Source organism: Lagenorhynchus albirostris, chromosome 13 (assembly GCF_949774975.1).
Source record: "Lagenorhynchus albirostris chromosome 13, mLagAlb1.1, whole genome shotgun sequence".
Lineage (NCBI taxonomy): Eukaryota > Metazoa > Chordata > Mammalia > Artiodactyla > Delphinidae > Lagenorhynchus > Lagenorhynchus albirostris.
The window spans coordinates 27,109,601-28,263,033 of record NC_083107.1 but is presented as its reverse complement, the minus strand read 5'-3'; the positions used below and the strand labels follow the sequence as shown (position 1 = coordinate 28,263,033).

At 40.6% G+C, this 1,153,433-nt stretch overlaps 5 protein-coding genes and 3 pseudogenes across 7 annotated transcripts; 4 read left to right on the top strand and 4 right to left on the bottom strand.

Annotated features, from left to right (window-relative positions):
- Window positions 1–138,420: 138,420 nt before the first annotated feature.
- On the bottom strand, window positions 138,421–158,000 carry LOC132531854 (cytochrome P450 26B1). 2 transcript variants are annotated; one of them, XM_060169980.1, is made up of 6 exons: window positions 157,138–158,000; window positions 153,423–153,647; window positions 144,415–144,690; window positions 144,001–144,156; window positions 142,276–142,560; window positions 138,421–141,892 (listed from the first exon to the last, which is right to left on the bottom strand). In XM_060169980.1, exons 1-6 carry the CDS (start codon window positions 157,339–157,341, stop codon window positions 141,500–141,502), a joined length of 1,539 nt encoding a protein of 512 aa, XP_060025963.1. In that variant the 5' UTR covers window positions 157,342–158,000; the 3' UTR covers window positions 138,421–141,499. The 2 variants fall into 2 exon arrangements, with proteins under 2 accessions (XP_060025963.1, XP_060025964.1); XM_060169981.1 differs by lacking the exon at window positions 157,138–158,000 and adding an exon at window positions 156,612–156,943.
- A 30,501-nt stretch (window positions 158,001–188,501) lies between these two features.
- Window positions 188,502–900,748, bottom strand: EXOC6B (exocyst complex component 6B). The gene is made up of 22 exons (XM_060169979.1): window positions 900,463–900,748; window positions 819,523–819,688; window positions 815,285–815,332; window positions 813,524–813,614; window positions 813,366–813,411; window positions 791,967–792,171; window positions 622,390–622,566; window positions 600,958–601,026; window positions 543,726–543,809; window positions 543,318–543,364; window positions 541,843–541,963; window positions 528,264–528,335; window positions 527,464–527,561; window positions 525,765–525,870; window positions 524,779–524,888; window positions 490,272–490,383; window positions 477,247–477,381; window positions 463,391–463,570; window positions 380,222–380,363; window positions 354,202–354,275; window positions 193,041–193,153; window positions 188,502–188,886 (listed from the first exon to the last, which is right to left on the bottom strand). Exons 1-22 carry the CDS (start codon window positions 900,573–900,575, stop codon window positions 188,760–188,762), a joined length of 2,436 nt encoding a protein of 811 aa, XP_060025962.1. The 5' UTR covers window positions 900,576–900,748; the 3' UTR covers window positions 188,502–188,759.
- On the bottom strand, window positions 212,831–214,729 carry LOC132531867 (NADH-ubiquinone oxidoreductase chain 5-like; annotated as a pseudogene).
- On the top strand, window positions 768,698–777,583 carry LOC132531866 (dnaJ homolog subfamily A member 1-like; annotated as a pseudogene).
- On the top strand, window positions 842,146–843,462 carry LOC132531737 (general transcription factor IIE subunit 1-like; annotated as a pseudogene).
- Window positions 900,749–981,523: 80,775 nt separating the features above from the next.
- On the top strand, window positions 981,524–987,153 carry SPR (sepiapterin reductase). The gene is made up of 3 exons (XM_060168606.1): window positions 981,524–981,955; window positions 982,526–982,816; window positions 986,337–987,153. The coding sequence occupies exons 1-3, from the start codon at window positions 981,634–981,636 to the stop codon at window positions 986,525–986,527; spliced, it is 804 nt and encodes a 267-aa protein (XP_060024589.1). The 5' UTR covers window positions 981,524–981,633; the 3' UTR covers window positions 986,528–987,153.
- A 25,049-nt stretch (window positions 987,154–1,012,202) lies between these two features.
- EMX1 (empty spiracles homeobox 1) lies at window positions 1,012,203–1,028,033 on the top strand. Of its 2 annotated transcripts, none has more exons than XM_060169587.1 (3): window positions 1,012,203–1,013,229; window positions 1,019,109–1,019,293; window positions 1,027,866–1,028,033. In XM_060169587.1, the coding sequence occupies exons 1-3, from the start codon at window positions 1,012,203–1,012,205 to the stop codon at window positions 1,028,031–1,028,033; spliced, it is 1,380 nt and encodes a 459-aa protein (XP_060025570.1). The 2 variants fall into 2 exon arrangements, with proteins under 2 accessions (XP_060025570.1, XP_060025571.1); XM_060169588.1 differs by having other exon boundaries at window positions 1,012,815–1,013,233; window positions 1,019,113–1,019,293.
- A 7,986-nt stretch (window positions 1,028,034–1,036,019) lies between these two features.
- Window positions 1,036,020–1,152,399, bottom strand: SFXN5 (sideroflexin 5). The gene is given in 14 exon segments (XM_060169120.1): window positions 1,036,020–1,039,160; window positions 1,055,037–1,055,154; window positions 1,060,903–1,060,988; window positions 1,062,956–1,063,071; window positions 1,078,963–1,079,053; window positions 1,089,768–1,089,833; window positions 1,091,192–1,091,248; window positions 1,092,270–1,092,323; window positions 1,109,739–1,109,764; window positions 1,111,755–1,111,809; window positions 1,112,301–1,112,327; window positions 1,127,946–1,128,023; window positions 1,139,597–1,139,665; window positions 1,152,289–1,152,399. Coding segments are annotated over 14 exon segments (1,032 nt in total). The 3' UTR covers window positions 1,036,020–1,039,082.
- Window positions 1,152,400–1,153,433: the final 1,034 nt, after the last annotated feature.

Here is a 1,153,433-nt window from a genome sequence, read left to right as displayed (position 1 = left end):
CACAATGGTTTCCTTTCAGGCTGGGTGGGCAAAGAACAGAGCAGCAGGCCACAGTTCTCAGTAAAAGGCTCATGGCCGTAACAGCTCCCCACCTCATCCTCAAGTGGTATATAGCCTGGGGGCTATAGAGTGCCTTGGCCAACAGCTGGGATGAAGAGCTCTGGGCAGCCCTGGAAGACCATTAGGTTTTTGCTGATAGCTTCCTGGTCTCCTACTGAGAGAACTTCAGGGCACATGTGTCTTTAGCAAAGACAATGATGTCAACAGGAAGAAGGAAAGGAGTTGCCACTGTGGGTGCTCCAGGGGATTTCACCATCTTTCAGATTCCTTTCAATTCTCCATATTTGTGGTACTGCTCAGAGTTTGTGGTGCTGTGGCCCTGCCACACCCACTTTATTCTTCAGTCCACACTGAGACATGGTAAGGAATACACATAAAATGAATCCAGGGCTTCCCTGGTGGCGCAGTGGTTGAGAGTCCGCCTGCCAATGCAGGGGACACGGGTTCGTGCCCCTGTCCGGGAAGATCCCACATGCCGCGGAGCGGCTGGGCCCGTGAGCCATGGCCGCTGAGCCTGCGCGTCCGGAGCCTGTGCTCCACAATGGGAGAGGCCACGACAGTGAGAGGCCCGCATACCGCAAAAAAAAAAAAAAAAAAGAAAAAAAAATGAATCCACCACTCTCACCATGGAGAAGTGACCCAGTTTTGCAGTCATGTCCTTTCAATTTGCCAGCAAGACTGTCTTGCCACACACCCCTGTTTGCTGACCCTGTTGCTGCAAGCACTGGGTCCTTCAAAGTTTTGTAGGGAAGGCCACTCCTCTCACTTTCAGGGGCAATTTCTTCACCTATAATGCATGCTCACCTGTGTGCTGATTAGATGTCCCTCCAACCTGACACTATCTGCTTCATTTCTTCCAGAAATTTCTATAAATGTCTTCTCTTTTCATAGCAGCCTCCTCTGTTTATCAGTGCTGCTATGGACTTTTCCTAACTCTTGCTTTTATTGGTCACCATCTCCCAATGTCTCTCATTGGTCATTTCAGTGCCTCTTTGGGAGGTTAGAAGTGCCATCCTGGAGCTGCTTCATGATGGTCCAGAAGGAGTACAGCATTCAGAGGGAGCTAGGGAGTGGGCACTGTGCTGGGAGACCAGGATGTACAAAGGTAAGCCGTATGAAAGTTCATGGCCCGTTAGGGGGAGACAGGAATAGCTGGACCATTGGCATCGTTGGCCGGTTGGACAGGTGTGGCCTGAATCAGGGTTGGGAGACACTGGTTGGCAGAAGCCAGATCCCAAAGAGCTGGCATATGATGCCAAAGAGTTTGAACTTTGCTCTGCAGACTCTGGGAGTTATAGAAAAGGAAATGAGGTAATTCGGTTTTGTGTTTTAGAAACATCACTGTGATGACAAGGTGGAGGAGGTTGGATGGATGCTAAGAAGCAAGAGGTGGGGAGGAAACAACTGCACCAAAGGAAGGGGAGCAGGAGCTTCTGAGCACCTGAACTAGGACAGTGGCCCCAGACACTGACAGCATGAGATGGATTCCAGAGATAATAGGGAACTATAATCACTCGAACCTGGAGACCTATTGGATATGGGGGTAAGGCAGAGGGTAGAGTCAGGGATGACTCAGAGATTTCTGGTTTGGGCAACTCAGAGGATTATGTTTCTATTCATCAAGATAGAGAATACAAGAGGAGAAGCCGGTTTGGGGGGAAGTTAATGAGTTCATCCTTGAAATTACTGCTTTTAAGTTGCCTGTAGAGTGATAATAGGTTGGGCCAACAGTTGGGTCTGGAGCCCAAGAAAGAAGATGTATCTGGGAGTCATTAGAGTGTGTGATAGTTAATGGCAACATGGATGGGATTGTCCTGGGAACATGCAGAGTGAGCAAGGCTGGCTTCATGGGTGTGTGACCACACAGAGCCCTGTGCTCAGAAGGGCCCCATGCTTGGTTTAATGCTCTGCTGTCGCCATCTTGGATTTCTTAATTTTCAAAGTAGGTGCTCCGCATTTTCATTTTGCACTGGGCCCTACAAATTATGTAGCAATTTTTGCAGGTAAGAAGGACAAAGACAAAATGTTCTGAAGCACCAAGCTGAAAGGGGCGGGTGGTACAAGAGAAGCCTGTGCCAGGTGGGAGGAGATACAGGAGAGGTGGGTAGTGGAAGCAAAAGAAGCGAGGACTCCGGAGTGACCGTCACGCGGAGGAGTTCTTAGCGACCTGTGAGGGGCTGGGAGCAGCAGCTGGCTCACACTGTGAGAATGAAAAGGACGAGGACATGTAGACAAAGAAAGTAGACAATACAGATTTCTAGTTTGGTGATAGTGTGGAGAAAGATCCAGAATCAGAACACTTTTTACCTCTTCTCTTGCTGCTATTGTAGTTCAAACGCTCATCAGCTCTTGCCTGGACCGCAGTGTTCTCCTAACTCCTCTCCCTGCTTCATCCTTGCCCTGATTGTCACGGTAGTTGTGCTGAAACTTAAGTCAGAACATGCCACACTTTTGCTCAAAACCATCAAAGTCTCCTCCTCTCAGAAGATCATCAAGTCTTTATTGTGGCCTGGGGTCAAGGACTTGCTGCTCATCTCCTGCCACGCTCCTCACTGGCCAGCTCCGGGCACACCAGCCTTCTTGAGTCTCTTCAACATTCTCAGCGTGCCACCAAGCTTTGCGCTAGCCAGTCCCTCAGCCTGGGATGCTCTTCCACCATGGACACCCCGAGTACCTCCGTCTCTTCCTTGAGCTCGGCTCAAAAATCTCCTCTCACACATATACACTACCAAACGTAAAATAGACAGCTAGTGGGAAGCAGCCGCATAGCACAGGGAGATCAGCTCGGTGTTTTGTGACCACCTAGAGGGGTGGGATAGGGAGGGTGGGAGGGAGGGAGATGCAAGAGGGAAGAGAGGTGGGGACATATGTACATGTATAACTGATTCACTTTGTTATAAAGCAGAGACTGATACACCATTGTAAAGCAATTATACTCTAATAAAGATGTTAAAAAAAAAGTCTCCTCTCAGTGAGATCACCCCTCGCCAGGCTGTCTGTCCCCTAGTCCCCCTGCCCTGCTTTATCTTCATCACAGCCCTTAGCATCACCTGATTTCGTGTTGTTATTTTTTTGCTTTTTTCTCTTCATCCCTTGGGAAGTAGATGCTGAGCTTCTTTCCCAGTTGATCTGTTTGGCCGGCCTTGTGGAAGAATGGCGGCCCTGGGGACAGCTGGAGGTTTATGGACCTGACTTCCCAAATCAGAAATTAAGGTGTGTTGTCTAGTGATGGGGAATATTCATTTGTTTGTTTGTCTGTATACCTCTTTGTTTCACAAAAGGATTTCAGGCAGCTTATAAAGATGCATAAAATTCAGTGAGATGACATAAATTAGAAGCAGGTGAGAAAGAAAAAACTGAAAAAGCAAGGGTAAAGCCATAAAATGGAGCCAAGGATGGGACTAATACAAAATAAACATACCATAAACTTTGATCCATTTGCTAGGGGTGGGCCAAAAATTTGGCTCTAAAACTTCTAACAGCCAGTGCCAAGATGAAACACGATCAGCTGCACAGTTCCCAGGATCCTCAAGATTAAAGCAAACTACTTGCCTAGGAGAAACACCAGCATTCCTGGTGTCCCAGAGAACAGAAAGAAATGTCTCCTTAATCTCTCCCCTCCGCCCCCAGCGCGCGCACGCGCGCGTGCGCGCGCACACACACACACACACACACACACACACAAAGAGGACAGCGGATAAGACAGCAGGCAAAGCACTCAGAGGCATCTTTGCAGCAGGCACGGCTGTCAGCTTTGTTTCTTAAATTCATCAGCGGGGCATAGGAGAGTCTGCCTAATGTGAAATGCAGTCAGTTGAGGGGCTAGGGATGTGAGGTTCGGTACAGCTACACGAGTTCCTGATGATCTGAATTTATCCAGCGGAAGATGTCAGAGCAAATGATGGAGGGTGTTGTCTGCAGATCCCTAAAATGCTTTTGAAGGCAAGTGTCTCTGGGCCAGATTCAGGCAGACAGTGGGGACTTTAAGTTCTCATGACTGGCCTTCCCTGAAGCCCTTCCAGGTGACGAAATTTTGTATAAGACCCAGTGAGCCGCCAGATGTCAAACCGGGGAAGGTTGGACATCTTCTTGCGAAAATCAAACAGGCCCAGAAAATAATGATGGACTCGGTGAAATATGTTGCGAGTGACTTGAGCCTGGGAACATTTTAAACCAGAGCCAGCTAAACACCAACCCGCTTTTTTGTGTGTCAGTGAAGTCTCCTGGATGCAGAGTTCTGAGCAGTCTCCTTCCTGCTAAACCTTCCAAGATAAACCATTCGTGAAGTGCAACGCAAGGAAGCTTGGAGAAGACCTGTGTGGGATGATTCACTGACGTTAAAAGCCCAGGGATAGCACCAAAAATCATGATTTTGCGAATAAAGGATTTGATCTGAGGTCTTTCTTTCTGGCAACAATTAGACAGCAGGGCCAGATGTCTCCTGGGTCCGAATGCTGAAACCAAGCTGCCCCAGAAAATCTAGACTATGGGCTGCCAGGAGTTTGAACAGAGATGGGGTGGCCCCTCCCCAGGCCTGGGCCACACTCCTGATAAGGATCCCAGCCACCTCCCAGCCTCCCCCGGATGTTGAAAGTTTCCAAGATAACAAAGTGCCCCTCCTCTGAGTTCCTGGGAAGGAAGGCGCTAGGCGAATAAAAACCAAGCTCTGGGTGAAGAGCTCCAGGAAGACCTGAATGGCAGGGCAGGCTCCAAGCCTGCCAGACCTCCACACCCCTCAGGGCCCCAGCTCCCAAAACTAAGTTCTCAGCTCTAGGACCAGGTCAAAGAAATGTGTTGGCAGTCCTTCTAGCATCTTCACTAAATCTTTCTTGACACGATTAAAACATTCTGTCAAATCCACAAATATTCAGCACATCCACCAGCCTAAGTCTGATGTATCTGGAGCCCTAGGAAGCCCTGGGCTCGCTCACGGCCACCTTTCAGCTTCCTGGCTCTGCTAGAGCTGCCTTTCAACCTCCAATGCCTTGTGCAGAATTAGCCCCTATGGGGGCTCTGCCCTCCCCCTCTCAGCTATCCCTCCAGCCCCCTCTGTCCTCTGGGCTTGACCTGACTTCACTCTCTCCACCTTCTCACTCTTTCGCTGGCTCTTCGGGGTTAGTCATAATAGCCCCTTACTGACAGGGCAGGAGATCTCCTGATCTGCCCCACAACCACAAGGACGTGGGTGATTGGAAGCTAATTGTTATCTCAATTTTGCAAATAATCAGGCTCAAAAATCATCCCATTGTTTTCTCACAGCTATGCTACGAGTGAATGTTCAGGTGGGCGACAGAGCTCCAAACTCCAGGCTCCCAGCCTGCAACTCAGCACTCCCACCCAAAGCCAGCCATCTTTCAGGACAGGTCAGCCTCCCGCAGGGCCACTGGAGCGCACAGTGGACAGGGGCGTGTGAGGGCGACCAAGGCGAGAGGGCGGGCTAGGGTGGTCTTTGGGACACGATTGCCACCACATCTCCTGTTTCACTTCATGGTGCCAGGGAATGACTCAGCCAGAGGCAACTCAAGAGTTTTCCTATTGCCACCCTTCACTTTATAGCTGGGAACACTGAGGCTCAGAGAGAGGTAGGGGAAACAAGCTGTGTTCCTATGCAGAGCGTCCTTGCCACACTCAGAGCCGGGCAAAGTGCAAGACTCAGTCAGAATCGGGGGAGGATAGGGATTCTCACTCACACACACATACCTCCCCTCCACCTCCCACGTGTCTGCGCCACCCTGTATGAGTCCTGACCACTAGGTCTTCCAGGAAGAGTGTAGGGTTGGGCATCAATTCCTTCCAGCCTGGACAGCTGACCATCTGGATGGCCTTGGCCCTGCCCTTTAACCTTGGAGAGCCTATTCTCAACTACCATAAGGGAGTTGACCTGAATGAGTCGTACGTCCTTCTGGCCTCAGTGCTCGTCATACGATTCCAGAACTTCCTTTAGGAAAGTGGTAACCTCCTCGGAGATACGAGACGTGGCTGAGTGAGGTAGACCCCGTGGGGGTCTGAAGGAACAGGTTAAGCATCGGATTGCAGTGGGAGCTGGGGGCAGGAAGGCTGCCTGGAAGAGGGCGGGAGGAGGAAGGACCCTGAGGGGAAAGAAGAGCAGGAGCCCTGGGCCAGGGAGAAGCCTGCGAGCTGTGGCCGGGCCAGTGTGGGACTCCGCGGCTGCAGCCCAGGTCAAGGCCCCGGAGTCCTCGAATGGCCAGTCCCTTCTGCCTCCAGATGGAGAAGCCGAGGCCCACCTTCAACTTGTATCAACCTGGAATGGCTCTTGCCGGACATTTTTACAGACAGGGTCTGGTCGCTGCTTCACAATCTACCTGTGCAACTGGGGTTGAGAGCCCCAGTTTGCAGGCCAGAAAACGGAGGCCAGAAAAGTGAAGTCAGGGCAGAAGTGGGACAGAAGCTGGGATGGCAGGGCCCGGGCCGGTGCTGTCCCCCCTGTGTGGCCTTGCACACCCTCAGCACGTCGTGAGCAGACCCCCATGTCTCGGACTTGATGAATGTAAACGCTTAGCTCTCAGAGAGAGGCTTGGAATCTAAGACGGCTTCCGGTCAGAAAAGCAGAAGTGTTCTGCCCCAACTGTCCACATTTTGTGTTCAGTACTGAACTCACCCACACGCTCATCTTTTCATTCATTTCACTCATGAAACCCCACGTGTAACGAGTTCTGTTTGCGCACCGGGCTCTGCGCTACATCGTAGTTTTACAGTTTCTCTAGGGCACAGGCATTAAAACTATCTGCATGATATTATTATGTTGCACTCAAGCATCACTGGAATGTCTAAACATTCCCAAAACCCTTGCGTGAACCCCCAAAACCCTCAGGAAAAGCTGTGTCACATCAGGGCGAGGGGCGGAGCCTGTGGGAGCTGGGAGGAGGATGGAGAGCGGGAGCCTGAGGGACCTGGCAAAGCAAGGAGGTAATCGCGGGAGAAGTCCCCTGCCATCATTACAGAGGATCTTAATTAAGATCCCAGGAATAGAGACAGCTGCTGTGGGAACCAGATCCGGCAGGGATGGCGAGGCTGCCCAGAGGTGCTGAGTGTTCGCTCCTTACCTGTCATTAGGGAGTGGGAAATCGCCCCACAACAAAGCCGGCCAGGAAGGAATGTGACAGATGCCATTCACCTTAAAAACAGTGATGAAAATAAATGTCAGAGTCTGCCAAACATTGTGTGTGAAAACTCCTGAGGGGAAGGAGATCCCCAGAGAGAGGTGAGGTGTGTCCGGCCAGGACGCAAAGAGTGATGCCTGGATCTGGGAGCGGAGTCTTGCCTCAGGGTGGCGGTCTCGTCCCGGATGCACCTCTCCTGGTCTTTGACTTTTGGGCCACCCCTTTCTCCCCACTATCCCAGCACCCTGCCCAGTTACCTAACGTGGTTCCTTCGCTCCCTGCGGCTACCGAGTCAGAGCCGTGGCAGGAGAAGCAGAGGTCAGAGCTCGGCCACCCCAGAGGCTGACACTGGGTCATGGTCGTTTCCTGCCTTGGACCCCCTCATTTCCCTCTTCTGGAAGGCAGTTTATTTTCTCTCTTTTGCATTTGTGATGTAGATAATCTCAGACAAAAAAGTAACCTCTGAGCCAAGGGGGCTTCACTCCAGCGTAATCCAGAGTGTGGGGAACCATGACAGGTTGGCATTTCAGACTCAGGACTTTGCCGGTGCCTGCCTGGAAAATGGATACCGGGGGCCAGCTGGCCAGTCTTTGCCTTGGCGGTGTGCTGATGTTAGACGGGAGGCTGGCGGGGGTTGGGCAGGGGGGGTGTTGAGCAGAAGGCTCTTTGTGCCAAGGCTGGGTCTCCACACTCCTCTGCTGACGTGTGAGGATGGTCAGTCCAGGTGCCTGTGTGAGCCTGCCTTAAGAGAAGGCTGAGGAACGGTGGCACAGAGACTGAGAGACAGCAACAGGGGCAAAGGGAGATCCAAAGAGCATCAGGGCTGCAGGACGAGGGCGCACCAGCTGCAAAGCAGTCTTTACTGAGACACTGGTGCTTCCCAGATAGCTACCTCTTGGCACTTGACCTCCAAATCCAACGCTGAGGGAGGCCAGCCCGTCCTCTCCTGCCCCGGCCCTTAACTTTGAATCCTGTATGCCTCTCACGGCAAGTTCAAAGTGAGGTCCGATGACTCTTCCCCTCCTTTCAGAAGCAGATGTGGCCAGGGCTCCATTACAGCCTTGTGCAGGGGAAGATCCACCTCCCCGAGGGCGGGACTGCAGGTCTGTTTCTCGGCTTCTGAAGAAATTTTGTGATGTCCTGTCACTTCATCCTGGCCACAGACTTCAGCCGTCACAGAGGCATAGGGTGGGAGGGTGGTATAGGCCCTGATAAACCTTTGGCCTATCTCATATCAATGCCAAGGGCCAGAGTAGCTCAGAGAGGGAGAGCGTGGTACGGACCAAAGGGGTCAGAGAAGGCTTCCTGGGCAAGGTGACATGTGAGCGAGCTGTGAAGGATGGATAGGAGTCAGCACAGAGTGAAGAGAACACCCTTTGTGGTAGCACCCGTGTGGACGGTGAACTGATGTATGGGAGAACATACCTTCCTTGTGTCGTAGGTGATGGAGGGAAAGTCATGGTGACAGAACATCTGTGTGGCCCTTGCAGTCAGACGCTGCTCTGGGGCAAGGGGTGGATACAGTGAGGATTTGTACACAGAGCCTTTATGGGCACTCCATTTGGGTGTTTGAGTGGTTGCTCTCGCTTCAAGGGCTGGATCCAAGGAACTGGGGCCACAGGCATTGGGCTAGCAGGCTGGCATGCCCAGGAGCTACTCCGGCATCATCCCCACCTTTTGGACTCTGGTTACTGGGATATCTCGTAGCCTGGGAATCTGGGCCTGCCTCCTTCTCTACATGAAGCACGAGGGAGGCACAGAGGTGTGGTTTGGCTGTAGCACGCAGGCTAGAAGTCTGACCTAAGGGGAACCGCCCGACAGGGGAAGCCTAAAGCTCGCTGAGAGTTCAGGATGGTCTCAGAGGCTTTAACAAGATCCTTGTCTGCTGGCGGCCGGTAGCCCGCTCCACACCTGTGAATCATGGAGGCCCCGGTTCTGGGGAGTGGGACTTGGAAAGGTCAGAGTTCAGCTCCTCCACTTTTACAATAATAAAAATAATGATTACTACCGCAGCTGACAGTCCATGGTCCAGGCACTGCTCTAAATGTTCTTCCTGCATTAACTCATTTCATCCTCTCACAATCCTATGACGTACGTGTTTTATCCCCATTATACAGTTGAAGAAACTAAGCAGCAAAGGCAAATAACTTGCTCAAGTGGCAGGATCAGAGTTTGAACCCTTGTTCCTAAGCTCTCTACACACGTGCCCATCTTCAGATAGCCTCCATTCAATCTCAACAGCATTTCCCAGAAGCCTGTTCTGTGCCCAGGTCTGTGTAGTCAAACAAGAGAACAGAACATAATGTGAAAACATCCATGGTGCCACACAGCACCTAAGTGCCGAAGTGATGAAGTTTGGCGTGGAAGATCAAGGGGCCATTTTCCCAAATTCTAAACATGGCCCAGCGCATAACAAAGGGTTGAACATTGAATCAAGATTCACAGGAAAGCCAGGGATGTGTGTTTCCACTAGGCTCCCAGGGAAGGTTGTGGTTACTCAGCAAGGCCAATATCTTGGGACCAAAGACCCCAGAGGGGCCTTTATGAAGGGCCGAGGAGGGGGCCTGGCCAGGCCTGAGGGCTGGGAAGAGGCCACACATAGGGCAGGCAGCTTCGAACCAGAGCAGAGGCAGGAGCAAAGTGGAGGTGGCACCATCATCTTCCAGACCAAGTGACCATGAATGTGGCCACCTCCTCCACATGGGAATTAGTGGGGCGAGGGGGCCCCCACGGTACCATGGTCTCAGGTTGGCACACACTAGACCATGCTCTTGTCATCTCACCATCTCAGACCATCGTAAAAGAGAACAGAGGACCAAGAGCCTTAAATAAATATGCGGTCTGGATAACATCTATACATGAATCATTGGCACTCTGATTGCCAGCCACCCTTTGGCTGCTGACCCTGCGAAGTGGTCACTGGTAGAGCCTTACAGAGATGCTCAGAGCCCAACAAAGATGTAAGTCAGAGTTGTGTTAACCCTTCCATCCTCAGGACACAACTGTCAACTCTTCAAGTGTAAGCACACTTGAGGAGAAGAGGAAAGTAAATCAGCCATGCATCTGTGGTCACTCACGCAGCAAACAAAGAGTCGACTACCAACACACTCCAGGTTTGTGTGCGAGACAACAGGGGCAGCCGGGCCAGTATAATGGACCAGGCTTCCTGGCCGAGGACTCTAGAATCTACTTGACAAATGGAGTTTCCACTCCTATCTGGAGGGAATGGCGCACACAGGCGTGATTAGCTCACCTTGTTTTAACAATCCCAAAGTTTTCCTAGCTCACCTTTTTTTAACAATCCCAAAGTTTTCCTAGCTCAGAAATAACAGCTGGGCAAATCCCCAGCTGGGTGAGTGCAGGCAAGAGGGTGTTTGTGGTGGGTGGAGGTCCTGTCCTTTCCCTGGTAGAGAAAGCCATTTATGACCTCAGAGGATGAAAGGAACCAACACAGGCCCGCTGAGCTATTATTATAACAATTATCAAGACCTATCACCTCCCTTTGGAAAATGTTCCCTTTCAAGTTGCAGTGCCCTCGTGTACCCCGGCTCACCACCACTCACAAGCATCACCAGGTGCCCAGGGCCACTTATTTATTAATAACGCTTTCTTCCTGACGTGGATAGACGTGATCTGTTTAAAGGGTCATAGCTTTGCAAGGAGCTCATTAAAGCCACTGCGAGGTGGTGGGGAGGGAGGTGTGCATGTTCTCGTTGCTACATCCTGAAACAGCCCCCCCACCTCCCGTTCCACCCTCCCCGCTCCCCCAGGCCTGGGGGCTAAATATGTCTGTCTCTTGGGGGTATGTGTGGCTTTGACCCTGCTCAGCCTCCCTGCTCGTGAGCCCAGGATGGGGAAGTGAGGAGGACAAGAGGAATGTTTTCCCTCTTTTTTCCCCTGCTGGGTGACTCACCCCTACCATACCCCAGCTGCAGAAACCTCCAAATATTTGGGTTTGGGGCCCCAGGGCAGGCATGGACCCTATTTCCTTCTAGAAGTTGACTCAAGACCAGATTTCTCCTATCTGGTCTCTTTTTCCTGGATCCAGGCTCTTGGAAGGAGGCCTTCTTCTCACCCACCACCTCCCCTCACCCAGCCCCCATCTGACTGTTTCCACTGCCATGGGCCAGTGACCAAAAAAAAACCCCAAAAGAACAGTGACACTGGATCTTGAGGAAATAATGTCAAACCTGCAGGAACTGAGAAACATCTTTTATAGCCTCCTCATCTTACAGATGGGCACAAGGCAGGGGAGTGGCAGAGACAAAGTAGCATCTAGCTTTTCCATTTGGGCACACCAAAGGATGGCTGGACTCCTGCGTAATTGCTTGGGAGGCTGTTCATGCTTCACTTAAAACTGTTTTTCGAAATGGGACACTTTTTAGAAATGTCCTTTTTTTAAAAATTAATTAATTTATTTATTTTTGGCTGTGTTGGGTCTTCGTTTCTGTGCGAGGGCTTTCTCTAGTTGCAGCAAGTGGGGGCCACTCTTCATCGCGGTGCGCGGGCCTCTCACTATCACGGCCTCTCTTGTTGCGGAGCGCAGGCTCCAGATGCGCAGGCTCAGTAGTTGCGGCTTGCGGGCTCTAGAGCACAGGCTCAGTAGTTGTGGCTCACGGGCCCAGTTGCTCCGCAGCATGTGGGATCCTCCCAGACCAGGGCTCGAACCCGTGTCCCCTGCATTGGCAGGCAGATTCTCAGCCACTGCACCACCAGGGAAGCCCAGAAATGTCCTTTTTTAAAGCAAAAATGTCTTGAGCCCCTTCAGTTGCTAAGCCTCACACAAACACTATGAGATGGGTCTGAACATTATTCCCAGTTTAAAGATGAGAAAACCAAGCCCCAGAGAGTCACGTGTTCAAGGTTACACAGAAAGTGGTGACGCTGGAACACAAACCCAGTGGGCCCCAGGCCTGCTTCCCTGGCACCATGGCTCCCAGTCCTTCACGTCCCAGCGGCAAATGTTTTCAAGAAGAATTCCCACATCTCAATCTGCCTTCTCCCTAGGAACTGCATTGCTCTCTCTCATACCCAGAAGCACTCTCAGCAGCCCTCAGGTAGCCCGTCCGCTGGATGTGAGCTCCAGAGGACAGGTGGAGCTGGCTGTCTCCCAGAGAGCAGACCTGATCTGACACGGCACGCAAAAGCAGTCATTCTGTATTGCCAGGCCCAGGTTCCCACCCAACAGGGTCCTCTCTAACTCACTTCACTCACCATCTGGGTTGCGATAACTTTAAACTTTTTTTTTTTTTTTTTTTTTTTTTTTGCGGTACATGGGCCTCTCACTGTTGTGGCCTCTCCCGTTGCGGAGCACAGGTTCCGGACGCGCAGGCTCAGCGGCCATGGCTCACGGGCCCAGCCGCTCCGCAGCATGTGGGATCTTCCCGGACCAGGGCACGAACCTGTGTCCCCTGCATCGGCAGGCGGACTCTCAACCACTGCGCCACCAGGGAAGCCTAAACTTTTTTTAAAAGGTCAATTCTGTCCTCAAAGAGAGCAGGAGATTTCCCTTAGGTACACATGCCAAAGAACGTACCACAGGCTCTCTTGGGTTTCTGAGCAAAATGTGTCTCCTCTGCTGGGCTCCCCTGGCTCCTCCGAAAGTCCAAGACCCAAGGCCTCCATCCAGGCCCTTGGTCTCCTTTCATTAGAGTCTAGAAGCTTCTGTCTCTCTCAAGTGTAGAAGCGGCTCCCATCTCAGGTCTGGGGGTGTTGTGGGGGGGCAGCGGGAGACAGGACCTTGAGATGGGAGGTGCAGAACAGGGCTGGGAGGTGTTCACACTGAGCGAGACAGCTCACACTAGGAGGTGGGAAGGCAGGAAGGGGGAGGCAGGGGAAAGAGAGGAGACGGCAGAGAGGGGAGGAGAAGGCCGGAGGCGAGGGAAAGGACAGCAGGCGGGAGGGCCCAGGGTCCCAGGGAGGGACCGTGTTGTGCTGTGTGAGGGGAGGGGGTACTGGTCTCCTGCACCTGGGCTGCAGGGGTGTCCTTGGGAATGGCACCCCCAGGTGAGGCCTGGGCCAAGCAAGTCAGAGAGGGGCTGAGGAGAGAGAGGTGGGGAGGAAGCCAGGACACAGGAAAAGGAAGCAGGGCACACAGGGAGGGAAGGGGCCGAGCGGGGGAGGCTGTGTGGGGCTGGGCCCTCATGCCATCCTTGGGAAAGGGCCCTTCCTTCCTCCAGGCTCAGACTCGCCCCAACTCGCGGGGCCAGCAAGGGAGACCCTGGCAGACACAGCCCCCCTGCTTCACAGTCTGAGACAAAGGCAGGCTGTGTCCACAGAGCCCAGAAATCCAAGCTCAGAGCCCTCTGCTCCCACAGGACACACATCCCTGGGCAGGAACAAGGAGATGGGGAGGCCGAGGCTCCAAGAGGCACATCTTCCTGCCTGTCGGTGACAAGGTGCTTAGAACGGGGCCTGGGCACACGGCCGATGCTCAATGGATGTCAGCTCCGGTGGCTGTTATTACGAAGCCGGGCTCCTCTGCTGCATCTGGAGTCCTCCCAGGTTGTGCGGTCTCCACACTTTCCCGACCCAGACCCTGGCCCTCACTCCAGGGGCTGGACATCTAGGAAAACCCGCCAGGGCACCAGCCAAGAGAGGTGGGAGGACAGACGGCGGGCTCCAGCTCCCCCGAGCATAGACTGCCTGTGGGCTGCAGGGGATTTGAAGGGAGGTGAGGCACTCTTTTGCCCAGGACCCAAAATGCACAAGACTCTTTAGGACTCAGATACCTCCTGGGCCAGACCAGGACCTGTGATACAAGGGAAAATCACAGGGCACTGGGGGAAGGCCGGTGTCCTTGAGACCCACCCTCGTGGAGTGCGATGTCACGTCGGCTCCCATTTCTCCCAATGCACCCAGTGAAGCCAGCACTGGAAAACCTTAGGGAGCCAGGAATAAGGAGCACCTGGGGCTGCATTTACCTTTCTCTTGGGAAGGAAGGCAGGATGGGGTGAAAAGGCGCAGGCTTGGAGTGCAGACCCAGAACCGACACTCTTCCTGGCCATGTGAACTTGGGTAAGTTACTTAACTTCCCCAAGTCTCAGTTTCATCCTCTGTAAAACAGATAGTCTGATACATTCCTGGAGGGATTAAAGAAGGAACCTCAGTGCCAGCACCTGGCAGCTGGGGGTGCTCAACAAACACTGGTTGCTTCCTCTTCCCTGAAGGGGGACTGAGGGCCTCCCTTCCCCTAGTTAATGGTGGGCATGTTGCTCAATGGTGACCTTGAGAGGCTGTGTTGAGTGCTGTCCCACTTGCAAGAGACTCAGTTAGGTAACTGGGCACCTGGAGGTTCCTGAAACTGGATGTCAGGCTGACCTTGGCCCTGCCCACAGCCAGAAGGGCATGGACCATCCAGGACACCAGAGGCAGCATGTGATGGATGCAAAGTGTGGGCTGCAGGCAAAGGACAGCCAGGCCTGTCTTGTTCCCCACTGTCCCCCGACACTAGCACAGCCCCCAGGCTGAGGAGGTCAACACAGAATGCCTTGTGGGCTGGGGTGGAAGAGGAATTTGAGCGCAGCACTCCCTTGAAATGCAAGTTGTGAAATGTCAACATAATTATGAAAATGCAAACACAGGAACATTTGCGTATGGGAACTAATGATTTTTTTTTTTTTTTTTTTTGTGGTACGCGGGCCTCTCACTGTTGTGGCCTCTCCCGTTGCGGAGTACAGGCTCTGGACGTGCAGACTGAGCGGCCATGGCTCACGGGCCCAGCCGCTCCGCAGCATGTGGGATCTTCCCGGGCCGGGGCACGAACCCGTGTCCCCTGCATTGGCAGGCGGACTCTCAACCACTGCACCACCAGGGAAGCCCCGAAACTAATGATTTTTAATGAAGATAATCAGCTTAGTTAAATCAAATTATTAGCTTTGACAATTGATGGTAGACAGGAACTTTCAGCTCGGTGCTTTGTGACCACCTAGAGGGATGGGATAGGGAGGGTGGGAGGGAGACGCAAGAGGGAGGAGATATGGGGATACATGTTTATGTATAGCTGATTCAGTTTGTTATACAGCAGAAACTAACACACCATTGTAAAGCAGTTATCCTCCAATAAAGATGTTAAAAAAAAACAAAAACAAGAACTTAATGAATTTGCTCATTGGTCTGGCCTGTTAAAAAGATACCACAGTCATTGGTCTAACCTAGACACATGTATCTGGGCACTTGGACAATGCCCCCAACACACACACACACACACACACACACACACACACACACACACAGCTCCCCTGCCAGAGAGTATATCTCTCCCTTCAGCTCAGAGGATGCTATAGGGTGGGGCTCTTCTCCCTCCATTAGTTCTTGTGTTTTCGTTTCTGCTCTGATACACTCTGTGCATGAGTGCTGCTCAGGAGACAGTCCCTGGGGAATACAGCATTGCAGGGACAGAGTTAGGGAGAGGAAGAACGTTAAGAACTGGAGTCCTACATCCAACACTTTTGCACACATGATCTCTTTTAACCCCAAAGGGACTCTTCATACTGTTATTCCCATTTTACAGCTTGGGAAACTAAGGCACAGTGGGAGAGGTGGGTTGGTGGTGGTGGTTCACACAGCTGGTGGTAGGGGTTGAGCCAGGCTGGGAACCAAGTTCTGTTGATGGCATCGTCCCTTGTCTTCTCTTACTGTGGAAGGGACTTGGGGCCAGGAAGAGGCCCTCTTCAGCTGGGAGGAGCAGAGAAAAATATCTCCGCGTATAAGGAGCTGGGAACCCACTGGTACAGGAAAAGGTATTTAGGGGCCATTCAGGAATGGGGAACCAGACCTCAGGGCTCATTGCTGGGATTCTCTGTGAGCCGGAAGATGGAAACAAGGCCTCCCATCTCCAGAGACACCCTGGCAGCAGTTATGTCTGCAGAGCTTCTACTAAGGGACATGTCAGAGGAGAAATCCTGGGGCTAGTTCAAGAGGATGTGCAGAGAGGACCCCCTACTCTGAAACACACACACACACCAGCATCAACCAGGGAGGGGTCTCACAGCGCTGGGGGCAGGGGTGCTGGGCCTACGGTTCTATGAATAATGCAATGAGCTCAGGCAGAGGCTGGTGTGGGGTCCGGGTTGGGGCTGAGGCAGACAACAGGCAGACACTCCCAAGAGACAGCTCACCCAAACCACCCTCTGTGATGCCATCAGGCAGTTACACCGTAAACACAGCCACTCACGGGGCAGCCGCGGGAGACACGGCCGTCTCTCACCTGGGACTTGCAGATGGAAGCATTAGTCAGACAGATGGAGGGAGGGAGAGTGTGCTGAAACCACCTCAGGCCCCGGCCAGCTTCTTCCCATAAACAGGCCAGTCTGCGAGGCTCCATGGGCTCGCTGCTGCTCTGGAGCTGGGGAGACATGAAGGGCGGGGCCTTTTCCCCTGCCCTAGGCTGGTGGACCAGACACAGCCCCTGCCATCTGACCCACAGGCCAATGGCAAAGACGGCCTGTACCATGCAGCAGCTTTGGGGAACCTGGTCTTATTTGGGGGAATCACATTTCCTGCACTCTGATTCTGGAGCCTTCCATTAGTGAGAGGCAAAATATTCCCTATCAGGATACTCAAGACTGAGAGCCATTAATAACAGACCTAAGCCAGGGCCAGGAGGTGGGCGGGACGGGGTAGCGGGTGGGGGGGCAGCAGAGTAGAAGGGCACAAGAGGGGCTTCTGGCTTGCTGTCCACTGCCCCAAGTAAGGAAGCAGCTCCAAACTGGGGCAACGCTACTGTATCCATGGCCTTGCCAGTCCCGTGGGTAGAGGTAGCCTGGACACTGTGTCCATGTGGCCTGGACATCTCCCCAGGGAGCCTTCACGAGGAAGAGAGCCTATCTTCAGAGACTTTGGCTATGACCCCAGGGTGCCTGGCCAGGCACGGTGGATTGATTTGGCAACTCCAAAATTCCTTCCCAGAAGGAACAGTTCTCTTCTCAAGTTGAACCCAGTGATTTAGAACAAGGAAACTGAAGAATTAGCCTGCCAGTGGACCCAACCCTAGGACAGGAATTGCCACCAGGGCAGAAAAATCAGGTACAAGGTAGAGAAGGAGGACGCCTCCTTTCTAGCCCCTGGCCCCAGCCATAGGTGGTTCCACCCTCTCCAGAAATCTCTTCACATATTGTACATTCCTCCACTAGCACAGCATGTAGTCATTAAATACACGGCGTTCTTCTCTAGACAATGAGCTGCTTGAGTGCCAGGAGGATGTGCCTGACTCAGAGGGGGCGCCTGGTGTTTGTTGTGGTGATGGATGGATGGATGAATAGACGAATAAGCAGGTGGATGGATGGATGGATGAATGGACGGGTGACATATAGATGGATAGATGAGTACTACACCCATATCCACCAATACCTCTAGTGGCCACTGTAGGATCTGTCTTATTCTTGAGTTAGAATTGTAGTAGCCCTTCTCCATTGTAGCTTCATGCAACGGATCCCAATGTCCACACAAGTGTCCTCACCCTGCAACATTTCCTTCTCAGAAGTGAGTCAGAGGCCAAGGCCTATTTCCCCCCACCCTTCTAAAACCTCACTCAGGACTGTGGTGGTATCAAAGAACATCCACTGCCCTGTTGGCACACGAGCAAGGAAGGAGAAGGGTCAGGGTCAGAACTGGTTATGGAATGGGAAGGCTTCCAAGGGAAAGTGAGATGGAGCCCTGCCGGCCACCCGTTCAATCCCAAACTGGTATCCAGACAGGGAGTGAGGGAAGACCATCCAAGCAGGGCTGGTCCTGGTACTCCCCACCCCCAAACCTCTCTGACCATGAGGTGGAACCTCCAGTACTGGGTAGAATCATGAACTAGAAATCACCCTTACCCTGCAACTAAGCCAGCCCCAACCCCCAGTCTAACCCCAAGAACAATAGAATAGCAAATACTTATGTAGCAATCACCATGTTCCAGGCACCAATCCAAGTGCTTTACACATAGTAACTCACTTAAACCCCACAACAACCCTGAGGTAAGGATTCTTGTTATCCTCATTTCACAAATGAGGAAACTAAGACACAGAGAGGTTACATAACTTGTTCAAGGTCAATATCTATTAAGTGGCAAAGCACAATTTGTACCCAGAAATCCTGAGTTCTGAGTCTTTGCTAACCACTGGATCGTCCTGCCAAATGTAGCTCTGCCCTGAATTCAAACTCCACCCCAACCCAACCCTAATGTCACCCTCTTCAGTACAACCCTAACTTCCATTCACCTTTCATACCTTGACCCCACCAGTAATAGAATCCTCTAGAAATAAATTCCATTGCCACAAAATATATGATAAATGATACCAGAAGGAGGCAAACAGACAGAATACAGCATGTGGGACATTTCACAGGACAACTGACCTGGTTTCTTCAACAAGTCAGTGGCATGGAAAAAAAAAATTAAAAAGGGAGGGAGAAATGCTCTAGATTCAAAAACTTAATAACAACCAAATATGAAATGTGGCTCTTGTTTGGATCCCGCCCAGTTTGAATGACTCAACCAGAAAAAGACGTTTTTGAGACAGTTGAAGCAGTTCGATAATGGGCTATTAAATGCTACCAAGGAGCAAGTGTTAATTTTGTTAGGTGTGATAATGACATTGTGGTCCTGTAAGGAAATTTTCATTATACATGAACAGTTGGTTTTCATTATCTTTGGAAGTTATATAAAATCACCAAAACACTGAATTATTGAATACTAAACCATTGTTCTCAGGGGATACACAAGGTTAGGTTCCTGTGAGTTTCTGGTCACAGTTTCAGCAATTGATCAATACATAGCCTTGTTTTATGTGTGTTTCTGTTTAAAGACACCTTATTTAATATATATTGTTTATTCATTAACATTGAATTTGGCCAATAGCACTATAATTCATGAAAGTGAATAATTCATAAGCCTAAATAAAGCTTATCTAACGCACGTTTTCTCCCCAAGGCACACCATAGCTTTCTTGAGCTCAAAAACACTAGACAGCACTTCAGCACTATGCTTGGGGACCATTTTAAACACAAAAATCACCCAAAAAAGGCACAAAAATGCAAAAAATGTGGCGCCAGACAGACTGTGTAAAGGCCGCTTGCTACGGCAGAACAAATTGTTAAGAGAGTAGATCTTAAATGTTCTCCCCACAAAAAAGAAAATGGTAATTATGTGATGTGACGGAGGTATTAGCTAATGCTATGGCTGTAATCATTTTGCAATATACGTTTATCAGGTCAGCACCTTGTACACCTTAAACTTACGCAATGTTATATGTCAATGATATCTCAATAAAGCTGGAACAAACAAAAAACAAAAAGGCAGAACATTGGCTTGTTTGACCTCAGCTGAGGACAGCTGGCAACTCAGGTTTTTGACCACTCTGTGAATGACCACAAAAGCACAGCAGTGTTGATTTTGGCCTTACAAATAAAATTTAGCAGTAGGTGAACTTGCAAATTCAGAATTCGTGAATAATGAGCAATAACTCTTCTAAGAGTGAAATGGCATTTTGTCTGGGATTTGCTGTAACTCACTTCATCGGAGGGAGAAAGGATGAGGAAAGAGGAGATGAAGCAAATGTGGGAAAATGTTGATAACTGTTGACCTTGGAGGACAGATGTATGCAATATCAGGTCTGTCAGTCCATGTCCTCCAAAATGGGATTAAAAGTTTTTATTTTATTAGAGGAAATACCTGTGAGAAAGAGAATAGAGAAGGGGCAGAAAGGCTGGGAGAGTTGTCATTCTATTGATAAATCCAAGTCTGCCCCTGAATGAAGGAGGGAGGAGAAAGACTGGGGAGGTGCATCTGAGACTTCAGGGCTGACTTGAAGGCTGAGGACAGCTGCACAAAGCTGAAGTCGCCAGCACAGGAGCCCACATCTCCCAGGACGGGGTGGCCTTAGTGTACCTGCCATGCTAGCAGGGTCCAGCCCTGGGGAGGTGCAGCCCCTGCCCCACTAGAGCCCAGCAGTTGGACCCCAGGTCAATTAGGGCACCTGCAGTAGAGCACGCTCTCTTGGCCACCACATAAAGAGTTCATTAAACTATTTACTTCTGAGTATGTTTGGAACTTTTCTCAATGAATATTAAAAGGAAAAAGAATGGAAAGAGTAGAAAATTTTAGGGGAAAGGAACGTATAACCAAGCTACCATATGTAGCAGGGTTTGGAAGCACAGAGTACAGACTGATTGATGGCAGGCAGTCTACGCAAGCAATCCTTCTCATTTTAATACTACAAGTTTGTATCATAATCCTCTATGGTTTCCAAATCACTTCCACTTCTCCCCATTGAACATTCACACCTACTTCAAAAGATGGCAAAAGCAGATATTGGGGTGTAGTTATAGCCACTGGACGGATGAGTGCATCTCTCTGAGTACCCAGACCTCACTTTGGTTAAGAGAGTTGCCGAGAGTCATCCAGCTGAGGGGGAGCCGGGGGAGAAGGCCGGGCCCGATTTTCAGTCCGGTGACCTTCCAGACCTGTCCATGGCCCACCCTCCAGGCTTAAGACTCGGGCTGTGGGCTGAGTCTCTCTGGATCCACATGGAGCTGCCACACGGCTGTGCCCAGTCTCCCTTGGAATAAAGAATGCTTGCTTTGTAAGCTGAATAGGGCTCAAGGTCAGCCTGGAGAGGGAGGAGGATTAAAGCTGTGTCTGAGGCCGGGGTCAAGGGTTAGTCAGGCTAGAACAGGGTCACTCTGAGGTCAGGGATAAGGGACAAGCCTGCGCATGGGAGTGACACTCTCTCAGCCCCATGCTGACCACCGTGGGCCCGAACCACCCCCTCCCTGGCCCTCAGCCCTCTAACCCTGCTCTCCGAGGGCCCTCTGGACCTGAGGACAGGAGGGGCGACCGCACCCACAGCTGAGGCACCCTGTGTCTGTCCCCCGGGCTCATCTGCATCTGGCGCAGCTTGGGCTCACCCGCGATGATTTCTCAGGAGCGTTTCGGAAGCCACCTGTCTGCATTTAAGCCCACTGACAACAAGAACTTTGGGATGAGATGTGTCCTAACCCCTGCCCATTACTACAGACTTAATTACAGAGCCCGGCCGCAGTAAGGGGCCACCTTCTGCCCCCGACACGGGGCACAGGAGGGGGCAGGCTTGTGTTCCTCGAGGAGGTATGAGGGAGAGAAGTCCCAGAGCCTTTCCCAAGAGTGGGACCTGCCTCAGTCAAAACTGTGGCCGCGGAGGTGACGGCCTCACATTCCCTTTCTGTGTTCGTCCCCCCATTTCAGCAATAGTCTCTCATCCACCATACAGCCCCTCCCCTCATCCGCCCTGAAAGGGAAGGTCTGGCTGTCCCGCCGGCCTGTAAAAGGAGTCTGAAGGGGCAGCGCTGGAGCCCGAGAGTGGTCGCTCTGAAGTCAGAGCCATGTGGAGCAACATGGAGACTGTTTCTGGCTGCAGAGCCCTCCTGGTGCCCGGTAGCAGCACGTCCCCACCGCACAGCACAGTCCCCCGCCCCCCCGCACAGCACAGCCCGCCACCACCACCACCGCCCCCCCCCCGCCCCGCACAGCACGTCGCCCGCCGCCCCCACGCAGCACGGCCCCACCGCACAGCACGCCCCCCGCCTCCCGCACAGCACAGCCCGCCACCACCCCCCACCCCGCACAGCACGGCCCCACCGCACAGCACGCCCCCCCGCCCACAGCACAGCCCCACCGTCCAGCACGCCCCCCCACCCCCGCCCACAGCACGGCACCCCCCCCACCCCAGCACAGCACGGCTCCACTGCACAGCACTGCCCTGCCGCACTGTGGCAGGAGCAATGTCCTTGTCTTCTTTGGTGTACCGGCCCTGAGCCAAGGCTTCCGGATGGGCTCTTCTGAGCCGTCTGAGAGAAGGCAGGTGCTAGGGTACTGCTGACTCGGTGGGCAGGACTGTGCTTCCCTGGGCCATGTCATGCCCACCACCCCACCTTGTCTGTGGGACCCTCTCCTCACAGCTAGTCACCTGGGAGCCCACCTCAGAAAAGTCTAGCAAATCTGTCCTGCCTCCCCACCTACAGTGCCCTACCCTGAGGTGGACCCCTGGACCCCAGCAGTAGCTGGTGCACAGCTCCACAAGGGCATCCATCATTTCTCAATGCAGCTCAGCCCTACAGGAATAGGTCCACACTGAGGTCAGCCGACAGCGTGCAAGGCCAAGTCTGTGTTCCTAAGGCTCCGCAAGCTGAGAGTGGCTTTTACAGATGGACATTCGCCATCAGTCAGATGACTGGGACCACTAACTTTAAATCCCAATCGAGCAACATGGTATATCTCTCCAAAAATATTCCATTCTTCACATTTGTAGACCTATATTATTTTTTAAAATTGTACTCTATTATTATTATTATATTTAATTTCATCAATAAAAATGTGTGGGAATTTGTTTTCTCTCTAGTTATATAAGTACCTATAATATCCTCCGTTTTCCAGCTTGGCCTGCAAATTCTAAATATTTACTCTTTGGCCCCTTACAGGAAAAGTTTGCCAACTGCTAGCCAACTGCTGGTCTAAATTCTTCCTTTGAACATTCCAGTCCCTTAGTCTTAAGTAGCCCTGCTTCCCTCCAACCCGACCCGACTTCATGAGTTCCAATCCTGACCCTTCCATACACTCTCTTGGGTAAGGCATTTATACTCTTTGGGGCTCAGTTTTCTAATCTATAAAATGGGGATATTAATAGTAAGATAATCATTCTAAATTATTATAAGGATTGAATCAGTTAAAATTTATAAAGCACTAAAACAATGCCTGGCACATGATAATCCTAGGTATGTGTTTGATAAATAAATAATGCCTCTCTCAGCCCAGTGCAAACTTGAGTAAAGTCCCATCTCCTCCATATAGCTTCCTTTTCCTTTCACTGAACCCTTATCTGAACAGATGAAAGCAGTGATAACACAAGCTGGTACTCCCTCTCCTCTGTCCCCTGCAAGCTCCTTGGGGGCAGGGATAATGTCATCTCTTCCTTATTTCCCAAATGATTTTAGAGCTGTATGTAAAATGAAGCCACACATACACAAGAAGAAAACAGAAGTGATAATCAACAGCTAGAATAGGCAAGAGCATTCTTAAAACTGAATGGAGCAGTTCTGAAGAAAAACATTTTAATTTTGATCGCTTAGATTGTATGTCAGAAAAAAATAAGCAAAATATAAAATCAAGTAGGAAACATGGAACAATATTTGAAATAAATATGGCCAGTAAAGGGAGAGTTATATCCTTCATATACAGAGTTCTTACAAATCAATGTGGAAAAAAAAAAAAAAGCTAGGGTCAAAACAGATAAATGGTAAAAGGACCTAAACAGAAAAAAGTGGAAGTATAAATGACTAACAAACATGTAAAAATGTTTGTAATCATTAATAATCCACAAATGCAAACTAAAAGAATGACAAAAAACAATTTTGCACTTGAAATAGTTTTTGAAATAGGAGTGTCTAGGCTTGGCAAGGGAATGAGAAAATGAACACTGCTAATGGGCATATAAATTGACCATTTCAGTAAATTTGACAGTATTTATCAAAGGCCTTTAAAAAAAGTCTTACTCTTTTATACATCAATTATATCTCGATAAAAATGGGGAAAAAAGTCTTACCCTTTGACAGTATTGTGACTTGTGGGAATTCAGCCCAAGGAAGTTGTCTGTTAGGTGGAGAGATATCTATGCACAGTCTTGTGAAAAATCTGAAAACGACTTACTTGTTCAATAGTAGGGAACTGGTTTTAATAAATTATGGTCCGCCCATGTGACAGTAGAGTATGCAATGATTTAAAGCGATGCTTATAAAAAGTGTTTCATGACATGAGCTACAAAATTGTACAAACAGTTCACCTGTAAGTATGGTTTTCAAGTGCATAGAAAAGAGGCTGCAAGGAGATCTGCCTGACTACCCGCCTTCCCAAACAGGACCGGGGCACTGATCCTGCACGTGGAGACTGGTATACGCGTGTACCACTGCACTGAGCCTCTGCACTGGTGCACCGGGGCCTGCTTATGTCTGTGGTCACTCAAGAGCATGTCTTCATTTGTGGATATGTGTGGGAAAGCATATGCTCTGAGTATATGCACACATGTCATGTAAAAGTCTTTGTGTTGAAGCAGATTAACTAGTAAGTGATGTGGACATTCTTCAGCCTGCCCACCCTGAACATAAGAAGGCCAGCAGCCCCAGCCCCCATAAAAAATTATCCCAAGCACTCAGCCCCCAATCTGGCCCTGGCCAAGGGTGCTGTCACACCTCAGGAGACCGTGACTGAAGTTGGTCCAAGCCTACTGATTAGAGGTGATTTTAGAGAACCCTCCCCCAAGGGCCTAGAAGGAGGCTGCAATTGCTTTCCAAGACCCCAGAAGGCCAAGATCTACACAGCCCAGGACTGAGCCAGTCTGACCACTGCCCACCTGTGTGTCCTGCAGAGAGGAGGCCCACCTGCCTCTAGTGTGAAAGGAATCTGAGCATCTTCCACAGACCCCAACACCTGGTGGTGGCCCTCTGCCCACCATGTCTCCCAGGTTCTTTCTGTTCCCATTCCCAGTAAGGGGCTGTGCAATGAGGTGATTTTCCACTGAGGAGCGCCAGCTGATTGCCATCTCCCCAGAGCTGGGCCAGCTCCACCTGCTGGCCTGGTTGGAGATAAGTGGGCCCCACCTGCTGCCCCTGCCCCAGGAACAGGTGGGGGCAGGCCACTGGGAGTGTGCCAGGATCCTACCTGGAGCACCCAGCCCAGATCACAGGGCGTGGAACTCCCCGGGCTCTCCAGCACCTTCCCCTGAGCTGGGCCCCGTCACCTGACCCTAAATCAAACCCTGACCTTGGGCACCTGTCCTGTCTGTCCCCTCCTCTGAGGGGCCACCCTCCTCCAACCGGGCCATCCTGTCCAACCCTCTGCCTCCAAGCTTGGCTGACAGTCAACTCGGCACACGTTTCCTGAGCACCTACCCAGTCTCCGGGGAGCTCCCTCAGAGCCAGGCCCCACCACGCCGGGTCTGAGTCACTGGCAACCCTCTGCGAGACGAGTGAGCCATGACCTAGCCGGTGGGCGGGGAAATACTGAGTAAGCCCAGCTGGGAGTGTGCGCGTTCTGAAGAGGCTAGGGGAGCTGTGAGCGTCCACAGGCTCTTCCTGACCGCCTGCCAGGAACAGAGGTCAGTAGTAACTGTTGAACTCCACTGTGTGCTAGGCACAGGCGAGGGGCCAGCCACGGGCGCCGTCTGGGCCTCCTCAGAACTTACAGTCTGGATGGGGAGATGATCTCCATCAAAGAAAAGGAAAATTGCAACTGCATTCGGGGCTTTAGACCAAAGACCAGGGTGCAAAGAGAGCCCACACAGTGGGAGTCGCCCATGGGGAGGGCAGCCTTTCTCCCCACCACACCGCAGGTTTATGGGCCCGGGGTCCCAGTGCTGCGTTAGCCCCTGAAGTCAGCACAAGCCTCGAGCCAGGGTCCTCCCAGGGCCGCTCAGTCCTCCCAGGTGGTAGGATGCTCCCAGTGCCTCCCCTATCATGTCAAAGGACCTCCAACCATCTCCCAGGTGAGAGGTAAAACCACATTATAATAACTTGGCATTGAGCAGAGCAGCCAGTGTGTAACAGGGGCCTTGCAGAGAGCAGGAAAGGTGCCTGGAGGAGGTCATGTCTGAGCAAGGAGCACCCCAGGCAGAGGGAGCAGCTAGAGCCAAGGTCAGACGGATGGGCACCCAGCCTGAGTCAAGAAGTGAATGGGGTCTTCCCTGGTGGCGCAGTGGTTGAGAGTCCGCCTGCCGATGCAGGGGATGCGGGTTCGTGCCCCGGTCCGGGAGGATCCCACATGCCGCGGAGCGGCTGGGCCCGTGAGCCATGGCCGCTGAGCCTGCGCGTCCGGAGCCTGTGCTCCACAACGGGAGAGGCCACAACAGTGAGAGGCCCGCGTACCGCAAAAAAAAACCAAAAAAAGTGAAAGAAAGTGGGAGATGAGATTGGTGCAGGTGGAGACAGCGGGGCTGGGCCCTGGGAGCCAAGGCCTGCCTCTTTTTCCTCCCCTCAGTGTGCTCGGAAGCCACTGAGGGATTTTAAGCAGAGGGTGACATGATGAACTTTGCATCTTGCCATCCCCCTGGCTGCCATGCAGAGAAGCAACGAGAAGCCAGCAGAGAGGAGCAGCAGGCCAGGCAGGAGGCCCCCAGGCAGAGGGGACGTGCAGGCAGGCGGATGGGGGCACAGCAGGGAGCCACGAGTAGCAGCCACCAGGGGAGAGTGTGGGGAGGGGTAGACAAGACACCAGCACAAAGGAAGAGTCAGAGGGGAGTTCAGGCCTGGAACCTCACTCTCCAGGCTTGTGCCCGGTGGGCTGGGATGGAGGTGCAGCTTCAGAGGCCAGGATCCTTACGCTGGGGTCCCTAGACCCCTTGGGAATCCATGGATTGAATGTAGAGGGTTTGGGAATTGGGTGAGCGGGTGGTGGTGGTGGGGGGGAATTACACCTTCACTAACCCCTAACTGAATTCTCTTTTAATTATTGTTATAGGCCACACACCACAGAAGAAAACAAAAGTACCTGGGACTTGGTCACCAATTGAAATCAGGTATTTTCAGATCGCACCGGTTGGGAAAATATTCTCAATTATCATAAATGCTCATCATTACACTGAAACTGCAATAATTCTTAAACCTGCTGCTAGATCTTATTATTTAAAGCACTAATAAGGAGCACATGTATTATTATATCACAAATTTGTAGCACCAACATTCCCAAATACCCCGTAAGCAGCCTCTATGCCGCCATCCATTCGCATAAGGAAAGAACAAAGCACTCATTCAATGCACGAGAGCTAATAATTTCATGTCCCAATAAACCATTAAACATATTTTTGTTCAGTTTTAGTCAGTGGAACTGAAGATACAGATTTTCAGATAATGTAAATTACATACTTTTTTCTTTATGTTCAAAACAAGGAATCAACTATTTGCGGTAAATGTAATACATTTTAATTTACTTGGAACTGTCTTTATTTCACAATCTTCCTATTATTTATAACTGACCACTATTAAGCACACTCTTAACCTTATACCTATCATTACTAAGCCTTATTCACAATACATTTATTTATTTATTTATTTATTTGGGTACGCAGGCCTTTCACTGTTGTGGCCTCTCCCGTTGCGGAGCACCAGGCTCCAGACGCACAGGCTCAGCGGCCATGGCTCACGGGCCCAGCCGCTCCGCGGCATGTGGGATCTTCCCGGACCGGGGCACGAACCCGTGTCCCCTGCATCGGCAGGCGGACTCTCAACCACTGCGCCACCAGGGAAGCCCACAATACATTTAAACATTATTTTTATTCTGGTTCATGGTCATCCACTGGCTACGTTCCTCAAGTTCTCAGACTTCCTTTTTCTAAACCAGACCTGCTTATGAGGGTCACGTCAAAAGCTTTAACTTTATATAATAAAACAAATCCCTCCTTCCCAAAAAGCAATGCCACGTGCACCACACATTGTTTGGTTGCAAGATGTTGGCTGATTGCAGCTTTGACGCTGGGTTTACGTGAGAGGAGTGGCATATAAATGCATCATGCAACATGGCCACAACCGTGGCCCAGGGAGGAAAAGGGTTAAATTGTGGCATTCACAGTGATGGGAACAAGGACACTCTTCTTCCGCAATACTTATTGCAGAAATACGCAGTCAAGATAGGTTGGCATTAACGTTTTCTTAATTCTGCTCAAGGACACTGTCCATTTCACTGGGAGTGGAGCTAATTTGCGTCGGGCGGCTATGATGGGGTCATAGGTGGAAACCTGAGATGGCATCATTTTACAGCTTGACTCTTTTGTGCCCTCTACAGACTGGCTACCTGACAGGTGCTCAGGTTTGCTTTCCTGAATTAGGCTCTGCCTGCTAAGGGGCACTGGGCTCCAAGAGCCCCCTTCTCAGTCCCCCTAAATCAGCCCCTACACCCACCTATAACAGGGAAGACCAACACCCACCAAGAGTCTTATTGAAAGAGGACAAAAGTTGACCCAGCTGCTGGGGCATCGGTAAAACGTGGGGATGGGTTATTGTGAAGACTCCAAATGGACCCGGTCCTCCCACAGCACAGGTGTGAAGTGGCCCGAGGTGCCTCTGTCACCCGGCCTTCCTGTGGGGCTCTCAGGCCGCCCTCCTCCTCTCTGGGCCCCCCATCCCACCCTCGCCACCCACCCAGGGAGGAAAGTGTTAAATTGTGGCATTCACAGTGATGGGAACAATGACACTCTTTGCCAGGAAATCTGCCTATGATAAGGGGGTGTGCCCTTGTCCAAAATGCTGAATCTTCACTGCTTGACTTCGAGGCACCATAACATTTGGTTGGGGCTCTTTGGAGAGAAGATTTCTGGATACACCTCAACTAAAACACAGTTCACCTGTCCTCCTTTGGAGCTTTGATCCTTCTTGGGAAAGTCTCTGGTTTCTATCAGTAATGTGGGTACCCTGTGAGCTGCCCCATGCCCTGCTTCCTGGGAGAGAGGGCATGACCCAGGAAGTTTTGTGCTTTCCTTCTGCAGTACAGGCTATGCCAGGGAAGGAAGGAGAGCCGGCTGGGGCAGAGGAACCAGAACAGTTTACACAGGAAGACTTCCTGGGAGAAGAGGTGCCTTAGCCCCTCACCAGTACTGCCCAGAGTGTTCCATAGGCATTCAGAAACGTCTGCAATTTGACCTTCCCCCACCCCATGCACACACCCTATGATCCTGGCCCCTGAACACACTTCATTCCCTTCCTCTGGCTATTTCCCTCCCCAGAATGCCTTCTATCAGCTGGCTTCTCCCCTGATGTTCTCATCGCTTCCGCAGAGCTGCTGCTAAGCTCCCACCCACCAGGATTTCTCCCACAGCTGCACAGTCATCCAGGAGGCTGTTCCTCACTGGCCCCTGTCTCCTTCTTCCATCACCCAAAGTACAAGGCCAATTGACAGATTTTCCCAAGGTCCTAGTTCGCCTCCCAGAGTGGAGAATTGGGGCCAAGAGTTGGAAAATGGCAGCCAGGCTTGGCGACAGTAGTGACTGTAAACAGAAAAGCTCATGAAGTCAGACAAGGCGGGGCTGGACCCTGGCTCTCTACGAACTAGCTGGGCACTCTTGAACCAGCCTTTTCCTTTCTCTGAGCCTTGGTCTTATCATCTGCAAAACGGGACCATTTGAAAGTGGCTTGTAACCTGCACAATACGGAGTACCTGAACAGAGATGGTTACTCAAGATTTGCTGGCTGGGTGGAGAGCGAGACAAGTGAGTGAATTCCAGGCTGGGGCAGGGATCTGGGGCAGGTATGAGTGGCTGCCTCCCTCACACAGGACCAGCCTGGGCTCTAGTTCCCACTGCTCCCCCTGGGATCCAGGGATTTGCCAAATAGGCAGCAGCTCTCACCTGGAAAGAAAGTGACTCAGGCCACCAGGAGAGCTGGAATGAATCAGAAGGCAGGGATTGAGCGTGAGGCCCCCACCCAGGGGCCCGGCCCTCTCCCAGCAGGAGGAGCTTGAGCCGGTCCCCAGAGCTCACTGGGTGAGAGGGCAATCCTGCTGAAAGGTACCCCTGGCCAGCCAATGGGGCAAATAATCAGCACCACACTCACTCCCACATTCCAGACCTGTCAGGGCGCTTCCACGAGTGCTATCTTGTCACGCACAAATCTCTGAACCCTGCGTCAGGGAGGCCTAGGGTCCAGCTCTGCCGCCTGTCCTCGCCGGGCCAGGCAAGGCACGTGGGCCTCAGTTCCCTTCTCTGTTCCAGGGCATGGAGGGCTCAGAGAGCCACAGCACTCTCCTGCCCTGGCTGCATCGCTGGGAGGCAGTGGATACAGGGGCTCCTTTCCCCCAGGGTTAGCATGGGGTGCCAGTCCCAGCCCTGCTACTTGCCTACTGCGTGGCCTGACCTCTCCCTGTTCTTGGTCCTCAGCAACCCCTAAGCTCTGATGCTGGGATGCCCAGAGTCATGGCCTCAGCCTGGCCTCTCCCTGCACTCGAAACCCATAGGTCCAGCTGCCTGTTCAACAGCTCTGCCTGGGATGCACGATAAGCAGCCCAAACTCAACACGCCCGAGACTGAAATCTGGATCCTCCCCCAAACCCCAAAAAGAAACTTCTCCACCCTGTATCTGGGTAAATGGTAACTCATCCTACCAGTTGTTCAGGCCACACATTTTGACGCCTCTTGTTGCCTCCCATCCACATCCAATTCAGTGGCAAATCTTTTGTCCACCTTCAAAATAGATCCAGAATCCCACTGTTTCTCACCGCACCTCTCCTCCCTTGCCACGCCAGGCCCTGGGGTCTCCCCTGGACGACTGCTGGAGTCCAGCCCTGGAAACCCTGCCATCAGCTCTCCCCTCTGTAGTCAGAGGGCCCTTTGTAAACATGAAGTCAGACCGGGTCCCTCTGTGCTGAGAACTCTTCAAAGGCTGCCCATTATTTTCAAAGTAGAAACCAAAGCCCTGATGATGCAGCCATCCTCCTATTCTTATAATAAAACCAATGTGGTTTTGGAGAAAAAAAAGGTCTTACAGTGGCCATCAGGGGCCTGCACACGGTGTCCGGGTCCCCCATTCTCTCTCTCCTCATGCCCCTCAGCCTCGCTCCGGCCACACTCGGCCCCCTGCTGCCAGGCTCACTCGCAGGGCCCACACGTGTCTTTCTCCCAGGGAGCCACAGGGCTCCCTCCCTCACCTCCCTCAAGTCTTCCCAGAAATGAGGCCTTCCTTGGCCATTCCACTTCAACTGCAACACGCCCTGTGCCCACTCCCTCCCTCCTTAGTCCCCTTTACTCTCCTTTATTTTCCCCATACCACTGGTTACCCTCTAACGTATTAGATCATTTGCTTGTCTACCGGTGTCTATTGTTTATTGTCTTTCTTCCCCCTCTGGAATGTCACTTCCAGGTGGGCAGGGCTTCCAGTCTGGTTCATTCATTAATGGATCCTTACCACCTGGCACGAGATATTCACTCAGGAAACACTTGTGGAATGAATGACTGAAAGTCTGTAGACTGTAATGGTTAAGAGAACTTTGGTAATTCACGATTTCCTAACTGTGTGACACAACCTCTTTGTGCCTCGGTTTCCCCATTTGTGAAATGAAGCTAATAATGGTATCTGATTCCTAGGATTGTTTTGTGGATTAAAGAAGGCATTCGGCTCAGCAGGTGGCATATGACGTGTGCTCAGTAAATGCTGTCTGTGCCCATGATATCATCTGCACAGAATCATCGGGAGGCAGGTGGCTCAGGGCCCACTCAGCGCGTTTCCAGGTTAGAGATGCCCCTGGAAGCTCACATCAGCTCTCTCAGCAGCCTCCTCCTGTTCAGAGCCTCAGGCGGGCACCCCCAAGCTGAGAAGCCAGCTGCCGCTCCAAGGGAGGTGAGCAGCTATGACATGTGCGCAGGGTCACCACGGGATGCCGGGAATGTGACACACAGGGATCCAGGCCAGTGGAAGAGGCAGTGGCCAGGGGGCACTAGGCCTCAGGTGGGGAGCAGGTCTTTCTGGCAACGGAAGCAGCCATTCTTATAACACATGGATTCCTCCTCTAGGAGCTACAGAGCTACGAGTAGGGAGCCTTTCTAGCTCTGAAGTCTGGGCAAACCCTCCCCGTTCCTTCTCTGAGTAGAAAGGGCAGCATGTAATCCAGTCCTGACCAGAGAAATTGTTCAAGTCACCCACTGGCTCAGGGGAGCCTTGGAGGAGCCCCATGAAAGCCAAAGTCGGGCCCCCCATCATACCCACTTAACACCCAGGTAAACAGAGGCCCACTGGGGCAAAAGGAGCTGCCACTGCCAGAGAAAGGTGGAGCTGGGGCCAAAAGTCAGGGCTTGCAGCCCTAAACCTGGACCACTTTCCCTCCACAGAGAGCCATGGTTTGGGCCAAGGGCCTCCTCACCCCAACCAGAGGCTGTAGCTGAAATTTGTTTCCAGGTCCTCAGGCCCCAGAAAATTCACTTTATCCACACCCTTTAGCTTGAGGTTGCCTCCAACCAAGAAGAAAATATACAGGATGTTCCCACGAGCCCCCCTCAATGGTCTGTGAGCTCCTCTGAGCCCACTATTTGAGTTTCCATTTACGTTCTACTTACTTCCAGAGAGGACACAACGTAGCTTACAATAAAATACATGCATCCTACTATGCTGCTACTACCAAATAATAATAATAAATAAAAATTCAAGAGGAAAAAGACACAAATATGGCACACATAGAGGGTGGCACAGCTCATTGTGATTCAGGATTAAATTAATATCTGAGGTCCCCAGCAGCCAAGGTAAAGAGGGAGTCTCCAGGAGTCATAGAACCATTTTTTAAGATCTTCCCCCCAAACCTGCATCTAGAAGACTACTGAAGAATGCTCATCACTGGTTGAAAAAAATGGATGCCCCAGTCTCTGGGGCAACCTGAGTTCACACCTTGCTTTGGCCAAGTGACCCCATAGGGCATCAATCACATCCTTGTTTTCTTGGTCTTTTCCCTGGAGGTCAGTCATGGGGCATGCCTGGGGGTGCCTGCCTTGCTTTTCTCTCTCCGGAGTAATGGTCTGTGGGCAGGACATCCCAGCCTGCCCACAGGAAGTATGCCCTGAGCTCATGAAGTCATAGCTGACCTTGGCACCTGTCCTGTTGTCTTAATGAATCAGGCTTCACTAAGGAGAAAGCCCCAATTGTCCAACTGAAGCAATTCAAAATGACTTAATTGATTTGCTTAATTGAAAAGAGAGAGAAAAAGACCCCAAACCCTCCCAAGGACAGTTTGGGTACTTGTTTGGGTCACAAGTGCTACAGAGATGTCCCCAGCGCAGTGGCTTATGTTCAGACGACTCACCCCACCTCTACCCCAGCCCTGTCCTAGGGTCCATGGTGGGAAGGGCAGGCTTGGCCCCAGATCCTCACTGTCTCTGGAGAATCAGGCAGCCAAGGATCATGGTAAGGCCATCAGCCGTGGAGGATCAGCCCTGGCTTTTGTGACTTAGCCTTAGAGAGCTGGGCCCTGGAAGACATAAACCCAGGAGGCTTCCTGGAGAGACCGGGCTGGGCCCGCAACCCAAAAAGGATGTGTAGATGTAGAGGGGTGAAGCCAAGGAGGAGAAGCCTTCTTAGGGTGAAGGGCAGAGAGGAGCTTTACGGAGAGGCTGGACCAGGCTCTGCAGTCCCAGAGCCTCTGCGGGTAGCAGGGGAGGCCAGCCCAGACACTGCCATCTGATCCCTCCCCAGTGACAACCTGGTTTGAGTGGTGGAGGGCAGAGATCTCAGCTTTGCTGAGCCTACCTGCCTTTGCAGAACCCCTAACAAGACAGCAATACAATATCCATGACTTCTGACATCTGCAGAGCGCTTACAAGTGCCAGACACTATGCCCAGAGCTTCCTGAAGCTCATCTCATTTAATCCTCACAACTCTATGGGGTAAGTAATGTCACTGGCCCCATTCTGCAGGTGAAGAAACTGAGCTCAGACAGGTTAAGAGACTGGTCCAAGGACACATGCTAATGAACGATGTCAAAATTTGAATCCAAGTATATACAGCTCCAGCACTCAAGCTGCCCTTATCCTCTTCTTGGGGACCCCCCCTCAGGTGACTGAGACACAACTCCAGCTTTGGGGGATGCCCCAGTCTGATGGAAGAGACATAGTTCTTCCTTAGGAAACCTGGTCCAGTTGGGGAGCTCTGTCACTGCTCTTAGGGAACCCCTGGGCTAACAGGGGGTAGGGGGCGTGGGGAAAGGTTGGTCCCTTCCATCTGGGAGCTGTAGTCAGAAGGGGCAGGAGGAAGAATATTCCTTGGTGGGCAGCACTGAGAAGTGGACAAAAGTGACAAAGCCAGCTTCTTCTCCTCCCAGGCCAAGGCCCCTTCTCCAGGTGACCACTCCCAGTAAGGGGGGTCAGGCAGGCACTCCCTGCCTTTAGGGAGTCAGACTGCCAGGCAGATGGAGCACCCCAGCCCAGAAACCAGGATCAGAAGGGAAGGACGAGTGGTGACAAGAGAAGGACTTCATCCCAGAAGCGCCCTGACTACCTTCCATGCCTGGGAGATGGGTCAGTCTGTAGCCAGGCCAGGCCTCGGCCAAAGACCAGAACTGGGATTGTCTGAGCCCAGGAGTCAGTCTGTGTCCAGAGTCAGAGGTCAGTCAAAGGTCAGGGTCACACATCAGTCAGAAGCAGGCTTGAGGTATCAGCTAGAGGTCAAAGTCAGTGGTGCATTTGAGACTGGGGCTGGCTGCAGAAGCGAGGGGCCGAGGGGTCCCACGCACTGGGTCTGGATGGAGAGGCCACACTGAGTCGCTGGGGTGACCCCTGGGGACCTGCTGCCTGTGGGTCAGCTGCTAGGATCAGCACAACGTGGAGGGGGGAGGGCCCCAGGGGGAGGCAGCCCTATAGACTCCTCTTCCTGGATGAGGTCATTCCCTGGGCCCAGCCACCCCGGGCCTGGGAGGGGAAGCAGAGGTTCCGAGGCAGCTCCCCCAGAGTACCTGTGAGTCATGATCCCTAGCAGTACAGCTACTGGCCCAGCAAAGGACAGGGATGCCTCCGCGGCACGCTGCTCTCAGCCTCAGAACTTCACGCATCAGCAGCAAGTCAGCTAATGGCAAAATCATACTGTGCCAGACACGGTTCTAAAGCTTTATAGACATTGTTTCTTTGAATCCCATGATACGTTGCTATACCATGTATAGATGAGGAAACGGAGGCGCAGAGAGGTTACCATGCGACTCCAGCATTTAAATCCAGGCGTTGGTTTTAAACCGGGTGGTTTCAACCAGGTGGTCGGCCTTGCTCTTAACCGCTATATGCCTGTAAGGCTGAGGCTGACCCCACCCCACCCGACTCAGACAAGCTGCAGCTTTGCCAAAGCTCTTCCCGCCCCCCCATCACCCCCATTACCCCTCCTACCCCCGCCTCCCGGAAGAAACTGAGAGCCAGCATCTGAGTCTCCAGGAGTGAATTCCAGGGGAGCACTTGCCCCATCTGCACACTTCCTGATGCTTGGAATTTCACCATCTCCATTTGTTTCTTTTCTATGGAACACAGGGCCCATCTGCAGGCAGTCCTGCCCTGGGAGGGGCAGTCCAATGGAATGTGCTAGCCTCCTGGGGAGATGGGTTAAGAAACACCATATTTTGGTGGACTGGTGGGATGCTTTGGTAACAACCTTTTTTTTTTTTTTTTGTCTTTCACTTATCTATTTTTGTATTTTCTTTTTTTATTAATTAATTATTTTGTTATTGCAGTATACTTGATTTACAATGCTGTGTTTCTGGTGTACAGCAGAGTGATTCAGTTATACATATATATATATATATCCTTTTTCATATCCTTTTCCATTATGGTTTATCACAGGATATTGAATATAGTTCCCTGTGCTAGACAGTAGGACCTTGTTGTTTATCCGTTCTATATATACTGGTTTACATCTGCTAATCCCAGACTCCCACTCTATCCCTCCCCCATACCCCTCCCCCTTGGCCACCACAAGTTTGTTCTCTGTGTCTGGTAACTGCCTTTCTGTTTGTTGTTAATGGTGTTAATGATTCTGGGGCTAAAATATGGGATTGGGAGGACATGGGCTCCTGGGGGCATGAACGGGGATCCATAAAGACACAGCAGGGCTCTCCTAGTCAACCGCACTTTGCCCCCCTCCAGGAAAGTTCACAGTTCCCTGCATTAGAGTCTCACAAGGGAGGAAGTGAGCAGAGCTGAAATTAACAGCCTATTTCACAGATGAGCAAATTGAGGCCCCTCCCACTGTGGGATAAGTGTAACTTCCCACCTGACTTTCTACCCCACCCCACAGAAGATTCTGTTGCTGGGAACCCCCAATTTTGTTCTGAAGTTTATCATCCCAGGTGCCCAAGGAGGATGCCCCCTCTTGGCCCCAGGGACGGACTCTATTAGCCTAAGGCAGTGGCTCACAACCCTCTCAAACCCTACACCCGCTTTTGATAGCAGACTTTTTGAGCCAGCCCCCTTCCTATCCTGAAATGAAATCCATAGATAATGTAGTTTCAAAGAAAAAAATCAACACAATGCCATACCTAACATAAAGGAGGAATACAGGAAAAGCAATTTCTAATAAGATGATTGTGTTTTGATATGTTACATGGTCAAGTAGGACCACCCCAGAGGATGCACTGGGACAGCGGCAAAGGCAGTGACCCAAGGGGCAGTGGTCACTCGTGCCCCATGCAGCCTCACCCAGGCTTTGGGATCTTCCAAAGCGGTGGGTGGCTCTAAACCATGGAGAATTTTCCCCCAATTTAAGTGGTAAGTTTTGGGCAAGAACACTTCTATAACATGGAGTTAGGGCCTATGCTTGTATAATAAAAGTAAGGTTTTTCACCTTCATGAATGGCTTGTATGACAGTCAAAAGTCATGGAGGATGCAAACCATCCCATGCGTGGCAGGCCATCTCCAGCCACACCCTTCCAAATGCCGTAGCACCCCCATCACCAGGACAACCACAACGTGCCATGGCCTGCCTCTGAGAGCCAGCGGTGCAGGCTGATGACAGGGTCTCACTCCCCTGGCCTGAGTGTGTCACCCAATCTTAGTCAATAGGACCTGGGAGGGAGGGGTATAAGGGAAAGTTTTCTCACTGTTGAAAAGCGAGATGCCATTCTACTATTTACCACCCTGAGGGAGACACTGCAACAGCTGCTTTAGGCAGGGGAAGGATGAGAGGTCCCAGATCCCTGAGGGTTGAGGGACAGTTGGCCTGCTAGGTCCGCTGGTCTGGAAACACTCTACACCTGGACTCCCTGCTGTGTGAGAAGATAAACCCACTTGTTTAAGCTGCTTTGAGGCTGGCCTTCAGTTACTTGTCACCTGGGTTTGCAAATACAAGATGTGTTTTAATGACCTCACAGCCATTCTAGAAATCAGAGCCTGGGTCTCCTGACCCTGCACTCTACCTCATCCCGAGGGACAGAAGCAACCATGACCGGGGCACTGCTAAGGGGTGCTTCCTGGAAAGAGGGTCTTCTGGGACCCTCCCCGTGGGTGCAGACCCTGAAGGGGCAGATTTCCTGAAAATGGAAAGGAGACCAGTCCAGAAGCTTCTCGGGACTGTCCCCTTCCCATTTCCTCCTCTGACTCAAGATACACTGAGATTAGAAGCTGCATTCCTCACTGGTGTCATCCTTTATGTTTTCAAGTGCTTTATAGGCACCAGTTAGCAGCCAGGTGCCCCACCACGGAGGATCCAGGGCTCCCTAAGTGTGACACAAGGGCAGGACCAAACCTCATCTGAAGTGGCCAAGGCAGGCCTCCATGTGGAAGCCCCTGGCGGGAAGGAGTGGGCTGAGAGACGGTGCGTGGGGAGACAGTCGAAGCATGTGAGAGGACCCCACCATGGGAAGACACTACAGGACACAAGCTCCGGGCCAGGTGGGGCCTGCGACCCCTGCACAGATTCTAAGCTTTATTCTAGGCACAGGGAAGCCACTGTAGAGCACGAGCACAGGGGACACAGCCATCACAACTTTCCCTGACCTGCCTGGGCATATGCCCAGCGGTCCTCATCCCTGCAGACCTGCCACCGGAGACAGATGCTGTGGTCTTGAGTTTGCTCCTCAGTGGAGACCAGGATCTGCACAGCTGCCTTTGTGGACATGGATAATGTCCCTGGTCCAAGCCCTCTGGTGCCTGTGGGTCGAGGGAGGAAGCAGGATGCATGCAGCAGCCTGGAGTTGCTTCCTGATGGCCACTTGAGGCCCATCAGGCCTGTGCTCAAGAAGCTACCTTGCCTCCCTACTGCCCAATGGGTCAAGTCCGAGTCCACTATCTGGGCTCAAGTGGCCTCTCAATTTTTCCCCATTTGTTCACAAACACCAACGCCAAGGTCTCAGCAGGCTAACCTCCCAGGACCCTGGCCTCAGGTACATTTTTACCTCTGCACCATTGTTTATGTTTCCCACCTTGCTTCACTCCCCACATGCATTCACTTCATCTGTGAATCCCACCCAGCACTCACAAGCTCTGGAAGGATTTGCACAGCTCCCTCAGCCCGTGATGACTGCGTAGTCCTCAGAACAGTAGGGGAGATATGCCTGCACGGTCCACTAGAGCCCCCAGTTATTGCCTTCAACAGTTACTTTCATCTCAGATTGTTGTTCCTTTTTTCAGCATTTGCGTTCTTGCCTCCACCGTCACATCTACTCTGTTGTAAACTCTTGGAGGATGAAGACCTGTTTTACTAACACATTCCAGCCCCCAGCAGAGTGCTGGTACGTGCCTGGTAGGAGATCAGAGAACATTCTGTGGTTTTGAATTCCTTAGCTCCGAGAAGTGAGTGGGTGAGGAAGTTTCCTATATGGGGATCATGGGGTCGGGAGAGGTTAGGGGAAGGGTCCCTCCCTCAAATTAAGATCATCACCAACAGGTATTTGTCATACGTCTCTGTTGCCAAGTAATTAAGGATGAGACTTGCCCCTCCCATCTGTGATGATGGAGTGAAAAGTCTGCAAGCAAGAGACGCAGACAGAAAAAGGGAGGAGCAACAAGATGGGGGCTGGAGCCCAGCCAGGGATGGAGGCAGAGATATGGAGCAGAAGCAAGACAGTGACAGGGACAGACAGACAGGTCCGGGAAAGAGGAGAGGGGCAAGCAGAGACAGGAAGAGGCCAGGGCCTGGGTGGGGCAGGGACAAAAAGAGAGCAAACAGAGACAACAGAGAGGAAGGCCAACAGAAGCTGAGAGAGACAGAAGGGCAGCCAGAGCGTGTGCCCCTCCCTCCCTGGCTGCCTCCGTGCCAGGCTGGGCTGTGCACCCTCAAAGCCACTCCTGAAACTCCTGCACGTTGAAGCACGAAGGCCAGGAAGAAGGCAGTCAAATTGGAAGGCAGCCGAGCACCAGATGCCAGGGACGCATACACCCAGGGGGGTGGCAGTGAGTCAAGGAGATATTGCCCCGTCCCATGGCCCCCACCATCTTACCTCCACTCCACCCACACCTAGCCAAGGGACAGTCCCTCACCCAGAGGGCTGAGCTGGGCTGGATGGGAACTCCTCCTCCAAGGCCTGACTCGGGTGTCTACTGGGGACAAGGAAAGGGAGTGGCCCGACTGAGACCACGGCAGTTGTGGGGAAGATCAGGAATGAAAGGAACGCTGGGATAAAAGTTTCAGTAACCTGCCTCGAAAGCACCCAGGCACTGTGTGGGCCAGGATTCCTGGGCACTGAGTAAGGTAGACAACCCAGCATGATGGGGGGAGAGGACCCACTGGCCGCTGGTTGGGGTGAGGTGGGCAGGGGGACAGGGAGACCAGCCATGTCTTGCAGGAGACCAAAGCAACACCACCACCTCCCACCATGCAGCCCCTTCCTCACAGCACGGGCCAGGCATCCGCTGCCTGAGGGCTCGGACCCCAGCTAATGAGAACAGGGGGAGGTAGTGCGTTGAGACTTAGTGACAGCTGGGCCTGGGGAGGTCTGGGAGAGATGCCTGTATGTGTGGTATGGTAAGAGGGAGACAAAAAGCCAGAAGAAGGGGCAGAGGCTGAAAGGCTTTGAAAAGAATAGCTGGCTAAAATTTGCAATTCACCCATGAAATTAAGCAACATTTATTGACATGGGAAAAAATGGGATCCAGTCAGAAACCAGCATCTGCTGACAAACCCTAACACTGATCACAGACTGAACCCTAGACCTGGCCTCAGACCGAACTTTAACCCTGGCCACAGACTCACCACTAAACCTGTCCTCAGACTTACCCTAGTCCCAACTCCTCCACCTTCACTGAGCCTAATCTTGGCCACTGGCCACTTCAAAACTGCATGTTTGATCTCAGAGATAGAGGAAAAGAGCATGTAGCTGTTTCTGGAGAAACACCACAGAGAACCCCACTGCAGGGCTTGGTGGAAATGACACTTGGCTACACATGGGAAAAGACTGCACCAGCCATTCACAGCCCTTGTTCTCCAGCGTGGTCTTAACGCCCTACACAGCTGAGTCTCTTCTCCTCCTCACCATCCCCTCCCCCACCTGCCAAGCAAGTATGCCCACTCTTCCCTGACCCTGGGCTCCCGCCTTCTTCTGGGCCCTTGATAACCCCCTGCCCCAGTTTCAGAGCTCCCTGAGTCCCATCTTAACAGCCAAACACAGACATCATCTTCCCAAAACCAATCGCAGCCAGAAGGCTCTCTCCCTCTTCTGAAATCCTGCAGCCATGTACCTTAATAATCCATCTGGCCACTAATCACAAACATTCCTTCTATTGTCTTCTTCAACTGTTATTTTCCTTGGCAGAATGATTGCATGTAAGATATACACTCAAATTATCTCCCCAAGTAGATAGTAATTTTTCCACTATCATAAGCAATGCTGAGATGAACATCCTTACAATACACCTTTATGCACTTGTGTACTTGAAAAACATCTCACCAATCAGAGGAATGCCCTGAACATAATTTTAAAAGTCAAAAAATCTCATAATGAAAACCAGCAGTGCCCTGTCTCACTCCTCCCCCTCCGCCAAGACCTTCACAGTTCCTTTAGTGGTTTTTAACTGCATACATATAAATAATTTGTTTATATTCTACTTTCTTAATTAACCAAGTTTAAACATCATCTATTTACTTCCTACTATGGGAGATGAGAAGGGAGTGCTTATACTGCCACACACCAACAATTCCCCTCTCCTTGATCTTCCAATAGAGTTAAATTACAACATTCTTAAAGCTGAGCCATGTAGTATACTATGATTACATTCCCTTTCCTGTAAAATTTTCACTTCTTCCTGGAGTTAATAACTGCCTCCATTTTTAATTTACCTCACTTTATCGATACTTTTTGCTAATTCTTCTCAAACTCTCTGACAGAACTATGAAACCTTTCTAAATAAGGTCAACACCTCAAGTAGTTATTTACCTTGTTGTTCTCATCTGGTCTGGCTCTCAAGCACTTCATACCACTATACGTACTTCTACACCACCTAATACTTCTTTTTTTCTCATATTTCTTTCATCATCATCTTGTGAATTCACTTTGCTTCTCTCTTATGTTGCCTAGCCTAGTTCCTAGTTCCACTGTTTTCATTTTCTTAGCTTAGTCTCTTATTTTGTTGGAATACAACCTCCTGAAGTTTCTTTGGAAAGAATAGGAGGTAAAATTCTTGAGAGATTACGTGTCTGAATTGCCTTTATTCTACTCTCCAGATTGATGAATAGTTTGGCTGGGTATAAAATTCTAAATTTATATTTTAAAGGTTCCTCCTACTAAAATATAGCCAGATACTAGAAAAATTACCTTAAATACAATTTATATTTTATAACCAAACTCAAAAACATAAGGGAAATAAATATAAAGTCAGGAAAACATTCTTCCATCATTGAGATGTATAAGTCAGGTCAGATGTCCTCAATACTGGCTTTACATTAGAATTGCTGGTAGAGATTTAAACTATATACAAAGTGATACCCCAGAATCTGATTTAATTGGTCTTCAATAGGGATGGGCATAGATTTTTTTTTTAGTGAGAAATCTCTCCTGGTCCAATGCAAAATGCTGGGTTTTTTTAGTGGTAAAATATGCATAACACAAAACTCACCATGTAACCATCATTAACTGTACAGTTCAGTGGCTTTAAGTACAGTCACACTGTTATGCAATCATAACCACCATCCAATTCCAGAACTGTTTTCATTTCCCAGAACTGAAACTCTGCACCCATTAAACAACAATTCCTGATTCCTTCCGTCCTCCAGCCCTTGGCCACTACCATTCTACTTTCTGTTTCTATGAATTTCACTCCACTGGGTACCTTATATAAGTGGAACCATATAGTATTTGTTCTTTTGTGATTGGCTTTTTTCACTTAGCATAATGTTTTCAAGATTCATCCATATTGTAGCACATGTCAGAAGTTCCCTCCCTTTTAATATTCCATTCTGTGTATATACCACATTTTGTTTATCCATTCATCTGTTGATGGACACTTGGGTTGTTTTCACCTTTTGGCAACTGTGAATAATGATGCTATGAACATAGAGGTATAAATATCTGTTTGAGTTTCTACTTTCAATTCTTTTGGGTATATACCTCAGAGTGAAATTGCTAAAATATGCTAATTCTATGTACAATTTTTTGAGGCACCACATACTGTTTTCCATAGCAACTGCACCATTTTATATCCCACCAGGAATGGACAAATATCCCAGTGTCTCCACATCATTACCAATGCTTGTAATTTTCTAGATTGTTGTTGTTGTTGCTGTTGTTATTGTTGTTATAGTAGCCATCCTAATGGGTGTGAAGTGATATCTTATTGAGATTTTGTTTTGCATTTCTCTGATGATTAATGATGTTGAGCATCTTCTCATGTGCTTATTGGCCTGTTTTTTAGTAGAATTAATTCTTTGTTTTTTATTCTTTGTTTTCCATAAATTTATTTATTTATTTTTGGCTGCATTGGGTCTTCATTGCTGTGCACAGGTTTTCTCTAGTTGCAGCAAGCGGGGGCTACTCTTCGTTGCAGTACACAGGTTGCTTACTGCGGTGGCTTCTCTTGTTGTGGAGCACAGGCTCTAGGTGTACGGGCTTCAGTAGTTGTGGCATGTGGGCTCAGTAGTTGTGGTTCATGGGTTCAGTATTTGTGGCTCACGGGCTCTAGAGCACAGGCTTAGTAGTTGTGGCTCACAGGCTTAGTTGCTCCGCAGCTTGTGGGATCTTCCCGGGCCAGGGTCGAACCCGTGTCCCCTGCATTGGCAGGTGTATTCTTAACCACTGCGCCACCAGGGAAGTCCCTGTTTTTTATTTTTGAATTATAGAAATTCTTTATATATTTTGAATATTAGTCCCTTATCAGAGATATGATTTGCAAATATTTTCTCCCATTCCACTGGTTGTCTTTTCTCTATGCTGATAGTACCCTTTGATGCATAAAAGTTTTTGATTTTTATTAAGTCCAATTTATCTATTTTTTCTTCTATTACCTGTGCTTTTGGTGTCATATTCAAAAAATCATTATCAAATCAATGTCATGTAGATTTTACCCGATGCTTTCTTCTAAGAGTTTTATAGTTTTAGCTCTTACCTTTAGATCTTTGATCCATTTTGAATTAATTTGTGTATACTGTATAAGGTAAGGGTCCAACTTCATTCTTTTGCATGTGGATATCCAGTTTTCCCAACATCATTTGTTGAAAACACTGACATTTCCCCATTGCATAATCTTGGCATTCTGTTGAAAACCATTTGACCATATATACAACGGTTTATTTCTGGGCTGTATATTCTATTCCATTGGTATACATGTCTGTCTTTATAGCAGTACCACACTATTTGGACTACTGTAGCTTTGTAGTAAGTTTTGCAATCACAAAGTTGTGAGACCTCCAACTTTGCTCTTCTTTTTCAGAATTGTGGACTACTCAGGGTCGCTTGTGATTTCATATACATTTTAGGATGGTATTTTCTATTTCTGCAGAAAACTTCACTGGGATTTTGATAGGGACCCATTGAGTTTATAGAACATTTTGGGTAGTGTTGACATCTTAACAATATTAAGTCTTCCAATCCAGGCAAACAGTTTTGTAACTCACATTAAAAAGACTATGGAAGGGCCTCCCTGGTAGCGCAGTGGTTGAGAGCCCGCCTGCTGATGCAGGGGACACGGGTTCGTGCCCCAGTCCGGGAAGATCCCACATGCCGTGGAGCATCTGTGCCCATGAACCATGGCCGCTGAGCCTGCGCATCCAGAGCCTGTGCTCCTCAACAGGAGAGGCCACACAGACAGTTAGAGGCCTGCATACTGCAAAAAAAAAAAAAAAAAAAAAAAAGACTATGGAAGCAAAGAACCCAAGTTCTTTCATTTGCCTTTGAATTTACTTTGTCTGCCAAGTCATTCAACTAAAAACCTCAAAACATCTTTATTAGTTGCTTCATATGCTATTCAGTGGGAATTATAATTACTTTTCTTTATATTTTTTATCAATAAATAATCCACAGTTCTTCCAGAGCAATGCCTTATGCATCAGCTGAAGGATTTTCTGTGTCATATATTAGTTTTTAAAAACCCTATTAATCCCATCTCTGGGGATTACTGAATCATACTGAATCAATTTCCAGGGATTTGAAAATAAAATGAAATCTACAGCTTGGTTTAAAATAAATCCAAGAGCAAACAAAAAAAATCAAAAATAAATAAATAAATAAAACTTGAAAAAGAAAAGGAAACTAGAAGTGAAACATAAACAAATGTAAAAGAAAAAGTGATCCTGAGGGCAAATGCCAATTTTGGCACTACAATAGAAAAACAAGGAAATCAACCAAAACTCAATATTTTTTTAAAAAAAGTAAAGAGAAATAAAGTAGCATAGACTTACACCAATAGTTAAAGGATGTATATGGTCAGTTTAGACTTAAAAATTTTATCTATGTGTTGTTTAGAATGACACATATAAAACATGAAGACAGAGAGCCTGAAAGTAAAAGGATAAGAAAAGATACTGTCAGCAAGTACTTACAAAGAAAAGATAGATAGCCAGCTATCTATAAAAGACAAATGTTAAGATGAGAAGCATTATCAAGGATAAAAAGAATCACTTCATAATGAGAAAAAATTTAATGTACTGGGAAGATACAATAATCATCAACTTGTCTATACTTATTAGAATAGGTACTAGACCCAGGGACAAATTCACCATTATAATGAATAATTTTAACACAGTTTACTCAAGTACATATGGATAAAGGAAAATAAAAATCAGTAATGATACATGACATTTGAACAATTGACTATAGTTTGGTTTAGTGGATATTCTCACTACAGTCAGAAAATACAGGGTGCATAGTCAAGATGGCAGACTAGGAGGACGTGGAATTCACATCTCCACAAAACTAGGGCACGTACCAGACACTGGTGGGGGACCATGGACAACTAAGGGGATGGGAGGAACCCTCAGTGACCAGGTAGGATGGGGGGGTGAGGGGGGAGGAGAAGTGGAGGTAGGACAGGACCACCCTGAGGGGTGGCTGAGGGAGGGGAAGGGATCCCACGCCCAGAGGGTGAAAGGGAGGACATTTGGGAGGGCAGAGGATCAAAAGAGAGTGTAGCCATCATTTCCCCTGCTCACTTGGTCCCCCAGGAGCCTGCTGAGATCCCGGGCCTGAACCTCTGCCCACCGAGGCCCCCTCTAGCCACGCAGATCCTGAGGGAGTGGGAGGGAGGGAAGGGGGAGCAAAAGTAAAGGATGGACCTATAGGATCAGCACCCTTGAGGGGTGGCTGCAGGAGGGGAGGAGTTCCTACACCCGGCAGAACCCACCCATGGTTAGGGGGTCCAGCGGTGACAGGGGAGGCGGAGGGATGGAAGGTGGAGCCACCAGTACTTTTCCTGCCCACTTGGGCAACGGGGAGGCTGTTGGGCTCCTGAACCTAATCCTCGGCCCTTGGAGCCTTCCTCCTGCCACACAGAGCCCAAGCCCCGCCCCCGCACCACACCCAGGACCCTAACTCTACAGGTGGCACTTAGCACTTGGAGAAACCCTCTGAGACCCCCTTCAACCGCGCTGGGCTTAAACTCCACCCACTCACCCTCACCCGGGGCCTTACCTCCAAACTCCAGAACTACACGCTCTGAAGGCCCCCTGCTGGACATGCTGCCTTTCCCCTTCTGCACAGATCCTTCTGCACAGGTCCTAAGCCTAAGCCCTGCCCCATGCTTGAATGTCGCCCACATAGGCCCACCCCCGAAGTCTTTTCTGGCTGTGTGGGTGCTGAGCATAGGCCCTGCCCCACCCTAAACCCCACCCCTGCCTAAGTTTCACCCCACGCCTAAGATCTGCCCCCCATACCCAAAGGCTTTTCCAGCCATTTTTTTTCTTCTTCTTTTAGGTTGGGGTTCTGGTTTACCTTGTTGTTGTTGATTCATTTATATTTTTATTTTTTCTAATAAATCTTTTATTTTTCTAATTATATTTTATTCTTTATACTTTGTTATTGTTCTTTTCCTTTGAGCTTATTCCTTTTTCTTTCATTCTTCTTCCTGTTGTGGTTTTGTTTTACCTTTTTGCAGTTGTTTCAATTACATTTTTATTTTTTCTAGTATAGTTTTTATCTTTCTAATTTTTTTTTTTTTTTTTTTTGTGGTACGCGGGCCTCTCACCGTTGTGGCCTCTCTAACTGCAGTGCACAGGCTCCGGATGCGCAGGCTCAGCGGCCATGGCTCACGGGCCCAGCCGCTCCACGGCATGTGGGATCTTCCTGGACCGGGGCACAAACTCATGTCCCCTGCAACAGCAGGCGGACTCTCAACCACTGCGCCACCAGGGAAGCCCTATCTTTCTAATTTTATATTATTTTTTATTCTTTGTTATTGTACTGCTCCTTGTTTTCTTTTCTTTTGCCATGCTGCATGGCTTGCGGGATCTTGGTTCCCAGGCTGGGGGTTGGGCCTGAGCTCCTGTGGTGGGAGAGCTGAGTCCAGACTGCTGGACTAACAGAGAACCTCAGACCCCAGGAAATATTTATTGGAGTGAGGCCTCCCAGAGGTCCTGATCTCAGCACCAAACCCAGCTCTACCCAACTGCCTGCAAACTCCAGTGCTAGACACCTCAGGCCAAACAACCAGTAAGACAGGAATACATCCCCACTCATCAAAAAAAAAAAAAAAAAAATTGAAATGACAAAAAAATATGTTACAGAAGAAGGAGCAAGGTAAAAACCTACAAGACCAAATAAATGAATAAGAAATAGGCAACTTACCTGAAAAAGAATTCAGAGTAATGATAGTAAAGATGATCCAAAATCTTGGAAAAAGAATGGAGAAAATACAAGGAATGTTTAACAAGGACCTGGAAGAACTAAAGAGCAAACAAACAGTGATGAACAACACAATAACTGAAATTATAAATGCTCTAGAAGGAAGAAATAGCAGAATAACTGAGGCAGAAGAACAGATAAGTGAGCTGGAAGATTAAATAGTGGAAATAACTGCCACAGAGCAGAAGAAAGAAAAAAGAAACAGAAGAATTGAAGACAGTCTCAGAGACCTCTGGGACAACATTAAAAGCACCAATGTTCAAATTATAGGGGTCCCAGAAGAAGAAGAGAAAGAGAAAGGGTCTGAGAAAATATTTGGAGAGATTATAGTGAAAAACTTCCCTAACATGGGAAAGGAAATAGCCACTCAAATCAAGGAAGTACAGAGAGTCCCATACAGGATAAACCCTAGGAGAAACACACCAAGACACATATTAATCAAACTAACAAAAATTGAATTCAGAGAAACAATGTTAAAAGCAGCAAGGGAAAAGCAAAAAATAACATACAAGGGAATCCCCATAAGGTTATCAGCTGATTCCTCAGAAAAAAACTCTACAGGCCAGAAGGGAGTGGCAGGATATATTTTAAGTGATGAAAGGGAAAAACCTACAACCAAGATTACTCTACCCAGCAAGGCTCTCATTCATATTCAATGGAGAAATCAAAACATTTACAGACAAGCAAAATTACGAGAATTCACCAACACAAAACCAGCTTTTCAAGAAATGCTAAAGGAACTTCTCTAAGTGGGAAACACAAGAAGACACACAAAAACAAACCCATATCAATTAAGAAAATGATAATAGGAACATACATATCAATAATCACCTTGAATGTAAATGGATGAAATGCTCCAACCAAAAGACACAGACTGGCTGAGTGGATACAAAAACAAGATCCTTATATATGCTATCTACAAGAAGCCCACTTCAGACCTAGGAACACATACAGACTAAAGTAAGAAGATGGAAAAAGATATACCGTGCAAATGGAAATCACAAGAAAGCTGGAGTAGCAATACTCATATCAGATAAAATAGCCATTAAAATAAAGACTGTTACAAGAGATAAGGATGGACACTACATAATGATCAAGGGATCAATCCAAGAAAATATAACAATTATAAATATTTATGCACCCAATATAGTAGCACCTCAATACATCAGGCAAATGCTAACAGCCATAAAAGGAGAAAATGACAATAACACAATAATAGTGGTGGACTTTAGCACCTCACTTACACTGATAGACCGATCATCCAGACAGAAAATAAATAAGGAAACACAAGCTTTAAATGACACAATAGACCAGATAGGCTTAATTGATATTTTGAGGACATTCCACCCAAAAATGGAAGAATACACTTTCTTCTCAGGTGCACATGGAACATTCTCCAGAATAGATCACATCTTGGGTAACAAATAGCCTTAGAAAATTTAAGAAAATTGAAATCGTATCAAGTATCTTTTCCAACCACAATGCTATGAGATTAGAAATCAATTAAAGGAAAAAAACTTTAAAAACACAAAAACATGGAGGCTAAATATTGCACTACTAAATAACCAAGAGATCACTGAAGATATCAAATAAGAAATTTAAAAATACCTAGAAACAAATGACAACAAAAACACCATGATCCAAAATCTATGGGATGCAGCAAAAGCAGTTCTAAGAGGGAAGTTTATAGCAATTCAATCTCACCTCAAGAAAAAAGAAACATCTCAAATAAACAATTTAACCTTACACCTAAAGCAACTACAAAAAGAAGAACAAAGAAAACACAAAATTAGTAGAAGGAAGAAATCCTAAAGATCACAGTAAAAATAAATGAAATAGAAACGAAGAAAACAATAGCAAAGATCAGTAAAACTAAAAGTTGGTTCTTTGAGAAGATAAACAAAATTGATAAACCTTTAGCCAGACTCATCAAGGAAAAAAAGGGAGAGAACTCAAAGCAATAAAATTAGAAATGAAAAAGGAGAAATTACAACCGACACCACAGAAATGCAAAGGATCCTAAGAGACTACTACAAGCAACTGTGTGCCAATAAAATGGACAACCTAGATGAAAAGGACAAATTCTTGGAAAGGTACAATGTTCCAAGACTGAACCAGGAAGAATTAGAAAATATAAATAGACCAATCACAGGTAATGAAATTGAAACTGTAATTTAAAATATTCCAGCAAACAAAAGTCCAGGACCAGATGGCTTCACAGGCAAATTCTATCAAACATTTAGAGAAGAGTTAACACTCTTCCAAAAAAATTGCAGAGGGAGGAATACTCCCAAACTCGTTCTACAAGGCCACCATCACCCTGATACCCAAACCAGACAAAGATATCACGAAAAAAGAAAATTATAGACCAATATCACTGATGAACATAGATGCAAAAATCCTCAACAAAATACTAGCAAACAGAATCCAACAACACATTAAAAAAAACCATAAAACATGATCAAGTGGGATTTATGTCAGGGATGCAAGAATTCTTCAGTATACGCAAAACAATCAATGTGATATACCATATTAACAAATTAAAGAATAAAAACCATATGTTCATCTCAATAGATGCAGAAAATGCTTTTGACAAAATTCAACACCTATTTATGATAAAAAAACTCTCCAGAAAATGGGCATAGAGGGAACCTACCTCAACATAATAAAAACCATGTATGACAAACACACAGCAAACATCATTCTCAATGGTAAAACTCTGAAAGCACTTCCTCTAAGATCAGGAATGAGACAAGGGTGCCCACTCTTGCCACTGTTGTTCAACATAGTATTGGAAGTCCTAGCCACAGCAATCAGAGAAGAAAAAGAAATAAAAGGAATACAAATTGGAAACAAAGTAAAACTGTCACTGTTTGCTGATGACATGATCCTATACATAGAAAACCCCAAAGATGCCACCAGAAAACTACTAGAACTAATCAATGAATTTGGTAAGGTTGCAGGATACATAATTAATGCACAGAAATCTCTTGCATTCCTATATGCTAACAACAGAAGATCAGAAAGAGAAATTAAGGAAACAATCCCATTTATCATCGCAACAAAAACAATAAAATACCTAGGAATAAACGTACCTAAGGAAGCAAAAAACCTGTACTCAGGAAATTATAAAACACTGTTGAAAGAAATCAAAGATGACATAAACAGATGGAGAGATATACCATGCTACTGGATTGGAGGAATCAACATTGTGAAAATGACAGTACTACCCAAAGCAATCTACAGGTTCAATGCAAGCCCTATCAAATTACCAATGGTAGGGCTTCCCTGGTGGCACAGATGTTGAGAGTCTGCCTGCTGATGCAGGGGACATGGGTTCATGCCCCAGTCCGGGAAGATCCCACGTGCCGTGGAGCGACTGGGCCCATGAGCCATGGCCACTGAGCCTGCATGTCCTGAGCCTGTGCTCTGAAACGGGAGAGGCCACAACAGTGAGAGGCCCGCGTAACACAAAAAAAAAAAAAAATTACCAATGGCATTCTTCACAGAATTAGAACAAAAAATTTTACAATTTTTATGGAAACACAAAAGACTTTGAATTGCCAAAGCAATCCTGAGAAAGAAAAACGGAGCTGGAGGAATCAGGCTCCCTGACTTCAGACTATACTACAAAGCTACAGTAATCAAGACAGTATGATATTGGCACAAAAACAGAAATATCGATCAATGGGACAGGATAGAAAGCCCAGAGATAAACTCACACACATATGGTCACCTAATCTATGACAAAGGATGCAAGAATATACAATGGAGAAAAGACAGCCTCTTCAATAAGTGGTGCTGGGAAAACTGGACACCTACATGTGAAAGAATGAAATTAGAACACTCTCTCACTCCATACAGAAAAATAAACTCAAAATGGATTAAAGACCTAAATGTAAGGCCAGCCACTATAAAACTCTTAGAGGAAAACATGGACAGAACACTCTATGACATAAAGCACAGCAAGATCTTCTATGACCCACCTCTTAGAGTAATGGAAATAAAAATAAACAAATGGAACCTAATGAAACTTCAAAGCTTTTGCACAGCAAATGAAACTGTAAACAAGATGAAAAGACAACCCTCAGAATGGGAGAAAATACTTACAAATGAAGCAATGGACAAAGGATTAATCTCCAAAATATACAAGCAGCTCATGCAGCTCAATATCACAAAAACAAATAACCCAATCCAAAAATGGGCAGAAGACCTAAATAGACATTTCTCCATAGAAGACATACAGATGACCAAGAAGCACATGAAAAGATGCTCAACATCACTAATCATTAAAGAAATGCAAATCAAAACCACAATGAGGTATCATCTAACACTAGTCAGAATGGCCATCATCAAAAAATCTAGAAAAAAGAAATGCTGGAGAGGGTGTGGAGAAAAGGGAACCCTCCTGCACTGTTGGTGGGAATGTGAATTGATACAAACACTATGGAGAACAGTATGGAGGTTCCTTAAAAAGCTAAAAATAGAACTACCATATGACCCAGGAATCCCACTCCTGGGCATATACCCTGAGAAAACCATAATTCAAAAAATTCATGTACCACCATTTTCATTGCAGCACTATTTACAATAGCCAGGACATGGAAGCAACCTAAATGTCCATCAACAGATGAATGGATAAAGAAGATGTGGCACATATATAGAATGGAATATTACTCAGCCATAAAAGGGAATGAAATTGAATTATTTGTAGTGAGGTGGATGGACCTAGAGTCTGTCATGCAGAATGAAGTAAGTCAGAAAGAGAAAAATACCGTATGCTAACGCATATATATGGAAACTAAAAAAGTGGTACTGATGAACCTAGTGGCAGGGCAGGAATAAAGATGCAGATGTAGAGAACAGACTTGAGGACACGGGATGTGGGGGGAAAGAGGAAGCTGGGATGAAGTGAGAAAGTGGCATTGACATATATACACTATCAAATGTAAAACGGATAGCTAGTGGGAAGCTGCTGCATAGCACAGGGAGATCAACTCGATGCTTTGTGAGGACCTAGAGGGATGAGATAGGGAGGATGGGATGGAACCTCAAGAGAGGGGATATGGGGATATATGTATACATATAGCTGATTCACTTTGAGGTATGGCAGAAATTGACACAACTTTGTGAAGCAATTATACTCCAATAAAGATGTGATAAAAAGAATGAAAAAAAAGAGAAATCTAAGACACAATCTCTTCAAGATCAGAAGTAAATCAAGAATGCCACTTGCCACTACTCTGTTGAACATAATCTTGAAAGTCCCAGGAAATGTGCAAGACAAAAAAATGAAGTCAGAGGTGTGAGGATTGGACAGGAAGAGATAAGACCCTCGTCACTCGTGAATAATGTGACTGTCTTCATAGAAAGTGTAACCAAATAAACACAAGAACCACTGGAACTAATGGGTCACAAGATAAACCTACAGAAATCATAAGACTCCACACCAGCAATAATAAGCAGAAAGTAAGACACTGCTCACAACAGCAGCTGAAGCCAGTAATTAAGTATCAAAGAGCAGACATGCTCATGACCTTCTTGAGACTCCACAGAAGGATGCAGATGAGCAACAGAATGGAGAAAGTGCTGCAGTCAGGACAGCACAGCTGACAAAAGTCTCCAAGTTAGTGTCTAGGTCAATGTTATGCAAATCCAAATTCCAGCAGGCTTTTTTTTAGGAAACTCCTCCTAAATTGGCCCATGGAGGAATAAAGGCCCAGGAATGGGGACGTGAAGTGAAAAAGAGCAAAGAGAAAGCGCTTGCTCCCCCAGAATGGAGATAACTCCAAAGCTGTGGTCACTACGATAACATAAGTGACAGGCCAGCTCTGCCAATGAAGAAGTAAGGTCACCCTGAACGGGCCTGGGGACTCGTGGGCTCCAAAGGGGACCAGTGACCAACGACCAGGGGACACGTGCTGGGGACATGGCTTATCCCTGGGGAGAGAAGGCTGGTCTTTATAAAAAGCTGGCTCCAGATGGATCGCAGGCGTGGATGTGAAGTGAGTGTGAGAGAATCATGTGGACCGGCCCACATGGGGAACGACTGCCCACAGGCAGCCAACAGGGAGCCCCAGTTTGCTCTGGGCATCAGAGCAATGTGTTTGGAAGGGCTGCAGTTCCCACCTACCAGGCTGACGGGGGGGTGGGGTGCATTGCTGGGGGTCATGTGCATCACCATTTCAGAAAGCCAGACCTGCAGAAGGGCAGAGAGGAGGGTCCCCACCCCTGAGGTTTATAAAAGGCAGGGAGTTGCAGGATGCCACCGCTGTGTGGAGTCTGGGGTCTGCTCCTGGAGCCACATGCAGAGAGCCGTTCAGATGGCATTTGTGAGTAAACACACACACACACACACACACACACACACACACACCTGCCCGCCCCAGCCTTTGTACAAGGGTCTCAACTTATTCAAGGATTTTCAGAGTGGGAGTTCTGAGCAGGGGCTGGGCAGGGCTGGGGGGAGGAGGAATGTAGTGTGGACAGGTTTACAGAGCAGAGCACTGAGGACCACCAGTTACCATACCTCCACATCAACACCCAAAACCCTCCAAGGAGGAGACCCTGCCACTGTCCCCTGGAGTCTGCAGGGACAGCTCCAGGGCATAAACAGCCTGGGCCCAAGGGGCAGCCTGCTCGTCCTCTTCTGCCAGACCCTCATGCACCCCCTCTACCAAATAAACCTCAGTGAGGTGCACATGACTGATCTCGCAGGTAAATCACTCAAGACACGGACTTGGCAGCCAACACAGGAGCCCTGACAACAGGGACCCTGCAGGTGTCATGACCAGTCAGCAGCGGCCCCTTTGTGGGACTTGGCGTGGAAAGGGGGTGCTGACCAGGTGATGGCTGTGGCCCAGGCACAGAGGGGAGTCGCTCCACTGCAAGCCCTCACCCCACCCCACCCCTGCTCCTGCCCCTCCCTGGAGACACTACTTCCCTCACTGGTCACCAGCAGCCCCAGCTACAAACAGGTTCTTTGAGGGGGAGGAGAATCAATCTCCTTCATATAAATGTTTAATTGGGAAAGAAAAAAGAAAGAAAGAAAGAAAATACACATACTTCTTAAGCACACAAGAATAATTTACAAACTTAACTACACACCAGGACATAAAGCAAGCTTTAACACATTTCAAAAAATTGCTATAACTTCAAACCACAATCTCTCATCACAATGCAATTCAATGAGAACTCAATAACAAAACTATGATTATTGTAGAAACACATTTCTAAATAATGATTCAAAAAGAAATCATAATAGAAACTTAAAAATGATCATAACAGTAGAGTTCAGCTTCTAGCCAACATTTAGTAACAGTGACAAGATTTACTCTCTCACTTTACACAATCGGAAAACCAGAAAAAAAATATAATAATGGTTTTTAGACATTGGAATAAGTTGCCCAGGACTTTAATAACTGAGAGAAGGGAAACAAACAAAATGGGCTCTATGATTTTACCAGCTTACTGACTTCTTATTAGAAGCTAGGCAAGACAGAAAACAAAGGTGAGATATAATTAAAGTCCTGAACAAAAGAAAAATCTGTCAACCTAGAATTTTTACTCAAAAAAATATTTTTTGGGAATTCCCTGGTGGTCCAGTGATTAGGACTCTGCACTTTCACTGCTGGGGCCCAGGTTCAATCCCTGGCGAAGGAATTAAGATCCTGCAAGGCATGTGACATGGCCAAAAAAAAAAAAAAAGGAAGAAAATAATATTTTCAAAACTGAAAAGAAAATAAAGAAGTTTTCAGGCAAAAGCTGAGAGAATTTATTGCCATCACACCTGCACTATAAGAAAAGTTAAAGGAAGATCATATGGCAGAAGGAAAATGAAACCAGACAGAAAAATGGGCCCACAGAAAGAATAAAGAGCACTAGAAATGTTAAAAGTCACATTTGAATCTCTTTAGAAGATGATAGACTATTTAAAGTAAAAATAATAACAATCTATTATGCAGTTTACAAATATGTATAAGGAAAATTAATATAAAGGATAGAGAGGGAAATGAAAATATACTATTTTAAGTTTCCTAGAACTATATGTGATGTAATATATTATTTTAATTAGACTATAATGTAATTATAATATAAGTTAAAGATGTTTATAGTAAACCATAGAGCAATAACTAAAAAATAAAACAAAGAGGTAGAGTAATAAGCCAAGCGGAGATAAAATTAAAAATTTTAAATTTAATCCAGAGAAGGAAGGAAAGAGGAAAAAAGGAACAAATAGCATTGGAATTAAAAGGAAACAAGGAGGAAGTTGGTAGATTTAAGCTGAAAAATATTTAAATGTACACTAAATATAAATGGTCTGTGCATACAAGTTAAAAGGCAGAGACTGTCAGATTTGATTTTTCTTTCAAAGCAAGACCCAACAATATATTCTCTTCAAGAAACCCACTTTAAACACAAAGACACAGATAGGTTAAAAGTAAAATAATGAAAAAGATGTATCTTGCAAACACTATTCCTAAGAATGCTAGAGTAGCTCTCTTAATATCATATACAGTAGACTTCATAACAGGAATATTACCAGGGCTAAAGACAGAATAAAAGAATAAATTCATCAAAAGAACAAAACAATCTTAAATGTGTATGCATCTAATAATAGAGATTCAAAATAGGTGAAGTAAAAGCATATAACTGAAAGAAGAAATAATTATAATTTTTCAGCAGTCCTCATTCAGTAATTGAACAAGTAGAAAATTAGTAAGAATATGGAAGACAAGTTAAGTCAACTAATCTGATTTAACTGAAATTTATAGATCACACCATCTAACTATAGAAAAATACAAATTCTTTTCAAGGACATGTGGAACCTTTACCAAAATAGACTATATTCTGGACCATAAAGCAGTCTCAATAAATTTAAGAGAATTGAAATCATGCAGATAAAGTTCTCTTACCACACAGAATTAAACTATAAATCAGTAACAGAAAAATACTGAGAAATTTCCAAATATTTGGATATTAAATAACAGTTCTAAATAACCTATGCTTCAAAGAATTCACAAACAAAATAAAAGCATATTCTGAATTAAATAAAAGTGAAAATACAGTCAGTCAAAATAAATAGGTTACAAGTAAAGCAGTGTTTTGAGAGAAATTTGTAGCATTAAATGCTAATATATGAAGGGGGGGGCAAAGTGGGAAATGGTTGCAAACTAATGGTTTAAGTTTAAGAAACTAAAAGAAACAAACAAACAGAAAGCAAATTAAATCCAAGTAAAAAAAGGGAAGGAGATAATAAAGAACAGAAATCAATTTTAAAAAGGGAAGTAGAAAAACAATAAAGAAAAATCAGTGAAACCAAAAACTAGTTATTCAAAATACATGAAGTAAAAACTGACATCACAACCATGATATCTAAACCTAACAGGGAGTACAAAAAGTTTTAGACAAATGTCCTTCATGATATTCATGACATTTGACCTAGAAAACATCTATTAAAATTTTTAGTAAGTTGACTCTAACAATGTATTTTCAGAAAGGGTAATGCAGTATAAACAAAGTAGGGTTTATCCCAGAAATGGAAAGCTGGTTTAACATTTGAAAATCAATAAATTTAATTTAACATATTTGGCAGGCTGAAAAATGGTCCCCTAAAAGATATTCACATCCTAATTTCTGGAACCTATAAATGTTACCTGATTTGGAAAAAGCGTCTTTGCAGGTGAGATTAACTCAAGGATTTTGAGGTGAGGTTATAACCTTGGGTTATTCAAGTGGGTCCCAAATGCCAAGTGTCCTTATGCAGAGAAAGACTGACACAGAAGAGGAGGAGGCAATGTGACCATGTAGGCAGAGACTGGCATGACATGGCCACAGGTCAAGGAATGCAAACAGGGACTGCCCTGGTGGTGCAGTGGTTAAGAATCTGCCTGCCACTGCAGGGGACATGGGTTCAATCCCTGGTCCAGGAAGATCTCACATGCCGTGGAGCAACTAAGCCCATGTGCCACAACTACTGAGCCTGAGCTCTAGAGCCCATGACCCACAACTACTGAGCCTGTGTACCACAACTACTGAAGCCTGCACACCTAGAGACTGTGCTCTGCAATGAGAAGCCCGTGCACTGCAATGAAAAGTAGCTCCCCCCCCGCCACAACTATAGAAAGCCCGTGCACAGCAATGAAGAACCCAACGGAGCCAAAAATAAATAAATAAACAAACGAATTAATTTTTTTTAAAAAAATGCAAACAGCCTTCTCCAGGGAGAATAAACCTCCAGTCACCAGCTAGGGTAGGGGAGAGGCAGGAACTCAGTGACACAGAGTTGAATAGGGGGCATAGGGATCTTAAGTAGCTTTCAAACAATCTTCCCTATGTTAGTCATGCACATCCTTTCCCCCACTTCCTTCCAGAGGAACTGGGGCCTCCAATTCTTCTGTCCTTTGAGATTCTGTGGTATAAACCAGGTGAGTTCTCAGCTTTCTCAGGTTCACCAAGTAAATTATGACTCATCCACCAACTTTCTATCGTACAAAATTGTGTTCCTCCTTTCTCCTCTCCCATTCTCCCCACACCACTGTGGGTTCAAGCCTTTTTAAACAATCCCTTTACTGTAGCTTTAGTGGGATTTTTGGAAGAGAGCAAAATTAAACGCATGTGTTCAATTTGCCATTCTCTGCTCATTCATCCATTTTCATCTTCCAAAGTTATGTTGACAACTCTATCCCACTGTCATCTCCTTGTTACTTTACACTTCTCTTTTAACTTTGTTATCAGTCTAGTGGGGTTTCAGGAGAGGGGCAGGGTTAAATCCAATTTTTTTCAATCCGCCATGTTTAACTTGAAGCTCTCCAATTATCTGCTTAGAATAAATTCCTTCCCAGAAGCGAAATTACTTTGCCAGAGGGCTTGCTTGCATTTTAAGGCTTTTGGTAGATATGGTCAAAATGCCCTCCAGGAAAGTCTAATTTATACTCAAACCAGTGGGGTATGAAAGTGACTATTTCTTTATACTCTGATAAGCATTATGCAGTTTTACTCCTTTTAATCTTTGCCAATCTAATAGGGGGAGAAAATATCTCATTTTGCATTTTTTAAAGAATATCAGCTTTTTTCTTATATGAATTGGCTCGTTTGTAAATTGCTTTTGTAATTTGCCATCTTTTACAATTAGGCTATTCATGTTCTTACTGATTTTTAAGAGTTCTTTACATAGAGAATATTAACTCAATGTACTTTTGCAAAAAATTCCACTTTGATATCTTTATTTTTTCATTGTTTCAGAATAATAATTTTTACAACATGAATTTGTACTTTCTATGTAGTCAAATCTATCGGTATCTTAACTTTATTGCTCTTGCCGCCAAGAGTAGAAAGTCTTCCCCATTCTGAAACAGTAAAAATAATATTCTATATTCTCTTTTTTTTAACATCTTTATTGGCATATAATTGTAAAGCAATGTTGTGCTAGTTTTTGCTGTATAACAAAGTGTATCAGCTATATGTATACATATATTCCCATATCCCCTCCCTCTTGAGTCTCCATCCTACCCTCCCTATCCCACCCGCCTAGGTGCTATGAGGCTGCCTCCCACTAGCTATCTATTTTACATTTGATGATGTATATTTGTCAATGCTACTCTCTCACTTCGTCCCAGCTTACCCTTACCCCTCCCTGTGTCCTCAAGTCCATTCTCTATGCCTACCTCTCTATTCCTGTCCTGCCCCTTGGTTCATCAGAACCAGTTTTTTTTTTTTAGATTCCACATATATGTGTTAGCATATGGTATTTGTTTTTCTCTTTCTGACTTCCTTCACTCTGTGTGACAGACTCTAGGTCCATCCACCTCACTACAAATAACTCAATTTAGTTTCCTTTTATGGTTGAGTAATATTCCATTGTATATATGTGCCACATCTTCTTTATCCATTCATCTGTCGATGGACACTTAGGTTGGTGGGAATGTAAGTTGAAATAGCCACTATGGAGAACACTATGGAGGTTCCTTAAAAAACTAAAAATAGAACTACCATATGATCTATATTCTCTTTTAATTTTTTCATTTAAATGTGTATTCAATATGAAATTTATTTTAAAGTAAGGAAGAGAATCCAACCATAATTTTTTCTTAATAAAAGAAGCCAATTATGCAGGTACCATTTATCAGATAGCCTGTCCTTTCCTTACTGAAGTAAATCTCATTTCTACCTTATACTAAATCCCTATAAACACCTGTCTGGGTTTGGACTTTCTATTTACTTCCACTTTTATGCTTTACTTTCTTTTAACTGAAGTAGAGTTGATGTATAATATTATATAGGTTACAGGGGTACAATGCAGTGATTCACAATTTTTAAAGGTTATACTCCATTTTTAGTTATTATAAAATATTGGCTATATTCCCTGTGTTGTACAATATATCCTTGTAGCTTATTTTATACAGAATAGTTTGTACCTCTTAATCCCCTATCCCTATATTACTCCTCCCCACTTCCATCTCCCCAAGAATATATTTTATACCTTCTAGGAAAAGTATCTTCTTATTACTCCTCTTTTTTATAATGTTCTTAACTGTTCTTTCTTATTGAATCTTTGCATAAACTTTAGAACATTTTTCACGCTGAATCTTTGTAAATTTTAGAACTTTGAGTTTTGATGAGACTCATATCAAATTAATAGGTTATTTTGGGGAGAATAGATCTATTTATGATAGAGTCTTCCCATTGGTTTTTATGTAAAGATGGTTGCCATCAACTCCTCTCTTCTTCATTCTTCCTGCCTCTCCAGAGGTGAAGGGAGATGGAGTCTATTCCTCCCTTTCTCTTGATTTCTGAGGCAACATCACAGGAAGGCTTGCAACTTCCACCTAGTCACTCTAGAGTCCTCAGCCACCATGTAAGAAGTCCAGCTACCTTGGGGCTGCCATGCTGTGAGAAACCCTAGCCCCATGGAGATAAAGAGAGAAATGCCTGGCCAGCCCTTCATTGTTCCAGCCCCCTGCTGTTGGACTCATCCCAACGGACCCAGCCATTGTGGAACAAAGACAAGCCCCTCTGTGCTCTGTCTAAATTCTCGACACAGAGAATCATGGGGTATGATAATAACAAATGTTCTGTTAAGCCATTAACCTTGGAGTGGCTTGTTGTGTAACAATAAATAATTGAAATGGGTAGTAAATTAGTTACTTAGTTGGTTAGTTAGTTTTAATTATTAAATAAGCATCTGTTAACCCAACATCCAAAACAAAAGCTTGGAACTTGAGAATAACCTGTATCTAGCTACATGGTCTCCCTCTATCTTATTCCCCTTCCTGTCCCAACGTTAGTTAATCATCATTCATAATCTTGGATTCATCATTTTTTAAACTTTTTTTTTTGTATAATTTTATTGCATATATATTCATTAAAATTGTACATATTTTTATTTTAGTTAAAAAAAGTGTAATCTTTTAGGGCTTACATTTTCACTTAATATTATAGTACTAAGATTCATCCATATGGTTGTGTACCATGTTAGTTCATTTGTCTTGTCTGCCATGTACTTCTTTTTTTTTTTAATTTTTTTTTTTTTTTTTTTTTTTTTTTTTGCGGTTCGCGGGCCTCTCACTGTTGTGGCCTCTCCCGTTGCGGAGCACAGGCTTCGGATGCGCAGGCTTAGCGACCATGGCTCACGGACCTAGCCACTCCGAGGCATGTGGGATCTTCCCGGACCGGGGCACGAACCCGTGTCCCCTGCATCAGCAGGCGGACTCTCAACCACTGCACCACCAGGGAAGCCCTGCCATGTACTTCTTTATCATGCAAATATCTCAGTTTAATCATTCACTCTTCCATTGATGGGCACTTTAATTGCCAGATTTTTGCTATTTTGAACATTGCTGATATGAACATTCTTGTGGATGCTTCTTGTTGTACATGTGCAAATTTCTCTTGGGTATATACCTAGGAGTAGAATTGCTGACATAAAAGAGATGATAAACTTTAGGTGGTCATCCCAAATTGTGTTCCACCATGTTTATGTCAATTTAAATTCCTACTGGCAATGTATAAGAAAGAGATCATCTGGAATCATATCCACTCCAACTTTTGATATTGTCAGACTTTTTCATTTTTGCCAATTAGATGGGTATTAAATTCTGTCTCATTGTAGTGCTAATTGGCATTTTCTTATCACTAATAATCACTAATTTCATTATCACTAGTGATGTTGAACATCTCTTCATCTATTTGTTGGTAATATGTGTTTCCTCTTCTGTGAAATGCCTCCTCATATCTCTGGACAATTTTCTGTTGGGTTATATGTGCTTTTCTTACTATTTTGTAAGAGTTCTTTATATATTCTTGATACAAATTCATTATCATCTGTAGATATTGCAAAGATCTTCTCTCAATTTCTAGATTGACTTCCTACTTTCTTTTAAAAGTCTTTTTTTTAAGATTTTTTTGATGTGGACCATTTTTAAACTCTTTATTGAATTTGTTACAATATTGCTTTTGTTGTTTATGTTTGGGTTTTTTGGCCATGAGGCATGTGGGATCTTAGCTCCCCAACCAGGGATCGAACCCACACCCCCTGCAGTGAAAGGCAAAGTCTTAACCACTGGACCGCCGGGGAAGTCCCTAAAAGTCCTTTAGATGGCTAAAATTCTTAATTCTTAAAAATTTTGCCATAGTGTTTTAATTTCTCTCTCTCTTTTTCTAAGACTTTTTTTATCAGCAGTTTTTGGTTTACAGCGAAATTGAGGGGAAGGTACAGGGATTTCCCATATACCCCATCCCCCCACAAATGCATAACCTCCCCATTATTAGCATTCCCTACCAGAGTGGTCCATTTGTTACAATCGATGAACCTACATTGGCATATCATAATCATCCAAAATCCACAGTATACACCAGTGTTTACTCTTGCTATTGCACATTCTATGGGCTTTGACAAACATAATAGTGTGTATCTACCATTATGGTATCATACAGACTATTTTCACGGCCCTAAAAATCATCTGTGTTCTGCCTGTTCATCCCTCCTCCCCCACCCCCAGCCTCTAGCAACCACTGATCTTTTTACTGTGTCAATAGTTTTGCCTTTGCCAGAATATCATAGAATTGGAACCATATGTCTATCGTCTTTTCAGATTGGCTTTTTTCACTTAGTAATATGCATTTAAATTTCCTCCATGTCTTTTCATGGCCTGATGGCTCATTTCTTTTTAGTGCTGAATAATATTCCATTGTCTGAATGTATCACAGTTTATCCATTCACCTACTGAAAGACATCTTGGTTGCTTCAAAGTTTTGCATTATTATTAATAAAGCTACCATAAACATTCATGTGCAGATTTTTGTGTAGACATAAGTTTTCAACTCATTTGTACCAAGGAACATGATTGCTGGAATGTTCAATAAGAGTATGTTTAGTTTTGTAAGAAACTACCAAACTGTCTTCCAAAGTGGCTGTACCACTTTGCATTCCCACCAGCAAGGAATGAGAGTTCCTGCTGCTCTACATCCTCACCAATATTTGGTATTGTCAGTGGTACTGGCCATTCTAATAGGTGTGTAGTGGTATCTCATTACTATTTTAATTTGCATCTCCTCAAAGACATATGATGTGGAGCATATTTTCATATGATTATTTGCCATGTGTATATCTTCTTTGGTGAGGTGTCTGTTAAGGTCTTTGGCCCGTTTTTTAATCAGGTTGTTTATTTTCTTATTATTGAGTTTCAAGAGTTTTTTATATATTTTGGATAATAGTTCTTTATCAGATGTGTCTTTTACAAATATTGTCTCTCAGTCTGTGGCCTGTCTTCTCATTCTCTTGACACTGTCTTTCGTAAAGCAAAAGTTTTTAATTTTAATGAAGTCCATCCTATCAATTATTTGTCATTATATCTAAAAGTCATCACCATACCCAACATCATGTAGGTTTTCTCCTGTGTTATCTTCTAGGAGTTTTATGGTTTTGCATTATACATTTAGGTCTGTGATCCATTTTTGTGGTTAATTTTGAGTTAATTTTTGTGAAGGATATCTATTTGTTCCAGCACCAAGTTCTTAATTTTAATATAGACAAATCTATCAATCTTTCCCTTAGAGTTGATATTTTTGTATCTTGTTTAAAAATATTTTTTCTACTAGGAGTCTTAAATTTTGGATATTAAAGTGTAAGTCTTCAATTCACTTAGAGTTGATATCTGTACATGGTGAAAAGCAGGATTACAATTTCATCTTCTTCCACATGGATAACCACTATTTTCCAGCTATGTTCACTTCTTTGCTTATGTGATATGCCACCTCTTTCTTGTACTCAAGTTCCACACATGTTAGAATTTTGATTGGAATTGCCTTACATCTGTAAATTAATTTAGGGAGAATTGACAGCTTCACTCTATTGTTTTCTTACCCTTGAATGTATCTCTCCATATATTTATACCTTTTAAAATTCTCTTAGTAAAGTGTTATAATTTTCCCTGTAGAAGTCTTATACACCGTTTGTTAGATAATTGACATTCTCTGATGATATTTTAAATGATGTCTTTAACTGTGTTTTCTAGTTTGCTGCTACTATGTAAAAATGTAACTGATTTGTGTTTATTCTTGTTATGCTCACTCATCTTGCTAGAATCTATTCTGTTAATTATATATCTGTAGACTTCTCTGGTGTTTTTATGTAACTACATGATCATCTACAAATGATGGTTTTAATTTCTCTTTTCCAATCCTTATACCTCTAATTTCTATTTCTTGCTTTATTGAACTGACTAGGTCATCCAATAAAATGAGGAATGGTGGTGATATTGTTGGCATCTTTTTCCTGATTATAAATGAAATCATTTCCCCATTTTGGGGACTTTTCATAAGTACTCTTTACAACGTTTATAAATTTCCATTCTAATCCTGAGTTAATAAGTGCTTTAATCATGAATGAGTTTTGTCAAATAACTTCTTTTACAACTTTTAGAATGACTATGCAGTTTTTTCTTTTAATCTGTTAATGTTTATGAGTTTTAAAATATTAAACCATCTTTGCTCATTTAGAATAAACTCATCTTAGTCGTGGTGTGTTAATCTTTTTTAAACACTGTTGGATTCTTTTGGACTCTATTTGAAAATATTTTGTTAGGATATTTGCATCTATACCCTTGAGTGAAATGGGCCTATAGTCTTTCCTCCATTTCTCCCTCCCTACCTTTTTTTCTTCCTTCTTTCCTTCCTTCCTTCTTTGTTTCCTTCCCTTTTTCTTCCTTCCTCAATATGTCTTTGCTTGGCTCTGGCATTAGGGTAGTACAGTCCTCATAGAAAAAGTTACATTCCTTCTTTTTCTGCTACATGAAAGTTGTATAAAATGGAATGATGAGTTCTTTGAAAGTGTTGTAGAACTCATCTGTAAAACCATCTGGGACTGATGCTTTGTTTTAATTCTTTTTAAGCAGCACTTTCAGTCGTAATTTTCTAGGAATTTGCCTATTTTGTCTACATATTCAAAATTGTTGGCATATAGTTGCTGATAGTATCCTCTTATCTTTAAATCTCTGTGTGAAGTTATTCCTCCCTTTCCATTCATAGTATGTGTTTATATGTGTCTTTTCTTTTTTTTTTTGGTTAGTCTTAATAGAGATTTGTCTATCTTATGAGTCATTCAAAGATCCAACTTTTGGTTTTGTTGATATTCTTTACTGCATTTTTTTCTTATTTCTTGATTTTTTATTCTTATGTTTATCTGTTTCTCCTTCCTTTTGTTTTATTCTATTTTTTTCCCTACCTTCTTAAGGTAGACACATAGCTCATTAACTTTGAGGCTGTCTTATTTTCTTATATACATATTTAAAGCTATACTTTTTTTTAAGTTCCACAAGGTCTGATATTTAGTGTTTTCACAATCTTTAAGATTTAGGTATTTGTACGTTTCTATTATGATTTTTTTCTTGATCCATGGGCTGATTAGCAGTATATTTTTCAAGTTTTCAGATATGTAAGGTTTCTTATTTATCTTTTGATTACTCACTTCAAAATTAAGTATGCTGTGGTCAGAGATAATGTTCTGAGTTATATCTATTATTTGAAACTGTAAATATTTCTGACGTGCTTGAGAAAAATGTGTACTTTCTAATTTTTGTATTTAGAATTTCATAAATGCCCATTAGGTAAAGCTAATCATTTGTATTATTCATATTTTTTATATCCTTGCTGATACAATTGAGAAAGTTGAGATCTCCTAGTATGGAGGTAGATTTATCACCTCCGTGTTATTTATTGGTTTTTGCTTTATATAGATATTTGAGGTTATTTTGTTAGATGCATACATCTTTAAAATTGCTATGTCTCCTTGGCAAAAATGAACACTTTATCATTACATAATGTAGTGCTCTATCCATCCCTAGTCATGCCCTTTGCCTTAAAGTCAATCTTATTTGATAGTAATATAGCTATTGTGTTTAGGTTAATATTTGCCACTATATCTTTTTCTTTCCTTTTACCATTAACTTGGGCTTGTTCTTAGCTTTTTAAGTATGTCTTGTAAATAACATACATCTGGATTTTTAAACCCCATCTGTCAATATTTGCTTTTTAACTTGTGAGTTAAGTCCATTCACATTTATTATAATTATTTTTATATATTTGGATTAGTTTTTACCATCTTAATTTTTCAGTTGTCTTACTTTTTAATGCTTCTTTTCAATCATTTGCCCTCTAATTTGATAAGAATTTTAGCACATTTTTACATTCCCTTAGTTTTCCCTCCTTCCTAACCCCAATCATATTGATGTATCTAGTACTGTGTTTCTCAAACTCTCAAGGCATCTAGGATTCTCGTTAAAAGGCAGATTCTGATTCTGGATGTTTAGGGTGGGACTTGAGTTTTTCTAACAAGCTCCCTGGTGATGCCGATGCTGGTTCAACACCATACTTTGAATAGCAAGGATCTACACTTGTGCTATTCAATATGGTAGCCAAATCTGGGTTTGCATTTCCTCATTATATAATTCATCCAAAACAGCTGTCAGTGTGGATTTTTGTCAGTGTGGTTTGTCAGTGACAAACCTTCTGAAGCTTTATGGGACTAAGAGTATTTCTGTCATGACCTCATATGTAAATGTCTTGGCTAAATATAAAATTACAGAGTCTAAATTCTTTCCTTCTAATATTTTTTAAATGATACTCATGACTTCCTGTATATAGTGCTTATTTGAAAAATCTCTTATGGTCAATCTAACTCTTGTTCTTTTGTGTGTGAACTATTCTTTCTGTCTGGAAACTTTTAGAATTTTCTCTTAGACTTTGCTATTCTTAAATTACACACTTCCATTCTGTCTTCCCTATCTATTCTCTGCAGTATCTTTCAATCGAAAGCCTTTCTTCTCCTCTGCCTTCTCTTTCTCTTCTTCTCCCCTTCCCCTTCCTCTTTCTCTTCCTCCTTCTTATCCTCCTCTTTTCCCTCTAGATAACTCTGGAAACTTTATCATCATTATTTCTTCTGTCTTCCTCTCTATTTTTTTCTCTTTATGGCACCTCTGTTATCTGGATGTTAGTACTTCAACTTTATTTTCCATATGTCTTGGCTTTTCATTTCATATTTTTTATTTCTTTGTCTTTTCCCTCTTCCTTAAGATGATCTCAGTTTAGTCTTCCACATCACTAATGCATCCCCTCCACACAGATCCTGGCTGCTATTTATCTGAACTGTTTTATTGTTTATTTTAACTACCATATTTTTCATACTAATATTTCTGCTTGGTCTTTGTTTATGTTTTCTTATTCTTATTCTAAGATATTAGATATTGCAAATATCTTCCCCTATCACTTTTAGTTTATTACTCTAATTCTAAATTGTTCATCTCTCTATTCTAATATTTCTCCTTCTGAAGTAACCTGTACTCCAGTTGTGTGTTATTTTTTGTTTGGAATGGCTATGGTTCTAAACTGTATTATTTGGATCTCAGCTCATTTTTTTCTGGGAATGTTGCTGGCTCTGTGAGTCAGTGCAACTAAGAGAAGGCCAGACCTCTGTCTATGTGAGTCCCAAAGAGCTGACAGGGTAAGTGTGGAAGAGACCTGGGGTGAAAAGGGAAGGCACCAGAAATCCATCTCAATCACTACCCACCCCCACAAAACAGCTCTGGGACTGGGCTTCATTCACCCTTTGCACCCCAGAAAGAAACAGCAAGCACTGTGAGGAGCTCCCCCCTCCCTTCCCACCAGATAGAAATCATCTGTCCTAGGGACTTGGAGAGGATGGGGTTGGAAGCAAAAGTTCAAAGTTAATCTCTACCTATTTTTCTTAGTTCCTCAAATTTACCATGTATGTCTTGAATGAACTCTAATTTAGTACTGTTATTCTTCTCACACAGGAATGTACTTGATTTGCTAATGTATTATTAATGTTGTATTCGAGTGCATATTATTTAGTAGCTTTCTGTTTTGTGCTGTTTTATATGGTTTTGTATTAAGGTTAAACAAATTTCATTAAACAAATGGAAATCTTTTCCTTCTTTATTTATTCACTAGAGCAATTTAAGTTGCATAGAAATTCTCCCAGGTTTGAAATAAATCACTGGCAAGCAGGTCTACATTCTGTTCCTATGGTACAGTTTAGAGGACATTCCATCCAAAAGCAGAAGAATACACTTTCTTCTCAAGTGCACATGGAACATTCTCCAGGATGGATCACATCCTGGGTCACAAATCAAGCCTTGGAAAATTTAAGAAAATTGAAATCATATCAAGCATCTTTTCTGACCACAATGCTATGATGTTAGAGACCAATTACAGGAAAAAAACTGTAAAAAACACAAACGCATGGAGGCTAACCAGTGCACTGCTAAATAATGAAGAGATCACAGGAGAAATCAAAGAGGAAATTTAAAAATACCTAGAAACAAAAACACCATGATCCATAACCTATGGGATGCAGTAAAAGCAGTTCTAAGAGGGACGTTTATAGCAATTCAATCTCACCTCAAGAAACAAGAAATATCTCAAATAAACAATCTAACCTTACACCTAAAGCAGCTACAAAAAGAAGAACAAAGAAAACACAAAGTTAGTAGAAGGAAAGAATCATAAAGGTCAGAACAGAAATACAGGAAATAGAAACGAAGAAAACAATAGCAAAGATCAATAAAACTAAAAGCTGGTTCTTTGAGAAAATAAACAAAATTGATAAATTTTGTTTAACCAGACTCATCAAGAAAAAAAGGGAGAGGACTCAAAGCAATAAAATTAGAAATGAAAAAGGAGAAATTACAACTGACACCGCAGAAATACAAAGGATCCTAAAAGACTACTACAAGCAACTGTGTGCCAATAAAATGGACAACCTGGAAGAAAAGGACAAATTCTTGGAAAGGTACAACTTTCCAAGACTGAACCAGGAAGAATTAGAAAATATAAACAAACCAATCACAAGTAATGAAATTGAAACTGTAATTAAAAATCTTCCAACAAACAAAAGTCCAGGACCAGATAGCTTCACAGGTGAGTTATATCAAACATTTAGAGAAGAGTTAACACCTATATATCTCAAGCTCTTCCAAAAAATTGTGGAGGGAGGAACACTCCCAAACTCGTTCAACGAGACCACCATCACCCTGATACCAAAACCAGACAAAGATACCACAAAAAAAAAAGAAAATTACAGACCAATATCACTGATGAACATAGATGAAAAATCCTCAACAAAATACTAGCAAACAGAATCCAGCAACACAAGAGAAAAGGGAACCCTCATAAATTGTTGGTGGAAATGTAAATTGATACAGCCACTATGGAGAACAGTATGGAGGTTCCTTAAAAAACTACAAATAGAACTACCATACGACCCAGCAATCCCACTACTGGGCATATACCCTGAGAAAACCATAATTCAAAAAGAGTCATGAACCACAATGTTCATTGCAGCTCTATTTACAATAGCCAGGACATGGAAGCAACCTAACTGTCCATCAATAGATGAATGGATAAAGAAAATATGGCACATATATACAATGGAATATTACTCAACCATATAAAGAAACGAAATTGAGTTTTTTGTAGTGAGGTGGATGGACCTAGAGTCCGTCATACAGAGTGAAGGAAGTCAGAAAGAGAAAAACAAATACCGCATGCTAACGCATATATATGGAATCTAAGAAAAAAAAAATGGTCATGAAGAACCTAGGGGCAAGACGGGAATAAAGACACAGACCTACTAGAGCATAGACTTGACGACACGGGGAGGGTGAAGGGTAAGCTGGGACAAAGTGAGAGAGTGGTAGTGTATATATGGACATATATACACTACCAAATGTGAAATAGATAGTTAGTGGGAAGCAGTCGCATAGCACAGGGAGATCAGCTCGATGTTTTGTGACCAGCTAGAAAGGTGGGATAGGGAGGGTGGGAGGGAGGGAGATGCAAGAGGGAAGAGATATGGGGATATATGCATATGTATAACTGATTCACTTTGTTATAAAGCAGAAACTAACACACCATTGTAAAACAATTTTACTCCAATAAAAATGTTAAAAAAAAAAGAATCCAACAACACATTAAAAAGATCTTACACTATAATCATATGGGATTTATCCCAGGGAATGCAAGAATTCTTCAATATATGCAAATCAATCAATGTGATACACCATATTAACAAATTAAAAAATAAGAACCATATGATCATCTCAATACATGCAGAAAACACTTTTGACAAAATTCAACACCCATTTATGATTAAAACTCTCCTGAAAGTGGGAGAGTTTACAATACATGCAGAAAACACTTTTGACAAAATTCAACACCCATTTATGATTAAAACTCTCCTGAAAGTGGGCATAGAGGGAAACTACCTCAACATAATAAAGGCCATATATGACAAACCCACAGCAAACATGCTTCTCAATGGTGAAAAACTGAAAGCATTGCCTCTAAGATTAGGGACAAGACAAGGATGTCCACTCTTGCTACTGTTATTCACCATAGTTTTGGAAGCCCTAGCCATGGAAATCAGAGAAGAAAAAGAAATCAAAGGAATCCAAATTGGAAAGAATCCAAATCCAAATCATGTCACTGTTTGCAGATGACATGTTCCTATACATAGAAAACCCCAAAGATGTCACCAGAAAACTACTAGAACTAATCAATGAATTTGGTAAGGTTGCAGGATACAAAATTAATGCACAGAAATCTCTTGCATTCCTACACACTAACAACAAAAGATCAGAAGGAGAAATTAAGGAAAAAATCCCATTTACCATCACAACAAAAAGAATAAAATACGTAGGAATAAATGTATGTAAGGAGGCAAAAGACCTGTACTCAGAAAACTATAAAACACTAATGAAAGAAATCAAAGATAACATAAACAGATGGAGAAATATCTGTTTCTCCATCAATTGGAGACTGGAAGAATCAATTTTGTGAAAACAACTCTACTACCCAAAGCAATCTACAGGTTCAATGCAATCTCTATCAAATTATCAATGGCATTCTTCACAGAATTAGAACAAAAAATTTTATGGTTTGTATGGAAACACAAAAGACCCTGAATAGCCAAAGCAATCTTGAGAAAGAAAAATAGAGCTGGAGGAATCAGGCACCCCAACTTCAAAATATACTACAAAACTACAGTAATCAAGATAATATGGTACTGGAACAAAAACAGAAATATAGGTCAATGGAACAGGATAGAAAGCCCAGAGATAAACCCACACACATATTGTCACCTAATTTATGACAAAGGAGGCAAGAATATACAATGGAGAAAACACAGCCTCTTCAATAAGTGGTGTTGGGAAAACTGGTCAGCTACATGTAAAACAATGAAATTAGACCACCTAACGCCATACACAAAAATAAACTCAAAATGGATTAAAGACCTAAATGTAAAACCAGACACTATAAAACTCTTAGAGAAAAACAGAGGAAAAACACTCTCTGACATAAACCACAGCAAGATCCTTTGTGACCCACCTCCTAGAGTAATGAAAATAAAAACAGAAATAAACAAATGGGATCTAATTAAACTTAAAATCTTTTGCACAGCAAAGGAAACCTTAAACAAGACGAAAAGACAACCCTCAGAATGGGAGAAAATATTTGCAAACAAAGCAATGGACAAAGGATTAATCTCCAAAATATACAAACAGCTCATGTAGCTCAATATCATAAAACAAACAACCCAATCAAAAAATGGGCAGAAGACCTAAATAAACATTTCACCAAAGAAGACATACAGATGGCCAAGAGGCACATGAAAAGATGCTCAACATCACAGAGAAATGCAAATCAAAACTACAATGAGGTGTCACCTCACACCGTCAGAATGGCCATCATCAAAAATCTACAAACAATAAATGCTGGAGAGGGTGTGGAGAAAAGGGAACTTGCACTGTTGGTGGGAATGTAAATTTACACAGCCACTGTGGAGAACAGTATTGAGGTTCCTTAAAAAACTAAAAATAGAACTACCATATGACCCAGCAATCCCACTCCTGGGTTTATACCCTGAGAAAAAAATTCAAAATGTTACATGTACCCCAGTGTTCACTGCAGCACTATTTACAATGGCCAGGATGTGGAAACAGCTTAAATGTCTATCAACAGATGAATGGATAAAGAAGATGTGCTACATAATATGGGCGGGAAAGAGAGGGTGGGATGAATTGGGAGATTAGGTATGACATAAATACACTACCATCTGTAAAATAGATAGCTAGTGGGAACCTGCTATAAGGCACAGGGAGCTCAGCTTGGTGCTCTGTGATGACCTAGATGGGTGGGATGGGGGGCAGGGAGGAGGGAGGTCCAAGAGGGAGGGGATATAGGTATACATATAGCTGATTCACTTCATTATACAGCAGAAACAAACAAAATATTGTAAAGCAGTTATACTCCAATAAAATAAAGACTTCAATAGGTAACAGTCCTCTTAACTTAAAAATTAAACAAGACTTTGATTTTTCTTCCTATCATTAATTCACCAGTCCTAAGTAAGGGGTCTGAGGGGACAAATGTGTGAGACAACATTTAACTGGACTACAGAACACTACCCTGAGTCTTCCGTGAGTACATATCTCTCTCATTGCTACTTGTTGCCTTATAGTTAGATGATGAAATATATAGACATTTGTTGAACAAAATTAACCTCCAGGTTTAGCTCGATACCTATTTTTTTCACTCTCTAAAAGGAAATCTTTTTCAAGCATTGTACTCAGAACAATGTAAACACAAGAAAACAGCTGATAATGCAATAAAATTGACAGTCAAAAAAAAGAAAAAAAAAGAAAAGAAGTTCTCTCACGTTTGAAATAAATCACCAGCAAGCAGGCCTACCTTCTGTTCCTATGGTTCAGTTTAGATGATATGGGGAAAGGGGGCAAAGTTCCTCACAAACTTCTTGATTTATTCCATGTTTATTGCTCTATTCAGACTTTCTTTTTCTTCTTGACTCTATTTTAGTTATAGTTTCCTTAAAACTCAACCAATTCAACTAGATTTTCAAATTTCTCAGCCTTTTAGTCTTTCCTTTTTAATATTAGCTTTATTGAAGTGTGATTAACATTTAAAAACTCACCTATTTTAAGTGTCCAGTTCAGTGGGTTTTAACAAATGAATGCATTCTTGTAACCTCCACCAAAAATACAGAGTATTTCCATCATGCCAAAAAAGTTCCCTCTTGCCCCTTCGCAGTCAATACCCTCTCCAGCCCCTCCCCCATGCAACTACTGGTTTGATTTCTATCACTGTAACTGTGCCTTTCCTAGAATTTTGTAGGAATGGAATCAGATAAAATTTGTGTTTTATATTTGACTTCATTTTCTTAGCATGTTTTTGAGATTCATGCATGCATATATTAGGAGTTTGGCTCTTTTTATTGGTGAATAGTATCCTATTGTATGGATATACCAAAATGTATTTATCCGTTCATCAGTTGATGAAAATTTGGATTATTTCCAGTTTGAGGCCATGGCTGAAAAAATGGCCCTCTAAAAATATTCACATACTAATCCCTAGAACCTGTAAACATTACAAAAGCATCTTTGCAGATGTGATCAAATAAAGGATCTTGGGATGGGAAGATTATCCTGGATCACGAGGGTGGGCCCTAAATGCAATCCCATGTATCTTTGTAAGAGTGAGGCAGATTTGACACACACAGCAGAGAAGGTAATGTGCAGACTGAGCAGGGAGAAATTTGAAGATGTTGGAGTGATACAAGCCAAGGAATGCCAGCAGCCTCTAGAAGCTGAAAGAGGCGAGAACTGTGTTCTCCCCTATAGTCTCCAAAATGTTTATGGCCATGTTTATACTTTGATTATATTCCAGTGAACTGTTTGGACATCTGGCCTCCAGAATGGTGAGAGAATAAATTTATGTTGTCTTAAGGAATCACGTTTGTGGCAATTTGTTAGAGCAGCCTCAGGAAACCAGTTCAGAGGCTATTACAAATAAACCTGCTGTATAAACCTCTGTGTACAAATCTAGGTGTGGGCACATTGTTCATTTCTCTTGGATAAATTCCTGTTGTTTCACATCCTTGCCAACACTTGTTATGATCAGTCTTTTTAATTTTAGTAAGTGCATAGAGACATCTCATTGTGGTTTTAATGTATATTATTCCTGAATACTCATGATGTTGAGCATCTTTTCATGTACTTTTTGCCATTCCATACCTTTAATGGTGAAGTCTTTATTCAAATCTTCTACTCACTTTTTATTCAGTTGTTTGCCTTCTTATTATTAATGTATAAGAATTATTTACATAACAGATATGTTTGCAAATATTTCCTCCCAATCTTCCAATTTCTCAGCAGGGTCTTTCAAATAGCAAGACTGTTTATTTTGATGAAGTTCATTTTTTTAATTTACACTTTGTGCTTTTTATGTCCTAAGAAATCTGCCTAACCCAACAACACAAGGGTTTTCTTGTTTTCCTTTAGAAGCTTTATAGTTTTAGCTCTTACATTTAGGTCTATAGTCTATTTCATGTTCACTTTTTATGATGTGAGGTAAGGATCAAGTTTCACTTTTTTACATATGGATATCCAATTGTTTCAGTTCCATGCGTTGAAGAAAGTATCCCCATTGAATTACCTTAACACCTGTGTAGAAAATGCCTGTCTATGTTCCATTGATCTGTCTTCACACCAGTACCACACTATCTTGATTCCTGTTGCTTTAACGCTCATGAAATCAAATAATTTAAGTCCTATAACTTCGTCTTTTTTTACCAAATTATTTTGGGTATTCTAGACATTTTGCATTTCTATATAAATTTTAGAATCAGCTTGTTAATTTCTACTCCTCCCCTCCAAAAAATAAAAGCTTTCTGGTATTTTTATTTGGATTGTTTTGAATCTATAGAAAGGGGGACAACTGAAATCTTAACAATATTAAGTCTTCCAATTCGTGAACATGGTATATCTTTCTTTTTATTTCAGTTGTATTTAATTTCTCAGCAAGGTTTTGTAATTTTCAGTGTACATGTCTTGCTCATAATTTGTTATATTTACCCTTGATTATTTTAAGGTTTTAATGCTCTTGAAACTGGTGTTTTAAGTTTGAATTTCCAATTGTATATTGCTGTACTTTTTTTTATGTCACTCTTTCCAGAGTTTTATGCTATTTCTCATTCATAACATTTTGTGTGCACTTTTTTGTTTTATTAGCACTGTTAAGATTTTCTTATTTTATTAGCCTTTGCACAAATAAACACTTTGGTTTGTTTAATAAATCTATTGAGTCTTCATTTCCTAATTCATTAAGTTTTGCTTTTGTCTTTATTAATTTTTTCCTTTTACTTTCATTAGGTTTGTTTTATTACTCTTCTCTAAGTTTTTGAGTTAACTGTTGAATGCACTTTGCTTTCATTTGCTTTTATTTAGTTATGGTGATGGCTTTGTACTCTGACCACTTAGCTAGGCTGGAAGAACTGCATTTCACAGAATTCATTTCCTTATATGATTGTGCATTAGAATGGCCTCCAAAGGAAATTTACATGGGGTTTGGAAGGCAGAAGTGATGGAGCAGTCATTTGTTTTACACCAAAGGTCAGTGTAGGGCCAGGTACTATTGCAGTTCACAAATGCTGCATACCTGCTGGCTGATCTTGGTGCGGTCAGCAGCCAGGCCCTCAGCACCACTGGATCTCTTCCTGCTCCTCAGAATTCCGACTCTGTTGCACCTACAGTTGATGCCAGCTTACTAGAGCAGTGAGAGATAGACACACGTTCCTGTCTGTCCTGATGGGTTCAAGTTTGCTCTTATTCTTTCCTACTTCACATCTATCTCCCTTCCTGATTTAACCTAATCTGAGGATTTTCATTGGAATAACCAGAGGCTTTTCGGTGCTGGTTATTACTACAAATTTCTTTTCACTTTGGTTAGCTCTCTAAAGAATTTTTTCTCATTTTATTAAATTTCTAACTATGTTACTAGCAATAATATATACATTAAGTTTTACAGTTGTATTGCTTGCCACCATTTTTTTTATAGTACATCTTCCATATTGGAGTTCTTGTTTTGATTCATTTCTCAGTTATATTTCTTCAAACAACTTTTCAGAAGGGATAATAGATGAATCCAAGCACATCTAAGAATGTCTCTGTGTTGTCTTCCACATGAACAGTAATTAGGTTGGGTAAGTGAACAATTGTTTCTGGTGGCCAATCACCCATCTCTTCCTTTAAGGAACCTCCTCTTCTTCATTCTCCATTCATGTGGGCTGGATGGAGATGACTCTATCCCCAGATCCCAGGGGTGAACGGATATATGACAATAAAAGCATAGCAATTCCTTGGCCATATAATAGGTACAGTAATGGGCATTGACCAATGCCAGGCCAATGAGATTGGTTTTGCTGGAACTATTATAAAAGCAAAGTCTCAGAGCAATTAATGGCCATTTGGACCACCATGTAGACAGCCTACCTGAGAAAGAAGCCAGCCCAAAGTAACTGCAGAGCTGAGGGATGACAGAAGATGGAATCTACACCCAGATCCTGGATCCTGCCAGAAAAGAAAATGTATTGATTAACAACTAAAAATCCCAAAGAGAGGTTCAATTACCACTGGATCCTAATTTCAGACTCCTCCTTCATCTCACTGGAAATATATAGACAATTTCTTTTTAAAATAGGGTTCAAAGGAGTACATTTGTTTCATATTTTCTTACATATTTCCTTATCTTTCTCAGTGAATCACTTGCTTAGAGCTGCTGAATTTATTCATGTGTCTGGTGACTTTTGTTTGCCCATACAGAAGGTACATATATTTGTCCAGGACTAGGACTTACAATATAGTCTATCAGCAATAGTTTAGGTATTGGATCCTATTCAAATTTTTAGTCCTGGATAAAAAGATTTTTTTCTTTGCTTTCATTCTGTTAGTTTTTGGTTAAGGGTGGCTTCCAGTTGCCCAGGAGGATGGGGCAGGTGAGGGCCCTGCTCATTCATTTCTCCATAGTCCTTCAGCTGAGATGACAAGGACTAGAACATCCTTGGAAACCAATGCTCAAGTTGGCAGAGATGCCATCAGCCTGATTCCCTGAAAGACTGGATGGAGCATAGACCCCCACCAACTACCCCAACACAAGAGAAATAAATTGTTTTCAGTCATATAATTTTGGATTCTTTTTTCCCAGAAATTTACCCTTTTACCCTAACTAATACAATGGAATTTTTATTTAGTCAGAATCAATTCTTCCCCATTCCCTATCTTCTTGCTACTTCCATGGCATGGAAAGAATACAGAAGAAGTAGCTAAATTGTTGTGCAGAATATTGTGAGAGAAATTTTGAGTTTTCATGGGTAACTTGAGAAAGGGAGAATGAAGTCACCTGGAATATGGAGAGAAATAGAGAGAGGAAAGAAGACCAGAGTGGGGAGTAGCTTGGGGGCCAAAGGGAAAGGAGTAGTCAGTAATAAATTCCCAGTTGTGGGAAGAACTGAGTATTAAAACATCTAATACTCACTGTTGAGTTATATACCCTGTGATGTAGCCCTCCTCCCATTACCCCCTTGAACCTTCAGCAGATCCTGCTGCACAAAATTGTCTTATGATAAATGATCATTAGAAAAATGACCAAAGGGTGGGTCAAGAAAAAGTACAAGATTTAGAACCTGATCTGGGTTCAAGTCCCTTCACTGTTTTTGTGTCTTTACACAGCTCACGTCCTTTGTGAGCTTGAGTTTTCTCATTATAAAGTGACTAAGTAATGCCCCATGGGACTTCCAGTTAAACATGGCAGACTGAGCCACTGTCTCTGGAAGTCCCACTAAAACAAAAGTGAATAATTTTTAGGTACAAACACACAAAGACAAATAGAATAGAAAACAGTCACAACATATTGGAAGGTGAAAAGTGGATAACCAAATGGTAACTGACAATAGGCTCCGGAAAGCTGAAACTCAAACAAATTGTTGAGAAAGACCAATGATAGGCTAATTGGGCTTCAGTGTCCCTGAAAAATCTAAGAATTGGAAGTACCAGGTACCTTTTAAATTGAGGGGGGTGCAGATGAGGCTGAAAATAGGAGGTTTGATTAAAAGTCTTTATGAGGAGTAATTTAGACCCCCAGTACTCTCTCCCATCCTGGCAGAAGACTAGAGTTTACCTCTCTAGAGAGACTGAAACGGAGAAGCTCTGAATTCAGAAGCACAGGGAGTAGCCAAGGATCAGGGGGAGGATTCCAAGCTGTAAACAGGGGAATTAAGAGAAGAGGGCATGCAGTCCATTCCCCCAACTCAGCTCCCACACTCCTGCAGCAAGATTTAGGCACCACTCCCACCCTTGGGCAAGAGACGGTGGATCCCTTTTTGATTAAACCAACTAGCCCAGGAGAAAAGACCTGCAGATACTGACATTCAGTGGTACCTCCCAACAAATCAGCCCAGAAAGTTTGCCCTAGACTATCACCTATAGTCAAAACCTTCACCCATGCACATAGTTGGCAAGTAAATTTTTAGTGCCCCATTCTTAAATATAAGCAGACAACCAAGGATCACCAACATATGATGAAGACTGTGGACAAGAATAAAATGGAGTTGATTGATTACCAGTGTTAATTACAATATGTCTGAACATACTGAGAGGATATTTCACTTCCTTCGGAAAGTTAAGGGATTAATAAGTGATAGGTATAGAAACCAAACAACCGAAAATGGACAGTTATTGACCCCAGAGCAAACAAAAGTTGCACAAGAAAGGAAATGTAATCATAGTACACTACATGGCTCAACGGTGAAGAATGGATTAAATGGTCAAAATGTCAAGATTAAATATTAGTTCAACCAAAAAGATATAGTTAAATATGATACTTAAAAATAGGAGACTAATGTCACTGAAAAAGTTAAAAATGACTCTCTGGGAAGTGGGACTCAGAGGAGGGAAGAGGTGGAACTACTAAACTTTTTCAACCATGTACATATATAACTTTATCAAACTAAAACACAGGTTTAGGTAAGGTGCTGACATTTGTGAAGGCATATTGTAAATTAACTAGTACTGTAGCCATATAAATTGTCATAAATTATATTCTCTTTATGTGTTTTAATTAATGGTTTTTCTCTCTGCAATTATTAATTTTCCTGAACATTTTCTTTCTCTTCTCCTCCTGGTTGGAACCTAGTGATTGAGGACAATACTGACAGTAATGACAGAGGCTAACCTTCATTATCTTATTAAATCCTTGCGACAGCATGATGAGATGGGTGCTATTAACTGTTCTATCTTAAAGAAAAGGAACCTGAGCTTCTGGGAGATGCAGCAACTTAGTCCAGGTGGTAGATCAGGGTTTTGAATGTAGGCATTGTGGTTCCAGAGCCTGTGCACCGACACTTCACGCCTCACAGCTCCATGCTGCGGAAGCAGGTGGAAATGACAAGCTTCAGTCTGACTTGTGTCAGCCAGCTTCAAATCCGCAGCAGGCAAGAGCCTGTGAGTGAGAACCGCCATCATCGGGACAGCACTAGCCCTGCGCACTTTGACCAGGTGGTTGCTGCCTCATCTGCCTGGAACCCCACATCCCTGCTCCCTGACAAGTCCTCTGAGCTAGGATTTCATGGTCCCATGATTGTACCTGGTATGTGGAGGGCAGCTCATGGATGATACGTGTCATCGACATGATGCTCGACCTATACAACCCATCTTCCAGCTCCTGGGGGCCTCTCCGGCTGTCTTTGTTAAACATCTGCTGGGTGTAGCCTCTGCCTGCAGCATCTGGCCAAGACCTCCCCCTCCTCCCTCCCTAGAAGAGTGCACAGCCCAGCTGGGAAGGCCAAGACCATCAACGACCTAAGAAAGAGTTACAAAGCAACAGCTCGCCTGCAAGGGCAAAGTGAGAGGCCTCAGCGCAAGACTTTGAAAGATGTTCTGGTAAATGAAGGATGGCTTGAAAGTCTTCACTAGTCCCCTCATTGAGAGTGGAGTCTAATCCCTCCTCCTGAATGTGGGCTGGCTCAGCTGAGGCTGTCACCCAGAATGCCTACCCTTGAGACCACCATGCTGGAGAGATCACCTGTAAGCGCTCCAGGTGAGAGCCCCAGCTCAACTTCGCCTGGCAGCTTCCATCCAGGCCTCTCAGAACACTCACTCTGGGAAAAGTCAACTGGGAGTACCAGACGTCTGAGTGAAGCATCCTAGATCTTGCAGACCAGCCCTTTCACCAGCTAAGGACTGTTGAGTGATTTTAACCAACATCACGAGGAGCAGAAGGACTGTCCACCTGAGCCCCATCCAAATTCCTGACCCACAAAATTGTGACATGTAATAAAATGGTGGTTGTCTTTCGCCTCTAAAGTTTGGGGGTTGTTTGTTACATGGCGATAATTTACTGGGGCAGACCACTCAGGGCCAGGAGAAGTGCAAAAAGCTTTCGTGGACTGGAGCTAATGAAGACATGGTTTGTGTTGACGTTAGTGGGCACAGGGAATTTGCAGGGGAAGAGACAGAATAAATATTTCTGATCTTGAGGGAAAGAAAGTGGGGTAAGGAAAAGGGACACTGAATTGAGAGAAAATAAGCCCTAAAGTGGATGAGAAGGGATGAGGGGTCACAGCTGGTGGAGGAGTCATGTGGGCCAAAAGAGCCTCCTTGAGTGAGGGGTGAAGGGGCAGGGGACCCAGGGGGAGAAAGCAGGGAGGATGTGGAAGGAGGTGCCAGCCCCTGAGCCCTCGTGGGGTTGTAGGCTCCCAGCCTGCTGTGTCCCCTGCCTGCGTCAGCAAGGGAGGAGAAGTGCCATCTTCATTTGCCAGTGAAACCCTCGCAGGGCCAAGAGCCACACGCAGTGGGACCCACGGCTCCCTTCAGAGCCCTTCCACCGTCCCAAGTTCTCTGAGGAGGAAAGGAAGGGCAGGCAGGGCTCCAGCTTCTGGGAGAACATATGCCAGGGTGAACAAGAAACTGCCCAGGGCCGCAGAAGCAGTCCAGGGTTGGAGCCGGATGCAAGGGATCCTGGATTCCCACCCCTGTTCCTTCTACCTGCTTGCACCTAAGTAATCACCTCAGAGGAAGTGAAGAGCAGAAAGGTGCGGGGGGGTCAGGCGAGGGGCCTCACATCCCAGCTCAAAGCTGGTTTCCAGGAAGGGAGGGAGTCTACTGCGCTGACATGCACATGTGGGCTCACACACACATGCACACACTCGCACACACATGCACACTCTCTCTCACACACACACACGTATCAGACTTCAGGGAGCTATGAATCACGCACCACATTCTGCTCAGGGGAAATGTGGGCTCTGAAAAGCTTTCCAGAAACACGGGAACACGAGGCAGTCAGACTCCAGACTGGCTCTCTGTCCACCCTTCATAACCAACACGGATGCTGAGAGCCCAGGAAGGGAAGAGTGCCTGGATGTATTCCTGGCAGTGAGGGCCCACACCCAGTGTTCACCTCATGCCTGGACCACCGGTAAGCAGGGCAGTTGCCAGTCCCTCTTTGGATGGGGTGGGGAAAGCCAGGGGCCATGGAGCCGCTCTTCAGCCCGCACTGCAGCCACGGAAGGCACCCCCAGCTCAGACACCAGGGCACGAGCCTGCCGTCTCCCTGAGATTTGTGGGGCTTTTGACTTGCCTGCAAACCCAAGTGACTCAGAGCTATGGGGTTTCCAGGTCTCCCTCCCTTGAGCTCAGATGGCATCTCCGAGTAATCACAGAGAGGTTACAAGGGTCAGAGCCACCAGTGTCCCCACCCTCACGTTGCTCTCCGGAGGGTGGCAGAGACCCTTCGTCCTAAAAGGGTCATCTTTCTTCACAGCCCGCTCTCAGCTCAGCCCCCAGAGCAAGTGCCTCAGTGCCACCTCTGGGTCCTGTACCCCATCGCCTCCTTGGTCTCCATCTTAGCAAGGTGGCCTGTCCCCACCCATTAGAATTCTGGGAAAGTCAAAGAGAGGAATGGAACAATGGCCTAAAATTAGAAGCCACAACAGAAGCGTGGAACTCTGAGTCATGCATTGTTCTGTTTCTGCTGCTCTGAGTGCTGCCTGTGCCCACGGTGGCCCCGATGGACTGCTGACAACAGGATTAGAGCGAGCCAGGCCTCGGGGGAAAGGGGATGTAGGGAGTGGTGGCCCCGTGGAGCTTGGGCTACTGGATGTCAGAAACCGGTTGGAGGACAGAAGGCCAGCGTCGCCCTCGTGTCAGGCCCGAGTGGCATGGAGAACACCTCACACCTGCCTGGCTGCAGCCTCCCTTTAGGGTGCAGGGTGCAATGAGGGTGTACAATTATACCTGTTCACAGACAATGATGGCTGGCTTGGAGGATGAATCGGCCACGATCAGGAGCACCTCAGGAATCACTGGGCAGCTGGTCCCTCCTTCCTGAGACCCCACGCTTGTCACCTTCTCAGAAAAAGTTGATTCATGGGTGCATCCTCCAGTTTGCACCCCAGGATGGGACTGTGTCCTTTACCCATCAGGTTGGGGACATCACAAGGGTGGGAGCTCCCAGTATGGACCCTGGTCTGAAAGCCCTCTTGTCTGTTTTCTCCCCTCCCTTTAATAAAGGAAACTGGTATTTTGAGGCTCCCTCCTGTGTCACTGCTGACATGAGTATCCCCACCTGAAGGCAGGTCAGCCCATGGAGGGTCAGGCCTCCTACGGAACACGATTTTCCTCGAGCTCCTTTTGCGCTGGGCTTTGTGGGAAGGGTGGGGCCGAGAAAGACAGTCCCTCACCAGGCTTCAGTCTCCCTCAGTGTCCACAGGGCTCCTCAAAAGTCAGCAAGAACCAGAACACCACCAGGGCAGCTGGCCTAAGAGGTGACTCCAGGGGCTCTGAGTCTACGGGGTCTGGGGGCCCTGCGGGAACCCTGCGGTCTGCTTGTCTACCGCATCTCCCAGGAGAGTCCCATGTGAGGCGGGAGCCGGGGGAGGGCGGGCAGAGGTGCGAGAAGGCCGCACTTTGAGAATCATGAGCAGAGGCATGGACATAAAACAGCCAGATTTGGAAGCAGTGACTGCACAGGCCCACTACCTGTCACCCCTTGAGGGTGCTAGGGGAGCTTGATGGCTGCAAGAGGGTGTGTGCTGGGCTCCGAAGGTGGGTGGCATAGAGGGACGCAGGAATTCGAAGCGAAAATTAAGAAAGATTGTGAAGAGTCTCGGACGCCTGCTAAGGTCCCTGATTTTCTCCTCTTGGAGATGGGGGCCGCGTGGGCACAGGCATGCAGTCAGAGCTGTTTGGGGAAGGGGCCGGCGGGGAGAAGAGGCCACGACTTTCCCAGGTACTGCTCGGAGGCGGGCCCTTTGCAGCGGCCAGTAAACGCCCGCGGGTGCAGTGACTGTGCCTGAAGAGCCTCCGGCAGCCGTGCGATGTTGGGGGAGCCAGGCTGGAGCTGGGATGGGCCAGTGAAGAAGGGTCGGCAGGGACGCAAGTGGTGGCACAGGTTGTGAAGGTGGGAGACAGGCCTTGGGAGCCTTGGGGTGGGGAGGCCTGGGGCTGGGAGGTGGGCGGAGGCAACCCGTGTGCCCCCGGGAAGGTGAAAGAAAGGTGACGCCAAGACCAGACGAAAACGCTAACGTTGTTCATCCATGATGACCTCTGCTTCCGAGGTGGGTGCTGGGGCCGGGGGGGCGGGGGGGGTGGAGCATGGGAGCCCGCAGCCTCGCGTGTCCTGGGTCGGGGAGAACGCGTCCACTAAACTCAGTCCCTCAAGGGGCAAGGGCCTCATCACCTTCCCTCCCAGCTGGCTGGCACTGTAAGAGAAGCCGCTGGAAGAAGTTCCCACAGCTGGAGAGTTCCCGGCACGTGGCTGGGCTGTGGGAGGAGGTGCACCAGCCACCGGCGTCCAGGCCCGGAGGACAGTCAGGTCTGGGGCTGGTGGGGGCGGTGTTCGATTTAGATAGAAAACCCAGAGGGTCAGTTCCAGTTCAGACCGGCTCATTTGTTTGTTCTCCTTTTAAGACGCGTCTTCGTTTACAGAGAGGCTTTGTATTTGTTTCCATTTGGGATCCGGCAGATGAGTGTAGGGAATGCCAGCCTCCGCTTCACGGATCCGCTCCTCTCGGACACGCGCGCAGCCTGCCTCAGACGGCGCTGTCTCCTGTCTGTCTGCTCCCCCGGGATGGAGGGTGCCTGCAGCAGGCAGGGGGCAGGACTGCCGCTGACAAGGACGCCAAGGAACAAAACACCACAGCGCCAGGCTCGTGGATCATCTCATTTAAATCCTTACGTTAAAGTCATGCAGTGGGTACCATTATTAGCCCCATTTTACAAATGGAAACGGAAGTTCGGAGAAGTTAAAAAACGTGCCCGTCAGTTGTTCTGCTGGCACCTGCGCAGCTAGAATTTGAACCCAAGCAGCCTGGCTCCAGGGCCTCTCCTGGAGCAGGGTTTATTCTGCACGAGGTACCGCTGCCCACAGAGGCAAGTGGCCCCAAGGACTTCCTTCTCCCTTGAAAGAGGATACAGACTGAGAGGCAGGAGAGGCTGGCAGCCCCAGAGCTGGGTGACCTGTTGTGCCCCACCCAGCAGGGCTGCCCCCTCGAAGGCTTCCCCTAGGCAGGTACCTGGGGGTCTGGAGCAGCAAGGGCTCCCCCAAGCCAGGACAGCTGCAGAGGTGTGGAACTCAGCCAGGCCAAAGGCTTTGGAGGCAGAAGGTGGGACTCAGGAACCCCACAGCCCTGGAAGGACATCTCACCTCCCTGAAGTCCCCTCTTTTTTTTTTTTTTTTTGTTTGCGGTACACGGGCCTCTCACTGTTGTGGCCTCTCCCGTTGCGGAGCACAGGCTCTGGACGCGCAGGCTCAGCGGCCATGGCTCACGGGCCCAGCCGCTCCGCGGCATGTGGGATCTTCCCGGACCGGGGCACGAACCCGTGTCCCCTGCATCGGCAGGCGGACTCTCAACCACTGCGCCACCAGGGAAGCCCCCTGAAGTCCCCTCTTGATACCTCCTCATGGGAACTCTGCCCTGGAGCCCCAGTAAAACCCTGGGGGGTTCCCAGCCCGCCATACCCCAAGACCACATGCCTCCCAGAGTGTGCCTCGGGGAGAAAGGAGGGCCCAGTCTCGACAGAGAAAGGCATCTTCACAGACAAACACTCGCCCGCTACACAAAGGCCAAGGTAAGAGTCAGGATCAATGAAAGTGATGACACGAGGCAGTCAAGCCAGTTACTGGGGAGTGAAGCCACTGGGCAAGCTGTAAGCTGTGTGGGAGCCCACCAGCTCCCCGCCAACCTGGGAAGGCTGCCCAGAGGAAGCTGCCCTTTGCCCAGGCTCCATTCCTAGCACCACTGTGGGCCGGCTGGCTCCCTCAAGCCCCTGCAGCCCTCACTGACAGGGGCAGGAGGAGGAGAGGGGAGAAGAGGCACAGCGGGGGAGGAGGTGAGAAGATAGTTCATCCCAAGGAACCACACCACCTCCAAACCTTCGATTCTGCACAACTCCACTCCGCACGGCTTAGCTCCCTGCCTGTGTCAACAGCTCCCAGACCTAGAGCTCCAGTTCTCCTCCCACATGAGAGTTTCTGAGGGCCTGCTGGACCCCCAGTGCTACCTAACAACTCCAAAGTGACACCCCACTTGACAGTTCCCAACCAAATTCCTCTTCCTCCAGAGACCCCTCCTGCCCTGTCACCCCACAACTTCACCATGCACTCAGGAAGTTTCTTCACTCCTTCCTCTCCCTCACTTCCCACACCCAATGGGGCACCACGGCTGACCGTCTACGCCTCAAATGTCTCTCTCATCCATCTTCTCTTCCCATGCCAGAGCCAGTGCCCCGGCTCACCTGACCCTCTCTTCCCTAAACCACAGCAGTGGCTCCTCCAACAGTCAGGATGCCTCTGCCCGTCAGTTACAAGGTGCCCAGCTCACAGAGGCTTAACCAAGTATGATGCTGAATACTGGTTCTTTTATGCAGTAGCTGTTGCATTCTCTGTGCCCAAGTCACTTTGGTCCTCTGTGTATCCACTTCCTCATCTCTAAGGTATGGATAATAACCTACATGTGTTACATGCATAGATAATATATGTATATTATATATATAATATATATAACATGTATAGATTATATACATTATATACATAGCTATATATATAATATATATTATATACATAGCATGTATAGATTATATATAATATATATAACTTTATATAATATATATTATATAATATATATAACATGTATAGATTTATATATATCATATATATATATAGTTTCTTTAATTTCCCTGAGGTTATTATAAGAAATTAAAGAATCAATACATGTAAAGTTCTTGGGAGACCTCTCAAAAAATGTTAGCCTCAACTATTCCACAACAGGTAGCCAAGAGGCAGGCAACCAGGACTGGCTAACTCAGCCACCCAGATGTTAGGGATTGGGGTCAGCCGTGCCTTGATTCCCGTGGCTTTCCCCTGAAGTGTGTAAGACAATAGCCATGGAATCCAACATCACATTCGCACAAGGCAAAGTCTGAAGGCAAAGAAGAAGATATTTTCCACCTCAATTTTCTCTTTTTATCAGGGAAGAATTTTCTTCCTCAGAAACCCATCCCCAGGAGTATTCCCTTGGGTTCGATTGGCCAATCCAGGTCACATGCCCACATCTAGCTGTAAAGGAGGCTGGGAAAGTGAGTGTCTGACGTTTTTAGTCCTTTGCCAGGGCGTGGTTTCTGCCTGCGAGAGAAGGAAGGCTGCCAGTCTGGGTAACTGGATTACCTGCCCTCGATCATTTTCCTCTCTAGACCATCCTCCATCCTGCCACCAGAGAGATCTTCCTAATCTCAGATTTGGTTGTGTTGTCCCTGCTTAAAAACTCTTAATAATCAACCTCGGGATAAAAGCCACAGTCCTTGAGGCAGCATATATAATGTCTTCCACTGTGGGAATCACAACTTCTCTTCCTCCATTCCCCAACCTCCAGGCAGTTTAAACTTCTCACCATTCTCTCAAATTGGGATGATCTTCCTCCACCCCACCACCTGCTCCTAAATCTGCTTGACTAAACGAAACTCCTACTCATTCCTCCAGACACAAGCTTCTCTGTAAAACTTCTTTGGCCTCTTTGTTCTCCTGTGAGGCCAAATACCTACCATGATGCCAGACAAGAGGTGTTCAGTCAGTGTTTGATAAAGGAAGAAGTGGAGGAAGGAAGGGAGGGAGGGAGGGTGGAAGAAAGGGAGGGAAGGAGGAAGGTTTAGAAAGGAAGGGTTAAGAAGGAAGGAAGGATTAAGAAGGAAAGATTAGGGTGATGCCCTGGGCACCATCGGCCTCTTTACCCCTCCCATGGAAAGCTCCGCCCACTACTAGAATAGCCCATGGGACCTCATGACATTTTGTCCCAGCTGGAGGTTGAACAAGAGACCATACTCTCATTATTATAGGATTCAAACATTTTGGTTTCCCTTTGGGGCAACTCCCTCACTCTAGGCTACTTTCCTGCAGCCAATGAGACAGGCCAAGTATTTTTAAAGAACTGTAGCGCTACAAGGTGGGTGAAGGGAGCAGTTCCTATTTATCCTTTGAGTGTCATCACATTGGATTTGGCCCATCTCTCCAGACTGACACTAAGTCTCTTTGATCTTTGACCCTGATACCCATTCGCTACCCCTCTCAATCCTGAGTCACACACTCATTTGATAAGCACATCACCTATGTTTTCATCTCTTTAGCTACTAGAATCAATAACAAGCCCAGACATTCTGCTGAAAACTCCCTCCATCTGACCTCAATCATTTCCTCAATTAACGCTCTCTAGGTGTGGCCATTCACTCCTGGAGAGGCTGGGTAAGACCAAAGCTTGGCTCAGGGCAACCTTAGGAGACGGCGAAGTGAGAAAAACCTGCCCCAGCCGGGGCTCAGCCATGTTGGGCTCCCAGGTCGGGGAACCAGACTGATATCTGGTACCCAGGAATGCTCAACACGGCTGCAGAGTGTGTCTTCCCCAACTCAGAAGCAGGCAGACCTTCTGCCCTTCCTCTGCCTTTGTTTCTCCTTTTCACTGCCTGACTTCTATGAGTTATTTCACTTTCAAAATTCCCAAGAGAGAAGATCTGATGGAACCAGCTGGTCACTGTCCAACATGGAACAGCCCTACGTGCAAAATCTTACCACCCGGCTGAGCTAGTTCATGAGATGTTAGTCTCACCTGCATCTAGCCAAATAATGGCTTCCTTGGGCTCAAGTCCTAATTCCTGGGCCAACTCACTGTGGGCAGAGAGGAGCAAAGTCCCAGACCATAACACCCAGCATTCACTTGCAAGCGGATGCCCAAGGCCACTGTCTTCACAAGGGGACAGTGGGGACTGCAGGCACCTGGAGTTCCACAGACTAGGGCTTCTGGCTCCAACCTGTGAGAACAGGAGCGGGAGGCTTGCAGGCTGTGGGAATGCTGGGATCAGAAACAAAACATGATTGTGGAGCAGCCGATTGCTCGGGACACACAGCTGTCATGGGTGCAGGAAGTGAGCTTGGGCCAGTAGAAAGAGAGTAGACTGGCAGCGGATACTGCCAAGGCAGGGTCATCCTTGGAGAGGCCTGGCAAGAGGGGCCAGAGGGGCCAGAGAGAGGACTAAGCCTCAGACGGTAATGGCAATCCTGGCAGGCCGGATGGCACAGGCTGTGGTTCTCTGGGAAGAGGGGATGCAGCAGACACAGACCCAACACTTGGATAGACCAGAGTTCCTGAAAGGGCTCAGGGACAAGAGGGACCCTCTGTTAGATGGAGTTCAAGGCCACCCCTAATCTCTGGATCTGAGGCTTTAGGTCAGAGCAAGGCTGAAAATAAGAGGTAACTGTAGTGACTTAACCAATTCCACACTGAGCTCCTTACATTTCCCAAAACGCTGGTTGGGATTTATTCCTGAATCAACCTTCTAGGTAGCTGGACATCCACCAGGTCTCAGCTGTAAAGGGAGGAAAGAGGCAGGGTCAGAGAAGGGCTAGGTCATCCTAGCCCCTGGAATCACCATTTGACCCACAGGGGTGACCTGAGAAACTTTGGGTAAAATAGACACACCTGCCCCCTCCTTTTAATTCATAATCCATCATAAATGAACATGAAGGTGTTTCACAGGTTTTTCTAGCAGAGACAGGGCGGTTCCTGGCACGACCACTTTCTTTTTCACCCATCCAGTCAAGGAGCCAACTTGGGCACGATACCTTCTGCCGTAATCCATCTTCTCTTCAGTTTTTAAATTCAGAATGGCATTGGGCCAGGCTTCCTGATCCCTTCCCAGCTTCCATGACGACTTGAAGTTGTGCAACCATGCGGCTGTCTCTGAGCCTGCGGTCCTGACCCCCACTTAGAACAGGATATGGGCACATGGATTGATTACCCTGAGGCTATGGTTGGGTATCATCTGAGTCATTGGTTCACAAGGGCAGTGGTGGAATGGAACATTTGCATTCATTCTGGATCATTCACCTAAGGGGAGGAAAGATTCAGGCAGGGCAGCAGGAGGCCTGCTTACACCAGGGGGTGATTAGCATAGGAGCCTATTTCTCACTCATTTTGTAAGGTCAAGTCCAAACTCCTCCAACTCACACGAGGAAACAACTACTATAGGTTTTCAGTGTATTGTCACTGCACATTTTGAAACATGGATGTAAAGCAGACGTAATAAATTTCCAGAAAATGATCTCACTTGGAAGGTGAGACGGAGGCGTTGGGCATTGGAGAAGGATGGTGACTTCCGCTGGCAAGAGCTTGCTCGTCCCTCGACCTTAGTTATCTCTTCCTCAAATATGTGGGAAATTAAAGGAGTCCCTGAGTCAGAACAGGATACTTCAAGGTCTTGGGGGACTGTGAACTTGGAACAGGGCATCTCATTCTCTCTTCCCCTCCACTTCCCCTCAGCGTGAAAGTTCTGACCATCGTAATAAACAAAAATAACTTCACTAAGAGAAACAGTTACATAAATTATAAAATGATTTAATATATACTAAATGTATATGTATTTCATATATTCATAAATCATATTTAGTGTAAAATGATATAATTAACTTAATTTTGCTATTAAAATTTAAATTAGAGTTTTAAGTAACATGTATTGCTTTTTTTTTTTCCTTTTTTTAATGACAAAGCAAAAGAATTTATTGGAAAGGGGTGCTCGAGCAGAGAGCAGCAGGGTACGGGAACCCAGGAGACTGCTCTCTATATTGCTTTTATAATAAGAAAATATCATATTACTTAACAAAAGCTAAACATATTGGCTTAAAAGCATTGATTTTTTTTTAAAGTTTGTATTAACACTCACTTTTTTTTCCTTCAGTGGAAGTCCTTTATTAATGCAATTTAGCTCACTGTCTGTTAACTTTTTTTAATTATTTGGTTTTTAAATTTAATAGAAGCAGTGGTTTTTCTGAATTTTCTGTCTATCCGATTTTCCCTTCCTCCTGCCACCATCTCCTTTTTCTCCCTTCCTGATCAACCTTCTCCTTAGAGGGGTCTGGATTCACCTCCTCTATCTCCTCACCTCACATCCTCTCCCCAGGGCTTTGCAATCTGACTTCCGCCTCTATCACTGCAGAAAAACTGGTTCCCAAGGTCGCCAGCTGCCTCCTGGTGCTGAATTCAATAGATGCTTTCAGGCCTTATCGTACATGATTCCTGGTAGTGTCTGATACTTGGCAACTCCCTGCTTCTCCCAAGTGTCTCTCCCTCTCTGATTTTCCTCCTGGGCCTCCCTCAGGCTCTCTCTTTCTAGTCCTCCTGAGCTCCAGATCCAAATCCCACAAGGCCCTCAAACCCAACAGATTCAAAACCCAACCTACCATCTCCTCCCCACGCCAGCACCCCAGCCCCTCCTCTGTGCTTCGTCTCTGATGGTGGTTCCATCACCCAACCAGCAGTTTTGGTCAGAAATGTGGGAGATATTCTTGACTACCCCCTTTCCCTTACCTCCTTTATTCATCACATCTCCAGATCCTATAACTGCCTTCTCCTAGGGACTGTCAAACCCATGTCCTCCTCTCCACCTCCTTCTTGGTACCATGCGTCATCTGGCCTCACCCTGGATGCTGCTGTAGTCTCCTAACTGGAGACGATCCTGCCCACCCCATGTCTACCCTCAATCTAACTCTTCCTCCACACAAGGTATAATTTTTATAAAATGCGAGCCCGGTGATCATTCCCCTTTTTAACATCTCTCAAGGGATACTTATCATCTTTGGGAGGAGATGGCCATCTCTGGCTGGGCCTGCAGCCCTCCCGTTCTGAAGCTGCCCACTTCTACAGCTCCTGCTCTGCCCCAGACCTCATCCCTAGACCTTCTCCCCAACTCAAGCAGGTAATGGTACCCAGGCCTCCAGGTCTTATTCCAAAATCCTACAGTTGTGTAACCTGGGCTAGCCAAGCCCTCACTAGCTTCTGGGAACAAATGAAGTGAACCTATTGACAATAACCCTGATTTCTCTGGTCCACATTGTACAAGAATGTGGCATCTTACCATCTGCACTCCAGTATGTCTGGGAGGTCCCAGGAGTGCCTTACCCATGTCAACACACAAGTCCATTTGCCACCTAGAGGTTCATCAGCCCTGGTGGAAGGTATCACACTGCCCTCTCAGCATCCATTTCATCCTTCCTGCGTGTAACTGCCAGGCAGTTTGAAGGTCCTGACCCCATCTCAACTCTAAAGGGGATCCTGATTGGTCCAAGCCAGTGTTTTTCAACCTCAGCACGGTGGACATTTTGGCCCAGATAATTCTTTCTTTGGAGTGGGGAGTGGGGCTGGCCTATGCATTGTAGGATGTTTAACAGTGTATCTGGCCCTTATCCACTAGATGCCAGTCACATACACACACACCACTTGTGATAAAATGCCTTCAGACATTGCCAAATGTCCTCTTGGGGGCAAAATTGCCCTTGGTTGAGAACTGCTGGCCTAAGCCAATTACATAATGTCATTCCCTTTCCATTATTAGTTTGGATAAATGACTTAAACTGGTCCAATTAGAATGAAGATCTAATGGGATTGACTTATATACACTAATATATACAAAATAGATAAGTAATAAGAACCTGCTATATAAAAGAAAGAAAGAAAGAAAGAAAATTAAGAAAAAAAAAGAGAATTAGAGAGACTTCCCTGGTGGTCCAGTGGTTAAGACTCTGTACTTCACTGCAGTGGGCAAAGGTTCGATCCCTGGTCAGGGAACTAATAAGATCCTGCGTGCTACGCAGTGATAAACAACAGCAACAACAACAAAAGAATGAAGATCGAGGGCTGTGTTCAGTGATTTTGTTTCCCCACCTGCTTGTGTGTGTCAACTGAGGAATTGGAGGTATAGCCATCTTGCAAACACAAGGGGACCCATTTGAAGGATGAAGTTGATCTCATGGAAATCAAACAGAGAGATGGAAAGAAATCAAGTCCTCAGTGACATCCTTAGACTTCTGGAAAAAATTACCTTCATCTCACTGCATTGCTGGACATTTCCATATACTCAGCCTATAAATTCCCTTTATTGTTTCCATTGTTAACAATCCTGTTAACTGCAATTGAAACCATCATCGCTACATCCTCTGTACAGGCCAGATCCGCAATCTAACACCATCCAACACACCCTAACAAACAGTGTACTACTGCCATTTCCCACTGGGCTCTGATCTCCACTCCTGAACATGGTTCCTACACACAGTACTTCCCAGTGGGCACAGCCACCACTGGCCTGGAACCGTCAAGATGCAAAGCCACCAGAGGGTCAGGTCATTGAGACAGACTCTCTCTTCCCTCATCATGTTACAGTGTGGGAGAGAATCTCAAAGCTAATTGTTCTGGCCACACTATCTTTTCGATTTTTAGTGAAACAGATATTTTGGTAAGAGATCTTTCTAATCCTAGGACAAATTCTTTCCCCGAAATCCCCTCAGTCTCTCATTCAAATAAACTCTGGTTTGTTAGACCAATATTGTTGTATCAATTAGCTTGTGCTAGTTTAGCCTGTAGTAACAAGCAATCCCAAAATTTCAGTGCCTTACAAGAAGAGTTTTTACATTTTCAATATTATATTTATAATATAAACATAATAGTTCTACACATAAATTTATTATTAAAGATTCATCACCCGCCATTTAATATAATGGTGTCTTCATTCCAGGGTTCTTTATTTAGATTCGTCCTTTGATTAACTAGATTCCATCCCCAGGTAGTTTTCCCAGAAGTACCAGATGCAACGGTCCTGGCATATTTTCAGGTTTGTGAATGACTGTTGCCTGTAGACTTGAGTGACAGTTTGGCTCAGTGAAAACTTGTTGGGTCATATGTCCTTCAGAACTCTAGAGACATTGCTCCACTCTCTTTTGCTACTGAATGTCACTGGGGATAAGGCTCAGGCCAGCTGATATCATTTCCTCCCTTGAGTGACTTGCTTTTTCTTCCTGGATGCCCATGTGATTCTTTCTTTAACTTTAATACCTAATTACTTCACTAGGATATGTTATTTCTAGAACATAAACGTGCCCTTTCAAACTGTACATCCAGGTCTTCCTTTATAGGACAGTTTTCATTTACTTTTGAATTTTTTTCTCCTCCATTTACTCTGTCACTTCTAATGGAACAACAATTGCATACATGCTGGAGTTCTTTGGTATATCTTGAACATTTAACCTATTTTTTCTATTTGTTCTTTCCATTTCATTTTATGAGATTTTTCTCATATTTTTCTACTTACTCTGATTTCAAAAGTATGCTCAAGTTTTGTGATTGCCAATAAGGTTTTTATGTTTCTAACACACTTATTATTATCTTACATTTCTACTTTTTTATCTTTATTGGCTCACTTTTTAATCTCTCTCCATTGTCTTAAAGTTGTTTCTTCAATCTCTTTTATCTCTTCTCTTCCTTCCATTTCCCCCTTAAGAGTTCATGTTCTCATTAATTTCTTTGAGATCAAGGACAGAGTATTTTGCTGACATGCTCTGTTTCCTGAGGTAATTTTTTTTTCCAATATACATTCTTCATCAGCTTTCTACTTTTATGTGTCTTTTCTCCTTTCTCTGTTGTACCAGTTTTCTTGATGATTCCTTTCTGTTTATTATTCACCCTTGAATGGAGAAAATTCTGTCTAGGCCAGCATTTTTCTTGAGAATTACGGTGGTGAGGTATGGCCAAGGCTGACAGCTTTAATTTAAGCATTACTCTTAAGACCTCTTTTCTTACCAAAAACACTGTGTTCTCTGTCTTAGGACACAATATCCCTCAGGTTCCAGTGATCCCCACCCGCTCTGAGAATGAGAAGGAGATCTCTTTGCATTCCCTCTTTTTTGAATGTCCTTCCTATTATTTTTCTACTTTTTTCCCTGTGATTTTTTAAATCAGCCTTATTAGGTTATAATTTACACACATTAATATTCATTTTAAGTGTAAAGTTTGATGAGTTTGGGAAATTATATACAGTCATGTAACTACTGTCACAATCAAAATATAAAGCATTTTCATCACCCTAAAAAGTTTCCTGGTGTCTCTCCGTATTAGTCCCTTCCAATAGCCCCACAGGTTTAGGCAGCCATTGATCTACTTTCTGTCACTATAATCTTGCCCTTTCTAGAACTACACATAAATGGACTCACACAGTAGGTAGTCTTTTATGCTTTACTTCTTTTACTTAGCATAATGCTTTTGAGATTCATTCATTCTGTTGTGTATATATCACTATTTTGTTCTTTTTATTGTTAAGTTCATTATATGGAAATTCCACAATTTTTTTACCCATTTGCTAGTTGATGAACACTTGGGCTCTTTCCAGTTTGGGCCATGTATGAATAAAGTTGTTGTGAACATTCACATACAAGTATGTCAGTGGACAAATATTCTTTCTCTTGGGTAACTATCTAGGAGTGGGATTGTTAGGTGGTATGATAAGGTGGACCATACTGTTTTCCAAAGTGGGTGTACCACCTTACATTCCAAAGTAAGAAATCAGAATGCTAGTTGATTGTCCTCAACAATGCTTGGTATGGTCAATCATTTTAACTTAATTCAAGCAGGCATCACATAATGGTCTCTCACTGTGAGTTTAATTTGCATTTCACTGAAGACTAGTGATGTCAAGCATATTTTCATGTGCTTATTGGTCATTCACGTGTCTCCTTTAGTGAAATGTCTCTGTAAATATTTTGCTCACTTTTAAATTGAGTTATTTGTCTTTTTATTGTGTTGTAAGAGTTCTTTAAATATTCTGTATACAAGTCCTGGGTCAGACATATGTTTAGTAAATATATTCTTCCATTCTGTGGCTTGCCTTTTCATTTTCTTAATGTTGTCTTTAGAAAAGCAAAACTTTGTAATTTTGATAAAATTCATTTTATCAGTTTTCTTTTATGATTCATGTTTGTTGTGTTCTGTTTCAGAAATCTTTACCTAAGCCACTGTCACAAATATTTTCTCCTGTTATTTTCTAGAAACATTATTATTTTACCTCTAACATTTAGGTCCATGACCCATTTAGAGTTAATTTTTATGAGAGGTAAGGATCGAGATTTATTCTTTTCATATAGATATCCTGCTGTCCCAGCAACTCCACTTGTTCTTTAATAACTTTCTAGATCATTACTTAAGTAATATGTGCTCAGTGTAAAACCTTCAAAAATTCATGTAAGATAAAGAGAAAAAAAAAACATCCATAATCTCATTACCCAGAAATTAATACACTAACGAGTTCAAACAGCCTTCCTAAAACCAGGTATTTCCATTGTTTTAGTCTTTGCCAGCCTGATAAATGAAACTTATCCTTTTCTATTTTGGATTTATTTGATTGGTGTTAAAGTTTTCACATGTTTACTGGTCTTTGTATTTCTACTTTGTGAACCTTTGTCTTCTTGTCTTTACCTGATTTTCTCTTAGTATGTTCATGTTTTTCTTAATGATATATGCCGGCTCTTTATATTTTAAGGCTTTTTGTTATGTATAATATTTAATATACTTTTATAAATTATATATTTCTAGTTTATCATTTGGTTTGTATTCATCTATTAAATATTTGTTGAGTACCTACTATGTGCCAAGCACCCTATTAGATACAGAAAAATCATCAGTGAACAAAATAAGATTAAAAACACATGACTTCATGAAGCTTAAGCAAAGTCCATAAACTTTTTCTGTAAAAGGACCAGATAATACTAAATACTTTAGGTCAGTAGGCATATTCGAGGTAGGTACTTATGTAACAAGAGAGAAAACTCCCACTCCTCCCTGCCCCACCTCAGTTGCTGGGGTGATGGGCACAATTTGCACTGGTGGCCGTCCATTGCAGACATTCTTGGGAAGAGGAGTGACCATCCCAAGGCGGGTGGGTGGGGGGGCAGGCAGGAGGGAGGTGCAGCTGCAATGGGCAGTTTCACCCTCTGTCCCAGGGACAACCAAACACCAACGCACTTTGCTTTTCCAGGAAAGCCTGCCATTTCAACCAGAGCAGTTGTTTAGAGAGGAGGCTGCTGGCCGAGTCTCTGTCTCCTGCACTGAGATTCCACCAGTCAGTGCCTGGCAGTTGCCCACAGCACAGAGATGGCAACCAGAGGATCCTGGGAGCCTGGGAGGTGGAACAGGGAGGCAGTCCCTGGAGGCTGAGGGGAAAATGGGTGCAGGAGGGTGCTCTGACTAGGTCTTCATAGCTTACAGTGCTGGCCTGTAAAAACACAGGCTCGGCTGAATTTGACCCACATGCTGTAGTTTGCTAAGCTCCGCTCTAGAGGAGTGAGATATACAATAAATACATAAATACATACATATATGCATACGTAAAATGTCAGATTATTGAGGTGCTAAAGAAAAAAACATAAAGCAGGGAAGAGGACAAAGCATGCTGGCAGGGAGATAGGGATTGTAACTCTAAACAGGGAAGAGATCTCGTGAGAAGGGCATATCTTCAAGTCAGGGCAAGACTTCAAGGAAATGAGGCAGCCAAGCAAGCCATTCAGATGTCTGAGGAAAGAAGTTCCAGGCAGGAGGAAACCACCTGTGCAAAGGTCCTGAGGCAGGAGCATTCCTAGTGTACTCAAGAACAGTGAAAAGGCCAGTTCAGTTGGAATGGAGCGAGTAAAGGGAGAAAGGAGAAGTTGTAGGAGATGAAGACAAAGAGGTAATGGGGCAGATTGTGTAGGGCAGGAGTTCTCCGCTCCACCTGCACATTAGGACCCTGAGGGCTTCCCTACGCTCCCAATGGCCACACACCACTCTCAGAGATTCTCATTTAATTGGCCCTGCTCCAGGCATCTCTACTTCTTTTAAAGTTTCCAGATGATTCTAACGTGCAGCCAGAGTTAAGAACCAATGATGTTGAGCTGTGGAGGCCATGATAAGGACTTGGGCTTCTTTTCCAAGTGTTATGAGAGCTACGGGCAGTGGTGGACGGGCGGGGGCGCGGTTCTGATAGAGGGATGATGTGGTATGAGTAAACTGGGAAGGGGTAGAGACATTTGGGAACCATAGTGGACATCTAAGTGAAGATGCTGAATGTGCAGTTGAGCATGCAAGTCTGGGGTCCAGAAGTGAGGTCCAGGCTGGAGATACAAATTTGCTAAGTATCAGAACATCATAGTCCTTAAAGCCATAACATCAAATGAAATCACCAAGGGAAGGAATGTGAAAAGAGAAGAGAAGAAATTAAAGGAATGAGCCTTGGACCTCTCAATATTTTGCTTATGATGATTTCCTAGAGAAGTTCCTAAATTTGTACACAGTTAAATCTCTGAGTTTTGCCTTTGATACTATATTTAAAAGTTCTTTTTCACCCAAAGATTATACAACTCTTCATCTATGGTTCTTTCATGATTTAACTTTTTACATTTAATTATGCCCAGATCTTTATTTCTCAATACCAGTTCCCAAGAAAAAGAACCAAAGTTCCTTAGAGAAATGGCTGACTCCAAGTTTGGAGCAGAGAAAGTACAAAATGAGCCTGGAACATCTTGTTGTGCCAGAAAGCGAAGGAGAGCTTTACAAATGATGGGAATTGTTCACAAGGCCAAAGGACCCACTGGCCAAATATGGGGCAATTTCAGCATCAAAATTAATAATGACGGTAATGGCTGATGGTCCATCAAGTAACATAAGAATTCATGAGTTCATACTGATGGGAAGAAAGAGAGGAGGGAAGAGAGAAGACAAAAGAGAGGGAGGGAGAAAAGCAGGGAGAGAAAGCTCTTCTGTACAATAGAGGATCGACTAATAAATACAGAAGGAATAACAGAGTTAGAAAACCACCATCTTACAACAATCCTAGCAGCAACTAATTTAGGCAAAATGGGTAATAGATATTCACACAGCCTCAAAGTAGCCTCTCATAGATTTTGTATTAATCGCAGAAGGAAATAGAGTAACTTCACAGTGGAGAAATGCATTAACCACTACTTAACCAAGTGATCAATCCAAGTTGACATCACCAATAATGGAAAAGCCTACATCATGTGTCTCCCAGGGTGTGGCACCGAGAAGGACACAACATGCCTTGTGTAGTGCTCCCGCACAAATGCATAACTTCATTCTAATTATGACGTACTGGATATACAGAAATGGAGGGAGAGTCTTCAAAACTACTGGTCTGTATGTTTCAAAAATATCAGTAACATGAAAGACAAAGAAAGACTGAGGAATTATTCCAGATTAAAGGGAACTAAAGACATGACAGCTAAATATAATGAATGATTCCAGATTCCAGTCCTGGATAGAGGAAGAGGAATGTCTGTCAAGGATATTAACAGGAAACTTAGCAAAATTTGAATATGGACTAACCATTCGATATAGTATTGTCTCAATGTTAAATATTTTGAATTTGATCATTGTGTTGTGGTTGCATAAAAGAATGCCCTTGTTCTTTGGAAAATCTCACTGAAGTATTTAAGGGTAAAGTGTACATATTGTCTGAAACTTACTCTCAGTTGTTACAGAAAAAAAATTGTGTGTGTGTGAGTAAATTCCACAGTCAAAAAGTGGAAAAAAGCCAGGATTTGAATTCATAAGATTTATAAGTTTATTAGCATAAAGTTATAAGAGATTGTAAAATGCTAACAATTGGTGAATCACCTTGAAAGAAAATGGAATTTATTGTACTATTCTTGCACCTTTTCTAAAAATTTGAAATCTTTTCAAAACAAAAAGTCAGAAATAAAAATATACGTAAGTAGAAGCTGAGATTTGTTTATTGACCGGTCTACGAAATACCTCCATAATCAATAATAAATTCTCATGCACACTTGGATCTGTTCCTGCCTTCCTAGTCTGTCCCATGAATCCATCTGTCTGTTTTTATTTACCAGTGAATCTGTTTTAATTGTTGGAATCCTTAATTTTATTCAATATCTGGTAGGGCAAGTCCAGCCACCTGCAACATTTCCCTCTTCACACTTCTAGTCTTCCAGAGAAAGTTACCATAATTTTGTCAAGATTTCCCTAAGAAAAAAACCTCGTTGAGATTTTGATTGGAATTTGTTTATTTATAGCGTCATTGGGACAACTGAAAACTTATATTGTTGATTCTTCTTGGAAAAGAGTGTCTCTCCTCTTGTCTCATTTTGAGTTTCTCTCTAAAATTTTTTTCTTTTCTTTGTATAAATCTTGTTGAGTTAATTCCCATGACTTTTGTTGCTGCTGTAAATGCAATATATTTCCATAATATGCTCTAACGGCTTGCTCATTATCATAAAAAAGGTATCGGTTTTACATCTCTATTTCTGTATTTTGTGACTGCTACCCTACTAAACTCATTACTTAGCTCCATAACTTTTTCCATTGATTTTTTTTGAGAGGTTCAAATTACAAAAAAAAAATCCCCTGAAAATGAGGATGATGTTTCCACCTTGGGAATATTTGTTTTATCCTCTTGTTTAATCCCATTGCTAGAACTTCCAGAACATTAATAATAGTGGAGAGGTACAGGCATCCTTATCTTGTTCCTGAGCTTAACTGGGTGTCATTAATATTTTCACAGTCAATCATGCTGTTGCTTTGGTTTGAGAGAGACTATCTTTGTAATACGAAAGGAGTGTTCTTCCATTCTTATTTTATTTACAAAACAGCACCAGGAATGGATGGCAAAGTCTTGGAATTTTTCTAAAACTCTCATTTACTGAGCCCTGATTATGTGTCCAGCTGTGTGCCGAGAGTTTTATATTCATTATTTAATTTAGTCTGTACATGTCTCTGACTTTAGACATTATTTTCCAAACTTGAAGATAGGGAAAGTGCCCAAGGTCCACAGTTAGGAAGCGAAAAAAGGCAGGATTTGTACTCAGTCTTTCTGATTTCAAAACCTAAGCTCTTAAGACAGCGATAATGTGGTTTTTCTCCTTGATCTACTAACATAATTGATCACATTAAGAGATTTCCTGATATTGAATAACATTTGCTTTGCTAATGTTAGCCCTGCTGGTATAATGGTGTATTGTTATTTTACGCATTTGGTTGCATTCGATTTTCTAATATTTCGTTTCTATATTTGTGACACTGGGCTGCAGTTTCTCTTTTACCTTTCTGACTGGTTGGCTTTTGTGTCGGGGCAACGCTGACTTACTAAAATGACTTGGGAATGATCTGTTCCTTGATTCACCTCTGAAATGGTCTGGGTTTAATACTGTTTTGGACATCTTTTTCAGCTTCTTCCAGGATTATTCATCTATACAGCTTTTCTATCACTTCTTCAGTCAAATGTGATCATTTTTATTTTCCCAGAAAACCATCCACTTCATTGAGATTTTCAAGTTTATTAGCATAAAGTCATAAAACCTGTTCCTCTATATTTTTCGTTTACTGAATACCAATTCTCATTTCTGCACGATCACGTTTTCCTTTTCTTGATTAGCCTTGCCAATGATTTCTCTAAGTCATTGGTCTTTTAAAAGAGCCAGACTCTGAATGCATTTATCAATTTATGTTTCCCATTTTCTAATTCATTGATTTCTGGGGGTTTTGTTATTAGCTTCTCCTTCTTGTTTCTTTGGGTTGTGGTGGTGATGGTGGTGGTAGTTTGCTTTTCTCTCTTTCTGGCATCTGGAAATAAATGTTTGGCTCATTTATTTCTCTGTGTGGTCATCATGATCATTATGTTCTATACTGCCCGTTATGGATGTCTGTATCCCCCTCTTCGACCCAAGAGTGACTTAGAAAGGTGACGTTTAATTTCCCAAGTGGTTCAGTGCTTTTGTTGTTTGTTTATCATATGGTTTTTCATTTCTAGTTTTCTTAATTCTGGTCAGAGAATGAGACCTGTACAATTTGTACATTTTAGAGGTTATTGATAATGTGTTTGCGACCTGGCATAAGAACAATTCTTGAAAATGTTCTCAACAGTGTTTGAAGAGAATGTATATCCTGCTTGTAGGATCCTCTCAGATGACCCCTGAGCAAGCTGGAAGGATGGAGAAAACATGACTTTAAATCCCCCCCGGGCCAATCCAACCAGCTCCTTCAGAAAGAGGAAAAGAGACCAAGGGTGTGGATCTGTGGATGGCAAAGGCACCTCCAGGAGGGGATGGCAGGAGCACCCCAGTCTGTCCTCCTTTCCTGCTCGAGGCAGGACCCAGGGTGGCCTGGAAGCTCTCCCTCCGGACACTTGGGGCAGGTGAGGTGTGGGCCCCCTCTAGGAGCATGGTTTGGCCGCTTGGGGTCCCAATTTTGCCCACTTATTGAACGGGAAAAGGCAGAGGGGCCAAGTGGAGCCACAAGGTGTCATTGGAACCAGCTCTGCTCCTGACTGACCCTTCTCGCCCAAGTGTGACAGGGGAGGGGAGGGGGCGGGTTGAGGGAAGAGACAAGTCATTTAATCCTGACACAAACTCAAAGGAAAGAGAACCTAATTACCCGTGGCTTAACTGCTTTGTCTTGCTTAGGAAAAGACAAAGTGCAGTGATGTGGGTCTAGACATCCAGATATGCACACGTGTGACCCGCACAGACTCTCAGAGCGGCACATTGGGACATGCCAGCACTGCAGGGCCCCTGGTCCACACCTCTCGGGGACAAGCCCGTACCCTTGCCTTTGCTCTCCGAGTCCCTTCTCCCAGTTCTCTCTCTCTCTTTGCCCCTCACCCCAAGACCCTTCCTTCTCTTCTTCATTACCCAATTATGTGGAAGGATCTAGCCCTCTTCTATAGCCTGCACACTGGGCCTGGATCATACAGTGGCATCAGAAAGCTCCTTTACTCCTGTCTCCCATCATCAGCCCTTTAAGCTTTATTCAGTGAGCGGTGTTATTTTATCCCCAACCCTTGGGTTAAAAATTGGAGCATTATTTTTTTTTCTCTATCTCTCTTTCAGACAATAAAAATTGCTTGAAGTCCCAAGTAGTGACTGAATTCGAAGCATCCAGGCCCCTGAGTGAGAATAAAATCCTCAAACCTGATTTTGATTTTCTCCCCTATGGGGGTGAGGGGGGTGTCTATAGGGGGCAACTGGGGGTGGGCATTGGGCATAAGACTTGTTTTCTCTCTCACTGCCTGGCACTCCGCTACCTCCCCTGGCCAGTAGCTATGGCATCTGCCCCTCCAGGGCTGGGGGTCTTGGGAAGGAGGAGAGGAAGAAGGAGTAAGGAGATGGACGACAGAAGAGTTTCCACCTGACAGGTACTGTTACAAAATGGCTTTACACTCTGTGATTTAAAGATGACTTTCTGAGTGCGCACCTCCGTGGGAACCCCCTGCTGCACTTGCTTTGAAGGGGGAGATGCATTTTCTCCCTTGGCCCGTTCCCATTTTCACTGTCACTAGAAGGACCCACAGCCCTCAGGCCAGTTAGTGAGCTCTCAACCACGAGGCTCACTCTGGTCCATGAGAAACAGGAACCCCCAGACCAGCCCTCGGTGGAAGTCACCTCAGTCCCCGTGTGGCCAAGCTCCCTCTGCCCTGCCAGCTCAGCCTCTGCTCAGGAAGCTGTCAGACCCCAGTCCGCTGCATCCCCACATCCAGGACACTCAGACCAAGCTCTCCCAGGCCCTGAGGTTTGGGGGAGGCTGAGGCTCACTCACGCCCACATTCTCCAAGGAGACCCTCCCTCTCAAATCCTCTCCAACCCCAACCACCTGGCCCTTACTCGGTGGTTTTACAAAGGGCCCAAGTCACAAACCCAGTTTCTTACTAAGTCTGTTGTCACTTCTGCATATGGTCTCTGCAGTCGTTCACCACTTGGGTGCACACTGAAATCACCTGAGGTGTTTTTAAAAATACATGGGCTTCCCTGGTGGCGCAGTGGTTGAGAGTCCGCCTGCCGATGTAGGGGACACGGGTTCGTGCCCCGGTCCGGGAAGATCCCACATGCCGTGGAGCGGCTGGGCCCGTGAGCCATGGCGGCTGAGCCTGCGTGTCCGGAGCCTGTGCTCCACAATGGGAGAGGCCACAACAGTGAGAGGCCCGCGTAACGCAAAAACAAACAAACAAAAAACTAATACCTGGGCCCCAGCCCCCAGCTTCTCATTTCATCGGTGCGGGGTGTGGCCTGGCCATTGGGATTTTTAAAAGCTCTCCAGGTGGTCCCAACGAACGGCCAAGAATGGGAATGGGTGTCCTGGCCCATTGCTTCTCAAAGTCAAGTGTGCTTGTGCTGGGCCCAGGTTGCGGTTAAAAGGCAGGTCCTCGTTCCGCAGGCGTGGCCTGGGGTCCAGAGTCTGCATTTCTAACAAGCTGGCATCAGGTACCATCGATGTACCTGATCTGAAGACCACGATTTGAACATCAAAGAGCTGGAATCCCTATGTGCCTTGGTAAAACTCTGCTTTTTTTTATATAGGCTTTATTTTTTAGAGCAGTTTTAGATTCACAGCAATATTGAGCAGAAGATACAGCATTTTCCCATCTACCTCCTGCCCCTGCACATGCACAGCTTCCCCCAGCATCAATATCCCACAGAAAAGGTGAATCTGCACTGACACATTATAATCACCCAAAGTCCATAATTTACATTAGGGTTCACTCTTGGCATTGTACATTTTTGACAGAAGTGTAATGACGTGTATTCACGACTATCACGCAGAGTAGTTTCACCCCTTAAAAGTCCTCTGCGCTCAGCCTATTCATCTCTCTCTACCCCCTAACCTCTTGCAAACACTTAAAACTGATTTTTAACCTTATTACCTATTTACAATTTTTTAAATCCTAAGAAGGTATCTTCCTGAACAAAGAAGGCAATCATGGCTCTAATAGCTGAGTTTCCCAACCTCCACAGTATTATTTGGGGCCAAGGTAATCCTTTGTGGTGGGAGCTTTCCTGTGCATTATAGGATTTTAGCAGCATCCCCAGTTTTTACCCACTAGCTGCTGGCAGGTAGCAATACCCTTACCAAGTTGTGACAACCAAAAATGTCCCCTGGAGTTACCAAATATATCCGGGTGGAGTGGGTGCAAAATCACCTCTAGTCAAGAACCACTGATTTATAGCAACACAATGAACATGCAGAAGTTTAAAAATTTTTATGTTTGGAACTTCATTCACTTATGAATTATGCTACTGAGCCAATACTATTGTGTGCTAGAGTTCTCGTACTGGGGATATAAAAGCGAACGAACCAAATGCTTATTTAATAATGTCAAGTAGTGATAATTTTATGTGCAGAAAATAAACAAAGAAAACAGGGTGAGAACATAGTGATAGCCTAGAGCCAGCAGGGAAAATCCTATCATGAAGAGACAAGGAAGGCCTCTTTGAGGAGGTGACTTTCTAACTTTCAAAAACATGCAGTGAGGATGAGTCAGGTAAGTATGGGTGAGGCAGAGGTCTGGTTATCCCCAACTAAGGGAAAGCTGGTGTAAAGGCACTGAGGCGAGAGTGTGATCTAATCCCAGAATAAAACCTTGGGCTAGGCTGAGGATGAAGTGTTTGTGCTCCTTTCTCTCCCAACAGACTCTGAAGGGAGCAGAGCAGCTTTAGAAGGTGATTCTGCACTATTCAAACAAAACCTTGGGAGTCTCCACTTTTCCCCTTTACTTTACTGTTATATACATGGGATTCAATTTCTCTACAACTCTTTTTAGTTCCCTCAATTTGTCAAATACAGGGATTCATATGTTTTAAACCCCCACTAATACAATGGATTTGTGAATTTCTTCTTTTGTAATAGTTTTTGCTTTCTGTTTTTTAATGAGATGCTATTTGGGTCATAAAAGTTTTGCCATGTATCTTTATGGTGGACTGACACTTTTGATCAATATTAACACTCTCTTATTTGCATTTTCTCTTGAATTTTACCTCATGTACTTTCAATATCGCTACTTCTGCTTTTTTTGTTGTTGTTTGCATTTCCTGAATATAATACTTTCACATTCATTTGTTTTTCACTTTTCCGTAACATTGTATGTTTCTGATAAACAGAATACTTTAATTTTTTTATACAATCTAAAAGTTTTCAACTATTAATAGTAGAATTTCATACATTCATATTTGAATGAAACTTTTATGTTTGGCATTGTTTTTGTTATAATATTTTGTGCTTGCTTTATTTCCTTGCTGTTTCTTTTTTCTGAATTTTGCTTAGTTGATCAATTTCTCTTGGCTTGATTTTCTGTAATAATTTGAAAGTTATGTACATATAGAATAAAACAAAATATTTAAAACAAAATATTCTACCAATTTCAAGAATTAAACAATATCTATAACCACAATGAAATTGGTGGAGAAATTTAGGGCACTTCCTTCTTTGCTTTTCCCTCATCTTAAATTTTTGTCAGAATAATTATATAGTTGGGATTTACATTTCTTTCCCTTCAAGAATTATTTTTGACATTTGTATTTGGTTTCATAACCATGTTCCAAACAATGATTTAGACATTAACTATTCTTTACTGGTTTAATTACTCATGGTTGTTTCTTTTGTACCACCTCTTCCATTCTTGGGTTCTTTATTTTGACTCATTTCTCAGTTGATTGGTGGACCTTTTGGGGCATTATTTTTCAGGCGGATTATGTGAGTCCTTACATGTCTGAGAATGTCTTTCTCTTGACCCATGTATGAATGACATCATAGTTACTTAAAGAATTCTTCACATTTGTTGCTTCTAAAAATTCAGCAAATATTGCTTCATGGTCTTCTAGAATTTAGAGTTACCTTAGTAAAGTCTGGGACAAGCCCATTTTTTCTATGTGGGTAAACTTTTTCTTTCCTAAAAAATGAAAATGTTTTTCCTTTATCCTTGAAACTTGAGATTTTATAAAGATACAAGTATGCATGTGTCACTTCACATTAATTTCAGCCATTAAATCTGATGGCTTACACCTTCCTTCACATCAGAGAAAATTTCTTCTGTTATTCCTTTGATTATAGAAATAGTAGATTACAGAAAATAATTAAACAAAATCTTTAACTAGAAAGTTTTTTGGATTTTTTTCTGTTCAGTTTTATTAAGACACAATTAACATACAGCACTCTATAAGTTTAAAATGTACATTATAATGACCTGATTTACATATATTGTGAAATGATTACCACAGTAAGTTTAGTGAACAGCCATCACTTCACATAATTGCTAAAAAAAGAGAGAAAGAGAAAATGTTTTTTTCTTGTGATGAGATCTTTTAAGATCTACTCTCTTTGCAATTTTCAAATATACCATACAGCAGTGTTAACTATAGTCATCATGTTCTACATTACATCCCCAGTGATTATTTATCTTATAACAGAAAATTTGTACCTTTTGACCACCTCCTTCCAGTTCCCCCACTCACCACCCCCACCTCTGTTAACCACATCATTTTCTATGAATTTGGTTTGCTGTTGTTGTTGTTTATTTCACATACAAGTGAGATTATATAGTATTTGTCTTTCTCTGTCTTAACTAGAAACTTTAAATGAGTATAAAAAAATCTCCACTATAGCTGGCTCCTAATAGACTCAATAAATATATGCTGAATGAATGACAAGTGGATGAAAGAATGAATCTTTTTTCCTCCTTCTTCTTTGTTCTCTTCATCTTCCGATTATACAAACGTTGTATCACCTGTATTCTCTATGTCGCTTATGTTTTCCTTCATCTCTTTAGACTTTTCCTCTGGTATTTAATAGAAATTCTCAAGCTAGTTTTCTAATATTATTTGTTTTTATACTATTCACATCTTATAATTTTATGTTAGTGATTTTTCATATAAAAGAAATTTTTGTAATTGTAATTATTCTTTTCTCACAGGTGCAATGAAAATTATAGAAACTATAAAGAGATATATAGTATTTTATTTCATTTCATTTTGGTGTTTTTTTCTCCTATTTCTTGCAGTAACTCTGCTCCACAGGAGAATATTTGTTCAGTTTCCTTGGTCTAACCACCCTCCAAAAAGTCTCCCAAAGAGCCCCACCTCCTGCTATTCCTGCCCTTCTGTGTTCCCCCTGCACAGTGAACCAGGGTGACCTGTGAGACCAATGGTGTCTCACTACCATGCAGACATTATGGTGTATGACTTTTGAGGCTAGGTTATAAAGGCATTGTGGTTTCCTCCTTGTGCTCTGGGATCTCTCACTCCGGAGGAAGCCCACCATCATGTCATGAGGACACCCCAGCAACCCTGGGGAGAGGTCCTCCTGGAAAAGAAATAAGGAGTCCTGCCAACAGTAGCCAGTGTCAGCTTGTCAGCTGTGTGAGTGAGCTACCTTGGAGGCAGACCATCCCAACCCAACAAGCCTTCAGTTGACAGTAGCCCAATCAACATATTGGAGGACCACCCTCATGACAGTCCCCAGGCCAGAACAACCCCTCCATGTCTCTCCCAAACTCCTGACCCACAGAAATTTTGAGAGATAGTGTTTATTGTTGTTTGACACTACTAAGTTTTAGGATAATTTGTTAAGCAGCCATACATAACTGATATAGTCCCCTTCTTTTGAACTACTTGGTCATTTCCATAAATGTTACTTTCCCTCCACTTACCCAGTATTGGAGTTTGGGATAGGTTGTGCCAGAAAGCATGTGGGTCTCTGTTCAACACTTTCATCCTACAGAAGGGAGAAGAGAAAGGTTGAGCTCTGCTGTAACTTTACTTTTCCTGTCAAGAGGTCTATTTGTTCTTGATGAATACAAAAGTTTCTATGGCTCAGTAAGCCTGGTGCCAGGTGCTTCCTCACTGTGCAGAAGGGCTTTCTGTATGGGCATATTTGAATGCTAGTGTTAGGAAGGGCCTCTCCCACCTCCCAAACATTAGAGCCAGCAAGCTACCCAGCCATCCTTTTTATCATCTCTGCCAACCATGAGGTCACAGTGATGGTCTTCTTTCTTGTTTGTATAGATCTCCCTGGAAACTACATTGAGTCTCCAAGGGACTGCTACAGGCCCCAGCAAGTTCACATTGCAAGGCATTCAAGAGACAAATGCCCTCTTTCCTGTCATGAAACCATTAATCTCTATTAAATTAACTCATCAGACCATAGAGTTTACACTATGTTCTTGATGGAAGCATTAGGGCAGTATCAGGAGTGAACAACCACACAGGAAGAACAAACTTTGGGAAACAGTCTTGACATCATCTTGTAAAGCTGAACACTCCCACTCATGTATCCTACAACCTATTTCTAAAGAACCTCTGGAGTTTGTTCATCAGGTCACATGAACATTCATAGTAGCACTGCCTATGGAGAAAAAAACATGGAAACGATCCACTGTAGAATGGATAGATAAATCAAGGTATGTTTAAATAGATAATAGAATATTATACAGTAGTGAAAAAAATTAACCACAACTCCACATATCAACATAATTTTGTGGAATCTCAAAATTCATAACATGGAGCAAAAGAAATGAGTGAAAGAAGAATGATTCTATTTACAAGATGGTAGGCAACACGAGATATTGTTTTGCTTAAGGCTACATTCCAAGGTAGGAAACAGAATAATAAGCCCAAAATTGAAGAGGATGGAAAGGGAATAGTGTGCAATTGAGGTGAGTTTCACTGGGTTAGTACCAGGTCTGGCAGAGTTCATTTTCTCATCCTGAGTGGTGGTTCCACAGTATTTGCTTTATTGTTATTCTTTAATGCTCTTCAATATGTAAGAAATACTTCACAATGTAACAAATCAAAAAGAAAAGATTCTCACAGCTTCATGACCCAGGACTTTACACTGAGGGCTCCTTCTAGACTCAGCAACTGAGCATTCACTCTCTTCGCCCCCCACCTCCCCCTACAAGTCTCACAGGCTGCAGCCCCTCCCTCTGCCAGGAATCCCCACCCCCTTCCCCAGGAGGCGCTGCATTAGCTGGTCCTCAGTCTCAGGCAGCCTCTCTGTCCATCCAGATTGGCACCAGCCTGACACCTCTTGGTTAGCACCTCCCTGGACTGCCTTGAACAGGAGGCAATAAATTCCTTCTTGTGCGTAAGCTAGTTTGAGTGGGGATTCTGTCACTTGCAACTGAAAGAATCCTGAATAATACATGTTTGCTTATTGAGCATTTCTCAAAATGGCCTGTTCTGACATGCACGAGAAAGTCTGAGGATTTTTATTTGATCCCTTCAAGTGCTTGGTTCCGAGGGGACTCATTCACTGAATCAGTACCCTGGGCGGCACTAGCAGGTGGACAGACACTGGCCTGAGAGCCAAGACAGTCAGGTCTCACAAACAGTTCCAGCCTCAGCTGCTGGCTGGATAAGGGCAAGTTGCTGTTCCTCCCTGGGCCTCAGTTACTTCACCTGTAAAGTGGAAAGTTTGGACCAAATGAAGCTCACATCTATTTTAACCTCATGGTCTCTACTTGTTAAACATTTACAGAGTGCCAGGGTCACTGACAAGTGACAAAGTGACCAGGGTCACTAAAGAGGCCTTGTTCTCCTTGAGAAGACAGGGCCACACACAGCACTCAGACATCAGTACAAGCGGAGGCTGACTGGAGGGCAGATTCCCATATGGGCACTGAAAGAAGTCGCAGGGGAGGGGGCGGAGCAGGGGACGTCCCCTGGAGCTAAGTATCCTGTTAGTTCAGAAAAGGCTGAAGAGGTCAGAACCAAGGGTGGGTTGGGGGAGAGGTGAAAGTCACGAGTTCAGGTCTGTAGACCATGGGGTGAGTGCAGCATCAGGTCAACAGGGAATGGAAATGTGGGGAGCCGTGGTGTGGAGGAGTTTTTGAAGCTTTCTGGAGGGGGTGCCGTGTCCACTCCTCAGGCGTGAGGCCTTCTCCACGGCTGCAGGAGGCAGTATCACCATCAGACACTCCCCAGTGTCAAGTGTTCAGTCTGTAGGAAAGCTTCAGGATGTTCTAACACCAGGCCTCCAGCAGCTGTGCTGGGTTTGACCCCATTTGGTGGCTGACAGAGCCCGTGGCAGGGAACACCTGTGGTTCCACGCCACACCTGCTGCACTCCATCTGCAGCTGGCGGGTGTTCGGAGGATAATTGTGCAGGACCTGGTGGTTTGTGGCCGGGCCAAGGGAGGGAGGTGAGAGGTGAGAGTTATCTTATTGGAAACGAATTCTGTGGCCTGGTCTCCCAAAAAGGGAGCTGGCCTCCTACAGGGCCCCCAAAACTAGCCTCAGCCCAGTGCCAAGAGGTTAGTTCCACAAGAAGGTGGATGGGGCAGAGAGCTGCATTACCCAGTGGGGACGGAATCCTGACCACGCAGCCTAGGAGCCCCACAACTGTAGTCCTTCTCCCAGACACCACATCTGGCCCTGCAGCCCCCAAATGAGGTGAGTGACAAGGACCCAAATACCCTGCTGGCCCCGGGGCTGGAAGTTCCCCACAATCAACTCCCCCAGAAGACCCAGCAAATGTGTGCGCCCTGATCACAGGTCTCTGTTTGCCGGTCACAAGGGAGAAGTTTTCCCTGTGGGAGGTTTTCTGCCTGGAATTGGCTTGAAATTCTCTTTGTCATTGAGACAGCAGTTCTGCTACAGTCTCCCACTAAGTCCCCTCAGGCCTATTATCTCCCCGAACCGTTAGCCTCGCAACAGGTCAGGACTCACTCCGTCACACCGCTAGAAAGGGTCAGAACTGCAAATGCCCATGTGCACCGCAGGCCAAGCATCCCAGAGGGGCTGGAGGAGGCATGCTTCCCACCCTCCTTGCGGTCATCTGGGAAGCTCCTCTCTCCCTCCAGGCACTCACGGCAAGACTGACAGTCACATTCCCACCATCACCCCACAGGGGTAAGCATGTGACCCCAACCACGTACTTGGACCCTGCCCACAGCCAGAGCCTTCCTTGGCATTGTCGTATGAACAGAGAGAGCACTCTCCTTCCACCGGAGTTGCATGGACGGGGCAGTCCATGGCCAACCTGCCCCCTACTCTCTCAGAATGGAGCCAGACACAGACAATCGGATGGGGGATTGCGTCTGAACCCCAGGACCAGTGTGCCTGAGCTGGACTTGGCAGCTCTGGGAGCCAGTGGGTCCTATTCCTTGTTGCTTGTAAATGAAAGGGTCTTGACTGACGCCACCCTAACAAACAGGGTGCTGTGCGCCTGGACCTTCACTCATCAGCTGTCACTGCAGCCCTCACCCACCTCAGTCCACCATGCAGCACCTGTGGCCCTGCAGCCTCAGCTTCAACACGATGAGGACCTCGGTCCTAGACAGTCCCTTTCTGCAGCTCAGAGCATAGGTGCAGAGCCAGGGCACGGTGCCCACGCATCCCAGGGACTGGATGGCGTTTGAGCACAGCTGGCGGGCCCCAGCCGGGAGCCCCAGGTAGAAATGCAGCCTGCTCTGAAGAGCTGCTCCATAGCACGTACACTCAAGGCTCCCTCCCTGCCCAGACCCTTCATTCCATTTGTCTCCTTAGCTTGAAAGTTAGTGAGCTATTTCTCATTTAAATAAAATGTGAAATCAGAACTAATGATGGGACTAAGTAGGATGTTAGGAAAATGTCTTTTTGGACCATGGCACACAAACGAGCGTTTCCCATCTTGTGGAACTGAGGAAGCCGGGGGTCTACACGATCCTGTGTGGGCTGGGGAGGGCTTGAGTGTCACTGTCAGCCAGCAGTGAAGAGGGCATCACTCTTTCAGTCACCAGGGGTGTTCTGAGCACGTGCACGATCCGTGTCAGGCTCAGGAGTGGGCAGAAGCCCCCACGGGAGGGCCTTGCCAGCAGTTTGGGGTCCCGGTGGCAGGGGGTGGCCCTGAGCAGGACAGAAGTCCAGTGCCCTTTGCTGTGGGAGGAGCCGCCCTGGAGAGAGATGCGGTGCGCTCCCCCAGCCCTCACCCCTCGGCGTGTTGGGACCGGGAGGCACAGAGGTGGGGGAATCAGTCAGCCATCCTCAGTGAGTCAGGCCTTTGGCAGGCGGCCCCCACCCCCAAAGCATCTCTGACTCAGCCTGCAGGGGCTGGGGACTGACAGACAGGAGGGAGTGAAAGTGCCGGGAAAGGGCGGCGCCAAGGGCAGGCTCCTGACACAGGGCATCCTCCAGACCCAGCCCCGTGGGACCCTCCGCATCCCTCCTCACTCGCTCCTTCTCCAGCACCCCTCCTCAGTCTGAGAGACTGAGCGTGTGAGTGAAGTCTGAGGGGCAGAGAAGAGCACCCCCTTTCCACGCACAGGCATTAGACTCACCCAGTGGTCCCCCAACTCCAGGCCAGACATCAGCCTGCCCTTCAGAGGACAGGATACCCCAGGGAGGGTGGGGTTGATGCTGAGCGCTGAGGAAAGATCACTTCCTGGCTCTCAACCCTTCCGCACCCTGTCATGGGCCCCACCCCACAACCCCCTCTCTCTAAGAGCTGCTCAGTGCCAGCTTGGGGCCAGCCCTGACCCCCAGGTCGTTTTCTTAAGAATGTGTGCCTCATCAGCTTCTCCCACCCTGTATTCACGCTGTCGGTTTGGCCCCTCAGGACAAACCTTATGCTATTTCTCCTGTTTGAGCCCACACATGCCCCGCCTCTTCTCTGTGTTCACATCACCCTTCCCAACCTCCCAGGTACAGATCCCAGCCTGCCACTCCGAGGAGTCCCTCAGGGTCACCCCCAGCCCCAGAGCCCCTTAAAGGCCAGAGAAGGAGCTGCATGGAGCTGTTCTTCCCCCCGCTATCTCAGAGCCCTCAGAGGGGCCTACTTGCCCCTTTGTTCAGCCCCTTCTCTGCCACCATACGGAGAGCAGGGAGGAGGCCACGCCTGACAGCTCTTGCACCGACGTGGAGCCTCTGCACGAACACCCCAGGCCCATCGGGCAGCCATCCCAACTTCTGCGTTCGCACGCTGAGCAGGAAGAGGCCCCAGGCTTCCTGCGAGCTGCACACTGGGGCCCACCCCGCTCCTCCCCTCGTCAGCAGAAAACCCCAAGAAATAGCCTCTGTCTGAGGACTCCAACTTTGCAGCTCTGGGAACCTGGACAAATTGAGTAGCACTCTAAGCCTCAGTTTCCTCATCTGAGAGAAGAGAGAATGGGGCCTGGGACATAGAAGAAAATGAATAGATAGTCTCTTCTTGTTTTACTCTTACTGACATAAATGTAAAGACTAATTCTTAACCTCTCTCTAGATCTGGAGCACCTCGAGGAGCTCTGGAAGCTATGACCTCTCACCTCTAGGAAGACACATCATACAAACATTGTAACTATAACACCAGGGTTGGAAAGGCCTCTGCAGCCATCCATGAACCCTGGGTTAGAAATCTGTTCCACAAATGCAGTGTGGGCTGGGGCTTGGAGCTCAGGGCTGTCTGAGGCCACTGTTCCTGGTCACTCTGGGCCTGCAACAAAGCGCTTTTTCTGCTCCCGTTTACCCATCCAGGAGCACATTCTCAGGGTCATGCGAGGCAGACAGGAGTTCCATGCGGCTTCGTGCTCCATTCTAATCAGGGCCTGGAGATGGCAGCAGCTATCCTGGCAGAGCAGGGGGGAAGCCTGTGGGACCTGCAGGGTCTCTCTCCCACCAGGCTCCCTGCCACCCGCCAGCATCTTGGCCCAGGTGCCTCCAGGCAGGGTGGCTGTCCTCAGAAGGACGTGGCCCCATGCCCTGTTCATCACTTCCCTGTATCTCTTACCTGGGACAAATCTCATGTTCTTTTGAATTTTAAGTTTTGTGTGTGTGAACTACACCAGACCAACAGAAATAGCACACAGAAATATATAAATGTATAGAGTAGAAAACATTAATAAATCAAATGCCAGTGTAGCTACTGTTCAACCTCCTCCAGCACCCAGCACAGGGAGAGGCTGTGGGAGGGTCCCCTGGAGCAGACCCTGAGTTCTCTCACTGTCGGGGCTCTCCAGTTCAAACCCCTAAGGCATGGCCCCCAATGGTTACATTAGATTTGGCTTTTAGCTCTGGGTCCTTGATGCAGAGAAGATACCTGTGCCTCTGCCCAGATCAGGGACAACGGGGACTGCAGAGAAAGCCAAGGATGCAGCGTCCTGGATGGTAATTCCAGTGCTAACTGTCAAGTGACTTTGGCATTGAATTCCTTACAGGCAAAAGGGAGGGAGGAAACACACTTCACTGGTCTGCGAAGGTCTCTTGGAACCCTTGACATTCTGCCTGTGAGGACATCAGAGAGCCATGCTGCAGCTGCCAAATTTTAGCCAGTCCTCCTGCCTGGGTGACCTCAGCACGTCCCAGCATGGAAGTTCGGAGCAGTGTCAGGAGGTACAGAGGCAGGGAGGTGGAACCAGCAGTAGCTGCTTCCCGAGGAAAACCCGTGAGGCTGTGGAAGAGGGCACCTGGCCTCCTGGTGTCCTGGTGACAGGTGGGCAATATCTGCCTGCTTTTCCAGGAGGTGGGAGGTTGGGTTAGAATGGGTGCAGACTGGGTGTGGATTCCCCAGGAATGTGTCCCAGGTGGGGATGCTCTGACCCCTGCTTTAGAAGGCAGCTGATTGGAAGGGGCACGCTCTTCACGTGCCCATCACGCTCAATACCCTTCCTCCTCCAGAAGTCCTCTAAGTTGCACTCAGCCAACCTGTGCGCGCCAGACAGTGTTCAGGGCTGCCCCCCAAGTGGCTTAGAAATGACTTTCACAGCCACTCACAGAAATCAGGTAAAAAAAAACTGTCCCCATTTGCCCAGGACTGAAGGATATCCTGGGACACAGGACTTTCAGTGCTAAATCCAGGAATGTCCTGGGCACACGGGGGTGGCTTCTCACCTACACAGCAGCCAGGAGCACTGGGGGATCCTGCCAGAAAGCTGGGCCTTCTCGGTGTGCCCAGGGAGCTACACCACCCCTCCTCAGTCCAAGGGTGGCAGGAGCCACCCCTCCTGTGGCACTGATTCGCTCATCCCTTTGCAATGCAGGGGAGGGGGTGTCCTGTGTCAAATGCCTCCGGAAGCCAGGAAGGATCAGGTAGGCTGGTGACCTCCACTGAGCTCCCTGTCGTTAGGGCTCCCTGCCTGTGCATCTCCACTTCTGGGCCTTTCTATACTCGGCAAATATTTGTTCAGCCTCTCTCCACACTACGCCAATCTTCCCAGGACTGCCTGCCTAGAATCAGAGTGCCCAGGTGCCCGTGGACGGGGCCAGGTTTCTGCACATTCTCCATTCTCCACAGGCCACCTGCTCTGGACTTGCCCTGAAGGTTGACGGGGGGACGGGGAGAAGGAAGCAGAAGGGAGAGTTCTGGGCAGTGTTGTCTGGACCCTGCTCTTCTCTGAGCCAGCACTGTTTCTATCTACGGGCCATATTGGCTGGCTGAAGAGCATATATTTGCACTTAGAAATTTGTAATGCTTTTTATAACCAACCCCTGTGCTAACTGGGGTATTGAGTTATTCATGAGTTATGATTTGAATGATGAAATTACTAAAGAGACACCTGGATCATGTCAAGCAAAGATGTGTGGGTTATGTCTCAAGTCCATGGGGCAAGCTTGGCATCTGTTGGTCTGAACACCTTGGGAAGGGTTGCCAGGTGACAGCCCTCACAGAGAGGGTTGATGCATCTTCTAACCCCCAAGCAGGGTGGAAACAGCAGAAGATGCTCAAACTTGAGGATGATTTTTTATTCTTGCAATCAACTCCAAAAGATACCCCAATTTTTTAATGAAATTAAGATCTGGCCTTGTGGGGCTTTACTTGGGATGTAGGTGCCTTTGGGTAGGACAGCGTGGTCTGGAAGTTTAGTTGGGAGTGGTGGTAGAGATGGGACTGGATTGGTTCAAACTCCTCCTCTTTTTTCTCTAATCTCTCATCCCTTCAAGGGGATGGGAAACTGGTTCTAAATCCTGAAGTGGAGAGTGAAAAAGTGAACATGGGAACAAGAAAGCATTTGTGGAGGCAACTTCTGAGGTAAATTCTCTCTATAGGAAGGGTTGACCTTGCCTCTCTGAGAAGAGGTGAGGAGACCAGGGTTTTTTCACAATCCACACTCATCCATGGGCCCTTTCTGTCCCTAATAGAAATCATTCTGCCACATCTGACTTAATTTCACCCTCTTTTTCCCCATTCACTCTTTAAACTGGTAGAGGACTATTGGGGGAATTTCCAATTCTGGTTGTTTTTAGAACAGAATGGGAGCAAACCAAAGATGTCAGCTAGGTTCCTCTGCTCTTAAGAGATAGGGGAAAAAACCTCAGCATCTCCCATCCCCACTGACTGTACAAGTGACAAGCCCTGGGGTTCCCAGGGGCATACATTCCGCCTACCCTCTGACCTTGGACGCTGAACTCCTGTCTCTATGCATCTTAACACCTCTGTATTCAGGGACCCAGATGTGAAAATCACTCCTGCTTTAATTTTTAAAGATACACACACACACACACACACACACACACAGTCACACACACAGTCACACAAAGCCCTTGGCATGTGGTAGACTTAATTTTGAAGGAGGAAGATTTGACATCATAATAACTCAACAACTTCACATGGAGCAACAGCAGCTTCATCTTAGAGCTTCTCTACCCTTAAAATGTCATTTCTTACTCCCAGCCCACTCGCTGTCTTGCTAGCTCCTTTTCCTTCCTCTGGGATAACATTAGTTTCCATCTGTCCCTTCCCCCATTCCTCCCCATCTTAACCTTGGACTGCCAAGATGTCAATTATTCTTACATTGATATACAAATTTAATGAAATTCCTATCAAAATCCCAGCAAGAATTTTTGTAGATATATATAAGATTATTCTAAATTTTGTATCAAAAGGCAAAAGAATTGGAATAGCTAAAACAATGTTGAAAAGGAAGAATAATGTGGAAGAAATCATTCTACCCAAGTTTAAGCTACGATAAGAAGGACAAGCACCCAACCCGGGAAGTACCCTCATCTTGCAAGCCTGATGCTCCCACTCCCTCACAGCTGACACACAGCCTAGGAAATGCTCTCCTTTGCTCAAGGTAGGGACTATCCTGTCACAAGTGCCCAGCCCTGGAAGAGCAATTTATCCCTGCAGGCTGGAGACTCCCTTCTCCCAAATAGAAGCAGCAGGCAACCCAGTCTGTCCTCTCAAGCAGCACCAGAAAGACCAGTGGTAACCTCACTAGCACTAGATAACTAAGTAGACCACAATAACTCTGAAAATTAAGTTTTCATTGAAACTACAGATCATAAAAGTAAGCCAAGACCTTTGAGCTAAACCTAAACAGGGTGACCGAGTACTGAAATTAAAAATTTGTATAAAACCCAGGGTCTCCTAACATAATAGCCAAAACATACAGGATAGAATAAAAAAAAAAATCACCCATCATACCAAGAGTCAGGGAAATCACAATTTGAATGAGGAAAGACAATCAACTGATGCCCACAATAAGATAAATTGTCTTAAAGCGTTAGTTGCTTAATTTTATCTTAAAATTATTTAAAGCGTTAGTTGCTTCAATAAACAATTATAAATTATCTTGAAACAAATGAAAAATAGAAAATTTCAGCCAATAAATAGACACTATAACAAAGAAGCAAACAGAAATTATAGAACTGAAAAATAATAATAACAGAACTTTTTTAAAAAAAACCTTACTGGATAGGCAAAATAGTAGAATGGAGATGAGAGAGGAAAGAATCAGTGAACTTGAGGACAGAATAATAGAATTTACTCAGTCTGAACAACAGATAGAAAAAAGACTAAAGAAAATAAATAAATAAATAAACAGAGCTTCAGGGATCTATGTGAAAATGACAAAAGACCCAACATTCATACAATTGTCATCCAAGAAGCAGAAGAGGAGGGGAAATGCTGAAAAAGTTCTCAAAGAAATAATGGCTGAAATCCCAAATTTGGCAAAAGCCCACAGATCAAAAAAGCTGAATGAAACCAAAGGATAAATTCAAAAGAAATCCATGCCAAGATACATCATAATTAAATTTGTGAAAACTAAAGACGAGGGGAGAATCTTGAAATTGGCAAATAGAATGACACATTAACTGTAAGGGAACACCAACTTGAATAACAAATTTCTCATCTGAAACCATTGAGAGCAGAAGGAAGTGGCATAATATTTTTCAGATGCAAAAATAAGACAACTATCAACTGTGAATTCTACATTGGGTAAAACTATCCTTCAGGAATGAAGGAGAAATACACATTCTCATATGAATAAAAAGAGAATTTAAGGCTAGCCTTAAAGAATGGCAAAAGGAATTTGTCCAAATGGAAAGGAAATAATATAAGGAAGAATCTTGGAGCATCAGGAAGGAAAATAAAACAATAGAAAGAAAATAAATATGTGTATATACAACAAACTATTCTCTCCTTATAAGCTTTATAAACCATATTTTATGACTGAAACAAAAATTATAACACCATCTGAAACCCAAGACAGTAATATTTAAAAGTGAGCTAGGTAAAAGGACTTAAATAGACTTAAATAGAATTAATCCATGCTTCACTCAAAGTATTAAAATGTTGATATCAGCAGACTTTTATAAGTGGCATATATATTATAATACCTAGAGCAACCAAAAGAAATGCAAACCATAAAGAAATACAGTCAAAAACACTATACAGGGCTTCCCTGGTGGCGCAGTGATTGAGAGTCTGCCTGCCGATGCAGGGGACACGGGTTCATACCCTGGTCCAGGAAGATCCCACATGCCACGGAGTGGCTGGGCCCGTGAGCCATGGCCGCTGAGCCTGCGCGTCCGGAGCCTGTGCTCCACAACGGAAGAGGCCAAAACAGTGAGAGGCCCATGTACCGAAAAAAAAAAAAACAACACTATACATAAATCGAGATGGAATTCTTTTAAAATGTCCAAGTCCCTACAGGAAGGCAGCAAAAGAGAAACAAAGAAATGAGAAACAGATTAAACAAACAGAAAACAAATAATAAAATGGCAGACTTACACCTCAACATATCAATAATTACCTTTAATGTAAATGATCTAAATACACCAATTAAAAGACAGAGCTTGGAAGAGTGAATGAAAAGAGAAAACCCAACTAAATATTGTTTACAAGGTGCTGACTTCAAATTCAATGACATAATTAGATTGAATGTAAAATAATTGAAAAAGTAAAATACTACACAAACATTAATTTTTTTGAGATTAATAATTTATTTAGCTTTTGGCTGTGTGTTAAGCACTTTATGTCCATTTTATCGTTATGAAACAAGTATTAGCATCATATCCCACAATATAGATAAGAAAACTGAAACTCTGGGAGGTTTATTAACTTGTTCCAAATCACAGAACTCGGGAGGGATGGGTCTGGGAATTGAACCAAAACCACCATCTGACATCAAAACTACTATTGGATGTTAAGGAGAAAACAGCACATCACAGATTCACGTATATAGAGACAACTGGTGATGCACATTTCAGTATGGGTAAAGGAAATTTTCCACCTTCTCAACTCTTTTTCACATGAACCAAATCTGAAGAATATGGAAAATTTCAGAAAACACTTATTCACTCAGCACATCACTGAGCAGGAGAACATTTCTGAGACAAGAAAGAATAATTGTTAATAATGACCTACTAAAATAAAAAGTATTTTTCTAGAGGCAATTCCCTGAGCTGACACAGGATTGAGTGGCTCTGATTCCACAGCTTGAGTGAAATCATCAAATCAGGTTCTCTGCCTAGACAAGGATGAGGTTTTGTGGCAGTAGTGGCTATCTATCACCATGGAAACCATGCCAGACAATTGCCCTTAATGGTGGCCTCTGCAGAATGCTCCTGAGGTTTTCTTTGCTTCCTCTCCCTACTCGCCACCTCCCACCCCCAATTAATAAATCCCCTGCTGAATCCCTCTATGTTCTGTTTCTTGGGGTCACTCTTCAAAAGGAAGCAAGGTTGTTCCACTGTTGGCAGAAGGCCACTTCTGTTGTCCTTAGACAAGTTACTTAGCCTCTCCAGGTATCAATTTCCTCATTTGTGAAAGAATAACCCACTTCTTTGGATTGTTGTGGGGGATACATTCATTTTATACATAAGTACATTGTGTGTGTGTGTGCGAGCCGAGGACAAAACATTTCTGAATACATTCAGATACCTTTCCTACACCTCACCCTGACATATATACACTACCATGTGTAAAATAGATAGCTAGTGTGAAGCTGCTGTATAGCACAGGGAGCTCAGCTCTGTGCTCTCTGATGATCTAGAGGGGTGGGATGGGGGTTGTGGGAGGGAGGCTGAAGAGGGAGGGGTTATATACCCTACATGCTACACAAACATTAATTTTTTAAGAAGCAGGAGTGGTTATATTAACATCAGATAAAGTACACTTTAAAGTAAAGAAAATTATTAGAAAAAAAGACATTACGTAATAATTAAAGGATCAATATACCAGAAGCAATAATAATCTTAAATGTGTATGCACCAAACAACAAAGCTTCAAATTCCATAATGCAAAAATGTATAGAACTGAAAAGAGAAATAAACAAGTCCACGATGATAGTTGGGGACTTAAAAAAAAAACCCTCTCAGCAACTATTAGAACTACTAGAGAGAAAATCAACAAAGATATAGAAGATCTGAACAACCCAATCACTCAACAAGCTCTGTTTGAGATGTATAAAATCCTCCACTCAAAAAACAGCAAAATACACATACTTTTCACCAAAAAGGCCATACCCTAGGCCATGAAACAAACTTCAACAAATTTAAAAGAATTGAAATCATACAGAATATGTTCTCTAACCATAATGGAATCAAAGCAGAAATCAGTAACAAAAAACAATAGAAAAAAGTCTAAGCACTTGGTAAGTAAACAATACACTTCTAAATAATCCAAGGGTCAAAGGGAAAACCTTAAGGAAATAAAAAATAGATAGGACTGAATGCAAATAAAAATATGATGTATCCAAATATGTAGGATGCAGCTAAAGCAGTGCTGAGAGGGAAAATTATACCACTAAAGAATACACTAGAAAAGAAGACAGGCCTCAAATCAACAATCTAAATTCCTATTCAAGAAACTAGAAAAAGAAGAGCAAAAGATACCCAAAGCAAGAAGAAGGAAAGAAATAATAAAGAGAAAAGTAGAGAAAGAGTGGCCAAGATGGCGGAGTAGGAAGACCCTGAGCTCACCTCCTCCCACAGGTACACCAAAATTACAACTCTTTACAGAGCAACTATTGATGAGGAAACATGGAAAACTAGAAGAAAAGATCTTCTACAACTAAATATATAAAGAAGGAACCAGAATGAGATGGGCAAGAGGGGCAGAGACATGGTATAGTCAAGACCAATAGCCCTGGGTGGGTCACCCAAAAAAGTGAGGATAATTACAGTTGCAGAGGTTCTCTCCCAAGGACTGAGTGGTCAAGCTCAATATCAGGCTCCCCAGCCCAGGGATCCTGCACTGGGGAGAGAAGACCCCACTCTTAAAGAGCACACACACAAATCTCACAACCTCTAGGACCCAGGGTAGAAGGGGTAATTTGAAAGGAGCCAGGGTAAGCCTCACCTGCTGATCTTAGCCTTCCAGAGAGGCAGAAGGCAACTGGGGCTCACCCTGGGGACAGAGACACTGGCAACAATCATTTTGGGGAGCTTGTTCTGTCACATGGACACTGGTGCTGGCAAGTACCACTTTGGAATCCTCCTTCTGGCTTATTAGCACTGGAACCTGGCCCCACCCAACAGCCTTTTGGCACCAGAACTGGGACACCTCAAGCCAAGCAATTAGCTGGGCAGAGACACAGATCCACCCACCAGCAAGCTGGCTGCCTTAGAACCTCCTGAGCCCCCAGCTGCCCCAGTATCTCACCATCTACTATATATAAAATAGATAAACAACAAGGTCCTACTGTATAGCACAGGGAACTATATTCAATATCTTGTAATAAAATATAATGGAAAATATGAAAAAGAATATAAATAGATATGTAGATGTAGATAGACAAAGATATATATCTGAATCACTTTGCTGTATACCAGAAACTAACAACATTGTAAATTAACTATACTTCAATTTAAAAAGAAAAAAAAAGATAAGACCCCAGAAGAAAAGTGCACTGGCACTAGCCCCAGGAGGTGGCCCTGTCCACCACAGGGCCCAGAATTCAGCTCCAAAAATCAGTGCCTCAGCATAAGCCCCAGGATCCAGCCCCATTCACCAGCAGGACAACACCAGCTTTGGGGCACCCTGGATCCCACAGCCAGCTGGGTCAAGAACCAGCCCAACCCACCAGCAGACCAAGACTAGATCCAGGACCTCTGATCCTGTAACCATGTACTCCAGAACCAGTCTCAACCCACCAGTGGGCCATCACTAGCCCCAGGACCTGCTGGGGTTCTGTAGTCAGCTGCCTAGTGACACAGCCCTAATAACCAGAGGCCAGCAGCCTCCACACAAGGCGGGGCCTGCAACCAACCAGACCAGGGGCCAGCTATGCCTACAGATTACGGACAGTAGTCAACCTGCCACAACAGAAGGACCCATGTAGCACACATAGGGTCACCATAGAGCATATAGCTCTAATGACCAGAGAGGAGTCTGCTGCTGGGATGCATATGGTGTCTCCTACAAAAGGTCACTACTCCAATGTCAGAAAACATAACCAACCTAACAAATACATAGAAATAAAAGCATCAAATGAGGCAAAAGAAGGCAACAGAGGAATATGTTCCAAATGAAGGAATAAGATAAAACTCCAGAACAACCCTCCTACACTGTTGGTGGGACAGTAAATTGGTGCACCCACTATAAAGAACAGTATGGAGCTTCCTTAAAAAAACTAAAAATAGAGTTACCATATGATCGAGCAATCCCACTCCTGGGCATGTATCTGGAGAAAAACTCTAATTTGAAAAGATACATCACCCCAATATTCATAGCAGCACTATTTACAATAGCCAAAATATGGAAGCAACCTAAATAAATGGATAAAGAAGATGTGGAATATATATATATATACATATACATACATACAGTGGAATACTACTCAGGCATAAAATAAAAATGAAATAATGCCATTTACAGCAACATGAATGGACCTAGAGATTATCATATTAAGTGAAATAAGTCAGACAAAGACAAATATCATACGATATCACTTATATGTTGAATCTAAAGTATGATACAAATGAACTTATTTACAAAACAGAAACACACTCACAGACATAGAAAACAAACTTATGGTTACCAAAGGGGAAAAATGGGGGTAGGGATAAATTAGGAGTTTGCAATTAGCAGACACAAACTACTATATATAAAATAGATAAACAACAAGGTCCTACTGTATAGCACAGGGAACAATATTCAATATCTTGTAATAAAATATAATGGAAAATATGAAAAAGAATATAAATACATATGTAGATAGACAAAGATATATATCTGAATCACTTTGCTGTATACCAGAAACTAACACAACATTGTAAATTAACTATACTTCAATTAAAAAAAAAAAAGATAAGACCCAGAAGAAAAACTAAGTGAAGTGGAGATAGGCTATCTGCAGGATAAAGAGTTCAAGGTACTGATCATAAAGATATTCAAAGAACTTGAGAGAAGATTGGATTAACAGTGAGAGTTAGAAATTTTAAAAGAGTTACAAAATATAAAGAACCAAACAGAGATGAAGTACTGTATACAATCACTGAAATGAAAAACAGACTAGAAGGAGTCAACAGTAGACTAGATGATACAGAGGAGCAGAACAGCAAGCTGGAAGGCAGAGTAGTGGAAATCACTGAAGCTGCACAGAAAAAAATATTTTTTAATAAAAAGAAATGAGGACAGTTTAAAAGGCCTCTGGGATAACATCAAGCCTATTAACATTAACATTGTGGGAGTCCCAGAAGGAGAAAAGAGAGAGAAGGGGCAGAGAACATTTTGAGGAAATAATAGCTGAAAACATCCCTAAACTGGGAAAGGAAAAAGACATCCATGTCCAGGAAGTATAGAGAGTACCAAACAGGATCAACCCAAAGAGGACCACACCAAGACACATTGTAATTAACATGGAAAAAATTAAAGCTAAATAGAGAATGTTAATAGCAGCAATGAAAAAGCAACAAGTTCCATACAAAGGAAATCCCATAAGGCTTACAGCTGACATCTCAGCAGAAACTCTGTAGGCCAGAGAGAGTGGCACAATAAAGTGATGAAAGGGAAAAACCTACAACAAAGAATACTCTACCCAGCAAGGCTTTCAATCAGATTTGATGGAGAGATCAAAAGTTTTAGAGAGAGGGCTTCCCTGGTGGCGCAGTGGTTGAGAGTCCGCCTGCAGATGCAGGGGACACGGGTTCGTGCCCCGGTCTGGGAGGATCCCACATACAGTGGAGCGGCTGGACCCGTGAGCCATGGCCACTGAACCTGCGTGTCTGGAGCCTGTGCTCCACAACAGGAGAGGCCACAACAGTGAGAGGCCCGCGTACCACAAAAAAAAAAAAAAAAGTTTTAGAGAGAAGCAAAAGCGCAAAGAGCTCAGTACCACCCAATCAGCTTTACAAGAATTGTTAAAGGGGCTTCTCTAAGTGAAAAAGAAAAGAAACATGAAAATTATGACAGGAAAAATCTCATTGGTAAAGGCAAACATATAGTTAAGGTAGGAAATCAACCACATATATGGCTAGTAGGAAGGTTAAAAACAAAAGTAGTAAAATCATCTATATCAGCAATAAGCAGTTAAGGGATGCACAAAACAAAAGGATGCAAAATATAATATCAAAAACAGTAAATGTGGGAGGAGAGAGTAAAAATGCAGGGTTGAATGCATTTGAACTTTAAAGATCAGCAACATAAAATAGTCCTAGATAGATAGATAGATAGATAGATGTAAGCCTCACAGTAACCACAGACCAAAAAATCTATAATTGTTACACACACAGAAAAGAGAAAGGAATACAAACATAACACTAAAAATAGTCAGCAGATTACAAGGGAAGACAACAAAAGATAAAGAAAAGAACAAAAAAGAACTACAAAAACAACCAGAAAACAATGAACAAAATGTCAATAAATACATACCTAACAATAATTACTTTAAATTTAAATAACTAAATGCTCCAATCAAAAGGCATGGAGTGGCTGAATGGATACAAAAACAAGACTATATATATACTGCCTACAAGAGACTCACTTCAGGTCTAAAGACATGCACACACGCACACTGAAAGTGAAGGAATGGAAAAAGGTATTCCATGCAAATAGAAATGAAAAGAAAGCCAGGGTAGCAATACTTATATCAGACAAAATAGACTTTAAAAGAAAGATTGTAACAAAAGACAAAGTAGGACATTACATAATGATTAAGGGATCAATCCCAGAAGGAAATATAAATATATAAACTGTAAATATATATGCCCCCAACATAGGAGCACCTCAATATATAAGGCAAATGTTATCAGGCATAAAGGAAGAAATCAACAGTAACACATAATAGTAGGGGACTTTAACACCCCACTTACATGAATGGACACATCATTCAGACAGAAAATCAGTAGGGAAACAGGGGCCTTAAATGACACATTAGATCAGTTCTAACTAATAGATATGTATAGAACATTCCATCCCAAGTAGCAGAATACACATTCTTTTCAAGTGCATGTGGAACATTCTCCAGGATAGATCACAGTCTAAGCCACAGTAAAACAAGTCTCAGTAAATTTAAGAAAACTGAAAAATCAAATCAAGCATCATTTCTGACCACAATGCTATGAGAATATAAATCATCTGTAAGAATAAAACTGCAAAAAATGCAAACACATGGAGGCTAAACAATATGCTACTAAACGGCCAATGGATCACTGAGGGAATCAAAGAGGAATTTTTTCAAAATACCTGGAGAGAAATGAAAATAAAAAGTCAGTGATCCAAAATCTATGGGATGCAGCAAAAGCAATTCTAAGAGGGAAGTTTACAGTGATACAAGGCTCCCTCAAAAAGTAAGAAAAATCTCAAATAAACAACCTAGTCTTACACCTAAAGGAACCAGAAAAACAAGAACAAACATAACCCAAAGTTATCAGAAGGAAAGAAATCCTAAAGATCAGAGCTGAAATAAATGAAATAGAGACTAAAGAAACAATGAAAATTATCAATGAAACTAAGAGCTGGTCCTCTGAAAAGATAAACAAAATTGATAACCTTTAGCCAGACTCATCAAGAAAAAAAGAGAAAGGTCCCAAATCAAAAAAAAAAAAAAATCAGAAATGAAAAGAAGTTTACAAAGAATCATAATAGATTACTACATACAAATATATGCCAATAAAGTGGACAACCTAGAAGAAGTGGACAAATTCCTAGCCATGTACAATCTTCCAAGTCTGAACCAGGAAGAGAGTATGAACAGACAAATTACAAGGCATGAAGTTGAATCAGTAATAAAACAACTCCCAAAAGACAAAAGTCCAGGACCAGATGACTTCACAGGTGAATTCTACCAAACGTTTAGAGAAGAGTCAACACCTATCCTTCTCAAACTATTCCAAAAAATCACAGAGGAAGGAATGCTTCTGAACTCATTCTGCATACCAGCATCGCTGTGATACCAAAATCAGACAAAGATATCACAAAAAAAGAAAATTACAGGCCAATATCACTGATAACATAGATGCAAAAATCCTCAACAAAATATTAGCAAATCAAATTCAATAACACAGCTAACAGGATCATACACCATGATAAAGTGGCGTAAGGATGGTTCAGTATCCACAAATCAATCAATGTGATAAATCACATTAACAAATTGCAAATAAAAATCATGTGATCATCTCAGTAGATGTAGAAAAACGTTTGCCAAAATTCAGCATTCATTTATGATAAAAACTCTCCACAAAGTAGGTATAGAGGGAACATATATCAACATAATAAAGGCCATATATGATAAGCCCACAGCTAATGTCACCCTCAATGGTGAAAGGCTGCAAACATTTCCTCTAAGATCAGGAACAAGACAAGGATGCCCACTCTGGCCACTTTTATTCAATATATTATTGGACTTTCTAGCCACAGCAATCAGACAATAAAAAGAATAAAAGGAAACCAGATTGGAAAGGAAGAAGTAAAACTGTCACTGGTTGCAGATGACATGATAGTATACATAGAAAATTCTCAGGATGCCACCAAAAAACTATTACAGCTCATCAATGAATTCTGTAAAGTTGGAGGATAAAAAATTAATACACAGAAACCTGTTGCATTTCTATACACTAACAACAAACTATCAGAAAAAGAAATTAAGAAACAGTCCCTTTTACTATCACATCACAAAGAATAAAATACCTAGGAATAAATCTAAGTAAGGAGGTAAAAGACCTGTACTCGGAAAACTATAAGACACTGATGAAGGGAATTGAAGACAACACAAACAGATGGAAAGATGTACTGTGTTCATGAATTGAAAGAAATTATATTGTTAAAATGACCGTACTACCCAAGGCAATCTACAGAGTCCATGCAATTTCTATCAATGTACCAGTGGCATTTTTAACAGAACTAGAACACATAATTCTAAAATTTGTGTGAAAACACAAAAGACCCCCAATAGCCAAAACAATCTTGAGAAAGCAAAAGAAAGATGGAGGTATCATGCTCCTCAATTTCAAACTATACTACAAAGCTACAGTCATCAAAACAATGTGGTACTGGCACAAAAGCAGACACAAAATGCAATGGTACAGAATAGAAAAACAGGAAATGAACCAACACTTATATGGTCAATGAATCTATGACAAAGGATGCAAGAATATACAATGGGGAAAAGACAGCCTTTTCAATAAATGGCATAAGGAAAACTGGACAGGTACACATAAAAGAATCAAACTGGGCTACTTTCTCACACCATGCACAAAAATAAATTCAAAATGGGTTAAAGACTTAAATATAAAACCTGAAACCATAAAACTTCTGGAAGAAAACATAGACAGTATGCTCTTTGACATGACTATTAGTAATAGTCTTTTGGATATGTCTCCTCAGGCAAGGGAAACTAAAGCAAAAATAAACCAATGGGACTAGATCAAACTAAAAACCTTTTGCACAGTGAAGGAAACCATCAACACAATTAAAAGCCCAGGGACTTCCCTGGTGGTAAAGTGGATAAGATTCTGTGCTCCCAATGCAGGGGGCCTAGGTTTGATCCCTGGTCAGACAACTAGATCCCACACGCATGCCGCAACTAAGAGTTTGCATGCCGTAACTAAGGAGCCCACCTGCCACAACTAAGACCCCATGCAACCAAATAAATAAATATTTTTTAAAAAATTAAAAGGCCATCTACTAAATGGGGAATATATTTGCAAATGATATATCTTATAAGGGGTTAATACCCAAAATATACAAAAAACTCAAAGAGCTCAATTCAAAACAAACAAACAAAAACAAAAACAAAATGAATAAAAAATGGGTAGAGGACCTGAATGGGCATTTTTCCAAAGAAGACATACTGATGGCCAACAGGTACATGAAAAGATGCTCAACATCACTAATCATCCAGGAAATGCAAATCAAAACCACAATGATATATTACCTCACACCTCTCAGAATGACTGTTATCAAGAACACAACAAATAAAAAGGGTTAGTGAGGATGTGGAGGAAAGGGAACACCCATACATTGTTTGTGGAAATATAAATTTGTGCAGCCACTATTGAACACAGTATGGAGATTCCTCAAAAAATTAAAAATAGAACTACCATATGATCCAGCATTTCCACTCCTGGGTATTTATGTGAGGAAAACAAAAACACTAAATAGAAAAGATATATGCACCACAATGGTCATTGTAGCATTATTTACAAGAGCCAAGATACAGAAGCAACCCAAGTTCCCATCAATGGAGGAATGAATAAAGAAGATGTGTTTTATATATACATATATATATACACATATATATTATATATACAATATTATGTATGCATATATAATGGAATATTACTCAGCCATAAATAAGAATGAAATCTTGCATTTGCAACAACATGGATGGACCTAGAGGGTATTATGCTAAGTGAAGTAAGTCAGACAAAGACAAATACTGTATATTTTCACTTATGTATAGAATCTAAAAACAAAACAAATGCACAAACAAAACAAAACAGAAACAGAGTTATAGATACAGAGAAGAAAGAGGTGATTGCCAGAGGGGAGGGAGGTAAGGGGAGGAAAGAAGTAGATGAGGGAGATTAAGAGGTACAAACTTCCATTTGCAAAATAAAGATCGTGGGTATAAAATGTAAAGTGTGGGGAATATAGTCAATAACTTTGTAGTATCTTTTTATAATGACATAGTGCAACTAGACTTACTGTGGCGATCATTTTGAAATGTATAAAAACACCAAATCACTATATTGTTTAAACAGGAACTAACATAGTGTTGTAAATCAATTATACTTCAATACCAACCAACCAAACACACTCATATTAAAAGACATCAGATATGTGGTTACCAGAGGCAAGGGATTGGGGGAGGGGGAATTGACAAAGGCAGTCAAAAAGTACAAACTTCCAATTCCAAGATAAATAAGTATTAGGGATGCAACGTACAACATGATTAATATAATTAACACTGTTGTATGTTATATAAGGAAGTTAAGAGAGTAAATCGTAAGACTTCCATTATAAGAAAAAATTGTTTTTCTATTTCTTTAATTTTCTGTCTATATGAGAAGGTGGATGTTCACTAAAATTATTGTAATAGTCACTTCATGTTTTATATGTCAAATTATTATTTTGTACACCTTAAACTTATACAGTGCTGTATGTCAATTATCCCTCAATAAAATTGGAAGAAAGAAGTATTAAAAAAATCTTAAAAATATGAGGAAAGTAGAAATCAATGAAATTGAAACAGGAAAATAATAAAGAAAATCATGAAACCAAAAGCCTCTTCTTTGAAAAAATCAATAAAATAGATAAACTTCTATAAAAACTTACAAAAATAAAAAGAGAGAAGTCACAAATCACCAATACTGGGGATGAAACAGCAGATAGCACTACAAATCCTGAAGCCATTATAAAGATAATAAGGGAATGTTATAAATAACTTTACACCCACAAATTCAACAACTTGGAAAAAATGGACCAATTCCTCAAATCATAAACTACTAAAACTCAACTAAAATGAAGTTGATCATCTAAAATAGTCCTATAACCATTAAAGAAATTGAATTCACTATTTCTCCCAGAACAGAAATGTCCAGGCCCAGATGGTTTCACTTGAAAACTCTACCAAACAGTTAAAGATGGATCAAACAATTAAGAAAAAGGTAATAGGAATATACATATCAATAATAACCTTGAATGTAAATGGATTAAATGCCCCAACCAAAAGACACAGACTGGCTGAATGTATACAAAAACAAGACCCATATATATGCTGTCTACAAGAGACCCACTGCAGACCTAGAGACACATACAAACTGAAAGTGAAGGGATGGAAAAAGATATTCCATGCAAATGGAAATCAAAAGAAAGCTGGAGTAGAAATACTCGTATCAGATAAAATAGACTTTAAAATAAAGACTGTTACAAGAGATAAGGATGGACACTACATAATGATCAAAGGATCAATCGAAGAAGAAGATATAACAATTATAAATGTTTATGCACCCAACATAGGAGCACCTCAATACATAAGGCAAATGCTAACAACCATGAAAGGAGAAATTGACAGTAACACAATAATAGTAGGGGACTTTAACACCCCACTTACACGAATGGACAGATCATCCAAACAGAAAATAAATAAGGAAACACAAGCTTTAAATGACACAACAGACCAGATAGATCTAATTGATATTTATAGAAAATTCCACCCAAAAGTGGCAGAATACATTTTCTTCTCAAAGGTACATGGAACATTCTCCAGTATAGATCACAACTTGGATCACAAATCAAGTCTTGGAAAATTTTAAAAAATTGAAATTGTATCAAGCATCTTTTCTGACCACAATGCTATGAGATTGGAAATCAATTACAGAGAAAAAAACTGCAAAAAACACAAATACATGGAGGCGAAACAGTGTGCTACTAAATAACCAAGAGATCACTGAAGAAATCAAAGAAGAAATTTAAAAATGCATAGAAACAAATGACAACGAAAACGCAATGACACAAAACTTATGGGATGCAGCAAAAGCAGTTCTAAAAGGGAAGTTTATAGCAATTCAATCTCACCTCAAGAAACAAGAAAAATCTCAAATAAGCAATCTGACCCTACACTTAAAACAACTAGAAAAAGAAGACCAAAGGAAACCCAAAGTCAGCTGAAGGAAAGAGATAATAAAGGTCAGAGCAAAAATAAATGAAATAGAAATGAAGAAAACAATAGCAAAGATCAATAAAACTAAAAGCTGGTTCTTTGAGAAGATAAACAAAATTGATAAACCCTTAACCAGACTCATCAATAAAAAAAGGGAGAGGACACAAATCAATAAAATTAGAAATGAAAAAGGAGAAATCACAACTGACATGGCAGAAATACAAAGGATTATAAGAGACTACTGCAAACAACTGTACGCCAATAAAATGGACAACCATGAAGAAAAGGACAAATTCTTGGAAAGGTGCAATTTTCCAAGATTGAACCAGAAGAATTAGAAAATATAAACAGACCTATCACAAGCAATGAAGTTGAAACCGTAATTAAAAATCTTCCAACAAACGAAAGTCCAGGACCAGATGGCTTCACAGGCAAATTCTATCAAACATTTAGAGAAGAGCTAACATCAATGCTTCTCAAACTCTTCCAAGAAATTGCAGAGGGAGAAACACTCCCAAATTCACTCTATGAAGCCACCATCACCCTGATACAAAAACCAGAAAAAGGTATCACCAAAAAAGAAAATTATAGACTAATATCACTGATGAACATAGATGGAAAAATCCTCAACAAAATACTAGCAAACAGAATCCAACAGCACATTAAAGGATCATACACCATGATCAAGTGGGATTTATCCCAGGGATGCAAGAATTCTTCAATATACACAAATCAATCAATGTGATACACCACATTAACAAATTAAGGAATAAAAGCCATATGATCATCTCAATAGATGCAGAAAAAGTTTTTGGTAAAATTCAACACCCATTTATGATTAAAACTACACAGAAAATGGGCATAGAGGGAACCTACCTCAACATAATAAAGGCCATATATGACAAACCCACAGCAAGCATCATACTCAATGGTGGAAAAACCAAAAGCATTTCCACTAGGATCAGGAACAAGACAAGGATGTCCACCCTCACCACTCTTATTCAACATAGTTTTGGAAGACCTAGCCACAGCAATCAGAGAAGAAAAAGAAATAAAAGGAATACAAATTGGAAAAGAAGAAGTAAAACTGTCACTATATGCTGATGACATGATATTATACATAAAAAATCCTAAAGATGCTACCACAAAACTACTAGAACTAATCAGTGAATTTGGTAAGGTTGCAAGATACAAAATTAATGCACAGAAATCTCTGGCATTCCTATACACCAACAACGAAAAATCAGAAAGAGAAATTAAGGAAACAATCCCATTTACCACTGCAACAAAAAGAATAAAATACCTAGGAATAAACCTGACTAAGGAAGCAAAAGACTTGTACTCAGAAAACTATAAAACACTGATGAAAGAAATCAAAGATGACATAAACAGATGGAGAAATATACCACGTTCTTGAATTGGAAAAATCAATATTGTGAAAACGACTATACTACTCAAAGCAATCTACAGATTCAATGCAATCCCTATCAAACTACCAATGGCATTCTTCACAGAATTAGAACAAAAAATCTTACAATTCATATGGAAACACAAAATACCCCAAATAGGCAAAGCAATCTAGAGAAAGAAAAACGGAGTTGGAGGAATCAGGCTCCCTGACTTCAAACTATACCACAAAGCTACAGTAATCAAGACAGTATGGCACTGGCACAAAAACAGAAATATAGATCAATGGTACAGGATAGAAAGCCCAGAGATAAACCCATGCACATATGGGCACCTAATTTACTCCAAAGGAGGCAAGAACATACAATGGAGAAAAGACAGCCTCTTCAATAAGTGGTGCTGGGACAACTGGACAGCTACATGTAAAAGAATGAAATTAGAACACCCCCTAACACCATACACAAAAATAAACTACAAATGGATTAAAGAATTAAATGTAAGATCAGACACTATAAAACTTTTAGAGGAAAAACACTCTTTGACATAAACCACAGTAAGATCTTTTTGACCCACCTCCTAGAGTAACAGAAATAAAAACAAAAATAAGCAAATGGGACTTAATTAAACTTAAAAGCTTTTGCACAGCAAAGGAAACCATAAACAAGACAAAAAGACAACCCACAGAGTGGGAGAAAATATTTGCAAATGAAACAACAGACAAAGGATTAATCTCTAAAATATACAAACAGTTCATGGAGCTCAGTATCAAAAAAACAAACAATCCAGTTAAAAAATGGGCAGAAGACCTAAGCAGACATTTCACAAATGAAGACATACAGTCTTCATTTGGCCAAGAGGCACATGAAAAGATGCTCAACATCACTAATTATTAGAGAAATGCAAATCAAAACTGCAATGAGGTATCACCTCACGCTGGTCAGAATGGCCATTATCAAAAAAGCTAGAAACAATAAATGCTGGAAAGGGTGTGGTGTAAAGCGAATCCTCCTGCACTGTTGGTGGGAATGTGAATTGATACAGCCACTATGGAAAACAGTATGGAGTCTCCTTAAAAAACTAAAACTAGAACTACCAGATGACCCGGCAATCCCACTACTGGGCATATACCCTGAGAAAACCATAATTCAAAAAGAGACATGCACCACAATGTTCATTGCAGCACTATTTACAATAGCCACGACGTGGAACCAACCTAAATGTCCATCGACAGATGAATGGATAAAGCAGATGTGGCACATATATACAATGGAATATTACTCAGCCATAAAAAGAAACGAAATTGAGTTATTTGTAATGAGGTGGATGGACCTAGAGTCTGTATTTTACTACAGAGTGAAGTAAGTCAGAAAGAGAAAAACAAATACTGTATGCTAACACATATATATGGAATCTAAAAAAAAAAAAAATGGTACTGTTGAACCTAGGGGCAGGGCAGGAATAAAGAGGTAGGCATAGAGAATGGACTTGAGGACACAGGGTGGGAGGAGGAAGCTGGGGTGAAGTGGGAGTGGTGTGGACATGTGTACACTACCAGATGTGGGGAGGTTGGCTGGTAGGAGGGAGCAGCAAGGCATGGGGGGATGGGCTCAGTGTTTTGCGATGGCCTGGAGGGGTGGGAGGGGGAGGATGCAGGGAGGCTCGGGACGGAGGGGGGCGTGGGGACAAGTGTGTACATGTGGCTGATTCGCTCTGTTGTGCAATGGGGACCGGCACAGTATTGTGGAGCAATTGTGCTTCAATAAAGATCTATTAAAAGAAAAGAGATGAATCAACCCCAATTTTACACAATCTCTTCCAAAAAATAGGAGAGAATACCTCCTAAAAAATTTATTAGGCCATTATCCTGAAACCAAAATCAGACAGAGACAATACAAAAAAAGAAAACTACTAAATATTATCATAAATATAGATGCAAAAATCCCCCATAAAATATTAGTAAATCACCTCCCAACAAAGAAAAGTCCAGGACTACATGACTTCATTGATAAATTCTACCACATGTTTAGAAAATAACTAACACCAATACTCTTCAAATGTTTCCCCTAAATTAAAGAGATAGGAACATTTCTAAACTCATTCTATGAGGCCAGCATAACCCTGACACTACAGTCAGACAAAGACACTACAAGAAAAGAAAACTAGAGATCAATATCCCTGATGAATATGGAAGTAAAAATCATAACAAGATACTAGCTAACAGAATTCAATAACACATTAAGAGGATTATACACCATGATCAAGTGGGGTTTATTCCTAGAATGCAAGGATGGTTCAACATATAAAATTCAATCAATGTAATACATCTTGTCAACAGAATGACTGTGGGGAAATGACAGTATCATCTCAACTGATGCTGAAAAAGCATTTAACAAAATTCAACAACCTTTCATTGTAAAAGCACTCAACAAACTAGGAATAGAAGGAAGTTACCTCAACATAATATTTGTAATAGCCCCAAACTGGAAACAACCCAAATATCCTTCAACGAGTGAATGGTTAAATCAACTGTGGTACATCTATACAATGGAATACTACTCAGCAACAAAAAGAAACAAACTACTGATGTATGCAATAACTCAGATGGCCCTTCAGGGCATTATGCTGTGTGAAAAAAAAATCCCAAAAGACCACACACTGAATGATTCCACTTATATAACCCTCTTGAAATGACAAAATTATAGACATGGAAAATTAGTGGTTGCCAAGGGTTAGGAAGAGTAGGGAGTGGTGGGGAGGTAGCAAGTGACTCTAAAGCATAAGTGAGATCTTTGTGGTGATGGAATAATTCTGTATCTTCATTTCAGTGATGATTATACAAATCTACAGGTGTGATAAAATGGCATCAAACTATACATAAACATTGTACCAGTGTCAATTTTCTTGTTTTGATATTGTACCATAATTACATAAGAAGCCATGGGGAGAAACGGGAGGAAAGGTACATGGGACCTCTCTTGTACTATCTTTGCAACTTTCTGTGACTCTATAATTATTTCAAAATAAAGCACACACATGCACAGTCACACAAAGCCCTTGGAAGCATGGCAGGTATTACTCTGATGGAGGAAGAGTTGACATCATAGTAATGCAAACATCCTCACCAGAAGTGGCCACGTCTTCCACTTAAGACCTTCTCTTCTCTTGAAATATCATTCGTCATCCATCCTCCTTCTACCCTCCTGGCACGTCACTTCAGCAGCCCCAATCTTCTCCCATACTGCTAGTTCCTTTCCCTCCTTCCTTGGCTGGTTCTAGGGTAAACTTCACTTCCACCTGTCCCCTCCAACAACTCCCTCACATCTCCTCCTTGGGCTGCCAATCGTATGCCACCTCTGTGCCCCCACCCCAGGGCAACCAATCAGAGGTAGCCATCCTCTACCATCCACACACCACATTCCCGCGTGTGACTCAAATTGGACCAATCAGAGTCCTTGCCGGGGGTTGCCATGTGACTGCTGCAGTTATGGGCTCAGAGTGATGCATTCTCGGCCGCATACCTCTGGGGGCACCACTGACAATGTGTTCTACAAAACATTACACTCAGAGGGAATCTAAGCCTGAGTCCCAGAAGAAGCAGCTGTGAGAAAGAAGGACTTACCAAAATGACAAGTCTAAAAAACAAAAGTCAAGTCTACACCAGGCAAGGCAAGAAGGGCTTTTCTGGGCGCCAGCAAGCCAGGAAGGAGGGGACTGTAGCCAAGTAGGTAGGCCCTGCCCAGGCACATCTGCTTCCCAGACCACCTACGTTCACTCCCAGGGAGCCTGATGCCCTCACGTGGGCCAGCAATCCGGCCACATGGCTACCGCCAGCCAAGGAACCCCTACCGTGCCTGCGACAGCCCCCAGGGCAGGCCCAGCTGCTTCCAAGGGCGGTGTCACAGTGCCACACTCCCATGGAAGTCTTTGTGGGCTCACCTGTCACTCGTCTGCTGTACCGAATGGGGTATCAATTGGAGGGAACCTAAGTCCTAGACACCAGGGCTTGGGGGATCGAGGGGAGGCATTCTCCTTACGGGAAGGCCAAGGTTGCTGGGCCTGGAATAAGTGTGTCCTGGGAGGCCACAGTCCCTGGGGGTGGGTGAGGCCAGTGGAGGCCAAACCTTGGGGCAGACCAGTCTGGTGAAAGGGACGTGGGGCGGGAGATGAGGAACTGAAGCCGAGTCCCGGCCTGCTGCTGCTTCGCCATCACCGCCTCCACGCCACGATCAGTGCTCTAGAGCCTCTGTGAGGAACGAGCCCGGCTGGCTCAGCCTGAGGACTCGGCAAGTCAGGTTCGTTTTTCCTTTAGCCCCCAACCCAGACACACGCAGTCCTCCTCCCTCTCTCTCTTTCCCCACCAAGGCCCATCAGAGCTGACGAGGCTGACTCTGGCAGAGGGCTGTCTCTGCTTTCACCTGGTCACCTCACTCTGCTGGCCCTGAGGCCCTGCTTTCCCCTGCCTTGTTCCTGGCTCCCAGCCCCCGACCACCCCAGGCAGCCAGGCCCAACCAAGGCCAGGCTGTTTTGGAAAAGTGTTGGGAGGCGGCAGAATGTGCGGTCTGTGAGTTCCCTCCAAACTGGCGCCCCAGCCCCTGGACAAACAGTGGCCGTGTCGGTCTGTCCACAGCGGCCTGTGTTCTCCTTCCAGGCCAGGAGATCCCGAGGGCAGGCAGCCGTGTGGGGGACGTCACCGACCCGCTGGGCCTACGGGGGAGAGGCAAGGACAGACTGGTGATGACAAGCCAGCCCCCGCCCGGCTGGGCCCTCCCACCCCGTGGCAGGGCGGTCAGACCAAGGGCAGCCCAAGGACCACGCTTCCTTCACCTCTGCTGCCACCAGGACATTCCACTGGGAGAAGTGGAATTTACACTCTGAAAAACTACTACCTTCCATTGGCACATTTCCCAGTGGAAGCTGGGGGTGTCCGTTGCTGCTTCTCGCTGACCCTGCAGACCTCCGTTGGAGGGATCCCCCTTGGTGGAGCATGTGCTGTGCAGGCCAGGTGGCCCCCGTTCTGGCCCAGGACCAGCCTCTGCTTCCGTGTGACTGTGCGAAGGTCCCTGCTATGCTGAGACTCTGTTTCATCTGATGCAAAACAGGAGATCATCTTGCTCTCCCCTCCCCAGGGCGGAGATTAAGGCTCGGGGAGCGGAGACCTGCGCTGGGGAGGGTCAGGTGAGACAGAAAGATGGCACAGGGAAAAGGACAGGTTGAGCAGACCACCCGGTGGCGCTGTTCAGGAGATGGTGGTGATGCCCCTCTGGGTGCCAGGCTCTTTGAGAGAGGCCCTGTGTCCTGGGGTGTGTCTGGGTCGAGGCTGGGTCTGACAGTGTATCACAAAGAAACACTGGAGCCACGAAATGGGCTTTTTCAGGCTGGCTCAGTGGGGGCTTGGGGAGGGGACCGGGTAAGACAGGGGCTGGGGCTGGCCTGGGCATTGTGAGGCCTTCCGCTGGCCAGGGCCGGACCCCCCAGTTCCTGGTGCAGCTCCAGGAGCCACGGCTCTGCCACTCACTGCCCTCCTTCCCCACCCTGGGTTCTGGGGACCGCCCTGGACGTTCCTTGTCTGGCAGTGGACAACGCCCTTCGCTGGGTCACCTATGGGCTTCCGGGACAGTCAGGCGGCAGAGCAGCTTTTCACAGAGTGTGAGAATGGGCAAAGAGGACATGGTTTCCGTCGTCAAGTGGGCTCGGGGAGCCCTGCAAACTCTGAGCTCTACACTGTTCAGTCCCTCAGCACGCCCAACCCCAGGCTCAAGGTCCTGAGCAGTCCCGCAGTGAAGGAATCTGCCCGACGCTGTTTAAGCCCTTCCCCAGACTGATTCGATCCCAGAATCCATTTGCTCCTGCAGCACCCACGAAACAGGCTCTGAGAAGTGCCTCACGGCGCATGAGGCCGGGAGTCGGGAGAACTGGATTCTGCTCTCGTGGCGCACGTGTGCCACGTGGCTGTGGACATCCGTGTCCTCACTCGTGTGAACAAGATGGACTCTGCAGTGCTCTGGTTGCCACGTCCAGGACCGAGACACCTGGCCCAGCCAGGCCCGGCCACATGGCCAGGGACGCGGCCCCCAGCTGCCCCCATGCTGCAACAGGTCTCTGGGGACAGTGGCCCTCCAGGTCCATCCTCCCCTCCCCAGGGAACCTACCGCTCACAGGATACAGTCGCGGGACCTCTGTGTGCTTTCATGCAGGGAATGGGGGCTGGCCCCTCAGGGCAAACACTGCGGGGAAGAACTTCCTGCCTGACAGGTGGGACTGGGTGTTGTTGAAGGGAAGGTGGGTGGACGGGAGGACCCTTTCAGGGAGCTGGGAAGGCAGAGACCAGACAGCCAAACGAGGGTGAGTCCTCAAGGTTTATTATAGAAGCCTATAAAAGAGCCACATTGAGTATTTCCAAAATCACAAAATGCACAACTTTTTTTAATATGCAACATGGAATATTATATACAGATTAAAACCACGACAGCAAAAACACTCACACGGCACCAGTTTCATATCAAAACAAAACACACAAGTGCTTTTTCAATATTAAAACAACTGTGATAAAAACATATTAACATTTTGAACCATGTTTACAATAGAGGAAAAACTTCATATTTTACTAAATAACAAATATTTAACAGCAAAACCTTTATACTAAATATCTATTTTGAATTATAACAAAAATAGTACTTATAATAGTTTATAAAGACAGACACAAAATTATAACATTTATGAAAAAACAAGTTTTGTGTATAAAATTATATTATAGCGATCTGGGCAGGGTCAGGATGGTGACCAGAACACAAATGCCAACGCCCAACATTGAAAGTGCTTCAATCTGCAAGCCCATGGCGGGAAGAGTTTTGTGGGGTTTTGTCTTTTTCATGTCAAGTTACAATAGTAGGAATGGTTAAGTGAGAACACATCACCCATCTGATGCTACCTCTATGAAACCTACACGCTAGCACACAGACACGGATGGATGTAAAGAGGAGACATGGGTGAGTCTCAACATTGGAACCCTCCTGTCAGCCAGTCAAGAGCTTTCTTCAGTTCCCTTCTTATTGCCTTTGAGACCCAGCGGGGCAAATGATCCTTCTTCCCTCCGTCACAGGGATCCCCACGGCCTTGCCTTCTCTGCCCCTCCCAGGCAGGTCACCCAAACCAAAGGCCACTGAGGTCTCCCGCAGCCTTCCAGCTCCCTGCCCCTCGCCGGGGCCAGGCCTGGCAGGCTTCCTGTCTGGAGCTGCACTTACTGCAATCCTCGATATTTAGTCAAAGACATTTGGTTCAGGGCAAGCTGGGTCAGCTGAGAGGAGCGTGAACCTTCCAGACACCTGGCTTTTTTGTAGGTAACAGATTCTGGTGCACCATGCAGCTGTTTTCAAGCTTTGATGAGCCTTTACACATTTTTGCCTGTTTTTCAGAATGGGGCGGTGGGGTGGGGGAGATTGAGAGATATTACTCATTTTATTAATGTCAACTTTTGCCAATAACGTCTGTGCCGCACTTGCCTTTTAACAGTGAAAAGGTAGGAACCAAATGAAAGACTTGAGAAGGGGGGTGACGGAACAGTCCGCAGGCACGAGCCACTCCTGTAAAGCCCGCCACAAGGCAGGTGTGCATGGGGGCGGGAGCCGGGGGCCGCCGCCTGCCCACTGAACACCACTGGGGGTGCCACGGAGCTGCTCACACGGGCCACTGCTACGGAGAGGCAACCGGGGAATCCACGTCCCGCATTCTTCTTCTGTGTGTTTTTGATTTTCTCCTAAAGCGGATTCACCGCTTTTATAACATCAAAAGCCAACAGAGAAACACGAAAAGCAAAGAAAAACTTGAAAACAGACACAATCACTTAGAGACTCACCAAAGGCCCCAAACCATCCCCGGGAGGCATCCCTAATTGCCAACACTCAAGATGCCAGTGGCAGGAGCTGCTCTTCTTTCATCCCCTGACCAGCCGGCTTTCAACCAAATCACTTCTGACGAATCACACGTACCCTCCTCAGCTCTCGCTGCAGCGCCCTCCTCAGCTGCCTCAAGACCAAGCAGAGGGCCTGAGTCGGCTCTGAGGAAGGGCTGCGTCTGCACTCACCTCCCCTTGCTTTCACCTGGTCCCCGCACCCCTGAGCTGGGCTAAGCAGACAGTGGCATAGAGGGGGGAGGGACTTCAAGGACACCTTTCCAAGGGCAAAGGGCAAAGGGTGAGGGTTGAGGGAGGGGCGACGGAGGCCCTGGCTCCCCGTCAGAAGAAAGAACCCGTATCCTTCCCTATACTCACTAGGCAGAGTGGGGGGCAGTGGGGTGAAGAGTGACCGAGTGGGACACGGCAGCGGCCTTCAAATCCCCGGTGATCAAGGTTTCTGACAGAGCGAGGAGGGAGGCGGTGGGCCGTTTCCCCATCCCCACCAGGGGACAAAGGCAGAGGTGCTGGATTTCACCTCGGGAGTGAGGCTCTGAGGTTGAACCCACAGAAGGTCTGGCGCCTGGGGGAGCTGCTCGACCCTAGGCCGGCGGGGGGCGGGGGGGGGTGGCTGGGTCACTTGCAGAAGTCCTGCCGGGGACAGCTGGGATGGAGGCCAGGGGACGGAGGAGATACTTGTTCCAGTCCCAGTGACACCAAAATTCGGTTATATTAGTGAATAAATATGGGGGTGGGGGGAAGGCCATCCATGAGCCGAGGGCCTTGGGTGTATGTGTAACAGGGAGCAGGGCAGGCTCCAGACCGCCTGGCAGAAAGGTGCGGGTGTCAGTGCACGTGCCCAGGGCCACCAGGGAGGATGCTGGGAGGACAGGGCCTGGGGCTCCTTTGCCCTAAGATCAGAAGAGAGAAAAAGTAGCAGCAATAGGTAATTTCAAATGTCCAAAACGGCAAGGGGTGGGCCTCCAGGCTGGTTACAGCCTGGCCCCGCCCTGCCAAGGGGGACTGGTGTTCTATTACCCAGGATGCTGTTCCCCGCGGGCACTGGTGGCCACACCGGGAGGGGCACTCGTCCCATCTGAGCCGAGGCAGGAGGGGAGGGGGTGCTGAAGAGAGGGCCAGAGGGGGCACCTCTTTTCCTCCCTCCCCCCACGTCAACCCCCTGACCTCACACGAAAAGAGTCCGAAAGAAAAGGGAGGGGAGAGACCAGTTCAGAACATCACTAGCAAAGGCTGCAGCACAGCCGACATCTAACACTGTGATGGGCATGCGGGGCGGGGGGCCAGGCCCTTTCCCGGGGGAGCTAAGCTGTTGGGGACTGGAGAGACTAGAGAGAAGCAGGGGCCAGGGGGAGCGCCCGACCCCAGAGAGCCCTTTTGACTTGGGGCAGGTTTGCCAGGGAGGGGAAGAGGGGCGGGCAAGGCCTGGGGGGCCCTTCCTCTTCCCCGGGCTCCAGCCCCCTCCCACACACAGGTTTCTACCCTTCCGTCGCCTCCCGCCCCGAGGCCTGGCGCCCTAGACCGTGGCGCTCAGCATGGCCTCCGTCTCTGGCAGGATCTTGTTCTGGTTGGAGTCCAGGCCAAAGAACTTGACACTGAGGCCATCCACAGGGTGCAGGACGGGGACCAAGGTGATGCGGGGGAAGGTCCGGGTGGCCAGCTCGAAGCGGCTCGTGCTGGCTAGCTCCACCGCCAGCACCTTCAGGAACAGCTTGGCCAGGTGCTTGCCCAGGCAGGTCCGGACACCGCCACCGAAAGGGAGGTAATGGAAGCGGCCATCCTTGTCCTCGCTCCGCGCCTGACCGAAGCGATCAGGGTCGAAGACGTTCACGTCCTTGAACACGGGCGCCGTGTCATGTGTGTCCCGGATGCTGTACATGACACTCCAGCCTTTGGGGATCTGAAAACCCTGGAGGCAAGGCGGGGGCAGGGGTGGGATGCAGTGGTGAGAACCAAAGGAGGTCTGAGAGGACCCAGGACCTTCTGCCTGCCAGCCCCCACCCAGAGGCTCCTGGAGGCACCCCACTGTGGTCCCCGGGGGGCCTGGCCAGCCTCCCCTTTTGGCATGTCAGTCCATCTACTTATAGATGTCCCCATGCAGCTTCACAGCACACCCAGCTGGGCTGCATCTGACCCAGCATCTGGGGCAAGGTCCCTGCTGGGTCCCTCCCGTCAGCCTGAAAGCTCCCCGAAAGCGAGCACCGTCTCCCCATGAGGCTGAGGCACCCCACAGGGAGCTGGTCTTTCCCGTCGGCCAACCCCCCACGCCACAGCCCACGGGCCCAGCCTCACGTCGAGCTCGAAGGTCTGCAGCACAGTGCGGTAGCCCCCGGAGACGGGCGTGAACAGGCGCATGACCTCCTTGATGACGCAGTCCAGGTAGTGCAGCCCACTGAGCGTGCTGAGGCGCAGCGTGCCCTCGCAGGGGCAGCCGCCGCTGTGCAGGATGCCCTGGGCCCGCAGCTCCTCCCGCAGCTTCTCCAGCACGGCCGGATGCTTCAGCAGCTGCATGATGAGCGAGGTGCTGGCGCTGGCGGTGGTGGCGTAGGCGGCGAAGATGAGCTCCAGCGTCCCGTCCTGCAGAAGCAAAGAAGCACCGCTTGCAACCTGGGTTCGGCCTGGTGGCCCCAGCCTGAGGGCAGCCCCTCTCTGCCGGTGTCCCCCCAGGCCCCAGGGTTATCTAGCTGGGCCCTGCTGCTTCCTCTGAGCCTCACGTTGCTGAGCCATTTGGGCCACGATGGACAGAGGTCACGGGTCCAGTCCCCTGGCTGGGCAGAAGCACGAGCCTAAAAGTCCCTTGGGGAAGGGCTGCTTCTCACTCACTGCCGAATTCCAGGGCCGGCCTCAGCAGCCCTAATGAGTGCAGCGAGCTCACAGCAGAAAGAGAGCAAATTCCAAGGAGCGGGCACTGTGCGGGCGAGTGGGGGTGAGGTGCAGGGTCTCAACCTGGGCCTCCAGACTGGCAGCCCCAGCTGCTTCCTCCCTCCGCAGGAGGACATCTGGTAGGTGGTCAAGAGAGCTGAGGGGTTGGGAAAGCAGTCTGGGGTCATACCCACGAGGACCTGGGATGGAACTGCAGTGAGAAGGCTGAGGGAAGGTGGTCCCCAGAAGACTTAGAGCCCCTCCAGGGTCCTCTGGGGAGCAGTGGCCCCACAGAAAGGCCCCACCAAGTTATCTTGTTCCAAGCCCTGCATTTTACAAATGCTGAGCCCAGAGAGGGGAGTGAAAGAACAGGTCCTTTACTTGCCATGCCACCACCTACAAGTTACAAAACTTCTTATGAAATGGGAAAGTCTTTGGGGCTCCTTCCTGGCTCATGAGGAAAAAAAAACTGGAGCTAGAATACAGGGAAGCAGAGACAGTAGGGACAGAGCAGTCGGCAGTGAAGTGTCCACAGGCACCCGGCAAGCACGTGAGTGGCAGAGTCTAGACGAGGACGAACTAATGCTCCCTCCTCAGATGGAACACCCACCCTAAGAAAGGGCAGGCAGGAAGCCCTTCCTGGAGCCCAGTGTGGACAGTCTTGGGGCCAGCAGCCCAACTGGGCATCGCCAGTGCCAGGCAGGCTGGGAGAGTGTCAAGTGCCACCCACTTGAAAAGGCTGCTCTTCCCCAAGGGCTGAGGCTGCCCTCCTGCAAGTGGCTTCTCCTTCTGGGCCCGCATTCCCCTAGGTGACCTCCTAGGGCTACTGTGACCACGAAATGCACTGAAAGTGAACACTGGGGTGGGGGGCTGGCTGAGGAGAGTGAGGGGGTCAACGACGCTGCGGACGCCGTGTCTGTTCAGGGTTACTAAGAACCAGTTTTCGGTATCTTTTCCAACATGGTAGATGGGACTGTGGGTGGGATGGAGACAGTGGGGCCCAGTGAGGACCACTCACCACCAGGACTGGGTGCAGAGCAAGCCATGGGGAGGGCAGGGGCGGCCCCGTCCGTGTGGGCGCTCCCACCCTGAGCAGCCCCAGCATGGAGCGCAGGCGCTTGTGCTGCCTGAGGCGGGCGGGGAGGGGCGCCCCACCTTCAGTTCCTGCATGGTCATCTCCTCCCCGTGCTCCTTGCTGCTCTCGATGAGGATGTCCAGTGCATCTGAGTAGTCCTTGCCCTGCGTGCACTGCAGCTTCTCCCGGATCGCCTTTTCCAGGCCCTTCTGTAGGGTCTGTCGTGCCTGAATGCCCTGAGGCGGGGAGGAGGCCATCTGGTTACCCAAGGGGAAGGGCAGGGTCCCTGAGGGCCTCCTCCCAAGGCCGAGCAGGGCAGGGTGGGGACTCTTCTGAGAGTTCCCATCTAAGCAGCAGTGGCCCTGGGTGAAGGCTCCCGCTGAAACCTCCCCTCTGTCTGTGTGACCGGTGACCATCTTAGCAGTCAGCTGCCCCTCCCTCAGGGTGGCCTCACGGATGCCCGTCTCCTCTCCTCCCAGGCCCTGGGTGCTCACCCGCCGGTAGCCACTAAAGGGCAAGTCGACAGGCAGGGAGAAGACGTTCTCCACGAACTGCTGGTAGACCTCGAAGAGGTGGCCGAGGTCCTCCTCGGGGATGCTGAAGCCCAGCAGCACTCGGATGGCCATGCGGAAGGTGAGCTTCTGCGCCTCCTGGTACACGTTGATGGCCTCGGGGTGGCTGCTCCAGGCGCGCAGTGTGTCCTGGATCACCAGCTGGATCTTGGGCAGGTAGCTCTCCAGGGCCTCGTGGCTGAAGATCTTGGAGAAGACCTGGAAGGCAGAGGGTCAGATGGACTCTGGCCGGCCCGCTCGGCCCAGCTGAAGCACCGTTCCCACGACCGTGATCAGGGAACACTCCAGGTCCTTACCCTGACCAAGCCCAAGCCTTGCCGTCTCCAGACACAGTCCCTCTGCTGGCTCCTCTACTCTGAACCCCCCTCCTACTGCCCACGTCGTGGAGCGGAGGCAGGGGAAGGACGGGATTAAAACACAGTTCACAGAGTCGGGACATTCAACATCACTCACAGGGTGACCTGAGCTGGCATTCCTTTCTGAAACCCCAGAAAACCATGTGCTCCAAATAATGGCAAAGCCCGGGGACTGGGCAGTCCAGCTGCCAACAGGTCTGCAGGCCATGTGGCCATACCAGAGTGGGGGGCAACACAAGAGGGCGCTGGGCAGGGCTGGAGGGGAGGCTGCCCCTCCACTGCAGGGGCCATTCCCGAATGCCCAGGCCACGGGGCAGACGTGCCCAGGAGGAACAGAACACAGGTGAATGGACTGGACAAGGAAGAGGTGGAAAGCAGTAAGTGGCTCCTTTACTCCACTGATGGGAGAGCAAGAGAGTCCAAGGCTAGACTGCAAGCAGGACTTCCTGAGACCCAAGACTGCTCTCACTCCCTGGGAAATACCTACTGGGCAGAGATCGTAGGGGGTTTGTTAACTGTGCCATCCAAATGTCTTCAGTGTGGCCGGGTCTGGAGGCACGGGGATTGGGGCAAGACTTCCCACCTCAAAAGATCAGAAAGCCAAACAGAAGGCCTTTTAATTTCCCACATCTTCCCGGTCCATTTTAAGTAGCCAGTGAGTCCCTGTTTCCACCTCCCTTGCTTGCAGTCCTCCTGATTCCTGAGCAAGTTCCTCAGCCTCCCTGCCCCCTCCTCACCCAAATGCCCCTGCGCATAGTTTCACGCTGCTGCCCGGGGTGTACGGCACAGGGTAAGATGTTAGTTTATTTACTGTTGGCCGGTGGGTCACACGGGCAACCAACAATGTCTAGCCCCGACCCCCAGAGTCCAGAGCAGAAGGGGGTGCCCCCACCGGGGCCAAGGGAAAGTTCACCGGGGAAGGCGAGGGGGGGGGGGCCGGCAGCACAGAGGAAGGAGACAAGTACTCCTCTAGCCGCACCCCATCAACCCCACGCAAACCACACACACGCGCCCACCCTCCCCTCCTGCCCCCAAACACAACCACCGCACAAACTGTAAATGTGAGAATTTCCCCTGCAGTCAGCTCAAGGAGGAAAAGGTAACATTTTCCTGGCCTCAGCCCTGCATGGCTAATGGGAGGGCTGGTTTGCAGAAATAACAGTGCTGGCCCTTCAGTGGCCCAGCCAGGCGTTCACAATAGCACTTTCATTCCGAAATTCCCGGTGGGCAGAGGGAGGGAGAGAAGGAGGCCGGTGAGGGGCAGAAAAGCCAGCACTGTCTGGGGCTGCTCCTGCTGCTAAGGGACAGCTGAAATGTAGAAGGATGAGGGGAGGTGGCCAGGGGCAGCCCAGGCCTGGCCAGGTCACTCACACCTTGCTCAGCTGTGAGGGCCTGGGGAGTTTCCAGGGCCACCTCCCGCCAGGGTGCTCTCTGCCTCAGCCCCGCCCCCCTGGACCCTGGTGTCCTTAGGATGCCAGGTTCCACTCTTGGTCTAGGAGTTTTACGGGCAGGAGTGGGGCCCTGCCCCAGAGCCCATCACTGGCCTGCTAGGGGCCCTTATGAAACAGCAAAGAGCCCACAGAAGGAGCAGTAAGTGCTCCGTGGGAGCCAAGCAGGCTCCTGAGGGATGCAGGATGATAACTGTGGCTGCCAGGTGTCGGTGGGGAGGCTGGAGGTAGGGCAGGCAGGGGCAGAGGGGCCACGTCTGGCCAGAGCCAGCCAACCTAGGGCAGAGCCAAGGGCACTGCCCTGGAGGGAACGTAGCAGGGGCTGGCCAGGGCCCCCAGCACACAGGACACCTGGGCCCAAAGGTGGGCATGTGGAGGGGGAATCAAGCAGAGGCCCATGCTGACCAGGACCAGCCAAAGTCAAAGCCAGCCAGGCTCCCAAGATGCAGTGGGTGGTGGGAAAAGGCAGGCTGGGCACCCAGAAACCTGAGTTTTATTCCCAGATCATCCACCAGCTTACTGTGGGATCATGGCCACGTCACCTTGCGGCCTCATGGTTTCCTCATCTGTAAATTGGTAAGGTTGAACCAGGGGATCTCTGTGGTCCCTTTCAATGCACAGATCACACGAACACCAGTATCCGTGTGTCCCTAAGTAGACGCTATCCCCTCAGAGAAGCCCAGAATCCGGCACGGCATCCGTCACCTGGTGTAAGTGCCTGCCAGGCCCCCACTCACACACCTCGTATGGGCTACGGTGGCTCAGGAAGGGCCATCCCAAGGTTACCAAAGGGGGAGCTCTGAGGGACCCCACTGCACCCCGAGGAGTGGCCAGACAGGACCCAGGGACAAGCCTTGCCCCGTCTGTCCCAAAGGTTACATTCCCTGCGCCCTCTAGCGATGGCCGGCTGAATCGCTCCTTCTCCAGCCTTGGGGGCCACGGAGAGCAGGAAGGACCCAAGGGGACCTGGGACTGGGCAGAGCGACTCCAAGGGCAGGGGGTCCACACCTGACCTCTAGGTGGGAAGGGGCCCTGAGCAAGGTCAGGAGCTGAAATGACCGCAGGAAGCCTGCACCTGCAGGCCCCCCGGGGTGGGGCTTCTGAAAGAATTTCAGCCACGACCAGGGCTCTTATCTTGACCCAGAAAGGAGTCTAACTGGATGCTCTGGGGTCCCTTTCCTCCTGGCTGTCCCATGATTCTCCTCAGAGGCCCCCAGAGGTGGAGAAACTACCCAGATGAGAAGCCGAGCAAAGGCAGATTGCGGGTACTCCAGGCTCAAGGGGCTTTGCTTGGTGGTCACCAAGTCCATGCCCCTGCCTCCCGCCCAGCTGTTCCACAGGCATCAGAGCCTCCCAGGTGCCGGGAAACTCCAGGGCCTCATCCCTGGGACCGTGCCCAGGGTTAACAACGTGGGCACTTCCCAAAGCCAGGGCAGCCCAGAAACCACCGCCCACCACAAAGGCCAGGAGGAGGTGGAGGTGCTGCCCAGGGCACAGGAAGGCCTGGGCGCGTGGGGGCGATCAGGGTCTGGACTTGGGCACAGGGGAAGGCACCGGCGGAGCAGCTCATCGTGAAGAGGGGAAGGGTTCCCAGCGGCCCCAGAGCCCACGGCCTGACCGCAGTTGCAGCAGGAGCCAGGGCTGCTTTGTTTCCCTCTGGGGCTTCCCTTGGAATTCCCACAAGTGAGCCAAGAATGCTGGACAAAGGTCACCGGGAACCAGCCTGGCTCGGGCAGAGCCCTGCACAGGGAGAAGCAGGTATGGACATCCCATCAGGGTTGGCACTGGGAAGAGCAGGGCGGAAGTGCACGGGAGACCTGGGAACTCCAGGCACATACCCCGAGCAGGACGGGCTCTGGCCTTGAAGGATGTGCTTGGAAGCCCTCCCCCAACCTCTATGGGTTTTCCCAACAATGCAGTTGGCCCAAGAGCCCACATCCTGGGTTCTCGCTCTCCCTGTAATAAAAGCTGAATCCATACCCAGGGTCGGGGGAACCACCAGGGGGCTTGTCAAGGCTCAAATTCCGTATAATTGTTCATACAAATGTCTCCCCCACACCCCCAGGCCTCCCTCCCCACTCCTGCCTCTTAGCCAGCGCCCCTGGGAGGGGAGTCGCTCACTGGAGCCCCATGACCCTGCACGCGGACCTGCTCAGCCCGATAACCTCCCCTTCTCAACTGGCGGCTGTGGAGGGATGGAGAGAAGGATGGGCAGCCTCAGAAGCAGGAAGAGCCAGAGAGGGGACCCACTCCCCGGTCCAGTGACTCAGACTGGGAGGAATGGAGGCAGCTGCCCGGGAGGGTGGGGGCCTAGGCAGGCCACCCCGCCAAGCCACCAGGGCCGCGGCCTGCAGAGTGGAAAGAATAACAGAGGGCGGGCAGCCGAGGCAGCTGTCCGAACGGCGCAGGGGTGAGGCCAAGGTGCGTACTTTATGCTCAAGTAGGGGGAGGACAAGAAGGGACGTCATCCCTCAGCCGCCTGGCATTTCCACTGGACCTCCACTCCACCCTGGCTGCCTCCCGAGCCAGTCCCCACTCAGCCCCTCTGACTGGGAGCGGCTGGCCAGATCCCCCAGCCTGGGTATGCCCCTTCTGGGTCCCCAGCATCTGTGGGCAGAGTATCTGTCCCCGACTCGAGTCCAGCTCTGACTGTCCACATTGTGGGTGAGGGGAGAGAGCAGCACTTGGCACATACCTGCTGGGCTCTGAGTTCTGTCCAGACCCTCCTATCCCTCCTCCAACCATAGAAAAAACCCCTGAGAAAGCTGAGGCCCAAAGAAGGAAGGGCTTTCCCAAGGTCACAGTCTGGGGCACAACTGGCCACACTCACCAGGGCCCTTGAACACCCTGCCTCCCACCAATCCAAACCCCGCTGAGCCACCCTCTACCAGTCCTGGGGGCTCTTGATGTATCTAAGAGCTAGAAGGGGCCGCTCCTCTAGGGCCCAAATCTATTCTGAGGGTAAGGCCAGCTGTTTCGGCTACTCTCTCAGCTCCTGGAGGCACACCCGCCCTGCCCTTCAGCCCCAGGAACCTGGAACAGATATAACTGGCTTAGAGGGGTCAGGGCCAGAGCAGACCCCAGCCAAGCCTCCCCACTTCCCGCCAAGGCCACAACTGTCTCCCAAGGCTGGGAGAGCGAGCATCGCAGCATCACAGCCTTGGACCCCACCCTGCCCTGGGAAAAGGACGCGGAGGGGGGTGAAAGGGAGGGCCCACACCACTCACCCCTGCCTGACACAAGGGCACGCAGAGGGAGGAGCCCACTCCCAGGCGCCCTGGTGGCTGGCCGTGGGCACCCTCCCCCGCTGACCTTCAGAGACATCCGCTCCTGCCACCTGCCCCCTCAGCAGCCCCTGGTGCTACAGTAATTTTTGGTGAAGGACCTCCGCTGGCAGCACAAAGTCTCCGTGCCTCTGCCAGGGGGTGGGGACAGAGCTCCCAGTAGCAGGGCTGCCTGGCCACGCCACCGCCTTCCCATCCCACACAGGTGGAAACTTCTGCCCTGAGCTGAGCCTGGCAGACATGACTTTGAAGCCAGAGGCTGTGCAGTGGTTCAAAGGCCACCTGGAGCCAGTCTGAGCCGGCCTCCCCCAGGACCCCACGACCATGGGCCCTCTTGGCTCTGCCCTCCTGCTGAGGTACCTCCTGGCCTCTCCATCCCGACATAAACCCAAGCCTACAGAGGATTTCGGAGGCGAGTGCGGTAACCCTGAGCCTGAGCTCCTCCCCGAGCCAGGACGGGGCCCAAAGGCCAAGTCAGTGAGGCTCGGTGGGTGGGCAGGCCAGGCTTCTTAATTCCTATCCCCAAAACGTCTGGAGCTGTTCCCCCACCTCAGCCACGGGCACAGAAGTCCCTGAAGCCAGGGGTCAGGGGAGGAGGGGCAAGAAGACCACTCCTAGGGTCTCTCCAGTCCAGAGTTCCAAAGCCAAGTTCATCCTTGGGATGCACTCCAAGTTCTCTGACAGAATCTCAAGGCCACTGCCTGAAATGCCCTGCAGATGCTGGCCCTTTGGTGCACAGAGGCCTAGCCCTATCTCCAGAGGAAAAGAGGAAATGTCTGCTCCTGGTGTGTGGGGTTGGGCACTGGACGCTTCCAGAACTACCCATGACAACCACCCCCCTTCTCTGGTAACCCTCCCGCCCCATCTTCCCTATCAGACTCCATCCACCCTTCCAGGGCAATTCCCAGCTTCTTTGCATACAAAGAGAGATGCAGTCCCTCCCCCATGAACCAGAGACCTCCTGGCCCCAGGTAGGGAAGGGGTAACAAAGGACGAGGGACAGAATCTGAGGTCGCAGCTATAGGGACACAGGCCTGGCTTCCAGAGAGGATTCTGTTAGATTGGGCAAGGTATTCTGGACGTTCTCCCTGGCAACCCTACCCCTCCCTCTTGGCCCTAGACCACCAGGGCAGCCTGGACAAACACCTGGAGTGCAGTGATGGCTGTGAGGAACCCCTTTCCCAGCACACCTGGTCAGACCTCCAGAGAAGGGGTGGGGTAGCAGCCCCAGTGGAAATAGTGACGGTCCTAGCTCCCCGCCAGCAGGGCCTCAGTACACCTGGCCCCCACTTCCTGCGAGTACATCCTAACCAGGCTGGGCCTGGCCCAGCAGCCCGCTCTCCAGCCAGGTCCCTGCTTGCAGCGTGGGCTGGCTAAGACAGTGTGAGTGGCACAGGGCAGTCCCCACCCTGGCCAAGTTGGGTGCACTGGGCATTGGGTCCAGCAGACTGGCCATTCTCTCCAGGACCAACCTGTGTGCCTCTGAGTACTCTCTTCTCATCCCTCCAGCTAGATTCTACTTCTTAAGGGCAAGGACCAAGTTTCCAGCTTCTATGCTTGTATCTAATCTAAGGCCTGCTACTTAACTCAGTAAACTGAAGTTTATGGAACATCGATTAGAGATTTGGCGGGGGAAGGATGCTTTCATCTGCCCATTTAACACAGGACCCACACACATGCCACATAGCGAGCACACAACTAGCACACAGAAACCCTGCTTTGGGTTCCCAAGCCTCTGTCAGGATGAGCTGGTTTCTGGCTGCTCCCTTACCCGCAAGGTGCTAGAGGACAAGGGTGCCTGAAAGAGAGAGACTATCTATGCCTCATCTGTGGTCCTCCTTTCTAGCCCCACCCAGGTCCCAGCCCCTCACCCTGTCCCTCACTCCAGCTTCCTCCGCTGTGTATTCCTCCAGCAGCATTCATCTGCGCCCCCCTCCTTCTTCCCAAATGGACAATGTAAGCCAAAACCTTGGAGCTTTCCAGGAGGGCCCTCCCCACCTGGAGGCCCAAAGCCAAGTCAGGCAGAGGGTGCAGGGAACTGCAGGGCAACAGCCTCTCCCCAAAGCCCTCTGCACCCCCAGGTCCTGACCAAGCCTTCTTCCCCCCAGCACTCCCTCCCCGCCTCCACCCTGACCCTCGGCTTCTGGCAGCCCAGGTGGGCAGGGCTGAGGAGGGCTCTACTTGCTGGCTTAGAAACAACTCTTCCCTTGGATGCCCGTGTTGCAGGCCCTGCCCTGCCTTTGCTTCCTCTCCCGACCTGGTTCGAGTCCCTCAATCTCTCCAAGCCTCAGGCTCCTCTTCTGTGAGAAAGGGACAGTAATTGCTTTCTTGTCAAAGTCTTTATAAAGATAAAATGGGGAAGCAGCCACATTCTTTGGAGCTGGGTTTCTGAGGCTCAGGCTCTCTCCTAACTCTTTGAAATACGCTTTTGGTGGAGTCACAAAGACTAAGAAAAAAAGGAGTGTTCGGCATATTTGAAGAGCCCCCATTCTTGAGCCTACGGGCCCCCTCCCAGCCACTCCCAAGAACCCTCCCATCTGCCCCCGGGCTCTGTTAGCTGCTTCCTGCTCTAGTGAAGCAGATGGGAAGACCACTTCAAGAGCCCCTTTCCCAGCCCCTGAAATACGTGCTTTAGCGGGGAGGGCGGGGTGGTGTACGTGCTGACCTGTCCCCTCTGATTTTTCCTCCTTTTATCTGTTACGGAGAACTACTCTTCGCAGGCAGTTCGGAAGACGACAGATTCTACAGGATGAACTCCTCTGTTCACACACAGACGTCCGGAGGAGGGGTCTGCCCCACCATGGCCCTCTCCTGTCTCCCAGGCTCTGCCACTTTTCCCGGAGATCAGAGGCTGTCTCTCCCTTTCCTTTAGGTTTCAAACCGGGTGAGTCCTCTGACCCAATGGAAAAAGTGAAGGGAGGGGAGGTCGTGCAGCGCTGCCCCTCCCCACCCCCGCACCCCAGTCGCGGCCGCTTTAAGCCGGCGGGCCGGCGCCCCGCCCGCCGGCGGCTCAGCTTTCGGGTTACTGCAGTTCAAACAGCACGTGCCGCCCGCGCTCTGAGCCGCAGCGGCGGCGCTGCCCTGGGAGGGGGCGGGGAGGCTTGCCCCTTGCGCGCTGGCTCGCCTCCTCCGCGCCTCTTCCAGGCGCTCGGGAAATCCACAGGATAAACACCCACTTTCTCTTCCTCTTTATGGGAGGGGGTAGGTGCGCTTTGATCCCCCGCCGCGCCTCGGCTCGTCGAAGTTCTCCCACCCCTCGCCCTTCCCCCTCTGTCCAGACGGGTGCGCGCAGTGGCCCAAATTTCACCTCACCCCTCCCAGGCAAGGCCCAGCAACCGCTGCCCACGAGGTGCCCCCAGCCCCCGCGCCTGCCCGCGTCGCCCTTAAGCAACCTGTGGCCGGGAAGCTAGGTGTGATTTTAGAACGATCCGTTAACAGTCCTCGGAATTCCAGGGGACGAAAAGGAGGAGCGCTGGCCACCGTCCGCCCTCTCTTTTTTCCAGGTTTGTGGAACACGACGATGACAGGCGTTGGACGCCCCTGTCGCCGCATGTTCAAGTTGTCCAAACCAACCCCCAGTTAGCCGCCCGTTGGGCCTGGTAGTGCGCACGGCTTGGTGTCTTACCAAGAGGGCAGACCCCAAGAGGCCTGTACAGGCCCTGGATCTGGGATCGCAGCGGTCTAGGCAGGGAGCTTCGGGATCCTCCCACATGGTGTGCAAATGGGGGCGCGGACTCTGGTAGGGACGTCCCCGAGTCTCCGAGAACTCCTTACCCCGAGGGAGGTGCACGAGAGAAGAGGATCAGAGCACGGCTGCGGGGCTCTTGGCCTAGAGTTCTTACCTTGCGCTTGTTGCGGTGGATATCGCCGATGGAGTTGGCCACCGTGTTCGGGCCCAGCAGCATGCGTGTGCTACGTGGCCACTCGGTGCTCACGAGGTGGTGCTCGCCCATGAGGATCTTGCGTACATTCTCCGCGCCCGTCACGCGGATCAGCGGCCGCCCGAGCAAGTGCGTCTTGAACACGTTGCCATACTTCTCCCTCCGCGACGACTGGAAGCCAGAACCCTGCGGGTGCCACGCAAAAACTTTCTCAGGGCCCACATCTCCAGATGGGACACCTGGGAGGCCCAGCCTCGAGGGCCCGCGGGGGAAGGGCGGAGGATCCCACCCGGGGCACCAGTCCCCTACCCCCCCCACACACACACGCATGCACGCACGTAGGTTTTATTTTTCACAGCATGCATAAGAACTGGGGCCTAGAGGATAATCAATAAAGGAAGGGGGCGAGAGGCCCAGGGCAACCCCCCGGGAGGTTGTTTTTTAGTAATGACTTGCGGGAGGGAAAAGATATCCTGGACTGCGGGACCAGAAGCTAGAACCTCCGCCTCCCCCTTCCCCCGCCTCGCGCTCGGGAGACTCTCGGAATAAATATTTCCAGGCTCCCGGCCACGGGCTGGCGATACCCCGCGGGGTGGCCGCAGGCCAAAGATTATTTATAGCGGCGAGCGGTCGGTGCCCGGAGGCAATCACTACAGATGGGGGTTGGGGTTTCCTCCGTTCGCTGATGTGGGCCACGAAGGGACACGGCGGCCCTCTGAGGGCTCCGCAGGGTAGAGTCATGGGCCGGGAGCCGCGATTTTCCTAATGCAATATGCCCTGGAAATAACTGAGGAGGACTTTTCGTCGTCGCCCTGGAGTTTGGGACGCGAGAGCAGAGGAAGGCGCTTCCCGAGGGGCGGGGTAGGGCTGGGCGGGGCCGCCGTCTCAGGTAACCGGATCCCCGGTGGCGGCAGCGCGAGCAGAGCGGAGCCAGGCCCCGGCCCCGGCCCGGCACTCGGAGGAGCTGGCTGTGTCGGCCCCACGCGGGTACAGGAAACAGAGGGGACCTCCGAAGGGCGGGAGCAGGGGCGTCCCGCTCACCTTTGACGAAGTAGCTCGCCACCCCACCCTGCATTAACCCTTCTCCGGCCAGGGCAACAGCCGGTGAGAAGGGGAGGGGCGCCACCTGTCAGGCCGTCCCGCCTGCCCGCCTGCAGACGTGCGGATGCCGGCTCCAGACCTGTGGGGTCATGCACTCCCCGAAGGGACACTCCGCTTCCTCTTTTCCCGGGTTGGTCCCCCTCCTCACTTTCCCTTCTTCCACGGAAAAGCATTCGCCAGTTAGATGTGTACACACCCCAGCCCTGCCGAAAAGTGACTCTGCAGAACCCGGAGCCCTAATCACTTTTCCACGTGTGCCTCCGGCCCGGGCGCGCGACAGGGAACGAGCTCGGAGCGCCCGCGCCTCCAGGAGGGGGCCTGGGTCGCGGGGGACACCGCCCCACTCCCAGGTTGGCGGGTCGGGGAGAACTCCCGCCACCCTGCCGCGGTTCTAGACGGCGTCTACCCCTTTAAGAGAAATCAAGGCGAGGGTGGAGGTGCGACAAAAGGGGGCAGAGAGCGGGGTTCCCTCCCTCGGTCTGCTGTACCGGTCTCTCTCACTACGTCTGACTCTCCTCTCCTGCGTTTCCTGTTTTTCTTTTCTTTCGACACAAAAGTTGGGTTGTGAATTTTCCGAGGTCGCCGCCGCCTTTCTCCCGCGGCACCCCCTCCCCCGCCTCTGATCTGCCTAACTATAATTAAAGTGCGTTTTTTGTGGCATTAATAAAGAGTTATTTGTCCGCCGTTTCCACGGTCTTCACAAAGAGGACTTTCATAGGGGCGGCCGCTCGAGCCGCGAGTCCAATTTATACAAAAATGTTGTATTTTTAGCCCTGGGCTCTGTTTAGATGGCGCACGGTGGAAACGGAGAGCCCTTGGAGGTCCCCCCGTAAAATCTGATAAATGACTCCGAAAAAATAAAGCTGGGATTCAGAGGGCTCCCATTAACCCCTTCAGTGCTTATCTACACGCATCTCCCATTTCCTTCTCACCTCAGAGTCAAGGGCCCCGGGGGCGAACGGATTGGGTGGCGTAGGCCTGCTTCCCCCTCCCCATCTTACGTGCGGGTCGGACGCGGAGCCCCAGAGGCCCTTGTGGGATTCGGAGAAACGGTCAGGGGACGTTGGTGGCGGGGGTGGGGTGGGGGCGGTGAGGAAGGGGGGGCGGTGACAGACCGCGAATTCTGCAAATTGGCTCTAATACGGCGGGGGCCGACGCCCCTGTGAATATATTTTATTTCCTAAATTCTCGGCCAAAAGCCTAGACCACCGCTGCAGTTAACCCTTTAAGTGTGTTGGCACGGGAGAGGCTCTGGGGATTTCTTTACGGCAGCGGGGCGGGGGGAGGTCCCATTGGTTGAAGTGAACCCCACCTTGTTGCACGAACAGGCCCCCAAAGAGATGGGCTGATACCGGGACTTGGGAAAACCGCAGGGCAGAGGAACCTCGCGTGCCCCTCCCGCCCCAGCTCTGCTGTCAATTGGCGCGGGGCGGGGCTCCGCAGGGTGTATGTGTGTGTGCACGCGGATTACACGCGTCTGTTAATTTCAAGCCAAGCTTTCGCACTTCTAAACTCACAGGTCTCTGCGTTCACCTCCCGCCTCCGCTTTCCCGGGCCGAGGCTGTCTGCTTCAGTACAGCCTACCTTCTGCTAACTCCTAACAGCATCTGCCGGACAAACACGCGTACACACGCCCACACAACACACCTTCCGCGGTTAACCCAGAGGACCCCCCCTCCCCAAAGAAAAACCTGCTGTGTATCGAATTGCAAAAGCGATTATCTAGCACTTGAGGATGTTAATTCCAGGTTAATCTCCCCATTACCTACCTGGGTCCGGTCCCCGACGCGCCCACCCCCATTATCACCAGCAGTGCGGGTTGTGTGGCGTCTCACAACAAACACAAACGCACTCTATGGGTCTCACACACACCTCTCCCAAGTTACTCTCCCCTGCTAAACTGTCCCCGCCCAGTAAGTAAATAGACCCTTTTCTCCGAAAGCCGAGAAACCTCGGGTCTCAGGCTTCTCATTTTCCTTGGGTTACCTCCTTCCTCCCCCACCACAAAACACACACACTTTCTCAGACCGTAGAACGGGGCTATAGTACCTGGCGTGGCCGGTGACGCGGCGGGAACACAGCCCGGGTCTTAAAGGGGCAATCCTGGCTGCCACTGGCCCACTCTTTCTTTCCCTGACTCAGTTTTCGAGTCCCAGTGACACCGCCAAAGCCCGGGAAGTCGACGGTGACTGGGGCCTGGAGCGCGAAGGGGAGGCGAAAGCGGCTCACGACTGGATGCCCCCTCCGGCTCGCGCTACGCGGGGAGCCCCCAGGACGCTCGATGCACCCCTGTTGAGTCGCCCGCGACTGGAAAAAGTCGGTCTTGGGAGCCCTCTCGGATTCGGGAACCTCTCTTACCAGCCCCTTGAACCTGCGCGCCCGGCGCCAGCGGGCTCGGAACCACTCCGCAGGCGGGCAGGGGAAGCCCGGGCGGCTCAGGCAGAGAGGAGGGAAGGGGCGGGGCGGGGACCCGTGCCTTCAGGCTCCCGGCGCCCCCTGGCCGGCCCGCGGCTCCATCCGCCTGGTGCTCGCCGCTAGCGGACCCTGGAGAGCAACGGAGCTAGAGCGCCCTTACCTGTAGCAGCCAGTGGCCGGTCTCTCCGATGAGCGGGAAGCCCATGGAGCCCTTAGGGATGGGCAGCTTGCAGCTTTTGTCGCGGGTGGCAGCCCAGCGCAGCTGCCACAGCTGCTGCGACACGGCCAGCAGCAGCGTCACCGACACCAGGCACGCGGCGAGGGTGGCCAGCGCCGACACCAGCTCCAAGCCTTCAAAGAGCATGTTGGCGGCCGCTCGGGGGATTGGCTGTGCTGGCCGCGGCGGGGGAGGGGAGGGCCAGACGAGAAGGGACGGGAGCGGCGGGGGAGGGGAGGCTGCCGCCGGGGGTCCTGGCACCTCCGGCCGAAACAGAAAAGGAGCAAGGAGCCAAGGGAAGGGAAGTGGAGGCTGCGAAGGGAGCGGAGACAGTGGGGGGAAATCGCCTAAAAGAAGAGAGAGAGGAGACACGAGGCGACTCGGAGTGTAACTTTGTTTGTTTGTTTGTTTGTTTGTTCCCTTATAGCGGACTTAGGGGCTGCTGGAGGGGTGATGAGACGAAGCCGTGAATCAAGCTGGTGGATTAGCTCTCCCCGCAACCATCACACTCGGAAAACTTTGGAAAACTTTGTCCAGCGGGAGCCTCTCTCGTAAGCCCCTTCCCCTGCTCGGGGGTGGGGGGGAGAGGTGGGGACAGAACTAGCGGAGAGAAAGTGCGATCGATTTGTCAAAAGTTTTCCCCTCCAATTCCTAGGTTAAAAAAAAAAGGAAAAAATCCTGAATCCCCAAATTCCAACGAACCCAGAAACTTTGGGTGCGAGAGGGAAGGCTCCCCGGCTGAGGCGAATGGAGAGGCCAAGCTCAGCGCCCCTGGGCTGCCCTGGGCGGCGCGCCGGAGCCCCAGAGCCGCCGCTGCACCCCCGAGGCGGGCGCGGCGGGCGAGGCGGCGCGGCGGGCGCGGGTGCGGAGCCGACGGACCGCGGCCCGGACGGGACGCAGCCGGCGACAGAGCCCCGGGCGGGCGCTGGGGCGGCGGCGGCGGCGGCGGCTGGCGGGAGGGGTGAGGCGGGGTGGGGTTGGGGGAGGAGGTGAAAACCCGAGCTGGGCTATTGTATCAATTAAGAAAAGGCAGTCCGTCCCGGGACGCAGTCTCTCGGCTCAGGAGTTGCTGCTGGGAGAAGAAAGGGGGGTGGGGGGGTGGGGGGAGAAAGGAAGGCAAAAGGAATGAAAGAAGGGAAAAAGCAGGAGGCAGGATTTCAGGGCTGATGGTTTTAAAAGCTTCTCTCAATGTGAATTTGTGCCTCTGAGAGCCAGGCGATGCGTGTGTTTATATAGAGCCGGGAGGCTGCGCCGTGGGCGCTCCGCCAGCACCCCCCACTCCCACCCCCACCCCCACCTCCGCCGCGCTCTCGAAGCCGGAGGCGTGGTGAGAGGCCGGCGGCCGGAGCGTGTGAGCGCCCGCCGGCCTCCAGCCCCGCCCAGGCCGCCCGCAGCCCGCAGCCCGCCGCCCGCCCCGGACCCACTTGTAGCCGCCGCAGGATCAAACTCAGTTCACCTCTCGCCTCCTCTTCCTTCTCGCCGGCGTCTCGCTGAGCCCGGCACCTACAGACGGACGAGATGAGACACACACACATACACACACACACACACACACACACACACACACACACACACACACACACACACACACACACACACACACACACACACACACACACACACACAGTGTGCGCTCGCACGGTGCCCGCTTGGCTGCTAGGCTACTTCCCTCCCTCTTTTCCTGCCTGTCGGGCCCCGGCCCCCTTCCCGCATCCCAGGCAGTCCCGCGTGGGCCGCCGCCCCAGCAGCTGAGGTCTCAGGCGGACTGCCCCTCGACTGAGAGGCGCCAAAGGCCCCTAAACCTGTGCTTAGGGTCTCCAGCTCCTATCCCGCGGGACCCCGCTGGCTCCTATCTCCCGGAACCCCTCAATCCTCTCATTTGCCACTCCCAATCTCTCCTAGCCGGGGGGTCCTCCATCCCGGATCTGGACATCCTCAAACCTCGGAGGCCAGGGTCCCTTCCCCCCCCCATACGTCTCTTACCCTACAGGACTCCGAAGTTCCCCCTCTCCCCGTGCGCGTCCCGGGCAGCTGACGCCGCAGCCTTCCTTTCGGACACCTCGAGACCCCCTAATTTGTAGTCCCCGCCACCCCCCCCCGCTGCGTCGGAGGAACCCCGATGCTGGTCCGGTGAATGTCCCGAGAAGAGGACAAATGCTGCAGCCCCGGCACCCGGAGGCAGGAGGTGTCGGGTACAAACGTTCATTGATAAATTAGCAAATAAACACGCCAGGTGAGCGCGGCCACCTTCTCCCAGCCGGCCGCTGAGGGCCCAGCGCGCGTGCCTGTGCGAGGTGTGCGTGTGGCCCGGGGCCGCAACTGTGTGCGCGCGCGAGTGTGTCCCCGGGTCGGCCCGACGTCTGTGGAGCTGTGTGGCGTGTCTGCGGGTTTGTGTGTTCTCTCTGGTGCTGTATGTGTGTCTGTGCGTCGTGCATCCGTCTGTCATCTGGGCTCTCCTCCTGCGTGTCTGTGATACATGGAGCTATGCGTGCCAACCCCGACACGGTCTAGCTGGTGCCTGGCTCGCCCTCTCCCGCGCGTCCTGTTTTCCCCCAGCCCCCTTTTCTCCGTCGTTCACTCTTGCACTCCCAGAACAGAAGACCTAACCTTCAGTTAGGATGGCGTGTGTGTAAACGAAATTAGATTCCCCTTTTAACACCTCCCCTGCATCCAATACGAGTTCTATTTTAGAGTTCACCAGAAGAGAACGTGTATGTGTCTAAGGGGCGAGCATCTGTGCTGTCCCTCCCCGTGTGAGCCCTTCCGAGGTTGATGTGGCGGACGGAGATTTAAAAGCTCTCTTGCTTCTAGCACTGGGTCATCTCGGCTCTCACTCTCTGCCCTGGAACCCCACCTGGTGGACAGTCGTAGCACTACAGATCCAGGGGGAGGCAATTCCTGCTCCCCCCCTTCCCTCTGTCTCCATTCACAGGGAAGATCAGCCCTAAAGGGCCTGCTTGCAGGCTCCTAAGTGGCTCCACTCCTGCTTCAGTGCCCTCAGACTTCCACCTCAGGCGGCTTGGGGCCCAGACCCTCACAAAGTCACTGTCAGGACCACCGTGACCCCAGAAATAGAGAGCTGGGGCACATCCTCACAACAGGGAGGTTTCACAGGACAATCAACTCTGGATTGGGTACCCAGGCGCCACGAGACCAAAACCACACCGTTCCCTTTGCTGGGGTGGGTGGGTGGGTGGGTGAGAGTGGGCAGGAGTGGGGCTGGGGGGGATTGTTGAGGCTCTGCTGTTTTGAAGAGCCCTAAGAATATAGCCTGACCCCCAGACACAGCACTCCTCCGGGATGGCAGAATAGGCAAGGTGGCCCTGGGGAACCCATGTGTGGAGACATCAACCTCTGAATGGATGGACACACAGCCTTATAGAGATGCAAACAGATGCACAGGCAAGTACTGAGAGAGCATGGGCACGCACAAGCACACACACACACACACACACACACACACACGAAGACGCAGGCACGTACACTTAGAGAACCATTGTCAACAAATTCACACAACACCTGCCTCCAACCTCAAGAGACCACAGGAGGTGTCTGCTCTGCAGGGATCAGAGCCCCAGAAGTCTCCACGAACCATTGCCTTCCCCTCCCCCGCTCCTACTTCACTGTTGGCTTTTGGGCACTTTCATCCTCTCTTCCTGTTCAGGTGGGAGTTGTGAGGGGCCCTGGGGGAGTCATTCTGAGTTCTTATGGCCCAGCCACCAAGTGGAGTCCTGGGGAATGTCTATAGGGACAGCATGGCTTCACAGCAGTAGTCGCTGGATTTCCTGATTGGAACCATCTCTCTTCTCAAATCCCAAAGAGTACTTAAGAAAAAAGAAGAAAAGAAGCCGTGGTATTGTAATCCTCTACATTGCCGGAGGTGCTGAGGAGGGTAGGAATCCTAGGGCTGTGGAGCAGCCTTGTTAAGACTGGGGCTAGGACAGAGAAGGGCCAGCAGCCAACTTCACCCGTCAGGTTCCATCCGAGGACATTCCTTCATCCGCTTCACTTGCACTTCCGACTTTGGTCCCAGACCAAGCACTGTTCCAGACCTCAGTCTGACCCCTAACCCTGACCTAAAACAGACCCCTGAGCCGAATCCCAGGTTGACCCTTAATCCTGGTCATAGAGTGACCCTGTCCCTGACCCCAGACTGAACCCCAGTCTTCTCAAGCATCATCCAACCCTACCTTTGGTGAGAGGAGTATGTCTGGCCCCTTGTGGACTCCCCAGAGATGGGGCACAGCTCAACCTGTGAGGCTCTGGGAGCAGAACTGGACTGTAGGACAGAACGTCTCCCTCCCACCCCCTGCTCCAGCTACAACCTTTTTCCATGGGGCTTCAGCTATTGCCTGAAGTGCTCTGAAGCCTTGGTTCACAGCTTGCCTCCCATGTCCCTGTAGCCTTACAGGTACCTTGAAATCAGTCAGAACAGACTGGGGGATCAGTCACGGGAATGCTGGTTCAAGTGGAGCTCTGCCTGGATGAATTTTGCAACGCTTGGCAGAGGGGCTGGGAGAATACAGAGGGCAGGTATCAGACACTCTTGGAATATGTAGCCAGTGGGGCAAGGCACAGTCTCTGTGCCCTCTTCCCGGGCTCAGGAAACACCCATCAACAAGGACAGATCTGCTCCTCATAGAGGCACAGAGCTCCCCAGGAGTATCCCAGCCTTTCTATGCCCAACGGAATAAAGACATTGCACTTGCCAAATCCCTTACATGTGTGCAGCCCTGTAGGGCCAACAAATGTCTTCTACAGCTACTATTTTATTTCATCTCCACACAGCCCTGTGAGAGAACGCTATTTGTAGACATTAGATCCTCTCCCCCATCAAGCACGCAGCCCCATGAGACGCGAGATCCTGTCCCACGTGGCAGCTGCCCCTTTGTTTAACATCCATGCTTCTGACTGTTAAAGCTGACGACGGGGGGAGCTCTTAGTTTTACACTTCATTTTGCATAGTTGGGGCCCTGAATTTTTTAAATTGATGCTTATTTACTTCCTTTCCCCTAAAACTACCTCTGCTTCCTCCAACCATAGCCAAATGGAAAGGAGCAAAAGCCCAGGATAAAAAGTAGGGGTGGCCAGTGGCCAGAGCAGAGACCAGGAGGCTGTGGGCAGGAAACAGGGCTGGTGTTCAGGGCTCTAACAGAGGTTGCAGGGTCTTGCCGGCCTCCCGTTGGGCCCATGGTAGTCTAGCCTGAGGGACGAAGCTGCCCTGTCCTGCCTCGCTGGCACCAGAGGACCCTTGGAAATCAGCTCTCAGCTACTCATCCTCCCCAGGGCCTCAGGCTGGTCCCCGTTTCATTCTGAGGCCTCTTCATACACACCTGCCAGTGGCGGGACCCCTTGCCTGAAAAATTTCAAGTCCAGTGGGGAAGCAACATTCTGTTTCTTTCTGAGGGGCAGTGGAGGAGAGGGCTTACCCTGTGCCACCAGGTCCTGCTCAGACATGCTCCTCCGCTGCTTCTCCAGAACTCGAGAAGAAACAGCTACCCTAGCAGATTAGCAGAGCCCCTTTGGCCCTGGATCCCAGCTGCGGCCCCAAATATTCATCCCGAGGCCTGTTTGCCCTTCTCTCACGCTGTGCCCTCCCTCCAGATCGGGCACCGCAAGGCTGGCAGTGCCCCTCTGGTGACCAATCTTCAAGGACAGTTTAGAGGACAGTCCCTGACTGTGCCTTGGCGATTCTGAGCGGGGCTGGGTCCCCCGCTGTCCATGCCGGTCAGGGGTGAGGACTTAACCCAACTCGGCTTGGAAATCACCACAGTGCCACGGATGCTGCCTTTCTACAGCCCCCAGAGGCTAAGCGCTCCTCCAGCCCCCGCCTTGCAGCGTCGAGGGTTCCATGGCTGTTGTTTGGAACACCTTCTGGCCCCTTCAAAACCACCACCTGCCGCGTCCCAGCCCGCCCGCCCATTTGGAGCCGCCATCCTGCTATCGGTGGTGCTTCGGAAGCAGAGCTCGATTCTGGATGCCAGTTACTTATTACTTAAAGGTTTCCTTCTTCTTCTTCTTCTCTGTCCCCTAGTGTGACTTGCGCGCACCCCACCCCCAGTATCCTCTCATCATGGGCTCTTTAGACTTTTTTTGTTTTCGTTTGGCTCTATCCATGACGACCCCCATCCAAGCGTCCATACCTGGCAGGGCCAGATGCAGACACAGCCTGGCCCCTCACTCCCAGCTGCTCAGAGACCCACAGTCGGGGCCAAGCCCCTCACCCACCCGCCCCCTTGCGGCCCTGGGAAGGGGGAGGCCCTCAGGAAAGAACTCTGTGGCTTTCTCCTTTGCCTGGATATGGAACAAGCCTCACCCCGTACCTCAATCTCAGAAATCGCAGCTTCAGACACTTGCCCCAGAAGGAATTTTTTCAGAGAAATGAAAATACCCGCACCCTCCCCTGTCAGAGCTCCCACACCCAGTCCCCTGCCTCCCGTCCCACACCCAACCCACACGAAAGCAACCCCAAAAGGGACTTGCCGATGGAGAGAACGAGGTAGGGACGAGGAACGCAGCTGGCAGTGTCCAAGTCGGCACTGCCTGGAAAAGAGTAGGCTGCCCGGTGGCGATGGGACACCGGCAGTGCCCCAAGCTGGCTCTGGCTGGCAGGGACACTGCCGCAGCGACTGCGTTCCCTCAGGCCCGGGGAGCCAAGAGCCCTTTATAGCCTGAAACCTGCCCTGGCACCGCCCACTGGGCGGTTGCAACCAGGCCTGCAACTAGGGGAGTCGCTAGGAGCTGGGAGGGCATCCGCCCCAGGACCCCAGGGCCAGGCCCCACGCACAGGAATCTGGGATGCCACCTCCTCCCATCCCAGGCAACTCCATGTCCTGGTATGTGCATGAGACTGTGTGTGTGTGTGTGTGTGTGTGTGTGTGTGTGTGTGTGTGTGTGTGCGCGCGCGTGCGCGTCCGCGCACTCACGCGTGCGCTCGTGCTTAAACTTCCATTCAAAGACCTCAGATCTCTTTCCCTCATCCTCTTTCTCTGGCAGTAACAGTTTTTGAAAGGATGGGGAGAGCAGTGTGTTTCTGCTCAGTTTATCAAATTACACTCAGTGACAAAGGACTGAAGTGCATTTTCTTGAAGGCTTGACAATTAGAGATCCAGGAAGAAAAAAGAAAGGCATGACAGAGAACCCAGGGCTTTTGTGGAAGGTAAAACACCGATGTCAAAGGCGGGGATGTGGTCGGGTAGCTCTGAGTGAATTTGCCTTCATGTTCTTTGGTGTTGCAAACTGTTTCCCCCACCCGTCAACCTCAGCTGCAAAACTCCCAGGGAGCCTAGAAATTGCAAGATTGTTGATTTTTAAAAGGAACACTGTTCATTTTCACATGGGCTGAGTCAGACAAGCTGGAGCACTGCTTCCTCCCTCCAGGGCTGCCCTTCCCAGCCCCCCATGCCAGGGAAGCCTTCTCAGAGAAGTCACTCAAAGAGGCACAGTGCCCTCCGCGCCCCCCCCACCCCCCCGCCATCTCAGCCTGTGCAGCCAGCTTCTCTGCTGGGGTCTGGTTGGGGCAGGGATGGGGCAGACTTTTCCTTGCCAAAGTTCTGCCCTGCACCTGAGCTCTGAAGATGGCTAGATGGAGAAGGATGAACTGTCAAGGCAGTTTGGAGCCTGAAGCAAAGTACATGGGGTCATTGGACTGCTTTCCCAAAGGTTTTCATTCTTTGGGGGTAGAGGGGAGGGCAGCAACCCAAGTTCCCAGCCACAGGTGCAGACGAACGAGTCAGGAAGAATATCCCCTTATCCAGAGTTCTGAGACAGTGCCTGAAACAAGTCCACCCCTACCCAGCCTTCCATTCCCAGCTGGCTTTGGTCCAGAAGCCACCCAGCAGGCAGGCCGGCCGACTGACTGGCAGCCCTGCTCAGAAAGCTCAGAGAGCAGAGCTAACCTGAGAAGCTGGTTGGCAGAGCTCCCCACCCCCGAGTCCAAATCCCTTCCTCTTGCATGAGACCATGGCTCCTGCTGACTCTCTCAGGAGAAGGAGGTGGAGGAGATGCAGAGCGGGGAGGCTGTGGGGCTGCCCACCTGAACGCCCCCCACCTCTCTTCTCACACCTATTTACCACCATCCACCCCAGCTCCAAGCTAACTCAGTTTCAGATGCCCCAGACACTCGTGGGGGTGACCGCAGATCAGAGGAGGAACTCCCAACAAGATGCCCTGTGGTCCAGATTGTTCTGACGGCCAAGGCTATTCTAGCACGTGCCTGTGATCCCTTCAGGATTTCCCCTGGTCCTCACTGCCTGAGCCTGACCACTCCGAGGTACCAGGAGATTCTTGGGAGGACCTGGGCCCCTCCTACACATTCTTTCCATCAGCAAAGCTCTATGCTTCCTCTTCAAAGCAAGTTTCAATACAAGTCCCCTGGTCTCCCACCCCCTGCAACTAGATTGCCACCCTGAAATCCCTTCTGTATGGAAAATCTGTAGCTCCTCTGACGCTCTCTTTAGTTTTTCCTCCATTGGTTTCATTCCTTCCTCGATGTCCTGCTATTCCAAATCCATTCATCCATCATACAGCAAATAGGCAGAGTGGCTTACAGCGAAGACAATGGGTCTGGAATCTATGAGACCTGGGCCCCAAATCTGCGCCGCCACTCATTACCGTGAGCGCCGCGCTTTCCCTATTTGAGCCTCGGATACTTCTTCAGTGTGGTATATGGATTAGAAGGGAATGAGGGTTGAGGCAGAGATTCCTGTTAGGAGACTGGTGATAACTCAGGAGCAATAACAGTAGCAACAATAGTGATAACAACATCACAGTAATAATAGCCCTTCCTATGTGTCTGGCGCTTTTGAAAGCACTTCACATATATTATTTCATTGAATCCTCACATCACCCCGGGAGGTAGATACCGTATTCCCACTCTATAGAGGAAGAATCTGAGGCACCAAGTGATGTGAAAACTTGCCCAAGTGAATCCTGCTGCATTTGGGGTGTTAGATTTAATCTCCTCTAGAATTCAAACCCAGGGAATCTGGATCAGTCTGAGCTCTTAGCCAGTACACTAAGGACAAGACCAAGCTAGCAGCTGTGAGGATGGAGGAAAGTGGACATATTTTAGAAGTGTTTAGAGTTCCAGTAAAAAAGGTGACATATTTGGCAGGGAGGAGGGGTGTTAGGATTTCAGGCTGGGTAGCCGGGAGCATGGCGGGATTATCTACTGAGTAGAAGCTCAGGAGAAGAGGGAGGCTTAGGGGACAAGATGATGAGTTTGGTTTTACCCTGGAAGGTCCTGTATAACTAAGGGATGTTCCAATGGAGCTTCCTGGTGGGCTGTTAGAGGCGATTTAAACATCATCGGCATTCAGGTGCTAAAGGAAGACAGGAGAGTAGAGAAGCCTACACAGAAAGAGAAGTGGGCCTAGGATAGAGCCCCAAGGAACATCCACATTTAAGGCACAAGAGGAGGAAAAGGAGTCTGGGAAATAGGGACCTCTTTTCTTTGGCCAAAACTCATGCCTTCGTTAACCTCACCTGAGACCGGTTATCCTATTTGTTTGTTTCTCCTCAGCACTTAGAATCTCAGAGTTACCAAGGAACTCAGGTTAGTAATTTCACCCCTGTCTAACCCAGGGACACACACGCGCGCACACACACACACACACACACAGCTTCCTGACCTATGAACTCCCATCGGTAGGATTCTTTTTTTTTTTTTTTTTTTTGCGGTACGCGGGCCTCTCACTGTTGTGGCCTCTCCCGTTGCGGAGCACAGGCTCCGGACGCGCAGGCTCAGCGGCCATGGTTCACGGGCTCAGCCGCTCTGCAGTATGTGGGATCTTCCCGGACCGGGGCACGAACCCGTGTCCCCTGCATCGGCAGGTGGACTTTCAACCACTGCGCCACCAGGGAAGCCCGGTAGGATTCTTTATCCAGCTGCTGAGTTAATTTTGGCATCTTATACTTGTATATAAAACCATCTATTTCACAGAGATTTTCACCATGTCATATGGTGACATAACACTTTTAGGGGCACCTCCTAAGTGGGTCTGGGTCTTGCCTGCCCCAGATTGAGATTCCGTCCGGGCTGCATGTCAAAGGAGAACTCCCTCACTGCACTGTGTGCTCCAGCAGACTGTGGGTTCCTGGAGAACACAACCTGACTCTGTAGCCTTCTGCTCTGTGCTCAGGGCTGAGACAGGAAGGGGGCCGCTGTGGGATCAGGGTGTGTGAGGATCCAGTGAGGTCAGAAGGAGGACCAAACCTAATCGATGGACTGATCACACTGAAACCCCATGTGGGAATGGGGAATGCAGAAAACATGGGAAGCAAACCAGGCAATGAAGAGAGAGGGATGGACTCTCTTCCCACGCACTCTCCTGACCCATCCAGGAGAGTCCACATGCTGGAAGAGCAAGCAGGGGTGCAGAGCTGGCCTGGAGGGGCCTGGGCTGGGGGAACCCAGGAGAGAAGGGTGAGAGACTGGTGAGGGAAGGGGAGGAGGATGGAGGTACTTAGGTAAGGTCTCCACACGCTAGTTAAGAAAGCGGCAGCTCAGACAGCCCTAGGCTAGGCCTGCCCTCTGAGGGGAGACAAGGCACGGCGTTGCCCTCAGGGGCAAGTGGCAGCTGTGGGGAAGTTACCCAGCACAATCATCACAGGGAGAGCAAATGAGCAGGGAAACATTTGCAGTGCTTCCTCTCTTGGGTGGACACACACATTCTTTTTTTTCTTCTTTTTTTTCAACTATACTTTTTTTTTAATAATACCTTAGTGTGTGTATATATATATACACATCTTTATTGAAGTATAATTGCTTTACAATGGTGTGTTAGTTTCTGCTTTATACATACGTTCTTATTCTCAAAGATGCTCCTTGTGCATTCATACGTGCTCATGGAGACTCGCCCGTTCCACTCCTCCCCCCCCCCACCCCCCGCCACCGCTACGCATGCCCAGACCCCTCCCCATTCTCCACAAGCTGGTTCAGGGTGGAGCTTCAGGGCCTTGGAGCCTCTGGCCCAGCAGGAGGAGGGCCACCCAGTCTTCTCAGCACCATAGTACCCAGATGAGCAGTGACTGGCTTGGGTAAGGGACAGCTCACCAGAGCCCGGGTGGAGTGAGGAAGGCCTGGGGGATGAGACTGGGGGTGGGGCAGGGCAGGCTTCTCAGAGAAGGGTACACAAACATAAAAAGGACCCTTCGTGGCCCTCTGCCTGGGCCCAAGATCCAGGCCTCCAGTGCTGTTCAGCCCCTGAGCTCCCCCTACCAGGACCCATCTCCGATGGCACCCTGGTCAATTTAGGGGAAGCAGGAATAGTTACTGTAGGGCAGGGGCAGCCCCAAGCTCAGAGCACCCATCACTGATCCCTCAGGGCTTAACGGTACGAGGATTTCTTCCACCCCCCTGTCCCTGTGACTGGTCCCTTGTCAGGATCCCCAGGGCAGCTGCAGCACCAGGGTAGAGAGCAGCCGAGGGCAGCGGGCACACCCCGTCCACAGCTTGGGGATGGCCTGGAGAGAAGGCCCCGCCCCATAGGACCCGCCAACGCTAGCACAGGTCAGGGAGTCAGTCCTGCCATTCATCAGCTGTATAGTCTTGGCCAAGTCACTTCATGTCTCAGGCTCAATTTTCTTATAAGAAGGGGGAGAAGTCGTCTTGCCTTACTGGGCAATTGGCAGTTGTGACATTTGGGGCTCAGAGCTGGGACAGATTCAAGGTAAAGCCAAGGAAGCCAAAACTTTGGGATTTCTCACTTGTACAGTCTCCTTCCAAAGCCCTGGCAATTCATACTTTGCATTATTTCCCTCAAGAGGCTTCGCTGAGTCATACAAGCTTCAGGTTTCACAGATCCTGGGACCTGCAAGGCAGTTGTTCCCCTTCCTGCGCCACTCCATCCTCAGTCCTCTCAGCCACTTCTGTGCCCAGGAGAGGGGCCCGGTGTGGCCGGGCAGAGCTGAAATGAGCCCCGAGCAAGGCCTCATCCCAGATGGAAGGCCTGGGTGCAATCACCTTCCCTGAGATGTTTACCCTGGGCCTGGCCCCATCCCTGAGCTGGGCTTAGTGCCTACTGCTCCCCAGCCTTTGCTCACAGCAGTTAACCCAACCCGGGACCCCCTTGAATGAATTCCCTGGATTCTCAGAAGTTGGGCTGACTCCGGGCACTGTGTCCCAGTCCTGGCGGGGCCTTTGCTCCAAAAATTATGAACTCCTCAAGAAGCCAGTTCTAGGGCGGTGCTAGGCAACCCTGGCGCTCAGGAATGGGCCTTCAGGGAGACAAAAGCAACTTGGCTGGCCTTCTCCATTAGTACCCGTTTCCCTAAGGAGCCTTGGAGGGAGTGGGGACACAGGGCTCCCTCTTCAGTGTCTGGGAGATGGATGGGGCTGATTTTTTCCACGATTCCTCCCCATAAATCTGATTCGGCCCCTCATCTGTCTAGGCCGGTCTCCATGGAGGTGCGTGGTAGTGATGAATGGGCTTCCTGACTAATGTGACTGGGGATGGCAGGGACGTGGGGAGGGGCTCTGCTCTGATGGATGGTCCTCACGAGGGCATATTGCATTAGACACCCATAATGCGATCAGCAGGGCCATTGTAATACCAATTTGTTGGTCCTCCTCACCAGGGCGGGGCAGAGGAGCTGGAAGATTAAGGAGGATGTCAGGACTTTTGAGACACCTGGGGGGCGGAATTTCAAGAGAGGGCAAGATTTCCTTGTTGAGGGCTATTACTAGGGAAATAATATGGAACCAAAGAAAATGCAGACTGGAAAAGGGAGAGGGGAAGTGAGGCCCAGAGAGAAGCTGTGACCTGTCCAAGGTCTCTTCTGGAACCAGAGGGAAGAGCTGGACTTAGCACTTGAGTCTCCTGCTTTCTGTTGTCAGGGTAGGCAGAGATGGAGGAGGGAACGCAACTAGGAGAGGAGATACAATGTTACTCTGGCCTCCCAGCTGCTCTCCTGAAAGGAGGGAAGCCAGTGGCGGCTTCAGTTCAAAAAGCAGGTGGTCTGGCGTGGGTTCCCACGGGGGCCCCTAGGAGGCACTCACTCCAGACCGCCCACGGTCTTGCTACCCCACCTACCCACATTAGTTCTGATCTCTGTGTCTTTCTCCTGTCATTTTAAAGTGGTCTTCTAAACACTGCACCGTCTCCAAGCTTTCCTCTAGGTCACCAGAGGGGACCTTTTAAAGCAAAATGTTCTTTTCTCCTTAAAAGCTGTCAGCAGCTCCCTGTTGCCCTCAGGATGGGCCCCGGGCTGGCACTCTGACTCCAGCCCCTCCCCCAGCCTCAGCTCTGGGGCTCCCTCCAACTCACCCAGCCTCTTCCGTGGCAAAAGCATGACATACACTTTTACACTTCTAGGTCCTTTATTTGGACTTCAGGGGCAGGAAACTGATCATCATACCCGTCAGTTGCTGTATATTTCAGTCAGCGCAGGCTTCACTCGTTTCCCTTTCCCCTTTGATCCCCAGCCCTCACCTCCAGACCCGCAATCCATCGTGGTGGTATGTGCGCAGGTGATGTGTGTGCATCTTTGAAAATAGTGCGATCTTTTGTATGCATGCATTTTTAACTAACATAAAAGATCTTGCAGTATAGATCTTGTGTGTTTTGGGTTTTTAAAAATGTAGCACTGTCTTTGATATCTGTTTATGTCGCTTTATGTACTTCTAGTTTGTCACTCTGACTGCTGTAAAATATTCCAAAATATGTATCTACCACATTTTACCCTGGACACCTAGATTTCCTCCAACTCCCTATTTCTACAAACATTATGCAGTGAATGTCATTTTCTCTGGGCGTTTAACCGGGAATGAGCCTACAGGGTCCTACGGGATGTGCATTTTTAAGTTAAGTTCTGCTGTGTGACTCCAGCCAGGCTGCACTGGTCCACATTCATCAGCTGTGAACAAAGATGGCTGGTTCCCCTCATCATAAACAACACTTGCATTATTCCATTTTCTAATTTTGCCAGTCTGATCAGTATAAGGTAACCTAAGCCTGTACACATACCAGTTACCAGTGTTTTGAATATCCTTCTGCTTTAAATATCCTCCTCTCATTGAATGGTAAACTCCTACTTAACTTTTTTTTTTAAAATAAATTTATTTATTTATGGTTGTGTTGGGTCTTCTTTGCTGCACGTGAACTTTCTCTAGTTGTGGCAAATAGGGTCGTTGCGGTGTGTGGGCTTCTCTTGCAGTGGTTTCTCTTGTTTCAGAGCACAGGCTCTAGGCGTGTGGGCTTCAGTAGTTGTGGCACGTGGGCTCAGTAGTTGTGGCTCGCGGGATCTAGAGCACAGACTCAGTAGTGGTGGCGCACGGGCTTAGTTGCTCTGCTGCATGTGGGATCTCCCCGGACCAGGGCTCGAACCCATGTCCCCTGCATTGGCAGGCAGATTTTTAACCACTGCGCCACCAGGGATGTCCCTCCTACTTATCTTTTAAAACCCAATTCAAGTATCATATTATTTGTGTGGAGCTTTCCAGTTTGTTACCCTTTCCTTGGTGCTCCAGAACATTCTGTACATTGTATCCTAACGTTTATCATCTCACTGTAATCCTTTCTCTCTTCCTCATTCACACACTACCCTCTACCTTGGCCATTAAGGCAGATATGGTTCCTGCCTTTTGGAACCATTGGAAAGAGGGAGGAAGAAGAGTGAAGGAGGGGTGGGCTATATCAGTGGGAACTGGGAAATCAGGCAATTCACGACATGCTCGTTTTTCTTGATAGATTAAAATTATATCAAGTACAGAAACTGTGCACTCTTGCTCTTCATGGTCCTAGTGTCTGTGCTCTCAGAAAGTGTTTTCCTGAATAAGTCCTGTCTTATGTACTCTAGGACCTCACTCACTTCAACCAACTTTATTCTAACCATTTCTAAACATTTCTTTCCTTCTGCCTGTGACCAAGCCAATATCTCTCTTAGCCTGAAAAGACTTTCCCTTGATGCCAACGAACTCTGGGCTGATACCTTATAAAGCACGCATTGGAAAGAACATGATCATCAGAATTAAAAGACCTTGAAGAACTCAATCTTTCCAGGTCTCCAGTTTACTGATCTGTACATCAGAGGTAAATTAGTTGTGAGGATTACATTCACCATTGGACAGCACTCTGTGCTCAATCTGTTTCCTTCATCAAGCTTCTGAAGGATATGTCCCAAACTGAATTCCTCATCTTCCCTAAAACCAACCCTCCTCTGGAACCTCTTGTTGCCAGCAACCTTGTCATTTTTTTTACAATAAATCAAGGAGACATTAACTTGACATCTCCCACCTCCCTGGCTGTTTAGTTAACCAAAGTCAATTGGTTCACCTTCCATGTGGGTTCCTGAATCTACCCCCCATCTCTGTTCCCATTTCCACTGTCCTCGGAGTAGAGGAATCTTCAGGATGGTTAAGAGTTTGTTTAGAGACAATATATACAAACTAAGTATGCTGGTAACCTATTTTCTCAGGTTACTTCCCACCCTAACTGCTTCTCCCCATCCACACTCACCTGAGGGCTCATAGGAATCACAAACCTCAATGACCAGCACTCTAGCTACTTCCGCCTACCCCAGATGAAGTTAATTTTACAAGTTATGTCAAGGAACAGATAACCCTTAATACACCAAAGCAAAAAAAAGAAAGAAAAATAAGATTGCTCTCAAAAATAATTCTTCCTGAGTACCAAAACAAACATTTTGAAGGCAGCACAAACACAGTGTTAGTACAGACGAATCTTACTTATGAATATTCATACAAAAATCCTAAATTAGATGGTACTAAATAAAATTCAGAAGTTCACCAAAATAATAATACATCATGACCAGTTTATGGTTGAACCCATAAATGAACCAAAAAGATGTTCCAACATTAGGACTTTACTATATGAATAGGTGAAGGAAAATGCTGAAAAAAGCATTTAGTGAAGTTCAACACTAATTTCTTGTAAAAGCTTATAGTAAGCTAAGAATAGAAGAAAACTCCCTCAACTTTATAAGCCTATAGCAAACCTCATATTTAATAACTAAACATTAGAAGCATTTTGATTAAAGCAAGAAAAGAGACAGATTCTTACCATTACCACTAATATTCAACACTGTCTGGTTGTCTTAGCTAATTAAATGAAGAAAAAAATCAGACATGCAAGGGTAAATAAAAATTATGAGTATAAATACTCTTATAAATACTCTCGCTTCCTGGGTCAATCTTGGTAATATATATTTTTCTAGAAGCATCATCCATCTTTCTTTAGGTTTATGGACTTATTTCCACAAAATTACATAGATTATTCTCAACGTTACCTATATTTAAACTATTATTTAAACTTCCTTTTCTGTGGTAGTTTCCATTTTCTGATTCCTAATTTTGTTTAGAAATCAAGATAGTATCTGTACTTTTTTACATTGTTTTTCCTTGATTAGGTTTGCTTAGTGATTTGTGTGTTTCATTCCCCCACTAATAAAGTTTTTGATTTACAAAGGAATTGGAAATTGTCAGTATCTACAGATATTAGGACTGCCTACAATAGCATATCCCAGATAATCAACTGAAAACCTATTTGATCTAATATAAGCATGCAGTAACTTGTTCAGACACATGACAAATATATAATCAATAGCTTTCTTGAATGTTAGCATTAATAAAATTGAAAATTTAATTTAAAATATGTAGTGAATAATATGAATATTCATGTGGATTTATATGAGTAATGCAAATAATGTGAATTCATGAATAATGCAATAGTTACGGGAAGAAAACATAAAACTTTATGTAAGACATAAAAGAAGACTTAAACAGAGACTCACCATGTTGGGAGTCAGTTTCTCCAAAATTGAATAAATTCAGTGTAATCTGAATCAAAATCCCCATGGGATTTTAAAAATAAAACTTCACAAAATAATTCTAAAGCTCATCTGTGAGAATAAACATACAAGAAGAGCCAAGAAATTTTTGGAGAAGGTCAGTGATGGAAGATTTCCCTACTAGATATCAGAACATATTTTAAAGTTACAAAAACTAAAATGTTTCCTATCGGCACAGAAATAGACAAATAGACCAGTAGAATATTGAGTCTAGGAATAGACCCATGCATTTCAAATCAGTGAGAAAAGGATTGACCAATAATATGTGTTTAGGACCTTCAGATAGCCATTTGAGGGAAAAAAAAAAAAAAAGGTAAGATCAGCATGTTATATAACCCCAAAATAAAATCCAGAAAGGTTGAATATCTAAATGTAAAACAAAACTATTTTTATAATATGGGGGTGGGTGGTGGGTAGGAAAGCCTTTCTAGGTTAAAGGAAAGGACTGACAAACTAAATCAAATTTCAGAATTCTGTATGAGGAAAGCTAGTATAAACAATTAAAAAGAGATGAAAGTGAGCGTATGGGTTAACAATTCTGAAACTGTGTACTGGGGTTGAATAAATAAGTAAATGGCTGGTAGATGGCGGGAGCCAGGTTCTCACTGAACCTTTGTCCAGTGATATATGTATCATACCATACACACATATACACATAGATGTATAGATACAGAAACAGTTATAGATACGTGTGTATATATGGGTTATCATACATAATAAAGTATCTAGCTCTGAATGCTGAGAGCCAAAAAGATGACATCTCAATAGCAATGAGCACACCAAGCACCCAGATCTTGGTTTCTAAATATCATTCTCTCATAAAATGAACCAGGGCTCCATGAAGAACTGGTTAATTCTAGGGCTGGAACATGGAAAGGACAAGATAATCTTAAAACATCTTGTAGTTTTATAAAGCAAGGAAATGTTTTTAACAAAAGAATGGGGGGTTATCAAAGGTACACTGGAGCCAACGTGAAAGAGCTCCCGTTACCAAACCTGTAATTATCTGAGCAATAAAATAAATAATATAACACTGGATTATAACACAAAAGATAAAATATATAAATTCAAAGGATAGATGTATAATCAATGGAACAGAACTGAGAGTCCAGAAATAAACTTATGCATCTACAGTCAATTGATTTTAACAAGGGTGCCAAGACTATTCCATGGGAAAAGAATAGTCTTTTCAACAAATGTGCTGGGACAACTGGATATTCATATGTAGAAGAATGAACTCGGAGCCCCTAAGTTATACCACATAAAAAAATCCAAATCAAAATGGATCATCAGGGGCTTCCCTGGTGGCGCAGTGGTTGAGAGCCTGCCTGCCGATGCAGGGGACACGGGTTCGTGCACCGGTCCGGGAAGATCCCACACGCCACGGAGTGGCTAGGCCCGTGAGCCATGGCCGCTGAGCCTGCGCATCCGGAGCCTGTGCTCCGCAACGGAAGAGGCCACAACAGTGAGAGGCCCACGTACCGCAAAAAAAAAAAAAAAAAAAAAAAAAAAAGGATTGTCAAAAACCTAAGAGGTAAAATTAAAACATTCTTGGAATAAAGGCATAAATTTTCATGACTTTGGACTAAGCAACAGGTTTTTTTTTCAATATATAAAAATCAATTTTCTTTTCTCTTTTTAAAAACTTTTTATTTTATATTGGAGTATAGTTGATTAACAATGTTGTGCTAGTTTCAGGTATACAGCAAAGTGATTCAGTTATACATATACGTGTATCCATTCTTTTTAAAATTCCTTTCCTATTCAGGTTGTTACATAATATTGAGCAGAGTTCTCTGTGCTATACAGTAGGTCCTTATTTGTTATCCGTTTTAAACATAGCAGTGTGTACATGTCAATCCCAAACCCCCTAACTTCCCCCCTACCCACCCTTCCCCCCAGTAACCATAAGTTCATTTTCTAAGGCTGTGAGTCTGTTTCTGTTTTGTAAACAAGTTCATTTGTATCATTTCTTTTTGGATTCCGCATATGAGTGATATAATACGATATTTCTCTTTCTCAGTCTGAGAAATACTTTCTCTTCACTCAGTCTGACAATCTCTTGGTCCATGCATGTTGCTGCAATGGCATTATTTCATTCTTTTTAATGGCCATTGTATATATGTACCATGTCTTCTTTATCCATTCCTCTGTCAAAGGACATTTAGGTTGCTTCCATTTCTTAGCTATTGTAAACAGTGCTACAGTGAACATTGGTGTGCATGTATCCTTTCACACCATGTTTTTATCCAGATATATGCCCAGGAGTGGGGCTGCAGGATCAGACTTCGAATAACCAAAGCAATCTCAAGACAGAAAAACAGAGCTGGAGGAATCAGGCCCCCTTACTTCAGACTATACCTACAAAGCTATAGTCATCAAAACAGTATGGTATGGCACAAAAATAGAAATATAGATCAATGGAACAGGATAGAAAGCCCAGAAATAAACCCAAGCATCTATGGTCAATTAATCTACAACAAAGGAGGCAAGACTGTACAATCGGGGAAAGACAGTCTCTTCAAAAAATGGTGCTGGGAAAACTGGACAGCTACACGTGAAAAATGAAATTAGAATATTCTTTAACACCGTACACAAAGATAAGCTCAAAATGGATTAAAGACCTAAATGTCAGACTGGACACTATAAAACTCTTAGATGAAAACATAGGCAGAACACTCTCTGACATAAATCACAGCAATATCTTTTTTGATCCGTCTCCCAGAGTAATGGAAAAGAAATCAAAAACAAATGGAACCTAATTAAACTCCAAAGCTTTTGCACAGCAAAGGAAACCATAAACAAAACGAAAAGACAACCCACAGATTGGGAGAAAATATTTGCAAATGATGTGACCAACAAGGGGTTAATCTCCAAAATTTACAAACATCTCATGCGGCTTAATATCATCAAAACAACCAACCCAATAGAAAAATGGACGGAAGATCTAAACAGACATTTCTCCAAAGAAGACATACAGATGGCAAAGAGGCACATGAAAAGATGTTCAACATTGCTAATTATTAGAGAAATGCAGATCAAAACTACGAGATATCACCTCATACCAGTCAAAATGGCTATCATCAAAAAATCCACAAAAGGGGCTTCCCTGGTGGCACAGTGGTTGAGAGTCCGCCTGCCAATGCAGGGGACACGGGTTCGTGCCCCGGTCCGGGAAGATCCCACATGCTGCGGAGCGGCTGGGCCCGTGAGCCATGGCTGCTGAGCCTGCGCTTCCAGAGCCTGTGCTCCACAACGGGAGAGGCCACAACAGTGAGAGGCCCGCGTACCGCAAAAAAAAAAAAAAAAAAAAAAATCCACAAAAAAATCAATGCTGGAGAGGGTGCGGAGAGAAGGGAACCCTTCTGCACTGTTGATGGGAATGTAAATTGGTACAGCCACTATGGAGAACAGTATGGAGGTTCCTTAAAAAGCTAAAAATAAGCAACAGTTTCTTAGAGTCTTAGCTATCACACAAAAAGCACAAGCAACAACAAAAACAAAAGATAAATTTGGACTTCATCAAAATTTAAAACTTTTTTTGTATCAAATGATTTTTTCCATTGAATGATTTGCAATATAATAAGGGTCTAGTACCCAGAATATATGAAAAACTCTTATAACTCAAAATCAAAAGACAAATGACCCAATTTTAAAAGGAACAAAGAAATAGACATTTCTCCAAAGATAATATACACATGACTAATAAGCACATGGAAAGATTCTCAGTGTCGTTAGTCATTAGGGAAATGAACATTAAAACTACAATGAGATAGCACTTCATACCCACCAGGATGGCAATTATTTAAAAAAAAAAAAAAAGTAAACCAGAAAATAGGAAGTGTTGGCAAAGATGTGATGAAATTTGAACCCTCATACATTGCTGGTGGGACTGTAAATAATGCTGCCACTTTGGAAAACAGTTTGGCAGTTCCTCAAAAAGTTAAACATAGAGACCTAGCAGTTCCTCTAGGTGTGGACCTAGAGAATTAAAAACACATGTTCAAAAAAAATTGTACACTAATGATCATAACGGCATTGTGCATAATAACCCCAAAGTGGAAACAAGTTATTTGTTCATATTTTTTGGACTTATCTGTCCATTTGTTGATGCACAAAGGTCCATCAACAGATGAATGGATAAACAAAATGTGGTATATCTATACAATGGAATATTATTTAGTCATAAAGGGAATGAGTACTGACACATGCTACAACATGGATAAACCTTGAAAACATTATGCTAAGTGAACAAAGCCAGACACAAAAGGACACATATTACTCTTCCATTTATATGAAATTGTCCAGAATGGGCAAATTAATAGAGAAAGAAAGTAGATTCACGGGATAGGGAGAGAGGGGAATTGGAAGTGATTGTTAATAAATACAGTTTTTCTTTGGGGGTGATGGAAATATTCTGAAACTAGACAGTGATGGCTGCACAACATTGGGAGAAGACGAACGTACATTGAATTGTACATTTTGAAATGATGAATTTTATGTTGTGTGAGTTACATCACAACAAGAAATTACAAAAAATTTAAAAAGCCTAAAACCGGTGCAAACACATGTACGTGAGTTCACACTGATATAAATAAATGATTTAAATTAATACATGAGGATGAAGAGACAAAACTTCCTTTTAGAATTCCAAAGAATTTATTTAGATACCCTTTCTAGAAGGTAAAGCTTAACACCCCACCTCTCCCTGTCACCATCTTAAGTGTGGGCTGTAATTAGTGACTTGCTTCTAATAAACAGAATATGGAAAGGGATAAATAGCAACTTTACTGTGGGGAAACCTAGCAGACGCTGCCTTACCCAAGTGACCAAGGTTCACATCATTAGTGATGTCACATGGACATCATGTAACCTCTGATATATAATGGCAAGAACACTTCAGTTGTGTGGTATTCGCTCAAAAGACCCATAACCCCAGTCTAATCAAGAGAAAAACATCAGAGGAATGCAAACTGAAGGATGTTCTAACAAAATACTTGACCAGTACTCCTCAAAGCGGTTAAGGACATGAAAGACAAGACTGAGAAACTGTCACGGACCAGAGGAGACTAAGGAGCTAGGAAAACTCTGTTGGTTTTTAACATTTTCACAAATGCACATGGTAATATGTTTATGGAGGAACCTGGGTGAGGGATATAGAACTCTGTACCACTTTGCAACTTTTCTGTAAACTTAAAATTATTCGAAAATTAAGTTTAAAAAATGAGTGAAAGGCTGGGAGAAAATATTTGCTCATATATAACAAACACAGAGCATCAATTGGATCAGTGGATTGAGGATATTAGACCCCCTCTCTTGACAGCATTCATTCCCCGTGACTTCCCTGCTATCAGGACTCAGATTGGCTCAAATAGTGGTCCAGATCCCTTGATCTCCCGCCCCTATCCCAGCTTCATTTATCTTTTCATTCATGCATACAGTTAGTTGATTCAGCAAAATTTATTGAACATATTCTATGTGGCAGAAAGTCTTCTAGGCAGTGAGGATAAAGCTGTGAACAGAACCCCTTGCTCTCATGGAGCTTACAGGGAATGAACCCTCATTGCTCTAAATCAGACATCATAGTCTGGCCGTGATTGGTTTGGCCATGATTGGTTTAGGGGTGGCTATGTGATTCAATTCTGGCCAGTAAGATGTAACTGGAGGTTGGGACTTCCCTGGTGGTCCAGTTGTTAAGATTCTGTGCTCCCAATGCAGGGGGCCTGGGTTCGATCCCTGGTCAGGGAACTAGATCCCGCATGCTGCAACTAAGACCCAGCACAATCAAATTAAAAAAAAAAAAAAGATGTAAGTGGAGGTAATATAAAGGGATAGTGTTAAATAGCAACTTAAATTTAAATAATTCTGAGAATACATAATCTCAGGGTAATAAATATTCAAACTTAAAGAAAGATGAAAATCACAGGCTTCTAAGAAAGGGACAGATTCGACCTGCACAGGCCTTTATCTCTTTGTTTTTCCTTCTTCCTCCTGCCTGGAAAGTGGATGTGATGTCTGCAGGTGATGCAGCTGCCCTGTGCCTGTGAAGTGATAAGCATGCTAAGGATGACAGAACAGGAAGACAGAAGGTGCCTGGGTCTCTGCTCCTCAGATGCTCTAGTCCTGTATTGCTTGTGCTTAAACCTCCAGAATTCTTCTTATGTCAAAACAAAACACCAAACCAAATAAAGAACGACAAAAAAACCCTACCTTATTCTTTACCGTACTCATAGTCCATTTTCAATTACTTGCAGCTGAACATACTTCGAACTGATAAAAGCATCAACAGGCAATTTCTTGAGAATACTATAAATGGCTGATGAGACATGAAAAGATGATTCAGCCTAATAGAAATTAGCAATTGCAAATTAATAAACCATTTCTCCCAACTCCGGTTTGACAGTCTCACTGAGGGTGCTGGGAAATAGGCAATCTCCTATGTTGTTGGTGAGAATATAAATTAGTACAGCCTTTATGAGAGACAGCTGGCATCGTCTAGCAAAATATAAAATGTATACCCTTTACCTAATAATTCCGCTACTAGGAATTACTAGGAATCTTATAGAAATGTTTGTACATATGCAAAAAGATATCAAAGGTGCTTGCTTCAGCAGTTTTGGTTATAATTAGTAAGTGAAAGCAAGTTAAATAAATAATAAGGAAATGGCTAAATTAAGGGGTAGTCCCACCACAGAATACTATGCAGCCACTAAAAAGGTTGAGACCATTATGTAGACTACAAATCTATTTGTAAAAACATTTCAACATTTTGCCGTGTTCATTTCAGATTTTTAAAAAAGAAATTAGACTTTATAAAGTAAAAAAAAAAAAAAACCCTCTGTACCCCAGTGAACCTTATTTTGTTCCCTCTGCAGAGGGAACTTGGTGTTTATCATTCTCCTGTATGTTTTCAAAGTTTAAATTGTATTGCACTATCATTCTTCAACTTGCTTTTTTACTCAACAACTTTTTAAAGATGTTTTCATGTTAACACATGTAGCTATAGTTCATTTTAACTGCTGTATAGTATTCTATTAGATGAATATATCACAATTTATCTATTCTCTCCTTGGTGGACATTTAGGTTATTTCTAACTTTTCGTCATTACAAACAATGATAGAGTGAACAATCTTATACATGTCTCCTTGTGCACATGTGGATAGATTTCAAGAGAGTAAGACAATTTTTATTAATATTTATAATATTTATAGGCTTTAACCAATCAATTCCACTCCTGAAATTTTATGCTATAGAAATACCTAAGCAAGAAGGCAAAGATGTATACAAATGTCTTGAAATATTGTTTGTAATTGTGAAATACTGGAAACATCCTAAATACCCATCGATTCACAATTAAATAAACTCAAGGTATAGCCAATGCAATGGAAATACTTATGGGCTTCACAAAGGATAAGATGTCCTATATGTTGCTACTAAAGATGTTTAAGATACATTAAGTGTGGAAAAAACCCTGTAATTTAATACACTATAATTATAATTCTTTTAAAGAAAAAAGTCAGTATATATGTAGTAAAGTGATCTGAAAGAACATCACCATCCTGTTAGCAGTGATTATATGTGGAAAATGGGATTAGGGCTCAGCGGGGAAATCCTCCAGTAGTTCTGTCAGATACCTGTGTACACACGTACATATACATGTACACACACGTTCAACACCACCACCAGGACCACATTCTGCCCATCAGGAATTAAACTGCTACTCTGATTTCTCACCTTACTCAATCTGTTTTCAACCTGTTCCTTATTCCATGGCATACCAAGAGTGGAGTGGTACATATTTGCAGAGAATTTTACACGATAATAAAACTGGCTTAACGTTGGTTTGCTTTTTATTACCACCATATGCTTTCTAAAGAACGTCAGTGACAAAATATTCCTCCTAGCAAGGAGTGCTGCTTGCACAGTCCCCTCCCTTGGTAGCAAATCACTACCAAGTGTGGTTGATGTGGTCATGAGTGCCCATGTGCCATTGGCTGGGCAAGGTGCTGCAAGAGTTTCAGACAGGCGTGTGATGTCTTTCCTGCCTTTGAAGAGCAGGGGCACCAGACAGGCACTCAGACACTAGAAACCATCAGTCTCTCTGTGGTTCAATTTACTGCCTATATGACCTGCTTCCCCAAAGCAGCTTCTCTGCCAGCTGCCCTGGATGGGCCCTATCCTCACCCTTCCTAACTTGACGCCCTCAAGCTGCCCTGCACTTGAAGCCTTACCGTTTTTCCTCATCCTGGGAAAAAAAGAGACTCTGACCCTTTGGTCTTACTTTCTCCCATGCCCAGCTTTGCCTCCCTTTGTCTCCAGTGTCCAGATCACCACTTAACCCTCCTCTTTGCTCCTGAGTGGTACCTGAAAATGCCTTCCCTAAAACGTTGGAAACATACCTGGGGGAACAAAAGTGAAATGGTTGCTCAGAACTGGCTATCTGAAAAACCTATAGCTGGGCAGTCTGAGGCCCCTTTCCTGTGCCCATGGAAGTGGTGTTTCCCCAGCAGTCTTCTCTGGAAAAGAGGTTCACTGGAGAGGGCAGGGCGTTACTCCATCAGCTTTAAAAATAAGCACTCCGTGGAATAGAAAGAAAGAAAAGCCATCCACCCAGCTTAACCTGAGCCTTGTAACAGAGAGGGGAGTGTGTGAGGAGAACAAGAGGGAGATACAATTAATTACCCTTAGAAGCAAAGGTAAAAGTTGAAGATTACGAGACCCATTTACAGGAGGAAATAGACCCATCATTGAGCCTAGAGAATGGAAGGATTGTTTAGGGCCAGAAAAGCGTCTCAATGTTCAGATTTCATTCCTTTTCTGGAGCTTTGGAGAGAGGAAGTTCACAGCTTGGGCTTGGAAGGTACACTTAGCAGTGGGCTCAGACCGGGAGGGGGGCTGCTGTCTTGGGCTCGGTTCTGGGCCCACAGACTGCCCCCTCCCTGAGGGAACAGGAGCTGGAATCCTCTCCAGGAGCCCATGTGGGCGAAGGGGTAACCCTGTGTGAGGCCCCTGCATTAACATCACAACAGCTGATGTCACAGACCCCGCAGAGCAGCTGGGGCCCCAAATGCAGGGTAACCCTAACCCCAGCAGTGATGGAAACAGATAGAGGGGTGGTGCCCCCCGCACAATGCCTGGCCCCCACCGCACCCCTCCTCCTCCCTGCACTTCCTCAGGAGCCTTTGTCTTCTGGTCTCTTGGGCCTGGAGTCTCTCTCATTCCCAGCAAATATTGTCCATTAAATTCAAAGCTGAGGCCTCCGGGGAAAGGGTCTGGCACTTTTTCTCCTCCCTCCCCTTATCTCCCACTAGCCATTCCCCACCCTCATCTGCCTGGTGATCAGATGAGACGAGGGGCAAGCTGGTGACAGCTTCACATCTGTCCCTGGTTTGGTTCGGTTCCCCGCAGAGCCCTCTCTGGACAAGGCCTTGGGCAAGACATTGTCCCCGTCAGTGCTGACTCAGAAGCTGTGGGAAACATTCGGGGTGGGGGGTGAGTTGGGTTCAGTTTGGCTTTGACAGCCCAAGCCTCTGTACTGGACCCTCTGGTTTGCGATCCCCTCAACCAGGTGGAAGTCTGTATTCTTAGAAGTACAGGGTCCTCGTGCCTCCCTCAGTACCTTGAACTGGTTTGGGGAGATCAAGCTTAGGAACGGTGGTTGTACCGGCCTTTAGGTGTGACCTGGGGATCGTGTGAGGGTTCCTGGAAGAAGGGGGCGGCAGGGCTGCAGGTCTTGAAAAATCTCCTGCCAGAACTCTACGAGGCAGGGAGAGGAGGTAACTGCTCGGAGTCTGGCTTTTCCTCACAGGGAGATCTATACTTCCAGAGGGATTTGGTTATTATTCAGGATTTCAGTCCTGAATCTTCCTTAGACATTGATGAAAGCCATGTACCTTCTAGCCAGAAAAATGAGTGGATGCAAGCCTGCGCGCCTGTATGTGCATTCACACACACACACACACACACACACACACACACACACACACACACACACACACACACACACACACTCCAAGGGTTCATGGACCTCTGGTCAAGAACTCCTGAATTCTAAAAGGAGGAATACATTTTGGCAGAGAAGGTCCCAGGTGGAATTCAGGGGCAGATTCTACCCGAAGGACTGGCTCAACTCTGAGCCAGGCAACTGGCTGGCTGATGTGAAGGGCTTGTTCCTCTGTGTCTACACAGGTGCTCGAGGGGCCTCAGTACCATTAAGCCTGTGATGGGCTTGGGGAGTGGAAGCCAGGAGGCAGAGAAGCTGTGGACACTTCTGTCCAATGCTCAGCTACAGCATGTTGTGGAATCTGAGGGGAGGGAGGGAAAGGCCTGAAAGAGTTCGTGTGCTGTGGCTAGGAACTGGCTAGGCATATCGACCACGCATAGGTCATTTACACTTCACAGCACGCCTGTCAATTAGGCACTAGGTTCTGCTTTCACTGAGGATTACGAGATTTAGGGAGTTAATTGTTCAAAGTCATCCAGCTAGTAAGTGGCACAGCAGGAAGTGAAGCCCAGGTCTCTGAGGCACCAAAGCCCAGTTGCAGTAGTCAGACTTGTTAATAACTGAAGAAACTCTCTCCAGCCTATTCCCATGGCTTCCATGCCAGCCTCGGGGCCAAGAAGGCTGGGTGTTGTTACACAGACATTTCGGGCCTTACTCACCATGGTTTCAGATAGGCCTACCAGGTCCCCCACTCTCCTCCCAGCGTACACCAGACTTGTGCCAACTTTTCACTCTCATGTGGTCGGCACCATATTGAATTTAATTCCTTCAAGGCCCAGCTGATGAACATCCTGATTTCCCTGTGCTGTCTTCCCTGACCAGACCCGTTCCTACACCAGACCGTGATGCCTGTCCCTCTCCGCCACCGAGCTCTAAGGCGGGCTCATTTCGCTCCTTCCTCTAGATAATCCCTCCTGGCTCCATCTTACCCAGGAGCCTTTCCACGGCAGGGCTGGTGTTCAAAACACACTGAGCCCCCAGTTGCCTAGCCCAGCTCCCCACAAACCAGGCATGTCAAGGGTTATTCCTCTTGATGATGATGCCAGTGTTAACTGTAGAGACAGGAAAGCCTGGCCCAGTGATTTGGAATGTTTCCAAGGCCACAATTCGACTCCTTGCCTTGTCTGGCAGGCAGGCTTTCTCCTCCCCACCAGGCTTCTGCCTGCTCTAGTCCTCAGTCCGGTTCAAGGGGCGCAGTGGCCATCATCCCGATCGCCAACCATGGCTGCAGTGTGCAAAAGGGGCGGGAGAACAAAACACCGTGAGACGACACCGTGGCTTTTGAACAGGTACGTAGGCTGTCTTATTTAATAGCAGTTAAAAGAGGAAAACGTACAGGAGGAATAAACATGCTCTTTCCACGTAAGAGGTTTTCTACTAACCTTGAGGCCCATCTGTATCAGTAGCTTTACTGGTTTTAAAGAAAAAAGTTCCCTTTAGAGTTAAAAATGGACTTTCCTAAATATCCCCCATAAATGTGCAAAATAAAAAGGCCATTTCCAACACATTAGTGAAAAGTAACTGCAAACTCAGGCAAAAGAAAGAAAAACAAAAGAGGCGATGGAAGCAGCCAGGTGGAGTCTCGGGAGAAGCGAGGCTATGGTGAGGGGGATTTCTGCAGCAGGCCCCAGGGAGTGTGCTCAGAGGCCTCATGGGGAGAGTCATGGGCAATGCCAATCTTGGGGATAAAGGGCCCTGGGCCTGGGATTTGCTGAGCAAGCACTTGTCAGGTGTGCAGGCTGACTTGGAGGCCTGGGAGACAATGAAAATACTGGGGACTTCTCCCTGTAGGCCTGTATATTCCCTTTACCAGTGGGGACTCTCTGTTGTTTCCAATTTCCAGGTCCTGTTCTTCCCCATCCCCAAGAGATTCATGTACAGTCTACTCAAAGGGATTTTGCTATGAGATACGTTAAAACTGTACCAGCTGCCTAAAGTACTACTGAAACCCACTAGGGTCCCGAACCTGACTGTCCCTTCAGGAATATGGACCTGGTTTTCCCAAGAACTCAGCCAACTAGAAGACGGAAAGACCTCCAGGCACCCATGTTCTCGCCTCTTACTGAGGCCTCCAGGGCACTTCTACACCTCTGGGCATTTGAGCCCAGATGTCAGGAGTCTGAAGGGCATGGACACCCATGCTTTGTACAAGTCCTCGCAAGGGCTGGCGCAGCTAGAGGCCTATAGACAGAACTGAAAACTCCTACTTCACCAATTCAAACAGCTTGGACATTGCTGGTCCCTGTTTTTTTACCTTTCTCTGCTCACCAAGAGTGTGTCCCCACAGACAACTCAGTGGCTGCATGCTGGTTTCATTAGGGAAGGCTGAGGCAGACTGGGAGGGAGGAAGGGATCTAGCAAAGGATCCACCCTGTGAGTCTTGGGCTTGAATAAGCTTTCTCTGTAGAGGGACCTCTGTGTGCAAGGGGCAGAGTAACCCCCGTTCCTCCACCCTGTCCACTTTCTCTTCTATAGCACTGTTTCTCCAGGGTACAGGTTTTTTTTGTTTTTTTTTTTTTTGCGGTACGCGGGCCTCTCACTGTTGTGGCCTCTCCCGTTGCGGAGCACAGGTTCCGGACGCGCAAGCTCAGTGGCCATGGCTCACGGGTGCAGCCGCTCCGCGGCATGTGGGATCTTCCCAGACCCGGGCACGAACCCGTGTCCCCTGCATCGGCAGGCGGACTCTCAACCACTGTGCCACCAGGGAAGCCCCAGGGTACAGGTTGGAGACCAGGCCAGCAACGATAACAGTTGAAAAATATTGTGATATGCTTAAGGTTCTCTCCATTCCACTTCAAAGTCTCAGCACGCAAAGCGGAAGAGATCTCGCCATAAACTGGCATCTAGTGAAGGAGGGTGCTGGGGGCCCTTCTGAAGCAATGGGATTAGTATGGTCATTTCTTGTTCTTTTCTAATAAAGTCCAGAGCCTGAGAGATGGTATTTTGGGTCTCATTCCCATGGACCCCTGTGTTTCCTTGCCTATGGAAGTTCTGGGTAGCAGCACTCATCTCTGAGCCTCATTCTGAGACCTGGGCAAACTGCCGAGCCCCTAGGATGAGCCTCAGAGGGCTTCTGCAGAGCCCACACGCAGCCTGGTCTCCAGCTTTGAGGAAGCCTGCCTGTCGGTGTGCATATTTTCTTCCTCATGGTTTTTAAGTCGTGATACAATATTTGGTGGGGGTGTGTGAAAAAGGAAGCACTGCCTTCCCTAGAAGCAACTCAGCAGCTGACAAAGGGAGTGAAGAATTCTGTCTGATGAGTCTTTCTTTCCACTAACCCAAGCTGGAAATGACTGTGTGGCTTATTTGTCGTTGTTTGGTGATGCACAATTATACTCTTGCCAGTAGCCTTAGTAGCATCTTCCTGAAGTGTCTTAAAGGGCAGATTCCTCTGCCTGACCTCATAGTGAAGCCCTTGCATTAAGTCTCGGGAGCCCATCTGGGACAGAGGACACAGCCTCCAAGCTAGCTGGTCCAGGTTCCTTTGCAAACTCCAGAGCTTGAGGGATAGGATTACAGGCAATCCTTCTCAGATGAAGCCAAAAGATAGCTATGGGGAATCTCAAAAGGGGATGGAAGCTTTGGGCTAGAGCAAGAAGAGCTTATCCAGGATATGACTTAGTGAGGGACAGCTGTGCCATGGGTAACAAACCACTAGCCATGGCTGACCCGCTCTACTTCACGGTGACAGTGGTTCCATCCCTAAAGGCATCCAGTCCAGCTATAGCTGTCCCCACAGTTCAGAGTTGATGACATTTCCTTTAAAGATGGTGGCCAGAAAGTTGGCTTTAAAACACAAAGGAATGATTCCAAGGTTTTACCTAAGGGTAAAGTAAGGGCCATTTTCAGGCTTCTGGCATCTGACTATCCCAATGATACTGCTGGAAGAGGCCAAGTCTGAGACTCTCTGTCTATGGAATAACTGTTGACCTATGCCCTGAGCCAAGTACCCTGACCCTGAAAGAAGGCAATGAGAGGAATGGGGAAGGGCTGGGGCTCTGATTCCATCTGCATTGGCTTTCAAGATCTCCTCCTGGTGTGGGGCAGCCTATAGTTAGTCATGAGGTCCAATTCTTCCCGCTGCATACTCAGCTCTACCGGGCCCCAGAAAACTTAGAAGTAAAAGCATTGGGTCAGATCTAGGCTAAAAAATGCCATCCTTGTGGGGACTGGAGCGAAGCCGTCATCTTGCCACACAGCACGCTTGTTCACCGGTCAGTGAAAGTCAGTGGACTGAAGAGATGAACCTCCAGAACTGTGTGCTGGTCTTTGATAGACTAAGTAGTAATGTTTTCCAGGCCCTTTCCTTGCATCAAGAAGAATCGGCCTCACCTACACGGTGAATGGGGCACCAAGGAGTGAACAGGATGTACTTTATTATCCTTCTGCCTACTCACCTTTCCTCCCAGTGCCAAGTACCCATTTTGTTTGTGTAGTTTCTGAGCCCCAGATCTAAGCTCTAGAGCCACAGATGAAAGGTGGTTTATCATACTGGACCGATGACACCGCCATCTCTAGGAAAATACAGACAGTGTAGTGTGACTTCCCCTGAAGCCTAGCAACAGCTCGTGGACTTGCTTACCCTCGTGCCTCTTTCACTATAGGGAAAGGTTATGCGAATACTGTACATAGGTTATTAAAAAAATACATTTGCTCTCTTTGAAGAAGAATGCACAAATGCAGGGCCAGCCAGTGCTGGGGTCCGGACCCTGGGGCTGCAGCTAGCAGCCTCCGTGGGCCTGAGGCCCGCCTTCATGAGTGGTGGCTGCTGATGAGTCCCCGGAGTTGCTTGGCCACAGTGTCAATCAATTTCTGCTTGTCTCGCTCATTTTTCCGAAATTGTGCAAACATGTTGTTCTTGCGGCTAGTGTCCTTCATCCTACACAGAGAAGGGAAGACAGAGAGCAAAGTGTTTGAGGCGGCAATGGTGGCTAGTGTGTCTTAACCACCACCCGGAGTTGAGAGAGTCCAGAACACTTCCACTGTCAGGCGCATGCTCACCTACTACTACTCACGACGCTGCCCTCCTGGCACCCAAAGGCCTCCCCACTTCAGTCACCTTTGGAGAACAGTCAAGAGCCGGCCATGGCCGATCGCCTCCTCATCCATACCCACCCTACCTACTTCCTTCCCTTCTATGCCCAGGTATGCCTCTGTTGTAGGTATCTGGCACCTGCTGCAGCCCTGACGGTCAACAGGACCTTAGAGAACGTCTAAGGTCTTCTCATCACCTCATAAACCTACTAAATCCTGCTGGGACCTTACAGCTGGTATTTGAAAGGTAAAGCAGAACGCTGCTCTTAACTAGCAATTCCAAAAGAACATGAGTAACTGAAAGCCACTGTGCATTTCCAAACCCTACTCTACCTGGTTAGTCTATCCTACCGCTAACAAAACCAAGGGCTTGACTGATCTCTTTTCCTTTGCCTCAGGGTAGGGGCTCAGGGGCAGTGAGGTGGTCAGAGGGCATGGTGCTGAGGAGAGCAGGCGCCAGAAGACTGAGCCAACCGGGGCTTTAGGCAAGACAAGCCCCTAAGTTCTCAACGGCTGCTATGTCTTCAGATCTTGACCTTTGGAAAACTTTCTAACTGGCTCATGCTAAAACTCCAGGGATGGAATATTCCTAGAGCACAAACCATGGGCAGTTCTGGCCACCAGTTCCACCAGATGGAGAGACCTAACTGGGAAGCATGGATGGAGAAAGTCAAGGCCAGGCTGAGGTCGCCGGAGCAGCCCCCAAGCCCGACTAAGCCATTGTGACAGATCCCAGGCATCTGTTATTCCCCAAAAAGGGCCCACAGCCCCTGACATCTGTTGGTGATTGTGAACTCTGGCCCCAGCCTCTGCACACTGGACCTCCAGCCCACGGATAGTTCTAGTGGTAGAGAATTAAGGACACTGCCCAGACTCATTTCTCCTTGGGGTCAGGCTAGGCGGTTCCTCACCACCGTCCCCCAGGAACTTGGCCAGCTCTGACTTCACAGTCCCCTGGTCTGCACGGTGATAGGCTAGGACAGGGGACGGAAGGAACCTGGCACTGGGGAGTAAACTGCTCTCAGGCAGACTTCCCAGGGCCTTTGGCCAATCCTGGCCCATGTTTTTTTTTTCTGTGGGGTGGCCATGTGCAGAGGGACAGACTAGAGGCCAGTCAAAAGGCCAGAGAGCCCATAAGGACATTTATATCCATATGGTAGGGAGGTTCTAATGAGCACCATTGCTTTATGGCTCTGGCTGACAGTGACAGCCACAAACCAATTGAGACTTCTCTCTCTGACCTAAGCCTGGAATTACTCATCAAGCATGCTTAGACACTGTGAATAAGGTACAACCACCCACACGTGGAGGCCTGTGCTTGGACGGGAGGAAGAAGGAGAGATGACAGAGGTTTAGAGGTTTAGGTTGTAAAGAAAGCACAAAGGTCCCCAAGGCTATGATGATTATTGTATTTGGTCCCTTAAACATTAACTGCACAATTATGTTTGTGGAACTGGCTTGATTTAGTATTATTTATCCCAGAGAACAGCTCCTTTACCTTTTCTGGATATACTATAAATCTAAATAAAACCAACACAAAGCAAAACAGAAAGAAACAATAAGGAAATAAAAACACTTCCTACCTTTATAAGACATTTAAGTTAACATCCTATGTGATCATTAGTTTCATGACTCCTCAAAGCAGCCCAGAGATAGGCAGCCGGAGCTGGCTTTCAGCTCCCATGGGGAAGTTCCAGAAGTAAGGGAGGAGAAAGGGAAAAAGAGGGTGGTCTCCAGGCCCCAGAGGCCAGGATGTTTTAGCCATGAAGACCTGGAGTTGGGATTACTTGAAAGAGAAACTCAGGTGCCCTGAGGGCTGATGGTGGCACGCTGGTCTGTACCCTGGAACGCTCTGAAACCAAAGGAGAGCCCTCCCCACGCCCCACTGCCTTCTGTAAGCCTAGGATCTGGGTCTACTTTGGCTACGGCCACCTCTCAGTGACCAGGGGCCTCTTCTCTTTCCTGAAATGTCCTCGTCAGGTCTTTGGGTCTTTCCATGTCTCACCCTGCTAAGAAGTGTCAGGTTGAAAAGGAGAGCGTGTCAAGGGGAAAGCAGGAATGGGTCAGGTAAAGGGACTGATTCCTATGAGGCTGGGAAATACAGATTTTAGTGACCTGGGTGGTCTTTGGCCCTGTTGTGTTTGGAAGGGTGGTTTTAAACCCTGCTGATCGCTCGGGCTAAGCACGTGGCGTTATTACTGGCTAGGCCTCCAGAATGCTCCCGAGAGGCTGACTATTTTAGCCTATTGTTGATCCATAGGAAGTAGATGAGCCAGTACCTCTTGGATCTAGAGATTCTCAGGAACAGGGGAGTAAAGGACGGTGGAGAGGCAACGGGCCAAAGGGAATCCTAGAGCCCGTTTAGACACATAATGAATATGACATCTAAGCACCAACGCAAAAGCCATTTCAGCTGGGTACTGAGAACTCTGGGATGAGGCCTTGCCTCTAGTAAAGAGTCTTCGACGGGAGATCTTAAAGCCATGGGCCTCACCACTGGGAGGGAGGGGAGACTGCTGAGGAGCTCCCGTGTGTCGGGGCTGAATTGCCAGGGCTAGTCGGGGCTAGGCCCTGGACTAGCAAGGGTATTGCGTGTGCCAGGAAGCTGGCTGGGAACAACCCTTCGCCTGGCACCGATGGGGGAAAATCCCTGTTACCACTCCCAGCCCCAAAGGAACTGGTAAGCCAAGGGTCACTCTAAGGACCAAGGAGAGAGGAGGCGGCCAGCCAGTTGGCACCAGACTGGTTTAGTAGATTAGTATGTCAGGGTGGGGACAACTCACAGGGTAGGGATATTAGTGTAGTCATTAGTGTCAACGAGGAGACTGGAAGGACTTGCCTCAAAGCGATGGAAAGGGCCCAAGTGAATAATATACTTACTCTCTAGATATCCTAGGGAAGAAGGTCATTGGGAGAGAGAACCATGGGAAACAAAGTCAAAATGGAAACATCAGTCTCTGTCTTGATCTGGAGAAAGTCAACTCTGGGCTCTTAGTTTCTTGGCTCCAAACACACACCTCTGCCCCTCCCCTTCTCTCCCCTGTCATATTGCACAGTAGGAAGGTACACCTCAGCCTCTGCTTCTGTCTAAGGCTCCACTCTGGCCTCCTGGACTCTGATCCTTGCCTTGCTAGGATTTGAGACCTGCTTGGCTGGCTATATACGTAGACTTGCTACACTGTCGAGATGCAAGGCACTCTCCTAGGAAGCTGCTAAGAAGCCAGCGGTTATCTAGTTTGATGACAAGAAAAAGCTTCCCTTTTACGTGGGTCTTAGTCTCTGGTCTGCCAGCTCTCAACTAGGTAAGCTAAAGCCAGAGCCAGGGTACAATGAATATCAGATTCCAGCATCTGGGTGACTTATTGGTTAGTGAGATGCTCCGGACCTGGCTAACTCAATCTCAGTGGAAGCATCTCTCCGTCAGAGACGCTACAGCCCTGTAGCAGGACTTCTGCGGGCCAGTGACTGCCTAAGGCAAGAATGAGGCACCTCCAACACAGCTTTCTTGGGACAGTCAGCACAGTAGAGCTCGGTCTGGCAGGGGCGGGGCTTGGAGGGGCAGGTGAAGGTTTCAGTAATTTCAGGAGCTTCTCTGCTAGGAACCAGAAGCCATCTGTTCTGTGGGGCTGTCCTCTATCCATCATCATACTCCAGATGGCTGGGGCCAGGCTCACTGTTCACCAGGCTGAAGGGAGCCCCAAACTAAGGCATCTTCCTTTCTCCTCTTGTCATCTCTAGGTAAGCTCTGAGGTAATGTCAGAGCCCCATTGACCCATACTTGCCCTAGCTTGCCAAGGCTCAGGAATTAAGAGGCCACAAGAGGAAGACTGGCCTGCCAAATCCAATGATGGAGACTGCCGAGAGCACCTATGGAGACTTTAAGAATGGGGCCTCTTTGCAGTCTTTTCAAGGTATTGGCAAAGAGAAAATTATCCTCTATACCAACCCGCCATCCCCATTTCCCCACCCCCCAACACAGACCACTGGATGGGTACTCACTTCTCAAGCAGGGTCAGAGCTGTCACAGGGTTTACCCGGAGGTACTTGCAGGTGGGCTGACCATAGTCAGCTAGGTACGTTGACCAATCCCACTGGAGGAAGAGATCTAAAAGCTGTAAAATATCATCAGACAGATAAGACAAATCAGGATCTCAGAAACCCCTTGCATCCTTCACTACCATCTACAGTAGACTTGAAGAATAAAATTTAAAACATAGTAAGAGAAAGAATGGCTACAGACTGTATTGCAATTAAGAAAATAAATGAGTAATCACTATAGGCAGAGTCATCTCTTCCATAAGCACTGTAATGTTGCTAAGAGTACATGCTGCTAGGAGACAGCTCTCAGAGGCAGGCCTGTAATGAAACTAACACTGGACTGAATCAAAACACAAGACTATCATAATAATCACTCATTTGCTTAATAAGTACTTGTGAAATGCCTTCCATGTGCCAAGCACCATTCTAGGAGCTCAGAATTCAACAATGAACAGATAAAGGTGGATGTGTCCAGTGCCACATATGCAACTATATGAGCTTTCAGGTTGGAAGGTCTGGGTTCAAGTACGAGTTTCGTGACTTGCTGCGTTGACTTTGCCCAAATTACTCCGTTGATATAGACACATGCACATGCCAGAAACAAACCAGACACACAGACAACACAGAAACACTGAACCAAGGCATAAATGGGCCATGCAATATTTACATGAGGCAATATATTACACCTACGTGGACACTGGCTGAACAGATGGAAACCTGTTAACTAAATACATTTTGTCAAAGGCTTTCTTTCCCAGCCAGCTTTAGCCTCAGGTATCACTCTAATAAATATTTTTAAATTGTAACTGAATAAAGCTAAAAAAGAAAAATGAAATCAGTGCCTTTCAAAGGTAAGGGTGATGAAAGGGAAGGTGCTAGCTCCCCTCTATAAACTTCTAGAGGGGTCACCATCCCAGACTCACATCATTACATAGAAGAAGGGCCTTCAAGCTGGCTTTCTAGCAATGAGATACATATAAGTGCTTTTGGACTCAAGACATTTCTTTACTTCTCCCTTTCCAAGAGATAACAGTTGATGAAGATTGTAGATGGCTATCACTCTGTGCAGAACAAAGAGAGGCCTAGAGTCAATCCAATGCCAGAGCCTGGGCTCTTAGGCACACCTTCTTCCCTTGTCTGTCTTCACTGCCCAGCTGGGCAAATGGGCAGTGTGGGCCTTGCCCTACTTGGCCAAGCTTCCTCTTCTATCCACTCTCTTAGAATGGCTGTTATGAACTTCCTCAGACAGGATGGGAATTGGCTGAAGTCCCCAAAATTTTGCTAAAACAGAGAAAAGCCCCTACACCCTCAGCCAGGAAAGGGATGCTAAAGATGAGAGGAGAGGGGGAGAGAGACAGACACGTTGGTTGGCCTGGGTCAGCACGGCCCCAAAAGGCCCTCTCAGGTCTCTTTTAGGTCACGCCTATGTTAGTTGGCAAGTAAAAGGGCTTCTACCACTTCCTTTTGCTGTCCCCAGGCCTTGCAGGGCTCTCCTTTAGAAGAAATATTTCCTTGACTTCCTATTCTAATCTTAGTATTTCTATCCTATAGTGTCCAAAGACCCGTCAAGACAGTTTCTCCTAGGGAGCATGACAGACACTTGGAGTGTCCCTTGTTCTAAAGGTCGTCTACAAATATGATTACGCTTTTCCTCCAAATCCCAAGGAAAAAACTATGAAAAAGATAGCATTTTCTTAATTAAATTTTTTTCTCAGAAAATTTAAAAAACCTTTTACTGTTTGCGTGCTAGGGAGCTAACAAAAGAAAGGTGAAAGAAAACCAAATAAGTTTAATTGGAAAAACATGAAAACATGATTTCTTAAAGCTATTTCAGGTATTACTTTTCAGATGTGGACATATATATGCATTTAATAAAACTACCTTCTCTACTATCGAATTCCTAATTTCAGTGATGGAATTAATGGTATCACTATTTTCTGATTTACTGAAAAGAACACCATGTCTTTTGGGGCTGATGAAGCCTGGGTAAATCACCAGTGGGGTGTGGAGGGCAGTTCATTACTCAGCTCTAAGTTTTCTATTTTTAAACTCTTGCTAAAGTCTCTCAATGCCAGTACTGAGACTAAGAGCTCTGGGATGACAAGCTACCTAATTTATCCCACTCCAGGCAAGGAAGCTACACAAACTCTATTAAGCTCAACCAGTATGAGCCTGTAGCTCACACTCTGCGTCTGTGCTGCTTTCTACAGTCCTTTTCAGTGGCCTGTACCTAGGTCTGATGGCCTCCTCTGAGACAGATGGACACATACTAGAGTCTGGGTGGGACTTAACTAAGTTAACTGCCTTGGGGTGCAGTTCTACTGGATTCCTTAGAAACAGTGTTAGAATAAGAGAACAAGAAAACTGGCAGGCTTGTTTATCAATACAGCACTTTGGTCTCCAGACTATGACTTTCAGAGGTGAACCAGGCCCTCTCAGCCTAGTTCTCTGCATGCAATGGCCTTGTTAAATCTCAATAAAGTCTCTCTCAAGGATGCAGAACATTCAGTCATCACTAACGATCACATTCTTTTTTATTTTAAAAATTTTTCATTTGGAAATAATTTTCAATTTATCAGAAGGTTCTAAGAATAGATGTAGCATAAGGAGCACCATATACCCTCCTCCCAGATCCACCCATTGTCAACATTTTACCCCATACGCTCCATCATTTGTGTTCTCTCTCTCTTTCTTTCTTTGCACACACAGTACCTCTTTTTGGAGTCTCTTGAGAGTAAATTACATATATCATGACCCTTTATCCCCAAATATTTCAGTGTTCCTAAGAATTAGGGCTATTCTCATACATAATCACAGTATGGTTTTTAACTTTAATAAATTTAATATTGATACTGTCCATACCCTAATTTTATAAGTTGACCCAATAAAATCCTGCATAGCCTTTTTGTTTATTTAGGATTAGGTATTACATTTAGTTATCTACTGAGCCTACTTTAATCTGGACTATTTCCACAGTCTGTCTCTTTCTTATATGATATTGACATTTTTGAAGGATGTCAACTCTTCAAAAGTTCCCTGTCTCCTTTTTCCCCCCTTAGTTTTGGTTTTTCTAATGCTTATAATAAGATATAAGACATGCATTTCGGGCCGGAATATCACATGTGATGTTATGTCCTCCTCAGGGCATCACATCTGGAGGTATACAATATACAGTGTTCATTTGTCTCTCATTGGTGATATTAATTTGGATCACCCAGTCAAGACGTTGTCTGATTTCTCTACCGTCTAGGTATTATATTTTCTTTTGCAACTAGGAAGCAATTGAGGAGACAATTTAAGACCATGTGAATATACTGCTCCTGGTTAAAATTTCCCCTTAGATTTAGCATCTATTGAGGATTCTTCTTCGCTTTGGTCTTTACTATGATGGTCTCACACTGATGACATTCCAATTCTATCCTTCCCTCCACGTTTATCAGTTGTCACTCAGCATTCTACCATAAGCAAGTGCTCTCTCCTTCTCCCCCATTAATTTATCTATTTTATTATTGGTATGGATTCATGGGTTTCCATTTTTTCAATGGTTTATATTCATTACTATACCTAATTACTTTGATGCTCAAATTGTCCCAGGTTTGGCAAGTGGGAGATCTGTCAAGCTACAGCCTGTGTCCTTGTGACATGCCCCCATGATTTTTTTTTTTCAGGACTTCCTTACTTTCTGGCATAATAAGGTGTTGCAGGTTCATCTTGTATCTACCATGCCCAGCTCTGAAATCAGCCATTTCTCTGAACAGCCCTGGTTTCTTTTAGTGGGAAGGTTATTAGAGATCAAGATTTGGGTGCTAGGTGTGCTCATTGCTACTTGGGGACAATCTATGGGGAGCTAAGCCCTCTCAGCGGACAGAGCTAGGAAATATATGCATATAATTCACATATACACACGCACACACATACATCCATACATCCATGTGTACTTATATAAGCATGTATGCACACACATTTTAGAGATCATGAGTTTACACCAATACCTCCAATTCTAATCATTCTCACAGAGTTCTTTTTTGCCTTCCTCTATCCCACATATGCTTTCTTCCACAGTGAGAATCCTGGCTCTCAACGACATCATCTCATTCACTAATTTGCTTAATCCTATAATATATCTAAAATCAGTTCAGAATTGTTTGTATATACCACTACAAAAACAAAAAAGCCTGCTAAAAAGACTTTGAGATTTGTTTGCAATTTCCTCTCCCAACTTGAGTGTGTATCATCAAAGCCTATGCTCGTAAGCCACTTGGATTAGTCCTTTTTAAATTTTCCCTTCAGTTTGGTTATGGTATTCATCTAAATACAACTGGGTTCATTTGTCTCCATTTGCTTTTAGTTTTAGGCTCCTCCCTCCCATCCTTCTTAATTTTTTACATATGTAGGACATTAACATGCTTCCAAAAGTCAAAACAATACAAAAACGTTAACTCAGAAAAGTGTCACTCTTTCCTTTGTTGTATCCCTTTCACCCCAATTCCTAATATGCCTTATAGGTACCCAACTCCATTGTTTTTGGATTTGTCCTTCCTATGTTTTTATTTGTAAAGATATGCAGATACACGTATGCTTTCTTATTCCCTCCTCTTTCTTTCACAGAAAGTAGCATACTATATATGCATTTTAAGGCATCTTACTTCTTGATGTTTGTAAGTAGGTGGTGGATGGAGAAGAAGAAAAAAGAGGAGCATCAAAGGTGGGAGACTGAACTTAAGATCACTATTCCTCAAACTTTATTGAGTATCACTTTTGCAGTTTTTACCACATCCTCATGCCACATGTGTTATTATTAACTTAACATTTTTGTTTGTATTGATTCATATTTTGGTCATAAAAATTTTGTAAACAATACTTTACATCATTTTCACAAATGGGAAACCATTCATACTTGTCAGAAATAGAAGATAACTCAAATACTAGCACCACAGTGAGACGTTCCCTTTGGCATCACAAAGACTATAACATGATTTAGTGTTTAATGGTTATTATTTTGAAATAATTTTAGACTTACATACAGGTTGCAAAAATAGTTTAGACAGTTCCTCTATACCCTTCACCCAGCTTCTCTAATGTTCACATATTATATTACAATGATCAGAACCAAGAAATCAACATTGGTACAATACTATTAACTAAACTATGATTTCATTCCATTTTCACCAGATTTTCTACTAATGTCCTTTTTCTGATCCAATCCAGTATCCCACATTTCATTTAATCATCATGCCTCCTGAGACTCTTCCAATGTGTTATAGTTCCTCATTCTTATTTTTCAAGACCTTGATACTTACACTTTACTTTCAATCATTTAATTTTTTTTTTTTTTTTGGCTGTGCCACACAGCATGCAGGATCTTAGTTCTCCGACCAGGGATCAAACCTGTGTTCCCTGCAGTGGAAGTGCGGAGTCTTAACCACTGGACCGCTGCAGAAGTCCCCAGTCATTTATTTTGCAGAATGTCCCTTAATTTGGGTCTGCCCAATATTTGTTTATTGTTAGATTGAGGCAGTAGTTCTCAACTAAGGGAGATCTTGCCTCCCATGGGACATCTGACAATGTCTGAGACATTTGGGGTTGTAACAAGGCTGGGTGATGGTAGTGGTGGTGATGCTCCTGGCATCGAGTCAGTAGAAGCCAGGAATGCTGCTAAACATCCTACAGTGCTCAAGACAGCCCCACAACAAAGAATTACCAGCCCCAAATGTCAATAGTGTTGAGGTTAAGAAACTCTGGATTGAGGTTATGCATTTTTTTTTCTTGCAAAAATACTGTAGAAAAGGAGTGATACTGCCCCCTTCTCAGTGCATCATATCAGGTATATATGATGCCCACATACATATCTCATTATTGATCATTTGGTTAAGGTGGTGAGTTTCTCTACTGCAAAGTTATTACTTTTACCTTTGTAAATAATTAATACATTTCTTATGGGAGACATACTTTAATACTACGCAAATATCCTGTTTCTCCTCAAACTTTTGTCCACTAACTTTAACATCCATTGGTGGATCCTGCCTACAACAATATTTATTATTAATATTGATAATATTAATAATTTTAATATATGTAGTTATTAAATGGAATTCTCCTGTGAGGAAAAGTGCTGTCCCTTTTCCTCCATTTATTTATTTGTCCAATTATTTATATCAGCATGACCTCACAGATATTTATTTTATTTCGTGGGTTATAATCTAATACAATCATTATTCATGTTATTGTTCAACTTATTCTGGCTTTGGCCATTAGGGATGCCTTCAGACTGGCTTTCCTGTGTATTTTTCACCTGTCCCTATCCTTTCTTGAACAATTCCTTACTTGCTGGCACTATAAAGTGTTCCAAGCTCATCTTGCACTTTCCCTGCCCTTGCTTTGGAACCAGTTACTTCTCCAAGGAGCTCCATCTAGTTCCTTGTTTTGGGGAATGGTTTTTAGAAACCAAGATCTGAGCACTTAGCATGCTCAGTTCTACTGAGGTGTTATTGCCTCTAGGCCCTCTCAGTGGACAGAGCTAAGAAATATATGTATGTTTATTAAGACATCTATATCTTTTGTGAATATATTTTAAAGTCATGAGTTCATATTTGATGTCTATGATTCCAGTCAAACACCAGAGGATTCATTCTCTCCTTCCCTCTTTCCTTATTTATCACTTCTTTCTCTGACAATGAGAAACCTGGCTCTCATTATATTTTACTTATTGGTTCAGGCCTAGTGCAGTATAAAGTAGTTTCAGAATTGCTAATCCACACCCATGTGAGAAAAACAAGTTTACTAACTAGAGTATAGTATTTTCATACAGTTCTTTTTTGTCTTTAGCCTTACAATTGCCAGTCAGAATACTGGTTTTAATTTTTTTAATTTTAAAAATTAATTAATTAATATCTTTATTGGAATACACTTGCTTTACAATGGTGTGTTAGTTTCTGCTGTATAACAAAGTGAATCAGCTATACATATACATATATCCCCATATCTCCTCCCTCTGGCGTTTCCCTCCCACCCTCCCTATCCCACCCCTCTAGGTGGACACAAAGCACCGAGCTGATCTCCCTGTGCTATGCGGCTGCTTCCCACTAGCTATCTATTTTACATTTGGTAGTGTATATATGTCCATGCCACTCTCTCACTTCGTCCCAGCTTACCCTTACCCCTCTCTGTGTCCTCAAGTCCATTCTCTATGTCTGGGTCTATATTCCTGTCCTGCCCCCAGGATCTTCAGAACAATTTTTTTCTTTAAGATTCCATATATATGTGTTAGCATACAGTATTTGTTTTTCTCTTTCTGACTTACTTCACTCTGTATGCCGGTCTCTAGGTCCATCCACCTCACGACAAATAATTCAATTTTGTTTCTTTTTATGGCTGAGTAATATTCCATTGTATATATGTGCCACATCTTCTTTATCCATTCATCTGTCGATGGACACTTAGGTTGCTTCCATGTCCTGGCTATTGGAAATAGAGCTGCATTGTGGTACATGACTGTTTTGAATTATGGTTTTCTCAGGGTATATGCCCAGTAGTGGGATTGCTGGGTTGTATGGCAGTTCTATTGTTAGTTTTTTGAGGAACCTCCATACTGTTCTCCATAGTGGCTGTATCAATTTACATTCCCACCAACAGTGCAAGAGGGTTCCCTTTTCTCCACACCCTCTCCAGCATTAGTTGTTTGTAGATTTTCTGATTATGCCCATTCTGACCGGTGTGAGGTGATACCTCACTGTAGTTTTGAGTTGCATTTCTCTAATGATCAGTGATGCTGAGCAGCTTTTCATGTGCTTCTTGACCATCTGTATATCTTCTTTGAAAAAATGTCTATTTAGGTCTTCTGCCCATTTCTTGATTGGGTTGTCTGTTTTTTTGATATTGAGCTGCATGACCTGTTTATATATTTTGGAGATTAATCCTTTGCCCACTGATTCGTTCGCAAATATTTTCTCCCATTCTAAGGTTTGTCTTTTCATCTTGTTTGTGGTTTCCTTTGCTTTGCAAAAGCTTTTAAGTTTCATTAGGTCCCATTTGTTTATTTTTGTTTTTATTTCCATTACTCTAGGAGGTGGATCAAAAAGGATCCTGCTGTGATTTATGTCAAAGAGAGTTCTTCTTATGTTTTCCTCTAAGAGTATTATAGTGCCCGGTCTTCCATTTAGGTGTCTAATCCATTTTGAGTTTCTTTTTGTGTATGGTGTTAGGGAGGGTTCTAGTTTCATTCTTTTACATGTAGCTGTCCAGTTTTCTCATCACCAGATATTGAAGAGACTGTCTTTTCTCCATTGTATACCCTTGCCTACTTTGTCATGTATGAGTTGACCACAGGTGCATGGGTTTATCTCTGGGCTTTCTATCCTGTTTCATTGATCTATATTTCTGTTTTGGGACCAGTACCATACTGTCTTGATTACTGTAGCTTTGTAGTATAGTCTGAAGTCAGGGAGTCTGATTCCTCCAGCTCTGTTTTTTTCCCTCAAGACTGCTTTGGCTATTTGGGATCTTTAGGGTCCCCATACAAATTTTAAGATTTTTTGTTGTAGTTCTGTAAAAAATGCCATTGGTCATTTGATAGGGATTGCATTGAATCTGTAGATTGCTTTGGGTTGTATAGTCATTTTCACAGTATTGATTCTTCCAATCCAAGAACATGGTATATCTCTCCATCTCTTGGTATCATCTTTAATTTCTTTCATCAGCATCTTACAGTTTTCTGCATACAGGTCTTTTGTCTCCTTAGGTAGGTTTATTCCTAGGTATTTTATTCTTTCTGTTGCAGTGGTAAATGGCAGTGTTTCCTTAATTTCTCTTTCAGGTTTTTCATCATTAGTGTATAGGAATGCAAGAGATTTCTGTGCATTAATTTTGTATACTGCTTCTTTACCAAATTCATTGATTAGCTCTAGTAGTTTTCTGGAGGCATCTTTAGGATTCTCTATGTAGAGTATAGAGATGTTATCTGCAAATAGTGACAGTTTTACTTCTTCTTTTCCAATTTGTATTCCTTTATTTCTTTTTCTTCTCTGAATGCTGTGGCTAGGACTTCCAAATCTATGTTGAATAATAGTGGTGACAGTGGACATCCTTGTCTTTTTCCTGATCTTAGAGGAAATGCTTTCAGTTTTTCACCATTGAGAATGATGTTGGCTGTGGGTTTGTCGTATATGGCCTCTATTATGTTGAGGTAGGTTCACTCTATGCCCACTTTCTGGAGAGTGTTTTCATAAATTGGTGTTGAATTTTGTCAAAAGCTTTTTCTTCATCTATTGAGAAGATCATATGGCTTTTATTCTTCAGTTTGTTAATATGGTGCATCACATTGATTGATTTGTGTATATTGAAGAATCCTTGCATACCTGGGATAAATCCCACTTGATCATGGTGTATGATCCTTTTAATGTGTTGTTGGATTCTGTTTTCTAGTATTATGTTGAGGATTTTTCCATCTATACTCATCAGTGATATTGGTCTGTAATTTTCTTTTTTTGTAGTATCTTTGGTTTTGGTATCAGGGTGATGGTAGCCTCATAGAATGAGTTTGGGAGTGTCCCTTCCTCTGCAATTTTTTGGAAGAGTTTGAGAAGGATGGGTGTTAGCTCTTCTCTAAACGTTTGATAGAATTCACCTGTGAAGCCATCTGGTCCTGGACTTTTTTTTGTTGGAAGATTTTTAATCACAGTTTCAATTTCATTACTTGTGACTGGTTTGTTCATATTTTCTATTTCTTCCTGGTCCAGTCTTGGAAGGTTATACCTTTCTAAGAATTTGTCCATTTCTTCCAGGTTGTCCATTTTATTGGCATAGAGTTGCTTGTAGTAGTCTCTTAGGATGCTCTGTATTTCTGCGGTGTCTGTTGTAACTTCTCCTTTTTCATTTCTAATTTTATTGATTTGACTCCTCTCCCTCTTTTTCATGATGAGTCTGGCTAATGGTTTATCAATTTTGTTTATCTTCTCAAAGAACCAGCTTTTAGTTTTACTGATCTTTGCCATTGTTTTCTTTGTTTCTATTTCATTTATTTCCGCTCTGATCTTTATGACTTCTTTTCTTCTACTAACTTTGGGTTTTGTTTGTTCTTCTTTCTCTAGTTCTTTTAGGTGTAAGTTTAGATTGTTTATTTGAGATTTTTCTTGTTTCTTCAAGTAGGCTTGTGTTGCTATAAACTTCCCTCTTAGAACTGCTTTTGCTGCATCCTATAGGTTTTGGATCATTGTGTTTTTGTTGTAATTTGTCTCTAGGTATTTCTTGATTTCCTCTTTGATTTCTTCAGTGATCTCTTGGTTATTCAGTACCATATTGTTTAGCCTCCATGTGTTTGTGTTTTTTACGTTTTTTCCCCCTGTAATTGATTTCTAATCTCATAGCGTTCTGGTCAGAAAAGATGCATGATATGATTTCAATTTTCTTAAATTTAATGATGATTGATTGGTGACACAAGATGTGATCTATCTTGGAGAATGTTCTGTGTGCACTTGAGAAGAAAGTGTAATCTGCTGGTTTTGGATGGAATGTCCTATAAATAGCAATTAAGTCCATCTTGTTTAACGTGTCATTTAAAGCTTGTGTTTCCTTATTTTCATTTTGGATGATCTGCCCATTGGTGTAAGTGAGGTGTTAAAGTCCCCCACTATTACTGTGTTACTGTCAATTTCCTCTTTTAGAGCTGTTAGCAGTTGCCTTATGTATTGAGGTGCTCCTACGTTGCGTGCATATATATTTATAATTGTTATATCTTCTTCTTGGATTGATCCCTTGATCATTTTGTAGTGTCCTTACTTGCCTCTTGTAACATTCTTATTTTAAAGTGTATTTTATCTGATATGAGTATTGCTACTCCAGCTTTCTTTTGATTTCCATTTGCATGGAATATCTTTTTCTATCCCCTCACTTTCAGTCTGTATGTATCCCTAGGTCTGAAGTGGGTCTCTTGTAGACAGCATATATATGGGTCTTGTTTTTGTATCCATTCAGGGAGCCTGTGTCTTTTGGTTGGAGTATTTAATCCATTCACGTTTAAGGTAATTATCCATATGTATGTTCCTATTACCATTTTCTTAATTGTTATGAGTTTGTTTTTGTAGGTCCTTTTCTCCTCTTGTGTTTCCCACTTAGAGTACTTCTTTTAGCATTTGTTGTAGACCTGGTTTGGTGGTGCTGAATTCTCTTAGCTTTTGATTGTCTGTAAAGCTTTTGATTTCTCCATCGAATCTGAATGAGATCCTTGCCGGGTAGAGTAATCTTAGTTGTAGGTTCTTCCCTTTCATCGTTTTAAATATATCATGCCACTCCCTTCTGACTTGTAGTGTTTCTGCTGAGAAATCAGCTGTTAACCTTATAGGAGTTCCCTTGTATGTTGTCATTTTTCCCTTGTTACTTTCAATAATTTTTCTTTGCCTTTAATTTTTGTCAGTTTGATTACTATGTGTCTCAGTGTGTTTCTCCTTGGGTTTACCCTGCCTGGGACTCTCTGCACTTCCTAGACATGGGTGGCTATTTCCCTTCCTATGTTAGGGAAATTTTCGACTATAATCTCTTCAAATAATTTCTCGGGTCTTTTCTCTCTCTCTTCTCCTTCTGGGATCCCTATAATGCGAATGTTGTTGTGTTTAATGTTGTCCCAGAGGTCTCTTAGGCTGTCTTCATTTCTTTTCATTCTTTTTTCTTTATTCTGTTCTGTGGCAGTGAATTCCACCATTCTGTCTTCCAGGTCACTTATCCGTTCTTCTGCCTCAGTTATTCTGTTATTGATTCCTTCTAGTGTATTTTTCATTTCAGTTATTGTATTGTTCATCTCAGTTTGTTTGTTCTTTAATTCTTCTAGGTGTTTGTTCTTTAATTGTTCTAGGTCTTTGTTAAAGATTTCTTGCATCTTCTCGATCTTTGCCTCCATTCTTTTTCTGAGGTCCTGGATCATCTTCACTATCATTATTCTGAATTCTTTTTCTGGAAGGTTGCCTATCTCCACTTCATTTAGTTGTTTTTCTGGGGTTTTATCTTGTTCCTTCATCTGGTACATAGCCCTCTGCCTTTTCATCTTGTCTATATTTCTGTGAATGTGGTTTTTGTTCCACAGGCTGCAGGATTGTAGTTCTTCTTGCTTCTGCTGTCTGCCCTCTGGTGGATGAGGCTATCTAAGAGGCTTGTGCAAGTTTCCTGATGGGAGGGACTGGTGATGGGTAGAGCTGGGTGTTGCTCTGGTGGGCAGAGCTCAGTAATACTTTAATGTGCTTGTCTGCTGATGGGTGGGGATGGGTTCTCTCCCTGTTGGTTGTTTGGCCTGAGGCAACCCAACACTGGAGCCTACCTGGTTCTTTGGTGGGGCTATTGGCAGACTCTGAGAGGGCTCACACCAAGGAGTACTTCCCAGAACTTCTGCTGCCAGTGCGCTTGTCCTCACGGTGAGCCACAGCCATCCCCTGCCTCTGCAGAAGACCCTCCAACAGTAGCAGGTAGGTCAGGTTCAGTCTCCTATGGGGTCACTGTTCCTTCCCCTGGGTCCTGATGTGCACACTACTTTGTGTGTGCCCTCCAAGAGTAGAGTCTCTGTTTCCCCCAGTCCTGTCAAAGTCCTGCAAGCAAATCCCACTAGGCTTCAAAGTCTGATTCTCTAGGAATTCCTCCTCCCATTGCCAGACCCCCAGGTTGGGAAGCCTGACATGGGGCTCAGAACCTTCACTCCAGTGGGTGGATTTCTGTGGTATAAGTGTTCTCCAGTCTGTGAGTCACCCACCCAGCAGTTATGGGATTTGATTTTATTGTGATTGCACCCCTTCTACCATCTCATTGTGGCTTCTCCTTTGTCTTTGGATGTGGGGTATCATTTTTGGTGAGTTCCAGTGTCTTCCTGTCAATGACTGGTCAGCAGTTAGTTGTGATTCTGGTTGCTCTTGCAAGAGGGAGTGAGCACACGTCCTTCTACTCTGCCATCTTGAACCCATCTCATCATCTTTAATTTCTTTCATCAATGTCTCATAGTTTTCTGCATACAGGTCTTTTGTCTCCCTATGAAGGTTTATTTCTAGGTATTTTATTCTTTTTGTTGCAATGGTAAGTGGGAGTGTCTCCTTAATTTCTCTTTCAGATTTTTCATCATTATTGTATAGGAATGCAAGAGATTTCTGTGCATTAATTTTGTATCCTGCTACTTTACCAAATTCATTGATTAGCTCTAGTAGGTTTCTGGTAGCATCTTTAGGATTCTTTATGTCAGTCAGAATACTGGTTTTTAAATTACTTAGTTTAGTTCTTTTCTTCCTCACTCCTTTCAGTGTGATTATGCTATCCTTTCATAATTTAGTTAGATTTATTTTTCACTGCTTGTATTCAATTTGGACCCCCACCCCACCACATACTGGTTGGTTTAAATCATTTATTTTGGGGAATGAGTTAGAGCTACATAAAAAAGTATACTCAGGGGGCTTCCCTGGTGGCGCAGTGGCTAAGGGTCCGCCTGCTGATGCAGTGGATGTGGGTTCATGCCCTGGTCCGGGAAGATCCCACATGCTGCAGAATGGCTAGGCCTGTGAGCCATGGCCACTGAGCCTGTGCGTCCAGAGCCTGTGCTCCGCAACGGGAGAGGCCACAACAATGAGAGGCCCGTGTACTGCAAAAATAAATAAATAAATAAATAAAGTATGCTCAGAAGTATCGTTCCCTCCTCATCCCAGCTAAGCTGTTCTATTCTCCCCATTTCTTTCTACATCTTTCCTATCGACCCTTCACAGGGTTCTGGTTTGTCCTTCTTTTACTTCTTTTGTACAAATGAGAAGATACATGTGAATTTTCTTATATCCTCTTCTTTCTCACCTGAAGGGTAGCATGCAATAGATACTCTTTTGCACTTCTACTTTTTTCACTTAACCGTCATCCTAGAACTCACTCCAAAAGATGCTAATTCCTTATTAATGATCGTATTCTTGATTTATTCATATACATGTGGTTTTTGTAAACTAGATAAGTCATTTTCAAGGGACACATCAGACATTATGTTTGGGGGCATTTTATCATTTAACTGGTGGAAGAGGAGTGTTAGATATTTTCAGAGTAGAACATACTGATAAATGTTATGGCTACTTCAATCAAAAGCAAACTCAACCAATCATTAATGATGCTTTGACCTCAAACACAGGGTTATTTGTTTATGGTATTTATTGGAACAGGAGAATTAAACTCATGTAGTAGTTGACGTGACATCTTATAAACTACATAGGTTAATAAAAATTGTAAATTATGTGATTATTGGTTATTATACAAAAATGTGTACAAGTAGGAAAGGATAGGACAAGGAAAGACATTTGAATCAGGTTATACTAAACAATCTACTATGATGGAATATCTGTTTTCTTTTTTTTTTTTTTTGCCTCCTCTATGACTTTTATGTATATGACTTCTAACTAGGGCTTTGGCAGTTCTAAAGCTGTCTCTAATATATTTCTGTTATTTCAGAACATGCTCATGGCTTAATAGGACTCAAATTACAATTCTGATTTCATGCGGGTGGGGGAGAGGGAAGGACAAAGACCCAGAAAGGACGAGCAAAGTGCTGAAAATCACAAAGTAGACAAGTGGTAGAGATGGCTTGATGGTTTACATTTCCCAAGATACCATAGCTGTTTATTTTTCAAAATCTTCATTGATTCAGCCTTTGGGTAAGGTACTTGCCTAAGCCTAGGTCAAACTTCTGAACAGACTTTCTTTTTTGCAATGGTAGCTAAGAAAGACTAGCAAAATCCAAATGAGTCAAAGTGAAAACTAGTCCAAGACCAGAGAGTGAGTTAACTGGACAGAGTGCAGATAGCATTAGAATAGCAGAACAATTGCAAACTTCTAGGAAATACCTTCGAAATGAGATACTAAGATAAAGTAGGACTCATTGATCCTTGTTCATGCATATCAACATACATACTTCTCCAACAGAAGATGTAGAAGTGATTTCAAATAGATGAGTTGTTCACAGGTAAAGGAGAATTATAGATTAATATGCAAGCAAATGAACCTAAGGGTGCCCCTGTGTTCTCACAGGCAGAAAGGATTACCCACAGAACTCAGAAAGTAAAAATGGAAAGACTGGTGAAGAATGCCCAGCTTGTTCCCACTACTAGACTAGTATTTGTTACCAAAGCAGTTCATATCATGCCTAATTTTGGTGAGGAGAATTGTTTTATATATTCTCGCCTTTACCACTAATTCCTGAGATGTGAGCCTCATCACCCATGTAGACTGGGAGCTTCCCAAGGATGGGGATCATGTTTTCTCCTTCGACTACTCTACAGCATGGGCCAGCATAGGGCTAGATTACTAGCAGGTAGTCAGTAAAAACATGTTACATAGAATTAAAGTAGGTAAACTGACAATGTTATAGGAACAACATTGGATAGATGGTGGGAAGGACTTATAATCTGTGTTTCTCGCAACAAACTTTCCAAATAGACCAAACCTAGGGTCCTTCTGACCAGCACTAGAAGGAAGGTTGTCTGAGGAAGAAGGAAACATCAAACAGGAGTGATAATAGCTATGACAGATGAGTGGGAACCCAGCCCTGGATATTTGGTTCTAAGGTCCCAGGGGAAGATCCTATGACTAGTGAATGGGAATTCAGCAGATGTTTGGCTTCAAGGAGTCATCTGGGCTGGCTCCTAGCGGGCAGCATGGGGCCTACCTCATGTTAGGGAGAGCCACCTCTTAAAGATTCCATGGGAAGCAAAGGACCATAGGAGCGAAGGTACACACAGACAGACACAAAGCCACACTGACAATAGCCATACCTCTTTCCCCCAGGGGTGATTTTCTTTACATGTTTTCTTTTGAACAGGCACACTGAGTCCTGTAGAGAATTGTGTTCCCAAAGTAGGTATGTCCTTGAAGTAAACTTGATTTACGGAAATCTGAACTTGCACTTTATATACATTCCAGAAGAAATCTTCATGTTAAACAGGTTAGACGGCAGAACGATTTCAAATAACATGCTCCTCTGGAATACTTAACATATAATCTAAATGACAAAATTCTAAATATGCTACCTCTTCAGAACACAGCTACCATATAAAGCATAGTCTACTTACTTACTTAACAGAACAGTAAACATACAGAACACTAAGCCAGGAGATTTTTTTTTTTTTTTTTTTTTGGTCCACTCCCAGTCTTTGACAGGATGAAACCAATCGCACCATTTTAAAGTATTTTTCATAAACACTAATGCACAGGTGCCTTTTAAGAGGCAGTTTAGCACAGCAAAAAGACCCTCAGGCTGGGGGTCCCCTAACTGACAGCGTGACCCCAGATAAGTCACCAAATCTGTTTTTCTCATTCGGATATGGAAACATAACAGCTCCTATCAATAGCTGAGGACAGATCAAGAGGACAATTGTGGGAAGTCCACCAAAAGGCATGGACTTGACTAATGACTCATTTGTGTTTATTGCCCAAGTTTCCCCCAACGCCTTGTCCCTGGTGCTGGGTCACTCTCATTCAGAGAAGACCATCTGTCTGCCTCCCACGTATCCTCAGGAGCACTTCCTGACACAGAAATCTAGGCAAACACAGGAAAGAGAAAGCAGCAATTATTTTAACAAACACAAACTGAGTACCAACAATGTATCAGGCATTCTTCTAGGCACATGAAAGGATGAATAAGACATCTCTAGTCTTGAGGAACTCAAACTAGTAAATAACAGAGTGATGTGAGCGCTCTGAGATGTACTCTAACAAGGTGCAAAGGAAGTTCAGAAGAAGGGCATCTAAGCTTGAGTCAGGTAGGTGGGGACTGCCTTAAGAATAAGCAGTACGAATGAAGCAAATGATAAATGGCCTCATATGCTAACAAGCTAAGGAGATTGAATTTTAGCCTGGAGGCTTCTCCACTTGTTTTCATCAAAGCTGCTATGTGCTTTCTTCTAGATCATGGGCAGGAAAACTACAGCCACCACTTGTTTTTGTAAATAAAGTACTGGAACACAGCCACGCTCATTGGTTGACAGATCGTCTATGACTGTTTATGTGCTATAACAGCTGAGTTAAGTAGTTGTGACAGAGACCATTATAGCCTGAAAAACCTAAAATATTCACTATCTAGTCCTTTACAGAAAAAGTTTGCCTCTAGATCCAGGCCAGGGAGGGCAGTGTGGTCTGAAATTCTCTCAGATGTAAAATGTCTAATAGCCACTAAATTAAAGAAAAGAAGGAAAGAAAATGGTTTCAAGGAGACCATTCTGATTATAATGAGATGGCAAAAACTTCATCATCTTAACATCGGGCATTGGAATTCTTTTAGGATAGAGAAACCTGTTTGGGGGAAATATCTTGCTCTGTAAGATCCCCAAGGTGCCAAGATATATGGTAGAGAAGGGGGATGGAATTTGTTACTCTGGTTCTTGAGAGGCAGGGAGCTAATCTAAAGAGAGGAGACTTAACTAACATGTATGAGAAGGGTTAAGAAGGGAATTCCTATTGCTATTATGGCCCCAAACATCTTTGGAGATCTGGGATGTCTGATAAGTGACTTAAAAAAAAAAAAATTATTTATTTATTTATTTTTGGCTGCATTGGGTCTTTGTTGCTGTACGCAGGCTTTCTCTAGTTGCAGTGAGCGGGGGCTACTGTTTGTTGCAGTGCGCAGGCTTTTCATTGTGGTGGCTTCTCTTGTTGCGGAGCACGAGCTCTAGGCATGCGGGCTCCAGGAGTTGTGGCACGTGGGCTCAGCAGTTGTGGCTTGTGGGCTCTAGAGTGCAGGCTCAGTAGTTGTGGTATACGGGCTTTGTTGCTCCGTGGCATGTGGGATCTTCCTGGACCAGGGCTCGAACCCGTGTCCCCTGCATTGGCAGGTGGATTCTTAACCACTGCGCCACCACGAAGTCCTGATAAGTGACTTTTTCAAAGCTGTTTGCTGTGTAGTATGTGATATAAATCCCTAAAAATCCATGCCCTGAATCCCATTCTTTAGGTAAATCTACTGTGTTCTTAATTGCTTGGGTGAATGATTTTTTTTCCCCCTCTGAACTCAGAAAGGCTGATTTTCACACTTAGAAAGCTGAAAAACTACACCGTGTAAAGGGGAGCCCAGGAAACAAGAAGACTGGAGGTCTAGGGATTCACAGAAATTTGAAAGAGGCCTTTGGATATTTCACAGGCTATGAAGCTGGAGTGGGGAGAGGTTCCAAGTTTCTCTGGATCTCTATAGGTTAAAGGGATCTGGCTTATACCTGAGTTTTGCAACAATGGCCACTCCATAAGCTGGCACCGGGGCCTCCCAGAAAGCTCTGCCCTCCTCCTCTTTTTCCCCCTGGCTGAGTACAGGCAGGCAAAGGGTAAGCAGTGGCTGTGCTGATCCCTGATTTCCCTCCAGCCCAGCTGCCAGGTGGGTTCATTCAGCTCTTTATCAGAGACCAATTGCAAATCGGCAGCTCTGCCTGAAAGGAGATGTCGCTCTGAAAAATATTTATTTGCCTCATAAATGTGGGCTTATAGGTTTGCTATCTAAACTTTTCACCTCTGAGACTACTCTGGTAAAGAGAAAAAGAAAAATAGGGAGGCTTAAGGCTCTCCCACTGTCATCAGTTGGTGTCTGAGGGAAGATTTCCAAAATTTAAAAAATCGAACACCAAGCATTCCATTGTGTCAGAGACTGTCCTATAAGGCCATTTCTCATTGATGACAGCATCTATCCTGCTGCAGGGTGATAATAACCATACTGTACATACATGTTCAAGGGGAGGATGGGAGACCTCTGCCCTGGGCTGACTGAGTTGCCCCTTGTTGGGGTGGGGAAGCGGGGAGGCAGGCAGGTGTCAGTTTGGGATGGAGCTGCCGCCATAGATGTGGTAGAAGGAGGTGGGAGCCGTGGGCCAGTTTCCTTCTGGGATATTGTGATTTGTTAAAGGTTGCTAGGTGAGCAGACTAGGGACTATACTACTGAGTTTTAACTAAACTACCCTCCCTCCCTCTCTGGCCAAAATAAATAAGTGGTTTAAAAATACCCCTGCAATTAAAGCACTTATACTCCAATTTTAAAAATAAATAAATAAATAAATAAAATAAAAATACCCCTGCAAAGACACCATGAATTGAAGACAATATTAACAATGTAAGTATGAGCAAACATTAAGAAAATGGCAGAACTTACAAGTCTCCACATCACGTGCAAGCTCTTCGTCATCCACATTACAAAGTAAAAACAATGATGACTCATTAGATTTGATAAAGTAGTCCTCCAAACTTGAAATTATAAAAAGGCGATTTAAAACACTTTTTGCATCCACTGTTGTGAGCAATGAACTTTACTTAGCTTAAGTACATATTGTGCCTTGAAATAGTAATGATAGTAACATGAGTATGTACATGCACATGGGCATACACACAAGCCGACTTCCAAAGGTAATAATAATGTTCTGTTTCTTTTTTTTTGTTCTTTTGCGGTATGCGGGCCTCTCACTGCTGTGGCCTCTACTGTTGCGGAGCACAGGCTCTGGACGTGCAGGCTCAGCAGCCATGGCTCATGGGCCCAGCCGCTCCGCGGCATGTGGGATCTTCCCGGACTGGGGCACGAACCCGTGTCCCCTGCATCGGCAGGCGGACTCTCAACCACTGCGCCACCAGGGAAGCCCAATGTTCTGTTTCTTAAACTGAGGTGGGGAGAAGGGTGCGTGTAGGACTATTCTTTCATAGCTGTTCAGTATCTAATACGGCGTTATATAGTGATGGTACCTGGTTGGTGACTGTTACTGGCTGGTCGCTGTTTATTGGTGTTGTGGTTATTATGATTACTCCTGGTAATTAAATAAAAGCGTGCTAAAGGTGAGAGTAACAAGGAATGACAGGAAGTATAGTCTGATAAGGACTTCTTTGCTTGAGATTAGTTTGGGGAACTTAAGTTGAATAAGGGATGTGGTTTTCGGTAAAATGTCTTCTAGTCGCATTAAGTCCAAAAGGGAGGATGCTGATTTTTGGCTCATTGATAGGTTCAGGTGAGGAGGTAGGCGATGCATGATGGTGGGGAAATATCCTAAGAGACTAGAGAATGTAAGGGTATTTGAGGGGTAGATAAATTTCAAGTTTTGTGTGTTCAGGTTAATGGTGAGGGCCAATATAAAGCCTAGGATGGTTACTGCAAGGGCCGTTAGTTCTAGATGTAAGGGTATGGTTATTAGGGGGACTGTGGTTGGGGGGATGTTGTTGGAGATAATGAATCCGGCAAAGACACTTCCAATTAGTAGGCGTTTGATGGAGTTAGTTAAGAGGGGGTTGTTTTCATCCATAGAGGTTAGGGGAGAGAAGTGAGGTTGTCCTAATAGTGTGAAGAAGACAATTGGGGTACTATAGACAGCTGTGAGGGAGGTGGCAATTAGAGTTATTAACAGGGCTCAGGCGTTAATGATCAAGTCTTTAGAATACAAGCCGGTGAGGAACGGCATTCCTGTCAATGCCAGACACCTGATATTAAGGGCTGTTGTGGTGAAAGGTATAATATAGCCTTGAATAGGCCTCCTATTTTTCGAATATCTTGTTTGTCGTTCAGGCTGTGAATAATGGACCCAGATCATATGAATAGTGTGGTCTTAAAAAAAAGCATGTGTGCAGATGTGTAAGAATGCTAGATAGGGCTGGTTGATGCCGATTGTTACCATTATTAGGCCTAATCGGCTTGAAGTGGAGAAAGCAACCCTTTTTTTAATGTCATTTTGGGTGAGAGCGCATACAGGTGTGAATAGGGTGGTAAGGGCTCCTAAGCACAGCACTATTGCTTGAATAAGTTTGTTGTTTTCTGTTAAAGGGTAAAATCGAATAAGTAGGAAGACTCCTGCCACAACTATTGTGCTTGAGTGGAGCAGGGCTGATACAGGGGTGGGGCCCTCTATTGCTGAGGGGAGTCAAGGGTGAAGTCCAAATTGGGCTGATTTTCTGGCTTCCGCTAGTATGAGTCCTATAAGGGGGAGGGTTTGAGGGATTTAGGTCGAGTATAAAAATCTGTTGCAGGTCTCCTGTGTTTGAGTTAAACAGGAATCATGCTATTGATATAATGAACCTGATACCCCCAATGTGGTTATGTAGGATTGCTTGGAGAGCAGCTGTGTTTGTGTCTGCTCGTCCATATCACCACCCAATAAGCAGGAAGGATATAATTCCAACCCCCTCCCAACCAATAAAAAGTTGGAAGAGGTTATTGGCAGTAACAAGGATTAGCATGGTGGTGAGGCAGAGGAGTAGGTACTTGAAGAACCGATTAATGTAAGGGTCTAAGTGTAGGTATCATATTGAGAACTCCATAATGGGCCATGTAACAGATAATGCTACTGGTATGAATATTATTGAGAAGTAATCTATTTTGAAGCTAAGTGTTAATTTAAGGGTTTGGACAGTGATTGAATGTCAGTTTGAAATAATTATTTCTTGGCCTGTGTGGCAGAATATTACTGTTGGAACTAGGCTGGTAATAAAAGCATATGAGACAGTATTTTTTACATATGTTGGATATTTGTTGCTTTTGTAGAAATCTGTGTTAGTTATTATAATTGCGATGATTAGTATAAGCAGTGTGACCAGAGCAAAAGAGGAAAATAGGTTTATTACTTTTACTTGGAGTTGCACTAATTTTGGGGCTCCTAAGACCAATGGATAACCATTATCCTTTAAAAGCCTGAAAAAGCCATACTGTTAGGCATGGGGGCATGAATTAGCAGTTCTTGCAATACCTTCTCGGTAAATAAGAAGTCTCAGTCTTCTGTTACTAGATTCACAATCTAGTGGGTTTTTTTTAAACTATATTTACAATACAGGGGGCCTAGGATGATTTTGGGATTTAGTGACAAGAGTAGAGGGTGGAGGGTTATAAGGGCATTTTCTCATGTGCAAGAGGGTGTAATATTATTAATATGGTGTGTGTATTTACTGAGTTGCGTCGGAATTAGTATATATATAGAATATAGGGATGAACTATTTACAATAGCCAGGATATGGAAGCAACCTAAGTGTCCATCAACAGATGAATGGATAAAGAAGATGTGGCGCATATATACAATGGAATATTATTCAGCCATAAAAAGAAACGAAATTGAGTTATTTGTAGTGAGGTGGATGGACCTAGAGACTGTCATACAGAGTGAAGTAAGTCAGAAAGAGAAAAACAAATACCGTATGCTAATACATGTATATGGAATCTAAAAAAAATAGAGAAAAGGTCATAAAGAACCTAGGGGCAAGACGGGAATAAAGATGCAGACCTACTAGAGAGTGGACTTGAGGATATGGGGAGGGGGAAGGGTAAGCTGTGAGAAAGTGAGAGAGTGGCATGGACATATATACACTACCAAACGTAAAATAGATAGCTAGTGGGAAGCAGCAGCATAGCACAGGGAGATCAGCTCAGTGCTTTGTGACCACCTAGAGGGGTGGGATAGGGAGGGTGGGAGGGAGACGCAAGAGGGAGGAGATATGGGGATATATGTTTATGTATAGCTGATTCACTTTGTTATACAGCAGAAACTAACACAACATTGTAATGCAATTACACTCCAATAAATATGTTAAAAAAAAGAATATAGGGCTGTAATTACAATGTCAGTTCCTATTAAAGATAATGGTAAAATTTGATCATGAGAAGGTTGATATAACTACGAACAGTTCTCTGATTAGATTAACAGTTGGGGGTAAGGCTAAGTTTGTCAGGTTTGCCAGTAGTCATCGAGTGGCTATTAGTGGGAGGAGAGTTTGTAGGTCTCGGGCTAAGATTATAGTTTGGCTGTGGACTCGCTCGTAGTTCGAGTTTGCTAGGCAGAATAATATAGATGATGTGAGGCCATGGGTGATTATTAAAGCGGTGGCTCCTACGTACTTCAAGGAGTCTGGATGAGAATAGCTGCAATAACAAGTGCTATGTAGCTGACAGAAAAATATGCGATAAGTGATTTTAGGTCTGTCTGGCGTAGACAGATTGAACTGGTTATGATTATTCCTCATAAGGAAAGCATAAGAAAAGGGTATGCTACGAATTCTGTCTGGGGGTTGAGTATTGCTGTAATTCGTAGTATGCTGTAGCCCCCGCGTTTTAGTAATACGGCTGCAAGGACTATAGAGCCTGCAATAGAGGCTTCTATGTGTGCTTTGGGTAGTCAAAGGTGGAGGCCATAGAAGGGTAATTTTACCATAAAGGCTATTATGCAGGCTAGTCATATAAAGACGTTGGATCAGGAGTTGGAATGCTTGGGTTCAATGTTGGAGTACTAGGAAATTCAGAGAGCCCGTGGTGTTTTGGATATATACTAATGCCACTAGCAGTGGAAGTGATCCGACTAGTGTATAGAATAGAAAATACAGCCCTGAATTGAGGCGTTCTGTTTGGTTACCACATCGAGTGATGATGATGAGTGTAGAAACTAGTGTGGCCTCGAATATAATGTAAAATAGAATTACTTCTGTGGTGGTAAATGTTATGATTAAAGATGTTTGTAATATGATTAGTATAGTGATGTATGGTTTTTTTCAGGTCAGCGATTCTTTGAGCAGGTGAGACTGACTGGATGTTAATATCAGAGGTAGGGGTATATTGTCAAGAGCAGTAGTGGTGCACATAGGGAGTCGGAAAAGAATATTAATGAGAAATTAAGGCTATTAAACTAGCTAAGAAGAAGCAGGTTTGTGAGGCTAATCAGCAGGCTATGGGTTGTAGCATTAATTCAAATTATATTATTTTTTGATAATCAAGTCAGGGGTATTAGTATAGTAGGGATAATACATTTTAGCAATGGAGGAGGTAAAGGTTTTGTACATAGTGCCATACGTATTTGATACTATTACTAGCAAGGATAATGTGAGTGTGGCTTCACAGCCTGCGAACACCAATAGGATGATTGCTATTATGCTGGCTAAGGTGAAGTGTACGTTTAGGATTATCAGGGATGCCATGATGAATAGTGATAATATTATGCCTTCTAGACATAATAGTGAGGGCATTAAGTGGGATCGATATATTAGCAGTCCTACAAGGGATATTGTGAAAGCTATAATAATATTTGTGTACACTAAAGACACTTGGTAGTTATGAGTTTAGTCATAATCTAATGAGTCGAAATCATTTGTTTTGTTTGAAACTAAATACCATATTCAGTTCATTCTAGTCCCTTTTGAGTTCGTTCATAGGCCAGGCTAATTGCCAATAATGAGATTAGAAGTAGAGCTACCGTGAGTATTGTTTTTAGACTATTTGTTTGAGTTGCCCAGGGGAGGAGCAGAGGAGAGCAATTTTATTTATTAAGAATTTGTTAATAAATTGTTATATATATACATATATTGGGGGTGAGTCCTCAAGATTTCTTTGTCATCAGTAGTGGCCAATCAAAAAAGTCTGGAGACACTGGTTAGATAATCTGCAGGAAAAACGATCACAAATTCATAATGAAAATGGTTTGGGTTCTTTTTTGTAAATGGATAAATTAGAAACATTAGTTATCTTGTCTTATATGAGTCATTACAAATTACAGTCCAGGAACTTCATGATCGGCATAAGAAAAGATATCTGACATCAAAAGGATAGTTAAGCAGGGAACATCCTTATACCCTGGATAAGTTTAGAAAAAGCTAGACTCTCCATGGCCTGGGAAATGAGCGTGCATCTGGACAAAAGGCTCAACACTGGATGGCTAACTTCTTAAGACCCTTAGCCCAGTCAGATACGCATTTAAAATCTATTTTGTTCTGTGCATGAGGGGTTGGAGACTGAGTACAACTGCAACTCAGATTCCGCTGTCAAATTTTGGAACTAATCAATAGACCAGTTAAAGAGGTATTTGATGATAAATGGTTCTCAACCACCAAGGGTTGCTTTTTGTTTGTTTGTTTCCCCTCTATAAGCTCCAAACTTCAAAAGGTTTCCGCCTCCCAAAGACTGTGTTAAGTAAACACTACTAGCTCCTGGGAAGGCTAGAGACTCAGTCCCATGGGGTTGGTGTAAATATTTGCTGGTTCCCTTTTCATTAAATTTCTTTCCTTCCTTTCAATTCTATTTTCCTAATTATATTTTATGTACCATTTTAATGAGTCACCTCAAGGCCATTTTGGAAATAGGTGGAATTAAACAAATTTGATAAAAAGTGCTTTGAGCATGGCACTTGCGCTTAAGAGCCAAATGAAGGGTCCTGGGGAAGCGAGTGCAGGATGCATTCAGGACAAGGAAAGATGGGAGAGATGGGAGAGGCCCAGAAGATTTCAAGTTCTAGTCTTTCAAAAGGATGGGCACAATTTAGATGAAACAGAGAAGAGGACAGAAGGAAACAAAGAGACTAGTGGAAGCCAAGGTGCAGAAAGAGGAGTAGCTGAGATGTGCCCAAGGGAAGAAGGAATGGGGCATTTCTTGAACACCTACTATGTGACAGATACTCTGCTGGGCCAGGCAACTTACTCATCTATTTCATTTCATTTCCAGGAAAATCAACAGCCTAAGAGGTTAGTATCTCTGTTTTACAGATGAAGAAATGAGGGCCCCGAAAGGTTAAAAGAATGGACCAAAAGGAACATATTCAGTAAGTGATAGAGTCAAGACTTAGACCCAGGATAGTCTGACCCCCAAGATGGGGCCTTTCCCTCTTTTCCCTTTTGGGCTTCTCTCAAAGGCCTGGACGAGCAGAGGTGGCATATAGAGGAACGGGAGTGGGAAGACTGAAGAGGCAGTAGTTGAGTTAGACTACGAAGAGTGCTGATTGCCCTTATAAGGATTTTTAAAAAAATTTATATGCCATGGGGAGTGGTAACATTTCAGTAGCAATTTATTTATTATTTTTTGCGGTACACGGGCTTCTCACTGTTGCCGCCTCTCCTGTTGCAGAGCACAGGCTCCGGACGCGCAGGCTCAGCGGCCATGGCTCACGGGCCCAGCCGCCCCGCGGCATGTGGCATCTTCCCGGACCGGGGCACGAACTCATGTCCCCTGCATCGGCAGGCGGACTCTCAACCGCTGAGCCACCAGGGAAGCCCAGTAGCAATTTATCAGTAAGCTAAATGGACTTGAGGAGAAAATTTTCAGGCAGGAAGATCTGAGGTAATGAGGATCTAGATTAAGATGGCAGTAATAGGACGACAGGATGGCTACGGACTTTATCGGGTCCAACTGAAGGACTGAAGGCTGGCTGAGTGTTGGAGGGGGACAGGGCAGACTAAATGGTGATCACAAAGCAGAGTTTTCAAAATCGGTATCCTCCAGGGACCAGGCAAGTAATACAAATGAATGAATCAAGCAGGTGCTTCCTATAACCATTCTCATTCCAAACAAAAGCAGATGAATCAATATGTCTCTGAGTTCTCACACCTGCCTTTTGCTTAAGCTATGGAGGAGGGAAATACACGCCCTGCATTTCCCTTCGTCCTTGCTCACTGCGAGTTTTACAGGTAAGAGGGTCAGGCTGGCCAGGGGCCTGTGGCAGGTTTCAGTGTGACTAAAGTCAGTTAAGGCGGAGAGAGACAGGGGAATCTTAGAAATTATCTAAACCCTAGAGAGCCTCTTCTCCACCTCCATTTCCACCCCCGTCCCCAACAACCATGAATGGCCTTCCTTTTTCTAATAGAATCTCCTTCTAAAACTGTCCTCATGTCAGAAACTGTCACAAAGTTACTTCTCAGAATTTTCCTCTGAAGGAGGAACAATTTTTGCCTGAATTATGCCTGGCATTTTAAAAACACTCAGGATCCCAAACCTTTTTGGTTTGTTCTATATTATCTGCCTCTTGGTTAGTAAACATACCTTTAGCCACCCTGCTTTCCTTTGCCAGCTTTAGATGTATTCCTTTGGCTTTTCAAGGGTTTTCATACTGCCAAAATAAGAGACAGACGCCTAGCACTGTAGCCCTGGATCTACCACTAGCAGACAGTCCTACTACTAAGTAGGACTCCTCTAAAAATCACACTTACTGATGACCAACGACATTCATGTCCCTTCCAGCTCCAAGATTCTAAATCTAGATAATTCCTTATCAGGAAGTAAATAGCTACAGGACAGAGAGAGTAATTCTCATCACTTAGCAGGAGTGAGCCTGCTAAAATGGCAAACTGTGAGTAATCGCAGAGAATGGGACCGTCCTTTCATCTTACAGAGGAGGAAACTGAGGTCCAGAAAGATTTCATAATAACACGCAAAGCTACTATGAATGGATGTGGGATTAGAACATAAGCCCTTGCCTCCTGGTCTGCTTTTCTTTCTACTATGTGGTGCAATTTAACCAGCTGGTGAAGAACCAAAACCTATGAGAACAGAATGCAAGTCAGATGCCTAGAGAGACGAAGGAGAAGAAAGAGAGGCTTTTTTTTTTTTTAATTAAAAAAATAAAGTAGGGCTTCCCTGGTGGTGCAGTGGTTGGGAGTCCGCCTGCCGATGCAGGGGACACGGGTTCGTGCCCCGGTCCAGGAAGATCCCACATGCTGCGGGGCAGCTGGGCCCGTGAGCCATGGCCGCTGAGCCTGCGCGTCCGGAGCCTGTGCTCCGCGATGGGAGAGGCCACAGCAGTGAGAGGCCCGCGTACCGCAAAAAATAAATAAATAAATAAAGTAAAAAAGAATATAAAGTCCATCTTAGCCCTAGTGAACAAATGTTAAAATTTTGTTAGCATTTAATTTACTTTAGATCCTCCCTTTGTTTTTAAGAAAAAAAACATTATAAATAAAGGTGAAATCCCCCTCCCTTCTGCCTTCTTGGAGGATACAGACCACTGTCATGATTTGGTTATGTGTCTCCTACATGTTTTTATGCTTTTACTAGAGAAATGGTAATGTTTTGTGTTTTATTTTACATATATATTATAATATTGTACACAACATTCTGCAACTTGCTTTTTTCATTCAATATTATGTTTTCAAGATCTATCCACGTTGATCCATGTAAACCTAGTTCATGGATTTTGATGGCTAAACAGTATTCTCCACGGTATAAGTGTACTTAAATATACACACTGTATTTATCAAATTCATTAATGATGAGAATTTGCACAATTGTGTTTCTGGCTGATAGGGAATCCCTGCAGTGGCTTGCCTGTACCCAGGGAATAGGTAGCATTCTAGGTGAGTACAGTGAGAAAGGAGTTATCAGTCCATCCATATGTGAAATGATGTAAAAGTGTCAGGTCACGTAATGGGCCAACTTAAATACCCCCTGAATCTGATACCACAGCAAGTGGCACAGAGGAAACTCAGTCCAGGCCAAGATTCTTTTTTTTTTTTTTTTTTTTTCTTCCGTATGCGGGCCTCTCACTGTTGTGGCCTCTCCCGTTGCGGGGCACAGGCTCCAGACGCGCAGGCTCAGCGGCCATGGCTCACGGGCCTAGCCGCTCCATGGCATGTGGGATCTTCCCAGACCGGGGCACGAACCCGTGTCCCCTGCATCGGCAGGTGGACTCTCAACCACTGCGCCACCAGGGAAGCCCAGGCTAAGACTCTTAAAGAGATAACTAAAAGGATCTCCATCTCTCCTTGAGAAAAAACATGCAGAGGAATAAAGAAAGAAGCACGCCCACTGTGACTAGAATTAAGATAAACACAAAATATTCCTTCTCTGAATAGTAATGTCAGGAATTTACATCCCTTTCTGAGTCTTTGGGAATGGATCAGGAAGTTTCCACAGGATTTTCAAAGATATTTGAGGTTGACCTGGGATGGTAGAGAATGGCAAACTCTGCTTCCATAGCCATTAACCTCTATCGCCTTAAACTTGGAGCATCTGAATGCCGATTAGCTAGTGTTTGAGTTGGGTGGGAAGGAGAAATTAGGAGAAGAAAGAAGCCTCCTTGTGGGAGAGTTTGGTGTCATTCTCAGAGATCCTAGAATGGAAAAATTTCTTCTTTTATTTTTGCAAAGATAAACTCAGTCTTCTGATTCCTTGTATGGCCAGAGTAATAACGTCTTTAGTCCTTGATGGCATGGGAGCCTTTACCCAACACTAGATCTTTGTGTTTATCATCTCTGGGTTATAGTATGGCTTGTTGTGAGGTCTCAAACAAATCATTATGTTTTTTTGACTCAGTGACTCAATCATTGATGTGAATTTGTTAAAAAAAACACCTTCTTCAATTTATTGCATAAAGGTATGAAAAGAGATATAGTATGTGAAAACACTTGAAAATTTCACATTGTTATAGTTAATAACACTCTTATCACAGCGTATCATTACTATTCAAAGACATTTTTAAAAAGCAACTAAACATTACCCTTCATGAACTTTAGAGCAACAACAATTGTCTGACTTCTGCTTCAATGTAACATTGGCTGGAGCCCCTGGCTTTCATTCAAGCTGCAACTCTCTTCTCCTGACCCCAGGGCCATCATGTCCATATTCCCTGTGAGCCAGGGGCAGATGGACATTCTCCAGATTAGCATTTGTCCATGTGGCTTGTTCCCTGGGAGCAGAGTTCCTTCAAGGGCCAGATCATAAGCAATGGTTTTTAGGAGGGGACCACCCACATTTTAAACACCCTGGACAAGCTGTGGGAAAAACAATCTACTCTTTTACCTGAGATCTTTCCCATGTCTATAAGAAAATAACCCCAAAAGAGATACCACAGTGCACTGGCAAATCACCATCATCTTGTCACCCCTTAACTATTCCTCTCCATGGACTAACCCCTTTCCTGACTTGAAAGTGTCCTCTTTAACAGCTAAATTTTCTCAACACCTTCTCCTGTCCCCTTTGTGGATCTCAAAAACAAACACTTTACAACACTGGGCTGGGGGCAGAGGGAAGGGGGTTAGGAAATCTTCAGAGTTATAAAGATGAGTGGTGTTGAGGCAAATCCAAGTCATTCTGCCTAGGAGCTATAGTTCAGAATTTTCACTGTTTCTCACTTCTATGGCCCCGGGGAAGATACCAGCCTCTCATTAAAGTGGAAATAATAATACCTACCTTGGTAAAGTACTCAGCATAGTGCCTGGCACATAGTAAATGCTCAGCAAATATTAGTTATGATGATGACAATGACAAAAGAAGGAGAAGAAGATGATGACAATGAAGCTGACCAACTCATTTCTGCCCTCACAATGCCTTCATGCTGTTCTCTGATTTGGAATACCTCCCCTTTTCTCTTTGTCCTATCCAGATCCTTCCCTTTCTAAAGAGACCCTTAAGAAGGCTTCATCGCAATATTTCATTTGGTAGTATCATAGCCCATCTTAAACTCCTAATTATTATTAGGTGCTCCAGGTATAATATCTCACTTGATAGTACCAAAGCCTATCTTAAACTCCTAATTATTATTATTATTATTATTATTATTATTATTATTTTTGTCTTGCTTCCTCAAGGAGGTTATAAGTTGCTTAAGGACAGGATCTTTCTCTCTGCTTCTACCTGGCACAGGTCTGGGCCCATGTTAGCTATGAAATACTCAGCATCAAGTGTAGTTAAAGAGGTTTCTATTTCCTGGTCACAGAGTGGTCCCAAGCACAGTACAAAGGGAATTTCACAGCTGAAGACTGTATCTTCTTGGCGGCTCAGGACCTCCTTACTGCCTCATACTACTAAAATGGTCCTATGTTGGCTGAAAGCTGGGAAAGTCCACCTTCCCTAAATACTCCTCAAATGAGTAAGGGGTTCTAAAAGCTGGTTTGAGGTTTAACACTTGCCACAGATAATTCACTAATTATTAATTCCTGCTCTGGATACTGGAATACTAATTACACTCCCACATTCCAAGAGGGTACAGCAGAGGTATGTTCCTCAAGCACATCTGCATTGGCCCAGAGGCTCTGGACTCCCAAGGAATTGGGCTTATGGCGAATGAGAGTTGGTCACAAATCATCAAGCAGCCACGGCTCTACCAAAAGCTGTTGATGCTCAGACTATGGGCCCCCATGCTGCCCGCATATACTGCCTCTGTAAGCTTCTGGAATTCTCTGGCCTGGAGACATGTCTGCAAATGGGATGGAAACCAAACACAGTCCTACAATGGAGGGGAACTTCTGACAGGGTTCTATCCAGAAGCTGTAGTCAGCTTTCTCTGGATACCAGCAAAGTCCCCTCCTTCATCCTCCTACCTCTAGGGCCAGATCATAGGTCCTCTCGCCTTTCAGCCTGTAAGCACCTTAGGGCTCATCCGTGTTTGTCTTCTTAGTGTTTAGCACTGTGTAGCGGGGCAGAAAAGAAGCTCAGTGAATGAATGCTGACTGATGGTTGTCAGAAAGCAGCACAAGAGGCCAGAGTGCTGGAGGCCCTGCATGCATGACAGCAAACACCTTGGTCTGCGGTCTTCTCCAGGGCCTCCCCTGGGCCCCTGGTGGTTCTCTGGGGGCACTGGATGCTGCCTCCACTAGGTGCTAGTGTCTGCTTTCTGTTCCTTCATGCTCTCCAAAAGGCGGAGAATGGGTGGAAAGACTCAGCTACAGGATATTGGACTGTTTACAGTTGGCCAGGCCAAGATTAGCGTGAGCACAACATATGCCAAGTTCATTGGAAGTTACATTTTCCCTTTGTTTACACATTAAACGGGAGAAGACCAGAGGAAAAAAAAAGCAGGTGACCTCCTGTTAACCTCACCCGTCTGCAAGAGGCTGCTGCCCTCACCTCTGAATGAACTTTCAGATTATCTCAGACAAGATTCACCTTGCGCTGAACTTGTATGCCTGCTCTGAAGCCCCCAGTCACGTAGCTGTGATTAAACATTACAGAGTGGCCATAAATTTACAGAAGTATTATTGTGGCTTGCTTTCCTCTTTCTTCTTTGGGAGAGGAAGAGAGCTATGGGTTTAGGGTGGAGGGAGTTAAAAAAAGGGAAACTCATAGTCAAACAAACAGTTCCTTTTCACAGCTCTGAACAAAGGAGAAAACATTGCATAGGTGTCCCAGAAAGAAGGGGAAAGAAATTTGGCCATGTGAGAGAAATTAAAGCTCTAGAAGGCTCAAAAGCCCCCAACTCAACAGAAGAGATGAGTTGCTCTTGGTCCCATTTCCAGGCAATCTGCAAGTTTGCAGGTGAACACAAACCTGTTGTACCCTTGCCCTGGCTCATCGTGAAGGGTATCCCTGAAGTCATACTTCTGCCTGTGAGAGAGAGATGCTCTTCCTTGGGTTTGCTATAAAGTATGGGGCAAGCTGACAGGGCAGCAGGCAGGAGAAAGAAGCCTGCAAGAAAACACTGCTTGTTTTGTTCTTTGAGCTGCTATGAGATGAAGATGCCCTAACATCTGGGATGTTTAAACGGCGACTGTACAAAGACTAGATCGTACTCTAACGGAAACACCCTGTAGCTGTACCCGGGAGGCTGACCCAAGAACATTTGTTTCTATGATTCACTGTTTCATGCTTAAAGTAAGAACAAAATGGATATTCCACTGAAGTAAAGTTTGGCATCTAGGATTCCAAAGCCAAGATATGCTTGCAAAAGGCCTGTACTAACCATTAAACAATGAGACCACTATAATCAGAAAAGGCCATGGAGTACTCTATTTGATCCAAAAGAATTGTAAAAAGTGGTCAGGAAGCCCAGACTGAGGCGATAGGCTCTGGCCAGCAAATTCACCTTTGGAAAGGAGTTGTTCTGTCTCTGGTTACCCTACAGCAGAGACAGGGGTGCTAAAGAGGCTCATTGTTTCTACGGTTGGCAAGGCCTTGACCATAAAAGCAGCAAAGAGCAGGGTCCATCACATGAGAAAAGCAGCTGACGGCTTAGCTCAACTTCTACTCTAGGCAAGATCTCTCTCTGCTTGTAAGAAGAATGAGGCCTTCGGAAACGCTTCGGCATTGCCTCTGACACACAGAGCTGAGTGGGGAAGTGAAATGGCCATGGAGCCAGGACAGTATTGGGGATATTTAAGTTTGGCATGGGAGTTCTGAAGTCATCATCTGTTCCCAGGGGGCAACTGGTGTCCAAAGCTTTAGGCTGGACTTGGAGAAGAAAGAAAATAGGTTCCTGCCTCTCAATTCAAGTTCTGTGTTTGGTGGTGAGTCCAGGAGTCTGAACATATGGAGGCTGGGATATGAGAATCACAGGAAAGTGGAGTGAGCAATCAGCGGGCTGAACTGAAGCTGACAGTCTGAAATCAGGCAAACAGTTGCACAACACATAGATACCAGCCAAGGGCAATGAGACAGACTCAACAGGGCAGCTAGGAACTGAAAAGGCAAACCTGAGAGGAAGAAAGGCAAATAAATCTGTGCCAGAGATAGAAAATAGGAAATAAGACCACTGGGTGGAAACTGGGGGATGAAGGGGTGGGAAGCATAATAAAAGTTACGTTTGTTGAAATCTGAAATTGGGCCAGGCACTATATTAAATGCTTTTTGGGCACTGTCTCATTTAATGTTATTCTAAGAGGAAGATACTCTTACCATGCCCATTTTAAAGATAAGGAAATTGAGGCATAGAGCAATTAAGCAACTGCTCGAAAGCTCACTGCTAATAAAGAAGTCAGAATTTGAACCCAGGTTTATTTGATTCAATGCATCTTTAAATATGAGAGTAGAATCTTAGAACCAGGAAGGAAACATACAAAAGTTCATGCCGGTAAGATTGAGTAAAATGTGTTCCTCCTTTTCCTACCATCCTTTAAGATCCTGCTTAAGTCCTTATCTCCTTTAGGAGAGCTTGAATACTGCTATCAGCTTCTTAGATTTATCCTTTCTCTGAACTCCACTTGTACGTATTGTTTATGGTGCACAGGAAGCACTGTATTACATATTTTTCTATTCTTCCAACTGTTTGTCCCTCACAATTGAACAGTTGATTATGTCGGTAAACCAGATGTTGATATAGAGAGAAACCCAAACCTAAGGGAGATAAAGTCTCCCAGAATAAATAGAAAGTCAATTCTTTGCAGTCTGAGATCCACAATGCCTAATACAGCAAGGGACACACAGTGGGGCCTCAATACATTTGTGACTAAGCCCCCAGAAACCAACAAAAAACTCAATGCACAAAATGGGGAAGCATTTTATAAGCAAGAGAGTTGTTCGTCAGTGGAATGTGCTGGAGTGGAGGGTGTAAGGGATATGTATGTGAGAGTAGAATGAGACCTACTTCTGAGTATACTTTTTTCCCCAAATGATGTAGCTTTATTGTGTATTTCTTCATAAAAGCAAAAAATGCTCTCTGTAAAAAAATTGAAGAAAAACTTCTTTAACTCAAAAAAGCATACTGGAAAAACTATCATCCATAATCTCATCTCTGAGGGATAATAATTGTCAATGATTTGGTAACTAGCCTTAAAGACTTTTTTCTCACCAAAATAGAGCAAATTACGCGTACTTTCAAAAGCTGATTTTTTTTTTTTTTACTAATACAGCACAGACATCTTTTACATGTAAGAGAACTTATATAGATGAACGTAATCATTTTAAAGACACCAAAGTATCTGTTTTTAATAGCCATACACCATACTAAGTTGAACAAATGCCTTGCTGGTAGCTATTTTGGGTTCCCCCCAATCCTTTCCCGTATTACTCAATACCTTGATGAAATACTTGAATATACATCTTTGTGCGTTTCTTCAATTGTTTCCTTAGGAAAAAACACAAGTTACAATATAGTACAGTGGTTAAAAGTGTTGACTCTGGATCTAGACAGCCTAACTTAGATTAGATTGCTAGCTCTTCCACTTACCAGTTTTGTGACCTTGGGCAAGTTATATAACTTCTCTATAATCCAGTTTCATTATCTATGTAACAGGGATAATAATAACACATATCATAGCATTGCTGTGAGGACTGAATGAGTTACTTCATGCAAAGCACTTAGAACAGTGCCTTTCACACAGTAAATGCATGACAAACGTTAGCCATAATGATGTTGATGATGATACTGGATGATAATTTCCTGGGAGCAGAATTCTCAGTCACAGCTTTTGATATCCATTGCTAAACTGCCCTCCAGGATGGTGTATCAATTTACTCTCCCATTAACATATATCAGAGTATTTTTTGAATGGAAATACCTGAATAGAGCCTAGATGAATGAAAAGCTTTAGGGACCTCAATGATTCTTATCTACCATAAGATCCCACGCTTCCTTGCCCTAATTCCTAAATCATATAAATGTACTGAAAATCCAAAGAACCCATTGAAAATACCTGGAACATTTTGGAAGGAGACTACTAACTTGCATTTATATAGTGCTTTATAATTTGTAAAATATTTTCGAATATATTCTTATTTTGTAGTAAAAACAATACGTTTCCACAGTAATAAGTTATTGGCTATGAAAACTCATACTTTCCAACTGGGACAACTGAGGGATGATTAAGTTACAAAATAAAATGGATGCCAAGTCTCCTCTTAACTCAGTTTTCTAGATCTTAAGACCCAGCCCTGCACCTCATAATGCTATAGGCTCGGGGCGCCTCTGCCCTTCACCTCACATCAAAAGCTCTCTAGGGTTCTCTTGCCTTTCACTGCCACTAATCAGGCATTCAGAATCATCTTCTCTTTGGATCTTATCTTGCAACCACAGCTATTTCTCTCAATTCCATGGTAACTCATATATCAAAGGGACACACAGGCAAGGAGTTAAAAAAGATACAATCTTGTTTCCTGAAGTAGCTTGAAATATTTTAGTTTACTTGGTTGTCTCTCCCTTCATCAAGGGTGAGCATTTACTAGAATTTAACAAGTGAAAGTTCCTTAGTTGCTTCTCTCCTGCTGCTCCCTGCTCCTCCCAAAGCCCTTCTTTCTTAACTTTTCAGGTTCTAAAGAAGCAAAGCTCAGCCTGGTGTCTTCAGGACCTCTCTAAATATCTCCACCTTAGCACCCTCCCCTGCTAACAGCTATATGTGTTTCAGCCAAAGACCCAATGCAGACTTAAGCTCATAGCAGAAAAGAACAAGTGGCTCATTTAAAAACTGGGCTCTAGGGCTTCCCTGGTGGCACAGTGGTTGAGAGTCCGCCTGCTGATGCAGGGGACACGGGTTCGTGCCCCGGTCCGGGAAGATCCCACATGCCGCTGAGTGGCTGGGCCCGTGAGCCATGGCTGCTGAGCCTGCGCGTCCGGAGCCTGCGCTCCGCAGCGGGAGAGGACACAACAGTGAGAGGCCCACGTACCGCAAAACAAAAACAAAAACAAAAAAAAATACCTGGGCTCTAGTTACATTTCTGATCATTACAGTATTTTCTGAAGTAAAGACTTAGGTCTACATTAGAGCATGAGTGCTATAACGTGTGTCCCGAGTGTTAAAATCAAGACAAGTGCACTGAAAATATAATTGTGAGCATCTGAATACAATGGCCACAATCAAGGCAATCCTTCTTTCTTAAAATACATGGTATTTAATTTTGGTCTTCAGTGATAATGTATTTTATGACTGCTCTTCACATTCAAATACGGTGCACCTCATGATGCTGTTATGCATGGATTATGCAGACTTACATTTTAAAAAACTACTGTAAATAGTAAAGCTTTCTTTTGGTGGGTATCTGGAGGTGCCATCTCTTTTGGGTCCTAAACTTTTGCCTGCTATCAGCCTCCTCCCTAATTCTCTTTGGTTGTCTACAGATATGATTTTATAGGGATCTAGTTCATCACCCTTTGAATATTTTCTCTGCACTTACCATCATGTGAAATGCTATGAGGACTACAAAGGAAAAAGTACTACCTCTGCCCTCAAGGAGGCTACAATTTAATTGGGGATCCAGACCAACATATTTAAGTAATAAAAATACTATTTTTATGGATGGCATATTGTTAATTTTCCATTGATGCTAAATAAAATGAGCACATTGGTGTGCAGGAAGGTATGGATCACCACAGGTTTAGAAGAAAGAGCAGTGGACAATAACACTATTTGGTTCATACCACATACCCATTTCCTAGAACAGTGCCTGACACATAGTAGACAACCAATAAGTGTTTATAGAATGAATTCCCCTCCCTCCTGACCTGCCATCTATTTCAAAGCTAAGGGACCAGATGTTTCCCAGGACATCTACCTTCCCCAAAGGGCCCCTGAGTCATTACAATTTCCATAAGGCTGTGCAGTTTTCTGGCAGCCATCCCAGAGGGGGTATGCCTCACGTAGCAAGTCAGTGTATGCTGCTTCTCTGGGGACAGTGCCCACGGGAGCTTGGTTTGCACTTCTAATGAGACTGGGATTTTTGGTGGGTGGTGATACAGGTTTGCAGTGGTGAGGCTTGTTTCCTCAGCAAAACATGCACACATCCCCATAGAAACCCTGTGGCTTGTACCCGTCAGCCATTTGCTGACCGGGAGAGGGTATTCAGCCATGAAATCTTTGATATTATAGCTGAGTTACAAGACAGTCACACTAGTTTACGAGGGCTTTTTCTCAAAGTGTTTTCACTGAGCACTTATTTGAGGGTGCTGATTAAGAAACAGCAGCAGGCTGAGTCAAATCGTCTCTGTAGAAGGCAAATACACCACCTCTCACCCTCCCGAGGCAGCCACAGTATCCTCTTGCCAGAGCTGATCCAGGAAAGGGTTAGCAGTTTTACTCTCCTCCCTCTCCACCTGAAATGTGTCCTGTCTGCACCAAATGCCCGGGCACCTGTGACCTCTAAGACTCAGTCCTCTGTGGACCAGTTTACATGCCCCTCTTGCAGAGATTCAGTTACAGATGTACTGACAGGCGATGCTGGAAAAAGTCATAATATTTCTGGACTCAATTTCCCCATCTGTAAAATGAAGTTTGGGGGCTAATTGATTTCTAAGGGCCCTTTAAATATGCCGTATTCACCAATGAGAGATTGAGGTGGGAAATTGAGCCTTCCTCTTCTGCTAAAGCTGTACTGCCAGGGAAAGTAAAGCCTTTAGAGAAGTCAGGTACAAGGTCAGGACTAAGGTTGGCAGAGTTATTTCCACACACGCATTCATTTTCTCATCTACTCGTTAATGAAGACCTATAATGAATGCCTACCATATGCCCCAAAGAGTGCAAAGCCATAACAGAAACAAAAACCTGGTCGCTGCTTAAGATGGAACATTACACCACACCCACCATAGGGCAGGTTTTATGGAGATTTGAATGAGGCATCATGCATCGCAAGGTTACTAGAAGGTGATGTGCAGACTTATGGATGATTTTTAATTATCCAACTCCCCACTTCTCACTGTAAATTTATTATGTTGTCAGGTAGCATAATCAGGGATGACTATGAAACCAGTGTGATTTTGGATAAAAGTATTTTTTGTTTTGCTAACCTCAGAGGCTGTGTGAAGGATTTAGGAGGTTGTATATCAGTTTGGTTGACCTGTTCCTTTGGTTTGGCTTTCTCTGCCATCCAGTGTTACCTTAAACTGTTTAAAGTTTTATCCCAGTGATTCTCAATGGTGGACTCTTCCCAAACCACAAAGCCCTTCACTGCCCTAATGAGTCTCTACCACTGACAGGAGTGTGTGGAATCCCTTAGGTGTGTTGAGGTGGAAAAAAACAAAAAGGCTCCATTGCTTTGGAATATGTTTCTCCCTTTGGCCCAAGAATGCTGAGTCAAACGAGTGCTGTTTCAAAGGTAGTTGTCTGCCTAGGTTGGTGCCTCTCTTTGTAGAAAGGTGGCATTTTTGCCCGCAGGGGGACCTGAAGCACGTCTAGATGTAAGGAGCAGAAACTGTTTCAAAGGGTGTAACGGGCTGGATGTATCAGCTACCAACACAGCTTTTTATCTTTGTCTGATTCAGCTCTTAGTGCTCTCCATAGTTCCACTTTCTTGGGGCAGGTCAGGCCGTTTTATGGCTTGTTGTAGAGATTTGCTTTAATTACTAACATGTCATAGAGATAAACCCAATTTCTAACACACACAGGAATAGAATAGCCCTAGAAAATAACAGCCCTATAAAAGAGGACTTGGAGTTGCTGGTCCTGAGAAGGGATAAAAGAATAGGGTAATAAAATAATTAAATGTCAGTATCAAGCATATTAACTGAACTGAAAATCCCTGTGTGGATAATAAAACACCTTTAACTTAATAATAATAAAAATGCATTTGACTTAAATAACGGGGAAAATGAACCAAGAATTTGCATCTAGTTTCCTTCCAAGTTTTTCCTCACAACTCCTAATCTTACTTAAGCAGGGTTCAAGCCTATTGGATAATCAGCCTTTCAGGGACGTATGAAGGGATAATGACTCCTATATTCTCCATTTCCAGTAAAAAGTGAACAGAAAAGCATGAATGCCAATTGCAGTACACAATGCTTTGGTTACATACAAAACAGTTCTTGCCAGAGCAGAACCTGAGGCACTGGAAGGAGTGCATTAGGTGGTGTAGCAGATTGTGTTTCAAAAGATGGTTACAACAATATCTCCCATGCCATGAGCTCTTTTGAATAGTAACCTTTCCACTCCTGCATGAAGAAGTGGAGTCTATTCTTCTCCCTTTGAATACAGGTTAGCCCTAGGACTTGTTTTCATCAAAAGACTACCATGATGCTATATATGTACCTTCTGTAGTTGGGCCTTAAGAGGTCATAGCTTCCTCTTCACCACTTGGAATACTCATTCTTGGAATCCAGTTGCCATGTAAAGGTTAAGCTATCCATGTGAAGAAGTAGAGAGACATCCTAGCCTCCTAGCCAGCTCTCCCAAGGTGCCACACTTGTGAGTGAAGCCATCCCGGTACTCCAACCCCAGCTGCCATCTGACTGCAACCTCATGAAAGACACTAGCTAACACCATGTAAAGCAGAAGAACTGCCCAGCTGAGCCCTGGTCAAATCTTTGACCTACAGAATGGTGAACAAATAAAATGATTGTTTACTGAAGTCACTAAATTTGGGGTAGCTGGTTAACATCAGCAAAAGATAATCAAAACAGGTGGAAATCTCCCTCCTAGATAAATTCTAGCAACAGGTTAGATAGTCACAGTTTTGGGAACTCAGTCAGAGAGAGTCTGAAGTCTCAAATTCACCCTTCTGGTTTTAACAATCCACTGAACATGGGGAAAAAGGAGGAATGAACTCCCTTAGATTCTCTATAGTAAGTCTTGTTAGGATTTCTGAATGGCACTTACTGAAAGGAAGCCTTCAAGGGAAAATTGACTTTTCTCTGTAGGCTGGTAGCTCTTGAAACAGAAACTCTTCATTCTTGCTCAAAAAGGGGCTCCAATAATGCTCTTTTGCCCACCACCCCCTAGAGCCTCTTCCTTCTGCGGAAAACTTAAGTCAAGAATGAGTCATTTCTGTTGATCTTGTCATTTGCTATTATTGAGAATTGTTACTGGTGCCTGGGGCACAGGATGTGCTCACAAGTACCATCCCTGATGACCATTTGTTACCACATACCACTGTGGTAGCCCAAGCCCCTTTTCAGTTCTGTTTCTGACTAAGATTCCCTAGCCAATCAACCCCGCTTCCATGGAATCATCTCTTCTATTTCCTTCCTGCTAGCCATACTTTCCACTCATCACCTGATGTGCAGTTAGACTGCATCAGGCACATGGAGAGGAGGCCACTTGCAGGCTTCCTTCTTTAAGATCATACCAATGCCATAGGTGGAAGAGTCCCACCTACTCTAAAGGGTTGATTTGATTTAATGAACAGAAGCACAGGCTGAGGGCTCAGGAGAAGCTTTCCCAAAGGGTTTGGTTCATGCTATGTTTTTGTATGTGAAAATTTTGCTTTGGGGTTGTGAACTCTTTAAAACAAACAGTTGAGGTCATTGTTAATGGGAGACAGGATGACTCGCATAGCTTCTGTCAAGACTGACTGCTTTTAGGGAGGAAATGCAGCAAACAGGGTTGGGCCTTTTCACAATGATCCATCTTTTAAAAGCATTAGTGAATGCCCTATCACATTAATCACAGGAGTCTGGCTTACATTGGAAATGGGGAGCAACAAGAGCTACTCATGAGGACATCACATGTGTCCTCTTGCTGAATAGTGAGAGGAGGCCAAATAGTCTCATCTCCTTCCTACTTGCCTACTCAAGAACACCTCTCTGGCCTGGCTGGGCACAGAAAGAAGGCACAGATGTTCAAGTTAATAAGTCTTATAGTATCATGTTTCTCCTCTGAGGTAAGATGTTATGGAGGAGAAATCTTGTTTCACTCTGGGATTGCCCTGGGCTGGGCACAGGTTCCATCATGTCTCTTTGATTTACCACCTTACCATCACCCAGCAACCAAGAAGACCAAAGCAGATGTATCTTCTGCCTCACATCACCTATGTAACACGTCTTACTCCCCTACTAAACACAGTGCTTATTAACTAAACTTAACTTCCAAGAAAGAAACCCTTATACTACATAAAAATGACCAAGAAAATCAAAGCAGAGTAAAAACTTCGAAGGAAGGAACAACTCTTGAACCTATCAGACAGCTGAGGTTGCAGAACCAACTCACCTGAAACCTAAAGAAAGACAGGCACCTTCAAGCAGATGGGGGACACGGACATGAGCATTTACTTACCTGGAGCAGATGCTGGGTGCCAGGCAAGCTGGTAAGAAGTCAGCTAAAATTGTTAACACATTCTTAAAGGCTGAGTGTGGAGGAGCAGGAGAGTATGCAACCTCTGGGAGCAACATATGCAGGTGGAATTTAGGAGACTCTTTCTCACAGACCTCACCACTCAAGGGAGATTGGGAGCAGAACAGGAGAGACTAGAAAAGGTTTCTTTCACGGTGGAGGCCTGGGGAAGATGTGTAGTAGCCACTTCAAGAAAGGCACAAAGCCCTGCCCTAGGTGCTTCTACCCTTTCTCCGCTACAAAGCAAAAACCTTAAGCTGTATAGGAAAGAAAGGGCAGCATCCAGGGCACAGGAGATCTAGTACAGCTGGGGGAAGGGAACAGAAAAAAAAAAAGCAACAAACACCCTGTATCCATGGGGGAGAGAGAGAAAAAGGATCTTGTATCCACGATCATTAGAGATCCCTTACTGCTAAGGGAGGGACAGGATTACTGAGAACAGAAAATGTGAACACCTCCACCCCTCATCACCAAGCTAGCAAATAATGAATAACCAATGCCTGCACAATGCCTGCAGTAAACTGCTGGAGGAGAGACACTCTGAGATGAAGCACAAAGAGAAGACCTAGAATAAGGATGGCCACTCCTACAGTTCTCTTTGACACGGTAGTGGGGGTTTCTGGCAAGGCAATAGGGGAAAGGAAGGAAGGAAGGAAAAGAGAAAGAGAGAAAGAGAGAAAGAAAAGAAAGAGAGAGAGGGAAAGAGAGAAGGGGAGAAATAGCACTACTCACATATGATAAGATTATCTACATAGAAAATCTCCCCAAAATCTACAAAAAAGCTACTAGTACTAATAACTAAGTTCAGTAAGATCACAGGATACAGGATCACTATACAAAAAGATCCACCCTACTGCTGTATGCTAGCAATAAACAATTGGAAATTGAAGTAAATTTATTAAAAAACAACACCAAAAACCATGAAATACTTAGGTGCCAGAACTGTATGATGAACACTACAAAACGATGAAAGAAATCAAAGAAGACCCAAACAAATGTAGAGATATACTGTGCTCACGGATTGGAGGACTCAAGGTTGGTAAGATGTCAAATTTTCCCAAACTGTAGGTTAAACACATTTCCAATTAAAGTTCCAGCAGGAACTTTTCAGTAGAAATTGACAAGCTGATTCTAAAATTTATATAGAAAAGCAAAGAAACTAGAAAAGCCAAAACTATTTTGAAAAAGAACAAAATTGGAAGATTCACGCTACCTATTTTCAAAACTTACTATAAAGCTACAGTGATCATGACAAAGTAGTATTAGTAGTATTAGTGAAATTACAGACATACAGGTCAGTAGACCAGAATAGAAAGTCCAGAAATAGACCCAATACATACGTGTGGTGATTGGTTTTTGATAAAAGTGCAAATGCAATTCAATAGAGAAAGGAAAGCTTTCTCAACAAACGCTGCTGGAAGAATTGGAGAGTCATTATATTAGTTTCCTATGACTACTGTAATAAATTACCACAAACTGAGTGGCTTAAAACAACAAAAATTTCTTCCTTCTCAGTTCTGTAGACCAGAAGTCCAAAATCAAGTTGCTGGCAGGGCTGTATTCCCTCTGAAGGTTCTAGAGGAGAATCTGTTCCTTGCCTCTTCCAGCTTCTGGTGGCTCAAGGTATTCATAGGCCTATGGGCACATCACTCCAATCTCTGTTGCTGTGGTCAAAATACCTCCTCCTCTTTGTGTGTTTCAAAAAAATCCCTCTGCCCCTCTCTTATAAGGATACATGTGATTGCATTTAGGGCCCACCTGGATAATACAGGATAAACACTTCCTCTCAAAATTCTTAACCTAAACACATCTTTTGCCTCATAAAGTAACTTTCACAGTTCTGGGGGTTAGGACATGGACATATCTTTTTGGGGACCACCATTCAGCCCACCACAGATGCATACAAAAAAAAAGAGAAAATTCCAATCTATACATAATTACACCATGTACAAGAATTAACTCAAAATGGATAATGCCTAAAAATAAAATCTAAAACAATAAAACTTCTAGAAGAAAATCTTTGTGACCTTGGCTTAGACAAAGATTTCTTAGATATAATACAAAGTGCATAATCCATAAAACTAAAAAATTGATAAATTATACTTCATCAAAATTAAGAACCTCTGCTCTTCAAAGGAGAATGAAAAAACAGCCGCTGACTGGGAGAAATATTTTCAAATCGTATGTATGATAAAGGACTTGTATCCAGAATTAAAAAAAGACCTTTCAAAACTCTATAACAAGAAAAACAACCCGTTTTTTTTTTGTTTTGTTTGTTTTTTTTGCGGTACGCGGGCCTCTCACTGTTGTGGCCTCTCCCATTGCGGAGCACAGGCTCCGGACGCGCAGGCTCAGCGGCCATGGCTCACGGGCCCAGCCGCTCCGCGGCATGTGGGATCTTCCCGGACCGGGGCACGAACCCGTGTCCCCTGCATCGGCAGGCGGACTCTCAACCGCTGCGCCACCAGGGAAGCCCAACAACCCGATTTTTAAAATGATAAAAAGATTTAGATGGACATTTCACCTAAGAAGGTACACAGATGACAATAAGCACATGAAAAGATGCTCAGCATCATTAGTCATTCGGGAAATAGAAATTAAAGCCACAGTAAGATCACTACACACCTATTAGCTCAAATTAAAAACAAAATTGTACATCCATTTTGGAAAACACCTTTGCAATTTCTCATTAAGGCTTAACATACAATTCATACATACAAATCCTACTCTTAGGTATTTATAAAAGCTAAATGAAAACTTATTTTCAGAGCAAAACCTGTACGTGAATGCTTAAAATGGCTTTATTGATAATTGCAAAAAACTGGACACAATCCAGATTTCCTTTAACTGATGAGTGGATAAACAGACAGTGGTACACCCATACAGTGGAATACTGCCCAGCAACAAAAGGCATGAACTACAGATACATGTTACAATATGGATGAATTTCAGATGCATATGCAAGTGAAAGAAGCCAGAATGAAAAAGCTCCATAGTGTATAATTCCTTGTTTTTCTTTTCCATTATGGTTTATTATAGGATATTGAATATAGCTCCCCATGCTATACAGTAGGACCTTGTTGTTTATCCATTCTATATATAATAGTTTGCATCTGCTAACCCCAAACTCCCAATCCATCCCTCCACTACCCCTCCTCCCCCTTGGCAACCACAAGTCTGTTCACTATATCTGTGGGTCTGTTTCTGTTTCGTAAATAAGTTCATTTGTGTCATAATTTAAATTCCACACATAAGTGATATCATATGGTATTTGTCTTTCTCTTCTGACTTACTTTACTTAGTATGGTAATCTCTAGCTCCATCCATGTTCCTGAAAAATGGCATTATTTCATTCTTTTTTTGTGGCTGAGTAGTATTGCATTGTGTATGTAACACACACACACACACATACATATACATGTGTATATATGCTTGTGTGTGTATATATAAACATACCACATTTTCTTTATCCATTCATCTATTGATGGACATTTAGGTTGCTTCCATGCTTTGGCTATTGTAAATAGTGCTGCTATGAACAGAGGAGTGCATGTATCTTTTCGAATTATAATATTGTCCACACATAGGCCCACCAGGAGTGGGACTCCTGGATCATATGGCAACTCTATTTTTAGTTTTTGAGGAATCTCCATACTGTTTTCCATAGTGGCTGCATGTATAATTCCATTTATATAACATTCTGGAAAAGGTACAAATACAGGGACAGAAAACAGAGCAGTGATTTTCAGAAGCTAGGTGTTGGAAGTGGGGGCGGGAAGAGAAAGGGTTTGACTACAAAGCAGATGAAATAATTCTTTAGGGTGATGGAACTGTTCTATATCTTGATTATGGTGGTGGTTACATGACCCTAAGTTCTTGTCAGAACTGTACAGTACGAAGATTAAATTTTGCTGTATGTAAAATATACCTCAATAATACTTTTAAAAAAGGACAACATAAAAGTTGTGCCAATTTACACTCCAAGTAGTAGTGAATGTGAAAGCCAGTCTCTGTACCTTTTCCAGGATTAAATATTGTTTGTCTTTTAAAAAATTTGCTAATTTGATAGAGAGAAATGTTATCATTGTTTTTATTTTTACTTTCTCAATTATAAGGGACCTCATATACTTCTTGGCTTCTTATTTTGCGACTTTCCTGTTCACATCTGTTGCACACTTTTCTGTGGACTTCTTCCTATTGATTAGTGAGAGCTCTTTATATATTCTGGATATTAACCTGTCAATTACAGATATTGAACACATTTTCTTCTAGTCTGTTACTTGTATTTCAACTCTGCTTTATAAGTTCTCATCAAACTTCAATTAGTTTTCAATTTATTCTTATGTTTTATTAGCATACAATTATGTTGTTTATAATTGAGGACAATTTTCTTTTCTTTTCCTTGCCTCTTATTTCTGCTTGTCACATTCATTAACCAGAACATATAGTACCATGGTACTGGTGACAGTGGGCATTCTTGTTTTCTTACCTAGTGAAGAAGTAAGTATCAGTACCATCTACTGATAATGTGAAATATCCTTGTGTTTCTCAGATAAATCCCATTTGGTCAAAATAGATTATTCTTTTAAAATGCTGTTGAATTCACTCAGTGTTGTTTTATTTGAGATTAAAAGAAATCCATGTTCTAATTAAAAATGATAGTTTGCTTTTCTGTGTGTTTGTTTGGAAATGTAACTTTTAGAATTAGGCTAATTTCATAAAGTGAACTGGGAAAATGTTCTATTTTTCTTAAGTTCTGATATAATTTAAATAGTGTTGTACAGGAGTACATTAAATAGAATTATTCACTAAATATGTAGGAAAAAAACCTCATCAGAGCACCGTTCAGCCCTCAAGTCTCTATTACTTATTTTAAATTAGTTTCTTTCTTTTAGTAAAAATCTTTGTTCCTAATAACAATCTATTACGTTGTTTACCTATAATATACATAAAATTGATTCACAGTATAACATCAGTATTACCAACTATAATGAACTTATGAGTAAAATTTAAAAGATTTTTTGCAGTCCTTTTGTGGAAAGAACAGAACTGTTTTCAAAAGTAATTTGAAATTATTATTTGTTCTACATGGTTATGTTATCAATTTAATATACAATTAAGTTATTTTGGTTTTCATATAATTTTTGAATCTGCTTTATTTTTTCCCTTTTTGAATTAAATATTTTACACTTTGAAATAATCACAAACTTACAGAAAAGTTGGAAGTACAGTACAAAAATTTTTTTTTTAATTTCCTGAACGGTTTGAGAGTAAAATGCCAATCTGATGCCCTATCTCTAGCAAATACTTTAACATATATTTCCTATAAACAAGGACATTATTCTACATAAGCACAATACAACCAGCAAATTCAGAAAATTACAATGATAGGTTACTATCATCTAATCCTCAAATCCCACCTAAGTTTCACCAGTTATCTCACTGTCTTTTAGAACGGAAGCATCCAGCTGAGAATTACAAGTTGCATTTAATTGTCATTTATTTAGACTCCTTGAATTTGGAACTGTTAGTCCCTTGACTTTACTTGACTTTCATGACCATGACACTTTTGAAGATTACAGACAAGTTACTTTATAGAATGTCTCTCAATTTGGATTTGTCTGATGTTCTCCTATGATTAGATTCAGAAGATTCATTTTTGGCAATACTATACCAGTGATCTTGCTTTTTTCTTCAGTGCATCCTATCTAGCGGCACCTGATTTCAAACTGCCCTGTTACTGATGATGTTCACTTTGATCACTTGATTAAGGTGACGTCTGCTAGGCTTCTCCAATGTAACGGCATAGTTTCTCCCTCTTAACTAATAAGTATTTTGTGGGGAGATACATACTTTGAAATTACAGAAATATTCCATTCCTCATCAAACTTTCAATGTATTCAGTTTTTTATTTGTATCTGTATTGACTTGTGATTTCTTATCTTTTCAATATAATTTGTTACTCTAATAATTTATTTTGGTGCTCAAATTATCCCCAGTTTAGCCAGTGGTGGTCCCTTCAGGCTGGCTTCTGTATCATTCTGACATATCCCCATCATTCTTTGAGCACTTGATTTCTGGTACAAAAAGATGTTCTAGGCTCATCTTGTACCTTCCCAGGAAATAGTCATTTGTCCAAAATACGCTGGTTCCTTTTAGTAAATTATACTGAGAAGCCAAGATATAGCACTAGACATGCTTGCTCATTGCCATGGGGGTATTACTGTTCCCAGACCAACTTAGGGAACATACGTATTATATATGTTCCTATGTACGTATACATAACACATATACTTATTTACTTCTATATTTATTTCTACATTTATCTATAATAAAAAACCATGAGTTCACACCATAGGGTTCATTTGACTTTTTTCCCTTTCCCTTTCCCTTCTCCGACAGTTAGAAACTGGCTTTCATTATCCTTAATGTATTCACTTATTTAATCAATTTTCCTTTATATAATGAGTTTCTACCTTCTCCGTCATGCGCATACCCTCCTTTTTGTGTTGGGCTCTGACTCCCTTATGCTGCCCCTGTGCTCTGATTGCCCATGCCACGCCACTCCTCCAAGTGTGTGCTTTCCCCTGCTCACGTGGGTTCTGACACCTGGAGCCAGACTGCCCCCATGCACACACTCCTGCCTCACCCTGCATGGGCTCTGACAGCCCACCCCAGGCCAGCTCTCTGTGGGGAGGCCTTCCTCACCCTCCTGCGTCCCGGGTCCTTGCGCCAGGCTACCCTCCAAACGGACAGCCTTCTCAGCCTGCTCAGACTGATATGCCTGCCAGGCCAGTCCTCTGCAGATGCCTCCTCACCTTTAATTTTATTTTTTGAATATACAGATGCTTAAGGACTACTGGAAAATAAGCAGCATGGAGTTGACCAAATGTCTCAACGTTTTTCAAAAAAGGGAAGAAAATGGATGCTGAAAACTAAAACTGACATTTCATATACTGTCACTGATATTCTCTGATGCCGTAATTTTATTCTTGATAGCTTATAGTACTAAATCACCTGACATGCTTTGAAAAAAGCATTATATACCAAAATGATCATTACAGATTTTATTCACTATAACTTAAAATGGGTAACATTCAACAATAAGGGAACATTATTGTAATTTACAGTACAGCCATGACAATTTTAGTTATGTTTGTAAAAATATAGGAGAAAATGTTCTTAAAATAGTCGGTATATGAAAACCAGCATATAAAATTATATATACAGAATGAGCTCAATTATACATATTACATATTAGTGAGGAAAGAAGATACACCAAAATATTTACAGTGATCATCTCTGTGTGGTAAAACAATGGGTAATATTTTTTCTTTCTGAATCACACCTTACATTTTCTAAGTTTATTTAATGAGTATTTATTAGCTTTAAAATTGGAAAAATAAATCTTAAGACATTAATTAGCATCTATTTCCACAGCACTGTAAAGAATACAGAGTTAAGTAAGGACAGATTCTGCTTTTTCAGAGCTGGTACCGTAGCAGGTACTCTTACCCATGACCAAGAATGAGTCTTCTTAACGGGAAGGTTGTCACCTTTGAAGCAAGCACAGAACCTCAGAAGCCCTGAAGAAAAACACTGTCATCTGACTAGTAGTAGTAGTGGAGTAGCAGTAGCAGCAGCTTACATTTATAGACTATTAACTATATGCCAGGTATTGTTCATGTATCTCCTTATTTGATCTTTAGTAGCTCTACGAGAGTCTATTATCATCTTCTTATAAATGAGGAAACGGAGGCACTGAAAAGTTAACTTACTCATGATCAGACAGCTAGCAGGGCCAGGATTTAAATAGAGGCAATTGATTCCATAGACTACTATAGACCACACAGCTCATAAATGAAAGAACCCTGATAATCAAAGGAGGGAAAGATATTGCAGCACAGTGACCTTATAACCTTCTAATCTGGCAAAGACAGGATACTCACACACAGTTCCACGTACAAGGTAGAACGCAATAACTGTCGAAAGAGAGAACTATGGTTATGGGATCTTTGATCAGCAAGAGATGACTTCCACCTGACAGCAACATGGAACATATCATCCAGCGAACAGTAAGGCTGGCAGCAGGGAGATCATGAAGAAAAGTTGTAGCAAATGAGGTAAGGGAAGAAGGTGGCCTGAACTGAGGTGTCTCTCTCTGCTCCTATAGGCCTAGCTTTGGGGATTAAAGGTGTACACTGTGCGCCTCCACAGAATCCCATGATTATAGCCTGTTTTCCCACTGCAGGCATGCCTTGGATAATACCGATATTTGCAGGTCATGAGAAGTTAAGGATTAAAAACATTATGCAATTCTGGTACCTAAATCTCATAATCTCTCCCTCCTGGCTACTTCTTCTTTACTCAGATTAGGATAAGGAACGAGCATACAACAAACACAGAGGAGGATCAAGAAGTTGGTATAGCATGGCTACCCAAGTTGGACTTGCAAACTCAGTGGCGTGGAATGAAGGTATTGATTATCTCTGCTGCATGTAGTCCCCTCAGCTACAAAATGGAGCTGGTGTAAAAGGAGTGGGTGAGCTCCGTTTACATTCAGAGAACTCACTGTGGGCAAGACTCACGATGTACCAAGTGCCTGCAGTGGAGGAAGGAAAAGTTCCCCAACCGGGGAGATTCTGACCTAGTGGCCAAGACACAGTCTTTTACCGTAGGGGTATTCCTTGTTCAAAGTAGGATAGAGGGAACTTGACTTCAAGAGGCCAGACAGAAGAGTGGAAGATGGGGAAAGAGATACAAGACAATCACAGTGTGAGTATGGGTGCCTGAGTGCTCAGGCACATTGGGTCTGCTTCAAGGGACTGATATCAGGCGTTTTTAGTTAGGAATTTCCAGGAATTGAAGAGAGGATGAGCATCTTGAAGGTTCCTTGGTTATGCTTTATTTTCTTTGTGCCTCAACTGCCTTGAAAAGGACCTAGCAGACAGCAGGCATTCAGTAAGTGCTAAGTGTTAATACGGTTACTACGTGCCAGACACTGTGCTAAGCATCTTTATATCTCGTTTTAATTATCCTCAAAACAACCCTATGAGGCAGGGTTTATTAATAAGCCCACTTTACAGTTGAAGAGAATGAGGCCAGAGAGGTTAAGTAACTTGTTCTAAATCACTGAAGGACTCTTTGGAAAAGGAAAATGCATGCTACTAGGAACAATGAAGGTAGAAACTTTTGCCGTTAACAAGTCGGTGTGTACTCAGAGGAAAAATATTGTGTGCCTTATGTCAACCAAGAAAACACCTCATAAATGTGTTTGTTATTTGTGGATGTGCGCAGTAAGGCTTATAGAATGGCTACTTAGTGTTCAGCTCCTCAGCAAGGTGAATTTTTCAGGTAGCTTCCTGCTCTAGTAGCTATAGAGCTTTAATTCTAAGCATAAAGACATTTTACACTTCAGCTTTTATGGATATGAATGAATTCTTCGATCCTATCTTAATTTCTAGGGACTCAACCTAGAATAAGGAGGCCACCTAACAAAGGTCTCATAACATGGCATATGTGTGAGTGTGCATGCACAAATGCATGCGTATGTATGCATTTTCATCTATAACAAATTAACCTGATTAGTAATGATTTATTTGTCCACTGTCCTCCAACACTGCTCATCACCTTGCTGAGTTTTTATTTGTTCCCAGGACCTCTCTTTTGCATCTATCCCTCATCACTTACTCCAGTTTTTATATTTCCTTACAACTTCAATTCTAGTCTTATATGGCCCAACTTTAAAAAAAACAAACAAACAAAAAAACCAGAGGGGATGAAAAGAAGGCTGTTTTAGCAACTTGACTGTACCTGCAATTGCTTGTATCTGGGGGCCTTGTTTTATACAGGCAACAAGAGGCACTGGCATTTGCCAGTGATGATACTGAAAGAAAGGGCTGGTCTGGAATTCTCAAGGCTAGACTAGAGAGGGATGAAGGGAACGCCAGCTGCGATCATCAAGTGGTCGGCCAGTGCGTGGATACTGACAACCAAGTAACGGTCTCATTTTCTAAAGCCTGGCTTAGGCAGCTGCAGGAGGGAGTGGGGTGGGGAGCGGATTGGGAGGGAGAGAGTGCAGGACTACATGATCTTGAAAGATCATTACCAGATCTGGGACACAGACCAATGGTTTGGACAGCAGAATCCAGCTAGCATCCTCTGCTCTGGAATTTGAAGCTTCTCCCTGTATGCTGCAATACTGCTTGAATTCAGATAATGATTCTTAGGTCGAGATTAGCAGTTTACTGCTAATCTTGGGAAGACTCGTAATTTTACCTCTTTCATTTCTCTCCTCCTAGCATTACTCACTCTTTTAATCTTTAGTTTACTACTTTCTGTTTTTCTTCTCTTCCCTACTCTAATCTAAGCTGAGTCAAACAAGCAGAAGGACTCAGTTTTGTTAAAGGGTCAGCGATAGGTTGTCTCTTTTTCCATTTTTTCCACTCTGGCCCCAAACAAGTAGCACTCCCTAAATATTAAATACTGAGGTTGCTGATTCCTTCTGCCTTAATCCATTACCTAATTATAACGAGCATTATAGCACTTTCAGTTTGCCTTGTTTTATTTTCACAATCGTTCTTTGGAATGGGTGGGACGAAGATCATTAGTGTCTCATACATACATGAAAAACTAAGGCTCAGAGAGGTTAAGTGATTTGTGCTGGTGGGACCATGGTTGAATACTAGCTCACATACTGTGGAATTACTGGGGACCTGACTCACGGTACAGCCTCAGGTAAGCCACTTAACCTATTTGTGTCTAATCTCTAAAATGGGGATGAAGGTACCAACTTGCTTCCCAGGGAAGCTGCAGAGCTTCATTAGCCAATACATAGTTGTAAAGGGTTGTGGAGATTCCAAGTGTTACATATATGTTTTAATAAACTCTGGTGAATGTTAAGGCTCTATTAGGTACCCAAGTGTGGAAATGAGATGGATTTATCTGTGAGTGCTCATACTTTCCAAGGTCTACGAAGTATATAAACTGGACTGAGCTTAGGGAATACACCCAGATCTTTCTAAACTGCTGCTAGGTGATGGCCCTGCTACTTGCAAGTCCTCTCTCTGCTGGCCCTCCTCACTTGAACCAAAGCAGATGGCTGCCTGCTAACCGGCCAAGACGGTGAGAAAATACCAGAGGAGGGCTGGCTCTTCATGCCCCCTGGGGCAGCAGAGATGATCACAAGCAGATTCCCTACAGACCTTCCAGATGGGCACTCTGACCTCTAGGAAAACATCCTAATAATTTCCAGGGCATTCAAAGCATGTACAGTGTGGCAAAGCTGCTAAGAAATGACCAGACTTATGTCTAGGGTCTCCATGCTATAGTTTCCCCCTCTTCATTTAAATTCATTTAACTTGCTTTATAACAAGTGTAAGTACATCATATCACGTAGGGAAACTGATGACAATTTAATATATCAGAGAAAATATCTGAAATCAATTTACAAGGGAAGAAATCTATCAGCCCCAAGGAAGACAAACCCTGTGATGACATATTAGTGCAGTGCTAATCTAAAAGATTGTGGCCTGCTCCATGTTGTTCAGTTTCATGACTCTAAGGAATTTAGTTCCCCTTTCCTTTATGTGTTTTACTTTTCCCAATCTGTAAAACCAAGACAACGGCCTCTGTCTAAAATCTACCTCAACGGACGGTTGCTTTAAGCCAAAGCTGATATTCAGCTGGTATATCCAGTTTCTTCATTTGAAAAAGAAGAAGAAAACAATCTACATCAAATTGCTAAATTTAAAAATGCCTGCAAATTTTAAATGATAAATCATGGCTCTCCCGTCACCTGGAACACTGCTCTTCTCTCAGGTACCTGCTTGGCTAATTATATCATCTCCCTCAAGGTGTTGCTCAAATCTCACCCTCAAGGAGGCTTACCCTTTCTTATTTAATACTGTGACCTGTCTCTCCAAATCTCCATAGTTTCACCCCCCTTTCCCTTGTTCTACTTTCTTATTCTTTCCACAATCCTTATTACCCACCTGCAAGTATACAGTTGATTAATTATTCTACTTATTTATTTCCTCACTCCTCTATCCTAAATTGTAAGCTCCATGAGGTCAGAAATCTTGGTCTGTTTTGTTCACTGATACATCGCAAGTGCCTGGCACACAGCAGAGGCTCAGCAAATATTTATTGAATAAATGAACGAATGAACCTCTAAGAATAACTTACTTTTAAAGTACTTAAGGGCAGAGGCTACCTTCTTTTTTTTTTTTTTTTTTTTTTTTTTTTTTTGCGATACGTGGGCCTCTCACTGTTGTGGCCTCTCCCATTGCGGAGCACAGGCTCCGGACGCGCAGGCTCAGCGGCCATGGCTCACGGGCTCAGCCGCTCCGCGGCACGTGGGATCCTCCCAGACCGGGGCACGAATTCGTGTCCCCTGCATCGGCAAGCGGACTCTCAACCACTGCGCCACCAGGGAAGCCCCCGAGGCTACCTTCTTTTGAGTGTCACTGTAATCAACTCAGCGTTTCGGCCCAGAAGATGTCTGAAAACACATCCTATTTGACATATGTATCTGAAACCCATAAATACTCTGTGACTGCCTTCCTTTATCTGTCTTCTCCTTGGTTTTGGGAAACCCTTATGAATTAACCAGCTGGTAAGAGGGTCAAGCTGGGGAGGTGAGGCTGGGCAAAGGCAAGGGATATGAAGCAAAAGGTAAGGGATAACTGAGCAGAGATCCAGAATAACTGAGAAACAGCCGGTATTCTCACAATAATGAGACAAGTCATTAAGAGCTTCTCAGAATCTGGGAGATTCACTAATGAAATAGCCAAAGAAGATGGTATTTCCTTTAAACATTTACAATTTCTGTCCTTTTGTTGTCTGGACCCCACTACCTGGTGTGTTCTGGGCACTTGAATAACAAGTCCTATAAGACACAGAGAATTCTGTGATTGCCACTGGAAAACAGAGTCAGATCTAAAAAAAGAGAGGCAAGTGCTATATCCCAAGCTGACAAACACCTACTCACTGCAGTAGGGAAATGCCATATATGAGAAAAGTTCAAAAGGCCATCTTTGTGTCCAGAATTTATCAGAGAAACCTTTCTACAGGAAAGGTAGGCCTTAAAGTATGGAAGGAAATATTTCTGTGCAGACATGAGAACAACTATGTAATAATTATATTTTTAAGGCATTGGACAATTTATTCAAGAAGCTTCTTAATCATTTTTAATATAAAAACGTTACGATATATTTGAGTAGCACTGTACCTAGTTATAGAATCTCAAAGTCAAACAAACAAACAGCCCTAGGCTAGAAACTGAGCTAATTATCAGCTGGGAGAGCACGCAGAGCACACAGCCTTTCTTCTTGTGATAGAGTATTTTGTAACTGAGTCCTTCCGGGTACACTAGTAGCTTTCTCAGAAGTATCTGATTCTGGCCTATGTCAGAGAGAGGTCATGGGGTTCCCTGGACTACGTGAGTAATTCTCCTGGAAAATGCTATGATTGCACAATGAGTTGTGTATATCATTGAACATATGTACAACACTTCAAATAACTCATCACAAGCTACTCTGAACCCTAACTGGGCATAGGGGACTTTCATGCTAGGGGTCCCTTCATGTATTTACCATTCCTTAATAACTCAACCAATAAGATGAGGCTGGTGGCTAAGACACTAAGAGGAGAAGAGACACTTACTTTCATGTGAGACCTTGCAGTACACTCACTCTCTCTTCAGAGACTAGCTGCTTTCTGTGTGAGTCACCAGCACAGAAAATGTGTGGTGGCAGCAGCATCTGTGTTCAGTATGTCTAAGGTCCATCTCCTCTGCCCTGCATCCCTCCTGGCAAAGAATACCACTGTCTTTTCCTTGGTCACCAGGCTCCACTCTAATTTTGTGAGACGATAGAAAGAGCCCCATAGGCAGATAAAGTTATAAGGGTTAACGGATTGCAATAGCTAATAGCCACTGAGAAACCACTATTCAGAAAATGCAGTGGGGAAAAAAAAACCCAAAACAAAGAGATGCCTTCAACTTGTTTTAAATCATTGGACCAAACATTTAAACTTTGGGAAAGTGAGTAAAGCACCAAGTTATGAGTGCAGTTTATAAAAGATAAAGATCTGAGTCATCCCTTTGTGGTTACAGATTATGAAACCATTTCAGGCTCTCCCTAGACAGTATTCCCCATGAATGTCAGATTGCAAACAGAGCAAGCAGAAGGGATAGCATCTTTGATTACGGCCGCTGTTAAGGTCTTCTCCTAAGCATCCTTGTATAGTTTACAATTTAATTTTTTTCCTTTGTAATCTTTAGCCCTTGTGTATATATCATCTAATGAAAAGGCCTTTTTTGAATTAACATGGTATTTGGAAAAAGAACATGTGTTTCTATTTTATTATTAAATACATTTATAAAGAGAGAAAATGTTCTCAGATCTAGTAGATGCCTGTTTTTTGTTTTTTGGTTTTTTTTAAGAGCCAGAATGCTGTAACACTTCAGGATAACAGAATCCTTAATGTAAACATTTAGATGGTGAGGGCCATGGTAAGTTTTTGGGTAGAGAGTAATTGTGGAGCTTAGGAATTCAGATTTGCCTCATCTGACCACCTTGGGGGTAAACACAGTGCTCTGCCTTTTCCCAGCTAGTTGGTGAGCTTTGCATCTATTAAGCAGGACATTCTGGGATACAGACCATTCCAATTACCACAATGGTCTTGTGTTTCAAGACTGCTTGTTTATAAACACAGCCACTTTCTAGTTTAATTTCTCTCCTTTTTTCAGTTTGTTTAAGCTCCAAATATTTTCAGAGTGCAAAAGCCTAAATAAGGATTTTTTTAGATTAATGTCTGGTGATCTGCATTATCAATCTAAATAGCAATAGTAGGTCTGACAGCACACAGAAAACTAGAAAAAGCAATTCAACAACAATAGTTAATGTTTATTGGGTACTGTGGATCAGGTATTGAGCTAAATTCTTTGCATATATTATTCTTCATTTAATTTTCATATTCCTAGGTGACAGAGTAGTTTTTTACATTGATGTAAAAAGTCATTATCAGAAACAGGGAGTAATGAAAAATTCATTTGGTTGTCCTAGCGTGCAGGGAAGTGCCTGAAGCTTGGGTTTTCAAGCCCACATGGGGACCGGAGACAATGACTTGGACCTGTCTATGCAGCCTGGTTAGAACTGAGATCGCTGTGAAAAGACAAGACTCCTCACAGGCTGAACCTTAGTGAAAGGGCAGGCCAGAAAACAAATCTAGTAGGAATAAGGAAACCTTTTATCAAAGCATATTAAATACACTGTTCTGAATTTTGCTTCCCCGTCCCCACTTAATAATATACTGGGCATCATTTCCTATCAGTATATAAAACTTCTTCATTCGTATCCTATTAAACAATTATAAATAATGATGTAGTAAATAACCTAGTACATGTGCACAAGTATATAAATCTGTAGGACCGAGTCATTGGAGGGGAACTGCTGGATTAGAAGATATACACACTATATTCCCTCCTTATAAGTTGTACCAGTTTATACCACCACAGCAACATATGTGACAGTCTCTCCATATCCCAGGAAACATGGTGTGTTGGTAAGTTCTAAAAGAACAGAAATAGAGTGCAAAACCATCAAACTAAAGGGAAAAAGAGGGAAAGGAGATTTAAAAAAAACAATCAAATAGAAGGCAGAGTCTAAGGAGATAGGATGACTAAATGCAATGCAGTATCCTGGATTGGATCCTGAAATAGAAAAAGGACACTAGTGGAAAAACTGATGAAATTTGAGTAAAGTCTATAGTTAGTTAATAATAATGTGCCAATGTTGATTTCTTAGTTGTGACAAATATACAATGGTAAGAGAAGAGATGTTAACATTAGGGGAAACTGGGTGAAAGGCATACAGGAACTCTCTGTATTATCTTTGCAACTTTTCTGTAAATCTAAAATATTTCCCCCCATACTTTACATAAAAAACAGGGGAAAGGTGAAGGACATTCCAGCAAGGGAAGAGGGTAGTAAAAGCAAAGACATGGAGGGGGAAACAGCACTATCCATGCAAGGAACTAGAGGTAGCCTCGTGTTGCTGGAGAGTAAAGGTGCATCCCTGAATGTGTGAGTTACTGAATTATTCCTTTTTCTATAACATCCCTTTAAAATATCTTGATCTTGGGACTTCCCTGGTGGTGCAGTGGTTAAGAATCCGCCTGCCAATGCAGGGGACACGGGTTTGAGCCCTGGTCCTGGAAGATCCCACATGTCGTGGCGCAACCAAGCCTGTGCGCCACAACTACTGAGCCCATGTGCCACAACTACTGAAGCCTGTGCACCTAGAGCCGTGCTCCACAATAAGAGAAGCCACTGCAATGAGAAGCCCACGCACCGCAACAAAGAGTAGCCCTGCTCGCCGCAACTAGAGAAAGCCCTTGCGCAGCAACGAAGACCCAACGCAGCCAAAAGTAAATAAATAAATAAATAAATTTATAAAAAGTAAATAAATAATATAAAATATCTTTTTTTACATCTTTATTGGAGTATAATTGCTTTACAATGGTGTGTTAGTTTCTGCTTTATAACAAAGTGAATCAACTATACATATACATATATCCCCATATCTCTTCACTCTTGCGTCTCCCTCCCTCCCACCCTCCCTATCCCACCCCTCTAGGTGGTCACAAAGCACCGAGCTGATCTCCCTGTGCTATGTGCTGCTTCCCACTAGCTATCGGCTTTACATTTGGTCGTGTATATATGTCCATGCCACTCTCTCACTTTGTCCCAGCTTACCCTTCCCCCTCCCTGTGTTCTCAAGTCCATTCTCTAGTAGGTCTGCGTCTTTATTCCCGTCTTGCCCCTAGGTTCTTCATGACCATTTTTTTTTTTAGATTCCATATACATGTGTTAGCATATGGTATTTGTTTTTCTTTTTCTGACTTACTTCACTCTGTATGACAGACTCTAGGTCCATCCACCTCACTACAAATAACTCAATTTCGTTTCTTTTTATGGCTGAGTAATATTCCATTGTATATATGTGCCACATCTTCTTTATCCATTCATCTGTCGATGGACACCTAGGTTGCTTCCATGTCCTGGCTATTGTAAATAGAGCTGCAATGAACATTTTGGTGCATGACTCTTTTTGAATTATGGTTTTCTCAGGGTATATGCCCAGTAGTGGGATTGCTGGGTCGTATGGTAGTTCTCTTTTTAGTTTTTTAAGGAACCTCCATACTGTTCTCCATAGTGGCTGTATCAATTTACATTCCCACCAACAGTGCAAGAGGGTTCTCTTTTCTCCACACCCTCTCCAGCATTTATTGTTTGTAGATTTTTTGATGATGGCCATTCTGACCGGTGTGAGATGATACCTCATTGTAGTTTTGATTTGCATTTCTCTAATGATTAATGATGTTGAGCATTCTTTCATGTGTTTGTTGGCAATCTGTATATCTTCTTTGGAGAAATGCCTATTTAGGTCTTCTGCCCATTTTTGGATTGGGTTGTTTGTTTTTCTGATATTGAGCTGCATGAGCTGCTTGTAAATTTTTGAGATTAATCCTTTGTCAGTTGGTTCACACGTTTTAAAGAAAAAATATGAATTTAGGTTTTATGTTCACTTTGATTAGTTCTTAATACCATCACCAAAGCACTGTCATTCTGGTAGTAACTGCAAAGGGACTAACTTCATTCAATAAGTCAGCAGACTAGGTACATCAGTGAATTGGTTTTCACATTATATAAACAGCCTAGTGGTGTTGATTATATTAAATCTGACATCTCTGTCATTCAAATAAATAATGGCAAAAGGAAAAATGAATATCTTGAAATTAGGGATTTTTCTGCCTTCTTAACTAGAAGCAAGTTGTCAGTGTATTTGTCAAGTAAATAGGAAGCAGTAGAATTGACAGCCATTATATAAAAGCAAAAAAAGATATAATCCTTGATATGTGTGTAAAGACTGAAAGTGATTCCAGGTGTAAAATAGTTTAAAAAAATCTGCGTTCTATAAATTCATATTTGTAATGCTAACATTTTAAAACCAAAATATAAAAAATAGAAAGCAGGAAAGGATAAAAACAAAAAGAAACAAGGAAAAGGCACGGTAAATAGCACAAATAAGATGTTAGAAACAAAAATGTGATTGCAGTGATCTAAACTAATCAGTTAAAAGATAGAAGTTTTCATGTATTAATAAGCAAATACAACTGTATGCTGCTTATAAGAGATAAATCTAAAAATAACTATGAGGACACAGAAAGTTCAAAGTCAAGCAATGGAAAAAGACATACTGAGCAGATACTAAAAACAAAAGAGAAAGTAGGTGCAGTATAGACTATAAGACAAAAAAACAATATGCAGGAATAAAGAGGGTCACTATATACTGGTAAAAGAATAATTCACCAAGACATAAAATTTCTAAACTTTTATATACCCAGAGCACAGTCTCAGAATATACAACAAAATATACAAAATAAAAACTGACACTATTATTAAGAATAAAATGATACACCACAATAATAGAGGGAGGTTTTAACACTCTTGGTAATTGGATAAAGCAGGTTTTATACAAATTAGTAAAGATGCAGATGATTTGAATAGCACAGTTGTTAAGTTTGATTCACTGGATATGTAACCCTGCATTTATTTATTAGAAAATACACATTCTTTTCAAGCACGTGTAGGGTGTTTACAAAAATAGATCACAAAGATGCCCTTAAGCAAACCTCGAAAACTACCATATTCTTGGAATCAGTGCAATAAAATCATAAATAACTTGAAGCTGCCTGTATTTATTTTTTAAACAAGACAATCTTTCATCAGGAAGCTAATAATTTTACTCAACTTAGAAAAACAACTTGGTCATTTCAGCATTACATAAGTAATGTTGCTCACTAATAGTATTCATCACACCAACAAAAGGGGTATTGCTGGTGGAGGAACACTTTATAAAGGTAAAAAGATATGAACGAGCAAGACATTCAGGGTGAAAGTCTGATTGAAGCATACATAGGATGAGAGGGAAAAGGTAGAAAAGAGGCTGTGAAAGTAGACTAGAGTCAGCAAGTTTGGATTCTATACAGGAGAAGGAAGTTTGGATTTTATCATTTAGACAAAGGGAAGTGATCAAAGATGTCTAAGTGTGGAGTTGATAACTTTGGTCATTCTACTCCATTGTGGAGGATGGACTACACTGAAGAAATAATGAAAAAAGTGATAAGTTGAAAGAGCTTTAATTGGGGTTAGAAGTAATAGAGATACAGAGTAAACAATTGGTTTGAGATGTGGTAAGGGCATAGCGTTGACATCACTTGAAAATCTACCCTATACCCAGGAGAATGAGTAGTAAGTGGGAGAAAAAGAGGAATCAAGGATAAATTTAAGATTTTTTAGTTTGAGTGATGGATTGGGTAATGATGCCATCAAACGGGAGAAGGAATGGAGAAAAAAGGAAAAATAAAGCATGAAATTTAGGCTATACTGCATTTGAAGTACTACTGGGACATCCTGGAGAAGATTGAACTCTGACAGTGATGGGAGAGTTTACAGGAAGCAGCATCAAGCAGCGGAGGAAGCAAGTGGAGATTACAGGTTAGAAAGATTCAAGTTGGCAGAAACGGAGCAACCAGAATCAGCCTGCCATTTGCAATCTTTATGACAACAGGACAAGTTTAGTCCAACAATTTATGGTCTATAATGATAAGCAAGACAACTCTTTCCAGGCCTGGAAGAAATCAGGTATTTATCAGAGGGGTCAAGGCAGGGAGTTCCCCAATGGAGGCTGCGGAACATCACACAAAGGGAAGAAAGGAGGAGAGAGACAATTCACAAATTCAAATATCTGTTCCATTTTCATTCTTCTATAGTTAATACTGCATGAAAATGTATATTATAGAGTCACTTGCAATAGCAAAAATGATAAATCATCTAAATTCCCAACAAAGATTCAAATTGGTAAATTTTGATATACTAACTCAAAACATTTCTTTTAGAAAAGCTGTCTGTTTCAAAGCAATAGATACCACATGCCACTTAATAACATTCCTTAAAATGGTAAAGCTTTGGCTATTTTTGTGGTAGTACATGTAATTATATCAAGACAAGAGATTCTTTCTGACAAGCATCCCCATCTCAAGGCATCTTATAATGGCAGGATCACCTTACTGCACAATATACCCTAGATAGAAAACCAAAAAAGGAATATAAGAAGCAGGAAAGAAAGGGGTGAGTGCAGAGAGAAAGGAATAGAACAGCACTATTTCCCAAAGTATGTTCACAGATTCTTTGTGGAAAAAAAAAAAAAAAAAGTTCTGTAGGCAGTAAGTTTGACTCACTACCTTAAGTACCATATTAAGGATTCTGAGAATTTCTGCTGTAAAGAAGCCCATTTGAAATTTGTTAAACTCTGCATGTCCCAAATTTATTTACTATGGAACTCTTTCATTGCAAGACACTTATTAGCATGCTATGGAACTATGGTTCTGTTGAACATACTTTGATAAATACAAGCTAAATTTTAAAAATTATTTGGCAACAAAGTAGCTTTGGAAAGGTAGCTAGTAGCTAGTAGAAAGACAAAAGTAGCTAGTAGAAAGACAAAAGGACTGAATTTGGGAGGTCTTACTTATGAGTGATGTCTTTAAGTAACCCATGGTACTTTTTTGCATTACAATTCTTTCTTTCTCGTGTCAAGTGGGGAAAGTAATTCATTTTGCCTTGGTCTTATAGAGACCCTGATACTAGCTGTGTGAGATGCTGGCAGAGAAGGTGGCAAATACATAACAATGGATTCTCTGCATTCTAATGTTTTAGCTGTTGACCTGATCCATATATTTAAATGAGATTAAAAGAAAATCTCAGTGCTAGGTATGAAGGAAGATAAGAAATAGTCTCTGCAAGAAGCTTACAATATCTGGTAAAACAAGATTTACATATGGGATAAAATGAATGAAAGGGTTCAATTGTTACGTATAGATTATCAGTGCTACTGGAGTTAAGAGGACCAAACAAACCTAGCTGGAAGAATTAGGATCTGATCTGGGTATTGAGGTTCTACTGGGAGACGACTAGAAAGAGGGCCTTTCAGGCAAAAAGCACTATGAATGAAAGCAGGAATAAAAATGACATATTCCTAAGAATGAAGAAACAGGCCTTACAGGTATGTGTCAGAGAGTAAAGGTTAAAAAAAAGGAGTCAATACGGAAACAGTTAAAATCTTTTCCCATCAATGAGAACAGCTGGAGATAAAGAATAACACTGATTTGACAAAATCAAACCCACTGAGAATGTTTGATTTAAAAGTTCCCACCGAAAATAGAACCTAGTTCTGGGTTAACATGGTGGAAGATTTTCCCAACTTCCTATCTTCCATGAAAACAGCACACACACACACACACTCTTTAAGTAGGTAGCACTGTAAATTTAAAAGACAGGGTTGCCAAATCTGGGGAAATGGATTAATCAACAATGGTGCTGGGAAAATTAACTGCATGAAACAAAAATAAATTAAATCCTAATTTCAGACCTTTCCCCAAAATAAATTCTAGATGCATTTACAATATAATTTTCAAAAAATGGAACAATAATGAAGAAATGGTGGTATTAGTCTTACTTCTGATCGTGGAAGGACTTTTGAAGAATAAAATAAGAGAAATTTCATATTACTACATACAAATTTACAGCTTTAATATATGTATATAACAAAAATAAAAGGCAAAGAAACCATGGAAAATGTCTTCAGTATATATGACAAAGAAGTAATTACTCTATGAAGAGCTACAACTGATAAGAATGTAATGCTCCTATGAAACATGGGTAAACATATTTTTCAAACTTTCTATAATAAACATGTATTAAAAGGCGAAAGATTTATGCGATCTGAAGAGAGTCATGGGCATATACACACTAACAAACGTAGTAAGGTAGATAGCTAGTGGGAAGCAGCCGCATGGCACAGGGATATTGGCTCGGTGCTTTGTGACAGCCTGGAGGGGTGGGATGGGGAGGGTGGGAGGGAGGGAGACGCAACAGGGAAGACATATGGGAACATATGTTTATGTATGACTGATTCACTTTGTTATAAAGCAGAAACTAACACACCATTGTAAAGCAATTATACTCCAATAAAGATGTTAAAAAAAAAAACATGTATTACTTTTATACTCAGGGAAATAAACCTTACTAAATATGATACACTTAAAATAGGACAATGGAACCAAGAACCTCAAAAGATCAAATGACTGTGGGATCATATTTTGTTTATTAAATGAAAGGGACTAGGAAATTTGGGCAGAATGGATAACTATGGCTTCTAAATGGTGCTATCTAGAAACGGAGTGAAACATAAGGATAATCTCACTTCACAGGTGTATGGGGCTTTCGGTTTATAACTTCCTTTACTCCAGCCCTCTTTCCCAACCATGCTTTTTGGATATGTTGTCCTTTCTACAGCACAGTCCTTCTCCTCCCCACTTGCTGCATGGTTAAGGCCCTTGGTCTCTCCAGGCAGTCTTTCTACACCATTGCAGCCTTTGCTATCACCTCTTCTTCCCAATGCTTGTACCACTTACTTGGCATTTATCATACACCACCTTGTATTGTGGCTTATCTTTTTACAGGTATATTTTGCCTCCTTCATCAAGAGGACTGTAAACACAGCCATACAAAAGTGCTTAACAGGTATCAGTTGATGACACAGCTTAAAACATCTAAGAAATACTGTATTAACCATTTCTGACCATTCCTGAGAAGAAAGGATTCCTACTTACATTTTTTTTTTTTTTTTTTTTTTTGGTACACAGGCCTCTCACTGTTGTGGCCTCTCCCATTGCAGAGCACAGGCTCCGGACGCGCAGGCTCAGCGGCCATGGCTCACGGGCCCAGCCGCTCGGGGCACGAACCTGCGTCCCCTGCATCGGCAGGCGGACTCTCAACCACTGCGCCACCAGGGAAGCCCCCTACTTACATTTTATGGAAGTGAAAATTAACATCTAGAAGAGTTAACTTACTTCCCTTAGATTCTCGAGCTGAACCCAAAAGAACTAAGAATGCTTCTCTCCTGACCAGATCAGGCAGCCTATTGGCAAATCAAAGTATCTGATCCCTTCAGTACCACTGCTTGCTTACCAGCATAGCTGGTATTGACTTATGTTTGCAGGCACATGGCAGTTGGAGAATAGGTCTGTAATATTAGGCTACTCCATACACAAGAGGAGATGAAATGGTTTGAAATATTCAGAATCCTGGTTTTCTCTGAGCTTGGAAAATAACTCTCTGTATACACTATTTTGAAGGCAAGGGGAAGTAAATCACATCCTGGCACTGACTTGTCAGTACTGTCTTGAACTTAGACTTCTAAAATCACTAAATATTTTGGCTTTCAAATACAATGTAACTTTCAACACACTTTCCTGCAAGACAGCTACCAACAAATTCAAGTATTCTTAGGTTCTGCAGAATGCCCTGGAAACTTCATACCAGCATTGTCCCTGTCTTTGAATTGTTTTGACATGTTTGGCCCATGATGACTCAATCAGTTAGTGATGCTATTCCACGGCAAAGTGGCTGGGATTTCTGTGACTCAGCAGAAGAGTCTTGTAAGATGTAGTTAGTTTCCTGGCAACTTTTGACTTAACTATCATTTAGCCAGATCTAGTGCAAACAGATATACAGTGGAATTGCCAGCAAAGAGTGACATCAAAATTCAGGAGACCACAAGGGTCTCCATTTCTCCTATACAATTTCAGGTGATTCCACTGCTCTTTGGCAAAGTCAATGCTGTTTCTGGTCACTATCAACAGCAGATGACTAGTCTCATATTTAGACACAGAAGAGTAGTAATCATGTTTTTCTTTTCTTCCAGAATGATTTTCTACTTGCAGGGTAGACAGATGACATGGCTATAAACTCTAAAGAGAGTCAATATTTCCTGAGACTTCAAGGCAGAAAGGCAGGCTTGGAAATGAAAAAGGCATAGTGGCCCAGAGAAAAGAAGACAGTGGAAGCATCAGTACTAGGTAGAGGCTATCCAGGTAGCTCATTCATTAATTCATAAATATTTATGGAGCACATTAACAGGGGTTAGGCATTTTGTTAAGTAGTGGAAATGGAAACTATTAAGCTCCTAAAGTTAAATATATCACTAAGATGAGTAAATGCCAAGACCAAACTAGGAAAGCATGTGTGCTGTGTGACAGGCAGCTGGTAATTGAGACTCTATCTCCTTTACTTCTGATCGATATTTTTATCATTGGCCAAATACACTTTGCTCTCTGAGAATACAGTCATGAATTTGAAAATATAAGCATGCAAATTTCAATCATACATGTTTCCTAGAAAAAGAGGGCAAATACTACAGGGGCACAAAGAGTCAATAGATATGCATAATAAAAATATGCAAAGAACTCAACTTGTAGATTAGGAACAAAATACACAAAAACTGGAAACTGGAGTATAAATGAAGTAAAGCCTCTAGCAGACAATATAAAGCAAGCTACATGGCAAAGAGAATTTAAACACGTTCCAGAGTCAGCCTGTCCTCCTTCTTACCCTCGCCCCCGGCCTAACCTCTAAGTGTCTGTGCAATTGCCAGTTTGTGTCGGACTTCACATACTATGACTTTTTGATTTCTGATCTGCATGACATATTTCTACAGAGTTTGACATTGTGGCAGCAGGGGCTGTAAACTGAGTGCTCCTTGGAGGCTACTGGCTTGAAGTATGGGTGGAGAAGAAGCAGGAGAAAGCCAAGGCCAAAGAAAGAAGGAAACAAAAATTTCTCTCACTTTTGGACTTGAGGAAACATTTTTTTTTTTTAACAATTTAGCTAAGATACAACTCACACACCATAAAGTTCCCCCACTTAAAGTGTACAACTCAATGGTGTTCAGGATGTTCACATAACCGTGTGCCAAGCACCACAATCACTTTTAGAACATTTTCATCAGTCCAGAAAGAAACCTTGTAGCTATTTTCAGTAGTCATTTTGAAATACTCCTAGAGCATTCTGTTCTTAGCAAGGCTTGCTCTCAAGAAAAACTATTTTGTAAGAACCTAACTGGGGTTTTATCAAAGCCTAACAATCCTGGGGAAAGGAAATGCTCCAGACTGTTCCAAGCTTTTCCTTCCAGCCTGGGGGAAGGAAAATACTGGACTCCAGCCCTCTCTAGCCTTCCTGTTCCATCAAATTTGGTGGGGAGAGCTGAGATGTGCTTGTGAAGGTAATATCCCAAGAGCAAAGGTCACTAAAAGACTAAGACCAAACTCCACGACTGTAGAACACTTACCCTCTCCCCACACTTTGTGACCATATCAATAGAGCTCCTGCATAATAAAAGAGGAATATAACTGAATGAATAACATATCTCAGGTGTTATTTAAAAAAAAAGTTTCTAGGGAAAACCAAAGACAAGGGAGACAAAAACAAGGACACCAGAGAAAATTTTAGCCTCTGACACACCTAAAGCAACTAGTAAACACAACCTAACTCCTATCCAGATATTCATAAAACCTGACACTAAAGGCATATTACCTCAGTTTATTTTGCCCTGTACATAATGTCTGGCTTACAACAAAAAAATTACAAGGCATACTGAAAGGCAAACCACACAGACAGATGAAGAGACAGAACAAGCACTGGAAACAGACTCATATGACAGAAATGTTGAAATTATCAGACAGGGAACAAAACTACTATGATTAGGATGCTAAAGGCTCTAGTGAGGAAAGTAGACAACATGTAAGAGCAGATGGGTAATGTAAGCAGAGAGATAAGAACTCTGAGAAAAAATCAAAAGGAAATGCTAGAAATCAAAAGCCCTTTGGAGCAGAAATGAAGAATGCCTTTGATGTGCTCATCCCTATACTGGATATGCTGAGGAAAGAATCAGTGAGCTTGAAGAAATGTCAACAGAAACTTTCAAAATTGAAATGTAAAGAGAAAAAAAAATGAAAAAGAACAGAATATAGGTCTATTCCACTATCTGAAAGCAGAGCATTCCTATGAAAACTTTTATAAGCCAAAATGGCATAAAGTGAAGACTTATCCCATGCTTGCCAAAAGTTCGCATCATGTCACTTTACTTTATGAAAGACCTATGGTAGTATGGTAACAGTTTTTTAATTTGTAAAACCAAAAATTCCCTTTGGATTTATTTTGGTTAGTGAAAACAGGTTCTAATGTAGGTCTTTTGTAAAAGCAAAATGGTGTAACATGAACTTTCAGAAAGTGGGGTGGGGGTTCCGGTATCTAAGAACTGTGGGACAATTACAAAAAGTGTAACATATGTGTAATGGGACCACCAGAAGGAAAAGGAAGAAGGAAGAGAAGAAATAGTTGAAGTAACAGTGATGAGAATTAAAGACAGACATAAAACCACAGATACAGGAAGCTCAGAGAACACCTGCAGGATAAATATCTAAAAACCACACTTAGGCATATATTGAAACTGCAAACAATCAAAGACAAAGAGAAAATCTTGAAAAAAGTCAGAGGAAAAAACATCTTACCTATAGAGGAACATGGACAAGAAATATTTTGAACTTCTTAAAAAACAAAAAACAAAAAACAAAAAACCATGCAAGCAAAAAAAGAAAGCATTGAAAGAAAAAACCCACCAACCTAGAATCCTGTACCCAGTTCAACTGGCCTTCAAAAAATGAAGGAGAAATAAAGACTTTCTCAGAAAGATAAAAATGGAAGGAATTTGTTGCCAGTAGTCCTGCTTTGCAAGATATTTTAAAAGAAGTTCTTAAAAGAAAGAAAATTATATACATCAGAAAATCAGCTCTAAATAAAGAGCATTAGAGAAGGAATAAATTAAGGTAATATAAAATCTATTTTCTTAACCTTAACTGATCTAACAGTTTGTTCAAAACAGTAATAGCAACATCATATACCTTATGGGTAAGTGACATAAATTGACAGAAATGTTACAAGAAACAGGTGGGGAAAACTGAGAATACTTTGTTATGATGTACTTGTACTACCCATGAAGGGACACTGTTATTTGAAAATGGACTTGGAGTCATAGTAAATTTATATTTCAAACTCTAGGGCAACCACTAAAAAAAGTAGTATAATTGATATGATAAGACAGGAGAGAAAAAGGAATCTTTAAAATGTTCAATTACAACCACAGAAGGCAGAAAGAGAGGAAAAAACCCACAAAAATGAAAATAAAAAACAAATACAGAACAAGGGCAATGAGTAGAAAACACCAACAGATACGGTAGATATTACTCTAACTATATCAATAATCATTTCAAATGTAAATGACCTAAATATCGATTAAAAGGTAGAGATTAACAGAGTGGATGAATTTAAAAGATGCAAATATATGTTATCTATAAGAAACTCACTTTAAATACAGACACAGACAGATTAAAAGTAAAGAGATGGAATAAAGCATATTAATTTCAGACAAAGTAGACTTCAGAGTCAAGGAAAATTATCAAGAATGAAGAGGTCATTCAAAGCAATCTACAGATTTAACACAATCCTTATCAAATTACCCAGGGCATTTTTCACAGAACTAGAAAAATAATTCTAAAATTTATATGGAACCACAAAAGACCCAGTATTGCCAAAGCAAACCTGAGGAAAAAAAACAAAGCTGGAGTCATAACCCTTTCAGACTGCAGACAATACTACAAAGCTACAGTAATCAAAACAGCATGGTATTGGCACAAAAATAGACATATGGATTAATGAAACAGAGTAGAGTGCCCAGAAATAAACCCACACACTTATGGTCAATTATTCTTCAATAAAGGAGGCAAGAATATACAATGGAGAAAAGACAGTCCCTTCAGCAAATGGTGTTGGCAAAGTTAGACAGACACATGTAAATCAACAAAGTTAGACCACTCTCTCACACCATACCCAAAAATAAATTCAAAATGGATTAAAGACTTAAATATAAGACATAACACCATAAAACTCCTAAAAGAGAACATAGGCAAAATATTCTCTGACAGAAATTGTAGAAATGTTTTCTTAGGTCAGTCTCCCAAGGCAAAAGAAATAAAAGCAAAAATAAACAAATGAGACCTAATCAAACTTAAAAGCTTTTGCACAGCAAAGTAAACCATAAACAAAATGAAAAGACAACCTACGGAATGGGGGAAAATATTTGCAAATGACTGACAAGGGCTTAATTTCCAAAATATACAAACAGCTCATACAACTCAATATAAAAAAACAAACAACCCAATCAAAAAATGGGTAGAAGACCTAAATAGACATTTCTCCAGAGAAGACATACAGATGGCCAACACACATGAAAAGATGCTCAACATCGCTAATTATTAGAGAAATGCAAATCAAAACTACAATGAGGTATCACCTCACATTGGTCAGAAGGGCCATCATCAAAACATCTACAAATAATAAATGCTGGAGAGGGTGTGGAGAAAATGAACCCTGCTACACTGCTGGTGGGAATGTAAGTTGGTACAGCCACTATGGAAAACAGTATAGAGGTTCCTCAGAAAACTAAAAATAGAGCTGCCATATGATCCAGCAATCCCATTCCTGGGCATATATCTGAAAAAGATGAAAACTCTAATTCAAAATGATTCATGCACCCCAATGTTCATAGCAGCACTATTTACAATAGTCAAGACATGGAAGAACCTAAGTGTCCCTGGACAGATGAATGGATAGAGAAGATGTCTCACACACACACACACACACACACACACACACACACACACACACACACAATGGAATATTACTCAGCCATAAAAAGAATGAAATAATGTCATTTGCAGCAACATGGCTGGAACTAGAGATTATCATACTAAGTGAAGTAAGTCAGCATGATATCATTTATTTATGGAATCTAAAAAATGATACAAATGAACTTATTTTGTGAAATCAGCTATACTTCATACTTCAATTAAAAAAAAAGAATAAAGAGGGCATTGCATAATGATGAAGAGGTCAATTCTCCAAAAGACATAGCAATCCTTAGTACATACGTGTCAAACAACAGAGCATAAAATATGTTTGCCAAAAACTGATATAACTACAAGAAGAAACAGACAAATCCACTATTATAACTGGAAACTTCAACATACCTCTATTGGTACTGACAGATCCAGCAGCCAGAAAATCAGTAAGAAAATAGTTGAAGACCTAAATAGACATTTCTCCAGAGAAGACATACAGATGGCCAACACACATGAAAAGATGCTCAACATCGTTAATTATTAGAGAAATGCAAATCAAAACTACTATGAGGTATCACCTCACACTGGTCAGAATGGGCACCATCAATCAAGTGGATCTAATTTGTATTTACAGAAAAATTCGTCCAACAAGAGCAGAACAGATTATCTTCTCAAGGTCATATAGAACACTCACTAATATTGACCACAGTCTGGGCCATAAAACATATATCTTAACAAATTTAGAAAAACAGAAATCATACAAAGAGTGCTTCAAGACCATACTAGATATCAAAAACAACATACCAAAAACAGAAAAATGGCTGAAAAATCCCCAAATACTTGGAGATTAAATAACACATTTCTAACATTACCCAAAGAAGAGGTCTCAAGAGAAATTTAATATTTTGAATTAAAGGAAAATACAACTTTTAAAAATCTGTGGGATTCAGTGACAGTAGTTCTCAGAGGGACATTTATAGCACTGAATGAGGATATTAGAAAAGAAGAAACAACTAAAATTAATAATCAAACCTCCCACCAAAGGAAACTGGAAGAACAAGAGCAAATTAAATCTGAAATAAGCAGAAAAAAGAAATAATAAAATTTAGGAAAAGAAACCAATAAAATTGAAAACAATAGATAAAGTAATGAAAACTTGGTTCTTTAAAAAGATCAATAAAATTGATAAACCTCTAGCCAGGCTAAGGAAAAAAGATTGAAGACACAAATTGCTATTATCAGAAATGAAAGACATACAGATGGCCAAGAGGCACATGACAAGCTGCTCAACATCACTAATTATTAGAGAAATGCAATTCAAAACTACAATGAGGTATCACCTCACACCAGTCAGAATGGCCATCATCAGAAAATCTACAAACAACAAATGCTGGAGAGGGTGTGGAGAAAAGGGAACCCTCCTACACTGTTGGTGGGTATGTAAATTGGTACAGCCACTATGGAGAATGGTACAGAAGTTCCTTAAAAAACTAAAAATATAGCTACCATATGATCCAGCAATCCTACTTCTGGGCACATATCCAGAGAAAACCATGGTTCAAAAGGACTCATGCACCCCATTGTTCATTGCAGTGCTGTTTACAATAGCCAAGACATGGAAGCAACCTAAATGTCTATAGACAGATGAACGGATAAAGAAGACATGGTACATATATAGAGTATTACTCAGTCATTAAAAAGAATGAAATAATGCCATTTGCAGCAATATGGATGGACCTGGAGATTATCCTACTAAATGAAGTAAGTCAGACAGAGAAAGACAAATATCATATGATATTGCTTACATGCAGAATCTAAAAAAAGTGATACAAACAAGCTTATTCATAAAACAGAAACAGACTCAGACTTAGAAAACAAACTTATGGTTTTCAAAGGGGAAAGGTGAGGGGGAGGGATAATTTGGGAGTTTGGGATTGATTGATATACACACACTACTATATTCAAATAGATAACTAACAAGGACCTACTGTATAGCACAGAGAACTCTGCTCAATATTCTGTAATAACCTATTAACAATAATGGGAAAAGAATTTGAAAAAGAATAGATATATGTATATGTATAACTGAATCACATTGCTGTACACCTGAAGCTAACTCAACATTGTAAACCAACTATAGTCCAATATAAAATAAAAATTAAAAAAAAAAAAGAAATGAAAGTGAGGTTACCACTACTGATACCATTGACATTAAGAGAATAATAAAAGGTCAGCAAAATGGCAGAACAGGTGGTCTCTGACTTTAGCTCCCTCACGTAAAGACAAGTGGCAAATATGCAAAGACAAGACACCTTTGTGAAAATCCCAGAACTCAAGGTAAGGCTGAAGAACCCCTTGGACACAGAGACAAAGAAGGAATGCAGTAAAAGAGTAAGAGGAGTGGTCTCAGTTTGACTGCATCACCCTCCTGCCACAGGCTGGCACAGTGCCACCCTGAGAGGGCCTGCCTGGACCTTTGGTTTCCCCAGTGGGAAAAAGAGAGCCCAAGATGGACATCCAGTTTCCCCAGCATTGATGGACGATTCCCACGAGACCCCCCTTGGGTGTTACCCCACCTGGGGAATCTGGGGGAATCACATACAGATGAAGAAGAGGGTGCCGCTTAAAGCAGCCAGCATTTTGATCTTGGCAGATCATGTTCATATTGGCAGTGGCAGCACTCAGCAGAGATTCCAGCCAGTGACTCTGCGTATTTGCATAGCTGTGCTGGTGGCTCTGTCTGGCCAGGGAACTCAAGTGGCATTTCTGCCTGGTTTTAGTCCCCAGTTAATGAATCGTACAGGCTGTGGAGCCCTTTAGACAGCACTACCTGGACAGGAAAGCAAGTCAACAGCTCCACCCAAGTTCTGAGTATATAGTCTCAGCCCTGCCCAAACAGGAAGCCTTGCCAGAGACCCCAGGCAGCCAAAGAGCAAATCCTACAGCTCCTCTTGGGGAAAGAAGAAAACCAGCTGTCCTTTTGCCTACCTGACCAGGGACACTGAAGAGTGATCCTGGGGAGCCTTGAAGGCCAGCCTATGGCCCCACCCAATTGCTGAGCAGACTGCAGCCTTACTCAGGCAGGGAGATGAGCCAGTGATTCACCCAATCGTGCACAGCCTGCAGTTCGACCTGATCAGAGAACCTGGACAGCAACACTGCTTGACCATGGAGCACAGCCTCTACCCTCACCCAACTGCAATGTATAGCTGGAGTCCTTGCCTGACCAGCGGGTGCAGCCTTAACCTCATCCCACAGTGGAGCACAGTCAACAGCCCTTCCAATAATGGAACCCAGCCTGCAGCTCTGCCCAATTTTAGTGCACAGACTGCAACCTCACCTGATCACAGACCACAGCCTGAAGCACTGCTCTATTGTGAAGCCCTCCCTGTGGCCCTTCCTGAACTCTTGAGTTCAGCCTGTGACACCACCTGGACAGGCAGCACAGCCTGAGGCCAAGAATGACTGCAGAGCACAGAATGCAGGCCTGCCTAATCACAGTGTCCGGCTAGTGGTGCTGCCCTGCCAGGGAGCACAGCCTGCTTCCCTGTCCAACCACAGTTAACTACAAGGCTAGCTACTGGCTCCATCTGACCACAGAGCACAGCTCCTCCCAACCAGTGAGCACAGATAGTGGCTTTGATTGAATGTGGAGCACAGCCAGAAGACCCTCTCAATCATGGATCCCAGGCAGTGCCCCGCCTCCCTTGAAATCACAGAGCACGGGTAGAGGCTTCAACCAACTGTAGACCTCAAAATCAAGCCTAGCCTGCTCACAAATGCTATCAGATGACCTGTCCAGAACACCAAGCTGAGCTGATTGGTGAAGGCCTTTTCACGGAAAAGTGAACACGTGAAGTATGGAGGAGGAGACCACTTCCTCAAATGTATGTATACCGACACAAGGATACAAGGATCACCAAGAATCAGGTAAACATGACACCACCAAAGAAAAATAATAAGCTCCAATAACTGACCCTAAAGAGATGAGGATCTATGAACTGTCTAACAAAGAATTCAGAATAATCTTCTAAAAAATTCAGTGAACTATAAGAACACACAGATAGACAACTAAAAGATTAGGAAAACAATGTATGAACAAAATGAAAAGTTCAACAAAGAAAAATAAACCATAAAAAAGAAACAAAACAAATCAGTGAAGAATGCAATGACTGAACTGAAGAATTCAGTAGAGCTTCACTAGCACACTGGACCAAGCTAGTGTGGACCAAGAAGAAAGAATCAGTGAACTCAAAGCCAGATCATTTAAAATTAAATAGTCAAAGGAGCAAGAAAAAAACCCGAAAATTGTAAAGAGGGCCTACAGGACTTACAGAACACCATTAAAACAAACAATAGGGACTTCTCTCGTGGTCCAGAGGTTAAAACTCCATGCTTCCACAGCAGGGGGAAAAGGTTCGATCTCTGGTTGGGGAACTAAGATCCCACACGCACAGCCAAAAAAAACCCACCAAACAATATATGCATTATGGGGATCCTGGGAGAGGAGAAAGAGAAAGGGACAGAAAGTCTATTTAAGAAAAATAATGGCTGAAAACATCCAAAACTTGAGGAAGGAAATGGGCATCTAGATTCATAAGGCCCAAAAATCCCCAAATAGGTATCCCCCAAAAAGGATATAATGAGACATATAATTAAATTGCCAGAAGTTAAGACAGAAAAAAAGAAATTTGAAGGCAGCAAGAGAAAAGCAACTTGTCACATATAAGGGAGACTCCAGGGACTTCCCTGGTGGTGCAGTGGTTAAGAATCTGCCTGTCAATGCAGGGGACATGGGTTCGAGCCCTGGTCTGGGAAGATCCCACGTGCCACGGAGGAACTAAGCCTGTGTGCAACTACTGAGCCTGAGCTCTAGAACCTGTGAGCCACAACTACTGAGCCCATGTGCCACAGCTATTGAAGCCCACGTGCCTAGAGCCCGTGCAACAAGAGAAGCTACAGCAGTGAGAAACCTGTGCACCACAATGAAGAGTAGCCCCCACTCACTGCAACTAGAGAAAGCCCGTGTGCAGCAACAAAGACCCAATGCAGCCAAAAAAATAAATGAATAAATAAATAAATTAAAAAAAAAAAGGGAGACTCCAAAAGACTATGAGTGGATTCCTTCAGCAGAAATCTGGCAGCCATGGAGAGAGTATGATGATGTATTCAAAATACGAAAGAAAAAATTGTCAAGCAACAATACTGTCCTTGACAAAACTGTCTTTCAGAAATGAAGAAGAGATAAAGACTTTCCCAAACAACAAAAGCTAAGGGAGTTCATTACCACTAGATCACCTTTATAAGAAATAGGAAATTCTTCAAGCTAAAATGAAAAGACTCTAATCAACAACAACAAAACATAGAAATGTTTAAATTCACTGATAAAAGTAAATATACAGTCAAAGTCGACTCTCTGACATTGTAATTGTGGTGTGTAAACAGCATTTAACGCTAGTTTAAAAAATACTAAAATAACTATTACTCTAATAATTTGTTATTGGATAAATAATATAAAAAAGATGTAAATGCTAACACCAATAACCTAAAATATAAGGGGTGGAGAAGTAAAAGTACAGAGTTTCTGTATGCTATCAAATGTTAAGTTGTTATCAGCTTAAATTGGGACATTATAAGATAATTTGTATAACCACAAAGGAAAAACCTGCATTATATACATAACAACTAAGATAAAAGAATCAAAGTATACTGCCACAAAAAGTCATCAAATCACAAAGGAAAAATGTAGTAAGGAAAAAAGGAGCAAAGGAACTACAAAAACAGTTGGGAAATGACTGACAAAATGGCAATAGTAAGTCCTTATCTATTAATAATTATTTTAAATGTAAATGGATTAAAGTATCCAATCAAAAGACACAGAATGGCCGTATGAATAACAAAACAAGATCCAACAATACACTGCCTACAAGACATTCACTTTATCTTGAAAGACCCACATGGGCTGTAAGTGAAGGGATGAAAAAAGATATCCCAAGTAAAAGGTAACCAAAGGAGACCAGAGGTACTTAGATAAAATAGACAAATAGGCTTATAGCTAAAAATGGTCACAGGTGACAGATAAGGTCATTATATATGATAAAGGAGTCGATTCATCAATAAGATATAACAATTGTAAATTTTATTCACCCAACACTGGAGCAGCTAAATATATAAATATAAAGCAAATACTAACAGACCTAAAAGGAGAAATAAACAGCAATACAATAAGAGTAGGGGATTTTAATACTCTACTCTCAACAATGGATATCATCCAGATAGAAAATCCATAAGGAAAGAGTGGATTTGAAGAACACTACAGACCAAATGAAACTAACAGACATATACAGAACATTTTTCCAATAGGAGCAGAGTACACATTTTTCTCAAGTGCACATGGAACATTCTCCAGATTAGATCATATGTTAGGCCATAAGCCAAGTCTCAGCAAATTTAAGAAGACAGAAATTATACCAAGTATCTTTTCCAATCACAATGGTAAAACTAAAATTCAATAACAGAAGGAAAGTTGGAAAATTCACAAATACATGGAAACTAAACAACACACTCCTCAACAACCAATGGATCAAAGAAAAAAATCAAAAGTGAAATCAGAAAATATCTTGAGACAAATGATCATGGAAACAACATACAAAGATTTATGATACGTAGCAAAAGCACTTCTAAGAGGAAAGTTTATAGCTATAAGTGCTTACATTAAGAAAAGAGAAATGAAATTGAGTTATTTGTAGTGAGGTGGATGGACCTAGAGTCTGTCATACAGAGTGAAGTAAGTCAGAAAGAGAAAAACAAATACGTATGCTAACACATATATATGGAATCTAAGAAAAAAGAAAAAAAAAAGGTCATGAAGAACCTAGGGGTAAGACGGGAATAAAGACACAGACCTACTAGAGAATGGACTTGAGGATATGGGGAGGGGGAAGGGTAAGCTGTGACAAAGTGAGAGAGTGGCATGGACATATATACACTACCAAACGTAAAATAGATAGCTAGTGGGAAGTAGCCGCATAGCACAGGGAGATCAACTCGGTGCTTTGTGACCACCTGGAGGGGTGGGCTAGGGAAGGTGGGAGGGAGGGAGACGTAAGAGGGAAGAGATATGGGAACATATGTATATGTATAACTGATTCACTTTGTTATAAAGCAGAAACTAACACACCATTGTAAAGCAATTATACTCCAATAAAGATGTTAAAAAAATAAAAAAAGAAAAGAGGAAGATTTCAAATAAATAATTTAACACGGCATAATAAGGAACCAGAAAATGAAGAAAAAAACAAGCTCAAAGTTAGCAGAAGAAGAAAATAATAAAGATTAGAGCAGAAATAAGTGAAATAAATAATAGGAAAATACTAGAAAAGATCAATGAAACTAAGAGTTGGTTTTCTGAAAAGATAACCAAAACTGACAAACCTTTAGCTAGACTAATGAAGAAAAAAAGCAAATTCAAATAAATAAAATTATAAATGAAAGAGGAGACATTAAAACTGATACCACACAAATACAAAGGATCATAAGGACTACTATGCACAATTATATGCCATTAAATTGGACAACATAGAAAAATGGATAACTTCCTAGAAACAAACAATATATCAAGACTGAGTCATGAAAAATAGAAAATCTGAACAGACCAGTAACAACTAAGGAGACTGAATCAGTACTCAAGATCTCCTAACAAACCCAGGACCAGATGGTTTCACTGGTAAAATAGAAAATCCTAGAGTCCACTAAAAGACTTAGAACAAGAAAATTAATTCAGTAAAGTTGCAGCATACAAAATCAACATACAAAAGTCGTGTTTCTATAAAGGAACAACAAAGTATCTGAAAAAGACATAAAGAAAACAATCCCATTTACAAGAGCATTAAAACTACAAGACACTGATAAAAGAAACTGAAGAAGACACAAATAAATGGAAAGCCAACCCATGTTCATTAATCAGAAAAATTAATATTGTTAAAATGTCTGTACTACCCAAAGCCATCTATAGATTCAATGAGATCCCTATCAAAATTCCAATGGCATTTTGTCAGAGGAAAAAAAAAATCCCCAAATCTGCATGAATATAAAAGACCTGAATAGCCAAAGTCATCTTGAGAAAGAAGAAAAAAGCTGGAGGTATCACACTTCCTGAATCAAGCTATATTACAGAACTACAATAATCAAAACAGTATGATACTGGCATTAAAACAGATACATAGACTAATGGAACAGAATTGAGAGCCCAGAAATAAACCCAAGCACATATGGTCAACTAATATTTGACAAAGGTGCCAAGAATACTCAATGAGGAAAGGGAAGTCTTTTCATAACCAGTGCTGGGTAAACTGGATATTTACATGCAGAAGAATGAAACTGAACTCCTACTTTACACCACTCACAAAAATTAACTTGAGTTGATTAAAGACTTAAATGTAAGACCTGAAACCATAGAACTAGGAAGGACCTAGGGAAAAAACTCCTTGTGGCAATGCTTTTTTGGATATGACACCAAAACCACAAGCAACAAAAGTGAAAATAAACAAGTGGGACAACAGCAAATTAAAAAGCTTCTGTACAACACAGAAACAATCAATAAAATGAAAAGGCAACCTATGGAATGGGAGAACCTATTTGCATACCATCTATATGATAAGGGGTTAATTTCTGACATACATAAGGAACTCATACAACTCAATAGCAAAAACAAACAAAAACCTCATTAAAAATGGGCAAAAGATCTGAATAGACATTTTTCTAAAGAAGATTTATAAATAGAGAACAGGTACATGAAAAGGTGCTCAACATCACTAATCATCTGGAAATGCAAATCAAAACCACAGTGAGATATCATCTCACACCTGCTAGAATGTCTATTATCCAAAAGATAAGTGATAACAAGTACTGGCAAAGACATGGAGAAAAGGGAACCCTTGTGTACTTTTAGTGGCAATGTAAATTGGTACAGTCACTATGGAAAAGAGTATGGAGGTTCTTCAAAAAAATAAAAATAGAACTACCATACAATCTAGTAACCCCACTCTGGGTATATATCCACAGGAAATGAAACCACTATCTTGAAAAAATATTTGCATCCCAATGTTCATTGCAGCATCATTTCCTATGGTCAAGACATGGAAATAACCTAAGTGTCTGTCAATTGATGACTGGATAAAGAAAATGTGGTGTATACACACACACACACACACAACACACACACAATGGAATATCATTCAGCCATAAACAAGAAGGAAATACTACCACTTGTGACAATATGGATGAACCTTAAGGGCTTTTTGCTAAGTGAAGTGAGTCAGACAGAGAAAGACAAATAATGTATGACCTCACCTATATGTGCAATCTAAAAAAGCCTAACTCATAGAAACAGAGAGTAGATTGGTGGTTACCAGGGGTTGCAGAGTGAGAGAAACGGGAAGATGTTGGTCATGGGTACAAACTTCCAGTTATAGCATGAAAGAATTCTGGATATGTAATGTACAGCGTGGTACTTATAGTAAACAATATTGTATTGTATACTTGAAAGTTGCTTACAGGGTAGATCTTAAGCGTTCCCACCACACTCACAAAAAAATAGTAACTATGTGAGGTGATATGTGTGTTAACTAACCTTATTGTGGTAATCATTTCACAATACATATGCATATCAAATCATCATATCACACATCTTAAACTTATACAATGTTTTACGTCAATTATATCTCAATAAAGCTGGGAATAAAGGAATAATAAATCAGTATTATAGGAACTAATAAGCAATTGTATAGCAATTTTTTTCCCTAATATACCAGAAATGATGAATTAAAATTTCAGACTAAAAATACAATACATTACACTTACAATTACATTAGCACTTCAAAAGTGAAATACGTACATATGAATGTAACAAAACATGTACAAGATTTGAATAAGAAAAACTATAAAACTCTGATGAAAGAAAGCAAAGAAGATATAAATAATGTAGAGATACTCCGTGTTCATGGACAGAAAGACTCAATATTGCCAAGTTGTCAGTTCTTCCCAAGTTGATCTATAGATTCAGTGTAATTCCAGTCAAATTCTTGCAAGTTATTTTGTGGATATCAACCAACTGATTTTAAAGTGTATAGGAGATGGAAAAGCCCCAGAATACCCAACATAATAGTAAAGAAGAACAAAGTCAGAGGATTCACATTATTTGACTTCAAAACTTATTTTAACACTATAATAAACAAGACAGTGTGGTATCAGAAAAGAATACCCAAGTATAATAGATCAATGGAATGAAATAAAGAGCCCAGAAATAAACCCACATAAACATAGTCATCTGATCTTTGAGAAAGAAGCAAAGACAATTTCACAAAGAAACGTTAGTCTTCTTAACAAATGTTGCTAGAATAACTTGATATCCACATGAAAGAGAATTAATCTAGACACAAATTTTACACCCTCTATAAAAATTAATTTGAATAGATTATAGACCGAAGTGTAAAATGCAAAACTCTAAAATTACTAGAAGATATAACATAGTAGAAAATCTAAGTGACTTTGGGTTTGCCAGTGTCTTTAGATACAATGGCAAAAGCATGACTGATAAGTCGCACTTCATTAAAATTAAATGCTTCAGCCCTGCAAAAGACATTTTTAAGAGAATGAAAATATAAACCACATATTGGGGTAAATATTTGCAAAACACGTATCTGTTAAAGACTTATATCTAAAGTATATGAAAAAGAAATAAATAAAAGACAAAGTATATGAAGAGCTCTTAAAACTCAGCAATAAGAACACCATCAACCTAATTTAGAAATGGACAAAAGATATGAACAGACACCTGACCAAAGAAGATAAACAGATGGAAAATTAGCATATAAAATGATGCTATACGTCATCAGAGAATTGCAAATTAAAACAATAATGAGACACCAATACAGGCATACTTCGGAGATATTTGGGGTTGGTTCTAGACTACTGCAATAAAGTAAATATCACAATAAAGTGAGTCACAAAAATTTTTTGGTTTCCCAGTGCATATAAAAATTATGTTTATACTATACTGTAGTCTGTTAAGTGTGCAATAGCATTATGTCTAAAAAACCCAATGTATGTACCTTAATTTAAAAGTACTCTATTGCTAAAAAATGCTAACCATCATCTGAACCTTTAGCAAGTTATAGTAGTAACATCAAAGATCACTGATCACAGATCACCATAAAAAAATAATAATGCGAAAGTTTGAAATATTGTTAGAATTACCAAAATATAACAGAGACATGAAATGAACAAATGCTGTGAAAAATGGCAGTGACAGACCTGCTCATCGTAGGTTGCCACAAACTTTCAAAATACAAAAAGGTCAGTGTTTGTGAAGCACAATAAAACAAGGTATGTTTCTATACATCTATTACAATGGCTAAAATCCAAGACTCTGACAAGATGTGGAGCAATAAGGACTCTCATTTATGGCTGCTCCGAATGCTAAATCATATAGCCACTTTAGAAAACAGTTTGTTTCTCGCAAAACTAAACATAATCTTAGGATACAATACAGCAATTTTGCTCCTTGGTGTTTACTCAAATGAGTTGAAAATTTATGTCTATACAAAAGCCTCTACGTGAATGTTTATAGGAATTTTATTCATAATTGCCAAAACTCGGAAGCAACCTAGGTGTCCTTCAATAGGTGAATGGACAAACATACAGTGGTACATCTATACAGTGGAATATTATTCAATGATACAAATAAATGGGGTATCAAGCAACAAAAAGACATGGAGCAACTTTGAAAGCATATTGCTAAGCGAAGAAATCCAATCTGGAAAGTCCACATGCTGTATGAATCCAACTGTATTACATTCTGGAAAAAGCAAAACTATGGAGACAGTTAACAAATCAGTGGTTGCCAGTGGTTCGGATGGAGGGAGGAAAGGAAAAAACAGGTGGAGCACAGGAGATTTTTAGGGCAGGAAAACTATTCTGTATAACATATAATGACACATAAATGTCATTATACATTTGTCAAAACCCACAGAATGTACAATACAAAGAGAACCCTAACGTAAACTAGGTTAATCATAATGCATTCATATTCGTCCATCAATTTTAACAAACGTACCATACTAACAAAAGATGTAAATAATAGAGGAAGCTATGGCAGGGAGAGGAGAGAAGGAGGTGCGTGGGAACTCAGTACTTTCTAATAAATTTTTCTATAAATATAAAACTCTAAAAAATGGCCTTCATTTTTTTTTTTTTTTTTGTGGTACGCGGGCCTCTCACTGTTGTGGCCTCTCCCGTTGTGGAGCACAGGCTCTGGACGCACAGGCTCAGCGGCCATGGCTCACAGGCCCAGCCGCTCTGCGGCATGTGGGAACTTCCCGGACCGGGGCACAAACCCGTGTCCCCTGCATTGGCAGGCGGACTCTCAACCACTGTGCCACCAGGGAAGCCCTTCATTTTTTAAAAGGTGAAATATGTCTGTTTTATATCTACCATATCTCTTTTTAATAATTAGATATGAATAATCAAGGAATCAAACTCCTTAAATATTTTCCTCCTTTTCTGTTCCTTATCTAAATAAATAGCATCACCCTTAATCCAGTTGCTCAAATTAGAATCCTGGATGTATGATCATGTGTTCATTTATTCATTCAAACATTATTTAAATACCTCATATATGCTACATACTAAGGATACAACAAAAACTAAACACATCTTAACAAAGAAAACAGAGCCTTCTCAGAACTCATGGTTTATACACTATACATCATCCTTGATTCTTTCTTCTTCCCTGCTTCTCAGTCTTTCACCAAATATTGTCAATTCTACTTCTTTCTAATCCACCCACTTTTCTTTACCTCTATTGCTATTATAGCAGTTCAAGTTTTCCTTCCTTCCTCCCTTTCTCCCTCCCTCTTTCTTTCTTTCCTTCCCCCTCCCCTCCCCTCCCTTTCCTTTCTTCCCTCCCTCCCTCCTTCCCTTCCCTTCTCCTTCTTTCCTTCCTTCCTTTTTTTTCTTTCTTGCTTTCTTTCACATTTGACCTACTGCAAAAACCTCCAGATTGGTGTCTTACATTTATTCCTTTTGTCTTTATTTTTTTTTAAATTTTATTTATTTATTTATACAGCAGGTTCTTATTAGTTATCTATTTAATACATATTAGTGTATATATGTCAATCCCAATCTCCCAATTCATCCCACCACCACCCCACATTTATTCTTTATTTCCCCAATTTGTAGTTATAGTGATTTTTTTTTAAATCATATTACATCAGTGCCTTGCTTAAAACTCATCAAGGGCTTATTGCTTTTTGGATAAAATTTTTTAAATTTTAAAAATTTAACATGGTCTACAAAGCCATGACCCATATGCTGTCTATAAACTCATCATCCATCCATCTCACTGGGCTCTAAAGATACTGCATTATTTTAGCTCCTCATACGCACCAGTCTATGTCACCCTTCATTCTGAAGACTCAGTTTAGACGTCTCTTTTTCATAAAGGCCATTTCCAACTCCTCCAGATTAGGCTAGGTAATTATAAATTATACTTCTGTAATTTACACTTCTGCTTTTATAGCGTTTGTCATATTCATCACATATTGCCTGTTTTATTTTCCAGAATGTAAGTTCCATGAAGGCAGGGCCTGTAGCTCTCATTGTTATATCTGTAGTGGCTAGCAGTAGGTACTCAGGACTAGTTGACTGACTGACTGACAATTTGACGTTCTGGAATAGGTTAATTTAGGAAGCAGCTGATACCCTCTTCCTGGGGACAGAGCTAAACAGATCTGAAATACTGGGTAAGAGACTGAACAACATTTCTCTGAGATCATTTTCCATCGTAAATCTATGAAAGCAGGGAGCTGAAAGATATGACCTTCTAAAAACCTGTTTTGTTGAGGCTTTTGAGTTTCCACAACATAGTTCCCCATAGGAACAATTTAACAGTTATTTACCTACAAAGGAAAGTGGCCCACATGGTACCAAACACACATTTCTAGAAGAGGGTAGCAAAAACTGCTACCTAAAAATGCAGAAGGTAAGACTCTGGGCTGTAAGGCAAACACCAATATGTCATCAAGAAGATGAAGAGAATGTGTCTGATAAATATTTTAAAATTAACGAAAGAGATTCTGTTCTGTGGGGTGATTATTTGGTCAATCTTACCCCTGTCTCAGGAATGAAGTGGAAAGGCAAGACATGGGCAGATACCAGGAGTTGTACTACTGATACCACCATGTGTACAAGATAGGGAATTATGACCCCTCCTGTGAGAAGCCAGAAGTCTTTGAAGGATTCCCCTGAAGTAGTAGGGGAAAAAATTCAGCAGAGACTACTGTCTGAGAGAACAAGGACACTTGAGGATGCTATCATTATCATACAAATGCTGTTGTTTGCTTAGTGCGTTTTAAAAGTTTCTAATCTTCCTCTAGCTCTTCTTCCAGGGTTTCCCAAGGATAATATACTGTGCTGACCTGATGGTGTGCCTCTGGCCTTTCCAGCTCCGTCCAGATGTCAAAGTCCTCCCTCTTAGATCTGCTATGAAATTGAGACACTTTTTGGCAGGCTGAAGTTTGTGACTGTAACTACTCATGTAAACTCCCATCTCCTTTTCTACAGCTGCCTTGGAAGGCAAATATGGGAAATTTGCAAATTTATCAGAACATGATGATTGGCTCATAGATGAGATTCTTTTTGGGGGGAGAGAGGGGAAGGATGGCTAGTAGTTTTGTCAAATAGAAAAGAGTTAGATTTAAAAAAATTTAAAAATAGGAGTGAAAGAAAGATGAACTGGGAATCTGGGTAAATTTATCACTGTAATGGAGAATTAAACAGCTTTACTGGCTTCCTAGTTGCCAAACAAAGAGAAACACACTAAATTTCTAGTTTCAGTAGAGTTCATCTGAACAGTCAAACATTTTCATGGTATTGAATTCTAGGAGAGAAATTTTTTTGCGTGGTGGACAAAAAAGTATACAGGGTTTCTGACTTTAATTTTATAAAAGATTTGTAAAATTGTTTCCAAATGGATATTTCTTATATCAGCATCAAAAGTCAAATGTATATGGTTTATTTTCACCATAAAACTTATCACTACCTGATAATTTATTGTTTATTTGTATGGTCATTTGCTTGTCTCTTTCCATCAGCTTGTAAACAGAGTGGGGATTGTTTGTCTTGTTCAGCATTGTATTCCTGCCTCATGAAAGAATGCCTGGCACAGAGAAGGTGCTCAATAAATGCTTGCTGAAAATACAAATAAATTTAAGTGGGTTAACTATTAGCCAATGGCTTTACTTGTTTCTTATAATCATTTCTAGTTTATAGAAATAATGCTATTTAAATAAATAAATAAAGCTTAAATAAGTTTAAATAAACAAAAGTTTAAATAAATAAAGCTATGTTAATGGCACAGAAAAAATGCACACTTTCTTTGGTATGGTAGGTAGGCATTCACCCAATTAATAGCTGGTTAAGCTGCATGAAATTGGTGTTTTCACTGACTATTGGTGGTTTTATACGGTTCAACCTAACATAATAGCTGTAGCAAGTTATTTAGGTTAAACATCAAGAGTGAGTAAGATCAATTTTGATTGATATTATTTCGAATGTAAGCTTCCTGAAAATAATGATTTGGCTTTGCTTGTTTACTGCCAAATCCTTACTGTCTGGCATATAGTAAGTATCCAAAAATGCTTTGTTGAATTAATGAATGTTCTACTCCTTGAGTTATTTCAAGGAAATCTTCCATTCACAAAGTAACATAAAGCTTAAAGGACAGGGTAAAAGGATTGATGATCAAGCTTCAATCAGTTTTTATAATTCTGGGGATAAAAGCAGTCTCTATATAAGCATGGCAATCAAAGTCGGAATGTGTCGCCCCTATACAGTCTCTATTATGTTGAACCAAACAGATTGGTACCTTTCTGATCTTGACAACACTGTCTAGATATGCGCATACTCTGCAAAAGTCAGATTTTTGTAAGTGAATACATTTATTTGGTTTTAAATCTATTATGATTTGGGGGAAATTTTATGGTTCCTTTTCCTCTTATCACTTATTAAAGACTCAATTTCAATTTGTTTTCTGAAGATGAAAGAAGCATGGGTCTTCATTATTTCACATGCTTACTTTCTATTTGATATTGCCAGTGTCTTCATACTTGCCTTTCCCCTCCACCTCACCCATCTACTTAATCCTTAGCATGCTTTTTCCTGATCTTATTCTTTGATGAACTTTTCCTACTTGGATTCCAAGTCTTTCATCATAAACTAACCTCTTAGTATAGGTTTTCTAGGCACAAAGAATGGTTCAAAGTGTACATGGGAATTTATGTTTAGGTAACAAAATTTCTTCTTCACCAGAGTCTAATAATCTAAAAGAAGTAGTTAATTTAAATGCCTTATACAAAAGGAGTAAGTATGATGATGACATATCTGCTGTCAAATGTGAACTGGGTTATTTCTCCATTGGTAAGCATAGATATGAACCAAATCCATTCCCACTGTTATTCATTTGAAACTAAAAGTGTCAAGAGGTTAGTTAATGAGATATATGTGTAAGTTTGAGGACAGCATTTTAATTTTAATTTTTCTAAGTAGGACAAATGACGTGGATGAGGTCTGAAACCACTTCAAAATCACTTGAGATAACTGGGTCTCAGGAAAATATACTTTACCCATATTGTGATACTCCCTACAGAGAAATGTATAAATATACTGGTCATTGGGTGTGACGAACACTTGACTTAGCATTTCCTCAGTTCTACTCTTTTGTAACTTTATTTATTAAGCATAATCATGATTAACACAGCTATAACTGAAATAAAATCTGACTTTTCATTTAACATTTAGCAAATGTAAAGCTTAAATAATTTCACACCTGATCAACATCAACATTAGACAACTATTTTTGTTTATACCATTTTATCACCACCAAATCTATTAGCACTTGCATCCGTATCCATACCTTCTGCTTCTTCCTCTGTTATAATGAATGAACTATCCTTGCTCCTTCACTTGCACACTAATCCCACTCTTTTTTGTCTACTAAAAAGCTTTGTTCCTGCCATTATCCCCTCTTTCGCTCTAGAATCAACTCTTCCCTCTTTATTAATCCCATCACCATGTAAACAGTGTTGTATTATCTCTCAATCTGATAACTCCTGAGTAAAATTAGGGCACAGGAAAGGGGAGAAGGGCATTGGAGCCACAGAAGGGGTTTTAGCTATTTTTGGAAGTTATACAACTTTATTTAATTGTATTTATATAAACAAGGATGAAATGTCTGTCACTGTTGCCTTATGTAGACATTCTTTCTTCTTGCTCAATCCTGTGTGTGTACGTGCGCGCGCGCGTGTGTGTGTGTGTGTGTGTGTGTGTGTGTGTGTGTTTTGGTTACGGGGGACTGGTGGGGAGAGATTATTTTCACAAAAAAACATGCAACTCATCTACTCTTGATTACCACTGGCTCAATCTAGATTTGTATCCACTAGCCAGAGGCGAAATACCATTAAAAAAGAGGGCCCACCATAGATCTTTCCTGGTTAACCCATTTCTATTTCTGCTGGCTTCTGCTGAGATGGTTGAATGGATCAATGAGTCACATACAGAATCTCTTCAGCAAAAGGTTATCCAGGCACACCCTTGTCTTTTTCCCAAGAGCACACTTTCCTAACAGTAAATTTCCTAATTTTGGTATTCTTTTTGGAATGGAAATGCTTATCGTGTGCCTGTCCCACCATAGTATTCTGGAAACAACTTATTTTCTAGGTTCATAGAGCCATAGATAGGAGTTTTGCTCCAGTATGTCTCATACCCAGATTCTCACCCACTTCTGATACAGATGATTTAGATGATGAAATTTGGGACTTTTGAGCTGATAATATTTAAATGAGATTTCAGACCTAGAGTAAATGTTGTAATGGGTTGAACTTTTGGAGATGTTGGAGTAGGGTGAATGTGTTTTACATGTGGGATGGATTTGAAGTTTTTAAAGCCAGAAGGTGAAATTTAGTGGGTTAAATGATGATCCACAAAAAGATATGTCCAGGTCCTAATCTCTAGTGTCTGTGAATGTGACCATATTGGAAAAAGGATCTTTGCAGATGTAACTTAGTTAAAGGTCTTAAGAAAACATCATTCCTGGATTAAACAGATGAGCCTTAAATCCAATGGCAATTATCCTTATGAGAGACAAAAGAGGAGAATACATGGGGAGAAGAGAGGCCATGTTAACACAGAAGCAAAAATTGGAGTAATGCAAGCCACAAGCTAAGGAACCCCTGAACTACCAGAAGCTGGAAGAGGCAAGGAAGGATTATAGGCTATAGGCTGTGGAGACAGCATGAGCCTTCTGACATTTGATTTTGGAATTCTGGCCTCCAGAAATGTTAAACAATAAATTTCTGTTGCTTTAAGCCACCAAGTTTGTGGTAATTTGTTATAGCAGCCACAGGAAACTAATACAGCAAATAAGATAACATTCTGCAGATAAGGTAACTAAAATTTAAAGAACTTAAGTGATTTCAGTTTAAAGAAAAAGCATGAAACAGATGGTCTCTGCAACTGTTGCTTCAAGGTAGAGTGAAAAGGCACTGGAATGAAAATTAGGAGACTGGAGCTCTAGTTCTGGCTTTAGCTGTAGGACTCTGGAAAAGTCATAACTTCTCTGGGCATTAGCTGCCTATTTGAAAAACTGAGAATGAGAATGATGAGTACTGGTGAATACAGTTCAAAACTGGCTGATCAACTGAATCACATGGGAAGCTTACATAAAACTATAGATTCCCAGCCCATATCACACCACCCCTGTCCAACCTGCTAACTCAGAATCACTGAAGCTCTGAAATCTATCTATCTTTTAAAAGTTCCCATAATTAAAGACCACTAAGTTTGGGAATCACAGGGAGAGATGATTATTAAATCCCTTCTAGTGCTAAATTTTATATTGGATTAGAGACCTATTCTCATAGTTTTCAACACTTAAATGTACGGATGGTGTGGACTGTGTGTATCTGTGAACATAAAGAGGCTGAATGTAAAAGCGAGTATCTGGAACCTATTTATTCCAGGTTCCAGGGGCATGGAATTTGGGCCTAAAGTAACCCTTAATATCCTTTGTTCTACATAACTAGTCACTGTCCCTAGGCTGACTCCCTCCTGTCCCATCTCATCATGTTCTGTGAACAAAATGACTATGTATTTTCTCTCCACAAAGGGAAAGTACATACGTGACACAACACGGGCCAAGTGAAACAGGTATTGTTCAAAGTGTCTGTATATAAACTAGTACTGCCAACATGGATTTGTCACATCTGAGAAGAATATTCACAAAATCTTTTCCATCTTTCAGAAGTCACACAGCTTTAAAAAAGAGAATAAAACACATCTTCCTTCTTAGAAAAAAGGTCGAGTTTGACTAAATATGGTTTTGTTTGTTTGTTTTCAAACCCAGGCTTGAGTTATCTTCTTGGCTCTCAAGTTTAACATTTTTTTTTTTCTCCTGAACTTAATGTCTAACTGCAATAGTAGGTATGGAAAAATTATATTTGTATTAGAGCCTAAAATTAATCATTAAAGCTTGTTGATCCTGAGTGAACCCAATCTTAGCAGAATGAAAAATCACTATGAATCCCTGGTCATTAAGTCAACAAGGAAGGAAATGTATTATTCTGATGTTTACCATTTGCTGAATACCATGTGTTAACAAGGCCTGTTAACATAGAGAGCCTGAACTACGTGTCTGTCAGCTACAGAAGATCACAGGATTTGTGAATTCTGCAGAATTAGGAAGACCTAGAAAGATCAATGAAACACGGATGCCTCCTTATCTTGAGGAAGATCAAAGCAGGAGTTACTTCTTCTGTTTGTTCCAACCACCCCATTTTCCAGGGCTGGGCTAGTCACCAAAACCTACACAGTCACAGGACAGTATGAGGCTGATGGGGAGGAATCACATCATCCCAGACAGCATTCTGATTCCTACAACTCCAGTCTCTTTGAAGAGTTAAAGTTAAATGGGCACAGAAATATCTCATTCAGGCAACTGGGACTCTTCCCACGGTTCTGTATTCAGTCCTACAAAATGGACACCCTCTGGGAACTTCTATCCTGAGATTTTCAGAAGGAGGCTGGTTCACTCACTAGATTTCACCTTTAGAGTCTTTAAGTACTTTACAACTAAAATCCTACTTTGATTAGATTCTTATGCATTCTTTTTAAAAAATCTTTATTGGAGTATAATTGCTTCAGAATACTGTGTTAATTTCTGTTGTACAGCAAAGTGAATCAGCCATATGCATACATATATCCTCATATTCCCCCCGCCCCCGCCTTGAGCCTCCCTCCCACCCTCCTTATCCTACCCCTCTGGGTCCTCGAAAAGCACCGAGTTAACCTCCCTGTGCTATGCTGCTGCTTTGCACTAGCTATTTTACATTTGGTAGTGTATATATGTCCATGCCACATATATGTCACTTTGCCCCAGCTTCCCCTTCCCCCCCACCCCCAACTCCGTGTTCTCAAGTCCATTCTCTATGTCTACGTCTTGGAATCTAAAAAAAAAATGGTACTTATGCATTCTTTAAACCTAAATGGCTTAGCATTCTTTCAATTATTTATTATTAAATTCTCAGACTACTAAGACAAAGAAGCAAGAAAACAAAGATGTTTTTCTTTTAGAAAGTTAAGTATGAACAGCATGGAAGCATCTCTTATCTCCCCTATTAGACTGTGCGCTCTTTAAGGGCAGGGTTTGTTTCTTTTATTCTGGTGTTACCAGCAATTAGACCAGGGATTGATGCAGAGTGGGTACTCTACGAATGCTTGTTGAATAAGTGAATGAGTGAATATAATAATAATATTAATAATAATAATAATATTAACAATAATAGTATTAGAAGGCCCTAATATATATAGACTGAGACAGTAATTACTCCACTGAAAATTTTAAGGTTCGCTTTTCTTGTCATTGTGTCTATTAATGTTTCTCAACTATCCGTACCAACATTTTATAAAAATTTTCAAACATATAGAAAAGTTGAAACAATTTAACAATGAACAACTATATACCCATCCCCTAAATTTTACAATTTACATTTTATTATAGTTGTTTTATCATACACATATTCATCAATTATTCTATTTTTGGTGTGTTTCAAAGTATTTGTAGACAATTTCATCATGCATATCATTCATTGGAGTTCGATATTTGTTTACAATTCTACTTTTTTTTATGAGATAAAATTTACAAGTAATGAAATGCACAAATCTTAAGTGTACAATTTAGATGAGTTCTGACAAATACAAACACCTGTGTAACCCCAATCCCTATGAAGGTAGAATATTTCCATCACTCAGTCCCTACCTCTCAGAGGCAACCACTGTTTTGATTATTTTCCCACCTTATTAGTATTGTTTGATTCATGAATATTGTAAAGTAGATAGTCATCTGTTGTGAAATTTCACATAAACAACAGCATGCAATATTCTCTCTTTTACATAGGATTTCTTTCGGTCAGTATCATCTTTTGGAAATGCACCCATGTTGTTGTATGTATCAGCAGTTCCTTTTTACTGAAGAATGATATTCCATCACATGAATATACTACAGTTTATTCATTCTCCTATTGATGGACACTTGGGATGTTCCAGGTTTTTACAATTACAAATACAGTTGCTATGAGCATTCTTTTTAAAGTCTTTTTGTGGATATATGTTTTCCTCTTGGATAAATACCTGGGGGATTGGAATTGCTGGGTTATAAAGTAGGTACATGTTTACTTTCATAAGAAAGTGCCAAACCATTTTCCAAAGTGAATATCATTTTACATTCCCATCAACAATGTAGGAGCATTCTGGTTGCTATAATCAGCCCTTTTTTTTTTTTTGCAGTATGCGGGCCTCTCACTGTTGTGGCCTCTCCCGTTGTGGACCACAGGCTCCGGACGCGCAGGCTCAGTGGCCATGGCTCACGGGCCCAGCCGCTCCGCAGCATGTGGGATCTTCCCGGACCAGGGCACGAACCCGTGTCCCCTGCATCGGCAGGCGGACTCCCAACCACTGCGCCACCAGGGAAGCCCATAATCGGCCCATTTTTTACTGAACAATTTAGCTCCAGCTAGTGTCACCCCAGTATGACATTCTGGACTCCTTTGTCTTAGAAGAGTAGCAGTGGTTGAGATCCCCCTTAAGTTTATAGCTAATAAAGTTTATAGATAATAATAAAGCAGTACCTTTAATTATACCTTAAAGAAATGCAGATATATGAAGGGAAATTTAACTGTGTGTGCATATCCAAGGGGAATGCTGGGGTCCATGGAGACTTTCAGGCTTTCATCGATATCATAGGGTAAGGTAAGCCTGATTGGGGCATTATGAAAGAATGGCAATCTACTTTTGAAAATTTGCTTTGGAGCAAGTCTGTAGGATGACAGAAATCATATCCAGTTTTGATTATGTGAAGCAACAATTGTGAGCAGAGGGTCACTAGCACAACCTCTGTGAAGTTGGAAGAGATTGTTTTAAAATATGTTGCCACAGAGATCAAGTTCAAAGATTCCCTTTCCCTGCCCCATGGCCAATAATCTAGACAGGATTTCAAACACCCGGAAAGTGTAATGGGAAAGAATCTCATATAAAATGTGGGCTCCAGCAGATTTCAGAAAGGGGAGTGGGGGAAGTAAAAAAAAAAAAAAAGAAAAACCCAGCCATCCAGATAATTTGATAAGAGAACAGAGAAGATCTTGGCAATTTCCTTGTAATAGCTGCAATTCTCGGTAACTTAATCCTTGGGGGGATGGTGAGGTGAAGATATTCCCACATGCAAGCGCATATTCCAACAAATTTCCTATTAGAGACACTGTCCACCAAAACAAAAGTCTTACTGTCTATCTGGTGATAATCCATAGATTTTTTTCCCCTAAAACACTGACTTAAGAATATGTTACTAAATTTATCCAGTTTAGAGACTACTACAATTCTGCTTGACTCTGTGTCTGCTGCATGACATCTGTGATATCATGAACCTCCTCTGTCTGTTCTTCAGAGAGATGTGAAGATGAATAAAGAGTTTATGTTGACAAGGACTATAAACTAATACAGCTCCAAACACACTCCCCCAGGCACCCAGAATACAAAGAAAAAAGTAATCACTCCAAATGACCCCCAACTATTTAGAATTTCATACCATCAAGTCAGATGAACCAAAATTGCTACCACCTGTAAAGATTCAAAGAAATACAAAAATCACTAAGAAGAAGAAGAAAAAAAAAACGTGGCAGATGTGCTTGGAGGGAGAGAGAACAAGCAGAGGAAGAACAAGCTTGGAGCACCCCCTCCAGGGAACATGTGATCATATCAGAGACTGAGAAGTTCTGCCAGATTCAAAAGTAATAAAACAACATGTTTTATCTATTCTTCTCATGATTTCAAGAAAAGTTTGTTAAAACATATGGATCTTTTAGGATGATAGAAGTGAAGGGTGGAAGGAGTTTGACTTTGTCTACTCACAAAATCATGACTTTTAGCTTGGGAAGGGACCTTGGCAATCATTTAGTATAATTTGCTACCCAATATAAAACAGCCCTTATAAATGTGAATCTGTTTTCTGCTTGCATGCCTCAAGTTATAGGAAATGTGGTCTGCTACAATTTTTGAGCTCTCTAGCTGTTGACAAGTTTTTCTCTGAGAGGAAATCTGCTTCCCTTTAACTTCCAATCATGGGTCCTAGTTAGCAAAACAGAAGTAAGTCTACTCACAGTTCTCTTCAAGTTAGGTCCTCATATATTTGAAACTGGATATCATAAATTTCCTGAGTCTTCTCTTTTCCAGGTTGAAATACCCACAGTTCTTTAAATAGGTTTTCCAGATTTCTTGATAACCTGATTAATTTTTTCTTCTAAATGTACTTTATCAGTGTCCTGCTTAAAATGTGGTATTCCAAATCAAATGCAATGCCTTAGGTATGGGCTTATTCTCACAGCTAACTGTCTCCAGTGACAATTGACAAGAAAGGTTAGATTACTTGTTCCCATTTACTCAAGAAGGTAGTGGCAGAGACAGAAATAGGAAATGAATCTATTTATTCTTAGGTCAGAATTCTTTCCATATATCATATTGAAAATAACCCGTTGGACAGAAAAAATATGTTTCTTCAACATGGATAACAGAGTTTTTGTGATGACAAAAGGAATGAATGGAAAACAATGAGTCTTAGGATCAAGAACTTCCTTCTTCTAGGCCAGTTTACTTGGGTCTCCACTCCTGTCCACAAAGGAGAAGAAAATAAAGTCTTACTTAACCTCTCTGGATAGAGGTCTTAAAGGATCTAGTAGCAGAGGATCAAAACATCTGAGTGAGCATCCCCTGGTCTTTGTTTCAGAGGTCCAGTACAGCCCAGATGGGTTTCCTGCACCTCCCAACTGAAATCCCAACACTTACTCCCCGACATTAAAGACAGATCATAAAGAAATTCAAGACAATTAAATATTGGCCCAGGTGGTAATAGGTGAAGTCCTGGGATATAAACTATACTCACCTTTTAATCAGAATTTTGAATATAAAATATATATAGCAAAGGTGCAGAATGAAATGATGTATATTACCTCTGGGTTAGTAGTTAAAATGAAGTTTGAGAGCATTGGGCAAAATAGCATTCTGTTGCATACTGGTTGGGTTTTGGCTTATGTGCTTTCTTTTTATCTTTCCTACCTCCCATAAGTTCTGAATTCATCCCTCAAAATACATATGGAATTAATTCAATATATACTTACTGCAAATCAACAAGACAAAAGGCACTGAGAATTGAAACTCACAAAAAAGAGAATGAGGCCTGCCTTAAAGGAACTTAGCAACTGATGTTAGAAAGACAAACATGCAGACAATAAACAAGCTATGCTGATATGAGAAAAAAATGGATGCATAAAATATAAACACACCTATACTGAAGCTTTTCCTCTGAAAGCAAGATCCAAAGTTGGGGGATAATTTAAAATTGGGATTAATTTATATTTGACATCAGATTGAAAATTACATGAAAGCCTCTGAACACAAAATATCCAGAAACTGCTCTTCTTCTATCAGTGGAATAAACTTGCCTTATGAAATTAACTGGTCCCTAGGATGAGCAGGTTTGTAGAATAGGCTGCTAGAGCCGGTTAACAGGAGGACAGCAGCCAGTGTCAGACTTGGCCTGCATATCCCAGTATGGTCAGTTCTGTAGTACTTTGACTCTGATATACCTGAACTTCCTATGACTGAAGATGGGTTGCTGTGAAGAGACTATGCTCCATGGTCAAAAGTGACACTCAATCCTTGTTTGTTTGGGAGTGGGGCACTGCTATGTTTGAAGTAGAATATGAAAAGAACAATAGAGATAGGGCCAGGGCAAGCCATGTTGTGCTTCCCCTCCTGTCACCAGGTAGACTAGTAAGCAAAAAGCTATTATGCTGGACACAAGCCATTCTTATCCCCAAAGTGATGGATTTTACAAGCTGAATAACAAATAGAAACCAAATCTAGGAATGTTCAATTCACTTTGAGAAATCCAAAAGAGAAACATCAATCGTCAATTGTTTCCCAAAGGGGTTGGAAGGAGAGCAGAATAAAGCAATTCTATAAAATGCAAACCAAAAGCCCTCATTGTTTACTGCATGGTAAATCATAATGGCAGGAGTGGTCTTATCATGTTACGCTGGAAAATGAGCTAAAAGAAGATAAAGTCATAGCCACAGCCACTAAATAAAGTAAATAAATACTTTATAAATGCAGCAGAATGCCCAGACAATGCACAATCTTGCCTTTCTCAGCCACTCCTGCAAAGGGGAATTCTCTCTTTCAGGTTCTGCTGCAGACACCACAATAAAGCATTCTGATGGACAGCTGGAATATTATGAAGATCCCGAAAGCAGTTTGCTTAGAACACCACAGAGCTGGCTGATGTTTGAATCTGGGGCATAAAACATTTTATTTCCTTTTCCTGAATTAAGGAATGGGCCTATCCCCACGTGTATAAAAAAGGGATAATGGACCAATAAAGATGACATATATAATCCACTGAACCACGTTGATCTCTCCTGCCTATAGAGCTGAAGACTGACATTACATGTTGAATGGGAACAATGCTATAGACAGCCATAGGAGCCAGTCTCTCGTTTCTACACTCTGCATTGACACTATCCCCACCTTTCTTCTCTTACTGTAAACACACACTGATGGTTTCACTTGGGTTCATCTCAACATATAAAAATCTCATGTGCGTCAAGACAAGATAACTCAATGAGCCAGTCATTTTACTTCTAGGTATGCTTTTAGGTATAAACTCTCAAGAAACACACATATGTATGCACAAGGAAACAAACAAGAATGTTCCATGAAATACTATTTGGAAAAAAAATAATAAAGTGGAAACAATTGAAATGTTCATCAATAGCAGAATGGAAAATAAAATATGGCATAGCAATTAATGGAATACTACATAACAGATACAAGGAACAAATTAGATCTCATTATTAGCATGAAGAAATTCTGAAAATACTACTGAATGAAAAAAATGTTGCAGAATGATACACGGCATGATGTACATACATTAACTTAGAAAACACACAAAGCAACATTACATATAATACCCAGGCACTCATAAATGGCTTAAAAATATAAAAAAAAAACTGAAAGGATAAATGCCAAATTCATGGCAGGAATGGGCTTGCCTCGGTATCAGGTAGGATGTTATCTATGCTACAATGTTTTGCTTTCTTTTATTTATTTTCATGTAACTATTTTTCCTTTCTTTTTCTATTTCTTACCAATTGTATAAATTTTTAAATAAAAATAAAAATGACACAAACAAACAAAAATGATAATTTTCCAGTCTGGATAGTAGGGATATAGTATTTGTTATATTTAAATTTATTTAAAAAATTAGGTCTCAAAGGGGCCAATCACTTGACTGTATTTACTTTGAGGTATGGAAAAATGCATCTGTGGGATGTCAGGAATTCTAAACATAAGTAAAAACTTAACACCGTTTAATGTTTCCTCTGAAACTTAAAGGTGGAGAGTTCATGGCTATCTGAATGAACATTTGCTACTTCAGACATGGGCCAGCCATTCAGCTATACTAGTTCTAGGCAAGGTCATTGGCAAGAGGAGGCAGAATAACATAACAATTAAGTAGCTTTGGCATCAGACAGATCTGGGCTCAACTCCCGGTTCGGCCACAAAGTGTGACTTTAGCTATGCTGCTTAACCTTTTTGAGCTTCAGTTTCCTCATCTATAAAATGGAAATAATAATTCTTATCTCACATAGTTTTTGGAAAATTTTCTGAGCTAATGTATGAATACACTGCTAAGTTTTTGCCTAGCACATAGGAAATATTCAAAGAATGGTCAGTGAAAATGAAAGGGATGAGGGACCATTTATTGCAATATATGGGCTTTTTAAAGTTAACCATTCTTTTATTAATTTTACATACATGATGAATATGAGAGGTTTCCATCATAATAGTGGGAGGTATGAAGGGGTGAATAAGTAAGTATAGGATGTGAGGTGGTGACCAGAGACAGGAAGTCTTCTAGATGTGCCCCAACCCCCAACCCCCACCCATCATCACTGAGAGTCACTATTCTAGTTTAGCAGAATCCAGGCCTGGGAATTTTAGGCTTCTAGAACAACAGAGGTGTAGCTGGTAGCTAGGTACTCTGGATCACTGCTCCCCTCTGGGAACCTGGATTCCAGAGATCACAGAAATGTGATACTTTCTGTTGGCAGCAGCTGAGTCCCCTGGGTGGACAAAATTCTGGGGCACTGGAAGGTGATGGCGGCTGGTACTCTTTCTAAGCAGCCTAGTGGTCTCAGGGGATCCCACCCTGAATTACAGGGGAGGAATCCCAAATGAAGGCCAACAGATTGTCCTAAGATATCTGTCCGCTCCAAGTCTCGCTTTCCTCCTGAAAAGGGACAATACTCTATACCTCTTTCCTCCAAATATCAATAAAGGTTCAGAATAAAAACCTAAAAAAATTTGAGCTCTTCAAACATATTAAATCACAAAATTTGAAGAAGCCTCCAAAGGAGTCCATCTGTCTACCTATCCTTCCTTTTCCACCTTCCCGCCTGTGCTATCCAGAACACATCACAAGCCACTGTCAAAAACATAATAAAACTGCTTTTCTTAGCTGTTTACATTTTTCAACAACATTTTCTGTCAATGAATCCAACTTTGCCCCAAAATTATCAGTAGCAGGTACCTATTTTCCTCTATTTATTAATCTTCAAAAGTCACAGTGATCAGAAAATGAATAAAAGTTACTTTCTTGTGTATTAAGCCTCACCTAAATGGCTCCTTCCCTAGACAAATAGGTGGCAAGGCATTTCTAGGCTAATCTAAGTATTTCTTGCTGAAATTTAAACCTCTGCTCTCTTAATTGTCTTTGTGTGTACAAAATACTTTGGAAGGAAGAAATCAGCAACCCAGCAATGTTTTTTAGTAATTCTCAAGTACAAAATTGCTCGAGCAATACTCTCCAGATTTTCATCTTCATCCAGAGACAGTGCCTATCATTTTAGCAGCCAGGTGCTTTGACATGTTTCCTATTACGTTTAGAAAATGAGGTAACAGATGGTGGGAGGGATTAAGTGACATGATTGAGGCCAAGAGTAAGGGTTTTAGAACTCTCTTCCTTTCATTCGTTGGGATATGTTCTTTCTGCACACTGGCGTGCATACTCTCAAGAGTCTAAATTAAGTAGGCAAAGATCCTGGTGAATGCTGACTGTTTGTGAGTAAGAGTTAAAATCCCAGCCTTCTGAATATCTTGCCTGTCACTGAATCTTTGAGTGAGTCTGCCTACATTAATCAGTATCTCCTGAGGAGGGAACCTTGAGAGTCAAGAGTTGGTTTGTCAAATGAGGTTTTTCACAACAGAGAAGCATAGTCTATCAAAGGAGGGGGTGAAGGAAGGAGGGAGTGAGAGAAGGTGAGAGAGGTAGAGAGACAGATTGAGGGAGGAAGGGAGGGAGGGAGAGGAAAAGGGAGGGAGAGGGGCAGGGGGAGGGAAGGAGAGAATGCCATTTTATCCTTCCATTTTGGGGGGAAAAAACCCACTTATGTTGTTGGTGCTATTACAATGTAAAGTGGTCTGTGTACCTATGAGGAAAAGCTTCATTTTCGTCTTGATAAATACTTCTGGGTTTGCACATATACTGCAACAGATTATAGTTCAAGATCAAAACTGCACCTGCGGTTCACAATGACCTATTTTTTGCCCCAGTCCCCCAAAGTTGCTCTGTAGCAAAGCCAAGTCAAAACAATGCTCAACAAAAGACTGCAAGTTCCTGGCAATTTCCCTTCTACTCCACATGCTGCCAAGGTCACCTAGAGGTGAAGCTGAACTCTCCATTTGCCTTTTGTGCTTTTTCCTCCCGATTTCCCCTCCCTCTACTTACGTACATATTGATATGGTTTATAGCCTGTACCTCAATAGCATTATCACCCTGATTTCTAACAGACCTGGGGTCAGGGGAAGCAGGGAAGGAGACTGGATGTGAGGATGGGTGTGGCAAGGTCCTGCTGCCTTATCAGGGAGGTAAGAACGGGAATCCACCTGGTATGCTTCTGGCTATGAAGTATGGTGAGGTGAGCCAAGGTGCCAGGGGGTCACTAGGAGTTCACTTTGGATAAGTGCCCAATGTTTGCAGGACTTAGCGTATCAACTTTTCTAATTTGCAAAGATATATTTCCTGTTGGGTTTCTTCTTCCCTGTCATCTAGGCAAAACAATCCAGTGTGCAGCTTGTTTGGTGTGTACAGGAAACATCCCCCCCTTAATTAAATCCAATTACGGTAATTCATTCAGAAAATCTGTGGGATCACTGGCACAAGTTAAACTGCCCAGGGTGGAAGTGTTGGGTGTTTAGCCAAGGTATCTGTCAAGGATACCTGGATGCTTTCCTCAGCACTGCACTGACCTGTACCTGAACCTTCCCATCATCATTTCACAAACGACATGACCTTGGCATGCCTTGTTCTACTCTTCTGTAAAACGGCAGTTCTCACTATTTATTCCTAAGCTGCTTCTCTTACCTGCTTAGAGAGCCCTGGCGGGTAGAACTAAGTCTCAGTGACAGAAAAAGAAACACAAGATCAAATTTCAAGTTTGTGCTTTCAGTTCTGGGGGCTGAGGGTTGGCTGATGGAGAAGCCCTGTGGTTGGCCCTGAATAGGATGTTAGTGGCATTCTTCTCTTATGCTAATTTTGGATAGAATTGGCCATTGCTTGGGTCTTACTGGAGAATAATTACAAAGCAGGTGGGAATATTGACTAATTCCCTCCTGTTAAGGTCTTGGCTGAAAATATTTCAAAACACTAAGGAACAGTGTTCATTTTCTGAAGCTCACATTGCATTAAACAGAAGGTAAAAGGTGAGACTAAAGACTCTACCCTTCTTGTTACAGTCAAATTGTGCTTACACCTATCTGACCTACTTTGCAATCTAAGTGTGATCAACAACAATGGTAATAATCACTTCCACTCAAACTAGAAGACTTTCTCCAATCAAAGTATTCATGGTCAAGATACATTTCAAGGGACTGGATTCTCTGCTGAAATACAATAAAGCGGTGTGTACTCAGGCCCCTTAGCAAGTAGTTCATATATTGACATAAAAGAAGGACATTTATAGATATAAAATAACTTTAATTTAAAGCATCTCTCTCATTGGAGATTACTTGGCTTTTAAAAAATTTTCATTTAAAAAAGTTCATTTGTTCATTCATTCATTCATTCATTCATTTGACAAACATTTACTGAACAGCTGCTATGTGCCAGGAACCAAGGTAAGGATATAAAAACGAGGAAGGCAACAGTTTCTATCTTAATTAAACAGTGCACAGCCAGTAGAGGAGACATATAGGAAAATAAATACAGTATAGTAAGATATGCTGTATCAGAGCATTGTGTAAGGTGTTAAGGAGGTGCAAAGAGCAGGCCAGTCCCTGCCTGGGAGAGTCAGGGAAGGCTTCCAAGGGGAGGAGACATCTGAGTCTTAAAAGTTGAGTAAATGTTTGCCAGGGGTATAAGTGCCTAGCTAAAAGGAAGACACTTTGCTATGTCATGTTGGGTGAACGGCAACAAATTTTGTGCGGGTATACCAAGGGAGTGGTAGAAGACACAGCTGGAAAGGCAGGTAGGAGCTGGCCTAAAAAGATAGTTATATGCAAGGGCTTTCTCTGGGCTTTCTCTTTCTTCCCTGCAGATGATGGGCAGATCCAGAAGAATGATCAATCAAATTTGTATTTTAGAAAGGTCACTTTGGCAATAATTGGAAGGGAGGGGCTAACATGCAAAAGCAGAGGAGTCATTGAGACAAATATGTAAAATAACTACGATAAAGTTTATAAGTGCTGATATTAGTGTGGATACTTGCATAAGTTATGTCATGTATCTGCCACCATTATAAGTGCTATAGAAAATCAATATAAGAGTTCAGAGGTTGGAATGGGATGCTAAGGAAAGGCTTCACAGAGAAGGCAGGCAGACAGATACAGTCGAAGCTAGGATAGGGTGAGCATCCCAGACTGCAGAAATAGCACAAATAAAGTGTGATGCTTCTAAATACAGGATAGAAACATGATGTACCTGTGAACTGGAGAACACCTATCAGACTGTTGGGGAAAACAAGAGGAATAAAATTATCTGAGGCCTTATACATTTAGGCAGGTATTTCAAGTTACACCAAAGTCCATCAAAATCTATATGGCACCCCAAAGTGGGACTAGGCAGTCAATCACTGTGGACAGTGAGGCAGTCAACCTCTGTTGACACTGAGCTGACATGATCATACCTAAAACTATGGTAGAGGGTTTAGTCTATTTCTAAGTTTGTGCACTGGATTGAGATTAAACACGCTGGGCAAATACAAAGCATTTTCTTTCAGAAAGATAGATCCCTCTGGTCTGTTAGCAATGTTGAACCTTAATCACCAACCAAGTGAAATGCATTAAGTTGAGATGAGCCTGGATTACTGGTTTTGTACCTTGTGAAGTTTCTTCTTCATTTAAGTATGCTATAAGAAATACAAGTGTATATAACATAGGCTCCTACTAAAAAAAAAAGTTGGGAAGGCCAAGAGTGTTTTTATATGTGTCCTAACTGAAACTTGTTTTGAAATAGGAAAACCTCCATGTTACCTATACTTTATTGCTTAAACTAGGCAGAGGTGTGAACAATTAGATCATTCCATGAATAAGTAATCCCACCCAGTAATAAAACCCCATTTTGGATTATTATTCTTTGTTTAATAAACCAACAAGAGCATTCATTCTAGCCAGTCTGTCAAAAGCACAAAATGAACCAAACACTTTGTTTAGTCTAACAATAGGTACTCTCAGCCAAAACAAGGAGGATCCCCAAATTTTTGCTTTTGTAAAATGTGACTTTACCATGCACTGATATTGTATAATGAGAGGGAAGAGATGTGAAGACAGAGGTAACAGAATAATGCAGTTCGTTTTTACTCAGTGTGACAAGGGATGACATGGATTTCTTGCCAGTTTAAAGGCACGACAAGGTACACCTTATAACCAACTCTGTCAATAAATTAATTGTTTATGGTATTCCCTTAACCTAGGACATACTTGACAACTGCAGTACCATTATTCAATTTCGTTGATTATATAAGGCAGTAAGCTGCATACTTCCTTTAAAATAATATTTCATGGACAAGAGAGAGTTAAAGTTTATCTCTGACTCATTCATTCAACACCATAAATGAACTCACCATCCCTCCTTGTCATTAACAATGCTAAGTTACTGCTGTATAATTTTACCTACCTCATTTTGAATAGTTCCATAAAGTTGTCCAAACCATGTGTCAACAGACCACTTGGACTTCGAGCAACACTTCATAGCTCTCAGCTGGTAATTACAATGTTTTCCTAAACATGTAGATAATATATGATTTCCAAATTGCAATAATCTTCCTAGGCCACTATCTGGCTTAGTAATCTTTCATCACTTCAGGAATCAATTCACCAAGTGGGCAAGTCATTTTCCTCAGCAGTTGTAACAAATTTTATGTTTCACATAGACATGGATGGTCAAAACTCATTTTTATTTTCTGATTAATGCTGCTCAATTAATCCTCAACTCTCTTAAAACAGGCACTAAAAGAGACATAACCTTCTTTCTAAAAGTACAATTGGCCCTGGACATATCCTGATTTCACCTGTTCAGGTCTCTGGGTATTCAATAAAGCAAGTTCAGCCGCTGTGCCAAGAGGCCACACAGAGTTCAAGGTAACACCTCACAGCCATCAGCAGGTTAATTATAATTTCATTTTCAAACACACCGACTGCATGCTTGTTTCAACTCCAAATGACCTTACCTGCTTAATTTTTTTGGGGGGGTGGGGGGTTGTCTACATGGAGTAAATTTCTGTCAGCAAAGCTGAAAGGCCACTTTGAGTTCATGGTAACAATTCATATTTTTAACAGGTTGCTCAAACCTAAATCCTCACCTTCAAACATTCCAGAGGGAGCACTTAGTAGCTATGAAGGTAGAAGGGAGTGGGGGATAAGGAAGGGAGAGGGTAGAAAAGGGAAGCAGAGCTATGGCTCCTGCCTTCTGGAGTTTTGAGACGTTTGCTACCGATGGTCATCTTAGCTGATTCTGGCTCGTTGGGGAAGGCCCTGCACTTTTGGGGTGGAGCCTTACAGGAGTTTCTAGATATTTCCTTAATGATTACATCACTGCCAGAAACAAAACTGGGTCAAAAGCAGCCTTGTATTTTCATTTTTAAGTGATCACAACGGTGGAAGCTTGATTCTGCATTGGAGGCAACTGGGACAGATGCTGATTTCCTTTTGCTTCCTCAGTGAGTAGGAACAGAAAAGGAAGTTTCCAGAGGGATGAATGTTTTCTACAGACAAGCGCTCTTTTTCTTACAAATCAGGTTGAAGGAGCCCAGGTAACATCAATGAGAGGAGTCATTTCAGATGTGATTTTTCTTATCTCTGCTGCCTATATTGTACCACATGTCAGAATGACAAGTTTTGTGGGAATGTTTTATAAGACCAACTGACCCATTTTCCCACTTAAAAATAACCAAACCAAACCAAAAACAAGTGGCCCCAAAGCTTTTGCTCAGGAATGATTTATGCATAACTCATCAGTCATCTGCATGGAAATCTTGTTTTCCATTTCACAGAACTTAGCCATGTTTTGTTTGTTTTGTTTTAATTCTTTTATCTTTTCAAACTATCTAAATGACTGAACTGCTTAGTGTTTATTCTTCATACTATGAACTGTCTTGGAGAGACAAAAAATAAGTAGAGACCCCACTAGCATATTTCATTCTTGGCCATTTACTCCCCTTGAAACAATTATTAGTTGCATGGTACTCTGCCTCAAATCGTTTAAGAGAAGTCTTCCCTGGCATTTAGATCCCACTTGGCTGGGCTGCATCTGCCTTCTTACAGCTTGATCTATCTTGTCAATCCCTTTTGACAAAATGAAAGGACAATTTCTATAATGTTCACTCATTCCCTCTTCAGAGGATCCTTTCTTGGCAAATAAGTGGGCGGTGAAACAACCCTTTTCACTCTCAAAACTTAACCGCAGATTATCTCAATACTGCTTTTCAAATGAGGGAAGTAATTTCTGGTTGCTGCAGGACCACAAAGAATTTAGATGAGTGCCCCACCAGAGAGCCTGAATGTTTTGTTATTGTTGCATAGCAATATGATTTAAACTTTTTAGTTGCAGAGCCTGTTTACTTCTCCCAAATGAATCTTACGAAGAAGCCCAAAATACAAAACATATAATATCAAAGCTGCTTAGGCAAATTTAGGATAAACCACCCAGGAAGCTATCATCTCAGCCTGTCTACCTCCCCCATTTCCCCAACTTCTACCATCACAGCACAGAATCACACTCAAGGGAGCTCAACAGAACCGTTAGCTGCCACGCAATACAGCTTAAAAGCTACTAAGACTTGGTGTTGGTAGGAATTAGAAAGTAGGTATTTGTAAGTGGCAAATCATTTCCTCAAACTTAATTAACTCAGAACTATGTGAATGATCATGTCAGAACTTTTTTTTTCCATTAAATGACTATCTCTTGAAGACCAGAGCTTCGGCTTGTTTATATTATACCCCCCCAATACCTAGCTCATCCTAAATGTTTAATAAATGTTGCACTACAATGCCTCAGATTGGAAAAAATTATTTTCGGTGCAGAACATGTTTTAAGGGGGCAGAAATGATATCTGCCCCCTCTCTCACTCTGTATTCACCCAGAAATCCTAGTCATCATATCAGACTCTCTTCATCACTGAAACACTCCATCTCACCTTCAGACAAGGTGACAACCGCCACACATCTCAGCTTTCCTTACTGAGAAATGTAGAATGACAACTGAAAGTTGAGGCCTTCAATAAAGCTTATTTGGTCTCGACTTTCCCATTTATAAATGGCAATAATCAAACTAATCATTTCCCTTGGCTGGCATTCAAAAGGAGGTAATGAGTGTTAAACTGAAGCAAGGAAGTCATTTGAAGTCTGCCTTTTATTTTAGGAAAATTGTTCCTTCTCAGTCAACAATCAACCAAGTATTTACTGATATCCTTTGTGTTTCTAAAAAGAGCACTGAACTTGACGTTAGAACACTGGAGCCCGAATTTAAGATTGTTACTTCATAGCAGTAAGATACTGCTTGAGAGCACCTTGAGTATTTGTTTTCTCACCTCTGTAAGTAGAATAACATTTGCTACCCCACAAGATTATTTTCAAGATATAAAAGATAATATTTATGACAATATCAAGCACTTTTCCTGGTATATAACTGATTCAGGATCCTGTGCGGGATCCTAAGTACGTCAAGAGTAAAAAGAGAGATTCGAAGGAAATGTATTGTGACTTTGTAAATCAACTGCCATAAGGTGAACATCCAGGCAATTTGTATTTTAATACCCAAGGGGCTCAGGGGTACAAGTTTAGCTTTAGGGGATTAAAGTTATGCGATGGGGGTGGGAGGGACCCAGAGCTCTGGGTTTGTTCCAAAGTAAGCCTCAGGATATATCAAATTGAACTGGATTCAGTTCAATTACTAAGATTAAAGGCAGAAGCAGAGCCACATTTACTTTGTAGGGAAATCATACTAATAGTTGCTCCACGATATGAAAAGTACTTTCATTTCAATCCCCACAGCTTTCCCATCCTGACCAGGGATCGAACCTGTGCCCCCTGCAGTGGAAGCACAGAGTCTTAACCACTGGACTGACAGGGAAATCCCACTCTTTCCTTCTTTTATACCTGAATCAGGACTGACCTGGAAGTAGAACAGAGTCTAGATATTCTCAGAAGTGAAGAACTCATAGGCCTATTACCAGTGTTAAGATCTGTTCCTTTAGTTAATTATTCCTCTGCCAAACTTTCTGGAGTCACAAAGTCACATTTTTAGATTCCGCTCAGGGATAATCTGACCCAGTCCTTTAGATCAGAGTCAAGACGGCTATGGTAAGGGACCTGGTGGCTTAGAAAATCTGACCTTGATCCACACAAAAATTATATTAGGGTTCAAATGCTAAAGAATTGCTTTTTGTATATGATAAAATATAATTCTGAGCTGGAAGCCTTTTTTTTTTTTTTTTTTTTTTCCGGTACGCGGGCCTCTCACTGTTGTGGCCTCTCCCGTTGCGGAGCACAGGCTCAGGACGCGCAGGCTCCGCGGCCATGGCTCACGGGCCCAGCCGCTCCGCGGCATGTGGGATCTTCCCGGACCGCGGCACGAACCCGTGTCCCCTTCATCGTCAGGCGGACTCTCATCCACTGCGCCATCAGGGAAGCCCTGGAAGCCATTTTTTATTCCTCTTAAAGTTCTGATGACAAAGGAACTTTAGCTAAGCTAAACTTACCCTTTCCCTCTGGATCAACATTAGTGAACTAGCGAAATAGATAATTTTCCTAAAGGTACTAAGTCATCGAGAAACAGATGACTGGGGAACAACGTCATTATCAACAACAATGACGACAACAACAACAAAACCCTGCTTTACTGCACCAAGCAATGCTTCCTAAACGTACATTTTTCATTTGTCTCATAGCAAGCATGTACCAAGTACTTAATCTGCATAGGGTCCTAGTCATTACAACCTCTGGTCATCATTAATTTCATCTTGTCATTCTAGTTCAATTTTGCTATTTTCTCCTTTCTGTACTTTAAAAAAATGGCATGAGAACACAGCAATTGTTTATGAGATAGAATCAAAGAACATATCCTGACATTCCTTTTTGTACTTTTATTTCCCTATTACATCCCATAATCTTTTTGGGGAGACTTCATTGCCTATGACTGGTTCACAAATTAATTCAAATATGTTTCAACCATGGAAACTCACTATTTTTTCTTTCTATTCACATGTCTTGTGCTCATAACCCTTTTTCTAATAAAGTACCCCAAGATAAAACAGATGTTAGAATTAAGCAAAAAGAAATGACCATTTCCCATACACCATTAAAGTCCATGACGTTTACATGAAAGAATCATTGGAAGTTAAAATTAAATATACCTCAGAAATCATTTAGTCAGAGGCATGGCTGGGAACTCCTGAGGCTTCAAAGTGTTCAAGGTGGTAATGGCATCACTAAGAATTTCTATTTTAAATCAATAAACAGGTTTTTGAGTATAATGAAGTAACTTGAAGCAGACCAACACTTCTGCCAAAAACAATTAGAAAAGCCAGAAGCTAAATTAAAAAAAAAAAAAGCATCAGCTAACTACTGAGGCATCCAGACGACAAGATTTGGAAGAAAAAGAAGTTTTTTGAGATGAATCCAAAATTCTGTATACCAGGTTCTTAGTGTTGGAAGAAAGGCAGAGAAGCCAGGAGAACTTCCGGCAAACTCACAGGGCTGGAAAGATGAAAACTGAAGTCTGGTGCTACCAAGGGAGAAAGAATTTAAGTAATCAAGATGGCAGAGGGAAGCGAGGGACAGAAAAGTGAACCTACTGGCATGTGCTGATGCTAAGCTGTAGAAGGCAGGGGGCTGAGAAGCCAAACAGATAACGGCTGAGAAGTAGAAAAGAGTTTTCTACAGACTCTTGGTGCTGAGGAAATAAAAATTAGAGTTTAGGTCCCGCCTAGGAGAGGCCTGACTAAAATGTCCTAGGCTCTCAGTTAGGACACAAAGAGCAATACCTATAATGGTAGATATGAACAAAGTGTAGGCTGAACCTCATAAAAACTGCATCCCAGACACAAGTCTGCAAAGTTTGTGAATGGATCATGGTGATGTCCCCCACACTCTAGATACCTGCCAAAAGACAAGATGAATCTCTGGAGTAGAATATCATCATCCAGAACCACTAACATTTTTCACTCACAATGGCTGGGATTCAATAAAAATTTAGATATGCCAAAAACAGGAGTAAGAGAAAACTAGACAATAGAAACAGTCCTACAGGTGAACAAAATCAGAAATGGGCTTTAAAATAACTGTGACTAACATGTACAATAAAATAGAGGAGAAAATGCAGAATTTCACCATACAATTGAAATATTTAAAAAAGAAGAAATTCTAGCATTGAAAAATAACTAAAATTAAGAATATAGTACTGGATTGAAGAACAGATTGTACATAGATGAAGAGAAGATTAATAAATTGGAATAGTAGTGAGTACAAAATATCTAGATTGAAGCAAATTCATAGATTGAAGCTAAAAGATAGAACATATGGGACATAGTGAAAAGAGCCAAAATATGAGTCTCTGGAGTCCTAAAAAGCAGGAGTTAGAGAATGGGAGAAGGAAAATTTGAAGAGATAATAGCTGCAAAATTTATAAACTTATAAAAGGCACCTAGTTACAGATTCAAGAGGCACTTTAAACTCCATAGAGGAAAAACACAAAGGAAACCCCACCATGCACATTAGAGTAAAATTGCCAAAACCAAAGACAAATCTTCAAAGGAGTAGCTACAAGACTTACACTTGACTCCATCAAGAAACATGATGGAAATCAGCAAACAATGGAACTGCACATTGACATGTTAAAAGAAAATAACTGGCAACTTAAAATTCATTACCCAGTAAAAATATTCTTGAGTAATGAAGGCAAACCCCCCCCCACAAAAAAAAACATTTCAAGACAAACGAAAGCTGAGATAATTTATTATCAGCAGACCTACACTAAAAGATATATTAAAAAGAATGTGCAAAGAGACAAAAGGTTAAATATGTAGATACATATAAACAAATGTTATCAGTAATAATACTAATGTTCCTTTGGATTTAAAATATTTGTGAAGTTAAAATGATAGTAAAAATAAAAAAGTAGGAATGGAGTAAATTAAAGTTGTTTTAAGTTCTAGCATTTTTGTGGGGTTTAAGTTATATCAGACTCTTAATAAGTCAAAGGTACCTGTTGTAGTGTTTAGAGGAACCACTTAGAGACTATAACAAACAAGCTAATAGAGAAAAAAAGTAGAATAATAAAATATAATTAAGTTTTAAAAGGCAAGAAAGAAGGAAAACATGAAAAAAAAAAAAACCAAGAGAGGGCAAAAAGAGAAAACAAGAAGTAAAATGCTATGTATAAATCCCAATATATCACTAATTAATTGAAATGCAAATTAACAAAATACTCCAATTAAATAGCAAAATTTATTAGAACAAACATTCTACATGCCACTTATTAAAGCACACCTTAAACATAATCTTGAAAAGTTGAAAGTAAACTGATGAAAAAACATGTACCATGCAAATACTAGCCAAAAAGAAAGCTGATGTGCCTATGTTAATATCAGACAAAGTAGACTTTAAGGTAAAGAGCATTATTAGAGATACAGGGGGACATATGACAATGTTAAAAGTCAATCTAACAAGAAGATGCAACAATCTTAAATTTATATGTCCCCAGTAATATATGCTTCAATATACTTGAAGGAAAAATGGAAAGGACTAAAAGAAATAAATCCACAATAATAATTGGAGAGGTGCACAAAACTCTCAAGGACTGACAGAACAATTAGAATAAAATAAAAAAATCAGTAGAAATATAGAAGATTTACCCATTATGATGAACAAATTTGATCTAATTGATATTTATAGAACACTGCAGCCAGTAACTGTAAACACACACATTTTTAAAGGGCATGTAGAATATTTACCAACATTGATCAAACACTGAACCAAATGTCAGGTCTCAACAAATTTCATAGGACTAGAAGTCATTCTATTATGTTCTCTGACCACAGTAGAATCAAGGTAGAAATCAACAACAAAAAGACAGCTAGGATATCTAAAAATGGAAAATAATGCCCTACTGAATAACTCATGTGTCAAAGAAGCAATAAAAATGGAAATTAGAAAATATTTTGGGCTAAATATTAATGAAAATATTATGTACCAAGATCTCTGGGACAAAGGTGTCTCAAGGGAACTTTATTGCCCTAAATGAATACCTTAAAAAAGAAGAAAAACTGAAAAAGAAAGAAGATAGATCTAAATATGCATCTCAAGAAGTTAAAGAATAGCAAACTGCTGCTGCTTGTACTGCTCATAGCAGAATAAGAGAAGTAGAATACATATGAAAAGTGGAATCAATAAAGTCAAAAATGGCTCTTTGAAAAGACTACTAAAAATGACAAAACTCTGCATCAACAATTATCAAGAAGAATAGAGAGAAGGCACAAATTACCAGTACTCAGAATGAAAAGGGGAATATAACTAGAGATCCTACAGATATTAAAATTATAATGAGAGAATATTATGAACAACCTTATGCCAATACATTAGGAAATTTAGATGAAACAGACAAATTCCTAGAAAAACACAATTTTCCAAAACTGACAGAATAAATAGAAGATCTGACTAGTCACTTGTGTATTAAAGAAGTTGAGTCTATAATATGTTTCTCAGAAAGAAATTTCCTGGTCCATATGATTTCACTGGTGAAAGCTTTATAACACTGAAGGAAAAAAATAAATAATACTAATCTTACACAAATTCTTCTTAGGAAAGAAAATGAGGGAAAACTTCCCAACTGGTTTTAGTAGATTGGCATAACCTTGATATTAAAACCCCAAAAGGCCATTATAAGAAAGGAAATCCAACAGAAAATTGGGCAAAATAGTTGAACTAGCACTCCACAAAAGAAGATATCAAAATGGCTAATTAACATATGAAGAGGTTGCTCGATATCATTAGTATTAGGGAAACAATACAAATTATCATGTTATACAATATATTATAATATTATACAAAATAAACTCACAATGAAATAGCAGTACACACCCACCAGAATGGCTAAAATTAGAAAGAATACAATACCATGTGTTGTTGAAGATGTGGGAGCAAGTTGAACTATCATCACTCTTAGTGTAAACTGATTACAATCACTTTGAAAAACTAGTGGTATCTACTAAAGCTGACATATATATCCTAACATATGACCAGCAATTCCAACCCTAGGTATATTTCTAACAGAAATGGGCACATCAAAATGCATCTACAAGACTATTCAAGGCAGCACTCTTCGTAAAAACCCCAACCAAGAAATATCCCTAATGTCCATCAACAATCAAACAGGAATGAATAAATTGTGGCGTATTTGTATAATGGAATGCTTCACAGCAATGAGAAAATGAACTATTGCTTCATGCAACAGTTTAGATGAATCTCATAAACAGGTCAGACTATTCAATGCTGAAAGAAATAAGCAGAGTGACTACTATCGGATGGGACGTATTAGGGACTGGGAGTAGGTATAATGGGAACTTCAGGGTATGTTAGTAATGTTTTATTTTTTTAATCTGGGTTTCATGGGCTCATTCACTTTACAAAAACACATCAAGTTGCATAATTATGATTTATAGCTTTTTGTGTTCTACAATAACCTTTACTTTAAAATGTCAATAAAAGGAATAAAACTTTCCTCCTTTATTTTTTTCTTCACAGGTAGAATTTATTAAGAAGTAGATGTGAATTGTTTGTTTTTTTAAAAAAATTTTATTGGAGTATAGTTGATTTACAATGCTGCGTTAGTTTCTGCTGTACAGCAAAGTGTATCAGTTATACACATACATATATCCACTCTTTTTTAGATTCTTTTCCTGTATAGGTCATTATAGAGTATTGAGAAGAGTTCCCTGTGCTATACAGCAGGTTCTTATTAGTTATCTATTTTAGATATAGTAGTGTGTATTTGTCAATCCCAGTCTCCCAGTTTATCCCTTCCCCACCATCCCGCTCTCCCCTCTGGTAACCATAAGTTTGTTTCCTACATCTGTAACTCTATTTCTGTTTTGTAAGTAAGTTCGTCTGTAAACTTTCTTCCTTTAAATCTGTATTGCTTGAGATCCTCTAAGTGGGTGTAGAGTAAGTCACGAGTAGCAGCAAAAGGAATTCAGAAGATTGTGTTCATGATCCAGTCACTTGGCTGGTTTTCCCCTCCCCTGAATGCAGCTAGGTTCTGTGATATCTGAGTGTGTGTGTATGTATTTTTACCATCATAAAATTTGAAAATGTCTTCATTTTTACTCATTGTGATGGTTAATTTTATGTGTCAACTTGACTGTATCAGACGTATGGTCAAACATTACTCTGGGTTTGTCTGTGGGAGTATTTCTGGATAAATATCAACATTTAATCGACAGACTTAGTAAGGCAGATTGCTCTCCCTAATGTGAGTGGGCCCTATCCAGTCAGGTGAGGAACTGAATAGAACAAAAAAGGCTGGCCCTCCTGCAAATAAGAGGAAACTCCTGTCTACCTGCCTTGAGCTGGGACATCAGTCTTTTCTGGCCTTTGGACTGAAATGAAAACATCAGCTTTTTGGGTCTCAAGCCTGTTAGCATCTTATGGAACTATACCTGTGTCTCCAGCTTGCTGACTGCAGATCTTGGGACACTTGCCAGCTTCCATAATCACATGAGCTAATTCATTATAATAAGTAAATAAGTATATACACATACATACACATACACCTTACTGGTTCTGTTTCTCTGGAGAAGTCTGACTAATACACTCATATATTGCTTAATTTTTGCCCAAAATAGATTATTTGTTAAATGCAGAAAACATGAGAAATACTGAAAAAATAAAAATATATAGACTATAAAAATGATTATAATTTTGCAAATAAGTCTGAAATATGATCTTGAACTTGTAGTTGCATTCATTGATCAAACTCCTTATAAGGTACCTAAAAATATTCTTAGTCTTTTAAAAACTGATATTTAAAAAGAGGAAATGTGTTTAATTCAATTTGACTCTGTATTTATTAGGATTTAAGATTATCAAGGTGACATTTATTTTTGAAAAATACTTGCACTTACTAGCATGAAATAGCTTTTCTTATTTTATTTAGAAACACAACTTGAAATTCTAAAAAATCGGTTTTTAATATTCAAAATTAAAAATTTCAAACAACACATCATATAAGTAGATTTGGATCTAATGTCTACCCCTAAATTTTACAGATAAGGAAATCAAGACCCAGAGCAGTTAAGCAATCAAATAAGAATACAGTTTTAGTTAGTGGCAGAGTCAAGGTAAACACTCAAGTGTCCTGATTATTGGGCCAGAATTCTTTGCACCACAGCATTAGATATCTGTCCCTTCTAGCACTATGGGTCATATTATAGCTCTTCAAATGATTTTTTTTTTTACATGCACAAAAAGAATCTGGTCAACTCTAGCTATTAAAAGGTTGCCATGTCTGACTGAGAAATTCACAAATATAATGGTTCTTTACATTTTCCTCCACCTTCAGTAAATTTGGCTTTCACCAGCTAATGTCTGAAAACATCTTTGGATAATTTTCAGTGAAGAAACAATAAATCAGGGATGTCAGTGGCTGAGAGGAGAGGGCTCTTCCAATTTTCACAAACAAAAACTTCAGTGACAACCGCTTTCAGGTTTTGGATGTAATTTTCCTAACTGATGTCTTCACTGTGGTGTGCCTTGGCTGTCTTCCACTCACTAGCCAATCTTGGGGGAAACATGATTTATGTTGATGCCACATCAATGTGAAAATCTAATCAAGTAAAGTAGAACTCTGTAGCCTAACTGGGGAAAGCTGGAAGCAAGTCACCATTCACATGTAGATAAGGCAAAGACAGGGACCATCTATAAAAGTACTACTGGGCTTCCCTGGTGGCGCAGTGGTTGAGAGTCCGCCTGCCGATGCAGGGGACACGGGTTCGTGCCCCAGTCCGGGAAGATCCCACATGCCACGGAGTGGCTGGGGCCGTGAGCCATGGCCGCTGAGCCTGTGCGTCCGGAGCCTGTGCTCCTCAGCGGGAGAGGCCACAACAGTGAGAGGCCCGCGTAACGCAAAAAAAAAAAAAAAAAAAAGTACTACTGCCCTGCTTCTGGTTTAAACTGCCAACTGATTAGTAGCTAAAGACACAGCCTCAAGACACTTCCCATTGAAATGGCTATAAAAACTCTGAAAAAGGTAAAAACTCTTAACAATGTTAAAATCTAAAATGAATTAAACTATTGCCAATGAATTAAACTATTGGTTAAACTATTGCCAAAATTCAGAAGGATTTTCAAACTAACAAGACTAAAGCAGAATTGAGAATCACAATACAGGGCTCATACAGAATAAACCTACCCCTGCCTCAGAAACCGGGCTCTATAACACTGTTTTCCAAAACTGGCCAATTTTCTGCAAATACAGATTCCTTGGCTCCATTTCTAGAGATCCTGATTCATAGGTCTGGTGTTGGGGATGGGGGCAGGGGGAGTTGTCCAGAAGTGAATACTTTTTTTATAAAGCACTTTACATGATCTGATGATCTCCCAGGTTTGAAAACTACTGGTCTATACGAATTACAAAAATTGGGTGGACATCGCTCTGTTGCATACTTGTTGCTTTTCTTAAAACCTAATTTAAAAATTTTGAAATAGACTCATGAAAAGTTTCAAAAATAATACAAAGGGTTTCCATAAACCTTTCAACGAGCTTACCCCAATGATAATACCTTATATAACCAGAATACTTTGTCAAACACGGCAAACTGACTCTGGTATAATACCATGAATTCAGGTGTAGACCTTATTTGGATTTCACCAGTTTTTACACACATTCTCATATACATGTGTTTTATACGCACTTGTATGTGTGTATGTTGTATACAGTTGCATAAAAATTTATCACATGGAGATTTATGTAAAGAATGCAAAACTGTTCCATCACCATTAAGGAGCTCCTTTGTTTTACTTCTCACAAGTCAAACCTTACCCTATTCCCAGCCCCAACCTCTGGCAACCACTGATTTGTTCTCCATCACTGTAACTCTGTCACTTAGAGAATGTTATATAAATGAAATTCTACAGTATATAACCTTTTGAGATTGGCTTTTACTTTTTACTTGGCATAATGCCCTCAAGAGCCATCCTAGCTTTTGAATATATATTAATAGATCAGTCCTTTTTACTGTCAAGTAGTATTCCATTGTATAGATGTATCACAGATTGTTTATCCATTCATTCTTTGAAGTACATTTGGACTGTACATTGGAAGTACATTTCCAGTTTTTGGTTATGACAAATAAAGCTGCTATGAACATTCATGTACAGGTTTTTTTGTAAACATGTTTTCACTTCTTTAGGACAAATGCCCAGGAGTGTGATTGCTGGTTTATATGGTAAGCATATATTTAATTTTATAAGAAACTGCTAGGCTGTTTTCCAGAGTGACAGTACCATTTTATATTCCCACCAGTAACGTATACATGAGAGATCCAATTGTGCTGCATGCTTCCCAGCAGTTCGTTTACCAGTTGCGGCCTCCTGAGGTGCGCAAAGCTGGATATCTTTTTTTCTCAGCCCCTACCTAGTACTTGTGCTTTTATAACATGGCAGAAGGCAATAGGACTTGAGTGATGCAAAGCATTATGGAGTCACAATGTGGATACAGATTAAAGATCCCAGTAACAGGACACATTGGGGCAATGCATTTTCCTTCATCTTCTGGTTAATGTCAGAGAAAGAGACAATGTGGGTATAGGCTTATGATAAACCATGTTGCATTTGATGATAAACCATTCATGTTGCATTTGATGATAAACCATTCATGTGGCATTTGATGAATAATTGCTAATGGTGAGTTACTTGGATAGGAATTGTGTATATCAATGTGTTCTCCAGCTATGGACCTGAGATGAGGCTAATCACACTGAAGAACAGGGTAAACAGGTGTCTGATTTTTAAAACTGAAAGTCTGGTATTTGAGCTTTTGGCCTAGAAATGACTTATGGTGATGTGGCCTATGAGACAACATTTTTTTCCCTCTAGACTTATAATACATGCTACTGTGCTGACTCCTAACTTAGATACAAGAGCATGAACGTTCTTTCCTGATATTTCTTGGGATACTATATGGCAAACAAACCCAAGCAAACAGGACCATAGTGAACTATGTATCTTGTCTGTTGATATACAGAATGCATCTAAATATTCCTTCCATGATGGATAATCAGGGGAAAAAAAGAACTACGGAAGAATACTCTAGGATCGTAGAAGGGACTATCATTCTGAAGTAAAGAGAAAAGGCATATTTCTAAAAAAGATTTAATATAGAAACCAGAAAGAAATTTAAAAAGCTAATTTGCATTCTTAATATAATGCAAGGAAGCAGAAGTCCACAATGAAAGTAATCATGATAAGGGAGATAGTGGAAACTGCAAAACAATGCAATAGTAGAATTTCAATAAATATTAAAGGTAGTAATGATCATAACTTCAGCAATTTAAATAATAGATATGAAGGACAAACCTGAATAACTTTCATAAGAGTGCTGAGATGAAAAAAAGAGATAAATAGAAAGAGAAAATGATTTGTATGGGGAGACAAGACCTAAAAATTGAATGAACAATTATTTATTGTTTACTCTCCAAAGTTAACATTAGAGTCATTCTCTTCTCCTGTCCTCAGTTTGACTCTTCACAATAGAAACAGACCATTGAGAATTTGTTAACAATTGCTTAGCTCTAGAATTCTGACCAGTGTGGCTCTCATTTCAAGGCATTCGGAATTAGGAAGGCACATGTTGAAGATAGGCAATAATCACCTGTGTCTGACTTTCTTTCCTCAGAAACTTGGGTATATTCTGCTGCTCTTTACTAGACTTTCTTATTCTTCCACACATTTATGCACTAACCCAAAAGCTAATATACTATAACCTCCAGAGAGTATTTACATGTTTACTACAATGATAGGCCTGAACAATTTTGCTTCATCAATAACTCAGTAACAATGTTCAGTGAAATTAAATGTAGTTGCACTTAAATTTCTTCAAGTAAAAATCAATATACTAACTCCTAACAAGTTAAACAATTTTAAGACTACAACTTACACTTTCCGTTAAATTGTATTTGCTTCAATTTTTGCCTTTCATTTGTCTTTTAACATCTCCAAGTTACTTTTTGATATCTGGATATTTAAAAAAAGCCAGTCTGAGTCTTTCAGTAGGGACATTTAATCTATTTACATTTATTATAATAATGAGTATGTTTAGTCTTGTATTATCTGTTTTTGTGCTCTCTGCTTTGTTTTCTTCTTTGTTGTTTCCTTTGCTACACAGAAATATTCTTTGATTAGTTTTTGCTAATGATTTAGAATGTATACAGTCTCAATTCAATTTTTTAAATGTAAACATAATTATCAGTGTCAAGAATAAAAGAGCATTTATTAACCCTACTCTTCTTCTCCCAATATGATTGATATTATTAGGGATTTCAGACCAGTTTCTTAAAGTATTTTTAAGTATTTACATATAAAAATATCTTAAATACTAAAAATATGTCTCTCAAAATTTATTCAGACATCATGCTTAAAAATACTTTAATGTTCCCTACCAGTCCTTTTACACAATCACATCCTCTTACTTAAAAAAAAAACACACACATATTTCTATTGATCAAAAACATGAACATGAGGACACCGGGAGTGGGAAGGGTAAGCTGGGACGAAGTGAGAGAGTGGCACAGACATATCTACACTACCAAATGTAAAATAGATAGCTAGTGGGAAGCAGCTGCATAGCACAGGGAGATCAGCTCGGTGTTTTGTGACCACCTAGAGGGGTGGGATAGGGAGGGTGGGAGGGAGATGCAAGAGGGAGGAGATATGGGGATATATGTACATGTATAGCTGACTCACTTTGTTATAAAGCAGAAACTAACACACCATTGTAAAGCAATTATAGTCCAATAAAGATGTTAAAAAAACAACAACATGAACTTGATTATTATTATAGAGACTTTTTTCCTTTACCAGTTTGTAAAGATTTTCACTTTCTTGCATTTAATACTGTAAAGGCAGGAGGAGGTGGCAAACCTTTTTTGTAAAGGGCCAGATGGTAAATGTTTTAGATTTTGTGGGCCATATATTTAGTCTCTGTATCAAGTCCTCAATTCTGCCATTGTAGTGTGAAAGCAGCCACAGACAGCAGGCAAATGAGTGAGTTCCTATGTTCCCATAAAACTTTATTTCTAAAAGCAGGCAGTGGGCCACAGATTGCCAACTCTTGCTACAGAGAAAAGGTGTGGGACCAGTCTAGTTGAGTTCAACCTTCCTCTAATGTTAGATGATAGTACGTGAAATGAGAGGCACAGCTCTATCTATGCTCTCTACTCTTCTGTTTCTCTTATAATAGAGACTGGACCATAAGCCTAGTAGATGTTGTCATTATTTACTGTGATTTTTTTAAAAAGTAAAACCATAGCTTCAATGAGTTAAAACCTAAATGACCAAATATGTTCTCTTTAAAGCACAAAATCTCTGAGCGTCTGCTTAATTTCTTTTGACATGCTCATTCTATCAGTAGAAAACTTGGTTTTTCTGTAAAATAAAAGCAGGCCTAAGAGTCTGTCCCATGTCCCATTCTGATGACTACAGAAACAACAGGGCTTTACTTTAGGATGAATCCTAAAGGTTCTGTAATTCTTTATGAGTAAGACAAACCCAGACCGGTATACAGAATGAAGAGTAATAACTTCAATCTTGTCTGCTTCCTGAACTTGACTGGAAAAGGAATATAGAAAGATTTGCACGCATCTTGCAGTATAATGATATGTATGAAGCTTTCAATGATTCTAATGGGTGGGGTTCTCATTGTCACCAAATCGGAACTGTAAGAAAGAAATTGGAATTGAAATTATATCAGGAGATGTATGTCTTCCAGATGGTAGGAGGAGAAAGGGGGAGAGATAAGGAGTCAGTTACCAGGAAAGTAGAGCTTTGGGACTCCTAATAAATCCAGAGAAAGATGCATCACAATCTAGTGGGACCAGTGTACACTGCAACTGGATGCACAGCCAGGACAACGCCTCTGAGTTCAAAATACCATTTAAAAAAAGTACAAGGAAACTCTCTTGATTTTCAAAGCAGATATCCTTGGTTTGCCTCTTTTTTCATCTCTCCTAAATTTATAGCAGATCTGCCAGAATAAAATTCTTATTAGGTGTTTATATCTATGTACATATTTCTCTCTATATATATTTGTACCTACCTATCTATTTATATATTTGAGGGGATGTCTAGGACCTATATTATAAAAATGTAATCCTGTAATCCCTCTGTATTAACCAAAAAAAAAAAAAAAAAAAGAGTGAGAGACTGGATAAAATGGATTGCAAACAAAAAGCAAAACTAACTTTTATATGAAATATCTGTAAAAATACCTGAAATTAAGGCTGTCAGAACCACAGAGGTAGAAAAAAACTACACTAAAAATTCAAAGAATGCCTTAAGCCACAAGGTTTAAGAGATAGAACACAGATTCTAGGAAAGGCTAATGAAGTTGGGGAGAATTGAACCTTGAGAAGAAAGGATGAAAGGAAAATTCCCTAAGTGTATGTACCTGTTTAGGTATATACAGTGGTATGTGTGTCCATTTCCAATAGTGATCCAAAATTAAAGCAATAATAGTTTTGAATGGCTTGTGAGCTCAATCAAGGCCAGAATAACAAGAAACAGGTTTCAAGTGAAGGATTGAAAATACTGGAATAAAGTTACCATGAGACTGCAGAATCTCTTTTCTCAAAGACAGTGAAAACCATTCCCTCCCACCTAATAAACTGCCACCCTAATTTTCTAAGATAGGTAAACTTCAGGATGACCGAGACAGAAAGAGATTCCCTTGCTTTATTCCTCAAGAAGCCCCCTTCCTTACCAAAACTGATCTGATTTGCTTTCTTGTTTCATACGTACATCTTCCAATGGTAACAGTGTTCCAATGGTAACAGTGCTCCAGGACTGCCTGGTTACTGCCTGGTTCATTACAGGTGGTCATTACAGGTGATAACTTTCTGTAGGAGAGAAATAAGCCTAGCTTTCAACGTGTATTGATCTAGTTTGAAAGTGAAGATGTTTCATCATCTACATGAGTTTCTGTATTACTTTTCAGACACGTGTGCCTCGGTTTATCTTTTATCCAACCTTTTAGGTCTAGAGGAAAGAGGAAGACATGAGGAATATTTGGTTTCAAGGTTCTGCCAGGTGATTTGCTGAATCAATCCCTAGTTTGAATCCTGGCCCTAGGTATGAATTCGGCTGACTACAGATTGGTATAGTCCTTAAATCTCTATAGCTAGAGGTGAAATTTTTTGTTTTTGATAAGAAACAACTGGATATTTGCTGTCATGTGTCTGGTCATGTCAGCAGGTAGGTTATTAGTACTTCCTTAAACCCAGACTAGAATAAAAAAGTAGAATATGGGAAAAGTGAGGGGATTCTGTGATTAGGTTCCAAAAGACCGACTTCCGTCTTGCTATCATACTCTCTTACCCATTCACTTGCTTGCTCTAATGAAGCAAGCTGCCATGCTGTGAGATGCTCTAGGGAGAGGATCATGTGATAAGGAACTAAAGAAGGTCTGTGGCCAACAGCTCTTGAGGAACTGAGGTCTCAGTCCAACAACCTACAAGGAAATGGATCCTCCAATAGCCAACTACTAAGTAAGCAAGGAAGTAAATCTTTCCCAACAGAGCTCTGAAATGACTGCAGCTTTGTGGGAGATCCTGAGCCAGAGAACCCAGATAAGCCACACTCATTCCTGACCCCCAGAAACTGTAAGACAAAAGTGTTATTTCATGTCACTAAGTTTGGAGTAATTTGTTATGCAGCAGAAGATAACTAACAGAAATGATTAAGGGGTAAGTTAAAATTGTCCATTAAGTCTAAGGAATGTTCATACGAGTAGATACTGAGCTGTTCTCTATGGTCAAGGAGCACCTGAGTAAGTGTTTATTAAAACAGTAAGAACTGGGACAGAGCTTAAAGAACTACTTCCTCAATCTCAGGGGTCTCATGCTAAATGACTGAAAAAGGAAAGATGTGAAGTTTTCATCTTCCCAGGTTTTTCAAAAAGAGAAAAGATGACTGTCCTGGGTTCTTGAAGCACCTGCTTACCCAATTATTAGAGCAGATGACATTGTGAAGTCACTTCTAGTATATCTATTTTAAAAGATTAGATGCCTGAATATAAAACAAATTAAGAAGAGAAAAGCAGACTTACAGTATGTATTTTTTCTAGAATATAGCGAAATGTATAAAGGAGAAGGTAGAAGTTAAATCTTTATAAGGAGTCTTTGTAGTAAGAATTATGCTTCATAATTTCTCTGTGAAGTAAATACAAAGATATCCTCTTAAAGATGAAGAACTGAAGGATTAGAGCAGTTATGGGTTTGTCCAAGGGTACACAGAAAGAGAATCATAACAGAATCCTGAACATGTATGTCTCAATTTTACATGATATTAAATAAAACTATATTAAATAAAATATATTTCCTTCAGAATAAATGAGTATGTACTACTGAAGTGCTGAATATAAGATTATATTCATTCTGGCAGTTTCTAATATAAAACAGGAAGTTTCTAATGTAATATAGCTTGAGCTAGCTGAAATGATACCTTGATATGCTTGGGGGAGAAGAAACATGTGTCTTTCAGATTTTTCCAGTGGAAAAGCTTTCTGAGTTGCCAAAACCATAAGGTCAAATTTCCTTGACCTTCCTAATAACAATACCACTGTTCTCTTTATAGCACACATGGACAGGGAAGAAGGGGAGTTCAAGAGAGTCCCCTAAATATTTAAAGATGATTCATTCAGTGTTTATTGAGGGCCCCTTTAAATAGTAGATGAGAGTAGAGCAGATAGATGAAGATATCATGATTTATTATGGCTATTTACCTATTTTGTCTGTTCCCAAAAAGTGTTCTAGGTATTTCATGATAAAAGATATGTGTACACTATACTACAAAGCTACAGTAATCAAGACAGTATGGTACTGGCACAAAAACAGAAACATAGATCAGTGGACCAGGATAGAAAGCCCAGAGATCAACCCACGCACCTATGGTCAACTAAACTATGACAGAGGAGGCAAGGATATACAATGGAGAAAAGACAGTCTCTTCAATAAGTGGTGCTGGGAAAACTGGACAGCTACATGTAAAAGAATGAAATCCCTAACACCATACACAAAAATAAACTCAAAATGGGTTAAAGACCTAAATGTAAGACTGGACACTATAAAACTCTTAGGGGAAATCATAGGAAGAACACTCTTTGACATACATCATAGCAAGATCTTTTTTGATCCACCTCCTAGAGTAATGGAAATAAAAACAAAAAAAAACCAAATGGGACCTAATGAAACTTAAAAGCTTTTGCACAGCAAAGGAAACTACAAACAAGACGAAAAGACAACCCTCAGAATGGGAGAAGATATTTTGCAAATGAATCAATGGACAAAGGATTAATCTCCAAAATATATAAACAGCTCATGCAGCTCATAATTAAAAAAACAAACAACCCAATCAAGAAATGGGCAGAAGACCTAAACAGACATTTCTCCAAAGAAGACATACAAATGGTCAAGAGGCATATAAAAATATGCTCAACATCACTAATTATTAGAGAAATGCAAATCAAAACGACAATGAGGTATCACCTCACACCGGTTAGAATGGGCATCATCAGAAAATCTACAAACAACAAATGCTGGAGAGGGTGTAGAGAAAAGGAACCCTCTTGCACTGTTGGTGGGAATATAAATTGATACAGCCACTAAGGATAACAGCATGTAGGTTCCTTAAAAAACCAAAAATAGAATTACCATATGACCCAGCAATCCCACTACTGGGCATATACCCAGAAAAAAACATAATTCAAAAAGACACATGCACCCCAATATTCACTGAAGCACTATTTACAATAGCCAGGTCATGGAAGCAACCTAAATGCCCATCGACAAATGAATGGTTAAAGAAGATGTGGTACATATATACAATGGAATATTACTCAGCCATAAAAAGGAACGAAATTGGGTCATTTGTAGAGACGTGGACGGACCTAGAGACTGTCATACAGAGTGAAGTAAGTCAGAAGGAGAGAAACAAATATCATATATTAATGCATATATGTGGAATCTAGAAAAATGGTACATATGAACTGATTTGCAAGGCAGAAATAGAGACACAGATGTAGAGAACAAACGTATGGACACCAAGGGGGGAAGGTGGCAGGGAGGGTAGGGTGGGACGAATTGGGAGATTGGGATTGACATGTATACACTAATATGTATAAAATAGATAACTAATAAGAACCTGCTGTATAGAAAATAAGTAAGTAAAATTCAAAATTAAAAAAAAAAGATATGTGTACAGTAATGCTTTTAAAATGGAAATAGAAATGACATGATCGTATGATGATTCTCCAGGTATTTAAAACGTGACTGTCAAGGAGGAGAGAAGAGTAAAACATCTCAAGAGACTTTAACTAGGTGTAATGGGATGAAATTAGGCAAAAGAAAAGGCAGGATAAACAGAATGTTTATTTTTCCTAAGTTTTTTCCTAAGTTTCTACTTGTGAACTAAATTCCCTGAGGAACACGGTTTGCAGTCATGTGAAAGACTGCTCTTTTCGTACTATTCTACAGAGAATACACCTGCAGAAAAAAGAAAGAAAAGAGATGAACAAAATTATTCTACAGAAATTTTCCACCTCTAAATTTATCCTCTATACTTAATTGCATTTTGAAAAAGTATGCAAGGAATATGTGAACAAATTCTCCAAAGTTTAAAGAAGGATAACAAGTAAAAGTTGAAATTCTCCCTTTTCTCCCTTCCTCAAGAGGAAAGGATAATTTAACTGTTAACAAATATAAATATGCATAATATAAACAGATTTTTAGGTGTAGATGGGATTTTACTCTAAGTATTGTTTGGTGACTTATGTTTTTAAACTTGATTATGTCTTGGAGATCTTTTCATGCCAGTATATATATGACTGTTTCAACTTTTTCAAGGGATATATAATAACCCAATTAGAAATGGCTCATAATTTAACCATTCTCCTACTAATGGATATTTGTTCTAATTTCTCACTCTTACACAGAATACCTTAATGAATAATTTATACTTATATTCTTGATACATGACAGTTTCTCTTTAGAATAGATTCTTAGAGGTAAAATTACTAGAGACCAAATGGAAGGTGTAATTTAAAATACTGATAGTTGGGACTTGGTGGTCCAGTGGTAAAGAATCCACCTTGCAGTGCAGGGGATGCAGGTTCCATCCCTGGTCAGGGAACTAAGATCCCACATGCTGCGGGGCTACTAAGCCCGTGCACCACAACTTTTGAACTCGCGCACCTCAACCAGAGAGCCTGCGTGCCGCAAACTACAGAGCCCACGTGCTCTGGAGCCTGTCCGCCACAACTAGAGACGCGAAAACCTGCACAACACAGCTAGAGAGAAGCCCGCCTGCCACAACGAAAGGTCCCGCGGGCCTTAATGAAGATCCCGAGGGCTGCAACTAAGACCCGACGCAGCCAAAAAAAATAAGTTAATTAAATAAAATTTTAAAAAAAGGGAGATTGAAAAGTGTTTAAAAAAATAAATAAGATGAAATAAAATACTGATAGTTACTTCCCAAACTGTTCTCAAACATGCTGCACCAATTTATACCCTAATTTACAGCTTCAAATAGTATCAGTTTCTTCACTCCTTTCTGAAATGCTAGATATTATAAATTAAAACTTCTTTTCTAATCTGATAATCAAAAAATGATACTTCATTATTATTTAGTTTCCATTAATAATGAAGATAAGTATCTTCATTTGGGGTGGGGGGACTTTTAGTTCCTATTTTAAGTACTGCCTGTTGATTATCCTTTGATCATTTTTACTAGGTTGTTAGCATTTTTTTCTAATTGAGTCCACAGAGTTTTATCTGGATATTAATCATTGTTTCATTATAGATATTGCCATTATTCTCTCAGATTGTGATTGAACTTTGTTTACACTGTCTTCTGCCATATTAGTCTTAAATCTTGTCAATCTTTTATTTTATGGCTTTAGATTTTGTATTTTAGTTAGAAAGTCTTTTCCCACCTTGAGCATATAAAAATATTCTCCCAATTTTCTTAAATACCTTTTATGTTTAGGTCTTTAATACATTTGGGATTTATTTTGGGGAATGGTATGAAGCAGGGATTTAACTTAAGGTGTTCCCCAAAGAGATAGTGAGTTGTCTTAGTACCACTTACCAACATTTTTCTGATTGATTTTAAATTGCCCCTTTATCATAAATAAGTTAAATTCCCATGGACCTAATTTATTCTATTGTGCTAACTTTATTCTTGCATAAAATCATAATTTTTAGTTTATAGCTTTATATGATGTTTTGATATCAAGTGATGAATCTATTCCCTTAGTATACAAGCAGTAGTGTAGTGGTTGAACAGGGGCTAGAATCAGACAATTGAAATAGCTCTGTCATTTACTAGTTGGGTGACCTTGGGCAAATTACTCAATCTCTCTGTACTTTTCTAGTAGATATGATCTGAAAAATGGTGATACTAATAGTTTCTACATTTTATTACTAGTAGGATTAAAAAAGGAAAGATATGTAAAGTACTTAAATCAGTACCTAACACATAGTAAGAATTCAAATATGATAAGCCATTATTCCAAATTTTTTGGCTATTTTCACACATTTTACCTTCAGGATAAGGTTGAGAATCAGTCTATCAAGTTTCATAAAAAAATTCCACAGGGTATTTGCTTAATATTCCACTAAAACTATCTCCTGATTAGTTTCAAGGAGAAAGTACTGACAAAAATATTGACAAAATTCCTAGATCTTCCAATCCAGGAACATGCTGTGTCTCCCCATTTCTTCTTTTTTTTCCTTCAGCAAAGTTTTATAATATTTTCCCTACAGACGCTGTACATTTCTAATTAGGTTTATTCCTCAGGATTTTTATGGATTCTGTTTTTTAAAAATATATATTTATTGGAGTATAATTGCTTTACAGTGTTGTGTTAGTTTCTGCTGTACAACAAAGTGAATCAGCTATATGTATACATATATCCCCATATTCCCTGGATTCTGTTCTTATTATAAACGGGACTTTTTTCCCCTCTACTGGTATTTTGCATTATATAAGAAAGCTATTTGTCTTAGTATATTAATTTTATGTCTGACCGTCTTGCTCACCATTTTTTATTAGCATATTATTTTTCAATCAATTCACTTGATATGTTTAGGCTGCTGATGATATACTCTGTTAATAAGGACACCTCTGTTTCCTCCTTTCAAATATATATATATATATATATATATATATACACATATATATATATATATATACATATTTATATTTAGTCAAAAATGCTGAGATGGGCTTCCCTGGTGTCGCAGTGGTTGAGAGTCTGCCTGCCAATGCAGGGGACATGGGTTCGTACCCCAGTCCAGGAAGATCCCACATGCCGCGGAGCAGCTGGGCCCCTGAGCCATGGCCGCTGAGCCTGCGCGTCCGGAACCTGTGCTCCGCGACGGGAGAGGCCACAACAGTGAGAGGCCCGCGTATGGCAAAAAAAAAAAAAAAAAAAAAAAAAAAAAAATGCTGAGAAAAAGCCATTATTTCTCCCTGTCTTTTGGTTGAATGACAATAGTCATAGGCTGACAGATACTTCACTAGAACTTCTGCTCCATTTAAATACTGCATGGCTCAAAAAAAACACACAAGCATCAAGAAATGTATATAGTGCTTACTATATGCTAGGTATTCTTCTAAGTGCTTTAAATATATTAATTCATTTAATCCTCACAACAACCCCATGAGGGATAACTGGAATTAGTCTCCCCAGATAGCATTCTCATAGAAAGGAGATTCTGACAGTTTCCTCTTTAAGGAAATCTGTTAGTTATATCTGAACACCCCCACCTAAGGTGTGTTAAGCAAGTTGCCACTTGTCCTCTAACCCCAAGGCTCCTTAATTCCAAGTAAGCAAGCCTAATCAGTTTGGGCTCTAGAATCTCATCACTCTTACTCAATCAGAATAAAAACAAGGCCCATAAGAATCTACTTTGACAGCCACATGGACTAAGAGGAGCTGAGGTAAAATCCTTAAAACTCACCACCATTAAATAAATCTCCCAAGGTCATATATAACCCAATTCTGACTTATTGCCAAGGAAGCCGGGCGTTAGAAAAATCAGGCTGTATATCTGGCTCTGCACTTTTTAACAAATATTTTTAATATATCTCTCCAGATCTTTTAAAGTGACATCATAGATAATTGTGTTATGACCTATTTTCTGTCTTAACAATATATTGTGACCAATTAGAAAATAAATAAAAGTAGATTTAAAAAAATCATTTTTAACAAGTGCATCACATTCTGTGATTTGAATTTAGCATTTTATAAAAGCATAGTGATTACTATGTACTAGACACTGTTCTAAGCGCTTTATAAATATCAACCCACTTAATCATTACATCTGAGGTATGTTCCATGCCATACCATATGGTATATATGTATCATAATTTATTTAATCAGATTAAAGAAATCAAATTTTGATTCAATAATTTAATCCAAACTTGGATTTAATAAATCAAATTTTAATTTAACTAAATTAAAATTTAATCAAATTACTCCAAATGTTTGTCATTATAAACAATACTGTGACAAACTTCTTGGTACATACAGCTTTGTGCAGTTGTGTTATTATTTCCTTAGTCTAAATTAAATGGGTGCCTTTTCAATGGATTGAGATTAGTGGCAAAGAGAGAAGAGAGAGTAGAGACATGAAACCAGAAAGGCACAAAGTGTGCCTGGGAAACCACAACTGCAGAAAAGGGAAAAAATAAACAGTTAATGAACATTTACTATTTACCAGACACTATGCTAGACGCTTTGACATACATTGACATGCTCAATCCTCACAAGAACTATTTGCAGTAAGGTACAATGCCCTTTTTATAAATGAGGAAATTGAAAAATAAAGAGGTTAGTCATTTGAGAAGGTTACACAGCCAGTAGGTAGCTGCGGTTCTGCAATTATCAGCTAAATTATGTTAAACAAATTGCTTAATCTCTTTGGCCACATTTTAGTTTAATTGTAAAATGTGACTCAAAAGAGTAACATGGAGATATACATTAAGGTAATGTGTGTAAATTATAAACTAAATACTAGAAATGATTCAACACTTTAAATGATTAAAAAAGGACTGAGCCCAATCTCTCTAAGAAGGTCAAAATCTTAAAGTAAAACAGTATTTACAGTTAAACACTGTAAGATGTATGCATTTACACCTTTTCACTTGATTCCATGTTAGAGAGAGGTATATAAACTGGACTACATGCAACAAAAGGACCATCAAATGATAATATGTTTGGGTGGGAGGATACCTCCAAGTCACCCATGCAATCTTCCATCAGTGAGGAATTCTTCATACAGCATTCTCAAATATGGCCATCTGGCTCCTGCATTTTTATAGTGAGGATTCCTCAGACAATGATGGGAATGTTAACAATGCCCTATTTGCCCTTCCTCAGCTTCACATTAAAATTCTCATGAAACTACAGTAAGTGATGACAAGTTTCAACCTGATTAGAAACTAAGACACTTATTTGTCAGGAAGAATTCACAATATTCAAAGCATGGATACGGCCTTAAAGCATGGACAAGGGCATTTCAAGACTATGATTCCCAATGAAGCGGATCAGAATACGCCACTCCAAAATATACCACTTTAGTATTATTTAGGATTGTTTTGAGCTGAAGGCAAATGAGAAACAGCTTACACAGGAAGAACACTCTGCCCTCTCACTTTCAGCCTCAGAGCAGGGCGTAAATTTTCCTTTGTAAAGATGACATAAATTTCCATTTGTAAAGGTGTCCCCCCTCTCCCACACCCAGAAGACCAGATACGACACCAGATGAGTCTGCGTAACAAACCTTGCTAAACAACCCTTAACTATCATACATTTTCCAATCACTGTTCCGCAAGTCACCACCCCTAGGATCCCAAATTCCCTTTCCTTTATCTAGTCACTTCTCCACAACTTATCACCCTTTGTTAAAATGGTATATAAGACACTGAATCTAGCTGCTTCTTCCGGTTTTCCATTCTTTTCTGTGAAGCCTCCACGTATGTAAAAATATTAAAAGTTAATGCCTTTTCTCCTGTTAGTCTGTCTTTTGTCAGTTTAATTTGTAGGCCCCCAAACAGAACCTGAGGGTATAAAATAAAAGTATTTCCTCTTCTACACCAGTAATACAACATAGTTTGAGGCTGAAAGAGCAAAGGGGTACAGCTTTACCTCTGAGTGAAAAGTTGTCAACAAGGAGATGAGCCTGGAAAACCCATGAGAGTAGTGTATTCTGTAGGTTATTGATTCCTGCTCCTCCCCCAATTTTTATAGCAAAAGAACTACAGATTGCTTCCCTATATAAAAATAATCAAGCAGTTAATCAAATGGGTCTAGGTGATGCTTCTATCAATCATCCCTGAAACTTGAGATTATATGTATTCTAATAGCATTAATGTAGACTTGTGCTTTTTAAACTTTAATATATATATCAATCACCTGAGTATCTTGTTTAAGTAAGTCCAGAGTAGGGCAAGAGATTCTACATTTCTAACAATTCCTGGATGAGAAGTGTGCAGACCATGCTTTGGTAATTATGTGACAACCTGTTCACAAGCAAATAATAGATCCAAACAGACCTTTCTTTTCAGAGTTAAGTATATAGTTTTAAGGAAAAGGAAGAAAAGAAACATGGAACACATGGAAAAATTTGGTAACAACAGAATATACATGGAGTTTATAATAAAAAGAAAGTAAACTATAGAAATAAACTTTAGCACAGAAGAAAATTTTAATGTTTTCAATAGATTTCAAGGAATGATAGATTCTATGTGGGAAAGAGTTGAAAAATAAAAATACAGAACACAACAGAAAGAGTATTAGTTTCATGGAATTCTAAAATGAGGTAGATGATACAAGAGATGGTAAAGAAATAAAAATGCAAGTAAAACTACAATCTGCCCTACAAAGTGAAGTGTAGAATCAATATTGAAAATAGAAAAACCCAATAGATTTAACCATTTGGTTGGAGATGTTTCCTCTGAAAGCAGAGGAAAGGACAGAAAGAACATAATAGTGAATATAAAGTTTTGATGACATATAGATTATTCAAATCTATGAAGAAGACAAGAGCATGGAAAATAAATTAATAAAATAGAAAAAAAATTGAGCAGTGCAAAGCCCTAAGCATACAAAGATTCACCATATAACTAGCAAACTTAATGAAAAGAGATCAATACCTGGATATATATCCTGGGGAATCTGTTAAACTTCAAGGACAAGGAAATAAGCTTATAAATACGTGGGCAGCAAAAGAGGTAAATTACCAAGTAACAAAAATCAGGCTGGCCACAAAGCAATGTCCAAGAGGAAAAAAGGATATGACCCAAGAAATTTATACTCTTCAAGTTGTTATTTCCATGTGACACTAAAAAAGAGAGATTTTCAAGTAAATAAATACGTACAAAATCTACTTCAATCTACTCCTGAAAATATTACGCAAAGACACCTGCTAGTCTACCAAGAATTCATGAATGGAAAAATCATGTTATCAATGTGGTCTGTGTTCTGATAATGAACACAGAAATCAGTCAAACATATTAAATCTAAAAATTGTTACAAATATAACTATAAAACAGGACACGAATGCCAATACTATTTCCTGAAAGGACTCCCATCCCTAATTCAGGTTAGGTGTGTACTGTATGCCCTGATTTCCTTTTATAGCATTTGTCATACTGTATTGTCATCTCCCGTTTAAACTTTCTAGTTCTCTCACTAAGCAACTGTCACTTACCTACCCTTTCCTCTCTCCAGGTTTCTTACTGACAATATATATATATTATATATCGGTATACTACTATATGTATGCTACTGTAGTATATATACAAGTATCAATAGCAAAACCAAGGTTGAGGGAAACGACTAGGAGAAGAAAAATCATGCTTATTTATTCAGATGGGAGAGGAGCATGAATAAATAGATAATGTCTCATACATGAATGAGAAAATAAAATTAAGTATGGTAAAACTAAAAATTAGTAGAAATAAAAGTATAACACATATCTTCTGTTTACTAGAGAAAATAAAAAACAATGAAAACATAGTAGGCCAAAGAGCAGAAGAGCGGAAACAAGCAAAATAGCAAGAAAATATAAAAATATTAATATAAAACAAGATAACAAAAGCTAGTCATTCATGTACTTTCCTTCCACTAAGGAGAGAACAACAAAGACCTAGTCACTGCCTCCTCACCCAGGAGGTTTTCTTTGTGATTCGGGTCCAAAACTGAGTATTGGGCAAGGGTGGGGGTGGGAAGCAGTTCCAAGCAATAATTTTGGGGAAATATTTATGATCAAATATGTAGTGGAAATATCAGGTTCAGTAACCAAGAAATTGATCCTTTATCTCCAAATTAAAAATATCTAGATTAAAATAAAATACCAAAACAAAGAATAAAATACCTACCATACCTCTAGAACAGTTATGTCTCACTTCATTGTGGGCGAAGAGTGTATCTCATTCCCTAATTTGCCATAGCACACCTTGAGTTCTAGACTGCTGCTTCTGAGAGATGCAGAAGACCTAAGTCCAGCTGATCCAAACTAGGACAAATTAGGTAACTTCTCATTTTTCTAATGCAGTAAAATTAAAACAAACACATACCTTTCAGTGTTATGTGATGATCTGTCTGTTGCCTACCACCCATCTCTTTCTAGCCTGTCAGTAAGTAGGGCTCTCAAAAGTCATGCTAAACTAAATAGAATGGAGTAGATGGAGTGAACTTTACATAGCAGAAAGTCAACTTGAAGATGAACCCTCTAACACAAAATCCTTTTTGTGATATGAAAAGGTTAGTCAGCTCTGCACTCAACAGGACCCTCACTTTTGGTCACATCAGTTCTATTATAATTAACCTCCTTTACCCAAAATGGTAAACTACTGTTTTGGAACCTGACAGCTTTTAAGTTGCAAGGGCTCCTAGACAACAAGGAACAAATTCAGTAAGACTGAAGCTAGGTTATTTGGGTCAATATCAGGCAGCTGAGATTGAGAACAAGGTTTCTTAAGAAAAGTAGGCGGGGCTTCCCTGGTGGCACAGTGGTTGAGAGTCCGCCTGCCGATGCAGGGGACACAGGTTCGTGCCCCAGTCTGGGAAGATCCCACATGTCGTGGAGTGGCTAGGCCCGTGAGCCATGGCCACTGAGCCTGCGCGTCCGGAGCCTGTGCTCCGCAATGGGAGAGGCCACAACAGTGAGAGGCCCGCTTACCGCAAAAAAAAAAAAAAAAAAAAAAAAAAAGAAAGAAAAGTAGGCGTTCAGAGGCACCTGGTAGAGAGGCTGGGAGCAGATGTATCATACATTTCTTTCTTTCAATAAACCCAATGTGTGCATATATCTAAAGGATGAAGGAGTTTCTGAACAGAACAACTACAAATTACAAACATTTTTTCAATGTTTATCATACGACAAGTAGTATGCTAAGCACTCTGCATGGATTAGCTTATTTAATCATGACAACAAGCATGTGAGGCAGCTACTGTTATTATGTATATTTTACAAGTGAAGAAATCGAAGCACAGAAAGGTTATGAACTTGTTCAGAGTTATATTGCTAAGTTTATGTAGGTGAATGCCAGGTTAGCTTTGGCTCTGAGGCTAGTGGGGGAATGATTTCGTGGGAATGCCTAAAACAATTAAGTTGAAAAAATATATGGTGTAAGAGTGAGTGTCTGAGCGTGTGTTTGTAGGTATGTGTATGATGTTTTTTTGTTCCTCTCCAATGTTTGATCAGGTTATATGCTTTATACAGTTGTTCCCTTTGAACCCTGTGGAGAAAGGTTAGGGGATTTGTCTTCATGGAATGTTAACTGTGTTCATGTGAATACTAAAATTATATAGTCAAATTATCCACCGCGTTAACTAAGACTGCAGCGTTAACTAGATTACAGTGCTAAGATAGACAGATTCTGTGTTCAACATGAAGGATCTATTAAGAAGATACTTCCAGCATACAGTTACACAAAGCTTCCCTCTAATGTATTCCACCAAATTACTTGTCTGCTCTAATAAATAGCAAGTTTCAATATATTATTATGGCTCCTAATTTTTAGGAAACTAATTTCTACTGGTTCTTCAAATTAATTTAGGTTTGTTAAAACTCTGAACACTAGCTGATTAGATTCAAACTATCTCAAGAAGCCAGTGAAATAAAAAGATTATATTTCTAGGGCTCAGAAATCTGTTCTAATTTTTATATATAGCACATGACTGGGCCTCCTGTCTTGTTCTTCTATTCCAAAAGGTGGAGCAAGCAGCAGGGTCCCAAAGACCTAAAAATTCTGAATGTTTTTCCTCTTGGGAAGAGCAGGCCCAGCTGAAGGAAAGGAAGAACTTTTCCTACCCCCAATAGGCTGACTCATATTAAGACATATCTCAAGATATATTCATATATATTGCCCACTTAAATATATTTACAAAAAAGGGGGTAAATAATTCATAGATCAGAATATGTATACCTTTATAATCCAATATCCTCATTTCACAGTTAACAGAACTGAGTCTAAGAAACATAAATGACATAAATGTTTCCTATGTTTACTATTAAAAATACATTTTATATAATTGTATCATTATGGATGTGCCATTTTCTGATTTTTAAAAAATTACTTTGTTGTACATTTTACGTGTATTATTCCCCTCACATGCACTAACACAGTCCACAATTTTGTGATTTTAGTTACAATATTCAATTTTGATTAACACACAACAGTTTAACTCCTCAACTGTTAGATATTTATACTGTTTCTCATTTTTCTTTATTAAAAATATTGATGGTGCAGCTACAAATATCTTACGTAAAACAGTACTCCTCTTTTACCCCCTGTGTGTAATTTTATGAAAATAAAGAGTATTTTTAGGTCAAAAATAGTGGTCATTTTATGATCTTCATTGTATACTGCTAAATTCCTCTCCAAAACGACTGGCAATTTACTCAATTACGTCTAAGCCTACATCTCCAAAAATCCTAGTCTTCTCTTGTAACTGGTAGTGAGTTTCCATATGCTCTCAATCTCTATAATTCTGGGAAAATGTGATAATGATTCCTAATTACTAGTTATAAATTTCTAGATAATGCCATTAAAACTGAATTTGATTTTATTTAAGATATTTACATCTATGTTTATAAATGAGATTCCTCTCATGTCGCTTTTTTAGGTGCTCACTTTAGCACACATTTTAGGATCAAATTTATCTCACATAATAACTAAGGAACCTCCTAGTTTGTTTTCCCAAGTCTGTCAAGCCCTCCTTCAATTCCTCCACGTTGCAATCAGAACGACCTTTTAAAAACTCAAGTCTCACAGACGTACTAGAGAATGGATTTGAGGATACGCGGAGGGGGAAGGGTAAGCTGGGACGAAGTGAGAGAGTGGCATGGACATATATACACTACCAAATGTAAAATAGATAGCTAGTGGGAAGCAGCTGCATAGCACAGGGAGATCAGCTTGGTGCTTTGTGACCACCTAGAGGGGTGGGATAGGGAGGGTGGGAGGGAGATGCAAGAGGGAGGAGATATGGGGATGTATGTATACGTATAGCTGATTCACTTTGTTATAAAGCAGAAACTAACACAGCATTGTAAAGCAATTAAACTCCAATAAGGATGTTTAAAACAAAACAAAACTCAAGTCTCATTATATCCCTTTCTTAACATCTTTAATGGTCTCCCATCCCATTACTTTTATGATACAGTCCAAAAATCTTAACTTGGTCTATACAGCTCTGGAACATCTGCCATGTATATCTCATTCTCTCCTACTTTGGGGTCTTCAAATGCTTGCACCTTGGGACTGCCACTCCCTCTCCCAGCTAAATTTTATGGAGCTACTCTTAAATGTCACTGAAGTCCACCACTAATTTAGAGCTCCCTCACTATCCAGCTCACCTTATTCAAAATTACTTATTGAATGTCTGATCCCTCTGGTAAACTGCAGAAAAAACTATAAGAGCAAAGACCCTTTTTTCAGGTGAGCAGTAAGCAGGCATTCTTTACCTCAGGAGTTTGAGAACTTGATACTGTATATACTGTCTCCCTACCAGTGTATATACCAAAGATAAGGACCAGGTCTTATGTATCTCTTCCACCCAAAGTTTAGCACAGCATCTTACGCTCAATTAAGAGTTCAACGGATTTATATCAACATGTAATACAAAGAGCAAACTTAGTAAAGTCTGTGTCTGGCAAATACTCCTTAATATTATAACATAAAACATTATAAATATGTTTATACGATAGAATATAATTAGAAGAGGCAACCACACATCACAAAAACATAGCCATACGGACTTCTAGAGTCCCTTGTTGAAAATTCATCAGAAATGCTGAGTTAAAATAGTTGACTCATTGGAAAGACTTATAAAATTGAATAAGTTAAGTTCTTTAAATACTTTGAAGTGAAGAAATCTCCTCTGCAGAGACTTCAAAGAAGGAAAACCCAGCAAAGATCACAACACCTAAATATTTTCTGCTTTTCCCACTTGCTTTATTATGTCCAAATAATCCTAAAGTCTCCAGGAAATGCCCATGTGTCCACTGGCATATGCCCAACCAGAACTATCAACCCCAAACACTACCTCCTTTCCACGACAGTGGATCATCTCTTTAAACATCTCATCCTTGGATTCTAATGTTTTATGGCATTATTAACTTTCAAAATCAACTCTCATTTATTGTAGATACACTGAAAGCCTAAACAAAGAGATCTAAAAAGGTAAAAGAGGGACAGGTATGGAATAAATAAGTAATGGGATGGCTATGGAACAGGTAAGTAACAGGGAACACATTAAAGTAAAACAATGTTTCTAACTGATCAACTTCTGCTACCAAAAGCACATCTGTACAGTGAGAATAACAGGAGTATCCACCTCACAGAGGTATATAAGAAATAAATGAGTTAACGCACATGAAATGCTTAGTGTCTGGCACTACTATCATGTTATTTTTTTATTTCTCATTAGGCAGCTAGAAGTTATAAAGTAAGTTAAGTAAATAAAAACCTGGGCCAGCATTCTGGGCCAAGAAGAGACCTCCTAGTTTATTCATGGCTGACAACAGCCTCTATATATGTACATTTCTAGGGAAGTTCCTGATATCCCAACATTATTACTTTCCCCATCCTAATAGGCAGGAAGTTCCTCATAACATCTAAAACTATTTTAGTTAAAATTTTTTGTCTACTTCTTTTATTTTTTATTAGTAGGAAAAGAAAGGTGGTTTCTGTCATTTAAATGAAATGATGACTTTAAATGTATAAGGGAAGTACGTAAATCAAATTGCTTTTATTGTCATTAGAAAAAAATAATTTCTACTAACATAAAAAGATGGCAAATCTGATAGAAAGAAAAGTAATTAAAAAACCTTAGGAGATAAGTCACCTCAAGCAGAATCATGGGGAATCAAAGAATAACCTTACATTATAGACTGAATGTTTTGCATCTCCCTGTCAATTCATCCTAACCCCTGATGTGATGGTACTGGGAAATGGGGCCTTTGGAAAATAATTAGGTTACGATGGTGGAGGACTCATTAAATGGGATTAGTGCCCTTATAGACAGCTCCCTCATTCCTTCTGCCATGTGAGGACACACCAAGAAGACGACCATCTATGAACTAGGAAGCAGGCTCTCACCAGACACCAAATCTGCCAATGCCTTGATACTGGACTTCCCAGCCTTCAGAACTGTAAGAAATAAATGTTTGGGAACTCTACCTAAGGCACTGTGGTAACCTAAATGGGAGGGAAGTCCAAAAGGGAGGGGATATCTGTATGTGCATGGCTGATTCATTTTGTTGTGCAGTGGAGGCTAACACAACACTGTAAGGCAACCACCCTACAATAAAAATTAATAATAAAAAAGGACATTATGTTAGCCTTGTTAAGAAACTGAAACTTGATTTTAAGTGTAATGGGAAACCACTGGAGGATTCTGATCAAGAAAGTGACATAAAATGTTTTTAAAAAAGGAGAGAGAAAATTGGTCATAAATTAGATATAAACAAAGGAAAAAACACTTGAAGTTCATTTTTAAAAAATACAAGTAATTTGTGTTTTAAGACTGCAGAACCTATTGTACAATAATCTAATCTACTAAAGTTGTCACTAAAAACAGGTTGAAATAATTTCAATTTGAAGTTAGATGAATTGCACTGATTAAGTTCTTACTAGTACAAATATATTACAACCCAGGAGGGCCCTGAGTGGGAACAAGCAATTGGCATCAACCTAAGGAAAATACCTCTTACTCAAGAAATTTAATACCAATTGAAAGTACTTATAAGATACGTACTGGTAAGAAAACAACTGAGATAAATTTGAAAGCGCTCAGCTAGCCTGTTTTGAGCACTGACTGACTTTGGACAAGTTGCTTAATCTCTGTATGCTGTTTCCTATAAGTTGAGACATACTAACAACCTGTAGAAGAGTCAATGTATATAAAGTACTCAAAAGAGTATTTGGCACAAAGCAAGTGCTCAGTAAGTATTAGCTGCTGCAATTTAAAAAAAAAAAAAAAGAAAGAAATTGTTGTTTAAGTGATCCGTCTGTGATATTTTTGTTATGGCAGCCCTAACAGACTGAGACTCCCTCTGACCAAGAGGTGATGTTGCTTTCTACAGCAACACAAAACTGCCCTGAAGTTTTCCTGCTTTCATTTTTCTCTACTTCTGTGATTGATCCTAAATGGCCACCTAATGATTTTATAGGAGAAAAGAGGTACAAAAAACAGGAAGATTGGAAAGAGAAGTTGGAAGAAGGAGAAGATGATTTGGCTACTATAGGGGATTCATTTGGCTCCATTTGGTGCCAACATGATGATAATCTTCTAATCTCTTCAGAAACGTTGCCTTCAAGTGAACCTCTCGTTATATACCCCTCACTAAAATGTGGAGTTATTGAAAATTAGTCTGAACATGCATCCTTACATTTTTGGTTCCTGCCTAGTTCCTTTTGCTTTCTGTCTCTATGAATTTGGCTACTTTGGATATTTCATATAAACGGAATCATACACTTTGTGACCTATTGCATCTGACTTCTTTCATTTAGCATAATGTTTTCAAAGCCCCTCCATGTTGTACCAGTATCAGTACTTCATCCCTTTTCATAGCCAAATAATATTCCATTGTATATATAATACATTTTGTTTATCCATTCATCAGTTGATGGGCATTTGGGTTGTTTCCCCTTTTGGCTATGGTGATATTGCTGCTATGCATAATCAGTACAAGTTTTTGTTTAAACACCTGTTTTTAATTATTTTGGGTATATACTCAGGAACGGAATTGCTGGGTCATATGGTAATTCTTTTTAACTTTTTGAGGAACCACCAAACTGTTTTCCACAGAGGTAGCACCATTTTACATGCCCACCAGCAATGTACAAGGTTCTAACTTCTCTATGTCCTCACCAACGTTTGTTATTTTCCATTTTATTGATTAAAGTTATCCAGTGGGTACAGAGTAACATTGCACTGTGGTTTTAAATTTACATTTCCCTAATGGTTAATGATGTTGAGCATCTTCTCAGGTGCTTATTGGTCATTTGCATACCTCCTCTAGAGAAATATCTATTTAAATCCTTTGCCCATTCTAAAATTGGGTTTTTTTAGTTAGGTTGTAAATTCTTTGATATATTCTGGATACTAGTCCCTTAGCAGATATATGATTTGCAAATATTATCTTCCATTGTATAGGTTGTCTTTTACTTTCTTGATAGTGCCTTTTGAAACAAAAAAGTTTTAATTCTGATGAAGTCTAATTTATCTATTTTTCTTTTGTTGCTTGTTTCTTTGATATCATATTTAACTATGGTGCTTCTTTTGATAGCTAAAATATGTCAATGTTGGCTTTAATTTTTATTATATTAATCACTATAATTATCAACTTACTACCATATGCCAGGCATTTTATACGTGCTCTTTCAGTTCCTTCTCTCCCCCCGCCCACCACCGCCCCTCTTGCTCTTACTCTCATTCTCCCTCTCTCTGACCTAGTTGGTATTGGGCCATTTTCTAGAGAAAAAAAAAAAGTTCAAAAGGGGAATTTTCTCAAAGTCATTCAGTAGGATATGATAGAGGCAAGATTCAAATCCAGCTTTGTCTAATTGTACAGACCCTACTCTTTTTTCTCTACTGCACTGCATTTCATTATTAAATAGCATAATATAATGTTTTTGATTTTGGCAACAAAAGAGGAAATGCATGTTGTATTAGTTTTCTATTGCCTCCATAATAGACTGCCACAAATTTAGTGGTCTAAGCAACACAAATGTATTATCTTATAGTTCTATAGGTCAGAAATACAACACGGGTTTCCACCAACAAAACTCAAGGTGTTGGCAGGGCTGCATTCCTTTCTGGAGCCTCGAGGGGAGGACTGGTTTCCTTGCCCATTTAGGTTGTTGACAGAATTCAGTTTCTTGTGGTTATAGGACTGAGATCCCCATTTCCTTGCTGACTGTCAGCTATTCCTAGTCATTCCTAGCCTCTGGAGGCCACCTGTACTCTTCTGCTCATGGCCTCATTCTTCTACCTTCTAAACCAACAAGGTTGGTCAAATCCCTCTCACACTTTGAATTTCTCTTTTTTCTTCCATCTTGTCTCTCTCTTCTGCTTTTAAGGACTCACAGGATTAGATGTGACTCACCCAGATAATTCCAGGATAATCTGCTCAAGGTCCTTAACATCACAACATCTGTGAAATCTCTTTTGTCCTAAAGGTAGCATGGACAGGTCACAGGGATTAATACGTGGACATCTTTGGGGGAACAGGGCATTTATTCTGCTGTACACGCACACACACACACACCCTTATATTTTTTCCTCAGCTAGGTAAATATACAGAGTAAGGAGAACAGAGAACTAACAGAACTGATAGAACAGAAGACTGGTAGAGCCCTTGAAGTACAATATTAAGGGATAGGCAGAAGAAAAGAAACCCACCCACTCCCGCCCCTGCAAAAAAGAGCCTGAGAAGAAGCAATTGAAGAGGTAGATCCAGAGGTATCTTAAAGATTCTTGTGTGAAGTTTTGCCTGCTCTTGACTTACTGATTTCCTCTTTAAACTTGGAAACAATTCTTTCAAAGCTCTTTTGCCCAGTCTTTTACCTCCTAATCCAGCCATCGTTAATAGTGCTGATTCTTGGGCAGTGACCAGACAAATTTCAATTCTGCACATAATATCCTGAAATATCTCAGAACACTGAGCCAATGAATTGCTAAATTGGCTGAACATTCAGAGACCTCTTTTCCAGGAACATCTTGCTCCAGGCAATAGAATAATAGATCATGCTAGAACTCCCTAAAGCAAGGTAGCTGTGGAAAGCTGCAATACCTTGATGGCAGATTCCACTGCTGGCAAGTAAGATCCTGACCTCAGGTTTTCAAAAGGAGAAACTAAGCAGGGAATCTCCTGGTGTCAATACTTTTTCCCCCCAACTGAGTCAATAAGTTCTATGAGATACAGACTTGTGGAGTGATAAGTATTAATTTAACTAAAAGATTTCAGTGGATCCTGTGTTATAAGCTGAGGATAATCAGTGACAGTAAAGCCAAAAAGCTTCCTATTAAATACATGCTATCTTCTAAAATTGAAATATAGGCATATAGGAATTCTAAGCAAGTACATATGGGAAGTTAAGGAAGAAACCATCTTGAAGAGGACAAGTTTAAAGCTAGTAAGGATGAACCAAAATCAGAGGACACAAGAGATCAAACAGAACATGAAGATTAACCTAATCTTTTCATTTTACTTTGGGGAAATTAAAATACAAGCAAGCGACTTTCCCAAAATAACCTGGTTGCTGGCAACATCACAGATATCCTGACTTCCCCTTCAATATTCTACATCCTGGGATGGTCCATAGTGGGTGGCTCTACTATCAGTTGCTAAATGGATTCTTTTCTCAGCCACTTTATCCTGGGACCTCAGTGAGGATGACAAAAATGTGGGCGAAGCACTGCCACTCACAATGCTTTAACACTGTGAGCAATTCTAGCCTCGCTCTACTGGAAACTCAGTTCTATGACCTCTGAGGCTAAACAACATCTTTTCAAATGTATTAGGGGATGCCTTAGGAAAACCAATGAACTGTAGGTCGCTCCCAGGGGCTAGCATGCCTAGAAGACCAGGAGACAGTACACAACTCAAAACTCAATAGCTCTGCATAAGAGATTTTGAGGTGTGTGTATGAATGTAAAATTACCACTAAATTCTGGGGAATGAAAGTGGGAAAGAGGAAGTAGGAAAAAAGGTGAATGGTTTCACCTCTGCCACTTCTGATCTGTGCCAAGATTTTTTTGGTTCTATTACCTCATAAAAAGCGGGAGCCACAATAAAGAAATCTCTGAAACTTATGCTCCCCAGCACACTACAGGATACAACTAACATAAAACCACAGCTATTTTCTTCTGTTCCAGACTGGGAAATTAAAAAAAACAAAAAAACCACATTTTAAGGAGTCAGTTGGCCTATCTAGGCCACCCAACCCTAGCATCTATGCAATTAGCCAGTCACAGATTTAACAATTAAATCCTATGATCCCTGTCCAGGCAACTTGCTACTTAAGGATAGTGAGCTGTTGCCAGTTGCCTTTTGTAAAAGAAGTGGGAGATCTCAGCAGGCTAGATCCTCCACAGATCACCCTCCTTTCTCTGGGTTTTTGTGGGCCTAAAGCCCTCCAGACACAAACAACTGTATTGAGAAAGGACATGAAGAAAAAGGACATGAAGAAAGCCACAAAGGGACTAAATAGCCTTGAATATCTTATTTCAGATTTCTCTGCCACTTCTCAGGATGAGCTACTGAATTTATAGATTCTAATTGTAGGTTACACAGTTAAAATATCTCTTGCTGTTGTTGTTATACAAAATACTGTATTTGGACTACCACAGTGCCTCTCTCTCCTTGGTACATTCACACTCATTATCCAGCGTGTCACATTCACCTGGTATCCTTTGATTTCCCAAACTCTCCATATCTCATCATACTCTACTGTACTCTGCTGGAAAAAGAGGTTACTCTGCCCCTTCATAACACTAAAAGTCCTCTGTAAAAGTCACAACACGCTTTTGCAATCAGGAGTCAATTTTCCATTTACCAAAACAGTGCTCCCCAACATGTTCTGTTGACTTACTTTGACCATTTTTAAGTGACTTCTGCATTTCTTGATAAGCTGGGTTGTCTCAAGTCTCACTGCCAACTTGTGATCAGAAACTGTGGCACCCGGCTCACAGTTTACCTCTCCAGACTTAGTATCATCATCATCACCAACATCTGGGTAATATGTGATTAGAGAGAGACACTTATCAGCAGGTATCTATCAATCTATATTATGAAGCAAAGAAATCCATAACCAAGAACACTTTTAGGAAATATCCTTTTTCTACTTCATTGAAAGGTAGAGTCCAACATGTACAACACACTTTTAAACCGCTGATTAAAAACTTTCTGAAATCCCTACTTTTAATGGTGTATATCAGGTTGCTTTGTAGAACAATTCATGTCTAAAGGCTATTAACCTGTAAATACTTAAAACTAAGGCAAACATGTAGAGATTACATTTTTTTCCTTCAACAATACTTCCTGAAGGCCTACCATATGCTAGGAATTGTTCTAGGCACTAAGAATAAAGTTGTTCACAAAATGGGCAAAATCTCTACCCCCATGAAATCATTTTCTAGTGGAGGGAAAACGAATTAAATAAGATCTGTAAGATATATAATATACTAGAAGATAATAAATCGTTCAGAGAAAAATGAAGCAGGGAAAAGGATAGAGTTTTGCTTTGGTTTTGGTTTGGTGGTGGGGTGGCAGGGGTAGTGGGAGAGTGAAATTACAACCTTAAATAGGAAAGGCCTCTATGAAAAGGTGAACTTTAAATGACTTGAATAAAGACCTGAGGAAGATAAAGGAGCAAGAACTACAGGTATCTGGAAAAGGGCCTTCTAGGAAGAGTCGATATCAAGTGCAAAGGCCTTGAGATGGGCCTGTACCTGACATATTTGAAAAACAATAAGGAGGCTATCAGAGCCAGAGCAGAGTGAGGAGAAAAGAAGTAGGAGATGAGGTCAGACAGTTAAGAGGTAGTATGTGTGTGTGCCTGAAAATTCTATAGTATCTTGTAGGTCATTAAAAGGACTTAGGCTTTTACTTAGAGTGAAATGGGAAGTCATTGTGAGGTTGTGGACAGAGGACTGATGTGATCTGACTTCTGTTTTAACTGTTTCATGCTGGTTGCCATATTGAGATCAGTCTATAGAAGGGCAAAGTCACAACCATGGAGACTAGTTAAGAAACCACTGCAAGAATACAATGAGAAATAATTATTACTTGAATCATGAGAAAAGAAATGATAGTTATAAATGGCTGGTTTCTGGATATATTTTGAAGGGAGGGAAAACACGGCTTGCTGATAGACTGGATGTGGGATGTGAGAGAAAGAAAGGAGTCAAGGATGACTTCAAGATTTCTATTCCTAGAAGAAAGACCAGAATTGCCATTAATTGAGGTGAAGAAGACTGCAGAAGGAACAGGCAGGAACTTAGTTTTAGAACATTTTAAATTATAATAGGATATAACACATTAAGATTTTTTTTATTATTTATACAGGATGAAGATAAGTATATTTCTGGCATGGAGAATAAGGCCATGTTACATTTTCAACGCATTAATCACTTTCATTCAAAATTCCTAACTGCCTCAGCAGGAATTATTTGTAAAAAAGAAGTCATTCTAAAAAAGATTTCAACATCTTGAATTGGTTTCAGAGTTCGGACTGACATTCTGGCCTAATTTTGGAGCTCAGTTAGGTGGGATACATGCATCTCAGACAGATACAACAAGGATGAAATGCTGGATGAACTCTAAGGGTGCACATGCATTAAGAAAAATGGCCCCCATCTGGGCACAGACATAGAAAGGGAACACCTGATACTTGAACCCAGGTGCTCACCAGGGTTGGAAGAATATGACCAAGTGTTTCATCTGAGAAGTTATCTCCTGTTGAAGCAGTGAGAATAATTTACCAGGTGAGGAGCTATTTTCCTTTTCAGCATGAACCTTCTAGCTGCATGGTGCTGTTCCTAGGTAGGCTTCCCTCTTGACTTTCACTATAGAACGTCCTCCCTATGCTAGGGTACAGGGACTACCAGCTAAGTTCCCTTTCCCCATATTTGCTCCTTCCTTTCCTCAGGGTTGTGACCTCTGCACTTCATTTAACAAGATTAAAGTGAAAATGAAGAGCATGGTGTGGGAGGAAAATAATGAACACTATTTATTTAAGGGAGTTTGAGTACAAATATTATTCAGAAATTCAATCTAATTCCATTTACTTCTGAAATGACACAAAACAATATTAAGTCAATGCATTCAGAAAGCAGTTATGAAAGCATAATACCTAATAGGAACTATGTTACCCACTGGAGGAGGGGGAATTTGAGGATAAATGAAACAGGGATCCTGCCCTTGGTGAACTCAGAATCTAATGGGGAAGGCAGATGATTAAACAAGTAATTACAAAGGAATTAGTAATGAAGGGACATATAAAATGTCAGGGATCCAAAGGGGGAACAATTAAATCTGTCTGAGGAGGTTGGGAAGAATTTATAAAGGAGATGACATTTGAGCCAAGCAGTTTAGGAAGGGAAGGAGTTTGTCACTTTATTAAGGGAGAGCACTCTGTGACAGGCAGAGGGGGCCTAAAGCTTGTCCAGTTTTTGGATCAGGGAGGTGTAAAGAGTGGTCCTGGTAGAGATTACAGGGGGAAAAATGACAGGAAAAGGAGATGAGAGAGACAAGCTGGGACCAGACTTGCTTTGCTAGGAGTTTGTCCTTTGTTCACTGGGCAACAGAGAGCTCTCAGGCTTTTTAAGCAAGTAAATGACATAATCATAATTGGGTTTTTAAAAATCAGTAGGTAGCAGAATGAAAGAAAAGAAATAAAAGATGCTCAATGGTAGTAGCATAAGACAGATCAAGAGAAGAAGTAAGAATAAAATAGTTTCATACTTAATAGAAAGAACCATGAACATACCCACTATCCACTTCCATTCGCCTTCCCCATTCCCCAAGCCTATCATTACCTCCTCCAATGAAATTAACTGTCTTCTTTCACTATCATTTCATCAAGCAGACAGGGAAAGAAAAGAGGTTCACACAGATAGATAGATGTAGGAAGGCAGCATTCCAGAGAAAACACATGTAAAACCACCTTCTCTCTTTTAATGATTTCAATCAGAGGCTTTAAGGGAAGGAAAAATTAAGAGCATCATATGGAACTCTAATCACACTTGGATTTAGAACAGGGAAGCACACAAACTACAAATGCTATATTGACAGATGATTAGCAGTATACACTCTAAAAGGAACGATACGTCTCCCCTTGCCTCATAACACACATTCACTTTCAGTGATGTTGTTAATTTACTACTGCCTGAGATAGTCCTTTTTAATATAGCCTTGGTGTACCAGTAGCTTCTGAGAACCACTTTCTCCCCACTGTCTCTCCAAGTCTCTTGCGGTGCTAAGTCACAGAATACTACAGACTATACTAGCAGTAGCTTTTAAGGCAGCCAGAACATTGCTGTAGAGAACCTGCTACTTGTCTTCATCAGGCCCAAAGCATCAGAACTCTGGGAAGAATCTGGGAGGCCTCTTTCTGGTTGATGTTTAGCTTAGGTGAACACCCACACCTCAATCTTCAGATTAAGTCTCTAGAGCATGTTTTTTTAGCATACTCTGGAAAATAGAGACCTCACACCTTAGCTCTTCTAGCCAATAGCCGGCTAATTTGCTCTTTCTATAGTAACACTGGAGACAAACAATGGTTTGAACATTTTTTATTACTAGCAGGGAATTAAATTTCACACACAATTTTAGAGACATCATGAAGAGTGAATCTCAAATGTTTTGGTCACAGAATGCTTTTATAAAACTAAATAAACAAAAGAAACAAAATCAGCTCCTACTGACCCATTAACCAGAAAGGCAAGAATCATCACTTCTAATGGCTCAGCAATGTCTCCCTCTTTCAAACTCATGCAATGCTTGCACAATACTTAATTTGTTACTTAAACATATACATTTTACTAGTAGTTAACTTTTATAAATATCAGTCTTGTATTTCTTACTAGATTGTAATAAGCTAACGTTAAATTAGAGGTGCATCAAATCAGATTGCAAAAAACCTATCACAGGACAGGGCAATAAGAATTCAAAACCAGACATTGATAAATTCACGCCCTTACTGATGTTCATGGGCTACTCAATTTTTTTTAATGTGTAGCAAAAAAAAGACATGGAATAAAAAAATAAAGGTACCCTCATACCTATCGTATTAACCAAACACTTAAAATTTATAATTTATAGACTCAGTGTTGGTCAGGCTGCTGTAAAACTAGTGCACGAATACACTGCTAGGTGTACTTTAAGTTGGTATAATAACCCTTTGTTATAGGAACCAACAATACATTTAAAAGCCATAAAAATGTTTTTATAACTCTTACATAAAGAAATTACCTTAAGGAAAAATTCAGGTTAAAAAAAAGGCTATAAGTATGAACACATATATTATAATTTAAATATAAAAAGAAAACATTAGAAATAACTTGTAAGTTCAAAAATAATAGTGGCTAATTAAATGATGGGATATAAAACTGATGTACCATTCATAATAAAAACTCTAAGCAAATTAAGAATTAAGAGAAACTTCCTCAACTGATGAAGAGCATAAAAAACTTACACCTATTATTATATTTAATGGTGTAAGACTGAATACTTTCCCATTAAGATCAGGAATAAGCAAGGATATCTGCTCTCAGCACTTCTATTTAACATTGTACTGGAGGTCCTGGTGCAACAAGGCAAGAAACAGAAGGCATCTACGTTGGAAAGGCAGAAGTAAAACTGTCTTTATTCACAGATGTCATAACTGTCTACCTAGAAAATCCCAAAGAATGTATAAAATACTACTAGATCTAATAAATGAGTTCAGAAAGTTTGAGATTCAAGATCAACATACAAAAACCAATTGTGTTTCTATATACTAGCAATGAACAATTAAAAACTGACATAAAACAATAGCATTTAAAATGTACATGAAATACTCTGATTAATTCTAACAAAATATTTGCAAGATTTGCTGAAAAACTACAAAGCACTGATAAAAGAAATCAAAGACATAAATAAATGGAGAGAGAGACTATGTACATGGATTAGAAGACTCAATATTGTCAGAATGTCAATTCTCTCCAAAGTGATCTATGAATTTGATAAAATCCTAGTCAAAATTCCATCAAGGTTTTTTTGTAGGAATTGACAAGCTGATTCTAAAATATATATGTAAAGGACCTAGAGTAAATAAACAATTTTGAAAAAGAAAAAACAGTTAGAGGACTCATACCATAGTACCTGATTTCAAGATTTAATATAAAAGTAAGATCAAGACATAGCAAAAGGATAGACACACAGATCAACGGAACAAAGTATAGAGTCCAGAAATAGAACAATACATATATAGTCAGTTGACTTTTGATAAAGGTGTCAAAGCAAATCAATAAAAATACATACTCTTTTTAACAAATGGTGCTGGAACAACTATACATTCTATATAAAAATATGAATCTTGACCATATTGTACATTATATTGAAAAATTAACTCAGAATGTGTCAACAGAGATGAAATGTAAAAAAACCTAACACTATATATAACAGTCCTAGAAGAAAAATAGGAGATAATCTTTGTGACTTTGGGTTAGGCAAAAATTTCTTAACATAGGACACATGGAGCAGGAGCCATGAAAGAAAAAAATGATGTCACTGAGAACTGTATTTTGTTAAGATAAAACACTCAAACTTTTAGAGAAATACTATTAAGAAAATTAAAAGCTACAGACTAGGGGGAAAATGTTGTCAAACACATATCTAATAGTGAACTGTTAATCACGATATATAAAAATCTTTTACAACTCAATAATAATTATTTTTAAAACTGGATGAAAGATTTGAACAAACACCTCACAAAAGAAGAGATACAGATGTCAAATAAGCACAAAAAATAATGTTCAGCATCAACAGTCATTACATGAATGCAAATTAAAACCACCACAAGATACTACAACATACCTACTAAAATGGTAAAAATGAAAAGAAAATTGACAACACCAAATATTAGCAAGGGTGCAGAGCAACTGCAACTCTCATATATCGCTGGTGAAAATGTAAAGTGGTAAAGCCACTTTGAAAACAGTTTGATAGTTTCTTATAAAGTTAAAAATATACTTACCATATGACTCAGTAATCCCACTCCTAAGTACTCTAGAGAAATGAAAACATATGTCCACATAAAAACCTTTACACAAATCTTTATTGTGGCTTTTTTTTCATGATATCCCCAAACTGGGAACAATCCAAATATTCATCGACTGGTGAATGAGTCAACAAATTATCCCCATAATGGAATACTATTCTGCAATAAAAATGAAGAAACTACTAATATATGCAACAATACGAATGAATCTTTACTAATATATGCAACAATATGAATGAACCTCAAAAGCATCATGCTAAGTGAAAGAGGCCAAAATGAAGAGTATGGTTCCATTTACATGTATTATTCCATTTAAATGACAAAACTGTAGCATCAGAGATCAGAACAGTCATTGTCAGGAGCTGGGAGTAGAAAGAGGAGACTCATTGCAAAGAGGCATAAAGGAATTTTCTGAGTAATGGAAACATTCTGCATGTTGATTTGGGTGGTAGTTACACAACTGCACAAGTTTGTAAAAATTTACAGAGCTGTATGTCTAAGAAGGATGAATTTTACTGTATGTTAATTATGACTCAACAAACCAACAAACAAATAAAAGACTGTCACACCAAGTGTTGAAGAGAATGTGGAACAACTGGAACTCTCATTCACTGCTGACAGGTACGGAAAATGGTACAACCACTTTGGAAAATAGTTTGACATTTAAAAAAAAAGTTAAATGTATACTTCAACAATTCCACTCCTAGTATTACTCAAGAGAAATAAAAACATATCAATATATCTACACAAGCACTTGTACATGAATGTTCATTAGCCTTATTCATAACAGTGTGAAATTGGAAACAACAAAATGTTCACAAATATAGCAGGTGAATGACCAAATAAAGTATGATATATCCATATAAAGAATATCACTCATCAATAAAAAGGAATGAACTATTGATACATCCAATACCATGGATGATCTTTTTTTTTAACCTGTGTATGTTTATTTATTTATTTTCTTATTAGTCATCCATTTTATACACGTCAGTGTATACATGTCAATCCCAAACTCCCAGTTCATCACACACACACCCCCACCCCTTGCCGCTTTCTCCCCTTGGTGTCCATGTTTTTTCTCTACTTCTAGGTCTCAATTTCTGCTCTGCAAACCGGTTCGTCTGTACCATTTTCTAGGTTCCACATATATGCATTAATATACGATATATGTTTTTCTCTTTCTGACTTACTTCACTCTGTATGACAGTCTCTAGATGCATCCATGTCTCTACAAATGACCTAATTTCGTTCCTTTTTATGGCTGAGTGATATTCCATTGTATATGTGTACCACATCTTCTTTATCCATTCATCTGTCAATGGGCATTTAGGTTGCTTCCATGACCTGGCTATTGTAAATACTGCTGCAATGAGCACTGGGGTGCATGTGTCTTTTTGAATTATGGTTTTCTTAGGGTATATGCCCAGTAGTGGGATTGCTGGGTCATATGGTAATTCTATTTTTAGTTTTTTAAGGAACCTACATGCTGTTCTCCATGGTGGCTGTATTAATTTATATTCCCACCAACAGTACAAGAGGGTTCCCTTTTCTCCACACCCTCTCCAGCATTTGTTGTCTGTAGATTTTCTGATGATGCCCATTCTAACTGGTGTGAGGTGATACATCATTGTAGTTTTGATTTGCATTTCTCTAATAATTAGTGATGTTGAGCAGCTTTTCATGTGCTTCTTGGCCATCTGTATGTCTTCTTTGGAGAAATGTCTATTTAGGTCTTCTGCCCATTTCTTGATTGGGTTGTTTGTTTTTTAAATATTGAGCTGCATGAACTGTTTATATATTTTGGAGATTAATCCTTTGTCTGTTGATTCATTTGCAAATATTTTCTCCCATTCTGAGGGCTGTCTTTTCATCTTGTTAACTCCTCCCCAGTTAAGAGGCTGATATAGCTTTTGCTGTGGAAAAGCTTTTAAGTTTCATTAGGTCCCATTTGTTTATTTTTGTTTTTATTTCCATTACTCTAGGAGGTGGATCAAAAAAGATCTTGCTGTGATTTATGTCAAAGAGTGTTCTTCCTCTGTCTTCCTCTAGGAGTTTTATAGTGTCTGGTCTTACATTTAGGTGTCTAATCCATTTTGAGTTTCTTTTTGTGTATGGTGTTAGGGAGTGTTCTAATTTCATTCTTTTACATGAAAGCTGTCCGGTTTTCCCAGCACCACTTATTGAAGAGACTGTCTTTTCTCCATTGTATATCTTTGCCTCCTTTTTCATAGATTAGTTGACCATAGGTGTGTGGGTTTATCTCTGGGCTTTCTATCCTGTTCCATTGATCTATTTTTCTGTTTTTGTGCCAGTACTATATTGTCTTGATTACTATAGCTTTGTAGTATAGTCTGAAGTCAGGGAGTCTGATTCCTCCAGCTCCGTTTTTTTCCCCCCAAGACTGCTTTGGCTATTTGGGGTCTTTTGTGTCTCCATACAAATTTTAATATTTTTTTTGTTCTAGTTCTGTAAAAAATGCCATTGGTAATTTGATAGGGATTGCATTGAATCTGTCCATGGATGAATCTTAAAACATTATGCTGTATGAAATTCCCTTTCTGGAATTTTACATAAATTCGAGAACTGGAGGTATCAATAGTTTATTCTTTTTATTGATGAGCGATATTTCTTTATATGGGTATAGCATAATTTATTTAGTCATTCACCTGTTATATTTATGAACTAACCTACTGGAAACATTTCTTAGGCTATAAAAATAAAGGTTTTATAGCTTATAAGACTTATAATCCTGGAGTAAGCATTAAATACTTACTGGAATTTACAGGTACAGGCGTCCCATTTTCCTGATGTTTAAGGAGTTGAGACAAAGAAGGGAGACACTAGAAGTTTAATAGGCCAAAAAAGAGTTTTCTTTCTCCATCCTTAAGGGGTTTGGAAAACTGCTTACACAGCAGTTAGAAGAGACTCCAAACAGCTCTCTGCTAACCTACTGGGAACAGATCCTAAATCCTTGGATCGATTGGGATCTTGCCTATATAACTAGTCACCAGAGCCAGTTTTTCTTTTCCACTGGATATTCTTAGCAAATGTTACAGTGTAAAATATCATAAGGCAGTATCACAGGCTATTCTAAGAAAGTGCGCTGTCCTTTGACACCAATGCTATCCAGAAGGGCTTCAAGCCCAAGTTTAATTTCATTTCATGTGTAAGAATCCCTTAGTCACATCTTAAAATGCCATATCATCTCTCTCTCTCTCTCTCCATATTTGCAAAGAGTTATTTTGCTCCTGAAATGAAGAAAGACCAAGAAGGAAATAATCCTGGCTAATCAAGGAGGGACTACTTTAAGAGATAAGCATCCCATTGATATAGCTGTGTGATTGTGTAGGAAACTGGTTCCTTTGCAGCTCTCTGCTTGCTGATAGGTGTCCTACAGAAAGACTCCTTCCTGGGTATGGCTGCCTCAGAATCAGTCTTTCTGGATTGTCCCTTTGCCTCTTCAACTCACTCACTCTGGCTTGCTTCCCACTGTAGTTCTTTCTTTCACTTGGTTCCTGTTCCATCTTTGCTTGCCCCCTTGGGACTTGACACTTTAGTCCTTTTGGTTCCCTGTCTTTACTGATGCTGTCTGGTTCCCCTTTCATAGTTTGTTCTACGTCATTTCTTTACTGGTTTCTGAACTTGCCTAGTAGGAGGGTTTTAACCCTCAGATCAGGGTTCTGGACACTCTTTTTGTTCCTTGTTCCCCAGGCGCCTATGCTTGTAATGGTGGCTCCCAGATAGCTAATTCTCTTACAGCTATGGGGGGCTTCTTTCTTGGCAAACTGAAATATGCCCCAATTCCCTACATCTAGCCCTTTGTTGTCACTCTCTGCTGCCCTCCAGCGGCTATCAGTAGGATACACTTGTCAGAAATTAGTTCCAAGGCCTGGCTCTACTGTCCTTTCTGTGGCCTATGAGCGTCCTCTAATAGGACACTAGACAGTGTAGTTAATGCAGATGAGATCTGTGTTCAGAACCCAATAGGCTTTAACTCAGCCAGCACTACCACAACAGCCTCTGATTCCACTGCTACTCCCGGGGAAATTCATTGGTGATGACTTTCCTGTCCTTTCTCTTGAAGATGTGATTATCTGAGAAATTCACAAATTCCAGGTTTATGGGTATGCATATCCATGCTGTGTTGGAAGTAAGAAAGAGACCTCCTGAGTTTCTGAGGCTTGGCTTCTTGGGAAAGTAGAGAGCAGTGCAGTGGCTCAGGCTAGCCTAGCAGCTGGCCTCACAGACTACCTAGGTCTTTTATTGTTTAGCATGAGGATCACAAATGCTGTCTATGAGCTAAGGTAGAAATAACCAGGTGGCTTACTATGCTACGCTTATTAGCTCTTCACACAAGAGTTGAAATGGAACGCAACTCTAGCCTCTGAACTGAGAGACTTTACTATGAGGCTATCTGGAGTGATGCTGGCACCATGCCCACATTAAAAGTTACAGCTGTTTTACTGGACCAAAGGGGTAGCAGGGTTGTCACAGACTAGACTCACACTTCTGGAAAAGGTCCTTCTAGCCACTACTGGAAAGGCTGTTCTATACTCTGGTGAAATCTCTAGGTGGCAGATCTCTCTGCCTCCAGTTTAAAGTAGGAAGTGGTGGACAACTCTGTTGACCAAGCTTTAGATTAGGTTAGCCATCTAACCCAGGACTGTACCAATATGGGTTGCCAGTAACAATGGATAATCAGCCTGGGAGGCCCATAAGTCAAAGGCCAAATCCAATGCATTATTCATGGGAAAATACATCAAAAGTCTGGTGTTTTGTCTCCTGCCACCCAAAAGATTGTCCACAACCCCTCTAACTGAAGGTTCTTCACCCATTGCTTATTTCCACATATCTGCCATTAATTCAGTTTAAAGACCCTGTCATTAATGATTCAGCATTTCCAGACACACCTCCTCCCCAGTTAAGAGGCTGGTATAGGTGAGACAAAGTCTCAGCAGTTCTAGAATAAATTCTCCTCCAATCAACCAAAAACACTCAGTAAATCCCAGAATGTGTTACATATTACTGGCAATTCCTTCTATAAATTTTCTATGGTGGCTCCAGTTAATAATGTCCCAAGCAAAGTAAGGGGATATATCTGATTTGCAGAAGCTGCAGCCACATCCCATAGCTGAAGACCTTATTCACCTGTGCCCTATCCTTGTGTATGCTGATCTAGTGTTGGCTTATATGAGGTCAAAGGTCTAGCTCAGTGGAATCTATTCTCAGAAATGTTCCCGATTTTCTTCTTCTTCTTCTTATTCTACAAAACCGGACCCAGAGGTGTTAGCTCTTTTCTACTTGGCAATAGGAATTATTTGCTGTCAGAACTTCCTTTAAGGTTAGAGGTATCACTGTGAAGGTTATAAGTGTCTGTCAAAACAACATGGGCAAAACAATTTTGTTAATACAGCCAGAAAAACCTGCTTTCAAAAACCAAAGGACTACCTTTGGAAAGGAAGTATTTCAAGTTGACCATCTTATTTATGCCAGGCTGCCAAACATAGCTAAACGTTTTTCTCTGAAAGCCTGCTTATCAGTATACAGCACATTTGGCCTTGTCCTGGGGATCTTTCCAGAAAATTCTGCAGCTGTCCCTAAAACTGACTAATAGAGCATCAATACAAAAAATAAAAATCTAGACAAAGTAGCATTTCCTCAAAGCACCAGGGCCACCTGAAGAGAGATTTTGGGAAGGGCAGAATGTTAAAAAGGCCTATGTTACAAGCATGGGCAAACTACACCAGAATGTAAGCTCCACAAGGGCAGGGACCATATTTTATTCACTACACTATACCCTCTATGCCACTGTACCCACTATAACAGTGCTAGGCATAGTGTTGAATGAATGAATACTTCCTGATTAAGGAGGTCTATATCTACATTCAAGTGCTTGCTGTGCCTATGTCAAGACATGGCCTATAGTCTGCAGGAGCTTTTAGTGGCTCTGTATCAGCAGAGATTTGTGCAGGAGTTCTAATATATTAATATTACTACATCCTCTTCTAATCAACAAATGCCTTTGGGATATGATAACCTCAGATTTCATTTCGGAAATGACATCTACCCACATATACATGCTATATGTGCTACCATATCAGTTGTGCAGATAATCTTTTCCAAGATAATGTGCTTTATGGCTTAAACCATTCCTTCTAACCCCACCATTAACATCAGTTATAGAAATGACATCTTCTAACTTCATGAGTTATCAAACTGTTTGATTACTAACTCTGGTGCAGATGACTCCCAGTTTTATAGGCCATTATTCAAGATCAACAAAATATTTCAGTTGAGCACCTGGAGAGTATTTCTACTGACAACATTACTGATCCACACACTTCACTACTAGAGGGTTCATATACCACTATATTTTCCTCCACCAAGAATATCCTTTCATAAAAACTTTCCCCTACTACCTACACCCACACCTCCCTTCTTTACCATGACTCACTGACAACTGCTCAGTAAATACCTGGGAAAACTACAGGCCACCACCCTTCCCTACTAAGAAGTACATGTGGGGGATGGCTTTCTTCCAGTTTAATATAGCTTAAGGGTTATGATGAAGACTGATCCCTGAGGCCTTTTATGTGGGCCTGCCCTACCCCCACCCCAGCCTCCTATGTAATTGCCTGGTTAGGGTGAAATATTATAAAAGAAATTCTATTGAGCCTCATTTTGATATGTACCATATCAGACAAAATCAGTTTTTGATATAAATGGATGTTCTACTGAGGCTAAAATATAAGCACAGTTAATATTTTTTCCATAAGCGCCAACAGCAGTCATGCAAAGGGGACATGTTCCTCTTAATGGGAATATTGTTCATTAGACTTGAAGGTAAGGCAAAAAGAAGGGAAGGCAATTTTATTCAAAAACCAAAATTTTATTGAATAGGATCAAGATAGGAGGGGAAATAAAAGGGGAGGTGTCTACACAGTCAGATTCTTGAGTGGTTCTCAGGTTTCCCTACCTGATGCTGACTAACTGAAAATACTGATTTTACCTTTATACCTCTAATAGGCATAACATCAGAATCTGTTCAACGTCTCCAAAGAAATATACAATTATTTTTCTTAGGTTCTATAGTTGTTTTTAAGGCAGTTTAAGTGCCTGCAATGGAAATGCACTGCACTTACTTTAGACTGAAGGTTTAGAAATTGGGGAATAAGTGGCCTAGAGGGAACGTCACCAACTCAATCTAAAAAAAGCCACAGATATCTTGGGATGGCTTTGCTGTATAAGAGTTGTTGCCAACAAGCTCCATTCAGGAGATCTGATGCAATGTCACAACCTAATTCATTCAGCTTTATAAAAACTTACGTATATTGGAAGTAAAAAACGGTGCCAAGGAACAGAAACGTTTCTAAAGAACATATTCAAACCTCTTCCTGTTGGTCAGACATGGAAGGTGAACAGCTAAAATTTAATAAATAATGTAACAATTATCTGGGGAAGTTAAGATTCTCTCACAATGAATGGAAAAACAGAAATGTGAAGTGTTTCAGGGTAGCCTGTAATAAGCAGCATTTGATGAGGAGATACAGAACATAAAAGAGAGGTCCATGAAGAAGCTGGAAAGTAAAAGCAAAGAACAAAGAAGAGAAATTAAGAAAAGGGGATTTAAAGAGATTAGTTTAATACTTAAAGGTGGCAGAACAGTCTAGATCCTGGTTAAATCAATACACACACACGTGCACACACACACACAGACACACACAGACACATGCATACGAATACGCACACACATTTTTACAAACAAAACTTAAATCCAGCTCTTCTCCATGTCTGAAATACCTTTACCCCTCATCAACACCTAACTTCTCAGTTTAACTCTCCACATTTTCCATGAAATATTTTATAACTACTCAGGCCTACAAAGACCTCTGTACTTCATGACCATTTTTTGTACTTAGAGATTCAATCTTGCTCCTGATTTGCATTGTTTATGTCACATGATTATATAAAAGTCCTATATTCCAACTAGAGTGTAAGTTGGAGTCTCTTTTCCCATTCCTTGAATTTGGGCTGGCCTTGTGACTAGCTCTAGCCAACAGAATGTGGAAGAAGTGATATTTCAAGCATGGGCCTCAAGAGGTTTTCACACTTCCTCTTGCTCTCCTGGAACCCTGCCAGGAGGCCACGTGAATAAGCCTGGACTGGGCTGCTGGCTAGTGCGAGATCACAGGGAGCAGAGAAGAGTCGACTGAGCTAAGGCACCCGACCTCAGGCAAGCCAGAGCCCATCCGGCAGCTGATCTCAAAGTATGCGTGAGCTCAGCTGAACCTAGCCAATCTGTAGAAACTTGAGCTAAATAAATGGTTCTTGTTTTAAGCCAATGTTTTTGGGTGATCTGTTATGCAGCAAAAGCTATTGCAATAATTGAAACATACACAGTTGTTTTAGCATTCCAATGAAATACTTAATCATACTGTGCCTTATATTAGAATCAAGTATTTGCTGTTCACCTCTTTGTTACTGGAGGGCAGAGACTGTATTATATTCATTTGTGTATTCCCACAACACCTAAGTTGTGCTTTGTTCACAGTAGGCACTCAGAGTTTGATAAACTGAAATGAAAATCATCTGAAGTTCAAATTCCGGTGTTCATCAGCATAATTTACTTAATGTTTAACAACAGAAGAAAATACAAACCATAGTACTGCTTAAGAATCAAATAACTACTGAGGATCTACTATTGGCCTTGTGTTGTTATTCTCAATTATGAACCATTAAGGGCCAGCAATTATCAGTACTTGGAATATAAATGCTACTTCAAGATAGATAATAAATGAGCCTTTAAGTTGTCCTTCTCAAGATTTAGCATTAACCCAAATTTGGATTTTCATAGAAATATGCACATAGATTTGATACATGAATGTGAAGTCGTACTGCAATCGTACTTTTATGAGCTTGGGAATATAGAAATTATAAAGTGGCAAAGAAGAAGATTTTGATTTGCACTAATTCACATTAACAGCTGGTTTTCTAAACCCAGAAACCTGACAAATGAGCTATGTAGGTAAATATACTTTAACTTTGACGTGCTATAAAAGTGTAAAATATCATGAAAGCCTGTGTATTCAAAATGTCATTTCACTTTTTTCCTTAAGAAGTAGAAAAATTAGAATAGACAGGACGGCTCAGAAAGGATGAATAGTTTTGCTATCCACATCTAATTTGCTTCCTAATAAAATTCTATGGCTTTTAAATGACACTCTGCTATTATAGTCTATACAGAGATGAGTTCATCAAATATTCCATGTTTTGAATATTTTAAAAATTATCATTCAATTGATAGAGCCTGAAACACTGTAAAGCAAAAGAACATGAAAGCATGATCAGAATGAATATATTCATAAACCAATGAAGAAAATACACTCAATGACAGTAAAAGAATATCCTTGCTGCACTGAACTGGGGACAAATCCCCTTTTTGCATGGGTGCGCGTATGTATCCTATAACTTGCCTTAACTTTAACTTCTTCCTTTAAGTTCGGCCATTCCTGATTAATATTGTTATCTTTGACTTATAAAGGGCATAATGGTTAAATCAGGTAGTAAGGTGGATAACTGAGTCAGGACCTTAAAAGGTTTAGACAGGCTAAATAAATAAGAATGATTAAAATCTGGTTTGTTAATAGAATGTCAAAAAGGAAAACGCAGACCAAAGAGAGTAAAGTCTTCAATTGTGGTGTATAAAATCAACCACATAAAGACTAGATATGGAATGAGTAACAATGCTACACGTGAAAAAGACTCAATTACTAGCAGATGGAAGCTCAATAAATCAGGATAGAAAGCCTGTCCCCCAAATTGGAGTGCATTAATAAAAATACAAAGAGTGAAAGGGTCAAAGTTAAGTGAGACATATTTTAGCCAACTTAAGAAATACATTTCTTTCTTTCTTTTTTTTTTTTTAAGAAATATGTTTCTTATAATCAGATTGTCTTGAGGTGGACCCTGCTGCTTTGGGGAAGCAAGTTCTCTTCAAGGAGAATATTCAAGCACAGTCTAGGGTGCTGTACAGGGATTCCAAGTATCAAGCCAAAGGTTATATTACATGATTTTTAAGATTAGCACCCAGCCCCCAAATTCCATAACTCTATTTTAGGATTGCAAAGAGTACAGGCAAAAGGACACATACTCAAGGACACCTAGTCATGTCTCATTTGAGGTCAAGCTATCTCCTTTGAAACCACACTTTCAGACTTTCTATTATAATCGGCACATCTCTTATAGTTCATTAGCTGCTCACTTTAAAAATGATGGTCACTTTAAGTTATGAGAATGACTAAGATGAACTGCAAAGAGATAAATAGCACGGGATGCGGAAAGGTAATTTTTGTCACACTGATTCAACCTACCTGAGGCCTGCTAATAATGAGCTAGGCAAGTTTTTCAAATGATCTAAGAAAAATGTAAGCTGCTTTAATAGAGACAGACATAAATAGAAATTAAGTGATAGACTGAATAGCAAGAGGCATATTCTTTCATGACTCAGTGAAATTTTGGAGTTTTGGTTTCTACTACTAAAACTTCGTAATCGGAACCCTCAGAACAAAACTGTAACAGAAAATAGGAACTTAAGCATAAGCAACAGTGCTCACTGAGAGCTCACAAGTACTTGAGCATTCATCCCCAGCTCAGATCCACCTTATTTTGGCTGTGTTTTCTAACTTACTCCCTTAGTTAACATTTTCTGTGAACACTAGTTGCTTTCCATAGGGACCAAAACCACAAACTCGAGAGAATGACCACACTTCCTTTCCATGAAGAGTGAGAAGGGAAAAATTTTTCCTTGGATGTGTTTTTCCAATGAAATTCAATTTCTGCTTTCCAAGAAACGCCAATTGGCTCAGAAGTCTCTGAGAAGAAACAGTGCTGGGAAAGTCAAGCAGATACCACCGCTCCACAAAACCATAAAGCAAAATCCCAATCTTTCAGGTTTACATCAGCCAAGGGGTTAAAACCTGAACATCTCGGTTGAGTGGCTGAATCCACAGGTGGAAGGTGTTAAGTGTGGAAAGAGATACTCAGCTGCATTTGGGACCATGCTGGGAAAGCCTTTATGTGTAAGAGAACCCCCACCTCAACTCCTAAATATTAAGTTGACACACGTTTCTGGGACGCGGCCTGAATCCTCAAACTTTGGCGGGTCTATAGAGACACAATTTTCTGTTTTCTGCTTAACAGGGCTTTCCAGAATTGTCATCAGATGACAGATTACACCACCCATCCACAAGGATTCAGGGGTAGCTCAGGCCATCCATTATGGGTTAAAAGCTGTTCTAGCATGAATCGAGTCACAGTAGTAAGGAGACTACCAATACAAGGGGTCCTACAGCTTTAAGAAATACCCTGGGCATCTAAAAGTTCTCAGAATGCAAACTTTGTCAGCTCTGAAAACAAGAGGCACTGCATCATTATGGCAGGAGAAACAAAGCCAGCCCCCTTTTAAAAAACAGACAAAAAAAAAAAAGATTGTTTTAATAGGAGAGAAGCATCAGTCATTGATTCTTACTTCATTCACACTTTCTATCCAACCCCATCCATCTTCAGAGTGAAGAGATGACAGAGCCCAGTTAACTCTCTCCCTTTTTCGGCCCCCGCCCATACTGCTCCTCTATACCCAATCCACCAAGGCCTACCAACCCACCCTTTTCAATCTGCAAGCAACAGCTCTATCGCACGACTCTTTCTATCTAATGGGCTTGCAAAGCTCAGGTATACCTAAGTACCAGCTTTCATCACATTACTTCAGTAGGGTCGCCTGTCAGGTTAGCATGACTGGTCAGGGCCTTTGCTAAGTATCTAAAATGACCACTTAGTCACTCATGGCTGACCGCATTCTACAAAGGAGGGGATGGGAAGACTTAAGGCAACAGAAAAAAGTCAACAAACCAAACCAACAATCCAGAATGCAAAATATTTCATCTTTCTTAAATGCTACTGCCCTCATTATCTGCAACAACAAAAGTCCTCTGGGCAGGCAGTCTCTGCATCAGTGCACCTGCTTAGCATTGGTTTGCTGAGCTATCTTTTTGCTGTGTCTGCAGAAGCCAACTATAGCACAATGGGTCACATCACTTGAGGGTCACTTGAGTCCCTCTACATTCTGGGTCCCTCCTCCCACCTCCTGCCTTCCCTTCCACCCACAAAACCTTTAACTCCACCATAGCTAAGGATCCCAGATAGCTAAATAAAAGAGGTGGCCTCAAACACAGGGAAAAACCCTTAGGTCTCCAGTGTGAATCGCCAACGCCAATCCCCCTCCCCTCCCCTTTTCCTTAAGACCTGATGGTCTTCAGTCACACATCTTAAAAGAAAAACAAAAAACAAAAACACAAAGACTTACTTGTCTCAAGTCGATGAAGGCCAACTGCAGCGTGTCCTCCTGGAACCCAGGCACCGGGCCGGATCTGGCAAACTCTGTGGGAAAGAAAAGAGGATAAAAAGCGCCTTTAACTAACCATGGACAGGGAGATTGGCAGACGGATGACAGGGAAGACAAGAGAGGCTGGGGGAGAGGAGGACCAAGCTTCTAAGGAGTCATGTCTCTCTCCCTTCAGCTTCTTTGTTTGCCCTTCAAAATTCGTGTCATCAAAACACCATTAATTCCAGCATCCTGACAGCAAGGAAACTGTACTAATTCGACCTGAAATTTATTCCCATGAGCTGCGCTGGGCTTCAGAGTATTTGTTTTGTGAATGGACAAACAACTTGCAAAGGAGGAGGGAGTGGGGGAGAGAAAAAAGTTTTTCCTCTCAACACAATAAAATCTTCAGCTGTGAAACTCTTTTCAGTTCCGAAAGCTATTTATATTTTAGATTGCTGAAGGAATTTTCTAATTTCACGCCTGTCACCTCATTCCCCAAGCATTTATCAAAAAATATTCCCTGCCACATCATTAATTATTCCCTCACTGACTATTTGTATTATCTCATGAGTGCATTATCTCCAACACACACACAGACACACACTCACACACACACACCAGCAGCAGAGGCTGCCCCAATATAGTGCTTGGCTCTTCAGTAAAAGAGTACTGCAGATATGAAAAGACCCATCTAAATAAATCTCACAGCAAAAACTTAGGAAACATTTGTACATGTCCATCCTTCTAGTGTATTCTTTGTTCTTGACTTCTACTTCTATTCCACTCTCAAAAATTCTTTTTTCTCTTCCTTCTATCCCAATTTAGTCTTAGGTCAAAAGAGACCACATGAATGCTATTTGCAATTTACAGTAGCGCCTTGGGTACATGCTCAGTTTATGACTCTGGCTTCTACATTGTTAATAAGAAGATAACTGCACAGGGCTATAGGGACAAATACTAGTAACAGTTAAGAATGTCAGATTTTATTGTCCCTAAGCCCTGCTTATTATGCAATCAAAAGGTCTTGTTTAAGCCCCTACATACACACAAGACACACACACACACGTACATACAGAGCAAATTCAAAAGTTGGACAGTTACTAACTATGTCTTGAATTCTCTCTGTGAAGCCAAAGCATGATAAACATTTAACATCAATCTACTATTTACCTCAAAAATAACAAGTATCTGCTCAAAGCAAATATGAAAAGGAATGTTTTCCTTTCAATTATATTTTTCTTCAGGAATGAATTTAAGAAATTATAGAAAGTTGGTATCATGTTAGTCTTTTGAAATTAAATCAAATCCATCAAGATATTTGCATATATGTCTGGAAAATTACTTCAAACAACTAGTAACTGCATAGATTCAAATGATGATTTATGAACAATGACAGGAATTTCTGTTCTTTAAAAATCTTTTCCATCTAGGAAATGTCTACTAGGTTTTCATAAAATCCTTGACCTACTTTAAAAAATGTTATCAAGGTAAGTTGCAGGGAACACAAAAACATTATGTGAAATGAAATTTAAAACAAGTTATTAAACGAATTGTATAGAACACAAAGTGTTGTACAACTGTAACACAAAATATTCTTCATCTAGAGATTTTAAATAAAAATGACTCAAATGGAAGGAGATAAACGATATAGAATGATTAGCACATTAAGTTTCTATTTACTTTGGAAAGAAAATTTATATGCCATTTATAAATGAATTCTATATGTATAGCCCAAATGATTAAAGTTTTAAAAAAGTAAAGTTCTAAGACTATACAAATACATGATGAGAGCCATGTTAATAAAAGCTTGACAGAATCCATCCTTCATATCTTACAATAGCCATTATCTGTGATAACCTTGTATATGGCCACTGCTCAATTACAGCTTTCCCATACTATGCTCCTGTAGAAAGCAGTTCTTTGAATTATAGCCACAGCCACTCTTTTTGTCTTGATTGTCAGGTGGTCAGCTTAAATAAGCTTCCCATGCCTGGTAGTTTCATCCAAGGTTGGTAGATTATCACTGTTGCTCCCGTATGACATAACAGCTATGCTGCATCATCTGAAGTCCTCTCTGTCAGTAGGAACCCTACTTGAGTCAAGATGCAGCAACTATCACGGTGTTCTGCTGCCCTACACATGTTCAGTTCAACAGGATTGCCCTATGATACATGGTTTGAATGCTTGAGAGGTGGCTACACATGCTTGAATCTCCTTATTGGGCATGCCCCCTGGGGTTGACATGATGCTGATGAAACCACTCAGGAATCTGGATGTGATACCTATTTAGTCAGAGCTGTACTTTATAGACCTCATTTTATGACACACTGAATCTTCCAGGTTCCCAGAGGACATGGTGGCCTTTTAGATTTGATTTTCCTTTTATAAATCAGGGAATGAAAATTACATCACGTGTGACAAAGTAAAGAGATTAATTTTTGTGTATAGCTTATGGAAATGTTTAATTACTATATATTCAACTTCATATTTACATTTTTTTCTCATTGTTCTTTTTTGGTTTTTTTTTTTTTTTTTTTGCGGTACGCGGGCCTCTCACTGCTGTGGCCTCTCCCGTTGCGGAGCACAGGCTCCGGACGCGCAGGCTCAGTGGCCATGGCTCACGGGCCCAGCCGCTCCGCGGCATGTGGGATCTTCGCGGACCGGGGCACGAACCCGTGTCCCCTGCATCGGCAGGCGGACTCCCAACCACTGCGCCACCAGGGAAGCCCTCTCATTGTTTTATATATGTAATTCTTGTCTTCCCATGTATGCAGTAAAGTCCTTAGGGATAAGGACCATATCACAGAACGTAGCAAGTATTAAAAACAGTAGATGTCCAACAAATACTTATATATTAATTTACAGAAATAACAAGATTAACTAATTACACATATTCTTTACTGCCAAGGAAAATCTTTGGATTGCAATAGTAGGGTGCCTTTAACCTGAGTATCAATAAGTAGGCTTTAGGAATTTATAAGCTCCCTAAAATTAGATGCCCAATGATTGAGGAGATGAGCTTTGGGTCAAAAAAATCAGTTTGAGCTCCAGTTACTAGCTCTAAGGCCATGTGCAAACTACTTAATCTCCTTAAAGCTTCAATGTCTTTATCTCAAAAATAAGGGTAACAGTATATTCCTTATAGTGCTGCTATGAGGATTAAGTGAAACTATGTAAAGCAGTTGGCAGAGTACCTGGCATATCATAATTGATTATCATTACAATTAGTTTTTTGTGGGAATATGTGTTTCTCTGTGAAGAAGGTTCATATCTTTTATTGACTTCTCAGAGGGTTGGTGACCAAACAAAGGTCAAGAGACACTATTCTATATCCAGGACAAAACATTAGAAGAAATTCAGCTACTATTCAGTTATGAGTTAGTGAGTTGGTATTGAAAATTTATAGGCAAATATTTAAGTGCTTCACTTAAAGGAAGCTGATATGACTAATTACTAGTGTATTAGCCACAGCACAGCAATTTTCACTGGTATTATTTTAGAAATCAATAAATGCATGAAATAGGTCTCCCATAATTTTGTGATTCAATTATTTCCTTTAAAACATGACTGTTCTTCTACAGCCAATTTTTTCCATATATGAAAAATGTTAATAGCGTAAGAAAGTGTGAATATTTTTTTAAATTAAAGTTTGTATTTAGTCTGACGTCAACTATGTAAAATACAATATGAATAGAAAACACGACAGTAAGCATTTATTTCATAATGTTAACTGAGGCTGTTAAAGAGAGGAAGATTACAAGGGATTTTATTATTCTTTACATTTTATAAACTTTAAAAATGAGTAGAGACCACTTTTATAATCAGAGAAAAGGAAATAGAAGGACACACACACACACACACACACACATACACACACACACCCCTCAAAATTATTTAGTGCTATTTTCTCTAGTAATAAGAGATAGAACTTGTTCAAGATTTAGAATTATAGGCAACTGGGATTGATTTGCACGCCCATGTCCTCAGAGGCTGCTTGATAGAGAGAAGGAAAACTACACATGGGAGGGGAAAGGAGCCCCAAGTCTGCGGACACATATACAAACTGATTATATGTACACACAGAAGCTTTTCTTTAGAATCATGAATAAAAACTTTCCTTCTTTTGACATCATAAAAAGGAGTACATGTCTGTACTAGTGGCCAAGTGGAACCAATGGATATATGGGGCACAGTGAAAAAGTCTCTTTCTGGACTTGTCTCTGGATTCCAAGGTCTGTGGTATGTTTTCAGTCTCTAAGTGGCTTAAGCCAGTGCCAAAGTTTCCAAAGGCTGGAGTTTGGCAGAGTGGCCCTCCACTTAACACAGAACCAAATCGTACCTTTGACTACCTTATGTTATGTGGGGACTGAATCAAGGTTCCAATGAGTCTGGCAAGAAAGCTTCCTCTCGGAAAACTTGTTCAGGTTAGTGGAGCCCCTGACCAGCACCCAGCCATCCTTCAGAGAGCTCGGCTCTCCCCAGCAGCTCTTCCCTGCCCTTGTCTAATCACAGTGTGGACAAGAGTTGAAGCTGGGATCAGGGCCTGCCTCCAAGATCCAATTTGCAAATGTGAAAAATCTTTTAATGAGATAAATTTTCATTTTAAAAAAATTAAAAGGAGGTGTACAAAGTTATAGGAAAGAAGGCATATTGTTAAGTGAAGGTATAAAGAGGAAAAGAAAATAAGAGGTATAAAGGTATAAAGAGGGAAAGAAAAAACCCCTCACTTAACAAATATCCAACATTCCTTCACATTCTCATACACACTTAAATCGATGAGGTGTGGCAATTGTTTTTAAAGCAATATTAATTTCTCAAAAGTATCCTATAGTTTTACATTTCTAATAATCTTCATATAATAATGAAATAAAATTGCCAAAGTAGAAAAAGGAGGGATTCCACTAATTTCAAAATGCTTTCTACACTGCTTGAAGGCTGGTCTTAAAATTAACTGCCGCTTAGATGGGGGGAGGAAAAAAATGTTTAAATCAACTTAAAAATTATCTGGTACATTCATATTTGGCTGAGGAAAACAAAATATAAATTTTATAAAGAGCAGAGAACCCTAATTAGAATAAAGCGGGAAAGTCAGAGTTAGAAGGGGCTTTGAGGAATCAAAATGACTGCCTTACAGCCAGAGAAAAGTACTCTGGTTTTTCAGAGTTCAAGGCCTTGAGAGAGAAGAGGGAAGTGAATGAAACTCAGAAAGGTTAAAAGGTTATAGGGAGGGGGAAGGGTAAGCTGGGATGAAGTGAGAGAGTGGCATGGACATATATACACTACAAAACGTAAAATCGATAGCTACTGGGAAGCAGCCGCATAGCACAGGGAGATCAGCTCGGTGCTTTGTGACCACCTAGAGGGGTGAGATAGGGAGGGTGGAAGGGAGACGCAAGAGGGAGGGGATATGGGGATATATGTATACGTATAGCTGATTCACTTTGTTATACAGCAGCAACTAACACACCATTGTAAAGCAATTATACTCCAATAAAGATGTTAAAAAAATAAATAAATTTAAAAAATAAAAGGTTATAGGTGACGTTGGCTGGTGAGGACCTGGAAAAGCTTGACTTATGCATTCGTCTCACTCTTTTTTTTTTTTTTTGCCCCTACTTTCATGTAGGGTTCCCAGGATACAGGACTTTCGTTTTTTTTTTTTTTTTTTTGCTTTACGCGGGCCTCTCACTGTTGTGGCCTCTCCCGTTGTGGAGCACAGGCTCCGGAAGCGCAGGCTCAGCGGCCATGGCTCACGGGCCCAGCCGCTCCGCGGCGTGTGGGATCTTCCCGAACCGGGGCACGAACCCGTGTCCCCTGCATCAGCAGGCGGACTCTCAACCACTGCGCCACCAGGGAAGCCCAATACAGGACTTTTAACACTGGTGTGGTAAAAAAACGTTGCCTGCTATTTCAGTAAACAAGAATGTTGCCTGCCATTCTGGTAAACAATGAATGTTACCCACCATCAAGCCACCAACCATTGCATCCACCCTAGACAGTGTGCCCTGAAGAGATTTCAGGATGAAGGAAAACAGGATACTGGCCCTGGATAGTTAAGATGCATATCAAAGGAATAATTTCTATGAGTCCAGACTCTTGCATCTTTCCATACATAGAGAAGCACTAAAATCATTAATTTGAGATGTCTGCTTTTTGTGATTAGCTATAATCTATTGATGTTTGACTCCATGTTTGTTTGTTTGTTTCCAGCAAAAACTCCTATATGCCCTGACTCCTCCCTTTACCTCTTTGGAACAGTTCTATCTGAGAGGTGTCTCCCGGGCTTTAGTTCTCAGTAAGGTCACCAAATAAAACATAACTCTCAAAAAAAAAAATGACTGCCTGAGTCTGTAATCTGTATATCTAGACAGGACATTTGAGAATTTATCAAAAGCAAGCTGTTGGAAACAGAATATAAAAGTAACTCTTCTGAATCTTTGCAAATTGTCCATAGAACAAGAATAATTTTCAAAGGAGATGAGCAAGGTAAAATTTATTTCAGAAAATCAAAACTAGTACAATATCTGGGAAATAGGTAAAATAGCAATTCTTAGAGGAAAAGCTAATTTGCTCAAATAAGAGAAAGTTGAAAAGGTAGTGGGCAAAATTTTAACCAGAGGTTCCTGGTTAGTATCATATACTATTGCTCCCAGTGAAGTTCCAGGTCAGACAGTGGACAAGATAGCATCACCAGCCTTCACTGAATGGATTAAGGGTTTGGTTTTTGGCCAAAATGTCAGGTAAGAAAGAAAAGTCAGTACTCTGGAGCCCAAAGTATGTTGGGTACTTGTTTATATCTTAAGATCATGTCAGGTCACATGTGGTTTTTGTGGGATTAAAAAAGTTAGAGCTGCTGTTGCTGTATTAATATAATGGTTTCCTGGTATCTGGGTCCCTGGAGCAACAGATAAGGAGTATGCTAGACTACAAAGTGTGGCTCCGGGGAAGCTAAAACCTTCTTGCATCACTTCACAGTGGCTCCACTAAGCTAATTAAAGAGAAGAGTTGATGGACTCCACAGGGACTTCACTCGAGGCCCTGCTGGTCAGAGAAAGGTCAGCCAGAACATAAGGAAGTAAGTACTAAGGAGAGAGCTATCAAGGAGACAGAAAAAGGGAGGGAGGACTGGTGGGAGGGAAAAGTTCCTTGGAGATTCAGCTGACTATACTTGTATAAGTTTACTTGTATGAACACGTGATCATAAAAAATAGTTACCTTAAAAAAAAATAGTTACCTTTAATTATCTAGGGTATAATTCTATGATGTAAATTTTTCTTTGTTTTTACATATTTTAAATAGGTAACTCACTAGATCTCCTACCTCAAGAAGGGCAGAGAAAAGTCCAGTCTAACTAACCTATTCTGAGTTTCCGTGTGAGAAATATGATTAAAACTGATAATAACAAAGTCTGATAGCAAATGCCAAACCAGTACTCTAAACAGATTTATAAATTGTTTTCAAAGTTTAATTCTCCTAACTCCTTTTGCTCTAAAAGACAACTGAAAACTAGGACAGATAGACATAGCTTTTTAATTAGTAAGGGATTAATCCCCTATAAGCTAGGAAATGGCCACAAGCATGAAGAACTTTCATGATGATGCTGAGTAAATAAGCCAATCAGTCTCCATCTGGCTGTCCCTTATACTGTACCACTGAGAGGAAATGAGGGTTCAGGTACTGGCAGTGACTGGTGTCAATGATAATATACATTCCCCTGGAGAGAGTAGCTGTCTTATGTGGAATAAACCTAGAAAATTCGAGAAGCTGATTTCTATGCCTTGCCTAGCGTACCTAACATATAAGAAAAATCTCTAAACAGTTTAATGAAATTAATTGGTTGAATCTAGCAAAGCAAATTAGAAAACAATTTTATTCGAGATTTAAAAGAAGGAGATGACATAAATTCCTACCATGTCATGGAGTCCAGGAGGCCACTGGGTACTGTTCTTTGTTTAAGGAAATAATATTTTAAATGGTGGATAAGAATACTTTAGCTGTATTCACCAAATTAAACAGAGTATCTTTTGCACTGCAGAGGAAGAAGGTTAAGGAAAGCCAAGACCATAACAAGTGGCAGAACAATGTCATGCCACATGGCACTGGACTTTCCCTTAATATTCCACAAATAATCACCAAAAACATAGCACAAGATGTCCTAGCACTTGCGTTTACAACCTAGAATCCTAAAGCTGAAAGGAGCATTTGTAATTACTGAGGACGTTTACAGAAGAAAAAATTAAAAAGCAAAAAAGGTAAGTCAGTGAACCAGATAGAACCTAATCCCTCTGTCTTTCTATTATTTCAATATGCATCCCTGATCTAGAATGTCTAAAAGCAAATATTCACTCTACATGTTCCATATATATATATATATACACACACACACACACACACACACACATATATGTATATATGTATGTATCTATATCTTTTTCATTTAGAGAATAAAATCATAAAAATATATAGATCTGTGTAAAGCCACAATATTCCTCTGAAGTTCCCAAATGCTTTGCAATTTTGCAAAATAAGGGCCAATTTCATAATAGATCTTTTAAAAGTATAGTGAAAAGAAGCCTCTCCCAATTAGCAATCAGCAGTGCTTCTGTGCATCTCTAAGAAAACTGAGGATCTGCCATGAAAGGCGTGGGTTTCCTGAGAGATGAGAAAGACTTGTGTTCTGAAGTAGTAACTTTGTATCCTTGATATTTTTACTCTGCTTTCAATGACTTAATCTTATCCGTGTGTTTGTTCAGCACTGATTATTCTGCTGTATGAACATAGACTCAGAGCTAAGCTATCTGAAATTTTACATTGAGAAGGATTCTGTAGGGCATTTAACATAACGGTGAAAATCAATTCTCTAGAAAAGCACTGTCCAAATAGAAGTGTGAGCTGCATGTGTAATTTCAGAATTTTTAGTAGACAGGTTAAGAAAACAAAAATTAATTTTAGAATTAATAATATTATACCTTGTTTTACCCAATATACCTAAAATATATTAATTTCAACATAAAATTAGTATTTTAAAAATTTTTCATGAGGTTTTTTCAAAATCCAGGATGTATTTTACACTTAGAGCACAACTCATTTCTGAGCTGCATGTCAAATGCTCCAATAGCCACTTGTGGCTGGTAACTATAGTACTGGACAGCACAGCTTTAGATGATGTTGACTGTAAAGAATGAAAACTAAAATGAAATGTGCAAAGAATGATTTCAGACTTTGAAATGACAAGGAAAGAGCACTCCCCAAATTCATAACAATATGAATTCCATTTTTACATTGGCTATGAAATTAGTATTGAAGCAAATATTCCTGACACTACACAATGTCTTCTATGCAGCCCATATTTTAAAAATAGGTCAACCTCTGAGAGAGCTATATACTTTGTATGCTCTTCACTGTGCCTGTCAATAAATTTTTATATTACCTCTTTATTAATTCTTATGCTAGTATTCTCACCTTTCTTCTCTTCATCCCATTTTCTTTTCTTATATCTAATTTATTATTTTTTTCAACTTATCCTACTGAAACTGGTCTCAAATCATTTTTGGAATGATTCGGGCATAATTAAAAAAAATAATAATAGTTGAGCAGCATATGTTTCTGGACAAAGCTCTTGGGTTCTCCATTTCCCCAGCAAGTGATACCAGTAGCAATCCTGATCTATAACTGCAAAATGTTTTGTAAGTATACAATACAAAACAAATGCTGACTCATTAAAAGGAAAAGTATCAAGACACTGTCAGCGCTCTTGAACAGGGTGGAGGTATGTCACACAAAGCTATGAAAAATACTTAAAGAGAAATGATTAAGGTAGGTTCCACATAGGATGTTTCCCAAGCTAAAAGAGCTAGATTTTTTAAAAAGTCAATTATGATTCTTTCTAAACTGAAAGCAGATAGTTAATGCTTCTTTGGTATACATATCATGGATAGTCTCACAATTTGCCAGGAAAACTGAGTCTCATAGTCTAAGCTGATGGATGTCCACAGAAAATGGATATACTAGCTAAGGTAACTGGGATTCCAATCCTTTCTAGAATTTACTTATGTGACCTTGTGCCAATCACATAAGTTTTTAGTGCCAGATGTCTCCTCTGTAAAATGAAATTAATAATATTTCACTTGCTTAAAGCTATGCGACTGAATCAAATATACTCTTGAGGTCTATTGTATAACAAGGAATATATCTGGTCTTTGGTCCCAGCTCCTGACACAGAGTTTCAAATACCCTTGAAAGGTCCTGAGCAATAGGAAAGTTCCTGAGCAATTCACAATCAGCTCCTTTTGACCATACCTAAGTTTATGCTGAAATGACTCCTGTGGGCCCCTAGGTAGTTTTAAGGGAGGGGCTGGACAAGCCAGAAAGACCAAGCCTGTGACTAGAGGTTTGAAACTTTCAGCCCCACCCCCAGTCTCCAGGGAGGGGAGGGGAAGGTGATTGATTTCAATCATGTGGCCAATTATTTATTCAGTCATGCCTATGTAATGAAACCCCCATATAAAAACTCTGGACACTGAAGCTCAGTGGATCAGGAATTACTGATGGGTGAACATGCTGATGTGCTGGAAGGTTGACATGCCTGGAATCCTAAGGACAGGTCATGGAAACTCTGTTCTGCCCCCTCCTCCCTAGGATCCTGTCCTATGCATCTCTTCCATTTGGCTGTTGCTGACTTACAGCCTTTATAATAAAATTGTAATCATAAGTACAGCATTTTTGGTGAGTTATGTGAGTTTTTCTAGTGAATTACTGAACTGAAAGGAGATGTGATGAGCCCCAAATCTGTAGTCAGCTAGGAAGAAGTACGGGTGGCTTGAGGTCACCTGTGACTTGTGGCTGATGCCTGAAGAGGGGCAGTCTTGAGGGACTGACCCCTTACCCTGTGGAGTCTGCACTAACTCCAGGTAGTTAGTGTTAGAACTGGATTAAATTGTAGAACACCCAGTTGGTGTTGGAAAACTGTTGTTGGAACACAAGGTCCAATCCAGATCAAGCACATTACAACTTGATATTGAGTCCATTTTAATATCTAGCTTATAGCCAGATGTGTCCCAGCATAAGTAATGTGAAATTTACTGGAATTGGATACAATAAAATAATACTATGCTTTTTTTTTGCCTACATGGTCACTTCTTCAATGAATCAAAAAATTTAAAGATATTACACTAAAGCAAGTCTTCATTATGAGAGATCATTTTTTAAAAATTAATTAATTAATTAATTTATGGCTGTGTTGGGTCTTTGTTTCTGTGTGAGGACTTTCTCTAGTTGTGGCAAGCGGGGGCCGCTCTTCATCGTGCGGTGCGCGGGCCTCTCACTATCATGGCCTCTTGTTGCGGAGCACAGGCTCCAGACGCGCAGGCTCAGTAATTGTGGCTCACGGGCCCAGCTGCTCCGTGGCATGTGGGATCTTCCCAGACCAGGGCTCGAACCCGTGTCCCCTGCATTGGCAGGCAGATTCTCAACCACTGTGCCACCAGGGAAGCCCCAAGAGATCATTTTTGATATGGCAAAATAAAAAGTTCTGCATATCTTGCCCAGAGAAAGATATTTTCTATATTCTCTAGCTTTGCTTCATATAATTATTCTAGTATTAGTTGGGAATTCCACCCCCTCAATGGAATTATAATGTAAAGTATTAAAACAATGGTCAACATCCATGTTAAATGTTTGTGAAAGATCAATATGAACATAAATACTGGTCTGCCATTATGGTTACACAGACTAATGAATTTATTTTCAGAGGTCAAGATCTATCTTACTAGAGAATATAAACTTTGCCACTAAGAGCTCAGTTTGGGGTGTGTTTTCCTTTTCTTTTTTTCCCCTAAAACAAACAAAAACAAAAGAAGGAGAAAAAGAGAATCTCTGTCAGTGAAACCTGAGACCTTAAGTTACAAGATCAGGGAATTGACTGCAGACACAACAGGAACACTAGAGGAAGCATTAGGCATTTTTAACTCCTAGGCACTGGTAAGAGAGGGGGAGATTAGTGTTTTAAGAGAATTTAGGTTAGTTGGAGAAAAAGGAAATGAAAATAGTTGTTTCTTAAGGTACCTAAGCAACTTCTTTCCATGATAAACGGGTGCTTTTAAAGGAATATCTTAACTACTAGGAAGTATAGGAGATAAATGAGCATCTCAAGTATTAAAAGCACTCCTGTCTTTAAAATGTTGTCTTTAAAATGTTTAAAAGCCCTCAAAAATGCTTTTCTACAAAAGAGTACAGAACCTCATCCTTTTCCCTGGTTAATTGCCTGGGCAGGGGCTGATGCTACACCTTGTTTCCATCCATTGACAGGCAGACAGCTGACAAAGAGATTCCTGTGAGTCAGAGGGGAAGGGCAGGCCTTAAGCCATGTGACTGCTGGGATGTGGTGAAAAACTGAGGAGCCTTGAATTTCTTCAGAAAGGCACATCATTCAGGAAGAAAGGGCAGAAAAGACAAAAAGAAGAGAAAGATTACCAGGCAAATTTTACTGATACCCACAAAGAAAATAAAGTGTTATTTTTCTCCTATTCTTGGTTACATTATATAAAATATTTGGTGTTATTTATAATTAAACAGTCCCAATTATTAGGCTTAAGAGAGGCAACTAAATAAACAACCTTTTCTTTCCTCTCTTTCCATGTCAATTTCTGAGTCTTTTACAAGCACTGATTCAGCTTCTTTATCTTCCATTCATCCTTCAACTCTCAGCAGTCTGGTCTATCACCCTACTTCCATTAAAAGTACTCTCTCTCAAATCTGCTTTGGATCCACTAACAATGATTATGTCTCCACATTTCCTTCTGGCTACCCCACTTCATTTCACCCTATTCTCTAGTCATAATGAACTAGTTTTAGTTCCCTAATATGCCATGTTCTTTATTTCCTCCCAGAATTTATACAAATACTTGCTTTTGTCAGAACACCCTTCCCAGCCTACCTCATCGTACTCGAATGGCTAATCCCTAGCCATGCAGTCCAATGGGATACCCTAGTCCAAACCACTCACATATAACAAATGGGTAAAAAGATTTTGAAAGAGATTAAGTGTGTTGTCCAAATTCACAGCTACTTAGTGATCAAAGACAAAGGCCTCAATTCACCCATACAAGTGTACATTATCCTACCAGAGACCCTACCATAAACCACCTTCTCCTCCCAGGAAAGGAGTAGAATATAGAAGTAAAATATAGATCAACCATCATTATAGAACATTATAGGTAAGACTTTAAAAATTCTATAAATTGACTCACTAGTTTCTGAAGACTTCAGCTTTTCTAAATGGAAGTGTTGGCAATGATATTTTCTTCATGTTTTCTAAATTCCAGTCTTAGAAACATGAAATTGGGAATGCTAAGGGGATTTTGTGGTGCCTCTCTCTCTCTCTCTCTCTCTCTCACACACACACACACACACACACACACGCACATAAAAGGGAGGAAGAGAGAAAGGATAAATTTCTAACATTTGTAATAGAAAAAGTAGACTAGATAGATTATTTAATTAAAACAACAGAACTCAAATCAGAATTTGTTAACTGCTGAAATACTAGAGCAGGTAATAGTGGAAAGGACTGAAATTTATTTCTTTTAAAATGTCTCATAAAAATTAGGACTTTAGTCAGTTTTTTAAGATGTATAAGGTACTGTTTCCACCTAAAGGCAGCAGATGGCTAGAATGTTACAGGAATTTCTTGTAGGCTTGAGTAGAAGTCTGTCAACTTTCAACTATTATAATAATTTTTAAATAGACATGGTATTTAATATGATTTCCTGGTTTACACCTTATAAAATGGCCCAGTTAAAATAAATAGTTTACTGGCCTCAGCCCCAAAAACATGAAGTGAGGGCCAAAGAAAATATAAAATGTATAAAATGTCCCAGTGTAAACACCTTGAGACAAGAGCAGTGAATGCATCAGATATTCCTGGGAGAGTCTGGCTTACTACAAACATTAGGATTTTAGCCTATGTGAGTAAAAGGGAGGTGCAAATGGCTTGATGGAATGAGGTAGCGGTGCTAAAGAAATAATTTTCAGCTGAGGTGATGTTTGTAGCTAGCTGATATAGCAGAAAGAGATGGCCATACGTTGCTCTGGTGCTAATGGTGAGGTAAGGTCTCTGGTTTGCAATGATTAAGACAAGCTATTGTTTCAATGGGCTCATTTCTCCATGAAAATGCTTCTGGGTGTTTTCAAGCAAATCATGAGGATTAATGAAAATTTTTAAATAATTGTTTTATAAAGTTTCTAATAAAGGAATAGTAAAAAGGCTTCGGAGATTATGAAATTGTTATAACATACTCCTTTAACTTTAGGAGAAGTCTTTTTACCAAGTCTGGAACCAGGCTTAAGTAATAGGAAAACAGCAATAACCACAATATATTTTTAAACTTTTTCTTCTTTGAAATGGCATTTCTTAATCTTTCTAGTCCCTGAAACTTCCAAAGTGTGTAAGGTCTCAAAGAAAAATCTAAACAGTTTCTAAGAGGAATCAGCCACTGTCCTTATTTAGAGCTGGGATAAGTACCGCATTTACCAAAGAGCCAAACAGAATTTAGGGTATTGGGAGGTTTGCCTCAGATAAAGAAGCTTAACTGGGTATTATGATTCTTCATGTAGCAGGTCCTTTGTACTTCCTCATCACTTAAATGCCTCACAAACAATCCAAGGTAACATTTGCTACCAGAAAAAGTACTTTGTCTCTGTTGGCCAATCTCTGGAAGCCAAGAGCAGGGTTTGACAGTGATATATAACAAGGTTAGAGCAGCATGATCCATCTCCATTCGCTTGACAAGGATGGCATCTTAGGCCATGGTGAGGAAGAGCAGGTTGCCCGCCTTCACTGCTCAGGTTGGCAGCACCTACTATCAAATGACTGGGTGTCTGGCAATGGGTTCAGAGAGACAATGACTGCCTTATCTCCTGGAATTCAAGGAACTTCAGCTCATAGACCAAAATAACTGCTGAGTGGGCACTACTCACTGATCCATGTCTGAGAAAAGTCCTTCCGGAGGGTACAGGGTCCATCATCCACAGTCAAAGAGAAGTGACATGGCCATTTAAATGGCAGGGAAGCCCTCTGTTTGGGTTTTTCATGGCTAAGAAAGGCACATCATAATAACATAGCATAATAGCATAGCACCTAGGATGACAACTACTGCCTGTTTTTGACAGAAGGAAGATATTTGCAGTTTGTGCTCTTCCCACACCATTTTAGAGCTGAGAATCCAAGCTCAATCCTGCTTTTAAAAAGAACGGGTAAGGGCCTGGGAAGTGGGAGAGAGACAAAGCCATACAGTCCATGAGTATCTGGGGAAGCTTTTGCATAGATTGACTGAGAGCTGTGTGTCTGAGAAAGTACCAGACTATGGCCTCTATTTTCATCCTACAAATTCCCACTGCACTTGAGTTTTAAATCTGGTTTCTTGTATAGAATATCTACAGTGTTCCAGGTCTTGCAGAGAAAACAAGGAATGAAGAGAATGAATGAAATGTTGATAACCATAACTATATATAATATATATACATATATAATTGCCAACTTAATGATTCTCCCTTCTAAATTTGTAAGTTTCACTGCAAATACTGAATCAAAATGAGAATTAGAAACAAGAATACAGAACATAACTGAGAAAAGGGGAAAACAAATGATAAAATAAATAAAGAAGGATGTGCTCTAACAAAGACTGGCTACCCAAATCCCTATATCCATTTAGAGAATAGAGAATGAAAGCATTTTTGTAAAGAAGAAACAAAAAATATTTTTTCTGATTCCATTAACCAGTCAATCAACCAAAAGACAAAATTCATTAGCCATAGAGCTTGTCTCATAGAACAAGTTATCGTCTCCATCACATTAAAGCAACAATAACTAATTATCCTTAGATTTTCACATGTGCAGAACACTGCAAATTATAGGAAGCAAGTTTATTTTTCTGCATACAAACTCCAAGTCTATCATCAATCTTTTTACCTTAATGTTTCTCAGATGGAAGAAGGCAGAACAGGAAAGCTTGTTTTAAAATTATAATTCAGAAAGATGAGGCTGAGGATAGAAGCTAAGGGATCTGAAATCAATGATACTGAAACACACAAAATGTCCTTGAGTAGTCTACAACAGGAAATTTGCATCTTCAGGAATTACATATCCTCAAACGAAGGAGGCATCTGTTATTTTGATATAACCTAGGAGATGAGGTTTAAAATTTTACTGGGCTCCAACTTTTTCCATTTGTCTCTCTTCAAACCCTATATTCTTAAAATGGCTCTCTTTTTAAGACTTGCAGAGGTACAATTAAGATAATTAAGATACAATTTGAAAAGTGTTATTCTGATAAAATATAAAATATATACTTTAATTGGAAAGGAAGTATTTAAATTCAAAACTTTTCCCAAGAGTCCCACAGTATGTAATGATACCAGTTGCTACAACAATTTAACATTTCTAAGATTGAAGTATATCTCACAGAAAGCCAACTTGTCTTCTTTAAATCTATCTGTCATATCAGTATTATATTAGTACTCATGTCCTAATAACTAAGTTTCCAAAAGAAATGTATTCATACTCTTTAGACTCTCCTGAAATTCAGGACTGCTTAAGTAACACGTTTCATCATGGCAACCCTGATCTTATCCACAACCACACTGACATTTCTACAGGATACTATAGTGCTTTAGGTCTTCACTAGACAGCTTGCTTTCTTCCTAAACTAATATTATCCAAAAGTAAGTACCATAAAGCAGACTCTGAGAACAATTATAGAGAAAGTTTCTTTGAGAAAAAAAATTACTGACCCTATTCCAATGGTCATTAAATTTATGAGCTCCTGATGGTAATCACTCAAAGCCGGCTTTCTGCTTCCATATATTCTAAGTCTCTGATGAATATGTTATCATAATAACTATAATTAAAACTATAATAAACATATTTAATATTTACTAGTGGTTACAAATATATGTGTATTAGGATCTGTAAAGCATTTCATATGCATTATCTCATTTAATTTTTAAAACAACTTTCCATACACATGAAAATATCCACACAATCTTCCCTCCCATGATAAACTGTAATGTCTTAGAACTAAATGGAAACTCAGAAATCATCTAGCCAAGTGTTCCCATATTATAAATGAGAAGCCCAAAGCCCAAACAGGTTTAATGAATTCCTAAGATCACACAGCAAGTTGGTGGCAAAACTTGGCGGCAAAACAGCTTTCCTTCCAGCTTAGTACTCTTTCTGATGATGATGATGACACTTGACAATGAGGATGGCAGCTAGCAGTTACTGAGCATTTGTTATGTGTTACTTAATCATCTCAACAAGTCTGTGAGACAGTATAATTGTAACTTCATTTTATAAATAAAGATACGGTTAAGAAGAGGAATAAAGTATGCCCAAACTACTAAATATAATATATGATAACAAAAATCAGAGATGATAGAAACAGATTGGTTTCAAAGGTCAATCTGTTTTTATTACCTCTGATTTTAATTATTATATATTATACAGATGATATATTGAGAATTGACTGTTGGTGGCAAGAACGGCTTGATAATCCATAGAAGTTGGTGGTAGGATATGTGTACTCAAGTTGCCAATTGTACATCCTCCTAAGAGAGTATTCCTTAGGATTCCAACTACATCCTTGCTATTCATATCACATGACTTCCATCCCAAGCCACTTCCTACTTCTACTCCCTTCCATCTTCAGAGCTGACCAAAAAGATCCAGAAACTTAGGTAGTTGCTAATTGAGTCATTTTTATTCATTCAACAAATATTTATTAAGCAAGTACCATATGTCAGGCACTGTGCTAGAGGCTAAGGAGACAGGAGTGTGCAGACATGATCTGCTGTTTACCTTTTTCTTGGATCCTATGAAATCCATATATTCAAAATAAGCCCTCCTCTTTTCTTGAACTGTTTTGAATAAATTTTTGTTCCTTGCAAATAAACATAATTTAATTAAGACAGATTATTATGGATTGAGCTGGCAAAACAAAGACTTCAGAGAAAATGTAGAATATTTGGAACTCGTTAACAGGTGATGGCAGGGAAAAGGGCATTAAGACATCATTTCATTTCCCAGGATGAGAAGTCAACAGTCAGTGGAATGCGGCAGCCAAGCTCATAATTAAGGTATTATCTTATGTCACCTGGGAACAAGTTCCCATTGAGGGCGAAGCTTTGGAGGACTAGGTTGTCCTGCCACTGCTCAATTTAAAGAAACTGAAGAATATGGAAAGCTTTCATGTGAAAGCTTTTAATAACACTGGGCAACTTACAATGAAAATGGGGCACTCTGGTCCTTGCTAGAATGCATAGCTCAAAAATCCAAGAAAACACAGAACCATCATGAGGCACTACTATAATAATCCCCTTCTGTCTGCAGCTGGATAGCTGGGTGAGCTGAAAATCAAGAGCACAAACTGATCTATGAACTGATACACCAGCTGTCTTCATACTTTTACCATATTCCCTTGATAAATGCAAGGGTGCTAAGCGAAATTGTGAAAGCTTGATCCCTCAGCCTTCTCCAGAATGCTTTCGATTGTATCTCCCTTGCCAGAGAAGGGTAGCACTCTGCTCTGCTCTATCCCTTATTGAATCTTGTCCTGTGACTAGGACCTAAACACAACATGGGCTCAAGGGTGATAGCAAAATAAGAGTAGGGGAGAAAAGAATTATACTCAGAAGGGAATGTAAGAGTTTTCTAAGGAATTGCAGGAAAAAAAACCAAACAAACCTGTGTGGGTACACATTTTGTACTAGTTATTCAAGGATGACTAAACATAATTTTGAATGACAAATTAATTACTATCGGGCATCTTATCGGAGAGGCTTGATTTAATGTACGAGCTGGTAGTCACTTTAACAGTTTGTTTGGTAGGCTGATGCAGTTTGGGTTTAGTACTGGCTTAGTTATTAAGGACCAAAACTCCTTTTGCAAAAGGTAAACTTCAAAGGCTGCAAGAGAAGAATGATAGTAAGACCTGTCACATTTGCTTCCCTTATGCTTCTGACCAGGGTCCTGAGGACTCACTTCTCTTCTGTCTCCCTCACATCAGGAAGAGATTGGTAAAGGAACGCCTGAAGGCTTAAGACAGACTCTTGTGGGGAATGACCAATGGTGGATAATTAACTATATGGACGTGGAGAGTCAAAGATAGCTGGGATCAAGTAATGGAAAAAATAAAAATAAGTGAATACAGTCACCCCCAAATGGCAGGTGTTTGGGCCTGGTACTTAAGGTTCAGAGAGATCGCTTTACAAAGATTCCTTAGTTCAGAAGCCCCAGTGCAAAATCATAAGCAAGCCTATTAAGGTTTGCCCGATTAAGATTTGCTAAAACATCTCACATCTGAGTCAGAGGAGAGCCTGCTATACCACACAAGGGAACTTGCAGCCATTTTTTTTAGTGAGTATATACTAAGAGTTGGAAAATTCAAACTTCTCAATCCTGGACTATTAGATCCTGACTTTTTTTTTTTTAGCCTTGAGCTAAAACTACTTCTCTAGGGATGCAGAAAGCAATCTGATCTTTCAGTTAGAGTGGGGTCTATGGAATTAAGTGACAAATGGTGTTCTGCTAATATTTTATATCATAGTAGGCTCAGTGAGATCATGAATCTACTCTAAAGTTGTTTCATTAAATCCTGAGTTTAGGCAGATTCTCCACATTGGTTTCCTGACCTGTAAAGTAAGGGCTATTATGGTAAGAAGGGTGAAATGGAAGGCTTTGGAGTCCTTGTTCCCAAGCTCATATTAACTTGACCATCAAAGAACTGAGAATTTGGCAAGATGCATTCTATTACCTTTCTGTACAGGGACTCGGTCTATTCTGTGCAAAAGGCGATGGGCCCTGCGAAAAGATGGATTACACTAAATTTTAAAAGATGCAATTGCTGCTGCATTTCCTCACAACCAAATGTCCCCTGGATCTGGATTAATTATATTATATTTTTAATATGCCAATCTTTTGAATAATATAGGAACCTGAGCAGACAACTAAAAACTGAAATATTTAACATTATAAACCATATAACAATGGAAGTGGGAAAGAAAACAAGACAAAAACACATGAAAGCATGTGCATAAAGAAGTGATAACTGTAATAAATAAAATTTCCATGGCTGTTTACAAATGATTTTATGCGTAGTATCTTATTTGACTTCATAACAATACTGTGAGAAAACTATAGCAGGGATTAATATTTCTAGTTTACTGATGGACTCAGGGAGGATAGATGAGTTGATTTATTCACTCCAATGGCTTGAATTATGATGCATAAATATGCTGAAGCTTCCAATCATCTCCATCATGGATTACTGCAACAGCCTTATAACTGATCTCTGAGGCCCCTGATGAATTGCAGAGTTCCTTCCAAAAGCACAAATCTAATCAAGTCACTCTCCTATTTAACACCAATGGTTTCCCATTTTTTTTCAAGCTTCCAGCATGGTACTTTGCATGTAGTATCATGCAAAGCAGGGGTAGGGGCTCCACATATATTTGCTGAATAAATGAACAGATTACTGAATAAGCGCCGTTAACAAGTAGGTGAGCTGGAATATGAACCTAGACCTCCTTATCTTTAGAATATACAAAGAAAAAGGTTTGGAAATTCCAAATCCAGACACAGACTGAACATCCTAGTACATGAATGCTACAGTAGCCCAGGTTTGATCTAGGAGGTAAGTATTAGGTCATCAAGACCTGCTAGTATTTAAAATCCAGTTTCCGAACATATGGAGATATAAGATGAAATTCATACAGAGCAGAAATACCCAGAGGTCACTGTCAATTTTTAAAGGGAAAGGAATATTTTCTTCACATCTCCTAAATCCTAATAATCTTCACCATAAAGGTACTTGGTTTGATTAGCCTGTCAGTAAGAATCAACAACACTCCTATTAGATAGTGGTATCCAAAGCAGTAGTTACCATCTCTAGTAAACATCTGAGCTAACTAATTGATTTCTTGCAAAAGCATAGGCTGAGAATTAGAAAATCATCAGTTCTGGATGGTAACTTTCAGAACAACTACAGAAGTTCGACAGATAACTACAAAAAGCAAAACTTACATTGAATAAAAGGGCATCTCCAAACCTAACTGATTCACAAACTACAGACAAAGGTCTGCGTGGTCTGCAAAAGACCTTCTGAGAGTTGCTGTGTATTTATTACTGCTGTTGTTACTGCTGCTGATAATGATAACAGGAGAAGCTACTCCTTATTGCATATTTAATGTTTTGCCAGCCATGAAATAAACCCTTTTATGCATTATCTCATTTAATTCTGACCCCATTCCTGTAATATGAGGTTCTATTATTATTCCTATTTCATAAATGGGGCTGTGAGAGGTTAAATAATTTATATATGGTCACACTAAAAAGAAGTGGTGACTTGAACATCTGATTGAGCTGACTCTCAAATCTGTGTTCTTAATGACTACACTATACTAGCTGAATATCTCAGGCTTGCATGCATATAATTCCTGTATGTATTTGGGATCTAACAAAGTGGCAGCCCAGGCCTCAGAGTCAAACACTCAAGATACATTCACATTCTATCTTGTCCAAAGTTTTATTTCTTTCAGGACCTATACACAGTTCTTCCAATGACTCACAGACAATAGCAAAAATACCTCATGTACACACCACTGGGTAGAAAGATGTAAGTGTTAATTATCTTGTCATTTGGGGCTGCTTTTATACGCCTCTGTATAGTTATGCGAATCTTATGTATCATTTCTTTAAGATTTTTTATAGACCACTGAGCATGTAAAGAAGAAAATGAGGGGGATGGTATAGCAAAAGACATAGAATTCTTTCTTTTAAATTAAAATAAATGTCCATGGAAAGTTTTTTGACAGACAAATTAATGCCAATCAGAAATGAAACATTAAATTCTAAATCAATGAACCTTAGTGGCTCTAAATATATGGGGAAAAAATTTCAGTGGTAATATGGTTATTAAAGACACTGCCATGCCTCACAAATGTTAGTGTCAAGCTGATCCTAAGTCTGAAAGGCTATTACAAATATTGAATGGCTTTTCAGGCAAGACACTGGCTCTCTGGAAACCCTCTGCCATAGTTAACAAACTATTTTCATAGTTTCCACCTTTTCATTAAATGATCTCTCTACCTCTTAGTCAACTGAAAGCTGGCTCTCTGCTAAGGATACCAATTCGCCTATAGTTCTCTAAAGTAGAAGCTGTTCATTCTTCTACAAAAAATGTACTTCAGAATCAGTCTATAAGATGGGCATTTTCCTTATTCATTGGTGCTTCTCTCAGACCATTACCCCTCTTCCTCAAGGCTCATATATTTTAGCTTATTACCCTCCATCCCTCTTTACCTTTTAGCTCTATCAAAAATGCAGTCACTTTGATTGAGTTATTCCCAATCATTCATCAGGCTTTGCCGTTCAACCATTGGTAATGGTTGGTCACCTACCCCAAAGCCTTTTTCTCCCTTTTATTTATATCAGAATGAGGTTCTACTATTCCTCAAGACTCGGAAAATGATGACTTTGTATTCAACATTAAGAATCAATCTTGACTGGCTTAGCCAACCATTATGTTTTCATTCTCCTGGGAAGTAACTGGTTAAGACAGAGCCATGTAAAACAATTCTGGTTAACTAGATGCAAAGAATCCAGTGGATGACTTCTAGAAACAATTCTGTGGCTGTTGGATGTTATCATGTCTGGATGTAATCCCTGTAATTGTACTTATTTCTTTTTTTTTAAATCTCAGATACCAGTTCTTTTTTTTTAAATTAATTAATTAATTTAATTAATTTATTTATTTGGCTGTGTTGGATCCTCACTGCTGCGTGATGGCTCTCTCAAGTTGAGGTGAGCGGGGGCTACTCTTCATTGTGGTGCACGGGCCTCTCACTGCGGTGGCCTCTCTTGCTAAGGAGCACAGGCTTCAGGCGCGTGGGCTTCAGCAGTTGTGGCGCACGGGCCCAGCAGCTGTGGCTCGCCGGCTCTAGAGTGCAGGCTCAGCAGCCGTGGCGCACGGGTCCAGCTGCTCCGCGGCATGTGGGATCTTCCTGGACTAGGGCTCGAACCTGTGTCCTCTGCAGTGGCAGGCAGGCTCCCAACCACTGCGCCACCAGAGAAGCCCTGGAATTGTACTTATTTCTGAATGATGAGATAATTTTTTTGTTACTTTTTTCTCCCAAAATTTCCACAAAGAGCAGGTATTACTTCTATAAAAAATAAAATTAAAAAAGAAAAACCGGGCTTCCCGGTTCTAGGAAAAGAGATATTGTGGTAGACATCTTTGAACAATGTAATCTGCACTGTAGAGCTGGGTTGACATCTAGTATAATTTCCTTTCAACATGAAAAACTACCTTTTAAATGTGTTGTGGTATAGATCTTCTGGTGACAAATTTTCTCAACTTCTGTTTATTTGAAAATGTCTATATTTTACCTTTATGTTTGAAGGATATTTTTCACAAGATAGAGTTTTCAGGTTAAGGTTAACAGGCTTTTTTTTTTTCTTTCTTTCAGGATTTTAAAGATGTTCCTCTACTGCCTTCTGGTTTGCACTGTTTCTGACAAGAAATTAGCAGTAACTCTTATCATTGCTCTTTATTATATAATGTGTCTTTTCTTCTGCTATTAAGATTTTCTCTTTTATTGCTGTTATTTTTAGCAATCTGACTATAATGTGCCTGGGTGTGGCTATATGTTATTTTGCTAAAGATTTGTTGAGCTTTTTGAATCAGTGAGTTAATACTTTTTTTAAATCAAACCTGGAAAAAATTTCCTCCAGTCATGCATTATATCCATTTTTTCCTTTAAGTTATTGAATATATTTATATTCAGTTTTTTAAAGGCCCTGTCCACTATTTTTAACATCTGTATAATCAGTGGGTTTATTTCTATTGTTTATTTTTTTCTTCTGTTATGGGTCATATTTTCCTACTTTTTTGAATGTCGAATTTTAGTTTTTTGATGTGAAATTGTAGATGCTATACGGTTGAGAATCTGAAAACTTTTTCATGTTCCTCTTCCTTCAAAGATTGTTGAGTGTTTTGGCAGGCAGTTATTTTACTGGCAGATTACCTTTATCTTGTCAAGTCTTCTTATTAGACTTTATTAGGGTGGCTCAAGATTAGCTCTTACTCTAGAGCTTGAATAGCATTCTTAATGCCTAACCTTCTGGGGTATTACTGAATGCACAATATGTTAAGGTGGTCTCTCCACTCTAGTTGGTCAGAATTCCAGTGTTTCCTAGCACTCTGTGACTACTGGCATTCCTATTCAGCTCATAGATCCTCAGTGGCTATTCTCCGCTAAGCCTCCCAGAGTTTCACACCACACATGGCAACTTGGTTTTTGATCAAAGACTCAAGGGCTCTCCAATGCAGATTTCTGGAGCAACTTCTTTAAACAACTCCTTGCTCTCAGGTACCTTTCTCCACAAACCTAAGCTGCCTCAACAGCCTTATAAGCCAATTCCTGGGTGGGGGGGGTTTCTGTGCAAAACACTGCTTTTTATTCGAGCTGTACTTTCCTGTGCTGTGTTTGGATAGTGCTCCCAGACAGAAAACAAGAGTAAATGTCAAGCTTACCTTGTACATTTCCCCTCTGAAGGATCATAGCCTTGTGCTCTCTGCTGTCTAATGCATGAAAAGAGTTGTTTCATACAGTTTATCCAGTTTTATAGCTGTTTATGGCAGAAGGGTGACCTTGATACCTGTTACTCTGTGATGGCTGGAACTGGAAGTCTTAATTAATTAATTAAAAATAGTATAGCCAATTAAGCCTTAATTTCCAGCCATCAAAAGTCAACCAAGCGGGAGAATTCCCTGGCAGTCCAGTGGTTAGGACTCCGTGCTTCCACTGCAGGGGGCCCAGGTTCAATCCCTGGTCAGAGAACTAAGATCCTGCAAGCTGTGTGGTGTGGCCAGGAAAAAAAAAAAAAAAAAAAAGTCAACCAAGGGAAACCAATAAACAGTAAAAAAAATTAAAAGGTGGGGCAGAAGTATTAGCAGACTCATGTAATTTTCCACTATGTTAATTTTCCTAGAATCAGAAAAAAGTTTCCAGGAATCATATCATTTTTGTTCATTTTCATTTCTCACTGATGGCACAAGCACCACAACACTCTTCATTTGTTCCTTCTTTCTTGCTAACCAGAGCCTGATTTTGTGTTTAATTCCAAGTAGACAATTCATGATAAATCAACTATGTCAATAATGATGCTCCTCTTTCTCTTTGCCAGATACTCAACCTCCCAGTCTCCCTGAGAGCTGGCGGCAACCACACAACTATATTTTGACCAATGAGACACACAGGGAAGTTTGTTAGGGGTTTACTGAAAAGATTTTAATTTTTTTAATAAAAAAACAGGTGATGCTGGCACCTCCCTCCTGCATTGAATGTGAGTCCCTTCTGACTATAATATGTATGAGGAGGAAAATTCTAAGTATGACAGAAGAGAGGGAACAAAAGAGCCTGGGTCCTTGATGACATCACTGAGCAACTAAATTAATACAGCAACTCACTGCCTCTAAGAAAAATAAAACCTATTTAGTTTAACCACTCTGTCTAAGGTTTTCTGTTTCTACCTGTCATAGAAAGCATTTCTGACTGATAAATGCATACTCCATTTGTTCTTTAGACTAAGAAGAGTTTGCAGATAAGATGAAAAAATAGTTTTCAAATACAACATAAAAAGGAAATGGTTGAGAACTGCATTCTTTGAAATCTTTGAACTAATCAGGTTTTCTTTGGTGTGTATTAAATGCATGTCTGCCTTGTATCCCCCTCTAGACTGCAAACTTCCATGCCAGGGATCTTCTTTGTTCTACATATGGGCCTAGGCACTCTTGGGTGTTCAAATTAGCTTGGTGACAGACTCTTATTTCTAGTACTCTTTGACTCCATTAGGACCAAAGCCCCACAGACCTAAAACTTTCTTTTCCACAGAGGTGAATATGCAGGTAAAACAAATAAGCGAAGAGATGGTTTACTGTCTTACGTTCACATTCTCTGACATCCAAGTTGAACTGCTGTAATGCTCCCAGGGTGAGCTGCCTTACTTCAGCTTCCAGCAAAAGTTGCATCAAGGACGTGGCTAAATGCTTGCAAGCTGACATACATGCTGTCTGGGCCACCTTTCCCTGAAATACAAGAATGTAAATCATAAGGCTGATGGATTAAAATCAAATTCCAACGAAAATTAAAATCATTTATTTTTCAATTAGCAATTTCTTTGAAGGTTTTCTCCATCATGATAACCCTTGCATTCAAATAACTTTGAAATTAATAGGACCTCATGGCAAACATCTTAAATATTTAGCTCCATTACCATCAGTCATGTCAGTATAACACTCAGCTAAAATTCATAAAGCCCAGCTATTTATTTACGAAGTGCTTTCTTCCTAAATCAACAATAGATTAACAATATTTAAAATCTTAATTAAACTGAGAAGGAATGTTTCCACAGAGAATAAATTTCAAAGAGTCCCTTCTAAAAATACCATAATTCTTAAAAAGCGAATGTAAACAATTCCTAACTTATCTTGAAAACAAAGTGTTTACTACTTTATGATTTAACACATATAAAATGAAAAGAATGGTTTAAAACAAAATGGTTTTCTGAAAAAAAGTAATTAAAAGGATAAATTTTGTTTTCTTAAAAAATAAACACTGAGGTTTATGAACACGCACTCTAAGCTAATTTTTTAAATACTGATATTAAAATTAGTATTTTACCATCTTCTTTAAAAGATTCACTTTACACTAGTGAATTATATCTTAGTTCCAGGTCTGAGTTATACATCATGAAAGATATATCCATTTCTTCCCCAGATATATACCCATTTTATTTTTGTTATTATCTAGTCTGAAAAACAGGATAAGTTTGAAAAAGTCTGAGTCCTCATATTAGTCAGTGGGTCCTTCTTTTTTGAAATCATGAAATACTTCAGTCATTCAGAAAGATATATAGAATTATATGATGAACACTTATGTACATACTAAACATTACAAATATAGTTAAAGCCCTTATATGACCTCCTTAAATCATTTTATTCCTTCTCCCCAGAGGTGACCGTTTCTTGTGTTGAGTATACCATTTGTATTATAAAAATACTATATGACAAGTATATAATAAGAAACAATATTTTTATTATTTTATGTATTTGAAACTTTCTGTATTACAAAGGATGTCCTTCTACAACTTGCTTTTTTGGTTCAATGTTATGAATGTGAATGTTTATAAATGAAATACATGTGGTTGTAGTTTATTCCTTTAATTATTCCACAGTATTCCATTTTAGGAGTATACCAGAATTTATTTGTCCATTCTTCTGTTGTTGGAGATTTAGGTTGTTTCTTTTCTTTTTTTTCTTTTGCTCTTATAAACAGAGTAGCTCATAGAGTAATGTCAGTCTTCATGAAAATGCCAGATTCTGACTGTAGTTTTTTTTTTTTAATATATATATTTTTCATATGTTTCACTGGGTCAGGACCTTCCACAAAAGTTAGCAGGCTTTAAATGGAAAAACATATAACAAATAATACCAGAATGAATTTTAAAATTTGCATGACTTTTTATATACTTTGGATAATTCCTTTAAGATTATTTCTCAAATCTACTAGAATGAGGGGTATCAATGTACTGTGATTCAGAATGCACATGTGTATACGTGAAGAGGAACACAGGTGGAAGCCAGATTTCCAAATATCTAACTATAAACTGCTTTGCCTACGGTATATTCTGATTTACAATGTCCCTAGATATTTCCTAGAGTATCACTTAATTGCATAATCACCAGCACTGAGTACTATTACAAATTTTTCTACTAATTAAACAAGAGATACTTTATGATTTTTGTCTTTGATTATTTTGTGAGATTGAATATCTTCTAAATTTTCATTTGACTAAAATATTATTTTATAGAATAAATATAACAGTAATAAACAATGGTCTATTATATTACACATTCTAAAAATGTTTCTCCTCTATGGTTCTGTTTGTAGGTTCTGAAGACCCACACTCTGTGGGTGATTTAACACAACAAATGGAAATACTTAAGTAGGGAATGCCGTAGAGACCAAGTCGAAACGAGGCAATGGAAGCGTAAAGAATCCTAAAGAGAAAAGTTACGTAAAAGAAATCCATATTAAATGGCATGCTTTCAACTAAACCCACTGGAGACCTGGAACAGGTATCACCAAGGAGCCATAGAGTTCAACATAATTGTCAGGCTATGCCCCATGAGAAGAATCAGAGGGGGCAGATCAAAGTTGTGAGAAGCCCTATGGCTTTTCAACAGTGAGAGTGGGAGTGCAATGAAGAAATGAGGATAGACTAGAGCAGATGTCCAGAGACAACACTGCAGATCAGAAGGCAGAGAAAAGGGGAAAGAAACTACTGTCTCTTGGACACTACTATATGCCCAAGATGTGCTATACTTAGGCAGCTGACATCTTATGTTATTTCACTTAATTCTCACAATCAACCCAAGCAGTTGGTATTATTCCTTTCCTGTAGATGAATAAACGAAGGTTCTCCATAAGGTTAAGAAATTTAGACAAAGTCATACAGCTATTTGTTACTTCTACCCAATCCTAAATCCGTATCTTTCCAGTAACTCATCACCTAAAAAGCAACACTAAATTTTATACTGTCTTATACTGGAACAGCTGGGGAAAAACAGATCCAGATAATAACAGGGTTAACAGGTTATCCAAGACATAAAAACTAGGTCCAAACAGGTAAGACAGTTGTAGTTCAGGAGCCAACTCTTCAAATACTGAGTATCTGCTGGGGCATGCTTTTTAACTGTGGTCCAGCATAACTATCTAGGCCAAGGCCAACACTTAAAGGTCCTAACAAACTGAACATGGAGATGTTGTAAAAATCAAAGAGCTAAAAGCCCAATTAAGCTGGAGGCTGAGAAGACAGCATTTGAAAGGCTTGTTTCCAGTGGTCAAAACAGATTGCCAAGGAGAAAGGAAACTGGCCTAATAAAATGAAAATAAGATAGCTCATAGTCAGAAAGTCCCAAGTTTGAATTTTTATCTCTACCACTCATTAGAAGTGTAATTTAGTGTAAGTTAGTTGACACTTCAGACTCATTATTCATCTCAAAATATTAAGCAGCTTATTAACTTTAACATGAAACAAATCTATATCAATCAATAGAGCCAAAGGCACTTATACATGATCATATGTTATACTACCCTAACATACTGAGTTACTTAACTGTCCTCCAATCATTTTCCACCCTACTTCCCCTCAAGCTAATTCTTTATTTCCAAACACAGTGATAATTGCAGAAATGTATATTTTCATTGTTAAATATTTTTCTAATTCTAGAAAGCATTTTGGAGCTTTGCTAATTCACAGTCTGCTATCCATTCTCTTTTTCACTTCTGGTTTCCATTACTGCCATGGTATCCATAGATTTTCTAAGAAAGGATAAACAGAGACCCAGGCAATAACTATCAACACACTAAGCAATAAAAATTGGTGGTTTCACCCTCTTCATGGAGCAGATTCTTTCTAGGAACAAACTGCCAATCTCTAGGACAGGGTAAGAATTTGGAACAAAGCCTAAACTGACCCAAACCGCCTTTGCATATACCTCCAGGAACAGTTTCAAATCAGTGATAATCACAGCTAGATTATATCTTATGAAGCTATGATAGTCGCAGTGTACAGAGACTACACAAGAAATAGAAACAGAATGCCAAAGCTGAAAAATGACCTAAGTATTATCATCATATTTTGAACATATGAGGAACCTGGCATGCAGGGAGATCTGAGTCACAGTATCTTACAACTAGCTCTACAGGCAACATCATACTGCCTCTTAATGCAGCTACAATATTTCTGTATTCCAAGACAGCCAATAAATATCAACTGAATGAACTGAAAGTCAACTACCAAAGCACTTAAATAATTCATACTACTTCTCAAGCCTGTTAAAATACCTTTTTAAAAAAAGTTTTGGGAAGGGAAGAAGAGTACATTGGTGACTAAATTCATGTTGTTAATTCAAAGTCAGGCTTATGACCACAGTGAGAACCATCACTGGGCATGAGTCAAGATCTATGAAAATACTTTTTTGATTTTCACCACGTACCTCTTTGGTAATCAACTCATTTACTTCAAAAATATACCCAGATTCATATCCTCTAATTTGAATTATTCCATCTACCTCCTATTCTCTATTTACTGTCTTAACTTGTACCATAAAACTTTGCACTAGATGATTTACTGCACTGTCATTTCATGCATTTATGTTTCCTTGAAAAGTACATGATTTGCAAGGAAAGAAACTATTGCATTTTTATTTTGGTATATCTAAATGAAGCATAGCTCTAGACTGCAAAGTAGGTACACACTGCCGCCCAACTTTACGCCTTGGAGGTATCTCATTCTCTTCTACACAGAGGGAGATATCATCCATTGTTTCTTACACAAAAGCACAATTTAACACAATTAAGACAAATAGGAATCTTATAAATTCCTTCTTCAAAATACAGAAAGCTCAGTATTCATTACTTTCAATTACTACGTACTTCAATTACACAATACTAAGTGTTATGTCATAGTACTAAATACAAGTGAGCAGAGGTGAAGAGCTTAGAGAAAGCATTATCATCCTCAGTATCACCACAAACTCTACCACCATCACCAGAGCAGCTGCTTCCATTTATTGAGCATTGACTATGTGCCAAATGTTTTGAAAGTATTTTCTCGCATAATTCTCACAAGAACCCCATGAGGTATTTAACCCTCTACTTATAGATAAGGACAGAGAGGTTAAGCCATCTGAATATACCTTATAAGCTGTGGACCTAGGATGTGAATCCAGCCTTGTCAAATTCCAAAGGCTCTTAACAATCATTTGATCCTGCCTCCCAGTAAAAGGCCTTGGGGTAGTTGCTACATTGTCCTGTTGCTTTGCGACTTTGGGTAAGGGAATGAAGAGGACGAGAAGAAAACATTTTTTTTTTCTCCCTTCTCCATCTAAGGAAGCATCAGAAGAATGCTGGATTCACAGCAGATATTTAGAATGGACTCCAACCACAGCTCTCTGTCAAGCTACTGGGGTCAGATCTGAGTTCCAGATCATCAAGAATCTTAACTAAAGGACTTAAGGGGCCAAAGCCAAATTTCTCTTTCTCTGGATAATCTTAACAAGTTTCACAGTAAGGAATGTTTAAAGAGAGCCAGGAAAGACAGCTGTCTTTTCACACCAAATTTCTCCTCTGCTTTCTGAGTAACACTCCCTTGCTTACATTTTGGTGTGTCAAATTTTATCTTTCTTTAGTTATTTAATGAGTTATGTCACCATGAAATAGAGAAAAGTTCAGACACAGAAACTGATCTAGCAAGGCAAGTAAGAACTACTCAAAGTAAAGTAAAGCCACCCTATAAATTGCTAGTTCTTTCTGTGTACCTATACCTCTAATTCCTTAACCTTCTACCCTGACCACTACTGTAGACAGTTTCTTTGGCCTGCCCCTTCCTTCACTGAACAAGGAAGCTGTCTTGTTCCTTTTTCCTCAATATCCTATGGCTATGGGTGAGGCCACTTCATTCCCATAGTACTAAGCCTCCTATTTACTTAGGATGGACATTAAATAAGCCACATTCAGAGGATAGAGTTCTGGATCTTCCCATATGTTCCTGTTATCTGGGACCCATGCTTGGAACTTTGGTTCCCATGTGCTGCAGAAACCCTATGACAAAGTCTTACTTTATCTTTATACCTAAACAACCTTAAAAATCACATATCCTCTCCAAGTTGATTTTCCCACAACTGTACCCATGTCTTAGGAAGGATTACAATCCTACTTAAAGAACATTCTTAAATTTAAATTAGAGAATTTATACAAATATCCACTCATTAAAAGATTCACAAATCCCTATTTTAGACAAACAAATGTTCCCTAACAGCTAAAGAAAATGAAGCCCAAGGCTGACAGTTAATATATCTTGGGCAAGATATTTGGTATTATTTGATGACTTTAGTAGAGCCTACAATGAGATGGTGAACCTCTAATAAATCAAAAATAAGAAAAACTAACAAAAAGTAAATAGGGCTTCCCTGGTGGCGCAGTGGTTGAGAGTCCGCCTGCCGATGCAGGGGATGCGGGTTCGTGCCCCGGTCCGGGAGGATCCCACGGGCCGCGGAGCAGCTGGGCCTGTGAGCCATGGCCGCTGAGCCTGCGTGTCCGAAGCCTGTGCTCCGCAACGGGAGAGGCCACAACAGTGAGAGGCCCGCGTACCCGAAAAAAAAAAAAAAAAAGTAAATAGAGGTAAACAATCCTTACTTAATTTGTCATGAAAAAATTAAGAAGCTCGAAGGAAAAAGCATAGTCAAAAGAAAACTGGAAGTATATACTCAGGATGTAGATGGAAGGAGGTGTCAGAGGAGGGATGTAACAGATGGCATAAACCTGGTTCTCAGACTTATCCACTTGTTTCGCTTTCTTATTCAGTCATTTTTCAAGAAACACAGAAATCTTTTTAAAAACACTTTTTGCTATGCATGCTTTTATTGAGGTATAATTACAAACAGTACATATGGAGCTCTTAAGAATATACAGCTTGATGACCTTTACATATGTAAAAACCTATAAAACTGCCATCCAGATCAAGATAGGAAATATTTCCATAAACCTGAAAGTTCCTCATGCCCCTTTCAAATCAGTAGATCCACCCACACCATGAGGTAACTTTTCTGACCTCTAGCCCCATAGATTTGTTTTGCCTCTTTCTTGAACTTCATATAAAAAGAACCCTACAGTGGTGTCCTCTTTTATGCTTAGCTTCTTTTGCTCAGTATGTTTTTGAGATTCATCCATGTTGCTGCATGTATCCATAGTTTCTTCCTTTCTATTGCTGAGAAGTATGAATAAATCACAATTTGTTTATTCATTTTTCCTATTGATATCTATTTGGGTTATTTCTATTGGGTGCTATTATGAATAGTCTTTAAGTGGAACTATTTATTTTCCTTGGAAAAATACCTAGGATTGAAACTGCTGGATCATAGAGTAGTTGTATGCTTAATTTTATTAGAAACTGCCAAAATTTCAGAGTGATAATACTATTTCATATTCCCACCAGCAATGTATGAGAGTTGTTCCATATCTTCTCCTATACTTGGTATTATAAGTCTTTTTTTTTTTTTAATTTATTTTTGGCTGCGTTGGGTCTTCGTTGCTGTGTGCAGGCTTTCTCTAGTTGCGGTGAGTGAGGGCTCCTCTTCGTTGCGTTGTGCGGGCTTCTCATTGTGGTGGCTTCTGTTGCTGTGGAGCATGGACTCTAGGCTTCTCTTGTTGTAGAGCACAGGCTTCAGTAGTTGCACCACGTAGGCTCAGTAGTTGCAGCATGCGGGCCCTAGAGCACGTGGGCTTCAGTAGTTGTGGCACATGGGCTCAAGAGCACAGGCTCAGTAGTTGTGGCACACAGGCCCTAGAGCACGTGGGCTTCAGTAGTTGTGGCACGTGGGCTCAGTAGTTGTGGCTCGTGGGCTCTAGAGTGCAGGCTTAGTAGTTGTGGCACACAGGATTAATTGCTCCACAGCATGTGGGATCTTCCTGGACCAGGGATCAAACCCATGTCCCCTGCAGTGACAGGCGGATTGTTAAACACTGTGCCACCAGGGAAGCCCCTAGAAGTCTTTTTAATTCCTGCTATTTTACCAGAGTATAGTGGCATCTTACTGCAGTTTCAATTTATATTCCCTTATGCGTAATTCTGTTAAAAGCATATTTTCATGTGCCTATTGGTCAAATGGATATCCTCTTTTGTAAAGTACCTGATCAAGTTTATTGTCCATGTTGGGAGTGGGTCAAAGTGCAGACTGTCTCTTTCTTTAGAGATTTGTACAAGATATTTGTCTTTTCTGGATGACTGCTTTGTCACATAGATGTATTGCAAATACTCTCACATGTTCTGTGGCTTGCCTTTTTGCTTCCTTAATGGTGTTTTTTGATGATCAGAAATGTACAATTTTGATAAAGTACAATGTATCAACTTTTCTTTTCATGGCTCATGACCTTTGCGACTTGTCTTGAAGATATTCTCACACATTTTTAAGACAATTTACTGTGTTAGTTTTCACATTTAGCTCTATAATCCATCTTAATTTATAGTGTAGGGTAGATGTCAAGATTAATTTTCTTTTCAATTCAAATACTGGATTGCTTGAACACATCTATTGAGAAGACTCATCCTTCTCCCACTGCATTGCATAGGCACCTTTGTTGAAAATCAAGTGACCACACAGGTGTGGGTCTATTTTGAGACTCCCCATTCTAGTGCACTGATCTTTTTGTCTAATTTTATGCCAACACTTCACTGTCTTAATAGCCAAAGCTTTAGAGTAGATATAGAAATCAGGCAGCATCAAGTTCTCCAACATTATTCTTCTTTTTCATGATAGTCTTAACTATTTTAAGCCCTTTGAATTTTCATATAGATCTTAAAATCAGCTTGTTAACATCTACATTCATTCCCTCAAGATTGGTATAGATAGTATGATTTTACATGAATATAAGAAATGTTAATTTATTATATATAATGGATGCCTTAGAGCATTAAGGCTTAATTCCCACCCAGAAGCCTGGTGAAGAGCTGCCATAGATTAGTTTTGGGAGAACTGACATTTTAACAATATTGAGTCCATAAATATAGTATACTTTTCCATTTAGTTAGATCTTTAATTTTGCTAACAATGTTTTGTAGTTTTGAACGTACAAGTTTTGCACATATTTTGCTTATTACAAAGTACTTCCTGTTTTTTGATGCTATTTAAATTATACTGATTTTTTAAATGTCAGATTCTAATTATTTCATTATTAGTACATAGAAATAGAATTGCTTTTTGCATAGTGACTTTGTATTCTTTGATATTGCTAAACTATTAGTACTAATATCTTTTTTTTGTAGATGTCTTAGGATTTTCTACATAGACAACAGTGGGTTTTTCTTGGTTTGTTTTTTTGTTTTGTTTTGTTTTGTTGGTTGGTTGGCTTTATGTACTGCAAGGCTTCTATGACTTTGTAGCTTGATTTTTTTTTCACTTTGTGTACTGTGTATTTTTTTTTTTTAATAAATTTATTTATTTTATTTTTGGCCACATTGGGTCTTCGTTGCTGTGTGTGGGCTTTCTCTAGTTGTGGCGAGCGGGTGCTACTTTTCTTTGTGGTGCGCGGGCTTCTCATTGCGGTGGCTTCTCTTGTTGTGGAGCAGGGGCTCTAGGCGCACGGGCTCAGTAGTTGTGGCACACGGGCTCAGTAGTTGTGGCTCACGGGCTCTAGAGCGCAGGCTCAGTAGTTGTGGTGCACGGGCTCAGTTGCTCTGCGGCATGTGGGATCTTCCCCGACCAGGGCCCGAACCCGCGTCCCCTGCATTGGCAGGCGGACTCTCAACCACTACGCCACCAGGGAAGCCCCTGTACTGTGTATTTTGTAATGCAGAAATTTTAACTTTTTATGTAGTCCAATTTGTAAGTCTTTTTCTTGTGGTTTACTTATTTTTTCAATAAATATTTTGTAAGAATAAAAAAAAAACAGTGTTATCTTTAAAAAGAATAAAGTTTAATTCTTCCCCCTTTCAAGTATCATGCTTTTTATTCCTTTTACTTGCCATATTGCACTAACCAGCTCCAATAGGATGCTGAACTGAAATGGTAAGAGCAAACATACTTGCCTTTGGGGTAAAAATTTCAGTCTTTTGCCATTAAGTAAAATATCAGCGGTAGGTTTTTCATAGATACCCTTTATCAGATTAGATAAGACTAGATTAGTCTGCTGATAGTTTTTTTCATGACAATTAAATGCTTCCTCTGCATCTATTGAGTTGATCACATGTACACACAGACACACACACAAACATACACATTGAATGAGCTTATTTCTAATAAAGAAATTGAATTTGTATTTTAAAACCTTCCCACAAAGAAACTCCAGTCCCTGATTATTCCCTAGTAAATTCTATTGGATATTTATGGAAGAAATTAAACCAATTCTAAACAAAATCCTTCACAAAAGAGATGGGGGAGAAAACATTTCTAAACTTATTTTATGAAATCAACATTACCCAGATAACAAAATAAAAGGCAAAGACAAAACAAGAACAGAAACCTATAGACCAGTATCTCACATAAACGCACACAAAAATTTAACATAATAATAGCAAATCAAATCCAGCATCATATTAAAAAAAGATGATGCACTATATCTATATAAATGTGTCTATTACTAATTTTCAATTTATTTCTGTTGTGGATGGCAAAATAGTCAATATGATTTTACTCCTTTTAAATTTATTGAGACTTGTTTTATGGTCCAGAATATGCTCTAGCTTAGTGAGTGTTCCGTTTACACTGGAAAAAACAAGGCTGCTGTTGGTGGTCGACTGTCCTATAAATGCCAGTTAAGTCAAATGGTTTGATATTGCTGATCAAGTCTTCAATATCCTTACTGGTATTGTACTTGTTTTATCAGTTACTGAAGGAGTGTTAAAATAGCTAACTGTAATTGTGAATTTGTCTGTCTTTGCAGTCCTCAGCTGTTTTTTGTTCATGCATTTTCAAGATCCATTGCTGAGTGCAGACACAGTTAAGATTGTAATATATTCTTGATGAAGTGGCCATTTTATTGCTATGAAATGTCAATCTTTATCCCTAGAATATTCATTCTTCTGAGATTTACTTTACCTGATATTAATACAGAAACTCAACTTTATTATGACTATTGTTTACTTGGTATATCTTTATTCCTTCCTGTTACTTTTAACCTATCTGCGTCATTATAATTTAAAGTGAGTTTCTTATAGGCAGAATATAGTTGAATAATTTCATTCATCCAGAATAATCAATCTCTGCCATTTATTCAGAGTGTTTATACAATATAATTTATTGTTTTGGCTGGATTTAAGTCTATTACCTTGATCTTAGTTTTGTTTTCATCCAATCTGCTCTCCCATTTTCCTATTTTTCTGCCTTCTTTCGAATTAACTGAATATTTTTATGAATCTAACTCCACTTTTGGCTTATTAACTACAGCTCCTTCTTTTATACATGTAGTGTTACTCTAGGCTTTATAATATGCATCTTTAACCTATTGCAGTCTCTATCTTGCTGAATTTCTTTAAAGAGTGTTGACTTCTGTTGTGGCAAACAATTCCATTTCTTTTGTTTCAGTTTGAAATTTTGAGGTTTGTTGGCATGCACTTTTATGTAGGGATTAGAATCATCTTTTCTCTAGTTACTTCAGGCCCAGTATAAATGATACTTTAGAACCCCCTACTAGCCACTCTTCTGGCAGCTCTACTGAATGCTTCAGGAGTTCAGTGGGGTCTTTCCCATCTTACAAGTTGGAACTTGAACATCTCCCTTCCTTCTGTGAATTCTGGCAATTGTGCTCAGCTTCTGTGCCCTGGAAGTTGTTTTTTGCCTGACCTCATGGATTTTTCACCCTAAACATGAACAGTTAGTATTCAGCCAAAGACTCAGTGGGATCCCAATGCTTGTCGAACTTCCAAAATCTGTGGATTGATGCAATTCTTTAGATATAGAAAATGCTCAAGCATTCTTTCTTTAAGTAGTGCTTCTGTAACATTTTCATTCTCTCCTCTCCTTCTGACACTCCAAAGACACATATGTTACACCTTTCAACTACGTTCCATTTCTCTTTTATGCTCCTTGTCATTTTTAAAATTAAAATTTTTATTTTTTCTCTGTGTTTAAGTTTAGATTTTTTTTTTGTAGATCTTTGAGTTTACTAATCTTGACTTCTGCTTTGTTGAGTCTGTTGCTAAACCCATTTAACGCATTTTTAAAACTTCACCTAATGAGTTCTTCATTACAGATTTTGTATTTTGCTATTCTAGAATACACATTTGCTTCTTAATATCTGTACAAATAATTTTTTTGGTATTTTGTCCATTCTTTCCTCTTTAACATATTAATCATAGTTATTTTGAAATCACTGTTTGCTAGCATAAATATCTGGATTATCTAATTATCTGCTTCTATTGACTGTTTTAACTTTTGATTATAGTTCAGTTTTCTCTGCTTATTATCATGTTAAGAAATTTTGTTTTATATGCCATACATTGTAGATAAGAAGCTATAGAGGCTCTAGATTATCTTATCTTCCTCAATAGCGTTTTGAGTTTTGTTTAGGCAGGCAGTTAAATTATTAGTGGACCATACTGATTTTGTCAGGCTTGTTTTAAAAGTTACACTGATTTTGCCCTTACTCTTAGGACGTTGTCCTTAATCCCTGAAAACGGATTTACTGATATTTAAACCGAAAGGCCACAATGTTCATCAGGTCTCTCTGTGAGTCCAATCTGCAATGTCTCTGCTGTGCAACTTCTAGAATATTTGTTCAGCTATCACTATCTCAGCAACTGATGTCTTCTAAAGCCCCATAGTGTGCCCTATCATATGAAGCTTAGAAATTGACCAAGGACTGAAAGGGAATTTTATAAAGACACTGGTGGGGGTGGGGTGGGGTGGGAGTTGGTCCTTTTTCTGTGTTTCTTTCTTCTTTGATATTCTATTTCTCTACAACCTATTCTTATTGGCATCCCAAGCATTGATTCATTCTTTTGACAATACCTGACTTTATATTTTGTCCAGTTTTTATAAGGGTTTATGACTAGAGTATAAGTCTGATACTAGCTATGGCATCACAACTAGAACCCCCAAACAACCTTCATTTAACAATACATATCAAGGAGAAAAAAACTGTAATAGCCATTTAAAGAATTTCTCTCCAGCCAATAATTTTATATGCCCTAGTCTTGATTTCCTTTATCAGCCTGTCAATCATTTTTGCTTTATAAAGAAAATGCATACATATATGTGTCTTTTGAACTCAAATTTACAACAAGGGATAATGGATATAGCCAATAATCAGTACATGCCCATTACAAAACAACAATACCACCATCAGCAAAAATCTTAACTTGTATGTTCTACTGCCATAGTCCAAAACAGTGTCAGAGCAAAACAAAGAAAAATATGTAAACGTAAATGGAGAAAGTACAGATATGTGGTTTAATGAAAATCAACATACACATTAAATACAATGCCCCATAACAGTAACTTTAACCTTTGTCTCAATTTCATTATCTGTAAAATAGGACTGTTATAATGGTTAAATAAAAATAATTCCTGTGTAGTATTTACCACAGTACCTGTCTTATATTAAGTATTCAGTAAATGTCTTATGATTATTACAATTTTTAATCCTATGAGCCTGAATATGAAAAACAGTAGAAAAAAACATTGGGTATACTTGCTTAAAATGTAAGTATTTCATGAGTGCATAATATTTTCTAACCATTTATGCATTTTATAGAGTCAAATGATTTTCTTCTTTTAAGCCAAAAATTCTGTCATGAAAAAAGTGGAAAGTGTATTCCTATTCTATAGCAAATCAAGGACAACATGCAATTAAGTGCAAAATAGAGCAGAATAAACTCTAAGTACTATATGATTTTAGAAGAAAAGCTTATGAGGCCACAATAATCAGAGAAGTCTTCACAAAAGTGGTAGGATTTGCTGGGTGACCTTCATTGGATCCCAACAACAACAACATGGAATTATTTAAGTGACTCCCAATTTGAAATGAGGTAATATACAGTACTCTACAAATAACAACAATTATTACTATGCAAACTTCCATAGAATAAAAAGTCCTCAGAATGAGAAATAAGAACTTTTCCTTTCCCTTTTCTCAACTGCTATTCGGGTTAAAGGTCAATTTCATCAAGTCATCTCATTAACACAGAAATATCTTTAAGGGCATTCAGTCTTTGCCATGCTTGACATTTCACCGTACTGCAACCAAGATGCCAAAGAATCAGATTCAAATATTAATGAGCAAAAGGTCATGATGAGGTAATCTCCAAAGTTCTATTAGTTCCTGTTTTCTGACCCTATCCAATTCCCTCTCCCTTTCCAGAGTCCTCTCTTACTACATACATTTACAGTCACTGGCTTAGTTTCAAGATATACCCTCTAAACAGTAATTTCACTTGAAGTGCATTTTAAGTGGAGGCCTCCCAGATGCTGAATTCCCAGTCCAAGGGTGATTTGCAGAGGTATAAAGTTAAAATAAAAAGAAGAGCAGGAATCAGCTAAAAATTACATCCAATTTTGATATTTAACTACTAGAACAGAAAAAGAGAGGGAGAGAAAAAGAAAAATAGGAAAAATTAAAAAGAAACCCTCTCTTTCAAACCTTCCGATAAGCTATTTAATAATGTGACAAAGCAGAGCATATTAAAATATTAACCAAAGCTTCCAGGAAAACCTCTATAATCTCAATTGTTTATTCAAGACCTTTACAAACCTCATAAAAAATTAAGTGGGCTTGGAAAAAACACACCACAGCCATAGGAGAAAGTTTACAAAACACAATGCTACAGACGCCTGACTGTCTGCCAGCCAGTCGCTTTAACTTCCACATACAACTTATTACTCAGTTCTCTAACTGGTCAATACCCTAAATAAAAGCATTTCTCCACCCAAACACCTCATTAGCCTGAGTTTCTTTTTTGCTTTTTTGAGCTAACATATCCTGTAGGTACTTTGGTTCTTTATTTTGTGCCAATAACAAATTGTTTCATTTCAATGCTTCATTTCAGAATATTTAAAACCTTAGGTTTCTCTGAGGAAGATAATTTAAGATCTTCTTTACAAGAATTTAATTAGCTCTATAATTAACCTCACTATTGGGAGAAAAGTGCATGAACCATCATATCCATTTTATGGTAAGTGGTAGTGAAAGCAAGATAGGACTAGAGTAGAAGTGAGACATAGATAAAGAACTTTGGTTCATATTAACTTAGGCTCAAATCCTGGCCCTATCACTTAAGTGACCATTAGGAAAGTTGTTTAATCTTGGTTAGACTCAGCTTCCTCATCAGTAAAATGAATATAATGATATCAACTTTGCAGAAAATGTATGCTATAAATAATATAATATAGAACCCTATACAGTGTCTGGCACATAGTAGAGGCTCAATGAATGGTAGGTACTTTATGATAAAATATTCCTGTCATTTTGAGGAGCACTGCCCATAGTTCGAGGAAAATTTATTTGGGTCCCAGGCAGAATTAAGTGTGCCACATTTCTTGGAAAGTGGTTATATAAAAATTCAACATACAAATTCTAATGTGAGCTGGACTAAATCAACTTTTATACAACTAGAAATTCACTCCGAGTTACTCATATTGCAGGAAATTGAGCATAAAGTAAGACTATGTCTCAGTTTGGGAGGATAAATGCTCTTAAACCATTTATATCTCAAGGAAACATGCTGCATATTCTTCCCATCCCTGTCTTTTTCCCTTCTCAATGGCCCTACAGGAGCTATAAAAGAGGAAACTTTTCATCACAGTGTATCTGTGAAAGCACCAAAATATGTTAACAATTAGAGAAGAGGAAACCTGAAAGACTGCCTTGTTAATTAAGGAACTTGCTATCAAAGAACTCATTAAGAGGTAATGAAACCAAATGGCTATTAAAATAAATACCCACTGAATAAAGGTTGCCTGGCTAACAGCCCCTCAATATAGCTTTTTACAAACACTTCCAATAGTAAAGACCCAGAAAAAGATGAAAAGCCACAATAATGCTAAAACCAAGACTGACAAACCCAGAGATGAAGTTATCCTAAGTAGAAGGCAGAAGATGACTTAAAAAAGCCTCTTAGAAATTCAGAATATAAGACATCAAGCATTCTTTTAAAGTCCTCTACCATCTATCCCTTGCTCTCAGAGACTCTGATCATTGCCTAATACAGAGCTAGGCAGCTGTTCCTCTTTATACTTTGCTATGCCTAGCCATTAAGTTAGAATGTGGTTCTCCCTATTCCTACTGAGACCCTCACCTACTACCTGCTGCCTGGTTACTTTCTTATTTAATCAGAAGCTGCAAATCTTGGCAATGGCATAAAGTTTGGTTGAAAAAAAAAAAAACTAGTGGAATGGAATGTGATCTCAGAGTAAAGTTCCTTGAGCAAAGTAAGAACAAGAACTGAAGGGGCTTCCCTGGTGGCACAGTGGTTGAGAGTCCGCCTGCCAATGCAGGGGACACGGGTTCGTGCCCCGGTCCGGGAAGATCCCACATGCCGCGGAGTGGCTGGGCCCGTGAGCCATGGCCGCTGGGCCTGCGCGTCCGGAGCCTGTGCTCCGCAACAGGAGAGGCCACAACAGTGAGAGGCCTGTGTACCATAAAAAAAAAAAAAAAGAACTGAAGGATCTCTATAACAGGACATGCTAGATATTGATCATTCACATCGTATTCCACAAGTTCAGAAAATTTCCAGAGAACCAAACATTGGTGATAGGAAGAAGATGCCGCCACTGAAGAAAACAATATACCTGCAGAATGTTAGTTGCCTACTCATTATCCATGCTCCCTTCTACCTTAACAAAATAATACTTGGCAATATAAACAGGATAATTAATCGCTCAGCCTCTCGTCAGATGTGGAAGGCAAATGAATTAAAAGTAGAAATGTCTTCAAGAAGCCCTCTGGCCTGATCTTTCCTTCTTTCTGCTGTCTAAATGTGGATGTGATAGCTAGAATTCTAGCTACCTTGGAACCTTGAGGAAAAGATCAAGAGAAAGGCAAAGACCTTAGCCCTGATATTCCTGAGCCTTTAAGCCATTATCATTTCTGGAGTTGTTATTATATGAGGAAATACACTCTCAGGTATTCAAACTACTGAAGTTGGTTAGCTGTTATTATTCATAACTTATAACCAAATGAAAGCCAGTAGAATCAGGAAATTGGATGAGAGATGTGTACATCATTATGCACATAAATAGTTTGGAGAAAAGGATAAAAGGATACCTACTTACCTTGTTTTTTGACAAGTATACAGTGTGTAAAGGACTTCTACATCTGAGGTCAAGTAAGGAGGAAAGTAAAAAATTAGCACACAACCCAAGTAAAAACACTGCAAAACAAAGGAAAGGGCACAAAATCTGCAATGGTTAATTTCATGTGTCAACTTGACTGGGTCATGGGCTGTCCAGATATTTGGTCAAACATTATACTGGATGTGTCTGTAAGAGTATTTTTGGGTGAGATTAATATTTAAATCAGCAGACTAAGTAAAACAGATTGCCCTCCCTATTGTGGGTGGGCCTCATCCAATCAGCTGAAGGACTGAATAGAAAAAAAAGGCTATCCACCTGTAAGAGGGAACTCTTTCTGCCTAACTGCCGTAAGCCTGCACATCAGTCTTTCCAGCTTTCAGACTCAAACTGAATCATGGCTCTTATTGGATCTTCAGCATGCCACCTTTCAGTTAGGAACTTATACCGACTTTGAGCCTCGAGCTTGCCATGGCAAATCTTGGGACTCCCCAACCTCCATAACTGCATGAGCATATCCCTCATAATAAATCTCTTAGATATATATACACATATCTTATTGGTTCTATTTCTCTGGAGAACCCTGACTAATACAATATCCAAAAGACTAGGAGAATTATCAAGCCTCAGAAAATTGTATATTAGAGGATTGATAAAAATTTTTTCAAAAAACTCTTTGGCATCATCAGCTAGAGTATAAAATAAAACATTTCCAGTAAAAGAGAAGCATCGACCACTGAGAGGGGTGGGATAGGGAGGGTGGGAGGGAGGGAGACGCAAGAGGGAAGAGGTATGGGGACATATGTGTATGTATAACTCTTTCACTTTGTTATAAAGCAGAAACTAACACACCATTGTAAAGCAATTATACTACAATAAAGATGTTAAAAATAAATAAATAAATAAAAGTGGACAAATTTACATTAAAAAAAGAGAGAAGCATAAAACAATAAGGAGAAAATAATGTGAGGTGAAATGACAGCATGATAAATCAAAAAGTCAGTTAGAAATATAAAGGGAGATGAATAAGATAAGAGTCATTAAGCAAACCAAAAGCATAGTAATTAGTTTAAGATCCAAATGAGAGAGAATAAGTTTAGGATTTATGCTGTGAAAAATTACGCAAGTTATTTGAAAAACAAACATGAAAAAATTTCCCAGAACTTAGAAAACTAGTATGAAGCTAAAAATCATAATAGAGAAGATGATCAGTTTGAAGACAGAAGATTAAGTTAATACCAGGTCAACTGATGTTTGTAAAGGGGAGCCAAGAAAAAAATTAAACACCAAGAATAATCAACATATCAGAGGAAAAAATTTACAAAATAGTACAAATATTCAGGCAGAAAAGTTGGGTTGATAACCAAAGAACAAAATTAGATTGCTCTACTGCAACACTAAAACCTAGATGACAGTGAAACAAAATGTACGGAGTATTGAAAGGAAAAATGTAACATAAAAAATTTTTAATCAAGCTAAAAGGGGAGAAGAAAGCATTATGAAATACATAAGAAAGGCCTCATAAAATATAAACAAATATCTTTACTTGAAGGAATACACTGTAAAAGCCATGGTCTTTAATTGGAAGTTAATTAAAAGTGAGATGAGTTTAATAACTGTCTTAAAACTAAATATAAGTTTCAGTGTTTACTGTTGAAAAAAGACATGTAACAGAGAAAACAATGCTGTAATAATAACACTCTTGATCTAAAACAACTTAATATATTTAAAAATATAGGAGAGGAAGAGTGAGAATAAAAATGTATTATAAACCACTTATTTACTATGTCACAAATAAAACTCTGCATGTTTAATTCCAATGCTTAGAGAATTATAAGTTGAAGAACACTTTGAAAAAAATTAAAGGACTTATGTCCCTCAAAGCTCTGGGGATTTGCAAAACTAAAAAATATGGCATATGAAGCAGAACAAAGGAAACAAAAGAAACATTAAAGAGAGAAAGAGTAAAACAAAATAACACAGTTACAGCCAATAAAGAGCACAATAATTGTATATTCTTTAAATTATCTTATTAAAAGACAAAGAAAGACAAGACAAAAAAAACTGATGAAACTGACAAAATAATGGGTAAAGGCATAAAAGAGAAAAGCAAATACAAAAGAAGAGATAGTAACATATTAATAATAGATAAGCTCAAATTCAAGGCAAAAGTTATTAAACAAAAGAGTCATTTCCTATTAGGATTCTGCAAAGATCTGACTACCACAAGCCCTAAGACAACATATATATTGTATGAAAATACATAAAGAAAAAAATTGTAGGTAAGAGAAAATACCAATAACCATGGGTAGCACAATGATAGTAAAAGGTCTTAACAAAATATACTGAGACTGACAGATCAAGTAGAAAAATTACAATGATAAGTGAGATCTGAATAATAATGCAACAATATGGATTTTAAAAATATACATATATTGAACTTTGTATATCATGGTCAGGAAATATGTCTTCTAACTGATAATTTCCAATGAAATACTAAAGGATTTTTCAGAATTAATGCTTGAGCAAGTAGATAACCACATAGCTAAACATAAACCTCAACTATTTTTTCAATGTTATACAAAAGTAAATATCTAAATGGATCTTATATGTAAAGCCAAAAAGTTAGTTATAAATCTTCTAAAAAAAAATGTAGGAGAAAAATTTCTAGAACTTGGAATAGATTTCTTAGATAGGACACAATAAAAAGGCAAGGACTCACCATATATAAAACTGAAATAGAACTGGTATATATAAAATATTCTTATAACAATAATTAGAAAAATAAATTAATTTAAAATATGGGGAAGGATGGTGGGAGAATAACAGAAGTAGATGAGGGAAATTAAGAGGTACAAACTTCCAGTTATAAAATAAATGACGTACAGGTAAGAAATGTACACTATGGGGAATATAGTCAATGATTATGTAACGTATGGTGACAGATGGTAACTTGACTTATTGTGGTGGTCATTTTGAAATGTACAGAAATATCAAATCATTATGTTACATACCACTAACTAACAGAGTACAGTAGGTCAAATACACATCAAAAACAAATAAATTCATAGAAAAAGAGATCAGATTTGTGGATAAGGGTTATGGGGAGGGAGAACTGGATGAAGGTTGTCAAAAGGTACAGACTCCTAGTTATAAGATAAATAAGTACAAGGAATATAATGTACATAATAAATATATAGTTAACACTGCTATGTTATATATGAATGTTGTTAGAGTAAATCTTAAGAGTTTGTATCAAAAGGAAAAAACATTTTTTCTTTTTCTTTTATTTTGTAACTATATGAGATGATGGATGTTCATTAAACTTATTGTGGTAATCATTTCATGATTTATGTAAGTCAAATCATTACACTGTATACCTTAAACTTATACAGTGTTGTATGTCAATTATATATCAATAAAACTGGAAGGAAATAAAATAAAATAAAATATGGGGTGAAGATTTGAACAGGGACTCGACAAAAGAAGATATATGAATAGCCACTGAGCACATGAAAAATGATCAGCATATTAGGTATTAGAGAAATGATAAAACCACAAGGAAATGCCAGTACATATTCATTAGGGTGACTAAAATTAACAACAAAAAAAATGACAATACCAAATGTTGACAGGAATTTTGAGCAACTGGAACTCTCATACATTGGTTTTGGGAACATAAAATTGTATAGATACTTTCAAAAACCACTGTCAGTATCTTAAAAAGTTAAAAATATACATTTACCAAAAGACACAAATGCAAATTAAAATAAAGTTGAACCCATGGATTAATTTTAACATTACAAAAACAGAGAAAAACGAGACATGAGTCTCCAAATTCAGTGCAATTAGAAATACACACAAATATCTATAAAGAATTTTTGCAAAGTTACATCTAACCATCTGTTTAAAGGAAATACAGAGCACACAAGAATATGTTAAGTAACATCACAGGAATGCATTATTGGAAACCTTATAAAACAAATAACTTAGTTACTTTAACAAATAATTGGCAAAGCATTAAAAAAAAGGTAGACTACCTACAGACAAAAAGAGACTTAAAGAGCCTTCATTGACAATGCAGCTTATATAAAACAAATCTTCCCACCAAGACCCACTGTAAAACTTGATAAAATGACAGAAACAAAAGAAAGAGAGTTGTTTGAAAGCATCAAAGAGCAATCAAAAACATAAGAATTTAGGGAAACAAAAGGCAGAAGTTAAACATGAGGTGACCTGGAATTTCTCCAATGTTTCTTCCCCTCAGGGAATTTTCTTATTTCCAACACAGGCCATGGAAACTGAGAAGAAAATAGGAGCCTTTCAATAATGTGGAATTGAAGAATAATGGAGTTCAGTACTCTCACCCCCAGGTCCTCTCCCCAGCAAAGGCAGTCAAAATTAGGAAATAGGGCTTCCCTGGTGGCGCAGTGGTTGAGGGTCCGCCTGCCGATGCAGGGGACACGGGTTTGTGCCCCGGTCCGGGGGGATCCCACGTGCTGCAGAGCGGCTGGGCCTGTAAGCCATGGCTGCTGGGCCTGCGCGTCCGGAGCCTGTGCTCCGCAGCGAGAGAGGCCACAGCAGTGAGAGGCCCGCGTAGCGCCAAAAAAAAAAAAAAAAAAAAAAGAAATAAAATGATGCTGGAGTACAGTGCATTGTAGAGAAATAAGAATATTCTTTATATTGTTTGCCTTTATTTAATCCTAAATGAAATATGAGGTATGAAACAACAGTAAGGAAGCACCTGCTAAGAGTTGAGAAAGCTAAGCAGAGTTTAAGCAGACTCACAAAGCTGGGCAGAAAATTAGAGATCAGGTTCTACCAAGGAGCAAGGACCATGGTATACAGCCCAGGATTCAAGCTGAGATCCCAGCAGAACTATGCCCTATGACTAAGTGTAAACCAGAAATAGATCAATCTTTACAAAGCCATAAGGATATCTTACTTTGCAGGGAGAGTACATGATCTAGAACTATAAAAAAAAAAAATTTATAGGGGCTTCCCTGGTGGCACAGTGGTTGAGAGTGAGTCCACCTGACGATGCGGGGGACACGGGTTCGTGCCCTGGTCCAGGAAGATCCCACATGCTGTGGAGCAGCTGGGCTGTGAGCCATGGCTGCTGAGCCTGCGCATCCGGAGCCTGTGCTCTGCAACGGGAGAGGCCACAACAGTGAGAGGCCCACATACCACCAAAAATAAAAAAAAAAATGTATAGATGATTTTCTGTATTCAATAGACAAAATTATCAGAGTTGAGAAAAGAACTCTGATAATTTTGTCTATTGAATACAGAAAATCATCTATACATTTTTTTTTGGCGGTATGTGGAAGGTGGTGAGGTGAAACAAGATAAAAAATGTGATTCAGTGGAAATCAACTATAGTTCAATTAAAAAATGTGATTCAGATATTGTAATTATTATACAAAATAATTTAATATGTTTACAAAATTGGTAACAAGATAGAGAATTTCACTAGAGACTTGAGTTCTATAAATATAAAATCAATGAAATTCTACAACTAAAAACCACAATTTCTGAAATTAAGAACTCAAAAGATGTTTTTAATGACATATTAGCCATAGCATAAGAGACGACTGGAACACTGGAAGATAGGTCCAAAGAAAATATTCAGCTTCAAGCACAGATAGAAAATCAGACGTAAAAGACAGAAAATATTGTAAGAACATACAAAACACAGTAAAAGATAAAATATGTGTGTAACTAAAGTCCCTGAAAGAAAGTAAAGAGAGAGAGAAAGGGACAGAAATAGCTGATGGGATATTGGCTGGGAATTTTCCAAAACTAATGAATAACATTAAGCTCCAGATCCAAGAAGCTCTATGAATGTCACACAAAATAAATAAGAAGAATCGCACATCCAAGCATCTTAATACAAATGCAGAAAAGTAAAGACAAAAAGAAATAATAAAAGTAGCTAGAGGAAAAAAATTATAGCTACAATAATATTGACAGCTGACTTTTCAATAGCAATGATTGATGTAAGAAGATAACTGGATTACCACTTTAAATTGCTGGGGGTGGGGGTTTTGGGGAATGAGGTGTGAACAAGTGGCAACCTAAAATTTAAAAAAATCCTTCAATTTAGGTCTTCCACACTTTTTTTTTTTTTTTTTTTGGTACATAGGCCTCTCACTGTTGTGGCCTCTCCCGTTGCAGAGCACAGGCTCCGGACGCGCAGGCTCAGTGGCCATGGCTCACAGGCCTAGCCGCTCCACGGCATGTGGGATCCTCCCGGACCGGGGCATGAACTCGTGTCCCCTGCATCAGCAGGCAGACTCTCAACCACTGCACCACCAGGGAAGCCTTTCCACCCACTTTTTGATTAGGTTGTTTGTTTTCTTGATATTGAGCACATGGGCTGTTTGTATATTTTGGAAATTAGTCCCTTGTCAGTTGCTTCATTTGCAAATATTTTCTCCCATTCTGTAGGCTGGCTTTTTGTCTTGTTTATGGTTCCCTTTGCTGTGAAAAAACTTTTAAGTTTAATTAGGTCCCATTTGTCTATTTTTGTTTTTATTTTCATTACTGTATGTGGTGAATCGATAAAGATCTTGCTATGATTTATGTCAAAGAGTGTTCTGCCTATGTTTTCCTCTAAGGATTTTATAGTACCCGGGCTTACATTTAGGTCTTTAATCCATTTTGAGTTTATTTTCATGTATGGTGTTAGGGACTGTTCTAATTTCATTCTTTTACATGTAGCTGTCCAGTTTTCCCAGCACCACTTATTGAAGAGGCTGTCTTTTTTCCATTTTATATTCTTGCCTCCTTTTTCACAGATTAGGTGGTCATAGGTGTGTGGGTTTATCTCTGGGCTTTCTATCTTGTTCCATTGATCTACATTTGTTTTTTTGTGCCAGTACCATACTGTTTTGATGAATGTAGCTTTGCAGTATAGTCTGAAGTCAGGAAGCCTGATTCTTCCAGCTCGGTTCTTCTTTCTCAAGATTGCTTTTGCTATTCAGGGTCTTTTGTGTTTCCATACAAATTGTAAAAATTTTTGCTCTAATTCTGCAAAAACTGCCTTTGGTAATTTGATAGGGATTGCACTGAATCTGTAGACTGCCTTGGGTAGTACAGTCATTTTCACAATATTGATTCTTCCAATCCAAGAACATGGTATATCTCTCCATCTATTTGTGTCATCTTTGATTTCTTTCATCAGTATCTTATAGTTTTCGGAGTACAGGTGTTTTGCCTCCTTAGGTAGTTTATTCCTAGGTATTTTATTCTTTTTGATGCAGTGATAAATGGGAGTGTTTCCTTAATCTGTCTTTCTGATCTTTCATTGTTATTGTATAGGAATGCAAGAGATTTCTGTGTATTAATTTTGTATCCTGCAACTTTACCAAATTCATTGATGAGCTCTAGTGGTTTTCTGGTAGCATCTTTAGGATTTTCTATGTATAGTATCATGTCATCTGCCAACAGTGACAGTTTTACTTTCTCTTTTCCAATTTGGTTTCTCCAAAGAAGAGATATAGATGGCCAACAAACAAATGAAAAGATGCTCAACATCACTAATTATTAGAGAAATACAAATCAAAACTACAATGAGGTATCACCTCACACCGGTCAGAATGGCCATCATCAAAAAATCTACAAACAATAAATGCTAGAGGGTGTGGAGAAAAGGGAACCCTCCTACACTGTTGGTAGGAATGTAAATTGATACAGCCACTATGGAAAACTGTATGGAGTTTCCTTAAAAAAACCTAAAAATACAGCTACCATATGATCCAGCAAATTCCACTCCTATCCTAGGCATATATCTGGAGAAAACCAGAATTCGAAAGGATGCATGCACCCTGATGTTCACTGCAGTACTATCTGCAATAGCCAGGATATGGACGCAACCTAAATGTCCATTAACAGAGGAATGGATAAAGAAGATGTGGTACATATATACAGTGAAATATTACTCAGCCATAAAAAGGAACAAAATAGTGCCATTTGCAGAGACGTGGATGGACCCAGAGTGAAGTAGGTCAGGAAGAGAAAAACAAATATTGTATACTATTGCCTACATGTGGATCCAGAAAAATGGTACAGATGAACTTATGTGCAAAGCAAAAATGGAGTCACAGATATAGAAAACAAACTTATGGTTACCAAGGGGGTTGGGAGGTGGGATGAACTGGGAGATTGTGACTGACATATATCCACTACTGTGTATGAAATAGATAACTAATGAGAACCTATTGTATAGCACAGGGAACTCTACTCAGTGCTCTGTGATGACCTAAATGGGAAGGAAATCTAAAAAAGAGTGGATATATGTATACGTATAACCGATTCATTTTGCTGCAAAGCAGAAACTAACAAAACACTGTAAACCAACTATATCCAAACAAAAATTAATTAAAAAGAATCAAGAATGAAGAAAAAATAAAAAAAACTTTTGACACACAAAAATAAGAGAATTTGCTACCAGTAAAGCCACACAGACAAAAAATACTAAAGGGAATTCCCTAGGACATAAATAATACCAAGAGGGAAGTAAGATACTACAAAAAGAAATTTAAAATGAGGTTAGTGCATAGACTGTAAAAATAGTAATAATAAGGTTTTAAAAGTTTTGAAATAAATGTAAAATTAACATACATGACAACAGTACCACAAAAGGCAGAAGGAAGGTAATGGAGTAGTAGTATTACAACATTCTTGCACTATTCAGGCACTGGCAAAATTACTTATTTGTAGTACATTTAAAGAATTATTTATTTATTTTTAAGATATATTTTTTTTAAAGTGTGCCATTTTTAAAGTCTTTACTGAATTTGTTACAATATTGCTTCTGTTTTATGTTTTGGTTTTTTGGCTGCCATCCATGTGGGAATCTTAGCTCCCTGACCAGGGATTGAACCTGCACCCCCTGCACTGGAAGGCGAAGTCTTAACCGCTGGACCGCCAGGGATGTTCCCAAACAATTTTTTTTTTTTTTTTTTCAATACGCGGGCCTCTCACTGTTGTGGCCTCTTCCGTTGCGGAGCACAGGCTCCAGACGCGCAGGCTCAGCGGCCATGGCTCACGGGCCCAGCCGCTCCGCGGCACGTGGGATCCTCCCGGACCGGGGCACGAACCCGTGTCCCCTGCATCGGCAGGCGGACTCTCAACCACTGCGCCACCAGGGAAGCCCCCCAAACAATTTTTTAAATGCATGTTGTGATCTCTTGAGAAACAACTAAAAATAATAAACTTATGTGAAAAGCTAATAAAGGAGTACAACAGAATACTAAGAATTGATTAAATCAAAAGAAGACAAAGAAGAAAATGAAGAAACAAAAAACAGGGGACAAATAGAAGCCAAAAAGTAAGGTAGTAAATTTAAACAGAAATGCTACAGTAATCATATTAGAAGTATGCTGAATAAACAGTACAATTTAAAGAAAAACTGTCAAAATAATTTTTTAAAATACATAGCAATACATACATAATATGCCACTTGAAAGAGATGCACCTTTAAGTAATGACACAGAGATGGAAAAAGATACACTATGTAAAAATTAAAAGAAAGTTTGTGTACCTTAGCAAACATCAGAAAAAGATTATAAGGTATGAAAATATCCGCAGAGATAAAAGGGTTAATCCAACGAAAAGATATAATAAATCTAAATTTATATGTACTTACAAGCTTCAAAAATATTAAAGAAAAATAACAGAACTAAAAACAAGATTAATCCAAATAAACCAGAAGAATATAGAATATTCAAATGTCACAATGAAAAAACTTAACCTAATTGTCATATATAAAATAATGCAGCACCTAACAACTGCAGAATATACATGTGTTTCAAGTGCTCATATAAGTAATGGGTCATAGCATAAATCCCTATGAATTTGATAGTATTAAAATTTAATAATGATTTTGGTCACTGGCCGTACTGGAATTAAGCTAGAAATGGATTTTTGAAAAAAGACACCAAAAAAAGAAATCCCCTCCCGACAGCAACAACAACAAAAATTGAAAATCAAGCATATAATCTATTGGCCAAGAAATAAATCACAATGTAAACTAAAAAATACTGTGAGCTAAACTAGGATAAAGATATAATGTATCAAAATTTGAGGAATGCAAGTAAAGATATGTTTATAAGATTTACAGCCATAAACATATATAGGTTTTAAAAGGCTGTACATTGGTCATCTAAGAACCCATCTCAAAAAGCTAAGAAAAAATAGGAAATTGTATTTTAAAATATATCAATAGGAAATAATAAAAATAAGAACAAATATAAATGAAATGGAAAAATATACAACAGAGAAAACTGACAAAACCACAAGTTGGCTTTTGAAAGCATAAATCAAGTTATAAACAACTTGATGGCTGGCATAAATAATATCAAGAGGATTTAAGGCATCAATAGTATCAGTAATGTTGAAAAACAGGACATCACTATAAATACTGACACTAAAAGGAGAATATTATTAACAAATAAACACCAATAAAATTAACAAGGTAGATGAAATGAATAAATAACACAACTTACCAAAATTGACACAAGAAGAAAATCTGAATAGCCTTAACGTGTAAAATACATTGATACTGTAATTAAAAATTTTACACCTAATCAAACTTTCCTTGAAAGCAAAGGCCCAGGTGGCTTCCCTGAATCTTCCAACAGTAAAGAAACAAATAATATCTATCTTACACAAATACTTCCAGATAATAAAACATTTCCTAACTTGTTCTGTGAGGCAGAATAACTCTAATACCAAAGTCTGATAAAGACATTACAGGGAAGAAGCACAGGGCAATCTCTCACATGAATATAGAAACAAAATTCTAAACAAGATATTAGCAAATGAAACCTAGTTTCAGATAAAAATGTATCACAATCAGTTTATTCCAGGATTGCAAGAGTCATTCATTGTAATTCATCTTATAACAGAATAAAGGGAAAAAAATCACATACTTTTTTTCAATAAATGTAAGAAAAGAAAGTGAAGAATTCAATAACAACTGATGATAACAACTATTCATAATCTTCGAGTATCAGGAAATGTATTAATCTGATAAGTGTTCCTACCAAAAATCAAGCAACCAACAGCTGCAGAAATATAGAAAATATCATACTAAGGGTGAAATATTTAAAGACATTGTAAATGGAATGGCTTTCTTGCTTTCCATTTTGGATTGTTCACTGTGAGTGTATAGAAACAAAACCGGTTTTTGTATGTTTATCACGTACCCTAAAACTTTGCTGATTTTGTTGTGAATTCTTTGGTTTTTCTATATAGAGAACCATGTCATCTGCTGATAGAGATACTTTACCTTCTTCCTTTACAATGTGGATGGCTTTTATTTATTTATTTTCCCATCTAGTTGATCTGGCTAAAACTTCCAGTTTAATGTTGAACAGCAAGAGTGAAAGCAGGGATTCTTGTCTTGATCCTGCTCTTAGGAAGAAAGCTTTTAGTCATTCACCATTGAGTATGATGCTAGCTGTGGAATTTTCATAAATGCTCTTTATCATATTGAGGATGTTCCCCTCTATTCCTAGTTTTCTGATTGTTTTTTTTTTCCACAAAAAGGTGTTGTATTTTGTCGAATCACTTTTCTGCAAGAATTGAGATGATCATGTGGTATTTTTGCTTCATTCTATTAGTGTAGTGTATTACACTACAATGATTGACCCTCTTACACTGAACCACTATTGCATTCCTAGGTAAGATCCCAGTTGGTAAAGGTGCATGAAACTTTCAATATTCTGTTGGATTCACTCTGCTAGTATTTTGTTGCCCTGATCTCAGGAGGACATAAGGCCAGAATTACCTAACAGCTACATGTTGGATTTTAGTATCAGCACAGGGATAGGCCTTGGGTTCTGCAGAAGGAACAGGGATATAAACTAGGCTCCTGCTTAGTCACCTCAGATTGCTACCACAAAGTACCATAGACTGGGTGGCTTGTAAACATCAGAAATTGATTTCTCACAGCTCTGGAGACTGGAAGTCCAAGATCAGGATGCCAGTATGATTGGGTTCTGGTGAGAACCCTTTGCCAGGCTGCAGACTGCCAATTTCATTGTATCCTCAAATGGTGAGCAGAGAGCAAGCTAGCTCTCTGGTCTCTTCTTACAAGGGCACTAATCCATTATTCATGAGGGCTCCACCCTCATTCCTAATTACCTCCCAAAGGACCATCTAGAAATACCATCACATTGGAATTTAGATGTCAACATATGTATTTTACAGGGACACAAATATTCAGTCCATAGCATGTGCATATTTTTGAGACCTCAAAAAGGCTATACTTTCAGTGAAATGGAATCAGATTAAAGTGACATGGAAGCTTCGTTTTACCTGTGCACTTGGCATTGGGAAAAAAATAGTCTCCCATGAGAAATCAAAATCCAAGTGTTGATGTGCTGTCAGAATTTACAATACAAATGTAGTACAGGAAGCCCTAGGCTAAAATATGAACAAAAAAACTGGTCCTAGATCAGTGAAACCTCTGAGAAAACCAGGAAAAACAATTGTAAAAGAGCTCAACATGGACACTTTTATAATCTAAGAAACATAAATGAGTTCCCAAGGAAAAACAATTCATGTTAAAGATAAGCTCACAGTCAAAATTAAAAACTGCATAAAGAACTGATTTTTCATGAGGTAGAGTCTAAAGATCCAAAAGAATAAAAAGCAATAGGCAGAGACCTGAGATAAAAGAACTTTTTGGAAGTTAAAATAAAATACCTATGTTTAAGGTGATAAACAAGATAAAAGAAATTCAAATCATTACAAAATAACAGAACGCTATGGAACAGACAGATATGAAAAAGAACAAAATAGGACTACTAGAAAAATACTGTCACTGAAATTTAAAATAGATTATACAAACAATAGACTGGACTATAAGACAAAAGATAAAGATACTTTTAAGATAAAAATCTTAAAAGTAACAAGAAAGAAAAGACAAACTGCCTACAAAGGAACAGTAAATAAGACTGACAGCAGCAAGAGGCTGGAAGACAGTGAAATAATATCTTCAATAGGCAGAAGGAAAATAAGGTTTAATTCATAATTCTAAGTCTAGCTAGAGATGAACAGAGGTGAAATAATAACATTTTCAGATAAGAGAGGTTCATATATCACTTAAATCTGAGAATACTGCTCTAGGTAATAACCAGAAGCTCACTGAGAATATGGTAACGTAGTGCAAGTCATAGATATATACTAAGTATAGAAAAGACCTTAGTTAGCAGCATTCGATTCAAACCACTTCACAAATGACTACTACAGCACTGCCCTTAAGAGGGTGTGCAGAACTTACACAAATGCCTCCAGAGAAGTGAAGGTCACTAAATCACAGAGACATCAAATAAAACTTTTGCCATGTTTTTTCAGCTAAGTCTTACCTTCTGGAGCTAAGACAGCCCTTTAGCTAACTGAAGGTCACAATTATATGCCTCAAGCCCCTAAGTTATCTTTTCTCTAGGCTAAGTAAACAAACATCTTTTTCAAATATCCCTATAGGATTTAGTTTCTAGTCCTTTCTATACCACAGCATTTTCTTTTAGAAGACTCCAGCTGGTCAGCATCTTTTTTAGACTACAAAATAATTGATCCAGAAATGCTCTGATTAGCATCAGAGAGGATTTTGTTCTAGATCAGTAGTTCTCAAACTTTAGCATACATCAGGATTCCCTGGAGGACTTATTAAAATACCCATTGCTAGGGCAAAAGCCAAGTTTCTGATTCCATATGTCTGGGATGGGGCCTGAGATCATTCATTTTTAACAAAATGCTGACACTGCTGTTCCAGGTACCACATTTTGGAAACTGTTAGATAATATTCTTCTATAACAATATCTTAGAACGGTTTAGCTTTTTGGTAGGTCATCTTGCTTACTAAACCTGAATTTGTAGTCAACTTAAATTCTCGAGCCTTTTTTTACAGGCACAATTGATTTGAATAACCAACTAAACATTCCCATTCCTTGTTTTCTATCTCTATTGAGAAAATCAACAAAATGCATGTTACACATGGTAGACCAATAATGACATTCATATATGAAGGAGAGTATATTATTTTCTTATATTTTAGCTTTAGTTCATCAAGCTAAGAGGAGTTCCAGACCTCCATCATCTCTAATTTATAAGCAAGCCAGTTTTTTAAGATCTCTTGGTGTCCTTTCCCCGACATTAAGAGAACTCAAAGGCTCTGGACTGAGCATTCTACAAATTATTTTTAATTCCATAACAGAATTGCTAATGATGTCAAAAGACAATGAATCAACCATATAATGCTTTCCAAAAACCCTTGAAAAATAAATGTTTCCTTTACAACTATATGAATAGTTTAACTAATTATGAGTCGTCCAAAAAACCAGTTTTATAAATGCTTACCCAAAACTGAAAAAAAAATTACTTTCAAATTTGAGCGCTTGACCCCAGTTAGGTAATGTGACATGAAGACAAAGAACCCTACCAATTCCACATAATATTGACAGAGGCCCTCTAGGCAGCGATATTAATATACTCGGAAAACAACCTTTCAAGACCAGATGCACTCAGTGTCAATTTGTTAAACTTTAGAAATTAATGACCTTCACATAGCTTTGCTTAGTTATTTTTTGTGCCAACATCTTGGGCACCAAAGTTCAATTCAAGTCAGTCTGACAGACTTAAGATAAATCCCAAGATAAATCCCAAATCTTCAAGTCTATAAAAATTTACCAGCTCATTGAAATGGCCCGCTCTGCTCATACTTACCTCAATTCAAGATGCTTTGGTTAGCAGAGGATCAATAGTCAGACAATTTATTAGATTACAATCTAAACTTTTTTTAACATCTTTATTGGAGTATAATTGCTTTACAATGGTGTGTTAGTTTCTGCTTTATAACAAAGTGAATCAGTTATACATATACTACAATCTAACTTTTATGACAGTCCTTTTTTCCTGGCCTAATTTAAGACTCCATGTCCACAGCCTTGGCTGAATTAGCCTGATAATAAACACTCCCCTCTCACTCACTTGGTAAAAATGTTTTTGTAAAGGATATGAACATGCTGTGTTTTTATATACCTTTCTTTTATGAAACATAATCAATGGCTGTAGCAACCCTGAAAGATTCTTAAAACTCAGGTATTCATTCATATTTTGAAGTGAGGAAAGATAATGAACCTTAAGGCTCTACAATTCAGCTAAATTAAAGAAACAAATTTCCTGTCTGCAGCTTTTGCCCCAATCTTCCAAACTCAGCTACGGAGTTCTGAAAACTTACAAGTCAAAGAGCAAACAAAAAGGAAAAAGATGCTGAGCCTGGGGTCCTCCAAAGAATACACTGATCAAAAGCCAAATCATTGTAGCTGTGGCAAGAGAAAGCAGTGGGGGAAAGTAGCAAAGTCTTCTCAGGGTACAAAAAACAAAAACTATGTGTGAAAAGGATCCTGAAAACTCTTCAAAATGTACTGACACTGTAGTTTGAAAAGTATGGAGACATTTCCATGTGTTTTTTGACTGTAATCAATCATAGACAGCTTCTACAACTCACTGTCTCTAAGTGTCCAAAGTATGACAAACAAATGTAGATCACAGCTTCTAGAATTAACCATGCCAGTATAAAATCTAATTGAATAAAACTGTTGCAGAACACTGCTTCACTCCACTAATGAGAAGGAATAGGTAGCACAAAGTGAAATTTCTGACCTTATGACAAGTAGCCTTAAAGCAAGGTCAGCCTTCTGACCTTAAAGCAAGTAGGAGATTGGAACCATAAAAAAATAACAATAGTATACACGTATATATGAAACAGTGCCAAATAGCAGTAATAGTTTTTACTCTATATCTTCTGTTAGTAAAGTACAGAGAAAAAGCAATTTCTAGGAGATTTTGGAGTCTTAGCATCTTCAGGATTCTAGCAGTAAACACAAAAACTTCAACCAATACTGATTTGTCAGACAGCTTATACTAGGTTATGCTGCAATAACAAATAACTCCCAAATCTTTGTGGCTGACAACTACAAAGATTTATTTTTTACTCATGTTACATGTCAGCTGGGGATCAGGCTGAAGAAGCAGCCCCTTTCTGCGACATGCTAACTTCATAGCAAAGGGAAGACAGCCATCGCAGAACAAGGTAATGCTTCTAACAGTTCTGCTTGGAGGTGACATCCATCCCTTCTGTTCACATTACATTGGACACAGGCAGTCATATGCAGCTATTCATATGAATTCTGAAGTTGCAAGGGACACTTGCCCTGAAAGTAGCAAACATTCCTTACTTGGGCCCTGGTTTTACGTTCTTGGGGTAGCTTCCTAATTCACTGTTTTCTGAGGCTGCTGGCTCTGCCCTCTAGGAGGTCATTCATTTTCCTTGATCCTCATTAGATCCACAGATAAGGTATTGAAGACTATGCTTCACTACTACTACCTTGGTGGTTGAGCAGTGAGCAGCTTTCTCAAGCTACTTTCCATTCACAGAAGGTAGGAGGCACACAAGTCATGAACAATCACAATCTCTTTTAGTAGAACCTACTAGCTCATTTGGCAGTACAACACTCTCAAAATCTTATTTAATTGCAGTCATCTTGTTAGGCCAATAGCCAGACTCACAAATCTTTTAAGGATATATATACCTCTTACTCTAGACTTAATTACAAGTTCCTTGAGGTCAGCAAGTTTCTACGGGATAACCACACACCCAGTGCTTTTTTTCCCTTCTGAGCCATTTCAATCAAATGGAGCAATTTACTGGGTACCTACTTTAATTGAATCTAAGGTTTTTTTAAAAAATATGCTGCTTCTAGCCCTCATGTGGTCTTTGATAGATGGCTGAAATATAATAGGCTTCTGTCCATTCAAATAATTTTTCAATTATATAATTACCAGTTGAAAATGAGAAAGTTATGTATTTTGACCCTTCAATTCTTGAAATTTCTAGACTCTCCCCATTCCCTTTACACTCTGATTATAAACAGGCCAATTCTTTCCTGAGCTCATCTCTATTTTGTAATCAGATGAAGCCAATAGCAACCAAAGAATATTCGTCAGAATTTTGTTTCCCAAACTCTTGTTGCTCAATATTGAGATAGGCTAGAACCTGGGACCATTTGCTGCAGTGCTGAATGCTTGCACCTGGACAAACCTCTCCTTGAGCAACAAAATACAAAGAAACTATATGGGACTAAAAATAACTGCATGCATGCGCAGTTGGGGCAAATTCTGGACAAAAGATACAAAGAGACCAAAAACCCAACTGCCACTTCTGAAGAGCCAGGAGCAAAAACAGGGTGTTGGGAACAAAAGCAGGGTACTGTACATGTCCCCTGCACACACCACCACCTAAGGGGTGGGCAAAACACCTAAGCCATCCCTCCAGCCTGACCCCTGGGCACACCCCTACCCTCACCCCATATAAGGACCAAGCTGCTTCCCCCTCAGTGAGCAAGCGAGCAAGGGAACCTGTCGCTTGTTCTCACTTCCCGCTGCTGCAGCAGGGGCCCCAATAAAGCCTTGCCTGAATTTCTTGTCTGGCTTCTAGTCAATTTCTATTGATGGGGGAAGGCCAAGAACCCTGGTCAGTATCAATATTACATACTCATCTGGTACATTATCTGATTTCCGGCTATCTCAAGGGACAACTTCACCAGAAGTTTTATCCTGAGAATCACCTTTTGCCTAGTCCCAAAGTCAATGTCATTTATTTTAGGTATTTTTGTATGTGTGTTTATTATAGCAGTATCTCATTCAGTTATCAATTTCTGTATCAGTCACCTTATACTCAGTTATGATACAATAACAAAATAACCACTAAATCTCAGTGTCTTACAACCAAGGTTCAATCCTCCCTCAATATTATTGGCCGAGGATCAACTGCTCTGCTTCATGACATTTTTATTCTAGAACAAAGTTGGAAATGAAGCAGATACTCTTTAGGACATTCTATGCACATAGCAGAGGGAAAAGAGTGATGAAGAACCACAAAATGGCTCTTAAAACTTCTTCTGAAAAGTAACGTAAGGTATTTATTTCACTAGCCAAAGCAAGTCACATGGCCAAGCCTGACACAGGGAAGGGAACTGAATAACTGAAAATAATACAATCTACTAAAACAATGTAACACAACAGACTGAATGTAAAAGGATGTATAAGAATTCAGCTGTCTTCTCTTAAGCCAGAAAGTAAAGGGATTTGCAAAAATGTAAAATAGTGCTACTCAAGAGTAAATTTTTGCTTAGAAAATAGTAATTTTTCATTAAAGTGTTATTTATGTTAACACATTGGATTTATTATTGCTCTTTTAAAATAAAATACCACAAAAGATGTCTAAGACAATTTATAATATGGCATATATCAGTACATACAACAAAAATAAGCAAAAGTTCTTTGGGTTCCCTGATAATTTTTAGGAGTATAAATAGTTCCTGAAACCAGAAAGTTTTGAGAACTGCTGCTCTAAAGGACAAACAATAGTAGTGATCCAAGGATTTGGTAGGATTAAAGTACGTTATATACCTTTTTTATCTAATTTTGAGGTTGTCTGCCTTAAGTTCTATTTTATATAATGCCTTGCAGGACATCTGGTTTTGTCCAAAATGACCATAAGACATTTGGTCCACGCCAAAAGGTCCTTGAAATATGATCCTATCCAAAACACCCATAAGCATGCCAAATGATTTTGAATAGGACAAAATATCAAGGACCTTTTGGCATGGACCTAATGTTGTATGAACATTTGGAAAAGGACAAAATGTCTGCTAACCATATAATGTTAATATGCTTTCTTTGTCTTAGCACCAGCCTCGACTATTTCTCACATTTATTTTATATTGTTCTATTTTATTTTATTGGTAGTATCTCTCGTAAACAACACAAAGCCAAATTTCTGTATAAAGTAAATCTGGCAACCTCTATGTTGAAAGGAAATTTTACTATTTTCATATTTAGTATGATCTTTAATGCATTTTGGACTTATTACTATTACCTTATTTCACACTTTCTCTTTTTTTAAATTTAGTAATGAAGTTTAATTTTTTTAATATTTTAATTTTACTGCAGTATAGTTGATTTACAATGTTGTGTTAGTTTCCTAGGTACAGCAATGTGATTCAGTAATACATATACATGTATTCATTCCTTTTTTTAAAAATCAGTACATCATTCCTTTTTATGGTTGAGTAATATACCATGGTATGGATGGATCACATTTTTTTTTTTAACATGTTATTGGAGTATAATTGCTTTACAATGGTGTGTTAATTTCTGCTTTGTAACAAAGTGTATCAGCTACATATACATATATCTCCATATCTCCTCCCTCTTGCGTCTCCCTCCCATCCTCCCTATCCCACCCCTCTAGGTGGTCACAAAGCACCGAGCTGAACTCCCTGTGCTATGTGGCTGCTTCCCACTAGCTAGCTATTTTACATTTGGTAGTGTATTTATGTCCATGCCACTCTCACTTCGTCCCAGCTTACCCTTCCCCCTCCTCATGTCCTCAAGTCCATTCTCTACGTCTGTGTCTTTATTCCTGTCCTGCCCCTAGGCTCTTCAGAATCTTTTTTTTTTTTTAGATTCCATATATATGTGTTAGCATATGGCATTTGTTTTTCTCTTTCTGACTTACTTCAATCTGTATGACAGACTCTAGGTCCATCTACTTCACTACTATATTCATTCTTTATTAGATTCTTTCTATATTAGATTCTTTCTTATATATATTCTTTCTTATATTTCTGTTATCACAGAATATTGGGTAGAGTTCCCTGTGCTATACAGTAGGTCCTTGTTGGTTATCTTTCTTATATATAGTAGTATGTGTGTATTCAACCCAAGTGCCTGATTTATCCTCCTGCCGATGTTTCTTGTTTGGCAACCATTTGCTTTTTTTTTTTTTGATATCTACAAGTCGGCTTCTGTTTTGTAAATAAGTTCATTTGTATCATTTCTTTTAAATAGATTCCACATATGAGTGAAATCATTATTTGTCTTTGTCTGACTTACTTCACATAGAATGATAATTGCTAGGTCCATCCATGTTGCTGCAAATGGCATTATTTCATTCTTTTTCACAGCTGAGTAATATTCCATTGTATATATGTACCACATCTTTATCCAGTCATGTATTGATGGAAACTTAGGTTGCTTCCATGTCTAGGCTACTGTAAACAGTGTTACAATGAACACTGGGGTGCGTGTATCCTCCTGGATTATGGTTTTCTCCAGATATATGCCCAGGAGTGGGATTGCTGGATCATATGGTAGTTCTATTTTGCTTTTTAAGGAACCTCCATACTGTTCTCCATAGTAATTGTACCAATTTACATTCCCACCAACAGTGTAGGAGGGTTCCCTTTTCTCCACACCCTCTCCAGCGTTTATTGTTTGTAGACTTTTTGATGATGGCCATTCTGACTGGTGTGAGGTGATACCTCATTGTAGTTTTGATTTGCATTTCTCTGATAATTAGTGATGTTGAGCATCTTTTCATGTGCTTTTTGGCCATCTATATGTCATCTTTAGAGAACTGTCTGTAGATCTTCCACCCATTTTTTGATTGGGTTGCTTGCTTTTTTGATATTGAGCTGCATGAGCTGTTTGTGTATTTTGGAGATTAATCCCTTGTCAGTCGCATCACTTGCAAATATTTTCACCCATTCTGTGGGCTGTCTTTTCATTTTGTTGATGGTTTTCCTTTGCTTTGCAGAAGCTTTTATGTTTAATTAGGTCCCATTTGTTTACTTTTGTTTTTATTTTCATTACTCTTGGAAGTGGATCATAAAAGATATTGCCATGATTTATGTCAAAGAGTGTTCTGCCTATGTTTTACTCCAAGAGTTTTATATTGTCCAGCCTTACATTTAGGTTTTTGACCCATTTCTAGTTTATTTTTGGGTATGGTGTTAGGGACTGTTCTCATTTCATTTTTTACATGAAAGCTGTCCAGTTGTCCCGGCACCACATACTGAAGAGACAGTCTTTACTTCATTTTATATTCTTGCCTCCCTTGTCATAGATTAATTGACCAAAGGGGTGTGAGTTTATTTCTGAGCTTTCTTTCCTATCCATTGATCTATATTTCTGTTTTTGTGCCAGTACCATACTGTTTTGATTACTGTATCTTCGTAGTAGAGTCTGAAGTCAGGAAGCCTGATTCCTCCAGCTCCGTTTTTCTTTCTCAAGATTACTTTCACTATTCAGGGTCTTTTGTGATTCCATATAAATGTTAAAATTTTTTTGCTCTAGTTCTGTGAAAAATGCCCTTGGTACTTTGATAGGGATTGCACTGAATCTGTAGATTGCCTTGGCTAGTACATTCATTTTCACAATATTGATTCTTCCAATCCAAGAACATGGTATATCCTTCCATCTGTTTGTGTCATATCTGATTACTTTCATCAGTGTATAATAGTTTTCTGAGTACAGGTCTTTTGCCTCTTTAGGTAGTTTATTCCTAGGTATTTTATTCTTTTTGATGTGATGATATATGGGATTGTTTCCTTACTCTGTCTTTATGATCTTTCATTGTTATTGTATAGGAATGCAAGAGATTTCTGTGTATTAATTTCTTTTTTTTTTTTTTTGCGGTACGCGGGCCTCTCACTGTTGTGGCCTCTCCTGTTGCGGAGCACAGGCTCCGGACACGCAGGCTCAGCGGCCATGGCTCACGGGCCTAGCTGCACTGCGGCATGTGGGATCTTCCCAGAACAGGGCATGAACCCGTGTCCCCTGCATCGGCAGGCGGACTCTCAACCACTGAGCCACCAGGGAAGCCTGGCAGGCGGATTCTTAACCACTACGCCACCACGGAAGCCGATCTTGTACATTTTTATTGGTAATATTTTAATTTAATATGTAAAAGCATCTTATATGCTCTTAATATTACATGCTCTTAATATATAAGAGTATTTTGTTTTTTAGGAAATTAGCCCTGTCTGTCCCTACCGGACTTCTGACTGATTATGGTAATTTTGACAGAGAAGTACTGAGTTTTCATAATCAAATTTAACAGACACTTCTTTATGGCCCCTGAGTTTTGTTCCATGCTGAGAAAATCTCCACTCCATTTTCTTCTAGTACTGTTATGACTTTTAAAAACATATATTTAAATCTATGGTGTAAGGGCAGTGAAAGGAATCAATTTTTCCCCATCTTAACTTGGTTGTTACAACATTTATTCCATAGTCCATCCTTATTCCCAGTGATCTGAGATATCTCGATCATATATTAAATTCCTGAATAGTATTGGATCTATTTCTGGATTATCTACTCTATTTCCAGGAACTATATATTCATATCCTTGCAAGTGCCTAATGTTTGAATGACTCTAACCTTCCAGATTAGGTACGAAAATCGTGTTCTCCCTAATTTTCTTTCTTAGAATTCTACTGATCATTCCTTTTCTCACATTCCTTCTTCCAAATAAATTTTACCTAATTATAAGTTCCAATGCAATTCCCACTAGAATTTTTATTGAACTGTACTGGATTACTGGATAACAGACATTATTACAAACATCTCACCACATATGAAAAGATTATTTTATGATACTCAGTTTTATAAATTCCCTATTATTCACATATTTCATGTTTATTACTAAATGTTCCAATCATTTTGTTGCCATTTACTAATGCAATCCTTTCACTCTTACATTTTGTAGGTTTTGGTTTATTCACAGGAAAACTACAAATTAATGTGTTATTAATTTATGTAATTTCTTGTTTCTAATCAATTATTCCTTAGGTAAGTCTCATGGTAGTCCAGATACTGGACCATATAATCAACAAGTAGTAATAATTTTACCTCTTCTTTTCCCAATATTTAAATTAGTTGCTATTACATAATTGCTTTAGCTAGCACCTCCAGAGGAAAAAAGCATTTAATAATAGTGTTTGTCTTGTATTAAACACACACATTTATTTTAAGGTATTATTTATCCATCCATGGAAATATATAAAATCTAAGGGTTTTATATAGAAATGAATATTCAATTACATCAAGTGTTTTCAGGTATCCAAAAATTTAATCTTTTTTTTCAATATAGCCTGAAAATTATACTGAACTAACCCTGCATCCTAGAATGACTCTTATTCGGCCATGGCCTATGTTGCTTTAATACAGCACTGTATTGCATTTGCAAAATTTTTAAAGATTATCTTCATCAATATTGTGTGAGGTAGACTTGCAGATTCTTTTTGCTTTTCAACATCATGTTTTTGTATCAATATTACGTTGTCTCATAAATGTAATTATTAATTATGCCTTCCATCTCCATTATCAAGGACAGTTTAAACAGCATTAATATTATCTGTTCCTTGATAGTTAAGGACAATTCACCCACAAAGCCATCTAGAAGGCATTTTAATTAAGAGGTATAAGCTATTCTTTAGAACAGCTTTATTCTTACCATTATGGGTTTCTTTTTTCTGTTTAAATATTCTATCTCCTTTTAAATTTGCTTAAAATTTCCCAGAAAATCATCTATTTCCAACTAAAATTTCAAATTTGTAGACAGATTTGTGCAAAGTTGCAGCATTCAATGTTCTCCCAATTCTTACTTTTATAATTTTGTATATTTTGTGCTTTCTTCATTTCCTCAACTTTAGACTAATGACTTTTACATTATCAACGAAAAAGCTATTAAATCTATCAATTCAATTGATATTTAATTAATTAATGGTTTTATCATTATTAATTAGTTCCTGTTGCTTTCCTTTTGTTTCTGATTTTTTAAAAAAATATTCATTGGTGGCGCAGTGGTTGAGAGTCTGCCTGCCAATGCAGGGGACACGGGTTCAAGCCCTGGTCTGGGAAGAGATCCCAAATGCCACGGAGCAGCTGGGCCCGTGAGCCACAATTACTGAGCCTGCGCGTCTGGAGCCTATTCTCCGCAACAAGAGAGGCCGCGATAGTGAGAGGCCCTCGCACCACGATGAGGAATGGCCCCCACTTGCCACAACTAGAGAAAGCCCTTGCACAGAAACGAGGACCCAACACAGCCATAAATAAATTAATTAATTTAAAAAAATATTCATTTTGAACTCCTGTTAGATTAAAACTGGAAACAGTCAGGTTATGAATTTTCCTTGAAGAATGCTTCTAATTGTAGCTCATCGGCTATGAGATATTTTGTTTTTATTATCACTAGTTTTAAAATATTCTGAAGTTATATTTTTGATTTCTTTTACAATCATAGAATTGTTTAATAGAAAATTTTCTAATTGTCCATGTTATTATTACACAGATAATTTGATTGACTTTGCAATTTAAACACAAGTCAGTGTGACTCCATAGAAGGAGCTCTCAACTTATTATTTTCTATTGTCTCCTTTAACAGCATTTCTTTTGTTTTCAATCTTTTGTTTTATGGTCTGTATTTTATTTTGTTTTATTTTTAATACTTTTTTTAAAATTTTTGGCTGCATGGGGTCTTCATTGCTGCACATAGGCTTTCTCAAGTTGTGGCGAGCAGGGGCTACTCTTTGTTGCGGTGCGAGAGCTTCTCATTGCAGAGGTTTCTCTTGTTGTGGAGCACAGGCTCTAGGCACACGGGCTTTAGTAGTTGCAGCACATGGGCTCAGTAGTTGCGGTGCATGGGCTCTAGAGTGCAGGCTCAGTAGTTGTGGCACATGGGCTTAGTTGCTCCGAGGCATGTGGGATCTTCCCAGACCAGGGCTCGAACTCCATGTCCCCTGCATTGGCAGGCAGATTCTTAACCACTGCGCCACCAGGGAAGCCCTGGTCTGTATTTTATTAATTCTCTTATTCCCCTTATTCCCTTTAATCATTAATTTAAATAGTACAAAAAATTGTCAGTTTTAGTTCCATTAGTGATGACTTTAACGTTTAAAATATATATTTAATGCACTCAAAAATGTGAATAACTATAAGATGCATTGTTATTTTAAAATGACCGTGAAAGAAAATATGGTGCCAATTATAACTGTTAACTCACTATTGATTAGGAGATATATTCCAATTCCAGATATGTTAAAATGTAAAAAAAAAAAAAATATTCTTTACAACTGATGACATACACTAGTATGCTGAAGTCACATTTTTCCATTTATATACTTCAAAAATAAACTCCCCTAGGAATGATGAAGTAATTAGCATGTTAATATGACCTTTGTTTTCAACCCCATGCCCTAAAAAAATCTCCATTTTGCTGGCTCTTTCTGAACTTTTAATCCCTGTTAACTAGCATCACATTTTTTCTAAATTATATATCTTCTATTTAAGAATTCAAACATTTCATTCCTGTTTTCCAAGTCTGTTTGATTCTGTGTTTAACATGTTCACCACCAGTCTTTCTATATGATAATTTTACCATTTATGGATTTCTTCTTTTGATTTACCTTCCAAGTAAATTTTTAGAAAGGGTTCATAAAGGCTGTAATTGCTTACTTTTTAAATTGTCTTTTTTTTTTCTTCAACATTCTATAGACATTATTACAGTGTCATTTGGGGTATGAGAAAAAAATATGAGGCCAACTTTAAAAAGGTGGCTTTGTTTTTTTTTTGTGGTACGGGGGCCTCTCATTGCTGTGGCCTCTCCTGTTGCGGAGCACAGGCTCCGGACACACAGGCTCAGCGGCCATGGCTCACGGGCCCAGCCGCTCCGTGGTAATGTGCGATCCTCCCAGACCGGGGCACGAACCCGTGTACCCTGCATCGGCAGGCAGACTCTCAACCACCGCGCCACCAGGGAAGCCCTGTTTTTTTACTATAGTAACATTTAAGGAATTATTTTAATCTTAAACGTTACCCGGAGAAGTCTAAGTCTTTATTACTTTTTCCTGGTATTTAGTAAACTCTTTCAACCTGTAGGTTGAGGTCCTTTATTTCAGGGATGATTTTTTTCCCTTCTGTATCAATAAATTTCTACTAATAGTTTTTAATCTTTCTCACTGTATTTTGTGTGATTTTTCTCAAGCATTTCCTTTAAGTCATTAAGTCCATCTGCTGCATCACTGACTCTACATCTTCCTGTATCTAATGTGGTTTTAATTATTTTTATAGTTTTACCCATCCCCCTCTGCCTGCTCTCTTTTAATCTAACTTTGGTGTCCTTTTATCTGTATCTTAATCTCTTAAATCTCTTCTTTGATCTCTTATCATAGAGTCTATGGTCACTTTTATCCCCTTGAGAATGTTGAAAATTATTTTTTCTTTAAGTGTTCTTTAGTTTCTTGAGGTAGTTCTTTCAAAATATATTCCTCATTTGCCTTTTATGTTCCATGTATTTTATTTATTTTTGGTAGCGCTCATCTACAGGTTCTAAGCTGTGCCTGTCATTTAGCTAAGAAAAGGAGCAATTTGATTCTATCTGCTATTTATTATGATTAGCGTGGTTGGATTCTTCTGCTTCTCAGTCATTTTTTAAGACATCCTTTATACTCTGAGCTGGAAAGCTAGAAATTGATTGGCTATAATGTCTGTGTTCACTCCTTTATATGCCCTGCAAAGGGGCGAGAGGTTCGTAAAAAAGAGTGAATCTAGTAGAGATGACCTAATCTCAAATATTTTATCTCCAAATACTTTATCAAATTAGATAACTCTCTTGTCCTGAATTGATTACATGTGGGTAGTTCAGATTTTAGCCATTATCTATTTCAGAGCTAGCAGCACAAGTGGAAGGATTTTTCTACAAAAGGAAGTTAGGTTGAGAAAAACATAGTACAGCATGACCCTCTAACAGCTTCACCCCCTGTCATCTCATATTCTGAAGTATGAAAATCAGCCCCAATTTGGTATTTGCCACTTGTGTCCGTAATGCTTCTATCTCTAAGTTAATATCTAGAAAACAGTCTTTGCAATAAATAGAATGGAGCTAAGGTTACTCCTATAGTTTCATCTATAGCTGAAGCTTACATCTCTATTTTTGCTTCTTTATGTCCATTTCAGAGTGTTTCAGGTAGGGCAATCAGCTCAATCAGCCATCTTTCCTAGAAATCTCAAATTTCAATTTTCACATAAAAGTTGATGAAGCCAGATTTAAGGATATCAAATAATAGGTCTTTGTAATTAGTGGTAATTATATTTGAATTTTATGCTGATTTAGAGCGTTTTAATACAATTTCACTAATTTCATACCTTTAAGAGCAGAAGCAAACAACAAGAAAAAGTTTTTAGTTTTCGTTTGGTTCCAATGACACTGTCATCATTCTAAGAACTTTTCTAAAAATCATCATGGAGTCACATATCCTGATGTCATTACATTTGATGCTTAGAAATATTCTGGTACTTTCTGTCAAATGAGCACCCAATTGTTTTCAGTGGACTATTCCTGCCCTTACCCCAAATGGAAAAGGCAGATAAAAAAAATGAAGATATTGGAAGATAACTGAAACATTTTTTAAGTTAAAGATTGTTTTAGATGATTAAATAAGTCTGATTAAAAGCAAACAGGCCACATTAGGAGAAATGAGTAAAGCATCGAGGACAAGTAATGATACAATACAAGCATAAAGTGGTCTAGTTCTTTTAATACACGTTTCAGAACTTAGGTAATGACAGGAGGTTATACAATAGTGCTAATCATTCTCCCAGTGTTCCTGAAACTTGTCTTTTAGAACAGTTTTCATGGCCATTGCTTTTATCATCTTCAGTGGTAGCAATTACTCACTGTCTGTGGGTTTTTTTTTTCCTTTTTAGTTTTTAATTCAGACATTAGAGCAGAGATTCCCAACTGGGAATGATTTTGCTCTCCAGGGACATTTGGCAATGTCTGGAAACATTTTTGGATATCACAATATTGGCAGGGGGACTACTGGCATCTAATGGGTAGAGGCCAGGGATACTGTAAAACATCCCACAGTGCACAGCCCCCTTAGCAAAGCATTACCCAGCCCAAAATGTCAATAGTGCCGTGGTTTAGAGCCAAGACTGAAGAATAAGATGGGAGATCGCTTAAGCATGGTTCCTTGCAATCTATAGGCATTTAACAAATATTTCATGGATGAAGAAATAACTAAACTGAATAACACTCTTTGGGATAATAATTACAAAATGACACGATTCACAAAGTGTCTCTAAATATACTGTTTTGGAGAAAACTGTAATAGCTTTCCAAGAAGACTATAATGAAGGACAAAATTTATTTAGAAGTATGTTATGATATGATTGCTTTAAAAACCACACACACACACGCACATACACTCCCCTGAGATCAGGTTAAATTTCTTCATCTTCTTACCTGTAGAGTTTTATAAGAAACCAAAAATAAACTGTTGATGTAGTCAACATCTTCTGCTCATCTATATAGTTGGTCTTTGCTTCCAAGTGTATGGATGGAAGAGATGTTTCTCCCTACAAGTCTTGAATACTCTTTATGATAAAGTCTGAGAAAAAAAGATGTAAATGGAAAATAGAACCTATAGAAACTCCTTAGTCTTGAAAAGTTACACCAGAGGGAAGTTTAACTTTGTAACTCACTTAGATATCATCTCACTAGCAACCAACGTCCACTGAACGAAATGAAAAATATTAATTAAAGGGAAAATTTTAAAAGCAAGAAGAAATCTTGAATTTCTCTTTTGGTAAAACTGTTCAAAGAAACTGAGCTGCCAATAATGCCAATCCTGCCAATGAGCACTATAATACATTGTGCACTTAAGAGAACAAACTTTAGAGCCAGAGATTTGAGACTGATTTGGGGGCCAACCAATTCACGGCTATGGGAACAAGGTACTTTACCATAAGTGTCCTAAGTTCCTCCACTGTAAAAGAGGGATACTAAAATCTGTCTTGTCAGGTGTCGTGTACTATTATAATCATAAATCATAGTAGAGACCAAAAGCAAATAGTTCAGCCTGCCTGATTTAACTTCCTAGAGCATTAAGAAGACCACAATACCATTTTTCAGTTATCGAGTACTCTTACCTAGTACAGAAACTCTCACTTTGTACATACTTTTCCAGAATTATTATCATGGCTTCAAATAAGTTTCACCAACAATTTCATAATAAATTTAAAAAAATTATTTTGAGGACTAGCTTAGTCCTTTAACTTTTACTGCACATTACCTCTACCAATACTGGACATGGAATTAAGGAGTTGCTCTTTTCTGATGTGGCTGTAAGAACAGAAGCAGGATCAGGTTGTGCTCTTACCTAGATCTTTAGTGAGGGCAAAGAATTAAACCCCAAGTAAATCTCTTTATTTACTGATATCAGCTTATCTTAGTGATGAATTACTTTTAAACGGCATCTTTAGGATTACTGGATTACAAATGCATCCTGTGCAGTTAAATCAGCAATACTCAAATCATTACACTATATTCTTCCTTGGAAAAGAGATTTCGTCTTTATTACCAGGCAGCACAGCATATCACTGAGCACGTATCAGTTGTTCAATAAATATTCGTTGAGCTAAATTTCAAATTCTAGGAGCTCATGTTATTCTAAAGTTATGCACATAATAATAAAATAGACTAAACAATGCAAAGGAAAGGTAATTGAATTAGAACTGCATTATTAGTAATTTATCTAAGGCATTAGACTATGAAGATACATTAAAACTTGATTGGAAAAACACCAGAGGGAAGAATATGATAATTCTGAAATTTGGGTCTGTAGTTATCAATATTGAGAAAGATATGTTCTTATAGACCAGTATATATACTTTTTCCTTACTCTTTTAGAAATCACCTTCAACTCACATTTAATGCATTCTCTTCTCATTAACACTTCAAATCCAAGTTGTTTTTTTTTAATTTAAGTATAGTTGATTTACAATACTGTGTCAGTTTCAGGTGTATGGCAAAGTGATCAAGTTATGTATAATTTTTAAGAATATTTTCCATTATAGGTTATTACAAGATATTGAATATAATTCCCTGTGCTATACAGTAAATCCTTGTTGCTTATCTACTTTACATATAGTAGTTTGTATCTGTTAATCCCATATTCTTGATTTATCTCCCCCGCCTCCCTTTCCCGTCTAGGAACCATAAGTTTGTTTTCTATGCCTGTGAGTATGTTTCTGTCTTGTATATAGATTCATTTGTATTATTTTTTGGATTCCACATATAGGTGATATCATATAATATTTGTCTTTCTCTGTCTGACTTACTTCACTTAGTATGATGGCCTCTAGGTCCATCCATGTTGCTGCAAATGGCATCATTTCATTCTTTATGGTTGAGTATTGTTCCACTGTGTGTGTGTGTGTGTGTGTGTGTGTGTGTGTGTGTGTATGCATGTGCAGTTTTTAAGGAACCTACATACTGTTTTCCATAGTGGCTGCACAAATTTACATTCCTACCAACAGTGTAGGATGGTTCCTTTTTCTCCACACTCTCTCCAGCATTTATTATTTGTAGACTTTTTGATGACAGCCATTTTGACTGGTGTGAGGTGATACCTCATTGCAGTCTTGATTTGCATTTTTCTAATGATTAGCAATATTGAGCATCTTTTCATGTGCCTGATGGCCATCTGTATGTCTTCTTTGGAAAAAGATCACAGTTTAGAGTTTTGCTACATGGATATCTGAAGCAAGTATACAAACACAGAGTCAAAGGACCAGAATTTTCATTTAAAATGTTTTCTAAAGCCTAATTTTATTTAACTTCCACAATGTTGTCTAGAGAAGCATTGGTTTTTAAGAAACACTAGGTTAATTCTGTAAAAGGTTGGTGATGCTTTTACTCAGGAACTAGAGGAGCAAAATCCTACCTCTTCCACTTACCAGCTGTGTGACCTTGGGCAATTTAATTAAGTTCTCTACGCTTTAGTTTCCTCATCCATTAAATGAGTAAAATGCTACCAATCTCACAGGGTTCTAAAACAATTAATATTTGTAAAGTAACTTAGAACAGTTGGTGTATACTGTAGGTATACATGTTTTTGTTAAATAAATAAAATCTATTTGGGGAGATACAACCTCAAAAGGCTTATTTCCCAGATAGAGCAATGTAAAGATTATTGTAAAATCTATAAATCAAAACATTTCCACTTAACTCTTTCTGTTTTTGCATTTGGCCTCATTTAAGATATTTCTTTTTCTAAAATAAAAATGAGAGCCTTGAGTGCTGTTCTGATCTGGAATCCTATTCCATCTCTTGTAAGTGAAAAAAGATACCTGGAATCATAATGACAAAGGTTAGTAATTCTTGCTATATAACCTACCACCAACAATATATAAAATATAGATGCTACTCACATCCTACAGAGTGAACACATTTAAGAAATTTCAATATCAAAAATATGCTTTCATTAAGTACAAGGCAATAACCTCTCCACTAGCTTTTCTGTAAAAGGACAAAGTTGAAAGACATAGAATCATATCAGTAAAAGGAACCATTTAGGTCTGTCTATTCCAAATATTTTACAAAATGCCATAAGCATAACACTGCAATCCTAAGAATAAGTACATATTAAACGACCTCACAGTTATGTCCAAATATAAATTCATTACCTAGTCCTAAAATTGCTCTTCTTTATAGGTTATCTATCTTATTGATACTGTCACCATCTCAACTACTGGATCAAAGCTTTCAGTCATCTATAACTCTCCTCTTGCTCAACACATCCACTCATTATCCACTTATATTAATTCTACCTCCATAATATCTCTGTTACTAATTCTCTCTTCATTTCTGTTCTGTCAAGTCAAACATTCTTCAGTCTAAACTAGATGTACTAGGAGGACATTCTGCAACTAACTCTTTTTTTAAAATATTTATTTATTCATTTTTGGCTGTGTTGGGCCTTCATTGCTGTGCAGGCTTTCTCTAGTTGTGGCAAGCGGGGGCTTCTCATTGCAGTGGTTTCTCTTGTTGCGGAGCAAGGGCTCTAGGTGCATAGGCTTCCGTAGTTGTGGGGCATGGGCTGAGTTGCTCCACAGCATGTGGAATCTTCTCAGACCAGGGCTCGAACCCGTGTCACCTGCATTGGCAGGCGGATTCTTAACCACTGCGCCACCAGGGAAGTCCCTGCAACTAACACTTAATTAGTTTTCCTATCCGTAATCTGTTCCACCTCCAATCCAATTTCCTGCTATTAAATTAATTTTCCAGAAACAAAGCTATTATTTTAACACTTCCTTATTAAAAACCTATCAGTGATTCTCCATTTTTCCTTTACTTGCTAGCTGGGGTCTTCCACAGCCTGGACGTTGGCTTTTCTGATTTATTTTTCCCTGCTGTCTTCCTTTACATAACCTAAGTGCAGGAAATATCAAAATGCTCATTATTTCCCACACAGACCCCAAGCTTTCAGTCATTATTACTTTTTTTATGGGGTTACTTCTATCTTAAAAGACCTTTTCTAAGTATTCTTCAAGACCTACTGCAGATGGCATTTTCTTTATAATTCCCAAACTTCCTCTTTCTCAGCTAAAGTCTCCTTGGACTTCCATTGTGCTTTATCTGTATCACTCTTAGGGCACCGATCACATCTTACATTGACCTATCATTATTAAAATACCTGTGTAGTGCCTTTCACATAGTAGGGGTTCAATGAACTCATTTGAATGATTGCTGAAAAATCACATCTATTTTAATCAGAAAATGGAGGTAAAAAGTTTTGAAGTTACCACTCCAAGAATAAATGAAGTGTTTACTTGCAGGGGACTTAACATATCAGTTATTTTCCTTTCACCTAGACCCTATCTATCTATCTATCTACATCTATATACATAAACACACATACGTATACTACATATATGCACATATTATATACATATTCTCTTCACATATACATATATGCACATACATACACACATATATGTGAATACACACACATATCACAGCTGAAAAAAATCTCAGAAGCAGTATAATACCTAAAAAGAGTTCTGGAGTAACAATCAGGAGATCTGGGTTTTAATATTTTTTGTTTGCCAATAAGCAATTATGATAGCTTGAATAAGTCACTTAAGGCCTTTGAGATTCATTTTCTTATCTCTGTGAAATGAAATATGCTAAATATCATGCTAGATACTATAGTAATATGAAAAGACAGAGGCTGCCACATTAAAAAAGACAATATTTTGCTGAATTCTCAACATCTAACACACAAGTAAGGTTGCCTTTTCCTTTATCTTCTACAAGATTATACAGTATATGAAACTGTACCTAATTTTTTGGATCCTCATCTTTTTAAAAAACATAGTTATGTTTGTCTACCTCTAGCTACAGAAGAATACATCCCATTCTCTATTTTTTTTAATTTTTATTGTATTTTTTTTGAATTTTATTTTTTTTAATATAGCAGGTTCTTCTTAGTTATCCATTTTATACATAGTGTATACATGTCAATCCCCATCTCCCAGTTCATCACAGCACCACCACTACCACACCCCGCCGCTTTCCCCCTGTGGTGTCCATACGTTTGTTCTCTACATCTGTGTCTCAATTTCTGCACTGCAACTGGTTCATCGGTACCATTTTTCTAGGTTCCACATATATCCATTAATATATGATATTTGTTTTTGTCTTTCTAATTTACTTCACTTTGTATGACAGTCTCTATTCATCCACGTCTCTACAAATGACCCAAATTTGTTCCTTTTTATGGCTGAGTAATATTCCATTGTATATATGTACCACAACTTCTTTATCCATTCGTCTATCGATGGACAATTAGGTTGCTTCCATGACCTGGCTATTGTAAATAGTGCTGCAATGAACATAGGGGTGCATGTGTCTTTCTGAATTATGGTTTCCTCAGAGTATAGGCCGAGTAGTGGGATTGCTGGGTCATATGGTAATTCTAGTTTTGGTTTTTTAAGGAACCTCCATACTGTTCTCCATAGTGGCTGTATCAATTTACATTCCCACCAACAGTGCAAGAGGGTTCCCTTTTCTCCACACCCTCTCCAGCATTTGTTGTTTGTAGATTTTCTGATGATGCCCATTCTAACTGGTGTGAGGTGACAACTCATTGTAGTTTTGATTTGCATTTCTCTAATAATTAGTGATGTTGAGCAGCTTTTCATGTGCTTCTTGGCCATTGGTATGTATTCTTTGGAGAGATGTCTATTTAGGTCTTCTGCCCATTTTTGGATTGGGTTGTTTGTTTTTTAATATTGAGCTGCATGAGCTGTTTATATATTTTGGAGATTGATCCTTTGTCCATTGATTCGTCTGCAAATATTTTCTCCCATTCTGAAGGTTGTCTTTTCATCTTGTTTGTAGTTTCCTTTGCTTTGCAAAAGCTTTTAAGCTTCACTATGTCCCATTTTTTATTTTTGTTTTTATTTCCATTACTCTAGGAGGTGGATCAAAAAAGATCTTGCTGTGATTTATGTCAAAGAGTGTTCTTCCAATGTTTTCCTCTAAGAATTTTACAGTGTCCGGTCTTGCAGTTAGGCCTCTAACCCATTTTGAGTTTATTTCTGTGTATGGTGTTAGGGAGTGTTCTAATTTCATTCTTTTACATGTAGCTGTCCAGTTTTTCCAGCACCACTTATTGAAGAGACTATCTTTTCTCCATTGTATATCCTTGCCTCCTTTGTCATACATTACTTGACCATAGGTGCATGGGTTGATCTCTGGGCTTTCTATCCTGTTCCATTGATCTAGATCTCTGTTTTTGTGCCAGTACCATATTGTCTTGATTACTGTAGCTTTGTAGTATAGTCTGAAGTCAGGGAGTCAGATTCCTCCAGCTCCATTTTTCTCTGACAAGACTGCTTTGGCTATTCGGGGTCTTTTGTGTCCCATACAAATTTTAAGACTTTTTGTTCTAGTTCTGTAAAAAATGCCATTGGTAATTTAACAGGGATTGCATTGAATCTGTAGATTGCTTTGGGTAGTATAGTCATTTTCACAATATTGATTTTCCCAATCCAAGAACATAGTATATCTCTCCATCTGTTTGTATCATCTTTAATTTCTTTCATCAGTGTCTTACAGTTTTCTGCATACAGGTCTTTTGTCACCCTAGGTAAGTTTATTCATAGGTACTTTATTCTTTTTGCTGCAATGGTAAATGGGAGTGTTTCCTTAATTTCTCTTTCAGATTTTTCATCATTAGTGTATAGGAATGCAAGAGATTTCTGTGCATTAATTTTGTATCCTGCAACTTTACCAAATTCATTGATTAGCTCTAGTAGTTTTCTGCTGGCATCTTTAGGATTCTCTATGTACAGTGTCATGTAATCTGCAAACAGTGACAGTTTTATTTCTTCTTTTCCGATTTGTATTCCTTTTATTTCTTTTTCTTCTCTGATTGCCGTGGCTAGGATTTCCAAAACTATGCTGAATAATAATAGGGGTGAGAGTGGACATCCTTGTCTTGTTCCTGATTGTAGAGGAAATGCTTTCAGTTTTTCACCATTGAGAATGATGTTTGCTGTGGGTTTGTCATATATGGCCTTTATTATGTTGAGGTAGGTTCCCGCTACGGCCACTTTCTGGAGGGTTTTTATCATAAACGGGTGTTGAATTTTGTCAAAAGCTTTTTCTGCATCTATTGAGATGATCATATGGTTTTTATTCTTCAATTTGTTAATATGGTGTGTCACATTGATTAATTTGGGTATACTGAAGAAGCCTTGCATCCCTGGCATAAATCCTACTTGATCATGGTGTATGATCTTTTTAATGTGTTGTTGGATTCTGTTTGATAGTATTTTGTTGAGGATTTTTGCATCTATATTCATCAGTGATATTGGTCTGTAATTTTCTTCTTATGTAGTATCTTTGGTTTTGGTATCAGGGTGATGGTGGCCTCATAGAATGAGTTTCAGAGTGTTCCTTCCTCTGCTATTTTTTGGAAGAGTTTGAGAAGGATAGGTGTTAGCTGTTCTCTAAATGTTTGATAGAATTCGCCTGTGAAGCCACCATCTGGTCCTGGACTTTTGTTTGTTAGAAGATTTTTAAACAGTTTCAATTTCATTACTTGTGATTGGTTTGTTCATATTTTCTATTTATTCCTGGTTCAGTCGTAGAAGGTTATACCTTTCTAAGAATTTCTCCATTTCTTCCAGGTTGTCCATTTTATTGGCATAGAGTTGCTTGTAGTACTCTCTTAGGATGCTTTGTATTTCTGTGGTGTCTGTTGTAACTTTTCCTTTTTCATTTGTAATTTTATTTATTTATTTATATATTTTATTTATTTATTTTTTTTTGCGGTACGCAGGCCTCTCACTGCTGTGGCCTCTCCCGTTGTGGAGCACAGGCTCCGGACGTGCAGGCTCAGTGGCCATGGCTCACGGACCCAGCCGCTCCGTGGCATGTGGGATCTTCCCAGACCGGGGCACAAACCCGTGTCCCCTGCATCAGCAGGCGGACTCTCAACCACTGCGCCACCAAGGGAAGCCCTGTAATTTTATTGATTTGAGTCCTCTCCCTCTTTTTCTTGATGATTCTGGCTACTGGTTAATCAATTATGCTTACCTTCTCAAAGAACGAGCTTTTAGTTTTATTGATCTTTGCTATTATTTTCTTTGTTTCTATTTCATTTATTTCTGCTCTGATCTTTATTTCTTTCCTTCTGCTCACTTTGGGTTTTGTTTGTTCTTCTTTCTCTAGTTCCTTTAGGTGTAAGCTTAGTTTATTTGAGATTTTTCTTGTGTCTTCAGGTAGGCTTGTATTGCTATAAACTTCCCTCTTAGAACTGCTTTTGCTACATCTCATAGGTTTTGGATCATCGTGTTTTCATTGTCATTTGTCTTTAGGTATTTTTTGATTTCCTCTTTGATTTCTTCAGTGATCTCTTGTTTATTTAGTAACATATTGTTTAGCCTCCATTTGTTTCTGTTTTTTATGTTTTTTTCCCTATAATTGATTTCCAATCTCAGAGCGTTGTGGTCAGAAAAGATGCTGGATATGATTTCAATTTTCTTAAATTTACTGAGGCTTGATTTGTGACCCAAGATGTGATCTATCCTGGAGAATGTTCCATGTGCACTTGAGAAGAAAGTGTAATCTGCTGTTACTTGATGGAATGTCCTATAAATATCAATTAAATCTATCGGGTCTATTGTGCATTTAAAGCTTGTGTTTCTTTAGTTATTTTCTGTTTCGATGATCTACCCATTGGTGTAAGTGAGGTGTTAAAATCCCCCACTATTATTGTGTTACTGTCGATTTCCTCTTTTAGAGATGTTAGCAGTTGCCTTATGTATTGAGGTGCTCCTATGCTGGGAGCACATATATTTATAATTGTTATATCTTCTTCATGGATTGATCCCTTGATCATTATGTAGTGTCCTTCCTTGTCTCTTGTAACATTCTTTATTTTACAGTCTATTTTATCTGATATGATTATTGCTACTCCAGCTTTCTTTTGATTTCCATTTGCATGGAATATCTTTTTCCATCCCCTCACTTTCAGTCTGAAGTGGGTCTCTTGTAGACAGCATATATATGGGTCTTGTTTTTGTATCTATTCAGAGAGCCTGTGTCTTTTGGTTGGAGCATTTAATCCATTCACGTTTATGGTAATTATTGATATGTATGTTCCTAGTCCCATTTTCTTAATTGTTTTGGGTTTGTTTTTGTAGGTCCTTTTCTTCTCTTGTGTTTCCCACTTAGAGAAGTTCCTTTAGCATTTTCTGTAGAGCTGGTTTGGTGCTGAATTCTCTTAGCTTTTGCTTGTCTGTAAAGATTTTGATTTCTCCATTGAATCTGAATGAGATCCTTGCCTGGTAATCTTGGTTGTAGGTTCTTCCCTTTCATCACTTTAAATATGTCATGCCACTCCCTTCTGGCTTGTAGATTTTCTGCTGAGAAATCAGCTGTTAACCTTATGGGAGTTCCCTTGTATGTTATTTGTCATTTTTCCCTTGCTGCTTTCAATAATTTTTCTTTGTCTTTAATTTTTGCCAATTTGATTACTATGTGTCTTGGCGTGTTTCTCCTTGGGTTTATCCTGTATGGGATGCTCTGTGCTTCCTGGACTTGGGTGGCTATTTCCTTTCCCATATTAGGAAAGTTTTTGACTATAATCTCTTCAAATATTTTCTCAGGTCCTTTCTCTCTCTCTTCTCCTTCTGGGACCCCTATAATGCGAATGTTGTTGTGTTTAATGTTGTCCCAGAGGTCTCTTAGGCTGTGTTCATTTCTTTTCATTCTTTTTTCTTTATTCTGTTCTGTGGCAGTGAATTCCACCATTCTGTCTTCTGGGTCACTTATCCCTTCTTCTGTCTCAGTTATTCTGCTATTGATTCCTTCTAGTGTAGTTTTCATTTCAGTTATTGTATTGTTCATCTGTATTTTTCTGTTCTTTAATTCTTCTAGGTCTTTTATAAACATTTCTTGCATCTTCTTGACCTTTGCCTCCATTCTTTTTCCAAGGTCCTGGATCATCTTCACTAACATTATTCTGAATTCCCTTTCTGGAAGGTTGCCTATCTCCACTTCATTTAATTGTTTTTCTGGGGTTTTATCTTGTTCCTTCAGCTGGTACATAGCCTTCTGCCTTTTCACCTTGTCTATTTTTCTGTGAATGTGGTTTCTGTTCCACAGGCTGCAGGATTGTAGTTCTTCTTGCTTTTGCTCTCAAAGTGTTTATTTTATAATTCTTTGTCTTTCATTCCATTCTTCTGTGCTTTTGTCTGGCTAATATTCCCATACTCTATGTTTGTTCTGCTTTCTGGTTCTTTTTTGAAATTTTAATCAATTAAAGTATGAACAGGCAGATGTTGGAGACATTACAGGTTCAGTTTAGACTGATGTAGATTCCTGTAGTTTCTCTCTTTTCCTCTTTTTTTTCTTTTCCTTTCAAAAGAGAGCAATGTGTGTGGTGAGCCTGGCCTCCAGCTGCTGGGCCCGACACTGACCCCATTCTCTATTAATTTAACTAACTGGTATTCAAATTGTGATTAGGCAACCATTTCAAAATCAACTCATGATGTAACAACTTTCAAAGAGACAACTAATATATTTTCTACATTTTCAACATATTTTCAATATTTTTTTATTTAATGCATTTTCACTTAAGGTTTATTTATTTATTTATTTTTATTTTTTTGACCTTGTCGCACAACATGTAGCATCTTATTTCTCTGATCAGGGATCAAACCTGCACCCCCTGCAGTGAAAGTGCACAGTCTTAACCACTGGACCGCCAGGGAAGCTCCCGAGGTATATTTAAAACAATAACTTGTGGGAGAAAAGTTTAGACATCTATTATCATTGATTCTCAATTAACAAAAGGATTTTTATTTTGGGATCACAGAATAAAAGAACAAAATGTTACACCTAACATATCATCCTAGACAACTAAAATAATGGCGTAAATATAAAATGAAAGTAGAATATAAAAATTAGCAAAATGACAATATGTTGTGATATAAAAACAATTCCCTTGATTTGAAGCATCTGGCTAAATCAATAATATGTTCACATCTAAACTGCTCAAATCTAAGTTCTTTATAAATATTGAATTCACTGCTGTCTTAGAACTTCTGGACAGGAGACTAACCATGGATCAGTTCACTTCAGGATAAGCTCTGCCCAGTATTGGAAAGGACACTGTGATTGTCACAACTGCATCTGGGAAGATGGCTAAGGACTTTGAGGAGAGAGTAAGTGTCATCAGCATTCTTTTATATATTCACAAATTTGAAAAGGTCATATGACATTCCATAGTGCCAAAAATGAAATAAGAGAAAAGCATACAATTTTAAGTCTATTGTTTCACTTATACTTAAGTCTAAAAGGAAAATAATCCTCAGCTTACATTATATAGATTTTGGAAGTCTTATACCAGAGCAGTAAACTATACATTATGTTCTCAGTCCTTTACCTTTGGTGTTTATGTTCCTCACTTCACTTTCCAATTTGTCTTATAGCATTTTTTCCATTGCAGTTATTGGAGGACAGAATTATAATGAAGCTTTAGAAGAGATCCCTCCCAATATGAAGTTCTATAACTATGTTGGATCAAATATAAGTATTTAATAACTAAATAAGAGTAATACAAGAAATATAAGGTGAAAGCAACTCCAAATTCAGGTCAATCAAAATTTATCTTTGCTATTAGTATAATTTCTAATATGCTTTTCAAGTTATTGGGTTGGATGACCTCTAAACATTATGCAGACACCATGATAAATTATACACCAAGTTATTCGTCATTTGTGGTTCCAGCACATAGAGGTAGAAGCACAGGAATCTCAGGGTTGGAAGACTCAGAGTCCTAGTCTAGCACTCTGTCCTATGCATGCACTGCCTTTACAGCAAGTGTCCCATAAAAATACTATCCTCTATTTTAATGCTGACCATGAATTAACTAGTTCATGCTCTATTTAACTTACTTCTCTCTAACTTCTACTTTTTAGATCCATTCAAAACAGGTCTAATCTATCTTCCATACAACCACTTTTTCCAGCATTTGGATTTCCCATTTCTAGAAGAGGAAACAGAGGTTATCCAAATTTTATTCTAAAATAAAAAGGCAGCAAATTACTGGTAAGAGTCAGGAACAATATTCATAGCAGCAAGCTATAAACTGCTTTATTTCTAAAACAATGTGAAAGTCTATCCTTTGGAAAAATAATAAACTCCAGAAAATTGTGGCAGGCTCCTCAGTATTCACATACTTTGTTACTACAGAGAGGGTAAAACAGACCGCAGAGAAATCTGAAGTAAAGAGGAAAAAGAAGCTAAACTCTGGTGTTTGGACAAGATCACTTTCTCAGAGTGCCCCCAGGCTTTTGGATAGAAGCAACTGAGCCAAATATCTGCTCAGGTTCCATGAAATCAGAGAAAGCACGTTTACCAGAGGGCCTTCAAAGGCAGAGATCATATACTGTAGATGGTATAAACATATTAAAAGTTAATCATCGGACTTTCACATGATATTTCAAAAGCAAATGAATTAAACAGTGACAGAGATTACTTATTAACTCATGGCAAAACAGAGTCAAGGTAAGTCATAAGAAAAGTAAATATTTGTGAGTTATCCATAAAGACATTGTGGTTCGGTAGTTTTCGGTAGTGGCAGTTTTTACTCAAAAGCAGATCAAATGCTATGTAAAATAGAGGAATTCATTGAATCAGACAGAAGATTACTAGATGTTCCTCATGACTCTCCACAGTTAGCATCAGTAATAAAATCATGCCAGGTCTAGCAATCTTCCCTCAATATCGTAGAATAGGTATGATTAGGGCTAATCATTGCCATATCATTTGCAGTAGACTGGGGCCATGAACTAAGATCAGACCTGAACTATTGAAACTCAACATGCTATAAAGCTTATGCTCATCAGACTCAGTCCCTGTCCTACACATGGGAGTCCAGGTTCCATGAGGAAGGTAAAGAGGTAAACAAAAACCACTGGATGCATCCCTATGGACCACTGTTAAAGGAAACCCTAAAGAAAGATCACAATTAAATGTCCCCTCAGTAACTGACCTTTCATATTTCCTTTATGACAAGGTAGCATATCAACACTATTCCTTCAATAATCTCAAATTAATGAATGTTTCTTATATACATACTATAGAAGAATTTTAAAGTTTTAATAATAATATGTTACATCTATTACATAAGATTTAGTATTATTTATTACAAACTTTATAGTTAATACTTATTAAATGTTTACCACATATTAAGCAATATTATTTACTCCATAAAAGTTTTCATGGTTTTAGGATAATCCTGAATAAATCATTACCTGAAATAAAACTTCTGCAGGCCTACAACTGTTAATGAAAAACTATCTGTGATCTAGAGGAACCTAACTTCACATAAATCGTTGAGATATAATTTTATAATCTTTCCCTTTTCCTCTCCAATCTACCAGTTAATATCATGAATGCTTCAGGTTACCTGTGATGTTTGAACCATAAAGTAAAATATAGTAAATACATATAATTAAAGAATGCAGACCTATAAGAAGAGAGATCATACACATCAACAGTACAGAATGGAAAACTCAATATCACCAAGAAAACAGAGAGACTAGGAATCAGAGATGTGGCACAGAGAAGTAGAATAGGGAAATGATAACATGAACAACTTGTCATGACCAATACTTCAATCCCTTAGGGAGAAAAAAGGTTTAATTTTGAAAATTATATTTAATAAGAAATGTATACTTCTTAAAGAGCAATACGTACCACCAAAAGACATCATTAAGAGAGTGAAAAGGCAAGCCAAAAACTGGAAGAAAATATGTGCAGTACAGGTATAAAAGACTAGTAACTAGAATAGTAGTTCTTGAAGTGTAATCTGCAGATGCCTGGGAGTCTTTCAGACTCTCTCAAGGGTCCACAAATTCAAAACAATTTTCACAATAACATTAACATGCTATTTGCTTTTTTCACCATGTTGAAATCTGCACTGATGACATTTCCCTCGTGTTGACATTTGCAAAAGTAATGATGGGCAAAACAACTGGTGCCTTAACATGAATTAATGGCATGGCACCAAACTGTACTGGTAATTCTTGTATTCTTCAATGCCAGGCATGCACAATAAAACAAATGCCAGTTTTGTGTAAGAATGTCCTTGAAGAAGCAGTAAAAGTTATTAATGTTATTAAATCCCAACCCTTGAGTACGTACGTCCCTTTTATATTGTGACAAATTGGTAAGTATGCATAAAATATTTATGCTGCATACTAAAGTATGATAAAGAAAAGCACTTGCATGATAGTTTGAGTTGCAAGGTGAACTAGCTCCCTTTTTCAGGGAACATCCTTTTCACTTGAAAAAATAGCTGACAGAAAATTTATGGTTATTCAGACTTGGGTTTTTGGTAGGGATTTTCTTGAAAATGATCAGAATGAGTCTGCCACTTAAAAGAAAACAACTGACAGTATTAGTTGCCAATGACACAATTCAAGCTTACAAGCAAAATTTTGAATTTTGAAAAACTAGTATCTGCCATCATGATATAGCTCACCAGTACTTAAAGACTTTTTAAATGAGACTGGTAGTAATAATACTGAGTGTGATTTTTTTATATTATATACTAAAATATGTCAACATTTGGAAGATCTGGATAACTCAGTGGACCAATATTTTCTAAATGAACAATGCATGATGCTACAAAATCATGCATGGGTAAAAGATCTATTCAAAGTACAAAATAGACCAATGAACTCTAAGGTTACAGAATATGAAAAATTCATTGATAAGGTTTCAGATTCTACATTGCAACTAACCTATAAGAATCTATTATATGTCAAGTTCTGCTATAGTATCAAAAAGTATAAAAAATTATCTGAAAAAGGCTGTTAAAATACTCCTTTATTCAACATATCTACGAGGCTAGATTTTCTCATATACTTCCACCAGAACAATGTATCACAATCGACTGATGCAGAAGTAGATTTGTGATATCCAATTGTCTTCTATTAAGCCAGACATTAAAGTTATATATTAAAAAAAAAGTAATGTCATTCCTCTGACTAAATTTCTTTGGTTTTGGAAAACAGAATTATTTTCTTGAAAAATATATTATTCACATTAACAATAATAGGTGTATTGTTATTTTAAAATAAATAGATAAATATTTTTAAATTTCTCAGTATTAATTTCAATATGATAAATATTGATAGATATGAAGAGCATACACAAAAGCTCTTTGGATTCCTCAATAAAAAGGAGTCTGAAGACCAAAAGTTTGAGTACAGCTGTATTAGCTTCCTACTGCTCCTGCAGCAAATCAGTACAAATTTAGTGGCTTCTTACAGTTCTGGGGGTCCGAAGTCCAAAATAGGCCTTATAGGGTTAAAATTAAGGCAACTTCCTTCTGGAGGCTCTAGGAAAAAATCTGTTCCTTGCTTTTTTCAGCTTCTAGAAGCTGCCCATGTTTCCCAGCTCCTGGCTATATCACTCTGACCTTTGCTTCCATCATTACATCTCCCTTTCTGACTCTGACACACCTACCTCCCTCTTATAAGGACCCTTGAGATTACACTGGGTCCATCCAGATATTACAAAATAATCTCCCTAACTCAGGAACCTTAGCTTAATCATATCTTCAAAGTTCCTTTTGCCATTAACATACCACAGCTGCTTAACTAAATATATCCTGAACAGAAAATCTTTAATAAAAAGGCAGATAACCCAGTTAAAAAATGGGCAATAGACTTGAACAACACTTCACAAAGAAGTATATACAAGTATATACAAGTGGCCAATAAGCATGTGAAATGTTGTTCAATTTCAAATGAAATATCAATGCAATACCACTATATATCCAATAGAAAGATTAAAATGATAGAGACAAATAAACCTAAATACAGATCATATAATTCTTTGGAAAATTGTTTGGCAGGAAACTGAACATTTTCATACACTATGACACAGCAATTTCATTCCTAAGTATGTACTCAAAAGAAATATGTTCACCAAAATACATAAACAAGAAGTTTCAAAGCAACACTATTTCTAATAACCAAAAACTGGAAACAACTCAAATGCCTAAAAACTTTAGAACAGATAACAAATTATGGCATATTCATATAATGGAATATTATATAGGAATAAGAATGAACAAATGCTAGTTATCACAGATTAATTACAGTGAACCTAAGAAATGACACAAAAGAATACATATGACACAAAAGAATGGAATTTGTATCATTCCACAAATAGGCAAAATCAAGCTATAGTATTAGAAGTACAGATAAAGATTACCCACAGGGAGAAAGGTGAAGATTTGACAGGGGAAAGGCTAGAACGGTCTTCTGGGAAACTGGTAATATTCTGTTTCTTGGTCTTCGTGCTGATGACACAGGTATGTCTACTTTGTGAAAATTCATCAAACTATGTACTTATGATTTGTTTACTTTTCTATATGTTTGTTATTCTTCAATTAAAAATAAGTAAATAAGCTTATTTCCTTTTCTCAAGGATGGAGTATTTTTAAAAAAACACATATCTTCAAGGGCCTCTTACATAAAACAATGAGCTATAGGGGTCACCATGTCTGTTTTACAACAGCAGAAATATAGATATGGTCAACATGGCACCAAAAATACAGTTCTAGAGAACAATCCTTAGATTTTACACAGTTCCAGTTGGATCTATATTCACATATAGGAGAAACAGGCATAGAAGAAAACTACCTTCACAAAGGGTTCATGTTAGACTCCTTGAGCCTACAGAGTTGGGGCCTGTTTGTCTATTGAAAGACAGCTTCCCATTTTCAGGTCCTCGTCAGTTCTTGATCCTAAGACTATCTTCCAAAGGAGTTATCAAGATACGAAACAATGAAACTTAAAATAAAAACAAAAGCCAGCAATTCACCAAAACAAAACACTCATATTCAAAGACACGACATAAAACGTCCTCACTTTGTTAGTTTAATTGTCACTGTAAGTGTTGAAAAAAGTCTCCATCTTGGAACAAAGGTAGTAAATAATTCATTTGCAGGAATATTGTAAGGGCAATCAAATTATCCTAAACGAAATGAAAAGAAAAAGTAGATAATCTTAACATCATCAGAAATGCATTGTTATATTTTTAAAATATATTGTAATACATTCAGGGAAGTACTTCAGGGTAGAAAATTCATTTTTTTGGCTTTGTGTGTGTATATGTTTGTCACAAAAATAATTTTTCAAGATGGTAGTTTTTCCCTAAGAAGAGCCTGGACCTCATCTACAACCAGGGAGCTAAAAAGCAACAAGCCTGCAATTCCTAATTCAAAGTAGGAGGAGTCCCCAGAGGCAAGTATGCACTGTGTCTGATTTCCAATAATGTGTGTTATTTGTTTGGAGAAGTTCAAGCACTTACTAAACCATATTAAAACTGTGGCTGTAAACCACCATGAAAGTACTGCAGAACAGTGGCATGTGCCAGATTCCTGTTAATTTAACTGTGAACTCCTCACCCCATAGTATGTGCACTAGATGTGCTAGAGTATCTTGGCACCAAATGGCAGGCTCAAATTTACCATCTTGTCAAAGAAGTAAAAATGTAGTTTATAATGACCTAACTGCAATATTCCTAAGCAGCGGTAATTTCTTCCTTGGGAACTTCGATAAACACATTTTCACTGCTTTCCCAACCTCATTCTTATGAAATGGAATTGTAAAGCAAAATAAATTTGTAATAAAGAGCTGTAATCAGAAAAGATGTCATGTGATGGCGAACAGTCATTTGAGTTGGAGGTCACTGTTCCATACACGATGTCCCTTTTAGACATATCCAATCTCTTCATGATATTCACTGGATACTTACTCAGTGTTCGATATATTAAAAAGTCTAAGACATTTTCTTTCAAAGAACTTGTAATCTGAGTTGATGATAATGGGAATATATAGAAAAAGTAATAATTAAAGATAATATATCTTAAATTTCAAATAGAGAATGGACATAATAAGATCTATAGATGTTTACAAGTAAGTCAAACCCTTGGGATTTTTCTCCCTCTGGAGAGGAAGGGGACCAGTCCTGAAAGACTTCATGGGGAAAATAGGCTTTGAATTGTATTTCAAAGGAAGGAAACATTTTAAAGTGAGATGAGAAGTCCTTCCAAGGAGAAAGAAACGTATAAACAAAAATCCACAGCCAGGAATAAGCATAGTATGTTTAGGAACAATGAATAGATACACTTGGCTGAAGTCAAATGGTTTATGTAAAGGAATTATGGGAAATATACATAGTATGGACAAGAGTTACACTAGAAGGCATACGAATCACTAAAAATTGATGAAAACAGGGCATGACAGACATCAGTGTTTCTGGAGTACACATCTGGAAATACATTGGCATAAAGAGAAACTCTGCCTTATGCTCTTCCTTTAACAACCACATACCCTCAGTTGTCCTCAGTTATGATTTATTATCCTTGATCTAATCTTGATCATGGTTCTCAGTCCTCTTGCCTAGAACTTTACTAGGATACCTCAACTCTACAGCAACCCTACATATTCCAAACATCTTCTTTAGTCTGAAATTTTAGGAAAAAGCAACGCGTTTACTCTAGTAAAGGATCATGGGCTTCAGCATGAGAGGCCTCTCTGTTCTACCATGTATTACTTGTATGATCTTGGGCAATGATTTACTGTCTATACCTAAATTTAATCTGTAAAAAGGGGTTAATTTGCAGATTGAAATGAGCTAAATGAAGAAGACCAAAATATAAATAAACTTTAAAATGTGGATTTTTCTTTCTTTCACTGTTGTATGAGCAATGGCAAATATGAACTGGAAGAGGAGCTATGAAATCTCAAGATTTTTTAAAAATAATTTTTAAAATACCAATAACAAAAAATTATAATATACACACAATTTGAAAAAGATTAGGAAGCCCTACTACAAACACAAATATTTACATTTAACATAGTTCCTTCTGAACTTTAACATGTTTTTAGAGTTTTACATACCTGTAATCATTTTGCTTACAAAATTTTCATTCTGCTTCTTTCATTTAACATTATACTATAAAAATTTTGCAATGTTATTTGATATTCATAAAATTCATTTTAATAAATGCATAATAGTTCATTGAGCAACAGTATTATAGTTTATATAACCATTTACCTATTATACAATTAAGGTTGTTTTTAATTATTTGCTATTATAAGCTATATAGAAATAATTGTTTTGTCCTCAGAAAATATCCAGTTTCCCATTACCCCAGCACCAATGAGAAAAATCAGAGCAGCCTCCTTTCCATTTTATAAAGGTATCCAAGATATTAAGATGGTCAGATACAGCAGTAGCCAAGATGTTCTCACTGGTATCTCTGACTCTTAAACAGCATATCAGATATGGAGCGTTAAAGTTGTAGGATTTTATAGTCCTTTAAGCTCTAGATTCTCCTTATTTTCTACTTTATCTCATCACCAAATAAAGAATTAGAAGGATTAGTATTTGGACTCAAACTTTCTTACTCTTTTATTTAATAATTATAAGAGCAGGAGATAACCCAGCGACCAATATCATTAAAGGGGCAAAGGACTACTGGCTGAATACTACCGGAAACAACGGCTATGGCTATTGCTAATAGTAGTTTTATGGGGGGAAAGTGCTAAGTAATAGCTCATACAAAGATACCTCTGTAGAAATATGAAACTCCTAAGGAATGTAAGTGATTAACTGAACTCACAACTCCAATACCACACTAATAATGAGCTAATTTTATTTCAAAGTACTCTATGCAGCTCAAATAGCCAAAATCTTAACCGCACAGAAAAAGGGAACAATTTCTCAATAGACAGAGAAATCATCAGTAAATCTGTAAATTTTGCTCCAAGAGAGGAAAAAAATACATGTCTACACATATATATATACACGTACATATATGATATACATACATTCTCATTTATTCCTTGCAACAAATTCATACGCACAAACACACACACACACAGAAAACATGCTTAATATAGTACCTGGTACATGATATGTACTCAAAAGATAGTAGCTATTATCAAATATTGAGAGACAGTTTTATATGGTGGAGAAAGCATGACTCACAGTAAAAAAACCTAAGATTTACCCCTACTAATGATTCATTTTCTGACCTTCCGCAACACCACTTTAGGCCTCAGTTTCCATATCTGTCCACAAGGAAAAATAATAACTATTCATACATCATAGAGGTTGTTTAAAAAACCAAATGAGACAATGAGAATATGCAAAAGAAGTTTGAATATAATAAAGTAATACACAAATTGCAAGGCATTATAAAAATAATTAAAATTCTGTCACTTGAAAAACAATTACCTTCTTTATTTGGGTAAGCAAGAGAGAATATGGAAGGAAAAAGACCAATTTAGAATTTTAACCCAAACAAACCTTTGGTCCTTATCTCAGAATAATAGTTTATGACTTTTATTTTTAATAATTAAATGATTGCTTTTAATAATGTATATGATCCCAAAATGGTTTTTGATCCCCAGGTAGGAATTTACTTATTTTATAATTCAAAACAAGAACTCTACAAAAACTTACTGTGTACCATTTCATGGGAGATGCTGAACTGTACACAGAGATAGAGATGAATAAGACAAAGTCTCCATCTATCCAGAGTTCAGCCCTACATCTGGCAATCAATCTAGTAGGTAAGATGGTAAAATGGAAAAGTTTTAAATTCAAATAAATCAGTTTAAATCCTGACCCTGACACCTATATGCTGTATCTCTTACAAAGTACATTACTTCCCTGAGTTCATGTTCTCATTACTAAAATGTAAAACTTATCTGATCGAGGCATTTTGAGTCTTCATTAACTGGATGACATATAACACATGTAAAGCATCTGGCACACATACATCTTAATTACCACCCTCCCATTTCTTGAAGTAAGCACACAAATGAAGGACACAACCCACCCAAGACCGAATTAGGCTAGTGCCGTAAAAGAAGTGCCACAGAAAAGGAAGATGTCACATCTGGTTAAGTGAACTGGAGAAGACTTCATGGAAGGTGTGGGATTTCAAATGAGTCTTGAAGGATGGGTAAGATTTCAACAGATACAGGTAAGGGGCAGAAGCAGTAAAAGTAGACAAAAGCACGAAAAAACACCAAGGGTAGAAAACAGTAGAGTGTGCTTGACAAACAGCAATACTTCAGTCTTGGGCTAATAGAAAACTGAGACAAAGACAAAAAGGTAGTGTGGGGGTCGTATTATGGAAAGTCTTGATGGTTACAGAGCAGATTTTGTACTTAATGGAAGTCACTGACAGTTTCTAAATAGCAGAATCATTTGGTTAGTCTTGAGATGGCAGCAGTTCACAGAATTAAATGGTGTGCCACCAGAAATGCCTGTTTTTAAAGGGTTTTAGACAGGAAAAATTTCAGGAACTTGTATGTAGAAAATAACTTTCCCTTAAAGATAAGCCATCAAGCCCAGGAAGGATGACCAAGGACAGGTATCACTGTATTTTCAGACAAAGAAACTAAGGCAAAACAAGGTGGGTTAACAGAGATCTTGCCCCAGGTCATATAAATTAACATTAACAGCAGACAAAGAAAACTAACTCAAGATTCCCTCCTCTGGGTCTGTTACTTGAGACAGTATTTCCTCTCTCTCAAGCATTTCTGAAAGATAATTATCAGAATAACAAGGATAAGCTCTCAAAAGTATGTTCTTATGCTGAGCATGCGAAATGAGTAGCTATGCATGCAACTGTAAATTATACAATTGGAGCCTGATAAAATGCTTGTGTGCTTACCTCATCTGTTAATTCAAAGGATACAGCAACATTTTAGAAGTCTAACTGTGGAAACCTTATTATTACAATGATTTGTGGGTGCCTCATGAAAAGAGCTAAGCTACCCTGGTCACCAAAACTTCAAGGGGAAAATAGTTACAAATTTCAATAATTTTCCCCTAATCATTCACGGTCTAATAAAGTGTAATCTAGGATATCATCTCTCTCTCTCTCTCTCTCTCTCTCTCTCTCTCTCTCTCTCTCTCACACACACACACACACACACACACACACACACACACACACACACATTAACATACCCCTTTAGCTTTGTCGCTATTGTGGTGACAAAACATCCCTGAGAAGTAAGAAAAACCGGGGATTTCAAAATGTAAGAGAACGACAGTCTTTGCTGTTTTCTTTACAGTTCTTTCCATATCCCTATTTCCTATCATTCAATCCTCTTTGACAGAGAGTCACTATTGCTAGGGAATTTTTTAAATGAAAAGAAGTATTTATATTTATTAAAAGACAAATGACTCTGGTTCTTTCTCAGAAATAGCTAGCTCCTTCCTCTCTCATCTTTCGCTAATAATGTACAAGAGTGAATTTTAGACACAGCTCTGTTTTGCTAATACATTTTACTAAAATGAGGTTCCATGAAGAATTTATCTAGCATGCTGGGGAACATGAACATATATGCTGAGTCATCTAATTTGCTCCCTGAGGAAAACCAGAATAAGGGACAGTTTTAGAAATCATACTAATTTGATTCTAATGAATACAATAGTTGGTGAATATGACTACTTTTTGAACGTGTGGTTTCAGAAAGACATCTCTATATTAGACAAGACAAAAACATGGCAATTATGAAAGCCATATTGAGGATTCAGGGATGTGAATTACCTCTGACTTCAATTCTGAATGGTAAGTGGTAAGGTGATTATGAATGGTAGGATCAACTCAATCTACACTGAGAGGTTACTGTATAGTATTTAGGTAGCAATGGTAGCTTAGAATAAAAAAAGGAAAAAACCCTCAACTAACTACTTACAATATAACCCTGTACCAAAGATCACATCACTATAGGTGGAAAAAGCATGTATTTGGAGTTAGACAAACATGAGTTTAACTCAGAGTACTACTTCTAAATTGCCTGGATGTTAAAGTAAGTATGGTATTGACATATGATAGCTCCTGTATATATAGGAACCACTGTATTATATGACATGTATGAACAGTAACACTTAGTATGTGGGTTGTTTTCATATTTTAAGAATAGAGAAATAAAAAAACAAGAAATTTGAATATTAAGAATACCTATACAGCATGATTTTGACTTGCAGTATTGCATTTTTACCCTATGATACTCTAAAATCTTACTCACTCAAATAACTGTACAATGCTGGGGGAGACATAATGACCAAAGTACTACTGCCCATTTTCCTTTCAAAATATGAAACACATCTAAAAAAATCTTTCATCAATAAAAGTGGTTTTTTTTAATATAAATTAATTATCAAAGACAAAATAATCTTGAGATAGAGAATAATGATTCTAAACATCACCTTCTCCCAAGCCAGGATTATAAATATTTCATGACAGGAAAAAATACTTTTAACACAGATAAACAAAAGGGAAAAATTACAGACTAAAGATGAGTACAGTAAATCAGGGAGTATTTAATTCTAGATTTTTACTATATATAATATAGATGAATAATGCTCCTATATGTATATTAATAAAAATGAGATCATATTGTTACAGTTCGGGTTTTTTTTTTTTTTTTATTGTGGCCACGCCAAGTGGCTTGCAGGATCTTAGTTCCCTGACCAGGGATTGAAACCGGGCCCTGGCAGTGAAAGTGCTGAGTCCTAACAACTGGACAGCCAGGGAATTCCCTTTTTTATTTTCTTAGGTCCCAGGCTTCTCTATTTAAGAACAAGGTGATGGGAACTTCCCTGGTGGTCCACTGGTTGAGAATCCATCTTGCAGTGCAGGGGACGGTTTGATCCTTGGTCAGGGGACTAAGATCCCACCTGCCGCCGGGCAACTAAGCCCGAGTGCCACAACTACAGAGCCCATGCACTCTGGAGCCCGAGTGCCACAACTAAGACCCAATACAGCCAATAAATAAATAAATAAATATTAAAAAAAAAAAGAACAAGGTGATGAGTGATGTGGGGATTAAAATCAAGAGCATCATTGAACTTCACTTTGCCTCCAACCAGTTTGAAAAGCAATCTGCTTTTCAAATTAAGAGATGAATAATATATTTTTAAATGAATAAATATCATCTAAATTAATTTAGTGAATGACTGACATCACATTATGTGAATATATAATACTTTATTTAGCTAATAAATCTGTTACTGGACTTTTAATTTATTCCCAACTCTTTACTAAACAAAAGATAACACTATGATGAACATATTTATATCTGAATTTTATACTATACCTATGATTACTTCAGTTAGATTGCTATACATGTGATTGCAGGATAAAAGGTAAACAAATTTTAAAAGATGAGAGATATTGAAAAACTAACCACTAAGAAGACTATACCCATTTACACACCTACCAGAAATGTATCAGGAGAGCTATTCCCTGAAATATTAATCATAAATATTGAACGTTATCATTTTCTTATTTACTTTTGGCAAGTTTATAGGCAAAAATACACCACGAATTTATATATATCTTATTACTAGAATTACATGCTTTATTCATGTTATCACTAGTCTTATTTTTCTTGTCTTCTGACTGCCTTAATACAACTTTTGTAAACTTTTTCATCAAGTTGTATCTTCTTATTAAATTTGAAAGAATGTGTGATTTTGTTATATATTATAGATATTAACCTTTGGGAATATTTATTGTAATTGTTTTTACTGATAATCTTACATTCTATTTTCTTAATTAATACCATTTAGGTGCATTAAACCTAACTGGTTAAAAATCATTTTTTATAGTCAAATTATTAACCTTTTCCTTAATGATTTCAGTCTTTGGTGTCATCCTTATGATGGTGAGTCACTTTCAGATTATAGAAATATTTGCTAATATTTTTATTGGTTTCCCCATAATTTCTTTCTTTTAAAAATATGAACACAAATTTGATCTAGAATTCATTTTGATATATGAGACAGAGTTAATATGCTTTTTACCCAAATGAGCAGATAGTATTGGTAACAGCAATTGCTAAATGCCATCTTTATCATATACTAAATTCTTACTTATACTTTGAAATATTTATAGATTTTGTATTTAACTATTCCTTTAATCTACCAGTCTATTCCAGTGTAAGAAGAATATTAAGTTATTTTGGTTCATAATAACCTTTCTATATTTGAAAAGACCACACTCATTAATTTTCTTTTTCATATTTTTTTGGCAAATATTTTCCAATTTTGTCTCTGAATGAACTGTAGAATTATTTTGTTAAGATAACCCACCACCATCAAATCCACTTGATATTCATTGCAGTTAGATTAATTTCAGAGAAACTCTGTACAATATGAAATATTCTCATCCTAGAACACATATATTTGTACATAATATGCATATATTTGTACATAATGAAGTATCTTTTAAATTACTCTGTGACACGTTTTTCACATTTGTGTTATACATTACTTGTTAAGTCTACTCACAGAGATCTTATATCTTATGCCTCAATAGCAAATAGGGCACTTTTAAGGCAATACTTATATGAGGGTTTGCTAACATAAGAGAAGCTGATTTGTTTTTTAAGTGTACCATGTAACCAAAAGTATTATTGGTCCTAATTATTTTTCAGTTGATTTTCTTGAGTTTTCCAACCACACAATAATAACCTATGAATAATGATAAGATACATGGCTCATTGTACTATTGGTAATTTATTCTTTTTTTTACCATAGTTATTTGATAAAACTTCTAAAGCAGTGGTGAGAACAATCTTCACCATTCTTCTGAAGTTGATGCAAATAAATGTTTTTAGTTTCCACTGCTAAGTCTATGGTGGCTGCTGAATTTCACATAGATGCTCTTTAACATGTTATTGAAATATTATATTGCTTATATTTTAGTAACTTTTTTTAAAAATCAGAAATGCAGCCTGGATGTTATACAATATCTTTTTAGAATATATAAAAGTGTTCATATACTTTATCTCCTTCACCTAGTACTGTGATATTATTAGATTGTTAAATATCAAACCATCCTTGCATTTCTAAACTAAATCCTACATCCTAATGCTAAATTACTTTCTTAAAATATTTTGGAATTGACTTGCTAAATTTGTTTTCATCCATAATTGTGAGATTGGTTTGTAAGTTTTGTCTTTTGTGCTACTTTCTCTGGCTTTGGTATCAAGATGAAGCTTGAGGAAATGACCTAGTTTTCTACAGGCCAATACTCCCACCCAAAACTAGAAAAGGTAGTAAAAAAAAAATAGAGAAAACATATATTTAAAGACACCAGAAGGCTGGGAAGCAATGAAAACTAAAGGGAATAAAATTGCAAAGAAGGCAGACCTGTTAAAGGTGAGCTAAGGATCTGAAGCTGTCCCTGGAGGCATTTGGCAAACCTAGGAACAGAAACAGACTAAGAATCTGGGTTAGGTCCAGGCAGAGAGTAGCTACCAGGGTGAAAAAAAAAAAAATCACTGAATTTTTGTTGCTTCCATGGGGCTGAAGTGCCAGAATTAGAGATCTCAGAGCCAGCTTTCTCCTCAAGACATTTTCTGAATTCTAAAGCTACACAGCTGAGGAAAATAAAGGTCTAAGCCAAAATCTTTCAAAAGCAAAGTAAGATTTCCTGCAGTCTCACAGAGTTTGAGAAAAAAAGACTCACTAGTGGGAGGATTCATGAGAATCTCAGGTGGAAGCTTGAAAGCTCTTCAGGGAGTAATGAATTGATATTGACAGTCTCTAACCACATTTTTTCCTGTGGGCAATTGCTGACATGGGTAAGACTTCTATTCAAGATATTTGCCAAATTCTAAAATTGAAAAAAGCAGAAGGCTGAAGAGATAAGTTTATCTGAAAAGGAGAAATTTCTGTAGTCCTCTCAGTACTGAAGAGACAATAATGTGCCAGGCTCATATTAAAAACTCAGAAAACCCACATCCCAGCAACAAAGGTAAACCAGAAGAGACATTCAAGATGGCAGAAGAGTAAGAAGGAGATCACCTTCCTCCCCACAAATACATCAGAAATACATCTATATGTGGAACAACTCCTACGGAACACCTACTGAATGCTTGCAGAAGAACTCAGACAGCCCAAAAGGCAAGAAACTCCCCACGTACCTGGGTAGGGCAAAAGAAAAAAGAAAAAAAAGAGAAAAAAGAATAGGGACGGGACCTGCACCACTGGGAGGGAGCTGTGAAGGAGGAAAAGTTTCCATACACTAGGAAGCCCCTTCACTGGCAGAGACTGGGGTGGCGGAGGGGGGAAGCTTCTGAGCCATGGAAGAGAGCTCAGCAACAGCGGTGCAGAGAGAAAAGTGGAGAGATTCCCACAAGGAGGATCCATGCTGACCAGCACTCACCAGCCCGAGAGGCTTGTCTACTCAGCTACCAGGGTGGGTGGGTGCTGGGAGCTGAGTCTCGGGCTTTGGAGGTCAGATCCCATGGAGAGGACTGGGGTTGGCTGTGTGAACACAGCCTGAAGGGGGATAGTCTGCAATAGCTAGCCGGGAGCGTGTCAGGGAAAAGGTCTGGAACTGCCGAACAGGCTAGAGACTTTTCCTTGCCACGTTATTTCGCGGTGCGTGAGCAGAGGGGATTAAGAGCACTGCCTAAACGAGCTCAAGAGACAGGCGTGAGCCGCACCTATCACCGTGGACACCAGGGACGGGCATGAGATGCTAAGGCTGCTGCTGCAGCCAGCAAGAAGCCTGTGTGCGAGCACAGGTCACTCTCCACACCTCCCCTCCTGGGAGCCTGTGCAGCCCACCACTGCCAGGGTCCCTGGCAGTGATCCAGGGACAAATTTCCTGGTAGAACGCAAGGCGCACCTCAGGTTGGTGCAACGTCTTGCCGGCCTCTGCCGCCACAGTCGTGCCCCACATTCTGTACCCCTCCCTCCCCATGGCCTGAGTGAGACAGAGCCCCCTAATCACCTGCTACTTTAACCCCGTCCTATCTAAGTGAAGAACAGATGCCCGCAGGCGACCTACACACAAAGGCGGGGCCGAATCCAAAGCTGAACCCCAGAGCAGTGCGGACAAAGAACAGAAAGGGAAATTTCTCCATGCAGCCTCAGGAGCAGCAAATTAAATCTCCACAATCAACTTGATGTACCCTGCATCTGTGGAATACCTGAAAACACAACGAATCATCCAAAATTGAGGTGGTGGACATTGGGAGCAACGATATATATATAAATTTTTTTCCTTTTTCTCTTTTTGTGAGTGTGTATGGGTATGCATCTGTGTGTGATTTTGTCTCTATAGCTTTGCTCCTACCATTTGTCATAGGGTTCTGTCTGTCCGTATTTTTTTTTTTCTCAAGTAAAGTTTTTAGCACTTGTTATCATTGGTGGATTTGTTTTTTGGTTTGGTTACTCTCTTCATTCATTCTTTCTTTTTATTATTTGTAATAATTATTTTCCATTTTTTATTTTAATAACTTGATTTTATTTAATATTTTCTTTCTTTCTATTTTTCTCCCTTTTCTTTTGAACAATGTAGCTGACAGGGTCTTGGTGCTCCGACCGGGCATCAGGCCTGTGCCTCTGAGATGGGAGAGCCGAGTTCAGGACATTGGTCCACCAGAGACCTCCCAGCTCCACGTAATATCAAACGGTGAAAATCTCCCAGACATCCCAGTCTCAACGCCAAGACCCAGCTCCACTCAATCACCAGCAAGCTACAGTGCTGCACACCCCATGCCAAGAAACTAGCAAGACATAACACAACCCCACCCATTACCACAGAGGCTGCCTAAAATCATAATAAGGTCACAGACACCCAAAAACCACCACCAGATGTGGACTTGCCCACCAGAAAGACAAGATCCAGCCTCATTCACCAGAACACAGGCACTAGTCCCCTCCACCAGGAAGCCTACACAACCCACTGAACCAACCTTAGCCACTGGGGGCAGAAACCAAAACCAAGAGAACTACGAACCTGCAGCCTGCGAAAAGGAGATCCCAAACACAGTAAGTTAAGCAAAATAGGAAGACAGAGAAACACACAGAGGATGAAGGAGCAAGGTAAAAACCCACCAAACCTAACAAATGAAGAGGAAATAGGCAGTCTACCTGAAAAAGAATTCAGAATAATGATAGTAAAGATGATCCAAAATCTTGGAAATAGAATACAGAAAATACAAGAAACGTTTAACAAGGACCTAGAAGAACTAGAGCACAAACAAACAATGATGAACAACACAATAAATGAAATTAAAAATTCTCTACAAGGAATCAATAGCAGAATAACTGACGCAGAAGAACGGATAAGTGAACTGGAAGATGAAATAGTGGAAATAACTACTGCAGAGCAGAATAAAGAAAAAAGAATGAAAAGAATTGAGGACACTCTCAGAGACATCTGGGACACATTAAACGAAACAACATTTGGATTATAGGGGTCCCAGAAGATGAGGAGAAAAAGAAAGGGACTGAGAAAATATTTGAAGAGATTATATTTGAAAATTTCCCTAATATGGGAAAGGAAATAGTTAATCAAGTCCAGGAAGCACAGAGAGTCCCATACAGGATCAATCCAAGGAGAAACATTCGAAGACACATATTAAATAAACTATCAAAAATTAAATACAAAGAAAAAATATTAAAAGCAGCAAGGGAAAAGCAACAAATAACACACAATGGAATCCCCATAAGGTTAACAGCTAATCTTTCAGCAGAAACTCTGCAAGCCAGATGGGAGTGGCAGGACATATTTAAGGTGATGAAACAGAAAAACCTACAACCAAAATTACTCTACCCAGCAAGGATCTCATTCAGATTTGATGGAGAAATTAAAACCTTTACAGACAAGCAAAAGCTAAGAGAATTCAGCACCACCAAACCAGCTTTACAACAAAAGCTAAAGGAACTTTTGTAGGCAGGAATAAAAGAGAAGGAAAAGACCTACCATAACAAACTCAAAACAATTAAGAAAATGGTAATAGGAACATACATATCGATAATTACCTTAAACTCAAATGGATTAAATGTGCCAACCAAAAGACACAGACTGGCTGAATGGATACAAAAACAAGAAGCGCATATATGCTGTCTACAAGAGAGCCACCTCAGACCTAGGGACACATACAGGCTGAAAGTGAGGGGATGGAAAAAGATATTCTATGCAAATGGAAATCAAAAGAAAGCTGGAGTAGCAATTCTCCTATCAGACAAAATAGACTTTAAAACAATGACTATTACAAGAGACAAAGGAAACTACATAATGATCAAGGGATCAATCGACGAAGAAGATATAACAATTGTAAATATTTATGCACCCAACATAGGAGCACCTCAATACATAAGGGAAATGCTAACAACCATAAAAGGGGAAACTGACAGTAACACAATGATACTAGGGGAATTTAACACCTCACTTTCACCAATGGACAGATCATACAAAATGAAAATAAATAAGGAAACACAAGCTTTAAATGATTCATTAGACAAGATGGACTTCTTTGATATTTATAGGACATTCCAACCAAAAACAACAGAATATACTTCCTTCTAAAGTGCTCATGGAACATTCTCCAGGATAGATCATATCTTGGGTCACAAACCAAGCCTTGGTAAATTTAAGAAAAATGAATTCGTATCAAGTATCTTTTCTGACCACAACACTATGAGACTGGATATCAATTACAGGAAAAAATCTGGAAAAGACACAAACACATGGAGGCTAAACAATACACTATTTAAGAACCAAGAGATCACTGAAGAAATAAAAGAGGAAATCAAAAAATACCTAGAAACAAATGACAATGAAAATACGATGACCCAAAACCTATGGGATGCGGCAAAAGCAGTTCTAAGAGGGAAGTTTATAGCAATACAATCCTACCTTAAGAAACAAGAAACATCTCAAATAAACAACCTAACCTTACTCCTAAAGCAATTAGAGAAAGAACAAAAAACCCCCAACGTTAGCAGAAGGAACAAAATCATAAAGATCAGATCAGAAATAAATGAAAAAGAAATGAAGGAAACAATAGCAAAGATCAATAAAACTAAAAGCTGGTTCTTTGAGAAGATAAACAAAATTGATAAACCATAGCCAGACTCATCAAGAACAAAAGGGAGAAGACTCAAATCAACAGAATTACAAGTGAAAAAGAAGTAACAACTGACACTGAAGAAATACAAAGGATCATGAGAGATTACTATAAGCAGCTATATGCCAAAAAAATGGACAACCTGGAAGAAATGAACAAATTCTTAGAAAAGCACAACCTTTGGAGACTGAACCAGGAAGAAATAGAAAATATAAAAAGACCAATCACAAGCACTGAAATTGAAACTGTGATTAAAAATCTTCTAACAAACAAAAGCCCAGGATCAGATGGCTTCACAGGTGAATTCTATCAAACATTTAGAGAAGAGATAACACCTATCCTTCTCAAATTCTTCCAAAATATAGCAGAGGGAGGAACACTCCCAAACTTATCCTATGAGGACACCATCACCGTGATACCAAAACCAGACAAAGATATCACAAGGAAAGAAAACTACAGGCCAATATCACTGATGAACATAGCTGCAAAAATCTTCAACAAAATACTAGCAAACAAAATCCTACAGCACATGAAAAGGATCATACACCATGGTCAAGTGGGATTTATCCCAGGAATGCAAGGATTCTTCAATATATGCAAATCAATCAACGTGATACACCATATTAACAAACTGAAGAATAAAAACCATATGATCATCTCAATAGACGCAGAAAAAGGTTTCAACAAACTTCAACACCAATTTATGATAAAAACACTCCAGAAAGTAGGCATAGAGGGAACTTACCTCAACATAATAAAGGCCATATATGACAAACCCACAGCCAAATCATCCTCAATGGTGAAAAACTGAAACCATTTCCACTAAGATCAGGAAAAAGACAAGGTTGCCCACTCTCACCCCTATTATTCAACATTGTTTTGGAAGTTTTAGCCACAGCAATCAGAGAAGAAGAAGAAATAAAAGGAATCCAAATCGGAAAAGAAGAAGTAAAGCTGTCACTGTTTGCAGATGATGTGATACTATACACAGAGAATCCTAAAGATCCTACCAGAAAACTACTACAGTTAATCAATGAATTTGGTAAAGTAGTAGGATACAAAATAAATGCACAGAAATCTCTTGCATTCCAAATACTAATTATGAAAAATCTGAAAGTGAAATTAAGGAAACACTCCCGTTTACCACTGCAACAAAAAGAATAAAATACTGAGGAATACACCTACCTGAGGAGACAAAACACCTGTACTCAGCAAACTATAAAACACTGATGAAAGAAACTAAATATGATACAAACAGATGGAGAGATATACCATGTTCTTGGTTTGGAAGAATCAACATTGTGAAAATGACTATACTACCCAAAGCAATCTACAGATTCAGTGCAATTCCTATCAAACTACCACTGGCATTTTTCACAGAACTAGAACAAAAAATTTCACAATTTGTATGGAAACAAAAAGACCCCGAATAGCCAAAGCAATCTTGAGAAAGAAAAACGGAGCTGGAGGAATCAGGCTCCCTGACTTCAGACTATACTACAAAGCTACAGTAATCAAGACAGTATGGTACAAGCAAAAAAACAGAAATATAGATCAATGGAAGAGGATAGAAAGCCCAGAGATAACCCCACACACATATGGTCACCTTATATTTGATACAGGAGGCAAGAAGATACAACAGAGAAAATACAGCCTCTTCAATAAGTAAGTGGTGCTGGGAAAACTGGACAGCTACATGTAAAAAAATGAAGTTAGAAAACTCCCTAACACCATACACAAAAAGAAACTCAAAATGGATTAAAGACCTAAATATAAGGCCAGAAACTATCAAACTCTTAGAGGAAAACATAGGCAGAACACTCTATGACATAAATCACAGCAAGATCCTTTTTGACCCACCTCCTAGAGAAATGGAAATAAAAAGAAACAAACGGGACCTAATGAAACTCAAAAGCTTTTTCACAGAAAAGGAAACCATAAATAAGACGAAAAGATAACCCTCAGAATGGGAGAAAATATTTGCAAATGGAGCAACTGACAAAGGATTAATCTCCAAAATTTACAAGCAGCTCATGCAGCTCAATATCAAAAAAACAACCCAATCCAAAAATGGGCAGAAGACCTAAATAGACATTTCTCCAAAGAAGATATACATATTCCTAACAAACACATGAAAGAATGCTCAACACCATTAATCATAAGAGAAATGCAAATCAAAACTACAATGAGGTATCACCTCACACCAGTCAGAATAGCCATCATCAAAAAGTCTACAAACAATAAATGCTGGAGAGGGTGTGGAGAAAAGGGAACCCTCTTGCACTGTTGGTGGGAATGTAAATTGATACAGCCACTATGGAGAACAGTATGGAGGCTCCTTAAAAAACTAAAAATAAAACTACCATATGACCCAGCAATCCAACTACTGGGCATATCCCTGGGAAAACCATAATTCAAAAAGAGTCATGAACCACAATGTTCATTGCAGCTCTATTTACAATAGCCAGGACATGGAAGCAACCTAAGTGTCCATCGACAGATGAATAGATAAAAAAGATATGGCACATATATACAATGGAATATAATTCAGCCATAAAAGGAAACGAAATTGAGTTATTTGTAGTGAGGTGGATGGACCTAGAGTCTGTCATACAGAGTGAAGTAAGTCAGAAAGAGAAAAACAAATACCATATGGTAACACATATATATAGAATCTAAAAAAAAAAAAAAAAAAAAGGTCATGAAGAACCTAGGGGCAAGACAGGAATAAACACGCAGACCTACTAGACAATGGACTTGAAGACATGAGGAAGGGGAAGGGGAAGCTGGGACAAAGTGAGAGAGTGGCATGGATATATATACACTACCAAATGTAAAGCTGATATCTAGTGGGAAGCAGCTGCATAGCACAGGGAGACCAGCTTGGTGCTTTGTGACCCCCTAGAGGGGTGGCATAGGGAGGGTGGGAGGGAGGGAGATGCAAGAGGGAAGAGATATGGGGATATATGTATATGTATAGCTGATTCACTTTGTTATACAGCAGAAACTAACACACCATTGTAAAGCAATTATACTCCAATAAAGATGTTAAAAAATTAAATTAAATTAAATTTTAAAAAGGTAAACCAAAGGTACATTACAACTGCAACCCAAGCTCAACCCTGATCAATCCATGATTGGATTAAGATGATAAGGCCCAAACCACAACCCACCCACTCATTCTAGCTACTTAGTAAGGGAAAGGATGAATTGATTCTGGTGGCTGTTGATATCATTTGGAACCTCTACATATTTTAAAGACAATGTCTAATATATACCAAAAAATGGTAGGAAGAGATAGGACCATATGACTGAAAACAACAGCAAAAAAACCGAAAAACCAAAACCTCAGAAACAAATCGAACCAATATGTAGGTGAACTACACATAGGCATTAATAAATGTCTTTAAAAGAACTGTAGAGGAGGATCAGGATAGTGGATTAAGAGGACATGGAGCTCACATTTCCCCATGAACTCATCAAAATACATCTACATGTTGAACAATTCTCACTGAAAACTAACTGGAAACTGGCAGAAGGAATCCGGTACAAACAAGGCTGTAAGAAAGATACACAGGTAGTCAGGCAGAATGGGAAGAACGTGACCGGGTTGGGCCCTGTGTTCCTGGGAGGTGACTCAGAGTAACAGGAAGAATACATGGGTGGACACCTGCCCTGGGGAGTGAGTGGTGAGAGCCACAGATTGGATGCCCAAGTCTGGGGTCCTGTGCAGGAGAGACAAGACTCCTTGGCTGGTTGGAGGACCACTGGGACTAACAGGGGGGTAGTGGGAAGCCTGAACACTGCTCATGAAGAGCACATGAGTGCTGGGTTGCCCTCAAGGCAGGGTGGAAAGAGTTCTGCTCTAGTGGCTGCCAGGTTTCCCACAACCGCCTCAGTGCGTGCCTCAGCCTGAGCCGAGCCAATGCACCAGTGCTGCTCACTCCATGTCACAGCAGGGCATTAAATCTGGGGTGGTCATGACCAGGGAGAAAACTCGATCTTGGGATGCAGAGACAACCTGGTCTTTGGGTGGAGCCTGGGTGGGATTGGGGTCATTGTTAATGCTTACTCAAGCAGAACATCACAAGCAGCCCAAATCTCTGATGGCAGCACTCGAACATAGCTCAACTCCTGATACTGAAAGTCCACATAGACAACAACAGCTCTATAGTGTGGTTCCACAACAGGGCAGGGGCAGCAGGGACGGGGGCAGTAACCAGCTGTGAGGGAAACAATTGTGGGAACCTATACAGGCAGTGTATCAGAGACAGCTTGAACCTCTGTCTGCAATCAACACAGGCCAAGAGACCCTATGGACCCAACTTACTTCAGCACTTCCCGCCACTTGGGCAAGGCTCTCAGTGTGGAAAAAGGGGGAAGCACAAAGGGAACAGAGCTGGCCCAGGCCAGACCCTCAGGGCTTCTGCTCCAGGAATTTGGGATCAGACCCCACCCCTCATAGGGTGGTCATGGCCATTGAGCAGAGGGGAAGTCCCACTTCACACCTGGTGCCAGCTCTAGCTCCTCCATCTCTAGCCCCACTCCCTACCAAGCTGATAGCTACCAGCACATCCTGAGGAAAGATGTGACTTGTTTCCACACCAAATCCAGCTCTCCCACCAAAGGCACTGGGCACACATAGGGATGCTGCCACATAAGAACACCCCTTCAAGACCACAATAGGTAACTGTTTCACCTAAACTCATAGAAACAGAGAAAGTTAAGCAAAATGCAATGGCAGAAGAACTGTTCTCAATTGAAAGAGCAAGAAAAAACAGCTGAAAAAAAAAATGAAACATAAATAAACGATTTACCTGAAGAAGAATTCAAACCATTGGTTATAAAAAATGTTAACTGAATTAGGGGAAAGAATCTATCTATACACTAATAACTTTAATAAGAAACTAGAAAGTATTTTAAAAGACCCAATCAGAAATGAAGAATTCAACAGCTGAAATTAAAAGCACACTAGGAGGAATGAATAGCAAACTAAGTGATACAGAAGAATGCATAAGTGATCTGGTAGAATAATGTAAATCACCCAATCAGAACAGCAAAAGAAAAGAGCAAATTGTAAAAAATGAAAACATCTAGGAGTTCTCTGGTATATACTACTAAAGAAAATCAACAAAACCACAAGGGAAGAAACAAAGAGAAGAAAAAATGAACAGAGAAGAACTACATGAACAAGCAGAAAATAAGTGACAAAATGGCAATAAGTACATACCTATTAATAATTACTTTAAATATCAATGGACAAATGCTCCCTCAAAGGACACAGGGTGGCTGATTAAATGAAAAAACAAGACCCTTCTATATGTCGCCTAAGAAACTCACATACACAAAGAAGGTGAGGAAATGAAAAAAGATATTTTACGCAAATGGGAACAATAAGAAAGCCGGGGTAACAATACTCGCTTCAGACAAAATAGACTTTCAAACAAAGCTATCACAAAAGACAAAGAAGGGCATTATATGATGATAAAGGGATCAATACAAGACAAGGATATTACACTCAGTGTAATATTAGGGGCACCTAAATATATAAAGCAAATATTCACAGACATAGAGGGAGAAATTGATGACAATACCATAACAATAGGGAACTTTCATACCTCACTTACATCAATGAACATATGATCCAGACAGAAAATCAATCATATAACAGTGGTCTTAAATGACACACTTGAACAGTTAAACTTAAAAGATATCTACAGGACATTTCATCCAAAAACAGCAGAATACACATTCCTTTCAAGTGCACATGGAACATTCTCCAGGACAGATCACACACTGGGCCACAAAATAAGGCTGAACAAATTTAAGGAGATAGATATTAATATCAAGCATTTTCCCCCACTACAATGGTATAAAATTAGAACTCAATTACAGGAAGAAAAATGGGGAAAAGCATGAACATGTGGAGACTAAACAACATGCTACTAAAAAACCACCTGGTCAATGAAGAAATCAAAGAGGAAATCAGAAAATACGTTGAGACAAAGGAAAAAGGAAACACAACACTCCAAAATCTATGAGGTGCAGCAAAAGCAGTTCTAAGGGGGACGTTTATAGCAATACAGGCCTTCCTCAAGAAATACGTAAAACCTCAAATAAAGTACCTCACCAACCACTTAAAGAAATTAGAAAAAGACAAAGGCCAAAGTCATCAGAAGGAAGGAAATAATAAAGATTAGAGAGGAAATAAATAAAATAAAGATCAAGAAACAACAGAAAAGAGGGAAAGAGGGAGGGGCAAGACAGGAGAAAGGGATTAAGAGATACAAAACTACTATGTATAAAATAGATAAGCAACAAGGATATATCATATAGCACATGGAATTATAGCCATTATCTCATAATAACTTTTACTGGAGAAAAATCTGTAAAAATACTGAATCACTATGCTGTACACCTGAAACTAATATAATATTGTAACTTTTTTTTTTGGCTGCACCGTGAGGCATTCGGGATTTTAGTTCCCTGACGAGGGATCAAACCCATGTCCCTTGAATTGGGAGCACAGAGTCGTAACCACTGGACTGCCAGGGAAGTCCCTAATATAATATTGTAAATCAACTATACTTCAATTTTTAAAAGTCTGTGATAAATATGCTCAAGAAAATAGAGAAAAGATAGACAAATTGGAAAAAGGATGGAGAATTTCACCAGAAATTTGAGGATATAAAAAAATTTAACTGGACATTCTAGAATTAAAAAATACATATCTAAAATTCTAACTCCTAATTTTCTATTCTACTTCTACCAAGGCATTCATTATATGTTTGTACTAATTACCTTGAAGTTAGGAGGGATATAAGTAGCATAATATTAGGAACCATTTCCAGAATAAACAAAATGCAAATGTCAATGAGAAAATGAGAAAGAGGTCTTTAAATCTTGTTAAGGGATGATAATTATAGTGTGAGCTTTTATATCCACAGCTTTCTGGCTAGTTAAAGCAGAAACAAACATATTTTACCAATCTAGATTTTAAGAAACCTTTTTTCTATATGATGGACAAAGTAAAAGCAATGGTCACTTACAGGAAGGTGTGTGAAGACAGCAAAGGTGCTACGGAGAAAGGCAATGAGGTCTACTAGGTAATCACTAGCTTTGTTGCCCAAATCTCCTGTCATCCAGTCATAGTCAGCCAGCTGTAGAAACTGGTCAATCTTCTGGTTTAAGTTGGTATAAATCTCTTCTTCAGCTGCATGTCTGGCATCCTGTGAAATACGGAATTTGAATAGTCATTCAAAATTCCAGTATAAGCAAAGCAGAAATCTCTGCTTGGAGACATCTCAAACTAAGTAACATAATTGAGAATATCAAGTAATATCACAGTCTCCATTAATTTTTCTTGTTTTCAAAAGCTCAGTAGAGTCCTTTCTATTTTGTATCTGCAAGACAAATTATTATATTGATTCACCAAATAGAGAAACTGCCTTCACTGCCCTCAGCTATCTGCATCCTGTACCTTATTACCTATGTTTAAAACTACACTCATTCTCAGGATCCTGTTCTCTTTCTTCTCTTCTGGAATTCCAAGAACCTCCCTTCCTGCAATATCAACCTCTCTTATAGTTGCTAGTCTCTTCACTTTGCTTATTTTAAGTATCCTGAAGTTTCTAATTTAATGCTGTATGTTCCCACTAGTTACTATCCTACCTTTCTAGATTCTTTATAATCAAGTTTCTTCAAAGATTGGCACACATTTCCTAAAATATGCTCTAATTAACAACAGTCCTGAAAAATGCTTAAATGACAGAAAAAAGTTCCTAGATCAATTAAGTCTGAGAACCCCAGTTTAAAAGAGTCTTGATTTACACTGGCATATAAAAGGCTCTAAGAAGTGTTATGGGACTAAAGCTCCAAGAAAAACATTTTTAGGAGAAAACAGTCTACGCTGCAATCTAACAATCCATCAACATGGACTGGTCCAGGGTAATCCATGACCGCCAGGCTACCATATCCAATATCCATTTTTCAGTCTCATCTTACCCTGTTCTCTGTTGGCTTTCAGGACATAGTTTTACTTTTACTTTTCTGGCCTCTAATCCTCTCACTTCCGCTGGATGATTTCATCACCTCCTATGGCTTCCACTATATCTGTCCAAACCCTTTCTTCTTAAAGACCCATATTTCTGATTGTTTCCTGCATTATGGCTCACAGAAACTTTGAATATTGTAAGTCCAGGACAAGAATAATCATAATTCCCACTCTTCATCTGTTCATTTCAGGCCAAGGCAGAGATTTAAGCAACATATTAGATTCCATTCATTCCTTCATAGGCACGGTGTCCTATAAATTCTACCCCCAAAACTTTACTCGAACTCATACCCGCCTCTCCATTTTCACCTTTTTAATGGCTGCATAATTTTACAGGTATTTACATACTATAATATAGGCATTGACTATGTTTACTTATATGAACACAGTTCTAAGAGCATTTCTCTGCTTACGTATTTACTTACTTGTACGATAATTTAATATTGTCCTTGAATTCCCATTTTACTAAGTTTTCTTTTAATTAATAAACATTATTTTCTAGAAATCTGGGCTTAAAGAAAAATTGAGCAGAAAGTACAGAGCATTTCCAGATACTGCCCGCCATTCCCTTCCCACTGTTTCCCCTATTTAAAAAACCTTGCATTAGTGTGGAACATTTGTTACAATAGATGAACTGATATTGATATTTTATTATTAACTAAAGTTCACAGTTTGCATCAGGGTTTACTATTTGTGTTGTACAGTTCCACGGGTACTTACAAATGGATAATGTCATGTATTCACTATTACAGAATCGTACAGAATAGTTTTCTTGTCATAAAAATCCACTCTACTCTATCCATCCCTCCCTTGCTCATCCCCCAAATCCTGGAAACAAACCATCTTTTTACTTTCTCCAGAACTTTGCCTTTCTACAATGTGTTATACTGGGAACCATGTATGTAGCTGATTGGCTTATTTTACTTAGCAATGTGCAGTTAATTTTCCTCCATGTCTTTTTATGGCTTGATATTCATTCCTTTTCATCACTGAATAATATTCCATTGTCAGGATGTATCATAGTTTGTTTATCCATTTACCTATTGAAGGACATCTTGATAGCTTCTAAGTGTAGTCAATTTTGAATAATGCTACTGTAATGATTTATGTGTAAGTTTTTGTGTAGCTTAACATTTCAATTCACTTGGATAGTTACCAAGACGCATGACTGGTGAATTGCATGGGAAGACTATTTCTGTTTAGCCTTGTAAGAAACTGACAAACTGTCTTCCAAAATAACATTACCATTTTGTATTAGCACCAGCAATGAATGAGAGCTGCTATTGCTCCAGCATTTGTTGTCAGTGTTTTCAGTTTTAGTCTTTTTAAGAGTTGTACAATGGTATCACTGTTGTTTTAACTTATAACTCCCTCTCCATCCTTTGGTGTGGTATCTATTCAGATCTTTTGCCCATTTTTAAAGTGAGCCCACATTAAACCCACTTTTTAATTTTCTTATTGTTGACTTTTACCCATTCTTTGTATATTTTGGATATGTCCTTTATTAGATATGCATTTTACAAACATTTTCTCCTTCTTTTCATTCTTTTAACAGTGTCTTTTCTACAGCAGAAGTTTTTCATTTTAATGAAGTCCATCTTATCAGTATTTTCTTTGATGGACTGTGTTCTGGTTGCTGTACCTTAAGTCATAGTGAAACCCAAGGTTACCAACATTTTCCCTTATGTTATCTTCTAAGAGTTTTATAGTGCTGTGTTTCACACGTAAGTCTGTGATCCCCTTTGAGTTAATTTTTAACTCAATTAACTCAATTTTTTTTGAGTTTAACTCAAACTCAAATTTTTAACTCAATTTTAAAGTGTAACATCTGTGTCTAGGTTCATTTTTTTTTCTTTTTTGCAGGTGGATGTCGAGTTGTTTCAACATTTATTGAAAACACTTTCATTTCTCCATTAAACTGAGTTTACTGCATGTCAACAATCAGTTGACTATATTTGCGAGAGTCTATTTCTGGGCTCCTGTGTTGTTCCCTTGACCTAATTATCGTTTTTTGTTTTTTTTTTTTTCCCAATACCACACTGTCTTGATTACTGTAGCTTTATAATAAGTCTTGAAGTCAGGTAGTGTCAGTTCTCCAACATTGTTCTTCTCCGTCAATATTGTGTTGACTATTCTGGGTGTTTTGCCTCTCCACATAAACTTCAGAAACAATATGTCAATATCCACAAAATGAGTTCCTGGAATTTGGACTGGGACTGAATCTTTAGATTAAGTTGAAAAGAACTGATATCTTGATAAAATATTGAATCTTCTTATCCACGAATATGGAACATATCTCCACTTATTTAGATCTTACTTCTTTGATTCCTTTTTATCAGAGTTTTACAGGTTTTCTCACATAGATCTTGTTTATCTTGTTAGGTTTATATCTATTTCTTTTTTCAATGTTAATGTAAATAGCATTATGTTTTTAATTACAAATTCCAGTTATTTGTTACTGGTATAATGATAAAGCAAATAACTTTTGTATACCAATTTTATATGCTGAACCTTGCTACATTCATTTATTACTTCCAGCAGTCTTTTTGTTATTGTTAATTCTTTCATATTTTCTACTTAGACAATCATGTCATCTGTAAACTAAGTCAGTTTTATCTCTGTCTTCCCAGTCTGTAAGTCTTTTATTTCATGGCTTACTGAATGTTGAATAAGAGTGGTATAAAAGGACATTCCGGCCTTTTTCATGATTTTAGCAGGAAAGTTTCTAGTTTCTCACTATCAGGTATGATGTTATTTGTAGGACTTTTGTAGATGTTCTTTACCAAGTTGAGGGCATTCCCCTTCTATTATAGTTAGCTGAGAGGTTTTTATCATGAATAGGTGTTGGATTTTGTCAAATGCATTTTCTATATCTATTAATATGATTCTATAATTGTTCTTCTTTAGCCCATTAATGTGATGAATTACAATACTTGATATTTGATGTTGAGTAAGTCTTGCAGACCCACTTGGTGGTAGTTTATAATTCTGATACATTGTTGGATTCAATTTCATAATATTTTGTTGAGGATTCTGCATCTAAGTTCATGAGAAATATTAGTCTATAGCTTTCCTTTCCTGCGATGTCTGGCTGGTATTATGGTAATGCTAGCCTCATAGAGTGAGTTACGTAGTATTCTCTCTGCTTCTATTTCCTGGAAAATATTATAGAGAAGTGGTGAAATTTCATCCTTAAATATTAGGTAGAATTTCTTTCAGCTTAATTAGCATATAACTGCCAAGTTGTCAGATATTTAAAATGAAAAACATAATGACTAAATATAGGTATACACTGCAAAAGGATTCCCGACATCAAGTTATTTAACACAGCTATCATCTCACATATTTACTTTTTTGTTTGTTTGTTTTGGTGAGAACACTGAAGTTCTACTCTCTTAGCAATTATCATTTATACAATAGTGTAATCAACTATAGTCACATTGTTATATACTAGATGCTCAGACTATTCATCTTACAATTGAAAGTTTGTATCCTTTTATCAACCTCTATTTCTTTACCCCCCAGCCCTGGCAATAATGTTTCTACTCTCTGTTTCTATGAGTTCAACTTTTTTTGTTAGATTCCACATATAAATGATACCATGAAGTATTTGTCTATCTGGTTTATTTCATTTTGCATAATGCCTTCTAGGTTCATCCATGTTTTTGCAACTGATCAGGATTTTCTTCTTTTTTTAATGGCTGAATAATATTCCACTGTGTGTATGTGGTGTGTGTGTGTGTGTGTGTGTGTGTGTGTGTGTGTGTGTGTGTGTGTGTAACTTAGCTATTCATCCATTAAGAGACACTTAGGTTGTTTCCATATCTTGACTACTTTGATTAATGCTGTAATGAATGTGAAAGTATACATAACTCTTCAAGATATTGATTCCTTTGAATATAGACCCAGAAGTAGAATTGCTGGATCATATGGTAGTTCTATTTTTGATTTTTTGAGGAACCTCCATACTGTTTTCCATAGTGGCTGTACCAGCTTACATTCCCACCAACAGTACACAAGGGCTCCCTTTTCTCCACATCCTTGCCAGCATTTGTTATCTCTTGTGTCTCTTTTTCTTAATAGAAGTATAGTCGATTTACAATGTTAAGTTAGTTTCTGGTGTACAGCAAAGTATAGCTATACATATATTTTATACACACACACACACACACACACACACACACACACACACACATATATATTCTTTTCCATTATGGTTTATTACAAGATAGTGAATATAGTCCCCTGTGCTATACAGTAGAACTTTTTTATCTATTTTATATATAGTAGTTTGTATCTGCTAATCCCAAACTCCTAATTTATCCTTCCCCCATCCCCTTTCCCCCTTGGTAACCATAAGTTTGTTTCCTATGTCTGTGGGTCTACTTCTGTTTTGTAAATAAGTTCATTTGTATCATATTTTGGATTCCACATATAAGTGATATATGGCATTTGCCTTTCTCTGTCCGATTTACTTTATTTACTAGTATGATAATCTCTAGATCCATCCATGTCGCTGCAAATGGCATTATTTCGTTCTTTTTTATGGCTGAGTAGTATTCCATTGTATATATATACCACATCTTCTTTAACCATTGATCTGTTGATGGACATTTAGGTTGCTTCCATGACCTGGCTATTGTAAATAGTGCACTATGAACACTGGGGTGCAAGTATATTTTCAAATTAGAATTTTCTCTGGATATATACCCTATCTCTTATCTTTTTGATGATACCACTCTACATGTAAGGTAATATCTCATTGTAGTTTTGATTTGCATTTCCTTAAAGATTTGTGATGTTGAACATCTTTTCATTTACATGTTGCTCATTTGTATGTCTTCTTTGGAAAAATGTCTATTCAGTTCCTCTGCCCATTTTTTAATCAGATTGTTTTTTTGCTATTGAGTTGTATGAGTTCTTTGTGTTTTTTGGATATTAACCCCTTACCAGATATATGATTTGCAAATATTTTCTCCCATTCAATTGGTTGCTTTTTCATTCTGTTGATGGTTTCTTTGCTGTACAGAAAGTTTTTAGTTTGATGAAGTCCCACTTGTTTATTCTTGATTTTATTGCCTTCGCTTTTGGTGTCAACTCCAAAAAATCATCTCCAAGACCAATGTCAAAGAAGTTACCCTCTATGTTTTCTTCTAGGAGTGTTATGGATTCAGTCTTACATTCAAGTCTCTAATCCATTTTGATTTGATTTGTGTCTATGGTATAAGACAGAGATCCAGTTTCATTCTTTTGCATGTGCCTGTCCAGTTTCACCAAACCCACTTATTTAAGAAACTATCCTTTCCTCATTGTATATTCTTGGCCCCTTTGTCATAAATTAATCGACCATATATGTATAGGTTTATTTCTGGGATCTTCAATCTGTTCCATTTATCTATGTGTCTGTTTGTAGGTCAATACCATACTGTCTTCATTACGATAGCTTTATAACATAATTTGAAATCAGGAAGTGTGTTGTTTCCAGCTTTGTTCTTTCTCAAGATTGCTTTGGATTTTCAGAGTCTTTTGTGGTTCCACACAAATTTTAATATTATTTTTTCAATTTCTGTAAAAAAAGTACCATTTTGATAGGGATTGCATTGAATCTGTAGTTCACTTTGGGTAGCTTGGACATTTTAACAATATTAATTCTTCCAATTAATGAACATTGAATATCTTTCCATTTACTTGTGTCTTGTTCAACTTCTTTCAACTGGGCCTGGTGTTTTCTATTTTCGAAAGCCATTAATTATTGATTCAATTTCTTCAACAGATATAAGGTTATTTAGATTATTACTCCTTGTGTGAGTTTTGGTAAATTGTGTCTCTGAAAAAATTATGTAGGTTGTTAATTTGTGGATATAGAGTTGTTCATAATATGCCCTTATTAATATTTTAATGTCCATGGAATCAGTAGTGATGGACCCTTCTTCATTTATGATATTAGTAATTTGTGTCTTCTGTCTTTTATTATTGGTCAGCCTAACTCAAAGTTTATCAATTTTATTGATCTTTCTAAAAACCCATGTTTAGTTTCATTGGTTTTCTCCTTTGCTTTTCTGTTTTCAATTATTTCTGCTCTAATTTTTCTTTTCTTTTGATTATTTTGGATTTAATTTGCTCTTCTTTCCCTAGTTTCCTAAGGTAGAAGCTTAGATTACTGATCATGAAATTTCTTCTTTTGGAATTTATGCAGTTAATGCTATAAATTTCCCTATAAGCAGTGCTTTCACTGATGCCACAAGTTTTAGTAAGTTATACTTTATTTTAATTTAGTACTGTTTAATTTCTCTTGAAACTTTTTCTTTGACCCAAGTGTTTTTCTGAAGTGTGCTGGTTAATCTCCAAATATTTGGGGATTTTCTAGCTATCTTTCTGTTATTTATTTCCAGGGTTTAATTCCATTTGGTCTGAGAGCAAGCTTTATATGATTTTTATTCTTTAAAATTTTTTAAGATGTGCTTTAATACCCCAAACATGGTCTGTCTTGGTGAATGTTCTTATGAGCTTGAGAAGAATATGTATTACGCTGTTGTTAGATGAAGTATTCTATAAATGTCAATTCGATCTAGCTGATTGATAGCACCATTCAGTTCAACAATATCTTTACTAATTTTCTGCCTCCTTGATTTGTCAATTACTGATAGAGGGGTTCACTAAGAGATTTTATCAGGAAGAGATGTGGCCTTACATAAAATACCTTTATAGTATCTTTTTAAATACTCATGCATTTTTTCTCACCTGATCTATTACAGTAGTGAATAATTTTAAACAACTTTCTAATACTAATCATCCTTGCATTCTTAACATTACTTTATCCCTGCTTTCTATGCACTTCTGGATTTTGTTTGATATTTTATTATTTATGATTTTTACATCAATATTTGTCTTTAATTGCTCAGGGATTTTATGGTTTCTCTAGTTTTCTTTTTAAACTTAATTTCAGCTACTATATTTTTTTCCATAGTTTTAACACCTTTATTAAATCTAATAACTTTCATAAAGAGCCTGGCACACCTGAGGGAACCATGAGCTTATTAAATATTAGCTAACCTCATTTTATGACCAAATCTCTCTTTTTCTGTTGCTCTAATATTTATTTTATCAATTGCTATTATCTTTTTTAAAACATCTTTATTGGAGTATAGTTGCTTTACAATAGTGTGTTAGTTTCTGCTTTACAACAAAGTGAATCAGCTGTACATATACATATATCCCCATATCTCCTCCCTCTTGCATCTCCCTCCCACCCTCCCTATACCACCCCTCTAGGTGGACACAAAGCTCTGAGCTGATCTCCCTATGCTATGTGTCTGCTTCCCACTAGCTATCTATTTTACATTTGGTAGTGTACATATGTCCGTGCCACTCTCTCACTTCATCCCAGCTTACCCTTCCCCCTCCCCACGTCCTCAAGTCCATTCTCTACGTCTGCGTCTTTATTCCTGTCCAGCCCCTAGGGTCTTCAGAACTTTTTTTTTTTTTTTAAGTTTTGAATCATTGTTATGTTGACTTCACAAAAATTAACTGAGATATTTTTCATTTTTCTCTACGGTATGGAGTAGTTTAAATTATACAGAAATTATCTGTTTCGTGAAAGCCTGAATGAATTCACTGGTAAAATCATGTGAATCTTCCCCAGTTTTAAGAAGTCTTTAACAACTTTTTCATTTTTTTCATAGTTATGTCAATTTTCTTTATCTTCTTTTATTTTTTTAATATTTATTTATTTAGTTGGTTGCACTGGGTCTTAGTTGCAGCATGTGGGCTCCTTAGTTGTGGCTCATGGCTCCTTAGTTGTGGCTCACCGGCTCCTTAGTTGCAGCACACAGGCTCCTTAGTTGTGGCATGCAAACCCTTAGTTGTGGCATGCACCTGGGATCTAGTTCCCTGACCAGGGATTGAACCCGGGCCCCCTGCATTGGGAGTGCCAAGTTTTATCTACTGCACCACCAGGGAGTCCTCTTTATCTCCTTGAATCGCCTTTTTAATCACATATTTTCCTATAGATCATTAAATTTATTAGCACAGAGTTATACAAAGTATTCTCGGTATTTCATTTCCTCTGATTATGAATTTCAAGTAATTGTGATTTATTTATTCCTTCCTTTCTTTTTTCTTGTCTCATTCCTTTCCTGCATTCCATGCTTTTATCATTCCTTCCTTCCTTCTAATTAGGCAAAGTAAATGATTATTTTTAAAATTGCAACACATCCTTACTTGAAGTCTCTCAAAGACTTTAGTAGGATAAAGTCCAAATTATCTATCATTATAAAACAAAGTGCTTCACAATTGATATTTACCTACTTCTCTATGTCATTGCTACCCTTATTCTACACCAGAGAAGTATGATTTTATTTCATTATTTCATCATTTTACATGAAGTTGCCTCACCTAAAAATGTCCCTTACTCCCTCCTCATCCTTTCTCCACCTGGACACTTCCTGCTGGTCCCAAGATACTCCTGCTGGACACCTCCTACTGGGCCTTTTCCAGTAAGTCTTCCCTGAAGGTCTCAGAACTGAGATAAGTACCACTCACCTCTTCTTCTAGACCTGTCAACGTTGATTTCCCTTGGAGCTCAATCCTCACACCTTTTCTCTATCTATATTAAATTCCCAAAAGACAGCCAGCTCCATGGCATAAAATACCATCTTTACACTTATGAATTCTAAATTTTTATGTCCAGCTAAGACTTTATCCTGTCAATTTAATCTCTATGATAAATGACTAATAAATACCTCAAGCTTTATATGTGAAAAATGGAAATCTTGATTCTACTGCCACTCCCCAAAACTTATTTTCTTGCTATTCCCCATCTTAGTTAATCCAGTTTGCTTAGTTTAAGTATCCTGGAATTATCCTTGACTCCATTCTTTCTCTTATTATCTCATACCTAATCTAGCAATAAAACTTGCCATCTCTATCTTCAAAAATATTTCATACCACTTCAAACCCTACCACTGTAGTCCAAGTGACCATTATCTCTTACCTAGACTACTGCAATGACCTTCAAATTGGATTCTCTTCTTCCACTCTTGCTGACCTATAGTATATTTTCCACAAAGCAACTAGGGTTACCCATCATAAATCAGGTTACCACCACCATTTCTAATCTTCTAATGACCTCATATTTCATTTCAAAATAAAATAGAAAGCATTTACTGGGGCCTACAAGTCCAGAAATCATATGACTCCTGACGATCTTGTCTCTTACCACCCGTACCAATGATAAATACTTCACGGCCAGACTGACCCCCTTGCATACTGATCACCTTGAATACACCAATACCTTCTACCATATTGTTACCTCTGACTGGACTGCTTATCTATCAGAAATCCAAGTGATTCAATTTCTTATTTCATTCAGGTCATTTATTTTTCTTCCTAGCTCTTACCACTACCTCACATTATATTAAATTTTTTGTTTCTGTATCATCTATCACCCTCACGAGAATATATGCTGTGTAAAGTCAGGAGACTGGTTTATTGCCTGGTATGTAGCAGATGCTTTATAAAAACTTGGAGAATCAGTGAGAGATTTAATGTATTTATTACATTATTCCAGCATTTTTTGCACAGTTCTTTATAGAACTTACAGTGTCTGTCTTCCCCGTAGATTATAGACTCTAAATCCAAGGACTAAGTATTTTCTCTTCCATATTTTATAGTAGGTACACAAGCAATACTTGTGATGGGGTAAATTAATAAATACCTTCATTCTATTTTGTAAGTGAGGGAATTCTTATAAACAAGGAAAGCTAAGGATACCAGCTTGATTAGGTCACATATGGTAGAAACAAGAAGGAACTCTGCAAGAAAATACCTTGAAGACCTTCTGATTGTTTTTGCCGCTTTTTCAGCATTAAGGTTTCCATCTGCAAGTGAAAGTTTTCTGGAAACAGTAGCTTAGGAAAATACACAATATGTAGCTGTTATAATTGCCATGTTTATACTGAGTTCTGGGTTAGTTGGTCTGAAACAGTCCTGGTAAAAATAAACTTTCAATGTGTTTTAAGCAATCAGTGTTTCCAATAAGCACTGTCAACATGACCTTTAGTGGTCTCCAGAACTTCTCCTTTACTAAGTATTTAACTAGCTGCTCAACCTCTATGGCTTCCTGTCTGCCTTTAATTTTCCCTCAGCAATTTTAATGCTGGAACAACAAAATACACAAGCCACCCTTTGGGAGGATTTCTGACCATAATTTGAAAAGCCCTTGAAATAAGAAAATTGAGATGGATTAGGGGAAGAATAGCAGTACATATTACATATTCCCCATAGGATAAACAAGTATAAATGAACATCATATTCTAACTCTCTAAATCCTATTTCCTATTGAACACTTAATTATAAGCATCTCCCTCATTTTCTTTCCTAGAGAAATTTTGGCTTCCACATGTAGAAATCATGTAGAAATATTTTTGATAAAATTATTACCCATGCTCCATAATAATGCTAATATTAAGAGTACTTATAATTCCTTTAAACTATCTAAGGAAGGTCATCCTGAAATTCTTAAAGCTCTTGTCATATTTTCATACTAATAATTGGGGCCTCTTTATGAAATAAGTCTTTCCCTCAGTAAAATTGTATCAGTATTACTACAAGGAGACATCATTGAAAAGTTTACAAGTAAAGATACCAACATAATATCATGCATAATTAATTCTGTTGTAAGTAATTTTATAGGGAGTTTTAAACAACCCATGGTCACATCATGAATGTGTAACTCATCTAGCAACTAACCTAATCATAAACAGATAAAGAATATCTTGTTGTTACACATCTCACTTTTTCCATTTTTTCAGCTTCACTGAGGTACAATTGAAAACAAAATTATAAGACATTTAAAATACATATTGTGGTGATTTGATATACAAATATATTGTGAAAGGATTTCTTTTCTATCATCTAGTTATTTAACACATTCATCACCTGACATATTTATCTTTTTTTTTTTTCGTAAGAACATTTAAGTTCTATCCTCTTAGCAAATATTATACAATACGGTATTATCAACTATAGAAACCATGTTTTACATTAGATCCTCAGACCTTATTCCTCTTATAGCTGAAAGTCTGTACCCCTTTTACCAACTTCTCTCTTTTGCCAAACCCACTCTCCCAGTTCCTGGCAACCACTTTTCTACTCTCTGTTTCTATGAGTTTGAATTTTTTTAGGATTCAAATGGCAGGATTTCCTCATTTTACATGACTGAATAATATTCATATATACATCTATATACACACATACACACATATATATGGATACATATATGGAGAATATGTATGTAACATTTTCTTTATCCATTTATCTGTTGATGGATACTTAGGTTGTTTCCATATCTTGGCTATTACGATTAATTCTGTAGTGAACATGGAAGTATACATAACTCTTCAAGATAATGATTTCGATTCCTTTTAATACACACTCAGAAGCAGAATTGCCATATCACACAGTAGTTCTATTTTTAATTTCTTGAAGAAGCTCCATACTGTTTTCCATAGTGGTTGTACCAGCTTACATTCCCACCAACAGTGTACAAGTTTCCCTTTCTCCACATCCTTGCCAGTATATGTTATCTCTTGTATTTTTGATGATAGCCATTCTAACATGTGTTTATCTCAGGTATTATCTCACTGCAGTTTTGACTTGCTTTTATTGAAAAGACTATCCTGTCCTCATTGTATATTCTTGGCCTCTTTGTCATAAATTAATTGACAATATATGCATGGATTTAATACTGGGTTCTCCAATCTGTTCCACTGATCTATGTATCTGTCTATATGCCAATACCATACCGTTTTGATTACTATAGCTTTATAATATAATTTGAAATCAGGAAGTGTGATGCTTCTAGCTTTGTTCTTCTCTCTCAAGATTACATTGGCCAGGATCTTTCATATTTTTTTTCTTGAAACAGAAAAAAGAGCAGATCATACCAACAATTTTTATATGTCTTAAAATATAATAAGCAATATGAATCAAATTGGATTTCTTCTGTTAAATCCATTCTCAAGGGAAGGTACCAATAAATAGGCAAAGAGAACAAAATGATCTAAAAAAGGAGATACCATAAACATAAATCATGATTTCAACTCTACCACTTCATATCTATTAACAACTTCTAGATTTCAAAAGGGTGACATAGATTTGTTTCAGAACTAAAATAATCAAACAATAACAAACTCCCAAAGCATACATGTTGGCCATTATGTCAGAATCTACCATTTTAGTTTAAGATATTGCCCTGTTTAATATTTATTTAAAGTTCACATGGCAATATAAATGAGTTTCTTAAGGCTCTTTACTCTCCAGAAACTCATCTACCATCAAGTCTTCTTTTGCTCTGTAAGAGCGTCATTTTTTCATTTAATCCAACACTGCATCAAAACTAGTCCTGTGGCCTTGTAAGATGATTAAAAAATTGCTAACTACAATAGCAAGGGACAGAAATTCCACAATGAAATGTAAAGTTAAAAGAAAAAAAAACTGGACCCAGGACACAGAAAAGAAAGGATAGCTAAATTAAAATTTTTAAATTGCTGTTGATTTCAGCTGCAACCACTCTTTTCTAGACCATATTTAAAAATACTTGCCTGTCAGGTGGTCAACTGAGGAAACAGTCATTTTCATGAATGAAATATAAGGAAGATTTAGTGGACACAGCTGTAGACCATTTTTAGTTTAAACACCCCAAAACACTGAAATTTGTTTTTCTAAGGAAATCATAATCAAATCCTTTTTCTAAGGAAGACCATATATGACTTATGGGAGAAACAAAGTCATGTTAGGTAGAATGCCCCAGCACACCAGAAGCACTTCTACAGTAATGTAGGGCTTTCTCACCTTAAAAGTCGTGGTGCCATACAGTTTGGTGGTGTGGACTGTCTCTGGAAGCACATTAGTGATATTGGTGATGAATTCTTCCAAGTACTTACAGGATTTCTCCAAGTGTGTTGTATTGATAATAATCTGGACAAGCTGGAAAATAACAAGAACATGTAAGAGTAATTTGACTATTCACCCTACGATGAGTGGCTCAGTATGAATCTGATGGTACAACAAAAACAAAAGACATAATGGCAGAGGCCATCTGTATTCTATAAAAAGTTAATGTTAGAGCACAGGCTTAGGTATCACTTCCTCTGTGAAGACTTCCCTGACTTCCCAAAGCAACTTGTATTTCCCCCTAATATAGGGGGAACAATAGGAGCAAGTGTCACTATTTTAAACTTGTCTTCTTCTGTTCAAAATAAAGACTAAACTAAGATCAAAAACTGAGAGTGTTTAGCATAGTACCTGGCAATAAATAATTGCCAAATGCATGAAATAAATGAACTCCAATTAAAAGAACAAGAATGACTGAAATGTCAAGAAGTTTCAAAATTAGGCATGATGAACAAAGGAATGTTGGAACAGGTTGCAGTATATTAACAAACTACATTAGTTTGTGAAAGAAAAAAACATGAGCACTGAAGTCAGAGAAACCAGGGAGCAAATACGTATAAAATTATTGATATTGAGAAAGTTACTTAACTTCTCTAAGCCTCTTTCTTTAACCGTAAAATGTTAATAATAATTTCTAAATCACAGACTTATTATGAAAATTAAATATTCTTTAGTTAATACTATTTTCCTTTTCTTACAGAGTAGATCCTTAAACAAGGCAGTACTGGTAAGATAAAAACTCATCTATAAATTACTTTGAGAGGAGGATAAGGAAGAATACTACTGTCTGTATAGAATTAAAGTCTATAAAGCACTGCACAATTCATTTTCTTAGATTGCCTCCCAGCAACCAGAAGAAGTAAGTTAAGTGGGCATAATTATTACTTCCATTCTACTATAAGAGAAAAAAGAAAAAATGAACTGATTTACTCTAGATCATGTAACATTAAAACTGGGATTCAAATCCAAGTAATCAACCTTCAAGTTATGGAGCTCTTTCAGATTTGACGGAGAAATTAAACCCTTTACAGACAAGCAAAAGTTAAGAGAATTCAGCACCACCAAACCAGCTTTACAACAAATGCTAAAGGAACTTCTCTAGGCAGGAAACAAAAGAGAAGGAAAAGACCTACAAAAACAAACCCCAAACAACTAAGAAAATGATAATAGGAACACACATATTGATAATTACCTTAAATGTAAATGGATTAAATGCTCCAACCAAAAGACATAGACTGGCTGAATGGATACAAAAACAAAACCTATACATATGCTGTCTGCAAGAGACCCACTTCAGACCTAGGGACATATACAGACTGAAAGGGAAGGGATGGAAAAAGATATTCCATGCAAATGGAAATCAAAAGAAGCTGGAGTAGCAATTCTCATATCAAACAAAAGAGACTTTAAAATAAATACTATTACAAGAGACAAAGAAGGACACTACAAAATGATCAAGGTATCAATACAAGAAGAAGATATAACAATTGTAAATATTAATGAACCCAGCGTAGGAGCACCTCAATACATAAGGCAAATGCTAACAGCCATAAAAGGGAAATCAACAGTAACACAGTAATAGCAGGGGGCATTAACACCTCACTGTCACCAATAGACACATCATCCAAAATGAAAATAAATAAGGAAACACAAGCTTTAAATAACATTAAACAAGTTGGACTTAATTGATGCTTATATGACATTCCATCCAAAAACAACAGAATACACTTTTTTCTCAAGTGCTCATGGAACATTCACCAGGATAGGTCATATCTTGGGTCACAAATCAAGCCTTGGTAAATTTAAGAAAATTGAAATCATATCAGGTATCTTTTGCGACCACAGCACTATGAGACTGGATATCAATTACAGGAAAAAATATGTAAAGAATACAAACACAGGGAGGCTAGACAATACACTATTTAATAACCAAGAGATCACTGAAGAAATAAAAGAGGAAATCAAAATATATCTAGAAACAAATGACAATGAAAATACGATGACCCAAAACCTATGGGATGCAGCAAAAGCAGTTCTAAGAGGGAAGTTTATAGCAATACAATCCTAACACAAAAAACAAGAAACATCAGAAATAAACAAGCTAACCTTACACATAAAGCAACTACAGTAAGAAGAACAAAAAAGCTCCAAAAGTTAGAAGAAGGAAAGAAATCATAAAGGTCAGATCAGAAATGAAGTAAAAAGACATGAAGGAAACAACAGCAAAGATCAATAAAACTAAAACCTGGTTCTTTGAGAAGATAAACAAAATTGATAAACCATTAGCCAGCCTCATCAACAAAAAAAGGGAGAAGACTCAAATCAATAGAATTAGAAATGAAAAAGAAGAAGTAACAACTGACACTGCAGAAATACAAAGGATCATGAGAGATTACTGCAAGCAACTATAAGCTAATAAAATGGACAATCTGGAAGAAATGGACAAATTCTTAGAAAAGCACAACATTCTAAGACTGAACAAGGAAGAAATAGAAAATATAAACAGACCAATCATAAGCACTGAAATTGAAACTGTGATGAAAAATCTTACAACAAACAAAAGCCCAGGACCAAATGGCTTCACAGGTGAATTCTACCAAACATTTAGAGAAGAGCTAACACCTATACTTCTCAAATTCTTCCAAAATAGAGCAGAGGGAGGAACACACCAAAACTCATTCTACAGGGCCACCATCACCCTGATACCAAAACCAGACAAAGATGTCACAAAAAAAGAAAATTGCAGGCCAATATCAATGATGAGCATACATGCAAAAATCCTCAACAAAATACTAGGAAACAGAATCCAACAACACATTAAAAGGATCCTACACCATGATCAAGTGGGGTTTATCCCAGGAATTCAAGGATTCTTCAATATACGCAAATTAATTAATGTGATAAAACATATTAACAAACTGAAGAAGAAAAACCATATGATCATCTCAATAGATGCAGAAAAAGCTTTTGACAAAATTCAACACCCATTTATGATAAAAAACTCTCTAGAGAGTGGCATAGAGGGAACCTACCTCAACATAATAAAGACCATATATGACAAGCCCACAGCCAACATCGTTCTGAATGGTGAAAAACTGAAAGCATTTCCTCTAAGAACAGGAACAAGACAAGGTTGCCCACTCTCACCACTCTTATTCAACATAGTTTTGGAAGTTTTAGCCACAGCAATCAGAGAAGAAAAAGAAATAAAAGGAATCTAATTCAGGAAGGAAGTAAAACGTCACTGTTTGCAGATGACATGGTACTATACACAGAGAATCCTAAAGATGCAACCAGAAAACCACTAGAGCTAATGGATGAATTTGGTAGAGTAGCAGGATACAAAATTAATGCACAGAAACCTCTTGCTTTCCTATACACCAATGATGAAAAATCTGAAACAGAAATTAAGGAAACACTGCCATTAACCACTGCAACAAAAAGAATAAAATACCTAGGAATAAACCTACATAAGGAGACAAAAGACCTGCATGCAGAAAAATGTAAAACACTGATGAAAGAAATTAAAGATGATACAAACAGATGGAGAGATATACCATGTTCTTGGCTTGGAAGAATCAACATTGTGAAAATGACTCTACTACCCAAAGCAATCTACAGATTCAGTGCAATCCCTATCAAACTACCAATGGCATTTTTCACAGAACTAGAACAAAAAATTTCACAATTTGTATGGAAACACAAAAGACCCCGAATAGCCAAAGCAATCTTGAGAAAGAAAAATCGTGCTGGAGAAATCAGGCTCCCTGAGTTCAGACTACACTACAAAGCTACAGTAATCAAGACAGTATGGTACTGGCACAAAAACAGAAATATAGATCAATGGAACAGGATAGAAAGTCCAGAGAGAACCCCACGCACATATGGTCATCTTATATTTGATAAAGGAGGCAAGAAGATATAATAGAGAAAATACAGCCTCTTCAGGAAGTGGTGCTGGGAAAACCTGACAGCTACGTATAAAAAAATGAAATTAGAACACTTCCTAACACCATACACAAAAATAAACTCAAAATGGATTAAAGACCTAAATGTAAGGCCAGACACTATAAAACTCTTAGAGGAAAACACAGGAAGAACACTCTTTGACATAAATCACAGCAAGATCTTTTTAGGTCTACCTCCTAGAGAAATGGATATAAAAACAAATAGGACCTAATAAAACTTAAAACCTTTTGTACAGCAACAGAAACCATAAACAAGACGAAAAGACAACCCTCAGAATGGGAGAAAATATTTGCAAACAAAGCAACTGACAAAGGATTAATCTCCAAAATTTACAAGCAGCTCATGCAGCTCAATATCAAAAAAACAAATAACCCAATCCAAAAACGGGCAGAAGACCTAAATAGACATTTCTCTGAAGAAGATATACAGATGGCCAACAAACAGATGAAAGAATACCCAACATCACTAATCATTAGACAAATGCAAATCAAAACTACAATGAGGTATCACCTCACGCCAGTCAGAATAGCCATCATCAAAAAGTCTACAAACAATAAATGCTGGAGAGGGTGTGGAGAAAAGGGAACCCTCTTGCACTGTTGGTGGGAATGTAAATTGATACAGCCACTATGGAGAACAGTATGGAGGTTCCTTAAACAACTAAAAGTAGAACTACCATATGACCAAGCAATCCCACTCCTGGGCATATCCCTGAGAAAACCATAATTCAAAAAGAGTCATGTACCACAATATTCATTGCAGCATTATTTACAATAGCCAGGACATGGAAGCAATTTAAGTGTCCGTCGACAGATGAATGGATAAAGAAGATGTGGAGATATGTACAATGGACTATTACTCAGCCATAAAAAGAAACGATATTGAGTTATTTGTAGTGAGGTGGATGGACCTAGAGTCTGTCATTCAGAGTCAGTAAGTCAGGAAGAGAAAGACAAATATCATATGCTAACACATATATATGGAATCTAAAATTTTTAAAAATTGGTTCTGATGAACCTAGGTGCAGGACGGGAATAAAGTAGCAGATGTAGAGAACAGACTTGAGGACACAGGGAGGGAGAAGGGTAAGCTGGGACGAAGTGAGAGAGTAGTATTTACATATATACACTACCAAATGTAAAATAGACAGCTCTTGGGAAGCAGCTATATAGCACAGGGAGATCAGCTGGGTGTTTTGTGACCACCTAGCAGGGTGGGATAGGGAGGGTGAGAGGGAGACGCAAGAGGGAGGGGATATGGGGATATATGTATACACATAGCTGATTCACTTTGTTTTACAGCAGAAACTAACACAACATTGTAAAGCAGTTATAATCCAATAAAGCTGTTAAAAAAATAGTTTGAATTTAGAGACTTTGAGTTTTGGACACAAATTCTATCACCTATAAAATTACCCAAAACATCAGCTTTTTAACTTTAGAGATAAAAAAACACCTACCAAAATAAGCAATTCCTCACCTTCTTCCTTTCAACATGTTTCTCCTTCAGAGGAGGACAAAGTTTTTAATATTTAAATTTAAAAATTTAAATTGTCTACATTAAATCACTCTTCTTCATGAGTGGGAAGGTGGCTAGTGGCAAGGTTGTCATGATAGGGAAGCCAGAAAAGTAAGAGAGTTAATTTGGGGAACTGAAAATTTTCTATTTTAAAATGAGCATTACCTATAGGGAACACATTCTATCTATCAAAAGAAATCCTAATAATAAGGAGGAATCGTGTCATGTTATAGAAATAAAAAACAGTGGCAGTCAAAGAGAAAATTGTCGTGTTTTGCAGGATATTGGCAGTTAAAAAAAAGATAAAGAGGCAGCTTCACTGGGTACAGTAGTAATTTCCCATGACTTTTTAAAGATCTGTCAACACAAAAGATCACCATGAATTACATCAATTGGCTGTCAGTCACTTTTGAAATGTTTCATTGCTGAGCATAGAATAGACTATTAAAACACTCTAGGATTACAGTAGATACCATGTCATTTTCAAAGGGAATATTGTCTGTTAATGAGGTCTAAGTGATCTCTACTCCTGAATGACAGCTAACCAAAATCCTTAAAACGGCATTTACAAATGTGAAGCCAGATGCTTTGGGGGTAATTTTGAACTTAAGGGTGAAATGAAGCAATTTCAAGTATCAACTTCCATCAGAGTTTGAGCTCCTTTGATATTTTTAGCCCCTACTTCCCCCTCTCTTACAAAAATATATCACTGTAGCCATCCAAACTGTCCTTATTGTTTCAAGGACATGGAACTAACAATGTATTAAGATATTGGTTATATCTTATCTAAAGTGGAGTTCTGTGAAACCTGTCCAGAAGAAAAGAAAACACTATAAAGCAAACAAACACCTCTCACAGCTAAATGATAGAAGTCACTTAGGCTAAAAACCATTAAGAAGCAGAAATTTTTTGTCTCTCCTTCCTAGTATCAGAGAGAATCTAATAAGGAAGGCACAGACTAGACTGTGGAAGTCACTTCTTTTCCAACCCTGCTCCGATTACCACAGCAGAGTCTGAACCATGATCACAGAAGATATTTGTATTTTTGACCAACTCCAGGGAAAAAAAAGGCTTCATCTTCTTCAATAGTTCAAAACTAAGCCCTAAATTCCACAAATTTAGGTGTCCATTCCCAATTATAAATTACTTCTGGGGTATACACATCTACTTGTAATTAGGATCAGTATTATATTGTTTCCCAAAAATCAGAGAATTTAGTACATTGGAGCTCCAAATAGACTAATCCAAACCAAGAAAATGACTCCTCTCCACACCACCAATGCCTCTCAAATGGTGATTTGCAGGAAGATGAAGAACTAAATAACAGCCTTGGTTCTCATTCACAAAAATAAGCTATCCATAAGACTTCAAGGAATTTTATCTCCATTTCACCCCAGCAAGGGTATAAAAAGCTGTGTCAGCTACTCATTTTATACCCTCTCCAAGGCAAATACATAAACTGCTAAAATACTTGGAACTCCTGGTTGCAAATTCAAAGGTCTAGTACAGAGCTCATATTTGAAAAGACTTACGTATAAAATGTTTTAAAATACTAGCAACATCACTGCTGTTAACAATTGGGGATGAAGACAAATGGTATGTGGGAGATATGGTCATCAATCCAGACTATAATAAAAACAAAGGGTGAATACAAATCATTGGTCATTTATTCAGGTCTTCTGGGGCATTATTATAATCATAAAAATATAAGTATTCAAAATGGTGTCACTACCAGGACCTCTAAATTTCTTTAACTTTGCCCTAAGAACCTACCTACCTACTTCTTTTTTTTTCTTTCTTCTCTCTTTCATTAATTAATAACTCTTATGTGCCATGGAACTGGGATAGAGCTGTCCACAGTTATACACAAGACAAAGTCCCTGGCTTCATGGATATTACAGTAAACACATACACATCTAAACATATAGTATGATGGCAGGTGGTAATAAACACTGGAAATAGAAGGGAGGATAAAGAGTTACATGGGGATGTTAGATGTGAGCTATTTTGAGATAGGGTGGTCAAGGAGGACTCCTTAAGGAAATAACATTTGAGTAGGGACTTAAGTGAAGGTATTCTGCTATCATCTGTAATAAATTAATTCTTTTAAATCTAATTTATATTTTAAGACTTTCTATCAATATATTCTTCACAAAGAACCAGAGTATCCTTTGATTCATTGTAAACCTTCCAAATTTAACTAATTCTCTGATATTCTGAGATTAATAAACTAGTGGTTTATTTCCTTTCTCTCCATGATATCATTTTCAAATTAGTCTGGTGAAAAAGCAAAGGTTTAGAAAAAAAGAAATCTTATTTTAAAACTTACTTCAAATCTTTTTTTTTTAAATTATAGTTGATATACAATGTTGTATTAGTTTCAGGTGTACAGCAAAGTGATTAAGTTATATATACTTATATATATATTTTCAGATTCTTTTCCCATATATTGATAGGTTATTACAGAGTATTGAGTAGAGTTCCCTGTGCTATATAGCAGGTCCTTGTTGATTATCTATTCTTTATATAGTAGTGTGTATACGTTAACCCCAATCTCCTAATTTATCCCTCCCCCTCAACTTTCCCCTCTGGTAACCATAAGTTTCTAAGTCTGTGAGTCTGTTTCTATTTTGTAAGTAAGTTCATTTGATTCATTTTTTAGATTCCACATATAAGTGATATCATATGATATTTGCCTTTGTCTGACTTCCTTCACATAGTAGGATAATCACTAGGTCCATCCTTGTTGCTGCAAATGGCATGATTTCATTCTTTTTATGGCTGAGTAATATCCCATTGTATAAATATACCACATCTTCTTTATCCATTCATCTGTTGATGGACATCTAGTTTGCTTCCATGTCTGGGCTATTGTAAATAGTGCTGCTATAAACACTGGGGTGCACGTATCTTTTCAAAGTATGGTTTTCTCTGGATGTATGTCCAGGAGTAGGATTGCAGGATCATATGGTAGCTCTATTTTTAGTTTTTTAAGGAACCTCCATACTGTTCTCCATAGTGCTGTACCAATTTATATTCCCACCAATGGTGTAGGAGGGTTCCTTTTTCTCCACATTCTCTCCAGCATTGATTAATTGTAGACTTTTTGATCTTATTTTTTTTTGCGGTACGCGGGCCTCTCACTGTTGTGGCCTCTCCCATTGCGGAACACAGGCTCCGGATGCGCAGGCCCAGTGGCCATGGCTCACGAGCCCAGCTGCTCCGCAGCATGTGGGATCCTCCCGGACCGGGGCACGAACCCGTGTCCCTTGCATCGGCAGGCGGACTCTCAACCACTGCGCCACCAGGGAAGCCCATAAATATCATTTTTATGCTCCCAACTTTTTATCTCCCAGCCGAACTGCCTTCTCAAACTCTAAACTCATATATACAACTGTTAACTCAGTATCTCAAACTGTATGTCTAATAAACACTACAAATTGAATATGTCCAAAACCAAATTCCCAATCTTCCTCCACCCCAAATTTAGCTCTAATTGAAGATTTTGCCATCATAGCACATGGTATATGCAGCCTTCTAGTTGATCAGATAAAAAAAATTGGGGGGTTATCTTCAATTCCTCACTTTCTTGCTTCCTTTACTTTTAACCATCAGGAAACTATGCTGGCTCTACAGTCCAAATAGGACCACTTGTCACCACCTCTATCACCCAAGTTTCCATCAAGTCTTGCTGGATTACTGTCATAGCTTCCTAACTGGTCTCCCTGCTTATACCCTACAGTTTATTCTCAATACCTCAGTCAATGTGATCCTTTTTGAATATGTCAGATGATGCCACTAATCAAATGCTGCCATGGCTCCCACTTCATACAAAATAAAAGCCAAACTCTTTATAATGGCCTACCATGAACCCCTGGTACCTCTCTGATCTAATCTACTGTTTCTCTTCCCCTTACTCACTCAATTCCAGCTACCCCAGCTTCCTTATTATTCCCTAAACTTGCCAATAACTTAACTACCTTCAGACCTTTGCTCTAGTTCTAACTTCTGTCAAAAATGCTCTTTTCCCTTCAATAATAACTTACTGTCAAGATGTTGCTCTTTTTAATAAGACCAACCTTGAACCTCCATCAGATTCCTGATTTCCTTAACCCAGGTTCTTTCTCTTTCTCCACAGCATTCACGACCTTTTATCATACTAGATGATTTACTTATTTATTTTCTGTACCATTTATTACTTGTTTTCTGCCACTAGAATATAAGCAAGAATCTCTTTTGTTGACGTTCTTGTTGTTTACTTATTTATTCTTAAGATTTAGATCAGTACCTGTCACATAGTAGGCACTCAATAAATATTGTAAAGTTAATTAACAGGACACCTTGTTCTAATCTTCTGACTTCTCTTATTTGAAAAACTCCATTTCTATACTAGCCCTAACAACCACTGTTTACCTGCCCAGATCTCTTTCTTAGTAATAGGCAATATGCACTGAGTATTTACTGTGAACCAGGCACTATTCTAAGCACTTTACATGTTCATTTAATCTTCACAGCAATCCTATGAAATACATGCTAATATTGTCCCCATTTTACACATAAAGCCAAGCAATCTGCCCAAGAACACATTTATTAAGGGGAGAACCAGAACTGGAACCTGGGCAGTCTGCTTTAGAACATATACTCTTGACTGACCTTCTTCTCACAGACTTGGAAGAAGCAGCCCTAGGAAAACAGCTGTGTCTGTTGACTGAACTAGAGATCATCACTTAGGGTCTGAGAATACAAGGCATTCAAGTTACAGTAAGTGGTAGAACTGAAAGGTAATGTAGAGTTGGCTTAACATGGGGAAGTAAAGAAGCCATGAGAAAAGCATGAAAGCCAGTATATAGAGAGAAAGAGATAAAAGAATAGAGCATATGGACAGAAAAAATAAGAGATAAGATACCATATAACCTCAAATCAAGACAGGCAGAAAGACATTAGCTTATACAAACTTTTAAATACTAAAAGAATTGTTTATCTGGTAACCAGAAATAGGATTCTGTGAGTTTTGAGTGCTTATAATACTTTTATCATTTGAGTGGATATCTGCTCCCTGTTACAAAATCACCTCTAACTAGAACAATTTCGATGTTACTATGGACCTCCTGTAAAAATCTCTATCTTTGTTATGACAGAATAATTAAATCAATATGGAAAGTAGTACACTATAGTAAAAGTGAGTAAGTTTGGGGAAAAAAATAACCTGAACTTAGGTCTCATTTCTATCATTTTGCTAGCTTGGGCGTTCTCCTTGAACTTTAATTACACCTTCTATAAAATGGAAATAATAACACATGCCCAGCCTGCTTCAAATGTTATTGTAATAAATACAGTGATTATCTGTGAATGGACACTGAAGAATATAAATTGTTCCACAAACACTGCCCATTACTGATGATGATTCCAGATGTGAAATCACTTTAGTTACCTATAAAGAAGGATATAATGTCCTCCCTTTCATAAAAGGTGAATAATAGAGTTAGTCAAAGATTTACTGGTTGGTGATGAAAAAAATCACTGGTTTTGTACGTGTCTATACAGGTACACACCACCATCATAGCCAAAATAAATAAACTTGTGTGGATGTTCCTTCATTCATATGTAAAGATTTTGATAACAAAAGTATTTTTGCCGAAACAGATCCAATGACTTAGGAATAACATTTAGCATTCACTGAAATTATGTCAAGAACTATGATACAGTACTTCTTGATAAGCTCCTACTGCTTCTTCCTATTGTTACTTGATCTGTGCAGTGCCTTTGAAATGGACAATGGAGTCAGGGAAACTGAAGAACTGAGGAGTTAGGTCTTCTTTTAAGATGCTACAGTAAATCAATGGCATAGTCACATCTAAATTCCAGAGTCTTCTGTGTCCAAAGCTGTTTCTATCACACCATGTTCCTGCTATGCTACTTGTTTAAAACAGATTTATTTTTGTACACCTGAAACTAACACAATATTGTAAATCAACTATACTTAAATAAAAATAAATTAATTAAATAAAATGGCTTTTAAGAGATTGATAAATCAAATGGCCTAAGAAGAATTATATCAAGAGTTTTAATGTAGAGGTAGTTCACAAAATAAATTTTCTGTCCTACTTGGGATTCAGAAAAGGAGAACAGAATAATCTACAAAAGCATAAGAACCTCCAAATTTTCAATCCAACTTTGCTTTTCTGTAGCATTCCTGATTACAAAAGAAGTTAGCCTATTCTCAGACACATAATGGCAATGCTTAATATTTCTATACCAGGCAAGAGAAACGAAGCTCTGCAAAATGAGGGGATAATAATAATAATAATGTGTCATAATAATACACATAATAATGTCGAATGTGACTTTAAATTATAAAAAAAAAGTTGGTTATAAGTAGAATTCAATCACTGCCAATGTCCCATATTATAATACAGTTTTTAACAGTGTTTTTAAATCTTAACACAGGAAAAGAAACAATCATTCCAAAATCAGAAATAGATGTTCACCTGTCTTCCAGCTGTACTCATCTATGGGTCAGTATCGTTAACCACTTACTGACGTTCATCCTTGATAACGTATATCTGAAAATGTCAATTTTTCCTAGACCAACTGACTTTGAAACTATACCACCTCTAAAAACAGATGACCAACAGCCCTTCCCTTCACCTGTGAAGAAAAGTCCTCCAAGCTCTCTCACACTTGGCACTCTAATTTCCATAAAATGAGAGGTTGAGGCTCCCATACAAACCTGGGTTTCTAAGAGAAGAGAAACGTCGCATCTTTCTAAGTTTTAGGACTTAAGCCAATACGTCAAATCTTCAGTTTGCCAAGATACTGTTCTCAACCTATGTACAATAACTCTCCACCCTTTGTGAGATTGTGTAAGCTTCCACAGAAATGTAATGACTGCCTTTCTCTCACATTTCCTCAATCCCAAATCCCCAGACTTACATGCTAATAAAGAGTAATTTACCACTCATACATGTGATGTATCTCAAAAGCAAAATCTAACGCTAACCAGTGACTATGAATGCCAATATCCCTGGCATCAATGACTTACGTAGGCAAAATGTGATTTCATGCTGTATGTTGTATTTGAACTGCCATTATTTTAAATAGGACACTGATGTTGACTCTATTCTCCAACTAACAATTTTTTTATATAATCAATGGCAAATAATACAAATTTAACCCAACAACCTCAGAAAAGAGAACCAGTTAAACTAGAGAAGACAATGAGAGAGAGAAAAAAAGTGACTTTTCCAAAAAATAATGGATTTCTCCAAGGCACTGAATGAAAAACACAAGGAATTTATTTTGCACTTTCACCGTGAGTCCATCAGAAAGAACATGACAGAGCACATAGAAAATTATAATTAATTCACACACAAGCCCCAGAGCTTAGGACATCTGTTCACAAATTGCCTTGCTGCCTCCAATAAGAGCAGCTTTACCTCAGTAAGTCCAATATTCTTCCTTTTAATGACATTCTGCAGAGAGCTGCTCAGAGTCCTAGTTAGCAACAGGTTTGTAGATTTACGAATCATGTCATCAACTTCAGTTGAACTGAAAAGGAAATGTCAAGAGTCAATCATACCAGGTAGGAAAATTATTTTGCAAACAAACAATGTGCCAGTGGTACTCATGGTAATAATAATAAAGATAATAATAATAATGGCAACAAGAAATAACATTTATTGTACATCAGAAATTAGATTCCAAGTATTTTAATGTATCAAAATTCATTTAACCTTCATAATAACCATATGAATTAGTTTTAGTATTATCTCTACAGATGAGGAAATGAAGGTAAAGAGAAGTTAAGTAACTTGCTGAAGGTCACACAGTGAGTAGATAGCAAAAAAGGATTTTAATACAGGCAGTGTAGCTCTAAAGGCTACAGTATTTAAATATTATGCTATACTGCATCTCAGGACAGAGTTCTCTAACATGATTCTGCATTCTGAAACCATTATTTCTCCCATACATTCAAGTTCCTTCGCAGTTAATATTTATAATTTTTCAACCTGATCTCTTTGTAGACTTTCTGCACAATTAGCTGATAAAGTCCCTAAAAAAAAAAAATCTCTGCTCCTATGTCATCATCTTTCATATGATGTCTATTTACCTCTCATTCCAAAATGGATGTTTCAAGCCAACAGTTACTTTTTTTGGACTTTTAAAAAAGTGATTTACAAGATTTTATAATTTTCAGGTGTACAACATAATGAATCAAAAAATTTAAAGATTATACTCCATTTAAAGTTATAAAATATGGGCGATATTCCCTGTACTATATAATATATCCTTGTAACTTATTTGTTTTATACATAGTAGTTTGTACTTCTTAATCCTCTACCTCTATCTTGCCCCTCCTCTCTCCCCTCTCCTCACTGGTAACCACTGACTTTGAAACTAAACCAGTAGTTTAATTCTGCATAAATGTTTTATAACCCTTACTATTCCAAAAATGATCGATAATGACATTTTCTATTCAGTAAAGGAAACTAAACGTAAAAAAAATGATTCCAAAGCTATCTTTATATGCAAAGTTGAAAAAAGAAAACAACAATCTTGCAACCAACAAATGAAATTCTAGACCTATACATCCTTCATAAGTCCCTGAAAGCATCACCCAAGATGGTTTCTATAAAAGATATCCTTTTGAGACAAATATTTCTTCAATAATAAAGTTAGTATTGTAATGATACTTCTTTATCAAGAAATAAATGTAAAGATTTGTGAGCAGTTCTTTTTCAATAATTTATTGCTTGTGAACAATGGTCACAAATTTTATCTCATTGATTTTTTTCTACAGAATAAAATCAGAGGCTTAGTATAGTTCAATTAAAAATCTTAAAATACTAAATATACAGGCTAGCTACATTGTCATGCTATGTGGAGACAAAAATATTAGAAATAAATAAGACTACAGAATGCAAGGAATTCAGTTAGAAAATTCAGTTAGAAAAAACGATACCTCAAAATATTTTTACAGGGTCCATGTAAAGATATATTTAATTGAACAATAACCTCTGGCCTATTGCTACCCTTTCAAAAACTATTACTGAATTTAAAACTTCATTCCAAAAATATATAAGGTGCTGGGCATTGTGTTGATGGAATATTGAAATTACAGTGGTGAAGAAATAGTCATGGTTCCTACATTCATATGTTAAACTCATAATTATATATCAATTGTAATATGAGTTATGAATAAGTACAGGTTGCTATAAAAGTGATTAACACAGGTGTCCAAAATAATCTGGTGCCCCTGATATTAATCACTCTCCTGGCATCTCTACTTATTACTTATTTCTATTATGCTTTACGAAGATCTAGTAGAAGTTCCATTCTTGGATATGATGTAGAAGATTGAGAAAAACTGTCACTACCTTCAAAAGCACAAGAAAGCTAGATCTAAGCTAAAAGCTGTACATTCCTTTAATGTTAATGAAGTATAATGAACACAAAAAATGTATAACTGAATTAAATTGCATACTGGGATAAAGCCCTTGAAAGATAAGCAAAGAGTAGCAGCTACTTTCATATCTAAGGCCAATTGCCTAATCTGGGTACACATAGATGAAGGAGTGAAATACTCATAGGCTGAGAGACTTTGGTGGGACAAAAAAAAAATCATCCAACCCCTTAACAGTGTGGGCTGCTATTACAGACTGGAATCTTGGAAGAGCCCCCAAACAAAAATAATAGGAGAGAGTTGCACAACAACTCTCGCCTATAAGAATTCTGTTCCATAAGAAATGGTAGGGGTAGTGCTAGAAATCAGAGAGAAGTCTTGCAAATTTTGAAAGGGATTTAGATTCCAAGGGACTTGCAAATTTTGCAATTTTTGAAAGGGATTTAGATTCCAAATTTTGAAAGGGATTTAGATTCTACTCGAATTCAATCCAAAGGAGAGTAAAAACTAACTAAAGCTGAAACCCAGCCCAACTCAAATCCTGTTAAAATAAAAGATAAGCCCCTGGATAAAAGCTTTGGAATTTCAGAGTCTTAAAGACAAAAAGACTTCTACCATAGCATTTGTAGAATTGAAATCAGAAGTAATTTGAAACTAATAAAAACTGAGACTCACATTCAGTTCACTCAAGTAATGATGAAATCTGAATGATACATGAAATAGCTAGGAATTGCAGAAGAGGAAGAAATGAGAAAAGAGACATATATAAGGATAAATTGGCAACATCATCTCCAAACCTAATAAAAGATCTCAATCCACAGATCTCAGAAGTTTAACAAAACCCCAACACAATTAATGCAAATAAAACCTCACACAGGAAAATCACAGTTAAATTGCAAAATGCAAAGACAAAGAGGAAACCTTAAAGGCAACCAGAGAAGAAAGGCAATACAGTTAGAGGAACAATAAGAATAATGGCTTATTTCTCTTCAGAAACAATGAAAGCAAACAGAGGAATAACATCTTTAAAGTGTGGGGAAAGGGAGGACTGCCAGCCTAGAATTCTACATCTTAAAAAATATATTTTTGAAAACAGATGAAAAAATATTTTACACAAACAAAAGCTAAGAAAATCTAAACCAGGAGATATACACTAAAAGAAGAGCTAGAAGAAATTTTTCACACTGAAGGAAAATGATACCAAAGGGTAACACAGATCTGTAAGAAAGAAGGACAAGGCTTGGAAATAGCAAATATGAGGATAAATATAATGAACTACTTTTCTTTCTTGAATTTTAAAATACTATCAAATGTTCAAACACAAACAATAACATATTTTAGTGTTTAAAAACAAGTGTATAAGTAAGTATATGCCAACAATATCAGAAAAGGAAGTGAAAAGATAAATTATACTATACTGCTGTAAGATTCTTAAATTACATGTAACTGTGATAAGTTAAGGATACACACTATAATTCCCAGAGCAAACACACAAACAGATAATAAATAAAACTAAAAGTTATACTCCAGTAAGCCAATACGGAAACTAAGTCATAATACTAATAAAACTTAATCGAGAAGCAGGAAGGAAAAAAGGAAAAAAAGGAGCAAAAAAAAAATGAATGGAACAAATAGAAAAACAACAGCAAGATGAAAGGCTTAAATCCAAACAAATCACTAAATATATTAATGTAATGGAATAAACATTCCAATTAGGCAGAATGAATAAAAAACCAATACCAAACTACTTGTTGATTCAAAATGACACACATTTAAATACAAGGAACATGTCTAGATCTTACTGTCAAGATGCCATTCAGCACTAAAAAGAACTGAGCTCCTTGAAAAAATGAATAATATCATGGTTAAGTTAGGAAATGTCCCCAAAGTGATAAGAACACATCAACAAGGCACAGGAGCCAGCTTGAAGTGGCTCACACTAGCTACATCTGGGACAATTTGAGTATCAAAATGAATAAGGTCATTAAAGGAATAACCCAACTGAATGAAGTAAGAATCCATGACTCTGATATGATAATAGGAAATGATAGGTAGGTAGGTAGCTAGCTAGCTAGCTATATAGATAGATAATGGGGAAGGACTCCTTAATATGGAATGCCAAGTAATACATATAAAAGGAATAAAAAAAAATAAATTAGTTAAAATCATGTATTAATGATTATTAGAGAAAAAAACTGATTTCAGGCAAGAATCACTAATGAATACTATAAGAGGGAAAGAAGTGAAGGACATCTGGTAACTAACAAAATAAATACATGGTCTCAACGTATTTCAAAACAAACAGTACTTATTACAAAAAGAAAAATTATAACTATATGGAGAAAACAGACAACATCTTAAATAGTTAATCAAAATTAACAGAAACCATAAGAGATTAAAATACTACACACACACACACACACACACACACACACATACATACAGAGAGACAGACAAAGAGAGAGAGAGGAAGTAATAAAGCAAACATGGCAAAAAGTCAAAAATTGGAGAATTTCAGTTCATCACAACATTTTCAAAATTCTTCCTTAATGTTGAAATTATTTGAAAATAACATGATAAAAAAAGAAGAAAATGTTATAAGTAATAGAACAGACAAACGTATACCATAAAAGAAAGTAATGGTTATATTAATATTAGGCAAAGAAGACAATGATTATTTTAATTTTTAACACAGATAAAGAGGGACATTTCACAAAATTAAAAGGATGAATACAATAAGAAGATATAACAATCAAACTGTGTATGAACTTAAAAAGATATATTCAAAATAAATGAAGCAAACTTGAGAGATCACACAAAAAAATAGACAAATCTACAATCATAGCTGGATAGTTTAACACTCCTCAGTAATTGACAGAAAAAGTAGACCTAAAAAGCGAAGGATACAGAAAATTTGTACAATACTATTAATAAACTTAGTCTGTCATTTAGAGAATACAACACTCAACAACTACAGAATACACATTCTATTCAAGTGGCCATGGAACACTGTTGTAATTGGATTTAAATTTACCACCTTGATGGTTGATTTCTGTTTGTTCCACCTGTTCTATATCCCATTTAACTCTTGTTGACTGTTTTTAGATTGAGTGTTCTTTTTATGATTCCTTTTTATCCTCATTATTGGCTTATTACTTTCACCTGCTTCATGTTTTTTTGACCCTTTTTTTCAGTGGTTGCTATACGTTATACTATATATAGAGAGAGAATACAAGAGAATATATTTTCAAATAATATACCAGTTCATGTATAATGTAAAAACCTTAAACAGTAAATCAAATTCCTCTCTCATATCATTTGTCCTATTATTACCATACATTTACTTTTACATTTACTTTTCCTTTACTAGACACTGTTACTATTTTTCCTTTACACAAGCAATTTTCTTTAAGAGCAATTAAAAATAAAGGCATGACATTAGAAATGACAGAACAGGAAGTCCTGCACATATATCCCTTCTCAGCAACAATAATTGGGCAGCCAAGCAGAGACAAAAGTACTCTCGTGGAACTCTGGATTCAGGAAAGAGGACTGTAAAATCTGGCAGAGCCCAGGACTAAGGAGGGTTGCTTTCAGAAGGCAAGCCCAAACTCAAGCAGGTGGCATACTTGCTAACCATAGTCCTAGCTACAGACACAGGAACCGACTCTGGCCCCTGACCACCTATGGACACAGCCTGTTTGGCCTTTCCATCATCACCATTTGCCAAAGGATGCGGTAACAGGCATCCAGGGTAACAGGGTAATAGGCCCACCAAACTCAGTTCTACCTGTAAACACTGAATTGTTCCATGACCCAACTCCAGACGCTATTAGCTGCCAACCCTGCCTGCATATGACTGGGTAGAGACATGCCTGCCCATGAACCTAGGCAAGTTCTCCAACCTCAGTCTGATTGCAAATACTAAACAAATCCCTGTAACTTGACCCCATGTTCACATAGCCACAAACCAGGAGTACTCCAGTCCACTCAGGGACCTGTCGGGCCACATACCCTTCCATGCACCTGGAGGTAGGGCCGCCAACCTCAAATCTGACCATAGATGTTGAAGTGCCCCATGACCTCACCCCAGCCCCTTGTAGCCATGGATGGGAGGCAGTCCTGCCTGCCCAGGAATCCAGCAGGAGACACGCTCATATGTGCCCCTAGAGATAGGCCCACTGACCTCAGTCTCACTGTGGATCTTGAAGTGTCTCTGGAATCTGGCACCAGCCACTCCCAACTATGGTCCAAGAGAAACCCTATTTGCCCAAAGACGCACCACAAGGAATCCCCATAAGCACCCCCAGATGAATCCCTCAATGCAATTACACAGCTGCAATCTATCAGTCATTCTAATTGTGAAACCTGAAGTGGTCCTGTGTTTTGACTCCAGACCCTTTCAGACATGGTATAGGAATAGTCCTTCAACCCAGGGACCTGGAGGGAGACACATAACTCCATGCCCCCAAAGACAAGCACAAAGGCGGAGCCATCAACACAAAGCTACATGGATCACAAAGACTTGACAAACCACCTGACACCACCAAACAAACCAAATAATGTTTGTAGTAATAATAATGTTTCTAGTAATGAATAATAATAATAATAATAATGTTTAACAATAATGTTAGTAGTATTCTAACATTAGTAGTACTACTAATAGTAGTACTAACATAGTAGTACTACTAACTAGTAGTAGTTAGTAGTTAGTAGTATTAAAGTTAGTTAGTATAGTAATGTATTCATAATAATGAATAATAATAATGTTTCTAGTAATGAATCCCAAAGAAACAGAGACATACAAACTGTTAGTATTCTAACATTAGTAGAACTACTAATAGTAGTACTAACATAGTAGTACTACTAACTAGTAGTAGTTAGTAGTTAGTAGTATTAAAGTTAGTTAGTATAGTAATGTATTCATAATAATGAATAATAATGTTTCTAGTAATGAATCCCAAAGAAACAGAGACATACAAACTGTCTAACAAAGAATTTGAAATATCATCTTAAGCTCAATAATATGCAAGAAAACACAGAAAGACAAGAAAATTAAATCTGGAACACTATGCACAAACAAAAAGAGAAGGTTAATAAAGATATAGAAACCATAAAAGAGAACCAAACTGAAATCCTGGAGCTGAAGTATACAATGATAGAACTGAAAAATTCAGCAGAGAGCTTCAAGAGAAGACTAAGTCATACAGAAGAAAGAATCAGGGAATTAGAAGACAGGCCATTTGATATCAGAAAGAGGAGCAAAGAGAAAACATAAATAAAGAAAGCATAGGGACCTATTGATTACCATTAAAAAACCAAATATACACATTATGGGAATCCCAGAAAAAGAAGAAAGAAAAAGAGAAAGATTACTTAACGAAATTATAGCTGGGAGAGACCTTCAAGATGGTGGGGGAGTAAGGCGCGGAAATCACCTTCCTCCCCACAAATACATCAGAAATACATCTACATGTGGAATAACTCATACAGAACACCTACTGAATGCTTGCAGAAGACCTCAGACAGCCCAAAAGGCAAGAAACTCCCCACGTACCTGGGTAGGGCAAAAGAAAAAAAGAAAAAACAGAGACAAAAGAAAGGGACGGGACCTGCATCTGTGGAAGGGAGCTGTGAAGGAGGAAAAGTTTCCACACACTAGGAGCCCCTTCACTGGCGGAGACGGGGGCTGGCAGGGGGGAAGCTTCGGAGCCACGGAGAAAAGCACAGCAACAGGGGTGCAGAGGACAAAGCGGAGAGATTCCCACCCAGAGGATCGGTGCCGACCAGCACTCACCAGGCAGAGAGGCTTCTCTGCTCACCTGCCAGGATGGATGGGGGCTGGGAGCTGAGGCTCCGGCTTTGTAGGTCAGATCCCAAGGAGAGGACTAGGATTGGCTGTGTGAACACAGCCTGAAGGGGGCTAGTGCACCACAGCTAGCCGAGAGGGAGTCCGAGAAAAAGTCTGGACCTGCCTAAGAGCCAACAGACCATCGTTTTGAGGTGCACGAGGAGAGGCGAGTCAGAGCACCGCCTAAATGAGCTCCAGAGACGGGTGTGAGCCGTGCAGACACCAGAGATGGGCATAAAACGCTAAGGATGCTGCTGCAGCCACCAAGAAACCTGTGTGCAAGCATAGGTCACTATCCACACCTCCCCTCCCAGGACCCTGTGCAGCCTGCCACTGCCAGGGTCCCGTGATCCAGGTACAACTTCCACAGGAGAACACACGGCATGCCTCAGGTTGTTGCAACATCATGCTGACCTCTGCCGCCGCAGGCTCGCCCCACATTCTGTACCCCTCCCATCCCGGGGCCTGAGTGAGCCAGAGGCACCTAATAAGCTGCTCCTTTAACCCCATCCCGTCTGGGTGAGGAACAGACGCTGTCAGGGGACCTACACGCAGAGGCAGGGCCAAACCCAAAGCTGAACCTCAGGAGCTGTGCGAACAAAGAAGAGAAAGGGAAATTTCTCCCAGCAGCCTCAGGAGCAGCAGATTAAATTGCCACAATCAACCTGATGTAACCTGACTCTGTGGAATACAACATTTCATCCCAAAACTGAGGCAGTGGACTTTGGGAGCACCTGTAGACTTGGAGTTTGCTTTCGGCATTTAATTGGTTTCTAGTTTTATGTTTATCTTAGTTTAGTATTTAGAGTTTATTTTCATTTGTATATTTGCTTATTGATTTGGTTGCTCGCTTCTTTTTTTTAATATATATATAGGTATATAAATTTTTTTCCTTTTTGTCTTTTTGTGAGTGTGTATGTCTATGCCTCTTTGTGTGATTTTCTTGGTACAGCTTTCCTTTTACCGTTTGTCCTAGGGTTCTGTCTGCCTTTTTTCGTATAGTTTTTAGCACTTGTTATCATTGGTGGATTTGTTTTTTGGTTTCGTTGCTCTCTTCTTTCTTTCTTTCTTTTTTAAATTAATTTTTCAGTTTTTTACTTTTAATAATTACTTTCTATTTTAATTACTTCATTATTATTTTTTCTTTCTTTCTTGATTTCTTTTTTTCTCTCTTTTCTTCTGAGCCATGTGGCTGACAGGGTCTTGGTGCTCCGGCCGGGTGTCAGGCCTGAGCCTCTGAGGTGGGAGAGCTCAGTTCAGGACATTGGTCCACCAGAGACCTCCGGCTCCATGTAACATCAAATGGCGAAAGATCTCCCAGAGATATCCATCTCAATGTGAAGACCCAGTTCCACTCAACGACCAGCAAGCTAAAGTGCTGCACACCCTATGCCAAACAACTAGGGAGACAGGAACACAACCCCACCTATTAGCATAGAGGCTGCCTAAAATCATAATAAGGTCACAGACACACTAAAACACACCACTGGACATGGTCCTGCCCACCAGAAAGACAAGATCCACCCCATCCACCGGAACACAAGCACTAGTCCCCTCCAACAGGAAGCCTACACAACCCACTGAACCAACCTTAGGCACTGGGGGAAGACACCAAAAACAAGGGTAAGTACGAACCTGCAGCCTGCGAAAAGGGGACCCCAAACACAGTAAGTAAAGAAAAATGAGAAGACAGAGAAACACACAGCAGATGAAGGAGCAAGGTTAAAAACCACCAGACCAAAAAAATGAACAGGAAATAGGCAGTCTACCTGAAAAAGAACTGAGATTAATGATAGTAAAGATGATCCAAAATCTTGGAAACAGAATGGAGAAAATACAAGAAACGTTTAACAAGGAACTAGATGAACTAAAGAGCAAACAAACGATGAACAACACAATAAATAAAATTAAAAATTCTCTAGAAGGAATCAATAGCAGAATAACTGAGGTAGAAGAATGGATGAGACCTGGAAGATAAAATACTGGAAATAACTACTGCAGAGAAGAATAAAGAAAAAACAATGAAAAGCATTGAGGACAGTCTTAGAGACCTCTGGGACAACATTTAAATGCACGAACATTCGAAGAAGAGCAAAAGAAAGGGACAGAGAAAATATCTGAAGAGATTATAGTTGAAAACTTGCCTAATATGGGAAAGGAAATAGTCAATCAAGTCCAGGAAGCGCAAGAGTCCCATACAGGATAACTCCGAGAAGAAACATGCCAAGACATATATTAATCAAACTATCAAAAATTAAATGCAAAGAAAAAATATTAAAAGCAGCAAAGCAAAAACAACAAATAACATACAAGGGATTCCCCATAAGGTTAACAGCTGAACATTCAGGAGAAACTCAGCAAGCCAGAAGGGAGTGGCAGGACATATTTAAAGTGATGAAAGGGAAAAACCTACAACCAAGATTACTCTACCCAGCATGGATCTCATTCAGATTCAATGGAGAAATTAAACCTTTACAGACAAACAAAAGTTAAGAAATTCAGCACCACCAAACCAGCTTTACAACAAAGGCAACAGGAACTTCTCTAGGCAGGAAACACAAAAGAAGGAAAAGACCTTCAATAACAAACCCAAAACAATTGAGAAAATGGTAATAGGAACATACATATCGATAATTACCTTAAATGTAAATGGGTTAAATGCTCCAACCAAAAGACACAAACTGGCTGATTAGATACAAAGACAAGACCTGTATATATGCTGTATACAAGAGACCCACCTCAGACCTAGGGACACATATAGACTGAAAGTGAGGGGACGGAAAAAGATATTCCATGCAAATGGAAATCAAAAGAAAGCTGGAGTAGCAATTCTCGTATCAGACAAAACAGACCTTAAAATAAAGACTATTACAAGAGACAAAGAAGGAAACTACATAATGATCAAGGTATCAATCAAAGAAGAAGGTATAACAATTGTAAATATTTATTCACCCAACATAGGAGCACCTCAATACATAAGGCAAATACTAACAGCCAAAAAACGGGAAACTGACAGTAACACAATCATAGTAGAGGACTTTAACACCACACTTTCACCAATGGACATACCATCCAAAATGAAAATAAGGAAACACAAGCTTTAAATGACACATTAAACAAGGTGGACATAATTGATATTTATAGGACATTCCACTGAAAAACAACAGAATACACTTTCGTCTCAAGTGCTCATGGAACATTCTCCAGGATAGATCATATCTTGGGTCACAAATCAAGCCTTGGTAAAGTTAAGAAAATTGAAATCGTATCAAATACCTTTTCCAACCACACGCTGAGCCAAGATATCAAAAATCTGTAAAAACTACAAACACATGGAGGCTAAATAATATACTACTTAATAACCAAGAGATAACTGAAGAAATCAAAGAGGAAATCAAAAAATACCTAGAAACAAGTGACAATGAAAACACGACAACCAAAAACCTACGGGATGCAGCAAAAGCACTTCTAAGAGGGAAGTTTATAGTAATACAATCCTACCTCAATAAACAAGAAACATCTCAAATAAACAAGTTAACCTTACGCCTAAAGCAATTAGAGAAAGAAGAACAAAAAACCCCCAAAGTTAGCAGAAGGAAAGAAATCATAAAGTTCAGATCAGAAATAAATGAAAAAGAAATAAAGGAAACAATAGCAAAGCTCAGTAAAACTAAAAGCTGGTTCTTTGAAAAGATAAACAAAATTGATAAACCATTAGCCAGTCTCATCAAGAAAAAAAGGTGAGAAGACTAAAATCAATAGAATTAGAAATGAAAAAGGAGAAGTAGTAACTGACACTGCAGAAATACAAAGGATCATGAGAGATTACTACAAGCAACAACATGCTAACAAAATGGACAACCTGGAAGAAATTGACAAATTCTTAGAAAAGGACAACCTTCTGAGACTGAACCAGGAAGAAATAGAAAATATACACAGACCAATCACGAGCACTGAAATTGAGACTGTGATTAAAAACCTCCCAACAAACAAAAGCCCAGGACCAGAGAGCTTCACAGGTGACTTTTACCAAACATTTAAAGAGCTAAAACCTATCTTTCTCAAACTCTTCCAAAATAGAGCAGAGGAAGGAACACTCCCAAACTTGTTCTACGAGTCCACCATTAACCTGATAACAAAACCAGACAAAGATGTCACAAAGAAAGAAAACTACAAGGCAATATCACTGATGCACAGATGCAAAAATCCTCAAAAAAATACCAGCAAACAATCCAACAACATATTAAAAGGATCATACACCATGACCAAGTGGAGTTTAACCAGGGAATGCAAGGATTTTTCAATATACGTAAATCAGTCAATGTGATAAACCATATTAACAAATTGAAAGAGAAAAATCATATGATCTCTCAATAGATGTAGGAAAAGCTTTTGACAAAATCAACACCCGTTTATGATAAAAACTCTCCAGAAAGTAAGCATAGAGGGAACTTAACATAATAAAGGCCATGCAAGACAAACCCACAGCTAACATCATACTCAGTGGTGAAAAACTGAAAGTATTTCCAGTAAAATCAGGAACAAGACAAGGTTGTCCACTCTCACCACTATTATTCAATATAGTTTTGGAAGTTTTAGCCACAGCAATCAGAGAAGAAAAAGAAATAAAAGGAATACAAATCGGAAAAGAAGAAGTAAAGCTGGCACTGTTTGCAAATGACATGAGTATCATAAAGAATCCTAAAGATGCTACCAGAAAACTACTAGAGCTAATGGATGAATTTGCTAAAGTAACAGGATACAAAATTAATGCACAGAAATCTCTTGCATTCCTATATACTAATGATGAAAAATCTGAAAGTGAAATTTAGGAAACACTCACATTTACCTTTGCAAGAAAAAGAATAAAATACCTAGGAATAAACGTACCTAAGGACACAAAAGACCTGTATGCAGAAAAATATAAGACATTGATGAAAGAAGTTAAAGATGATACAAACAGATGGAGAGATATACCATGTTCTTGGATTGGAAGAATCAACATTGTGAAAATGACTAAACTACCCAAGGCAATCTACAGATTCAATGCAATCCCTAGTAAACTACCAATAGCATTTTTCACAGAACTGAAACAAAAAATTTCACAATTTGTATTGAAACACAGAAGACCCCAAATAGCCAAAGCAATCTTGAGAAAGAAAAATGGAGCTGGTGGAATCATGCTCCAGGAACTCAGACTATATGACAAACCTACAGTAATGAAGACAGTATGGTACAGGCACAAAAACAGAAATATAGATCAATGGAACAGGACAGAAAGCCCAGAGATAAACCCATGCACATACGGTCACCTTATCTATGATAAAGGAGGAAAGAATATACAATGAAGAAAAGACAGCCTCTTCAATAAGTGTTGCTGGGAAAACAGGACAGCTACATGTAAAAGAATGAAATTAGAACACTCCCTAACACCATATACAAAAATAAACTCAAAATGGATTAAAGACCTAAATGTAAGGTTAGACACTATAAAACTCTTAGAGGAAACAAATGCAGAACACTCTATGACATAAATCACAGGAAGATCCTTTTTGACCTACCACCTTGAGAAATGGAAATAAAAAGAAAAATAAATAAATGGGACCTAATGAAATTTAAAACCTTTTGCACAGCAAAGGAAATGATAAACAAGATGAAAAGACAACCCTCAGAATGACAGAAAATATTTGCAAATGAAGCAACTTACAATGGATTAGTCTCCAAAATTTACAAGCAGCTCATACAACTCAATATCAAACAACCTAATCCAAAAATGGGCAGAAGACCTAAATAGACATTTCTGCAAAGAAGATATACAGATGGCTAACAAACACATGAAAGGATGCTCAGCATCACTAACCATTAGAGAAATGCAAATCAAAACTACAATGGGGTATCACCTCACACCAGTCAGAATGGCCATCATCAAAAATCTACAAACAATAAATGCTGGAGAGGGTGTGGAGAAAAGGGAACCCTCTTGCACTGTTGGTGGCAATGTAAATTGATACAGCCACTATGGAGGTTCCTTAAAAAATTAAAAATAGAACTGCCATACGACCCAGCAAACCCAATCCTGGGCATATACACTGAGAAAACCATAATTCAAAAAGAGTCATGTACCACAATGTTTATTGCAGCATTATTTACAAGAGCCAGGACATGGAAGCAACCTAAGTGTCCATCAACAGATGAATGGATACAGAAGATGTGGCACATATATACAATGGAATATTACTCAGTCATAAAAAGAAACGAAATTGAGTTATTTATAGTGAGGTGGATGGACCTAGAGTCTGTCATAGATAGTGAAATAAGTCAAAAAGTGAAAAACAAATACCGTATGCTAACACATATATATGGAATCTAAAAAAAAAAAAGTGGCTCTGAAGAACCTAGGGCTATACAGGAAAAGACACAGACATAGAGAATGGATTTGAGGACATGGGGAGTTGGAAGGGTAAGCTGGGATGAAGTGAGAGAGTGGCATGGAGTTATAAATGCTACCAAATGTGAAACAGTTAGCTACTGGAAAGCAGCCGCATAGCACAGGGAGATCAGCTTGGTGCTCTGTGACCACCTAGAGGGGTGGGGTAGGGAGGGTGAGAGGGAGATGCAAGAGAGAGGGGATATGGGGATATATGTATATGTATAGCTGATTCACTTTGTTATAAAGCAGAAACTAACATACTATTGTAAAGCAGTTATACTCCAATAAAGATGTTAAAAAAAAAGGAAGAAATTATAGCTGAAAGCCTCCCAGATTTTGGCAAGAATATGGACATACAGATACATAAATCTTAAAGGACCTCAAGCAAGATCAACCAAAGGAAGATTACAGCCAAAAGTATTATAATGAAATTATCAAAAGTCAAAGACAAAAAGAGAATACTGAAAGATGCAAGAAAATACGTGCAACACTGCAGCTAAGGAAGCAGTGGGATGATATACTCAAAGAACTTAAAGAAAAAAACAGCCAAACCAAAATGGTATATGCATCAAAGCTGTCCTTAAGAAAAAAAGGAAAGCTAAATATTTTCCCAAACAGAAGTGGAGGATTTTCATCACCACTACACATATCTTATATGAAATGCTAAAGGGAGTTCTTCAAATTGAAATTTTAAAAGGCAAAGTAACAACATGAAAATGTATGAATGTATAAAACACAGTGGTAAAAGCAAATACACAAATTCATAAGAGCATAACACTGTAATGATGGTACATAAGTCAGTTTGAAATCTACTGTAAAAGTTAAGAGACAAAAATATTAAAAATTATTATATGTACAACAGTCTGTTAATGGATACATATTACCAAAAAATATACAGAATGGTATCAGTAGCACAAAATGTGTTGCGGGGGGAGAAAAGGGGTAGAGTTATTGGATTCAATTGAAGCTAAGTTGTTAACAGCTTAAAAGAGACTTTTTTTTTTTTTTTTGTGGTACCGGGCCTCTCACTGTTGTGGCCTCTCCCGTTGCAGAGCTCAGGCTCCAGACGCACAGGCTCAGCGGCCATGGCTCACAGGTCCAGCTGCTCCGCGGCATGTGGGATCTTCCCAGACCGGGTCACGAACCTGCATCCCCTGAATTGGCAGGCAGACTCTCAACCACTGCGCCACCAGGGAAGCCCTTAAAAGAGACTTTTTAAGATGCCTTATATAAACCTCACAGTAAAAACAAACAAACAAAAAAAACCTCAAGAAGCCAAACTAATGTTAAAGAAAAGGAATCAAAGCATACTTCAAAATATCAACAAACCTACAAGGAAGACAGCAAGAAAGGAACAAAGAAAATACAAAACAATGAGAAAACAATTAACAAAATGGCAATAATTACTTCTTCTCTATCAATAGTTACTTTAAATGTAGATGGATTAGATTCTCCAACCTAACTACACATCATTGCTAATGGATAAAAAAACAGGATTCAACAATATGCTGCCTACAAAACACATACAGGCTGAAGTGAAGGGACAGAAAAACATACTCCATGTGAACGGTAACCAAAAGAGAGCAGGAATCACTATACTTATATAGAACAATATACACTTTCACTCACAATCGGTCACAAGAGACAAAGAAGATCACTAATTAATGACAAAGGGATTAATTAATCAAGGGGATATAAGAACAGTACATATTTAAGCACCCAACATTGGAGCACCTAATATATAAAGCAAATACTAAAAGAACTGTAGGGAAAAATAAACAGCATTATATTAATGGTACAGGACGTCAATATTTTACTTTAATCAATAGATAATCAAGATAGAAAATCGGTAAGAAAGTAGTTGACATTAATGACACTAAAGATCAAATAAAGTTCACAGACATACACAGAACATTTAAACCAAGAGCAGCAGAACACATATCCTTCTAAAGCATAGAAGAAACAATGTCCAGGATATATTATATGTTGGGCCACAAAACAAGTTTTAAGAAATTTAAGAAGACTGAAATCTTAAGTCTCTTTTCCAGCCACAATGGTATGAAGAGAAATAACAAAAGGAAAATTGGAAAATTAACATTAAAATTTAAAATATTTTTTAATCCTAGTACCATCTAAATAGATGCAGAAAAAGTATTTGACAAAATTCAACAAACTTGCAAGGTAAAAACTCTTAAAACATTAGATACAGAAGAACATACCTCAACGTGATAAAGGCCGTATATGACAAGCTCACAGCTAACAACACATTCAACAAAGAAAAGCTGAAATATTGTCTTCTAAGATCAGAAAAAAGACAAAGGTGTGCACTCTTACCACTTCTATTCAGAAGTCCTAGCCAGAGCAATTAGACAAGAATAATAAATAAAAGGTATGCAACAGAGAAAGGAAAATGTTGTCTTTGTTTGCAGATAACATGATCTTGTATATAGAAAACCTTAAAGACTCCACCAAAACAATATCAGAAATAATAAACAAGTGCAGTAGAGATGAATGATACAAAATCAATATACAAGTCTGTTGAGATTTTACTCACTAACAAGAAACTATATAAAAAAGAAACTTAAGAAAACAATATCATTTAGAATAGTATCATAAAGAATACAGGGGCCAAGATGGTAGAGTGGGGAGACTCTGAGGATACATCCTCACAAAAGCCCAACAAAATTATAACTATATATAAAGCAACTATCTATGAGAACTACCTAAAGACTAACAGAAAAGATCTGCCACAACTAAAGATATATAAAGAAGAAACCACAGTGAGACAGGTAGGAGGGACAGAGACTTGGTATAGTCAAGACACACAACCACAGGGAGGCAACCCACAAATCAGAAAATAATCACAAGTGCAGAGGGTCTCTCAAAGAGGCAAAGGGTCTGAGCCCCACATTGGGCTCCCAAGTCTGGGGGTCCTGCACTTACAATATGATTCCCCAGAATGTCTCATTTAAGGCCAGTGAGGCTTGTGTATGGGAGAGCTAGAGGGCTATAGAAAACAGAGACTTCACTCTTAAATGGCACACACAAAGTCTCTCATGCTCCAAGGCCAAGTGAAGAGGCAGAGATTTGAAAGGAACCTAGTCAGACATACTTGCTGATCTTGGAGAATCTCCCAAAGAGGAAGGAGGCAACTGGGACTCCCTCTGGGAACTGAGACACTGGCAGGAGCCATATTTGGAAGCATGTTGTACCACAAATACATTGGTACTGGCAAGCACCATTTTGGACTCCTCCCTCTAACCTATTATCCATGGGGACTTATGCCCAACATCAAAGCAGCACCAGCCCACGGGCCATGGAGTCCTCAAGACAGCTGCACTGAGACACTACCCCACCCACCAGCCCACCAGTCTAGGGACCCCTGGGGCCGAACAGCCAGCTGCCTCAGGATGCCACTCCACCAACCAGTAGGCTGGCGTTAGTCCCAAGACGCTTAAGCTGAGAGGCCACTGACACCAGGAACCAGGCCTGGCTACCAATAGGTCAGCACCAGCCCTGTAAGATCCCAGGCCATACAGCTAGCATTGCCAGAACCTAGCACAGTCCATCACAAGCCAGCAGCCACTAGACAAGTCAGGGCCTAGCAGCCAACTGTGCCAGGGGTCAGCCTTTCCTGACAGAGTACCCACTGCAGTCAGCTGCAAAAGAAGGGTCCACTTAGTCCACACAGGGGGCCGCCCTAGAGCATATATCTCAAGTGACCACATGGGAGTGTGCTGCTGGGCCCCATAGGAAGTCCCCTACATGAGGCCACTATAAGATTGGGAATGTAACCAACCCACCTAATGTATAAAAATAAACAGATAATAAGACAAACTGAGGAGGCACAGTAATGTGTTCCCAAGAAAAGAACAAGACAAAACCTCAAAAGAACAAAAAAAAGCAAAGTGCTTATCTCAAGCAATCTACACAATAAGGAGTACAAGGTAATGGTCATAAAAATGCTAAACGAACACTGAAGGAGAATGGATGAACACAGTTATAGAAGAGTTAAAAAAATATATGAACAACTGAAGAATAAAATAACTGAAATAAGAAATACAATGCAAGGAATCAACAGTAAATTAGATAATACAGAAGAACAAACCAGTGAACTGGAAGAAAGTAATAGCACTCAAAATGAACAGGAAAAAAAGAAAAAAGAATTCGCAAAAATTGAGTATAATTTAGGGCTTCCCTAAATTATATATGGTGGCGCAGTGGTTGAGAGTCCGCCTGCTGAGGCAGGGGACGCAGGTTCATGCCCCGGTCTGGGAGGATCCCATATGCCGCAGAGTGGCTGGGCCCGTGAGCCATGGCCGCTGAGCCTGCACATCCAGACCTGTGTTCCGCAACGGGAGAGGCCACAGCAGTGAGAGGCCCACATACCACAAAAAAATAAAAAAAAAAATTGAGTATAATTTAAGAGACATCAGGACAAATAAAGCATACTAACATTTGCATTATGGGGGTCCCAGAGTGGAAAGAGAGAAAAAGGCACAGAATTTATTTGAAGAAATAATAGCTGAAAATTTCCCTAACCTGGAAAAGGAAACCTAAATCCAGATCCAGGAAACAAAGAGAGTCTCAAAAAAGATGAACTTAAAGAGGACCACACCAAGACACATTATAATTAAAATGGGAAAAGTTAAAGAGACATTATTAAAAGCAGCAAGAGAAAAGCAACTAGTTATTACAAGAGAATTAGTAAAAGACCATAAGCTGATATTTTTAGCAGAAACTTTGCAAGCCAGAAGGGAGTGATGATATATTCAAAGTGCTGAAATGAAAAAAACTACAACAAAGAATACTGTACCTGGCAAGGCTATAATTCAGATTTGAAGGAGAAATGAAGAGTTTCATGGATAAGCAAAAGCTAAAAGACTTCAGGACCATTAAAATTGCTTTAGGAGAAACAGTAAAGGGACTTCTTTAAGCAGGAAAGAAAAGACCACAATTAGAAACATGAAAATTATTAAAGAAAAACTCTCATTAATAAAGGCATACATACAGTAAATTCAGTAGATCAATCACTTATAAAGCTCATAGAAAGATTAAGAGACAAAAGTAGTAAATATCATCTATATACACAGTAAGTAGTGAATGGATACACAAAACAAAAAGATATAAAATATGATGCCAGAAACATTAAATGTAGAGGAGAGGAAAAATGAAGGGTTATTAGAATGCATTCAAAGGTGAGAGATGTTCAATTTAAAATAATCGTGTGTGTGTGTGTGTGTGTGTGTGTGTGTAGTCACATAAGAATCTCATGGAAACTACAAACCAAAAACCTATGATAGACACACAGGCAAAAGAATATAAATGAATCCAAACATAACACTAACACTACTCATCAAATCACAGGCAATAGAGCAAAAGAAGGAAGAAACAACAACAATAAAAAAAACTATAAAAACAACCAGAAAACCAAAAAAAACACAATGAATACAAACCTACCACTAAATACCATAAATGCAAATGAACTAAACTTACCAATAAAAAAACACAGAGTGAATTAATGGATTTAAAAAGAAAGCAAGTGATCAATGAAGAAATCAAAGAGGAAATCAAAAAATACCTAGAAACAAATGACAATGGAGACACGACAACCCAAAACCTATGGGATGAAGCAAAAGCAGTACTAAGAGGGAAGTTTATAGCAATACAATCCTACCTTTAGAAACAGGAAATAAACAACCTAACCTTACATCTAAAGCAATTAGAGAAAGAAGAACAAAAAAACGCCCAAAGGTAGCAGAAGGAAAGAAATCATAAAGATCAGATCAGAAATAAATGAAAAAGAAATGAAGGAAATGATAGCAAAGATCAATAAAACTAAAATCTGGTTCTTTGAGAAGATAAACAAAATTGATGAACCATTAGCCAGACTAATCATGAAAAAAAGGGAGAAGACTCAAATCAATAGAATTAGAAATGAAAACGGAGAAGTAACAACTGACACTGCAGAAATACAAAGGATCATGAGAGATTACTACAAGCAACTCTATGCCAATAAAATGGACAACCTGGAAGAAATGAACAAATTCTTAGAAATGCACAACTGCCAAGACTGAATCAGGAAGAAATAGAAAATATAAAAAGACCAATCACAAGCACTGAAATTGAAACTGTGATTAAAAATCTTACAACAAACAAAAGCCCAGGACCAGATGGCTTCACAGGCGAATTTTATCAAACATTTAGAGAAGAGCTAACACCTATCCTGCTCAAACTCTTCCAAAATATAGCAGAGGGAGGAACACTCCTACACTCATTCTATGAGGCCACCATCACCTTGATACCAAAACCAGACAAGGATGTCACAAAGAAAGAAAACTACAGGCCAATATCACTGATGAACACCGATGCAAAAAACCTCAACAAAATACTAGCAAACAGAATCCAATAGCACATTAAAAGGATCATACACCATGATCAAGTGGGGTTTATTCCAGGAATGTAAGGATTCTTCAGTATACGCAAATCAATCAATGTGATACACCATATTAACAAATTGAAGGAGAAAAACCATAGGATCATCTCAATAGATGCAGAGAAAGTTTTTGATAAAATTCAACACCAATTTATGATAAAAACCCTGCAGAAAGTAGGCATAGAGGGAACTTTCCTCAACATAATAAAAGCCATATATGCCAAACCCACAGCCAACATTGTCCTCAATGGTGAAAAACTGAAACCATTTCCACTAAGATCAGGAACAAGACAAGGTTGCCCACTCTCACCATTCTTATTCAACACAGTTTTGGAAGTTTTAGCCACAGCAATCAGAGAAGAAAAGAAATAAAAGGAATCCAAATTGGAAAAGAAGTAAAGCTGTCAGTGTTTGCAGATGACATAATACTATACATAGAGAATCCTAAAGATGCTACCAGAAAACTACTAGAGCTAATCGATGAATCTGGTAAAGTAGCAGGATACACAATTAATGCACAGAAATCTCTGGCATTCTTATACACTAATGATGAAAAATCTGAAAGTGAAATTAAGAAAACACTTCCATTTACCATTGCAACAAAAGAATAAAATATCTAGGAATAAACCTACCTAAGGAGACAAAAGACCTGTATACAGAAAATTATAAGACACTGATGAAAGAAATTAAAGATGATACAAATAGATGGAGAGATATACCATGCTCTTGGATTGGAAGAATCAACATGGTGAAAATGACTCTACTACCCAAAGCAATCTACAGATTCAGTGCAATCCCTATCAAACTACCACTGGCATTTTTCACAGAACTAGAACAAAAAATTTCACAATTTGTATGGAAACACAAAAGACCCCAAATAGCTAAAGCAATCTTGAGAACAAAGAATGGAGCTGGAGGAATCAGGCTCCCTGACTTCAGACTATACTACAAAGCTACAGTATCAAGTAATCAAGACAGTATTAGCACAAAAACAGAAATATAGATCAATGGAACAGGATAGAAAGCTCAGAGACAAACCCACACACATATGGTCATTTTATCGTTGATAAAGGAGGCAAGAATATACAATGGAGAAAAGACAGCCTCTTCAATAAGTGGTGCTGGGAAAACTGGACAGGTACATGTAAAAGTATGAAATTTAGAACACTCCCTAACACCATACACAAAAATAAACTCAAAATGGATTAAAGACCTAAATATAAGGCCAGACACTATCAAACTCTTAGAGGAAACCATAGGCAGAACACTCTATGACATAAATCACAGCAAGATCCTTTTTGACCCACCTCCTAGAGAAATGGAAATAAAAACAAAAATAAACAAGTGGGACCTAATGAAACTTAAAAGCTTTTGCACAGCAAAGGACACCATAAGCAAGATGAAAAGACAACCCTCAGAATGGGAGAAAATATTTGCAAATGAAGCAACTGACAAAGGATTGATCTCCATAACTTACAAGCAGCTCATACAGCTCAATAACAAAAAAACAAACAACCCAATCCAAACATGGGCAGAAGATCTAAATAGACATTTCTCCAAAGATATACAGAGTGCCAACAAACACATGAAGGAATGCTCAATATCATTAATCATTAGAGAAATGCAAATCAAAACTATAATGAGATATCATCCCACACCAGTCAGAATGGCCATGATCAATAAATCTACAAATAATAAATGCTGGAGAGGGTGTGAAGAAAAGGGAACCCTCTTGCACTGTTGGTGGGAATGTAAATTGATATAGCCACTATGGAGAACAGTATGGAGGTTCCTTAAAAAATAAAAATAGAACTACCATATGACCCAGCAATCCCACTACTGGGCATATACCCTGAGAAAACCATAATTCAAAAACAGTCATGTACCAAAATGTTCATTGCAGCTCTATTTACAATAGCCAGGACATGGAAGCAACCTAAGTGTCCATCAACAGATGAATGGATAAAGAAGATGTGGCACCTATATACAATGGATTATTACTCAGCCATAAAAAGAAATGAAATTGAGTTATCTGTAGTGAGGTGGATGGACCTAGAGTCTGTCATACAGAGTGAAGTAAGTCAGAAAGAGAAAAATAAATACCGTATGCTAACACATATATATGGAATCTAAGAAAAAAAAAAAGGTCATGAAGAACCTAGGGGTAAGACGAGAATAAAGACACAGACGTACTAGAGCATGGACTTGAGGATATGGGGAGGGGGAAGGGTAAGTTGTGACAAAGTGAGAGAGTGGCATGGACATATATACACTATCAAACTTAAAATAGATAGCTAGTGGAAAGTAGCCGCATAGCACAGGGAGATCAGCTAGGTGCTTTGTGACCACCTAGAGGGGTGGGATAGGGAGGGTGTGAGGGAGGGAGATGCAAGAGGGAAGAGATGTGGGAACATATGTATATGTATAACTGATTCACTTTGTTATAAATCAGAAACTAACACACCATTGTAAAGCAATTATACTCCAATAAAGATGTGGAAAAAAAAAAGCAAGGTGCATATATACGGCACCTACGAGAGGTTAACTTCAGAGCTAAAGACACACACAGAATGAAAATGAGAGAATGGAAAACATATTCTCTGCAAATGGAAATGAAAACTGGGGTAGCAACAGAGATCAGACAGGAGAGACTGTAAAATAAAGATGGTAACAAAAAACAAAGAACATTATATAATGACAAAGGGGTCAATCTTGCAAGATTTTAAAATTCTCAATACATATGCATGCAATGTAGGTGCATATAAATACATAAAGCAAATATTAAGCAATAATAATAACAGGGGACATGAACACTCCACTTACATCAACGGACAGATCATCAAGACAAAATCAATAAGGAACCACTTACTTTAAACAACACATTAGATCAGTTGTACTTTATAGATATATTTAGAACATTCCATCCAAAAGGAGAATACACATTCTTTTCAATTGCACATGAAACATTCTCTAAGATAAATCACATGCTAGGCCACAAAACAAGTCTCAATAAATTTAAGAAGACTGAAATCATGTCAAGAATCTTTTCTGATAACAATGGTATGAGACTAGAAATCAAGTACAAGAAAAAAACTGCAAAAGAACACAAACACCTAGAGACTAAACCATATGCTACTAAAAATTCAATGGATCACCGAATAAATGAGGAAAGAAATTTAAAAATACCTAGAAACAAACAGAAACAAAACCAAAACAATCAAAAATCTATTGGATGCAGTAAAAGCAGCTCTAAGAGGGAAGTTTATAGCAATGAAAGCTTATCTCATGAAATAAGAAAAATTTCAAATAAGCAACGTAACCTTACACCTAAAGAAACCAGAAAAAGATGAATAAATAAAACCCAAAGTAAGCAGAAGGAAATAAACAATAAAGATTAGAGCAGAAATAAATAAAATAGACACTAAAAAACAATCAATAAAACTTAAGAGTTGCTCCTTTGAAAAGACAATACACCATCAGCCAGATTCATTAGAATAAAAGGTGAGAAGGCACAAATAAATAAAATCAGAAATGAAAGAGGGACTCTTACAACCAACACCACAGAAATTAAAAGGATCATAAGAGACTACTACAAAAACTTACACAGCAATAAAATGAACAACTTGAAAGAAATGGACAGATTCCTAGAAATGTACAATCTCCCAAGAGTGAATCAAGAATAAATAGAAATACGAACAGACTGATTACAAATAAAGAAACTGAATCAATTATTTAAAGAAAGCCCCCTATAAACACAAGTGCAGAACCAGATGGCTTCACAGATAAACTATAACAAACATTTTAAAAGAATTAACACCTATCCTTCTCTAACTAGTAAAAAAAAAATTGAAAAGGAAGAAACACTTCCTAAATCATTCTATGAGGACAGCATAACCCTGATACCGAAACAAGACAAAGACACCACAAAACACCCCCCACAAAATTACAGGTTAATTTCACTGATGAACACAGATCCAAATATATTCATCAAATTATTAGCAAACTGAATTCAATAATATATTAAAACGATCATACTCCATCATCAAGTGATATTTACCCCAGGGATGCAAGGTTACCTCAACATCTGCAAATTACTCAGCGTGATATACCACATTAACAAACTGAAGAATAAAATTCATATATGATTGGGAAAGGAGATCAAGATGGTGGAATAAAAGGATGTAGAGCTCACCTCCTCCCATAAATATATCAAAAATACATTGACATGTGGAACAGTTCTCACAGAATATCTGCTGAACTCTGGCAAAAGATCTCTTGCAATCAAAACTACAAGAAAGATGACCACGTAACCTAACAGGTAGGAGGAAAGGGAAAAAAGGAACGTGCATCTCTGGAAGGAAGCTGTAAAATGGGAAAGGTTTCCTCACCTGGGGCACCCCCTTCACCAGCTGGGAGATCAGCAGGAACAGAAAGGGCGTGACATAGGCTCAGAGAAGAGCGTAGCAGCCAGCTGGCAGCAGGTAGAACATAGAGAGACCATGACAGGTGGTCCTGGCCACCTCCCTGCACTCCCCAAATGAGATGTGCACACACCAGCAGGTGTGTGCGATGCCTGGGTGTTGAATATCCAGATTTAACAGAGAGACCCAGGAAGAGGACTGGAGTAGGCTGCGCAGAGATAACCTAAAGGGGCTAGAGTGTGGTCCGAGCTGCAACCAGATGTGTGCACAGGATGAAGCCGAAGTTTGATAATAGAAGCTCCATTGTTAACACACATGAAAGGAGGGGGGGGGCCCACCAGGGCAGCATCATTCTCACTTTATTTTTTATTGCAATATAGTTGATTTACAATGTTGTGTTAGTTTCAGGTGTACAGCAAAGTGATTTAATTATACATATATGTGTATCTATTCTTTTCCGGATACCTTTACCTTATAGATTATTACACTGTATTGACTAGAGTTCCCTGTGCTATACAGTAGGTCCTTATTGATTATCTATTTTATATATTATAGTGTGTATATGTTAATCCCAGCTGCTTAATTTCTCCCTCCTGCCCCCCACCTTCCCCCTCTGGTAACCATAACTTTGTTTTTTAAGCCTGTGAGTCTTTTTCTGTTTTGTAAATAAGTTCATCTGAATCGCTTTTTAGATTCCACATACAAATGATATCATATGATATTTGCCTTTCTCTGTCTGACTTCATAATCTCTAGGTCCATCCATGTTGCTGCAAATAGCATTATTTCATTATTTTTTTATGGCTGAGTAATATTCCATATGTACCACATCTTCTCTATCCACACCTCTGTAGATGAACAACATTTAGGTTGCTACTATGTCTTGGCTACTGTAAATAGTGCTGCAATGAACACTGGGGTACATGAACCTTTTCAAAGTATGGTTTTCTCCGGATATATGCCCAGGAGTGGGATTGCTGGGTCATATGGTAACTCTATTCTAAGATTTTTTGGGAATCTCCATACTGTTCTCCACAATGGCTGTATCAATGTACATTCCCACCAACAATGTAGGAGGGTTCCCTTTTCTCCACACCCTCTCTAGCATTTGTTGTTTGTAGACTTTTTGATGATGGTCTTTCTAACCAGTGTGAGGTGATAGCTCCTTGTAGATTTGATTTGCATTTCTCTAATAATTAGTGATGTTAAGCATCTTTTCATCTGCTTTTCAGCCATCTGTATGTCTTCTTTGGAGAAATGTCTATTTAGATCTTCTGTCCATTTTTTTTAATTAATTAATTTATTTTTGCTGTGTTGGGTCTTCGCTTCTGTGTGAGGGCTTTCTCTAGTTGTGGCAAGCGGGGGCCACTCTTCATCGCGGTACGTGGGCCTCTCACTATCGCGGCCTCTCCCATTGCGGAGCACAGGCTCCAGACACGCAGGCTCAGTAGTTGTGGCTCACGGGCCTAGCCGCTCTGCGGCATGTGGGATCCTCCCAGACCAGGGCTCGAACCCATGTCCTCTGCATTAGCAGGCAGATTCTCAACCACCGTGCCACCAGGGAAGCCCTTTCTGCCCATTTTTTGATGGAGTTGTTTTTTTTGATATTGAGCTGCATGAACTGTTTGTATATTTTGGAAGTTAATCCCATGTCAGTTGCATCATTTGCAAATATTTTCTCCCATTCTGTGGGTTGTCTTTTCGTTTTATGGTTTATTTACTATGCAAAAGTCTTTAAGTTTAATTAGGTCCCATTTATTTATTTTTGTTATATTCATTACTCTAGGAGGGAATCCAAAAAGATATTTCTGTGATTTATGTCAAAGAGTATTCTGCCTGTCAAAGAGTATTCTGCCTATGTTTTCCTCTAAGTGTTTTATAGTATCCAGTCTTACATTTAGGTCGTTTATCCATTTTGAGTTTATTTTTGTGCATGGTGTTAAAGAATATTCTAATTTTATTTTTTTTTACATGTAGCTGTCCAGTTTTTCCAGCACCATTTATTGAAGAGACTGTCTTTCCTCCATTGTATAATCTTGCTGCCTTTGTTGTAGATTAATTGGCCATAGGTGTGTGGGTTTATTTCTTGGCCTTCTATCCAGTTCCACTGATCTATAAGTCTGGCTTTGTGCCAGTACCATACTGATTTGATTACTGTAGCTTTATAGTATAGTCTAAAGTCAGGGGGCCTCATTCCTCCAGCTCCATTTTCCTTTCTCAAGATTGTTTTGGCTATTCAGGGTCTTTTGTGTTTCCACACAAATTTTAAGATTTTTTGTTCTAGATCTGCGAAAAATGACACAGGTAATTTGATAGGAATTGCATTGAATATATAAATTACCTTGGATAGTATAGTCCTTTGGATAATATTGATTCTTCTAACCCAAGAACATGGTATATCTTTCCAGTTGTTTGTGTCATCTTCTATTTCTTTCATCAGCATATTATAGTTTTTGGAATACAGGTCTTTTGCCTCCTTATGTAGGTTTATTCCTAGGTATTTTATTCTTTCTGATGCGATGGTAAATGGCATCGTTTCCTTAATTTCTCTGATATTTCATTGTTAACGTATAGAAATGCAACTGATTTATGTATGTTAATTTTGTATCCTGCAACTTTACCGAATTCACTGATGAGCTCTAGTAGTTTTCTGGTAGCATCTTTAGGATTCTGTATGTATAGTACCATGTCATCTGCAAATAGTGACAGTTTTACTGCTTTTCCAATTTGGATTCCTTTTATTTCTTTTTCTTCTCTGATTCCTATGGCTAAGACTTCCAAAATTTGTTGAATAAAAGTGGTGAGAGTAGACATCCTTGTCTTGTTCCTGATCTTAGAAGAAATGCTTTCAGTTTTCACCATTGAGTACGATGTTAGCTGTGGGTTTGTCATATATGCCCTTTATTATGTTGAGGTAGGTTCCCTCTATCTCCACTTTCTGGAAAGTTTTTTTCATAAATAGTTGATGAATTTTGTCAAAAGCTTTTTCTGCATCTATTGAGATGATCACATGGGTTTTATTCTTCAATTTGTTAATGTGCTATACCACATTGATTGATATGTGGATACTGAGAAATCCTGGCATCCCTGGGATAAGTCCCACTTGATCATGCTGTATGAGCCTTTTAATGTATTGTTGGACTTGGACTGCTAGTATTTTGTTCAGGATTTTTGCATCTATGTTCATCAATGATATTGGCCTGTAATTTTCTCTTCTTTGTGGTGCTATTTTTGTCTGGTTTTGGTATCAGGGTGATGGTGGACTCATAGAATGAGCTTGGAAGGGTTCCTTCCTCTGCAATTTTCTGAAACAGTTTCAGAAGGATAGATGTTAACTCTTCTCTCAGTGTTTGATAGAATTCTCCTCTGAAGCCATCTGGTCCTGGACTTTTGTTTGTCAAGAGTTTTTTAATCACAGTTTCAATTTCATTGCTTGGTTGGTCTGTTCATGTTTTCTATTTCTTCCTGGTTCAGTTTTGGGAGACTGTACCTTTCTAAGAGTTTGTCCATTTCTTCTAGGTTGTCCGTTTCGTTGGCATACAGTTGCTTGTAGTAGTCTCTTATGATCCTTTGTATTTCAGTGGTGTCAGTTGTAACTTCTCCTTTTTTCATTTCTAATTTTATTGATTTCAGCCCTCTCCCTTTTTTTCCTGATGAGTTTGGCTATAAAGGTTTATCAATTTTATTTATGTTTTGAAAGAACTGGCTTTTAGTTTCATTGATCTTTTCTGTTGTTTCCTTCATCTCTATTTCATTTATTTATGCTCTGATCTTTATGATTTCTTTCCTTCTGCTAACTTTGAGTTTTGTTTGTTCTTCTTTCTGTAGTTGTTTTAGATTTAAGACCAGGTTGTTTATTTGGGATTTGTCTTGTTTTACGAGGTAAGATAGTATTGCTATGATCTTACCTCTTAGAACTGCTTTTGCTGCGTCCCATAGGTTTTGGATTGTCTTGTTTGCATTTTCATTTGTCTCTAGGTATTTTCTGATTTCCTCTTTGATTTTTCCAGTGATCCATTGGCTACTTAGTAGCATATTGTTTAGGCTTCACGTGTTTGTGTTTTTTACAGTTTTTTTTTCTTGGAGTTGATTTCTAATCTCATAGTGTTATGGTCAGAGAACATGCTTGATATGATTTCAATTTTCTTAAATTTCACAAGGCTTGCTTTATGGCCCAGCACGTGGTCTATCCTGGAGAATTTTCCATGTGTACTTAAAAAGAATGTGTATTCTGCTGCTTTCAGATGGAATGCTCTATAAATATCAATTAAGTCCATCTAATGTGTCACTTAAGATCTGTTTCTGTATTGATTTTCTGTCTGAATGATCTGTCCATTGATGTAAGTGTGGTGTTGAAGTCCCCCACTACTATTGTGTTACTGTCAATTTCTTCTTTTATGGCTGTTAGTATTTGCCTCACATATTGAGGTGCCCCTATATCTCTCTCCTTCTGTTGGGCCATTAGTATAAGTAGTTGAACTGGGTTTGGGTTCTATTGTTGCTATGATTACCTTCAGTGCTTCATAGATTTCAAATTTTTCCAATGATAGCATGGGCCTATGTGTTATTACTGGGGTCCCAGAAGGTTTTTCAAGTTTTTCAAAAAGTTTCTGCATCATCCACATTTTTCAGCTATACCTACAATACAGAATTGATCTCTCTTTCCCTACATTCTTGCCCATCACCTAGTGGTGCTACCACTTGTTACTTAGTTCTTACTGGACTATTAGTGGAGATCAAAGGACTTACTCTGCTGTCCTGGCCAGCTTCAGTTTTAGACTGGTCATGTGTCCTGATGCTAAGGGATGGAGCTTGCTCAACATCCTTGTCCTTCCTTCCAGTGGCAGCCAAACTCTGCCTTGTATATGTGGTGGGTCTAGTGCAGAAATTTTCTGCCCTCTTCCAGTATTAGAAGACCTCTAATGGTACTGGTATAAGACCCTAAGCCCAGGACTATTTTCTGTCCTTCTCCCAAGAGTTGAAAGGCTTTTTTTCTTTTACCTTCTCCACGGTTTTAACAATTGGTCTTTACCTGTGTTCTGCAGAAAGAGTTTGCTGCCCATCCCCCAGTGTCACAAAGTTTTTGGTCTACATGAGTGAAGGGTCCAAACTGGGGGCGGCGGGGGGGCCTTCATGCCTTTCTCAGAGCAGTGGCGGATCCCATCCTCTATGCCTGTAACATCACTGATGGCTTTCTCTGATCTCTTACCCAGCTCCCAGTCTTTCTCATGAGCACTCAGTGGAGGTCCATGGAAAAGGCCATATGAGTGAGTTAAATTCCTCCTAGATATTAGCTCCAACTAAGATATTACTGATCCATTAACTCTTTAGTTGATTTCCTCTTTCTCACCTGTGTGATAGCTATGCCTTTCTTCTTTGCTCTGTCACAAATGAGGGAGGTCAGGGCATCCTGTCACTCTCTCCTGAGAGGGGCTAGTCTCAACTTGGATTTCCAGGTATTTGGCCACTCCATAACTCCGGCTCTCTAATGGGTTCCAGAAAAGTTTTCATTTTGTAGTTTATCTGTTTTGATTGGGAAGAAGCAATACTCTTTCCAGCTTTCTATACTGTAGACATAAGTAGAAGTATCTCATAGCAATTAGCTTTAAAAAGAAAAAAAGTGCTGTGCATGTATTCACAAGGAAGAAAGACTAAAAAAAAAAAAAAAAAAGAAAAAAGAAAGAAATTCTCATATAGAAAGGGTGGTTATTAATGTGGTAGACTTTTGGGTCATTTACATTTTTCTTCTATGTGCTATTCTATATCTCTCAAGTTCTTTACAGAGAGATAATTTTATAACTTAAAAAAAAGATCTGCATATATATATGTGTATTCTATTTTTTAAGTCAAGTGCAAATGATAGAACATTATTTTACCATAGAAATGCCATTTACTTGCTGTTTTTAAAATAAACTTTCAAATAAATTTTGTGTCCTCAGAATTCATACAATTACATATGTATTCAATATCTGTAATCTTTCTCAGTATCCTCTGTTCAATGTAAAAGACAAAATTCTTGCTAGGAAAAGAAATTAAAGTTTGATTTAAGAAAATAATTATGCTTAAAGCTTCATAAGAATCTATCTTTTTCTTATAAATTTATTTATTTTTGGCTGCGTTGGGTCTTTGTTGCTGTGCGTGGGCTTTCTCTGTGGCGAGCGGGGGCTATTCTTTGTTGTAGTGTGCAGGCTTCACAGTGGCTTCTCTTGTTGTGGAGCACAGGTTCTAGGCACATGGGCTTCAGTAGTTGTGGCATGTGGGCTCAGTAGTTGTGGCTTGCGGGCTCCAGAGCACAGGCTCAGTAGTTGTGGCACATGGGCTTAGCTGCTCCATGGCATGTCGGATCTTCCCAGACCAGGGCTCGAACCCATGCCCCCCACATTGGCAGGCGGATTCTTAACCACTGTGCCACCATGGAAGTCCCCATAAGCATCTCAATACAGTAGTTTTTCCTGTTTTGAGAGCCTTGTGTTAAAGAAAACTAACTGTTTTTATTCATATTATGTCTTACACCTCATAATATAATCTCCCCACAATGACAGCTACGATTGCCAAAGTGATTTCTGTCACTCCAGGTTATAATGTAAATGTAGCCCAGGAAATAAGATAAACAGCAATTGAAGAGTAAAAGGCATCTGTAAACCAACCCCCGCCGAACTGAATATTTTTTTTAAACTGGCAATGTTAAACATATCAAAGGAGTTTTCAGGCAAAAACTTAATATAGTTAAGCAGTAAAAAGACTTCTGAACAATTTACTCAGATTATCCCTTTACCATATTACCTTTCCTCCAAAAAAGGATAGAAGAAGTCATTATGCAATGAACTTGTAATAATTTACATACAGTAACGTACCAAAAAGTACCTTAGAGACCATTCTCTGGTACTAAGTAATTTGATGGTGGTCATTTGAAGGGTAAAAAAGTTTTGGTTTATAATTTCCAAAGATAATCTCATTTCCAAAAGAACATTTCTATAAAATCAATCTCATTTTCAGAGAAAAGAACTAATTAATTACACAAACCTTGTGTTTCATTTTTTTACTTAGTAAGAATGGCTATCAAGCAAGTAACCAAAACTATTTTCCAATTGTCTATTTTCAGAGTTGTGTGGCACACCATACATCCACTCACTTCTTTCTTTCCTTCTTTCTTTCCTCTTCCTTCCTTCCTTCCTTCCTTCTTTCCTTCCTTCCTTCCTCCCTCCCTCCCTCCCTTCCTTCCTTTAAAATTTACTAAGCTGGGTGCAGAGGATATTGTGCTGAACAAAACTTAAAATGTTTCTACCCTTCAAGAGGCCTTTTCTTACATCCTCAATTTGTCTCAGACTCGGTTCTTATTTTGTTGCTGTATATTTTCATCACTTAATAATAATTGCACAGTTCCTCAATTACAGTAGGTACTCTTCGAAGACATGCATTTTCAGCAACTTAATGTCCTTACTACCAAGCACCATCTCACAAATAATAGATTACTCACAATGCATGATGAATAAAACAAATAAATAAACAAAGGAGCTTATAGTCCAGCACACACAGAAACACACAGATACAATAAACGCATAGAGCAATAAAATCTAAGATGAGCTATAATGACAGTATTCAGAGATTACCGAAGTAGCACAAAGGAGTCAGCAGATCAACTCCATTAGGGGTGGAAGTGGTCAAAAAGCTTCATTCAGCACATGATATTTAAACTGAATCTTGAAAGATGGTTAGAAGTGAGTCAGGAGCTTCAGAAGAGAAGAAATAACTTCAAGTAGAGAGAAAATCATGAGCAAATTAAGAGAGATAAAAAATAGCATGTTATGATCAGAAAATAGCAAACAGGCTGGTATGACTGAAGCATGGGGTGACAGGGAAATTACCCTGAGATATGAATCTGGAAAAGGTACAGGGGACTAGGTCAAGGAATGGGGGAGGAGGCAGATAGACAAATATGTCAGGCTAGAGTATGCCGTGAGAAATCTCTGCAAAGGTGAGAAGAATAAAGTTAAATGATAAGATTTGATTTTAGAAAACTTACTCTAGGGGACATACAGAATAGAATAAGGAAAACTAAAGGATAGATGGTTGGGAAAGTAAAGTTAGAAGTAAAAGAACAATTAGGAGACTACTTAAATAGTCCAAGACAAATATGACTACAACATGAATTAAAGCAGCCATACTGGGAAGAGAAAACTTTAAAGGAAAAAAAAAAAAAAAACTGAAAAAAAGAAATTGATGTAATTTTGTCCTCAATTAGATTTAGAGAGGCTCATTTACAAATGAGTACTGCCCTCATTTGTTAAATGGTAATAATTAGTGCTTACCTCAAAGAAATATTATAAATTCCTGAGATAATGCATGTAAAATACTTCACAATATGATTGCCAAAGAATAAGGTTTATAAACATGGCAGTAATTATTTTGTTGATGCTGATGCTGATTGGATTTGAATCCTGGCTTGAATACTTACTCCCTGTGTGACCTTCATGAAGTTACTTAATCTCTCTTTCCCTCACATTCCTCCTCTGTAACAATGGAGTATGCTCCCTAGTACCTCATAGATAAGTACTATTTTGAGTTTTATAGATGTAATAACATATTCATGAAGGGTTTCTAAAAATTTAGACCAATATCTGAAACTTTATTTTTAATAAAAATAGTTATTAATAGAAAATAGGAGTTGAAAATGATTCTCGGATTTCCAATATGGGCGAACGGTGATACTCACTGAGAGGAGGAGGCTCCTTTAAAAAGCCAATCATTCTCCTTCAAATTCTTTAAGATGAATTAAGTGTTCTTCTCAGTGTTTTGCAAGCACACTATACATATTACAACACTCACCATGGTATATTTTAACTGTCTATTTTCATGTCTATTATCCTCAGTAAATACTGATGATATCTAAGGGCAAAAAACTGTCTGTTAATCCTGCATCCCCAAAAAGCAGGATGCATCTGGTATATAAACAGGCTCAATATACGTTAGTGAAATAATTAAACTTAAAGGAGATATGAATTCCTTTAACAAGTCCAGAGAATATTTGGAAATAATGGTATTTCCAAAGAATTTTACATGCTACTCCCCTACGGGCCTTAAATTTTCATCAAATAGAATGTAAAAAATAGTATATTATACTACTCTTTTCTAGTGAATTCTCACTAGATAGTGTTGAAATGTAAATCTGTAAAGAAAATAGCAGAGAATAAAGTAAATAATATAAACAAAAAGAAATTATTCAAGAGTTTCCAACTTTCCTTTTCACCATGACCATATAAATATAGCAGTGCCACACTGTAAAGGGCTAATATTAAGACTTTCAAAATAAGAGCTAAGGGAACATCAAAAGTATTCCAGAATATTTATGTATATGGAGCCATAATCTCACTATCTGTTGTATTTCCATTGTTTCATACTATACCTTAGATGAAGATCTTCTGAAAACTTCAGACAGGCGTAGATGAATTCTTTAATTTGGTTGTAAACTTTTGGCACAAATTCAGAGAATGGAAACTTTTTTGGAAATGGTTGCTGTAAAAGCAAGAATTAATGAAAGCCAAGTCACAAACCAACATACATTGAAAATACCTATAAATTAATTAAAATGCAAAGGAAATTTTCTTCCACACTGTGAACTGCCTGCTTAACAATCTCAGACTAAAAGAAATATATTTGTGAAAGTTTTCTGATACTAAAAAGAATAAGATTAAATTAAATAAACAATAATTCAAATGTCCTCCAAAACCTGATAAATAAATTGTGATACATTTTCAGCAATAAAAAGTAATGAGTTACTGATACATGCAACAACTTAGATGAATCTCAAAAGCATTATGTTCAGTGAAAGAAGCCAGTCTCAAAAGGTTACATACTATATGATTCCATTTATAAGGCATTCTAGAAAAGGCAAAAGTGATGGATAGCAACAAGACTGGTGGTTGGCAAAGGCTGGGGGTTAGAGGAGGAACTGATTAAGAAGGTGTAGCATGAGGGAATTTGTTGGAATCATGGAACTGTTCTGTATCATTATTGTAGTAGCACATACATGACTCAATGCATTGTCAAAACCAATACAGTTATATAGTATGGTAAATTCTACTGTATGTTTTGGGGATAAAATGTCCTAAAAGTATAATAAAAGAAAGTATTTGAAAGTGTAAGCCAAAATGGAACACTTCCAGAAATCCCCCAAACACTTCAGAGGTGACAATACCCCAAAGCCATTTACTGATTCCCCAAACAGGAACTTCTGCTCTTCTAAGCCCTTCTAAGCCCAAAAATCATCCTTTGAAGGTGTTTTAGATTTCTAACCCATTGAGTTAGAAGTTATGCCTTTAATGAGACTGATACAAAGAAAGCTTTAAGGGGATGCCAAATCAGAGAAATTTATTTTAAAGTGTTCCTTACCTTTTCCAGCTCTGTATCTTGGAATGGGAATTGTCCTACCACCTTTTTATATATCTCTTCACTTGTTACTGGTATAGGACTGTAGTTGTCAGAATCAAGTATGTTTCTATAAAGAAAATAAAAGAAGAAAGGAAGGGAGGAGGTAAAAAGGAAAGAAGGGTTAGTTAATCACTACAGTGATCACAAATAATTTTCAGATGCGCTCCAAGAGTTGTATATCCACCTCAACCCAAAATAAATATTTCCCAGTCCCTAATCTATTCCTTTTATAATACAGCTATTTGGTCTCAGGTAAGGACATCTTTAAAAAAAAAGAAGGAAAATTACATTCTAAAACAAATGGAACACAATTATAAACATGACCTCATAGTATTTGAGATTTACAGGTCAGACAGAAAATTTTAAGGCAACATGTTGAAGCCTTAAGGCAAGTGAGAAGTAAATAATAAAAGAATGTGAGCTCTGGAGAAGGCAAAGAGGTTTTATTTGCTTTTTTTAAAAAATAAGACATTTTTGATTATGTTCTTTAATTCTGTACTAGATCTAACTTTCAAAACTGGCAGATGAGGAGAAGCAAGCAAGATGAGGAGAAGCAAGTAAATCCAAATTATGTTCATTTACTTCATCTACTGCTCTATATTAAGAATGACTTTTTCTTCATCCATAGGTTTCGCCTCCTTAACTGGACTGGGGGTTCTCTAAAAGCAGAGACCATACTACCAAAATCAAAAAAGAAATTTACTGAAGGCATCAGATCAGATGCTCTTAAAACCATGGATATATCATGTTACTAATTTTCAAGAGATAATCCTCCTCTAAATAAAACTGTATCATTAATAAACTGGGCTTTTAGAAACACAAATGCTTATATTAATATATAAATGAGTTGCACTACATGATTATCAGAGACATGTTCATAAAATGTGAAGAGTAAGATTAAAGGGACAATGTAATATCTTAAAGCTATACGAACCTGAAAGCAGGGAAAGCTGATCTAGGGAAGAAGTCTTACAGTAAGCAGAAAGATCACTTTAAGGAGTAAAGGTGTAAAAGGAGAAGAAACAAGTGAGCTGACATGAGTTGTGTGCCAGGAAAACAGTGCAAGGAAACATTTGTAAGTGGAGGTGTCATACAATAATTTTCTTATTGTTGTATCCATGTTGCAGTAACTATTTAAATAATATGCTTCAAATACTGGATTGTAATAAATCTCTTCTCCGGGTATAAGAGAATAAAGATGATGAGGAATCACATGAGTGAGTCTTCAAAAAAGTTCCAAGAAAACTAAATTACTTGAAAGGGCTCAAAAGCCACTACCTTACAAGTGAGACATAGACTGGGCATGATCCTCAAAGAAAAAATCAAAAAACAGATTAAGAAGACACAAGGTGATCTGGTTGGTATGAACCAAGGTATATGACATTCATTCAAGGAAACAAAAAAGCCAAAATGGGATCTGGGGACTCCTCACATAATAGGTACTAATATACTGAGACTGGATATCTCAGGAACTTTATTTGGGACACCACTACACCTTATTTGAATTCTTAATCATAACTGGGATCAGAGCTAGAAAAAATAAGCCACATATACTTGTTGCTTATTACATCTGAAAAACCTTATGTATAAAGACGTGTGTACACACACGCATGCACACACGTGCGTGCGCACACACACATAACTATAGACGATTTCTCACCTGAAAATACCTGACCACTTCTTTAGCAAAGTTTCACTATATTGATCTCTGATTTCTAACAGCATGTCAAAAAGCTGATTTACAGGAAAACCATACACCTGAAACAAAATAAGAAAATAGCTTCATTTCATAAGGTGATTTTTTTTAAGCAACATGAGAGATTAGGCACTGAAAGATGTTTTTGTTCTTTGGCCAACAATTTAAATAAAACCATGATAAGAAAAATCTTTCATTCCCACCTAATATCTAGTGTTCATTCTTAAGAATTAAAAGATATATACCAATATAAGCCAGTCAGAAAAAAATTAAAAGCTGAACATTAAAATTAATATATACTGGGTATAAATGTCAGCTAAGTTTTCCCTACAACTCCTTCTGTAAATCTTAGCAACCTTCAGGAATAGGGAGAGAAAATGAAAATGCTACCAATCTCACCCACTTCTAATGCTATTCTATTGAATATAATATGTGGTTCATTATTTAAAACAGTAGTTATGAAACTCCAAAATCACTCAGACATTAGATCTGAATTAAGGACATTTTGAAGAACTAAGGTAGTGAGTTCAATTAATTGATTTGCCTTGAGAAAAAAAGGGGGATGAGAACAATTTATGAGAACATAAACGGTCAAGGTGATGAGCAGGAAATGCTACAAAGAGATAAAAAGTTCTAGCTCTAGGAAAAGAAGAAACACAACTAAAAACTAAAAGTTACTTACTCAAGCTTAGATAGACAATGAAAAGATTTAGAGGTGATGAAACACTCATCTAGATAAGTCTGTGTAAACATAAACCACAAACCTGAAGTGTGTCAGCAAAAAGCACAATGAGGTTCTTCAAATCTAACACGAGGTTTGGATCAGAGCAGTAAGACTAAAGGAAATAAAAGACAATGAGGAAAAACACCTTTATTAAAAATAAAAGTAAATTTTAATTTACTCAACTGCTTAATGCTGCACCTGGTAAAGGCTCTCTGGAAAACCTTCCTGGTTTAAAGTAACACCAGATTCAGCCAGGGAAGAATGAGTAAAGACTCCAATAATCCATGATCTACATTTTTAACACTTGGAAATTTAAAAACACACTTCTAAATAACTGTTTGGTTAAAGAAGAAATCAAAATGGATATTGCAGATTATTTAAAAATGAACAGCAATGAAATAGTTCAAATCAAAACCTATGGAATGCAGCTAACACCATTTTAAAAACAAATTACATCTTAAATGTGAACATTAGAAAACATAAAAGATTTAAAATAAACAAACTAAGCACTCAACTCATGAAGCTAGGCCAAAAAAGCCAAAATAAACCATAAATGAGAGAACAAAACTGATAAAATAAAAAGCAGACATTAATGACATAGAGAAGACATGAAAGATTTGATCAATGAAACCAAAAGCTCAAGTTAAACATAAAATCAATAAAATAGACAAATCACAGTTAAGTCCAATTAAACAACAAAGAGAAAACAAAACAATACAAAGAATACAAAAACAAACATAAATACGAGGAAAATACAAATTACAAATAAAGTCCATGTATAATCTCTTATCAACAAATTTGAAAACTGAAATGACATGGAAGATACCATCTGTGGACAAGCTACAAAGATGTATATGGCACTATTTTTCAGTGACTTTGATATTCAAATTCTCTTAATTATAGTTTGATTACTTGCCCTCTACTTAATTGCTCAGTTCCTGAAGGAGTGTTAAATTCTCCCACAATGGTGTGGTCCCTTGGTTTCTCTTCCTACTACTTAACAGTTTTTGTTTATATACATACTGAAGCTTGCTTGTCCCCAGTAAATGGGTTATTGTCTTTTTGGTGGGTTAAAAATAATATCAAAACAAACGTTCCTCTCTTCTCCCATTTAATGGTCTTTAACTTCAATCCAATTTTCTTGAAGAATATTGCCCTTTTTGCTCCCCATTCTTTATTTTCAATCTTTCTGTTTAATCTTAATGTATGAATCTCTCTTAGTAACCAAACTATAATACTTTCCAACTCTGGCATTTCTCATGAATACTTACATATTTGGACCTATTCTAGCCATCTTATTTTAAGTTTTCTATTTTCAATGATTTCTTCTTTCTTTTTTGTTTCCTTTCCTGTTTTTCATTGGATCAGTGTTTTCAGATTATCTTATACTGGTTATTAATGTTATATACATTCTGCCCACTGTTTATTTGACATAATCTGGGGTTTTCATCTAAAAAATGTTTTAAACTTAAGCTTCTCCTCTTTTAGGGATTCTTAATAGCATAAACTTTACAAATAATCAAACAATCAGTTATTTAGATTTATCTATGAGTTTTACTCTCATTTTTGCACCCATTTATTTACTCCCATCCCATCTTGCATTTAGAATTTCTTTTTCATCTTTGGTAAAACACCAGTAAGACAGGATGGGTGAAAAGTAAACTTCGAACCCTCATGTGTTTGGAAATGCCTTTCTTTTGCACTCAAACTAAAATACACAATTTCAGATGCGAGGAAACTGTCTGCCCTAATTTACCCTGCCTGACCAAAAAAATGCATCCTTTCAACTGTAATAATCTAGTCTTTATTTAACGCAGGGAAATTTCCCTCTTTTATTTAATTATTTAAGTCCCCTGCTTTGTGACTGTTCTTTCTTTCTAAATCCCTATTAGATACAACCAAAAATCTACATCAATTATCCATGTTCCTTAACTTTCCATTCATATTTTCCATCTCTTTGTGTCTTCACTCTATAATTTGGGATATATATTTGATTTTGTCTTCTTGATCACAGAATGATATGCCGTTTTATCTATTTAATCTTTGAATTAAATTTCTCTATTATGGTAGTCATAAATTTCCAAGAAAGCAATGTTTATCTTTGATTTCTATCCTTCTGTGGCTTGCTTCCTTCCTTTTCCTCCTTACCACGTTTTTTAAAATTGTGAATATAGTATACATAAAGAAAATAATAAATAAAACCTATATGTACAACTTCACCAGGCAAACAAAACTAAATAGCACCAGCATGCCAGAAGCTCCAAAACAACTTCTTTCCTCTCCATTCAGGAAAACATTATCATGACATTTATGATAATCATTTCCATGTCTTTCCTTCACGTTTTTGCTTCTTTGTACTTTTTAACTTAATAAACTTTATTTCTTAGAGCAGTTTTGTATTTACAGATAAATTGAGCACAAAGTACAGAGTTCCCATATATCCCTTCACACAGAAATTCATGCACAGATTCCCTTATTATAACATCTTGCATTAGTGCGGTAACATTTGGTACAGCTGATGAACCAACACTGACACACTGTTATTAACTGAAGTCCATAGTTTACATTAGAGTTTACTCTTTGTGTTATATAATCTACGGGGTTTAACATATGTATAATGACATATTCCACCATTACAATATCGTAGAGAATAGCTTCACTGCTCTAAAAATTCCCTGTCTTCCACTTATTCATCCCTCCATCCCTCTCCCAAATCCTGGCAACCCTGATCTTTTTACTGTCTCCGTAATTTTGCCTCTTCCATAATGTCATATAGTTGGAATCATATGAGTATATAGCCTTCTCAGATTGGGTTCTTTTACTTAGCAATATGCATTTAACTTTCCTCCACGTCTTTTTGTGGATTGATAGACCATTTCTTTTTTGCCACTGAATAAATATTCAATTATAAGAATGTACCAGAGTTTATCCATTCACCTGCTAAAGGACATCTTGGTTGCTTCCAGGTTTTGGCTATTATGAATAAGCTGTTATAAACATGAGTGGGCAGGTTTCTGTGTTAACATAAGTTTTCAACTCATTTGGCAAATACCCAGAGTGTACTTGCTGGATCATACAGTAAGAGTATGTTTCATTTTGTAGAAACTGCCAAACTCTCTTCTAAGCTGGTTGTACCATTTTCCATTCCCATCAACAATGAGAGTTCCTGCTGTTCCACATTCTCTTCAGCATTTGGTGTTGTCAGTATTTTAGCCATTCTAATGGGTGTGTGGTGGTAGCTCATTGTTGTTTAATTTGTAATTCCCTGAGGACATATGTTGTTGAGCATCTTTTGTATGCTTTCCTGCCATTTGAATATCTTCTTTGGTGAGGTATCTGTTCAGAACTTTTGCCTGTTTTTTAATTGGGCCCGTTTTTAAATTTTTTTCTTACTGTTGAGTGTTAAGAGTTCTCTATATATTTTCAGTACCAGACCTTTATCACGTATGCCTGTCAGTTCATTCTCTTAATTTCATTGCTTTGTAACCATCTAAATACTCAGTCTTATTCAATATTTTCTTTCTCAATATGATGTAAGTGGAAAAAATCTGTATGTATAAATTTCTGTCTTGCTTTTATAATTCAACATTATACTTGTGAAATTCATCCATGCTACTGTATATAGCTATAGTGTGGGCATTTTCATGCTGTATAATATTCCATGTTAGGAGTTTAACCCAGATTGTTCATTTTATTACCAATGGACATTTAAGTCATTTCTAATTTTGAAAATTCAACAATGCTGGAATGAATATTCTTGCATGTGTATTATGGTGCATTAGGGCAAGCTTCTCAAGGGAATATAGTTAGGAAATATTTCTGGTTCATGAGGATCTTCGATTTTAAAAGATGATGCTAATTTTTTTCAAAGGGGTTCTGAATACTTCATATCCTTATCAACATTTGTGTTATTAATTCTTACATAATGTTATCTCATTTGGTTTTAATTTGCATTTCAATGATGCACTAAAGTTAAGCATCTTTCACGTTTCTCAGCCAAGTGAATTCCTTCCTTAGTAAAGTACCTGTTTAAATCTTTTGCTTGTTTTTTCTATTGTCTGTCTCTATTGTCATGATGAATAGTGAAATTTTTGTATGTTTTGTGTTAGTTCTTTGCTGATTTTGTGTTGAAAACATCATTTCTCATCATATAGCTTATTTTATCTACTATCTTTCGTTTTTTTGTTTTTTCTTACAGCTTTAACGCAGCTTAATATTTAATGTATGAATCTTTTCCTTTCTGGTTAGTGCCTTTGGTATTTTAGTTAGGAATTCCTTCCCTAACCTGAATCATAAACATATTCTCTTATACTATCTTCTGAAAGATTTATGGCCTTACATTTTACATTTTGATATTTTATCAACCTGAAACTCATTTTCTGGTATATTATTTCCCCCATACTGATAGTCAACTGTCCCAGTACTATTCATTGAAATGTCTGTCCTCTACCCACTGACCTGCAATACTATCTCTTTTATAAATATCAAAGATCTTTTTTGGAGGCCCTATATTCTGTTTCATTATTTATCCAATGACAGTACCGGAGTGTCTGGTACTCATTTAATAAGATTTCTAAATTAAGTCTTGATATCCAGTAGAGAAAACCCACCAACCTTATCTCAGTCTTAAGGAGTCTCTTAGCTGTTCCTGGCTTTTGTACTGGCTTAAGACCATAATTCAAAAAGAGCCACATACCAAAATGTTCATTGCAGCTCTATTTACAATAGCCAGGAAACAACCTAAGTGTTCATGATCGGATGAATGGATAAAGAAGATGTGGCACATATATACAATGGAATATTACACAACCATAAAAAGAAATGAAATTGAGTTATTTGTAGTGAGGTGGATGGACCTAGAGTCTGTCATACAAAGTGAAGTAAGTCAGAAAGAGAAAGACAAATACCGTATGCTAACACATATATATGGAATCTAAGGGAAAAATAAATGTCCTGAAGAACCTAGGGGTAAGACAGGAATAAAGACACAGACCTACTAGAGAATGGACTTGAGGATATGGGGAGAGGGAAGGGTAAGCTGTGACAAAGTGAGAGAGTGGCATGGACATATATACACTACCAAACATAAAATAGATAGCTAGTGGGAAGCAGCCGCATAGCACAGGGAGATCAGCTCGGTGCTTTGTGACCACCTAGAGGGGTGGGATGCAGAGGGTGTGAGGGAGGGAGACGCAAGAGGGAAGAGATATGGGAACATATGTATACGTATAACTGATACACTTTGTTATAAAGCAGAAACTAACACACCATTGTAAAGCGATTACACTCCAATATATTACAATCAGATTGCAAAGGTACTCATCCTCCCAAAAATAAGATTATTGAGATTTTGACTGCCACTGAATTAAATTTATAGATCAATTTTAAGAGAACAGATATCTACAATAATAACTCTTCCAATCAATGAACATGCTATTTCAATTTTATTTAGGTCCTCTTTAATTCCTTTTCGTCTCTCAAAAACATTTTAGAATTTTCTCCATGGAGGTCTTGAACATATTTTGCTAGATATATTTCTACTACTTTTAATGTATGCTATTGTATCAATTTTATCTTTTAAAAATTTTAACTTTTCAACTTTTACTCCTGGTTTATAAAATGACAGTTGATTTTGCATAATGATTTTATATCAGGGAACATGCTAACCTCTTCCATTAATTGTAATAAATTTTCTGTAAATTCTTTGAATTTTCAATGTACAAAAATATATCATCCGCAAAAATGACAATTTTGTTTCTTCCTTTCCAAGTTGTAGTTTTTAATTTATTTATGTTTCTACCTTTACAACAGTAAGCACGACTTCAAATACAATACAAAATAGGAGTGATGGTAATTAAATATGATACTTATTTTAGGTTTTTGAGGATAGATTTTTATCAGTTTAAAGAAATTCTCTTATGTTTTCAATTTACTAAGAGATCTTACCATGAATTTATGGTGTGTTTTATTAAATGCTGTTCTGTATCTATTGAAATGATTACATAATTTTTGTCCTTTAATCTATTAATTCATTAAATTATGTTAATAGACTTTGTAATATTGAACTAAGCTTGCATTTGCTATGATAAACTCAACATATTAATGCTCTTTGTAAACTGCTGAATTCTGTTTTCTAATATTTTATTTAAGATTTCTGATCTATATTTATGAATAAGCCTGTATATTTATGAGTTTATGAGTTCTTATACTATCCTTATCTGGCTTCATTATCAAGATTACACACACCTCATAAAATGAGTTGGTGTTTCCTCTTTTCTATTCTCCAAGAGTTTATGTAAGATAGGAATTCAAGAAAAAAACTCCCTAGACCTGAAGATTTCTTTAAGGGAAGAATTTTGACTGCTTTTTTATTTACTTCTGATTCAGTCTTAACCTGAAAAGAATAGTTCTTTCCAGTTTAATGTGGGGGAGGGCACCATATTAGACTCTCCATCCCAGATAGGCCCCAGAGACTATCAAATCTGAGTACAAATTGCCTGGACTAACAAGTAACCTCAAGGCAAATGCAGCTTAAGTGTTTAAGTCTATCTTTCTGGACCTCTGGACTCTCAATCTCCCCTGGATTTGGCCTGGTAATTCCTTAATAACCTTACTAAGCACTCTAGACTTAAACAACATCTTATATGCAGTACATAAAGCAGTACTTTTAGTTGTTTCAAGCTGAACAGCTGCTATGAATGACCTAGCTTCCTATATTCCTAAAATGAGAAATAATTATTACTTTATAAATTCACCTCCTAGTCCATGAGTTATTTGTCTTTGCTAAAGAATAGCTATGCAATTTGTTTATTATTGTCTTCTATTTGATGTAACTGGTTTTCCTCAAATATTCTACAACTCGGCATTTGTTTATGTTTAGAAATGAAGGACTAGATTGACTAGTATGTATAACCGGTATGGGTTTCACCCTCTGCAGCTTTTAAGTCTGTTTTCCAAAAACTGACTACAGGCTCTTTGTAGGTGGGTGGGGCAGATGAATCACCTTGCTCAAAAAGTAGTACTAGAGAACTTCACTAATCATGTTATCATCTCTTTATATTGATGGTAAGGTTGGCCAAAGGAATTGGGTAACCTGCTGTCTAGCCAAGATTTTTAGAAGGTAGACCTCTAAATAATTTCCCTTAAGATTTCTCGCAGCCTCATTCCTGCTCATAACATTTGTTGACTGAATTTAGAGTGTTCCTAGATTCCATTTGGAACAATGTTTCCTACTTTGACAATACCCTCTACACCATATTTAATGTAATATTTTCTTTTCTCAGGTGGAGTCAGTATTCTGATTCCTTCTGTTTTCTAAATTCAAAGAAATTTTTCAAATCTTCTGGCATATAGAGGGTACTTTGCAGTGTTTCTCTTTTTAGTTTTTCTTACATGTTATTTCAATGGCAATTTGGTTAGAGAGCTGCACGACATGTATGCTTAGTACACCCTTTGACTCAAAGAAATTTAAAATGTGGGGGGGGGGGAGTATGGATGTGGGTGTGTATAAAACCACTAGTACAAAGCACGGAGCTGATCTCCCTGTGCTATGCGGCTGCTTCCCACTAGCTATCTATTTTACATTTGGTAGTGTATATATGTCCATGCCACTCTCTCACTTCATCCCAGCTTACCCTTCCCACTCCCTGTGTCCTCAAGTCCATTCCCCATGTCTGAGTCTTTATCCCTGTCCTGCCCCTAGGTTCTTCATAATCTTTTTTTTTTTTAGATTCCATATATATGTATAGCTGATTCACTTTGTTATAAAGCAGAAACTAACATACCATTGTAAAGCAATTATACTCCAATAAAGATGTTAAAATCACTCAATCACACACACACAAAAACCCCCCACTATTACAGTACACACTCTTGTCTGCCCATCACATAATAAGAAAAAATGTCCAATATTTAATAGCTGCAAAACATGAGGAGTTTTGGCCACACAAATTATATTGTTCCATAATTTTAAATAGTAAAAAGATACCTTTCTAGTATTATCAGATGATCTGTTTATCATTCTATTGGCAGTCATACTAGCAATTATATTAACAGATCTTCTAATATTAAACCATTCCTGATATGAATTCTTTGTATTAGAATATTATTCTTTTAATATACAGGTACTGCTAAATTTGAATTCTAAGTGAGATGGATTGTATAAGATTGCATAAGATTTTTATCATGTTTTGAAATCAGTACTGAGAATATTATATCTTTCAAAATGTTTCCAATTTATGCAATGACTGATAATTCAATCAGAAAATATAAAAAGTTTTAATTAGTGACATAGAAAGTTAGAAAAATATACAGATTTTTTACAAAAAATAACCACTCAGATATAATGTTTCCTTTTGAGATTTGTTTTGATGTTTGGGTTGTTCTTATTTTTCTTTCTTGCTGATAACGTAACACAATAAATAGTGTCATAAAATAGAATTGGTATCTGTGGCATCAACTACTTTGTCTCATAATGGATAAAAATGGTTCAGTCAGTAAATGTACGTGATGCTGAGTTCTATTTTAATGGTTCTGTTGAAATACAATTCCCATACCATACTACTCACCCATTTAAAGTATGTAATTCAACAGTTTTTAGTTTTTTTAATATTTTTGCAGACATGTGCAAACATAACCACAGTCAGTTTTAGAACATTTTCTTCATCTCAAAGAGAAACCCTGCCCCTTAAGCTATCACCTACTTATTCCTCGTATCCATTCCCAGCCCTAGGAGACCACTAATTTCTTTCTGCCTCTGTAGACTGATGCTAAACTATTTTTTAAAGGTATTTTTATTATTTATTCTTCGGTTCAAAAGAATACACAGTAGATCTACAAGGAAACATTCCATTAAGATTAATTTTCTCCATAGATATACACTTTAATCAGCACATTGTAAAGTGTCCTATTCTTCATGACAATAAGTATGGTTGCATGATGAGGAAAAGAGCATATTTTCCTGCTGAGAGACTCCTATAGATTTGTCACATTCTCAAATGTGAAAAACCACTGCTTTAAAAAAAGAAATTGTTTGGAAGAAATCTAAGTTTTCTAAAAGAAAAACACCTTTTCCCAGGAAAAAAATAAAATTGGTGAAATCAGGGAAATGGACAGATATAAAATAAACAAACAAAATCAAAGACTTCTCTCCCATAGAATGACAGTAATACTAGTTAATAAATATGAATCAGAAACAAACCTTCCTCAAAATACTACCTGAAATAAACCATAAAATACCAAAAATAGGACTTAGATAGGGAGCACATAAAATATTTTACCAAAAGATATAAAAGCAGGGCTTCCCTGGTGGCGCAGTGGTTGAGAGTCCACCTGCTGATGCAGGGGACACGGGTTCGTGCCCTGGTTCCAGGAAGATCCCACATGCCGCGGAGCGGCTGGGCCCGTGAGCCATGGCTGCTGAGCCTGCGCGTCCGGAGCCTGTGCTCCACAACGGGAGAGGCCACAACAGTAAGAGGTCCGCGTACCGCAAAAAAAAAAAAAAAAAAAAAAGCAAATAAGTGAGAAAAATACATATATTCCTGTTGAAAAATACCAGATGCTGAAATATGTCAATTATCTCCATTTAAATTTGCAGATTTACTGCATACTAACACTATAGGTCAGTTTTAGGGGGAGGTAAGAGGTGGAAGCGATGTAACAAAGTGATTCTCAAATTAACCTAGAAGAATAATATGGAGGTAAACAGTATATTTTAAAAAGAGGATTTTATAGGACATATATGTCATATAAGAAATTAAAGCATACTATATCAGATGTAATAATCAAAACAATGTTGTACTGGTTCAAGACATATAGAGAGAAGGAAGGGGGCAGGCAGCAATCAGAGCCTAGAAACAGATCTTAGTATTTATATAACATATTATGATAAATGTGGCCTTCAAAATAGGTTGGGAAAGGACAGACATTTACGAACTGAATGCTGCATTCCCCCCGAAATTCTGTTTTGAAGCCCTAGTGCCAGTGTAGCCTTGTTTGGAGAAGAGGGGTTGGAGAGAGAATTAAAGTCAAATGAAGTCATATGGGTAAGGTCCTAATCTGATGGGATTGGTGTCCTTATAAAAGGAGAAGACACTAGAATACATGCTGAGGAAGGGCCATGTGAGAACACAATGAGAATGTGATCATCTGAAACCCAGGAGGGTCCTTACCAGAAACCAACCATGATGGCACCTTGATCTCAGACTTTCAGCCTCTGGAACTGTGAGAAAATAAATTTCTGCTGTTTAAGCTACCCAATCTATATATTTCATTATGGTAACCTGAGCTGAATAAAACAACAGATTATCACAATAATGTTACTGGAGGTGATGAGTCATTTTCAAAATAAAGTCCAACGTCACACACAACACTAAAATAAACTTTTAGTTTATGAATTATATGTTAAACAAGTAACTACAGAAATACTAAAACTAAATATAGACAAATAATTACATTTATTTGGAATAAGGAAGACATAAATAGTAAGGTTAAAGATCAATAAATTTAACTCCATTAAAAATTTTAAACTTCTGTAAAGCCATGGAAAAGAAAATCAAAGGTTAGAAACACATGAAACTAAGGAAATATTTACAACCTATATATCAGACTAGAGATTAACATTCAGATTAAGGTTAATGTTAAACATTAACATCCATGTGTTACTAATAAATATAAAATAAAATGATTAAAATACAAAATAAAGGCAATGCATAGGAAATTCTAAGAAGATATACAAATAACTAAAAAGATGTGAAGAGATTTTTAATATCAGTATTAAAGAAAACCATTAAATTAATTTCTGACATATAATTTCTGACATTATTATTATATTGGGAATGACTTATTGTTTTTAAACGTAACTTTCTGCGGAATAAAAGGAATAGGGAAATAGGAATTCTAACAGATGATGCTTAGTGATGCTAAATGGTTCAATCTTTTTGTATAGCAAATTAGCAATACACATCCAGAGCCTCAGAAATATACAGATCCTTTAATTCACTAAATTCACATCTAAGAATTTATCCTAAGTATAATTAATGTGCAAGGATATGTTAATAAAAATATTTACTTCAATGTTTATAACAGCTTAAAAAAACTTTTTAAAAAAGTATATCAAGTGAATTAATTTTTTAAAATGGTACATTCCTAAAAATGGAATATTATACAAATGCACATTAAAACTAATACAAATTCATTAGATATTAAATGAAAAATAACAGCATGTTTTACGTAAAATATATATTGTATATCATGTATTCATTCACAGAAAAAGGGGTCTTGAAATCTACATATAAGAAAGCTAATAATAATCATGCCAGGGATCATGGCCAAACTCGTTACTATTAATAATCAATATTTCCTATCTTTTAATAACCATGTTATTTTTGTATAACTTTTTTATGTAAGAGCACACCATGCAATGGAGGAAAGTAAAGCATTTAAAAAATGATCCTAGGACAATGGATATACTATTGCAAGAAAAAATAAAACGAGATCTTTAATCATACTCTAAATGACAATAAGAATAGGTGGTAGTAACTACATAAATGTGTAACAATCAAGCCATGAAATAGTTGAAACTGTTTTTTAGTCTCAGAACAGGCAGAACTTTTAAAAAATATTTTTAAAATTTCCAGACTTTATTATGACACAAGCATATTAATGGTAAAAATGTCAGGTCAAGTCCTTGGACACAAATAAGCAATGGGAGAAATTTTAAAATAAGATAAATATAATTAGATACATAAACATTTAACATTTTAAATACTAAAGAAAAAACCACCAACAAAAATAAAAGGAGAAAAATATTTGCAACACATTCAATAACGACATACCCTCTTTGGTTTCAAACTCATACGTTAATCAATCTCCTAGAACCTACTGCTTGAATGGCACAAAAAGTATCTCAAAGTAATCACAGCCAAAGGTAACTTACGACTTCCCCACTCCAAACCATCAAAACCAACACTATCATCCAAGGAAGGAAACTATAAACCTAGGCATTAGCTTGATACTTCTTTCTACCTTACCTTTTATATATTAAACCATCAGAAAGTATAATTAATCTTACTTCCTAAAAATCTCTCAAACTCATCCACATCTCTCTATATCTACTATCACCTTGATCCAGCAATCATCATCTCTTGTCTGGAATACTAGACTAGCCTACTAACTGTTTTCCCCACATCCATTCTCATCCCTCATCTGTAATTTAGCCAGAACAATCTTTTAAAAATAGAAATCTGACTTTCTCACTCCAATTTACCCTACTCCTGCCCCCAATACACACATACTCACTCAACCCACTGCTTAAAGGGTCAAACAGGTCCTAAATAATATGACACCTACCTACTTCTTTATTCTCACTCCCTACCTTAGTTGCCTAGCTTTCTATGTTTATGTTCTAACCACTCGGGACATCTTTCAATTTCCTAAAATGGCTACAATCCCTTCAATTATAGATTTTACACATGGTATTTACTCTAGAACACTTGCTAATGACTAGATAAAGAGAGTTGAAGGGTTATGAATGACTTTTAAGTTTCTGGCTAGCATAACTAGATGTATACTATTCTTGAAATTTTTTAAATACCAAATTATCTTCTATTATTAACTCCTCACTATTATTCCTCAAACACTTCAGACATAAAAGTACCTCAAAGTCCTTGTACTACTGTTCCTTTCACCTGAAATGATCTTTTAATTGATCTTTACACAAATAGTTACTCCTTGATATTTAGATCTCAGAATGCCACTTCAGATCAACCAGTCAAAAGCAGGCACCTTGTTGCCCTAATCTATCACTCTATTTTAATTGTCTACATTGCATTATCACTGTCTGATATTCCTATTTATTTGTTTATTGGGAATCTCCCCAATTAAAATATAACTCTCTGAGAGCAAAGACTTATTCTTATTCATTCTTGTATTCCCATTGCCAACATGTAATCCTTGTTTAAGAAATATTGAATGAATGAATAATTCAGAGCCAGCATTCTCTGCTTGTAATAAAGTAGATTATCATCAACAATTGATGCTATCATAAAATATATCAATAGATCATGGGAACTCATAATTAAGCAACTTACTGAAATGTTGTAGAGTAAGAATAAATCTGTGAACTCCAAATCAGTATTAACAGGCATTATGAAGGCAATATGGAGTAGTGGCTAAGAACATGGGCTCTGCAGTCACACCGTCGCGGTTTGAATCCAAGCTCCACCACTTACTGGGTGACATCAGGCTGGTTACCTAACCTCTCTGAGGTTCAGTTCCCCAGGCTATAGGGTAAATATAACAATAGCACGTGCCTTATAGGGATGAAGTGAGGATGAAATATATATGCAGTACACAATAACAATATAATAACAATGCCTGAGACATAGACAGCAATCAAATGTTAGCTGCTGTTTTCTTATTGCAAAGAGCATTCACAAAAGTGGGCTTAGTGTTAGAGAACATGCAGTTTGAAGTGACTACTTCCATACATCTTTGAAGAAGATGACTCCAAATGGGTGATTTCAAACAATACAAATATGATGATTTTAAAGCAGTAGAAGACTGAATAGCATATAGATAATTAGCTTGAAGTAAGAACTTCTCTCGTGCTTCTTACATACCGAGTGAGTACGGAGTGCTGCGATGGTTTTTGAAAGTGCCATTTCCCACAGTTCATCGATGTAGGCTCTATTTACTAAACCCTGGGTTGTATGTAAAATGTGATCTTCAACCACAAAAAAGCTAAGATTGAGGAAAAAAGAAAGCACAGCTGTCAGAAATTACAGTTTGACTACTATCATAAGGGGATGACAAACATTAAGAGTTGTCATCAAATTGGAAGTTAATACTAGTCATTTTTTCTTAAAGAAAGCTGTTTGGTATCACAAACAAAATCAGATTTCTTAGACTTGGAATTATACCTCTGATCATGATATCATCTTAACCACTTCTTTAGAAATTGGAGTTACATTCCTATTAAATGTTAACCATGTTATCTAGAAATTTTAAAGGGAAGAAGAAAAACGTTTATAGGTAAAGAAGGCTAATTTCACTACATTAAAATCAACAGCCCATTAATACATTTTAAAAAACGAATAGAATCTAAAAAGATAATGAAAGTTAAAGCACGCATTTTTTTTAAGAATCCAACACACAAAATACCAAAATAATTCCGCTTATATAAACTTTCTCATCAAAGTGCTGAAAAGATATCTTACAAAGGTAAAAAAAAAAATACACATGTATTTTTTAACATTCTTCTGTGGCTTCTTAATTTTTACGCATCTAAAATGTATCTTCAGCTTTCTTGCGTAAATATTCATACAAATTAAAACAATTCTTTAAATAGGGAATTGTTATGATACATTTTAATCAAAGGTATCAATTACATTGCAACAATCTAAACCTGGAAAAAAAAGAAATTTCATGGAACAATCCAACTTATTTCCCTTCTTTTTAACTGCAAAGTCACTATTTTGCAATTAGAATAAGCTGTCTATATTTGGGATGTTTATTTGGGAACTGCAATTCCATACTAGTATATATACTCCAGATGAGGATGGCAAACTATACAGTCCATGGAACAAATCTGGCCCACTGCTTGTTTTTATAAACAGTGTTTTATTGGAACACAGCCATTGTCTTTCATTTACATATTGTCTATAGCTGCTTTCGTACCACAACAAAGCTGAATAGTTCTAACAGAAACCGTATGGCCTGCTGAGCCTAAAATACTTTACTATTTGGCCCTTTTAGAAAAAAACTTGCCAACTTTTGCTGATTATTTGGTTCCCTCTTAACAATAATGAAAAAACAGAACATCCCATATAATAAGACTACAATTCAATATTTTTCTCCCTTTATCCATAAAAAGGATTCCTCAACAATATAGAATTATGTTCCCCAACATAATTCTATGAAACGAATAGACATTCCTTTAAAATCATCAGATATTCAAAACAAATCTTGTCTTAAGAATTTAGAAAAGAAAAGAAAAAAAATTTCCCAAAGAACACGATATACTTTTCCAAGTCTCACAAAAAGTGTATAAACAATTGAAAGTGTATAAATTTAAAACACACACACACATACCCACCCTACAATTTGATTAAAATACTTCCTGTAGCCATCTAAAGTTTCATGCTGCAACAAAGCAAAGAGAAAAAAGTTATTGTTTCTGTTTTGACACATTAAGACAGTTAAAATCAGCTAATTAATTTCTTAAGGCTCAATTCCAAAGACTATAAAGTAAACATAATAATAGTACCTACCTTATAGGATTACAGTGAGGATGAAATGAGATAATACATATCTAGTACTTAGAACAATGCCTGACACATAGCAAGCAACAGATGTTAGTTGCTACTTTCTTAATGCAAGTCACATCCAGTGGTCCCAGAGTGACAGTTTGGGGTGGAGGTGGGGGAGGCCCAAATGGAAAATAATTAAAAGATACCAGAGAAGAAAAGTGAAAAAGGGAGAAAAGTAAAGGTGGTGATCCTACCATGTTAGAAGGAGGCTGGAGCACCAAACGAGCCTGTTTTCGCCTCTGTTTTCGGTAGTAGTTCTCAAACGTTTCCCGGGCACCCTGTTAAACAAAACAAAAGGAAATGCATTGATACATTTGGACCAATTACTCTAGTATTTTATGGGAAATTCCCAGGTCAGGAATTGAGGCAGCCCCACATTTCTCAAAATCTGCTATTTTAACACTGATAATCTTCGGAAAAATAAAAATAACTTATTGAACCTTACTTACAAATACCAATAGAGATCGATACAAAAAATTCTTAAGAGGAAACTACCAGAACTCAGCCTCCAACACACCAAAGCTGGTTTCTGAATCAATTATCACAAATTCACAAGAAAGACAAATCAACATTCTCATAGGTTATAACAACAGTTTAGAAAATGGTTCTTAAAAAAAAAAACCTCACAGAACATTCCAGAATAAAAACTAGTCTCAAATAAATCATGACCAAAAGGCCAAAGGGAGGCAGGAAAAAGGCAGGAGCTGAGAACATTAAGTCAGTCTTCTCAGACAGAATATAATCTAGCACAGGATTAATACCAAAAAGGAAGAAACAAAGCCCTGAAAAGTCTTAGCACACAGTTTCTACTTTTCATTTAGGGTTTCTGGGCTTAAACTGAAAGGTGCTCTAGAGAACAAAAGCTAACTCATGAGCTCTATAACTAGGGTTGACTAGTGTCCTCTCAAAATTCATGTCCTTCCCAGGACCTCACAACATGAACCTATTTAGAAATAGAGTCATTACAGATGTAATTAGTTAAATTAAGATGCAGTCATACTACAGTAGGGTGACCCTTAATCCAATATAACTGGTGTCTTCATAAGAAGAGGAAAATGCTATATGAAGGCAGAAACACAGGGAGAACACCATATGGTGCCACAAGCAGAGATGGGACTGATGCAGCTGCAAGCCAAGGAACACCAATGACTGCTGGCCACCACCAGAAGCTACAGAAAGGCAAGGAAAGATTCTACCCAGAATCTGAGAGGGAGGATGGCCTTCTGTTATCCTCATTTTAGATTTCTAGTCTCCAAAACTGTGACAGAACAAATTTCTCTTATTTTAAGCCACCCAGTTTGTGCTACTTGATTATAGCAGCCGTAAGAAACTGATATAAGCTCAAAGCTTTTAAAACATGATGCTTCCCATTATTAAACTCTACTCTCAACCCAAGACTTTTCTAAATAAACAAGAGTAGAAAGGGAAAGACAGCATTACACAGTGGTTAAGAGTACTGATTTTAGAACCAAATGATTTTATTCAAACCATGGCTCTGCCCCTTACTAGCTGTATAACTCATATGACTAGCTATATAGCTTCCCTTTCATTATTTTAACTTCCAGTATTTAACTCTTTACCTTTCACTAATAGATGTGCTATGGTTTACTCATTTGTAGAGATGCCAAACTCACATGGTTGTAGTAAGGATTTAGAAGAGTTATAAAGCTTTGAGAATAGTACCTGATAAATAATAACCACTATGCAAGTACTTATTTAAAACATAAATAAGATGAAATCAGTGATGAAACAGAAAGCCCAGCCCATGTGAACATAAACTCCATGAAATACCTGGTTCAGTTTTCTTCACCTTCCCAAAAGTCTGAAGAATTTTACTCAATATGACTTCTTTGTTAGATCCCTAAACCAGGAAAACTGTTTAAGGTACTAAATCATGCAGCCTCAATAGTGTAGCTCAGGCGTTGGCAAATGTTTTCCATAATGGGCAGGACAGTAAATAGGCTTTGGTGAGCCATCCAGTCTCTGATGCTACTACTCAACTCTGCTGCTGTAGTGCAAAAGCAGCCATAGACAATTCATAAATGAGTGTGGCTGTGTTCCAATAAAACCTGATTTGTGAAAACTGAAATTAGAATTTCGTATCATTTTCACCTGTCATGAAACATTACTCCTCTTATGATTTTTTTAATGAATACCAACCATTTAAAAATGGAAAAGTTCACACAGGTCATACAGAAACAGGCAGTAGGCTGGATTTGGCCCATAAGTCACGGTTTGATGACCCCTGGGGTAGCTTAAAAACAAAGGTTTTAAAACACTAAAGTTATTATAACTGTACACATCTGAATTTTTCTGCCTAAAAAATGAAAACAAACATTAAGACAACTATTTCAAGGCTTTCTTAGTCTATAAGTTAGTGAGGTAGCAAATAATTCTATTTAAGAAATAAAAAGTGGAAACTGCCTCTTGGTTTGTTAAAGCTGTTCCCCACTTGTCACCATTTCACAGCATAGAGGTATTATTAAATGTCAATTACATTCTATACACACTGAATGGCTTTTCATTTTAAGGTTAACAGCCCTAAAGGCCCTTTATTATTTTAGTGTGACGTTACACTTTCAACATGCTTTCTAGCCAAGATACACTTAGCTGAGAATTTAGGGAAAGCCTTCTAATTAGAACACACTATATTAACTTAATTATTTGTTGTAAATGGTAGAAAATAAACAAGATGAAATTCTATATAAAAACCAAATCATGAACCTCTACTTAATTCTAAAGTATATACATTTTGCTTTTTCAATAAAATTAAAACATAAGAAAAGACCAACGTATCTAATAGGTCTGGCTTCCCCATTTACAAAAATGAGCTAGATTTTCCCTAGTGGGTGCTAAATAAATTCACCTCTGATTATTCTATTTCTTTTGCCAATTTTGTCAACTCAATGCTTATAGGAGAAATTTGAGAAATAGAGGTCTGACCAATCCAGTTGAGTAAATGATGAAGTGCCTGTCTATTCACAAATAAGTCAACAGACAGCGAACTACAGAGTTCTGCCACTTCAGCCTCAAGCTCCTTTAATCACTCAAATGAAAAAACAAAACACAAACCAAAAAAGCCACCTCAAAAGCTACTGAAGGTATAAACAAATAGATATAAAACAATCGGCAGGCAAGCAAAAGTTGTTCTGTTTTTCATTTTATGTCATTAGTATGACAGTGCTACAAAGGCTGTATAATAATTAATGAATGAATACACACAATGTCACAGAAAAATTAGTCACAGTGTATATAAAGTGCTCACCATGTGATAGACACTGAGAATCTCCTCACTGAATTTATAGTCTATGGTGGAAGACTAGAAATTAAACAAGCAATTACATAAAATCCTATTAAAATTATATTAGAATCCTATGTATTGAAGTGGGATGTATGTCTGAGTGTGTGTGTGTATGCGTGTGCGCACGTGCACCTAGGGGGTGGGAGGAACGTTAGAGAAAGAGTCTCAGGAAAAAAATGACATTTATACTCATAATTGAAGAATGACTCAGAAGAATAAGCCAGGTAAACAGAAAGAAAAAAAAAATGTTCCTTGTAGACACAGAGAAGTTCAAAGAAAAAAGGTATCACATATCCCATGAATTGAAAGAAGTTCTTCATGGCTGGAACTTCAGGGTGTAAAGGAGAGGGATGACAAGAGACGAGGCTGGAGGACTTTGTAAATCGTGTTAAGATATTTGGACTTCAACTCTAGGTTTAGACACCTGGAAGTTGTAATATAGTGAGTAGAATAAAGGAAGGAGAAATTAGCTACAAAAAGATCAGTCAGAATCTGATATATATTTAGGAGGCATAAGCCAATTGGATATATGTGGTAAAGGACATGAAGGAAAGAAGGCTGATGTGAGGTTTCTAACCTAGTTAACTAGTTTGGTTGGTGGCGTCATTTAATGAGAGAGGAATCAGAAGAAAATACAATTGATTATTACCCATGGTTTCCTAATTTGCAAATTTGCCTACCTGCTAAAATTTATGTGTAGCCTCAAAATCAGTACTCGTGGCACTTTCATAGTCATTCAAGGACGTACACAGTGTGGGGAAAATTTTGCGTTCCCGATGCACATGTTCCTAGCTGAGGCCGAACAAAGCAACACTCTTCTTTCTTATTTCACTTCACACACTATAAACAATTATTCTTTTCATGGTCTATCTAGTGCCACATTTTTCAAATTTTTGTGTTTTAAAATATTTGAGGCATAATTGACATAACATTATATTAGTTTCAGATGTACAACTTAATGATTCAATATTTGTGTATACTGCAAAATGATCACCAAAATAACTCTAGTCAACATCTATCACCATGTAGTTATACATACTTTTTTTCTTGTAATGAGAACTTTTAAGATCTGCTTTCTTAGCAAGTTGCAAATATATAATACAGTATTATTAACTATAGTCACCATGCTGTACATTCCATCCCCAGGACTTATTTATTTTATAACAAAGTTTGTACCTTTTGACCACCTTCATCCAATTCCTCCAACCCCTACTCCCTGCCTCTGGCAACCACCAATCTGTTCTCTGTAACTATGGGTCCAGATGGGTTTTGTTCATTTATTTAGATTCCACATATAAGTGAGTTACAACAGAGTGTCCGTCTTTCCCTGTCTGACTTATTTCACTTAGTATAATGACCTCAAGGTCTACTCACGTTGTCACAAATAGAAAGATCTCTTATTTGAAATCTTTATATGACTGAATAATATTCCATTGTACATATATGTACCACATCTTTATCCATTCATCTACTGATGGATACTTAGGTTGTTTCCATATCTTGGCTATTGTAGATAATACTGCAACATCAGGATGCATTTATCTTTTCGAGTTAATGTTTTTATTTTCTTTGGATAAATGCCCAGAAGTGGAATTCCTGGTTCATATGGTAGTTCTATTTTTATTTTTTTGAGGAACCTCCACACTGTTTTCCAGAGTGGCTGAACCAATTTACATTCGACCAACAGCGTAAGAGGGTTCCCTCATTCCACATTCTGGTAGCACTAAAAAGGAGAATCCATGCAGTAGAGGGGTGAACAACCAATCTATTCATCAATTCAGGATTGTATTTTCAATCCAGAAGGCATACCATGGAAAAGGGATAAACTGTCTTTTGACTTTTAAGGTTTGCTCTGTTGATGACAGCAAAACACACATCACTCAACAGGTGGATTTCTCAATCCATTCTATCAGCTCTAAATGTAGAGAAAATTTATTCCAATTTGGACAACGTCGTGAATTATCAGTCTTATTTATCAATGAGTATTGTAAATTTTCAGACTTTAATATATCTAAAGTATATTAGTAAAAGTTAAGAAACACTTAGGTTTGCAGAGAGACCTTCAAGATAGCAGAGGAGTAAGACGTGGAGATCACCATCCTCCACACAAACACATTGGAAATACATCTACATGTGGAACAACTCCTACAGAACACCTACTGAATGCTGGCAGAAGACCTCAGATTTCTGAAAAGGCAAGAAACTCGCCATGTACCTGGGTAGGGCAAAAGAAGAAAGAAAAAAACAGAAACAAAAGAATAGGGAAAGAACCTGCACCTCTGGCAGGAGGTTGTGAAGGAGGAAAAGTTTCCATGCACTAGGGAGCCCCTTCACTGGCAGAGATGGGGGCTGGCGGGGGGGAAGCATCAGAGCCACGGAGGAGAGCGCAGCAACAGGGGTGCAGAGGGCAGAGTGGAGAGATTCCCGCACAGAAGATCGGTGCCGACCAGCACTCACCAGGCTGAGAGGCTTGCCTGCTCAGCCGCTGGGACGGGTGGGGGCTGGGAGCTGAGGCTCGGCTTCAGAGGTCAGATCCCAGGGAGAGGACTGGGGTTGGCTGTGTGAACACAGCCTGAAGGGGGCTAGTGCGCCACAGCTAACTGGGAGGGAGTCTGGGAAAAAGTTGGGACCTGCCTAAGAGGCAAGAGACAATTGTTTCGGGGTGCATGAGGAGAGGCAAGTCAGAGCACCGCCTAAACAAGCTCCAGAGACGGGCATGAGCCACGGCTATCAGAGCAGACACCAGACAGGCAAGAAATGCTAAGGCTGCTCCTGCAGCCATCAAGAATCCTGTGTGCAAGCACAGGTCACTATTCACACCTCCCCTCCCGGGAGCCTGTCCAGCCCGCCACTGCCAGAGTCCCATGATCCAAGGACAACTTCCCTGGGAGAAAACACAGCGTGCCTCAGGCTGGTGCTACGTCACGCTGGGCTCTGCTGTTGCAGGCTCGCACCGCATTCCGTACCCCTCCCTCCCCCTGGCCTGACTGTGCCACAGCCCCCTAATCAACTGCTGCATTAACCCCATCCTGTCTGGGCAAAGAACAGACGCCCTCAGGTGACCTACACGCACAGGCGGGCCAAATCCAAAGCTGAACACCAGGAGCTGTGCAAACAAAGAAGAGAAAGGGAAATTTCTCCCAGGAGCCTCAGGAGGAACAGATTAAATCTTCACAATCAACTTGATGTACCCTGCATCTCTGGAATATCATCCCAACATAGAGGCTGCAGACTTCGTGTGACTTTCTCTGTATAGCTTTGCTTTTACCATTTGTCCTAGGGTTCTGTCTGGTGTTTTAGGTTTTTTGTGGTTTTTTAGTATAGTTTTTAGTGTTTGTTATCACTGGTGGATTATCTTCTGGTTTGGTTGCACTCTTCTTTCATTCTTTTTTTTAATTACTTTAAAATTGTTTTTATTTTTAATAATTTTCATTTTAATAACTTTATTTTATTTTTTTCTTTATTTTTTTCTTATTTTCTCCCTTTTCTTCTGAGCCATGTGGCTCACAGGGTCTTGGTGCTCCAGCCGGGTGTCAGGCCTGTGCCTCTGAGGTGGAAGAGCCGAGTTCACGACATTGGACTACCAGAGACCTCTCGGCTCCACGTAATATCAAACGGCAAAAGCTTTACCAGAGATCTCCATTTCAATGCTAAGACCCAGATCCAACCACCAGCAAGCTACACTGCTGGACACCCTATGCCAAAAAACTAGCAAGACAGGAACACAACCCCACCCATTAGCAGAGAGGCTGCCTAAAATCATAATAAGATAACACATACCCCAAAACACATCACCAGACGTGGTCCGGCCCACCAGAAAGACAAATCCAGCCTCATCCACCAAAACACAGGTACCAGTCCCCTCCACCAGGAAGCCTACACACCCCACTGAACCAGCTTTACCAACTGGGGGCAAACACCAAAAACAAGGGGAACTACAAACCTGCAGCCTTCAGAAATGAGACCCCAAGAGCAGTATGTTAAGCAAAATGAGAAGACACAGGAACACATAGCAAATGAAGGAGCAAGGTAAAAAACCACCAGAACAAACAAATGAAGAGGAAATAGGCAGTCTACCTGAAAAAGAACTGAGAGTAATGATAGTAAAGATGATCCAAAATCTTGGAAACAGAATGGAGAAAATACAAGAAACTTTTAACAAGGAACTAGAAGAACTAAAGACCAAACAAACAATGATGAAAAACATAATAAATGATATTGAAAATTCACTAGAATGAATCAACAGCAGAATAACTGAGGCAGAAGAACACATAGGTGACCTGGACCATAAAACAGTGGAAATAACTATCGCAGAGAAGAAAAAAGAAAAAAGAATGAACACCATTCAGAACAGTCTCAGAGACCTCTGGGACAACATGAAATGCACCAACATTCAAATTATAGGGGTCCCAGAAGAAGAGAAAAAGAAAGGGACTGAGAAACTATTTGAAGGGATTATAGTTGAAAACTTCCCTAATATGGGATAGGAAACAGTTAATCAAGTCCAGGAAGTACAGAGAGTCCCATACAGGATACACCCAAGGAGAAACACGCCAAGACACATATTAATCAAACTATCAAAAATTAAATACAAAGAAAAAATATTAAAAGCAGCAAGAGAAAAGCAACAAATGACATCCAAGGGATTCCCCATAAGGTTAACAGCTGATCTTTCAGCAGAAACTCTGCAATCCAGAAGGGACTGGCAGGACGTATTTAAACTGATGAAAGGGAAAAACCTACAACCAAGATTACTCTACCCAGCAAGGATCTCATTCAGATTTGATGGGGAAATCAAAAGCTTTACAGACAAGCAAAAGCTAATAGATCTCAGCACCACCAAACCAGCTTTACAACAAATGCTAAAGGAACTTCTCTAGGCAGGAAACACAAGAGAAGGAAAAGGCCTGCAATAACAAACCCCAAACAATTAAGAAAATGGTAATAGGAACATACAAATCAATAATTACCTTAAATGTAAATGGATGAAATGCTCCAACCGAAAGACATAGACTGGCTGAATGGATACAAAAACAAGACCCATATATATGCTGTCCATAACAGGACCACTTCAGACCTAAGGACACACACAGACTTAAAGTGAGGGGACAGAAAAAGATATTCCATGCAAATGGAAATCAAAAGAAAGCTGGAGTAGCAATTCTCATATCAGATAAAACAGACTTTAGAATAAAGACTATTAGAAGAGACAAAGAAGGACACTACATAATGATCAAGGTATCAATCCAAGAAGAACATATAACAATTGTAAATATTTATTCACCCAAAGAGGAGCACCTCAATACATAATGCTAACAGCCATAAAAGGGGAAATCGACAGTAGCACAATAATAGTAGGGGACTTTAATATCCCACTTTCGCCAATGGACAGATTATCCAAAATGAAAATAAATAAGGAAACACAAACCTTAAATGATACATTAAACAAGATGGACTTGATATTTATAGGACACTCCATCCAAAAGCAACAGAATACACTTTCTTCTCAAGTGCTCATGGAACATTCTCCAGGATAGATCATATCTTGGGTCACAAATCAAGCCTTGGTAAATTTAAGAAAACTGAAATCGTATCACCTATCTTTTCTGACCACAACGCTATGAGACTAGATATCAATTACAGGAAAAAATCTGTAAGAAATACAAACACATGGAGGCTAAACAACACACTACTTAATAACCAAGAGATGACTGAAGAAATCAAAGAGAAAATTAAAAAAATACCTAGAAACAAATGACAATGAAAGCAGGACAAGCCAAAAGCTATGGGATGCAGGAAAAGCAGTTCTAAGAGGGAAGTTAAGAGCTATACAAGCCTACCTTAGGAAACAAGAAACATCTCAAATAAACAACCTAACCTTACAGCTAAAGCAATTAGAGAAAGAACAAAAAAACGCCAAAGTTAGCAGAAGGAAAGAAATCTTAAATATCAGATCAGAAATAAATGAAAAAGAAATGAAGGAAACAATAGCAAAGATCAATAAAACTAAAAGCAGGTTCTTTGAGAAGATAAACAAAATTGATAAACCATTAGCCAGACTCATCAAGAAAAAAAGGGAGAAGACTCAAATCAATAGAATTAGAAATGAAAAAGCAGAAGTAACAACTGACACTGCAGAAATACAAAAGATCATGAGAGATTACTACAAGTAACTACATGCCAATAAAATGGACAACGTGGAAGAAATGGCACATTCTTAGAAAAGCAACACCTTCTGAGAGTGAACCAGGAAGAAACAGAAAATATGAACAGACCAATTACAAGCACTGACATTGAGACTGTGATTAAAAATCTTCCAACAAACCAAAGCCCAGGAACAGATGGCTTCACAGGTGAATTCTATCAAACATTTAGAGAAGAGCTAACACCTAATCTTCTCAAACTCTTCCAAAATAGAGCAGAGGGAGGAAAACTCCCAAACTCATTCTAAAAGGCCACCATCACCCTGATCCCAAAATGAGACAAATATGTCACAAAGAAAGAAAACTACAGGCCATTATCACTGATGAATATAGATGCAAAAATCCTCAACAAAATACTAGCAAACAATCCAACAGCACATTAAAAGGATCATACACCATGACTAAGTGGGCTTTAACCTGGGAATGCAAGGATTCTTCAATATACCCAAATCAATCAATGTGATAAACCATGTTAACAAACTGAAGGATAAAAACCATATGATCATCTCAATAGATTCAGAAAAAGCTTATGACAAAATTCAACACCCATTTATGATAAAAACTCTCCAGAAAGTAGGCATACAGGGAACTTACCTCAACATAATAGGGGCCATATATGACAAACCCACAGCCAACAACGTTCTCAATGGTAAAAAACTGAAACCATTTCAGTTTTTCAGGAACCAGACAAGGCAGTCCAGATTTACTGTGGCCCTGAACCAAGATGGTGGAGTACAAAGGCATGCTCTTACTCCCTCTTGTGAGAACACCAAAATCACAACTAGCTGCTGGACAATCAACAGGAAGACACTGGAACTCACCAAAAAAGATACCCCACATCCAAAGACAAAGGAGAAACCACAATGAGACAGTAGGAGGGGTGCAATCACAGTAAAATCAAATCCCATAACTGCTGGGTGGGTGATTCACAGACTGGAGAACACTTATACCACAGAAGTCCACCCACTGGAGTGAAGGTTCTGAGCCCGTCATACTTCCCAACCTGGGGGTCCGGTAATGGGAGGAGAAATTCCTAGAGAATCAGACTTTGAAGCCTAGTGCGATTTGATTGCAGGACTTAGACAGGACTGGGGGAAACAGAGACTCCACTCTTAGAGGGCACACACAAAGCAGTGTGCATATCGGGTCCCAGGGGAAGGAGCAGTGACCACAGGGGAAACTGAAGTAGACCTACCAGCTAGTGTTGGAAGGTCTCCTGCAGAGGCGGGGGGTGGCTGTGGCTCACTCTGGGGACAAGGACACTGGCAGCAGAAGTTATGGGAAGTACTCCTTGGCATGAGCCCTCCCAGAGTCTGCCATTAGCCCCACCAAAGAGCCCAGGTAGGCTCCAGTGTTGGGTTGCCTCAGGCTAAACAACCAACAGGGAGGGAACCCAGGCCCACCCATCAGCAGTCAAGCAGATTAAAGTTTTACTGAGCTCTGCCCACCAGAGCAACAGTCAGCTCTACCCACCACCAGTCTCTCCCATCAGGAAACGTGCACAGGCCTCTTAGACAGCCTCATCCACCAGAGGGCAGACAGCAGGAGCAAGAAGAACTACAATCCTGCAGCCTGTGGAACAAAAACCACATTCACAGAAAAATAGACAAGATGAAAAGGCAGAGGGCTATGTACCAGATGAAGGAACAAGATAAAACCCCAGAAAAACAACTAAACGAAGTGGAGATAGGCAACCTTCCAGAAAAAGAATTCAGAATAATGATAGTGAAGATGACCCAGGACCTCAGAAAAAGAATGGAGGCAAAGATCAAAAAGATGCAAGAAATCTTTAACAAAGAACTAGAACAATTAAAGAACAAACAAACAGAGATGAACAATACAATAACTGAAATGAAAACTACACTAGAAGGAATAAATAGCTGAATAACTGAGGCAGAAGAACGAATGAGTGACCTGGAAGACAGAATGGTGGAATTCACTGCCATGGATCAGAATAAAGAAAAAAGAGTGAAAAGAAATGAAGACAGCCTAAGAGACCTCTGGGACAACATTAAATGCAACAACATTCACATTATAGGGGTCCCAGAAGGAGAAGAGAGCGAGAAAGGACCAGAGAAAATATCTTAAGAGATTATAGTCGAAAACTTCCCTAACATGGAAAAGGAAATAGCCACCCAAGTCCAGGAAGCACAGCGAGTCCCATACAGGATAAACCCAAGGAGAAAAATGCCGAGACACACAGTAATCAAATTGGCAAAAATTAAAGACAAAGAAAAATTATTGAAAGCAGCAAGAGAAAAATTACAAATAATATACAAGGGAACTCCCATAAAGTGAACAGCTGATTTCTCAGCAGAAAATCTACAAGCCAGAAGACAGTGGCATGATATACTTAAAGGGATGAAAGGGAAGAACCTACAACCAAGATTACTCTATCCGGCAAGGATCTCATGCAGATTCGATGGAGAAATCCAAAGCTTTACATACAAGCAAAACCTAAGAAAATTCAGCACCACAAAACCAGCTCTACAACAAATGCTAAAGGAACTTCTCTAAGTGGGAAACACAAGAGAAGAAAAGGACCTACAAAAACAAACCTAAAACAATTAAGCAAATGGTAATAGGAACATACATATCGATAATTACCTTAAACAGGAATGGATTAAATGCTGCAACCAAAAGACACAGGCTTCCTGAATGGATACAAAAACAAGACCCATATATATGCTGTCTACAAGAGACCCACTTCAGACTGAGGGGATGGAAAAAGATATTCCATGTAAATGGAAATCAAAAGAAAGCTGGAGTAGCAATACTCATATGAGATAAAATAGACTTTAAAATAAAGAATGTTACAAGAGACAAGGAAGGGCACTACATAATGATAAAGGTATCAATCCAAGAAGAAGATATAACAATTATAAATATATATGCACCCAACATAGGAGCACCTCAATACATAAGGCAACTGCTAACAGCTCTAAAAGAGGAAATTGACAGTAACACAATAAGAGTAGGGGACATTAACACCTCACTTACACCAATGGACAGAGCATCCAAAATGAAAATAAATAAGGAAACAGAAGCTTTAAATGACACAATAACCAGATAGATTTAATTGATATTTATAGGACATTCCATCCAAAAACAGCAGATTACACTTTCTTCTCAAGTGCGCCCAGAACATTCTCCAGGATAGATCACATCTTGAGTCACAAATCAAACCTCTGTAAATTTAAGAAAATTGAAATCATATCAAGCATCTTTTCTGACCACAACACTATGAGATCAGAAATGAATTACAGGGAAAAAAACGTAAAAAACACAAACACATGGAGGCTAAACAATACGTTACTAAATAACCAAGAGATCACTGAAGAAATCAAGAGGAAATTAAAAAATACCTAGAGACAAATGACAATGAAAATACGACGATCCAACCTATGGGATGCACCAAAAGCAGTTCTAAGAGGGAATTCTATAGCTATACAAGCCTACCTGAAGAAACAAGAAAAATCTCAAATAAACAATCTAACCTTACACCTAAAGGAAACAGAGAATGAAAAATAAAAAAAACCCAAAGTTAGAAGAAAGAAAGAAATCATAAAGATCAGAGCAGAAATAAATGAAATAGAAACAAAGACAACAATAGCAAAGATCAATAAAACTAACAGCTGGTTCTTTCAGAAGATAAACAAAATTGATAAACTGTTAGCCAGACGCATCAAGAGAAACAGGGAGAGGACTCAAATCAATAAAATTAGAAATGAAAAAGAAGAAGTTACAGCAGACACCGCAGAAATACAAAGCATCCTAAGAGACTACTACAAGCAACTCTATGCCAATAAAATGGACAAGCTGGAAGAAATGGACAAATTCTTAGAAAGGTATAACCTACCAGACTGAACCAGGAAGAAACAGAAAATATGAACAGACCAATCACAAGTAATGAAATTGAAACTGTGATTAAAAATCTTCCAACAAAAAAAAGTTCAGGATCAGATGGCTTCACAGGTGAATTCTATCAAACATTTAGAGAAGAGCTAAGACCCATCCTTCTCAAACTCTTCCAAAAAACTGCAGAGGAAGGAACACTCCCAAACTCATTCTATGAGGCCACCATCACCCTGATACCAAAACCAGACAAAGATACTACAAAAACAGAAAATTACAGACCAATATCACTGATGAATATAGATGCAAAACTCCTGAACAAAATACTAGCCAACAGAATCCAACAACACATTAAAAGGATCATACACCATGATCAAGTGGGATTTATCCCAGGGTTACAAGGATTCTTCAACATACGCAAATCAATCAATGTGATACACCACACTAACAAATTAAGGAATAGCAACCATATAATCACCTCAATAGATGCAGAAAAAGCTTTTGATAAAATTCAACACCCATTTATGATAAAAACTCTCCAGAAAGTGGGCATAGAGGAACGCTACCTCAACATAATAAAGGCCATATATGACAAACCCACAGCAAACATCATTCTCAATGGTGAAAAACTGAAAGCATTTCCTCTAAGATCAGGAACAAGACAAGGATGTCCACTCTCACTACTATTATTCAGCACAGTTTTGGAAGTCCTAGCCACTGCAATCAGAGAAGAAAAAGAAATAAAAGGAATACAAATTGGAAAAGAAGAAGTAAAGCTATCACTGTTTGCAGATGACATTGTACTATAGATATAGAATCCTAAAGATGCCAACAGAAAACTACTAGAGCTAATCAATGAATTTGGTAAAGTTGGACGATACAAAAGCAATGCACAGAAATCTCTTGCATTCCTATACACTAATGTTGAAAAATCTGAAAGAGAAATTAAGGAAACACTCCCATTTACCATTGCAACAAAAAGAATAAAACACCTTGGAATAAACCTACCTAGGGAGACAGAAGACCTGTATGCAGAAAACTGTAAGACACTGATGAAAGAAATTAAAGATGATAGCAACAGATGGAGAGATACACCATGTTCTTGTACTGGAAGAATCAATATTGTGAAAATGATGATACTACCCAAGCAATCTACAGATTGAATGCAATCCCTATCAAACTATGAATGGCACTTTTTATGGAACTAGAACAAAAAAATCTTAAAATTTGTATGGGGACACAAAAGACCCCAAATAGCCAAAGCAGTCTTGAGGGAAAAAAACGGAACTAGAGGAATCAGACTCCCTGACTTCAGACTATATTACAAAGCTACCGTAATCGAGACAATATGGTACTGGCACAAAAACAAAACATAGATCAATGGAACAAGTTAGAAAGCCCAGAGATAAACCCACACACCTATGGTCAACTCATCTATGACAAAGGAGGCAAGGATATACAATGGAGAAAACAGTCTCTTCAATAAGTGGTGCTGGGAGAACTGGACAGCTACATATAAAAGAATGTAATTAGAACACTCCCTAACACCATACACAAAAACACACTCAAAATGGATTAGAGACCTAAATGGAAGACCAGACACTATAAAACTCTTAGAGGAAAACATAGGAAGAACACTCTTTGACATAAATTACAGCAAGATCTTTTTTGATCCACCTCCTAGAGTAATGGAAATAAAAACAAAAATAAACAAATGGGACCTAATGAAATGTAAAAGCTTTTGCACAGCAAAGGAAACCATTAACAAGACAAAAAGACAACACTTAGAATGGGAGAAAATATTTGCAAACGAATCAATGGACAAAGGATTAATCTCCAAAATATATAAACAGCTCATGCAGCTCAATGTTACAGAAACAAACAACCCAACCAAAAAATGGGCAGAAGACCTAAATAGACATTTCTCCAAAGAAGACATACAGATGGCCAAGAAGCACATGAAAAGCTGCTCAACATCACTAATTCTTAGAGAAATGCAAATCAAAACTACAATGAGGTATCACCTCTCACTGGTTAGAATGGGCATCATCAGAAAATCTACAAACGACCAATGCAGAGAGGGTGTGGAGAAAAGGGGACCCTCTTGCACTGTTGGTGGGAATGTAAATTGATACAGCCACTATGGATAACAGTATGGAGGTTCCTTAAGAAACTAAAAAATAGAATTACCATATGACCGAGCAATCCCACTATTGGGCATATACCTGGAGAAAACCATAATTGAAAAAGACACATGCAACCCAGTGTTCACTGCAGCACTATTTACAATAGCCAGGTCATGGAAACAACCTAAACGACCGTCGACAGACGAATGCATAAAGAAGATGTGGTACATATATACAATGGAATATTACTCGGCCATAAAAAGGAACAAAATTGGGTCACTTGTTGAGCCGTGTATGGATCTAGAGACTGTAATACAGAGTGAAGTAAGTCGGAAAGAGAAAAACAAATATCGTATATTAAGGCATGTATGTGGAACCTAGAAAAATGGTACAGATGAACCAGTTTGCGGGGCAGAAGTTGAGATACAGATGTAGAGAATAATGTATGGACATCAGGAAGGGAAAGCCACAGCAGGGTGGGGATGGTGGTGTGATGAATTGGGCAACTGGGATTGACATATATACACTGATGTGTATAAAATTGATGACTAATAAGAATGTGCTGTATAAAAAAACAAAAGAAACTTCAAAAATTAAAAATAAAAATAAGACAAGGTAGTTCACTCTCACCACTATTATTCAACATAGTTTTGGAAGTGTTAGCCACAACAATCAGAGAAGAAAAAGGAATCCAAATCGGAAAAGAAGAATTAAAGCTGTCACTGTTTGCAGATGACATGTTACTATACATAGAGAATCCTAAGGATGCTACTGGAAAACTACTACAGTTAATCAATGATTTTGGTAAAGTAGCAGGATACGAAATAAATGCACAGAAATCTCTTGCATTCTTATACACTAATGATGAAAAATCAGAAAGAGAAATTAAGCAAACACTCCCATTTACCACTGCAACAAAAAGAATAAAATATCTAGGAATAAACTACCTAAGGAGAGAAAAGACCTTTATGCAGAAAATTATAGGACACTAATGAAAGAAATTAAAGATGATAAAAAACAGATGGAGAGATACACCATGTTCTTGGCTTGGAAGAATCAACATTGTGAAAATGACTATACTACCATCCCAAAGGAATCTACAGATTCAATGCAATCCCTATCAAACTACCAATGGCATTTTTTACAGAACTAGAACAAAAAATTTCACAATTTGTATGGAAACACAAAAGACCCCGAATAGCCAAAGCAATCTTGAGAAACAAAAACGGAGCTGGAGGAATCAGGCTCCCTGACTTCAGACCATACTACAAAGCTACAGTAATCAAGACAGTATGGTACTGGCACAAAAACAGAAATATAGGTCAATGGAACAGGATAGAAAGCCCAGAAATAAACCCACACACATATGGTCATCTTATTTTTGATAAAGGAGGCAAGAATATCTAATGGAGAAAAGACAGCTTCTTCAATAAATGGTGCTGAGAAAACTGGACAGGTACATGTAAAAGAATGAAATTAGAACACTTCCTAACACCATACACAAAAATAAACTCAAAATGGATTAAAGACCTAAATATAAGGCCAGACACTATAAAACTCTCAGAGGAAAAAATAGGCAGAACACTCTATGACATAAATCACAGCAAGATTCTTTTCTGCCCACCTCCTAGAGAAATGGGAATAAAAACAAAAATAAACAAGTGGGACCTAATGAAACTTAAAAGCTTTTGCACAGCAAAGGACACCATAAGCAAGATGAAAAGACAACCCTCAGAATGGGAGAAAATATTTGTAAATGAAGCAACTGACAAAGGATTTATCTCTAACATTTACAAGCAGCTAATGCAGCTCAATATCAAAAAAACAACCCAATCTAAAAGTGGGCAGAAGATCTAAATAGACATTTCTCCAAAGAAGATATACAGATTGCCAACAAACACATGAAAGGATCCTCAACATCACTAATCATTACGGAAATGCAAATCAAAACTACAATGAGGTATCACCTCACATCAGTCAGAATGGCCATCATCAAAAAATCTACAAACAACAAATGCTGGAGAGGGTGTGGAGAAAAGGGAACCCTCTTGCACTGTTGGTGGGAATGTAAATTGATATAGCCACTATGGAGAACATTTTGGAGGTTCCTTAAAAAACTAAAAATAGAACTACCATATAAGCCAGCAATCTCACTACTGGGCATATACCGTGAGAAAACCATAATTCAAAAAGAGTCATGTACCACAATGTTCACTGCAGCTCTATTTACAATAGCCAGGACATGGAAGTAACCTAAGTGTCCATCGACAGATGAATGGATAAAGAAGATGTGGCACATATGTACAACGGAATATTACTGAGCCATAAAAAGAAATGAAATTGAATTATTTGTAGTGAGGTGGATGGACCTAGAGTCTGTCATACACATGAAGTCAGAAAGAGAAAAACAAATACCGTATGCTAACACACATGTATGGAATCAAAAAAAAAAAAAGAGGTTGTGAAGAACCTAGGGTCAGGACAGGAATAAAGACGCAGATGTAGAGAATGGACTTGAGGACACAGGGAGCGGGAAGGGTAAGCTGGGATGATATGAGAGAGTGGCATGGACATATATACATTACCAAATGTAAACTGGATAGCTAGTGGGAAGCAGCCACATAGCACGTGATGATCAGCTTGGTGCTTTGTGACCACCTAGAGGGGTGGGATAGGGAGGGTGGGAGGAAGACACAAGGGGGAGGAGACACGGGGATATATGTATATGTATAGCTGATTCAATTTGTTTTAAAGCAGAAACTAACACACCATTTTAAATCAATTATACTCCAATAAAGATGTTTAAAAAAACCCCACAAAAACACAAAAACAAAAAGATACATGCATCCCAATGTTCACAGCAGCATTATTTGCAATTCCCGAGATATGGAAGCAACCTAAATGTCCATCAACAGATGAATGGATAAAGAAGATATGGTATATACATACAATATGTATGTATGGTATATACATATATACAATATGTACAATACATACATATTGCTCAGCCATAAGAAAGAATGAAATTCTGCCATTTGAAACAACATGAATGGACCTGGAAAGTATTATGCTTAGTGAAATGAATTAGAAAAGGGAAGATAAATATTGTATGTTACCACTTATGTGTGAAATCTAAAAAATAAAACGAATGAATATAACAAAATAGAAAAAGACTCACAGATATACAGAATGAACTAGTGGTTACCAGTAGGGAAAGGGAAGGTGGGAGGGGCAAGAGATAAGTGTAGGGATTCAGAAGTACAAACTACTACAGTATATATAAAATAAACAAGCTACGAGGATATATTGTACAGCACAGGGAACATAGCCAATATTTTGTAACAACTTTAAATTGAACATAAGCTATAAATATTTTTAATCTCTATGTTGTATACCTACAACTAACACAATATTATAAATCAACCTTCTTCGATTTAAGAAAGGTCATTCATAATCCCCATCACCTGGAGATAACTACTGCTTACTGTTTGGTGTACTCCCTCACAAATGTTTTTCTATTCTAAATAGACAGATATTTTACCTACACACATATGTGCATATATACATATATAAATAGAATCATACTATACATACTCTTTTCACTAACCTTTCCATGCAGAAATCTTTTTTAGAACATCATAATTCAGTATGATCCACTTTTACTGCACAACACTGTTCCAACTCCCTTTCTTCACACACATGCTATAAACTGTCATAGAAATGCTAGAACAAACATGGGCTTTGAATAAATGTTCAAAAATAAATAAAAACACAGTGATGACTTTGAAGTCCCCATGTATGTAGACACTTGTCTGGATATAAACATAAGATAACAAACACAGTATTGCCACTCAATGTGAGCAAATGAGTGAAGCCTTTTGTTTTTGTATATAAAAGTGTTAAAATTCATTGCTAACAAAGCTCAAAGTCAAATTTTAGTTGCTATAGGTCACAAACATGCACCAGTAATCAAGTAAGTCAGGATCATGTGATCCTTGCTCTTCCTGGGGAAAGAGAAGGCCAGATGAAAGACCTTTCCTGGATTTCTTTCCTTCTTAAAAGGTAACAATGTACCCTATGTACACAAATATCCTGAACATTTCATACAATTATTGATCCCCATGCCTCCAAACCTTAGTGGAATCTACATGTCTCGCTTCAAAGAAATAAAAAAAAAACTTACGCTGGGACACTACTACTTCGTATGGGCAACATGTCTACATAACAGGGAAAGAGGAACAGACCTTGTATATTCTTCATTAAACATTTACTATGCCATTATTTGGCTAAACAGCTCTTCATCTAGTGTATCTTTCCTGGTAGAGATTGATATGAGGTCTGCTGGAAAGTAGGCAGAGACCTTCCCATCTATCACAATAACAGAAAGTTAACCCTTGGATTGAGAAACAGCTAAGGACAAGTACACAAAGACAAGAGGGAAATGGAAGGAGGGAAGCACACACCATTGTTCTTCCGGCTTTGCCTACAGGAAGCAATATTTCCATTTGGTCTTAGGCATAGCCTATAATTTCACCACCCTGACTGCAGCTGGAGAACTCCCTTTTAACTGTCCCAGCATCCAAGTGAAGACAGGTTTATTCAGAGTGTTTAAAAAAAAAAAAAAAATCTGAAAGGGCCATTTTAATTTGCTTCCATGCGAAAAGGGGAGCACATATCACAGGGCTCCATAATGACATTCAACGGGATATTACACTTCACCATATGGCTAATTTGCACAGCAGGCCCAAAGCAGGACTTTCTTTCATTAGAAGTGCCCTAAAGATCAGACTACAGAAACACATATAAAGAACAAACCCAAGATGCCCCCTATTGCTTAAATCTAGAAACATTTATTTGATTCCCAGATGTAAAAGCCCATTCGGAAAGTTTCCAAGGCAAGGTCATTCAAGAGTCATGAAAGTGGTATGTGTCACAGCTCTGCTTACCTATATTAGGGCTCTGAAAAATGTCTAAAATTCAAGAACCACAACAATGTCAAACACCTCAAAAAACATCTATGTATGAGGAAAGGATAATTACTCTGGTAGATAATTTATTATGGAAAAAGAACACATTACTTTCCAAATGCCCCAATTCTTTATATCACTCAATTAGCCTACAAAGTAAATCTACATAAACTTCTGATCCTTTTTGAAGAGGAAAGGCAGTCTGACGTTCTAACAGAATCCTGTTTATTTTTAAGATGCCCCTTTTAACTTATGTTTGTCTTGGCATTTCCTCTTTCTGCCATACCCCAAGCCTGAGCCATAGAAAAGAACATCCCCTCCGGGAATGACCCAACTCTGCAGAATTTTAAAAAAGAAAAAGAAAGAAATCTGATGCCTAATGATTATGGAGTAGTTGAGTCTGTGCTTTTGAAGAAAGTAAACATTATGATTAACAATCTTGGGCTTTGTAATTAGCTTCCCCCCTTCCATGAGAGAGTGTCAATTTATTAAATATTTTAACAAAGAGTCTTTTATTATCAGATTCAGTTTGGCTGGCTCCTTTCATAGCATTACCAATTACAACCAATAAAGCTTTAATTGATGACTACTTTTTATAACCTTTGACCCAAGATGATAAACAGTTGTACCTTAGAAGTGAAAGGGTAAACCTCAAAGGGAACGGTGTCTTAATCATGCTTAGCAGACTGCTTAAAATTACAACCTACCTACCTGGCTAGAACAAAAACCCAGACTTCCTCTATGATTAAGGTAATTGATCAGGAAAAGACTTGGATTTCACTTTTAAGATGTGTCCCTTTTGTTAGAAAAAACTTAGCTTGCATAAGCTGCAGATAACTGTGCACATACAATTATATGCACAAATAATATGCTAATTGTATATTATAATATGATTTAATCAATTTGTAGATAATTAGCAGGAGAATGTTCTTCATATTTTTTTCCAGTTTTACTGAGAAATAATTGACTTACATCTCTGTATAAGTTTAAGGCATACAGCATGATAGTTTGATTATGATGTTTAGAAGCCTCTTCTAACTCACACTTGTCAATCTTTTAAACAGCTGAAGTGCTTCAAAATTCGGAAGTTTAAACCTCTTAATCTGTTTCATGTTTCCAAAATGAATAGGACCTCTGAACAATTACTAAAGAGAGCACAGAAAAATGTAACATCTAAAAATGTAAATAAAAATAATATCGTGATGTCACAGTTGTTACACAGAATCACTTCATGGAGATGAGAGGCAATGAGAACTAATAGTTCTCACTGTTAACAATAAGTAAATAGAAAGTGCTGGCTTAACAGAAGACACAATATAAGATTTTATACAAGAAAAACTAGACAAATAGCTTTTAAGTGACTTCCCATGTATATTAAAGGAAGTCAATGCCAGGAAAAGCACAAAATCTGAGGCTCAGCCTAAGTACTTTATAAACTGAAAGAGCTATACACGTTATTTTTATGATATATAAATGTATGTAATGGCTGTTTTATTAAAGACACATGGCTGCTCCTTGCATTTCAAAATAAAATTTGCCACACACACACCCCAAAATAGCCCTTTATATAGTTAAGTGAGGATTGGGGAAATTCTACATAAATAAATCTATGCTTTTTCTCCCCCATTAACAGAAACTGTACAGAAACAGACAACTTTAGAATGTAAGAATAAAAAAAAATTGTCATAGTGAACTTCAGATGTTTAGAAAAACAAACAGAATATCTAAAAGCAAGAAAAAGGACATATATTCAGCTGATATTTGGTAGAAAAGAAAAAGTAAGAATATAGCTTAAGAGAAAAAAGGAAACTGAAAGTTGAATAAAATTTGCTTCAATACCAATTTTTTAATTAAACTTTTTATAATGAGAAGATTGTAGATTCACACACAATTATAAAAAATTAGAGACAGGGACTTCCCTGGTGGTGCAGTGGTTGAGAGTCTGCCTGCCAATGCATGGGACACGGGTTCAATCCCTGGGCCGGGAATATCCCACATGCCGCAGAGCAACTAAGCCTGTGCGCCACAACTACTGAGCCTGCGCTCTAGAACCCACGAGCAACAACTACTGAGCCCGCGTGCCACAACTACTGAAGCCCACGCGCCTAGAGCCCATGGTCCGCAACAAGAGAAGCCACCTCAATGAGAAGCCCAAGCACCGCAACGACGAGTAGCGCCCGCTCGCCGCAACTAGAGAAAGCCTGCGCACAGCAAAGAAGACCCAATGCAGCCAAAACTAAATAAATAAAATAAATTTATAAAAAGAAATAATAGAGGCAGATCCCTTGTTCCTTTACCCAGGTTTTCCAATGGTAAACATCTTAGAAAATTATAGGCCACTATTGCAACTGGGACACTGACAGTCAGTCAAGGTGCACAATTCCAAAACTACAAGGATCCCACAAGCGTCCTTTTTATAGCCATACCCACTTCCCTCCATCCCTACCTCCTACTGAACTCTTGGTAAGCACTAATGTGTTCTCCATTTCTATAATTTTCGTCATTTTAAGACTGTTATATAAATGGAATTTTACATTACCTCAACCTTTTGAGATTGGCTTATTTCATTCAGTATAAATCTCTGCAGATTCATCCAGGTTGTTGCATATATCAATAGTTCTTTCCTTTGTATTACCGAGTAATATGCCATGCTGATATGGTATAAATGTACCACAGATTAACTATTCACCTACTGAAATATATCAGATATAATAGTTTGGTGCTATCATGAATAAAGCTGCTATCAGGTATGTAAAATACCTGAAATAATTTTTCTTTTCTCTGGGATAAATGACCAGGAGTGCAACTGCTGGGTCACATGGTTAGTTTTTTAATCTGCCAAACTGTTTTCCAGAGTGACTGCACCATATTATGTTCCCACCAGCAATCGTAATGGTATTTGGTGTAGTCATTACACTGATAGGAGTGTAGTGATAGCTCATGGTGGCTTTAATCTGAATTCTTTTTTTTTTTTTTTTTTTTTGTGGTAGACGGGCCTCCCACTGTTGTGGCCTCTCCCATGGTGGAGCACAGGCTCCGGATGCGCAGGTTCAGAGGTCATGGCTCATGGGCCCAGCCGCTCCGCGGCATGTGGGATCTTCCCGGACTGGGGCACAAACCCATGTCCCCTGCATCAGCAGGCGGACTCTCAACCACTGAGCCACCAGGGAAGCCCTGAATTCTTTTTAATGACTAATGATGCTAAACAAAAGATGTTCCCATGTGCTTATTTGCCATCTGTACATCTGCATTGGTGAATTATTTGTGTCTTTTGTCCATATCCTAACTGGATTATTTTTTATTGTTGAGTTTGGAAAAGTCTTTATACATTCTAGATACTAGTCCTTTGTTGGATATGAGGTTTGCAAACATTTTCTCCCAGTCTGTAACTTGGCTTTTCACCCTCTTAACGGGGTCTTTTAATTTTGATGAGGTCCAATTTATCGATTTTTTTCTTTTGTGGTAAGTGCTTTTGGAGTAAAGTCTAAGAACTCTTTGCCTATCTCTAGCATCTGAGAATCTTCTCCTATTTTTCTCAAAAGTTTCACAGTTTTGTATTTTACATTTAAGTCATGATCCACTTTGAGTTACTTTTTGTACAAAATGTGAGAAGTAGCTCAAGGTTCACTTTTTTGGTGTATGAATGTTCAATTGCTCTAGCACCATTTGTTGAATTGCTTCTGCAACTTTGTCAAATATTTTTTTATTTCTGAATTCTCTATTCTGTCCCATTGATCTGTCTAGCCCTTTTCCAATTCCACACATTTTTTTTAAAGAAAGCTTTTTATTGAGCTATAACTGATACATAACATCATGTTGGTTTCAGGTGTACAACATAATGATTAGATATTAGTATACATTGTGAAATGATCACCACAATAAGTCTAGTTACCATCTATCACCATACAAACGTAATTCTTAGGATTTAATTTCATGGCAACTTTCAAGTATGCTCTACAATATTATTGACTATAGTCACCACGTTGTACATTACATCCCCAGGACTTATGTTATAACTGAAAGTTTGTACCTCTTGACCCGCTTCACCTAATTAAACTTAAAAGCTTTTGCACAGCAAAGGAAACTGAAACAAGGACAGCCTTCGTAATGGGAGAAAATATTTGCAAATGATGTAACCAACAAGGGCTTAATTTTCAAAATATACAAACAGCTCGTATAGCTTAATATCGAAAAAACAACCAACCCAATCAAAAAATGGGCTGAAGACCTAAATAGACATTTCTCCAAAGAAGACATACAGATGGCCAATGGGCACATGAAAAGATGCTAACATCACTAATTATTAGAGATGTGTAAATCAAAACTACAATGAAGTATCACTTCACACCAGTCAGTATGGCCATCATCAAAAAGTCTACACATAATAAATCTTGGAGAGGGTGTGCAGAAAAAGGAACCCTCCTACACTGTTGGTGGGAATGTAAATTGGTGCAGCCACTATGGAGAACAACCTGGAGGTTCCTTAAAATACTAAAAATAGAGCTACCACACAATCCAGCAATTCCACTCTTTGGCATAAATCCAAAGAAAACTCTAATTCAAAAAGATACATGCACCCCAATGTTCACAGGGGCACTATTTACAATAGCCAAGACATGGAAGCAACTTAAATATCCATCGAGAGAGGAATAGATAAAGAAGATGTGGTATATATATATACAATGGAATATTATTCATACATAAAAAAGAATGAAATAATGCCATTTGTGGCAACATGGATGGATCTGGAGATAATCATAGTAAGTGAAGTAAGTCAGACAGAGAAAGACAAATACTATATGATATGACTTACATGTGGAGTCTAAAAAAGATACAAATGAACTTATTTACAAAACCAAAATAGACTCACAGACATAGAAAACAAACTTATGGTTACCAAAGGAGAAGGAGGGGAGTAAATTGGGAGTTAGGGATTAACAGATATCCAGTGCTATATATAAAATAGATAAACAACAAGGACTTCTGTACAGCACAGAGAACTATACTCAATATCTTATAATAATCTATAATGGAAAAGAATCTAAAAAAGAAAATATATATGTGTATATATCTACATACATGTATGTATAATGGAATCACTTTGCTGTACACCTGAAACTGTCACAACTTTGTAAATCAACTATACTTCAATTAAAAAAACAATTTTGTAAAAAAAAAGAAAAAAGAAAAATGTCCACAATCAATAGTGATTTTTTAAATGCAAATGAAATTCACCAATGTACCCTTTGTTTTCCTGCAACCAAGTTAGCAAAAGAAAAAGGACAATACTCAATATTATTGAAAGTATGGTAAAACCGCACTCCTAAATTCTTTTGTTAAGGAATGCAAATTGTTATGAAGTTTTGAGAGATTAGGTATCAGGAAGCTTAAAATGTGTATGCCCTTTAACTCACTTTAATAATCATCAGACCAGTGATTTTTTAAAAAATGCTTAAAATGTACACAGTTGAAAGAACTTGGGTTCATATTCTTACAGTATGGGTTAGAATCCTGGCTTATTCCTAACTCTGTGATCCTAAGCAATTTATTTAATCTAAGTGTCAATTGCCTCACCTGCAAAATAGGGATATTAATATATATACTTGTCAGAATTGCTATGAGGATTAAATAAGACAGTGTACGCAAATCATATAATATGATGCCTAGCATATACTAAGTTCTCAATAAATGGTAGCCATCATCATTATCATTGCTGTCATGATTGTCATGATTAATTACATTCGATTAAGTAAACCTATATAGGGAAAACAAAAACAATAATGTTGGATCTATATTTATTGACATGTACAGATTTTTGTGATATGGTGTATGTTAAGGGGAGGCGGAAGCAAAATATAAAGAAATGCACATAGTATAATTCAATTTATGTAAAGAGTATATCAAATGTGTCCAGAGAATAAGGTCTGCAAGAAGTATACCAAAATTGTGGTATTGCACAACTTGTGAAATTGCAAGTAATTTGGTTTCTTCAAATTTTTCAAGTTTTTTAAACAATGACATTTAGGTGAAAAAAGATATTTCCTTAGTTCCCTTTTATCAGAGGCATCACAGTGTCCGCTGACTGATCTCACCAGGTCAGGGCAGAAAAAGCCTAGAGCAGACAACAGTGGAATGATAAGTATAGAAACTTTCAGATCCCAAGATAAAGAACACAAGAAGAGAAAAAAATCAGTGCTTTCTCCAAAGTTGATAGGTGAGAATAAAAGTGGCTCCTGTGCTACGCCTAGATTTCGACACAGTTAGAGTGACAGTGCTGGCACCTGGAAAGGAACTCACTGTCCTGGTACCAATAAGAAAACCATAAAACAGATACTTTATGGACCCTGTCATCTACCACTTGTGACTACAGACAAGGTGCCTGGCTATCTGAAGACTTCTCCCTGTAAATACCAAGTATGCAACTCTACAAGGATGATTTCAGGCAACAGAAGACATCCTGCACTGTAGAAACTTTCAACAAAAGGTCTTTTGAAATAGCCAAATATCTGAAAGCTTCCCTTAAGAGAGTAATAAAGCTATGCCTGGAAAAAGGGGAAATTTTTGCTCTTTTCTGAATGGGAGGGTCCAAAAGAAGCTTGTTCCTGGAACAAACTGCACAATAACCTGGCACTATGAAGGGCTATTTGGCAGCTCAAGGAGGGATGATCTACCCTAAGACTAGTCCAGAGTGAGTTTGGCTTTGCCTAACTTAGGGCTGTCAATGATCCTTTTAAAACAGCCATATTATCACCTGACCCTCCCCTCTTGATTTTCCCAAGCCAGGTTTAGAGTAAAGAGCAGAGAGAGAGCACAGGATAATTTCTAATTAAAAATAACCCCTTAGGGGGCTTCCCTGGTGGCGCAGTGGTTGAGAGTCCGCCTGCCGATGCAGGGGACACGGGTTCGTGCCCCGGTCCGGGAGGATCCCACATGCCGCAGAGCGGCTGGGCCCGTGACCCATGGCCGCTGAGCCTGCGCGTCCGGAGCCTGTGCTCTGCAGCGGGAGAGGCCACAACAGTGAGAGGCCCGCGTACCGCAAAAAAAAAAAAAAAAAAAAAAAAACCCTTAGGATGAACTGTGGAGAACTATCCCAGCAAGGCTGCAGTTTTACATGACAGTTGCTGAACCCTGACAGGCCCAAAGACACCTTGTATGACGACATTAACACATTATTAGAGTTCCTCATACGCCAATACTCCTAATCTAAGGAGCAAAATATTAAACATACTTTGTCCATCTTCTCTCTCCACCCCAGTCATTTTTCTAAGTCAAAACCTATGCGGTTTATATGACTGAGTTTCTCCAGGTCCTTATATCTGATTTCCAGGTCTTTGCCAATATTAGAAGGAAGGGCATAACTATTATTTTCAAAGTAGTTTTTTTCCATAAATTACAAGAGCATGGCTTTCTTAATTAAAACTTTTATAAATTTTTCTTTCTCCTCAAACTTCAGAGACCAGATATTAATGCAAAACAATGCCAACGTGTTTATTTTTTAGTAGTATGTTCAGAATGTATAGTTATGGAAAAAGTCTTTTTACTTACTGCACAAATTTTGCCCCTGAAACAGAAACATTGATAATACAGAAAAGTAATAAGAGGTTTCAAATACAACTCAAAAACAAGCTTGGCTCCTATTTCTGCCAATCACTAGTGCTGTGATCCATTGGGCAGCTAAATTAATCTTGCTGAGCTTCAGTTTCCTCAACCACCAAGTCAATATAAGATACTCACTATAAAACCTGCTATGTCAGAGTGGTATTCTGAGGCTCAAATGAGATAGTGTGTGTGAAAGTACTGTGGAAAAAAACAAGGCTCCTAAACTCAAAAGAACTCAGCAGTTTGGGGTGCTGACTGTAGAACACGTTATGGATACAGCTAATGTTGTCAAATGGAGAAAAAACAAAAACTAACCTTCCTTCTAATGAGGATTACAGTTTGATCCTTTTCTATTTTCATACTTGCAAGCACTGTTTGAGGAGAAGACAGATATCGCTCTAAAAGTTAAACTGGATCCTCTGTGCTTGCCATTTTCGCAAAGGATATTTCACAGAAGCCACAAGGAAACAAATATTTTTAATTATTTTGGAAAACAACAATTGAAAACTGAAATAATCTATGCTTCAGGTTTTAAAAAGCATATAAGAAAATTTTCTCTTAAAGATGGTATGTTTTAACTATATACTTCATAAAAATAAACTTCACCTAAGAGTCTTGAACAGGTACGGGTTGGATTTAAGACTTGATGAAATGAAAGAGGCACGTGTACAGATGCTTTAAGAAATATTTATTACAAAGAATTAATATATACTGAGCAACGACTACACCTACTATATGCTTTGTAAAAACAATTTTATTATCTCATTTATTATTCTCAGCAATTCTTTAAAGTATATTTTCAGGGGTGAAGTCAAGATGGCAGCATGGGAGGACACAGAGTTCACGTCTCCCCACAACTAGGGCACCTGCCAGACGCTGGTGGGGGACCTCAACGCCCAAGGAGATGGGAGGAACCCCCAAGCAACTGGGTAGGAACTGGTGGGGAGCGAGGGGGGAGGAGAAATGGAAGCCAGACAGGACCGGTGGCCCTGAGGGGTGGCTGTGAGAACGGAGGGGTTCCCATGCCTGGAGGGACCCTCAGGGGCTCAGAGGATCAGGGGGAGGTGTGGCTAGTATTTCCCCTGCCCAATTGGCCCCGGGGAGCCTGCTGGGCTCTCGGGCCTGGTCCTCCACCCTAGGAGGCCCCTTCAAGTTGCATAGGTCCTAGAGGTGTAGGAGGCAGGGAGGAGGCGGGAAGAGGAGGAGAGGTGAAGGGGTTGTGGGGGGACCTTCTGGGACCAGAGGGCCAGGGGAGGTGCAGCGGGCATTTCCCCCAACAACTAGGGCTCCGGGAAGCCTGCTGGGCTCCCGGCCTGGGTCTTCCGCCCTCCAAGGACCCCTCCAGGCCACGTTGGTCCTAGAGGCATAGGAGGGTGCGGGGGAGAAGAGGAGAGGTGGACGGGGAGGGGCCCTCTGGGATCGGAGGATCACGGGAGGCATGGAGCGTGTTTCCCCTACCGACTTGGGCCTGGGAAGCCTGCTGGGTTCCCAGGCCTGCTCCTCGGCCCTCTGGGGCCCCCTTCGGCCACGTGGGTCTTAAGGGCATGGGAGAGAGGGAGGAGGGGGGGAAGAGGAATACAGGCGGACTGTGGAGGGGGGACCCTCCAGGACCGGAGGATCAGGGGAGGCACAACGGGCATTTCCCCCACCCACTCGGGCCCCGAGAAGCCTGCTGGGGTCTTCCACCTTCCAGGACCCCTTCCAGCTGCTTGGTCCTAGGGGCATGGAGCAGGGAAGATGAGAAAAGACAGACAGGGAGAGGCCCTTTTGGATCGGAGGATCAGCAGGGAGCATGCCTAGAACTCCCCCTACCCACTCGGGCCCCAGGGAGCCTGCCGGGCTCCCAGGCCTGGTCCTCTGCCCTCCAAGACCCCCTCCAGCCACATGGGTCCTAGGGGCATGGATGGGAGGGAGGAAGGGGGGAAGAGGAGGAGAGGAAGACACGGGGGTGACACTCCAGGACTGGAGAATCAGGAGAATTGCTGTGGACGTTTCCCCCTCCAACTTGGGCCCCGGGAAGCCTGTTGGGCTTCTGGGCTTGGTCCCCTGCCTTCTGGGGCCCCCTCTGGCTGCGTGGTCCTAGGGGCACAGGAGGGCAGGGGAAGAAGAAGAGAGACCAAAGGGTAGGGACCCTCCAAAATCACAGGATGGGGGAAACGTGCCTAACATTTCACCTGCCCACTTGGGCCCAGGCAACCTGCTGGGGTCCCAGACCTGGTCCTCTGCCCTCCAAAGCCAGAGACACTCCTGGGTCCCTCCTGCCGAGCTGAGCCTAAGCTGCACCCCCGACACCCCCAGGGCCTCTTCCGGTCCTGTGGGTCCTAAGCATAGGCCCCACCCCCTGCCTAAGCCCCACTCCCCACGGCCAAGGCCTTTTCTGGCTTTTTTTTCCTTTTCCTTTTTCCTCTTTTTTGCTACAGTGGCTCTGTTTTACCTTCTGGTTGTTGTTTCATCTATATTTTTATTTTTTATAACATACCTGTTAGTTTTTAATCTTACTTTATTTCTTACTCTTTGTGACTGTTTCTTCTCCTTTTCTTTGGTGGCTCCATGCAGCTTGCAGGATCTTGGTTCACGAGGCAGGGGTTGGGCCTGAGCTTCTGTGGTGAGAGCTCTGAGTCCGAACCACTGGACCAACAGAGAACCTTAGACCCCAGGGAATATTCATCAGCGTGAGGTCTCCCAGAGGTCCTCATCTCGGCACCAAGACCCAGCTCTACCCAACACCCTACAAATTCCAATGCTGGAAGCCTTAGGCAAAACAACCAGTAAGACAGGAACACAATCCCACCCATAAAAAAAAAAAAAAGAAAAAAAAAATGAGACAACAAAAAAATATGTCACAGATGAAGGAACAAGGTAAAAACCTAAAGACCAAATACACGAAGAGGAAAGAGGCAACCTACCTGAAAAGGAATTCAGAGTAATGATAGTAAAGATGATCCAGAATCTTGGAAGTAGAATGGAGGCATGGATGGAGAAAATACAAGAAATGTTTAACAAAGGTCTAGAAGAAATAAAGAACAAACAAACAGAGATGAACAACACAATAACTGAAACGAAAAATACACTAGAAGGAATCAATAACAGAATAACTGAGGCAGAAGAACGAATATGTGAGCTGGAAGACAGAATGGTGGAAATAAACTGCCAAGGAGCAGAATAAAGAAAGAAGAATGAAAAGAATTGAAGACAATCTCACAGACCTCTGGGACAACACTAAATGCACTAACATTCAAATTATAGGTGTCCCAGAAGAAGAGAAAAAGAAAGGGTGTGAGAAAATATTCAAAGAGATTATAATGGATAAATTCCCTAACATGGGAAAGGAAATAGCCACCCAAGTCCAGGAAGCGCAGAGAGTCCCATACAGGATAAACCCGGAGAAACACACCAAAACACATATTAATCAAACTAACAAAAATTAAATTCAAAGAAAAAATATTAAAAGCAGCAAAAAAAAAACTTACAAAGGAATCCCCATAAGGTTATCATAAGGTTATGATAGGTTATGATAGGTTATGATAACCATAAGGTTATCAGCTGATTTTTCAGCAGAAACTTGGGAGTGGCAGGATATACTTAAAGTGATGCAGAAGAAAAACCTACAACCAAGATTACTCTACCCAGCAAGGATCTCATACAGATTCGACCGAGAAATCAAAAGCTTTACAGACAAGCAAAAGCTAAGAGAATTCAGCACCACCAAACCAGCTCTACAACAAATGCTAAAGGAACTTCTCTAAGTGGGAAACACAAGAGAAGAAAAGGACCTACAAAAACAAACCCAAAACAATTAAGAAAATAGGAATAGGAACATACATATCAATAATTACCTTAAACGTGAATGGATTAAATGCTCCAACCAAAAGACACAGGTTTGCTGAATGGATACAAAAACTAGACCCATACATATGCCGTCTATAAGAGACCCACTTCAGACCTAGGGACACATTCAGAATGTAAGTGAGGGGATGAAAACAGATATTCCATGCAAATGGAAATCAAAAGAAATCTGGAGTAGCAATACTCATAGATAAAATAGACTTTAAAATAAAGACTGTTACAAGAGATAAGGAAGGACACTACATGATGATCAAGGGATCCATCCAAGAAGAAGATATAACAACTATAAATATTTATGCATCCAACATAGGAGCACCTCAATACATAAGGGAAATGCTAACAACCAGAAAAGGGGAAATCGACAGTAACACAATAATAGTGGGGGACTTTAACACCCCACTTTCACCAATGGACAGATCATCCAGAATGAAAATAAATAAGGAAACACAAGCTTTAAATGACACAACAGACAAGATAGATTTAATTGATATTTATAGGACATTCCACCTGAAAGTGGCAGAATACACTTTCTTCTCAAGTGCACATGGAACATTCTCCAGGATAGATCACACCTTGGGTCACAAATCAAGCCCCGGAAAATTTAAGAAAACTGAAATCATACCAAGCATCTTTTCTAACCACAACGCTATGAGATTAGAAATCAATTACAGGAAAAAAAAAACTCTAGAAAACACAAATACATGGAGGCTAAACAGTGTGCTACTAAATAACCAAGAGATCACTGAAGAAATCAAAGAGGAATTAAAAAATACCTAGAAACAAATGACAACAAAAACACCATGACCCAAAACCTATGGGACGCAGCAAAAGCAGTTCTAAGAGGGAAGTTTATGGCAATTCAATCTCACCTCAAGAAACAAGAAAAATCTCAAATAAACAATTTAATCTTCCACCTAAAGCAACTAGAGAAAGAACAAAGTACACCCAAAGTCAGTAGAAGGAAAGAAATCATGACGATCAGAGCAGAAATAAATGAAATGGAAATGAAGAAAACAATAGCAAAGATCAATAAAACTAAAAGTTGGTTCTTTGAGAAGATAAACAAAATTGATACACCTTTAGCCAGACTCATCAAGAAAAAAAGGGAGAGGATACAAATCAATAAAATTAGAAATGAAAAAGGAGAAATCACAACTGACACCACAGAAATACAAAGGATTATAAGACACTACTACAAACAACTATATGCCAATAAAATGGACAACCTTGGAGAAATGGACAAATTCTTGGAAAGGTACAATTTTCCAAGAATGAACCACGAAGAATTAGAAAATATAAACAGACGTGTCACAAGTAATGAAATTGAAACTAATTAAAAGTCTTCCAACAAACAAAAGTCCAGGACCAGATGGCTTCACGGCCGAATTCCAACAAACATTTAGAAAAGAGCTAACACCGATCCTGCTCAAACTCTTCCAGAACATTGCAGAGGGCGGAACACTCCAAATCCGTTCTACGAGGCCACCATCACCCTGATACCAAAATGAGAAAAAGATATCACAAATAAAGAAAAGTACAGACCAATATCACTGATGAAAATAGATGCATACCTCCTCAACAAAATACTAGCAAACAGAATCCAACAACACATTAAAAGGATCATACACCTTGACCAAGTATGATTTGTCCCAGCAATGCAAGGATTCTTCAATATACACAAATCAATCAATGTGATACACCATATTAACAAATTAAGGAATAAAAACCATATGATCGGGACTTCCCCAGTTGCGCAGTGGTTAAGAATCCACCTGCCAATGCAGGGGACATGGGTTCAAGCCCTGGTCCGGGAAGATCCCACATACTGTGCAGCAGCTAAGCCCGTGCACCACAACCACTGAGCCTGTGCTCTAGAGTCTGCGAGCCACAACTACTGAAGCCCGTGCACCTAGAGCCCGTGCTCTGCAACAAAAGAAGTCACCACAATGAGAAGCCCACACACTGTAACCAAGACCCAATGCAGCCAAAAATAAATAAATAAAATAAATTTATTAAAAAAAAAAAAAACATACGATCATCTCAATAGATGCAGAAAAAGCTTTTGACAAAATTCAACACCCATTTATGATAAAACCTCTCCACAAAATGGGCAGAGAGGGAACCCACCTCAACATAATAAAGGCCATATATGACAAACCCACAGCAAACATCATTCTCAACGGTGAAAAATTGAAAACATTTCCACCAAGATCAGGAACAAGACAAGGATATCCACTCTCGCCACTCTTACTCAACATAGTGTTGGAAGTCCTAGCCACAGCATTGCAAAGAAGAAGAAGAAATAAAAGGAATCCAAATTGGAAAAAAAGAAGTAAAACTGTCACTGTTTGCAGATGACATAATACTATACATAGAGAATCCTAAAGATGCCACCAGAAAACTACTAGAGTTAATCAATGAATTTGGTAAAGTAGCAGGATACAAAATTAATGCACAGAAATCTCTGGCATTCCTATACACTGACAATAAAAAATCAGAAAGAGAAACTAAGGAAATAATCCCATTTACCATTGCAACAAAAAGAATAAAATACCTAGGAATAAACCTACCTAAGGAGGCAAAAGACCTGTACTCAGAAAACTATAAAACACTTATGAAAGAAATCAAAGATGACATAAACAGATGGAGAAATATACCATGTTCTTGGATTGGAAGAATCAATATTGTGAAAATGACTCTACTACCCAAAGCAATCTACAGATTCAGTGCAATCCCTACTTAAATTACCAATGGCATTCTTCACAGAATTATAACAAAAAATTTTACAATTTGTATGGAAACACAGAAGACCCCGAATAGCCAAAGCAATCTTGAGAAAGAAAAATGGAGCTAGAGGAATCAGGCTCCCCAATTTCAAAATATACTATACAGCTACAGTAATCAAGACAGTATGGTACTGGCACAGAAACAGAAAGATAGATCAATGGAACAGGATAGAAAGCCCAGAGATAAACCCACGCACATATGGTGACCTAATTTATGACAAAGGAGGCAAGAACATACAATGGAAAAATGGCAGCCTCTTCAATAAGTGGTGCTGGGAAAACTGGACAGCTACATGAAAAAAAATGAAATTAGAACACTACCTAACACCATACACAAAAATAAACTCCAAATGAATTAAAGACCTAAATGTAAGACCAGAAACTATAAAACTCTTAGAGGAAAACATTGGAAAAGTACTCTTTGACATAAACCACAGCAATATCTTTTTTGACCCACCTCCTAGAGTAATGAAAATAAAAACAAAAATAAACAAATGGGATCTAATTAAACTTAAAAGCTTTTGCACAGCAAAGGAAACCATAAACAAGATGAAAAGACAGCCCTCAGAATGGGAGAAAATATTTGCAAATTAAGCAACTGACAAAGGATTAATCTCCAAAATATACAAACAGATCATGGAGCTCAATATCAAAAAAACAACCCAATTAAGAAATGGGCAGAAGACCTAAATAGACGTTTCACCAAAGAAGACATACAGACGGCCAAGCAGCACATGAAAAGCTGCTCAACATCACTAATTATTAGAGAAATGCAAATCAAAACTACTATGAGGTATCACCTCACACTGGTCAGAATGGCCATCATCAAAAAAATCTACAAACAATAAATGCTGGAGAGGGTGTGGAGAAAAGGGAACCCTGTTGCACTGTTGGTGGGAATGTAAATTGATACAGCCACTATGGAGAACAGTTTGAAGGTTCCTTAAAGAACTAAAAATAGAAATACTATTTTTAGTACTACTATAAAATAGAACTAGAATCCCACTATGGGGCATATACCCTGAGAAAACCATAACTCAAAAGGACACATGTACCCCAATGTTCATTGCAGCACTATTTACAGTGGCCAGGACGTGGAAACAACCTAAATGTCCAACAACAGATGAATGGATAAAGAAGATGTGGTACATATATACAATGGAATATTACTCAGCCATAATGGTACAGATGAACCTATTTGTAGGGCAGGAACAGAGACGCAGATATAGAGAACAGACGTGAACAAAGCAGGGAAGGGGAGCGTGGGACAAATTGCGAGATTAGGATTGACATATATACACTACCATGCATAAAATAGATAGCTAGTGGGAACATGCTATAAAGCACAGGAAGCTCAGCTCCATGCTCCGTGACGACCTAGATGGGTGGGACGGGGGTGTGGGGTGGGAGAGAGGTCCAAGAGGGAGGGGATATAGTTCTGATTCACTTCATTGTATGGCAGAAACACAACATTGTAAAACAATTATACTCCAGTTTAAAAAAATTATATTTTCTTTCCCCTATAAGGAAACTGAAAGCCGAAGTTACAAAATTCATGGATAGCAATACAAATTTGTCTGATACCAGCTCATACTGTTTGCAATATACCCTTTTCTATACAGGTTTTTCTGTCTAGTTCCATAGATTCTACTTGCAGGAACCTAATAAGGGTAGGGTTTTTTTTCCCCTCCATGAATGGATGAAGATTTTCTTGTGAAACTCTCCCTTCCACCAAATCAAACTTTCCAGATTAAGTCACATTAAAGTTCAGGGGAGGTAGACAGGTCCATTGTGGTTTCAGGAAACTTCCATCAAATCGTTTTAGTGAAAGAATGTTTTACGCATTGGTTAGAGATGAAAAGCTTAAAAAGAAAAACTTGCTAATCATATCATTTACATCTCTTTCCCTCTTTAAGAACAAGGACCTTCTCAATGTCATTTACGTTTAGAAAGGCGCTGAGACTTTCAGCAAGTAACTTTTTTTTTTTTTTCCAAAGCAAGAAATCCCTGATGTACCTCTTCAGAGTCTGGTGTGTTAATTGGTTTAAAACTCACCCTTAAAGAATAAAATATATTTGTAATAAATATTTGTTGAATGAATAAAGTAGACTGTATTAAAGCATTAGTTACTTATTTTTTGGTATACTTGTTTTCCTTTGAAAGATTGACCTTTAAAGAATATATGATGACTAAAAATCACTGTAGGAATACAGATGTGTACACACTCTTTGCTGTAAGCATCAAAATCTTTTCTATTTTGATTCTACAAAATAGATAAAGAAAACAACTTTCTGTGGTCTGACACGTACATTAATGACCTTAAAAAGAACTACTGGTTTTCAAGCTGCAGAAAAGAAAAAGAAGTATACAAAACCTTCCACCTGCGTTTTGTGGCAATTTTGTCAAGATTTTCAGGGTAAAATAGTTCTACAGGAAATTCCCAGCAGCCTTTTGATAAATGCTAATGGAATTTCTCTGATAATGTGACATTCAGGCAGAAGCAGTTTAGAGCATTTTATTAAGGGCATCACTTGCAAAGAACTGACCTTATAATACTACCCCAGCTCAAGACATACTGTTGAAGTACGCAGTATTACTCATTTTGATTTTTTTTCTTTTATACCCCATTCCTAATTTCATTCCCTTTATCAACACAAGCACCCATCCTACTACATATGACATGTCATTCAAATGAAGCTTTTATAGTTATTTACGTGTGTCTTTGAAATAAGTATGTATAGTATTAGTTTATGGATTAATTTTAATTTATATAAATAATATTAAGCCATCAATTATACTGTTTCTTACTCCGATCCCCAGCACCATATTTGAAATCTTTACAATATATTGTTATATAAGAATATTGTTCGGGCTTCCCTGGTGGTGAAGTGGTTGAGAGTCCGCCTGCCGATGCAGGGGACACGGGTTCGTGCCCCGGTCCAGGAAGATCCCACATGCTGCGGAGCGGCTGGGCCCGTGAGCCATGGCCGCTGAGTCTGCACATCCAGAGCCTGTACTCCGCAACGGGAGAGGCCAGCGTACCGCAAATACATATATATATATGTGTATATATATATATATATATATATATATATATATATGTAGTTCATCATTTACAATGCTTGGTATGTGTTTCATATTACATTCAATCATATGTAAATACCAATTTTACTCATCTAGTCCCCTAGTGATGAATACCTAGATTGCCTCCACTATTTGCTACCTTAAACAATGCCAAAATAAACACTCTCATAAATGTACCCTTGTGGAAATAAAGGAGAGCTTTTTGTGGGGTAGAGGCCATCATAATGTGGCCTCAAGTATTGACAGCAAGCCATTAGTCTATACATATAGCACAGCAACTTTGATGAATTACAAGAAGGACCACAAAGTTACCAGAAACTTCCTATATTGTGATTATTATAGGAATTTCATTAATTTTACTAATTAAATTAGGGAGAAATTGACAATTTTACAATGTTCAGACATCCTGTCTATTAAAAGAGTATCTATCTCTTCATTTATTCAGTACTTTCATCATAAAGGCCTTGTACATTTTTCAGGTTAATTTCTATATAACCTATTAAAGGGTTTATTTATTTTCAATTGTAATTTCTTGATGGATATAATTGATTTAGAGAACTGCTATTGGGTATGCTGTACAAGTTTTTAAATCTATCTTCTTCTCTTTTTTATCTTTTTTCCTTGGCCTAGAACCTTGGGAATAATGATCATGATGGCTGGCAGTCGGCATCTTTCCCCTAGTATTTGTCTTTGTCTTCTTCTTGACTTATTGGGAATCATTGTAAAGTTTAGTCACTATGTATGAACTCTGCTGTGGATTTTTCATAGATGCCTTTTACCAAATTAAAAGACTTCCGTACATACTGGTAGTTATCTCTTGTCTTATCTATATCAATTTTTCTTTTTTTTTTAAGGAATTTATTTCACTATGTTTTATTTTTGGCTGCACCACACGGCATGTGGGATGCTAGTTCCCCAACCAGAACTCGAACTCATGCTCCCTGCATTTGAAGCATGGACTCTTAACCATTGGACTGCCAGGCAAGTCCCAGTATATCAATTTTTCTTGAATGTAAGAATATGTCTCATACTTCTTTGTCTCTCCTCAATGTATAAGACATAGTAAAAACATTATTCTCAGACTGACTGGTCTTTTTCCCAGTAAGCTCATTGCAAAGATATGTCACTACCAGGTAACAAAATAAAAACAAAAATGAAAGAGAAAAAAAGGATGATAATTCCCATTCTGGCTTCCTATTGTAGAGCTCCAGATGAATATGATTCTTCTTGGCTAAAATCCATGCTTCTACCCTCTGCTTAAGCAATTCTACAGCAGAAGTTTGTTTGTTTCTCCCCTCCTTTAAAGTTGCCCACAACTTCATTCCTCATCAGAACTGTTCTCTGCTGGGGCCTCGAGTCACAGAAGTCCCTACAGCCCTGAAAAGTATCTATACCACAGTTGAGACTTAGAGAGGTTAAAAACTTTCCCAAGTTCATGTATGCCACTAACACCAAATATGACTTACCCAATGAAAGACAAACTAAATCCAAACCATGGGTCTATGATGACAAAAGATGTTAATACTGCCACAATCATTTATTTGCAGAGCTCCAAAACTAGTATATATACATTGTAATGTAAACAATGAAGATTTGGATTCAAGCTTCTAAAAAATAAAGCCATCTGTAGGGCAATGAAATACTTATATCTTGGCAGCCTTCCCAGGCCATGAAAGAACCAACATTTCCAAAGATGCAGCCAGGCAGCCATCAAAAACATTTCCCCAGTCTCTTCTCCTCAAAGCAGAATGTACCGTGGATTTCAGCAACAAAAAGTAATCTTTACAAATAAGTATTAAACATGCACTGCATCATTCTGTACTCACTTATCATTTTATAAATTACTAAATGTTCAAGACTAGAGATGAGTTCTTCTTTCTTTCATATTTTACAACTCATGCAATTACCATGACCTTACTTCCCTGTAGCTAGAATAGTTAAAAAAAAAACAAACAAAAACAATGGAAACTTTCCTTAAGGTTTTAGTAGCTTATATAAAAGTTCTAACAGAATTCATGAGAACACTACATTCAAGATTTCTGACCAATAGTTATCATTTTTACAAATGTCAGCTTGTTATTAAGGTATTTAAATGCTCAGAAACATTCATCAAGATTCCAAATTTATTCATAAATGACATACCAATTTGACAAGAACTGATGGTATTTTTGAGATGTACTGACCATCATCAAAATTGAAAGAAAAAAAATGAGGGTATAGTAATTGTGGCTGATTAGTCTTTTATATAAAAATGCTAAACATACTAATATTAGAAATGACCAGAATCACTTCATGTAAGAGATGGGACAAAAAAAATACTCAGGGTTCATATTTGATGAGCAACAATGTTTGAAGAAATATAATACAAGTCATAAATGTTAGTCACATATGCAATTTTTAAATTTTCTATAAGCCACAGTAAAAAAAGGTGATATAAAATTTAATTTATTGATATATATTATAATTAATATTTAATAATATACTTAACCCAATATATCTAAAATATCATCATTTCAATTTGTAATCAATATAAAAATTATTAATAAAATATTTTGCACTTCTTTTGTACTAAGTCTTTGAAATCTGACGTGTATTTTATACGTATATCTTGATTCAGACTATCCATTGTTTCAAGTGCTCAACAGCCACATGTGGCTGGTGGATACCATATTGAACAGCACAAGTCTAAATCACCCAAAATGAAAATCCTACCCAAAGGCAAAAAGCTGGATCATGTGCTCTGCATACAGTAAGTATGCAATAAATATTTGTTAAATGGATAAATGAACGAAATGAGTAAAGTGAGACAAAACCCTGAAGCAACAAAAAAAGTGCAACACAAGCATATAAACGGAAAGATAAGCCATCAAAGAGGACTTGATTCTATGTGGAGTCCTCTGCATCAAGCATCTCTGGCCTGTTATGCTATTACTATAGTTCTTAAGTTATAGAAACTGAGCTCTGTGGATAAGCCTCTTGAGTTAGGGGTAGACACTGAATGAAATAATGACTCCCAGGTCATGACCAGAGAAGCCAGTGAAATCTAACGATGTCTCACTAAACCCCAAATACCATTTTTCTATTAATGGGATAAACTCAAAGTATCTAATTCACTAGAACACACCACTATCCATAATCGCTAGAACACACTACTATGCATAAAACTGAAGCACAAAAGCTGTCCCCAAAGCCCAGAGTAGGGCAAGACCTCCAGCTGACAAAACAGCCTGCCCAAAACTGCTTGATTTACCAGTAAAGCAAAGGCAAGGAAAAAAAGGTGTGTGTGGGGGGGTATCTAACATACTTCTTCTGCCCTGTTATTTTTACTCCCCATGATGACAAGACCTTTGTGAGCAGGCAAGCGAGTTGAGAAGAGAGAACTCAATCTCTGCAGTCCAGGCTGCTTCACATTTTTCAGAAATTACTGCATGTTCAAACAATGGAATATTTGTCAAAGTACAACTTGATCACCAGAATTCATCTGTTTTTCATAACCACATTTGACCTAAACTGTGCTGACTAAACAAGGTAACCTGTGTTTCACAGTCTGGAAAATGTGGCTCCCACCATCATTTTCAGACCACACTAAAGCCTCTGGCCCCTAGACTACAGCCGCTTGGTAACTAAGTGCATTCAGATTAGGCCAAGGATGATGTCTGCTGGCTTCCCTTGTTACATCAACCACAGATTTTCATTTTCAATTCATGTTTTGGTTAATTTCTCCTTTTAGGTATCTATCAAGAGAGCATAAAGAAGCTACCAAAGCTTTTATATTTTTCTCTCCCTATGGGCTATGTGCATGCATATAAATTCACATATATAAACACATATACTCTTTTAACTTTTTATTTGGCAATAATTTCAATTTATAGAAAAATTGTAAGAATAGTATAAAAAAAACCCATATACTCTACCCAGATTCACCTACTGTTAATATTTTGCCCCATATCCTTTATCATGTGCTCTTTCTACATATTTTTCCTTAGCCATTTGAAAGTATGTAATATACAGCAGATCTCTTTACTCCTAAAATACTTCATTGTGTATTTCCTGAGATTAAGAATAATTTCTAACAATAGAATATTTATCAATTTTGGAAAATATAACATTTTCCTAATCTCCTGTCCATGTTCTAATTTTGTCAATGGACCCAAAAATGTTCTTTATAGCATGTTTTCCTTCAAGCACAAGATTCAATCTGGGAAAGGGGTTGGTAAACCATGGCCCATGAGTCAAATGCCATTACCTGTTACGCAAATAAAGTTTCATTAGAATACAGCCACTCTCACTTACATATTGTGTCTTGGCTGCTTTTGAGCTGTAACAGTAAACTTGAGTGGTTGTGACAGAGACCCTATGGCCCTCAACGCCTAAAATATTTACTGTCAGACCCTTTGGAGAAAATGTTGCCAGTCCAAGGTCTAGGACATTTAGTTAGTTCATGCCTCTTTAACTTCCTTTAGTCTGAAAGAGTTTCTCAGCATGTCTTTATCTTTTATGACTGATATTTTTGAAAAATATTCCCTCCCTCCCTCCAACTCTTTCTTTCTTTCATAATAGAATGCTCCTCAGTTTAAGTTTCTGTTATGTTTCCTCATAAATTAGATTCAGGTTATACACTCCAGGTCAGAATAGTACATAAGCAATGCCATATCCCTCTCAGGGCTTCTCATTCAGAGGCACACAGTGATCCTCAATTGTGATGTTAATTTTGATCACCTGGTAAAGATGGTGTCCAGTTACAATTTTTGTCTTGTTATTAATAAGCAATCTTGGGAAGACAATTTAAGACCACACAAATAAACTACTTCTTACCAACTTCACCACTAGATTTAGCATCTATTGATGATTCCTGCCTGAATAAGTCTTTATTATAATGACTGCAAAATGAAGAACCATAAAGAGTCTGAGATTTTACCCACTTGCAAGCCAACAAATTAGCATGCCACAGTTTCAAGGATGCTAGCAGAAGGCAAAAAAACCCCTGGATCCCCGGATCAGAGACAAAGGACTTTATTACTAGTATCAACAGCATTTATACTTGCACCAATTCCCAGAGTCCCAATTTCCACATGCCAATGCAAAGGAATCCAGGTGACACCTGCACACACAGTGGTTTGCTCTAAAGGTGAGGAACCCTGAGGGTAGAGAATCAAAATATCTTTATTCCATAGAAAAACACTATCTCAATCTTCCAAACATGGAAGCACACCTGCTTTTTCCTCTGGTGAAAGACATTATCCCTACCTTATAAAGCCACTGACTACACATTCTTGAAAAGAGGGTCCAAAACAAAGTCAGTGCCTCTGCTCACAAGATGTAGAGAGATACAAGACACCCATAATTGTCTCCCAAAAGTCGACATGCAGCACCCTACTATGAGTAAGATCACAGCCGTCTTCTCTATTTATGTATGTACTTAATGTATATATGTAATCATTCATTTATATACCTGTTTACTACTAGTATAGATTCACGGTTTTCTACTTTTTCCCCAGTAAAAATACCCATACTCACAAATTTTCCTATTTTTCTATTTTCCATTAAGATTTTAAAGCCCAACTATACTTTATTGTGTCATTTGATGGAAGAAATTATGCTTGTGAATAATTTCTGAATAATGTAGGAAAACCTAGAAAGACAATAGGCCAAATGCAACTAAAACTTAGGGTAATGTCCTCAAGGCCTTCCTAAAAACCTGAATAATAGCTTAAAAAAACTCACAAGTAGTTGCTGTTGATAGCTTAAGCCCCAAACCAGTTGCAGCCAACTGTGGTCTGGTGTGGACTATTCACTCTATTATAGATACCGGTTTCAATGGCATCTTTTTATATTACAAGAAAAAAAAAAAAGAGAGAACTAGGAAGCAAACAGACCATTTTTATGGACGAAAAGTAACTGACCTTACTAAGAAAGGAAAATCCTGTTCTTTTCCTTACAACAACTATGGTCATCAGGCCTTCCCATAAGATGGTTCTGGACAACCAGAGTAAGAATTTTGACAAACACAGTCACATAAAAACTGAGAGTACAGAACTGTTGAAGTATATACCAAAGGCAATGCTGAAAAAGAAAAGTTTTTTTTCTTTTTAAGATAGACTAATAAATATATTATAGAAAGCTTTCCCACCTCCATCCCTATTTGCAATCATTACTGACAGGAATCCAGGTCTAGTCCATTACTGTAGTGGAATAAGAAAAACCATGGGTTAATTAGGTTTATAAAGTTCATATATCTATTCTATACCATATTTGGGTACAATATCATATACTGATTAACTTAACACTTTTAAGTGCTTAGAATAGGACATCACACAAAGTATGATAAATTTAACTGCTTTAATGATAATGAAAACTGATGGAGTAAAGAACGCAAGACAGAGAATTTTTAGTTCCAATTCTGCTATCTACCACTAGGTGACTTTAGGTGAGTAATTTAACTGCCCTAGGCCAAGGTTTCCCCTTCTGTGAAAAGAGATGACTAAAAGGAAGGGTATACAAAGGCCTTTCTCTCCCTAATATATAATGGCCTTTAATCTCTAGATTAGAATTTTTATAAATGTAACATTAAATGGGGATGGGCTGTGGGAGGAAGTGTACAGGTTTTCTTGTATTGTTTCTTATATCTGCATATGTATGTCTACACATGCATTAGTCTAGTTCCTAGTCCCTTACTCCTTCTGCATTGCATTCTTTAAAAGTCCTTTTTATAATATAAAAATTTGGTGATGGGGGATGGTGAACAGAACATGTACAAGTTAGAAGGAGAAATATTTCTTTAAGATTTGGCTAGTATGCCAGGTGTTTTTACATATACTCTTTCATTTCATTTTCACAGAAACACTGTGAGATAAACACTATTATTTGCATTTTTAAATGGGGAAATTGAAGCTATGAGAAGTTAAGTAATGTATGTAGATCAAGATCTAGATTCAAGCTTATCTGATTTGTTCCCAATTTTTAAAAAAACACCATGTTGACTAGAAATCAATAGGCTTTTAATTTTGTTTTTAAAATTACAAAAGAATTCAACATTTTTACAAAACCTTTTATTTTTTGACTGAAGCTACTGTTTTCCTGACAACAGAAATAGACACAGATGGAATGCAGCTTCTGCACTTTGGCCTTCCCACCTGCTTTCTTTCTGAAATATGAAAATGATCCACCTTGAAGGAATGAAGACAAATTAACTACATGCTAAAGAAGGAGGACTGGAACAACTAAAAGAACCTAAGTCTTTGCTGACAGTGTGCAGCCACCATACCAACAGTGAACTGCCTACATCTGGACTTCTTGTCATATATAAAGAAACTCTGGGCTTCCCTGGTGGTGCAGTGGTTAAGAATCCGCCTGCCAATGCAGGGGACACGGGGTTCAAGCCCTGGTCCAGGAAGATCCCACATGCCGCGGAGCAACTAGGCCCATGTGCCACAACTACTGAGCCTGCGCTCTAGAGCCCGCAAGCCACAACTACTGAGCCCGCGTGCCACAACTACTGAAGCCCGCGTGCCTAGAGCCGGTGCTCCGCAACAAGAGAAGCCACTGCAATGAGAAACCCGCACACCGCAACAAAGAGTAGCCCCCGCTCGCCACAACTAGAGAAAGCCCGCGTGCAGCAACGAAGACCCAAAGTGGCCATAAATAAATAAATAATAAATAAATTTATTTTTTAAAAAAACCTCTGTATTCATTTAAACCATTATAGTTGGGTTTTAGTTACACATAACCAAATACAATCTGAACTGCTACAAACATCACCATTAAACATCATACATGACCTCATTTTTCACATCTAAAATAATACATTAACACATCTCACACTTTGTTTCAGGGCAAGAAGAAGTCCCAAATCTTAAATAACAACACTCTATATAATAAATCAATTAACTATATTAATCTTAATCAAAACAACTAAATCTTCTTAGACTATGGCATATTTTATAGTCCTTTTATAGGTCTCTATTTTTTACTGTATTTTCTTGAGGTATTTTGACAATTCATTTGTTCATTCATTCATTCCACAATTATTTGTTAAGCTCCTTCTATGAAGTGGGAATGACACAGTACTCTGAGATTTCCAGAAGCTCTAGTTAAAGACTCTGAAGAAAGGAACTAAAATGAATTCTGCCTACATTCCCTGAGAAACTCTGAGGTGTGGAGAGGCAAAGAGTTTGAGTTTCTACGCCAGTGTTAAAGTCCTACACTACTTCACCTCAAGATTGTGGTCTGAGTTTTGGAATCAGAAAAAGTTAGAGAATCTACTTCAGTTTCAAACTCAGCTTTTCAAATCCCCCACAATTTAAAATAAATCATTTACAGTCATATGTTAAAAACAAACTCTTCATTACACCTGCTACAACCAACCACAGAAAAACACAAGCTCCAGTATTTGTTTCTGATTAGAAGATCATTTTGGCACATGCAGCTTACATAAATGAATGACCAAATTTCCCCTACAAAACAAAAGGAAATTCCTTCCCTACATGCCCTTTTGCTTAGATCACAAGGTTCCGGCAACAGTTATTTATGCCCCCCACAAACATCCAAAACTATTGGGGCAATGTATTAAACTAAGTACCTAGTATAGAAGTCATTTTAGAGAAGGAAACAAAAAAAAACCTAAAATTTTAAATTTAAAAACTGAAAACAAACAAAAATCCTGGCAGGCACAACCAAGAAAGAAAGGAAAAGGAAGAAAAAGATGTAAGAGATCTGGATGGATATATGAGATGAGGGAGAGAAGACTGTAAATGCCAAATCCAGAGATCATAGCAATGAAGAAATTTGGCATAATTAATAGGAAGGAACATCAAAAGAAAGAAAGAAAATATGAAGTATGTTTCAGGAAAGAACTGCCTGTGCAAAGGCATCATTATGAAAGAACACTGGGGCTGTACATCTGGAGCATAGACTATGAGCAGGAAGGAGGAAAGGAGCAACTAGGAAGGAGGTAAGAGAGATAAGCCAAGGATACAATATGGAAAACTATATAGACCAAGTTAAGAAGTTTACTTTATTCTGAGAACAGTAAGAAAGTAAAGTATTTAAAGCACAGTTTTGACATGATTTCAACTGTGTTTAGGAAGATTACTGGGCATTATGCGGAAAGTTAATTATTTCTTGTTCATTTTGTCAGGCCTTAAAAAATAGTTATATTATTGTGGTATCTAAAGCTGTTTAAAACGTGAGATATTCCTGTTTAAAAAAAGTAAGCACACTTGAGAAGTTCAACGTTCCCAAAGTAAGCATTTTGAAAAAAAAAATGCAAGCACGTTTAGAAAAAAAAAAAATTTTATCACTTTTTTTTGCCTCTTGTTTTATTCAAAGCCAAATGATATGTATGCCCATGGGTAATAAGGTCACCAGGTTAAAAGAGCAATATGACAATTATAAAAAGTTAGATTACAGCTACTACAAACCAGGGCCCATTAGCCCATACTACAGGAAAGTTATCACTATAAATGGCTTTTCCTGTGTCCTTATCAATGCAGTGCACAAAGTATCTCACCCTCAGCTTTTCTCTATGATCTATGTTTATGCCTATCTAACCTCACCAGGCACTGGTAGGTCAGTAAAACTAGGAGGCAGTGAGATATGGCAGGAGAGTGATGAGACAATCTGTTAAGTGTCAAAGATGGACTAGGAGTCACCAAATACTTCAGGGCAAAACTTTCCACATTAAAAAAAATATATCTCTAAAGAAAATACTTAAAATACATTCTTATTGCTCAGAAGTACTCAAGGTCACCATGGAAACAATCAGGAAAGCTTCTAGCTCTGTTCTAACAGCATAAAGATTTGAAAATAGTACCTACTCATTTCAAATTACGGTTCTCAGGAAGGCTTTTTGATTAAAAGTTCAATCTTTCTTTTCGTATTTCCCAAATAAACATGATAGATTTAAAAAAAAAAAAACAGGCCTCTTCAGAGTCTCTTACAAAGGAGATTTGCTCTAGATCCATTAAATTATAAACTTTTTGATCATCAAAAAGTTTGATAATCAGGAAACATTCTGATCATCTTTACATCTTTCACTGTATTAGGAAATGCTTGCTTGAATAAAATATAACATGTTCATTTTTTGCAGATCTTCTCAGAACATACTCGAATATACTAGTGTGAACTGTAAAAAACTCAAGACAGAAATAAAGTACACAAAGCTTCAATGACATTTGAAGTAGGGCTCCCCTCCTTTTTTTTCAAACAGAAAAAAACAGATCAACTGATGAAAGTGGTGTTCCCCAGAAATACAGCTCCAGAAACAACTTTAAGGAGACCTAGATCATTAAGCTATCTGCCTCTGGCTATGCTGAAATTCCATATCCAAAATTTCCAATTTCATGTGACCAGTAAAATCAAGTGATGTTTCCTTCTCTCTGTACCACCATCTTTGGAAATGTCAAATAAGGGGAAAAAAAACAAAACACCTTATTCACAAACTCTAAGCATCTAGAATTTTGCATATAGGCCCTATTCATTTGTCTTAATTTCTACCATTGGAGTAGTAAGTGATCCCACTTGTATTTACACCCAAACCAAAATTTAAATATTCATTCAAGTGTCTTTGTAAAAAACTGAAAGAGTTTAAATAATGGATTTTTACTACAGTTATATAAATTAATAAAAATCAATAGTCTGTTTAAAGTAGAATCAGGATAGCTTTAAAAAATAAACCAGGTTATGGTAAAAGTACAATTCTAATGAACACTAAAAAAATCAGTCAGAGCTCTATTTATTTATTAGCATTCACTGCCAGATCAATGGTCTGTGAGAAGCATTGTCAAAAGTTATGTGAAGTTGATGTATGAATATCTTTTTTTTCATTTGCCAATCAACTATCGTAAAATCAAGATGTAGCCGAGTTGTTTTGCTGTTTTTTTAAAGGGGGTCTCATTTTTTTAAATCAATAACAACAACAACAAAAAATCTGACCATCAAAAATACACCCAATCCTTCAGATTTGCTTTAAGTCTATGTTCCAATTCTTGCTACTAAATTTACTTGGTTATTAAAGAGCTAAAGTGCCTTTTGATAAAAGTACAGAAATAAGAATCCTAAAACCTTACCTCTGGTAGCAATAAAAGAACTATTTTGGAGTGAGGCTAGCCTCTACCAAGTGAGATGTTTTCCTCATTTAATGCAGTCAAATTTATATAGCACTATGAGACTGCTGGACAAAGTACTATATAAAATCCAAGATAATATTATTATAAATACATGCATAAGAAACAACACTTCAACTACCACTACTCAAAAGGATCTCGAAGTCTAACCTTGAGAATGCCAAAACTAATCATTTTTCTTTAATTGAAAACTTCAATAGTGTCTTAGACCCTTCAAATATTTATTCCCCAAGTACTTTTATATAATAGCCAATTGTTACCACAAAGTTCTTTAAGTAATTTCATTAATTCCCTTAACACTGCAGAAAACTCATGTCACTTAGAACTGCTAATATCTTTTCCTTTTTCCACACTCCAAATCCTTTCCTTGCTATATCTGTAGTTAATGACGATGGATTTTGTAAATTCTCCCAGCTGCCGGTACAGACCATACCAATAGATCGCAAAGGGATTATATCAGATTATAAAGGGAGAAACATGTTCCAGGAATATTACTGCCCACCCAACCTTCCCCATCCCCTGCCTCAACAATAATCATGAAGAACTGTAAAGAAATTGTGGGTAAATTCTAACTCTTCTGCTTATTCACCTCTCCTAATTATAGCCAAGTACTTAAAAAGAGATATTATTAAACGCAAGTAAGAGGTAAAATATTCTGAAATTTAACACAGTTAGTTATATTCGGGGAGATAAACTACTAACTCCAGTTCTCATAATTATTTATAAATCTCTGCTCTGAACCCTTCTAAGCAGAAGAATTCAGGGGACAAAACTATTAGTTTAGATGCTGAGGCTAACTTACTCTTACCAGAAAAACAGGTCACGAGCTTGACCATATATAATGGTCCCAGGGAATAAAGATTTAGGACAAAGAAATAAGGTCACTTTGAAATAGGCTTTTAAATTTAGATTTTTGCAAGGTTTCCAAATCTAAGAAAAAGACAAGGTGGTAGGGAGTCCCTAGGAGGCTTATAAAAGGGGATACTCAAACGGAATGGGGTAAACCATTCTGGGGCATAGGTCTATGGTCAGTAGATACCTGAAACCTAATTCAGCTTGTAGTTCCCTTTAGACGAGGAATTCTTTCTAGGCCTATGGATAAGATTCAGGAGTTAGGGAAGCCTCTGAAATTCGAAGCAAAATATCAGGTGCACGTATATACGTGCATTTTGTCTGCAGAAAGGGTTCACAGCTCTCATCTAATTCTCAGAGGCCTCTTGCTGAAGAAAGTTTAAAAGAAATACTGTACTTGCAGTATTATATTGCCTTTTTAATAATGAATTCACGGAACAACAACATTCTTCTTTCCTTATATCTTAGGCTGTTTTACAGTGTCCTTTAGTGACTGAAGGAGAATTAGATAAAACTAAGGTTCTGATGATTTATGTAATACTGAGGGGTTGCTGCCTACTAAGAAAAAATCCATATATTGCTCTAATAGCTATCCCTAGACCCAAGATGTCAGAAATCTTTAAAGTAAACTTTTCATTATAGTATAACACACGTGCAGAAAAGTACATAATCAAAGGTGTACATTTGTCAACATTTTTTAATCTGGGAATTTTTTTTAATTGTTCATGAGCAGATGATCATTAACAACAATATAACACAAGAAGATCATAAATGAGGCACAAACTAGGGGTAAAGTTATACTTACAGGTTTGCTCCCCCAATCTCTTAATGATACCCAAGATCCTTGTTAGGGGACATATATACACCCTTTCAGTGACAGAAGGGTGAGTGAGCAGCAAATTTGGAGAAAAGTCAGAAAAATGTTATAGTAAATAGAGAAGCTTAAAGTACATACAAATCTTTGTCCAAATTGACTGGAGTTCGAGGCTTGGAGCCCATAAACATGGCTGACATCACTGGATAGAGTTTTTTAAAAATCTGTAAGACACACTGGTTTCTGTCTTCATTAGACAGATAGTCCATCCATCTTTTTAACTACAACTACACTATGTACAAGAACTTCAGATTATTATTATTCATCATTCCCCTTCCAATAAAATTTTTACTTTATGTTATTTTCTCCCTTCCTAAAAAAATTATCTATAATGACTGTAAAATGCTTCATATCCTGTCCCTTACCTGCCCATTTCCAAACTGTACAGGAAGATTTAAACAGTATAAGTTGTTTAAAACAATTCTATAAAACACACCTACCTTTGCCCTGCACACTTCCATTTGCATTACTACATCAAGGACCAAGTCTCAATTAACCACTATCTGACCCTTGTTCACTTTCTTCCCTCCCCTCCTTCTGCCAAAGTTTGCCCTTCCTGCCAAAGTTCAGCACTTCCTAGAAAAGTCTCACAGCCTGTTTGATATTGTACTTCACTTTAGTCACCAAAGGAAGAATTTACAGGTGCTTGCCCCATCTATAAGACCATGACCGAAATCTGACCTCCTGTTACAATACGTGAACTCCTGCCCTACTGATAAGGCTGGCAGATATAAGTAGGATTTTTCAAATAATCCTTTGGGAATTTATAAGCAGCACAGCCATAAAAGGGGGGTGAATGGAAGGTCGGTTTCACTAAAAATAATAAATATTGCCATGTTTATTCAAAGTGTGCCTTGTTATCCTCCAGGCCAAAAGTTCAGATAAACACTATTGTAAATGACAAATATTAGAACTTTTTGTTACTTCTGTTATGATCCTTCTGTTGGACACCAATAGAACTGTTTTCCCTTGTATAAGTCCCAGCTCTGATATTGTATAACACTGACTGAGACTAGAATGCTGGATTCATTTGCAGGTCAAAAGGAGGGTAGCTATCTTTCAAAATAAAAAACAAACATTTATTTAGTATTATATACTACTAATTCTAAGTGCAAAGTGCTAGGACTAAAAAAAATGAATAAAATATGGTACCTGCCCTAAAAAAGCTTATAGTCTATTGAGGAAAAAGAATGCCTATTTAGAATACAATGATATAATACAGTAAGCACTAATGTAAATATGTACTGAGTCCTATAATAGTGCAAAGAGGAAGAGGGTCCACTGTGCTCAAAGTGAAACATCAGGAAAATTTGCTAGAGGACATAAAAAAGAATTAAATATGAATCAGTAAAATAGAAATGGGAATAGTAATTCAGGCAGAAGGACTAGCATGAAAAAAGGATGAGATGCATGAAATAACATAGTACATTCAAAGAACTGGAAGCAGTTCAGTATCATTAAAGCACAGTGGTAAGCAGCAGGAAATATGGCAGACCAGACATGGATATGTACTTCCATATGCTGTATCTTCTTCTATATTTTACTCCACGGATGACCGATTAGAGCATTTTAAGGAGACAACATTGGTCAGATTTGTGTGATAGATAGATTATTAACACTACAGTGAGAAGTGAGTGAGGGGGTTATGATACAAGGTAGGGAGAACATTTAGGAGACTGTTTTCAATAATCCTGATGAAAATCTGCACTAGGGCAATCATTTTAGGATGGGGAGGATGAAGTAGAACTACATTTAAGAGGTAACATTTGCAAGATTTGGAGATCTGGATATGTTATTGAGAAAAAAGGAAGGGATTAAGAGTTTTAAGTGGTAAACTGTCAACATAAGTCAAAAGCAGCTGAAAAGTCCAGTAAGATACAGAATCAGCGTAGTGGTATGAACAAAGATAAATATCCTGGTTTGATGGGAGAATGAGAGTAAAGAAGTAGAGACAAGTATAGGAATGGAAAGGAATGAGAGAGAGAAAAACTACTTTCTCCTCAGTCCTCTAATAAGCTTCTCTATTTCTCTATTCCTAAATCTCTTCTTAAAGCCTAATGTTAATATTAAGTACATCAGGAAATAAGAAAATATTATGAATATTGATATTAAATATCTTTGTCATTAACATTATGAGGAGCTATCTTTCATTATACAATAATACAAATTAGTGATTTGAGAATGGGGAAACAAATACAGAAAAGTGATAAAGTACTGCCCCCAAAAAGCTGTGAAAAGTCAACCCTAGAAGTTATACATGCTGTGGCCCTCGCTTTAGCAAATGAGATATTTGAGTTATTTAAATTCCCTATAGGAATGGAACAGCGACATCTAAAAAATAAACATGTATTCCAGAAAAAATAGAGCTGAGTTCTTATCACCTTAGTTGAGACAGGGTGTTTCTTCAAAACTCAAGAAACGTTATGATTGGGAGAAGAGGCCAGTTTCTGCCATATAAACAATGCTTTAAAATTTATGAACAATAAATATTTTAATATTATTGAATACCAGTGTATAGAATTTATTTTGAAGTGGGCAGTTTAAGGTCTCCCTGTTTTGTCCTCACAATTTAAGATTATATAGGCTTTGTATATTTAAGAATGTGTGAATTTTAAATAATTGATAAACTTTGCATGTTGATGGCAGAAACTACAACCTCTATCAACATGTCTATACTTTGTCATATACTTTGAAAAATACCAATAACATGTCTAATGACCACATCAGAGACACATAATTTTTGCCATATTAACTACCATTTATTAAATGCCAACTATGTGCCAGAGATAGGCACCGTTCATACAATATCTATAACTGCACTAAGTGGTAATTATTATTGCATTTTATAAATGAGAAAGTTAAGGTTTTGGTGACTTGCTTAACACCACTAGTGTGCAAATAAATTACCTCAGTACTCTTATGAATCACTACTAGAATTCTCACTTGAGGAAAATTTGTTATATTTTCTATATCATTAAATCTTAATAAAGCTTAAAAAACTAGCATACACACAGTGATGATATAGTACTGTCATATTATAGTCATTCAAAGGTTGTAACTTCTTTCCTGATATATTATAGTTTTGTAAAAGCATAAGTCCTTGACTTATCCATCTTTAGGTACCACTTATTTATCTATTCATTCAACTAATATTTATTGAGTACCTACACTAAGTACTGTTGTAAGTACTGAGGATATAGCATTAAACTAAACAAACTACCCATTTTCAAGACTTTACACTATTTGAAAGGAAATATGCACTTGATTTTGCAATTATGAGGCTTATAAAACTTTATATGAGCAAATATGGTTCTTTAACCATACATACTATTGAAGAGACTAAACAAAATCATGCAGCATGGAAGCAAGATAGTAAGGGAGAAAGGAGAGGGAAGTACATGGCAAAGGAAAAATGTGTATTACTGCATATGTGATTTCTATTCAACTTTCAATAAATAGATAACTTCTATCTTACACAAAACATTTTATAAAATAGAAAAAAGGGAAGAATGTTCAACAATTCTAATGAGGTTAAAATAACACTGACTTACAAACCACATAAAGACAATGCAAAAAAAAAAAAAAAGAGAAGAAAAGAAAAGGAAACTATGGCCAGAAACACAAAAAAGATTAAAAATAAAATAAATAAACAAAAAGCAGTTGAATTCCACAGGGTGTTAAAAAAAAAGGCAGTAATACATCCTCATCAAGTTGGATTTATCTAAGGAATGCAAGGATTGTTTAATATCAGAAATATCTATCAATGAAATCCATCACCTTCATGAATTAAAGGATAAAAACCATAGCATTATATCAGTATATTTGGAAAACAAAATCAATAAAATTCAGTACTCATTTATGGTTTTATAAAAAATTATAAGAAGTCTAGGAATAACTAAAGAATATTTACCAAAATTCTATTGCAAACATCAAGTTAATGGAGAAACTTTAGATACTTTCTCTTTGAAATTAGAAAACAGAGAAGGATGTCCACTATCACTTTACTAGACAACAAAGTAATGATGATCCTGGTCAATACAACAGCACAATAAGAACAAAGAGATATATGGCTAGGAAGAAAAGAAACAAAGTCAATATCTGCATATATTATGATCAACTACACAGAAAACCTATCATAAACCAAAAAAACAAACTACAATAACTAGCAAAAGAGTTGAGCAGGTTGTCAGATGTAGGTTAACTTACAAAAATCAATAGTGTTTCTCAATATCAGCAATAATATTAGAAAATAAAGTAGAAAATAGCAACAAAAACTATAAGCATTTTCTTGTTAACTTAAAAAAAAATGCCCAAGGCTATTAACATAGAAACACATCTTAATTAAATAACTTTAAAGTAGATCTTATTCTTCCACAAATGGGATAACTTACCATTATAAAGTGGTCACTTCTTCCCAAATCTTATCTATAAATTCAATTGATTCAAACAAATATTCTAAGAAATTTTTTCTTATAAAGTCAAACTGACTATAAAATATATATGGAAAAATAAAGTTCTATAAATAGTGAAAGCAATTTAAAAGAGGAAAAATTAGAAGGTACTTCTTTTACTATATATGTAGATATATTACAAAACCAAATATAACAAACTATAGAGCTGAGAAACAGATTCACATAAATATGAATATTTAGTGTATGCCAGATGTACTACCAGGAATTACTGAGTGATGTACAGATTATGTAATAGATGGGATTAATAAAACTGAATTCCTCACATAGGAAACAATTGAGTTGGACCCCTACCTCATACCTATACATACAGCAGTGAAAACAAGATGGATCAAAATCAAAATGTGAATGATACAATGTTAAAGGTAATGGAAGAGGAATGCTCTATGACCTTGAAAGAGAGAGGGATTTTTTAAAAACAAGAATCAAAAAGTACAGATTATAAGGTTAATACTGATTGACTTGATTATATTAAAATCAAAGAGTTCTGTTTCACAAAAGATAACACAGACATAGTTTAGAATCTGGTGGCAAACTGGAAAAAAGATATCTGTAATATCTTAAACTGTTAATATCTACAATATTGGAAGAATTTCTGAAATGTCTCTTTCTGGCAAACAGAAAAGACAAAAACAAGAAATCCAATTAAAAAAACTGAACAAAGACCAAAAGTAGACCGTTCAGAGAAGAAAAATCTTAAATGATTAGTAAGTCTATAGAGAGAAGAATAATGTTACCAGTCATCAGAGAAATGCAAATTAAAATGATATCAATATCCATCAGGTTAGCAGAAATTAGAAATTGGTGAAATTAAATATTATATTGATACATATACCTTATAACCCAAGAATTTCATGCCTAGGTATAAAAAACATAGAAACTTACACACCAGTCCATAAGAGGGTACTATTTGTTACAGCAGAATATTATAGGCAATTTAAGTGTTATCACTAAAGTAATAGATAATTAAATACAGCAAATACAAACCATCAATTAACTATCACGTTTAAGTGGGAGGCAATGAACTAGATATACAGACTATAAGGAGGACAGATATTAAAAATAGCGCTAAGCAAAAGATATAAGAAATAGAACTAGGTCCATAAGACAATACTATCTGAATAAGTTAAAAACAAATACATATACAAGTCACTATATATTTTTCAAGGACACAAACACAACCATGATCATATATTAAACATATTAGAGTTAGTATACTTGGGGATGAGAGACAAATGGGCTTATGGACATGGGATGAATGGAAAAAACATGATAAAATAAAATACAACAGGGGCCTTGTATGAAATGATGAAAAGAGTGTGTCACAAACCAAGATGTTTATAATTTATTTAACTCTCTGTACGTGATATTGAAAAGAAACTGTGACTTATTTTAGATGCCTTGATACAATTTTATCTATATCTTGCTTCATCTATATATAGCAAGAATGATAAATGGAGAGAAGAAATAGAGAGTGAGAAAAGAGGGAGAGGGAAAGAGGGAAGCAGAGAGCAAGGAGAAATGGGAGGAGGAAGGAGAGGAGAGGAGAAGAAACTATCAGTTCTTTGCTCAAACTACTGGAGATCACCAAAAATACTTCAGGCCATAACGTCCACCCAAACCATCTGCAGTAATGACTAAGTGACACTATGGTAAATATATGAGGAAAGAAAATGGATAACACACTGGGCAATAAGACATATTCAAATATACTAAAAACAACATGATAGAAGTTTCACTGAACTTTGCTATAAAATATATCGATAATGGACTTCTCTCATCAATTTGTCTTTGATGATACTTTAGCTTCATAGTTTAATTTTTTTATTAAGCGTATGTATCTGTGTGTCTGCATGTAGGTGTACTACCAAGAAGGAGAAAGCGCCTTTCTTAGAATCCCATTAATACCTATAATATTTCTCCCCAGAGAGGTTCCTCTTCCCATATGTGTTATACGACAAAGGAAGAATTATCAGGAATGATAAAGCAAACAGTTTTTACAAACATTATTTTAATATGTAAAGATAGGCTATTGTATAAATAACTACATTATTAAATTAAGAATAGAAATCTGAATTTGTGTGTCACTATTTCTAGGTATAATCTAATAATCTATTGATGACTGATAGAAATTAACATTACTAGCTATAGCATATCACATGGCAAACACAAATAAAAGATTCAAGAAGAAAAGAATTATTTTTTTAATAATTGATACTCCTTAAGTAACAGTTTCTTATTCCTTACTCTTAATACTAAACAGAAAAACTATCAAATATGAGAATGCAGAGTTTTGAATTCAATATAAATTTTTATTAGGCAGAGCCAGATAAAGACTCACCAGGACAGAATATATGTGTAGACATCGATAAACAGGAGAGAAATCAACCAAATCTTGGGCCCCAGGTACCTGCAAAACAACCAAGATTGTCATAAAATATTCAAACAAGGCTATTAAGAGCAACTGTACTCATTTTTAATACTCAAGTGCTAAAAAAAAAAGTATGCTTCCAGACACCTAGTTTTGGCATTTCAGCCATGGCATTAATAAGCAATGAGGATATCACCAATGTTGGGACACAGAACAGAAACAGGTGTAACTGGTCCTGCATCTGCTTTTAGAGACAATTTGGAGGCTGCAGGAAAAAGAAGGAAAAGAAAAAGGTGGAAATGTGACTTTGCTAACTTGACTTTGTCTTCTTAGATACATGGTACCCTACATAAAAAAACTAAGTTTCAGTGGTCAAAAACAAAACTTGCCACTTGAATGGCCTGCCAGGCAACTTCTGAAGGGCATAAGAATCAGTGAATATTTAAGTCAGCATGCAATCAAAATACAGAAATATGCCAGGAAGAGGGGGAGATGATTTTTTTTTTTAATTTTAGTTAGTTAGTTGTGCCAGGTCTTAGTTGCAGCCGGCGGGCTCCTTAGTTGTGGTTTGCAGACTCCTTAGTTATGGCTCGCTGGCTCCTTAGTTGCAGTACACATGTGGGATCTAGATCCCTGGCCAGGGATCGAACCCGGGCCCCCTGCATTTGGAGCTCGGAGTCTTAACCACTGCGCCACCAGGGAAGTCCCTATATTTTTAAAAGTAAGATAATGAATGGAAAACCAAACCTAGAGTAATATCAAAAAATTGTAATATGAACAATGCATACAGATTAATCCTAGACATCAAAAGAGAAAGTAAAACAAAAAACATCAGGTAAGAACTGCAGTATAGTCACAGTGCTAAAACTGATTTGTTACAATCGTGACGATGAATAAGTCACACTTTACTTTGACCTCAATTTCCTCATCTGAAAAAAAAAAACTATCAAACTATCCAGTTGACCCATAGAAATTTAACAAAAATAAAAGGAAACACTGAAAGCAAATATTAAACAAAATAAAACAAAAAGGACAAAATCACATAAAGAAATACAGTAGTCAAAATAAAGACCTAGCTGAAGTTTTTACTGTAACACTAGTAACTGTATCATTTATCAGAATATAGGCAGCAGGCACATCTAAATTGGGTTGGGCTGATTCATGATTACAAGGTCAGTTTCCTTTACTTCATAAAGTAAGCCTCATATCTTCTTTAGGTAACAGATTCTTCATCAAGATGCTGTTCCTAATGAAATCTACTCATTCTGCAATTCAACAGTACAATACCTACTTTCTCTTCCCTCCAAAACCATCGCATCTCTCTATATATTGGTTCAAGTTTATTGACTATTCTGTTCATTTGCTTTGCATCCAAGAGAGTAGAGATTAAATCTCTATGTTTGGGAACCTCATTCTATACAGTGTACACTCTGTAAGCACTCAAAACAAACTTTTTGTGAATCCAAAGATGATAAGGTGCTTAAGATCCTACACCATGGCCAAAGCGTAGTTTCCCTTTAAAAAAAAAAAAAAAGGCATTTAGAAAAGTTAGTAAGCATTGGACTTCCCTGGCGGTCCAGTGCTTAAGACACCACGCTTCTAATGGAGGGGGCGTGGGTTCGATCCCTGGTCGGGGAACTAAGATCCCACATGCCGTGTGGTGCAGCCAAAAAGAAAAAAGAGAAAGAAACAGTTAGTGAGCATTGCCAAATTACTGAGAAAAACATTTTATGGACAGATGGGCACCATGTAGGTAAAGAAAAGTACGACTAAAAAGCATGTAAAATTTCTAACTTTAAGAGTACAATGGATACTCATTTTCATCTTAACACAAAAAGAGGCAGCAGGTGATCATTTCAGGCACTCTTATTTGAAATGACCACAATATTAAAGCACGTTTACAGTCACTCCTCTATGAAGTGGAGATTTCAAGGAAAGTTATTTTATTTTTCCAAAAAACCAGAGCCTACTAGTGAAAACTAGAGCTAAGTGGAAAACAATCTCAAAAGAAGAAACAATAGAAAATTTCCATTAAATTATATTTACAATAGTATTTAAATTACCTAAAAATTACATGTGCATATAAAAAAAGACAAGAAAGAAATGCATAAAAAAATTTTTTTTGATCTGTATAGAAAATGAAACTTTTTCCCTTTATTTAGAATTAACAATTATAAAGTTATTTTTTAGAAATATATACTTTAAAAAAGTTTAAGAAAACTTTACCTAATTTTAAACAAATTTCATCACAACTTTGTTTATATGCTCTTCTTCATGCAGTTTATTTATTTTGTTTTGCTTTGAACTCAGAGCCCTGGTTTCATTCAAAAGGAAACTGCTTCTAACCATTGCTCAGACAGAGCCTTGGTCCTTTCACAAGTCAGACCCATCCTTACAGAATGAACATCCACATTAGGGGACAGTTTCCCCAGAAATCTGTGACAAATAACCTAATGGGGCCCTTTACTAATGTTCTGAGAAGACTGGTTTATCTGGGCCAAATAAAAAATAAATATAATTAGAGAGGAGACAAAGGCTTTTCCTGTCATCTCCACCAAATATTTATCAAACCTATTTTCTATGAGGCTGTCTTGACATCATCATATTCAGCTTCAAACTGTTTAAAGTACTCTGACCTGGAAGTACTGGCTCTGCTATTTCTTAGCCTCTGAAATCATAATCCAGTTAAGTCCTCCTAAGCAGCACATGCTTTACTGCTTTGAAAGTGGTACACAGAAATCTAGACAAGAAGGAGCAGAATGGGGCAAACTTTATTTCCACCCTCCAAATAGCCTACTGTTTAGAAATCATTTTTCCTCCATGCTCCCTTCTGTGAGGAACACTAGGAACACTGTGAGGAACCCAGAAGAGTGCTGTGAGAAGAAAGGTATGTAAAGCATGCACTGACTCATGTTGCTTTGAGCTAGATGTGTTTTCTCTGCTTCCACTAATGAAAAAGAATCACTTACATCTTCAGAAAGGTGGAAGGAGGAGAGCAACATACACTGTACGTGAAGGAATGCTACACGTTTGAAAGGATAAGAAATGAACTTTCAAAAACCTAAATAAATGGGAGTGGGGAAGGAGTACTAGAACAAAAGGCAATGTTTCCTAACTCACATAAATAGTCTATTTCAAGGTCCACATTTTGCTCCCTATTTAAAAAATGCTAAATCTCTGTCAGAGCTGTCTTCATTCTTCTCCACTGCCCCTGCTTACCCTCAGGTTGCAAAGAATGATCCAAGCAGGTTTAGGTTTCAGCTGGGGCAGAGGGAGGGGTCCAAGGACACTTTCCTAAGCTAACAATGACTGCCTCTAATGGTTTCTGTCTCCTAACAAAAGCCATGACTCCGTCTTTATCAGCTTCATCTAATTTTTCCTTTCCAAAGTAAATAACACAGCCCTTGCATTTTACACATGTCCAAGTTTGACAAATCATTATCGACTGAGACTATAACTGATAAGAGATAACTTTGTGGTAGGACATTGTCATTTCCTCTCATAAGGGCTTTCTTTCTGAGATACAGAAACATGATTAAAATAGTTAAACATTTCCTCTGCATGGCAGTCAGGAACTCAAGACATTAAGATACTGGAGTCTGTATTTTTCTAGTTCAGATAGATCTATCTTCATACCAACAGTAGCCACAAACAATACACTTAAAGATTATCCTGCTTTTTTAACTAGTTGTTTTCCTTAAGAATTCACATGAAATGATTTCATCACCAAGGACAGCAGCTGCCTAATTCCCTATATGGTTTCTGAATGGAGCGCCTTCTGCCAGCTCAAACCTCTTTATTTTCAGGGAGGAGCAAATAGTAGGTAAAATTTTAGATTATGTACCTAAGAAATCTATGCCTGAGAGCGCATTATAATATTATATAAATTAAAAGAACTTTGATATATTTTAAAATAACAGATAACAATAAGCTGTTAAAAGAATTTACAGGTGACTGTCCTACAACATCCATAGGCAGATGTCATGGAGGCAACAACTACGTTCGACAATTAAACATTCACATACCCACTAGAGATTGTGTACTGTTAGATACCAATATATATGGCTAATCTGTCTGTTTCAACCTTATATTTCTATGATAAATATTAACAGCTTCAGTCAAAGAAATACTCCCTAATTATTGTCTATAGACTATTTGCTGTTAAATAGCACTACATCCGTCAATATACCAGCTATCACATGATGCCACTAAATAGATGGCAAAAATAGTCCGGACAGAGGATGCTGCAAAGTAAGAAAAGTAAATTTATAAATAGAACTAATGAAAAGCACCCTGAAAAAAATAGTCTTTTGAACCTCTGTACACAATATACATTAGAGAAGATATAAAGATTCAGAGGAAAAACGGGAATATTAGATGTCAAGAAGAAAAGAAACATGAGTATTTCTGATTATGAAAATTCTTGCAAAACATCAGGATCTGATTTTTATATGTTTTTCTTCTTTTCTAATACATCTTAGTTCAAGTCAAAGGAAGTTTCTGAAAATGGAAAGGTTAGTGGGTAAGTTCGTCTCATATATGATAAGGAAAATGTTAATTTTTTTAAAAAAGGAGATTTTGATTTTAAAATAATGACATTCAAGTTTTAACAGATACACTCATTTAATATTTATTTTCCAAAAAAAAGGAGTTAGAAGTTAGTTCTTTCCACTACCTTTAAAGGCTCACTAACAACCTGGTAAATCTACCTGCTTTACTACTGGGTAAGCACATCATTAGAAAAGGGGAATAGAGTACAAGAAACCATCACTTGTCTCCTTCCACTCAAGAAGAGTAGCAAATGTACTAAGAGAGATTTACCTAGGCTGCTGATAAAGACAGTACATGAAAACAGAAATGCATTAGGGTGCTCTAGTTCTGTTGTTCACACAGCTGTCCGAGGAGATACTGACACACAAACACACACACACAGAGGCCATTTATTTTTCTCTTACGAACCCTTTTAAAGTAGGTGGATCTTCCAAAAAGAGTATGATAGAAGTTCGCAAGGAATTTAGATATGCTTCTCCCTAATTATTTGAATCATTCTCCATCTTGAAAATACTTTTGATTACCACTTAAAACAGTATTTTGGTATTTTGGTTTCTTGGTATTGGTAAATGAATCTAGGGACTTGGTGCCTATCTCTGAAAATTAGTTGGATCTCAAGTCATTAAAATACACCAGGCATTTTTCTCAAAGGAGAAAACAACAAATGATTAGCTAAAGGGGCATTGCCTCTGAATTCAGAGGATCAAATTTGACTGCCCATATTATGTTTGGAAGCCAGGAAATACCCGTCAAACATTTTTTACCAGTGTACTTTTCTGAACTACTTGACTTCCAAATTTCAGAGAAAAGAAGGGTAGAATTCATTTGGACATAAGCTTTAATAAAGCTGGACTAAACACCACAGACACACAAACTAGAAGGCACAGGATTCTAAGTGACTAGAATTGGCTAAAGTATAAAAAATTTTCCAAGCTTTTAAACATATAAGAATACCCTGACCAGAGCCCTATCCTGAAAAGTACAGTATTTTTCTATTGAGCTTCTCACAAATTATTAGAATTCTTCCTGAGAAATCCCTCAGTAGATTACCACTTAATTTACTCAAGTACTTGCACTAAACAGAAGAAATCAGGAAAAATATCGGCATTTCTCCTTACTGAGACATTGCAAAAAACCTTGTGGCCAAAATTAAATGAGGGTCTCTCAAGAATTCTCTGCTTGAACCTGAACACTTAGGAAATAAAAATTCAACTGGTCTTTATTTAACAATGGTCTACTATATGCTAAGAAACTCTAAACTATTAGGCAAAAAGGAAATTTAGCACGAATATGGTATTAAATATAAAAAGTTCTAAGAGAAGGAAAAGTTAAGGTGATCAAAAGTAGGTAGAAGAAAATAGTATAATATTATAGATAAAGAACTAATATCCCTAATATATAAGGAAATCATAAAAATTGAAGGGAAAAAAACCCAAAATCATCAGAAAAAAATGGGCAAAAAAAAAGAGCAGATAGTTTTTTGGGGAAAAAAGATACAAATAGCCCTCAAACTTATCAGATACTACATTTCACCCACAGTAAAAGGAATGCAAACTCAAACTATACCATTTCTCATTTATGCAACTGGAAAAATTCAGTAACTTAACAAAATGGTCTCAAGGAAGCTATAAGAAAATAGGCACCTCATACATTGCTGGTAGGGTGGAGGTATAGAAAATGTTACAACCTCTATGGAGCACAACTGGACATTAACAAAACTACATATGCATTTACCCCTTGAATCAACAATCTAGAAACCTACCCTGAAGAAACATCTACAACTATATGGAAAACAATTCTCAGGTTTTGGGGTTTATTATGAAACTTTTTTTAAGTTTTAAGGTGTTTTACATAGAGTAAAACCCATCCTTTCTAGTGAACAACTCTGTATGTTCTAAAAAAATCCATATAGTCCTGTAATCACTATCACAATCTAGATTTTAAAAAAGGGTTCCACCACCCCCAAAATTTCCCTCATGCCCCTTTGTAGTCAAATTGTTCCCTAATGCTCAGCCCTTGACAAACACTGATCCATTTTATGTCCCTAGAGTTTTGCCTTTTCAAGAATGTCATATAAATAGACTCATACCATATGTAGCATTTGAATCTTGCTTCTTTCATTTAGCATAATGCATTTGAGATTCATTTATGTTGTTTCATGTATCTATAGTTCACTTCTTTTTATTTCAGAGTGATGCTCTAATTATGGATATACCACCGTTCATTTATCCCTTCACTCATTGGAGGACACTTGGGTTGCTTCTACTTTCTGGCAATGTATGAATAAAGTTGCTACAAACATTCAGGTAGAGGTTATTGTGTGAATATAATGGGTAAATTCCTAGGAGTGAGACCGCTGGGGTCATATGGTAAGTGTATGTTCACCTTTATAATACACTAACAGGCTGTTTTCCAAACTGACTGTACCATTTTGCATTTTCACAGCAATATTTAATTTGTTCAGCACCCAGCCATTACTTGATTTTGTCGGTATTTTGTTAAGCTAATTCAAATAGCTATGTAGTAGAGACACTACACTTTCATAGGAAAAGACTGGAAATCATTAAATGCCTACCTATAAGAAATTGGCTGAATAAACTATGGTTCATTCAAATAATAGAGTACAATTTGGCAATAAAAATAGAATGAGAATGATTTCTATGAAGTGATATGAAAATTACTATTTTCAGGATATATTTTCAAGTGAAAAAACAAAGTACAAAAAATATATATGTATGATGCTATTAATGTTGTGTAAGGTATGAGAAAGGGTAAGTACACACACCACAAACACACACAAACTCAAAATACTGATTATTTACAAAGGGTGGGTAGGATCAGGAAGGGAGAGATAAAGAGGAAAATGGGATTTCACTGAACATATCTTCTTACATAATTCTGCCTTTTGAACCATGTTCATATTTTACATAGTCAAAAAAATTAAATTAATAAGGATGGGGAACCCCAAAAATAACACAAAAGAAACAAATGAACCTAAGAATATATAAATTTGGTAACAATCACACACGAGAAAATAAAATAGCCAAGAAACATCTGAACAAAATACTCTGAACTATATAGCTCTACTGTATTGTAAGATGAGAAGAACTGCAAAGAAATCTTGAACTTAATAAGTTTACTGCTTTTAGTGACACATGCATAGAAATTCTGAAACTATTTTGTGTTATATGATTAGGCAAATGAGTAAATATATTAATACTCTGGGAACCAGGATTCTCAGAGATACAAATATGGAATAGAAGAAGAGGAAGAACTATGATATCAGGTTTAAATTAGAAGCATCAGGTTTAACTCACAATTTATAAAAATGCCTATGTTGGTATAGCATGTGTATTTCTTAACTCTGTCCACAAAAGGAGCATACCTAATGCCCACATCTCAGTTTCTAAATATCACTATCCAGTAAAAGGAACAAGAACTCTTTGACAAAATAGCTAATACTGGGGGCTGGGGCAAAACCTGGAGTAGACCAGGAATATCTTGTGCCAGAAAAAAAAGGAAGTGCTCAAAAACTGATGAAGACAATGGATGAGACTCCCACTAGCCAAACTTGGAACAACTGGAGAATCAAAATGAAAGACAAGAATGGACTATAACCCTTGTATATAAAAAAGAATATATGTGACAACAATGACACAAAAAAAAAAAAAGAAAGGGAGAAAAGTAAAGTTCTTTAAAGAATAATGTCAACTAATCAATGTGAATAAAATGATAAAGATAGAAAAATCACTATTTTTATAATCACCACAGTAACATATGATTCAGGAAAAAATATCAATGAATTCTAAACCAACAGGTGAAAAACAGGGAACAGGATAGCTGCATGATCTAAAAGTATCACTCTATAGATCACTTATTAATTACAAAGGAGGAAAGGCACCTTTACAGTGGAGAAATCTGGTAGACACCACCTTAACCAATTGGGTACATCCTGATATGATGCACTGAAAAGAACATAATACTACTTTTGTTATATTCCTGCCAAAAATGATTAATCTGAATCTAATCATGAGGACGCACCAGATATGCCTAAATAAAGGGATATTAAAGGAGAATAAATAGACATAAAAATTAAATGCAATGTGTGATACTTGTCTAGATGTGGTTGCAGGAAAAAATAAAAGAAAAAAAACTGCTGTGAAGGACATTATGGGGAAATTTGTATACAAGTGACATATTAAGTGGTAGTATTATATCAAAATTAAAATTCCTGAGTGTGACCATTGTATTGTGGTTATGTGGAAGGATATCATTCTCAGAAAACTAGAAGTTTCTGTATTGAGAGTTCAAATATGATGGATGAAATATGCCACTTTCTTTCAAATGATTCAACTTTAGCTGGGGCAGTGGGAGAGGGTGGAGAATAAAATTGACTTTCAAAATCAATTTTTTGAGAGAAAAATCTCCAAATCGAATAAGTATTTAAGTGAAGGTATATGTATGTTCATCTTACCACTCTGGTAAGTTTTCTAAAGATTGAAAATTTCTTTTAAAAAAGCTTTTTAAAAGAAGATATTACTCAAGAGGTGGGAGTTGGGGATGGGCAAGATGAGTGAAAGAGGTCAAAAGGTACAGATTTCCAATGATAAAAAAAATGTCATGGCATGTAATGTACAGCATGGCAACTATAGTTAATAATAATGTATTATATACTTGAAAGTTGTTAAGAGAGTAGATCTTAAAAGTTCTGATCACCAAAAAAAAAAAATTGCAACTATGTATGGTGATAGATTAACTAGACTTACTGTGGTGATCATTTTGCAATACACAGAAATATCAAATCATTACATTGTACACCCAAAACTAATATGTTATATGTCACTTATACTGTAATTAAAAATTCTTATAAATAAGTAAGAAGAGGATGTTACAGAAGAGGTGAGATTGACCTAGTCCTCAGGGAAAAGTAGAATTTGATATTTTAGACAAGGAGTGGTGGGGGAGTACATTCCCTAGCTGGGGTTATTAGCAACTTAGCACAGAGTGAAGGTGGTAGTTGAATAAGCAATGAGCACATAAAGGAGAAATTCCAGAAGACCTGAAAAGGCTAGTAGACTTTTATAATTAAGGCAAATAATTTCAAAACAAGAACTTTATACTATCAGAAAATGAAAAATTTTTAAAGATCTTAAATCAATGAGAGCCATAATAAATCTCTGCCAATGGACAGACCCAAAAGATCAAAAAATAGGAATAAGAAAAGCAAAACAGAACATCTAAGCATGTCATAATGTTTTCATTCAACTTTTTCAATTGTCTTTATTGCCATTTGGTTATAAATACAGGTACCTACTTTTCATCTGACTACATTTATCCTTAATAGACCAGCTTTCATCAAGAATCGAAATGGAGGGCTTCCCTGGTGGCACAGTGGTTGAGAGTCCACCTGCCGACGCAGGGGACGCGCCTTCGTGCCCCAGTCCAGGAAGATCCCACATGCCGCGGAGCGGCTGGGCCCGTGAGCCATGGCTGTTGAGCCTGCGCGTCCGGAGCCTGTGCTCCGCAACGGGAGAGGCCACAACAGTGAGAGGCCCACATACCGCAAAAAAAAAAAAAAAAGAAAGAATAGAAATGGAAAACTCAAAGGAGACAGGGGTCAGCGGGTACAGGGAACCAGCAAAGCAGGCCAGCATATTAAACTGTATTCTTTTAACAGACATACTTTGTATATGAAATATCTAGGACTACTACTTATTTTTACAATGGAGTATATTCTCATCTTTTTTTTCCAAACATGTGGTCCTGCCAGTGTATCTTCCATTTTGCCATTTTTTAATACACACTCAGTAAAAGTAATATTTCCCTCAACAACTGCACAAATATGATAATAAATGGCAATATCCAATGTGCAGACACAACCGGGATTGTGGCTTAGTGGAAAAACCATATCCTTGGTAGCAACCTTGAAGCTCAGGACTAGTATATTACTACCATGCTTAGAAAGAGACTAGGTTGGAAATACAGATTTTTTTATGTGAATTCAACTAACTTTTAAAAGTTTGAAACTAATTTTAAAACTTTTAAGCACTGTACAAGCCAACAACCATTCTGTAAGCTGTTTCTGGCCCATGGGCTGCCAATATACAACCTCTAATTTAAACTCTGAAGTCCTAACGGCATCTTTTATTTCACTTTAACTTGTTGAGAAATAACCCATTTTGTTACCTTCCCGTCAATAGAAAGTTCTGCAATAAACAATTTGAAATTTGGATCAAATATCATAACCAAAATTTTACATAAGCAATTTGACATTAATTAATTATTGTCACTATTTTATAGGTGAGAAAAGAGATGCTTAGAGAAATTATAGGACTTCCTCCAACAGCACAAAAGCTGACAGAACTTACACTTTCTATAGACAAATCTTGTGTTTTTTTTACAATCACCTTATTATGGACTGAATTGTGTCTCCCCCAAAATTCATATATTGAAGCCCTAACCCCCATAGTGACTGCATTTGAAAATAGGGCCTTTAAGGAGGTAATTAAAGTAACATAAAGTCATAAGGGTGGGACCCTAATACAATAGGACTGATGTCCCTATAAGAAGAGGAAGACACACTTGGGGCGTGCAAGCAGAGAAAAAGCCATGTGAGGACACAGCAAGAAGGTAGCCATTTGCAAGCCAAGAGGAAAGGCCTGAGGATAAACCAACCCTGCTGGCAATTTGATCTTGAGAGTATCACCCTCCAGAACTATGAGAAAACAAATTTCTGTTGTTTAAGCCATGCAAACTGTAGTATTCTGGTATGGCAGCTCTAGCAAACAAATACAACTTGTTACCTCAAAATTAGTAAAGTACCATAATCAAAAAGACATCTCAGAAGGCTTTATATTAAACACATGACATTTGTATTTAACTTAGCACTTCCATCGTGTTAATTACATATTTCAAAAAAGACACCAAAATCTTAAGAGTTAAACCTGACATGGGTCATTTGTTCAACAAACATTTATTTGATCCATACTCTATTAAGAGTTTTGTGGATAACACAGTGACCACTGGTCACTAACAGTATGTAAACAAATTAAGAGAGATATGTGCCAGAAATATGACACCAATGAAGTGTTCTAACAATACAGAAGCTCTGAAGTAACCTAGAAACAAAGAAGAAATCATAGGTCCGGCTTCTTCAAGCTATTTCTTACTCAATACTGCTTTATTTCAGTAGATTTTTTGTTTACAGTAGATTGTAGTCACCACTCCATGTAAATATACATCATCAAAAACTACATCAAGATATATTTCACCTTTATTCCAAAAAAAGCACACAGTCAGAATGCCATAGTAATAACTATTATATACTGGTAGCATTGTATGTGCCAAGCACTATGACAGAAGCATCATATAAATTACTTCAGTCGATCCTCACAACGACCCTACCCTTAGAAGGTATTACTGTCCCCTTTCTCACAAATAATATATCACCTTAAGTGGTTCTTTGTACTATGTGTTCCAATATTTCAAAAATAATATTTCAGAAAAATCTAATATATTCTCAAGCTAAAATGTTCACTACTTCTAAAAATATTTTTTAAGTTCTGTCTAGACATGTAGAGAAAAGCAATAACATCTGCATATACCACAGTATGACATAAAGATTCAAAACAGATTTCCAACATCAAAACCAGGCCGGCCAAGTGCACCACTCCCCATCCTCCCCATGAAGCAGCTGAGGTCCCACCACAGCTGGAGGGCAGGTGCAGCCCACATGAGGGACAACCCTTGAGCACCTGGCTCTGGTGGCCAGGGAAGACTGTGCTTCCAGGCCCCAAGGATCATGCCTTATACAAGAACACTCCTTTAAGACTGAGAGAGACAGCTGTTTCACCTAATAACATATAGACAAACACAGAGAGCCAGGCAAAATGAGTAGACAAAGGAACATATTCCAAACCAAAAAGTAAGACAGATGCCCAGAAAAAGACCTTAATGAAATGGAGATAAACAATCAACCTGATTAACAGTTTAAAGTAATGGTTATAAACATACTCACCAAACTCAGGAGAGGAATGAATGAACACAGTGATATCCTTAACAAAAAGACAGAAAATATATGAAAGTACCAAACAGCAGTTATAACTCAACTGAAATATACACTTGAGGGGTTCAACAGCAGATTGGATGAAGAAGAATGAATCAATGAGCTGGAAGAAAAGCATGGAAATCACCTAGAAAAAGCAGCAAAAAGAAAAAAAAATTTTTTAAGTGAATATACCTAAGGGACCTCTGAGACAGCATCAAGCAGAAAAACATTCACATTATAGAAGCCCCAGAAGGCAAAAAGAAGAGAAAGGGTCAGAAAAATTATTTGAAAAAGTAATAGCTGAAAACTTCCCTAATCTGGGGAAGGAAACAGACATCCAGGTCCAAAAGAGTTCCACGTAAGGCAAAACCAAAGAGAACCACACCAAGACACATTATAATTAAAATGGTAAAAGTAAGGACTAAGAGAGAATCTTAACAGCAATGAGAGAAAAGCAACTTATTACATAGAAAGAAAACCTCATAAGGCTTTCAGCAGATTTCTCAGAAGAAACTTTGCAGGCCATAAGTGAATGGCATGACATATTCAAATTACTGAAAGGAAAAATTTTCCAACCAATAATTCTCTACCCAGCAAGGTTATCACTCAGAATTAAAGGAGAGATAAAGAGTTTTCCAAATAAGCAAAAGCTAAAGAAGTTTATCACCACTAAACTGGACTTATAAGAAATGTTACAGGGAATTCCCTAAGTTGAAAAAAAATGGCACTAATTAATAAGGAGAAAACATAAGAAAATTCACATCTCACAGGAAAAGGTAAATAAGAAGGTAGCAGATCAATCACTTATAATGCTACCATGAAGTTTAAAAGACAAAAGAAATAAAATTAGCTAAAAATACAATAATTTGCTAAGGGAACATAAAATAAAAAGATGTTAAATGTGACATCAAAAACATAAAATGTAGTGGGATAGTAAAAAATGTAGAATTGTGGAATGTGCTCAAAGTTAAGTTGCTATCAACTTAAAATAGACTGTTATATACATGGGATGACACATGTGAACCTGATATACATGGGATGATACATGTGAACCTGATAACTACAAAGAAAAAACTTAGAGTAAATACACAAATGAAAATGAGAAAGGAATCTAAACAAAGCACTAAAGAAAATCAACAAACCACAAGGGAAGAGAGAAAAAGAAGCAGAGAAACTATAAAAATAGCTAGAAAACAAATCACAGAATGGCAATAAGTACATACCTATCAATAATTACTTTAAACATGAATGGACTAAATTCTCCAATCAAAAGACAGAGTGGCTGAATAGATTAAAAAATAAAAACAAGACCCATCTATATGCTGCCTATAAAAGACTCACTTCATAAGTAAGGACATAAACAGACTGGATGTAAAAGGATGGAAAAACACATTCCATGCAAATGGAAATGAAAAGAAAGCTGGTATAGCTATACTCATATGAGACAAAATGGCCTCTAAAACAAAGACTGTAATAAAAAACAAAAAGAAGCACTACATAACAATAAGGGGGTTCATACAGCAAGAAGATATAACGTTTATAAATATGTGCGAGGCAAATGTGATAACCACTACACTACGGAAACAACACTTAAAATATGTATGCACCCAACACAGGAGTACCAAGATATATAAAGCAAATATTAACGAACTTAAAGAGAAAATTAATAGCAATACAATAATAGTAGGGGACACTGACACCCCACTTATAGCAATAGATACACCATCCAGACAGAAAACCAATAAGAAAACATCAGCCTTAAATGACATATTAGATCCGATGGAATTAACAGATTTATACAGAGTACTCCATCTAAAAGAAGCAGAATACACATTCTTCTCAAGTGCACATGGAACATTCTCCAGGATAAATCACTTGTTAGGCCAAAAATCAAGTCTCAATAAATTTAAGATGACCAAAATTATATGAAGCATCTTTTCTGGCCACAAAGCTATGAAAATAGAAATCAATTACAAGAGGAAAACTGAAAAAAAAAACCCACAAAAATGTGGAAATTAAACAACATGCTACTAAACAACCAGTGGGTCACTGACGAAATCAAAAGTAAAATCAAAAAATATGTAGAGACAAGTGAAAACAGAAATATTACATACTAAAATCTGTGGGGTGCAGCAAATGTAGTTCTTAGAAGGAAGTCAACAGCAACACAGGACTACTTCAAGAAACAAGAGAAATCTGACTTTACACTTTAAGGAACTAAAAAAAGAAGAACAAACAAAGCCCAAAGTTAGTAGAAGGAAGAAAATAATAAGATCAGTGCAGAAATAAATGAAATAGAGACTAAAAAGACAATAGAAAAGATCAATGAAACTAAGAGATGGTTCTTTAACAAGATAAACAAAATTGACAAGCTTTTAGACCAAGCAAGAAAAAAAGTGAGAGGGCTCAAATAAAATCGAAAATGAAAGAGAAGTTAAAACTGATACCACAAAAATACAAAGGATGATAAGAGAATACTATGAACAATAATATGCCAACAAATGGGACAACCTAGAAGAAACAGATAAATTCCTAAAAACATACAGTCTACCAAGATTAAATCATGAGAAAACAGAAATGTTAAATTGACTGATTACTAGTAAGGAGATTGAATCAGTAATCAAAAACCTCCCAGCAAACAAAAGGCTTAGACCTGATGGCTTCACTGGTGAATCATCCCAAATATTCAAAAAAGATTTAATACCTATCCTTCTCAAACTCCTCCAAAAAAAATGAATAGGAGGGAATGCTTCCATACACTTTTTAGGAGGCCAGCATTACCCTGATTCCAAAACTAGACAAGAGCAACACCAAAAAGAAAACTACAGGCCAATATCTCTTATGGACATAGAGGTAAAAACCTCAACAACATATTAGCAAACTGAATTCAACAATACATTAAAAGGATTATACACCACAATCAAGTGGGATTTACTCCAGGGATCAAGGATAGTTCAACATCCACAAATCAATTGATGTGATATACCACATTAACAAAATGAAGGATAAAAATCATATGACTATCTCAGTAAATGCAGAAAAAGCTTTTAAAATTCAAGAATCATTTATGATAAAAACTCTCAAAGTGGGTATAGAGGGAATATACTTCAACATAATAAAGGTGATATATGACAGACCCACAGCTAACACCACAGTCAACAGTGAAAAGCTGAAAGCTTTCCCTCTAAGATCAGAAATAAAACAAGGATGCCCACTCTCACCACTTATACTCAAAAAAGTATTCAAAGCCATAGCCACAGCAATTAGGCAAGGAAAAGAAATAAAAGGCATCCAAATTAGGAAAAAAAAAAAAAAGACTGTTACTGTTTGCAGATGACATGATACTATATATAGAAACCCCTAAAGACTCCACCAAAAAAACATTAGAACTAATCAATGAATTCAGCAAAGCTCCAGGATACAAAATCAATATGCAGAAATCTATGACATTTCTTGTACAATAGTATTGAAATATCAGAAAGAGAAATTAAGAAAACAATCCAATTTACAATTACATCAAAAAAAATAAAATACCTAGGAATAAATTTAACCAAGGAGGTAAAAGGCCTATACACTGAAAACTCTAAGACTGATGAAAGAAATTAAAGAAGACACAAATAAGTGAAAAAACATTCCAAGCTCATGGATTAGAAGAGTTAATATTGTTAAAATGTTCATGATACCCAAAACAATCTACAGATTCAATGCAATCCCTATCAAAATTCCAGTGGAATATTTTACAGAACTAGAACAAATAATTCTAAAATTTGTATGGAACCATAGAAGATCCCAAATAGCCCAAACAATCTTGAAAAACAACAAAGCCAGAGATACCATGATACTAATTTCAAACTATACTACACAGATATAGTAATCAAAACAGAATGGTACTGGCCCAAAAGCAGACACACAGATCAATGGAGCATAATTAAGAGCCCAGAAAAAAATCCACACATATGTGGACAATTAATTTATGATGAAGGAGCAAAGAACATACAATGGAGAAAGGACAGTCTCTTCAATAAGTGGTATTGGGAAAATTGGACAGCTACAGACAAAAGAATGAAACTGAACCATTATCTTATACCATAAACAAAAATTAGCTCAAAATGGTTTAAAGACTTGAATATAAGACTTGAAACCATAAAATTCCTGGAAGAAAACATAGGTGGTAATCTCACTGACTTCTGTTTAGTGATGTTTTTTGGATCTGACTCCAAAGGCAAGGGAAACAAAAGCAAAAATAAACAAATGGGACCATATCAAACTAAAAAGCTTCTGCACAGCAAAGGAAATCATCATTAAAACAAAAAGGCAACCTACTGAATGGGAGAAGATATTTGCAAATCGTATATCCAATAAGGGGTTAATATCTAAACTACACAGAGAACTCATACAGCTCAACAACAAAAAAAAAACAGCCCTATTAAAAAATGGGGAAATGATCTGAATAGACAATTTACTAAAGAAGACATACAGATGGCCAAAAATCACATAAAAAGATGTTCAAGATCACTAATTACTAGAGAAATGCAAATGAAAACCATAATAACAGGTGTAACCACCTCACACCTATTAGAATGGCTTTAACAAAAAGTTAAGAAATAACAAGTGTTGGAGAGGATATGGAGAAAAGGGAACCCTCACATACTGTTGGTGGGATTGTAAATTGGTGTAGCCACTATGGAAAACAGTACAGAGATTCCTCAAAAAGTTAAGAATAGAACTACCACATTAACCAGCTATTCCACTTCTGGGTATATATACAAAGAATATGAAAACACTAATTCAAAAAGACATACAGGGCTTCTCTGGTGGTGCAGTGGTTGAGAGTCTGCCTGCCAATGCAGGGGACACGGGTTCGAGCCCTGGTCTGGGCAGGTCCCACATGCCGCGGAGCAACTAGGCCCATGAGCCACACTACGAGCCTGCACGTCTGGAGCTTGTGCTCCGCAACAAGAGAGGCTGCGACAGTGCCCGTGTACCACGATGAAGAGTGGACCCCACTCACCGCAACTAGAGAAAGCCCTCGCATAGAAACGAAGACCCAACACAGACAAAAATAAATAAATAAAAAATACAATTTGCTAAAAAAAAAAAAAAAGTAGAGGAATTAAAAAAAAAAGATATATGCACCATGTTCACTGGAACGTTATTTATAATAGCCAAGACAGGGAAAAAAACTAAGTGTCCATCAATGGATGAATGGATAAAAAAGATGTGGCATATAGGTGTAGATAAAGGTATAGATACAGATCTAGAGATACAGATATACCCACAATGATACTATGCAGCTATATAAAAAGAATGAAATCTTGCCATCTGGGATGATATGGATGGAACTGAGGGTATTATGCTAAGTGAAATAAGTCAGAAGTAAAAAGACAAATACTGTATGATTTCATTCATATGTGGAATCTAAAACAAAACAAAACAAATAAATAAAACAAAAACAAACAGTTACAGGGAACAGATTGGTGGTTAACAGAAGGGAAGGGGGCTGGGGGATGCAAGGCATTAAGGGGGTCAATTGTATGGTGACAGATGTGACCATTTGGTGTGTGATCACTTTGTAGTATATACAGATCTCAAATTATAATGTTGTACACTTGAAACTTATATAATTTTTTTTAATTCCCCAAATCACACATATTTCCACTGAAAACCAATTGAATTAAGTTGTTGATGAAAAACGGTCAAATATCAGTAGTTTATATAGTTCAACTGTAATATAAGACAAGTTAAAAAAAAACTTACCTTAACTAAGGCGACCCATTCATTAGTTTAGACAAAAATAAAATACAAATAGGAAGAGAATTTACAGGGGAGCAGTTTTCCTGCAACACTTCTCAGCAATCAAGAGACTGACTCTGTCAGTCAGCTCAACATGTCAGTTTTTTATCCAAGATGACAATTCACTTCTATGACTTCATCTTCAGTTCCCCAGGCTATTAAGTTTTTCCCATCTCTGGCACAAACTTTATTTCAGTTTAAAAATATATTAACTATCTGTTTACTATGTGCAAAGCTATTTTCTAGGTGTTTGGTTTTCCTTACCCATCTCATTCTATGGTCTACTATTAAGTATTATCAAACTAAAAACATACTAAATAATGTACAAATGTCACTTGGCTCAAAGAACGTATTAAGTACACTTCCATTAAAAGCACAGGAAAGGGTAAAAAGTTCTTCAGAGAATGAAAAATATACCTAAACTTAAGTATATTAAATCAGAATCATAAAATTTCATAAAAAATAATGCAGGTAATCTATTACAAGCAACAGATTTTAGAAGACAAAATATAACTTTCTCTTCAAGTACTGTATTCATTGCTGGAAAAATGTTAGGACATGTTAATGAAAAAGCAATAGGACACCTAAACATTCATGAGTTTGTTTGCTTTATGTACTAAAAATGCTTCCTCGTGGTCCACTATAGCCTTGCAACTCAAAGTGTGCCCAGGGTCCAGAAGCACCATCCTTACCTGGGAGCTTGTTAAAAATGTAGATTCTCAGATTCACCCCCCAACCTGCAGAATCAGAATCTGCATTTAAAGATGATTCCAAGGTGATTCCTATGCACATTTAAGTTCAAGAAGCACTTTCTCTACAACATGGCTCTTAACTCAGGTCCTAAGGGCAACATGAGTTTCACAAATTCCCTGAAATTTCATACAGAACTTTCTGTGAGTGAATATACATAGATTTTACTGGGTAAAGGCTCCATATTTTTTATCAAACTCTCACAGGAATATAACGATCTCCAAATAGATTAAGAACTACTAGATTCTATGGCACAGTTTAAAAGTCAAAATATTTCAAAAACTATTTACGCTACTCTCAATGAGGTCTGTTGAAGAATGACAAGAATGAAGGTCAGAACGTCACAGTGGGTCACGGAAGACCTTATCTGAAGAATTTATTCACACCATGCAAGAACTATGCCAAGAAACCAGTTTGGAGACATCTAAATAAATAATTCTCTACATGAGGTTTGAGATTAAGAATGTGCACTTGAAGAAGATTCAAACTGAGAAGTAAATAAATATAAGGTAGGATTTTTTTTTTAAGATAGGATGCCATTAGATGACAGCAAAGTGCTGAATTCTTGTTGTAAGAGCTCAATCAGCAAATCTCTAATACAAATTCTGTTTGATTTGGGATACAGAACCATTTTAAAATGTTAACTTCCAAGTACATTCTTACAATATTTCCTTTATGAGGGATCCCAACACGTTTTACTAGCCGTACTTTCTTCATCCTCTTTGGACCTCAGAAGACAAAACAATGAAGAAATATGGCACAAAAATTAAAAAGGACTTGCCCAGTATCTTCAGTGAGCTAATGATAAACAGTAGCTCATATCCAGAAGGTTCTCACTAATATATGAGAACTGTGTACGTTTCATGCTTTCATCTTATCACATAACCATCTCTTTGGGGTGTGTATTATCCAGGGGCACAGACAATGTTTAACTTGTTTCCTTAAGCCATAGTGCCTGATAGAATTTAATTTCCTTAATGGGCAACCAAACTGTAAGTTTAAAATGTTAACTGGATTTATCTTGATCCTGATGTTTTATTGTACTATTACTGTAATTTTTCATCTGTGATGGGTCTAATCCCTGACAATCTGATCTCCAGGGTGGATCCATGTCCAACCATACCAGTCATTCCAGGCAAGAGAGAATGCTAAAAAATATTCAGGGGATCAAGATTACCCTAAGATTACAAAGTTAGACAGTGAAAAGTTTGGGGCTGTATTTTGGCATGGAGAGGAGAGTAAGAAGGTTAGTAAGTGCATAACAAAGAACAATGATGGAGAAGAAACACTGAACCCAGTTTTATCTGGAGAAGTGAAACAATGAAAAGGAGACAAATACTTAAAGATAAAACAGATTACTGAGAACAGGAGTAAATGGTTCCTTGCACATGTCAGTGAGCATTTGATAATGTAAATAATATGATCATTAATGACAATTTTTACAGTAAAATAAAATAAAATGGCAAAACCAATATCTGAATGCAGTCTGTAAGTCTGCAAAGCTCATGCACCTAACCACTATACTCACAAAAAAACTGATCCAGTTTATGCAAATGATAAGTAGTTCAAAAATGTTTTAACTGGAAATCTCAAATGTCATAGTAGTTTTATTTTTAAAAACACATTAAACATATTTCCAACAACAAAGAAGGATATAAAAAAATGTACTAGTTAAGCCACTTAATCTTATTCTTTACCTGAAAGTGTCATAGAACTAAGAGGTTAGGGATATATCACAAAATTCCCAGATACCCTATAATTACTCATACATTTATTTCCTCCAGAAATGTGTTCTCAACTTTCTGGAACCTTTTTACAATTTCAATCTGAACCATTTCTCAAGCCTAAGAAATCTCTGTTTACTCCTACTGTTTAAAGTAACATCTTTTATTTGTCTGAAGTAACTTTGTTCCAGCTTCAGTGGAGATCATCTATCAATAGATCTCTTTCTCTAAGTCAGGTAAACTCTACTCTTCCCTTAATGTAGTACCCAGTCAGTATACAATCAACAAACCCTGAAACTTAAAAAAAAAAAAAAAAAAAAAATGGATGAGTATATTTAAAGTCTAAAGAATTAGAATCTAAGATATCTTAGTACATCTTCAGTTTCCTTAAATCAGGGAACATTTGTATTTAAAATGATATTTAATATCCAGAAGATAACACAGCTATGTTATATGGATAAATTCTTCATCACATCTCAAACATACCATATTGAAACGTAACAACAGGTTCACTTCCCCGGTTCAAATGTTAGTTACCTCTTCATCATCTTCCTCATCTTCAACATCCAGAATTCCTGAATCCTGTTCAGACTTGGGGCTAGTGCTTCCTATCTCTGTATCAAAAATTGTATATGCATCTTTCTTAGGTTTTCTCTTGCTACCTATCCTGGGTTGTTGAAAGATGATGTTATCCAGGTTTCTTTGTTGTTGGGCCTAGGACAGAAACACATACACGCAAATAAACAAAAAAAGAAACAAAAGAAACAGAACTTAATTAAGTATTCAAAGAACTTCTAATTTTGAACTAATTGGTATCTTAAAAAAAATACAACAAAATCCCTTAATACATAAAGTTTTAGTGCCAGAAATAAAACCAAACATATTAATGTATAGATTTTTAACCCTGGAGCTACCTATCTTTATTCGTTTCCCCAGTTTCCATAGAAAAAGAGATAATCAGTCAATACTATCATGAGACTTTTCAAATACAAACACTAAGTCATCACAAAAAATAAATCTACTGATTTGTACCTAAGTAGCCAAGAGATTAGTAAAAATGACTGAATATTTATCTCTTGAAAGATAAGTGCTATACTAGAACCACTGTGGTTGGGAGAAGAGGGACAGGAGCCTTTAAGCTTAGGGGACTCTTAGAAACACATATGTGGATACAAGAGACAAATAAATTTTAATCAGGATAATAAAATATCTTAATAGAGTAATCTGAACTAACTAAACAGGATTTCATGAGCTTAGTCTGTGGAAAACAGAGTTTTAAGCATTTCTTTTTCTAAACTTTTATAGAAAAGTATAATTCCCTCAACTTAACAAAATAGACTCAAATGATGGTGTGGTTTCCATAGATCCAAAGAGGTGGAAAGTGTGACTATACAGACTCAACAAAAGAAGCTAAACCAAATTATTAGAGCTGGAAGGGACCTTAGTCACCACTCAGGAAATAGGCTAGAAGACAAAGGATTTGTTTGAAGCTACAAGGCTAGTAAGTGATAAATCGGAAGCCCAAAGTGTGATCTCCTAAATTCCATATCAGTGATCTTCCCACTATACCAACAGTCCCTCAAAGCATGACGAAAATGTTTCCCCAAAAACAAGAGTTCTGTGGTCAAATAAACGGGAAACACTGCATGTTATACAAGCCTTCTTGTAGATATACGATGCACATTAACAGAATAAAAACTGGGAGAAGTCCTATTTTAAGGAAACTTCTTTAATATGGTTTAACCCAGCACATTCCAAAAGTATTTCACAGTGGAACTTTCCTTTTCAGAAGAAATAATACTAATACTTAGTATCATCTGAAGATACAAAGCTTAAGAAATGTGACCTCCCAGAATATACATTGCTTAATCAATATATGATATTTCTACTCAGTGACAAGTAGAAATTAGTTCAGGAGAAAAATCAGAATCTCCAAATATTCTGAATGAGATTAAGGAATTCTAGATAAATATTCAGTATAAGGTGTTAGTCCAGGTACTGGTTAAATGAGACAATTATAACAAGACAGAGAAAAACTTGAACTATGTGAGCTAGTTTCTGCCAAGAAAATGAAAAGAATCTACATTCCAGAGATTTGAATCAATGGACTAACTTGTTTCTCTGCATAGTACTTGTTGATATTTTGGTTTGACTTACATAAAATACATGGCTTCAGTAACAAAACTGAGAGAGAAGGTATCCAAGCACATTTATGTTTGTACACAAGACATACATACCCTCCAAGCATTTGAGACCTCAAATTAGATAGAACACTCTACTTCTCTCAAAAGTAAGAAGTTCTCCCCCACTTACTTCCAATGCAAACCACACAAAAAGGGATCCAGGACTCTAGAAATCTAACGCTTTCATATTTAAAAAAACAAGCTCTCAACTAGAGAGTAATCACTTGTCTCTTTATCCTCTCTTTCAGTACAGCAAAACCAAAAGCTTTCATAAGTTGGTCTTATTTTATTGAATCCAAAGTTAAATATTTTTCCTTCACAATCACTAAAATACTATCAGTGTACCAAAAGCAATCAAAAGGAGCCACACTTAAGCACTATCATTTATACTTGAAATGATACAAATCTGAAAGTATCCTATGGAAGTAATTTTAGATCATCTATGATTTGTTCTTTTTAGGTGTGTCTGGTTTACCAATCAATTTGATGGAGCGCAAAGCAGTTTAGGCCAAATCAGCAAATTAAAATAGCAAACCCTATGCTAGAAATGAGAGCACGGCAAGTTTTATTCCAAGTCTCTATGAGAACCCGGGCTCTCTGTCAAAATTATCAAGGCTTCTCCAGTCTATAAATGAGCAGTCAGGGCAGATCTGCCAAGAAAGAACTGGCCAAGTTGGAAATACTAAAACAGGTAGAACAACTAAATAAATACTCAGTTATAACCCATTAGGAAGCAAAGGAAAACTACCATCTATTCAAAATGTATACTATGGGACTGGCAGGAAGTGGAGAAGAGTAAACGTAGATATAAATATGTAAATATATGCAATATATATTAAAATTAACATGTGACTCTAAAGTCCATAAAAAAAAAATAATAATAAAAGCTCTTCAGAGCTCTTTTCTAACATGCTAAGCCACCTCACCAGGACCATTTATTCTGTCCCTCCAAAGACAACCTTGGAGCCAAAGAAGCAGCTACTGATTTCTGCTGCCTAGGTTGGAGTAGAGGTAAAAGGGTATCAAGCACACAAATAGGCTTATGAAAGCATTTAGGCTTTTTTTTTTCTTGGTTGTTCATTCTCTTTGTGAATAATCTTTACACATTTACCCACCTCTTCCTCAAGATTCCTCACATGTGTTCTTCTCTGGTTTCCTAATACACAGAAATTAAGCAAGGTTTATTCCTCAGCCCCTACTCTTCTACCACTCTTTCCCCTCTCCCAAGATCCAATAGCATATCTCTAGTTTCGTATTACTACTGTGTGTTCTACCATCACTTCACTTCCAACATACCTAAAATGGAACTCATCACCTTCTCATTAAAATTCCCATGCATATTGCAGCCAGGCTCTTCTTAAACCACATCATTCATCACACCAATTAAACATGAGGTAAACTGGGGAAAACAATTTGAACAAGTACAAATTGAAACTCCATAATCTTATCACTAAGACTCCACAATAATGGAAGCTGAACTTAATTTTCCAATGTATTATCCAATACTCTCCAACGTGAATCTTCTACTTGGATCAGAATCTACCTCATAATATACTAAAAATATTTCCACTACTGTATCTTTGCTTATGCCATTTCCCTTCTAGATGACCTCTCCCTGCCTGTATCCAACCTTTCCTCCAAAACCCAAGTAAAATTATTCTTCCTTTAGGAAGCCTCCTCTCACTGTTCTAACTCACAGTGTTTTCTCTCTGTATCCCTACTTTCAGGCAAACATGTATTGAATATCTACTTGGCACCAGATATTGCACTGAGTATACAAAGAATAAGATGGATTCTCTGACTCTTGAACCTCACATCATTCTATTGTAAGAAGTGGGTAAGCAATTGAGGGGCTGAAATTCAGTGCAAAGAGTATAAAGATAGAAATAAATACAGGTGCAGTGATTAGACAAAGGAGAAAGTAATCATATCTGCTTGTAGGGATGTAAGAGGAAGAGGTAGCAAACTGTGCTCTTAAAAGATGAATATGGGGCTTCCCTGGTGGCGCAGTGGTTGAGGGTCCGCCTGCCGATGCGGGGGGCGCGGGTTTGTGCCCCGGTTCAGGGGGGATCCCACGTGCCACAGAGCGGCTCGGCCCATGGGCCATGGCCTCTGGGCCTGTGCGTGTGGAGCCTGTGCTCCACACCGGGAGAGGCCGTGGCGGTGAGAGGCCCGCGTACCGAAAAAAAAAGATGAATATGATTTTTCCAAAGGGAAGCACATAGAAAGGGTAACCATTCCAGAAGAAAGAAACCAGATGAGAAAAGACCACCACATGTGAAGTAACATTATCCACACAAGGAATAAATAATTTTGTATAAGAACATAGGTTATGAAGGACTAACAAGAGATAAAGTTAAAGATGCCATACAAGGCAGTTTCAAGGTTAGCTAGTAGGCAATGGAGAAACAACAGAAGAATGTGAGCAGGGGAAGAACAGGATCAGCTTTACAATTTAGGCAAATCCCCTAGGAGCAGAAGAATGGTCAACTAGGAGAAAATAAAAAATAGAAACAGGAAAACCAATATAGATCATGAAAGGAGTCCAAATAACAATGATGAGGACTTGAATTAAGGTAGCAGCAGCTACAGAAAAAGTAGAAGCAACAGAATTTACTGATTTAAATGTAGTACATGGGAGAGGGGAAGGAAATAAAAATAACTCCAAGTATTCTGGTCTTTATGACTAGATGGTGGGATCATTCCAAACAATAGGAACCGTAGAAATAATTAGTTGAAGGTAGGATAGAGAAGATGAGTTCAATAAACCTGTCAGATATCCAAGTAAAAAATAACAGTATGGCACTTCAGTGTATAACTCTTCTCTTCTTTAGGACAGGAAACATACTTCACCATTATGAGAATCCCACAAGCTCGGATACAGTGACACATACACAGTAAGTTCAGATAAATGTTTACTATATAAAGGCAAAAAATAACAAAAGAAACTTATTTAAGAATGAGATTTGGCCCAATAAAAGAGAGGGATATCTGTAAAAGACATGATTTGGATATTCTCCTACCTATTAGAAGGTGGATGGGGGGGCGGGGGTGGCAACCCATAAGAATTACCTAACCTGAACTATTCACCTAAAAATGTAGCTACTAAAACTTTTACAACTGTCATTACACATGCTATTAAATAAAGTTTTGTTGTGAATACAACTTCCAAGGGTTCCTAGCAATAAGACTCAGAGTTAAAATTCTGTGAATCAAAAGCCAAAGGCTCCTTTCTTTATCAGCCCAATACTGACCTCTAGTGGACTACAAGAATACATAAAATTGAGCTTGAAAATCAGAAACGGGTTGAAAAGGGAGAGAGGTGTAGGCTTATAGGTTCAAGACCTGATATAATTAACTACATGGACTTCAATTACAGGGTGCTATACCAGAAAAGAAAAAAAGAAGAAGAAGAAAAAAAACCTTCTTGGAGTAAGACGGCTCTTTAAATCTAAGCTCTGCAACATATTAATTCCATAACCATGGGCAGGTTCTTTTCAAACCAACATCCCATCTATTAAAAAAAAAAAATAGGTTAATAAAATGTACCTCAGAACTGCAACAAGGATTAAATGAGATAATACATGTAAATTATCTTGAATTAAAAGATAAGTCAAAAGAAAAAAAAAGACACTAAAAATTTAAGTTCCACCTGTCTTCCCTCTGAATATGAGATAGGAATCTTGTTTCACCGTCTATTCTGGAAGAATTGAAGATCTAGCAATACTTAGATACATAATCATTAAAGGCATCTAATACTGCTTCACATTGCCATTCTATTTTGTATTTGTGCTACATGCCAAGTATTAGATATCTGTACTGCACACCTCTTGTGCTCCATTTCAGATCTTCTCAGCCTCAGCTCTTATTCCACGTAGAACATCAGCAACCTGTTCTGGGCAGCCCTGGAAGTGTCATATAGGGTAAACTGAAACCAGCTCTAGCATTTACACCACACCTCTAGCTTCCTGCCCAGAGGTTTTTCAGACATCACAGTGTGGAATCCCACCAGAACTACTTAGCATTCATGATTCTCAACCCAGAAGTGAGGCAAACCTTGACCAAAGAACTGACAGATAAATGCTCCCCATTGCATCCCTCCCACGGTGAGTTCCATATAGCTTCTTAATGGATTAAGGAACCAGACTGCCCTACAGTGTACCACGGTAGTTACTCTACAATTTTTCTTTTCACTCCTCCTGACCCTTATGCTTGTATACGCCACTCAAACACCAACTCCTCAGGTTTCTCCAAGGAAATCAAGGTTAAAATAACATCCCATACAAAAATACAATGAAGTAGGATTATGACCCCATATCTGAAGCCCAAAGGATGTCCATGAAAATAACTGGCAAGACCAAGATATAAAGACTCCAAAGCTACCATCTTCACTTCTCACCAATCAAAAGAACTACAAGACCTGTAATTTCAAAAAGGTTTCTTCATGCTTATTAGCACTAGCTCTGGCAACTAGTATTCTTCGGCGACTAGCTCCAATATCAGATCTTGTTCAAACAAAATAAAAACAAAACAAGGATAGTGAGTTAAAATGAAGGAAATAGAACATATCAAGACCATATCCAAAAAGTTATTTACATATTAGTGTACATAGGGGTGTATACATGCATTATATATGTGTATTTTGTGTAATATTTTAAAAAAAAGATAAAGTTTTTCATACAACTTAATCAGGTTCCAAAGAATTTCCATCAGTAGAATGAGAAATCTAGGATTATGATATTCATAGAAATTTTTTTTTAATGGAAAAAGGTGTTCACTATATCGCCTTCAACATTATAACTGAGATCCTTAGCTGTTTGAAAGTTTACAGTTCATATTTAAACGTATAGGACTTCCCTGGTGGCGCAGTGCGTTGAGAATCTGCCTGCTAATGCAGGGGACACGGGTTCGAGCCCTGGTCTGGGAGGATCCCACATGCCGCGGAGCAACTAGGCCTATGAGCCACAACTACTGAGCCTGCGCGTCTGAAGCCTGTGCTCTGCAACAAGAAAGGCTGCGATAGTGAGAGGCCCGTGCACCGTGATGAAGAGTGGCCCACGTTTGCCACAACTTGAGAAAGCCCTGGCACAGAAACGAAGACCCAACACAGCTCTAAATAAATAAATAAATTTAAACCTATATTTCATAGAGGGGAAAAAGTCTTTGCACTAACAAAATTCATTTCAACAAGATGTACTAGACGTAGTGTATTACAATTTGTATAAAGCAATAGTAAAAGTTAAAAGAATTCTCTTGTGAATTAGGATAATCCCAGCTTTTTAAATACTATCTTTTTCTTTCGTCAACATATATACACCACAAGCACAATGTTAATTGTAGTTAACTGTAAATTACAAAATAAACATAAAGAAAAAAAATGGAAAAAAAAATCTAAAATTTCCATTCAGTAATAATCAGTTACTTGATGAATTACAACCCAGCCTATTTTCTGTACATATATAAAGATTTCTCTTTTTGCTCATCTGTATTTTCTATTTATCTGCATAATTGCTAATACATTTATATTGGTATGTCAAAAAGTATCATACTTAAGTTTTTAAATCTGCTTTTTGCTCAAAAATATTTCGCAAATATCTTTCTTGACAAATAAAAATACGATAATATTTGCATTGTACTACATTTCCAAGAATGGATATTTATTTGAATATATTCTACTATAGGACATGTATATTGCTTCTAATATTTTGCTATTTAATAACTGCTGCAAAGACTAACTCCAGAGCTAAAATTATGTGGATATCCTTAAGTATTTTATTAGAGGAAGAAAACTACTCCCTCATATGATTATTCACCCCAACTCAACTTTACAGTACAATTTATCTTTTCCCAATTTGTTTTATTTTAAATGTCTGCAAAATGAATATAATTTCATGGTTTAAAAAATCTAGTAATACTGAAAATATTGTAATAAAAAACAGTAGACTCCCTCTTATGCCTTTTTCAATCCCCAATCCTGCTCTGTAGAGTTAATATTTTTATACCCACGTTTCTAATAATACCCTTAATTTCTGTTAAAAACTTAGATCATTTAAAAATATAGACTCCCTTACACTACTGCTTCTTAAATTATATTCTCAACAAAGTATTTTAAGTAAAAGCAATAATCAATATTAATCATCATGTCATGTAACCAAACCATCTTACTACAGAGTCAAGTATATATGCAATGATTACATAGTTGATTATAGTTCCTTTCTGGTACAGCTTTTTGTTTTTCTTGGAGTTTCAAATTGCCTACATTTTCAAAAAATTCTCTAATATTCTAGCTACAACAATCTTGATTTTTTCCAAAAAGCTCATCATAATAGACATTCTATCCAAACCTTATTATTCCTAAAGGCATAACTTGGGGTGATTGTCCTATAAGGACTGTCCTATAAGTCCTATAGTAGTCTATATTCAAATAAACATCCATTCTTTGAAATGTAGTACAATGCAAATATTATTGTTAAGTATTTTTATTTGTTGAGAAAGATATTTGCGAAATATTTTTGAGCAAAAAGCAGATTTAAAAACTTAAGTATGGGGGCTTCCCTAGTGGCGCAGTGGTTGAGAGTCCGCCTGCCAATGCAGGGGACACAGGTTCGTGCCCCGGTCCGGGAGGATCCCACATGCCGTGGAGCGGCTAGGCCTGTGAGCCATGGCCGCTGAGCCTGCGCGTCCGGAGGCTGTGCTGCGCAACGGGGGAGGCCAAAACAGTGAGAGAGGCCCGCATACTGCAAAAAAAAAAAAACAACTTAAGTATGATACTTTTTGGCATACCAATATAAATGTTAGCAATTATGCAGATAAATAGTCATTCTGGAGGGGACTTACTTTCATTTCAGTTTCAATAATTCCATATCTATATTTCACTTAATCCAGACTCTCATTTTGTTGACACACATCTTCAGATAATTCTTAAGAATTAAGAATTAAATTTCTTGAATTCTTCCATTCTAAAAATGACTTTAATCCTTCTCCAAATAAACTATAGAGTTCAAGGTTGACAATAATTTTCCCTTAGGTTATTGAAGGCATTCCTCACACTACTGTCCTATATTACCCCCTATTGCTAGTGGAAAAAGCAATGATATATTGATCTTCATTCCTTTATATATTACTTTTTCTGTCTGGAAGCTTTTCAAACCTTTTACTGTATATGTTCTCAGTTTCTCAGGGGATGTACCTTGGTGTAGGTCTTTAACTTATTCATTATACTCAGTAAGCAATACATGTGGAAGTCCTGAGATTTTCTTATATTAATGCTCTGATGATTTTCTCCCCTTGTCTAGAACTCCTAATCGATACTGAATTCTCATATAACTCCTCCTGATGATCTTTGTTTTTTTTAATTGAAGTATAGCTGATTTACAATGTTGTGTTAGTTTCTGGTACACAGCAAAGCGATTCAGTTACACATATTTATATATATTTGTTTTCATATTCTTTTCCATTATGGTTTATTATAGGATATTGAATATATTTCCCTGTGCTATACAGTAGGACCTTGTTTATCTATTTTATGTATAGCAGTTTGTATCTGCTAATCCCAAACTCCTAATTTTCCCTCCCCAATCCCCTTTCCCCTTTGCTAACCATAAGTTTGTTTTCAATGTCTGTGAGTCTGTTTCTGTTTCGTAAATAAGTTCATTTGTGCCATATTTTAGATTCCACATATAAGTGATATTTATTATACAGTATTTGTCTTTCTCTTTCTGACTTACTTCACTTAGTATGATAATCTCTAGGTCCATCCTGTTGCTGCAAATGGCATTATTTCATTCCTTTTTTATGGTTAAGTAGTATTTCATTGTGTATATATACCACATCTTCTTTAACCATTCATCTGTTGATGGACATTTACATTGCTTCCATGCCTTGGCTATTGTAAATAGTGCTGCTATAAACATTGGGGTGCATGTACCTTTTCAAAGTAGTTTTCGTCTTTTCCAGATATATGCCCAGGAGTGGGATTGCTGGACCATATGGCAACTCTACTTTTAGTTGTAGTTTTGCTGCATTTCTCTAATCATTAGCAATGTTGAGCATCTTTTCATGTGCCTAGTGGCCATCTATATGTCGTCTTTGGAGAAATGGCTATTTAAGTCTTCTGCCCATTATTTGATTGGGTTGTTTGTTTTTTTGTTATTGAGTTGTATGAGCTGTTTGTACATATGGAAAATTAACCCTTTGTCAGTTGCATCATGTGCAAACATTGTCTCCTAGTCCATAGGATTTTTTTGTTTTGTTTATGGTTTCCTTTGCTGTGCAAAAGCCTATAAGTTTGATAAGGTCCCATTTGTTTATTTTTGCTTTTATTTCTATTGCCTTGGGAGACTGACCTAAGAAAACATTGGTACACCTCCTGATGATCTTTGTAATATTTTTCTATAACAAACTTAATTTTTGAGGATACCAATGAATTTTTCTGACATATTATTTTGTTTTCTGCATTATTTGCTCCATCTAGGTACTTTTTATTGTTGTTACTTCTTTTCTCATATTGGTATTTTTATCTCTCTCTTTCCAGTTGGATATTTTCCTCAAATATCTATTGATCCTTGGCCAGTTATTCATATTTAATAATAAATCACTTAAGAGTTTACAGGAAGGTCTATGGGCATAGGAAGATTTGTCAAGTAGCAAGCTTCACTTTAGGGAATTCTACAAAGGAAATCAACTCTTTGATGGGGAAATCCAAATGGCACTTTGTGGCAGTCCTTTATTAATTTCTCTAGAAAAGAATTTTCCAATCTCCCACTTAAGAATATAAGTACAAATATTCCATGTAAGGGAGAGGAGAAGTAGAGGAATTAACTGCTTTATACCCACATCATCTATAATAATTCACACCTCCAAAGATTCAGCTTGTCTGGAGTTGTCTGTATTGAACTGTTTCCTCCATTCCAAATGAACCTGTTTATACTTTCAGTTGTGGCTTAATACACCCTGCTATATATAGTGGTAACTATGTATATTTACCACTCTTCCCTCCACTTTCTTTTTTTACCTTCCAGCTATATTACTGACATGTAATTAATACAGAAGTTAACATTAAACAACGTGCTGACTTGACACACGTATATATTGCAAAATGACTACCAGAGTAAGTTACCTTATATCTCTATCCCCTCGTATAATTATCATTTTTGTATGTGGTGATAACATTTATGACCTACTCTCTTAACAACTTTCAAGTATATAATAAAGTATTGTTAATTATAGTGACCATGCTGTATATTAGATCTTCAAAACTTACTCATCTTATAGCTGTAAGTTCATATCCTTTGACCAACATTTCCTTATTTCCTCCACCTCCCAGTCCCTGGCAACCACCATTCTACTCTATTTCTATGAGTTTGGGTTTATCGATTCAACATCTAAGAGACACCATGCAGTTTTTGTCTTTCTCTATCTGACTTACTTAACTTAGCATAATGTCCTCAAGGTCATTCCATGTTTTGCAAAAGGTAGGATTTCCTTGTGTCATGGCTGAAACATAGATATATAGATATATACATATAGGTATATATAGATATATATTCTTTATCTGGTTATCTGTCAATGAACACTTAGGTTGTTTCTGTATCTTGGCTACTGTGAATAAAGCCTCCAGCTTTGTTCTTTCTTAGAATCACTTTTCTATCCAGGGTTTTTTGTGGTTCCATACAGATTTTAGAATGTTTTTTCCTATTTTTTGGAAAAATGCCATTGGAAATTTGATAGGAATTTCATATAATCTGTAGGTCACTTTGGGTATTATAGACATTTTAACAATATTAATTCTTCTGATCCATAAACATGGGATATCTTTCCATTTATTTGTGCTTCTTCAATTTCTTTCATCAATGTCTTATAATTTTCAGTGTACAGATATTTCACCTCCTTGGATACATTTATTCCAAAGTATTTTTTTATGTTTGATGCTATTATAAATGAGATTGTTTTATTTCTTTTACAGATAGTTCACTGTTAGTGTATAGAAATGCAACTGATTTTGTGTATTGATTTTGTCTCCTACAACATTATTGTATTTATTTATTAGTTCCGGTTTTTTTACGGAGTCTTTAGGATTTTCTACATATAAGATCATATCATCTGTAAATAGAGAATATTTTACTTATTCTCTTTCAATTTGGATACATTTTATTTCTTTTTCTTGAATAATTTCTCTTGCTAGGATTTCCATTACTCAGTTGAATAGGAGTGGTGAGAGTGGGTACTCTTGTCTTCTTCCAGATCTTAGTGGGAAAGATTTCAGCCTTCCCCACTGAGTATGATGTTAGCTGGGGATTTGTCATATATGGACTCTATTATGTTGAGATATATTTATTCTATTCTAATTTGCTGAGAGTTTTACTGATGAAAAGATGATAAATTTTGTTAAGTGCTTTTTCAGAATCTATTGAGATGACCATATAATTTGTATCTTTTCTTCTACTAATGTGGTATAGCACATTAATTGATTTGCGTATGTTGAACCATTCTTGCATCCCAGGAATAAATCACACTTGATCATGATGCATGATACTATTAATATACGGTTGATTTCTGCTTGCTCGTACTTTGTTGACAGTTGTTGCACCTCTATTTACCAGGAATACTGGCCTGTAGTTCTGTTTTCTAGTAGTGCCCTTAACTGGCTTTGGTATCAGGGTAAGACTCACCTTGTAAAGTAAATTTGGGAGTGTTCCCTCCTCGTCAATTTTTAGAGGAATTTGAGAAGAACTGATGTTAATTCTTCTCTAGATGTTTGATGAAATCATCCAGTCCGGGGGTTTTCTTTGTTGGGAGGTTTTTGATTACTGTTTCAATCTCTTTACTCATAAATGATCCTTTCAAATTTCCTATTTCTTCCTGTTTCATTATGGCTAGGTTGTCCAGGAGTGTGTTGTTTACTTTCCACACATGTATGAATTTTCTAGTTTTCCATCTGTTACTGACTTCTAGTTTCATACCATTGTGACCAGAAAAAATATTTAATATGATCTCAATCTTCTTACATTTGCTAAGGCTTCTTTTGTGAACTAATGTATAATCTACCCTGGAGAATGTTCTGTGTACACTTGAGAAGAATGTGTATTCTGCCACTGTTGGGCGGAATAACCTGCATATGTTTTTTTAAGTCCATTTGGTCTAAGGTTTAGTTCAAGTCCTGTGGTTCCTTACTGATTTTCTGTCTAGATGATCTATTCATTGTTGAAAGTGGGGTATTTAAGTCCCCTGTTATTATTGTACTGTTGTCTATTTCTCCCTTCAGAGCTGTGAGCATTGTTTAACATATTTAGGTTCTCTGATATTAGATGCACCTCCACTCTCTTTCTGCCAAAGATTTATTATGCCCTCTTCATTCTCATTATGAATTAATGAAAAGACAGTAAATATCAGCAGAGAAATAAAAACTATGTAGAACAACCAAATGTAGATTCTAGAACTAAAAACTGTACTACCTCAAATAAAGAATTCATCATTTAATGCACTTAACAGTCAAACAGAGATAACAAAGGAAAAGAGTCAGTGAACTTGAAGATATATGAACAGAAATTATCCAGTTAGGAAAAAATCAGATTTAAAAAAACAAACAAACATGAAAAACAGAGCCTGAGGAATATGGGGGATAATATCAAAAAGTCTAACCTAAGTAGAACTAGAGTCCTAGAAAAAAAGGAGAAATAACATAGTGAAGAAAAAATATCTGAAAGAACAATGGGTGAAAATTTCTCACATTTTATAAAAGACATAAAGTACCAGAGTCAAGAAGCTCAGTGAATCCCAATGTGAACATCATAGTCAAACTATTGAAAATCAAAGATCAAGAGAAAAATTTGAAAGCCATAGGGGAAAGAAAAACACCCATTACATACTGTGGAAAAACAATACAAATGACTATTGATCTCTCATCAGAAACTACAGAGGCCAGAAAGCAATAGAAATGAAAACAAAATTGAAAAATTATCGACCTAGAATTGTAAATCCAGAAAATATCCTTCAGAAATTGTTATGTGCTGAACTGTCTCTCCTAAAAAGAAATGCTGAAGTTCTAAACATCTTAGAATGTGACATTATTTGGAAACAGGGTCACTGCAGATGTATTCAAGATCAAGTTATACTGCGGCAGGCTGAGCCTTTAATCCAATAATGACTGGTGCCCTTATAAGAAGAGGAGAAGACATACAGGAGAACATCAGGTGATAACGGAGCCATATACTGAAGTGCTGCAACTGCAAGCCAAGGAATGCTAAGATTGCTAGCAAAACACCAGAATAAAGGAAGACACAAGGAAGGATTCTCTCCTGCAGGTTTCAGAGGGCGCATGACCCTGCTGACACTTTGATTTTGAACTTGTAGCCTCCAGACCTGTGAGATAGTAGATTTTTTTTTTTATTAAGCCACCCAGTTTGTGGTGCTTTGTTATGGCAGCCCTAGAAAACTAATACAGGAATGAAAGCAAGAGGAAAACATTTTCAGATAAAAGAAAACTAAGGGAATTTAAGACCAACACACCTGCACTATAAAAGTGCTAAAGGAAGTTCTTCAGGCTGAAGGGAAATGATTCCAGATGGAAACTCAGATTCTCAAGAATGAATGAATAAATGAATGAATGGCATCGAAAATGGAAAATAGTTTAGCAATTATAAAAGAAGAAAAGAGAAGCTGCTTTTTTAATACAGAGTGATCAAGAAGAGTATCTTTCATAAAGTGGCATTTGTGTTTCAGACATTAGTGTTTATTTACTTAATACTGGTAGAGATTTAAGAGACATACATGTAGTTAATATTTTAATCCTGAATTCTTACACAGATTTTATACTATTGTAAACATTATAATATATTCTAATACCTGGAAGGACAATATCTACCATGTTAATAATATTTCAAGAACCCCTCAGTCATTTTCAAATACAACATTCTTTTAGAACGCCAATAACCTAAGACAGGAGCATTATGGTAGGCTTGCTAAATGTCTAGCACACTAAAAGATCACTCGAGATCATATATGCATCATTCTAAGATAGGCTGGTCAATGGATAGAGTAAATTTCAAGATAATCTTTAACATTATTTTTGAAAATAGCATTAACTTTTCTCCACAATTTTTTACCACATATCAGTTTGAGTTTTTACATCCTTTACCAATGTCAATTTTTAGGTGATTATAAAAATGACCCCCAAATATCAAAAATGTAAGTAAAGTTGGGAAGAAAAATAATCTAGGGTAGGAAGTAGTACTAGCTTCTTAGTATTTTATTAACCGAGTCTCCCAAGAAAGATAAGTCATATATAAGCAAGGTTTCCTCCAAGGACCACCCCATCTCAATTGAAAAGGGCCAGAAATAGTTCTAATTTAAACTACTGGTTCAGTCCATTTTTCAACTGAACCAATAGTTTCAATTATAACTATGGTATCAACAAAGATGCCAATTTTCCATCTGACTTCTAGGCTTTCATTACAACAAAGAATAAAATTATACCAAAAAAGTATTACTTTTATGGAACCTATTTTTGGTTCAGAAGACAACTGCTAAAATTGGGGGAGAAAATTATAGGCATATATCCCTCTACACCTATTCTGTGGTCAATTTTAACAACTCACATAACTTATAAATAACTCCTCTCAGTCAACCCAAACTAAAGGAGATCTAAAAAGTAAACACCTAATAAATATATTACAGGGAGTCCAACCTGGCAGCATATGAAGATCCTGAACTCACCTCCTCCCGTGGACACACCAAATCTTCAGCTACATATGGATCATTTCCCTATGAAAAAGATCCGAAAATGAGACGAACTTTTCTCCACGATAAAGGATAGAAGAACCACATCAAGATGGATAGGAAAGGCAGAGACATAGTCTTGGCAAAAACCACAGCTCAGTGCAGCAACACACAAGATGAAGGGATCTCACCAGTCCAGTGCTTCTCCTGGAGGAGGAAGGGGTTGGTGCCCCACATCAAGCACCTTAATCCCTGGGATCTGCACCAGAGAGACAAGCACTAAAAACATCTTGCTTAGAAAACCAAAGGGACACAAAGTGCTGTAGGGAACCAAGATTCCCCTTTTAAAGGGCTAGCAGATGGGCTTACTCACCAAAGACCCAGCAAAAAAACAGCACTTTGAAAAGCACCTGGACTATATGTGAAGGATACTCATTTACTAATCTAAAAGCACCTGCAGGAGGGGCAGGAGATGCTTGAAACTCTCTCTCTGGAATTAAAGGAACTGGTAGATGCCATTATTGTATTCTCCACCTACCCTGCTAGCACAGGCAGGCAAGTTTGGACAGCACCTTCCCACCACCTTGCTAAGACAGGCAGGGGCAAGCGGTCACAGCACTATTTTGTTGCCTTCCTGAAGCTGAAAAGCATGGGCAGTTGTAGCACACCCCTACTCCCTGGCTCGGATGGGACAGCAGAAGCAATTGTGGCATTCTCCCACTCCTGGCCTAAAACTGGCACACATCCACAGACAAGGCATCCTCCCACAGCACTGCAGAAACATATGCAAGTACCACACAGTCAAGATATTTTCTCACTGCTTTTCTGAAGCTGGTTAGCATGACTCAGCCCTTTTAGCTATTAGCTGCCTTTGCTAAAGCCAGCGGGTGCATGCAATCCACACAGGGGACACTACTTGATTACCTGACCTTGGTGGCCAAAGAGACTTGAGCTACAGAGCTCCACAGAACAGTAACAATCAGAGAGACAGTTCTTGGCAGGTCACCACTCTCAGGACACTACACGGACAGCAAACTGAAATACAACTCCAGTCTTCCTGTGAAAAAGGTCTATTTACTTAGCCTGGAGCTTCAGTCTGAGGGACAAGTTTCAGATATCACATACATCCAGGGATAAGAAGGCACTCCCAGGTAATGTAAGCAGAAAGACACATCCCTCTGGCCATGATACAGCTCAACAAGACCTCCCAGAAAGGAGATTATAAACTCATCTGGAGCCCTGAATTTTGCAACTGTCACCCAGGGGACATGTTCCAGATCTCTTGGACTGGTGGCCAGCAGGAATTACGATTCTGGCCCCAAAGGAATGTATACATTTGCATACTTTAAAAGCTGCTGCCTGAAGATTTGGTTGCCAATGAGCCTGAAAATAGGTGCTAAGTGATATTCCTCCCCTGGGCACACACTTACAGGCCTTGGTACACTCTCATCAATGAGGACACATCAAGAATAAATCAGGCAGTTCAGACAACTGCAAAGGTTTGAAAGACAACGAACAGCTAAGGCAAGGTTGAACAAGAAGGTTCCTCACATCCACAAGTCCACACCTTCAAGACTGAGAGAGTTATCTGTTTCACCTAATATAAAGAAACAAATACAGAAAGTCAGGCAAAATGAGGATGCAGAGAAATATTCTCCAAATGAAAGAACAAGACAAAAACCTCAGGAGAAAAACTTTAATGATACAGAAGTAATCTACCTGAAAAATAATTCAAAGTAATGGTCATAGACATGCTCACCTAACTCAAGAGAAGAATGGATGAACACAGTGAGAACTTCAAACAAGGAGATAGTAAATATAGGAAAGTGCCAAACAGAAGTCACAGAGCTGAAGAGTACAATAAATGAACTGAAAATTACACTAAAGGGGTTCAACGGCAGGCTAGATGAAATAGAAGAACAGATCAGTGAACTGGAAGACAAAGCAATGGAACTCACACAGAAAGAACAGTAAGATGAAAAAAAAAATGTTTTTAAGAAAAATAAGGGACCTGTGGAACATGATCAAGTAAAATAACATAGGCAATATAGGTGTCCCAGAAAAACAAGAGAAAGAGCAAGGGCAAAACTATTTGAAAAAGTAATGGCTGAACCCTTCCCTAACTTAGGGAAGGAAACAGACATCCAAGTCCAGGAAGCCCAGAGAATTCCAATAAGATAAACCCAAAGAGATCCAACCAAAACATATTATAATAAAAATGTCAAAAGTTAAGACCATCAGCAGATTTCTGAGAATAAACTTTGCAGGGCAAAAGTGAGTGGCACAACATATTCAAAGTGCTGAAATGAAAAAACTTACAACCAAGAATACTCTATCTGGCAAGGTTATTATTCAGAAATGGAGAAAAGATGAAGAGTTTTCCAGATAAGCAAAAGCTAAAAGAGGTCTCTACTAAACCAGCCTTATAAGAAATGTTATATGTCACTTCTCTAAGCTGAAAAAAAAGGCACTAATTAATATCGAGAAAACTTATGAAAGTAAAAACCTCGGGGGAAAGGGTATATATATAAGACGGTAGACCAACCATTCATAAAGCTACCATGAAGCTTAAAAGATAAAACAAGTAAAATTAGCTAAAAATACATTAATGTGTTAAGGGAACACAAAATAAAAAGATGTAAAATGTGACATCAGAAACATAAAATGTGGTGGAGGGTAGTAAAAATTGTAGAATTGTGTAATGTACTCAAACCTAAGTTGCTATCAACTTAAAATAGGCTGTTATATACATAGGATATACATGTGAACCTCATGATAACTACAAAGAAAAAACTTATAGTAAATACACAAATAAAAATGAGAGAGAGAGACGAGTCAAGATGGTTGTGTGGGAAGACCTGGAGTTAGTGTCTCCCCACAACTAGAGCGTCTGCCAGCTACTGGTGGAGGACTCTAACCCCCAAGGAGATGGGAGGATCCTCCCCCCCAAGTGAACTGGTAGGTTCAAGAGGGACCGACGGGGGAGGACAAGTGGAGGCCAGACAAGATTGGTGTCCCTGAGGCCGGGGAGAACAGGAGAGGCAGGGGAGATCAGGAGAGGCAGGTGGGAGGGACTCTCCGGAAAGAGCGGGAGAGGAGCAGAGGGTGATCACCTGTCCCACAGGGGCCAGGAGGCCTGATGAGCTCCCAAGCCAGTCCCCACCCCCCCAACAAAGCCCTATCCAGGCTACATGGGTCCTGGGGGCATAGGAGGGAGTTCAGGGAGATCAGGAGTGGCAGGTGGAAGGGGCCATCCAGGAGGAGCGGGAGAGGAGCGGAGGGCAATTACCCTGCTCACTGGGGCCCGGGGAGCCTGCTGAGCTTCCAGGCTGGTACCCTGCAATCTAAAGCCCCCTCCAGGCCATGTGGATCCTGGGGGCATAACAGGGAGGCTGGGGAGATCAGGAGAGGCAGGCAGGAGGGGCCCTCCCAGACGCCAGGCCAGAGAAGCAGGAGAGGAAAAGAGGGAGTTTGCCCTGCCCACTCAAGGCCAGAAAGCCTGCTGGCTCCCAGGAGAGGTCCCATATCCTCTGAGATGGGGGCGGGGAGGTGGGGGAGGGGGCGGTGAGAGCATGTGTGGGCCTCTTCTGTTCCTTGAGCCTAAGCCCCACCCCCCACAGCCCCCAGAGCCTTTTCCAGCCCTGTGGGTCCTGAGCATCGGCCCCACCCACCACCCAAACCTTGCCCTTGTTTAGGCCCCCACTCTCCACAGCCAAGGCTTTTCCCCCACCTCCTTTTCTTTTTTTTTCTTTTTCCCTTCTCCTCTTTTTTACTATTGTGGTACGGATGTACCTTCTGATTGCTGATTCATCTATATTTTTATTTTTATATTCTTGCTAACATATCTGTTATTTTCCTACTCTAATTTTATTTTTTACTTTGTTATTGTTTTTTATCTTTTTTTTGCCACCCCATGCGGCTTGTGAGATCTTGATTTGCAAGCATGAGGTCCAGCGGAAGCTCCTGCAGTGGGAGCTCCGAGTCCAAACCACTGGACTAACAGAGAACCTCAGACCCCAGGGAACAGACATTAGAGTAAGGTCTCACAGAGTTCCTCATCTCAGCACCAAGACCCAGCTCTACCCAATAGCCTACAAACTCCAGTGTTGGAAGCCTCAGGCCAAACAAACAGTACAACAGGAACACAATCCCACTCAAAAAAAAAAAAAAAAAAATGAGACAGCAAAAAAAAATATGTCACAGATGAAGGAGCAAGGTAAAAACCTACAAGACCAAATAAATGGAAAGGAAATAAGCAATCTACCTGAAAAAGAATTCAGAGTAATGATAGTAAAGATGATCCAGAATCTCGGAAATAGAATGGAAGCACGGGTGAAGAAAATAGAAGAAATGTTTAACAAAGATCTAGAAGAACTAAAGAACAAACAGAGGGCGTCCCTGGTGGTGCGGTGGTTGAGAGTCCGCCTGCCGATGCAGGGGACGTGGGTTCGTGCCCTGGTCTGGGAAGGTCCAACATGCAGCAGAGCAGCTGGGCCCATGAGCCATGGCTGCTGAGACTACACGTCCGGAGCCTGTGCTCCACAATGGGAGAGGCCGTGGTGGTGGGAGGCCCGTGTACCGCAAAAAAAAAAAAAAAAGAACAAACAGAAATGAACAACACAATAACTGAAATGAAAAATACACTAGAAGGAATCAATAACAAAATAATGGAAGCAGAGGAACGAATAAGTGAGCTGGAAGACAAAATGGTGGAAATAACTGCCGAGGAGCAGAATAAAGGAAAAAAAAAGAAAACAATTGAAGACAATCTCAGAGACCTCTGGGACAACATGAAACGCACCAACATTTGAATTATAGGGGTCCCAGAAGAAGAAGAGAAAAAGAAAGAGTCCGAGCAAATATATAAATTATAGTGGAAAACTTCCCTAACATGGGAAAGGAAATAGTCACCCAAGTCCAGGAAGCACAGAGAGTCCCGTACAGGATAAACCCTAGGAAAAACATACCAAGACACATATTAATCAAACTAACAAAAATTAAATTCAAAGAAAAAGCATTGAAAGCAGCAAAGGAAAAACAAAAAATAACATACAAAGGTGTCCCCATAAGATTATCAGCTGATTTCTCAGTGGAACATCTGCAGACTAGAAGGGAGTGGCAGGATATACTTAAACTGATGAAAGAGAAAAACCTACAACCAAGATTACTCTACCCAGCAAGGATCTCATTCAGATTCGATGGAGAAGTCAAAAGCTGTTCAGACAAACAAAAGCTAAGGGAATTCAGCACCACCAAACCGGCTTTACAACAAATGGTAAAGAAACTTCTCTAGGGGGGAAATACAAGAGAAGAAAAAACACAAGAGAAGAAAAGGACCTACAAAAACAAACTGAAAACAATTAAGAAAATGGTAATAGGAACAACATATCAATAACCTTGAATGTAAATGGTTTAAATGCCCCAACTGAAAGAAACAAACTCACTGAATGGATACAAAAACAAGACCCATATACATGCTATCTACAAGAGACCCACTTCAGACCTAGGGACACATGCTGACTGTAAGTGAAGGGATGGAAAAATATATTCCATGCAAATGGAAATCAAAAGAAGGCTGGAGGGCTTCCCTGGTGCACAGTGGTTGAGAGTCCACCTGCCGATGCAGGGGACACGGGTTTGTGCCCTGGTCTGGGAAGATCCCACATGCCGCGGAGTGGCTGGGCCCGTGAGCTATGGCCACTAAGCCCGCGTGTCCGGAGCCTGTGCTCCGCAATGGGAGAGGCCACAACAGTGAGAGGCCCGCGTACCACAAAAAAAAAAAAGAAAAAGAAAGCTGGAGTAGCAATACTCGTATCAGATAAAATAGACTTTAAAATAAAGACTGTTACAAGAGATAAGAAGGGACACTACATAATGATCAACGGATCAATCAAAGAAGAAGATATAACAATTACAAATGTTTCTGCACCCAACATAGGAGCATCTCAATACATAAGGCAAATGCTAACAACCACAAAAAGAGAAATTGACAGTAAGACTATAATAGTAGGCGACTTTAACACCCCACTTACAACAATGGACAGATCATCCAAACAGAAAATAAATAAGGAAACACAAGCTTTAAATGACACAATAGACCAGATAGTTCTAACTGCTATTTACAGAACATTTCACCCTAAAGTGGCAGAATATACTTTCTTTTCAAGTGCACATGGAACATTCTCCAGGAAAGATCACATCTTGGGTCACAAATCAAGCCTCGAAAAATTTAAGAAAATTGAAATCATATCAAGCATCTCTTCTGACCACAACACTATGAGACTGGAAATCAATTACAGGAAAAAAACTGTAAAAAACACAAACACATGGAAGCTAAACAGTGCACTACTAAAATAACCAAGAGATCACTGAAGAAATCAAAGAGAAATAAAAATATACATAGAAACAAATGACAATGAAAACACCTATGGGATGCAGCAAAAGCAGTTACAAGATGGAAGTTTATAGCAATTCAATCTCACCTCTAGAAACAAGAAAAATCTCAAATAAACAATCTAACCCTACACTTAAAACAACCAGAGAGAGAACAAAGAAAACCCAAAGTCAGTAGAAGGAAAGAAATCATAAAGATCAGAGCAGAAATAAAGAAAACAGAAACAAAGAAAACAATAGCAAAGATCTATAAAACTAAAAGCTAGTTCTTTGATAGATAAACAAAATTAACAAACCCTTAGCCCGACTCATCAAGAAAAAAAGGGAGAGGACACAAATCAATAAAATTAGAAATGAAAAAGGAGATATCACAACTGACACTGCAGGAATACAAAAGATTATAAGACACTACCACAAAAAACTATATGCCAATAAAATGGACAACCATGAACAAATGCACAAATTCTTGGAAAGGTACAATTTTCCAAGACTGAACCAGAAAGAATTAGAAAATATAAACAGACCTATCACAAGTAATGAAATTGAAACTGTAATTAAAAATCTTCCAACAAACAAAAGTCCAGGACCAGATGGCTTCACAGGCGAATTCTATCAAATATTTAGAGAGGAGCTAAAATCAATTCCCTGTAAACTCTTCCGGAAAATTGCAGAGGAAGAAACACTCCCAAATTCATTCTACGAAGATACCAAAACCAGAAAAAGATATCACAAATAAAGAAAATTATAGACCAATATCACTGATGAACATAGAAGCAAAAATCCTCAACAAAATACTAGCAAACAGACTCCAACAGCACATTAAAAGGATCATACACCATGATCAAGTGGGATTTATCCCAGGGATGCAAGGATTCTTCAATATACACAAATCAATCAATGTGATACATCACATTAACAAATTAACTAATAAAAACCATATGACCATTTCAATAGATGCAGAAAAAGCTTTTGACAAAATTCAACAAACATTTATGATAAAAACTCTCCAGAAAATGGACATAGAGGGAAACTACCTCAACATAATGAAGGCCATATATGACAAACCCACAGCAAGCATCATACTCAATGGTGAAAAACTGAAAGCATTTCCACTAGGATCAGGAACAAGACACGGATATCCACTCTCGCCACTCTTATTCAACATAGTGTTGGAAGTCCTAGCAACAGGAATCACAGAAGAAAAAAAAATAAAAGGAATCCAAATTGGAAAAGAAGTAAAACTGTCACTGTCTGCTGATGATATGACACTATACATAGAAAATCCTAAAGATGCCACCAGAAAACTACTAGAACTAATCAATGAATTTGGTAAGGTTGCAGGATACAAAATTAATGCACAGAAATCTCTTGCATTTCTATACACTAACAAACAATGAAAAATCAGAAACAGAAATTAAGGAAACACTCCCATTTACCATTGCAACAGAAAGGATAAAACACCTAGGAATAAACCTACTTAAGGAGGCAAAAACTTGTACTCAGAAAACTATAACACACTGATGCAAGAAACCAAAGATGACATAAACAGATGGAGAGATGTACCATGTTCTTGGATTGGAAGAATCAATATTGTGAAAATGACTATACTACCCAAAGCAATCTACAGATTCAATACAATCCCTATCAAACTACCACTGGCATTCTTCACAGAATTAGAACAAAAAATCTTACAATTCATATGGAAACAAAAAAGACACCGAATAGCCAAGGTAACCTTGAGAAAGAAAAAAGGAGTTGGAGGAATCAGGCTCCCCGACTTCAAACTATACCACAAAGCTACAATTATCAAGACAGTGTGGTACTGGCACCAACAGAAATATAGACCAATGGTACAGGATAGAATGTTCAGAGATAAAACCACGCACATATGGGCACCTAATTTACGACAAAGGAGGCAAGAACATACAAGGGAGAAAACAGAGCCTCTGTAATAAGTGATGCTGGGAAAACTGGACAGCTACATGTAAAAGAATGAAATTAGAACACTACCTGACACCATACACAAAAATAAACTCCAAATGGATTAAAGACTTCAATGTAAGACTAGACACTATAAAACTTTTAGAGGAAAACTTAGGAAAAACACTTGTTTTGACATAAACCACAGCAAGATCTTTTTTGACCCACCTCCTAGAGTAACAGAAATAAAAACAAAAATAAACAAATGGGACCTAATTAAACTTAAAAGCTTTTGCACAGCAAAGGAAACCATAAGCAAGACCAAAAGACAACCCTCAGAATGGGAGAAAATATTTGCAAATGAAATGACAAAAGATTAATCTCCAAAATATACAAATGGCTCATGGAGATCAATATCAAAAAAACAAACAATCCAGTTAAAAAATGGGTGGAAGGCCTAAATAGACATTTCACAAAGAAAGACATACAGAGGGCCAAAAGGCACATGAAAAGATGCTCAACATCATTAATTATTAGAGAAATGCAAATCAAAACTACAGTGAGGTATCCCCTCATGCTGGTCAAGATGGCCCTTATCAAAAAAGCTAGAAAAAATAAATGCTGGAAAGGATGTGGAGAAAAGGGAACCCTCCTACACTGTTGGTGGGAATGTAAATTGATACAACCACTATGGAAACCAGTATGGAGGTTCCTTAAAAAACTAAAAATAGAACTACCATATGACCCAGCAATCCCACTACTGGGCATATACCCTGAGAAAACCATAAGTCAAAAAGAGACATGCACAACAATGTTCACTGCAGCACTATTTACAATAGCCAGGACATGGAACCAACCTAAATGTCCATCGACAGATGAATGGATAAAGAAGTGTGGCACATATATACAATGGAATATTACTCAGCCATAAAAAGAAACAAAATTGAGTTATTTGTAGTAAGGTGGATGTCTAGAGTCTGTCATACAGAGTGAAGTTAGAAAGAGCAAAACAAATACTGTATGCTAATGCATATATATGGAATCCAAAAATGAAAAAAAAAAAATGGTACTGATGAACCTAGTTGCAGGGCAGGAAAAAAGAGGTAGACATAGAGAATGGACTTGATGACATGGGGTGGGTGGGCGAAGCTGGGGCGAAGTGAGAGTAGCATTGACATATATACACTACCGAATGTAAAATAGTTGGCTGGTGGGAAGCAGGAGCATAGCACAGGGAGATCAGCTCGGTGCTTTGCAATGACCTAGAGGGGTGGGATAGGGAGGATGGGAGGGAGGTTCAAGAGGGAGGGGATATGGGGACATGTGTATGCATATGGCTGATTCGCTTTGTTGTGCAACAGAAACTAACACAGTATTGTGAAGCAATTACACTCCAATAAAGATCTATTCAAAAAAAAAAAAAGAGAGAGAAAGGTATCTAAACAAAGCACTAAAGAAAATCACCAACCACAAGGAAAGAGAGAAAAAGAATTGAGAGAAACAATAAAAATAGCCAGAAAACAAATAACATAATGGCCATAAGTACACACCTATCAATAATTATTTTAAACATAAATTGCACTAAATTCTCCAATCAAAAAAAAAAAGCCCCATCTATATGCTGCCTACAAAAGACTCACTTCACACATAAGGACACAGACATACTGAATGCAAAAGGTTGGAAAAACACATTCCATGCAAATGGGAATGAAAAGAAAGCTGGGATAGCTATTCTCATATGAGACAAAATGGACTCTAAAACAAAGACTGCAATAAATGAAAGAGAGGCACTATGTAACAATAAGGGGGTTAATCCAGCAAGATATAACATTTATAAATATGTATGCACCCAACATAGGAGTACCAAAATATATGAAACAAATACTAATGAACTTCAAGAGAAAATTAACAGCAATATAACAATAGTAGGGGACTTTAACACCCCACTTACAGCAATGGATACATCACCCAGACAGAAAATCAGTAAGAAAATATCAGCCTTAAATGACACATTAGATCAGATGGGCATAACAGATTTATATAGAACACTCCATCCAAAAGCAGCAAAACACACATTCTTCTCAAGTGCACACAGAACATTTCCCAGGATCAATCACGTTAGGCCAAAAATCAAGTCTCAATAAATTTAAGAAGACTGAAATCATATCAAGTATCTTTTCTGACCCCAATGGTTGTGAAAATAGAAATTACAAGAAGAAAACTGGAAAAACCACCAAAACATGGAAATTAAACAACATGGTACTAAAATACTCGCCTCACAAAATAAAAGCCATATATGACAAACCCACAACTAACATCATATTCAACATTGAAAAGCTGAAAGCTTTTCCTCTAAGATCAGGAGCAGGACAAAGATGCCCACTCTCCCCACTTTTATTCAACATAATATTGGAACTCCTAGCCACAGCAATTAGGAAAGAAAAAGAAATAAAAGGCATACAAGTTAGAAAGGAAGAAGCAAAATTGTCACTATTTGCAGATGACATGATATTATATGTCAAAAAACCTAAAGAGTCCACCAAAAAACTATTTGAACTAATAAATGAATTCACTAAAGCTACAGGATACAAAATTAATATTCAACACTCTGTTGTCTTTATACATAAATAACGAACTATCAGGAACAGAAATCAGACAACTCCATTTAAAATTGCATCAAAAAGAATAAAATATCAAGAAATGAATTTAACCAAGAAGGTAAAAGATCTGAAAACTAAAAGACATTGATGAAAGAAATTGAAGAAAACACAAATAAGTAAAAATCATTCTATGGTCATGGATTAGAAGAATTAATATTGTTAAAATGTCCATACTCCCCAAAGCAAGCTACATATTTAACACAATACCTATCAAAACTCCAATGGCATTTTTCACATAATGAGAAGAAATAATTCCAAAATTTGTATGGAACAATAAAATATCCTGAATAGCCAAAGCAATCTTGGGACATAAGAACAAAGCTGGAGGTATCACGCTCCCTGATTTCAAACTATTCTACACAGCTATAATCATAAAAACAGCATGGTATTTGCAACAAAACAGACACATAGATCAATGGAACAGAAAAGAGAGCCCAGGAATACACCCATGGATATATGGTCAATTAATTTACACAAAAGAGGCAAGAATATACAATGGGGAAAGGATAGTCCCTTCAATAAAGGGTGTTGGAAAAACTGGACAACTACACACCAAAAAATGAAACTGAACCACTATCTTATACCATATACAAAAAATAACTCAAAATGGATTAAAGACTTAAATATAACACCTGAAACTATAAAACCCCTAGGAGAAAACACAGGCAGTACTAAGCTCATTAACACCAGTCTTAGAGATTTTTTTTGCATCTGACTCCAAAGGCAAGGGCAACAAAAGCAAAAATAAATAAATGGGACTACATTTATTAAAAGGCTTCTGCATAGGAAAGGAAACCATCAAAAAAATGAAAAGGCAACCTACTGCATGGGAGAAGATATTTGCAAATCATATATCCAATAGAGGTTAACATCCAAAATACATAAAGAACTCATATATCTCAACAACAACAAAAAGCAGCCCAATAAAAAATGGGCAGAGAATCTGAATAGACATTTTTCCAAAGAAGACAAAAAGATGGCCAAAAGGTGCATGAAAAAATGCTCAACATCACTAATCATCAGGGAAATGCAAAGCAAAACCACAATGAGATATCACCTCACAACTGTCAGAATGGCTACTATAAAAAAGACAAGAAATAACAAGCATTGGCAAGAATGTGGAGAAAAGGGACCCTCGTGCACTGTTGGTAGGAATGTAAATTGGTGCAGGCACTATGGAAAACAGTATGAAGGTTCTTCATAAATTAAAAAATATGTATGATCTAGCAATTCCACTTCCGGGTATTTATCTAAAGAAAACAAAAATATAATTTGAAATGATCTATGCATCTCTATGTTCATTGCACCATTATTTACAATAGTCAAGATATGGAAACAACCTAAGTGTCCATTGATGGATAACACATCAATGGATAAAGATATGGTGTGTGTGTGTGTGTGTGTGTGTGTGTGTGTGTGTGTGTGTGTGTGTGTGTAATGGAATACTACTCAGCCATACAAAAGAATAAAATCTTTCCATTTGTGACAATATGGATGGACCTTGAGGATAAAGTTATGCTAAGTGGAATAAGTAAAACAGAGAAAAACCAATACCACATGAATTCACTTATATGTGGAATCTAAAAACAAAACAAGCAAAGCAAAACAAAACCCAGACTCATAGCTACAGAGAACAGATTGGTGGTTACCATGGCAAGGGAGGGAGGAAGGACTGGGATAGAGTTGGGGGGATCGTGAAGTACAAACTTCCAGTTATAAAATAAATAAGTTATGGGGATGTAAAGTACAGCATGGGGAATATAGTCACTAATATTGTATTAACTTTCTATGGTGCTGGATTGTAACCAGACTTACGGTGTTCATTTTGCAATGTATACAAATGTCAAATCACTATGTTGTACAGCAGAAACTAATATTGTATGTCAACTATATTTCAATGAAAGAAAGTGTTACTAGGTAGCACAGTCATAGTATATCACCAAAGTAGACAATAAGCTATTATTCTCAATGAACCTTTCATTTCTTCTACATTAGACAGGCTTATGGAAAAAATGTCTTCTTTTTTTCTATTCCATTTACAATACTTACAGTCAAAAGCCACTTAAGGAAAACAAAAACACAAGGATAAAATGAAGAACTGTAGTGGTAGAAAGTAAAATCAATAGCAACTTGAGATCTATTCCTGAACAGGAAGAATTATTCCAAAATTATCTCTTCTACTGATTCGACCTTTCAGAAAAATAAAAATTCTTTATATATCTTTATCAATCTTTATCCACTGTCTTCCTTCTAGGAAACGAGGTAATTCTTGCCTTTTGCCCATACCTTTAAATTCTGGAATGCATTTGTAATAAAATCCAGAGTCTCAAGAGCTCTCAGAAACAGAGGAGATACCAATTTTTCAAAAATGTCTGAGGTACAAGTCATTTATTCAAAGGCAAGTATTGTTACCACATTTCTTCATCCCTTCCAAACTCTAATGATTGTTTGTTATTTGTTTGAGTACAGGTGAGAGCAAGAAGGAAGCTGAGAAGGGTAGGGAATAGGAGGAGAGGAAATGTTAGGTAAATCTAAAAAACAAAAAATCTAATATCACTACTAATAGAACCCAAAGGACAAATGCTTCTCATTCTATCAACATTACATTGAAGATTCCAATCCAGTATAATACTTCCTTTCAAATGTACCATTAGGGTTTTCTCTCTGTAGTAACCTATCATAAAAAGAAGAATCCAATTAGGCCCCAGTTTTTAATTGTCTGTCAGAAAGAATTATTCTTCATGATAGATTTCTTCACAAGTTAAAATTAAGGAATTAGTAAGACAAAACAACAAAACAGCATGACCAAAAAAAAAAAATACTGGACAGAGTCATGAGATGTAACTTGTAGTTCTAAGCACTACTCATTACTTGTATGACCTAACATGATTTTGGTTTGCTTGCTGAAAAGAAAATGAAAATTTTGAGTCTCTAAAGATAATTCTAGCTTGAAAATTATAAATACATTTATTATTTCAACACCTGAAACAACATAAGCTCATTAAAAAAGGGGTAGAATAATTATCCAACTTTGAAAATAAAAAAATTTTAAAAGGGATCAGTTTTTTTAAGTACCGTAACTCTTTCTGACAAGATAGAAGATACAAAGTTAATAACTGCTGTAATAATATCTAAAAAATCTGAATCAAAAATAGTCACCATAGTTCTAAGTAAATGGCAAATTTTTCTCCCTTCCATCTTCTTCGACAAAATATTACAAAGTGCTCTGAGTTTCTTAAATATTATCAAAATGGAAAATATTCAATAATATACACTGAAAATTTGAAAAACTTAGGCACATTGTCTAGATGAAGAAAACTATTCTTTTGTTTAAAAAGTAAGTTTTAAATTTTGGAAAGGAGCAGGATGTTAAGGTATATCTGTAATTACTTTGTACCCAATAGATCCAGTAAGACATACTGTCTGCCTAAAAATTAATTTTCCCCTAGCAAAATTAAGAGAAGTCTAAAAACAAGTTGCTCTAAGTACGTGCACTGAGTTACCAGAATTACTTCCCCATGTCTACCTACATATGCTCTTCTCCTCATGGCTTTGCATCAAGAAAATGATTTCGCAGATCCAACATAACTTACTTGACATGGTATTGAATGAAAAAAAAATGATGTGTTAGAAACCCACATTTGGATTTAAACATTCTGTTTCAAATAAAGGCTTCTGTAAGAAGTCCAATGCAAAGAAGAAATTTAAAGACCACATCAAAGTGAAGGGCAATACTCCAAACTGCCCTCTAAAGAGAGGAGAATGATGAAGGAAGCCAATTTTTAGCAGAGGAAACCCATACCTTTAGTGTGGTTTACTAGGAAAGCCAGGGTATGCTTCTCCTATCCTGTAAATTACCTTGACTTTGGGGCATGATCTTGGGACTGTAGTAAAGTTACTGGATATAATTCATTGGCTATGTGGAGTGCTAATGAGACCAAGGATGGGGGAAGGCAAATACATATAGGACAATTACCCATACAGAAAAACTCCATAGAAGGAAAAACTTGGTTATGGTCCTACTAAAATTTATGCATTGTATTAACGACTGGTAATAAAGCAAATCTGGAAAAATAATACAGATAACAATGTAGTTTATAATATAAATAGGAAAGTTATGAAAATACTAAACATAAGTCCATTTTCTAACACAAAGACTGTTTAAAGAAAAGCTACTAAGAGATCCAATCTATGAAGTATGGGAATATTTGCAAAAAATTACATAAGTTACTATTCTGTACTTGATTCACATCTGCTGGAAACAATAAAAATTACAAAGAAAATACTGCACAAATTAACTTTCCAAAGCTAAGCTTCAACCACTTTGAAAGTTTTCATTAAAATGTCAAAGGTTCTAAGCAAATCATCTAGCACTGTAACTGGCACACAGTAAAATGTGAAATGACATTTGAAAAATAACAGTTTCTTTCTTCCTTCCATAACATAACATTTCCTTGCTTTATCAATTGCTTTCTATCAACACAGAAGATAACGTTTTTCATGAACCACACTAGGCAGGTACGAAGAATATCAGGACAGCAAGAGCATATCTCTACTACCCACTTCTTTAAGAAGTACCATAGGAAAAGAAGCAGCATAATTGCAATTTAGTCACCCTAAGAAAGACGGTTAAACGTAACAACCATGAGCTAGTTCATAAAAACGAATTAAAAAACTGAACCCAATTTCCCACAACATTTAGTTTTGAAAAACCACAGTAGGCAGAGTGTTATGGAATAGAGACAACATATCTCTACCTCCTACTCTTAAGAAAGTGCCATAGGAAAAAGAATAGCAATAATTGCAAGTTAGCCAATCTATGAAAGACCAAACATTACAAATATGATCTAGTTTATGAAAATAAATTTAAAGGCTGATACAAATGTTACACAAAAACTGAGTAGTAAACTGTAAGATTTAATCTCAATGACATTATTAAAATTTCCAATTTGGACTGTCCAGCTAACAAATGTGATTTTAAATGCCTCATTCTTACCCACAAAAGAAGCTAGAAATGCTAGTTTAAAAAAAAAATTAATTTGCTGTTTTGTGATGATCATTGCAAGATGATTTACTATGAATAGCTAGAAGAGGGTTAAGATTAACTCTGTGGTTCTAATTACTGCATATTTTGTGTTACGATGTTTTATGAGTCTTTTTAATGGGCTGAGACACACTATTTTAAGACACCATTTTACAATATATATGGAATCGTATTTTTTTTTAAATATCAATAGTACAAAAAGCAGGCATTCTATAAGAAGAAAAAGAGAACAAAGTTAATAAAAAATGACAGCAAGAATGGCTCAGGGCCAAAGACCCATTTGAAACTTATGAAATCTTCCTAAGATCAGACCGACATGTGTTCTCTTATTGCTAGGTGTAAAACTATACATTTACACAAGCTTCTGTTTCCAGTTTTAACTTAAAAGCCAGGTGTTTCTCAAGATATTAAAGGTTCCCAGGCATCCTCCCCCAAAAATTCAATTTTGTTATCACAGCACACATCACAGCACATCTATCCCAGTAAGGATGACCAAGTTTATATTTATAACGTGTAAAGTAGAGGGTCTGTAAATAATTTTGAATCTAGAAATAGCACTATGTAGCAAATAAAAAGAAGGAATATAAAATGTCTACTAATAGGGAACTGGATCAGAAAAACTAATGGGAAATTATATAGCACAAATGTGAAGAAATATTATTCAACAAATATTTTTTTTTGAAAAAATTTTATTCTGTGGGAGGGCTTTCTCTAATTGTGGCAAGCGGGGGCCACTCTTCATCGCGATGTGCAGGTCTCACAGGCTCCAGACGCACAGGCTCAGTAGTTGTGGCTCATGGGCCCAGTTGCTCCACGGCATGTGGGATCTTCCCAGACCAGGGCTCGAACCCGTGTCCCCTGCATTAGCAGGAAGATTCTCAACCACTGTGTGTGGTTGAGGGAAGCCCCTCAATAAATATTTAAAAGACATGTCTTTAAAGAATATTTAGTTACACAGAGAAATATTCTTTTTTGTTTGTTTGGCCACACTGTGAGGCATGCGGGATCTTAGTTCCCCAACCAGGGATTGAACCCGTGCCCCCTGCATTGGGAGTGTGGAGTCTTAACCACTGGACCACCAGGGAAGTCCCCGAGAAATATTCTTAATATTATGTTAACTTAAAAAAATCAATATATAATTTATATATACAATATTAAGATTTTATAAGACAGATGCGGATATAAACAACTGTAAAGGAATATCCACTTCAGACAATGGTAAACTAGATAATTTAGATAAAATTAACCAAACAAAATATAAAAGCCATCTGCTTAAAGACTTCAGAAAGCTAAATGATGGTGAAAACTTATTAGGTAGGCCAGAATCCAGGAAAGGGAAGTGGCATGAGGAAGAGACACCAACATCTGCAGCCATTTTTCCTTTGAGAGCATTTACCAATACTGAAAGGGTAACAGACTGGCTAAATGGCAATCTTTGCAATACCAAAACATTAGAAAACAGGAATAAAAGTCTCCATCAGGGAGGAATGGCCTTGGGTATACCTTTCTTAATGGCTGAAACCTTGAATGTTGCACCCTTTGACAAGGTTAAGTCAGGATCAGACAGGCCCTTGTAGAGACTCATACTAAGCATTAATTGGATTAAAGTGAACCAAAGAAAAGACATAAAATCAAAAGACAGGCTAATAATATAATTTTTAAAATAAAAATAATTTTGTTAAAAGAAAATTTTTTCAAAAAATAATTTGATGTAGTAAAAGAAACAATAACAGAGAAATTAAGAAACATAAGTACTATAAAACAAGTGCTCAAGGAAGAGAAAGAACATGCCAAAAAAGGGGAAAATGTCAGAAGAATTTTTTTTTTTAAGAGTGATGAGTGTTAGTGGAAGAAAGTGAGTAAAATATTAAAAGCATTACAGAACTGAAAGCATATTAGAAGCCAGAAGCAATACACCATGTTAGGGGCAAGAAGCAGAGAACTGACATAAATTAAAGGACAAATACACATATACATAAGATAACAAAGATATGAAAAAATTAGTGAAATGATGATAAATATAAAGAACTAACAATGAAATGCTAACGAAATGGTAAGTACTATTTCAGATTAAGAAAAAAAACAAGTAGAATATAAAAATGTTGAAGGATAAAAAATTTTTAAAGTTCTAAATTTCTATGTCAAAGAAAACTACCACGTTCCCCCCAAAATAATCAATACCAAGATACAGCTTAGTAAGATTCCAAAAGTTTAAGTCTAAAGATCTTATCATTATCAAGTCAAAAGAAGTCAAGCAGATCTCAGGCTTCTTCTCAATAACAAAAGATAAGCGGGCATTAGGAGAGAGAAAGCCCAGGAAGGACCTGTTCAAAGATAATATAAAAAGCCAAAATGGAATAGACTTCCAGTTTCAGCTCTGAAGGGCAAAGAGCTTAGAAGTTGTCACTCCCGTCCTCATAACAAGAAAAAAGCTAAAAAACAAGAAAACAAACCTACTCTTCTAAATCCATTAGCGAACTGAGGTCACAAGGCAGACCGCCACCCAAGAATTAGAGAGGTAGACACAGAGAATCACAGCTTATCAGAAGGAGAAGTGCCTAAAGCCTACCCAGTAACTGGTAGGAAAACTTAAATAATAATTGAATTCCTGGAGGCTGGGTTTGAGATAGCTTAAGAGTTGAAACTCCTGGGGACCCGGTGATAGGAGGGCCCCTACACATCCATGAGTTTTACCTCCAGAAGCCGTCCAAGGTTCTCATGGAGAACATCCAAGAAAAACTCCCTCATACTTATGAAAGGGGAAATGGAAAAGTAACCATTTTGAAATATGCCCCCTCTAGCCCTGCTTTATCACAGAGGGGATTAAAAAGAAAGGGTAAGAAACTCTGAAGGTCACAGCTCAGAGATTTTGTCCAATCTAAAACAAAACAAAAATGGAGATCTAATCATCAAACTACAAACGACTTCCCTTCCCCAATACCTTACCACCACATCAACAGGGCTCCAGTGTACTTACAGTGAATTACAACTGAGAGAACTACAAGAAAAAGACTCTATTTTAAAAGAAGGAAGTAGGGGGCTTCCCTGGTGGCGCAGTGGTTGAGAGTCCGCTTGCTGATGCAGGGGACACAGTTTCGTGCCCCGGTCTGGGAGGATCCCACATGCAGCGGAGCGGCTGGGCCCATGAGCCATGGCCGCTGAGCCTGTGCGTCCAGAGCCTGTGCGTCCAGAGCCTGTGCGTCCAGAGCCTGTGCTCCACAACGGGAGAGGCCACAACAGTGAGAGGCCTGCGTACCGCAAAAAAAAAAAAAGGAGGAAGTAGGGAAACCCAAAGACAAAAGGTCAAACAAAAGCAAGACAAAAATTGAAGCCTCTGACAACTACAGTTATAGCAAACATTAAATACTGCCTAACTCCTACCCAGATAAACATAAACACTCATTAAAATCCTGTTTTCCTTAGTTCCTATTATATGATACATCACGTATGCTAGAGAGAGGGTAAAATGAGGAATAAATGGGTACAGGGTTTCCTTTTGGGATAATGGAAATGTTTTGGAAGTAAACAGAGGTGGTGGTTACACAACATTGTGAATGTACTAAATGCCACTAAATCATTCACTTTAAAATGGGTAATTCTGTTATCTGAATTTCACTTCAATTTTTTAAAAAGATTTTTTAAAATTTTATAATAATAGGTAAATGTATTAGGTTATTACAGTTAATGGGTAAGGGAAATGTACAAAAGCAATGATGATATATGGGACAGAAGGAGGACCTAGGAATACTCTGTTTTAAGATATCTTCCCAACCTGTGAAGTGTTATTTGAAAGTGGATTTGATTAATTATAAATGTATATTGAAAGTGCTAGAGCAACCAGTAAAAAAATTTTAAAGAAAGTATAATTATTTGTTGAGAGAAGAGAGAAAATGGAATCATAAAATACTCAAAACTATAGAAAGCAGAATTAGAAAAAGTTTTTCAAAAACAAAGAACAAATGCAATGAATTGAAGAATCACAAATATGATGGATATTAAGCCAACTATATCAATAATCACTTTAAATGTGAATGGTCTGAATATACCAACTAAAATACAGAGACTGAAAAATGGATTAAAAAACAAGACCCAACTTTATGTTACCTACAAGAAACCCACTTAAAACATAAAGTCACAGGTTAAAAAGTAAAGAAATGGAGAAAGATATACCATGCTAACACTAATCCAAAGAAAAATGAAATAACTATATTATGTTCTAAAGCTGACTTCAGAACAAGGAAAAGAATAAAGAGGGTATTACATAATTACATACTTCCTAAACTTAATAAAGAACATTTATTAAAAACTTACATAGCACATTATAGTTAATGTTGAGAAACTATATGCTTTCCTCCTAAGATCAAGAAGGAGGCAAGGATGTTCCCTCTTATTCAACACTATATTGGAAGTCCTACCTAATGCAATATGGCAAGAAAAGGAAATAAAATGTATACAAATTAAGAATGAAGAAATAAAACTGTCTTTGTTTGAAGATGACATGATTGTCTATGTAAAAATTTCCAAAGAACCAACAACAACCAAAAAACCTCCTAAAACAGATAAGTGATTACAGAAAAGTTGCAGGATAGAAGTAAATGTACAAAAATTAATTGCTTCATAAATTCCTGAAATGAACAATTGGAATTAGAAATTTAAACACAACACTACCTACATTAGCACCCAAAAGAAATACTTAGCTATAAATCTAACTATGTAAAACCTATAGGAGGAAAACTACAAAACTCTGATGAAAGAAATGAAAGATCTAAATAAATGGAGATATAGTCCATGTTCATTGATAGGAAGATTCAATACTGTTAAGATATCAGTTCTTTACCACTTGTTCTATAGATTCAATGCAATACCAATAAAAATCCCAGTAAGTTATTTTGTGGATATCACCAAACTGGTTCTAAAAGTTGTAGAAAGGCAAAAGACACAGAACAGTCAGCATAATACTGAAGACAAAGAACAGTATAAGAGAACTGATAGTGTCCAACTTCAAGATTTAGTATAAAGCTACTGTGATAAATACAGTGTGGTATGGGCAAAAGAACACACAAATATTGGGTTGGCCAAAAGGTTCGTTCCGTTTTTTTCCATAAGATGGCTCTAGTAGCACTTAAGTTGTATTTAACTTCATTAGAAACAATTTTGTTAGATTGTACTGTGACAACTGTCATATCAGTGTGCATTAAAAAAAAAAAAACAACTTATCAAAATTAGTGAAATTTTGTGTAGACATTTTAATATTGAAGATGTTAGAAAAAAAGCAACATTTTTGGCATATTATGCTTTATTATTTCAAGAAAGGTGAAAATGCAACTGTAACGCAAAAGAAGATTTGTGCAGTGCGTGGAGAAGGTGCTGTGACTGATCGAATGTGTCAAAAGTGGTCTGTAAAGTTTCATGCTGTAGATTTCTTGCTGGACAATGCTCCACAGTTGGGTAGACTAGTTGAAGTTGACAGCGATCAAATCGAGACATTAATTGAGAACAATCAACATTATACCATGTGGGAGATAGCCAACATACTCAAAATATCCAAATCAAGTGTTGAAAATCATTTGCACCAGCTTGGTTATGATCATCACTTTGATGTTTGGGTTCCACATAAGTTAAGAGAAGAAAACTTGCTTGACCGTATTTCCACGTGCAATTCTCTACTTAAACTTAACGAAAACGTTCCATTTTTAAAATGAATTGTGACAGGCGATGAAAAGTGGATACTGTACAATAATGTGGAACACAAGACATCATGGGGCAAGCAAAATGAAGCACACCAACCGCACCAAAGTCTGATCTTCATCCAAAGAAGGTGATGTTGTGCATATGGTGGGACTGGAAGGGAGTCCTCTATTATAAGCTCCTACCAGAAAACCAAATGATTAATTCCAACAAGTATTGCTCCCAATTAGACCAACTGAAAGCAGCACTCAACGAAAAGCGTCTGGAATTAGTCAACAGAAAATGTGTAATCCTCCATTACAATAACGCAAGAACTCATGTTTCTTTGATGACCAGGCAAAAACTGTTACAGCTTGGCTGGGAAGTTCTGATTCATCTGCCATACTCACCAGAAATTGCACCTTCAGATATCCATTTATTTAGGTCTTTACAAAATTCTCTTAATGGAAACAATTTCAATTCCTTGGAAGACTGTAAAAGCCACCTAGAACAGCTCTTTGCTCAAAAAGATAAAAAGTTTTGGGAAGATGGAATTATGGGACTTCCCTCGTGGTGCAGTGGTTAAGAATCTGCCTGCCAATGCAGGGGACACGAGTTCGAGCCCTGGTCCGGGAAGATCCCACATGCCGCAGGGCAACTAAGCCCGTGTGCCACAACTACTCAGCCTGAGCTCTAGAGCCCGCGAGCCATAACTACTGATCCCGCATGCCACAACTACTGAAGCCCATGCACCTAGAGCCTGTGCTGCGCAACAAGAGAAGCCACCGCAATGAGAAGCCCACACACTGCAATGAAGACCCAACACAGTCAAAAATTAATTAATTAATTAATTTTTTAAAATTAAAGGTATAATTGATGGTCAGGGAAAAGAGAATATTAAAAGAAAAAAAGATGGAATTACGAAGTTCCCTGAAAAATGGCAGAAGGCAGTGGAACAAAATGGTGAATATGTTGTTCAATAAAGTTCTTGGTGAAAACAAAAAACGTCTTTTATTTTTACTTAAAAACCAGAGGAACTTTTTGGCCAACCCAACAGATCAATAGAACAGAAAATAAATTCCAGAAATAGACCCACACAAATATAGTCAACTGATCTTTGACCAAAAAACAAAGGTAATTCAATAGAAAAGGGAGAGTCATTTCAACAAATGGTACTAGAACTACTGGACATCCACATGCAAAAAGAATGAATATAGACACAGACTTTAATAACATTCACAAAAAAAAAAGAAAAGAAAAATCAAAATGGATCATAGATCTAAATATAAAATGCAAAAATGTAAAACCACTAGATGATTAGAGAAAAATCCAGGTGACCTTGGGCTTGGTAATAACTTTTTAGTTAACAATACCAAAAGCATGATCCATGAAAGAAGAATTGGCAAGTTGGAGTTCATTAAAATTAAAAACATCTTCTCTGTGAAAGGCCCTGTTAAGAGAATAAGAAGACAACTCGCAGATTAGGAGAAAATCTTTGCAGAACACATATCTAATAAAAGGATTGGTATCAAAATACATAAAGAACTCTTAGAACTCAACAAAAAAAACAAACAACCCAACTTAAAAATGAGCAAATGTTCTGAATAGACACCTCACCAAAGAATATATACAGATAACAAATAACCATTTGAAAGGATGCTCAACATCATCTGTTATTGGAGAGTTGCTAATTAAAACAACAACAAGATACCACTACAGACCTATTATGGCTAAAATTTAAAAAAACAAAAAACTGACAATACCAAATGCTGGTGAAGATGGGGAGCAATAGGATCTCTCATCTATTGCTGTTGGTAATGTAAAATGGTACAGCCACTCTGGAAGACAGTTTAGTGGTTTCTTACAAAGGTAAATATAGTGTTACCGTATGATCCACCCAGAATTTACTCCTAGGTATTTACCCAGAAGAGTTTAAAATTTACATACACACAAATGTTTATAGCAGCTATATTCATAACTGCCCAAACTTGGAAGCAACCAAGATATCCCTCAATAGGTGAAAGGATAAAGAAACTGTGGTACATCCATACAATGGAATATTATTGTAAAATCAAAAGTAATGAGCTATCATGCCATGAAAAGACACAGAGGAAACTTAAAGGCATACTGCCAAGTGAAAAAAGCAGTCTGAAAGCCCACATATCATATGATTCTAATTATATGACATTCTAGAAAAAACAAGACTATGGAGGCAATAAAAAAATCAGTGGTTGCAGAGATTTGGAGGTGGAGGAAGGGATAAATAGTTGTGAAGCACAGAAAATTTTTAGCCTGGTGAAACTATTCTGTATGATATTACAATTATGAATATGTGACATTACGCATGTCTCAAAACTTATAGAACTGTACAACACAAAGAATAAGCCCTAATTTAAATTATAAATCTTATTTAATAATAATATATCACGTTGTCACAAATGGTAGGATCTCCTTCTTTCTCGTGGCTGAATAATATTCCACTTTATTTATACACACATACACACACACACACACACACACACATACATACCACATCTTCTTTATCCATTCATCCACTGACAGACACTTAAGTTGTTTTCATATCTTGGCTACTGTGAATAAATCATGTAATAAACATGGGAGTACAGTTATCTTTTTGATATCTTATTTTCATTTCCTTTAGGTAAACCCTTGCTAAGCAAGATAAGTCAGACAAAGACAAATACTGTATAATATTACTTATATATGGAATCTAAAAACCAAAATCTAAATTCATAAAACCAGAGGATAGAATGGTGGTTACCAGGGGCTGGGGGTGGGGGAAATTCGGGAGATATTGTTTAAGAAAAGAGTACAAACTTGCAACTAGTAAATAATCACTGTAGCATAATCACTAGAGCATAGCACAGTGATTATGGTCAGCAATACTGTATTATAAACTTCAAAAGTGCTTAGAGACTAGATCTTAAATGTTATCACCACGAAAAAAGAAATTATAATTATGTGACATGATAGAGGTGTTAGCTAAAGCTATGGTGGTAATCATACTGCAATATTATAAATGGATCAAGTCCACACATTGTACACCTTAAACTTACACAATTACATCTCAAAAAATCAATACTGATTCATCAATTGTAACAAATATACTCCACTAATAAAAGATATTAATAACAGGGGAAACTGTAATGGGGAGAGAAGGGGTATATGAGAACATTCTATTTACTCAATTTTTCTATAAACCTAAAACTTACCAAAATAATACAGCCTATCAATTTTTTTAAAAGCCAAGAAGTTATTTTAAAATCACATATATTAGGGGGATGTATTCATATTTTTTAATCCCTGGGGAAAAATCACATTTTATGAGTCCTTCTTGAAAACCCTACTTGAAGTTAGAAATGCACCTAATCTTGATTTAAAATAAAGTACTTGTGACTGAAGAAGTTGGCTATTAAAGGATTAGTAGAAAGACTAATTCTTTTAAAATTGAATTAGCTCTAAATAATTTACCACACATTGATAAGACAACATGAAACTGCTATATCTAGAAGCTTTATATTACATAAAGATTATAATATATTTTAAAACTTCATATTACATAAAAAGAACAATTAATTATAATTATAACCAGAAATTATGCCCTCCAAAACAAAAAGGGTAAGAATAAATGAGATGAAAAGAAAAAGGATATAGTATAAGAGCATTAATTTCTTTATCCTGCATTGGGACAGTCATCAAATATTCAACAATAAGAGTGTTGTGAAAAGTGAAAAGCCAAGTTGTGGGCACACTGTGAATGCCAGGGTAAACTCCTGTAGCACTGAGTACATATCTCTATTAAAGCATCTATCACTTAATATTATAACTAGACGTACTCTTCTTCACCAACTGGAATATACATAAACTCGTAGAAGACAGAGGCCATAACTCGTTCACCTTTGTGCTGAGCACACAGTATGCAGGCCTCAGTAAATATAGAATTGAACTGAAAAACATCAAAAGTATCACTGCTAAAGCATTAAAAAGAACTATAAAGCTAAAGTTTCATCAAGAGGGAAGCATGACTAGAAGAATTTTCTTTTTTTATTCTTTAATTATTATTATTACAGAGTACAACACCAAGTTTGTGGGCAGAGGGAAAAGGGCCAACTAAGGGACTGAAAATGTAAGGAAGAGGGATATACTATTGAAACAATGTTTTAGAAAAATCAGGAAGAAGCAAGATCAAAAAGCTTGTAGCTATTAGCCTCATTATGGAAGCCAGGCACTTCTTTCTCTGAAACAGGAAAGGAAGGGTGATGACCCAGAGGGAATTTGAAATAGAAAAAAAGAAACTTGAGAAATGGCCTAGATCTCTTTTAAACTTCTACCTAATCACCTCCCTTTTCTAGGTAAAAGCTCACCTGCTGAAATACAGAATAGAGGTAAAGTCGTGGGATTGAGTAACATAAGAAAAGTTTAGAATAGTCACCCCAGGAAAAGTAATCAGGACTTGTGAGATAATTATAAGTATTTATAAGTAGACATAAATGTCTAGGTTAGTTCAGGTAGCATGATTATAATGGATACAATCTGGATAATTATATTACCTTTTCCAGGAATAAATTCTCAGTAGCAGTAATTTTTTTCTTGTTATGGAACTTCCTGCCTAAATCTCTTGTTTGTTCAATAAAACCATCATACCTCATGTGAGGAAGAGAGGGCAACAATGAACATAGTGGTTAATAGTAAGTAGAACATTCTCTCACCAACAGAACAGACAAACCATGTTGACAGCTCCATATTCTCATGCCTGTCAATTAATTAAAATCTTATCAAATAACTGGTTGTTACTTCAGAACCCATTTGCTATATAAAAGACTGCTTATATAGTATAGCACTCTGATAGGAACTTTAATTCCTACTAACTCTTAGTAAATTCAGGCCCAATGTGGTTTTTTTTAATGCCCAGTGTGTTTTTTATTATAAATACTACATACAATTCCTGTTGTATATATCATCTTTTTATCACACAGATTACTGATTTCTGCTAACATATCTGAGACATACAAACAGAAATGAGCCCCATATTCAAAAAGAACAGTCTGCAGAGACTAAACAGCAACGCAGCCTTAGATCAAAATTAAGCATTCTTCCTCCCCATTCAACATCCATGAATATGGATTAAATTAATCAGAGACATCAATGTATAAAAATGACAGCTTCTAAGAGATGAATTTTGTGAGAACAAGGATCTGGCTTTAAACTGAGTCTTTGACCAAAAAAGTGGGAGGGGAGGAGAAGAAAAGGAGGAGAGAAAGAGAGAGAGGAAGGAAGGAAGGAAGGGAGGGAGGGAGGGAGGAAAGAAGGGAGGAAAGAAAAAAGGAGTAAGAATGAGAGAAAGGAAATAATAATAAATAGTCAGGGTTAACTTGTACATGGACAGATGGATTTTTTTTAAGCACTTTCTTTTCCACCAGGGAATATCAATAGCCTTTAAAGCAGTCTCGCATTTATTTAAATGTGTGTTCTGACAGTCATGTCAGAGCCTGGGTAAAAGCTTTTTCATGGAAATCATTAAAATGAAAAGATCCAGACAAGAGGCCTGTTTTTTTCCAGGGAGTGAGTGTGGAACAGAATTATGTCAGTTTTAAAAGATGGAAGTACCTTAAATACCAATGGGATAGATGAAGCACTTCCTTCTCCTCCCATCCCTCCCCTGCCCCCTTAAGTCCCCCCACACCTGAAAAGTTTTACCTGCTGCTGGCTAGAATACTCTGTTATAAATAGTTAAGGAACCTTGGGGGTAGGGTTAAGAGTGAGAAGAAAAAGCCTACAACTGTACATCAGCCTGTGATTCAAAGCAGAAGGGAATAGAGCAATCCCAGAAGTATTCCAATGGAGCTGACCCTCCTGGGTCCTATGTTTCCAATGTGGTAACTCACAAAGTCTCACAGCTCTCAACTTTAAACTGCTGAATCATTTCAGCAAGTGATGTGTACTTATCTGCTGGTGAGAAATAACAGTCATTCCCTGCTTCAACCATCATTTCCTTGCTTCCCACTGATAAGTGATATGCTGCCCACTGTCAAGCACTAAAGCAATGCTGACTGACTCTCCTAGGAAAACCTGAAGTTGAGCCAGCCAGCCATGGAGGTCAGTTTATATCTTGGCTCAAATACAAGGCCCTCTGCAAAAGATGTTTTTTGTTCCTGAAAGACCACAGAGATGCTGGTATTTCCCTTACCCAAGTTAACAACTTTTCAAGGACTTCCCCACCCACTACATTTTTCCCTTATAGTCTTGGACTATTTTCCCCCCTTAATATCAGGAATGGATTCTTGATATGTTAAAATGTTTTCTTTACATTTATATGTTCCATCAAGAGAGTTTCTGAACAATTATTAACTGTGCCAGAAAAAAAAAATCTTAGACTTATTAGCATCTGGTCACTTGGTGCTGATGTAAGTTTCTGTCACACTGATCTTCTAGATTCCCCAAATAACTTACTGACTCTAACCTTCTTAGGAAGAAGTATAATACAAAATGCAAAATCAGTGTTACTGAAATAGATCTCATAGATGTCTGGAGATTTTCCCATGAGAGTTAGTGTTATTCATAGTCTTAAATTCACTACAAAAAAACTTGTGAATAAACTCTGGTTTCGGGTCCTTCAAAAATACTTTAAAATTTTCACTCTACCCTTAAAATGAGGAAAATCTCATCATTTTTTGCCTTAAAAAATAATTACAAACAGGAATCCTATAATGATAATAAAAATGTTTATGTATGCTCTTTATACACCAGGCATTATACTAAACTCATAACCTGGATAATTTTATTTAAACCACAAACAACTCTATATAAAGTAGATACTTTTGTTATTCCCACTTTGGAGAAGAGGAATCTGAAGGTTAGAAAGGTTCTTTAAGTGACCACAGATTACAAATCCCAGAGAGTGGCACAAGATTTGAAGGCAAACTAACAATAATGGCTGTATACTTAATCATTACAACTATATTCTCATGTGCATAATAATTGGACATCTCTTGCTGATCATATCAGGCTATCTTATATTAAAATTATTTAATTCCAAATCTGGCATATATTATACCAAAGAGTGAGAGAAATTATTTAAAAAGAAAAAAGTCTTTCCATTCTGTAAAGATAAGCCTTTACACAAATTATTTCTTCAGAATCACTCATTCATTTACTCAATTTCCCAATCATTGACACCATAAAAAAAGTAGTGGTAGCCCTATGTATTTAATTATTCAGTGGTATGTGTATAAAAACACAAGCATCTCTTAATGCACTTAAGAATCTCATAAAATCTGAAAGCAAAACACTACCTATAAAGGTTACAATTAATCTCCAATTCACAGAGAGGAATACTAAAACCCCAAGATAAGAAAGCATGTCACTTAATCAATTTATATTGTGAAAAGAAAGTGGGGAGGGCTTCACAACTTCCAGTCCCATCTAATAGTCTCTTCCCATTCTTATTTTGATTACATAATTGTTCTCTTAGGACACAGGAAAAGCATATTGTAAGTTTTTACTAGTTCTCACTATATCATATTAACTTGTCTCAGAAATAAGAAGAACTAAACTGTTTTCTTTGCATTTTAAGTTCACAAAATGTCTGCAATAAGAAAAAACCTTTACTCTTTTTGTTGTTGTTCTTCAGTGGGAAGGATCACTCAGGTGGCATTTCAGGAAAGGTTACACTAGTACACCTATGTAAAAAGCCTGATTCATTAACTAACCCATTCCAGACAAACATCTCTTAGGAAGCTTTATTTATATGTTCTCAAAATTCCTTTAAGCCTACTTTTTTCATTTAGCCCTCACAAAAGATGAAATCACAGTTAATGAAAAATATTACCATAACCAAAAATTCATGGTAATTAAATTAATTCACAGTTTCATAACTATCTTTTATCTCAATCCAATATCACTAAAGACAATAATATTGGCATTTATGTTATATCGTAGAATATGTGAATAATAACTCAGAACCTATTCACCTTGTACAACGACTTCAGATTAAAACTGAAAACACAAAGCTGTATTTACTATTCATGTAATGCCCTCTACAGGCCATCAGTGGATGAACCAGAAAAAGAGAAATAAAGATTTTTCAGATTATTATGCATTAGTACAATTTTATTTTCTAGATAGGCCAACAGTTATTGCTCTCATTTTTAATCTACATAAATTTCAAACAAAACATTCTATGTGCTTTCAACTCTTTAAACAAAATCTTTCAAGGGTTCAATCAGGTAATTTACCAAGCTTAAATTCAGTGTCCTATTAAGATAAAGGGATTTATATATACTACGTGTGTGTGTGTGTGTGTGTGTGTGTCTGTATATACACACACATATATACACACACATTCCACAAATAAATACACACACATACTACTGGACAGGCCTATGGACTAAACATTAAAAATCTACTCCATATTAGTAAAATCTTCCACCCACCCTCCTTCCAAAATAAACCAAATATTAGTAATGATTCTGTAATATAAAGTTTAGAAGATAATCACTTCCCAAAAATATAAATACAGTACATTCACATTCTTTTAACCTAATGTTACCAAGATTTAATCTACCAAATATTCCAAGTATCAAACTTAACAAAATCACCCTCTTGACTAATACATATAACACAACAAAACAAGAATTTATTTCAGTGAAATTATTTTCTCATGTCATTTTAAACATATTGCCATTCTCAGAACAGCATTAAGGAAAGAGACTGAACACAAATTACAGTATAAAAAAGTTATTTCCCAAATGCCATTAGATTTGAACCAAATCTAACTCTAAATCTCAAGTTATTTCCCCAAATAATTAGGACAGTCTTGTGTCTCATAACTTATTGAAAATATGACTATCCCCACCCAATTTTTAAAATCACCTATGTTTTAGAAACTCTCTCAAGACCTAACATTTTTACAAATACATTATAATGCTCAATCCAAGTCTTTAGGTGGATGCTTGAAAAATATATGTTATACCTTAGAGTGCAGTCAGTCATTCCCTGGTCCACAGATGGAAAAAAAAAACAGTCTTCCCTTTTAATGAGGTTTACATGGTAATTGGATGATTAATAACATGATAAATTTTTCTAACTTCATAAAAATGTATATATAAGTTAACTTTTCTAAGATTCTTCAAACATACTAATTAAATGCCCATGTGTTGGTATCACTTATATGTGTAACTTAAAAAACAAACAAAGGGCTTCCTTGGTGGCGCAGTGGTTGAGAGTCCACCTGCTGATGCAGGGGACACGCGTTCATGCCCCGGTCCAGGAAGATCCCACATGCCGTGGAGCGGCTGGGCCCGTGAGCCATGGCCGCTAAGCCTGCGCATCCGGAACTTGTGCTCCGCAACGGGAGAGGCCACAACGGTGGGAGGCCCGCGTACCGCAAAAAAAAAAAAAAAAAAAAAATCATACTCATAGAAACTGACAGTAGAAATGTGGTTGCCAGGGACTGCATGGTGGGGGTGGGGGAAATAGGAAGAGGTTGTTAAAAGGGTACAAACTTCCAGTTGTAAGATGAATAAGGTCTGAAGATCTAATTTATAACATGTCTATAGTTGACAACACTGCACTGTATAACTGAAATCCCTAAGACAGTAGAATTTAAATGTTCTTACGAGAAGGAAAAAAAAGAAGTAAATATGTGAGGTTATGGATATGTTCATTAACTTGATGGAAGGAATCCTTTCACAATGTGTACGTATATAAAAACATCGTGTTTTACACGTTAAATATCCTACAATTCTGTTTAACAATTATACCTCAATAAAGCTGAAAAAAATGTCCATTTGTGAAGAGAGAAATATATATGTTTAAAAAAAGAGCCAACACATGATAAGCCAAATATTTGATTGTATTCAATGTGACAACCTAAGAAAACCTGGTTACAATACTGTTAGAAAGCTAGCCTGCTAGCTGACAGGTCACATCCAACACATCCAATTTTTGAAGACATCAGATAGAACTATCGTAAGATTTTCTGGTGGGTGGTCAAAAGCCTAAAACTGAAATATTCATAACTGTTGGATGATGGAATGAAAAGACTAAGTATGAAAGTTTTACTATAAAGAAAGAAAAAGATTTCTAATTCAAAGTGAACAAAACACATTAATTACCAGAAAAGAGCCAAAACAAATGGAATATTATTTAAAGAAATGACAGTTTATATAGGTTCAGCAAATATGAAAGAAGGGCATCATCAAAAATAACAAGTTTAAATTAACTAAACAATGCTATTTAGACCTGAATGCACAGTGCTAAATAAATGAAAACAGAAAACAATATAAAAGATTCTAAAAATTCTCTCCCTGAAATCTTGAGTTTCATGTATCTCAGAGTAGAGCAGTAATATTTAGTACAAAAAAGCCCAGAGCTTTAAGGAACTTTTAAAACCCTTAAGGACTTAATAAGTTACTCAGTACCATCACAAAGAAGGTATTAAAGGGAAACAGGTGTAAAAAGCAGAGAGTAAGGGACAAACAATAAAGTCTCAAGATTTCTAGATACTAAAGATAATTAAATTCTAAAAGTCCTTCTTGTAAGGAGTAAAAAATCTTTGATCTTAGAAATCATTGAGTAGTTTTACTGACTAATGAATTTTCACTCATTAGAAACAACTGAGTAAGATCTTTGTATTCCTTAGATTAATGGTTTAGTTCTTCCTGTGAAACCCAGCCTCATATCTTCTCCCCAAAATAGTCACATATGCTCAAAATCATTACTGAACCAAAGAGCCTTTACAATTTCATTTTTTATTGTATATACATAGACAGACACACACACACACACACACACACACACACACACACACACAGGAGCCATGAGATTTGGGGCTATTTTCCCTGTACATTAATGTTTTTACAAGCAATGTGAAATCTGAAAGAAATTTTTAAAAACTAAATTCAAAGAAAAAAAGGAGTTTCAATTCTAGTTATGCTATAGAAGGCCACAAAAGACCACTGCTTTCACCATACCAATAACAAGAGTAAAAACACATACCAGAAAGTTAATATGTATTTTTTTCTTTAAAAACATACAGGAGATGTGCATGAAAAACATCTAAATGGACAAAGTACCAGAAAGAGACAAGCTCTTCTCAAGGTTAGCAAACAATTGCATCCATTATCCTCAGCAGGGAAAGTTGTCAAGTCTGGGTCACAGGTGAGAAGAGGAATAAGCCTACCACAGATAGAGGCACATTGCTGGAACAAGGAAAAACCACTCAAATTTTTAATATTAACACTTAGGCTGATATGAGGGGTTGGAACCTAGAGATGTTCCAAACACAAAGCTAGTTATCCTCACCCATATGATTACCACTTCACACCCTACCTCTGCTCACAGAGTTACTCACATAACTAAGTAAGCAACATGTGGGAAGACATGGATGGTATTGGAAAACACAGGGAAATCTAGAGCCTCACAGTTCTTACATCCTAGAGCCCTGCTAGAAGAGCAAAGAATCAAAAATTACGAGACATGGAATAACGAAAAAAGAAAAAAAAAAAAAGGACCTCACATTCAGAACTAATGCACATAGAAGACCCATAGATAACTTAATTATCCAAATTAGCAGACAAAAATTTTAAAATAAGTACTACGAATATGTAAAGAATTTAGAAAACCGGAAGAAATTCAGCAGAGAAATGAAAACTCTACAAAGAATGAGACAGAAACCTTTAGCCGGACTCATCAAGAAATAAAGAGAGAGGACACAAATCAATAAAATTAGATATAAAAAAGGAGAAATCACAACTGACACCACAGAAATACAAAGGATTATAAGAGACTACTACAAACTACTATATGCCAATAAAATGGACAACCATGAAGACATGGAAAAAATCTTGGAAAAGTACAATTTTCCAAGACTGAACCAGGAAGAATTAGAAAATATAAACAGACCTTTCACAAGTAATGAAATTGAAACTGTAATTAAAAATCTTCCAACAAACAAAAGTCCAGGACCAGATGGCTTCATAGGCAAATTCTATCAAACATTTAGAGAACAGCTAACACCAAACTCTTCCAAAAAATTGCAGAGGGAGGAACACTCCCAAATTTGTTCTACAAAGCCACCATCACCCTGATACCAAAACCAGACAAAGATATCACAAAAAAAGAAAATTACAGACCAATATCACTGATGAACATAGATACAAAAATCTTGAACAAAATACTAACAAACAGAAACCAACAACACATTAAAAGGATCATACACCATAATCAAGTGGGATTTATCCCACGAATGCAAGGATTCTTCAATACATGCAAATCAATCACTGTAATACACCATATTAACAAATTAAGGAATAAAAACCATACGATCATCTCAATAGACACAGAAAAAGCTGTCAAGAAGACATACAGATGGCCAAGAGGCACATGAAAAGATGATCAACATAACTAACTATTAGAGAAATGCAAATCAAAACTACAATGAGGTAGCACCTCACACTGGTCAGAATGGCCATCATCAAAAAATCTAGAAAAAAGAAATGCTGGAGGGTGTGTAGAGAAAAGGGAACCCTCTTGCACTGTTGGTGGGAATGTAAATTGATACAGCCACTGTGGAGAACAGTATGGAGGTTCCTTAAAGAACCAAAAATAGAACTACCATATGACCCAGCAATCCCACTACTGGGCATACACCCTGCAAAAACCATAACTCAAAAGGACACATGTACCCCAATGTTCACTGCAGCACTATTTACAGTGGCCAGGACATGTAAATGTCCAGGACAACCTAAATGTCCAACAACAGATGAATGGATAAAGAAGATGTGGTACGTATATACAATGGAATATTACTCAGCCATAAAAAGGAACAAAGTTGGTTTATTTTTAGAGATGTGGATGGACCTAGAGTCTGTTATACAGAGTGAAGTAAGCCAGAAAGAGAAAAACAAAAAACACATATATGTGGAATCTAGAAAACTTGTACAGATGAACCTATTTGTAGGGCAGGAATAGAGACGGAGACGTAGAGAACGGACAGGTGGACACAGCGGGGGAAGGGGAGGGTGGGACAAACTGGGAATTAGGATTAACATATATACACTACCATGCATAAAATAGATAGCTAGCGGGAACATGCTATAAAGCAAAGGAAGCTCAGCTTGGTTCTCTGTGATGACCTAGATGGGTGGAATGGGGGGAGGGAGGTCCAAGAGGGAGGGAATATAGGTATACATACAGCTGATTCACTTCATTGTACAGCAGAAATTAACACAACATTTTAAAGCAATTTTACTCCAATAAGAAAAAAAAAGAATCAGAAATTTTAGTGATGAAAAATACAGTATCTGAAATGAGGAATGTATTAGATGGTCTTAAAAGCAGACAGAACGAAACAGAAGAAAGCACTAATGAAATCAAACTATCAAAGGTGAAAAAAAGGATCAGAGATCAATGATCAACATCTAACAGCATGACAGATGTATAACTGGATTCCCAGAAAGAAAAGAGACATGAATGAAATATGAAGCAGAAAAAATATCTGAAGAGATGCTGTAGAAAAGTTTCCCAAAACTAAAAAAATATTTCAAACCCGAGATCCAAGAAGCTCAGTAAACCCCAAGAATGAAAAAACTGACACACACACACACACACACACACACACACACACATCCAAAAACCCTCACCTGCACACTGCACAAACTCAACAATAAAAAACATATTAAGAACTGCTAGAAAAACAACACATACTGCATTCAGGGGAGGAATAATTAGAATAGAACTTTTTTAAAATTAATTTTTATTGGAATACAGTTGCTTTACAACATTCTGTTAGTTTGTGCTCTACAACAAAGTGAATCAGTTATACGTATACATATATCCACTGATTTTTAGATTTCCTTCGCAATTAGGTCACCATAGAGCACTGAGTAGAGTTCCCTGTGCTATACAATAGTTTCTCATTCGTTAGCTATTTTACACATAGTAGTGTATATACGTCAATCCTTGTCTCCCAATTCATCCCACCCCTCCTTGCTCCCTTTGTAACCATAAGTTTGTTCTCTACATCTGTGACTCTGTTTCTGCTTTTCAAATAAATTCATCTGTACCATTTTTCTAGATCCCACATATAAGCATATATGATGTTTACAACTGACTTCTCATCAAAAACAATGGAAGCAGAAAACAATGAAATAACATGATTAAAGTGATAGGGAAAAAAACTAAACTGACCTAGAATTTTATATCTAGTGAAAAATACACTTTTAAATGAAGGTGAAATAAATGCATACTTAGACAAGTAAAAACAGAAAGAAACTTGCCAGAAGACCTGCACAATAATAAATATTAAACTAAGTTCTTCGGGCTGAAGAAAAATGATCTTTGATGGAAACCCAGTTATGAAGGACAAAAAAAAGCACCAAACAGTTTAAATAGGTGGATAACTATAAAAGACTTCCTGTAAAATTTATTTAAGAGATTATTGGCTTTAAAAGAAATATAGCAATAACATATTAAGGGATTTGTAAAATATGTAGGAATAAAATACAACTATAGTACAAAAAAATGAGAGTGCAGGTAAGTGGAATTATACTGTTGTAAGGTACAAAAATTGTTAACTAGTACTATATGGGATAGGCTTTGATAAGTGAAACATACATATTAAAATTTTAGACTTACCAATAAAAAATTGGTATATAGCTAAAAATTGAGACTACGGCCAAAAAGCCCATTGAGAAGATGAATTGCATTTCTAGAAAATGCTGAAACGACCCAAAAGAAGTTAAGAAAGGAGGAAAAAATGAATAAAGAACAGATATGACAAGTAAAAAAGAAAAAAACAAAGATTTAAACACAACTATATAAGGATTTATGATAAATGCAAATGAACTAAGAATACCATGTAAAAGTTATTGTCAAAATGGATTTACTAAAACAAAACAAAAAAAAGAATGACTAAAACTTGCTATCTACTAGAAACACACTTTAAATAAAACAACACAGAGAGGCCAAAGTTAAAAAATGGAGAAGAGATCAGTCAAGATGGCAGAGTAGAAAGACCCAGAGCTCACCTCCTCTAACGACACACCAAAATTACAACTACTTCCAGAACCCACTGATGAAAATGATTGGAACCTATCAGATAAGAGCTTCTATAATTAAAGATATAAAGAAGGAACCACAACAAAATGGGCAGGAGGGGCAGAGTCACAGTATAGTCAAGTCCCATACCCTGAAGTGGGTGACTCACAAATGGGAGAATAATTACAATTGCGGATGTTCTCCCCAAAAGTGAGGGATCTAAGCCCCGCAGCAGGCTTCCCAACCCAGGGGTCCTACACCAGGAAGCTAAGTTTCCAGAACATTTGGCTTCTAAGGCCAGCAGGGCTTACTTCTGGGAGTCCCAGAATGCTAGGGAAAGAGACATCACTCTTAAAAGGCACACACAAAATCTCATATGCTCCAGTACCCAAGGCAGAAGCAGTAATTTGAAAGGAGCCTGGGTAAGACCTACCTGCTGATTTTGGAGAGTCTCCCAGACAGGTAGAAGGCAACTGGAGCTTACCCTGGGGAAAAAGAGTGGCAGCAGCCATTCTGTGGAGCTTGTTCTACCATGTGGACATTGGTGTTAGCAAGCACAATTTTAGAATCCTCCCTCTCGCTTATTAGCCTCAGAATCCAGATCCATGCCCACCCAATGGCCTATAGACACCAGTACTGGGACACCTCAGGCCAAGCAATTAACTGAGCAGGTGGGCACATAGCTCCATCCACCAGCAGAGAGGCTGCCTTAAGACTCCCTGAGCCCACAGCCACCCCTGCCCAACAGAAGGGCCCAGGACCAGCCCTGTATACCACTGTACAAACACTAGACCTGGGACCCACAGGAACCTGCTGACAGAGACCACAGAACCCACCTACACACACCAGTGGGCAGGCACTAGCCCCAGAATTCCTGGCCCTACCCACCAGCATGTCTTCTCTAGCCTCAGAAGTAGTCTCACCTATCAGCAAGAGTATACCAGCCAGAGGACAACTACAACCCCAAAACCTGAGGACACAGCTGACCAACCATCAGGCCAACACCAGATTCAGGAACCCTGGACCCCACAGCCAGTTACGTCAGGACCCAGTCCCACCCACTAGCAGTCTGACACCAGCTCTGGAACCCCTGGGCCCTGCAGCCAGACCCCAGTACCCAACTCTGCCTGCCAGTGGGCCAGCACTAGCCCCAGTGCCTGGCTTCACCCACCAGTGGGCAGGCACCAGCCCTGGGATCTCCTGGACACAAACTCCACTCACCAGTAAGCCAGTGCTAGCCCTGGGTTGCTCCAGGATTCCTCAGCCAGCTGCAGTATGACCCAGTCCTGCAAATGAGCTGCCAGCAGCCTCTGCACAAGGCAGGGCCTGGCAACCAATCAGACCGGGAGCCAACCAAGCCCACCAGACCACCCATAGTAGTCAGTCCCACAAAACAGAAGGACCCAAACAGACCACATGGGGGCATCCCTAGAGCATATAACTGTGGTAACCAATGGGGAGTGGGCTGCTGGTAAACATAGGATGTCTCCTACAAAAGACCACACCTCCACAGTTGGGAAACATGACCAACCTACCAAATACATAGAAATAAAACAACAAGTTAGGCAAAAATGATGCAAGAAAGAAACATGTTCCCAACGAAGGAACAAGATAAAACCCCATAAGAAGAACTAAGTGAAGTGGAGATAACCAAACTACTGCAGAAAGAGTTTAGGGTAATGATCATAAAGATGACCAAAGAATTCGAGAGAAGAGTGGACACACAGAGTGAGAAGACACAAGTTTGTAACAAAGAATAGGAAAATATAAAGAGCAACCAAACAGAGATGAATAATATAATAACTGCAATGAAAAATGCACTAGTAGAAATCAAAAGTAGAATAAACAATATAAGAAGCAAATCAGTGAGCTGGAAGACAGAGCAGCAGAAATCACTGATGCTGAACAGAAAGAACGAAAAAAAATAAAAAGAAATGAGGACATTTTAAGAGATCTCTGGGACAATATCAAGCATACTAACGCTTTATAGGAGTCCCTGAAAGAAAAGACAAAAACGGGGTGGGGGGGGAGCAGACAACATATTTGAAGACATAATAGCTGAAAACTTCCCTAACCTGGGAAAGGAAACAGACATTCAAGTCCAGGAAGAACACCTAGACACATTTTAATTAAAACGGCAAAAGTAAAAGATAAAGAGATTATTAAAAGCAGCAAGGGAAAAACAACAAGTTATGGATAAGGTAACTCCCATTAGGCTATCAACTGACTTTTCAGCAGAAACTCTGCAGATCAGAAGAGAGTGGCACAATATATTTAAATTGATGAAATGAAAAAACCTACAACCAGGAATACTCTACCCAGCAACGCTCTCATTCAGATCTCATGGAGAGATGAAAATTTTACAGACCAGGAAAAGCTAAAAGAATTCAGCATCACCAAACCAGCTTTACAAGATATGTTAAAAGGAGTTCTCTAAGCAAAAAAGAAAAGGCCAAAACTAGAAACATGAAAATTGCAAAAGAACAAAGCTCATCAGTACACACAAATATACAGTAAGGTAGAAAATCAACCACATACAAAGCTAGTAGGAAGGCAAAAGGAGTAAGATCATCCATATCCACAATAAGCAGTTAAGGGAAACACAAAACAATTGGATGGAAAATATGATGTCAAAAAACAGCAGTCATGAGGGGAGGAAACTACAAATGCAGGACTGTTAAAATGCATTTGAAGTTAAGAGATAAGCAACTTAGAACCTCACAGTAATCAAAAACCAAAAATCTATAATACACACACACACACACACACACACACACACACACACACACACAAAGGGAATGGAATCCGAACAAAACACTAAAGACAGTCATCAAATCCCAAGAGAAAAAAACAAAAAGAAGAAAAGGAACCAAAAAGAACTACAAAAACAATTTTAAAAATGGCAGTAAAAAGGTACATATCAATAATTATTTTAAATGTAAATGGACTAAATGCTCCAATCAAAAAACACAGAGTGGCTGAATGGATACAAAAACAAGACCCATATATATGCTACCCACAACAGACTTATTTCAGATGTAAAGACACACAGACTGAAAGTGAGGGTAATGGACAAAGGTTTTATCATGAAAACAGAAAGGAAAAGAAAGCTGGTGTAGCAATACTTATATCAGACAAAATGGACTTTAAGACAAAGACTGTTGCAAGAGACAAAGAAGGCCATTACATAATAATCAAGGGATCAATTCAAGAAGAAGATATAACAATTGTAAATATATATGCACCCAACATAGGGGCACCTAAATGCATAAAGCAAATATTAACAGACATAAAGGGAGAAACTGACAGTAACACAATAATAGTAGGGGACTTTTAACACCCCACTAACATCAATGGACAGATCACGCAAACAGAAAATCAATAAGGAAATACTGCCCTTAAGTGACACACTGGATCAGACAAACTTAATAGACGTATATGGAATACTGCATCCAAAAGTAGCAGAATACACATTATTTTCAACATGCATATGGAACATTTTTCCAGAATAGGTCACATGCTAGGCCACAAAATGAGCCTCCTTAAATTTAAGAAAACTGAAAGCATATCAAGCAACTTTTTCAACCACAATGTTATGAGATGAAACCAACTACGAGAAAAAAAAAGCAAAAAACACAAACATATGACAGCTAAAAAAATCTGCTACTAAACAATCAATGGATGACTGAAAAAAATCAAAGACGAAACCAAAGAATACTTTGAGACAAATGAAAATAAAAACATAGTGCTCCAAAATCTACAGGACACAGTAAAAGCAGTTCTAATAGGGAAGTTTATAGCAATACAAGCTTACCTCAGGAAACAAGAAAAATCTATAATACACAGTCCAACATTACACCTAAAGTAGCTAGAAAAAGAAGGAACAAAACTCAAAGTTACTAAAAAAAAAAAAAATTAAAAAACCAATAGAAAAGAATCAACAAAACTAAGAGCTGGTTCATTAAAAAGATAAACAAAATCAATAAACCTATAGCCAGGCTCACCAAGAAGAAAAGAGAGAGAGTCTAAATCAATAAAATCAGAAATGAAAAAGAAGTTACAACCGACATCACAGAAATACAAAGGATCATAAGAGATTACTATGAACAACTATATGTCAATAAAATGGACAACCTAGAGAACTGAATGAATTCCTAGAAATGTACAGTCTCCCAAGACAGAAACAGGCAGAAATAGAAAATGTGAACAGACCAGCTACCATCAATGAAACTGAAGAGAAATTTTCAAAAATTCCAACAAACAGAAGTCCAGTACTTCTGAGATGACATCTACCAAACATTTAAAAAAGGGTTAACACCCATCCATCTCAAACTATTCCAGAAAATTGCAGAGGGAGGAATGCTTCTGAACTAATTCTATAAGGGCACCATCACTCTGATACCAAAACTAGACAAAGATATCACCAAAAATAAAAAATTATAGGCCAATATCACTGATGAACATACATCAAAAATCCTCAACAGGCGGACAAGGGGAAGATGGAGGAAGAGTAAGACACGGAGATCACCTTCCTCCCCACAGATACACCAGAAATACATCTACACGTGGAACAACTCCTACAGAACACCTACTGAACGCTGGCAGAAGACCTTAGACCTCCCAAAAGGCAAGAAACTCCCCACGTACCTGGATACGGCAAAAGAAAAAAGAATAAACACAGACAAAAGCGTAGGGATGGGACCTGCACCACTGGGAGGGAGCTGTGAAGGAGGAAAGGTTTCCACACACTAGGAAGCCCCTTCGCGGGCGGAGACTGCGGGTGGCAGAGGGGGAAAGCTTCGGAGCCGCGGAGGAGAGCACAGCAACAGGGGTGCGGAGGGCAAAGCAGAGAGATTCCCGCACAGAGGATCGGTGCCGACCAGCACTCACCAGCCTGAGAGGCTTGTCTGCTCACCCGCCGGGGCGGGCGGGGCTGGGAGCTGAGGCTCGGGTTCAGTCTGAGCACAGGCAGAGGACTGGGGTTGGCAGCATGAACACAGCCTGCCGGGGGTTAGCGCACCACGGCTAGCCGGGAGGGAGTCCGGGGAAAAGTCTGGACCTCCCGAAGAGGCAAGAGACGTTTTCTTCCCTCTTTGTTTCCTGGTGCCTGACGAGAGGAGATTAAGAGCGCTTCTTAAAGGAGCTCCAGAGACGGGTACGAGCCGCGGCTAAAAGCGTGGACCCCAGAGATGGGCATGAGACGCTAAGGCTGCTGCTGCAGCCACCAAGAAGCCTGTGTGCGAGCACAGGTCACTATCCACACCCCCCTTCTGGGGAGCCTGTGCAGCCCCCCACTGCCAGGGTCCCGGGATCCAGGGACAACTTCCCCGGGAGAACGCACGACGCACCTCAGGATGGTGCAACGTCACGCTGGCCTTGGACACCGCATGCTCGCCCCGCACTCCGTACCCCTCCCTCCACCCGGCCTGAGTGAGCCAGAGTCCCCAAAGCAACTACTCCTTTAATCCCGTCCTCTGTAAGCGAAGAACAGACGCCCTCCGACGACCTACACGCACAGGCGGGGCCAAATCCAAAGCTGAGCCCTGGGAGCTGTGAGAACAAAGAAGAGAAAGGGAAATCTCTCCCAGCAGCCTCAGAAGCAGAGGATTGAAGCTCCACAATCAACTTGATGAACCTGCATCTGTGGAATACCTGAATAGACAACCAATCATCCCAAATTGAGGAGGTGGGCTTTTGAGAGCAAGATTTCTTATTTTTTCCCCTTTTCCTCTTTTTGTGAGTGTGTATGTGTATGCTTCTGTGTGAGATTTTGTCTGTATAGCTTTGCTTTCACCATTGTCCTAGGGTTCTATCCGTCCGTTTTTGTTTTCTTTTCTTTTTTCTTTTGAAAATAAAATTGTTTTCTTAATTATTTTTTATTTTAATAACTATTTTATTTTATCTTCTTTGTTACTTTCTTTCCCTCCCTCCCTCCCTCCCTCCCTCCTTCCTTCCTTCCTTTCTTTCTTTCTTTCTTTTCTCCCTCTTATTCTGAGCCATGTGGATGAAAGGCTCTTGGTGCTGCAGCCAGGAGTCAGTGCTGTGCCTCTGAGGTGGGAGAGCCAACTTCAGGACACTGGTCCACAAGAAACCTCCACATAATATAAAATGGCAAAAATCTCCACATAATATAAAATGGCAAAAATCTCCCAGAGATCTCCATCTCAACACCAGCACCCAGCTTCACTCAACGACCAGCAAGCTACAGTGCTGGACACCCTATGCCAAACAACTAGCAAGACAGGAACACAACTCCACCCATTAGCAGAGAGGCTGCCAAAAATCATAAGTCCACAGACACCCCAAAACACACCAAGAGACGTGGACCTGCCCACCAGAAAGACAAATCCAGCCTCATCCACCAGAACACAGGCACTAGTCCGCTCCACCAGGAAGCCTACACAACCCACTGAAACAACTTTAGCCACTGGGGACAGACACCAAAAACAATGGGAACTACAAACCTATAGTCTGAAAAAAGGAGACCCCAAACACAGTAAGATAAGCAAAATGAGAAGACAGAAAAACACACAGCAGATAAAGGAGCAAGATAAAAACCCACCAGACCTAACAAATGAAGAGGAAATAGGCAGTCTACATGAAAAAGAATTCAGAATAATGATAGTAAAGATGACACAAAGTTTTGGAAATAGAATAGACAAAATGCAAGAAACATTTAACAAGGACCTAGAAGAACTAAAGATGAAACAAACAACAATGAACAACACAATAAATGAAATTAAAAATACTCTAGATGGGATCAATAGCAGAATAACTGAGGCAGAAGAACAGAGAAGTGACCTGGAAGATAAAATAGTGGAAATAACTACTGCAGAGCAGAATAAAGAAAAAAGAATGAAAACAACTGAGGACAGTCTCAGAGACCTCTGGGACAATATTAAATGCACCAACATTCAAATTATAGGGGTTCCAGAAGAAGAAGAGAAAAAGAAAGGGACTGAGAAAATATTTGAAGAGATTATGGTTGAAAACTTCCCTAATATGGGAAAGGAAATAGTTAATCAAGTCCAGGAAGCACAGAGAGTCCCATACAGGATAAATCCAAGGAGAAATATGCCAAGACACATATTAATCAAACTGTCAAAAATTAAATACAAAGAAAACATATTAAAAGCAGCAAGGGAAAATCAACAAATAACACACAAGGGAATCCCCATAAGGTTAACAGCTGATCGTTCAGCAGAAACGCTGCAAGCCAGAAGGGACTGGCAGGACATATTTAAAGTGATGAAGGAGAAAAACCTGCAATCAAGATAATTCTATTCAGCAAGGATCTCATTCAGATTTGATGGAGAAATTAAAACCTTTACAGACAAGCAAAGGCTGAGAGAGTTCAGCACCACCAAACCAGCTTTACAGCAAATGCTAAAGGAACTTCTCTAGGCAGGAAACACAAGAGAAGGAAAAGACCTACAATAACGAACCCAAAACAATTAAGAAAATGGGAATAGGAACATACATATCAATAATTACCTTAAATGTAAATGGACTAAATGCTCCCACCAAAAGACACAGATTGGCTGAATGAATACAAAAACAAGACCCATATATATGCTGTCTACAAGAGACCCACTTCAGACCTAGAGACACATACAGACTGAAAGTAAGGGGATGGAAAAAGATATTCCATGCAAATGGAAACCAAAAGAAAGCTGGAGTAGCAATTCTCATATCAGATAAAATAGACTTTACAATAAAGACTATTAGAAGAGACAAAGAAGGACACTACATAATGATCAAGGGATCGATCCAAGAAGAAGATATAACAATTGTAAATATTTATGCACCCAACATAGGAGCACCTCAATACATAAGGCAAATACTAACAGCCATAAAACGGGAAACAGACAGTAACACATTCATAGTAGGGGACTTTAACACCCCACTTTCACCAATGGACAGATCATCCAAAATGAAAATAAATAAGGAAACACAAGCTTTAAATGATACATTAAACAAGATGGACTTAATTGATATTTATAGGACAGTCCATCCAAAAACAACAGAATACACATTTTTCTCAAGTGCTCATGGAACATTCTCCAGGATAGATCATATCTTGGGTCACAAATCAAGCCTTGGTAAATTTAAGAAAATTGAAATCATATCAAGTATCTTTTCCGACCACAACGCTATGAGACTAGATATCAATTACAGGAAAAGATCTGTAAAAAATACAAACAAATGGAGGCTAAACAATACACTACTTAATAACGAAGTGATCACTGAAGAAATCAAAGAGGAAATCAAAAAATACCTAGAAACAAATGACAATGGAGACACGATGACCCAAAACCTATGGGATGAAGCAAAAGCAGTTCTAAGAGGGAAGTTTATAGCAATACAATCCTACCTTAAGAAACAGGAAACATCTCGAATAAACAAACTAACCTTGCACCTAAAGCAATTAGAGAAAAAAGAACAAAAAAACCCCAAAGTTAGCAGAAGGAAAGAAATCATAAAAATCACATCAGTAATAAATGAAAAAGAAATGAAGAAAACGATAGCAAAGATCAATAAAACTACAAGCTGGTTGATTCAGAAGATAAACAAAATTGATAAACCATTAGCCAGATGCATCAAGAAAAAAAGGGAGAAGACTCAAATCAATAGAATTAGAAATGAAAACGGAGAAGTAACAACTGACACTGCAGAAATACAAAAGATCATGAGAGATTACTACAAGCAACTCTATGCCAATAAAATGGACAACCTGGAAGAAATGAACAAATTCTTAGAAATGCACAACCTGCCAAGACTGAATCAGGAAGAAATAGAAAATATAAAAAGACCAATCACAAGCACTGAAATTGAAACTGTGATTAAAAATCTTCCAACAAACAAAAGCCCAGGACCAGATGGCTTCACAGGCGAATTTTATCAAACATTTAGAGAAGAGCTAACACCTATCCTGCTCAAACTCTTCCAAAATATAGCAGAGGGAGGAGCACTCCTAAACTCATTCTATGAGGCCACCATCACCTTGATACCAAAACCAGACAAGGATGTCACAAAGAAAGAAAACTACAGGCCAATATCACTGATGAACACCGATGCAAAAAACCTCAACAAAATACTAGCAAACAGAATCCAACAGCACATTAAAAGGATCATACACCATGATCAAGTGGGGTTTATTCCAGGAATGTAAGGATTCTTCAGTATACGCAAATGAATCAATGTGATACACCATATTAACAAATTGAAGGAGAAAAACCATAGGATCATCTCAATAGATGCAGAGAAAGTTTTTGATAAAATTCAACACCAATTTATGATAAAAACCCTGCAGAAAGTAGGCATAGAGGGAACTTTCCTCAACATAATAAAAGCCATATATGCCAAACCCACAGCCAACATTGTCCTCAATGGTGAAAAACTGAAACCATTTCCACTAAGATCAGGAACAAGACAAGGTTGCCCACTCTCACCACTCTTATTCAACATAGTTTTGGAAGTTTTAGCCACAGCAATCGGAGAAGAAAAGGAAATAAAAGGAATTCAAATCGGAAAGAAGAATTAAAGCTGTCAGTGTTTGCAGATGCCATAATACTATCCATAGAGAATCCTAAAGATGCTACCAGAAAACTACTAGAGCTAATCAATGAATTTGGTGAAGTAGCAGGATACAAAATTAATGCACAGAAATCTCTGGCATTCCTATACACTAATGATGAAAAATCTGGAAGTGAAATCAAGAAAACACTCCCATTTACCATTGCAACAAAAAGAATAAAATATCTAGGAATAAACCTACCTAAGGAGACAAAAGACCTGTATGCAGAAAATTATAAGACACTGATGAAAGATATTAAAGATGATACAAATAAATGGAGAGATATACCATGTTCTTGGATTGGAAGAATCAACATTGTGAAAATGACTCTACTACCCCAAGCAATCTACAGATTCAATGCAATCCTTATCAAACTACCACTGGCCTTCTTCACAGAACTAGAACAAAAAATTTCACAATTTGTATGGAAACACAAAAGACCCCGAATAGCCAAAGCAATCTTGAGAAAGAAAAATGGAGCTGGAGGAATCAGGCTCCCTGACTTCAGACTATACTACAAAGCTACAGTAATCAAGACAGTATGGTACTGGCACAGAAACAGAAAGATAGATCAATGGAACAGGATAGAAAGCCCAGAGATAAACCCATGCACGTATGGTCACTTTACCTTTGATAAAGGAGGAAGGAAAGTACAGTGGAGAAAGGACAGGCTCTTCAATAAGTGGTGCCGGGAAAACTGTAAAAGTATGAGATTAGATCATTCCCTAACACCATACACAAAAATAAGCTCAAAATGGATTAAAGACCTAAACGTAAGGCCAGAAACTATCAAACTCTTAGAGGAAAACATAGGCAGAACACTCTATGACATAAATTATAGCAAGATCCTTTTTGACCCACCTCCTAGAGAAATGGAAACAAAAACAAAAATAAACAAGTGGGACCTAATGAAACTTCAAAGCTTTTGCACAGCAAAGGAAACCATAAACAAGACCAAAAGACAACACTCAGAATGGGAGAAAATATTTGCAAATGAAGCAACTGACAGAGTATTAATCTCCAAAATTTATAAGCAGCTCATGCAGCTCAATAACAAAAAAACAAACAACCCAATCCAAAAATGGGCAGAAGACCTACATAGACATTTCTCCAAAGAAGATATACAGACTGCCAACAAACACATGAAAGAATGCTCAAAATCATTAATCATTAGAGAAATGCAAATCAAAACTACAATGGGATATCATCTCACACCAGTCAGAATGGCCATCATCAAACAATCTAGAAACAATAAATGCTGGAGAAGGTGTGGAGAAAAGGGAACACTCTTGCACTGCTGGTTGGAATATGAATTGGTACAGCCACTATGGAGAACAGTATGGAGGTTCCTTAAAAAACTACAAATAGAACTACCATATGACCCAGCAATCCCACTACTGGGCATATACCCAGAGAAAACCATAATTCAAAAAGAGTCATGTACCAAAATGTTCATTGCAGCTCTATTTACAATAGCCCAGAGATGGAAACAACCTAAGTGTCCATCATCAGATGAATGGATAAAGAAGATGTGGCACATATATACAATGGAATATTACTCAGCCATAAAAAGAAATGAAATTGAGTTATTTATAGTGAGGTGGATGGACCTAGAGTCTGTCATACAGAGTGAAGTAAGTCAGAAAGAGAATGACAAATACTATATGCTAACACACATATATGGAATTTAAGAAAAAAAAAATGTCATGAAGAACCTAAGGGTAAGACAGGAATAAAGACACAGACCTACTAGAGAATGGACTTGAGGATATGGGGAGGGGGAAGGGTAAGCTGTGACGAGGCGAGCGAGTGGCATGGACATATATACACTGCCAAACATAAAGTAGATAGCTAGTGGGAAGCAGCCGCATGGCACAGGGAGATCAGCTCGGTGTTTTGTGACCACCTGGAGGGGTGTGATAGGGAGGGTGGGAGGGAGGGAGACGCAAGAGGGAAGAGATATGGGAACATGTGTACATGTATAACTGATTCACTTTGTGATGAAGCAGGAGCTAACACACCATTGTAAAGCAATTATAGTCCAATAAAGATGTAAAAATAATAATAATAATTGAAGTGTGGAACGTAACAGGTGAAAATTGATATTGATTTCTTTCCTCTAATATTTGGAGGAGTTCTAAAAGGTAAATAAAATGAGATAACAAGACAAAAAAAAATCCTCAACAAAATATTAACAAAGCAAATTCAACAATACACTAAAAAGATCATACATCATGATCAAGTGGGATTTATCTCAGGTATGCGAGGATGGTTCAATATCTGCTATGTACTAACACAACACTGTAAATCAACTATACCCAAATTAAAAAAATGTTTTAAATACCTGCAATGTTAATGACATACCACATTAACAATCTGAAAATAAAAATCATATAATTATATCAATAGATGCAGAAAATGCTTTTGACAACATTCAACATCCATTTATGATAAAAACTCTCCAGAAAATAGGTATAGAGGGAACATATCTCAACATAATACAGGTCATATATGATAAGCCCAGAGCTAACATCATGCTCAATGGTGAAAAGCTGAAAGCATTTCCTCTAACATCAGGAACAAGACAAGGATGCCAACTTTCGCCACTTTTATTCAACATAGTTTTGGAAGCCAAAGCAATCAGACAATAAAAAGAAGTAAAAGGAATTCAAATTGGAAAGGAAGAAGTAAAACTGTCACTGTTTGAAAACTACATGAAACTATACATAGAAAATCCTGAAGACATTACCAGAAGACTACTAGAGCTCACCAATGAATTCGGTAAAGTTGCAGGATACAAAATTAATATACAGAAATCTGTTGCATTTTTATATACTAACAATGAACTATCAGAAAGATAAATTAAGGATACAATCCCACTTACAATCACATCAGAAAGAATAAAATACCTAGGAATAAACTTCCTAAGGAGGTAAAAGACTTGTACTAGAAAACTGTAAGACACTGATGAAAGAAAACAAAGAGGACAGAAACAGATGCAAAGATATACCATGTTCATGAATTGGAAGAATACTGTTTAAATGACCATACTACCAAAGGCACTCTACAGGTGCAATGCAATCCCTATCAAAATATCAATGGCATTCTTCACAATACTAGAATAAATAATTTTAATATTTGTATGAAAACACAAAATACCCTGAAACCAAAACAATCTTAGGAAAGAACAGAGCTGGAGGTATCACATTCCCTGACTTCAGACTATACTACAAAGCCACAGTAATCAAAGCAGTGTGGTACTGGCACAAAAACAGACACATAGACCAACGGAACAGAATAGAGAGCCCAGAAATAAACCCATACACTTATGTTCAATTAATCTATGACCAAGGAGGCATGAATACATAATGGAGAAAAAACAGTTTCTTCAATAAGTGGTGCTGGGAAAACTGGACAGGTACATACAAGAGAATGAAATTAGAGCATTCTCTTACCCCATATACAAAAATAAACTCGAAATGGATTATAAACCTAAATGTAAGACCAGAAACCATGAAAGACCTAGAAGAAAACATAGGCAGAACACTTTTCTTTTTTATTGACATAAATCCTAGAAATTTTTTTTGGATCTTTCTCCTAAGGTAAAGAAAACAAAAGCAAAAATAAACAAATGGGACCTAATTAAATTAAATTAAAGGCCTTTACACACCAAAGGAAACCACCAACAAAATAAAAAGACAACCTACTGAATGCGAGAAAATATTTGTAAATGATATGACTAACAAGGGGTTAATATCCAAAATACAAAAGCACCTCATACAACTCAATACCAAAAAAACAACCTGACTGAAAAATGGGCAGGAGACCTGAACAGACATTTTTCCAAAGAAGATATACAAATGGCCAACAGGCACATGAAAAGGTGTTCAACATCGTTAATCATCAGAGAAACGCAAATCAAAATCACAATGAGGTATCACCTCACACGTGTCAGAACGGCTGTCGTCAAAAAGACCACAAATAACAAATGCTGGTGAGGCTGTGGAGAAAAGGAAACATTTGTACACTGTTGGTGGAATGTAAATTGGTACAGCCACTGTGGAAAACAGTATGGAGGTTCCTTAGAAGACTACAAGGGAATTCCCTGGCGGTCCAGTGGTTGGGACTCTGCACTTTCACTGCTGAGGGCCCTGGTTCAATCCCTGGTCAGGGAACTGGGATCCCACAAGATGCATGGCACGACCAAAAAAATAAACAAAAAAAAAAAAGAGAGAGAGAGAGAGACTACAAACAGAAGTACCAAATGACCCAGCAATTCCACTCCTGGGTATATATCTGAAAAAAACAAAAACACTAATTTGAAAAGACACATGCACCCCAATGTTTGTAATAGCATTATTTACAATAGCCAAGATGAACGGATAAGAAGATGTGGTAGATATATACAATGTAATACCACTCAGTCATATAAAAGTATGAAATTTCACCATTTGCAACAACATGGATGGACTTGGAGGGTATTATGCTTGTGAAATAAGTCAGGCAGAGAAAGACAAATACTGTATGTTATCACTTATATGTGGAAACAGACTCACAGATCTATATAGAAAACTAGTGGTTACCAGTGGAAAGAAGGAAGGAGGAAGGGGCAAGATAGGGCTAGAGGATTATGAGATACAAACTACTATGTATAATAAATAAGCTGCAAGGATATATTATACAGCACAGGGAATATAGCCAATATTTTAAAATAACTGAAACATATAATTTTATAAATGAACTATATCTCAATAAAAAATAAACTAAAAAAAGATGGAAAAAGACAACACACAAACAGTAATCCTAAAAAATAACTAGTGTGTCTATATTACTATCAGGCAAAATTAATCTCAAGACAAAGCCTACTACCAGAGATAAAGTGGTAGATTTCATAATAATAAAATGGTCAAACCAATTAAAATACATAATGAAACTTAATCTACATGTGTGTATTCATTGGTTCCACACATACACAGTGCAGCTCTTTCTACCGAGGGACTAGAAGCAATGATACCCTAGCAGCAATGAGCAACCAGATCTTGGTTTCTAAATGCCATTCTCCAATAAAAAGGAACCAGGGCTACCCAGAGCAATGGATGATTCTAGGACTAAGACAGGAAAAATAAAAGATGAGATTGGAGCATCTTGTGGTACTAAAAGGTAAGAAACTGCTAAAAAAGAAATTTTAATGGGAGTATATCAACAGGATATAGAAAACAGCCTTTAAAGAATTTACAATGACCTAAACCAGAATGATTTGAGAAACTAAATAAATAATACACTTTTGGATTACAGTTCAAAGTATAAAATATACATGAGTCCATGCTGATATAAATAAAGGATTGAACCAATAAATTAATGATAGGGGAATGAGAGGGACAAATCTTCCTTACAGAAGAATTCCAGATAATTTATGTAGATACTCCTTCCAGAAGGTGAAGCTTAATCTGCTCTTCCCCACCCCACCCCACCACACAATACCACCTTAAGTGTAAGCTACACTTAGTGACTCACTTCCAAAGAAGAGGAAGGAAAGGGAAAAACTGTAACTCTTCAGTGAAGAAACCTGGCAAACATCACCTTATCCACGTGATGAAGGGTCACATCACCCGTGATGCTATGTGGATACCACACATTCCCCGATATGATGAGATAAAAAGGGAAGTTGACTTATGTGGTATTCTCTCCACAAACCCACAACCCCAGTCTAACTATAAGAAAAATATCAGACAAACCCAGATTGAGGCACATTCTACAGGATACCTAGTCAGTAAGTGTCAAGACTGCCAAGGTCATGAAAACCAAGGAAAGAGTGAGAAATTATCACAGATCAGAGGAATATGGGGAGACAGGACAACTAAACAATGTGCTACCCTCAACTGAATCAATGAACAGAAAGAGGATATTAATGGAAAAACTGGTGAAATACAAATAAACTCTGGCATTTAGTTAACAGTGATGTGTCCATGCTGGTTTCTTAGTTTTGATAAGTGTAAATGTAAGATGCTAACAATGGGGGAACTGGGTGAGGGGCATACAAGAGCTCTCTGTATTATCTTTGAAACTTTTCTGTAAATCTCAAACTATTTCCCCAAAATTATAATTACATTAGTAAAAATCAAACTAACTAAATAAAGGTTTAATAGCAAGAGAACTGGTAAACAAATTATGGTACACCAATATCATGGGATACTATGTGTAACCTTCAAAAATGTTTATAAGGAATTTTAACAATGTGGTAAAATCTTACTAAATAATGTTTCAAGTGTGAAAATCAAGATTAAAAACTGTATAAGTAATATCTAAATCTTATAAAATGTACACACACACTGGCAATAATGCACAGAAAAAGGAACAAAGTAAATTAAAGAAATCTATGTATTTTCCACATAATAGATTTTAAAAAATTCACTTCTTGGTGTACCAAGTATGATGAGCACCACATGCCTGAAGGTAAAATTTTCAATTCTATGACCTCTCCTTTGAGGTTTCTACAAAAGTATCATCCTAAATGAGGCAGATTTGACATTTGCCTATCCGCGATCAATTCTCTCCTTCCATTCTAAAAGATTTCCAGTTTTATTAAAAATAGCAGTGTGCTTAAGTAAAAAACTACATTTTGATTGTATACAAAAATCATCTAGGAACACTCTTTAAAAGGGTAAAGACCCAGCTAAGTTTGTGTTCCCCTTTACCTCTTACCCTTCTCTTCTTGACATTACACTGGTAACAGAACAGTCATCGTGAAATTATGAGAAGAAAACATGTGGGTAAAATCTACATGTTACGGATTTCTGAGCAGAAACTGCAACTACCTCCCTACTTTGTGTTACAAAACAAAAATAACCCCCCCACCTTTTTTTAAAGCACCACTGTTTCAAGTTTTCTCTTCTGAGCACATGTATACAATCCAAACATTAAAGAACTGATTCCTGTACCCAAATTTTTCTTATTATATGTCCTGAAAAGAGAACAAAATCTACTTTTAAGAAAGTCATTCAGCTCAGTAGTATTTGGTATTTTTCAAGCCACAATAAATACTGGCTTAGGTTCCCTGGGATAGGTAGAAGAGGAACTGTTCCATCCTTGTTTGGGGGAAGGCTAAGGACAAACAACTTGAGTTGTTTTATTATTAAAACAATGACAATAAAATCAGAGTTAAACCTCTCAATTTACTTTAACTTAATGAGTAGTGTTTATATAACAAAACATTTTATTGAGCAGGCATTTGTTATGCAGAGGTCATTTGGAGTGAAAAAAGAATAAAATAAGATCTTCTCTTATTTTCTCTTCAAGAAGCTCCTCCCTTTAAGTGCTTTAAACTGTCTTAACAAAATGAACCATGATGGGAGACAGAAACTATTTCCACTTTTTTTATTTGCTATACTACTCAGTTACAATCAACAACAAAAACAAATAGCTGAGGGGAAAAAAAACCAATTCCCAAATAAGGAAGTTAACTGAAGAAACTGTAGTACAGTAAGACAAAGAATATTATATATTCATTAAATAATAAGTACAGAGATTGTGAATAATGTAAAATAAGGATCAGAAAGGGTCATAAAATCTCAAATAGGGAATGTTTTGCCTTTTTGTTCATATTTCACTATGTATTACTAAATATGAAATGATAAAATAAACATGAATCTGGCCATATGTATATATACTCTGAAATGTTCCTACTGCAAAACACCTAAAATGCTGGATAGAACAGAAAATGTACTTTTTAAATTTCATATTAAAATGAATATTAAGCTTTCCTGGAAGTGAGAAAAATTCTAAAAGAGCCAGGAATGAGAGCAGCAGAGAGGAAAGCTATCTTAATGGCCTAAAGCAGGGGTTGGAAAACTATGGCCCACAAGCCAAATCCAGCTTATAGTCATAAGCTAAGAATAGTTTTTAAATTTTTTAATAGTTGAAAATAAAAAAGAAGAAATCTTAACAAAATTTATGAAACTCAAATTTCAGTGTCCATAAATGAAGTTTTTTACAACACACCTATGCTCATTCATTTAAGTATTGTCTACAGCTGCTTTCATATCACAACAGCAGAGACTGTATGACCTGCAAAGCCTAAAATATCTTCTATCTGGCCCTTTACAGAAAAAGTTTGCCAACCCTTGGCCAAGAGCTTCATTTTTAATAAATACACAAAGGGGACAGGAAAGAAAGCCTCTGGCTCACACAGGGCAAGGAACTAAACTGGAGATGTGGTAAAAAGGCAGTAACAACAAAGGGCTACACACTTAATCACAAGTGAACTAGAGAAATATATATCCCACAAAATCATATAGCATGGACACATGCCTGCTTCCACAATAACTATTCATGGACAGGGGACCAGGGAATAAGAAGAGGACTTTCCCTGAGCATTTGTGGCCACTACACAGCCTGCATATAGATCTGGGGCTCAAAAAATACCAAGTTGAAAATTTAATTTACATTGGAATTAAATAATCAATGTCCCTCACCCCACGAGCAGCTGCTAATACAATTTTCTCATAAGGACTATAGCATCCATAAATAAAGGTCCAAAGAAACTGAGTTAGCACTAACAACAACAACAAATCACAACAGAAATTCTATTTTTAGTACCAGAGAGCTTGGTTACTCAAACCAACATTTCTTCTTAAACAAGTAAATGTTAGCTAAAACATTTAAAACATCACGTAAAAAAGCAATGAAGTGTTAATAAGCTACTGTGAAAACACCAGGACAAATTCCAGAAGAAACCTGATACCCAGAGAAGTAAGGAGAATACCAGAGCACCAAACTGATTTTGAACTGAAGACATTTCCCAATTACAATTCTAGAAACTTGAGGTTCATCTTGGGAGCCTGAAAGGGCAAGGAAGGCAGAATGACTCAAATCCATCCAAGAATCCAAGATTCTCCCCACAAAGAGCTTCAAAGGACAACTACACCCTAGAAGTAAGGATAGATCACTAAATCCTTACCATCCAGAGGGGAGTCAAAGGTAAGATACCTTGGTGCAGAGCAGAACACAATATTAACAACAACAACAAAAATAAGGCAGGGAGTTAGGTCAGGGAGTAGAGGAGGAAAACAAAAAGAAGATGCTGAGGAAGGTGTAATCATAGCCAAAGCCTCACAAGAATTTGAAGCCCATACCTTGATGGATCACGTGAGTTTGGTTTAAGAAACTCCCTTATTGGCAGTGCTACTAGGTACCTGACAGACCTCAAGGAATACACACACACACACACACACACACACACACACACACACACACACACACACATTTTTCCAATGGTAATAGTCATGACAGAGTCAAAGGAAACTAGGCAAAAAAGAAAATCAAGATCCATGAGTATGAACAAGCAGAAAAATACCCACAAAGACTTCAGGTATTAGAATTAATAGGCACAGATATTACAGCTATTCTTTATCTGTTTTAAGAAAATAAAATTGTTGACAATATCTTATAAAAATAGAAAACTATTAAACTGGTATATACAGAATGGATAAATAACAAGGTCCTACTATATAGCACAGGGAACTGTATTCAATATCCTGTGATAAACCATAATGGAAAAGAATATGAAAAAGAATGTACATATATATGTATAACTGAGTCACTTTGCTGTACAGCAGTAATTAACAACATTGTAATTCAACTATACTTCAATTAAAAAAAATTTTAATAGAAAACTGTTAGGAGGGGAGATTGCACATTTGGGGAAACAATAGAAATCCTAGAAATGGGAAAAACACACAAATTTTAAATTCAGTGTATACCACTGGTAATAAGACACAGCAGAAGAAAGAATTAATTAACTGGAAGAAAGATCAGAAGAAATTATAGAGAATCAAGTCAGAGAAAAATGATGAAAAATATAGAGCAGGAAATAACAAACATGGAGTTTAGAGTGAAATTAATCTAATATGCGTTTAATTAAAATTCCAGAAAGAGAAAACAGAGAGATTGAGGCAAGGAAAATATTTTAAAAAAGAACAGCTGAGAATTTTCCAGAACTGATGAAAGACACTAATCAAACATGCAATAAAATCAAAACAGTATAAATAAAAAGGAATTTACTCACAAACATTTCACAATGAAGCAGCTGAAAACCAAAGACGTGAAGAAAATTTTAAAGAAGACAAGGGGAAAAAAGAAAAATTACATTCAAAGTGGGAGTCAGACTGACAGCTAATTTAAAACCATCAAAAAAAGAAGCTAGAAGACAGTGCGCTACTATATGATAAGTACTAAAGGAAAATAACTGCAATCTCAGAATTACATTCCTACTTTTAAGAATAAGGGTGCCATGATCAGCTCAGTGCTTTGCAACCACCTAGAGGGGTGGGAAAAGGAGGGTGGGAGGGAGATGCAAGAGGGAAGGGATATGCAGATATACGTATGCATATAGCTGATTCACTTTGTTATACAGCAGAAACTAACAACACTGTAAAGCAATTATACTCCAATAAAGATGTTAAAAAAAATAAGGGTGAAATAAATTTCAAGCCAAATAGCAGAAAACAAAACTAAAAATGTTAGTTGCAGACAGACTTCCATCAATGGAAATTATAAAGGACATTCTTCAGGCAGAAGGTAAGTGATCTCAAATGGAAGGCTAATATAAACTAACATTTATTTTATGAAACTATAATAATGTCAAGCAGGAATAAAAAGAAAATTAAAATAGAGAACAATGATACCACAAATCAGGTGGAAGGTAAACGGAATTTAGGTGTTCTGAAGTCCTTACCCAGGAGGAAAGTAAAAGTTTAATTAACTTTAGATTTTCGTAAGTTAAGGATGTTATGTTGTAATTTCTAGGGTAACCACTGAAAGAACAGAAAGTGTGTATAACTTTCAAAGAGGGAGAGATAATTGAGGGACAGTGAATAAAGGATTTTTAAAAATCAATCCAAAAAGAGGCAAGAAAAGGTGAGAAAGAAACAGAGAAGAGCCAAAAAACAGAAAACACAAATTAAAATGATAGATAAAATTTTGAATGTACTAGTAGTAGACTAAATGTAAACTGAATGCCTCTGTTAATAAATATAGACCTAACAGGACTGAATACCTCTGTTAATAAATATAAATAGCACTGATAATAGATCAAACTGGATTGTTTTAAAAGTCCAGCCATATGCTATTCACAAGAGACACACCTAAAAACTTATTTTCAAAAAAACTGAAAATAATAAAAATACTAACCATACTTACATATATACTAGCATAGTTCTTTTAATATCACACAAAATATCAGGCAAAATCATTACTAGAGATAAAAATATTACAATGAGATTCGAACACCTAATAACACAGCTTCAAACTAAATAAAACAAAAAGTGATAGTAAGCACTATAATATAATACACACACACACATAACCTTTATATATATAATTTTATATATCAAACCATACTATACTACTTTGAGGTTATCAAACTTGAGCCATCCTCAAATGTCCACCTTCAGATGAATGGTGAAGTACCTCATGATATTTTGATAGAGCAAAAAAAATAAATGAGCCACAAAGACACAGACGATTTGTAGCAACATAATGTTGAGTATAAAATACAAGCCTCAAATATGTTACCCTTTTCGTAGGGATCAAAAGCAAGGAAAAGTAAATAATACAGTATATATGGTTAGACACATAACTACAAAAAACAGAAGTAAATGATGTACACAAAATGTAGCATACTAGTTATATCTTGTAGAGGAAGAAGCAGGGACATGATGAAATTGATCTACTCAGAGGGCTTCAAACTTGCTGATAATATCTATCTTAAGCTGGAGAGCAGGACAAAGATGTTTATCTTACTTTTATGTTTTATAATTTTCATATGTTATACATTTATTATATATTTTCATATATTATATACTTTAATGCATTATATATTTTATAACAAATGAAAAATATAGTCTAGACATCCAATAGTCTATTTAAAAATATGATGTCTGTTTTTAATAAATATGTGTCTTTATATATCTCTCAAAAAAGTATAATCTGTTAAAATGCTAACAATCTCTTTCTGGCTGATACATCATTATTGATGTGTATTTATTCATTGTACCTCTTAACATTTTCCAAGTTCTCTAGAATGAACATATATTACTTTTATAATCAGAAAAAAAGTTAGTTTCCATAAAATTAAAAATAGAAACAACAGCTCAAGGCAAATGTTTGGAAAATTTTCTGACTTATTGTTCACTGGAATTGCAACTGATTTTAATAAAAAAAATATGGTTGCAATTTTAAAAACAACAACAATGACACTTTTATGTTCTACATAAGGGAAGTTCCAATAATGTAGCCTTTGGAACACTTTAAAAAATAGTGGAATACTGAAATGGTCACAATGTTCTTAGGCCAAGAGCCCCATAAAAAAACCAAAAGATGTGGGTAACAAACTATTCCAAACACCCACAACTGAAACTGGATGTAGAAAAAAATTAGATGTAAAAAAAATTTTACTTCTGTCTTTTATAAAGCCAAAAACACATGACCCCAAAGAACATATTGTGCAAATTTATAATTAACTGTCTACAGATGTTACATAGCATTTATCATTTCCATGCAAGACCAACAAAGGTCAAAAAACAGGTAGGCAACTTACTAAAACTAAGGTATTCTCAAGAGATAAAAGGTGAAACAGAGGTTGACATCTTCCTGTCTTCCTTCTTTTTATCCCCTGGAGTATGTTATATTCTCATAGTCATGGAAGGGGATAAAATCACAGAAGCAATCATTTTAGTGTCAGTTATCATAAGAAGAAGACTGCGGCTAAGAAAAATCATGTTAAGAAAATGCAGGTACATGTAAAGAATAAGAAGGCCAAATTTAAATAGAACACAAAGTCAAGTGACAGTGAAGACTGAGCCTAAAGGTTTATACTAGAATCTACTGTTAAAAGATCTAAAAGGTCAGGGCTCTCACTCTCAAAGTATTTAGCAAGTATTCTCAGAATTGCTGATTCTGCTGGCAGTTCTCATAATTTTGATCTATTCTAGAAGGTAACCACATCACGTGATGGTTGGGAAAACACATTGAAGAAGTTTAAATGACTTCACTAAAGTCACAAGCAAGACTAGGGCAAAACTAGAACCTAATACACTCATAACATTCTTCTTCACATGTTAGTACAAACTGCTTAGGATCTACACACAATCTCTATTATATACTGACTCACACATATTCTCATGTGAGTAAAATTGGAAATGACTGCAAACAAAAACAGTAAAAATTAATATGGTAAAAATTTCACTCTTGGATAATACCACTCTCAAAGAAGGCAGAGTAAGCACAGAATGGAAAGCTAAACACTTTTTTTTCTTCTTACTGACAAATTTGGTAAGCACAAGGCTAATCCTGTCATTTTTTCATCCTATCCAATATAAATCATAAAGATGTGACAGGGATTAAACTGTCAATGCAAAGCACTTCGAACACTAGTAGATTACAGCTGTGTAACAAATGTGTAGGGTTGTTTTCAGAGTTCTACTTGCCAAGTGTCCAAAAATGCAGGGGGTATTTTTCTTTCTTTTTTTTTTTTTTTTTTTTTTGCAGTATGCGGGCCTCTCACTGTTGTGGCCTCTCCCGTTGCGGAGCACGGGCTCCAGACGCGCAGGCCCAGCGGCCATGGCTCACGGGCCCAGCTGCTCCGCAGCATGTGGGATCCTCCCAGACCGAGGCACGAACCCGTGTCCCCTGCATCGGCAGGCAGACTCTCAACCACTGCGCCACCAGGGAAGCCCCAGGGGGTATATTTGATCAGATTCAAAGAGCTGTAAAACAATTTGGCAGGATATGGTAGGGATATTGTTAGACTACAGGAATAAAGTCCTGACGTCATCAATGTCAAAGGGAGAAAACTGACAACAACAACAACAACAGCAACAACAAAAATACAAGGGCAGGGGCAAGAATTAGCCTGTATAGAAAATAGAAAGAATCACCAAAGAAAACATAGGCTAAATGAATTCCCAAGAAACCTTAATGAAACCCAGTGGTATGAACAGGTGATCATAAGAAAAAGCAAAGTATGAGAGAATACACGAAGAACAGATCAGGACAAAAGGTAAATATTTATAAAAGTATTGATGATGGCCTAGCAATTTCCAATAACATGTATTTACATTGGTCCATGGAGACTCTCCGCATTAATTGCCAGCATTTCCAGATGAGAAAACCAAAGTTAAAAGATACATATTACTGGTCCACTATCACTTAGAAAAGCAGAAACAAGATGTGAACCACCACATCCAATATACCATGCTTCCAGTAAAATACTATAAAAAGTATTTTACTTACCTTAAAATTACTGATTCCATATTTAGAAGAATAAATGAAACATTTCAAAATGGGCTATTTTAGCAATGAACTTGTCCACATGTACTTCTGTTTAGTTTCATTTCTGTGTGCAGTGAAAAAACTCACAGCTTCATATCAACAAATTGAATTCATATAACACCTACCAAGACAGCAACAAGTATATGACACATACAGTGGCTAATACTAGAAATATAAAAGTGAATATAACAATTCAGCTCAAACACACAAACGTCTATTAAATACCTACTGTGTGTGAGGCACCCTGTCAATGCTATATGCCAATATCACTGACATGGTCTTACCCTCAAATAGTCCAACTGACTGGGCAAGACCAACAAAAACGAATCAGTGCACTGAAGACTAAGTGCAATGACAGAGGTATGTACAGGGTACCACACTAGCCCACAAAGGGAGGAAATGGGAGAAAGAATTCTGGGAAGGTTTCTAAGATAAGGTGACCTGGAACTGAATCTTCTAGGTTTGTTCAGCCAAAAGGGAAGAATATACCAAGCACAAGAGAGAATATGAGGAAAGGTACAATGGCAAGAACACAGAAAAAGAAGATTCATGGGCTAAGGCAGGACACCAAAAGTGGATGACAAAGGAGCCCATGAAGGAGTTAAAAAAACGAATGCTCACATAACCAGTTTCTGTCTAAACAACTTCAGAAACCATCAACTTTACAGGTGCTAGAATGAAAAGAGGCACAAGAAGTGACAGGAGAAGAACAGGAACTAGACAGGAACCAGACAGTAATGGACAGCCTTGGATACTGGGTTAAGAGCCTGGATATTATTCCCAAGTGTTGGGAACTACTGCTATTTGAAAAACGTTGCTCTTTAGTGCTGTCATCCTAATGACTATGTAGAGAATGGACCTGAAGGAGGAAACAACAGAAGGCTGTAAAGTTTGTTAACCTAGGATAATAACCTAGTCTAAACTGGGGCATTAGTAGTATAGGTGGATATGAGGTGGAAGATTCAAAAAATATCTTCAAGACTTGGTAAGAGCAGACACCTGCTCTTAAAACCTGCCAAGCTCCTCCACTCTCTAGCTGTATGATCTTGGGCAATTTCTTCATCTGTAAAATAGGGATGCACCTACTTCATAGGTGTACTGTGAGTATTAAATGAGTTAACACATGTAAAGAGCTCAGTGCATGCCAAAGCATGAATACTGAAAAATGGTTTGGCAACTGTGGCAGTAGCAGCAGTAGTAATGGTGGGGCAGACTGTAATAATGAAGTGCATGTAAAAAGAGGAAGAGAGAAAGATGAATGTCTAGGTCCCTAACTTGAAAGACTAGTTAGTGCAGCTACCAAATGAGAAAGAAAAGAGAAGAGAAAGCTTTGTTCAGCCGTACAGGGTGAATGAATATGAGTTTAATTTCAGACAATTTGAGTCTTAGGCACCATTTTGAGTTTTGAGTTTCATCAAGATGAAGCTGTCCTGCAGTCAAAAAACAGGAGTGGAATTCAGGTAAGAGTTCAGAGCAGACAAAGATATTTAGGAGTCAATGATACATAGATAATAGTTGAAGTCCTGACAGTTTTCATGTTTCCTTAGGCAGAAAGCCTACAGTACAAACCAAAAAAGTGGCCAACGACAAAACCTGGACATTATTACAAGTGCATCAAACCAGGTTGTAGAGCCCTTTGGGGGACAAATGCCCTATATATTTTTTTAAATGTTCTTAAAATAGCTTAAACCACTAGGAAATCATGGAGAAAATAATGGAAAGACGGGAAAGGCAATGAAAAGGGGGAATAGAAAACATGGCAGCCAGAGGGGCATAAGTGGGAGAGAGACTAGGAAACCCTAAGCAGTACCTAGCACAAGACTATTAAGAACAATATACAATGCCAAACCAAGCTGGTTATGGAAAGAGGAAGAAAGAGAGAGATAGACAGAGACAGAGGAAAAAAGAAAGGAGGAATAGATAGAGATGAAGATAGAGATGGAGATGAAAAGAAGGAAGCCCACTTCTGCCCATAACTCTTTGTTTCCATTCAACTGCCCTTATCAAAAACATCATTTTACTCCTTCCATCTTTCCTGCCAACACCTCCTACAAAAGAATCAAAATGTACTACTCACTGACACTGATATAGCCAATCTGAAGCAGTAACATAAGAAGGAGACACAAGCTATTCATTTAATGCAACGTTTTTAAATACCAATTATGATCAAGACATTGGACAAGAAACCAAAGATGAAATGAGGCTCAGGAGGATAATCATTCATTTAAAGAATTTAAAACCTCATTATAGAGTCAAGGCAAATACATAAAGAAATAAGATTCAATTTTTAAAAAATCACATGAAGATTACCAAATTAATGATCAGAGAGTAAATGCTATTCTCATTCAAATGAAGGAGGATTACTATAGACTGGAGTGACAGGGGAAGCAAACTAGTAGAGTGGAGGAAAAAGAAATGTAGAACAAGGATTGCCGAGTTTCTAATCTGAGCTCTGTTCCTCAATTTCTTTTTAAACCCCTGAGCCCAAATCTAAATCTATTAAAAGTAGAAAATAATACCAACAGCTATACCCCATAAAATTCTTATGAGAAATCAAGTGAGATGATATATATAAAAGTATTTTGCCAACTGCAAGTAATGTACAAAAGTTAACTAACGGAAGATTAAGTTGACCATGTTTCTCCCTATTCCTTCAAATAAGTAGAGCTAAAAATTTTGGATATTATGTATAAAACAAACATGAAGATTCTGAAAGGTACAGAGAAGGAGAAAGGCTGCCTAGGGACACAGAAACTGAGGAACATCACAGAGGTTAAGTTCCCTGGGGTTTTTTGTTATTATTTTTGTTTTTGTTTTGTTTTGGTCTCATATATCCCAGAGCAGGTATAAGAGAAACTAACAACCAAGAAAAACCAACCAAAGCAGACAAAGTCAAAGAAAAGCCCCTTCTCTCTAGCCAAAGGACTAGGAAAGGGTCAATCTAGCAAGATAGTACACTTTTAGAAAGTAAGAATCCCACTCCAGCCAAACACCCTGGGGGAAAAATGCAAATTCCACTCCCACCCCAACAGAAAAGGCCAAGTTGGGAAGAGACTCCCACCCTCATCAGGCAGTAACAAGGCCCCTCCCCATGGTGTCAGTGGAGGTTATGAGGGGATCCTAGATTTCAACCCCAAGAAAGTAATAGTGAGGTATTCCTCTCCCGCACCCCAACAAGGTAGTGTCAAAGGAGGCCCAGTGCGGAAAGTCAGAACTTTTACCATCATCCAGTGGTAACAAATCCTTCTCCCACTGCAGGGTCAGTACAGGCCACTTGAGGAACATTATCAAGGTGTCTCTCCCCTTCTCAGCCAAGAAAGTGTCAGTGAAAGCCTGGGGGAAACCTGAAATCCTACCTTCTTCTATTAGTAACAAAGCACTCTTCCTCCCAGGGTGTCAAAGGAGGCCAAGTGGGGAACCCAAATTTCTACTACAACTGGCAGCAAAATGTAACCAACTTCTCTGTTGAAACAGTCCAGCACAGCTAAAAATATCTGCTAAAATTGAAAATTTAAATAAGATCTAACCTCATAATATGTAAAACACACATAATAAATAAAAAATCATGCATAATATCAAGAATCAGGAAGCTTTTAACTTGAACTTAAAAAAAAAAAAAAGGGACAACCAATAGACACCAAAAGTAAGATGACACAGGGCTTCCCTGGTGGCGCAGTGGTTGAGGGTCCGCCTGCCGATTCAGGGGACACGGGTTCATGCCCCGGTCCAGGAGGATCCCACATGCCACAGAGCGTCTGGGCCCGTGAGCCATGGCCGCTGAGCCTGCGCGTCCAGAGCCTGTGCTCCCAACAGGAGAGGCCACAGCAGTGAGAGGCTCATGTACCGCAAAAAAAAAAAAAAAAAAAAGTAAGATGACACAGATGTTGGAACTATCTGACAAGGATTCTGAAGCAGCCATAAAAATGCTTCAACAAACAATTATAAACATGCTTGAAACAAATGGACTGTCAACTGTAAAGTACTACCCAAAAGCTAACTCATGAAAAGGATGCACTTCTCCTCATTCCTCTCACTACGGAGAGCTAAAAACATTTTTAGAACTAAAAACTACAATAACCAAGAAATTTAAAAGTCTCAATGGATAGGCTCAATGGCTAACTGGAGAAGACAGAGGAAAAAACAATTAGTTAACTTGAGAAGAAAACAATATATACAACAGAGAGAAAATAGACTATAAACAAATAAATAGAGCCCCTGGGACACCTGGAAATATATTCTTAGCATTGGAATCCCAGAGGAAAGGAGAAAGACAGTGGGGCTGAAAAGTATTTAAAGAAATAATGACTAAAAACTTCCCATATTTGGCAGGAGACACAAAATGCAATTCAAATAATACGACTGTATATCAGAAACTATGGAGGACAAAGGAAATGATACAATATCTTCCAAGTGCTGAAAAAAAAGAACAGCCAACCTCAAATTTTATATCCAGTGAAATTATCCTTTAAGAGTAAAGGGGAAATGAAGAGATATATGCACCCAAAGTTCACTGAAGCATTATTTACAATAGCCAAGATATGGAAGCAACCTAAGTGTCCATCAACAGATGAATGGAAAAAGATGTCTGTCTCTCTCTCTCTCTCTCTCTCTCTCTCTCTCTCTCTCTCTCTCACACACACACACACACACACACACACACACACACACACACACACAGTGGAATACTACTCAGCCATAAAAATGAATGAAATTTTGCTATGTGCAACAACATGGATGAACTTGGAGGGTATTATGCTTAGTGAAATAAGTCAGAGAAAGACAAACACTATATGCTAACACTTACATGTGGAATCTAAAAAATAAAACAAACTAGTGAATATTAAAAAAAAAATTAAAGATATCAAGAACAATCTAGTGGTTACCAGCCGGGAGAGGGAAGGTGGAGAAGGGCAAGATAGGGGAAGGGGATTAAGAGGTACAAACTATTATGTAGAAAATAAGTAAGTTACAGGATATATTGTACAGCACAGGGAATACAGCCAATATTTTATAATAACTAAATGGAATATAAAATTTAAAAATTGTGAATCACTATGTGGTACACCTGAAACTTTATACTGTAAATCAACTACATCTCAATAAAAAATAAATAGATAAATAAATAAATAGCAAAAAAAAAGTCAAGGGAAAATCATGTCAGATATTGTCATCAGAATGTCTCAAAACATAAAGATGAAGGAAAACTAAGAGAATCTGTCACCACAGACCTACCCTAAAAAATGCCTAAAGGATGTTCTTAAATAGAAAGGAAATGATAAATGAATGAATCTTGGAACATCAGGAAAGAAGGAAGGAGAAAAAAGAGAAAGAGAAAAAACATGAATAAGTACAATAGACTTTCCTACTCCTCTTGAGTTTTCTAAATTATATTCAATGATCAAAGCAAAAATATAATATGGTATTGTCTGGTAGGGATTTCAACACATAGAGAGGAAAATTTTAAGACAACTATACTATCTTCAAGGGAGAGTAAAGAGACATGGAGAGGAGAGATTTCTACACTTTAATTGGTAAAACTGATACCAGGAGATCTCTGTGGTGATGGAATAGTTCTATATCCTACACAAATGATAAAATGACACATACTCATACATACATACTCACTGTACCACTGTCAGTTCGCTGGTTTTAATACTGTGCTATAATTATGTAAGATGTGACCAATGGGAGAAAATGGGTAAAGGGTACACAGGACTTCTTCAAACTATCCCTGCAACCTTTGTAATTCTATAATTATTTTAAAGTTTAAAAATTTTAAGAAAGTTAACTGAAGATACCAAGAAACCTATATGAAGAAGGTAGCAATTGACTGGGATCTGAATATAGTGCTAGGTTTTACTTACAAGCAAAGGATTTAGGAGGCCAACTGAGGTCCTGAGATGTTCACAGGACAATCTGGGCGGGAAGAGAATGTTTGAATAAAGGAGAAAAGGACAATGAGATAAGAGAGAGAGGCTGTGACAAGCTGTGGACAGCATTGATGGCTGGTCTATGTAATATGTAACTATTCTATAATCAATAGGAATCTTAGGAATAAGTTCAAACACTTATGAATAAAGTTTCATTAACAGTATGGCAAAACTAAGATTTAAAACAAAGCAAAATACCACTAAATATAGGAAATATAAATGATGTGGCTAAAAAACATATCAGAGTATCAAATTTTAGGCAAATTTCAGTAGGTACTGAAGATTGAGAGAAGCAAGGACTCCAGCCTGAGAAAATCTGAGGAACACTCACAATGTGATAAAGCAGTACCCTGTTCTACTATAAAAGCAGTAATATCCCTAGAAAGTAGGTAGCATTAACCTTTTCTTTTCCCTATGTCTCTTCTACATATGTGTCCAAATAATAAGAATCTCAAAGAAGAAAGATCAAAAAACAAGAAATATTTTTAAATAATTATAACAGTGAAAATACTAGATATTTAGAGAACCTAGTATGATGAAAGAAGTATGTGATACCAGTTTAAGATGGGTCTGAATTCTTGCTGTACTAACTACCAGGTATGTGACTTAGATCAAGTAATGTTTAACTTTCAAAGCCTCAGTTTTCACCTTTATAAAAATGAGATAATATCAACCTCACAGAGTCATTGTGAAGTTAATGAAATTATGTGGAAAGCAACAAACACATAGAAGGAATTAAATAATTCAGTGCCTGTATTATTTTTCATCTGCATACTTTATGTTTTTATGACTCAGGTTTTAAAAAATCTAAGGGGCATATGAATATAAACTCCATAAAATTTTTAAAGGACAAAAGAAATAAAGTGAAAATTCTTTGTTAACTAAAAGAAATTAGGGTGATTTTTTTTAAATGGTCAAAAAAGCCAAAGGTCAAAAGAGGTCTAAGCTAGATATCAATAAAGATGGCGTTATCTGTTGATGTTTAATAAATGTTAATTAATATAAAGATGCAAACATTATTCAGGGTAACCAAATTCTATGGGCTGAGTTTTGTGTACCAAATTATCTTTCGCTTGCACCTAGACTCATAAATGGAAAATCAAAATTTGGGGAAAAGCTCTAATCTTACTGTCTCATTTATAGGAATGGAAACAGTGATAATGTACTATTTAAATATGATCTGCTTAAATATTTGGATACAGTCCAGAAAGGAGGCACAACACTACAGTTTCATATATATCCTATTCATTAGTCTTTGAATCAAAAAAGGTAAAAAAACTTTCCACAGGAAATAACTATAATTTTTTCTTAATTTTGCAATTCACTGGCTCTTTCAAAAACCACAGTTCATTTCTGGGAATAAAGTTCAATAGGATAGAATATAAAATGAGATATTCTTAAGGTTAAAAAAATTGATTTTGTTTACTCAATCTCAATTAAAACCATCAGAGATACTTTTTTAAATTAATTTTTATTGGAGTATAGTTGCTTTACAATGTTGTGTTAGCTTCTACTGCTCAGCAAAATGAATCAGCCATACATATACATATATCCCCTCCCTTTTGGATTTCCCTCCCTTTTAGGTCACCACAGTGCATTAAGTAGAGTTCCCTGTGCTATACTGTATGTTCCCATCAGTTGTCTATTTTATACACAGTATCAATAGTGTATATGTGTCAATCCCAATCTCCCAATTCCTCCCACCCCACCCCTTTTAAATTAAAAGCATATCTGTATGAATATTTAAGTCAGATTAAGATCCTGTTTTTTACAACTTTGTAATATATTTATAAGATCTTTGAAAGAGCCATTTGACCCTAATATTTAGATTGGAAATAATTTAAATGCCCAATAGTAGAGAAATGGTTCAATAAATTGTGGCACATTAATATGATGACACAATCACTTAAAAATATACTGTGTTCAGGTCTCAGTAGAATGAAGACTGAAGATATAAAGAGTAACTCTATATTTTCTCCCCTTAGAACAAGGTCAGAAAATCTTATTTACTGTATTTTACTTTAAAAAGCATTTATATATAGTACTGACCATTTGCAAGGCACCATTCTAAGTACTTTACAGTATTACCTTATTTAATTTTCATATCAACCCTATGAAAGAAGAAACAGACACCAAGAGGTTAGGTACCTTCCCCAAGGTCACACATAATGTAAGTGGCAGAGTAAGGATTTGAAACAGCTTGTCTGGCTGCAGAGTCCATACAACATTAACCACTACACTCTTCTACCTCCTAATCAATGATAACAGCCTGGTGGTCTGTCTTTCCATATCTTTTTCCATGCTCAGGAACATATAAAGTTTTTCTTTTCTATAAAAAGAGACATAAAAAAAAAGACTGTTTTAACATTCGTTCACTTATGAAATTTCAAATGAGACAGTCTTTTCATATTTGTCTGTAATTATATAGTCAAGTACATGTCCAGAACCCTGAATATAGCTCTGCTAGGTTCACTAATTTCAGTTATCTCTCACACAAAATTTATTTCCAGATTCCGAAGAGGGACTGGCCCCCTCTCCTAACCATCAAAGGAGGGCAAGGAAACGTCAGTTTCTTGTTTCTCCTATTGTCCTCATTCCAGCAGCTCAGGAAAAACTCTCCCATGTAACACATCTGGAAAAAGGACTTTTTTTTTCCCCATAATTTGCTAACATATGCCAAGAAAGGCACCAGGCCATACCAATTACCTCCAAATTCCTGCAGTCTTGTTAAAGATCCCAAACGTCATGCATTCTCTTGGGATTCTTAGTCTTACTGAATTGTATAAATATCAGTGGGTATTCCTATTCTCCTTCCGTTGCTTCAAGACCACCACAGCAGATCCATTACAAATCTAACTTCAGGAATACCCTCATCTCCAATTCACATTTGGTCATCATTTACAGTAAACAATGGTTTCAAATGAATTTACTGTGGATTTTACAAAATTATAACTCTTCCATGGTTTCAGAGACTAAACTTACATGTTCTGGCTACTCTCTAAAGTTTCTACTAATCTATCCCTCCCTTCTGAATTCACCTTCATTCAGAATTTAAACAGTAGCCCTTCCTTTCCTACATCAGGACTACTGCATAAATCAAGTAATTTAAAGATATACTTCTCTCCATCTCCCAGAACACCTCACCAAATCTAGAAAAAAATAATTTAAAATTCCAAAACATGTTTTTTCACTTTAAAAGAATAAGGCATGATGGAATATGAAAATATCCTAAGTTCATTCTTATAGATGAACTCATTCATATTCAACAATAGAAATGCTTGGGTTTTTCAGCATTTATCTAGCTGAGAAGAAGAGAATAAACACCAAATGGTTATAAAAAAGAGAATACCAAAGACTCTTCATAGCATATAGTTCCTCTTAAGATAATAAATAGGTGACATAATAGCTCTGAAATCTATTTTGAGGAATATTTTATGATTTAGCCTCATCCAAAGAGGTAAGTTTCCAATCTTTAGAGGTATCTGACTGTATGGTCAACGCTTAAGTGGGTTATTAGACAAAATGATTTTTGGGGTCCTTTCAAACTATGAGACTGTGAATTCTCTGATTTAGCTTTCCTTGACCATTCCACCAACACTGTTAGAGAGATCTAACAGTGATCTCTCCCTGTACTGATAACCTTTACTACACATTGCCTATAACATTTATTTGCTATTTATATACTACCATTTTAGTTTCTTTCTATGTATAATAGTCTTGTCTTCCCACATAGACTATAATAATATTAAAGACAACATCATGACCTTTTAATAAATTTTTTGGCATCTAACTTGCACAATACTTTACACATACTATTAAACATGCTAAGTATGAGGAGGAGCTTTTTCTCTTCCTGATACCCTATAATCTACTTAAATGGGAGAAAACCTCTTTTTGCTTTTATATTATTTTTAAATATGTTTGTTTTTATTTTTGTTTTTTTGTGGTACGCGGGCCTCTCCCTGCTGTGGCCTCTCCCGTTGCGGAGCACAGGCTCCAGACACGCAGGCTCAGCACCCATGGCTCACGGGCCCAGCCGCTCCGCAGCATGTGGGATCTTCCCGGACCGGGGCACGAACCCGTGTCCCCTGCATCGGCAGGCGGACTCTCAACCACTGTGCCACCAGGGAAGCCTTAAATATGTTTATTTTAAATACGTGGGCTAACGTTTGCTCCCTTCTGGGCAATGATCTTAATTAAGATGATTCTGATCTATGCCTTATTAATATTCAGAAGCAATTTTAATTTCTATTTAATGAGGCTGATGGAGTATTCTACTGCACAGGGTGGGCTGATTGAAGATTTAAGGAAGAGAGCAGTATCAGACGAATATCATATGTTTTGTAGTTGAGTAAGAAGAGACTGTGCTCTCAGCTATTATGAAGATAGGGTGGGGACAGATTTCATGCACAGGCTTTTAGTAAGCAAAATGAAAAGTTAGAGTCTTATTATTTCTCTTTAGCTGTTCTGCATGCAAAATTGTTCCTTTCTTCATCTCTGCTTCTCAGGTTACTAAAAGTCAGGGCAAACTACAGACTAAATTCCTTCTCTAATTGAGTCTAAGACCCTACGAATGCACATATTAAAAACACTCTCCTTTTCAGCAGTGCTTCCTTTACTGGTGCCACATTAGAGATCACTGCCCAATTGTATAATAACTCGCCACTCATAGAACAGAACCTTTGTAATTTAACAGACTATGCTGTACACTCTTATGCAACCAGTGCTCCATCCACAAAAAACATTCCTGAGGTAGAAAAGCTTTTGGATGGAGCTAGCTTCAAGTATTTAGAATATGTTATGTTTTTATATTCAAAGAAAAAAATCATTAAAGTTACTAATAAAAGCTCTTACATGAGCTGTTAATGAAAAGCACTGGTTGCTTCTGCTTCTGTTATTCAATTGCCATGCATAATTTGGCTACCTTGGAAGCATGTGCTCTGCAAAGGCCTGGCAGAAGTCTTTTTTTTTTTTGAAAGAAAATGATATAGCATATCCCTGGTACTTTAGGTCCTTGTAATCAGAAAATGCCAAGATTGGAAAATCTGCTCACAAGAAACACAAAGATGTAGTGTATAGAAGGTTGAGGTTCCTCGGTTTCTTATTTTTTGTTGCGGTATTTTTGTGATAAATGTATCCCTGTAATGCATTTTTTGTTCTTTGCTAGTTTTGTAAAAGCAGGATGTAGAAGCCATTTGATGTAGAGGATTAGCTTTTAAATGTAATTTTATGCAAATGTGGAATTAGCAAATTTGTAAAACTATTTTATATTATAAAAATGTTTATACACAAAATTATTCTTAAAGTAATATTTAACGTATAGGGTGTTATAAAGATTATATGATGTAATACATTTAAAGTATGAAATGTCAGCTCCTATCCTTTCGCTTTCTTCCTGCACCCTAATCTTTCCCCAAACCCAAAGCTTCTAACCATCTGATATGATGCCATTATCGGTGCCAAAACATTACGATTCTAATTAATTTTCCATGATTAACCCTTTCAAAATACAAAGCCATATCGATGGCCCCCAAAGTTTTCTGTTTTCCAAGTTAAAAACACCTTTTAGTCCTTTAACTACTCATCATATCCAACAGTGTTTTGTTGGATAGCTACTCTCTTTCCATTTCCCTGAAGATGTTCTACTTCACTTGTAGCCTATTAGAGTGCTGCACCAAAAGCTGAATATAACATTCCAGATGTATTCCAAACAGAATACCCTCATTCATTAATAAACTACTCATGCATCCTTGGCTTTTCTGAATGACCAGATTGCTACACACACACACATTGCTTACAAAATTTTCTCATACTCTTCTTAACAGTTAATTATTATAGATTTAAGAGCAGTGCAACGTACTCAAGATAAAATTTCAACTCAAGACAAAATTTTACTCTACTGGATGAAGGCAGATTCATCACCCTATAAAGAGCCTTCAGAATCTTGTTTCTCATATTCATCCTATTCATTACATCTTTATTCTGATGAAAAAGCCAATACTCAACACAAAGGACCCTACTATACAATAGCAGCCATCTTCTATTTGTACAGATTCATTTATCACTGCACTTTTTATTCAACCAGTTATCTATTTATTGGTCTTTTTACGCAACTCATAGTTCACTGTGTATAAACAGTAACTAAACTGCCAGTGATATAAAGCAATGTTAAAAATGAGGGATAGTTACAAAAGTGAACTACTTTCCAGTTTCTAAATGCACCATCTTCTCTAGCCTTCAGGCCTTTATAAACTCCGTCCTCTACACACAACAGGCCCTACCTACCACCCCACCTTCATCAGACTTCTTTGTCTCAGTGAATACACCTCTTCTTATGGGAGGTCTTCCTTGATCACCCAAATCTAGGTTAGTTATCCCTCTTCTGAGATTCAGAAACACGCTGCACTTCCCCTATTACAACATTCACTGTACTTTGTTATAATTTCTTCTTTACTTGTGTTTCATACTCACCAGACTGCAAGCCTTTATTTGGAAGCACTTTTAGCTATGGTATCATTACATCAGGCCAAGCCTCAAAGAGCCAACAAATTCAGAAAGAAAGATTCCAGACCAGAGCAAGAAATCTAATTACCCACCATCATTTCATAGGCTTCATGTACAAATTCTATCATGCCTCACATCTATTTACCTCAGTAATGAAGCCTAACCTTCTTTAATCATTCATCTCCCTCTAGACTGTCATCCCCAAACGCTCTCTAGATCTCCTGAAAGATCACAAATGTATGACCTGCCAATATTTAGAAATTAAGAGAATTCACACAACATCTGGTAACACTGAGCCCCACTGAAACAATCAGCTAGAGCTAATAGTAGCTAATCCCCTTAGAACCACACAATCCTCACCATACTCATTTACACACCTGCTTAATTCCTGGAGTTAACTGAATATGCAATATCTGTCCTGGTACAATCTAGTCCTATCCATGTCCATGACCTCTTCCCCCAACCCTTCCACTGTGACCTCTGAAATCTTATTCTGAGATCACCAAACTCTTACATACTCTTCTGCATTGTACAATAAATGTGTGTATGTTTTTCCAAACAGAAAAAATAAATAAATAAAACATTTTACATTTTTGAAAATAATAATGCTGTCAGAAGTTAGGAAATATAGGATTACTTCTCAAGCTAAATAAGAGAGGAAGGAACTCCCAAGCTAGCTAATTAAACAATTACAGTAGGAGAAATGGCGATCCTAAAGCATATTAACTGTGTTTTTGCACTGGAAAAAAATTTCTAATGCTCAAGTGAAAATCTCAGGAGGAGGTAGCAATATGACTAATAATGCTACACTAGTCAACCCTAAAGGAGAAATGCTGGCACCATATCTAATCACCAAACGAAACTAAATAATCCCAAAGTGGTGTCCTAACATAGCAAACTACATAACAGCACATTCATCATGACTTTGCATTACTATCACTAATCAGAACATCCGACAAAAATTAACTTTTATTTATAATGGAAAATATATCACAGTGTGAAAAGGTAATATAGCACGGTTAATATTCCTTCAGAGTTCTAAAGCATAAAATTATGTGTGTGTGTTTATGGATGTATGTGCATATATGTGTATCTGTGTGTGTGTAAAACAATGTAACGTAAATGAGTAAAGGTGAATTATCCATAATCCCACATCACCATTATATAGAACCCTACTGCTCTACTCTAACTCCTGACATCAAACCAGTAAAAGTTAATGCACAAACACATGGGCATGTACAGGAGTCAAATTCATAATAGAATGTAAGGATAATCCAATAATTTTTACTTTAACCGCACAACAAAATAAATTCCAAATGGATTAAACAGTTAAATTAAGGGAGAAAAACACTCAAAACTATTTTAAAAAATAGGATCAAATATAAATATCCAAACATAAAAACAATAAGAAATCCCAAAGAAAAAAGAATAGAAGATACTACATGGAGTAAACATAAATTGATGATTTTAAAAAAACAAAAACAAAAAACCTAGGTACTATGTCCCAACAGAATAGAAGAATGAGCAAGGGAAATGAATACACAATTCACAAAAGAGAAATATAACTAGTGGATAAACACATGTTAAAATGTTTAGTCTTACTAGTGATTAGAGAAGTGCAAAGTAAAACAATGCCTATTAAATTTTAAAATACTGAAAAAATAATAATACACTCTACCGACAAGAGTACAAGGAAACAGAAACTCTCTGAAAATATCAATAAAATGAGAAAAATCAATTTAGAACACAATTCTTTAATATGTAGCAAGAACCTTGAAGATATTTACATTGTTTAACTCAATAATTCCATTTCTCAGAATCTATCTTAATGAAATGATCTTAATATGGAAAAGGCTAGGGCACATCGTTGATATTTTAATATTCAAAAAAACAAAAAATAATCTAAATATCCATCATTTAGTAAAAATAATTAATATATAGCATAATGACTCTCTAGATGAATACAAAACATTCATGGAAAGTGAAGTTTGCATGGAATAAACAATGTGAAAATACTTATAAGTAAATGTATAAAATAAGATACACAACTGCATATACAGTATGATTGAGAATATGCTTTTAAAAGCACAGCCATGGAGACAAAAATTCTAGAGGAAAATAAGCAAAAATTCAGTAACAGTAGTCTCTTACATTATTAGTTTACCCCCTACTTCTTAGTACCCAATGTTACATCTAGTAAGAGACTACACTAACCGGCCCCCAGGAAGTAAATCCCAGACACCACCTTCTGAATTTACACCCTAGCTTCCCAATGAAGGAAATGGGATGTGAACAAACTTCTTTAAACTGTCCAGCTAGAATGAATTGTACCCTCCTCGGTATATCCATTGATATATCCTTTTTTATTTTAGCATTTATTTAACTCTGCCTCATTAGCAAATTATAAAACACAAAATTTGTCTCTCAGACCAAGTATTAAGCCGCTTAACAAAAAGTACTCTGTCTGCCAGCAGGTGGAGGTGCAGGGATTCTAAACACAGGAGCACATTCCTGGCCACCTGTCTTCCTGCCCCCAAACTGGGGAAGGAAATAGGATCATATAGCGTTTGGTTTTGCTGTTGTTGTTATTTTAATATCACTTCTCCATTTCCTATTGCCATCAAGATTCTGAGGCCTCAGTGAGAACCGCTGGTGTAATTAAAAACAAAATAAGTCTGGATTCAGGCTACCACCCAACTCTGGTTGGTTCTACCTCTCCAACCTTAAATGTCTTTAGCTCGTAGAGGTTCAGCATCCTCACTTATAAAAAGGAATAACAATGTTTGCCTTACAGATTTATATAAATAGTAAATTAGCAAACATAGGTAAAACACCTAGAACAATATCTTGGAGCTGAGTCAAAGGAAAATTTCAACTTCCCCTTAATAAACTGCTGAAGTGTCAACTACCGGGTTAAGCACTGAAATATTGTTCTAAGGGCAGTGTAAGGTGGTGAATAAAACAGATTGGCGGCGGTGGGGGGGGGGGGTGGGGGGTTCAGTTCCCCCAAAGAACGTACAATTTTGTAAAAATAAAAACAAGGTTTAAACAAACAGTCACACTTACAAAATTTAGAATAAGATATCATCATAAGCACTATAAAAGAAAAGTTTAGAATACTGTCATAAGCACTATAAAAGAAAAGTTTAGAATAATCATCATAAGCACTATAAAAGTTAAGAATCGTCATAAGCACTATAAAAGAAAAGTTTTATGAAGTAGTGTAGGGAATCTAACTTAGACTGCTAAGGGTCAAAAAAGATTGCTATTAAAAGGTGATGTTTAAGCTGAAGTCTAAAGGATAAACAGGAGATATGGAGGGGAACAATGGAGGTAAGAATGAGACCCATTAAGAAAGTGCATATTTGAAGGTCCAAAGACAGGAAAGAATTGGCAGGTTTAAAAAAAAAAATCCAGTGGCTGCAATATACTGAGTCACCAGGAGAAAGACTCAAGATGAGACTTTAAAAACAGAGGCAGCTATCATATTGGCAAACTACAACCCATGACCCAAATTCACTCCATAGTCTTTCATATAGTCCTAGAGCTGAGAATGTTTTTTAACATTTTTAAGGATTGTACAAAAAAACACTATAAAACAATGAGATACCACTACCCACCTATTAGAATGGCCAAAATCCTGAACTCTGGCAACACCAAATATTGAGAAGGGTGTGGAGCAACAGGAACTTTCATTCATTACTGATGGGAATACAAAATGGTACAGCCACTTTGGAAGACAGTGTGGCAGTTTCTTACAAGACTAAACATACCCTTACCATACAATCCAGCAATTGCACTCCTTGGTTTCTATCCAACAGAGCTGAAAACTTATGTCCACACAAAAACATACATGAGTGTTTACAGCAGCTTTATTTATCACTGCCAAAACATGAAAGCAACCATGATGTCCTTCATTAGGTGAATGGATAAACTGTGATACAACCAGACAGTGGAACATTATTCAGCAGTAAAAAGAAGTGGGCTATCACGCCATGAAAAATCATGAAGGAAACTTAAATTTATATTATTAAGTGAAAGAAGCCAATCTGAAAAGACTACATACTTTACAATAACAACTATATGACATTCTTCTGGAAAAGGCAAAGTTATGAAGTTAATAAAAAGATCAGTGGTTGCCAAGGTTTGCAGGGGTGAGTGGAGAATAGACAAAGCACAGAGGATTTCCAGGGCAGTGAAAATATCCTGTATGATACTATAAGAGTAGATATATATCATTATACATTTGTCCAAATCCACAGAATGTACAATACCAACAGTGGACTATAATGTAATAGCAGTTCAAAGTGATTACTGAACTACTATTGAGTGATTATGATGTGTTAATACATGTCCATCAGTTGAAACAAATGTGCACTCTGGCGGAGGATGCTGATAATGGAGGTGGCTACACATATGTGACAGCGCCATATATGGGGAATCTCTGTAGCTTTCTCTCAGTTTTGCTGTGAACATAAAACTGCCCCCAAAAAATGTCTTAAAAAATTAATAAAAAAAACAAAACAAAAAACAGGCTTCCGGGCTTCCCTGGTGGCGCAGTGGTTGAGGGTCCGCCTGCCGATGCTGGGGACACGGGTTCGTGCCCTGGTCCGGGGGGGGTCCCACATGCCGCCGAGCAGCTGGGCCCGTGAGCCATGGCCTCTGGGCCTGCGCGTCCGGAGCCTGTGCTCCGCGACGGGAGAGGCCACAGCGGTGAGAGGCCCGCGTACCGCCAAAAAAAAAAAAAAACAGGCTTCCACTTCCAGTAAGATAGAATAAATGTATTTTTCCTACTTTTGCTACTAAGTACAGCTATAAATTCTAGACATTACATACAGATTCTGAGAGGAGGAAAGAAAGCAGCAGACCATCTAGGGAGCCAACAAACAACATGGCAGTGGGTTCCCTGGGTTTTATTTTGACTCACATATACCATACTGGATACTAGGGAAGCCAGCAACCTGGAAAAGCCAATGAAAGCTGATCAAAAGAAGTCCAAAAAGTTCCCTGTCTCTAGCCAAAGGACTAGGAAAGGAGCAGTCTACCAAGACAGAAAAAGAAAACTTACACAGTAACCACTCTACCCTAGCCAAACACTGCAGAAAAAACTGCAGTCCCACTCATCACTGCCTCATCAAAGGCCTAGTGAGGAGCCAAGACTCCCACCCCTCCAGACTATAATGAGGTGCTCTAACTCCTCCCTCATTTAAGGATGCTGTCAGAAAAGGCAGAGTAGGGAGCCAGAGCAGTAATAAGGAACCCCTGCACGGTGCCAATGGAGACCATGTGATAGAATGGAAAAGAGAAACAGACAAATTCACAGTTATAGTTAGAGATTCAACACCCCTATCTCAACAAGTGATAGAACAAGTAGACAGGAAATAAGCAAGGATATAGAAGAATTCAAAATGTCATCAACCAACAAGATCTGACATTCATAGAACACTCCTCACAGTAACAGCAGAATACCCACTCTTTTCAAGTACTCACAGAACACATACTAAGACCATATTCTGGGCCATAAAACGCATGTCAACAATTTTAAAAGAACTGAAACAGGGTGTAATCTCTGAAAATAATCAATCTCCCACACCTTGGAAACTAAGCAAAACACTTCTAAACAACAGAAGAGTCAAGAGAAAGTCTCAAAGGAAATTCAAAAATATACTGAGCTGAATGAAAGTGTAAATAAAGTGCATCAAAATTTGTGGGATAAAGTAGTGGGGAAATCCATAGTACTAAATGTATACATTAGAAAAGAGGAAAAGTCTCAAATAAATTAAACTCAAGAAACAAAAAGAGCAAAATAAACCCAAAACAAGCAGAAGGAAGAAAATAATGATAAATGCACAAATCAACTAAATTGAGAACAGGAAAATAATAGAGAAAAGTCAATGAAACAAAAAGGTGGTTCTTTGAAAATATCAGTAAAACTGACAAACTTCTAACAATACTGACAATGAAACAGAAAAGGAGTAAATCACGAAGGAACCGGGGGATATCACCACACACTATGCAGGCCATACTACAAACAACTCTACACAACTAAGGTGAAACTAAGATGAAATGGACCAATTCCTCGAAAACTACACACAATAAACAAACTGTGGTGTATCATAACATAAAACACTATATCTCAAGACCAAGGGAAAAAATCAATCCCAAAAAATCACATGCTATATCATTCTATTCATATAAAATTCTCAAAATGACAAAAATATAAACAGATTAGAGACTTCCAGGGGTTAGGTATACTGAGATGAGGAGGTGGGCATGACTATAAAGGAGTAGCATGAGGGAGTTCTTTGCAACTGATCAGATAATTCTGTATCTTGATCGCAGATTGAGGTGGTAGGTACAGGAATCTACGGATGTGATAAAATAACACAGAACTCTACACACACATACCAATGTCACCAATATATGAAGTGGTGAATTACAATGTGAAATTAATATAATTATGTAAGATGTAACCACTGTAGAAAGTATGTGAAAGGTATATGAGACCTCTCTGTATTATCTTTACAACTTTCTGTAAATCTATATTTATTTCAAAGTAAAAAGTTAGAAATATATATATTTATGACAGACACTGTGTGGCCCCCAAAGCCTAAAATATTTACTATTAGTATTTACTCTCTTGCCCTTGAAACAAAATATTTGCCCACACCTGATGTAGGATATTTGGAGAATGGATAGAAGAGTGACAAAAACAGAAACAAGAAAATAATTTAGGAGAGTATTTCATCTTTCTTGAAAATCTTACATATATGCTAAGCAATAAAATCCAGAATCCTTAAATTTAAGAATTAATGTTATCTAAAGACTAGTATTACCCAAGTATTAGTGAATGAATCAAACCAATGATTAAGTAAATGAATAATAACAACAGCAGCCAATTTTTACTCAGTGTTACTATGCACAAGGAATTACACTAAACACTGTCTATCTGCTTTAAACCTTCAACTATCCTTTTAAATTAGGTTTTTTACCTTAAACTGTGGATCACAGAAGTTAAGTCACTTGCCCAAAGCCTCACTACTAAGAAGTGGGAAAGCCAGGACTCAGAATTCATGTAGTCTGATCACAAAACCTGCAGTTCTGTTCCATGATTCAATACTACCTCTACTATACTACCTTCCACTTTTATCTGGGAGTGAACAACCAAGTAAGATGCAAGAAATTAGATTTAAGACTGAGGTAAAATAGCTGGACCTGAATTGATATAAATTTAGTTGACCTTTGAAAAGGAACTAGAAAGGAAAACCTCTGAAGATACAGTTGTCATAAGTATAACTAACTGGTTAGTAGAAGATGTTACAGTAATTTCTTATTTAGTGGGCATTACATTACAGTTTGTAATCAGACGCCTATGCTTATTAAGTCTTAAAAAACTATGATTCCATTCTACTCGAAGACAAAATATAACTATGACACAGTGATACATAGATCCAGTTGTAATTTGGGCTGCATCTGGCAAGGTTATGAATTAAATACCTTCTAAAAATCTCTCTTCCTAAGCGATCCAAAATCTATAATTAGAATTTGTTAATTTTATAAATAAGTAAATATTTGTTACTTTTGCAAATTTCTATAAAACAAAACCACGCATTGCTAGGAAGAGAATTTTGATATACACTTATATTAAATTTCAAATCTGTTCCCCAAAATAAGAAAACAAAACGATTATACCTAATAAACACAGTAGTGGGAAAGTCAATCTTTAAAAGAAGAAAAGGGGAGTGGGGGGGGTAAAAAAAAGTGTAACCATCTGGCAACCATACAATATTTGAGAAAATGTTAATGTTCTAATTGAGATATAATTGAGTTTGATTTACTTGTCAAGATAATTGCTTCAGTATTAATTAAATATGTCTCCTGCAGCTGCAGAGAAAGCTAAACCTTACATTCTGCTGATTATATAGGATACACATCACTCACTCACATTCAAGTCAACACTGCTAGGCTCATGTTACCCCCAGAATAGCTCTCTATATATTGATTATTAACATCTCAGATTTTGACAGAATTTTCTCCATAGATTTAAGACTAAAATTTCTTGAATCTTGAGAGGAAATTGGTGAGGCTACCTTAGAGATTAGTCAGAAAACTATTCGGTATCAACAATATTCAAGTCTGAACAGCTTTTTTGGAGGAGAAATTTTAGTTTTAAATTTCCATAGTATCTGAGGCACTATGATTATCTGTATTTTATTGACTGACAAAATAAACACCAGAAACCACGTTTACAAGTATTTTACAATACTTCTCTACTTACAAGGATTTTTACAAATTAAAACAAAAGTTGGCACTTCCCATTGCTTCACATAGTAAATAATTCCAGGATTTACTAGCAGTCATTAAGTTTTCCCCCATATATTGAATTTAAATTCTGCTACAGAATCAATCAAATTATTTTTCCTCATGAAATGGTGGCGAATAGTTGATCAATATTCTTAGAAAATTAATTGTGCATGCATGTACTTAAATACAGCTTTAGACCATACTGCTAACATTCAGGCTACTCATAATTTTCTAATTCCTTTAATTTTGCCTCATTGTTTCTACTTTCTAGCTCTTTAAATATCAGGGTAATTCTCCAAATTCTTTCCAAGTTTAACTTCTGGTAGCACAAAGAAGTAAAGAGAATTCTAGTCTAACCAGAGCAGGTTACATGAGTTATACTTAATGGACCATACATCAATGCATCTCTACATCTCATCTTCATGTTTCATTTTTCATCCATTCATTCATTCACTCAGTCATCAACAATTATTTCTGAAGCTCCCACTCTATACCAGGCACTGATCCCTACCCTCTGAAGGTTTATAGTCAAATGGGTAATACAGACAAGAGGCAACTAAAATGCAGTGCGGAAGGTCCTATGATAAGAATGCCATGTAAGTACACAGAAAGAGTGCTTAATGTAGAATTAGGAAGTAGTAGGGGAGGAAGCACCTTAGAAAAAGCTCCCCAGAGGAAACATTTATGCTGAAGTCACTAGGAGTTAGTTAGGTCAGGGGTGAAGTGGAAGGATAAGCCCCAAAAATCATGGGGGGAAAAAAAGTATTCAGACCTGAACGGTGAAACTCAAATACATCTTACATGATTTAAAATAAAAGGAGCTCAGAATGTCTGGAAAAGTAGAAGTGGAGAACTATGAAAGATAAGCAAGAGAGGTAAGAGTCTGGATTTTACTCTGGCAGCTAAGGACACATTAAGTGCTTAATGATTCAATTTTTAATTTTATAAAGATTATTCTGCCTGTTGAGTAAAGAATGGATTGGAGGGGAACCAGATTAGGAGTCTATTCCAGAAACGGAACAATGAGATTATAACAGACCAAATTGAAGTAATGGTTGAAGGAATGGCAAACAAAGGAAAGATTAAAGAAACATTTAGAAAGTAAAATTGATACATCTTTACAACTGATAGCATGTGGGAGATGACAGAGGAGAAAGGAATCACCTATAGCTTAAGCTTTTAGTTCTCATGTTGAACCTGAAAAGAATTTAAGTCTTCTTCTACCTTACCTTTTTGTTTTTTAAGTTGTTTCAATTTTTTCCTTTATTTAAAAATTTCATTATGTAAAGTTTTAAAAACACATTAACAAAAGAAGAATAATCACCCATATCTCCGTCATACAAAACAACCACAGCAAGCATTTTGCTGTATATTATTTCAACAGTTTTACAAATGAATGTTACTTATTTCACTTATAAGAGTGGAATCACATTATAAACACTTTTATAATCTGTATTCTTTCCTTAAATATTTCTCTTAAAAAGTGGTTCTCAAAATATGGTCCCCAGACCAGCAGATGCTGATCAACTGCAAACTCATGGCCCCCACTCCAGACCTGCCAAAACAGAATTTCTGAAGATGGCGTTCCGGGGATCTAGTAATTCTGAAGTACATTCAAGTTTGAAAATCACTGGTCTAGAAAACCATTTCAGCATATTTTTCTACTGTATAAACATACAATAATTTATTTAATGGTGGGACATTTAGGTGGTTTCCAATTTTTAGTGACATAGGGCAGAGTATAACCTTATAACCAGATCTTTGCACACACCCTTGATCATTTTAACTGGGATAATCTGTCAACCTTTAAATTCTAGACAAAGGCTTTAAAGCGTTGATGTGTGTCCTCAAATTTTCTTTTACTCACTAATATTGATACTTCCTCCAATCAGAAATATGTAAAAAAAAGGTTGTTTCTCTATATTTTGGTCACAGTACATTATCACTTTTTGAATATCTCTGCCAACTCCACAGGCGGCAAATAACATCATATTAGAACTTTAAAGTACATTTCCATTATTTCTACTGAACTTGCCTTCTTTTGTTCATATTCTTTGCCCATTTTATGAGGCTGTCTATAGAGTTCTCTAAAACTAAAGATATTAACTATTTTTTTTACATTCTACAATATAAATGTATTCCAGTTGTTCTGCCTTTAATTTTTTAGGCATTTTTTTAATTGAAGTTAATTGATTTACAGTGTTGTGTTAGTTTCAGGTGTACAGCTAAGTGATTCGGTTATACATACATATACATCTATTTTTTTCAGATTCTTTTCCCTTATAGGTTATTACAAAATATTAAGTATATTTCCCTGTGCTATAGAGTAGGTCCTTGTTGGTTATCTGTTTTACATACAGTAGTGTGTATCTGTTAATCCCAAACTCCTAATTTATCCCTCACCCCCCTTTCCCCTTTGGTAACCATAAATTTGTTTTCTGTGTCTGTGGGTCTATTTCTGTTTTGTATATTAGTTAATTTGTATCTCCTTTTTTTTAGATTTCATATATAGGTGATACCATATGATATTTATCTTTCTCTGGCTTACTTCACTCAGTATAATAATCTCTAGGTCCATCCATGTTGCTGCAAATGGCATTATTTCATTCTTTTTTATGGCTGAGTAATATTCCATTGTATATATGTACCACATCTTCTTTATCCATTCCTCTGTCGATGGACATTTAGGTTGCTTCCATGTCCTGGCTATTGTAAACAGTGGTGCAATGAACACTGAGGTGCATACATCTTTTCGAATTATTATTTTCTCCGGGTATATGCCCAGGAATGGGAATGCTGGATCATATGGCAACTCTACTTTTAGTTTTTTAAGGAACCTCCATACTGTTCTCCATAGTAGCTATACCAATTTAAATTCCCACCAACAGTGTAGGAGGGTTCCTTTTTCTCCACACCCTCTCCAGCATTTATTATGTGTAGACTTTTTATAATAGTCATTCTGACCAGTGTGAGGTGATATTTCACTGTAGTTCTGAATTGCATTTCTCTAATAATTAGTGATGTTGAGCATCTTTTCATATGCCTTTTGGCCATCTGTATGTCTTCCTTGGAGAAATGTCTATTTAGATCTTCTGCCCATTTTTTGATTGGGTTGCTTTTTTGGTATTGAACTGTATGAGCTGTTTGTATATTTTGGAGATTAATCCCTTGTCAGTCACATCATTTCCAAATATTTTCTCCCATTCTGTAGGTTGTCTTTTCATTTTGTTTATGGCTTCCTTTGCTGTGCAAAAGCTTTTAAGTTTAATTAGGTCCCATTTGTTTGTTTTTGTTTTTATTTCCATTACTCTAGGAGACAGGTCCAAAAAGATATTGCTGTGATTTATGTCAAAGAGCATTCTGAGGCATTTTTTTTAAAACTAACATTTTGCATTGGTGTGGTACACTTGTTACAACTGATGAACCAATAATGATAAATTATTATTAACTAAAGTCCAAAGATTACATTAAGTTTCACTCTCTGTGTTGTACAGTTCTGTAGGCTTTGACAAATGTATAATGTCATGTATCCATTATTATAGTATCATACAGAGTAGTTTCATTATCCTAAAAGTCCCCTATGCTCCACCTATTCATCCTCTCCCCCAGCTCCAATCCCTGATCTTTTTTACTGTCCCTCATAGTTTTGCCTTGTCCAGAATAAAATATAGTTGATGTATGTAGCCATATGTATGTAGCCTTTTCAGACTGGCTTCATTCCCTTAGCAATATGCATTTAAGGTTCCTCCATGTCTGTTCATGGCTTGACAGTTCATTTCTTTTTGGTGCTAAATAGTTTTCCACTGTATGGATGTACCACAGTTTATTTATCCATTCATCAATTGAAGGACAACTTGGTTGCTTCCAATTTTTGGCAAGGATGAATAAAGCTGCCATAAACATTTGCATGCAGGTTTTTTTGTGCGAACACAAGTTTTCGACTCATTTGGGTAAACACCCAGGCACATGATTGCTGGATCATATGGTAAGAGTATGTGTAGCTTTATAGGAAACTGCCAAACTGTCTCCCAAAGTGGCTGTACCATTTTGTATTCCTACCAGCAATGAATGAGAACTCCTGTTGCTTGACATCACCAACATCATTTGGTGCTGTCAGTGTTTTGGATGTTGGCCATTCTGTTAGGTGTGTAGTGGTGTCTCATTGTTGTCTTACTTTGCAATTCCCTAATGACATACGATGTAAAGGATCTTTTCATATGCTAATTTTCCTGTGTGAATGTCTTCTTTAGTGAGGTGTCTGTTCAGCTCTTTTGCCAGTTTTTTGAGTTGTTTTACTGTTGAGTTTTAAGAGTTCTTTGTATATTATGGATACAAGTCCTTCATTGGATATGAAATATTCTCTCCTGGTATGTGTTTTGTCTTTCACTTTTGATTTTAATAAATAAGACACAGGTTTTTAATTTTATAATGAAATTTACTAAATTTTCCCCAAACGTTGTTATACTTTCTCTGGTATCAAGTTTAGAAGCCCCTCCTGACCCCAAGACTAATAATAAATCATATTGTCTGTTACTTTGGTGGACTTCTCTTTATATAAATTTATTTATTTATGTATTTATTTAAATTTTTTTTTGGCCACGTTGGGTCTGCATTGCTGTGTGCGGGCTTTCTCTAGTTGCAGCGAGCTGGGGGCTACTCTTCGTTGTGGTGCGCAAGCTTCTCATTGCGGTGGCTTCTCTTTGTTGAGGAGCATGGGTTCTAGGCACGCAGGCTTCAGTAGCTGTGGTGCACAGGCTCAGTAGTTGTGGCTCGTGGGCTCCAGAGTGCAGGCTCAGTAGCTGTGGTGCACAGGCTTAGTTGCTCCGCGGCATGCGGGATCTTCCCGGACCAGGGCTCGAACCCATATCCCCTGCATTGGCAGGCAGATTTTTAACCACTGTGCCACCAAGGGAAGTCCACTTTGGTGGATTTTATATTTACTTTTTCAATCCACTTGTAGTGTCTGTGTGCCACAGTGAACTCCTTCAGTCTTCCTACTAGTAATTTAAAATGCTTCCTATCATATATCAACTTCTTACACGTACTAAGGTTTGTTTATGTACTTTCTATTCTAGTCTTATGTTCTGTCATTACTGTATGTTATAGCATTATATATTTTCATATGTTAGCACCAAATCACAAATACATACCACAAAAGCCATACATCCTTATTCAGTAATGTGATTCCAGTAATATGACTGTAGTTACTCCACCAAGTGAATTCTGAAATCACTTTTTCATTTTATCCAAAAGAATTTCACATTTCACTGCAATCTTCATTATAACTATGTTAATTTATGATTTCCCATCCATCAACATGGTCTCTTCATTTATTAAAGTCTTATTTTATGTCCCTTAATAGTGTTTTATTCTCTTCTTCACATAGATTCTGCATCTTCTTTGTTAGTTTAATTTGTTTAATTGTGTCTTATTTTTTCCAAGGAAATATATACTTGAGTACACATAGTTCTTGTCAGTGCACTTGTAAATGGCATCTTTTTTCCCATTTTATTTTTCTGTTATTTCTTGCATATGGTAAAGCATAGAATTTTATATATTTACAGCTAGTTACTACTCTGTATTACTAGTTCAAATCATTTTCCAACTGATTTTCTTGGGTCTATCCCATAAATGGCATTACATTGCAAGTTTAAAACATCCTGTTCCTTCTTCATTTTTTACACAACTCATTTCATATTATTCTTTTATTGCAGTGATCGAATTTCTATTAAATGTTGAACAGTGGTAATGATAAAGAGTACACTGTCTTATAGAGAATGGACTTGAGGACATGGGGAGGGGGAAGGGTAAGCTGGGACAAAGTGAGAGAGTGGCATGGACATATATACACTACCAAGTGTAAAATAGATAGCTAGTGGGAAGCAGCCACATAGCACAGGGAGATCAGCTCAGCGCTTTGTGTCCACCTAGAGGGGTGGGATAGGGAGGGTGGGAGGGAGACGCAAGAGGGAGGAGAGTGGGGATGTATGTATATGTATAGCTGATTCACTTTGTTATACAGCAGAAACTAACACACCATTGTAAAAGCAATTATACTCCAATAAAGATGTTAACAAAAAGAGAAAAAGGGTACACAGTCTTATTTCATAAAATTAAGGATTTGTATTCTATAACAAACCCTACGTAGTTTTAATGAAATCATCTTTTAATAAACCATTGAATTTGTATATAGCTTATGCCTAACCTATACACATTTCCTTTCTCTCTATTCTTATTAAGTTTGCATCTATGTGTCTTTCTAGTTTGTTCTGACTTTATAATAAGTTCAAATCCTATTATCCAGTGATGGACCTGCCAGCCTCTTCAATGTGATATCATACTTACATTTATTTAGCTCAGTAACAAAATTACCGACCAACCACACAACGATTACCAACTCCTTGCTACTGCTTGTTCTGCAAATATTAAAGTTAGAAAACTAAGGGAAATTATAACACAGAGTGACAGTTTCTATAGAAAAAGAATTCTTCCTACCTATAATTTTTCCTGATTAATCAAGTGAAACTTTGCAATTATCAGCAACGACCTAATGATAAAATTTTTCTTATTTGTTGCTACACCAAATAAGCTAATTATAATCTCTATTGCTTACCTAAGTGAAAAAAATTCCACAAAAACAATCTATATATATATATGTATACATATTCTTTAAATTTTTAATTCTTTAAATTTATAGGTATTTTAAAGATAAGCTAAAAGGAAAAATCAAGCAGACATAAGACTTCTACCATAAATGCAAGAAGACAATGGAGGAAAATAAATACATTATGAGGTGGTAGAAACATGTGACACAAAATTTCTATTTTCAAGAAAGTTGTTATTTGTGAGAGAAGGAAAAAGGGTAGTGTGTGTGTGTGTGTGTGTGTGTGTGTGTGTGTGTGCGTGCGTGTGTGTGTGTACAGAGGGACAGTGGGGATGGGGGAGGGGAGGGCCCACTTTCGCTAACCAAAAGAAACCGGAAGATTTTCACTTTTATGGAAAAAAGCCATTACCATACTTTCCTAAAAGCAAAGTGGTATAACGTGAACTTTCAGAAAGCAGAGTACATATTCTTCACTTTATAACATTTAGGATCACAAAGGTTTCATAGGAACGCTGTATTTTCAGATAGTAGGGGGAACCTGTATATACATATATTATGTATATATCATATATAATTATAAAACATTTCATATAAGTGTATGTAATTCTATAGAGAAAAGGAAAAATTACTTACTCTTTTATAATCTGCTTTTTTCTAGAAAGCAATGTGAGAGCAATACCTTTCAACTGACACTGAGTTGAAAGACACTTTAAAAATCATCTAATTTTACTCCCTAATCCTGAATATATAAATACTGTCTAAAGAAGGAATAACGTTAATGGGCTGAGCAAAGTTATTAATTTGATACTTAACATTTGAGCCTAATATTTGGCAGAGGCTTTATCAAATATAAATCTTCCTATATATGTGCTTCAGTGCGATATTCCAAGCTTCTATAAACAATGGTCGTAGCATTGTTAGAAATGAATCTAAAAGGATATTAAGTATTAATAACATTGAAAGGATTGTAAGGCTATCTTTGAAAACATACCACTGCACAACATCCTGCATTTAATTTTTAAAAAACACTTTTAGACATCAGATTTTCTTCCAGCTTTCAATCTACATAGAAGTCTTTAACAACTGTCTTCTAACAAGTCTTATCTTATTCCCAAAGGGTTCATATATCGCATATAACTGAAGTCAGTTTCCAAATTTCTCTCATGTTTATAATTAGCTAGGTTAACGAAGAAAAAAACCCAAAGGATTTAACAACAATCATTTGGGTTGAGGGGGAGATAAGATTTTTAAACTGACATATAGAGTTTGTCTGATTTTGTCTTATTATTTTTGACTCCTCCAGAGATGAAAATTAAACAACTAGGTGCCTTTCTTCCTTTCTGAATACATGAAATATTTACATGCTGAACACAAGGATGAGTAATTTCTTTTTCTTTCGCTTTCTGTAGTTTTCTTTCTTCCTTTTTTTTTTTTTTTACCTTTCTTGACCACCCAACTTTATGCCAGGATTATTTTAAATTCAAAGCCCTCAAATATAATTCTCAACAGCTGTTATCAACCACATATCAATATAGCCACAAATGCTCCAACCACAAAACTCTCTCAGCAAGTTAGCAGGCTGTATGATTTTATAGGTTAATTGAGCAGAAAACAGGTTGAACATGTTTTCTTGGGTTTTACTCTACATGAACTACCTTAAACACTTTCCAAAAAAGAACAGGAATATACTGATTGAAAACAAATAGTACCACATATAAGTAGTAAGAAATAATTACTTCATTTTTTTTACTTACAAGTATATTTATCTTTTGAAAAACAAATCTGGTTTTCTTACTGACTCAGTATCCAGAATTACTGGATCAATGATTCAAACAACTAAGCAGATTTTAGTAACTGCTCTACACAAAGCACTACTAGGAGCAGTGAAGTTTATGCAGAAATAACTGTAACTATGATCACCTCAGTAGCTGGGAAATATGAAGGTCAATAAAAAATTTAGAAGTACATATTACAAATAACTGTATGCTAACTTATTCAAAACTAACCAGGGTCTTGTCTTTTCTTAATTCTTTACATTTATAGATATTTTTAAAGGCAAGCTAAAAGGAAAAATCAAGCAGATATAAGCCTTCTACCATAAATGCAATGAGACAATGGAGGAAAATAAATACCTTCTGAGGTGGAAAAAACATGTGACACAAAAATTCTGTTTTCAAGAAAGTTGTTATTTGTGAGAGAAAGAAAAAGGGGTAAAAAAAATTATACAGCTATACAATAGTTCCAAAAGATTTTCATCCATGTAAATTCCATTCCATGTACACTTAATGAAAAAGTATTCAAAGATGCCCTCCCATATATAAAAACTAATCAAAATAAGAACCCCAACGTGGAGAAACTCTAGTATCCAACGTCTGAATATGAACACCAAAATATTTAACAAAATAGATTCCAAAAAATTATTGAAAGCATGATGACCAAAATTACAAATTTCTTTTTATGTATAAAGTGCCTTTCTAATTTAGTAATACTGAGCTAGTTAACTATCCCTGAGATATTTTGCAAAGGCTCCCAGTTTAAACTTACATATTTCCTGATAATATCTTGGTCTATAAAACTTAATAGATATAAAAAGTCCAGAATAAATGAAGATACATATTCTTGGATGTGATGCCTCTACTGCAAAAAGTCTGTTCATCCACAAGTTAAATTAGAAATATAAGGTAATTCTTTTCAAACTTTTAACAAAGTCCTAATGAAACATGACAATGTTTTCTAAGACAATGTTGGAAATGAAGAAATAAATAGATGAAAATGCTCAAAATCATCTTGAACTGAATAATAATGAGAGGGAAGCTAAAATATCAGATGTTAGAGTATACGTAAAGTGATAATAGTTAAAATAGTGTGCAATAGACAGGAGAAAAAAATGAATAGACTAGAAAGTCCAAAAACAGCCTAAAATTATAAAGGTAGTATCTCAAATCAGTGAAGAAAAGGTTAATTATTTAATAAATGGAATAAATGAATAAACGTTGGTGAAAATATACAATGCCAGGTTTCTATCTCATACGAAAACAAACATACCATAAAAAAAAAAGGAGAATAACTTTTTCATCTCATAATGGAGAAAGATTTCACAAGAGAAAACAAAGGAAAAGCTCATCAAATATGATTACGTAAAACTAAAACATCTACAAATAAATTTAAGGGACCAAAATAAGGCAATTCACAAAAGAAGAAATAAAATAGTCAAAAAATTGCAAGTCAAAAAATAAGATATCAATTTTTCCTTCTTATATCACAAAAACGTTTATTTAAAAAAACAAAAACAATGCAATCGAAAAACAGACAGAGGACCTAAATAGATATTTCTCCAAAGAAGACATACAAATGGCCAATAGACACATGAAAAGATGCTCAACATCACTAATTATTAGAGAAATGCAAATCAAAACTATAATGAGATACCACCTCACACCAGTCAGAAAGGCCATCATTAAAAAGTCTACAAATAGGGGCTTCCCTGGTGGCACAGTGGTTAAGAATCCACCTGCTAATGCAGGGGACACGGGTTCGAGCCCTGGTCCAGGAAGATCCCACATTTGGCGGAGCAACTAAGCCTGTGTGCCACAACTACTGAGCCTGCACTCTAGAGCCCGTGAGCCACAACTACTGAAGCCTGTGCACCACAACTACTGAAGCCCACGTGCCTAGAGCCTGTGCTCCACAACAAGAGAAGCCACTGCAATGAGAAGCCCGTGCACAGCAACGAAGAGCAGCCCCCCAGCTCACCACGACTAGAGAAAGCCCACGTGCAGCAACAAAGACCCAATGCAGCCAAAAATAAATTAATTAAATAAATAAATTTTTAAAAAATAGAGATCAAAATTAAAAAAGTCTACAAATAACAAATGCTGGAGAGGGTATGGAGAAAAAGGAACCCTCCTACACTGTTGGTAGGGATGTAAGTTGGTGCAGCCACTATGGAAAACAGTACAGAGGTTCCTCAGAAAACTAAAAACAGAATTACCATATGCTCCAGCAATCCCACTCCTAGGCATATATCTGGACATAACTCTAATTCAAAAAGATACATGCATCCCTACGTTCATAGAATGACTATTCACAGTATGCCACAACATGACTATTCACAATAGCCAAAACATGGAAACAACCTAAATGTCCATCGACAGATGAATGGCTAAAGAAGATGTGGTATGTATATACAATGGAATACTACTCAGCCATAAAAAAGAACAAAATAATGCCATTTGCTGCAACATGGATGCAACTAGAGATTATCATACTAAGTGAAGTAAGTCGGAAAGAGAAAGACAAATACCATATGATATCACTTATATGTGGAATCTAAAATATGACACGAACCTGTCTACAAAGCAGAAACAGACTCAAAGACACAGAGAACAGACTTGTGGCTGCCAAGGGGGAGGGAGGGTGGTTGGGGGTGGGGATGGCCTAGGAGCTTGGGGTTACTATTACATATAGAATATGTACTATTACATATAGGACAACAAAGTCCTACTGTATAGCACAGGGAACTATATTCAATGTCCTGGGATAAACCATAATGGAAAAGAATATTTTAAAATGTATATATATGTACAGCTGAATTACTTTGCTGTACAGCAAAAATTAATACGACATTGTAAATCAACTATAGTTCAGCAAAAAAAAAAGTCTGCCAACAGTGTAGATAAACAGCCACATTCATTCACTACTGATGAAACTAAAAAATCTTCATTCGAGGATGTTCATCATAGAACTGTTTTTAAATTTTTTTAATATATAAAACTGCCACCCAGAGATGAGTACTACTATCACTTTGGTGTATGTCCTTCCAGACCTTTTTAATCTGTGTGTGTGTGTGTGTGTGTGTGTGTGTGTGCACACAAATACAGTTGCATACATACATATACTAATTTAATCGTCCCTTGGTATCTGTGAGGAATTGGTTCCAAGACCCCCTACATATACTACAATTCATGGATGCTCAGGTCTCTTATATAAAATGATGTAGTATTTGCATAAAACCTATGTACGTCCTTCCGTATACAGGCATACCTCATTTTATTGAGCTATGCCTTTATTGTGCTTCGCAGATAATATGTTTTTTACAAACTGAAGGTTTGTGGCAAACCCTGCATCAAAGTGAGGTTATGGGTGCCATTTTCCAGTAGTATTTGCTCACTTTGTGTCTCTGTATCACATTTTGGTAATTCCAGCAATATTTCAAACTTTTCATTATTATTAAATTTGTTATGCTGATCTGTGGTCAGAGATCCATAATATTACTATTGTAACTGTTTGGGGACACCACGGACTGCGCCCATAATAGACTTAATAATTCTGTGTGTTCTGGCTGCTCTACTCATCAGCCATTCCCTGTCTTTCTCCCTTTTCTTAGGCCTTCCTATTCCCTGGGACGCAACAATATTGAAATTAAGCCAATTAATAACCTTACAGTGACCTCTAAGTGTTCAAGTAAAAGGAAGAGTCGCATGTCTCTCACTTTAAATCAAAAACTAGAAATGATTAAGCTTAGTCAGGAAGGCATCTCACAAGCTGAAACAGGCCAAAAGCTAGGCCTCTTGTGCCAGTTAGCCAAGTTGTGAATGCAAAGGATAAGTTCTTGAAGGAAATTAAAAGTGCTATTCCAGTGAACACACAAATGATAAGGAAGCAAAACAACCTCACTGCTGATATGGAGAAAGTTTTACTGGTCTGGATAGATATAATTGAAGAAGATGCCATCTAGGACTTTCATAGTTCAAGAGGAGAAGTCAGTGCCTGCTTCAAACCTTCAAAGAACAAGCTGACTCTCTTAGGGGTTAATGCAGTTGGTGACTTTAAGTTGAAGCCAATACTCATTTACCTAGGATTCTGAAAATCCTAGGATCCTTAAGAATTATGATAAATCTGCTCTGCCTGTGCTCTATAAATGGAACAACAAAGCCTGGATGACAGCACATCTGTTTACAATGTGGTTTACTGAATATTTTTAGCCCACTGTTGAGACCTACTGCTCAGAAAAAAAAGACTCCTTCAAAATGTTACTGCTCATTTACAATGCACCTGGTCATCCACGGGCCTGATGGAGATGGACAACGACATTCACATTATTTTCATGCCTGCTAACATAATATCCACTCTGCTGTCCATGGATCAAGGAGTAATTTCAACGTTCAAGTCTTATTATTTAAGAAACATTTTGTAAGGCTATAGCTGCCACAGATAATGATTCCTAGAATGAATCTGGGCAAAGTAAACTGAAACTTTCTAGAAAGGGTTCACCATTCTCCATGTCATTAAGAACATTCTTGATTCATGGAAAAAGGTCAAAATATCAACACTAACAGGAATTTAGAAGAAGTTGATTCCAACCCTCATGGATAACTCTGAAGGGAGGAAGGAACTGCAGATGTGGTAGAAATAGCAAGAGAACTAAAATGAGAAGTGGAGCCTGAAGATGCGACTGAATTACTGTAATCTCATGATAAAACTTTAATGGATGAAGAGTTGTTCTTATAGATGAGTAAAGAAAGTAGTTTCTTGAGATAGAATCTACTCCTGGTGAAGATGTTGTGTAAATTGTTGAAATGACCTCAAAGGATTTAGAATATTACATAAACTTAGTTGATTGATAAAGCAACAGCAGCTTTGAGGGAACTGAGTCCAATTTTGAAAGAAGTTCTACTGTGGGTAAACTGCTATCAAATAGCACTGCATGCTACAGAGAAATTGTTGGTGAAAGGAAAAGTCAATCAATGCAGCCAACTTCATTGTTGTCTTACATTAAGAAATTGCCAGAGCCACCCCAACATTCAGCAACCACTACCATGATCAGTCAGCAGCCATCAACATCAAGGCAAGACCCTCCACCAGCAAAAAGATTATGACTCACTGAAGGCTCAGATGATAGTTAGCATTTTTAGCAACAAAGTATTTTTAATTCAGGCATGTACATTTTTTTAGACAGTGCTATTTGCACACTTACTAGACTACAGTATAGTGTAAACATAACTTTTATATGCACTGGGAAACCAAGAAATTCGTGTGGCTTGCTTTATTGTGATACTCCCTTTATTGTGGTGGTCTGGAACCAAACTCACAATATCTCTGAGATATGCCCATACTTTAAATCACCTCTAGGTTACTTATAACACCTAATACAGTGTAAACGCTAGCTATATAAATAGTTGCTAGAGTACAGCAAATTCAAGGGTTTTTTTGGAAACTTTCTGTGGTTGTTGCCCCCAAATCTTTCGAACTGCAATTTGGTTGAATCAGAAGGCCAACTGTATATACACGCATTATTTTATAACCTGTTATTTTTTAATTAACAATATACATCAATATCTATTTTATTAACTATTTAGCCATATTACCATGACTGTTCAACATTAGGTCTTTCCTTTTTTTCTTTTGCCATTTTCAACAATTCTCCTCCTGGCTGGAATATGGCTAAGACAAATAAAATTCAGATAGTCATCTTCAACCTGAGGTAGCACTGACAGATGACAGAGCAGCAAGCTAGAAAAAGACTGGGTCTCTGATGATTTTGTGGGCTAAAGTCATTACATTAGTCTTGGAAAGCCTACCATAAGAATTTTACATGAGAAAAATAAAGCACTCAAGAAATATTAGCTATTATTTTTACAGAAGAATATTTTCTTACATTAAAAAATGTTCACACTACTAGATTTTAAAAGGTGGACGTATAAAGAATCATAAGAACACTATGAGAATATTATCAGTGGTAACATCTAAGTATTAATTATATGCAATTTTTATTTTATTTACTTCCCAGATGTCCTGCACTAAACAAGTATTACTTTCATCATCTGAAAAAAAAAGATGTACAATTAAAATAAGGCAGTAAGTATTGGAAAATATCTAAAGAGCAGGTTAACTATCCGGTCCTGCTCTTTAGTTCTAACTTTCTCTATAAAAAATAAAGGTGAAGGTCACCTTCACTATACTGAAGGTCACACAAAAACATCTTCCAGGAACCAATACAGATATGTTCTTGACCTTTATAAAATCAATGTACCCTGAGATAACTGAAGGGAAGGAGCAGCAGACAGACAAAATCAAAGATATCACAGTAAAAGCAAAACTAGTTTTTAAAAAAAATACAAAATCAACTGAAAATTTTTAAACCAATAAAGGTTCAACAATATAGAAGGACCAAAAAAAAACTGTTGGCAAAGTGCAACAAATTGTTTCTGTCTTTTAAAATAATTTGTAATTGTTAGTTTCATAGCTGAGCTCTCTTTTTTTCAAATATTATAATGGATTCAGGGAAAAGCATCAGTTCCAGTTGCAATGTTCCCTCCCTCCCACTGCCTTTCTCCCATCACCTAATCCCTTGGCCTTCATAGCCCTGACACTGCGGTACTAGAGCCAAGAAAGAGCTTTTGCTTGCCTTTCGTATATGAATGGCCATTTGATGGTTACAATTCTGATGGGCAAGAAAGAGAGAGATCGAGAAAAAAAAACACTTTCTAATAAATGTATATATTTTTATTAAGAGTTAGTAATTTTCATTCTTTTCACAAATATACCTTTACTATTTTTAACCACTGTTATTGTGTACCCTTCCCCCAATGATCAAGAGTAATATAGAGTTTAAAAACAAACAAACAAACAAAAAAACCCTCTCCATTCTCTTAGAAACTTCCAGGGGAAAAAGTTATACTTTTTATCTGATAATGATGAAAATTATGCAGCCCATGTTGACTTTTTTAACCTTAGCTGATCCTGTAGATCAATTTCCTGGTATAATTATTTCCTCTTCCTTTTCATTATGCCCCCTATCCACCACCATTTTCATTACTATATTACTGTTCATTTAACCCCAGTATTTGTAGGTCTATGCCTTTTCCCAAACGTACCTCAAATTTTTTTTGAAAGTAGGCAGAAACATACAATAAATTAATAAACAAACTGGAACATACACAATATGAAAAACATGCAGTCTTTTGACTATAGCCCAAATTCCAAAAAACAACCTAAAATGAGATATTATCTTCCCATCTAAAGAAGATAAAGTCACACAAGAAGCAAATCTCTCCATGGGATCTCTATCCCCTCAATGAAGCAACTGCTAATCTCTTACCCACTGTATAACAAGCAAAATCCTTTCCACATACCCATGATTCACTTTTCACTGAAATGCTACAATTTTTAATTCCAATTCCTAATTATTTTACCATAAAAAAGAAAGTGAAAGAACTGTGAGCACAACTATATTTTACTGCCCTGAGCCTACATAAGGGTTCTTTAACTTGTTACTCAAATGCAAACAGATTCTGTGAAGATTTTTTTTGCATCCAAAATTTCTCTATTGCAGTGACCACAATGCTGGCAAAAGCCTCTTGAGCTGGAAGCAGAACAAGATTTCAAATAATTTATAAATAATCATTTCAAGAACATAATCTTTTCTTCTTTTATCCCACAAAAGAAAGTATTTTGTTCAAGATCCACAAGCTGTCAACTTCTCAGCATACCCAAAATCCCACTTAGTTCTCTATTGTAAACAGTGTAGTATTTCACTACCACATCAATAAATAAAATTCTTGAAAGAATCAATTTTGTGTTTGATTCACATTTGTTCTGCATATGCCAATGAACCTAAGGTATTTGTAATGTTAAACTCTTAAAAGCCTCAGCTTACTAAAGGGCAATCTGAAAACAGCAAAAGGTCTATCCCATGTAGATCAGTCTGGACAAACCCCAAAATGAGCAATCACAGCATAAACTGGTACAGTGGTCTACTTTACTAAACACTATCTCACCCTTTCCTTTTAGTAAACATTTTTTAGAGTAAGAGTGAAGGATTAGCTTTTAAAACTCAGTCTGCCGATAGGCAGTACTATCCTAATTCTTTAAAACTATGACTGGGACTTCCCTGGTGGTCCAGTGGTTAAGAATCTGCCTTCCAATGCAGGGGACACAGGTTAAATCCCTGGTCAGAGAACTAATATCCCACACGCCGCATGGCAACTAAGTCCACGGGCTGCAACTACTGAGCACGTGAGGCACAACTAGAGAGCCAGTGTGCTGCAACTATAGAGCCCACGTGCGCCACAACTACAGAGCCCATGCACCAAAATGAGAGAAGACTGCACGCCACAATGAAAGATCCTGCGTGCCACAACTATGACCCGATACAGCCAAAAATAAATAAATAAATAAATATTTTTTAACATATACCATGTTCTTTGATTGGAAGAATCAATATTGTGAAAATGACTATACTACCTAGAGCAATCTACAGATTCAATGCAATCCCTATCAAATTACCAATGGCATTTTTTACAGAACTAGAACAAAAACATCTTAAAATTTGCATGGAGACACAAAAGACCTCGAATAGCCAAAGCAGTCTTGAGGGGAAAAAACAGAGCTGGAGGAATCAGACTCCCTGACTTCAGACTATACTACAAAGCTACAGTAATCAAGACAATATGGTACAGGCACAAAAACAGAAATACAGATCAATGGAACAGGACAGAAAACCCAGAGATAAACCCACGCACCTATGGTCAACTAATCTATGATAGAGGAGGCAAGGATATACAATGGACAAAAGACAGTCTCTTCAATAAATGGTGCTGGGAAAACTGGACAGCTACATGTAAAAGAATGAAATTAGAACACTCCTTAACACCATACACAAAAATAAAGTCAAAATGAATTAGAGACCTAAATGTAAGACCAGACACTATAAAACTCTTAGAGGAAAACATAGGGAGAACACTCTTTCACATAAATCACAGCAAGATCTTTTTTGATCCACCTCCTAGAGTAATGGAAATAAAAACAAAATAAACAAATGGGACCTAATGAAACTTAAAGGCTTTTGCAAAGCAAAGGAAACTACAAACAAGGTGAAAAGACAGCCCTCAGAATGGGAGAAAATATTTGCAAATGAATCAACAGAAAAGGATTCATCTCCAAAATATATAAACAGCTCATGCAGCTCAATGTTACAGAAACAAACAACCCAACCAAAAAATGGGCAGAAGACCTAAACAGACATTTCTCCAAAGAAGACATACAGATGGCCAAGCAGCACATGAAAAGCTGCTCAACATCACTAATTATTAGAGAAATGCAAATCAAAACTACAATGAGGTATCACCTCTCACTGGTTAGAATGGGCATCATCAGAAAATCTACAGACGACCAATGCCGGAGAGGGTGTGGAGAAAAGGGAACCCTCTTGCACTGTTGGTGGGAATGTAAATTGATGGAGTCACTGTATCAACTGTATGGAGGTTCCTTAAAAAACTAAAAATAGAATTACCATATGACCCAGCAATCCCACTACTGGGCATATACCCAGAGAAAACCATAATTCAAAAAGACACATGCACCCCAATGTTCATTGCAGCACTATTTACAATAGCCAGGTCATGGAGCAACCTAAATGTCCATCGACAGACGAATGGATAAAGAAGATGTGGTACATATTTACAATGGGATACTACTCAGCCATAAAAAGGAATGAGATTGGGTCAATTGTAGAGACGTGGATGGATCTAGAGACTGTCATACAGAGTGAAGTAAGTCAGAAAGAGAAAAACAAATGTCATGTATTAACGCATATATGTGGAACGTAGAAAAATGGTACAGATGAACCAGTCTTCAGAGCAGAAATAGAGACACAGATGTAGAGAACAAACGTATGGACACCAAGGGGGGAAGGTTGGGGGGGGGGGGCGTGATGAATTCGTAGATTGGGATTGACATATATTCACTAATATGTATGAAATGGATAACTAATAAGACCCTGCTGTATAAAAAAATAAATAAAATTCTAAAATTCACACAAAAAAAACTATGACTAATCTAATCAAAAAGCTGGGAGGAAAAAGCCTGAAATAATTTAATTATCTTAAATATAGTTAACAATACATACTTATTGCACATACTTCCAGGGACATTTGTAGACTGGTATTCAGAAAACACTCTCCTTTCTCAGCCTTTTGACAATTAGGCTTTTTCTATTCTCTTTAATTAGTAAAAAAAAATTATGGGGACTTCACTGGTGGTCCAGTGGTAAAGAATCCGCCTTACAATGCAGGGGACGCAGGTTCAATCCCTGGTCAGGGAACTAAGATCCCACATGACGTGGGGCAACTAAGCCCACGCGCCACAACTACAGAGCCCACACGCACTGGAGCCTGTGCGCCACAATTAGAGAAGAACAGAAAACCCGCAAGCCACAACTAGAGAGAAGTCCGCGCGTCACAATGAAAAGCCCACATGCTGCAGCAAAAGATCCCGCAAGCCTCAACGAAGATCCTGTGTGCCACAACTAAGACCCAATGCAGCCAAAAATAAATAAAATAAATATATAAATCTTTTTTAAAAATTACAGAAACGTAGCTCTTTCTAATGGCACAACAAAGATGAATTATCTACAGTATCCTTGAAATTCCCCTCAGGAGCAATGTACAAATGCTATTCTGATCCAATGTCTTCTAACAACAACTTTGTCTCCATCAATGTATTTGCCTATTAATTGATCTATCACAGAATATTTTGTTATAACTATGGCAACATCATGAGTTTGTTCATTCTTGATTATTTAGTCTGTACACAAGAGAGATGGCTTAGCTCAATCTCTGTAAAATTCCATTAATGGAGTCCAGTTCCAGGTAAAATGGAGTAAACATATTCAAACCTATCTCTCCTACTTGCATATAGCTATAAAATATGGACAGAAGGCATACAGCAGCTATTTGAGGACTTTGAAAAGTAAATAGTAGCAGGCTGTACTTTTTTTTTTTTTCCCTTCTGGTATCTCCTAGCCTGAACTCAATGTACCATAAACTTGGAAGTGGGCCACGAAGCTTCAGGATCTGCCCTCTGATTTTGGCCCAAGAAACAGGAAAGGGACTACCTAAAGTTCAGAGAGTACAGAAATATCCCATCTTTTTTCTCTTTCTTTTCTCCATCCCACCATAGCCTATAAGCAATTTCTAAACAACAGTGGCACTGGTCACTAATGAGATCCTACAGGAGCTAAAACCCTTAAGCGAGAAGAACCTTTCCCTCCATACAGTGGAGCTGTGGTTCTTAGAGGGTGGGGCCAAACCAAGTGCTTTTTTCTTTCTCTCTGTCTTCCCACTGTTTGGCTCAGGATGAGAGGGCAGGTGGGGAAGTCCCACAAGAAAAGCCCCAGCTTTCTAGCTAGAGGATTAAAAACAAAAGCCAGGGAACTGAAAAATAGCTAGTCAATGCAATAAAACAAGAATGGGAAATTAAAAGCATACAGATTAGAAAGAAAAAAAAAAAACTGTTGCTATTCACAGGTGACATGATTATCTACCTAGAAAACATCAAAGAATCCTTAAAGGGCTTCCCTGGTGGCACAGTGGTTGAGGGTCCGCCTGCCGATTCAGAGGACACGGGTTCATGCCCCGGTCCGGGAAGATCCCACATGCTGCAGAGTGGCTGGGCTCGTGAGCCATGGCCACTGAGCCTGCGTGTCTGGAGCCTGTGCTCTGCAACAGGAGAGGCCACAACAGTGAGAGGCCCAAGTACCGAAAAAGAATCCTTAAAAAAGAAAAATCCTACGACAAAAAAGTGAGTTTGGCAAGCTTGGAGAATGTACTATCAACACACAAACATCAACTGTACTTCTATAAACTATCAATAAATAATTGGAAAACAAAAAGTTTAATATCACTTACAATAGCTTAAAGTAACTGAAATATGAAGTAACTGGTATAAATCTAACAAAATATATACAGGCTCTGCATGTTGAAAACTACAAAATGCTAATGAAAGAAATCAAAGGAGACCTACATAAATGGAGAGACATACCATATCCATGTATTATTAAAAGAGCCAACAATATAAAGACGTCAATCCTTCCCAAACTGAACCACAGATTTAATGCAATTACAATTAAAATCCCAGTGGGATTTTTTTGTAGCTATTGGACAAGCTGATTCTAAAATTTATGTAGAAAGGCAAAGGAACTAAAATATTTTTTTATTTTGGAAAAAGAAGAGTAAAGTGAGAAGAACTATACTACCTGGTTTTTAAGACTTACTTTAAAGCTACAGTAATCAAGACAGTATATTATCGGTGAAGGGATAGACACATACATCAATGATCAGAAATGACAGAAATAGACTCATATCAATATGGCCATTTGACTTTTGAAAAAGGTGCAAAAACAATTCACTGGAGAAAAACATAGTCTTTTCATCAACTGGTGCTGGAACTCCTGGACATTCATATGTACCCCGCCCCCCCTCCCAAAAAAAAACTTTGAACTTAACTTTTTACCTTATACAAAAATTAAAAATGAATCATAGTCCTAATTGCAAAACCTAAAACTATGAAATGTTTCATAGAAGAAAATATTCACAGCCTAGAGTTCTTAGACATGACACCAAAATCATGATCCATTTGTTTAATCTGAAAAACTGAACTTCATCAATATTAAAAACTTTTGCTGTGTGAAACACACTGTTAAAAAAAAAAACTTTTAAATGAGCTACAGACTGGGAGAAGATATCTGCAAGTCACGTATCTGACAAAGGCCTTGTTTCCAGAATACATAAAGAACTCCCAAAATCCAAAATAAGAAAACAACCAACCCAATTTAAAAATGGGCAAAATATTTGAGCAGACACTTCACCAAACCAAACCAAACCAAACAAAAATCACCTGGATGTCATGAAAAGATATTCAAGATCATTAGCCAGTACAGACAGGCAAATTTAACCATAACATATCACTATATATCTAAGACTTGTGAGGGTGGGGGTGGGGTGCAGGGGGAGCTGACAATACCAAGTACTGTGGAGGATGTAGAGAAAATGGAATTTTCAGACATTGCTGGTGGGGCATATTCTAAAAACAGTTTGACCGTTTCTTAAACAGTTAAACATACACCTACCCTATAATCCAGCAATCTCATTCTATAGCATTTTTCCTAGATTTATCCTAGAAAACTTATGTTCATATAAAATCCTGTACGTAACTGTTTATAGCAGCTTTATTTAAAAAATGAAAACAACCCAAATTCTTTCAAAAGTTGACTAAACAACTTGTGGTACATCCATACAATGGGGTAATATTCAACAATAAATAGGAGTGAACTACTGACACATGCAACAATTTGGATGAATATCAAAGACATTATGCTGAATGAAATATGCCAGTCTCAAAAATGTACATATGTATGATACCATTTATATGACATTCTCAAAGAGATGAAACTATAGTGCTCTCAGGGGGGAGGACTATAAAAGAACATCACAAGGGAGTTTTAAAAATCAGTAACAGAAAGATAGATGGAAAAATCCCAAAATAATTGGAGATTAAAGAACACACATCTAAATTACATATGGGTCAAAGAGGAACTCTCAAGAGAAATTTAAAAATATTTTGTACTAAATGAAAATGAAAATATAACTTATCAAAATTTGTATGCTGCAGGCCTTCCCTGGTGGCGCAGTGGTTGAGAGTCCGCCTGCCGATGCAGGGGACACGGGTTCGTGCCCCGGTCTGGGAAGATCCCACATGCCGCGGAGTGGCTGGGCCCGTGAGCCATGGCCGCTGAGCCTGCGCGTCCGGAGCCTGTGCTCCGCTACGGGAGAGGCCAACAGTGAGAGGCCCGCATACCGCCAAAAAAAAAAAAATTTGTATGCTGCAGAAAAAGTAGTGCTTACAGGGAAGTTTATTTCTATATGATTCCAAATTCATGACATTATGGAAAAGGCAAAATTATGGGGACAGTAAACAGATCAGTGGTTACCAGAGGCTGGAAGAGGGAGTGAAGGAGGGATGAATAGGTGGCGCACAAGAGATTGTTAGGGCAGTGAAACTCTTCTGTACGATAGTGAATGGTGGATACATGTCATTATATATGTGTTATTTATACTGTTGAAGAAAAAAGCCATAGAATATACAACACAAAGAGTGACACTAATGTAAACTATGGACTTTAGTTAATAATAATGTATAAATTTGGCTCATCAATTGTAAAAAAAAAAAAAAAAAAAGTACCACACTAATGCATGATGGAATTTACGGAGTATATGGGAACTCTCTGTATTTTCTGTTCAAATTTTCAGTAAACCTAAAACTGCTCTTAAAAATAAAGTCTATTAATTTATTTTAAAAAAGAAAAAAGAGAAGAAGCCACCCATTATTCGAATACAGAAAAACAGTTATAAATCCTGGGAACATGAGTGATCAAGAACAATGCAGCAGGCAAAAGTTCCAACCACTTCAAGAGGCCAAGAAATCCTCACAACGCTCAAAAAACAAGTGGAAGGTTCACTGTCAAGCTTCTCTTACCCAAATGTAACTGCAATCTAAGATAAAGACCATTCAATTTTTAATAAAATAGATAAAAACTAAGTCAAAGAAATGATTCTGATTTATAAAGAGAGTGGGTACTGTTTTCATCAATTTGTTTTTACATGTTTCAGAGCTCAAAACAAAATATGAGGAATTAATACTACAATAAATATATCATTAACCCTGGGATCAGAAACTATTTAAATGTATATCTATACAATTATAGAAACACCAAACCGAACAGTACCATTTCCTGATGATTCATAAGAAGTTCCAACATGACACTATAATTCACCATAACTTTCTCCTCAAAGTTCTATAAAAAAAGAAAGAGCACCAGACACAAAGAAATCAAACATGCTATTATGCCTTAAACTAGGGATCTCCATGCTGTGTGAGTGTTGAGGATGAGGCATTTAAGAAATCTGTGGAGGAGGTCTGGTTATCACTATATCCAGACACTACTGGCCATCAGTGAGCAGGGTCAGAGATGCTAGACATTCTGAATGTGTCAAATAGTCCTACAAAAGCAATGTCTGCGGTCCCAATCACATTCACGTAAGCAAAAACTGTAATTAGTTATCAGAACCCATAACTTGAAGGTTTTAAACAGCTTTAACATACACTGAACTTTCACAAATGCAATGACCATGTAAATTAAGGGAAAACTGTGTTCTGTGGTTTGTCCAGAACCTCACAAAGAGTTGTTCTCCAATTCAGAAAATTAAGCATCAATAGTAATGCTGCTTATGGTATTTAAGTTGCACACACAGTGTGCTGGTATGAGTCTGCATTTATAGATATAACATACAAGGTTAACAAGTATCTAACCATTTCATTATGCCTTCAATATATTCCACTATGTCTTCAAGCATTTTTAGATAAAAATACATAATTTTTCACCTATGGAACTTTTTGTGTTTATTCATTAGAAGATCCATAAACAACATTTTATACAAATCTTAAGCAATTCTTTTACAAACATGTCCAGAATTCATAATATTTTATAGAAACAATATATAACAGACCTAAGAAAAGGAAACAGCTTCAGATTGCTGGGATAAAAATACGACCCCCGTCCCTGAAGCAAAGACCTCACAGAGGGAGGAGCAGGATCCACCATAGTAATACTTCCTACCCTCATTTTGTAAACACTCAACTCCCAATTACTAATTGTTTCCTCAAGGTTGTAGTGTCAGAAGAGACAAAATGGAGAGATGTCTGGTAGGAGCCCCACTGGAGTAAACTGCTTAATAAACATTTTTTTAAATACACAGGCTCAGATTCACATCTGTAGGAATTAAACAGTCTTAATGGTGCCTGCTCCAGAGTCACTCATGCACACCTGGTTGGGTTGTAAAAAAAAACACTTTACAAGTCAATAAGTTATATCATAATACAATTTTTATGTTATGATAATATTTTATTATGTTACTTTCCTTTTATTTCTCCTTTATATTACAGTTAGGTATTATATTAGTTTTTGAATTATGTACAGAGGTAGATTACATTATCTACTTATTTTATAAATAAGTAAAGGGGGCATTACAAAATATTCCTTATAAAAAGGCAGCATTAGCTCTGACAGAGTTGAACCAGTATATTAAACTATACCACCTCTCCCTTGAAATTATTCAAGTCTCTCCTTTTTCATTTAACCTCGCCATCACACTGCTTACCAGCAAGCCTACCCAAAACACAAACGTGGTCATGCCCATCTGATGCTTATAAACATTTTACAGAGCTAAAGGAAAAAGCCCAAATTCCTCAAAATGGCATTCAAGACCCTATATAATATGATACTATTATTTGCCCAACAATATTTCTTTTTAGGAACTTTCTCTCTCTCCCCTCATACTGAAAACTTTCTTCATTATAAAAGAACCTGTAACACCTCTCTCTTCTGGCTCTCCTACTTCTTTATTGAATGCTATAGTTAATCTGTTTTGCTAGCTTCACCTCCTTTCCTCATCCTCTCAATTTTGGAGAAGTTCCTGTGCTTAGTCCTTAGACATCTTCTTTATCAACACTTTCCCTTCAGGTGATTCCATCCAGTTCTGTGATGAGTCTCAAAATTATATTACAAGCTGAGGCCTCTCTCCTGAACCGCAGACTCATAAATCCAATCTCCCTACTCAACATGTGTACTCATAAGTCTTACAGGCATCTCAAACTTAACATACCCAAAATCAAACTCTTGACTCCGTCTCCCAACTCCTCCTCCCCAACCAAAAACCTGCTCCACCCACATTCTTCTCCATCTTGGTAAACAGCGATTCCATTCTTGGAGCTATTCAAAACAAAAGCCTTACAGTCATTCTTGATATCTCTCTATGCTACAACCCTACTTAATCCACCTACTGGTTCTACGCTCAAAATATATTAAATCCAGAGTATAAGCCTTCTCCACCACTACAGTCTTATCTAAGCTACAGTCCTCTCATGCCTTCATTATTGAAATTGCCTCCTACCTGGTCTTCTTATTCTACTTTTACCCTCTCTGTCTATATTCCACACAGCAGTGAGAGTGATGTACCCAAGGGTCAAAAAAGTGATCAGGGCTTCCCTTGGTGGCACAGTGGTTAAGAATCTGCCTGCCAATGCAGGAGACACAGGTTCGAGCCCTGGCCCAGGAAGATCCCACATGCCGCGGGGCAACTAAGCCCGTGCACCACAACTACTGAGCCTGCGCTCTAGAGCCCACGAGCCACAACTGCTGAGCCCGCGTGCCTAGAGCCCGTGCTCTGCAACAAGAGAAGCCACCGCAACGGGAAGCCCGCGCACCACAACAGAGAGTAGCCCCAGCTCACTGCAACTAGAGAAAGCCCGCGTGCAGCAATGAAGACCCAACGCAGCCAAAAATAAATAAATTAAAATAAAATAAATTTTAAAAAGTGATCAATTCTTTCCTGGTCAAAACCCTCCAGGGGCTTCCTTCTCACTCAAAAGTAAGTCTTTATACTAACTTTCAAGGCCTACATCAGCATTAATCAAGACTGGATACTTAGAATCAGTTGAGAAGCTTTTAAAATATACCATTGCCCAGGCCCCATCCTCAGTGATTCAGGTTCAACTGGTCTGGAGTGTAGGGTATTGGTATTTATGGAATGAATGAAGTGACTGTCAGTGATATGCTCCACCCCAACGGTGCCCATATGACACGGGCTAGCCAGAGTACCCCATTCTTCTGGTAATAGTTTAAGACTGAGCATATGACTCAAGCTGAGTCATTTTCTGAGCTTTTATTGAAGTTATCTGGAGAAGTATTGGCTGTTTAATATTATATAAGCCTAGAGCTGCTGGCAGCCATCTTTGCCACCTGGTAGAAAAAAATCTCCCTAAGTCATCACAAAGAAAAGCAGATATAATTAGCACATTAGATCCATCTGTGGATCCATTCCTGGAACTTTCAACTATGTACACCAGTAAATTCCTCCCCACCGGCCTTTTTTTTTGTGAAGGTAATTAGAGTTAGTTCTCTATTACTGGAAAGAAAATAGTTCTTGGGACTTCCCTGGTGGCACAGTGGTTAAGAATCCGCCTGACAATGCAGGGGACAGGGATTCGAGCCCTGGTCTGGGAAGATCCCACATGTCGTGGAGCAACTAAGCCCATGCACCACAACTACTGAGCCTGCGCTCTAGAGCCTGTGAGCCACAACTACTGAACCTGCGTGCCACAACTACTGAAGCCTGTGCACCTACAGCCGTGCTCTGCAACAAGAGAAGCCACCGCAATAAGAAGCCTGCACACCACAACTCAGAGTAATCCTCACTCGCCGCAACTAGAGGAAGCCCGCGCGCAGCAATGAAGACACAACACAGCCAAAAGTAAATAAATAAAATAAATAAATTTAAGAAAAAAAGAAAATAATTCTTATCACAAAATTATAAGCATGTATTTAGTTTTTAAGTTCCTAAAGATTATTCTTTCTACACCATCAACACCCAATTACACAGTAAAATTCATGAGCAGAAGACTGTATTTCCTTCACAACTACATTAATAATACAGTGTCTGACACATAGCAGACAATAAGTCTTTACTGACTGACCAAAAGAGTTCTTTTTTTTAAACATTTAAAACTTCCCTTCAATCATTAGTAATACTGAAGAAGGACTTTTGCATTGGCAGAAAGTTTAGATTATATGACTTAAAAGATATCCTTTACCACTTTGATTTTATGAAACTATGACTTCTTTATTTCAGTGAGTTTCACTAGGAAGTCCCAGTTACCTCAATTCCCTATTTCCCGAGTTTGGTCCTTTGTACCTCTATCAATCAAGCATATTCCCAATCTCCCTTCAACAACATCACCCTTCTTCTGAGATTTCTCTCAGATCTTGTTATATAATTAGGAAAGTCCTGTCTCTTATAGACGATCAAGCTCTCCACCTTCAATATTCTTTCAAATGCAGAGTCCCAAAGCATTTCATTAATTAATAGTCTTGGAACCAGTGCTACCTCAACTTCCAATGTTCTCCACTTACTTTTCACACTCTTGTACACACAAAGATGCATTTCTACAGATGCCCATTTATTTCAATCATTTATATCTATCCAATAGTAATGATTCATGTACCTTTAAAATGGCTGTGCATCTGACTGAAAACCAACATTAAACAATGTTTATCTGTTTTAGCTTACAAAGGCCTAGAAAACAGATAGTGTCAATTTAACTATCTAAATTGCCCAATACACAACAATAAGTGTGTTTAATAATGATACTTGAATGCTTCTTAAATATATTCCTTTCATATCTTTAGGTTAACAGCCACTTCAGTTGTATATCCCATCTACAAAATCAGGTTGACCATGTTTCTTTATATACCACTCAAAACAGGCAAAACTAAAATATCTTGCTCTGCCATAATTTATACAGATATGTACAGAGCATAGTCCAATCCTGAGGAGTGTTACTGATAAATGTCATATGATCAGGGCATATCACTAACTGGTTCTTTGAACTTTGTTTTGACTTTCATACCTGGAATTCCATAATGCAAAATTTCTATAGCTGATTAAAAAGTTAAATAGATAGAATAGAATAGAATAAAATAAAATAAAAGCTGAACATGATCTCTCCCAGTTTAAAGATAGCATTTAAACATTCCACTAGTCTGATGTCCTAAAAAATCCACCATTAAAAGCTGGGATTCTAAAAAAAGCTGGGATTCTCTATAAGTAACTGATTATGCAAAATGAGTCAATTACTTAAATACTTAAGTTGTGGAATTTTTATAGCTCATAAGCTCCCCTGAGGCAGTTTCAAGCAGCTAAATGCCTTCAACTCACATGTCAAACATGAGGATCAGAAAAAACAGTGTGCAAAACACAAACTTCTCTACGTATACTCTATCTTTGGCTCAATACAGACACCTACATAGTGCTTTCCTCTATGTTCTACTAGTATGTCCCTAGTACCTGAATCAAGCTATAACTTCCTCTGCAGTAGAATTTAAACACAAACACACACACAAACACACACACCCTCAATGGCTTTTTCCAAAGAAATTCTCATTGACTAGAAGGTAGACTCTGGAAAACAACCCTTATGAAAGGGCTGACATGAATAAACAAAGCTCTGAACCAATATGTATTCATCTCATTCTAGTTAAAAAAGAAGTAGGTTTTCTATTTTTGAGGGAAAAAATTAGCTTTGCTTATGATAAGCCATTCTTAGTCTTCAGAGAATGCCCTGGCCATTTTCTGTCTCTCAACTCAACCTTTCAAATAATTTTTTTTAAAGGTTCAAACACTACAAAGCATCTGATTTAGTGAAAAGCACTTTAAATACCTCTCCAAGTACTCCCCACTGGATCAAAATGTCATAGAAATGTTGTAAACACTATCAGTCATGTTCCAGAGAACAATTTAAACAAACATTGTTTTGCTCTTTTGTCTGGAAAAGTAATTTCTTAAGTGAAGAGTTCAAAACTTTTAGCCCTACGTACTATGCAGTAAGAAAAAAAATACATCTTTTAAGCATCAGAAGCAGAGTACACAATAGGCTTTGTCTTGTTAAACAAAAGAACAGGCTTTTCCTTTCGATCATTTCCAGCTGTATGATCTGGCCTTCATGGAATCAGAAATTAACAGCATATGGCATCTGGCTACCTGCACAGGCTGCACATAAAATCTCAAGTCTTCAATAAGATTAACAGGTCTAGTGGTTGAGAGTAAAAGGGGAACCACCAAATGCTATTTCCAAAACAGAGGCAATAGCTCTAACTAAAAGAAGGCAAGAAAAAGCATCTTTATCTAATCAGATGTCAACTGTATTCAGAGAAACAATCAGATCACAAGATCTTCTGCCTCCTAGACAACTGAAAAAGATAATACCACTGACTACAAAACTATCGTGGTTCTCAAACAGGGAAAGAACTATACAAAAAAAAACACCCAAAACAAAACAAAACATAACCCCAAAACAAAGAAGTTCTGAGTTAGCCCACATGATGACACATCAGAGTTTTGCTCTGGATCCAAATGAGCCAGAAACAAACAAACCAAAAAAATTCAAATGACTTACTGTTCTTACCATAAGGTCCACTAAGTCTTAGTACCAGAATATCAAAATACATGGAATCTTGGACTAAAAGATCTTCAAGGATCTTCTAAAATAAAACCATTCCAGACAAAACATTAAATTTACCTTTCTTATTAATATCCCTGGACCAAAAATCTGCTAACTTTTGGAATATATTCCAGTGTTTCAGAATCCATACAGCCCTAATCTCTAACCTGATTCTCAACTATCAGAGCACAAACCCTACACCTTCCTTTCTGCAGTTCAGCAAAGTGGAGACAATGAGTGCACAAGAGTAAAGAATAATTAAGTACCTTCAAACTTATAAGAAATAGATCCTTATAACACTGATAACTGATCCTTTCCAGCCCCTCCCCAATTCTTTCTTTTACAGCTTCAGGCACTCAACACCTTCAAGCCTACTCTTCACACTTTTAATCCTGTTTAACAGTTTTATCTGGACCCTCTCCAAAGCATTACACATTGAGCTTCAGTGGGCCCGAAAGTCAAACAGTGGTATATTCCTTGACAGTTTACTTCATAATTCCTAGAGGAGAAAGAAAATATAATTTATTAATAAATATTATGAGAAGTGGGCTTAAAGTAATTTCATCAATAAAGATTCATTCTGCCCTCAAGCATTTGGATCTCATAAAAGAGTTCCTCAACAGTGCCTTAAGTGAAGACAGAGGAGGAAACCCAAACACATTCAAAGGAGAATTAAAATCTCATAAAGGCATACAATCCAGAATAGACAAAATTTTAAAATGGGCAATCCATGAGAGAGATAACTGCTTTAATATTTTTAAGGCATACATGGTCTGAGAACAATCAACTATTGGAATTTCTATATCAAAAGCTCTTTCACTGACTATGGGAATTGCTAGATTCCAGTAGGTCTATCTAGATTTAAAAAAAAAAAAAACTTAAAGGAACAACAAACCTATTTTCATCTCTTAGATTCTCCCTCTCTCCATACTTCTCACCAGGACCCTGACAGCCTGATGACATCAATGTATTATACACCCTGAGGCGCTAGGTCAAATGCAGGAATCTATCTATCACAGCTGCTAATGTTTTATCTTCACTTGAAATTTTAGAAATGCAAATGCAATGCACCAACAGCTGTTTACACTTTCAACTTTTTCTTGTAAAGCTGGTCATGAAATGTGGCTTGCTGAACATTTGTAACACAATCACCAATTTCTGTTTCAATGCTTATAAATGCTGCTGCCACTAGTGTACAATCTGATTTCACTGCCCAGTAGTAAAACAGTGTGGCTGGTTGGGCACTGGTTCCCTAGAAGAGGTGGCAATGAGAAGGAGACAGTGCTGCTTATTAAGGAACTGAAGCAGGCTAACAGCTAAAACATACACAATAGCAGTCTGTTTAAATTAGGAACATAGAAATACTAACATGTACATGTGTACCTATCAAATTGACATGCAGTATGAATTCTCAAAAAGTGCACTTGATTAAAATTTGCTAGGACCTACTGTTTTGTTGTCTACTAGGATTTCATAAGACACACACACAAAAAAAAAAACCCCAAAGATGTAATTTCTCTCCTCTAGAAGTTAACAAACTAACAGGAAAATTCTTAAAATCATTCTGGGCTATCAACTACTTTAAAACCCCAATGGAAGGTAAGATCACTCTGTCCAGAAATTATTTGCAAATACATATAATATTGCAGAGGGTTAATGGACCTACAGATCATGGACCACAGACTAAAATTCCAGTAGGCACATGAAAAGATGCTCAACATCACTAATTTTCAAAGAATGCAAATCAAAACAACGAGGTACCACCAGTCAGAATGGCCATCATTAAAAAGTCTACAAATAACAAATGCTGGAGAGGCTGTGGAGAAAAGGGAACCCTCCTACACTGTTGGTTGGGAATGTAACTTGGTACAGCCACTATGGAAGACAGCACGGAGGTTCCTCAGGAAACTAAAAATAGAATTATCATATGATCCAGCAATCCCACTCCTGGGAATATACCTGGACAAAACTATCATTCAAAAAGATACATGCACCTCTATGTTCATAGCAGCACTATTCACAATAGCTAAAACATGGAAACTATTTAAATGTCCATTGACAGATGAACGGATAAAGAAGACGTGTTGTGTGTGTGTGTGCGCACACGTGTGCATGCATGCATGCGTGTGTGTGTATATAATGGAATACTACTCAGCCATGAAAAAGAACAACATAATGCCATTTGCAGCAACATGGATGCAACTAGAGATTATCATACTAAGTGAAGTCAGAAAGAGAAAGATAAACACTGTATGATGTCACTTATATGTGGAATCTAAAATATGGCACAAATGAACCTGTCTACAAGACAAAAACAGACTCACAGACATAGAGAACAAACTTGTGATTGCCAAGGGGGAGGAGGGGATGGAGAGGGATGGACTGGGAGTCTGGGGTTAGTAGATGCAAGCTGTTAACATTTATAATGGATAAACAACAAGGTCCTAATGTATAGCACAGGGAACTTTATTCAATAACCTGTGATAAACCATAATGGAAAAGAATATAAAAAATGTATATATGTGTATAACTTAGTCAATTTGCTGTACAGCAGAGATTGGCAAAACACTGTAAATTAACTATACTTCAATTAAAAAAAAAAAGAATTCCAGTTCTAAAAAAGGACATTTTAAGGTAAACAAAGGAAATGTGGGTCTCTTAGTTGTAATCTGTCAAGATTATGTTTTTAGAAGTGTATTTTCCAGGAGAGAAGAAAGGAAGTTCAGGAGAAAGAATAAAATTTCTAACATTAAAACATTGGTGGGGCTTCCCTGGTGGCGCAGTGGTTGAGAGTCTGCCTTCCGATGCAAGGGACACGCGTTCGTGCCCCGGTCCGGGAAGATCCCACATGCCGCGGAGCGGCTGGGCCTGTGAGCCATGGCCGCTGAGCCTGTGCATCCGGAGCCTGTGCTCCGCAACAGGAGAGGCCACAGCGGTGAGAGGCCTGCGTACCGAGAAAAAAAAAAAAAAAAAAATGGTAATTTCATGGGACTTCACTGATGGTATATAAAATGTGGGAGAAAAGGATGGAAAAGGTAAAGTTTACATTTATAATTGGAGAAAAAATTCTGAAAAAGAGAAAAACAGAACCTTGAAATTATTAAATCTTTGAATTGATATAAATGGTGACAGAAGATTTCAAAAGAAAAATCGAATAGAATCAATATTTGGCTGGAGACAATGATTCTGATAGTACTAGCAATGGTGAACAGCCCGTGGAAGGCTGTACAGTATAGAGATTAAGAGCACAAACTCTGAACAGGTGATCGTGGACTGGATTTGGGGCCAAAACAAATGTTTTTCTTTTATAAAATTTTAGAGAGCTCCTGTCTATCTGCTAGATTGGATGCTGCCTGATTCATGAATCGCTGAATAAAGCCAATAAGATCTTTAAAATTTTTTAATTGAATAAGGTTTGTAGATTGGATAATATGAATATTAATTCCCTGATTTTGGTAATGTGATTTTAAAAGAGAATATATATAAGATATATATATATATTATATAAGAGAATGCATTTTTAGAGGAGGAGTTATGTCTGCAACTAATCGTTTGGAAAAAACTAATAATATGTGTAATTATATGTAGAGAGAGATGGGTAAAGCAAATATGGTAAAACGAAAACATTTGAGCAATCTGGATAAAGTGTATATATACTTATTTGTACAACTTCTGTAACTTTTCAAGTCTGAAATTACTTTAAAAAGTATTTAAAAATATGTGCTCTGAGCGTGACTGTCTAGGTTCAAATTCTGGCTCTGCCACTCACTATGTGACATTAGACAAATAAGTTTTTTAACTTTGTCTCTGCTTCTGTTTCCTCATTTGTAAAGTAGGGATTAATATAATACTACCTCAAGTTGTTGTAAAGAATAAAATGATAATGAAATAATTCATGTAAAGTGTTTATTAAAACAGTATCTGACAAATAAGAAGCACTCAAATCTTAATCACTATTGTTGTTATCATTCCTTTCCAAACATCATTCTTATTCCTGCCCCATTTCAGCCCACCACTCTCTGCCTTAGACTAAGCTAATTACAGAAAAAAAGAAACAAACTGGGAAAAGTCATGGTTTTTCATCTTTAGCTTCAAGGTTATTGATCCTTTGTGTGGGCTCCCTGTCTCCAGGCTGGTCATTCTTTAACCTATTCTCTGATGGCTGTCAAGCGGGATTTTTATACATATAATTCTTTATACATACAATCTGATAAGTTGATACCGTCCTTAAAATCTTCAATATTAGCTTTAAATAAAATTGTAACTCTTTTAACTTATTATATAAAGCCCATAATGATTTAGTTACAGCATACCTCTTTGTTCTCATCTCTCAACACACTTCCACAAATATACCCTTCACTCAGGCCTCAGCGTAGTTCTCTGAATACAAACCTTCAATCCCTAAAACAGATGATTTTTTTCTGCCTAGAAGAGGACTTCACCCTTATTCATCTAGCCAACTCATATTCTCTCTCAAAACTTATCTCAGTATGATGTAAATGCCTCTCTGAGCACGCAAAACCCTACATGCACACCTCCACCACGGTATCATACTATAATCACTGATTAGTCTATCATGCTCATTAGGTTCTAAGCTTCTTAGGGGTGGGAATTCCCTGGCAGTCCCGAGGTTAGGACTCTGTGCTTCCATTGTAGGGGGCCCAGGTTCGATACCTGGTCGGGGAACTAAGATCCCACAAGCCATAGCATGGCCAAAAAAAAAAAAAAATTTAAGCTTCTTAGGGGCAAGAGCTATGTATTTTAAGTTTTTTAATTCCAAGCACAAAACCTGATATAATATAGACTTTCAATTAGTGTTGAGTGAATTAATCTCTTGATAAGAATCTTGACAAGAAATTCCAGTATGTCAGTAGACAAAGGATAATCTATTGAGTAGCATATGAAAGCATTTGTCCAAGGCAGAGGACTAATGTTTAAGTAAAATCTATACTTTTAACCAAGTATATAAAATGTTAGCCACGCAAGTTTTCATCTTTAAAAACCAGCTACATGCCTCAAGATCTCAGGAAAAGTAGATGGCAGTGTAGTTTGGTAAGAAAGGGCATTTCCCCTAAAAACATGTTCATCGATTTCCTAATATACACCAGTAAAACAATATTGAGTTCTTAATTTATTAAAAACAATATTAATAATTGAAAATACTTTTGCTGCCAGAGGCATACACCATATGAGATGACAACTTTCTAAGTTCCTTCTCTCCACTAGCAGTGAAACAGGATGGCCTAATTTCAGTTCATAAAGTTATTTCTAAAACTAGAGTATCTAAAAAAAGAGAACTAACACAATTTGTCTGTGAAGCCTTTTAATCTTGCTAGTCACAATGCCTGGTTAATTCCTATAATCAAAGTCTTGACCAGAGTTCTTTTTGCACAATGAGTTGGGAAAAACACATGGCCAAATAAAAAAGGTGCTGGAAATAGGCCCTTGAGCTGTATTAAACACAATGGAAATAACATTTGAAAATAGTATTCTTCCCAGCTGGGTAAGAAACACAACGGCTCCAACCATCTGCTCTTTCTTCCTAAGATTCCTTTTTCACAAATGGACAGGCTGACATTATTTATTCCATTCAAGAAACAAGATCCCTGGAGTTGAAGATCACAATTTAAACCAGATAAAATTCAGACAGTAGTAAGATTAGAAGTGTACAAACTCCTAGACATATTTTATCTTTTTTCTATTTATTTTATTTTCTCCACCTCCTTTGCTATCCCTTCTGTAAGAAAACTCTGTAAGAAGATTCTTGGAAGAAACATGTTTTGGAGTACTTTTGAAAGGAGAGATGATGGACCCGAAAATAAACCACAGGGTAACCGTAAGAGATAAGGAGAAAGCACAGGAGAAAACCAACTGTTCACTTATTCAATGATTTTAAAAGACTTATGTGATCTGGTAACAAAGTTACCAAATAGTAATATTTGAACTGGTTTTGTTCTGACTTTATAAACATAACTAAGAAGAAAACTGTAAGGAAGAAATCCACCTTGATCCCATATTAAAGTAGAAAGGCTATGAAGCTATTCTGTGGTATTGTTTTATAACCTAGATCTTCAAATACTATCGTGGGATTATATGTAAACACAGGAAAAGACACACCCTCTAAAATTGTTCTTTCTTTCAATGAACCCCCATAAAGTTCTCATGCAGTTCTAGGGTTCTGTGGAACCACATATGAAAATCGCAGGAACAGTTTTTTACTCCTAACTGCAACTAGTTTTTACAATACTTCTTAGAATCCCAAACTCTATCAAAATTTGGCAATCTTTCTGCCCGGGTATATCAACAAAGGACTGAAAAGCAATTGAGTCATATTAAACCTGACTTAAAGAGTTTTTGCACAAACCACCACACACTCAAAGTAAGAAAAACACTTACTTTGAAAGCTTTTAGCATCTGATTCAGTTTCACTGGCTTATGAGTTCCTAGAAGGCAGAACTATGTCTTTTTCATTTTAGATTCTCTGCCTTCCTTAACCTTGCCCACCCAGTGCCTAGTATAAAGCTTTGCATATTAAGAAAAAAAACGCTACTTTAAAAATATTAGAAACAATGCAATGTCCAGAAACAGAGGAAAAGTTATATTATGGTATTTATATAATTATATAATAACTATTTAACTGTATAGTTATTATATAATTATATAAATACTATATAAAATATTTTAAATGATTTGGTATACTTATGGACATTATGTCTAAGATGTGAATAAAAGGCTATATAGTTTGTATATATAGCTTAAGTTCATTTTTGCAAATATGTATATACTCACATGTATATGTATTATACAAATGATTCTCATTTATCCATAGATTAAAAATATAAAATCTTTTCACCAAAAGATTATCTGTGAGTAGTGGGATTTTTGAATGATTCTCACATTCCTGGTCACATACATCATTATAGAGTATATGAAATTTTTAAATAACAAATATTAATCCCTCCCATGGATATCAAAACAATTTAAATGTTTTTATGTTGGAAAAAAAAGTCAACTAAATTTATCTCTCTAAGGTAACTACTATTCTTTTTCCCAAATCCCTGAAGTGACTTCAGCCCTGGTAGCCCTCAGGTCCTTTGTCACCTGCCTTATCACTCTACCTTTCTGTCTTACTGTCCTTTGTGTTTTCTTTACTCACAGCTCCATCCACATCCAACAGCAGGGCAGAAAATTCACTAGGTAAGCTGTTACAATTTGGTTTTATGTCCCTTCCATCTCTTATTTATCATTCCCACATTAAAACAAAAATAAATGTTGAACACAATGAGAATACTATACACCCATCAGAATGACAAAAATTAAAAAGGCTGGCCACAACGAATGTTAGCAAGGAGGTAGAGCAATTGAAACTTTCACATATTAATAGAATGTAAAATGGAACAACCACTTTGCAAAAAGGTTTGGCAGTCTCTCACAAAATTGTGACCCAGAAGTCCACTCCCAGGTATATTTACCCTGGGAAATGAAACATGTCCACAAAAGACTTATAAGAGTGTTCAGAGTACCTTTATTCATAATAGCCAAAAACAGAAACATCTTGAGCGTCCATCCATAGGAGAATGAATAAACACTGTTCAATCGATGTAAAAGAATAAAATTCAGCAATGAAAAAGAATGAACTACTTAAACATGTAACAATATAAATGCATCTCAAAATCATTATATGTGAAAGAAGCCTTATATAAAAGAGTACATATTGTATGAATCCATTTATATCAAGTTCTACAACAGGCAAAATTAATCTATAGTGGAAAAAGTGGTTGTCTCTGGGGAGAAAAGAGTAGAGGACCGAACAGAAAGAAGCATGAGAGAACTTTCTAGGGAGATGGTAATGTCCTATATCTTGACAGGGGTTAGGTTAAACAAGTGGATATACTTATCAAAAACTCACTTCAAATTTGTGCATATTATGGTATTTTAAATTTACCTCAAAAAGAATAATCAAATGAATACTGAACTCTAGCTAATGTTATGCATCCTGAAGTATTTAGAGATTAAGTGTACTGATGTTTCACACTTACTTTGAAATGCATAAAAAAAGATGTGATGGGTTGAGGAGTAATAGATAGATGACAAAACAAGTATTGTAGAATGTTAACTGTAGAATCTAAATATGGGTGTTAACTGTACAACTGTACAATTCTTCCAGCTTTTCTGCATGTGTGAAATTTTTCAAAATAAAATGTTAAGAAAAAAGTAAACTTTGACCTGCAACTCAAATTACTTTTTGCTCAGTCTCCAGAGATAGCCTTATTTGGGGGCAAGTAAAGTCCAATTTCCCTCTACTGAGACCATTAGACAGGCACACTCAATATGCTACTTAGTAGTGGAGTCAAAGTGGTAAATCAGCAAGCATGCCTGGAGGGAAGACCAGTCCCAAAGGATGAGCCAAACAGGAAACTCACTGGTGCAAAGCAATCAAAGAGCTTCTACACTACTACTAACTGTAACAGCACCTTTGGTGACTTCTTTCTTGCGCTAAAAAATCAAGAGCACTTTCAACCAGTACAAATCCTCTTTAGGGGAGTCTGCCACCACCACCCAAATATTCACTAACGTTCTTAGGCAGCTTTTCTTCCCTAAGTACAACCAGAAGTACCTTCTAACAAAAACACACACAGCTTTGAATTGCAGCATGGGACAGATTTATGGAATATGGAAGACATTAAAGTATTCACTTTCTCTCTGAAAATAAAGAGCACAGACTCATAAACAATGCCTGAAAGGCATTTCAGCAGCTTAATCCACGCAGGACATGTTTTGCTTTTTGAGACAATCAGGAACTGTTGGGTACAGGAAGCCATAAACAACAAGAATTTGGCTTAAGACGGAGAACAAAATAAATGTTTTTTATAGAGATCACTTAACATTTTTTGAAGGGGTTTATTTATGTGTGACAAGGTCTACAAGACACAACTTGTACATAAGCAGCAGCTCTTACAATACATCTAATATTGATTGACTTCTTACAACAGTGGCACCAAGCAGGACCAGTCTGTCAGCATTTCCATCAATAACTACATTTGCTGGGCTTAATAATTCCCTTTTTCCAATTTTCTCCAGACAGAGAAAACCACTTAGCTGGTTCTCAGCATTCAAACTCAGCCAAGAGTTTTTCTTTAAGTTCCATCACACTTGAAGCTAGAGTTTTGGAAAGTGGGTTTCCTGAGGAAGGCTCAGGCTTTTAAGTCTAAGAGACAAAAGAGTCATGATAGAAGAACCACCCACAGAATTCTGTAACTTAACAAATATGCCACATACAAAATTCACTGAGTTAATACAGTCTAAAATAGAATAAAACACACAATACCATGGGTGATGGAAGAAAGATATTCTCTTAGGGAAAAATTACTAATCAACAGGTATCTTAGAAAGTACAATTATGATCTGATAATCCTACTAAAGTAAAACAATTTATGCATATGGCACAGATTTTTTTGCCAAGGAGTAGTATCTGAAAAAGTCCAGGTTTCAGAAATGAAGGATTAGAGACTTCTGTGTAACCTGTTTGGAGACTTCTGTGTAACCAAAGCAAGATTCTGAATTCTTTATTCACCCCATCAATAAAATTAACCAAACTTTCTAAGTTATTTATGTTTAAAGACTTTGAATTTCTCATATACGTAACAGTAAATAAGTACTACTGCTATAGTCCTTTCTTCCGACTACAAAAGAGGCCCTGTACAATATACGTAAGTACATCCCAAACAATGAAACTCAGCACAAATATCCTACACAAATAGAGAACACATATCCCATGCCACTAAAACTGTAAGATCTTAGTTTCTTCCCCAGCTTTCACTTCTGTGTTTTTCTTACTCAAGAGCATTTTATGAATAGTCCGAAAAGAAATAATCGCTTGGAATGTTTTCCCTCAGATGCTCAGAAATATATAATTTGTTAACTACTGGGGCACTATACACAACCTACCATTTTATTCAATACTGGCTATACAGCCTTCTTTTATTATATTTTCTTTAGTGAAAACTACTTCTATGATGGCAGATTGAGCATGCACTGAGCTAAACTCCTTCCTCAAAACTCCACTAAAATAAAACTGAACAGCCTTTTTTTTAAAAGGCACAAACGTACAAAAATCAAAGAGTACAGAAGAACAAACAGCAACAAAATGCTGGAAGCTGGAAAGTAGAGGGCCCAGTTGGTAACCAGACAAAGTAAGTAATGGGGAAAACCAAGTGGCAGCCTGACTTGCACCATATCAGTAGCACTAGGTATCTCTGGAAGGGAGAGTAGAAAATGAAGCTTGAATAGGCTTAGTTGAAAGTATGCTTAAGAAGCAATTAGACTCTCAGATTCCCCTTTCTAAATTCATCTGGGCACCACCTATCCTTTCCTCATCACAGCAAAAGGCTAGAAAGTCTCTGGACTGGGGAATAGCTGTCACAATTGAGAACATAAGAATCATTCTGAAAATGGGAGATTAAGCATGAGAGTTTACTTACTAAATGTTGAGATCCCCAATCTTTTCCTCCCACTTAGACTCCTTAAAATGCTGGCAAGCAAGAAGGATTCTAGAAGCTCCTACTTGGGATAATTTGACCAGCCGCCCCCCCCAAAAAAAAATCACCAAAAGATAAAGGAAGTTTCTCCCCAGAGAAATTGTCCATCCAGATCACCCTACAGGTGGGGGGAACAGAAGAGGGAACAACTTCAATGGGAGTTGGAGTTAAGTGGCTATGTAAGTATGCTTTGTCTTGGATCTACTAGAAACTCACATTTATTGCTGAGTATGTATAGAAACAGGGTCCAGACTTCTCATTGCTATTGATTATTGTCTTATTTTAAGATCCCCCAGAGACAAGCTTTTCAGTCCAAGGAATTTATCTGGGAGAAGACACCAGGAAGGATTAGTAGGGACATGAAGAAGTGAGACAATGAAAAGAAAGAAGCCAATAAAGGGTCTATTATCAAGCAAGTTAGGTCAACTGAAACTTAATTCCGTGGAGTACTCAGATATAGTATAGAATACTTACCTCAGAAGTATTCTATACCATCCTCCCACCTGATGGTCAAGGGAGCTGACGTATTTACACACCAACTTCCATCAGTTATTGATTGAGGGCTACTGGGACCAGGGACATTGGGGTGGGAGGAGTGGCATTAATTCCCTGTCTCTGGCATCCAAAGAAAACCCTTAGGCAAAGAAATGCAGGTGCTGAAACTGGAGGTTCAGTAGGCACACACTGAAAGCGTAAGGTCTAAAGGGATATAAACAGGGCACAACTGTATTTGCTACATCCATCATGATAACTGAGCTTATTTGTGTCACTATCTTATCCAATGTAAAACACTGTCTCTTGGAAGTTCACTCTTGAATCCTTTTCTTAACTGTCTTTTAGAAAGCTAATAACTTAGTAGTAAGTGACAGGGGTCCCAAAATTATCAAGCACTTTTACAAAATTATCTAGTCAAAGCTGTACATTATTTTGGTTAATGATACTAACCTCATCACTCTGTATGGTAATCATTAACCACCCCTACTTCACCAACAAGAAAATGAGTCTAAATCAACAATGTGATACATTAGGTCGAAAAGTAAATTAAGGTGAAATTTAAGGTCCAAATTTAAATTAAGGTCCAAAAGTAAATTAAGGTGAAATTAAAAGTTAAACTCATGGCACCCATTTTATTTTATTTTTTTAACATCTTTATTGGAGTATAATTGCTTTACAATGGTGTGTTAGTTTCTGCTTTATAACAAAGTGAATCAGTTATACATATACATATGTTCCCATATCTCTTCCCTCTTGCGTCTCCCTCCCACCCTCCCTATCCCACCCCTCCAGGCGGTCACAAAGCACCGAGCTGATCTCCCTGTGCCATGCGGCTGCTTCCCACTAGCTATCTACCTTACGTTTGTTAGTGTATATATGTCCATGCTTCTCTCTCATATGGCACCCATTTTAAACTTTCAAAACATACTGCCTGCTAACTTTCACATTCACATTATGCCAATTCCCAGCTCTAAGAATTTTAGCCCAGAGCAGCTAGCTGGCCAGAAAGGTCCATTACTTTATTTCACAATTAAGTAACAAAAACTAAAAAGTATACCTGGCTGCAACATTAAAACTCTGAAAGGTAAAGGGGCGGGTGGGGAGGGGTTGTGGGGCTGGGGCCTCGCTTCCCCTCCTCCCCCCTCCCCTGGTCCCCTATCCCTGGGGCCGTTTGTTAAAAAAGAATAATAAAAGGATTAAAAAAATAAAAATAAAAATAAAAAAAACTCTGAAAGGTAAATGCAACCTGAATGTCCCCTAAGCCCATTAACTGAAGTATCCTACTAGGCTATTCTAAAGATATTATATCTCTAAACCCAATGGCTCAAAAACTTCACTTATCAAAGTGGGAACTTCAGTTGCCACTCATACTCTCACTCACAGTCCACTTTGTAGGAGTCTCTCTATTCTTTATAGAAATGCCTTCTCTTTTAATATCTAGTTTGTTTAAAGATGGGTACCTCACAGTAGAAGAACTGGGAATCCTAATGATATAATCTTAAAGTTTCATATCCTAAGGTATACAACTGCTTGGCTCTAGAGCAAGGTTAGGAAGAAGACTAGGTCAGAATGGTTGGATCAATGCTCCTTTCTAATATTCAGGTCCTGTACCAAAGTCTGGCTCACTGTGCCAGGATCCTTATGCACATGCTTGTTTCTCCTAGGGGCTCCCATGTCTCTCCTTGCAATCTGATCACCTTATCCCAGTTTAAGTATGCACAATTGTGCACATGTGGTCCATAATGTACCAGACAAATAGGGGACATAGCTAGGTGCTGCTTAAGTGTCCCTGAGATTTCTGGGACAGTCTTAAACAGACTGTCTGCCCAAAACACATATAAGACATCCAAGGGAATATTGCCTAACTTCTCATTCTAGCTCTGACTCTGCCAAGACAACCTGTTATACAAGTTTGAAATCTTCGCGCCAGGGGGGCAGAGGTGGTTTATTAAAACCCAGGAATTAAACCTTCAATTCAAATCAGTTTATTATCAAGTTCTATATAGCCAGCCTGCCCAGATAAGTTGCTTTTCCCCACAGCCTAAGGCAGAGAAGGAAAAAACACTGACCTACTTCACAAAAATAGCCAACAGTAACCTCTAAACAGATGTTTCATATCATCAGTAAACTTTTCATCATTTGAGTACCATCTGGGTACATGATAGCCAAGAAGAGCAACATTATAATTAACTAATGACAAGTTAACAAATGGCTTTCTTCATATCCCCATGCATATTCCAATAATTTCATTTCCATGAGACAAGAAATAAAGAGTATCTTATTTTCTAAATTAAACTAACCTAATCATTCCTTTATTCCCAAGTTGCCTCAATAGTTTTATTAGTTGATCATACATCAATTCATCTTCCCTGAAAAGGTTCTCAAGGGATTCTTTCTTTTGAGCCTTTTGACAATACCTAATATAAGTCCTTGTACTTAATGGTCACACAAAAAATGTCAATGACTACTACTGATTTGTTGACTGAAGTTAGGCACAGCTTGTTGATGAACACTAGTAACAAATCATGAATCAGTCTTTTTAATCAATTTGACATCTTTGTGTATACTGTATTAGCCTGAGTTTCTTAATATAGAGCCTGTTATACCTACTTAGTTTTTATCCATTTTTCATAAAGTACAAAGTTTCTTATGCTAAAAATTTCTGGTGTGTTTAGAGCTCATTCCTTGTGGCATGACAATACAGAGAAAGCTGCTAAGAAGGGCATGCCAGGCACTCAATCAACTTAAATTCTACTTTCGTGGGTTAAATTGTGTCCCCCCCAAAATACATGTTGAAGTCCTAACTGCCAACCTGTAAATATGATCTTATTTGGAAAGTGTCTCTTTGCAGACATAATCAAGTTAAGATGAGACCATCAGGGTGGGCCTTAATCTATATGACTGGTGTCCTTATAAGAAAAGGAAAAGGGACACAGACACACAGGGAGAATGCCATGTGATAAAGGATGCAGAAACTGGAGTTATACTGCCACAAGCCAAGGAATGCCGAGGATTTCTGGCAACTACCAAAAACTAGGAGAGGCATGAAACAGACTCTCTAAGGCCCCAAGAAGGAATTAACCAACCCTGCCCACACCTTGATTTCAGATGTCTAGCCTCCAGAACTGTGAGAGAATGAATTTCTGTTTTTTTTAAAGCCACCTTATTTGTGTTACTTTGTTACAACAGCCCTAGGAAACTAATACACCTACCTTAAGAAATTTAACTATAAACTGAGGGATCACACTAAAAAGAAAAAAAAAAATTAACACACAATACAGTTTAGCTATAAAACTTATAGAAAAACTATGATGAATATGCAGTTAAATGTACAGAGCTCTAAAAAGAATGTCAATTGATAATATGTTATAAATAACTTTTATTCTATTTCTGATTAACATTTCAGACAACTTTAAAATGCAAGGGTAAAGATAAACAAAATTTTAACAGGAATGCTTGCAAAAAGAAAATATAAACTAGCAAGGCTTCCTAGGGATAAATACAAATGTTCTAGAGCTTCTGAGAAGCATTTCTAGATATGAGTCCTCTGGGATCCAAAGAATCCCTTAGTTCCCACAGAAGGAGGGTCAGTAAACTTGCTCCTAAATAGCCAGATAGTAAATAGTTTAGGCTTTGCAGGCCATACACTGGCTACTGCAACTATTCAACTTTGCCTTGGCAACACAAAAGTAGGCAACATGTAAACAAATTAGCAAGGCTGTGTTCCAATTAAGCTCTACTTAAAAAAACAGGTGGTTCACCCATATGCTGTAGTTCCAACCCTTGCTACAGAGTAATGGTTTTTAATTGTCCTGGAAACAGACACATAGTTGTAATGAGTCGACTTGGCTAGGCCAAACTACATGTCCCCCAGTTGCCCTCCCTATGTGTTTCTAGTTAAGGTGAGGCACAAAAGATATTCCTGTGCAAGATGTAGGGAGTGGAAAGGGAGCAGCAGCCATTTTGTAGCTCCCACATGTTACACTTATCTGCTAGTTAAGGTTGTTGGCACAGGACAGCAGCCAAACCTGCCAGTTACTCCACTTTCCCCCCCGAACTGCCTTCGGCTCCTCCTAGGCCAGGTGTGTTTAGCTCCAAGATGAAGGGCACCATTTCTCCTGCAGTATATGCAGATCATCAAAATCAAAAGCAGCCAGAATTAATGGGTTTCAGTCCATTCTCCTGGGTTCCAGCTCGTACCTGTGAGTTCCAGCTTGTCTTTGCTCTCCCCTATTTTATATCTTCTTTCCCTTCCTGACTACCTTCCCTTTGGATTTCAAACTCCAGCATCAGACACAAAGATAACAGCTCTGCTTAGGGACTGATTTATGCAATTGTGGGAACTGGGTAAGTACTCTCCTAGTGGTTCTACTCCTCTGACTAAACCTGGACTGATACATAGACGGCTTTGAGAGGATATGAAAGTTAGGAACCAAGATAATGCACATACACACACAAGGACAAAATATTGAAGGCACTTCAAGGGGTTCAACAAATCCTTCTCAAAAACCCTATTACAGAGTAGAAAAGTAAAAACTGCAAGTATCAACCAAAAGACTGACTGGTTTGAAACTTTTCAGCCCTGAAATAAAATAGTACAACATAAACGTGTCTACCAATCATCTAAAAACTACAACAAAAAGAGGAAATACATCCAAATCCACTTTTCACCTAACATATAAATTTATAATGCATAAGAACTTCTTTAAAGTTTCAAGTACTTCTTTTTTAAAAATTGGATATTATTATTTGGTGACCTGCTGTTGTATTTGGCTTTACACTAGCCAAAGGTACTATGAAAAACACGGACAAATACAAAATTTTATACCAATTTACTTAAAAATAGCTGCTTATAGTCAGAATCTGGGCTACTGAAGAAGCAGAAGCATTAAGTGCTGCCCCCCAAAGATAGCCTAAACTCTAACAAGATAATGAGTTTTGGCTGATGTGAAGAGGCAATGAATCTTGAAAATACAAAATTTAATTTTTAAGTAGCTATAGAACACTAAAGGACAGAACACCTTATCCAATCTCAAAATAAACAGCTAAACCTTCCCCCTTCCCTGCTTGATTTCTCAGCATAGCAAATATCACTATTTGACAAACTAAACTGACTTGTTTTTAATACACACTCAATAGGTATTTATTGACTGAAATAATAAATGAAGTGTAAAGCTATTAATCTTGACGTTATACAATTGTGGGAACTGGGTAAGCACTCGATATTAATCTTGACTTCTTTAAAACTATTCAAATTCTGAGATATTTCTAAATAAGGATAATCTTTGACACATAAAATAGTGAAATGAATGTGTTATATAAGGAGAATACTATGTGATTACTAACAAGTTCCATATTCCTTTTCTATTATTCTTCCTTCTGTTTTACAACTCTGACTACACAAAGAAGTGTGTAGAATCTTCCTCTTCTGTTTTCATAGAATTCTTTATCAATTAAGATTACTTTACATAAAATGAACCTTCCATTTAGTAACTGACCCAGTGAAACTCTAAGATGATCCTTGGAAAGAAACGGCATTCACTAAGATTGGTGGCTAACTACATTCCAGTTGCATTTTTCTCCCTGTGCAAAATATGCTACAAAAGCCCAGGAGAGGAAGTTAAGTGGAATCTTACGTTTCACACTTCTTTTACATGAAGTCAATACTAATATCCTCAGGGCAAATCCTATTTGACCCTACCAAAACTCTAGCAAAGAGAAAAACAGATTATCAATCTCCCAACCCCAAACCACTCTTAAATAAAAGTTCTGTGGAAAATATCCTTTAGAAATAAGTATCTTCATGACTGAAACAGTGAGCTTTAATACCAGAGGAAAACAAAGAAACTGTATGAAATTCAACAAAAGCTCCAAAATAGTAGGCAAACAGCCAGCATTTTCTTTCTGTTCCCTGCATATTCTCCACCCTTGTTTCAAAAGAGTACAAAGGAGGAGAAGCATGAGGAGGAGGGGAGGACAAAATTTAACAAAGAAATAGGATACATGATAGAAAACACTTAAAAGCAAAACAGATCTGATGGTCTCACCTGGAAAACTGAAATATATCCATATGTATAGTGTTTGCTTTTTTTGTGTTTGTTTTTTATATAGAGTTTATAAAAGCAAGTTCTGAACAATAAAATGTATTTGTTTTCCCAACCCAGGATCTGCTCTACACAGTGCTTTTCTTTGCCTGTGAAGTTGTTCAACTTATGCTTCCCCACCTCAAATATAACCTGGGTGATAACAAAGTCCTATACTAAGTCCCCAAAGCCATCTTTTGGGCCATTCTGAGAAACAAAAGGATACTGCAAAGGATCAAACAATTCTTCATTCTCTAGAGCAGGGAATGAATGTGATGAAATACATCAATGTCTAGTGGGGTTATTTAAATCCATAAATTGATATAATTGTGGCTACTTTTTGTTGATATTTCATACCCACTCCACCTTTTGTAATCCCTAATATTTGTTCCCTCTGATTCACCCATGAATTAGAAGCCTGACTGATCTCTTTATTCACCCTCCTCTTTCTACCGATTTCTTCAATTCTTTCTCCTTCTTCGTTTTTTATTCCTGCATGTGTGCCACTTACCCTTCTTACTCCTCTAAATTCCTTACCTTTTCCTAACAAAATGTCTAAATCTCTTGAAAGAACTGATGGTCTCTCTATCCTAACTCATAAAAGTAGGGCAAGATGTCTAAGGAAATGTGACCTGAGATACTAATGTTGTTTATGTTCCCTCTGGGGAAGTGCTGATCTACACATAAGATAAAAATACATACTTCTTTTTAGAAAGAAATCCTGAGGAGATCTTGAACCTAAAAACCTCTGGACACAAACTTACCTGCTTTGTAAAAGTTTGCTTCCTTCAACAATGACATTCATAAATCTCATCCCAAAGACCCATAAATCTAGCTTCAGAAGGTAGATAGTTCTTCCACCTCTGTCTTTAGTCCAAGTTAGGTTTTTAATAAATGTTCAATGGGAATGGCGAAGTGAAGGACATGGTAATATGAACTATTATTTCCATGTGGATTTTGCTGTTGTTGTTTAAAGGAGAAGGAAAATAAAAAGGCTTTCGTTCCTGTTAAAATGCCATAGGAACAAAGAAGTTACTAAAGAATCCTGGATGCTCCACAGGCTGTGTCTGTATTCGTGCCCAGAGTCACCTTTCCTTCTGCGGGCTTACATATTGCTGAGATAGAATTCAGCCCTTCCATTTGTAGCAAGACATTTCTCTGTATGTCATTTGGCAGATGCAGTTGTGGGGCTCTGCCAATTCACCCTGGAGCCCTCTATTTTAATCAGTATCACATAAAGTTTAACACATGCTTTGAAATGTGCACCAGATCCAAAGCTTTGCCTGGGGACGGGGGTGGGGGTGCTTGCTGCAAAAACACATACCATCCCAAACGCTACTCCACAAGCAATTATCTTTCACCTTTGGCTGAACCAGGAGAACTGTCAACACCAGCACACTGCCAACCAGAAGAGAGGTTATGGGGTCAAAGCAGGAAAGAAGGTTGAATGCTTTAGGTTCAGCTTGGCTATTTGTTAATCCTGCTGGCTGCATGGAAGAAGCACTCTCCACAGTCACCAAGACACAGAAAAGCACACTATACGAGAAGTAGCTGTGAGTACACCAGAATTTTAACAACGCTTTTCAAGCAGTAAACTCTTTAGTAAAAGCACAAAACTCCAGCAGTACAATAGGACAATCATATATCAAAAGCTAAAGAACTCACATCAGCAAACTCTCATACATCAGGAAACTTCAACTGTGAACTGAGTTTTGTAGAAACAAAGGATTAAAACAAACCTCATATATTAGACATAAACACTTGTTTTCATCTCCTATCTAAACGTAAGTTTAAAATATTCAATATATTAAAATATTATTAAAGTTTCTTTGAATATGGAAACCAAAGGAAAGTTACCACTGATGATTAAACAAAAAAGACAATTACTAAAACAGAGATGGAAGGCCATTATCTCCCCAAGTTCCTCATACAAACCCCCAAAACACACACATACTGTTGATAAGATCTTCCCTAAATGCCAACTACAAAATATATGAATATTCTACCTCTTCCACAAGTACAATTAATCTCTTATAACCAGAATAACAGCCACATTTTATCCCATGTGCCATCTATGATCCATTTGTGAAAGATGGCCTAGATCACTGCTGGCTTAGTCCACTGAGAAGGACTCTAACTTAGTCTAGTACCGTGGCAAGACTGCCATGCTGAATCACTGATTTCTATCAGAGTGGACACTAACAGGCACAGATTTGTGGCACATAACTGTTCCACATCAGTTAGACTGATCGTCTCCAGAGTGGGGCGGTGTCTACCTGGAAGGTTATGCAAGAACAATACATTAGTACTTATATTTGTTTTCATCCTAAAAAAACAAAGAAACTAAGTTACTAATATTTGATTTAAGAAATGACACTGACACCCTCACTCTCTGACAAAGAGTCAAGTACCAGATATGGAATTCACAATATATATACTGAGGAAAAACAGTGCAGAGTGGTTGATAGTAATACACTCATTTGTTGATTTTCTTTCAGTTTATTGTGATGTGTTGCAGACTACATGTGCTCAGTTAAATAAAATTAGATTATACTATCTAGTTTTAGTTAAACTTGTAGAAAATGGGCAAATGGTTTTAATGTTTCCCTAGATATACACTGTGGTTTGAAATAATACTAATAAATAGGGTTAACACCTGTCTTCATCCTGGTGTGGTAAGACCATTATAATATTGGTCCCCAAGAATCAAGCCTCCCTGTGTGCATGCCCCTTAGCAATGTGACTCCGCTGCTTCTATGAAGAGGTAAAGACCATTTCTCCATGCTCTTCAATCTGGACTGGCTTTGTTACTTGCTTTTGGCTAGCAGAAGGTGATGGACATTGCCAAATTCTGGACTCTGGGTCCTAAGAGGCCCAGCAGCTTCAGCTCTCTTTCTCTGTCTGAGCCCATGCTATGAGGAATGCTATGAGGAAGACCACCATGCTATGAGGAAGCTCAGTTTAGCCTACTATGGGGTGAGAGTTCAGGTACAGAACCAAGACAACAGCTGGCACCAACTGTCAGCTAACCACATGAGTGACTTCCAGGTGAGGACAGCAGACAAATGCATGGAATCATAAGAAAAAATACATCAGGGAATTCCCTGGTGGTCCAGTGGTTAGGATTCCACGCCTTCACTGCCAAGGGCGCGAGTTCAGTCCCTGGTTGGGGAACTAAGATCCTACAAGCCACATGGCACAGCCAAAAAAAAAAAAAAAAAAAAAACCCGAGAATTAACATGAACAAACCTCTTTTTTAAGCCTCAGCTATGCCACTCAATAAATATTTTTTAAAAAGAAAAAATATATCAATATTATCTTTAAGCCATTAAGTTTTGAGGTAGTTTGTTAAGAGCAATTGATAGCTGATACACCTGGTAAGAGCCCCCTGTCAAATATATCATGTGGCAAATATAAGGATGATCAAAGCAGATCTGACCGAAAATAACACCCCAAATTTGAAATATAAAAATGACTATTTGAAAGGGGAATTTAAATGCATTATTAACAATGACTCTCTCCCTAAATATACATCCTGCCCAGAGACAGTAGCTAATAAGAGTAGTACATATGTATACCACTTATAAATAAATAACATATACATATATAAGGTATATATGCACAAAAATGTTTTACTGAAGGCAGTCCATAATCAAAAAAGTTTAGAACCATATGTGTATTACTACTGAAATTAATATACATATATAATTTTTAAATACAAATATACAGCTACTGGGTATAAATGTTCAATTTCGTTTGAAGATAAGGGTGTCAAATTTTTTGGAAAAGTTTCAGTGAGCTGTCATGCTCTAGTACATGTAGTAAAAGTTGAAAAAAGAGCCTCATCAAGCTATTTAGTCCACCTCTATTTCCAGACATTACAAGCTCCAAACTAACCCAGGAAGTAAGAATCTCCATGGTTCTAATATTCTGCTTTTACTAATACAATGCATTTTTACTTTACAATATTATGAATCCTCCCCCCATCCCACAATATTTTACTTACTATGCTACTTACGACACTTAGATTACCACCCAACTATCAAATTCCTTAGCATCGCAGATTTCTATCTTGGATGAACAGTGATATCTTTCAATAAGACAGGAAATATGGAAGAAAAGCATTGGATGGTTTGGTGACAGGGAGAGGGATTACAGTGGTAAAGCCAATGAAAGGGAGACCTGAGCATGTCAACTGTAAAGTGGAAGGAGTCAGTGAAAGGGAAAGGTTGAAGAAAAAAGGAAGGAAGAGAAAGATGGAACATTTGACAGAACAAAGAAATAAGACTGCGCACAAGTGGAAGAAACAGTCTTAAACAGGAGGGATAGCCTCTTCCTCTGAAACCGGAATTGAAGCAATAAAGAATGGTGGAAACATATAATTAAGCAGTAAGAGTACTGAAAGCCAAGCAAATTTCTGCTTAAAAGTCCTGTTTCTCTAGGACATCGGTTAAGGTACAGAAAAAGGAGTATTTTCTCTATGAAGAAAAAGGTGAATCTTCACCGAAGTATTATAAAATGCCTTTTTATGTCTACTGAATATGACCAATTTTAAGTGTAAGTCATACTGAATATGCCATTTTAAGTTTACTCATATTATGCTATCACTAGCTATTTCAAGTTAAAATTTATTTTCATTGTTATTTTGCCCTTCTCTATTTCTTCTGTAGTACCTATACAACAGAAGTAAGAAGAAAAAAGAAGTAACAAAAGCACAGGAGAAATCACAGGCAAACCAAAGTTTGGAAATACAACCTTATCCAACTTTCACAGTATACAATATAGGTCAATGTATTCTCAGACACCTATCTACTATCTAAACTGGGCAAGTCAGAAAAATTTACCAACATCTTGAATCTACCTGTCAGTGTGTTAGTAAAAATAGCATCCATTTTCACTAATGATGTAAAATTGAACTGTGAGACTGTTATAATTTTATTCAAGCTTTTCCACTATGTATTCTTCACAAACCATGATGAAACTAGAAAAGGAGCATCTCAGAATACACTACTGAATCTAATACTCATACTGGATCTTAACAGTCCAGATGGCTCCCACAAGGATATATTTCACAGAGTACTCAAATCCTCTGACATTTTATGAAAAAATTGTGTCCACACAATAATTTTTCTGAGGAGAGGGTTCATGACTTTCATTGGATTCTCAAAAGGTTTACGTCCCTAAAATGTTTAAGAACTACTGCTATAGATATCTCTCCTCTCCACTGTTAAAAGACCAACTCTGCTTTAAAGACTTACCAAGAAAGACAAACATAACACATGCCCAGATAGACCACAGCCTCTTCATCAGGGCAGCTAAGAGATTCATATGTTTAACAAACTGAGGAGAGCTGAAGTCATTCTGTTGGAAAGTAGGCCGTACTATTTTTTGACATTTGCTTGTTTTCTTATATGGGAAGTAAGGGAAAGGTACAAATTAATAACAGACTTCAGCCTAAGTCAAAAAATAAGATTATAGTACCGAAAAAAAAGATACTCCTTATCCTTAAATTCTTTGACACCAGAATAAAATCACCATACTCAAGGGCACAACCCTCAAAAGAAGATTAAGACCACCACGGTTCAAGCCAGCAAGTAATTACACTAAAAACAAAACCTAAGGTAAAAATATAGCTTTCTATTTGTCTTGTTAGTTACAAAGACTACAAAAATACACACACACACACACACACACACACACACACACACAGACTAGAAATACTTTCAGAGAATAAGGGCTACTCCAGTTGTTGCTTCTGAACAAATTTCTCAAGGAAACTAAAGAAGAGAAAAACCTATCTATAAAATTCAAGAACTACAATCTATTTCTTATTAAATTAAAAAGCTATTGTGTGAATTCCGGTTTTGCTTTTCGCCTTTTTTTCTTCTCTGGAAAGAGATCGCAAGTTCCTCAACACATATATAAAAGATTTTATTTGTTCAGTCAGTACTGGAGCACAAATCATAAGCTTTTAATTCACTGGTTACAGGGTTTCAGTTTTAGAAGATGAAAAAGTCCTGAAGATGGATGGTGGTGATGATTGTACAACAGTGTGAATGTACTGATTAATGCCACAAAACCGTACGTTTTAAAATGATTTAAGAAGGTAAATTTTATGTTATGAATATTTTACCAAGAAAAAAAAAGCACTGGTATACAGAAGTGAGAAAGTTTCACTGGAGGAGAATCAAGATAAAATTATACCTAAGTGAAAAAGTTTCAGCTGGTTCTTCAAAGATAATTTGCAACTCGAGATATCAAAATTGAACATAACAGTTACAGGTTTCATCAGCAAATTAAGAGCCTAAGAAGACCAGGAAAATATTAAAACTCTTACAATATCCATGGAAATTCTCTGTCCTTAAATGCATAAGTGCCCTGCCAAAGGAAAAAAAAGTGTATGTATGTATAATATAACAAAAATTTGCTGAATGCCTAGTTTGTACAAAGCAGTGTGCTAGGTTCTATGCGAACAATAAGATGAAGCCAATTCAGACATATGCCCTCGAGAAAATGCCAGTAAATGATTATCATCTTAGTTCCACTTCCTGAACTCTATCCTAGCTGTAGGTTCCCCTCCTCCAAACAAGTGTCCCAGATCCCTTTTATTACCTAGTATTCTACAAGTGAGTCCTCTGTGATTTATGGTGGTGTGCCACAGAACACATCTTAAGCACTGGCATTGCAAGACTTTAAAAATAAGAGCTCTTAAATTCCCTACTTCCTTCCCAATCTCATTAACATCTCAACTGGTATAGGGTAATCATCTCCCCTGACAGCCCACCCTGATTTGTAAAACAGAATTTTCTCAATTTTAAAAATTTCCAAATACTTAAACATTTATATAAAGATCCATTATCACTGTTCTGTTTTAATAGCTAACCACACTAGAGGCCTCAATGGTTGGCTGACTTCTGAGTTTAAGCAAACACACACATGCAAGTAGGCACTACAACATGACAAGGCCTTTTCTTTCCCCCCAGACAACTGCCCCAATCTGCAGAGCATTTTCTCCTCTGCATGCACACACAAAGTAATAATTGAAAGCTGTTCTAAATCTGCTGTAGATGTGCAATTAGAAAATTATGTCAGGAAGGTAAAGTAGCCTGAACTTGTCAACAAAACAACTTTTTTGCAAGCTTTCAAAACAAATAAAATGTAGTCAGTTGAAAACTTCCGGCTCACAGTATAAACTCTTGCCACTGCTTTGTTCAATAGCCTCTCACAAAGAACAAAGAACAAAAGAGTCTATAAGTGAAAAATTCACCTCTAATGATCTAACCACTTCCCATACTTCCCAGTCCAGAGTTTTATTCCCTAGCCATCTTGGTGCAGGCATTTATCCATTCACCTCCTAATGAAGACAGAAAGAATTCATCCCAGTACAGTCAGGTTCAAAGGTCATAAAGCCTCTAAAGCTTAGAATCACATAGACCTAAAAAAGCAGCAACTTAGGTGGTCATCTGTCACTATTCAATTGCAAAAATTTAATTTTTCTGCGTTTTTAGTTTGGGGTTCATTTCTCTGTTGAGATCCTAAACAAGAGGGAATAAGAGAAATGTCACATTCTCAATCAGTGAGATAATAATTAGCAATAATTAATTAACTGAAGTTTCTGGTAGTCCTCATTACCTGTTCAATATGCTTCCCAACCTATACTTTTGATAAACTTCATGACCAATGGCCAAGGGGTTAGGAATAGAGAGATGGTTTGACTACAAAGGGGTAGCACAAAGGAATTTGGGGAGGTGATGGAATTGTTCTGTTTGTGGTGGTGTTTACGTGAATCTATGCATGTTTAAAAAGTTATGGACACCAAAAAAAAGATATATTGTATGTAAATATTTTTAATTTTGAAGCTACTCTAGGGTTACTTGCTAAAACTTTTTAGCAGGGAGATCTAGTAGGATGTGAGAAAATAGATTCCTCTTGTTCTAGAACATCCTTAGGTCCACATCTCTGGCCCTCCTGAATATATTTGAATATTTCTTTTTCTTCCTTTCTTTTTATTTCCTCACATACCAGTTCCCTTACCATTATTTTGATGGAGTTTTTTTGCTCAGTAAAGAAAACATCTGGCAGAGGACAAGAATAAAGCACTCACTGAGAGCACAACAATCCTAGGAATTCTCAACTGGATTTCTCCAGGGCCAGTAAGAACTATCCCCCAGGTCAAAGGGCACACCATGGGGATTCGGGGAGGGCTCTAAATCCAAACCTCAAACTTGGCTCCACTACACTCTGCACACGTGGCAGGCATCTAGAATTGTCAAAAGGGAAGTACAGCATACCAGTAAACTGACTTGTTCATACCAAGAAGTATCAGCACAGGAGATGAGAAAATACACTGAGCTCAGAGTATAGCTCAATCTAGTAACTGAGAAACACGATCACCACATGCATAGTGAAGTTACTTCAAGAGACCGTAGAAAGACTAAGAACCCAAAATACAATTTCCATCAACAAAATAAAGATATCCATTTAAGTCTCACTAATTTCTACGGTCTGAATTGCCCATTTAAGCAGATGTAAGGTTTGGTTTCTCACTGACATTAAAGCAATTATTGCAATATAGTACAAAAAACAAAACAAACAAAAACCCTGCATTTCTTAACACTGAAGCCTGAAAAAAATAAGGAAAACCTTCAGGTTAAAAAAAATTTTTTCCCTCTAAAAGTAGTGGCTCATGCTTTCCCAAATCAGTTTGTTTAAAACTACTTATGAAAAAAATGTAGTTGCAATCATTTAATAAGAAGATGGAGAGGCAGAAAGACAGCTGGTATTAAGCTATCAATACCCAAGCTACCCCAACTGAAGACTAATTGCCTGATAAAATCACATAGATCTCAAAACAAAAAAATCCAAAAATGCCATATTTATTAAGTGCCTACTGTGTGTCTAAGTACTTTACATACATGATCTTATTAGACACATTAATAAAAGAGGAAAATAAGGCTTAGATTAAGTGTTTTGCCCATAAGTGAGAAGTTTCAACCCAGCTTTCTTGACTCCAAACCTATGCTCTTTAATATTGAAGACACTACAAAAGAAATTTTCTACAAGAAAGACTTGACTAGGAATGGATATGAGCTAATTTTCTCTAAAAATTATTACAAAGAGAGTTGACTGCTGCTCTGTATTCTCTATTATCACTATAACTGCATGACAAAGATAAGGTAAGGCACCACCTCTCCTAGTCTGCAATTAGTGCAAGCCAAGTTGATAATAAGTAAATGCCTATGGTCCTTGAGAGAGTCAGCAATGGATCCAGTCTCCTTTCTCCCATTTAAGGGTCTACATTCTAAGACCACTATCTCGAAGTGTTCTTATAACCAATATAATCAAACTCAACCTTTTTAAAGTAAAAGTAGCTTTGATTGGTGCTAATGCCTCTTTGATTATAACATTTTATAACTCATAATTCTCGTACTTATAAAACGTTACAGTATTTTTATAGTCAATTACATGAGACCAATTTTCTTGGGTATTAATGATCCCTGCTAGCCCAATGAAAGCATTAAAAAATAAAAGACAGTTGAAATGACCAAATGACCAGATCTCTATGAGATCTATTTTATAAAATGATATTAAACAGATCTAAACTTGGGGTAAAGAAGCACGAAATGTGAGAAAGCATTCGCCAAATTTAAGATGCAGTTCAAACAGTAGAATTAATTACTATCTGTAGGCAGGGCCCAAGGATTAATCACATTTAAGTAAAAATATGCAAGACTTAACAACCATTTTAAAACATGTCTTTAGTGTCCTTGTTTGCTTTGTACATTCACTGTGTTAATATAAGATTAGATATTAGAATCTAATTAGAATTAATAGTGAAAGCATATCAGAACATCAAGAAAATCTGAGATCTGGGAAGAACCAGAACTGATGAGTTCTTATCCTTGAATTTAAACCCTTTAAAAATATCAAACTTGGAACTGTTCTTTAGACCAAAGAACCATTATCCACACAGCTAAACATACACATAATAGAGAGCAAATACCACGATTCTCAAACTTTATTATGGTTTCAGATCTTATATCATGGTTGACTTTTTAAAATAAAGATTCTCAGTTGGGGTGGTCAGCATGTAAGGCTGCTCAAGATGAAGCTGAATTCTCAGGTCTTACAAGCAGGATTTCTAGAACTAAGAGAGAGGCAAACAGAGAAAGAGAAAGAGAAAGAGAGAGAGAAAAAAAAAAAGAGAGAAATAGAGAAAAAATAAGAGAAGAAAAAGGAAAGGAAATGGAGGGGGGGACCCCAACCATATAAAGAGATGCAAGTAAAAGAGAAGCAAGTCTTTGTTTTAAAATATCTATTCCATATTTCAATCATGTAGTTGTTATATCTGACTTGAGAAAACATCATCCATACACAAGCAGAGTAAGATAGTACGCTCCTCGAAAAGGCGGAGGAGTGGCGGCTGCCCGAGCTGCGCACCACAACGCGCTCCTTCCCGCTCCCCCACGCCGGCACCGGCCCACTGACCCACTCATCTCACCGACTGTAGAAAACGGTGAAAGAAACCACTTATGATGTTTTGGGGGTCAAACCCAATGCCACCCAAGAAGAACTGAAAAAGGCTTACAGGAAACTGGCCTTGAAGTACCACCCTGATAAGAATCCAAATGTAGGAGAGAAGTTTAAACAGATTTCTTAAGCTTTCGAAGTGCTCTCTGATGCAAAGGGAATTATATGACAAAGGAGGAGAGCAGGCAATTAAAGAAGGTGGAGCAGGTGGTGGTTTGGGCTCCCCCATGGACATCTTTGATATGTTTTTTGGAGGAAGAGGCAGGATGCAAAGAGAAAGGAGAGGTAAAAATGTTGTGCATCAACTCACAGTAACCTTAGAAGATTTATGGTGCAAAAAGAAAACTAGATCTGCAAAAGAATGTGATTTGTGACAAATGTGAAGGCCGAGATGCTAAGAAAGGAGCAGTAAAGTGCTGTCTCAATTGCCGAGGTACTGGAATGCAAATAAGAATTCATCAAATAGGACCTGGAATGGTCCAGCAAATTCAGTCTGTCTGCATGGAGTGCCAGGGCCATGGGGAGCAGATCAGTCCTAAAGATAGATGTAAAAGCTGCAATGGAGGGAAGGTAGTTTGAGAGAAGAAAATTCTAGAAGTTCACATTAACAAAGGCATGAAAGATGACCAGAAGATAACATTCCACGGTGAAGGAGACACCAAGAACCAGGACTGGAGCCAGGAGATATTATCATCATTTTAGATCAGGAGGACCATGCTGTTTTTACTCGACGAGGAGAAGACCTTCTCATGTGTATGGACATACAGCTGGTTGAGGCATTGTGTGGCTTCCAAAAGCCAATATCTACTCTTGACAACCGCACCACAGTCATCACTTCTCATCCAGGTCAGACTGTCGAGCGTGGAGATATCAAGTGTGTGCTAAATGAAGGCATGCCAATTTATCGTAGACCACATTAAAAGGGTCGCATCATCGATGAATTTAAGGTAAACTTTCCTGAGAATGGCTTTCTCTCCCCTGATAAACTCTCTTTGCTGGAAAAACTCCAACCTGAGAGGAAGGAAGTGGAAGAGACTGATGAAATGGACCAGGCAGAACTAGTGGACTTTGATCCAAATCAGGAAAGACAGTGCCACTACAATGGAGAAGCATATGAGGATGATGAACATCATCCTCAGGGTGGTGTTCAGTGTCAGACCTCCTAATGGGGCCAGTGAATAACACTCACTGCTGGCATTTTATTTGCAGTAGTGATTGAGTGAAGAACTATAATCATAATATGCTCACTACTTGCTATTGTTTGTTTTAATATTCAACTATAGTAGTGTTTTAAAAGTTAAATGAAGAATAAACTCAAATATAAAAGCGCTGACTTTGCCCTGTATGTATGATGACTTCAGTGTGCAAGATAAGTTGAATACTTGTAAAAACTACTTTAAAAAATTTCCCCTAGCATTTGTTAGGCCATACTTTGTAACTGATTTCAGCTATGTACATGGAATAGCTTAGACTGAAATGCCAGGTATATGTATTGACTTCAGTGTATGACCCTTAATTGTTCAGCTATGAAGTTAAAACTGGATTTAACTGGCAGTCAGAGAATTTGTAGAGAAGTGTTGGTCTGTACAGTGGTATTAAGTGGGATTCATTGTGATGCCTCTGCCTTTATTCTATTGCCTCAACTGTTACTTGAAGATGGCATGCTATATAATTTAATTTAGCCTGTGGTATCAGTGATAGAAATGATACCTTTCTAAAGAAGAGGTTTATCATATAACATGCTGCTTCTTGAGGGCTTGCATTTGTTGAACTGCATTCCCTTCTGCTGGGCCATCTTTTTTTAATATATCTAGTTATTGGTCCTGGTTACTTTTTCCTTCTCTTTGGACCACAGTAAGCCTTAAGAGTAGTGACTTCTGGAGCAGGGTAACTTAGAGGCTGGAGTGATAAGACCTTTACATGAAGAAGTAATTTGCATGTATGAGTTAGGAAGGTGTTTTGCAGGTATATTACAGGCTTACTTTAAACCATTTAACTTATGCTCCAAAGAAACTGTAATTTAATGTTGGTAGTATAGTAAACTATGAATAGCTTTAATTGTATGTTTAAAGTCATATTCTCACAAGCTTAAATCTGGATATCAGAATTAAGCAATTCTTGAAATGTATGAATGTCTCCTTAATATACTGATTACAAAGCAAAAAAAAGAAAGAATACTAGTTCATTCAGACCTGTAGTGAGAGATCACTACCTATTAAACATAAACTTTAATAGTTCATTCCAATGAGATGAAAATACATCTTGCTTCCATTCATCATTTAGAAAGGCAGAGAGAGGCTGTGTCTGAACAGATCTAAACTTCATCTGATAATGGGAATTCCCTGGTGGTCCAGTGGTTAGGACTCCATGCTTCTACTGCCAAGGGCCCGGGCAAGCTGCGCTGTGCAGCCAAAAATAAATAAGCAAATAAATAAAGGCTTGGGGCTTCCCTGGTGGTGCAGTGGTTAAGAGTCTGCCTGCCAATACAGGGGACACGGGTTCAAGCCCTGGTCTAGGAAGATCCCACATGCCATGGAACAACTAAGCCCATGCGCCACAACTACTGAGCCTGCGCTCTAGAGCCCGCAAACCACAACTGCTGAGCCCACGCACCACAACTACTGAAGCCCACATGCCTGGAGCCCTGCTCCGCAACTAGAGAAGCCACCGCAATGAGAAGCCCGCTCACCACAACAAAGAGTAGCACCCGCTCACCCCAACTAGAGAAAGCCCGCGCGCAGCAACAAAGACCCAACGCAGCCAAAAATAAATAAATAAATAAAATTTGAAAATAAAGGCTTTTTAAAAAATAATAATAAACTTAATCTGATAATAAAGACAATAAAGTGGTTGTTCTTGGCCCCCTGTACAGTAATATTTAACAGCACTTAGGCTGTATATTTACATATTATATTTAAGGCATCATTTTAAATAACCTTTCATATCATTGCATATTTCAGAGGCTAAATTATATAATAAAAACACAAACAGGTAGCATCTTATTTATGTCAATAAGATCAATTCATTTCCACCTGATAAGTTAGATTGAAAGTGCTGGTCTCAAGTTCAAGTCAAAAGTGAGTTCAGGGGGCTTCCCTGGTGGCGCAGTGGTTGAGAGTCCGCCTGCCGATGCAGGGGACGCAGGTTTGTGCCCCGGTCTGGGAAGATCCCACATGCCACGGAGCGGCTGGGCCCGTGAGCCATGGCCGCTGAGCCTGCGCGTCCGGAGCCTGTGCTCCGCAACGGGAGAGGCCACAACAGTGAGAGGCCTGCATACCGCAAAAAAAAAAAAAAAAAAAGTGAGTTCAGTGACCTGAATTTCATTTCCACATTAGTGTGGTACAATTTTTCATGATACTTGGAGGCTGCAGGAAATCCCAGGAATATTGTAACGGAATGAAGTTCAGTTATTGTACGAACTACCGAAGAAAAACTTCATAGTGTAGGTCATTTTCCTTTATTGTAAATTTAACAGAAAGTTAACACTGGCTCTCTCCCACAAAACTCTGAGGCCAAGTCAAATTATATGTAAGCTAGCCTATCAGCACTACTTTCCTTCACTGCTCTTTTAACTCCCTCTTTCCCCATCTTCTCCTGCAGCAGCACAGGGACTACTCACTCACCAGAACACATGCCCAAGTATGAAATGAGTGTGAACCTGCAACAGTGGCAGGGGTGAGGTAGTGTGACATTTTGCAACCAAAGGAAGGTACTGAAGAACTCATATTCTCTTCTGAACAATGGTAAATATTTAACTTAAGAATTCAAGGCAAGGGAAAGAGAACATTCTGGTTATCACAAATTTGCAACCTTTATCATCACTTTCAAGATTTTTATATTATTTTTTTTAATTTGCTTTGTTGCCTATTAAATCAAATTTATCTGTTCACTTCTTTAATAAGGCACACAATACAACAGAGATTTGAATGGACCTCAGTTTAAGTTACAACTAACAAATAATTCCTTTCCCACCTTGTTACAGCTATGAATCTGAAGACTGGAGACTCCTCAATTACCCACATAAAACAGAAAAGAAAATCAATAATGCCATAGATAGGTATAAATAGTCCCTTAAATAAGGGAACGCTTCCTCTGTACCCTGAGAGTTGGAACATTTACTACCTCATATCCAGTCCACCAACAAATCCCATGTTATACACATACACCTAATCTGACTTAAGTTTCTTTTCGTGTGTGTTCAATATATCTTCCCTAAGTTATACATGCAAAACTATGCATAGTTAAGTTATACATAAAGAGTTTATTATGAGAAACAACCGTTTCCTCCTCTCCTCTTTCTCCCCAAATCCTGCTCCCCAGAAGCAACCACTCTTTTGATGCTTACGTCTTTATCTCTACATACCATGCTTATGTGTGCTACTGCTTATTTCTGTAGGTTTTTTTAATTGTGGTAAAATTTATGACATAAAATTTTCCATTTTAACCATTTTTAACTGTACAGTTCTGTGCCATTAGGTACATTCACCTTGTTGGACAACCATCACCACCACCCATCTTCAGAACTTCTTCATCTTCCCCAACCGAAACTCTGTACCCATTAAACATTAACTCCTCATCCCTTTTACTGCTAGCCCCTGGAAACCATCATTCTACCTTCTGTCTTTATGAATTTGACTACTTCAGAACCTCAGATAAGTGGAACTATACAATATTTGTCCTTTCATGCCTGGCTTATTTCACTTAGCATAATGTCTTCAAGGTTCATTCATGTTGTAGCATGTGTCCAAATTTCCTTTTTTAAGGCTAAAAAATATTCCATTATATGTATATACCACATTTTGTTTATCCATCCATCAATGGACACTAGGATTGTTTCTGCCTTTTGGTTATTGTGGGGTTTTTTAGTTCTAAGCATTAGCTATTGACTTTCCACCATGGAAGACGGGGGTTTAAGGTCTCTTTCACATTCCTTTTTTTTTTGCGGTACGCGGGCCTCTCACTGTTGTGGCCTCTCCCGTTGCGGAGCACAGGCTCCGGACACGCAGGCTCAGCGGCCATGGCTCACGGGCCTAGCCGCTCCGCAGCATGTGGGATCTTCCCGGACAGGGGCACGAACCCGCATCCCCTGCATCGGCAGGCGGACTCTCAACCACTGTACCACCAGGGAAGCCCTCTTTCACATTCTTAACACACCAGCACCAAATATCTGTGCAGTGTCCATTCACATATCCCTCTACAACAGAGATAAACCAATGGATTAATTACCTATATTAACTTTTAGCATTTAATTATTATAACTGTATAAATGCAATACATAGCCAAGCCATATAAGATACTGTTTTTAACCTCTAAAGACATTTAGGATTTTCACTTTGACCTCTGGCTTCTGAAAATTCACAATATGCCTTTATATAAGCCTCTTTTCATGCCTTTGTTGGATACTTGGTGGGTCCTTTAATCTGCATGTTCATGTCTTAGAATTTTGGGAAATTTTCCCATATTATTTCTGTGATGAATTCCTTCCCTTCATTTTTGCTTTATTTTTCTAAAATGCTTAGTATTCAAATGCTGGATCACCTAGACTGCCCCTTAATATTCTTATATCTTTTCTATTCCCCATGTTCTATCTCTTTTTCTTTTTACTCTTCTCTCTGGAATATATTTTTAACTTTATTTTCCAAACCCTCCTTTAAGTGTTTTCTGCTATCATATTTTTAATTTCTAAAATTCTTTTTGTTCTCTGCACTTCTCCTTTTATGCAGCATTCTGATCTTGCTTTTTACATGTAATTTATTTTCTATTATCTTTCTAATGCTACTGACGATAGTTTGGGTTTTTTTGCCTTTTAGGTTTTCCTCTTCTTGCATAGTCCCTATCTTCTCCAAGTTGCTTCTTTGTATGTGTTTGTTCTGACTCTACTTTCATGTTAGAATCTTTTCTCAAATATCTGCTGATCCTTAGCCATCTGCTCAAATTTTAAATTGGGAAACTAAAAAGCTGACTGAATGTACATCAGTCTAGTCTACTGTGGCCTTCAAAGTGATCTGACTTGCCCTTTTTACTAGGGACTACTCAGTGGACATATCTTTAGGATACTTCTCTTGGGCTAATCATATTGTTCAGAGTATTCAGATTATCTTCCAATCTCACACCTGAAGGGTATAAGCCTGGTTCTGGGAACCAAATCAGAAAAGAGGGCTGTGAGATTTAGGATAAATCTCAGTATTTAGTATATAAACTTTCACTGTTTTCAGTTTGTGTCTATTGTTCTCTGATCTTCAGCTAGAGTTGAGATCAGGTAGTTAACTGATAGGAAAAAGCTGGGTAAGGAATCCAGATGTCTAACTGGTTCTGAAATAGACATTCAACCAATCTTCCTGTTTGGCCATCAATTTTACCCCCTTTCCCTGATGCCAGCAATTTCTTAAACATAGGGGTTCTGCAAAACACTAAAAATTGGGTTGTTCTCATTTTCTTCTACTACTGGTTTAGGACTGAGTTTTCTTGGATATGTTAGGACAATTATCACACATCTTTTTACTTTCCAATTTCCAAAAAATGTTGCTATCACCTGCTCTCCTAGAGTCTTTATGTTTGGGAGCTCGTGTTTTTTAAAAAAATTCCCTTAGCTGTTGTTTTTATGAGTTTGGAGAGGTGGAAGATAGAAATATATGTGTTCGACCCACTATCTTTAACAAGAAGTTAATTTGATCACTTCTTAGTACCTTCACAGTATTTTCAGATAGTTTCAAAATCCATTCAAAGTGCAATTTTAATGTTTTCATATACTTAAGAATATAATTGGAATAAGCGGATATACCCTAGAATATTAAAAAAAAGGATGGCTTTTCCTGAAAAATGTTAAGGTGTAGGTACTTTAAATTTAATTAAATACACAATTAAGAGTAATTAATTGATTTATTAACTATCTACTATGACCAAGCACTATGCTAGCAAGGTGCTGAAGATATAAAGGTAAAAAACATACCTCTGTCCTTACAGAGACCATAAACTGGTTGGGAAGACAGATAAGTAAAGCAGCAGTCATGCTAACAGCATTCCCTAGTGCCATGAGATGCTACCTTGGAGGGCCCTAGTGGCTCTCTACCTTCCCCATTCTCAAAGCTTAGCAATGAACTGGTAAAACTAGTTACTAACTCAATAGACTGAGTCAGCTCATCTGAAGAATACTAAGTCTCTTTAGCTAATCTAAGAGGCATTTATAGAATTCCCCTAGCCAAGTCATTTCTCTGACCAGCAAGGATCCACCTAGTACATATTGACTAGATGTTCTTGCCCTTCTCCCAGCTTCCCTATCAATATTACAAGAGCAGGGTCCTTCTCCTGAGGCATGTCCCACTGTTTATACAGCAAAGTTGAACCCATCAGGTCCCTCCACAAAATGACAGGAAGATGGTATTCTCAGGCACTGTTCTGACCTTTCTGCCTATAAGGTTTACTGAGGAAAAGTTACTTTATACCTATATGGCATAATACTAATGTGTGTGTGTCTATGCCTCTTGTATAACACTACCTTTATCACTTATTAAATTCTTATACTATACATTTGGGTCAATTTCTGAACTTGTATTCTGTTCTACTCAGCAGTTTATTCTTATGATACCATATTGTTTTAAATTAAGTATTACTGCTTTCTAGTACAAGCCAAGGCTCAGTAAAAGGAATATTCTCAAAAGAATTTAATCTTAAAATAACTGAAACATATATATATATATATATGCATACATGTAGTATATTTGTGGGAGATGGTGTAAGTATTGCAATAGCTGCTGTTCCTCTAAAGTAATGGTCTATTTTAGGATGAGCACACTAAAAATCCATATTCACAAATTATACTGAGAACCCATATGACAATTTTCTCTTAAAATTTAATAACAAGAAAATTTCTCCTGATAAGCTGGTATGCTTTGCTTACCCAAAGCAAATAAATAATATGTTTATTATATATACACACACCATATAGTTTCCTTTTTATCCTGAAGAAAACTCAAAAGCAAACTGTAATATTGCCATCAAATTAGATTTAAGGAATAAATTCTCTTTCTTCTTTCACTCAACATGAATCAAGGGTCATTGATCTTTTAAATTTAATTGTCATCTTTTTAACTGAACTCAGGTTCAAAATATTTTAGAAGTGTATACAATAGAAATAATTTTTAAGGTAAGGAGAAAAAAACTGATTAAAAATGAGATCTAATTCAAGGCTGAAAATTGTCACCGATAATTGAATTTTAGGAATAAAATTAAAAGTAGTTCAATCATCAAGTTTAACTCTAATTTTAATCTTCTCCTTCTCCATACTCTTAGAATCTATTTACGTTCACCATTCATCTAGGATGGTTCTTTTTCTTTCTTTCTTTTAATTTAACATGTATTATAAGCCTGGGACTAAGCTAAGTACTTGATTTCCCTAAATATTTCCACATCTTTTCAAAGAAGATTAAAAATTCCAACTGTACAGTTGTGAAGACTGAATGTGATGTTTAGTAACTTGCCCACTGTCATACAGCTAGCAAATGACAAATCTAGGAGTTTAATCCAAACTCCAAAGTCTATTCTGTTAACTATCATATTACTGAACAGTAAACTAAATCCCTACTATCCTCTTCAGATTCTAAAATTGTACTATCTATCATAAGCTCAGATTCTAAAATTGTACTATCATAAGCTCAGATTCTAAAATTGTACTATCTATCATAAGCTCAGATTCTAAAATTGTACTATCTATCATAAGCTACTCTGATTGTTGCCTACTTCAAGAATCCCATATAACACAGCTCTCACATTCCCCCACCTTACCCGCAGGCCATCCATATCATCAAAGAATAAGGAGCAAGAATTAGTACAAACACAAAAATACCAAAATCAAGAAGAAAAGAAAAGAAAAAGTAAATCCAGGAACACCAAACCAAGTGAGCACCAACTTCTTTGACTCCAAAGGCCATATTCTGTGGAAGTTTTGCATAGCATCCAGCGCAAAAGAGATTTCAACAGCAATAATGCTTTTACTTGGCAGTCATTGCATGGCCTATGTGATCTCAGTTGGTAGTACTATGCCTGATCTAAGTCAAAGATGTTCTACACAATAAATAAAACAACACATTTTGCTCTAGTCAAGACTTAATCAAAGAAAGTCAAGGGCTGAAAGAACCACGGTGACAGTTAATCTCACCCAAGGAGCAGTTTCTTTAAAACTAGTTACTAAAGGAAGAATGCCTGGGGAGCCTTCCATTTCTTTTATAAGCAAGCAGTTCCTTTTCTAAGCATCAGTCATATAACCTATATAATTTGGCAAAGCCAAGTTAGAATTTTAAAAGTAAGTAAATCCTTCCCTTTGTTAAAGGGCCCCACATAGAAATCAACCTAGCCAAGAATGTTTACCTTACAAATGTTATTTAGTCCCACAAAGCCTAAGGCAAACTAACCAAAATAACAAATACAGAACTTCCCTCCTGCACAAATCAATTCCATAACAAGTGAATTACAGAAATCAATTTCAAAAGGAGAACTAAAAAACAGCAGACAATTAACGAAGAACTACTTTAGACATTTTTTATAAAACAGTTCAAGCTAAGTTGATTATTCAAAAATAAGACATACACAGTATTTTGGAAGCACACTGTAAGAATATCAACACAGAAAATGGAATAGGATAAAAGGGAGGGTTTTTCTACTTGCTTTAACTATGGCTCTACTTCCCATGGCAGACTCATAGGTGGGTCCATTAAATGCTTTCATTACAATACCATGTTAAAAAGATATATACAGGAACATGAAACGTTTTTTTTTTGTAAAAAAAAGACCGCTTGACTTAAAATTCAATATGGTAATACACAGTAGAATGGACAATTTTTAAATTCCTCCTCAGATTCTGCTATATGATTGAACTTCTATCCTAGTTTTCATACTTATACATTTTTCTTACTTTTCTGCAGCTTCCCAGGTATTGTATATTGGAAGACAAGTGAAAGACTCAGAAACTTCTAGCTTGACACCTTTTAAACCAGACTGACTATACCATTGTTTCCTAGACCCAAAGGCAAAATTAAAATAAAAATGTACAGTTTAGTAAAAAGTAATTCTATTCAAGACCAAAGTAACAGAGAGTATTAGTTTTCTACTGCTGTGTAACATACTACTATAAACTTAGTGACTTGAAACTACACACAATTATTATCTAAGTTTCCATGGGTCAGGAGTTCAACACGTTTTTGCTGGGCCTTCTGCTCAGGGTCTTGACAGGCTGAAATCATGATGTCAGTCAGGTCTGTGGTTTCATCTGGAGCTCACAGTCTTCTAAGTTCACTCATACTGTTGGCAGAATCCAGTTCCTTGTGGTTGTAGAACTCAGGTCCCCATTTTCTTGCTGACTGTCGGCTGGGGATAGCTCTCAGCAACTCAAGGCTACCTACAGTTCCCTGCCGTGTGGCCCCCTCCAAAACATGGCATTCTGTTTCTTCAAGACCAATAGTAAAGCATCTGCTGCAGTTTTTAATCTCTCTAACTTTATATCTGACCTCTAGACCCTCTTTTAAAGGTTCTCACCTTACATATTAGGTTCACACGCTCAAGGGAGAGGATTTTACAGGATGCACAGACCAGGGGGCAGGAATCCTGGGGACCATCTTAGAATTCTGCCTACCACATGTAATCAAAGCAAAAAGCTTCCTACAGATAAAGCTTTATCCAGAGACAATATAATAGTTGGAATACAGAGAAATGTATAAACTACATATCCTTCAGGTCATCCTCAAACAGTATTTTTGCATCATCCTCAAATAGTATTTTTTGCATCATATCTCTTGATAAAATTGGACAACTAACAGTTTGAGATTATAATCTCAGGTAAAAGTCTGGAGCCAAATTTGCTCATTAAACCCTAATTAGGGTGGAGTCCTTCTGGTAATTTAACTGGTATATCCCAAAGATAAGCCAATCTACCAACTGCCTCCATCATTTCATTGTACTAAGGACAAAGCCCCACCCATGGGTCAATGCAGCAACTCAGGATAGGGTAAGTGGAAGAAGAAAACGGGAGATGTCCACCAAGAAAAAGCACAATCATCTACATAATTTCCAGAAGCTCCCAGACCAACTATCAATATTAAGTGATATTTTCAAATCTGTTTTCTTGTATGATTCTAAAGCCCACTTAGAATTTTTTTTAAGGAAAAGAACACATTTTTAAGGCCAAAACTGCAGTTGCTGAACTAAAACTGATGATGATGATAAAGTTCTGAATAGTGGCATAGACAATGCTAAAAACTGGATTAGTAAATTAGAAAGCAAACATATGGGGGAGAAATGTCAAAGAGATGAAATTGTGAAGAAAAACAGACAAGAGACACGGAAATATGTATTTTTCTAAGCTCTGTAATAGCAGGTTGTAGCAGACTAGCTAGGTATTCACCAAACGTATTTCCTCTTTCTCCTGGTCACACAGATAGACTATATTTCTAATCCTCGCTTGCAGTGTATGAGCTTCTGCTGATGTAATGTTGGCAGCAGTCATATGTATCACTTACAAGCCTGGTCAATTAAAAAAAAAAAATCTCCAGGCATTATTTACTTTTTTCTCTACTGCTGTAACATTGAAAGCCACATGTTGAGGTGACAGAGCCACAAGTTGGAAGAGTCCTGGATCCCTTCACAGTCACTTAAAGAAGAGCTACCCAACCAGGAACATCCATTTTGGACGTCACATGAGCGAAAAATAAAATTTCTACGGTGAGATTTTAGAGCTTAGCTATTACAACAGGCATCGTTATTTAAAGAAACAGGCACTGGCATTGGAAGAATGGTGTTGCCATAACAAAAAAAACCTAAAATAAATGACATCAGTTTAGAGGTCAGGCAGTAGGCCACAAGAATATATATTTAGCAAGTCAAAGGCCTGAAAAGCCCTGTGATATTGTGGCAAAACAACTGGCAAAACTGGAACCTGTAATAAATGAAAAGGCACACCACATGTCTATTGGGTCTGTAGCTCTATATGTGAATGTAGAGAGAGAGTTATAGTGTATATTGGCATTTGCTTTCTGCTTTTACCAAGGTTTTACACAAAAACGATGAGCACAAAATTTCCTACTTTGAAAAGTGAAATTACAGGGAATAGCACAAGGCCAGAAACTTGGGCCTCAGAGGGTTAGAAAGCTGAACACATATAGATCCCAAATAGTAAAAGAAAAAGATGGTAAATTTTGAGCAATTAAGTCCAAAGAAGACCTCCTTGAACAAAGTGACTTAATCCTGAGGCAAAAATTAGATTCAGGTATGGTTTTCTTACCCGTTATTTCATATAGCCTCCAAGTAGGGCCTAAGTAAGAAAGAGACATGAGGCAAGGGTTATGCTCCCCCAACTCTACTACCTCCCCAAACAGGGAAGAAGAAAAAAAATCATTCCTGAAAATTATATTTAGAAAAGAACAGTGGGTATGGTATCTAAATAGAACCTATTGGAAAGAGACAGATCAGAGGTCTACTAAGTTTTGAGTTAACTGTAATGTCAAAACCCCACAAATCTGGACTAAATAAAACTTTGTTCAGAACCTTAAAACAACCCTTGGGCTCCTAAACTTGTAGAAGCAGAAAGTAAGCACTGAAAGATAGAGATATAAATGTGGTTGTAGATATAAGTGTAAATGTAGATGTATGTGTATATCTACAGAGAGAGAGAAAAAAATCTTCAAATGAAGGTATATTCCCCAGCACACACTTCAGAAATGTACACAGAAAAAAATAGGGAAAGAAAAACTAAGATGCAGCCAAGAGCCCAGGAGAACAATGGGCAAAGGAGTTCTTTCCACAGAATCAACATCTAGACAAGGAAGTTCCCCTACTACTAAGGCAGAAAGATTTCCCAATGATGGCCCAAAAGGATTACATGATTTGCTATGAAGCAGGTAATACTGCACATCTCCTGTTCTTCCCTTTTCTAAATGGAAGTTTTTGTTGTAGCTATTCTGTTCTAGCTTCTCCATGGTATACTGAGGGTGGGAGGGCCACAGGTGCAGATAACCTATCTTAGTTCCTGGTCATCAGCCCACTGAAGAGCCACATCTGGATCTGATGGAGAGTACTGAGCATCCCTGGAAGATATCGTACTTTGAGATGGATGTAGTAACTAGATGGGATATTGGGTTGTATTCCTTAGGGAAGGGACAAGTATGTTCTATGGATGAGAGGAAGAGTGAACAGATATGGAATTCCCTGACAGCGCAGTGGTTAAGAATCCCCCTGCCACTGCAGGGGACACGGGTTTGAGCCCTGGTCCGGGAAGATCCCACATGCAGCGGAGCAACTAAGCCCGTGTGCCACAACTACTGAGCCTACGAGCCACAACTACTGAGCCTGTACACCTAGAGCCCATGCTCTACAACAAGAGAAGCCACCACAACGAGAAGCCCACACACCACAACGAAGAGTAGCCCCCACTTGCCACAACTAGAAAAAGCTCACGCGCAGCAACGAAGACCCAACACAGCCATAAATAAATAAATTTATTTTTTAAAAAAAAAGGAGTGAAGAAATATTTGATGACCAAAAGGGTAGAACTGTGCCAGAGACTAGCTACTATGCACCAAAACTGTGTTCTTCTCTTAGACAGAGTGAGATTATATTCCCCAGCATCTCTTACAGGTTGCTATGGCCATGTTATTAAGTTCTGGCCAGTGATATCAGAGAAGTGATGATGTGTCACATCCATGCCTAGCCCTTAAAAACCCTACCACATGCAATACTCTTTGGTCTTTCCCCTTTTGCAGCAATCTTCAAAACCATATTAAAAATGACAGACCCATATAATGGAAACTTTCCTTAAATCACCATTGCAAAGAAAACCATCACAAATCAGAAACATCATTTTGGGCTTGACATAAGTGAGAAATAAACCAGATCTCTCCCTCTTTTCTAACATCCATGAATTCAAACAAATATTTACTGAACACCTACTACGTACAAAGTATATGGTAGTTTCTCTCCCTCCTACTTTCCTTACTTTTTAGGTACTAAATTTAGGTACTAGATTTTAAAATGTGTAAGATATCTTTATTCAATGATCTTATATATCCCATAGCATAGGATAGTAATACATGCAGTAAGAGCTATACTTGAGATGAAAAATGCTATAGGAGGAATAAAGGGTTATCAGTTAATTAAAAAGTCCTGAATTCACGAAAGGTTTCTTCACCATTTCTTTAAATGACAAAAATACAGCCAACAGTTAACAGTTTACACATTTTGAGTGCCATAGCAGACAAATTCATCTCAGTCTAATCTGAATTCTACTACAGAATCTGACCTTTACAAGCTGTCTGAACTTGAGCAAATCACTTCCCTGGCCTAGGCCTTAATTTCTTCAGATAATTGGGGGAGAGACCAGATATCTCACATTAAATGAAATAACAATATTCTTCATGGAATCCTCTCTTTCACCAAAAAGGAAGTAATTTCTCAAGCAAAGGCCTAGAAAAAGCAACTGTGTACTATACTCTTGTATATTTTGAAAAATTAGTAAAAATTTGTCAACCACAATAAAGACTTGTCTTACAAGATACCTTCATTCCTGTACTCAAAATATACACAGCAAGGCAAAAGTGTATTTTCAATGATTAATTTTGTTTCTTCACCACTAAAAAAAATGACATGATATGATTATTTCCATCAGGGTTTATCATCAACTAGTTTTATCCACTTCGTAAAGTATAACAATAAGGAAATTAAAAGAAGAATTGGGAAAAGAATATGTGTATTCCCTTAGGAAAGGGATTTCCAAAGAGGCAGATCTCTTTTGCAGAATCAAAGACATATCTAAAAGATTACCAAGGCTAGTTGAGACCAAAAATATGACCTACTCCCTCATTCCTCACAGAATTAAGAACTACAAATGACTTATTCAAGAACACAGTTATTTATAGAACCAAAAAACACTTTCCATAAACAGCTGGATCTTCTACTTATTGTTATAGGTTACATCATAAGGTATACTGAGAAATTTTAATAAAAGCAGTGTGACTTAAATTTCAAAAGAGCAAGTAATACTGCAAATTATTACTGTTCTTTATTCATAACGACAAAGTACTTCTGGACGTTCCTTGTGGCTTTCATAACTTAGAGATGAAGTTATTGAAAGAAAAAAATCAAAACACTTTCAACACATTGTTAATTTATAAGCTATAAACAAATTCCTTTCTGTGATCATAATTCCCAGCATTTCCCAAAAGGTCTTTTTTCATTGATACCCATTGATATCAGAAATAACAGTTATAGAAATATTCATATATAACATGACATCTTGCTTAATTACATAGTAAATAATCAACCAAAGGTACCTGCAGCACAATTTAGCTCATTAACTAGAAAGAACTTTTAAAAATCTTGGGGGGAAAAAAAATCTTGGGCTTCAAATCATACCCAAAGTCAAGAAAAGTATTCAAAAAATAGAAAAGCCTCTTCAAAGCACCAATATAAACCATCACAATCAATCAGTATGTACTGAATATTCACAGAGCAAAACAATATACTAGTAAATAATTCACTGCTCTGCTAAGAAAATAAAAGATATTTTAAAATCATGTGTTCCCATAAAGATGAAGGACTTCCCTAAAATGACAAGAAACAATTAAGACATTTAGCAAGAAGAAATCTGTGTTTAACAGAATACTTGCAAAGTCATTGGCCAACCTATCATAAACCCAAGACCTACTTGCTTCATGGCAGTCTCTCCAATTTTGTCTGAATGTTTGCGGATACTCTCCAGAAAGTCTTTGAGATCAGACATAGAAACATCCTTAATTTCTTCTCGAAGCTTGGGGATATTGTCCACCATCACCTTGCAGAATCGATAATGGCTTACTTGAGGCAGATAGGTATGCTCTAGATGTTCCAGAGTTTTCAGTGCAGGATAATGCCTATAAAAGGAATTGCATCACCTTTAGCTCAACTCAGTCTTCTTTAGGGCCACAGATATATTCCTCAGGCAAAATTTCTAGCCTGAATTAGTTTTCACTGTACATTAAGACAAATCCAGGATTAAGTTTCAATAAAAACATGAATGGAAAAATTAATGTAAAATTATTAAAAATCAATATATATATTACAGGACTTAATAAATTATAATCAAAAAAAGATTTTTCCCAAGAATACAGAAAACTTTGAAAATCCACCAATGAAACTCATTACATAAAGAATAAAGGCCATTGCTAGGAAAAAATAAATAAAGGGAAATATAAAATGATCATATCAATGCCACAAAAATCATCCCATAAAATAAAGTACCCAAGGATAGACTTCCAACTATGGCACACAGAAGAGCTTAGCAAATCTTCTACCCAAAAAGCAAATATAAACTAGACAAAACTGTCCCAAACAACCATTTCAAGACTCCGGAAATTGGAAAGGACTCTGCAGAGGAGAACAACAAATTGAGAAGGGTTTATTCATGAAAACTGCTAAATAGAGAGGGACTTTGTGGTATTCTTGCCTGGGGCTACCTCCATCACCCTCTCCACCTCCCCTCACCCCATCACTGGTTATGGCTTGTCAGGAAAATCAGCAGCTTCTCTTCAGTTAGGGGCTGACATGATTTGGAGCAGAGGGTGAAAATCTTATATGGAGTGGTGTTGTTAGGAAAAGTAGCAAACTCATTTTAAAAAAGGAAGAGAGTGGGGGGAACCTCCAGCTCTAATGGGCTGAAGTTCGTCTACGTTGGAACAAAGAGCAGACTGGAGGACTAACCAAAAACTTAACAGGGAAGTCCTGGAAATAGGAGACCCATAGAATAACCTGATAGCTCTCTGAATATCCCTAGCTGACTGAGAAGCTGTGCACAAATGCAGGGGACACCTAAAAGGGCCTAAGCACTCCACACATCCTTAGCTGACTAGGAGACTGCAGGCCTGCACATAGGAGAAGGCTTGGCAGAATATAAAAGCTCAGCAGACTTGAAAACTTGCCTGAATTTTGAACGCACTCCCTAACCCACATACAAGTCCACTAACAAAGGGTAGACACCTTTCTCAGCTCAAGTTTCTTTGAGCACCCAGGACCAACCATTAGCTGATGACTAGCCTTTAAAAATGAAAATGAATTATATTCCCAGATAAACAAAGACTAATAGAATTCCTTGCTAGCAGATCTGCCTTACAAGAAATACTAAAGAAAGCCAGAAAGGAAATGATAGCAGATAGTAACTTGAATTCAGAGGAAAAAAAATGAAGAATATAGGAAAGAGTAAATATATGCTAAATATAAAAGACTGAATAAATGTGGGGTTTTTTCTCTTTTCTTCTTTTACTATCAGTAAAAGACAATAGTTTTTAAAGCAATGATTATAACACTGTATTGTTGGGTTTATAAAATATATAGATATAATATAAATGACAATAATAGCACAAAAGAAGAGGGAAGAAATGGAGCTAAGTTGAAGCAAAACTACTTCTATATATTATATCAAAACTACACGAGCAATGACCTAAAGTAGACTGTGACAAATGAAGAAGATTATAATCCACAGAGTAACCTCTAAAAAAAAAAAAAACCTCAAAAAATACATTAAAAGGTTTACGGAAGAATTAAAATAGTATACTACAAAATATTTAATACAAAAAAGGAGTAAAAGATAAATAAGAACAAAAAAGACATGAAAAACATAGAAAGTAAAGAGCAAAACCCAACCATATTAATAATTATATTAAATGCAAATGGACTAATAAGCACGCAAATCAAAAGGCAGACACTGGTGCTTCCCTGGTGGCGCAGTGGTTGAGAGTCCACCTGCCGATACAGGGGACACGGGTTTGTGCCCCGGTCCGGGAAGATCCCACATGCCGCGGAGCAGCTGGGCCCGTGAGCCATGGCCGCTGGGCCTGCGCATCCAGAGCCTGTGCTCCGCAACGGAAGAGGCCAAAACAGTGAGAGGCCCGTGTACCGCAAAAAAATAAAAAAATTAAAAATACATGTTCAGGGACTTCCCCGGTGGCGTGAAGGTTGAGAGTCTGCCTGCCAATGCAGGGGACACGGGTTCGAGCCCTGGCCTGGGAAGATCCCACATGCCCTAGCAACGAACAGTGGCTTCTGCTCGCCATAGCTAGAGAAAGCCTGCATGCAGCAGAGAAGGCCCAACACAGCCATAAATAAATAAATAAAATTTAAAAAAAAAAAATACATGTTCAAAAGGCAGACGCTGTCAGACAGGATTTAAAAAGCATGATCCAGGGACTTCCCTGGCGTTCCAGCGGTTAAGACTCCATGCTTCCACCGCAGGGGGCATGGGTTCAATCCCTGGTTGGGGAACTAAGATCCCGCATGCCGCACAATGCGGCTAAAATAAAATAAAAAATAGGGCTTCCCTGGTGGCGCAGTGGTTGAGAATCTGCCTGCTAATGCAGGGGACACGGGTTCGAACCCTGGTCTGGGAGGATCCCACATGCCGCGGAGCAACTAGGCCCGTGAGCCACAACTACTGAGCCTGCGAGTCTGGAGCCTGTGCTCCGCAACAAGAGAGGCCACGATAGTGAGAGGCCCGCGCACCGCGATGAAGCGTGGCCCCCGCTTGCCAGAACTAGAGAAAGCCCTCGCACAGAAACGAAGACCCAACACAGCAAAAATAAATTAATTAATTAATAAACTCCTATCCCCAACATCTTCAAAAAAATAAATAAAAATTAAAAATAAGTAAATAATATAAAAAGCATGATCCTGGGCTTCCCTGGTGGCGCAGTGGTTGAGAGTCCGCCTGCCGATGCAGGGGACACGGGTTCGTGCCCCAGTCCGGGAAGATCCCACATGCCGCAGAGCATCTAGGCCTGTGAGCCATGGCTGCTGAGCCTGCGCGTCCGGAGCCTGTGCTCCGCAACGGGAGAAGCCACAACAGTGAGAGGCCCGCGTACCGCAAAAAAAAAAAAAAAAAAGCATGATCCAACTATACGTTGCTTACAAGAAACCCACTTTAGAATCACAGATACAAACAGACTGAAGTAAAAGCTAGAATAAGATATACCCCAAAAGTAACCATAAAAGTGCTTGAATGGCTATATTAATATCAGACACATTAGATTTTTTTTGAGGGATTTTTTTTAAGCAATGAACAAAGAAAAGCCACAAAAGAGCCCCAAAATGGCAAACATGAAAAAAAAAAAAGTTGAACTGATGTGAAGAAATGAAAATAAAAAATAAAATTTTGTCACTCAAACTGCCAACAATTTCTTAAAAAATAATGGATATTATTATCAGGGGTTTTAATAAATGAGAATTCACAGCCTGCTGATAAACATATTTATATTAATGATTCACGTTTTCAATGAAAAATTTCACCAAACAAGTATTCTAAGCAGTTGCATTCTCCCCCACAAAAAAATTACATGTACAAAAATATGTATAAGCCTCTTGAACTGTAGTTGTTTATATTAACAAATAAAAAACTAATCTAGAAGTCTATTAACAAGGAATTGGTTAAACGCATTATGATATATCCATGTAGTATATATGTATATTCAAAGAATAATAAAACAGCGAAGTGTTTACAATATTGTTGAGTGAAAATTATTTCAAAAAAATTGAACTTACAAGTATGATAATGTTTTTCAAAATTACAAATATTATACATGTGTAAATTATGTATACATATGTATGAGCTACACAGTACTAAATATAAACACACACACAAATATAAGTACATAGAAAATGACTAAGAAAATATATACAAAAATGTTAACCATGATTTTTCTTTCCTTTGGATAGGAACATTATGGGTAATAGTTTTCGTCTTCACGTTTTTAATTTCTACATTTCCCATATTTAGTATAGGAAAAACTCAGTTTTGATCCTGTAAATAAAAGACTTATAGTTCTATTTCCGGTTTTAAGAATGAATTCCATGGGAGATACTTAAACTCTTCTTACTCCAATGCACGTAATACCACAAACACTAAAGATTAGAGGTTGGATTTACTTGTTTTCTTTGCTTATGTTTTTCCCTTCTGTGTTCCAAAAATCAAAATCTTAGTCCAAATAAATGAAGGGAAGAAAGAATTATTTCCCCTAAATTAAGAAATAAAATTACAAATATAGTTTAATCTGAAATGGTTGCTTTTATTAAAATTTTACAGACTCACAAACAATACAATTCACATGGTTTAGTATAAACAGAATGGTGTTTATACTACAATTAGGTACGAAGAGCTATGTGCAATAAAATGCATTTCCTCTAGAGAGAAACTTTAGAATGGATATAAACCTAGAAATTAAGCCAAAAAGATAAACACACTTTAGGGTTTAGTTATATTTTGGAACATTGTTTATAGAATGAGAAAAATCTAACAATGTTGCCTGCAGACACAAGGCACATTCACTGATGAGACACATGGCTGCACAGTGAAAACATCTGGTCTGTCAAATAACTCCACATTTTTCAAGGCTAATTAGTACAAAACCCAGTGATTTCTGGCAATAAAGAATGTTACTTTATTTCCCCATTGTCCTTTCCCTAACACACTCATACTCCAACTGTAACAGATCAATAAGATTCATTCAAATTTCTAGTGTACTTCAATATCAGTGACAGGTTAAAGAATGACAGCCAATTAAACACCTCTATAGCAGACACCAAAAGAAAAGAATTCTATTTCCAGGGGCCATGGAAATCTAAAACAAGATTTTGACATTACTTTTGACAACCTCTAAACATTAAAACTGAATCAAAAGCGAAATGTGCTAGCTCTCCCCCTCCCCCCACCGCATGCAGGCTCCCTAATAGAGATGTGAGCAGAAAGAAAGTAAATGAAATAAAAGCAAGAAATTTTTTAAAATAAGGCAGGAAAAGATGTCTAAATAATCCTAAAAATTGGATAACTTAAGGTCAGAATAACTTAGACATGGTTGAATGCTATCCTGAGAAGAGGAATGTTGATTCTAGGCAAATTAAATTTTGGAACTTTTTTGTCATGGTATGGAACTCGTTCACAATGATGGTTTTTAAAATTCTAATAAGTAATCTTTCAAAGTGGATTACAACTACCCATGAGAAATTTCTTAAAATTCAGAGTATGATAAGAATATAAAACAAAATCTTTCTGCACAGAAAATAGTAGTGTCTTTCCTAATTAAAGAGCATCATTAAGAAATATTTAATCCCTTCTATGTGCTAGAGCTAGAAAGATGGTCAGATATCTTTCCTCAGGGAACATAAAACCTAGTAGTATAATGAGTATTTATAGCTTAAAAAAAAAAATAACTAGGCTTCCAGCCATTAAGGAATAACAAAGAACAGACATGAACTCTCACTCTTAAGAAGTAAAATACTGGCTAAAATACATAAAACAACTGCTTTCACATAGTGAACATCAAGTAACACAGAACTGTGATCTCTGAAAAAAGAGAAACAAACAAGGTGAATTTAATAGTTATCTGGGGGGCTTCCCTGGTGGCACAGTGGTTAAGAATCCGCCTGCCAAAGCAGGGGACATGGGTTCGAGCCCTGGTCCAGGAAGATCCCACATGTCTCTGAGCAACAAAGCCCGTGCTCCACAACTACTGAGTCGGCACTCTAGAGCCCGTGAGCCACAACTACTGAGCCCATGTGCCACAAATACTGAAGCCCATGCGTCTAGAGCCCGTGCTCCGCAACAAGAGAAGCCACTGCAATGAGAAGCCCGTACACCGCAACGTTGAGTAGCCCCCGCTCGCCACAACTAGAAAAAGCCCAGGCGCAGTAACAAAGACCCAACACAGCCAAAAAATAAATAAGTAAAATAAAAAATAGTTATCTGGGTTATCTGACTGAATGTGATTTCTAGATCATGGACACAGTCAGAGAAAACCCAAACAGAGCCCAACAACTTAGCAGAGTTAGCATCAGAGACAGGAGTTCAGGAAAGCTTGTGCACCTTAAGGTTGTGCAGCAGAATTCCAAAAAAAAAAAAAAAAAAAAAGGAAGCAATGCAGAAAAAAGATGCAGAAATTTACATAAGGGTTCCCTTGAGTCTTTGCTAAGTACTAGGCCAGGCATAGGAAAAGTGAAATTCTGCATGAACAGGCATAAAGAAGGGAGGGAAGGAAGAGAAGGAAGAGAAGGGAGGGAGAGAAGGCAAGGAAGGAGAGACAGACAGACAGCAGCAAGATGTAAGAAAAACACTTCAAGGAACTCAGACAAGACAGAGAAACATCTGAACTCTGCACAGCCAACGTGAAGAGTCCCTGGGGGTTTCTGAGTTTTTCAAAGTAGATGAATACTACCCACAGCAACCCCTGGAATGAAGGAGGGCCTACCAAAGCTTAAAAATGGGGTCTGATGGGATTGGGATCAAGTGGATCTGAAAACAACTAAACTATTTGCCAAAACAAAGACCAACACCCTCTAAGAAAAAAAAGCTCCCCAAAATCCAGACACTCAACAACATAATATAATGACAATTATCCAATCAAAACTTATAAGACATGATAAGAACCAAAAAAATGACATGTAACTAGGAAAAACAAAATAATCTTCAGAGAAATCCAAAATACCAGAAGTGACAGAACTAGCAAAGAAGTACATAAAAACAGAAATTAGAGCTCTGTTACAGGTATTTTTTAAAGATGCAAAACTAACAAAAGAAATTAAACATAAAAAACTAAATGGAACTCCTAACGATGAAAAATATATCATCTGAAATGAAAATTTCACTGGATAAGATTAAAAGATTAGACAATGAAAAAGAAAGAACACAGCAATAAAATCTATCCCATATAAAGCACAAAAAAAAAGACTGGAGAAAAAGAAGATCCTCAAGTCACCTGTGGGATTATGTGAAGTTGTCCAACATAGATATAACTGAAGTCTCAGAATGAGGATGGAAAAAGGACAAAAAAAATGTTTGGAAAAATAATATCTGAACATCTTCCAGATTTTATGAAAATTTCAAAAAAAAACAAGCAACTAAACAAACCACAAGCAGTATAAATATACACACACATTCATGCATACAAACATATTTACACCAAAGCATATCAAAATCAAATTGCTGAGAACAAATTATACAGACAAAAGTTTTTAAACAGCTGGAGAAAAGACACATTAAGTAGAGTGACAAAAAAGTTAAGGCTGTTCATATACTTCTCCCTCAGAAACTACATAAGCCAGAAGACAAAAAAATGATATCTTAAGAACTAATGAATCTATAAACCTAGAATTATATGCCCACCAAAAATATATTTCAAAATGAAGGTGAACAACGAGATAGCATTTCACACCCACCAAGATGGCCATAATCAAAAGACAGACAGTGATAAGTATTGGCTAGGATGTACAGAAAATCGAATCCTCATTTGCTGCTGGGGGAAGGTAAAATGGCACAGCTGCTTTGGAAAACAGGCTGGCAGTTCCTCAAATGGATAAACAGAGTTACCATGATCCAGCAAAATTTCATTCCTAGGTGTATATAGCCAAGAGAAATGAAAACATATGTCCATACAACAACCTGTAAACAAAAATGCATAGCAGCATTATTTGTAAAAACCCAAAATTGTAAACAACCCAAATGCTCATCAACTAATGAATGGATAAATAAAATGTGGTAAATCCATACAGTGGAATATTCAGCAATTAAAGAGATGGGACTTCCCTGGTGGTGCAGCGGTTAAGAATCCGCCTGCCAGGGCAGGGAACATGGGTTTTAGCCCTGGTCTGGGAAGATCCCACATGCCACAAAGCAACTAAGCCCGTGCGCCACAACTACTCTGTACTCTAGAGCCCACAAGCCACAACTACTGAGCCCACGTGCCACAACTATTGAAGCCCACGTGCCTAGAGCCCGTGCTCCGCAACCAGAGAGGCCATCGCAATGAGAAGCCCGCACACCACAACGAAGAGTAGGCCCCGCTCACCGCAACTAGAGAAAGCCCGTGTGCAGCAATGAAGACCCAACGCAGCCCAAAATTAATTAATTAATTAATTTTAAAAAGAAATGAAGTACTGATATATGGTACAACATGGATTAACCTTGGAAACATCATGTTAAATGAAAGAAGCCAATCACAAAGAACGATATATTATATGATTCCATTTATATGGAATGTCCAGAATAGGCAAATCTGAAGAAACAGAAAATAAATCAGTAGTTCCCAGTAGCTGGCAAGGGGGGCAGGGGACAGGAGAAAATTGTGTGCTGATGGCCAGGGGGCTCAGAGTTTCTTTTGTGAAGAATAAAAACATTCTACAATTGATTGTGGTGATGGTCACAGAACTCTGACTACACTAAAAGCCACTGAATTGTATACATTAAATGAATGAAGTGAAAAGTAGGTAAACTGTGTCTCAATGAAGCTGTTAAGAATATTTTAGAAAAAAGGATATTAAAAACAGACAATGTAAAAATTAAAAAGAAAGCAGCAGTGGCTGGCTGCATTAATACCAAACAACACATATTTCAGAAAAAAAGAAAAAAAGAAAAACAACACATATTTCAGGGATAAAGAAGAACCTTCCATAATTACAAATGGGTCCTTTCGTCAAGAAGATACAACAATGCTTAATGTATATGCATCCAATAAGAGAGCTTCAAAATACACATAGCAAAAACTGAAAGAACAGAAAGAAGACATATGCAAAGCCAGTTATAATAGGCAACTTCAACACTCCTCTGTCAACAAATAACAAATACAAAATCATAAGGATAGAGAAAACCTGCACAACACCAAGTATATCTAAATGACAGTTAAAGAATGCTCTCCTCAATAACAATATATATTATTTTGAAGTGTGTATGTAATTTTCACCAAAACAGACCATATGCTGGGGCGTAAAACAAGTCTCAAAATATATAAAAGGTTGCAATCATACGTTTTACATTTATGAACACAATGAAGTGAAATTACAAATCAATTTTGATAAATTTGGAAAATCCCCTAATATTTAGAAATTAACCAATGAACTTCTAAATAAGTTGGTGAAATAAATTCTAAAAATTACAAAAGAAATTAGAAAATATTTGAAATAAATGTAAAAAAAAAACCCACAACATCAGAAAACATGTAAGATGCAGTCAAAACACTGCTTAGAGAGAAATGTACAGCTTTATATGGCTACATTAGAAAACAGAACCAAAATCAATGCCCTAGGCCTCCACCTAATAAAGCTAAAAAAAGAGCAAATTATTTACAATAGCCAAGACATGGAAGCAACCCAAGTGTCCATCAAGGGATGAATGGATAAAGAAAATATGAGATATATATTATGAGATATATATATATATATAACTGAATCACTTTGATGTACACTTGAAACTAACACAACATTGTAAATCAACTATACTTCAATTTGTAAGAGCAAATTAAACCCCAAGTAAGCAGGAGAAAGGAAATACTAAAGATACCAGTGAAAATCAGTAAAATAGAAAAACGAGGAAAAAAAACTCAATAAAACCTAAATTACTATTTTCAAAAAAATCATAAAATTGACAAACCTCTAGCCAAAATAATCAGAGAGACAGAGACAGAAACAAAGAGAGAAAAGACAAATTATCAACATAAGCAATGAAAGAGAAAGTATCACTATAGATCCTACACTGTTAAAATAATACAGGAATATCATGAATAACTTTTGTTAAGGAATTCAAAAACTTGGATGACATGGACAAATTATTTGAAAGATACAAATAAGCAAAATTTACTCAAGAAACACAAAATGCAAGCAGCCATGTATTTATTTTTATAATTAAATTTTTAGTTAACAACTTTCTCACCAAAAACAAACAAATCTCCAAGGCCAAGTGGTTTCACTGTTAGATTCTACCAAATATTTAAGGAAGGTAATTGCCAACACTGCACAAATTCTTCTGGAAAACCAGAGGGAAAACTTTCCAAGTTATTCACGAGGCCAGCATTAATCTGATACCAAAAACAAAGATATTACAAAAAAGAAAACTACAGACAAGTATTTCTCATGAACATAGATACAAAACTCCTCAACAAAATTTTAGCAAATCAAATACCACATCATATTAAAAAGGATAATTTACCATGACCAAGTGGGATTTATTCCATGAATGCAAGTTTGGTTTAACATTCAATATAATTTATCATATTAATAAACTAAAAAAGAAATATAAAAAAAAACATATGATCATCTCACTGACATAGAAAAAGCATTTGACAAAAACAATATTCATTCCTGATAGAAACTTTCAACAACTAGAATTAGAAGGGAACTTCTTCAGCCTTCTAAATGGCATGTACAAAAAGACTATATCTAACATATATGACTTAATGGTTAAATGCTTTCTCCCTAAGATCAGGAACAGGGCAAAGATATTTACTCTCACTACTTCTATTCAACATTGTACTGGAGGCTCTAGCCAGTTCAATAAAACAAGAAAACCAAACCAAAAAGAAAGCATCCCAATTGGAAAGAAAGAAATATACCTGTCTATATTTGTAGACAAGATAATCAGCTACATAGAAAATCCAATGGAATACACAAAAATGCTGCTAGAATTAGTAAGTGATTTAGTAAGGTTGCAGAATACAAGATAAATATACAAATTTAATAGTATACTAGTAATTAATGACTGAAAATTGAAATTTAAAAAGCAACAGCATTTTTTAAAAATTTTTTTGGCTGCACCACTGCAGCATGTGAGATCTTAGTTCCCTGAACAGAATTCAAACACATGCCCCCTGCATTGGAAGGGCAGAGTCTTAACCACTGGGCCACCAGGGAAGCCCCAGCAATACCATTTAAAATAAGCATCAAAAAATACAAAATAATAGGGATAAATATGACAAAAGATATGTAAGACTTATTCACTAAAAACTAAAAACATTGCTGAAAAAAATTAAAGAAGACCTAAATAAATGAGAGCATTCATACTGGTGGGTGAGGGGTAAGATGGACCAGCATGGGATACAAGAGACCTAGTGAGGTAAGACTGTCTGTATAGGAAGGCAGCATTGCATGGAATGTCAGAGCCAAAGAGGGATGAGGAGGGCATTCAGGGAAGACAGAAGCATAACACAGGGTATGAGAGCCCAAGTAGAGTAAGGAGGATACAATATAGGAGGGCAACTCAGTGTGCAGTGTTGATACAGCTCAAAGGAGCCCAAGACATATAAACCTACTCTTTGTGCCAGAAAAAGGTTGAGCCAGAAATACTGGTGAACAGTACTTATGACAGCCACTCAAATTAAGAGGAGAAATGTGGGTTGTTCATATAATGGGACTACTATACAGCAATTAAAATAAGTGAACTAGATCTCTATACATAAATTTAAAAGCTCTCCACTAATACGTAAGCCCCACAGCAGCAGATATTTTTGTCTATTTTGTTCAGAGCTATATTCCCAGCACTAAGAGCAATGCCTAACAACACAGTAAGTACTCAATTCATTTTTATTGAATGAATGATTCTCAAAAAAACAAGGACTGAGAACTATTCATGTAAATGTTTCTAAAAACACAAAATACAACATATGATTTATGGGTATTAAAAACATGGACTAGGAAGATGGCGGAAGAGTAAGCCGCGGAGATCACCTTCCTCTCCACAGATACACCAGAAATACATCTACACGTGGAACAACTCCTACAGAACACCTACTGAACGCTGGCAGAAGACCTTAGACCTCCCAAAAGGCAAGAAACTCCCCACGTACCTGGGTAGGGCAAAAGAAAAAAGAACAGAGACAAAAGGATAGGGACGGGACCTGCACCAGTGGGAGGGAGCTGTGAAGGAGGAAAAGTTTCCACACACTAGGAAGCCCCTTCGCGGGCGGAGACTGCGGGAGGCGGAGGGGGGAGCTTCGAAGCTGCGGAGGAGTGCACAGCAACGGGTGCGGAGGGCAAAGCGGGGAGATTCCCGCACAGAGGATCGGTGCCGACCGGCACTCACCAGCCCGAGAGGCTTGTCTGCTCACCCGCCGGGACGGGCGGGGCTGCGAGCTGAGGCTCTGAGGCTCGGGTTTCGGTTTTGGACGGAGCGCAGGGAGAGGACTGGGGTTGGGTAGCCTGAAGGGGTTAGTGCACCACAGCTAGCCGGGAGGGAGTCCGGGGAAAAGCCTGCACCTGCCGAAGAGGCAAGAGACTTCCCTCTTTGTTTCCTGGTGCGTGAGGAGAAGGGTTTAAGAACGCTGCTTAAAGGAACTCCAGAGACGGGCGCGAGCCGCGGCTAAAAGCGCGAACCCCAGAGACGGGCGCGAGCCGCGGCTGAAAGCGCGGACCCCAGAGACGGGCGCGAGCCGCGGCTGAAAGCGCGGACCCCGGAGACGGGCGCGAGCCGCGGCTGAGGGCGCGGACCCCAGAGACAGGCGCGAGCCGCGGCTGAGGGCGCGGACTCCGGAGACGGGCGCAAGCCGCGGCTGGAGGCGCGGACCCCAGAGGCGGGCGGGAGACGTTGGGACTGCTGCTGCCGCCACCAAGGGGCCTGTGTGCGAGCGCAGGTCGCTCTCCACGCCCCTCTTCCGCGGAGCCTGTGCAGCCCGCCACTGCCGGGTTCCCGGGATCCGGGGACGACTTCCCCGGGAGAGCGCACGGCGGGCCTCGGGCTGGTGCAGGGTCACGCCGGACTTTGCCGCCGCAGGCCCGCCCCGCATTCCGTGCCCCTCCCTCCCCGCCGGCCTCAGTACACCAGAACCCCCGAATCAGCGGCTCCTTTAACCCCGTCCTGTCTGAGCAAAAAACAGACGCCCTCCAGCGACCTACACGCAGAGGCAGGGCCAAATCCAAAGCTGAGCCCCTGTGAGCTGTGAGAACAAAGAAGAGAAAGGGAAATCTCTCCCAGCAGCCTCAGAAGCAGCGGATTAAAGCTCCACAATCAACTTGATGTACCCTGCATCTGTGGAATACATGAATAGACAGCCAATCATCCCAAATTAAGGAGGTGGACTTTGGGAGCAAGATCTATGATTTTTTCCCTTTTCCTCTTTTTGTGAATGTGTATGTGTATGCTTCTGTGTGAGATCTTGTCTGTATAGTCTTGCTTCCACCATTTGTCCTAGGGTTCTATCCGTCCATGGTTTTTTCTTAAAATTTTTTTCTTAATAATCAATTTTAATTTTAAGAACGTTATTATACTTTACCTTCGTCCTTTCTTTCTTTCTTTCTTTCTTTCCTTCCTTCCTTCCCTCCTTTAGACAACGAATCATCCCAAATTGAGGAGGTGGTCTCTGACAGCAAGATTTATGATTTTTCCCCCTTTACCTCTTTTTGTGAGGGTGTATGTGTACGCTTCTGTGTAAGACTTTGTCTGTATAGCTTTGCTTCCAACATTTGTCCTAAGGTTCTATCCGTCCCTTTTTTTTTTCTAATTAAGAATTTTTTAATTCAATAACTTTATTATACTTTATTTTATTTTTACTGTAACTTCTTTCTTTCTGTTTTTCCTTCTTTCCCTCCTTCCTTCCTTCCTCCCTCCCTCCCACCCTCCTTTCGTTCCTCCTTGCCTTCTTTCCTTCTTTGCTTCTTTCTTTCTTCCTTCCTTCCTTCCTTCCTTCCCTCCCTTAGACAACGAATCATCCCAAATTGAGGAGGTGGTCTCTGACAGCAAGATTTATGATTTTTCCCCCTTTACCTCTTTTTGTGAGGGTGTATGTGTACGCTTCTGTGTAAGACTTTGTCTGTATAGCTTTGCTTCCAACATTTGTCCTAAGGTTCTATCCGTCCCTTTTTTTTTTTCCTAATTAAGAATTTTTTAATTCAATAACTTTATTATACTTTATTTTAATTTTACTGTATCTTCTTTCTTTCTGTTTTTCCTTCTTTCCCTCCTTCCTTCCTTCCTCCCTCCCTCCCTCCCTCCTTTCGTTCCTTCTTGCCTTCTTTCCTTCTTTGCTTCTTTCTTTCTTCCTTCCTTCCTTCCTTCCCTCCTTCCTTCCCTCCTTTCCTTCTTTCTTTCCTCATACTTCTACTAATTCCCTCTACTTTTTCTCCCTTTTATTCTGAGCCGTGTGGATGAAAGGCTCTCGGTGCTCCAGCCAGGAGTCAGGGCTCTGCCTCTGAGGTAGGAGAGCCAACTTCAGGACACTGGTCCACAAGAGACCTCCCAGCTTCACATAATATCAAACGGTGAAAATCTCACAGAGACCTCCATCTTAACACCAGCACCCAGCTTCACTCAACGACCAGCAAGCCACAGTGCTGGAAAACCTGTGCCAAACAACTAGAAAAACAGGAACACAACCCCACCCATTAGCAGAGAGGCTGCCTAAAATCATAATAAGGCCACAGACACCCCAAAACACACCACCAGACGTGAACCTGCCCACTAGAGAGACAAGATCCAGCCTCATCCACCACAACACAGACACTAGTCCCCTCCACCAGGAAGCCTACACAACCCACTGAACCAACCTTAGCCACTGGAGACAGACATCAAAAACAGGAGGAACTACGAACCTGCAGCCTGCAAAAAGGAGACCCCAAACACAGTAAGATAAGCAAAATGAGAAAACAGAAAAACACACAGCAGATAAAGGAGCAAGATAAAAATGCACCAGACCTAACAAATGAAGAGGAAATAGGCAGTCTACCTGAAAAAGAATTCAGAATAATGATAGTAAGGTTGATCCGAAATCTTGGAGATAGAATGGACAATAGAATGGACAAAATGCAAGAATCAGTTAACAAGGACCTAGAAGAACTAAAGATGAAACAAGCAACGATGAACAACACAATAAATGAAATTAAAAATACTCTAGATGGGATCAATAGCAGAATAACTGAGGCAGAAGAACGGATAAGTGACCTGGAAGATAAAATAGTGGAAATAACTACTGCAGAGCAGAATAAAGAAAAAAGAATGAAAAGAACTGAGGACAGTCTCAGAGACCTCTGGGACAACATTAAACGCACCAACATTCGAATTATAGGGGTTCCAGAAGAAGAAGAGAAAAAGAAAGGGACTGAGAAAATATTTGAAGAGATTATAGTTGAAAACTTCCCTAATATGGGAAAGGAAATAGTTAATCAAGTCCAGGAAGCACAGAGAGTCCCATACAGGATAAATACAAGGAGAAATACGCCAAGACACATATTAATCAAACTGTCAAAAATTAAATACAAAGAAAGCATATTAAAAGCAGCAAGGGAAAAACAACAAATAACACATAAGGGAATCCCCATAAGGTTAACAGCTGATCTCTCAGCAGAAACCCTACAAGCCAGAAGGGAGTGGCAGGACATACTGAAAGTGATGAAGGAGAAAAACCTGCAGCCAAGACTACTCTACCCAGCAAGGATCTCATTCAGATTTGATGGAGAAATTAAAACCTTTACAGACAAGCAAAAGCTGAGAGAGTTCAGCACCACCAAACCAGCTTTACAACAAATGCTAAAGGATCTTCTCTAGGCAAGAAACACAAGAGAAGGAAAAGACCTATAATAACGAACCCAAAACAATATAGAAAATGGGAATAGGAACATACATATCGATAATTACCTTAAATGTAAGTGGACTAAATGCTCCCACCAAAAGACACAGATTAGCTGAATGGATACAAAAACAAGACCCTTATACATGCTGTCTACAAGAGACCCACTTCAGACCTAGAGACACATACCGACTAAAAGTAAGGGGATGGAAAAAGATATTCCATGCAAATGGAAACCAAAAGAAAGCTGGAGTAGCAATTCTCATATCAGACAAAATAGACTTTAAAATAAGGACTATTAAAAGAGACAAAGAAGGACACTACATAATGATCAACGGATCGATCCAAGAAGAAGATATAACAATTGTAAATATTTATGCACCCAACATAGGAGCACCTCAATACATAAGGCAAATACTAACAGCCATAAAAGGGGAAATCGACAGTAACACATTCATAGTAGGGGACTTAAACACCCCACTTTCACCCAAGGACAGATCATCCAAAATGAAAATAAATAAGGAAATACAAGCTTTAAATGATACATTAAATAAGATGGACTTAATTGATATTTATAGGACACTCCATCCAAAAACAACAGAATACACATTTTTCTCAAGTGCTCATGGAACATTCTCCAGGATAGATCATATCTTGGGTCACAAATCAAGCCTTGGCAAATTTAAGAAAATTGAAATTGTATCAAGTATCTTTTCTGACCACAACGCCATGAGACTAGATATCAATTACAGGAAAAGATCTGTAAAAAATACAAACACATGGAACTAAACAATACACTACTTAATAATGAAGTGATCACTGAAGAAATCAAAGAGGAAATCAAAAAATACCTAGAAACAAATGACAATGGAGACACAATGACCCAAAACCTGTGGGATGCAGCAAAAGCAGTTCTAAGGGGGAAGTTTATAGCAATACAAGCCCACCTTAAGAAGCAGGAAACATCTAGAATAAACAACCTAACCTTGCACCTCAAGCAATTAGAGAAAGAAGAACAAAAAAACCCGAAAGCTAGCAGAAGGAAAGAAATCATAAAAATCAGATCAGAAATAAATGAAAAAGAAATGAAGGAAACAATAGCAAAGATCAATAAAACTAAAAGCTGGTTCTTTGAGAAGATAAACAAAATAGATAAACCACTAGCCAGACTCATCAAGAAAAAAAGGGAGAAGACTCAAATCAATAGAATTAGAAATGAAAAAGGAGAGGTAACAACTGACACTGCAGAAATAAAAGAGATCATGAGAGATTACTACAAGCAACTCTATGCCAATAAAATGGACAATCTGGAAGAAATGGACAAATTCTTAGAAATGCACAACCTGCCAAGACTGAATCAGGAAGAAATAGAAAATATGAACAGACCAATCACAAGCACTGAAATTGAAACTGTGATTAAAAATCTTCCAACAAAGAAAAGCCCAGGACCAGATGGCTTCACAGGCGAATTCTATCAAACATTTAGAGAAGAGCTAATACCTATCCTTCTCAAACTCTTCCAAAATATAGCAGAGGGAGGAACACTCCCAAACTCATTCTACGAGGCCACCATCACCTTGATACCAAAACCAGGCAAGGATGTCACAAAGAAAGAAAACTACAGACCAATATCACTGATGAACATAGATGCAAAAATCCTCAACAAAATACTAGCAAACAGAATCCAACAGCACATTAAAAGGATCATATACCATGATCAAGTGGGGTTTATTCCAGGAATGCAAGGATTCTTCAATATACGCAAATCTATCAATGTGATAAACCATATTAACAAATTGAAGGAGAAAAACCATATGATCATCTCAATAGATGCAGAGAAAGCTTTTGACAAAATTCAACACCCATTTATGATAAAAACCCTGCAGAAAGTAGGCATAGAGGGAACTTTCCTCAACATAATAAAGGCCATATACGACAAGCCCACAGCAAACATCATCCTCAATGGTGAAAAACTGAAAGCATTTCCACTAAGATCAGGAACAAGACAAGGGTGCCCACTCTCACCACTCTTATTCAACATAGTTTTGGAAGTTTTAGCCACAGCAATCAGAGAAGAGAAGGAAATAAAAGGAATCCAAATCGGAAAAGAAGTAGTAAAGCTGTCACTGTTTGCAGATGACATGATCCTATACATAGAGAATCCTAAAGATGCTACCAGAAAACTACTAGAGCTAATCAATGAATTTGGTAAAGTAGCAGGATACAAAATTAATGCAGAAATCTCTGGCATTCCTATATACTAATGATGAAAAATCTGAAAGTGAAATCAAGAAAACACTCCCATTTACCATTGCAACAAAAAGAATAAAATATCTAGGAATAAACCTACCTAAGGAGACAAAAGACCTGTATGCAGAAAACTATAAGACACTGATGAAAGAAATTAAAGATGATACAAATAGATGGAGACATATACCATGTTCTTGGATTGGAAGAATCAACATTGTGAAAATGACTCTACTACCCAAAGCAATCTATACATTCAATGCAATCCCTATCAAACTACCACTGGCATTTTTCACAGAACTAGAACAAAAAATTTCACAATTTGTATGGAAACACAAAAGACCCCGAATAGCCAAAGCAATCTTGAGAACAAAAAAAGGAACTGGAGGAATCAGGCTCCCTGACTTCAGACTATACTACAAAGCTACAGTTATCAAGACGGTACGGTACTGGCACAAAAACAGAAAGATAGATCAATGGAACAGGATAGAAAGCCCAGAGATAAACCCATGCACATATGGACACCTTATCTTTGATAAAGGTGGCAGGAATGTACAGTGGAAAAAGGACAGCCTCTTCAATAAGTGGTGCTGGGAAAACTGGACAGGTACATGTAAAAGAATGAAATTAGAACACTCACTAACACCATACACAAAAATAAACTCAAAATGGATTAAAGACCTAAATATAAGGCCAGAAACTATCAAACTCTTAGAGGAAAACACAGGCAGAACACTCTATGACATAAATCAGAGCAAGATTCTTTCTGACCCACCCCCTAGAGTAATGGAAATAAAAACAAAAATAAACAAATGGGACCTAATGAAACTTCAAAGCTTTTGCACAGCAAAGGAAACCATAAACAAGACCAAAAGACAACCCTCAGAATGGGAGAAAATATTTGCAAATGAAGCAACCGACAAAGGATTAATCTCCAAAATTTACAAGCAGCTCATGCAGCTCAACAACAAAGAAACAAACAACCCAATCCAAAAATGGGCAGAAGACCTAAATAGACATTTCTCCAAAGAAGATATACAGACTGCCAACAAACACATGAAAGAATGCTCAACATCATTAATCATTAGAGAAATGCAAATCAAAACTACAATGAGATATCATCTCACACCAGTCAGAATGGCCATCATCAAAAAATCTAGAAACAATAAATGCTGGAGAGGGTGTGGAGAAAAGGGAACACTCTTGCACTGCTGGTGGGAATGTGAATTGGTTCAGCCACTATGGAGAACAGTATGGAGGTTCCTTAAAAAACTACAAATAGAACTACCATATGACCCAGCAATCCCACTACTGGGCATATACCCTGAGAAAACCGAAATTCAAAAAGAGTCATGTACCAAAATGTTCATCGCATCTCTATTTACAATAGCCCAGAGATGGAAACAACCTAAGTGTCTATCATCGGATGAATGGATAAAGAAGATGTGGCACATATATACAATGGAATATTACTCAGCCATAAAAAGAAACGAAATTGAGCTATTTGTAATGAGGTGGATAGACCTAGAGTCTGTCATACACAGTGAAGTAAGTCAGAAAGAAAAAGACAAATACAGTATGCTAACACATATATATGGAATTTAAGAAAAAAAAAATGTGTCATGAAGAACCTAGGGGTAAGGCAGGAATAAAGACGCAGACCTCCTAGAGAACGGACTTGAGGTTATGGGGAGGGGGAAGGGCGAGCTGTGACGGGGCGAGAGAGTCATGGACATATACACACTAACAAACGTAGTAAGGTAGATAGCTAGTGGGAAGCAGCCGCATGGCACAGGGATATTGGCTCGGTGCTTTGTGACAGCCTGGAGGGGTGGGATAGGGAGGGTGGGAGGGAGGGAGACACAAGAGGGAAGAGATATGGGAACATATGTATATGTATAACTGATTCACTTTGTAATAAAGCAGAAACTAACACACCATTGTAAAGTAATTATACCCCAATAAAGATGTTAAAAAAAAAAAAAAAAAAAAACATGGACTAGAAGGACACACCAAATTTATGATACTAGTTTCCCCAACAGAGTAGGGAAAGGGATAGGACTGAGGAAGGGGATATGAGTTTTATCTATAATTTTTTAAAATGTACATTTTACCTCTTTCTGTCCATATGTGTTTATATATATGTCATAAATATTTACATATATATGAATCAAAACTGGAATTGTTGCTATCTGTTAATTCAGAGAAGTTGATACTGAAGCTTTTTTTTAATCTCTGTAATTTTCTATAATTTTAGAACTTCACAAAAAGGTTATCAGGGAAATAATATTACTTTCTATCTCACTGAACAGAATTTCTCATACTGTTCAACCTATGTTCTCTTATATGAATGTATCCTCCCAGGGAGAAGGCAGTCTGGGAAATAATCTTAAGAAATTCAAAAAATATTGATGCCTCATGCTTTAATGTTAAAATTCTTGAGAATTTATCATTTTTATTCACAATATTTTTAATCTTATTTCAGTATTAAATACATTTTAATTCCATACTTTTCCCCTCAAAACTAGGTAAAATTAACATTCCAGGAAGATGTGTCCTGTTTATCTTATAGCTTCACATACCCCCATCATACCACAGGGTACTCCAGGGCAGAGAGGGTGGAGATGCTTACTCTAGTTTGGGAAGAAGAGCCAAAGAGTCACTATCAAGTTTCCTGTGGAATAAAACCAGATGAAAATAACACACAGGAAAAGACTCCTCTGAACTTAGCCTTGACCTTGTTCCTTGTGATGGTTAATTTTATATATCAACTTGGTTAGGCCACAGTACCCAGAGATTTGGTCAAATATTATTCTGGATATTTCTGTGAAGTTATTTTTTTACATGAGATTATTAGCACTTAAATCAGTAGACTGAGTAAAGATGAACATTCTCCATAATGTGGGTGGGCCTCATTAAATCAGTTAAAGGCCTTGATAGGAAAAAGACTAAACTCCCCAGAGGAAGACGGAATTCTGCCAGCAGACTGCCTTCAGACTCAGGCAACAATATTTACTCTTCCCTGACACTAGCCTATCAGCCTACTATGCAGATTTGGACCTCCATAATCATGTGAACCAATTTGCTAAAAAAATCTCTCTCTCTCTCTCTCTCTCTCTGCACACACACACACACACACCACTGGTTCTATTTCAACGGAGAACCCTGACTGATCCACCCCAGCAAAACCAGTAACTATTTTTTCTACTATAATACTAAACCAAAGCATGTTTCTCAAATTAACTATCACTAAAACAGTTACATGCTTTTCCCCTAAAAAGCTGGGTCTTCTAAAAATCAAACTACGTGTAGTGTTTTTTATTAAACATAATACATGACAAAATACATCAGCATATGTAAATAACTCTCAGGATGAATCAATAGATATACAAAAGGCAAGAGAAGATGTTATATGGACTTAATTATTTTTTGAAAGGTTATGCTAAATATGGACTTTTAAAAAAATTCTAAATAACAGAAATTTTAGATAATACAAAGTATTCAACAAAAAAATATCTTACCTTTTAGTTTTCATCTGGTCCCTCAGTTTGCTATACATCTCCAGGACTTGAAAGAGAAGGGGAAAAAGAGCACACAAGCATTATTTAGAGAAAGTGAAAAGACTAATTAAAGCTAAAGGAATTGCATCAAGAATTCTACTCTATTTCCAGTTCCTCACCTGGAAGACACAGCATTAATTTATCAACAGTGGCAGAAATATTTCTCTGTTGTAGTCGACACTGCTTCAGCTCTTCCATTGCTATTACCAGCTTAGCAAGAGGGGAAAAAACTGAATTATGCCAACAGCTGTAAATAAAAAGCTTTCAGTCACATTTTTCCACCCTATGTTCAATTCATCAGAAAATCCCAGACAGTTTCATAGTAAGATCTGCCAAGTGGACTACGGAACTGCTTTTCTCAACCAGTAAAACATCCCTGTATGGTTTCCCACTTTCTCCCCAAGATGCATACATACTACATTAGAAAAGGCTAGGTGAAATGAAATCTTAAAATTCAGGGGCTATCCAGGAGAAAAGAAAAAGCATGCATATTTGCTCCACACCCTCTTCAGACTCTTCATGATTTATATTTCATCAATCTTCTAAGAAGATCCTATATTTCTGTCATCAGTGCTAGACTCCTAGAGGAAAACAGTTCTTCCTATACAGCTTCAAATGAATCTTGAAAATAATCTGCAACTAAATCTGTATTTCAACAAATAAACCACACAGTTAGAAGTTGTGGCTTTTCCAAGAGTTCCAGTTTAATGAAGAGTAACTCACTTTTCTTCTCACAACATTTTAAAGTCTTCCATCTGAAGTCATACCACAATAAAACTAGAAGAAACTGCATTCTTTGCAAAAACTTAAAATATGTGAGACAAACTTTTAAAAAGCAATAATCTACATGGCCTCTTATAGTATTTATCCCATACCCTTTCCTAAAAGTTATCTACTTAGATACTACGCAAAAAAGAAAAAAGGGAATGGTCCTGATTAAGTTACTGATAAGACAATCAAAGGCTAATCTTAAAGATTATTAAAATTAAACATTAAGTAAGTATTAGGCAATGAGGAAGGTATATGATACAGAGAACGGTAATAGACTGTAAGTCAGAAAACTTGGGTTTTAGTCCCAGCCTTCCAATTACTATGTAAACTTTACCAAATCATCTGTTCTAGTTTCCTAATCAATAAAGTAGTGATAATACCAGTCCTGACCTTGTCATAGGTCTGTCATGAGGATTAAGTGAGAAAATGGATGTAAAATAATCTTATAAACTATGATGATTTAAATGGTGAGTATATCAATTAACAGAATCAAAGATTCTTTTTTTTTTAAACAAATACTTATGCATATTCATGTTGTGCCAGTCACTGTTTAGGCAGGTAGAGGGGATATGGCAATGCAGTTAAAAAAAAAAAAAATTCCTGACCTCATGGAGCTTAATTTCTAATGGAAAGAGACAAACAAAAAACAAACATATAAGGAAAACTGTATAATACCAAAGCATGATAGGTGCAATGGAGAAAAATAAAGCAGGAAAGATAAAAAGAATACATGGCGTGAACATGAGACTGCAATTCTAAATAAGGTGGTTAGAAAAGGCCTCATGAAGGAGGTAACATGTGAGGAGCAAAAGTCTGAAGTAGGTAAACATGTGGGAAAGAACATTCCAGGCAGAGGAAACAGCATTGGCCATATTATGACTACTCAAGTGATTTAAAAACACAGCTAAGGAAGGCGGCTACATACTCTCATTAAGCTTTCTAGTGCTATATTCATTTACTTCAGATAAACATTAGGAGAAGCAAAGATAATGTCCAAGTTCCTCCAACATGCTGCATATGGTCTTACAAGCCACTAAATCAAGAACACAGTTATCAAAGAGAATGACAGGAAACAGAAAAGATTTTTTCAAAAGGTAAACTGGCCTTACTTCCTTTCCCTCATGTTGTAGTTTTCTATTAGTATCCGTCACTTGATTCTGTGGAGAGAAGACAATTTAGACTCATAAAAAACACTTAGATAATAGTTGGATAAGATCAAAATTTTAAATGAAAAGACTAAGAATAGGTATTCAGATTGTTTCCATATTCCACCACATTTTGGTTTAGTGGTGTTCTCTTGGGATGAAATTATATCAACTTTTCTACTGAACATTTGTATGACCTTTTGAACAATAAAAAAAATTACTAAAAAATATGTTCAGTTTGAAATATTACAAACTAAAATAACATAACTAAAGATCACACTTTCATTTGGAAAGGAAAGAAAAAATATAATAGAAAAAATAACCCACAAAGAACCTTACCATCTCTACTATGTGTACAAAGAACAAATTTTTTCATAGACAGTCCTCACTTCACCAATGTATTCCTGGAAAACTTGAGTATAAATTGAACTTTTTAACTCAGGTCAAATATTTCTACTTATCTAATTTTAGAAAACGTTTTATCTTAATTTTTTGGATTATTAATTCTTAATAGTTTCTAACACTTCCACATTCCCATTTTTCTAAATTAATCTCTCGATCACACAGTCAAAATCAGGTGAACAAGCTTTAAAATTAGGTACAGTTCATAATTTAAAGGAACTGGCACCACTTATTTTGGTAGCCACTTTTGAAGAATCAACTGATATAAAAAAAATTAAGTATATAGAATAGTAATTTCCTCACTTTCTTAAACATTATCAAAATATGAGCAACATTAACTTCTAAAGCTTTCTTTAATAGAAGCTTTCCATACTTCCACCAATAACTGCGACTCCTTACGCTTTTAAGACACTACCTTAACCCAGCATTTCCTATTATGTCTCTTGGAACACCAAGAAATGGTAGTTAAAAGGTACTCTGCACTCTGTACACACACACACACACACACACACACACACACACACACACACACACACACACACACACACACACACACACACACACACACACACACACACACACACACACCAATATGTATGGGAAATACCACTAAACAGGTTAGTTTATTCAGGACTTCCTGAAGCCCAAGGAAATATCATACAGTGTTTTCCAACTTATTTTATGTAACATCCTTTTATTGAGGATCATCTTAAGAAACTAGTTTTTCAGGAACACACCTTTGAAAACTTTGCCCTAAACTATACACTATACACTATACCTGGACTATCACTTTCTGAGCAGATTACCACATGCACTGCCATTGTAGCAAAAATGCAGCCATAAACATAACATAAATGAATGGGCATTGCTGTGTTCCAATAAAACTTTATTACAAAATTAGGAGGCAAGCTGGATTTGGCCTGCAAGATATAGCTTGTTGATCCTTGGTCTAGAATAAGTGAGATTGAAAAGTTTATTATTCAAACCAATAAATGAATGTTATTCAAAAATGGGATTAATATCAGCTCAATACAAGAAAAAGCTTTTAAGCGATGTGAATAAAAATGGGGTGGGTTGCCTTGAGTGATCATTGTTCAAGAATAGATTTTTTTTCACATAAACAGATTTCAAAAAATTCAACCTTCCATAAATACTACTAAATTCAGCATTGCTGTTTCTACTAAAATAACTTGTTTACCATTTCTGAAATTTTTTTTACCTCAAACTCATTGTAAGAAATATATTTTACATTGCAACCCAGTACACAAGTATAGGGAATGCAGACGCGTGCACACACACACACAGAGAAACAAAATTTTTAAGAAACAATGTTTGGACTTACTGCATGTAATACACTTCGTTGCTTCCTTTTTTATTCTATTTCAATTTTTATTAAAAATACTGATCATGGCCCACTAAATTGATTTCATGCAAACCAGAGTTCTAAAACATCCATAGGAGCCTAACCAAAGCTTCTGATAAGAAAGGTAATTACTATTTCAATACTATTTGAACATAACAATGGGAGGAAATCTATACTGCCTGTCTAGGATGCTACTTGTTGCTTCAGAGAACATATATATGTATGTGTGTATATATATACACACACATACCAACATACATACTGTGAATCAAAAGAAATAATGGACATCCTAGAGAGAGTAGGATTTTTCATTGTTATGTTCAAATAGTACTGACAGTAGGTAATACTTAACCTTTTCCATTTTCTAAACTCTTTTCTCAAGTTCAAGAATTTCTAAGTTCCATAGGCTCTTAACACAGGTTGAATGGATGTCCCCTAGAGCAGAGTCTCCCAGGTGTTAATGGTGAGCATTATGGGCAATATTCAGGTACTTAACCACATGACTACTTCAGTAACCAGACACAGAGCACCCCGTTGCCCATCATGGACAAAGAGCCCAAGGAGCAGAGGGAGAGGTTTTGGAATACAGGCATCAAGAACAGCCCAAGGTGAAGATGGATGGGAAGCTGGGATGGCTGAGTGAGGACAAACAGCACACACAGCTCCTGGCAGAAGCCCCATATCTTTGTTTTCACATATTTCAGATACTTCTGTCCATCTGACGCTTTTCAGCCCCCCAAAACTCAGTATAACTTTTTAAATGGAATCAAATTGTTCATACTTTTTAATCTGCTTTATACATTAAGCAAACATTTCTAATGCTTTCCCATGTCAGATATCCTTCTACAATATATTGTAGTTTATTACTCTTTTAAATGGATATACCATGATTTATTTTACTAATCCTCTAGTACATCACTTTCAGGGACATCTTAAAGTTTTAGTCATTAAAAAAAAAACACATGAACATCTCTGTACATGCACCTGTAGCTGTAGAATAAATCTTAAAACTATGTGGTGTTTTTAGTATTGATAAATAAAATTGCTCTCCTTAAAAGTTGTAACAGTCTACATTCCAACCAGGCATTCCCAGGTTGATAGGTATCATCTCCAATCTTAATATTTGTTTCATTTTTGTCATTTTATTAGGTGGCACTTTATTGTTTAAATTTGCATTCCTTTAATTCTAAATTGTAGAGTCCCCTTATATTTCTTCTTATGTAACCTGTATATTAACATGTATTTCTCAGTTTTCTATTAGAGTGTTCATATTTTTCCTATTAATTTGTAGGCTTTTTCTATGTTAGGATATCAATCATTTGTCATGTGTATTTGTAAATATTTTTATTTATCATTTACCTTTACATTTTTAACTTCTACGTAGAAAGTTCTTTCATTTTAATGTTGTCGTACCTATCAATATTTTCTTTCTGGCTTAGGAACTGTGTTTAGAAATGTATCCCTCACTCCTAAAAATCACATAAATATTCATCTATATTTTCTACTAGTTCCTTTATGGTTTTTTTACATTTAACTCTTTAGTTCATCTGAAATTAAATTTGGTACATTGACTGAGAAAGGAATCTAAGTTAATTTCAATTAAAATAGTTAAGCATTAAAGAACATTAACAACAAATCAGAAGACTTGTTACTTTTGGAGGGGAGGGTGGAGAGAGTCACTGAGAAGGATAAAAAAGAGAGATTTAATTTTGTTGGCAATATTATATTTCTTATGATGATTGGATAGTTGTTGTACAGGTCCATAAACTCTTATCTGAAATCTTGGGACCCAATGTGTTTTGGACTTCAAAATTTTGGAAATTTTATAAAGATAATATGGTATATATTGTTTATTATGTAACAATGGGCACTAGGACAGCATCCCATAATCAAATACAGTAATATTTCTGTATCAAAGTCAGTTACCCAAGATACGTGAATTTGCTATGCCAGGGACAAAACCAATATAGCTAGCCTCTTTCCTGAACTTAAATCTGTCATATCAAGAAAGAACCTTCATGCTTTGGTAGAAGACATTCCCCAACTACCACTAATTTTATATTTCCTTTGGCTCAGATTGCCTTGCTGCAAAGACTTCTACAGCCATGCCTTGCAATTCTGTCATCCAATAGTGATGGCTTTCATCTAGCAAGGAAGCAGACAGATGACATGAAGAGTCAACCGAGTTTCTGTGTGAAAGAAACTGATTCTTGTCATTGGTTCTCATCCACACATAGTTATCCCAAATAAATTTTAACTTAAAACAGTATCCTTTCCAGCTAAAAGCCATAATCCCAGTTATCTATGTTGCAGTATAAACTCCTTTCTTACTATTCAAAAATGTTTAGTACAAATATGTCACCTGCAATGTATTCCCCACTCTTAATGTTCATCAAAACCCCAAGACAGAGAGAAACAAGTCTTAGAGTCTCCTTACTTTGAGTTTCTGGGCTTCTCCTCTTACTTTCAGCAGTTCCGTTATAGAGTCCACAAAGCCCTGGTAATGAAAGTTACACATTTTCTCAATTTCTCGGTCATGATTGCGGATGCGAGTTTCAAGCTTCTCCATGAATCGTCCATGTTCCTCACCATCATAGACAGACCTTTTAAAAAAATGGCATGGAGATTAAGAAAGAGAAAGATCTAAGAAAGATCTAAGAAAGAGAAACAGAATTACAAACCCAGAAGCAAATTTATTTGGAAATCAGGTATTTAAGTTACATAAACCACAGAGTAATCCAATTGTATTAATGTTGCCCCAATGCTAGATGAGTATTTTTTTTAGGAAAATCCAAAATTTTGTTTCCTTATTTACTGAAAAATATGTAAGTGTTTGACAGTATTCATCACAGAATTCTCATCATAAAATGAAAGGACTGAATTACAATTCCTCCGTGCCTTTCTTTCTCAATTAAACTAATCTAGAAAAACTTAATTTTGGATAAACCCAACTATACATTTACTCCAAGATTATACCCAAGAACCTGACACTGCTGGAGAGAAATCACGTAACTGTGCTGCTAGACTCAGTTTAGCTATCTTACGACAAATTTAAATTGGGCAGCCAGACACCAGTTAAAAATAATGAAATTATCCCGCCAAATACCACCACCAAAAAATCACTTTGTAGTCTCCAAAATGTGTGAAAACCTTACTTCTCCTCTCCTCAAATGTCTACCCTCTCTCTGGCTCTCAGCTGCACTTCACAGGAAAAAAAAATTCCTCTCCTCAACCAACCTACTTACATCTGAAACTCCTATTCTGTCCACCCTCCTATAACAATGGAAAAAGTATTTCAAGCTCTTATCTACAGTCATTCTTGTTGTCTCTAAGAACTTTACTCCTGCAGTTATTCCCTTTTATCCCTATCCTGTATTATATATTTCTCCCACTCCACTAAGTCATTCTCATGGCTATTTAAACATGACTTTAAGAAACCTGTCCTTACCTACACATTTCCCTCCAGCTACCATCTCATTTCTCTGCTCCCCTTCCCAGCAAAACTTCTACTTCCTCAGCCCCCATTAGTTAGCATCCATCCTACTGTACCTAAAGGCAGCATTTGTTATGGTTTAAATATACCTTCCTTCTTAAAACACCATTTTCTCTAGACTTCAATGATACCACACTAAGTGATTTTCATCCTTTTACTGACATGCCTTCTCAATCTCCGTCCTGGGCTCCTCCTCCTCTATTCTTTTTCTAAATATTCGTAAAAGCTCTTCTCTTCCCTACCTATGCCCTCTCACCAAGAAATGCCAGCTAATCCCATGTCTTTATAATACTATCTATTACAGTGGTAGACTTCCTAATCTGTACCTTCAATTCTGAGCACTAGACTCAAATACCCAGCTATAATTTAACAACTCCAATTGGATTTTCAAAAGCCATCTCAAATTTTAACATAGAAAAACAAAAAAATCATCTATCACCAAACTATCTCCACTCCCAAACCTGATGCTCCCCACCACTCAGCTACCCCATCTCAGCTAATGGTACTATCCAGTTGCCCAAGTCAAAAATGCAAATCCAGGAATCACTCCTCATGTACCTCTTTCCATCATACACCCCATCCAATCCATTAGTAAGTCCTGACAACTCAACCTCCAAAACATATCTTAAAATTGACCACCATCCCTCCATTTCCACTAAAACCCTAGTCTAAACCTGTATCATTGGAACACTGGATCAATGCAATAGCCTCCTAAAAGTAAAAGTCTCCGTTCTGCACTCTTCATCCCCTCTACTCCCTGTCCCAATGCAGATACTCTCCACACAGCAGTAAAAATGGTCTTTATGAAGCAATAGTTCAGATGTAGCCTCATGCTTAAATCGCTCCAATTCGTTCTCTTTACAAAAGGAATAAAAATCACAAATCCTTACCACGGCCTATAACATACCACATAATCTAACCTCTGATTAGCTCTCTAACCTTGCTTCTCTCTAGGTCCCACCCCCTAGCCTTGCCTTCCTCCATCCTCTATGCTCCTGCTACAGAGGATTTTTTTTTTTAGCCTCTTCCTGCCTCAAGAATTTTGTTTTTACTGTTCTTAGGCTAGTAACACTCGCCCCTTATATCTTCAAGCAACTTTCTCCTTCTCATCATCCATAGTTTGTTATCTATCTTCCCCCCAACCCATCCCAATTAGATTGTAAACTCCGGGGCAAGAACTTTGTCTGCCAATTCACCACTGTACCTCTACAACAGTGCCAGACAGGTAATAGGCAGTGAGTAAATGTTCATTGCGTAAATAAATAACATTATCTCTAAGAACACTTTGATCTCTGATATTTATTCAACAAATATACATTTGCTCATTACCAACATTTTCTGGTTCTATAATCATTTGTAGGTAACAGATCACCACCCTGTGGATAAGAGAGCACCCACTCCTCAGCAGATCACTTCCACTACCCAGAACTCAAGCAGTAACCATAGAAAATATATATACAAGTTTGGATTCCGGTAAGAATTCTGAACACTTACTTCAGAAAAACCAGAGCAATCCAGATTCATTCTCCTTCATTTCAAATAAAGGGACAAGATCTTCAAATAAATTATAAACAATCCCGGCTTTGACAACTAAGACATACTATAGCATAACCACTTGCCTAGAAGAGCTATTGGGAAACACAAGACAGAATCTACTATTGACATTTCAACTAACCTCAAAAAAAGCATAACTTTTCCCCTTCCAAAGGAAAGGAAAAGAAAGATTTCCATGTAAAGGCACCAGTATTCCTTGCCATTTGAAGAAGAGGAATAACCACGGAAAATTCATCAGTCTAAATGGCATAAGAAGATTATTATTCAATACTGAGACAAGCCTCTTGGTTTCAAATTCAGTTATATCTTGACCCATTAATACTTTTAAGTTAGGTAGTAAGTATACTTCCTTCTACAATGTAAAACTTTTTATTTTTCTCCCTCCAAAGATCTACATTAATATGACAAAAGATAACCTCAAGGAGAAGAAAATCTCATAGCTAAGAAATTCATAATTTATCCTAGCTCCCTGAACTTTCTATAAAAAAAAAAGTATAAATCAAAGAAAGGAAGAGTGGATTTTTGCTGCCTGACTGCATGGCCTTGGTGTTTAGCAATGTAATTAACTAGCTATGAGTCTTTGGTCAATTCAGTTAATCTCTCTCACCCTCAGCTTTCTCATTAGAAAATAGGAAGCAATCAATTAGAAATCCTCTTTAGCATCAGCCTAGCTCTAAATTTCTGCAATTCACTTCCACTTTCAAGTCCAGTCAGCAATCATGTAAAGATCATACATTTTTCAGAACAGTGTAAAGAGGTAGTTCAAAACAAGTTAATGAATTTTCTACATCCTTATCACTAGGCCCCACCTGTTTCTCCTATTTTAGGGTCTTTATGATTCTAATAGTCTCTTCAATTATAATAATGTTGAATAACATGAAAGATTTATAGTGAATCTCCTGAATATCTTGAGAATTTTAAAAGTTAGACTAAAATGTAAAACCCACACATCTAAAACAGGAGTTTTGGACTATATTTAATTAACCTGTGTTCCATGAGTATGCATTTGGAAAACCACAATTTCCAGATTTTATGTGTATAAGCAGAAGCACATATGTGTAATTTTTAAGGGAAACATCCACAGTTTTCATCTGGTTATCAAAGGGTTAAAAACCACTGATTTAAAGGTTTTGTTTCAAACTGCCTAACAGGAAAAGGCAACTATAATTAGTACCTAACAGTTCAACTCACATCAGCATTTCACCTGTATCTCAGACTTAGTGCTAACCAGCTATCAGATATAAAATGCTAAAAACAAAAATAAACAAGTCTTTAATTCTGGAAAAGTCATAGATCTCCTGAAATTAACCTAATATTGGTAATCAACATTGCACCTGAACAGTTATCTCCCTCCCCCACAATAAATGGATTAAACTGGAGAAAGACTGCCATCTAGTGATGGCCCATTTCCAACATGCTTTGAAACTTAAATTTGATGTGACCAAGCAAAGAGAGGCTGCTTAAAAATCTAAAAACTATATTCTATAATACTTGCTAGCCAAAGTCTTATAACTTGTTATTAAATGATATTTTATATAAAGTACTCTAATGTTTAAACATCCGTTTCTAATAGAAAGCAGGATCTTGAAAACCATCATATGCTTTTGACATGTGTGCCATAGGTATGTCACAATTAAACAAGACTACAAAATAAACTGCACCACTGCTTTAATTATTTGTGATAATCCAAAGAATATTCTGGTACCTAGTGAAATGTAAACAATAAGATATGTTTGGAAACTAGCAACTTTTAATAGCCTAAATTTTTACTCAACTACATAAATGCTGCCTTGTGGAGTCTAATTTCCAAAAAATCCCAAGTAAACCACAGGTTTTTGCAAAAAGTAAAATGTTTTACCCTAGTGTCCATATCTGACACATACTTCTAAACATTCCACCTAGATTAAGAGAGAGATTTTAATTTATAAAACACTTCAGGAATTCTATTCAACAAAAATATTTATGATTCCCAAGTACTGAATCATTACAGGATTATATCACTTGCAAGAACTTAACATCAGCTCCAATCTGTCAAAAGAGAAAATAAATAAATAATGTAATGAGCATGTGTTATCTCATTTAAATCCTAGGCACCTTATAAATTAGACATTATTCCCATTTTATAACTGAGGAACTTAAAACCCAAGAAGATGAAGTAATTTGCCAAATCCACACAGCTAGAAAGTGTTCTCTGTAGTACATCAGTCTGTCTCCTTTTAGAGCAAAGGAAAATAAGAAAGTCACATGGACCCCTAAAACGTTAGAGTTGAAAGAGGTCTCGGGGATGGAATACAAAGCTTTTATTGTACAATGGAGGAAACTGAAGCCAAGAAAAGTTAAATGCCTTAATCAAAATTATATTGCTTGTTACTGATACACCTGGGCCTGACTCCCAAAGAAAACAGGAAAAACTAATGCAATATGAAGCCTGACACAAAGCTACGTGGTTTTTTAAAAGACACACACACACACACACACACACACACACACACACACACACTTTATGATGAGTTTGCTCCCTATTAGTTGTGCCTACACAACAGCTATTCCATTCTTCCTGCTGGAAGAGTTCCAATTTGTTCTGGTATTTCACCTTTCCATCCTACCGCAAGGGGTAAATACTAATTTAGACCAATCATGGTAATTCCATTCCCCTTGTCAGTGACCAATAAACAGATGACACAAGTCACTGATGGAAGTAAAGGGAATTTTGGAAGTGAGGATCCAAGGAAAGGTTTCTTTCCTGAAGGATGCAGGAAAAGAAACTGCTTTTCCTACTTTGGACATTGTCCTATACAATGCTTAGGGATGAAGCAACCATCCTGAGAAGAGAGGAGATATTGCCAATAATCTGAGGATTGCAAAGGGGAAAGATGGAAAACAACTGGGTCCTTGATGATGAGCCAATCCTGAAACAGTCCTATCTCCAGCCTTCATGTTATGTGCATTAATAACTTTCCTATTTTAAGGGAAACTTCCTATTTCCACTTTGTCTCAATAGTCTGCTACTTTCAAAACAAAGTATCCTAAATGCACAACACTGTTCATTCTTCAAAGGTAGCAGGCAAATCAAAGAAACAACCAGCAACCAGTCAAAGTCTAAACATGGCTAAGGAATCCTGTTTCCAGGACCTAGACTGCTCTTTCTGGTTTTCTTCTTAGTTAAGAGTTAACTCTCAATCCACTCTTCAAATCTCAGCTTGCACCTTACTTTTTCTGGAAACCTTCTCTAATCACATAGACTCTGTTATGTGTTCCTCCTTTGTTATTAATGCCATCACAGAATCTATTTAACTATATTCTGATTACCCATTCACTTGTCAGTTTCCCCACACCAAAATGTTAATCTCCTGTGTGTTGAGACTGTGTCTTACCCCTTTTATCTCCAGCTTATAGCACAGAGCCTGGCACAGAGGAGATCCTCCATGTATGCTAAAGATAGAGAAAGAGAAGTAAGGGTAGGAAACTAACATGTGGGTTTCTGACTGCCTCAAAGATGGATGCAAAAGAGTATCATATCAAACACAGTTTATCTGTTGAGATGTTTTCAGAACCAAGGAGAACTTCAAGACACAAAAGACTGAACATTTTGCTTTTGTTTTTGATTAGTCCAAGAAAAAATTCCAGAATTTTTGTTCTTTTCTTTTTCATATATATGTTTTTTAACTTCTGTCATGGTTTTAGTCCTGAAACATTTTCTTCTTATTAAGCTCCATAAAAGCATCATTAGTATTTCTGTTTATTCCAAAAGTTAAAAATAAAGTAGAAAAACAGATTTGAGCAGGATGTTGAAAGAGAAACTGCAGGAGGTCAAGAGGATTTTAAAGTCCCCTTCCCTTCCTTACTTCAGTTTGTCTATCAATTTAATTCAGACCTTACTATGGTAATTTGGATGCTCTGAGTGCAAAATGTGAAAGTAGATCACTGTATATCACCATCCATGACGGGAAGCATATGCTAATTGATGAAGTCTAAGCTGAAGACTACACCCAAATGTTTTTGTACTGCCACAGGAGACCAAATACATTCAAATCCTTTTCCCACTTTGCAAATACCAAGGTATCCAACTGGCTTCACTAAGATAGCCCACGCAACCAAAAGAAGTTGTGATGGAACTCTCCCTCAAGGCAGGAAGGGAACCCCACACTTCCATGATGGCTATTTTCAAAGGGATAAAAACAGGGTAGAGAAGTTTCAAATGGCACCTAGCCAAAGAGCCTACTAAAACCCAGGTATTGGTTAAATAGCACAGGAAAGTGGAGAAGGGGACCTTGTCACAAAACATCAGTCAAATCAACAACAGACTATTAGGAAATAAACTAACGAAAGCAAGAAAACTCCAAATTAAGGATATGAAGACTGCTCTAACTACTAACATGATAATGTCACACTGTTAGAACAATTAATCAGCATAAGCAACTGAAGACACAAAAGCACTACAAGATATGTTAGTGGCTTCATCTTGGCCTCTGTATCAATTTGCATTAAGTGCAATAGGATTTATTTCATTGCAGCTTTCAGTGGTGGTCATAAAATCTGACAGCTAAAAGTTGGGTTTCAGATGCTACTGCCAAATAAAAGAAATACTCCATCTACAGCCTGGTGATACTGATTGAATCTAATACGGTTGGTATATACAGGGTTATAATTAACACTGGTAGATTAGCTCCAGTTTCACTGCATGGAATTCAAAGTGTCAAGTTTAACACTTAAACAGGTAAAGCTAGAACAAAATGAAACTACTGATTCACTTACTATCCACCACCATCATAATGTGTCTGAATCTAGTGTATGTTAGTAGAACTCTTCAAGATCCTTTACAAAAGATTTAAGTATTTAATTTAAATAATTGCTCTGAAGAGCTATGAAAATATTGTAAAAGACTGCCTATTAATTGAAGAAATGCTTCAGATTCTCCACACTTAAAATTATCATTATGGTTCCAGTGACAGCGATCATAAAGGTATTCACACAGAAAAACAAACCAATGGGGGACAGGTATTAGAAACACTTAAGTGAATAGTCCTGGTCTCCTTATGCATGTAGATTTAATGTGGGTCTAACAAAATTAGACCAGCCAAGTTTCCCAGAATCACTAAATCAAACTATAATAAATGTGACGTCATTTGTAAATGTGTATGTTGTGTATAGTATGTATGTACCTACATAAGTACACATTATATACACATATATGTATGTTATATAGTGTGTATGCTATATGTATGCATCTGTGATACACACACACATGCATGAAACAAACACACACGCACATACTTTTCTGATTTTCTGAGAAAGAACCAGACTTGCCAACATCACATTCAATTCCTGGTCTAATTTCACACCCCATGGCCATAAATGATCACAATTTAAGACACCTTAAGTCTATAAGCAATGAAGACCCTGAAAGGAGGATGGATAAAAGGTATGAGAATAGTTTCCATCCTAAAACATGATGGAGAACTAAGTAGGCAAAACAGGATAAAGTTCCATGGACAATATGTAAGACTGGATATACCATGAAAAACCTTTCTACTACTAAACTTCTAAAACCGCTGCATTAAGTTTCTAAATCTTTTTTAGTGCGTGGCTAAGCAAAAAAGAAAATAAGGAAAATTTCCAGAGGCTAAAACAAAACTAGAACAGGACTCCAGATTCTACCAATCCCTTATAACCTAATGCTTCTTTTTTTTTTTTTTTTTTTTTTGCTGTACGCAGGCCTCTCACTGTTGTGGCCTCTCCCGTTGCGGAGCACAGGCTCCGGACACTCAGGCTCAGCGGCCATGGCTCACGGGCCTAGCCGCTCTGTGGCATGTGGGATCTTCCCAGACCAGGGCACGAACCCGTGTCCCCTGCATCGGCAGGCGGACTCTCAACCACTGCACCACCAGGGAAGCCCCTAATGCTTCTATTTTATAGCTATATAGAGAACAAGAGACAAAACCTAGGGCCCACAAGAGACGGGGAGTCCAATGAGAGGCCTCCAAGTGAATAAAGCCAAGACACCCAAGGGCTACACCCTTAGTGAAAGATGTAGAAAAATTCTTCCCCATAAAAGGTGGCTGAAAGGAAACTTCCTTGTTTTGGGCAGGGAAGCGGGGAGACGTACTCCTGGGATAATTTGAAGCCACAACCTGGCCTTCTCACCCAAAGTGAGGGCCCATGTTCATACTTAATATTACCTGTGTGGTCTGAGATATCTCAAATTGAGAATTTATTTTAAAAGTCTGGTTGTTAGTACCCCAGAAAACTGACTGAAGAAAAGGAAAAGCTTCTCTAGAGGAATACATCTTAACAATAGTTCTAATTATTTTCACAAATAATAACATTCCTTTGAGCTGAACTCAAGTATCAAAAACCATGAAACACACAAGGAAACAAAGCATATAAACAAGAATCAACAAAAACAACAGAATCAGACCTGCTTGAAAATAAATATGTATAAATTAAAAATAAATGTGTAATATATTTAAAGAAACATGAGGGAATTACCAAAACAAAAACAGACACACTGGAAAAGATAGAACTTTCTGAATAAAAACTATAATTACTGATATTTAAAAATTTAATAAATGGGAAGGGACAATATTTAACTAGGAAGTATGCGTAAAACTTATACAAAATGCAGCACAGAGACAAAAGATGTAAAATGTCTTAGTCTGTCAGGCTGCTATAACAAAATACCACAGATTGGGTAACATAAACAACAAAAATTTCTCTCTCACAGTTCTGGAGCTGCAAGTCTGAGATCAGGGTGCTAGCATGGTCAGGTGAGGGCCCTCTTCTGGGCAGCTAACTTGTATCCTCACAGGGCAGAAAGGGCAAGCAAACTCTCTGGGGCCTCTTTATAATGGCCCAGAAAACTAATCCTGTCCATGAAGCCTCCACTCTCTTGACATAATCACCCCCAAAGGTCCCATCTCTTAACCCTCTTAATACCATCACCTTGGGGGTTAGGATTTCAACATATGAATATTGATGGGACACAAAACACTCAACCTATAGCAGGAAACAGTAAAGAAAGGTTAAGAACATGGAGAATAGGATGGGTTTAATGGGAGCTCTAGTAAAAAATAACAAACAGCTTCCCTGGTGGCGCAGTGGTTAAGAATCTGCCTGACATCTGCCTGCAGGGAATACGGGTTCAATCCCTGGCCCAGGAAGATCCCACATGACTCAGAGCAACAAAGCCCGTGTGCCACAACTAGTGAGCCTGCACTCTGGAGCCCGCGAGCCACAACTACTGAAGTCCGTGCACCTAGAGCCCGTGCTCCACAACAAGGAGAAGCAACTGCAGTGAGAAGCCCGAGCACCGCAACGAATAGTAGTCCCGCTCACCGCAACTAGAGAAAGCCCACATGCAGCAATGAAGACCCAATACAGCCAAAAATTAAATAAATAAATAATTTTTAAAAAAAAAACAAACAAAAAACATGTAATATTTGGAGAAATAGCTGAGGATTTCCCAGAATTGATGAAAGATACAAGAAGTTGTTATCCTCAAAGTAAAAAGACAAACCTATAAGCCTCACCAAAAGAAGTCCCCCAACAGAGGAAGAGCACTCTTCTCTATTCAGCTCTATCTACCAACATTTAGAACTGGCTGCCATTCTCTTTATGACTCAAATACAGTTGTGTGTAGAACCTTATACTGATGGAGCTAATTATACAAATACATGAACCGTTAGCAGCATCCAAACATCTGGTGTGTCTTTTGCCAACTCATTCTTCCACGACTAGAACATTTATTCCAAACTATTGCCATTCTCTTTAAGAGTCCAACCTTGATCCAGCAACTTACTTTTGCCACCTAATTTCATAAAGAAAATACAAGCTTATTAGGCATGAATCTTCTTAATTCCCTGCATTCCAATATACAAGTCTATCTATATCTCTATCTACCCTTACATTTGTGCATTCCTATCTCAATAAAACAGACAACTTACCTTACTTATAAGACTAATCCTATGTTCTAAAAATCTCCTTTCCCCTGTACCCCATCAATACTTTTTTAAATGTCTGTACTTTTCATGTTTTAGCTCTACTGACTTCTTTTTCTTAACAAAACATGTCCCCTCTTAACAAAATAACTTGGCGCTTTTTTGTGTTTTTTAAATGAAGTACTATTAAATTAAAATCTCTCTTCCAATAATTTTAATCTGGTATCCTTTCTCTTTCCCTCTTTCTCCTTTCACAGTTAAGATTCTTAAAAGAGCAGTTTATACTCACTTCCTCCATTTCCTCAAATTGGATTTGCTCTTCGATCCAGTGTAACCTGTTTCTTACCCACATCCCCCCAATGAACCTATTCTTGCTAAGGTCAATAAAAGCCTACTAATTGTCAAATCAAATCATTTACTTGACTCCTCTTTTATACGTGCCATCGCTAACCACCTCCTCTTTCTTAAATATCTACTCCCAGGGTTTCTATTACATTCCCCTTCTCAGTCTCCAATAATTCTTCGTCCTTCTGGCCCTCAATACCTGCTTGGACTTCATCTCTTCTCATTCTTCATATTCCCTCGGAGATATCACCAATACTTCGGCTTTCACTGTTAATTAAACATCTTTGGTTCCCAAATCAATAACAAGGCATATCTTTCAAATCCTGTAAACCTGAATATTCAACCACCATTCATCCTCAAATACATCTCAAACAGTGCATGTCAAAAGTTAAAATCATTAACTCTTCTACCCAAACCTGCACATCCCTCCTATATTCACCATCTCAATTGAAACAACCAGAGCCACCCAGTTACCGACACTAGAAATACATAAGTTATCCTTGACGCCTCACTCAACCTCACACCTCCCTCCAACTAATCAATCAATCACTAAGGCCTCCCAATCTAATTCCATAATAGCTTTTCTATGTTTTTCTTCCTCTCTATCCTCCTCTGCTACTGCCTTGCCCTGCGTCATTATCTCTCCTCCAAGCAACTGTTTTCACCTCCCTCTCCTTACTTTCCTAAAAATCCATGTTCGATACTTCTCTCACAGTAATCTTCTTTAAATGCAATATAATCATGAAACACACACACCACACACACACACAAACACACACGCACACCACAATTTAGGATTAAGTCCTCCCTCAGGATCAAGTCCAAAGTCCCTAGCATAGTATGTAAGACCCCATCCATGTACAGATTTATCTCTGAATACTCCCCACACTCAGTCTACAACTCTGCTTAAAGTTCCCTGAGTGTGCTATGTAGTCCCTCTGCCTAGAATCTCCTTATTATCACTTTATCTGGGAAATCCCTCCTCATCCTTCAAGATTCAGCTCATAACACACCCCTACTATAAAACCTCCCTTCCTACTACAACTACTATACCCTAATATAGAAACTCCCCTCCTTACAAACTAGGCAGAACCTAAGAAACTGTTCATAAAGCCAGCAAGAATGAATTTAAGCTTGCACTCTCTGGAGACATTTACACCAAATAGGACTGTGAGTCCATTCTTTGAAGATTCATACTGAAGGCTACTTTTCTCCTGCTTACTGATATGCTGATATTAGGCATTTTTTCCCAAAAGAAGCCAACTTCAACTACATTAAAAACCTGTTACATCAAAAAATCTACAAACAATAAATGCTGGAGAGGGTGTGGAGAAAAAGGAACCCTCTTGCACTGTTGGTGGGAATGTAAATTGATACAGCCACTAGGGAGAACAGTATGGAGGTTCCTTAAAAAACTAAAAATAGAATTACCATATGACCCAGCAATCCCACTACTGGGCATATACCCAGAGAAAACCATAATTCAAAAAGAGTCATGTACCAAAATGTTCATTGCAGCTCTATTTACAATAGCCAGGACATGGAAACAACCTAAGTGTCCATCAACAGATGAATGGATAAAGAAGATGTGGCACATATATACAATGGAATATTACTCAGCCATAAAAAGAAACGAAATTGAGTTATTTGTAGTGAGGTGGATGGACCTAGAGTCTGTCATACAGAGTGAAGTAAGTCAGAAAGAGAAAAACAAATACCGTATGCTAACACATATATATGGAATCTAAGAGGAAAAAAAATGGTCATGAAGAACCTAGGGGCAAGATGGGAATAAAGACACAGACCTACTAGGGAATGGACTTGAGGACACGGGGAGGGGGAAGGGTAAGCTGTGACAAAGTGAGAGTGGCATGGACATATATACACTACCAAACGTAGATAGCTAGTGGGAAGCAGCCGCATAGCACAGGGAGATCAGCTCGGTGCTTTGTGACCACCTAGAGAGGTGGGATAGGGAGGGTGGGAGGGAGGGAGATGCAAGAGGGAAGAGATATGGGGATATATGTATATGTATAACTGATTCACTTTGTTATAAAGCAGAAACTAACACACCATTGTAAAGCAATTATACTCCAATAAAGATGTTTATAAAAAAAAAACCTGTTACAGCATGTAATAGCCTATTTTTAAGAAATATATTTAAAATTCTATTTTAAAAAGATGAAGAAACAAGTTCTGTTAAAACACCTAGACCTATCCTTGATAAGTCATATAAGATAAATGGTACCCCTTTACAGTCACAGTATCCTCATTTACCACCTGTCTCTCATTTTGACACTGTGCAAATCTGAACCATCCTTGAACCTATGAAACCATGTGTAATTTGAGGTAAATTTCACCAGAAGTACTATCATCCTGTTTTGCCTTAAAGTTCTTGAACAAATGCATGATAATAGCCTAGAAATTAATGGGCACCACCACTATTGACATTCACTGATGGAAAGCTGAATTGATACTCTTTTGTTTTGAAATGTTTATTTGTTCATATTGTTGAAAGGGTACTACACTGAGCACTCTACACAGTAATGATTTATTTACATGTCTATATCCCCTACAGGACCATGAGTTCCTTGAGGGTTTACACCTGGAACAATGCCCACCTCCCACAGAGAAGACAAAGTGACAAAGGGCCTAAAGCAGTGCCCAAAAATGTTTCAACATTTAGACTTTCTCCAAAGACAAGCACTAGAGTTAATAATAAACATTCTTGCTTCAAAAGTAAATTCAAGTTCTAGCAGTGCAAATAATTTGTACTTCAGCTAAAATGCTAAATAGAAAAGGAAGGAATTAGAGGAAGAAGGGACTTAGAAGGTTCAAGGAAATCTACTGTAGAAGTGTCTGGGAATAATTTATTTCCCTAGCTCTCCTCAAACCTTCTCTGGAAGCTAGGAAAAGGAAGATGATTAAATTGCAACAAGACCTGGCTCTGAAGGGAACTGGTATTTCTGGCCCTTGTTGCCAATAGAAGGGGAAGGGTGACAGCAGTCCCTAAGGGCTTTTAGAAAAAAATTGCTTCCAGGTGGAAAGTTTTTATGGTACTCTGCAGCCTGGAGCCATTTTTTGCTTTCTTTCTTAACTACTGATGATTAAACCATGGACAATCAGACTGCAACAATGGAAACAGCTCCCAAACATCATGGTTATATGCTCCAAATTACCAAGCTAACTCTCAAAGGAGAGAAAAAAATTTGTTGGCAAAGTCTTTCTTTATTTAAGGGGGAGGGCAGGGTGGAGTCTGTTAAAGATTTTTATTTGGTAGAACATAAAAGTAGTCAAGAATTCTGTACCATAATGATAAACATTAGTCTCATACCCAGACTAGACACCATAATGTACAGTCACGGAGAGCTGAACAAAGGGCAATGCTAAATGCCCTGCTATTTAGCAACTTTTCATTATTCTATTTTGACCTGGATCAAGTGTTCTATTAAATGGTTATCACAGGGGTATGCAGAGAAATCCTACCACACATCATATGGAACAGGTAAGTTGATTTATACCTGATGATGGTTTTGAAAAAACTCTGAGGTGCAAGTCTGAGTTTGTAATGATGGCTCAAGAACATGAGGGGGAAAGTTACGTATAGTACCAATTCGTAAGAAAAGCAAAGAAAATTAGAGGCCAATCATTCAACCACCCAGCAACTCAGTCTAGGAAATCTTACTATACCGATATCACCCAGAACATTAAAGGATAAATCCAGCTCAAAATTACAACAGGAAACATAAGCATTTTAAAAATAATGTACCAAGCCCTCTGTTGAACATTTTACATACACTAACTCACTTACTGCTCAAAAATAATCCTACTGGAGTAGTTACCAATATCATCATTTCACACATGAAGCAACCTTTCTGACATTGCCAGTACACAAAAACATCTACCTTCCCCAGGTTGCTACAGTTATATCAAGGAAAAGATGAAAGAAAAAGGATGAGAGGGAAGAAAAGGAAAATGGGACAGAGGAAGATGAGCACAAGAGGGAGGAGGCAGAGGAGAAAATCACCAAAATAATACAAATAATACAAATGGCAAAATGGTTTGAATGGTTCAAATGGTTTGAATAAGGCAATTGTGACTTTCTTCTACTTCTCTAACTTTTTATTTTCTTAAACATGTATTGCTTTTATAATTGAGAAAAGGAAGTGCATTTTTAAAAGTCTAGAATAGTACCTGGTTCATAGTAGATGCTCAATAAAATATTAATTAAAATTAAAAACCAAACAAGAACAAACACTTCAGAGTAACCTGGGGCCTAGTTTTTAATAATTATTCAAAAACAATTATGTAAAAAAATAGAGAAGAATTTCTTCTCACAATCTATCACCTACAAACCCAAGAAGCAATCACCACTGATCAGAATTTGTGTTTTTTTTTTTGGTCACGCTGCCGCAGCTTGTGGTATCTAAGTTCCCCGACCAGGGATCGAACCCATGCCCCTCTGCAATGGAAGCATGGAGTCCTAACCGATGGACTGCCAGGGAATTCTGGAATTTTAAAAATTCAGTATCTCTTCTATATTCTAACCTTCTCATTACTGATCATAACTTCAAAATGTATTTAAAACATACATATATTTGACACACTGAAATTTTTTATTCGAAAACTCACACAGCAGTTTCCTAGAGCCCTTCCATAGCAACTATGAACCTCACCAATTAATGTTCTTTCATGATCCTTCAAATGGGAGGGGAAGAGGGGGGCCTCAATGGTTATTACCATGGAACCTCTGATCTATTACTCAATTCAAGTAACTTGATTTGTGAATTGGAAAAGTAAGCTATTTTCTGTTGTTTCCTATACCACTAACATGATATGCAAAGAACTCCCTACCAATATCATAAAGCTATTTACAAAAAACCCTTCATGTTTTAGATGAAAATAAATGAGGACACACCCCCTCCTCTCACACCATGTTTCCATTAGGAATCATTACTATGCCTTTTTTTCACAGAAGCATTTGTTTAAGGGCAGTATACACTAGGCCATTTTAAAGATCTCTCTTTAATATGGAAATATAGAAATGTACCAAAAAAAGGAACCTCAGAAATGATTGGCCTTAATTCACAAATACAAGTTCAATTTTTTTAAACATCTCTATCACATACTTGTGTCTAGCTTCCACTGAAACAGCTCTAGTAAGGGGAAGTTCATTACAAGGCAACCAATCCCATTTCAATAGCTGTTGCAAAGTTCTTATAAAAAATAAAATTTGCCTTCCTATAATTTTCACCAATTATCTTATTTTTGCCCTCAAAGGACCACCAAAAACGAGTCCTTGGTCCCTCCTTTCCCTTCTCCAGACTCAACAATCCAAATTATTCAACTATTCTACATACAGCCTTTCAATTCAGGCTTTTACCCTCTAGACACATTCTAGTAGTCAACATTCTTAAAATGCAACAAAACAGGCAGTGTAGTACAGTAGTCAAGAGCACAGGCTTCAAAGTCAAACTTCCTGGATTCGTCTTGGTTATTAATTTTGTGACCTTGGGAAAGTTATTAAACTTCTCTATAGTTTAGTTTCCACGTCTATAAAATGTAGATAATAATAAAAACCATTTCATACAGTTGCTGTGTAAAGATTAAATGGCATAATGTAAGTAAAGCATTCAAAACAGTACATGGCACACAGAAAGCACGCTATAAATATAAGCAATTTTCAGATCAAACATGGTCAAACTAGGAAAATAAGACTCATCTCCTTTAACTTTGTTACTCGGCCTTATTAAAACAGCCTAATGCTTTAGTGTTTCTGGCAGTTATACTGTACATTGAGCTTAAAGTCACATAAAATCTTTTAATTTGTTTTTATAATACATTGCTATATTCATTCAGTTGATAGTCTGAATCTACTACTTACTATCTATTACAATTATAATCCTTTTTCCAGTCTTCTGAGATCTTTTTTTTTTTTTTGCGGTACACGGGCCTCTCACTGTTGTGGCCTCTCCCGTTGCGGAGCACAGGCTCCGGACGCGCAGGCTCAGCAGCCATGGCTCACGGGGCTAGCCGCTCCGCAGCATATGGGATCTTCCCGGACCGGGATACGAACCCGTGTCCCCTGCATCGGCAGGCAGACTCTCAACCACTGTGCCACCAGGGAAGCCCTGAGATCTTTTGAGACATAATTTTGTCATTAAACCTTCCATGTTCATGTTTTGCTTTGTTAAGTAGGTACATGAATATTTTCACAAAAGAAAACTCAACTATGAGGAAGGGCAGAAACCCAAGCAACTCTAGGACCTAAGAAAGGAGAATCCTGGAAAACACCAGCATATGAGAGATTTTCTGGTTCCATTTTAAGGGGGAAGGAAGAACTGTTAATCACATAAGGTCAAGTAGAGAGCTTGAAAAAGTAAATGTTCAATTTCAAAAAAAAAAAAATCCAAGATACAAAAGAAATCACCAACCCCACTTTCTTTAGCCAAGATTCAGCCCCCCAACTGTGTCCAACTTGGAGAGAACTTGCTATGAGCCAAAGCTTTTAATGTCCCTCTTTTTTGAAGGCACAGTGGAAACAATTCCCTAGAACAAAGGAGTTGTGTCAGCGAGCTCTCTGCTTTTTCAAGTTGGAAGGACAGTTGATTCACACCATGTGTCAGCAAGAAACACCAGTTAGAACCAAGTGAGATAAATTTTAGGGCTCCTGAGCTGTTTAATATTAAACTGTAATAAACCATCTTTACAGCAAATTATTAACAAAATATTTGTTTACCCTCCCGTTTATATGCTTCCTTCCCTTGAAAAGAAATTCTAAGACAATTCATAATTCCAAGGTCACATATGCACCACCAAGAAATCATTTTCAAATGTCAGCATCCAGAACCAATGATCTGGATCATACTCCCAAAACATTGCCCTGGCATATCACAGTCAGCCTTGCTATACAGTCCTTTGTGTTCCAAGATAGGGCTAGAAATGCTGGTCACTGTCTTTGATTAAGACTTTACTTCTGTCATTAACTCTCTCTACATAGAGTCATTTTAGTATCCACTCTAGTCAATAAATTTACTTTATGCCTAGACCAAGAAATAAAATACATGTTCAACTACATAAATGACACTAAAATGATCTTATTTTTAATACTTTGAAAGATAAAAAAAGATCTGAAACAACCTTGATCTATATGGACTTATATGGAAAAATGGTTCTAAAACAATCAAAATAAAATTTAACAGAATGAGTGATACCAAAACTCACACGATAAAAAAAAAAGACTGGAGACAGACTAGCTTAACATGTTAAGAGACATTTTTCTGAAAACAGAGGTCACTAAAGCCAAATGATTGGTTCAATACAAGGAATTAAGTAATTTACAATGGGTAACTGGGAAAAATTAATTGCCTGCCTTTCAGAAATGACCCTATGATTAAAGTTTGTTATATAATTCGTTAGATATCTACCTGAGGCCTAATGCATATTTTCATTACTTATCTATCATCAATTATATATTATCAGTTAATCTGGCCTAGATCATATGACTTCTTTGGAGAATCTGACACCCTACACAGGTCAATTCTCAGTTAACAAAATGACAATCTAATATGGCCCCAAACATCACTGAAGAAACAAATATTGCTTACCAGTAAATTACTTCTCCATAGGGTTATGTTTAGGTCACTCTCCAAAAGCTATGGAATATGCTTATCACACTTCAGTTCTCCAATCTAAGGAGTAACTTGATTGTTTACTTAATGAGGGGAAATGGGAGTAATTTTCTTAAATGTTCATGATACACTAAACCAGAAGAAATAAACTTTTAAAAGGCAAGAGAAATATGACTACTAAGTAATAAAATAACCAAATAATAAAATAAAATGACCACAGCAAGTTAAACAAAAACTGTTTTCTCAGGCTTCCCTGGTGGCGCAGTGGTTGAGAGTCCACCTGCCGATGCAGGGGACACGGGTTCGTGCCCCGGTCCGGGAAGATCCCACATGCCGCAGAGCGGCTAGGCCCATGAGCCATGCCCACTGAGCCTGCGCGTCCGGAGCCTGTGCCCCGCAACGGGAGAGGCCACAACAGTGAGAGGCCCGCGTACCACAAAAAAAAAAAAAAAAAAAAAAAAAAAACTGTTTTCTCAGAAACAAGAAAACTGGCTATACCAGGTGGTTTGGACATTTTACCATCATAGGCTCACTTAGTAAGCATTTATTGAGAATTTACTAAAATGAAGACAAGAATGTTTCCCTTTGAGGAAGCACATACTATAATAAGAAACACACAAGGAAACACAATTGAAGGTAATTATAAATCTGTATAGAAATTAATATAATGTTTAAATCTGTACACCTACATCTGTACAGCATTATAAAAACGTAATGTTTGCTGTGGAATTGGATTAATCAGAAAAGGCTTCTTGGAGTTGCTGAAAAACAGTAAAAAAAAAAAAATGAGGGGAAAAAAAAAACTTAAAAGGATACAGAGGAGGGAAAAAAGAACACAAACAAACAAACAAAACGACTGCAGATTTGTCATCCAAATTATGTAAGCAAGAAGACAATGGAAAGATATCTCCAAAGTGCTGAAGGAAAAATTGTAGACCTAGAATTCTATAGCCAGCAAACATATTCTCCAAAACCTAAGGACAAAGATTTTCTTTTTTTCAGACAAAATCTTAGAGAAGTTGTTTCCAGCATGCCTGCACTACAAGAAACATTAAAGTAAGTTCCTTAGGTGAAAAGAAATAAAATCAGGTCAAAATATGGATATATACAAGGGAATAAAGAGCATAGGAAATGATAAATATAAAGATTTTTATCATTTTTTAAATTTATCTAAAAGATAACTGAAAGTTTAAAGCAAAAATAATAGCAATGAATTGTGGAATTCATAACATATGTAGAAGTAAAATACATGCTAACTATAACTCAAAGGTCAATGGGGGAAATAAAAGTATACTGTTACAAGGATCTTATGTTATATATGAATAGGTATAATATCATTTGAAGGCAAACTGTTGTCTTAATCAGTTCAGGCTGCTATAACAAATTACATAGACTGAGTGGCTTCATAAAAATTTATTTCTCACAGTTCAGTAGGCTGAGAAGTCCAAGATCAAAGCACAGCATATCCAGTGTTTGGTGAGGGCCAGCTTCCTGGTTTACCAGACAGTCATCTTCTCACTGTATCCTCACATTGCAGAGAACAGAGAGAGAGAGAGCAAGCTCTCATTTCTCTTCTTACGAGGGCACAAATCCCTTTCAAGAGGGCTCCACTCTCATGACTTCCTCATGAATTAATTAACTCCCAAAGGCCCCACCTCCTAATATCATCACATTGGCAGGGGGAGTGGGGGGGAAGGGTAAGGTATCAACATATGAATTTTGAAGGGACACAAAACATTCAGGCAATAGCAAATGTAATAAGTTAAAGATGCATATTGTAAACCGTACAGCAACCACTAAAATATATATATAACAAAAAGGTATACTGAATAAGACAATAGTGGGGGAAAATTGAATCCTAAAATATATTCAGTTAATCTAATTTAGTTAAGGAAAGTAAGAAAAGAGAAAAAAAGGGACAAAGAACAGATAGGACAAATGAATAATAAATAACAAGATAACAGACTTAAACCTAGTCAAATAGGTAATTATATTAATGTAAATGATTTCCTCTTTTCCTGCTTTCTTTTTAATTAATTAAGTATAATTCCATTTCCCCCTTCCCATCTTTTGAGCTATTATTGTGATTCCTTTTGTGGTGCCTTGCTGTAGTTTTGTTGCTTGTGTTTACCCTGCTTGAGGATCTTTAAGCTTCTTGGATTTCCATTTTAATATTCCAGAGAAAACCACTTGGAGCTTTTTAAAATGTTTCTGGTCTTAATTTTGTGGAGGTAAGCCCATATCTGTAAAACATATAATAATATTGCTTTTTTTTAATCAGTTTAGATATTGTCTTTCTGCTATAATCAGAGCAGATTTACCTCATCATACCATATCATTCCCCCTCCCTCTCCTCTCAACATACTTATACCACTTTTAGTTTTTCTAAAGGTTATTTTTGTAATTTAATATACTATGCTAATATTGTACTTTTATTTCTTAATAATATACTTATGCTTTTATTTCTTACATCATCATCTATGACTACCTTGACCCCCTAATTGTGCAAAGTGAGGCATTTTACTTTCTCTTTCCCTTTACTTTCTCTTCATTTGTTTTCCTCACTTTCTTCCAACTGTTGAAGTGAATTTTACATTGACTGGGTTGGGTTAATAACATATATATTCTGTTCCAGAATCATAATTGTCTTTTATGGTTTACCAGTACTTTGTCTTTAAAACCAATAAACAACATTTGTATTAGTTTAACTATATAAATATTCTTCACTTTTAAACCAGGTTGTATACTAAGATTACCATTCCTTTCTTATGGGAATCTCCCCCCCTTTTTCTGGAAAACTCTCTCTTGATGCTCCCATTTCCCCTGCTCCAATCTGAACTGACACCTATCCAGGCTTTCTGCATACCTATTTTTGATGTTCTTTCTTGGTTGACTTACAGAGCTGCTAAGATGATCAGAAATTAAGGGAACAAAATGCTGGAGACCAGGGGAAGAATGAGAAGGGGTGTGCCAACATTCTTTAGTCACTTTTTCCCAAGATATTTGCTAAGTCTGCACACAAGAGGCTAAGTTTCCAGTGTAGGAATCAAGCAGAAGAGGTAGAGAAATCAGCTTTTGACAGTTTTGTGGCACTGAAGTGACATAAATTAGAGACAAGAGGTAAAGATCCTAGAGAGGAAAAATGGTAAAAAACACAACACTCTTCTGTTTTTCCCTCAATACATGCGCTGAATTCTTAACCTACAGCGGGCAAGAGGCTAAGACGACAAGCATAGAAGCAGAACAGAGTTTTAGGTAGTCTTGAGGTATGGAGTAAAGATTAGAATGCAGTGTCCACCTGAGGAAAGGGGCACTAATCATCACTCCAACGCTGTTTGGAAAATGTGAAGGACTATAGCAAAAGGCAGTACTGAACCAGAGATAGCCATAGCTCTGACCCTGACTGGATTCAGATCACTGCCACTCTATCCACCTTACCGAAAAAGACGGGGTTGGGGGGAGTTTAACCTTCTCTTACGGAAGAGAAGGTTACCCAGAACCTCCAAGAGTTTTTTATCTCCATGCAGTCCAAAATTACCAAGCATGCCAAGGGGGAGGACCATATAACTGAAAATCAAGATCCACAGATGACACAGATATTGAAATTATGAGAAAAGGACTTTGAAATGTCTATGATTAATATGATAAAAACAATAAAAGGAAAAAGAACAAAATAGACAGAAAGATGGAAAATTCACCAGAGCCTTGAAATCTATGCTATTTAAAAATTGAGAAAATTCAGAAGTGAAAATGTTATTTTTAAAATTAAGAGCTCCATAGATAGTTTATCAGCAAGAGGAGATTAGTGAAGATAAATTAATAGAAAATATCCAGATTAAAGCATAAAGAGGAAAGTAGCACGTGGTTTCTAAAGCTGGTCGCAGGAATAGGGCGTTCTCTTTGTCGCACAAGTGGCACGGCTCGTTTAAGCCAGTAGTGGAGGCGCTGAGGGAAGCTGCAGTGGGAGTGTTCAAGGATTCACTCTGGGTCCCCTAAGGTGTTTCAGGCAAAGGTAACAGGCTAAATGATGTGGCACAGGGCCCTCCCCATGCAGGATGTGCTTTGGTCAGTACATTTAAAGTTGAAGTTTGCTGCTAAAGATGGCAGATCCAGATGTCCTCACCGAGGTTCCTGCAGCATTGAAGCAGTTAGCCAAGTATGTGATCTGGGGGTTTTATGGCATTGAGCATGCTTTGGCCTTGGACATCTTGATCCGAAACCTCTGTGTGAAAGAGGAGGACATGCTGGAGCTGCTCAAGTTTGATCAGAAGCAACTTCGATCACTCTTGAATAATTTAAAGGGAGACAAATTCATCAAGTGCAGAATGAGGGTGGAGACTGCTGCAGATGGGAAAACCACTCACCACAACTACTACTTTATCAATTATTGTACTCTTGTTTATGTGGTAAAATATAAATTGGACCACATGAGGAGGAGGATTGAAACTGATGAGAGAGATTCCACCAACCGGGCCTCCTTCAAATGTCCCATCTGCAGTGGTACTTTTACAGATTTAGAAGATAATCAGCTCTTTGATCCCATGACAGGAACTTTCCGCTATATTTTCTGCCACACAGAGGTCAAAGAAGATGAATCAGCAATGCCCAAAAAAGATGCACACACACTTTTGGCAAGGTTTAATGAACAAACTGAGCCCATTTATGCTTTGCTTTGAGAGACAGAGGATGTGAACTTGGCCTATGAAATACTTGAGCCAGAACCCACAGGAATACCAGCCCTGAAACAGAGCAAGGACCGTGCAGCAACTGCGGCTGCAGCTGCTGGCCTGGCAGGTGGGCACCACCAGGAAGCATGGGCCACCAAGGTCCGTCTTATGAGTACTTATACACTCAGAATGTTGTCATTAACATGGATGACCAAGACGATCTTCATCGAGCCTCACTGGAGGGAAAATCTGCCAAAGAGAGAACTATTTGGTTAAGAGAGAGCACTATCGAAGGAGCACATAGTTCTGAAGAGATGAAGGAAGGTGGCTTAGATATAGACTCGTTTCAGGAGCGTGAGGAAGGCCGTGCGGGGCCAGATGATAACGAGGAGGTCATGCGAGCACTGCTCATTCATGAGAAGAAGACCCCCCTCTGCCACAGCAGGCTCAGTGGGGGCAGCTGCTCCTGTGACCACTGCCAATGGCAGTGACTCTGAGAGTGAGACCAGTGAGTGAGACAATGACTCTCCACCCTGTGCGGCAGCTGTGGCTGCACATCATGGGGAAGAGGATGAGGAGGAGGATGAATTTGAGGAAGGAGCAGATGACCCCATTGTCATGGTGGCTGGCCGTCCGTTCTCCTACAGCGAAGTGAGCCAGAAGCCAGAGCTGGTGGCCCAAATGACACCAGATGAAAAGGAAGCGTACATAGCAATGAGACAACACATGTTTGAGGACCTCTTTGACTGAGCTTTCCCTACCTTTTCCTCCCTTCTCTATTGCTCATTTCAAAAAGAAATTCCCTACCTTTGAAGAAAGTGTTTAGTGGCTTTCTGCCCCTCTTGATGTAAATCAACTGTTAATCTTGTGCAAAGAGTAATGGGAGAGAAAGTTTGATTTTTATGCCAGAAACTTCCCCACAATGTAGGTAGCATTCCCTTTCCTATTACTACAGTATTAATATTTTGCTGTATTTCCTTATCTAATTTTTTTCCTTTCCCTTTTAAGACACATTTTCTCCCTTCTGAAATGAGTGCGAGAAGTCTAAAGGTAAATTCTTCATGTCTGCCTGTAGAAGCTCACTTTGATAGGTTACAGTAATTCACTGACCACATCCTTCTTATATATTCTGACCAAGCATTCCAAACAGCTCCTGATATTGCTGCCAACCAAGCAGCTTGGCAACAGGCAAATCATTGATGAAGGAAAAAAAAAAATCTTAAGACTTCATATTGCTTCACAGCTTAGGATGGAGTCAATATGTAAGGGGAGGTGGGAGTGTCTGTGGAAGAAGGATGGTTATGTGTAAATCTCAAGATTAATACTTAAACCAAAATTGGTGTCTTTAGAACTGACTTGACTGACAGATATTGTTTTGCTTAATGCCTTTTGGTTTGTATGTTGGATAATAGAAAACAGAAAGTGTGTTTGGTAAGCCCTTAGGAAGAAATTAGAGAAAAAACAGGGACTTAGGACGAGGAGTCCATGTAAAGGGTTGAAGAGTGGCGAGTACTGGGAACAGTACCTTTTAACACTGTCTGAGTTTGTGCTGACTTGGAAATCCTTTATATAAAGCTGAGACTGGTCCCCTTCTTCAGTTCTTCCACAGTGCTATAACTGTTTAAAGAGGCCATTCCAGCAGAAATCAGCATATGACAATTGATTACTCCTCTCTCTTTTTTTTTCTCTCAAATTATTGAAGGCCTTGTCTCTTCTGATTCTTGTCAGGCATGGTACTTTAGAGTTCATCCAGTATATCGCTGAGCATTGTAACCTCAAGGAAAATGCTTTATTTTTGGTTCTGATATGCAGCATGGTATTATTCCTTAAGGCAGAACTTTAAAGAACTTTCATACAAGGGTCTACAACAATTGTATTTTTATAATATTTCCCTTGCATTGTCATTTTAAGTATTTATCATTTTATAGTACATGTGTAAAGTTAAGATAGATTTTAAACATCTGAGCCTTGTATAAAGTAATGATTCATTTACCTGGGTTGTATTATGACTGAATATTGACAATAAGTCTATTTTATACTGACTGAAATTTGTTAATCTAGCTCTGTAACACCTTGGAGCATAATTAAAATGAATACTCTTCCCATTTAAAAAAAAGCATAAAGAGGAAAATAAAAATATATAAAATACAGAAGACTATAAAAAATATGAAATATATGGGATAGAGTCAAAATGCCTACCCCAACAGTTCTCAAACTGTTTGGCTTAAGGATATTTTCATACTCTTAAAAAATATGGATCTCCCCAAGAACTTTTGTATATGTGGTTATATTTATTGACATTTATCACATTAAAAATTAAAGCTGAATAAAAATTTAAACATAAGAATACACAAGCATATATTACATTAGCCATTAAAACAACGACTGTCTTCACATATCATATAGCCTCTGGCGTACTTCACTATATTCTCCTGCAAGAATGTGAGTAAAAGAAGAAAGCAATATCTTAGTGTTACTAGGAAAATAGTTTTAAATTTGTGACTCTGCAGAAAGAGGTCTAGTCTTTCTATAATGGGGAAATGGCAATATTTAAAACATCAGAGTCAACTATTTCCCAAAACTAATGAAAGACATCAATCCACAGTTTCAAGCTCTACAAACCCGACAGGATAAATACAATGAAAACTATACATAAGCACCTCATAGTAAAACTGCAGAAAAACAAAACCATAGTAAAAAATATTAAAGGAACAACATTAAGATTAAGAGCTAACTTTTTAACAGGAAATATATGTCAAATAACAATTGAATTATATACAGTAAAGTGCTGAAAAAAAACTGCCAGCCTACAATCCTAAAACTAGTTTAAAAAAAAAAAGTCCCTTAAAAATTAAGGCAGGCAATGTAAAATGGTACATCCACTACAGAAAACAATTTGGCAGTTCCTCAAAAAATTAAAAATAATTTACCATATAATCCAGCAATTCTACTTCTGGGTACATACCCAAAAAAAGTGAAATCAGGGACTCAAAGAAATATTTACACATCTATGTTCATAGCAGCATTATTCACAACAGCCAAAAGGAGGAAGCAATTCAAATGTTCATCGAAGGATGAATGGATAAACAAAACGTGGTACACATACAATGGAATATTATTCAGCCTTTAAAAAAGAAGGAAATTGTGACACATGCTACAACATGGATGAACCCTGAAGACATTATCCTAAGTGAAATAAGCCAGTCACAAAAGGACAAATACTGTATGACTCCACATATATGAAGTACTCAGAAGCGTCAGATTTATAGAGACAGGAAGTAGAATAGTGGCTGCCAGGAGCAGGGAAAGGGGAGAATGAGGAGTTATTGTTTAATGGGCACAGAATTTCAGTTTGGGAACATGACGAAAATTCTGAAGATGGATGATGGTGATGATTGCAAAATAATGTGAATATACTTAATGCCATTAAACTATACACTTAAAGATGGTTAAAATGGTAAATTTTGTTATGTATATTTTACGACAATTTCAAAAAATTAAGGTAAAATAAAGACACTTTTCATACAAACAAGCAAAAAAATGAAAGAATGTGTCAGTATTAGGCTTGCATTCAAAGAAATGCTAAAGAGAGTTCTTCATGCAAAAAGAAAGTAATCTCAGAATAAAGCACAGAAATGTAGGAAACCAAAAAGGGGTAAACATAAATGAATGCTGACTCTACAAAATAATAATGTCTTGGGGGCACTAAATGACATGTAAAATTAAAATTCATGACAGCAATAGATTAACAGATGGGAAAGGGTAAATGAAAATGAAGTGTTATATGGTCCTAGTAGTATCAAGGAAATGATAAAAGAATTAATTTATATTATACTTTAATGAGTCAAAGATGCATGTGGTAATCCTTAGAGTAATTCCTATAGATTAGAAAAAGAAGAACCAAAAGACAGCAAAAGAAAAAAAACAGTCAATAATCAGGAAAAGAAAATCTAGCAGCCATCAGACCTTTCTACAACACCGAACACCAGAAGACAATACTCAGGGAAACAAAATACGAGTCAAAGTTTTAAGTTCAATGAAGCTGTCCTTTGAATGTACAGTCTACAGAGCAGCCATTCTGAATATACAAGAACTCAAAAATTATTGTTTATATAAGTCCATCTGAAGGTAACTGGTAGAGAAAAACTCCAACCAAACTAAATAACAAGAGAAACGTCAACAAAAAAGACTGGAAGTAATAAGGGAACATATTTAACTGCAACTCTAAGACAAAAAGATCAGATTAAGAGTGACAAAATATGGTATATAAAAATAGTATGTGGGCTTCCCTGGTGGTGCAGTGGTTTAGAGTCCGCCTGCTGATGCAGGGGACACGGGTTCGTGTCCCAGTCCAGGAAGATCCCACATGCCGCGGAGCATGGGCCCGTGAGCCATGGCCGCTGAGCCTGTGCGTCCAGAGCCTGTGCTCCGCAACGGGAGAGGCCACAGCAGTGAGAGGCCCGCGTACCGCAAAAAAAAAAGAAAGAAAAAAAAATAGTATGTGATAACACAACATTGTAAATCAACTATACTCTAATAAAAATTTTTTAAATAGTATGTAAAAATTATACAACTAATAAAAAGAAGAGAGAAAAGATAGAAAGTAGTATAAGCTGGTGATGCTTCATATCTCATAACTGGGAGTCAAAGCTAAGCAAATCAGGTACAAGTCTACAATTCCTAATCTAAAACCCTTGGGGTTTAGTTTAGTAACATTAGTAACTCTGCAGCAAATGTAGGAATATTCACACAAGTGGTAAATATAAAGACTATCACTATCTCACAGCAACTCACATCAAGTTTTGTTGCCAAATGAATTCAGACAGCTTTTGACGACAAATGGTTTCAGAGCCTTTGGAATTTTCATATTGCAAATGAGAGATTATGGGCTAGCAGAATTCTAAACATTTTAAGACTATAAAGTAAAACACTAACATAATATTATTGACTAATACTTGTGGTCACAGAAAAGAGAGGGAAAGAAAATACAGGAAATTCTACTGTTTCTGTCAGATGAGGAACCAATAAATACTATCTTCAAAAAAAGGGGGGGGGGGAAGGGGAGACTGAGGATACAATTCAAAGGAACCACAAGAACAAAAATATAATTTTTAAAAAATTATAAGACAAAACAGATCATGAGATCTTCACAGTAGTATCTTCCTCCACCCCCCCAAAACAATCCTTTTAGTTGATACTAAATTATTTTTAAATGATGACTACAGTGATCCAAATTCCCAACTTGTACTTGCAGAATAAACTGCTGATGAGCATAAAAGTCACTAGGGGGCAGCAGAGCACAAGGAGTGTCCTCTGAAAAGCAGTGAAAACTCCAAAGGACTTACATAGCCAGTTATCCACTGCTCAAAACCTCTCAGTCATTCACAAGCACAAAAAGACACTCACCAATTAATCTGTAAAATCCACTTCTAAGAGATTCATTATATTACTTCATAATTTTTTAATTTTTATTTTGAAATAACTTCACATTGTACAAATAATAGAGAACTCCTATTTAGCCGTTATACAGAATTCACCAATTTGTAATGTTTTTGCCACATTTGTTTTAACACTTTCTCTTCTACATATATGTACATGTATGTTTAGAATATGTTGCATGTATTATACCCTTAAAACTACAATGTGTATTTCCTATCTTACCTAACTATAATACAATTATCAAATTCAAAAAATTTACATTGATACAATTATAATCTAATCCATAGTCCATATTCCAGTCCTGTCAACTGTCCCAATAATGTTCTTTAGAGTGTTTTCATTTCCTCCTGGAGAGTATCCGGCCCAGTACCATGTATTACATTCAACTGTCATGTTTCTTCAGTTTCCTTTCATCTAAACTATCAGCTCTCCAGCATTTTAAACACAATTTTTAATTTTTATACTATTAAATATTAAGAACCCTAAAGAACTTTTGTTTACATTGATTTATATATATATCAATATTTACTATATTAGAAATTAAAACTGAAAATTAGAAAATATTAATTCATTAAAATTAAAACCCAATGATATTTACATGTTAAAGAATATATTTTATGAAAAATAATTTTATATTCTGAAATAAACAAATAAAAAATAGTTGGAAGAGTCTTTTGCATTTGTGCAAATATCTTTAATGTCTGCAGAAGATATCTGGACTCTATAACCACTTCTACATTAAATCTATTAAAATGTGGGGTTTTGGTTACAGTACATAAAGAAAACCCAGCCTTGCACATATGTAGTTGGAAAGGGGAGAAAGTATTTTTAAGCCTTTTCAGAAAACTTTATATATATATACACACACACACACACACACACACACACACACACAAATTTATGATACAACCTCAAAACTTGATGAGTTCTAGATTAAAATTCATTGGTCTATCTTATACTTCAAATGAATCTTTTACCCATGTATGATTTTGTAACATCAGGTATTGTTCATTTGAAAAATACTGGTTCGCTGGGTTTCACAGGTTTTGCAAATGTTGATATATTTCATTATACAATTCAAAAAATCACATTCATTATATCACCACTCAGTCCCATAAGAAAAGTTTATAAGTACTGGCAATCTTAAGAGGGCGACAGGCTACATCTGAAAATATAAACAGGCAGCAATAGTAAATTCCACACAAGTAGTGCAAATAACAAATCGGTCATTCTGCAGAGCACAATAATAAAAACAGACTTAAAATCTAGTCATAATATGATTCATACTAGTAATGAAAAAACTGTCATTTTATATATTGATAAAGAGTCCCTGGTTGATCTTTAGTCTGTTTATACCAAAAAGTCATCTTTTCAATTCAGGAAAGGGATATACAAATTTCAATAACCAACACGTTCAGCCATTCATGGGTATTAGTCATCTCCTATTCCTTCTGAACACATCACATCTTTGGGTTAAAGGCTAGCATGCTCAAGCAAAGGTTTTCCAAAAATGCCATGTTTCAGAGGAAAGTTAAGATCACCAATGAACTCCAAAGTTTATTTCCTTTAGGTTTGTCAGTTTTCTAAAAGGTGTTAAAGTTCAAAAATATAATAAAGAAAACAAACAGTTTAGTGAAGAAAGCAAGATACAAAGTCCATAAGTATCTATCCATATATTAACACAATATATATATATAGTGCACGTGTACATTAATAATATAATATAAACATTACAGTATTTATAATAACATTTAGTCCATGTTCACTACTTATAAAGGACTGTTCTAAACACTCTGTATGTACTATCTTGCTTAATTTCAAAGCCATCCCATGATATAGAGTAACAGTATTATTTTCATTTTACATACAAAGAAACTGACTCACAGATAAGATAAATTATTTGCCAAGTCACAGAGCCATGATTAAAGTATAAGTATACTGACACGGAATCCCACACTCATCTATTTCTCTATCTGCCCATAAAAAAAGAATATATAGATACTTCCCTGGTGGCGAGTGGTTAAGAATCTGCCTGCCAATGCAGAGGACACAGGTTCAAGCCCTGCTCCAGGAAGATTCCACGTGCCACGGAGTAAATAAGCCTGTGTGTCACAACTACTGAGCCTCCGCTCTAGAGCCCGCGAGCCACAACTACTGAGCCCGCGTGCCACAACTACTTAAGCTCGCACACCTAGAGCCAGTGCTCCGCAACAAGAGATGCCACTGCAACTAGAAGCCCGCGCACCGCAATGAAGAGTAGCCCCCACTCACCACAACTAGAGAGAGCCCGCGTGCAGCAACGAAGACCCAACGCAGCTGAAGATAAATAAATAATTTTTTAAAAAAAAGAATATATAATATACATATATGAAATGTACATATTATAACTTGCTGCCCCAATACAAAATATACATAACTTTATAAATATACACGTTATATAAACACATTGTATGCATTTTTCAACTACACAGAAAACATTTACTAACAATGTAAAACACATTGCCAAGAGAAAAACACAAGAGTCCCATGTTGCAGTCTTACCTAATACCAGCTCACCCTGTGTCTGCAGATGCCTGCTCACAGTAAGCTAATATATTAAACTGTTCTGCTAAAGTTAATTCACATAGAGTTTCTATAACTTGCAACCAGAGTCCCAAGCAATATAAACATGTATTATTTTCATAATCAATAAAAAGGCAAAAAAATATTTCTGTACTGTTTATTTCTTTTAAAGAAATGGTCTATATGTGAGATGTTGTATTATTAAAATATAAACTCCAAGAGAAAAGGAATAATTAACAGCTTAATAAATAACAAAACAGGCCTGCAATGCAATGAATTTTCCAAATTTCTAAAGGCCGCTATGCCAGTAAAATCAAAACAAGTAAAAAAGAACATTCTTTCACTAAAGCCAAAAAGGATTAGAAGAACAAGTTTGTCCATCACTTTACAAAATAACCTGATTATACAGGAATTTTCTACAGCATTTTTCGTTGTTATTATCATTCTTCTTTTCCTTCTATGTATCTTCAAAACATCATATATGCAGGATGAAACTGCTTTAGGAAGCCTGAAGGATTCAGTACCCTAAAATATTATATTTTAACCTTGAGGAACTGCTATATACTCTCAGCTGCATTCATGTAACTTGGCAAACTGACAAAGGTTTCCTTCAGCAGATATATAGCAGATGAAGTAACAGGAGATGCAGTAAGACCGAATTCTAAAGTGACCATTTTTCCACTTTAAACTACCTTAGGCTACCTGACACCAAATTTCACTGAGTTGATGGCAGTGTCTGATGTGTTTGCTTTACCTAAAAAAGAGGAAATCAAAGAAAAAAAGAAGGAAATAAAAAAACTGGCCCTCAACTATCACAACTCCCTTTACAATGATGTTTCCTCACTTGTATAAACAGCTCAAATTACAAAAAATCTGAGGTTGCTATTAAGCATTAATGGCACAAGAAATTAAGTCACTGCAACTTATTAAGGAAAAAAAAAAACTCCATTTAAACCACTGTCAGTCCAGTTTCCAGGGACTTTTGTTTTACAGAGATCAAATTCCTGACTCAACGAATGCTCCAGCCTTTCTATAACTATTGGCAGATTAAACTTTTTACCATAAAGCTCCCACCATACTATTCTTCAGTCCCTCAAAAAAAATTGTTAAGTCCTGATTCCATATTGAGGATTCTAAATAAAATCTAAACACCTGAGCTTAACAGTCTCGTACTTTCACAACAGTACCCTAACATTCCTATCCATCTTTGTTCCACACTACTCCTGTCCATAAGGTTTCTTCCTCTGTGAGCAACTGAAATATTTTTCCTATAAAGAGCCTGACTGTCAGGATGAGCTGGATTATACTACTATAACAAACAACCCCAAAATATCAGTGAATACAGATTTATTTCTTTCTGATGGCATATGCATATGTCCACTGTGGGTCAGCACGAGTCTCTGCTCTACAAAATCCTCACTCTAAGCAGCCAATATCCAGAGCAGCTGTCAGCAAGACTTTTCTATAAATGGCCAGATAGTAAATATATTCAGCCTTATGGGATATACGCTCTCTGTAACAACTATTCAACTTTGCTGTTGTAGTGCAAAAGCAGCCATAGACAATACATAAACAAATCACGATGGCTATGTTCCAATAAAACTTTATTTACAAATACAGGCAGACCATATTTGGCCCACAGGCTAATCAGAGCACTGCAGATCACTGTGGCAGAGGAAAAGAAAGCATAGTGAATGCACAGATTCTTAAATCTTCTATATGGAAATGACTCAGATCACTTCAGCTCACACATCATTGGTCAAAGCAACTTACATGGCCACACCTAACTTCCAAGGGGCAAGGACATGCAATCATAACATGTGACTGGGAAGAGAAACAAATTTTGGGTGGATAACCCTAATGAATAACACAAATTATATTTTCTTGGTCACTTACTGTTTCCACCTACTAGAATGCCCAATCTCTCCTTTTTTACCAATCAAAATACTAGCCATTTCTCAAGATTCAGTTCAAATGTCACCTTCTCCAGAAGCACCTAAATCTCCAAACCCTATGCCTCCCATCACCTCCCAAAGCCCTCGTCTAACCTTTCTTACATCAAGTGTTTTCTACATTAACAAATTCCAGTTTCTTGGGATAGGTATTATGTATTATTTATCTCTTAAGGCATAGGACTCAGGATTCAATAAGTACTTGGAGGATAAATGAAAATACCACTGGTTTCTAGGTTTTTGTCTGGTTTTTAGTTAGTTTAAGGATCTAAAGTGGCATATAAAGACATAAACAATACAACATTAAATAAAATTAAAAACAGGAGAGCAATAATCGATACAAAGGGCAGCAACATAAGACCAGAAGTGAAGATGATACACAAGATGCATATCATATCTTTTCTGAAGGTGAACCACAAATTTACCTCTAAGTATTCTAGTAGACAAACAGAAGAAAGCAAGCAAGATCCATCTTACCAGTCACAGTATCAATGAGCTGTTGCTTAAGATAGGCATATCATAGAAATAAGGCCCCTTTAAATAAAATATTTGGATTTTTTTAAATATAGTGAGACATTCTGTAAAACAAGGGACCAATAAATGCTTTTCTAAAAAAGAACTACCATGCAGAAGATACTGAAAGGCTAATAATAATCAGTAAATATTTTTTAAGGATGTTCTTTGCATCAGCCTGGATAACAGAAGGAATACAAAGAAATTATAAGACAGTCTGTAACCTAATAGTTGGAGGAACAAAACATACATACATGACATGATATAGAAAGTACTAAGACTATACTATACTTTAAACTTTTATGGAGCACTTACATTCCAGATTCTATATCCGACACTGAGGATAAAACAATAATAAATAAAATACTATCGCTGGTCTCAAGAAATTCACAAACAATTAGAGGAAACTGATACAAACAACTATAATAAAATATAATAAATACTCTGATAAGGATTTTTATAAAGGGCTACGGGAACCAGGATAAGAAAATAATTATTTCTGCTTCTAAGGAGTGATCAAGGATGGCTTCATTGGACAAGTCATTTGAACCGTTATGGTATGCTACAACTTGACTATGAAAAGCCTGAGGTAGGCAAAAGAGAACCAGCAAAAATCAGACCTGAATTTTCGAAAACGTTTATGGCAATGGTATGGAAAACGGACTGACCAATTAGTAGACTATACATTCTGCTAGGGCAAGACAATGTCTGTCTTGTTTACTGCTGATATACCCAATGCTGAGCACAGCGCCTCACACCTAGCAGACATTATTAAGTACATATTTGTTGAAAAAATAAAGAAGCATGCAGCAGAGAAACAGTAAGGAAACTGTTGTCCAAGAAAAACATAAGGGCCTGAATTAGGCCAATGACAGGGGGAGGTAGGTATAACATCAACACTGAGTTAGTCTTTATTTAAATGCTAAGTTCTATGTCCTATGAACTATAGGAACTTAGAGAAAACAGTTATAGAGACTAAAGAAGCAATCTGGTCACAAAGATGCCTCACAAAGAACTCTAGGAACAACTACCTGACAATATATTACATGTTATTAGAAAGCAATTCTCTCAACTAGCACCGACTGCGAATTCATCTCAGAAGATCTTTAAAAAGCCTTCATGCCTCAATCTCTAAGGTTTTCTTCTTTCTTATATTCCATAACAGTTTTAAGGGCAATTCAAGATTTTAATTTACTTTTAATTATAACACAAACTTTAAGAAGGTTTTAGCTTAGATCCAGAAAGAGACTACTAGTCTAATTTCTAAGATTTGGCACTACAAGTTCAAAAGACTAAAAGGAAGACTCATCAAGCCATCTGAGCTAGATAAGAGAGACATGACTAGGGACTTCCCTGGCGGTCCAGTGGTTAAGACTCCGTGCTTCCAATGCAGGGGAAAAGGTTCGATCCCTGGTCGGGGAACTAAGATCCCACAAGCTGCGCGGCGTGCCCAAAAGTCAAAAAAAAAAAAAAAAAGAGAGAGATATGACTAAAAGAATTTCTTAATACTTGATATTCACATTTTTCCTATTCAAGTTTGACCTTAAAAAATAATTTATTAGAAAAATGAGATAATACCTACCTTACAGTGTTTTTCTAATATAGCACAATGGTTTGGATACAGCACAGCAGTCAAAAGCAAAAACACTACACCTAGACTCCTTAGATTCAAATTTCCGTTCCTTTGCCTAACCATGATCTCTGCATTACTCTCTGAGTTGTTTCCTTATCTACCTCATAGGGTTGTTGTATTAAATGAGTTAATATGTGTAAAACTGCTTAGGATAGGGCCCGCACAAAGTAAGTACTCAATAAATGTTAACTGCTCTTATTATCTAAAATATCTAATACAAATATAGGTATTAAGATGAATGTGAAGGCTAGTCATTTAGCCTGTGTATGAGCCTAGCAAACTACCTTACATCAACATTTATATTAGCAGTGTTCTGGAACTGGAGACTCTTAACAACATATATCCTTCAGGAATATCAAGAGTGTCACACATTACTAATGCTACCACCGGTAAAGCCCTGAGCAAGAACCACATTCTTGGCCTGAGCTTCTTCCTTAGATCATTTTTTTTTAAAACATCTTTATTGGAGTATAAATGCTTTACAATGGTTAGTGTCTGCTTTATAACAAAGTGAATATAAATTCAAATATAATATAAATTCAAAGTGAATACATATACATATATCCCCATATCTCTTCCCTCTTGCATCTCCCTCCCTCCCACCCTCCCTATCCCACCCCTCTAGGTGGACACAAAGCACCGAGCTGATCTCCCTGTGCTATGCGGCTGCTTCCCACTAGCTATCTATTTTACGTTCAGTAGTGTATATATGTCCATGCCACTCTCTCACTTTGTTCCAGCTTACCCTTCCCCCTCCCTGTGTCCTCAAGTCCATTCTCTAGTAGGTCTGTGTCTTTATTCCCGTCTTGCCCCTAGGTTCTTCATGACTTTTTTTTTTTTTTTTTAGATTCCATATACATGTGTTAGCATACGGTATTTGTTTTTCTCTTTCTGACTTACTTCACTCTGTATGACAGACTCTAGGTCCATCCATCTTCCTTAGATCTTAACGTCAGCTTTTTCTCTAGGATCCTGGGATGAGTCACAACCTCTCCACTGAATTCCTGATTTAGACTCTTTAATGGGGTGTGCCGGGCTGATTCTGGGTGTGGTGCCATGTTTGGCATCATCTCTTCTAAGAATGCTGATGTGGTGGAATTCAGCTGTATTTAGGCTGGTTTAGCTTGTAATTTTCCACTGGTTTTTTTTTTTTTGAGAAATTATTGGACTTTATTATAAGCAAAGATTTTAAATTGCATAGTATGGTTTACATGTAGGCCCTTATTAATTACTTAATTTTTTAAAATTTTTATTGGAATATAGTTGCTTTACAATATTGTGTTCAACCATACAGCAAATTGATTCAGCTATATGTATACATACATCTCCTCTTTTTTGGATTTCCTTCCCATTTAGGTCACCACAGAGCATTAAGTAGAGTTCCCTGCGCTATACAGTAGGTCCTCGTTAGTTACCTATTTTATACATAGTATCAACAGTATACATATGTTAATCCTCCTCTCCCAATACATCCCAACCCCCTTCCCCCTTGGTATCCGCACCCTTTGTTCTCTACGTCTGTGTCTCTATTTCTACTTTGCAAATTAGATCTTCTATACCATTTTTTTAGAGTCCACATATATGCATTAATATACAATATTTGCTTTTTCTCTTTCTGACTTACTTCACTCTGTATGACAGACTCTAGGTCCATCCATGTCTCTACAAATGACCCAATTTTGTTCCTTTTTATTACAAATGAGTAATATTCCATTGTATATATGGAATTTTTACTATGTTAAATTTACTATGTTAAAGCACATCTTCTTTACTCATTCCTCTGTTGATGGACATTTAGGTTACTTCCATGTTCTGGCTATTGTAAATAGTGCTGCAATGAACACTGGGGTGCATGTGTCTTTTTAAATTACGGTTTTCTCTGGGTATATGCCCAGTTGTCAGATTGCTGGGTCATATGGTAATTCTATTTTTAGTTTTTTAAGGACTCTCCATATCGTTCTCCATAGTGGCTATATCAATTTACATTCCCACCAACAGTGCAAGAGGGCCCCCTTTTCTCCACACCCTCTCCAGCATTTATTATTTGTAGATTTTTTGATGATGGCCATTCTGACTGGTGTGAGGTGATTCCTCATTGTACTTTTGATCCACTATTTCTTTATCAGGGTGAGGAAAAGCACAAAACATGACTACAAGTTCTTCACTTAGCACTATCAAGTCCCCTGAAATCCCAAAGGAACTAAGACCTTTGTCAACTATCTCCTAAGAAGCAGTATTAAGTCCCACCCAGACTGCCAATCATGTGAGACAAATAATTTATCCAACTACAAGATGTTAAAAGAACCATTTTTCACCTGAGATCTCTAATTTAAATGTACCTGATATACTGTCATCACAGTGACCTAAAAATAACAGGTGTTTTTTTTTTTAATTCAAAAATACTCCTTCTCTACTTACTAGCAGTATGTGACTCTGGGCAAATTATTTAACTTATCTGAACCTAGTCTCCTCAGCTATAAAATGCGGATAGTAGTATCATAAGAACATTGCTATTATTATTAAATGAGCTAAGATATATATCTAGCTCCAATCAATAAATGCTAGTTTCTTTCTACCCTTCTCCCTACTTAATCCCCACCTCCAGGGAGTATACAGTGAAAAAGTTTGGAGGACAGACTAGCATGGGTGTGCATGGTTAATTTGCTGAGGCACAGCTTGGAGACACTGGGGATCTTGACAACAACTCAACATCTTCTGGGCTGAATGTAAATTAATGATATCAATCTCCTACTTCCTCATTTTAGGTGTGCCTCCAAAGTTCCTAAAAGGTAGGTGTGGTTATATGTTTAATGTTTGTGTCATGATTAACATCAAGAAGAAAACTTCACTTTCTGACTCCATTTTCTGACTCAGAAATCAAAATGTTCTACATTTCAGGAATAATGTGAAAATCAGAACTACTAACTGGTGGACATCAACCTGAATTTTCTCTCAACTATGTAATAAAAAGCCAAAAAGGAAAATGTGTATAGATAAAGTAAAAATGGCAAATGTTAATTACTGAATCTAGGTGATTGGCCTATTTTTCTGTAAATTAGGAATTTTGCTGAATAAAAAGCTGGGACAGCAGAGGACAGAGGGGCAGTACTTGACACACTCATACACTAACACTCCCAGAGTTCAGGGGAGAAAAAAAAATTACTTTTTATAGCATCTAATTAATAGAAAGCAAAATCTCTCTGATTTTTTCCTGATTAACTCTTATATCAATCTACCTAGATGTTCACAGACCCCCTTAAGAGTGCCACACTCAGAGGAACAGCAGAAGGCTAATTAGAACAAGGAGTTTCCACCTGGCAGCCATAAATCTGTTCTAACAGTCAGTTGAAATGGACTGGTCTGGTGAGTGTATTCCCAAGCTTCTACCATGAATAACATCTCCACTCCAAGGCAGCACTAGAAACCTTTACTGAGATAATTTTTTTAATTTTTAAAATCAAGAAAAAATGCTGAGTACAATCAAATAAACCTAAGAAAAAGCAGTTATGGAGAAGCAGGAAGTAGTGAGTTTCTATGGTTGTAGAGTACAAAATGTAAGTTGTAACCAGCAAAAGTAAGTAGAAAAAGTAAGTACAAAGTAGGTTGTAAGTAGCAAAAGAGGGATTTTTTTTCCATTAAACAGAAATAAGAAAAGAACTGTGTATTTAGTACCCATCAATACCTCAACTTCAAAGGAGACCTAATCCACATTATGCTCTTAAACAGGGAACAAACTAAAAATGTGAAAATGGGAACTTTATTTAAAGCTTGATAATTAGCTTATTAAAAGGTCTCTCATCGGGCTTCCCTGGTGGCGCACTGGTTAAGAATCCACCTGCCAATGCAGGGGACACGCGTTCAAGCCCTGGTCCGGGAAGATCCCACATGCCATGCAGCAGCTAAGCCCGTGTGCCACAACTACTGAGCCTGTGCTCGAGAGCCCGCGCGCCTAGAGCCCATGCTCTGCAACAAGAGAAGCTGCTGCAATGAGAAAGCTGCACACCGCAACAAAGAGTAGCCCCTGATCAACACAACTAAAGAAAGCCCGCGTGCGCGGCAACAAAGACCCAACGCAGGGAGACCTTCAAGATGACGGAGGAGTGAGACGGGGAGATCACTTTCCTCCCCACAAATACATCAGAAATACATCTACATGTGGAACCACTCCTATAGAACACGTACTGAACGCTGGCAGAAGACCTCAGACTTCCCAAAAGGCAAGAAACTCCCCCATGCACCTGGGTAGGGCAAAAGAAAAAACAGACAAAAGAATAGGGACGGGACCCGCACCAGTGGGAGGGAGCTGTGAAGGAGGAAAGGTTTCCACACACTAGGAAGCCCCTTCATGGGCGGAGACTGCGGGTGGCGTAGGGGGGAAGCTTCGGAGCCATGGAGGAGAGTGCAGCAACAGGGGTGCAGAGGGCAAAGTGGAGAGATTCCCACACAGAGGATCGATGCCAACCAGCACTCACCAGCCCGAGAGGCTTGTCTGCTCACACGCCAGCTGGGACGGGTGGGGGCTGGGAGATCAGATCCGGGTTGGCTGCACAAACACAGACTGAAGGATGCTAGTGCGCCACAGCTAGGCGGGAGGGAGTCTGGGAAAAAGTCTGGAACTGCCTAAGAGGCAAGACACTGTTGTTTCGGGGGTGCGCGAGGAGAGGGGATTAAGAGCGCTGCTTAAAGGAGCTCCAGAGACGGGTGCAAGCCGCGGCTGTCAGCACGGATCTCAGAGACGGGAAATAAACGCTGAGGATGCTGCTGCAGCCACCAAAAAGCCTGTGCGCAAGCACAGGTCACTATCCACACCTCCCCTTCCCGGAGCCTGTGCAGCCCACCACTCCAGGGTCCCGTGATCCAGGGACAACTTCCCCAGGAGAACGCACGGCGTGCCTCAGTCTGGTGCAACGTCACGCTGGCCTCTGCTGCCGCAGGCTCGCACCACATCCGTACCCCTCCCTCCCCCCAGCCTGAGTGAGCCAGAGGCCCCTAATCAGCTGCTACTTTAACCCCGTCCTGTCTCAGTGAAGAACAGATGCCCTCAGGCCACCTACACGCAGAGGCGGGGCCAAATCCAAAGCTGAACCCCGGGAGCTGTGTGAATGAAAAGAGAAACAGAAATTTCTCCCAGCAGCCTCAGAAGCAGCGGATTAAATCTCCACAATCAACTTGATGTACCCTGCATCTCTGGAATACCTGAATAGACAACGAATCATCCCAAAATTGAGGCAGTGGACTTTGGGAGCAACGATATATATATTTTTTTCCTTTTTCTTTTTTTGTGAGTGTGTATGTGTACGATTCTTTGTGTGATTTTGTCTGTATATATCTTTGCTTTTACCATTTGTCCTAGGGTTCTTCTGTCTGTCCGTTTTTTTTGTTCTTTGGGATTTGTTTTTTTCTTAGTATATTTTTTAGCGCTTGTTATCATTAGTGGATTTGTTTTTTGGTTTGGTTGCTCTCTTCTTTCTTTTTTCTTTTATCTTCTTTATTTTTTAAATTAATTTATTATTATTTATTTTTAGTTGCTTTGGGTCTCCGCTGCTGCGCGGGCCCTCTCCATTTGAGGCAAGCGGGGGCTACTCCTCGCTGCGGTGCGCGGGCCCCCCACCACAGTGGCCTCTCCCGTTGCAGAGCACGGGCTCCAGGCATGCGGGCCTCAGCAGCCGTGGCTCGCAGGCTCCAGAGCGCAGGCTCAGTAGTTGTGGCGCATGGGCCCAGTTGCTCTGCAGCATGTGGGATCTTCCTGGACCAGGGCTTGAACCCGTGTCCCCTGCACTGGCAGGCGGATTCCCAACCACTGAGCCACCAGGGAAGTCCTTTTCTTTATTGTGAATAATTATTTTTTATTTTTTAATTTAATAGCTTCCTTTTTCTTTCTTTCTTTCTTTCTTTCTTTCTTTCTTTTTTTCTCCCTTTTCTTCTGAGCAGTGTGGTACTTGGGCCAGGTGTCAGGCCTGTGCCTCTGAGGTGGGAGAGCCGAATTCAAGACATTGGTCCACCAGAGACCCCCAGCTCCATATAATGGCGAAAGGTCTCCCAGAGATCTCCATCTCAACACTAAGACCCAGCTCCAATCAACGACCAGCAAGCTACAGTGCTGGACACCCTATGCCAAACAACTAGCAAGACAGGAACACAATCCCACCCATTAGCAGAGAGGCTACCTAAAATCATAATAAGGTCACAGACCCCCCAAAACACACCACTGGACGCAGTCCTGCCTACCAGAAAGATAAGATCCGGCCTCATCCTCCAGAACACAGGCACCAGTCCCCTCCACCAGGAAGCCTACACAACCCACTGAATCAACCTTAGCCACTGGGGGCAGACACCAAAAACAACGGGAACTACATACCTGCCGCCTGCGAAAAGGAAGCCCCACACACAGTAAGTGAAGCAAAATGAGAAGACAGAGAAACACACAGCATATGAAGGAGCAAGGTAAAAACCCACCAGACCAAACAAATGAAGAGGACACAGGTACTCTACCTGAATAAGGATTCAGAGTAATAATAGTAAAGATGATCCAAAATCTTGGAAATAGAATGGAGAAAATACAAGAAATGTTTAACAAGCACCTAGAAGAAATAAAGAGCAAACAAACAATGATGAACAACACAATAAATGAAATTTTAAATTCTCTAGAAGGGATCAATAGCAGAATAACTGGGGCAGAAGAACGGGTAATTGACCTGGAAGATAAAAGAGTGGAAATAACTACTTCAGAGCAGAATAAAGAAAAAAGAATGACAAGAATTGAGGACAGTCTTAGAGACCTCCAGGACATTACATGCACCAACATTTGAATTATAGGGGTCCCAAAAGAAGAAGAGAAAAAGAAAGGGACTGAGAAAATATATGAAGAGATTATAGTTGAAAACTTCCCTAATATGGGAAAGGAAATAGTAAATCAAGTCCAGGAAGCACAGGCAGTCCCATACAGGAAAAATCCAAGGAGAAACACACCAAGACATATTAATCAAACTTTCAAAAATTAAATACAAAGAAAAAATATTAAAAGCAGCAGGGAAAAACAACAAATAACATACAAGGGAATCCCCATAAGGTTAACAGTGGATCTTTCAGCAGAAACTCTGCAAGCCAAAAGGGAGTGGCAGGACATACTTAAAGTGATGAAAGGGAAAAGCCTACAACCAAGATTACTCTATCCAGCAAGGATCTCATTCAGATTCAACTGGGAAATTAAAACCTTTACTCACAAGGAAAAGCTAAGAGAATTCAGCACCACCAAACCAGCTTTACAACAAATGCTAAACGAACTGCTCTAGGCAGGAAACACAACAGAAGGAAAAGACGTATAATAATTAACCCAAAACAATTAAGAAACTGGTAATAGGAATATACATATCGATAATTACCTTAAATGTAAATAGATTAAATGCTCCAACCAAAAGACAGCCTGGCTGAATGGATACAGAAACAAGGCCTGTATATATGCTGTCTACAACAGACCCACTTCAGACCTAGGGACCCATACAGACTGAAAGTGTGGCGATGGAAAAAGATACTCCATGCAAATGAAAAGCAAAAGAAAGCTGGAGTAGGAATTCTCATATCAGACAAAACAGACTTTAAAATAAAGACTATTACAAGAGACAAAGAAGGACACTACATAACGATCAAAGAACCAATCAAAGAAGATATAACAATTTTAAGTATTTACACAACGAACGTAGGAGCACATCAATACATAAGTCAAATGCTAACAGCCATAAAAGGGGAAATCGACAGTAATACAATCATAGTAGGGGACTTTAACACCCCACTTTCACCAATGGACAGATCATCCAAAATGAAAATAAATAAGAAACAGAAGCTTTAAATGACACATTAAGCAAGATGGACTTAATTGATATTTATAGGACATTCCATCCAAAAACAACAGAATACACTTTCTTCTCAAGTGCTCATGGAACATTCTCCAGGATAGATCATATCTGGAGTCACAAATCAAGCCTTGGTAAATTTAAGAACACTGAAATCATATCAAGCATCTTTTCTGACCAAAACGCTATGAGACTAGATATCGATCACAGGAAAAACATCTGTACAAACTACAAACACATGGAGGTAAACAATCCACTACTTAATGACCAAGAGATCACTGAAGAAATCAAAGAGGAAGTCAAAAAAATACCTAGAAACAAATGACAATGAAAACACAAAACTTACGGGATGCAGGAAAAGCAGTTCTAAGAGGGAAGTTTAAAGCAATCCAATCCTACCTCAAGAAACAAAAAACATCTCAAATAAACAACCTAACCTTACACCTAAAGCAATTAGAGAAAGAAAAACAAAACAAACAAACAAAAAAAAACCAAAGTTAGCAGAAGGAAAGAAATCATAAAGATCAGAGCAGAAATAAATGAAACAGAAATGAAGGAAATAGCAAAGATCAATAAAACTAAAAGCTGGTTCTTTGAGAAGATAAACAAAATTGATTAGCCAGACCATTAGCCAGACTCATCATGAAAAAAGGGAGAAGACTCAAATCAATAGAATTAGAAATGAAAAAGGAAAAGTAACAATGGACACTACAGAAATACAAAGGATCATGAGAGATTACTACAAGCAACTCTATGCCAATAATATAGACAACCTGGAAGAAATGGAAACATTTTTAGAAAAGCACAACTTTCCGCGACTGAACCAGGAAGAAACAGAAAATATAAACAGACCAATCACAAGCACTGAACTTGAGACTGTAATTAAAAATCTTCCAACAAACAAAAGCCCAGGACCAGATGGCTTCACAGGCGAATTCTATTAAACATTTAGAGAAGAGCTAACACCTATTCATCTCAAACTCTTCCAAAATACAGCAGAGGGAGGAACACTCCCAAACACATTCTACGAAGGCACCATCACCCTGATACCAAAGCCAGACAAAGATGTCACAAAGAAAGAAAACTACAGGCCAATATCACTGATGAACACACATATAAAAATCCTCAACAAAATACTAGTAAACAGAATCCAGCAGCACATTAAAAGGATCATACACCATGATCAAGTGGGGTTTATTCCAGGAATGAAAGGATTCTTCAATACACGCAAATCAATCAACGTAATACACCATATTAACAAACTGATGGACAAAAACCATATGATCATTTCAATAGATGAAGAGAAAGCTTTTGACAAAATTCAACACCCATTTATGATAAAAACCCTGCAGAAAGTAGGCATAGAGGAACTTACCTCAACATAATGAAGGCCATATATGACAAACCCGCAGCCAACATTGTCCTCAATGGTGAAAACCTGAAACCATTTCCACTAAGATCAGGAACAAGACAAGGTTGCCCACTCTCACCACTATTATTCAACATAGTTTTGGAAGTCCTAGCCACAGCAATCAGAGAAGAAAAAGAAATAAAAGGAATACAAATTGGAAAAGAAGTAGTAAAACTGTCACTGTTTGCAGATGACATGATACTATATGTAGAGAATCCTAAAGATGCCATCAGGAAACTACTAGAGCTAATCAATGAATTTGGTAAAGTTGCAGGATACAAAATTAATGCACAGAAATCTCTTGCATTCCTGTACACTAATGATGAAAAATCTGAAAAAGAAATTAAGGAAACACTCCCATTTACCACTGCAACCAAAAGAATAAAATACCTAGGAATAAACCTACCTAGGGAGACAAAAGACCTGTATGCAGAAAATTATAAGACACTGATGAAAGAAATTAAAGATGACACAAATAGATGGAGAGATATACCATTTTCTTGGATTGGAAGAATCAATATTGTGGAAATGACTATACTACTCAAAGCAACCTACAGATTCAGTTCAATCCCTATCAAATTACCAATGGCAGTTTTTACAGAACTAGAACAAAAAAATCTTAAAATTTGTATGGACGCACAAAAGACCCTGAATAGCCAAAGCAGTCTTGAGGGAAAATAACAGAGCTGGAGGAATCAGGCTCCCGGACTTCAGACTATACTACAAAACTACAGTAATCAAGACAATATGTTACTGGCACAAAAACAGAAACATAGATCAATGGAACAGGATAGAAAGCCCAGAGATAAACCCACGCACCTATGGTCAACTAATCTATGACAAAGGAGGCAAAGATATACAATGGAGAAAAGACAGTCTCTCCAATAAGTGGTGCTGGGAGAACTGGACAGCTACTTGTAAAAGAATGAAATTAGAATACTCCCTAACACCATACACAAAAATAAACTCAAAATGGATTAAAGACCTAAATGTAAGATCGGACACTATAAAACTCTTAGAGGAAAACATAGGGAGAACACTCTTTGACATAAATCACAGCAAGATCTTTTTTGATCCATCTCCTAGAGTAATGGACATAAAAACAAAAATAAACAAATGGGACCTAATGACACTTAAAAGTTTTTGCACAGCAAAGGAAACTACAAACAAGACGAAAGACAACCCTCGGAATGGACGAAAATATTTGCAAACAAATCAACGGACAAAGGATTAACCTCCAAAGTATATAAATAGCTCATGCAGCTCAATATTAAAAAAACAAACAACCCAATCCAAAAATGGGCAGAAGACCTAAACAGACATTTCTCCAAAGAAGACATACAGATGGCCAAGCAGCACATGAAAAGCTGCTCAACATCACTAATTATTAGAGAAATGCAAATCAAAACTACAATGAGGTATCAGCTCACACCAGTTAGAATGGGCATCATTAGAAAATCTACAAACAACCAATGCTGGAGAGGGTGTGGAGAAAAGGGAACCCTCTTGCACTGTTGGTGGGAATGTAAATTGATACAGCCACTATGGAGAACAGTATGGAGGTTCCTTAAAAAACTAAAAACAGAATTATCATATGACCTAGCAATCCGACAACTGGGCATATACCCTGAGAAAACCATAATTCAAAAAGAGTTATGTACCACAATGTTCATTGCAGCTCTATGTACAATAGCCAGGACATGGAAGCAACCTAAGTGTCCATCGACAGATGAATGGATAAAGAAGATGTGGTACATATATACAATGGAATATTACTCAGCCGTAAAAAGAAACGAAACTGAGTTATTTATAGTGAGGTGGATGGACTTAGAATCTGTCATACAGAGGGAAGTAAGTCAGAAAGAGAAAAACAAATACCATATGCTAACACATATATATGGAACCTAGGAAATGGTACAGATGAACTGGTTTGCAGGGCAGAAATTGCAACACAGATGTAGAGAAAAAACGTATGGACACCAAGGGGGGAAAGGGGGGGGGGGGTGTGTGTGTGTGTGATGAATTGGGAGATTGGGATTGACATGTATACACTGATGTGTATTAAATGGATGACTAATAAGAACCTGCCATATAAAAAAATAATAAAATTAAATATAAGGGAAAAAACAGTATTAGGTACCTTAGAGTATTTGAAAAGTATTTCAAAAACATTTGTTCAACTTGATTTCCAAATAAAAAGAGAGATTTTGGGGGCCTATTCACTAAAAAATAAAAAAATAAATTAAATCTAAAAACAAAGAAAATGGTTATAAAGAACCTACCGGGCAGGACAGGAATAATGACAAAGATGTAGAGAATGGACTTGAGGACACGGGGAGGGAGAAGGGTAAGCTGGGACGAAGTGAGAGAGTGGCATGGACTGATACATACTACCAAATGTAAAATAGATAGTGGGAAGCAGCCGCATAGCACAGGGAGATCACCTCGGTGCTTTGTGACCACCTAGAGGTGTGGGATAGGGAGGGTGGGAGGGAGACACAAGAGGGAGGAGATATGGGGATATACGTATATGTACAGCTGATTCACTTTGTTATAAAGCAGAAACTAACACACAATTGTAAAGCAATTATACTCCAATAAAGATGTTTAAAAAAAAAAAAAAAGACCCAACACAGCCAAAAATAAATAAAGAAAATTTTTTTAAAAAGGTCTGTCAAATAGTTTCTGGGACCCAAAGCAGTCCCACCAAAAGCTATGCTTTCAGCTTACTCTGGTCTCCAGAATTCTTTAAGCTGAATATAGGGAACAAACTGTTCATAGCTCCTTTCTTAAGTAATGTAGGAGGCAAGACAAAAGTGGCCCATTTTAATCCAAAACTTCTCAGTAGAAAACAAAATAAGAGTCTAGAAAATCAGAGGATTACTATTGGCACTAAAAGCAATCTGGAGCTGGGGATGTACATATTGATATCACTGCAACCTCTCTGGGTGGTTTTTAAAAGCCACTTTATCTGTCTGCTTAAATTGAAAGCAATACTAACCATACTTTCTGAACTGAAAATAGGCCAATTAAAAATAAATTTAAAACCAAGGGCTAAATAAATGCTTATTAAGAAATAATAATGATGAGAGAACAAACACAGCTGGGAAGGAGTCAATACTCAAAGGATATGTACATAGTGGAGGATAAGCAATTCTTGATGAAGTCATCTTTTCAATCCTTGGAGTATACTGTAAATCTGATTGCACAGCATCACATCTGGCTTCACTGCAGTAAACACCTAAGACAGTGAGGCACACAATAATTCAACATGAGACGGTCTTCAGCAACCAACCCTGTAAGTTTTTGCTTTGTAATCCTGAACTCACTGAAAATTCCAAATAATTTCCTCAAATCCCAGTTTTGGCATTCCAGAATGGACCCTGTTAAATGAGAATTAATCCTGGAGGCCCAGAATAAACTACAGTAGTTTAACCAGACTCTGCCACATAGCCATAGAAAAATGGAGTCCCTCCCTGGAAACGGATATAATCTAATGTTCTTCAGTAGAACTTTCTCAGGATATATCTCCATTAAATAATTCGGCGAGCATTTACATGTACAATGAATGTAGACTACCAACTATTTTCTGGCAACTTTCAAGTCAAATTTAATCATTAATAACAGCACAGTGGAAAAAAATCTTGATTCAAATCCCAGCTCTACCACTTATTAGTTGCAGAACCCTGAGAAAGTTACCTAACCAATCTGACATAAACTGGTAATAATGACACCTAAAGCCACAAGATATGGGTTAACTCTGGCTGTTAAAACTGAATCTTTGGTCTCAGGATTATTTTGAAGATTAAATAATGTACCCAACTAGCAAGACATATGACACAAAGCAGCAGTAGCACCTAAATGTAGTTTCCTTGTCCTTATCATTATTTCTAGATTTTCTTATTTCAATTCCATCCACTTTTTTTGAACTTTATCCTCCCTACCAAAAGCCTATAGCATCTACTTCAAGTCATGGTGAGAGAAATATAATAAGGAAAATATTATCATTTACTTACTGTTAACTATTAGCCAGACACTGAGCTAACTGCTTTATATAGTTTATCTCTCTTAATCCTTGCAACTTTCATAAAGTAGTTATATTATTCCAGTTTACAGGTAAAGAAACTGAGGTTAAAAGGTTAGATAATTTGCCCCAATTCACTAGAATTGGTCACTAGAATCATTACTTTTGCCCTACTGAGAATCCCTCCCTAATCACTACCTCACATTCCTTGCCCCGAAGGTAACCATTACCCTGAGTTTGTGATAATCATTTCCTTGTTTTCCTTTATATTTTACCATATACATATGCACTATAAACAATATTGGTTAGTTTTGCTTATTCTTGAATATTATGCAAATGGCATATAAGACTATTCTTTTGTGCCACTTCTTTCAATATTACATAAATAATGAGCTGAATCCATGTTGTTCTACCTTAACTGTGAGTCATCAATTTTCATTACTATATAATGTTCTACCAAACAACCCTATTGTTTTTGTACATCTGAATCATTTCCATGTTTTAGTTATTATATACATTGATGCTGCAATCATTTCCTTGACATGTAACCTGATGTAAATGCAAAAGATTTTCTTTTATGCAGTGACCTTCAAACAGACACATACCTACACAAAGAGTACACAAAGAACACACAAAAACTTTCCAAATAGTAAATGGGCATACTGTTTCTCAAGAATCCAACTCAGACCCTAACACCCATATATGCTATTTCCTAAAACTGATCTGCCTAATAACAGGCTACATTTATAATACAGTAACCTTAGAAAATAAAGGCTTACTCCTCACCCATCCCACATATTACTATGATGCATTGGTTCCAAATATAAAACTCACAGAAGGGTAAAATGTTTAGTCTTGAAGGGAAGAAAGAATTGACGGGTTAGAATAATGTTATAAATTCCACAACAGAGATACGAACAATGTTCTTTAGAAGCAAAGAAAATGAACTACTTAACTACCTAAAGGAGTCAGGAAAAAAGAGATGACACACCTGAAGTGGGCCTTGAAGAGTAGGTATGGTTTTGAGGTGGAAAATGGTTGAAAGGACAACCCTTACAAACAAGTCAATGAGATGTAAGAGGAAGTCATTAGGTAGAGCATCAGGAAAAACTATTTTAAAGGCGGATAATTCAACTGGGAGATGAGCCCCTTTTGCCACTGGGAAGATAAAGATCTACTAGAAACAAAAAGGTACACTAGAAAACAAGATGCCTGAATAATTTGTACCTAGAACAACAAATATGACATGGACAAAAAGTTGGTAGATAGTATGTAAGGCATATTAATAAAATGGAAGAGAAGGAACACTGAGAAAACTAAATTCAGCCTCAGTCTCTTCACTGGAGCCATGGTGTACCAGCAGAAACTGCTCTAAATCTCACTCCAAAAGGGAGGTGTTCCTTGGTATTACGGATGAGAGATGAATACTAATTTATGAACAACTAATTGCCCTCCCACTGACCACTGCCATGTTTCTCAGTATACTCATTAGCCGTGATATAAACAGAGAAATCCTGTCTCATGCTATATACATCCACCCTTGTTAGGAGCAGCTAAATTCTGGTAAAACATAGATAACCCATCATTTGACCTTTGATTTGGAGCTCATATTTGAAACTATTGTTTCTCTGTGTATGGCATCTTAAATATGTATGACATGACTCTCCAAACTGGCAGTCACATGGGCCTCTTAACCTAACTCAGTATCAGCTGCTCTGCAATGATTATCTAGTTTTCAGGTGATCCTCCCTCCAGAGCTCCCCAAAGTCAATGTCAAACAATACCAAAGGTAATTTTGAAATTTGGTGAATGTCACCCAGATACTTTGATGAGATGCGGAGCTACAAACAGAAAAAGAAAGTTTATTCATTTAAAGTACACCAATAATCAAAAACAATTTAATCATTTCCTACCACTTTATAAATCTCTTTCCTTTATTCACTTCCTAGAGAAGGTACTGCTATGTTATGACCTAAACATAAGCAGATGAATGAGTTCAGTGACTTTTATTTGACAAATGATCAAAATAAACACTGAGTACCTAACATGACTCATTTACTGTAGTAGGTGCTAGAAACAGGGAATTCATAACCTGCTCAGGAAACAAATGTGAACTAACCATAATGAGCTAATTGCTATAACAAATAATAAAAAGTGTGAAATCTAAGTGAAAAGAAATAACAGAGAAGTTCTAATAGGAACTAAGTAAGGGAAACATCACAGAAGAGGCGCCATCTCACTTGGGCCTCGAAAAAATACTGGGAGTTTATCCAGTGGAGGTGAGGGGAATAAAGGAAAAAGACGAAATCCTCCAGGAATAACAATCTAGTGCGGCTGAATCAGTGATTCTCAACCCTGGCTGGAAAGGGACTGAGTCTTGGATATATAATTTTATACCATTTCACAGATGTTTCTGAGGTACAGCCAGGTTTGAGAAGCACTAAGCTAGAAAGATTACTTGGGTTGGGAGATAGGGTCGGAGGAAGGGGAGAGCTAGAGTTAGCCTAGGGCTAGACTGAAAAGGCCTTCAAAGCCAAACTAGCCCTCTAAGAGGCCATCCCAAAACTATTACAAAATTTCTACGTGATCATTATTATAGTGAAAGGAATCATACATTTCATCACATTTGGATTCTGCCCCCCCAAAAAAATCTCTTTTGTTAGCAATAAGGTAACCAAGTTTTTAAACAGAGGAATGACATAAAAACTATCCTTTCCGGGCTTCCCTGGTGGCGCAGCGGTTGAGAGTCTGCCTGCCGATGCAGGGGACACGGGTTCGTGCCCTGGTCCGGGAAGATCCCATATGCCGCGGAGCGGCTGGGCCCGTGAGCCGTGGCCACTGAGCCTGCGCGTCCGGAGCCTGTGCTCCACAACGGGAGAGGCCACAGTGGTGAGAGGCCCGCGTACCACAAAAAAAAAAAAAAAAAAAAAAACTATCCTTTCCTGTGGTAAGCAGTGTAATGGCCCCCCCAAAGAGGCCCATGAATACACTAGGCTACATGTCAAAAGGGAACTAAGGAGGAATTGAAGTTGCTAGTCAGCTGTGAGATAGGGTGATTAACCTGTATTATCCAGGTGGACCCAAAGTAATTATAAGGGTTTTGAAAAGTGGAAGAGGGAGAAAGAAGATGAGACTCTGAGAGAGAGGTATGAGGATGGAAGCAGGGTCAGAGAGAGGGGCTCTGTTGCTGACTTTGAATACAGAGGAAGGGGGCCACAAGCCAGGGAATGTAGATGGCCTCCAAAAGAAGGAAAAGGCAAGGAAACGAATTCTCCCCTGGAGCTCCCAGAAAGGAACTGCTGACACCTGATTTTAGCTCAGTGAGACTCATGTCACACTTCTGAACTACAGAACTATAAGATAATAAACGTGTGCTGTTTTAAATTTGTGGTAATTTGTTACAGCAGCCATAGGAAATTAATATGCTTCCTTATTTAAAAATAATTTGAGTTCATTATCTCAGGTGCAGCTCAAAAAGTACCTCTCCTTCAAAGAATTAATTACTATTTTATCTGTCTTCCCTTATAAATACATATACTTATATCATAATTAGATGTTTACATAATCCTCTTCCCCACTAGACAATGTGCTCTTCAAGAACAGGGACCTATTTTATTCATCTCTCCATCCTGAACACATATTAGGCACTAAATAATTATTTGTTTAACAAATGAATCTCTCTCTTCACCCCTACTTTCATGTCTCTGTATTCCTCTTCCTTCCCCTACCAGTACATAGAGGCCTTCTACCAGGACAATCCCTATGCTACTCTACGTGGTCAAGATTTGGAGGAAGAAGTCTCCCAGGCATCCCCACTGGTCTCTTATTGCCAGAGGACACAACTAGCTCAATTTGCAACCAGAAGCAATTTCACTTAGACCACAGGAGGAGAGCACCCATAAAGAGGAGATAATTTACCAAAAGGGAATAAGGCTACACTGCAGAGTAAACTTCCCAAAAAAGCATGTCTAATAATGTACAAATATACCTCAGGCTACAGTACTTCTAAGGAGAAGAGGTATAGAGTAGATAAATTAAGCTTCTGGGAGGATAAATTAATTGTAGGAGGGGACTTTAGACATAAACAATGGGAGGAATGAACTGAGTCAAAGGAATGGCTTCCTCTGGAAATCCCAAAACTGGTATCATCATGCCTGACGCCACCAGCACCACTGATCACTCCATCATTTTCTTTGGTACATCCTTTCCCATACTAATCAAGCAGCATTAGTCTGGTTCTCTTCCTCAGCAAGGGTGGTTTATCTGAAGGGACAAGGGAAGAGCTGTTTATATATCTCAGTTTCTTGCTATACCTGGTCCTGACAAAAATGTCCCTTTTTTCTCTGATTCCCTCATTAAAGGAAGAAACTCTAGCTAGACATAAAGAAGTTCCCAAAATTGTTTAGCTCAATGTGGGTAATAGACAAGAAAAGATAAGAGAAGGTCTCTATATAGAAGAATACAAAAGCAGAGGAAGGGTAAATGGTCTAGAATTTGAATATTTTATTAGAGGAGGAGGCGGGACTAAGTTTGAGATGAATTTGGAGGGAAAAGACTAAGTTAAAAAACAGAAATTTAAGAACTCTCTCAAGGAGTCATTCTAACATAGCACCACTAGGAAAAATTATCATAAACTCAAGGCTATACAAAGTATAGCTAAAACAATATACTTTGCCAATAGAAAACACCAGAAGAATTCTTAATATATTCTGTGTATTGAAAAGAAAAAGGAAAACATGCTTAATGTTAAGTAACATATTATTTCCATGTTCATTTTTAATAATCTATTTTCTCATCTCATTATTCAGTTAATTCAGAACTAAATATTAATTTTACCAAAACACAAACTGAGTCAAATGCTAAATCACAAAGAATAAATTTACCACAAATTAGACCAATACATTTTCTAGACATACTAAACTGGATCAAAATACTATATCTGTCAAAACAATATTTCATTTGATTCAAGTTCTAGATTAACTGAATCTCTCACCATGTACCTATCATCCAGCTTCAGTTAATTTTCAGCATATGGAGAATTTTGTTTCATCCTTATCCCCACCCCAACAGAAAAAAACTAACCACAAAAAGGATGATAAAACTAATTTTACTTCCCATATTTATATTTTGTGAACAGTTGTTTTCCATGAAAAAAAATTCTGACATTATAAAAAAATTACTCAAACGTAATTTTTCAACTTAAGAATCTGCCAAAGAAATTCCCAATAAACTATGTTCTCTAATTTTTATCTTCATGTCCCTTGGGACTAACAGTAATTGACAGAGTAGACATTTAAGAAACATTTATAAACCAAACAATTAAATTTAAAAGAACACTTCTAGAGATGTAAACTTAGTAAACTTTGCCATTTTCCACCCCAAAAATTTACCTGTTGGAAAAGACAAACATAAAAGATTAGAATCCCATTTTGTGTAACTCTATGGAACAAAGAAAAATAAGTATATATGATTTTTACAATTCTTAACTTTATCACAAATTTAATTTATGAATCAATTCACCTTACATAAATTCAAAAGAAAAAAAGCATATAAAAATTGAATACTTTTAACTTTTAAAAAGTTAAACTCAGATCTGTAGCATGTTGACTTAAAATAACAACGTGCTACAAATAACAAATGTTGGCGAGAATTTGAAGAAAAAGGAACCCTTGTACACTGTTGGTAGGAATGTAAATTGGTTCAACCACTAGGGAAAACAGTATGGAGGTTGCTCAAAAAACTAAAAATAGAACTACCATACGACCCAACAACTCCACTCCTGAGTATATATCTGAAAAAAACAAAAACACTAATTCGAAAAGATACATGCACCCTAATGTTCATAGCAGCATTACAATAAGTCCCCTACATATGAACCTTCAAGTTGTGAACTTTCAAAGACACGAACGTGTGTTCGCATGTCCAATCACTAAGTTAGTTCTATTTGAGGAGGCACTGTTAGTTTCTGAGGCACAGGACCTGAACGTAGAACAGTACACGAAGGTTGCAGCAGCCGTTCAGAATGCAGTCCAGTGCTACCATGTCATCTATGACAAGAAAAAAACAGCTACTACCCAGATATCACTAGATCATTTTTTCAAGAGGGCAGATAGAACTGAATTCAGCAAGGAACCAGAACCTGTGCCATCAACATAAGGCGTGAGTGAAATTGCAGCTTGCCCTCTGTCTATTGCTGATGATCCTTCAGCTCTACCATCTCCCCCCTCCTCTCCCTCCTCCAGTCAGTAACTCTTCTTGCCTGTTCACTTGATGCCAGCCCCGTATGCCAGCTGTTGTACTGTACTACTGTACTTTTCAAGGTACTGTGCTGTAAGATTAAAAATGTTTTCTTTATTTTTTGTTTTTTAATGTATTATTTGTGTGAAAAGTATTATAAACCTATTACAGTACAGTACTATATAGCCTATTGTGTTAGTTGGGTACCTAGGCTAACTTTGTTGGACTTATAAACAAACTGGACTTACAAACAGGCTCTTGGAGCAGAACTCATTTTTATGTAGGGGACTTACTGTACTTACGATTGCCAAGATATGGAAGCAACCTAAGTGTCCATCAACAGATGAATGGATAAAGAAGATGTGGCATATATATACAATAGGATACTACTCAGCCATAAAAAAAGAATGAAATGTTGCCATAAAAGCCTATGCAACTAGGTAAATGAGAAAAAGCTGACAGTAATATAAAAACAGCAATGAATTTATTTCCAAGTATTATTTTATGTAGTCATCTGGCCTAACATTCAATATCATTTGAAATGTGTTCTAAATTAAGGTTTAAAATTGCATTTTAATGTCAAAATGTATGTAAAAGAAACTTCTTTTGTTGTTTTTTTGGCTGCTTTGGGTCTTCGTTGATGTGCATGGGCTTCCTCTAGTTGTGGCAAGCGGGAGCTACTCTTCGTTGCAATGCGCGGGCTTCTCATTGCAGTGGCTTCTCTTGTTGCGGAGCATGGGCTGTAGGTGCGTGGGCTTCAGTAGTTGCAGCACACGGGTCAGTAGTTGCAGTACGCAAGCCCCGTAGTTGCAGCACACGAGCCCCAGTGTGCGCAGGCTTCAGTAGTTGTGGTGCATGGGCTCAGTAGACGTGCCTCACGGGCTCTACAACGCAGGCTCAGTAGCTGTGGTGCACAGACTTAGTTGCTCCGTGGCATGTGGGATTTTCCTGGACCAGGGATCGAACCCGTGTTCCCTGTATTGGCAGGCAGATTCTTAACCCCTGTGCCACCAGGGAAGTCTAAAAGAAACTATTTTTGAAATGTTTACAAGAATAATAATCTTGGGAATTCCCTGGTGGTCCAGTGATTAGAACTCCGAACTCCGCGCTTCTACTGCAGGGGGCATGGGTTCAATCCCTGGTCAGTGAACTAAGATCCTGCAAGCCACGTGGCACAGCAAAAAACAAAGAAATTTTTCTTTTTGAAGAAATGGGACAAGCAAAACAAAACAACTGGGCTTCCCTGGTGGCGCAGTGGTTGAGAGTCTGCCTGCCAATGGAGGGGACGCAGGTTCGAGACCTGGTCTGGGAGGATCCCACATGCCACAGGGCAACTGGGCCCGTGAGCCACAACTGCTGAGCCTGCGCGTCTGGAGCCTGTGCTCCACAACAAGAGAGGCCGCGACAGTGAGAGGCCCGCGCACTGCGATGAAGAGTGGCCCCTGCTCGCCGCAACTAGAGAAAGCCCTCGCACAAAAACGAAGACCCAACACAGCCAAAAATAAATAAAAACAAATAAATAAATTTAAAAAAAAAAAAAAACAACTTACTTCTAACAAAGAAGCAAAATAATTATTGTTTAGGGTTCATAGTATCTCAAAATTATAGAATACTACGTAGACATTAAAAATTATAAATATAACAAAATAAAAACATTAAAAGAATTTACGAAATAATTTGCTTTAAAAATTAAAATTTACAGGGCTTCCCTGGTGGCGCAGTGGTTGAGAGTCCGCCTGCCGATGCAGGGGACACGGGTTTGTGCCCCAGTCTGGGAAGATCCCACATGCCATGGAGTGGCTGGGCCCGTGAGCCATGGCCGCTGAGCCTGCGCATCTGGAGCCTGTGCTCCACAACGGGAGAGGCCACAACAGTGAGAGGCCCGTGTACCGCAAAAAAAAAAAAAATTGAAATTTACAAATATGCTTTCAAGTAACTGTAAAGAATAAAATATATAGATTTCATTGATCTCTTATCATACCCAGGCATTCTTCTAACCTCTATACATATAACAGTTCATTTAATTCTTATGACAACTTTAAGGCACTATTATTATCACTCACTTAAATGATAAATAACCAGAGGCAAACACAAGTTGATTTGACCAAGGTGATATAGCTAGTAAGTAATAAAGCCAGGGTTCAAACCCAAGCAGAATTCCAGAAAGATATGCCATTCTGCCTGTCATAAAATACCAAAATATCTGGTGGGAGATTTATAAGTGAATTTGTCAAGTTTTAATTTTAAGTTAAATATTCCTTTTCATATTACTTTGAAGTTAATTTAATAACAATGAATCAATAGTAGTAACAATAGCAAACATTTAATAGAAGCCCTGACTACAAGATAGACATTATTTCTCACAATAGCCCTCATAAGATGAATGCTCTTACAGCCCCATTTTACAGGTAAAGAAAGTAAGGCACAAAAAGGGAAAGTAACTCACCCAAGATCACACAGTGAATAAGCAACAGAGCTAGAAATGGAATCCAACTAGTCTAACTCCAGAGTCTGGGACTGGGTTCTAAACCACTACACTAAAACTCAGGTAATAAAGAGAAATGAGAAGAGATGATTTCCACAATACTTTTATAAACTCTATGGTTTTGAATAGAACTGGATCTAAAGTCAAAGTAACATATGCTCTGGGCTTCCCTGGTGGCGCAGTGGTTGAGAGTCCGCCTACCGATGCAGGGGACACGGGTTCGTGCCCTGGTCTGGGAAGATCCCACATGCCGCGGAGCGGCTGGGCCCATGAGCCATGGCCACTGCGCCTGCGCATCCGGAGCCTGTGCTCCGCAACGGGAGAGGCCACAACAGTGAGAGGCCTGCGTACCAAAAACAAACAAAAAAAAGTAACATATGCTTTATCAAAGACTTTAAATCCATCTACCTAACGGAACAAATAAAATCCTCTTCCTTCTCATTCTCCACTGTGGTGATTACAAGTAACTGCAGTTTTTCAGAAGCAGCTAAAGAAACATAAATTGCATTATAAGGTTCAGGAATAAAATATCAAAATAGGTATTTGGGCTTGGTAGGACTATGATAGGCATAAAAATTCAGTTCAGGTATATGCCTCAAATCAGGAAGCCCCTTGTTCTCTGTAGAAAATGATGCTTAAGAAATAAACCCTGCATAGAGCAGCAGTTTCTATAGAAGTACAGAAAAAAAACATTAACATCCTTACTATCAATATCCTAATCTCATTCTTTTAAATTTCTATTTTTCTGTGTATGTTTTACAAAATATATACATACAATATTTTAGTACTTGCATATAATTTATAAATAAATATACTTAAAGAGGGTAAGTGTGCTCATTGTTTACTGATAGGAATACATGGTCAAAAAATAGACAACTAGCAAAAAAAATTTTTTTTTACATCACTGTAAAGATGGTTTGACTTTTATTTTAAAGGTTTCCTTTTACACCCTAAAGTTTCAGGATATTTTTAGTTGTTTAACTGGTCACCAGATGAATTCCTAAAGCACCATGTTGACTGTCCCTACCCTGCAATAAAGGTCCTTCTCAGAAACTTTCAACAAAACTTGAATGAAGGACAAATAATGCAGTTGTCATCCCAGAAGGGGATGAATATAAAGGTATCATGAATATAAAGGTACATCTGGGACAGTGTTCTGCCACTCACCAAGATTAAGTAATCTTATCAGAACTATGATGAAATTTGAAGGGATAGAAAACTAAAGACTCTCAATCCCAGAACTATTAGAATTTTTATTTGCTCCAAGAATAGACATTGTCCATCTTAGAAAAAACATTTTCTACCATACGAAGAATGGAATAAAGTAAGTTACTATCTTTAAAACCATTTCAGTTTCCAGGCAAAACCTGTGGAAGCTTGTTGGAAGTGTTAATTCACTACCTTACTGAAGGGCAATTTGGCAATACATATCAAAATTTTAAATGTACATCTCCTTTGACCTAGCAATACCATTTCTTGTAATTCATAAGATGATTAGACATATGTACAAAAATGTAATATAAAAACTTAAAACTGCTAGAAAATCGGAAACAATCTAAATGTTTACCACAATCATTGATTAAATAAATTGTGCAATCTATATAATGGAATACTAATTTGATGTACACCTGTGTCTATGTATATTGCTGAATTTTAGAAATAGATTACAAAATACCAGGTATAAACTGAATCATTTTAAGTGAGATTATAAATGTATATGAATGGATTGAAAAACATCTGGAATGAAGTATACCAAAATTAGTTTACTGTATTGATAATGGGATTTTAAGTATTTTTTTACTTTTATCTTTAAACGTTTCTTTTTAGTTTGAATTTTTTACTATATACATATATTATTTTCAAAATCAGAGGAAAAAATCCCTTTTCATCTTATAAAGAAAGAATTCTAAGATTTGGATACTTTTTTCAAAGACCTGAACCTATTTCTTTTCATAACAGATGCTAAGTACTATAAATTTAGAGAAGAATAAGACAATTTTATCTTAGAGCGGTGGTTCTCAAAGTGACTAGCAGCTGATCAGCATCACCTAAAACTAGTTAGAAATGCAAAATCTCAAGCCCCACTCCAGACATACTGAACTAGAAAATCTAGGGGTGGAGCCCACATCTGTATCCAGTTGGTTCTGATCCATTCTCCAGTTTGAGAACCAGTGTTTAAGATGAACTCAAAACCTGGCGATCTGAAAGGCCAATTTAAACACCTCTTGGTATTGTTAGTGCCACATAAATCCAAACAAATGGAGGCGATGTCTCCATCAGGAGAGCCTTCTTTTTTTTTTTTTTTTTTTTTTTTTTGCGGTACGCGGGCCTCTCACTGTTTTGGCCTCTCCCGTTGCAGAGCACAGGCTCGGGATGCACAGGCTCAGCGTCCATGGCTCACGGGCCTAGCCGCTCGGCTGCATGTGGGATCTTCCCGGACCGGGGCACGAACCCGTGTCCCCTGCATCGGCAGGCGGACTCTCAACCACTGCGCCACCAGGGAAGCCCCCAGGAGAGCCTTCTTGCTGATAAAATTTGGGAATAAAGACCTGAAAAATACTCGAAATATCAGAAATGAAGCAGCAATCCCACCTGAGCTATGACTAATCCTGTTGCAAACAGAACAAAACTTCCAAGCCCAACATTAGAAACAACAGCTCCAGATGGTGAATACTATCAAAAGCCTAGTGCTACCCAGGGCAACCTTCTGAAAACTCTAAGCAGTAACAAATGGACTTGGAATCCTAACTGACCACACACTGATAGAATCACAACTAAGTAATACCCAGCCCTCTGGCAAAGATATAAGGTTTATTCAACATACAATGGAGCTATTAACAGGATCCAAGCATTAAGTCATCTCAAAATGTCAAGAACGTCCATATTAAGGCTTCAGAGTTACTTAATTATGAACAAACTAAACACATCAAAAATAAGTCTGAAACACTTTCACAGTAAATTCACTTAAGAGCTCATTTCTCCAGCAGAAGGGGGGGAAAAAAACACCATCAGTATTAAAATAAGGAAAATGTGGGAGAAATAATAAATACAGCAAAGAGGGGTTAAATATATGGACAGTGCACTTAAAATTATTGCATCTATAAATACAATTTAAAAAAAGAGTTCTCATTTACAGTTTTGCAAGAAATTTTTATATACTTAAAAATAGGGTCTACATTTGTCCATATGGTATCTTTCCCCTCTTCAAGATACTTGCCTGCCATCTGCTGGAAAACTGTCCTAATGAATGTATAAACCTACATTATATATGCTATAAATGGTATCATCGTTGATATGGCCCAGCTATGCACTATACAACCTGCACAAGTGTGCAAAGCAAACACGCTTAAGAATTAGCCTAATTTAGACCATATCTGAACCTCCACAGTGAATCAGAAATCTTTAAGAGGTCTGACCATAAAGCTGACAGAGGACAGACTGACAGGAGTCTCCCCACTACATACATAACCTATAACCTCATCTTTCCAAGTAACTAATGATAAAACTATATAGCTCTGGGGTTCCAGCCTCAAGCGGATAAAGAACAGCAGGTAGTTCTCTGACGCTTTGCTTTTCCAACAAACAGGATGATGCTGCTTAGACTATGGATTCTAGTACATAGAAAAGCAAAATTAGTTGAGAATTCTGCTGCAGATTCATATTCTTCATCTGCTTCTGAGTCTATTTAATTTTTACTTACTTTTTTTTTTAATAGGTCTGGCTGCCTATTTTGTCTGTTATATCTCTAAAAACAAGAATACCACAATAGACAAAGGTCTGATACAGCCCATCCTAAGGCCACAGAGAAATGAGTGGTCTGATTGCTAGCAACTAGCTATTTTACTGACAATATACTAACTTGAATGAAATATTCTTTAAATTTTTTATATGATGAACAGAACCTAATGGTGCAAAACCATAATACCAGAAGTAAATCTGCTCAGGTATATAGCAATTTGCAGTATTCTGCAGCCCCACTTTACTCCAGACCAGACAGATGAGCATTTCTTCTTCATTTAACTCTTAAAAGAGCTATTCCAGAGCCATCTCCATGTATGATTGGCCTTAGAAGACTAGCAAACTGAGGAAAACCAAAAGGATCAAGGGAGTCTTTCAAAGTCTTTCTAGCAACTTGTAATGCAATGATACTTTTACAACTCTACCTCAAGTATCTTGAGAAATTTCTCCCTGCTTCTTCGATCAACAAACTGTGGTTATTTAAAACTGACTGAGGGACTTCCCTGGCGGTCCAGTGGTTAAGACTCCACACTCCCAAGGAAGGAGGCGCAGGTTCTATCCCTGGTTGAGGAACTAAGATCTCGCATGCCGCAGGGTGCGGCCAAAAAAATACTACTACTACTAACTGGAAGTGACATGGAATTTGTCCTCCTACTGTGTCAAAGACTGCCAGATAGCAAAATGTAAAACTTCTGACCAAGTTTACGTAATGACATAGGAAATAAAACCACAAAAAGGATACCTGGGAACTTTTTAAAGAATTAATTTATTATAAACTTCTGACTTTTTTTTAACAAGTCTGGTTAACAAGGGCAAATTCTGGGTCATGCTGTCCAAATTTGATAATGGAGACAATGACAGTTTAAATCTGGTATACCTTTGGGAGGTTGTTTTCCCAGCTTTATAAATTCTCAGAACTTTGTGTACTGAAATGAGGCCACTTCAAAGTACTGGTCACATGCCCCCATACTGTACAACTGATTTAAAACTTCAAGCTAAATAAAGCCTTAGAAAGATTTTCTTCCTCCAGAATTATCTAAGAACCACTTTGCCAATTTACCTCCTCCACACAATGGTCTTTCTGATTGGACAGTAGGGCCTGAGTCACTATTTTAAAGAACAACATTTTGATCATCCTCAGTAAAGAAAAAAAAAAAAAAGCAGTACATTACTAAATAATCCATTAGTATTATACATACTAAATAATTCATTACAATTACATGCCAGCATCCTCAATGAATGCAATGAATCATAAGAAAGAATATCAATTGCATGAGGCTTTTATGGACCCTTAAGACTCTCGGTAAAAACTTTATGAGCTCAAAAAAAAAGTAGTTAGAGTCTATTCCTAAAATTTGGCACAGGAGCTGGGAACTATAGACAAAGTCTTCTGAAACATCAGATGATAATTTTCAGTGAGATAAATAAGGACTTCTTTTATTGTTATTTAGTCTTATACCCTAAAAATTTGAAAACTCTCTTGGTTGAGCTGAATGTATACCTTTCTTCTCCTTTCTTTCCTTCCCCATCCCCACCCCCAAAGAGAATGGAAACAAAAGCTGTATCTTATATGCTTAAACAGTTTTAGGTGTGACCTCAGAAAACTGACCTTGCTGCCTAATTATTGCCAGAAAAGATAATTTCAGACCAACTACAGGCAGTCCCTGATTCACTTAATAAATAAGTTCCTGGGAGCGTATGTATGAAGCAAATATTTGTAAATTAAAGCAATAATTTCTAGAAGTAATACAGCTGATTCTGAATGTTTATGGATGAACTGATATGATGTCTAGGATTTACTTCAAAATTAGCCAAGGTTGCCATGGGGAGAAGGGGTAGGCAGTGACAGAATTAGATGAAACAAGATTGTTATGTGTTGATAACTGTTAAGACTGTGAGAAGGTTACACAGGAATTTATTGTACTATTGTCTCAATTTTGTTTTAAATTTTCCACAGTAAATTAATTTGGAAAGAAAAAAGAATAGGGCAAGAATTGACTGTACCTATCAAAGTTTTAAATTTACAAAGCTTATATTCAACAAGCCCACATTTAAGAATCTATCCTACAGAAATACCAGTATCAATATGTAAACAGATATTTATGAGAATACAAAATTTTCTGTAAGAACAATGTGGGGAGGGAAAAGGAGACCATCTAAATGTCCATCAAGAGAGGAGTATGTAATTCCTACAACAGAATGTTCTGCAGTCATTAAAAAGAACAAAAGTAGAGCCAGAAGTTTCAATTCATAAAAATACCAGACATATTTATATGTTGTTAAGTAGAAAAAAATAAATGTGTATCAAAATGTATATGGTAATTCCCAGCTAAAAAGAAAAACTATAAGACTATGTATGTATATATAAATGTATGTATATACACATGCTTATATAAGCATAGAAAAAAGTCTAGAATACTACCCATCAAACTACTAATAATGCTTTGAAGGGGTAACTTTAAAATGGGGAAGAGAGGAAAGTTTACTTATATACTTCTAAATTGTTACTTTTTTATAATAAACTTATAAAATTGTAAAATATTTAAAGGCCATTACAAGACTTCCCTGGTGGCATGGTGGTTAAGAATCCGCCTGCCAGTGCAGGGGACACAGGCTCGAGCCCTGGTCCGGGAAGATCCTACATGCTGCGGAACAACTAAGCCTGTGCATTACAATTACTGAACCTGTGCTCTAGAGCCCATGAGCTACAACTACTGAGCCCATGCACCACAACTACTGAAGCCCGCACGCTCTAGGGCCCGCGTGCCACAACTGCTGAGCCTGCGTGCTGCAACAACTGAAACCCACGTGCCTAGAGCCCATGCTCCACAACAAGAGAATCCACTGCAATGAGAAGCCCGCTCACTGCAACGAAGAGTAGCCCCCGCTTGCCGCAACTAGAGAAAGCCCGCATGCACCAACGAAGAGCCAATGCAGCAAAAAAAAAAAGCCATTACAGTTTAAAAATAAAGTACCTGGAACATAAAAGTTACTCAATTAATGAGAGAAAATTTTAAAAGAATTGCCTAGGGACTGTCACACACTCACAGATATGACAAAATAATTTCACATAAAATAGAAATAATAAAGTTTAAAGGAAAACCATTTAAACCAATAAACTTTTGAAAAGTTTGTTTCAAAAATATGAAAGAAAAAGAAGAAATGCAAACACTGGGACACATATATGAATAAGACTTCTACAGGATAATCATGGATAGAGAAAACTGAGGTACACCGGATAAGAAATGACTAGCAGTGAAAAACAAGGGAAGAGGGAAAAAAGACAGAAAATATGTGGAAGGAAAATTAGGAGATAGTGAAAGAGCTCCATAAATGGGAGAGGGTCACCACATCGTATGAAAACAATATTGAAAAATGAGGGATGGAGGACAGGACAGGACAGTTAGTAGCTATGGAAAATCTTCTTTAGACTTTTCCTTCATTTTTAAAACTCTAGTGAATATCCACTATTTAACATATACTGGCTTCAGCCTAGAGGATAACAACTTGAGCCAGCATGAGTTAACTCTGGCTTCCAGAATTCTATTTCAGTGTGATGAAACAACCACATTCATTTATCTTCCTCCCTTCTGAGACCCCATTAAAGGAAAAGAACAAGAAAAGAACCTGTAGCTAACAAGATATAGCAACAAATTTCTGGAAGAAATTGATAACATGAAATATTCAAACACTTGGAAACTAAACAACACACTTCTAAATAATTCATGGGTCAAACAGGAAATCTAAAGGGAAATCCAAAAATACACTGAACTGAATGAATATGAAAATACAACATATCAAAACTTATAGGACACAGGTAAATCAGTGCTGGGAGAGATATTTATAGCACTAGAGATATTTTACAGCATTATAAATATAGAGATATGTAGCATTAGAGATATTTTATAGCATTAGAAAAGAGAAAAAAACCTCAAATCAATCTTTGAAGCCCCCATACACCTCAAGAAACTACAGAGCAAAAACAGTAGGAAGGAAATAATAAATATGAGGGTAGAATTCAGTATAATAGAAAACAGAAAAACAATACATAAAATCAATGAAAAGTCTGATTCTTCGAAAATACCGATAAAATTGACAGATATCTAACAAATTATCAAGATAAGGAATGAAAGCACAGACATCACTACACACCCTGTAGCCATCAAAAGGATAATAGGGCTTCCCTGGTGGCGCAGTGGTTGAGAGTCCCCCTGCCAATGCAGGGGACACGGGTTCGTGCCCCGTTCCGGGAGGATCCCACATGCCGCGGAGCGGCTGGGCCCGTGAGCCATGGCCGCTGAGCCTGCGCGTCCGGAGCCTGTGCTCCGAAACGGGAGAGGCCACAGCAGTGAGAGGCCCGCGTACCGCAAAAAAAAAAAAAAAAAAAAGGATAATAAAAGAGAACTATAAACTCTTTTGACATAAATTTGACAACTTAGATGAAATAAACCAATTCTTCAAAAATCACAAATTATCACAATTCACCCACTAGAAAATAGTAATTTATATAGCCCCAGAACTATGAAGGAAACTGAATTTGTAAGATCTCCCAAAAAATAAATCTCCAGGCCTAGATGGTTTAATTGGAGAATTCTACAAAATGTTTAAAGCAGAATTAATCTAATTATGAATTAATTCTAAAGTCTCTTCTTGAAAATAGAAGAGGGAAAAAAATAGAAGAGGGAGGAAACACCTTCCAATTCATTTTTCTGAAGCAACCCTAACGTCAAAACCAAACAAAGACAGCAAATAAATAAATAAAACTACAAAACAATATCCCTCATAAAAATAAACACAAAAATCCCTAAGAAAATATGGGCAAGGAGAATTCAAGGTATGAAAAGAAATATACACAATGACTAAGTTAGCTTTATTCCAGGAAGGCAGGCTCATTCAATATTCAAAATCAATCAATGTAATCCACACGACTAAAGAAGAAAAATCACATGATCATATCAATCAATGCACTAAAAGCACTGGACAAAATTCAACACTTTTTCATGATAAAAACTCTCAGAAAATAGGAATATAAGGAAACTTCCTCAACTTGATAAACAGCATTTGCAAAAATTCTATAACTTAACACTATACTTAATGGGGGAAAGACTGAATGCTTTCTCTGGGACTCGGAACAAGGTAAAGATGTCCACATTTTCCAGTCTTATTCAACATAGTCCTGAAAGTTCTAGCCAGTGAAACAAAGTTAAAGAAAAGGCATACAGATTGGAAAAGAAAAACTAAAACTGTCCCTATTGCACATGACACTATTATCAACATAGAAAACTCCAAGGAATCTACAAAAAAGTCCTAGACTAATGAAGAAAGTTACAAAGATACAAGATAGACATCCAAAAATTAATCGTATTTCTACATATTAGCAATGAACATAATGACACCAAAATTTAAAATACAGTACCATTTACAATCACTTTTTAAAAAAGAAATACTGAGGTGTAAATCTAACAAAATATGGACTGAGTTTGTATGCAAAAAACTGCACAGTGCTGATAAAAAGAGATCAAAAGGGAGCTAAACAAATTGATAAACATACCATATTTGTGACTGGAAGACTCATGAAGTAAAGAAGTCAATTCTCCACAAATTGATATACAGGTTTAATACAACTCCTATCAAAATCTCAGCAAGATACTTTTGTAGATATAAACAAAATCATTCTAAAATTTATATGGAAAGGCAAAGGAACTAAATGAGCTAAAACTATTTTGATAAAGAAGATTAAAGTGGAAGGAATCAGTCTACCCATTATCAAGACTTATTCTATATAGTTACAGTAATCAAGACTGTGATACTGGCAGAGGGATAGACATATAGATCAACAGAAAAGAGAGACCCCAGAACAGACCAACACAAATAAGCCCAAGTGGCTTTTGGCGAAGGTGCAAAAGCAGTTCATTAGAGGAAAAACAGCCTTTTCAATAAATGGTGGTGGAACAATTGGATATCCATAGGCCAAAAAAAAAGGAGGGAGAAATTTTGAAGTCTCATTGCTTATACAAAAATTACAAAAATCATTTCAAAATGAATCACAGGGGCTTCCCTGGTGGCTCAGTGGTTAAGAATCCACCTGCCAATGCACGGCACATGGGTTCGAGCCCTGGTCCGGGAAGATCCCACATGCCACGGAGCAACTAAGCCCATGTGCCACAACGACCAAGCCTGCGCTCTAGAGCCCGTGAGCCACAACTACCGAGCCTGCGTGCTGCAATTATTGAAGCCTGCGTGCCTAGAGCCTGTGCTCCGCAACAAAGGAAGCCACCGCAATGAGAAGCCCGCGCACCGCAATGAAGAGTAGCCCCCTCTCGCCACAACTAGAGAAAGTCCGCTCGCAGCAACGAAAACCCAACGCAGCCAAAAATAAAATAAATTAAATAAATGAATTTTTTTTTAAAATGAATCACAGACTTTTCATTTTTGTAAAACTATAAACTTTTAGGATAAAAAAAATCACCAGGGAAAATCCTCAAGATCTAGGGCTAGGCAGAGTTCTTAGAATTGACGCCAAAAACATGTTCCATACAAAGAAAAATTGGTAACTTGGACTTCATCAAAATAAAAAACTTCTGATCTGTAACAGACCTCTGTTAAGAGGGTGAAAAGACAAGCCACAGAGTGGGAGAAAATGTCTACAAGCCACACATCCAATAAAGGACTAGTATCTAGAAATATAAAGAATTTTCAAAATTCAACAGTTAAAAAAATCCAATTAGAAACTGGGCAAAACACATGAAGAAGCAATTCAACAAAGAAGATATACATATGCCAAGTAAGTACATGAAAAGATATTCAGCATCATTAGCAGTTAGAAAAATACAAACCACAATAAGTTAAAAAAGTTAAAACCACAATAAGATACTACTACACCTGTATCAGAATGGCTAAAATAAAAAATAGTGATACCAAATGCTAGCAAGGATCTGGAAAAACGAACCCACCTACATTGCTGGTGGGAACGTAAAATGGTACCACCACTTCAGAAAACAAGTTTAGTAGTTCTTCAAAAAGTTAAACATAGAGTTACCATATGACCCAGCAATTCCATCACTAGCTATATACCCTAGAGAAGTGAAAATGTTTGTTCACACAAAAACCTTTACAGAAGTATTTATAGCAGTTTCATTTTAATAGCCAAAATCCGGAAATAAGCCAGATGTCCTTTAATGGGTGAATGATTAAAAAACTGTGGTACAGCTATACCATGGAATACCATTCTGCAATAAAAAGGAACAAACTATTGATACACCACAATTTGGATGAATCTCCAGGAAATTACATTGAGTGAAGCCAATTCCAAAATGTTACATACTGTATGATTCCATTTATATAACATTCTTGAGATGGTAAAATTATAGAAATGGAGAACAGTTTAGTGGTTTTCAAGGGCTAAAGAGCAGATAGGGACAGAAGGAAAATAGTTGTAGTTGTAACAGGGCAACATGAGGGATGCTTGTGATGATGAAAATATTCTGTACTTTGACTGTCACAATGGCAATATCTTAGTCCTGATATATTGTACTACAGTTTCTCATGATGCTACTAGTGGAGGAAACTGTGTAAAGGGTACAGGGGATCTCTGTATAATTTCTTACAAGTGAATTTCCAATTACTTCAAAATGCAAAGTTTCATTTTAAAAAAATCAAATAATAAATGTATAGAGTCAGATCCATATTTACCATTTAAAAATGCTTCCAATAGCCTATTTTTCTATTTCCAGAGCTCTTCTCATTTCATTTTCCTCTTTCTTTTGCTATTCCAATGCCAAAAGATCTTTGTTGTACACTTTTCCCTTACAAATGTCAAGTAATTCTTTTACCTCATCAAAAACAAAATGTTTGGCTAGCTCCCTTATTTCTTTCCTTTTTTTTTTTAATGTGTTATACAAACATGTCTTTCCTAACATCAAACTCCATACCAAAAATGTTTCATAACATGGATTCAGTCAAGCTCAATGTCTGCTGTTTTTATTCATTCATATTTCTTGGTAAGATCACATTTCATATCAATACCCTTAAAATGTTATTGTTTATTGGCACCAGAGCTTCCCTAGAAAGTGAAAGTTAGTCGCACTGCAATGATTCTTGCTTGCTTAGATGTTTCACAGAAAGCAGAAGGGAGATACAAAAAGCAAGCACAAATATGAGGAAAGAAACAAAGCCACAATTTTTAAAGGAAAAAAACATAAAGAAACACTTTTTAAATATAGAGATATTGAGAACAATAAAAGCAAAGGTTCTGACATGCAACAAGACGTTAGTGCTCCACTATACAAAATCACAATGCCAAAAGATACACTTTCGTCCCAGTTTGTCATGTTCCAAGTATATAAAAACACAATCAAAATTCAAAGCCTGTGTTACTCCACAGCTTTTTAATCAAAAACAAATATGCAAAAGAGCCTTATTTTAATCCAAATCATCATTTTTGGCAAATGGCCTTGTCACTTATCTAATATACAACAGAACATTTGTCCAGCTTCCTAAACACTGGAAACATCTAAATACCCAAAAAATGACAGAATTGTTCTTTTAAAAAGTTTGCTATTGTCATTGTTTTTGCTTTTGCTTTTATCAAATCACAGTAGTACCTGAAAGTAAATTCACTACAGTGCAAGATACATGTCAATCTGATGATCTCCAAGACTGTGAATGGGAGGCATGTATTTTAACAGAGTCCTAGTCCATATGTATCATCACAAATCACATTAAGGTAACCTAGTTGGTTGCAATGTGATAATTCTTGCTCACTTAGATGTTTAACCGGGCGATGCATGTTTTAAAGTTTTTTTATGCAAATATATATTATACGCTTAAATTTTATTTTATCAATCTCTGTGCTCTTGAGACTTATACATCTCAATTTTTTTTTAATTATAAATCCAGAACACGGTAGGTTCCAGACATTCCAGGTAAATAACCTCCTTAATAAGGCATACATTTTCCAGGAAGTATACTCTAAATTACACAGACAAAACATCTATGGTTACTTTATTTGTTGGCAGTTTTTTAAATGGCCAAGGTGGGTTGGTCTTTAACATCAAATTTAAGACTGTTAGGAATAAAATTTTGGTGGCTTTAACGGCATTTCTTTCTTTCTAGAACACAACCCAAATAACTTCTAAAGAACCTTGGCCCTATCCTTAAGTACTCTCTCTCACTCTACTTCTTTTGAAGGAATAGAGTGACTTATCCAGGTTCTTCAACTTTCATAAAAAAATAATATTCCAACCCACAGCTGGTTTACTTTTAAAGCACATACAGGTCTTACTTAACCTAGAACACATGCAAGTGATACATTCACAAAGAAAGGCAAAAAAATATAATCTTGAACTCACTGATACTTGTCAGTTATCAAAAACTTTGACTACTAAAAGCAGTATTTATGAAGACTTAACGTACATGCAAGGCATACACTCTTCTAGACTAGAAATTATGAAGACTGGTCACATGCATTTTACTAAGGAAAGGGTGTATAGCATTCAAAAGATTCTCAAAGTGATCAATAATCCAAAAAAGGGGGTAAGCGGGATAATGCACCATCAACTTCCACTGTAGGTATTATAAAATCTATGCCTTGATTAAGCCAAGACAACTGCATTCCCTTGACTCCCTGCAGAACTGCTTTTACTAAATTGTGCTTTGGTTATGCCATATGCTTTCACTAAAGGACAATATAAGAAACAGCCTGTCACATATTGCTGCATTTACTATATGGCTATTAAAGTTACATTATACAGGGCCTTCTTTGTGAGGACATATGGGAGAAACAGTTCTCAGAACCAAGAATAGCTGTGCTTCTCCAAAGTAACTACTTTTTAAGTTTACACCATAACTCAAACAACAAAGCATATCTCGTTTTTGCAGTAGCTGCCAGAAAGCCTAGAGCCAAACTGATGGCCTACCTTAACAAACATAATCTTTTAACAGCTCTCACTCTTGACTTCATATTCTCTTTCCTACCTTTGTTTTCCCTCCCCCCAATTTGCTCACCACCTTTGATGTATCTATTACAATATCTTTTTAAATCATGTAGATTTTTGGAAACCATCTAATTCCTTTCTACAAGGCAAGGGGAAAATCAGAGAAAAAGAGAGAGAAAGAGAAAACAGTCAATTGTCAACCAGAATAAGAGGGGAAGGAGACTGAGAATAACCCCAAAACAGAGTTAAGACAAAATTAATCACCCTTCAAAAAAATCAGTCAAAATGTGAAGGAAATATTAATGTTACCCGCAATTTGAAAGAAAACATTTAACATTCCAAGGACATCGAGGAACGTAAAATATAACATAAATATAACTTACAGATACACATCACAAACTGCTTTCTAAAATAGCCAAAATAATAAAATATTTCATTATCACTATCTCTTAACTGACCTCTCCTTACCTCAAATATTCAAAGTCCATGTAACATCAGCTAGTCAGCAAACTGTCTTGTTTTCTAAATACTCCAGCAGATACTACTACACTGCAAAAAAAGGCTTTACTCTTTTTTCCCACAGCCATAGCAGACATCTCTAAGAAATAAGCTATTAATCACATCAGGTTTAAGCTCAGCTTTATTTTTAACTCAGTTTTTACTAACTCCTCCCCCCTCATTATTTTTGCTATCTCCCCCAAGCAAATATTAAATGTCATAGTTGCTCAGCATCTCAACCCAGATTAACATGTTTCATAGAGAAGCTACTCACTAATTTTATTTCTTCAAGTTGTTTTCAGCTGGAAGCTTGATTTTGTATGTGAGTAAATAAATTACTACATCATTAGCGAATACTAAAATCTATCAAATCCAACGATGTAAAGAATCAAAATATCTTTATTTTCCTCAATGACCTAATCAATATTCATACATATCATATTCCAAACTAAAGCTACGTCATAAAAGTCCTCTAAAATTCTAAACTGCTTCCAAAACCATACTAAATAATTGTCCTTATCAATAATTTTTTGCACCTAATTCATATACTAATTAGGTAAATGCTGGAAATTATGTAAACATGTGAATACATACCAGAACATTTTAACGTAAAGAATTTATTAAAATGTTGACATCCTCTGATTTGCTAAGAACTGTATTTGTATGTGAAGCAGCATTATCTAATAATGTTACTGCATTCCCCCAAAAAACCTCCTGATTTCAAATTATCATAGCCTCTTGGTATAAGATTTTTTTTAATTCTTTTAAAATGTCTGTTTATTCATGTTCCTTTATAACTAAAACAACAGAAAGGCAGGTTTGAAACTTTCATTCCATAAAAAACAATAGTTTCTTTGTTTTAGTAATCACAACCCATTTTAGTTTGTACACTCCTGATGCATTTAAGCAAAGCATAATTATCAAAGGTTCTTTACTGGTGCTCCCAAATCAAAGAGAAAAATACCAACCCTATAGAAAAATAATCAAAGGACACGGACAGACAGTACACACACACACACACAGTCTTTACACATATGAAGAGATGTTCAGCCTCACTCATACAGTACAAATAAAAACGCTGAAATACCATTTGTCATTATCATATTAGCAAAAACTCAAAAGTCTAAAACACACTTTGCTGAAAATGCTATGGAGAAATGAGCAATCTCATAGATGGCTAGAAGGAGAACAAAATGGTACAACCCCTGTAGAAAGTAATACCTACCAAAGTACAGGTACACTCATTATTTTACCCAGCAATCCCACTTCTGGGAATCGATCCTACAGATACAGTAGGAAATGTACAATAAGAAATTACAGACATTCAAGATTATTCACTGCTGCATTATTTTGTCCAACAAAAGACTGGACATAAGCCAAGTATACAGAAATAGGGAACTGGCTGAATAAACCATAGTATATTTACACTATGTAGCTGTAAAAAAGAATAAGGGAAATCTCTGCATACTGATATGGACAGATCTCCAAAATATATTGATGAAATAATATAAAACACTAAGCTACAGAACTGCATATACAGTACACTGCTTCTTTTGTAAAAGGGGAGGAGAAAATAAAATCATATATGCCTATATTTGCATTAAAAATACAATGGAAGAATAAACAACAAACTAATAAACTGAGGAATAGAGGGAATGGGAAAAATACTAGATTTATGGTTCATATCATTTTCTTTCCACTTTTTAAATATTTCAAACCCATACAAATAAAGATAATTTACCCATTCATATTTTATTTTCAGAATTATACTAGGTAAAATTTCCAGATGAGTTTCACCAGCACTATATATTTGATCTAATGATAACTAATAAATTCTTCAAATTCAACATAGGAATGATTGCCAAATGCTACTCTCCCATTTAATTTCCCTCTGTGACTACTAATTTTTCTATGGCTTGAATCTAATTGATCAGATAACACACCAGAATAACCTTCCACTGGAAGAGCTTCAATGAAAATTTTTGTTTATTTAGCTCGAATAAAATCAGACTTGGAGCCCAATGCTGATTGAACCAAACCAGCACTGTCTTATCAGCTACAAGAGGGCTTTTTCAGTTTTTCATTTTTCAATTTGCTTGACAAGTCAATGAAGTTATTAAAATAAAACCTAACTTTTCTTTATTAAACCACAAAAAATTCATTATCCTATTCCATATTGTAATTGAAACTTATTTAACACTGTCCAACCCCTTTTTCCCAAATGTACAAAAATTTTAACTTATTACCAAATGTTAAGCTTTATTTATACAATGTGTACTTAGATCATAACATTTTAGTCACTAAAGTTATCATACTTATATTTGAAAAATTTTAACAATACTGCAAAAATATTTAAGATTCACAGGCATTAGAGGCCAATTATTTTAGATTACGCTTTTGTTGAAGAGAAAGAGGAACTCTAAAATCATACGTAATTCCAAAAAATAAACACTTCCAACACGCCGAGGTTTTCAAGATTTTCAGCAGTTTTATTTTTTCCTCAAAAGCCTAGTCATATTTTTTAAGACAGTTAATCTACAAATCATTTAATTAACCCCCAAATAATTAACAGTTCATGGTACAATTATTTTATTCTTCTATTCATTCAACAAATATTTACTGAGTACCAACTGTATGCCAGGCACTCTTTCAGGTTTCCGGGATACAGCAGCAAACAAAAGAAACAAAATTCCTCCCCTCCTGGAATACACATTCTAATGAAGGAGACAATTAAAAATTATATCCATCAGGCAATAGTAAGTGCCACGAAGAAAAATAAAATTCCTCCCCCTTTATTCTCTATTCTAATAAATGGCACCACCATTCACCCATTTACTTAGGCCAAGAGCCTTGGAATCATGCTTGATTCTTCTGTTTCTTTAACCCCTATAACTAATCCAATATTTTGGCTCTGCTTTCAAAACATATTCTAAATCTAACTACTTCTCATCATCTCCTCCCCAACATCTTACTGCATGCTACAACCATCTCTTAGTTCTTATTACTGCAAATATCCCTTGACTGGTTTTCCTGTTTCTTCTCTTACTCCAATCTTCACACAGCAGCCAGAATGTTCTTTGTTTAACTTAAGTTACAGCATGTCACTTTCCTGCTCAAAACTCTCTTGTACCTTGCCATAACACTTAGAAATAAAATCAGTCTCTTTCTTTGTCTACACTATCTGGACCCTCACTAATTTCCTACCATCACCTCCCATTATGCTTCTCCTGAGTCTTCACACTGTGCCTGCTGTCTGGAAGGTACTTCCCCCAGAGAACCATATGGCTTGCTCCTTCACTCTTTTCAAACCTTTGCCAGAATAACTTTTTCTAATCACCTAATCAAAACTAATACCCCATCATATGTAACACTAACAACTAAATAACACTATTATTTTATGTATCTATGTGTTTGTTTATTCTGTGAGTGCTCCGCTAGAATGTAAGGTCCAAAAGGGCAGGGACATGTCTATTTTGTTCCCTGTTGTACCCCAGAGCCTGGAAGAGTACCTGGCACATAGAAGTTGTTCCATAAATATTTGTAGAATGAATGCATAAATTAATTCATGAATGAAGCCACCAAAATAATACAGATATATAATATATAACAATGTATAAAACTGTATATAATATGTTAACTGAAAAAGCAAGACACAACATGATAATATTCTTCTAATGTAATAAATATGGAAAAAGCTTAAAAGAAATATACAAATATAAGATTGTGACAGGGTGGTAGGATTAAGTTTTTTGTTGTCTGTTTCTTCTTTTTACAAGTCATTACCTTACATTTATAAATTAAAATATAAAAATTTTATTTTTAGAAGGGAGCTACTACTAAAAAATAAGCAATTAGCAATGGGAGATCATTTCTTTCCCCTCACTGATTGTCAAGGACGGAGTATATCAGTCACCTGAACTGCCTTTATAAAATTGTTTCCCATCTCCTCCTCCATTCTCCAGTCTATATCAAAGTAACCACTTCCAGGGTCTGATTATTGATGAATATTATATCCCTCAGCTGTATGAGTGGAAGGGAAAAAAAAAGTCAAGAACCACTCCAAACACTAAGTTTTGTAATTAACATAACTCCAAAAACAGAAATACCTAAGTCCACATAGCAAACTCAAGGGTAAAAGGCAGATGATTCACATTATCGGAGTTACTACTACCTAGCAGGTACAGTGAAGAATGCTTTACCTTCTTTTTTTTTTTTTTTTTTTGATACTGTTCCTGCAATGTAGGTGGTAAAATCCCCATTTTAAAGATGAGAAAAATTTGCCTACTAGGGTGGTAAATTGCTTATAAAAACAAGTAATTAATTGTTTAAAGAGGTCCATGCGGTGACCAATAATGAGACAGTGTCATAAACCAAGGATTATGATTAACTGGTTTCTGTACAACTTAGGTAACAGGGGAGGGCAGAGGATGGAAAACAAAGCCATGTGGCCAAAGGCACAGAAGTAGTAAGTGGGGAAGCCAGTTCCCCATATTTAATTATCAAATGACACTGAGCTAAACAGCTTTTGAAAATATTTCCCATATTTCTTTTCTGTAAGAGGCAGCTTTACACACAATTAAATAAGCAAGAGAGAAAATTGTTACTGCACCAAGAATACAGCTTTTTAACAACAAAATACATAAAGCAAAGGTCTAAAAGGAAATGCACCAAAACAACAGCAGCAGTGTTATAGGAGTGTAAGTAATTCTTAGTATAGCTTCCAAAATTTTTAAAATGTTGATATAATAGCTTTTTTAATGTTTCAACAATGAAAAAGATCAAATAGATAAGATTCTATCATTAATACACCTTATGTTAATCTTAAAGCTGAGCAGTATAACACAAAACCATTCCATGAGGTAAGACAAGAATCAGTCCCTAAAGTAAAGTGCTTTACCAAGATCAAATATAGCAATCACATCATTCTTATAACACAAGAACCTCAGAAATGGAAGGCAGCAACTAAGCTAAAAAAGAGAAAACCTTTACCTGAAAACATTAGAGCAAACTTCTTCCCAGGTGAGAGCACTCAACAAGGGAGGTCAAGCTGAACAGCAAAGTCAAACAAACACAATGACAGGGTCTTGAAGGTTACATTTCTGCTACAAATAAGGAATATAAATTTAATGGCAAAAAGACCAAGATAAATCAACCAGAAACATATCTGGGTTAGAAAAATGGCAATCAACAAATGATGCTAGAACTGCATATCAACATGTAAAAGAATGAAAATGAACACCCTTCCTTACACTATATGCAAAAATTAACTCAAAATGGATCACAGACCTTAATGTAAAGATAAAATTATACAACTCAGGAAAAAAACAAGAGGAAATCTTCATAATCTTGGGTAAAGCAAAGGCTTCCTAGATACAACACCAAAAGCACAAGCAAAAAAATAAAAACTAGATATACTGGACTTACATCAAAATTTAACTTTTGTGCAACAAGAAAAATGAAAAACAAACCAAAAGAATGGAAGAAAGTATTTGCAAATCCTATCCCTGGTAAGAGACTTATATCCAGAATATATAAAGAACTCTTACAACTCAATAATAAAAAGACAACCCAAGTAAAAACTGAGCAAAGGATCTCAATAGACATTGCTCCAAAAAAGATAAATAAATAATAAGCACATGGGCTTCCCTGGTGACGCAGTGGTTGAGAGTCCGCCTGCCTGTGCAGGGGACACAGGTTCGTGCCCCGGTCCGGGAGGATCCCACGTGCCGCGGAGCGGCTGGGCCCGTGAGCCATGGCTGCTGGGCCTGCGCGTCCGGAGCCTGTGCTCTGCAACGGGACAGGCCACAACAGTGAGAGGCCGCATACCGCAAAAATAATAATAATAAGCACATGAAAACATTAACCATTAGGGAAATGCAAATCAAAACGACAGTGAGACGCAACTTCGTATCCACTAGGATGGCTAAAATAAAAAAGATACTAACAAGTGCTGACAAGGATATGAAGAAACTGGAACACTTACACATTGCTGGCAGGAATGCAAAATGGTACAGACATTTTGTTAAACAGTTCGGCAGTTCCTCAAAATGTTGTATGATTCCATTTATACAAAGTGAACAGAATAGGCAAACCCATAAAGACAGAAAGTAGTGACTACCTTGGGAAGGGGGACAGAATGAAGAGTGAGTGCTAATGGGTATGGGGTTTCTTTCGGGGGTGATGAAAATGTTCTAAAATTAGACTGTGGTGACTGTTACACAACTCTGTGAATACACTAAAAAACACTGAATTGTATAGTTTAAATGGGTGAACTGTACGGGATATGAATTATATCCCAATAAAGCTACTGTTTTAAAGGCAATGTATTTCACTGTTAAATTTAAAAGTCTGTTTTAAAATCTTAAATAGCAATTAAAACTGAATGTTAATTGCTAGCACCCAGAGAGCAAAGTGAGGAAATGGCTTATTCTGAATAACTGATGTGAAAGAAGACTAGAGATATGTAAACGTGATTTGAAAAATAAAACTATGAAGCTATTGTTCATGAGTGATTTGTGATCACTATTTTAGTATTAGCACTACAAGGCAAGAATCAATATTATTTTAAAAACAAGACATGCCCTAACATCTTATGGGCCTCTTTCCTCATCTGCAAAATCAGGACTTGTAGTTAACAAAATAATTTTTGAGATGAAGACAGAGAAGAAAGAGATGGCTGCTTTCCCAAAAGAATTTGCTAGGCAACAGCCTCTATATGCATGGATAAGCTTGGGACTTTCAGAATTACAGTAAGTAAGGAAAGGCACTCCTTATGATACATGGGAATCAACTAATATTGCATTTACTGTTCAAGCTTAAATAAGGTTAGTTATATAATGAAAAAGTCAAGCCACTGTGGCTCCTCAAACAAAAAGGGATAAAACTGGAAGAATAATTTGGTACCACAAATTATTATTATCTAGTTCCTCTTCACTTACAAAACCTTTCTCAGGAACAGCTAAGAACCCGGTGCCTTAAAAATGCTACCTCAGAAGAAACAGGAAAGACTATGAAGAGGGATAGAGTTTGAGATTTACAGTTAAGAGTAAAGTTAGGGAAGAGAGCCTACTGCCTTTATCAAACCTGTTTAATAACTGTGATGGAAAACCAGGAGATAATGATTATGGAAGTGCACCCAGGGTAAAGCATGAGATGTGAAACATCAAGTCTGTGCATGCTGCTGCCTCTGAATGGAATAAGAAAGAAAGATGAGATCGTCCCCTGTGAATATGGGAAGAACAAGCTAGACTAAAGACAGGGACAGTGTATATTACTTGTATTATAGGATGTTCTAGTAATTGAATCTTGGGTCTGATAGTAAGATTTAGGGTTATCCACCAAAGACCAGACGAGGCCAAAAATGAAAAGCCCCTAATAATGATAAAAGGGAGTCAAGAAAAGCAACTAAAAGTAGTAGGATAGTGCAGCGGTTTTCAAAACTTTTTTTTTTTACCATGTCCCCTTAGGACAAAAGATCCCTAATCCATATACCCCAACAAAACCTGACTTTCCAGTGAAAAAAGAACTCAGTGATAACAATGAGGCAAATCTGCGGGAGAATGGGTAACATATTTTAAACATAATATGTATACTCTTCAGACAAGATAATGGAAAATTACAGGCCAAAATTCAGTTGAACAAATATGCACTACTATTCAGTGGAGAGCTAACATAACAAATCACAACTAAATTGATAACACTAAATTAAGTCATTTATCCTATAAACCAAGAACGACAGCAATTAAAAACCGCAACCAACTCAAGACAACATTAATGGTGTTCTGATGAAGAATCCTTCCTCAAAACTCTGGTAATCCCAACTGTTCCAGCAGGAGCTTTGCTTGGCTGCCAACTATATAGCTAGCTCAGCAGCCAAATTTCTTAGTAGAACACTGAAACAGCATCCTCAGTAACTCTAATAACATTTTGTTTCATGAAAACCAAATATTAATAACCATTAATAATGTACATAGAATATCAGTAAGTAGTCCTTAGTTTTTATAAAAGTAAAGATAATGAAATGAGGGTCATTCACCCCTAAGAACTCAAGAAAATGTAAAAAGAGAGGAGCATGACGGTCATGATCATAATGCAGTAAGAGACAAAAAGCAAACTACTAAGGATGGTCATGTCCCATGTCCAGGGATGGCACTGGTAAAACTGTGCTAACAATATGCCCTGGAGAAGGAAGCTGTGCGGGTGGAAATGAGGAGTCTAGTCTCCAGCCTGCCCCTCCTTCAAACACTTTCATGAGGCAACTCTCCCCATGAAAAAACAAAGTAGTGAGTAATAACTTTTTTGAGGGGAGGAACAGTGACCCAAGACTGTACAAGGTGGGTAAGATAATTCTCTCTGTTGGCTGCATGGAGACCAGAAGGTGCCACAGGAAGGACGAAGATAAGTTAGTTCTAGGGCACTAATAAACTGAGGGGAAAGAAAAAGGTAGTTTGAAATTGCGCTTGGTGAGTAATTAACATAAAGTACTGGTAGATGGTGATCCCCAACTGAGGCAGAAAAACAGAGATTAAGAATGCAGACTCTGGATCCAGAATGCGTGAGCAGGAATCACGACTCTCCTAATTTATTTTCTCTGTGACCTTGGGCAAGTCACTTAACCTCTCTGTGCTTCATCTGTAAAAGGAGGGCAATAATAGTACCTTCCTAATAGGGCTGTTGTGCAGTTTGAATAAGTTATACTTGTAAATCGCTTAATAAATGTCTTGCACTTTACATAGTAAGTGGTACCTAAGTTTTGTTAAATAAGTTGAGGTGGGTGGCGGCTTGTTTTGACAACTCCAAATAAAATGGGGGTGTGTGGGCAAAGTAATGGTCACAGGGAACGGAGGGGAGATAACGTCTCTTCGGTGAGGAGTACCAGGAGGCTGCACACTTGGGGAGGTCGTCCTCCTGACAGGGCTCAGCGAGCACCCGCTCACAGGAGACGCTGAAGGAAACTTCCCTCCTTCCAGGCCTAGGATTTTCAAGAACTCGAATCTGAGAAGTGGTTGTGATCCTGAGGCAAGAGTTTAATTTCCGAGCAAGAGACAGTGGGGTGAATTCTGTTTTGCCTGAAGAGCAGGTCTTGGGTCTAGGGCAGGACGGGGTTTGAGTCGGAGACAGAAGGGTGATGTCCTCAGTGGGAAAGCTCTGCTAAAAGCCACCACCTGCCGGGCGCGCTCCCGCTGCCCGCGCCGGTCTAGCCTCTGAGGGAGAACGACGGCTGCCCCAGCCCCAAGGGAGGCAGGAGCCTACAGAGTAACGGGGCTGCCGGCGCCGACGGTCGGGAAGGGACCCCCCGGCGAGACTGCGGAGAGGGACCCGCCTCACCGAGGGTGGAGGTCGCTCGCCTGGCTCTCCGAAGGGAGGGGCCGGCGCTGGCCCTGAGGGTGGCCGGCCCGGCGCACAGCCCGGAGGAAGCCTGCCCCCGGATCCCGCCCGTGCCCGCCCATCTGTGACCCCGGTACCCAGGGTACCTGAGCGTGGGCCCGATGCAGGCCGTGTCGGTGCTCTCGATCTCTCGGAGGATCCGCTCGTGCTCCGCCGCTGTCTCCAGGCTCTCCGCCTCCGCCATCTTACCCCGCTCCATAGACTGGGGGTGCCCGGCAGCGCGTGCCCTCCTTCAGCTCGGCTCACCTTTCGCTCGCTCGCGCTCTCTCTCTCTCCCTCTCTCCCTCTCTCTCGCTCTCTCTCTCTCTCTCTCTCCCTCCTCTCTCTCACCCCAGTCTCCAGAGCCTCCTGAGCCTCCTGCTACCCGCAGGACGACCCCTCCCTCACATGCGGCACGCCCCCTAACGTCCCCGCGTCCGCAGACGTTCCGCGCAATGCCCGCTGGGATTGTAGTTCTCTGGGAGATGGGGTTCCACACGTTATTCATTGAATCGGCAAACGTGTTAAAAGCTCCGCTCTAAGGCAGGAACAGTTAAGGACTTCATATGCAACGGAGATTAAGTCCGGCAATGGCACTAAACCTACAAATTCTTAAGACCCATGCCTCAAAGTGCAAAAGCCTCTATAGGCACGAATATTAAGAAAGGACGAACTAGGTTTCTGCGGACAGCGATCTTACAAGTTAACAGGGAGGAAAAGCTCAAAACTAAGAAACCCGAAACTAAGAGATAAGGCATAATGTACCTGTAAGCCAGTTCAGAGAATCGAGCACAGTGATCACTTCTGGCTGCGAAGGATTCATTGAGAGACTAAGCCTGAACATTTTTTAAAGATGTGATTGCAAGGTGTGAGGAGCACCCAGAAGGCCAACAAAAACTTCATTTGCACTGGTGTGTAGAGAAGTAGTAGCAAGAGATGCGGCTGGAAAAGCATCTTGGAAAAGGAATACTGGGAAGAGAAATTTGTACTTTATTCTAATGGCTCCACTGGTCCAACAACCAACTGCATCAAAAGCACCTTGGATCCTTTTTTTTAATACAGACCAAAGGTCCTACATATGGACATTCTTATCCAGGCATCTGCATTTCATAAATTCATCAGATTAGAATTTTTAAATCATATTTATTGATCACTGCTTGAGTTTTAAAATATAACACAATGACTGGGAATCCACTGAAGGTTTTTAAGAAGAGTAGTGACACAAACCAAATCTTGGCCTTAGGAAACTTGATCTAAAGCAAGTGTGCAAGGTGGACAGAAATAGAAAATTTGGAGACAGGAAAATGCTATAGAAAATGTTAAGGCCTAAACCAGGGAAGTGGCAATGAGAATGAAAAAGAATGGACAAGTAGGAAAAGCATTGTAAAAGCAGAATTGGCATGATTTACTAGGTATGGGGAAGGAGGATGTTTGGTATTACTCCAAGGTTTGGAGCAGAGTAACCGGGAGAATGGTGCCATCAACAAAAAAAGGCATGTAAGAACCAAACTGGAAGTTGAGGCTAAATAATTTATGCCACGGATAATTATGCAATCATCAAGGAGAAAGAGAAAAGACTCTATATTCAGATATGAAACTGTCTTCAAATTGTAGGGTAGAGTGAAAAAATGCATGAAACAGTATATAGAGCATGTTTTCATTTAAAAAAAAAATTCAAGCAACCTAAGTGTCCATCAGCAGATGAATGGATAAAGAAGATGTGGTATACACACACACACACACACACACACACACACACACACACACACACACACACACACACACATAATGGAATACTACTCAGCCATAAAAAAAGAATGAAATGTTGCCATTAACAACAGCATGGATGATGGACCTAGAGGGTATTATGCTAAGTGCAATAAGTCAGACAGAGAAAGACAAATATTGTATGATACCACTTATATGTGGAATCTAAAAAAATAAAATAACTAGTGAATACAAGAAAAAAGAAACAGACTCACAGATATAGAGAACAAACTAGTGGTTACAAGTTGGGAGAGGGAAGTGGGGAGGGGCAAGATGGGGGAGGGGATTAAGAGGTACAAACTACTATGTATAAAATGAATAAGATACAAGGATATATTGTACAGCACAGGGAATATAACCAATATTTTATAACTATAAATGGGATATAACCTTTAAAAATTGTGAATCACTTCGTTGTACACCTGAAACTTACATAATATTGTACATCAACTATACTTCAGGAAAAAGAGAAAAGGAGATTAACAGCAAGGTCATACTGTATAGCACAGAGGACTATATTCAATATCCTATGATAAACCATAATGGAAAAGAATATTTAAAAAAAGAATGTAGGCGCTTCCCTGGTGGTTCAGTGGTTGGGAGTCTGCCTGCCAATGCAGGGGACATGGGTTCGAGCCCTGGCCCGGGAGGATCCCACATGCTGCGGAGCAGCTGAGCCCGTGTGCCACAGCTACTGAGCCTCCACTCTAGAGCCCACGAGCCACAACTGCTGAGCCCACGTGCCACAACTACTGAAGCCTGCACGCCTGGGGCCTGTGCTCCACAGCAGGAGAGGCCACAACAGTGAGATTCCCGCGCACCACAACGAAGAGTGGCCCCCACTCGCCACAACTAGAGGAAGCCCACGCACAGCAACGAGTACCCAACACAGCCATAAATAAATAAATAAATTTATTTTTTTAAAAAAAGAATGTATATATGCTGTACAGCAGTAATTAACACAACATTGTAAATCAACTATATTTCAAGGAAAAAATGCAAGTGGAATTGATTGTAGAATCTTTTTGTTTGGTTGAATAAAAAACTGAACAGATATATTTGTTGAAAAAAAAAGGAAAAAACCAAAAAGAATACTGTATCGCATAATTGAAAGTAGCTAATTGACTAGATCTTAAAAATTCTCACCACAAGAAAAAAAAAAGTTCTGTAACTACGTATGGTGACGGATATTAACTACACTTATTTCACAACATATACAAATATCAAATCATTACGTTGTACACCAGAAATTACTAATGTTGTAAGTCATTTATACCTCAATTAAAAAATCACGGGACTTCCCTGGTGGTCCAGAGGTTAAGACTCCACACTCCCAATGCAGAGGGCCTGGGTTCGATCCCTGGTCAGGGAACTAGATCCCGCATGCCTCAACTAAGAGCCCGCATGCCGCAACTAAAGATCCTGCATGCCACAACTAAAGATCCCACTCGCCACAATGAAGATCCCAAGTGCCACAACTAAGACCCAGGGCAGCCAAATAAATAAATAAATAAATAATTTTTTTTTTAATCACAAAGAAAAAATTCATATATATGCCTATATATACATAAAATACTACACAGATAGAATATTTCTGAAAGGATATCCAAGGAACTGTCAACAGTAGTGGCAGCCAGGAGAGAGATTGGGAGGAAGGGTCCTGAAGTAGGAGGAAGGTAATTTTTACTATGTATGCACTTTTGGAATTCTTTCCCTCATGTATGTACTGCTTTTTTTAAAAAAAAATTGTAGTTATTAATTAAAAATACATTTTAAAAATAAACCAGTAGTGAGGAGAATGGGTTACAAGTCCTGGTTTGCAAGGAACTGAGCAAGTGGCTAAACCTGTCTGTTTCTAGATAATCTCTGGCTGTCCTCACCTTGTTTCATTACTCATGCTTAAACAATTTCAGACAGACGTAAGAGAGGTAGGGAGAGTATGGAGCCTTCCGTATTTTTAAAGACCTCTTGAAATATATGAAAGAAGATCCCTTCAATCACCAATTTTAGTGTCTCACTCGGCAAAAAGCTTTTTGTATGTACATCACAGGAAGAAGACGAGTATGTAGACCAGAAATGTATAGTAGTGGTTAAACTGGCTTCTGCCACTGTCAGCAGGGGTTTTTTTTAAGCCCCCTCAGAAGCCAGAGATCTCACATGAGTTCTTACCAGCAAGGGTGTGTGAGTTTGGAGTGACTAGTGTAGGAAACTCGAATGAAGATGGCCTAACATGAATGCCCTCTAAATAGAATGCCAGGTCAGTGTGGAATGACCAGAAAAGTACTAGACTAAGACTTGGGGCCCTTTAGTTCAGTTCCAGTTTAGCAGTTAAAATGTATTGGGCACTTTCTGGTGCCAAGCACAATACAGAAAGTAAGCACTTCATATTCACCATTAAGTCCTTACAACCAATCCTTTGCTATAGATATTATATATCTCATTTTACACATGAGAAAGCTGAGAGATTAGGTAATACCTCAAGCCTCACAGTGTAAGTGATCACACTGATATTCAAACTCAAGTCAATCTCATTCCAAACTCTATTTCCTGACCATTCAGCCATACTGTCCCACCCACCCCCTCCATTGCCACTCATTTATTGTGTGAACTTAAGCAAATCATTCTGCCTCTCCGCATCTGCTTCCACATTAGTATAATGGATTGTATCATTTCTCAGACCCCTTCCTGATCACTTTGAAGCCCTCTTCAAAGAACTACCTCTTTCTCCTCATTCACTGTAAATGAACCGATTTTTCGTCTCCTGCCTCAGTAGATTTACAGCCTCTCAATACTCTTCACTGCCATGTTTAAACTGTTCTTCTGACCCCCTAATTTCTCAGCCTTCCTGATGAAGTAGGGCACCAGATTGAGCTGTGGTCATGCTCCTCAGAAATTTAACCACTTGGCTCACAGATTCCCTATCCACGTCATTCTCTGCCATCATCCTGAGACACTTCAACATCAACATGGATAACCCACCCAATACCTTGACTTCATGGATCCCAACTCTGCCAACCATGTTCCTCATGCCACATAGGCAATGCATTCACAGCCTCACTTTTTCCTTTACGTTCTATTAACATTGCTCTATTGGCAAGACTACAAGCTCTGAAATTCCTCTCTGTGCCCCCTTTCCATCCACCTCTTCCTCTGCTTAATTTCCATGGGGCCTACACATTACTCTAATCCTTGTCTTCATTTCTGATATTTATAAAATCTGTTGGCATTTTCCCCTTCTATCCTGAATTTTCTTCTATCCAAGCTTCCGATTCAGAGAGATCTGAGTTTGATCCCTGGCTTCTCCATTAATCAGCAGGTGAGTTTGAGTAAGTTATGTGGCTTCCATAAGCTACAGTTTTCTCAGGTATAAAATGGAGTTTATAATATCTACCTTAGGCATTTGTAAGTATTAAGAATACTTAATGTAAGGGGCCCAAAACAGGGCTTGGCAGAATAAATGTTAGAAGCTACTCACCCCATGTTTCCATACTTCCATGAGCCACCAATTTGACTAAACCATTTCTAAATCTTTAGCTTCCTTTAACATCTTGATCTTCATCATACCAACACTGCCAATTCCTCCCCCTTCTGTCATGGGGACAAAAGGTTGTGACCATGGCAACTAGCACCACAGCACATTTGTGTTGCTCAGTATCATTTGGACCCTCAAGGCTGTTCAACCATCCTCTGACTTCTATTTCCGCTCACAGCACCCATTTATAATCCTTTCCTCTCTACTTAAAATCCTAGACCTGCTTCTATCCTTCTTGCTCTTAGAAAAGGCATTTGCCTCCCACTTCACTGAAATGACCACCATTCATTATGAAAACTTCAACTTCCCTACTGTTCACCATCTTTTCATCCAACTCTTTCCTCATCTTCTGTGTAAGAGAAATGAGGATCACTGTCACCTGCTGAAGTCAACTTCTCCTCTGGGAAAAGTTCCCATAACTATTTACCTTCCCTCTTACAGCTTCAGACGTTCCTTCTTTTCTTTACCTTGATCAGTATACATATGCTTGAGTCTTTCCAAATAAAAATCTCTCCTTTCAAACTGGATAACTAAATGCAGAAGAATGAAACTGGACCCTTATCTTACATCAGACACAAAAATTGACTCAAGATGGATTAAAGACCTAAAGGTAAGACTAGAAACTGTAAAACTACTAGAAGAAAACACAGAGTAATTGGTCTTCGTAACAATTTTTTTTGGATGTGATGCCAAAAGTGCAAGCAAAACAAGCAAAAATGAACTAGTGGGACTACATCAAACTAATGATTTTTTTCTCTGCCCAGAAAAAAAAAAAAAAGCAGAACAAAAACAAAACTATCATTGAAATGAAAAGGTAACATACCAAATGGTAGAAAATATTTGCAAATCATATATCTGATAAGGGGTTAATATCCAAAATAAAGAACTCATACAACTCAATAACAAAACAAAACAAACAAACAATAAAAAACCAATTGAAAAATGGGCAGATCTGAATAGACATTTTTTCTTCCAGTTTTATTGAGATATAATGGACGTAAAACACTGTATAAGTTGAAGGTGTACAGCACAATGATTTAATTTACATTCATCATGAAATGATAAGATTAGTGAATATCTATCATACCATATAGATACAAAATTAAAGACATAAGAAAAAAACTTTTTTCTTATGATGAGAACTCTTGGATTTACTCTTGGATTTACTTTCATATATAACATACAGCAATGTTAATTACATTTATTATGTTTTACATTACATATCTTTTACTTGTTTATCTTATAACTGGAAGTTTGTACTATTTGACAACCTTCATCCAATTCCCCCTCCCCCTATCCCCTGTTTCTGGTAACCGCATATCTGATCCCCTTTAATATGAGTTTGTTTGGTTGGTTGGTTTTGAAGTATAATTGATTTACAACACTATGTTAGTTCCTGTTTAATGACATAGTGATTTGGTGTTTTTATACTTTTCAAAATGATCACAACAGTAAGTCTAGTTGCACTACGTCATTATAAAAACATACTAAAATTATTGGCTATATTCCCCACACTGTACATTTTATACCTGTGACTCATTTATTTTGCAGCTGGAAGTTTGTACCTCTTAATCTCCGTCACCTATTTCTTTCCTCCCCCATACCCCTCCCCTCTGGTAGCACCATGTTTCTTCTCTGTATCTATCTGTACCTATGAGTCTGTTTCTGTTTTCTTTTTTTTTTTTGCGGTACACGGGCCTCTCACTGTTGTGGCCTCTCCCGTTGCAGAGCACAGGCTCCAGACGTGTAGGCTCAGCAGCCATGGCTCATGGGCCCAGCTGCTCCGTGGCATGTGTGATCCTCCCGGACCGAGGCACGAACCCGTGTCCCCTGCATCGGCAGGCAGACTCTCAACCACTGCGCCACCAGGGAAGCCCTGTTTCTGTTTTCTTATATTTGTTCCTATATTTTGTTTTTCAGATTCCACATATAAGTAAAATCATACAGTATTTGTCTTTGTCTGACCTATGTCACTTAGCATAATACTCTAGGTCCATCCATGTTGTCACAAATAGCAAGATATATATGTGTGTGTTTATTATATATATGTGTATGTCTTTTTTATTATTCATATATATATATATATATATATATATATATATATATACCACATCTTCTTATCCATTCATCCATTCATGGGCACATGGGTTTCTGCCACATCTTGGCTATTGTAAATAATGCTGCAATGAACATAGGTATATCACATTAACATTGCAGATATTGAACCATCCTTGCATATAACTTTTCTAATCACTGTTTTTGTTTTCTTCAGATAAATACCCAGGAGTGAAATTGCTATTTTTTGAGGAATCTCCATACTGTTTTGCACAGTGGCTGTACCAATTTACATTCCCACCAGAGTGTACAATGTTTCTCTTTTCTCCACATCATTGACAACACATGTTATTTCTTGTCTTTTTGATAATAACCATTCTGACAAGTGTGAAGTGATATTTCATTTGTGGTTTTGATTTGGATTTCCTTGATGACTAGTGATGTTCACCATTTTTTCATGTGCCTATTGGCCACGTGACATCTGTATATCTTCTTTGGAAAAATGTCTCTTCAGATCCTCTGCACATTTTTTAATCCAGTTGTTTGTTCTTTTGATGTTGACTTATATGAGTTCCTTGTATATTTTGGATATTAACCCCTTATTTAATATACCTTTTGCAAATATCTTCTCCCATTCAGTAGGTGGCCTTTTGGTTTTTTTGATAGTTTTCTTTGCTATGCAAAAGCTTTTTAGTCCCACTTGTTTTTTTATTTTTTTATTTTTTGGCTTTGAGTCCCTTGCCTGAAGAGACATATCAAAAAAATATTAGTAAGCTGTCAAAGGGAGTTCTGCCTATGTTTTTTCTTCTAGATGTGTTATGGTTTCAGGTCTTACATTTAAGTCTTTAATCCATTTTGAATTTATTTTTGTTCATGGTATGAGAGAGTAGTCCAGTTTGATTCTTTTGCATTTAGCTGTCCAGTTTTTCCAAAACCATTTATTAAAGAGGATGTCATTTACCCATTGTATATTCTTTCATCCTCGATTGTAGGTTAATTGCCCATATAACTTTGGGCTCATTTCTGGGCTCTCTATTCAGTTCCATTGATCTGTGTGCTTGCTTTTGTGCCAGTACCATATGGTTTTGATGACTGGAGCTTTGTAGTATAGTTTAAAACCAGGGAGCATGATATCTCCAGTTTTGTTCTTCTTTCTCAAGATTGTTTTGGCTATTTGGGGTCCTTTGTGTTTCCATACAAATTTTAGAATTATTTCTAGTCCTGTGAAAAATGCTGTTGGTATTTTGATAGGGATTGCATTGAATCTGTAGATTGCCTTGGGTAGTACAGTCATTTTAGCACTATTAAGTATTCCAATCCATGAACATGATATATCTTTTTATCAGTTTGTATTGTCTTCAATTTCTTTCACCAGTGTCTTACAGTTTTTTGAGTGCAGGTCTTTTACTACCTTAGATTTATTCCTAGGTATTTTATTCTTTGTGATGCAATTGTAGAAGAGACTGCTTTCTTAATTTTCCTTTCCAATAGTTTGTTGTTATTGTATAGAAACATAACAGATTTCTGTATATTAACTTTCTATCCTACAACTTTACCAAATTCATAGATGAGCTCTAGTAGTTTGTTGGTACTGTTTTAAGAATGTTCTATGTATAGTATCACGTTGTCTGCAAACAGTGATTGCTATGGCTAAGACTTCCAATACTAAGTTGAATAGAAGTAGTGAGATGGGACCTCCTAGTCTTGTTCCTGATCTTAGAGGAAATTCTTTCAACTTTTCACCATTGAGCATGATGTTAGCTGTGGGCTTATCATATACGGCCTTTATTATGTTGAGGTATGTTCCCTCTATACTCACTTTGTTGAGAATTTTTATCATAAATGCAAGTTGAATTTTGTCAAAAGCTTTTTCTCCACCTATTGAGATGATACACAATTTTTATTTTCAAATAGTTAATGTGGTATATCACATTAACATTGCAGATATTGAACCATCCTTGCATCCCTGGGATAAATCCCACTGGATCATGGTATGATCCTTTTAATGTATTGTTTAATTTGGTTTGCTAGTATTTTGTTGAGGATCTTTTAATGTATGTTCATCAGTGATAGTGACCTGTAATTTTCTTTTTTTGGATATCTTTGTCTGGTTCATTAACCTTTTCTATTTTTTTTTTTAGTCTCTGTTTCTTTTATTTCTGCTCTGATCTTTATGATTTCTTTCCTGCTACTAACATTAGGTTTTATTTGTCCTTCTCTTTCTAGTTCTTTTAGGTGTAAGGTTAGGTTATTCATCTGAAATTTTTCTTGTTTCCTTTGGTAGGCTTGTATCACTATAAACTTCCCCCTTAGAACTGCTTTTGCTGCATCCCATAGATTTTGGAACATTGCATTTTCATTTTCATTTATCTCCAGGTATTTTTTTATTTCCTATTTGATTTCCTCAGTGATTCATTGGTTGTAGCATAGTGCTTAGCCTCCACATCTTTGTGTTTTTCTGTGTTTTTCTTTTCTTTTTTTTAAATAAATTAATTAATTTATTTTTGGCTGTGCTGGGTCTTCATTGTTGTGCACAAGCTTTCTCTAGTTGCAGCCAGCAAGGGCTACTCTTCATTGCAGTGCACAGCCTTCTCATTGAGGTGGCTTCTCCTGTTGCGGAGCACAGGCTCTAGACATGTGGGCTTCAGTAGTTGGGGCACGCGGGTTCAGTAATTGTGGCTTGTGGGTTCTAGAGTGCAGGCTCAGTAGCTGTGGTACATGGGTTTATTTGCTCCGCAGCATGTGGGATCTTCCCAGACCAGGGATCTAATCCATGTCCCCTGCATTGGCCGACAGATTCTTAGCCACTGTGCCACCAGAGAAGTCTCCTTTTTTTTCTTATGGTTGATTTCTAGTCTCATAGCTTTGTAGTCACAAAAGATGCTTGATATGATTTCAATTTTCTTAAATTTATTGAGACTTGTTTTGTGGCCCAGCATGTGATCTATCCTGGAGGATGTTCCATAGCACTTGAAAAGAATGTTTATTCTGCTGCTTTTGGATGGAATGTTCTATATATATCTACTAAGCAACATGGTCTAATATGTCATTTAAAGCCAGTGCTCCCTTACTGATTTTCCATCTGGATTATCTGTCCATTGATGTAAGTGAGGTGTTAACATCCCTTACTATTATTGTATTATGGTCAATTTCTCCTTTTATTTTTCTTAATATTTGCCTTATGTATTTAGGTGCTCCTATGTTTGGTGCATATATGTTTACAATTATTACATCTTCTTATTGAATTGATCCCTTGATCATTATGTAATGTCCTTATTTGTCTCTCATTATAGTCTTTGTGCTAAAGTTTATTTTGTCTGGTATAAGTATTACTACCCAAGCTTTCTTTTGATTTCCATTTTCATGAAATACCTTTTTCCAGCAACTCACTTTCAGTCTGTATGTATCTTTAGATGTGAAGTGAGCCTTTTGTAGGCAGCATATATATGGGTCTTGTTTTTATATCTCTTCAGCCACTCTATGTCTTCTGATTGGAGCATTTAATCCATTTACATTTGAAGTAATTATTGATAAGTATGTTCTCATTGTCATTTTTTTCCTTGTTTTGGGATTGTTTTTGTAGTTCCTTTTTTGTTCCTTTTGTTCTCTTCCCTGGTGATTTGATGACTATCTTTAGTGCTATGTTTGGATTCCTTTCTTTTATCTGTGTGTGTATCTATTTTTTAAAATTTATTTATTTTATTTTTGGCTGTGTTGTGTCTTCATTGTTGCACGTGGGCTTTCTCTAGTTGCAGCGAGTGGGCTACTCTTTGTTGTGGTGCACAGGTTTCTCATCGCAGTATCTTCTCTTTGTTGTGGAGCACAAGCTCTAGGCACCTGGACTTCAGTAGTTGTGACTCGCAGGCTTTGTTGCTCCGTGGCATGTGGGATCTTCCCAGACCAGGGCCCGAAACTGTGTCCCCTGCATTGGCAGGTGGATTCCCAGCCACTGTGCCACCAGAGAAGCCCTGTGTGTATATCTATTATAGATTTTTAGTTTGTGGTTACCATGAGGTTTATACATAGCTATCCTCCTATCTATTTATCTGTATCTATATCCATATCTATTTGTCTATCTACATGATTATTTTGAGTTATTGATCTCTTAATTTCAAATATATTTTAACAACCTTTCATTTTTATTCCCCCCATGTTTATTGTCTTTGACACTGTATTTTACATATTTTTGTTTTGTATATCCCTTAACTACTTATTGCAGATATAAATGATTTTACTACTTTTGTCTTTTAACCTACCTACTACCTTTATACATGGTTGACTTACTACTTTACTGTGTATTTGCCTTTACAATGAGATTTTACCTTTCATATTTTTCTAGTTGGTGCCTTTTCTTTTTTGTTTAGAGAAGTCCCTTTAACATTTCTGGTAAGTCTGGTTTGGTGGTGCTGAACTCTTTTAGTTTTTGCTCGTCTGTAAAACTTTTTATCTTTCCATTGAATCTGAATGGAATTCTTGCCAGGTAGAGAATTCTTGATTATAGATTTTTTCCCCTTCATCGTTTTAAATATATCATACTATTCCCTTCTGACGTGCAGAATTTCTGCTGAAAATTTAACTTATAGCCTTATGGGAGTTCCCTAGTACATAACTTGTTGCTTTTCCCTTGCTGCTTTTATCTCTCTTTATCTTTCATTTTTGCCATGTTAATTACAATGTGTCTTGGTTGGTCCTCTTTGGGTTGATTTTTTTGGGACTCTCTGTACTTTCTGGACCTGGATGTCTGTCCCCTTCCACAGGTTAGGGAATTTTTCAGCTATTATATCTTCAAATATGTTCTCTTCTCCTTTCTCTGTCTCTTCCCCTTCTAGGACCCTGCAATGTGAATGTTAGTAAACTTGATGTTGTCTCAGAGGTCTCTTAAACTGTCTTCATTTCTTTTTATTCTTTATCTTTTTTCCATTCAGCTTCAGTGATTTCTATGACTCTTGTCTTTCAGCTCACTGATATGTTTCTCTGTATTATCTAATCTACTGTTGATTCTTTCTAGTTGATTCTTTTATCATTTCAGTTATTGTATTCTTCATCTCTGTTTGGTTCTTCTTTATGTTTTCTAACTCTTTGTTTAAAACGTTTAACTTCTCAATCTGTTCATCCAATCTTTTCCCAAGTCCTTTGAACATCTTCACGATCATTACCTTGAACTTCTTATCAGGTAGATTACATATCTCCACTTCACTTAGTTTTTCTTCTGGGTTTTTTTTTCTTGTTCCTTCATTTGGAACATATTCCTCTGTTGCCTCATTTTGCCTAATTTGCTGTTTTCACTCTATATATGTGGTAAGTTGGTTATGTTTCCCAACCTTGGAACAGTAGTCTTTTGTAGGAAATGTCCTGTGTGTCCCAGCAGTGCACTCTCCTCTGGTCACCAGAGCTATATGCTCTAGGGGTGACCCCTATTTGAGTTGTGTGGTTTCTGTTGTGGTAGGCTGACTACTATGAGTGGTCTGGTAGGTGTGGTTAGTTCCCAGTCCAGTTGGTTGCCAAACCTTGCATCATGCTGAAGCTGGTGGCCACTGGTAGGCAGTGCTGGGTCATAAGGCTGCTGGCTGAAGGGCCCCAGGTGTCCCAGTGCCAGTGCTGGTGACCCACTGATAGGCAGAGCTGGGTTCTGGAGTGGGTAGTTGCATGACTGGTGGTCCCAGATCTAGTGTCAGCATGCTGGTGGGCATAGCTGGTTCCTGTCATGGTTGGCTGTGGGGTCTGGTATTTCCCAAATCTGATGTTGGCCAACTGAGTGGTCCAAAGTGTCTCAGAGCTGGTTTCAGCAGGCTGGTGGGCAGGGCTTAGGATGGGGGGAGGTCCCAGGGCTGGTGTTGGCCTGCTGGTAGGCACGGCCAGGGACAAGGACATCTGGAGGCTCCAGCCAGCTCACTGGTGGGTAGATCTATGTTTCCAGGTCTCTGGCTGCAGTTCCCTAGAAATCCCAGATCCCGCTGGTGGGCAGGGCCAATTCCTAACATGTCTGGCTGTGGGGTCTAGTGTGTCCCAAAGCTGGTGTCAGCCCCACTGGTGGGTGGTTGGGACTGGATCCTGGGGCAGCTGGCTGAGGGACCCAAAATGTCCCAGAGCTGGCATTGGCCTGCTGGTGTGCAGAGCCAGGGCCCAGGGGTCCTGGGGCTTGTGCCTGCACACTGGTGGATGGGGCTAAGGCCCAGGGGTCCTGAGGCTGGTGGGTGAGGCTGGTCCTGGGGTTAGTGCGGGCCCATTGGTCAGTGGAGATGGGTCCCAGGGTCTCTGGCTACAGGGCCCTGGGGGTTCTGGGGCTAGTGAAAGCACACTGTTGTGTGGGGACAGGTCCTGGGACCTCTGGTGGACAGGACCCAGTCCTGGGGTGGTGGTCAGCTCAGGGAGACTTAAGGCAGCTGACCTGCTAGTGGATGGGGCTGTGTCTCCTGCCTGCTAGTTGCTTGGTCTGAGGCATCCCAATACTGGTGGTGACAGGTTGGTGGGTGAGGCTGGGCCCTTGGAGCTAATAAGCTAGAGGAAGTGTCCAAAAATGGCACTTGCCAGCACCAGTGTCCACATGATAGAATGAGCTCCCCAAATCGGCTGCCACCAATGTTTATGTCCCCAGAGTGAGCTCCAGTTGCCTCTTACCTCTCCAGGAGGTTCTCTAAGATCAGCAGGTGGGTTTGCCTAGGCTTCTTTCAAATTACTGCTTTGGCGCTGGGTCCTAGAGCATGTGAGATTTTGTGTGCACCCTTTAGGAATGGAGTCTCTGTTTCCTTCAGTTGTATGGCTCTCTGAAAACTAAACCCCACTGGCCTCCAAAGCCAAACTTTCTGGGTATTTGTCTTCCTAGAGCAGGTCCCCTGTGCTGGAGAGCCCAATGTGGGGCCTGGACCCCTCACTCCTTGGGGAGAACCTCTGCAATTGTAAGTATCCTCCCATTTTGGTGTCGCCCACCCAGGAGTATGAGTCTTAAGTAGATCATAACTCTGCCCCTACTACCCATCTCATTGTGGTTCCTTCTTTGTATCTTTTTTTGTAGAAGATCTTTTCTGCTGGTCTTCCAGTTTCTCTCATCAATAGTTGCTCTATAAATAGTTGTAATTTTGGTGTGCTCACCTGGGAGGAGGTGAGCTCAGGGTCTTCCTACTCTGTTATATTGGCCAGTCCACTCTGAATAGACATTTTTTTCAAAGAAGACAGACAAATGGCCAAGAGATACATGAAAAGGCACTCAACATCACTAATCATCAGGAAAATGCAAATCAAAACCACAATGAGATATAACTTCACACTGTTAGAATTTCTATCATTAAAAAGACAATGGGGGGCTTCCCTGGTGGCGCAGTGGTTGAGAGTCTGCCTGCCGATGCAGGGGACATGGGTTCGTGCCCCGGTCGGGGAGGATCCCACATGCCACGGAGCGGGCTCGCTGAGCCTGTGCTCTGCGATGGGAGAGGCCACAACAGTGAGAGGCCCACGTACTGCAAAAAAAAAAAAAAAAAAAAAAAAAGACAATGGGGGCTTCCCTGGTGGCGCAGTGGTTGAGAGTCCGCCTGCTGATGCAGGGGACGCAGGTTCGTGCCCCAGTCCGGGAGGATCCCACATGCTGCAGAGTGGCTGGGCCCGTGAGCCATGGCCGCTGAGCCTGAGCATCCAGAGCCTGTGCTCCGCAACGGGAGAGGCCGCAGCAGTGAGAGGCCTGCGTACCGCAAAAAAGAAAAAGACAATGGATAACAAGTGTTGGCAAGGATGTAGTGAAAAGGGAATATTTGTGCACTTTTAGTTTGTACGGAAATTGATATGACCTTTAAGGAAAACAGTATAGAGGTTCCTCAAAAAATTAAAAATAAAACTACCATATGATACAGCAATCCCACTTTTGTGTATTTATCCAAAGGAAATAAAAAGAGGATCTCAAAGAGATATTTACACTCCCATGTTCTTTGCAGCATTGTTCACAATAGCCAAGACATGGAAACAGCAACCTAAGTGTCTGGAAATAGATGAATGGATAAAGAAGATGTATCTATATCTATATATTATATATATACCTATATCTATATCTACCTATCGATATATATATATATATATATATATATATATAAAATTCAGCCATGAGAAAGGAAGAACTCCTGCCACTTGCAGCAACATGGATAAAACCTGAGGGCATTATGCTAAGTGAAATAAGTCAGACAGAGAAAGACAAATACTATATGATATCACTTATGTGTGGAATCTAAAAAGCCAAATTCATAGAAATTCATAGAAACAGAGATGGGATGGGAGATGGGGAAAATGAGGAAATGTTGGTGAAAGGGTACAAAGTTCCTGTTTATAAGATGAATAAGTTCTGAGTATGTACAGCATGGTGATTATAATTAATAATATAATAGGGAAGAACAAATCTGACAACACTAGACCTGTTCTTTTTATTTTAACCTTACTTTAACCTTTGTCCTCTGTCACCTGTGTTTAGTCTTGTTGGCTCTGTATCTTTTGCAAAAGAATGCTGCCTATAGCTTGCAATATACAGGATAGCCTATTCTCAAGGCTATGACCTTTAAAAGTATTACACTTTTAGATTAAAAAATGCAGAACAGAGAATAACATTTATTTTGTTGGAGGTTTACAGGAACATCGTGACCTGACCATGACCTGACCTACATGAACAGCTACAAGAACAAGGATTTCTGCACCAAGAAGTTTGCAACAACCAACCACACCCCCTCCCATCCCCTTTCTTATATTAAAAAAGCCTAAATTCTGACTGGGGGAAGATGGTTCTTTGAGACATTAGTCTGCATCTTCTCAGTCTGCTGGCTTTTCCGAATAAAGTAGTTATTCCTTGTTCCGACACCTTGTCTCCCAATGTATCAGCCTGTCATGTGACGATCAGAAAGAGCTTGGACTTGATAACAATAGTACTATATTGTATACCTGAAAGTTGCTAAGAGAGTAAATTTTAAATGTTCTCATGGCAAAAAAGAAATGGCAATTATGTGACATGATGCAGTTACTAGTTAAATCTATGGTGGTAATCATTTTGTAATATACAAGTGCATCAAACCATCACTTTGTACACCTTAAGCTTACACAATGTCATATCTCAATAAAGCTGGAAGAAAAATTAAAATTAAAAAGAAAGTCTCTCCCTTCAGTTCTGCATCCCTGAGCTACTCCACTTCCTCCATTTCCCTTACTACTTGGAAATGTATTTTATATTCACTCTTTCTCTCCACTTCCCCCTTATCCTTAATGTCTTGAATCATTCCTGGAAAATAGCTTTTCAAAGGAAATCGTAAACTTTCTAATTGCCAAATCCAAAGGCTTTTTCCAGCCTTCATCCTACCTGGTCTCTATCCGTTATTTGACAATGTTGACCCCAGGTGCTGAGTGGAGCCAGGAAATAGGAAGAGAGGAGAGTAGACTTCCTTTCAAACCCTTATCTCAGGTCTTCACAAAATATTAGGGAGCAGGCCTAGTTGACTACTTGTATGTAGTTCATTGCATTATTCTTCCCAGTGCTTCATTTTTCCACGTAACTTTGCAATTCCTCCCACTACAGGTAGAGTGTGTTTCCCTGATCCTTGACTTTGGGCTCAGCCATGGGACTTGATTTGGCCAATGGGACAAACAAGTGATAAGCAGAGGCCTAAAATGTACTTACATGGTTGGCTTACCCTCTTGCCTTTCTGGCATGACTATGAGAAAATCATGCCTAAAAAGCCCACTGGTCCAGGAAGAAAGAAAGACATATAGAACAGAGCTACCCAGCTAATCTACACACTGTAGCCTGAAACAGAGCCACTGCAGCTGACCACAAACTCATAAGTGAGAAATAAATACTTTTTGTTGTGTGCCATGCCTTTTGGGTTGGCTGGTTACACAGCTTTATTGAGACAATAGCTATGTAATACACCCTACCTTCCTTCATAAAAGTGTCTCCTCCGTTAGTTTGTAGGACACTTAACTCTCGTGGCTCACTCTTACTGTCCTTGCATTTTCTTAATCTTCTTCACCAATTTTTTTTATTCTATGTATCCTCTTGGTACCCTTCTCAACCTCCTTTCACACTGTCTCTCTCTGAGTCATCTCATTTAATCCTCGAGGATCAAACATAATCTCTGCTATTGACTCCTAATGCTCTCCTCAAAACTTCAGACCCAGATTTATGGTTACCTTCTGGATATTGCTGCTTAATATGCTCCTACTACTTCAAACTCAATATTTTAAACAAATTTCTAAAGTTCTTGATAAAATCAGCTCTTACTCTTTCCCACCTTCCCTCTGACAGATAACAAAACCACCCACTATTTAATCAATACCAATAAACTTGTATAGGTCCATCTCAGTCCTGACAAAGCCAAGGACACCTGGGGTGAATAGCTGCACCTAAGGTGACCCACAGATTGGATGCCTTCTGCCAGCATGATTGGGTCAGAGATCAACCTCCAGAAGCTTACCCTCTGAGCTTCATTCAGAGAGTAGAACCAGAACAATTTCTTCTTTGCTTTCGATCCTAATCACTCTTGACTACTTTTCAAATTGCATAAGCCTCGGACTGTCTCACTCCCTTACTTCTCTAGAATTCTTACCCAGTGCTGACCTCTACTTTAAGCCAGACTCCCTCACGTTTTCCCAGAACAGTCCTGCCAGTTCCTGCCTTGAATAAGCTTTGACTTCCCTCTGAGGACACTACCTTCCTTATAGCCTTCCTGAGGCAAGGTTGACAGTCCTATTCTTCCATCCTATTCTTCCATGCCTGGCTCTCGTCCGTCCACTGTACTGCCTTACAAACCCCAACTGTGAATCAATCACCCTTCATTCCTACACCTGAAGTGCCAAGGGCAACTAGAGAAGAGAGTGCAAACATACAAACTGTTGTTGCCACCAACCCAAAGTACCAATCTCAGCAAAGATCTGTGAGTTGCCTACCCCCCCACCCCGCAATTCTCTTTTACCTATTCTTAGTCAACTCTCACATTTTCCTCAGCAATCATTTGCCACTTCAATAATCTTCTCAATCCCTAAAACTCCACTACACACACACACACACACACACACACGATTGCCACAACTCCCCTTCATTAAAAAATATGGTAATAAAAGACATTATTAGGTTAGAACTGCTTTGTTCCATTTACTATTGCTATGTTACAAAACAGCATAAAGCAACAGTTTTCTTACTCTCACAGATTCCTTGATTCAGTGGTTTTTGGTATATTCAAAGAATTGTGCAACAATCAGCACAATTAGTTTTAGAACATTTTCATCACCTCAAACAGAAACCCTGTGCCTGTTAGCAATAATCTGCATTTCAACCAAACTTCCCCAGCCCTGGGCAACCACTAATCTACTTTCTCCCTCTACAGATTTGCCTAATGGGACATTTCATATAAATAGAATCATACAGTATGTAGTCTTTTGTGGCTGGCTTTTTTTACTTAGCATAACTTTTCCAAGGTTCATCTATGTTGGAGCGTATATCAACACTTCGTCCCTTTTTTAGCAAAATAATATTCCATTATATAGCCATACCATTTGTGTTTATCCATTCATCAGTTGATAAACATCTGATGTTTTCCATTTTTAAACTATTATGAATAATGCTGCTATGAACGTTTATGTAAATGTTTTTGTGCAGACATATGTTTTCAATTCTCTTGGGTATATACCTAGGAGCAGGGTTGTTGGGTCATATGGTAACCCTATGTTTAACATTTTTAGGAACTGTCAGTTTATTTTCCAAAGTGTTTGCACCACGTTACATTCCCACCAGCAGTATATGAGGGTTCCAACTTCTCCATATTCTTGCCAACATTTGTTTTTGTATATCTTTTTCATTTTAGCAATCCTAGTTGGCGTGAAGTAGCATCTTGTTACTGTTTTGATTTACATTTCCCTAATGACCAGTGCTGTTGAATATCTTTTTATGTGCTTATTGGTCATTCATACATCTTCTTTAAAGCTATGTCTATTCATGTCCTTTACCCATATTTCCATTAGTTTATTTACATTTTTTCTGTTGTTATTGAGTTGTAAAAGTTCTTTATAAATTCTTCATCACATATGATTTGTAAATATTTCCTCCCATCCTGTGGATTGTCTTTTCACTTTCATTATAGTGTTCTTTGAAGAACAAAAGTTTTTAATTTCAATGATGTCCAATTTATCTATTTCTTCTTTTGTTATTCATGCTTCTGATATCATATTTAACAACCATGACTAACCCAAGGTAATAAATACTTATTCTATGTTTTCATCTAAGAGTTTTATAGTATTAGCTCTTTTATTTAGGTTTGGATCTAGTTTAAGTTAATTTTTGTAAATGGTGTGAGGTAGGGCTCCAACTTCATTCTTTTACCTGTGGTTATCCACTTGTCCCAGAACCATATATAAAAAAAACCTATTCTTTCCCTATTGAATTGTATTGGCACTCTTCTTAAAAATCAATTGACCATAAATTATTTCTAGACTCTCAATTATATTCCATTGATCCATAGGTCCAGCTTATGACACTACAGCATTGTCTTTGTTACTATATCTTTGTAATAAATTTTGATATTAGGAAGGGTGAGTGAGTCCTCCAACTTTGTTTTTTTCAAGGTTGTTTGGCTATTCCAGTCCCTACATTTCTAATTGAATTTTAGGATAACCTTGTCAACTTCTGCAGAAAAAAAAAAAAAAAGGAAGCTAGGCTTTTGACTGGGATTTTGTGAATCTATAGTTCAGTTTGGGGAGTATTGCCATCTTAACAATATTAACTTTTCTAACACATGAACATGGGATATCTTTCCATTTATTTAGGTCTTTCTAAATTTCTTTCAACAACGTTTTGTAGTTTTCATGTACAAGTCTTACACTTCTTTTACTAAATTTATTCTTAAGTATTTTTTTTTTTATTTGGGTCTTCTCTTTGTTTTGCAGTTGGGGAAGAGGTCAGTCTAGCTAAAAGTTTTTCAATTTTGTTGAACTTTTGAACCAACTATTGGTTTATTGATTGTCTCAATCATTTTTCTATTCTCTATTTATTTATTTCTACTCTATTTTATTTCCTCCCTTCTGCTTGATTTAGATCTAGTCTGCTCTTCTTTTTTCTAGTTTCTTAAGGTGAAAGTTCAAGTTATTGATTTGAAAACTTTCTTCATTTCCAATATAGGCATTTATAGCTATAAATTTCCCTCTTAGTGCTGTTTTAGCTGCACCCATAAATTTTGGTAAATTGTGCTTTCATTTCTATTCATCTTGAATTATTTTCTAATTTCCCATGAGATTTTTTGACCCACTGGTTATTAAGAATATGCTGTCTAATTTTCACATATTTGTGAATTCCCAAATTGATTTTCTAATTTAATTCCATTGCAGTACAGAAAACATACCTTGTATTATTTCCTCTTACATTTACTGATAGTCTATCCTATAGGGTGTTCCATGTGCACTTGAGAAAAATGTGTATTCTGCTGTTGTTCAAGTTTTCTTTTCCCTTATTTCTAGCTGTTTTATCCATTATTGAAAGTAGGGTAATGAAGCCTCCAACTATTATTGTTGAATAGATATTTGATCTTAAACATCTCCCACATACTTCAAACTCAGTTTGTTCAAAACTGATTTTATACTCTCTCCCTTCTCAAATCCATCTCAGTTAATGACAGTAGGTGCTCACACCAGAAACTAAGGAGTCATTCTAGATTCTTTCTTTCCCCTCATATCTTACATCCAATAGGCACCAAGCCCTGCTAATTTTACTTATCTGTTCACTTCTCTTTATTGCATCTATCCCTGCCCTACATAATTCAGGTCCTTGCACCTCATATCAGGACTATTATAGCCAATCTAATTGCCCCCATTCTTGTTAATGTTGTTCATTCTACCAGGAACAACACATTCATTCTTTAAGACTTAACTCCATAGTCACCTTCTCCTATGGGGAGTCTTTACTCTATGATCTCATCCCTCCATTTGGGCTCTCAGTCTCCTGTGTATTTGTCAGTCCCAAGAGTTACCACATGATTTTACCATTTATTGCCCTCAGGATAACTTAGTCTCTTATAGCAGAGTAATTAGGACACTCTAGAGTCAGACAGTATAGATGAAAATCCTGACTCTACCTGTTTCTAGCTATGTGATTGGCAAATTATTCATCTTTCTATGCCTTAGTTTCCTCATCCATAACGTGGGGAAGATAATACTACCTACCTCATGGAGTTAAAATTAATTAATATATACAAAGCACTTAAAATAAGTATTAATATTCATACTATTATTCACCCCTGGGACTCCAGCAGTTCAGCAAAGCATTCGGATTTATTTTTGTGTATGGTGCTAGGTAGTGTTCTAATTTCATTCTTTTACATGTAGCTGTCTAGTTTTCCCACACCACTTATTGAAGACACTGTCTTTTGTCCATTGTATATTCTTGCCTCCTTTGTTATAGATTAGGTGACCATAGGTGTGTGGGTTTATCTCTAGACTTTCTATCCTGTTGCATTGATGTATATTTCTGTTTTTGTGCCACTACCATACTGTTTTGATTACTGTAGCTTTGCAGTATAGTCTGTAGTATAGTCTTTGTAGTATAAATTGATATTTATAGGACATTCTATCCAAAAACAACAGAATACACTTTCTTTGGCTTCACAGGCGAATTCTATCAAACATTTAGAGAAGAATTAACACCTATCCTTCTCAAACTCTTCCAAAATATAGCAGAGGGAGGAACATTCCCAAACTCATTCTACGAGCTCACCATCACCCTGATACCAAAACCAGACAAAGATATCACAAAGAAAGAAAACTACAGGCCAATATCACTGATGAACATAGATGCAAAAATCCTCAACAAAATACTAGCAAACAGAATCCTACAGCACATTAAAAGGATCATACCCCATGATCAAGTGGGGTTTATCCCAGGAATGCAAGGATTCTTCAATATATGCAAATCAATCAACATGATACACCATATTAACAAATTGAAGGACAAAAACCATATGATCATCTCAAAAGATGCAGAGAAAGTTTTTGACAAAATTCAACACCCATTTATGATAAAAACCCTGCAGAGAGTAGGCATAGAGGAAACTTTCCTCAACATAATAAAGGCCATATATGACAAACCCACAGCCAACATCGTCCTCAATGGTGAAAACCTGAAACCATTTCCACTAAGATCAGGAACAAGAAAAGGTTGCCCACTCTCACCTCTATTATTCAACATAGTGTTGGAAGTTTTAGCCACAGCAATCAGAGAAGAAAAAGAAATAAAAGGAATGCAAATTGGAAAAGAAGAAGTAAAGCTGTCACTGTTTGCAGATGACATGATACTATACATAGAGAATCCTAAAGATGCTACCAGAAAACTACCAGAGCTAATCAATTAATTTGGTAAAGTAGCAGAACACAAAATTAATGCACAGAAATCTCTTGCATTCCTATACACTAATGAGGAAAAAATCTGAAAGTGAAATTAAGAAAACACTCCCATTTACCACTTCAACAAAAAGAATAAAATACCTGGGAATAAACATACCTAAGGAGACAAAAGACATGTATGCAGAAAATTACAAGGCACTGATGAAAGAAATTAAAGGTGATACAAATAGATGGAGAGATATACCATGTTCTTGGATTGGAAGAATAAACATTGTGAAAATGACTCTACTACCCCAAGCAATCTACAGATTCAGTTCAATCCCTATCAAACTACCACTGGCATTTTTCACAGAACTAGAACAAAAATTTCACAATTTGTATGGAAACACAAAGGACCCCGAATAGCCAAAGCAATCTTGAGAAAGAAAAATGGAGCTGGAGGAATCAGGCTCCCTGGCTTCAGACTATGCTATAAAGCTACAGTAATCAAGACAGTGTGGTACTGGCACAAAAACAGAAATATAGATCAATGGAACAGAATAGAAAGCACAGAGATAAACCCATGCAATATGATCACCTTATCTTTGATAAAGGAGGCAAGAATATACAATGGAGAAAAGACAGCCTCTTCAATAAGTGGTGCTGGGAAAACTGGACAGCTACATGTAAAAGAATGAAATTAGAACACTTCCTAACACCATACACAAAAATAAACTCAAAATGGATTAAAGACCTAAATGTAAGGCCAGAGATCATCAAACTGTTAGAGGAAAACATAGGCAGAACACTCTATGACATAAATCACAGCAAGATCTTTTTTTACCCACCTCCTAGAGAAAGGGAAATAAAAACAAAAATAAACAAATGGGACCTAATGACACTTAAAAACTTTTGCACTACAAAGGAAACCATAAATAAGATGAAAAGATGACCCTTAGAATGGGAGAAAATATTTGCAAATGAAGCAACTGACAAAGGATTAATCTCCAACATTTACAAGCACCTCATGCACTCAATATCAAAAAAACAAACAACCCAATCCAAAAATGGGCAGAAGACCTAAATAGACATTTCTCCAAAGAAGCTATACAGGTTGCCAACAAACACATGAAAGAATGCTCAACATCATTAATCATTAGAGAAATGCAAATCAAAAGTACAATGAGATATCATCTCACCCTGGTCAGTATGGCCATCATCAAAAAATCTACAAACACTGGACTTCCCTGGTGGCGCAGTGGTTGAGAGTCTGCCTGTCGATGCAGGGGACATGGGTTCATGCCCCGGTCTGGGAGGATCCCACACGCCACAGAGCGGCTGGGCCCATGAGCCATGGCTGCTGAGCCTGCACATCCAGAGCCTGTGCTCCGCGATGGGAGAGCCCACAACAGTGAGAGGCCCGCGTACCGCAAAAAAAAAAAAAAAAAATCTACAAACAATAAATGCTGGAGAGGGTGTGGAGAAAAGGGAACCCTCTTGCACTGTTGGTGGGAATGTAAATTGATACAGCCACTATGAAGAACATTATGGAGGTTCCTTAAAAAACTAAAAATAGAACTACCAGACGATCCAGCAATCCCACTACTGGGCATATACCCTGAGAAAACCATAATTCATTAAAAAAAAGTACCAAAATGTTCATTGAAGCTCTATTTACAATAGCCGGGAGATGGAAACAACCTAAGTGTCCATCATCGGATGAATGGATAAAGAAGATGTGGTACATATATACAATGGAATATTACTCAGCCATAAAAGGAAATGAAATTGAGTTATTTGTAATGAGGTGGATAGACCTAGAGTCTGTCATACAGAGTGAAGTAAGTCAGAAAGAGAAAGACAAATACCATATGCTAACACATATATATGGAATTTAAGAAAAAAAAAATGTCATGAAGAACCTAGGGGTAAGACAGGAATAAAGACACAGACCTACTAGAGAATGGACTTGAGGATATGGGGAGGGGTAGGGTGAGCTGTGACAAAGCGAGAGAGAGGCATGGACATATATACACTACCAAACATAAGGTAGATAGCTAGTGGGAAGCAGCCGCATAGTACTGGGAGATCAGCTCGGTGCTCTGTGACCGCCTGGAGGGGTGGGATAGGGAGGGTGGGAGGGAGGGAGACACAAGAGGGAAGAGATATGGGAACATATGTATATGTATAACTGATTCACTTTGTTATAAAGCAGAAACTAACACACCATTGTAAAGCCATTATACTGCAATAAAGATGTTAAAAAAAAAAAGAGTCATGTACCACAATGTTCATTGCAGCTCTATTTACAAGAGCCAGGACATGGAAGCAACCTAAGTGTCCATCGACAGATGAATGGATAAAGAAGATGTGGCACATACATACAATGGAATATTACTCAGCCATGATAAGAATCGAAATTGAGTCATTTGTAGTGATGTAGATGGACCTAGAGTCTGTCATACAGAGTGAAGTAAGTCAGAAAGAGAAAAACCAATACTGTATGCTAAAACATATATATAGTGTGTAAAAAAAAAAATAGTCATGAAGAACCTAGGGGCAAGACAGGAATAAAGACACAGACCTACTAGAGAATGGACTTGGGGGCACGGGGAAGGGGAAGGGGAAGCTGGGACAAAGTGAGAGAGTGGCATGGACGTATATACACTACCAAATGTAAAATAAATAGCTAGTGGGAAGCAGCCACATAGCACGGGGAGATCAGCTTGGTGCTTTGTGACCACCTAGAGCAGTGGGATAGGGAGGGTGGGAGGGAGGGAGACACAAGAAGGAAGAGATATGGGGATATATGTATAGCTGATTCACTTTGTTATAAAGCAGAAACTAACATACCATTGTAAAGCACTTATACTCCAATAAAGATGTTTAAAAAAAATCTACAAACAATAAATGCTGGATAGGATGTGGAGAAAAGGGAACCCTCCTACACTGTTGGTGGGAATGTAAACTGGTATAGCCACTATGGAGAACAGTATGAAGGTTCATTAAAAAACTAAAAATAGAGCTACCATATGATCCAGCAATCCCACTCCTGGGCTTATATCCAGAGAAAACCATAATTTGAAAAGATACATGCATCCCAATGTTCATTGCAACACTATTTACAGTAGCCAGGACATGGAAGCAAACTCCTTCAAGAGAGGAATGGATAAAGAAGATGTGGTGCATACATACAATGGAATATTACTCAGCCATCAAAAAGAATGAAATAATGCCATTTATAGCAACATGGATGGATCTAGAGATTGTCATACTGAGCAAAGTAAGTCAGACAGAGAAGGACAAATAGCATATGATATTGCATATATGTGGAATCTTTTTGTGTGTGTGTGGTACGCAGGCCTCTCACCGTTGTGGCCTCTCCCACTGCAGAGCACAGGCTCCGGACGCGCAACCCCAGCGGCCATGGCTCACAGGCCCAGCCGCTCCGCAGCATGTGGGATCCTCCCAGACCGGGGCACGAACCCGTGTCCCCTGCATCGGCAGGTGGACTCCCAACCACTGCGCCACCAGGGAAGCCCTATGTGGAATCTTAAAAACAGGTACAAATGAACTTATCTACAAAACAGAAATAGAGTTATGGATGTAGAAAACAAACTTATGGTTACCGGGGGTAAGCGGGGGTGGGATAAATTGGAAGATTGGGATTTACATATGCACACTACTATATATAAAATAGATAACTAATAAGGTCCTGCTGTATAGTACAGGGAACTCTACTCAATACTGTGTAATGGCCTGTATGGGAAAATAATCAAAAAAGAGTGGATATATGTATATGTATAATTGATTCATTTTGCTGTACACGTGAAACTAACACAACATTGTAAATCAACTATACTCCAATAAAATTTTCTTTTAAGTACTTGGAATAGAAGACACTTAGCTCATGTAGCTTGAGTGGACCTGAACTGAACTGAACTGAGCTGCTTGTGCTTTTTTTCAGTTTTTGTATATGCAATTCTCTTCCTTCTATATGAAATACACTTCCCCTTCTTCCTCCTTGCTCACTTGCTGAAATCATTCTTCAAGATCCAGCTTGTGTGACCTTCTTCTGTGAAGAGAAGCCTTCCCTTCCTAACACAGGCAGTCGAACAATGGATCCTTTGTCAACATCTCTATCTTGTATTAATAGATGACTCTATATTGTCTCTGTCACACGGTGTGACCTTGAGTAGTGGCAGTAATAACAGCTATCGTTTATTAATACCTGCTGGGTTCCAGGAACATAATACAATTTCTCTCATTTCATCTTCACAGTTACTCTGCTATAGGACAAAAATTGTTGTCTCCATTTTATTGATGAAGGAACTGAAGCCCAGTGTGGTTAAATAACTTGCCCAAGGTCAAATGGCTAATCACTAATTGACAGACTGAGGTTAGTAGCCAGGCCTAACCTCAAAGCTCATACACTTCCTTTTATTGCTTTTATTAGTTTTCAAGTCTGTCTCATCACCTATACCATGAGCTCCTTGTGGGCAGGAACCTGTCCCAGCAGATGGCTCTCTTATGGGAAAAAATACGTCTCCCCATAAGGTCTAAAATTTACAGGGAGCAGAGCATCAATGCTCCTTCCTTCTTTCTCCCTCACCAGTGCTGAGGTAGGCTTCTATACTGGTGGAAGCATGAAGGAAAAGGATAATAATTGCACAGCAGATGATAGCAGCTCAGTCCCCTGGGTCCCCTTGGTCATGTTTGCTGCTCCAGCATCTTTGGGGACTGTGATGAGGCCTCCCTGGAATCTGAGCTCACTGGATCCTCTGGGCGGTGTTGTCAGCCTCTTGCTCTGCCAGGCCCCAAAGGTCATAATCACACTGACGTCACCCTTGATTCCATGGGGCTTCTTAGGAACTCAGACCCACACGTCCCTGCCTAAGACAACTTTTAACCATGATTTTAGGGATCCGTTTCTTTGCCCAGAAGTCTCTTTCTATGTATGGACAGTTTTCCTTTTTGTTTTTCACCATAACTTGCCTGCACCTAAAACTGTAAGCTTCGCTCAATACTTTGCTATGCACACACACACACACACACACTGCCTGGAATCTCTGACACACCAATATAAATCAGGAAACACAGTGAATTATCCAAAAACAGCAACAACAACAAAAAAACACTCCTCAGTGTTTTCTTCAGACTGGAAAATGGAAAAGTTGAGGAAGAGAAAATTAGAACAACTTGTCAAATTTTCCAGGCTCTGACTCTCACAGGCTTGGAAACGTAAAAGGGCTTCAACACTGAACTTTTGGGTTTTTAACTTCCCAGTCTTTGCTAGCCATAAGGAAGCCATCTCCATAAAGGGATTCTTTCCCTCCATCTACCAACCCCTAGTTTAATTCAATTTGGCAAGGAATCATCAAACAACCAAATAGATAATCATTTCCCCTAATATTTAGCACTATGGGATATGGTTTAAAAGAAAAATTAGATAGGCACTCCTCAGGTTAAAATCCTCACATTGTTTCCATTGCACTTAGAAAAAAATTCGAACTTAAACCATGGCCCGGGACACCTCCCCCCGGCTAACCCAGCTTTATCTGGCCCTGTTCTTCCTGTGTTCAACCGCTCCAGTGCCATCAGCCATCTTTCAGTCCCTCAAACACACCAAAACCTTGACCACTTCAGGGTTTGCAATTTATGTTTGAGACTTGCAGGATGAGTCAGAGTTAGTAGGTCTTAGGTTAGTTACCCCTCAGAGAGAGTAGCAAACAGAATGTGACTGATGACTTGAGCATGGTGTTTGAGTATTAAAAGTTCAAATTTAAAATATCTGGCAGGTCTGTCCATTGCAAAAGGCAGCATCAGTCCCGAGGACTTGGGGTTCAGTCGAGGTGCTGCTCCAGCAGAGGAGCTGATGCATGGGCTACATTACTGCATCAAGTTCTTCTCCCTGACAGTGCTGCTTCGGGGCCAGCTTCTATGTTAGATACTTTGCTACTAAGATGAAGACCCTGTTCTTTTCCTTCATAGAATTCATCCCAATTTATACTTATATACTTGTTTGTTTGTTTGTTTATTTTCTTTCTCCCTCACTAGGCTGTAAATCCAAGGGGGCAAGGACCATGTCTGAATTTAATGTATACACAGTACCTAGATCAGTGCCTACCACATAGAAGGTGCTCAATAAATCTTTCTTGGCCAAATGAATGATAAAAAGTGATCCTTGCATTTAGAGAGTGTCTCTTCTATTCGGGGAAGCTGACTAGCACACCTAAAGCAGGCATAAACTTTGCTTTACAAACTGGGTAAGCAAGAAATAGTGCATTAATTTAATTCCCTTCAGTCAAATTAAATCTACTTCCAAATTCTGAACCTTCTGGTTAGTGAAAATTCAATCTCAATCCAGTCTTGAGCAAAGGCCCAGGAGGCCTTCTGGGAGCAGAACTGAGATGCTCATTGTTCCAGCCCTGGGGGACCTGTGAAGTAGCTCCACAGCCTCCAGACCACTTTTCCCCTTAGGAAGCATTGTAGGGCTGGCAACCCTGGAGCCTGGGGTGCACTGTGTGCTATTCCTTTCTACTGTTTCACCACCACTTCAGGATGCCCCAATGGGACAGGGCTCTTACATGTTTAAGAACCCCTAAGTTAGCCCCAAAATCTTGCAGAACTCTTTCTTCCCCTCTGCCCTCTCCACTTTAGCCTTATCCCTTCAGACACTAACATGCTCCCTCTTTCTGTAGTCTAGTATCAACCATCAAGGATCTTAAACTTGCCTCTGACTACTTTCATTTCTGTCTTGACATACAAATGGCTCTGAGGCAATGGTACCCAAAGCTAGACTGCCCCCTAGGAATGGGAGAAGGAAATCAGAAGAATGAAAGACAAAGTAGAAGCTCAATTACATTATTCTGCTCTACATCAAATAGGAAAATTCATAAAGACAGAATACAACAATGTGCTAAATTGAAAATAACCAAGTACTAAAATGTATGGCGTCATCAGGAGTGTTTGGGGTTAGTTTTCCCTTCACCTCCTTGAGGTCTCTCTCTAAGCCCCCTCTCACAACCTATGTGCCTATCCCAGACAATCTAATTTTCTTGTACATTAAAGAGACATTCCTGAATACACATTTACACCATGAAACTTGTCATTTATTCTCCTTCTGCAGTGGCCTGAATCCGCCCACCCTTTGTCTATCACCACTGCTAGTACCAGAAGTCAAGGTCTAACAACTTGTGCCAGGACAATAGTCTACCAACTTATTTTCCTAAAATCCTCCTTCCCCATCATTCATTCCTTTACTCTTCTATTCAAAAAATATTTTTTGAGCAACTAAAGTGACACTGTGTGACCTTGAGCAAGTTGCTTAATTCCCTGTGCCTCAATTTTCCTATCTGTAAAATCATGATAATAATAATAATACCTCTCCTATAGAACTGTTATATTGTTATAAAACAGCGCCTGGCACATAATAATGTTGGCTATTTTATTTGTTGTAGCTATTGTCATTATTGTTGTTGCTCATATTACTTGCCAGGCACTCTTAGGTGCTGGTAATACAGTGGTAAACAAGATCCCTGTTCTTATGGAGATTACAACATAGTTGGTAGAGGCAAAAATGTATGTGTGTATAAAATCTCAGCTAGTTACAAGGGCTATGTAGAGAACTGAAATGGAATAATATACCACTTCACACACATTAGTATGGTTATTACCAAAAAACAAAAAATAACAAGGGTTGGTGTGGTTGCAGAGAAACTGGGACACTTGTGACTGTTGATGGGAATGGAAAATGGTGCAGCCACTGTGGAAACCAGTATAACAGTTCCTTAAAAAATTAAGCATAGAATTACCATATGATCCAGCAATTCCACTTCTGGGTATATACCCAAAAGAATTGAAACCAAGAACTCAAACAGATACTTGCCATGTTCATAGTCACATTATTAACATTAGCCAAAAGATGGAACCTACCCAAGTGTTCATCAACAGATGAATGGATGAGCAAAATGTATCACATTTTATTTTTCCATTTATCTGTTTTACATATATATATAACATATATGCATTATATATATGAATATTATTCAGCCTTAAAAAAGAATGGGATTCTGACACATGCTCTACAACGTGGCTGAAACTTGAAGACATGATAACTGAAATAAGCTGACACAAAATGACAAACGTTGTATGATTCCACTTATATGAGGTACTAAAATAGGCAAATTCATAGAAACAAAAATTAAATAGTGGTTGCCAGGGGTTGGGGGTGCAGGAGGAATGGGGACCTTTTGTATGATGGACACAGAGTTTAAGAAGATGAAAAAGTTCTAGAGATGGATGGCGGTGATGGTTACACAACGGTGTAAATGTGCTTAATGTCACTGAATTACACACTTAAAAATGGTTAAAATGGTAGATTTTGTGTTATGTATATTTTACTACAATAAAAATAAATAAATATGTTTTTAAGTGGAGTGACACAGCAGAGGCCACACAGGTAATTTCTACATTGATCATTAGAGAAGGCATCTCTGAAGAAGTGATGCTTAAGCTGAGCTCTGAATAACAAGAAAAAGCCAGCCATGTAAAGATTGTGGGTGAAGGGGAAGCAGTACAGGCAAAGGGTACAGAGAGTGCCAAGTCATAAGGTAGAAACACAATTTGTTACCGAGTCCAAGCTTGCTCTGCTTGCCACATGACAGGCCAATAAATTTGGAGACGAGGTGCTGAGGCAAGGAATAGCAACTTTATTTGGAAAGCAGGCAGACCAAGAAGATGGTGCACTAGGGTCCCCATATCAGGGTCTGGATGCCAGTTTCTTTTATAGAACAGAGACAGGGAGGAGGTGAGGAAGTAAAGCAAAAAGGCCAAAAAAAAAAAAAAAGGCCATTTATCTTGCAAAATAGGAGGGAATGTGTTAATTTCTTCTTTTCTGCAGCCATTCACAGGTGGGCAGGATCAGAATGTCTCTTTGTAAACTGAATAAAGGCTTTTTAGTTTAACAGTCAGGCAGAGGGGCAGGGTTCCCTGTGGCAGGCCATTATGTATCCTTAAAGCTATAGACAGTGATTATAATAACAAAAACAATAAAAAGCAAAGGATAAAGTAAAAGAAACAGATGTAACATGGAGTCAGAATTGGCTCTTCCCTGTTACAATAAGGCCCCTTATAAGTCACCGTGTTGAACTTGGGTCAAGTCACTGAATTGAACTTAGGTCCACTCACCCACCAGGCAGCAAAGCCAATTTACTGACACCAGATTTTGGTGAAGGAAAGTACAGCGTTTATTGCAGGCACGAAGTAGGGAGAATGGGAAGCTCATGCTCAAAAGCCCCAAACAACCTGATGGATTTCAGAGAAGGGCTTTTAAAGACAACATTTGAGGTGAGGGCTGCAGGATACATGACTTTCTTCTGGTTGGCTGGTGGTGAGGTAACAGGGTAATGTTTCAGGAATTTTAATCATCAACCTTCTCGTTCCAGCTAGTCTGGGGTCTAGTGCTTGTGCTCAGCATGAGGTCACCATCCTCCACCTGCATGGGTTGGGGGCAAGTCTTAATTCCTACAGAACACCTTGAAGATTTGTGTCAGATTGTTATGTATATCCCTTGAGGAGAAACTAGGACTCTGTCTTATTGCTGAACTATTGTCATTACCTTTCTTGATTAACTGCTTTTCCCTTGTTTCTGCATTCCCTCACTTCCCTAATTAGTAACTGCCTGTGTGCCTGCTCTTTGGAACTCAGAAAAGACCAAGGAAACTAAAGCCTTTTTCCTACAGGCAAGAAATGGGAGACTCAGAGGGGATTTTGTACCCAGGAAGGCCCCACAGGGTCCTGCTCAGTTTCAGCTTCACATTGGTCCCACCTAGGACATGTTGGGCAATCTCCCATCTAAGATCCTTAATAACACCTACAAGTCCCTTTTGTCACATAAGATAACATTCACAGATTCTAGGGATTAGGACATGGACATCTTTGGAGGCCACTATTCTGCATACCACACACTATTATAAACCTGTAATATTGTGATTTATAATAAATATACATTTTGGTCTTCCACCATGGTTCCTGGCTCACAGCTCCCAAAATCCTTAGAATTTCCTAAATGATTGGAACAATGACAACATCTTTTGTGATAATATTTGGTCTTTTGTTTTTTTTGTTTGTTTTTGAGGTACGCAGGCCTCTAACTGTTGTGGTCTCTCCCGTTGCAGACCACAGGCTCCGGACGTGCAGGCTCAGCAGCCATGGCTCCCGGGCCCAGCTGCTCCGCGGCATGTGGGATCTTCCCGGACCGGGGCACGAACCCGTGTCCCCTGCATCGGCAGGCAGACTCTCAACCACTGCACCACCAGGGAAGCCCAATATTTGATCTTTTGTCCTCAGTTCCTGAAACATAAATGTGAAATTGATATCTTATTATTTGTAACAAGCCCTTTTAACCACACCTGAGTTCATGTTAAAAGGTGACTATTATAAGGCTCTCCAGGCAACCTGAGGATAAAGTCTGGTAGCCAGAGGAGCCAAGCATGTGATTACAAGGTTAGAACTTTCAGCCCCACCCTCTGACCTCCAGAGAGGACAGAAAGGCTGGAGACAGTTCAATCACCAATGGCCAATGATTTCAGCGATCATACCTAATGAAACCTCCATAAAAATACCTGGACTATGGGGTTTGGAAAGCTTCCAGGTTAGTGAACCAGAATGCATCCATGTGCCAAGAGGGCAGTGCACCCCAAACTCCACTGGGGTGGAAGGTCCTGTGTATGTCTTCATTTGTATCCTTTAATATCCCTTGCAACAAACTGGTAATCTAGTAAGTAAACTTATTTCCTGAGTTCTGTGAGTTGCCCTAGCAAATTAATTGAGGAGGGGTTTATGGGAACCTCTGATCTGTAGCTGGTTTGATTATAACCAATGTTGGGAGGATGTGGGGAAAGAGGCATTTCCTACATTGCTGGCAGGAGTATAAATTGGTTCAGCATCTAGAGAAGGCAATTTCACTGTATTGACCAAAATGACAAGTGCCAACGCAGCCGGTGAACTTAAGGTTCTTTCTTCATCACAAAAGAATTTGGAGACAAAGTGATAGGTAAAAATCCGATTTATTTAGAGAGAAGCACACTCCACAGACAGAGTGTGTGCCATCTCGGAAGGTGAGAGAGCTTGGGAGAAACACTCCACAGGCAGAGTACAGGCCATCTCGGAGGCCTTGAAATATGGCATGGTTAGTTTTTATGGGCTGGATAATCTCATAGGCTAATGAGTGGGAGAATTATTCCAACTATTTGGGGGAAGGGACAGGGATTTCCAGGAACTGGGTCACCGCCCACTTTTTGACCTTTTATGGTTACCTTCAAAACTGTCATGGAGCATGTGGGTGTGTCATTTAGCATGCCAGTGTATTACAATGAGCGTACAATGAATGAGGCTCAAGGTCTACTGGAAGTTGAATCTTCCAACTTCTTGGACCTAGTTGGTTCTCACTAATTTTCATCATGTACTGTGACAATGTCATTCTTTTTTTTTTTTAAATAAATTTATTTCTTTATTTATTTTGTTTTTGGCTGCACTGGTCCTTCATTGTTGTGCTCAGGATGTCTTTAATTGCAGTGCGTGGGGTACTCATTGCGATGGCTTCTCTTTGTTGCAGAGCACAGGCTCTAGGCACGGGCTTCTGTAGTTGTGGCTCATGGGCTCTAGAGTGCAGACTCAGTAATTGTGGCTCACGGGCTTAGTTGCTCCACAGCATATGGGATCTTCCCAGACCAGGGCTCGAACCAGTGTCCCTGCATTGGCAGGCAGATTCTGTGCCACTAGGGAAGTCCTATGGCTATGTCATTCTTTTAAAAGTTGTGCCCTGTCCCCTTCCCTCCTGTTTCACCAATATTTTTTAATCTAACAATAGCACTTCCAGGAATTCATCCTACAGATATTCTTGCACATGTGTAAGTGTAAAATCATTCATGTACCGTTGTTTGTAATAGCAAACAGATTGGAAACAACCTAAATGTCCATCAGTAAAGAAATGGTTAAATAAATTACAGTAAATCCATCAATGGAGACTATACAGTAGTAAAAACAAGTGAGGAAGCTCTCTATGTACTGAGATACATATTTTTAATAAACTTTTAACTTTAGGATAATTTTAGATTTACAGAAAAATTGTGAAAATTGTGCAGAGAGTTCCTGTGTATTCCTCACTCAGTTTCAGTTTCTCCTAATGTTATCATCTTACATTACATAGTACATTGTCAAAACTAAGAAACCAATATTGGGACATTTCTGCTAACTAAACTCCAGACTTCATTTGGATTTCACTGGGTTTTTCCATTAATGACCTCTTTCTGCTCCAGAATCCAATCCAGGACACCACATAGCATTTAGTCATCAGGTCTCTCAGTCTTTTTCAATCTGTGACAATTTTTCAGGCTTTCCTTGTTTTTCATGACCTTGGTGGTTTTGAGGAGCAATACCGGTCAGGTATTTCGTAGGATACCACTCAATTTAGGTTTCGCTGATGTTTTTCTCATGACTAGACTGAGGTTATGAGTTTCTGGAAAGAATACCACAGTGGTGAAGTCGCTTCTCATTGCATCACAGTAGTGGACATATAAATCCACACATCACCCATGATGTTTACTTTGATCACATGATTAAGGCAGTGTTTGCCAGGTTCCTCCCCTGATAGTAATGTTACTATTTTTCCCTTTCCAAACTCTATTCTTTGGCATACAGCCAGTGTCAAGTCCACCCTCAGGTGTGGAAGGGGAGCTAATCTCTGCCTCCTAGAGAAGGGAAAATTGGCGTATGATAAATGAATTTTCAGGGGGAAGATTTCTCTCCTGCCCCCATTTACTTATGTATTCAAACATATATTTTTATCACTATGAACACATGTATGCTTATTTCATGTTTTGGATAATAATTCAATACTATATTATTTATTTTATTGCTCACATTGTTCCAGCTTTGACCACTGGGAGCTCCTTTAGATCAGTTCCTGTGTTCTTTTTTTTTTTTTAAAGCAGATGTTAGGGGTAGGAGTTTATTAATTAATTTATTTTTTGTTTTGCTGTGTTGGGTCTTCATTTCTGTGCGAGGGCTTTCTCTAGTTGTGGCAAGCAGGGCCACTCTTCATCGCGGTGCGTGGGCCTCTCACTATAGCCGCCTCTCTTGTTGCAGAGCACAGGCTCCAGAGGCGCAGGCTCAGCGGCCATGGCTCACGGGCCTAGTTGCTCTGTGGCATGTTGGATCCTCCCAGACCAGGGCTCGAACCAGTGTCCCCTGCATTAGCAGGCAGATTCTCAACCACTGCACCACCAGGGAAGCCCCCCTGTGTCCTTTTGATACGCCCCCATCCTGTTGTTTTTTGAGCACTTTCTTACTTTTGATTCTATTGCTTGGAGGCCAGTGGCCAACCTCCCTCTCTTGGCACCTGGCTTCTTCCTCCATGGCCTCCAGCTTTTCCTGTCCTTTGGCCTGTAGCCCCCCTAAACCCTTCCCTCTGGCTGGGCTAGATTAGCCCCTTGTGGAGAGCTAAAGTCAGAAAACATCACACCTCAGCTGTGTCTGTCACCAAGATAGTTAAGAGGCCCTGCTTGAGGAGGTTTGGGTCCTACTCCCAAACCTCCTTCCAACTGCGGTGCCCCGGGTCCTGGGGACATGGAGGTGGGGGCCTACGTGTGTCACATGACCGCTGTTGCCATGGCACTCTGGTGCAGCTTCTCTAGGGACCAGGACTCAGGGAGCTGCTTGGTTTCCCGGGAAGCAGCTGGCTAGCTTTTCTCCAGGGTTCTGAGGGAGGGCCTGGAGAGATGAAGTTGAATAGATTTGTTGACCTAGAGTGACCCACACCTTGGGGTCTCACTCTTCTCATCTCACCTATTGTATGTTTATCTCCTTACCCAAATCCACCAGGTCCCTGAGTTCTCCCTCTGAGATGATTGACAGAGAAAATCTTCCCTCCAAGGTGGAGAGAAAGTATAAATGTAGGTGTGAGTGTGTACGGAAGGGTAAGCATGGTCACAGGAAAATAACCTTATCTTTGTGTTGTAAACGCATCTTTCATTCCTCTCCCCCCAGATTCTAAACAGGTCTTCTCTTCATCCAGGCTGCCACCACCCTCATGCCACCATCATCTCTCACTTAGGCCACAGCTATATCCTTCTAACATGCTTACCCCGCTCCACATTATTTTGCAGACAGATAATCTTTTAAAACACAAATCAGGTTATATCACTAATCTGTTTCAAACTCTTGAATGGCTCTCCATCACTATCATGATAAAGATCAAAAATTTTAACCCCATCAACCCCTGATCTTATCTTGCGCTTCTTGCTCCTACTGTCCAAGTTCCAGCCATCTCAGCTGTCCCTCACGCTGGCCCCTTACCCTGGGGTGTTTCTCCCTCCACTGCAACACCTATCTCTTCACTCCCCTTCATCCTTCAGACCAACTAAGGGGTCTATTAAATGAATGTAACATTGTGGGGTCATTTCCCTCAACAGTCAAATTCAGAGGGGAAAAACCCCTAGAGCTTGTCAAGGGCTGGGACAATGGGCTATGGGGAGATGATGGTAGTAGGAGGGGCTGCCACAGTGAGGCCCCCCTCCTTCAAAGTCGGGTCACCCCCTCTCTGTCCATCCCGCACTGCAAGAGCATAATTTCTCAAATTTTTGTCTGAGGTGTTGTGAGAGGGTGGTTGCATTGACAGCAAGGACCTTTGTAGGGTGGGGCTTCACCCAGCTGTGGAAGAGCATCGTGGTCAGGAGCAGAGACCCAAAGGAGCCCTGATCATAAAGAGCACCATGGGAGAGAAGGGGCCACAAGGAGACTCACCCTCTGCCCTAATCAAACATAGGAGAAGTGGCAGAATTTTTCTGAAACAGTCTAGATAACCCTTCTGGCTTTTTTTCCTTCTGGGGCTACACTCCCGAGAGTCTTTTCCAGAGCCACAGGCACTTGTATCTGGCCAGAGCTCATTGCCTTCATGAAGATGGTGAGAATTGAGCACAGTGGGGAGGGATGGAGGAGGGGTAGCATTCCACTGCCCCTGGTGCCAGCTCCAGGAACCTTCAAATTCAGTATCTCGCTGTTCCACAGGACTGTCATAGGTTCAGCTTCATTGTGTGTTAAAAGGATGTTCTGACTAGCAGTCCTCAATACAGCTTCTTTTATTTATTTATTTTCTAAATTTTTTGGCCGTGCCATACAGCATATGGGATCTTAGTTCCCCGACTAGGAATTGAACCTGTGCCCCCTGCATTGAAAGGTGGATTCTTAACCACTGGACCACCAGGGAAGTCCCAGGGTAAAACCAAGTCCCTTGATTTTATATAAGTTACATCTTTTTTTCTTTTTTTTTGCAGTATGCGGGCCTCTCAACTGCTGTGGCCCTCCCGTTGCGGAGCACAGGCTCCGAACGCACAGGCTCAGTGGCCATGGCTCACGGGCCCAGCCACTCCGCAGCATGTGGGATCCTCCCAGACCGGGGCACGAACCTGTGGCCCCTGCATCGGTAGGCGGACTCTCAACCACTGCGCCACCAGGGAAGCCCTATAAGTTACATCTTGAATAGGACTCAAGTACAGAAAATTCAGTGTGTTAGCAACAGTGGTGTCTTTTTTTTTTTGGCTGTGTTGGGTCTTCGTTGCTGCATGCAGGCTTTACTCTTCCATGCGGTGCATAGGCTTCTCATTGCAGTGGCTTTTCTTGTTGCAGAGCACGGGCTCTAGGTGCACAGGCTTCAGTAGTTGTGGCACACAGGCTTAGTTGCTCCACGGCTTGTGGGATCTTTCCAGACCAGGGCTCGAACTGGTGTCCCCTGCATTGGCGGGCGGATTCTTAACCACTGTGCCACCAGGGAAGTCCAACAGTGGTGTTTTATTGCAAGCCAGTTCTGTGTTTGCTCACTTGTGAGGAGCAGCGCAGTGGGATGATGAAAAGCAACATTTGAAGCCAGACTAGTGATCAAAGGATAATGAGGACAAGGAGGGCTCCTCTACCTGGGCAGATTCCTGTAGGGCAAGAAGGGGCTGGACTGCATGTCAGTGAAAAAGCTTCAGATTCTGCTGCCACCTTATGGCGGTCAGACCACAACACGGTGTCCCAGCTCTTGTGCTGGGCCTCCTGATTTTAGGGCCAAAACGTCCAACGCAGACATACATGTTATTTTGTATATGCATACAACAAGAATGGAGAAAAAACACTTTTAAAAGCATGGGAGAAAAATACTTTAAAAGTACTTTTATTATAAAAATACTTATAATACTTTTTGTAGCATAATGATAAGACCAGTATCTTTAGAGCCATACAAACCTTATTTAGGCTTGACATTGGGCTAGCTATGTGATGCAGGGCAAGTCACTTTAACCCATCCGTGAACCCTATGTATTGCATGGTAATAATAACAGTATTTCCTGCATGATAAGAGGTTAGCCGAGATAATGATTGTTTGGCACTGAGTCCTTAGTATATGGTGCTCAGTTGCTACAGATGATTGATCATAGGTAGCCAAGGAAATCAGGGTAGTTCCTTTCTGGGAGTCTTTTAAAAAAAATTTTGGGTGCACAATTTGAATTGATCAAAATCCTTGATTTATAATGCATGTTCATCACTGGTCATGGGACACATAAAAAATGTACTTTGGGGCTTCCCTGGTGGCGCAGTGGTTGAGTGTCCGCCTGCCGATGCGGGGGACGCGGGTTCGTGCCCCAGTCAGGGAGGATCCCACGTGCCGCGGAGCGGCTGGGCCCGTGAGCCATGGCCGCTGAGCCTGCACGTCCGGAGCCTGTGCTCCGCAACGGTAGAGGCCACAACGGTGAGAGGCCCGCGTATCGCAAAAAAAAAAAAAAAAAAAAAAAAAAAAAAAATGTACTTTTGTGTTGGGATTGGATGGTTAGAGACTATCTGGATTCAACAATTTAGAATAATTCTAGGATTGAAAGTAAACCACACACACTCATACTTGTGCACACATACAAAGTTGTAAGCACTTTCCAACTGGAAACTCCCATCATCCTGCTGTCATCCTGCAGGAGGACTGTTCCCTGTCTCAGCTGGGCTCTGTAGGTGTGGGAACTTTGGGATTTTAAAGATTACTTTAAACCTTGTGGGAGCAAGCTCTAACCTACAAGGAAGGGTGTACTGTGACTCTCCTTTGAGAGGCACAGTGGGCAAATTGGAGGGACGAAAGGGCCCTTGGATAGCTTAGTGTTTTCTGAAGGACAAGGTAAGTAGGAGGTGTGTATTTTGCATTTCTCTTAGTGTAATTTGTCTATTAGTTTTTTTTTTAACCTAACTCTGTACTTTTTTCTGATTAATTTATTTCTGTAGTTATTTCTTTACTCCTTTTTAAATGATTTTTTGTTTTTCTAAAATTCTAAGGGGAATATTTAGTTGACTCTCTCAGCTAACAAAAGCATTTAAAACTACAAATTTATATGTGAAAACACAACTTTGTCCATATACTTAGACTTATTATGTTGTGCTTTCTTACTTATTCTTTCTCTAAAAAATCTTATATTGTCATCTTGATTTCTCTATGACTCTAGTGCTGTTTAGGATATTTTCCCCCTTTTATGATTTCCAAGTGTCTGGATTTTCTTGTTTTGTTTTGACATGTTTATTGGTTACAGAGTGCCTACAGAATTCAGTCTATACAATTTCTGCTTTTGGAATGTATTAAGGTTTTTTTACGCAATCCACTTTTATGAATATTTGTAGCTGATATGCATTTCACAGGCAGATTCAGGTTTGGTAAAACAATATGTAACTTTTTATGTTACAGAACTTTTCCTCTATTTTGAGTTATCTATTACTCCTAATGGCCATGAAAAAAAAAAACAACTCACCAACCACACATAAATATTTGTCATTTCTAGGTAAACTCAGCCAGTTCTGCTTTTTCAGGATTTTCCCAATCAATTATAATTTTCCCCTTCCCACCTTCTTACAGGAGGTTGCATCTAAGTCAGGAGGAACTTTTGTAGCATTACAGGAGGGTCATCTGAATGCTCTGTTCATCACCTGCCCACTTTGGCATCCCTTGAGATGTACATCGACTTCCCTTCCCAAGCCTGTCACCTGCCACAGACTATGCAGACATTAGCTTAGTGGCCTGTTTCCTACACTTTGCAGTTTTAGTACATACATTTCTGGCCCAGACCTCAAGGCCACTTCCATTCTTCCAGCCCTCTCCCAGCCACCTTTGTGGAACCTTTGCATTCTCAGGTTCTCTAGTCCCTTGACAATCTTGATACCTTGCCAGGCTGCCTGGACTCATTTATGCAAGACTTGCTGCCTCCCTGTTCTGCCCAGAGAATCTCCACTTTTGGATCTCACATCCCTAACAGGGGACTGCAAAGGGGGGGTGTTCATATCCCCTTAAGGGGAGTTCCGACCCTGGGGGTTGCGGGCAGAGGGCAGGGAAGGCCCTTTCTCAAGAGACCTACAGCAGTGTCTGGTTCTGCTTTACTGACATGTCTAGTCTGAGGCTGCTGGATCCAAATCCACCAGGTCTGCTTGCGCTTTGGCACCACCCAGTGGTGGTGTGACAGGCCGGGCTTAAACCCTGTTTGGGATGATGGCGCTTTTGCAAATGACCCTCCACCTGCCTGGGACATCTCTGAGAGCTACGGGTCTTCCCAGAATCTGCCCAGTTAGATGGCGCCTGCTTTGTTGGGTGATCTGGGACACTGGGCACCAAGAATACTGAGGACACGACCTTCCACTTCCCGGTTTCCAAAATAAGGTGGTCTGCGTTTTCACCGCCTGACCTTTCCCCGACCCTACCAAGAAAGATAACTTTAATCCCCACCTTGGCCCTTAGAGAGTAGCAAACATTCACCACATTGCTCTATATTGTAATTCACACTGTAGTGCGAGCGTGTTACTGTGGGGGTTGCCTCATCATCGCTCTGTTGCAGGAAGGGGGACCCCTTCCAGAGCCCGAGAGTGGGCTCTTGTCTAACACTCGGAAATGAATTGTCCTAGGACACGTGTCCTGACAAAGCAAGAGACTTTACTGGGAAGGGGGGCCCAAGCAGAGAGCAGTAGGGTAAGGGAATCCAGGAGACCTGCTTTGCCACATGGCTTGCAGTCTTGGGTTTTATGGTGACGGGATTAGTTTCCTGGTTGTCTCTGGCCAATCATTCTGACTCAGGGTTCTTCCTGGTGGCGCGTGTAGCACTCAGTCAAGATGGATTTCAGCTAGAAGGATTCTAGGAGGTTGGTAGGACGTGTGGACTGGCGTCTCCTTTCTCCTTTTGACCTTTCTGGAATTCTTCCAGTTGGTGGTAGCTTGTTAGTTCTGTGTTCCTTACCAGGACCTCCTGCTGTGAGAGAACTCATGCAAGTGGCTACTATCTTGCTTGTTCCCTGCGGGCGGTTGCAGTCAGTGTTTCCCCTAACAACTCCACATGTGCTGTAGGCACCCAAAAAATGGTAATAGCCCCTGTTTGTAAATATCTGATTCCCCCTTCCCAGACAGGTGGGGATGGCAGGAACCAAGGCAGCAGACAGAGGAGCAAGACCCAACCCCAACACGTCTACCCAGCCGACCCTAACACCCAAGGGAAGGAGTGGAAGGGAGAGAGAAACAGATGCCTGAAGGAGGTGGGAAGACCCTACAAGAGCCCAAGCATTCAAAGCAGCAAACAGGAGACAGGGCTGGAGGGGCTCCCTGATTTACAGTGGCCAGCATTTTCAAAGGGAATTGCTCCTGCGAATATAGGCACATTTAATTTTTTGGCTTAAAATTTATTTTGTCTGATGTAAAATTTGCTAGCCTTCTTTATACTTGCATTTTAAAACAATATAGCTTATTGTGAAAAAAATATGAAAATTTGGGGAAAATATTTTGTATATTTTCTATATCTATCCACCTATCTTTATTTAGTGCGATTACTCTTATTTGTGTATGTGTGTGTGTGTGTGTGTGTGTGTGTGTGTGTGTATGTTTCCTATGGCTGTTATAACAAATTACCACAAGCTGGGTGGCTTAAAATAACAGAAATTTATTCTCTCCCAGTTGTGGTAGGCCAAAGTCTAAAATCAAGGTGTCATCAGTGTGGACAAAAAAATGTTGCCTGCCATTTCAGTAAACAAAGGATGTTGTCCGCCATCAAGCCATCAGTCATCGGGCTGTCGGGCACTGCAGCCACCCTGAGGGGAATTCAGGATGGAGAAAAAAACAGGATACTGGCCCTCAATAGTCAAGATGCATATCAAAAGGATAATTTCAATGAGCCTAGACTCTTGCATCTTCCCATACATAAAAAAGCACTAAAATCATTAATTTAAGACTTTTTTTGTGATTAGCAGTAATCTTTTGATGTTCAACAACATTTTTTTTCAGCAAAAACTCCTATACATCCTGGCTCCTCCCTTACCTCTTGGGAACAATTCCTCGGAGTTATTTGAGAACTGCATTCCTGCGCTATAGTCCTGAGTAGTAAGGTCCCTGAAAAACATAACTTGCAACTTTTAGGTTGTGTATTTTTTCTTTCAGTCTATAGCAGGGCTGCACTCCCTTCAAGATAAAAGAGAATAGTTTCTTGCTTCTTCCAGCTTCTGGTGGCTCCAGGCATTCCTTTGCTTGTAGTCGCATTACTCTAATCTCTGTCTTCACATGGTCATGGCCTTCTCTGTGTCTGTGTCTTCTCTTCTGTCTTTTTTAAGGACACTGGTCAATGGATTTAAGTGATGAGGATAATCCAAGATGATCTCATCTCAAAATTATTAATTTAATTATATTTACATCTACAAAGACCCTTTTCCCAAATAAGGGCATATTCACAGGTTCAGGTGTTAGGTTATGGATACACACACACACACACAAACACACACACATTTCCCATTTTTCTCAGGTGTTAGTTGCATGCATAAATAAAACTTTTAAACTGAATTTTTAATTCATAGACTCTAAACAGATTTTATTCTATTTTTCCATAGTGAGTGTTTTTGTTCTTTAAATATTAATCCAAAATATAGTTATAGTGGATGCATCATAGACCATCTTAAGCATACTATATTTCTCTCTCTCTCTTTATTTATTTATTTGGCTGCACTGGCTCTTAGCTGTGGAATGCAGGATCTTTATGCCAGCATGTGGGATCTTTTAGTTGTGGCATGCAGGCTCTTAGTTGTAGCATGTGGGATCTAGTTCCCTGACCAGGGATCAGACCTGGGCCCTCTTCACTGGGAGCACAGAGTCTTAACCACTGGACCACCAGGGAAGTCGCAACACTATATTTCATTTATCCATTCAGTTAATATTGAGAACTCATAACTTTATGGTACTATAAATAAATGCTATAGTGAACATCCTAGCAAAAAATCTACCCTCAAAGGGTGTGTAATGGACAATTTGTTGTTTTGCCACCCCATATTCATTGCCCCTTCCTCTGATAGTACTACTCCAATTTTTCATGGGGAACTAACTTTTCCCTATTGGATACTGCTTGGTGAAACTATCAATGAAGATGCACTGAACTTTTCTAGGTTAAGAAGTAGACATGAAACCTGATGTAGGGTAATTTTATGCTCTCTCCATGGCAACTAAATCTTAAGCAAAATGATAAGACTGGAAACAGCTGGAGCTGATTCATCTAGTAGCTGATTCATTCTGTACTGGTTCACGGCTTTCTGTTTCCTGGTTCAGAAAGCAACCCCAGAGCCACCTGGGGTTTCTGCCCTTTATGGACCTGTTTTTATAGCTTTCTCTTTCAGTGCTGTGAGCTAAACCAAAATTTTTTTTTTGTTTTATTTTGTCTGATTTGATTTCTGTTTTTTGCAAACAAATATCCTTAACTCAATGAACTCACTTCATTCATTTCTGTCTGTTTTGCTTTCTAATAGAAAATATTTAGTAATATAAAGTTTCCTCTGAGAAGAGTTTGCTAGTATACAAAGTGTTCTCATTGTTATTATTTAATGAACATATTTTTATTTCTACTTTTTTTTTTTTTTTTTTTGCCGTACGCGGGCCTCTCACTGCTGTGGCCTCTCCCGTTGCGGAGCACAGGCTCCGGACGCACAGGCTCAGCGGCCATGGCTCATGGGCCCAGCCACTCCATGACATGTGGGATCCTCCCAGACCGGGGCACAAACCCGTGTCCCCCGCATCAGCAGGTGGACTCTCAACCACTGCGCCACCAGGGAAGCCCTATTTCTACTTTGAAATGAGTTATCTGGCAAGATGTTTTTAGAAATTCAAGTGAATGTTTAAAATATCATTTGCTATTTTTTCATTTTGTTACATTGTGGTAAGAGACTTTTAGGGGATTTATAGAGATTTCTATGTTCACAATGAAGTTTTGTAAATGTTCTTTGGGTAATTAAAAGATTGGTGTTGTTTGGCTTCCCTGGTGGCGCAGTGGTTGAGAGTCCGCCTGCCGATGCAGGGGACATGGGTTCGTGCCCCGGTCCGGGAAGACCCCACATGCCATGGAGTGGCTGGGCCCGTGAGCCATGGCCGCTGAGCCTGCGCGTCTGGAGCCTGCGCATCTAGAGCCTGTGCTCCACAACGGGAGAGGCCACAACAGTGAGAGGCCCGCGTACTGCAAAAAAAAAAAAAAAAGGAAAGAAAAGATTGGTGTTGTTTAGTTGTGGATACAAAATATTCTCTCTCGCTGACTCTCTACACACACACACACAGTATATATCTTTTAAGTCAAACTTGTAACTGTGTTGTTCAAATCTCCTTTACTATTACCCTGATACCAAAGCCAAGGACACTACAAGAAAACTACAGACTAATATTCCTTTATGAATATAAAAGGATTTTATAATCATGCCCAAGTGGGATTTATCCCAAGAATGAAAGGTTGGTTCCACATATAAAATTAATCAGTGTTATATACCTCATTAATAGAATGAAGGGGAAAATCCAACATGATCATCTCAATTGAACAGGAAAATTATTTGACAAAATCCAACTTTCTTTCAAGATAAAAAACACTCAACAAAATAGGAATAGAAAGGAACTTCTTCAACATGATAATGGCCATAAACAAAAAACCCAATGTGAAAGATTGAAAGCTTTTTCCCTAACATCAGGAAAAAACCAAAGATGTCAATTTTTACCACTTCTCTTCAATATTGTACTGGAAGTTCTAGCTAGAGCAATTAGACAAGAAAATGTTACTGAGCCCAAGCCTGTACTGCCACACAACAGGCCAATAAATTGAGAGAAGAGGTATTGGGGCAAGAAATAGTGACTTTATTTAGAAAGCCAGCAGACTGAGAAGATGGTGGACTATTGTCCCAAAGAACCATCTTACCCAAGTTAGAATTCAGGCTTCTTTTACACTGAAACTGGATGGAATGCGGCTGGTTTTTGCAAAATTCTTGGTGCTGGAATTCTTGCACTTGTCCACGTAGGTCTGGCCACAATGTTCCTATAAGCCTCCAACAAGGCAAATGTTATTTTCTGCATCTATATGAATGGAAAAGTGTTATACCTTTAAAGCTCAAGCCTGGGAGGCAGAGCCTTGAGAATGGGATATCATGTATATTTCAGGCTATAGGCAACAGAGCCAGCATGACTAAACACAGGCAACAGAGCATAAAGTTTAGAGCTAAAGGAATAGATCCAATATTGAGTCAGGTTCATTCTTCTCTGTTACAAAAATGAAATAAAAGGCATCCAAATTGGAAAAGAAGAAGTGAAGTTATCTCTGTACATAGATGGTATAATCTTATCTGTAGAAAACCCTAAGAATACACATACCATACACATACATAACTGTTAGAGCTTAATAAACAAACTCAGCAAAATTGCAGGATACAAAATCTACACATAAAAATCAGTTGTATTTCTATACACCAGGAGCGAAAGTCCAAAAAGGAAATTAAGAAAACAATTTCATTGAAAGTAACATCAAAAAGAAAATACTTAGGAATAAAGTTAACTAAGGAGGCATAAGACATATACTGAAAATTACAACATTTTGTTGAAAGAAAACCTAAATAAATGGAAATATCCCATGTTCACGGGTTGGAAAGCTGATATACAGATTCAATGCAATTCCTATCAAAATTCCAATGGCATTTTTTGGTCTTTTTTTTCAGGAATGGAAAAGCCCATCCTAAAATTCATATGGAATCTCAAAAGACCCTCAATAGGCAAAACAATCTTGAAGGAAAAGAACAAACTTGAAGGACTCACAGGTCCTAATTTCAAAAACTTCCTACAAAGCTACATTTGTCGAAACAGTGTGGTACTGGCATAAAGATAGACATATAGACCAATGGAATAAAGTTGAGAGCACAGAAATAAATTCTCGCATCTGCAGTCAATTGATTTTTGACAAGTGTACCAAGACCATTCTGTGGGAGACAGGTCAGTCTCCTCAACAAAGTATTTTGGGAAAACAGGATACCCACAGGCAAAAAAAACAAAGTTGGACCATCACCTCACACCATACACATAAGTCAATTCCAAATGGATCAAAAACTTAAATTTAAGAACTAAAACTAGAAAACTCTTACAATTGTGCAGCCATCATCACAATCCAGTTTTAGAACACTTCAATCACCCCAAAAAGTTCCCTAGTGTCTATTTGCAACTAATTCTTGCTTCTACCTTCAGTTTTAGATAACCATTGATTAGCTTTCTGTCTCTATTGTTTTGCTCTTTCTAGAAGTTTCATATAAATGTAATCATACAATATGTAGTTATTTCTGGCTTCTTTCATGAGGTTCACCTATGTTGTAGCATGTGTCAGGACTGTTCCTTTTTATTGCTGAGTGGTATTCCATTGTATGTATATACCACATTTTGTTTACCCATTCACTAGTTGATGGACATTTAAATTGTTTCCAGTTTGGGGCTATCGTGAATAATGCTACTGTGAACATTTGCATGCAAGTCATTGTGGAGACATATGTTTTCATTTCTCTTGGGTAGATACCTAGGAGTGGAATTGCTGCTCAACAACCTAGATTCTATTATTAATAATTTACTATAGTTGTTTTTATCACATGCCTATTTATCTAGTTAGCCCTCTATCCTTCCATTAATCCATATAAGTTTTTGGATGCATTACTTGGACCCAAGTTCAAGTAATTTTTTAAAAGAACAGAAGGGTTGATGAGTGGATTTTTTCCTAAGAGTAATTTTTTTAAATAAATTATTTTATTTCTTTTTGGCTGCATTGGGTCTTCATTGCTGCGCATGGGCTTTCTCTAGTTGCAGTGAGCAGGGGCTACTCTTCACTGTGGTGCACGGGCTTCTAATTGTGGTGGCTTCTCTTGTTGCGGAGCAAGGGCTCTAGACATGGGGCTTCAGTAGTTGTGGTACACAGGCTCAGTAGTTGTGGCTTGCGGGCTCTAGAGCGCAGGCTCAGTAGTTGTGGCACACGGGTTTAGTTGCTCCACGGCACGTGGGATATTCCCAGACCAGGGCTCGAACCCGTGTCCCCTGCATTGGCAGGCGAATTCTTAACCACAGCACCACCAGGGAAGGCCCTAAGAGTAATTTTAGATTGACAAAATAAATTGTGACAATATACATACATGCAGCTTCCCCTATTATTAGTATTTTACGTTAGTGTGGTACATTTGTTCACAACTAATGAACCAATACTGATACATTATTATTAGTTAAAATCAACACTTTATTCAGATGTCCTTAGTTTTTACCTAATATTTTTTTTCTGTTCCAAGATCCCTTCCAGTATACCATATTATATTTAGTTGTCATGTCTACTTAGTGTCCTTTTGACAATGACAGTTACTCAGACTTTCTTTGTTTTTGATAACCTTGATATTTTTGAGGAGTATTGGCCAAGTATTTTGTAGAATGTCTTTCTATTTAGATTTGACTGATATATTTCTCATGATTATACTGGGATTATGGGCTTGGGGGGGGAAGACCTTAGTGGTAAAGTGACATTTGCATCACATCATATCAAGGGTACATGCTAGCAACATGACTCATCACTGTTGATGTTGCTCTTGATATCCAGGCTGAGATAGTTTTTGTCAGGTTTCGCCACTGTAACGTCTTCTCCCCCAACCCTTTTCTATACTATACAATGTGGAAGGAATTCACTATGCACAGCCACATTTAAGAAGTGGGGAGTTATGATGCACCTCCTTACGGTGGTAGTATCTACATGAATTATTTGGAATTCTTCTGTATGAGAAATTTGTCTATTCGCCTCCATTTGTTTATTTACTTAATCATTTATTTATAGCATGTAGATTCATGGAATTTTTTTTTTTTTTTTTTTTTTTGTGGTACGCGGGCCTCTCAATGTTGTGGCCTCTCCCATTGTGGAGCACAGGCTCCGGACGCGCAGGCTCAGCGGCCATGGCTCACGGGCCCAGCTGCCCCACGGCATGTGGGATCTTCCCGGACTGGGGCATGAACCCGTGTCCCCTGCATCGGCAGGCGAACTCTCAACCACTGCGCCACCAGGGAAGCCCCATGGAAAATTATTTTATGCTTTGAGTCACAATCCAGTCTACTTGGGTTTGTTGCTCAATTTGTTCTACTTTGGCCACTGTGAGCACTTTCAGTTGCTTCCTGTGTCTCTTTGACCTACCCCTATCATTGTGAGTGCTTTTATTTTTTTTAAGCACTTTTTTTACTTTCTGGCACTACAAGATGCTCCAGACCATTTTCTGCACAAGTTCTAAAATCAGCCATTCCTCTAAGGAGCTCTCGTTCTTTTTACTGGAGAATGGCTTTACAAACCAAGATCTGGACACTGGGTGTACTCGCTGCTACTGCGGTATCTTTGCTTCTTGACCCTCTCAAAAGAGAGTTTGGAAATACGTATACTCACATATCTATAATTATTTGTCTATTTATTCTTCTGTGTCTATATTATGCTAAATATGAGTTCAAACTGATACCGCCAATGCCAATCCATTATCACATGATTCATTCTAGCCTTCCCCCCTGCTTGTGTTTATTGGTAAATTCCCACTCCAACAGCAGGTTTCAGACAGTGAAAGGAACATTGCCTTCACAAGACAATTGAATTGCTTACTTTGGCGGGTTCCAGCAAATGAACTGCTTTATCTTCAAGCTACCAAGAATTGCTGCTGTGTTGCTACTGTTATCTGCAAAGAAAATGTCAAGGCTTTCTTTCAGTCCAACAGCCTCTTGATGTGTAATAACTGCTATTTCACCTTGTTTGAACATCTTGCTTAAATACATGACAAAGCAATTCCAAGTATTTGTGTATCACATTGTTTGCTTTATCTGGAGAAGAGTAAGGAAAAGGTCTACTCTGTTTATTTCCAATCCATAGTGTTATCTTATATTTTTTAAAGACTTGGTTTTTTCTGCGTTTTCAAATGTCTGATGTACAGGATACAAAAGAAGCACATTTAATAATATCATTAACTTTTTTATACACAGCAGCCTTTAATTCTAAAAAATGTTTTTAGTAACATATTTTATAGAAGGAATTTTCTATCTTCATCAATTGTCAAAAATTCTTCATCTTTTAGCACTAAAAATAGTGGGCAGTCTATAGCAATATTTTTGTCAAGCTTTCTGTTTAAAGTTTTGCATAGACTCAAAAGTAGAAGGACCTATGTTCTTGAAATGTTTTTATAAAGTCTGTTGTTTTGAAATTTGATTAGTTAAGAGCAGAGTGGGCTTGGGATATCACATTTTTCTCTGAAACCTTCTCCTTTTATTCATAGTCTATATTCTTTGTTATATCTGGGTCAAAGTTGTTTCAGCATGGATGTTGCTTTACAGGATTTTAGAGTTTTCCTTCTTATAAAGTTTTGTGGTGGCAAAGCTGATGTTCTTCTTGTGAGTCATTCTCACGTGACGTGAAGAATTCCCAAATAGTCCATTTTCTTGAAAGACTCAAAGCTAAATAAAATTGAATAACTAAGAATTAAATTTAGTTCTTAAAGATTATTTTGTTTAATGTTATGAATGCTAAAATGCCAATCAAGTCTATAAAGATTCAAATTATGATATAATCTGTCTTTATTCTTTTTTTCTAGTACAGTTTGTTTTCATTCAAGAATCTATTTAATTAATTTAATTCTGAGTAGAGAATACGTTTACATAGCTTAAAAAATCAAAATAATTCAAAAATGTGCACTCTGAGTATATTCACTTCCACCCCAAGTCTCCTCTCCCTCTTCTATAGATAACCAATTTTATAATTTATTGGGGATCTTTCTAGTATTTAATATATAACTGTAAAAAAAACTAAGCATATACTTTTATCCTCCCCTTTTATTGCACAAAAGATAGCATAATATATACTTTTTTTCTGTTCCTCACTTTACGTTTTTCACTCAGTATATTCTGGAGATCCTCTCACATCAGTGCATAGAGAAAGTTTCATTCATTTTTACACCTGCATATTATTCCATTTTGCAGATGCACCATAGTGTATCTAACCAGGTCTCAGTTTATAACATTTAGATCTTTTCCAATATTTTGTTGTTATAAGCAATGCTACCATTCAAAACCTTTAACGTAAGTTATTTAATACATGGGAAGTCTATCTGAAGTAAAATTCCATAAGTGAGATTACTGGTCAAAGAGTAAAAACACTTGTAATTTTTTTTTGTAATTTTTTGGCTGCGTTGGGTCTTCCCTGCTGTGCGCAGGCTCTCTCCAGTTGCAGTGAGGGAGGGCCACTCTAAGATGCACTGAGCGGGCCTCTCATTGTGGTGGTCCCCTCCGCTGCACAGCACGGGTTCCAGGCGTGTGGACTTCTGTAGTTGTGGCACGTGGGCACAGTAGTTGTGGCGCACGGGCTCAGCCACTCCACAGCATGCGGGATCTTCCCAGACCAGGGATGGAACCCGCGTCCCCTGCACTGGCAGGCAGACTCCCAACCACTGCACCACCAGGGAAGTCCCTAACATTTGTAATTTTGAAAGATATTTCCGAATTGCGTTTCATAGGGTTGTAATATTTTGGGCCCCAATCAGCAATGCATAAGGGTTCCTTGCCAAAAGTATGTGTTATCAAAATTTGGATTTTTTTTGCTAATCTTATACATGAGAAATGGTATGTCAATTTTGTTTTAATTTCCAATTCTCATATTATAAGTGAAATTGAATATCTTTCATGTGTTTAAAGTCATTTATAATTTTTTTCTGATAATCATCTGTTCATATGCTTTGCCTATTTTCATATTGTGTTCTTTTATGTCTTGATATCAAGGAACTCTTCATATATGGAGGAGATTAGCCCTTTGTCAGTTTTCTGAGTTGCAAATATTTCCTATTTCTCTGCCTTGTAGCTTTGTCTATGCTTTTTGCCATCTGATTTTTTTTGGTAATAAAATATATCAATCCCTTCTTATTTGGCTTCTGGACTTTGAATCATAGAAAGGCCTTTCTCACACCAATGTAGAAATTTGTTCATATTTTTTCTACTGCTTTAATAGTTTTATTTTTTTCCACATAAATCTTTGCTCTATTTGGAGCTTGTCTTGATGTATATAGTGTGAGGTATGGATCCCAATTTATCTTTTCCAGAAAGATACCTGGTTGTCCTAACATAACATATTAACATTGAGATATCTTCTTTATTATAGACTAAATTCTCCTATGCTTTTCATCTTTTTCTGGATTGCTGTATTCTACTTCCTCTTCTGTGTCTATTCAGGTGCCCAATGCACACAATTTCAGTAGTGTGTCTGTGGTAGGACCAAGTTCCTTCTACTGATCTTTTTTTCAGAATCTTTCTGTCCATTCTTTTCCTTAAAACAAACAAACAAACAAATAAAACAAAAAAACTGTATTTGTAAATAAATTCAAATTTACAAATAATTACAGAAATAAAAATAGTACAAAGAATGAACATATATCCTTTACCCAGAATCTCCTATTGTTAACATTTGCTTTATTATTTCACCTTTTTTCCCTCACACATCTTTTTTGCTGAGCCATTTGAGGGCAAGTTTCACACACCATGGCTCTTTAGCCCTAGATGTCCCTAACTGTGCATTTCCCAAGAATAGGAATAATCTCTTAGATAGACACAGTACCATTACCAACTTCATAAATGTACATTGATATAACACTTTTACCTGTTCTACCATTCATATTTCAGTTTTGCCATTTGACCTAATGATGCCCTTTCCCCCATTTCTCCCACTTCCAGTACAAGATCCAGTCTAGCATCAGGCACACATTTATTTTCTAACTAGTATTGCTTGTTTCATTCAAAAACATTTTTTCTTTGTATTTTTATCGAGATTCTATTAAAATATTTTATTAGCTTAGGGAGAATTAACATCTTTGTGATGTCTTCCTGTTCAAGAACAATTTATACTTTTCTATTCTGGTCTATTTTTGTGTTTGGGGGGAAAGTTTTAGCTTTCTTTATGTATGCTTTCCATATTTCTTGTTCAAGTTTATACATATGTATTCTCTTTTATGCGCCAATCATATATGGTCTCCTATTTATGTCTTTTAACTAATTATCATTTAACTATGAAAACCATTGATTTCAGAAAATTTATTTTGTACTACTAACCTTACGAAATTTTCTTATTCTTTTAGCAGTTTTCAATTGTAATCTCTATTGTTTTGCCTGTATATACTTACATTTTAAATAAAGATTTATTGGACCAAAAAGGATACAATTTTATACCTAAATTGTTTATCTTACACACTTTTCTTTTTTTTTTTTTTTGCGGTACACGGGCCTCTTACTGTTGTGGCCTCTCCCATTGCGGAGCACAGGCTCCGGACGTGCAGGCCCAGTGGCCTTGGCTCACGGGCCCAGCCACTCCGTGGCATGTGGGATCCTCCCGGACAGGGGCACGAACCCATATCCCCTGCATCGGCAGGCAGACTCTCAACCGCTGCGCCACCAGGGAAGCCCCACACTTTCTTAATGTTGTACCAACTCAATCTATTCCCCCTTTTACTTGAAATCTCATAACAATTGTTTTGATATTTAAAATTAACAGCTTTTACAGTCACCGTTAATTACCTCAGAACTTTACTCCTGCAATAATACTTTAAAGTGTAAGAGAATATTAACATATAAAGCATATAATGAATGATATTTCCACTCTAAGTTAAATTTTGCAATAGTTCTAAATGATGTGCTCCATTTGTATTATTGACTTTGTCAAGCTGACCTACATTTTTCAGGGAGGTTAACACTGGCATCTTCTAATCTGGGATGTGGGATCCCTGCAGAAAGTGTTGTAAGTAAGGACAGAGATTCCATAGATTCATAGAATCAGACAGTGGGAGAAGGATAAGGTGCTCCATAATCAAACAGATCCATAAGGAGAAAGCCTGTTACAAACAGGGAAACCCTGGATGATCCTGGGGGCTAAGGACTTTATGTTGCATTTCATCTATAAATGGAAGATGAAGATTCAACAATAGCAGAACTGGATGATGAGTAGGTCTTAGACAATCTACATTCTGTCCTCAGCATTTTTCAATTCCTCTCATTTGTTCTCTCTTGAACCTACTTCAATTAAGCCTGTGTACCCATCATTCCACTGAAACTTCTCATGTGAAGGCCGCCAATGACTTCCATGCTGTTAAATCCAGTCACCAATTCTCTATCTACTTGACCTATCAGGAGCTTGTGACATGTCGATCACACATTCCTCCTTGAAGTACTTTTTAAACCAGGCTACTAAGACATCACACTCTGATTTCCCTCCTACCTTACATGGTCTAGAAATGTCAGATTTAGCAAACAAAATACAGGATCCCCAGTTAAAGATGAATTTCAGATAAACAACAAATAATTTTTATATAAATATTTGCCAAATATTACATGAGATAATAATATACTAAAATTATATGTTCTTTATCTGAAACTAAAATTTAACTGGGTGTCCTTTATTTCATCTGGCAACCCCATCTCTGTTTCCTTTTGCTGTTCCTCCTTATCTCCTCAACTTCTTCTCTTCTCCATCTATACTCACTCTCTATGCAAACTGCCTTGAGTCTTTAAAATTATCTGCTGAATACTCTCAAATTTATATCACCAGTGCAGACCTCTCCACTTTAATCCAAACATTATCCACTACTTAATATCTACCTCTTGGATGTCTAGTAGGCATCTAGACTTAGCATATGCAAAACTAAACTCTTGATCTCCCTGCAAAGAATCCTGTTCGTCTTGCAGCCTTTGCCATCTCCTGAGATTTTATCCTCCCAGTTGCTCAGGCTCCAAACCTTGGGGTCACTGTTGATTATCCCCTTTTTCATATGCCCCATATCTACTTCCTCAGCAAATACTTTTTGCCTTTATCTTCAAGATATATCCTCAAATAGATCACATCTCACCACCGTCCTGCTAAATCACCCTGGTCCAAAACTCCACAATCACTCATCTGTATTACAGAAATAATCTCCTAAATGGTCTTCCTGCTTCTTCCTAGAATCTATACTTTATTCTAAAAATTGAAGCAAGAATGATCCTGAGTCCAAGCAGGTGCCTTCTGCTCAGATCCCTCCAGTGTTTTTCCAATGCTCTCTTAATAAAAGGAAAAGTCTACAAAGTCTACAAGTCCTATACAAATCTGGCCTTCCATGATTCCTCTGATCTCCCTTCCAGATTCCCTCTGTCTTTCTAACACTAATAAAACTACCCTGAACGCTTTCTGTTTTTCATACAAGCCAGGCACACTCCCACTTCAAAGCCTTTGCACTTACGTGAAGGAATATATATGCCTGAAATATTCCTCCTCTGGATTTCTGCACAGATCACTCTATCACCTCCTGCAGTTCTCTTCTCAAGTATTGTGCTTTCCGTGTGGCATTCTGGGGTCACTCTATATTAAACTGCAAGCTCCTTCCAGCCTAGCACTGATGTTTACCATCCTTGTTTTATTTTCCTTTGAAGCTTATCACTATCCAACATACTACAGGTTTTACTTTGCGTGAATGAGTGTGTGTGTGTGTGTGTGTGTGTGTGTTTCTCCCTACCAGCCTACAGGAAGCTTTGGGAAGACAGTAATTTTTGCCTTTTTTTTAAAAAAATTGAAGTATAGTTGATGTACAGTTGATTTACAATGTCATATTTGTTTCAGCCTATTTTTTAAACTGATGTATCCCCAGCACCTAAATGCAGTGTGGATGTGATGTCTTGGAAGGCTGATGCTTCATAGGCACTCTATAAATAGTTGCTGAATGAATGAAGCCAAAGAATACACATACAGCTGCTGTCACCAGGTGGCAAACTATTAAGGAATCTCAGGTCAAAGAAAGCAATAAAGAAAAGGTGAGTTTTTAAAAAATTTTTATTTTATATTGGAGTATAGTTGATTTACAACATTGTGTTAGTTTCAGGTGTACAGCAAAGTGATTCGGTTATATGTATACATATATCTATTGTTTTTCAGATTCTTTTCCCATTTAGGTTATTACAGAATATTGAGTAGAGTTCCCTGTGCTATACATCAGGTCCTTGTTGATTATATATTTTATATATAGTAGTGTGTATATGTTAATGCCAAACTCCTAATTTATCCCTCTCCCCCACCTTTCTGGTTTGGTAACCATAAGTTTGTTTTCTATGCCTGTGAGTCTGTTTCTGTTTTGTAAATAAGTTCACTTGTATCATGTTTTTTAGATTCCACATATAAGTAATATCATATGATATTTGTCTAGGAAAGGTGAGTTTTGAGGAGTAATGACAAGCATGGTTTGGCAGAGAGGAGGGCAGAGGGACTGGCTCTGATTTCTCTCCCTGTTTCTCAAGCCACTAAAGAGAGGTGGGAGCTGTCTGGCAATGACAGCAATGAAGTTGGAATGTTGCTATAGGGAAGGAAAGTCCACTTCCATAACCCAGCTCAAGAGCATGTGATTTCCATTCTTCCTAGCACATATATCATGTAATCAATTCTGGTTAATGGGATATGAGTGAGAGCTGTTTTCCCTCTTCTTCCTGAAGGCTGGAATGTATACAAAGTGCTGGTGAGCCAGACTGGACCATGTAGATGAGGACAACATCCTATCTTGTTGCCCAAGCAACAGGATAGAAGGATTTGGGCCCCTGGACAATCTTATGGAAGAGAGAGCAACCTACCTTCCCAGGAGAACACACCTACTTCTGACAGAGAGAAATACATTTCCATCTGCCGTCAAGTAATTCAACCATTATCATGGGGGATCCTATGGCCTCTCTCCTGTGTTTTATCTCTTCTTTTCTATATCCTATGCCTTTTTTTGTTGTTGCCGTTTATCTTATTTTAGTGTCATAATCATCAGGGAACTTCTTGATAAAGAGTATGTAAGAGAAATATTTTGAGACCTGTGTATCTGGAAAGGCATTTTATTCTACCCTCATGCACAATTAATGGTTTGTGTTGGTATAGAATTCATGTTAGAAATCATTTTCCTTCAGAATTTCTGGTGTGGCTGTCTGGAAGTCCAAAGACTTTCGGATTACCATCCTTTATTTCTATATGATTTTTTTTTGCTTTTACCTCTCTCTCTAGAAGCTTGTAGGATCTTTCCTTTACCTTCATTGTTCAAAATTTATAATGATAAGCCTTGCTGTAGCCTATTTTCATCCCTTGTGCTGGGTACTCAGTGAAAATTCATGTCCTTTTTGATCTGGAAATTCATGTGCTTTAATTCGGAACATTTTTCTTGAATTATTCCATTAATGATTTCCTTTTCTCTTTTCCTTTCTTTCTGTCTCTCTTTATAAAATATCATTCAGATTTTGGATCTCCTGGATTGGTCCACTAACATTCTTGCTTTCTTTTTGCCTTATTTTATCTTTTTTTGCTCTACTATCTGGAAAAATATTCTCAAATTTATCTTCCTACCAGTCTGTTAATTTTTTTAATAGAACTTTTTTTGAATTTTATTTTATTTTTTTATACAGCAGGTTCTTTTTAGTTATCCATTTTATACATTTTAGTGTACATATGTCAATCCCAATCTTCCAATTCATCACACAGTCTGTTAAACACAGTCTGTTAATTTTTATAACAATTCTGCTATCATATTTTTAATTTCCAACAACTTCTCTGTTCTCTGAATATTCTTTTTTAGTATCTTCTTCTTGTTTCATTCATAGGATATTTTATATTTGGGGCAAGGGAACTAAAAATTTATCTGAAAGCGCTGAGTAACTGAATGGGGCTTGTTGACTTTGAACTTCATCATAGGTGATCTGGCTAGGCCATCTGATGGTGAACTCCTGATGTTAGGTATTTCCTCTTGGGGTGATCAGATTTTTCTAATCTGCAGTGTGAAGTATCAAGGTCTGGGTGCCATCATTCTCAGGGCTCAGTGGGGAAAGAAGCCTGGGGGTCCCAGCCTTCAGTCTCATTTATCCACTTAATCTTGCCTCCTCATTCCCTCCTCCCCATTTATTAGGGTGTTCGTGCCCTCAGCTGTACTTGGTATTCTCTAGTCCAGAGATCTTATGTTTTTCCCTTTCCAGAAAATAAACCTTTAGTCTTTGTCTTTGACAGTTCAGGCTGCTATATCAAATTATCATAGCCTGGGTGGCTTAAACAACAAATATTCATTTTTCATTGTTCAGGAGGCTGGGAAATCCAAGATCAAGGTGCCAGCAGATCCAGCGTCTGGTGAGGGTTTGCAAACAGCCATCTTCTCACTGTATCTCACATGGCAGAGAGAAAGAACAAGCTCTGGAGTATCTTCTGAGAAGGGCACTAATCCCATTCATAACGGCTCCACTCTCATGATCTAATTAGCTTCCCATCGCACATTGGTGTCTAGGATTTCCACATATGAATTTTAGGGGGAAAAAAACTTTCAGTCCGTAAGTCTTCATCTGGGGAAAGGGAGAATTAATCAGTTATAGGTGTGGAGTGAGGGAGGGAATTTAGGATCTCACTGGGTTTTACATAGCTTTTACCCACTTGTTATTGTAGCCTGCCTCCTTACCTTTAATCTAGAGATAGTTGGTGTTGCCAATTCCTGATCCTTTTTAGAATTCTGCCAGTAGACTAAGTTGGATCTCAGCTCTGCCCACTGCTACCAACAATTTGGCTTCCTTGAGTCTCCTAAGTCATCCATATTATTTCTAGCCTCCAAAATTTTGTAATGAGCCCCTTTCCCATCTCCTAATCCAAGTATGTTTGTATCTTTAAAAAGAACAACAAAACATTATGATAGTTTTAGTGATGTTTCAGGAGGAAGCAAGAGTAAATGTGTATGATTTTTTTTCTTTGTTTTTTAACATTTTTATTGGACTGTAATTGCTTTACAATGATGTGTTAGTTTTTGCTTTATAACAAAGTAAATCAGTTATACCTAAACATATGTTCCCATATCTCTTCCCTCTTGCGTCTCCCTCCCTCCCATCCTCCCTATCCCATCCCTCTAGGTGGTCACAAAGCACTGAGCTGATCTCCCTGTGCTATTCAGCTGCTTCCCACTAGCTATCTATTTTACATTTGGTAGTGTATGTATGTCCATGCCACTCCCTCATTTTGTCCCAGCGTACCCTTCCCCCTCCCCGTATCCTCAAGTCCACTCTCTAATAGGTCTACGTCTTTATTCCCATCTTGCCCCGAGGTTCTTATGACCATTTCTGTTTTTTTTTTTTAGACTCCATATACATGTGTTACCATACGGTATTTGTTTTTCTCTTTCTGACTTACTTCACTCTGTATAACAGTCTCTAGGTCCATCCACCTCACTAAAAATAACTCAATTCCTTTCTTTTTATGGCTGAGTAATATTGAATTGTATATATGTGCCTCATTTTCTTTATCCATTCATGTGTTTATGGACACTTAGGTTGCTTCCATGTCCTGGCTATTGTAAATAGAGCTGCAGTGAACATTGTGGTACATGACTCTTTTTGAATTATGGTTTTCTCAGGGTATAATGCCCAGTAGTGGGATTGCTGGGTCATATGGTAGTTCTATTTTTAGTTTTTTAAGGAACCTCCATACTGTTCTCCATAGTGGCCGTATCAGTTTATATTCCCACCAACAGTGCAAGAGGGTTCCCTTTTCTCCACACGCTCTCCAGCATTTATTGCTTGTAGATTTTTTGTTGATGGCCATTCTGACCAGTGTGAGATGATATCTCACTGTACTTTTGATTTGCATTTCTCTAATGATTAATGATGTTGAGCATTCTTTCATATTTGTTGGCAGTCTTTATATCTCCTTTGGAGAAATGTCTATTTAGGACTACTGCCCATTTTCGGACTGAGTTGTTTGTTTTATTGATATTGAATTGCATGAGCTGCTTGTAAATTTTGGAGATTAATCCTTTGTCAGTTGCTTCATTTGCAAATGTTTCCTCCCAGTCTGAGGGTTGTCTTTTCAGCTTGTTTATGGTTTCCTTTGCTGTGCAAAAGCTTTAAGTTGCATTAGGTCTCATTTGTTTATTTTTGTTTTTATTTCCATTTCTCTAGGAGGGGGGGTCAAAAAGGATCTTGCTGTGATTTATGTCATAGAGTGTTCTGCCTATGTTTTCCTCTAACAGTTTGATGATCTCTGGCCTTACATTTAGGTCTTTAATCCATTTTGAGTTTATTTTTGTGTATGGTGTTAGTGAGTGTTCTAATTTCATTCTTTTACATGTAGCTGTCCAGTTTTCCCAGCACCACGTATTGAAGAGGCTGTGTTTTCTCCACTGTATATTCATGCCACTTTTATCAAAGATAAGCTGACCACATGTGCATGGGTTTATCTCTGGGCTTTCTATCCTGTTCCATTGATATATACTTCTGCTTTTGTGCCAGTACCACACTGTCTTGATTACTGTAGCTTTGTAGTATAGTCTGAAGTCAGGGAGCCTGATTCCTCCAGCTCTGTTTTTCTTTCTCAAGATTGCTTTGGCTATTCGGGGTCTTTTGCGTTTCCATACAAATTGTGAAATTTTTTGTTCTAGTTTTGTGAAAAATGCCAGTGGTAGTTTGACAGGGATTGCATTGAATCTGTACATTGCTTTGGGTAGTAGAGTCATTTTCACAATGTTGATTCTTCCAATCCAAGAACATGGTATATCTCTCCATATATTTGTATCATCTTTAATTTCTTTCATCAGTATCTTATAATTTTCTGCATAGAAGTCTTTTGTCTCCTTAGGTAGTTTTATTCCTAGATATTTTATTCTTTTTGTTGCAATGATAAATGGGAGTGTTTTCTTAATTTCACTTTCAGATTTTTCATCATTAGGGTATAGGAATGCAAAAGATTTCTGTGCATTAATTTTGTATCCTGCTACTTTACCAAATTCATTGATTAGCTCTAGTAGTTTTCTGCTAGCATCTTTAGAATTCTCTATGTATAGTATCATGTCATCTGCAAACAGTGACAGCTTTACTTCTTCTTTTCCAATTTGGATTACTTTTATTTCTTTTTCTTCTCTAATTGCTGTAGTTCAAAATTCCAAAACTATGTTGAATAATAGGGGTGAGAGTGGGCAACCTTGTCTTCTTCCTGATCTTAGTGGAAATGGTTTCAGTTTTTCACCATTGAGGACGATGTTGGCTGTGGGTTTGTCATATATGGCCTTTATTATGTTGAGGAAAGTCCCCTCTCTGCCTACTTTCTGCAGGGTTTTTATCATAAATGTCTGCTGAATTTTGTCAAAAACTTTCTCTGCATCTATTGAGATGATTATATGGTTTTTGTCCTTCAATTTGTTAATATGATGTATCACATTGATTAATTTGTGTATATTGAAGAATCCTTGCATTCCTGGGATAAACCCCACTTGATCATGGGGTATGATCCTTTTAATGTGCTGTAGGATTCTGTTTGCTAGTATTTTGTTGAGGATTTTTGCATGTATGTTCATCAGTGATATTGGCATACAGTTTTCTTTCTTTGTGACATCTTTGCCTGGTTTTGGTATCAGAGTGGTGGTGGCCTCGTAGAATGAGTTTGGGAGTGTTCCTCCCTCTACTATATTTTGGAAGAGTTTGAGAAGGATAGGTGTTAGCTCTTCTCTAAATGTTTGATAGAATTCGCCTGTGAAGCCATTTGGTCCTGGGCTTTAGTTTGATGGAAGATATTTAATCACAGTTTCAATTCCAGTGCTTGTGATTGGTCTGTTCATATTTTCTATTTCTTCCTGGTTCAGTCTCGGAAGGTTTGCCTTTCTAAGAATTTGTCCATTTCTTCCAGGTTGTCCATTTTATTGGCATATAGTTGCTTGTAGTAATCTCTCATAATCCTTTGTATTTCTGCAGTGTCCGTTACTTCTGCTTTTTCATTTCTAATTCTATTGATTTGAGTCTTCTCCCTTTTTTTCTTGATGAGTCTGGCTAATGGTTTATCAATTTTGTTTATTTTCTCAAAGAACCAGCTTTTAGTTTATTGATATTTGCTATTTTTTCATTTCTTTTTCATTTATTTCTGATCTGATCTTAATGATTTCTTTCCTTCTGCTAAATTTTGGGGTTTTTTTGTGTGTGTGTGGTACGCGGGCCTCTCACTGTTGTGGCCTCTCCCGTTGTGAAGCACAGGCTCCAGACGCGCAGGCTCAGCGGCCATGGCTCACGGGCCTAGCCACTCCGCGGCATGTGGAAACTTCCAGGACCGGGGCACGAACCCGTGTCCCCTGCATCGGCAGGCAGACTCTCAACCACTGCACCACCAGGGAAGCCCATAACTTTCGGGTTTTTTTGTTCTTCTTTCTCTAATTGCTTTAGGTGTAAGGTTAGGTGGTTTATTTGAGATGTTTCTCGTTTCTTTTTTAATTTTAATTTATTTATTTATTCATTTATTTAATTTTTGGCTGCATTGGGTCTTCGTTGCTGTGCACGGGTTTTCTCTAGTTGCTGAGAGCGGAGGCTACTCTCTGTTTCGGTGCACGGGTTTCTCATTGTGGTGGCTTCTCTTGTTGTGGAGCAGGGGCTCTAGGCACACGGGCTTCAGTACTTGTGGCTTGCAGGATCTAGAGCACAGGCTCAGTATTTGTGGTGCACAAGCTTAGTTGCTGTGCAGCATGTAGCATCTTCCTGGACCAGGGCTCGAACCCGTGTCCCCTGCATTGCCAGGCGGAATCTTAACCACTGCGTCACCAGGGAAGCCCCCTCTCTTGTTTCTTAAGGTAGGATTGTATTGCTATAAACTTCCCTCTTAGAACTGCTTTTGCTGCATCCCATTGGTTTTGGGTCGTCATGTTTTCATTGTCATTCGTTTCCAGGTATTTTTTGATTTCCTCTTTTATTTCTTCAATGATCTCTTGGTTATTAAGCAGTGTGTTGGGGAGAGAAGCTTCAAGATAGCGGAAGAGTAAGACACGGAGATCACATTTCTCCCCACAAATACAACAGAAATACATCTACACGTGGAACAGCTCCAACAGAACACCTCTGAATGCTGGTAGAAGACCTCAGACTTCCCCAAAGGCAAGAAACTCCCCACGTACCTGGATAGGGCAAAAGAAAAAAGAAAAAAACAGAGACAAAAGAATAGGGACGGGATCTGCACCAGTGAGAGGGAGCTGTGAAGGAGGAAACGTTTCCACACACTCGGAAGGCTCTTCATGGGGGAGACTGCAGGTGGCGGAGGAGGGAATTTTCAGAGCCATGGAGGAGAGCACAGCAACAGGGGTGCGGAGGGCAAAGCAGAGAGATTCCCGCACAGAGGATCAGTGCCGACCAGCACTCACCAGCCCAAGAGGCTTTTCTGCTCACCCACCGGGACTGGTGGGGGTTGGGAGCTGAGGCTCGGGCTTCGGGTGGATCCATGGGAGAGGACTGGGCTTGGCGCCATGAACACACCCTGAAGGGGTTAGTGCGCCACGGCTAGCCGGGAGGGAGTCCGGGGAAAGTCTGGAGCTGCCGAAGAGGCAAGAGACTTTTTCTTGCCTCTTTGTTTCCTGGTGAGCGAGGAGAGGGGATTAAGAGAACTGCTTAAAGGAGCTCCAGAGACTAGCGCGGGCCGTGGCTAAAAGCGCGGACACCAGAGACGGGCAGGAGACGCTAAGGCTGCTGCTGCAGCCACGTAGAAGCCTGTGTACAAACACAGGTCACTATCCACACCTCCCCTCCCAGGAGCCTGTGCAGCCCACCACTGCCAGGGTCCCGTGATCCAGGGACGACTTCCCCAGGCTGTTGCAACGTCATGCCGGCCTCTGCAGCCTCAGGCTCGCCCCGCATCACATCCGTAGCCCTCCCTACCCCGGGCCTGAGTGAGCCACAGCTCCCGAATCAGCTGCTCCTTTAACCCCGTCCTATCTGAGTGAAGAACAGATGCCCTCAGGCGACCTACACTCAGAGGCGGATCCAAATCCAAAGCTGAACCCCGGGAGCTGTGCAAACAAAGAAGAGAAAGGGAAGTTTCTCCCAGCAGCCTCAGGAGCAGTGGATTAAATCTCCACATCAACTAGATGTACCCTGTATCTGTGAAATAACTGAAAAGGCAACCAATCACCCCAAATTGAGGAAGTGGACTTTGGGAGCAACGATACATATATATATATATATATATATATATATATATATTCCCTTTTTCTCTTTTTGTGAGTGTGTATGTGTATGCTTCTGTGTGTGATTTTCTCTGTATAGCTTTGCTTTTACCATTTGGCCTAGTGTTCTGTCTGTCCGTTTCTTTTTGTTTTTTGGGGGTGTTCTTACATTAAAAAAATTTTTTTCCTAATAATTATTTTTATTTTAGTAACTTTATTTTATTTTATTTAACTTTATTTTATTTTATCTTCCTCTATCATTCTTTCTCTTTTTTTTCTCCCTTTTATTCTGAGCCATGTGGAGGACAGGCTCTTGGTGCTCCAGCCAGGTGTCAGGGCTGTGCCACTGAGGTGGGAGAGCCAAGCTCAGGACACTGGTCCACAAGAGACCTCCAAGCTGCACATAATATCAAACGGCAAAAAATCTCCCAGAGATCTCCATCTCAATGTCAAAACCCAGCTCCACTCAATAACCAGCAGGCTACAGTGTTGGACACCCTATGCCAAACAACTAGCAAGACAGGAACACAACCCATCCATTAGCACAGAGGCTGCCTAAAATCATAAGGTCACAGACACCCCAAAACACACCATCAAACGTGGACCTGCCCACGAGAATGACAAGATCCAGCCTCATCCACTAGAACACAGGCACTAGTCCCCTCCACCAGGAAGCCTACATAACCCACTGAACCAGCCTTAGTCACTGGGGGCAGCCACCAAAAACAACGAGAATGAACCTGCAGCCTGCGAAAAGGAGACCCCAAACACAGTAAGTTAAGCAAAATGAGAAGACAGAGAAACACACAGCTGATGAAGGAGCAAGGCCAAAACCCACCAGACCTAACAAATGAAGAGGAAATAGGCAGTCTACCTGAAAAAGAATTCAGAATAATGATAGTAAAGATGATCGAAAATCTTGGCAAAAGAATGGAGAAAATACAAGAAACATTTAACAAGGACCTACAAGAACTAAAGAGCAAACAAACAATGATGAACAACACAATAAATGAAATTAAAAATTCTCTAGAAGGGATCAATAGCAGAATAACTGAGGCACAAGAACGGATAAGTGACCTGGAAGATAAAATAGTGAAAATAACTACTGCAGAGCATAATAAAGAAAAAAGAATGAAAAGAATTGAGGACAGTCTCAGAGAGCTCTGGGACAACAATAAACACACCAACATTCGAATTATAGGGGTCCCAGAAGAAGAAGAGCAAAAGAAAGGGACAGAGAAAATATTTGAAGAGATTATAGTTGAAAACTTCACCAATATGGGAAAGGAAATAGTTAATCAAGTCCAGGAAGCACAGAGAGTCCCATACAGGATAAATCCAAGGAAAAACATGCCAAGCCACATATTAATCAAACCATCAAAAATTAATTACAAAGAACAAATATTAAAAGTAACAAGGGAAAAACAACAAATAACATGTAAGGGAATCCCCATAAGGTTAACAGCTGATCTTTCAGCAGAAACTCTGCAAGCCAGAAGGGAGTGGCAGGACATATTTAAAGTAATGAAGGAGAAAAACATACAAAGATTACTCTACCCAGCTAGGATCTCATTCAGATTTGATGGAGAAATTAAAAGCTTTACAGAGAAGCAAAAGCTAAGAGAATTCAGCACCACCAAACCAGCTTTACAACAAATGCTAAAGGAACTTCTCTAGGCAGGAAACACAAGAGAAGGAAAAGACCTACAATAGCAAACCCAAAACAGTTAAAAAAATGGTAATAGGAACATACATATTGATAATTACCTTAAATGTAAATGGATTAAATGCTCCCACCAAAAGACATAGACTGGCTGAATGGATACAAAAATAAGACCCATATATATGCAGTCTACAAGAGACCCACTTCATACCTAGGGACACATACAGACTAAAAGGGAGGGGATGGAAAAAGATATTCCATGCAAATGGAAATCAAAAGAAAGCTGGAGTAGCAAGTCTCGTATCAGACAAAATAGACTTTAAAACAAAGACTATTACAAGAGACAAAGAAGGACACTACATAATGATCAAGGTATCAATCCAAGAAGAAGATATAACAATTGTAAATATTTATGCACCCAACATAGGAGCACCTCAATACATAAGGCAAATGCTAACAGCCATAAAAGGGGAAATTGACAGTAGCACAATAATAGTAGGGGACTTTAACACCCCACTTTAACCAATGGACAGATCATCCAAAATGAACATAAAGGAACACAAACTTTAAATGATACATTAAACAAGAACAAGATAGACTTGATATTTATAGGACACTCCATCCAAAAACAACAGAATACACTTTCTTCTCAAGTGCTTATGGAACATTCTCCAGGATAGATCACATCTTGGGTCACAAATCAAGCCTTGGTAAATTTAAGAAAATTGAAATCATATCAAGTATCTTTTCCGACCACAACGCTATGAGACTAGATATCAATTACAGGAAAAAATCTGTAAGAAATACAAAAACATGGAGGCTAAACAACACACTACTTAGTAACCAAGAGATCACTGAAAATATCAAAGAGGAAATTAAAAAATACCTAGAAACAAATGACAATGAAAACACGACGACCCAAAACCGATGGGATGCAGCAAAAGCAGTTCTAAGAGGGAAGTTAGAGCTATACAAGCCTACCTTAAGAAACAAGAAACATCTCAAATAAACAACCTAACCTTACATGTAAAGCAATTAGAGAATGAAGAACAAAAAACCCCCAGAGTTAGCAGAGGGAAAGAAATCATTAAGATCAGATGAGAAATAAATGAAAAAGAAGTGAAGGAAACAATAGCAAAGATCAATAACACTAAAAACTGGTTCTTTGAGAAGATAAACAAATTTGATAAACCATTAGCCAGACTCATCAAGAAAGGGAGAAGACTCAAATCAATAGAATTAGAAATGAAAAAGAAGAAGTAACAACTGACACTGCAGAAATACAAAGGATCATGAGACATTACTACAAGCAACTATATGCCAATAAAATGGACAACCTGGAAGAAATGGACAAATTCTTAGAAATGCACAACCTGCCGAGACTGAACCAGGAAGAAATAGAAAATATGAACAGACCAATCACAAGCACTGAAATTAAAACTATGATTAAAAATTTCCACCAAACAAAAGTCCAGGACCAGATGGCTTCACAGGCGAATTCCATCAAACATTTGGAGAAGAGCTAACACCTATCCTTCTCAAACTCTTCCAAAATATAGCAGAGGGAGGAACATTCCCAAACTCATTCTACGAGGCCACCACCACTCTGATACCAAAACCAGGCAAAGATGTCACAAAGAAAGAAAACTGTATGCCAATATCACTGATGAACATACATGCAAAAATCCTCAACAAAATACTAGCAAACAGAATCCTACAGCACATTAAAAGGATCATACCCCATGATCAAGTGGGGTTTATCCCAGGAATGCAAGGATTCTTCAATATATGCAAATCAATCAACATGATACACCATATTAACAAATTGAAGGACAAAAACCATATGATCATCTCAAAAGATGCAGAGAAAGTTTTTGACAAAATTCAACACCCATTTATGATAAAAACCCTCCAGAATGTAGGCAGAGAGGGGACTTTCCTCAACATAATAAAGGCCATATATGACAAACCCACAGCCAACATCGTCCTCAATGGTGAAAAACTGAAACCATTTCCACTAAGATCAGGAACAAGACACGGTTGCCCACTCTCACCCCTATTATTCAACATAGTGTTGGAAGTTTTAGCCACAGCAATCAGAGAAGAAAAAGAAATAAAAGTAATCCAAATTGGAAAAGAAGAAGTAAAGCTCACTGTTTGCAGTTGACATGGTACTATACATAGAGAATCCTAAAGATGCTAGCAGAAAACTACTAGAGCTAATCAATGAATTTGGTAAAGTAGCAGGATACAAAATTAATGCACAGAAATCTCTTACATTCCTATACCCTAATGATGAAAAATCTGAAAGTGAAATTAAGAAAACACTCCCATTTACCATTGCAATAAAAAGAATAAAATATCTAGGAATAAAACTACCTAAGGAGACAAAAGACTTCTATGCAGAAATTTATAAGACATTAATGAAAGAAATTAAACATGATACAAACAGATGGAGAGATATACCATGTTCTTGGATTGGAAGAATCAACATTGTGAAAATGACTCTACTACCCAAAGCAATGTACAGATTCAATGCAATCCCTGTCAAACTACCACTGGCATTTTTCACAGAACTAGAACAAAAAATTTCACAATTTGTATGGAAACACAAAAGACCCCGAATAGCCAAAGCAATCTTGAGAAAGAAAAACAGAGCTGGAGGTATCAGGTTCCCTGACTTCAGACTATACTACAAAGCAATGGTAATCAAGACAGTATGGTACTGGCACAAAAACAGAAATATAGATCAATGGAACAGGATAGAAAAGCACAGAGATAAACCCACACACATATGGTCACCTTATCTTTGATAAAGGAGGCAAGAATATACAGTGGAGAAAACACAGCCTCTTCAATAAGTGGTGCTGGAAAAACTGGACAGCTATATGTAAAACAATGAATTTAGAACATTCCCTAACACCATACACAAAAATAAACTCAAAATGGATTAAAGACCTAAATGTAAGGCCAGACACCATCAAACTCTTAGAGGAAAACATCGGCAGAACACTCTATGACATAAATCAGAGCAAGTTCCATTTTGACCCACCTCCTAGAGTAATGAAAATAAAAAGAAAAATAAACAAATGGGACCTAATTAAACTTAAAAGCTTCTGCGCAGCAAAGGAAACCATAAACAGGATGAAAAGACAACACTCAGAATGGGAGAAAATATTTGCAAATGAAGCAACGGACAAAGGATTAATCTCCAAAACATACAAGCAACTCATGCAGCTCAATAACAAAAAAAACAAACAACCCAATGCAAAAATGGGCAGAAGACCTAAATAGACATTTCTCTAAAGAAGATATACAGATTGCCAACAAACACATGAAAGAATCCTCAACATCATTAATCATTAGAGAAAGGCAAATCAAAACTACAATGAGATATCATCTCACACCAGTCAGAATGGCCATCAACAAAAAGTCTACAAACAATTAATGCTGGAGAGGGTGTGAAGAAAAGGGAACCCTCTTGCACTGTTGGTGGGAATGTAAACTGATACAGCCACTATGGAGAACAGTATGGAGGTTCCTTAAAAAACTAAAAATAGAACTACCAGACGATCCAGCAATCCCACTACTGGGCATATACCCTGAGAAAACCATAATTCAAAGAGAGTCATGTACCACAATGTTCACTGCAGCTCTGTTTACAAGAGCCAGGACATGGAAGCAACCTAAGTGTCCATCAACAGATGAATGGATAAAGAAGATGTGGCATATATATACAATTGAATATTACTCAGCCATAAAAAGGAACGAAACTGAGTTATTTGTGGTGAGGTGGATGGACCTCGAGACTGTCATACAGAGTGAAGTAAGTCAGAAAGAGAAAAACAAATACCATATGCTAACACATATATATGGAATCTAAAAAAAGAAAAAAAAAAGGTCCAAAGAATCTAGGGGCAAGACGGGAAGAAAGATGCAGACCTACTAGAGAGTGGACTTGAGGATACGGGGAAGGGGAAGGGGAAGCTGGGACAAAGTGAGAGAGTGGCATGGACATATATACACTACCAAACGTAAAATAGATAGCTAGTGAGAAGCAGCCGCATAGCACAGGGAGATCAGCTCGGTGCTTTGTGACCACCTAGAGGGGTGGGATAGGGAGGATGGGAGGGAGGGAGATGCAAGAGGGAAGCGATATGGGGACATACGTATATATATAACTGATTCACTTTGTTATAAAGCAGAAACAACACACCACTGTAAAGCAATTATACTCTAATAAAGATGTTAAAAAAAAAAAGTAGTGTGTTGTTTAGCCTCCATGTGTTTGTATTTTTTACAGATTTTTTCCTGTAATTGATACCTAGTCTCATAGCGTTGTGGTCAGAAAAGGTACTTGATATGATTTCAATTTTCTTAAATTTACCAAGGCTTGATTTGTGACCCAAGATATGATCTGTCCTGGAGAATGTTCCATGGGCACTTGAGAAGAATGTGTATTCCGTTGTTTTTGGATGGAATGTCCTATAAATATCAATTAAGTCCATCTTGTTTAATGTATCATTTAAAGCTTGTTTTTCCTTATTTATTTTCATTTTGGATGATCATTCCATTGGTGAAAGTGGGGTGTTAAAGTCCCCTACTATGATTGTGTTACTGTCCGTTTCCCCTTTTATGGCTGTTAGTGTTTGCCTTATGTATTGAGGTGCTCCTATGTTGGGTGAATAGATATTTACAATTGTTATATCTTCTTCTTGGATTGATCCCTTGATCATTATGTAGTATCCTTATTTGTGTCTTGTAATAGTCTTTATTTTAAAGTCTATTTTGTCTGATATGAGACTTGCTACTCCAGCTTTCTTTTGATTTCCATTTGCATGGAATATCTTTTTCCATCCCCTCCCTTTCAGTCTGTATGTGTCCCTAGGTATGAAGTGGGTCTCTTGTAGACTGCATATATATGGGTCTTGTTTTTGTATCCATTCAGTCAGTCTATGTCTTTTGGTGGGAGCATTTAATCCATTTACATTTAAGGTAATTATCAATATGTATGTTCCTATTACCATTTTTTTAACTGTTTTGGGTTTGCTATTGTAGGTCTTTTCCTTCTCTTGTGTTTCCTGCCTAGAGAAGTTCCTTTAGCATTTGTTGTAAAGCTGGTTTGGTGGTGCTGAATTCTCTTAGCTTTTGCTTCTCTGTAAAGCTTTTAATTTCTCCATCAAATCTGAATGAGATCCTAGCTGGGTAGAGTAATCTTTGTATGTTTTTCTCCTTCATTACTTTAAATATGTCCTGCCACTCCCTTCTGGCTTGCAGAGTTTCTGCTGAAAGATCAGCTGTTAACCTTATGGGGATTCCCTTACATGTTATTTGTTGTTTTTCCCTTGTTACTTTTAATATTTGTTCTTTGTAATTAATTTTTGATGGTTTGATTAATATGTGGCTTGGCATGTTTTTCCTTGGATTTATCCTGTATGGGACTCTCTGTGCTTCCTGGACTTGATTAACTATTTCCTTTCCCATATTGGTGAAGTTTTCAACTATAATCTCTTCAAATATTTTCTCTGTCCCTTTCTTTTGCTCTTCTTCTTCTGGGACCCCTATAATTCGAATGTTGGTGTGTTTATTGTTGTCCCAGAGCTCTCTGAGACTGTCCTCAATTCTTTTCATTCTTTTTTCTTTATTATGCTCTGCAGTAGTTATTTTCACTATTTTATCTTCCAGGTCACTTATCCGTTCTTGTGCCTCAGTTATTCTGCTATTGATCCCTTCTAGAGAATTTTTAATTTCATTTATTGTGTTGTTCATCATTGTTTGTTTCATCTTTTCATGTTTAGTTCTTGTAGGTCCTTGTTAAATGTTTCTTGTATTTTCTCCATTCTTTTGCCAAGATTTTCGATCATCTTTACTATCATAATTCTGAATTCTGTTTCAGTGAGACTGCCTATTTCCTCTTCATTTGTTACGTCTGGTGGGTTTTTACCTTGCTCCTTCATCTGCTGTGTGTTTCTCTGTCTTCTCATTTTGCTTGACTTACTGTGTTTGGGGTCTCCTTTTCGCAGGCTGCAGGTTCGTTGTTCTCGTTTTTGGTGTCTGTCCCCAGTGGCTAAGGTTGGTTCAGTGGGTTATGTAGGCTTCCTGGTGGAGGGGACTAGTGCCTGTGTTCTGGTGGATGAGGCTGGATCTTGTCTCTCTGGTGGGCAGGTCCACGTCTGGTGGTATGTTTTGGGGTGTCTGTGGCCTTATTATGATTTTAGGTAGCCTCTCTGCTAATGGGTGGGAATGTGTTCCTGTCTTGCTAGTTGTTTGGCATAGGGTGTCCAGCACTGTAGCTTGCTGGTCGTTGAGTGGAGCTGGGTCTTGGTGTTGAGATGGAGATCTCTGAGAGATTTTTGCCATTTGATATTACGTGGAGCTGGGAGGTCTCTTATGGACCAGTGTCCTGAGCTTGGCTCTCCCACCTCAGAGGCACAACCCTGACGTCTGGCTGGAGCACCAAGAGCCTGTCATCCACACGGTGCAGAATAAAAGTGAGAAAATAAAGAAAGAAAGAAAGAAGGAAAGAAAGAAAGAAAGAAGATAAAATAAAATTAAAAAGTCATTAAAATAAAAAATAATTATTAAGAAAAAATTTTTTAAGTAAAAAAAAAAAAACGGACAGAACCCTAGGACAATTGGTAAAAGCAAAGCAATACAGACAAAACCACACAGAGAAGCATACACATACACACTCACTAAAAGAGAAAAAGGGAAAAAAATATATATATCGTTGCTCCCAAAGTCCACCTCCTCAATTTGGGATGATTGGTTGCCTCTTCAGGTATCCCACAGATGCAGGGTACATCTAGTTGATTGTGGAGATTTAGTCCGCTGCTCCTGAGGCTGCTGGGAGAAATTTCCTTTTCTCTTCTTTGTTCGCACAGCTCCTGGGGTTCAGCTTTGGATTTGGACTCTCCTCTGTGTGTAGGTGGCCTGAGGGCGTCTGTTCTTCGCTCTGACAGGACGGGGTTAAAGGAGCCGCTAATTCGGGAACTCTGGCTCAGTCAGGCCGCGGGGAGGGAGGGGTATGGAGTGCAGGGTGAGCCTGCAGAGGCCTGGAGCCTGCAGCCGCAGAGGCCCGGCATGACGTTGCAACAGCCTGAGGCATGCCATGTGTTCTCCTAGGGAAGTTGTCCCTGGATCACGGGACCCTGGCAGTGGCGGTCCGCACAGGCTCCCGGGAGGGGAGGTGTGGATAGTGATCTGTGCTTGCACACAGGCTGCTTGGTCGCGGCAGTGACCGCCTTAGCGTTTCACGCCCGTCTCTGGGGTCCGCGCTCAGAGCCGCGGCTCACGCCTGTCTCTGGAGCTCCTTTAAACAGCGCTCTGAATCCCCTCTCCTCCCGCACCAGGAAACAAACCGGCAAGAGAAAGTCTCTTGTCTCTTCGGCAGCTCCAGACTTTTCCCGGACTCCCTCCCGGCTAGCCGTGGCGCACTAACCTCTTCAGGCTGTGTTCACGCAGCCAACCCCAGTCCTCTCCCTGGAATCCGACCTCTGAAGCCCGAGCCCGTCCCGGCGGGTGAGCAGACAATCCTCTCAGGCTGGTGAGTGCTGGTCGGCACGGATCCTCTATGCAGGAATCCCTCCACTTTGCCCTCCGCACCCCGGTGGCTGTGCTGTCCTCCATGGCTCTGGAGCTTCCACCTCTGCCACCCGCAGTCTCCGCCCGCGAAGGGGCTTCTAGTGTGTGGAAACCTTTCCTCCTTCACAGCTCCCTCCCACTGGTGCAGGTCCTGTCCCTATTCTTTTGTCTCTGTTTTTTCTCTTTTCTTTTGCCCTACCCAGGTACGTGGGGAGTTTCTTGCCTTTTGGGAAGTCTGAGGTCTTCTGCCAGCGTTCAGTAGGTGTTCTGTAGGAGTTGTTCCACGTGTAGATGTATCTCTGATGTATTTGTGGGGAGGAAGGTGATCTCCGCATCTTACTCTTCTGCCATCTTTAAGCTCCTCTCCTTGTGTCCTTTTGAATTATGGTTTTCTAAGGGTATATGCCCAGTAGTATGTATATAGTAGTTGTGGGATTGCTGGGTCATATGGCACTTCTATTTTTAGTTTTTTAAGGAAACTCCATAGTGTTCTCCATAGTGGCTGTATCAATTTACATTCCCACCAACAGTGCAAGAGGCTTCCCTTTTCTCCACACCCTCTCCAGCATTTATTGTTTGTAGATCATTTGATGATGGCCATTCTGACCAGTGTGAGGTCAGAATGTAGTTTTGATTTTCATTTCTCTAATAATTAGTGATGTTGAGCATCCTTTCATGTGCCCCTTGGCCATCTGTATATCCTCCTTGGAGAAATGTCTACTTAGGTCTTCTGCCCATTTTTTGATTGGGTTGTTTGTTTTTTTAATATTGAGCTCCATGAGCTGTTTGTATATTTTGGAGATTAATCCGTTGTCTGTTGCTTCATTTGCAAATATTTTCTCCCATTCTGAGGGTTGTCTTTTCGTCTTGTTTATGGTTTCCTTTGCTGTGCAAAAGTTTTTAAGTTTAATTAGGTCCCATTTGTTTCTTTTTCTTTTTCTTTTCATTACTCTAGGAGGTGGGTCAAAAAAGATCTCACTGTGGTTTATATCAAAGAGTGTTTTTCCTCTATTTTTCTCTAAGAGTTTTATAGTGTCTGGTCTTACATTTAGGTCTTTAATCCATTTTGAGTTTATTTTTGTGTATGGTGTTAGATGGTGTTCTAATTTCATTCTTTTACATGTAGCTGTCCAGTTTCCTCCCACCACAGGAGCTCAGGCCCGACCCCTGGCCCATGAACCAAGATCCTGCAAGCCTTGGGGGAGGGGGGTGGCAAAAAAGAAAAAAAAGAGAAAAGAAAAAACGAGCAGAACAATAACAAAAAGTAAAAATAAAATAAGGTTAGAAAACTAACAGATTTGTCAAAAAAACACATAAAAATATAGATGAAACAACAACTGGAAGGTAAAACAGAGCCACAAAAGCAAAAAAGAAGGAAAAATAAAGGCCAGAAAAGGCCTTGGCTGTGGGTGGGAGAGACTTGGGTGGGTGGGTGGTTTAGGTGGGGAGCGGGGTCTAGGCTTAGGACCCTTGTGGTCACCAAAGGCCCTGGGGGTTGGCGGTGGGGCTTAGTCTTAGTGTGGGCAGAGGGGCCCTAGAATGCCTCCAGCTTCTGAGGGAAGATGGTCAGGCCAGGACCTCAGCACACTCCCTGGGGGCTGAGTGGGTGGGGGAAATGTTCCCCCCCCCATCCTCTGGTCCTGGAGGGTTCTTCCCCTGTTTGCCTCTACTCTTCTTCCCCCCCTCACTCCCACGCCCCTAGGACCCATGTGGCTAGAGGGGGCCTCGGAGGGCGGAGGACCAGGCCTGGGACCCCAGCAGGCTTTCCGGGGCCTCCATGGGCAGGGAAATGCTAGCTGCCGTTCCCCTGATCCTCTGATTCCAGAGGGTCCCTCCCCATCCACCTCTCCTCTTCTTCCCCCCCCCAACCATGACCCTAGGACCCACACGGCCGGAGGGGGCCCTGGAAGGCAGAGGACCAGGCCCGGGAGCCCAGCAGGCTTCCCAGGGCCTGCATGGGTGGGGGAAACAGCTGCGTTCCCTCCCTGATCCTCCAATCCCCAAGGATCCCGCCTGGTGCAGGAACCCCTCCCCTAGCCACCCCTCAGGGGCACTGGTCCCATCTGGCCTCCTCTTCTCCTCCCCCCTCGCTCCCAACCCCCCATATCCTACCTGGTCATTCGGGGTTCCTCCCATCCCCTTGGGTGTCGAGGTCCCCCACCAGCATCTCCTAGGTGCCCTAGTTGTGGGGAGACGGGAACTTTGCATCCTCCTACTTCGCCATCTTGACTCAGCCAGAGTTAGTGTTTAAATACTTCTTTTCCATGCTGATAAAACAGTAAAGATATCAAAAATAATTCCCGAAGAGGACATAATGTATGAAATAAATATTATTAAGTTGAATCTAAAGGCCATATAAATTGTTTTTGAAAAGCTGGTGCATGGGAAGGTGTGGAGGAATTAAAATATGTTAAATCTCTCATAATATGGAGATGTAATAATAATAATATCTACTATTTATTGTATTATAAAGCAATAGACTAAGTGCTTTATATTTAGCTGCCTTATTCTACCCACTATGAACACTGAGATTGTCTGAGTTGCACATCATTACATCTCCAGAGCCTAGCCCATTTCCTGGTTCATGTTAGGCACTTAACAAATATTTGTGCAATGTTGAGTAAACAAGTCTATAAAGTAATCGACCTTTAAACATGTCATTTGACCTGGCCAAGTTTTCACAGTAAGAGATAGAGCCGGGATTCCAACCAGGTCTGTTTGCCTCCAAAATTCAGTCACATTGTTTTCCCCAAAGTATAATGTTTTGGTTTTAATACTGATAGAAAAATAAAAGTTCACACTTTTACAATTTTATTTCAAAAGTAACTATTGGTAGACTAAAAACAGAATCTGTAACTTCCAAATCAATAGGGGAAAAAATGGAACAAAGAAAAATAAATAAATAAAACAAAACCACAAAGAAGACCAGAAGTAGAAAACCTAATAGAAAAATGGCAAAGAGCATGAGTAATCAACTCACAGAAGAAATAAAAATAAATTTCATCATTTTCTTCATTTTCCAAAAAATGTCATCATTTTCTTATGTAACCACATGCCATTATTACACCTAAAAAATAACAATAAATCATTGACATCATCTAATACCAAGTATATTGAAATGTCCTCAATTATTTAAAATATATATTTTACATTGGTTTGCTTGAATCAGAATCCAAACAAGATCCATATTTTTAATTGAGTTGTCATGTCTGCAGAAAGTCTCACATTCTGGATTTTCCTGCTTTGTTAATTTATTCTTCAATTTTATTTGTCTTTTTAACATTGAGTTGTAAGTATGGTTAATTTTTTTTAAGTTTCTATTTAGAAATAATTTCAGACCTTTAAAAATTGCAAAAATAGTATTAAGAACCATATACCTTTAACCCAGCTTTCCCAAATGTTAATGGTTTACTATGTTTGCTTTATTCATTCTATTTTTGTTCTGAAACTTTTGAGACTAAGTTATATATAAAGGGCCCTTTACCTCTAAATACTTTAGTATATTTCCAAAAAGAAGGACATTCTCTTACATAACAATAGTTCAATGGTCAAAATCAGGAAATGATACAATATCAGTAACTAACCTACAGATCTTATTCAAATTTCACTAATTTTTCTTCTAAAGGCCTTTATCAGGTTTAAGCTTTTAAATTTATTTTAACATATTTCTTACCTTTCAGGCATTTGTACCCTTAAAAAAAATGTTACTGCCAATTGCTATTGCAGTAATTCCCAAACTTGTTTGCACATTAGAATCACCTGGAGAGCTTTTAAAAATTTCTAGAGAAAATTCTTGAGAAAAAAACAACAAAGCTGAAGTCATTATGCGCCCTGATTTCAAACTATATCACAAAGCTATCATCATTGAAACAGTATAGTATTGGCATAAAAACAGACTCACAGATAAATGGAACAGAACAGAGAGCCCAGGTATAAACCCATAAATTTGGTTAATTAATTTATGACAAACGGGCCAAAAATACACAACAGGGAAAGGACAATCTCTTCAATACTGGTGTTGGGAAAGTTGGACAGCCACATGCAAAAGAGTGAAACTTAACCACTATCTTACACCATACACAAAAAATGAAATTAAAATGGATTAAAGACTTGAATGTAAGACTTGAAACCATAAGATCTCTAAAAGAAAACATAATCTGTATGGTCCTTGACATTGGTCTTGGCAATGATTGTTTAAATCTGACACCAAAAGCAAAGGCAACAAAAGCAAAAATAAACAGGTGAGATGGTATCAAACAAAAAAGCTTCTGGGGCTTCCCTGGTGGCGCAGTGGTTGAGAGTCCGCCTGCTGATGCAGGGGACGCGGGTTCGTGCCCCAGTCTGGGAAGATCCCACATGCCGCAGAGCAGCTGGGCCCGTGAGCCATGGCTGCTGAGCCTGCGCGTCCAGAGCCTGTGCTCCGCAACGGGAGAGGCCACAACAGTGAGAGACCCGCATACCTCAAAAAAAAAAGCTTCTGCCCAGCAAAGGAAACCATCAACAAAACAAAAACACAAACCCACTGAACGAGGGAAATAATTGCAAATCATATATCTGATAAGGGGCTAAAACAATCACACAACTCAGAAGCAAAAAACCAAACAATCCAATTAAAAAATGGACAGAAGATCTGAATAGACATTTTTCCAAAGAAGACATACAGGTGGACAACAGACACATGAAAAGATGCTCAACATCACTAATCATCAGGGAAATGCAAATCAAAACCACAATGAGATATCACTTCATACCTGTTAGAATTGCTATTATCAAAAAGATAAGAAACACGTGTTGGTGATGATGTGGAGAAAAGGGAACACTTGTGCACTGTTGGTGGGAATACAAATTGGTGCAGCCACTACAGAAAACAGTATAGAGGTTCCTCAAAAAAATTAAAAATAGAACTACCATGAGATCTTTAGCCATCTAAAGATCACTACCATAAGACTTTTAGCCATCCCTTCATTGTTCCCTCCTTTCTTCAAAGCCTGGCACAAGGTAGAAATTCAATAAATGCCCAATGAATGGATGGATGGGATTGTGCTTTCACCAACCTATTTTCTGAGGCCTGAGAGCAGGGAAAAGCTATTAAAATTTATTTAAAGAGTAGGCCATTGGGGCAGTACAGGAGAGTTTAGCTTTGGAGCAATCAAATTTAAAATTTGTATCTTCCATCCTTAATAGATAAGTGAAAAGCAGGAAAGCCTCAAATGATATACAGCTATACATAGTCCTACTTGTGTTAAAACATCAAAAGCCTCCTCACCTCTCCTGAGACCCACCCCTCCACAATCCAGCGCAATGCCCTGGCTGTTAAATGTTTTGACCGTCACCACTGGGTAAGAATTCAGCTATGCATCATTAGTGGGAAACAAAAATGCCTACACCCATGAGTGATGAAAATCTTGGCAAACTGGAGGACAGTCTCCTTTCCAAGAGGCACTATTGCTTACCTCAATCAGAACCCAGTTTGCCAGACATTCCTATTACTCAAAAGAAGCTGGAGATTCTGATACTATGTAAAATCTTCCACTTTAGAAATGTCACCTCAAATTTTAAAAGAAAAAAGAAAGCCCTATTGGCCAAACAAAACACAATTGTAGACTTAATCCAGCACCACTTTAATGTCTACCACTGTTGCAGGGAGAACTCTTAAAAAGGATTGTCATAGTGTTACCGAGTCCAAGCACATGTTGCTTGCTGCACAAAAGGCCAATGAATTGAGAGTAGAGGTGTTAGAGCAAGGAATAGCAACTTTATTCAGAAAGCCAGCAGAGGGCGCTTTCCTGGTGGCACAGTGGTTAAGAATCCACCTGCCAATGCAGGGGACACTGGTTCAAGCCCTGGTCCAGGAAGATTCCCCCACGCTGCAGAGCAACTAAGCCCGTGCTCCACAACTACTGAGCCTGTGCTCTAGAGCTGTGAGCCACAACAATTGAACCTGCATGCCACAACTACTGAAGGCTGCATTCTGTAATTACTGAAGCCCACATGCCTAGAGCCCATGCTCTGCAACAAGAGAAGCCACCGCAATGAGAAGCCCATGCATCTCAACGAAGAGTAGCCCCCACTCGCCACAACAAGAGAAAGCCCACCACGTGCAGCAATGAAGACCCAACACGGCCAAAAATAATAAATAAAAATAAACTTAAAAGAAAAAAGGCAGCAGACTGAGAAGATGGTGGACTAGTGTCCTAAAGAACCATCTTACCAGAGTTAGAATTCAGGTTTCATTTATACTAAAAGGGGTGTGGGGTGTGGCTGGTTGTTGCAAACTTCTTGGTGCTGGAATCCTTTGTCCTTGTGGGTGTCCAGTAGGTCTGGTCTAAATGTTTCTATAAACCTCCAACAAGACAAATGTTATTCTCTGTTCTGCAGCTTTTTATTTCTATGTGAATAAGAGTGATATACCTTTAAAGGTCAGAGTCTTGAGAATGGGCAATCCTGTATATTTCAGGCTACAGGCAACATTCTTTTACAAAAGGTGCAGAGCCAGCATGACAAAAGCACAGGCAACAAACAGAGGACAAAAGTCAGAGCTAAAGGAAGATTCAATATGGAGTTAGGTTTGTTTTTCTCTGTTACAGTAGGTATTGGAGAACCAACACATCAGAAGAGAAAATGGTAAAAGTAATTTTAATGTAAGTAATACATTGTAAGTAATTACAATGTATTACTTACAATGTAATACAATGTAAGTAATACATTAAAAGTAATTTTAATTTAATGGTAAAAGTAAATTCTACAATTTTCTGGTTTCCAATTCAAACAACTTAGAGATTGTTCCCTTAACTTTCTTGAATTCATTCTTGGTCTCTTTTCTCTAACACTGAAAATCTTGGCTCCTAACATCAGTTAGCATAATCACTTGTTTTCTTTGTCATATTTTACATAAAATAGTTTCAAAATAATACTATGCTATGTTAACAAATAATCTACTAAATTTTGCAGTTTCATTTTTTCTTAGAATATGTTCCACAGTGATGTACAGTCTGGGCTGTACATTTTACAAAAAGCTTGTGGTAAAGGCACGTAAGTGGAAAGTGAAAAGCTTCCCCCAAATTGTTCTGGTGTTTATAATGACAGCCCAAAGAACAAGGGAGCAAAACGCATTTTGCTAGGAGCCTTGAAAGGCAATTTTGCTGTCTGTCCCCAGGACAGGAACAGGACTGTGAGGACTTGGGCTGCGCTATGGAGGTTGCTTGCTGCCCTTGCTAATCTCTTAAGAGACTCCTTTTTTAAGGAGATCTGGGGCTGTCTGCCAACTTTCCCATCTTCCCTCTCTCCTTGAAAAAAGCTGGAAATGTGCGTTTTCTGAAGCACAGGCCTGGACGTACAGACTTAGATGATCATTTGCGAAAACTCGAATGTGGGAGTAGATGGAATTGCCTACTAGGAAGAGCGTAGCATGAGTGGGTGCAGGATCCCTGGAACACAGACCGTTAGGGACAGAAGGAGTGAGAAATCTCAGAGGCAGGGGAATCAGTGCGATCACAGAGCCAAGTAGGGAGAAGAGGTTCTTACATCTGATGGAGGGGAGACTTGTGTTCTCCCAAAGGTCGCTCCCGGGGGCGGTGAGTTTCCCTAGCCCAGTAGGGTCCCCAGTCCCTAAACTGGCACGTGCCACGTGCAGGGATGCCCAGCAAGGAGCAAGATGGCCTGACCTGGAGGAAGTCACTTATGCAAGAAAGTTGGGTCTGGACTTCGGAGGAGAATGCATCCCAGCGGGGTACTGAACTGACTAGCAGGGTAAAGGACAAGGCCCGCGCTCAGCACTGGGCTAGGATTTCCGGTGGGGGCCGCGCCTCCCGCCCTTCCGGTTTAGTGCTTTCGCGCTCTGTCGGAGTTTGCAGACAACTCCACTTCCACTGCCAACTGCAAAAGAAAGTAGGGGCGGCCGGTCTCTGCCCGAAGCCTTAGGTTCCCGCCCGCACCGGGCGGGGCCTCCTCCTCCTCCCACCGCGGCCCCTCCCACCGAGGCCGCCCCGGCCACTTCCGGGTCTTGGGACGCGGCTCAAGATTGCCGAGGTAGGAGGTATGGAGGGCTGCGTCGGCAAGGTGGGAGGCCTGGGGCGCGCTTTGTGCGTGCTGACCGGGGCTTCCCGTGGCTTCGGACGGACGCTGGCCCATCTCTTGGCCCCGCTGCTGTCGCCTGGCTCCGTGCTGGTCCTAAGCGCCCGCAGTGACGAGGCGCTGCGGCAGCTGGAGGCCGAGCTAGGCGCCGAGTGGCCCGGCCTGCGCCTCGTGCGGGTGACCGCCGACCTGAGCGCCGAGGCCGGCTTGCAGCAGCTGCTCGGTGCCCTGCGCGAGCTCCCCAGGCCCGAAGGCCTGCAGCGAGTGCTGCTCATCAACAATGCCGGTAAGACGCCCGCCGGCGTGTGAGCGCTTGGCATACTGCTTAGCGTCCAGTTCTGTTTTCCCTCCCTTTCACCACCCCCGCCTCTTAGAGCTTTAAAGGTGACTCCCAGAAGTCTGAAAAGACGCCTGAAAGCCCTAGTTTCAGCGGGGTGTGGAGGAAGACCTGGTGATGTCTGGGGCTCGTTCTCTCCCCCTTCTTCCCCCCCTCACCTTTCAACGCCAAGAACTTCTCTGATCGTCTTGCTCAGCGCTCTCTGGCGGAGGCGTGAGTTAGGGCATGGGGTCTCCCAGCAGAAGTAAATTCCCCCACTTCTCCAAATGGCCCCCAGAGTTCCCCCGAACCCCAGCCCCAGAGAAGGGCATGCGCTTTCTCACTTTGAAGCTTCAGGTGAGTGGGTTCCCCAGGTATTCGTGTCTGCAGAGCTGGGAAGAGGGAGGTGTCTTCAGAAACACTAGGGAGACTCCTCCTTTAGGTCTGGATGGGAAGGAGGTGTCTGGAAGAGTTTGAAGAGGGCTGGGAGAAGAGAAAACCCCGCCTGCCCTGAGTGATTCCTAAGGTCTGTTTTTTCAGGCAGTCTTGGAGATGTGTCCAAACGCTTCGTAGACCTGGCTGACCCAGCTGAAGTGAACAACTACTGGGCTCTGAACTTGACCTCCATGCTCTGCCTGACTTCCAGCATTCTGAAGGCCTTCCCGGACAGTCCTGGGCTCAGTAGGACTGTGGTTAATATCTCGTCCGTCTGTGCCCTGCAGCCCTTCAAGGGCTGGGCACTGTACTGTGCGGGGAAGGCTGCCCGTAACATGATGTTCCAGGTTCTGGCCGCAGAGGAACCTAGTGTGAGGGTGCTGAGCTATGCCCCAGGTAGGTGAAGCATTACTGCCATCCCTGTCCCCAGAACCGACTGGTTACCCTTTGGAGACTGGGCAAGGAGCCTTCTCTGTCTCCTCCAGGAAAGGACCCATAGAATATTTTGTCCTTGAATCATGACCCATCACTCCTTAAGGGAAATATAGGCTGCAAGAAAGTTAGTGCTGGCAGGGGCAGGGAGCTGTAGTTATCAGGTATGGATTGAGAGTGGGCAGCTGCCTGAACTTGGGGGTGGGGCCAGAAAGTCTGAGATGTTAAAGTTTGAGAGATGATTAGGATTTGAATTCCAGGCCTGTACCTCATTTCTTCATGTGAAACGGGGAAGATGCTACCTGTCTCACAGGGCAGTTTGTAGGACTGAATGAGGTAAAACATGTAAAAGTGATCCCAAACTGTGAAGGGCTATCTAATTGTTAGCATTTGTAATTGTTAGATAGGACTTATCACACTGTATTATCTTTATATCTATATATACTTCTCTACTTCTCTCTCTGCATAGGAAAGCCTTGAAAGCAGGCATTATGCACTATTCATCTTTATATCCCCAGCACCTAGTAAAGCACCCCACTGAGCCAGTCCGCAGTGAATGTTAGCTGAATGAAGAGCAGACAGACATTGTTGAATGCTGACCATCCCATGCTGAACTGTGCTGGAACACTGGGGAATGCTGAGATAAATAAGATAGAGCCCCGTCCTCATGAAAGTTAAAGGGTAGGGGGTCTTGTGGTACTTGGTCTGGTTTCTCATCATCCTACCATGATGCCACTGTACACCTTTGTTAAGAGTGAGGCTTCTGTTTTCAGCTTGAGGTTGCTGGAATTAGAAGGTGGTGACATAGCTGTTGCATGATGTCTGAGCAACTTAGATAGAGATCCAGTAGTCTATTCCCCTTGGAACCCTAGCGGCAAAGAGGTAGATTAACCCGGCCAAAGTCCAGATGCAGCATAGCCAGGATCAAACCTTGCCTCCAAGGTCATGATCAATGCAGTTTCTACTTCCTTATGCTCTCTAGTACCCAATCCTCCTTCTGTCCCTCCCTAATGTAATACAGTTATTCTTGCAGCTAATATTCAACTCAGCACCCACCCTGAGCTCAGCCTAGGACTCACTCAGTCAACAGAGAGCAAATGGAAACCATAGTCAGGAGCAGAGCAAACTCTAGAGTGCCATGTGACTGGGTTACATTTCAGGGGGCTGCCCTGGACATCATGAGGAAGTTGACAAGCCCACAACTAATATACTCAATGGTGAAAAGCTAAAAGCTTTTCCTCTAAGATCAGGAACAAGACAAGGAAGCCATTCTTCCCACTTCTATTCAACATAGTATTGGAAGTCCCAGTCAGAGCAATTAGACAAGAAAAATAAAAGGCATCCAAATTGGGAAGGAAGAGGTAAAACTGTCTCTATTTGCAGATGACATATTATATATAGGAAACCCTAGAGACTTCACCAAAAAATTGTTAGAACTAATAAACAAATTCAGTAAAGTTGCAGGATACAAAACAATGTAAAAAATCAGTTGCATTTCTATACACTAATAATGAAGTATCAGAAAGAAAAATTAATAGTCCCGTTTACAGTTGCATCAAACAGAATAAAATACCTGGGAATAAATTTAACCAAGGAGGTAAAAGACCTGTAAACTGAAAACTATAAGACATTGATGAAAGAATTTGAAGAAGGTACAAAATGGAAAGATGCCATGCTCATGGATTGGAAGAATTAATATTTTTAAAATGTCCATACTATCCAACCCAATCTACAGATTTAATGCAATCCCTATCAAATTTCCCATGGCATTTTTCACAGAAATAGAACAAACAATTCTAAAATTTGTTTGGAACCTCATGAGCCAAAGCAATCTTGAGAAAGAAGAACAAAGTTCTCCAGCATCACTCGCCTTGATTTCAAACTATATTACAAAGCTACAGTAATCAAAATATTACGGTATTGGCATAAAAAACAGACACAGTTTACCAGTGAAACTATCTAGTCCTGGTGTCTTGGAGAAGATAATTTGGGGTTGAAATATTAGCTTCATAAACTTGGATGTGCAAATCTCTTCTCAGAGATTTGGGAAGTTCTCAACTATTATTTAAGCTTTCTGTTCCTTTTTTCTCTCTGGGACTCCATAATACAGAGATTGTTTCTTTTAATGGTAATCCTTAGTTCATGTAGTCTTTCTTCACTCTTTTACATTCTTTTTCCTTTTTGCTCCTCTGACTAGATAATTTCAAATGCCCTGTTTTCTAGTTCACTAATTTTTCCTGCTTGGTTGAGTCTGCTGTTGAACTCTATCAAATTCTTCAGTTCAGTCATTGTATTCTTCAACTCTAGATTTTGGTTTGTTTTTGTTTGTTTTTTTTCAAATGGTTTCTGTTTCTTTGTTGAACTTCTCTTTTTGTTCATGCATTGTTTTCCTAATTTCATTTAGGTGTCTGTGTTTTCTTAGAGTTCACAGAATTTCTTTAAGAGGATTATTCTGAATTCTTTGTCAGGCAGTTCATACATCTCATTTCTTTAGGGTCCGTCATCAGAGTTGTATTACTTCCCTTCAGTGGTGCCATGTTTCCTTGATTATTCATGATCTTGTGGCCTTGTGTTGGTATTTGTACATTTGAGGAAGTAGACACCTCTTCCAGTCTTTATAGACTGAGTTCAGTAGGCAGAGCCCTTCACCAGTCAACTCTTTTAGTGATTCTGGGTGGGCCATCTGGTGATGTCTGTGGCAGTTTTGCCACTAGAGTCCTAAGGCAGCCTGTTGCTGGGGTGGGTACAAAGCCTGGGTCCACAGTAGTCATCCTGGCACTAGACCAACTGGGAGTCTGGTTTGAGAGTGCCCACCTAAAGCCTAGGTTCACAGACACTGTGACCTACAGGAGCCATGTAGGGCCACGGGAGTTGGCTAGTGCTGGGGTGTGCCAGGAGCCTGGCGCCATGGGAACCACTTGAGGCCATGGGAGCCAGCTGGTGCTGGAGTGGATCAGGGGCCTGGCTTCTCCGGGGCCCTCTAGGAGCCTGGAGTTCCAGGAGCTGCCTGGGGCTTTGGGAAGTGCCTGGGGCTGCTGGGACCACTGGAGCTGGGTGTCAGGATGAGCTGGAGGCCTGGGTTCATAGGCAGGGCCTATCTCTGGAGGCAGGCCCTGGGCCACCTAGGGCCATGGGAGTTGGCCTGGTGCTGGAGTCAGGCTGACTCGGGAGCCCCCAAGGAAGTTGGGTGCTCACTTCACTCTTCTTCTCCCATGGGGATGGTGTCTCTCTCTGCACTTGGCTGCTGGGGCTTGGGGAAGGGGTGATAGGGTAGTGTGAATCTGTAGATTTGGTGGTCTAGAGGGACCATGTTTAGTGGACAGTGAAATTTGAGTCTGGAGCTCAGTGGTGACAGTGTGGAGCCTTGGTGATCCTGACCATGTGTCAGCCAAGATGAGGCGTTGCCTCTGGCCACACCTGACTCCACCCAACTCCACACATACATCATGGGCCCCTGCCTCATCTTCTTCTCTTCATCCCCTAGGTCCCCTGGACACAGACATGCAGCAGTTAGCCCGGGAAACCTCTGTGGACCCAGACTTGCGAAAAAGGCTGCAGGATCTGAAGACAAAAGGGGAACTTGTGGATTGCAGGATATCAGCCCAGAAACTTCTGAATTTGCTGCAAAAGGACAAGTTCAAGTCTGGAGCCCATGTCGATTTCTACGATGAATAAGCCCACGTCCTTGGTTCTTAGGACTTTCTTTCCCCTCTCAGGCATGCCCAGGAGTCCTGTGCCTCCCCACATCCTGCCACAGTGGCACTGCCAACACTGCCTTATGCAGATAAGCACTCATGCTTACTGTCCTGCCCTCGGATCCAGCCAGCTGTGAGGGTGCCAGGGGGCTGGAGTTCCCAGTTCTCAGGAGTCTGTATTGACCACCTTGAGTTAGGAGTAGGCTTAGGAGAGACAAGTTATGGCTGCTGGTGTTCTCTCTCCCCAGGAATAGAATTTTAGGGATGGGAAAAACAGGACAAGAAGCTAAAACACTGAAAAAAGGAGGATGGTTCTGCCCATGGCAGGAGGGAAGAGTCCATGGGGAAGAGGGGATGAGCTAGGGCCAAATAGGAGGGCCTGTGTCGATTCACAGATGGCCTGGAGGGAAGGGAGGACAGCGCAAGTCTCAGCCCACAGGGAAGCTCCTTGCTCAGGGTAGCAGGACCTTCAGGTGAACTCTGTATCCTAACTCTAATGCTTCCTCCCTCCAGAACCTACCATTTATCCACCAGATGGGGGAAAGGGCCCCGAGAGTTTATGTACATGTTAAAGGCAGATACAAATAAAACATGGATTGTCCTTTATTTTTTATTTTGTTTTATTTTATTTTATTTTTTGGATTGTCCTTTATTAATGCCTGCTTTCGATTCTGGTACAGGTCCCATGACTAAGTCCCTGGTTTGCTGGACCCAAGGGGTGTTCCTGAAGCAGTTAATCCAAACTTGGGGTTCTGCCCTTATGTCCTGCAGCGTTGTCTTGGGGCTATCTGCCTTTTCTCACTGAGCTCCACTCAGTAGCAAGCCCAAGTTCAAACAAAGTTGGCCTAGGTGACTTGCCCAGACACCTGTTTCTCCTTTATGCTTTTGCCTATTCTTACCCCAGTCTTTATTACCCTTTCCTCACCCTTCACTTGTTTAAAGAGTATCCAGCATTCAGGGCTTGACTCGCAGCTACCCCAGCCCTTGGGGAAGGGTACTTTCCCTGGCTCGCTTGGATTCCCAGCTCTGCCCTTTATCCACATGGCAATGCTCTGAGTGGATCCCAGCTCTTAAGGGGGCCTTTCGTGGGCCCTCCTGGTAACGTCCATCTGGCCCACGGTCCTGGTCCTCAGTGGGGTGGACTTAGGACCAACATGCCTTTGGGGGAGGTGGACAAGATTCTAAGAGGGAGAAGCCCTGAGAAACCAGGGGTGCGACCAAACCCATCCTTCTGTGGATCAGTAGATGTGGGCCAGGCTGGGAGCTCGGCAGTGGTGGTGGTCTACAGCCAGCCAGCCCATTGTCCCTGTTCCTTATTTGGAAAGAGAGACCATGGTCCTTGCCAGCCGTCTCAGGACTCAGCCCTGCATCAGATAGCAGGACAGAACTCTCTGTTCCTCCTCACGCACGGCAGAGGGCGCACCGAGGCCGTGCCTCCTGGAGAACCAGTGGCAGGGCCTATCTCTGGAGGCAGGCCCTGGGCCAAAGCTGGCAGTGCCCTGCTAGGTTCCCTGGGAGAGAGTGAGCAATTCATGCTCTTTCTTCGTCCAGCAGAGCCTTTGCCCTCAGTGGAGTCAAAATCACTGTTCTCAGATCCCCGCTTTGCCACCCAGGGCAAGTTGTTCCCCTTGCTTCAGTTTCCTTGTCTGAAAAAAGTGGATTATATTGGTGCCTCCCTCAAAGGGGCATTGTGAGTATTAAATGACCTCATGTTTGTAAATGTTTAGCACAGTGCTGGCATTGCAGTAAGTGCCCATAAATGCTAGTTTATTTCTTTTTAATATCAAGATCCAGATCGTCCTGGAGCCCCATTTGTATAGCCTCATCTCCACATGGCCCAGATGCCCTCCCCCTTGCTGACCTGTGGCAAGAACTCTCACTGCGCCGCCTCTAATCCGGGCCTCAGTGGGACTGGGGTTCAGTGTGGACAGCTGGTCCTGGATTCACCAGACCCTCAGGAAAACGCTTGAGCCTTGGAGTCGAACCCTTAGCCCCACTTCGCTCTGTGTCGGAGATACTGTGGGTCTTGGGCAGGGCCTTATCTTTGGGCTTCGGTTTCCCTAGAACAGATGAGCTCTAAGATTCTTTGCTACAAACCTTTCTCTAAGTGTGGTCAGGCTGCATCTGCTGGCATCAGATTTGCCACTGCAGGTGGGGCTGTGCAGCCTGGGCTACCCCTTCTATCTGGTGGGTGTGGGACAGATTTCCTCACCTGGCCCTTGCTCCCATGGGAGTGTAAGGGCGGTATAAGTAAGCACAACCCTAGGTGATGTCCCGTGGGGTTGACTCCCTCTCCAGAGGGCTGGTTGGCCAGGACTTCGGAGGAGGTAAGGCCGGGACTTCATGAGGAGTACCACATGTCCCCACAAGGTGGCGAGGCCCTCCCACACCTGACATAGCCTCTCTGAGCTCAGAGATTTAAGAGCCTTGGAAAAGACCCTGGACCTGTCTCTCTTCTGGACTCTCAGGGGCCCCCAGGGAACTGGGGAGGCAGAAAGAGCTGGGATCACTCTCCCCGGCAGGCTTCCCAGGCCTCCTAAGTGATCCATGGGCTCTGGCCCAGATCTTGCTCCTTAGCCTGGACTCAGCCTCCCCAGGTCCTGCACCACTGGGGCAGGGAGACTTTCTTGCCAGCCTCCAGGGACAAGCCACGAGTGTTCTCAGAGTGCACAGCCTGGCCTCGGCCACCACACACAGGAGTGCACGCGAACACACACACAATACATGCCTGCACGTGCCCAGAGCTCAGCTGCTTGCCGTGCAGGGACTTGGATTAGCCGAAAGACAAACAAGGTTTCTTTGTCTGTGGCGTGAACGAGCTGGTAGTTTTTCGGTTTTGTGTTTAATATCCCTGAGCTGGAGGCCAGCAGCTGGCCTGTGGGAGCAGGAGAGTGAGGGGAATATTCCAGGCCCACCCCAGGGAGCTCCAGCACCTCTGTCTGTGAGCATGACCAGCTGGGACTGGGCTGGTCAGAAGCTCCCTCCCCACCCCCAATTCCTGTCCTTTGTCCCCTGAATAAAATGCAGGCTGGTGCTTGAGTTCACTGTTAGCTGAGGCTGGAGGTGCAGAGATGCTCCTACCTCACCACTCAGGAAAACCCCGTGGGGCGGTGCTCCACCCTGCTCTCTCCGTGTCTCACCTCAGAGCTGGGCTCTGGGCTACTGCCTTCCGGCCTCCCCTCCCTCAGTCTCTCCCCACAGAACACAGCCCCCTGTGCTGATGTGTGTGCAGTAATTCCCACTCACAGTGCCCAGCCATGCGCCCTCACCACTGGGGTCCTATGTGGTGACAGGAAGGTGGGCGAAGGGCACTGCCAGTGGCCGGGGTGGGGCCCCCAGAGCAACTGACAGTGATCTGGGGTAGAGGAGCGAAGGGGTGTGGACCTGAAGCCACTAGGCAGCTTGCAGGGACGTTAGCTGAGGATTCACTCTGAGCCTCTGGGACCAGCATGGGGAGGGTCAAAGCGTGGCTGGAGAGATGAGGGAATGAGCCGTCCGTGCTCCCCTGCCCCGATCCCAAGGTCTTCTGCCTGCAGTGCTGGGAGATGGGGCTAATGCTGGACGTTCTCTGGGACTTTTGAAGTAAAGCCCACCTCCCCAGCCCCACCCAAATTATTGTTACAGAAAGACTCCCCTAGCACCCCCTTTGTCTCCCATTTCACCCATCCCGTCAGCCCTAACTGTCCTTAGTGTGAGCTGGGAGAGCCCTGACCTTTGATTTTCAGGAAGGGGTCAGGAAAAGAAAGGAAGGGAGATGGAAGTTTCCTTTTTCCTTTGGGGGATCCACCTCTCAGGCCCACCCCCAGCTGACTCCACGGGCTCAGATGATTCCTCAGCTGACTGACCTGCAAGCTGTCTAGTGGTCTCTTAGCCCAAGGCCCATGTCCCCCAACCCCACCCCCAGGGCAAGGGAAGAGAGGGGCCTAGCTCCCACTTTCCAGGCCCGGTGCCTCCTCTTGGGGCCACAGGAGTCTGTCTGGCCCATACTCTGGTTCAGGTCTTGGTCCAGCTGCTGCAGAGGTCTTTCCTGCCAGGCCCTGCCCTTCCAAGGCCCAGCTTGACCCTGGGGATCCAAGGTCTCAGGCTCAAGGGGCTGTGTGTATCCCACAGACCTTACCCAGACTTAATCCACTGGGACCTTGTTGAGTGTTTGATGAAAAATGAATGAGAGAGTGAACAAGTCAGTGCTCTAGTGGCCCACTGCCAGGTGTATAGTAAAGCATTTGAAAGGGCTTGGGTGTGGTGACCGGTGCCTGGGAGTCAGGTCCCTGCAGACAAGCCCCCACCCAGCCCAGGCATCCCATGCAGGGGTTCAAGCCCCCCTTGGATTGCCCCTTGGAATCCCTAAAGGAAAGCCCGCATGTATGTATTGTGGACAAAGGTAAGACTGGCCTGTGTCAGAATCACCCAGCGAGTTAAAAAAAATCGCTCTCCCATTGTTTCTCCTTTACCGCAGACTCCAATTCAGTGGATCTAGATATGTCCCCACTTGCGCTACAGCATTACAAAGTGAGCTGTGAAAAGTCATTAATTAATTTAAAAAGTGAGCTGTGAACCTTGCAAACCCAGGTGGTATTGGCAGAGATCAAAGGAGCCAGCCCCTCAAAGAAAGGGAAGTTCAAGGGACAGAGTCAGGCTTAAGGGTTGGGGTTAGTCTGAGGTCAGAACTAGTGAGCAACGTATGACCAAGGTCAGGGTCATTGTGAGTCCAGATCTGGGATCAGCACAGGGCCATGGCTAGGCTTAGCTTGTGCTGGGAGTTGGGAATAACAAGAGGGAGATTGACAACTTTGGGAAGCAAAAGAGGCCTGCACATAAATGATGAATGGCAGGGTAAGCTGGCTCAGTAGGAGAAGAAGGCCAAGCCTGAAGACTGTGACCAAGGCAGGGAGGGAGGAGCTGCTCTCTTGGCCTCGGGATGGCTCCAGATTCCACCACTCTGTCCCCCTGGGCAGGAGCCCTGTGCCCAGGGCAGGGGCAGCTGCATTGTCCTCTGAAACAAAGTGGGCTTTCTCTAAGGGTCTGTCCTTGAGGCCTGCCGGGTGTGACAGGAAAGGGACCAGGCTAAGCGAGGGAGCGGAGAGGAGGCAGGTCTCCTCTCTGGAGCATCCAGGACACACAGCGAGGGTGAAAGACGGAGGCAGAGTGAACAGGACAGTGAGAGAAAGATGGAGAAACACAGGGAGGAAAACAGACAGAGACAGAGATTTGAAACATAGTGAGACAGATTTAGATGGAGGGAGAGAGAGCAAGAGAAGCCACACACACTCACACACACCCGGTCGTGCGCTCACGCAGCTGCCCTGAGCCTCGCTGGAAATAATCCCACTCCGACACAGGGCCTCAGCTGCACAGGCGGTGCCGAGCTGTTACCTTGCACATCTGTCAGCTCCAAATGTAGAAGCTGTCATAGGGTTGTGTGTGTGAGTGTGAAAGCGTGTGCATGTGTGTGCGCCTGTTCCTCCCAGAGGATGCTGAGGCCTTCGGAGATCCCAAGGGCCCGGAGGCTCTCCAGGAAGTCCACACCCAGGGAAGCAGGCCCACTCCCTCCTGGCCCGCACGGGGAGAGGCCCAGCACCAGACTTGGCGTCTGTGGCCTGATTTGGCCTCTTACAGCCACATGGCCCTGGGCAGCCGGAGCAGCTGGGTGTCCTCACTTTTCAGGTGGGGATGTAAAGTAGCCAAGCTCCCTGGATCCCACAAGGGTGGTGATGAGTGCTGGCCTCACGCGTGTCTGTTGCTCCTGGGATCTCAGGGATCCTCTGCAGCCTCTTATTATAGCTGGGGATTCCTTCTGTGGCTGACTCCTGACCTCCAGGGATGCACCCAGCATGCAGCTCCCTCTGTGAGCACTGAGGCCATTGCCCTGCTCTGGCTGGCTCTTCTCCCAGCTGATTTCCCTGCTGGGCCCGGGGATGTGCTTGGACACTGACTCTGGGCTACAGAGGTCTGAGAACCTCAGATCCTGAGCAGGGAGAGTGGGCATAAGGCCGAGGGAGGCTTACCCCTTTCTGGTAAGGACCCCCGGGTGGAGCTCTGTCTCCCTTCTCTTTGCTGAGCCTTTCCAGGTTTTCATCCCCGGCCCGCTACGTCAGGAAGTTCTTTTTTGTGTTTGCACGCCCTCCTTCTTTCATCTAAACTTATTGTAAAGAGATTTTACAGCAATGAGGAAGAGGCCTCAGAAACTATTCAGAAAGGAGAGCAGCATTTTCAGCCTAAGAAAACAGGAACCCTGGTCAAAGGGACCCAGCCCCTGGGTCAAAGCTCTTCCCACAGTTCCAGACCCACTAGTGGAAGCCTCCCCAGACCCACAGAACTGACCCTGTCAAGATATGGGGAGTCCAAAGGCCCTGCCACCCAACCCACCCGCCGGCAGCCTCACCCGTGACCTGCCTCATCAAAGTCCATCATGACCCCCAGGTTATCTCTCCCTCCTTCCCCAGATCCACCACCCTTTCTGCCCAAAGGTTGGATGGGACATTGTAGACAGGCTATAGTGCCTGTGTTTCTCAGAGCAGGGTGTTCCGAGAGAGGACATGAGGCCTAAGCCCTTGCACCTATGGCTCCAGACCTGTGTTCTCAGGAGGTTTAGTGGCCGTCATGCAGGGTGTGTTCTTTCCTGGGGCTAGGGTCTCTGTATGCACACATATGGACACATATGAAGACACACGGGCCTGCCCTGGCCCCAGCCAAACGTGTGTGGCTGTTTGCCGCCTTAGTATCAATATTGGTTATATGGATGCTTGACTATTTGGCTCTGCTTATGCGAGGAGGGGGAATTTGTGTAATCGTGTGTATACCTGTGTATAAAAGTTTTGATGTAAAACTTGCCAGATAACAGTGTTTGCATGCAAATGTTGGTCTGGGTGTCTGTCTACACATACCTAGAAGGCAACTGTATGAAGTTGAGTGTAAGTGTAAACTACTGTGAGTGCACACCTGCATTTATATTTGCATCACAGTTGGTTTGTATGTTTAAACCATGTATGCATGCAGCAATGTGCAGACGTGATTACGTGTGATTGTGTGTAACCACACGTCCCTGGTTGCTCTCAGCTTATAACTGGGTGTGCATATGTATACATGAGACAGGGTATGACCTTGCAAGCCTGAACCTGTGCAAAGCTGTGCATGAGATTCAACCAGCATGTGTGTGTGTGTGATTTTGACAAATGCAGGTGTACTTGAATAAAGGGGTGTGTTCGGGCCTGTGACTGAGGGACAATTGTGTGCTGACAAACTCCAGCCACCCCTTAAGCCATGTCCAGTGAGAAGGAAATGTATAAATGTGTTTGTTAAATACAAAACAGAAAGCAACAAAATGCCAGGTCCTGCAGTGGTAAGAATAAATCAAGTAAGTTTCTCTCTCTCTCTCTCTCTCTCTCTCTCTCCCTTTCTTTCTCTCCCTCCTCTCTCTCCCTCTCTCCAGCATCTCAGCCCCTCTCTGGCGTTGTTCCCTCACACCTAAGCCCAATGGTGTTTTGCAGTCTTTCAGCTGTTACCTCAGTCCCTCCTCGCCTCATTCCCGATTCACTCCGTTGCTATAGGTATGTTTGAAACCCCAGCGTGGTAGATTTTAATTAGTCTTCCTACAGATGGCCAATTAACATTCATTACTTTTGCCTTGAGCGATTAATTATGAGTTTGGATAGAAAAGGAGAGAAGAGGAGAGGAAGATGGGCAGGTGAATGAAAGAAGAAAAGAGATGGGGGTTTGATTGGGAGTTTGGAATTTTTACACAGAGCAGGCTGGTGGGGGAGAGGGTGGGAAAGAGCCGTTTGAATCCCCTCACTCCCAGCAGCCTCCCTCTGCCCACAGCTGCTCCGGGCCCCTAATCGGCTCGGCTGGCCCAGCCCTCCAGGAAAATAGAGCTCACACCCTCCTTTGGGCATCCTTAAGCCTTTGGTGTTCCCTGACCCCAGCTTCTTTCATAATACTGGCCCTCTTCTCTTTCGTACCAGAGCTGGGTGGGAACTGTGTCAGGAATCGTCCAAAACGCAGCAGATAACCCAGAAATGAAACTCTGCTGACATTCACTCATTCCTCGAAACGTAGCAGCTCATTGTACAGATGAGGAAACTGAGGCTCAGACAGGAAATGACTTCTGCTAGTGCATCTCTGGAGGAGAGTCCAGCTCTATTGACCCCTGGCCCAGCTCCCTTTCTGCTGCCACCAGGGTGTTTATAAAGACTTTGTGCAGCGTTTAACCTTACAGTCTGTGACATACTCATTTGCATCAGACAGAATTGTTCTTCAGGGTTTCCAACATAATTCACATCCTCCAGTGCGTGCCCGACTGCCGAAGGCTCACGTGGCCTCCCAGCTCATTAAAAGGCTCCCTGGGTGATGTTGCCTGGTTTAGGCTGCAGCTATGTTCCTAATCCTAAATTCATTCCAGGAATGGAGGATAGATCCTAAATGTAAACAGCAGTCTTTCGGGTGGGAGGATCACAAATGATTTTTGTTTTCCTTGTTACAATCATCTGTATTTTTTACTTTCTCCAACACAAATATATGACTTGATCTATATAAAGTATATTAAGTATGACTATATGTCACTTGAAATTTCTTCAAAGTATATTTGTAAGAAGAAACAGAAAAGGAGTTCATATTTGATTATGATCTTTTTTAAAAGACCATAAATATGTACAACAAAAAGTTAACACTGCTTATCATTCAAGTTGCTTATCGGCTGCCTGGATTCATGTCGCAGTTTTGTCTCCTACTTAGACCATCTTTCAGTTTCCTCATCTATCTGCTAGGTTGAGTTACAAAGAGTACTCATCTACTCGTGTCGTGAGGATAATGCATGGAAACTATTAGAATAGGGCCTTGTACCTAGAAAGAGCTCAATAAATATTAGCTACTATTAGTATTAATAACAGTAAGATTTTTACAATAATGATATCTGAGTGGTGGAATTTTGAAGAATTTTTATGTAGCACTTTTGGCTTTACAATATATTAAAAATTTTCCACAGTGAAAATTCATTTCCTTGGCAATATGAATTAAATGTAATGAGAGAATAAACAGAAAGAGAGAGAAAGAAAGAAGGAAGGAGGGAAGGAAGGATTTATACTGTTCAAAACAAATGCAGCTCTGCTGTTTTTTCTATCAAATGTCTACTGTTTTGCTCATGCTGCAGTGAGTGCAGTTGTAAGACCCCTGGAGGTCTTACACCGTGACAAACACTCTTACCTCCAGGAAACTCCCTCCCTCTCCTCTCCTGGGTGACTAAGTCTTCCCGATTCTTCACATCCCTGGCGGCCTCCCTTGACCTATCCCACTCCTTGCTTAAGCTTGGCCTAGGGGCCTGTCTTGTTGGGTCTCCTTCATTTTGGGGTTGTATGGCTCACACAGTGCAGACTATGATTGTTTGGACCAAAGTTTCCTCAGGTCGGGGTTTGGGTGGAACAAGGAATGGTTGGCATCTTTGATATTGTGCTCCTACCATGTTGCTCCCAAAACACCTCCCGCCACCCACTCAACACGGCTCACACGGTACCATCAGTGTCTGGTTGCCTGTTCTGTTTCACCCAACATGCTACGAGTTAAGCTCCATGACAGGGCAACCATGCTTTGTTTCGCGCACTGCTTTGTTCTCAGCACCAAGTACAATGCTTGGCACGTAGTGGGTGATCAGTAAATATCTGTCGAATATTGGGAAAGTGCATAATCACACCATTCTATACATTTATAAAGGTCTTACAGAGATGCAAAAGGCGAACACGTGTTACAGAATCATTTGTGAGCGTCAGGCTTCTCTGGAGAGAGGTGGTAGATCCAGGCTGAGTTAGATTTAGAGTAATCAGGGAGGCTTCCTGGAGGAAGAGCACATTGCACTGAAAGAAGTGAGATAGGGCTTCCACTGCAGCAAGAGAAAGCTTGTCTTAGCATGTCCTGGCCTTTTTCGTGGTTCATGTTTAAGCAACCAGAAATTCCACCAACCACAGTGTCAGCACTGAGCACATCAGATGGGTCAAGGTCTGGAATCAGCCTCCCAGAACACAGGGAATGGGAGCAGCAATGTTGAGACCTGAGCGGCAGGTGGCAGCAGGGTGGGAAGGGCAATGCAGACCCAGTGGCGTAACTGAGAGGACAAAGTCTGTGATCCCTTGAGAAAGAGAGGGGGTCTCCAGAAGAGCTGCCAGCCAGCTCATTAGGATAACGAGAGGCTCACCCCAGCTTACTGAGAGTTGTGGGCTCGCCACACCTGAGCGCTAATGTGCTTGTTAAAGTGTGGTTGGCTACCGGGTGCTGGGGGTGGACCCAGGCTGACGCTGCAGCATCAAGGAGAGACAGGGTGTCCCTGGGGCTGGGTGGAGGTGAGTGGATGGGCTGCAGCCTGGGAGAAGCATCCTGTGCCTTTGCAGAGGCAGAAGGAGAGAGAACACCTCAAACCACAGGCCCCCTGGACATGGGAGGTGGAGGTCCAGAAACCCAGACATGGATGTGGGAGAAAAGAACGTCTTCTGGCTCTCCTATCTCGTTGGGGGACGAGTCATGGAATGAGGCAAAAAGGGGGTTGAGGAGGGCCTAAGTGGCTGGTTGGGGAATCAAGGGCAGTGGCTGCCTTGTTCTTTTCATGCTATGGCCCCGGGGAGTCCTGGGTTTGTGCCACATGCCTTTTCTGAGTTAACAAATTCAAGTGTGAGTGGAGGCCTGAAGACTCCAAAGGGCACCATTTAGGGGAAGGAGGGTGGGGAAGGCTGCCTGGGAGAAGTGAGGTTAGAAGAGGCCTTGAAAGTTGAGCAGGGTTCGCATCGATGGGAGGTGGAAGGCAGAAGCACAGAGGGGTATGGCGTGTGAGGACAGGGACACCAGCTAGCTGGGTGGCCCATGGTCTATTAAGAGTGGATGAGGCCACATGGCCGATGTCTTTGAAGCACTGGGGCTGAGGCACTGGGCTCACACGGGGCTGCTCTCCTGGGGATGAGTGTCTACATTAACAGGCCCCCATCCTCAGCCCCAGGTTCCTGAGACTTCTCAAGTCTGTCTCACGGTCTTCTTCCAGGCCCCTCCCTGCCACTGATATCACCAATACTCAAGGCCACCTGCCAGGGGATCCAGTACTAGGTCGAGAGTCCTCTCCTGAAGTATCTATCACACTCATCACATCACTCACCCAGCAAATTTCCTAACTGTCCTCTTATCCTAATTAATCCATTTACCAAGAAGCCTGGTGAACATCTGCAGTAGGAGGACACGAGATAACAAAACATGAGTGCTCTCAAAGACTAAAGGAGACAGACACAGGGGGAGCAGTCCCACGATACGCCTGTGCTCCTGACCTTAAGTACAACAGGCCCTCGGCCTGAAGCCAGGATGGCCTTTCTGCATGGGCTGCTACCCTGGGCTCACTCGGAGGCCCAGCCTTCAGGGGTTCCAGGCACTGTCCCCACCTTCCGGATTGCTGTACTCTCTGCCCCTCTGCCCACTACCAGGTGTCATTTCCCTCTGAGTCACTTAACTCAAATGCCTGAGCGACAATCTCATTGTTTGAGCCCAGCTCCAAATCAAGGTCACGAGCAAGCTTATGGTGACCACCTGAGTCCAATCAGCTGTGGCCAGCAGGAGGGCCCGTGGTTCACCCAGGACAGTATGGATGTATGGAAGGGCGGGCATGGCAGGCACACTGAAAATTCTTGCACATTTTTAGCTTCATTTAATATACTGTTCCACAAGATAGTGTTTCTGAAATTTCTTTCATTTTATTAACCAGCTATTACTGGTTTTTAAAAATACAAATTTAGCAATATGACTACTATTTATTAGAAATAAACACTTATTATACTTTTTTATGTAGTAGCGGAAACGTCTTACCTGAATTACCGTGAACTTTTCTTTCTTAAAACAATTTTTCCCACTTTGAAATCCTTGGGGATTACTTTTTGGCATAACTTCTCCATTCTATCCCAAATGGTTTTGAAATATTTATCACTTCTCTCAGATGATAAACCATAAAATTTTGCTTCTAACTTTGATGCAGAGAAAAATGTCTATAGCTTCATTGGAAGCGCTTTTTAGGAAAAAAAAAAATGCCTGCAGTGCTTATCCCTTTGTTTAAAATTTGTTAAAATTTGTAAACAAAGGTGAATTCAGATTTGGAAACCAAAGCCAGCCTCACCGCACCAGCCACCTGCGCATTTCAAGAATAGCTTGATACAACTTCCCATGTTTGAATAATCTGCAGAAGTCCCTCAGTCATAACCAACAATCCAACATGTTTTCAACAACCTTGGAACTTCCTGTATGTTATGCCTTCACTCCGCTTACAAATGTTTTGAAAATTTGCCAGCTTTTCAGAGATGCATGACTACTGTCATGCAAAGAATTGACAGTACTGAGATCACTGCGGACTTCTTTCATATCCCAACAAACCTCAACACCATTAAATCCCCAAGACGTGCATGACAATATGTGCATAAAGCTCTTGGCTCATCCTCCGTAAACGTTGTGGCAACAACATTAAATCTTTCACTGGTGTCAGCAGCTCCCATGTAGATATAGCCACGCGTTTTATTAAAATCAACTTCCATAATAATCCCATGTAAGAGCCTTCCCGTGATGTCATCTATAGCCATGGCACCCAGGAACATCTGCTTAATTAAGATGGCCTGGGACATTTTCTGCAGGAAGCTTGCACAGGTTGAGAGTTTAGTGTTATTATACCATCAGTTGTCTTATTGTATCTCATGAGTAATTTAAGGAAACAATGTCTATATTATTTTATTAATAATTCTAAATACTTGCTATGTGCTAGATACTATTTTATGTGCTTTGCGTTTATATTCTCAAGGCAGGTTCTATGATTTATTCCCATTTTTCAAAGAAGGAAGCTGGCACTGTAAGATTAAGCAACTTGCCTAAGTTTCATATTAAGTGTGCACAGTTTGTAGAAACCAACTTAAATTAGTTGATATTTCTCTTTGATTTCCAATTCAAAACAATTCCTTTTGTTCAAGATTAGATTCCCTATCCCCTTGATACACACAGTTTTCATTTTCAACTGTCGATACATTCTACTTTCCTCGTTATGCTTCAGTTAGTCAAATAAAAGTTTATAAGAGACAGTGTCACCAAAAAGTAGATGTTTACTAAAAAACTATACCACATTGTTTCTGGTTGTCTGAAATTTCCAGTAATTTTTTCAAGTTTTTTCATTCCTGAATTCTTGTTAGCAGAATAAAAAAAATACCCATTCCATAGAACGGGTAAAAATTAGCACATCTTTTACAATGCTCTGTCCCATCTATCAGCAGTCTGGATACAAAGGTTTTAAAAGAACATTCTAATTCTCCTTGAAGTTTTTGTACTTTGAAGGTAGTTTCAGATTGAAACGGCTTATTACTTTCTTTCATAAATTTCAAACCATGTACAGAACCTTGGCTTGAAATGTGTTACTCTCTATACCAATCCTCATGTCAACCCTGATTAACTCTTGATGGTGAAATACGTGATTACTCCTCACAGTACTATTGGCATCATAATTTGATGGTAAACTCTTAGAAATTTTTGTGAAATATAGAAACTCAAACTTTTGTTTTGACATCACGTTTTAATTTCCTGTGATTTAAGTATTTATTTAGAATAGCTCAGTGATTGTGTTCCATCTCCAAGAAGAGAATGCCAATGACAGATTCTCTAACACTTCTTGTTATGACACTTTCCATGTTTTCTCAGTTATTTTCTAACCAGATTAATGTCCCAAAGCAGGGCTCTTTCAGCCTAGTGGCATTCTACTGCAATAGCCTAGAAACCATGGATTTCAGATTTTCCCACTGACTACAGTTTTTATTAAGAAGATGTTTTATTGTTCTTTAATTATCTTTCATCCTAGATTTTGAAAATTCTATTTTTTCCTCTCTTACTAATTTGGAAATAATACACTGTTTCTGTTCTTTTGGTGGTTACCCTAGACATCTTATCAGGCATATGTAACTTCCAAATATCTAAAGTTAATCACTCTCTTTACCTTTTTTCAGAAAAATACATGATCCAAATATGCTTTAATTGGTTACCACTCCACCCCAACTAATGTGCTATTTATTGTTCAATATTTAGAGTTTTTTTAGTCCTACAAATTATATAGGAACATTAAGGTTTTATAGTCAACATTTATATTTTAGATTGGTGTGTTGCAAAGTTTTTATTTTGCCAGAAAGACATATTTTAGGATATACACACACTACTTGCTATGCCATCATTTATTTATTATTTATTTTAAAAATTATTTTTATTATGGTAGAATACACATAACATAACATTTACCACCTTAACCATTTTTAAGTGTACAGGTCATTAAGGTATTAAGTACATTCATACTGTTGTTCAACCACCACCACCACCATCCATCTCCAAAACTCTTTTCATCTTGCAAAACTAAAATTCTCTACCCATTAAAAAATAACTCCCTGTTTTCCCTTCTCCCCAGTCCCTGGCAATCACCATTCTATTTTCTGTCTCTATGATTTTGACTATTCTAAGTACCTTATAGAAGTGGAATCATGCAGTATTTAATTTTTGTGATTGGTTTATTTCATTTAGCATATTGTCCTCAAGGTTCATCCATGTCCTAGCATATTGCAAAATTTCCTTCATTTTTAAGGCTTAATAATATTCCATTGTATGTATATACCACATTTTGCTTATTCATTCATCTGTTGATGGATACTTGAATTGCTTCTACGTATTAGCTATTGTGAATAATGCTGCAATGAATATGGATGTACAAATATCTCTTCACAACTCTGCTTTCAATTCTTTTGGGTATACACCCAGAAGTAGACTTGCTGGATCGTATAATACTTCTATTTTTTAAGTTTTTGAGGAACTGCTATGCCGTCTTCCACAGAGGCTACCGCATTTTACATTCTTACCAGCAGGGCACAAGCCTTCCAATTTCTTCACATCTTTGCCAACACTTGTTATTTTCTGTCTTATTGATAGTAGCCATCTTAATGGGTATGAGGTACTGTCTCATTGTAGTTTTGGTTTGCATTTTCCTAATGATTAGTGAAGTTAAGCATTTTTTCATGTGCTCGTTGGCCATTTGTATATCTTCTTTGGAGAAATGTCTGTTCAAATCTTTGCCCATTTTTGAATCAGTCAGTATTTGTTATATTAACTTTACTCACAATTCATCCTTTCATCTCAGACTTTCCTTCTGCAATAATTTTCCTTCTGCCTGAAATTCCTTCAGTGAAAGTCGGTGGGTAGAAATTTTCATTTTTGATTTGCCCCAATATGTCTTTATTTCACTCCTTTTCTTGAAAGACCACTTTTGCTAGCAATACAATTCTGGATTGTAAGTTAATTTCTCTCAATACTTTGAAGATATATTCCACTCTCCTGGCACCCATTGTTGACAGTCGCTTGTCAGCCCTATTGTCATCGCTTTGTAATAATCTGTTTTTTCCCTCTGGCTACTTTTAAAATCTCTTTTCCTTATGTATTCTGCAATTACATTGTCTATGTGTGGATTTCTTTTATTTATCTTGTAGAAATTTGATGGACTTCCCTAATCCAAGTATTGGTGTCACTCAACGATTTTGAAAAATTCTTAGCCATTAGCTCTTCAAATGATGCCTCTGCCCCATGACCTCTATCCTCTGTTTCTAGAATCCTGATTAGATACAATCTTCATGGACCACCCTACATATTTCTTAACCTCTCAATAATTTTTACATCTTTGCCTCTCTTTGTGGTGTATTTCTTCAACTCTTTAGGTCTTTCAGTTTATGATTTCTCTCTTCTGCTATGTCTAATCTACTTATTTCCTATAAATTGAGTTTCTAATTTCAGTGATTTTTTTAAAAATTTATTTATTTATTTATTTATGGCTGTGTTGGGTCTTCATTTCTGTGCAAGAGCTTTCTCTAGTTGTGGCGAGTGGGGGCCACTCTTCATTGCGGTGTGCGGGTCTCTCACTGTTGCGGCCTCTCTTGTTGCGGAGCACAGGCTCCAGACGCACAGGCTCAGTAGTTGTGGCTCATGGGCCCAGTTGCTCCACGCCATGTGGGATCTTCCCAGACCAGGGCTCGAACCCGTGTCCCCTGCATCGGCAGGCAGATTCTCAACCACTGCGCCACCAGGGAAGCCCTAATTTCAGTGATTTTAGTTTGGATTTCTCCCTTATACCTTTCCAAATTGACTAGGTCCCTTTTGTTTATACCGAGGTAATTTACATATTGTAAAATGCATAAATCTTAAGTGTACTCCATGATGAATTTTTACATATGTGTGTATCCATGTAAACACCACAAAATTTATTTACTTATTTATTTATTTTTAAATATTTATTTAGTTTTGACAGCATTGGGTCTTCGCTGCTGCACGCGGGCTTTACTCTTCGTTGTGTTGCTCAGGCTTCTCATTGCGGTGGCTTGTCTTGTTGTGGGGCACAGGCTCTAGGCGTGCGGGCTTAAGTAGTTATGGCTCATGGGCTTAGTTGCTCCACAGCATGTGGAATCTTTCCGGACCAGGGCTTGAACCCGTGTCCCCTGCATTGACAGGAGGATTCTTAACCACTGCGCCACCAGGGAAGTCCCCAAATTTAAATACAGAACATTTCTAGGGCCTCAGAATGTTCCACTCTGCTACTTTCCAGGCAGGAATCCCTCAGAGGTAACCATTATTCTGACTTCTATCAACCCAATAATATATCTGAGATCTATCCATGTTGTTACATGATCCATTGTTCATTTTTATTGCATTCAATTGTATGAATCTAATAATTTATTTGTTCACCCTACTGTTGATGGGCATGTAGATTATTTCAAGGTTTTGATGATTATGAATAATGTCTTTTTGTAGACATATGCACTCCTTTCTCTTGGGTATATACCCAGGAGTAGAATGGCTGAATGGGTACATTTTAATTTTATTTAAAATTGCCAAGGGAATTCCCTGCTGTCCAGTGGTTAGGACTCAGCGCTCTCGTTGCTGGGGCCTGGGTTCACTCCCTGGTCAGGGAACTAAGATTCTGCAAGCCACATGGCATGACCAAAAAAGCCAAAAAACCCAACAAAGAAAACCTGCCAAATAATTTTCCAAAGTTGTACCATTTTCCACACCCATGCTAGGTATTTTTAGTTTCCTTTTAATACTCTCTTTTATTTTAAAAACATATTAAACATAATTTTTTATATTCTATATCTGATAGTTCTAACATATGCTGTCTGCAGGTCTGATTTGTAGTTTGTAGTATCTGCTAACTCTCATGGTAGTTTATTTCCCTGTGTATTTTGTGATTTTTGACTGTGAGTTTAGCTTCCTTGGAACTTTGTCTGGGGAAGTTAGTTAAAGTTTGGCTTTCAAACAGAAACAGACTCACAGACTTAGAGAATGAACTTCTGGTTACTGGGGGGAAGGGGAATGGGGAGGGATAGATTGGGAGTTTGGGATTGACATGTACACACTGCTGTATTTAAAATAAATAACCAACAAGGACCTACTGTATAGCACAGGGAACTCTGCTCAATACTCTGCAATAACCTAAATGGGAAAAGAATTTGAAAAAGAATGGATACTTATAAATGTATAAATGAATCACTTTGCTGTACACCTGAAACTAACACACCATTGTTAACCAACTATACTCCAATGTAAAATAAAAATAAAAAAATAAAGTTTGGCTTTCAAGTATATTCCTCCAAAGAAGCTTGTTTGCCTCTGCCAGTGGATACTAAATTTCAGCTTGGAATCTTTTAGGGCCTCCTAAAATTTTTGGCCCCAAATCCAAGTATACCAGGGCTGTGGTTAGGACCTCTCCAGAAAACATGTTTTCTTTTTTTCCCTTCCACACAGAGCCAAAGCTAACCCAGATACATATGTCTACCACCTCCTTTTGCGGCAGGTGAAATATTTTCTCATTCACTCAGTAAAGATGTCGCCTTTCAAAGGTCTCTGATCTGACTTCCTGTCCCATTCTTTGTCCCCCTCTCACTTGTGGCCCTTCAAAGCCCAAGTTCTGGACCACCAGTGAACTGGGATTTGTTCCAACAGAAACTCCAGCTTCAGAACTCACTTCCTTGTCTCAATTCAAGTTTCTATAATTTCTGGGCAATTAAGGATTTTTCCTTATTTTTGTGCCAACTCAGCCATCATTCAGAAAGATGTTTTTAAGTCTGGCAAAAGATTGATAATTGAAGTTGAGTGATAAACAAGTGGAGATTCATCATACCATTCTCTCTACAAAGTATGTTTGAAATTTCACATAATAAAATGTCTTGGTTTTTCAAAAAGAATTCCCTATAGAGATTCATAGTGAGATATTTAGAGGTGAAACATCATGATACCTGTAACCTACTCAAAACTACTTCAGAGGAAAAAGGATGAAGCAAAATGGAAAAATGTTAGTAATTGTAAAATCTAAGTGACAGGGAATATGGGTGGGCTATACTATTTCATCTACTTTGGGGTATGTTTGCAAGTTTTTATAATAAAAAGTCAAAATATTCTTTCTGGATTGATATTCTGAGTGGGTATTCAGCAGAATCAATAGCTCAGTGTGGGCTTTGGTACTTCTGGTCAAGATCCCTCTATCAGAGGGAGGTGAAGATAAGGTCTCCCTGCCCTTCATTTTCCAGTTCTATGGAACAATTGCTTGAATAAGAACACATCCACACTCCCAAGAAAGAGCTCTAATTTTCAGGGACAGAGCAGCCTAGACCCATATGTTGAAAAGAAACATTTCCCTGAAGTAATAGTAATCTGCAAAGATACCATCCTATTAGAGAGAAGACGTTTATATCATTACGCAGAACACTGAGTCATGGGATCTCTAATTGCTCTGTTTAAGAATTAAGTCTTTTGTTTGTCTTTGCAAAAGTAAGGCAGCCATTGAAGTGGTCTTCCCAGAAGATAGAGATATTTGCTCCAAGTTCACACATTTTACAATATAGAGACACACTGGAAAATTTATAGTCCTCCACACTCAAGAGTTTAGGGAATTAGTGGGCAGGGTTCAAATTCAAAGTGTCTGGGATTCCTTTCCCGTCAGTTGGAAGCTCTGAAGAAGAAATCTTCCAAGAAGAGGACTAGGTCCAACTCTCCTTTCATCACAGGCCTCACAGAGCATGGATCATCTCTTCATTATGTTCTACGGTGATGAAAATGTACAGTTTTAAACTGTCTCAGAACAAACATAATCTTAAATTATGCTTTTCCAATTGATATGTTCAGTCAACAGTTTTGAACGAGCATCTATTATATGCCCGGCAATTATGCTGGGTATTGGGAACACAGCAGTGAACACAATAAATGAAGTTCTCATGAAGTTGGCATTCTATACAGTTGACTTCATGCACTTTTGACAATTTTCCTCCTCTTGGAAGATGGACTGACATATGCTCTAGAGTAACATTTTTGAGCAAGGCTAGCAGGGGAAATGTGTAAGGAGTGCACAGCGAGCAAGAGGTCTCTGGATAAAGGCCTTGGGTGGCAGCAGTATTGCTGCAGTGCGGCTACCCATAGGTGAGCAGAGGACATGATCTAGTAGGGACTTGCTCATGAAGGGCCTTGAAGGCCCAGCTAAGGAGTTTGAACTTTATCGGAGATAGTGACATTAACAGTTGATGCTTACTCTATGTGTTAAAAGCTATACATGAATCACCTCATTTTAATTCTGTAAAGAACTCTCCAGGTACTATTATTATCTGCAGATTGCAGATGAAAAACTGAGTCACAGAGAGGTAAAGAAACTGGCCTGGGTCCCACAGTTGTGTGAAAATACTTTAACGGGATAGAATTGTGTTGTAGAAATCTGGCAGCCACGTGTAAGATGAATCGTAGAGAGGAGAGACCACAAATGGTTATCATAAGAGGATCACCAGGGAAAGGTAACAAGAGCCAGAAGTAGGTCAGTGGCAGGGGGAACAGTAAGGAAAGAATGGATGCAAAGCCTGGATGTGCAGGGTGCTGACCGAGAGGAAGATATCACAGATGCCTCCTAGCTGCTGGGTGTCTTGGAGAAAGGTGGGGTCGATTCAGAAGAGGCTAAGCCAGAGCCGCAAATTTGGTGGGGAAGATGTTGAGCTCAGTTTGAGAGTATTGTGAGGGTCTAAGGAGCCTGTGGGAAGGCATCTCACAAACATTTGAAAAATTAGTGACTTGATCTGGGGAAAAATAAAGAGTTGGTGTTACAAACACATAAAGGGGTTTGTATCAGGTACTGGTTGAAGCTGTGGGAGTAAATAATGTTAGGTAGATAGATGATAGATAGATAGATAGATAGATAGATAGATAGATAGATAGATAGATGAGAGCTAGATGAGAGCTAGATGATAGATAGATAGATGATAGATTGAGAGATAGATGAGAGATAGGTAGGTACATAGATGATAGATAGATGATAGAGAGATAGATGATAAATAGATGATAGACAGATGATAGGTAGATTATACATAGATAGATGATAGAAAAAGATAGATGATAGATATAGTAGATAGATAGATGATAGATAGATGATAGATAGATAGATAGATGAAGATAAGTAGGTGATAGATAGATGATAGATAGGTAGATGATAGATAGATAGTAGATAGATAGATACATAGTAGATAGATAGATGACAGACAGATAGTAGAGAGATGATAGATAGATGAGAGAGAGAGAGATAGATGATAGGTAGATAGATAGATGATAGGTAGGTAGATGATAGATAGATAAGATGGCTGCAATAGACAAGGGAGCCTAATGGACACCCACAGTTAGGAGAAGAAAGGGAAGCCCATGAAGGAGCTAGTCCCAGAGGCTGCAGATCTAGGCAAGCACCTTGTTAGGAAAGTGAAGGGAAGAGAGAGTTTCCAAAAGAAAAGGGAGTTGAAGTTAGTCAAATGTGAGGAGCCCACGGACAATTATAACTAGAAAGACTGGGATTTGGAAATAAGGCGTCCTGATGAGCATTTCAGAGGATGAAGAGAAACCTTTAAACTCTCTCATAGGAGAATAAATGGGTACAACATTTCCAGAGCCAAACTGGCAATGTGGATCAAAAGAATTAAAATATTGCATATCTGGAAATTACTTTTCTAGAAATTACTTCTAGAAATTTGTATAGAAAAGTAATACTCAGGGACATATACTGAGGTACAACCGTGGAGCTGTTGGTCAAAATTTTGTTTAAAATTTGTAAACAGCATAAATGTCAACAATAGAGAATATTTAATGGATACAAAGATGCTTGTGATGGTTATAAAGAAGCAGATTACAAAACTGTGTACAGTATGACTCCCCCTGCCCCGCTTTTAAGGGAGGTACATATAGATAGAACTGGAAGGATATACTATAAGAATTCCATGATGCTGTTTCTGGGTCGGAAGATTTGACAATTATAAGACCTCTGTTTTCCCTTCCCCCACATCCATTTACCATCCCTCTCTCTTTTGGATTACTTGTATTTTCTATAGCAACTCTGTCCAATAGAAATATAATGTGAGACACATAAGTAATTTTAAATGTTCTAGTAGCTGCATTTAAAAAGTAAAAATAAACTGATAAAAATAATATATTTTATTTGACCCCCAAATATTATTATTGTAACATGTAATCAACATAGAAAATATTAATGATAAAAATACTGACAACAACGATAATACTTTTCAACACTCAGCCTTCCAAATCTGGTGTGTATTTTACATTTATAGAATATCTCAAAAAAAAAAAGAATATCTCAATTTGGGCCATCCACATTTCAAGCACTCAACAGCCACATGGCTTCCATATTGGACAGAACAGCTCTATAAAATAATAGCTAACATTTATCAAGCGCTTACTACATGTTAGGCATTGCTCTAAGGCCACTGGGTGGGGTTTATAACTCATTCAGTCTGACAATAATCCCACAAGGTTGTGCTTATTATCGTCTCCATAAGCACATGTTTCTGTTGTAATAGCACCATAATAAAAGTTTTGGAGCTTTTGCAAGCCATTTTCCTAATACGATGGGATGGAAGCCAGGTTGCAAAGGCTTACTGAGTCAAGGGGGAAATAAGGGATCTGAAGAGAGACGAAAGTTATTCAAGAAGCTTGGTGGTGAAGAAGAAAAGTTAACAGAGTGAGGGAAACATGAGGACAGGGAGGCATGAAGATGAAGTAGGCTGAAGAGGAAAGAGAGAGATGGAAGGTAAAAGGGAGATGGCTGGGGATGTTTTGGACCAATCTCTCCACAAGATGCTCCACCCCACAGGTGAAAGCTATGACAGAGTGGTGAGAGGTGGTGAGGGTTTGGGTGGTGGCTCTGGGAGGAGCTGGACTGAGTTGTGAAGAATGAAGTTACCCAGCAAAGAAGCACAAAGGGAGAGGATACAGATTTGAGAAGTGCTTGACCTCAAGACTTGGTGACCTGAAGGATGAGGGGGATAAGAGAGAATGAGGATTTGAGGATGATTCCCAGGTTTCCTACAAAGGCAGAGAGTATAATATTTACTGAGTGCCTCTCTGGAGTCAGGCACTGGTCCTGCGCATCACAAACTTAGATCTCATTTAATCCCCACAGAGGTCCCATACAAGGCTTGCCATTTCACAAATGTGCAAGCTGAGGCAAGACTGTTGGCCCCAGGTCTCACCCCTAGTAAATGGATGAGTCAGGGTTTGAGCCCAGGCTATTCCAGAGATGGAGGGAGGAGAAAAGTTGATGTGGGGCTAGAACCAGGACACATGGTCCAGGTCTTATACTCTAAGTAAGCATCAGGCTCCTCTGCAGAAAGCCAAAGTGCTGGGTTTGGGGAGATGGGAACCCAGGGAAGGGGCTGGGCTTCAGGCAGGTGCAGAGTGAAAGGTAAGCAGCCTGCAGATGTGTGGGACTTTAGGGCGCTCCAGCATGAGGGAGGCACGATCAACCTGGGGTCTTCCGCAGAACTCAGCAGCCTGAAAGGGAGGACAGGGAGGTGGAGAGGAAGGGCTGGGGAACAGAAGTGGGGGAGGGGCCGCAGGTGTTTGGTTAAGATGGGCGGCTGTCCACTGGTGAAGAGAGGAGGCATGTACACGGTCGGCTGTTTGGGGGAGAGATCGAAATGGGAAACGTCTGAGAGCTTGGCAGGGACTGAGCAGGGGATCCGGCACAAGAAAAGATTGGGGCATGGTGGGGATCATTGATGCTGGATCCAGAACACAGTGAGAGACTTAGAGACCTCCTGAGGCTGACAGATTCTTCTCTTAACCTACTGCAAGGGGAGGAACAACAGGGAAAGAGGCCCTAAGAGGAGCAGAAATAGAGGGAATCAGGTAAAGGGTGAATATCTGCAGAGGCAGGGAAGGGGAGGAGAGAAATTATGGAATTACAGGAAAGGAACGTGAGAGAAAGGGGCGTTGGGAGTGGGTAAGGAGAGGAAAAATGGCGTAGAACTCCCATCACCCAGGGCACCGGGGTACCCCATCCCATCACTAATCCTGTGAGAGTACGCTGCAGTGGCGGGCTTGGGGGTAGAATGGGGGTGGAACCTGAGCCAGGGCAGGACCATTGAGCTCTCCCACCTCAACCCAGACCATGACCAACTTCAGTCTTTGGTCCTGTGCAGCCTGTTTCTTCATCTGTAAACAGGGTTAACGACAGACAGCTGATGTCAAAGTATTTGGAAAGCACCACAACAAGGGAAGGAGTTGTTATTATAAAGGTCCATGGATTTACATAAGGAGATGTATACCCAGAGCCAGACGATGAAAGTAGATGTGCAGTGTACATATGTCTAGAAATGGCCCAGGAGATTCCAAGCTCCTCTACCTGCCCAATTTAGTGAGTCAATGTCCAGCCTTGAGGTGGGGTACGAGGTGGGGGCCTGCAGCTAGACAGGTGAGGTTTACCTCCCACTAGGGGCACAAGGCCCTGGAGCCGAGTTTAACTAGATCTGGCTCCTGTCTTCTCGGTCACAGGCCCAAGCACTCGGTCTGTCGCCACCAGAGCACAGGCCCAGGCAATACTTATCCAACTAAACCCGCGCCCCTGTGGGGACCTTGCTTATCCAACAAAATCCCCGTTGTCTCCTTCCATATAGAACGAAAATCTCGCTCTATGTCTTTGCCCAGCTCCGCACCCTCGCCACCCCAGCGATATGGCCTGGTTAGGTCCCCGTCCCCACTCTGGGGAGCTTCTCCTTATCTAGGACTGAGGATGGGGCAAAGGGAGAGGGGGGAGAAATAGAGGAAAAGGGGGGGGGACGGTTGGGAAGCAGGAAAAGGGTAAAGTGACAGAGAGCCTGAGACAGGAACGGGAGAGAGGGAGAGACCAGCACAGTGAGCCAGAGAGATCCGGAGAGGCCAGCAAAAGAGACACAGGCTCTCGCCACGAATTCCTTAATGATTCCTTCCTCAGGCGTTTCTGGGGCGCCTCCGAGGTGCTCGGCCCGGGTCTGCTCAGGTCGCGAACGGCTGCAGGGTGCGGCAGTCCCACCCCCACCCCCTCGCTGTCCCCTCCCCACCTAGCCCAAGGGGGCCGGAACGGTTTCGGCGCGGGGGCTTTTCGGAGCAGTCGACTGGAAAATAGACTTTAACCCGCTTTGTGGCAACAAGGGCGCCCGGAGCGCTCTCCTGGGCCGGGGCTCCGGGCGCTCAGGCGGGCCACTCCCAAGACCCGGCCTGGAGTTCTTGTAGAGTCTCGCGGAACGAGGACCTCCTGGCCTCGGGGCTCCGGGAGTCCCGGCCTGGATCCGCGCACCCAGGCCGCGGTCAGGCCGCTCTGACTGACCCGGGCAGGAGCGAGGAAGCGGATCGGCCTGCAGTCCCCTTCTCGTAGTGCGCTGTCAGGGTCCGCGTCCCAGCCTCCCTATCACCGCCTAACGCCTTCCTAGGCCTGAATGCGGTGTTTTCCTGCGGCCTGGAAGGCCCGGATGAAAAAGTTTTCTGAGTATTGGTTCTCCTTCCCAACTGCCTTCTTATCCCCGGAGAATTAGTGCACGAAATGGAAACTGGCTGGAGTAGTCCGCTGCTCCGCGGGCGCGGGGGGAAGGTGGGGGTCGGGGGAGGCCAGGCGGCCGCTATGTTCCCGGGACAGCCGGTATGTCTTCTTGGGGATGGCTTTAGACTGCTCGGCCACCTCCAATTTAAGACAGTGTCTTCAAGGCCCCGGCCTGGCCTGGCCCACCTGCACCTGAGCCCCACGACCAGAGAAGAGGAGGAAAGCAGATCGCCCTGCGTCCCGGTACGAGCCGGCCGCGGTGTCTGTGGCTGGGCCAAGGAGCTCCTTCCAAGCCCTGAGAACTGCAGCTTGATGACTGCAGGGGGACCGCTCCGCTATCTTCTCCAGCGCTGTCCCCGGCCCGGGGGGCCCTTGTGAAAAGAATTGCGCGACCCCTTTCCGGAGCTGTCACCCATAACACCCAGAAAACGCGAAACCTCACGACCAAGGCCGCGGCTTCAGACTGCGGCCCAGGAGACGGATGGTGGGTGATCCCGAGGGTCCTGGAGGCCAGGGGAGCAGGGAGCTGGTTCTCGGGAGAACCTATTTGTTGGACTCCAAACACCCACATTCCACTCGGATCCAAGTTATCTGAGAACTGAAACGACATCCCGGGACGAACTGGAGAGGGTTCAACTGATTTACACACTGGGGACTGGGGTTGGAGTTTCTCCCAAGCCCCAGGTCCCTTATACGCCACCTTCGGCTCCCGCGCGGGTTGAGACGGTTGCGGCGGCAGCCAGACTCTGCTAAAAGGGCGGAGATGAGAGAAGACGCGAGATGGGGAGGAGGCCTAGATCGCCCCGCACAAGCTCCAGTCCGGTTTTTGCCTCCGACTGCTTGCTCCGTCCCCACCCGCTGTCCCTCGCCCCGCCCCGCCCCGCCCCCCACCTTGGGGCAGGTGAGCCGCGGCCAATGGGCGGGCTCGGGGCAGGTGCCCGCTAACTCTCGCCTCGCATCGCGGTGGCCAAGCCAGGGCTGGACAGTGCTGGGAGGACCGGGGGCGGGGGTCGGTCCTGGCTGGACTCGGGAGGGAGGGGGCCGGGCTCAGCCCCCAGGCCGTAGAGGCAGCTCGCAGCATCGCACGGAGCCCGCGCCAGTGCAGGCGCCGGGAGCTGCCCGCTCGGCCGCAGAGGCCGGCGAGCCTAGCTGCGCGCCGTGGCCCGACTCTCCGTTCACTGGCTCGCACACCCCTCGCCACTCCGCGCCTGGCTCGTGGGCAGGGGCTGAGCGCGGGCGGGCGGGCGGGGGAGGTGAGGGGTGCTGGTGTGTGTGCATGTGCCTGGCTGGGTGCACACCCCGCACGGCGGCGGCGCCAGGACGCGGAGCGCTCCCCAGCGCCCGGCTGCCTCGCTCGGCTCTGGCGGCCGCGACCATGTTCCAGCCCACAGCCAAGCGCGGCTTTACCATCGAGTCTTTGGTGGCCAAGGACGGCGGCACCGGCGGGGGCACTGGCGGCGGGGGTGCAGGCTCCCATCCCCTGGCGGCGGCCGCCTCGGAGGAGCCGCTCCGGCCCACGGCGCTCAATTACCCTCACCCCGGCGCGGCCGAAGCGGCCTTCGTGAGCGGCTTCCCCGCCGCCGCGGGCGCCGGCCGCTCGCTCTACGGCGGGCCCGAGCTCGTGTTCCCCGAGGCCATGAACCACCCTGCGCTGACCGTGCACCCGGCGCACCAGCTGGGCGCCTCCCCGCTGCAGCCCCCGCACTCCTTCTTCGGCGCCCAGCACCGGGACCCTCTGCACTTCTATCCCTGGGTGCTGCGAAACCGCTTCTTCGGCCACCGCTTTCAGGGTGAGTGCCCACGTTGTGCCCGCCTCGGCGGCCGGCCGGCGCCCGTGCTGAGGTGGCGCGGGGAGGCTCGGGGGCGTGCGGGGCCGTTCAGAAGTTGTTGCCGATGAGGCTGCGGGTCTGCAAAGGCCGATTCTTAAGCAGGGACGAGCCATGCCAGATCCATCCGCGCTTCTGCCGCGTTGGGTTACCTCCCAGAGAACCAGGTTGGGACCTCTAGGCTTTCCCAAGAACGATGCCGGTCCAGACGCCAAGCCCGGGCTCATCCTTGGAGCCTCTCCTGTTCCTCTCTGCGGCCTGCCTTAATCCCTCCTGGCTGAGCCAGTCCCATCCCAGACAGCGCAGCGCCCGCCGCCCTGCCTGTGACCCAGCTGGACCTGGGACCATGCTTCGCATTTCCACCACCAACTCCCAGGGATCCGCCTTCACCGGCGCTTGGAGGCAGGGGAAAGTCCACCTGCGTGCCCCGGGTCTGTGGGAAGAAGGGGCAGAGGGGAGGGCAAACTGGAGAGTTAATGTTCAGTGGTGAGTGCTCTGCTGTCTTGGGGTGTTTGTCAGCAACCTCGACCCGACTTCTTCAAGTCACACGTGCTTCTCGGACCTAGGGTGGGAAGGTTTGAAATAGCAAACCGGCTTCCTCCGCCGCTCGCCGACTCCGGGAACCCACCGGCTGCTGGGGGACCAACAGCAATCCTCCCAGGCAGGGGGCGGGGGCAGAGGGCTTTTAAGGTCCTAGACAGTCTGAGCCCCCTAGTCTGCACTGGGCAGTGGGTTTGCTAAAGAAGATCCCCCACTGGTCTCGGTCTCTCTCTCTCTCTCTCTCTCTCTCTCTCTCTCTCTCTCTCTCTCTCACACACACACACACACACACACACACACACACACAGGTTTCAATGATCTGACTTTCCCAAAAGAAAGAGTTCCATTAGTTGGAGTTCGTTTGCTTCTTTGAATTTGTTGGAGTTTTTCTTTTCTTTCTTCTTCTTCTTTTTTTTTTTTTGGAGTGTCCTTAATTTGTGCAGTAATTGGTTTAGTTTCTGGTTTTATTTTGTTAGTGTAGACCGGACCTCAGTCTTATGAGGTTCCATGACTCAGAGCTAGGTAACCCTGATTTTAGCAAAACAAATGAAAAGGATGTGGCTAGAGCTTTGGCTCCTGGAGCTAATCCGAGGGTAAACTGGGTGTACACAGTCAAAATAAACTGGATATTGGGTACAATTATCTAGCTAACAGAAGAAAAATGATCTCTGGAAGCTTTCGCTATAGCTGCTTAACTGTTTTCACGGAAAGCCGCTTTCCCGGGCCCCGATTTGTCAGACAGTTTTCTCAGTCCTATCTGGTCAAAGGATACTGACCCAACAGATCCCACAAAATAAGATAATGTAATTATTTGAACAAGAATCTTTGTGGGCAGTTTTGTCTGCCCAGGGGATTTCAAAGATTTGCCCAAATCATTGGGCGGGGAGGGAGAAGCCTATGGTGTCAGCCGCTATGGGAAAGAAACCTGTCAATTAAAATATATGTTTACTGGTAAAATGAAGTATTGTTTAAAATTGAGCAAACCACTTCGGTCCTCCATGGACTGGGTCCCCAGCCTGGGTCTCTAAACCTCGCGACCGCGGGCCAATTTGAGAGTCGCGGCTGTTTGTGAACCTTCGGGCCCGGGGCGGCGGAGGGACCAGCGTTTAAGAGGCTAGTACAGAGACAGGGGCTCGGAGAAGAGGGCAGAGCTGGTCCTGACACCTGTAGTCTCTACTCACTCGGAGATGGCCTCCCGGCGACGCCCTCGGCTTTGGACCCGGCGCTCCACGCCCTCCGTGCTACCTTTCCCGCCTCTGGCCTCGCCCGCGCGGGCTTAGGGTGCGAGGGCCGGGGGCGCCAAGCGTCGGGGGCGCCTTGCGAGAGATCCGGCTCCAGCTCTGAGCATCCCCAGTCAGACGAGGCCGAATAAATCCTCCGCAAAACCCTCTCGGAATTTGCCGCCTCTCCCTGAGCCGTCAGTCCCGGCGGGCACGTTGTCGAGTTGCAAAAACGGTTGCATTTTTCTCCCAAGAACTGTGTCTGGACGCGGAGATGGAGCCAAATGTGGTCGCATTGGTGAACACGGAATCCGTTGGGCACTGAAGGACTTTTCGAATCCTAAGAAGTTTTGGCTTCAGGGCCGGTCATCGTCGGGGCAGACCCCTGCGGCCCGGGCACCCTTGAGTCCTGCGATCCCGCGGGCCCTCGGGGCTACGAGTCGAGCCATTTCAGACCCTCCGGCGCCGCGTTTTCTAGAGAACCGGGTCTCTGCGATGCTCATTTCAGCCCCGTTTTAATGCAAGAAGCGAAACCCTACACGAACGAAAAGGAACACGTCTGCGCTCAGTGCGCAGCGCTCTCCAGCAGCGCGGTCCCGGCGCGCAGGGAAGCGGCTTCTTCGCTGAGCGAGGCGGTGGGAGAGGAAAAGCCAGCGCGGGATGGTCGGGACCAGGCGGCGGGACGCCGAAGACGGGGGCGGCTTTCGAGACCTGAAGGGGAGGAGCTGGTGGAGACGACGAGTTAGCCGCACTTCGGTGCTATTTCCCCCGGACAGCAGGAACTTTCCAGGCCGAGGAGCAGCGTCGGGAGGGGGCCGTGGGAGACAAGGCCCTCTGGGACTGGTGGTGGTAATGGGCCGGTGCTTCAAAGGGCGCCTTTGTTCCGGCCGGAGGAGGGGGAAAGAGGTTATCTCCGTTGCCGTGCGGGCCTCTCCGTCTCGTAGCCCCAGGCCCCTCCGCCCCGCCATCCGGCCCAGAGCCCCCAGTCTGCCTCGGCCTCTCCAGGAGGCAGCTGGAGCTCGAGCCCCGGGCCTTCGAACCCCTAGCTCCCACCTCCTGCCGCCTCACTCCTGGGAACCTCCGTTGCTAGGTCCCAGCCAGTGCCTTAAAGGGGCCCGCAGAGAAGGCTGGAGGAAAGCGGGCGGGTGGGGTACAGTTACTAGCTCCAGGAAAGACTAAGCCAGCCCCTTTCCACTTTTCCACCTGTCCTTGTCTGAAACTGACAGCCCACTCTCAGAGCCCAGAATTACTGCATCTAAACAGGCCACACGGCAACCCAGTCCCAAGCTTGTTCTGCCCTTGTGATCCAATTAAGGGAAACTGAAGCCTTGGTAGGGACGTTTGAGGCCCCCTCTCCATAGGTCAGAGTGAGAGTGGCCCAGGCTCATAGGCACCACCCTAGTTCTTACACAAACATGCAGCTATTGGTGAGTTTCTCAGTTTTGTACTAAACATACTCTTCCTTACAGGAAAGAGCCCTGATTCTTTTGAAATCAAATCTGTCATCACTAATCAACATCTTGAATACTTTTTTCTGGCCTCTGCTGCTTCTTGGTTGGGTCAGAAGGACCCCTGTGTTTCTGCACATGCAACACAGACTACAGGATACATGCTCTCTGTCCCTTCAGGGCATTACAGTGAACTGGGGCTATTCTCTCTCTAGTTGACGGAGACCTCAAGCAACCTACCTTTCCCCTAAAATAGCCTGACTTGAAGCAAAGAGACGTGTATGTCAGGAGGAGCTTGTTGCTTCCATCCTCCACTTTGGGTTTATAAAGACAAACATAGAGAACTCTACCACACAAGTGACCAACACACACCACGAAATTACAAAATAGCCATCAAATCACACACACTGAGGCAGGCTGCAGTCCTGCTTTCTCAGCCCCACACTTCTGCATCCCATTCACTCACAACTCCCTGGTCTCTCCACGCTGCCACTTCACTTCTGACCAATCTGGGCCAGTCACGCTGCTGAGGCCAAACCCTGCGATCACAGGGCTGGGCTTTCTCTCGCTCTTCAGCTCATTTGTCCAGAGGAAACCACTGTTGGTATTTGACTTGAGCTCAGAATGCTGCTGTTTTTTTGAGGCAATTTATTTTAACATCAGGAAGAAGTGTTTGCTTCCCACCCACCTCTCTATCTCTGGCCTATCACACTGGCCCTCACTTGAGGCCTTAATCCTTCTTATGCCCAACTGGATCATTCTTCTCCTTTCTCTCCCTCTTACCCCTCTCTGCCAGACCACCTCCCCTGATCATCTGTCCCCTCCACCACCACAAGCTAAACTTCTCTTCCTTCTGTCAGGCCTGAGAGCCCTGGATCTGCCCCCTCCTTGAAGGGCCCAATGGGCAGGGTGTCCTCCTTCCATCTTCCTATGATGTGATCCCACTCACTTTTACAGCAGCACAGATCCAGCCACTTGAAATGGATAAGGTGACTGGAAGTTAGTGGCTTCTCCCTCTCAGGCAACTCTGACTCCCCCCAGGCACTAGCCCCTCATTCCTAGGCAATGCTGTTCCACAGAAAACCCCAACAATAAAGTTCGCCTGTGTAGGTGTCCAAAGCCCATGGACGTGGAGAAAGTCATGTCCGGCAGTTTCTACCAGCAGAGGGATATGAACAGTTACCTGGAGAGTTTTAGCCATAGTATCTCAATTATGTGCCCTTGATTCACTTACAGAGATATTTCCAGAGATGGGAGATCTCAACCGAATTATCCAAACAATTGTCTTAAAAAATGAAACAACAAATCAAATTGAGTCAAACAAGTGGCCGTTTCTGAAGAAATTAATTGGATCAGTCAATCTCAACAACTAACTGTCAAAACATTTCATCTAGTGCTCTGCATTGTTGGTGGGTCAGGGTACTGTTATGTGCCACTGCATGAGGCTCCGTGGACGATGTCAGGGCCTGTTTCCAGTCTTGTTGGCATGTGCAACCAAACCAGAGGTGGTGTGAAGGCCTAGTGGGGGGGGGGGTTCACTGAGACTGGGGCTGTGGGTGGAAGCTAGTTTCACTTTTGTAGTTTCTGACCCCACCATCTCAGCCCCATCCAGCCCAATGTCAGCCCCTCCTCCTGCACGTACGAGCTGAGTCCCCATGATGGCCAACATTTGCCCAGGGACAGTTGCCCTCTTTGAAAATCCTGTATGGTAGATAGGAGAAGAAGACAGTAGGGAGGCTGGAGCATGTATTTACACACGCCCATGCAGAAACCAATATATCTATATCTATATATATTAGAGAGAAAAATGACGTCTAGATATTTATACACATGTTTCTTCAGCAGCGGATTATTCAGGGATGAAGCAAGGCCTTTTTCCACCAGAGAGCAGTAAGTCTCCTGTGGGAAGAGAATTTTACCTGAAGGCCTGACGGGAGAAAGGTGGGAAAGCCGGGAAGAAGAAACCTAACTTTAGACCTCCAGGTGCTGCCTGGATGTTGACTTAGCCCCTAGCCTATTTTTACCACTTGCAAGGCAGAGTCTTGGCTTGTTGGAAGGAATTTTCTATGGGCTAGTAGCCTGAGCATTTAGTTGCAAGGCTGGTTTAAGCAGGTGTGAAGGGAGAGTTCCTGGGATACCCTCCAGTTCTTGAATCTGTATTTGGTAGGGGGATGCCTAACAACCTGGCTGTTCCCCTTACCACTGTCCTGACACCCAGCCCCGTCTCTGCTCTTGGTCCACTTTGAGGGAGACAGGACGGGGCGAGCCGACAAAAAGAGCTTCCCACTCCTTGGCCTCTTAGGTTGCTCCAGGCACTGTGGATTTGGGCCTCACCAGGCCTGGGCCCACCTCCTGGCCTAACAGTGATCCGCAGCGCTGCGATTCTGCGAGGCCCCCTCAGCCGGGAGGTGTTGGGAAAGGGAGTGGACTTACAGAAGGGGCGGCAAAAGAGAAAGAGAAATGCGTGTGTCAAGGGTTGGAGAGGGCATCGGAGCACTCCGGGGCGTGTGCGAGAGCGCGGTGCGATGAGTAGCTTGGCCGGCTCCCGCGGGCGGCCCGTTGGCCGGACTGCGGCTCACGGCGCCCTTCTCTCTGTCTGTATCTGCGTGTGTTGCCGTCGGCGGCGCGGCCGCAGCGAGCGACGTGCCCCAGGACGGGCTGCTTCTGCACGGCCCCTTCGCGCGCAAGCCCAAGCGGATCCGCACGGCCTTCTCGCCCTCGCAGCTTCTGCGACTGGAGCGTGCCTTCGAGAAGAACCACTACGTGGTGGGCGCCGAGCGGAAGCAGCTGGCCGGCAGCCTCAGCCTCTCCGAGACGCAGGTAATGATCCGCGCTGCGCCGGGGGCCGGGTGGAGGGGGGCCCGGAGCGGCCGGCCTCGCCCCCAGCCTTCCCCAGCTTCTCCCGCTACCCCTGCGGCGCCCCCGTCACGCCTGTCTTCCCTCCGACTGTATGCAACTTCGAAGAGGCCACAGGACTTTTATTAAGCACTAAGGACCCACCGGGAGGTTGGGATCAAACCTTATCCCGACCCCACTCCCATAGCCCATAGGAGATGCCAGTTGCCAGAAGGCGGCTGGCGCCCTCGGGAGCCGCCCGAGCGCTGAGCGCCCAAGCCGCGGTCACTCCGCGCCCACCCGGGGCCCTCTGGCGCCGTCTCAGCCCTGCGGTTACTGCAACCCTTCTCCCGCACTGTTCCGGGGGCGCTCAGGGGCGTGTGGGGTGCCCAGGCCTGTCTCGCACTGGCTTCGCTGCTGTGCAGGGGCAAAGCGGCGGAGGCCTCGCTGTCCCCCAGCGGGTGTGCTGTGGGGAGAAAGCCCACGTGTCCTCAGGCTATAAACATCAGAAACAGAGGGATTAGGCGGGAGCGCGCAGCCCTGCTGGGGGTCCAAGGGGGGCACTGATCTCTGCCCAGCCCGGCTGGCAGGGCTCTGAAACTGTGGCGTGTGTGCGCGGGCGTTGGCGGGGCCTGGGAACGGTGGGAAAGCAGATTCTGGTGCTCAGGACCTGTTTCCAATCACTTGAAGGGCTGTTGCGTTGGGGAGGGAATAAACTGCAATGGAGTTGAAGGGGTTTGAACTGGGTGAAATTACAATCACCACGTAGTATTTTTGTAATTGATAATTAGAAAAAAAATTTAAAGAACTAGAAGGGAATTATAGGGAGGCAGATTTGGGTTTATTGTAAGTAAAGACTTTGCCATAAATAAATGCTGTCTGGAAGCACCGCTAAACTCTTAGTCCGCCTGGAGTCCAACGTGCGGGGGTGGCTGGCTGCTGCCCTGGAGGCGGATTTCAGTATCTGAATGGGCTTCGGGAGACCTTAACTCCCTTCTGTCCCTGACAGCGCCCAGATTTGCAAAGAGAGAGGTCGGCTGGCGAGGCCCAGCAGCTCTCGCCCGCCGGCATTTCATCTTCCGCTCCCCTTTCTGCTCGCCTCGCCCCTCTTACACCGCCGTCCTCCACCCTAGTCCTGGACAGTGAGAAGGCGTCCGACTGGAGGTGGGGGTGGGGTGTGTGTGCAGCCTGGGGTCTCCCGGGTAGCAGTGAGGATAGACGGAAGGCGTCGTGAGGGAGTCCAAACCCAAACTTCGTCCCCAGCATCCTGCAGCCCCGACCTCACTCTTTGCCGCTCACGTCGCATTTTGGTATCTATTGTCCTATCTGATGCCCTATTTCATCAATGCATTGCTCCCATCTCCGTGGCAGGACCCGGGCTTTTTCAGATTTGCTAGCTGGGCTGTTCTAACTGCAGAGATAAAGCTTACAAAACAACGGACTTAATTTTAAAAACGTTTTAAAGAAAGATATGTTTTTTAAAAAAGAAGTTAATAAAATAATACCCCCTTTTCCCTCTTGGCAAACAGTGTTTTAAAATTGTTGTTTAAAACAAGGTGTCAGTTTAAGAATGGTATTTATAGTTAACTTCATTTTAAAAGTATTAGTTATTAAATTTTAATTGCAGAAGTGTAAGAAAACAAAACCGTTTATAAGCTCACCACCCACAGATTAACACTTGTTGAAATAATGTCATTGTTTTTAAACTTTCAATTTTTTAGCTCAGCCAGAGCATTTTTAATTGACTTTCTTTCAACTGAACCTACCTGCCTGTTAATATTTGCTCCTAACAATGCCAGTTAGTAAACCCAATGATTTTCTCTTTCATTTTTATTATAAGGTGCTTAAACATATATTTAAAACAAAACCAGATAGAAAATAAAATGTACCCAGCTTCACTAACGATCAAAATGCATAGCTAATCTTCTTCCGTCTATAAATGAGCTGGTTAAGCATATGAAACAAACAAACAAAATAATAGAACTGTGGGAGATTTAAGCCTGAGAAACCTCCTTGTAGAGTCCTGTCTTTCCAGGTGAGGCCTTTGAGATGGAGAGATGAATTAGGCAGAGCACCCCATGCAGGCAGATGGGATTTCAGTATCTGCCTCCCTGCTAACTGACTGTGTGACCTTGGGCCAGTTACTCAACCTCTCTGAGTTCTGTTTTCCTCATCCATAAAATAGGTTGTTTAAGGATTAAAGGCACCTAATATGAACTCAAATAAGATTAATTCTCATCCCCAGTGCTTCCCTTCCTTTTGTTGAAAGTAATATGTCAAATTAGCGTTATAATAAGATCCAAACCTGGAATTCCTGACTCTTAATTCAGTCTTTTTCATCACCAGAGCTGTCTTTCTGTCCCTCTCGTAACTATCATTAAGACCTAGGCTATATAACTAACTAATTATCTATTTATCTCTCTGTTTTTGCCAGGCAGGCTGACCTGTCATTTCTAGCTATCAGCTATTTGTCAAGCATCAGTCACTCCCATCAGCCCCCTGCCATCTACTTGTACCGTCAATATCTATATTCATCTCTCACAGAGAGCTATTTTATATCTAGCCATGTACTTCTGTCTGCTTTCATTAAACTGCCTCTGCAAAGCTGGTTAATTTATATTTCCTATTTTTAATTAACTCTATCTTCTTCTTAACAACAATTCCTATTTACCCAACTGTTGATTATCTCTTTATCATCTACTCTGTTTTACCTTCTGTATATCTACCATCCGTCTCAAACTTCCATCTCTATAGATCTTTAGCAGCTGACGGTGTATGCATATGTCTGTAATGGTTATCACCTCATCAGCTCTCACTTTGTCTTTTTTTTCTGGGCCTCAGTTGCTGATCTGAAAGATTGAATGAAATGAACTCCAGGGTTCTTTTCAGCCCTGAGCTTCTGGCTCATCTATATTCTACTTCTCTGTGTTTCTGTATAATCCCTCCTCCAGGTTCTCAGAACTCACAGCATATCTCCCGCATATCATAATATTTATAGGACTTTGCTATTGTTTAATAATCTTCCATGTCCAAATGTCAGTCTGTACACTGGTTGCATCCGTCTCTCAAAGAAATCTTAAAATGCAGATTCCTGGACCCTGCTCAGGAGATTCTCTTAGGAGTTCCAGGATGGGACCCCGGAAAGATTTTAAAACAGCTCTCTGGGTGATCCTGATAAACAATAGGCCTGAGCATCTCAGCTCTGGGAGGCAGAGGCCAAGCCTTCCTATTTCTCGCTGTGCTCCAGGGCCCAGCTCCGTGACCAGCAAAAAGTAGGTGCTCCATAAATATGTATCGAATGAACGGGCAAGTTTCTCTTGATTGTATACTTATCCATATGTTAACTTTATCAGTCATTTCCCTCACTCTCTACCGTCACTGCTCCCTTTCTGTCCCTCTCCTTCTATCATTCCCTTACACTTTCATAGCTGATTGTTGATCTAGATGATCGAGTTTTATTTACCATTTCATGGATAAAACTTCTGGGAGCGTTAAGCAGATTGGTGTGGGGGTCTTAGTTCAGAGTTCAGGGGTGTCTGTATGCCCAAAGCTCTAGCATGGGATATTGGGGGTGGGCAACCTGAGATGCTTTGCTGGGGTAGGGCTATAGTTTTGTTGCGTGTGGGGTATTTGTACTGGGACGGCCGTGGGTTAATCCAGGAGGTGGAGGGAGGGGCCCTGGGCAAGGGCTAGGTCTTCCTTCTGGCTCTAATTATTTGTTCCTCACTGTTGTGCAGGCCAGGAGTCTGACTGGAGTGAAGCCCATCTAAGCTTCAGTCCTGGTGGCTGTTGGGGCAGACTCGGGCCTGGGTCAGATCAGAGCCTCGCGTGTGTGTGTGTGTGTGTGTGTGTGTGTGTGTGTGTGTGTGTGTGTGTGTGTAATGGGTGTATGTAACATATGTATGCCCATAATGTGGAGCACGTGTGGGCTTAGTGTGATCAATGCCCAAAGGTCAGGTGCTATCCTATGTACACGTGGCATGGAGTGCCTCTGTGAGCTTCTGTGCATGTGTGGGGAGGGGCACATTAGTTTTGGGGGGAGTGAGAGAAAGCCTTTGGTTGCTTCAGCTGATTGATTGGTTAGTGTTTCCAGCCGCTCCTCCAGCTCTGAACAGTTCAGGAGGTGTTTCTTGACCTTCCCTGGCTCAGTTTAGCTGAGCTAAACTGTGAGGGAAAAGCCTGGTGTCTTGGCCTTGGAGATTCCTCATGCAGTGCCGGGGCATGTGAGGGGTGAGTGACTGGAGTCCCATTGAAGCCACAGCTGTGGACTGAGGGAGTCAGGGGAGAGCTGCATTGGTGGAAATCCCCTGGGAGGCCGCAGACATGCAAGGTTTGGAGGGATGTGTGGGTTGGTAGGAAGAAAGGGGAGGCTTTGAGATTAAGACGGATTGGGAGTTGAGAGCATGGGTGGTGGGGTCTTAGGAGGCAGGAGTGTGTGGTCACCTGCCTATGGGATTATCCCCCCAGGGGCATGGTAAGAAGACTTCCTGCCTGGAACATCTGCCTTTTGGGAGATGGCTGAGAGGGAGATATCCTAGGGACTTGAATTTTAGGGAAAGGTTACTGGCTCACTGTGTGTTCTAAGTCTTGGCTCTTCTCCAAGAACTTCTACACCTCTGAAACTCAGGGAGTCCGGTGGGAGGCAGGAGAGGGCACGGGAGATAAGGGAGACTGGAATGATTCTCTGAGGGTGTGGTCCTGAGCGAGGAGGCAAATCTTGTGATGTCTCCCTGAGAGTGAGGGCAAGCATCCAGGGTGGACTGAGAGAGGAGGAACTGAGAAATCTCAGGAAGAGTTCAGACTCTAGTTGATGGGGAGTCAGAGGTGACCTCGGTTTGGTGGGGTGGGAGCTGAGCTTCGCATGGCATTGGGCTTGACACTGAGAGCAGGTCATGTTAGGAAGTGGATCCCAGCGGAGAGGGCAGGGGGGTGAGCAGGCTGAGCAGTGGCTTGACTGATGTCGCTAAGCTTCTCTCTAGTATGAGGACTTTCTCTGTGTCTGAGGATGACAGAATAGGAGGACACAGGCTTAAATTAAAACAGAAGAGACAACAGTAGGACATAAGGAGGAACTTCTTGTATCAGAGTTACAAGACTCAGATGTCCCTTGATAGAGGTTTTTGAACTCCTTGATGAGAAGACAGGTATTCACCTGAAAGTATGCAGGGGCCAGGAGCCACGGACTCTCCCATTTGGGATGGGCTAAGATGGGGAGGGGTGGGAAAGAAGGGATGCAGACCTGGTTCATTCAAAGGTAAAGTCTGAAACATTGGCTGGAGTTGTAGTTTGCTTGTTTGTAAGTTCATGTGTCCATTCACTCATGCACGTTTTCATTCATTAATACGTCCAGTGATCAATCTGCTAATGCCTTAATGCCTTCATTCATTCATCCGCAGCAGTTTTAACTTCTTTATCCTACCTGACTCAAGCTGACCCTTGTCCCCTCAACAGTGGATCTTCCTCTCCACCTTCCCCCCCCCAGAAGTGGTTAATCCATTCCACAGCATGAAGAATTAAGAACTGACCCTCTTGTAGAAGTGTCCACTGAACTAAGCCCAAAAAAGATCCCATCTCTGCAGCAGTTAGCACTTTCAAAAGCCCCTTTCCAATTAGACCTCAATCCCTCTACCATTGATTTTCTCCTGTTTTCCAGGTTGGCCCAAGCGCCTCTTTCCTAGAGCATAGGGCTAGGTCACTTCACCTCTGCCCCGCTGGCTGAACATACCTGGGACATGCCCACTGGGCCTCCAAAGCCAGCTAACACACCACTTTCGTTCTCCTGGTTCCCGTACCATCTGATGAGGACACAGAGGTTTGGGCAAATAAATTAACATGTTGCTGGGGTCATTGTTACTGAGACAGAAAAAAGCACTAAGGAGTTACGGACAGGTGTTGGGGCACATCCAGTCTAGGAACAAGGGAGCAGGGTTTCGAAGACTAAGTAAGAGTATTCCAGGTGGTGTAACTCAGACAAAAGTAGAGACTCTTGGAAGGATCTCGCTTATCAGAAAAACTGAGAGACATTGAGTGAGGTGGGAACTTGGGCGGCCACAAGGAACCTCTCTCTCCCCAAACCCAGAGGGCTCAGAGATGGGTGAGGGGTTCCTCCAGCCAGTACCCCAAGTACGCCCTGGACTTGAAAGGTGAGTAGCATGCTGGTGTTGAGGGGAGGCAGTGCAGAATAAGCAGGCCTCCTAAGGCCGCTCCCACTGCGCTGGTACCCACAGTATGTGACCTGGTTCCTTTCTAGGTCCTCTGTCCTTTAGGGAAGGGGTTCTGGGGTGACCTCAGTGTTGCCTGGCTGGGGTGTCACTCTCATCTCTTACTACATTCGGAGCCCAGTTCCTTTTCTTTTTCCAAATAAAAAATGACTGGCAATTGTTTTCAGTAATGCATTAAAGAAAAGTCAGAAAAGTGGAAAGAAGAAAGACAAGTGACCCATACTTTGGGTACATTTCCTTCTAGTCTTTTTTCTCCATGCACAGGCTTTGTTCTTCCATGGTTGTGATCACACTGTGCCCAAACTGTGTGTCCTGCAGCTTTCACTGATATTACTAAGTCATAAGCATCCCCTTGTTATTACAGTCTTTGTAAACAGCATCTGGACACTCAGCCCAAGGCTGTTCTCCGGAAGATAGCCAGGCTGCCTGGGGAGAGAGTTTTTGTCCCTGTTTCTGGAGAGCTGCCTCCTTGACCCTAGTAGTTTTCATGGAGAAAGTCTTCAGAATTGCTTTTCATTTGTAAGTACCAGGAAACCAGCCCTGGTGTGAAAACATACCCTGTGCCCTGTGCCCAAGAAGTTTTCCTTCTTTGGGCCAGTGATGCTGGGCAAGAGTAGCAGCCTAGGTCCATCCCACTAGAGGCAAGTCTCCTTCTGGAAGGAGACTGGGGAGTGTGTGTGGGAGGGAGAAGGTGCAGAAAGGGGCCCTGTGTCCCTCGTGCTGCCCCAGATCACGCATCACCAGGCTGGCCACGCTTAGCCCTCAGCCAGCCCCTCGGGCTCTCAGGAACACCGCCCCAGGCCTGAGTCACACACAAGCCTTGCACAGGAGTCTGCGCGAGCTCGCCCGCCTACGGGCTGGCACAGTCACAGTGGGCTCCAGGGCCGGGGGCAGGGGCCAGGCTGGCTGCCAAATGGTTGTGCCGGGAACCACCCAGGGCCCAGCTAGCCCTGTGCCCAAGGAAAGGTGGGCACGGAATCCAGAAGCCCTGCGCCTGGAGCATCTGCCATCCTCCCCATCTATCTGAGCTGGGACGTGCAGGCAATGGGTTTGAAGCCAGCTCTGGAAATGAGGGAAGAAGGCCTTCTCTCGCCGTCCACCAAGGCCAGGTACCTCATCTCTTCCTGTCCCTGGCTGGCTGCTCTGTGTGTCATTGACCACTGGCTGCCCTCACACCTATCCTCATGCTCAAAATTCAACGGGCAAGGCAGATGGTACCATGGAAACCCTGGGGAGGGGTGGGCTGTCGGAGGAGCCCTGGGTTGGGTTGGCTCCATGGAGGGGACAGAGGGGAGTGTCTGGGAAATGTGAGAGTGGGGCATCCTGGGCACGAAGCTCCTCCCTGGCCCGGATGCCAGGCCTGCTTTGGCTTGCGCCGCTTGGCTTTAAGCCTACGACCTGTACTTTTCACCCGTTCTCAGGGAGCAGGGGCCGAAGTGGGTAGTGTTTCTGAGGTTTGCCTTTAGGCCTGCCCGGGATTCAAGGATCTCCCCTCAGCAGTCACTGCTGCTGCCAAACTGAGGTGCCCATCCTCATGCCACACACACGACTTACCGCTCACCACCTGCATGGGCACCGTGGATCACTCCAACTGCAGTTGGCTAAACCTACCTGCTTTTTAAATGTGCTGTCATTTCAGGAAACCATCCATGCCTCCTAACCCTGCCCTTCGGCACCACCTTCCCCAGAGACCCTCTGGAATTCCACCTGAGGTTGCTAAGACGGGGTCCTCTGGTGAAACGGACTAACCTAGACAGCATGAGAAGTTAGAGCCTCGAGCAGCAGGGTCCGTGACCCTAGGAGTGCTCTGGCTGTCCTGGGCGCTGCTCTTGGGGTGGACACCACCTCCTGGTTAGGTAGCCGTGTCCACTCTGCCTCTTTGTGCCACAAAGAGCACAGGCTTGCCCCGGGGGATGGGGCTCACTCCGGGCCATCAGAACCCGTGTGACGGCTTCTTGTATATTCCCTCCTTTACTGTTCACATCAACCCTGAGAAGGAGTAATTATTAATCTCTTCTCTGAAAACTGGTAGAGACCCAGGTCTCTCTGTTCCAGGAACCAGGATACTTGGCAGTTCCATGACCCCCTCCTCTCCCTCTGTCGAGGGGACGGGAAAACGGCCGCTCTCTGGCCCACTGTGCCCTCTCCCTGGCCCCCCTCATTTGCATCTGGAAGGGCAGACCTCCAGACGCATGAGGCGGCACCGGCCAAAGGAGACAACCCTGGCCTCGGTTTCCCTCTCCGGCTCCCAGCTCAGCCTGAGTGCTGAGGCCCTGGTGGCTGCTCTGGGGGCCTGCTGGGTGTTTCTCACCTGTGCCCCTCCCTCCCTGGCCCAGGTGAAGGTGTGGTTCCAGAACCGGAGGACAAAGTACAAGCGGCAGAAGCTGGAGGAAGAGGGGCCCGAGTCGGAGCAGAAGAAGAAGGGCTCCCACCACATCAACCGGTGGCGCATCGCCACGAAGCAGGCCAACGGGGAGGACATCGACGTCACCTCCAATGACTAGGGTGTGGGCGGTCACAAACCCACGAGGGCGGAGTGCTGCTTGCCGCTGGCCAGGCCCCTCGGCGGGCCCGGCAGGACTCTGGCCACTCCTTGGCCAGGCTGCGCGGAGGCCTCAAGTCGCGGCCCCAGAGGGCTTGGAGCCTGGGGCCACCACCGACAGAGGGACAAGAAATGGGCTGGCTGAGGCCCGGGACTGCTCGACCTTCTCCTCAGAGAGCCTGCCTGCCTGAGCAGGCTGCAGGCCACTGCAGCCTCCCAGCCACTCTCCATTTCTCTCATCTCCTTTTTGTTTTGATGCGTTTCTGTTTTAATTTATTTTCCAGGCACCCGCTGTAGTTCTTAGTGATCCCCTCGTGTCTCCCTTCCCTATGGGAATAATAAAAGTCTCTCTCTTAATGACACAGGCATCCAGCTCCAACCCCAGAGCCTGCGAGCCTGGCATGGTGGATTCCGGCTCTGAGGGCCACTGGGGGAACTGGTAGAGCAAGCTTGTTCAGGGCCTGGGAGCCTGGGGTGGGGCCTTGGAGACTCAGTCCATGAACTCCTCTTTCTTGGTGGTTGACCCTGGTCTCTAGCTTCAACTCCACAGCAAGAGAACCTGAGGCTAGATGTAGGGAAGGACCACCCTGTGTCTTGAGGGAGGCTATGCTCAAGTCTCTCCAAACTTAATGAGCAGTGGGAATCAGGCCCAGGTGAGTCAGGGAGGAGAGAGCGTCTGTACTTGCCCATGCGTAGGGCTCTGGTGGCTTCTCCAGTTGAGGGGAAAACAGAGGAAACGGGGAGTGTTGGGGGCTGGGTTGAGGGCACGCCATGCACAGAGGCTGACAGTCCCTGCCGCAGGTCCTGGCCCCACCAGGGTGCTCACCTGTCCCTGGAGAGCCCCCCCTCCCCACCCTCTCGGCAGATGAAAGCTTCAGAAGAAAGCTTCGGACCTCCGCTTGAGGCCGAGCTTGCACCTGGTTCCCGAGGGCTCAGGGCCTCCCAGCCTGGCAAAGAGCTCGAGGCCCGACCCGCTGATCTCCTTAGTTCATCTGCCTCCAGTTTGTCCACTTGTCTTTCCTGCTTGTCACACATCATGTCTTCCTTCATCCTAAGAAACAAAACCTGTATTCCTAACACCCTTTCCCTTACGATGTCCAGACCTGCCTCTACCTCTTCAGCTCCCGTGTGCTACCCAACCCCTTGCTCTCTCCCTCCTCTGTCTCACCACTGGGCTGATGCTCATGACCGCCACCAACCAGTTACTGCCACCCTTGTGGCCAGACTCCACACCTCCTGTCTGGCTTCACTGCTCCTCATCTTCTGGCCATTCCCTCCCCCACCCCTCCCTGCCTTCACTTCAGTACCTCTGACACCTCTTCCTGCCTTTCTGAGTCCTCCCCAGTTTTATCCCTGTCCCGTCGCCTCTGTCCACCTCGGGGTCAGTCCGTGCTCCTCCCGCCTCCCTCACTGTGCCCTCTGCCTGGGCCTTTGCATCCACCTCCAGGACTTCTCTTTGCTTCCCAGCCAATGCCTCCAGCCAACCTCTGCTGAGCTGCAAACCTATGAGCCGGCTGCCTGCTGCCCTCCACACTCCCCAGCACCTCAAACCCAACGTGTTCACAGCTGACTCACGGCCCCACTTGCTGTCTTCCAGGATTGCCCACCTTCACCAACAGCCAAGGTTTCTTCTACCTTGGGAAACAGTGTACATGGATCCCGGGGGTTTGGGAGGGGAGGGCAGGGGTGGGAGGCATAATGAGGTTTGTGCAGATGTCAAGGATGAGGCCCACTTCAAAGGAGGACCTGCGTGCTGAGGCTAGGGTTCTCATCCTCAAGCTCAAAGAGGACCACGCCACCCCCTTCCTCAGGCCCCCACTCTGCTCCCTTCTTTCCCACCCTTGGCCTCTCCTCCTTTGCTACTGGTGCCCTCTGCTTCAGTCTCACCCACGTCATCCCCATCCCCCGGTGAGCCACGTGTTTGGCCTGTGCTGTGCCTTTACTTATCCTATTCTTGGCGCCTAGAATGTCCTGGGGGCGGGGGGGGGGGGTTGATCAATGTTGAAGTCATTGGAAAGAAGTCAAGGGCCAAGCCTTGTTGCCTGGGGCACATGCAGGGATCAAAGCACAGAAGGTCCTGCTGCTGGGACTGTCAGTGTCTCTCCTGGGTCCAGTCAATGCTAGAAACCAACGGGCTGTGTCCCATCCCAACGCCCTCCCCAGACATCAACCAGGAGAGTCCAAGTTGAACCTCACAGTGGACTCTCACTGCCAGGCAGGTTGGATAGCCTCTGGGGAGCAGGTATGCACAGGTGGGGTGAAGGTAAGAAGAGGAGGCATTTTTTGGCACCATCCCAGGGCGGAGGAATGGGTAAATTGTTCCTCTCACTTGGTGGGGGAGGGAGTGCAGGAAGATCACAGCAGAGCACCCCTGTCATCCAGATAAAGGGCTGGAAAAGACCCAGAGAAACCTGCCAATCTTCCTAGGCCAGGCCCGCAAGGGGTGGGGCGGGAGTCCCCGCCGCACTCCCGTCCATGCCCTCATGTTGTGCCTCTCCCCGCAGACGGTAAATATTGGTGTTGTGACTTCATTAATAAAGGCTTCTGTGAGCCTGAAAAACATGGAATCAGGATGAACTATTTTCTGAGCTGTGGGCTTGCCAGGTTTGCTAATTTGGGAGTTTTTGGGCCCTCTCCAGGGAACAAACCAAAGTCTCTCTCGAAGAGACACAGATGCAGCTGGGAAGGGGAGAAGCAGCCGAGGAATGATGCTCCCTTCCTTCCCCCGACCGTTCCTCCCTCCGGAGATCAGGGCCCTGCAGAGGTGAGCACGAGGACGGGTAGACAGCAGCGCTCAGTAGGCCTTCCCTGAGCAAGCCGGCCCGGTCACGGCCCCTCGGTGGGGCTGGCCTGGGCCCAGCAGAGCCCCACCGGCTGAGCTATTGTTGACGAGCACCTTGAGAACCCCACGTTGCATGTGGCTGAAGTGGAGGGATCACAGGGAGCTATCCTCAGCTCTGGTGGCCTAAGCTTCGTGCCTTCCTTTCAGGGAATGATCTTTTCACGTCCCCTTGACCGTGGGACTTTCCGAGCTTGGTTCCTGTGGGCAGTCTGCAGCCATGGCCCTTGCTCTCAGCATCTTGACACCCTGGTTTACATCAGCTCCTCCTCACTGGTGCTGGGATAGCTTCCCGTGCAGCTTTGTTGAACCCTCGCCTCGTGAACTGTGTTCTGCCCAGGAGGGAGCCGGGCCGGACCCATAGGCCTCTCTGGAGCCCCTGCTCTGGGGCAGCCGCCCAGGGGGAGGGGCAGGGGGGCCAGCAGGCTGAGCGGTGCAGGCCCAGCCAGCTTTCTTGTCAGACAGGCACTGCCAGTGCGGAGCCAGACATCGGGAACAGGTTTAACCAATTACCCAAGCGCCCCATCTGCTGTCTGGGGCGTGTGTGAGGGTGAGTGCGTGTGAGGGTGTCTGGGAGCGTCTGGGAGGGCTGTGGGCGTGCGTATGTGAGTGTGACCGTGTGGGCGTGTGTGGGTGTGTGGTTGCAGGTCCCGGTCAGCCCCCTCATTTGTCAAAGACTGTGCCTACCGGCCCCTGGTTCTCCTGTCTCCCCAAGACCTGAGGGTCTACATGGATAACCCACCCGGCACCCCAACCTCTCACCCCCTTCCTTTCTCATCACCACCCACTCTCAGGGTGTATCAGAGCCCAGGATTGCGTCTTCTTTCCAATCGCACGTTCAGATGTCCTTTCCTCTCAGACCACACGTTCTTTCCTCTCACTCACACAGCTTTCCTCTACAACCATGCTTTGACCTCATGGGCCCATTTTCTCTATGACATCCCCTTGTCCCGCTGTTCCTTAGTAGCACCTGCCTGAAATCACAGACTTGCTTGAACCTCTTTCCCCATCTGCCCTTGCAGCTGAGTCTGTGAGGACATCAGGCAAGCGGGCTGCATGGCACCCCTCAGCTGAGGCCTCACCCTTATTAATAAGTCCACTCCCATTCTCCACAGGAATGTCTCAAACCTCTCCCCAAGGTTCTCTCCCAAACCTCATTTCCCCCCTTACCCTCAGCAGAGGAACTTACTTCCATCTAGAAGCACTAGAAGGGAACACCTTCATATCAGTCAGGGGCCCAGTAGAAAGAGATGGTCTCTTCAAATGGAAGCGCTTTGAGGAGAGTTGAATAAAGGGCAATCAACAAATTTTGGGAAACCAACACGAGATGCTACAGGACCCCAAGACTAGCAACCATTGGGAATCCATGTGGCCCTTAGCCCTGAAGGGGCCAAGGGCAGGAGCAGGTGCCAAACAGAACTGAGAGGACAGCTGGCCGGAGAGGACCCCAAACAGGAGTTGTGTCTACAGCAAGAGGGGATTCTAGGGGGAATAAAGCCCCCTCTCCTCCAATTCTCCAGTTTCCTGCCGTTGACTCCCGATGGCGGGAGCCAGACAGCGAGTGCTATGAGTCAGCCTCCTGAGACGGAGAGTGGGGGAGAAGGTAGCAGAGTGGATCTGGAGGGGTCAGGGAAGCTAGCCTCCCCCACCCCCTGCTTCCCACCCTCAGACCCACGCTGCCTGCATCCAACTCATTCTCTCCACTTGCCTCCTGTTATCAGCCAAGATCCTCCCTGCCCCGCCTGGGGACCCACTTCTGGGTGGTTCTTCCTCTTTCCTGCCTTTACAGTCTCTTCCACTCTCACCCTTTAGAGTTTTGAGTTTACAGCCACCCTTCTAAAGCCCTCCCTTAGCCCCATGTGATGCTGTAGCCATCGTCATGTCTCTCTGCCCAACTCACAACCAAATCTCTTTAAAGAATTCTCTGCATTGGCAGTCAGTGGGAGTCCTGCTAACTTCTCAGCCCAGGGAGATCTGGCTTTTGCCTCGACCACGCTCCACTGAGACCATTCTCTTCAGGTCCTTCCAAGAGACACAGCCTGGTCTTCATTTTCCTTCAACTCTCAGCACCTATTAAATATGTGGACAACCTCTCCCACTTGAAGCATTCTCATCTCTTGTCCTCTGGGATACCACACTCTGCTTATCTTCCTCTCACCTCTTGTATTAATCTGCTAGGGCTGCCATGACAAGCACCGCACACTGGATGGCTTAAACAACAGAAATTTATTTTCTCACAGTTCTAGAGGCTAGAAGTCCGAGATCAAAGTGCCAGCAGGGTTGTTTTCTTCTGAGGTTTCTCTCCTTGGCTTGCAGGTGGCTGTCTTCGTGTTCACACGGTGTTCTCCCTCTATGCCTGTCTATGTCCAAATTTCCCCTTCTTATAAGGACACCAGTCATATTGGTAGGGTTAGGGCCCATCCTAATTGATCTCATTTTAACTTAATTACCTCTTTAAAGATCGCACCTCCAAATAGAGTCACATTCCGAGATACTGGGGGTTGGGACTTCAACATACCGGGGGGACATAATTCAGCCCACAGCACCTTTCTTGTAGCTGAGCGTCTTAGCAGGCCTCACAGATGGGGACTCCTTGAGGTTCCAAACCAGTCATCCTCTTCTCCCCGCCACGTACTCCCCCTGAGTCACAGAGGTAGTTGCCTCTGTTCCTTTAGCTCCAGGTACTCTCAATAAATGGATAACATGCCAATCTACACATCCAGTCCCACCCTGCCTCCTGAACTCCAGACAAGCACACTCAATTGTCTCCTGACATCTTGACTTGGTTATCTCATAGGAACCTCTAATAACTTGCAGAACAGAATGGACCATCTTCTCTGCAGATTTGTTCTTCCTTCTCTGTTCCTAAGCTCTGAGAAATGGCACCACCATCTACGTCCTCAGCTGCCCAATCCAAGAAACTGGGGCCACCTTTGACTTTTCTCTGCCATCCTTTCCACAATCGATCGGCAAGAGCTAAGCAGTTCTGAATCTCTTCACTTCTCTCCATCCCCATCCCACCACCTGGTCCAGGCCCCATCTTCCCTCACCTTGACTGCCACAATGGCCTCTTCCCCGGTCTCCCCAGCAGTCTTGCCTTTTCCCACCACACTCCACTCCGTTGACAGATGAATCTACTTCTCCACTTAAAGCCTCCAGTGGCTCCCAGCCTCCTTGGCGCTGCAGCCCCTGGCTCACTTATGTCTCCGGTGTCTTCCTGCAGCTCACTTCTGGAGAGCGAGGGCCCTGCTGTACTGTCCCTCCCTCTGCCATGCTCACATGTGAAGAGAAGGAGAACCAGCTCAGGTGGCTGGGGACTGATGGCAGCCCCCTTCCCTCATTTACCCGCTGGATTTGCATGGGGTCTTTAACGGGGACATCTGGTATCTCTGTATGTCTGCCCATTTGTACACCTTCTCTTTCCCCATTTTGTTCTCTCCTTCCTTCTCTCTACCCTTCTGAAAGGCCCAGGGGACTAGGGTGAGGTAGGTCTCCAGATTCTTGCTCTGGCTGAGGAGGTGTCCTTGTCGGAAAGGGGCCAAGCTCCGACCTGGACAAGCTGCCGGCACCTACCTCGGAATGGGACATGGAGAACAAACACTTCTGGGCCACTGCCTGAGAGAGACACCTGGTACTGCAGGGAAGCATGTGGGGGTTAGGCCTTTCAGGGAATGGCTGAGACTTTCCTGTTTGGGGGGCTAACCAATGCCAGTGGAATGGGTGAGATAGCAGGGGCAGCAGCAGTTCTGGAGGACAGGGGAAGCCGGCTCCCCAGGGCCTTGGGAAAGGGTCACTCATCACTGCCCTCATCCGCTAGCATTCTGACTCTCCTTCTAACCATGGCCTGGGTGGGAGGAGGGAGGCCCTAGGGGCCAGCGGATGGGGATGGGGCCAGGGGAAGCCACATTCCTGGAGTGTTAATGATCTCCGGGCTAGGCAGAAGCTGAGCCCCCAAACTAGCTAAAAACAACAAACAGCTCCCAGGAGGGATTTGTGTCTTTTCTGAGAGTCAAGGATTTCCATCCGGATGGGGGCTGTGGCCAGTGAGGCTCTTAGCAAAGAAATTCCCCTGAGACCAGAAGCCCCCTGACCTAAAAGTATCACTTTGAGAACAGACCCCTCCCCCATCCCTTTCCCTCCTCCCACCCTCCTAGGGAGGTCCAGCGCCCAGGTAAAGGGAGGCAGCAGCCCCCCGACACCTGGGAGGTGTGGGAGAAGCGTCTGGGTTCGTTCCTTACCTGGTCTCTTCCACCCTTACACCAGTCCAGCGAGTGATGCTGTTCTTTACGTTTTATAGCTAAGGACACCAAGGCTCTGCTGGAGATGTTCCATAAACATCTGACTGAATGAATGGGTGAATAAAGGAGGCGACTGGCTAGAAGTCACAGTCGGGCTGGGGCCAAACTGGGGCTGGAACCCGGGTCTGCCCTACCCCAGCCATGAGCCCCACCTCCGCTACATTATCCTCCTGGCAGAGGAGGCCATCAGCTTCTCCCTGCAGGCTTGGAAGATGCTTGGAGGTCCCAGAGAAGAAGCCAGGTCTCACTCCCTCAGGAACTCTGGGAGCTGCCTGGAGTTGGAGGAGGCAAAGCTGTCAGGAGGTGGCTGAGGCCTGGCCCCGAGGGACTGTGGAGGAGTCAGGAAGGGGCAGAGTTCCCAGGGATGGTGCCACGCACCACTGCCAATATCAGGTACCTTTCCACCGGGCTCAAACCTCTTCTCCCTGTGAAGTCCCTCCGGGCCCCCAGGCAGTCCAGAATGCCCCTCGTCCCCTGGATATCAGTAGCCAAGAATCTACCAAAATCCCTCTTCTACTCAGTTCCTTGCAGTGGGGCCCTTAGTGAGCCCTTCCCTCAGCCACCACTCTGTAAAGGGTCTTTCTGCAGAGTTTCAGCTCACCCGCTCTGTCCTGCTTCCTGCCCTCACATGCCCCACCGTCCTTTTGTCTCTTTCCCTTTGGGCCTCCTAGCAGGCTTGACCCCTCCTGGAGCCTGGGTCTGCACCTTCCTCAGGGCCCTTCTCACAAAATCCTCAGTCAGCACTTGGCTTGTTCCCACTGTTTCCCAACCCCTACCTCTCCCACCCACAATTCACAAAGCCAAGCCCTGATGCTTTAAATCCATCATTTATTGCCCACAGCTCATTAGTATTACATAAATCACAGAGATTGAGAAATTTTCTGAGAAGGTTAAAAAGACACTGCAAAGTCCCCTGGGAGTGGCCAAGGCGTGTGTGCTGGTGTCTCACTCACACTGGCCCAGGGCTAGAAAACCACCTTGCTTCTGTCCACTGCCCTTGTCCTCTCAGGACGTCACCCTGCTCCCAGGCTAGAGGCCCAGGACAGGAGACCAGCTGGCTCACAGTCTGGAGTTGGAAAAGGGGTCTGTTGGTTATCTTGACATCTTGGGCTTTTAGTTCCTGTGCTCTAAGATCGCTCTCTGGAATAGGAGAAGGGCATCCCCAAGCCTGAGGGAATGTTTGAAGTGACCAGAGGAGGGTACACAGGGCTAGAGAGAGCCAGCTGCAGGTGTGCCCTGTCTTCTGGCACAGCTGGGCCAGGCCCAGACCTCAGTGGATCCTGGCTCAGCCTTCCCACCACCCCTAGTTATGAACCAATCTGCCCACGAGGCCTCCCTTCCTCTGTCCTCAGCAGAGTAGAGGATGGATGTTGGCCAAAAGCTTCCCCTCATGGTATTTTTTGCAGCCAGGCCAGGACTTAGCAGCATGGCCGCCTGAACCTCTGTCACAATTACCCTGAGCTACAAGGATTCTTTGCCACCCACCCCTCCCACTCCCCAGGAGAAACCCCCTTAGCTCATGTGAAATTGCATTGGGAGCATGACCAGAAAGCATCTAGGAGACAAAGTAAGTAGGTTATGAGATGTCGAGGCCACAGGGCTCCCAAGGCTTGGGCAGGGGTGGGGCTGGGCAGGGGCAACCAGCACAGAGGCAGAGTTGGAAAGACCCCATCTCTGCCAGGCCCCTGGACGGGGTGGGAGTAGAGCTGGGGTGAGCAGTTTTGGTCCCAAGGTATAAAGTGCAAAAGAACAAGACCCTATGAGAGGTGGGGCAAGGTGAGTTTGAAGTGAGCTTTTCAAAAGAGGACCCAGACATGCCCAGCCCCCAGTCACGGGCACATTCACATTATGGCAGGATTAGCTAAAAACGACCTGCCCCTCCAACACTGTGGTACCCCCTCTGCTCTTGTGTCCTCTGTGCCTGTCTCTGCCGTCTCCTTTTCCTGATGGGCAGTGGGTGGGCTGCTCCTTAGGAGAGTGGGGAGCCCTCGGGGAAGCATCCTGCAGAGCTAGCTGGGGGGCACCACGGCCTGCCTGGGTGGTGAGGGCAGCAGGGGCTTCTGAGGAGTGCATGGTATCAATGCACCTCACAACTACCCTGCCCTAAAGATGGCAAGAGCCACCCATGGCCACGCCCTTGCCATCCTGCAATAGCCTTTTCCTGCAAGTGCATGTGTTCATCTCCAGCCAGGTCTCTCCCCAGATGAAGTCGCCAGGGAAGCAGAGGCCCTTTGGTTGCATATCAAGGGCTCCATTCAAGTTGGGGTCAGGTGAGGGATGCATGGAGGCCCAGGCTTCCGCTTTGTTTGGGCCTTTCAGATGGGGGTCAGGGGGCTTACCTTGTTCACCCCCACCTCAGGCCCTGCTTCCTCTGCAAAGCTCCTGCAGCACTCTCCCCTCTCCTGGCCTGCAAATGAGAGCCAGCGGCAACGGGCCTCGGAGGCCCATGCAGGGTGAGAGGCAGCGGCACGAGCATGTGGGCCTACACTCAGGCCCAGGCATGCACGCTGCCTCTTCCCTCAGACCTGTAAAGTGTTTGGCAAAGGTCAAGTGCTCCAGGAATGTGTGTTCACATACAGAAGGGCGAGGTCCAGGTTCTGAGGCCAACAGCTGGCCATTTCCAAGGGAGCCTGCCCCATTCCCAGTCCAGTGTCCACGCTGGGGATATGCCTGGGATGCCCAGCAACTGAGCAGGACAGGCAAAGACAAAGTCTAGCTGGAAGAGCAGGTGGGAACCCCTCAATCCAGTCCTCTGGTTCCGGACAGGGAGTGGAGACTCAGTGAAGGTAGTGGACACGTCCAAGGTCACACAGCCCATCAGTGCCAGAGCTGGGGCCTGCTGTTCCTGGGTTGATGCTCTCAGGTAGATGCCTAGAGATCTGGGCTTTGCACTGTCAGGCACGAGACCCTCCTGCTCAGGAAATGGTGGGCTGGGGCAGGTGGCCCAGTGGCTGGAAAGGACAGCAGTCAGCCTGGCTCCAGCCCTACCCTCAGTCCCAACGCCCAGCTTCCAGCCTGTGCCTGGAAGAAAGATCTTCCCGCAGAGGGCAGAGGGCAGGCCACGGTTCCCGCCAAGCATAATTCTTTCTTAGGACTTCCTGCCTGGAGCTGGGGTCATCTCCGGGTCTCAAATGGATCAGGGCTCCGTGGAGGGTGACACCAGCCTCAGTGTGTCACTGGGCTTCATGCAGAGGAACTGGTTCTGTAGGTGTGGCATGAAGGCTGGTCACACTCAGAGCCAGCTGCCCAAGGAATCTTCTAGAGGCCTCCAGTGCCCCTTGACTTCCTGGGCCACCTCCTGAGGACCTCAGTCACAGCTGGTTCATCCTGTGAAGTGTAGACTGGCTCCCCTCCCCTCCCTAGTCCCGCCCAGCACAGCCCAGCACAGCCCAGGGAGCTATCGGGCCTGGCCACAGTAATATCTTAAATCTACCAGCCAGGCCACCAAGGCCACCAGGCCCACTCCGCCCACCACCTGTTGCATCCGGGCAGCTGTAACCAAGGCTTGATTCTGATAAAAAAGAAAAAGAAAAAAGAAACCAAAGTATAAAAGGATCCTAATCCTACCCCGTGGGCACTCTACAGTTTTTCAGCTTCACACATAATTGTGCTAAGTAGAGTTCTGACAACCCCACATAAGGCCCAGAAATGTACTTGATTATTTTTCGTAGTAAATGTGTCAGAATTCCTGCCCCTTATGTTAAAGTGTGAATAGATTAGTCTCCCTACCACTGTGCGGGGAGGGCTCCCACAGGTAGCCCAGGACTGGGGGGTCAGCTGGCCTCTCCCTGTAGGTGCAGCCCACGGGACTCCTTCTCTACCCCCAACTCCCGGCCTGGACAACGCTCCGTCCCCCAGGCCGGCCGGCCACCGCTCACAGCCCCTTGTTGTACACCACTGTCCGGCTGCTCGTGGCCCGGGCAATCTCAGGCTCTAACTGGGTCGTTTCGATCTGAGAAGAGAGTGAGAACAGAGAGAGGAAAGGTGAGGGGGATGGGAGGGAAGGGATGAGTGGGGAGCTGGGAGTAGCAGTTAGGACCACCCGGTGCCCACACTTCTCCCCTCTGCCCCCAGCACCCCAGCCAGGGCCCACGTGTGCTGCCCAATGATACATCTTCCTTCTTTGCTGCTCTTCGGCCCAGGGGCTCACGATACCCCTTCCAGCCCAGGTCATGTCTCTTACTCTGCCAGCACATCCATGTTGGGGAACGTCCTACCCTCTGAGCTCTCTGTCTCCCTCATCTCCAAGGACCTTGTCCCCAGTGCTGCATAGACCACTCCCAGGACACACCCTGGGCCTGGTCACCCCCAGGGCTGCTCCATCCAGACTCCTTAAATCCAAACCCCACCCTCTTGGACCCCACCATCCCCTGTCCTTCCAGCACCCCACTCACTCTCCCTATCCATTTTTGGACCACCAAGACCCCAGCCCCAGACTCCCTACGGCTCCGTCTTCACAACCTCCCCCTCCAACCTGGACGCAAAGGGCCAACCACGTCAGCCTCTCCGAGCTGCAAGGCCCTTCTGGCCTGACTGGCAGAAGCCCTGCTTTGGAGGAACCCAATTATGCATCTACCTTCTCTCCACTTAAACCTGACCACCTAGCAGAGACCACTCAACATTCACTGCCCCTGACTTTGGCTGGACCCTCACAGTGGCCAGACAGTCCCCAGCCCTGGGCCACATGGCCGGTCCACTCCCTCTCCCATTCTCCGCAGAGGCCACCTTAAACCTCCTCTGCCGTCCTCAGCCATCCCCACCCTCAGCTCCGCACTCATCTTCCTACTTCGGAGTGAAAACAGAAGGTATCAGAAGACACCCTTCAGCTTCTCGTCAAACCCACGACCTACCTGTGTCCACGCTCTGCTCCGGACCTGCCCTCCAGCTGCCCCACTGCGGCTATCCCTCCCTCCCAAGACCCCACTCTGGAGACCACCGCTGGACTGCCCTCCCTCCTTCCCACCTTTTCAGCCCACTGCCTCCTGCTCATCAGCAGAGAACCTCCCATCCCATAAAACCTCCCCTTAACCCTCTGTTATGCTCCAGCTACCACCGGGTCTCTCTCCCCTCCAATGGCCACATTTTTTCAAGGCGTCTTCCACACTGGCCAGCACCATCTCCTCACCTCCCACTGACTCTCCAACCCACAGCAAATCTGGCCTCTGCTCCTACCACGCTCCACAACAATCTTCCTCTCCAAGGTTACTGCCAGCTCCCTTTGTGTGACACCCACTGGACACTTCTCAGGGTCTCAGGGTTCCTCTTCCCTGCACATAGCCCCACAGGTACTTAAACTCAACCCATCCAGAGCAGAACAGAATTCCTCATCTCCTCCCCCCCCTCCGCCCCCTGCTAACCACACCGCCACCCAATGGTGCTCTGGCCAGAGACCCTGGGGCCTCCTGACCTCCACTCTCCTTCCCTCCCCTCAGGTGTCACCCACTCCAGTCCCTCCCCCATCACAGCCATCGGGAGCCTTCTCAGCTGCAAGTCTGGCCATGCCTCTCTTTGTTATGAAATGGCTCATTGGCCCCACTGCCCTCAGGGACCCAGTGGGATCCCTGGATCCCTCAAGATCCAGCCCCAGCCTCCCCCTCACCACCCAGTCCCTTGGACTGGAGACACGGCACACCCGCTTATCACCGTGCCTCAGGTACACTGGGTTATTCCCACCCCGAGTCTTCGCCTGAGCTGCCCTCTGCCACTTCCTCTCCTCCCCAACCCCAGTTCCCTCAGCTTTAGACGTCTTCCCTCATCCAGGCTGGGTACGGCCACCTCTCCAGCCCCACCCTCCCCTGCACTTTGTATAGCCGTCGTAGCATGTGGTTCAAGGCTGCCCGATCACTCATCTCCCGCTTCTCCACGTTAGATCACGAGCTCTATGAGGCAGCGAGGGTGTGATCTTGTTCATCCTGCATCCTCAAGGCCCAGTGCCGGGAGACAGTAGGTGTTCATAAGTGTTGAATCAGTGAGCGGAAAGAAGAGAGGCAGAGGGTACTGGGAGGTTGGGGTCCCCCTGGAGGCTCCACAGCCGCCCAGATGTTGATCTGCAGCTCCAGGGACTGATCTGGTGGGGACACCTGAGCCCTCAAACCTGAGGGAGCCGGGAGGGAGGCGCTCCCTCTGTGGGGGGCCCCAGCCTGACACCTGCCCTGGACCGAGTCAAGGGAGCACCGGGCCTTTGAAACTCAGCTCGCTGAGCTTGGTCCCAGGTACCTGCTATACATCAAGACGTGGCAACTCTGGGTAGTAGGCGGGAGGTGCCATAGACTGGACGGGCTTTTAGAGAACTCGGTCATGTCCGAGACCAGACAAGAGGGGATTCAGTGTGGGCTACAGCCGGTGGGCCCGGTGAAGTTCCTGGAGAAGGGGGACCCTCTTCCTGTAGTCCCTGGCACCCCAATACCCAGGCCACTTGAGAGGGCCAAAGAGACAAGAGCGAGGCTCAGGGACCAGGCCTCTTCCCCACCCCCTCTCCTCAAACCACCTCCTCCCTCCACACCCCTGCCGGCCTCCGAGTCCCCTCCACCCCACCAGCTCTCCTCGTCCCCATGCTGCCACTGACACAATGCACAGCGCCCACGCTTAAAAATCTAAATGCTTTTGAAAATGTTTAACCTAGTTAGACAAATTAGCAAAAATTTGTGCAAAACAATTTAGGTATTTAAAATATTCAATGTTTTTAAAAAACTGGAAAACTGTTCTTAGCTTTCAGCTGCAAAAACCAACAAAATATAACATCCCAGCAATCTTACCATGAGGTGTAACATAACCCTTCGGGAAAGCTGTTAAACAGCTACTGAGGCATCCTGGGAAATAGCACTTCATTTATTCAAATGCACATATGTCAGGCTTTTGCACCATATGTCATTCCAAGCTATTTACAGTAATAATTAAATCTTAATCAACGTTTAACCTCTGTAAAATGTTTGAAGAATCCTAATCACCCTTCAGACTGCACTAATGAAGGAGAAATATATAAACATAAAAGGAAAATGATGCATAGATATCACGCTGGAAAGAACAGTAATTGCAAAATTGTATTTCTTTTAAATATAATCAGTAAATGATGTAAAGTAAGCCAAGGAGTATTTTAAGTTAAGACATCTTGGATGTCAGAGGTGTGAGCAGCTAATTTTGTTCTGCTACCCATAACAGATGTAGCATATTTTATTTTAGTGCCATTATTAGCAACTTCCCATGCCGGCTTTCACTGAAGCACTGAGGCCCGCATTAAAATCGGAGAGGCTGCTCACCACCACAGTGGAGGACCACGGGCCAGGGCCACGGCCTACTCGGCCCGTTCCCTGGAGAGCACTGGCCCTGGTGGAGACCAAGGCGTCCCCCTCCCAGCGGGGCTGTTGCAGACCCAGGCTCCCAACTGTGCTGAGGGCAGCAGGTAGGAGGGAAGCAGGGTGGGGAGACGCAGGCAATGGGAAGGCTGCGGGGGAGGGCAGTGGACGAGGCCCTCCACTCAGGAGCAGGCGTTTAGGGACAGAGCTGGCATCTAAGCCTTTTCCTCTCATTTCAATTCCATCGGCCCTCAAGTCAGCAGATGTTTATAGCTGCCAACTCCATACACCAGGGCTGGGCACACAGAGATGGACCAGAGCAGCCCGTGCCCTTGAGAAGCTTCAAGTCTAGGGAAGGAGTCAGAAAGGCAAGCAGATGGATCCCAGAGAGACAAACCAAGTGCCATGGAAACTGGGAGGGGGTGGGGGTTACCATGCATTGATGAAAGAACAAGGAAGGAAGACTTCTCAGAGGAGGGAGGCCAGAAAGAAACAGAAGGTTTTGATAAGAGAGGGCAGGAAAAGCCTGCTGGGGAAGAGAAAAGCATAAGCTGGCCAGCATGGCATGTTTGGTGTGGGCAATGCTGGGCAGGCTGGGAATGTGGCAGGAAATGGAGGTGGGGCTGGGGCAGGCAGGTCCCCGTAGGCCACGTGAAGGTGTCAGCATTTTACTCGAGGGCAATGGGGAGTCACGGAAGGATCCTGAGCAGGGGTGGTCCAAGATCCCTGTCTTGCTGGTGGTGGTGAGCATGGAGGATGGGCTGGAGAGGTGAGTGAGGGGGCAGCTGAGGGAATCAGAGAGAGGTGGCAAGTCCTGCCCTCTGATGCTGCCCGTGGGGGCTGCCAGGAGGGTGTGCTGGGGATCCTTTCTAAGACGAAATCCACAGGAGTTGATGACCAATTCCATGTGGGGGTGAGAGGGAGGTGTCGAGAATGACTGTGCGTTGGATGATTCCTAATTCTAGCTCAGGAGCCTGGGTGGCTGGTGACGCCATTCTCAGAGGCAGGGGAATATGGGGGGGTGGGTCAGGGTGGGAGGGTGGTAGGCCTGGGTCCCCCAGCTTGAGAAGCCAGTGAGGCAGACAGGTCTTGGGGGAGGAGCTCTGGGCAGGGGCCTGGGCAGAAGAGTGAGCCCTGGATACGTGAGCACAGCCAGAGCCCTGGAGTGGAGGAGTTGCCCAGAAGAGCAGATGGCAGGGGAGGGCGCCAGGCCTGGGGAACAGGCACATTTGAGGGGCGGGTATAGGGAACAAGCCCATGATGGCGGCCTTGGGGGACCAGCCCAAGGGGCGGTGGCAGTGACGGAGGGCAGCATGGCAACCCCAGGCAGACAGAGTTTCCTGTGGCCCCGGTGGGGGCTGAGAGGCTTTGGGCTTTGGTCTTGGCAGAGGGATTTTGGTGGGAGTTGGTGACCCCCTAGAGTCCAGAATTCCTAACCCTCACTCCGCCTCTCACTTCCATCCTGGGCCAATTCAACTGGTCATTCCTTAAGACCTCTCCAGTTCTCTGACCATAGCCGGGGGTTGAGCCAATGGCTCACCGCCCCGAGGGCTCATGGATGTCGGGACCACTGAGGGTCCTCACCACTGGGCTCAGCGGAGGAAGCTGGGGCAGGGACCCCCATGCTGCCTACCCCATGGAGATCACCCCTCTGAGGTGTGGGGGGCCTGAGTCCCCTCCACAGAAATCACATCCAGGGCTGTGCTGGTACATGAATGAGATTCAAGTACTGAGTGAGGGCAACTAACCAGCTTCAGGGTCCCAGAGTTAGGGACCGGGTGTGTGTTCCCTTGGGGTAAGGGAAGAAGCAGAAGCCGGCTCCGTGTTCTGTGTCAGCAGCAGAACAAATGGTGTGGTGGCCACAGCGGCTCCGAGGTGGGTTGTGGACAGAGCGAGGTCCCAAGGCCCAGTGAGGGGAGCGGACGCAGCAAGGAGGGGTCATTATCATCAGCCCAGAAAAGACTAGGGCCCCAGGGTAGTAGGCCAAGGGCAGGGGCTTGACCACAGATAAGCTCTGAGGGGCCTCCTCTGGGGAGAAGGTGACAAGGAGAAGGAAGGCTGTGCAAGGAGTGGCCACAGGGAGAAGGGGTGACCCAGTCCAGGCAGCCAGTGGGGGGCCGGCAGGAACCTGTGGGTCCCTCCATTCATCTGGTGAACTCCTCCCCAGGTGCCCGATGGTCACTCAGCAGGGGACCTCGAGGGAAGGCGGGGTCTGGTATGGGGAGCCAGAGCCCTGGCTGAAGTGATCAATCAGCACTGGCTGATGGTACCCTCCAGCCCCAGAACTGGGGGTGCCCAGAAGACGTGGGCCTGTTGGAAACGGCTCGCTTTGCCATGAGATGAGCAGTATTGCCCTGCTAGCACTCCCTGACTCCCAGGCAGAACCTGCACCCTGGCTCCCAGACAGCTTCACCCGGATGCCCTCCCCTCTCAGACCCTAACCCTAACCCTAACCCTGTCAGAGCCCCCAACCCCAGCCTCCAGACCCAGCTCAGAGCCTGCTGCCCCTTGTAGCAGATAGCCCCAGATTTCCGGTTGCATCTAAGGTCAGAGGCAGCAAACACAAAGCACGAGCCTCTCCGGAGCACCCCCAGGCCCAGCTGGCCCCAGAGCCCCCTAGAGCAGCCTGAAGGGCTTCCTTCGTGGCGCTGGAAGGGTTAACCCTGAGCTATTTGCCTCTGTCTCCTGGCTCATCCTGGGTGGGGGGCCAGAGTCAGGAATGCATCTGGGATCACCTCTGCTTCTGCAGCCCCAGAGCACACACACACCTGCAGCCAGCAGCCAGCAGATAGTTTACATATTTGAACCTGGAGCTAAGGTGCCGAGACATAAACAGGAAACTGGATCCCCGGCCTGTGCCCCACTTTCAGGGGCTTTTACCTACTACAAAGAAGTTCCTCCCACTTGCCTTTCTTCTGGTGGCTTTTCTGCCTCCTTTTCAAAGGCATTGGGCTGGGGGGTGGGGTGTTCAGCGTGACCCTGTGACATGGCTCAAAGCGGCCTCCTGCTCCTGGCCAGGGGTCTGGGCCTCTGAGGGTCCACAGGTGGTGGCGACATTGACACAGGTCCAAAGCCCAGGCCGGCACCTGGCTGACCCTGTGTGCCTGAGGCCTCTGCCAGGTCCGGAACCAACTTGCCTACTGGGCGGCCACATACCACCCTCTGTCACCAGGGCTAGGCAGGCCTCGGGTCCTGCTCAGATACACACGTCCAGGCCTGAGTGTTGTCCTGAGTGTCCTTGGAGGACAGGAGTGTTAGGCCGGAGCTGGGGAGCAGCTGAGGCCTGAGCCTAGATCGGTGGGTCAGGCCTCGGGTGCTGGCTCTGGGCTCCCACTGCCTTCCCAGTGAACGTCAGACTCCTTGGCTGGACACTCAAGGTCTTCCGCGACCTTCTCCAGCTTCCTCACCCACTGGCTGCTCTCACGCCCAGTACGTTGTACGAGTAGGCCTTGAGGCCTAATCCTCCAGGAAGCTTCCCCTGATCTTCTCAGACCAAATCCATTGCTGCTTCCTCCGGTGCCCCCGGCCGATTACACCCCCAGAGGCAGGCCAGCTGTGAATACAGGGCCCCCCCCCCGCCACCCCACCCCAGCGTGAGCCACTCAGGGTAGCTCAAGTCACCCTGTGCCATGTGCATAGTGGGCCCTCGGTAAAAGTGGAATCAAACCGAACGGCACTCCCCAAGTTCAGGGATCCTCATCTTACACTTCCTATCCCCCGTGCGGTGCGCACCCACGGAACGCTCAGACCACCCCCTCCCCCCATTTTGGAGCTTTGCACTGTTCCTGGGTGCCCTCTGGTGGACCAAACTCAGAATCGTTCTCTGTCCTCCACCTTCTCAAGATCTCAGTTTCCCCACATGTGAGGTGGAAAGACTTTTCTACTCCTGGGGCTGGGATGTGGATATTACCAAGAAACGGATGAGAAGGCCCTCTGGAGGCTTAGAAAACCTGCTAAAGGAAGGCAGGACCCCGTGGCTATCCCACCGCCAGGCCGGGTCTTGCTCGCCTGTGTCTCCTCGTGGCGCACAGGGCCGAGCGCTTGCTGTGGGCCAGGCACGTTCTAAATGCTTCACACGTACTGAGGCGTTTAATCCTCTCAGCAGAAGCTTTGCACAGCCAAGCCTCCTCCCTCCCTGTCCTCTATTCAGCTAGGTGTTTTAGAAGGTCCTAGAAAGAACTGGGGAGGGATGGGCTGAGAGGTGGCCCTGCTGAGGCCTGTCACCGGGGCATGTGTGCGCATGTTCGTGCACGTGCTCGTGTGTGGGCCTGCGTGCACGCGCAGGTTTGGGGTGGGGGTGTGTGGAACAGGCAACGTGACAGGTGGCGTTGGCGTTCCTGGGCTCCAAGCGGCTTTGCCATTCCCATCCGTCCCTCCTGGGGGGTCCTGTGGGCAAACTCCAAGAAAGCAGCGGGCAGGGAGGCGGCAGATTTCTGATGGCAAAAATAGCCCGCTTCAGAGTTCAATAGGGACTGATTAAAGCAGTAAAGGAGAAAAGCCCCAAACAAGCATCTCCAAGCAAAGTAGGAGAAGGATTTGAGATTGGAGGGGAGGAGGCACGTGCTCTGGGAGATGGTGAATCTCTGTGGACTCAAGAGGGACACACTACCCCCTAGACATTGCTTCTGGCCTCATATCAGCCTTGGAAGAGTGGGAGAAGCAGGAAGCAATGAAGTCAAGGTGAGCCCAGGTGAGCCACGCTCTGTATTAGGTGTTAATAAATAGTGCCAGTTCTCAGCCTTAGGGACACCCTATGAGTCAAGGGACGGAGAAAGGACTGTTGTCCTGGGGAGGGAGATGGGACGCAGGAAACGCATGCGACCAGAGTCTACATGTGTGGGGAGAGACAGATCCTAGGGGGGCTCATCACGGAGGACTTCCTGGAGGAGGGATCTCTTCTAGAACAGCTTGAATGTGGACCTGAGCTCATTCCCAACTCTTCCCTGTTCTTGGTTGGGAGTTCAAATGCTTTCTCAGAGAAACGGAGGCAAGCTGGGGGAGACATTTGCTTCTGCTAAGTCACAGCTCCCGGCCAAGCTGGTTCATCAAAACTACCATTTTCTTCAGGGCTGGTGATGGGGAGAGAGATGGTGGAGGTTCTGGTACCCACTGGGGGTACCCACATTCTTTCCCCTTACAGGGATGATGTGCCTCTTTGTTTCGTAACTATGGAAGCTGGAAGGGGGAGCTGGAAGAGGTAGCGGGGTGAGCCGGGGCACGGCTGAGCTGGACCTTCAGGTACCTCATCTACAGCGTGCGTGTGACCTCTAAGAGCCAACCTCTGGGGCCAGGGTGACTAGTGTGAGGACATAAGGAGGGCCTAGGTTTCTGGTTCTTTGGACCCTCCGGGGCTGAGGTGAGGAGGGGCTGGGCTGAGAGGGAGGGGGTTGGGGGGTCAGCAGGGCTGACAGGGGAGGCTCTGAGCAGCAAGCCCTGGGGGGCTCAGATGCTGCCTTTTCTTCCAGTCAAGGTGTCTGGCAGAAGCTGGAGAGGCAGAGGGAGGGTGGGGAGGGGGTCCTCTGCTGAGGTGTCAGGGAAGGCCAAAGGGCAGGGGCCAGCAAACCAACAGCCGACAATAGACAACTGCAGGGCAACCACCCTCGCTGCCAGTGAACCTGACTCCCTGGCTTCACGTGGACCCCGCAAAACTGGTGCCGGGGGGAGATACACACACACACACTCGAGGAGCCCCCAGCCCTATGGCAGCAGCCCGGCCCCACCTTGCCTGTGCCCCAACCTCAGCCCCTGTTGCTGCTGGGAGGACAGAGGAGCTGAATGAGGGTCCAGGGGCTGGAAGGCATGTTCCGAGGAAGGTTCTGCCCATTCAGCATTCAGCACCATCCCTAAGCCACACCTGGCCCGAGAGGGCGGCACAGCCACGCTGCCGGAGAGGCACCCGAGGGTCTGCAGCTGACTTAAGGCCACACAGCCCGCCACCGGCTCTCCCTGCTCTAGTACCAGGGGCCGGTCTCATGGTTTCACTTCCAGAATCCTCATGGGCGGAACCAGGAGAAAGCTTACATACAACACCTTATCTTATGGCAGGGGAAACTGAGGTCCTTAGGGCGAAGACCAAGGTCATACAGAGAGTTGAGGCCGGGGGGTGCCAGCCAGATGGGAGGAGGGCAGACCTGGGGCATGTGTGGCGGCCCCCGGCCTGAGCCCCACCTAGGGACAGGGCGGAGCCGCCTGGGGCCCCCGTACCCACAGCCTCACTCATCCACAGAAAAGCCCCAACTTTTCCTGTGGGCACATTTCAACCTCACCAAATCAGCTAATTATTGACAGTTGGTGAAGAGGAGATTTCACTTTTTCCTCCTGTTAAACTGCTCCTAATTAGTTCCCTGTCACCATGGCTGGCTCGCCCGCCCGCCGCCCGCCGTCGGTAATCCCGCTGCACAGTGTCTCATTAACCTTTTGCTCCTCTCCTGCCGCCTGCCAACAAGATGAAGACAAAAACAGATTGTCGAACAATGGCACCGGCTTGTATGTGCAGCCCAGTTCCCCAGCCTCCCCCCTTCCCAGAGCTCCCGGGGGGAATCGCGAGGGAAAGAGAGGGGAATGGGGTGGGGGAGAGCCCAGAGGAATCGAAGGAGAGAGGCACAAAGAGAGAGAGAAACAGGCAGGGCCATGGGCAGGGTACTTGGCCAAGGTACTGCTTCTTGAACCTTAACGAGGTTCATTAAATGGGATTGGAAGCGCTCCCAGGTGGGGAACACCGGCTGTCAGAATTGGAGGGACGTTCACCATCCCCAGGTCCAGCCTCTTGTGGCAGCCAAGCCCATGGGCCCAGAGACTGGACCTTGGACATCTCCCTCGAGGAAGCTGAGACATCAGCATACGTGTGTGTGTGTGTGTGTGTGTGTGTGTGTGTGTGTGTGTGCGCGCGCGCGCGCGCATGCATGTGTATGTCTGAGGGAGGACAGAGATGACCACGTTGGCCTGGGGCCCAGAGCCCCAATCTCCAGAGAGGGCAGAGCCAGAAAGGTCACCACAAATCAGGCCCCACATGCCACAGGGAGGCCTCTGCAGCCCGCCTGACCCAGCACAGCCCTGGGCAAGCTCCAACACAGCCCTTTCCTTTCCATCATAGCTGCACCATCACCTGACATTCCTCGGTTATTTGGCTTCCGTCTGCACCCCCAGAACAGAGGCTCCCTGAGAGCAGGGGGCTATGACATGGCCCTCCAAGTTACAAGCAAAAGGGGAAATCCCCCCAGTATCTGGGTGCAGATGGGCCCGTCCATGCTGGGCTGAGCTGGCCTTGGCCAATGTCCTACAGCCTTAATCTGAAGGTCACAGTGTCCACCGGGGCAGACCCCACACTCCCGGCAACAGGACCGGGGCTCAGAAGGGAGGCCAGACCTTGCTCCCCTGTCCTCACACCCAAGTTCCTAAGGAGGCTCCCTACCCAAACTGCTGGCCCATAGACCCCCTACCCCCGCCTCCTGCCTCAGCTCTGGGTTAGAGAACAAAGGCACAAACACCTGCTTCAGAAGGTCCCTGTGAACCTGAACATGGATTCCCCATGAAGGACGAGGGCTGGGTGAGGGCACTGGAATGTTCCTACCGATAAATGAGCAAGGAGCCATCTGGGGCTCAGACTTGGGCCTTCTCATTTTATAGCGAGATGGGGGTGGGCTGAGGAGGGTTATGGAATCCTTTTGTGGGTACAGAGCTTATTCCATCATTACCAACTTTGGACCTTGGGCAAGGTCCTTAACCTTGATGTGCCTCAGTTTTCTCGTTTGTAAACGTGGAATAATACTGGTACGAACCTCACAGGACTGTCATGTTCTGGGTCCACATTTTACCACCACAGTCAACCAGGCCCTTGTACTTACTGGACCCCAGGACCTCTTGGAGGCCATGCCTTTCTACCCTGGGCTGTGTGATTGCTTCCCCATCACTGCCTTTTCTCCAGGCCCCCACCCCCCCATCTCACAGAACACCAATGAGTGAAATTATCTTTGCTGTTCTCCAATGGCTTCCCATCCCTGAGTTCATTTCTCTGAACAAAGGGAGAAACCTGACTGCCGTTTTGCCTCCTAGACTGCCTCGCCCAGCCACACCCCCCGATTGTTGTCAACTCCTAGTGCCCTGGCAGCAGCTCACTTGCAGGGAGCCCCCTCCTCCTCGAAATGCCCTTGTCCTCAGCGTCCATGAAACTGCTCATCAGGGTTCTTCTCTGCCTGCTCCTGCCCTCTTTTAACAGCTTTTCTTCCTTCTACAGAGACCTCAACCCTTCCAGGACTTCAGTCCCTACCATGCGTCAAAGGTTCCCTGTTCCCCTGCCAAAATCTCGCCCCAGAGCCTGAGACACACACATCTAACTGTCGAGGCAACACCCTTTGATAAACAGTAATACCTTGGACTTGAGGGGCATTAGGAAGATTTAATACAAGGCATGCAGAGTTCCCGGCATACGACCTGGCCTAGTAGATGTTTGGCAAATGGTAGGTATTATTATTATTTGCAATTTTAGTTTTAAAATTAGCACCATTTTAATAGGCAGAAATACTAATTTGAAAAGCGCGGACAAAACTCTCTCCCAGGGGGACTTCCCTGGCGGGCCAGTGGTTAAGACTTCGCCTTCCATTGCAGGGGGTGCGGGTTCGATCCCTGGTCGGGGAGCCAAGATCCTACACGCATCACGGCCAAAAAAACCAAAACATAAAACAGAAGCAATATTGTAACAAATTCAATAAAGACTTGAAAAAATGGTCCACATCAAAAAAAAAAAAAAATCTTAAAAAACACCCCCAAAACTCTCTCCCAGGGATTGAAGAGGGGATTGAAGTTCTTTCTTCAACCTCTGGGGTTAGTGGGTTGGAAATCCCACACCAGTCACTGCAGGCCAGCCATTCTGGGAACCAGTTCCTAAATTCCATCTCCAGGTCACCTAATTAATTAATTAGCGTGCCAGTGATTACTCCTGTTGACAACCTTGGTGGCTCTTGGCAAGGTTGGGTCAGCCCAAGCAGGTCCAGACTTATTGTGGCAAATCACATTGGCTTCTGGGATGTGAGACATGATCCCCACATGGCAGAAGCAGCGCGTCGTTAGAGAGAATTAAGTGGGAGGAAGAATGGGGGAACGAGGTCCTCTCAGCCAAACACCCCATTATGCACAGGCCCGCCCGCATCCTGTTGGGGTTGATGCAGGTGAGGAGGGGGCTCTGAAGATCACGTCCCTACCCTCCTTTCCCAGAGAACAGGCTTATTACAAAATGACTATATTCTTTCCAACTAGACAAGGAGGCTTGGGTTGCAACGAGAAGGATTTTGGTTAGACACCCAGAAGAACTAACTTCCATGCCTATTTGTGGCAGACATGGGGGAAGGGAGAAGCCTGGACGTTGACTCACTTAGGCCAGGGCTGCTCACTTAGAACACCTCTCTGCAGCCGGAGCTGGAGGCCCGAGTGGCGGGACTGTGGCCATTTCTCCATTATTTGCCCCAAAGGAACACCCGCCCTTAGACCCGTAGCACTCCTAGACTCTTCCCCACCACAGGGAGGCCCCAGCTTCCTCCTCTCTACACTGTCTCAGGGTAGGTGAAGGGAAAAGAGTGAGAAGAGAACATCCTACAGGACAAGCAGATGCAACATCTCCTGGGAGCTCTGGACTGGGAGTGAGCCTCTGGGGTGTCCTTCTATATTTGCACGTGGCTTCTGTGACTTTGGGCCGGGTCCTTGGCTGCTCTGGGTCTCCATTTGCCCCAGCAGAGCCAGGAGGGTGGTAGACTGGATGACCTTGAAAATCCTTCCAGTGGGACAGGCTCATGGGGTTTCTCTGCCCTGGCTCCCTCTCCTGTGCAGACAGGTAGAGCTATGGGAGCCGGCTACTTGAAGCTTCTGAACACAGTGGTACCTGCAAGCACCTGGGGCACTCTGACTCTTGCCCAGAACTGCAGACTCAGCCCAGCTGTTACAAAGAGATGCCGTCAGTGGATCTGGGGAGCGGCGGGCCCAGGCCTTCCAGACAGGGATGCCAGGACCGCCGAGAAGTGCCCGCCCTCTCATCTTCTGAGCTCCCAGGCAACCTGGAGCCCCCAGCTCTATTTGGAGTCCCCAAGCATCAGGATATAGCTGTTCAGCTTTCGGGTTGAGGGGAAGGATGGGGAGGCGTATCCCTGCTCCACGGCAAGGCTGGGCCCTGTGGGTGTGAGGTTACTGCTGAGCTTCCCATCCTGTGTGCGCTGGCCTGGCCCCCGACATAGGAGCCCCATCCCATTATAATTTCCTCCTGAAACTCTGGGGCTCAGTGGAGGCAAGTGACTCCTGTCCTCACCCTCTTCGGGCCCTGGAGGCTGGGTCACTACCTCCTACTCTAAGACCCTGGGTCTCCAGTCCTCACAGTCCCAGTGTAACACCCCAGGACCCTTATTTCCACCTTCCCCAACTCCCCTGGAGGAACCGGCATCCCTCCCGCCCCGCAGGGTCAGTCCTGCGGTCACGGATTCAGAAGCGTCCATCTGCGGCCACAGCCCCCATCTTCCCATGAGTTCTGTAACTCCAAATACCATGGTCATTCTCTGCCCTCCTTGGGTCTGCCTCTGCACCAAACCTTGCTTTTCCCTCTCGGCTTGCTCATGCTTCTTCACCCCCACCCAGCTAAGATTCTGGGGTCCTTTGCTCCTCCTGAACTCCTACCAGCCTCCCGAATGCCTCACCCAACCAGACGAAACTGGAGCAGGCCCCGTACCTCTGGGTAGACAGGCCCTGGCCATCCCCACAGACCTGTGTCCACCCCCAGCCGTCCCCTCCTCTGACCCCCGGCACTGCCCACCAGGCTCTCTGACTTCCTTAGTCCCCTGTCTCTCCCGTTCTCCCCTCTGAAGGTCTCCAGCCTTCTCCATGGTCCTCTGACCTTTGACCTCCCCCTTCCCACCCACCTCCTTCCTCTCTGCTCAGTCATGAGAACACAGGAGCTATCAGATCAACTTCCTTAACCTCCCCACCCCCGAACTCCACCCCCCAACCAACATTTGCCTCCCCCTGCTAAAGTGGGGAGGGGTCTCCCCCACCCAGGCGAATCCTTTGAACCCCTTGTCTGCGTTCTGACTCCCCCACTTCACGGACTTTGCTCTCTGTCCTCCTCCTCCAGTGTCCTTCTTCTCTCCTGGTGCCTTCCCTTTGCATTTACACAAGCTCCAGTCTCTCCCATTTTAAAAGAGTGAAAATAAATAAAAGCCTCTCTTGATCCCACATCTCATTCCAGCTCTGGGTCTGCTTCTCTTTGTTCCCCCGGTACCAAGCCTCTAGACCAAGCGGTCAGCCTGCCAACCCATTTCCTTACCCCCCAGCTGGGCTCCACCCCTCGGGATGGGGTTTGCCTTCACGAACTGAGACCCCAGTGGGCGCTCTTCAACCCCACGGAGCTTGACCTCTCGGGAGGGTCTGACCCTGTGGATGCCCCCCAACTCCAGTCTCACTTGGCTCTGTCCTTACCTCCCTGGCCACTTGTCCTTGGGCAGCTCCCCTCCCCAGGGCCTATTTTCTCCACACGCTCCTGGGTTGATCCCACCCACCATTCTGGCTTCCATCACTGTTTTATGCTGGGGGCTCCTACTTCTGTCCCTCCAGCCCAGGCCTCTCTCCTGGCTTCTAGACCCAAAGCCAGCTTCCACGGGGCACCTCTGTTCACAAGTTCCACAGGTTCTTCAAACCCCACGCGTGCATCCAGCTCTACATGCTGTCCTCCTGCACGCCGGCCCCTCCTCATCTCCGTCTTGCCGGGTTGTTCAAAACCAGAAAGCCGGGCGCACATCCTGCCGGTTCCCTGTCCTCCCACCACACGCAGTTCTTCATCAGATCCTGATGAAGCTGCCTCCTAACTCTCTCTTAAAGGACCCACTTCCCTCCATGCCTGCTGCCAGCAGCCTGGTCCAAGCCGCCATCATCTCTCGCTGGACTCCCGCCACCGCCTCCTGAAGGCTCTTTCTCCAGAGCTCCAACGCAGCCTCACCATACAGCCATGGGGACCGTTCAAAATCAGGAATCTGTGGTCTTGCTCTGCCCAGCTCTTCTGGTAACGTCTACCCACTGCGCTGGCTTCCAAGTTCCCGGCACCCGCTGACGTCAGGGCCCCGTACCTGGCCCACCTCATCTTCCCCACTCTCTGCCCAAGAGGCAGGCTTTCCTCAGCTGTGTGCCGCCTCCCTTCATACCAGGTGACCTCAGCCTATGTGTCCCCTCACCTCTTACACACCTGGCCAGCTCTAGCCCATCCTTCAGGCCCCCATGAAATGCCACTTCTCTCTAAGCTCTGTTTGGGCCCCTACTGTCTCCTCCCATGGTCAAACTCCTCCCATCTTAACACTGCTCACCCTTCACTTGCTATTCCGTTTCATCGCTGTGTTCACTGCTTGACCCTTGACCCTGAGAGGTCAGAGCCTGGGCCCGTCTCATTCACCGTCTAACCCCAGTACCTAGCTAGCACAGTGCTAAGGTGTCAGCACCGAGTAGGTATTGGTTCATAAGTGACCGAACGGCAACCCTCCCTGTCCTGCCCTTGAGCCCCTCCCTCCACTGACCTCTGACATCTGGGGAAAGAGGCTGATGGCCAGCGGCAGGGCCAGGCCAAAGGCTGCCAGGCACACGAGGCTTTGCACGGGGAGGAGCAGCCGGGGGCGCGCCTGCAGGAGAGCTGTCCTGTTGGGGAAAGAGAAGGGGGGCGCCCATGAGACCCGGAGGCAGGGTGAGCTGGCCATTAACCACCACGCCGGGTCCCGCTGGGTCTGAGGGCCAGGCCCAGCCCATAGCTAAGTAGCTGTGGAGGAATTCTATCTTTGGGACCGTCCGCCGGTGGCAGCCCTCTCCCCTGGCCATGTCCTGAAGGACGTTGCTGGTTAAATTCTCAACCATAAATCATAAATGAGCACCTGTGGGGCACCCACCCCACTGTGCATCCAGCCCTGCGCAAAGAAGGCCACATGTGGGGTAGACGATAGAGGAGGCTGTCGGCCCCTGCTCCTGTGCAGGGGGTGGGGGGCCCACGTGGGGACAGAGCGGAGGAAGATGGGCCTTGAAGGCAGCACATATTGCAATAGTGAAAAAACCACACACGCATTCACGCACATGCATGCACAAGCACGCGTACGCACGCGCGCACAGCCAGGAGAGGATGACCTCTTCTGGGTATGGGAACAGAACACACCCTGCTGACCACCTTGTCACCTTCGATCCAAGAGCCACAGTGACTTGCCCAAGGCCAAGACCAAGTCTGCGGGAGGCAAGCAGGGCTGCTGTGTGGGTTCCTCTGACTCCCTAAAAGTGCTGTCACTGAGCTGCTCTGGCTCTTGCCTTAAGGACCCTTTGCCCGCTGCATCACCAGTTCACAGTTGGCACCCCTCCCCACGGTGAACAAAAGAGCTGGGGTTCTTGGGCAGGAGAGGGGTACGAAAGCCTCCCTCCAGGGCCTGGGTCCCCCAGCCCCATGACAAAACGGCCTCTCCAGACAGAGTGGAGGGCAGAGCAGCTGGCGAGTCCACCTTCACTGCGTTGTCCCTCAGAACACTTCGCTCTGTATAATCCACCAGGCATTCTACTTGGGGAGGCCTGAGGTGGCATGTGTCAGCAAGATGGATTATTTGCCAAGGGATGTTGGGTGGGTACGCATGCTGCCCTGGGTCAGCGTCAGCCTCCCCCGGACTGAGACTGGCTCCTGGTGTGAAGAAGCTATAACCAGGGCTCCTGCCCCTCCCCTCCTGGAGCAGCGCTGCTGTGGCCACAGGCAGGGGAGAGGCTCTTCTGGGGGCAGCGCCTCAGTGTCGGGGCAGGCAAACCCCGCCCCACCTTCACCTCCTGGCACATGAATCCCAAAAGCAGCTGGCTCTAAGGCGACAGCAAAACTGGGAGCAGCAGTCCTCAAACTTTAGTATCTAGGCAGTGGTTAAAAATGCAGACTCCCCCATGAGATCCTGATTCAGTTGGTACTACACCTGGGAACCTTCCATGAGTCTAAAACAGGTGATCCCCAGACCACACTTTTGGGAAACTCTGGCCCAGGATGTTCCTACTTAGGTACCAATAACAATCCAATTACTCGTAAATTCTGTGCAAGTAAAAGACCTGGACACAGTAAGTGCTCAGTGAGGTGTGTTAGTATTGCTGCTGTTACCGCCCTTGTTACCAGCAGGAAGGAGGGAGGATCCTGGTGGCTGGGTTGTCCTCCAGCCCTTCCCACTGGCCCAGACTCCAAGATCTGTCCAGTTGTTGAATTAAGCCTGAACTGAGCTATTGGGGAGGAGAATTTCCACAGGATTAAGAACAGGGGGACAAAGGTGCCCAAATCAAACTCAAGCCCTTCTGGCATCCCCTCTGCCTTGGTCCAGTGCCCCCATCTTCTCCCTCTCCTCCAGGTGAGCCTTACCCCCCTCTTCCCCACGGACTCAGCCTGAGGCCTCCTGGGCTTCCAAGGGAGTCATGGAGGGCTGGGATAAGGCTGAGATGGGTCCTGAGATGTTTTCAACTCAGATTAACTTCTCCAGCAGGACCAGAAGGTGGGCACTCTTGCTCCCGTGGCAGCGACTGGGACCTCAGTCCCTGAGGGTGGCCAGAGCAGAGGGGAGGGGACAGGAGGGTGTGTGGTCCCTGGAGGCACCGCCCCGAGGGAGGATCACGGGAGGGAGGTTCCCTCCCTGGCAGGTGAGGGGCAGGACATTGACTCATTCAGTGGGGACACTGGACAGACCCCTTCCACGTGGGGCTGCGACCTTGGTTCCTCTCTCCGGGTGGCTGGCTGAAGTCCCCACTGTGAAAGGGATCCAGAAAGTCCCAGGCCTGTCCTCCCCACTCAGAAAGGAGGAAGGTTCAGACAGCAGCCAACAGGAGCCTCTGAAGTCCCAGCCCAGGCGGGAGAGTGAACACAGCAGGACAGGGGGAGGGGAGGAGGAGAGGGAAATGGCAGGGAGGAATTGGAAAGGCAGCTGGGGGAGTTAAAATATGCAGATGGAGAGATGTGCGAATGCCTGGGAGAGAGGAAAGACCCGGATCCCCGGGAATGAGGGAGGCTGGGGAGCGGCCTCAGGAGCTACCGTGGAGGGTGTGGCCTGAACCCTGACCAAGATGAGACCCAGCCTGGGAGGGCAGAAAAGTCCAGGCCCGGGCCAGGGCCAGGGATGCAGAGCTGGGGGAGAGACCCCCCCCACAGCTGCCTCCGAGTTGGGGGGCGGGGCTACTCTCCGGGCCCTGAGTCCAAAACCGGCTTCCTCCCCAGGACAGTGGAGCTGGAGTGGAGCCCTGGGCCTGAGGGAAGGTCCGGTGGAGAGTGAGGGGTGGGGCGTACGCCCCTCAGAGAGAGGCCCTGCTCGGCAGAGCGGAGGATTCTCGGCTTCTGACGGGAGACCCTTTTCCTTTCATCTCAGAGACAGGGACACCTGAAGACGCTGCCCACCTCTGCTATCCCAGCAGGAAAGCCAGGGTCCTCCCAGAGAGGAGAAACTGAGGCCGGGGCCAAGCCAGCCTCGCTGCCACACAACAGCTTGTCTCCCCATTGCCGTGCATTCCCTCAGCACTTGGAGCAGTTTTACTTTTGCGCTCCATTAATTTGCAAGCAGGCTGCTTTGTAAGTGTTCTTTTGTCTTTTTTCCCTGGCTGTCCTGACTCCCTCACCCAACCGGGGGCTCCCGAGGGTCGAGGGTAGGGCTGCCTCCCCCATCAGCCTCCCCAGCAGAGGCCCTTCCATTAGCACCCTGCATGGAAAGGCCGTGGGGTGCCCGGCAGGGGGGCCCCAGCCAAGAGCCAGGGGCCCGCTGGATGGTGCAAAGTGCCAAGCTCTAGTGGACAAGGTGGTGAGGGGGGCAGTGACATCATTCTCCAGGTGGGAAACTGACCAGCCCCCCGGGACTCCTGCCAGGAGTCTCAGTTGGTGCTGGACCTGCCCTGCCCCCCACCTCACAGTCTGGCATCTCCCACCCCCCTCCCGCCCCATGTATATGAGGTTAATTATGGCTTTGAGGGTGCAAACTGAGTCTTGTTCGTCTTGATATTCCTGGGGGAACCCAGACTGGACTCTTTCTCCTCCTCAGAGACCCTCCCACAAGCTTCAGGGAAGGACCAACTAAATACAAGTCTTCCAGGAGACCAATGGCTAACCCTCTTCTACCTACCCGAGGGGCTTCCTTTGACCCTGAGCTGAGCCAGATGCAGGGCACCCGCAGTCCAGGTTGATTCCAGGCTGGGACAGTCAGCACTAGAACAATCCCACCCCACCTCCCAAGCCTCCCAAAGCTAAGTTTAAGCCCCCAACCAATGGGACACTAACCGTCACTCCACTTTCTGTAAACCCAGCTCAGATGGCACCCAGAAGGCATCACAGACCACATTTTTCCCCAGCAAATTCCAGGTTCAAGATTCAGTAGCCTTGAAGACAGAAGCCCTCCCTTCCTCATTTGCCCAGTGGTGTCCTTGTATGCACTTGCAGTCGCTGGTATTTGGGAACAGCCTCAGTTCACCAGAGAGCGGCGTATACGAGGATCAGGGGCACCGAAGGAATCGCTTCCCATGATTTATTTTTGCAACTTCCAGAGGAGATTAATATTCTTAAGTCTCAGTGTTCAACACACCATCCCTTGCTCAGGTAGCCACGCCCACTATGCACCTCCCCCACTCTTCCAGGGGATGAAGAAATCATCCCCTCAGTTGGACACAGGGCCCCTTGTCAGCAGGCGCAATGAGAGAGCGTGCTTTGCTTCTGTTGGGTTGGGCTCTTCAAGGTCCACGCAACAGGGTCACACCTTGCCCAGAAAGCCCTCCCGTCCACCAAAATCCTATCTTACTCTCAGTGCCAGCTGCAGCCTCTTTCCTCTGGACCAGCCCTCCCCTCAAGGTCACCCTGACCCTGTTCCCACACTGCCAGGTCCCACCTGCAGCTGACCTTTGTGTGGGTCCTTCCCTTATCAAAACACAGGCTTTCTGAGGCCAGTTCCCCAAATCTGCCCCTCTCCTGTCTCCATGCGGGGTGGATTCCAAAGACAGGCTGATTATGTGCTGTGATCCAAAAATCCAAGAGGCAGCCAGTGTGGTAGGAAGAGCCCAGCTTTGCAGCCGTATTCCTGGGCCCTGCCTGGCTCTGCCACTTCCTAGTGTGTGACTGTAAGCAGATGATACAACTTCTCTTTGCCTTCCTTTCCTTGTCTGTAAAATGGGGACATCATGCTCACCTCTTTGCACTGTTGTGAAGGTTAAATGAGATCATTCATTCATCCAACAAACACTGAGCATCACTGTGTGCTAGGAACTCTGCTAGACACTGTGCAGGGCAGTAAACAAAAGAACTGACCTGCCTCCATGGAGATGACCTTCTAATGAAGCAGACAGATAGCATATAACTAAATAAAGAATCTCAGCTATCGATAAGTGCTGTGAGTAAAAATAAGGCAGTGTAGTGGGGGAAGAAGTCCTGGTGGCTGTAATCTCGATGGGGTGGTCAGGGAGGGCCTCGTTGAGGAGATGGCATTTGGGGGGGACCCGGCTGGGAGAGGACTGGGATGCAGCCAGTGCTTAGCTGTTAAGTGTTAGCCGTTATTGTAATTTGTTTTCTGGGACTACGAAGGTCCCCAAATTGGGGAGAAGCCCCTGATCCAGAGCCCCAGAGGGAGTGGCCCCGAGCCCATCCACTGCCTTGAGGTGCCCCTCCCAGGCTGGGCCCCCAGGAAGGAGGAAGCGATCACCTCTTCACTTTTATCTGCACCAGACCTCCAAGCCTTTGCTCATCTGGCTCCCCACACCTGGAACCCTTCCCTTCCCCTTGCCGTCCTCCTAGATATTCCCCAACCCTCAGGGCCTGCCCAAACCAGCCCTGCTTCCTCCCTCCTCTCCTCAGCCTCTCCTTCCAGCAGCATTCCCGCCTTTGTGATTCAATTTCACACTCATTAATTAATAGAATCACTCCATCATTGTTCTTATTATTGTATCTCCTTATTTCTTTATGGTCAGGACAAATGTGTTCTCAGAACATCCCTCTGAGGGCGGCAGGGAGGTTAGTACAATTATGGTCTAAATGAAGAAACTGAGGCTCAGTGAGGTGGTGACTTGCCTCACGGCAGATGCCGGAAAGGGATGCGCTGGGCCCAAGTTTAGTCTTCCCACCATAGTCCTCAGACCCTCTTCACCACTGGTCCTGTGCTGTGCACTAATAGACCGCATGCGTGCACACACACACACACAACCTAGAACGGCCAGCTCCAGGGCAGGGCCAGCCATGTCCATCGGGACATCCCTCCTAGAACTTAGCACAGGGTCCTGAGCAGCCAAAGTCCATTAATTCTCACAGGATGATTCCAGCAGCCCTGCCAGGGAGAGTTTGAACAAACCAGGAACCTTGCCCTGGGCCAGCAGGTCCCCCTTCCCCCACCCACTCCGCCGCCACGATGGCCTCTGCCCTGGGCCCCAACTCACTTCTCCAGCATGGACATGACGATCGGGGGTAGCACCAGGATGGGCATGGGGAGGACCACCCGCGTCAGCGCCGTCTCCAGCAGGGCCTGAGGGGCAAGCAGAGGCCGTGGTGAGCGGGGCGGGGGTGGGACAGCCTCGGGGCAGCAGCCCTGGAGCCCCTAGGTGTACGTACCACTGCTAAGCACATCTGGCTGAACGGAATCATTCATGGAATCCCTCACGAAGCCATATTCCAAACAACACAAAAAAGCCACCCCCTCTTCCCATAGCAGATCCGCATCACCTGCCACATGTGGGGGGGTGGAGGCAACCCAGAAGCGGCCCCAACAAGGGGCCTGCGCCCAGGGAGGTGAACCGGGTGGCGGGGTACAGCGGCTGGGAGGAAACATATGGAGGACCTGAGACGTTCTAAAAACAAAGCAGGCACTGGAAGGGCCAGAACAAACAGCTGTGGCCTGCTGAGCCGCGTTGGGGCTCCTGGTGCCCAAGAAGAGGGATTCTGGGATTTACTTTCTTTTCCCTTAAAGACAAAGATTTGGAGGATCTTGCCACTTCCTGGCTCTGGATAAGAGTCTTTCTTAATGACAAGAGGTCAGCTTTGTACGTGGGAAAAGCTTCTGCTGAGTGTCTGCTGTCCCCATATGGGGTCTGCCTGGGGCCTTGCTCTGGGGGCTCCCTCAGGATTCCTGGGGCTGGGGGGGCTGGTCAAGGCACAGCTCAGTGGCAGTTCTGCACCCTGATGGTCATTGTGATGAGTTCCTCTAACCCCACAGGCTCCCAGCCCTCAGAGAAGGCTCAAGGAATGCTTGTAACCCATGGGTCCCTGGAGTCCCAAATGGCAAGGGGCTGATATAGGCAGGAGAAGGGAAGCCCAGGGCTGCAGAAGAGCTTGGCGTTTCCTGCTGTTTGGACCACAAGGAGGAGTTATCACAGTTGGCCTCCCTCACAGCAAGTAGGGAAGAGGATAGCGCTGGATAGGTTAGGGTGATGTGGGAAATTGAGGCCAAATCCCTCTGATGATGGGCTCAGGGCTAAACATTTCTCCCAGGAACTTGGGTTCTTCGTGACCAGCCTCAGGAAGGCCTGGGAGAGGTCCCTCCAGTCTTCTGAACAGGTGTGGGGATGACAGGGGGCCCAGAGCCTGTGCAGGAAGCAGAGGATGCGGTGTTGGCACTGGCACCCCTGAGCCCCTTGCCCCTCAGAAGCCTTGGACAGACACTTACTTTCCCTGAGATCAGTCAGTGGGGAGGGAAGGACCAGGACAAGAGAAGTGTCTTCCTACCTCAGAGGCTTATGGAGAAGGCCTCAGTGACAGGGTGCGGTGGGGGGCCATGTGGGAGCTCATAAGGGACAGGGCTGGAGCAGAGGGGACCCAGCACTTGGAGGCCAGAGCAGGACAGGCCACTAACTGCCATTAGGATGAAGGCTGGAAAGCACAGGAAGATATACAAGTGGACAGGATTTTTTTTTTTTTAATTACAATTGCTAGATGGGTGAGGCTGGTGAAACCAGAAGTGAAAGAGGGCCTTCTTGTTACAAAACATTCTTCTCCAAACCACGCCCGTGGCTTCCTGCAAGCCCAAAATCCCTCCGCCTCAACTGCACTCACTCCCTAGTGACTATCACCTGCAGAAGTGCTTACTAGCACACAACCACAAACCATCAGCTTCTATGCGTTGGGAGGATACGAAGGCCCTAGGCCCTAGGTCCCGGGGAAGGGAAAGAAAGCTCTGGGGGGGCCTCCTCTGCCCTTACCAAGTAAGAGGTCAGAGAAAGCACATCCAGAGGGGCTGGGACAAGAGATGGGGATGTTTCCCAGTAGTGATGAGGCGACTGGAGAGAAGCAAGGGTGTCTGGTGGGCAGGTGTGGCTGGGGCCAGACCTGAGGCCTGGGGCTCAAACCAATGGGGGGTGGGGGTGGGAGTGGGGTGACGAGGAGAGCTCAAGAGGGCAAGGCAAGGGCGCTGAGGACACAAGCCCCTGGGGAATGAAAGTGTCTAGGGAAAACCGACCACAGCCTCCCTACCAGCCCCCGAGTCCCCAGACGACCCACATGTCTGGCTGCGATCTTGGAGGAGCCCACGAGGTTGCCATCACCATCCAGGACGTCAATCCCCTCCTCCAGCTCCCCGTACCGCATCAGGACCACGTTGCAGATGTTGGCGCTGGCTGGAGAGAGAGGGTGGCAGGGAGCCGGCGTGAGGGGGGCGGATGGCATTCTACCCTGCGCAGGAGATCACTGGGCTCCACCCGCACCAAGCAACAAAGGTTTTGAATAAATGCCACGTCTGTTCAAACAGTGGGCGAAGGTGTGGTTCTGCTGCCTATCAGCCTGGTGAAGGATTTGGGGGCCCTTGGGAACCTGGAGAGCAAAGGTGGAAAATAACCAGTGTCAGGAAGGAAAGGGAAACTATTCAGGGCTTAGAGAGCGGCCAGGGATCAAGAACGCTGCTTTCCTGTCCTCAGGCGCAGGCCCCACGGGCAGGCGAAGTGGATGCCCACCTGGGAGGGCTCTCGGGCTTGAAGACGCATCGCCCACACTGGTGCCTGATGCTCCACCATCAGCACCTCAGTCCCTTGGGCTGCCTTTCCGGGCATCCTCTTGAATTCCAGCCCCCCACGTTTAGCCCCTCGCTCCTCAGAATGAATCAAGTTCCCAGAGATTTGCTTCCCCGACAACAGGTACCAGAGCAGGCAGGCACCTCAGTGCTAACCTGGCACCGCCCCCTCATCATATGGATGGAAAATTGAGGCTCAGAGATGGGGAGTGACTTATCTGAGGTCACACAACAAAGCGGGACAGAGCTGAAAGGCTACAGTGCCTCATCCTTCGGGTACCCAGGAGATGGAAGGGTTTGGGGCGGGGTGTGGTGGGGGTCAGGCACGGCTAAAGGCACACCTTCTACGTTCCTGCTCCACGTGCTTGGGTTTCCTCCTTTGGCCATGCCTCCCCACGTCAGCTGAGATCACGGGGACCTGGGCTGAGGGGAGGGCTCCTGGCTCCTTAGTTCAGCACCGTGTGTCAGAGTTTGGGCGGCCACCCATCAGCTGGTGACTGGCACAGGGAGCCTCTTTCAGCTCCTCCCCCCTGGGATCCACGTGGCTGGCCCTGGGCTCAGGGCCGGGTGTGGGTGCTGACCTCGCCTGAACTCCTCCGGCCCTGTTCCAGGATGGAAGTGGGGGGACTTGGGGGTGGTGGGAGGGTGGGGAGTTCGGGGGGTGACAAATTTGGAGCCCGCCTGCTCCACTCCTCCCCCAAAAGCGCCTTGCTGTGTTTAAAGTTTTAATTTTTGCTAATTAATGTCAATTAATTTTGTATAATGAGTGTTTAATTTTGGGGAGTGTGTGAGCCTGGGAGCGACTGCAGTTCTGGGCTGTGAACGCTGATTAGCATCAACACCTGCTGCTTCCCCACTCCCTCCAGTGGGGGGGGGACACCAGGGTTTGGGGAGCTGGAGGGCGGCAGGGCCTAGTGGGCAGGTGGAGGAGGACCACAGATGCTCCTGGTACCCAAGCCAACACTGGGGAGCAGAGCGGTCCAGGGCGCCTGCAGCTGGGGGACAGGATTCTGCAGGTGAGGGGTGGCTTGAGGCCCTGGGGGTCTCTGAGCCTCAATCTCCTGTTTCAGTCAAGTGGGGAGGTGGAATAAACAGAGAGGAAGACTGAGATACTCTGCAGTCTTTGGAGAAGAAAAGCAGGAGACCAAATACAGTTTCGAAATGTATTTACAGCACATATGCCATCTCTGAGTAGCTCGTGTTTCCACACGACACACAGGAGCAGTGGGAACCATGCGCAGACCTTTTCGGCACCAGTTCCTCCTGTCTCCACAGCAGGCGTGCTCTCCTGTCTTACACAGGGGCTCTCAACTGGGGCCATCTTCATGAGACATTTGGCAATATTTGGAGACGTTTTTGATGATCACAACCTGGGGGACGGGGGGCTGCTACTGGCATCTAGTGTGATCTCTAGAGACCAAAGATGACTAAACATCCTACAATGCACAGGACAGCCCTCAGAACAAAGAATTTTCCAGCCCAACGTGTCAGTAGTGCTGACGTTGAAAAACCCTCGTCTTAACACACGTCCAGACTGACAGAGTTAGGAAGGTGAATCTGAGGTAAAGGAAGAGAGAATGGGAGTCTGGTTTTCAGGCCAGCTGGGCTTAGGTTCCAGTCCTGACTCTGCATCTCCCCCTCCCCGCCCTCAGAGGTGAGCTCTTGACAGCCCCAGGGCCCCCAGAGTGGCCTTGGGAAGGGGCACCTGGCCTGGGTGTTAGTGACTCGCCCTCTAGTGGTGGCAGGAATGTACTACACCCATCGCACCCCTGGGACGGCCAGGCCCTCAGTACCCAGGAGACCCAATATTAGTCTCTCTTTGGAGAGAATATTGGGGTTTTCTGCCCTGAAAGGCATCAATCTCTGCCCTCTGAGAATCCTTTCCACCACCACCACCACCACTCCAGGAAAGGCAAGGCCACAGGAATGTAGTCCAGGGGAGGAGCAACTGCTTAAAGCCAGGAGCCAACAGCTGACTCTGCAAACCCCACCCCCTGCCCAGCTTCCCAAGTGTAAAAGGAGGGGCTGCATTTAGTGTCTCCACGGGATCTCTGGGTGCTGTCTGAGCTTACAGGATCTCCAGGTAGAGGGAAGCCAGGGGCGGCTGAGACATATCTAGCCTGACTGTGTGTGTGTGTGTGTGTGTGTGTGTATGTGATGGAGACAAAGACAGGAGAGAGCATGGTTTTCGAGGTGATGGAGCTGCCCCAGGCTCATGGCGGCATCTCTCCTGCTCTCTGAAATTTCTGAATGTGTGATGTGGCCTCAGAAGGCCTTTGGTTCAAACACAAAACAGGGGGCTTCCCTGGTGGCGCAGTGGTTGAGAGTCCGCCTGCTGATGCAGGGGACACGGGTTCGTGCCCCGGTCTGGGAAGATCCCACATGCCGCAGAGCGGCTGGGCCTGTGAGCCATGGCCGCTGAGCCTGCGCGTCCGGAGCCTGTGCTCTGCGATGGGAGAGGCCACAACAGTGAGAGGCCTGTGTACCGCAAAAAAAAAAACAAAAACAAAAAAAACACAAAACCACTTGAGATGAAAGACAAAGCATGAAAGGAAGTGAAAACCCAGCCTCCCTCCCCTCCTGGATGCTTTTGGGGATGACAATGTCCCCTCTCATCTGAGCTCCCTGGCTGGAAAGAAAGAGAAAACGCTGAAAGCCACCTCAGAAGATGACAACCCCAGGCTCCTCCCTTGGAACACCCACAGTTCTTACTGCTTACACAGACAACACATGCCCTGTAATCTCTTCCGTTGACTGTGTACAGTGGTTATCCATTTATTAAGCACTTGCTGTATGCACCGGTTGCTAGCCAACCCTGCCATTGAGCAATGAGAATGCCAGCCTGTTTTAGTGATTTCATTTCCATGATCTCTTCCAGAACTTTCAGTTCTGCTGTATTGCTTTCAAACCCTCCCAGGTCCTTCTCATCTCACTCCTGGACAGTCCAACTCCAGATAGACACTGAGAGACTAAGTAAATGAAAAGAGAGAGAGAGACCAAACATGGGCTATGGGTCTCCTCTCTAGCGCACCAGCAAGATCCATCACTGACAATATCTGCAGGTTAATTAAGCAGTCTGTTAGTGACAATGATAAGAAAGCTGGCACATTTTCAACTCAGATTGAGTTCAAGACTCAAGCATAACTGATGTTGGAGCAGTGATGCTAGGAGATGTCAGTGGATGAGAGAGAGAGAGAGAGGGAGAGAAAGAGAGAGAGACAGAGATTGCTTCATGCTGATGGCAAACTCAGTGTCAAGGCCTGAGGAAAATATGCTCTTGCCTGCTGCAGATGTTCTCACATCAGACACATCATGATGCAAAATCATGCAGATTGTGAAGAGCTAATGAAGCACCTGTGTGAAAAGTACAGTGTGGGGGGAAGAAAGAGCAGTAGATAGAAAGACAAGTGTGCAAGTTAGTTCTCAAAAATATGACTACAGAGGAGCTTACCCCTTGAACTAGCACCGGAACAGAGGCATAGATCAATGGAGTTAATAGTCCAGAAACACCCCCAGCTGTAGCGGAAATGAATTTGTGTTAATGCAGTTGTATCGACTTGCAGGGAAAGGGCCATTTAAGTACGGGGTGGAGCAATGGGCTATTCATCTGGGAAAACCAAATACCATAACTCATCTGCTCTAAGAGGCATTTACGCATATTTTAACATTATAAAAATCACCATGTGCCTTACAATGCATGTTGCAGGGGGACCTTACCTGCTCTTCATCACAACTCTCTGTGCATGGGTGAACTTAGCCACGTGTAGAGGTATCTGTTCATGCAACTGTCACCTCAGCTGCCCACAGCAATCCACACAGAATTTGAACTTAAACTTAGATTCCTAATTGTTGCCTAAAACATCTTTTTAAAACTTACACTATAATGGAGCATGGACACGAAAAGTTATTGTACATGCAGAAGATCGTCTGCCAGATACCAGGCAATGCAATTAAAGGCAGCAGAAATTGCCAAACCATAGATAGCTACCCTAAAGAAATGCTTGCCCATATGCACAAAGAGACATTTACAAGGATGTTAATTATAGCACTGTTTGTAACAGCAAATAATTAGAAACAACCTAAATGTCCACCATTAGGGAACTCACGTGGGAAGATCGCCAAAACAAACTTATGTGAACAAAGTTATTGAGTATGTACAGGATGATTTACTGAACGTAAAACCCCACAACCGGTGCACACACGTGTGTGCATAAATCCTTGGGTAATGTTCTAGAAGGGTCACACCTCACCGAGTAATCTTCTTGGGGAAGAGACCCAAATTTGGGAATTAGGGGTTATTGAAGAACTTCCACTTTTTTACCCTAAATTTTTCTATACTGTTTGCATTTTTACAATGAGAATGTAACCATGCTTTACTTGTCTAAAAGTTGAAAAGAAAATGCCAATCTTCTTGAAGTAGATCATAAAAATTTTAAAGCCAGGAGGGGTTGGTGTGACCTATTCATGGGTCCTACACTTAGGCATCTGTTTCAGAAACTTCCTGAAGAAGCTGATTAACTTCAAGAATATTTTTTTCCTTCAAGTAAAGAATAAAATGAAACCACAAGTATAACGAAGTAGGAAATGAAAATAATACCAATAATCTTTCATATGTTTTGAAATTATACTGTCAATTTAAAAGGGGCTAAAACAGTCAAGATTACAGGCAGAGATTACGAAAAGCAGTGATGGCCATGATGCTGTGTTTAACAATCAAGTCCGAAAGAGAATTGTAAAATGTGAAAAAGGCTGAGATTCAGAATCTGTGGTATTGAAAAAAGTGACTTGGAGTGAATGTGTAGTGAACATTTGTTTATTCCTTCAAATGAATGTGAAATATAGTCCTCTCCTCTTCTGAAAGGTTATTACATTAATGCCTCATAACTGAGGTATCTTAGAATTGAGAGACATGGCATTTGATACCTATTTATGAACAATATTATAAGAAATGGGAAGCTTTAAAAATATATTTATTATATATGACAAAGGGCTACAAATATTAATCTATGGAGGGTCATGGAGACTGACTCCCAATAGCTATTCTACCCCCAAAAGATTAGTCTAAACTAATTATAATAACCCCTCCCTTGCCAGTGATTGATTTAGGAAGGGACATGTAACTGATCCTAGCCAGTGAGGGATGTCTGCAGGACTTCTGGGAAAAGTCTCCTCCCACTTAAGCAGAGGTGGCAGGCAGAGCCTCCTCTCCTCTGGGCAGTGGTGGGTTTTGATCTGATGTTTGGAATTGAGGCTGCCATCTTACAACCATGAAGGGAGCAAGCCTGAAGATGAAGCCCCTAGCAGAGCATAGAGATGGAAGGAATGGCCCTGGATGCCTCACTGGAGGCTTGACCTCTGTAAAGTAATAAGAGAGGCTTTATTATTTAAGCCAGTTTGAGTTGAGGGTTTCTGTTACTTTCAGCCAAAAACAATCATAAAATGCATAAAGAGTTTTAACAATTATTAAGAAAAAGATATAGTGATCAACAGACTTAGAGAATGAACTTATGGTTACCGGGGGGAAGGATGGGGGAAGGGATAGATTGGGAGTTTGGAGTTGACATGTATACACTGCTATATTTAAAAGAGATAACCAACACCATTGTAAAGCAATTATACTCCAATAAAGATGTTAAAAAATAAAATAGATAACCAACAAGGACCTACTGTATAACACAGGGAACTCTGTTCAATATTCTGTAATAACCTAAATGGGAAAAGAACTTGAAATAGAATAGATATATGTATATGTATAACTGAATCACTATGCTGTACATCTGAAACTAACACAACATTGTCAATCAACTATACTCCAATATAGAACAAAAATTAAAGAAAAAGATACAGTGATCAAAATCACCAAAAAATATTCAAGTAAAAATTCATAAAAGAAATATTTTAAAATATTCTAAAAATCAATGAAATGAACTTATTAATAGTCAAAGACTGATATTTGAATCTAAGAAAAAAAATCAATCTGCAGGAGTTCTTTATATGTTTTGGAGACTAATCCTTATTGGTTTAATGGTTTACAAATAGCGTGTGGCTCGTTTTCTCACGGTTGGTGGTGTCTTCTGTCATACAGTTTAATATACATATATTATCAAATAAGCAATCCTTTCCTCTCTGGTATATACTTTTTTTGTCATCTATCCCGGGACTTCCCTGGTGGTCCAGTGGGTAAGACTCTGTACTGCCAGTGCAGGAGGCCTGGATTCGATCCCTGGTTGGGGAACTAGATCCCGAATGCATGCCACAAGTAAGAGTCCACCTGCCACACTAAGAAGTCCACATGCTGCAACTAAAGATCCTGCCTGCCGCAATGAAGATTCCACATGCCACAGTTAAGACTCGGCGCAGCCAAAATAAATAAATAATTAATTAAAAAAAAGAAACTATGTTTCTACTCCAGTGCTCATCTATATTTCCTTCTAGAAGCTTTAACATTTTACTTTACACATTTAGGTCTTCAATCTATCTGGAATTTGTTTTTGTGGACGGTATGAAAAGGAATCTATTCTCTCTCTGTCTCTTCTATTTGGAAACCCAAATGCCCAATAAAGTTAAGAAAAGATTCTCAACCATACTGGGAATTGGAAAATGCCAATTAAAAGGAGAAAAGAACCATTTCAGATAGACAAACATTTTTTAAAGATTGATAGTACCAAGTGTTGAAGAGGATGTAGGGAAACAAAAATCCAAACCTTGCAAGCAGAGTAAAAGCCAGTATCCTCATTTGGTAAAGGTAGAGATGGGCATTCCAACTGACATGGTCATTCCACTTCTAGGTACAGACCCTAGACTGTTGATTCTCAACACTGGCTGCACAACTGGAACCAAATCTGAGGTAGGACCCAGATGTCTGCATTTCTTTTTAAAGCTCCCCAGGTGGTTGTTTGAAAACCTCTGGCCTGGAGAAGCTCCTACTCATGTGCACATGGACATGTGTATAAGGCTGTCTGGTGCAGTACTACGTATAATAGTGAGAAACTGGAAACAACCTAGATGTCCCCAGTTAGTCTGTGGAAGACTCACGCAGCCTACAGCAGCTGAGATGAATGCATATGTATTAACACACATAAATCTCAAAACTACAATGACGAACAAGTTTTAAAAGGATATGTACAACACAACACAGTTAATGTAAACTTAACACACAAACAATACAATTTCTGGTTTATGGTATATACACATAATATACAATATAAAAACACAAATGGGGAAGATGCAAGTCAACAGCCTTCCTCAAGAGAGAAGGAGGAAACCAGAATCAAAAAGGCAGAGGGCAAAGAAGGCTTTGGGTACATCTAATAATGTATTCTCTATTTTCTATAATATTCCATGTGTTTGAAATAATATTTCATAATCTTTAGAAAACAGCCACAGAATGAGTTACTGTGGCTGTCAAAAGGATAAGTTGGGATTTTATGACTGTCATGGAAAGACATCCAAAATTTACTGTGAGCTTAAAAAGTGATTTACAAACAGTATACACAGTATGATCTCATTTGTATTAGATATATATTTATAGAGGCATATTTATATTATAGATAGATACAATAACTAGGCAGAGATTTCTACACTTTTAGATGTTTATTTGAATTTGGAGGGTTACATGCCAAACTAATCTCTGGGGAGAGGAGGGCAATTGTTTAACTTATATCACAATCATGTATTATCAGAAAAAAAAATAGAATGATTTTTATTAAAACAAAAACAAAAACACTCTAGTGGACCCCAGGAGACCTGAGCTCCCACCTTGCCTCCAGGTTGACATTGAACAAAGTTCTCCAGACTCCACTTCCTCCCTCTCTTTTATTCTGTAGGTAACAAGTACATCGATAAACAATCCAAATCACATAAAAGGGTAAATAATAAAAAGTAAGGTTAGGATTGGGCTTCCCTGGTGGCGCAGGGGTTAAGAATCCGCCTGCCAATGCAGGGGAAACTGGTTCGAGCCCTGGTCCAGGAAGATCCCACATGCCGCAGAGCAACTAAGCCCATGCACCACAACTACTGAGCCTGCGCTCTAGAGCCCGCAAGCCACAACTACCGAAGCCTACGCGCCTGGAGCCCGTGCTTTGCAACAAAAGAAGCCACAGCAATGAGAAGTCCACGCACTGCAACAAAGAGTAGCCCCGCTCACTGCAACTAGAGAAAGCCCACGCGCAGCAACGAAGACCCAATGCAGCCAAAAATAAATAAATTAAATAAATAAATTTATTTTAAAAAAAAGTCTCCTTCCAATTTAGTTTCACTCCCCTTCCCTGAGGCAACCACTCTAGCCAGATTCTCATGTCCCTGCCAGACACGGTCTATGTATTTACAAGCTGACATGTATGTACATCATCACCTTACAGACACACACACACACACAAACACACACACACTCGAATCGCACCAGACTATATAGCCCCTCTGCCTTTAGGGACGTGATGGTTATCAGATGGGGATGTACACCTTAATATTTCCGTGATTTCATGATGTTCTCCACCATTCTGCCTGAGAGGCAGTGCTATAGGGCACAGACTTTCTTTCAAATAGCTTGAGAATTTGGGGGGAGTTTCACAACCTATACTGAAGTGTCACAAACTCAGGACTGGGAATTTCTGGATTGAAAAAAATCAGCCTGTAGATGTAGGTATAGGCTGACTCTGAAGTGAGGGATCTCCGAATAAAAGATTCCTGCTAACACATTCATCTTCTGCAAAGCACCCTTTTATCACAGCTACTCCCTAGCTGGAGATTCTTCAATGGTCCCCCATTAATCATAAGCTGAAGCTCCAACTCTCAGTGGGTATTCAAGGCCCCAACATGCCCTTTCCCCTCCCCCTTCCCCAGCAGGCCTGGCCCACCCCAACCAGGCCTGCTCCTTCCACATTTATCAGCCCTCCTCCCCTGCCTCGTGCTTCTCCACCTCCTCCGACTCTGGACTCCTCTGCCTTCTGTATTTCAGGAAGTATAAGATATCTGAATTGGAAGGCCATTCATTCAGTAAGCATTCTCTGAGGACCTACTACGTGTATGCCAGGTCCTGGGCAAGCTGCCCAGAACAGGTGAGTTGCTCACACATAAGTGCCCCTCTCAGACTTTTGGACCAGGCTACTACTCAGACACTTCCCTAACCCAGGGGTCAGGCAGCTCATTCCATTCACAGACGGTCAGTCTTTCAGAAGATCCTGCTACTCTTGTTTGGCTCCACGTATCAGTGCTAGTCTGGATGGGTGGGATCCAGAACTAAACAGACTCCTTTGTTCTGGCCACTCTATCTCTAATAATGCAGCTGAGGTCAGAGGGCGCCTCAGAGCCACACACCACACGGCGGACCTATTCCGAGCATACAGCCCACACAATCTCTGGATCGTTATCCTAAGTACTCTGGTCAAATCAGGTCTCAGCACCTCTATACTTTTGCAGCCGCGTTTTTTGAACAGCAAGCCTTACATCAAACCTTGTGAGATCTTTTTGGATCCTGGTACACTTGCCTGTGAATTCATAATCACTGCCAGGTTGCTACCCCTGTTCCTTGAGTCTGACCCGTAGGCCTCCTCTGACCAAGGCAGCTGTAAAATAACGGAAGGGGACGAGACTGAAGGCAGAGCCCTAGGACACACCCCTGGAGACTTCCCTCTGGTTGACTTGGTCCCACTGGCCCTGTCCACCTGGAGCCTGACACACACCGGGGCCCCAGGCCAGTTCTCGGGCTGCCCCTGATTCTGGCACCCAGTCCAGCCTACCCTTCCAGATCCAACCCAGAAAGGCCGAAGAATGTGCCCAGGATGACCTGGTCTTCCACCCTAGGCCTGCTGACTGAGTGAATGACAGTGATAGTGAAAACTTGTATAAGAAAACAGAACATTCAAAGAACAATTAAAAAAAATACCAGAATAAATGTCCAAGCAGCCACAGAATGTGGTCACCAGTGCCATCAGGGTAGGGTTTTACTACGGGACGCCCAATTTCAAACCATTTCTACTAAAGCATTCATTTGTTCACTGAACAAACCCACACTGAACATTGGGTGGCAAGCACAGAGGGGGGTTGGGGGTTGGTGATGAATGAGGTCTAGTCCCTGTCTTGGGGAGTTCAGAATCTGATGAGGGAGGGAGACTTGGAGACAAAACGGGTAGTTCCAGGATAGACATAGGCACACAGGGTGCTGTGGTCTAACCCTGGTTGGGGCTACCAGGGAGGGCTTCCTGGAGGAGGTGATGTCTGAAGTGAGAAACGAAGGCCTGGCAGCCAAGAGAAGGCAGAGTGTGGAACTGAGGTAGTGGGGAAGAGCGGGCACTCCAGTCAAGCGGGGCCTTGTGCAAAGGCCTGGGGCCCAGCGAGAGGGCAGGAGGGAGGTCACAACATTGACCCTACGACCATAGTGTGATGGGCTATGAGCAAGAGCCAGGCCAGGTCCAGGAAGCGGCTTGAGGGCCTCCAGGATGGCCTAAGCGCTGTGGACGCCACATTAAGTACCACTGACCTGGACAGAAGGAGCATAAATCACGAGGCCCAGGACACAGCGGACACAGGTGCACTCTGCTGTCTTCCAACCACAGGGATGAAGGGTGGAGGAGGTGAGGCCTGGGGACTGACCCTTGAGGCTCAGGCACACTGCCGGGGCCACCTCCCAGGTGAAGAAAGCAGGGTGGATTGAGCACCAGGGGCAGAGTGGTAAAGTGAAGGGGGAATCAATGCCAGGAAGACCCATGGCCTGGGCATGAAGGAAAGCGTGGAGATGGGGCACACTGGTGTGAACGAGCAGAAGACCTCTCCCAAAGACTGCCCAGACACCCCAAGGAGCAGACTCACTTCTGGACACAGAGACTCCTTCATGGCGATGAAGTGAGCTGTGACATTTAATGTAAGGGACTGCTGCCAACAGCGCAGGGTGAAGTCACTTCCCACAAAGGAATGATGAGGCTGCCATTTCCGGTCCATGAAGGAAGGTTATTCCCTGTGCAAGGAGTTGGCCAGCGGTGCTGAAGCTCAGGCCTCCCCCGCCGGGAGCTCAGGCCCAGATGGGGCTCTTTATTAGGACACACATGGCTCGCCCTCTGCTGCACGTGGATCCAGCCAGGCAGCCTGGGGGCAACCTTCAGAGCTTCCTGTCCGGCCCTCACCGCCACATGCACAGACAGGCCTGGGTACCCAGCCGTGCCCTCAGCTCCAGCTCATAGCCCCCGCCCTGCCCATGCCTCACAAGATAAGTCTGTGCCTCTCCCTGGTGCCCCATCATGGCACCTGGGACCTGCCGCTCCATCCTGCCTGCCACTCCTCCAGCTCCCACCTCAAGGCCTCCCGAGAAGGCTGTTTGTGGAGCTTGCCTCCCCTGGAATGGACTCCGCTCATGGAGACTGGTGGCTGGACCTGGGGGCAGGGGTATTTTTCCAATGCCTCCTCGATTGACCTTTAATTACACTGTTTGCCCAGCTCCCCAAACCATTAACTTCCACCTCACAGCAACCACACATCAATTAATGGAGGGCCTGCTCGGAGCTCGAACTCCTGAACACAATTAAGCGTGACAGTCCACAAATAAGAAAGAACTGAAGAATTAATTAAGGTCTAAACAGATTAATTACCAGTCCCCAATCAATTCCAATGCCAGCACACATGCTCCTGGGCTCACCGTCTTTCCTAACATCTCCACGTATAAATAGAAACTGAGATTTCCCACATGATTGCTGTTCTAGACCAGGGCACAGCAAGGCTCTGAAACCACCTTGAGGGAGAGAATTGGCTGCAGTGAGCATCCTCGGGGCTTCCCAGGTACTCAGCACACACGCATGCACACACATCAGTCGCACACACGTGCACACAGCCCCAGCTGAAAAGCCAGGGGCCGACTGGTGGAGTGCTCCTGGTGGGTGCCGAGCCCCAGCTGCCCCTGGGCCACATCCCTCAGCTAGTTTCTCCCTGCAGGGGTGAAGGAGGTATCCAGGTGAACTTGAAGCAGCCCTGGCCTGAGCCTGGGAGGCCTGGGCTTTGGCCAGCTAAGGGTAACTTTCAGCAAGCCTGAATTTGTCTGTTCTTCTGTAAAACGGGGATGGCTCACTCTGCCAGAGGGTCCTCCCAGAGAGAGAATGAGGAGAACTGAGGGGGAAGAGAGGCCTGCCGGAGGAGACACGGAGAGCCGTGGGCCGCTGACGCACCGGGCTCTGCAAACCCGCGGGAGGCCCGCAGCCACTCTCACAGAGGCCCCCGTTGGAAAGGGCTGAAACAGGGTCTGGTCTGAGGCCAGAGAGCGGGCGGAGTGGCCGAATCAGGTGCAGGAATCAGGCATCCTGTGCCCAGAAGTCTCGAGCCTCTCTCTTGGGCAGCAGCGGGGCACCTCCCGGACTTCAAGCTAGAGCAGGACAGGACAGAGCAGCGGGAAGAAGTAGCTGACCCCAGAAGCCTCCTTGTTCCCCAGATCCTGAGCGCCAGCCCGCCCAGGGGAGAGGGCGGAGGGGTGTGGCCGCTGAGCACAGGGCACACGGGCCCTTCCAGGACCTGCTCTCCCCTGAACTGAAGACCCCCTTCTGCTCCACCCCCCCCACCCCCACCCCCAACTACCAGGGCTTCATCTGATCACTTGCACTTGCATCAACCTGCTCCCCGTGTGCACTCAGGGCTCCGTGAGTCCTGTCTCTCCATCAGGCCAGGGGGCCAGAGGGCCAAAGGACCCTCTACAAGGTAAGGCAAGTCCTGAGCAGGCTTCTCAGTGGCCTTAATGGTGGCCTGGTGCAGTCTGGTCTCGCCTGCCATGGGAAGCAGAGGTGGACACCTGGAGGGACCTAGGCCCTGCCAGTGTGCTGTTGGGCCAACAGATGCTCTGTCGGCTGGAGGCCCTGGGGGATAAGGTGCAGAGAGGCCAAGTGCAGGGACTAGTCAGTGGCCTGAGAGGACCAGGGGGCTTTTAAGCCCCTGGGGGGTGAGGTGCATGCCTGTTCCCCCTGTACACCGCTGTGTCGGTGTCCAGCCAGGGGGTTGGCAAGTGCCCATTTGCAGGTGGGCCTGGGATGGACACTGGGGGCCAGAGAGATGGAAGCCCGCATGTGGAGGAGGAGAGACAGGGGCAGTGGGTGGAAGGCAGGCAGGCACACAGCCAGGACTTGGGCAGTGGGCCTGAGGAAGCAGCCAGAAAGGGCCTACTGCTCTCAGGATCCTGGCGAGCAAGGACAGTCAGGGCTGCAAACCACACCATGTATACCCTGAGCAACTGTCTAGGGATATGCAGGATTGCAAGACCCTCCATAATGGCTGGACCAGCGTGAGGGGCTGCAGCTCCTCCCTGACAAGAAAACAGGAGAGGAATCGACTGGAGCCCAAAGAGGGACAGGTCAGAAAGTCTCAGGTGGCGGGGGCAGGGGGGGGCAGAATGGGTCAAACCTGAAAGCAGGGGCCCTCCTCCTGAGAGAGCCCCCAGAGAGGTTAAGACCACTTTCAAGGTCACACAGCAAGACGTCTGGCCAAGCAAGGCTGGAATGGTACCCTGGTGGAGTCCTTATCTGAATTTGGTTCAAGGACAGATTACATCTCAGCTGAGACCAAAATCCAGTCCAGTGCAGCTGAGAGCTGCCCCCTCCTCAGGCTGCATCTGACCCTCCAGCTCAGGATGGCTAGGAACGCAAGATCGGCAGCTGTGTTCACTCAATTAGGCCCCTTAACAAAGTCAGATCTAAAGAGTTATTCCATTAATGGCCCACACCAGAAATAGCTGAGTTCATTAGAAGTGTGGAGTTGCTATAGCAATTATCTGGGTTGACTGAGGATCAGCCAGGTGGTTGGTCCTGGGAGTTCATTAGCCTCTGGGCCCACGAGGAGGTGGGGCTGCTCAATAATGATCTCCCACCTACTCACAGGGGCTTTTCAGGTGCTTCAAAGCACTTTCCTAGGAATGGAACTGGTCTGTGGTCTCATTTGATCCTCAGCTCAAGGCTGTAGGAAGGTAGGTACTGGTGCCCCCATTTTACAGATGGGGTAGCTGAGCCCTGGAGATGAAGAACAGGGTTGGGACCATGAGCTTGGGTCTCATGCCTGGCTCTTCAGGCTGAGCCTTGGTACCAGGGAGGTAATGGGACCTCATGCCCCTCCTGGGCCTGCTCCAGCTTTGTCTTCTGGCATGAGATGGGGAACTCAGTGTCATGGTTCAAGCACTTGCTTCTCCTTCTCTTTTGATGACTAATGGTGGTCAGCCTTGTGTTTCTTTCAGTGTCAGTGTTGTGTATTTCTTTTTAGTTTTTAAAAAAATTTTCATGGCTTCCCTGGTGGCGCAGTGGTTGAGAGTCCGCCTGCCGATGCAGGGGACATGGGTTCATGCCCCAGTCTGGGAAGATCCCACATGCCGCTGAGCGGCTGGGCCCGTGAGCCCTGGCCGCTGAGCCTGCGCGTCCAGAGCCTGTGCTCCGCAACAGGAGAGGCCACAACAGTGAGAGGCCCGCGTACCACAAAAAAAAAAAAAAAAAAAAAAATTATTTTCACTGTTGTGCCCTTTCTCCAAATAAGGTGTAGGCTTCTTAAGAGCCAGGCTGGGCTTTGTAGGATCTCAGGGCCCAGGCCTGGGACACTTATTGTAAGCTCAGGGCTCCAAGACCAGCAAAGACTCTGCTGAAAGCAGGCGAAAGCCCCTACAAACACACACACACACACACACACACACACACACACACACACACACACACACACACACACACACACACACACACACGTGCACACACAGTTACCTGAATATGATTGGAGACCCCTGAAACGTAAAGGGCCCACCACACAAGGGCTTGGAGCACCAGACTAGCGGGAGGCTTAAACCTTCCTGTGTGTCAGGAACCCCTGTGGCAGGCTGGTGAGGCCTTATGCGACCCTCCCCAAATAATGTCTCTAAGTGCATAAAACAAAATATGTAGGATTACAAAGGGATTATATTGAAATAAGTTATCAAAATATTTTTTCAATTGTGATACAGTAATAGATGTGATTTTAAACTAATTAAAAGACAAGATCTACTGGTGGATCTATTAAATATAATTTTGAATTAGTGTTGAGCATAAATGATATTTTAAGATCTTTGTAACAACTGTAATGTGACATGAAAATATCTGTGATTTCTACTGGTGACAGACACAAGTCCTGCTTATTACTGTGATTTGCTGCCTACATTCATAATGGAAGGAAATGTTAAATTTCAGTTAGAGGTTAGTATAAATATTTTCCCCAACCAAGTCCACGAGATCTACTGCATTCCATCTACTGACCCCTTGGGGGTCTAGGGATCCCCGGTTAAGAATCTCTGTGCTAAAAACAGAATCTCAGGCACAGAGTTGGTCAGTGGCACCCCAGTCACCCTTTATTCTACCTACACACATTTTGTTCCAGTCGCCCCAGCCAGGAGACACCCCCCACCCAGTGTCAGGAGAGGTGTGGAGGGGCCGTCCAGCTCCCCCAGAGCCCGGCCGCCCCACACGCCCACAGGTGGTACATGCATGCCTGTGCACACACGCACAGACACTCCTCACTGTGCAAGGCTTACCTACGGCGGGGAACGGCACAAATCTCTGGACGAGAAGGCGGGTGGCCGGGGTGAACTTGTTGGCTTTCTGAACCAGGACATTAAGGCCCACCTTAGAAAGAGAAAACAGAAAGAGTGTGTGGTGCTGCAGCGGCCCATGGGAGGAAGGGGCAGGCTGGGGGAAGAGCAGAGGGCGAGGGGCACCATCTTGCCTTGGAACTGCACTCCAGACCCTACATCCTCAGCATGACCTCATGCTGCCGAGCCCCAGTGTGGCTCCTTAAAGCATCACTGCCCAGTCGTCCCACTTAACCGGCCCATGAGAAAGAGGGAGAGGAAAAGCATCAGCTACACACACACACACACACACACATGCACACGCACACACGTGCACACCTATAGCCTCTCTGGGGAGAGGAAAAGGGATGGTGGGGAGGTTGCTGTTAGAAGAATCTATAATCTGCAAATAAGTGAAGTGTAGAATGCCCCTCATTCCCACCCAGCTTCTTAACTACCACATTCCTGGTGTCCCAGGCATGGGCCTGGCCAGACAGGGAGGACTCAGCACAGGGGGACTCACAGGTGACTGGAGAGGTAAGCAGAGCCACCCAGAGCAGGACGGGAGTGCATCAGACATCCTGGGCTCTCTGTCCGTCTTCACTCAGACTGCAGCTCCCCTCACCCAGCGCAGGACACCTGGGCCCCCCTCGCCTTTGCCTTGGGCACTCCCACTCCAGTCCATCCCCCATGCCAACACTCGTCTTCCTAGAACACAGGTCCAATCCTGTCCGCCATGACAGCTCCTCCCCACGGCCTGTGCAAGTAGGTGAGTCTCCTCCCTGCAGCAGTTGTGGCCTCCGTAACCTCCCTTCCCCACTCCCCCAGCACCCACATTCCCTCTCCATGAGTCCAGTCAACTGAAACGTTATGTGCATTTCCCGCCTCAGGGTCTTTGCCCTTGCTGGTCTCTATGCCCCGAACCCCTTCCTTCCCCTGCTCAGTCTATGCCTGTTCTTTAAGGCCCAGCTCTGAGCGCCACCTCCCAGTGCCTTTAACACTGGGAGTCACTTAACCGTTCTCTGCCTCAGTTTCCTTATCTGTAAAAGGGACAGTAACGTCTACAGCACCCCAGGGCTGTTATAAGAATGTATGTACAGTGCTTAGCACGAGCTTGGCATGTAAGAGGTCTCAATTAATGAATCTACGTAAGAATGACGTCACCTCTCCCAGGCAGAAAGTCCCTCCCTTGCACATCACCAGCCCCTCCTTCCCAGCACTCAGTACCCTGTTTGTGCGTCTAATGCCCCCGCTGGACTGAGAGGGAGGGACTGGGCCTTCTTCATCTTTGTATGCCTGGCCGTTAGGGCAGGGGACGGCACAGAGTCCATGCTCAGTAAAGCAGTGGCTGAGGAATAAATGCAACAAACAACAAAGAAGTGAATGGATGGAGAGATCAGCAAAGTCCGGAAGAGGGGCTTCTTGGAGGAGAGGAAGGTGGAGTTCGGCTGGGGTGAAGGACGTTTCGGTGGGGAAACCGCATGCGCACAGGCACGGGGAGACAGAAGAGGGTGTCTGTGGCCAGACCAGAAGATGGGTGTATAGAGGCCTCTGCTCCCCCAAACTGAGGCCAGGGCCAGCCCTCCGCTGTGGGACTGATGGGGCTGGGGACAGCCTGCTCGCGGCCTGGCACACCTGGTGGTTCAGCAGGCCACCCTGGCTCTGGCCTCAACCTTCTGGGTTTTTGGGGAAGATGAAGAACCTTGGGAAAGCCTCCAGGACTGCAGGGTGCCCGCAGCAGTCAAATCAGGGCAGGCATGGCACGAATGGCCCAGCCCAGGCCGTAACTGTGAGGCCTGGGAAGATAAGAAGTGCCAACCCGCCATTCCCCGGGCAGTCCAGGACCCCGCAGAGCCAGAGTGCTGCCAGGCAAAGCCGGCCTGGGCCCTCAGGTGCCTGGCCTCCATTTGAAGCCTCAAGCTGGTGGTCAGAGTCAAATTCGTATCCTCTCTGCCTGCTCAAGTGGAGGCAGGGAGGCACAGAGACGTGCGGCAGCTTGGACACACTTCAGTGGAGGGGGTGGGGGCAGGCTGGGGGGTGCTGCCCGCCCACCCTGGGCCCTGTGGCCCTGCTTCCAGGCTGCCCCTGCTGCTCAGATGGAACTCACCAAGGCCAGGTCTCCCCACTCTCAGCAGTAAGTGACTACCTCTGTGACTCAGAAATGGTTCCCCCAACCCCCCAAAATACCAGGGAATATGTTCCTACAAGGTGCCGTTGTGGAGCGAGGCCAGAGGACACACAGGCGGGCGTTAGCCGTGAGGAAAAGGAAAGGGGCATGTGGAGATACCAGGCCAAGTGCGGGGCACACCGTGTGAAACATCTTAATGAAATCCCCACTAGCAGGCTTCTAGATAGGGTGTGTTGCCCCTTTTAACAGATTCAGAGAAGTTCAGACAGGTTCAGATAGGTTAAGTAATTTGCCCAAGGACAGACACTATTACAAGGCAGGTGAAACTAGGATTCAAACCCAGGGTCTGCTAATTCCAAAGCCTTGCTCTTAGCCACCGTGCTATTTACTTTCCAACTGTCTTCCATCTCAATGAGGAATGTCTGACAGGCCATTTTTTAAAATTACTACAAGCCATTTAAAACTGGCTGTTTGCAAAGCAAAAGCCTCCCTGAAAAGACCAGCCTGGGGCTGGGGCCCAGAGGCCTGGAAGGCAGCTCCAGGCAGAGAAGATAGGGGTCTTGAGCCACCTCTGCCCTCGGCAGCTAGAATATAGAAGGTCTGGGTTCAAAACCCTCCACATTTGTTTGGAAGGATGCAGGAAGTGCTGGAGGAATGGGAAGCAGGAGTCCTCTGAGAAGCCAGCAGGGAGCTGGAACCCTTCCCTGGCAGCCTCTTGAGGGCAGGCCAGGCTGGAGGGTGGTGGGAGGGCAGGAAGGAATAGTGATCATTGGTTGTAGCAAACACTCAGACATGCCCACTGCCCTCAAGCCTTCCCCTCCTTGGCTGGCTGTTCTTCCCACCGGCTAGGATTGGCACAGCCCAGAGTGATGACCCAGCCTGTCTCCCCCACTCTAGGTGGGAGCCCAGGCTAGGGAGGAGGAAAGAAGAGAAAAACAATTCTTGGGTCCCAGGTCTCTTCTGGCCTCCCCTTCCCTGAAGCCACCAGGGTCTTCCCAACATGGACAGGTGAGATTTAGTGAGGCACACACACTTTTCTTAGTGCACAGCCCACATGCCTGAGCATGTGGGAAGGGGCTGGGACCAGCAAAGTAGGGAGAAGGCCCAGGCACATGTGTGGCTGCAAGCTCGCTAGGAGCCATTGAGGTCACGCCGTCCACTCATCAAGGATGCGCCTCGTGGCAAGAAGGCATGAATACAGGGGAGGCCCCCAATCCAGACCTTAGTGTCCCAACAGCTGGGATGGCCACAGCCTGGGAAGGAACCAGGGTGGGCTGCTGACTGGGTTGGGAGCCTGTCTGTTCTGGTTCCTTGGGGACCCTTTGGCCTGGAACATTTGGTGGAGCCCATTAAAATTAAAAAGCCAAGTGGCTGGTGGCTCTGAATGCCAGCTCACTTTCCCTGGCATGGTGGGTCCTGTTTAAGGGAACCAGCTGGCATTAATGGCACACAACTCATCACGAACAGCAGCTAGCGATCAGAAAAATCTGAGCTAACAATCGGGTTCAGGAAAGATAATGAGATATGGAACAATCACTGCAGAGGGTCCCCCGGGGTCTGTTTTAACAGCTTCCAGATAAGCCACAAAATAGAAATTAACCAAACAGGGGCTGTATTTTGGTGGAGAGGAACACAAACGGGGTGCAGATTTTTCATAAGAATTCCCCATGTGGCCAGCAGACGGGGGTCCTGGGAGAAGCCAGAGCCCAGGATCCATGGGACATCAGATTTGGCCGGAGGAAGCAGTGGACTTTCTCTGGCTACCTCTTTCCAAGCTCTGGCTCCCAGGCGGGTAAATTTGCCATGGGCAGCTGAGAAGGTCAAAGGAAGAGGAGGGAGGACTGGCTCCCTGGCCATCCGCTTTGGTGGAGATAAGTGCTGACCAGTACCAAGAACTGGGGTGGGGTGGGAGCTCCATGTCACAAGACCTTCAGTGTCATGTGCTACATGGCTGATAACTGTCTCCTTGAGCATGAAGGTCCTTCCAGGCCGACACCAGCCTAGCTTCTGCAAGGCCTGAGAGGAGACCTCAGATGGGATTGGGGCAATGCCTGCATCACGCAGGCTGTGTCCTCCACTCCAGCCCACATATCTGGTCCCCTGCGGGATGCCTCTGTCTCGATGGACTTCAGGCACTCCACCTGCACACACCACAAACGAAGGTTATCTTTCTCCTCCTCAGCCACACCCGGTCTGCCTCTCCCACTCCCAGCTCAGCTCCTCAAGCCAGAAACCTAGAAGTCTACCTGGACAGGAGTCTCTGCCACCCCACATCCAGTCCACAGGGCAGAGCTCCCTGTTCGAGCTACTCAGTGTCTTCTCTCTCTCTCTCTGCTCCTACCACTTGGCTTAAGCACCCATCGCTTCTCCCTGGACAGCTACCCACCTCCTAACTGGGACCCCTACCCGCACCCCTGACCCCTCTAATCCCCTGTATAATCTATAGCAGCCAGAGTGGACTTCCAAAACTGGACACCAACGTGCATTCGTCTTTCAGTGGCTTCACTGCACTTAAGACCCGCAGGGCCCTGCATGACCTCCAGGCCGTGCTTGCGAGGCTCCAGCCACCTTGCCGCCGCCCTGCCTCTCCAACAAGCCAGTTCCCTCTCTCCTTCCCTCCCTCCCTCTCTCTCAAGCCCTGCTGTCCCTTGGCTTCCTCACTTTTCAGCTTGAACATCAAGCCCTCAAAGAGGCCTCCTCTTCACTCGGGGCTCTCCTTTTGCAGCCTCTCACAGAACCTGGATCTCTTCTTTCCATGTACCCATTACAGTCCCTAAGTATATTCATTTACTTCTTAAAATGTTGGGAATCAAAGTAACACATGTATATTATGAGAAACAGAATTGCACAGAAGTAGTTTTGCCTGTGGACTCTTTACTAAATATCCATCTCTCCCAATAGGCTCTAAGGGCTGGGCCCAAGGACCGTGTACACTCTCTTATTCCTCACGGAATTTCTGGTGCCTGGTGAAATGAGTAGGTGCCTAATAAATGTTTCTAGATAAATCAAGTGATTGATGGATTTCTGAGGCAGAAAAAGAAGAGCCACGCAGGAGATGCCTTATGCAGCCGCTGCCGTCCACCTCAGCAGGCACAGCTCTCTGGGGCTAGATGCTGCGTGCACAGGTCTAAGGTCACCTGAGCATACGGCTCACCCACTCTGCCAGGAGGAGGGGCCTTGAGGGGGCAGCCCCCAGGGCTGTGAAGGCTTCTGAGAAAGGGGATGCCCAACTGAGTCCTAAGGGAGAGTAGGACGCAGCCAGGTAAGAAGGGAGGGGGACTCAGCAGGCTTCAGAAGCATGAAATACCAGGTTGTCTGCAGCGGGCTTTGCAGACTCTACTGGCACCTGCCATAAGGGGGTGCAAGGGGCCCTGGAGAACAGTGGAATGGGCATATCTGAAAGGAGGGATGGCATGAGGTCAGAATTTAGGATCTACTCTTGGGTGGTGGATAATGTAACTATGTGGTCAGGGATTTTTGTGGGCCCTGGTGGAGCAAGGGCTGGGGCAGGTCAAGGAATCTGTGAGGTACCAAAAATGCCCACCAGAGGGCGTGTGCTGTAGAATAAACTCTTGGTAACAACCAGTGGACCCTGACCCTCTATGGAGGTCAACCGTCCTGAAACCCCAACCAGACTCACTTGGCAACTGGTTCAAGAGCAAAGGGCCAAGGTAGCCAGGACAGAGTTATGCACAGGTTCACACACCACTCAGCTCCAGCTGCAGCTGTGTGGCTTCTCTGCTAGCAATAGTGACCAACACTGACCCCTGAACCATTCCCCATAGGAACCTGCTGGCTACCTGCTAGAAAGCCAATTACATCAGACCCCTTCCATCTAGGAAGGACAACAACTTGTCCTCCCCATTATAGATGTGAAGCCGATATTTGCATCAGACTTGCCACTGCCAGCATCACCATCTGCAGGCTTTTGGAACAGTTCAGATTCTGATACAGGGTCCATACCATGGGCCCTCCAACCTGGAAGCCCCACAGAGTGAAAGCAGTGAGACTACAGTCTGGTCTGGATTCTCAGGCTGTTGATCTCCTACCTCCATCAGGCTCAGAGAAGAATAGCTGGGCCTGAGCTACATCCTGGATCAGGGAGGACACCCTGAGCTACACCCTGGACCACGGAGGCACCATGAGCTACACCATGGACCACAGAAGACACCAGGTGAGGACACCAATGAGGACACTGAGGCACAGAGGTGAAGTGAGTGACAGAGCTGGCTTAATCAGACACTATTCTGCTGACAAAGGACACATTTTTCTTCCTGCTCCCCTGTGGCGTGAGAAGGTGGGAAAAGCCAAGCAGTGTTCTTGGCTTCCGGCTGGAGGAACTGTTACCATGCACTCTGGTAAACAAGTCCCTCCCAGGTACCCTGAGAACAGTGGGGACTGGGAGAACATTTTTGAGGGGCCCTTTAAGAGTAACGAGGGGTTGCACTTCCACCCACCTTCATACTTGGTTCCTGGGCTTTCTGCAAGACTGCACCTGGCTCACTCTGTGCTTGAGGGTGTAGCTCAGGGTGTGCCTTAGGAGATGGACATCTAAACGGTGCCTGGCACATTGTAGGCACTCCACAAGTGTTAGCCATTATGATTACTTGCCAGCCTGACTATCACAGGGACATGGAGCTCCAGTAGGCAATGGGAGCTGGGAGGGGGAGGGTTTCAGCCCAGGGATCCCCTGGGATACCTCCTTGTGCCCTGATGTCCAGGGTAACACACAGTCACTGCATCCTATACAGAAAGGACCCTCCAGGGTGCAAGCCCTTTAGGAATAGAGGTCAGCATTTCTCCAACAGGGCAAGTCTTCGGCCAGCGTGGACCTGGCTGAAGGTGAAGCGCCTGAGGAGGCGACTCTCATACTCTGGCTCCACCATCCAGCTCCTGACGGTTCATGTGGGACTTTAGCCCTGAGCCTTCCTCTCCAGCCCCAAGTCCACTCTCATCCAGGACCCCGTGTCCACAAGGGTGGTCCATCTGCTGGGCCAGCCACCCCCCCACGACTTTCCCCCCAGCCCTCTTTGCCTGTACCCCCTGCAACACCCCAGGGTCCCTGAGCCCAGGCAAGGGCTCCTGGATGACTCTCCTAACACCTGACAAGGCACCCGTGATGACTTATGACCAGCCCCCACTACCCCGCCCCCTCCCGATTCCGCATCACCCGGTCGCCATCACTCCTGGTGTGGCAGCCACACTCACTTTCTGACGGCTTCCGGAACCTGTCATGCTCTCCTTCTCCTGCGTGCCTCTTTGTGTGCTGTGCCCTCTTTCTGGAGCACCGGACCCTGCCTTCACTTCTCCCCAGTCTGTCCTCTAAGAGTCAGCCCTGTGTGAATTAGGGGGCGCTCCCCTGAGTCCCCCCTCACCCAAGTCACCGCATCAGAATTCTGGTGACACCACAGCGTTCCCTCAGCTTCCCCTCTCGGCATCTTGAAGGACACACCAGTCTGTGCGACCCCCCCCCCAGCACCTGCAAAGGGCCCGGCACAGTTGCACCCCTGAAGGGAGAGAATGGGTCTCCCTCTGGTAGTCAGGGCTCAGCGGGGTTGACCACAGAAGTGCTCAACACAAAAGCCCGAACTAAAGCACAGCAAGCGCTGACAGAACTTCCTTTGTTAAAAGACAGCAAACTGCTAGATTTCAAAAATAACTTAAGACGAAATTTCTTTTTTATTCCCGAGCAAGAAACCAGACATTGCCAGATCTATTTAGAGGGTTCACCAAAAGCCTGCTAACCCCCTGCCGGTGGTCCTGCCACCAGCATGAGACTGCACTTAGGGATGCACACTGGGGACCCCTGACTCTTGGGGCTGCTGCCCAAGGTCAGGGGCTCTTCTGAGAGGGGAAAGGGCTCTGCTGGGTCCGGAGAGGAGGCTGGACTCCCAGGGCCTGGCCTCTACTCCAGCGGGTCCTCAATCCCTGGGATCTGCCCTTGGCCTGTCAGCCCCCATCCATGCCACCTGCTTGTAGGGACTCATTTTAATTAATACCAGAACTGGGCCAACCACTGGGGCCGTGACACTTGTTTGCAGGTCATCTCCTCCTAACAGGCTCACCCTGGGGGGGGGATTTGTCACTAACTGAAGCAGAGATCAGTTAATGAGGCCGCAGGGCCTGGGCTTCCAGAGAACAAGGGAAAGGAAAATAAAATAAAGCCTCTTTCTTTGGAGGTTTTGTGATTTACACACACAAAAGAAAAGCAAGCAAGCTGCAAATTTTCCAAGTCAGAAACTCCACTCCATCTGCCGGAGTTAGACCCTTACTGTGCGCAGACGTCAGGCAGAGGGACGCAGCCCCTGGCGGATGGAGCACAGAGGGGCCTCCTGAGGCCAGCAATCGATCAGCAACCTAATTAACAAGTATTTATGGAGCAATGCTCCCCACCCTCCTCCGTGGGGGAGAAGACACCAGGCCTGTCCCTGGTTAACTTGAAATCCAGTAGAACAATGAGTGGACAGGACATGGGGCGTAACTGAGTGAGTGCATGAGAAGGACAGAAGCTTCTAAGACTTGGGGCTGGCATGGCTGGGGAAACACCTCCTGGAAGGGCTCCGCAGCTAGGTGGGGAAGGGGAAGGAGGGTGTCCCCAGCAAGGCACACCCTCTGGGAGCCATGACAGCCCAGCGTGAGTCCCCGTCCCTGCGGGTAAGACCGTGGCTCTGAGAGCCCTGGAGGGCCCCCAGCCCCCAGTAACTCTGCAGCTTGGGCATCAGAACCCCCAACCCACAATCTGGGCTGGTTCTGGCCTTATGAAGCAGTTGGGATGGAATGACTGAGGACCTCAAGGGTGGGACAGTGAGGACTGCGGAAGCAGAGAGCCCGGAGCCCTGGGAGGAAGCCGTGTCCCTGCAGCTCCAGGCCTGCAGGAGGAGGATGTCCCAGCAGGACAGTCATGCCCTCCACTCAAGCCCGTCCGAGCCAAGGCCGCTCGGGATTCTCCCCGTGGGCCTTCCCCCTCCCAGCTCCTCTACACGGTCCCTTAAATCTCAAAGAAGGAACATGGGATTTTCAAGCTGCTAAACTAGGCAAAGTGATGGGCTCCTCTTGCCATAAGGAGCAGGAAGGAGGCGACAGAGCCTTTCTCCTCTCTCACAAGAGCCCCTGACGCTGGCCAGCAACCCCCCAGAATCAGAGATCCCCAGTTTGTATGACCCTCAAATGAAGTCTCATGCTGGGTTGCAGGACCACCAGGGTGGGGTTAGCAGTCTCTTTTTTTTTTTTGCGGTACACGGGCCTCTCACTGTTGTGGCCTCTCCCGTTGCGGAGCACAGGCTCCGGACGCGCAGGCTCAGCGGCTATGGCTCACGGGCCCAGCCGCTCCGCAGCATGTGGGATCTTCCCGGACCGGGGCATGAACCCATGTCCCCTGCATCGGCAGGCGGACTCCCAACCACTGCGCCACCAGGGAAGCCCAGCAGTCTCTTGATGAACAATCTAAATAGACTTGGTAATTCTGACTTCATGCTTGGGGTAAGACATAAGGATTCAGGGAAGGAGAGTGATCTTGGGCATGAAGTGGGGACCCCCCCCCCACCTAACAGCTGTTTGGAGGTGAACCTGGTCCACATGGGAGCAGAGTAAACGAGGCCATCTCAGAACAGCCCCAAATCCCTGTCTTAGGAGAGCAGTGAAATAAATGATGGTACACAGTAGGTACAATGGGTTAGTACACAGGCGTGAACAACTACAACATTTATTTGATGACATGGGAAAGATGAGAAAGTGGGTTTTACAAAAAGACTATTAGATGTGAATTTTTTATTATATGTGAATGTTTTTTTAATTTGTATTTCCTAATTACTTTTCTTACCAATTACATGTATTTATCGTGTAATGAAGTTGTGAGGCGACTTTTGACCTCTGGAGTGGGCTATAGGAGACCACCCAGCCAGGATGGAGAGAGGACCAGATGGAGGTACAGGGTGGGATGAACATGCCAAGGTCTCGGGAGCTTGGGCTTCTCTTCTGGCTCTGGCCCAGGCCCCTTGCTGTGTCACCTGGGATACATCCTTACACCCTCACACAGTCAGTCTATAAACCTCCCCTACTTAGTAGCTGCTATATTCTCAAAACCCTGTGGGATTCAAAATGAGCCTACTGCCCCTGTCTTGAGGAATTCACAGGACTCCAGGAAGGCTTAGACCTGTGACCACATGACTGAGGCCACCAAGAGGGGACCCAGGGAACTCAGGCAAAGGGCAAAGGGGAGCTGACATTTGAGCCAACTTTGGGGATGGATCAAAAGACCCTCCACTCCTGCATCGGCTTCATGAAGACCAGCTCCTCTGAGGAGGGTGTCGGGTAAACACGGGCCCCTCTAGGGCAGACATCCTGCCCCCGGCTGGAGTGTGCAGCCCTTCGTGTGGCCCACAGGCACTGCCTCACCTCCCCGCCTGCTCTCCCAAACCTGGAGCACTGCCCTGTGCTCCCCCTCTATGAAAGCGTCACCAGGGTCTACTCTTCTCTGCCTAGGAAGACGGCCCTGATGGCCCCCACCCAGAAACCCTGTCTCCCATGCCCCTTGCCCAGCCCTGACCCTCAGATAAGGTCTGGCCTGGATGCTGGGTGGGGCAGTCACAGAGCAGCAAGATGGAGAGGACGCCCAGGGGGCGGGGAGTGTGGGGTTACTCACAGCGATGGAGACGGCACTGATGACAGCTCCCAGGTAGCCCTGGATGAACTTGGATGCAGGTGAAGGCTGGAAGACAGAGACAGAATTTCAGGTCCCCTGGGTGTCCCAAGCTCCCACCCTCCACCCTTGCAAATGGCCCCAACCGGCAAGAGGCAATCCTGCCCCCGAGCCTGGAGGGGCAGGCAAGGAGGAAGGCCTCTGGAAGCCAAAGGGATCCAGGCCTCCCTCAGCGCAGCTCCGCACATGGAAACACAGGGGAGCTATGTCTGGGGAGACGCCAAAGGGCCTTCTGCCCTGCTCTAGGAAGGCCCTTGGCAGACACTGCTGGCTGCGGGTAAAATATAGCAAGGGCCAAAGTGGGCCGTTTACGGCTGGGGCAAGCGGACCCAGTTTAGGAAGGCTAAATGTTGCAAGCGGGCTGTTGGGCACCCAGAGCATTTTCTCGGGGGACGTGGTAGTGTCAAGGTGGCCACAGCCTGGCTGGCCCTCACGGTCCTGGTCAGCCATGCAGGGCTTCCAGGCCAGTAGGAGACAGCTGCTAAATATTTCTACGGGAAAATGGATCCCAAGTTGCAACACAAAACATTAAGGAAAAGCTGAGGAACTACAACAGCAATTCTGGAGATATTTGGTTTAAGGTGAACGGGAGCCATCTAAGCAGAGATGTCTGTGTGCGAAGCATATGAGCAAGGCGTGGGTCGAAGGTTTAGATGGGAGGAGGGGGAAGGTCCTCAGAGTATCAGGCCCTGAAGTTCCTACCATCCAGGACAGCTCATAACTCCCCTATCACTCCCCACCAAAGTTATAAATGTCCAGACCCTCTCCTCCCCAAACTGACAGCCCCCCAAGGGGAACTAGATTCCTCTCCTCTGCTGCCTTTGGACGGAAATGTGGGAGAATGGACCAAGGGGAAAGGCAGCCTTGCCAGCGAGGCAGGCGCCCAGCCCCTTCCTAGACAAGAGAAGGGTGGCTGGACCTCCACTGTGAGCTCGTCCCAGGAGTGCAGGGGACTTTGGGGAGGACGTGCCAGTCCTCTCAGACCCCTCACCCTCAAGAGTAGCCCTTTAGCTTTGCAGCTGACAATGCTAGGGCACCGAGGCAGCTTCCAGGCAAGCCTGGAGAAGTTTAGAGGAAGGCAGTCCCCACGTGGCTGATGCTGTCCTGATCCAAGATCTGGGTATAAGCGCTGCCCAAGGGGAATTCTGAGGCCAGCGGAGCTCATCCCTTTGGCCGCGCGCGCCACACTCCCACGTTCTGGGCCTTCGTCACTTCACGTGAGCAGCCCCTCCCCAGCAGGGCCCCTCCTGAAGGCCTGGCGGTAAAACCGAGAGGAGAAGCCCTGATGGTGGCATGCCACACTGTAGGGAGGGAGAGGGTCACCCCAGCCTGAAGCCTGACACCAGGTGGTGGTCTGCGATGCTCACCTTCGTAGCGTTCCGGTTTGCATAGTTGACACAAGCATTGTGGCTCTGGTTCAGCCACTGAAAGGCAATGCGGGGAGAGGAGAAGTCAGGAAAGGTGTGGTCACCTCCCTGGAAGCAGGCCTGGACCTGGGAGGCCACACCCCTCCACAGAAAGACACGGGTGTCTAGTTCACGGTAGTTCCATCCATCCCCTGAGTTAGCATGAGCAACCATCCTGGTTCGCCAGGATGGCGCAGTTTTAGCACTGAAACGCCCCAGTCCTGGGAAACCCCTCAGTTCCTGGCAAACCAAGACACTGGTCCCACCCAGGCCAGTTATCCATCTCAGTCCAGAGATGGCCACCTCTCCCAAAATTCTGGTGTTCACTGCCCCAAATGGGCCCCACTGCCTTTGCCACATCACCCTTTTTATACTAATGACTGGACAGAAGGTGGACACTTAAGCCCCTGGAATGCCCGACAGCTCTGAGCCTCAGTGCCCTATACCACCCACAGAGCCCAGTGCCCTACACCACCTGCAGAGCCCAGACACAGACATTATTAGGAGCTTTTCTTTTTTCAGGAAGACTGACATTTTCTCCTGAAGACAGACAGGTTTTTCTTCCTGCCCCTCTCTCTCTACACAGATACATACTGAGCTTCTACTGTTTTCAGAGAGCCACGCCCCAGACTGTCTCCAAGGGCAGAGACCAGGGTCCGGGATGCTTTTTCACTACCCACCTCACTACCTTGGAGTTGGGGGTGGATTACCTTCCCCACAGATTTGGGGAAGGCTGATGTCAAAATGAGGCTGTAGGGCTCAAGGTCACTGGCCATGGGACAAGCATGCAGGTGAGGGCACCCGCCAGCCCTCATCACCTCTGTGCTGAAGTCAGAGCACCTATAATGGCCCAAGACTTGGGCTGCGGGCCCGAAGTCCTGGGGTTTCTCCCAGTGGCTTCTGGGTTAGGGAGGAGTAGGAAGTGGGGTGACTTTCCCTGAGGGGCCTGGATGGAGAGGAGACACTGGGACAGGGTGTTCCAACCAGCACTTGTTGGGTGCCCCCTTCAGGAGCCCTCTGCTTGCAGGGAAACTGTTACCTGCCAGAAGACAGTGGACGCCAATGTCTGATTGGGCAAGAGAAGACCAACCACCTATGAGAGAGAGAGAAAAGGCTGAAGAAGGCAAAAGAAACGCCCTATGCTTTTGCAAAGAAAAATGACACAGCCACGAACAAAAGTGAGCTAGATCTGTACAAACTGATGTGTATGATAGGTATATTCAAACTACTGCCCACAGTGAGATGATGTACGATGAAAAAACTTGGTTGCAGAATTATATGACAACATAATCCCAGTTTTATAAAGAAAAAAAAAAATCTCACCAGATATACCCACATACACAAATACACATACATATACATATCTCCAGGCATGAAAAAATCTGTAGCACAGCAGGTAGACGTCCCTGGAGGTCAGGTTACATGGTACTTTCTCAGATTCTTCTTGAATATTTCTGTGTTCTTTTTAACAGTGGACATGCATATTTTTGTAATTGGTGGGCAGGGGAACAATAAAAACAAACCAGCAAACAAAAGGAACACCTTTACTTCCACCCAGCTAACCTGGCTCCTTCACACCCTAGCCATCCAATAGGATTTTTTTTGGTGGGGGGGGGGGTTTGTGGGCCTCTCACTGTTGTGGCCTCTTCCGTTGCGGAGCACAGGCTCCGGATGCGCAGGCTCAGCGGCCATGGCTCACGGGCCCAGCCGCTCCACGGCACGTGGGATCCTCCCGGACCGGGGCACGAACCCATGTCCCCTGCATCGGTAGGCGGACTCTCAACCACTGCGCCACCAGGGAAGCCCTCCAATAGGATTTTTGTGAGGATTCAATAAGAATCATTTCAAAGGCCTTAAGTGCTTTACAAAGACAAGTAGGGAAATTTATATATTATCTCTGGGCCCCCATGAAGCAACACCTACACTATGTTTAAGCTATTGAACGAAACATAGATATCTAATAAGTATTTGTTGAATGTGCGAATGAATGAACAAATACACACATACGACCAAGTCTGGTTACATAAGTGTGGATCCATTAGTCCCAAAGCCCAAATATCACCTAAGACCTAGACTCAGTGACTTTGTTTTTTTTGGTTTAAGTCAAGATTAATTGCCTGATCTTGACACTGACCAAATCTTAGACTTCGGGGATCCATGTGTGTCTCTCAAATTTACCTTTTGAGTGCTTGTGTGCAAAATAACATCTACCAAGTACTGCTGTATATGGAAAAAACGTGCACAGCCATCCACATATTGACTTATTTATTATTCTTGTAGATAAAATGGCTCTTTGGCAAGAATTTCTGTAAGGAATGTGTAAACATTCAATTCTATGCAGTAAATCAAATTCTAGACATCCTTAGCAGCATTAGTAAATCATGTTTTAAACATTAAAATGTTTTAAAACAGCAAACACGCACACACAGTTATATTTATTGGCCCATATCAGTTTGAATAAAATTACATAATGTAAATTAATTCCATAGTCCAATGAAGAATTACCTTACGATATTTTTCTCCCCAAAATAAGATCCCAACTTGATTTTTCTTTGCAATGACAGCTTAGAATGCTGGAGTGAGAGTCAGGAGACCTTGGGTGTTAGCCTAGGCTCCATCCCTGTGTGATCTCCAGCAGAAGACATGCCCCTTTGGGGTTCTAGCTTTCTCCCCCATAGAGCGAACAGGTTGAACTTGGAGGTCCTGTCTCAGTTTAAATTCTATTCTCAGGTTCCAGGTAGTAGGTGTGAAGTCAATACAGATGGTCCCATTGTCTTTAAAGGGAATTTTCCCACCAGTCCTGCCAAGAAGTAACCCCAGGGCCTCATCCTAGCGCCCCAGTCAGGAGCCAGACCATAGAGAGGAAGCTGAGCCTAGAGAGGCCTAAAGCTGGGAACAGACAGCATGAGCCCGCGAGTGTGTGTGTGTGTGAATTTGTGTTTGTGCATTCGTATGCATGTGGATGTATGTATAAACATGTGCATGTCTGACTGCCTCACAAAGCCTGAGGATATAAAAGTTGTTTTCCACTGTTGGGAACTCAGCACATCATTCCCCCTAATCTCCCTGAACTGTGCATGGCTCACCAGGACCGTCATAAGATGTGGCCCACGGGACTCGTATTTACCCTTCAGCTGTTGTCCAGGACACTCACTGCTCATTACGTTGGACCCCATTATGAATCCACGTGGAGGAAATTTTTCTGATCTCAGGATCAGAAATTTATACTTCTGAACATCTGGTTTGCATCTGTCTTGCAAACACTGGGCATTCAACTGTGTCCCTCTTTGCACTGACTGTCAAGATGCCCAGGCCAGGTCACCTTACTTGTTTTTTCTTGTGGCATGCATTGTTTTTATGTGATATCAAGTTTTTTTCAGAACAAACCGTAGCCCTAAACTAAACCAAACTAATACCCAGGCTATGCAATACACACACACAGAAAGTGTAACCAGTGAGTTTTTCACCATGCTGGCCAACCTGACCAGCCTTCTGTCCCTAACTTCTGCCCAAACACGGGCCTGATGTCCATGCTGGGCACCTCTGACTCTGCATGCTTTCTTAAAGAGATGAATTGATTGACTGATTTTGCTAAGCTCTTCTCCTTATGTCATTTGCCATGATCCTTATTATAACTCCAGGGCTGATTCACTTTGTTATAAAGCAGAAACTAACACACCATTGTAAAGCAATTATACTCCAATAAAGATGTTAAAAAAAAAAAAAAGAAATGATAATGCCCTAAAAAAAATAAAAAATAACTCTGGAGCTCAGACAAAATAGATTACTTTCTATATTTTGCAAATGGGGCAACAGAGACTTAGAGAAATTCAGTGATCTGCCCAAGGCTTTAAAGCAAGCTAGAGAAAGAGTCAGGTCTCCTGATTCCTGGCTTGGGGGCCCCAACTCTCTGATTTTAGGGGCTCCTTTTCCAGATCACCCGCCTGAATACAAAAGAAGAGTCACATTCTATGCCCCTTTTCGAGCATCTTCTATGCACTGAGTCCCATACCGCTCCCAGTGGAGATTACCAGAAGAGAGGAATATATAGCACCTAACCACAATAAACACAAGGACCCAACAGGAAAATATATGAGAATGTCCTTTATAACTCCTGGGCATGAAAATAACAAGATGGTTCAAACAGGTATCTGGATGTGTGTCAAACTGATAAATTCTAACATCCAAGCAGGAGTTCAGGAAGGGAGAGGTCTGGCTATCTGCCAAAGGGGGTGACAGGATGGAGCTGAGGCGTGCATGTGTGTGTTCATGCGAGTAGGAACAGCTGAGAGGCTGGCTTCATTGAAGGAGGATGTTCAGGAAATCAGCAGACGGGAGTCCGGGGAGGGTGAGGTGAGAAGGCAGCGGACCACCATGCCACATTGGCCAAACGGGGTCCCAGGGAGCCATCTGAGGCTGAGGCAAGAGGAACAGGGATCCTGCCTTCCAGGTCCTACAGTCAGGCTGGTGGGGCCACGAGCGCGCAGGTGCCAGCCCCATTCCCTATTAGGCAACACGCAGCACCATCTGCACAATCCCAGGAGCAAGAGCAGATATTTTATAATTTCCTTTTTTCTTTTTAAGTCTAAATTAAAAATAAATGTTCCTTCAGTTCTCAGATGTATATCTCTGGTGCAACCTGCCCACATTCCCTCATGCTGCCCTTTCCAGAACATGGCAGGGGAAAGGAGGAAAGAGATGAATAGAGAGAGGGAGCCAGTCCGCCGGCTTCAATGCCAGTGGATTGCACCTCTTCCAAGGAGACACTTCAGGCGTGGCCGCGTGGCGGGTGGAGAGAGCCCAGAAAGCGGCTGGGACCAGGGAACGTAGAAGGAGAGCCAACAGCCAGAATTCCCAGCCCAGCCTGCACCCTATCTTGCTGCAGGACCTCGGCCAAATCGCACATCCTATCTTTGCTCCCATTTATAGTTCATAACACGACTGGGGTCCCCTCCACAGCTCCCACCCCGGGCAGCTGTCCTCTCCGCACATCTGTCTGCCTTTGATTCCCCTTCCCCTTGGGTGGCCGGCCATGGGCCCTGATGATCAACGCTCAGGCTCTGGTGGTGGGAGGAGCTGGACTCAAATCCTGGTTCTAGTATTTACCGGCTGTGTGACCACACACAAGTTACTTGAGTTCTTTGTGCCTCTGTTTCTTCATCTGTTAAATGGGGACAATCCTGGTACCTCTCTGGATGATCAAGAGAGGAAGTGAGGCGTGGAAAGAATTTGGCACAGTGTCTGGCACGCAGCACGTGCTCACTAGGTGTTAAATGTTAGTATCGTCCCTTTCCTTCTACCTCATTCTTTTCTAGCCTTTGCTGGTCTCTCATTTCTCTGAACTCCACAGTCTACATTCACAATTGAGCATCATTTAGCCCCAATCTTGTCTTTGAACACAAGGCTTATCCCATAAAGGATAGTAAGTTCCTGATGGTAGAATTAGGGCTTTTCTCTCTGATGTCCCCCAAAGCACTCAGCACAAAGCTGGGCCCACACCACATGCTGGAAGAACATTGCTAATTCATCATTAAGAACATTAATTCATTCTCGGCTAGGGAAAAGATCCATGATGGATTGTGACAATGACCACCATCACCCATCTCTTCCTTAGTCCTTTTGTTAAAGTCTGATTGCATGAGGCTATTGGCCTTTGGAGAGGGGGGCAGATTGAGTTTTGGTCCCAATTCTTCACTCCTCCCTGCATCCACATCTATGCCAGGGGAGGAATTTGTTTCCATGCTCTTGGTGTTGCTTGGCCATATAACTTGCTTTGGCCAATGGCATGTGGGAGGAAGTGGCAGTGTGCCAGTTCTAAGAGCAGGCCTCAGAGGCCTCATATGTTTCTGCTGGCCCTCTGTGCTCCTAACATTGCCAAGAGGAGACATGCCCTGACTAGCGCCCTAATCTGAGGATAAGATGTGAGGAGCAGAGTCCAGCCTGGGTGAGCTGACTCCCAGTTGACCCCAGACCTGCAGTGAGAAGCAAAACTGCCTCGGTCAAGCCCAGTCTAGATCAGCCAAACCCTGGGTAATTGCAGATCCCCAAGAATGAACGCTTATGGCTGCCACTGAAATTTTGTGGATGTTTGTTACACAGCACTATAGTAGCAAGAGGTGATTGATACAGGGATTACTACATATGAAGAGTGAATATGCTATCCTCCCTGAGAAACATTCTTTACCATTACTAATGCACCTTGAATTATATCTTCCCTAGTGATACGGGTTCCTGAGCAGCCTAGCTTATCTACCCACTCCACCTGGTGACCATTGGCCCACCTCTGCGGCCCCCCCGGCTAGTCCAGGAAGAAGGGAAGTTTGTGTTTGAGCCTCGTCTCAGGACAGAATCAAGAATGGGGCCAATTGCACCCATACGGCAACTGGCTCACGAGAAAAATCACATCTTCACTTCAGGCCTCCGCAGTCAGAGTGTTCTAACCTCTGCAGAGAGATGAGGTCTCAGCGTGAGAGAGAGGCACCACCAAATATCTCAATCTGCTTGGCCAGAAGTGGGACACAAACAGTTGAAGACAAGGACAAGGAAGCAAGGCCGCTGGTCACAATTCTGTGCACTGTGATATTGGGACTCAGAACTGAGCAACCCCCTACCCCATAAGAAAGTGACTTAAGCGATAAGGAAAAGAAAATTTTTTTTTTTTTTTTTTTTTTTTTTTTTTTTGCGGTACGCGGGCCTCTCACTGCCGCGGCCTCTCCCGTTGCGGAGCACAGGCTCCGGACGTGCAGGCTCAGCGGCCATGGCTCACGGGCCCAGCCGCTCCGCGGCATGTGGGATCCTCCCGGACCGGGGCACGAACCCGTGTCCCCTGCATCGGCAGGCGGACTCGCAACCACCGCGCCACCAGGGAAGCCCAAGAAAACTTTTTAAAAGTATTTAAAAAAATCCAGAGGGGAAACAGGGTGTGTGCCAAAACAACTGGGTGGTGAAACTTAAGTCAGGGGAAGACCACAGGGCACAGAATCGCCTTGCTTGGCAAGATAACGGCAGAAATAACTGGTCCTCCCATCCTCCACCCCATCTCCATTTGGCTAATCCCTCCTCATCCTCCAGGTTTCAGCTTAGTTGTCACTTCCTCCAGGAAGCCTTCCCTGGCCCTCAACATGATGTTAGATTATATGCTCTCTCAGCACCCTGCCTGCCTTCTTTGCAGTATTCATCTCAGTAGTAAATATCTGTTTAAATTCTATCTTCCTTGAGAGCTTCCAGAAGCTTCAGAGGGGTGAGACCATATGACATTCACTTCTCAAATACCTGGGAGTCCTCGCTGGCAAAGCAACAGTCCTTTGGCATCATACCCTTTTCCTCCACACTGACTCACTCAATTCTAAACGTTCCTCTTACTTTTCAAAAGACCTTCTGTGGGCCCCAGTACTCAACAATTTGCCTGTTTTTTCCTTCTACTTTGTCTCCACCTTCTGATTTATACAGCTAATGATCTGAAAAGTAACACTTCGGTGCGTTAGGGGTGCTGCTATTTAAAGGATCCCAACCAGTTAAAGAAAATATCTTTTGTCAAATGAATGTTTGTCCCTGACTGGTCAATTCCAGCTTAATGAGCAACAACTCTTGGATGGTATAAACTAAGCCAAAATGACTGGTATCCAAGTCTGGGACGAGGAGGGTTGGAAGGTGTCAGAAAGGCTGGGACTCAGCCAAACCCTCACATAAGCGAACCCTCCATGGTCCACCCTTCCTCCCCGCAGAGATGACTTGCTTACACCAGCACTTTTGGAGAAATGGGGTTTCTAAGTCCACACAGTCATCTGCAGTGTTAAAATGAGAGGGTTCCGAGTAGAGTCCAAGCTCCAAACGTCCCAAGACAGAAATCTGGTTTGGACATAACCCAAGGCCTCTGGACTCACTGACAGGATGCTCCTGGTCTGCCCTCCTCAGTCTCCCAGCTGGATAGCAGGGTTCTGGCCTTAAGTTCTGAGACTTCCAGAATGACAGGGGGAGGGGAGAGGAGGACAGCAGCGTCAGGGAGCTCAGGGCTGAGAGGGGAGGCACGATGTCACCTGGGAGAACCTCAGGCCCACAAGAGAAACCCAGCTCCCTGCCCTGAGACATTATGGGAGCCAAGGGTAAAGGCTGGCAGCTGGGGAAATGCAGAGAGGACGGGATGGGGGCCGGGACCCTGGCCCTGCTTCTCCCCAGCCACACATGCCCGGAAAGGACAGGGCTGCACACCTCTCAGTGGAAACATGGGAATTGAGATGCCAATTATAAGAAGTGACCACGGTTGGTGGGGTTCTTCTGGGAAGGTACCTGAAAAGGGGGAGCCATGAACTGCACCAGCCTTGGGAACAGCCTGGGTGGTGCACTGGCTTAGCCGCCATGCTTATGTATAAATTGGGATCTCTTTGCCACACATCAAAGGGGGAAAAGTTTCCATCTTCAAATGTTAAGCTTAAAATAAGACACTACATGGGCGCCAGTAGATCTGTGAAATCTGCTGACTAAACTGGCACCAGCTTCTGGGAAAAAACCAGCTCGCTTCTCCTGAGCTCTGGGAGTGAGCAGGGTAGGGGCGGGGTTACTCTCAGGCAAGGCGACAACAGCGTGGGGGTTCAAGTCAGGGATGCTCACCTGGGCAGGAGGCAGTTTAGATGTTGCCTCCAGAAGCATCTTAGTCGAGGCACCTGCCAGCCTTGCTCACTCCTTCCCTTTATCACTCAGGGACCCAGTTCTAGCACATTCGCTGGCACCCCATTTCTATTTTGGTAAGCACTTTAGTGGTTTCTGCATGTGTATATTTCTTACCCATTCTATCACGGCAGGGGCTTCCCTAAGGCATGGACTGGAACCTTCGCTCGCCTTCAGACCAGGCGTTTGCTGAGATGTTCAGTGCTACCAGGTGACAGCAGGGCCCTAGGGGAGCTGATGTGGCTGGTGGGAGCCAGGCCTCGGGTGGAAGTGCCGGGACAGCCACAGTGCTCCCTCCTTACTGGGTGAGGCAGTAGCCCCGGGAGGGAGTGGAACCAACGAGTCCTCACATTGCTTATCCACGTCAAAGTGCCTGGATGGAAGGCTACAGGTTCTCCACGACCAGTGGCCCCTCTTGGGACCTGGCCTCTGGCCCAGCTGTTCCGAATCCCGGAAAACAACCAATCGGGGCTAGGCAGTGAGGCCAGGTAAGCCTGTCATTTTGGCTCCGGCTGCCACTGAGGCCATCCCAGGTGATGCTACCCCTTTGCCTCGGTCAAGTGTTCATACAGGATCTCAGATTCCAGGGATTCCTATTCTCACAACCCACACATTTATCCACAGAGGGATGTTTGCTCCAGGCTGGCAGAGGACTGGTCCTGATAGGACATTCACAGCGTCTACTTCAGCAGTAAAGCCCTGAATGACATGGGAGTGGATCAGCACCCAAGTTCCCATGATGCCTAGAAGGCCATAGTGACCCTGAAGTGATTGATTGGTCTTACGAAGAGGAGAGAGTGGAAAAATATGGGGTGTCCTCAATAACACCTGTGAACTAGACACAGTGCTGGCATCCCTTGGGTTAGCTAGTTTATCACAGTTGATGGCAGCCATTAATTTTGAAAGGGTCCAGTTGGCCTCTTATGAGGAATAAGCCCCAAACTCAACTTCTCTGGCTTGGGAGAGATGATACTGCCGAAAGATATATCTTTTTATTTTTAAGCATTGATGGAATTTTTATTAAAATTACTATGGCAGATTCTTGTTTGCCTACCTATAGCTATTATTCACTTCTTTCTCACTAACAGAATCCCTATAATTAGGGATTGACTATATATCCAGCTAAGTTCTACATGGAATATAAACAGAACTGTTCTGTGACACTTTGAAGAAGACTACTTGAAGGGAAATGACTCAGCTAGGAGGTACATCTTTTTACTTCTCCCTTCTTTCTCCTCCCTGGGATGTGGCTGTGATGACTGGAACTTCAGCAGCCATTCTGGGCTATGAGGTGACTGACACTAGAAGGCAGCACTGAGAATGGTGTAGAAAAATGGAAGCCTGGATTCCTGATGACTGTGGGGATCTGCCTACCTCCAAAATTCTTTGGTATGAGAGAGAAATAAATTATTTTCTTTAAGTTACTGTTATTTCGAACTTTTTGTTATATACAAGTGGTCCTACTCCTAACTGATATAATCATATACTATGCTACAAAGAAAACCATAATAAATCTCAAATGGCAAAATTGTAGTGGTCACTCTCTCTGAAAATGAGATAAACTAGAAAATAATAACAAAAGAATATATCCTTTTAAAACCCAGTCATTTGGAATTTAAAATGCATTCTTCTGACTATCTAACAGACTAAAGAGGATTCAAAGCTATAATTTCAAACTTATTTAGAAAATAAAAACATAGATCACTATATATGAAAACCAAGTATTCGATATACTCAGAAGCAAATTCAGAGCCCTAAACAGCTTCATTAGAAGGAAAGAATGAGAATAGATAAGAATAAATTCAAGGCAAAAGATTAAAAAACCAGTCACAAACAAATCAAAGAGGAAAAGTGGATATTATAAAACAAGAGCAAAAATGAATAAATTAGAAAATGAAAACAGAAGAATTGATAGATACATCTAAGAGCTGACTCCCAGACACAACTCTCACAAATCTCGTTATTTTAATAAAGGAGATGGAGGTGAGAAGTGGGGACAAGACTCAAAACTCAGTCCAAGGAAAGATCATTATATTTTAAAAATCAATATTTAAAACTTTTCTACAACAAAGACACCAGAGAGTAAAGGAAGAACAGCTGGGAGAGAGATTTGTAATATATATAATTCAAAGGATTAATATCCAAAATATATAAAGAATGCTTACAAATCAATTAGGAAAATACAGCAAATGGAAGAATGGACAAAGGATGTTAACAGCTAATTCACGGAAGAGGAAATGTAAATAGTCAATAAATATATGAAAAGAAGTGAGATCTTTTTGGTGTTCAGGGAAATGTGCGTTGCCTTTTACACAGCAAACTCAGTTTCCAGAATGGGCCCTCAAGAAATCATCATACTTGTGCAAAAAGAACTTTATAAGGATTTTTCACAGCACTGTTATTTCTAATAGCAAATAATCAGAAACAATCTAAATCCATCACTATGGGAGAGAATGCTACTCAGCAGGAAAAACGAAGAAAGGAGGGGAGGAAGGAAGGGAGGGAGGGGAGGAGGGAGGGAGGGAGGGAGGAAGGGAGGGAGGAAGGAAGGGAGGAAGGAAGGGAGGGAGGGAGGGAGGGAGGGAGGGAGGGGATCCTTATGTATGCAAACTGCTAAGTGTAATTAAGCTATTTGTAGATAAATAAGTGTATTTTTACTTATAAAACATATCTATCTAAAAACAAATTTTTAGTGATGATTCATATCTTTGCAAATGCCTAGAAAAAAGCCTGAAAGTTCACACCAGACTTCTCACAGAGGTTACTTCTGGGAATAGATTTGGAGTTGAGGGTCGTCAGAGGAACTTTACTTTTTTTTTTTTGCATTGTTTGAATTCTGAGCTGAGAGAACATATTCATGTATTACTTGTATAACTTTAAAAATATTCTTCGTGATATTTTTGAATTCCAAAGAACATATTCATGTATTACTTGTATAATTTTATAAAATACATGGAGAAGGTTTTTTTTAATCCTAAGGATATTTCTGCACTCCAAAGATAAAGAGAAAAAATACCAAAAGCTCCCAAAGGGAGTGGGGGAGGTTTACCAATAAAGAAAATGAGAATCAGGCCAACTATTGTTCATGTATAAGAGGGAAAAAACGTCATTTCAGATATGGAAGGACTCAGAAAGTATTGCCCACACACTCAACATTACTCAAAGAAGTACTCTAGCAAAACATAGAGAACACACACACACACACACACACACACACACACACACACACACACACGAAAAGCCTAAAAAATTGTGAAGTTTAATATAGGTGTTAAGCAAGGATTCAAAAAACTGGTGAGATTCCAGATTATTTCCAAAATCTTGACAGGTGTGTACGGGTGAAATGGTAGAGTAGAGAGTAGGGTAAAACGGTATGCTAAAAGTCTCTTCCTTTATGGGTAGGGTTGGGGAGGTCCTATTTACTATTCAATTATTGATATTAATAAGGTAGATACAGCTAAATCTCTCCATAAAATATTATAGGAGGGGCTTCCCTGGTGGCGCAGTGGTTGAGAGTCCGCCTGCCGATGCAGGGGACACGGGGTTCATGCCCCGGTCCAGGAAGCTCCCACATGCCGCGGAGCGGCTAGGCCCGTGAGCCATGGCCGCTGAGCCTGCGCGTCCGGAGCCTGTGCTCCACAACGGGAGAGGCCACAACGGTGAGAGGCCCGCGTACCGCAAAAAAAAAAAAAAAAAAAAAAAAAAAAAAAAATAGTATAGGAGAATGGTAATTAGAGAGGATTAGGATGCTCCCCTTCCAAACCACTTAAGAAATCAAAAGGACCGATGAAAATTACCACTCTAGTACAAATCAGGAAAATAAATGGAAACAATAACAAACTTGATAAGCAAACCAACAAACAAGCTACTTGATGGCTGGGATAAGTGCTCACAATAACCAGTAGCAGAATAAATATGAATGGGTTCCATTAATTATTAAAGACAGAGTTTCTCAAACTGGGTAAAAAAAAGTAGAATGCAGCTCAATTTTGTCTACGAGTGACATATACACAGAAATTAAATATCACTCTGATATAAATGTGTAGGCAATAATTTACAAGGCAAATAAAATGGGAATAGAAATATTAATATGAGATGAAGTAGAGTTCAAGACAACAATATTCAATGAAACAGGGATATTTCGTGTGTGTGTGTGTGTGCGTGTGTGTGAAAGAAAGTGAGAGAGGTGGGAAGGTGGAGATTATAACATCAAGAAGATAAAAATGTCATGAACACACCAAACCCCACTGCACTGAAATATATACAGCCAAAACTATAAGAAATGCAAGGAAATTAACTGCACACAATTACAGTGGGGAAAACATAATACTTTCTCAGAATATGTCAGAACAATGTAGAAGTTTCAGGGAAACTACAAAAGGATAGTGATGAGAATGATATTCCCTATACATGTTGATATATATTTAAAATATATGTATAAAATGAAATATTGCAAGCATACAGAGAAGTCTAGAGGATACTACAATGAATATCCACATACTGCCAAATCTTATCATTTTGTCAAATTTTTGTGAAAATTTTATCTTTTTAAAAGATGAAACATAACAGATACAAATGAAGCACCTCCTGCTCTGCTAGATTCCATTGCCTTCTCTCTCTCTCCAGAGGTAAGTAGTATCATGAATCTGTTGCTAACTGTTCCCATGAATGTTTTATGGATCCTTGAAAAATACACCCATAAATATATATATATATATAATATTGCTTTGCATATTAAAACATTATATAAATGATATCAGACAGTATTATTACTCTGCTACTGTTTTTTCATTCATCATTGTTTTTGAGATTTATCAATATTGATAAATGTAGCCCTGCCCATTATTTTCTTTCCTGTGTTAAGTATTCCATTGCATGACTAAATCATGAATATTTATCCATTCTCTTGATGGACATTTCAGTGGTTTCCTTTCTTTTTGCTATTATAAACAGTGCTGCAAATATTTTCTTTTCATATTTAATGTGTTTTGTGTATGAGGTGAAATCTAATTTTACTTCTTTTTCACATAGGTAGCACCATTTGTTAGATGGTCCATCCTTCTTCTCCACTGATTTGTCAAATATCAAGTTTCCATATGGGTATGGGCATGTTTCCAGACTTTCTATTCTGTTGCAATGATCTATTTGCTTATCTCCAAACCAAAACCAAACTGTCTTATGCTACTTAGTAGGGTGACTCTCCTCTTACCACCTCATTCTTTTTTTTTTTTTGGTTGCGTTGGGTTTCCGTTGCAGTGCACGGGCTTCTCATTGTGGTGGCTTCTCTTGTTGCGGAGCACAGGCTGGAGGCACGCGGGCTTCAGTAGCGGTGGGGCGTGGGCTCAGTAGTTGTGGCACGTGGGCTTAGTTGCTCCGTGGCATGTGGGATCTTCCCGGAGCAGGGATCGAACCCACTTCTCCTGCATTGGCAGGCAGATTCTTAATCACTGTGCCACCAGGGAAGTCCCACCACCTCATTCTTGAAAATTGTCTTGGCTGTTCTTGGCCCTTAGCTTGTTCATATAATTTTTAGTATCAACTTGTCAAGTTCCATGAAAAATCCTGCTGAGATTTTGATTGGAATTTTTTTGAATATAATTAAATATAATTTGAAGAAAATGGGTATCTTCATGATAATGAATATTCCCACCCAAGGTGATATATTTCTCCATTTATTTAGATCTCCAATGTCCTTTAATAAAGTTTTATAAGTTTTTCCATAAAGATCTTGCACATCCTTTCTTTAATTTATTTTTGGTAACTTATCATACTAAGTGCTATTATAAATGCTTTCTTTTTAAAAAAAATCATGTTCTAGATGTTTGTTATAGGTTTATAGGCATACAGCAATTATTTTGTATACTTGTCTTACATCCAGAAATCTTATAAAATAGTAATTCCAATAGTTTGCCTATTCTCATGAAAAATTTTGTTTCTTCCTTTCCAATCCTAATACTGGTCATTTATTTTTTCATGTCTTATTGTACTTGTTAGTCTCCTAGGAAAATGCTGGACAGAAGCATTACTATCAGGCATTCTTACCCTGTCCCAGACATTAAGATTTTACCTTTATCTGATTCATCTTTAAGAATGGTTCTTGCTATGGGGTTGGTTTGTTTTGTTTTGTTTTTTCTGACAGATACTGTATTAAGTTAATGAAGCTCCCTTTTAGACCTAACTAACCTTCTCTTTTAAAAAAGATTATAAATGGAGTTATGTTTTATCAAATGATTTTTCTGTATCTACTGAGATCATCATGTTTCTCCTTCAATTTGTTAATGTGATGAACTATATTAATACATCTCTATTACCATTCTTGGTAAATCTTTTTTTTTTTTTTTTTTTTTTGCGGTACGCAGGCCTCTCACTGTTGTGGCCTCTCCCGTTGCGGAGCACAGGCTCCGGACATGCAGGCTCAGCGGCCATGGCTCACGGGCCCAGCCGCTCCGTGGCATGTGGATCTTCCCAGACCAGGGCATGAACCCACGTCCCCTGCATTGGCAGGTGGACTCTCAACAACTGCACCACCAGGGAAGCCCCTTGGTAAATCTTTTTTGATATATTTTAATACAGTGCTGGATTCAACTTGCTATTATTTCATTTAGACTATGTGTAATTTTGTAAGTGATATTGGCCTATAATTTTTCTTTCTCATACTAACTTCTTTGGTATTGGTCTCAAAGTGCCTCATAAATGAATTGGGGAATATTTCCTTTCTTTTATTCTCTTTAAAGAGTTTTGTAAAGATTGAGTTTGGCTATTCCTTTGAGTGTAGTCACCTGAAAGATCATGGGAGCCTAGTGGTAATTTTTGATTTGTTTGTTACTTCTTTGGTGCATATATTTTAAGCAACTGATCTAATTTCTTTCTATTTACAGGTCTTTTCAAATTCTATATTTCCTCTTGCTAGGCAGTTTTTGGTAACCTGTACTTTCTCAGAAATGTATCCATATTTTCCTAAGTCTTCAAATTTCCTGCCCCAGATTGTTCAGTGCATTTTGATCCTTTAAACTTCTATTATATCTGTAATTATTATACTTTTTAGTCCTAGTATTTTTTATTTGTATCTTTTCTCTTTTTTCTTGCCCAGTATTGCCAGAAATGTCTATTTAATTAGTCCTTCCATAGAAGCTAGGAAGTTACCCTCAAGATATATCTCCAACAATATCAAAACACATGCACAAGACTATCTATTCTTGTATTATTCATATTGGCAAAATAATGGAAATAGTCTAAATGTCCATATGTAGGAAAATAGTTGAATAAATTATGGTACTTCCATGTAGTATACTACTATGCAGCTATTTAAAAAAAAAAAACAATAAGGAAGATCGCTATAAACTGATACACTGTGATTTCCAGGATATGTCATTAAGCAAAAAAAAACATTGCGCAAAAGGGTTATATAATATGGTGCCTTTTATAGAAAAAAGAAAGGGAAATGTATTTGTATTTGCTTATTTTTACAAAAAGAAATAGGAAGGATAAAATTATTTACTTAGAGAGGTTGGGTGGGAAGGAGGTAGAAGGGATAGAGAGGGAAATGGGGCTTTTATTATGCCTTTTTTACATAGCTTTTGACTTTTGAACTATGTTGACATTTTATATAGTTCCCAAAATAAATCAATAAGAATGGGGAAACATCTGAAATTCAGTGGCAACAGAAATGAATAAACCTAACTGTATATCATATAAATAACATATACACACAGAAGAAAATAACTAATTCAAATAACTTTTTTTTTAATTCAAATAACTTTTGAACACAATTCTCTGACTATATACTCTCAGTAGGATCTATTCAACAGACAAAAAGAACTTCAAAGAAATCTCAAGCTTTACTTAATACATTTGGGGGGGATTAATACATGTTTGAGTGGCATTAATGTAGCAATTCTGAAATTCTTTTATTTGTATATATAAGATTTAGTAACTGAATAAATACATTGTTGTTGTAGTCTCATTCAGGGAGAAGGAAGATGTAGATATGGACTGGAAGGAGGGGAAGAACTCTGAGATGTTGGATTGGAATTAGAGGTATTAGTATATAGTCATGATTTTTAAAAAGTTGTATGTCCTAGCTCTGTCTGCTAAGAGGGCCTAGAAACAATGACACACCAGTAATAATGAGCACACCTAACTATCCAGATTTTGGTTCCTAAATACCATTCCCCTCTGAAAGGAACCAGGGCTCTTTGGAGAAATGGGGTAGAGAAACTACAAGATGAGTTTGGAATATCCATACATTGTGCCAGAAAGTATTGACGTACATACTCATAGCATAAAAAAGACATGTCAAATGGACACTGAAATTGCTTTAAAGGGTTTCTATTGGTCAAATTTGGCACAATTTGTATATAAAAATGAATAATGAAAAAAGTAAATTACTATCCACTGAATACAAAAAATATACAAGACCATACTGATAGTTTTAAAAAAACAAGAAAATGGGAGGCAGAAGGGAAGACCCTTATTTACAGGAGGCTGCCAATTAATAAACATAGAATGAATGATATTTATGAAATATATAGGAAACTTTCAGACTAGGTAAATATCCTGTTCCCAATCAGTTTTTCACTTAGTGGTTTTAACATCTGTTGGTCATTCTTGTCTGTTTCCTGCTTTCGGCTAAGATGAAAAAAAGTTACTATAAACATTTATATATAGATCTTTGTGTGGACATATGTATTCACTTCTCTTGAAGTAAATACCTAAATGTAGGATTGCTGGCTCACATTGTAGTGTATGTTTATAAGAAACTGCAATATCATTTTCCACATACACCTGCCCTGATCCCAATCCCAATTCTAGGATCACATCCCACATTTAGTTGTTATCTCTTTAGCTTCCTCGGTAAAATGCAAGAGAAATGAGGATGTGTGTAGGGGTGTGTGTGTGTGTGTGTGTGTGTGTGTGTGTGTGTGTGTGTGCATGTGTGTGTGTATCTCTATATATATCCTCTAAAAGACTTGTACAATCATGTTCAAAGCATGTTGTTGTAAACTCCAAACTGGCAACAACCCAAATGTCTACAAACAGTAGGATGAATAAAGAAATTTCTATATAGTTATAGCAGTGGAATATTATACAGCCATGAAAAAGAACAAGCAAATACTACATTTAACAGTAAGTCTCATAAACAATTGGGTGAAAGAAACCAAGTCCCCAAAAAGTACATTTATATAAGTGATTCCATTTATATAAAGTTCAATAACAGGCAAAATGAGAATATAATGAAGGAAGGAGTCAGAAAAGTGGTTCCCTGTGAGGTTAGTGACTCAGAGGGGTACATAAGAGGTATCTGAGACACTGGTAATGCACTATATCTTTATCTAAGTGATATTTACTTAGATGAGCTCACTTTGTGAAAACGTATCAAGCTTTACATTTATGACAAATGCACCCTTTCTGTACATTTGTTTTACTCCAATATAAAAAGATTAACAGTAAGCTTAATCCTGATTTCAAAACAGAACAAAAATAAGGCTGAATTTTCCAGTTTTCAGAAGGCACCCTTACTTTCCGACTTCCCAAGCTTTCTGGGAAAACTTCCCTGTAATCAAACCAGCATATGTCCTAATTAATGACAATACTTGAAATGGGAAATATACAGGGATGCAGGCACTTTGAGGCCCTGTTGGGTGTACATTGGCACACGTTCTATGGAAAGAGGTCTGACAATACACATCAAGAGAATTAAAAAGAAATATATGATATTTTCTCCAGTGAGTCCCCTCCAGGAATTTATCCTAAATCAACAACTCAAATATTTATGAACAGCGATGTAAGGTTATACATTAAAAAATTTTTGTAGAAAAGAAAACCCTTTGAAGGTAATACTTACAATTGGCGTCCCAAAAGGAATGTAACCTGTGAGAGGACAGAGAGAAGAGTTGGGTTTTATAATCCCATCTGACTCTGCCCCACCTGCCTTTCAACTGTGAGGCCAGAGAGATTTCTGGCCTTGGCCTTGGCAGTGGCCCCAGGGAGAGGGCTCAGGTCAGTTAAGCGGGAGGCACCTCTAGCCCCAGACCTTTTCCCAGCCCAGCCCTCCCCAAGACAGAGGGCTCCCCTGTGTCCCCCAACCTCCTTGTCTCTGTTCCCCTCAGTCCTCACTCGCCCCCAAAGCCAGGGGCCCATTCCTGAAGGAGGCGCCCGTGGCCGGGGTGCCGCCACTCTGCACTTGGTGGTCCTCCCACGATTTCCTCCGGGAGCCACGAAGCCCCGCCAACCTCACCACAATGTCTCTGGAGGCCCTGGGACGTCCTCCTCCTTCCCTCAGCCTGTCTTTCTAAAACACACCCTTACTTTCCCAGCTTCATGACCATTTCTGGAAAGGGCATTCCCTACCCACCTGAGATGTGTGCCTCCAAGTGCCAGAGCTCTTTGAATCTCTAGGGCCCTGGCTGGACATCTCAGCAGAGCAGGAAAGGGCCGGCATGAAGAGCAGCTGGGCCCTGGCCGTCTCCCCACGGCTCAGGGCCCCCAGACTGTGGCAAGGCCCCCTCCCCCAGCCTCACTGCTGTAGGTGGGCATCCTCCTGTCCCAGCCACTAACTTACAGCAGCCAGTCAGCTGGTGGCCCAGCAGCAGGGAACCACAATTGCACGGGTTACGTCTAGAGCAAAGGTTGGTGTCCTGCGTGTGCATATTTGTACACATGAGCCGCCACTCTCCTACCTGCACCCCTCCAGGGAGAGACCCAAAGACTGATCAGAGAATCGCAGAATAAGCCAGTCTCGGGGGGAGAGCCTGCTATGGCCCCACGCAGGCACTGGGGAGGACCTGCAGCCGCAGCTACGAGAGCCTTCACCGCCTTGGAGTTCCTTACGGCAAAGCAAGGGTCACCGGGCACTAACTGCCCGTTTGCACAATGACATGTGCTTGTCTGTTCTCTCAGCCCCATGAGTTCAGGCTCTCTGAGGCGGCGGGGGGGGGGGGGGCCTGACTAACCTCCTGGACTGAGAACACCCACTGGTAGGACCCTTCCTCCAGCCGCCTGAGGGCTTCCCAAGGCAGCAGCCACCAGCCCTCCCACCCGCCCTGTGACTCAGGGGTGGGGGGTACACTCCGTAGCACTGAGAAACGGCATGGAGGAGGCATCAGCACACTAGTGTGAGTCTGACCTCCGCTGTGTGACTCTGGACAAAGCCCTTAGCCTCTCAGAACCGTAGGCAGGACAACCACGCCGGCCCCAGCCAGTGTATGGGCAAGTGCTTTCTAGGCCATTAAGCTCTACGTAACAGAGCTGTCCCTCTAGTGACCACAGGGCAGGGACTTCCTGAGGGCAGGGATCTTATACCCATTCTTCCATTACCCTCTCTACCCACTGGTCTCCACAGAACAGGAATCCGCCTCCCTGTGTGTGTAGTGGTACAAACGTAGTGCATACACTCAGAAGGGCAGGCTAAAAGTAGGATCAGAGACGAGGGAGTTAGTCTGGGGGTTAACTGCATGAAAAGGCTGAGTAGGGAGCAGGGCTTGGAAGGAAGGCACTCAGTGTGCACAGATAAGAGAGGAGTGGCTCATGGAAGGCAGGGCTTGCCCTAGAAGGCGTCACCCTGGGGCTGCTGCTGAGTGAATGGGGTGTAACCTGGCATTGGGGGCACCAGATTCACCTGTGGAGGCCTCGATTCTACCCCAACTGCTCAGGCAGAAAAGGCAGACGGGCACATTTTAACAGCTCCATAGGCTGGCCAGTCCTGTACAGTGGAGCCAAAGTGACCATGCAGGTGCGAGCGTGGTTGTGTGTGTAACAGGCTCTGTACGTCCCTCAGGCCAAGCGCATCTGGACACTCCTGGAGCCGTGACCATTGTAATTGGCCCAGGCTAGGCAGAACCAGAGGTTCCCAAGGGCTTACCTGACATTCTAAAGGGCATGAAGATCTTCTCATTGGTGTCCGGGTGTAGAATAGCCTGGCAAGAGCCGGGAACAGAGCACAGGGTGACAGCTGGGGAGGGAGATGGGACATGGGAGGGGGGAGGGGGAGGACAGCTCCCCCAGGAAGACTTAGGTGGCCAATGGCTGTATCCCACCTTGCCTTGTGGCCAGTCAATCCTTCCCACCACTCGGGGCAAGAGAAAACCAAACATGGGCCATAAACAGAGCTTCTCCTCCTAACTAGTGCTCAAAGCTGAATGCAGCACAGAGCCGACCATGTCTACCTTGCAGGCCCTCTGTCCCCCATGCCACGCACACAACAGGCCCACAATAAGGGTTTTGTGGAAGGAGCCCATGGGGAAGGAGGTCAGGGGGCCCAGGGAAAGGCAGGCTGACCTGAGCTCTAGTCTTCAGAAATTCAGACCCAGGTGCTGGGGAAGAAAGATGGGGGGTCGGGCCAGGGCAGGGCAGGGCAGGGTCTCTGAGAACAGCAGAAGGGAAGGAAAAGAATCTAAAATTGAATTACCTGCTTGATTTTCTGTGCACTCTAGAGCTGGAAGGAAGGAAGGGAAAGAGAGAGAGAAAGGAAAAGAAAAGAAAAAACAAAGATTAAAAGCACGTATCAGTTTAAGGTCTCAAAGCCACATTTTCTAACCAAGAGATCCAGCTGGGGATCTCAAACAGATTTTTTTTTTTTTTTTTTTTTTGTGGTACGCAGGCCTCTCACTGTTGTGGCCTCTCCCGTTGCGGAGCACAGGCTCCGGACGCACAGGCTCAGCGGCCATGGCTCACGGGCCCAGCCGCTCCGCTGCATGTGGGATCCTCCCGGACCGGGGCACGAACCCGTGTCCCCTGCATCGGCAGGCGGACTCTCAACCACTGCGCCACCAGGGAAGCCCCTCAAACAGATTATTTAAACCGAGGGTTCTCAATTCTGGCTGTGCCGTAAAATTACTTGAGGAATTCTTCCAGCATTTTCCTAACGCTCCCTAGTTCATTTTAAGGTGTGGCCAGGTAAGAAGCCCTGATTTAAATGAAGATACTTCAGCTGTCTCCCAGAATCACTAGAGGCAGCACAGCATAATTTTTCAGAGCTACACAGACTGCCTGGATCCCTGGATTTGCCACTTCTACCTCTGAGCCTCAATTTCCTCATCTGTAAAATGGGGTTAATAGCTGTGCTCTAACATTGTTGAAGAGGCGTATGAAAAGTGCCTGGAGCAGTGCTGAACACATAGTAGGTACTTTACAAGTGCTAAATCTTGTAGATATTATTATTCCTATTTTTGTTATTGTTATAAGAAGGTTGTGTGCTTTCAAATGAATGAGGAGGTTGTCTCTTCCAGCACAGCATGGGGTTGGGCTGGAGAACAATTTGTCAATTCCTTCAAATGATAAAAATACTGCATTTCATTGACTCTAAGACATCGTTGATCCTAAGACATACTATTATGTGCCACTAAGAAAGAAAACTATGGGGCTTCCCTGGTGGCGCAGTGGTTAAGAATCTGACTGCCAATGCAGGAGACACGGGTTTGAGCCCTGGTCCCAGAAGATCCCAGGTGCTGTGGAGCAACTAAGCCTGTGTGCCACAACTACTGAGCCCACGCTCTAGAGCCCACGAGCCACAACTACTGAGCCCACGTGCCATAACTACTGAAGCCCGTGTGCCTAGAGCCCGTGCTCCCCAACAAGAGAAGCCACCGCCATGAGAAGCCCCCGCACCACAACAAAAGAGTAGCCCCCACTCGCCGCAACTAGAGAAAAGCCCGCATGCAGCAATGAAAACCCAATGAAGCCATAAATTAATTAATTTTAAAAAAAAGGGGTTTCCCTAGTGGTGTAGTGGTTGGGAGTCCACCTGCCGATGCAGGGGACACAGGTTCGTGCCCCGGTCCGGGAAGATCCCACATGCCACGGAGTGGCTGGGCCCGTGAGCCATGGCCGCTGAGCCTGCACGTCCGGGGCCTGTGCTCCGCAACGGGAGAGGCCACAACAGTGAGAGGCCTGCGTACCGCCAAAAAAAAAAAGAAAACGGTGGCATAACGCCAAGACGTCCATCAGTTAAAAGATTCATCCCATTTAAGAGATGATAAAATGTGATAAAATAGCCTTTTTAGAATCAAGAAAATATAGCAAGTAAAATTTTACATTGTGGGCAAACCAAAGGCCAGTGCATTTTTAACAGAGCAAGAAGGGTATGAGGTAAGAGGGGAGACGTGGTCAGCATTGATGTTTAAAGTTTTATAACGGAATAGTTATGTTTCATTTATACGGCAATGTTGTCATCTGCGATATAAAGTAAGCTGCAGAATGCTACTGGGTAGCAATAATAGAGTTATAAAATTGATATACAGATCTTCTTCAACTTACAGTGGGGTTATGTGCCAATAAACCCATTGTAAGTTGAAATTATTTAACATTCCGAAAGTACCAAACGTCATAGCTTAGCCTGGCCCACCTTACATGTGCACAGAACACTTACATTAGCCTACAGTTGGGCAAAGTCATCTAACACAGAGGCTACTTTATAATATAGTACTGAATATCTCATGTAATTCATTGAATACTGTACTGAAAGTGAAAAACAGACTGGTCGTGTGGGTGCACAATGGTTCTAAGTGTATGGGTGGTTTCCCTCTCGATCTCGTGGCTGACTGGTAAATGCGGCTCGCTGCCTCCCCAGCATCACGAGAGTATCAGACCACGTAACACCAGCCAGGAAAAGATCAAAATTCACAATTCAAAGTACAGTTTCTACTGAATGCATATCGTTTTCAGACCGTCATAAAGTCTATAAATTGTAAGTTGAGCCATCATAAGTCAAGGACCATCTGTATTAAAGTTTATGCATTTTACTAACAGCAGTCCCTTAAGCCTAATGCACAGCCTAATCGCTCTGATTTTAGATACATTTCAAACATATTTGATTGTCTGCTATTCCAGACCCAGAAAGATTAGAGGCAGTAGATTTTTTTCTTAATTATATTTGAGGAACAGAGGGGACTAAAGAAAGAAAAACCAAATGTAGAATCACTGTTAGCCAAAGACGGTATGTGAGAGCATAATAGCAGAGAGGTAAGAAAAATGATAAAAGGTTGATCTTTCTTTGCTCAGAAAGTGCCTTCTGCAGTGCATCCCACCATGTCCCAGCATCATCCCAGGTGTGACCCCAGGCCCTGGGCACAGACTCCTAACACCCCACGCTCTCCACCCCAAATCAGAATCTCCTGGGTCCGGGTCCCCTCACCTTGTACAGTCATAGCCCAGCCCCTCAGAGCAGGGGCCTGCCTTTGAGTGCCAGGCCCCACCATCTCCTAGAGCCATGCACACAGCAAATCTAAAGCTATTTATTTTTTTAAAAAATTCAAGATCTCTTCATACAATTCTTATAAATAAAGAAAAAAAATCCCCATGATTCTGATGAACAGCCTGGGCTGAAAACACTGATCTAAGACATTAAAGAACAGTGTAAAGAGCAGGTGTTAGGACCAGGCAGCCTGCATTCCAATCACTTACTGGATGTGTGGCCCTGGGCAAATTACTCTGCCTCCATGCCTCAGTTTCTCCATTGGTACAATGGGGTGCTGTAAGGGCAGGGCGGGGACTATGCTTGGTGCTCCTGGCAGCTGGCATTTCACTTTGGGCACACAGCTAAGTCTATGCATTCCACCCTCCCCCACAGTCAGATGGCCTCACATGGCCGGGTTCTAGCTAATGGACTGTGGGTGGAAGTGGAGCTCACCACTTCCAGGCTTGGCCCCAAAGCCTCCCACAGAGCATCCAGAGGAGGACAATGAGGCCCTAGAAGACAGTAAAGCCATGAGGTAAAAGGAGCCTGGCCCCTGGACAACGGCATGTGCCAAGTTCCTGAGCTGCACTGGACTCTGACATGAGTGAGAAACAGACCTTACTGTATAAGTCCCTGAAATCCAGGGGTTGTTTGTTACAAGCACTTGGCTTATACTGACTGATACAGAGGTTCACTGACACAGGCATAGCTGAAATACTTGGCCCCTAGATCATGCTCCATAAATGCCTAACATAGAGGGGAAGTCAGTCAAATTAGCAGTATTTTTTTTTTTTTTTTTTTTTTTTTTTTTTTTTTTTTGCGGTACGCGGGCCTCTCACTGCTGTGGCCTCTCCCGTTGCGGAGCACAGGCTCCGGACGCGCAGGCTCAGCGGCCATGGCTCACGGGCCCAGCCGCTCCGCGGCATGTGGGATCTTCCCGGACCGGGGCACGAACCCGTGTCCCCTGCATCGGCAGGCGGACTCTCAACCACTGCACCACCAGGGAAGTCCGAGCAGTATTTTTTAAAAGGACTTAATTATTTTTCAAAATAACTTCATCTCTATTGTCTTATTCTTACAACATGCCTGTGAGGTGGGTAGACTACTTTCAGACAAAGCAACTCATCTCAGAGAGACTAAGTGACTCAGCCATGGTTCCAGGGGCCTGGTGGCAGGATGGAGATGGGCACCCAAGCCTCCTTGCCTCCAGACTTGTGTCCCCCCTGTTCTCCAGGGGCCCTCTGGAGCACACTGATGTCTGGTCTGGCCAGGGTGACAGCCAGGCCTGAGGCACGAGAAGAGGAAGAAGTTTGGCTGACATCATCTGAGGTCCCAGAACCTCCCTTTGCAGCCGGGCAGCAGACGCTCCTCCCCAGCACCTGTTCCTCCCCTCCCGCCCAAGTCCAGCCAAGCAGCCCCTGTAATCCACAGCTGCATCTGTGTCCCTCAGGTTCAAGGGCTGCCTTCTCCGCCCCCACCCAGAGAGCAGTGATGGAGACTCAGGCAGCACCGGCTCAGCAGCAAAGGCAGAAGTTCAGCAGGGGTGGGAGCAGGCAAGGCCAGAAGCCCAGAGCTCACAGGCGTGTTCTCCAACGGCGATGACACCTCCACCCACGGCCCAGGCAGGCTAGTGTCACAGATAAGTGGCAATGGTCCCATTAACTACTTGAGTCCCACACTCAGAAATCTGTTTCCATAGGACGGGTGAGAAAAGTAAAGCTCAGAACCACGCCCAGGGGCTCGGAGGTGGAGCCAGAACTACAGCTCGTGACCGGGGACGCAGACTCGTTCAGTCACATTTAGTGAATAAGTGCTACGCGTCAGATACCTTTCTCAGGGCTTTGTACATGTTAACTTATTAATCTCCTCAACAACCCTATGAGGCAGGGACCAGTATATCTCCCATTTTATAGATGTGGAAACCGAGGCACTGAGATATTTAGTGATTTGCCCACAATCCCACGGCAGCACTGGGATTTGAACCTGATCAGTCTGGTTCCATAACCCCCACTCTTGAATCCCCATGCGCCGTCTCTAAATGCTAGCATACCAGTGCACACTGTTCTGTTCCTTTAGGCATCTAGTATATATATGTGGAGATCTTTCCACATCAGAGCATGGAGAGCAGCCTTATTCTTCCTAACAGAAATGTTGAATGAATGTATTGTAAACTGCACCCTATTGGTGGACTTTTAAGCTACTTCTCTTCTTTTCCTTATTGTGGTAAAATATAAATAACATAAAATTTACCATTTAACCATTTTTAAGTGACAGTTCGGTAGCATTAAGTACATTCACATTGTTGTACACCACCAACCATCTCCAGAATTTTTTCATCTTCCCCAACTGAAACGCTGTACCCAGTAAGTACTAACACCCCAGTACTCCTTCCCTCAGCTCCTGGCAACTACCATTCTACTTTATGTCTCTGTGAATTTGACCACTCTAGATATTTCATATAAGTAGAATCATACAATATTTGTCCTTTTGTCACTGTCCCATTTCTTGCTATTACAACCATGCTCCACTGAATGTCCCTGGAGTTATCACTGTTATATCATTAGCACTTAAAGGAAAAGGATAAATGTATGCAGATATCTCTGGCAGGATACAGAAGAAACTGATGGTTACCCTAGGGAGAAGTGGGAAACTGGGAGACAGGGAAAGGGAAACTTTTTTTTTTTTAACATCTTTATTGGGGTATAATTGCTTTACAATGGTGTGTTAGTTTCTGCTTTATAACAAAGTGAATCAGTTATACATATACATATGTTCCCATATCTCTTCCCTCTTGCGGAAACTTATTTTTTATTCTATACTTTTTTGATAGCTTTAGAATTCCGTAGATTGTTCACGTGTTACCTACTCAAAAATGATTGTTAAAAATTTAAGAGTAACCACTAGAAAAATAGAAATAGCAGGCACAACTTCCAAGCCCCTTATTGACCTCTATGGCATAGACTGTTAACCTTCCGACAAAACCTATGCCCCTTCATCCACAGTAATAGAAAGGTAGCGGGCAGGTGGCTGACCTGCTGCACTACATTTCCCAGCCTCCTTTGCAGTTAGGCTTATCCATGTGACTGAGTCCTCCAGTGGCATCCGAGGGGAAGTGAGATGTGCCTTTGCCTGGCTAGCACCTCCCAGCCTATACTTGCTGTCACCTGCCTGTGAGCCAGAGCAAGGATGTGGCTGCAGTGCAGCCTGGGCTGTGCAGAGAGGAGGACCCAAGGAGATGGTGGAGAAACATGATGGAAGGAGCCTGGGTTCCTGAATGATCCTGTGGAGCAGAGCCACCTGCCCACCTGGAACTCAAACTATTGCATGGGAGAGAGATAAACATCTGTCTTATTTGAGCTGGTGTGTTTTGAGATCATTTCATTACAGCAGGTAGTATAGCCCTAACTAAGGTAACCCCCTTGGGGGTTTTGGGAAACTGTTTCCCATGATGTCAGAGAAGCCTTTCCAGTGGAGGGAGGAAGGAATGAGCGCTAAGTAGTGTTGAGGCTCTTCTCATGGCATCTGGCAATGCTCCCATCTCAGGAGGTTTTGGGGTGAGGTGGGAGGGACAGCTCCATTTTAAACTAAACTTCCTAGTCACGAGCTGATCTCATTTGGGTTCATCCCATCTCCAGGCTGCAGCAACAATAGTCAGGGTCGCAGATTTGGGGCCTGGCTTAGCCACTAACTCACATGGTCTTCCTGTGCCAGTCACCTCACTCCTTAGCCTTACATTGTTTTTTTGAATTAATCATACAGGAGGCGGAAGCTAGTCCCTCCAGGGTCCCTTCTCGTCTGATGATGCCAGGCCCAGCTTACAGAGATCCCAGGACAAGGCTTCGGGTCTGACTCTTCGGGTCTGGGCTTTTCCCTGGGACCTGCTGGACCCATGGGTCAGATGCTGGATGCAGAAATGGCAGCAGACACCACCCACAAGCCAAGAGCTGGTTGCTAGTTTGCAGTTTAATGAGCCAGCCCTGCAAACAGGTTACAGGCAAGGATAGTCCTGGAATGTAAAGCATTTGATGAGAGGCCAAAGGAGATGCAATGGACAGTCCATCCACATTGAGAATCTAGGACAGGGAGGCCCCCGTGTCTTCTGTCAGCCCACCAAAGCAGCTCCGCTTTAAAGTACAATTCCTCAGTGTGACCTGATCTCCTCTGGGCTCAGCCATCTCTCTCTGTGCCTCTGGCTGAACGTTAAAAAGTGCAACCCTGATCCCTTAGAACTTACTGGCTGCAGCAACAAACCAGTGTGGATGTGAGACTTTGGACCTTTCTTGATTTCTCAACTTGGAGAATGAGGACACAGAGGGTGTGGGGAAACAGTTGGGTGAAAGGTTGCTGGAACAATGCAGAAGTTTGCTGATTTCAGAAATGGCCTAAGTCTCAGCTGAGCTGCCATCTGAACCTATGAGAAACCCAGTGTAGAAGCCAAGGGAGGGGTAGAGAGTGGGCCCCAAACAAGCTTCAGGAGGAGAAGCCCTGCCTTCTCAGGGCAGAGACCTCTAGTGCCCAGACCCCAGATGGAGGAGTCACTGCCCAGGCCCTGTCCCCAGTCTGGCTCCTTCCCCTCCCCAGTCTGGTTCCTTCCAAGCTGCTTCTCCAAACCTCTGAAGCAGCAAAGACAGAGCCTATTTAAAACAACCTCCAGAAGGTAATTAAACAGAGCCTGAAGGGGATCCTTCTGTAAGGCAGAGGATGCCTCCATAAAACAACAAGAAATCTTCTTAATTTATCATTTGGGCCAATCCCATTATTCCTCACCATTAATTTTGTTGCCATGGTTACTCCCAGGTAATAGATACAAATGCATATCTATGTGGGGCAAAGGTACTCCCCAGTTCTACAGATGAAAGGAGAAGGAACATCCCCGCTCATTCTGCTACATAACACACATTAGCAGTCGCGAATTTCGTGTACACACAGCTTCTGTCTCTTAAGAGGCCAGACCCTGCAGTCAAACCATTTTCTGGGAATTGGAATTCCAGATCTCCTACTTGTGATTTGGGGCAATTTACGTAATCTTTTTGAGCCTCCATTTCCTCATTTGTGATATAGGAATATGAATACTTACTTTCAAGGTTCTTGTGACGATTAAAGAAAATTCATTTATCCAACAAATATTTATTGAGCACCTGTTATTTGCTGGGCACTGCTCTAGGCACTAAGAATATATCAGTGAAAACAGAGACCAAAAATCTCTGCTTCTGTAGAGCTCACATGCTTGTGCGGACAAACAATAAAAATAATAAAAAGTAAATTTTCTCATATGTTAGAAGGATGAGGGCTTCAAGAAACATGGGAAAGTAGGACAGGGTAAGGATAGGGAGTGTGTACTAGCAGCAAGGATGGATTTTTAAAAAAATGTATTGCAGTAGGGTCCTCGCAAAAGGAGGGGTGAAGGATGGGGAATACTCAGGGGACACAGGAACACAGTGACATGACCAGGGCCACAGCTCCTGTCATAGGGGAGAGGGGTGAAAAGACCAGGGCTGGAGCTGGGGTGGTAGAGGGAAGGGTGAGACACTGAGGTCGCATTCCCCCACCCCCAGAAGCACCTCTAGTCCCTGGATCCCCCCCACTGGCCATGGACCCCCAAAATTCCATCTCTTGTCCTGCCTCTGACCCTAGTGGCTCCTTCTTTTGCTTCCCTTGACTTTTCCTTCCCCGGATAAATTCTCAAGTAGGATGATGTATAGTAAGGTGGTCAGTGTCGTTTTCATTGAGGTGACTTTGGAGGAAATACCTGAAGGAGGGAGTGAGGCCATGCAGATATCTGGTTGGAGATTATTCTGTCCAGCAGAACAGCCAGTGCAAAGGCCCTGAGGCAGAATGGGCCTCCCCAGCATGTTTGAGGGACATCAAGGAGGCCAGTGTGACTGAAGTGGACTGAATAAGGGAAAGAGTAGTAGGAGACAAAATCAGAGAGGAATTAGGGTGTTGCAGCTTGTGCTAAGGACTGTGGCTTTTACTCTGAGTTTTTACTAGAGCTGTGGTTCTTAACAGGAAGGCAGTTTTTCACCAGGGGCCATCTGGTAATGTCTGGTTGTCATTAATTGGTACCCAGTGGGTAGAAGCCAGGGGTGTTGCTCAATGTCCTACAGTGCACAGGACAGCCCCCACGACAAAGAACCGTCCAGCCCCAAATGCCAATTGTGCTGAGGCCGAGAAACCCTGGAGCAGAGAACCGTGTCATGCATATTCTCACAGATCACTCTGAGTACTATATTGGGAATGAGCAGAGGGGGCCCAGGCAGAATGGGGAGACCACCCAGGAGGCCACCACAATGACCCAGCCAAGAGATGAGTCTACAGCACCCAGTACAACTCCTAGCACATCATACACATGCTTCAGCTGATACTAATCACTTGCCTATTTTGTGCTAACGATAAGGGCCAACCTGTAGCTGCCCCAGAGGGGCTGGGTGCTGGTCAGGACCCCAGAAGTCTCTGGCTAGGGGTCAGGGTAAGAGGCGGATGTCAGCCAAGCTTCTGACAATCCTGCAGATACCCAGAGAAGATTCAGGGTGCAAGTATTTTTAACTCTCCAGTATCTTCTCTTCTATTTTCAGCAAAGCCCAAACACAGCTGACCCCATTTCTGCTCTGCCAGGGGAGGAGACTGGCAGTATCTCTTACATCTCTGCTGCCCTTTCTTGGCGGGCTGCAGGCAGAATCCATCCTACATGGGGCCTCTGAGCAACCAATATGCTATGCTGGGTGCTGCGTGGGCTCGGAATAAGGTGGGCGGGTTCCCAGCCTCTGGGGAATGTGTAATGATGGGCCAGAACAGCCACTCAGAAGCCTACGGTGGCTCCCAGAGACCTGCCCCCCTCACTCCTGACCACCCCAGTCACTCCCAAGCTGGTTTCCTTATCGGCAAATACCCCTCCCCATCTACCTGGCACAGAATGATCCGATCACAGTTCCACTGTCCTGCATCTCCCTTGCTGCGGTACAACACGGCCAGCATCTCTCCGGGGTTTCAAAAACTTTCACAACCTGGCCCGAAACTTCCCAGCTTCCTCTCTCAACTTCTCTCCCTCTCTCTCTTTCTCTCATCACGCTCTCTCTCTCTCTTCACTCTACTTCTCGGCCTTTGTCTGTGACTTACGGGGACGTCCGTCCCAGGCCTTGGGTCTCTCCCTACATTCTACATCCAACCACTTGCGTTCCCCTGCATGAAGCCCTTCCTCAGCACCTACGTTCTCAGGAGTCTCTCACCACTGAACTCCTACCGTAGCGTAACTCCAAACTGCCTCGCCACCAGCCTACCTCCAGGCGCCTGCTTACCTGTGCACCTGCGCGGGAGCTAGCTGCGTGAGGGCAGGAACCTGCCCCACGCCCACCTGCCGCAGCGCCTTTCACGTACCGGGTGCCCCACAGATGCCCATGACCTGGCCTGGCAGGGTTAACCGCACAGTGTGACTAGGGCTGCGAGACGTGCACACACACCAAGCTCCTCTGACAGCACCCCTACCCCCCCGCCACTCACTCTGCCCCATGTTAGCACACACATTCCACTCCAGAGTATCACCTTCCCTTCCAAATCCACCTTCAGATAGTGGGTGAGAGATGGGCATTGGATCTTCCAGGCCCAGCGTTCCTGTCCCACCACATACTAGTTATGTGACCTGAGGTAAGTAATATAATCTCTCTGAGCCTCCCTTTTCTTACCTTTAAAATGGGGTTAATATAGGCATCTACCAAACAGCGTTTCTGTGAAGATTAATTGAGTTAATACTTGTAAAGTGCAAATATTAACACGGCTCCTGGCCCTTGGTGAGCTCACAGTGAGTGGTGCCTCATTACCATGGGGGAGCGTTCCATATTGAACCCCACCCATCTCCATCCACGTCAAACCATTCCAGCAAGGTCCTGGCATATAAAATGCACACAGCACAGCAAACATCCAGAAACTTAGCTGCCCGGGCTTACGTTTTTGCTCCCATCTATGGCTTTGTTGTTTAACTGATAGCTGCAGTCCTTATTAGGGTTCCTAGCCCATCAAATTTCTACCTGTCAAGCCCAAAGAGTAAATTATACTTATTTTTATTTTATCCTCAGGACTAATTTTTCATCAGTATAGCAACTTTTCAACAAGTTAACAGTCTCTGGAGGAGATATCGGTCACCTGCTAACCAAGGCCATCGGGGGGAATGAACTATCAATCTGCTTGCACGAACCCCCTGGTGGGATGTTGTAACTGGAGGGCAGGTTAGATAACAAAATAGTGCATAGGATACCCAGTGGTGCCCATGACATCAGGACAGGCCCACAGGCATCAAGACACAGCCACGGGCTTCTGACTCACACACCTGCAAAAGGACATCAGGGCAGGCACAGAGCCCAAGAACACAAAAGGCCACTCTCCACAATGAAGTCAAGAACCATCCCCATCTACCTGGCACAGAATGATCTGATCTGTGCTCTTCAGACAGCACAGGCATGACCCTTGAGCAGGGCCAGCCTGAACCAGGAATGGGGACTTCATGAATTCCCGACCACTGAGGCTTCCCCAGATCCTGAGCTGGTATGTCACCACCCTTCCTTTCTTCCTGTGGCTCTGGAAGCCAGAGGGGTTGTGGCTCTGCAGATGAGGCCCAGGGAGGGAAGTACTGTGAGATCTGCAGCACAGCCCAATCCCAATGCTCTGGGGTGCCAGGAGGGCGGGGGACGGGCAATCTGTTTATGGGGGGACTGAACAGCAGGCTCACACCTAGAGCACTGTGCTACCCAGCCTCCAGATGGACACTGCAGGCATTACCGACGTGAGCCAGAACCGGGAAGTACAGCTAGTGCCAGGGCCCCCCCACCCTCTCCCCTCCTCCCAGCTCCCTGGAGGCACATGGGGGCTTTCAGGATAGAAAACAAAGGAGGCCCAGGAAACAAGACAGGCAGCTTTAAGCTACTGAAGGGAGCAAAGAGGGGAAACATGGCCTCATTCCCCAAACTCTGAAAGCAGGAAGGAGTCCCAAGGGGTGAAGACAGGCTAGAGGGGAACTTGGGCTGGGAGCAGACACAGGATCAGGAAGGACCCGGAGGCTGGACCACCCCTGACAGGTCCACGAGGAACTGCCACAGTCTGAGGACTACTCTGGCCTAGAGAGGGGCGTGTCAGGTCACACCTCCCAGGCTCCTCAGTGCCCATGGCCAGAGGGCAGCACCACGCTCAGGAATGGGGAGATCCCAGCCTGCCCTCCCTGCTGACGGCTGCCCCCAACTCAGCAGGCAACACAGACACCTGAAGATGGACCCTGCCTTACCAGCACTGCAGCAACTCACGTCACTTCCAGGGCCCCGCACAAGGACATCGGCCAAGGGGCTGCCTCTGTTGGCACCTCTGCCCTCCCTCCACGTTGTGGGCTGCAGTCCAGCACATTCGCCTGTCCCTTCCTCTGGAGGCCCCATCCTCTCTGTGTACATGATGTGCTTCCTCGCCTGGACTCCTCCTATCCACCATCTCCTCCTCACCAGACCCTACTCATCCCTCAAGTCTCAGGCTAGAAATCTCTTCCAGACTCCCCTAGTCTGGGCAGGTTACTCCTCCCTCTGCTCTCCCACAGCATCATGTGTTTTCACTGTCATTGCCTAGATCCTGGGGAGTCCACGAGGCAGGACCCTCCTCTAGCTTTTCCCCTCCTCTCTCCCCAGGCCCTAGCACCAACACTGGCCTGTAGGTGCTCCAACAAACTGGACTGGGGAGGGCTGATGGCTTAGCTACCCACCCTATGGAACAACCCACCAGGTACTAGTGTGTCATGTGGCAGCACAGGGCCTCAGCTTGGTCTTTGTACCTAAAGGTGCTAGAAGGCAGGGGCAGTGTCTCACAGAGTCACCAACGGAACAGAAGAGAAGACAACAGCAGAGGAGGGACAGCAACATGTTTTGGATGGAGGATGAGTAGAGTTTTAGTAACTGGTCCAGCAGAGAGGAGGAAGCCTCCCCTCAATGCCCGCAGAAGGCACACTTAAGAAGCTGGGCCATGGGACTTCCCTGATGGTCCAGTGGTTAAGACTTTACGTTCCAATGCAGGGGGTGGCGGGTTTGATCCCTGGTCGGGGAGCTAAGATCCCACATGCCTCGTGGCCAAAATAACAAAACATAAAAACAGAAGCAATATTGTAACAAATTCAATAAAGACTTTAAAAATGGTCCACATCAAAAAAAAAAATCTTAAAATAAAAAGAAGCCAGGCCACCACCCCCAGGGCACCAGCAAAGTTCAGGACTTGGAGGGACCAAGCACCCCAGGAACAAAGAGTTAATCACAGGGCTAAACACAGGGATTTGGTTGAAAATCTGTATTCAAAGCAGTAGAACCCCTCGGCCTTCCCCACACAGCTAGGTGACTCTTACCGCCCTCACCTGTATCCCCCAGACAATGGAAGTTTATCAACCTTCTGGAGAAACTGAATCCAAGTGACTCCAGACTTGGGAACACTAGCCTAGTGGAGAGTGGGAGCAGGTGAGGCTAAAAGCAGGGAAATTAATGAAAATCTGCAAAGTGAGTATTGGGACTCCAGCCTCCTTCCCCTACTTGGCTTCCAGAATGCAGACCAATGAGAAGATACTGTATTTACAAAACAGGAAGAGGATCCTGTTAAAAAGAACCAAGAAAAGAAACAATCAAATAGCTCTCAGAAATTAAAATTATACTATCTGAAGTTAGAAATTCAATAGACATGTTGAATATAAACTCAAGGAAATTTCCTGTAAAGCCAAGCAGAGGGACAAAGTGAAGGAATAGGAGAGAAGAAAAGGAAAAGAAAATCTGAGTGTTAATCTAAGATGTTGAATATTTGACTAATAGGAATTCCAGAATGAGAAGAAATTATCAAAGAAACAGTATAAGAAAAGTTGCCAGAACTGAGAGATGGGAGTCTTCAGATTGAAAGAGGTCACCAGGAACCCAAAATAATGAATTTTAAAAGAGATGGCATTGTGGAAGTTTAGAAATAAACTGTATAGATAAAGAGAAGATCCTAAACATTCCCAAAGAGAGAAAACAGGTCACTTGCAAAGAATCAGGAATACAATAGCATTGGCTTTTTCAACAGCTAGACCCGAAGCCAGAAGAGCAATGTCTTCAAAATTCTGAAGGAATATGGTTATCAACCTAAAAATTGGAATTTTCTCCTCAGCCAAACTGTCAGTTAAAGCTGAGTGCAGAATTACAATTAGAAATTACCTTCCTTTCAGATCTAAAAGGATTCAAAATTTTCTTCCCATTTGCCTTTTTTTCAGGAAGCCACCAGAAGAAGTGTTCCACCAAAATGAAGGTGTATACCAAGAGGAAGGCCTGGAGGGACGTGGTCTCCAGAAATGAAAGTTTCAGAGAAAAATAATGGAACCGAAGGACAGGAGTCTTCAGATTGAAAGGAGGCACTGAAAATATCAAAAGGCTGCTACAGGGTGCAGTAAGAACTTGAGATGGTACGAGGAAAACTATGTTAATGAGAAAAAATGAGGCAATTATTAAATCCAGGTAAAACGTAAAGTCGAAAAGGAGAGGAAACATAATCATGTACAACAAAGTTGTAATATTATTCATATAATTGTAATAATGTGAATATTGAATATCCATAAACCCCAAAACTATGATAACTATTTGGGGAGGGTGATGAGGGTAGGGGAGAGAAATGTGTTTATGGGAGTGAATAATAAGAGAGCTGAATCCTCAACTACCGTAATAGATAATACAAAAGAACTACTTGAGAAATAGTGGTATAGATAAGCATATTAGTTTGAAATATAGGTTTCTAACTGAAGAAACAGCTAACAGTATTTGCTTCTGGGGAATAGAAATGGGAATTGAGGAGGGATGGGGCAACATACTATTTTTCCTTACAAGTGTTTTAGTACTAGTTGACTTTTTGAACTATGCACATTGATTACTTTGAAAAAAACTGTGAAATTAATTTTTAATAGATTTTAAAATAAAGCTTATGAACGAAAAGAAAAACTTCAGCACATCAACCATCTGTCTCTACAGTCACTAGAGCTCTAGAGCTGCGCTCTAAACTACATCTCCCTACCCTTCCCCCAAACTAAACAAAACCATCAACATTTCAACTAGTTCTAATTCAAGTTCCTACAGGATGTAAAAAAATGAAATTGGGCTTCCCTGGTGGCTCAGTGGTTGGGAGTCCACCTGCCGATGCAGGGGACATGGGTTCAAGCCCTGGTCCGGGAAGATCCCACGTGCCGTGGAGCAGCTAAGCCTGTGCACCACAACTACTGAGCCCGCGTGCCTGGAGTCCATGCTCTGCAACAAGAGAAGCCACCGCAATGAGAGGCCAGTGCACCGCAGCGAAGAGTAGGCCCTGCTCGCCACAACTAGATAAAGCCCGTGTGCAGCAAGGAAGATGCAACGCAGCCAAAAATAAATAAATAAAATAAATAAATTTTTTTTAAAAATGAAATTACAGTGTTTTAGCCTCATCCCCACCATCCTCCCCCATATTTCCCACCCTCAATCTGAACTTTTGGGTAGTGGTATGCTGGTAAATGTTTAATACTTGATTCTTTGAGAAAAAAGTCCTGATTTATAGTATTTGCCAATTTCCATGGTGTAAATTCTCCTATTGTGGATGATTTCAAGCCATCACTATGATGTCACTGAATGTGGAATTGGGAAAAGATGCACACGTTAGCTCCAGCAAACTACTGCCTTAGGCCTCTCTAGCCTTATCAGCCTCCCTACCAGACCCAGGTTACAGGAGAGACTTGAATATCCCTTCCAAAAAGCCAGAAGTCCACAAGGGATGTAGCAGCAGTAGAAGTGGATTCTGAAGGGAAGAGAAGTGGTTCTGGCTGCAGGGAGGGGGTGGTGAATTTGCCACCTTCCTTTCCCTCCCCACCTCTAGCAGAGTTACCTGCTCATTAGTAACCCCCGGACGCAGGGTCCCATGCTTGTAGTCTTCCAGCAGCTGCACAGCCTCTCTGAGACGTCTCTGCAGGCAAAGAAAAGGGACATTGAGGGACACACATCCAGGGCTCCGGCAACCCTCTCCTTGAAGGGGTGCATCAGTACTGATCAAGCGCTGACTATATTTACAGTGTACAAGGTCTGCCCTCCAGTTCATGGGACTCACGCAAAACATTAAAGAAGGCTACAGCCTAAATGTCCTTTCATAGGGAAATGGCTAAATGGCAGTGGCATAATAATACTATGGAACATTATTCAGCAGTTTAAAAGTAAAGTAGACCTACATGGCCATATATCCAAGATATTTTTTTAAGTGAGAAAGCAAGTTGCAGAGCTGTATGATGCCGTTCGTTGTACCAAACAAACAAAACACACACACACAGAAAATAATATTTCCTATGAGAGTATTTATGTGAGAAGACGCATCAAAAATGCTCTAGAAGGAGACCCACCAAACTGGTGACAGGGGTTACCTCGGGGTAGGAGGAAAGGGCTCAAACTTGGCAGGCGGTGTCGGGAGGAACTTGAATCTTAATTGTAATATTGAATGTTTTTATAAAGAGAACATATTTATGAAATATTTATATAATTTCTTCCCAACATTTAAAAAACACTAGCAGAGATTTACATACTAAAATACATATGGCCACAGTAACTGATGGGGAAAGAAAAAAATAAAAGGATAGAATTGTTATGATTTTTAAAACCTTAAAAGCTAAAGAGACAGCAACAGTGAGAGAAGGCAGCCCTTATGACTTGTATAAGAATATTCATAGTGACACTCTTCAAACAGCCCCAAACTGCAAACCATTCAAATGTCAGTAATAGATTAGATAAGTAAACTGTGGTATATGCACACAATGAAATATTATACCTCATTTAAAAAAGCAAACTACAAATATATGTTATAATGTGGATGAATCTTCCCCAGATTGGCACCCCAATATCTCTCATCCCCCATGTTCTTCTAGAACTTTCCCACATGCCCCATCCAGAGGTACAGTCTATGTCCCCTCCCCTTGATCCTGAGCAGGCCTTTATGACTGCCTCAACAATAGAGTATAGCCAAGGTGAGGCTATGTGACCTCTGAGGCTAGGTATGCAAGGCTAAAAATGCCTTGCACTTCCACCTTGTTCTCTTGGGATGCTCACTCTCTTGGAACTCAGCCATCATAGTGTAAGGACGCCCAAGCAGGCTACTGAGAGACCCATGTGGATAAGAACTGAGGGCCTGGGGCTCCAGTTAAGCCACCAGCTAATGGTCAGCACCAACTTGCCTGCCATGAAAGTGAGCCATCTTGAAATGGACCTTCCCCAGTCAAGCTGCCCTAGCCGAAGCTGCATGGAGCAGAGAAAAACCATCCCCTCTAAGCCCTGCCCAAACGAAGATCAGTGAGCAAAAGAATTGCTTTTTGTTGTTTCAAGCCACTAAATTTTGGGGTGATTTGCTACATAATAATAGAAGGCTGATTCACATAATGATAAGCAAAAGAAGGCAAACACAGAAAAGTATATATAAAATTCATGGGACTTCCCTGGTGGTCCAGTGGGTAAGACTCCACGCTCCCAGTGCAGGGGGCCAGGGTTCGATCCCTGGTTGGTGAACTAGATCCCACACGCATGCCACAACGCAACTAAAGATCCTGCATGCCGCAACTAAACATGCCACTATGAAGATCCCACGTGCCGCAACTAAGACCCAGAGCAGCCTAAATAAATAAAGTATATATAAAATTCAAAAACAGGCAAAATGCACCTACGGTGGTAGAGGTCATTACAGTGTTACCTTGGGGCAGGGCCGGGGGGTGGTGGTACTGACTTGGAAAGGGCATGAGGGAACCCTCTGGAATAATGGAAATGTTCAATGTCTTGATCTGACTGGTGGTTACATGGTATAAACATATGTCAAAATCCATTAGGCCATACACTTAAGATTTGTGCATTTTCCTGTATGTATGTTATACCTCAAAAAATCAACAATAAACAGTGACAACAGTGAGAGAAGGCAGCCTATGTCAAGGTCAGATGAGGAACCCAGGCAACAGGGATGCTCATCGTGGGGAAAGAAACCCAGGGAAGCCACCGTGTTCCCCTTTGACCAAGGGACAAACCTGGCTAAGGACGGGAGTACAGAGAGACCTCAACAGAAGCCCCTGGTCTAAAGGCAGCATGCAGCCCCAGGGAGGGCACCCCGTGCGGCATTTGCTGAGCAGGCTGACAGTGGTCACATAGGATGGGAAATGAACAGCCACCTCCTGTACTGAAACAGCAGGACTAACTGCCAGCCCAGACAAGCCAGCCGGGCTGTCAGGGGGCCAGGAAAATGTCTCACTTGGGTGTAGCCTGACTGCTAGAAAGCACTGCCTCTCCCCTTTCAAATATATGCATCTCAATCCCTGAATTCCAGAGTCCTTTCCCAGAATCTGTTTGTCTCCAAAGTACAGATAGCTTTGTGTTTTTTGTTTTTGTTTTGCCAGTTATACTAGTAATCCATGCTGTTTAGAGAAAATGGCAGAAAAACTGAAAGCACACAAAAAATTTTTAATCACCTGTAAACATACCACTTGCAAAGTGATGATTTTCCTTCTAGACTTAATACATTTGTTTTTCATGTTGATTGTTGGTTTTAACTTGCTTAAGGTCACACAGAAAGTGAGCGGTTTAGTATTCGAGCCCAGAGTTTAGTCAGACCCTTGCTGTCCCTGCAACCCCCCAAAACTTCCTAGTGATGCGGCCAGCTCCCCACCCCAAGCCTGCTTCCTCCCAGCCTCAGCCTCTGCCCCGACAATGAATGCTCTACTTTCCACCCTGAATGGTGAATGGCCCCGCTTTCTCATTATTTTCCCACTCCAGGGATTCTCCTGAGTTCCTCTAAGAACCTGGCCAGATTCCATCTCATTTGACATGGTCATCAAAGGGAGGCCTCTTGTCTCAGGAGTAAGTTCCAAAGAGCCCTGATCTTGGCATGCACTGAGAAAGAACCAAATCCACAGTTTCTCAGGACAAGTCTGCGAATGCAGGACTGGGGAAAGCTAGAATGTGCTTTTCTGCCTCTGGGCCTTGCTAAGCCTCAGCTTGGCCCCCCAGGTCAGAGGCTGAGGGGTCGGGGCTCCTAGCACCTCTGTGGGACAGGCAAGGCCCCAGGCCACTTGTCTTGAGAGGTCCCCGAGGGCTGGCTGTTCTGGGAGCTGGACTCCTCACAGCAGAGAAGGGGATGGTTTTCAGGGGGACTTGAGGGATAGGTTTGCTTTAAACCCTCCTCCCACCCCAGTGCATTGTGATGCTCGAGAGGGATGGGGAAAGCTGGGGGTCAATGGCAAGGTGAACTTTGTAGGAGGTCTTTTCAACCAGGAACAAACAGGCAGCTAGGCCCTCAATGCAAAGACGGTGAGGGGCCCAGCTGGCTTGGAGACAAGGCTGCAGGCCCTTCTCTGGAGCCCTGGGCTGGGGGAGGGACGGCCCAATGTTGCTTCCCAGACTCCATCACCAGACTGCCAGAAAGTGTCACAGCACGTGTATTTGATGGGGCATGGTCTCCGGAAACTCCCTCAGGAAACAGGCATCTGGGAGGTCTGTTTCAGGGCAGAGAATTCGAACAGAAGTCCCACCCCAAGGCCCTGAGGGGAAGAAGGAAGCAAAAGGGCAGGCATGGAGTGTTAGGGTGGTGGCAGAGAGGCAGGAGACCCTACCGGACAGGAATGGGGATGGTGGGACACAGGAAGGAAAGGCACAAAAAAGAAAGATGAGGAAAGTCATCAGAAGCAAAGCTAATCTTTTTTTGAGGGAAGGGGGTACCCTGTAGCCCATGCCCAAGCTAAATGCAGACTGAGTATAATCCATGCTTGTCTAGGGAGGATGTCAAAATGATTTAAATATTTATTATAATATTTAATATGTTAAAATATAGGATGGGAGTGACAGCACCTGGTCAGGATGTGACGAACACCCAGAAACATTTCACCCCCACTTCTGATAAAGGACCCACCCACTCCCCAGGTGGTACCTGCAGGTTCCCACCTCCTGATCTTGCCCACACTGTTCCCACCACCACCCATCCCCATCCCCAACCATCCTTCAAGGCTCAGGGCCATCTTCTCCAGGAATCTTCCAGAAATGTTCTCTCCGTCCTCTGAACAGCCAGAGAGCATTTGGTTTGTACCTCTCTGAGGTCCCCGACCACTTACCAGCATGTGCCCATGTTATCTGTCAGAGACTGCAAGGTGCAGGGAGCAAGGGACTGGTTTTAGGTATCTTTGCAGAACTGCAGGACACACCTACCCCAGCCCATCACCAACACAGGGCCACACATAATGAGCATTTAACAAAAATGAATGACTGAGACTGCTGGCGGGGAGAAGTGAAGGGTATGGTCAGGGTTAGGGATCCAGGTTCCAAAGCAGCAGGCCAGAGTCCCTCAATGATGACGCTGGTTTTACAGAATCCTGGGATTCCAAGAGGCCATGCATGCCCAGTTCACACAGGATGTGAATGAGAATACCCCTGTGTGTGAATATTACAGAATCACGTAGGCATTCCTTTCTCTGAGACATTTGGGGCCCGAGCGGGAAGGGCATTTTGGCACCCAGGGTCACAGAGTGGGTGTGGGTGGCACCTAGGAACACCAAGTCCCCTCATTCCCAGCTCTGGGCCATTTCTATGAGATATGAACACAGAAGAGCCTCCTGTCCTCATGACAGTCGGTAACTGAGAGGGGTGGTCTCCCAGAGAAACCACAGCAACGCCTGCATCCTGAAAAGCTGATGCCTACTGGGGCCAGGCACCCCAGATAAGAAAGGGAAGGAGAAATTGCACACAGAGAAATTGCAGAGCATGTTTAGCGAAAGTGGTGCAATTGAAACATGGGCATTTCAGGCAGTCAAAAGTTTGGGAGTCTCAAAGCTTGCAGAACTTTAAAAAAAAGGGGGGGAGGGAGGGAGGGAGGAAGGAAGGAAGGGGAGTGTCAATGGTCAGGGGAGAATGAATTGACAGCGGGGGCGGGGGGCGGGGCCTGCAGATTACCTCCCGTCCTGCCCTGATCGCTGAGTATTTGATTGCTCTCACCTGGGCCAGTCTTGCACCTGACAAGGGCAGGGCCGCGCATGCTTACCTTGTCTGCAACCACAGCTTAAACCATTTCTTTGTGGCTCCCAAGCAGTGGGATTTGGGGGCCAAAGCCAATAATTTCTGTGCAGGCAGAGTCTCAAGCCCTTCTCTCATCTTCCCTCCCAGAGGTCCGGGGACCCACGGGGTTATCTGTGTTGAGATTGGTTCTTGGCTCACGCCAACCATGAGCTACCCTCTGGGAGGCCCAAGGGAAGGGGAAACCAGGGACACATGGGGAGAGCTCTGTTTCCCTGTGGCAGACCTCTGATCACCTTCAGGACACCGATGTGAGGTAAACCCATATAATTCTGGCAGCGTAACAGGTGGTACAGACCTTTAGAAAATAAATCTGTCCAGCTACCCCAAGAACTATAAAAACAATCATGGTCTCCAGCCTGGATACCCTACTCTTGGGAATTTTTTTCTAAAAAATAAATTTAGCAGAAATGAAAAATGATTTGCCGGAGACTATTTTTTGCAGGAAAGCAAAAATGGTAGGAAACAACCTACCTGTTAGACCTAAAAGTCTAACAGGGATGGTTATTTATACTATAAGACATGATTTCCCAAAATTATAAAGGCCTGGAAATTGATGATAAAAGCAAATAAAAAGTCTGTGTTCAATGTAATAAGTATGCCAAAAACGGATACAGATGGGCAAAAACCTGAAGTGTATAAGGGTACTGACATTTGGAAATTTTTAAATTAAAAATTCCATTAAAAATTTTAAAATTAGACTATCTGATGCTGTCTAGAATGCATTTAAGTGGACATCCTTACTTACTGCTACTGAGAGCATAAACTGATATAATCTTGGTACAGGTTGGTACAATTTACAGGGCAATTTGGTAATATATATCAAAAGCCTTAAAATGCCTTTCATTCAGAAATTCTACTTTCAGGAATGTATCCAAAGGAAGTAAAGAGAAATATGGGGAGATTTACGTACAAAGGATATTTATTGCAATATTATTTATAATGGCAAAAGACTTGAAACTACCCAAATGGTCAATTGAGAAAATGATTAAGTTAGAGAATAGCCACATGATGGATTACTATACAGTTATTAAACACATTTTGAAACATTTGATGACACGGAAAAATGCTCATGATATGCTACGTGGAAAAAACCAATATATATCATGTACACATATGTCACATACAATTTTAAATATATATATATTTATGTATGTATACATATATATACATAATACACACGCAAATCTTCCTTGACTCATGATGGGGTTCATCCCGAGAAATCCACTATAAGTGAAAATATCATCTCGAACCTGTGCCCCCTGCAGTGGAGGCACGGAGTCCTAACCACTGGATCACCAGGGAATTCCTGGAAATATCATATCTGAAGTTGAAAAAGCATTTAATACATCTAGCCCACCGAACATCATAGCTTAGCCTGGCCTACCTTACACATGCTCAGAACACTTACATTAGCCTACAGTTGGGAAAAATCATCTAACACAGAGGCTACTGTATAATGAAATGTTGAATATCTCATGTAATTCATTGAATACTGTAATAAAAGTGAAAAACAGAATGGTTGTGTGGGTACAGAATGGTTCTAAGTGTATCGGTGGTTTCGCCTCGTGATCACGTGGCTGACTGGGACGTGTGGCTTCCATGGCCCAACAACATGAGAGGGTATTGTACCCACTAGCCCAGGATATGATCAAAATTCACAATTCGAAGTATGATTTCTACTGAATGTGTATCGCTTTCATACCATCATAAAGTCCATCTTAAGTTGGGGACTGTCTGTACAGAGATAGAGTGAGATATAGATACATATATATCTATATCTATATACACATTATACAAACCATCCTAATTTTGTACATATACATATACCAGAATGTTAATTGTGATTATTTCTTGCAGGTAAGATACTGAGCAGTTTTTATTTTCTTCTTTAGACTTTAATATTTAGAGATTACTACCCACATCACATCAAGAGGCCCACAATACCAGCTGTTTTCATGGTTAGTGATGCTGCCTCGTAACCTGGTTAAAGGGGCGTCCTCCAAGCTCTCCACTGTAAAGGTACCTTTTCCCCTTAGTAATTGCTAAATAATATTTGGAAGTGATACTTACCTGAAAGCATAAGAATATCCTGTTTCCCAACAACTTTTACTCTATGAAAATAGCATCCATTAATGATCCTTGTCAAAATCAGTTATTTTGTTGAGGATTCCACAATGTTTATTTCCTTCTACATTTATTAGCTGACATTCTTCTGTGAATATGAGCTTCCCTCTTTCACAGTTTTAGTTTTACTATGGACTCATGGATTCTTCTTCTTATTATTCAATGTATTATAATCCATTGTTTTTCTTTTTCTTAATGTTCGAATTGTCCCAAATGTGGCTAGTGGGATGCAGCCACTTCCTGTTCCTGTGTCTCCATCAGTCTATGAACAATTTCTTACGTTCTGCAGCAAGTCTCTTTGCCTTGGGTGTGGATTTGGCCATCTCTCCAAGAAGCCCTGGGTCCTTTTTGTAAGTAATGGTATTTAGAAACCAAGATCTGAGTGCTAAGTGTGTTCATTGTTACTGGGGTATCATGGACCTTTCAGTGAACAGAGCCAGGAAATTGAGAAATATAAATGTAAGTGTGTGTGTGTGTGTGTGTGTGTGTGTGTGTAAATCATAAGTTCATATTGATACCTCCAATTCAAATACAACATCACATAGTTTTTGTCTTTTCCCCTACTCCATATTTGTATCTCCCTACTCCCATGGTGAGAACCCTGGTTCCCAACATCAGTATAACAATTTATTCTGTCCTACAATACACCCAAAATAGTTTCAGATTACTACACCAGTACTAATAATGAGTTGGTGTTATTAACACTGTTTCAGTTGGTTTTCTATGTCCTTCAGAATGATCATCTGCCAACCATTCATCCTCTTAAATAATTATTGAATTCAGAATAGCAAACCCCTTTCATCTTCAGTTCATAATTTAAAGTAACTTAGAGGTCAGCTGGTATAGCCTTGCCCTTAGGGATCTAAATCTAATTCCATGACCTATGTGGAAGGACAAAGCTAGGGCTTCTGCCAGGTCCCGGTGGTTTCCTTCCTCAGGCCCAATCCTGCACACACGGCACCCTGGCAGTAGACTCACAGCCCCTCAAGATCCCTCCAAAGAATTCACTCTTGCTGGACTTCAGGAACCAGGCAGATTTTATGACAATATCCCAGGAATGATGGCGGAGGTGACAGCAACTTTCACAAGCATGTATGACCGATCTCAAAAGGGCCCCCAGACACTAGCCTTCCAGTTCATCGTGGTTACTCGCTCTCCTTCCCACTGTTTTTCCCTCTTGTTCCTTCTCTCTCCTCTCTTTGGGAGGATCAAAAAGCACAATTCTTCCTCCTCTGTCAAGCAAGCAACCTCCTCCCTTTCTGAAGCCTTGCTCAAGACATTCTTAGAACAATGACAGCCTTCTTTCTAAGAGAAATTATGGTGAATAAAATTTGCTCCACCTCATTACACATATAAGGGTTAGAATCTTTTTAAAGCTTGGTCTGTTATAAATTGCAAACAAGTAGCTGCAAAACTCTCTCAAGATGAGTCTATCCATTGACTCAGCTAATGCCCCTCAGAACCGGGTCACCAGAAGGCTCAAGCTGCCCAGGATCTTTCCACCTCGGGACACTCTGGCTTCCAGAGCCACCTCCTCATGTTCTCCACTCTCCTCTCATCCTCACAGATGAACAGGCCTGTCCAGATCTCCTCCCCCTGGGCAGCCACCACCCCACGCTCCCTCCCAGGACACCAGCCAAGGGCCCTGGGAGAGAAAGTGCTTTGCAGGCATAAGCCATGGTCTGTGGACTGAGTCCAGCAGAAGGGGGAACTGGCCCTCCTGGTAGCACCATAGTTTTGGGGGGAGGGGCTCAGGTAAGAGATTCTTTCCTCTTGGTGCCTCTAATTTCTCATTGTTTCCATGCAAATGGCTTTGCTAAGCAACCTGCCTTGACTAGAACCAGGGAGGGCATGAAGGGCCCACTCATGGCCCTTCCAGATTTTTTAGGGCCTACAAGATCTTCTGTGGGCAGAAAATTTCCAAAAGGCCAGCAAGTAGTATTGGAAACAGTTCCCAGCTGGGATGCAGGAGGGAGAGGTCTAGTTCTTTCCAGGAAGCCTATCAGAATCTTTGATAAGGGGAAGAAACATGTGAAATTTGAAAACTATTCTAAAATTTCTGTTGCACTGGTTATTTCCTAGTCAGTAAATAGTTAAGTTTCCTTGACATTTCAATTAATAGTAAAAAAAAATGTATGAGATTTTTAAATTTACCGATGGGGAAATAGGGAAAAGATGGTTTAGTGATATACAAGAATGCTGGGACCTTTCAAAATGCAAGAGTTGAAGACAAAAATGTGGTACAGGAAGCGAGCAGTAAAATGAAATGGTCTGGGAATGAGAGGAGGGTGGACTGGAGAGGTGCCTGTGAACAGCGCAGGCGGCGTGCTGCTCTGCAGCTGCCCATCCACCCCCAAAGTCCCTGCCTGCTTCTGTTAATCAGGGGAGCCCTGAAGAACCTCCGGACCTCCCAAGGCTCCCTCCACCATCTCTCAACGTGCCTCGAAGTCCACCCTTAATAAGCACTGGCCTTTACTGCCTCCTCCGTCAAGCAGCTGGCATTTATGTCGGGATTTGTGTTGCAACTCTATCTAGCTGTGCACCGTTTGGGAGCTTTCAAGAAAGACACATAACCTAGGCTAGGTAAGTAGTTTCTCTAGTTGGGTGCTCTTCCAAATTTTTATGGAATCACTTTGATTACTCCTTAGGAGAATCTAGACAGGGCCCAGAAGTACAACAGCCTTGCCCTTAAGAGGCAGTACATCCAGAGGTAAGGTCAGCCAGTTAAATACTTGAGTCCTTCATCCTTCCTGAGATACAGGAGGAAATCACGTATCAGGGTAATTCCCACATTGCCTATTACTGGGCTGCTCTCCCAGGAACAATGGGAATGGTTCTAGGTCCAGGTATCTAGCAGGCCGTGTGCTTCTTTTCCCTCCAAGAGTTGAAGCAAGCCAATGCCCAGCACAGAGAAGATGAGCAGAGAAGTGCTGTCTACTCAGGGGGCTATAACTCAGAGGCTCAATGACTTGCCTCAGGGTATGTGGGGACCCAGAGTGGGAGCTGAGTAATCTTGGGAGGGTTCCCTAAACTTGAGTTACCTGAACAGGAATGCAAAGGGCTCTGGAGACAAGCATACCTGCGTTCATACCCTGGCTCCATCACTGGCCAGCACCATGTGCATGAGACTTAACTTCTGTCTGTCTGTTTCCTCATCTGTAAAATGGAACTTAGAATAGAATCTACCTCATAGGGTTGCTTTGAGTTAATCTGACGAGCTTCTACATGTAAAGTGCTTATGACACTGCCTTGATCACAGAAAATGCTTAATAAATATCTGCTGCTTTACATGTGTATCATTCCTGTACACATCTGTAAATACAATACAAAGGATATAAAGACACACTTCTTGGGATGGCTCAAATAAATCTGACAATACATTTAAATTTGATAATATCAAGGACTGGTGGAGCAACTAGAACATTGTAGATGAGAATGTAAAATGTACAGCAATCTTTAAATGACAGTTTGGGAGTTTCCTACGAAGTTAAACATTTACTTACCACACTTACCGTATGAGCCAGCAATCCAAGTCCTAGTTATTCACACAAGAGAAATGAAAGCATACGTCCACACAAAGAATGCTCAGAGCAATTTTATTGATAATAATCAGAAAATGGGAACAGCCCAGGTGTTCATCAGCAAGTGGATGGATAAACAAATTCTGGAACATCCTCTCAGTGGAATGCTGCTCAGTGGTCAGGAGGGATGAAGTACTGATACATGCAACAACATAGATGAATCCCAAAAGCAACATGCTAAGGGAAAGAAGCCAGACACACAAGACTACATACTGTAGGACTTCACTCATATGACATTCTAGAAACAGCAAAACAGCAGGGACAGAAAACAGATGAATGGTTGCCAGGGGCTCAGCATGGGGTGTGCGAGATGGATTATAAACAGGCATGAGGAATGTGCTAGGGTGACAGAAACGTTCTACATCTTCATCATGGTGTGGACACGACTCAATATGTTCGTCAAAACTCATAGGATGGTTCACACATAAAAGGTAAACTATACCTTATACTCAGCCTTACCTATCCGAGGAGGGAACTGTGTAGGGAGAGGGTATGAAGGATCCTTTTTTGTTCTACTTAAATGCATCTGAACTGCATGAACTCTTGTAATACAATCCATGTACTTGGTAATAATTTTATGGAAGTTTGAAATAATAATAATGACATATATCTACCTTGAAGGGATGTGGTGAGATTCAGATGAAATGAGATAATGTGTATAAGGCAAACACACAGATGACCTATGCACCTTCCAAAGTCACAAGGTATAAAGGCCAAGGGGTCTCCATCGAGAGTGACAGCCATGACTCACCTCAGTGACAAAGAGTGTGCGAGGGTCGATGATGTCCAAGAAGTGCCTGAAGCGACCGTAGAAGGATGTCTGGAGAAGGGGTGGGAGAGGAGACTGGATGAGTTTCTGTACTCCGTCCTCCAGACAATGGGGAACACTACCCACAGCTCATCCTTACTGCCAGTGTCCCACAGTCCCCAGGACTCCCCAAGCGGGTGAGGAACACCAATGAGGCCTTACTTCTCAGTGACCTGAGGGCAGCTTTCCCAGGTCTGAGGGCTTTCTAAAGTCAACTCAGAAAGACCATTAAGACACTCAGTGACTGTCCCAATGTCTCTTCCACGTGCCTCCCATTCTGCTCCCAATGCCCTGAGATCTACGCCAAGCCTTTCAGCAGCTCCCGGGCACCACTGAGCACGCAGACTGGAGGGGAAGTCTGGTGCCCAGCCCTCTCCCAGTCTCTCCTGCCCAGCACAGCCTCTCTGCTTTACTTAGGACCCTCGAGTGAGGTAGGGTCCCTCCCCAAAGTCCAGCACAGGCACTGCCCCCAGGTGGAACTCAAACACGGTGGTGCCCAGCTCGCAGCCCTCAGGCCTTCCTTCCCCCATAGCCCCATTGCTGCTGTGAGGCCCAGGACAAGGGGCCAGCTCCCCTATCCTTGCCCCAGAGCAGGGCCCTTGGAAAAGGAGGGCTTTGTGCTAAACAGGCCACAGGCATTAGAGCACAATGAAAAGAAACCAAGCAACGCTGCTGCTGGGCCTTCTGCCCTCAGGACAGGGCCAGCTTGGCAAAGCCAAGCTCAAGGGGAGGAGAGAGGGCACAGAGCTAGGGGACAAAGAGGAAAGCTGCAAACGCCGGGGGTTCATGCCTCACTACACTCAGGCTGTGTCCCAAATCCTCCCTGGAGCCCCACAGCTCTCCAAGCTCATCCTCCGCTCAGTGGAGGAAGAAGCCTCCACACTCTTTTCCCTTCTCACTAGGGCACCAGACCCTGCAGCCGATTTCTGCTCCTTCCGCTTCCCAATAAAGACCACAGAAGGACCCGGGTCACCAAAAGGTCCCCTGCACACACCAGGCCCCATGCCACCTCCATCTCTCTGCTCACCATGGCACCCCCTGCATGGAGCAGCCTTTCCACCCCCAGCCTTTCACAGACGCATCAAGCTTCCACACCATTCCTAACTAAAACAGTTGCTTCTCTAACCTCTTATAACTCAAATGGCCTAAACTATTTCCCAATTTATACATGATGCTCAATCAGAGACGTTCAGAGGTGTGGTCAGGGGTATATGCTGAGGACACTCACTGCTGCATTATTTATAAAGGCAGATGGTTAAAATGACGATCCATTTACATGATCGAACACTACACAGCCATTTAAAATCATGTTTTCAGACAATGTTTATGACATGCAAAAATGCTTATGATTTGTGAAATGCATGTAAAATGCATGATTCCAACCTAATAGACAGGAGATAAATAGAGCTAGATAGATATTAAATGGATAGCAAAGAGATGGGATGACATCCACTAGAATAAACCAGGGCTCCTTAGAGAAGTGGCTGATTCCAGGGCTGGGCAGGGAAGGTACACGATGAGACTGGCACATATTGTTGTGCTAGAAAGTAATGAAGTGCCACATCCCAAAATGATGGGGCATGTTCAAAGGACCAGCAAGAGGCAAATGGACGTCGTGTGCCTCTGAGAAGTTCCCACTAGTGCTCACATAGTATTCTGAAGGGACTGAGTCTAATCATGTGAAAACATCAGACAAACCCAAACTGAGGAGCATTCCATAAAATAACTGGCCTTGTTCACCAAATATGTCAATGTCGTAAAGACAAAGAAAGACTGAAGAACTGCCCCCACATTAAAGGAAACTAAAGAGACAAGACAACTGAATGCAACGCATGATTTTCGACTGAATCCTGGACTAGAGGGGGAAATGCGCTCAAGGACATTGCTGAGAAAACTGACAAAATTGGAATAGGATTATAGATTAATAAAAGTAGTGTACTCAAATTAAATTTCCTGAATAACTGTACTGTGGTTATTGCTATAGACTGAATATTAGTGTCCCCTCAAAATTCATATGTTAGGCCTTCCCTGGTGGCACAGTGGTTAAAAATCCACCTGCCAAGGCAGGGGACATGGGTTCGAGCCCTGGTCCGGGAAGATCCCACATGCCTTGGAGCAACTAAGCCTGTGCACCACAACTACTGAGCCTGCACTCTAGAGCCCGTAAGCCACAACTACTGAGCTCTTGTGCCACAACTACTGAAGCCCACATGCCTAGAGCCCCGTGTTCCTCAACAAGAGAAGCCACAGCAATGAAAAGCTCACGCACCGCAATGAAGAGTAGCGCCCGCTAGCTGCAACTAGAGAAAAGCCTGCGCAGCAACGAAGACCCAATGCAGCCAAAAATAAATAAATAAATAAATGAATAAAAATAAAGTTCCCTTAAAAAAAAAAAAAACTCATATGTTAAATCCTAAGTCTCTAGGTGATGGTATTTGGAGATGAGGCCTTTGGGAGCCCTCATGAATGGCATTAATGCTGTTATATTGACTCCAGAGAAATCCCTTGCCCCTTCCACCATGTAAGAGCACAGTGAGCTGTCTATGACCAGGAATCAGGCCCTCACCAGATACTGAATCTGCCAGTGCCTTAGTCGTGGACTTCCCAGACTTCAGAACTGGGAGAAATTAATTTCTGTTGTTTATAAGACACCCAGTCTATGGTACTTTTATTATAACAGCCCAAACAAACTAAGAGATGTAAGAGAATGTCCTTGTTCTTAAGGATACACTGAAGTATTAAGGGATAAATGAATATAATCTACTCTCAAATGGTTGAGAAAAAATAACATGTATAGGAACTTCCCTGGTGGTCCAGTGGATAAGACTCCGCGCTCCCAATGCAGGGGGCCCAAGTTCAATCCCTGGTCGGGGAACTAGTTCCCACATGCATGTCACAACTAAGAAGTCCACATGCCGCAACTAAAGATCCCACGTGCTGCAACTAAGACTCAGTGCAGCCAAAATAAATAAATAAATAAATATTAAAATAAATAAATAACGTGTAAATATACAGGGTGGTAATAAAATCTGGAAATGTAGGCATTATTATTCTGTTTACAGATTGAAGATGTTCTTGGTAACATGTATATTTGCTATGTTTCTGGACTTTATGATCATCTATAGACAAAGAATAATAAAGGAAATGTGACAAAATGTTAAAAACTAGTGGATCTAAGCAAAGGGTATATGGAATTTCTCTGTATTCTTCTTGCAACTTTTCTGTAAGACTGAAACTGTTTCAAAATTAGGATTTCAAAATCATGTTATTTAAAAAGCTAGATGAAAATATATTAAAATGTTAACAGATTTTTATTTATGGATTTTTATTTCCATATCTTTTATATTACTTTTAAAATGAAAAAAAAATCAGTATTATGTATAATATAAATAAGTAATATTCTATTTTTTAAATATATATTTAAATTAAAATACAAACTGGTCTATTACTCAATTATAAGCTCCTGAAGGATGTGGGCTATTGGATATTCTTTCTGTATTATCTTCCTTGGCTCCTGGTCTTGTGTTACACACCTAGAAGAGGCTCCACAAACACACTGGCCACAGGAATGAATGAGTGGGCGGGTGAACAGCCAATGCCCGGCAGTTAGCAGCCCAAGGAGGGAAGAGGATCAGCAGGGGCAGAGGTGAGGGCCTGAAGAAGAACGGCCTGAGGGAAGCAGCTTCTTGAAGATGATCCAGTGCAAACATCCAGCCTCTGACTTGCCCTGTGGTCTGTCACTGCCTTCATCCTGTCCCGGCCCTGCTAGCCCTCTCGTATTACTCTCCACCACTGCCACTGGGAGAGAGTCCTAAGTAAGACATTCGGCTCCATTGATACCTACAAACCCATACTGGACTAGCTGAGGGAACACCACGACGAACAAGCCCGCAAGGAGCCGAGACCATCAAGAGAGACAAACAAGTAAACAGATAACTATAAAACACTGTGATCCCTAGGGCTTCCCTGGTGGCGCAGTGGTTGAGAATCTGCCTGCCAATGCAGGGGACACGGGTTCGAGCCCTGGTTTGGGAGGATCCCACATGCCGCAGAGCAACTAGGCCCATGAGCCACAACTACTGAGCCTGCGCGTCTGGAGCCTGTGCTCCGCAACAAGAGAGGCCGCAACAGTGAGGCCCGCGCACCGCGATGAAGAATGGCCCCCGCTTGCCACAACTAGAGAAAGCCCTCGCACAGAAACGAAGAGGCAACACAGCAAAAATAAATAAATTAATAAACTCCTACCCCCAACATCTTCTAAAAAAACAAACAAACAAAAAAAAACCAACACTGTGATCCCTGCCTAAATGAGGCATCATTATGGGCACAGGAGACACAGTTTATTCCTCCCTAGTGAGTCAGGAAGCTTCCCAGAGGAGCTGGGATGAGTGGATGGATGCGTTTACCTAGCAGAGAAGGGTATCAGCAAGAGCTCAAAGGCATGCAGGCTCGGGTCAGAAACTGCACCAGGCTCGGGTCAGAAACTGCACCAGGCTCCTGTGGTTTTTTCAGTCATTCACCAAATAGCTATTGAAGACCTACTGTGTGCCTAAGACTGTGCTAGGTCCTGGGAGTAGAGCAAGGTTAACTGACTAGGGGAATGAGGAATAACACAGTCATGGTAATGCCTAGATCTCTAGTCAGACACTAATGCTTATTAACCAGGATAAGGAAAGCAAGAAGCATACTGATTTAGTGGAGAGGAAGATAACAGTTCTGGATTGGCCACGTAAACTTGTGATACTTAAAGGGCCTTCCAGATGTAACCTCTCAACAAACACTTAAACATATAGGCCTAAGATTCAAGAAAGGGGTTCTGAGTTGGAAATGCTAGGCATACACGTCCTAACCCAATCAGACTAACCTCCCCCACTACCCTGGGAAAAAGTCAGGCTTACTGACTCACTGCAGTAAGGGAGGGAGGCCACAAAGTAGAGGAACTATAAGGCATTTTGTCAAACAAAGGGAAAAAACTGAGTTAGTGCAGAATTCTGGGGAAAGGTAGAGTAAAATTTAAATGAAGCAGTACATTAACAGGCTGGAAGCAAAGCAGGGCTGTGGGGAAGGGGGTCCACATAGGTCTGGACTGAGAAGTAGACGTAGGGTTGTTTTTTTTTTTGAAAACTATAAAGTTAAAGCTCCTTATTTGAAGCTCTGCACTTGCGTTGATTCTCTGAGTCAAAGTGCCATAGGCCCACCAGTCAAAAGGGGGATGTGTCATTCCCACTGTTACCTGGTTCTACAAGGATTGAACCATTAGCCACTGCAGTCTCTAACCTTCAAGACACCCTGAAAGGAGTTCAGGGCAGAGTTCAGGGCGGAGATCAGGAAGGAGGCTCTCTGTGCTCTGAGAAAATTGGCAGAACAGGCCTTCAGAGTTAAACATTTTCAGGACAAATCTTTTATGAACATGGATTCTTGCATCTTCCCATACTTAGAAAAGCACTAAAACCATTAACTAAAATATCTGTTCCTCATGCGTGGCAGCAACCTTCTCCTGAGATGTGTGCTTGATTACAAGTACCCTTTGCCAAGATCATATACATGCTGACCTCCCCCTTTACCTCTTCAGAGCAGTTTCTCAGAGCTCTGTGAGAGGGTGTCTTCCAGACTATAGTCCTCAGTAAGACACTAAATAAATCAACTCACAGTTCTTACGTTCTGTGTTTTTGTGGGGGTTTTTTGTTTGTTTTTGTTTTTGTCTTTTACATCTTTATTGGAGTATAATTGCTTTACAATGGCGTGTTAGTTTCTGCTTTATAACAAAGTGAATCAGTTATACATAAACATATGTTCCCATATCTTTTCCCTCTTGCGTCTCCCTCCCTCCCACCTTCCCTATCCCACCCCTCTAGGTGGTCACAAAGCACCGAGCTGATCTCCCTGTGCTATGCGGCTGCTTCCCACTAGCTATTTATTTTACGTTTGGTAGTGTATATATGTCTATGCCACTCTCTCACTTTGTCACAGCTTACCCTTCCCCCTCCCCATATCCTCAAGTCCATTCTCTAGTAGGTCTGTGTCTCATAGTTTTGGAAGTTTTAGCCACAGCAATCAGAGAAGAAAAGGAAATAAAAGGAATCCAAGTCGGAAAAGAAGAAGTAAAGCTGTCACTGTTTGCAGATGACATGATACTCTACATAGAGAATCCTAAAGATGCCACCAGAAAACTACTAGAGCTAATCAATGAATTTGGTAAAGTAGCAGGATACAAAATTAATGCACAGAAATCTCTGGCATTCCTATACACTAATGATGAAAAATCTGAAAGTGAAATTAAGAAAACACTCCCATTTACCATTGCAACAAAAAGAATAAAATATCTAGGAATAAACCTACCTAAGGAGACAAAAGACCTGTATGCAGAAAATTATAAGACACTGATGAAAGAAATTAAATATGATACAAATATATGGAGAGATATACCAAGTTCTTGGATTGGAAGAATCAACACTGTGAAAATGACTCTACTACCCAAAGCAATCTACAGATTCAATGTAATCCCTATCAAACTACCAGTGGCATTTTTCACAGAACTAGAACAAAAGAATCAACGTTGTGTCTGTTTTTTTCTAAGTCGACACTACTGATACATTTTAAACAGCAAAGTTTCTGGCAATCTATGACCTTGGAGAATGTGATTTCTCAGTGAGTATGAAAGAGTGGCTCCCCAAAGAAGGAGGTGTCTGGGATACCTCAGGGCTGAGCAGGCCCTAGTCAGAAGCACTCTTCTTTATAGCTGCCTTTATGTGTCTGTCCTCCCTGCCTGATGCAGGACACAGCAGGGAAGGTTTCTACCTTCTCAGCCTCATTAGTTTTTATTACTTTCTCAATAGTTTAATATGTATGACTTTTTTTGCCCTCCAAAATTCAGACCCCACTTTTACCCCATCAGATAATCAGTGGATGTCTTTCCTTCCCTTTTGCTTCACTGGAAAAATGAGTCAGCCAAGTAATTCCTTCCGTTTCCCTTCACAAGAAAGGTGAGTCAGCTAATTCTCAGCAGGGGCTCAAGGCCTGCTGCCTTCCTAACTCTGGGGCCTGGCCCAGGAAAGCACAGCCAGAGAGCTGCCTCGGGAGAAGCAGCTGTGGGCAAAGGCCTGAGAAGAAACTGACAGCCCGCCTGCACCCAGACCTCTAAATCACTGAACCTGCAGCCCAAAGGCAGAAAGGCTGGACCAGCTCAGTAGTCCTCAACCAGGCTACACACTGAATCACCTGGGTTTTCTAAAATCCAGGCTGTACACCCAAGGATTCGAATGCTATTGGCCTGGGGTGGGCTCCAGGCATCGGTGTCTGTTTAGAAACCTGCCCAGGTGATTCCTGTGCAGCAGGGGTTGAGAGCCACTGGGCTGGAAGGTGTTGACCGTGTCCACAGCACAAACAAGCCCCAGGACCAACCCTGGGAAACAGTCGCTCTCTAGCCTATAGAACGTAAATGTATAACTACCTGCAAGGCATTTTCACTTTAGAACTTATTTCAGGCAAACTATATGAGAAGCTTCCCCATTGCCTCCTGACTCTCAGCCCACACAAACCTCTCCATCTTGAAGTGAAGAGTGCATTTTCCTGCCCACAAGCTCCCTGGACCCCAGAGAGAGCCCTATGCAACCCACCGGCTCTGCTACCGTAGGCCTTGGTGGATTTTGGACCCAGGACACACACAGCACACCCATACCCCGAGTCGTCATAGCAGATAAGTGAGATTTCAGAAGAAACAAGGAAGTTTAAAAAAAAAAATAAAGCAAACTTATTTCTGGATAGACTGAATCACAAATGGGAAGAATCATGTGTGTTTGTTTCCTGTCCTGGGGCCCCAAATTGCCAAAAACGGTGTCAGGCCTGTAGGAAGAAAAGAGTGGGTTCAGGAAAGGAAATGAGCAGAAAAGGAGGAGGAAAGGGAGCAGTCAGTTCACAGAGCTCCCCCAGGCACTCCTGCCATCTTCCCTTCACCTGGCAATATGGGGCAGTGGTTAAAAGTATGGACTTGAGGGCTTCCCTGGTGGCGCAGTGGGAGAGTCCGCCTGCCGATGCAGGGGACGTGGGTTCGTGCCCTGGTCCAGGAGGATCCCACATGCCGCGGAGCGGCTGGGCCCGTGAGCGGTGGCCGCTGAGCCTGCACGTCCGGAGCCTGTGCTCCGTAACGGGAGAGGCCACAACGGTGAGAGGGCCACGTACCGCAAAAAAAAAAAAAAAAAAAAAAAAAAAAGTATGGACTTGAAGTTTACAGGAACAACAGGGGACAGAGGAACATCTTAACTTATACCACAAAGATACCTTCAGTCACATTCAGAATAGGGAAATTGTACAGGACAAACAACGCAGTTTCTTCAACAAATAGAAAGAAAGAAAGAGGGAAGAACCAATAGATCAGAAGAGATGAAAGGAACCTATCAGTCAAATATGATGTGTGGGCCTTGTGGGATCCTGAATGAAACAAATCAATTATTTTTAAAATGATGTGACAATCAGGGAAATGTGAATAGTGCAATGGACTGAACGCTTGTCCCCACCCCACCCCCAAAGTCATATGTTGAAATCCTAACCTCCAAGGTGACTGTTTTAGGAATTGGGGTCTTTGGGAAGTGATGAGGTTACCCTAATGATTAGGATTAGTGCCCTTATAAAAGAGACCCCAGAAAGATCCCTCCTCCCTTCTGCCATGGGAGGTTACAGCTAGAAGATGTTATCTACGAACAAGAAAGCTGACTCTCATCAGACAGTGAATCTGCCAGTGCCTTGATCTTGGACTTCCAGCTTCGAGAACTGTGAGAAACAAATTTCTGTTGTTTATATGCTACCCAATCTATGGTATTTTGTTACAGCACCCCAAACAGACTAAGACAAATAATGACTGGTTTGATGATATTAAGAAATAATTATTTTAGGTGTGTTAGTGGTATGATGGTTATGTTAAAACTAATCAAAAAACCCTCTGATACCATGTGAAGGCACTTCACCTCTGTGACATTCTCCCCCTAAAACCCATAACCATCTAAACATGAGAAAGACACTAGACAAACCCAAATTGAGGGACCTTCTATAAAATATCTGACCAGTACTTCTCAGAACTGTCAGGGTCACCAAACACAAGGTAAGTCTGAGAAACGGTCATAGATCCGAGGGGAGACTGAGGAAACATGACGACCAAATGGAATGTGGGATCCTGGAACAGAAAGATAACGTTAGTGTAAAAGATAGTGAAATCCAACAAAGTCTGGAGTGTAGTTAATAGTAATGTTCCAATGTTGGTTTCTTAGTTCTAACAAATGTACCGTGGTAATCTGAGATGATGACATTAGGGGAAACTTGGGTGAAGGTTATACAGGAATTCTGCTACTTGACTTCTGTACACACAAAATTATTTCAAAAATTTTAAAGTTTATTTAGAAAAGCTAACCAAAAAAGTCTTTACTTTTGAGAGATATCTACAGCACGTACAATGAAATAATGGGCTTTGCTTTAAAATAATTCATTGGTTGGGGTGGGGGCATATAGGTGAAATGAGGTGGGCCTCACACTGGCAACTGTTGAAACTGAGTGACGGGTGCACAGGAGTTCATTGTCAATTGCCTCCACTTTTGCGTGTTTGAAAGCCTGCATAATAAAAAAGTTGACAATAAACAGACAAACGTAGACTCTGGAGCCAGACTGCCTAGGAAGTAACTGAATCTGTTTGTGTGCCGGTCTTCTCACCTATAATACATGGGATAACTGTACCTGTCTCACACGGTCGTTATGAAAATTAAATAGGTCAATGCACAAAAAGGTTAGAACGATGCTTGGCTAGCATTATCATCTTATGGGGAGAAAGACGGTAACAGACCAAAGCCCATCGAGGCAAGCTGTCTTTCTCCACCCTCTGACACTGCTCAGTGGCCCTCCTTCCCCTGCCCCCTTCACAGGGAGATCCTTGAGGAATGAAAGGAAGAAGGGTTCTGGGGGGACTCCAGGGAGTAAGGAAAGATCCTGCCTAGTCTTGCAGAAAGCAGTGATACTGGTTGGGGGTTGAGAGTGGTGTCCCTGGATTGGGCTCTGGGACTGAGCCCTGGATTATGAACCACTCAGAGTTCAAGGGGCTGAAAGTAGCCAGTGTGGTGGGAAGCAGGATTCAAGGGGATGCGTGGGGTTTCCACTGGAGCAAGAAGAGGCCGGCAGGGGTGGGCTATGCAGGCCTTTGGGGCCTTCCAAACAGATGTCTTTATCTCAGAAGCAGGGGAAGCCACTGGAAAGTGTTTAAGAACATATGTGTTGGGCGAGAGGGTGGGGCGTCACCTGATCAGACCTGCATTGTTGGGACTCTGCCATGCGGAAGAGGAAGGGATTGGAAGGGGGCCAGAGAGCAAGTAGGGAGCCCTGTCAGGAGGCTTCTGCAGTGGCTCAGGAGATAGATGATGGGGGCTCAGTCTAGGATTCCAGCAGTGGAGATAAGTGGATTTGAGAGCTATCTGAGATGAGAACCCTGGGCCTCTGGTTGCATTTAGAGGGTGAAGGAGAGGAAGGCAAGTATACAGGTGACTCCCAGTCTTGAGAGTCATCTGGGTGGCAGGTTGGGCTGCTTGCACAACCAGGGAATCGTGTGGAGGAGCAGATCTGGAGGAAAGGGAAGTTCCTTAACATGAATGAATATCACACTCACTGTGCTTTATGCAGGTCACTATGCTTGGGGAGAGGTGCTTCAAAAGCAAATACAACAAACACTAGCTGCCCTCAGGAGTGGTGCCAAAAAGAGGTACCAGCAATGGCTGCCTGAACAGTAGCCTCCAAGGTGCATTTATGGCTCCAGCGGTGATCACAGCAAAGGGCTCAGTCATTAAAGCCACTAGGAGGTTCTCAAATATCTGTTGTGTGACTGAATGTCCCAGGACAGGTACTGGGAAAAAATGAACCCACAGATCTTTATTCAGCACATTACTATGTGCCAAGCCCCACCTCAGGGTAGGATGGAGACAAGGGAAGGGCAAGATCAGCCCCTCCTCTCAAAAGGTGTTCACAAGTGTCGAGGAGACCAAGTAATCACACAGAGAACCACAGGGCAGACTGTTGTAAAGGCTGACCTTTGAGGATCCCACTTGGGGTGGCCAAAGAGGCAGGCAGGAGGGAGTCTGAGACCTGGGCCCACCAGGGGGTAAGGGGAAGAAGGGAGGAAGTGTTTAGGGGAGGAGGCCGGCCTGAGTCTTGAAGGACTAGTACAACAGAATGTGTGTGGAGGGCGGAGAAGGGGGTCAGCTAATGAAGTGTCACTCAAGTCCAGGCAGAGGAACCCCTGACAGGCAGTTCCAGGTGGCACCCTGCACTGACAGGATGACACCAGTCTCGCCTCAGATACCTACATGCTGAGATGGTTTATTTTTTAAAGGAATTAAAGTCCTGTTTAAAAACAGTGGGGACATTTTCTCAAAAGGCTCATAAGCGCAACTCCTTAACATCAGCAAAGCTCAGTGCACCACTTTGCTGGAACGAGTCCCTCTCCCACCATCATGAAAACAACCAACCAATCAACCACTGCACCGACCTTTGTACAATTTCCTTTCTTCCTGCAAACTTCTTTCCGTCCGCCTCCACCGCCCCCCACCCCCGGCAAGCCTGGTTCACTTCAGCCGAATCTCTTTGCCCCTTTTCCTAACCAAGTCCATTTCCTCATCGCTGGAGGCAGCGGGGACCCGGGAATGCGGCGTGGGAACGGCCCTTCCCAGCCTCCAGCCCGGGCCGCACGTCCCGGCTGCGGACCCTATCCCCGTCTCCTGGGCCGAGGGCGAGTTAGAGACGCCTGTCTGGGGTTCCGAAGGAAAAGGACGACTGTCACAGTGCCCCTAAGAGTCATATCGGGTCGGACAGAGAAGAGCGCTCCGTGGAGGTCGCAGCGGGGTAGGGGGTTGGGGCAGGCTCCCGGGGACGCGGACCCTCCGAGCGGCCGGCGGTCCCCTGGGATGACACAGCGTTTCCTCCGCACCCCGGCTCTCCCCGAACGTCCTCGCTCCATCTCCGGCAGGGCACCAGCCGGCCGACTCGCTACGTCAGTGAATCCCCCGCCGGAGGGGAGAGGGGTCGCCGGGCGGCGGGTACCCCTCGGCTCGCGGCCCTCACCCATCCCCACCGCGGACCCTGCTTGGGGTAGAGGGCTGGGAGCGGGGCCGCGGGGCACGGATGCTGCCCAGAGGCTCCGCGGGCAGCTCGGAAAGAATGTCTGTCGGTCACCACCTGGGGAATAAGTTAGAAGGCATCTGGGCCACACCAACTTCTCACCCAGGGCCGGACTCGAACTTTCCGCCTGAAGCGGACGGCTGCCCTGCCCAAGAGACCCTGCAGAAGCGGCTCGGACCCGGGAGCTCGGATCCCGGGCCGCGGCGGGCAGTGGCCAATCACAGAGAGCCTCGGGCGGGAAGGACTGGAGAGCACGGGCGGATGGGGAGTGACGGCGCCGATGGCCAATAGGGAGCCAAGGTGGGAGCCCTCGCCCACACCGCTGACCAATGGGAAAAAGGCGGCTGTGGCCGAGGTTCCCCCAGGCAGTAGCTGCAGGCTCCCTGGTGGCCGCGGGTCGGAGACCCTAGGGCTAAAGAGGATTTTGGAGAGGAGTTTGCTCGCCCTCCCTATGCTACCCACCGACCCTCAAGCCACAGCCCGGTCCTCACCTGCTGGAAGCGGGGTTTGCCCAGCTGGAAAGGCGGTGCATCGGTCGAGGCGTTAGCGGCACTAGCCGCCGCCGCCGCCGCCGCCGATGCTGTAGTCGCTGTATCCGCCATGGCCACTGACGCCCGCAATCTCCGGCCCTTTTAAAATGTCCCTCCTCGGCCCCCGCCACAGCTGCCTCTCCCGATTGGCCGTAAGCAACCGCAGCAAGCCGGAGGCGCAAGGGGTTGTGGGGAATGTAGTTTTTCTTGTCACGGAGCTTGACAACCCTAGACTGCGGAGAGTTGCACCGACTCAGACCGGGTCTCGGTTCCCGCCGCTAATTTTGCAGGCGTCGGCAGTCCGGGAGGAGTGTGCGTGTACGACTCTTAAGGTCTCAATAGGGGGCCATCGAGCGACCCCTCGCTGGTTACCTGCCCCTAGAAGTTTGAGTTGCTGCGGTGGGCGTCGCTCCTGGAGCTGCATGCAGCCCAGAAGAGCCCTACTGAAGTGGGTCCGACCCTTGGACCAGATGGGCAAGGACTCCAGACAATAGGGTAATCCTGGAAAACTTTGTACAAAGAATTGCACTGCAGAATCTTCATGCAGGTCCTTCCGTCGCCACCCTGCCCCTCGTCCCTTGCTCTCCAACTCAGTTCCTTGGCGCATGCTGGGCGCTTGCCGCGCCATTGGCCCAAAAGACCTTAACTTTTTAATCTTAGCCTGATGCTGACTCTTTCTGGTCTCAGCCTAAATATTGCATTTGCCAATCCTCGCCCTGCTTCCGCAAAATCCACTACATATTCCTATAGCAGCCAGCACTTTCCTTTCGCAAGCCCTTGCAATTTATAATTATTTGTGGTTTTGACTATCTGCCTTTCCTACTGTGAGGTCCACAGAGCAGGAGTTGTGACTTTTGGATTCATTGCTAAGTCCTTAGTGCTAGCTGAGAGGGCTCACAGCAGAAACTCAAGTATTTGTTGCTGTACGAGTTAAACAGCAAGGACTTAAGAGCCTTGGCAGCCTTCACTTCCTCTGGCCAACCGGAGATCTCTCCCGGGGCCCAGTTCCTGGGCTGGAAGAGAACTGGGATGGGGGGAGGGGGAGGGGGTTTCAGAAGTGCTTAACAAGCACCAGCTACAAGGACTTTAGGTAAGAGGGGAAGTAC

Coding starts and splice junctions, on each gene's coding strand:
- LOC132531854 (XM_060169980.1), bottom strand. CDS start 157,341: ATGCTCTTTGAAGGCTTGGAGCTGGTGTCGGCGCTGGCCACCCTCGCC. Junction 144,691..153,422: donor TCCACCGCAACAAGCGCAAG/GTAAGAACTCTA, acceptor TCTGCCTTCCAG/GTCTTCTCCAAGATCTTCAG. Junction 144,157..144,414: donor CCTTTAGTGGCTACCGGCGG/GTGAGCACCCAG, acceptor TCCCCGCCTCAG/GGCATTCAGGCACGACAGAC.
- EMX1 (XM_060169587.1), top strand. CDS start 1,012,203: ATGAGAGAAGACGCGAGATGGGGAGGAGGCCTAGATCGCCCCGCACAA. Junction 1,013,230..1,019,108: donor CTTCGGCCACCGCTTTCAGG/GTGAGTGCCCAC, acceptor GCGCGGCCGCAG/CGAGCGACGTGCCCCAGGAC. Junction 1,019,294..1,027,865: donor TCAGCCTCTCCGAGACGCAG/GTAATGATCCGC, acceptor TCCCTGGCCCAG/GTGAAGGTGTGGTTCCAGAA.
- SPR (XM_060168606.1), top strand. CDS start 981,634: ATGGAGGGCTGCGTCGGCAAGGTGGGAGGCCTGGGGCGCGCTTTGTGC. Junction 981,956..982,525: donor GCTGCTCATCAACAATGCCG/GTAAGACGCCCG, acceptor CTGTTTTTTCAG/GCAGTCTTGGAGATGTGTCC. Junction 982,817..986,336: donor GGTGCTGAGCTATGCCCCAG/GTAGGTGAAGCA, acceptor TTCATCCCCTAG/GTCCCCTGGACACAGACATG.
- EXOC6B (XM_060169979.1), bottom strand. CDS start 900,575: ATGGAGCGGGGTAAGATGGCGGAGGCGGAGAGCCTGGAGACAGCGGCG. Junction 380,364..463,390: donor CTGTCTTCACACACCTTCCT/GTAAGTGACCAT, acceptor CTTGTATTTCAG/GGAAAGGTGGCCCAGACAGC. Junction 193,154..354,201: donor CCTTCATCGACTTGAGACAA/GTAAGTCTTTGT, acceptor GATATTTTACAG/CTTTTAGATCTCTTCCTCCA.